The 1,049,589-nt window shown below is 39.9% G+C and overlaps 5 protein-coding genes and 1 long non-coding RNA gene across 10 annotated transcripts; 3 read left to right on the top strand and 3 right to left on the bottom strand.

Annotated features, from left to right (window-relative positions):
* Positions 1-410,137: 410,137 nt before the first annotated feature.
* On the bottom strand, positions 410,138-440,188 carry ACTR3 (actin related protein 3). The gene is made up of 12 exons (XM_086751004.1): positions 440,000-440,188; positions 425,293-425,348; positions 421,054-421,178; positions 420,382-420,492; positions 418,665-418,760; positions 418,015-418,122; positions 415,782-415,925; positions 414,887-415,060; positions 413,973-414,065; positions 413,375-413,500; positions 411,450-411,533; positions 410,138-411,043 (listed from the first exon to the last, which is right to left on the bottom strand). The coding sequence occupies exons 1-12, from the start codon at positions 440,041-440,043 to the stop codon at positions 410,948-410,950; spliced, it is 1,257 nt and encodes a 418-aa protein (XP_086607130.1). The 5' UTR covers positions 440,044-440,188; the 3' UTR covers positions 410,138-410,947.
* Positions 440,189-452,847: 12,659 nt separating this feature from the next.
* Positions 452,848-481,035, top strand: SLC35F5 (solute carrier family 35 member F5). 3 transcript variants are annotated; one of them, XM_086750638.1, is made up of 17 exons: positions 452,848-452,896; positions 455,690-455,760; positions 456,983-457,063; positions 460,321-460,462; positions 461,663-461,806; positions 463,987-464,049; positions 465,583-465,664; positions 466,987-467,177; positions 468,698-468,779; positions 469,473-469,560; positions 470,171-470,235; positions 470,623-470,706; positions 471,128-471,287; positions 472,698-472,788; positions 475,775-475,929; positions 476,398-476,521; positions 477,433-481,035. In XM_086750638.1, exons 4-16 carry the CDS (start codon positions 460,328-460,330, stop codon positions 476,477-476,479), a joined length of 1,422 nt encoding a protein of 473 aa, XP_086606764.1. In that variant the 5' UTR covers positions 452,848-452,896; positions 455,690-455,760; positions 456,983-457,063; positions 460,321-460,327; the 3' UTR covers positions 476,480-476,521; positions 477,433-481,035. The 3 variants fall into 3 exon arrangements, with proteins under 3 accessions (XP_086606764.1, XP_086606762.1, XP_086606763.1); XM_086750636.1 differs by having other exon boundaries at positions 470,602-470,706; XM_086750637.1 differs by lacking the exon at positions 452,848-452,896 and adding an exon at positions 453,718-453,822 and having other exon boundaries at positions 470,602-470,706.
* Positions 481,036-515,461: 34,426 nt separating this feature from the next.
* Positions 515,462-597,134, top strand: GPR39 (G protein-coupled receptor 39). Its single transcript, XM_086751340.1, has 2 exons — positions 515,462-516,329; positions 596,599-597,134. Exons 1-2 carry the CDS (start codon positions 515,462-515,464, stop codon positions 597,120-597,122), a joined length of 1,392 nt encoding a protein of 463 aa, XP_086607466.1. The 3' UTR covers positions 597,123-597,134.
* Positions 595,646-613,658, bottom strand: LYPD1 (LY6/PLAUR domain containing 1). 2 transcript variants are annotated; one of them, XM_086751343.1, is made up of 4 exons: positions 613,161-613,658; positions 612,098-612,235; positions 597,536-597,717; positions 595,646-595,787 (listed from the first exon to the last, which is right to left on the bottom strand). In XM_086751343.1, the coding sequence occupies exons 1-4, from the start codon at positions 613,210-613,212 to the stop codon at positions 595,758-595,760; spliced, it is 402 nt and encodes a 133-aa protein (XP_086607469.1). In that variant the 5' UTR covers positions 613,213-613,658; the 3' UTR covers positions 595,646-595,757. The 2 variants fall into 2 exon arrangements, with proteins under 2 accessions (XP_086607469.1, XP_086607468.1); XM_086751342.1 differs by lacking the exon at positions 595,646-595,787 and having other exon boundaries at positions 597,156-597,717; positions 613,161-613,644.
* A 762-nt stretch (positions 613,659-614,420) lies between these two features.
* On the top strand, positions 614,421-616,299 carry LOC147600171 (uncharacterized). 2 transcript variants are annotated; one of them, XR_015258953.1, is made up of 3 exons: positions 614,421-614,600; positions 615,210-615,262; positions 616,054-616,299. It is a non-coding gene; the product is annotated as an uncharacterized LOC147600171 (long non-coding RNA). The 2 variants fall into 2 exon arrangements; XR_015258954.1 differs by lacking the exon at positions 616,054-616,299 and adding an exon at positions 615,979-616,041.
* NCKAP5 (NCK associated protein 5) lies at positions 614,820-1,013,292 on the bottom strand. Its single transcript, XM_086751339.1, has 20 exons — positions 1,013,247-1,013,292; positions 977,720-977,848; positions 872,588-872,665; positions 831,569-831,628; positions 805,034-805,167; positions 758,517-758,607; positions 742,448-742,597; positions 716,802-716,870; positions 710,477-710,515; positions 703,641-703,760; positions 682,860-682,964; positions 679,526-679,717; positions 675,166-679,019; positions 674,293-674,470; positions 669,926-670,004; positions 648,217-648,531; positions 645,864-646,000; positions 643,660-643,789; positions 641,059-641,246; positions 614,820-616,373 (listed from the first exon to the last, which is right to left on the bottom strand). The coding sequence occupies exons 2-20, from the start codon at positions 977,786-977,788 to the stop codon at positions 616,095-616,097; spliced, it is 6,267 nt and encodes a 2,088-aa protein (XP_086607465.1). The 5' UTR covers positions 977,789-977,848; positions 1,013,247-1,013,292; the 3' UTR covers positions 614,820-616,094.
* Between the last annotated feature and the right edge of the window lie 36,297 nt (positions 1,013,293-1,049,589).

The raw sequence follows: 1,049,589 nt of genomic DNA, 5'->3' as shown, positions 1-1,049,589 counted from the left end.
TTACTGACTGATGATGAACTGGTTCACTGCAGGCAGAAATATCTGTTAAGTACTAGCAGGACACAGCTTTGAATTTCACAGTCTGTGGCATGTAACCTCATCCAGCTGAGGAGTTCTCTATTTCTGAACCAAATACAGAGTCTGATGTGGATGTTTCATCTTGAAAACAGAAAACTACAAAATTACCTCCATAATGGCTGTGTTACACTCGAATGTAACAAGAAGATATAACCCAAGTTCCCATTACAACAGAAATAACAACATAAAACTAATTTCCATTAAATTTATTTTATATAGAAATATTTTTTTATCCCTTGACATAGAAATGCAAGTGCCTATAATTTAAGAGTTCTCTTTCCTTTTAAGTAGTGTTGGGGTTATTGATTTGGGAAAAAAAAAATCACGTAAAATTAATAGATGTATTACCCTAAAAAAACCCCTCAAATATTTCCATATTTTTACCTGAATAAACTTACAATCTTTCTTGTAAGCAGAAAAAAAAAGCACAGCTTCCTTCCTAAAGCTTATCAAGTTGCACAGTTTTATTGTTAATCAATGAGGATAAAAAGCCTTTAAGACATAATTTTTCTAGCAAGCACGTACAATTAAGGAGGCAGCAAAAGGTCAGAAAACATTGCTGTAACACGCTGCATTAATAAGTCAGGTTTTTTAATCATCTTAATAGCATTTTCCTGATTTCTTGGAAAACTATTTATGTAAACTACAATACAATTTCTACCACGGAAATAACGACAGAAGCAGCAGGAGACTGCCTGGTGCAAGCAGGCACACTGAAAGGCACTGGCTAAAGCCTGGGGACTAAAAAGTGCCTCTGCCAGGATTTTCAGAAGAGGTAAGTTAGTTAAAACGCAGCATCCCCTTTGGGAGAAGAAATGAAAAACAAACTTTCAGAGGCATGCTGACTCTGAGAGCTGGCATTTAACTAAATCTGTTCTTTCTCATAGAAATACCTGCCCATGCTGTGATCAACCTAGCAGATAAGGGGTGTGATGAACAAATACAGAAAATATGCATTTATCTATCAACATTAAGAACTAGAACTCCACCAGTTTTAGCTATTTCTCCTGTGTACAGCTCAAAACGAAAGCGGAGATTCTGCCATTATCTCTGCAGTTCGGAGAACTCCACCAGGTTTATGTGCTCAGTGGTGCAAGCGTGCAGATGCACGTTGGTGTTCACCCCTAGACCGTGGGTATCTGAAACAGAAAACCCATCAGCACGGAGCTGCTACAGCATCTGGTGGTTGCCTGCTTTTGTTCTGGGGCGCTAAGGGCAGACGAAGGATCTTAGTTAGAGGAGTCACAGGATGTAGCAATTTCTGCCAACATAGCATCTTCTGAAGCCTTGAATGAATCATCTTCTTTCTTTTGTCTCCCGTACTGTCACCAGGACAAAGCCTACAGATGGAAAGCTCTGAGAAGAATCACAGCCTTCCCTTATTTTGGCAAGAATTTCAGGGACATTAGAGTAGGAAAAGCAAATATAATTTCCTTTGCAGTAGGAATGAGTCTCACTCTATAGTTTAGATGCAATCATGACTAAGTATCACTTAATGACTCCTCCAGCATCTGCTTCATTAAACGCTACCATTTGCATTCCCCAAACATGAAGAAAAGGTGATAAACATAAGAAGACAAACAGTTTCATGTTGTAGCTCAGGTGTTTTAAAAGACAGACCCAGGATACTTATAATTAAAAGACTGCAGTCTTTCCAGAGTTCTTTCTATACCTGGTCCTGCAATTGATACTAAATACCACCTGCCTTGATTCTGCACTGTATTATTTGCAGGAAAATCACCACAGCAGGCATTTAGAATTTGTGATTAAATGATTGCATCCATTCCTTTCCAGCTGTTTTTGAGTAATCCCATGGCCTAGATAGCAAGAGAGACTAGAAGACAGACCCACAACGTGGCCCAGGATAGTTACAATCCATTTGCATAAGTACCCATCATTTTCACCCCTCTTGCTCCCTTTACAATCCGCCGTGTTATAAGATCCTATTGCTCCAGTTCTTGTCCAAATGATTACGGTCATACAATTACTTTCCCTGGTCAACATCTTTATTCATCAAACATTGGCACTTCTTTTCAGCGTCATTGTAAAACGCCACTTTCACAGGAACGCATGACTCTCTGTCATCTCTGTGGATAACAGGCATTTTAAAAAGAGAGCAGCTTGTTAGCAATTACCCTGCTTAGAACAGGTGCAGGATTTGGACAGGGGAACAACCTGGCTTCATATTTTTATTTATCTGGGCTGTGCTGGTAAGAGAAATCCTCTCCTTTCGCAGAGCCAAACTGAAAAAAACCCAGCCCAATCCAAAACAAATAAAACAACACAAAACCCACCCGCTCTTAATAAAAATAAACTAAAAGAATGAATGTGCAAGTCATTCTGAGAAGTGTTAATCATCCACGCTGCTTACCTATTTTCCTAACTTTGCAAAACATGTTGTGCTTTTTTTCAGCCTTTATAATTTTTGTTCTAAGCAGAGAGATTTATTTTTTTTCTGGGACCCATTAAGAGACCATTCACTAACTGAATTTTGGTAATATTTGGTATTTTGGAACAGCTTTGCAACATCCTTAGTTCCTATTACTCACAAAAAAAAAAGATCAGAAACATTTATGGACACAATTTAATGTATTAAGAATGCATTTCACATCTTCCAACTCATTTTGCAGTGTACCTCATAACATTTACTCAAAGACAATGAGCTAGCTATTACACTAGACAAACAAGTAAAAGCCTAACTTCTAAAGCATTCTACCAAGATCCCTGTTCAAGGTCTAATCACGGTAGCTTAGTTTAAAATTTTGGTCATTACTTATACTTGCAATAAGTACAAAACCAGGGAGAAAATGGGGTCAGCACAACTGATCAAAACAGCATGGCACACACTCAAGTTAAAATTTGTGGCCACTCACTTTTTCTTTTATGAAGACAGTAGTATTGATATATGCAGCACAGAAAAGCAAGGGGGAAAAAAGCAAACTATCATGGTGCACAATATTTAAAAAATATGTAAAATGCAGGTGATGCAAAATACTGCCGTAAGGACTGCTGAGTAGCTGGGGCAGAGGGACATTTGGATAAGGTAATAACGGATGACAAAACTGGTCTATATTTGACATAAAAACCAGTCATGATGTAGGGACAAGCTACAGCAGGCAAGGGAACTCTTCTGGGTTTTGGGAGCTGAGTTGAATGTAACACACTTCTGTGAACAGGTATACACCATGTAGAGTTACTGCAGCATCAGAGGCAACCTCACTGAGACTCAGTATTTCAAAGTTGTTCTTTTTCATCCTGTGTTCATAGTCTTTTAGTTTGTTTCTAACAAGCTTCAGAAGTAAAAATACAGTACTCTTTTTCCAGTCCAGCAGAAATACTTGGAGAATTAAAGAGAATAACAATGTTCTGGCAAAATGTATCTTGAGACTCCAAAGTACTTGCAGAATCATAGCATAGTTGGGTTGGAAGGGACCTTTAAAGGCCATCTAGCTCAACCCCCCTGCAAGGAGCAGGGGCATCTCCAACCACATCAGGTTGCTCAGAGCAAATAGCCACATATAAGGATTTTTGCAAGTTTCTAAGTAGAACAGCTGCTTTATTAAATATATCTATTTGCAACACTCATCCCATCTGCCTTGAAAATCTCACCTCCAGATAGGTAGTTGTCAAGAAAAGTCACAGACCATCTTGAGGGTCTGAAGCTCACTGCTAGCCCTGGTGTGACTCCAGGTTATGTTCCCCATGTCCTCATCGGGTCAAAGCTCCAGTATTCACACTGTGCTACATCTTCACCTCCTTACACAAGTGTCGTCTTGAAGCTATGAGATTTTTATCTGAATATGAAAAGCTCTCTCTATTTTGAAGATTGCCTGCAAGTTTACATGGAAATAAAGCAAGTGGCTCATTTCCAGTGAGCCCACGCATCATTCGTATCTAGAGGAAATCAACAATTCATTTGCCACAATTAAAGACAATTCTTAAGGTATTTTACTAAAGCAAGTAATGACAAGGACAGAAAAAAGATTATAAAGCTGTAGGCACAAACATGATTTTATTGCACGTGACTATGATGCAAAGGAAGAAGTCTATATGAATACTGGCACAGTCACTTACAGCCAAAAAGGTATTTTCGCAAATTCCTATTGATCCAAACTTTAATGAAATGTCACAAGATAGGAACATATTTCTTCCATTTTTCTTATGTTGAAGAAAAATCATCCAATCTAGTAAAATAATGTATCTCAAAGAGAGACATACAAAAATTGATGAACATAGGCTCTACGTGTTGCATACCTATAGATCTTTCTACAGATACAATAAAGTCGCTTCCTAGAATTTGTCCTTACTCAGAAACTAAATAATAATTTGCCTGATTTGCCTTTTTTTTTTTTTTAAAAAAAAAAAGAGGCTTTTAAATGTATTTTTATTTCTCAGTATACTTGCAAGGTCCCATAGCAGATGACATAGCTGATTTTGGTGTTAATGAGCGGATCTGTTTGACAACATAACATTACACTTCATTGAAGGTTAGAAAAACAGGAAAGGTTACTTACTGCAGTAATGTCACATAAGTCAAATTCATGTTTATACCACATAATTGTACAATTCAAATTGAATCTAAGGCCTCTATATTTAGTGGTATAACACCAAGCTACACAGTGGAATATAACTTTAAAGTAAGACCACTGTTAGACCAGAAGAACCAAAATCACCTTTGGAGTTTCTCATTGTTCAGGATATTTGTACACATGCTTAATTTTATGCCATTTAGGAGTCCTGGAGAAAGGATTTGACAGATTTTTTTTTTTTTTTTTAGATCAGTGATATTACATCAGGAGTTGTCAAAATATAGAACAAATTTGTAAAGTTTATTTTGCAAATTTACATCATCATTTTTTAAATTGCTTTCATATTTACACAGAAGTTACTTGCAGAAAAAAAAACAAGTAATTTAAACCTAAATGTGCTTTAATAAGCCTTTGCGTGCACATATATACGTACACATATATATGTATCATTGAGTATATATACAGATAAATATTTTTCAAGGCAACATCCCTATAAATAAATTAAAATGTAAAGAAGCCAAGCAGTGTCAGTACCAGGAAAGCAAACACTGCAATCTGTGTGTTTCAAGGGATTCAAGTTAGTAGAAAGTTAGATGAGTTTCCCAAGGTCATGTTAGAATGGTAAACCAGCATCTCTTTATCTAAATATCTGTGAACAAAACTGTAGAAAACAAAATTATTTGGCCACTGTCACTGGGCTCCAACTAGGAATTTAATTTTTCACAATCCTCTTCATTATTAAGTTACCTGCTTTTCCAAAAAATTGAATTTTATTTAAAGCAGAGGAATACTATTATTCATCAGAAACACAGGTATGGTTTTCTCCTGCATTTTGTTAGGGGAAAAAGACCAGATCAGGAAATATGTAGACTGGATACTATATACTGTGTTATATAGAGATAGTATATACAGTAACCCAGTGGAACCACGATCACAGCCCACTTAAAAACAATGTGAGTCTTTACAGCACTAACATTACATTTTTCACACACACATACAGCTTATAAAAAAGCATCTATAGAAAAACTATGGGTCACCAAATCACCTCTTTACATATACACCACTCAATTAAAAAGCAAAGGCAGTACTAGGAGAAAAACAATTATCAGGAATTTCTCGGCTGTTTTACAGGATTCACTGATTTTTACAGTATACTTCAAAATAATGCAAAAATCCAGCTTTTTTTTTTCCCCTGCAAACTCTTCTTACCTTAGTGGCCAACCTATCTACAAAAAAAACACTTCAAAGGCCTTCCGTTATGTTTCATGGGAAAATGTGAGCCAACAAATAATTTAGTAGCTCTTGACAAATTTAAGGAAAATGGAAACGCCTCTTGGTGGCACAGAGTGCTCTTTCTTTCTCCAGGTGTTAAAGCAGGTCTGCCACACGGGCATGGCCATCAGCACCTAGCCCAGGGCAAACTGCATTAAATGAAGTGCGAAAAAAACATTAAGATTTTTAAAACATTTTTTTTTTTGTCTCAACTAGAGTAAGTTAAAATAGTCCATCACTTAGGGTTTTGAGATTTGTTTCAGCAACATATTTTCCAGCTAACCATGTGACTTCTCTCAGTATCACTTCAGATCCCATTTGCATCAGCTGAATGATTCTGAAGTGCTGAATGGTGATCTTGCTAAGTTCACCTCCGCTGCCAGTTTGTTAACGCACAGAGGGGACTTTCAGACCAGTGTACTGCACTGGGTCTGGCTGCGATGGAGTTAGCTTTCTGGTGCTGGGCTTTGGATTTGTGGCTAAAACTCTGCGATAACAAACCAGCATTTGGGATATTACTAAACAGTGCTTGCACAGCATCAAGGCTCTCTGTTGTTTTGGTTTTTTAAACCTCACAATAGGTAGGCTGGGGGGGTGGGACAGAAGTTGGGAGGTGACACAGTCAGGTCAGCTGAAACACAGTGGCCAGAGATACTCTATACCGTGTAATGCCATGCTCAGCAATCAAACCTGGGGTAGAGGATGAAGGGGACGCTGTCTTCCATCCAGCCACTGCTCAAAGACTGGCTGAGCATGGGTCTGCTTGTAGGAGGTGGTGAGTGATTGCCTTTGCATCACTTGTTTTCTTTTTTCTTTTCTTCATTCCTTAAACTGTCTTTATCTGGACCCATGAGTTTTCTCACTTTTGCTCTTCCTGTTCTCTCCCTGGTTCCACCGGGGTGGGGGAATGAGCAAGCGGCTGTGTGGTGCTCAGCTGCTGGATGGGTCAAGCCACCACAGGCATGCCTGCCCTCTTCTCACAATGTTTAATGCCTGCACCACAGATTATCTTTATTTCCTTTCAACGAGATTACATCGTAGCCACCATCAGTACAGCAGGAAACTGCAGTCTCTCCAAAACAGAGAGGGGATTAAGAGTCAAGATGCTCCTATTGGCAAGCTCTTCCATATGCTGGTTTTAGAATCACAGAATGGTTAGGGTTGGAAGGGACCTTCAAAGGTCATCTAGTCCAGTTTTATTAAATGCCGAAGAAATCGGTAGATACACTAAGGTCTGCTCCAGCAATGCCTGGACACTCTAAGAAACAACTCAAACGAACTTTTGACTGTAGGGATAAATAATCCCTTGTGACCTTCTGACTCTCAGTTAAAGCTTCAATAGCTGGGCAGTTCAAACCCTGTGAGGGACACAGAATTAAGCACAGGCGGTGCCGAGATCTGGTATTTGTGGAGTTAATAGACAGAAAGCAGGATGGAGAGGAAAACCAGAGGGTGACTGAGAAACAGACACTTTGCTACCTACACGGAGCTCCTTCTTTACGTACAGCTCTTTGTTTAGCTTGGCAGCATAAGGAATACAGAAGAACAATAAGCCATATTACCGCAACTTACGGAAGGGTGCCCAAAGCCTTTACTGGATAAGGTAGTATTACTTCAAGTACTACGAAACAGCAATAGTTGAGTTATTTCTTGTGCCTAATTTACACCTTTCGTTAAATGAAGAAGGACATGTCTGCGCTGCACAAAAAGAGAAAGTAATATTCCACTTGTGTTTCACCACATTTTTTGGGGGAAGAAAATGTAGATGATTAGAACAGGTAAAACAAATACAGAATTAGTAATTGCTGTGGCAATCGCAGCTTCCTCTGAAGTGCACACTTATTTTTTAACCAAACTTACATACATTGTGATATGCTAATTTATTACTGACCCATGCAAGCGCTTACTGCCAGAACAAAACCACTTCTGAGACACGTTCCTACGTAGCTGTTACAGTATGGGAATGACAAGAAGAAACAACAGAAATCAGAGACATTAGGTTTAGTGGATTTTTGTAAAATAAACGTACAGAAGAGCACTGCGATTAAACAGAGACTGGGCAGTATGAAACGAAGATTATTTTTAAGGGCTCTGTCATATTCTTAACAAAAGAATAATAGTGCCATGAAAAGCAATGATATTGTCATGCAACCCATGCATACTTTAATATTTGTACTAATAAAAGTGAGAGGATATCACTGAATATCTTAGAAATTTTGGCAGAAATCCATCCAAACTAGGATTTTTGACTTAGAGCAAGAAATTAGTGGCACCTTTCTCTTTCTCCAGAGTAATGTCTTCTTCCTAGCTGATTCTAATTACAAATAAGGCAAGGATAATTTTTTCCAAATAAATACTACATATTTCTTTTTGGTTTCTTGCCATTATGAGAGTTAGAAGAGTTATAATTAGAAGTCAGTTAAAAAGAGCCAGAGAAAGAAGACAAAGATCTTACTGACGTGGAGGTGGGTACCCGGCCGTTGGCAGAGCTGCTATATTAAATTGGACAAAAAATTGAAAATAGCCTTGTCACTGAATTTTCCATTAATGCACTGAAGGTAATTTGCTGTCTACAGATCCAGTACTCACAACAGTTACTCAGTTCAAAATCTCTCCTTGACTCTAAGCTTTAATATATGAGCCAAATAATTCCTTCAGATCCACTTCAACAACTCCTACTGAAATGTCTGGAGGCAGAGGACAATATTTGGTGCAGATGAAAGTGTTGGGCTACAAGAGAGGCTATAATACTGTGGCTTTCTTACATACACTTACAGAGACATCCTGTAGGTTTTAAAGGAAATGGATTCTTGGGATACTCTGTGATTCTCCAGATTAATAATTAAAGAAGTGTCCATCGTTATTTCCTTTTACTAAATATTTGTCAGGAGTTGTTTATTTTTCAAGAGACTTAATGAACATATTCAGTCTGTCCTCAGAAACGAGCTACTACAAGTTAGAGTCCAGACCTATACAGACAACTGACCTGAATAACTTATTAAATAAGCTACAAAAGGAGAGTTTTTCCAGATACATGCCATGCAAAAATGGGTTCACAGGTAATCCTGAATGTTCATAAAACACAAATCACTTTCAAAGCAGAGACAGGAAAAAAACCCAAACTAAACCAAACAAACCATCCACGGAATATAAGTGCAGGTTTCTTCACAGATAAGTGGCAATGATTAACAAATGTCTTTTCAATTTTGTGAACACCTGCCAAGAATTATTTTCTAGCTAATTCACAAAAAGTGAACGGTGTCAAAAGTGCTGGTGTAGTTAATACCTGACTTTTGCAAGAAAATTTCCTTCTTCGCATTTTCTGTTGATTCTACACCTGTGGGGTTTTCTTCCTCTTTCCTACAGCTCAGAGTCCCGTATGCTCCTTATTCCCTCTTGAGTAACTGAATAATCCTTTACAGCCTTGCCTCCTTTGTGGAAACAATTTATTAATTTTTCTGAGAGCAGCTATATTACAACTGATGAGGTTACATATAGCTGTTCTCATGGGATCAAAATTTGGAATAACGTTAAAACCAGCCCAAAAGATCCTTGAAGCTGGCCTGACACACACACCAAGTGATGAAGTGAGCACCCATGATTTCTGGCTACAGTGACCCTTGGAGGAAGCAAGTCTTCAAGTCAAAGATTGTGGAGACATGCAACCAAATTCCCACGCCTCTCTGCTGGATACGTGACACTGAAAACACAAACCAACTACTGAAGTACCTGTTGTGTAGCACATTGAGTGGGAAAACAAAGCCCAGAGACTGAACTCCATCCTTTCAAACTTCCCCCACCAACACAGTCAGAAGATAGGGAAAAAAAAAAAAAAAAACAAACAGGCAAAACAAACCAAAAGTGGCTCAGATAAAACTGACTCCAAAACAAGTTGGTCTGATGGACCAGCTAACTCAAAACTTGACATTTCGTGCCCGCTGCCCCCAGTGCCCCACTGCTCATCACAAGCCTCACAAATAACCCCATCATAACTCTTAGCGAGAGAACACGGCAAAACATTTTTCTGTGCATACTTTTCTCACCTATACTTTCTTGGAGTGAATGGTGACGATACACAAGGAATTTTTTTTTTCATGAAAACCAGTGTCAGCAAAAAAGCTCAGCTTCTAAAATCAAATCAGTCAGTAACGTGGAGTCCTGTTTCCTCTAATGTTTTCTACAGAAGTATTTGAGGGCAAAAAAGCATGGCTTATCTCAGATCTGTAAGTGAACTAGAAGTATTAATCTCATCAGTTCATCAAGACTACCTGTCTACAACAGAATAATTTGCAAAAGAACATGATATGGTATTTTAATTGCATGATGTTTCAACATGATGCAGGAAAAGAAATTGAAACAATACGTCTCATAGGAAAGGTATTGAAGTTTTGAATCCTGTATAATAACAATTGCACGTGCACATTGTCAATGTTATTCTTAATTAAAACATATCAAAACAACTGCTTATATAACATAGCTGGAATGTACTAAGTTGGGGCAATTTTTTAAGAGTCATTTTTTGTGACCTAGCAAAACAGATCCTGGTGGTAATTATTCCATTATTTCCCCTAGCCAAGGAGTATATATACATTATTTTGTTTATACTTCATATGATTATAATACAATCTGAAAGCATACTGCAAACAGGATTTTGCAACAAAATTGAGCTCGGATATTTTGACTTGGTAATTTTATCCTGTGTGGTTATGAGGAGTATTTACATCTTACTACAAGCAAAAAGCTAGATTGTTCTTTAAGAAAGAATGCAAAAACCTAATATAAATACTAGACATCTGAAAATATCCAAGAGAATAACAAAAAGTTTTGCAAAGTACAACTCACTAACAGTAATTGTATTTGTCAGCTTCTGAAACATGAAGCTACTAGAAATATACACATTAATTCTTCTGGGTGCCTTTACCAAAGAGGCCATCGGAAACTGCAGTTTACCCAAAAGCTGCCTATATACTATACATAGTGTCTATATACTCAGCATCTACCAAGAAACATACCTCCCCTCCCTGAGTATATCTGTGTCAGTAATCAACGCACTGCAAGACATCGCAATAAGAATGTTTTATTTTCTGTTTTCTGTGGATTCCCTGAGGCTCTTAGTTGCATATTTAGGTAACTCTGCAAGTAAGCAATGAAAGAAACCCTCGGTGCTTTTGTTAAATAATTTATTTTAAGGCTGCAACTTCAATATTTAAGCGTGCCAAGCAAGAAAAGTGCATAAACTCCTCAAAAAAATGAGACCCATTCTTGGTCGGTAATATGCCAGCTACCCAATAATTACTGTGTTAATGTGAAGGTTACAAAGAAAAGAAAAACACATGATTCAAATTACAAGTCAAGCTATTGTTACAGGACAAAGGAGAAGAATTAAATCAATGCCTTAACTACAGCCGCTTTATCAGAAGTGCCCACAAACAATGCTTGGCTGTTTCCTTCATGACCACACATGAAGGCGACAAATCTTCACTAGTCCTCCACTTCTGCTCCAAATTGAAAGTGCAATTACTTGTGCTCTGACTGCAGCCAAGTTGATCTGCAGGCTCCATCAGGTAATTAGGCACATGAATGGAAGAAATCATCGGTACAACTAACTGCGGCTCAAATGTAGAAGACAGCTTCCGAAAATCCTTGTCAGATAGGAACCGATGGGCATACGGAAAAGCAAGGGGAAAACAGCATAAGCAACCGTGTACGGCTCTACCTCCCCAGCGACTCCTTCCTCTGTGACTGGGTTTCCAAAAGACTCATTCTGATGAGAAAAATAAATTATAATAAGGCCACTCTTATCTCAGGGCAGAGTATCTTCATGACCCACATCTACCCTGATACCCGTACCTCATCAGCCAGTTAATGACAGCTAAATTAAGGGCAGATCTAGAAACTGTCAGATAGCACTAGCACATAGATGCATATTTAAAGAAACAATGACCACATTTTCAATTATATATCTGATTTTCATCTTTTATGGGTCACTATCCTCTGAGACCTACAACCGTAATTTTTATACTTAGTTTAGATTGATAATCACAGGATGGGTAAAACCTCATTAAGTGCGGTAAATGGTGGCACATTCTATGAAACACTAAAAACATTTTGCTATTCCAATAGAATAAAATTCATTAGGCAGTATTTTAAGTCTTTTTTTTTTTTTTGACTCATTTTTTAAGTCGTCAGAAGGTTTTTCATTTTGCCATTGTGCTGCAGAAGAAATCATCCGGCTAAAGGACTGACAAAAATCACAACCCTGGTCTACTCAGTCATTCACAAATGAGATGTTAAAAATGACCACCCAAGGTGCAACTACTTTCAGTAGCGTTTAATAATTCTTGGATCCATACCATCCAGCTTGCTGCTTTACAATACATTAGCCTAATTCAGTCTTCAGGTATATCTACTCAAACCTTCTGAGCTTTGTCACTACTGTTTTAAGACTTCTCTTTAAATTACTAAAATCCTTATTAACATTCAATTCATTCAGAAAATACTTCTTCTTATTCTGCTTGGTAAAACTGGACATACAAGCAGAGAACAGTTGCTGTTGCAGGTGATTGAAATTTCATTCCCCTTCCCATTTAGCCCATTATTCTACACTTACTCTTGCTTTTGTTACCCCTAACACTGATAAAAGGGAGTTTAAATTATCTCCATTTCTTCAGAAGCTCTCCACTCCCTCTCATCGTTACTTTCCCACATTTTACAGACCCCATATAACTCTGTCTTTTCCCTTCCACAAGTCTCATTTTCTCTACATTACAGTTTTACTATCTAAAAGTGTAAGTAGTCCTGTTATCTACAGTGACCATTGAGAACATGAAAGGTAAAGCCAAATCACTCTGCTTTATCAAATGTTCATATTAATAAGAATAAGTTCTTACTTTTTTAATGCACATAAGCACAAAGGACTTTCTTTGACAAGAACAATATTAAATAAGTTAAGTTAAAACTCTATTTATGAGCAATGTTGTGTTGTGAAGCTACTTATGGTCAAGAAACTACATTTTGTTGGAAATCTTTAAAAGTAATATCCAGGCATTGTTTTAATGATCTGCAGAATTATAATGCCTACGTATTGGGCAAGATTGTTTCACCTACTCCAGCGGAGAGACAAGGCTGATTTTACCTCTGCAGACCCTGTGAATGTCAGCACCCATGCAAGGGAACCCCGCCGTCACCTCACTACCGATGCCTCTGCAGCGCTCACTGCATGAATTACTCAGAGTTCTTACACGGCCTTCAGTACTCCTGTACTTCTGCAGTGCTTGGAGCAATGCACAATGCAAAGACAATTTACATTCCTTCCAAGCATCCAGTAATCTCCAGGATTTAATGCTGCAGTATTTATTAGCTCTCATCAAAAAGGATTTGTCAAAAATAAGTAGCGTTGCCAATCAAATAAAATCCACACAATTCTTTGCTGTTGCCAACAAAACCTTTTCTATCGATTCTTTCTTTTGAGCTAACATTGTGTTTTTGAATGAAGGTAGCACATTACGTACCTTTGCAGTATTTACAAAGAAATATTACATTATACTAAAACTTTATGCATACACAATGAACATCTGCATAACCAAAACACAGCACAACAAACCTGGGAGGACAATGATACTCCTAAGCCTTCCCATAGCAACCAGCAAAACTTCAGAATGTTAGAAATGAAAATGAGGAACTTCAAAAAACGTGAATAGAGTGTGGATCAACTTTAAGCAGATGCCATAGGCACAAATCAAAGGTATAAATTACACCTGAATACAAGTCATTAATTTTTGAAACGAAGTGAATTTTGAACATCAGGTTTGGGTGTGGACTCGGCTCTAATCCACTAATGTAACCTAAGACTTTAGACATTTGATTTTTATTTTTGAGAGATAGATGAAAGAAAGAATTATATTATTATGCCAGTTCTGAGTCAGAGTAAGAAAACATATGCTTTTTTCTAAATTAAGATTTAAAATTTGAGGTTTAAGAACTCAAAAAAAATTCTCCCCAAAAAAATGAGAGCTCCACAGAAACTTCAGAGGTGCTTCATTTTATAATCATAAAAGAAGAGGTAAAACAACTCATGTTTATAGACAATCAGCTCTCCTTTTTTTTAATATGAATTACTAATTTTCAGTGTATACTCTGTAATTGTATTTGGATTGTACGTACTTTGTGAGGGTTCATTCATTATGAATGGATGACGCAGAAGCACAGACAGACTTCAGCCCTGATCTAAAGACCTCAGCAGTCTCTCAGGGTCAGACTTTTAATAGCACCTAAATTAAGTCTCCTTATTTCAATGGAAATCATTTACTTTACCTTAGTACAAACAGTTCCACTAAAGCCCTCATCAAGTTAAAGTACTATGAAAAGCACTGCATTAATTTCCCTGTACTTCAGTGTTTACACATAGCAGCATGCAAACCTACCCTACACCACCTGGCCATTCTCCCTTCAAAAGCAACAAGAAATCATAAAAGCAAACACAAGTATCAGCTGAAAATTGTTTTCTGAGCTAACACACTACTTTCTTGTTTTATTATCCCAGTGTACAATCAGAAGAAATCTGCCTACCTGGCTAGAATCACTCCTTATTTACAAGCTGAGCTGAGACATTAAACAGGATCAGCCATTCCGTGTATCTGGGAATTGGTAATTAAATCACAGTGCAGAGAACTTAACTGATACAGGGATGGACGCAGCAATGGGAGACATCTTCTTAGCTGGGAAGCCCACAGGGCCCCAAAGCAGCCAGCAAGAGCTGTGTGCCCAGAAGTGATGAAGAAATGCTTATTTGTCCAGAAGATGGGCTCATATGAAGAACAGCAACCTACCTCAGGGATTAAAAGTGCCTTCCTGCAGTGGAAAGTCATCCAAATATGTAATTTCTTCCACCAGAGGAAATATATTTTATTATGTAGTGAATCTGATTTAATGGACATACAAATACTTTTTGCATATCAAATAGAAATACGTATCTTAAGTTCCCGGGAAAGAAAAACAACTTAAAACTGGGTGTAAAAGCATTGAAATGAAATGAGTTCAGCATGGATCCCATTTTGCCAAGAGGCTTGAGTCTAGAGTTTTAACGTCTACAGCAGTTTTTCTTAGTAAATATTTTTCCAAGGCAAAATCAATTGTAGAATCTATGTGTTCAGAATGATGCTTCTACTTCTCGCACATGAATTCCCAGCTTACAGGCACCCTGGTTTTAGGTATGATAATTTTATTTCAGCAGAGTGGTTGGAAGCACTCTGAGCCTCCTCAGCTGGGAATTCTCTAACTCCAGAAAGGAAGAAGTACCGGAGTTGCTTCCATCATTGCATGTGCTCTAGCAAGGCCATTTTGAGGACAAAACCTAATTATCATTTTGACATAGTTTTTACCTTCACAACCAAACATGAAAGTAATAGTCTAATAGGCCTCCCTTCCCTTGTCTATTTTTCTATTTTAATTTTCTAGTTTTAATGAACAAAGTCACTCCAGAAGCAGATCCATTACACATAAGAACACACTGCAGTCTTCAAATGCGACCTTTTAATTAAAATATAACAGATCACTTAAAAAAGTTATTTCAACAGTTGAGAATACTTAAAATATAATTCCCTTAAAACTCAATAAAATAGAGAAGTAGTGGCCAAAGTCACAGACATTTTCATTCTCAAAAGAAAACTAATACTATTTGCAAATTGAGTGGAGGACACAGTATATCATAATTATACCGATTTATTTTATGCTGAACTTAGGCATGGAGACACAAGTTGAAGTGATAGACAGTAAAACCTTCAGTTCCTATTGGCACAAACCCACAAACATATGCAGGCTGCACTCAAGAAACAGCTTTTAGTGACTTTTGGAAGGAGGACTACAGTCAGAAAACAGAGCAATGCCGCGTTCACCGTTACAGCTAGAGTATCATCCTAACCGTAGGACCATGGAGCATTCTCCACGCCCAGCTCAGAGCAGGGGTATGAAACATTGCTCAGAAAAAGATTGAAGTGAGAAATCAAAGCTGCCTGGAGAGCAAGTTAGATAGAGTTCAGGTAATGCACATCACCAGGACGCAAATCTGCTGAGGCTCTACGTCTCGACTCAAAGTAAAAACTGTCACAGTAACCTTTCTCAAAAGACAGATCAGTTTGAGGTGCTGGGAAGATATGTCAGTTAACTAGGAACAGATGGTGTTATGAATAGAAACAAAGAGTTTTGGAGAATCACTCATAAGACTGACAGAACAAGTGGGAAAAAAGGGAGGATACATAACAAGTCACTGTCTGGCTTGAGAGAAGAGCCAATTAGGTTACTACCAAAATTTGTTCCTGAGGAAAGCCTCTGAACAGAAGCTGCAGCCACACGGAGAAGCTTGAAGGCTCGTCCCTCACCCATGGGGCTGCCCGGCTCCTACACAAACAGAGGCTGTAGGGTCTTGGATGAAGCAAGAGCCCGTGCCTCTTCACCAGTGCTGGACACTTTACAAGTAACAGTTTTCTTCTGGAAATGTCACTATTTCTGCACTCCCCCTGACAGAAAGCACTACGCAGCAGGAACAAACAAAACAGCAGCAACTGCAGAAACGTGAGGTGAGCTCTGCTGCCTTGTAGTCACAGAACTCCCACCATGTCAAGCCAGACGACTGGATGGGAAAGGGGAAAACTGGGCTTTTCTAGCAGAGGGTGAGGCATGCACACACTGTACCTCCTAAGTAGTCTTGCAGAAAACCGGCGTGTCAGCATCTCACTTTCTTTTGATGTTCCCACAGAAACAGGGCAATTTCCATCGTCTCTATGCAGGCAGTGAGGCCGCTTTCAGTTTTAAACCTGTGCATGTACTAAGCAGTCCACCAGGAAGAATGATCCTTCGTCTTCCTCAGAAGTTTCTAATGGAGGAAAGTAACTTATTTTTCTTTTGCTTTTGATGGCAGCAATGGAAGAGATAATTCATAGCTACAAATGCTCTTCTACAGCTAAGCCAGTAAAATTACCTACACCACATCATACCTGTGCGCACATCAGTGAAGACAGTGGAATAGAATTCAGCCCTCTCAAACCCTTCTCTCACTAAGAGAGCTCTTTAATTATTTCTTTAACTTCAGCTTAACAAGAGATGCTATTACTCACTCGCTACACCTCCATCATGACATATCTTTACTGAACTTATATTTTTATTAATGTTTTTCTCCATTAGTTCTTATCTAAAAGACACATTTTTTTCTTGGATTGTTGGTAACAGAGATAAGATAATAGTAGGAGAATGGCCATGTATTGCTTTCCAAACATTTTGAATTGTCGAGTTTCAAGAAAACTTTCTGGATGCTCCCCTTGACCATGGTCTCCAGTGCAAACAGGCACCCAAGAGCACACAGCACATTTCAAAATGAAATATTTTTCAGTGGCTGCCCACTCTGTCTTCAGCCTGCCAAATCCATGGGGTTTATTATTAAGCAGAAGTTAACAATTCATGCAGCATTTCAAGTTTCAGTATTTGTTTGGTGCCTCGCTCTATTACTCAGAAGAGTTCTGATCTCCGTACTTCAGATGCCAACATGGATCAGAGCCAGCCTTAAAAGTATGTAAATTTGAACTGCCAGAGAAGTAATGATTCATTAAAGACACAGGAAGTTGATTCAAAAAATATTTGAGGTAGCATTAATTTAATAACTGTCTCCATTACTATTCTACACACATACCTAAGATTTTATATATTGCCAAACATTAAGAGGACGACGACTTTTGAGAAAGATTATGAACAGTATGAGTTTTCACAAGAGTCTCTTTCATTTTCTGACTGCAGAAAAATGAGATATGCACAGCTTTTTTTTCCCCCCATTTCAGCATCTGCAAATGTTCTTGTAATTTTCTGGAAATAATTCTCTTTTTGCAGGCTACTATAAATCAGTCCCCTATTTCAGGGTTAACAGCCTCTTCTTGACAGAAAATAAAGACAAAAAGACTGAGTTGAAGATTATGCTTCATCCCATCTCAGAAAGCTGTATGTTACAGTGTGCACCTCCACAAGAATATTAACCAGGTCTGGGTTATTTTTTTACAACTTCTTAAACATCACAGTAGGTCAGATCCTGATTCCAACTACAACTCTGGAGCAGCAGTACCAAAATCACAGGAGATGACTCCAGCATAGACGAAACCCAAACTAAGTCCATTGTTTTCTTAAGGGGAGCACAGTGATGCACCATGCTTCTCACCAGGTTAAGGCATAGGAGTCACCCAAATACAAATTTCCAAGACAATGCCAAGCTCCCCTTCAGCAGCACACCTCATAAACCATACCAAGGATTTGCAGACTGAAATCAGCGCATTTTAAAGAAAAGGTAGAATGGGCCCTACTGAAGGGATCGTTACAAAAGGCTCCCCTCCTCGACAAGGGCTTTGCATGCCAGCTACCTCAGGCAGAGAAGATGGGGATTGAATCTGAAGGTAAGGACTCTATATAAATCATTGTTTGAAGCTGTGCCCTTGATGATCCCTCAAAGATGCTATTGCTTTGGTTGAGTAAGCCCTGAAAACTTCAAGGACTGAAGACCTTTACTTCTGTAAGCTCTTTTCGTACAGTACTTGAACAAAGAAAGTTTTTGAAGCAGACAATTCTTTATCGACTTCTCCACACATCCTGAAATGCTCTCTTAAATTTTGTGCCTCTCAAGATAAATGAACCGACCTTCTGGAATATAGACAACAGAAAATGCCTTACAATTTCTTTGATCCTTCTGAGAACTGATGCATCCTTATTTGAATAAACAACTGTTATTGTGTGGTAAACCTGGATCTGGATTACTAGGTGTCAATCACAATAATGAACCAAACATTACTCAATGCCAATAATCTATTTTCAAAATGCAGAGTTTTCTTCTAATAAAGTTTGGTTAAGCTTCAGTGCTTCATCTGAATTCTTCTGCATTCAAACTTTGCTTAGGGCATGAATGCAGCTCCAAAGCCTCTTGTTAAATGTTCACTCAGTGACGCTCCCCGTGCATGTACCACAAAGCTGAACTGTTATTTGCAATGTTTACACTCACTACATTTCAGTAATTTTAAGTGATAATCTAGCTGTTAAACAGCATCCTACAAACCTGCCTTGATAATCACCTCTGTTGGTTTCTGTGGCTATTGTCTGGACCACAAAGAACTCTCCTTTCCAAGAACTGTCTGCAGACATCATGCAGAGAAAGCCCTCCGACAGCAATGTCTGCCTGCACTCCTTTCATGTTTTCTTATTCTAATCTCTCCTTGCTCTTTCCCTATATCCTTTACTTTACTAACTTTCTATTTTTCCCTGTATCTTAATATACTTCTGCAGCAAATTGTTGCTCTTCTTGTCCACCAAATGTCTTGTCTTAAAGAACTGCCTAATCAAGTTACTTTTCCCAAGAGCATATACTCCGGTTTTCTTATTCAAGTTTTATCTTCCCTACCAACTTGCAGGATTTCCTACTGCCCATGCTATAGTGTTTACAAATCATAGCAAACATCTCCAGACCTTCATAAATTGCTGATCATCTGCTAAGGACCTTGCAGGGCAAAACAAGTATCACAGAGGCAAAATACAAATAAATAATGTTCATGTTCTCTGCTTTACAGCCCAAGCAAATGTGCACAACCGATGTGTGCCTCTTCCAGTACAGCCTCCACAGCACACCAAATACAGGAAACCAAAAACTCTGCCTTTCTGCAATGCAAAGCAAAACACCTTACACCACTTTGCAGGCAAGGTAAGTGCCAAGGATGTCTCCTGAACCCTATTCTTCAGCTGTATTATTTGTCCATAATTTCTGTCATGAATGTTTACTCTTTCCCTTCTCTAATGCTTTAGTAATGTATTACTTACTGGAAAATGTGTTTTATATGCCATTCTCAGCCTTCAAACCAACAGAGATACCTATTTTTCTAGCCCTAGATGAAGAGCTTTTGACTCTCCTACCTCCATGCTTCAGTGTCTGTACTGGGCATGCTTGTTACGGAAGGCCCTGTTCAGGTTTGAATACTCAGCCAAAATTGTACCTGCCAATTTTATAAACAATTGTAGCTTCCTAATAAAAAAATGCAAGACCAAAAAGAGGGTTGCAAGAGGGTGACAAGAAAAAAAAATGCAGGCCACAAAAAAACCTCAGTATAATCCTGCTCTTTTAAAACAGACTAAAACAAAGCACAGTAAAAATTAAGAGCATCAACACAGTAGCACCAACGGTGCTGTTAACAAAACTCCTTTTAACACCATGAACAATGAACTGGAAAACACAGATACAGCTTCTTCCCCTCCCACTAATGTAATACATTAAATGATTCTAAGTAAGTGTTTATAATGCATATTAAATTATTGACCATACCAATCTCTCTAGTCCCTAAAAAAAAAAAAAACAATCTTGCAGAGGAAGGCTTTGCCCACGCTGCTCAGAGTTACGCTGGCTGCATCCATGCTGCCCAGCGCTTTATTTAAGTCTCCCTTGGGCCCCATGAGGTGTCTTTGTTGCCGTAAGACATAGTTATTTATTTGTCGGGGGCTTTTCAGGCTCAATATGCCAAAATACAACAAGGTCTGTGTTGCTTTATGAAAGTTCTGTATCAACAGCTCATGACACAGAAGACGTACGCAGCAAGTCCTGAAAGCCTGTCCCCACAGTGTGCTCCAAGCTTTCCTGAGCAGTACTGGAGAAACCCATAGAGGCTGGGGAAGGGACTGGGAGGGAAGGAAACTCGATGCAATCTCAACCATAACACCTACAATGAGCAGCCCCTGAACCAAACTAAATGCAGAAACACACCTGGGTCTTGCCTTCGAAAGAAAGAGTTGGGCTCTCCAAGGAGAAGCCAGGAGTGACCAACCATGAAGGCAGTTTGGGGGACTGGGGACAGGACCTCAGGGTGAAGCAGGGAGACAAGTAGTTTTGCAGCCTACTCCATGTCCAGAGTATTCATAGTGAAATTACATATACTCATCACATACACATTATTGCAAGCCTTATATTTCTTTGTAAAATATCTGTATTTATCCATAAAAAAAAAATCTGCATGCATTTTAAATACCAACATTAGCTATGTTTGCAGTCACATTTAAGTATACTGAAAAAAACATAATATATAACTATGGATATTGAGAAAATTGTTGATATAAATTACATTGTGGTGCCTATAGACAAGCAGCAGCTAAAATTAGAAAATAATTATAGGTTTTTCATAGGAATATAACACTGGATATAATTCATATGTCAGAGATGCAACTATCATTTCCTGAGGCAGATGACAAAAACAAAGGTCCTTAAAATAGCTTCAATTATATGAAAGCACTGTTTTGTTTTTTTTTAAATCCAGGACAGCAAAGCAAATGATTTTGTAAGTCCAGTACAATGAACAGTATGGGAAGTTTATGCTGTTTGCATCTTCATTTAGAATCAGGAAACAGGAACAGTAACAAGCAGCTTCGTTAAGGATTAAACACTGATACAGTGATACGGACAGCAGATGCTGAATGAATAAGTATTCAGCACGAGTTCATTACACTTCCACAGCAAACCAGCTACTCTTGTCTTTGGGATGGATGTTGCATGCTGTAGAGCAAATATCAGAGCTCAACCTATTCCAGAAGAATCTGAAGTCAGGAAAGCTAATCTGAATAGCAGCAGCTTCCAAAAGTACTTACTGTTAATTAATTACATGACTAAGAAAAGTCTTGCCAGTAAACTCAATGAGATTTCAGTTACTCAAAAAAACCCACTAGTAGTCTGCCTTTCTTCAACCTTAAAGGTTGAAAAAATCTATTTGAATTTGCCAAAGATGTGACATGAACCTACTAACTCATCTATCCGACACATTTTAAATTATTTTGTGCTGTGCACCCACCACGTTGTTTCTCAGCTAGAGACGTTCCTGGCAGACACCTAAATAGCTTCCAAAGACAAAACTTGGTAGTAGAAAACAAATTACTTCTGTATGACACAGTAAGATATGTGCTTTATACACCGGCCAAAGGCTGTTACAATTTTGGGCGTTGTCATCCTCCCACATGCTGTTATGGCCCAGGGAAGGTCTCCTCTGGTGCTCTGCCTCCTCTCCACCCAACACAAGGAAGCACAGAGAGCATTCAGCACTTGGGCCAGCACGTTACTGCTTTCACCTCCAGTGCACATCCCAGCAAGGCACCTGAGCAGCGGTTCAGCCCCCCAGCACAGGCCTCAGCAGAAGGCTTCGGCACCTGGTCATCTATCAGTTCTTGGGCCCTGCATTCAGCTTACTATTGCTTTTTTTCTCTTTCACATACAATCCACCAGTGAAGCATCTCCAGAGATGTCTTGCCTATTCATCAAGCAGCTCCGGCATCACACCACTGGAATGTATTGCTTTTCTGTCCTCCACTCTCAAGATCAAAGCTCCCTCTAAGAATCTGAGGACACAGGCAAGCTGCCTGGCTTCTTGTTCTGGAAACACGCTTCCTTCTCCACAATCACAGAAGAAAAGACAAATCAAGCCATTTAATCTTTAAAAAGCCACTAGAAAATAAATATGTTTTTATGAGTGATGTAACCAAAATGTTCAAATATTACTGTATGTATGCTGAATATTACACCCACATCTTTCTACAAAAAAAAGACTGAAAAGTATCTCTTCTTTTGGAGGAGGTGTCTAAGAAGTATCTTTAGTTTGCCAAACCAAACTATTCCAATGACCCCAAACAAGCTGGAGGTACCCCAATCAGCTCTGAATCATCACATCTGCCTACATAGATCCTGCTGGAATATAGTGCAAAATGGGGCAGCAAAGGCACGATGTGTATTAATTAGGGCGTTAGAATGTACGAGGTCTGAAAACTTGTTGAAATCACTTATCGTAACTATTATTATTTATAGGGGTTTTTTTAATTAAAGAGTATTAAGGAAATGTTATTGATAAGAACTCTTACAGCACTAATTAATCCTTCAAGATGTCCCAAGAAGTTAAGTAAGATAGACGTCAAAGTCACTGCCAGGACACGTACAGAAGAAATCTGCCAATCTGCCATCAACAAGCCTGCGTTTGCCAGCTTGCAGCAAGGACGCTTTTGCCCTTCACTGCCACAACAAACACAGCAGAGATTATGCATACACTGCTAAAACCAGGTAACAATGCAAAAAGAAACACTTTCATATCTGCGATCCAGCATCATGTTGAGTTTGGCTGCATTGTACTTTGCACTTTACACAATTTGTGTATTGTACAAGAAGTCTAATGAGCATGATTTTACAAAATGAAAACAATTAATCGGGAGTAGGTGACGCTTCAGAGGACCCACTGTTTCTACAAAAGCAGGAATAATGTTTTTCTTTCATAAATTTCATTTCGCTATTGGTTTATCTACTGACCCTTAATTTTGCAAAACATTGTTGTGAGTTCCATGCTAAAAAAATAGTTATGGAAATGATGAATCTGCAGCAGGTTCAGTTACTTCTTTGCTAAAAATCACGGCAGAAATATGATGTATGTGTAGATTTTCTTCCATCTTTTATGAAAGGGGAAAAGTATCAGTTTCACTAAACCTGTACTCTGCATTTTTGCAAATGGTTCCCAGGTATGAGGTTCAAATTATATACAGCCGTATATACAGCCTTACAGCACGTGCTGCATGATCCTCTAATAAAATACAGCGCTGAACTAACCTGCTTCACTTCACTGCCTGCTTCCGCTACAATCTCTATGACAAAATTTTGTACCCTGTAAGACAACACCACTTAAGCTGACACAATATTCTGCATATTCACCGAGTTTGCTGAGATAAAAACAAGCGCGAGCTTTGCTGGCAGCAGCTGAACAGTAAACGTCTTCCCACTGGCTGATGAAACCGTCAAGAAGAGTGAGCTCTCGCAGGATAAATGAGGTCACTGTCTGCAATTCCCTGCCAGCTTGCTGGTTGAAGAAAACACCGTTCGTCAGTCAACCTAAAGCCAAACACACTATACCATGTTCATAAGTCATCCTCTCTGAAAACAAACAAGAAAAAAAAATTGATTTAATTCTAAAACTCCTTACTGTTATAAACGCAATATTCATTGAACCACTGAATAAAATGTTAAATTGACTAGATCTTCAAGGTAATCAGGATCAATTAAAAAAAAAAAAGCCCTAAAATAAACGCAAAGCAATGGCTGTAGCACTGCTTCCTAACCAGCTTCTCCAGAGATGCTGCAGACTCTTGGAGGTCCAATATTCACAGGGGGCCATTAATTCATATGCAGCACGTTCATCGTGTTAATCAGCCTTAATAAATAGGTCTACTCCAGGGCTGTGGGCAATCCTTTGATGCTCAATCTGGCTGTATCGAGGAACTGCTCCAGGAAATGAATTTAAGACTTTTAAATAGAACACATACAGAGCAGGCAGCTGTGCTGAAGGGTTGAGCGGTGCTGCTCGTGGAAATGGCACGTCCCAGCCCGTGGCTTTTCTGAGTCCCCAGAGACCGCAGATACTGGCATCAAAGCCACCTACCAACTCATGGTATAAGTCCTCTTATACCCTGCAGAATAGCTGCATGAGATAGTTCATGCCAGGACATTCGACTAACAACAACAAAAAATCTTTAACTTTATCCATTTTCAATTAGGCTTTGTCAATAAGGAAGCCCGGCTGAGCTTTACACAGGTCCCCACTATTGCTGTATGTAACACTGGCACTGTTTATCCTCAGCAATTCTCATCCCACTTTGAAAAACAAAGTCTCAGCATCAGGAACTAAATTCATAAAACAATGAACATAGGAATGATCACACAGGCCATTTGTTCCCTTTAAATAGTGCTTATATGTAAATAGATAAAAGAAATATTGCAGAGATAACTGAGGAGGCTTTGATAAGCCTTTGGCAAAAAGAGCCGGCTCCCGCCAACACAGCGCAGAAGCACACCTCTTTTAGAAATGGGAACAAGAGGAGGGCAAAGCACAAGGAAAACATCTCCTCTCCACAGACCAGGAGTCGGGGTCAGAAGGAAGCAGAGGAACAGATCCACCCTACGGCTTTGAAGCAGACACTTCCAAAGCGAGAGGCAGGGTCCTGCTCCCTCCTTCCCACCTTAGATCAGGACACCAGAAGATGTTAAACAGTACTGGTCCCAGTACAGACCCTGGAGGAACACCACCTGTCACCGATCTCCACCTGGACATTGAGCCATTGACCACTACCCTCTGGATGCGACCATCCAACCAATTCCTCATCCACCTAACAGTCCACTCATCAAATCCATATGTCTCCAATCTAGAGATATGCAGTTTACAGGAGCCCTGGGGCTCTCAGTCATGCACAACCACATTCAACGGGCCACAGCTTCCTGTCTGCTTAACAAGACACCCCTCAACTCCCTAAAACGGGAAGAGACAATCACACCAGCACCTGCCCTGAGACAGCTGGGCTGCATGAGCAAAGAGAAACCTGCAAGAACAAGGTAAAGAAGCCAGGGACCCTGCATGCAAACAGTTCTCTTCACTGGTGAGAGCAAGGACTAACCCAGCCACGCGCTGTCAATTATTCCCAAATAATTGTCCAGATTTTCAGTGGTATATCATCTGTGTCTTAGGGCTCTTGCCTTTATGAAGATGGCTACACACAGCCTGAAGGCACACTGGCCAAGGCTGCCCTGTGGTACTAGTAATTCCTGAGAGCTCGTTATGAGTGAAGGAGCTGCTGCTGTCTACTTCCAAGAAGAAGAAAGAAAAAAAAAAAGAAAATATACTGGGGAAACCAAAACCGGTATTTGGACAAGATGGACTTTTTTTTTTTTTTTTTTTGGACAAACCAAAACTAGCTAAAATATAAGATGCTTGAGAACTTTTTATTTCCAAAACATAACATCTGGAGCCTTTCGTCTTCTTAACACACTACTCCAGAAGACAGACAGGGCGGACCTTACAAAGAGTGGCTGGTGAAACAAGATCAACTTGAGCATAACTTCGGTGTGAAGCCTGACAACATCCTGTACCAGCTGAGAGTATCCTGCAGGCTCCACTGTTGAGAAAGGTTTTAAAAACATTATCTTTCACAAATAGCTTCCACCAGAATCTCCTTTATCTCATCTAATGATAAAAGCGCTGTTGTGGTGAAATGACACTTGGTTTGATTAGCTGACATTTACAGCTCTCTGCAAGACATTTTTCAAAAAAAGTCCCAACAAGAGTATTATAAAATAAGACTGTGCTTTATTATTACTGATCTTTATTAGAGAATCTTATACTGTGACAAGGGTGATGAGACTATAAATCTTGAAAAGCAATCAAGCATTTATCTGACATAAATCTTCTCTTTTTTTCTTCTTTTGTGGGAAAAATATAGAGAGCGCATCTCAAAGATGTACTCACACCACAAATGAACAAAGACAAAAATCCACATTGCTGGGAAGAAGAAATCCCTCCATACCTTCTTCCAGCTGTGAACAGTATCTGAGCTACTCTCTCTGCCAGGTTTTATCCCATGATGTCCATGTTCAGTTCACAGACCTTCATGTAGCAGAAAAACCTTTACATTGCCCATGTTTCTCCAAACAAATTTTCATCACGTGCTTGTACATGGATGTGGGGCAGCCCTCCGTGAGGCTGGCAGGCAGGCACGGGCAGCAGCCCGCCTGTGCCAGAGCACTGGGGAAGCAAGGCACAAGCTATTTTCCAGCACAGCAAAACACAGGGAGACACGGTGTGCAAGGAAAGCAGGAATCAGGAGGACTCTGCAATAGAGCCTGTTCCCTTTGCTGTTCTTCTCCATTGAAAATATTGTCTATTTGATCACAGGTCAAAAATAATTCACCTCTGTCACCTCCTTCCTTTAAGGGCTGCAGTGAATTTCCTGTGCTGCAATGCAAAAGCAGAGGCAGCTAAGCCAAACGAAGCCTGCAAAGATCTGAACAGCTTCAGTCAAGCACAGAGCACCCTGATGCCAACAAGTGAAGCCATTCAGACAGCGTAAGAGCTCAGGGCAATGGGGTCAGGTATCTTCCCTGATAAATGGTATTTTAACCCTCTCTCCTTCCTTGCTGGAGCTATGCTTTCCCATGGTCCGTACAGACCGGTTTTCCTTACTTCAGCCACTTGAGGGTGAACCTGGCTTTGAACCCCAATAGAAAGCACACAGATGTAACAGAGAAGAATTTTCTGCTACAAGTTGATGAAAACAGTTGGCGAAAAACACCTGGTCCTGTAGCTGATGTTTCAAGGAGAATGGTAATTCTTTTGTCTTTCCCTTCTAAAGCCAGAGTTGCTACGATGACGATTTCCACTCTCTTCCTGTGACAGCAAAAACAAAACAGAAGACTTAACAGCTCAGGCAATGTTGCATAAGGAACAAATTATCCCTTTAAATTTCAGAGGGAAAAACATCTTAGTAGTGAAAAATTTATTGTTTATACTACAAAATTTAACTGTGGATCTCAAAGCATATTCAGGGACTTGGCATAAGCCTCAGAGACATCAGCGGGCGGCTGTATGTTCCCCACACGCACAACAGCACAAGGCTCTCATGAACAAGATCAGTGAACAACTTGAAGCAAAGCGGCATTTGTACTCAACACTAAGGCTCTCATTACACAGAACGGTGAATTTTTATGCTGATCCACACAAATACTTTTCTGAACAGCTTGCTGGTTTGGTTTTTTTTTTCCTTAAAACACACAGTACCAAGGTCTTTAGCTTCCTCTTCTTGCTCACAATTACAAAACATTAATCTTTGTCAATCACCTTTGTAGAAAGTTTATGTTTTGAGACACCAGAACACACTGACACAATGCCACTTTCTCTCTTGGGAACCAGCAGCTTGAGCTGACTCTGAAATCATGACATAATTCTCATAAATCCCGAGAATTATGCCAGCACTGTTTGGGTATAAATGAGTCCTGTAGTAGATCCTATGATTTCCAGTCAGCAGCCTTACACCGTCACAGCAGTGGTTCAAAGGTACTGCAGACCAAGCCCCCTTTCTTCGCTGGCTGTGACTGTCTTGCCCAGTTCCTCCTTGACCTGAAGTTTCTCCTGCTTGCTCTCCATTTCAAAAGGAAATGCAGAGAAACATCTGAAGAAAATCCAGGTCAGACATTGCTATGCTTCATGCATAGGAAATGTTTATTAAAATTGACTCTAAGAGTCCATATTTAATAGCAATGAAAAAAAAAGTTATTGTATTTTTGTATTTCAGATTTAACCTGCCTATACTGGGATCTGAAGTCATTTCACCATGCTAAGATCCAGACTCATTTCACCATCATTGAAAACATCTAATTTAAGAACAAAGTCATCCAGGCTTCCCTCTATAATTAACAGCAAAACACTGATGACCTGAATCTATTGAAATACCTAAAATTTGTCTCATCCTCCCTGATGATTTAAGAACTTCATCTAAAGGCTTAAAGTCAGGTAAGAAGACTTCCAAATTAAAAAGAAATTAAAATAAACCCCAAAGAACAAAAAGCAACCCAGAAACCTAGAACAGGAGATTAAGTCTGCTTTAAAAACACAAAAGCCAGATGGCTGCTCAAGGTCCACAAAATATTTAATGCCTATGCATTAAAAATATGTTAAAAAATTGAATCGGTTTTACAGTTTAATGAAGCAGATGGGCAGAGTGTGTGCTATTTTCTATGCACAAGAGCCCAATCAAAGTAAAACAGCACCCCTTCTGACGTCCGGATATTGGTAAACTCTAGGGATTAATAACAACGCAGTCAGAGCAGTAGTGTTTTGCTTCAGATAAATTCGTAAATGAAGATTAATTTTAACAACGTCATGCTTATCTGATAAACAGCACTACAAAAAACAGAAAATTGATGTTTCAAAGTTGTATTTTCAAGCAATTATTTGAAAGGCTTTGTCACAGTAGCGTGAAAACTGGTTACTGTCTACTGGTTTATAACCGTTTCTGCCTTAGAGTGGTTTTCAGGAGCCCAAGTGCTCCAGGCTGGATGTTGTAAGTGTTTGGCATTTCTGAATATTGATGAGTCACAGTCCACTCCAGAGAAATGAGTTTGCAAAATCAGTCTGTGACGTTCTTCTCAGGTCTGCCAATGGTCGGGAGAGGTGAAACCACACTTCAGCATCTGCAGCTCCAAACACTGGCAAATCATCCGATTCATACCAAGAAACAGGCAGAGTGAGAAACTGCTGTGCCAGCAATATGCTGGTGACAGGCAACACATTGGCAGCGCTACAGCATCCCAACTGCACACTGTACCAGACGATACCGAAACTACCAGGTGCTGATGCTGCAGCATCTGTGACACGGCGCTTCTGCTGCACAGCCCCGGTTGCACATGCTGCTGCCAGGTGTCCCAGCTCCTTCCCCAGCCTCTTCCATTACAGTGGTTCAAAACACACAGGGTTTGAAGAATAGCAGCACCACTGGGTGCCGGTATGACCCTGATTTTGTGGGACCTGAGACACTTTTCTGTGTGCACTGGTCTGCACTGTGGTGCACAGTGGGCGGCCCACCCACATCACACTCCTCTTCCAGCACTGAAATTATCAACACCTTGTCTGAAATCTGCAGCTATAATAACATTAAAATATCACAAACTGTTACAATATCTTTTTTTTTTTTTTTGGTGTCACAGTTGTATCATGCCCCACTCCTGTATGCTACTGCAGGAGCCCTTCACACCGGTCAGCAGCAGGGGAGCAAGAAGCAGATTGCATCCGGATAACCGATGTTTTTATTATGTAAGATTTCTGAACAGGAAAATGGGATTTGGAGCTTTAGCTTAACGTTCAGGGATTGGATGACTGGATTAAAGCGTCTACTCACTGTTCTGTTACTCCTCTCGAGATCGGTTTAAACTGCGGAGGAGAAGAGGTGTTGCTTAGAGGAAAAGGTTAATTGCGCTAAGCTACATCGCTTAGAGTCAAGAGTTCACATGGATCACATCCAGCTTTACCAGTTCAGTATCTTGTAAAAATGGAGAAACTTCTGCGAGGCTGCTTTCTTCAAAGCTGTAGCACGGTGAATTAGAATACGGCTGCTCTCTGAGCAGCAGGGCTACTTGTAGCTTCATTAATTTCTAAGAAAAATATCAATAAAACCTCCATCTGAATTTACACAGCACGTATCCCAAGATGAAGACTTAAGTAAATCTCAACAGTTAACAGCTACATCTTTATGACCACTTCTAGTGGGAAGCCCTGTATTTTGGGGAATAATACCAACATTTTGCATTTTCAAAGCACCTATGATTGTAGCATTTCAAACTGCTTCACAAATGTTAACTACCCAAAGTGTATACTGTCCTGGGAAGCAGGTATCATTACATCCAATTACAGCTTGGTTTAGCACCACAAATGATTTGTGCCTCTGAACTTCCAACCTCAACTGTAAGCACTAAGACATCTTTCAGGGACGTGAGTGTATTTTGAAAGAAAAAAAAAAAAAGAACTATCAGAAGGGGAAGGGCAGACAACAGCTTTTTGCATGCTGTGTATCATAAATCCAGACACGAAAAGGCTATTCCTGGTCACCAGCAAAACAATAAAACTCAGAATAAGCCATACTGTTTCTTCCAGAAACCCTGTTAGCTCTTTGAAAGGACTGATGAGGGGCACACACCCAAAAAGGAGAAAAAGTCAGTGCTACAGCTGTGCAATGGGACGAATGCACTCACAGCCCTTTTCAGAAGCGATAGCTGGTTTATCTCCCAATGACTGTTTCCAGAGGCTTTCTACAGCCTCCAGCTTCAGTGGCTCATGCTCAGGCAACCGACCCCCAAGGTTCTGGGGCACTACAGGAAAGCAGGACCATAACAGCTCAACACTTGGCATGGCCCAAATGGCAGGAACTTATCCCAGGGTTCAAGATACCATCGGTGGGTAGAGGGTGAACTCTCCAAGCCAGTACATACAAATAATTGTAACACAGATCGCAGTAGCTGTTAAGTAATCACTATATGGTATGCTAAAGATATTAATTTAAATTAATTCCTTACAAGCATAAAATAATTACTATTCACCAAAGTCCTTGAGCATGAAAGGTCACCAAGAAAATGATCCTGACGTTCTAGCTAAAAGTTTCCTACCAAGCCACACTGATACCCTGCAGCTACTTCTCTTCCCAATATGCAAACTTGCTGCCTCTTCTTCCAGTTTCAGGGGATTGTTTGCCAATATTCTGTTTATGTAGCAATTTTTTAAATCAAACCACTTCAGGAGAATGAAATACTCTTCCCTCCATATTCTCCCTCGGTATGGAAAGACACCGTGTCCATTTCAGAGACAGCCAATGCAAGCTACTGGCAGGTTTGTCAGACCACAGCAATTCACTCCCATTTGAGAAAAACTGAAACAGAAAAATGTGAAATGGGGACAACAGTATTATCCTTCATCCACTTGATACTCACTCTGTCTATTTAGATTTCAGAAAAAACACTTTTGTTTCCCTTGATGTTAGAATAGCAATCCAATCTTGGATGAAGATTGAAGCCGTGTCACAATATAAACAAAACTTTCAGAAATACTGATCAACCATCTGCTCTCTCAGAATTAAACTGGAACTGCTGAAGTACAAAAACACAGAAATAAAGTCTTTGGTGCCACGTAGTTGAAGAATGGAGCCCTCAAAAAACCAGCGGCTGCTTTGAAGAGAAATAATGAAAGGTCCTACAACCTTGTACAAAAATCTTTCATTGCTCACTAAAAAAGATGGGATATTTCAGCATCTTTGACAGATTCAGAGCTGTGTGCCTCTGTACCAAAAGCCCTGGTTCAGAGATCCATAAAGGAGCAGGCTCTTCTTGGTGAAAATAACTCACCCTCACCCAGATTAACCTCCCGACAGCCTCCAAATCCTGTTTTTACTTAGAAGTTTTATACACGAGGTGAACTTCTGGAGAGTCTTAAATTTCATGCTTCACCAACATCAGAGAACACTGCATCCTGAATGCAATGCCTTTGGGCAATTATCTTAAAAGCTGACTAACTGCTGATTTTTCCCAAGTGATGCTAAATCTTGGTAACAAGGAGTTGTTTTCAAACACTTCAAGGTGAGGTACGGACACCTCTAAGTCTCAGAAGATGACAGTAACATGACCAGAAAGTAGATGTATTTTCCAGAAGTATTACTTAAAAATTTAATCCACAAATGCATGAAAGGCTCGGATGATAACAGGGAAGGAATTTTTTTGGTAGCAAAAAGAATCACAGGGACAGAGATAGCCATGAAATATAGCACACAACAAAAAGAGGGAAAAATACCAAACAGAAAGCACTTTGCAGTGTCACTGGTTCATCAAGGTGGATTTGCAAGGTACTTAATATGGAAAATACCTTCATAACATGAAAATATTATCTCCTCCCTTTCTCTGATGTAACCTGACCAAAAAAAAAAAAAAAAAAACCTTTCTGCAGGGTAGGGCAAAACCATTCAAAAGGCAGAATCGTTTTCCATGTGGACAAAGCCATTAATATCACCTGGAAGTGTCCATTCCAGTGGGAAAAAAAAAAAAAATCAAACCTCTGCTGGTTAAGAAAACAGCTATTCCTGTGTTTTCTACAGGACTGGTGGAAACTGATGAAGAGTTCCTCAGGGTATTTCACACAAGTTTATTTGACAGGGTTTGTAAATCCCTCAAATGCCCATGAAATTTTAAGGATTTACACTCTCCACATGTCTCTCTCCAACAACTAGGGTTCTTAATTCTAGCTTGAAATGATACATCGCATATTCTCAGCTTTGTACAAGTACTCGTAGGTAACACTCTCTGGTGACTTTGCTTTTTGCAGAAGCGATTAGGAGATGCACAGCACCTCCCTGGATGGTGGGAAAGAGATATGCTGTGGAGTATAATGCATTACATAGGCTGATGAGTACAAAAATGAAAACACAAGACATATTGCAGGAGAACGCATAATGTATGTATTTATATAAAACATACCAAAATTATGGACAAGTATAAATCAGAATTACGAGCTATTAGAGGAACTAAAACAAGTCTGACTACTTGTCTCAGGAGAAAACAGTGTGGTGGGGCTTTACAGAAAACTGAAGGCAACGCATGATCTCTGTTGGTGTACTTCAAAATATATCTCCAGATCTTCACCATGACCAAAGAATACTATCAGAAGAGTTATAAACCCTCGGTTTTACTATGGCAGTACCCCTTACAAAAGCACCCAAGAAAGCAGACTCTGAATAATTAAGAAATATTTGGACAGGTAAGCTCTCACACTCACACAGCGTGTTGTGGATGTTCTAAATTTGCATACCGGGTGTTTCTTTGTTGTTTTTCGCTTTCCTGATAGGGAAGAGGGCAAGGAGAGGAAATTTAAGCTTGAGAAGTTTCTGCAGCAGCACTGATAAATCCCACCATGATCTGCCTGCGTGCAGACAGATACATACAGAACTCTATAGACAACGCAGGCGTTCAGTTAAAATACAGCTATCACAACAGGAGATAGGGAAGGGGGAAAAAAAGTTATTAGTGCTGGAGGAACCCCAAATAAATGGGAGATAAAGCTCAAGCAGGCACTCAAGGCTGCAGAGAGCTCTGCAAAGCCATCTGGCTCCCTCTCCGCACAGGCTTCTCAGTCCAGCACGGTCACTTCATGTGATCTTCCAGCTGGAAAAGCCAAGCCGGTCTTGGCTGGCTGTCCTATTTCAGAAGCTCACAACACAGTCGGTGTGGTGCCTCTCCCAGCCAGACCTCACTTTCTGCCCACTCCTCATCCCAGCCAGTCTTTCCTGTCCTCTCTGATCTGACTTCAGAATAACTATGAAATGCCCAAAAGTGCTGAAGAACATTCCCCCTCTGCATTTGCTCCACCACAAATTGTTTTCAATGTTATCAATTGGAGTTGAGATTGTAGTTCCTAAAATACAAGACCTTGCTTCCCTGCCTCAAAAGAAAAGTTTTATACATCGTACAGCCTGGAGTCCAACCAACCTCTGTGCTAAAACTGAGAATTCAGATTATTTTTAACTGCAGCATACGTGGAACAAGACACACGGAGGCTGTCATTTAAAGGCCAGTCATTTGACTAGATTTAACTGGATTTAACTTGATCAGCCACCTAGAACTAAATTATCTCTTTTGAAAAACAAAAATAACTTTCATTTTTTTTGTTCTGATGAACCGTCGGTGCTGTAAGTAAGTATTATTGGAAAATTTAACTATAATCAATTGAAAGTTCCAGTTACTGAACAGAATTAGGTCCATAATGAGATGGTAGAAAAGAGAAAAATCCCACTAAAGATGTATTAGAAATATTGCACGCTACTCACGCCATAGCCATGGATATATCGGGCATAAGGACTATCTTCTCTAAACAATACCTGCTAAGGACACCAGAAGAGCTGACAGGTAATGCAGTTGGTGGATATTTCTACCATGATGATAGGAACAGACTTGACTGACCCAAGTCAAGGACATATGGTCTCTGTCAGATGAAGGCATTTCTTGTCGCCAGGAAAGAGAGCACCAAGCAGTCCTGGGCAGCCTGCCTAACCCCACAGGAAGGTAGGATCTCTCACTTTTTGGATAAAGGACAAACCCTCGTCTCCTTGTTACATCAGAAGGTGCACTCACTGGATAGCAAAAAGATCCTGGAAAATCCATAGAGTCACACACCCTACTGTATAATAAACATTTACATTTGCTGTGATGGTTTTAATGACTACCTTCATTTTCATGTGACCATACATGCTCTGTTTCCTTAGGATGATGAAAGAAAATGGTTTTTGTGTTTTCATCCAATATGAAAACAGGCCAGGCCTCAGTGAATCAATCTCTCTTTCAGTGTGCACACGAGTGTGCGCATCATTCACAGAGGCACTTGCAACAGTGAAGTCTGAATTGCTGTTAGATTTCAAAGATCACCATTCAATCATTCGGGAACAGCAAGCATATGTATTCAAAGGACAAGGTACTCAATCCAGAGGAGATAGCCACGTAAAATTTTTAAAGGGCTGAAGGAGTTCATGCACTGAAATGCTAAGTGACTGGAGAAAAAGATGGAGAAGAAAGGGAAAAAAAAAAAAAAGTGAGAGCATGAATGAATGACTATAGCCCAGAACTCAGCAGAAACTTACGCACAGATAATTTATGTAACCTATGTGTTTCACATTCCCACTGTTCTGCACCACGCTGTAAAACCTGCTGTTATTACAAGCTATACTGGCACGTCTATTACTTTCCAACAAGAAAATCATTACTTTGGCCTGCCTCTTGATTTTGTTGAGTTTTCTATAGCTCATCTGGCCATTTCAAAAACACAAGCTGAAAAACTGTCTATAAATCAGATACTTGACAGAAAAAGAAGTATTCTGCACTATTTAGCAAAGCCAGAGCTGTACTGCATCAAATTCTACTGCCCACTTTTTAACTATGCCATCACTTAGAAAAAAAAATTGCCCTAATATAGTGGTTCAATATTTGCTGTAATGAAGTAGGCTCAACAGTGCTCCACCAGTCACAAAACAGATATTACCGTCTGCCGTCTGTGAATAAACTTCCCTTTGTCGTGATTTAATCAACCTTCATTTTTAATCTGCATACATAAAACATTAAATGCTAGAAGCTTTAATTACTTTGAAAAACACTTGGTGAATAATTTAATCTCAAAGCACAGTTTTCTCCACACCAAGAACCTCAAGAAAGTCCTTAAGGGCAAAATCCTCCCAGTAATCTCTCAGCTGAATCTGGGAGCCTTCATGGAAACAGTTAACTCATTTTCAATGACTAAACACTACTTCTACAAATGCTTTTAAATACAGGATTTGTCTACATATCACGTGCAATGTCAAGAAAAGAGGCAATATGGCAAAACAACATTTTAGATTTGACCCAGTCTCAAAATCAAGTCCCAATATGCCAGATGTAAAACAAGACTTTTCTTGCCCGGAGGAAAACGCCTCCCTCACATACAAAATAACTGGTACGCCAAACAGGGAGTCACTCCCCTTAAGCTAGGTGGTCATTCCTCATTTGCACAGTCAAGCATGGAGCTCCTAAACCCACAAAACAAGCATTAACGTATTTTGGGGCCTGCTTTGACTGAACCACCACTGTGCGTATTCACCAGGAAGAGTTTCTTTCTGCAACAAAAAGCAGAAAAGAAGTATTTTCTTCAAAATCTATATAGCAAGTGAGATGCACTATAATTACATTTCTTCAGCTGTCAGGGAGAAAAAAAAAAGAAAAAAAAAAAAAAGAAGTAAGAAAGAAGATTGCATGGTACTGACAGCTAGATCAGGGTCCTGGAACCAGAGTTAACAGCAGGCCACGGATGAATACTGACCACATGCAGCAAAAGTGCAGACTTCAAAAACCCTTTTCATAGTCACAGCTGCACCTTTGAGACCCAAAAGTAAATATATATTAAGTTTTCTCAAGAGCTGCATGGAAACTTTCCCAACAGTAGGATTCCATATCTTCAGGAAAAGTTCTCTTCAGCTCATATGTAAGATAACCTTTATTCCTTTGCTACTATGACAAAGATTTACAATAGCATACAAAAAGGGAAGGAGGAACTTTCTATCATTGTCAAGCAGCAGAAGGATTAATAAAAAGAGAGAGAGAGAGATGACTGGTAAAAAATGTGGGTTTTTTTTTTTTTTTTTTTTACTTAGGAGTTTATTATCAACTATCAACAATGGTAAAATTTCTCATAATTCACTGATTCATCAAGGCATTAAAAGGGATCCCCATCATTTCATCTCCTGTAGACTGCAACCCATTACATCTCACTGGGATACTGCCTCTGTCCCAGGGCCAAGAATATTTGCTTAGGCATCTTTCTGGAAACCATTTTTAGCTCAAATACATCAAAAGACACGAAGTTCAACAGTTACCTCAGCATTTCTATTCCAAGGGTTAAACTGCCTCACTTGAAAAATACAATGTACTCCTTATTTCACTTTCCTTTTTTTTTTTGTTTTATTTTATGTATCTATTGGTTCTTGTTTTGATTTGATTTCTGGAAGATGAGCACCTGAATATAAGCCAGAGAGGCACCTGGAAGGCGCTTCTTAACAGGTATCTGCTTCCTCCCGTAACTGGTCAAAGTCAGGGATTTCAGTCTCAGTCATCCCTCCTTTTCATGTACCTTCTTTCTGCCAAGCTCAGCTCAGAGCATATTTCAGATGGTGGATGTGCTGGACTCCCTGCTTTTAGTGGAAATCCACTACAGTAAAACAGACAACACCATTCCCCTCATTAAGGGAATTTCCACGTAAATGTGACTACGGCTCATCTACTGTCTGACTGCTCCTGCGACTCTCTACTGTACTGGAGCCTACTGCCCAAGTGCAACGCAGATAGAGAAAAAAAAAAAAAAAAAGGTGGTTTTCTCAGGTATTTTGCAATTTCCTAACAATTTGGTGTGCTGCTCGTCTTATCCTTATTACCAGTGCCAGTTCAAGTTCCCACAAATGATGGAAGACTCACACTGATATGAAGGCAAGACTTAGTACAGAGCCCTCAGTGGTTGCAGATTCCTGGAAAATAGGTGAGTGGTTAAGGCTCCATCCTGCTCAGCTGAGTCACAGGGGATCATGCTGATAGCCAGAACAGACCAGGAACTTACAGCCCTTATCTGCTGGGGTCAGACAACCAAGGAATACTAATTCTACCCAAAACAGCAGAATTATTCACACAAAATGCTGCCTTAAAGTTAGCTCTATTAACCACTTTATAGCCTATCACTGAAAGAGACACTGGATCATACCCAGCATTCAAAAGTATTCTCATTATTTACAATTTATGAGTATTTTCCTAGAATAATGGATGAAGAATGTATAGTACAAGAAAATCAGATTAAACTAATTTTCCATTCGTGTATTCTTACCATAGCCTTTTTTCAAGGCTTCACAAATTTACCCATGTGAAACTCCATGCACAGAAGCAATCTGTACTGAAATAAATGGAAAATCTTGAGCCTGGCATTTCCAGGATCAGCCTGCAGAGCTGGTTTTGAGGGTGGGTATTAACAAACTCTGCCATAAGCCCTCAGCGGGAGCAGCACACACTTGACTGCAGCACCCATGGAGCTGCTCCACGCAGCAAATGCAGCCTTACGGAAGTGTGACGCTTTGGAAGTACTAACAGTGCCGTAAATGCCAACCACTGTGATTACTACATTAAACATCATCTCAGGTTCCTGTCTTCAGGGCAGAAATCCAGAGCCTCAGCCAACCACCAATAACACTACCTTCCTGCAGCTCGTCCGGATTGCAAGCATACTCCTAAGTCTAGATATTTGTGTTGTTCTCAAGTAAGTACACAAACATCAGCAAGTTTAGATTCACACTAATTACTAACCACTGTCTTACCAACAGACCACATGAGATATATTCTCTATTTTATTGCTTGGTAACACTTTGAAAAGGTAATCAAGTTTTCCCAAAGGTTAGCTGATCTTGAATGCACTGGAAGTCTTTTTGTCCAACACAGGCAACCCTGACATTTCGAATTCCCAGAATAACAGTACACCTCAAACTCTGCAGTGACTTCTGAAATTGCAGCCTTCAAGGACCTACCCAAGTCATACAGAAATTCTGCAGCCAATCAAGAACAGAATAAGGGCTTTTAATCTCCAATTTCCTAATCTCCATCCTCTTCCAAGTTAGTGGCACTCTTTCTGATACAACCACCTACATATCACTATGGAAAAATCTCATTTACAAAAGATTATATGATCTATAAACCTCCAGCAAGACTCACTTTCTTTCCTTGTGTCTACGGTCTCTCCCATACGCAGGTTCTGAGCGGTCCTCATAGGCATCTCTCTAGTGAAACTGAGACCTCTTCACCACCTGCAACCCATTTATTTTTGCCACTGTATTTCCATCTTAACTGAGGAGGCAACAAACATTGGTATGCTTGAAACATGGCAAGCAAGTATCTCCAAAAATGTTAGGGAAAAAATCCAGTGTTCTAAGGGAAAAAAAAAAAAAAAAAAAAAGTCTTACAAGCAGTTGCATCAGGTCTACAAGCAAGTGAAAAACAAAACAAAACCATACAAACTAAGATGGGGTCAAATTTTTTACTAGAGCCTGATAGGATAGGACAAGCAGTAATGGTATCTAAAAGAAGGTAGGTTTAGTTTAGGCATAAAGAAGAAATTTTTTACACTGAGGGTGGTGGAACACCGGCCCAGGTTGCCCACAGAGGTGGTGGACACCCCATCACTGGAAACGTTCAAGGCCAGGTTGGATGAGGCTCTGAGCAACCTGATCTGGTTGGAGATGTCGCTGCTCCTTGCAGGGGGGTTGGACTAGATGGCCTTTGAAGGTCCCTTCCAACCCAAACTATTCCATGATTCTAATTACTTTAAAATATATGCTCTTACATGTCACCTTCTACGTTTGTTAAAGATATGTGTAAAACAGCAAGGAGAGGGGAGCAGAATGGAGAGAGAAACCATTCCCATTAAGGACCTGATCTCCACAACCTGTGTGTTTCTGTGGGCTACATGGACCAGCTCTAGTCTGACCCTGGGGACCAAACACCCATCAACAGCTGGAGCACATCAGCTTGTTTATTTTCATCCTAAAGGAATCCAGTTCACACTCTGAAACTGCTCTGGAGAGCAAGGCAGAAAGCTCAGTAAGTACGATCAGGATTTGTTTAACAAATACATTTTTGATCCAAACTAAAATGCTACCGCCGTGGGCTTACACACTGCAATGCCCAAAGAAATACTGACGGGCAAGCTTGCATGCAAACGCTCGGAGAATATTATTTCAGTACAATTATTTCCTCATCTAGAGGTGAACAATGAGCAAACACATTCACATCTCCCTCACCCCACTGCAGTGGAGATGGAAGGACACCTGACAAAAAGAAACTGAATAGGTAACTACGACTGAAGAGAATTATACTTTTGTAAGTTATGGTAGTTTAAAAGATATTAACGGCAGCAGGTAAGGACATTTATTCACTTTAAACTTTCAATGTGGTACTTTGTTCTTCCTTTTTAGAGGGAAGAGAAAAAGTCCTTTACTGAAGCACCTTTTCATCCCATGTAAGAAGTGCTATTAGGTCCACTTAGGCTGGCAACTGTGAGACGAGCTAAAGCAAAAGCCGGCATTGCACCACACTTGCCTAGATTACATTTCAGAAAGGAATGTTTACCCACTCAAATATCAGGCAAGATTTATGAAGAATACAATTGGCAGTTTCCTAGATACAAATAACACATTTAATAAAAGTATAATCTCAATGAAGCAAAGGAGAAAGGGGAAAATTCTCAAAGCTGGTTTTGAGGGGAAGAGTTGTTCTAGATTTGGGTTTTGTTGTTCTTGTTATTGTCATTATTCTGGTTGGTTGATTGGTTTTTAGAATAAAAAGATCCAGCCCGACTTAGATCCCCAGCTGTGCTGGGTACTGTAGCCCCAAGTGAAAACAATGCAAGGAGGTGGCCAGAATGAGGGAGGTAAACAAATCTTCAGTGAAGAAGCTTACTTTTTCTTTACACACTGAATATATTCCCTTGCTGACATGATGCATGGTCCTTCACATGCTTCTTTCAGAAATTATCTATCATCTCTCCATATGTGTTGTACGGTGTGGGACAGCTATAGCCAATTCTTGGGTTTGGTACACAGGACACAAATAAGAGTAAAAAGATATTCCCTGAGCTGATACGCAGGGCTGTGCTGCTCGCAGAATTAGTACACTAAAGCCTTTTCTCCTCAAGTTTTTCCTCTTCTTGAATAAGCAGGGAGTTTCTGTGCTACAGCTAATTATACAGGGAGGAAAAGAAGGAATCTCCTTTTCCTAAATTCTTGTATGAAGGGGATACCACCGACCATGAAAACCAGAACATTCTGCTCATATCTGTTTATGTTTACAAATATAAATACAACGGAGATCAAAAATAAGAATTCAGACTTTCTCTGATATGTCAATGTATGTTTCATGAGAATTACTTCATATTCATTTCCTGATCAGTGGGTTCTTTAAACTACAAGCTCACTGTATATTAACATCAGCAATGTTATGGGATAGGAAATTAGAGCATAGAGTTATTCTAATAGAATAAAATTCTACAAATATCTGTCTCTCTTCCATTGCTTCCACTAAAGACACCACACAGGCACCTGAGACAAGTTACCACAATGATGCTTTCATTTACCATGACTCTATTCTCTTCCATGCCCTCAAAGCTAACGGTTTTTCAATACATAATGAAACTACTGGATCACAAAGGAAGCATTAAAACACATTAATTCAGTATATACATATTGCTGTCCTCTGTTCTGACACTCCTCTTATGCTGTCAATGAAAGCCAGCGGTACACTTGAGTGAGACAACGTTCTTCAAATTATTAGCAATGGGGAAATAAGAGTAAGGACACAAAGACATTCCTTAGCTTACAAAGAGAAGTATGACATTGGTAAAGAAAGGCAGAAGGGCTGTCAGAAGAAAAGTGTCAAGAAAACTGTGAATAGAAGATTAAAGATGAGAAGCTGAGGGGAAAAGTATGATATAGGAGAGAATCACCTGGAGATGTAACAATACTGAAAGGAGAAAGTAGTGAGCATGTTTTGAGAACTACTCATGCAGAGCACAGCATTTTATGTGTGTATAAAGAGAGTGTAGAGGAACAAAAGGGCTAAGGATGCAATCCAAACAGTTACCACCAAAAAAAAAAAAGACTTCACTGGAGTCTTCATAAACCCATCCAGATGAGCTTCCACCCTCCTTCCTTCAGTTGTCCCCAGTTAAGACATAACAAAATCAGAAATGCAGGGTCTTAACACTGCTACTTAGGGCTCTAACATCAAGCTCGTTTCTACCTACAGTGATAGGACCCAAATGAGGGCAAATACCCTCTTTAGTACAGAACAGCATGTAGAGACTCTGAAAGAAATACAAGAAATTGTAGATACTATAGATAGGTATAGATCCTGTCTTTCTCCTAACAGGTGAGCGAACAACTTGCATAAACTGACAGTCCTGCAGACATTATCCACATAGGTAGTCCAACCGACTTCAGTGGAGAAGTCCATGTAAATGGACCCACTTTAGGAATGGGTGATGATATAGAAATATTTTCAGCCATCTCAGGGACCAAAAGGGAACAACATCTGCAACGCACCCCAGCAGAAGGAACCTTTGAAGTAAAAATAAAAATTAACCTTTTATAACCAATTTCCTTGCATTGCAGCTAACCACTCATTTCAAAGTCTTCGGACTTTGTGGGCTTATTACCTCAAGAAGATTTAAACTTATATTTACGCTTGATGACATCTAATTATGTGATACAATCATCTCACCCTAAAACAAGGCCCTTGACTGAACTTCTCAGTAGGATCTTTGTTGTGTCACTATTTGCACCAAGATATTGCAGAAATCTTCCCAAATAAAGTAGAAATTCCTAAGAGGAGACTTCCAGCAGGGACTACCAAGAAGATCTTCTTGAAGTGCACTTTTTCTGACACAAGCCATGGTCATTTTGTGTTTATTTAGAACTATCACTAGACCATCCAATTTAAACAGTTCCTCCATAAGATTCAAAACTGCAGCACATCATTGCTCCTAATTAAGTTACTTAAGCTCAAATCCTTACTCTGAAAGACTCCCCTAATATATTTTAAATGCTTTGATTTAACCAGCCTCTGAAGCCTTGGGATGGGAAAGGGGGGAGGAAGTCAGCAGCCTCTGCGCCGTCAGGAGCAGAAAGAACAAACACGGAGGATGAATGATCAGTCGCACTGGCAGTGTTTGATTTAGTTTCTTGCTCTCGCCCAGCATTTCAAACAAGTTTAATGGTTTTCCCACTAGCATCTGGAATTCTCACTGTACTTTCAAAAAGAAAACTCCACCATTTGCCCAGTTTGTTTTCTGGAAAGCTACAAAATGCTTTTTTTTCCTTCCCAAAGGAATGTAAATTGCAAATATTGCCCCAGGCAGTCTAAAATAACCCCCAAAAGCATTTAAGGAATCTTTATTTTCCTTAAATTATCACATTGTTTAATGCTTCCTAATTGATTTCCTTAGACAGCATCCTCCAAATGCCAGAGGGCTTTTATCTTGGTTTAGAATCGTTCTAAACTATTTACACATTCTCTACGTAAATAACTCATAATAAGTTATGTTGCCAGAAGTGCTAAGAACGATTAGAAAAGGTCCTTTAGCTTCAGCCTCAGATCTGCAGGTCATCCAATGTCCTTCCTAATGGATAAATACCATAATTTATCATCATCAGTCACCATCAGCATTGTTCTTTCTACCATCATATATTCATGAACATTTTTCGATGCAGCTGAGTGGAGCGTAAAAGAAGTCTATGATCAAAGTGGAAAGGGACAGAGTTTGAGACAGCCGAGATTTTGTGCTAATGCACGGACCCGAAATATGACACGGGTCTTATAAGAGTTACAAAGACAGCGTCAATGAATTTCAGCTACCTGTTGGCAGGACACGGGCATCCGTAGCGGCAGGTGACCGCTTTCAGTTCAATGTTATAACATGTGAAGTATGGTCTTGTATATCTATAAGTTTTTCCATAGTTGGGCACATTTTAAAGCTCTATTATTAAAAAAAAAAAAAACCCAAACAAAAAACAAAAAACAACCAATAACACCCAACAGCAACAACAATAAAAACTAAGATACCTCTCTAGGGATCATATATTACATTCATCCTGATTACCACTATGGGAAGAAAGTCTGTGCTCACATTTGTGAGTCAGTAACAGGCACGTAATCTCTGAATGCCCTGAAGTTCTTAAAAAGTGCTAAAATGACCGCCTTGAAATTCTAGAATAACACCAAACATCTCTGTTTGCTTAAAGAGTTCCTCCCTCTTGTTAATTATCAAAATAGCTTGCCCGGAGCAATACTTTCAGTTGGAAGATACTGGAAAGGAATACTGAACGTACGTTTTAAAATAGCTAACACAATACGTATGTTCAAATATCTGAGGTTACTATGCAACCTACAGCGTGCCCGCAATTCACTTTTAACAGAGATGAGCCAAAAAGATTGCCCTGTGTCACAGTTCTTTATTTATTGCCTTAAGTAATCCCTTTAATCCACCTGCAAAGTGGAGAGCTCTAAACGCTGGAAAATCAGGTGCTGTGTTGTGCTGCACCGACTCCCACGTGCCGCTTTGAAAGGAAGACACTGCAAACCTGCACAAAGGCACGGGAACCACGAGGGGAGGGAACAAGGGGCAAGAGAGCGCAGGCATCACTGCCTTGCCCTGCGTCTGCCAGCAGAGAACCCTTCACAGTTGTGCTCCTGGCAGGTTCCCAGGTGCATCAGGCTCTGGGAAGTTCTTTGTGAAGCGCTCTGTGTCAGGCCAAGCGAGTTCTGAAGAGATGTTCATCAGTTCTGAATTGGAGATGTGCTATACAGCCACTTAAAAAAAAAATCATGACTGCCCCCTCAACTACCCGAGATCCTATACTATTTACAAGACTCTTTACAAGATGTCCTACAAAATGATGCTTCCTAATTAACACGAAAAGAATTTCACCAAAAATGAGATCCCACTCGCCCCTGTTCCACGGAGTTCAGGGCAGAAGACTAGAAATGCAGTGACGACACAAGATGAACCTCAGGCTTTTTGTGCTCATCTCCACAATGAGGGAGATGACTGAACTAGATCGAACCAGCCGCAAAGAGAAAGTGAACCAAGGCCACGCGTAGTATTTGAAAGATGACGTGCCCCGTGCCTTCCCCTAGAACTTGAATCCTAAATGATATTCCAAACCACCACAGTTAATACATGTTCATGTAAGCTTCTTGTGCTGCTGGTCATACACTCAACAGATACTGCAAGCCTGTAATACTTCTTTCTGGATCCAGCACGGATACAGTATGCCATACATATAGTGTATGAAACAGAATTTAAAAGTTAAAGATAAGATTTAGGTGTTAACTCTTTATGAAATATTCTGGGCACAATAATATAACCTTATTTCTCCACTTTTATTGGCTTTTTTTACTTGATATTTCCGGTGTTATGTTGAACCTTGCAAACCACTATGTTTGATATACTGCCGTAATAAAGCGAGTAAAAAGTTCCGCTAGGTTGGCAAGAAGGAAAAATGCAAAGTCACTTTGGATTATATACTAGAACAGAATTTCTCATTTCAGCCTGAAGCCAACTCTGAACACAACCAAGAGCAGGGGACATGGACTTGCCTACCTAACTAAATCTTTCAAGTTACTGGAACTGTGTGGTATGTCTATGATTAAGAGTTCAAGTTCCTGACCCATCAAGCTCAAAATGACCTGAGTAGGGCAGAGAAGAGCCCTTTTACCTTGACAAAACCCCATTAAGATGAATACTGCTCTGGACAGACACAGCTATCCATCAACGTTCTTCCCACTGCAAGATCAGAGTCTAGTTTTGGGAAAAAGAAGTAAGGCAATGAAGGAAGACATAAAAATATAAACTATTTTCCCTTATCCATGGAAACAAAAAAAACCCCACAGATTGCTCTCTTTTGTTCAGAGGTACTTTTAGAATATGCCCCTTTTTGGTGACTGCAGAAACTGGTCCTGAGACAGATAAAATTCAAGTCCTTAAATCAAGGCAGTGAAGCAAACAGCAGTCAGTCATCCTTGTACGTATACTAAACATGTACTTCAAATGCTTACCAAATAATTGCCTGATTTAGTGCAACACAATGCAGTCCAATTTCAGTTTTTCTCAACTGTTTTTAAGCAGAATAATGCAGTACATTCTAAAATGACACAAGAAAAAAAATGGTTTTTTTTCTATTTTAAAATCAATTTCAAAAAGACCTTAAGTTGGCAGAGTAAAAAGAGGCTCAGGAGAGAATGATTATAAATTTCAAAGGTCTGTCTTCTATACATACAAAGAACAGCAAGTAGCACCAGGTGGTGTAGATCATCTGTTCTTTTGTAAACTGACTGTATGAGGTATCACCTCACAAAGGTAATACCTAGAGGAATTATCTTAGTTTTTCATCTGCAAAGACAGCAACATTCATCAACCAGCAAGTCATACAGGTACATTTTATTTTTTCAAACATGTTGTGTCCACTGACTACCAAACGGTTATGCCTTCCAAAAACGATCACTAAACATCATTGTCCAAGACCCCAGGACGGTTCTTAAAAGCTACAAGATGAAAAATGCCTTTTTTTTTTTTTTGTACTCTCTAAGAGGAACTGAGGGAGCCACACTGACTCCCAACACAAGCACTCAAGTGACAGAAGTCTGAGCACTTTGATCAAGCTTTCCAGAAATGAGCAGAAATACAAGTAATTTACAGCTATTTTCCTTTCTACAGATATATCATCTGAACATAAAACTGTAGTTTTGGCAATAAATATGAGTCATCATTCAGCAAAGAGCTGAGAATAAATCTGGCTAATTTATCAAACCGATCGCCGAAACATCAATAGCACTGTTAATGGAAGTTGTTATGAGATGCCTCGGCCCCGGGGAGGCTGGCTTTAAAAACACCATCAGGGGAGCACTGGATATGAAGTTGTATCCCATTTATTTATATGCTGATGGCTATGGATGCTTCAGTCAGTCAGTCCAAGCTTTTATTTAAGTGGAGAGTCCCAGCATTAGCCTGCTGTAATTTGAAACTACAACTCAGGTCACAAGCCTATAAATTTACCACAAACGCATCAACTTCAGTATGACTGTTCTCAGGAGTATCTGTAAAACCGGACTTTGATATCAGAAAAGAGTTTTACACTTTAAAAATAGTGGTGTAATTCCTTGTTCCTTCTTGGACTTCACACAGGTTCAACCACTTCTCTACCAGAAAAGATTTGCTGCTTCTACCATCTCAGGAAAACCTCTCAGTGCATATGTGGCTTCCTGTTAAAAATAAATAAATAAACTCCAGGTGCCACTTGCAGTGACACTACAGGTTTATACAAGCTCACCAAGCAAAATGAAACATTAAACAAGAGAATCCAGACAGATAGATTTATTGAAGGCCCCAGGAGGGTTCACTTTCCACAAGGACCAAGCAGTGACAGTCCTATGGGGTATGGGAAAGTGGGGTGAGCTCCTGTTTATTCTTCTCCCCATGGCCACCACCACACCCCACCATGGCTGCCGTTCTGTAACTGTAGCCACAAAAAGACAAGAAAAAGCTTCTAACTTGCAATACCCCTCTGTTAAGGTCACAGCCACATCACACTGCTGTACTAGGAACGGTTTCCAGCACAAACCTAGCGCCAGAGCCAGCCTGTGCCCAAGCCCTGGCTGGGGCTGAGCTACGATGCTGTGGATCTCAGCTGCCGGGAAGGTGCGCGAGCAGCCCTGGTGTTCAGAGATCCACCAACCACAGCCTCCCTCTGCACCGAGCTCACTGTAGGATTTAGGCCTGTATCCTTATTACCAGCATTTAAAGCCACAGAAAGACTCACTATCCATTAAAAGCAACATTTTCTATGTGATGCTGCTATCCACTGCATGACATCCCCGGCACCTAAGAAAACAGGCAAACAAAATTGATCCAATATCAACTTTTACCAGGAAAACCAAACTTGACCTGGAAAAACCTGATGCAAATATATGGGACTTCAGGTTTACACTTCACGCAGCCAGGCACAGCACACAAACCAGTGGACCCCCCCCATCCACCACTGAGAGAGGCCGAGAACTCCAGAGCACTCCGGTAATAATACTTTTACATTTAGGATAAATTCCTAATATTCATAGGATCATTGAATGGTTAGAGTTGGAAGGGACCTTTAAAGGCCATCTAGTCCAACCCCCCTGCAAGGAGCAGGGACATCTCCAACCAGATCAGGTTGCTCAGAGCCCCGTCCAACCTGGCCTTGAATGTTTCCAGGGATGGAGTGTTTTAAACTGAGAACTTGTTCCTCATTATGACCTAAAAGAGCAGTTAAACCGGTAATTTTTGGCATATAACAGTAAGCCTGCTTTGAAAATATTTCCACCTCCAACAACAAGCAGCCACCCTGGCAATTCAATGTGTCTGAACCGAATATAGAGACTGGTTAAGTTCAGGTACTCTCTACGGCAGCTAAAAGCAGCACCCTCTAAAGCAAAACCACTGAAATAGATGATCTCTGTCAACCTCCGAGACTACTGAAAGTGATCTTGACTTTTCCATAAATCCTACTGTTCGCATTAAATTTAAGCAGCGATGGAAGTTAACTATCTTTTTCAGATAACATAACTTATACAATTAATTTATTCAAGAAGGCTCCTCAACCTCAAATGTATTATTTTATCACTATTACATGAAAATATGCATAACAGATACACTTTTCAGGAAAAAAAAAAAAGCATACATCTTCAATTTTTTTTTTTTTTTAATGAATGGGCTCACTGATACCGATACCCAGAGGCTTAATGTGCAGCCTGGCTGTGCATGCAGGACTGGATGCGGGCTTTCTAAAACAAAACTGCGTGCAGCAGCTCTCGCCGTTGGCGCTTTTCACCCAGCGGTAGCGTACCGGGGGAAAACCGAGCTCTGTAGATCCGCGTAACGGAGAATGAAAACGGGAAACGCGGCTCCCCGCGTCCCGCAAGGCCCGTTCGGCGTGCGGGAGTTCAAACCGCTGAGTGGCGAGTCCCGACAGTATAAAAAAAAAAAAAAAAAAAAAAAAAAATTAAAACCCCTCCATCTCGGACTATGGTTGGAGTGAGGTGTTTTCGGGAGAACCGTGCCCCGAGCAGGTGCGGCGCTGCGGACTGGGCTCCGGTTCGGCCGCACAACCCCGCAGCCGCGAGGGGGTCCCCGCCGGGGGTCTGGGTGGGAACGCGCACGGCCCCATCCCTCCGGGCGCGTTACCGCTACCACCCCGCAGCAACAGCTACGGCGGGGCTAGCAAGGAAAACTTCGATTTTTGTGATGCTGGCGACGGAGTTCGGCTGCTCCCCCGGTACCCGTCCGTCACCGAGACTCGCCCGTTCCGATACCGACAGAGACCGGTACCCCAGCCAGCCTCAGCCCGTCAGCCCACGGTGAGGCACCGGTCGAGCCCATGGACGTGACCGGTGCCGCTCCAGGAAACCTCCCCGGCCCCGCGGGGCCGCTCTTGCCGCGGACCGGGCGGGGCGGCAATGCGATGCGCGGCCCCGCGCCGACCCGGGGCAGCTCCGCCGCGGGCACAGGGCGTCCCCCAAACCGCACGCCCTCGCCCCGCCGCTGCTCCCCGCAACCGGCAGCCCGTCGATCCCCCCTCATCCGCACCATCCCCGGCACAAGCGCCGGGGAAGCGCAGAGCAAACTCCTGCGGGACCCGCCGCCGCCGGGGGCTCGGGCTGACCGGTACCCCAGCCCCGGGGCGGGGCGGGGCCGGACCGGGCTGCATCCCCTCCGCATCCCCTGAGACGGCTCCGCGGGGCTCCTGACTCCCCGGGCCGAACCCTCCGAGGGCGCACGTCCCCCGCAGACTTTTACCCAACTTCTCCGGGACGGCGGCCGCCCCCCACCCATATCCATCCCTCCTGTCACCCCTCCAGCCCCTCGACGCCTCCCGCCGGGGGTCCCACCTGGTCGGGCTGAGGCGGCGGCGGGTTCCCCCTGCCGCCCGGGTGCGCCGGCTGCTCCTTCATGGCTGTCATGGCAGGGGGCTCGGCTGGGCTGGGCTGGTCTGGGCGCCTCTCACCGCCGCTGCGGCCCCGCGCACCCCTCCCTCGGCGCCAACCGCATGACACCAGCCTCCCCTGGAAGTGGCGCGGCGGAGGAGGAGGAGGAGGAGGAGGAGGAGGAGAAAGGGGAGGACGGGCGGGGAGCCGCCGCCGCGGCAGCTCCGCTACCGCAGTGCCCCGGCGAGACGGCGCTCGGGGGCGCCCGGCCCCGCAGCGGGGGGTCGGCCGCGGAGCGCCCCGCGGCGGGCACGCTCTGCCCACCCGGCTCGCCGCCCCCCACCCCCTGCCCCGCCCGCCGTGGGCCGGCCCGCCTGGTGCCGCCGCCGCCAGCAGGTGTCACAGCGCTGCCCGCCGGCCCGGGAGAGACCATCCGCGCCCCCGCCGCGGGGGCGTCGCTACCGGTCGTGGTGGGGGGCTGAGCTGCCCGCCCCCGAGCCGGACCTGGCCCGGCGGGGGCTTCCCCGGAGCCCCACCCCCACCGCCGGCTGCGAGAAACCAGGGAGGGGGGGAGGTAAAGGCAAAAAAAGAAGGGGGAAGGAAGTGCAGCTGTGCTCTTTGCTTTTCTGTGACGTTCCGTGTCCCCGCGGCTCCAGACGCCCCCAGGACAGAGCGCCCTGTCCGGCGTTTCAGCAGCGAGCGGCCAAGGCACCATCTCCCGAGCCGGGCGGGAATGTCCCCTACCCCGGGGCACCTCAGCGTGGGGCATCACAGGCCCTGCCTTCACGAAGGCCCTCCCCTCACGGCTGCACAGAGGGTCTCCAGTACCCGGTTTAGCTGAACCCGGCGTAGGAGGCCCTTACGTGGAGCTAGAAAACAGGAGAACTTCGGAGAAGACCTCAGGGACACACTGTACTATATGTCCTAAAGCGGTATCATGAGTGCTGATGAGGGTTTTTTTAGTAAGGACCGAAAAAGGAGACCATCTGACATTTGTTTCTAACAATAAGGAAACAGTTGAAAATGATAGATGGTAACTCAAGGGACAGTGAACATATGCCTTTGTAAGGAAAAAGAACCTCAAACACAAACAAGTTCAACACTTAGGCTTGGCTTGGGCCGTTTCTTAATTGGGACTGGCTTCACAATCAGGCTTGCAGCAGGATCGCAGAACTGTCGCTGTGGAGGAGACGATGCACTGGCATGGGGCTGCGTGACTGACAGGAGCAGCCCCAGCACTCTCTGAGGCCAGCTGGAGTCTCAAGAGACTGGAAGGTAGAAGGAAAGCTGTCAGCACATGAGAGAAGTGTTTGATCTTTTTAAACATTTTTTTTTTGCATCAAACCTTGCAAGAAAGGTCCGTTCTGACGGCATGGTGAGCATAATTAATAGCAGTGAGAAAGATCTAAGCCTACAGTGGGAACAGGTTAGAAGGGACCAGGGAGGTGACAAGGGGACTGAGGAGTTACATCCCAGTCAGCCACAGAACACAGAGTAGTGCATGTTTCCATCTTCCTGTATCACCCATTGCTGTGTCGACTCCTCCAATAGACAGACACAATTTCCCTTGAAGTCCCAATAAAAGTTCTAGAAAAAAAAAATCAAATGAACTTTGCAATCACCTAAATGAGAACTAGATGACGACTAATAGCTACCATTAATTTGCCAAGAGCAGATCATGTCAAACAAATCTAATTTCTTTCTTTAACAGGCTAACAGGCCTGTGGATAGGAGAGCAGTGAATGTCATCTATCTTGATTCAGAAGGGCTTCCAGCACTGTCTTCCAGGACAGAAGAGAGAAACATAATCAGAATAAAACTGAGTATCAACAAAACTGCCTCCACCACATCATTTCCAGTGCGAGGCTGCAGTATACTGTGGCATTTGCCCACATTTCCATCAGCACCACGGTAGTGGAGCACACTGTATGCTCATCAGATTCACAAACGGTCGGGATGATGCCAAGAAAGCTGGAAGACACCATCAGAGTTAAATGCGGCCTTGGCAGACCTAGAGCTTACAGACGTGTGCGCATTTGGTTCAGTAAGGACACGTGCAAGGGACTGTGCGAGGGATTAAGAACAACAGGTTGGATGGCTGTTTCAAATGGGCGTTGGGACATTACGGAGGATCTCAAGACTGCACCTAAGACAGTGCCCTGCTACGGCAAACCGGACAAATAGCACGCTGTGATGGACAAGCAGGACCAGAGCCACCACGACGCACAGAGCAATCCTGCCCTTGTCAGTACTGGCAGGGCATCCATTGAACACAGGGGCCAAAGTCAGGGAATGCACAGCGACACAGACATGGAACAAGGAGAATCAGAGGTCTGGCAAGCACACACTCTGAAGAGAAACTGAAAATCGTTGAGATCAGCTAGTCTAAAGGAGAGAAAACTGAGGGCAGATACAGAAACAATGTTCAAATGCTTAAAAGGTGTTACAAAAGAATAAAAATAATCTCTCGTGTATGTGGTGAATTGGATAAACAGCAATAGGTTTAAAAAGCAGGAAGAAAGATTCAGGTTAAACATTAGGAAAAAAGCATCTTTCTTTCCAAAGGAGAGGGGAGGGCAAAGCCATGGACTGGGTTGCCTTAGGCGGTTTGGAGGCCTCCAGCTCTGGAAGCCAGATAAATGTCTGTCTGTAGTGATACGAGTATAGCTAGTGCTGCCTAGGCTAGGAGAATTGTCTAAATTAACTGACTCAATCTCTTTTTGTTGCTGCCTTTATGATTCCTTTCCAGCACGACACTGAGGACCACCCGCAGCCCCCTGCGTGAGACCCAGCTGCAAGAGGCTGCAGTGAGGCTTGGGTTGCTCACCCCGCGTGCCACACTGCACAGTTCCTTTCTTTCAGCTCTGGAATCAGCCATTCCTGCGCTTCTCTACACCATCTCTGCCCTCACCTCTCCATTTCATATCCCTATTTTCGCTCTTACAATTCATTATTTCCCTAACTTCTGTTGCCCTCCCTGCTGTCAGCCCTGCCCCTTTACGTTCCTGCCGTCTGCCACTGTTTCTTTTCGTATAATAATTGTGCTGTACAAAGAAAAAGCAAAAAAGAGCACCCAAGATGCCATCTTTTGTACACCAATACCTATTGCTTTGCTTTACCTCTGCAGCACCTGCAGCCTTTACTGCCAGTCCGCCCTTTGTGTTGCCCACGTTCTGTAGGACTCAGGATCTTATTTTTTTCTGAGCCATACATAACATGGGGAGCCTCAGATTTTGCCTGTGGCCTCTAGGTGCTACAGTAATACAAATAATACGTCTTGGAAGCAGACATATTCTGATGCAGGCTGTTTATGGCACAGGTCTATTGCAACTTGACTAATTATTGAGCCCTCATCAGAGCTAAATAATGATTTAGGGATTGAATGGGCATGTTTCAAATAGAGCTTACTTTCAGCTTGTTTTCGGTGATAACCATTGTGATGGACTTCTGCTATTAATCAAGAAGGAAAAAGACATTAGCAGTCAGTTTAGCTGAAGCTTGGTTATTCATTCGCAATATATTCACTGTGAGGTTTTATCACTAGAATGGACTAAGATATGGAGCATAAACTTCATAAAGGTCATTCGTGCTGGTTGTTGGGCATTCATAAATCAATTGGAATTATTGGAAACCTGAGTATTTTGAGGGTAGGAGTTTGGGGATTGGCTCTATACACAGAGTCTTATCTAAAGCTTCTTAAAGTCAATACCTAATCTCTCATTAATAGCACTCAATCATCCTTTTTATGATTATTTTTGAATGCTAGTTTGTTGGTTCATAGTATTGATGCTTTGGGGATATTAAATTAATTCATCAGTTTTCACTGCTGCCCACATCAACTTTTATTTGGGTCTTTTTTAGTAAATTACTGTTGAAATGTCATTTGACTGGGTTGTTTAAAAGAACAGTTGTTTTATAGCCATTAATAGGACACATCTCTAAAACTGGAGCCTGGTACTAAAACTGATGCCATATGGGTAAAAGCAATTAAGATGTACAATATTTCTGGTAGTTTCTTGTACCATTTTCACCAAAACACCTATGAGGTTTCTCAGCATCAGCAGAGAAAGCACTTAAGGCTTGGGTGAAATAACTGCAGAAAGAAATGGAATTATGTCCTTGAACAGTTCTTTACGGAGTCTTTACATTAATTCATTTATCTTTCAGCTGAAATGATATGTTGCAGCCTCCTTGTAATTTCCTCAATCTTCGTCATCACACACAAGATCTGGGTGCATGAGTCAAGACAAAACATGATTGTTTTATCTTCCACATAAACTGAGTATCAACTCCATCACAGTATTATTCGATAGTTACAGCTTTTATCACATGATGACTTAATAACATATATATTGTTTTGGTTGATATAGCAGACTAATAAGGAGTGCCAATTTTGGACAGCCAGCAAGGAAGCCAGGAACCTGTTGGGACATAAAAGGGCCAGACATATATGCAAAAAGAATATAGCGGAGGATGCCACAAGTGAGGGGAATTTTCCCTTTGCTCTTGAAGAAACTGTGGTGGTTTACAACTCCCCTGACCAGCTACCACTTCAGGCTAGAGCAGTTATTGAGAGCACTCCTATGTGCCACGTGTTAATCCCTTCAGTGCCCTTGGGAGGTGGGCTGGGAGGTGCCGTGTCTGAGCTGAAGTAAAGATACAAAAACTCACTTTTAAATAAAGTCCCGGTTATCAAGCGATTTAATTGCCTCATGTCACACAGATGCTGCCGCTGTGCAGATTGCCACAAAGAGGCACAGTCATTATTAGCACAGTGAAGATTTTGTCCCTTCCTCAGGGAGTGAGTCTGTTTGGTAAATCTGCTGCTGCTCTACTGGTGGAGTTTCAAAGGGCGAAATCGGAACAGTTGGAGCAGGTGGTTTTGTTTTCAGCATATTTTATATGGCCTTCATCACTGTGTAATTAATAACTGTCCCGCTTAGTGAAGACAGAAATACTACTTGATCACTAATTACAAGCATTCCCATAAAAATGAGAAGTCCATAAAATCTTTAATGTCCAGTTGACCCATTCCTACAAACAGCGTCTGCTTTTTTGCCATGAAGTCAATTGACCGAGATCCAAAGATTCTCAATCACTTCCAGCCTAGAACTTCAGGTTTGTTTCTCTCTTGCTAGCAACCTTACCACTCAGACTCTTACAACCTGAGGAAAAACACTCTCCTGTCATATTACCCACAGCCTCTATGCAGCCCAATGCTGATGAGTTTATGAAAGCTGTAAGGTCATGGGCTTGAGAGCTTGTCGGTGGCTTTTTAAATTCAGATCTTATGAATATACTCTGATTATGCATTTCTGTTTCCTTTTACAGCTCTAGCAACTGGGCTAAAAAAAAATCCTTGAAATTACAAAGGTGAATTTAGAGATCAAACCAATGTGTCCAAAAACCAAAGTTAAGATGATTGTGTTTTAAGTGGATCTGTGGGCTTGCAAAAAACTAAAAATACTTGTCCAGAGAAGAACCACTCGAGTCACATAAACCTGAAAAACAGAATGTGGTTTTGTACAAGAGTGCTTTTTAAATTATGGTTTTAAATGACAGAATGTTTGATGCTTAAGAAATTCTTTGATAGAGGGAAAATTCCAGTCACCTTGTGCATTCAGAATCACACTGTATTCTAATGTCTGCTGCAGTGAAAGGCTACTTTCTTTGTGAATAAATTGTATTCATTTTTTTCTGTCCTTGTCTTGTTTTAGAAAAACAAGCAATGCAAACACTGAGTTAATACAAATAAATGCAAATATATTCCAGCAGGAAAGTTGCAGGACTTATTAAAATACATGTGCAAATATTTCAGTGAAAATATCCAGAACAGGATTCTCATTACCCAGTAAAATGCATAGCCAGCATGCAAGAGTGTTTGAAGAGTTCATAACAGAAGAACACAGGAGCCCCGATTTCAGATCCATGGCATCCCCTCCTGATTACCTAAGAATGGATGGAGTCATAAATCACAACAGTTTCCAAGAAAAACAAGAGAGACACACAAACATGTGCGCCCGATACCACAGCCTGAAACTGGGACTCAGGTGGCCACTACAGTCGCCAGGTGCCACTGCAGATGTCCTGAGGTATCCAAACCATCTGCCTTGACCTGGCAGAGGGTCCTGCAGGACCTTCATCCCCCAGCTCTTTGTCAGCAGTAGCTAGAAGAAGCCAAGCACGGTTTTACAGGACAATTTATGGCTACGGAGAGGAATTTCACACATTCAGAGGAAAGCTTTTGAGTTGCTGTGATTCAGCTTGATTGTATTTATAAAATATTTCTTCTTACCAAACTTGCAAGGAGCAAATTTACAAAACATAACTATGAAATTGAAAACAAAGTAATAGCTATATTTTGACAAGTCCGAAGTTCAGAGGAAAGGCATGAGCTGCTCAAGAAGTCTATGAAGTAACTCTATACAAATGTATTAGTGGATTTTAAAACCAGAGATGAATCTGTCAGCTTTCAATAGATTAAATCAGGTTAAATTTAGTCAACAGATGACTGGCTTGGGAACTCAAAAGTCTTATATTGACATAGTTATAAATCAGAAGTATGTTTAGAAAAATAAAAAAGATACTAGTGTAACCTCAGGGTTAAAACCACAAGTGGCAAGACTGATTTTTTTTCTCCTTGGTGGCTGCTATACAGCTACTCTTCGAAGAACTTCATATGGCATGCGTGTACAGTAACATTAAGTGGTCCATTGAGGATCTCCTGTCAACGGTAAATAATTGATAAAGAATTCAGACTAATATTCAAACCTATTTTATGACCACAGTTTACAAAAATGAAATTAGAATATTCAGGAATCTGAACATATCTACGTGTTTCTCTTGGAAGACTTGTGGGATTCAGATACTTAACCACAAGAGATGCAACTAGCAAGTCAGTAAGTGGGATATCTAAAACAGCCTCAGTAGATTAGGCACCGATTTATTACTAAAAACTACCAGACTGAATGCTTACCTTAGTTAAGCAATTTTAAAAATGCCTTATACATTACATAGGGATGGATTAGGAAGACCAAATTTCATTCGCTAACGTGGGGGCCAGGGAAGAGGAATAGTAGGAGGAAAATAAAAAATGAGAGAATGAGGGGAGTAAAAAATCAGAATACAATCATAATAAAATGCCATAATCTACAATAAAATAAAATTTGTGGAAAAACACAAGTTAATTGTTTTAATAGCATTTAAATATTTTCTTATTACTGAAGCAAAATGATACATTTTCCCTACTACGTTATTTAATTCTGTTTCATTATTTACATTACATAGAAGTAGTATTACGTTAATTTCACTACATTGCAAAAGTCAAAAATAATTTAATCCAGAAACTTAAAGAAAACACTTCAATACCAATACAAATTATTCTCTTCCCCTTTTTTAAAGCTTGTAAAAATCTGCATAATCCCCCAGACCCTTTTGATTAGACTTCATTCTTGCGGGACGATTGTCCTGTTAAATATTTTCCATCTAGCTCTAATTCACTCTACAACTAAACCAACAAGCCTTATGATTAAAAAATAATTTTCTAGTGAGAACTGTATTTTCCTTTGAAACAGATGCGTGACTATGTGTACGTACTTTATGCTGAAAGTTACATAAGTCATCTAACACTGCACAGTTTGTTTTTAACAACAGTGACTCCATGGGCCACCATAATTCCAAGAGACCTTAAAACATTAGGGGTAAAAAAGTGGAGAACAGCGGGGCCTGTTCTCCATCCAAAACCCTTAATTCTGATTAGCAGTCACTGGAAAGAGTAGGTCTTAGTATCCTGAAAGACTTATTCCTACATCAAAGGGAAGGAGAAAAGACTTTGTATAAAATTATGCCACTGACCTTTTTTCCATGATGCTATTACAATATGAAATAGAGCTGCCACAGAACTATATGATGAAAGCCTGTTCATCCATAGCAGACGTTACATAATGAAAGGTATCCAATATTTGTGTAATAATACACGTATATATTATCCAAGATTTGTACAATACCTTTTCTTTCCCAAAGGATCTGAAAATGTTTTACAAACTGATCTACAAATTATCTATGCAGAAAGCTATTCATCCATCAAGGAAACACAACTACAGCCCAAGGCAAAGCAGAACAACTATATAAATACACACCCTTTAGTAAATGAAGAAAGAATTCCTTTTTAGAATCCTGATTCTTGAACAGAATACAGTAGGATCTCTCCCAAACATTGGAAATTACAACATTAACTGAAATAAGTAAATACTTAAGAATATTACTTATAGTAATAGGAACAATAGGTATAATAATAGGAGTAATATATATTAAATATTAAGAATTAATAAGAATTGTATTAAAACACAGCAATGCAATATATTGAGCCTCATCCTAGAGGACTGGCTTAGAAAGAAGCATGCCAGCGCCTCCTGACAGAATAAGAAACGGACCACATTTTGGGATCAAAAGCAAGAAAGTCAACAGGATGACTGAGGAGTCAAACACTGATTAAGGGCTTGGATAAGCTGCACGTACTAGAGGGCTTATTCAACACTGACATTTGGATTGTATATGGCTGAGCTCTCATTTTGGTCTTAGTTCTGATTATGGTGACTAGACATTTCATTTGGATAACATTCTGTGATTTTTCACAACATTTTCAGCTTGGCAGTCATTTTAGCACTTTTGCTCAATAAAGAAGGTGGCAGAGATACTTAAGGGTACTTACAGAAGTCATAGAGTGTGATTTGAGGCAGAAGAGAGCTCTTTCCCTTTCAATATAATTATCAGGAATCTCTAATTTAGATGCAAACTGTGTTAGAAAAATGCAGACAGTGAGAAAGTTAATACAGTTGGAGATCTGGGAGGAGGCATTAAGAAGAACTATTACAGAAACTTTGGGACTATTATTTACATTAAGAACTGGACACAAACCGCAGACTTCCCAAATGTGTTGCTCGTGTCCTCTCAGGAGACTTACAGAGGACAACATATTGGCACACCGGTACTTGGATTCTAAATAACTATCTAAAACCCAGCCTCAGCATCATTACTCATCTGGGAGCTACACTCAGAAACCCTCTTGAGGATTCAGTCGGCTATCGGGCAGGAGAGGTGGATAAAGAACTGCTGATGCTTCTAACCCTGGAGAATCCAGTAGGTTTGAGAAAAAAAATTATATTAAGGAGAAGAGCTATCCTTCACAGCACTCCCCTAAGCTAGGCTGATACAGTGAAAAAAAAATCACACAGATGAGCAAAAAAAAAGTGGATATTATGAAAGACTGAAACTCTCAGGCCAGCTATTTGGTGGGGAAATTGAAACAGAATTACAGGAAAGAAAATAACGGAGCCCCAATTAAGTATATAAGGTAGGGATATGTAAATGCCATGAAAATGAAAGACAGCTGCAAGAGGCTGAAGTTTTAGTACACAGTTGACAACATAAGCAGCACTATAGCATTAATGGGATGTGTTACAGAATTGCAATTTTGCTGTAAAAGGGTCATAAATTGTTCAAGAAGAGAGAAAAAAAAAGGCAGCCTTTCCTCTGTATCAATAACACGCATCCTGGTTCGGAAGTCTGCAGTTCAACAAGTCAGAAGGAATTACTGTCTTCTTGAACGACTTTTCATGGAGATAAAAGGGACCATGAATAAGGGTGCTAATCTGTAGGGAGTCATTCTTTCCCTATTTAACCTTGAAAATCAAGCACAAGCCTTAGTCTTCACAAATATCCTGAGAGTAATGTCCTTGTATTGAAGGAACTAATATGCAGAAAAGTCCTTAGGAAGGATCAGGCAGAAAGGAGGATTTTTATTATACAAATGTCTGATGGAAAAGCAATACAGACTGTCAGAGATACATCAACTTTTCAAATACACTGGGGATGATATTTTATTTTCCAAAAGAAAGGAGAAACCATCAGGGAAACAGAAGGAACATTAAAAAAATTGTTAAGAATCTAAAGCTGGAAAGTTATTCTGATGAGACGATTAGGAAAAATGAGAAAAAGGTATAAGAAGACAAAAGATTTAGGCAAAGGCAGATTTCAAAAGAGGAAAGAGAAAAGAAATAAGGCTGATATTTCTAATACATTTGTCACACACAAAAAAAAATTGAGACCAGATACTTAACTATGTGCTCACTAATTATGAAGTCCAGAACATGAAAATAAATAAATACATTAGGTGAATAAATAATTAGATAAATCGACATTCAAATCAACAAATCAATCTCACTCAGAAATATTTGAAGCTTCAGCTATCGTTGAGCCATTTAAGAGAAATCTCTCAGAAGTTCAAAGGGACAGGGTAATTCTGCTGCAGTGGAGAATGGCAGAAACTCTGCTTGTCTTTAGCAAGGAAGAAGAGAATAAAGTACGCCCAAGAAGCTTAGTCTTTAGTTCTCAGAAAAAAAAAATATAAATACAGAACTTAAGTTCATAGAAGATAAGGTGATAAAAAGAACAGCCAGCAGTAATTTATCCGGTCCAGGGGATATCCAGCCAAGCTAGTTTCGCTCTTCAAGAGCCAAAGTGGATAATCAGAGGAAAGTGCTGTGAGACTTCAGGAACAATACCACATGATTTTCTCAGAAGAAAATGCAATATAGATTAAATTAATATTGCCCATGTGGTTGACAACTTATGCGAAATGTCAGTTCTTAATATTTATTTGCCAAAAGGGGAAGTATTTTCAATTAGGACCTTTCAGGGACTTTTGTGCAAGTCCATCGTTATTAATCATTATTTCAGTTATTAGAGAGTATTCTTACAGACATTTGTAAGTACAAGCCTCAGATATGGGAATACGTAGATCCAGTGCTGTGGATTACAATGTCAAGAACAAGATCAAACCTGAAAACAGGCTTAATAATCTGGAGAACTGATCCAAAATCAACAATGAGAAATTCAGTCAAAAAGTGCAAAAAGTGCTAACCAGGCAGAGCTGAAATTAGATGCACAAAAGCAACAAAAGGATGAACAGCAGTCCAGAAGTAACAGTCTTCTGCTGTTCTTCAAAAAGCACACCTCAGTCCTAGGAGAGATGAAAGGCGGAGCTTATATATATGTGAGCAAAAAAAATTATTTGATCTTCTTAATATCAGTCTTTTGAATCTGTGGTTAATTTTGGTCACTGGACTGCAAAAAAAAAAAAAAAGGGGGAGCAACAAGACAAGTAATTAAGGAAGTGTGAGATCTGAGGAGCAATTGGATTTGCTTAATCTAGAGAAAACACAATTAGCGTGGATTTGCTTAGATTTGGTAAATCTCCCAGTGCGTGAAAAAGTGTTAAAAGACAGTGGGCACCTGTTTTGTTTTTCTTTTCCCAAAGCCCGTTACAGGAATAGATAAACAGGCCCCACAGGAGTGCTTCAGGAGCGTGTTTCTAAGGTTAAGGAATGTCCCTCACTATTGACCAGGACCTCTGACCAGGTCCTGTCAGAGGTAGTTTACGGGCACTTCAGGGATAGGCAAGAGGAATTTGAGGAGCTCGGTTTTAAACCCTCAGCTACCATGATTCCCAGAATCCCCTTCCTTTCCCTCCCACACTGCGCCCTGCACGGTAGCTGAATATGGTCCCGAGTTAACTTGTCATCCCTCCTTAGATTACTGTATAAATAAATCCGATGACACGTTACCACATAACTGAAATTAAGCACATGCTTAAGTGATTTGCTCAACAGCCATATACTTTAAGCACATACTTTAAAACTGTGCAAACTATGTCTTTATAGCTTTCCAAAGTCATTAAAATGGTGACATGGGTCTAAATTATTGCTACACAGGAATGTAATTGCCTGCGATAAGACAGACACCTAGAAAAGGGAAGAAGAATGCAAAAGACTGCTAATTTCATTTCGTATGTTTACATTTTTTTTCCGAGCAAATCAATTAAAATGATAGTCTTCTGCATAGTCTTGTTCTTACAGAGGTATTTTCTGAAATCAGTTGCCATGCAAATTCTAGGTTCAATAATATTCACCTAGCATAGAGGCCGTAGTGCTCCATCACACAATAGGTGAATTGAAGAATAAGCTGTGTACACCTGATCAAAGCAGCTTTATGCAATAAACTCAAATATAATTTTAAAGCAGAAAGAAAGTTATCTTTATCTAACTATGTGAGGAGTTTCAACCTAAAAAAAAACCAAACCAAACAAACAAAAAACAAACAAACAAACAAAAAATTAGATGGCTGCCTTAGAGCTACCAAAAATGACTGGTCTCATAATGACATTTTGAGGCAGGAGGAAATCTATGACAATCCATATGCTTTTCTTCTCCCCACCCCCCCCCCTCCCCCAGTTCCCTCTTTCATTCCTACTAAACATATACTTATTTTGACCGTTGGGTTCGAACAATGACAGTTACTTCAGTTTAGTCAATATTTAGCTGTCTGATCAAAAGACCTTCAACAAAAGTCAATATCTGTGTTTTCTTATATGCCAGCAGGCAAAAGAAACTGTGGGACTGCAATCTACGGTATTACCTGCCAGGGTGCACAATCTTTTTTTTTTTTTTTTTTTTAAATTGCATATTTTATGGTATGCTTAAATTGTACTTAATTACTTGCTGCAGAATGAAATCTTTACAAGGGTGTTCCATATCGCATCTTTCAACTTGACTTTATTTAAAGAATGAGATGTCTTAGTATCTTCCTAATCTTGAAGCACAGTCTACCATCTAAAGAAAATCATATTTAAACACAAAGATTTAAACGCTATTTCTCAGAAAATCTGTCACACTTGGACTTTTATGGAAAACAGATAGGCAATAGAAAGGAGGACAGGAAACTCTTTATCTAAAAAAGACCGACAGAAAATTATTAATAATTCTTAGTGTCGTACAGTCACTGTTGAAAGTGGCATTATCAGTGATGTGTCATCAAGAAGAAGAATTGCAAAGCCACAAAGACGACAAAGTAATTTGCAAAAGTACAGCGGGCCATCACAGTGATGCCAAGATAGCTTTAAGTGATAGAAATTCTATGTGTGTTCGTGCATTAAACACTCTAAAATGGCACTTAACCGCTGGGGTCAGGTCATAATTTGACATCTTTTTTAATGCATTAATGACATTTAGTGGTCAAAAATAAGTGTTTGCTAGCACATCCAAAATGTTACTTCTTTCCCACTGAGAACTTGTCCTTGTTTGTCATTTCTTGCCCTTTAATTAAAAAAAAAAAAATCACAACTCTAACTGAAGAAAACAAGATGAACTCTCCACTGCTTCATTAAAAAATAACAGCTTGATTGCACGTTTTGGAGATGGTTAACGTAACAGTTTCATTAGGGTTTACACTGTCTTATCCAGTAGCCACAGTCAATGTTCTGTAACATTTACCTCTTCTTCATATGAGAAAGAAAATTGATAATACTTGGACATTCAGGAATTATGTCTGCTCAGGACAATATCCACATCAAAGCTTTTGCCAGACTTCAGAGCAACTCTGGAAGCAACAGGTAAACATTCAGACACTGACACCCGAATTGAGTCTCCAAATCCTGCCAGTAATGGGTATTTGCTCCATCAGTGCTGTTCTTAGCCTCCAGATGTGGAATTGGGTACCTCATTCCAACAGACATTGTAAGGCTATGAATGTTAATTGACTGAAACTCTTCAGATTCATGGGGCCTCCAGCTTTCCGCAGCTTTGGTTAAACAATTCAGTATGTCAATGTACATGGCTGAAGCATTAACTTATAGTGCTTAGTCTGAAACTATCTGACATTAAATACATGGCAAATATGCAGTGTGTGGATTGTTTAATGCAGAAGATAAGACTTGAGGCTCAGCCCTCAAGTGAAACTCAGCAGTCATTAAGTACAGGAGACAGAACTGGCTTCATGCCCTCTTGCAGCATTGGCATCTCTGAGACATGGAGAGCATTTCACAGCCTTAACATACTGTTCGCTTGTAAAACTATTGCATGAGTACCTTTTACCAACCATATCTTTGCATCAAGTCTTTGACTTTTATACTTAGGGACAGAATACATGTGAAGCTGTTTTGTCTTCTAAATCTTAACATAAGATAATCCATCCTGTCATAACAAGAGGGGGATAAAATACTGAGTTTCCATCCTTTCCTCCTGTTAGTGTTCCTGAAAAAGCACTAACATTTCAAACCTTTCTTAAGAGCTTGTCAACTAGAGCAATAATCAAATTAGAAAATGAGGCTGCACATTTCAGGAACAACTGTTTAAGTTTTGTTCTGTTCTGACATGACGAGTTGTCTGCTGGGTTTGCCTCTGTGGCAGCAGAAGGTAGCTCACTTTTGCAAAAACTCAATTATTTCTCATTTTCAGAGAATAAAGAAAACATATTATGTTAACTCTTCAAGCTGTCTTTCTAGTGAATATTCCAGTGAATGAATACTTTTACTCATTCTGTAGTATTACAAATGCCAAATATTGAGCCTACTTTGCTGTTCTTTTGTATTTTTTTGCAATAATTTACATCTCTGTAAACCAAGCAACATATACATTTATGCTAACTCATTTTGCAAATTACAAAAGGTGAAACCCAGTGGATAATCAAGCCCACAATGTATGGTTGTTATTCTTTCCAAATTGCTCTGTCAACTCCTGACGTTTTTCTATCCCTGAAAATTATTGTTTGCTGGTAGAGAATGTAATTTCCAAACTGAAAAAGGAGAACAAAAGAGAAGCAAGGCATTCTTTCAGTAGCATGTCAAAAAAGGTCAATCATTTTATTTTTCCATATAAAGAACTGATTAACATAGCTTTATGAGAGCATGCTTGCCTTTGAGAAACCAGTATCTACCACAAGAACAGCAAATCCTAATATTGAGTGTGGCTAATAACTTCAATACAGGACATATTATAGGCTGTACAAAAAGGAATATTTCTTTTCTAAGCAATAGCCAAGCCAAATGGCAACAAAAAGCAGCAGCTGGAAGATGACGCCCTTCCACATCACTGTAAAAAATATCTTTTATCTGCTGATTGACAGAAGCTCCAGTATGTGGCCATATAGCTGATATGGTCTAGGTAAATTTGGAAGGGTTGCCCAGTGACAGATGCATGCTGTGGGTTTGTATCTAATAGAAAAGCAACGTGCCAAACCTCCTTCAGAGTCATTTGAGTTCCCTGAAAAAAAATCACTGTTCCCCCTCCCAGTTCTCAGGACTGACACTTCAAAATAGACACAGTAAATGAGACGTCCTTTCTGCCCTGAGAGTATTTCTAAGTTAAATTTCCTACCTATCCTCTAATAAGAAAAATCCCTCCCAAACAGCAACTGTAATACTGGAAATAAAGTTCACCCTCTGAAAAGAAAACCTGCTGCGTATTTCAGCGAGTCCTACTAACACCTTCGAACAGCAATGACCATCACCCAGTCACTGATCACTTCAACCAGGTGAAACTAAGCAGATTATGGGATAAAAACTTCAAGTCTTCATGTTCAGAAAAAAAAAAAAACCAAACTAAAATTGTTGTGTCTTAAAAGATCATGAATGTTGTGTTTATACAGTAACCACCATAGTTTTAACTACCCAGTAACTTTGGATGTTCGACACACTGACTTTCAAAAGAGAAATCAGAAAACAGTCACGTGTGCATTTACTCCTGTATAGGAACCGGTGTTCCACAAAATAATAAACAATTCCACTGCATTTTTAGAAAAACTGAAGATATTCTAGAGGCAGCAGCTGGTGCAGAAGCTGTTCTGAAGGACTGGCATAAGAGCAAGTTTTTCCTCTCTCTAACAACTCAATGTTTGCCGTGTTACTAGAGAAACCCCTACTCTGAAGTAAAACATGGTGATTGTTAGTTCCAGTAAACAAGACTTCAAAAATTTTATTACACTGCAATAACTTTCCTATTGTACCATTTTTTAATTAATTCAGTCATCTGCTTCATTTTTATCATCAAAATTAATAAGCTAGTCCACCATATCTTTTACACTTCTTTTATACTTTTTTTTTTCTTGCTAGAAGTTTGTGCACCTCTGACTTCAGCCTGGGGCTCGGCAGCGTGGATGTGTCTGCAGTGAGGAGCAGCACCCACACTGTCGTGCTATCCCAGGAAAAATAGGAGAGCTGGAGTGAGCTGGCATTGCTGCATTTGCCTGCTTAGCTCTATTAATAATGTCAAGTCCCACCTTTAATGGGCGAGTCTCACGCATTTGTTCCCCAGTCACGTCAGCCTACCCCAGCACTCACAGCCAGCACAACTCAACGCTTTTCTCTGTCTCCAGGACAGATGCAGGTGTCTACCACCTGCGGCTGGCACATGGGATGCTGAAGGACAGGAAAAGCTGCTCCAGAGAGCTGCCAAAAAGTGTGTGTGAGCCTCCTCACAGCCTCAAAGCCGGGCTGTGATTGACCTGTGGCGTTGCATTTGGTTCCTCCCTCCTTCCGACGTAGGGTACCCATCACCGAACTGCCGCTGCTCCCTGCTCATGCTTTACCCTGCGTAGCACAGCCTGTGTTTTGTAAAGGTTTCTGCTCCTGGTTCTTGTCTTTACCAGCTGATTTGACCAAAAATTAGTCCCCAAAATCATAGCAGAAGAGGAACTGATCCCTCCAAGGCTGGGTACAACCAAACTGACTGCATAAATCTCTAAAGACTCCGAAAATTCGCAAAGCATCAGCAGAGGTAACGTGCAGAAACAATGAGTCAATATGAGTCACTCATTACAACAGAACATTGCAACACCATTAAATCCTAAAAAAGAGTGACAGCACCAAAATACTTAATTTGAAAGCAATTTTGACTTCCTAGAGAAAATTTAATAAATGAGCATTTGACAATAGGATTAAATGAGTACAATGTACTGCCACCTTTAAATAAACCTGCCAAACAATCACAGGGTTCTGGTATTACTGTATGAAGAAATGCCTTTAGGGATGTATATGGTGAGCAATATTTTTTCCTTGATTTTAACAACAGCACTCTCTGTGAACGTCATTATGGACAAAGACGTGTTACACATCAGACCCTGAAATAGCGTGGGTTTTAACCTTTCAGTTCTCAAGAAAGATTCATATTCTCAACAGACTGGGGTAAAAAAAGAGAAAATAGAAATTGAAAGCTAGAATACTAGATAAAACAATCCATCTGATGAGCCATTATTTTATTTCAAAATACTGACAAGAGTGGACTTCTGGATAAATGAAGCCACTGCAGGAAACCAGTTTATGACTACCACTGTTGGCACAAAAAGCTAACAAAGCTTGTCTACAGCAAAAATAAAGTAATTCTGCACTTATTGATAGGGACTCTTTGATTAGTTACTGAATGCTCACGTCATGGGAAAAGAAATAAAAAGTTGCATTTTGTTTTCTTGCTCTAAGCCCTGAAGAGATGACATATCACGTTGGATATATATGATGTCGATCATGTAGACATACAAGTAGATTTTCCTTTTATGAAAAAAAAATACTCCTATGGCTAAACAAACAGATACATCCCAAAGTTTTATAGCAATGGACAAAAATCACTATTAATAGAACTACTGATAGTAGGAATAATTTCTGAGCATTTTAGACTAAGGGAGAAAAAAAAAAAAACACCTCACAACATATAGCATTTCTTCAGACACGAGCAAAAATATTTGTTGCGTCTGTACCATATCATCTTCTCAGTGAAATGGCATATTCATACATAAGACTGATCACAGATGGCAAACCTCATTCCCCTCAGGAGAAATCCCAGCTAATCATACTAAAATACCAAAATCGAGCAGAAAAAGCCCACGTCTTAAACATTGCAGATCTGTAAACGACGTAAGCAACGGAAGAGCCTGAGCTAAGTACTGTGCACTTTTGTGCATAAACACAAAGGGAGAACACCACAGACCTATGCCTGCTCTTTCATTCCAGATAAACCACTCCAGGACTCTTGGCACTGGCTACTATTACATGTAGGGTCCATTTATTAAAGAGAAAAGGAAAGCAACTATTTTCCCCCAGATCATCTCTGTATAGGTTGGTCATAAACACACTGTAATTCTTCTTCTTCAGTATAATTTAATGTATTTATTAAAGTTACGGGAAATGGCTAATTGTGTGTGTAATGTTTTTAGTTTTGTTTCATTAAATAATGTTCAGTATTTATGTCCACATGGATTAGGTAAGTGTCTAAAAAAACCACAGTAATTTATATCATCCGAATATGAAAAGAAAGAAGACATCAGAGATCATTTAATAAGAGGTTAAACAGAACATCCCCATGAGCCCAGCATCACAAATAAAACTACTTTCACATTATATTTACCTCAGATAGAGTTTTGATTTCACATGATGAAGACAAGGACTCAAAAAGAAGCCTGAAACATTCTATTCACAAACTCATTTTGAAGTAACCATGAATGTTATAAAATATTTATTCCCTCTTTTAGTGTAAAAATCTCAATCAGCTGGTTAAGGTTTCTCAGTTCAGAATAGGATGGTTTAGCCATGGTGACACTATAAAAACGAACAACTATCTCACAAATTTTACTTTCCAAGGAGAACACTTAGAGCAAAGGTGAGCATAACAAATTTAAACTAGCCAAATCCTAGTTTTTCAAAACCAGTTGTGGCATCAAACAGATGTCATGGCCCTGCCACCATGCAGATAGCCTTTAGAAACCAAATCCTGGTTTGCACCCATTTCTTTCCTGTTATCTCCCTTCTTTTTTCTCTCTCATACAATACAGCACAAGCCTTCAATCTAACATACTTTTCTTGGGCGAGAGGGAGGTTCGAAAAACCAAGGGTTTAATACCTATTATAACATTAAAATTCAGATCCAACATTTTAAGAAACAGGATAAGGTGAGGTAACAGAGATGTGCATACAGCTCACCATGCCATCTGCATCTTCCGTGTTGATAGTCTTTCAGTCATATTGGCTGTAATGGGTTTCAAAATTCACCAAAAAATTCACCAAAAGTTCTTTTAGTTTTTGAACTGAATTTTCCACACACATTTCTTCCTAGAAATGTGTTGATCCTCAATAATTTTTGTTAGACAAATGGGAAAAAGTACTCAATTGAGTGTCAGAGCTCTCTCATTAAAAGAAAAAAATAAAAAGAATGACAAAATGCAATGTTATGATGAAGTTTTAAAGTAAGAAATATAACTGTATTCTCTAAAACGAAAAGAGAAGGAGTTAAGAAGTCAAAATAAAAAGCGTTATCTTTAGCAATTTCTTCTACTTAACTGCAATAAGTAATTAAATTTTTTTTAAAAAATTCCTCTATAATTGTTATTGAAATGGACATATTCCTATTGAAATGATGCAGTTCCAAAAAACCTGCATTTTCTGATTAAAAACTGTCATTTGGAAACATCAATCATTCCTAGTTCAAAAAGAGTAGCTTCTACCTCACTATCTTTAAATGTTTCGTCTACTTATTGAATTAAAGTACGATTTTATTGAGCAAAGTTTATCCTGGGAATATTCCAAAGCAACAAAACGGTGAATTAATTTATCATGCCTATTATAATGACAAAGTGTTGGTATTCATGCCAATATCACGTATATATTTTCAATTCTAGCAGCTTAGCAATAGCTAGTAGTTATTGAAAATATGGCATTGATCAATCTTGGACATCTTCCATTAGTATATACTTTTTATTCTCTGATTTAAATTAAAATGTGTTAAAGCATTACATTTGCCAAAAGTAACTGCCTACTCAAACTACTTCTCAAAGTTATTAAATATCTCTTATTATTAGGAACTCATTAAGGAAACTATTCAATGAAGTTTCAAACTCCTTTTAATGTTTAATTGCATCTTTGATCATTAATTACATCTGCAGATAGACATAACTTTTTAAATCTTAATTTTCTCATTTAAGTTTGAAATAGAGTTTGCTGCGCAATAAATTTTATTTTAGTGCAAAGACAGGGCACACGTATTGATGAACCTTTTAAAAGAAACCTACAGCTCGATCAGAATAAAATTCTATTTATCTACTGTGTCATAATACAAGAATGAAAAAGTCAACTTTGCAGCTGAAATTTTCAGTTCCATGGGGACAGTCTTTAAGAGTTATTATTTATATGTTTCATAACATAAGCTAAGACATGAAGACTTTTTATCTATAAATATCTACTACAAAAGTAAAGTCCCTGATCTTGCGAGAAGTTCTTGTTCTCCTTGTCCACTACAGAAAACAAAGAGTAAAAAGTCCAGAGCAAACATCTCGATATCTATGGGATTGTCTGAGTGGGTAGTGCCTGATGCAAAGCCCTTCCCACACCTTGAGTTTGGGGAGACAAGTGCTCCTTTCCAGCTCTGGTGTACATGAAGATTTATATGGCCCATTATCTAATGGTAAAACACTAGCATTCTACATCCCCAACACTTAAATAAACACACTTCTCTTCTGGCTTAAATTATTTCTGCTGTACCTTCACAAACAGATGGCAAGTGAAGAAAAATGACCCTGACGTTATTGGGTCTTGGAAGGGTGAAAAACTGACTGATCTGACTGAGCGGCAGAACAAGCTCATGAACTCTCTGTTTATGAATATATAACTCATCCTGCAATGGATTTTTTAAACCATAATGTGAGAATGTTTCTGCGATAACAAATAGCACTTTTTTCAGTTCAGTAAAACAAGGAACAAACAAAAAGTTCTTTTTTTTTCTTTTGCAAATAACATTTACCATAGACTACTTTTTTTTTTTCACCAGTATCACTTATAAGAAACTTTCCTGCTTTACTTTTTTTCCTTCCTTACTTCCCTTTTTCCAATAGAAGTGATTTTAATTGTCCAAGCTGCTACTTGATTATTTTCTGTTCCTTTACTTCCAGAACTGCATTATTTTGTAGTATGGTTTATTTAGGAAGTTCAGGCTTATAAATAACAGATATAAAAATATTAGAAGTCACATGAGTATACTCATTATCTTTAAAAAATATAATTAGCAAATGCTATTTATGGCTGAGACCCTTCTGTCTAGTAAACTTAGCTGTATGTATGAAAAGTTCAGATGTCAGAAGTTTATCTGGAAGGAGACGGAGAAAAGGGAGACCAAGTTGCCGATTATATTTCTAGAGATGGAGATGAAGAGGCAACCAGTTGTATATATCCCACTGCTGTCTGGACTCTGAAACTTGTGGTTATGACAGAAGGGTTTTGGTTAGACCTAACTATCTGCATTATGCATCCCCAAGGAAGGAAAAAAATACGTCATTTTAATATATCAATATTAAAATAATAAAGCAATAACAAGGGATGCTCAGTATTAGGTAGACCCTGCTGTCTGTGCTTGGTTTTCATGTGCCTATTTAGGTGGCATAAAATGATGTAAGGTTTAAAGATTGACATTTTCTTTACATTTGTACTTTGGATATTTTATAATTATTCTTTATTCTTAAGAAGAACTAGCAATATTTTCAGTATTCCTACTATAGTTAGGCTGAGAAGATAAAAGACTTTGGAATAATCAGAACATCCTTCACTGACTATTCCTCTGGCTGTTGCTTTATTTTTTAAAAATAATGAAGTTGCATAGCCAATTCCAAGGGACTCCAATTCCTTTTCATTTGTAAATACAAAAATCTGTTGCCCATTTTTACCAAAATGCATTTGGGAAAACAGCTTCTTCAAGTCAGGCAATCATAGAGCTAACCCTTCAGTTTCGACATGAATTACTCTGAAGACAGACACTTTTTTTAGAGAACAATTTTAAAAAATTGTTCAGGGTTAGATAAAAATAAGATAAACATAACAGACTCTTTTTGATGTATTCCTTCAAGATTATTTCTGCGACAGATTTATTATTCCTTATTCTGTGTGCAAAAGGCTCCATGGCTGATAAGAAAAATGAAGGAGACAATGGACATCTCAGTCACAAGTTTTTTTCTCCTGCTAGGACTACCTCTAAGAATTTTTCCCATTACTTATCAAAAAGTTTTTAGGCAATTTCACATATTTTGGGAAATCTGCTACTTTCAGATTTTTTTTTTTTGTAACTTCAGAGCTCAGACAGCTCAAGCTTACTGCATTTTAACAGAAACAGTGTATCGTTCACGAAAAACACAAAAGTCTTTGCTGATTTGTTTTTAATTGCTAAATCCCTGCTGCTCTTGAAGATCTTATTGCTCTTGAGCCAAAGCTCATCACTGCCCTTCCCTCATTCTCTTACACCAAACACCTGAGGACTCCTCAGCACAGAGGCTGTGATTTACACACCCCATCCGCCTCCTGTGCTCTTAATGTCATTGCTTTTATGAATCCCATGTGTTGTTTTTTTTGCTTGACCTCACTTCTCAAACAATGAAGACGGCTTATCAACAGCTTCCAAACTGCTGATTTACCTGTCTCTGATAGACAGCCTTATATCACTCGCATCCCTTATCTGCAGGCGTTAAACCAACTCGTTTCCAGCTGGTGCAGCAGTGCTGTGGCCTGGAGAAATAAACACTCTGTTCTCAAACCCAGCAATGACTGGGACCTGCCCTGACTAACAAACAGCATCTCCTTCGAGGGGGCATCTGACAATTAAACAGTGCTAATTTCTGAAGATCTTTCTTGCTTCATTAAGGATTATTAAGAGATTAACATTTAATCCATTCTAGTACATAAATGATGAGGGTGTGGATAAAATATTGAATCTCATTCCTCTGGGTACAATTCTCTTTCAGTACTTGGGGAGAATAAATTGCTGGTAAAAGGGATAGGTTAATGGTGCACCTGTTTGCTTACTTGTTTGTTTTTAAAATTAAAAAAAAAAAAAAGAGACTCATCTGAGTAAGGAGTCTGGAGTCTATAAGCAGATAAAATCTCAAAGTTTCCCAATCTTTCTCACACTGCAACGATTATGGTGATTTCAAACCTTCAGATTATTTTTTTTACTTTACTTGGGAACATATCCTACCCCTAATATAATTAACAATTTGGCTATTTAAAACCATCTTTCTTTGTTTTCGAGATTTAACATGATATGTTAGACACTGGAAAATACTGTATTGAACACATTTTGCTCTTTGCCTTATCAAAGTAAAAAGAAATACTGAAGTAATGCTTATGTCCTTGATTCCTCCTGTTTTCAAAATGAGACTTTAAGGCAAGAATAATGTGAGTTGGATTCTTTCGATCGGTCTTGTTCAGCTTTTTGGCACACAGAGGTAATACTTTAAAGAGAGGAGACAGTGGTAATGATTTAGTTTGCTGTGGAATCTTAATGTTATTTGAAAGCATGACTCCTGTGTTTGTAAATACACTCTGATCATGACTGTGTGCTCACATCCAGCACTTCTGTAGTTACGCTCTGCTTTAATGCTGCTTTCCAGAATCGTTCCACATCCTTTCCTTCCTATCTATCCTCCTTATTTAAATAACCCACAGTACTAGATGAATCTAACCCCAAATGACTACAGTAAAACCCAGGTGGATGCTAAATAAACATTTGCCTTGTATACACAGAAATATAGGTACACTCTTTGCTCCTGTATCAAGACACAGTTTTGATATAGATAGTGCAAGAACCAACGACTGTGAAGACCTTCAGATGTAGACTGGTAGTCCATGCTGAAATCCAAAAGCTCCAGCCACCTGCAGAGACAGAGCTGAAATCTCTACCAGCCTATCTTCGTTACTGATATCCCTCTAAATGGGGTAAAAAAAAACCAGCACTGGCCTGCCTTTCACTGCTACAGCCTTCACTTGCGTGAGTGAGCATACTCCTGGCCTGCTGCTCACAAGAAGGGCTCTCAGGAGTGAAGGAATCCCAACTCAGAATTCTCACTGACAAAAGTAGCATTTGGTCCTCCCCACTGGATAAAAATAATTTACAAAGCTCCTAGGGACCATTCACCATTTTCGTTCTTTTCTCCAGTGTTTTTCATCTTCTGTTCACCTACCTCGAACTTTCTGTCCTTCATTCTCAATTTTTAAAATTGGTTAAAAATATGCATTAGAATTATACCTGTTTCTAGTGAAAACAACTTGAAGTTTCTGTTTGTTATTCTAGCGCTTTGTATTTTTTTTTGTTTCTTCTAGACTAGTTTCTAGTTTATTTGTTTCATCTTACAATTCAATGACTTTCATATAAAATATCATAACTTAATATATTTATACTGTTAAAAACAATCTACAGCTGTAAGAAGTTCAGAATACTTAATTTTCCCTCAGGAAAACAAAAACTAGTGAAATATCATAATCTGCATAAATTAACTCAGAATTTGAATCAGTCTTTTTCAATTCACCCAAAATAGTTCAGCATGAGTCAGTTCAATTAAATATTGAAGAGGTATTTCCATGAAATTATCAGACCATACGAGTTATATTCTTCAGTCAAGAACCTCTTGCTTTGTTGTATTTGCTAATAGGACAGTGTTAACTGAAAATTACAATAAGGCTTGTTATTGGAATTAAAACTCAAAAGAAAAATAAATACTTCATATGTAATTTCATTACTCAAGATCTCCCTTACAATGAATTTCTCTCAGCTCCATTATATTAATAGGATTACATGGTTATAATTTGGACTTGTGTTTTCAGAGGTCCAGTATGTAGGTAACACAATGCAGATCTTTGCAGTAATGGAGTTAAATATATATATATATATATATTTACATACATACATCCTTCATTTGGTGTGATGTTTGCCAGCCCTATTACTTTATACTGACACATACATTTGGAAAAATCTCTTAGGTCTGCCCACGTTTTGTAAAATAGCATTCCTCTGGGCACCCACAGATGTTTCGTAATATACTAGGATGCTACAGAGAGGAGGATTTAAAATATTTTTTTTTAAACAAAGATAAAGATGTATCTCATGGGGACTCTACAGCTTTAGTGTTTGCATAGCTGTGTAGCCCAGATATCTTAGATGTGGAAACACATTCATCCCATCAGGAAGAATCGTTAAGCCCAGAATGAGGCTTCTTGTTCTGTAGAGTTTATTTTGCATTTTTATTATAATAATTCTCTTTTCTTTAGTTCCTGGCCACCACTAAATATTACTGCTCAGTTTCTCACTAGAGATGGGTTTCAACCACAAACTTTCACTGGCTAATGTGCTCAATACCCGAAAACTGGTAACCCATTTAGAACTCAAACGTAGGCATGTAGCAAGTGGGGAACAGCCATCAGCTGATACCAAAATACTTTGGACACGAAACAATTCCATACAATGTTATCTTACATAGTCTATAGCATTCAGATTTGGGAAGATTTTTAGTATTCTTTAATGTTTTCAATACTTTTTTTTTTTTAATCTGCAACAGGAAACTTAGTGGAAAAGGGAGATCAGCAGAAACCTCAGACAGAGGGAGGGAAAGCTTCCCTCTTCAGAATTTAGAAAGCAGAGTAGCTATTCCTGCTTTTGTCCTGTACTGAAATCCCCTAATGCTACTCTCCCTATCTCCTGTTGCCTGCCAGGACATATCTCTCAACTTCACAAGGTCTAAGAGTTGCACACAAATGTACTGAAAAATGACAGAAAAAAAAAAATTATATATCAAACCTAGTGCCAAATTCATTTTTTTAAATATAATTTGAATGTTGAGTAAGTCAGTCAGGTAATTTCCATTATCTGACATAAAGAACATCAAATAATAAAAATGCTCAGTTACTCAATTTTGGCCATAAATACAAAGAGGCATTTGAAATACAAAGAGTCACTTGAAATACAAACAGTCACAAGAATACTGAGCGGAACATCTTCATACAAATATTTCATTTGAGCTGCTGTATTTCAATGGGGAAGGAATATTATCCCTCTTCTGCAAGCAGCCCTGAGGAGAAGGACTTGGGAGTGCTGGTGGACAAGAAGCTCAACATGAGCCAGCAATGTGCGCTTGTGGCCCAGAAGGCCAACCGCATCCTGGGCTGCATCAAAAGGAGCGTGGCCAGCAGGTCGAGGTGATTCTGCCCCTCTGCTCTCGTAAGACCCCACCTGCAGCACTGCATCAGCTCTGGAGCTCTCAGCACAGGAAAGACATAGACTTGTTGGAACAAGTCCACATGAGGGCCACAAAAATGATCAGAGGGCTGAAGCACCTCTCCTATGAGCACAGGCTGAGAGAGTTGGGGCTGTTCAGCCTGGAGAAGAGAAGGCTCTGGGGAGACCTTAGAGCGGCCTTCCACTACCTAAAGTGGGCCCAGAAGAAAACTGGGGAGGGACTTTCAACAAGGGCATGTAGTAATAGGACAAGGGGTAATGGCTTTAAACTGGAAGAGAGTAGGTATAGATTAGATATAAGGATTAAATTCTTCACTACGAGGGTACTGAGGCACAGAAACAGGTTGCCCAGAGAAGCTGTGGATGCCTCATCCCTGGAAACATTCAAGGCCAGGTTGGATGGGGCTTTGATGAACCTGGTCTAGTGGAAGGTGTCCCTGCCCGTGGCAGGGGGATTGGAACTAGATGATCTTTAAGGTCCCTTCCAACCCGAACCATTCTATGATTCTATGATTAGACAAGGTGTAGGAGTAGGAGAAGGAAAGGCACTTTTCAAATGAGAACACTCTTTGTGAGTCACCACTATCATAAGAGGTAGAGTAAATCCTACTCCTTTTCAAAGACTTCAGAAAGGCATTTGGGTGTTCTGGATCTGCTTGTCGGATCCAGAGACAGATGAGACATGGTGGGGAAATAAAAACTGATGGACTTTCAGGGCATCTTCCTACAATCCAGCTTTGTACAGCTCACAGTACTTACAGTATTCTTTACTACATGCTCTTCCTATTTATTTTGCCAGTGCCAGCTAAAAAACTTCAGTCATCATCTTAGCTGACTACCTAGCAAGACAGAGAACAGTGAAAGCCTACACAGGCACTGACAGATTCTGAGTGAATAGGTGGGAAAATGGTAATGTTTTTAACAGTTGAATTTAAGCTTCTAGCAAATGTGAAGCCTCAGGTGAAATGTCGAGATCATTTTCTGAAGTCCCTTTCCTCCTACATCCGCAGCCCAATCAGCTGTGCTGAACAGATAATAAATCCCCCGTCAGTCTGCACCAGTCCCCGTAGCACTGCAGCGGATTTGCATAGCCATGCATAACTCTCTGGTGCAAGACTAGACAGGAAAATAATTCGGTCGTCTCACACTTTCCTAGGCCTGTTAATTGCCTGATTTCTGTCCTGGTTCGCTCTCCCGAGCTGAGAACTGCATCTTCCTCAGAAAACTCATCTAGCATTTTTTTAGACTTTTAAGTGACCAAATCAGGTTCAGAAAATGCAAATCAGGAATCGGAAAATAAACAAAGCAACCCCAAATAATTGAAAAAGATCTTGTCTTGAATTTATCTTCTCAGAGTACTCACACTGTGAGTAAGCCCAAATTCATCCTCTACCTTAGAATTTCTTATGCTTGTTCCTAATATTTATGAACCCCAAACAGGCTGTAACTCAACTTTGGACAGCTGCTGAAGTTTTTGTCTGAGACTTTCTGAAGCTCCTTTTAGCTCAAAGACACCAACATCCTTTATATTTTAGACACAGATATTAGGGATCCTAAATCCTCCCACAGGAAGAGGGAGCTTGCCATAAAAAAAATGTGTTTGGTAAAAAGGTCAAGGCACATGAATCATACAAACTCACGAGCAGGTCATAATAGCAACTTCTACCAACAAAAAAGCAGACAAAGAAATTCTCTCATGCATAAGCAGTGTATAAGAAAAATAATATGTTTCACGAGATGGACTACTTTAAATTACGAAATGCTGAAATTTAAGGTAAACTACCAACAGCTTTGTGCTTTATTAAGACATTCAATTACAGCTCCATTTTAGCTGTGCTTTGTGATCCAGACTACACCAAGGTGTTAGCAAAGGATACACAGCATATTGTGATCGTAGAATGCTTCCTGAACAAAACAGAGTGCTAATTGAATGTTAAATTTCTAGATTTGGCACTTGCAGGCTTTCACAGGATTGAAATGAATGGTAGCCCACTGGGACGCAGGGAAATAATAGCTATGATGATGCTGCTAAGTGCACTGCAGACTGCTGATTCAAGGACATGTGCAGCAGTCAGGTGAATTGAAAGCCACTACATTCACATCTGTACACAGCAGGAATCACGCAAGGCAATGGCATAAGGAATACCAGTATGAATAAAAGATAATACAAGGCTGTTTCTTAAAGAAAGGGAACTCTCTGTGCTACAGTCTGAAATACCCGGCGATCGGGCACAGCCTGTGTTCTCTGCTAGTTAACACATTTGCTTTTCTTTCAGTTACTTGCCTGTTGCTCGGTACAGCTGCCGTGCAGATGAGGGATGTTTAAAGTACACTGCCTGGCTAAAGCGTGGCTAGAACTCCAGGATCATGGGATTTACAAAGCCTTGTCTCGAGCAGCAGCCCCATTCCTGGAAGCAGGCTGGCAAGGTGCGCACAAGGAGGACAAGTCCCAGCCCAAACTCGCACGCAGATTTCCAGTGCTCCATAAATGCACCGAAGCCAGTCACATTGTCCCGTATTACACCATCCCACTAATTTACCCCAAGAGCGTGCGTCACTGTTTGCAGTGTTCTTTTATTTATGGAGAAACAGACTCTGATCTGGAGTTTCTGCATGCTCTGGGACAAACAGAAAGCAATTTTGTTAAAATTGGCTTTCAGTAGCACGGTGGAGTTCCTGAATGGCAGTCGCACATGGCAGAGCCCTGGGGATAGTCGTACAGCAAAGGTGGCAGTAGCGCAGGGAGGCACGCAGTTTGCATAGGTAGAGAAGTCCTCATGGAGTGTGCTGATGACACAAATTTTACAATGCCACTGATATGTAAGTGAATTAGGATATCACACAAGAAAGAATGGTATAACTGAAAACAGGAGCATGGGTCCTCAAAATAATTTGATACTACTGAGTACAAGGCCATGCATTTCATGAGTAGCAAGAATTTCAGTTGAACTGAGCATCCTAAAGATAGAAATTGCATAGGAGGCAACGGATCAAGCACTTGCCAGCTATGATGGAAGTAGGGAAAAGGAAAAAAAAAAAAGTAATTTCTTGCATGGGCAGAGAGAGATTGCCAAGAAGATATGGCCAGCACTAACCAGCATTATACAAGGCACTAGTCCTTGTCTTGAAGGCCCTGAAAAATTCTGTTCACCTGTGTTAAAATATAAAGAAGAATTAAAACCTGAAGAGAGCAGAGAGGCATCATAATCAGGGGAAAGTCTTCAGTCCTAAGAGAAAAGGCTAAAACAGCCTGGCTTGTTTAGCCTAACTAAACAAGGGCTGGGAAGAAGTGTGATCAGTCTTAGAAAACACTTCAGGGACACACCAGGAAGGAAAAAGACATTTTTTAAGCCGAAGGATAATACTGGCACAGGAACAAATGGGTATAAATTGCCTCGAATATATTTAGGAAGGACATTAGAGAATGATTTCTATCAGATGAGAGAGGTAGTAGCCTCCCAGGGGGAGTAGCTGGGGCAAAAAAAAAAAACCAGAACAGTTTGTAGATAGGATTTATTTAGTTTATTAAAAGGATTATATGATAAATTCGCACACCACAGCAGAAGACTGCTTTTGATGACCCAGAAGCTCTGGGAATCCCACCTCTCCTGTACACTGGCAACCGTATTTGAAAACGGGACTTAAATTTCTAGGTCTATTCAGTCTTAAGAAAATTCATGTCTGATTCTCTTCCAGACCACGCTGTCTAGCCATGTCAATTTTCACTTAATAAGAATGGCACATCGTATATTTACTACAGCTGAAAAACCCTACTGAAAGCTACCCCTAAATGCATTGTCTTGTTGAATCTCATTAAATGAAAGATGTCAATGTTAGGTCTTCCTCATGCCAACCAATCTACAGGTACTTTAAGTCTCAGATATATTTGTGCTATTAATATGAAAAATATGAATAGACAACAATTTTAGAAATTATGAACCAACTCTATCATGCATTCTTATTATAATTTTAGGCATTTTATATAGTTTAGTAGGCATTAAACAATCGATTGCCACCTTAAAGTAGTACATTGGAAATAAGGATTAATATCAAAAAAATGCTAAACCATAGCACTGAAGCTCACAATTCTTTATGCAGACATTTACAAAAAGTGAATAATATTTGCATAGCTAATGAACATCTAATAACATGCAGTAAGACATGTATCATCAAATTTGCATGAGATACTATCTTTCATAAACAGCTAATGTCTCTCGCATTATCCCCTTTATAAGTCTATTGTTGAGGGTTTTTTTAAGAGCCTTATAATTTTCATTTGATAGGTTATAAAAATAACAACTTGATTTGGATATTAGCTTAAAATGTTAATCACATTTCAGATTGCACAGGATATAAATCAGTGCTATCAGCATTTATAGACACTGCAATAAGCTGTGTCCCATTGTAAAGCATTCATGATATCAACTTTGTTTAGTATGAAAAAGTTTTGTTGAAATTTGAAATGTTAGGAAGTGTAGATGCTACTAAGTCTATTTGATGCATAAAAATTGCATCTGTGCTGTAGGACAGCTTTTGGACACCTACTCATAGTCAGGAGGACTAGCAGATGTCTAACCCTGCTTTGTCTTTACCTGTATACCGCAAATTATCTTTGAAAACCACTGTCAAAAGATTTAACTTTTAATGAGAGCTTCCGGTATTTGCTATTCGCTATCCATGTTTGTATCAGACAGAATAATTTGTCTATGATTAATGCTAATTAACGTTGTACCCCGGCTTAGTTCTTCCTGTATAGCAATGAGCAGTCGTGTCATTACTTGAATTCTCAGGCTTAACGTTCATTGGAGCTTTAGCTCATTGGTACTGCGAGCAGAAACTGGCAGTTTTCACTTCATACGGTTTTGCAGATTCACAGTGAACAGTGCATTTTTCGTTCTCTGTTTGAAAACAGAGCAAGATACTCGCTCACATTCATGAAGGACGAGTGAACAGAGAGCGCTCTCTTCTACCCACCCTCGCCAGGTTCAGGCTGGTGTAACTTGGCACTAGCACAGTAACTGCTAACTCACCCTTTTGTACGGGAAGCAGGGTACCAAGTTCTGGGGTTTTTTTTCTCAGCTGAAGCTGGATGAAGTATACACAAAACAGTTTGCAATATAATGAATGGTTTCAGCAGTCAGCCTGCATTATTGCCTGGAAGACTAAGTGAGCCCACTACAGTTGTTCACTGTATTTCAGATATTTCCTACAGTAAGTATAGAAGTTCAGATGTTTGTGCTTATTTAACCTTGTTTACTTATACACGGTAATCTAAGCAGCTGCTAAAAGCATGCTTTCAACTCATGCACATTTACAGTAACAAGTTGCAATAAAAAAGAAATTGTGTATTACTGTGTATTACTGTTAATTTTGAATTGATTTAAAGCTAAAACAATGCTTCCTTTGTAAGAATCACACTTCTGTTCTCACGCTAGCTACACATTGATACAATTAAAATTATTTTGGTGCAGTCTTCTGTGGAGTAACTATGAGACAGCAGAATCAATCTGATGCAGAAAAAAGAACATGCAAAATTCAAAAAGGTTTTTGTCAGGCTTTCCAGGAGAATCCCCAACCTCACAGGCTCAACAAGGCAAGTTTGCTATTTTAGCAGCGATCTGTCAGCTTTAAGGTATTTGGAAATGTGACTGCTCATGTGCAAATGGACTCAACACTGAGTTTACCTCAGTCTATCACACCTTGAACACTTCAGATACAGCACTTGCACCGTCCAGCTGCACAGCGCCGGCAGACCAAGCTCTGAATTTCCCAGGCACAGTGGTTACGGCTGATGGAAGTTTGCACGGAGGCACGTGCATCATTTTATGCCTTGGTTTTACCTTTCATAAAACAGATTCTCTTAGTGCAATCTCCTGTTTAGCTTTATCTCTAACCAACTATGAATCTTTCTGATTGAACCATATAAATATACATTCACGCATTACTTCAATAAATGATTATTTCTTGTAACTATTTGAAATTAGGAATTCAGTAAATTAGTTTTATCCCTTCATTTTCAAACTCCAGTCAAACACTTGGAAAGGAGAGACTGGTAGAACTCTGATGAAGGTATTTTGCTCCTGGTTTCTATTTCAGTCATTTTCCCCCACCGTTGCTGCCCAAGGTGCCTGTACCAAATCATCATAACAGTGACCAAAATGCATTTTATGAAATGGAAGCCCTCAAGGATTAAATGACTGCTTTTGTTCAGCTCATTGCTTTGATCTGCTGGGGATCTTCCTGTGAGCTCTGGCAGCAGGTGATGCACGCATCTCGTGAAGTGGCTTACCTACGGACTGGGAGAAAGCACCAACGTTGCACCCTGCCTGGTGAAGTTCAGCTTGGAAGAACAGACAGAAACCAAATACTAATAATGCTAGAAGGGGAGAAGAAATAACTCCACATCCCTGTCAGCTGAGCCCTTCTAGTTGCTGAGCCCAAAATTTAGGAGCTAGAGCAGAGCGAAGTTTTGTGAGCAGCTGTGATTGCGGAGAACGAATCCTTTCTCCGCAGAAGTGCTTGCTTCTCCCCTTCCCAGAGCAAGCTATGGTAGCGCTCACTAGACAAGGAGGATAAAATACAAACACAATCTGTGAGTCAGCACAGGTACTGCTTGTATAAAGAGGCAGCTTAAAGAAAGGCTTCAACTGAAGCTGGAAGTAGAGGACAGAGGAGAAGGGACACCTTTTCACCACCACTCTCCTGTACACATCATCCCCCAGTGACCTCTCCGCTGAGCACTTGCATGTCAGGTGTCATACACATCCTTGCAATGGAAACAGGTTACACCAGAGAAAACAGTGGGTGTACAACAGCAGCAAAAGGCAGAATGATCAGGAAGAGACTGTTGACTCAGGCTGAGCAATTACTGCCAAATAATATTTCTAGGTAAACTGACAAAGCCCCACCACACATTCCTACTTTTTCTGCTCATGTGAGAACTGGCATGAACCACAGTCAGTCTGTGTGAGGCTGAAGGGCGCAGCATCCTTTGTGCTGGTGGCCTTCTTCAGAGGATGGAGAAGTCAAATCTTGCTGCTGGAGGGCACAGGTGTTTTCACACAGGCTAATAAGCACCAGATGTCATGCCGAGAACACTTTTGAGGAATAGCGGTGGAACCTGCCTAGGCACAGCCTACAGAACTGACCCAGAGGGCATTTCATGCCGTTGCTGAGGGGCGAGATGGAGGTAAAACTCCCCAATTTACCTTCTCCCACACTTCTTCTGAGTTTTATGACAAAAGGTGCATGAATAGATCCACACTTGCTAACAACTTAAAAAACTAAATACAATAATCCTTATTCCATACCGTCATAGTGCATTTCACCTTCTGCTGGAACCATCTCATCAAATGCTAATATTGAGAGCTATCTCCCTACAGTGAAAATGGGATAATCAACAAGAAATTATATCAAAACAGACCTGAAGTATGCAAACAGACAGGAAAGGCTTGTGAAGCTTTAGTAGATCTATGTTTACTCTGAGTAAATGATAGACCTGCATACATTTCAGGCAAAATGAGGAAAGGAAGAGAATACCAATATTTATTTTGACTCTCTAAGTATTCCTAGTTATTAAAGTTACTACTGTGGCTGTGAATCACAGCCTTCAAATCTTATTTGTGCAAATTCACATGTATAAATTTGCTTTACCTATGATAAATTAAACCTTGAAGGCACCAGTAAGGTGGAGTGATACAGAAACAAGCCAATGAACCTGCTGCAGTCACTGTGGAAAGCAATCTGTGCAGGGTGAGCACAACTTTAATCATAGGCAGTAAAAGTGAAGGTTAAGAAGAAGTCTACAAAAGCTAATAAGAAATTATCAGCTCAGTGCTTCACAGACATACACACACGTGGTAACTTCAGCTGCATGCAGTTCAGCGTGTCTCCTCACCTTGCAGCATCTCGCACATAGGTCAGATCCAAGATGTAGCACTTGGCATCTTCAGCACTCTAACTGCCTTGAGAATATAAACCTCACTTCAGTAAGTGTGCTCTGATCTATGTTGTAGAGAAGCTCCTACTGAAATTTCCCATTGAACCTGAGGGTCTCCAGACTAAGCTAAATCCTTATTCATGCTTATATCACAGCAGCACGTTTTCAGGGGGGGTTTTTTATGGTTTTGTTTTGGTTTTTTTAACAATTGCTTTTGTAACTGAACACAGAGTCATTCACTTGAGGGGACACATTCCCAAGAAAAGCTAATGGTTTTGGTATTCTGTTTGGAATTTCATACTCTCAAGTTCTACTAAAAAGTTTTAAAAGGTATTTATTAACTACAGGGAGAAGAAAAAAAAAAAACAGATTAGCAAGACAGCGCAATTACATCATTGCTGAGTTGACAATAAGCTGCTGTCAACTCTTCCAGCCCGTACAAAACAGAAGAGGGTTTTACAGCCTGTCACCATCTCCTGACAGGCAGGTAAGTCGCTGCTAATAATCAAAACAAGGCTCCTTTCTGGGGTCTGACTTCCCCCAGGGATCCTCTGCAAGATGACAGTCTTCAGCTAGTTCACAACTGGAACACGTTTTCCCCCCACCGTGTGAAAATTGGGCTCCTTCCCAGAAACTAGAGAGCTGAGCTTTGAACTCCTTTTTCCACACCTGGCAGGTAACGCAGAGGTACCTGAGCGCTCTTTGACGTGACAAAGGTTTGCACGGCTCATTCCTCAGGGATTTTTAGCAGCAGTTGTTACTGGAAGCAGACACTTCACTGCTGTTTGTGTTATGAGAAGCACCCAACTAAATAACCCAGCAGGGTCCTCTTCAGGCTTCATATCTGAAAATTGTTTCTGAAGCACTAAGAGAAATTTTGGAAATACCACCACATTCTTTACCCCTAGATTCTCACTCCAGCAATAGCCAAGCAGTAACGAAAAAGAAAGATGGAGGTGGGTATAGGAGATGTTTGCCTCTAGTTTGGAGCACACATTTAAACTGCTTGTAAACAACAGGTGAAAACAACAGACCACCTAACTACAGTCCTAAGGTAGCTAAATGAGGCAGATTGAAAGTGAGGGCTTCAGACACATTTAATGAGTGAATGTTGATGCTTCCAGACCTACAGGCCAGATGGTCCTATTTCTACAAAGCCCAAGGATGGAAAAAAGTAAAAGCCTCCAGGTGCCTACTGTACATTTCAATCTGTGATAATATTCAAGAAATGACAAGTCTGATAAATTAAAACCCCAGGAGGCAAAGCCAAAAACAAGGAGAATTTATAGAGAATTTATGATTTATGCAGTAACTTATGGAAAGAAAAACAGCAATTAAAGTAGCTTCCTACAAAAGAATTGTAGTCATTTTATTTAATCCAAAGAATGTAATGCTTTTTTTAAATGCTAATCTGGAAGAAACTATTATTTGCTAGCCTTCACCACTACGAAAGTCTTCTTCCTCCTTTCGACTGACACCACCTGGCTTGTCCAGTTCCACTGTTAATGCCTGTTATGCTGCATACTAATGTATTATTTACACTAACATTACGTATGGCCGTGCTGCTACAGTAAGTCTCAAGCAGATGGATCCTGTGCTTCTGCAAAACCCTATCGCAACAGAAAAGGAACATTGCCTGCAATGTTGACTCCAAAAAAAACCTGTTGCAGAATGATGATCTGGGTGAACCGTAATTTGGGCATATAACATTTTAAATGCCACATTGGACAGGTGTGATTTGCTGATTTCAATTTAGTTGAACTAGTTTTCATCAGGAATGCTTTTGCATTAGTAATTTTTTAAAATTTAGAAGAAAAAAAAAAGCTATTGCTTCCTTGATTTAAGATAAAGTTGCTTGAGCTATGACATATCTTATTCCAAGTAATATAAGCAAGATGCTCTGAAAGAAAGATATTTATTTTCTCAAACAGGCAGGGAAACACACTATTGAACTTATTAAAAATACCCATGTGGGTAATCTTATTCAAGCTCCAGTGCTCTCTGGTTTCAGTACAACAAGGTTTTACGGCATATCACTTTTGTACCATACAGCCTTTCATTTAAATTCCAAATTCTCAGAAAACAAGAGGTTCATTATTTTTCAAATTTACCTATATTTCAATATGCTGAGATCATTTATCACCAGGAAACAGAGGAGTTGCCATACATACTAAGTGAGCAAGGCATTACCTCATACAGGTAAGGCCTTTGAAACAGCAACCCGCTGAATTTGGTCAATGCTATTGCAAAATCAAGGTGAAGTACAAAAACTCCTGATGCTCACTCAGCAGATGTGAACTCAGACAACTTGTGATATTCTAGACGTGAATTTGAAATTACTCATCACATGTGCTATCAGGGAGAAAAAAAATGTTTTTAATAAATGGCACAAAGACCCAAAGGCGTAGAAAGAAAAAGTGTTGTTGGTGTGGTCTCACTTTCATATGCTATGATTCTATGAAAAGAGTCAGACTATGATAATAGGATGTTGTTTTGAGGAATAATCTCCAAAGGAAAGGAACTAGATATTTTTTATGCACTCAGTGGTACAGAAGCACAGATTTTATAGGTTCAGGAGGCAACAGCCAAAGGAAACAAATTAGCTTACGATAGACAACATGCTACTTGCTTCCCAAATATCATTTATGATTTGTTTTGGTTTGGTTTTTTTTCCCCCTCCTTTGGATTGCTCCAGATCATGGCCCTAGGAGTGAGAGAACACTCCAACAACTGCAACCGGTTCTGGAGACAGTGCCATGGCTGAGGAGCAGCGTGGGAGATGTGATGCTGCCTCTCAAACCTGGCAGCTCCCTCACTACAGAGTGCAATGAAGAGTCTGTGTCCGGAGTGCAGGTGCTCCATAGGACTGGATGAACTAATAGCTCCTCTAGTGTTTTATTTGACAAGGGCTTCTTCCACCTTTTTTAGTCTCTTCTAAGGCACAGTGGACGGATGGACTCTCAAGTCCCACTGCCACAGAGACACTCCAGAATGAGTTCAAGGAGGAGCATATGACAAAGCACACAACCCATCATGCCAATCAGCTCCCTGAATGTCCACGTCTCCTTCCTTTGCATCAAGCAGAGGAGAATAGAGCCGTTCAGATATTAATGGTGTGTGTGGCTATACCTGGTGTCATCTTCCTTTGACCTCCTCTCTACTGCTTTTCATCTTCATGCTGCAAATAAAGGAAGGCCCTGTGACAACTAACTGGGAGAAAAAAACATGCACAGAAGGAAAGAATCATATTTTTTAAAACTGTTGGTTTTCCTATGTCCTCTATCAGAAAAACCTGATAGATTTTTTCCTCTCTATAAGGTGCTTTGATGTCTGAATCTGCAAGCAGCTGCTTGGGCTGAGAGTGCTAGCTGTGGTGACAGCCCCTTAAAACTCTGCCAGCACCCACCCTGCAATGATTTATTATTTCTGAGCTCCCACAGCTTCAAAATATACACTAAAATCATAATCAAGTTAAATAAATATGAGAAAAGTATGTAGTTGATTAGAGGAAGTTATTAAAGGGTACTAACTTCAGTTATAAACCCATGAAAAAAATTGATGGGGAAAAAAAGAAATCACTGATCTAGGATACACCTCAGACTTGCAGCATGATCAACTACATGCACGTAATTCCTGCCTAATCTGTCTTTAAAGATCTCCAGTGAGGAATACTCCAGAGCCTCTTCAGCTGAAGCTGGTGTTACTTGAGACCTAAGCTGTCTCAAGATTGCGATGTCCCCTGTTTAAAGTCAAACCCAGAACAACAGGAGCTACGTTTGCTGCTACCTCGGCTGCAGCACGGGATCTGGGTCACTGTATTTTTGTAATTCCTCAAGGAGCTGTGGGATGATCCAGAGGATGAGAAAAGGACTACAAAAACATCTCTGAGCTGCAAGAAATCTGACCAAGGTTCTATCTTGGCAAAATGTGTAAAAAACAGAAAGGGGTGGTTTAAAAATAACATACTGCTCCACATCTTAACTCAGATCACAAATGATCTTTAACTTGGATTATCCCAGAATCCACTTGTTCATTTCAGAAATCTGGGCCTCATTTTGTTTGATGTCAAGATAAAAATCATAAAAGCCATTAGTTTTTGAGAACAGTAAGCCTTTTCAAATTAAAAATGTTAACAGTATCTGATATCCATATTCTTGGAACGTAACTTAGCTTGGCCGTATAGAATCAAATTCTTATTCCCTTATCTCTGCTGAAAAACACCTTATATTACAATTTGCTTCACAGTTGCCAGATTAGTTACACTATTCACTAGCTCACTGCCTTCCCGAAACTAAATATAAACAAAATATAAATAAAAACTCTCTCTATAAAAGGGATTTTATCTTTTTTCAGGCCTTTCTTCTTTCAAGGTCCCAAACAGAGTAAGAAGTGGAAGATGGTATGTATATTGAAGAGATTATGCAGACTGCAGATCTTCCACTGCTGTTAATGCTCCAATAATCCATCTCCTCCTCGATGTATCCGCAATCTTTATACAACAATAAGATACAGAACTTCTATATTGGCATTCCCTAATGAGCAGAAGCATCTGTCTAAGAACCTTGTAAACAAGCTTCTCAAATGCTTTCTAAACTCTCAGTTTTCACTAAAGTACTAATATAATTTTTAAAAGCTAGAACATAGCTATGTTTGTCCTGGAAGCTTTCCAATCCCTGCAGATGTATCTACATGCATTTGCTGAAAATCTGAAACAACAGTTGATGTGATCTTTCAGTAGCAGCTATCTCTGGTGATTCCTTAAATGACATCATCCTCAGCTAATTCGTTGCACATCAAAGCATTAAAACATCAGTAAGGTCTTAAGCAATTAATCTAATAGTCTGCTCACAGCCAAATATAATAAATACAATAAAGTCCAAACAACCTACAAACCTTGTCCCAAGTGAGGACCTAGAAAGTGAGGCATATAAAGAGCTTTCATGAGTGCCCCAAAGGATTTTGCAAGCTATCTACTGATTACGCTTCTGTTGACTAGGCAAAACAGATGTTGGTCGCAGCTGCTCAGGTAAGTTTTCACAGATCATGGCATCTACCGAATAGCTGTAATAGATTATTTAGGCCCATCATGCCCAAACGTGAACTAATAAATCACTATGGCTTTTATGCAGTCCCTCTGTTATTCCAAACTTGACCATCTCAGGAGAACAAGTGCAGAGGTCCCTGGCATAGGAGCTCTCTGACAGGACAACCTTGACTTTGCAGACGAGTTGAAGAAATTAAATACTTAGCATACATAAATACATTTTATCAGCAGAACTTCAACATTCTTGATAAAGGTATATAATTAACGTTAGACAGTCAGAACTTAAACTATCTGCTAAAGACAGAGCAAATCAGTGATGTTATAGTGAACTAAATGTGTCTCTATTTGCAATGAAAATAGAGAGAAGGGAAATGGGGCTTGGCATTCCTCAAAAATTAATTATTGGGCTATATGGCAGTAAACTTTACGCTTAGGTTGTAAAAGGAACCGTAAATGGAACCACAAGACCCTGATTTATCTCCTAGATAGAACCTGGTTTGAGATCTAGATTAATTCTTTAATAAAGATGCTATCTATCACTGAAAAAGACCTGCCTTGGTTGTTTATTTGCCTATCATGAACAAAGAGTATTAATTATGTTGTTTCAAATATAGTAGGTCTTCCCAAATACTTACAGTCTGTCACACTGCAATATGTCTTGTGTGGGAATGCATTATATTTTCAATTGAAAACGACTTACCAAATTGAAAACAATTTTTTGTCATTGTGAGCCATATATTGTATTATGGCTTGCACTGCTACAAGATAATAGTAGGGGGAAAAAAATCAAATCTGTATCTATTTTTAGTGTAAAAATTAAAGTTGTATATTATTTCAATTATCAGTACAATGAATGTCACTAGGGATGAAATACAGCTAAGGATTAGTTTCAGGAATGTCAAAATGTCAGCCACTGTCCTGAAAACATTTCTGCATGCAATAGTATAAATATCATAAGTTAAGGCATTCTGGCTAGTTTTCTATCACCCTGAATAGAAATATTGTCAGGACAGCAGTTGTTACACAATCTCACCTCATATTTATATCAGTTATAGGTCCTCTTCTAGGACAAATCCAAACCCCAGCAAAATTAGATTAAGAAAAAAGGATTTATCTGATCACAGCCAAAATGGAAAGTGAATTGATACTTGGTTGGCCCCAGTTGGCAATCTCTGTTGCTACTTTTGACTTTTCCCACATTGCAGCTGAATGCTACAAAATAAGAACTTCCCAAACCCAATGCATGCAGGCCAAACTGAGACAGTCATAATAAAGGGGTTTATCAAGTTGAATCTAGGATGCAACTTTAGAACCAATATAATTTTCTCTGGCACAATTCAGTTAGATCTCTTACTGTTATGAAATTGAAATGCATTTAAATGTGGGTTGAAAATAAATGACAATTAATTTTATATGAAGTTTAAATATTAAACTTGTATATGCATTTGATTTTTGATTTTTTTTTTAAAAAAAAAAGCCAAATGCTAGATGCTAGTGTCATTTAAAAGTGGAAGAAGACATTTTGATCCTAAAAATAGGTACTTCTGATTTGAAATGTAGATTAAGTCTATTCCAAAGGCATAACCTATTTTTTCACTTTGTTTTAAATCTCTGTTTTGTTCCAACAATTAAGTAAAGTACCATTTGCTCGGCTAAAGAGTAGTCAGGAGCCTAACTATGTAACACTACCTTAAGCTCACACTGAGCCTTACCCAAATATCACTGAAACCAATGAGTATCTTCCATTGATTTCAGTAAGTTTCACATTAGATTCATACTCATTTCCTTCCAACCAATAAAGTGTTGGCATTTTCTCAATATCCTTTTGCAGGCTTCCTTGTTTGCTTTCCTTGTGATTGCTACCATGTATAAAAAAAAAAGATAATGGATTTCACTTTATTTTTTAATTCAAAACAAAGGAAGGCAGACAATACTTTTGCAAAACTTCTGTATCTTTTAATCCAACTTCTGACAATTATCTACATGGCCACTTTATTCTTAGGTTGCAGTTAAAGTGTCCAGTCATTAGGATTTATTTATCTGAAATCTCTGGATTAAAAATCCAGTGATGACAAAAATGATAATTCTAGCAGTTCTCGAGTTTAGAGAGTTGAAAAAAAAAAAAAAAAAAAAGTAATGTTTGGAATCTATTCTTCCATTCCATCTGGAATCACAAAGTGCAAGCACTCAGTCTTCTTGAAAAATCACATATCAGAACCTGAAGTTTCTTGAGTCTCAGCAGCTCAGCTTTGGGTTAAAACCTGTTTTGGACAAATGTTCAGATAAGGTAGGGTTTTCGCTAATTCTGTCTGGTAATCCTGAGAGTTGCATTTCCTTATCATTGCACTGCTAGTTTAATCTACTAAGTTTTATTTCTGTTCCTTCTCAGATTGTCAAGATTATGTCCTAATTTATATTTTCATTCTTTTGGCTTCAAACCTATAATATATATTGGTGCATGTTTTTCAGTAAACCAAAAAAGCAATACCTAGAAGTTTTAGTAAATGCTACTTTATAGAAAATGAACTATACTTTTGATTTACAGTTTAAAAGCTACAAAATCCTTTTATTTTCTGAATATATTGGAATGTCCATTCTAATTTGCCTTCTTCAAGAACTTCCATTCACTTTACAGTTCCCTTCTTTCTCTGAAAGACATTCCAGTCAGTGGCCATGTTGTCCCGATTGAAACATGCACCAGTTTGACCTTTTAATTTTGTTTTCATTTACTTTAGAGATAACAGAAGACTAATGTTAATGTTTTGTAGTTGGGACACCTGTATGTTGTCAAATCTCCTTTAATACATGGTGGTAAAAAGTGCTTATGTGATGCTCAACATGTACTCACACTATCCAAAATGTTTCTTCTCCTGATTTACATGATTAACTTATTTAATGAGGCAGAAAGAAGGTCTCATCCATTGTAGTTAGTCACAAGCAATGCAGTACTGAATAAATAGTAACAGCACATTAATCTCTCTGACTTTTCATTACTACCCACTAACAGGAATATATTTGTACCTGCTTTCATGGTTAAATGCACTTGTTTTCTGGTTTTAAGAAGGAAAGAAAAAAAAGCAACCCCTAAATTATGACACAGCATATTAAAAAATGAATTTCAGATATTGAAGAAAGTGCATCAGAGCCCAAGAGGAGCAGTTTGTGCACAGCCATCTGTTAGAGGTCATGCAGACATCTGACACCATTAGAGAAGTTTAGGAAAGGAGAGTGTATGAAATAACTCACCCACAGGGAGGGAGCAAGTGCATCAGGGCTCGCTCTCTTCTCCTGTGAAGATAACCCACTACAACCAGATGGGTTATGACGTAATGCACATCCACATGAGTAGGTTAGACATTTTCCCTGCTAAAATAATTTATTTCTTAGGAAATAGCAGAAATAATTTAAGGACTGAAATGCAATACTAGAAAGGCTCTTCAAAAGCTGATGTATAGCTACACTATACATCAGCTTTTTCAGTATAGCGAGCAGATTTTCAGTATAGCGATGCTGATCTCAGCCTTTGCTACATTTATAAAAAGATAATAACTAATGATGGGATGATTAGTTCAACAAATAATGTAAAACATACGAGGTTTCACAGTTAGTCCCTGGGACACAATTTCACAGGGACATTTTGGTAGTTGTGTGCCATCACTTTACCCTGAGAGCTACAGAGGCAAGTCAGCCTATAGGAACTACTGAAATCCAACAAGTGCATACCAACTGTTTAGTGCTATAGCACACCAACTCAGTGAAAATAAAGCCCTGCACGTGTTCTCTGCTGTGCGCCAATACAGAAGGAAGAGTTTGTTTCAAAATCACTGATGTCAATTGAAAAAAAAAGTAGACATGGGAAAGAAACAAAAAGCAGGTAAAGTTTAACGCAGCAAAGTACAATCAATAGAAATAAGAATAAAGAGAGAATATTATTTTTTAAAAGGATCAAAGCTGAGAATAAAACAATCCACAGGTCCCTTTTCTTTAGACTGCAGCATCCATGGAGCAGGCTGACTCTTTTGATAACACAAGCTGTGTGTATGGCAACCTGAGCACTGTGCAGCCTGATAAACCGCTGCATCAGCCTGGAGCTCTGCCAAGCTGGGAAAGATTTTACCTCATTGCTCAGGCTTCTGATTAACATCTTACTTGCTCCTTATATGTTGTACGAAACAGAGATATCAGGATAGAATCAGAGATCTGGATAAACAGGTTAAAACGGACACAAAATCTGCAAGGTCGCAGAGATGAACAAAGCCCATCTCCACCTCTGCTTGTTCTGTCTCACACCCATTTCCATGTGGCAGAGGCCAGAGAGTTTCCTCTGTCCACAAAATCTGAAACACCTTGGCACTGGACTTCTCACCAAAATTATAGGGACTGCATAAGTATTTTTAAATTTTATATTTAATTACAATGTTCCATTTCCCAGTACAGATCAAGGACCACCCAGTAAAAACTATTTCTTTTAGCTATTCATCATCACAGCTGCCCCAGATCACAGATCCACCTCAATAGTCTTTCATCTGCTATTTTGGAATAAATTTCTCAAGACCTGAAACAAAAATAAATTCCTTAAAAAACCCCAAAGCCAACCAAGTAACAGTAACAACAACAAAACTTTCTGACACTTATTGGAGGTGTAATATTTCACTTCACAATTACTCTAGCATTCAAGAAAAGAACAAGAAATGTAGAGGAAAAAAATCAAAATTAATTCCAACGCTGCATTAGATACAGAGCACCCAGACATGATACAGTTATTATGTGCAGCCATTTCAATTACAAAGACTGCTAAAGCATGTAATTTGACAGCCACTTCATACGGCATCTCTTCAGCTGATCTGGCAATAAGGATCAGGGCTTGCAGATTAAGTGTCAGCTTCCCAATCACCTGCAAATGCTAGCATTTACTCAAAAAACTATTTTCTCATTTTAATTGCATTGTGTCCACATGCTAAACCCGAGTTTCTTTCGATGACAAGCATCATAACCCAAACGTGACATGTGATAAAAGAGTCGAGTTACTTAAAATATACACTATCTGCAACGTGTTTCAGGCCTCTATTTATGTTCTTTACAACACTAGGTCATCTTTTTATCTTGTAACATGTTGTATGTTGCTTAGAAATTAATGACTATTATGACAACAGAAGTGTTAGCATAAGAATTGTTTACTCTCTGGAATTTTAAGGGTATTCAACAGGCTGGTTAGCAACAGTTTCTGTAAATTAATTTTGAAATCTGGTAATAACAATCAAGGTCTCTGTCAGAAGAGCTTTCATGATATGACACCTAATTATAACACAATCTTAAGTATCAAGCATATAAAAATTGTCAGAGATCCCAACAAATGTTCCTAACTAAACGCCTCCAAAGGGGAAAATGGAATAACTTCGTAAGTTTAATTTTATATTACTCAAAAAATAAAATTTCCTTCTTTTTTTGCTCCTAGTTTCAGATATATTTGTTGATTTGAGATATATGGAGTATCTTAGTGGAATAGTGGTAGTAGCAGCCTAAAATACCAATATACAGAATCATAGAATCTTTAAGGTTGGAAGAGACCTCCAAGAACATCAAATACAACCATCAACCCAACACCACCATGCCTACTAAAGCGTGTCCCAAAGTGCCGCATCTACACGTTCTTTTAACATCTCCAGGGATGGTGACTCCACCACATCCTTGGGCAGCCTCTTCCAGTGCCTGACCACTCTTTCAGTAAAGAAGTGTTTCTTAATATCCAACCTAAACCTCCTCTGCCACAACTTGAGGCCATTTCCTCTTGTCCTGTCACAAGTTATTTGGGAGAAGAGACCAAACACACCTGCCTCCCTACAACCTCCTTTCAGGTAGCTGTAGAGAGCAATGAGGTCTCCTCTCAGCCTCCTCCTAACATGGTCCATAGAATTCACATTCCCACTAAGAAATAACACAATGAAACATTTTATTTTCCAAAATACTATCTTTTCAAAAGAATTCACAGGATTTTCAGCTGTTCACAAAATACAGCTGTTTATAGTTGTTGTAACTAAGGTAACATTTAGCAAGCAATACGGTATTTCTCAGCATAAGCAAGTGAAATTATTCTAGCTATAAAATACCTGTTCACCTCTCAGCCACTGGGATACAGTATTAGTCTTCATCTATTGACTTTTGATTATGCTGCTGAAAGTAAAGGGAGGACCAGTGTATTTTTATTTCATTTTATTTTGCTGATTTTACAAAATTGTAAGAAAGCATTTACCAGATGAATATTATGTGGACAAAATATCAAGATGCAAATTAAATAAGCTCCTGTCGTGTTTGTATAATTATGACTATGAAATTATTTCTGCATTAGTAACTGATGAGAATTTAAACATTAATTTGGTGAAATAAATAGTTGGATCCTAGAACAAACAACAAAGATAATGCTGCAAATTCATCCAAGTTTTGAGTGAAGAAAGCATGGGGCAGGGATAGGAGTAGACAAGGTCTGCTCCTTTTCTATGATTTCTTGAAAGCTGTGTTAGGTGCTTCAGAGACAATCAAATAATTGAGAAACTTTGTATTTGTATTACGCAAGTACTGATAATTTACTGTAAGCTGCGCAACCATACTTCATTCACTAGAAATAGAGCATGCAGCATCATGTGAGTCCAATCTACCAGCCATAACTAGAGCTTGGTGCAACAAAGCATTTTTCTGGGCTCCTTCTTCTGCATGTCTCTAAAACTGACCTTTTCCTGGAGAGTCCTCACTATTCAAACTTCCCTTGGTCTGGCTTTCACCTCATTGTCTATTCCTCCTCTCTGTAATCTCAAGTCTTTTAATGTTTACTGGCATCTCCTGCCTTATCTAGACTGTTCCAATATTCCTCAGTGCTCCGTTTCTGCTACTTCACCCCTCCTCATTCACTTGGTAACTTTAGTCACATTCAGGGTTTTATTTACAGTACTAGCTTAACGTAGCACACTCCCAAGTCCAACTCTCTCCTCTCCTTTCTGCCTGATCCCAGATAGCCACCAGTTTTAGCCATTTCCAGCATGTCATCAGCATGTCAAAACCTCAACACTTTCCAATCTCTTCTTTTAAAAGCTTCCTTTCTCCCTCTCTCCTTCATCATTGCTAGAAATTATGTTATTTTCTGTGCTGTTCAAATTAGTAACCTCAGGTTTCTTTTTGATGTCCTGCTCTCTGTCCTTCTTCCCCAGGTGCTTTCTCTCCTTAGCTCTGGTTGCTGCTGAGCACACACAGCTGCATACCTTCATGCTGCTGGGTAATGGTGTCCATTTTACCCAAATGAACAATGATGAGAAGGCTTCAGCTCTTTTCACCTGATCCTCAGCCACACAGAAGCTAGAGAAGATGGGGGCCCTAGCAGGCTTCTCCATCTGTTCTCTGTCTTCACCAGCTGAAAGCACTCTGGTCCTATTTCTGGCCATTTACATCTTAGGGAACTAGAAAATTATTTCATTGCTCCTAGCAGAAAGAACTCAGTTTAGGACTATATACACTCCCTCAACCCTGTACCCAAGATAATGTCCAGCTAAAAAGTACTGAGGTGCTGGTGGATACCATTTAACAATCAGGTTTTGGCTGCATTGGCATTTGTCAAGGGACAGCCAGCACCATTTCCTGCCCTGTCCTGGAGAAGGCACCAGTTATTTCTATCACTGGGAAAACAGAGGACTAGTAATAACTGTTTCGTTCTCAGCTTTCGCTAGTTATAAATACTGTCCCATTGCATCTGATTTTTGGGGATCAGAGAGTATGGAAGTCCACATTTTTTGGCAGGTTGGTTAATAGCTTTCAAGTCAAGTAAAGTCTCCCCAGTTCAGTGATTTTTCACTCATACTCAGTTATGTTTCCAGCAAAAGACAACAAGATCTCCTTTTAGTTCCAGCCTACTGCATGGCTAAAGACACTAGATTTACAAGATCAATGCTGTGTGGAATAACGACGCCAGTAAAGACGTTGCAATGGTTGCAGGTTTGGGTTGGGTTTTTTTTCCCCTTTTTTGAACTGACATTCACATTTTACACTTTCAAGCTGCAGATTTCTCATTTGGTCGATTATTTATCCAAGGTGACACCTTTTCAAAAAAGCTCCTTAAAACAATCCCCATACTCAATAAAATTTTATTTGCAATTATTATTGTATTTTTTAATTACCTTTAAAGTCAGTATATTGTCCATGGTGCTGCACTGTTTCAAAGCTGGCACGCTTTCCTAAATTATCTTCTCTCCCAGCTTGCTCTTGGAAGATAAGAAGCAATATAGTTTGGCTATTATATCACTACTAAACCCAGCCTTTTCATTTTAGCAAAGTAATTTGAAACTTATTGTTTCAGTCTTTGACCACTTATAAATCCCTTTAAAAAGCAGTTGGAAGAATATGAGCTAACATTATGTGGTACCTTCTCTCCTTTCCTTAACATCTCAACCAATATTGTACCTGACTACTCACTTGCAACCGTTTTATTTTCTTAAAAAAAGGACAGCTGTAAATATTGCTTCTCCCTCATTGCACGTAAAACTAGAAAATGTTGTTATAGATAGGTGATCCAGCTTCTCTAGTAATTACACCCCTTATCTTACAGCTACATGCAGACCACTAATTGATGTGTTATGGATATTCATTTCTTACTGAATAGCACCATAAAGTCATAGCTTAAAACACAGATAGAGTAAATAGATGATACAATACCCTAGCCAACTTTATTATATGCACCGAAGCTAATATGGTTTGTGCAGTCACGAAGAGAACACCTCCTATCAGCCTGGTTTTACCTCTGCTTTCCATGACACCATTAGGTGTTTAATGGAGCTCGCTTTCCATGGAAGCAAAGCAGGGAGTCAGTAGTCAATGAGACTGAGCACTGCATCATTTACTTGGAAATAGTCAATTCTGTAGGTTTGGAAGTAAGTGCGTAAAAAGCCTTAATACGCAAAGGTTATTATGCCAAATGCATAAATGGCTATTCATGTATAAAACCCATTCTTCTATACTATTTGTTGATCCCACTTGTTGCAGGCTGATGGTACAAATGAGCACACTAATCCTGTGGTCTAAATTATAACAGAAGTTAATTGAAATGCATATAAAAATCAATATTTTGCCAGCACTGGGAAGTCCTAGCTATATACATATATACATATTACTGCTCTGAAAGGATGCTTTCATGATGCCCATTTAAACAGACGTTGCTTCACTTCCACATAGCATTAGCCCTATGAAGCAGCCGCTAGCTATACAGTAACTAGAGATAAGCACCACCTTGCTGGTCTTTGTGCATTCCTCCGTACAAAATGCCTCCCTGGTTAGCAGGTCCCCAGAAAGACCAAGGATGCAGTAAGAAAAGTGTACGTTTCCTTATCAACAAAAATAGGTGGCCCATACTAGTGAGGGATGGGGTTTTCTACTAACAGAGCTTATGGAAACTCACCTCACACCACCTGTGTGAGCAAATCCAGTGTAGAGAAGTTTGCATTCTACAAGGCCAGAATGATTACTGAATTTCCATGAAAATATTTAAAAACAAAATGCCAGTTTTAACATTTGCATTCCTCCTAAAGAATCATCTCTTTTTTAATATATAATTTAAATAGCAGTAATTTGTTAGTCATATCACCTTCTGAAAAGAAGAAGTTCCTAGAGACAACTGCTGCCAAAATGCCTACTAAGGTGGGACGTTCACATAAATGAATTTTTGGTCTAGGGGTACTTACCATCAGAAAGCCAAGAATGCACTATCTTACACTGGTCCCAGGCACTCTCGTGCTCTTTCAAAAATGTTTATAAACCTTTACTATTGCTACTGATTTAAAATAATTGACCATGATGGATTTATTTCTTAAGTATTTCTAAGTAGTATGTATATTTTCTAGAAAGCTCAGATTAGTCCTTATATGCAGCAATGATACATGGAATCATTGAGGTTGGAAAAGACCCTTAAGATCATCAACTGTGTATCATATGTTTCAAGTTTTTTTTAAAATGTAGTCCAGCAAAATGTTTTCAACACAAAGATGAAAATATTTCTACTGAACTATTTTCACTAGACAAAAACCCCACAAGCAGTACAGATACTAAACATTATTTTTGCAGCCTCTCCTGTCTTTCTACGATTTCTTGGGATGGAGCAGAGACAGAAAGGAAAGGTAGAACAAGTTTAAAAGTACTCCTTGGAAACAGTGCATAAACCATATATTCAAGTAAAACCAAAAATCTAATTTAATAAAAATTTTGAAAATACTAGGAAAGAAAATAATTTTTATAGAGCATGAAAAGGTGAGACTCTAGGTCTGAGCAATTAATGGAAATATCATCACAATTTTTTTTTAAAAAAAACATATAATATATATTTTTGCTAATTAAAATATTTAAATTTTCAGATAACCTGACCTGGCCTAGTCTAGTAAAGGTCTTCAGGTTGGCTTGCTATTCAGTTCAAAAGGTAATGATCAGTAATCTAATAAAAAAATATTGTATTTACATGTCTCTTGACATTCTTCCAGTAATTACTGCCTAACTAAAGTCTAATACCATCTGAATATTTTGAATAAATCAAGACTTAGATGAAGTGTGGTTATCAGCACTATTGTTGAGGAAAAGACAAGATGCAATCTTAGAAGTTAGTTGCATCACTCAGGTAGCAGTTACAACAAATTACACTCATTTCCTCTGTTCTCAGCACCCCTTTTGTCCAGCAGCATGCAATCCCACAGCAGAGAGATCCTGTGTATTCTGCCTGCTCTCCATGGGCTGCATTGCTGAAGTACACAGTGACTGTCAGTTACGTTAGAATAAAATCAAGACATTTCACTTTCCTAAAAGTAAAACACATTTCCCAATTCCTCCAGTAGGTTACTCTGTGAGGCAATGCAGCAGCACCAGTCTACAGATGACTCCTCCATGTGAGGATACACATTCTCAATAGATTTGAAGAACAAGAATTGAAGAAACAAAAACATAAATAATAAATGTCAGTACAGTCAATCTTTATTGTTATTTTCTAAATATTCTTTATACTTCTGGATTTTATAGTCTCTTTCAAATACCAACCAAATTATTAATCTACTCACAAACTAGCTGATATTGTAAAATGAATATTAACTGCATAGCTGCATCTTTTACCTTCTTGCTTGCATTTTAGATGAATAACTAATTCAGCTCTCTTGAAAAACACTGAAAAAAACCAAAACAAATAAAAACCTCAAGTGGTTGCCAAACTTAGCAGGTACCGCAAGGTACAAGACGTTCACATTTATATTCATCTGTGCAAATGGAAGGTATAACACTGGGACACAGTGGCTGTTCTTTCCAGATAATTATATTTTGGAATTGCAATGAAGCAGACAGAATTTCTTCTACGCGGTGCAGAATTTCTTACAGCTAAAGATACTACATCTTACTGGTGCGAGCAGATAACATAGTCTAGGGGTTAGAAAAGCTGCCTCCACTACGAAATACAGCCTTTGAGCATTCCTCAGCGCTGCTTCCTATGCATGAAAGCATCATCTTGAAGTGATCCATAACACTGACCTTGAGACTATCTGCAAAGAACTAGTTTTCTTTCAAGACTCACTATCCTGGTTCCCACCAAAAAAAAACAGCCAGGAGGGTGTACATATTGAAGATGGGGGGTTGGGTTTCCAAAGGACAGTCTCTGGCTGTTGTAAGACTCCTGACCAGATTCTCATGAGTGGGCAGTGCTCATCAGAGCCCATCCTGCAGATCTTGCCTTGTCACGTATTTGTCTACCAGACATGAGTGTCTCCTAAGTGTGTGTATCTCAGCTATAGATACAGCCTGGTAATATTGCAGGGAGCCCTTCATGAGCAGGTGATGGAGGTCAAAATGACCCCTGTTCACTGCCTCTTCCAACACACAGGCAAGGGGAAGGCTATAAACAAATAAAAGGAAGTTTTGTCCTTCAAACAGATGTAGTTAGGCTGTGGAAGTCCTTGCCACAGGATACTGTGGATGCTGATGCTTTGTAGTGGTTCACAGAGAAGGTGGTCAGGTCAGGGAAGAGAAATCATCTGAGGTTTCTGAAGACATAAAAGCAACGCTTGCCTCAGGAATCCACCAACGGTAGAGGCTGGGAGATCTGGGAAAGAGTCGTCAGTACTGTATGTTTGATCATTGGTAACATATTTGCTCTGGGCTACTTGGAAAAATACAAATGATAAAAAAAAGCACAGGAGTAAAAAAAAAATATTTTGTCTTTCCAGCAATGACTGTCCTAGTTCTTGACCCTGTACATATGCTGCTTTTTAGTTGCTATGTATCAAAAATAGTATTTAACATCTCTGCATCCAAAATAGCGTTGTCTTAATTCAAAAGCAATCACACAGAAACCTGTTCCTCCAATTTAAATTAAAGATGTGTTAGCTTTATACAAACCCAGAAAGCAGTATATACGTGGATTAAAACAACTTATAGAGGCAACGGTTTTTAATTTCTAAGATAATGTTATCTGTTGCATATTCAAGGAAGAGCAGGAGAAAGTGAAACACAATTAGAGTGGACATTCAGCTACCAGACCCCCTTCTACCTCGACTTCACAGATTAAACACTTTGTCATGGTCTTGAAGTTCAAAAGAAAGTGTCGTTTCTCCATTCTGTATGAGTTTGGGCACAAAACATTGGTGCAGGAGAGCAGGAGGGTAGAAAGTATCAGCCTATCTATTGTTAAGAAGAGAGTTGCAAAAAAAAAATATCGAGCATGTACTTATTGCAAAGTACAAAGAGCAAAATAAATCCTGCTGAAAAGTAGATAAAGTAAGGAAAACAATACTAAGATTAAATAAAAATGAGAAATCTATGCATGGGAGATAAAAGTACATAGGCTTACCTAGGCTGACAGGGCACTGCCATATGCCTGCATCCATCACTGCAATATGAGAAAAAGCTGGAAGTATGACAGAAAGCATAGGGCATAGATGGTAATTTGTACTAAGAATTATTCCACAAGAAAACACAAAGCTGGGGATTTATTTTTTTCAATAAATACTTCCCTTCCCTGCCCAAAAAATGCAGGCTTTCAATGGATGCATCTGCTTCCCAAATTCAGAAAATAGCATAATCAGGAGAAGATTTTACTCAGAAAAGAAAATCTGTTCAGTATTTTAAATTTTCATGTTTTACTTCAAAATGTCCTTTTGGCCCAAAAAGTTGAGGTTTAAAAAAAAAAAAAAAAAAAAAAGTTGGGCAGGTGGAGACACATAAGATTATGGAGATTATATTAAATTACCTGAAAACTAGTTTTAAAGATTTTGGGTAAAACTAAATGTTCAGGGTTTTTTTGTTCTTCATCTTTGTGGTCTTTCACTCTTGTGAGATCCTTGTAACCAAGGTTCTGTTTATTTTCTATACTTTTTCAATGTTTTGTGCCAAGGCTCTTGGACTAATTTTAATGTTGAAGAAAAGAGTTAAGTATATCAAATGTAAAGACTCGAAGAACACTACAGTCCCTACATTTGCTGCAGTGATTAGAAAGTAATCATGGAAAAAAAGAAAATTAGATTTACATAACCTTCTCCAAGCCTGAAAATGCAGGCTCTTGGGAAATTTTATTTAAAAATAGAACAGAAATAAAGTCATTCCCAAATGTGCTTTGAAGAATATACTAACTTTTGGTTCATTTCTTTACTGAAAAACATTACTGACTTTGTTCATTACCAGAAGTCTTAATTTTGAGTTGCATCTTCAGGGCATTTTACAAGATTTGCCTGTATGTGCAGTACAGTAATTACTTTTCTGAAGTGCATTGAAAAAAAGGAAATGAAGTCAGCAGGTTTATGATCTCAAAGCTTTTTGATTTAATTAAAAGTCATTAACAGCAACCCCCACTACTCAGTTACTGAACATGCCCAAATAGAGATCTTAAACCAGAAGCCATAAGCTGCAGGTTTTACAGCTTGCTTGGGTTGAATATATGGCAAAATTCAAGGTTTTACCTGTGCTGTAGAGGGGACAGCAAACACAACAATAAAACGTATTATAAAAAATTAAATGTTGAGCCTAATGTGATTAAAGGTTAAACTTAGTAGAAGTAAAGCACACTAATTTATATTATATTCCCTCCATGAATGTGTTGTGTATTAAGTCGTTCCTTGATTTATAGCATGAGAAACTTTCTAAGTCACACACTTTAATGCACACACTCAGTCACAGCTGAATCACTCACTAATGTGCTATATTCCCTGATGAGCTGGCCAATTTAATATCCAGGCTGATGCCAGAATCTCAACACAATGAAAGCCCCTTCATTGACATTCTGGTGTAATATCTAATAACAATTAGATTCCTTTTCCTTGGTATTGTATCTTGCTATTGTCATTCCAACAACAGATGCTTTTCTTATAAACCACTGAATTTACTCAAATTTAAATGTCAGGCAGACCAAGTGAATGCAGAGTCCATGAACCTGCACCAGGGAAAATGAGCTCACATCTGTCTCATTATAATATATTGTATTTCCATTTCATTTACTTTCAATTCTTACCATAGTTTCAAGCAGTTTTTCAATTTCCAAACCAAGCAGCATGTTAGAAAAAGTTAGGTGATTTTTTTCCTTGCTATGTCAGAAAATATATTGTTTGTTGGTATAGTTTTATGGTGTCACACAAGACCCCAGCATAATGCTGCTCTCACAAATACATTGTTTAACCAGACAGCAAAACAACACGAGAAACCACTATACAAGATTTACCAATGCAGAAGTTCTACAGACAGATTTCTTGATGAACACCAGTGCATAATTCCAGGTATCATGTACAAAAAATAGTATAAATTTTGTACATTGCATAATTAAATGAATGGGATTTCACAGGGGAAAGCAAGAACACAGCTATGCTCTGGCCATCTACAATTATATGGGTTGCAGTGCTGGAGTTTTACCGGTATTTAATCATGCAGGTAATGTCTCAAGGAGTTTCTGAAGTACTTCAGTATTTAGGGAATTTGGTCCTTAGATGTTTTCTGATACATTTCATTAGTTGCACTTTTAGGTACATCAGTACATTAAAAAAAAATCTTGCTAATGAATTCAGTATCTGCAGATTAAAATAATGACTCGTAGGTGCATACCAAGTTTCTAGATTAGTCTCCATATAAATCATTTAATGTAAAAAATATAAAATTTTAAGAGCATGATGAATGACTGGTTTGTCTGATATTCTTAAAGATATGAGGAAAAAACTCAGTAAATTCTTAAATTATGTTAATGTGATACAAAGAGCAACTCCATTTGTCCTAAAATATAAAGCAATCTCAGTTGCTACAGTTTTGCAATTTTTTCAAAGTGATGTCCAGTCTCTTGTATACTTGCAAAAACAGAATTTTCAGACTAAATACACCTGTTTCATCCAAGGTTAGTCTGTTTATCCCCAGTTTTTCATTCAATATTTTCTTATTGTTAGGAATTTTAAATTAACTTTTTATTGTCGAGTTTCCTGGCAGCAGTCCATGTGAGTTGGGAGTGTAGTTGGAATACGAACGAGAAAATTAATTAGTTGGTGACAGTTTGGAATATTAGTTTTCAGCTGCCACTTTTTATTAGGTCTCTCTTTTTCCATATGTGTGTGAACTGATTGACAGCGTATTTCAGAAACACATAGGATGTTTTAAAAAAATTCATACTGATGAACAAGGTATTTTAACTTTCTCTTTTGGGGAAAAAAAAAAAAAAAAACCAACAAAATCTGATATTGTACTTAAGTTAAATGAGCATGCCACACAGATATGCAGGAATTTATCCTCCGTTCTGCCAGATTCCATCAGAAATCTTAAGTCTCACACACTATAAAGAGTTTTTGAGACTACAAAAGAACAAATTCTTGTTCTTTTTCTCAAAACGTCAGTTGCTATATAGCATTACTGACCAGATGCTGGCCTACAGATGTATGTTGTACATACAGTGGCACTGCTAAAACTCAGTGGCTCTGTGAACCACTGTAAAGTTTGCATTAAAAGTGGAGTTTACCTCAGGAATAAGACTTTTACAAAAAAAAAAAAGAAAATGTTAGTTACTTTGAAGAACATATTTAGAGTAAAAATCATGTTTCTTGAAAAATAGACTTAAATTTACTAGAACATCTGGAGAAGACTAACATTTTAACCTTGTGGAGCTTCACCCAAGACAATGTAAGGTACATGTGATACAGTGGTGGCTTTCTCACCACTGTGCTTCCACTTATTATTTTTATTCTTTAACTTTGGCATATTAATTGATTTTTTTCTCATTTATATCCTTCTGACATATGACAAAATCAATTTTTAGATCTCGGTAGAGCATTTATAGCTCTACTATATTACTGCACAAACACAAACATACAAATACCTTATTAAAATGTCACTGTTTCAGAAGTCTTTGGTGCAAATGTTATTTAGATGAAAACTGATTATCACAAGAGTAACGGCTCTCGTTCTGTAAAATTTCATTTTAGTCCAGCCTGTTTTAGAAGTCTACAGCTGTCAAACCTTGTATCTCTCTCTCTGATCCCTCAAGCAGATGCACTTTGTTTGTTCTTATAATAAAATGTGTCTGTCCTTTAGCTGATTAGTGCATCAATGCGAACATAACAAGATATTAACTGTTTCCAAAGGTTTGCACATCAAAAAGAACTTTAAGCAGCTTTGTGAAATGAGTTTGACTTGTTAAAACCTCAAAACTGCAGAAAAATGGAGCTTGAGGAGGCTGTCAATGCCTTCCATCTTGCACAATTAGTGTATATAAGTGGTCCAGATATCCATCTTTGCCTACAAACTTCTTGTGGTTTAGGTGTGTCAAAACTTTACCATCCTAGCTTTTCTAAATAATTTTGTCACCTTAACTAAGAATCAATTCTGAAATATACATAGAAATTTAAAAACATTATAGTTACAAATTAAAAAAAAAATAACCCACAAATCTGCAATAACTCTCCATATCTCTATAAAGATAAAGGATGTAACGTCAATCGGCACAGCAGTAGCTCTTCACCACACAGATCTCATCTTAGATCACGGTTGTGCAGCACAGCTCCCCGATGGGCTCGTGCCAGGGATTCCTCTCTGAAAGTTATTGCTCAGAATAGTCACACACTGCACTGGGTTGTGCATTCCTGGTGAAGACCAAAAAGTCCCACGCATTTTCAAAAGTACTTAAAATAGCACTCCTATTCCGCTTAGATCATCTGGACAGCCAGGTTTACCTATACTGGAAGAGAAGTATTGCTGCTTGATCCTCAGAAAAGGAGCTAGACTTCAGACTGGCACTTTTTTTTTAATCTTATAGAACTCAGACCTGGATGCTGAGCATTTATGTACTGTGTAGAGTCGAGAATAACTATTTCTGAAATGAGAGTGCAGCTATGATAAAATCTGAGATCAGAATCAGCGTGAAAGATAGAGCAAAAGATTATTTTTTTTAAATGAGTTCCAAATGTAATTTCTGTTTATTAAATTGATTTCTATAAATTTCTATCGATTCCTTGACACAAAGGCTAAGTTTAGTGATCACTCTTGAAAATATTATCAATTCCTCTGCAGTATTATAAAAAAAAAATCTTTCATAAAATACATACAGCAGATATTCTAAATATTCATTATAATAAAATGTTTAATTTTATCTGCTAGGTATAAACAATAATGAGTTAAAATAATGCATATAACAGCTACAATAGCTCGTCAGCTGCTTGTGAAAAGCTTTCATGCCATCTTTGCAGCTTTCAGAAGCTTCAAAGGAATTTTTTTCCCCCCTTTTAAACAAATCTTACAAAACGCATACAATACTGCCTGCTGCAAGAGGGGACCTGTTAGCAGACTGTACTCCATGCACTCAGTAGGGGAAATATAGACGCCAGGCTCTGGGCTTCAAGGTGGCCTGCAACTGGGAGCTCTGTCTCCAGGAAAGACTGGAAGAAACTCTTCAGTATGGCCTGTTGCAATAGGACAAGGGGTAATGGTTTTAAAATAGAGGGAGGTAGATTCAGATTAGATATTAGGAAATTTTTTTTTTTTTTTTTTACACTGAGGTTGCCCAGGGAGGTGGTGGATGCCCCATACCTGGAAACATTCAAGGCCAGGTTGGATGGGGCTCTAGGCAACCTGATCTGGATGGAGATGTCCCTGCTTCTTGCAGGGGGGTGGGACTGGATGGCCTTTAAAGGTCCCTTCCAACCCTAACCATTCTATGATTCTACGCCCAGACCTGACATCTGCAAACTTCCCACTCACTCAAGTTTCTTCAGAAAAATTACCCTTATTGAATCCAGTGTCAGAAAGGGAGGAAGATAGCAGCTGCACACATGCACACATTATCTGCAGTTCCAAAAGCAGCAGGGAAGGGGACAGGTGGAGAGCTCTGTAGGCACAGCTCCCCAGTGAATTAGCAGCCTCCCCTCCTTTTCCTAAAATTCTTGTCCCACTTTTAAGATGAAATAAAAACATTGTCACTGAATCATAGAGTAATTTATTTGGCATAAATCTCAGAAGGTTGCTCAGGGGCTTGTTAGGTTGAGAAGCCAATACAGTCAACACAGCCACAGCAGAAATAAAAAATACAAACCAAACCCTAATTTAAACTTAGGTTTACGTATGTAGTCTCTGCATGTCCAAAAGCACACCATAGCCAGATACTTCTCCATGTCAAAGGATCTAGCAAAGTATCATCTAAGCAACATCCAAAGCCTCAGTTAGCAAAATAAGTCTTTAACTAAAAAATTGTCATCTGTATGGGATTTACCTTCTTTTGCAGAAAGGATAATTTGAAATTTTAAAAGAATACCCACATTCCTTTAAGTTTTTCCTATCTTCCTTATCTATATTCTGCTGCATCACAGCTCTGACCTCAAAGGTCAAGGGACTAACGGTTTTCGCTAAAGCAGTAATTCAACTTAAAAATCAACTGCTAGGGAGTGTGTGGGAGTACTGCCTCTCTAGCCTGCTGGAGGAAAGCATGACCTCCACAAATCTCTGTTTTATACCAAATCAACATGTGTTTAACCATTTTAGTATTAAATCTGTTATATACTCTAATGGTTCCTGCTCCTTCAAGACTTCACTGTCTGATTAGAGAAATTATAAATGCAAAGTCTGCATTCTGACTAATGAGTCATGAACATCACAAGGCAGCAAAAGTGACCTTTTTTGTTCATTTTTTGCAAGCCTTCCTGTAATCAGCATCACAAATATTTTGGCAAAGTTTGTTTATTGAATCTGTGCTGGAGCAAAATCTATTTTAGAATGCTGTTTTCTTCCTGTTTTGGCTCTTCTGCAGGAAATGCAATGGTATTATAGGTGTCTAGACCCCAATAGCTGTGTGCTCTGATTTAAACCGTATACAGCCATCTAACCCAAGTTAGCTCATCTAATCAGATTGGGGCAAGAATTGCAGAAAAAATAAACAAAACAGGATTTAAGGAATAAAGTGTAAAAATATTGGGTGAAAAAAAAAACAGTAAAACTCAGAAACCAAAACCCATAAGAGAAAATTAAAGTACTTTTCTAAAAGAGTAATTTACATAGTATTTTTGCTGATAGTGGTGTTAAAAAAAAAAAAAGCTAGAATAGAAATTAAAATGATAATGCCGAATATTTGAAAAGCTTATCCTGCTTTCCAGATTGTACTGTGGCTAACAGAGAAAAAAAGACCTCAAAGGAGGATCCATCCTCTTCAGGGTGTTAAACACATATTGCTAAAGGATAATGCTTAAGGTTTCCTATCTAGCTTTGGAATAGCACCAAAGCACATAACAGCTCAAGGTCTCTACAACTGAGGTTGAGCTGGTGATTTTGTTACGGGGGAGTTTGAGCAGCTGGACACAACCCCTAGTGAGTACCTAAGGCATGGTGGGCACCCTAGGAGAGGCTGGAGAAGAGAGAATACAGCACATGGCAGCAGGCAACTTAAGGAGAAAACTGCGTGGAAATCATCACTACAATTGGTTTTGGGAATGGAGGAAAAAGTGCTGAACTTAAAACCTAACAGAGTCCTCAGGGATGACATATGGAAACAAGTATTCCAACTGACCTTCCTAGAAACTAGAGGAAAGGCTGCCATGGAGAAGTATAATAGGTTTTTATCTCAAGGAGGTCAAGATAAATCTGAAACCGTTAAGAATATGGTGGATATATACTTCTATAAACAAAAAAATGTGATCAGTCAAGCAGAACTGAGTGGAAACCTCATGAAGTTTCATTTTAGCTAGTCTCCTAAGAGATTTTACAGGTTCTTTCTGGTGATTATGGGATTTTGCAGTATTTACAATAGCCATGTAGCTACATATCCAAATAATGGTCATGCAAATCAGTTGTGCAGACAGAAGTATGCTAATTTAAATATTTAAGAGGCAGAAGTCAGCCATGTAGCAGACTTTTTCATGGTACATTAGAAGATTTAGAAACAAAATCTATTAGCATTCTTCTGCACACAAAAGGTTGATTTAGGAGAGACTAGATGAATTAATAATCAAGTATGGTAATGCATATTAACTACAGAAAAATCTGCTATAGAAGGTACAAAGTTGAGAAAGTTTGGTTACAATAAAAAGAGTCAAGTACTAGGTGTTTTTCAAAGTAAAGGGATCATCCTTGAAAAATGATATTTTTCTGTCGATCCAGAGCATGTAATCTTTATTCATTTACTTTGTATTAAGACAAGATACTATCTGGGAGTCTGTTTCCATCACTGGGCAAATACATGAATGAACTGGCTTTTTGCCTCTACTGCTATTTTCTGAATGAATAAGAACATCAGTGCTAAGCAAGACACATTGCAGCAGCGTGCTGCATAAAGCTCTTCTGTGCCAGCAGAGAAAATCAGTTTCCTGATTTTGCCACCCCATTTCTTTTCTTAAGGACCTGTTGTGCCTGCAAAATCTTGGCAATGGTAAAGACAATTGTGTGCTGGATAGGAACATTGTAACAATCATCATAGTTTGTGTTAGGACAATATTATGGGAAGAGGAAGCACTATACAGCTCCCTCTCCTTCTTTGCTTGCTGTCACAGGGACCCTTCTCAGCCTTCCTCTCCCCTACCCAGTCTCTCCTGTGGTGGAACAGGTCATCCAGTCACTGCCAAGCGGGAAATCTCTTAACAGCAGGGGCAGCTCCCAGAAGAGCAGGGTCATTGTCAAATGCATCAGCAGGGCTGGCACCTTTCACCAGACCTGTGGAGCTAATTGCTCTCTCTAGTTCAGTATTTTATGTCAACTCTCTAGGGCTTAATGAAGCTTGTTGGTACTGAATGAGGAGGCTGCACTCGTGCAATTATTACCGCCCAGACTGCACAGATTCTTTGAGTAAAACATGACTTCAATCCTCAGTGATCTTAAGATGGCTTCTCTCTCAAATGCGCCTGTAATGGTTATCTTCCACAAAGAGGATGCCACCTATGCTTCCAGCAGCAGTTCTAAGTAGATGTGCTGTGTCTCCCAACTTGAATTCATGACCAGCTCAGCATCACATTTATTAATAGCATTTCAGAAAAACAGTACAACCCTATATCATCTTGAGATTCATATACACAGATATAATTTTCCTTTTATGCATGCTTCTATATCTTTCAGAGCTGGGGGGGGCAGTGTATTTGCACAGAAAGGCTCTGTCCATTTCATAGGGCTTACCTTCACTCCTTCACGTGGGCACTTGGAAACCAGAAAGTCCTCAGACTCAACAGATATAACAAGATATCAATGAATAATAAGAATATTTCTCTTTAAGAAGACTTTATTATTATCTGAGACAGCAAATAACGCTTCAAAGTTTTGCTCCATGCAGCTGGAGAGGCAGTAGGCTGGCACTCTCATCCATCCTACATCCAGGAATGGAACAGCCCCCTCTGCCCAGGGTCCTTGCCTTGTTAGGTGCAGACGTGGTGCAGAGAAGGACAAGTGGTTCCCAGAGAAATGCAGGCAGCACAGTCACTAATAAACAAAGCCACAACCCTCTGACCAGACTGGTGGGAGAAAGAAGGAAGGAGGTAAAAAAAGAAAAGGTATACTAAAGAGTCATAATTACTGAATCCCCCAAGGAGAAAATTGAGAAATTACATCAGTTTTCAGAAACATAGATTAAAACACTATTAAAAAAAAAGGAAATGCTGAAAAGCAAGGAAGCTGGTTGTAAGTCAGCTTCACAAGTATCAAATGGGAGAGATTTTCAGTTACTTTGTGTACTGAATACAAACCAAAGCCTAGAGATTAAATGTCAACAAATGAAGGCAAAGCATTAATCTATTGTGCCATATCACCTCACTCCCAAATCACTAACAAGCCACTATCTATCTTATCTCTGCTTCACTTATTGACAATCTCCATTTGTTTCATCAGGAAAAGGGACAATCCATTCAGTACTCAGCATACATCATCCTAAGCAGAAAGAAATACGTTGCAATAAATAACAGCAAGTGATTGACTTTGTGCACTACAGGCAGACTGTGCCTTCCTTTGGCACAAGAGTATGTAGTAGAAAAGTATAAAAAGCATTATTTTCTGCCCTTTGTATATGCATCTCCCTCAAACATGCACACTCAACTCATTCTCTTTGGAGAACAGTGGGAACTGTTCCTTTTTCTTACCTCTAAAAGAATGAGTCAAGTCTGAAATCACTCTTTCACAGTCCACACCAACACACACGAGCTGTTGAGGGGAGCAAACTTCGCTCTCTGCACCTTTGCATAAAATTACGCAACCTCTAGGACAGCTCTCCTGGCACGCCACAGCTTACAATGACAACTTATTTAATGGGACATGCCTTTTGGGGAGAGCAGCCTTTCAAGGAGACAGCACTGTCATATAGAGCCTAAGAGCTTATCAAGAATCAAATTATCTCAAGGAATCCAGTACCTACATGAGGCTCCTCACAGGGAAACAAGAAACATTGTTCTTTATAATCATTACATTTTCAGGGGTAGACTTAGACAGTTTTGTATTTATTAATTTCATACTCGTAGCTCATGTTTTGGAGAAAGGCCTTGTGGTAACTAAAACATCTGCCCTCAACAGACAGAAGGTCATAAAATGAGAAATCTCAATAAAACTTACAAAATTCTCCAAGTTTAGCTCCCTTTTAATCTGTGAGACACAGCACAATAAGAACATACAATAGGGAAGCAGAAAGGTTTTGTCAGCAAGAGCTTGCAAGATACCTGCACACAAATTATTTGCAGGTGAAACAAAAACATCCAGGGATTGCTGTCTCTTGGCCACTGTCACTACAGTAGGTGTGAGATTCCTGAATAGCAGAAATTAGGTATTAAAAAGCTGGATGCTGTGGTCATGGTGATATTTATAATGTAACCACTACATTTTGAAGTCAAACATCCCTGAAGTGTAAAGACGTTTTTGTTGCTTTACAATACCAGCACTCACGCACACAGAGCTGTTACAACTCGCCTTCAGTTTGCATTCAAAATTATTTCTACGTAATTGAAAGGTCCAAATCCCCCTTTTTATAATTGAAAGCTAAGATTTCTTAATGCATTTGTGTAACAAGACAATTCTCTGGCCAACATCGAGGCCAAAACCAAATCAAAAATATCACAAAGTACACAAGATCCCTGGTACAGGTCACCACCAGAGATGGCTAATAGAGTTGATGGACCATTAGTCCGTTCCAGTGTGCCTGTTCTCAGAGTCACCGGGGAAGAAATAGGCAGTAAAAGAAAGAGACTGCAAATTGGAAAGGAAAGGAGGAAAATCATGTAGGGAAGACAGCTAAAAAGCGAAGTTTCTCAGTGAGCTTCCCACTAACATTTTATCTTCAACATTATGGCCAAAAGAAATACTTAATGCCTTGCCAGGTTAACTACTCTGAAAACAAATACATTGCAAGCTGGGCTGAGGAGATATAAAATCAATGCTATAAACATGTGTCAATGCTAACACTGGGTCATATTTCTACTGTTTACAGCATTTAACTTGCACCTCAGGGAAGGCAATAATTATTACACCAGTAATGAACATTAAGGTCATTGCAGCAACAGCAACTAAGAAAATTTTGTAATTTTGTTATGACAAAGTCTGAAGAAGTATGACACTGAACCAAAACTGGACAGTTTGGCCAAAATTCTGCCCTGCCTACCTGAACACTTACAAGTGCAATTTTTGTGCTGCATTTATTGCTACAACCAGAACCACAGGATTACAGAATTTAAAAAGAAAAGTCAGAGAACAGGATGCCAGAAAGTTGACTAATAGTAAAGTTCTGATAAAAGCATTAGTCAGAATAATCAGATAAAATCAGAAGGGAAATAAGTTCACCAGTAAATCAGAGGAAATGTAACGTTCCCAATGCTGAAGGAACAGCATAAATTATTTGCTAATGCAATACAGTATTCATTCTCTAAAGCACGATTGCACTTCCTAATATAAATGCACTATAATTAGGTAAAATAATAGAGTGAAAAGTCCTGTGTGTTTATCAGAAAATGTATAAAAAGCAAGGAGATAAAAGTGCCTTTTCCTTCTAATATTTCAAGATTGCTCCAGTGTGTGCTAGACATCCGCAACAGTTTACATTCATGGAAAAAGGATGGACTGTGTTGATAAGCACAAAATCGGAATGATATGAGCCTTGGCTTAGTCCTTAATGCTAAACTCTCTGTAAATGTGAAAGCTGGCCTCTGGAGATAGCAGACAAATGTCATGTTTGAACAAATGATATTGGGAAAAACTAACTAGAGGTCCCAGAAATAGAACTATAGTGAGGGAGCAATACCATAAGGGTAGTTACTTCCCAGACAGTATCTATACTTCATTCAGGACAAGATGGAATAACACAGATTAGAGACATCTCTACATTGCTCAATCACAGAGAGAAAAACACTTTTAATGGAATTATAAAAGTTTGAGATACAATAAGCACGTTTAGGTCATGTAAACCATCCTCCATCACTTCTGGGCTGAACTACACCACGTGACAAGTGCCTCAGTGCTTTGTACGGATTAGTTTTAAATTTAGTTGCGTGAATGCAACAAAAGTGTTCATTTCACTGTCTTACACAAAATAATAATGTCAGTATAGTCAGTAATAGCTATACTAGCCAAGATAGTTGTTGAGTATGGCCAGTATTATGCTATGCTTAATGGGACATAGGAGCTCAAATCACTGTGCTCAAACTGTTTCTTCCTCATGGGTATATTTTTCCTACGTTATTCCAGACCTTATTTTCTGACATGCACTTCGCTATTTTATACTTAACATAGGATCTCACTAGGTAACAGTGATTCCGTTCTAGCTAGTTCTATTTTTTTGGTCCATTTAATCAAATGTATAGGCATTTATACACCTACCAATTTTAGAAACGGAATTACCAAAACAAAACAAAAACCAAACAACAAAAAAAAAAACCAAACCAACCCACCAAAACCACCAACTGCAATAGAGCTAGACAATTTCCTACTGAGCCCCTACCAGCAATATGCACTCATCATTGTAGCAGTTGTGTTTTCATGCAAATATATACATTTCTGTTTCTCATTTTTCTCAGCATTATTAAGGATCTCATTACTCCAGAATCAACAACGCCTCTTTTCTGTATTTTGGTGCAATTTATTCATACAGCTATTTGCAAGCCACATATAGTCTCATCTTTCTTCATTTATTAAATGACTCTGCTTCCTTTCGAGAAATGTTTGATTTTTAGTATCAGCAACAAATGTACTAGAAAGTCACGTGTACGTATATACGCGCACACACACGCACCAACCATTCATCTGTCTTCCTGTGCAGTTAAAACTGTCAGTGACATTTGAGTTCACTTGTTTTGATATTTTGCTGTTCTAACCTTTCCTTTTCAAGTCTTAACTAAGGCACTACTTAATTTTGTTTAATCCTTTCTTCTTCTCTTATGACCAGAAAAATTTTAAGGGACCATGATAAAATATTTAGTAGATTAAGTCTTCAAAACCACACAGGTTAAAGAGAAGCAAATCAGGAACCAGCTGGAACAGCCAGAACACCTTGTCTCTACAAATGTTTCCCAGTAAACCCTGGAAGTTCAAATCAGCCCTAGACAGCCATCATATCTTATACGCTTCCTTAAAAAAATAATTCTGGGAAACATCATGAGTCCTGCACTGTTTTGGAGAGCCTGGCTTTAAGGAAAGGAAAGGTATTAAGTGGAAGAAAACTTTGGAGTAGCTGGCAGCAGCAAGACTTGGCAGAAGACTCAGGAGGGAAAGTAACATTCACTCTTCCCTAAAACATTTAAAATACTGTTGAGGAACGAAGTCAGATCTGTTCCTTGCTAGAGGTCAGCTTCAAAACAACAGTAGCTCAGTAACCGGCAGATGTGGAGAAACACTGCTACAGTCAGCGTACGGAAATGGCACAACACAGACTCGCAGAGAACTGAGACAAGGGAACTAAATTTAGAAATATTAAAAAAAAAAAAAATGAAAGGAGTTTTCAAGCTCAATGCTAGCTGTATTTCTAGGTCCAGGGAAGGCAACTCTAACACAATAGGAAAGTAACATTTGAGTTATGGGTTCAGGAAACTATGCATGGTAATGCCCAAAATACGGCATTTATTACAGCAATTCATGCCGTGCCCGCTCCTGGCAGGGCAGAGCACCAAGCCTTTTGCAGCAGCATAGATGAGCCCGTGCAGCTTTGTCCTTCTCACCCACCCGAGCGTGCAAGCGCAGCACGAGCCGTGCAGGAGATCGAAGGAGCACTTCGGAGGTGCTCGGGGGGTCTGGCAACTGTTGAAAAGAGAACTTAAAAAGAAGCAGAAGTATCTGAAGATCCAAAGAAAAACATTCAGGAATACTCAGCACAGCTGCTATAGAATAAATGAAGTCTTAATTATTTTTTTTAGCAGACATCACACAAGGTGCAGTTTCCAAGTCCTGATCCAAAAGAAAGGATTTCTCATTATCTCCTACACCAGTGGAAAGTCTTTTCCTACACAGCATCCTGAGAGCTGCAGTACATCTGCAACTGAATAGAGGCTCTCATTTATTTCATCCTTCCGAGTCACAACCATGCACAGCATTTGAATAACAGAGATACAGCTTTCCTGCAGGAACTTCCACAAAACTTAAATATCGAGAAAGCACCTATTGTATCTCTGAGTAATGAGCTGGAAAGGAATGTAAAGTGTGACAAAGCAGTTTGTGTGGGACCACCAGCACTCTCTGATACATGGAGAATGGTACCGAGTCTGGTGCTTGCTGCAAATTTAGGCAGAAAGGTCAGGAAGATAAGCTGGTGCTAAAATAAAATAATCTAACTAAAAAAAAAAAAAAAAGTAAGCTTTGTGTACAAAAATCATCCTAATTAATTCTGACTCATAATTCTTCCTCCATTTTTTTTCATACATTTCTAAACACAATCCCTGTTCAGGGTCACTATCTGAGAAGACTGCTTATAACATTTTCTTATATTTCATTCCTTTACGGAGTCCTGTACTATCTATTTTAGCCTAGGACACAGGACAATTTTGCTATTGTGAGCAGCTGAGCAGAAAGCATACGATATGATTTATGAAATCTCCAGTATGTCAAGGCTGTGTTTTGTTAACCCCATGTCGCTATGTTTGCTTCCCACTCAACCTGTTTAATTTAACTTCTTTAAATATTTGTAATACAAGTAGAACTGCACTCACCATGAAAAATTGATTTAAAGGACAAAAGCAGATAAATTTTTATTAGCAACTCCAAATATCACCTCACAAGATACCCTTAAATATACACAGTTGTAAACCTGCAACCATTTCTTTAGTAACAAGTATGAATGCCACAAGTTTGTTTTCCTATTTGCTATAACTACCATTAAATATTAAAATGACAAAACCCTTGAAACCACAGCCCACAAGACCACCAAGATCCCAGAGGGAAAACAGCAGAGAAACGGAGTGTCCTAGGAAATTTGTGCACACTCTGTTGGAAGATCCCCCAAGTCTTTAGGCTGCACAGTCACCTGCCAGCAACATAACATCACATCTGACCGTCGTGACAACTGCAGAGCAAAAAGCAAGAATGCATTGTAATTGCTTTTTGCCAGACAAGGTTACTTACAATCAGGACGTAACATCGTGCTGTTTTAAAGGCAAAATTCCTAAAAATGACTGCATTCCAAAGCAAAAATGGTTGATTCCAAAGTTAATAAATCAGAGCTGTAGTTTTAGCTTGCATAGCAAATTTACAGAAATGGGTCTGGCTACACTAATCAAGATTATCTTTGACAGCAATAAATATGATTTCTAAAACATAACTCCTCTCATTCATGTTCCCAGCATCGTAGGTTGGTTTGCATCGCTGCAGATAACTGAAGTGACAGTAAAGTTTTACTTGGAACAATATCACGAACAGGACTTAGTTTAAAAAAAAAATCACTGCAAATTTTCTGAACTACTTTTTATATTTAGTCTCAGGTTTTAAGATACAGTACTACCAACTCCTTTATTTAGTAATTCCAACAGAAAACAAACAGAACAAATTTACTGGTTTTCCCCCTTTCAAGAATTTAGAGAATTCCAACCCTGTAATTTAAAGTTAAATTCCACCTTGAGAAAAAAAATATCCCTGAAAAAACTGAAACAACGCAGAAGTAGCAGCACACTTTAGGATGCATCATGTGCAAATGAGCTCCTGTAGTGGTGCCATTCCCACTTACTTCCCACCTTCTTCATCATAAATTCAGGAAAAGGGAGAATACTAGAGCCACAGACAAAATACTGCTGGTTTTCAGGTACTACTCATTTCTAAAAAAGCCTTTGTAGGTATATGGAGTCAGATGTTGGTTATAGCAGCATTAAAGTTGTTCTAACTTAAGCCAGGTGGTGGGCCCTAAGGCAAATGTGATTTAAATCATAGTTTTACATCACCATCATTTTCAGTATTAGATTTGTCTAACTACAACTACGTAACGCTGAATGGGTAAAGGACTCCATGGTGAGGATTAATTTCACCTTCTTTCTTGTGCATCCCTTGGATCCTCTGGGTATGTAAATTAAAAGAATAGTACTCATCTCCCATTTTCCTTCTTTCTCTTTACAACCCCTCAGCACCTGATAATTTTAAAATTATATTTCTAACTTCAGTAGACTAACTTCTGCTTCTAGGTTAATGAGGGAAATGGAAAATCAGCAAAAAATCCCCAGTGGTACTGTAGAAGGAAAAAAAACCAACAAAAAAACACCTCTCCCTTAACCTTTCTTACTGCCTAAGCCAAATCAAGATGTCATCATCTTCATCACATCTCACAAACTTCTATTAGCATGTCTTCAAGTGCCCGGGTGCTCCCCTCCCAGAGGAGCTGTATTCTTTCCCAGATCCTCACAGGTGACTGTGGTCACCAGTTGTCATGGTTTAGCAGTGGGACAGGGAGGAGAATTGGTAAAGAAAAGAAGGCAAAACTCATGGGTTGGGATAAAAACAGTTTAAGAGAACAACAGAGGAAAAGAAAACAGACATGGAAAACAAACAAACAAAAAAACCCCAATAACAGAAGATATTTAAGCGTATAACTTACAGTACAACAGCTCAGAGTGGATCCTGATGCCCAGCTCCCTCCTGAGTAGCAGGAACCTCTGCTCAACCCCCTCCTCACTCTATACACTGAGCATGCCCTCACAGGGGATGGAACAGCCCTGGGGCTGATTTGGGTAACTGTCCCAGCTGCTGGCTGATCAGTAACCGATCCCAGCTGTGTCCCCAGTCACAGGTGCCACCAGCTCCAGCTCTTCTCCCAGCTCAGGTGAAAATTAACTCTGTCCTGGCCAGAACCAGGACACCCTTGCATTATGCTTCTCAATTTGAAGCGTTGTGTCATTCTGCATCTTTGCCACAGCGTGTACACAGAGGTGTAGGATCCTGGAGCACCATATTTCTTTTCCTGAATTAGCACACCCTCTAACCCCTTTGAAGTCTGACCATCATTAATGGATAAAAATGGATTTTTACAGCTGGGGCTGTAGTTTCTGCCTCATTTTCTCTAATTAACATGAGGGAAAGGTAGACTTTGTCACATGTTTAACCAGCTGCTCATCGCCTAACTGCCAATACTGTTAGACCAACAGGGATGATGAGGCAAAGGTGAACAAGGTCACTGAAATGGATGAAAAGAAGAAAAATTACTTCAAAAGCACATATTGTGTACTTTAAAACAACAAAACTTTGTAAGGATCATGCTCTGTTGCATTCAAGATGAAGCTCATAATAAGAAAACCCAAACAATATATACACATATATATGTCTGCCTCAAAGCTGATACCTTGACTTGGAAGAAACAGAATAGAGCTCTGGGTTTTCAGAGCTCATGTGCAATGGACTTTTCCATTTATAAGTAATCAGGATTACTTTCAAATACAGCCTAGAACCAAGGAGATTATGTTAGTCCTCATAATTATAAAAATATTCTGAGGTTTTTCATAACCACAAAAAATTCACAAATTTATATTTTTAACTGAAGAAAATTATTCTCTAGTCACATTTTTTTAAAGTTATACTTACCACAGTTGTTAGAAATAATACAAAAAGGTGTGAGCAATCAACTATACCTTACAAACAGAGCAACAGTCTATTACACACTCCATTTTCATTTTATTTCAAGGACTTTTGGGGAGGGAACTTTAAAAACATTTTGCAACCAGCTTGTATTTTTAAATGCAATTAATGAATAAGAATTAGAAAGATAAATACATAAGGAATATATGAAGAAAAACTTAAATAAACCTAGACAAGAAACAAAATTAGCATACAGGATTATTGCTTATTGCTGAAGCTGAGAACACAGAACCACAAAACCAAAAATGTTGTGGAGGGTAAAGTTTAGGTATGACACACAAGCAATGCAGAAAGCCTCTGACTGAGACCTTCTACTGTAGGCAAAGGCTTTAAAGGAGTTCAGAGATATCACCTCAAAATGAAAAAAAAATTATAAAGGAACAAAAGAAATAAAGATAGAATCCACATTTGATGTTAAATGTATAAGCTGTAACCAAGTTATAGAATTTTTGTTTTCTTTGCACTGTTTCCAGAGAAACACTTGAGAGCAAAAATATATTTTAAAATCCAGGAGACTACATTCCCTGAGGAAATAATTTATCAATAGCAAACAATAAAACAGCTGCATTTACTACTTTAATAAAAAAAAAATACCATTTCCTTTGTTTTATTGTTTCCAAGATGCTTATTTTCTTCTAAAGGAGCATTTGCATTAATCTTATCCAGCAGTCCATTGTTTTTATCCTGCAGTTAGCTAAACTTCTCTTGTGCTTGATGGTGTTGCTGAAATTATAAATGACAGTGCTGATACAACTATTCACTTGCATGTTCAAGCTTGCATCAGTAATGAATATTTCTCAAGCTGCTTTGAAGCTTCAGTTACGAAAACAGAATGAAAATGCCATTACTGTCAGAGTAATACTGCCAGATTTCTTAATGAGATGATAGTCTTTATTTTGTCTCAGACAAAATTTTACAAATAATACAAAAACATGATTAACACTTAAATTAGGCTTTCAGATATTATCATTTTGTTAATCTAGGTACACATCACAAAGACAAAACAAGTGAAAGATAGACCGATACCAATGATGTCCTGGTTTGACAACATAGATCTTTCCCTCACTCTATCCCTAATCTTTCCTTAAGCATCCCCTCATGCCTTATCCCTCCTCCTCTCTCCAGAATCTTACCCAGATCTTTTTGCAGCATCATAACAAGAAACAAGCCCAAACGGAAACACAGGACCTGAACATCCATGACTGTTTTGGCAAATTCAGAGTAGGATTGAATTAATTAATATTTTTAATCTATTACACCAAATACATTACAAAAAAGGAGACATTTGTCTTGCTCAGAAAGACTCAGATTGCAATAATAAACATGGCACAGGTCAGACCTGTGGGGCACCACCAGAAACCCATGCGTGGAGCTGATTTTGTCTGCCTCCACCACACCAGGTTTAAGTTATAGTCCTACATCTCTCAATATCATGAGAGTTAAATGATCTCCCAGTGTTCTCTCAAATTATACCGTAATATTCCAGAGGTTCAAAGAGCTCTCTAAATCTCCCTTTTTACAAGACAAAGGAAGCAGAACATATCGGCTCCCAAACCTTTATGTTTCAGCTCTTCTAAGTTTCATATATTTGCTAGAAAACCCCTAGAAATACAATATATATTAATATCATAACTGTCATGTATTCTATATCACTTGTACAGAACACTGCTATTTCACAGAAAAATATATAAAACTGAAATATGGGTCCACTTTTTTGTGTGTTTATGCATACACATATAAAGATAAAGCTAATAAATGGAGTATGTTATGGAAAATCCTCTAAAATACAATTTATGTCCAAATATGTGTCATGTTTCTTATGATGTTAACCAGTGTGGGTTTTCCCCTCAATTATTTCAATCGATTCGTTTTAATTATTTTTTTCCAATTTTACTTTTATTTTTTAAAAAGAGACTATGTGTCTTAAAATACTTCATAACTCAATAAATAAAAAATCCCTTAGTAAATATTAAGGAGGTAAAAAATAAAGTTTCAGCCTAGCCAGTCATGTTACCTAAGCTGCTCTGGAAGGGCCAATGCAGCATTAGAAAAACATATGTGGTCTGAAAAAAAAATGCAGATTGTATTTTAGTTATGCAATTAGTATCCACACAATATTTATAAGGAAAATCCATTTACTCAAACCAGTAAGAGTAAAAATATTGTAATATAATGAACCATTGCTTGAGTGTATTTATTTCTTCTTTGTGTATTTGTAACAATAGTTTTAAATGGCTAAACGAAGCTTTTTAACCCTACTGACAAACCAGCTGCCATCTTCTGCAAGCCTACCTTTGCATATTTAGGGGTCTCCAGAAGGCTGGGCTTACGCTTTGCTGAAATAAGTAAAGAGATTACAAAAGACCATCCTTCCCCAGTCTCCCAGTGTTAAGCACAGTTGCTGGTATAGAAACACCAAAGACATGAAGCTCACAGCTCTAACATCTCAGAAGGGTAGCACTGATCGGTAATAAACTGTACTTTCAATTAATAATTATCCAGATGAAGCTGGTGAGTACCACCTTAAGCACTGGAACAGGACCATCTGACTTGCCAGCCACCTTGGATGAGTTTCAAGGAAGAACTGACAGATCCTGTCCATTGCTCAAGGCACAGCGATAAGAGGTCCTTTGAGTTCTGATTAATTTTTGTGGGTAGCCATTTTTCAGGCTGAGACAGTACTTGTCGCTTCACAGTACTTGAAAAATTCTGCTGCATTCCTTTCACTTGTTTGCAATATGCAAGTCAGTGAAGTAATAAATGCTTTGTCATGGTTTTGTGATATTTGCTTGGCAGAGAACGTGGGAAGATGGAAGACAAGGTGAGCAATGACAAGGACATTGGCAGAGCCGCCCAACAATGCAAGCTCAAGTTATAGAGCTTACACAATTCAGCCCAGTCTTGGGACTGATGACAATGTGTTTGAACCTTGTAAGTACATAGATACAAGATTTGGAAACACTGCCTAAAATGTTTCCTTTTGCAAATATGAAGCTGTTGGGTTTTGTTTTCTTCCAGCACTCCCGCTTTCTTTGTTATTCTTTCATCAACTTGCTAAACTTCGGTTCCATTCTCTTCCTTATTTGCCAAGCTGTTACTTATGTGCAGTTTCAGTAACCTGGGGCTTTTCTTCAGTTTCATGAATCACTGTGCCATATTTTAACAAGTACAGAGACAACTCAATTGAGTTATTTGCCTGAGTTTAAATACGTTGATCCTAATGATATGGCTTGAATTGCTGTGCTGTTTACATTCCTCCTTAGATAATTTACAAACAAATTACTTGCAATTAAAATAAAATTATTTGCTAAAGCTATGCCAAATTTCTGATAAGACATGTAAAGGACGGACATTGAAGGCTCCTATATTTTTGAAAAGATATAGAACAAGAAATAAAGAGGGAAAAAAAAAAACCTAGATCTAAAGAACAAGAAATTACCACAATTTTTTCCATTAGCTTCTCAGAAATCAAATCAGAGAGTGTTGGTTCATACAGTTTTCAGATGATAAGGGAACCATGACTACATCATCACTTGCTGGTATTTCTTTTCTCCATAATAACAATGACAACAGGCATTATCTCCCCCTTGCATTCAATCAGACCACTTGAATTACGGCCCCATCACTGAGGTTATATGGATGCTATCAGTACACACAGCAGGATAAATCACTGTGACCTTCACCTCTCTGCCTCCAAATGATACCAGCATACTTTAAGGCAGATGACACTATGGTAGGAAAAGTTCTATTTACTGTGTGGCATCAAAAAACTGACAAAAAGATCAAACCCAAAAATAACAGCAAAGGAGCAGTGAACAAAACCATGGCATCCTATAAACTTCACCTAATATTTATGAAAAATTATCATAATTTTTTTTTCTCAAAACATTTGATAATAAGTCCTTCTTATTAAACTGCTTGATAGTGACTAGAGGCAAAGGGCTTATTATGTTAATTGCTATCACCTCACTGTCACCTTGCGCCCCTTGCATCTGCTGTTCTTATCCACCTATTGTCTCATCTTAAATATAGGCTGTAAGACATTTGAAGAACAACATATGTTTTTGTGATGTGTACAGACTGCGGCCAGAATACCAAGGTCACGTTTTCTAACTGGCCTGCAGGTACCCCTGAATACCAATATTAATAAAATCTAGGAAGGAAAAATACAACCTAACCAATTATAGGAACAAGCTCATCAAAGGAAGAAGGATCTTCCAGGAGAGAAAGGCTGCTGTTACAGCTGGTGTCAGCAATATTAGGAAAGTGAGGGACCAAATGTTAGCTGGGACATTCCAAATGAATCCTGAACTATAAACCAAATGGTAATAAACAAAGGTATTTGTCAGTTGACCCCCCTTGGATGTTGTTAACAGGCAAACAGCATGCCCATAGCCTATGGCAACCCGCAGACTCCCAGTGATAAAATCATGACAGTTAACAGATGAATCCTTTCTGAAATCTATTAAATAAATTAATAATCTTAGCAACATCATTACAGCAAAACATCCATCTTCCGCAACAGCTGTTCCTCCATTGCTTGTTGCATTTATTTTCTGTGCTCTTGCCATGCCTTATGCAGCACTACTTAACTCACAGAGACTGAACTTCAGCATATCAATGGCAGACCTATTAAAATAGATCGTTTGCATTTTTATACAGCTCCATCAGTTTGTGCAAAACACAAGCTTTTACTTGAACAGGAAAATATGTCTAGCTACTCTGTCTCTGAAGTAAGCAACAATAAAATCTGGAACTGTCTGCTGAGAATCAAATGCAAATGCTCAAAAATAGACAACTCTTTCATCTCAAACCTTTTCTGAATCTTTCAATTCAGCAACCAAGATATTAAATTAAATCTAATATGTTCTTGTTCCATCTTTAGCTGACTACCCACTGCTAAACAAAATTTGTTAAAGTATGCTTTAAAATGTACCTACTGCTGTCAAATTGCTTCTGAGTTTGTTCCAGAGTTACAATCTGCACCTCTGTAACCTGAAAAGAAAAATGCTCCTAGCATTCTTAGGAGATCACTTCCAGAAGAAGACAGCCAAGATAAGCAATAAACAGTCAGCTTAGGAAAGAGAAATGACAAAAAGGAAATATTTCACACTTCACGTTGAGACATAAACAAACACGCTTAGCATCAGACACAGCCTCCTCTATTTCACCCCCCATATGTGAAATACTGCTTTTCTCACACGTATTTAATCTTGCAAATCAAAGGAGAGACCTGTGAGTTCATTCACTCTGCTAGTTCTTCTGTGCTGTGATTTACAACTGCTGTACCAACAATTCTTGTAACTTGTACTTTTAAATTCTGGTTTTGTTGAGAAAGTTTCTCCTAATGGCCTAAGTTGTGAGGCCTCTACATGTTTGATTTGTCAAAAATTTTTGTGTAGTTTAGATTTCCATGTACACACTTAGATTACAAACATCCATTAGATATTTCACTCTAATGTAGAGCAGAATTTGCCTTTTTTTTTTGTAATATAGTTTTCATGTTATTCTCCCTTTCCCTGAACTGGCCTTGGAGCATACTTCAAAACCTACTTTTGTCAGACACAAAATAATTTTAAGACTAACTTCCTTCAAGTACTATGTGCCCTGCACATACATGGCAGTATTTCAGCAGAGCTCAAGATTTACAGAAAGTTCCACATTTAGCAAGTTTTTGTCCTATTTTAAATTAATTTATTTACACTTTTCCTTCTCTACTGCAACATTGCTGTTCACTCAGCAGTTAAATTACCTATAAAGTACAATAAATAGTCTGTATTGCAGACATCATCTCAGTGGTATACTTGCAACAGCACTAATGGTAGAAGCACCTCAGAGCTTTGGAAAAGCTTCAGCAGCTGTATCAAAATGAGGAACCTAAATGCACAAAAATTGTGTTCTAGATCTGGTTCTGCTACTGACTCACTGTCTAAGATTAAATTCAGCTCCTCTGTTCAGGGCATAGATATAAACTGAGGATAACAATACTTACCCACCAACCAGGGAACATATTAAAAATTGTGGCTGACAATGTACTTGGCATGGATTTTGCAGTGAGACCAATTTAAATTCAGACGAAAAAAACAACTCCTTACATGTCCCTGAAAAATCCCATGATACAATTGCTGCATCATTATTTTATTTACATTTTCACTGTCTTGTCTGGGTATTTCATAAAGAAGGAATAAATGTAGAAATGATATTTTGTGGAAAATGGAATTTTGTATAGGAAGACACTCTTACAAAGCTTACAATCCCAAAAGTCAAGAAACTGCAGGGTTAGTATGCCGTAAGTTGTCTACGTGTACCTCTTCTCAATGATGGACACTGTTCAGGTTCTACTATAATATTAGCTATGTAACATACGGCAAGTGGCAGACATTTTTCTCTGAGCATCCTGCAAGAACGTTTAATAGACTTCCCACTCATTGTCTAAATAACAGAACTGAAAGAAAAGATAAAATTTACTATGCCTAATCGTTTGAGATACTATGCCTACTTAAGTGCATTGTCATTAAAGAGCTTCGATGATCATACAACAACTAGAACAATAATGTATGTGGTTTATAATGTTAGGAGAAAATAGTTAAGCCTAGTCAGTTCCCATCTGCTCTAATTTATATCAGAGTATCTATTGTCTTTTATTTTTATTGGATAATGTTTGTCTCATGCAAGGAAGCATTCCCAGGGGCTTCTTTTTCCTTTATTCAGGGCTCCAATGTAACATTGGCTGTCAGAAGGACTACTTAACAAAGCATTATTATATTTGGATGCTGAGCCTAAGTCTCCTGCCATTAAGTCTGAAACACCCCTCATCCACCCTTTTGGTTTTCAACCCACACTACTCGCTGTGGCAGGGGAATTCCATTAGAAAAATATATCATTTTTCCTGCTATTCCCCATATCTATGTTACTATGAAACCACTAGAAACAGACAGCATCAGTTAAATGCAAAACATGAAAGGTGTGAGAGGACACACAGTCACAGATGGAGGATTTTAGTAAGCTGCTAATTACCAATAGAGAATTAATATGAAGAGGAAGACGTTTGGGCCCCAAATCATATAAACAGTCCATCATCACACCAATGCTTCACCAAAAGGACACTCAGACCAAAGTTTGAAACACAAACTTTTAAGAAATTCTAAAAAGTCACAATTTCTTCCTGAAGACAACCGTTGACTAGAAAAACACTGCTGACATACCAAGTTTGGAGCTGTATTTCTAAAAAACAAAAAGACACCATTTAACAAAGGAAGTTGCACATCTACAGCATGAGTCAGGTGGAACATGGGGGCCTAACACCAAAATTACACAGCTACAATGTCAGTTTCTACTTCACTCAAATTCCATGGTACTTTATCTTTTCGGCTTCAACACCCTTATGTGTCCCCTCCCTTAAGCTGTTCCACATAGTGGGAAAGATACCATGTGCCACAGTGCCCAAGTAGGAGCACAGCGGGAAGAAGGTCTCCCTGATAGCTGGGCAGGGCAGTCCAGGTTCCGCTTCAGGAACACTTGTGTGTTTTATTTAATGGCAGTTCAAAGTAAATTATGTATTTTATGTAAAATATTTTTTAAATGGCTAGGAGGCCCTTTTCTTGAGGAAGAGCACTTTGTCTTCTTTCTCCATATAGAAGCAAGAAGAAAGCCCTGCTTAGGTTTGCCTTCAAGAGGCAGAGCCAGTTTCAGCGGCCCTTTGCTCTCTGCTCTTCCTCTGTTCATGCCCCGTCACCTAACCAAGATGCAAGTGTACAACGTTGCTTATAGCCACATCATAGACCTTGTCAGAAGCTGAGACGGATTAAATGGTGATAGGAGAGAGGCAGGAGCAAACAGTGTCAACAGGGTGGCTTAAACCAGCGCAACATTTGAAAGCAATGTTGCAATCACAGCCTGATTCTTCCAAGCCTTTCTCATCATGCGCTTAGGGAGCCAAACTGCTTAACACAGGGTCACGCAACCCACTTGAGAAGCCAGGGACTGAGGAAGGAAGCATTCATGCTCAAGTCCTTCTTGGATCGTATCCAGAGTATTTTATAGTGGAAGATAAAACTTAATTAAATTTCATAGGTTAAAAACATTTCCTCACTGTTGTTGTCTGTCATAATGGTTTAGAAATGCATAATCAAGTCTTTTTCCCTTTCATCCACACATTTGTTATTAGATTATTGCCCTTGAGAGCTCAGCTGCAGACACTAATTTTTTGTACTTCTAAGTGACTTGAAACATTTATTCTGAGGAAGAAATAGACATACAGCACAAAACCTGTGGCACAAAAAAATTCACACAAAATACATAAAAAGATCTATGAAAAAGGAAAACACCTTGCATAACTGTGAAGGTAGAAATGTAGACATCTGTTTATTCACTGAGAAGGAACACCATCCCTTAAAATGAATTATCAGCTTTATATGGGCTCAGTCAATTGCAAGATTAACCCTCTGGGCAGGTGAAGAGCATTCAGCCTCTACCCAAGCATAAACTCCTTGGTTGGGAATATGGATGCTGAAAATTGGGTCTGAAAGGGGAAAATTTTGAATGATCTCTCCAACATAGCCTCAGATTATGAAGGGAAATAGGCTGTCCTTGGTCTGACCCATTTTATGAAGATACATGGCTGGACAGGAAACAGAAGCCTCAGCTGCTGCGGAGTCACTGAATCGTCACCTCAAACACAAAGTAGCTCCGTAGAACCTATGGAGACAGTTCTGTGGGTTTGACAAAGATAACACATTATCTCAAGATAACAGCCCAGTCTGAAGAACAAAATGGCTGCATATATCCTACACATGGCCCTCTCTTTTCTTCGCATCTGTGCAGCTCCAATATCTTGCAAGGGCAATCATGGTCACCCTCAAACACAGCTGATAGCATTACAAGTGACAGGTCAATGACAGAGAGAACTGCAGGTATTGTCGTCCAAATACATAAGAATAACTCTTCTAAAGATCCAACACAGCATTTTATTTGGAAGTAGGAGGGCAGCCTTCTACTATTTGAGACTTTAAAAGCACCACTGGTTACACAAGTTTGAGTTGTGACTCTAGTAAGGAACAAAACAAAGATGAATCAAGAGGACCTTAACTAACCTGTGAGCCTGTCATTCATTTCAGTCCATTCCTCTGCTCCCTACTGGAAAGTTTTGGCTGCATGTGGAGCAGAGAGCAGAAGCTGGCCTTATTCATCTTCAGCTCCAGGAACAAAAGTTAAGGAATGGCGCACTCCAGTAGTCTTGCCCTCCGCTTTAGAGAGTTTGCTCTCACCTGGCGTGTAGCTGCTCAAAAGGTAGTTTCTGCCATCCCTCCCCCTATTATTACTGTAACATGCTACAAAGTGTTCTGAAGTCCTTTCAATTCGCCGGTCTTTGGACCCAGCTTCTCATCCTGAAGAGATGAAAGTGGAAGAGTAAACCATTCAGCTCAGAAAGTGAGGTTCTAAGTGGCCTAAACAGCAGGAGTTAATTAAATTCAAGATACATCCAACCCAATTTGAAGTTCTATTCTGGCTGACCTGTCCTGGTGATCAGGTCATGCCGTACACGACTCAGCCGTTCAGGCTGGAATGGGAAGCAGAAAAGAAATCTGACAGCAGTCTAACATGGCATCCAAAGCTCTTACTCAAGAGACACTGTAATTCATACGGTACAGTCTTAAAATGAAAGAGATTCTGGGTGGATCAGTGATTGCTACCTTATTTGTATCAGTGGGGTTCACTTACCAAATGTACATGTCATCATATTTAAGAATGAGATTACTGTTCATTACTGCATGAAGGTAAGGTATTCAACTCAATTTCAGGTATTGGGCAGAATGTGCCCCTAGCCACCCTATTGCACCATGTTCCAGCTAGGGCTGAGGTGTCTGAGTCAGGCACAAGAAAGATATAATCCAAATTGAATTGCCAGTGTGGCCACCAGCCCAGAGCAGTCTTGAAATCTGGTTCCATCTATCCATATTGTCCACCTAGGCAGTCTAAATTCAGAGCATCAGACTGCCCATAAATTTCATTGTTCCTCATGGCTGATGATTTTGGGGCTATTGTGGATCCAAGAAGGGCCTTGTAGTATCTTCTGCCCAGTATCATTCACATGCAGTCACCTAAGGCTGAGATGGTTTGTATGAGAGGTTGCCCACACTGCAGACAAATGTGCTCTGAGGCAAGCTCTGAAGTACTGGCTCATTTGCTCTGGTGCTGTGAGGACACTGTTAGGGACCCAGAGTAGACAATTTGCAAATTTGGCTTCAAAGCCATTCCTGCACCACAGGTTAGATGCAGCCCATGCTCCCACACCTCCACTCCTCCCGCATCAAGATGGAAGTGAAAAAGCCTTATGCAATGTTTCTGATTTTGAAAATTTAAACCTGATTAATTGTATCAGCTGACTGAAAATCCAGAATGGAAAAAAAAAATCTGTTAGACACTTTATCATAATTTTGAAGAAAAAAAAATTAATTGCGGACCTTAAAGTCCCCAAAAAGATGATGACACAATTTTTGTTTTCCTCTTATTCAGAACCCAACTCCAAACATTCATCTATAAATTCTTCAGCAGAACTGCCTGCTGTACAGGGTACAGCAGCAGACATGCTCAGGTGCCCTTCCTAAAAGCCCTTGGCAGACAATTTGCCTCCTGGCTTCACAACTTTTCCAGGTACCTGCCAGTGCTTCCAAGGACATAAAGGAAATAATCTAATTCCTAGAGGGAGCAGCTGTTGCTTAGAAGCAGTATCTCCTGGAGTGTCCAGTTGTGTTACCTCCTACACAAAAATCAAGTTTCTCAAAACTTTAGTATCCATCACTCCAAATTACAGCACACAGATGCACTGAGATTTTCTTTATGGTTGCAATAAAGGAGAAAGACTAAGCCACTGCTTATGCTCATTTGGAAATAAATGATGTTACTTGTTTCTGTTTAAAATGTTGAAGTCTTCTGTTCAGCATAACAGACTCCCTAGAATCAGACCAAAAGGACATTTTTTCCTACAGCTTTAACTACCTGCTTACTAAATTCTAGAGTACCTGCAAGTGGAACTATACTTAAAATTTTTCTGGAGCAAACTCCTTGAAAAATATGAGAATAGCCCAAGCAGCAAATTATCCCTAAACTCTTGCAATTTCCCAGATATACATACGACAGTAGAAGAGTGAAACATCTAATGGCATTTCCAAACCTTTACACAGCACTAATCCACCATAGAAACTATATGACTGCCCGCAAATCTCAATTCCTTTCCTGTGCTGACACCTGTAGCTATTAACACATTTTCCACAGTCTTCAGCTTACTCTTCTCTTAGTACCTGTAATATCACAGAAGCACTCAGGTACAGGTGTTAAGTCCTGTTGCCCTTTATGCCTGCAGATCTGATACCCAGTTTGTGTGCCTGCAATTCACTGCACTCACTAAATTTGGGCCACAATCCTACAAGCCAGGTTGAGGCTCTTGGAACTAAAACTGTAATGGTCTTTTCAGAAAAATTATTAGTTTATGTTTGGTGCAAGAAACTCATGCAATAAACAGCAATTTCTGTCATGCTCTAATTCATAGCAGACGGGTCACACCTATACGTACTGCATGTTCAAACCCCTGGTTTTTTTGCCTCCACTGTTTGTTTACAATTTCGTCCAACCATGACACAAAAGATATTTTGAACTTAGTGACACATGTATTTCCTATAGCTGCAGGGCTCTGTAAGAAGCTACTTGCCTCTCAACCATTGCAAGAACTTCAGTGCCACTAATTCTGGCAGCGTCCAGTCCTGCAACCCCAATTTTTTCCTCACTGTTCTTCAACAAGGAATCAATGTCTTGTACTTTTGGTTAAAATAGTGAGAAAACATACAGCCTTTGACTATGAAAAGCTATTATTACTTTCTTTAAAGTCTTAAACCACTACATTCTCCTGATGAATAAAATTGAGAAGAGTGGTAGAGTAAAAGTATTCAGATAGAATCCCTATATGAGGAGTATGTATACATTTTCAAATCAGAAACAGAAAAAATTATCAGTCCTTACGATCAAAACACACAAAACTACAACTATAAGCCTATATTATTTCCAACTGTTATTTACAAAAAAAAAAATAGGCTCCCTAAATCATCAGAAAATAACATGATAGATTAAGACATCTAAGAGTTTTACAGGAATTAGGAAAAAAAAAAAATCTCTCAGGAGAAGAGTTACTAGCTTCCTTCCAGTTTTGTTGGACAGGTGTTCAACTCATAAAACCTCCCTACAGCCCAAGGACAAAAATAGCTTTCTTTTGGAAAATATTTAAGGGTTACATTTTACTGAATTAACCATATTTTTAAATCAAAGATATGTTTACTTCTTCTTTTATTCTTTGCTCTTATGTTCTTTATCCTGTTACTTTAAGCCACAATTACGAGAGGCACAGTGTTTTTTCATTGATGCACCACAATGCAGTAATCAAACTTTTAAGGTAAAATTGAGACTTTTCAGTGAATCTTGTTTATGTTATGTGTTAACTCATGACTACTAATAAATACAGTTTTGCTCTTACTTTGATCAGACTTACATAGCAATCTACTGCTTTTTCCACTCAGATGAAAAAGTCGTAAGTGCCATGAATGTGATATACAATCTATCCTTCAGGCAATTTCAGTAATTCTATTGGGTAATTATACAAAGCAATTCGCGTCTTTTCAGCTAGAGTCAATAGCGAACGGTGAAGTAAAGTTCTAGAAACACAAAGGCACTAATGTGGTTTGCAGCATCTTTGACCCTCTACACAGAGCAAGAACACATCCATAGAAATGTCTAAACCATTCAAAATGCTTGGAGCTTGAAAAACCAACCTTCAGATGTATGACTGATGCTATGAAGACTCATGTACAGCAGCACCATCCTAGTGCTTTCAGTGTGTCTCACTGCATGGTAACAGCCTTGGGCCAAAAATTTGCCAACACTACAGTAGAAATGTCTGAAGTTAATATGGTGGCACAAATGCTAAACTTCTTGATTTCATGTAAATAGAGGTAGCTAAATGCTCAACATTAAAATAAAATTTGCATATTTTCCAGGTAAATACATGAAATAAATTAGGACACAGAAGGAAAAGCGAGAGAGAGGTCTAAGATGCAATAAATGTTTCCTGAAACTCAAAATGGATTACACTTAACTCTAGAGTAAAGGAATACATAGAAATCAAACTTCCTATGCTTAATCTGCTTCTACAGCATAGGAAAAATGGTACAGTTTCTGCTAAGACTGAGATATAATCAGATTTTTTTTTTTGTTTCATTTGCTTCACAGATCACGTACAAGTTGCCCTATAACATATGGCCTGCAGTGGGTAATCTACTGTTCGTGTCAGAGATAAAAACATCAAGATTGCTATATAAAATAATTGAAAACAAAGCATGACACTGAGTGTACCTTTTAGAACGTCTGCTTTAAAATATTACTTTATAGTAACAGATCCCTTTTCACACCCCATAATTGGTAATGAATTACTTTAATCACAGCAGCGTTAACAACATGCCTGGGGCAGGCAGGTAGATACACATATCTAATAGCCTAATTCACGTGGCAACTGATTGCAGAGAAGAAGGGGAATTTCATCAGCTCAGATTCTAATCAGAGAAAAGGTCAAGTTTCCTGCGCTGTAAGTCAATTTAGGACTGATTAAAAGGTGCATCCACCTGCCTGGTAGGCGCTCCTCACCTCACCCATCACAGCTCTCCCCGCAGCCTGGCTCCTCTCCTTGTCCTCTAAGGGAATCAGGTGTCTGCCAGCAATTAGCCCTAATGAGCCAGTAGTACTTTCCTGAGAGAGATGTTGACAAGCCTAATTGCAGAAAGCAAGTGTAAAGGCTCTGTCTGCCTGAGACAGAGCTGTAACTCCTGATGTGCCAGGTAGCTTGCACAGCTCACGCACTGTGGAAGCAGACCTCCAGCCAGTGAAGTCAGGTGGGAATGTCAATCTCTTGAAGACGTCCTGGAAACTCAAGAGCAGGGGTTTAGTTCAGTGCTTGGAAAATGACACATATCCTCAGCGTAGACAGCTTTGTTCCTACTTTGGGTACCGATGCCTGTTCCAAAGTTTTGACTGACTTGCTCTACCCTTAAAACAGTAATGGTTTCTGTGAAACCAACACCTTGCATTTTACTTTTGTAGATACTTGGTGATGTAGGTACATTAATTACACTGTAGTTACTCTGATTACAATATGGTTCTAATTTTGATGTCTGTAATTACTACCACTTCATATAGCTAGAAGCTTAATTTAATGCCTGAATTACTTTTAATTACCTCTTAAGTTCCTTACTTTCATATTTGATACATGCACTTACTGCAAAATTCCACTATCAGAAGATTAACTTAATTACCTTATTTTCAAGTGAACTTCTATTCTTGGGCAATTCCTAGTGATCTGTGTGCTCACATCTTTAATTAGTCTCTAGCACACTATGCATTTCTGCGTTGAGAATGCACTACTTTAACTGCCTTCTTTTTGTATCTGGTAACTGCATACAGTCTTCAAACTTCCTGGAGTTTTCCTGGAGTTACACACGTGACAGGGATTCAGTTTTATACATAGTTTATCATACCCGACTGAAAACTATCAGTAGTAAACGAGTGCAAAGATTTTACCAAGCTCATATTTCCCGAGTTCTGTAAAGAGTATTGTCAAGAAATAAATCTCATACACACAGTTCCACCAAGCTTTGTGATGCTGTGCAGTTTTCTCATAAATTTATAAACTCCATTCAAGTTTATTGGTTTTCCTTGTACGAGCATATGGCTATTGTGTCACAGAATCTCTAATATGTTAAATGAAAAAAAAAAAAAAATTTAGTCCAACCTCAGGGACCAAATCCATATCTAATACACTTCACTTGAGTGGACCTAGTCACACCCACTCAGAGCTGAATCAGTTTCAAAACCAAGAGGGTCAGCAATAAATACTGGTCCTTGCCATACCTCCAAAATAACAGACAGTTATCTTCCATTGCTACAACGACAACAATAGGTATCCTTGCAAACCTGCATAATAATAATGTCATCCAATCATTAGAAATTTTGAGCAGATAACAAAATAATTAGATTGAAACTCACTCATTGTTACCTTTCTGACTAGGAAAAGGACTCTTATACCATTTTAGACCAGGCACAAAATAAACTGAAAAAATTAATGCACTACAGATTAAAATACTGTAGGCACCTTTGAATAATTAGAAGCAAGAGCTCACCTTCAATGCAGCAAAATACTTTTCATTCATGGGACCTGGTTTTACCTTGTAGTTTCTGAAGGCAGAATTTGACATCAAAAGACTAAACAAGATTGTAAATGATCCAGGTCCTTCATGGCGAGCACTACTAAGTACTACGCTTTTTTTCTGTCTATACTATAGTATGTTCCTGTTTCTTACCAGGTCTTAGAAACAAACAAAAGACACAAATATTTTTCATACAATGACCAAAAATAACTAGGAAAACACAAAAACAGCTCAGTTCTCCTAGTAGATTTTTCTGATACGTATACAGTTTTAAAATAAATGTCTAAATGCTGAATAGCAATCAATGCCTCTAATCTCATCAGTTAACTGTGGGAAAAACTGAGATGAGATGCATTAGCCATTTTATGTGCATGTAACAACTTCTACTCCCAAGAGAACAAGTGACTCAAGGCAGACAGAGGTTTTCTGTATGAGTTGTTCCATTGACTTTGGCAACGCTGTTCAAATGGGTAAAGTTAAGCACTGGTTTAGACCTGAAGTTTCCTGATAACTACTACTAAGAGATATTATAGTGTGCAATATAAAGAGAAAATCAAACATTACAAACCACTACAAAAACAAATGAGGTGGGCTTCTTTATATAGAGAAAACCCTTGATTCTGTATGAGGTCAACATGAAGAGCAAGTATTTCCCTCTTCAGAAAACCTGCTTAAACTTGTGAGAACGTAATGTGCTGATAACATATGTTTAAAGAATAAACAATCTCAGAAAAGCAACATTCTCAGTTCATTTGTTTCCTTCTCTGTTTGGTGACCAGCATCATATGAGCACAGCAATGAAACGTGTCTGATGACAAATTCTGCTCAGCTACTCAAATCTCTTGCATACAGCATCCCTGATAAGTTAAAGATCTAAAATTGTTTTACCAGTGTTAATGTGCAGGCTAATTGAAGGTCTTATATGAATCCATATACACTACTGAAGGCTGATTAAAATAGCCGTATGAAAAGTACTCTAAGCCAATGCACTTTTACTCTGTCAATTAGCTTCTTGATGAGATTCCAGATAAAATAAAGAAATTAAGTAAAGGAGCAAAATAGCATTGAAAAGAAAAAGCCAATTATGCAATTTAAGTACAAATATTCTTCTCCACAGTGCATACAGGCTCGTTCTCTGTGTACATCTGTGTGTATACAGACATACATAAGCACATACCTTGTAGAGAGTCAAAGCCCCTGTGGCTCTTCACTCACCCTCCACACTTCATTCTTCTCACATTTCATTCTTCAAATATTGCCCAAGCAAACAAAAAGGGATGATGCTACAGGGCACCAAGTGCTCTAATTTTCTGCTTTGATGATTTTTTGATATGTAGATTTTTAGACTGTAAGTATTTGGAAAGAGTTATTTAGTGCTACTAATCTATGCACACAAACAATACATTTCTCACATGCTGGATGTGTTCTACAATACCAGAAATGTGGGCTTTCTATAGGATTTACAGGGTTTTTTTAAAACAGTGTTCTGGTTCTGTTTTGGGGGTACCAACTATTTTTATTTTGTGGAAACTTTAAAACAGTATCAATAAGTGATGGGAATAGGGTTAAAATAAAGTGTCAAATCAATCCTCTGGCTGCTTTTTTCAGCTTAGTATTAACGACCTAACCAACAGCCTGCATAGCTCATAATATCACAGAATTTGTCTCATGCTTCTAATGCTTATTCGCTTGGTAGTTCAAATAATAGCTTACATATTTGTAATTAAAGTGTTGCCTAACAACCCTAATTTCATGTGGGACTGCTAAATCATTAGTGGCCTCTGTTTGTACTGGGGTTTTTGCATTTAAGATAGTCTGCTTCCTCATGAGAAAATAAAAGGTGTATTGTGACCGCTCATAGTCATACCCTGGATTCAGCTCTTCAGGTCTGAACCACTTAACTGATTTTTGTTTTCTTTAGAGGACGATGAAGGTGAGAGATGGATGTGGCATCACGCATAGATCTTCTGTACAAGAAGACCTGCCAATGCCAGTCTAAAAGAAATACTGATCTTTGCTTGAAGTTTCTGGGTCCTCTGTAAACAAACTGTAACAGCAGAAATAGAAATGGAAGAGACTTGTAAAGATGCTCAATTGCCCAGGTATCCGTGGAACCAGCGTGATCCTTTCAATCAACTCTACCTTTCTATTCTCATTAACAGTAGCTTGGGAAGTAAGAGAAACATCAGGACACGGCAAGTATGTTTTAATATATTCACATATATGTTTACACACACACACTTTGCTCATCAGTTCTGTATGATAACTTCTTTTGTTTGCTTGTATATGTAGAAATACTGTAGAAGTAAATAAATACCAAGTCATTGTTGAGAGGTATACCATTTTTTTTTTAAACAGAGCTAAATTTCAAATATATTTACATAGATGATTCAGATCATCTTTTGCAGGGCTTTTTACTGGATATAAGCCTCACAGCCTACTGAAAAATATTCAGTGTGGGACCTTAAAACACACATAGGATTAGGCTAAAAAGAAAAATTCACAGAACTACGTATTGCAAATTATCTCTCAGCATTTCATTAGCTTAATTGGGAACATTAAACAAATAGTAATAATGGGAAAGTTAATTTATTTGCAGGACTATAGTTATCAAGAAAACATTTCCCTCATTTTTAATGTAGTATGGCATTTTTAATTAGGTTTGAATCTTTAGCTATATTCCACAAATCCTTTTACTTATGCAGCCCACGAATTTTTAAATTAGATTTGATTTTTTTTTTTAATTAACTACTTTCTGCAAACTCTATTAATATTCAAATTTAAATTCAGGAAATGAATGAAGATTCTGACTCAAAATTATGCATTTTTTTTTGATGCTACCTTGCCATCCAACTTTTTCTGGAGGATACATACCAATTTTTAAATCTCTAAACACCACAAAAGGCTATTTGAGATATTATTACATAAGCAAATGAGAGATGGTTTTCCAATCCACCTAACAAAAATTAATTGAGAAAGGAATCCCTGTATGGTTGCTCCATCCAGCATACCACTGAACGCATTTTTTTTTTTTTGCAAAGTTTGTAACTTAAAATTCAGGAAATGCTACTTGCTAAAAGGCCAATATTTTTCACCTTTTCACAGGGTGAGCAGTACATCTTCCAAATGATTATTCACATGCTTTATCTATGTCAATAAGCATTTTGATGTATCAGACAATGTTTACAAACAAGCATGTGCTTAAACTTCAGAATGAAGTTTTTCCCTTTGCAAATAGATCCATTTTCCTGTAGGTAAGTTCCACTGAAATAAACTGCGTTTACCTCTCCAAGATCACCCTGCCATTCCATATAATCTGACAAATATTTATGTGAAAATGATTAAACAGGAAGAAAGAGGTGATTTCCAGTTTTAAGGGTGGATATATTTCATCAGCAATCTGACCAAATCCAGTCCTGCCCTCATTATACTCCAACAGGTTTATGTAAATAAAATATCATGGTTATTCTTGTTTAGGACCAATTAAGAAATGGTTCCTTACTCTACAAAATAACTAAAAGGGAAATTTTTCTTCTTTTTTTTTTTTTGTTCCATGCAGAATATCAATTCTTCACAACAGATTTTTGAAGTAAAAACCAGTAACCATTTGCATTTTGTTCTGATTGCAATCAACTATCTTGTCTCATCAAAAACTGATCTGAAAAATAAAAATGTCATGATTTCCCAATAAAAGTTAAAAGCACATTTCCTGTGAAAAATTACTTTTTTTTTTTTTACTAAAACATGTTTTTATGGGAAAATTTTACCTTTATATATTTAGATAAGCAATCACTTTTCTTTAAATACATGACTAAGAGTACTTGATTGTCCCTCTCTGAATAGTCTTCTGTCAGCAACTGTTTCAATTTGCTACTTTAAAAAGTAGCAAATGCCCGAGATTTTCTTAACTCAAGTGACAGATGAAGGTATGGTTTTGATGCTAGAAGTGTCAGAACTCATGGTATCATTTTAAATTGTAGAAAAGTTACAGGCTCATGGGCATGGTTTATTTTCCATTTCAATCAGATAATGTTTGAATGTGTATGGAACTTGGCCACTTTCAGCTACTGGAGATTATCTGGGAGGGAAATAAGTATATTATATTCTGGTTTAATGGAAATGACTGAATTTTTCTTTTCTTTGTGACAAAAATGTCACCCGTTTTCTTGCAAATACAGGAGACTGTACCACCCTTAGAGCCTTCACCCTCCTTAATGGTCCTGTCTATAGAGAGAAATACTGGCTTTTTCAGACATGCTTTTTCAGTTATCATTCCACATTTCTTATTTGACAGACGAACATGATAATGCTAAACTCGAGGTAATTACAGAGCGACAAGTTTAATGACTGAAGTAAATGCTAGTTCATCCAATTATTTCCACAGACACGTTAGGCTTATATTTTATTTCCAAAACACATCAAATTGTGCTGTTTGCTCTGCTGTTACACTCAGACATATGCTAATTCACCAGTCTTTACTATCTCTCTTTCTCCCAGCTGATGAGATGGCTTACATGATATATTTATCACACTAAAGAATCTTGGTTTAGATAATTAACATAATGAAGCCTGGTTACATGCTAGTTTATCATTAGGGTTCCACCATACCAATGATCTATGCAAAAACTTCAGATGGGTCAAGGTAATGATGCATTTCGTTGATACATCAAACAATTCAGAGTAATGATTAATTCACTGATATATGATCAGAAGTACATTACATTGGTAATATATTATTGTAACAATATGTGCCTAATGATACTCTGAACATTAACGTCAGTGCACCATCAGTTGAGAGGTTTAGAATGTAAAAAACCGACACTTGAAATGAAGTCGTCATAAAAAACAATTTTAAAGATGCAGCTACCTCCTTAAATATCTTAATATTTGTTCTTCATAGAGAAAACACAGAAGATAAATTCTGCATTTAATTCCTTATAGCTTGCTGTATACAGCAAGGAATGAATAATTCCTTTACGTAGCAATTAGAGACTGTCTGTAGCATCAACATGGATTAGCTAGAAAAAAAAAAAAACATTTTTTTTGATAGATTTGTTTTTTAAAGTGCATGTTTTAAATATCTGATCATACACACCTTACTGTGCTATTCCACCTCTAAATGTCAAAAAGGAGTATAAAGAGATTATTAGACGGTCTTAACCCTAAATTTAATTAATAAGAAAGGTGGAGTATAAGAACAAGTAAGGATGCATAAGAAACAAGGGAAAATCTACTTAGAAAACACAGGAAAGAAAGTGAATAACTGCATGAGTTAAAAATGTTTGTTTTTTGAAAATCTTAGGCAGAAGAGAAGCATTAACAATAGAAATAGAAAATAATAAGAAAAATTATTCTATCAAAATAATATAGTGTTACGAATTATTAATGCAAAATACATTTATTTCATCATTATTTCAATTTTATCTTTGGTAAGAACTAGGGCAGTGCACAAATAATGCAAACATTATACCATATCAAAGAGGGTAAATAATTTAAAACAAGCTGGTCTGGATAACACGAACTCAAGACTCCAAGTCTTTATTACTGATTACTCCTTTTTTGAGGTAAGCTGGACTACAGCGTTAAGAAGATTGCACACCACTAAATTTCAAGTAAATATTCAGAAAGTTGAAAAGAATGGCCTGAAATCTAATGCCAAGTGATTTTTATTACAGTTCCACTCAAAATTATGGAAAGTATGGCATTTGATTGAATCTTATAAAAATTACAAGACGATGAACAAAGGAAAAGCAAACGTGGTTTTACAGAACAAAGCATGTATCTTGACAGATAAGAGTACTATAGGTGAAAAATCTAAACCCATAAGTGTAATCTTATGTTTTTCTAACTCTGCAGTTCGCTCCATACAGTAAAAACATGTATCTGTTAATCTTCTCAAAAAGCTTGAGAGATGATCAGTAAGTGTAAGACTGAACCTATCCCACTCAACATCATCAGTTTTTTCTCTTTGAGAACATGAACGACACAACATCCCGATGTCTGACTTTGACTGGTGGTCGGGAAGTAACAAATTACAGATTTACCACTCTGAGTCTGTAGCAAAAGGCCTCAACTGCTGTGTCAACACACTCCATCAGCTACTAAAGAGGGTCAGGCTGTGTCTTTGCTACCAAAAGGAAAAGCGCACTAGAGAGAAACCATGACAGCAAGATATATTCAGATAAATTCATCCTGGAAAAATGAACACATATTTTTAAAAGCCAAACAGCAAGAGATAAAAAAAAAATGTCCAGGATGTTTGTGAATCTAAACTGAATGTCTTTTGAGAATATATGCCTAGGTGGGTGAGGGGGGAACAGATATTCAGTTACACAAGGTGAAATGTAATAGTTTGTGACATAGTGAAGATCAGGTGAGATGATCGAAGAGGACAGTTTGGACTCCATCACTAGAAATCTGTAAGTGCTCACCTCTAAGTAAGGTCGGGAGGCAGCACTAAGCCAATTTATTCCAGTCTAAAAGCAGTCTTCTAAGAACAGCCATAGACATGGTGCCATGAGCAAAGAAAAGATCCAGAGCAGAACGAGAACAACAAATGGGTTTTGAAGATCTGTTTGGGAAAACAGTGGAAAATTCATAGTGAATTTGTGAGAGGAAATAAGGTGATGAGACATGGAAAAAGTGAAACCTTCAAGATGCATAGAAGAAAAAGCAGGGTTCAAAATAAATAAGCTTCTTTAACTGATGGCAAGTGCATCAATGTGATTGCAGAGCTAAGTAAACAAGTCAGAGGAACAGATGAGTTTGTGTAACAAGGTGGGGCTCTGACACATGAAGGACTCCATGCCAGGTTACACCACTTGAGGTACTAGCTGATGGCAAAAAAAAAAAATCTTACCTGGCAAAGCACCTGCCTCATTGCAGCTAATTGGGCATATCAAATAACCTAATCTTCCAAAAGGACCTACAGGACTGAGAATGATTTGAAAACATGTAAAATTTTGGTCCCTATAACAGAGGAGATGAAGAACATACTTTTAAACTACAGTGTAACTGCATTGTAGAAAGGAAAACTATTTTTAAAAAGGACATAAGCCTTTAGGACATAAGGAAAAGCCATTAACCCAGCAAAGTTCAATTCCTTCTCTTCTACACTATGAACATCTCTATTTCCTGAATGACCCCACTGTTTTTGTGTGCAGTCTTGCTGGCTAGAAAGTAGTACATTTGTAACTTTTAAAATATAATCTCCAGAAATGCCTCGTTATCCTATTTTCTGCGTTGCATTAGGCTGGAAATACTTATTTGAAAAGACATTACCTATAACATTTAAGATGTCATAGAATTTAACTGATATTTCCTAAACTGACTACATTTTGTAGCCTCCCTAACACACACCTCCTTTTTCCTTTTTAAAATCTGAGATCAGTGTAATTACCACTCTTTCAGTTTTTCAAGTACTACAAGATATTTTTGTAATATGCTGATATATTCTAAAGTGAACTACTACCAGAGACAGCTAATCCCATAATTAAAACTATGTTCTTCCCTTTCAATTACATGTTCTAGAATTATACTTGCTTTGTTTAAGTAGATCTCCCTTTCAGAGCTTTTAAAAGAAATTTCCTGTCCTTTGTTTTATGCTGGTTTATTTCATTTTTGTTTATATTACTTTTCCAATTAATCAGCTAAGGTAATAACAAATTACAATGATTTCACATGCTTATTAGAATTCTTACAATATTTATAATAAAAACCCATCCTTTACATCACTTACTGTAGAAACAACTTGTATTTTTAACACTATCTCATATGACACACAATTTCTTTTCCTTGAAAATGTAGAGTCTGGTACTGAAAAAAAATATTTACACACTTCATTTTATACATTATTATTAAAAGTGGCTAGAAAAGTTGCAACTAAACCATGGAAGTTTCTGAAACATTTTGATAAGACAGGTTTTTTTTTTGCTAAAACCACAAGTTCAGTAGTTTTAACAAGATTACAACAGTGATGGGGCTAGGGGGAAAAAAAAAAAAAAACCAACAACAAAAAAAACCCCAGTACCTACATAATACTGTTCTTGACCTACAAAATTGCTTTACTACTTGAATGAATAAAATGTCCTGTTCTATGATTTACCATACAGGTATACATGCTTATGTATAAACTTGTACTGGCAAATCATTTAAAATATATATTAAAAGTATCATTGCAGCATATATGTGTATACGCACACGTTACACATGTGTATATATGCACATACATATCACATATTTTATACGTAAGCACCTGCCATTACTTATTTACTACCAAGGCAGTCATTCCCTTGGCTTCTGGTTCCAGTGCCTGCTGGTGGCTGGACTGCACCAATGGTCGTGTAAAGGAGCACACAGCTGCATTTGTGAGGAAACTCATTAACTTCAATTGCTCTGCAAATTCCACGACACAGCTCTAGACAGCAACTTAATTAATGCAGAGCACCATCCCTTCATAGATTAACTCTAAACCTAGAGAGCCAGAAAAAAAAGGAAAAAGGTATCCACGATAAAGCTCATACTGTCCTGATGTTCTCCAACAGCACTGTGTTTTCTTACACTAGGGTTCTGTCCTCATTTGACTGACCTCTTGGTAGACAAATATTTTTTCTACACTGAACATCAGTTATCATAAATAAAAGTAAAATGACTATTTATTTCTTGCAGGTAAACATAGAATGCTAACTGTGGCTGGCTGGTCTTTTTTCCTGTTATTTAGTTTAACGCATCAACGCAGCCATGTAAAACTTATTTAAAATTAACCACCTTTAATTGACTTAGGTGAAATTGCTCTACTTTTGCAAATCTCTGCATACTCCACAACTCCTCAGTACACTGCAAGCTTTTAGGATATATATCTAGTTTTATACATGGACACCCAAGATTTCACATTTATCACACCATGGAATTTGGAATTTCACCAAGACAAAGATTGAAAGTAAACCCTCTTCTACAATTGCCAGTATCGGCCAATTGAAATAAAGAGAATTTCCCTGAGAAAACCTGGCAAATGTCACCAGATCAAGTAGTTTCAGTTCCACGCAAGAAAAAGAACAAAGTAAAGATTCACGAAGCAGGTGCCTTAAAAAATCCTGACCAGGATTGTCCCATCTTATTAAACACTTTTAATTACCCAGTATAAGTTTATTAGCAGTAACACAACTGTGGAAGAGGCTGTTGGGAGGCATCTGATGGGAGTATGAGGAAGTGCCAGGAAAATTTATTTGGACCAACAAGAGAAAATTAGTTCTTCCCTCTTCGCTACATAGGAAAATGGGCTCCAGTTCCCATAATATCCAAGATCTGGGTTTCCTGATTATATTGTGGATTTTCATGTATCTCAACAACCAAATGAAAGTTTCTGAAACAATAAAAATTATTGTATTACTACAAATATACAAAAATATTTTTAACTACAGCTGTTCAAGGAACAGTATCACTAGGTACTCAAGGGCTGACCTTCAAGCCCCTGTTTATGAACAAGTGAAGGCCAGATTCCCATCAAGTCTGCACATCTCACTATCGCAGTGGAATTTAGCAGAAATGCATAAATTAGTTCTTTGATATTTTTATCAAACACGGTTCCAACCGTTTATCACCAGCAGAGCTATAAACAGCAGCAGTCTGAAAACCTGTTTAATCAAAGCAATCTTCTGTCTTAACATTTACAAGCAATGTATTAAAATGCTTTGAAAACCACATGAACATCTGGTCCCAAGTGAGAAACGGTCTTGTTTGGGATTTTTTTGGGAAGTGGGGTTTTTTGGGGGATGGTTTTGTTTGGCTTTTTTTTTATTGTTGGGGGTTTTTTTGTTTGTTTTTTACTTCCTGTGCTCTGAATTTGTATTACTAAAGAAAAAAAAAAAAGACCAAGGAATAAAAAAAAAAAAAAAAAAGAAAAAAAAAAAGAAAAAAAAAGAAAAAACCAAACCTGCTTATAAAGCAACAGAAAACCATAGGCCACCAACAGATTTCTTCCTGAGCCTCTAATGTTCTCCCAGATTCCCTGTTTTAATTTGAGCCAAGGAACTTCAGGGTGGTATGAGAAGATGATGAGGTTCTGACATACTCCAACATATTCTTCAGGTGTTATCACAGTATCTGGAAGACTAAGATCACAAAGAAAGAAGCTAGTGAAACTCAGGACACTTCACAAAATCATAGGCTGATGCCATTGAGATGTGTCACTGCATACTGCAAAGCTATTCTGCTCCTTTTACAGTTTTGTTCTGTACTGCTTCTCCATATAGCTAACTTTTTTTTTTTCTTTGGAGGGGGAGAACCTATGGTATTTCTCAGTAAGAACTTTTAACCTGTGAATATAATGAGGAAAAAAAATCATTCAATGATTGGGTATTTAAGTAGGCACAAAAATATTCCGTGTGCACTAAAAGCCTATAATGACTGTTGGAAAACCCTCATTAGAGAAGCACAGCTCTTCTACAGAGGTGATTATTGGATCTCTCACTTTAGAATCAGAAAAAAAAAATATATATAAGTGAGATTAAGCAGTTTAGAAGTTCACACAGTAAGATAGTATCCAGACTAGAGAGGATACCCAGGAGGGCTGATTTAATCATCCTCAAACTATTTTTAGACCACTCCTACCAAATGTTGCTAATTTAAGCAGTAGTTTAAAATAGTAAAAATTAAAATACTGCTTAGAGGAACATCAAAAATTCATGCTTAGTTGAGCATCAAATTCACATATACCCCATGTCGTAGTTCAGCCCTGATCAGGACCAGACTACGCAGTCTCTCTCCCGCTCCCCCCACCCTCCAAGAGAACAGGGGGAGATGATATAAGAAAAACGGCTCAAGGTTTGAGATAAGGACGGGGAGAAATCCTTAAAGTTACCGTCACGGGCAAAACAGACTCGACTTGGGGAAAACTATTCATTTATTTTCTAAAATTAGCAGGAGAATGAGACAGGGAACAAGATAACCTCCCCCCACCCCTCCCTCTTCCCGGGCTTAACATTATCTCTACTACCTTCCCCTCCCGAGCAGCACGGGGGGGGAAAAGGGAATGGGGGTCGCGGTCAGTTCATCACGCGTTGTTTTACGCCGCTGTATCATCGTCAGGGGAAGAACTCCTCGCATTCCTCCTCTGCTCCAGCGTGGGGTCCCTCCCACGGGCCACAGTCCTCCGTGAAACTGCTCCGGCGTGGGTCATCTCTTCCACGCGGTGCAGTCCCTCTAGAACAGCTGTCCCAGCGGGCCCTCCACGGGCCACAGCCTCCTTCAGGCCTCCACCTGCTCTGGCGTGGGGTCCTCCACGAGCTGCAGGTGGATCTCTGCCCCTCCGTGGACCTCCATGGGCTGCAGGGGGACAACCCGCTCCACCATGGTCTTCACCACGAGTTGCAGAGGAATCTTGGCCAGGAGCCATATTACTCCTCCCCCTCCTTCTTCACTGACCTTGACGTCTGCAGCTGTTCCTCACAACAGGCTGGCAGACGCCTCTCAGGATCCTTTTTACATCTTATTCACTTCTCATCTCCTCTCCACTTCTTGCAGCCAGGCCGGGCCGAGTTGGGCCCAGTCGGCTGCCCGGCGGGAGGCCAGAGGGTGAGGCCTGCAAGGCCCATGAGGCTCGCGCCTCCCCTTCTCTGCCCCCCGCTCAGCTGCTTCACATCTTCTCCTCTCTTTTTCCTGTTTTCCCCTACTTAAATACGTTATCACAGAGGCGTTATCACGGGACATTCTGCTACCAATTGGCTCGGCCTTGGCCAGCAGCGGGTCCGCCCTAGGCCCGGCCGAGTCCACTGAACAAAGGGGAGCAACTTCTAGCAGTTTCCTACAGAAGCTGCCACCTTAGGCCCCCCCCTCACTAACAAAACCAGAACACCCCATTACTTCAAGAGGGAGGTCCAGCACATCATCACATTCACATTACATGCATGGCATCGCACACCTTTTCCATTACCGATCCCTAACAAACTAAACTAAATTAAAAACAGAAAAGAAAGAACGTGTTTAACTTGAAATGTTCACTACACAAGCACCTCATGGGATTTTAATGCTTAAGAATCAGGATGGAGGCCATTTTCTATTTATCAAATTTTAATTGCCAACTGGAATCAAACTTTCCCAAAAGACGGCTTCAAAACATAACCTCTGACAGAGGCAGCAGATAAGTAGAGATTTCATAGACGTAGGTGTCCATATAAGAATATCACTACTGAGAGGACCAGAGCATGACTTTGGACAAAGGCACCAGCAGAGTGCTGTGAATAAATCTTACTGACGCCCTTCTCGCCTAGTTAAGTCAGCAGGGAACACAGTCCCATGCCTCTACAGAATCACGATATTACCCTGCTCAGCTTGACAGGCTCTGTGAGTGGGGACAGAAATGTAGTTCTCCATATAAAGCACTCTGCATATCAACATTCAAGAAGCTAAGGCATTTCAAGTTACTGATTTCTTTTCACACCGCCAATAGTGAATGTCCCAAGCACAGCCTATAAAGTACATTTCTTCTAAAGGTCAGATGTGAGCTCAGTGCTGTGTCTACTTTACAGAGGGAGGAGTTTGGCATCATTAGAATTTAATTATTTACACTCAGTTCCTCCATCAGACTTCAAATGAAATAAAAGCAACATTAAGAGTAAGCCTCCAAGATCTCTCCTGATAGTTTTTTTTCCAATAAATTGTAACACTTAAAGCTATCTAAATATTCATAAAATCTTTCTGTGGCCACATCAGCACAACATCTGAGCAAATAATGGTCTCCACTCCCTCGTATTACAGCCACTTCCTTTTTAGACATACACCACAGGAGGAAAAGGCAGGATTTTTTTAATGCAACTCCACAAAGTAGTAATTAATTACCCCAGATAGAAAGGATCATTTTTCTTACATCAGACTCAAGGCAGACATGCAACAGCCTTTTATACCTAAAAGGATGGTCAAAAGGAGCTGGAAGCAAACTTACAAGAAACTCAATACCACTCCAATAGAATTTCAGTTTTACTTTCAAAACTGCTTTCAGTTGTCTTTGCTCAGAGACAAAAAAGTCAAGGCCCTTTAACAGACTGAGCTAGAACTCAACTGCAAGTCAGGAAGCATATGATTAATTCAAATCCTAAGTATGGCAATACAGTTAGGTTATATCACAGTTCTGCAAAAAGGGTGCATTGCTGCTGGCTTTATAGAGCCCAAATTCACAGGAGAAAACTTTCATCTATATAGCTCATCTCTTCTTACGGTTTGATATTTGACTTATATTACAACTTTTAAGCGGCACATGTTAATGTAGATATTAGCTCATTGGGTAAGGCACTCTTCAAATATATTAGGCATTCTACAAACAGTGCTATTTGAGAGACCTTTCATTCCTGAAGAAGGTAAAATGCTTGATAGAGGAGGTCAGACTGATCTAAAACATGTTACACCATCCCCAAACCCTTCCAAGGTTCAACACTGCACCCAGATCCCCTAGTGGCAGGACAGTGTCTTACGATGATAAGGATGCTCCCCAACAAGTCATACTTCTTTTTAGAACACCTTTTCTAAAAAGGCTAGAGGCAGCTCAACAACCAAATCTCACTGGAAGCTGGAGTTTCTGCCTTTGCAAATGGTCCTCTTTCTTACCTCAGCAAATGTGTATGATTTGAACTAGAAGCGGATGAATTCTTTTCTTTTTTTAGCTATTTTTACACTTATTTTGATAGAAAATGGGTGTAAGATGAGCAACCAGCATTGCTGCTTGGAATCCCAGAAATGAAAAGTCATCAGGTGCAAAACAAAAGTATTCATTGATTTTTTTTCACAAACATTACTAGATGCAAAATTCATCACAGATCAGGCAGCAATATTAGTCCTATAATTATCTATGCAACCTAACTGACAGATTTACTACAGGTCAGTACCAAGAGCAGGAATGTATTAGATTCACAACATTTTGAAGTCTTTTTTTGCATACTCAGGGTAACTTCCAACATTCTTGCAGAAAAAGGGGCTTCAGTAATTACTGCCTCCTAACTATTGGGGTTTTTTACCTCTCAGCTTCCACTTAAACCAAGTTACTTGCCCTTCAATGGAAACTGCACCAAATGAAACATTAGAAGTTATGTCTCTAGGCTGTCATCAAGTAATTATTTAAAACAGCACAAACTGTATTTTCCAAATCCAAACAGAATGCATCTAATGATGGATGGCTAAGAAATCCAAAAGAAATGAAAGAGGCTTTATTCTCTTCAACATGATCTACCATCTGCTACAGTTCCCCTCCTTCCTTCCAGATTTTAGTGGAGTTACTTTCACAGCAGGAAGAATAAAAAAAACAGATTGAAAAAATACAGTAGACAGGTAGCAATTTACTAGAAAAATATGAGTGCTTCATACCTAACTCCTTGTGGGAGTTTTTAGGGCTTTGGAATAAAATTTTGCACAGAAACCTCCCTCTTACAGGATACCAGGGGGAGAGTCCATCCCCTTTGCAGAGATTTTCAGATTTTGACTGGAAATTTTTGTCCATTGAAAAAAAATCTGGATGTCAAATAAGTAGTTTTCATAAAGGCTGTCACAGAAAAGGATGTTAAAACATCTCAACATTTCCCAACAGTCTTTCTTTAGCTTTACACAACTTTACACACTTTTCATATTTACTTTTTTTTCTTTAAGATTGGAACCTTGTTCCTACCAAAATTTATGGCAAAGATGCTCATACATTCCAGAAGACAGGAAACACTGGAAGGAAATTTCCTGTGACATGTAAAGATCACCTAACAAGATATCAAAGTATCAAGAGTTCCTCCCAAGACTGTTGGTTTGACTATACCTGAATCCAAGGAAACCCCCTTCCCTGAGACAATTTGGGCAAAAGAAAGAAAATATATACTCCTATAAGTTTTGTCCTTACAGTTTTTCAAGGGAAGGTATATTTAGAAAGAACTAAGAATTCAGCTCAGGATAACTATTAGTTCAGGCAGAAACTCTAATAGGAAAAATGTAATCTTCCCGCAACGATCACGCAATCTCTAAAGGGAGATGCTGTTGACTTTCTTACTGCCCCGTAATTGATACTGTGTGAGCATTTCAATGTTCACACAGCTTGAGATACACGTAACTATCCATGCATCTTTGTCTCCAAGTAGCACAGGGGAAGGAAGAGAAAAAAAAAAAAAAAAACACACACACAAAAAAAGCCACCACCAAACAACAGATTGGCTGGTGAATTTGTGAGAAAACTGGTGATGTGGGTAACATTGAAAAAAGTACCATTTCATTACTCACAACAGGTCCAAAATTTGACAGACCTGAACACTCAAAAAGAAACACTCTTCTATAAACTTGAAATTAACACCTGATTTGAGAAGAGTCCCAATTAATTAACATTTCCACTGTTACTACTACAAGTTGAAGACATGGCAGGCAGCAGCCACCCTACAACACACAGGCAGGGCTGTGGACACACTGGCTGCCAGCCCGCCGTTACAGCCCCTGCACAGACTGAGCTCTGCCTGCCTTCCCCACCACTGCACTCGTTGAGCCTCTACCCTCGTGACCAACCACCAATTTTTTCACAGAACATATGTGGACTGAATGTCATCAAAACTTCTGTCAAATTTGGATGGACTTAGCCAACAGGTTTAAAAGCTTTGGGACTAAAGGACACAGAGCGCAACCACATGTGTCTTAGCTCCTTAGAAAACCATGCTAGGGATATCGCAGAAATTGAAGAGTTTGAGAGATAACCGATAAAATCCTCTGCAGGAATACAAAGATGTCCTTCTTCAGAGGTCATAAGAGAGTACGCTAAACATGATATGTTGTACTAGGTCAAACCCATTTAACAACCTAACAATTAACATCATTATTTTTCCATTCAGGAAGCATTCATATATATAGCAAGCATACTAGAGAAGGAAAGAGAGTGGCTGCACAGCTGATACTTTCCAATATGCAAGAAAAGCCTTCCCCCTCCAAAGAAATGGGGTAGTGGGGAAAAGCTGCTTCTCTCTCAAACCTAGTGCTACAGCTCCTTTCACAGTGAGCTCTAACATCTCCTCAGTGTGAGCTTCAGACACAGACAACCGTGCTGCTAGGTGTTAGTGTATACTGTTTAAGAAATTAAACTAAGGATTGTGTATGTTCATGTCTAATCTACACTTGAAAAGGTATTGGGATTCCTGTATCCATCCAGGAGCCTAGCGTGTCCACTGTCTTCCCAAACAAGTAACTAGTTTGGTGCAAGTACAGGTGCACCAAGTCTGGTGCAGCAGTCAGGACAGAGAGCACAACAGGTCTGATTCTTTCCCTGGCACTCGACTGGGATCAGGTACAGTGATGCTGCTGGCAGATAAAACAGGAGAGTTACGATCTCTTTTGGAGAGGTGGTGGCTCTGTTATGCAAACAGAGTGCCACCAGCTGAAGGGTTTGAAGGGGAAGGAAGGGCTTGAAGTAGTAAGATGCTCCATCTTCTCTTAATGTCCTGTCATCTCGGTCTGAAAGGCAATGATCATTAAGTCAGTTTTTAATGATGTGGTGTACGCTAGCATCTGGATTTATACTCCTGAACTGAGAAAACAGTAAAAAAAACCCCAGTGTGTGGGGAGATTATGGTCTGTAAAAGGAAGGGAGTTCATATAATCTAATTAAAATAACGAAAAAAGATAAAACTGATCCATTTAACATTTAAAATATTCATAAGCTATCAAATCTAGAGAGACTATGTGCAAATAGCAAATAAATTACTGCTAACAATTATTAAAGTATAGGACAGCAATGACTTTATACTAGAAAGGCATCTAAAATGAGTTTCTCACACAGCTGCTTTTTCAAAGGTTAAAGAATCCAAAGACAAAATAGACAATGAGAAGTAGAGTAATCAACACAGGAAAGGCATAAAAAACACAGAATCCTTCTTGTTATTGAAGTTTTCCATAAGACATGAATAACATACCATTCTAAAAACCTTATCAAGATATACCATTAGCCCAATTTCAGAGTTTTACCTGATTAATTATTTGAAGTGTTATTTAGTATTTTAGTGACTTTGTACTTCTCGAACTTAATTTCCTCCTTCATTAAGTAGCATTCTGATTTTGTTCTTTGATGAAATGTTTTGCCTTCGCATATGTACAGAATGACTAATGCACTTTGTTTCTTATAATCTTCCAGAGTTTTTTTCCGACTTTCAAAATTACAAACCACACTCAAATAACAGTAGTGCTGTTTCCCTCAGGAACATAGGACCAACAATTAAAACTAAGCATGTAAGAAAAATTCTCTGAAAACGTGAAATTCTCTACAGGATTCAGAGGAACACAGTTTCTTCGCACTAGGTGTCTATTACATAGATCTCAACAGAACTCTAAATAATAGTAATCTAAGTACAAAACCAAAAAAGTCAGTTTAAAATCAGTTTCATAAATTTGAAATACTGGAATACTGTGTATATGACAACAAATGGTATCTGCATTTGAATTTGTTACCTACCATATAGCTAATAAAATGCACTATAAATAGTTCCCTATGGGGAAAGTGAAGAAAGAAAATAATATTGGAAATAAGTCAGTCTTGGAGATTTTGTAATAAATTAGGGTGGTGGTTTTCAACAGCAAATGTCTTGAACCCACTGCAGACTATAAAAAACAAGTAATGATGATTTAATGGAATACAATTTGCTAATTATGTTTGTCTCTCTCTCCAGTATTACACTCTAACTAAAGAACTTAGCATTCCTCTTAAAAAGAGGAGAGAAGAAGAGAGGGGAGAAGAGAGGTCATTTATCACTTGTGAAAGCTGAATAATCTGCAGAGGAACAGGAAGTTCAGAAGAAACAAAAATTACATAACAATTTACCATAATGACAACTCAAAACATCAAGAAACAAGCTTCAAAGGATTATAAGAATTACTTAAAATTCTTCAGATTTAACACTAACTTGTAATTCTTTCCCTTTGGCTTCTAAATTGAATAAACCCAAGATTCACAGTTTGAAGTCTGTGTGTACAATCAAGAAGTACTTCATGAAAAGCACAAAATATCATAAAACTCATGATAATATCCTGAAAACGCTCACTGTGAATGTCACCTGAGAAAACATCCCAATGGCAATGTTTTGCCTCCTGGTGCTATTTTTGTGTCATCACCATTAGGGCATGTGTACAGAATATCTCCACAGTTCTGCTATCGCAGCAGCGCACATCACATGCTTCCCTGTTGGACCCTGTACACCTGACCTGTCAGGCTGAGACAACCCACAGGAAACAGAGTGTGCACAAATAGATGATACTGTGTCAACACACACACCCGATGTAATACACTCTGTGGAGAAACCTAATTCTTCATTACAACTCCCCTTGAAACCATTCTAGATTTCTGTCATCTAAACATTGCCAGATGAATAATTTGCTTCACTCTTCTCACATAAAAAAATGCAACTAATAGAGCTCTACACAGAAACTGCAAAAAAAACTGGAATAAGTCTTCTAAAAATCCTCAAATAGAATTGACTTGCCGTGACTTTTATTTTGGCTTGAAATCACTGGACCTGTCTCACTGGACAGGTGAGTATTGGTTCCTATAAGTTAGACACTCTGACTCTTTTTTGTCCTTTCCCCAGATAGAAAATTACCTGAAGTCTGCTCAAACAATTCAGCATAATTCAGCTGTTTCCTAATTAAAGATGGCCAAAAATCAAGTCAAGTACATTTACCTATGTGCACCGACAAATATATGTCACTGAAAAGCCATAAAGCATGAAATTTTTTAGCACTGTAACAAGCTAAACAGTGGTACCGGCAATGGCAATCACTATAAAAATTTGACTATTCAGATTTTTTTTTTTTATGGGATAGTGGTAAGTCTGCAATTATGGAAAGGTTAAAAGGATCAGAGTAAAGTAACCCAGCTTCTTTATTTCTGTAAAGTCTAAAATAGCAATAGAAGCTTAAACACTCCTTTTTCTAAGGTCTTTGAATGGGAAATAAAAACATTAGGAAGCACAAAGGTATCTAAGAAAATGTTATTTAAATACATCTTGAACTAGGGCAGATTCACTTTCCTCCAAATTTATCTCAAGTTTACTCTGATAAATACTTTTCTTCCTTCTTCTACTATAAGTTGAATGCTATAACACACACAATTAACATCAGCAGTTTTACAGAATCCTCTGTGTGGAATAATGTGTGCTTTCCAATAGGCTCTATCAAGAAAAGAATGATAATTTTTTTTAAAAATATTAACTTTATTTTCTCTTAATCTTAAATCAAGAAAATCTTACATATCTATTTGTCAGAACACTTGATTCTTACCCAAAGGGAAATTTTTGTGCATATTCAGGACTTTAAAATGCTCACTATGAGCTATCTGCACCAAAATTACCTAACTAGTTAATAAAAAAAAAATACAAAAACAAACAAGAAAAAGGATTTGTGTTGCAAATGTTTTGAGTTGGCTCCCAAAAACAAACAGGAAAAGTCCAATACACATGCACACAAAGCAAGATTCTTTAAATGTTCCCTTAGCCTTCATGGTAAATCAGAGAGATTCATCCTGCTATGACTTGTGCAATTTGATGGGCACAATAAAATTATTTTGCAAGTGAAAACAGCTTTCTGTTTTACAAAATGGAAAGTTGCCTCATCAAAATGAGGAGAGAGAACTGAAGGTCAGAACAGTGATTCATCTTGCTAAGGCAGAGTCACATCGAAGAGACCTTGAAAGAGTCAAATAGTTACTTACGGGCATTTGAAAGAAGAAAAATCACATAAATGAAAATTGTCTGAAAATAAGCACCAATTGTCTGTCTGGTTTTGGAGCTATTGTGCCTTCTGCAGTATATCACTAAGATGGGTGATTATAGCAAATTATTGTAAAAGACAATCTTCCAGGGAAGTTTTGAGAGACACATTGATTGGTTAGTAAGTGTACAAAAGATGAGGAAAAGACAGAAAATGAATAGCAATAGAGAAAATGCATTAGAAAAGAATAAACTGAAGTCAGGCAAAGAAGCTCCTGAAGTTTCTTTTGTTTAACATTAATCCTAAGAAGTGAATGAAACCGTAATACATCCTTCTTGGCCCAGGAACACATATTTTTCTTTTCTAGTTACAAGTGAAAACCCAATCTCTCCCTCTCCTCTGATTTGGTCTCTGCAAACAGTAGTGCTGAATAAAACACAGTCAAATCAATGGAAAGAGTCCTGGTGACCGCAGAGAAGTCTTTCTGCATCCATCCAGGAGGTCATCTCTTTTTCAAACTTCCTCTGTCTGTAACTATCAACCCCATGGAAACAAACGTAATGAGAACTATTGTCTGTGTTCAGAGTGCAGAGGCACCAAAGAGTAACCGAAGGATGATCAGTTCTAACAAAGGCAGGTCACAGCATCTATACAGCACAGCACATTTGGACACGACGTGTAGGGAGATCAGCCTTAGGCCTGGTTCCTACGCAGCCTTTCAGCTTCCTTTCAATATTATTACACAGCAAGACAGAACAGGTTTGTAGATGCTCCAGTTTACAGCCATGGCTGCTAGCCTAAGAGACAAAAATAAATTCTTTTATAAGTGCCAACGTATACGGACAATGGCAGCTCTGTAACCCTTGTTACCATTTCTTGTCTGCAAAAGGAGTGCTACTAAAATATTTGTTGAAAAGAAGCTTAAAATCTTTCAGGATGATAAGAAGAGTTAAGATGGATGGTTTCTTAATTGTAAACATTTATATTCCTTTACTGAACTTCCCTTTCATTTTTACTGTCTTCATCTCTTCTCAAATCCCTCTTTGCAGCATCACATATCATATTTTGATTTACTAATGCATAGCTTTGTTATGGTCTTTATATCACACACACCTCATTGAAATTGTACAGATTAACCAACTTAATCTGAATTTAACCGGCTTCTTGGCTCATACACAGGACATGCAAGTTTCATTAGAGTGAGAAGAGTACGGTCAGAAAAGAAGGACATGACCCCTTAAAACAGACTGAATTTGTAAACATAAGCCTTATTTTCCAACCCTCCTTAAAATGAAAAGTATATTTCTTGCAATTTATAATATAGTTTTTAACAATTACATAAAAATTAACCTCAGGAATCCAATCTAATCTATTGTGATATACTAATTCTCAAAAAAAAAAGGCTTCCACATCAAAGCTGTTTTCACTCAGAAGTCTAAGTAAATTTTTACTAGATTAATTGTATATATTATGGTACAGCCTAAGGGCACTCCTAAATGAGGGTCTCTATGCCTTCTCTTTCACACAAGAAAACACTGCGCTTAAGGGCTTTCAAGGTAAGAAAGGAACTGTATGAAGCACAAAGGGAAGAAAAGCCTAGAGGTTGAGACTTTTCTGAAGTCACTCAGCAACAGATGTGAAAGGGAGAAGTTTCTTTACATTATGAATATTTTTGTTGCTGACAATTAAAAATATTTGCTGTTCCAAAATAGGATGAAGAGTCAGAAATACATTCCCAAATTTTGAAATATCTTGCCTTAATTCCAATACTGTCTACATGCTATTTCTTATGACTTAAAAGTTGTTTCAAACTTTAAGTGATGAAAGCACAGTAAGATTTGAGAATTTTGATTGAGTCAACTCCACTGATAAAGTTATGTGTACACTGCAAATAACTTGTGCTCATAACCTATCTCTGCTTCTCAAAACTAGTTGCTCCTTAGCCATAACTGATTCTTCTTTTCAAATCATGTTTCAGTCATCAAATTCTACGATTTTCTTCAGTTTAGAAGTGTAAAGTACAAGAGCTTATACAAGCCTTTTGTACAGTAAACAAGCTAAAGTAAGTTGAACAAAATAGGAGGACAAAATACACCTACAGCACTCTTGACATATGCCAGAGAACAATCATTTACCCAGCATACCAACATCACTCTGTAAAGACAGAGAAAGTGAAATAGTTCACTCATGTTGAACCTTCAAATTAAAACAGTGGGAATTAGAATCATTGTTCTTACAGTTTTAATACTTAGATCCCATTCAGCCACAGATGTGGCACTGATAACACTATAACATTATTTCCGTATCCTTTCAAAATGTAATGTCTGGTGCTATCTCCCATTCATCATACCTTTTGCTATTATTACAGTATTAAGACCACAAGAGTACTATCTCCAGATCATAATGAGAATTGGTGAAAATTATTTCTTTTTCCACTTTGATATCACCTTGTCATAGCATAAATTAATTCTGTGTCATCTGGGAACACACCTCGTTATGCTACTTTAAGAAATACATCACCTATGCAACACTATTTTGACTTTTCAGTATTCTGGTACATGTCATTCTTTCAAGGCTCCTCTCTTTATAACATTCCTTGATAAGGCTACTTCCCTTTTAGATACCAATTAATGAATATGAAGCCTGAGTAACAGCCCCGTAAAGCAATGAAATGGCTGACAGTTGATGTCAAAATGAGTGTGGAGTGTATTCTGAATGTCTGCCCAGTCTACACATTCCCTATGGGATAATAAAGCAGTTAAAGAAAGACAGCAGTGGAATGGCTACTCAATCAAATCGTGGCATGTAGAAAAGGTCAAAGCAGTAGAACACAATGATATAATTCACAGATTACACAAGACATTAAAATTCTGATATGACATTCTTTGGGGAAAAGAGATTATAACAAGGATAGGAAATGGAAGAACATTAATCCATTCCTATCACAACATTTGTACCCAAACTCAAAAACGTACAACTGTAACCTTCGTAAGTCTTTGCTAAAACTGGTTACATAGCTTAATTTTGGACACTACATATTGAATCCCTGTCAACAAGTTCTACTATATTTAATAGCAGTGGGTGAGGGGACGAAGTTGAATGACACAAGTTATATTTCTAAGGATATACACAATTTTACTGTATCAGAGCCTCTTGTTTTGACAAGCAACTGCATGTGCCCTGTACAAGTCTGAACAGATATAAGTTTAAAGTATACATCGTAGACGTGAACACGCACACTTGAATGTATAAAATTATGTTAATTAAGTTATTATTATTTATATCCCTGTAGGACCTAAATTTGTTAGTCAAGATTAAGGAAGCATCATATTTGCTACAGTAGAAGCAAAGGAAGACATGGTCACCTTCACCCTGAGAGCTTATGGATCTGATGTTAAACATGACACGACAAGTGAGTGGAGCAGATGGCAGTTAACAACTGTAAAGACAATATAAATGCAAGGTCCCAACAGCTATTGAGGAGCCTGATCAAAAGTAGACAGAAATCAGCAGGAAGATTCCCACTGCTTGAACAGGCATCACATCAAGCCTTTGATCACTCCAGTTAGTTTTTATTTTTGCAACTCAGTAGATGAATAATATCAACTACACCAAACTGTGGCTCGCCATTGCCATTCAGCACACTTCTGTGTCACAACAGAAAACTGTTTTGCAAAACAATTAGAGAAAATAGAAGTAGTGGCTGCAGTACACTGTGGAAAAGACATTTGCAGGAGCAGCACATACTGCAAGTCCACTGTGACTGAGGCAAACATGGAAATAATTTTACATAAGATCATTTCTTTAAAATTCAGAACTGAAGGAAACAGAAAATCAATAGTAAATTCACCTAAAACTACTTTGATTTTTAATACAGTTAAAATTATCAGAATAGGTATCTGGGGAATACCTGAAGTCCAGCTTTTCATTATCATTAAGCCATGTACCTTCATCTTTGATGCAGCAGTAGCATTAAAGCCGGTTATAAAATTTTAAGTCAGAAAGGACATAAGCTACAAACGGACTCCTCTTCTCTGCTAGTGTGACAATCCTAATACAAATGTAGATTTTATATTCCATTATCTCTGGTGATTAAAGGTCAATTTGTACATACAGAAAGTACACTTTCCAAGTGCTTTGAGTTCTTGTTCTTACATCATGAAAGCTTCCCTATGGGGGAAAAAAGTCATGAATATAACCATAAAGCATATTGTGTTTTATGATGTAACATGCTAGCTTTATTGTTTGCTTCCTGTCTATAGAGCCACAGCACATGAAATAGTTACCTGTCTGTTTTGCAGCCAAATCTCATAAGCAGGATTTCTTGTTCCAGACCTTCTGCTTAGTCCATGACTGAGATTTATTTGCTCTTATTCCTTGCCATTCTCTTTTGTACTTTGGAGCCAAATAAGCCTGCACCGTAGCTCAAATGTTTAGGCTGGCAGCTTCAAAGATACACTCTGCTAAACACTGAACTATGACCTGGCCTTTACAAGGATGTACTACTGCAATATCATATAATTGTATTTTCAGGCTAAATATTTAAACAACTTTTCAGGTTTTTACAGTTTTTAAACATTTAAAACCTTCTTGCTTATGTAGAACATGCATGAGAGACTGGGAATTTTTATTATAAAAACATCAAATCAAAGTAATTTGTTCTATTCTTCCAGCTTGCACCCCTAGTTATTAAAAGTATTAGCTGCATAGCATACTCTAGTAATTTAGGTCAATGCACTAAAGAAATGAATTAGAGAATAATTTAAATTAACAATTGTTTAAATAGAAAAATCACAAAATCACAGGAAAATTTAGATTGGAAGGGACCTCTGGAGGTCATCTAGTCCAACATCCTGCTCAAAGTAGAGTACTTCAAAGGTAGACACAGTTGCTGAGGACCTGAATGAAATATGTCTAGGTAGTACTGAAGTATGTCTAGTAGACTTCACATTTTTATGCAAATGTCAGGCTATGGTCTTAAAATCCCTGTTATGTCCTCTCTGGCTCTACAGATCTTTCATGTTTTCTTCAGATAAGTCAACCTCAAAAGCCACCTTGGCTGGCTAAAAATATCAGTCAGAGTCTGTTTCCTGTTTAGCATAACAGAGCATGGAGCTTGATTAGTATGTCTAGAGCAATTATATTATGCATTATTAAAAATACCAATAAAGCAATGCTGTAACAGCTCTCATCATCAGAAATCCCATTCTAAAAACAGATCAGCCCACCAAATTTATCAAATCATAAATGTACATTCAGGTAAACAGCAGTAAAAACACCGTCTGAAAAAAAGTAAGTCAGTTTTTACTTCAAAGCAGCTATACTTCTCCAGATGATCCCATCAATAAACTTAGAAGCAAGCATAGTTCTCCAATATATTTCCCCACATCCTTCTAAAAGTAATAATGTTAGTTAAAATCTCACAATCACAAAACAATGTCCTGCACAATGTGAATTTTGCAGTATATTAACATGGGAAGAAAAAAAAAATCCTTATTGAGCTAAGATTTAATCCAACACACATTCAAATGAATGAGCAAGTTTGCAACAGGTGTTTAAGTTTTTTATTTCTGCAGCTTCCCAGGGAGTCATGTTCCAGTCCTCAGGAGATTCAAGAATTCTGCTCGCTCAGACCTCTGCTTGTAGACATACAAACTCTCCTCAGTGCTGAAGTATCTCCGAAATGGATATGCAGAGACCACACGCCGTTGTACACTCATTCTTAAAGGTGCCTAGTAAAGTTATAAACGTTCTTACTGGCTAAATCTCATAATAAGAACTACATCGTTCATGCAGTCAACTGTTCTCTCTTCCTGTTATTTGCAACGAACAGCATCAAAGCTTCTTTCTTTCATCCCTGCCATTATTCTTTACATTTTGAAGCCAACACTATACTGGAAAAAAATAACTGGCACCACATGCACTCTGTTCCTTCTGGCAAGTTAGAGCTTTCGTGCAAAATACATAAGGCTACTAAAGTCAAAGGAGTTACGCCATGGATAAACTACCCTGGTGATATTTTGCAATTCGAAGTCGTTACAACAAGCTTTAACTTGTCTCTGCAACACACAGTGCAAGGTTCTTTAGAAAAGTAAACTGTGTTGCAGAATGTTTCAGATGGGACTCTCTTCACTGTCTTTTTCCATTCCATTTTAAATGTTTGATATGTACGTCTTCAGGGAAAGGCCTCTCTATTTGCAGTGTCTTTGCTTCAAAGATACTGCCATCTTCTTCACTTAGGAAGTACTGAAAACATATAGTTTATTACTGGGAAATCCATGAGCTAGGATGTGTCATATTTCCTAGCCAATACGCTAGGCAAAAAGCAGCCTTTGGTGTCTTTTACTGCTAAAAGAAGAGAGAATGACCTTGCACAACAGAAGAGAAATGCTCTTCCAGCATTAACTAAGCCAAAGCTCCTGGGAAGCATGTAGTGGTATCATTTCTTTTCTAACACTAGTATTGATGCGTGCAGTGCTGCAGAGAATGGTAGAAAGAATAGAAAGGCCGGGATTTAAGAGTAAAAATACAAAAAGATAAGGACAAGCAATTGCACATAGACTGTATTATTTAAAATTATATCACGAAATAGCAACAGATAATTGTACACCATTTTGTGCAAATCATTCATTATGATCAATTTAAGTCTTGAGAAGCCATACTACAAGTAAAGATCATAACATGTCTATAAAGAGAATAAATGCTATCAGAAAAGAAGGGATATACTGTGATCTTACTTTCTTTAGGTACTTTGTAAGAGACCACAATAAAAAGCTAGGTCTTAAGTGGCCATATGACAATAAAACTACTCTATAATCTTTCACTCAATTCTACTAATCTTGCCATATACAGAGACAGAGCCTAATTTAAGGTGCTCAATACAAAAAAAACATCCAAGGTACTTCATGTTTTACAAAACCTCCTGAAGGTTCCTATTACCTCCCATCCTAATATGCTTTAAATAGATCAGTTCCTTGGCTCTGAAATTCACCCACTTCTGGGACAAAACACAGCAACTGCATGACATTATATCAATATCATAACACAGGCTTGGACCCACTGTCCCAGTGATGTCGTATCTCAAATAAACTAGATCTTCTAATTAGTAACAAACACATAGCATTGACCAAGCACTAACAGCCACAGCTGGATCTTGGGAACTGGCATGGGGCAGCCTTGAGTCACAAGACCTCTCTTCTGACTCCTCCACTCCTGGCACAGAGGATCCTTGTCGTAGTTCAGTCCTGATCAGGACCAGACAAAACCACAACAATCCTTTATGCTGAGGCCAATCAAGGGTCACAGAGACCACAGATTTCAGACCTCAGACTGCAGGAAATATGGCCTGCATTTGCATTGCATAGGAAGCCAACACATACATACACAAAAGAGAGACAAAGTACACTCAGTACCAGGCCCTAGATTTTAACATAGATGCATCTCATGCTGGATATCAGATTATAAATGGCAGTAAAGGACAGGAGATCAAATCAACACTCATGGAAAGCCATGGGGAGAGCCTCGATGATAACAAACACCAAGAATGAAGCTTTCTGCCTGTCCTGCACGATTGAAACAGTGACTAACACTGTCACAGGAACAAAGGTTCAAGACTGAAGGACAAAGTCATTACCTGAACTACAGTGACTGAGAACACATATGCTACATATTGTTTAGAAACTTCCTCCTCAACATGCCCACTGGGACTATTAGACCATGAACATATTGGAAAAGCAACCAAGATAGCAGCTCCTCGAGATACAAACGTTAAGCTGGAGATCTAGAGATTCAACAATAGTACAGTGCACCCCAAACTAGTACTAGGAACTATCCCCAAAAGGAACAAGTTTGATGACTGAAATTAGATTTTCTTTCACTCTAAGTTAATCAGTGAATTTTTTTTTTTAAAAAAAGATGACCACTTTTGTCAACCAGAAGATTCAGGGTTTAATTTTTTGTTGTTGTTGTTAATTTTAGATTATGACTAATTTCAATAATAAGATCCTACACATTTTCCAGCTCCCTGGTGGGGAACCACTATTCTTGTCATTATTAATACATCTACTGTTAAAGTAGTGCCTAAATTCCAGTCAGGTGACCTCATTCTGCCAAATGATAGTAATAATCATTAACAAAGCCATCTCACTAATGGTCTATAATTATCAGATGAAATAATACTGTATGGCACAGTTTTCCCTTGAAAAATCACGGCTGTCATTCTAGAGAAGAGGAGTATTCACACGATGACAGGTATAGGAGTATGTACTTGTATATTATCCCATGCACACCTAAAAACTCGAGTCTTTTGGACTCTGGCCCACTGAAGTAATGGAAAGACTCAACACTAGATCAGACAGTAAGTCCTAAAAGCAGCTGACAGAATTTTCTCTTTTTCATCATCACCCAGTTTTCTACATTTAATATACCTTGCTATGAAGTTCCTCAGATTCAACACGTGGAGCCAGTCACACTCCACCTGTCCCACAGATCCCTTTCCCATTTGGTCGTGTAAAGACTCTTCTAGCTTACTCTGGGACAAACAAGACCTCTAAAGGAAGATACTTAATTATTACATGCAAAATAATTATTGACCACAGAAGTGAAGGGAAGAAAATAATCCCATTTATAGCTTATTTTGCCTGATGAACACATTAATAAAATGCATTACACTGAATTATTTAATTAAGCAAGCGCAATAGGAAAATTCGGTTGTATGTTCTATATACACTAGAAGTCAGCGTTTTATTTTCTATACAACTTATTGTGCCTTCAATTTGCACAAGCTGAGCAATCAAAAACTCCTTGCATCAGCTTTAATTGCTCCCATATCCATTACTATGTAAGCATGTAAGTGCTTACATAGTAATTCTTCTGATACACATTTTAAGTGGCAGTTTTCTTATTTTTAAAGTAGTTAACATAGACTTCATAATCATCTTAAGCCATTATCAACACTGCATTCTTCTTTTTTAACACTTAAACTTTATTTCATGGCATAATTGCAGAATATATCTGCTTTTAGATCTCTAAATTTTTGTTTCCACTTGTATCATTCAGAGATGTTTGACAGAGGGATAAATTCTGTGAAAACAGCACGTTTAGTCTAAAAGAATTGGACACATTCCTTAATACAGAAAAACAGAAATCTCAGAAAAGTAAACTTGTCAACATTTTCCTAGACTATAATCTTCTGTATAGAACCTTCTGTCTGTTGCAGAAGGTTAAATGGCAACCACACAAATAACTTTTTATGGCAGTATCAGGTATTTTAAACTAATTTGAAGTCACAAAACTCTTTTTGGTGCATCAATGATTTTTACTCTGATGGTGATGATGATATGATAGCATGAGTTATCAGAAAAAGTAATTTCCCAGTTATTGTATCGAAAGGCAGTAATTACTTTTTCAATGAAGAAAGTGAGAACTATTAGGATGGCAAAAGAGAAATAAATTAGGTTTATACCCTACACTCAATTAAACTATCATAGCAAGAAGGCAAAGGTAATTTGAGGGAAGGAAAGACTTTTGAAAATCCACTGAAGTCAAGCAGAAGAGCAGTATAACTATACAAACAGCTCCTAAGATCATATGCAAAAATAGACATAAAATATAAGTATGATTATTTGTATAGTTCAGCATGTGATTCTGACACTAAGAGTACCCAGAGGTGCTCAGCACGGACAGCCTTCTGTGCTAATCTCACCCACTGGAAACTCATGTAAATTGGGGTATCACAAATAAAGACATTTCCATCATCAAAACAATTTCCAAAATCTTTCAGGAACTTACCATAAAGCAGATTATTTTTTTATATTATCAATTTTTAGTCATTGTATATTTTGAACGTACAATAAATACAATTTTCAAGATTTTATTTTTTTAAATAGTAATTCAGAATTAGAAGCCTGTTTATGAAATTCCTTTTTACATACTCTGAAGCAATCCAAATATTTAGTGGTTGTTATTTTTTTAACACTTTTTCTTTCATCTTTAGGCATTAATTATTTTCTAATTAAGCATGTTTCTATTACATTACATATATATTTAAGGTTGTTCACAGAAAATATTTTCCCACCTCTAATTCCACCTCAATAATCTCAAAACCAAAGAAAGAAAAGAATTTTAAACTTCAGGCATAAAATCGTTCTATGAATCACATCACTACAACAGTCAAAAAAAACTTAGGCAATTGTAGGCTCTGGAAATTGGGAGTGCTTCCCAGGTTTGCATCTTGCATGCCAGCTCTGAATCAAGAGATCTTTGTGAGCACCGTTTCCCTTTTACCAACCACATGCCACAACATTTCCACATTTCCAAAGTGGAAAAACAAACAAAAAACCCCAAACAAAAAGTTAAATGCACAGAGCAGAACATAACGACTGCAGGTATACAATGTAATCTGACAGCACAGGAAGTCCTGCGTGATCTAACAGTCCAAACACTGTCCTGGTCACCTTTGGTCCCCCTTCTTTTCTGTGAAGAATGACAGATAAGTAGGGAGATCCTCCTCCTGTCTTTTTTTTATCTAAGCTGAACACGTGCTTACCTCTCTTTGGATTATAGAAGGGCTACTGGGTGTCTAGACTCTTAACTTGGAGATCTCAAGGAAGTGCCTGCAGTAAGGTGAAATGAAAACAAATCTTAAGTGTCTTACAACTGAGAGAAAATTTAATTTTGATTAATTTGGTGTTCCTAATTCATGCAACATTAATTCGCATAAAGCTCCTCTGTATGACTCTAGTAAGTCCTATGCTAGGGAGGTTTATTTGTAACTTTTGTTTTCCACACTTTTATGTTGCTTTATAGATCAAAATACAAACAATAACTAAAGAAAATATAATATTATAAGTGACATTTTTGTAGCAACATGAACTTAGCCAAGAGCTACCAAACACAAGAACACTGAAATAGAACAGATTAGTCAAACAAAGTGACCAAGACTATACTAAGATGACTGTTTGGATATAAGATGTGATGTTCCTAAATCTAAACTGGAGTATTCAGTCCCTTCCGATTCAGAGAACATTGTCTGTTCTTAAAATCAATGCAAAAAGGAAACGAAGTTCTACCTACGATTAGCTATTAATACACAGCACAGCTACAAAAGCTATAGGCAAAGTTTAGTATCTTCAGCCTTTTAGTATCTGAATTTCTGCATGTAGCAACTTTATCTGTTGTACTCCAGCATCTAAGGTTCACAATTTGTGTGCACCTATTTAATTTTATTGTTCAACTCCTTCATCGGGCATAGTGCAGCACTGAAGTGAGTTAATGAGTCTTACTGCGTTATCTCCTCAGGAGCATTATGCAGCAGAATATTTCACATATTAGCGCACCGTGGCTAGAGTGACATTTAATGGTAATCAAATATCATTTCTTTTAGTGAAACTGACCTAAGAATTTTCTCCAGATCTCCAGGGGATATAGGAAAAAATAATTCTAACTTTCAGAATATTTGAGGTTAGTGTAATTCAAGCAATTAAACTAACCCTGAAGATTCTTAGTGGAAGAGCAAGGCAGTAACACTTTTTAGGCTAAAATTTTGTAATTTATCATGTACACTCTGTTTCAGAAGTGAATATGAAGTATTCAAAAGGCAAATTCAAAACTGATCTTTATTTTCACGAGGTGAATGAGAATGAAAAGAAAATATTTCCATTGTAAAAGTTATGTGTTGGGTCTGTGTAGAGAGCAGGGCTACAGGGGCAGCTTCTGTGAAAAGCTCCTAAAAGTAGCTCCCCTTTGTCTGGTGGACTCAGCTGGCTCCAGGGCAGACCCACTGCTGGCCAGGGCCAAGCCAATTGGCCACAGTGATAATGCCTCTGCGATAACAAATTTAAGATCAGGAAATAGAAGCACAGGTAGACAGGGGCTGGTGTGGGCCTTGTTGGCCTCACCCTCTGGCCTCCTGCTGGGCAGCCGTCTGGGCCTGGACAGCTCAGCCTGGCTGAGAGAAGAGAGGATGAGTGAGAGAACCTGAGAGGCATCTGCCAGCCTGTTGTGAAGAATTTTTCTTGTGCGAGGAACGGCTGCAGACGCCAAGGTCAGTGAAGAAGGAGAAGGAGGAGTAATGTGGCTCCTGGCCAAGATTCCCCTGCAGCCTGTGGTGATGACCATGGTGAAAGGCAGGCTGTCCCCCTGCAGCCCATGGAGGTCCATGGAGAAGCAGAGATCCACCTGCAGCCCACGGAGGACCCCACGCTGGGACAAGCAGATGCCTGAAGGAGGCTGTGGCCCATGGAGGGCCCGCGCTGGGGCACCTGCTCTGGAGGGACTGCACCCCATGGAAAAATGACCCACACCAGAGCAGTTCATGAAGGACTGTAGCCCATGGGTGGGACCCCACAAGGGAGTAGGGGAGGAATGTGAGGAGTTCTTCCCCCGAGGAGGAAAGGAAGAAGCAGCAGAAAACAACGTTTTATTGTTAATAAACTGAATTAGTTTTCCCCGAGTCAAGTCTGTTTTGCATGTAACAATAACTTGAATGCTCTCTCCCTGTCCTTATCTCAAACCTCGAGCTTTTTGTTACATTATCTCACAGCATTCCCTCTGGAAATTGTTACTGGACCAATTAGCTGCTAGAATTGTATCCCTACCCATTACCAGCCATGCTTTCTCAGAAAACAAAACCTACCAGGTTTTGATCAGCTGTTTTTATAGATATCAAATGCTGGAGATTTTTCATCCCAGTTTTTAAGAAATAAAACAGAACCCAGGTAGGTTTAATATAGAGATGGGTAACAATGACTTATCTCAGTACCTCATCTCGAGTAATACCTATCATTACCGTATACATAGATGACACATTTCAAGTTGAAGACAAAGTCTCAATGCAAAACAAAGACTTTAAAGTCCAAGGAAAGCATAGGAGTTGCACCTCTTTGATGTTCTGATCAGAATCAAACATTACACAGTACATAGAAAATGCAAGGGAGGGCAGAAGACATTTTGGCCAAGATGACAGTATTCAGAAACAGAAATGACACTGCAAGAGATGCTTTCTTCCCCACAGCATTCTGCAGCTCTGAAAATTCATTCTTGCAAGAAGAAAGCACTAGTGAGGTAGCAGTGTATTTGAAATTCTGAAAAGCAGAAATACCAACCATGTATTCTAGTCCTGTATGTTTCAAAAGAAATATTACTGTTAGTACCAGAAATATTACCTCCTTATTTCTTTGATTACTGTGCTTATAGTACACTCAAGCAGTTGCACCAAGCTTTCTTGATTTACTGTGTATTTCACTGAAGGGAACATTTTACCTACTAAAGTAGATATTAAAAATCCAGTATTGAAACTTCGCAGAAATTCAACATAAACTCTTCTAACTAAAAAGAAAATTTAATAACAGCTCTGAAATATTATACTATAAAGAAAAATTTCCATGTTCATTTGATATAGATAAGCCAATTAAATGTTTACTGTTCTTGGCTTCCTGTTTATTACTAAGGCCTAACACAATGAAACTAGGTCTTAAAATGCTGAATGTTATTCACCACCATAAAATAAGTTTATCCAGAAACATGAAATACATTTTAAGTTGTAAACTAGTCTTATTTCTATTTTTTCCTAACTGTCTTTTGTTTTTAATTATAAACTAGTAATTTAATTGATTGCAGTTATAATTGTGCTGAATTACTCTGGCAGAAAAAGAACATTCAACGATCTCTACTACTGTTTTAAGGGTGAAAAGTTCTCTCATTTCCCACAACAGAACAGACACATTGCTATTATAACTTAAGTACCCTGTAGTACTGAGAACCCTCCATACTGTTTGAGGTGGTGCAGACTGGGCTATTTTATTCAAAATTTGATCATGACTCCAGACATTTCACCCGGCCCTAAGACAATCTTCCTCCAGCTTCCTCTCTTGCACATGCAAAGGAATTGCAAAGTAGACCTGAGCAGAAAGTAATTAAGTATCTCCAGCAAAGATAAATGTCCACATTACAAAAGAGGATGGAATTAGTTGTGCTGATTAGTTAATAGCTAGTTGTTAGCTGGTTCCCTACCAAGCATCCAGACCTTTGCAAGTCTCATTCTTGGGCAAACTCTTCTAAAAATGTAGGCAACTCAGATCAAAGAGACCTGAGAAGTTAGTGCTGCAACTCTGAGCAAGCCTCCTTGGGGATCTAGTCACTTTGATACCCAGCGCCTACTGAAGTAGCAAATAAGTAATCTATATTTGAATCTAAAAATACTTGAATCTGCTGAATAACTTATTTCAGGAGTTTTAAGTATTTCATAAGACCAATGAAAGAGAGAGAGTTAACTCCTTCATGATATTTATCTCCCACATATAATGCTGAAAAGACAACAATCAAAAGAAGACGTTCAAGTATTAGTGCTGCTGTAACATTTTGCCAAAGCAAGTGAGGTTTTGTTACCTTTGTGGGATCCAACTGAAGCAAGTTTAGATTTTTTTTTAATTTATGTCATATGCTCATCTATGCACTGAGGTATAGGTGACATCACAAACAGTGTAATATAATGCTGTTCCACTTACTGAATTCAGGTTTTGAATTTTAAATCTTGTCTTGCGATATAGAACGAAGCTACAAATAGTCATCTTTATCAAGTCAATTGTTATTATGGGGACGGGCCATCCTGAGAGGATTCCTGCAAGTGAACTTGAAAGCAGTGGCAGAGACCTGATCAGCAAAACAATGAACTATACTCAGACATCCTTCTCTGCCACAGAAATGCCCAAAGACAAGCCTCCATCTACATGCCAGAAGTGACTGATGAACAAAACCCGAATATAGCATAAATCAAACAGCCTATCATAAGTGTTAATATTTCCCTCATATGTTATTATCATGTTAAGTGATATAACAAAGGTATTCCAAATTTCCAGTGATCATTGCACATACGGCTGATCTTTTTACAAAGGTTTAATAGTTCAATAATCTTCATTGCTTTTCTAATACTTCTGAATCTTCCTAAGCAAAAGGAACGGTGGAGTGACATTTCCTAACCACAATCATGGTATGTTTAGCAAAGCATTTGAGCAAAAATGCATATTGTGTTTCTCTTACCTGGACAATTTGGTATATCTGAAATACTATAAAAACTTTCCTCTGCAATCATGTATTTTAATTTTATATTGGAACTATGAATTATAGCTGAAAGTAGTCATGATGTGGGGCTCAGAAATCAGAGAAGTTTTGTATTGTTTCATGCAGCAGTGCAGAGCAGTGCAGGGCAATGAAGTGTTGATTGATATTCTGAAGATAATGCCCTTAAGTACAACAAAGAGGCTGAAAAGGAAATTTTACCAGGGGGAATTTGCACAGAGTCTCTATACAATCCTATAGAGAACTACATTTTTGAGGAAATATTCCTGAAAATGCATACTTTATACAGTCTTCTGCAGTAAAAATATGTGAGATCTGAAGACTGTAGAAAACGTGCATTTTTCAACCAGTTCCAACATGAGTTTACATTATGGAAGTGAACGTAGGTACTACTCAAAGCTTTGACTAGACATGTACATTTTGGGCCACCTCTGGCACTACTGAGATGCCTATCTCACTCTCTACACATTTCATACTGAATACAGAAGGACAAAGTCCCATCGCAAAAAGGCACATCTTTAACAAATATTTCCACTACAATAAAGCATTCCAGTAAGGCAGATGTGTCTTCTGTGTCCATCCAAAATCCACATTTTGCTACAAAGCATAGTAATCATTGAAAATTCCTATGCCTTTGTCTTTTTCTGCTCATGGTTTTCATTGAAACATCAGGTTGCCTTACTTCATAAACATTCATGGGAGCCCTTTCTCAAATGCAAGAGGAGACTTGGGCCATAACTGTTTAATCACCAAAGCCAACTTTCATAAATTTTCATTTTGATATGATACTTATTACTTACACATTACTCAGATATATTACTTATCTGTACTTAAAATATAGGCTTACTTGCAAGTTTACTTATATGGACTCAATATAATAGCATGTGCTATTTCACAGATTCTGTCTTGCTTCGTGGGATTCTTCATGTACACTAGGTATACTAGGTATTACATACTACACTGAGCACTGTGGAATACTGTCATTCGCAATAAAGGGCTAGGGGTTTGCAGATACCAAGCTCACTTATAAAACAACTCACAAATTCAAGGACATAGCATCAGTTTTAACTGCCAACAAAGTAAACACGTTTCTTAACGCAGTAGCTCCTTTGGTACTCTCCACTCCCAAATGCACAAATGGATTTTATCCCATTCAACCTAAATTGCCCTGTACATACTGGAATACTAAGTAGTTCACGCTCTTTCTCAGTATGTGTCTTTGGGGAAACATGGTGAATTAGGGATTTATTATCGGATTGCCCGGAATAGCCATCAGGTAGCTGGACCTTGACTCATATAGCAGGAGTGCTGAGAAATCAGAGTTAAAACTTGCATCCATGTTTACTATAATAATGCAACTTTTAAAATTGGAATTTAGTAAAAGAAAAAAAAAGTTTCTTAGTAAGAGATGACTTATATGGTAAGTAAAGGGAGAAGAAAAAAAAACAATTAGTTAGACCTGAATAGCCCAACTAGAGGATTTATTTTTTTTAATTGAACAATTCTATACCATTGCACATTAACACAAAAGATAAACATTTTCCATTATATTCAACAGCACTAATAAAGTCCAATTCATGGTGTTTACTTTTCTAGATGGCATTATGTGAACAGAGTAACTTACAAAAAAATGGTCACTCTCATTTAAGAAGTAGAGGGGAACACCAAAACTGGAATGCAGTTATTGTGGTGCGACTCCACCAAACTTGAGGACACTTATTTTAGATTTATGCCATTCTACTAGAGCAGAATCTAGTTAAACTTATTACAAGTGACACAAAAACTGTTTGGAGGCACTGGGGCTTTGTGCATTACTAAGTTCAAAATCAAAATGTGCATGCACTATCCACAATGTAATTTCAAATTGAATTTACCATACAGTGGCAGGTATCTGTCATTTCAAACAATTTAAATCACACTTACCATTCATTCTGCTTCAAGAACTAGACCGCTAGCTTCCACTGAGTTAGCTTGTCACTGTGAACAAATGCAACTCATCAACGTCAAGACCATATAAGACAAAAATGCAGGAAATTGCTTAAAATTCTCTTTCTTACCTAGGAAATAAACAACTCTAGCACATTTATAAGTTTATTGCTTCTGTTTACCACATGTATTAATTAAAATAGACACATAACGAAACAGAATATGGATAACGACTTAAGCTTAAAACAGATCCCCACTTAACTTCAAGCTTTCGATTAAGGTACTCAAGTTAGGAGCTTCTTTATACATGAGATATAGAACTCAAAGACAGTTCAGAAGTACTGTCTTCTAGTGACATCGGCTACAAGTTGCCCCATGGAGACTAAACTGTCCTAAGAGTTACAAGATTTCTAAATTCGTACTGATGAAAAGTTGGCAGATTTGAGGGCAAAATACCAAAGTTGCTTCTTAGGCTCATATATAGGACAAATTACTTTTTTTTAATTATTTCTAATGTAGAAAATCTGTATTTTTCTACGGAAAGATTCACAGTGACGAGGCTGAAAAAGGCCAGAGCAGCACTCACAATCATCTTAAAATTTGAAAACAGCATGCTTAAGTGACACAAGTATTTAAAGAGCTTGAAAGGAAATGAAATCCAAAACCAAACAGTGAGATATTTCAAGCACTGTAGCGACAATTATATGGAAAAACAAATCTTTAAGTTAAGTGAAGTATCATCATAATTTATGTTTTCTCTCTAAAAAGGCTTAATGAGACAGCTTAACTCAGAAAAAAATAATTTCAAATAGCATTCAAGAAAACAACCTGCATAAACAGCAGACCTCTGCCTCTCACAAAGCTGCAAATCAAGAACAGCCTTAGTAAACAGGAAAAATGTTTCTTTCCTTCAATTATGCAGCAAAGTCTGTTTTGCAGGGTCAATTTTAGAACAAAAATTCAACTATACAGGTGTTAGTGATTATTGTAAACACTACTTTGTTCTCGAAAATACCTGATTTATACGTACGCACCCTCCTCCCACTCAAGTTAGTGTTACAATTAGCGTTACAAAAACTAGAACCTCTGTTATTTCACTAGGGAAAAATCCAAATCCTTGCTTATAAGGAACAGTCAACAGACTTTTAAAATCAATAATTATGATATTTTAGTTAAAAATTACTTGTGATGAGAGAATTTCACTGTTCCTTGCTAATATGTACTGGAAGATTTAATGATATCTGTTACACTCCCCTTTTTATCTTAAAATAATTCCATTTAAAAAACATTCTGTTTGTACCCAATGGTAATGGCCTCTACACACAAAAACTCCAGGATTTACCTTACTTGTCAGGTGGAGCACTAACTCAGTGCTGACTCTTTCAATGCCAGATCTCATATTTCTTTAATACAGTCCTAACTGTATTGAGGTGTTTAGATAGTTACACAGGGAGTCAAACTATTCTTCTGCAAGGCTACTATTTGCTCGAGATACACAATTCTTATTTACTGCAGGATTATCTCTGTTGGTACACGAGTATGTTATTGAGTAGGAGACCAAATGGTAATCTACCATCAGTCCCAAGCACCCCTGGTCAATAATGCCAAGTACAGCAACCGAAGTGGTGATACTTTGTTCTTAGCTCCTGAGAAGACAGTTGTCTCTTCTCCTGAAGTACCATCTCAAATCAATGATCTGCTCTGTGGCAAAAGTTGGGATAATCAGGGCAGTTTTAAACCTGGTCATTCTAGTATTGACCTACACTTCACCTTGAGACAGCTTTTTGAGAAAATAACTGAATTTCATAAGCTCTGTATAGCACATTTTATAGATTTCTGGCAGGTCTCTGATTCAGTGTATTGAACAACCCAAGGCATCTGATCAGGTGTCCTTGAAAGGGTAGTGTTATTAACAGAAGAGCTCTAAAACGGGCTGGAGAGCTGTGTTTGTGTCAGCAGCACAGTGGGCTACTTCTACAGCCCTGCCTCCTGTGTTACATTCATACACACACAAAGAGAAAGGTCCATTATCAGCCACAGTTACTACAAAGTAAGCCTTTGCCATAAATATGATGCAGCCTACAACTCCAGAGCATGACCAGCTCAGTAAGTTATTACTAGTCTCCAAATCACGATTATGGAAACATGACTATGATTACTGGATGTAATATATTTACTATTTACTCAATACTCAAGGGATGCCATAAGCTACATCTACACTGATAAATAAAAAAGGGTTCTGTTAAGAAAATTAAAACACTGGATCTCTGATCAGCCATACTGCTTGATTCTTAGCTTACTCTCTAATTCAGTTTTGCCAGATTCAGCTCTCTCTTTCAATACAAATCTCCTCCAAAGGAGGATAGCCCTAAACAATATGGAAATGACCAGGCCACGCCACTTAGCTTCAGTGATCCGTCCCCAGCGCTCTTCCATTCAGCAATGTAGCAAAAGACAGAAGAAGAGACTCGTTAAAGGGAGTGGACCCTTACACAGAAACTGCCGATACCTATATTTGCGTCCCATCACCGCCCCGTCAACCCCATGCTACAGCTCTTCATACCATTTTATTCCGAATTACTGAAACTGGGCAGTTCAGAAGCGATGAAGAACTGAACTGGTACATTTTTGGTTTGGACAGTCCAGTAAAATCAAGATAAGCAGTGAGGCTATTGATTGGTTTCATGGAGCGATGGCAGCTGATACTGACTCGTGTTCAGTTTTGGTGACTCAGTTTTAGAAATATCCTGCTCAATACATTCTCACTAAGGAATAGCACTTCAGCATACCACTGCATTGTTGGGAGATGCAGGTGAAAAAATACTATTACAGATTATGTGTAACCAAATAATTTTAAAACTCTTACAAAAATGTCAGTTATGTAGTACTCAATTTATAACCATTGGTGTGCCCCATTTACTATCGTCATGACATTGTTATGGTTTGTGTTACATTAGTTTTAGAGCTAAAACTCCAGTCTCTTACTTATGACAAGCAGGATTCAAATACATAAGTACCTAAATATACTGAAAAACTACTTGATGGATTTTATAGATACTAGACAATTCTACTTTATGCAGACTTTGAAGCACTAATTATATAGATACAGGCAACATAATGCTCACCCTGTGACCAAATGTTTGGAGTAATACCAATAACACTCAGAAATTAAGAGTTTGAAAAAAACAACTTCATATCAAATTGGTCTCTGAGCATTAAAAATATTATTTTCCTTCCAGACTAAGTGATATTACTACTCGTAGCTACTACTGTTCTTAGCTATATATTTACCTCAAATCACTTCAGAAGTGAAGTGCTCAGCTGGATGTTTAGCTTTCTGTTTAAGAGTTCCTGTTACTCTCTTCCCTTGTTCACTCTGCTCTTTTAAAAATTAGTTTTCCTACATTTAAGTGTAAATATATGGGATTGTTGAGAAAGTCTTCCCTATACTTCTGGAGAAAGTAAACCAGCTAAACCAGGATAGGAAGAGAGTTCTTCTCTTGGATTAATTGGTTAGAAGTGATATACAAAGTGTTGGAAAAGTGTAAAAGTTATTCTCTATAGTCAAAAATAGAACTAAGTAAAAAAAAAAAATGCAAAGAGCATCATAAGTAACTGAACAATAAAGATATTGTGCACTGTCCTCAAAATTTTAGCTTGATTCTCAGTGGCATCAAGTCCTTTCCAATTATCTTTGTCCATCTAATAAAATTTGTTGTATTACTTCTTACATATATTCTTCCACATAGCTCTACAGCACCTTTCTTTTTGGTCCATTTTACCAAAATATGTACAATCTATTATATTTAATCTCACATAAAACAGATAAACTTTTAATTAGTTTTAAATATATTTTATATTGTCCTTAATATACTGCATATGGTATGTTGTTTTTTTTAAAAATAGCTTATCTATATATATTCCATGAAATATCATTTAACTAGGCATACTTCTCACTGAATGTCCTAAGTTCAAACAAAACTAAGTTAATACGAAATGCTACGCAAAATTAATGCAAAATTAAGATTGTTAATTGAAACAATCATAACTGGAAAGAGCATTTTAAATTACTCAAGATTAAAAACTGGTGTTTATTAATGCAAGCAAAGATGATTGCAATTTAACTCTCTACTTACACTATTTTTCAAATTGTTCCTGTTCTTGGCATTAAATATGCCAATCAGTCCTCCAAATTCTGAGACCATGATTCAAGGAGAAATTAAGACTCTTCAAGCTTTGGTCAAATGATTTAACAACCCAGCAATCCTGTTAGTAAAAATCTGTGTGTGCATTCAGATTTATAAATTACCAATGGAGAGGTGAAGTAATTTTTTTTAGGTACTGCCTTGGCTGACACATCGCAAAGCGAATCAAATAGCAGCAGTGCAAAAGCATGTGCTGGTACAGCCAAAGTTTTCTAATTAGGGAGTGTTTATTTCCATTAAGAGTGAGACATGAAATTCAGTCAGAGTCTGAGTCTCAGCTAATAGGCTACACACTTTCTTTGTTCAAAGTGCACTTGTGCGCAAGCATCACTGGGCCACAGTAATTCAAATTCCAGACTAACTTTACATATGACAGCCATCCTGTTGCCTGCAATAAAGGAAAAAAATCGCACCTTCTCAGTCAGAGATCCTTTGTGTTTTCTATTAATCAGGAACACCTTCAGGGAGGTAGGGGAGGGAGAGGGGGAACCCGAAGCACTATGTTGTGTTCTGCAGTAAGGAGTAGATATTTTTAAGCTTCTCTTAGAAGGATAAAAAAGCATTTCTCTGCAATTGAAATGTTTTGCTTTAACAATTCCAAATTCTATCTCAGAGACTGAATTCTGATGCTTCAGGCATAGCAGAAAAAAAAGCCTAGAAACTGTGATTTATGACCTTGGAGCAGTCTGACCCTAAAGGGACTTGACCAAGCCAGTTGCAGGTAAAGCAAGCAAACGTTGCTCAGGGAATAAGTACCTCAGCATACAAAAGAGGATGGGATGACCATCCAGCTGCACATTCATTAGTCAGACTTCGTTAGCATAGAGTTTAGAAAGCATTTTAAAGGAATGTGCACTGCAGGACAAGAAAGTAAATAGAAAATGAGATAAAAGCTAACGTGGATTTAGCAGATGTAGATTTGCCGGATAAACTTGATATCTTTTGAAATATAATTGACTTGCTTGATAAAAAGCATACAGTAGATATAATCTCCGTGGGTTTTAAGACAGTATTTTATAAGGCATCACCCACCCTGAGTCCTGTAAAGTTAAAATCAAAGTTAAATTTTATTATTCACTCCAGCACTGGTAGCCCTTACTGTTTCTCAAAAGCAAATCTTAAAAACTAGCATTTATTTATAGGACCCAGAAGCAGCAGAGGATATGCATTTGACAGAAAAAGGGCATAGATTACATTTTGAAATATTGAGCAGCCTTGCATACAGGGAGGGGAAAAAAAAAACAAAAACAAAAACCCAAACCTCACTGATCCCTTCCCAACTTTCAAAACTGTATCAGCCTTGAAAGTCAGTATAGTAGATTTCAAAACATTCTATAGAGTAACAGAAAGTAGCTAGCATAACTTTACTGCCTGAAATACTAACATTTAAGAATGCCACACTCCTAAACATGTCTAATTGGTTTCAGCTAGAAGTGTTACTTTTTAATGGATGGGAGCATGCATGAAAGTAAATTTGAAACCTATAAAATTTTACTGGCTTGATTTTTATTTTTATGGAGCTAAAACTCCTTTCAAGGTTTGCATTCTCTGAGTGCAGTAACCATGATTTTTGATACCAAGTGTATTACAACAGGACATAGTCTGGTTCTGCTCGTCATGCACAGGAGCATGCAGAATGCATTAAAAATACAGGTAAAAGACCAAAAAGGGTTAAGAGGTAGCCATGAAACATTAGAAATAGCAGCCATAAGCACAGCCTGTAGCAACACAGTGAAGTGACAACAGGCTTCTATGATAGGAGTAGAAGAAAGCTGATCGGAAGAGGGGAAGAGGAGTACGCAAATTGGGCATCTACAGAAAGGGCTGCGTGAGAAGCATGTAGAAGAGATAGCAACAGAAGAATAGAGAAAAAGTAATGTAATTTATTATTAAAAAAAATAATCTTGTAACCTAGTCAAGGTAAGAAAATGAAAGACCCCCCAAAAATACAAACATGGAGAAATTGTAATTGGGAAAAGCTTACTACAAAGATACTGATTTAAATGCTAGTTTTCACTATATACAACTCTACTAATTTCTGTGAAGATCTTTACCTTATATACAACTGTGAACAGCATTTCAACAGGGACTTTCTAAATACATTTCACCTCAAGAAATGGGTTTGACTCTAGAATTTATATGCAATACTGTATGCACAGCCAAAATTGTTTACTATACATCGTTCTATAAATTTACTCTGACCTACAGCAGCATAAGCTCAACACACTGTCTCTCACAGGACAACGTTAATGTGTTCATACTACCAAGACACAGAGCCACAAAGACTGAGCAGAGAAACAAACTGCCTAAAGTTTCCCAATAACTTCTCCCGAATTGAGCACTCTCATGAATAAAAGCAAAATTTCCTGTTTCAGCTCAGCCAATGTATTTTTTGGAAGAGCAATCCTGACTCTCACCTCAGCAGAGCACTCTTTTCAGTTCTGATTCTAGGGGGCTTCCTGAAGCCTACATTGCAGAAGAAAGTCCTCTTAGTATATATACTAATAGACAATCATGCCATCGACCTAAAAAGTAAGGTGAGGTCGGTACTGTCAACCGCATATCAATTTTAATGAGGCTACTGCTTTAGAATTTTGAGTTGTACCATTGCACTACTGACACACTTCATGTCTCAGCATCCATCAAGCCAACTTTCATTTAAACTGAAAGTATATCACTATTTTATATTTATGCTTGATCCGAAACAAAAACCAAATAAGTTATAACCCAATAAGTTATCGATTTTATTTTGCTTTCCAAGAAATCCTACTTTAAAAGGTAAATATTTCAACGGATTTAGAATAAGGAGTTTAAGAAACTGAAACAAGGTCAGGTAGCAAGTATGAGCTCTGTAAGTAGCAAGAGTGCAAGTACACATTTGGCATTTTACAGAACCTTCAGGCTTAGTTTGATTAGTTATTAAAATTATGGCTAGCCTACAGGGAGAATCACGATAATTGGTATAGGTCAGAGATAATCAGAAGTGTCTCTCCCAGTGGGATGAAACCTACTAAAATCAGATATTTAAATCTCTTTACACTTGCATATTCATCTCACGTGCAAAATTACTTGTCCCAAATCTTAATCTCCAAGGGAGACTGCAGACACTTTTCATTGTTCTTTATTTGGTACTAATTAACATTTTCAAGAGGTTTGAGACAGACAAAGATCAGTATATCCCAAAGAAATTATTCTTTCTAGATGCCAGATAACTTTAAAGCCCTGACTGTTTAGATTACTTCAACTGACATCTCAAAGGCTAATATCTAAAAAAGAATATTAAATACAATCCATTATTTCTATTGTGAAGATCTGAACTTAAAACAAATGTTAATCAGATCAATTTTAATTACTGATTGAAAAGTCTAGCTTTGCTATTGAGACTGCTATTACACTTTTCCTATATTTACTAATTGTGATGACAAAGAAATTGGTTGAAATCAAGAATTATTTTCTCTAGCAAAGTTTAAAAAAAAAAACCAAGAACAACCCAGTAGATAGCATATGAAAACTGGCCAATAGGTATTATGCCATGAAATTTATTAATGCAAAGTTAAGAAGTAACTGTAAGCACCTGATGAAATCCTACCAAAGCCAAATGGATGTTTATCATAAACTTCCAAAGCTGTGGGGTTTAATTCTGATAAATGTGCATATTTCAGAATTTTAGTTAAAGGTAGGATTTTTTTTTCTAGATTTCATTTTTATTCTCATCCAAAATTAAAAGTAATCAGATCTTTAGCAATACTTCATAGACAAAAATGGAAAAACAGTACCTCATAATACAAAGCTTTACAAAATTCTTTGTTATATAACAAAGTAGATTCTTAACATGTGACTTAGAGTAGAAAATTATTGTTCAGATCATTGTATTTTTTTGTGGTCTTATTTAGAAATAAAAAGCGAAACTCCTCTTTTTACTAACCACAATTCAACCAGAGAATAGAAAGGAATATTTGAATAATAGCTGCCTCTGGGGCATACATGTAGCTCTTGATAGTTGGCCTAAAGCTCAAGTTTGAACTTTAAAGCTTTAGCTTTCCGGTGCCCATTTAAATGACAGATGACTATGTGCTTGCCAGTCTTGCCATTGGTAATGTCACTCCAATTGGCTGTGATAAAAACTCCTTAGAATAATTATACACTATTTTTTGCAACTCTTTCATAATTCACATAGCCATTCAGTCTCCAGGAATGCTTTGCTTTGGCTCTCTTTCCTCAAAGTGTAAAACCAACTTCTTTCCGGTAGCCAAGGGTATGTATCCAGTAAACTAAAGTGTGTGACTGGAGAGGAGGAGAAAAGCAGAAACCATGGTTACCTGCCAATCAAGTCAATATACTAAAACAGATTTTACTCACCTTGATAATGTCTCTGCCCATACAATGTAGCCGTGCTATTATTCCTAATAGTTTCACTACTATTCATCATTTGAAATGCACTCTGCTTTTTCATATTCATGAAAATGCTACGAGAAAGGCGTTAGATCTTTAAAGATTTCACTCAAGGCTGAACATGAATTCAGTGCCTGTACAAAAAAAAAACCTGACAAAGCATTCAGAGGTCTTATGGAAAAGATACACATATTAAAAAAAAATATTTCGTATACTTCCTTTTCTTTTTTAAGTCTCATCTTCCTTATTTGATGCTCTCTTTTCCTGTTAGTTCAGAAGGTGGAGGGTTGGTTCTCCATCCATCTTCTATGGCAATTCCCACCTCAGACTTTCGATTTGTCATCTATTGTGCTAATATGGAAGAGAAAGGAAAATTGCAACCAGTCGTCTTCATCTATCGATCTTCTCTGTTGAGAGCTTGCAAGTCCTGACACAAAAGAGAGACCCAAACCAAGTCGCTTAACTTTCTATACCAAAATTCACTTCAGATACACGATGTTGTGGACTGAGAGAAAAAGAAGAACCTTCTAAGTACATTTCAGAGTATAATTCTGACAGGAAATCAGAAAAGAAGAAACAACAGCCTGCTAAAGATGTACTCTCTACTCAGACACACTTTTAATTTTTAATCAGATTTTAAGAGTGTCCCAATATTTTAGTAAACATAGTTTTCCAGTATTTAGTTTACTGGATTGTAACTTAGTTGCAGAACCATTAATGATTGTTGTGTTAGAAGCCCTCCATATTAAGAGAGCATTATAATGAGTTTAGCAGAGCTGTATGTTTGCGGGTAGGAGAACATGTCCAATAATACTACTCAGCAGGAATATCTAACATTAACTGCCATGGCCAATTAGATTGAGATTGCAATACTTAAACAGACCCAAATCTTGTCACAATCAAAAATTAGACTAAAATTGAAAAGATTCCAGGAAACCAGACTTCTGTATAACATTTTGCATGATTTTTTTTCATTACTGTCAGTATCATATAACAATTTTTTTTTTGTTGTTAGGAATTAACAACTGCTCATCCCATGGAATCTAATTCTCAGTTTCTACAAAAAGGCATTAAAAAAAATAATCTTACCTATTGACAAATTAATAGCATTGCCGAGTACTTTACTGATCTACAAGTTGAAAGGTTTGCATTACCAGAGATCCCCTTATAGCATTAAACTCCTCATTAGTGGAACTTGGTAGAAAATATTCCTTGCTGTTGTCAAAGTCTGCTTCTAGTAAGCACCCAAACACTCCCAAACTTGAGCAAGTCATCCCATCAACAAGTAGGTAGGTAGGAAGAAAAAAAAAAAAAAAAGCCACCAAAATCTTTCTTTCCTGAAAGCTCTGATCCTGCTTCCCACAACAAGATATGGTTTTACAGATATGTGGGGCATGAAACAATTTTATTTTACTCCTTAGTGCAGGGGATCCATTTTGTCAGATGGATCCTGTCCATCTTTCTAGCAGCCTTTGATCCTCAGAGTCCCACATTCATAAAGGCCTAATCCCTTTGTTGACATCAGCTGTGCAACCATTTGTTGACCTGCAGAATCCATCCACTTCTCCTCAAACCTTCCCTGTTCATGAGCAGGATTGAGGAGAAAGCCAGGTGTGTGCCTATGCTGTTGACCACCATTCTCTAGAGCCATGCAGTCAGAGTTTATATGCCCTAGATATCATCTAGCACTAATGTTGGTGCCCACATGGAAGAATGGCAGGTGATAATAGTCCAAGGGCCAGAAAAGTCTCCACAATCTTTCCACAACATTCCAGATCCAAGCCCCTGGCAAGCCACAAACCTCCCAAGACATCTGGTCAGGTCAAGAGATAGGGTTTCTCTGTCCCACACTGCAGAAAGTCTCCCAGAATGATAACTCACTTCTTCCTCACAGACCTCCTGCATGGCTTAGGCTAAGCCAGCATAGACACTTTGAGGGACCAACATCCTAGCCTCCCACCTGCTGTTGCGGCACTGAACCTATTCTGTAGTTGCCACTCTGCTGGCAGAGGAGTAGACATCCTTGCTAGCTTCCAGCCTTCACTGTGACAGGACTCTTCCATTTCCCAGTCATGCAAAGCACACGGGAAGATCACCTCCCCCTGCCCCCGGCTCAGGGACAGGCCCCAGGCACTCCCTGCACCCCAGCCTGAAGAGCTTCATGCTGAGCAGGACAGGCCGGAAGCTCACAGAGTCAAGGGCCCTGACATGCCAGGAAGCATATGTGCTCTGTGGCCTGTCACCAATGTTGTTGAAGATGCATACAGTGTCCCTGGCCAAGATTTTGGTCCCCCTCTGTGTGCACAGCAAATTGCCATGACTGTTGGCTGCACTGTCAAACACAGTGCAACACACATCACCTGCCATTCTCCAAACTCTTCCAGCTACACCTACTCTGAAGAGAAGTATTTAAAAAGGAAGAACTAAGCCTAGGGAAAACAAACAAAACTCTTTGGTCTTGTGGTTAATAGTAGGATTAAACATAGTGGTAATATTTTCTCCTAAGTACAAAAAAAAAAAAAAAAAAAGAAAAATTTACTAATGCAATAAAGTTAGATCAAATTTTTTTTCCAGTTCCCCTGATAAGTGAATAAACCCCTGAAAGAGAGAAGCCCAGAACGGGCAGATATAACAGCATTCAGTCACCACATCCATCTCCCCAGATGTTCAGTTAGAGAGAGACATGTTACTGAAATGATGTCAGGTCTTCACAGTACAAAATTACTAACACTTTGAGCAATTATGTTATAATCTAATGACAAAAATACTGCAAAATTGTATTCTCTACAAACAACTGGACCATTAATATTTCAAAACTGAGTTGGTAGGAATAAAGGATTTAGTTGTGACAGAGAAATGCCTTATTGTGAAATAAAGCCTACAGCCAAATAAAATAAATTCAGTGTAATGAGTACTGCAGAACTCTCATGGATTTTTGTTTACCTGCAGAAAGAGAAAAAGGATTGTGTGAGTGAAATACAACCAAATAACGCACTGAGTGTGAAATATTGAGAGATAAAGGCATCTTTAAACACATAAATAATGATTCGTTTGAAGCAACTAGTTAGAAAATCCTGAGTTCTTGATTTAAACAAACATTTGGAAAGACAACTCACAAGGTAACCACTGATACTGTATTCTTCAATAATATTCATAGTCAACATCCTTGAAATGAAAAGAAACACTACTAAAAAAGTTTGATTTCAAGAAGAAGTACATGACAGCATCAAAACTCACAAAAAGAAAACAAGTAGCCAACAGACTAAAATACTGTGAACTGAAACACAACACAGAGTAAAAAACCTACTTTAACTGCTGTGACTTTAAAAGCCTTTTCCCTACTTCATTATCCCCCTAAAAGCTGAAAGGGATAAACAACGGAGCTGCACAGGAACAGCAGGAGTAAAAGATGTTTCAAAACATGAAGGTCACACTTACAGCTTTGTAGAGGAACCCGTGCTATTTCAGACACACATAAGTGCTTTGGAAAGAGGATGAATAGAGGTGATAATACCCAATGATTATACAAAATTATTCAGGGTAGTGAAACCTAAAATAGACTACAAAGTATTGCAAGAGGATTTCAGAATATTGAGAGACTGAATGATAAAATACAAAGTGAAATTTAGCATTGACAAATACAAAACAACGTAAATGAAAAAAAAAAACTAACCATACTATACCCACATAGTATTTGTCTCTTACTGCTCAGGATGGGTATCTCCTGGATAGTTCCTTGAATCATCAGCATCTCATTCAGAAGCCAACAAGATGACAACCAGAATGCTAGGAACTCTTAGCAAAGGAACAGAGAAAAGGACAAAAATAATATAATTATTCCATTACATATATTCATGTTGTTCCAGCATCCTGAACAGCACTTGTAATTCTGACTGCTCCATCTCAGGAAGGACATGACAAAAGGGAAAAACAACAAGGATCATCAGGGATATACAAAGGCTCCAATATGAAAAGAGTTTAAATAAAGTCAGACTCCTCAGCTGAGGAAAAATGGTGAGTGAGAATGGATTAATAGGGAATGATTAGTCACTACTTCTCATAAAAAAAAAACCTAATGGACACCAAATGAATTTTTCAGGCAGCAGGTTTAAAACAAAAGGAAAATCTTTCTCACACACATATAAATAAATTATTGGATTGATTGCTGCAACCAATGATGAAGATGGATTTAAAAACTGATTACACAAATTCAAAGGTGATGAACATAATAGGGTGAAAGCAACTTCCTACAGTTTAGGAAGCCCCTGCACTGCAGTCTGCCAAGAATTTTGTGATATCATGTGTTTTGACTGCTATTTTTCCCAATATTTCTTTTTAACTTTTAGACTTGCCACAACACAGTTTCAAGTATGGTCTCTCAATCTGAGTCAGCACAACCAGAAGAGCAATCAGCTTCAGTCCTGGACAAAACAGAGTGCAAAGGACTCAGCCCACAAGTTTTAACATCTGTCACAGCTGTATGAGCTGCACTGATGGACTTAAATCTAACTAGTGCAGCCTGAGTTGAAAAGAAGGTCCCACCCTCATCTCCACGTCCTATCCTAGTTGGGGGGGGGGGGGGGGGCGGGGGGAGGAAGGTTCCATTTTCAAGGATCCATCACTCTGGTGTGGACTGCTATGCAGCAATCAGGATCAAGCACAGACAGGTTTGACTTGATGGTGTGGCAGCTTGAACACCTACTTCTGCTGGTGGCTCTGCACTGGACTGGTGCACACAGTTTACCAAAAGGCTTCCTCAGTTTCCTATTCTCCTGCTTGGCAATACCAAGGTGTAGTTTGTAGGGACTGTTATTTAATAATGCTAAGCTTTTTAATGTGTAGATATATTTAAAAAAAAAAATCTAAGGTTGTTCACAGTCTTAAGGAAAAATGTAATATTCTTAGAATAATGAGTAATTATGAACATACTTTCTCCACAGAGTGACTATACTTTGAGTTTCTGCATTTCAGTATTTTCTCTTCCACAAATGCAAAAAACCCACATAGCCTCGTTCATCCATTAGCTACACATTATATGCTACTGTTCAATATTTATTGTTGAATTATATTTCACTAATAAAACAAACTCCACTTCCTCTGAAATTTGCTTCCTACAACTTCATAAAAAGATTTTTTTCCCCCCTTTGGGTCATTTCAAAGCATTTAAACTGTGATTAGCCTCCAAAATAAATTTCAAGTATCAGATGCATGCTGAAGGAAGTCAAAGGTACTTGGCAACGCAAAGATCACATGTGGAAACTCTGCACACAAATGAAGGGCTTCCCTTTTCATTGTTTTCTAGAATAAGTTCAAGTACATATTTCCGAGTCACACACATAATCAGTAAAATTAAATGACTGTATATAAAGCACTGCACTACAGTTTTGCCTCTAGGAAGCAGTGATTACTATTTTATGTAGTGCCTGCTAAAAGCTGATATCCTGAATAAGACTGATGTTTTAACCTTTCAAGAGACATAAATGATAAGTTTGGCCAAGGACAAAATCAGATATTTGTTCTAGAAAGTCTTTCAAAATCCTGATATTAGTATGTTATTGATAAGCATACACGACAGCTTTCAATGCTTTAAAGTAAAAAATAAATTCTATACTAAGCATACCAAATAGTCAATAAAACTTGCAATTTAAATAGGATGGTTGTATAGAGCTCTAATAAATTAGAATACTGTTATCTGCTTTGGCAAACTTATAAAATGGCTTATTTTAATTTCTAGGGGTTTCTCTTCTATATTCTTATTTTGCAGTTCAGCAAGCACTACTGCCATCTCCTGATGTTCATCTGTATATACCCAAATACATCTTTACATTTTGTCGAAGTGTTGTTAAAGCTGTCTAGAACTTAGTGTTCAATAACTCAGCCATTTGCTGTTAGATTTTCGGAATCTATTTTTCTAGCACGTTCACTTTATTTCTGTAATTCTAAAAGCTTTTCTTTCTTTATGAAGTAATTTTCTTCCCATCCTGAATTTCTCATATCATTGATATCGATCTCACCCGAATTACGCAATGTGTTTTATCTTCACATGAGGTCATTTTACCACAAAGACCACTCCTTTGGCTGGGGTCAATCTGAAATATAACGCATTTGTTCCTAAAAAACATCACTAACATTTCTCATCTAGACACTAACAGTATTCCTTAGCTTTCAAAGCATTAAAAACATTCCATTTTGCACTGTAACAAGCATAAAACTTCCCAATTTTTCAAAATTAACCCAGAAGCAGCAATATGCTGCTTGGAGATGGGATCTTAAAGGTCACCAAAGCTCCCCAGGTAGCAGTCCCGATCACAGATTTGAAGTCCCAATTCACTGTGCCTGTTTTGCAGTTTCTCCTCCAGCTTGTCAAGTAAATTATATACACATGAAAGCAGAGAGAATGAAGAGAAAGAAAAGACACTCTTCAGTGATTAGGAATGTGGCAAACGTGCATAACCAGGATTCAGGTCATTGCTTTAACAAAAATAGTTTCACTAAGCAGGACAGCTCCTGTAGGAGAGATTTATTGGGCTCTGTATCTCCTACCCACCTCACCTGTCAGCTTGTTGGCTAATACAGGTGAACCTCACATTTTAACTTGTAAGGCCAGCCAAGACCCAAAAAAAAAAAAAAAAAAAAAAAAAAAAAAAAAAATCATTCTTGGTGAAAGTACACTAGGTCCTTCCAATATAACATCTATTTTAACAAACTGATATATATCCCAAGAAGTATCTATCTATAAAATTTCCAACCAGTTCTCATACTAGAGACATAAGTCTGAATAGGGAAAAAGTAAAAATGAATATTGGGCTATGAAAGCATAGCCCAAAGAATGTGTTCTGGACAAAATCACACCACTGCATAACATCTCCCTGTCTGGCAACCAGTACAGTAAAAGACAGACTATCCCAGGACTCAAAGCACTTTGGAAAAGAGGGAAGGAAAGAGAAAAATCTAACAAAGGGAGAAGGTCATCAATAGGAAAAAGCATTGACACTAGTGAAAGGTAACAGCATTTACCTTTCATTCTTGGTCACACAGATCTCATAATCATGTTCCAAAGATTTAACAGCACAGCACAACTCCTTATCTGGTTTAAGACTATAGCTGTTACCAGATCAGAATATATACTAAGTCTTCTTCAAGGTCACACCTCTGTGGAGCTCTATGTACCAGTCAACCACAACCTAGACTTCAGAAACTCCCAAACTAGACATGGTTTTAACAAACAAATCATGTGATCTGGTTTTGCTTATCATAATTTTACCCCAACATAAGTTTGGTGAGGTCTGCAGAGTGACTGCTAATATGCAAACAGGAAATAGACTTAAATCAATACAGCACTTAGCTCATCATATTGCCAGTAGGACACACCTACCATTTACTGGTTGCACCTTTTCAAAGTTTGTTACTTGTATCATTGCTGACTTTTTTACATTTCTTCCCCAAAATTACTGTTATCTTTAGATGAAACAGACACTTCAACATAGCCGTGCAGAAAGCAAACTATGGTTTCAGCTCTCGAACCACTGCTTGACTATTTTATCCTGTTATGGATATCATCTCCCAGAAAACTCTGTTTATCTGTATCAGCTCTGAAATGAGGACTTTGTGGGTTTAACTGAGACACCCACAATATTAACCAAGTAGTGGTTTCATGCAACAAGGCTTTTAAACAGACTCCTACTTTGGAGTAAGATGTCACTCATAATAGAAACACTTCATCTACCCAGACAGACCATATTATACGATCATACTTAGGTACTATATATAGTAATACATGTTTAATAATCTGGAATCAATAAGTTGTGTAATGCCACTTCTCAGTCTAACCAGACTTTTTTTTTTTTACGTTTTCTACCTTCATCATAGCTATTCCTGAAGATATTATGCTTTTAACAAATTAAATAACAAACAACATCAATCACAGCGTATTTGTAAATTAGTGGTAATAAAGCATGTTTAGAAACAAAATGTATCAGGATATACAAGCTGGACAAGTGCAACACTGAATTTGAAATTGTACTCAATATCTCTAGCCTGATTTTTTGGCAAAAAAAAGCCATATTTCTCTACTTTACTGCTGGCTGCTATCCATGCTGAGGTTTTTCTATTAGCACAGCCTATTTCCCCCAGCATTTCAGAGGGCTGCATTCAATTTCCTCTCCAGGAATCTGAGCAGAAAAAGGGATTGGCTTAGCATTCTTTTTAAATTTTGAAGCTAGTTTCAGCTAGCTATTTCACCATTATCTCTTTTCTCCGTCTTCTCTGAATTGCACCACTGCACTTTTCTTATCCTCCTCCATAACTAAATTGTTTCATTTCCTCCCATAATCTTTTAATTGGCAAGCATATTCATCATCTGAAAGGATTCTAATCTAAGGCATGTCACTGATAATAAGAGTCTTCAGTTTGTGAGTTAAAAGCCATCTTGATTTTGTGTGGCAGGAAAACAAAGAAAAAGAAAAAAAAAAGGTAACATATTAGCCAAAGTTCCTATGCAGCACTGAAAGTCCAAGTATATTTTTCTTTTTTTTTTTTTCCTTACAGTTAAGCAAGTAGAAAAACAAACATCAGCATAAGATTTCTTTGGCTGTTGCAATGCTCCCTAGCACCTAATCCTGAATTATATTGATGTAGACAAAGTAGTCTTAGTCTTGTACAAAGACTCAAAAATTCTTAGGCTTATATAAGGAATAAGGATCAATACAAATGATCAGAACTAGGCTGAACTGATTACTTCATAGTCCAAGTTTGCAGAAGCGGCACTGTCCCCTTGGCAGGTGAAGCGCATTATGAACACGCTCCAGAAGCGGCTAGGATGATGTTGTGTGTGATATTTTTGGAGCTGGCACAAATGCTAGAGAGATGTTGTAGGGAATTCAGATACAGAAAATTAACACTGAGAGTGCTGTAATTTCATTATCGCCTCCTAAATGCAATGTATTATTAGACTATGAAACTGATTAGGTAAATAAAAACTGTCATGATGACTACAGGATATAGATTAAATAGCTATGGTATCAATATTTTATACTACTTTGGTGTTAAAAGGTGCTAATTTAGGACAAGTTCCTTCTTAAACCACATGTAATCTTAAAAGAGAACACAAACACAGATGATGGACCAGTACTCTTTGTCTCTATGTACTATCAGTACTAAAGTGGAGCATGACCTGAAGAGCAAACTGCCATTCATACATTTGACTGAAGCGGCTCATTTTGGCAAGAAATAAACCGTTTGCCTCATTAAATCCACTGGGTCTTTTTTCTTTGACAAAATTAGGAAAAGGCTGAATTTCAAATTAATTAATACTGAACCTGATTTGATGTTAATTCTCTTAAAAATACAAATCAAAAAACATTTCTGAATGGTAACTTCATAGTTCATACCCTGTCTTTCATACTCTATAAGAAATGCTGTAGCGTTACTTATACCAGGTTAAATTAAATTATTTGGTATTATTCACAAAGGTGCTGCTTCTCTTTCCAGCCATTAGGTTTATTTTTGTGGTGAATTAATCAATCAGTAGTTCCTCATAATTTTAAATGGGCTCTTACCATCACTGTTACAAACTGCAGCAGGCATCTTTCTAAAGAAGGATAAAAGACTTACAGCACTGCACGTTTCTTAGCTACCAAGCATCTATGTGATTCTCAAGGGCTTAGACATTTGGTGGAATGTAGAAACGTTGTAACGTTACATTCGTAATTTTAAAATTGAGTAGAACTTTTGCAAGTAAATTTTCTCTCTCTTTGGAGATCAGAAATAAAGGATTAGTGATAATGACAGCTGTATTCATCTTTTGGTTATATTTTTCCTTAAGAGATTCACTCTTTCTTTAAATGACATTTACATGATAGGAATTAAATTAACTTTCAGCGTTTGACAAACAAGCATAAAAGGCATTGAGCCCTTTCATAGCAAGGTCTTTGCTCAATATTAGATTTTTTTGTGTCTATGATTTGGACCGACTACTGCACATTCATGAGCAGACTGGCCATGCCCATATCTGACTTCTCCAGGGCACATTGGTCAAATGTGTACTGTGCATTTTAAAATACAATTGGACAAAACAAATGCATTTGATCTTTTCAAAAGCAAAGACCCAAACATTCAAACGCATCTAACTTCTTCATGTGAAGGTAGCTACAATCAATGAGAGGAATCTCATAGGTCTCTCATTATGCTTTTGACTGGGGTCTTAAACTCCAATGCTTATTTCTTCATAAACTCCAAGCACACACCACTCCTTCACCCACACGCCCCTCCTCCCAATAACCAGACTTGATAATTACAGCCTATTTTCCAGACAACATCTGTAAGTAGTTTCCAAATGACCGAGCACATTCCCTCTGCTCCTCTGCATAGGTGTGATCTTGCTACACAGCAAGCCTTGAAACCCGCAAACACTAACAACCCTCCCTTGCGAGAGGGAGGCATTGCTCTTCTAGCACTTTTGCCAAATGAATTTACCACCATTAACTCCCACCTTAGCCAGCTGGGCTTTTTTCCCCCTCCTGTGACAAAACCACAATGTCAAGCTAACAGACTGGGGAATAAGGACCCAATTTACTACTTAATCTTACATGTTATATTCATCAGTTCGAGATTTTTTTTTGAGCACTGACACACAGTCTCAGAATTATTCCATCTGTTTTAAGAAGATACAGCTTTACAGTTTAATTTGTTTGGGGCTTTTTAGAGGGGTGGGATATATTTTTGGGTTTGGAAGGAGGGAGGTTGGTTTGAGGGTTTTTGGTTTGGGGTGTTTTGGTTTGGGTTTTTTTTTTTTTATTGTGTGTGGGGTTTGTTTTTTTTTTTTTTCTTTTTTTTTTTTTAAGGTTGCCTTGTCCTGCTCCATTTTTTTGCAGATTCATAGCTGCAAACCAACAGTGCCATCCACTGTTCCTCAGGACAATCTTACTCAATGGATTTTTCCCACTGGTAAATAAGACAAGACACACTATTTTAGAGTCTCAGTGCTCGCAAACACTGGGTTCCTGATACAGGCAAGAGCTTAATGCTCCTAAGGAAAAAAAAAAAACACTAGACTGTAATTGTAGAGGTTTGTATGGAGAATAATAAAAACATCCTGATTGAGTTCTACAGAAAACATTATTAGCAATTCAGATTTTTTTTTCCTATGACTGTTAGTCTTTTATTTAAATATACTATATATAATTTATTTTTAACAAGACAGAATGTAGGCTAACTTCACATCCAGATCACAAATGGGGCAATTCTGTCAGTGCACCGTCAGCACAAATCGGTTCTGGAGCTGATGTTTCCCCTCAGAGCAGTGGGGAATGCTCAGAAAAGGTGCTACAGCAGTACAAAGCTGTGCTGGCTTTCAGGCACGTCTCCAATAATCTAAATGGAGCTTTATCGATGAACAGGTCTTCTACAAATAATTTTTAATCAAAGAGGGAACAAGCAGTTTAGGAGAGACATCAGAAATTAGCCATTTACAGTGAAATCAGGAAAAGAGGTCAGAATAATGTTCATAATAGAGAAAGAAAGGAACAAGTAAGTTAGTAACAGACAGGATGCAATCAGATGTGGCACTTTTGGTATGAAACCATTGCATTTTCAAATTGTTTGAGGGATTCTTGCAAATACGTCATTCTCGGTGGGTTTAAGGAGGTAAGGATGTGCACAACTGCACATCTAAGTGTTCTTCCCCAAAAGAACGCAATTGTTGTATCAATTGTGATCACATAAAAGCTGTAATTACAGACTAGCAACTAATGCCCTTGGTGTAAACTAAGAAACTACAATTAAATACATACAGATAGAGAATAACCAACATTGTATTATTACTTTTTCTACAAGGAATATATTTAGCGAATGCAGCAACAAGTGTTATACAAAACCAGAAATTATGATCTGTGTAACTCTAATTCATGTAAAAATTTAAGTTCATGCATGCTCTTGGCTGGCAAATAACATCACAGGCTTCAACAGCCCTATTTAAGGACATAAAATGCTTACCTAATTTGCTGTATCACTGTATTAGAACAATAATGCAGGCTCACATGGCGTTCAGCCACACATTTCTATAATTAATTTTGTTAACAATATTGCAACATTTTTACATTTTTTTCAAGCATAATATTTTAGAAGAATTTGATGTTTCAATATAGTTTGCTACTTCTGTATAGTTTGGTGTCCATTTAGCTACCCAAAGGGTAACAGAGCATAGTGTATGTTTATTTGCACTGAAGTATTGTTCCCCGCTCACAGCACATCAAAAGGGAATCATTTTTAAAGCCAAAGATGCTACCTATAAGATTTGGGGGTTTGTGATATTATCCCTAAAACAGAGCATCTATTTATGACAATATGTACTGCTCAGACTATGTCTATGGGAGTTCTCCCCTTGAAGTTGAAGGGGAGGATGCAGGACTTTCTGCTGATGAATGGAAATATTTCTATGGAAGGTACATAGTTTACTTCTTACATACCAAGACATCAAGACGATCTTTCATGCAACTCTTAAGTAATTTTCATTTAAGCAAAATAAAATTTCTTGTACCTCTGTTACAATACTAAGTAACTAGCTTATCTGGGATAGCTTGACCACCTGTAGTTTTCTAATATTTATCCCCTTTTCACTAAAATGTAATTCTAATTAGTAAATTACCACCTGTTTATATTTACCAACTGTTTAAATAAACTTAACTTTCTAGTATAGATGTACGTTTATGTGTTCTCAAAGAATACCAAAGTATCACCTTTAAAAACAAAGACAGACATTATTGTTAAACAGGACAGATAATATGTTGATCTTTTAGATTCATTTTAAAATAGAGTATCAGCCAAATGTCCTAGAGTGTACTTGGATATTCTTTTGTTGAAAACAATGCAGTTGTAAATTGTGGAGAATAATTTGTCCTGGTTTTCTTTGGCCAGAGATCAGCCTGAGTTTTCAAAACTGATACTATAAGTTGTCATATTGTCTCTATTTCACTCCTTAACAAAAATAAGTTTTCTGATGCCATTTCAGGATCCAGGACCATATGTTCATCATTTACATAATAAAATAAGGAAAGAATGAAAACATACTTTTTAGCACCATAAATAAATTTCAGTTCCACAACCACTACTCAGGAGATAGAAAAAGCTCTCCCCTTAAAAAAGGAAAAAGCTTCAAATATAGTTCTCCTATATCAGATGGCTCAGCTGTATGAAAGGTTTTTCATTTTTTTCAGTAATTTATATTTGGATACTCCTACACAAGGGTTTTCCAGTTATGATTAAAAAAACCCATACATTATTTGCATACTTCCAGGAAATATAAAGACGACCTACATCTGTAACGCAGCTACATATGCAAATTGACTGAATACAGCAGATCCTCACCAAGCCTTCTTGTGGGACAACCAAGCAGAGGTTGCACCAGCTAAGGTCCTGAGGAACTGCGTAGCGCATGCTCTCTTCTGGAAATCCAAATAAGACAAAACCATTTCAGTATTTTCTCCCAAACACTCCAAAAACCACACGCAGACACAATCAAGTTTTCATGGTCAACGTGTAAGAAAAAGCAGGGAACATAGTGAAATACCTATTATTGCAAACACACACTCAATTCAGCACAAAGTTTGTAAAAACTACGAATATACCATCCATCTGTAGTTACAAAGCTAATAAATTAATATGTGCATAAATATGATAATAATACATAGACAAAGCAGCATCAGAGGCACCACATTTTAGATAAGCAACAAATGTAATTAATTCAGTTTAAGGAAAAAATTAGGATTATGAAGTTTGTAGTGTTTGCGCTAGCATGTAACTTCTCAAATACATTCCAGGGAGGTCAAAAAGCATGTATCAGAAGTAGCTAAATTAATGCCTGTTGTACATTTTATGCACATTCATAACAAGCAGGACTTTTTTATAATACTCGAAACATTTTCATGTGAAACATCACCATCAACACTAGCTGATAATAAGATCAGTCTTGGACAGAATACTTTAATATATATTTTTTTTAAACAAGGTTTCAATTCCCTGTTGCAATTATGGAACTTGAAATGTAATTCTCTTTAGAATTGCAAAGGAATTAGACCAGAGAAACCCTGTTAAGGGTAAAGCATGATAAAAAGAAACAGCTTCAAAGAATTCTTTTATATTGCTGTTGCCTCATGTCAGATTATATTCTAAGCCTGAGTTGTGTTAATGTCCCTGAAAGGACAATGAGAAAAATCAGAAAGGAAAGAAATCCATGTAGCTTAGCATTTCAAATAGTTACAGAAAAACATTCACTGCTGTCCTACTGCAATTTAACTTTCTACACTGGGATGTGCCTTTGAAACGCAATAGTTACTTGGTAGGATGTTGACAGAATCATCAGTAATTATAATTTAACTGAATACTGTAAGGAAGCATAGAGAAAACCCAGTCTTTAGTCTGATGTCACAAAGCGAGTAATGGAAATTTTTCTTTACATTACTGTTGTGAAAATTATATCTTATTTTGAATGTTTCACATGAACAAAAACACTGAGCCTAGAACAGATACTGAAAAGCCACGGGGGGGGGGGGGGGGGGGGGGGGGGCACACCAAAAAAAAAAAAAACCCACAAAAAAAAAAATCCCACTGCTTCAGCTCTACACATCCATAGACAAATGATATGGAGAGACCTGCTTCTGTAGAAGAGTGGTGTAGAGCACAACCAGAGGCAAGTACAAAGATAGCTTTCTCACATTTGTCCATGCTTTTCCTGGTCAACTCCAAAGCATGTCTCTATAATTTTGAACCATTAAATGAAATATAAAGCAAACACTTGAAGTCTGAGATGAACAAAACTCATGGACATTTATGATTACCTCAAATCAAACACCCAACAAAGCCTTATTGTACAAGGAAAAAGAAATATATTTCCCTTTTGTTCATTATATGTGTACCAGTTATCTACATTATTGATTAGCTCTGTGAAATAAATGTCACTTGGTACGCTTCCCGTGTGGGATTTGGGATCGTAGGTATGGCCCTGGACTTAAAGGGTTGAACCCAGCAAGACTGAATTGCAAAGCAAGACCTCAAATTTGAAACACCTTTTTGGCCAAAATATGAGGAGTATTTATCTGATTGATGACCTTGTGTTTGAGCAGCGCTGCCCTGGTTCTCAGAAGGAAGGTCCTACTGCACCAGCCTCAGCACAGGATCAAAAGGGCAAATGCCCAGGAAAGTCAGAAGAGACACAACAGCGACAGCCTGTGTTTCCCTCTCATTGCAGCCAGCTGCCGGGCACAGAACAAGGATGAAATTCCTACTCCTTGCATTTCAGGATCATAAGGAAGCATCACAGTATCCCAAGGGCCAACGAGTCACAAGTCAAAAACTAACCGCTGATCACTTCCATCGGCAATTCCTATATTGTCTAAACACAGCCTAATGCAGAACAAAGGGAAAAATAAAACATTTTTTTCCCCCCTTTGTTTTTCCTCTCTATTAGCCTCCAGTATTCCACAAGGACGAGGATGACCAATTCACAGAAATCACACAAATGTGGGTTTTGCTACCCTAGAACATGGCTCTTTCATGCAAGGAAGTCCTATTGTCTGTACCATAAGATGAAGCAGCTAAAGATTGGGTTAGTAGATACATCTTTCCTAATTATTTCCAACTTAGGAAATGAAGGATCTCCTTGGATAGCTGCATTTTGTTCTGTTCTTCTGTATCTGGTTTATTACTCTCTGAATCAGCAGAAAGAGAAGGAAAAACATCAAGAACATCCTGATTTCACTTTAGCAGTAAATCTTCAAAAACTAACTTTTACCATATTTAAACAAAAAAGCACAATGCATCTGAAAGCAAGTACCACCTAAAAAACAAAATTTGTCTCAATGACTGTTTTCAGTAAACACTAATGCCTTTCAAACTTACATGAGAAATGTTTTTTGACTTGTCTTGACTGGTTTTTAAAATCTGTTCTGTGAAAGTAATTATAAGTAAATCTTTATGAAATAATTAACCTCAAAATCTCTTACTTTTAAATGTAAAATTAGAAAGTATTCAGTAAAATCCATCTGTGATACTCTCCTATAATATCTGATAGTTTTACATAGGTCATCTCCAATTTTAACAGTTTTTGAAAATGGCTCTTCAAAAGAGAAAGGATGGTATAAACAGACATTCAGATAGTCTTTAAACATAACTGAGTAATTTCAAAAATTCATCTATAAATATATATTCCTCTAAAAATTAATCTACAGACTTCCACTAGTGGTAAAAGAGAGACAGTCCTCAAACATGAGAGAAAGGAACTGGAAATATTAAATTTACAGTGACACAAATGCTGTCCTGATGGATGTGTACAAACCTGGTTTTGTACTATTTCTTCCTTTGTTGAAATTATTTCTAGGCAGATTTTGCTATTGATGTCACTTATAGTGAAAGCTATTCAAAACAAATGGCAGAGTTTGCATGACTGCCTGGTGGAGCAGGTCTCTGGTCACTCGGTCAACTCTAGGTTTTTCACAGTGTGGGAAATAACAGTGGAAAGCATCCTGAGATGCTCACATGAGTAAAAAAGAATGGTGTAGATGAGGTGCCAGTCCCATGTCAATAAGATGAAAAGGAAATGGATTACAATGTTTTACTTTATTAGACAATAACTTCTCAATAATTTTTTTAAAAAAAAAAATCACTATCTGAAAGTACCGTTTAAAAATACATGAAAAAAAGGATACTCCTCAAAAGACTGGGAAGGACAGAAATTAAGCAGTCAGAGTGACACATAGCATCTTACAAGACTCTCTGCTTTCCTATCACCTTGTATACATTTGAGTTTTGAGGGAAAACTGGGAATTGGAAGGTGTAAATTCAGAATTGTCAATCCTTTCTGTGTGGGAGAGAATGCTGGAAGAGACTTGGAGAGTATGATGTTACTCATTACAGCTCACCGTGCAAAGTTGGAAATTCCAAATAACGCAAACATCCAATTTTAGACTTAATAAATACATTCAACGAAGTCAGAAAAAAAAAATAAGTAGTGTGTGAAAAAAGCCTATGTCAACAACTAATAATGGAATTACCATGACGTATCAGTTGCAGAGGAAAAGTCATAGAAAATGTTGGATATAACATACTGAGACTGCAGCACTGGAGTTGATATAGGAGGTGGAATACAAAAAAGCGCAGAACAAGTGCCGAGTTCAGCCTAAAGGAGTTCTGCTGGATGTGGTTCTCCTCAAAGGATATTCCTTCCATAGTCAAATTGCTCAGAGGAATTAAGGTTTTTGGAGAAAGTTTGAAAGTGGACACGTTACAGCCAGCACCTCAACTGCTCCACCTTTCAGACGTGCCCCTTCCCCAGTACTGGAATTACAGACGGCCATAAATCTGGACAAGATGATTTATTTGCGCTATGCTTCAGGTAAATACGTTGCCAACTCTGTTAGGCTTATGCTTCTGCAGGGCTTGCACAGTGTAACTGGAGATGAACTGCTTACATCTCCACAGCTTCTACAGTCTTCTAGTTGTGAATTTTTGTAACCCCTGTAGAGCTATTACAACTGCTCCTTCACAGGCGCACATTTCTTGAAAAGAGCTCCTTGTTAATACTACAACGCGAAGAAAATTGCATATTGCAAAGCTTCATATTTATGTTCAAAATTAAAATGAAAAACAGGAGCAACTATCTCAATGACCACCCCACGATTTCTTTGTCGTCATCAGCTACAGCAAACACAAGATGAAGAAAGTTCTCTTTGCTCTTATTCTCTCCCAGAACTTTTTTATCTCACCTGAAAGAGCCTGTGCCAAGATGAAAGACTGCACTACTCCCGCTATAGACACAGTAAACTGTAATTGAGGTTTCAGGTGAACACTTTTAGTCTGCTTCAGTGCAGAGGCAGCCAGGTCAGAGTCATGAATAATAAGAAAAAAAGGAAAAATATTCTTGTACAAGATTTATAAACTGTCATCTAAACCATGAATAATGCTTGACATGCTAGAAGTTGGAATTTCAGTTACTTTTCTCATATGAAAAAGCGTGACAAAATATCAGCTCACACAATCAACAAAGTCAATATTCACCTATACAGACAGTAACAACATTCCAATCTGTTGATGTAATTCAAAGTTATCTACGCAGCTATTAGCTCATCATATTCCTGTTATTCTTTGGAGTTTTCATCCCTGATTTCAGCCAATCTTTCCTTTTGCATAATAAAATCTACTATTATTAAATCCCTACTCACATAGTAGAAGTGAGAAAACTATGAGAGATTAAACAAATTTTAAAAAAGCAAGTACAAAAAAAAAAAAAAACAAGAGAAATAATCTAAACTTTCTGCATCTCAGTTTTCATGAGAACATTTGAAAGAATGGAGGCTCACAAACCAACAGCTCTAATAACCACCTACCAGTAGCAGACTACGAAGATACTCTGCCTGCAACTCCATGCTATAAATTTGCGGCTGATACAGTTAGAGTAATGTGGGAATACTACTAGGAAATTTTTTTTATACACTCATTTGTGTTCAGCACCCTCTTATTTCACTTTTATACATCAACATATAAGAATGTATAGCTGTCTACCCACTAGACAGGGGAATTCCTTCCCCTGTTGTAGACAGGGGAAATGATGGACTGTCCTGCCTGGCGCCTCTTTGCAGGTATGTTCTATGCAATTAAAAATACATATGCCAAATTTTAAGGAAAATCACACCAACAATAGTATTCTGACATATTTAGGTCACATAAAAATCTCTAAATGATTTTACCATCACAACATTAATAAGCAATAAAAGCTACATGAAGGACATCCTAGTTTGGGATAACTGAATAAGCATTAAGTAACACTGTTATAAATGTTTCTATTTAAGTGCTACAAAAGGCTCATTTAGTTTTCCTCTAGAATATGTTAAAAAATATCACATATCCACAAGCACTCTGACACAAATATTGATTGCTATGCAGACTAGATAACAAGACTAGTGGTAATTTAAGATCAACTCCTCTTTACAATATTCATGATTGAGTCTGATCTGTAATCCTCTACTGCCCTCTAAACACCCTCTGTCTTGCCACACATTTCACAGAATTTTACTTAGCAACCTTTTAAAACCATAGCATCTCAAATGAGTTTTCATCTCAGCAACAGTTCTGTTACCCAGTAATGCCATATTACCAGTTACATCCTCAGCTGGTTTAGGTGCTTCCGATTTAACTGGATTTAACTGCTTTAACTAGAGCAACAATCACTGTTTTTGACTGGAGAATCTTGACTTTGTTGGGAGTCTGAGCTACAATATAGAGCTGGTGTATTCTATATTTTTTATTTGTAGTAAAAAAAGTCTCAGATCTTCAAGAGATTTATATTTATGGAAGGTCAATAAGCGATTGACATCACATGCGTGTTACAGAAATTCACACCACAGAAATGCAGGAACGTACAGCTGGTGATAGACATATCAATCATGGTTCCAAACAACTTAATAAACCCTAAAATAGTTACAGTAGCTTAAATACAAACTACAACATTTCAGGGGTTATTTTATTTCCTAACATTTTAATTGCAGCCTATATAAAATATTACACTGCAAATAGTAGAAACCTTCCCAATCTTTTCTCTGTAGAAATTCAGCTTCTACACTCAGTTTATTGGAGAGGCAGAAAGGATGGGTACCAAAGAGTTAACCACCTTGCTGCAGTTGCTAGGTAACATCCTCTGCCATCCCTGCATCCCGTCCCAGGGTGCTGAAAGTCTACCAAAAATCACTATTGGTTCATTTTAAATTTCATTACTTGAGCCTCTCTTTCTCTTTTCAACCACACCCCCCCCTCCCGGCCCCCCCCACCACCCCCAGCATCCAGAAGCTGCTGAACAAGTACCATTCTGGAGTAAAACAGACCTAATCTTCTTGATTTAATCCTTAAAACCCTGCTGGTTTTCTCCTTTGCTTGCACCCTGAGCCACAGCCCTGCCTGGTTAGCCTTGCTGCAGTGCCAACAGCCCTGAGAGCTCCTGGGAGCAGGGGCTGCAGGAAGTGGCCCCAAAACACACAACAGAAAATAACCCTGGCTGCCACCAGCCAAACCTCAGTTCCCCTTGTGCTCTGCAGCGAGTCTTAATTCCCACCAATTGTCCTGAACTAGCTTATAACCTAGAGAAAACCATATTTCAGTCATACTTCTGAATTATTGGTTTTTGTGAAATCACTTCCAAACCAATTTGAGAGTGAGGTTTTTTTTTGTGGAGGTTTTGTGTTGGGGTTTTTATTTTCTTTTTTAAATAAAAAAAAAAGAAAGAAAAGAAAAATCACCAATGCTATCACAGACCAGAATGAACTCAAAGCACAGAAAGCCGTGTCATTTCAACAAAAGCAAAATGGGGGTATTAAACAGCTATTTCTGAATTCTATTACAGGGAAAAGTAAAAAACCTGCTACACATTTTTGTCACTAGGTGAGTTTTCCACACAAAAAAAATTCAGCTATATATTTCATAGCTCTTCCTCTGTTAGGGTGACTTTCACCTCTAAAAAGAGGTCTTCAAAAGACTCACGATGCTACAAAAGGTGAGGTCTCCCATGGCAGACTAAATTTCACTGCTGATATTTTCATCAGCTCCAAGTTAATGTATTTTAAAATATGCTGATTCAAAAGATAAAAGCTTTGAATCTCTCAAATTTGAACTGCAGGTGCTGCAGAGATAGATGATCGTGCATAGGGCAAATCCAGTGGCTCTTCATGACATTAGCATACACAGTAGAAGACATTTCCTGTTTGGTAGGATACAGAAAATCACCAGACCATGCAAAACAAACCACTAAATCATTTCAGTTCTATAATAAACACTCTCACTTGGATCTAAGTTCAATAGAAACACATTTTTGGGAGTCACCAGTTCTTCAGAAAAGCCAATTTTAAGAAAGAGTACTAGAAAGGACATATCACTATGGACATCCCATTAACTTCTAAAGGATTCAGCTGTGATTTGTAGAGGAAACAAGAACATTACACACATGCTGGTTATAGAAGTTACTGATAAAGATTTTAAGATTTTGAACAGATTTCCTCAATTCTCTATTACTATATGTTCCCAATATTTTTGTTTAACTGAAATACTGACAGTTTAATTACAAGTCTTTAAAAAAAAAAAACTATGGCCAATTACTGAAAAACAGTAGGTTGGTTAAATAGATGATACTATAATTGAATTAGGAAAAACTAAAAAAAAAAACACAACCTAAGTACAACAGATTATTATTTTTTAGACCCTGATTAACAAACACTAGTATCTACTTCCCACTTCCTTTGACAAGTCATTAGGCCTTACTGCTTTAAGCTCTTTATTGTTAGCAGATGCTGACTGAAGGGGATACTTCCCCATGTCCTAATTAAACCATTTTTTAATTCCCACTCTGAGGGCATAAAAGCTTGAGAAGCAAAATGATTACTGACTGGTACAGAAGTTCAATCAATACAGCCCAATTCATTCATCATGTGGCTTCATAATCCAAATGGAACACCCATTACACATTATGGAGCAAATAAAGCAGCCGGTATATTACTGTCAGGCTACAAGCACAATGCTAATTACTGCTACTCGTGTCTCAGAAAGGGTTTGGGGGTTTTTCTGGTGCCCACGTTTGCAAAATATTACACAAAAGTATGAACTAAAGGTTTCTCTACTAAAGAATGTCTTGATAATACCTTTATATTTACTCAGAAATCCCAAATCAAACCCTTAAATTTCAAAATTTAGACTTTATATGATCCATTGGTTTTTTTTTTGTCATTGGGGTTTTTTTTTGTGTCCATTTTTAAACTATGTTGAAAGTCATCTCTTTGCACAAAGTGGGTAGATGCCTGGGACTGCAGATTACGGAGGGCAGCAAAACGAGCACAGCCCAGCTGCCCGCTCCCGCTGTGCCAGGTCGCTGGGCTGAAGGCTGCTCCTCCCTCCCAGGGACATGGGGTGCTACAGAGAAGCTCAGTGCATACCTGAACACGTGTGGTACAAGAGCTATAAGTCTGAATTTCCAGTTCTCTCCATCCATCCCCTCCCCTAATGACAGTTTCTTCCTCTTCCTGAGGCTCTCACCTCTCTGCCCCAGGACAGCAAACTCCCACACCTCCAGCACCGCTGAGCAGCTGAGAGGAGGTCCTAGCTCAGTCTACACCCTAGACTGTTGAAAAGAGAGTATATAAAACTTTAAGTTTCACCTCCTGAAGCCACAACCAGCTCCAACTACCTCGAAGGCAGCTGAGACATACCTAAATTCCATAGCTTAACAGATACAATACATGTTGGGGCACAGATATTACCTCAGGGAATGTCACGCTAAATTTGAGAGGGGTATAGACTGCCATAAGATCCCCAAAGGGAGAGCGAAAAATAAAACATAGCAACTAGAGTGAGCATTCCCTGCTATTGCTCACACATTGATAGCCAGCTCAGCTCCGAGAAAGAAATATCTGTTTCTTCTCTCTCTTCTGAGTGCACTCAGTCAGAAGGACTGTCCACGTATTTGATAAAAATACAGTCTGCTTTGGGAAGCAGAGAAGATGGTGTACTTGCTAGATTGACTCCGTGTTTCAGGGGCAGCAGCAGCACATAACTGCTCACATCTCTTACTGGGAATCAACTGTCTGGATGTCAGTAACTTTGTTCCCCTGCATCTCCTCAGGGATTAAACACAGCCAAAAGTCAGTCCTGGTCACTCCCAAGAGGAAGGAGTCTAATCTCTCTCTCTTTCTTTTTTTTTTTTCCCTCCACGCAGAGTCCTGTTCTCAACCAAGGAGACCTGTTTGCTGCATACAGGGTGGTGCTGGTGGGACAGAGGCAGCAGGCACCTTGCCTGTAACATGTACTGGGAAAGCCTCATTTTTAATTTAATCTGCTGCTTTTCAGCCGTTTCAGGAGAACGGCTCTCATTTTGACCCTCACAGCAGAAATACCGACACTAGTCCTAATGCCAAAACATAAATGCAGATGAAAAACAATTAGATGCAAGTTTGAAATGACAGACCCGCAAAGAGTCATAGTTTTAAGTTACAAAGTTGTTATTATTTCATCTATAATTCTTTTTGAGAACCATGCTGTATTGTTTCAGGCACTGTAAAAGCAGATAACAATCGTCATAGGCCCAAAATGTTTGCAACCCAGGAAACCAAACAGGAAGATGAATAGCAAGACACAACTATCATTAGAGTATAGTTTAGCTATTTTTTTTTCCTCTAAGTATTATAACAGAATGGAACATCATCGTTAGGCTGAAAAAAAAAAAAAAAAACCCCACACCTCATTTTAATGAGTTCTGCAGGAATAAATAAAACTGACGAAGGAAAATATCTGTGAACGCTACAGCTACTATAATTATTTTCCCCAAAGGAAAAGATAAATAAGCATATTCAGTTTAGTATTTAATGATAGTTGCATGCATTGAAATTATGTATATGTGTATACCTATACATGAATTTATATGTACGTAAATATGCATCTCTGTGTGTGTGTATATATATTTTTTTTTTCCAAGTCCCAGTAGCTACCTGCCACCCTTAACATTATCAGTTACTGAATTTCTTACAGATGTCAAATGTAGAAGTCACTTTCTGCTAGGTAAGCTGGACTGAAATCCCAATCTTGAAATGTAGTATTGACTGTAATGTGGAAGAGGGTGATGTTAAGACAAGAGATGTTGCTATAGACACTCAGGAAGTTTCAGAAATACTGAAATCCACACGGGAATAAATTCAGGGGTTAGTTTTTTTCCATAATTTCATGACATATCAGTTGAGAAGGCACTAATTACTGCTCACATAGCAGATTCATGAATACCTGCTGATGTGTTTAGATTCCCTGATCTAGAACACAAAAAACATTGAGCTTTTGACATGTTTTAATTCTGAATTAGGAAAAAAAGATGTAGATAATTTTAGCATAATTCTGTAACAATGAGATTAGAGACTGAGTAGAGAAAATGTACCAACAAGTACTTTCTATACTATCCAGCTTGGATTACGTTTATGCAGAAAGTCTCTCCTCCACTGAGAATGAAGATTTGAACCTTGGTCTCCCTTGTAATATTGATCTCTTAATGAAGTTATCTATTTACCATGGATCTTCTTGAGTTTTAAGTGAACATTTCAGTAACAGGGAAGAAAAAAGAAAAAAAAAAACCAAAAAAAGAGTATAGCAATTGACATTATTTCTGAAATAGTTTAATTTTTTCAAAAATTACTACTTCCTCTTCATTGACCAGCTACAATCAGATGGTACTTTGTTCCTTCACGCAACTGCTTTGTGGGTAGTACATCCTTATGCAGACAGAGGTTTAAGTCGCTGTCAATTTGGTGACAGTAGCATGCAATTCCATCCAGACTGCCAAAATTCCTGATAGCCCACCTCTAAGTCATCCTGTAGTGTATTCCTGCTATGGGAATTACAGTCAGTATGTGGTCCACATTTGCAAAAAAAAAAAATCATACTGCTTTAACTACACTGGCTAGAGGAAACCCATTGCAAACAAAACCACCAAAATTCTCAAAGAATATTAAAAGAGATGAAAATAGAAAACTGCTAGAACTACAGAAAGGCTTTTATCAAAAGCCATGCAGAATAATTTCCTAATCTCTAAATATGAGAAGTTTAGAACAGTTTTAGTGCTTAGTTTTGCTTTTTAAAGCCACCAATAATCCCCAAGAACTTAATTGATATTAATTCCATAAATCACTTGTATCATGTGGTAAGTAAAAAACTATTTCACATGTCCCTTCTTTGCTGGTTATTTTTCCAGTAATGTGTTGATAATAAAATATAAATATGCAGCTGATATAAATACATTATTTTCTTGATCTCCATATGTTATTTAAAACAAATTTTGATTTTTATGTACTGCAGTTTCTGCAGAGAAAGATAAATCTTCAGCCATCTGCTGCCGCTAACTAAAAAGTTATTAACATAGCTGCTTTGAGCAAATGTAAATTACTTAAATGCAACTGAAGTCTACTGCTACCTTCCTGAGATATAGAATTGTAGAATGGTTTGGGTTGGAAGAGACCCTTAAAGGTCATCTAGTCCAACCACCCTGCAGTGAGCAGCGAATATACCTAGAGATTATCCAAGAGTCCACAGGAATCTAGGCAATTCCTAAATGCATGGTATCACCCAATACACTTAATTAAAATAATCTAGAAACATCTCAGCTCTGGCATTTAGTTATTTTTTAATACAAACACTTCTCCCTCTTTTGGGAGAGGAAGTGAAAAATGAAAATGCCAGGTTGTTCTCAGAGTATCTCTGGTGAAGGAGCCACCAAAATTATTATATATTATAATTATATATTATATACATATATATATTATATTGACCCAGTGGCATTCTTCAGACCCTCTGTGAGATTCGAGCCAAAAAAACCTCTGAGTACAGGACACTGCAAAGCTGAAGGTTATTTGGACTCTTCTAGGTTTTCTGTACTCAAAAACCAAAACAATAAAAAACTCAGTATGTGAAGCCAGGATAAGTTATTGAAAAGGGAGCATGCTCTATTTACGCTATTTCTACCTTCACGGTTTCTACATACTCCCTGGAGGAGAGCTCCAAGGGCAGCTATTCATCACTGAGACCCTGGCAGCATGGCTCTTGCACAAAGAATATTTACAGCAGCAGTAATGCATAGACTACATTAAGAAACTCTAATCCGATAATGATAAGCTCCTGTTTTCCTCTGGATCTCCACAGCGAGATGCCACTTGGGCACCTATTTTAATCATTGTTTCTGTCTGCCAAAGCCCCTGCATTGCTTGTGCTTCAGTACGCCATCCTACTTGGCACAGCATAGCACAAGGTCACTACTAACTTAACCACAAATTTTGACTTTTTTTCATTAAGTTTGTCCCACCGCCAGTCATGAGCTAGCTCTTGAATTCAGGCTTTTGCATGACAACCTGCATTGCTGACGTTCAGAACAATGGGTTTGGTACAGTAGCACTTCTTTTCAAAACCTTCTTTAAGAAAAATCTTTGCCTTTAAATTTTTGCTTTAGCTCCTTTTCCTTAGGTTTCTTTATATTACTTACTAGATTGGTTTTTAAAATAAACTACCTGTAAAACCATGTAAATTTAAGCAAAAAAAACCCCTCCCTTCACACTACTCAACTAACAGCTTTTTTTTTTCCTGAGAAACACCAAACAGCACACCTGAAAAACTAGTATGCTGCTTTTTTTTTTCCAATAATCTTGGTTAAAAAGTCTGGTTTCTTCTTAGCAATAAGGCAACTGTCTTCCTCAAAAATGCACACTGTTTGTTTGCACTTATTTTCTTGAGTCTTATCTCATCACCTCAGCCACAGCATTTACTTAACACCCATTGAGTTCTTTTTAGAGAATAAGAGTACACAAACTAGCACTTACTGAGCATGAATATTCTATAAGGTACTTAGGAATTCTCTAGTTCGTTGACTTCACTGTCATTGGAAACAGCACTTAGTTACTAATTTTTTAATATACATATATAGAACTCAGGTCTTCCTGTCAGCAACATATATCAACATTTTATGGCAACATATTATTGCTACAAAAAGAAAGAAAAAACTGAAGGAAACATTTCAAACAAGAGCACAGTAGTATCCTATACTAAAGCATCACCTTAAAATTGTCAACATATGCAAGACAAACCATGTAACTAGGCTAGTACCAAGGACAACCTCTTGTCCTAATAAAGAAACCTGCAGAACTACCAACAAAAATTCTGATGAGCTAGTCTTGCATGTAGTGTAAAAGAAAACTTTGAATATAATTTCTCCAAATAAAAGCTTATGTTTCTGAGGACTTCTAAACATGGGGAGGGCTGGCCCTGCAGTGAGTCAGAGCTATAGTTAAAAAGCCTCTCAGTCCAGACCTGCCTGCTTTTGCATGGATCGTCAGTGTAAGTGATTCTTCAGGGTTCCTAGCCCCCTGAAGAAACTGCAGCCAAGGGGACACGGTGGGAGCAGCACTGAATCAAAGGTCTCTTCTTGCAGCTCACTTATACATAGATTATTGGATTCACTATCATTGAACAATTCTGATCATAGCCACAAGAAGAAAGGGCAAAAATCAGCCGGAAAGGTTGAATGAATCATAATTTTTTCCTCCAGATTTAATCCACTTCTGATCTCTTTAAAGATATCTAAAGGAACTTCTCAAAGAGGAATCTTAGCAGAAAAAAAGAAACGCTGATACGAAAAATATGAGGTATCCAGAAGCGTTGCATACATAAAATCAGAACTTGGCATTTAAAATTGGAATTCATTATCTTTTTTTAATATAATTGTGAAATAAAACTCACTCTAATAAGAATTAATATCATTCATATCACTGACAAATAACAACCATTTTATATATTTCAGAGTATAAATACATTCAAAAGTCACCTTTATGAGCACAGTTAGGAACTTTTTCCCTTTCTCAAACTTAAATTAAATTTTTCAAGTAGATCAGGTGCATTATGTATAACATTGTCACTGAAGTTTGCTAGTGATAGTTAACCACATCTTTTATGTACCTGCATTTAACAGAAATCGTTCACTTCATTTTAAGAGTCATGGCTGTGTAATTCTGATTTTTGCATATAGAAGCATTTTCAAAATAGGAAGCTTAATTTTACGTAATATTAATTTGATAGTTTGATGGACTACACATTTGAAAGTCAAATGCCAATCCATTTCTTTTATAATCAAGTTCATGTTTAAAAAATGCTATAGGTTATTTGCAACAAATTAGAAGAGGAGCCTTCTGCTATCATTCAACAGGAACCAATTTATTTCACTAAACAGAAATCTGCATTTCCACTCCACTTTAACTCTCAAAATTCAACTAAGCATACCAGTCTTCATTTTATTATGATCCTTTGATTTAAGCATAGATATTTGGAACAGGGCCATTCCAAACAAAGCAATAGTATTCACAGACCACATAGATAACAGTCTTTCATACAATTTTGTGCTGAATAAATGCCTTTCCACCACATTTTACAACTAATATCTATTAATACTACAATCATTATGAAGTGTCCACTTATATGTGAAAACAAATGGTAAAAGTTATTTACATATTCATGCATAAAAATGACAGTAAAACACTGCAAGTTAAATATTCCAAGTGCTACACATCTGTTGTGCAATGGTTAGCAACCAGGTTAATGTTCTTGCACAAACACTTATGTATGCCATCTATATTTATAGAGGATATTGAATATGAAGCACCACCTCCCACAGCACCACCTGTGGGCATCCAACAACTTCTCTGGGCAACCTGTGCCAGCATCTCATCACCCTCACAGTAAAGGATTTCTTCCTTATGTCTAATTTGACCCTACCCTCTTCCAGTTTGATGCTATTACCCTTTGTCCTACCCCTACATGCCATTATCAAAAGTCCCTCCTCAGTTTTCTTGTAGGCCCCCTTTAGCCACTGGAAGGCTGCTATAAGGTCTCCGCAGAGTCTTCTCTTTGCCAGGCTGTACAACTCCAACTCCCTCAGCATTAAAAATTAATACTATTTTATTTCTTTTCAACCGGTTTAGAACAGAATTGATAACTAACTATGCTTATTAAGTTAAACTATATACATGGTATCATACCTGATTCTGGATAGTGGGATTGTTTCACTTCAACATTCCAAATACAGAGTTTTGGTGGGTGTGGGTATTTTTGGAGGACTGGAAAGACTGCCACTTGTCAGAATGAGGCTGATTTTTTTTTTTTTTCATTAAATGATTTTGAGTGCAAGTAAACAAAGCCTCAGGTATTTGATTGCCATTCTAATGAAAGCACAGACAGCTTATGAGAATGTTAATTAAAGGCAACCATAGCTCAACTGACCTCCCTTGAAATGAGTTAAAACAATCATTCTTACTCAAATTGTATTTTCCTTCCATGCATGTCTCATCTGAGGCGTTAATTTTCATAGAGATATATATATAGTTATTACTTCTATATTAAGTCAGATAAAGACTAATTCTTTCACTAAATTACTGTACAAACACCGTCTCAAATACTTAACTCCTCTGGTTTCCCACTTGATCATTTATTTCCTATAGCACATCCATGCTGAGACTAAAGGCTAGCGTGGGAATACCAGTAGGAACTAGGCATCATTCACATCACAGTATTACCTCAGAGTACAGACTTATTTATGCTGTTTCTTAAAATCTGAGAGTGAATTCTGAAATGTATTGCTTTCCATGCAAATATCTAACTGTAAATACTTTAAAACAGTGTACCTTAACACAGAAATGTGTATTAAAACAGAAGCTTAATGATCAAACTGATGATTGAGTGTCCATTACTACTAGAGTAACAGAAGTGAATTGAATAAACCAAACATTTCTCCATCTCTTGTTTAGAATTCTTATACAAGCACTACTGAAGTCAGTTTTATAAATATAGGGAGGGGGTTACTGTTTATAAAACATCACAAGTACAGTCTATCCCAAAAGACTATGAGGTTGAGCAAGGTAAAGAAATAAAATCACATATACATAGCAAATGAGGTGCAGTTATCAGTCAACAGCAGTTTTATCTGAGACAAGGAAAAAAAATAATTCCAGTTTCCACAAAAATACATTAAATATTCAGATTTAAGATGGAGCTGTTATTTAATTATGCAACAAATGGTTGTCATTGAATTTGTTCACTGCCATGAATCCTACTTTTGGATGACCAAAGAAAGAGTTAAGATTGAAAACTAAAACTGTGTTGCACAATATTTAGTAGAATTTGCACACAGGCAAAAGAATTCTGGAGCATGAACTTTTCATTGTAAAAATAATCAGAGTATCAACAGCACTCGTCTGTAACTGTCTACTCAGATAAGAGCGGAAGGGTGACAGTCAATGTCTACACTTCTGTAAACATGCTGGGAAGCCAACATCCACAGCACAGGACTTACAGGGACCTATTTTGGGCTAGCGTTGCTGTGAGTGTCATTCAGGAACCGGAACTGTAGCTCCACTCCCTGAGAGCATGTACCGATGCCCTTTTATTAGAAAGGAATCCAGTTTAAGATCTGAGGACACTCCATACTGGTAACTGTGAACAACTGAGTGACAAGCATCAAAACTAAAGACTAAAACACTCCTGTAATAGGCTATGGCTGGATCAAGGAACCAGAAGCTCCAGATTTGGATTCTCCTCCACATTTTTTTTTCCCCAAGTAACTTGCCAATTTTTATTACACAGTTTTATAGCATTCTTCAAGACTCATGAAACTTCTATTTCCATACAGAACTAAAGAGACATAACTAAAAAAAAAGACAGAAAAGACTAGCCTGACTTCTGTTTTATCACATTTATAGGTTTTGAGAAGTATCTGTATTATGCAGATGTCTGTATTGGTCTGTTCATTTCACAAGCCAACTTCTTCAAAGTTGTATGCTAATTTTCAAGGAGTGAAAGCAAAACAGCAAGTATTCTAGAGATCAGAAATTTTACACCATCAGGTGTTGTTACAAAGCTAGTATGCGTATTCATTGCATCTTATAGCATATAAAAACAGTGTATGGAGTAAATGTAATTTCAGGCTCATTATCAGCTGCCTTTGTTCTGCAGATACTGTTGTCTTTTGAGCTGAGTGATAATTGCTTCTGACTTGAATAGACAGGATCACTTCTAATCCATTCTAGTTCTGACACGCTCTGATTTAAAAAAAAAAAAATTTGAAAGAGTCCTTCCAGCAAAATGGAAGTTGTGTTCACTCAGCTTTAGGTTGAGAAGAAATTACTTTTAGAGGTTTATATGTTGTAGAAATGCTCTATCATAAGGAGAGGAATTAATAAATAGAATAGATATACAGGAAGGAAGGTTTTATCATAAGCTTAAAAGACAGTAGAAGAGCACTTGAAGTTCAAAGAAAGTGAAAGTATACTTGTGAGGTAAGAAATAAATCTGATTCCTTTTTATGTAAAAACATACTCCTGTAGTTCTTTACCTGCTCTGAGGGATTTGCATAAAAAATTCATGTGTGCAAAATACAAATACTGGGTTACCAGTGGTCAGTGATATTAATTCCAGTCACAGAAACCAAATCACAAAACTGATTTCAGACAGGCTGTACAGCCAACGTAATTAAAGTTTGAGTCTGTTGTTGTTAAAATCAATGAGATCCCAAAGTACTTTACAGTCTTAACTGATGTCTAAAGTTGCAGATGGGAAGAAATAATAATAATTACAATGATAATTATATCATCTTCAGTGACATCAAAGCAGGATTTTGCTAGATTAGGTGGGACTTAAACTCAACGCCTACAGAGCACTCAAGACCTCAGAAAAATATTACACTGCCCTTCAGACAAGTTTTAACACAGTGGTTTCAGTGTTGTAATTATCTGTGCTGCAAGATGAACTCTGATCTTGGTACGCTCATGCATACTGCATTAACACCTCTGCAACAGAAAACATCCTTAAAACATGAAAAAAAAATACTAAATGCATTGCACATTAAATGCTTTGTATTTTGTTTATCAGCCACATAAGTAGTAGGGAGATGGATCAGACATTTTAGATACAGTCCACTCACAGCAGTAAGGTAAGCTCCCTATTTTCTGGGTTTTTTTCAGTTACTGATTCCAGTAACTCAAAATGACACATAAAAAGGAGGGACCAGAAAGTGGGAGGCACTTGCAGGAGTGTTTCACTGAAAAGCACATAAAACTTCTACCCAAACATGGAGAAGCTTTGTCATTTACTAGTAAGAGCTTGACCAGCATCAGGTCTCATTTTTTGGAATCATCATTAAACTGTTGATGTATATTTAGTTTGTTTTCCACTAACACCCAAATAAATTTCCACTGTATTGCTGCCTAGCAAGTTATCCCCATTTGCGCATTTAACTTCACCTTTCCAGATACAGTATGCAATTGTGTTTACTGGGTTTCTCATCTTGCTGATTTTAGATCATGTCACTATTTTACCAGGGTTATTTTATATTCTCTACTTTTTCAGGATATTCTTCCAACATAAGTGAATTCAGTTCAAATATTACCTACAAATTTACTAAGCATAGTCCCTGTTCCACCAGCCAACTTATGAAAATACTGAATAGGGCTGGATCCAAAAATCCCTGGGGGACTATCAATTGGCAAATGGTATTATAGTGGTTCCTCATACTCTTCTGAGATGTCCTTACAATGATTTCACCTAAATTATATTTGCCAAGTCAACTAAATGGCATTGTCATATAAGAAAGTATTAAAGTCGTGTATCACATACTGCTTCCATCTTAACAACAAATAACAAAGGCAGTTAAGATTCAGGTTTTATGTGCCACCTGCTTGAACCTCTTGAAAAAAGTCACTTTGGTTTTTTTATTACCATCTTGTCATTCCCTGTTTGCTTACATATTGATAATTTTAGAATTACTCCAGAGCCTTCCTAGAAATTGAATATAGGGGCTACTTTGGACACAATTTCCTTAGTCCTTCTGTTCTCCACTTCAGATGAATATTGTTTGCTTTCTTGGATCTTCTGAGACCTCCCTCATCTTCCTTCCTACTCCTCCCCAAGATAATCTGTAGATAAGAAAATTCTGAAGTTTCTTGTATGGAAGTAGAGTTTAACTTCTTTTCCTGTTCACATCTATGTTTTCTTCCTCTTTTTGGAATTAATTTATAAAAGGATCTGATCATATTAATTTTTTTTTCCTGGTACAAAGACAGCTATTTTGGTCCTACCAGGCCATTTCTGCATAAGCCGTTATTGCAACTTTGCCAAAGTCACTACGTTGAGATGTAGGCACTACATCTGCTTCAGAGTGTTTATAGTCTCATACACAAATAATTCAACTGTTTCCTAGAACAAGATGAAGAAATATGAATTGTGTTTTTTGTTTTTCTTTGAAAACCTAATATCCCTGTTCTGGCCCCTCCTGGTGTCCATGCCTGAGCAGGCAGCACACATCTGCAGCCCTAATCCCTGCAGAAATACTTTATGTTACCACCACTGGGCAGGGAAGATGCATATAATAACAGAAAGAGACCGTCTGTCTTAATTTCCTCTGTCAACCAGTACTCAGATTTGCCCAAATTATAAACTTGACAAAAATTAAGTTTGCAGAATTTCAGTTTGCTCTTATCACCCAGGTTTATCAAATATTTCTTGAAGTACAGGTACGAGAGCACAAAGGCAAGCCAAATCACCCAGCATCAGCAGTTTCTGACTCCGTGCTGCCTGGGCAGAAACTGGAGCAAACTGATGCTGAGGTCTCCACACCTTGAACACTTACCCATAGCCACAGGGCTGGAGCAGGAAAGCCAGAGACTGTACAACATCAATTTTACGAGTCCCTAATAAATTTCTTTCAAACTTTGCATTTTTCACCAAACAGCTTGTAGATCCAAGATGACAAAAAGGTTGACCAGACTCATTTTCAGGCTGTATCCTCGTTCCTTTTTAATAATGCATTAATGGAAAACCAGGAGTAGATCTGTAGAGCCATAGACTCTTTCTCTCAGCACAGAGGACAAAGCTCCTGTGCCTTCACAGTGGATCCCTGACAGATTCAGCGCAGCAGCAGAACAGCACGAAGCTGCCTGCCAAGAGGCACACGTATCCACATCGTGCTGTACTAACAGTATGTTTACCTGAGATACCTTCCTAATTCACACCATCCCCAGACAGTTGTCAGGTAACATGGTTTTTACACATTCGTAAGCTAATTCAGAGACCAAACACAAAATGCTGCATTAAGGAACAGTATACATGTTGTGATACTCCCAGCAGGCACTTGGATTGGCAGAAAGATGATGTTGCCATCTTCTCTAGGTTAGAGCTTCCCTAAAAATTATATTTTATTGTGAATTTTCCTTGCAATTCCTTTTGTAAACCAGACTACTTAAAAAGTAATATCCAACTACTCCCGCCTAACAAAGTTCACACCAAGAGAAAAGAAATAAAAAATTATTTTGCAGACTGATTATTGTAATTCACCTGTGGGGACGGGCTACAATCCTATGAGATAGTTTCTTTAACCCTACTAATCTTTGTTGCCCAATTCAGGCGGTTAGTCATATGCTGCTGGCTACCAAAGTTTAACAAGCTTCTCTACATCAACAGAATTATGTCTTGTTCTCTGCAGAATCAGATATAATGAAGTTGCTCATTAAAAATAATGAGCTGCTTTAGTAATGAGCTCTGATCTACAGCTTCAGTCTAGAATATCTTATTTTCAATTGAAACATAATTAGATTCAATTGAGGTCCCCAAGTTGAGATATTAAAGGTAACCACAAAAAAAAAACATACTTAATTATGAAAACTGAATACACAGACTTTCAAAGACTCCCATGTAATATCTATAGTGTGGAAATATTGGCAAATATTAGTTAAAAGAAATTAATAATGACAAAATTATTGAGTAATGATCCATAATTGGTTATAGAACTAGTGTTACAAAACTCAAGCCATTACATTTACATCCAATTGCCTGAGGACAATTGTTTACATATTTAAAGTTAATGGTTCGAAATTCAGCAATGTTAACCTTAAATGATTTCCACTGACATCAGTAGGAATTGAGGAAGTCTGACACTGATAAAATCCAGGCCATTAACTTATGCACAAACTTAAAAAGTACTCTTTACAAAGTTAAAAATATGTTAGGCATAGGATGAAAGCAGAGATCCGGATACTGGTATCAACGCAGAGAGACAATATCCAAAGCTGATGTCAACCAAGCCTGTTCCAGTGTCTTTTTCATGAGGTCAACCATGTAGCACAGTCAACAAATGACAATAACAGACACCTGAGAGTCTCTAAGCTGCTTATCAACATCAGCATTGTGAAGTCAAAAGGAACCTTCCAACTGACAATTAATTATATGCAAGAGCAGCTCACTCTTGAAAGAAATAGCCCAGCCTGTCAAGTTACAGCAGGAGAGATCCAGTATTTCTGACCTTGGATCTCCTCCTCCCTTCAGTAGCTGCTCCGTTCACATAAGCACATCCACCACTGCTTGGTATCAAATCAATGCTGCAAGAGTTTAGGGGTTGCTTGCAGCATTTTTGGAGGCAGGGGTGAAAGGGGTGGATGTCCCCATTGCTTCTTCAAATATCCCGTGTCTGTGCAAAATATCAGGGCTGAACGTGGCCTTAAAATGCCTTAATATGGCCTGTGAAACTAACAGTAAATATTTGTTTAATGCACAATATAATGAATTAGCACTCCCAGAGATAAAAAGTCTATCAAATAAAAATATATCACAGTAGATTGCCTCTAACATCCAGGCACTTCTGCTGGGATAACCAAAGCTACAAATTAGTGCCACACGCATTGGTAGATTTTCTGTGAAGCCATCTATTCACTTCAGAAAAAATACACCAGTGAGATTTTCACACTCAGTGCTCCAGAGGACTGGAATAGATGCAGATGTGATAAGGCCAGGAAAAGGCAGCATCTGTGCTGCATACCGTGCACTCTGCATCACAAGGTGCTATTGCAAAAGGACCTTTTAGTAAGTTTGGAAGAATCCAGACTTAAGATCCCTCTATTGAAATACAGCCTACAATGGCCACCTGAAATGTCGGACCCTTCAGTCTCCAGGTACATGCCCTGAGCACCACCAGACTCCTAGGGTGGGGAAAAAAAGCCACAAGGTAGCCATGACACGTTCCTGAAATAAACCTTGACAGAAGCAATGTAGAAATACCCTCAGTCACTATTCTACAGTCCACATAAGGAGGACAGGAACCTGTTGGAAAGGATCCAGAGGAGGCCATGAAGATGACCAGAAGGCACCTCTCCTATGAGGACAAACAGAGAGCTGGGGCTGTCTCAGAAGAGAAGGCTCCAGGGAGACCTTACAGCAGCCTTCCAGTACGTAAAGGGGGCCCACAAGACAGACAGGGAGAAACTCACTAGTAGGGCCTGTTGTGACAGGACAAGGTATCATGGTTCTAAAATAAAGGGAGGCAGATTCAGACTGGATATAAGGAAAAACTTTTTTTACACTGAGGGTGGTGGAACACTGGCACAGGTTCCACAGAGAGGTGGTGGATGCCCCATCCATGGAAACATTCGAGGCCAGGTTGGACAGGGCTCTGAGCAACCCGATCTGGTTGGAGATGTCTCTGCTTCTTGCAGGAGGTTAGACTGTACGGCCTTTAAAGGTCCCTTCCAACCCAAAAACATTCTGTGATTCTATGAATAACCTATTCACTTTTTTTCCTGATTTGCAGATTCTATGGCAAATGTTTCAAACCTTGTAAGCCTCTTTACATATGAGCAGGTGTTCTAGCTAACGTACTTCCAGTTTTGATAATTTGTATACTTAATTTAAAATAGAAGTGCTTATCAGAAATGTAGAAAACAGAAGTCAATGAACACACTGGAATATCTACTTTGTAGCAATGGAGGCAGAGATGAATGTACAACTGTTAACGCCCATGATATACAGTGCATAAAGTTAGCAACATATACGGTTTGATACCACGAGCAAAAATGTAACCACCCCTACATACTTTTGCACATTTTAAAAGGGTGTTTTTACTTTATGCAGTGGACTTTAATTATGACCTACAAAGTGTACAGTAATGAAAAACACAATTTTATCCCTTCTTAATCTTCATTTTTCAATCCTCTGCTTTTTAATCATTTGCTTCATTGACCACTTACTTGGCTAATTTCACTGAATTATTATACTGAGCCACAGAATGTTATACTTTTATTGGTGAGCTCAGAAAGGTAGCTCATTATAGAACTTCAATAACTTTAAAATAGACTTTTGCTTTAGCCAGAAAACCTTATAGAAGTGTTCTACAACATTTACCATGGATTGCATGGCAGACTTTGGTTTTTTGTAGTAACTGAAATAATTTTTTTTTAATAAAAATCTGTGAATTCTTACCACCATATACCATTCATTACAATACAGAAAAAAGAAGCCTCATATTCTGACCCTTACATATTCAAAATTTTCAAATGTATTAAATGAAAACATTAAAACCTTGGATCTCCTTTACCTTTATGTCAGGCTGTGCCTAGCTTAGCTACAACCCTGAGCAGATCAAATTATATATACACTCACCTCCCAGAAAAAGTGGTTGCAGAGTTTCCAAGCATTTCAAGTTTCAAAAGAAGTGTGGCCAGCAGGTCGAGGGAGGTGATTCTGCTCCTTCATTCTGCTCTCATGAGACCACACCTGCAGTACTGCATCCAGCTCTGAAGCCCCCAACATAAGGACATGGACCTGTTGGAGCAGGTCCAGAGGGGGCCATGAGGATCAGAGGGCTGGAGCACCTCTCCTATGAGAACAGGCTAAGAGAGCTGGGGCTGTTCAGCCTAGAGAAGAGGCAGCTCCGGGGAGATCTTATAGCAGCCTTCCAGTACCTAAAGGGGGCCTACAAGAAAACTAGGGAGGGACTTTTGACAAGGACATGTAGTGACAGGACAAGAGGTAATGGCCTTAAACTGGAAGAGGGTAGGTTTAGGTTAGACATAAGGAGGGTGATGAGGCACTGGCACAGGTTGCCCAGAGAAGTTGTGGATGCTCACAGGTGGTGCTGTGGGAGGTGGTGCTTCATATTAAATATTCTCTATATATATAGCATACGTAAGCGTTCGTGCAAGAACATTAACAACATTTGTGCTTACCTGATTGCTAACCATTGCACAACAGATGTGTAGCACTTGGAACATTTAACCTGAAGTGTTTTACTATCATTTTTATGCATGAATATGTAAATAACTTTTACCATTCGTTTTCACATATAAGGGTAGATTTAGATTAGACAGTAGGAAAAAAATTTTTGCAATGAAGGTGGTGGAACACTGGCACAGGTTGCCCAGAGAGGTGGTGGATGCCCTATCCCTGGAAACATTCAAGGTCAGGTTGGATGGGGCTCTGAGCAACCTGATCTGGTTGGAGATGTCCCTGCTTCTTGCAGGGGGGTTGGACTGGATGGCCTTTAAAGGTCCCTTCCAATCCTAACTATTCTATGATTCTATTCTAAGATGCCCACTGGCACCAGAGGGAGGGATGTGAGCAGACAGCTCAGGGACCCTTGCAGTAGTGCTGCTCAGCAGCAAAGCAGAGAGGTTCCCTGAGGTTTTAGGGCAGAAAGAGAAGAGCAGAGTGTGAAGGAACCTATGAGCACTGCAATAAGGAAAGGAACTTTGGGCAGCTGAAAGAAAAAGAAAAATCTGTGACAAAAAAAAAAAAAAAGAAAAAAAAAGATCAAGTGGAAGAACCTGGAAGAAGATAAAGATTGACAGCGTTTTAGAAAGAGAAAGACAATTCTGTCTTCCCTTGCAAGGAAGTAAACTGAGCTTCAGGCTAGAAAAGCAAACAACTGTTTATGCTACAGGTAGAAGAGAAAAACAGGGATCTGAAGGGAAAAGAAAAGGAAAAAATAACCAGAAGGTAAAATAATCTTAAAGAACAGAGCAGCCTCCATGCGGTTTACAACTGCAGAGCAAGAGAGAAGAGCAAGACTCCAGCGGGGAATGCACATGGGATAAAAGAAAAGATCCAGCAACGCTTGAAGAGACATAAAACATGCAAACTTCTTTCCTCTCTCCCCCCTTAGGAATACAGATATTTAGCAAGAAAACAAAAGTTAGAAAGGATTTCATTCAATACATTCACTTTGGGCAGACAGCTGTGGAAGTGGCAAGCATTGTGGCTACATGATCATAAACTTGAGGGCTCTGTTTTGTAGTTGAGCAAAGATACAAGCTTGGACACCATCCTCTTCACTGCTCTCACAAATCAACTCCAAGGCTCCAATTACTATTTGTTCCTACTGCAAAAACTCTAACCTCCTGTACCACAAGGGAAATGATAGCCTGCCAAGAAATAGAATAAGACAACCTCAATAGCTTAATTCCTCCCTTCCAATAAATTGCTTGCCACCTCTAGATTGTTTGATTCTCACAAGGGTTACATACCCCTCTACAAGTGACCAAGAGAGACTTGCTCATCTCTAAATTATCATAGTTCAGTTTTACTAGTTATCCCCAATTCATAAATCGGAATTCCCGTGTTATTCATTGAGGAGGTCAGTTTTACAAGGTTCAAAAATTTTTTTATGCACCCATAAGGTTTTGCTGTTACAAATATGTGAAACTAACAATAACCAAATACAGAGGCATTAGAATAATTACAACTTGTAACACATGCATGTATTTTTTATTTTAAAGTTTATGTCACTAGCTGACTGTAATGAATAACTAACAAGGAAAAATTTCACCAAATGAGATTACAAATCACAGTTACACTTCATCTTAAAATTAAATATTCCAAACATTATTGTTAATTAGTACAGAATATATTTCTCAAAAAATATACTTTATTGTTGAAGAGGATTATTTGGTTTTTAGTTTCACATTTAGTGTTTCCTAGTCCAGAGAGAAGTGAAGGAGCTATAATTGTGTTTCATTTTAAAGCTGCTTTTCCTTTTGGCAGACAAATGCCCTAAGTATCAGAAAACAGAAAGTACTAAAAGTTTAGGTCATCTTCAAGCAGAAAAGAATAAAAGGGGAATTTACAACATTTAGTCGAGCAAGGTGCAAAGATCCCAACAGAACTTCAAACTTATTACAGTACAACCACGCAGCACTGTAGTGTTATTCATTCAGGACCTGAAGGCTATGTAACTATATTTTCTCAGTATTACGCTTAAGGTCATCAGCCTATCTCCCAGCAGGATTCAGCAGCTCAGTCACAGCTTCACTCGGACCAATTTCGGCTCCAAATCTGGGTTGGTAACTAGCCCAGAAATCTATGCATCGCACTCCAAAGCACAGCATGGACAAATCCAAAGTTTGGCTGATTTTGAAAAGCAGCAGCCTCGGGCTGTGTCTGCTTCCAGTGCCTTGAGTGAGAGCTGACTCAAGCCAACGTAAAACATTCCTGCCACACTCCTGACCCCAAAACTTCAGGCCACAGACCTAAGTTTCAGTTGAGAATCACCCAACGGGAGAATTTCATGGGAACCAGGACTTGTTTCCAGGTGGATTAAAACACAGATTCTGCTTTCATCAGTTATGTATCACAACTACAGATACGAATGCAATTTCTCTTTTAAAAATCTCTAAACAGTCTTTGAAAAACTCATACATTTATATAAATACACAAACCTTATCACAGCTCTGACAAAGTGCCAAACCACCAGCTTTCTGGTGATTAGGAAACAGTGCCAATGCAATTCTACAAACGGTAGTGTTCAGGCAGATGTTGGGTTAAGTCTTGAGGAAATGAAGTGTCTCCTTTCCTGTGAAACCACAGCAAGTCTCTCCATGTGGGACTTTTCTAACGAAATGTTACTAAAGAGCTCTCAGAGGAAGGGTCAAACAAGTTTATCATTGAAGCAAATTTAGATTTGTCTGTGCCTGTTCTATTCAAATTCTTTTATGGCACATGGGTATCTTTATTAAAAGCGCTCACTAGCACTGGGATCCTCTTCTCCATCCAGAGTTAAATCTATTAGTGACAAAGTTAGTTTTTAAAAGGCACCACTAGCACAAAAGCAGAGGAGATAAGAGCACTCAAAAACGTGAAGGTTCAAATACATATCAGGAGTCCTGACATGAGCCACTGCTATCCTCTGAAACACCAGTGCCAATACAACTGTGAGAAGTGATACAGAAGTGAGAGGAAAATAAAAAAAAAATATTTTAATCTTTTGAATGGGTTGGCAATTCACTGACTTTTAAAAGGTCCCCCTCACTTGCGTGCAAGCTTTTTTTTACTAAAGTGTTTAAATCTCTGCAAATCATTAAATAACTTCATGCTGTTCATCAACTGCTTGGCAAATATAAAAGTATTTTCAACAGGATCACATTCTGACAGTGCTATTCTCTATTCTTCCCAGCACTTTCTCACTAAATGCAGCTGGGGTAGGCTTTGCACTGAACAGCAGAGACAGAATTTGGAAACTCAAAGGATACACTAAATGGTAGTAAAATCCAGTGATCCTTAACTCTGGTCTGTATGCTGAGATCCCATTCTAGCTCACAGGCATTCCCACAGCAATATAGCAGTGTTCACAGCTCCCTATCTGCAAATAATTAAAAAAAAAGAAGCCACTCGGTCCAACCTCTGCCATCATACCTGTGCGATTTCTAAGTCCACAGTGGCAAACTTCACAGCCATCCTGTGTAACCTCTTCATGCTTCACTATCCTCACTGTTGATGGAAAGTTTTTCAGAGTATCAAATCTTAGTCTCCCACACTTAAATTTAACCCAATTACCCTCTGTCTCATCCACAGCATATGTAGCTTATTTCTTTCCATGTTTATGTCTTGGGACTGGAGATGTGTCTTGCTTCACTTCCTCCCCCTCATAAACCAGAGTTCTTTCACGGTTTACAAAGCTTCTAGTGTTGGCCTCATCCAGATTCCCCATTTCCCTGTATCTTTCAGGGAATGCAATGCTCAGAACTGAATGCAGCCGCTTAACCACTGCTGAATATAGCAAGAATCCTTCATGCACCTTACCCAGCACATGCCAACTTACGTATTGCATTTTGCAACATCCTCCAACAAATGAGGCACTGAATGAATTAAACGTTGGTCCTCCAAAACAGAAGCTCAAATCTATTTTCAGCCAATAATGACAGCAAAGTGTTATGAACTGCAGATATTACGGCTTGTGCACTGCTTCACACAGGTGCATATTACAAAAGCTTACCCCATACCGCTATCAATTTGCATCTTCTGTTATTTTCAAGATGAGTAATTGTCATTTCACACTAAAAAAAGATTCAGCATTTGAAAAAAAGGCACATTTGAAGCAGCACGTAGATTTGTTAATCTAGCAAAGCATTAAAAAAAAAAAAACTTCAAGGGAACCATTTGTATTCTTCAAGTTAAGCAGATGTATAAAGAGTTCATTGGGATGACAGCAGAAACTTCCAAGAGGCAGAGGTCATTTCTACATTTGTTAATGTCAGTCTGTGCCTCAGTCAAGAGGCTTAGGAACAGCAGTCACAGTTCTCTCAGTGGCAGACTTCACAGACACGGCATGCCCATTTACAAACATTGCTAACTATGCCGTACTAATTTGTCAAGTTACTAGAGCTATTACAGGCAATTCATTTACTGCCTGTCCAATTTTACCCAAACAATGCAATTCTTCATACTTGTACTCAATTATATATTAACATAATTTAAAATTCATATGGAAATACCATGTCTAATGACATATCAAAATCAATAACTCCATTAATAAAATCAGACCAAATTTTCATTCACATAATATTCTTAGCACAACATCTTTTATGTTGACAAGAAATCTGGAAGTACTCTATTAGATTTTTTTTTCCCTCCAATTAAATTAGCATCCCATTAATGTAATTAATATAGGCAGCTAAGCAATGCTACCAAAAGCATTTTAAGCCAATAGAAATCAAACCCTGCATATTCTGACTTTTTGTGCAAACATACTAAGGGAAAACTAACACTCTATCCAGTATAGTATCAATCTGCCACTGTATTCCTACTATTCATGAAAAGATGAGAGCGTAAAAAAAACAAAAAGCACTTTGTGCAAAGGTACAACAATGAAGAGCGACTTTAGCACAACTGCAACCTGCTCCTCCCTTCCTGGAGCCACAGGGCCATAGCACTGGGCTTTTCCCATTCAGATCACTCGCATAACCCATTTAGGTCTGATCCCCTTTTTAAGGTAATAACAGGAAGATGATAAAAATGTTCTTTGGTGTCAAGTTTGACATTTATTTCTGAAAGCTTAATTTTTCAGTATTATAGTTCCAATTTTTTTAAAGCCAATTCAATGCTTTTTTTCTAACCGACCAAATTCAATTAGATTCTGATCACTGGCAGTTTATTAAGCTTTTTCACTGCTGAATTAAAGAACATGTTCCTTTGAGATACAGATACAAAAGTAGACCTATACTTCAACAGCTGCTCTTTCAATCAGAGCATACATTAAATAACACCAGGACAAGATGCTTATGTGTAAATAAATCCACAAGACCATCCAGTTGGCACTGAGAAGGGTAGGTGTTTTTCAATAAATTCTACTACAACTACAGCAAGATACTCTGCGGTCATTCTCGGCACAAAATAATATAACATAGGCACAATTATGTAGTAAATAGTTTGAGAGATTTATTCTGGGAGAAGAAGATTTCCCCATCTATACACTGGAGCTACAGTTGCTCCCAAGACTAACTGGGACAGGCAGCGTGCTGGGGACAGGGACAATAGACATGAGCCATTTCAACCAGCACATGGGAGCAGGAAGGCACCACCCTCATTTGCTCAGGCGCTCGTTTGGGAATCGGACGATGCAGAGCATCAACAAGCTGCAAGTCATCTCCTGACAGCACCATGGGAAAGAGACTAGTGTTGAAGAGCATTTTGCTGACGGCCTTTTACCACCCCGGGATAGCAAGGTCCAGACTTCTGCCTGTCACCAGGCTCAGCTCTAAAGCAACTGAATTATGAAGAAAATTGCTTATGGTTTCTGCACATGGAAAGAGCAACACACTTTTAGAGAATAATTCATCCACGGATCTCTGGATATCAAACTTATAGGAAAGCCGAGCATCCTAACACAGTCACCCCAGACAGCTGCTTGAAATTGGGGGATATTAATCCAGGCTGTGCCCATGGATATGGGTTAGTCAAATGCAGGGGTGGGGGGAGAGGTGGAAGGAGGGGGAGCTATGTGGGGTTTTTTTAAACACTATTTTTCAGGGATTTTAATTTATTCACAGTCTTGCACTGCATTCACAATCTAATTTCCTCTCAGATGCTTTGTAGATCTGTGACAGCTCAGCCAGTTTGTGAAACATGGAAGTATTTTATCTACTATTCTAACTACGAAGGAGTCCCTATCTCTTCCCAAACTTCAATCATTTGATTGAACCCCGTTCTTCAGAGACTAGTGACTGTGTATAGTAAGTGCTGACACTCAGCAATGGCTTCTAGGAAGAAAAAAAAAAAAAAAAAGAAAAAAACAAACAACAACCAAAAAAAACAATGAAAAACAACCACCACAATGAAAAAAAAAACCACATACCAAAGTCCTAACCAGGGAACTTGCAGAGAATCCTGTTTGTGTGACATTCGGCACATGAAAACACTGCCGTTTCACAGAAGTTTATTTTATGTTTTCCACCAACAGTGCAAACTACTTTTCCCTTTCAAGACATTAGTAGAATATACCTTACGTCTTAAATCATATCTGGCTGGAACTGTACTCAGATCTTAGCTGCTACTGCAGAAATTTCTGGATGGGGCTAAGGACTTGAGAGCACGCTGATGCCCCAGGCAGAGCCCTGCCTCACATGGCCACGCTCTACACCACAGCACAAGAAAACCCGTGCACTGCCTCTATACCCACGTTCCCACCTGCTGCTGTCCAAGAAAGGACTTTCCTTGCTGTGATCCTTAGTCTTAAGCATATTTATCAAGGCTATAATGCTTATTAGTGCTTAGCAATGAAATAACTTCTTATCCAAAACTTTAATCTAACAAAAATAAATAAGCAAAAAAAATATTTCTTGCATGACCTGTTGGCAAGAAAAATGAAGCTGAAGTAGTATGTCTTTTTCCCTTGCCACTAGAATAAGTAATAAAGTTATATTCTCCTGATCTTGCCCCTGGGGCTTCAAATTGCATATCTCACCAGGGAAACAGCAGAAGATAATGTATTTTTTTGGAGACATGGGATGAATTATACATTTGCAAAGGATAAATTTTACTAGTCTGACAAAATCAGAAACATCTTCTGAATAATCATTTATTATATTAACTACTTATCTATTAGCTGTTTATATATGGACAGATCTCTCATTCTGAGGGTTCTCATATAAAATTTTCCTCTCATCACTAACACCTGCAACTCTGACCTTTTGACAGAGATAGGAAATAAAGACATTGCTCTGGTAATGAATGTCATGACCTTATTTTGTAGACTCTTAACACCTTCACCGATGTTACAGTAAAAATACAGGTTCATGTATTCTTCTAACTTGAAGAGAACTAATGAACGTAAGTTAAAGAAAATGCTAATATTAGAAACAATGCCATTATTACCTAGATATTAATAAATTAATAACAAATTATTTTTATATATTTGTTATTTTAATGAATCATGGCAGTGTAAAATGAGTTCTGAAGAAATTAAACCAAAAACATATATATGACCTATTCAATCAACCTTACTGTTGCATGCATACAGTGTAATTAGGGAAGAGGAATTAGGAAACCACACCTGAGAAACACGATCAGAAAACTATCTTGAGGGCAATTAAAGAAAAACACTAGGAAGCCACATCTGGAAAGCATTATCAGGAAACTATCTTAATTATGAAAAAAATTGAAGTCTCCTAATAGGAGACCAATCAGCCATTATAAAGGAGTCAAGCAACCTATGTACAGAATAGTAAAAACCTCCTAAAGCTGTCTGTAACAGATTAGGCAGAGAAATCTTTAGGCTGTCAGAAAACAAAACAAAAAAAAACCCAAAACAAAACAAACAAACAAAAACACAAACACACACCCACACACCACCCAAAAAAACCCCAACATGTGGCAGCCAGTGCCCAAGAAACAGAAATGGAGACCTGATCACTCTGGTAACCTGTAAAGCTAAACACTTCAGCATTATCTTATCAACAAAAGGAAACATACTACAAAGCCTGTTCATGGTCCACCACCTCATCCTCATGGCTAGGTGGTAATTTGGATACAAGATGATTTGTGTAAGGGAAAAGAGTGGGCATAAGGGAAAAGTAGGGCAATACATATGGTCTTTGAGACAGTCCATTCCACTAACAGGTAAGATTCCTGCTGAAGAAAAAGGCCGTTTAAACTAAGGTTTACAGGTGATTTGAGAACCTGTGAATATTATGTAGTTAACAGCACTTTCCAAAAGTGGAAGTATAATTCTCATTTACAAGAATTTCTATGCAAACTCCACAAGTGCTGAATTTTCCACATCTTTGAAGTAACTTCAAGAGTACAATGTGTCAAAATTCTCACTTGTTCGTAATATGACTAGGATATATCATCAAGAAATTCCCATGACACTAAAAGTAAAAAGTATAACTGCCTTACAGGTTAGGCACATATTAGTATAATGAACAACGCTTACAGCACTCACTGAAGAGTTTCAAAGAAAGGGTCTTTCAAGATAGCATATTAAACCTAAATCTTTAAGATCCCTTCTTCACACTTTTTGCTTCACTGTTCACATATATTAGTCACAGGTATGGTCTCCTAGAGGGGAAATGGACAAGACAAATTTTGATTTCAGCACCACTCAGGGCAGAGGACTGAATCCAGATCACCAAACAGCATTTTAACCTTCAGACCATACCTAAATTTCCTATTACAGTTATTAAGTGACTGATGAGAAGAGAAAATCCTTCCTCTCTGCTGACTGAATTAATCCTGTGTAGCATCTTTATTGTGCAGCATCCTCGTCGTGCTTGCTGTTATAAAACCTGTGGCCCAAGTGACACATACTTTCAGATCTCAGCAAGTAATAGGACTTCCCTGTTAAACCCATCCTACCACTTCAAAGGCCGTTCTCACAACCCACCCACAAGGGTGACCTGCAATATTGAAGGTGTGGATTCTTAAAATTCTTCAGTATTTCGTTTCCAGTTTAGGTGCTGAATAAGTAGCAGTTAATATTTTAAATAAAGTGCATAAATTTAGCTAGGAAATTCCTATAAATGTCAACAAGCATAAGAGGGGAAAAAAAATAATCACTGCATAAGCACCTAAAATTACTTCCCAGACAGCACAAGATCAGACTTAAATTCTGGTCTTATACTGGTAGCCACAGCTAAACGAGTGCATAAGTAAGTTCAGCCAGCATGTCTGATACGGGATATGCTTTCTTCAAGTCTCAGAGTCAGCTTCCTGCAGTGCTGCAACCTGGAATCTACCTCCAAATGCTAGTGCTTGGTTTCTTCTCATGCATCTGTCTAATGTGCATCTCCCGCACAGCCAGCTGAACCATAGCATGCAAACAAGGATGACAAGAAAGCTTGAGAAGGGAGAAGGTATCCATTATTTACCCAGAGACCCTGTTGTGTTAAGTACTTTCCAAATACAGAACAGGCAGATGGTCTTTTTCCCCAAGAGTTTATAAAGCTCTGTATGAAGCAAAGCATGACTGGACAAGACAGTGGTGTAGAACAAAACGTATCTGCGATCAGTCGGAAACGGTCCTCTCCAGTTCCTACTTCATTTCTAGTGTTAGTACAGAGCCATTTCAACACAAAGCTGTGCACACTCTGCCATAGCATTTGTAAAGCAAGACAACAACTTCCACTGTGCTGTTTTCTAGCCTAAAAATTGCTCAATATATAGAGATGTACATCAGGGGAAATGTGGTTTTGCTTAAAAAGGTATAATTTGGATCATTTTCGCCATTTAGTAGGGCAACAGATTCACACAAATGGGCTTAAAAGCTAAGTGCATCCCATATATGTCTGCAGGTTTATAGCCCAAGTCATAAATAAGACAGAAGTTTTTTGATAGAACAGGTATGAAGTTATTACTTACCAAGATAATAATTTCAGGAAAAAGCAAGTGCTAGGCATTTTAGAAGGACACTATTTCAAAACAATCTTTATGCTGCAAAAGAGTAATACGTCTACTGTTCACTGGATTCATTTACTTTCAGAAGTACTATTTTTTAAAGTATTTTACAAAGACTAAGTATTACTGAAAAAAAATAGAGGCTTTAATCTTACCTCTAATTTAGCCAAGACGGTCTTTCATGTTTCTTTTCTTATGATGCACTGAAAAAGCACAGAACCACCTGAAGTCATAAAGATGGATTAGAAAGGGGCAAGAAAACCATCTTGGTGTCACTGGCCTTTTATTTCCCCTTCCAGCTGCTAACATGGATGCACAGAAAGCAAATTACCTGTTTCTCCAAAACCCACGTATCTTCCAAATATCTATGTAAAACAATTTGCTGTGACCCTGTCCTGGTTTTGGCAGGGATGGAGTTAATTTTTCCTCTCAGTAGCTGGTATGTTTTGGATTTCGTGTGTGAAGAATGTTCATAAACACCCTGATGATACCAGTTGTTGTGAATGAGACCAAGGACACCGTCCTGCTTTCCAAGTCTCGCTAATTTGCAGATGCAGGAAGCTGGGAGAAAGATAGACAGCATAATTGATCCAAACTGGCCAAAGAGAGTATTCCATGCCATAAACGTCATGCTCAGTATCTAAGTGGGGGCAGGCGAGGGTGGGTATCTGCCTTCCTGGCATCCATCCTTCCTGCTTGTTTTTGCTGGCATCATTCCCCCTACCTTGCTGGCTCCCTTTTGCTCCTTTGCTTGCTGCTCGGTTTTGTTTCCGTGATCGCTGCTCGGGACAGGCTGTACCGGTCATTGGGACATCGGGTGGTGAGAAAACACATATTGTTCACTTTGTATATTTTTAATATCCTTATATTCTGTTATTATTGTAGTTTTCCCTTTTATTTTAGTAAATTGTCTTCATCTTAACCCACGAGTTCTCCTTCCTTCCCAATTCTCTCCCCCATCCCCCTGGGGAGGGTGAGCGAGAAACTGTGTGATGATTCGGGCTAAACCATCACAGTCTTTTTGGTGCCCAACGTGGGGCTCGAAGGGTTGAGGTACAGACAGATCTGACTAGAGTGTGTTGAAGTTGTTACAAGCGCTCATTATTTTATTTGAGTCCCTGGTCACAATGTTGTACTACGTGTTCACATGTTTGTGTTATGTCTGTCCTAAGTTGCATCACATATTTCCTGTGGTGCTGTTTATCACTTCTCGGAAATGGATGAGAATTCTCATTTTGATTTACTGGGCACTACTGGCTTATGATATGGTATCATCACTGGTCATGAAATTAATCTGGTCCTTGTTTTCGGCGTTGCTGACAACTCCGTACTTTGGATGCCATTTGGTAAGAAATATTAATAATCACACATTTTTCTTTTTCTCCCCGGAGAACCAATCTATGGGGAAATCAGAGGAGGGTACCTTCCCGTACTCCTTTACCTTCCCTTTTTCTTTTGAGCTAGTCACATCAGCTCTCAAGAATTTTGAGTATCCTTGGGATGTGCAAGCCAGCATACTCCTATTGCTCTGTGTCCTAAATGGGTTTCAGATGTTGTTTAGGATTAAACAACTATTTAAAAAATTCACCCGGAGATCTACCTTGAGGTTGGAGGGGCAGGGGTGGCATGGTATGTGGGAGAAGACAGGCAGGTACCTAGAGAACTTCTCACCTCCAATGGTCTGGAACTTCACTCCCAAACAACTGCAGAATCCAGATGAAGTGATCGAATGTTTGAAAGAAAAATGCCATGGCTATTCTAAAGAGGCAAAGCTTATTGCTTTGTGTTGGGCAATGACTAGTATCTACCAAACACTGCTTAATGTGCAGCACCCTCAGGAAGAAGGGAGAAAAAAAAAAAATCAACCGACCGATACCACGGCTACTCCAGCCCCAGCTACCGGCCCCGCGGCTACTCCAGCCCCGGCTACCGGCCCCGCGGCTACTCCAACTCTAGCTACTGGCACTGCAGCCGAATCAGAGAACCAACCTGTGTCAGTATCAGTCGCCCCTGTACAGAAGAAGAAATCTTGGAAGCGAAAGTCAGCTCGTTTAGTAAGGGATGAGGGAACACCAGGACAGACCCATGTCCGAGATGAGACTAGTTGGCTATATACTTTAGTGTAAAGAATTTAGGAGTCATTTTTTTTATGTGTTTGCTACTTTCATGACATTGTATTTGTGCCTTTAGATGAAAAAGTTAAACTAATAATATTAATGCTCTGAGATCTCTAATTAAATTAACAATTGATTACATCTTTTGTATTCCCTTGGATAAGAGGTAGCATTTAAATCAGCTGAGCAAACCTGTGCTGTGCATCTCTCCCCTTACGAGTCTTATTTCCTCCATTCTCTACAATACACTTAAACGCCTTCCAGTGACATTCCCAAAGCATCTCCCAATATGAGGAAAACTTTAAAGTTTGAGGAGGACTATTTCATTTCTTTCCTGACTTCTCCATCACATAAATTAACTAATTCCTGTTCACCCAAGCTCCTCCAAGTAAGCATACAACGCTGCTCCAAGTGACCACAAGCTGTTCCTTTCAGCTGGGAAAAAAAAACCTTGCAAACTGGCATTTCCCACAATTTTATTTATGCCTTTTGCATCCCCTTATTTTTTTCAGCTGAAATATCCACTATCAGCTTAAAATAATGAGCTGATAATGAATTCCAAAAAAGTGTGAACCAGAACCATGACACTGCACTTCCATTCCTCCTCAAATCCTAAATACTGGCCTTAATTTTCAAGTGTCTCTGTGTGACTAATTACAAATTTTCTGACAGAAAAGCATACGCATTATGTTTTCATATTCTTGCTTCTAAATAGCTTTCAAGTGTTTGGGCCACACACTGGTGCTGCATTTGAATGTGCTAAATTAGACTATGCAACAGAAGCGACAGAGACCCTTAATTCATTACAGTTCTCAGGCTAGATGCATAAAATGCTACATCGGGGGGGCAGGGTGGAACCAAAACAAAACAAACAAACCACACAGTAGGTCTGGGCATGGGACACAGAAAATGCAGATCTTTTGCACAAAAATATCTTCCCAACTCAAGCAGGCGAGCAGCGTGTGAAAAGGCTGAACTGCCCAACACTAAGTTGCACTTGCATTCCCTTTCCTTCCACTCCAGCACACCACTTCCCCATCAGCTCAGGGCCCATAATCCACGCTCCCCTCACCTCCTCATTAATATCTCCTAGCACACATCTCAATTTATCTGGCCAGGGCAGTCACACTTCAGAACAGCACCCAAGTACCAAGATCTGGGCACTAACTGGGAGCAGCAAACCAGTTTTCCCAGCAACAGCAGACTGTCTGCAATCTCCCAGTAAAGCCAGCATGTGCAAGAATACGGGAAAGACAACCAGAAGACACAGCCTCCCTGAACCTAGTCGTAGATTCTAAAGCAGATAGTGGTTCAAATCAAACTGTAAAATAAGGATACTCTGGAAAAATCAGCCTTTAAAGGTAACTTAAGCTGAGGAAATAAAAATTAAAGCCATCAAATCAGTAGTTACTTGTGAGGACTTTGCTTTTACACTCTTCTAGCTATGGTTCTTATCCTATTTATTTTAAAATATTCAAGTTAACTCCAGTAAAGGAATAAAGACTGGTACTCCCTTAAGTACAGATAGATATCTGCCTTTTAAGTATCCTACTCAACGTGTTTGAAGGATCCACTCAAAATAGATTTGTACGAGATTTACTCAAAATATACTCTCGGTCCTTTAATCTCATCATAATAGATAGTCGCTTTCAAGAGATTTTAAATGCATGGTAACATTTACCGGACATCAAGTTTCCAGGAGCTGTAGAGACTGAAATATATGCTTTTAATTTACTCTGAAATGCAATCTTTTCTAGATTTTGTTTGAACAGTTTCTGCGTCAGAAGTCAACATCTTTCCATCTGCTTGCTCATTTTAGAGCATAATGATTAATTTGGGCTGGCTTGTTACTATTGAAATTTATGCAGTATTAAGATCCCGTTTATCTCATCGGCTGGAGTTGCACAGGCTGCTTGTACACCCTGCTGGAAAAAGGTGGCCAATGCACCCTTCCAGAGAAACCCCACAAAATCTATTAATAAACGTAACACTGAGTATGATACATAGCATAAAATGAAGCAAAATAACCAGTGAGGCTGGTGAGACCTGCAACACCAGGCTTTTAATGTCCAAATTGTGGATTTCTGTGAAATGAGGCCCAGAGTCTGTGGAGCTTAAAAAAAAAAAAAAAGAAAAGAAAAAACTGTGCGACTTGAGAAAGCAGCACCCAGGTCTACGAAAACAGTGACATTAATTTACATTTGAAAACATGGATAATTATCAACCTTTAAATCTCTCTTTTCTTACATCTAGAAAGGCTGCAGAAAACGTGCTCCACAGTATGCAGCAAGCATGATATTTCTTGTCATACTGCCAGTATAGCCATTTCACTTTCTCCACTGCAGTTTCTTGCTTCAATTCCTCAAAATACAGAGAACATGAAAATAACATACTTACGTGAGTAAAATAATCTACCATCATGTTCCCTAAAAACAAAAGCCCTGCATAATTGCACTCTTGTAAAAATACAGGTTAATACTAACAGGAACCTCAGATCATTATTCATTCAACATTTTCATTCAAACTGAGTTATAGAATGTTTGTTGTTCACTACAGAAGAAAAATAAAGATAGGTTCAAACTGAAAAAATTCTTTTCTGTACTTCTCCATCAGAAAAACATATTACAATAACAAGTTAAGCAATGCAAATTTTCCTCAGTTCTTGCACCACTCTACAAAGAGGGTAAGAGTAATCATGGTTTTTTGGTTTTTACATCATTATTACAATTTTTTTAAACAAACTCACTTGTCCTAATATGTGATTTTATACTATCATAAGGTTAAAATACAATATGTCTCACTTAGTTTACTCAAGCTGAAGTTTAACCAAATCCTTATATTAACAGATAATTATTGTTTCATTACAACTAATTTTTTTTATAATTCCATGTATATTTACATATACATACACTCCACAGAAGGGTCATCCTTTAAGGAAGTAGAATATTATCAAGGATAGATGATTTTCTAAATTTTTCTATATCCAAGTATTAAAAGAATGAAAAGAAATTGAAAAGAAGACATATTCTCCCCCTCTCCACATAGTTGCTCTTACAAATCTTAAAAAAAAAAAATGGGAGGAAAAAGAAGTTATTTTTATTCTACTGGATGCTTTAAAAGAACAAGGACACAAATTCAAAAGATAAAAACTATTATTTTTAACCATATAATCATTACAGTTGGAAAAGACCTCCAAGAGCATCAAGTCCAACCATCAAGCTGCAATAAACCTGGACATAGTTTAAAATAAAAATCCATGGGGAAATGACTAAATAATGCCAAAGACACTGAGAGCCCATTCCCACTTGCCTAGCTCAATTGGTGGAGCTCAAAGAACTTATCTCAGTCCTCACAGACTGATGAATATATTTTTCAAAAATTATTTTTATAGTACAGAACATTGCCATATCTTAAGTCATAAGACAGCTTCTGAAAAAAAATATTTTCTTACAAATTGAATATTTTATGTATCTTTTGTAATGGTTCTTAATATAGGAAAGGTCAACATCAACTCTTTTAAGTCTCAGCAGAGTTCTGCAGAAAATAACTTTTCCCTAAAACACTGCAAAAGACAAACTGCTTATCATTCTAACAAGATTTGTAACAAGAGATGAAGTAAACACTGGCAAAGCTGTTACCCAGTCTGCTATTTATTTTGCTTTTAATGCAATATAATAACCGAGTGACATTACAACACAAGTCTTTGTAGACACAAATTGAAAACGAGAAACATGAAGTTAAAATACTAAAATCATATATGACTGTTTCTAAACTAATCTAAGACAAAATATTCATTTTATTCTTCCTGAATTAATCCTCATGAGCATTTCCTGACAGATTTAACATGGGAATTTTTCTCATTGAAGATGACAAATTTTGCTTTTTGCCAACAGAGGAAGCCATCCTTATTTCTAATGACTCCAACTCTCAAACATCTTAATGTTATCTCAGGCTTCATCTGAATATAACAATCGCTTATCTTCCTTGCTTAGTAAACTCCGTTCATGTGCTATTAGTTCATCAGATCTGCTAGTTGCATACAACCCGCTACAGTAATAAGATCAAAATGTCTCTAATGTTCTCAAAAATGCTTTTGTTGTTACCCAAGCATTTGCAAATCTGACAAATACAAACACAAATGTAGTGGCTGAGTTCCATTTACAGACACTTAGTATTTCTACTTGCTCCATTTGCACCATGTTTCCCCACAATCATCTGAAAACCTGGAAAAACAACGTATGTGCTCTTATAAACATAACATCTGCATATTCTGGATCAAACAATCCTGAAAGTAGCATCACAGCAAATTCTGTGAGCACTGTGAGACTCAACGGGTGACGCCTTTATCCAGTAGGATGACAGACGGTAAGGGAAAGAGCCCCTCAAAGACACACATAGTCCTTTTGGCATCCCTCTAAGAGCCTACCCACATCTTAATGGATGACATACCTCTTTGCTATATGAGCAAAAGTGTAATGGCTACCAGTACACTTGGGTGCCTTTTATAAATGGTTAATCCTTTCCCTGCCAGTTATGAACTAAAAATCAGCTTTCTCAAATCATCAGGTTTCTCAACATTGCATGTACGTTTGTCATCAGAATTTCCTACACAACTTCATTTAGACAGGCACTTTTTCAAATCTATCCTATTCCTGACAACTTAAAAACAGCTGCCCGCCCTCTCTTGGCCTTGATCCACAGTAATACGTTGAAAATAAAGATTCATTTTTCTTGCCAGACAGGGTGGATGGTTATCTGAAGTGAAAAGTTTCATTTCCTAGCATCTTTCACTGAAACTATCGCCTGATAATTATACGGAACAGGAAGTAACCATTCATCAAATCCTAATATATCAATTTATCATGGTGATTCTCTCCTTCATGTGAAACATAAGAACCAAAATGAATCAGTCAAACCAAACTCCATCACATGGAAGTTTAAAAAAATTAAATGGATAAAACGCATTTTCCTCATATGGCAGAATGATTGAGGCTCTATAAATGTTAAACTACCTTCTGTCATTATAGGAGATTATTTTAATCTCATATCCTTACAATTCAAACCAGTATAAATTTACTGGCATTTTGAAATTATTAAATGTTATCTGACACTTAAGCGTGGGTAACAAATAAGATTTTTTTCATTCCCATGCTACCACAAGCAATTTAGTTAAAGTAACATTTAACAGGTAAAAACTTGCATTGCACAAACAAATCCATCTAAATGGACCCTATTAGCTTAAAATATATATGTATACCTCTGCTTTAGCAATAGCTAACCTTCAGCATCTCCTCAACATAAAATCATCATAAATGCATTACTGGATTTGTCACTTCTGGCTGGCCTAATATTACATGATTCATACAATTACGTCTTAGACTAGGTAAAAAAATTAAAATATATCTCTTACTGTTTTGATTCTCTATCATTGCCTATTGGAATTATGTCCGTAGAGCATTTGTCATCACATACAACGGGTACCAAAGTGTGCATACAGATGTCATTTCTGAACAGGACATATTTTTCTGACCAGTCAAGTCGCTTATAAGGAAAGCGACTTTAATTATCTGGATAAATAAGTACAAGAGTGAGACATCTGGCAGTATCCGAAATAAAGTTTATGTAGCAGTTTGGTCTTCACAAGACTGGATTTCTACTTCGGGAAGTGCAGGAGAAGCAATCGGAGGACAATAGTCATGCCTGCTCTGAATGTTCCTGCTACCTACCAGTAAGAGTTCATACTGGTAAAGTTACTCCTGTTCCTCTCACCATATATACCTGTGAGCATCATCTCCATCCTGTCCTTTTCTATGACTGCAAAGGAACTGGAAGTGTGGTAGAAGTGCACCGAGACACACGTCTGTCCTAAACCCATTCCACTGTTTTTCTGCCACAGGACTGTGCAGAAGTTACTGAAAGCTCACTTTCTCTGGAAAAATGGAGGTGTGAGACAGATTTTTAAATTGTCTGGAATACAGAGGCACACTATCCCAAATCCTGCCCAGATTTACAGTATGCTGAGGAAACAGCAGCAAGTTTTGTATATGTCAGAACTACATCTAACTCATAAGCAGAAGTTTAGTCAAATTAACTTATGAAGTATCATAATTGTTTTCACATTTTTAGATAACCATTTACTTTTGAGGATGTGTGTGAAATATCTAACAGGGAGTCAAGTGGAAGGGTAAACAGAATCTCAATAGCAAAGTAGTGATATTTTATATCTTCGAGAAACAGTAACTTTTTTCCCCTCCTACTGGGTAATAAGCAATTCTTTCTTATGCTCCTCCACAGATTTCTGTGATCGTGCCACCCTCACATGATTTGGTGGCAAGCCTGGCAAAAATATACTTTAAAAAATATAGTAGCGTGCATATACCTTGGCTTATACACTTCTACAAGAAAATTCACTGAGGAAAACCAGATGCACCTGAATAGCAGGGGTACACAACCCTGCCACACAGCAAGGCACACTGGAGGGCTACCACCACTCACAAACATCAGGGCCAAATCTCCCTTGTCCTCTTCACACTGTGGACATGAGGAATCTCTTTTTAAGTCTTTCAGACTTTCACTGAACTTTGCCCATTATCTTAGATTCAGGCCTTATTCATCTGAACTCTTATTTCCCTTTGGGTATATGTTCACTGTTAATGACAGTTCTTTATCTAACATTTTGTTGACTTAATAAGCAAGCTACTAAGTCATAAAAAATAAATAAATAAATAAAAATTAAGGGGAAAAAAAAAAAAAAGGCATGAGAGCAAGCTCCTTTCCCCCATACAGCCCATTAGCGGTTCTACACAAAGAAGCAGGTTTCCTGTAGGGAGGATGTTGACACCTGAACCTACCTGAAAAACATTGGGATAGAGATTCCTGATTTTCTGACATTAATTCTTTCAATTAAAACATGCACCTTCCCATGCCCCCCCTTCAGGGCAAGACATTTCTGGCCTGTTATGACCTGAAATACAGTTTGCCCATGAAGTACAGTACGCAACCTGCTGTAGAATTTCTTCCCAAACTCCTGTTACTGAGGTATAAGAAAGAGTTTAAGAAAGCAGAATTAATCATTAGAACTGCATTAGCAATGCTTATGCAGGACATAATCCAAAGCTGATGTCAAATTCCTTTACTTCCAGGGCTTTGTTTTGCAGCTCTAATCCCTCAGCATAAGGGAAATGCTCAGATACCTTTTTTTTTTTCGACAATTAAAATTTAATGACAAGAATTCAGCAATCCTCTTTATTTTTGCCCAAGGCCTTTTTAGTCAATTTACATTCTAAGTATTCAATAAATTATTAGAATATATATTTTTATAGTGGTTCATCTTGTAAAAGCAATGATTATTCAGATAAATAATATAGTTCATAATATTAATACTTTTTAATAAAAGGCATAATGTGGTACAGTAAATATTTGCTGCAATAAAATTTTAAATTAATTTTCCAAATAGATCTATATTCCATATAGACACACATATACAAATTATGTTTGTATACATTGGCAAGCAATTATTCAATCGAGTAGATCCACTGACTGATTATTTAGAAGTGAAGAGATTCACAAAGTGGTGAAAGAAAAAACGATTTCCTTGCCCTGATAAGGGCAGGAAAGACCCACTGCGAAGGCCAGAGTCCCAGTCTCAACAGGGATGCAAAGTAGGGGAATGGGAACAAGAGGATGTCATAAAGGTAAACTTTTCATGTTACAGCTAATGGATAAATCTACATTAACATTTTAGCTTGGACTGTGAGTGCATTTTTGAGGGAACCCCATTGTCCCCTCACTCCACTCACCAAGCTGGGGTTGACACACCGTGCAGGTAGGCTGGCACACTCCCAGGGCACCCCAAAGGCTGATGAGTGCTCAGTCCCACAACCAGACAATAGCCATGGCCCACAAAAGGTGTCCTATATGGACACCAGTAACAGCCTCTTCCCACTGTAAAGACCCACCCCTACACAGCTGTAACACTCCTTGGGAAGGTGCTGCCAGAGGCTCCAGCATTTGCTACACCAGGAACTGCCCCACTCCTCCTTCACATGCTTTGTACCTGTCCCTCCAGAGAATACATTGGAGATAAGCCCAGTACTGCCAGGAATGCTGCAACTAAATCAAAGTTCAACACGCCATCATCTCTAATTCCCCACAGGCCTCTTCTTTCTAACCTCAGTCCTCCTCTCTACCCTTTCTTTCAGTCTCTGGTTGTCCCTGATATTTGTGATGTGATTTCCACTCCCACTGGCCTCCACCCACAAGTCCCTCAGACACAAGGCAGGGTATTTACTGTCACTTACGTGCACGCTGGAGTCTCAGCAGTGCATCTGTTGTCTTACCATGTGCTAATTCACAGCAGCAGTGATGCCCTTAAAAGCATCAAGATTTACAAAGTTAGAGAAGAGAACACCAATTTCAACTCTCAATTATACCAGCTCTTTCTGTCCTTTTAAAGACAACTCCCACTTCAACATCTTAACTCAGTGTTAAAGTTGCATTTGTACATTCAAGGCTGATGAAAGTAGTGTTCCTGTGAAAAAGGCTGGTTTGCAGTATGTGTGGAGGTGGGACAGGTGATTGATTGCTCTAGCACAACCCTGGCTAGGTACAGCCTAGAGATCAGCTAAACCTCAAGTATCAGGTGGGGTGTCCCCCACTTCTCATCCTGTGACCATGTTTCCCTGACAGTGGATCTCAGCCCCCTGAAATCTAAATGCCATCTTCCTCCTTACCCTCCCTGCTCAGATCCCTGGTGATGCCCAGCTAAGGGGTTTGTTAAGCAACAGAAAAGCTTTTCACTAATGGACATTTTAGGCAACAGCTTCTTATGAAAAACTAAAACACTAGCACACATTTTTGCTTGTCAAGATTGTTTTGAAAAACTGGAATGAGAATTGCCATCAAGGAAGACACAGCTGCAAGATCTGGGCACAGTGACATCTTTGCCAGTTGATAAAATAAAAAAATTAGAACAGCAGCAAAAATAAAAGCAGCTAATAATTCCATGAAGATTTTTCTTAAAGCAAAATAATTCATTACATATTTAAATATATTTGATCATTTATTCAAGACAAATTATGCGTGTATAAGCAAGATAGCAGCAGCGTGAATTTCCCTTTACTTCAGAAGAACTCTGTAACGTCAACAGTTGAAGATGTTCTTTTTTCATACTTAATGAACAACTGTGTACTTACAGTCTAAAGTGGCTTACTTGAGACTAAGTAAGCCTCCTAGAAGGGAAAAAAAAGCAAAGTTTTCAAGAAAGTTCACTATGAATTAACTTTCAGTTCACTGACGACTTGTAGCTACAAGAATAAAAGGTATCTAACTCAACTTTTATAGCACAAAAAGCATCTGAGCTTCCAGGATGCACCGCTTTACGTCACTTCCTGCCAGTCACATGAGAAGGAACACAGGATACATAGCTCCTATTTTCCTCTTACCTGTAGAAATGCAGCACGAAGTACTCTAAAAATGCAAACCTCAACTGCCTCTGGACTGAGGTCATCTTTCCAGGTTTGGATACAGGAAGGAAAACTATTAACCTCTATCTAGAAATGTATTACTCTTCTAGAGAGAAAAATGGTTCTGCGAAAAGAATACCCAAATATATAATATAGATGTACACTATAGTGTACAACACTTGCCATAAAAGCTTAAAAAAAATTTTTTTTTAAATCACTGTTGCTCTGTTACCCAGGTTGTTTTCACAGTTTTGTCTCAAACCATGAAGCAGCATCAGGTACCAGTGCTCGCAGATGCCAGCAGAGCCATAGCCCTCCTGCAGACCCAGCAGGACTGGACCATCCCCAGTCAGCTCTGAAATCCAGCACCAGGACTGCCAAGAAACAGCGTGCAGGACCACAGATTTACACATCAGCTAGCTCTCCAGATTGCAGATTATTGGGTCAATAATCTACCAAGTTAGTTGTTTACATGAAGAAATGTGTCCTTCCTACAGCACTTTTTAATTGGCCATTTAGACTCAATATATTTGTCCACATTATTGGTGCTTTGGCATTCTAAAATAAGAGCAATGGGTCAAAAATACACTTGAGAAAAAAAAAAAAAATACTTTGACAGCTCCTAGAATTTCAAGTCCAAAGGATTCTGCTTTAGGTGCTGTTTTCAATTTCCTACAACAGGGAAGCATTGGACACTAGTACATGAGTCGGATACTTTTGCTTAGAAATTGATGCTCTGAGCACTCAAAGTGCAGAGCTGCACTGCCTTTAAATGAAGATTGTTAAATTATGGCAATTTGAATTCAAGCAAATGACATTGATTTCAAGCAACATTTGAGCACATACTCTGCCTTGAGTCAAAGTGCTCTACTAATATTCAAATAAACTGAATAAAGCAGAAGTTCAAGTGATTTACTGACCTGGAGCTTAAATGGTCACAAAACTCAGAATAACATGCCCTTAGGGATTTATTCATTCAAATCACAGCAAGCTTTACATCTTTATAGGAACTTACTGGCTTCTAAATGCTACTATACTGAAAGCCTATGGCGTCACCTTCTTAGCAGAGCACTGTGCTATTTCAAACTTCCTAAGATACAGAGCACTAGTATAGGAGAATTTCATATTAATTTTGTGCTCTCCAGTATGTTTCATACCAGTCATCTGCAGGTTGTGTTTCATTTTGGTTTATTCCTTATATCCTCCAGTAACCTGATTTACTCATCTTTTTAGCCTTTGGCAATTTCCCCATATTCATATATGTTAGAGTAAAACAAACAACTCGTAAAATACACATCACTGTAGTTGTGTAGGTGCTTAATTTACAAACATTTAAAAGGCAGACTTTAAACATTCTGACAGATTGTCTCAGTAATTTCACCATTAATTTTGCAACTTCATCCAAAATATTACTTCATCAGTCCATATGAGTAATTATTTGTTGATACTGGGTCTTTTCCTCAGCCTCATCCCTCAATGTATAAATGTAATTTTGAGCAGCCTATGTCAGGTTGGTCTTTTTAGAGCAGTACCAAGCTTACAGAAACCTCTAGAACTACAACTAATGATTGAATAAAAATTTCGCAGTTTGCAAACACTAATGACTCGTAGTTTAAGATAACCTCTGGGAGATGGGATCACTTCTCCAGAGGCAAGTTTACAGTTTCTATAACAGGATCATTTGTACCTTTCTGTTGACCAAAGCGTTGCTCACAACAGGTGCCAGCAGAACACCCCATTAGATCTGGTACAGCCCAGGCTGACAGGACAACTCCTAAGCAAAACACTCTTTGAAGAATGTATTTCATTTTCAGATATGTTACATTGCAGAGTCTTGCAAACTGATGTTGTGACCGAACCATACTGGTCTACTGAAATTATGAGAAATCTTTTTTTTCAATATTGTCTATTTTTCTCATCTGTTATGAAGCATTTTGGCATTACATGGACTTGCCATATTCCCCAGAAACAGAGCCCACCTGAAAGACTTCTGTGTCACTAACGCCAACTCAAGTCAATTCAGCCACAGTGGTGAAGTTTTGAATCTGAATGCGATGCATCATTAGAAGTTAATTTTGTTCAAGGCTGAGTGAAAACTGTTCTAGTCTGGTAAACAGTAATATAATTGCAGCCAAAGTTTACTTTTCATTTGGGAAGAACCATGCAGTCATGACAATATTCCATACAAACTATAATTAGGTGACATTGTGTAAGTCAAGCTACTCATGGAATAATTTAGCAAAGCCCACAGATTTTATTTGAGCTTTACAATTACTTATTACATTGCTTAATTAGCCATGAGGTATCAAGTCTCTAATACTGGTTCACAGTTTTCTTCCCCCTAACAATTCTCTGCAGCTAAAAAAAAAAAAATACTTACCAATACATTTTAATTTAATCAAAGAAAAAAATCAACCACAAATACTCTACCTGTAATCCATCTGTTCAATATTAAGATTACCACTGGAACACTTTTTCAGAACATTCATCCTACACTTTTATAACTGTAAGTTTCAAACAACTTTATTCTGGTAAATATTTACATTATGTTAAGTGAAAGGGGAAATACAGGTTTGTTTTTTTTCCACTAAATGGATTTAATTACCATGATAAAGATGCAGCGCATACCTGAATCATTCACTGACAAACTTAGTAAGCGCCAAACATTCTAAACAGACAATGAATCAAAGTCTTATGAATTACGTCAAGACAATTTGTCCTATTGTTGGAGATATACACATGTAAGACACATTTTAATGTATTATGTTCATAGTAACTGATTTCATATACCTTTTAAATATTAATAAGTTTCACTATTTATATCTAATAGAATGTGCATACCATCGTTGATTAGAATAAAGAAAAATATATGGAAATCAAAACAATTTGTGTAGAGAGGTTGTGAGATTCAATTCACATCCAATCTGCTGAAAAAGAATTTCCATTTGAATCTAAACTCTAACTCACAATACATAACTATGGCTATTTATTACAGTGTTGTGTCATTTGTCACTTTTATAGAATTCACCACATTTTCCAGGCTATAAAATGCCTTAAAATTATGCAGCAATGATGTGCGTTATCATTATTTATCTTTGCCAATGTTTGGATTGCATTCAGCAGCACAAAACAGGGCTGATTCATAAACTGAATAAATAATAACATCCTTCAAGAGTGTGTGTCTGTGGAAGCTTCATTTACTTTGTGATTTTAAATGTTATATTCAAAACAAATATCTGATCAAATTAAATGCAGAGCATCTCATTGCAGTGGCCTGGTGCAAGTAACTGCAGAGACTGCTGAAGGAGCCTACCTTTCCAGTACACATTTCAACAGGAGTGCGCTGCTGCCAGCAATGCGCAACCAAATTCCATTTACAAACAGATTCTCATTCAGAAGGTAAAAGCAGTCACCATTAAAAGTCTGTTTAACTGGTTCTGAAACTGAGAATTTCTAAAGAAACGAATTCCTAAAGAAAATCATCCTTTACTAGTAAATTTACAGTCAGTCAGTGAGTGAAGACTGGATATTCTTTCCTTCAAAACTTTGATGGTTCAGTAATCTCAAACTTGTGAGCCCTTTTTCACTTCCTAATTATCCCAGAGGGTCACTTCTGTGGTTAAAAAAAAAACTTTAGATTGTAATAAAGATGAAATCAATGAGGCTCTAGACAGATAATGAAAAGTTTATTAGGAAAAACTATGTCACATAAGCAGTTCAACAGAAATGTGTAGGCCTGCCACATCTCCACAGATGATTACAATCTCACAAAAAAAAGGTATCGTGATCTATTTAATAACACATTTCCTCCCCTGAAAAAGTCGTAACAGAGATATAAATACCAAGCATATATTCACTGGCCTCACTGCAAGCTGGCATTGCTTGATTTGGAGTTATTTATACTTTTTTTTGGTATCAATACAGCAAGTTACTCCTACAAACTCCACATCACACCTCTGTGCCTAGGAAGCACTTTGTGCTGCTCAGGACTGGGACATATCTACTTTCAGGCATCCATAAGGGACAGCACAGACCAGTGCAACCACTAGACTGTTCTCCTTGAAAACAAACTGTTTCTCTTCTTTTTGTTTGAAATAGCACATTTCACACCACGGAAGTAAAGTATCAGAAAAAAAAAAAAAAGTAAAAATACCTAAAGCTCAGAAAGGAACCATTCTGACAGCAAAAGTAATTTGATTGTCTTCACGTGCTAACAAGGATAATTACTAAATCACTTTACTCAATTACCAGACTGAGAAAGGAAGACGATAAAGGCCCCATACAGATGAAGGTATAAACCCTATATGCACACCCAACAGCAGTGGGTACCTTTGGAGCAAGGGAAGATTAGCCCACAAGCCTCTGGGGACATCATGCACTAGACAGACTTTCCAGCATGACTTCCTTAGAATAAAAATGTTTAGGCGAGTTCAGAAAGGCACTCCAGAGGAAACATATGTTGTTGTTGGCTACAATGGTTGCTCTGATAATTAACTTTCACAAGGACTAAATGCGTATCATTAAATATTACATGCATCTTCAAACAGTTGCTTCTAAATACATTTCTGTACATCAAGGTAAAGAGGAATTCAAATTAACTGCAGCACTTTAAAGCTCATTTCTCCAACTTGCTACTTGTTCAGCATTTCCATTTAAATGGCCATGCCCTTGTTTTACCTTCTGCTTTCTTGTTGATGAAAGTTTTTCAGAGATTATTAGAAAGAAATAGGTTTCCAGATAGCCACCTGCATCTTCTGGTAGTGCTATAGGGCAGGTGGGGAAAAAGGCAAGTCTGAGCCACAAAGAGGAGACATACACAAGGACATCACTCCATGGGACAGCACTTGTTAGAAGTGACAGGAGTATTGTGGTTGGCTTTCCAGGCTGCAAGCGCGCATTGCCAGCTAACATGGAGCTTCTCATCCACCAGCACTCCCAAGTCCTCCTCATGGCTGCTCTCAATCCATTCTCCACCCAGCCTGTATTTGGGCCTGCGATTGCCCCAACCCATGTGCAGGACCTTGCACTTGGCCTGCATGAGGGAAGTGAGGGAACATAGACTGATGTGGCAGAAAAGAAGGGGTACAAGTGGAGATCTCTGCGGGACAAAGATTGCCAAAAGAACAAAACACAGCAACAGCACCATCACCTCTCCTGAAAGAATCACACAGAACCATATCAGCATGAAATCGGAAGGACGAAGCCAGGAAACAGCACCTTCAGTTTTGGGATGCTCTGAGTGCTGCTGTGGGACGCTGTTTGCCACGTGATTTTTATTTACTCAGAAATACTGAGACAAACTTGTCTTTGTATTCCCTAAAATTGAGAGGACTCTTCAAAATAGTTACGTAAAATGTTTTTGGGGTGTTTTTTGTTGTTTGTTTTTTTTCCCTTTCCAAATTTTTTTTCTACTACATGACCAGACAGGATCTCCAATAGATCAAGACATTCCAACAGCCTTTCAAGGAAGGTGCATTAGCAATCACCCTGCAATTTTTCCCCCGCTGGGTCGTTTAGTCAGCGTACGACAAGACTGCTGTCACAGAATAAGAAATGTGTATGTATTTTTTTAACTTAAAACAGTAACTTCTGAATGCTTTTTTGCTTCTACTGCCAGTATGTTTAAATAATTTAACTGATATAAATCAAGTAGAGAATTTAAAAAAAAAAAATCCATCTGTAATCTGACAAATAAACAAGACAAACTAAGAGACAGGCAAGGAACACTAACAACAAAGCGGACCTTGGTGCCTCTACCCTTACTGATCCAACAGGAGCCCTAGGCACAAAGCTTCAGAGCTAGGTAAAAATACTCCTTAACAGCAATTACCAAACTTGGTCCAGCACCTCTCACCAGAATGCACTGAACCATTTCTCCACAAGACAGCCATCTCACTGTCTGTATTAGCTGCCACACTGAGAAACTCAGTGATGCACTCCCAAGAGAAAAACAGCTCTTTTCTTTTTTTTCCTTCTCAAAGTGAGTAGATAAGAGACACAGCTGAGCAGCCACAGTAATTCTACACACATACAATATAACAAACTTTGATCAGCTGATTACTTCTCATCCCCAGAGCATAATATACGTTAGATATTGAAGGCTTTAGTTTTTCAAATAGTGACTATTTAAATATAATTGAAAATTAGCTCTGGAAAAAAAAAGTTGTCACAGGTGTGGCAATCACCACCTCCAACAACTGAAATCATGACTAGAGAAGTTAAACTTCTACCACATCAGCTATGCCTCATAAATAATTGCCATTTCACAAAACACACCTTTCAGCTGAAAGCCTCAGTTAATGATGACATCAAAACCACAGTCTCCCCAATATGTATGATCTTCCACAAGAAATGGTCTTATTTCCAAATAGTACTGGACAGTTAGGAAACTCAAATTTTAGTGTTTCTCTGCCATAGCAGCATGGTTACACACCCATGTGTGCAACTTACTTCTGTAGCACAAAGTTTTCCTGTTGCTTTACTTCCAGTATATCTAAACAGCTAGGAACAGACAGTCTGCCACACAACTCAAGGGATAAAGGAAAAAAAAAAATCTTGCCTGTGTTTTCATGTTAAGTTTCCTATGAATAAAATTAAAGACCTACTGAATTAGCTGAAAATTCTTAATATTTAACAGGGTAAGCATATTCTGGTAGTCCTTTGCATTTATGTATACTTTATCCAGTTTGACCTTAGAAACACAGCTGATTTTGGAAAAGGGGAAATAAAAAGTGTAAAACGTTTTAGGTTTGAAAATAACACAACAGTTACTTGAAACAACTTGGAAATTTCCAGAAAAGCAAGTTTTAGCCACTTGAGATGTGTTCCATCATTCAAAGCAAGAAAAACAAATGAAAAAAAATAATTTTTAGCTATTTAACACACCTTTACTACAAAAGTGAAATTCTAAATCTGAATTACTTTGCTAAGCAAGCTCTTGGTGCATACTTGTCCACATTTACTATCAGCCTTCCAGCTGCTGCCCAGCACAAACTTTATATTCTAGAATTAAATATGAACCTCATCCCTTCACAAGCTGTAGACTATTCCACTATAAATGAATTAAAGGGCAGGAAACACTAAAATCGGTACAGCAAAACAGCTCTTTGCACTGAAGGCTTCAGAAGCAGTTAGAGGCCCTGCAGTACACCAAGCTTCATTAGACAGCAAGAAACACTTCCATTACCTTGGATATTACAGTATGGTGGTGTTTATGGTAAACACTAAACAACAGCTGCTATAATCTCTCTACTTGCTTTAAAAATGCTTCAGGCAAATCAAAAGACACTAAAATGTAACTCAAACCAGACTTCATCCTAAGGAGGTAGAAGCAAAGAGGCTGCACGTATCTCCGTGATCTCTCTTGGACTCTATTTTAACCATAGATTCTTTGATGATAGAAGACAACCTACAGGAAGATCTGCTGTCCTTCAATACCTCGGGCAGTATTGTGGGAACACGACACGGGAACAATGCTGTGAAATGTGCTCAGGGAAAAAAGCAGCCACAGTGCATGCTGAAGGCAGGTTCCCTCCTGTAAAATACCATGAAAATTATGTGCACATGAAACCCCCTCTGCTCCAGCCTTTTTGTATCTGCCTCAGTGTCTATAAGTCTCCATGACTTCAAGGAGGATATCTGAAAACCCAGATCGAGTCTGCAAAAGGTCTAATCTACACCCAGTGGGAAAAGATGGGTTCCACCAATACTTCAAAGTAGGAGTCTCATTTCATTGCTGAAAACTGCCTTCAGAGGAGCACTTCTTACCTCCCGACAGCAGCAGCCATGTCCCACACCACGGGGCTCACCAGGTCTGTGGCACAGCCAGTGGCATCGGCCTTTCACCACAGGAAAGAGCTCCACCCTGCTGTCAAGAGACATCTCTCCCTTCTTCTCCCACCCCAGCAGAAATCTGGGCTTTTTTGACAGAGCAGCCTTCTGCCAAACCATGCCCTGGTCTTACTGGATGACCACACAGACACTCCCTCCTCTGGGTTATTCTGGGCTATGTCACATTAAAAAGGCAGTGTAACTGCAGCTAAATATTTGTGATTGTCTCCTTTCAGCATCATAGGCATCGATTTCCAGCAACACACAGAGCCAAGACACATTTAATACATTATATTATGATGTCACATGCATATGTAATTTTCATAATAAAAACAGACTTGAATTTCAAAAGACAACAGAATGTTGTCTTTATACTCATTAAAATATCCTTAAATATCCTTAAATATGAAAGCCACAAGCACAACGGAAAAGATGCCAATTTTCCTTCTCTATTGCAAGTGCTGCTGACTGGTTTCAGAGTTGAGAAAAATATGAGTTTCAGGCAGCAAAATGTTCTCTCCATAATCTGTTACTCACTTGAGTTACACCCTTCCAGTGTATGAGAGCCGAACTGCACCGCACTGCCACCGGCAGGCACAGCCAGTTTTTACAGTTGGGATTTTCATTTATTTCAGAAATAGCCCGTCTTAAGCATTTGACTCAGTTTTGTTCCAACAGCAGAAGACACAAAGAAATTATTCATTCTTAAAAAATTCTGAAATTCTATCAACACAAAGCTATGAAAGCAATCCCCTGCCAGAGCAGATTTTAGCTATTTCAAAGTTGAAGTGCAACTTCAGTTCAATACGAAGAGGCCACTCACAAAACTCTAAGATGGATTTTTTTTTTTTATCATGTCCACCATTTTTATCATGGTGGTTAAAAATCAAATACAGTGTTAACTACTTCCAGCAGTACAGAAATAAATTTTCTTAGTAAAAAATACAATTATATTCTATTAATTGGAGCATGGAAGATGAATAATTATTTCATTATAAGAAAGTGTGTGGGTTTTAATTGCAATTTTAATACTGTAGGCTATATATTAGATTCAATGGCAGACGTGTTGCTGCTATAAATTATTTTGACTTCAATCACGTTTTAGCCACTTGGAAATCAAATTATTGCTTGATATAATTACTTGATGCTTCTTTTAGCAAGTTGTAGTCCCTTTAATATTAATCTTTCAATACAAATCCTTTCCATAGTGCAATACAGAGAAGGAAAATATTTTTTTTAAATGTTTGAATATGGAAGAAAAAAAAAAGCAGAATGCTCAGGAAACTCTCCTTTTGAGAGAACTGGTTTTATTTTTTACAAAAGAGAGCTATGATATTAAACATATGCAGGTAATTTTAAATCGCATTATCTTTGTGGTAATAAGTACCAAAGATCAGAAAGCCAGCACCAAAGGAGCCCCACGGGGTGCACAGAGGCCAGTACCTGCAACAAGCTGTCTGCTTCCAAGCCCCAGATGCTGGAGTTCAGTCTAAAGTAAAATTCCCATTACATGGTACTGATGTAACCCCTGTAACTGCTTTTTAGCCCCTTACCCACCTGAAGGCAAGACCCTTACAGCTGAAGAAGTCTGACACTTGGTAGAATTAATGTTTTATAAACAGTACTGCAAAACCCAATTCTGGAGATGATGGCAGGAGGCCATTGCCAGGCACTGATTTGATGCAGCCATGGGTTTTGGGTGTTGAACACAGGCACTGAGGTGAGCTGGCCCAGTGGGGTCAGACATGAACCTCCAAAATGCAACTACAGACCAGATGTGCCCAGGGTCTGGGTCTGCTTCTCCCTCCGCCTCTGCCTTGAGGCAGGAGGATGGTGGCAAAAGGAAGGAAAGGCCCTTTCGGGAGGATGCCCAAAAGTGCATGTGGAGCAGCTGCTGGAGCACACAAGTGCAGAGGGGACCCTGCAAGGAGCCTCACACAGCCTTTGGGTATGCGTCACACCTGAGGCTCTCCAGAGGCTTCCAGAAACCTTGCAATAAAGATGCAATAATGCAGTGTCCCACACTTAAGTGATTTAATTCAGGAGTGTAAAGTGCAGCTGTTACATTTTACCACTTCATCAAATACCATTAACATTTAAAAAAAAAAAACCAGAAATATGAAACATAGCTTTTATCCAGAAACCTAAGTGTCAGTACACAACCTCCTTCCTACCTACTCAGCTACTAACTGAAAAAGTACACTCGGCATTTAGATAAAACAGCTCCAAAAATGCTTTGATAAATGCCATTAAGAAAATTGCTGGTTTAGGAGCAATATAATCTAAGCATAATTCAAGCTAAGTGTGGTACTGTTGCTGAATTGCTATGAAACTCGATAGCTAAAGTACCATGTTTATAATATTTGAGTATAAAGTATTACAAATTATTTTATAAGTAGAAAAAGCAATCGATATAAAAGAGAAAGGCTGAAGAAAAAATGTTCATGTAATAGGTTATCAGTTGGAGGTCTCTATGTGTAGCATAGAGCAAGTTATCTAGACTTGTATTTTCAAATATTTATCTAACTAAATATGAAGACAGACAGACTGGCAGCCCTACACATTTTTAACAACATCCAAATGAATTACATACTTCGCTTCCATCACAGTCAGCAGGAGTTAGATGCATAATACATTTGAATGCTTTAGAAAATCGTATTAGGCACTTTACATATTTGGGTGCCTAAATTTCTTTTAGTTTATGGCCTTTACTTTTCAAGTGCCTCAGTCCTGTACTTGTCAAATGAGAATAATTGTATTTGCCTAATTCATAGGGGAATTGGAAAGAGCAATAAAGATTGTGAGGCATCTGGATATTGCCGTAATGCATATAAACACCATGGAGAAAGGACAGACTGAGGGTAAAAAAAGTGAGTGGATATTAGGGTCCTATCAATAATACACCACCATGATTACACAAGTACCAGCAAGAGAAAGAGTCCAGGAGGTAAAAGCAGAAGCATTTAACAACTTATTCAGAACAGAGGGCTGTCTACTTATTCATATTAAATCAGCAATAAAAAAATCCACCCTAAAAAGGTAGGGTACTGCACCTAGGAGGTCACCTCCTGTCCCTTTTCCTGAAAACTCAAAGAAAATAGATACTTCAGTACACTTCACACTGTGACAAATTTATTGTGAATCTCATCTTTTCTACAGATTCAAGCTTCTTGTCCTTTGCTTTAGCATCTGTATAATTCTTTTCCAATCTAATAACAAGCCCTCCATCCCACTAATGGTAATAACTGTCAGGGCCACAGCACCCCAATCACCGCCTTCCTCTTGGAGTACATAAAAGGCAAGAAAAAAACTAGAGCACAGACTTGAATTTGAATATCAGGAAAATAATCCTGATTAAAGATGAAGTTTAGCTCCAAGGGAAGAAGATACAACTTCCAAAAAATTTCCACCTAAGTGCTTAATATAGTCCACTTACTGGTATCTTGTGGAGGGGAAAAAAAAAAAAAAAAAAAATCTCCTGAGAGGAAAAGGAAAAAAAAAACCCACCACATCCCTTGACAAGGTAAATCAAGGACTGGGGAGAAAAAGAAAATTAGCAATAAACATAGAAGCAAAATTCCTGTCTAGTCAGGAAAAGGACAAGAGGAGTTGAGGCCTTTTCCATTTCTAGATTCTGTAATTGTCATGATAAATATGACTAAAGCTTTAGCTTGCCACAGTAGATCAAGCAAAGTGTCTGGGAGATCAAAGTAACTTATACACTTCATTGTCCAATACAGTCCTAAGCATAAAATCAATCCAATCAGTAATTCACTAAAAAAAAAAAAAAAATCAATTCTGCATACTCTAAAGAAACCAGATATCCATTATTCAATAATTGTTACACAGCTGCTATAAATGTACAATAAAGAAAAATGACCTTGAAAGCCATCACATACTCTCCCACACTTAGCAAAGCACATCTGTTGCACAGTACTGAAGCCTTCCCTTGGAAAGATTTTTTTTTTTTTTTAAAGTGGAAGTTCCATAAAGGCAATAATACTTTTTTAGGGTGCTCCCTAAGTAGTGCTTATCATGACAGCCAACATGGGTCACCTCTGCAGATCCTAGAGCAGTCCAGCAAAATACATCCTGCTTGCTAGCCCAGGTGACTGCAGAGCCAAAGCCCAAACCCAGAGCCATCAGGTATGCTACAGCCCCAACAAGATCTTCCACACCATGCCGAGGATCATGCTGGTAAGGACACTTCCCAAAAAAAAAAAAAAAAAAAAGGTCAACACCTCAGCACACATATGAGCCTGCTATGGAGGTTACTTCTGAGCCTCCCTGCCCTTCCCCTCATTGTTCACCCATCTCTGTCTCCATCTCATTACGGTTTACATCTTCTCAGTTGGCTCCTCCTACCTGTGACCATGCAAAAAGATAAAAACACCTCACAAGGGTCCAAATAGTTGCCAGAAGGAAACTCTTCCTCTCTCCACTGCCATTCATGCCAAGACTTTCAAGATAAATCAGTGATTTATTGTCTACCATGTCTAACTGGTCATGTGGATCCTGGACTGCTGAAGTAGTCACACTCAAGAATGAACAGGAGCCCCACCCATCATCTAGAGATTATTTATCCCTCTATCTGTTTTGGTATAAAATACTGTATTTATGTGTTCATTGACTTCCTTCAGCAAATAGTGAGGACAGAGCTTTGGCTTTAATGCCCCCTTGCCAGCCAGAACATCTGAGACAAAGCAAGATAGTCACAGATCTGTTGGTGAGGTAGTGCAACCACATCACATGGTTTTACACTTGAATAATTTCAAAATTTCCACTGGATATCTGAAACTATTACAATAACAGTCATATGCTATGTCTACATGTTTTGTCTCTCTTTAAAGACTTTGATAGAAACTTAAGAAGCCTGACTTTTGCTCCTGAAGAAAAGTCTCCATTGTGATAAATCAACATGGAGATGCTTTACCAAAAAACACAGAACGCTGCTTCCCTGTCCCCCTTCCCCCCCCATTGGTGTTTACTCTTTACTAGCTTGAACACACTTTCTCCTCATTTGGTTTCATGCTTTCTTCCAGAAACAGACAAACATTTGTGTTCACCTTTCCTATGCTCCTGCTAGCAGCACTATATCAAAGGCAGGAAAGCACATTGCGAATAAATCCTATTAATACTAGAACAGTGTGAAATACAGAGTTCCAGTTCAATGACCAAAAAAGATGAAAAATTAATTTGAGGTCATCCCAAACTGAACAAGGCCTCTTGGGGCAGCAGTTTTATTCCTCTAAAGCCTCTTGGTTTTTGCATTTTCAGCAAATTTTATAAGTACACTCATAATATTTATGTCAAGGCCATTAATGAATAACTTAAACAAGTCTGAAGCATAACCACTCCAATTATTTTTTTTCTCCCAACATATTTATATCATAGAATGGTTTGGGTTGGAAGGGACCTTTTAAAGATCATCAATCCAACCCCCCTGCCCTAGGCAAGGGCACCTTCCAGCAGACCAGGTTGCTCAAAGCCCCATCCAACCTGGCCTTCAACACTTCCAGGGATGGGACATCCACAACTTCACTAGGCAAACTGGTGTCTCACCAGCCTCATAGTGAAAAATTTCTTCCTTGTACCCAATTTAACTCCATGTTCTTTCAATTTAAAACCATTACCCCTTGTCCTGTCCTGATAAAAAGTCTCTACCTTACCCGCTGGACTGCCCACCAGACCAGCACACCATGCAGCCACAGGAGCATTACCGGTGGTGGAGGAGGGTGGGGGCTTCTGAGTATGCGCCATACCAGTAACACCACATACACTGCTGCAACTTCAGTCACATACCTGTCTGTTAGTGTTTCCATTACTGCAAGCTGGGCTGGCATTTGCCTTTTCCCCTCCACAATGTCAGGACAGGCAGTGGACCCATGCTCTCCTCTCCTGCCATTTTCTGCCTCGAAGCTGAGGGGAGGACAGCGTTGCCTGAGTCACAGGCCACTTTCTGCTTACTCTTGCAGTTCATCAAAAATGGCAAGAGTACCGTTTTTGGTAAACCACACCTCACTACCAAGGATTTCCCGAATTCCTGACGTTTGGTACCACTTTTCCCAGAGTGGCCTGCTGGCAATGAGGCGGGAAGGGGCTGCGGGGCCTCTGTGAGGCGAGGGGCAGGCCTGCCCCATGGCAGACACCAGCGAGCACCCCCCTTCCAGTGGCACCTCAGGGGAAAAAAAAAAAAAAAAAAAAACATCAGAAAGGGCAAAACACTGCTCAGCACTGAGAGGAAAGAAGTGTGAAAAACAGCCTTGCAGCTCTGAGGCCAGATGGAGCAGCAGTCCAGGTGCTGGGTGGGTATTTCCCCAAAGCGGGACTACGGGGAGCTGGTGGACATGTCCCAAAACGCTGCAACCCATGGAGAGACCATGCTGGTGAGTTAAACCATACACCCACGGGCTGCACTGGCTCTTCAGTGCTGCCCCTGTTTTTGTGCACATGGAGTGTTTGGGGATGAGAGCATTAATGCAAAGCTTCAAAGCTTTCCTCGAGGCCTTGCAGGAACCCTCTGATCTTGAGGGGAAAACACACATATTCAGCTAATATGTAAATGGGCTGCTGATCAAGAGGAAATATACAAATGCTGAATTTTCTTTCCTTGCTGCTTCACCCTTTCTTTCCCCTACCCATCTCACAGGTGAGTACAAGTACAAGGTTCTTTGCATCTTTCACTCCATCAGGTTTACCTGCTTACATATGCATAACAGCTCATGAATCAGATAAGCCACACAACTAATAGCTGGCATAAGGAAAACTATTAAAAACACAACATTAACTCTTTCTTAATCACAAAACCTGCTTTATAAGCTTAAAAGATGACAACTGTAACAATAAAAAGGCTTGACTGTACCTACTGTACATTAAAAGCCTATATCCCACAGCAAAATGTGCTGCCAGTCGATACCTAGCAGTCTTACCATTAACCCCCGGGGGAAGGGCCTTTCACTCTGTACTATTGACTTTCATTTCATTTCTATTACTATAATCAAGGTCATACAATTCTTCCTGTAGGGCATTTCAAGCCTTGTTGACAATCCCTCTCAGCTTCGCGTCTTCACCAAATCATAGCAGCACACTCATATCTGTGCCAAGGTCATTAATAAATGCATTAAACCTGATTGATCCCCAAACCAATCTGTGGGAAGCTCCATGAAAAACTGCTGTTGCTAGTTGCTGTGTCCCCATCACCAGCTGCTCCAGCTCCACCATGAGCAAATGGTTCCTGAGGTGTCCTACACTGCACCAACATTTGGGTTTTTCAGCCGCATTAGTTTCCAATGGCTTAGCTCATCCATTTGGGTTTTTCAGCCACATTAGTTTCCAGTGGCTTCTTAGCTCATTGATCTGGTTTACTAGGCTAACAGTGCTGGTTACAATATTATTTACACTGTGTAGGAATTAAACTTATTTTCCATTAACAAACCAAAAAAAAAAAAAATAGTCTTCTCTGAAAATACTGAATTCCATTCTTTAATCTTTCCTACTTTTTATTAAACCTTTTCTCTGGCATTTGTTAGCTTCAACTTAAAATAATGAACACTTACAGAATTAAAAAAAAAAAAAATCTATTCAACCCTTCTTAACATACTTTCACTGAGCTCATTCTTTACAATCAACTCCATTCCAAACAAGATACGCAGGCATATGGTGTATCAGCATAGATCTTCCTACAGAACTGGAAGTATTACTACAGTGCTACAGGGGAGCTTTGTCCTTTCTTGGCTCCTGGCAAGGATCACTCATAAAAAACTTAGGATTTTTAGCTTCAGACAGAAAGAGCAGCAGATAAATTTACTGATATCTGGATTTGCAGAGAGTTGGGTCACAAGCTGTATCAGGAACAAACAGCAAACACCTGTGCCTGCACACAGGAGCATCCTTCCTTGCTTTCCTCAGCAGTGAGCACACTTTTCTGGCCTTTTGGTTACAATCCTGAACGTGGATTGCGTACACGCATTTTAAACTTGTGAAAAGAGCATATTTAACCAAACTATTAAACTAAGTGTCATTTGATAGATAGGCTGTCTTGATTTGCCTTTAGAGCTCTGAAATAAGGAAAAATATTTCATTTTTAGAAGATATTCTAGACCATTAAAAGATTTTTTTAAATCCTAAATCTAAGACCCCTTCTCTTTTCCAAAGTGGACATAAACTCACAGGCAGATACATCACTTAGACACCATAAATATTTAAACAGTATCTTCCTTCTTTAAGGTTTGTTAGGTTTCATTCTGAATTATCCCATAACTTAGAGTAAAATTAACATTATATAATAGGTTAAAGCAAACATTTTATTGAGAAAGAATACTGAAATGGAAGCTTTCACCTTCAAAACTAAAGCAAAAGCTAAGAGTTTCCAGAAGATCTAACGTTCAATGCTCTTACCTATTTATATGACCCACAATCAAAAACCAGGCAACCCTATCTCCCGCAGCTAGATAATATTACCTGGTTTTACAAGCATTTTTTTTCTCCTGAGCTAAAAGCATCAAGTTCATAGCTTCCCTTATTATCTTCCTTATCATAGACTTCTGTAAGATACCATAGATAACTGCATTTTTCCCATTGCATTTTAAATACATCAATATTAGAGAGATAAGTTTGGCTTAGCTACCAGAAACTACATTCCCCTATCACAGCATTTTTAAACAACACTCAGCCTCCCCAAGCTGCATTCACAGAATTCTAACCACATAAGTGCTAAAAATTATTTCCAGAGCTGCATTTATATTGATTACTTTTATCTCTTTTCTAGTACAGGAAGGAACTAAACAAGCCCTGAGTACCATAATTATAATCTCCTTCCTGCCTACTTTGCACTACAGTAGTACCCACCCCAAGTAGGTCCACACTACAAAATTTCACCCAAGCAGCTAGAGAATAAAAACTTACAAGAAAAAGGAGATTGCCTAGGCTGCATTTTGTAGATTATTTTGCTTGAATGCAAATGAAAAATAAACATATAATAACTTTGGGAGAGTGGAGCTGCAACTCAAAAAAACCTGAATCTGGTCCTACATGCAGTGCTATAATCAAGTACATTCACTGGTACCAGCCAAGCTACAGCAGAGAATTATACAATATGAAAACCAAATTGCATCCTATGTCCTTTTGTTCCATACCTTAGAAGACCTTAAACTCATAAGCAGGTCAAGCCCAGGCAGCAGCAGTGTCAGTAGATTTCCAAGAAAGTTTCTGGTTCAGGGACAGCAATGATAGAACCTGAGTTTTCACATCAAATTATCTATTTATTACCAGCCAGCTAGCTGTAAGCAGTAGCGTATTACAACCATATTAGCAAATCTGCCTACCAGGAGAAAGTCTGCCCTCAGCAAACAGGTCTGGAGAGGAATGGCAAAAGGCAGTACACCAGTAAAAGAAGGTTATATTGCCTGGTCTGCAAGGTGTTCCTCATTAGCTAATTAAACTGGTAATGTGAAACAAGGCAGGGAGCAATTTTCTGACCGGCACTCTCTGATGAGGTACAGGAGGAGATACTCACTAGTAAAGCATCTGTAACACCTGAGTACTGCAAATGGAATGTAGTCAGCAGTTAACTATTGTTTTTATTGATATCCAAGCAGGGTGGAAGATAAACTTTTGTTGTGATCAAGGAGGTACCCAGGTATTCTCTGTGGACCAAAAGTACTCTTTCAATCACTCCTTAGCCTGCCATTTCACAAACCAATGTGTTTTTCAAAACATAGTCAAGTCTTCTAAACCTTCAGCCACACAATTTCTGCCAATGATCATGGATAGAAGGTTTAACTAAAAACTTAACAATGAGATAAATCTTACAGCCACACCACTGAATTTTCAGCTGCTGGTATTATTTTTGCCATTTAGCTGTGCATGGATTTGAACTGTAATTTGTGGCCATCAGATTCTTTTTAACTGCTTACATCAAAGCCCCTGCTTTGCACTGAAAATTAACCTGAGTAAAGTGACCAAATTTAGCATGCTTGTTTTGGCAGTCTTAGGCTAATTGTTTTGACCTTAATCTGTCAGATTTATTCACAGTATAGCATAAAAGGGCAATGTTATTTTTTCACCTTTTAGAGCATTCTAGTCCAAATTAATCAGGGCATCCCTCTAAATTTCCAGGTAGATATTACTTAGGAGCTTAAAGAGTAATTAATTGAAAATAAATATTAAATTACACAGTACAAAGAATAAGATTTTAAATTTATATTTACACTAAGTTTTTCAATAGAATTACAGAACTATTATTTCTTCAGAAAACATTGCATGAAGGTACTAGTTACAATGTGGTACAACACATTAAAATATTTTAGCAGCTCTAAATCTGTTTGCACAATTTCCATAATTTTGAGAGCAGAAAAAAATGCAATTTTTCAAGAAGTAATTACTTCCTTGTTTTAAATCTGCATGAAAACAAATAGCAAACATATTCCCCTGTTGCCACAGTTACCAGACTACTAAGTTGCCCTTACAAACTTATTCTACAAAAAAAAAAAAATTGTTATTCTTCCCCCCTAGAACTGTTTCTTTGATGTTCAAAGGTGAGTGAGCAAGTGCTAAGACTATTAAATGGTCTTTCCTGCTCCTTTTTTTTTCCCACAGGATTGAACCAGAGACACATCTATAAAACAGCAAATGCTGTCCTGCATGGGAAGAAATAAATGCTCCAGCTAACAGAGCAAAAGCTTATCTTTCCGAGTGTTTTTTCCTAAACTAACACATGTAAATCATTTCACAGGATCAAGAGGCACACCCAAAAACACGAGAAATAATTGGGCAGCAAAAGCAAAGGAGCACAGCTGCCATTAAAGACTTACATACTTTCATACAAGGGCAAAAATCGCCTGCAGAGAAGCCCATTTAAGCAATCTCTGGCCTGCTGAGACTCAAGTCGAGCCTGTTGCTCTTCTCAAAAGATACTGAGCATATTAATCTCATTGTTGGTGCCTCCTCTGGAGCTGTCAGCCAGAGAGGAGCTGCTGCAGGGCCAGGGAGATGCCATGCGTTCCCTACAGTGCTCCACAACTGCCGAGAAGGAGACCTGACTCAACATGCCTGACGCATGGCAACCAAACTTTCCTTTCATAGAAAATGTTGGAATTTCTAATGAAAACCAAATTCCCATGTGATTTCTGTTAACTTTTTGAAAAAATTAACACAGCGTCCCCACTGTAAGGCAGGGACAACAGGAGCTCGGTAGTCTGAAACATGGAGAAAGTGTGAAGGCATTTCTCCAGGAGACATTTATCTACTCTGATGGGCTGCCCAAGGACCAGGGAGCCTGGCAGGAGACTGGAAAGTCAGAAGTCCTTCCGGCATTTCTCAGGGAGTGAAGTACACTCTCCAGAAAATTCCTGCCTCTCTTTACAACTCACGGGCAGGAAGCCGCAGTTCTCAGCTGGAGACATCCAACGCAGCAGAGGAGTGCAGGTCGGTGGGGGTACTGGTGGAGGAGGATTATCTGCAGCTCCCAGGTAGGCGGCTGACCTGCACGAGCCTTCTCCTCCGCACCCATTCTTCTGCCCTGCAGAGGCTTTGCTCCCATCTGCCAGGCCAATCCAGAAGTTACGCTCTTCTTTGCCCCATTCATATAGAGTGAAGAAACATAATGACTACAGCAAGTTACTATAAACTCTTCTCTTGCGTTTGAAAAGCTTTTCTACCTAATACAGAATAACTATTTATGTTATATAATGGTAAAACAGGTCAAGGAGTTATCATAGGGAAGTATGGAAACTGAATCACACAGTATTTCATTTTTTCAACCACAGTATTTCATTTTTTCAACTCTCTCCTCAATTTAAAGCCCAGCCTTTCATGGTGTCTCCTGACTTCGCTCAAGTCTCTTTCTATCCACTACAAATACCTACTTTACTTTCACCGATACCTCACTAAATCAAAATCTCCACAGGATTTGCAAGCTGGAAATGGTCATTTACCAGCTTAAGCTTAGTGGACGTTCTAAGTATTAATAAAACAGAGCATTTATACTAAAATATCCATGTATCACTTAGAAATTAACCTTAGCCTGATCACAGACTCTGTCTCAACCTGAGAGTGGTGAGCCCATGTGCTAGCATGTCAGACTTTCAGTATGAAACTTCAGCCATGAGCCCCCATGGCTGGAACCAGCTTAAAAGAGCCACCATGAAAAACTGGCGCAAATTAGAATTTGCAATTTCTGCAGCGAGGATGAAATGTTATATACTAGAAGAGGGAGAAAGTGAATCCACAGCTCTGCCTTTTTGCATTATGCTGGCTTTAAATCAAATCAAAACCCAGAAAGGCCTATTCTAAAGTAATTTTGCTAGAACAGGTGAATTCATGAGAATTTTATCTTGGAAACTGGAATCCTTTCAGCCCAGAGATAATTCCCTGATTTTTTACTTGACTCACTAATCCTATTCCTCAAACAAAATTCAGACAGAGATCCTAAGAATACATCTACTCTCATCTCTCCCACTGGATGACTTACCATGTCATTCTGTAGTGATAACTGCACTTTTTAAAGTAAATGCAATTTGCATTTCCTAAACGTGCACTGCAAAACGCAATGGAAGATTTTTGTACTGTAGTATCTAACATCACTAAATGTATTACAAAATATTGGAAAGCAGGACTGGTAGTTCTGTAAATAATGACCGCCACTGTTGTTTTGCTCTTCTTTGCCTTGACAAAATTACCCCAATGGTTTGACGGACTTGGCAGTCTTAGGTTTACGGTTGGACTCAAAGATCTTAAAGGTCTTTTTCAACCCAAATGATTCTATGAGCAGGTACAAACTGGGTTTATGGAGATCTATTTGATGACACTCCATCCTTGTTTTGCCAGCAACTTTTGAGGGCAAGTTGGTGAGTTTTTTTCTGTATAACTTAATTTTAGTTTATTGGGCTTCCAAATATACCACCATAAAGTTGAAGCTAGCCAGATAAAAAAAAAGAGGCATCTACCTGCCCTAACAAGATGCATAGATAAGACAAGACTATCTGTCTTGTCTCTGGTAAGACATATGGTAGTGTCCAGCACTTTTTTGATCAATTGCGTACTGAATCCATGCAAATGACTCAAATGAATTTTAGGTGAACTTTCTAGAGAGAAAAGGACATGTTGTAGTGTAGGCTACAAATGTCCTGAACAGAGTTTAATCCTGTAGCTTCACAGTAACAACACACGATGACGGCAGCAGCCACATAATGGGATATTATGCTGGCATCCCTTGTTCAGAAACATAACAAATTGATTACAGATAAATACACAGGAAGCTGTTAGAGAGTAACTTTGAAGACTATTAGAAGAACTCAAGTCCCTCTTTGGCTCCAAAATGAAGTGATTGCATTTATAGGTATTAATAATATAATCAGACTGTTTTTATAGGGAATTAGGTAGTTTCCTGAGCAGCAAAACTGACGAAATAGGTTTTTAGGGTTTTTTTGAGCATGGTCTTATTGCTGGATCTGAGGGAAGGGAGGCCCAGTCTCATGCTCTCCTCCATGGCATCACAGCCAAAAATTTTCTTCCTTGGGGACTCAGTGTTGTTTAATGAGGACCGAGCTCACTCTGACGCTTTTCTTTCTCTTGGGGGCATTTTCTGTCCCTTGGATTTAAGAACGCTGACAGAATGACCATCTCCCAAGCTATGGGAAATAAAAAGCTTTGCTTCTCAGGAAAATCACAAAAAAAACCCCCAGATTTTCCATGTTTAAATACTGGTGAATGCCACAGGCAGAATTCAAGGCAAAATGTAAAATTCAGTGAGTCTAACTTTCATCTGGTTAAACCAGGGAACTCTTCACTGAGCTCAGTTTACACCGAGAGGAGTAGGTGCAGTACCATTTCTTTAGCTTTTTTCTACTGCTTGCTGAATGCTATTTCTATTTCAGGAGCAGTTAAAATGTAATCAGTTACAAGCAGAGAAGATAATAGTGATACACAAAGACCTTTATGATTTTTGATACCAATCTAGGTATGACTAAATTTTATGTAAAAAAAAAAAAAAAAAAAAGAGGCAGGTAAGGACAACGGTAGTTTATTAACTTGTTAGACAAATGCACAATTGTTGGGTTGCTTACTGTAACTTTTAAATATTAATGCATATTTAATATTTTGGCACCCAGTTTAATGTTACATTTTGTAAACATGATGTGTGGTACATCAGTAAAACCAAGTTCTAACTAGAGAAAACTGCATTTTATTTTAGTTTATTACCTAGTGGTATACCTTTCCTTTCAAATGAAAATTTTTCCACCTAAAAGGGGATAGAGCCTTCTCCACAGTTTATCTTTTGTAGACTATAAACCATCCTGCATGCAATAATTTCAGCTGCTTCTTTTCAGAAAGGAAATACAGATTTTGTTCAGTGAAGTGCAATAAACATCACAGGTTTGTCTTCCGGGTATTTCCATTATAGAAGAAAAAAAGCTCATTTAACCTATGAGTCGAGGTTACTGGAAAACCTCAGAAAATTAAAACCTTGTAAGGTCGTCTCTAAAAATTACAGTGCACTTTTGATTTAGTGATGGGAGACACTTGCATGGGGTTCTTCAGTGGCAGGAGGAGAGTTGCTTTTTTTAGCTCAGCACCATTTCTAGGAAATCCATATTCTGTTCTTGGTTTGTGGTCTTCAAGTTTCTGCATATTGTAAGTTGACAAACTCAAGTGCTTTCAGATATTATCTATGTACTGAACCACTCTAATTTTAAGAGAATTTTCTCATCCTGACCCAAAGTGAAAAGTTTAAAACACCAAAAAAAAGTTGCAAAATAGGCAAGTGTTTTTTTTCAGTATTTTGTAAATGTTTTATTTGACTTCAGTATATTTTTAGAAGTATATTCATAACCAAATTGAATTATGAGAGGATACTACTTGTGATTTTTTTCACCAAATTTTTTAAATAAAATATTCTCACAATTTCAAAGTTTTTTTTCCTCATACTTCATGAGCAAGGCAACAGATTGAAAAGAAACCTTTCCCATATTGACAAATCAGTATTTTCCAATGACAAAGTCTCGTTAAAAATATTTTCTCGAATTTTTCAATAGCACCAAATGCCATAGATTTTAATGAGAAATTCAGACAGTTAAAAGCAGGTCAAATCAGGTTATCAGCTGTTCAATTATATTCCTGGAATGGCTTTGCCACTTAAGAAAAAAGATGGCTTCAGTCGCCATGCAAAACTCTCCATGTTTTACAGTATCCTCTCCTGCAAGAGGAGGTGTCCTCCTTGGCCATATCACCTAACATAAAACGATGCTCTGACAGAAAAGGCGAAACAGCCACAGACTCCATTTGAACACCAGACAGACACAAGCACAACCAGCAGTCTCAGTCGTGCCTCCAGATCTGCAGCAAGGATTGTCAAAAACAGATCAATGTGTTTCCTTTCCCAGAGAGCGAGCAAGATACTCACCTCAAAACGACGTTACAGTTCAAAGTAGCTGAATGAGCACTTTGGCATCCCTGGAAGCCCACTTGGCTTCCTTTAAAATCCTTGGTGAGATTTCAAAAAGCACAACAGTACTTTAAACATATCCCACGGATTTTCAACACAATGTAGATCACATGTACGATTTCTGAAACTCCACGCAAATAATTGTTTTGACAGCAGTCTCTCTGTACTATGAAAAAGCCAATTAAAAAAAAAAACCATAATCTTAAGAGTTAATGCATCATCATAAACAAGAATTGTAGAATTTCACACTTGTTAGCAACAAACATTTACATGCAACTTACTCTCTCAGAATTTAATCCTCTTCATTTCCTTTTTATTTAAAATGACAGACAGAGAAATCTAAAAATATGGTAGGAATAAATTGTCTGATCTACTTCTTTTAACTTTTTAAGGAAGAAAATAAACATTAGTACAAAGCAGATGAAAAGAAATGAAGAAGCCATGAAGACAGCTTGATGGCAGAGACCTGAGCACACCCTCACACACTGGTAGCACCAAAGGAAGGCTAAGGACTCTGTACTAAAGCCAATAAATGCTGCCACAAATGTTGATCACCAACACAACAGACTTCAAGAATGACTCTGCAGGATTGCCTTTGACATTGTGTTTTGTCACCTTTCAAGCCTCACTGCCAGATCCAGATGGAACATTGAGTGGCCTCAGCAGACACCTAGAGGGGAGTAAAACTGCAGGTTTGTTTTCACATTTTTCAGAAAATTGTTTTAAGTCACTCAGTAAGGAGGCCAAACTGAAAATGGCACGAGGGATCGAGGGGCTGCCTGTGGCACAGCTCCATACGAGGCAGTGAAATAACTTCTGTCATTTCAGGGTCTGTGATGTTGCCTGTTCTGTCTTTTTTTGGAAGAAAATGGGGAATGATTCATGCACTTTCACATTCATTTGGGGCACGGACACCCACTCTCCCTTAGCTCATACAACCAGGAAGAGTTCTGAGATGATCAGAGGGCTGGAGCACCTTTCCTATAAGGACAGGCTGAGAGAGTTGGGGCTGTTCAGCCTGGAGAAGAGGAGGCTCTGGGGAGACCTTACAGCGGCCTTCCAGTACCTAGAGGGGCGCTACAGGAAAGACAGGGAGAAACTCTTCAGTAGGGCCTGTTGCAATAGGACAAGGGGTAATGGTTCCAAAATAGAGGAAGATAGATTCAGATTAGACATTAGGGAAAAATTTTTTCACGGTGAGGATGGTGGAACACTGGCACAGGTTGCCCAGAGAGGTGGTGGAAGCCCCATCCATGGAAACATTCAAGGCCAGGTTGGATGAGGCTCTGAGCAACCTGATCTGGTTGGAGATGTCCCTGCTCCTTGCAGGGGGGTTGGACTGGGTGGCCTTGGTCCCTTCCAAACCAAACCATTCTGTGATTCTATTGAGGCTTACTGCACAGCTGAGCCCCATTTGGAGGACAGGCAAGTTCTCTGTGTGGATCAAAGCTGGGCAGTGTCATATGATGATCAGGAAGGCCTGGGGAATTTGAAAAAAAAAAAAAACTGTTCGCAAAATTAAAATAAATATCTCAGTCCTATCACAGTATCTAAAGAACTAAAGAAAGACATTGCTGGTCCATTTAAGCAATAGTTCCATTCTCCAAGGCCTCTCACAAGAGTATGTCTTTCATCTCCTCCTGTTCCTGAGAATACTGTGCGCTGACAGGAGTGTTTCGGAGTGATCTTAAAGTGCTTTTAAAGGATAACATGTGGAAATAAATAATTCAAATTTTTCTTGAGTGCGTCTTTAGTGTCTCAGCTTACACACAGGCAGTGCTTTTATGGAGTGCTCACCTGTATGATGGGTTGTGCTCTCTGCTAAGTGTTTTGCTCGAATGACTTTTCAATGTTCTTCTAGCACAAAGGCAGTAGGCTTTTATATCCCTAGTCTGGTCACATTCCTGCTAGACGAGGGATCTATGTTCAAAGTACTGAACACAATTACTAGCACAATTTTTAGCAAAACCACACAGGCTTTGTGATTTAATATGTAATATTACTTCTAATAAAGTTTTAAATAAACTGTGCAAAACAGCTTTTAACAGTTTAAACAATTTTAAATAAACTATGCCAAAACAGGAATAGTATGAATACGGAAATAAAAATTTTTGAAGAATTTTGAAACAATCAGGCAAGCTTTAATAATACCAAAACAGAGGGTAACAAACATTAAGGATCTGAAATTACAGCTGCAAGCATATCCCACAGCAACAACAGGTAATGCCAACAAAGTGTGTTAAATTATCTAATGAAAATTATTTATAAAAGAATTATATATTATATGATATAGAATGAATACATTTTCTGATTATCCCTCCTTGCTAACACATGATCCACATCAAAAGAAATATACATTTTCTGCTGAAAATGCTAGATGTTCTTCTGCCAATTTTTCTTTTAAAATACTCATTTTTTAACACTTGCACGTATACTCAGGATCATGCAGGAAGAGAAAGCCACAGTTAGCACATTCTGTGATGTTTTTCTGACATTTTCTGTAAAAAAATACTTGTGACTAAAGATTTCAGTAGCTACCGATATGGTTTATAATTCCTTTAAAGTTTCATAGGATGGTAGTCTTTAAAAATATGGTTTAAACCGCTCTTTCTTTCTCCCTTTCTTTTTCTTTATAGCACAGTCTAGGAATCCGGCCCTTAGGAGAGAATTTTGGCTGGTGGCATCAAAATTAAAGCTTTCACGGTGCATTAACGTGTCTTGGAGGGCACAGATTACTGTACAACAGAGATAAAATTAAATATCTTGGTCCAGGGATGTTCAACAGTTTCATTTTAGATGACATAAAGCAGAAACACTATTTTTATCCCTAAGTTAAGAGCCGGGCACAATCCTTTGCCTCTGTTTTTCACCACATATGTCCATTCCTACCCAACACAACAGGAGAGAACAGACGTTGGATGGGTGAAGCATGTGGGCTAAAGCAGACCAAAATGTCAGTTGACTGACGTGAGGTCAGAGAGGCAGGGACATGGGGATCACTCTGCATCACTGCTGGTGCAGACCAAACTGAGCATCTGCACTCCCAAGAACCTCTGTGCTGCAGCCTGACCTAACTCACCTGACGTAACACAAAAGTAAACACATTTCAAAGCCTGCTATCTACAGGAGATGGGACTGGATGAGCCTCCAAGCATAAAATTTATGACACTACATAAGGAAAAATCAGAATAATATAAATATTTCATTTTGAAAAAGGTGAAAAGAGATACAATACTGAAGACTGCAGAAAATTTAAGTTGGGTAGTTTTACTCATCCCTTCTCAGAATATAAAAATAGTTGTCAGAGAGGCAGAAAATCGGCCTCCCAGCACCATTAGTGCCAATGGGTCCCAGCAAGGAACAGAAATGGCTGTCCAGAAAAGGCACTGTGACACAGGGAGACTGGCCACCATGCTGGGCAAACCTGACATCTTTCCTCAAAAGGTTTCAGGTGATTTTAGTTAATCATACTGAGGTTATCATGTCCTCTGCCTTGTCAGCAGCAGTTGTTTATAAACAGCATCCTCTCTCTTTCAGTGGAGCGCTGCTTTTGTCAACCCAAGACATGTCTCCTATTCAGCCTTCCTAAATCTCACTCATGTATGTAGAAAGTGCAACCCAGTGATAAGATTAGTGGTTAGAGTCTATTAAAGTTTCCTCGAAAACAACCTTTAACTGAGCTAATGAACTTCCAGTTCCACCTAGATTTACAATTTACATATTCAAAAATCCTATTTGACTACACTTTAGAGCATAGAAATGTGTATTTCCTTCCCCAGCAAATTCTGGCAGAATATCAGCAAAGTAACAGATTAAAAATAGAAAACTATATCGTACCGTATTGTTCCCCCAGTGCAGGATGAAAGCAATGAAAATGTCAATTTCTTCAGAAAAACTTGTTATGTATTTGCAAACAGTAAGGTAACTTGCATTTTTTGTTTTCACCAGAAGCAGCTGAAAACAGTAGCTAACTTATAGGCAGGAATGATTTATAATATGTTGTAGTGCCAGACTGTCAGCATCCCCATGTAGAAATACCTTATCTACACCTGAGGGTTGGCACCTCTTCTATTACTTCGCTTCTCCTCAAAAGGCTCAGAGACCACATTTTTCATGCTCTCCTGCTTTTTCTGCTGTTGCTGCTGACAGGAACAAAAAGTGCAGCGCCAGCCAGTTTTCTTAGGCTCTAGTTTCAGAAAACGTTGTACTAACTCCTGCATGGTACTGACGTATAAGTGCAGAGAGTAAAAATCTTGGTATATTGGATAATCCTGGTTAGTTATCATAGAACAGTAGTCTCTGGTGAAACACAATAATTAAAGGGCTCTCCGTATGTGCCATGTGTCTTTATTGTCTTTGGGCTTCAACTTTGGCCACTCTGCAAGAATGCAGAAGATAAGAAAATAGCTTAACTGGGACAAACTGAGAGCCCAAAGAGACAGACCAGTTTGAGGAGCAATGTGTGGTTCGGCAGAGACGTAGCCCTGCTGCACAGGGAATGGTCCTCATCATGGAGCACACCCAGCATGGCGCATCATTCACAAAGCAGGGTTTCAGCACCTGCAAAAGGAAGATGTAGGTTTTTCCAGCGCTAGCCTGGCTGGTCCTTAGAAGATTCAAGTGTGGCAACTGAATGCTTCTTCCCACATGCTCTAAAGAGATGGCAAAAGTTCAAGGAAAACCCTGTTTTCCTAATATACTCCATTAGCTAGCTGTAGGTAGTCCCTCCCTCCGTGCATAATTTTGATTTTTCACTCAAGTACTTTAGGAAGCTCAGAATTCCCTCCTGAAGCAAGACCTTCAAAGGAAAGCACTGAGAATACCCTCAGTAATTTATACATCCATTTCTTGACATTTCCCAGCAAGCCCATCCATCACTGTTTCTCCATTTTGCTCGGCAGGTGCAATAGGGGTGCAGAGTACAACATCATTGCTGACCACAACAAAAGAAAGAAAATCTGAGCACCTTTAATTACCTTTATGCTATGATACATTCTTTGCATTTCAAAGCTAACCATCCACATTTTAAGTAAAATTAAGCACATGCTTCTAAGGGTGGCACCAAGGGCATTTCTTTAAGCAATTTACAGACAGTTGCAGCTTTGACTCCAGATAAGCACTTTTTTCTTCCCTGAAATGTTTACCTGAGAGGATGAGTTATACTAGTCACTTAACTCAGTGCTGCTCTTTATCTGGCTCCTACTTTTGTGTTAGATCAATACCAAATGCTGCAAGGCAAAAGGAAGATAATCAGATTGTTATTTTGCATTAGTTGGCCTACATGATAATGCCATTCAACTGCATTTACGAAAATCTTTTCGCTTATATGCTTTATGACTCTGCACATAAATTAGTACCATCTCCCCTGCCAGATAGCTCCCTAAAAACATCTACAAAGCTATGTTTGAAGGACACATTGTTCTTTAAAACTTTACTCTGTAGTAACACCTACTAGAACCTTGACAATAGTTAAGCTACTTCTGTACTTAGATGATGTCTGTTTTCTTGCAAACGCCTCTCCCCAAGTGTATACATCAACATCCCTGGAGTAAACCTGGTGCTTAAACATGTCTGTAGGATCATTTTATACGCTTCAGGGTTTCACAGTTGGCCTCCAGCTGATGCCCCAGGAAAATACAGGTTTCCTGTAGCACCATGTCATACAGGCCAACCAAAGGGATGTTTCAGATACCCGAGGCTATCCTAAATGACAATGACTACCCACATCTGGGCAGAGACCGTCTCTCTTTTCATGCGCAGTGCCTGTTACCATGGAATCCTATAGCTAACTTTAATGGCGTGTACCTATGTTTCTACAATAAGGCTCACTAACCAGTGAGTTCTATTTAAATTAGACAGCTGTCCATATCAAATTATACAGCTGTTACATTACATATGCATTTATATATAATAAACATCAGTACTGCTTGAACCCATCTGAGTCAAAAGACAGCCAGGCTCAGTGAAGGCTTTGGACTGGAGGAGATAGAGGAGGAGAAAAAGTAGTGTATGCAGCTCAGTAGTATTTTTGGCCTCACCATTGATCCACTTATAATCTTCATAAATCACTTCCCTCTCCATAAGGTGGGGGTTTTTCTTCCATTTTTTTCAGTTTAGCATGAAGATGCAGACTGTCTGTTTTGAAGGGCCCTTGTGGACACAAGCAATTATTGACTTGCACTACAAAATAACAGCAACCTGAGAAAAATAATATCCTGGGCTTTCCCTTCTGACATGAAATAATGAGTATAAGGAAACTCCTCCAAACCCTCCAATTTTCATGTGGTTTCCCAGAAAGTCATAAACTGTCTTGGTCAGAACTTGGCCCAAACTTACTAACTTCTAGAAAGTTCACAGTGAACTAAATTTCAGGCTCCATTATGAAACTCCATTTTTAAAAGAGTACAATAGGAATCCACAGAGCCTTAAGTTCATTTATATCATATTGAATTAAAGTATCTCAGTAATTAAAGACATGAAAGTTGTAATCACTAATGACAGCCTTCCACAGAGCAGTGTGGGGGTGGCAACAGTGCAAGCCACCTCTCTTCACAAGCAGATCAGCCTGGGACAAAAAAGTGCAGTTTGGTGACCTGGATGCTAATTCTGCCACAAATTCCTCACGGAACCCTAATGCATTATTTGCATATATTCAAATACTGAGGGGATTTGTGTGCTCAGAGTTCCTGTCTGCCTCCGGCTCAGCCTGTCTATGCTACTACATTACAGCCACGGCTGTATGAGCTGCTTCTACACAAATTCTGCTGCTGTGGGAAATTTTTGCTACTTCTGATGGAATATTTCAAACATCTGCATTTCACTGCATATTCTGATACACTACTTGTCAGCACAGGGAGTTCCTCCTTTCCCAGAACATGGACTTTCTTATCACAGAAGAGCAAACTCCAGATCAATGCACAAGTGCTAATTTTTTCAATTTTTCTCAGACTTTATTTACTTCTTAAATTAACTCATTCATTTACTGTACACCAAGAATTAGACCAAGGCTCTTCAATTGACACCCAACAGACAGAGACAACACATGGCTGCATGGGGTTGCAGTGTGATGTGATGGGTTGGCTGAAGTTGATACAGCTGGAGCTGGAGCACCAGCCATCGCTCTTGTCATAAACCTACTTGGGCCATCTTTAGTAGCCAGTTGAAGGGAAAACATTACTCCAAATTCATCCAATACTGATGTTAATTCCTCATTGGAAGCTGGAAGTTACATCATTTTTAGAAGAGGAATTCTAAGTCTTGTTTCTAGCTTTAAAAGTCTCCAGTTTCTGATGAGAAACCAACCAAAATATCTTCAGGGCTGCCATGGGATTGAATCTAAAGAAAATATCATTTTTATCTCCAAGAAAATTCCTCAGAGAGGCTCCCATGAGATGACTGTATTTGTGAACACTGCTGTAGGGCAGTAACAAGTTTTAGAAGACAGATTCAGAAACTTCTGACAGTCCCAGACAGAGGAAGGAAAATGTCAGTCTTTTAACACTCTGTAAAGCACTACAATTTTATGGCATTTTGAATTTGTTTTGCATCTTTAATGTCAAAACTAGCTGCTTCACACACTCCACATTAGGTATTCTATCACCATTTTCACTAAAATAAACTTTACTAAGATTTTATTTTCTTTAAAAGATACTTGGCATTTTCAAAGCTCCAAAGGGGTTTTTGACTGCAACCCTTCAGCTTCTCTTCTGGAAAGGCCTGTAAAGCTTCTGCTGCTCACCTGCTTAATCCTACAAACTATAACAAATTAGGGGAATGGAAAAAGAATGAATATTTATTTGTTTACTCTTAAAATCTCTCAGCATCCTCCATTGCTTTAAGTTGGTGGACAGGCTGTCAAGTTTGACTTTACAAAGTGAGCTTTGCGATATCTTATTCCTTATAGAGCTAAAAGTTTAATTTTTAAAGCATTTTAATCTCTAATTCTTAAAAAAAAATGTGAAGTTTACAGACCACTCCTACCTTAAGGTCTTATTAGAATAATCCATGCTCAAAACAAATGCTGTTTTTCTACCATGTGATTTTCTCTACATACCTATATTTACACTGTATTTTATCCTTTGTCCAGGTCAACAGATAATTATACATCTCTGGAGTCACGTTGTTCGGAAACTTAGCACTGAGAAGCACATCAGTAATGAAGTAAATGCTCATCAGTCTTCCCCGAGCTTATATCAGCTTGAAGACTAAAAGAGAAGGCAAAATCAAACCTTTCAGCTGAATCATGTAAAGCATTTTAGATTCAAGACAAATTCTGTTCCATTCAATCCCTATGTATAAGACTGTATATCAAAAACAAACTATTTGCCAAATTATTCTTCATTCATTGGGGTTTTTTTCCCAATAATTGGTTAAATTATTCTTCATTGTGAGCTATTTCAGAACTATTCTGAAATACTAACATTTTCTAAAGTCTTCACTTGGTTACCAAAGTCAGCTGTTATGGATCATCAACTTTACTCCACAATCTGAACCTTTATATCATTATTAGCATCTGAAATTTGACCTCAGTTCAACACAGAGTTTGCAAGCTATGGCAGTATATGGTTATGCAAAGCATGAGTACTTCTACTTAAAGTCCCATTTATATTTTACAGAAAAAAAAAAACAAAACAAAAACTTGCAGTTCTAAGGGTAAGATTAAATGCAAAATATGCAAGTGAAATATTTATTTATACCTGAAAATATTTTTCATTATAATGTACCTTAAACTCCCCCCTACCCCTTGAATGTCTTTAAATCTAGACAAGTTGAGAAGTATAGCTTATTCTTTGGACCTTCAAGACCCTCAGATGAGCCAAACCAGCATTTTTTCTTTCAAATTTTGTTCCTTCAAACAACATGCATGGTAGAACCCAGTGGAATAGTACTTGCTCACACACAGTGTAAAAGCTTGCATCATTTTTTAAATTTTTTATATTTTTTTGGCATATGCCCTGTCAGGAAAAGGATGCCATGCCACATGCTGGCTCTCTGACTGCTTCATCGTGTTAGCTATGCTGTTTCATACCACAGCCAAAAACCTTGAATCCGAAAAGCTTTCCATCCACAGAGAAGATAGTCTTGCTATAAAATGCTACAGCTCTTTCCGGAAAATGCAGAGGTGTATCAGTTATGTATATTTTTATATTGTTAGTTTATAGGGAATTTTATATTCTAACATCTGGGTAAAAATGTTAAAAGAAAGGAGAAAGAAAGACAGAAAGACAGAAAGACAGAAAGAATGAAAGTCTATTGACACATAGCAATTTCTACTGTATGAACTCTTGAGCTGTAGGAGGAGTTTTTGTTTCTGAAGATTTTTTATTTAGAAACAACAAAAAGCCAAAACCAGCAAGCCACAGCTCTACATCAGCTTTGATATGACCTCTGGTTTTCAAGCTAGTGTAGCCTTCTGCAAGACTATGCACAGAATTTGCATTGCAGAAAATTTAAATAACCCAAACCATCAAGGAAACATCTTCTGTGTCTCAAAGAAACATCTGATGTAGAAACTTAATTTTTGCTTATGAACTGGCAAACCTAATTAAAGGATTTAGGATGTTATAGTGACAGATTTAGACACTAACACATACCTAGGAAAACAGTCTGGCTTCAAAGTACAACACAGAAGCTTCCATTTATAAATATTTAACTGAAGTATTAATACAAACTTGAGAAAAATCTCCTTCATTTTACTCCCTAAGGAATTTATTTGGAACAAAACTACCCATTGAAACTAGCAACTTCTTAATTCTCACAGATACGGGCAGATGTAATAGAAACAACTATTTTAGAAAGGCTTCTGCAAATTTCCAGTTTAGCAACACGTGACATAACATTTGACTCCAGTGGTTCCTTCCCAGAGTTTGTGGCTACACCTTCAGCTCTGCCCCATCACTATCCCAGACTTCAAGGTGGGCTTTTCCAGCTATGTAGGAAACGTCCTCGGGGGCCAGGACTCCATGGGGAGGGTCCAGCTTTATCACTCCCTGCCCACACAAACACCACTTTTAGCATTACAGTTTTAGCTGCAGGTGTAAATGCCCTTTCCAGCTTTCTCAAAAGACCTATCTTGGGTCCCTTCCAGCCCTAGGAGATCTCCAGAGGAGACCTCAGCCAGAGAACACGTAAATCTCATCAGCTGCTCTTTAAGGGGCTGAAGATCTTGATCACTTTTGGGAATTACCCCTTCTCCTCAGAGACTTCACTAGCTGCCTGTCCCTCTGGCTGACAAGCCTGGTTGCCCCACCAGCACACATCTACAGAAGTAAGATCTTCTCTTTTCCCTTGCCTATGCCAGTCCTCCATTTTCATTGTCACACTTAAGTACAGCAAAAGTGCCTGGTCTTCTTTTAACAAAAAAAAATCTTCATCAAGATGACTGTCACAGTAATTAAATTACATTTAGAAGCTGGCATTAAAATTGACATAATCATTGGCAGGCTACTAGTCTTAACTGTCCAAGAGCCACCTACTCAAATGGGGTTACTGAGAAGGAGATCAGTGGGAGTAGCCTATCATCTCACTAAATCACAAAGTCACTCATTAGTTTGTGCGAATGTAACGTGCTTACACACTCAAGAAGTCTTTCTGCCCATAGTGGAGAGACCATCTAAGCTTGCCCTTGGTACAGTCATTAATCGTGTGATCACATGTTTTCAAAAACAGTTTTGAAACCAAGTAATGAAGGGTATAAACCCACGGTCAGATGTGATCCCGTTCCAGTAGCTGGCAGAGTCACCACACATCAGCTGAGCTGGTGCAACCTCCTGTCTGTTCCTACCCAGCCCTGGTTAACAGAGTTCACCAGAGCACAAAAAAAGTGGCTGTGCAGCACCTTCCCCTTCCCACCACGGCTTCATGAGGCTGCTGTGCAGCTACAGTGCAGCCTTGCTGCTGAAACCTGAGAAAAATCTCGATATACTTGAACTCCCCTTTAAAACACAACTTCTGAGCATATACATAACAAAATTGTTATCACTCTGGTTATTAGTAGTTATTTATCAATTACACTCAACATCTGCAGCAGATTTCAACAGTTACTCCAATTTTACAACTTGATTCCATGCACATTTCATCAGCGTGCTGCTACGGCATGCATTAGACATGCTGGATATTCCTCCCGTGTGTTCGGTATTCTGCAGAGAAATGATGCATCCAATAAGCCGTAGAGTCAGCCTCAAGAAAGTTGTACTATCAGGTTGCCTACTAAGATCATTTGATACATGTTGATTACACTCAACAACACCAGCTTTCATTTGACCAGGCAACTTAGATCGCATCTTGCCTTCAGGGAAAAAAGGGCAAAATCTTTCTAAGTCGCCACTAAATATAAAGCTACATTATTAAGAAACATAACTCAAACTCATTCAGCAGAGACAGAGCCAGACAGATTTTCCAGCTCTGTGGCATTTCTCACCAGAAGACAAGCAAATCAATCAAATGTGCTTGGATAGGGAAGATTTTCATTAGATGTCTTACTTATTTTTTTAATCCCTACTCCGTTCTTCTCACAGTAATGAAGATCGTAACTACATCAGTGCATTACTTTAGCAACACAAAGATAATTAAAAGTCGTTCATACTATTACTCTTTATAAACAAAAATATATTTCCTCCAAATTTTAGATCATTCTTTCTCTTTAGGAAAGCTGAATATAAATAATATAAATCCAGGCTAAAAGGGAAAAAAAACAAAACAAAACAAAACAACAGTACTTCAAACAGAGAACTGCCACAGTAATTTTTGTTGTTCATCTTCAAGAAAACTAGGCATAAACAATAAACATTATTCAATGGAATATTGTTTTTTAAAAATGCAAGCCATAAAGAGTATCTAGGGAAATAAAGGGAAGTAAACCAGATTGCCAAAACCATTATTGATGAAGACTGAAAATAAATTAAAATGGGAAATTAGAAGGAAGTGGTAATTTGCAAGTGGAAGGTTTATAAGCAACTCTCAACACAGTGATAAATGAAAAGTATATGATCCCAAAGGGCTTTTGTTCCAGCTTCTCCCACGCACAAACACTGCATTTCCATCACTGCCCCAGCAGAGCTCTCTGCTCTTGCTACGGAATGCAAACAGGAGGAGACCGGGCCAGGCGCGACTCTTCCCTCCTGGCTGCTGTGCCACTGGCAAAGGGGCATATTGGTGATGCTGTGGGTAACAGCAGCAGGGAGAAACACACAAACAGCATTATTTTACACTTTGAGAGCCTAAGGCTGACCCTATAGCTCACAGGATACCTGAAAATTTGGCAGCAAATACTAAATTCTAGATGAAGCTTTAGAGGCCATTCAAGTTCGGACTTTGGAGTTTTTAAATATATTTTGCCCATCAATGGTCCTTCCATGTTCAAGTCTGATTTCTCTTAGATAACTTACTTAAATAACATAATTCTATTTTAATAGGAGAATTCAGAAGTGACCTATCTAGTGACTCTACCCTCTTAAAAATGAATGGGACTTTCGCCACTTTGACTTCAAAAAAGAACAAGACTGGGGTTCTGGAGACTGATCATAAAAAGATGTGCAACGCTCCTTCCAGGGTCACATTGTTCAGCCAGCTTTTACTGTGAGCAAAGAGACTATAAGTCAGACATACACAGTGTAAGAAGAGAAAGTCACTATTTATTGGCTAATATACACAACAGATAACTAAGATGAATGAGCAATTATGCTAAGGATTAAAATGCTCTCTATCCGGATGAGACACCTGATGAGTCTCTGCTGACTAAGGAGTTGTCATTTGGTGGAAACGATGGGTCAAAATGGGGTAGTTCTTCATTTTGCTGAGTTTCCATCTCCTCATTCTCTTTTTTCTTAGGGTTTTTACAAACTGTTATGTCAGTACTTTTCCTTTTGAATATTGTTCTATTTCAGCTGGGTATTGAAAAGAGATCCTCATGGTCTCATCATCTTTAAGACTAATTCCCCGGTAGCTTTGCGCGAGAAATTTAAGTTTCCTCTGCTTCAATGCTCATCACAGAATGTTAATAGTGCTTAATTTTTCATTGTGTTGGTATGTAGCAAGAATTTGACCATTTCTTAATGTGTTTTTTGAAAAATTGTGACCTACAGAAAATTTTAAATACCACAGACCTGTCTGAGGAAAACACATGCAAGAAAACCTGTGAAAATAAGAAATTTTGTTTAAATAATGATTGTGAGATTAGGTCTGTTATTAAAAAGATAAAAGCAGTCTATTATCTAGCTTCTGTAGCCATTGATGTTCTCTGTATTTCATAATGAATAAATTAGCTACATAAAACAATACTGAATTTAGAAGAGTTATCAGTGTAATTTTAGTATTACTTCTTACTATCTTCATTTTCTTGGAAACTTTTTATCACCATTTTTAAGCATTGTTTTGAGAAAACACTGAGAATTAGAAAATTAATATTTTCAAGCAAGCCTCCTTACTGAAAACAGTAGCAGTATTTTATCTCTTTTCCTTCCCTTTTCTTCTGAAAGCTTCATCAACTCACATCATTACCATTACCTTTTGATCTACATGAGAGCTCTCCACTGGAAGTCGGAGGAAAAAGACAAAAAAAAAGAGAAAAAGTTAGCACAAAGTAAGGTACAATGCCACAAGACACAAATTCTTCCACCTCTTCTAGGCTGCCTCTAGTTAGCTGGGAAGGGATATTATTGACAACTCTGCTGCCATTGCTAGTAAGTAAGACTATTTTACAACACAGCTCTGCCTTAGCTACATCTTGAAAACTCCCAGCTGTCTCTGTTGCTGATGGCATTTAGCCACTGGTTGGCAGACAAGAACTTTGATGCTTCCACAAATACCTTTGGCATAAAACCATATATTTGACATCTTCAGCCTTAGAGGTAGAGGGTGATCAGTCCCAGTCTGGATATTTTGTGCAAAACTAGAACTATTGAAGATAATTATAAAGAAAAAAAAAAAAAAGCCGTTTGCATGGCGTACAGTGAATCGATACTCTGCAGGACTGGGCTTACCAGTAAAATAAATATCTAGGGACTCTGATTTCTCACTCTATTATGTATTAAGATGGCTTATAATTGATTAATGTTCTATACAGTCTCAAATTTTACTTTTACTGAACATTTCCATATACAATGCCCAGAAGTATTTCCATTCTAAGTCTTCAATGGCAGAAATAGGTTGTGTCCATCTTATATTGACTGTCGTCTGCTAAGCATTACTCCATATCAGAGGGAACAGTCATTACCGTTCAAGAACATCAACTTTATTAGACAGATAGCCAAGAGAACCTACACTTTAAATCGAAAAACTGCCATCCACCCCTTTCCCTTTCTATATTTACCATTTGCATTTATATTTTACTCTTCCAATAGCGTGACTTCTCCTAGATATTTCCTCTAAGACATTTTATTGTTTGTTTACAGCAATTCAGCTACTTTATCAACCACTTAGGTGATATATTTACTCCACTACTTCATCTGGAACATGTTTTCCTTTATGTCTATTAATCTACATTGCACTTTCTGCAGGAGAATTGTAGCTATTCAATAATTTAAACTTTGACATTATGCAACTTTGTCAAACATTCATAGTTCTATTCTGGAGAACTCCTGCGTTATCACATACCACTCTAAATATTCGATACCAGTAGAATCCTGGTATAGAATACTACTCATTCGCAACAGTAGGTACTCAACATTTTAATTTTAAAAGTTAAAATATAAATGCTAATTGTGTAAAGGTGCATGATCACACCATCAAGTGTGCACGAGCATATCATCATTAGAAGCAGTTATTAAATAGAAGCCAAAGTTTGTCCTAAATTGTAATGTTAGTCATTTCTTTCCTTTGCTCTAAATCTAGAAATCATTCAAGACTGATCTGCGAGGTTTCACGTACATACGGTCTCCTTTCTCCACAGTAACAACATAGGAAGAACACTGGAAAATCTCATGAGCACATTGCATTGCTCTTCAAAAAAAATAATTGAGCTGAGCAAGAAGGCAGCTTGAGAATTACAGTATTTTTTAAAATACTGTACCAAAACCAATAAAATTCTGTCCAGAAACCACTGTATCAGTTGCAGGCACTTTTCCAAAATCTTGCAATGCATTTTTTCTGCAGCGTGTGCAGCATTCACCAAATGAGAGTATACAGTACTTTTTTAATTACAGTTTAAAAATGAAACATAAAACTCATTCTTTTTTATTTCCATGGCATGTAACCAATGCCAGCTTTATTTTGCATGGCTTTGTCATAGCATACTCAGAGGATGACACATGCAGAAAAAAACATGTTTATAAATCTTTCGCAACTTTAGAAATAAGGTTCTGAAAATCCTACAATGATGACATTTTTCTTTACCAGAATTTGGTGCTAAATTATTTTCAGCTTTAGATCTGGAGCTGCAAAAATATGTGTCAGGAGGGATAGATTGGTTAAAACTTAAAAGCTTTTTCACCTATTCTGTGTAAAAATGCAAATATGTTCTATAAAAGCTGTTTTAATTACAGAAATCTTCTTAGGTATGGTGACCCAAATTCTGTATCGGCCAGCTCTCTTGCGGCATTAGGAAAGTTACTTCAGCAAGTGGTTTTATGCATAACACTCATTCTGAACACCACCTGAGACTACAAATACACTTATTTTGTGCAGCTCCAATCCAGTACAAAAATTACAGAGCCACCCTAGGAACACAAGGCCAGGTTGAGAACATGTCTCTCACTTCCAAAGCTATCACATAAAATAGGGAAGGGCTCCCATGTTATCTCGTACAACCTGACACGGTTCCCCACCACCTGACTTTCGCAAGTTGGGAGGGCTCAGCTGAAACCTTGACCCACACCACCGCAACTACAATCCTACCTAGGGCTTCAGCTGGTGTTTCGGATACGTGAATAGCTGATGTCTCTAAAGCCCAATCTAAATTTAACTCATCTGCCTCAGGATTGCTGCAGTGACCCTAGAGAATTTCAAGCCAACACATATGACAAGAAACTACTGAAAAATCCTAAATTCTTACAGAAAAGAAAAAAAAAAAAAAAGGCAGCTTAGTTATAATTCATGAAAAACATATCTTTCACAGCATAACCATCAAGTCAAGGACTTGGTATTTAAGTACTAGATGTCAAAAACTACAGCTGCCCACCAGTAACCAAGGGGCCTAAATTCAGTGGCCATCTAAAATCATTTTTCTTCATTCCTTAAGAGTCCTGAAATCTGAACAGTGCTTACTGTCATAATTCTGATGATGCTGGTAAGGTTATTTAAAACTATAAAATATTGCCAAAGCTATCTTAAAAATACCTTAAAATGGCATCAGCTGCTTGATGGGCTTCTTCCGTAAATGTGACCTCACTTGGGATGCAACTGGTGTCACCAGAAACTTCTAAATCACTGAGGGGAAAGAAGCATCCAGAGAGTTTGGGAAATGCTTAAAGAGGAGCAAATACTATAAAAATAGAAAAACACCAATATTTTCTCAATTATTTTATGGATTTGTTTTCACTGAGCTTTTGTTTGCCCTCTCCAAATATTTGCATAATCACATTTCAGAGATATTAATGTTCCCAGAAAACACATTACAGCTGTTGAATTATAAAACCAAGATTTTTCGAACTCCAGACTAAATCTATAAAAAAAAAAAAAAATGTATTCATGGATATAAACTGTGATTTTACTGAAGGCAACTGTGGGGAATTCACAGCTCAAAAATTGTCACAGGGAAAGACATGGGTAGCATATGTCTGGTCTTTAAACAGACAAATCCTTGGTTCTGTTGACTACCAGAACTCAGACACTACTCTGTGAAAAATCAGTTCAAAATATTTCTTGTATGAGCAGAGTCCTATCACCTCAGGGTTGAAAGCAAAAACGAAACTGAGTCTAACAGGTGCACAAAATTTTTTTTTCCTCTCTTTCTCCCCCCCAACAGAGTGACACAGAGACTAATCCAGAGTCGATTCCCTCCGGTCTGTCCAGTCACTGGACATAATCTCATTTTCGCCATCGTCGTTCACTTGCTCACGACTCTCCCATGCAAACAACCCCCACCCAGAAGGAAATGCAAAGCACAAACCCCTTGCACTGCAGCACAAACGGAAAGACAGCAAGAAGCCTCAGCTCCCTGGCTGCTATGCTAAGGTTACTCTGCCCTTCACAAAGGTGAGCTGGGTCAGCAATGCAAGTCAGTGGAAAGTTTCCTCCCACCTCCAAAAGAGAAAGAGTTAACCGAAAGAGTTTGCCTTAATTCCACAGAAAAGCTCAACATAAATAACCAGGAGCAGAATCTCTCCCTGGATGAACACTGTTACAGCCAGGCACCAGAGCTTGTAAGCCTACCCCAAACTCCCATTTTCCACTTTTTAGCTCCCGCCATTAGACATTGTGTCCTGTACAAAAAAAAAAAAAAAAAAAAGAGGTCAACTACGTAATTATTGATGTGTGTATAAATTACAGCAAGAAAACCTTTAGTCAATCATTCCAGCACTGCTAAGATGCTTTTATGGGTTTGGATTAGCAGGAGAGGAGGGGAAAGGATCCATATAAGCAGCAGAAACGAATACCTCCCACAAGGGGCCAACGCAGAAGCACAGCAATTTCCTCCCAAGCTCACGGAGAAGCAAGGTTAGGACAGAGACTGAATAAACAGACTGTTGTGCTGCTCAGCGCCACGTGCACTGGATTTGCTTGTATGGGTAAAATGTGAATTACGGGAAGGCTCAAAAGCTCTGGGGCTTTGATTCCTTTCAGCACTCAGGAGCTGTGATCGTAATTTCAGAACATGTCCAAACTTATTTACACTGACAATGAGCAAACAGGTTAAAGAAAAAAATTAAAAATTTCCTTCCCTCCCTAGATTTATCCAAAAAGTTAAAGGAAGCCCAGAGTCTTCCCTGCTGTTCAATGGGATCAGCCGTGCTTCGGGTTTGAGGAGGCCAGGTCGTCTGTGCTCATGAACAGGCCGTAGGCTTGAGTGCGGAGGGAACCGCGTGCGCCAATGAGATGGGGATGCGGCAGAGCCAGACCCATCACAGCCAGAAAGGGAAGCCAGCAACCGCCCAAGCAGGCAGCGGGGCTGGGCGAGGGGCTGGACAGCCATCGGGGAGGGGGCGCTGGCTCTCGCGCCCACTCCCCTCCTCTAGCCAGTACGAAGAAATAAAGGAAAACAGAGGAAGGTTTTGGCTCTCAGTTATCACGCACAAGGGATTATAAAAGCTATTTTTTAACATGATGCTCATGTCTGCAGGCCATCTCTGCAGCAAATTCGAAGAGAAATGTTGGTGGCATTAATCCTGTGCTGGCAGACTGATGCGGCTTTCAAGCTGAGTTAGTGTTTAATGCTCTAAAGGGAAGGGAAAAAAGATTTCTTTTAGATAAATTGCTTAATTGGGAAGTCAGGAGTTCTCCTGCCTAAGCAATTGATTTTACACAAGAAAAAAGTCTATTTCAAAATGTAAACCTGCTATTCATCTGTAACATCCAGCAAAAAGTAAACCAAGGGACAGACACTCGCCTTTGCATTGCTGAAACAACTTTAAAAATGTAAATAAGTCTAATAAACCAATATTATTTAAATAAAGTTTCTTCATGCCTTCACTGTTGTACTGGAGAGTAAATCCAGCACTGCACACACTAAGTCACCAGATCACTATCCCCAACAGCAAGGGACAAGGAGATGGGGTTCCCAGAGGGGCTCTTGGCCCTCACCGCTGACATCTAACAGTTTTGGAGACCAGCTTCCCTGAAGCTGAATGGACTCTGGTGTATTGAATCACGTGGCGTTGGGGATCTTGGAGCAAAGCTTCGGTACCTTACCCTGCCCAGGAAATTCCAGGGACTTCTCCTTGGGCAGAGCACAATCAGTGCAAAGGAGAGTGAGGACCACTGAAGGGATCAGACACGGGGCTCACCCAGGAGTCAGCAGCCGGAGGAGGGAGAGGATTGCCATCTCAAAGAGCAGGCTCACCTTTGAAGACAAAGTTCATCCTTTCAACGACACAAACTTTAAAGCAAATTTGATATTAACTGCTAGAATGTCATAACTTTCTCAAGCTGTAGGGAAATAAAACAACCTAAGTGTCATCCTGTAATAGAACAGCATCAATTTTTCCATGCTTAGCAACCCGCTAAGCACCTCTGATGTTTGCTCCTGTAAATCACAGGAGTTTGCACACTTTTGTTACACAAATAGTTTTAATTTTTATTTCTCCACAATTGTATTAACATAAAAATTCTCACAAATTTGTTAGCAGAAATGTCACTGGATTACTACATCTGACATCTCTTACAAATGTAGCTCAGGTTTTACAAGAAATAATAGGCTTAGTATTCTTATTATTAGAATATTCATTTTTATAAGATACAGCAACTAAAACATTACTAAGTAAGTTTAAAACAACTTATAATTTTGAAGAGACTAAGAACTTAACACCTACATACTGTCGTTGCCTCTCACAGTGCTAAAACATTATTGCACAGACAGATAAATTTGGGCAAAATCACCCAAAAATTATGTTTGTATACTTCCAAAACATTTTTTTTGGGGGGAATGTATAATTATTGCCATAACTTTTCCAATAAACTAATATTTTTGACTATTTTGTTACTGTTTCTATGTTAGTACCCAAATCAAGAGACCTAGTTGTAACTAACCTTGTGTTTGTTATTTTTCTAGGTTTCTTCCCTCTATTACCTAACTCTAATAAACCAAATAAAACCAAGTGTAGAAAGCCTATGCAATGTGAGCAAAGCATTGGTTTTTTCCCCCAGCATGAAGTTTGTGAACACTGTGCTGCCTTGCTTTGAGAGGGCCGTACTGAGATAACATTGCAAAGCTCCCCTCTGACACTTCGCAACAGAAGTATGGTACCTCTGTCTTCTGGCTTCTCTTTAAGGCAGTGACTTTCTATAGCAATTTTAGTGTGACTGGCCCGATCTAGCAACGTAATCTAATCTAACAGCCAATATCTCCAGTAACGTCTTTTTAGCTGAAGCCAAAACACAATACTCCTTCCTAATCTTTCTTGACTTGCCACCTGCCTTTTAGCAGTCAGTCGTACTCTGAAATCCCATCTTCCTGTGACTCCTCTGTCTCTGCCTTCTCCTGCCAAGCCGCCGTCACAGCCCCAAGGCGTCCTTCAGATATCATCTCTGTTTCCTTCTCAACTTTCTGTAAAACTTCCACAGGGCTCACCCTCCACATCCTTTTCCTTGGCAAGGTCACGCACAAGCTCAAACTGAACAGCCGTCTCTGCGTTGTGGAGTCACAAACCAGTTCGGTTCCAGTCTCCCTCTCTCCAAACTAAAATTTCAGATTATTTTTCTGATACATCCTCAGGGAAGAGGTCAGCAGCTCAAGACCAGCATCATTAACATCAAGCTTTAAACATCCTTTGACTCTCTCCCACTTCCCTTGAAGCCCCTGGATGGCACCAGCACCCTCCCTCTTTCTGGCACTGTGGAGAAAGTCTTTAATTAAGCTGATGACTCTGATTCTAGGTGTTGCCCTCCCTCAGGTGCCTGGGGTTGGCGTATATTGCTGTGAATCACTCTTAACTCCACTCACAGTGTAACGAACCTGCGTGCCTCATTCTGTTTCTTTGAAACAAAAAGCCCCTGAGGCATTCTGCCACTATCAGGTGCCTCATTTTTAGGATTGGTAGATACATAAGATAATTCTTTGCTTCTGGCACATCCCGCCAGTAACACTGGGTGTTATCAACACATGAGAAGTCAAAGTCAGTGATCCAAAAAAAAACTGTCAAATGATTCATGAAAGGTCCTAAATAAATTCTAAAACAACGTTCGCTAGGTGGACAGCATGTAAGTATTACCACGCTAAGTTTAAGAATGAAATACTGAATACTGAACAAAATGAGCATAAAATTATCTTTACATGTGTTTAGTAAAACAATTTTGGGTTAAAAAATGAGAAATATTAAAATCCTCATGATGTGGTATCCTTTCAGGAAAGTGTTCTCTAACACTCACAGACCTGTACCTTAAGTGGCTTCAAAAAGAATCAAACTTAATGTCATATTCTTAAAGTAATGATTTGCAATTGGAAATTTTTTATATTACTACAATCCAGGAAAGTACTAACCTATTATTAAATATAATTTATCATAACATTCATTTATATTTGTGTGTATTAGTTTTAAATTACTGCCTTCTAAATTCCTAGCATTATTGTTAAATTGAAAGCTAGAGATAGCGTGTGTATTAGAATAGACTGGGACGTGTGTGTGGCTATGTGTGTTATGTATATAAAATCTATACCACAGAATCAGAATATATACTTAAACATACAGAAGTATCCAACATTTACGCTTTTTGATAATTGCTTTTAAGTTTTTATGAATCGTAGAATCACAGAATGGTTCGGGTTGGAAGGGACCTTTAAAGGCCATCCAGTCCCACCCCCCTGCAAGGAGCAGGGACATCTCCAACCACATCAGGTTGCTCAGAGCCCTGTCCAACCTGGCCTTGAATGCTTCCAGGGATGCATCATCCACCATTGCTCTGTGCAACAAGGAATTAAGAATGGAAAGTTCTGAAAGCATATTAACCATTTGTAAGTGAAAGGAAGAGCCAACAAACATAACCCAACAGCAAGCTCAGAGCAAACAATGGAACCGCGTTCCCCTCCAAGGAGCGACCCCGATCGCTTCCATCTCTGCTGAGGAGTGCTGGGCAATTGCTGCTGGGATACGCTGTGTCCGAGCATCAGACTTGTGCTGATGCTGCGCTGCTCTTCAGAGCATGAACTTGGGATTTGATAGCATCTCTTCCCTTTTCTCTTTTTTTTTTTCTTTAATAATACTGTGGGGGTTTTTTACTAGTACTGCATTTGTTTCATCTATTGAAAGTCACCTAAATAAAACTAATCTTGATGTTACCTTTGACATAGAGGAATTGTTTCTTTATAGACTGGAATGGGAAAATGTAAGTATTACAAATTTTTTTTCTTCATTTGTGCAGCTTTTTATTTGTAACCATGCATATTCTTACAATGAAGGAAGGGTTGTTCTTAAAAGGAAAAGGCACTGGTTATTCCCTGGTAGTACAGATGTTGGCAAGGAGGTGGAAATGATACAGAAAGGTAGTATATGGAAATAAGAAGATTCACAAGTTGTGATTAGTTCTTCAAATTTCCATCTAGAGACCTCCAGCTTGTTCTCCCCATACATACATATGTGTCACTATGGCTGTATTTTTGGTCTGCAAAATGCTAACAAATCACACTAGCAACTCCACTCAACCCAAAACTGATCAAAACTAGTTTGCCAGAATGGAAGAAAAGCAACTGCAGGCGATGAGGATGCAAAAGAGCCCAAAATGCTTTCAGGGAACAAGACTCAAGGCATTTGTATCAGCTCCAAGCCAGTCTCTGTGATCAGTGCAATAATCACTTTTGGATAATAATCACTCAGAGTCTCAAGAACAGGATAAACACAAGATAGATCTGTCAGCATCTATGAAAATAAAAATATTTACATTGTTCTAAACTTGCATTTTGAGATGGCCACGTCCAGCGGCGTGACAGCGACCTGCTCTCCCCATTGCCAGCCTCCCTCCAGCCTCCGCTGCCACCTCCACACTCTGCATCCCCAGAGCTGTGGTTCCTCACATGACAGCACAAACATGTTTCCACATGGCACAGCAGTGTTCTCATCACCTAATCCCTTAAACAAGATACCATGCAAACTTATTTGTTTTTAATGTATCACTTTTCACTTTTTCTTGGGTTTTTTGCATTACTATGCTGCCATAGACTACCTTCCTCACAGTGAGACAGCCTTGTTTGACTTGTGTCCTTTGTCATGTATTATCCTGGATAATTCATAATTGAACACTCACTCAGATTATCTGTTAGTGACTTGTTTTTGATGTAATGGATTTCAGAAACACTGTTCTCATTTTAAGGGATTTATTTCCTAAACAGCTGGTAGATCTGAATGATTCCCATACGTGCACAAAGCCTGTTGTTTTGTGCACATCGTGTGGCCATTTGAAGATCTGACTACCTGAAGTTTCAACCTGAGAAGTATTACTGAGCAGCTACATGTCAGGAGAAGGTACGCGTATAGCAGTTTGCAGGAGCAGACAGATGTTTCCTGCTATGCTGCAGGTTTGATGTAAAAATCTTAGTTGCTGTAAACACACACATAAGTCCACAGAGAACAGGGCAAATCCCCTTTAAATATGTGCTCCTCAACCTAATTGTAAATAAGAAAACTATTAGTAAACCACTACTCATCAATTAGTGAGTGTTAAAATGCTACTACAAGAAACCTGAAATGTAGAAATTCCTGATACTGTCCCTGGATACTGATGCAGAATTTTTGTGAAGGACATATCTGCACTTGCCTTTCATAGTTTACAATCTAAAAGCTAATGAATAAATAAAAGTGAAAGGAAGGCAGGGAAGAAGGAAGAGTAGAGTAAAAGGGTATAACATACATATTATATTACACAGTAATTATGTGCTTCTGAAATGCCAATTAGTAACTGCTTCCATGATCCAGCTCACAGTCAGATCAATATTAGGTTGGTAACAGCAGAGAGTCATGATCTGGTAGAGAATGTTTTATTATCAAAGAATGTAGAAAGCTACAGAAATAGTAGCTTAACTCCTGGCTGTATTTTTTTTTAAGTGCAAATTGTAGTCCCAACTGTGTTAAGAGCAAGACATAACTATTTCTGTTCCGCGGTCCCCGTAATTTCAGTACAAATGTTTGGTTTGAAAGCATTTATAATGGCAGACCCTGCCAGCCAAGATAATAACTCTTCTCTATTTCTGGGTTGTGGTTTTTTTTCTTTTTTTTTTTCCTCCAAACAAGGCAAACAATGTTTTAACAGACTTTTTCTCTGTCAGGGGAAACAAAAAACTTAAAAAAATCATTTGGCCATCAGCGTAACTCAGAAGTGCACAACGACAGAGTGGTTCCCCTGGAAGAGCTCGCTCAGGGGCAGTGTTGACAAGAGTGGGACAAATACAACCAGGTTCGTTGCCCTGGGCGGGCTCCTGAAGCAGAGGCTGCAATGATACAGAAATAAGGCAGGTATTTAGCATTCCCAGCTAGACCATAAAAGTTTTTGTTACAGATCTGAGAGTGAAAGATCATTATTCATAGCAGTGTCAGCAAAGTGGTTAGATTTGCAATCATTTTGGAAGAGCTATAAAAAGGCGTAGAGGTAAAAGAAGGCCTTATTCGGAGATTTTTGCATTTTATCCAAGGGGGTTGGTATCTTTGGGCTTTTTTTCTTGCTTCCTATTAGATTTCCTCTGTCAACTTGTTTCTCCATCACCAAAATGACTTTGGATGCAGTACAGTCAGTTCTCAGTGCTCACGGATGCAAAAAGTTGCACCCTTCCCTCAGCGGCGAAGGATGTGAGAAAGGGACGGGATGTCCCTACATCCGGGCAGCAGCCCTCCTGCAGTCCCAGGATGGAGTTTGCACGATTCAGTTGACTGGACAAGTGGATCATTCTACTTTTTGCTACGTGGATTCAAAAGTTTATGCTACATTACAGAGCAGTGAGTAGCTGATCCAAAAAACATTGATCGTAACACTACATTGATCGTAACACATAGAAGCTGAGATGTCATGGGTTCGTGTATTGGAAAGAAACATAAAGTAAAACAAAAAGGAAAGAAAAGAAGAGGTTTTGTAGATCTCATTCCAGTAGGTATTATGCTTTCCTGTAACCTTTTTTCTTGAATCTTCATAATTGCTGGAACTAACACTGTTTCTTGGCAAGTTATGATTAATATGCAATTTATATTTGTCTGGTCACTAACGACATATTTTCAACGTAATTTCCAATACAAGGTCCTCATTACCACAGGGCAGTCACTGCTCGTCTATGGTCATAAATACTTTCTCATGGAGTATCCATTTGCCTAGCATGGAAGCACTTGAAACTATTTATAAAGCACATTTTACACCTGACACATTGAATTAAGAGCAGAAAAATGAGACAGTTTTCTAATGGCATCAGTATTGCTGTGTTGGTTGTAAAATGGACTCATGTCTAGAAGGCTCTGATTCATGTCCTCTCTTTTTGAAGACTATTGACTCGTCTGGGTCTTTTTTTTTTTTAATGGCATATTGATATTGGTTGTTGCTGTTGTTGTTTTGGTTTAGAATTCCAGTCAAATGAATTTAATAAATGTTGCTGTCAGTGAAAAATTAGCATTGGCTGTCCCAAATGTAAGAGGGGAATACTTCCCAGAGCACGTATCGCACTGCCTCTGTTCTCGGGTACTTTCAGAGATAAACCTAAGGAGGATGAAACGGTTTTAAGCAATTTAGTATTATATATGCTGGCTCTTTGAAGTGGGCCAGGGCAATTGTCATTCATCACTTCCTGTGACCTTGCCCATTTGAGCATGAACTCACGGGCAGTTTATGGTCTGATGGATAGAGTTACGCGTTACACAACTGGTCATTAGAGCCACAGGTCAATCCCCATCTCGTCCCGGAGCCTACAGACATTCTGCATTACTTATTATACACTGCAAAGTGTAACGCAGCTTGTACAAAAACGACAGTGCTAATAGAAGATTTATACCTTTAATCCCCTCCTGCCTCAGCTCTAAGTCACGATTTTCATTCCCAGCATTAACTGGATAAAGCCCAACTGACAGTTCGCTAACATGATGTGCAGTTCGGCTGCTCCTTCCCAGAGGACAAACCAACCCCAAACTTCCAACTTTGCCCGCGAACAGAGCGAAGCCCCCGCAGTTTTCCTCACCCTACACGAACCTGCGCGCAGCCTCGCACTGGGCGATCCCGAGCGACCAACAGCAAAGCACCAAAGTTAACTTTTCCGGCTTTCACATCATTTTATGGAACAAAATAGCTGGTGTAAAATGTCTTGATGTTGTTTCTCCAGAACTAAGAATCAATAATCAAATACTGCCACTGATTGCATTGTTATTTTATTTCAGGAGAAAATCCACTTATTTCTGCAGAGATACTTCCTAGTGAATACAAATCTGTTTAGGGATTTCATTTTATCAGCACAGAGAGTGGTAACTCGGCTAGAAAGTCGTTTTCGATGAGTGCAAAGGCAGGAGCGTGTCAGGGGCGGGGGAAGAAGGCACTGAGGGAGAACGCCGGCTGCTCCCCTGGAATCTTCCCCCTCCGCCATCCTCACTGCCCAGCCACAGCACCCACACGCGTCTCTCACACGCGAGGAAAACAAAACCAGCAAACCTCGCATCTCCCTGGGCCATTCCGACCGGGCAACGGCAAAACCACGACTAACAAGTCAATTCTTCAACCACAGCCTTTAACCGCGCGGCTACTGCAGAGTAAGGACGAGGGAGGCCAGAACAGCTCGGTGCCCAGTAGCCACCTCCCCTGGGGACAAACTTTCGGGAAGGGACCCGCGGCGGGTGCGGCGGCGGCGCAGCCGGTACCAGCACATCGCGGCTCCCGCACCGGCGCAGCCCCAGGGACGCGCAGCGCAGGGGGAAACCGGCGGGCAAAGTTCTCAGCGCCGCGCACCCTCCGCCCCCGACCTCCGGCAAACTTTCCCCGCGCCCGGTGCGGTTCCTCCCCGCTGCCCTGACCGGTAAGAGCGGGCAGAGGCGGCAGCTGCGGGCGAACCCCCGCAGCCGCCCCGCCCGAGCCCGGCGGTGCCCGGGGGCCGGCCCTACCTTGACGGCGCGGGCGGACTGGCACTGCACCTGGTGGGACACCGTCGCCGTCTGGTTCATGTTGCCGGCTCCGGCAAGCGGCTGTGCCGAGCGGGCCCGGTGCGCCCGCGGGGCTGCTCCACCTCCGGCTGCGGCTGCGGCTCCGGCTGCGGCGGCTCCGAACCCCGGGGCGTCGCCACGGCTCCGCCCCGCCCCGCCCCGCCCGGCACCGCCCCGCCGGGACCGGGAGCGGGGCTGGGGAGCAGCGTGTGCCCCCCTCTCCCCGGGGCTGGGCAGCAGAGGAGCCCCGCTCCGTGACAGCCGAAGCCCGCAGCGCTCCCAGCTGAAATTACTGAGATCGCAGCAGAAAGTTTACGCTGGCTGCTTTTTCCTTCTTGGTCCCCGGCTGTTGGGTTTTGTTTTTTCCTTTCTCCTTCCCCCGTTCCCCTCTGCCGCCTCCTTCCTCGGCTCGGAGAGGACTCCAGCCCACTGCGGCACCGGGACACGGGCGGGTTTATGTAACACAGGTACCAGACACGAGCATCAGCCTCGCGTCCCCTACCAGCACACACGGGATTTCCAAAATCTCCGAGCTTTAAGTGCTGCAACAGCTTCACGCTTCCCCATAGAGCAGGAGAAATGCAGCTCTAATTAAACTTCTACCCAAATAACTTTTTTTTTTTTTTTGTGGATTTGTTTGTGGCGCAGTCTAAAAAACTGCCCCCTCCAGGCTCGTGAACAGGACTTGCCAGAAACACAAGAAATGCTCTTTCCATGGGCCCAGCCCAGAGCCGGTATCAAAGCCAGAGGATTTGGGGGTGGAAGCTGGTAAGCTCTGTGAGCAGATTGTGACACCTCAGGCTGATAATGAGCAAGCAATATTTTATATATACATATTAATTCTTAAATGAGCTCTTACTTTAGAGAAACCTCCCAGTAAAACAAGATGTAGTGTGCCACACGCCAAGGAGTTCCTGGAGCACCTTTGAGGGGTGTGTGAAACTGCAGCCGGGACAGGAAAAGTTGGTTCAGGAGGAAGCAAAGGAGAAAAAGGACAAACTACAGCCAGAAGCCATGGCACAAATCTCCCAAAGAAACTGCTGGAGTCTCTCACTGCATGAGACTCCAGCTTCAGGCATCTCTGAAGCATCTGTTCTTTCAAGAGGGAGGCTGTTGAGCACTATTTGATACCAGAAGCCACACTCCCAGTGCAGGAAGCTATTGCTCAAAAATAAAATGGCTTTTAAAAATTCAGGCACCAGGATGAGTTCGTTCTCTGGTTCTGTGTCTTGGTTTTCCTCCCTATCCCCCTTTTCTTTTTTAATTAGTTTGAAGAAACTGTCCAAAGTATGTGTCCAAAAACAAGGGATGCAAGAAAACAACAAAAAAGTTTTGTTAAAGACTTCGAGCTGTGCTTATAGCGGCATGAAGAAATACTGGGCAGGTGCTCATCTCCTTCAAGCACCTGCCCAGAGGTGCCTGCGTTTGGGCCTGGAGGTGCGAGTCAGAGATCCACCTCACCCTGCAAGGGATGAACAAAGGGGGAAGGCTGAGAGCTCAACACGTACTCCGGAAGAACTATGGGGAACCTGTAAATCTCATCATGACTTCAGATGTCTGCCTGAGCTCTTTAAAGTGGGGTTCATTTTCAGAAGATTTGAATTTCCTGGAAGGAAATCTGCTTTCAATCATCTTGAATTCAGTATCTCCAAAGTCAAAATTAATTTTGCACATCTTAACTCAGACACAAAGGCAGGTACTGCTGCAAAGGGATGGCAAAAGAGATTGAGCTGCTGAGGAAAAGTCTGGCCCTCTGCTCAGTTTGCAGAAAGGTGCTGAGGAAGCCCTGCACGGGAACCAGCCTTGGGTACAAACGTACCCCCAGAGAGGGGAGAGCAGTCAGATGGTGTTTACTCCAGTGATACCCTGAAAAATGTCATTTCTGATGGAAGCCAAATGCAGAGTAAAGGCCCAGGAAGAAGGTCCCTCCCAGCCCAAACACGGTCACCTCTGGGCACCACAAGTGCGGCATCCGGGCTGGCCTCTAGCCTGCAGGACTTTCTTGCATTAGCCTCCTTCACCTTATTGGATTTATTGGATTTTGAGCAATAAAAAACACATTTAGCAAGCATATCGGGGTCTCAGCAGTGCTCTTTCACCTCCTTCCTTCTTATGCAGGCAGGAGTGAAACTTAATGGATACAGATGGGAAAAAAACTCACAGAAAAATGAGACTTATGATTCAACTTGAAGGTTCTTTGGTTGCTATTGAGGAGGAGGGAATGAGTAAACAGCTGTTTGGGAAAAGGGCTAACAGTCTTACACCATACTCTGCCTTGTGCCAAAATGTTTGTTCTGAAAAGAAAATGCTGGCTTCGAGTTATTTGCACCAGGAGCTCAAGCAAGCAGAGGATTCAAAGACATTCTTCTTCTTCATCTTGAAATATATTTGTGTTTAACAATCTCAGATGGGAACTACTTTCAGCCAAAAAAAAAAATGAATTCACAATATTTTTAGCTGGACTAAGTATCTGTGGATTTTTATAAGCTCCTATGAGAACTTTGTGTAAAGTTTTTGTGCTTGATTTTATGCTTTACAGTGCCTTCCACGCAAGCCCCAAAATCAGCTTTAAGCTAAAATAAAAATCTCTTCCTTATAATAACAAAGAAAAAGCAGCTTGGGTAAAAAAGCTGCCAAAGACAGAGATAAGATCAATAATTTGCTGGCATAGTTTTTAAATCAACTTCTACAAACTTTAATGTATTTATTCCTAGAAAGCATAAATTTTGCTGATTAACCTCCTGCTCTCGCAAGGTGGAACCTAATTAGAGTATGAACCTAACAAGGGTGATCAGGAGTTGTAACGACTCTATAAGCGCATCATTTGTCATTATAAAATATCTGAGACAAGTTAGATCAATAGAGTGGGATTCCACAACACGCTGACTGAAATCCTCCAGAGCACCAACTCCTTTGCTTGCTTTTCCAGTGCTGTCATTCCCTGCTATCCCCCTGGTTCCTGGATGCAGCCGTTAATCCTTCATGGTGTGTCATCTTCTTTGGGAATCGGCTGCTTAGCAAAATGCAGTTTGCCCTGGATGCTGACTGCTAATGTGAATATCCACGTTAGCTCTGCGAGGAGGTTCTCAAAAATTTCAATGCCTTTAGGGTGCAATTAAATAACTGAGTGATTACCCGAATATGCTGGAGAATATTCAAGCTGTGAGCAGATGCCTCTGTTACATATTGCAATAGAGCAGGTGGTACCTGCTGGTGTCGGAGCAGCCTCTCAGCTCTCTGAACGAACCTCCTTCCTGAAATATTTAAAATTAGTAAGAAGTCAACAAGATCAGCCAGGAAAACTGATTAAACTATCCAGAAAGTTTGAGTAAAAAGAAAATCCCTGTTTCTGATAGAAAACTCTGCCTACCTCACTGCCCAAATGTGAGTGGCTGTGGGCAGCCAGATCTCCTGCTGGAGGCAACAATTCCCAAAGGTTCCTGATCACTATTCAAGTCCTGCAGTAACCTGCTGTTACTTAACTCCCGATATAGTTCCCTGGCCACACATTTTCCTGCCTCTTGCTTGCTCACTTGCTTTCCAAGCCTTATGTTCTTTAAAAAAAAAAAAAAAAAAGAAAAAAAACCAACCACAATCCTTTCTTCATTTTTTAGGTCATGTTTCATGAAATAAGTTGTATAATCACTGTTCTGAGAAATAAAAAAAATTGAAGTGTATATTGGTAATTATATATATACTTCATGACATGTTTTCCTGTAGCTATTTGCTTTCTTTTCTGTTTTGTGCAAGTACATAAAATTTACTCTTACTGCTGTTCCACATACCCAGGGCCTAATTCTGTGCTTGCATTCATTGGCAGCTATTGACATGAGTGAACTCAATTTCTAATTCCCACTGGTTCATAATCAGATTACAGATTTCTCTGTTTATGGACAAAGAAGTTTTAATACCGCAAGGGAGGCTGACTCAGGATCGCTGCCAGCTTCCTCAGAATTATTAACCACAAGATGCCATGCTGTGCATCGACGCTGGGCTTGCGTGAAACAAAGACAAGGCATAGCCTCCCACCAGTCAACTGTGCAAAAAATCTTAATTTCTTTCCCCTTACTCCAAACAGCTGTCAATGGGAAGGCCAGCAGCTATCGTATGCTGCTGGTCATGGCCAGCAAGTTCACACACAGCTTAAGGTGCCCCAGGAAAAGCTGTTCCTGGAGGATGGCAATCCAGCTGTATGCCCACACGCGTGTGTACATGCATGCACAACCCGCCTCCCCTGAAGCAGTCGATCTGGCTGCAGCTGATGAAAGGAATGTGAAGGAGAATTCCCTCAAGTAAAGAGTAACTTCAGACAGACTCAATAAATCAGCGAGACGCCAGGCTTCAGTATGGCTGGAGTGCCAGGAACTGCTGCTGCTCTGTTAACCCCCAGCATCAGTGTTGGTTACTGGAATGAGGGGTTCCTCAGGGTGGACAGTTCTCCAGTTGGGAAAGCACTGTGTTATCCCTGCAAGGTGTTCTCTTACTCACTGTACGTATTTCCACTGCTTTCACCACCCCAGAATTCCCTCACATCTTACCATCTTTAGGTTTTGAAAGGTTTTTTCTAAACAGCCCAGTGTGGTTCAGTAATTGATGTTTTGAACAAAACCAAGGAGAATTCACACCATTGCTGAAAGTCATGCTTAAAATTTATAATTTCCAGCCCGGTATATGAAACTGATGATTCCTTCAATTAATTTCCTGTAAAAGCTAAGGTAAATAACATTAAATTGCAGCCAGAAGATGAAAAAAAATCCTCCCTGTTACAATAAAAATGAAATATTCTGACTAGATTTTGCCTGCAAACATGGGATGTCATGAAAGTAGGATAAGTAATATCTACATATCCCTAACTCAGTACAGAGAGTATGTGTGAGAAGTGATGGAAGTGAAAAAAAAAAGGCTGCATACAACTGCCTTGTTACCAGGGAAGAGAAGCAAGCGGTTTTTGAAATAGAAAACTGGAAGCAAAGGCAGGAGAAAACTGTCTGTGCGCGAATGAACTGAACGTGTCACCTGCAAAAACCTGCACAGACAGCACGTGACTTTATGAGCAGCACTTTGCAGTGCACCTTTTAGCAGGTCTCTCTGGACTGCTGAATAAATTCTGAGGAATCACAAGCAGTGGCAGAAGCAAAGAGTATCTTTAGGATCCCTCCAGTCTGTTTTGTGTATGCCAATTACTAGACTCAAGCAGGGAATGAGAAAAGAGCAAACTTTGGTCCTTGTCATTTTCAAATGAGGCTTCAGAGTAATAACCAATACTATTTAAGAAAAAAAAAAGTTAAGAAAAAAAAAACATTTATGGCCACCAAACTATATTAATCTGCTTTAGCACAGTAGTGCCCGAAACCCACAAGTGTTTCATTTTGGTTCCTTATTTACATTGTGGTCATTCCTTAAACACCAGAGACCAAAGTTATACTCTGCTCAGTGTGAATGTACCAGTCACACAGCATTTACAAACTGTCCAGAAAATGCACAAAAGTGTAGGAAATTAAAAAAAAATATTGACAGATAGACATATTTTACACATGAGGAACTTCAGGAAAGAAGAACAAATCCTTTTTCTTCAATCTCAGACGAAGTCCATAGCAGGCCCCAGGAGCACTGTGCTCCATCTTACTGCATCCATTCAGCCTTCTATCTGCAGGAGCTATTGCATTGTAAAACAAAAAAGGGAAACCTGATTGATTTGAGAAGCAGATTTAATGTGATGCATAACTATTACTCACATTACTAACAGGATTCAATATTTCTACCATGCAAGAGCTACAGGATGAGTGATGTTTTTGCACATGTGAAGACTTACAGGAACACAGCTAACCATCTCCCTACCTATGAGCATAGCCATGTTCCCAGTCTCATTGCACAGCGCTCAGGAAGTGCCACACAATAATGTAGACATGCCAAAAGCAGTGTGAAGTGTCTTTCTGTACAAGTTTATACTTCTTTAAGCCTTAAAATCTTGCTTGCCATGGAAAATACTGAACCCCATGCAGAACATTTAGTCTGCAAGAACATCACAGCCCTGTCCAGTGCTGGTCCTCCAGGCACCTTCCTGCTCACTCAAGATAGGCCTGAGCATTGTATTTCTGGGTCGAAACCATAGCCAAAATCCACAGTCCAGAGGGGCTTTATTGAAGGTTCAAGATTAGGACACAAGCTTGAGTGAAATGACAAGCAAGACTGAGGGTATTTTGTCTAACCAGGATCCTCTCCCTTATTTTCAGCATATATAAGAAGCCACTCAGAAGCAACTCCCTTTTTTAAACATTAGACCCTCGCCATCAGCTGAACTTCTGAAACATTGTAAGAATTCCCACACTGAGAGTCAGCCCAGCTTTCCAAGTATTTATGTACCTAATAGGCAGCCCTGCAAACTTGCCCAGGCTTTGCCAAGCTTACCATGAGAGAACTTGATCTGATCAAGTTCCTTGTCCCCTCGACATGAAGAAGTTACCCCGCGATTCCTCCTGCATCTGGGATATCTGCACCAGATATCGCATGCAAGCAAAATTCATTCTGAGCCTTTGTGTCAGGCTGAGAAATCTTACCCCAAGTTGTTTGTATGTAGAGGTAGCATCCTGAAGTCAGCTGTCAGTAAAGCTGGAATGGGAAAAAAAAAAAAAGGTAAGTTCAGCTATTTATAAGGGTTTGAAGTTTTAATTATTAGTTTGTAGCTATGGAGACTGAAGTGGGGGTGTAGGGTTTTTTATGTTAGATGTCAGCGGCTGCAGGAAAGAAAGACGCTTTCCAGATTAAACAAAACAGAAAAGTTCAGTGACAACAGGAAAAAAAAAGAGAAAGCAAATTGGCTACTGCAGACCCTTTTCCTTCATGTATCTGGGTTAATACAAACGTAAGCAAAATTTTAGAGGCATGCTATCACCCTGTGGGCATAAGGAAAAAAAAAAATCAAACCTTTAGAAGGATAATACTGAAACTATATTTATTCCCAACATTATGGTTCAATGTTATTGAATAACAGACCAAAACTCCCCCTTCCTTCACTCAATGTAAATCAAATAGCACATAACATTATGGAATTTAACAGATGAAAGATATTCTACAATCAAATGAGTACTTTTCCTAAAATGTTGCAGAGCAGCTTGGCCAAGGAGCAGCAAGGGGCAATTGCCATCAGAAATGAAAAAAAAATGCTTCTTATGCCCCTCAAGCCAGCCCAAAGTCTCTTTTCGCTACGAGACATGCATTCCTGTCTCCTCACTTTAAAGATGTTTTTACAAGACTTCCAGGATGCTGAAGAAGGCTCTAACTCATTGCCACATATATAAAATAGCAGATGAGTGATTAATCTTCTGGGTTGTTTTTTTTTTCCTCACAGTATTCATTTATTGGTTGGGCATAGTTTATATACATTTTTTTTTATCATGGCAAAAGCCATCATTTTAATTAAACAGGTTGAAAGATGAGATAGCAAACAACCCTGTTAGAAGGACTGCAGCTCAGATTTCCAAGTTGGCTGTAACAAGGACGTTGCTTTGTTTCCTCACCTCTGGGGCAAGAGAGAGCAAAATAGCAGCAGCCTCATGCAAGCTGCTAGCAGTCATTTTGGCAGTGTTGGTACCTGAGAGTGAACCTGCCTGGTCAACTCAGTATCTGCACAATCTCTAGTCGTTGCTTCAGTGAAGGAAAATGCAAGATGGGACAAACAAAGCACTGGTGGGGAAAAAGCTTAAATGACTACTTTAATGAAGCTGGGAGAAGACAGACCACAGGAATTTGAAGGAAGAACTTGACCAAAGCACCGGTCATGAAAGAGGCAATAAACCTCACATTTCAGATATAATCCCTGCCATTGGGCTATGAAGATGATGGTGGGGTTGCAGTCCAGGACCAGCCTTGGCCATGCTATGCCTTGATTGCTGTTGCTTGCAGCCATAAATGCTGCTGTTTAACGTGTTCCTGGAAGACAGTCCTCTTCTTCCATGTGTTAACATTTCTCAGTTTCTTCAGCTTTGTAATGCCTTTTCAATAAGAAAACATCTTAAATCTCCCTTATCTCTCTTTTTCTTTTCAATCACAAGTGTGTCAGTCACAAGCCTACGCTACTCAGCCACCATGATTGCTGCCATGCTTCAGCTGACAAGTTGTGAAAGTTTTGGCTGCCTAAAGTCATTGTGAACATTTTTACTTCCTTTTGTTAGAATTACATGACGTTCGCATCTCATTGCCATGTACCAATGTACCTTCACACATATACCTCAGCAAGTTTTAGTGACATCAAGTATCGCATCCAACTAGTTAGGAAATACTACCTTGTTAATGAGATGCAACGTTACTGCCAGCTGCTCATTCCAATACCATTTAAACATGCATAGAAATAATTTCCTTATACTTTAGCATCTTTTTTATATTCCAGTTATAAAAAAGTAGAACACTGTGGGGAAAAACAGTGCAGATCATCCACTCCTGTACTTTGCAGTGAACCAAGGACTGTTTCAATAGAAATTACATTCAATGTCACAGTGCTTAAACTAACCAAGGAAGAAAATATGATATTGGAACCTTTTCTTCTTTCTGTTGGGCTATGAGGCTTTTAGTAAATCCCAGAGATGTGTTGAAGACCTGTGGGACTCAAAGTGTTGGGAGGAATTTGTCAAGGAGAAAAACAGTCTCATGCAGTTACATATTCTCCAGCAATTGTGCAATCTTCTAATAAATCCAGAAATTACATCATACTGCTCTCACTTTAAGTATAATACTACAATTTATGCTTATTATGATGCTGAAAGCCTCAAACACAGGCTTCACTGACAGCTACAGTACCTGTACGCAAGCACCATTCCCTGCATTCACTTATAACTCCTGAGACAAACGTAGCATAGCCATCCTGCACACACAATAAAAGGACACTAGCTCCGAACACATAATCCAGCCACTATTTTGATTGCAGTATATTTTCCAGATCACTCTGAAAATATGTTTTTATTAAAGTGCGTGATTTGTCAAAAGCGCTTCCAGCAGGTGTAAAAAAAAAGAGCAGACAAATTGGAGCTCACTTAACTAGGTTTATAAACCTGCTGTTTCAGTCTCAGAGATGAATTACACTGCAGGAGCACGTTCACTAAACGTTCATGCTCTCCTTCTTGCCCTCCTACTTATGTTCAAAGAGTAGAATAGAAAAACATAAATCAAAGTCTCAGAACATATTTCTTCTCCAATTCCAAAGCTGCCATATCTCTGTACTAGAATCATAACCCCCCGCAATACAAATAAAAAGCACGGCCCAGCAATCACCACTTCAAAATAATTACAGGCAACACAGTAATTTACACTTATCTAAAGCCTTTCACCCCAAGGATCCCAAAGCAATTTATACACAATATAAATGTGGCTGATATGAAAACAATAATGCCAAGGAGCTGCTTGGCAATTGAAAGGTTCTCTAAACTGTGCAGATCTTTGTAGTCCAAAACTTTACATAAGCCTGTTACCCTGCTCACAGTTTGAACCAGATCCATTACACCTTCTGTCCCAAATTTAGGAATAACCTAGGTATTGACAGGCATGTTCTGAACCTTTCTTTAATTTCAGTTGATGATTTTGAGAAATTACGAAAGGAAAGGACTTGATATAACAGTGCCCATCAGATGTCATACCCAGCTTCAGGAAGTACTCATCTGAAGCATTACCAGGATTAACACATCCTTCTGGAGAGAAAAAAAGGTCTCAATTTCTATGCTTACTTCCTTTTTTCTTTGTCAAATTTATTCCTGATCCGTCCAAATACTGGGTAAATACTGGCCTACCGGCAAAGCCTTGCTTCTTCTGTGATAGCTCTGAAATATCGTCTTTTACCTACCAGCTGCTCAGGAAATTAAAGCAGAGAGTCTACGGGTGCTTGCTGGAGTCACAACAGTGTCAATAGCACCAGGCCATGGAGGTATAAATTGGTCTTTAAACACAGCCATGAAATAGCTGCTGGTTCCCTAATCCTCAAACTGCATGCCTGGGGCACTGGGTGAAAGGAAGCTTGGGGAACTGAATAGATACGTATTTCTAAAAATTAACTGGTAATCCATTTACATTTTCAAGGCAATTTTCACATGAAAAGGGCTACTGGCTCTTTTTATATTATAAAGTATGAATTTTGTATTGACTTTACCCAGTCGACAAAGTGTGGGCACACAAACTTCGAAAGCCTAAGCTGTTCACTTTGTAGGATCCCCAAAAGGCAAATCTGGGGAAAACAAAATCTGTCTTGCGATGTAAGTTATAGATGCCAGCAGTAGGAAAGCTCCCTGGCAGCCTTCAGATGCAAAGAGACCGCTGCCAGCCCCACCATTTTAAGGGACAGCTATATATTATTACCACATTTCAAAACTGGGAAATTCAATCAAGACACCTTAATCCCATAGGACACTTCAGTCTCAAGGGCAGGAAACTTACTTTTTTCCCTTGCTCAGATCTCTGTAACATGTTTATCTACCAGAATATGTACATAGGCCTGTCAGGGAAAGACAGGATTTTTGATAGATTAAATGAGAACAGCACATATAACAGGACTGCACATCTGATGTGCATGGCTAATGTGTCTGCAGTCAATCTGATCAGTAAAAAGGATTGGCCTCACTGCTGGTCATCAGGAGTGTTACTAGCTTAGGAAGAAGGAAAAGCTGTGGGTTTCTTGGAGGATGTTTGTTTTGTTTTGCTTTGCTTTAATAAAATAACACTGGGGGAAATCTTACCATTTTTGCTGCCTGCATGGCACCACATTTCTGTTTCATTCCTAGGTGGCAGCTGCAGCATCTCTCAGCAAGAAGATGGGAGTTTGCTAAGAAAGTGCAGAGAGAGAAGTGATTGGGTTGGAATTTTTTTGCCCTTCCTCACGATCCCTGGGCTGACAGTTGATCCACTAACGACACTCAAGACAAGTGAATTATTCAGGCAGTTTTCATAATGGGATGCTGGAGATGGTTGATTGCATTGCCTCACACTGCATTTCTTTTCCTTATTACTTTTTTAGGGGGCAAAGAGGTAACAAAATGAACATCTTCCTTTAATTAGAGAGTCCTTAGAAACTGCAAGTATTCAGTGTTGTCTGTTAAGAGACAGATGTCGAAGAAAAAAGGGAAAATAAATAACAGACCTCATAATGAGACTGGCTTGGGCTAAATTCTGAAACTAAACCAGCAAATATATGGGGCTTATTTATATTTCAATCTTCATACTGCTTCAATCTGTGGTTCACATCTTCAAGAGGTGAAAAACAATTTCATTTAGTAGAAAAGCTGCCTAAAGAAGCTATGCCAATTTATACCACCTGGGAATCTGACCCTGTGCTAATCTGTTTCATTCATCCCCATTTCTTGACATATAACTGCCAAGGGACTAGTCTGGATCTGGAAATGTATTACCCAAGTGTCACCACTAACGCTGTCTCTTTCTCTCCCATTCTCTCCAGAGCATCTAAGCCAGAACAGCCTTCAAAACTGGATTTGGGAAGGTGAGTGGAAGCAAGGGCAAAAAAAAAATTGGACTGAAGGAGTAAGATTCTGTAGTAAATTCTGGATAAAACAGGCTATGTCATTGCCTTTACTGCAGATAGGAGTTCATTTCATAGTTCTGTTTTATCTTCCGTGTTCATATATATATGAAAATGATTTATAAGATGGAGCTTATAACTGTGAGGGACTGTGTTAGATGACTCTAGTGGTCCCACGAATCTTCATCTGCAGTTTTATTGCTCTTGTGGAGTGCAGCCGTTGTGAGAAGCTGGTCTGGAAATAGGACGGATTTTGATTATCAGCACAATAGGTCTTGCACTGACTTTGGAGTTCAATAAAGAATTGTTGCAGAGACCTGATAACAGGGAGTACATATTTGCTGCTCCCTATGTTTCTAATCATAGTACACTGGACTGGAAAGGCATTCTAGGGTATTCAGTCCAGTCCCTTGTTATTGCAGGTGACCACATAATAAAATCCATTTCATAAACTGATGGATTGCTTTGTTCTGTCATAAGACATTTCATGTTCTGTAGTTTCATTTCTAGTTACAGAAACTTTCAGTCAGTGCCAGGCATACTCTTGATGGAAATATCTTTTCCAGTCTCAGGATATTAGAGCATTAGGAAGGAAGGAGAAAAGAGAGGGGCCCGAAGAGGATCCTTAAGCTCAGACACAACTTTACTGTATTAGGATTTGTTTAAGAGAAAAGGTCGTTTAAAAGGAGCTGTATTCTTCAAAATACAGCATCATTTTCTCCTTGCCCCACTTCAGAACAGCAAATCTATGCAAATTCTCACCTCAGCTAAACAGGGGAAAAATTAATCCTTCCTATATATCTAACACAAATCTGTGCCTTTCACATACTGATATAACTGCAGTCTGCTTTGCCTGTGTGCATTTACTGCCCAACACTGGGTGATGCCTAGCGAGTGGCGTGGTGCAAACTCACCTGGCAAAACACATCCGTGCACCACAGCATGCTGTACTCAGGCCGGGAGGTTATGCGTGTTCTCCTGCGCACTGGGATCTTCAAGAGACAGAGTTTGTGTGCTTCCCACGCTGAATCATAGCAGACCGTGAAACACATGGAGCTTCACGACTCTGGGAAAGAGCAAACATCTCAGTATCAAAAAATATCCAATGACCTGCAATCAATAAAGAATTAAAATTTAGGAATATACTTATTTACAGTGTACATGGCTGTATGGAAAACAGGCCTTCTCAAACAAAATTCAAGTTGTCTTACCATTAAAGTACAAACTTGGCTGTAAAAGTAGCTATGCTGATGAAATAAAATTCTGTATCTCATTTGGTTTGCTTCCAGAAGATGCTCTAACTGAAAAGAGCACTATGACACTGCACAACAAAGTTCATGCTAAATGGATTAAAATTATAGAACTGATAGATCTCAAAGCATAAATTTAACTGTAAGTATCTGCCTTAGTTCAGTGCTGCTGTACATTGCATTTAGAAACAGATATAAGCGATCGTTAATAAAATTCATAGTAACATTAAAAACTAGTGAGGTAGTCAATAATACTGGGAACTGTCGGATTATGTAAATCAATTGGCAGAGTAACATAGCTTTTAAAACTGCAAAATGTCAAGTATTAAAGTTTCTTAAAAGGTAGGAAATAGAATAGCTGGACATGCTGTCAATGAAAGGGACTCATCATAGAAAATTCCCAGTGAAATGCAACATCCACAACTGAGAAGGTGCAAGAGAGAGAGCAGACCAAATATTTGACTGCATAAGAAGCAGAACCCAAAATGCCCAGGAGCGATTTTTTTTTTCTTTTTTTTTTTTTTTAAAAAAAGAGCTGTTGAATATGCTGGAGAAGGGGAAGGGAAGAAAAGCAGACTGGAGGCAGAAAAGGGCAGGGCAGGACACGAGTTGTGTGATGGACGTGGAGATATTATCAGCATTGAGTAATTTGGACTTCACCTGGTATCACATAGGTTTATAATCAAGATGTAACTGTCAGAGGTTTCACTCCTGTCATGGCTACTGCTGGAAAGAGACTTCACGTCTAGCCTGTGAGAACAATGATGTCTTACAGCTTCTGCACTACTTGGTAGATAGCTTGCTAGTTCACTGTAAAGCACTTCCCTAAAGGAATACTCTTTCATTCCTTGTTAACTTTGTTTCCAGCTTTACACAATTAATTAGGGAAGTGTTCAAAGACCTAGATTTTAAACCACTTAATTAATAAGGAATGAACATCTAATGGCTATTCCTCTCAGACTGTTTAATTTAATGAGAGAATTTGCAAGAAAAAGGAGCAAGAAAAATTGATTTACTGTGTAACAAATTGCAACAGAAAACAAAAATGTCTGAGGTGAACATATGTATCTATTTACTATTTGACTGAATAAAAGCATCCCTATCAGAGCTCAGGGTGTTGCACATTTTTGGTAATGGTGACACAACTCATTAGTTCTTCCTCACCCAGCCAAACAAACTGGTATTTCCATCACACTCCAGGATTTCACTGTTTCCATCCCACCTCCTAAAAACAAAATCCAGAAACACAGGAATAGAGGAGCCTCATCACTTGCCCCAGATCCAAGAAAAGGCTGAAAAAGAGAGCCATGACCTCCCATGGTCCCAGACATCCTCCCAAGCGCAGGTGCCAGGACTGGCATTCAGCTCAGCATCGCGCTAGGCCAGGAGGCTGAGGGCGCCTGTCATGGTATCACAGAAGGAAGGAAACCTTATTCAGAAGGAGACAGAACACACACCGTACTGTCCCTGCGCAGAAAAAACTAGCGAGTCCTGCTCCTAACACCCAGCTGAGCAGTGTGATTTCATGCAGGACACGCTGACTTGAACTAAATCTTTCTATTACAGAAAAAAAGTCATGCAGCAGCAGCAGCCTATCAGTTTTATTTTGTGAAAGCTGTCACGCTGACATCTCTCTAAAAGCAAAATTTCTTTTTATGTCAGTGGAAGGTCTGAATGCCAAATGATGGGAACATGCCCTTCTAAGTTACTGAAACATTTTTAGTTGCTTCATTCCCTGAGGTATCTGCCACAGACAAAAGAGCCAAGACTGAAGACAGGATAACTTAGTAAAGAGCACTGAAATACTTCTAATAATGTGAGTAACTCCAAAGGAAATATCAGAGCTGCTGTTACACTAAGCTTTGTAAAGACCATAAAAGAAATCACCCTTCTACTGAGACATTTCAAATCTGAGCTCTACTCTTAAAACAAAATTACTCTGGTACATACAAAACATCGGGCTTTGGGTTGGGGAGAGATGTTGCTTTCTTGTTTTGTTTTAAGAACTTGGAATTTGGTAAGATGCAAGTATAAGCATTTAAAAAAAAAACATTAAATTTGAGAAAAAGGCTTTGTTCATCAGTACTGGCAAGACTGGTTTGTGTTAAGATGAAATGAGACTCCAATGTAAATAACATTTCAAAATAAATACTAGCATGTAGCATCACTCTGATTTTGCCAGCCATCTGCATGATTCATCCCCATATGACGGTTTAGCCTCCTATCTGTTTTTGCCAAGGCATTTGGAGTATAGGCTTGCTGACACAGAGCGTAACATTTTTTTTCCTCAGCTATTGCTAATTAAGCCTTCCACTGCAATTCAAATCAATCCAGTAAATCTAATTGAATAAGGAACTGGATGTCCGCAGAACTGGGCCTCTCTTCTGCTGTTCATATAGAAAAGGTATTTAGAGTGAATATTGCTAGTCTGCATTAGGAACTGCTTTTTTAAAAAAAAAAAACTAAAAGATAAACTTCGGTAAAAAGAAGAAGAGAGGATGAAATAATGGGGAAAGTTTTTTGGCTTTCAAAGGGCAAATCTGAACCCAAAGCCCATGAAACTGTAAGGAGTAAGCAATAATTATCGTGTTAGCCAAAAATCAGCGATACTGGCTGGCTAAGTGAGCACACTGGGGTAAACAACAAAATGTTTCCTCAGCAAATCCCTGAGCCCGCCCCAATAAATTTTAGTCTGGCCAGCAGCAGCCTAAAGAAACAGGATGTCTCTGCATTTTCTGTTCCACCCAGGACAGGATTTAACCCTAAATACGTTTTTAAAAAAATCATTTGAACTCTACAATTTATGTAATCACTCATGACTAACTCCTCATTATAACAGAAGTTATAGTATATGCAATTATGTCTTTAGTTTGGGATTTAAATTAATATGAGTCATTTGCCTTCCATTTAAAATCTCATTTTCCACATGTACAACACTTCCAACGAGCTTTGGAATAGAAATATCAAAGGGGCTAATTCCCCCCTGTTTTAATTTAACTGAAGAAAACAGAGTTACATAAAGGACAGATTTGAATCATTACAGTGTGTCGGAGCTCTCACAAGGAAGACAGAAAGCAATGGCAAATCTATGGGCGCATGAAAAATTCAGTGTCTTTTACTGGGTTTTAATGAGGCGTTTTTGTTTTAACTGAGGGGAGGGCAGGGAAAAAGGAAAGTATTTCTGCAGCACCGTACTAAACATACCATGGAACACGGCTTGGCCTCTTCTCTGACCCCTATTATGCTCCTGAAATTGCTCACAAAACAAAGCATAATTGATGCAACTGTCAAATCCCCTTTCTCCAAGCACCATAATAACTTCCTGCACCTGAATACTGTGGGACTTTTGTCGGAAGAGAAGAAAGCTCTCAGCTCTCTCCAAGAAGCGGCAGCTATCTTGGCACTGCCATTCGGTTTCCATAAAATTATCTAATCTATATGCTAAATTATTCCCTCATTGAGAGCTGCACCACTGCTGTGCCATCACTCTGGCACTGCCCCAGCATGGCTGGGTTTTTGCTTTGGGACGTCTGCAAGGCACCGCACAGGGATGCCAGGGCGAGCAGCGTGTTTGGGTCTTTGTCATGCCTCCCGGGCACAACCCAACGGGTGCGTTTTGTACCATCCCTTACCATGGGGTCGATAGCCTCAGGCGGCTGAGTCCCATCAGTGCCTCTGATGCTCTCCTAACCTGCACCACAAATACACATCTTGGAACATGGATCAATTACTTTTCCAAATATTTCAATTGATCTTTACGTATAGACATCTTGCGAGTTTCCTATGATTGCAAGACTGATTTCTCTGTTCCCTGAAGTCCAGGCCATATCTGACCATACAGAAGATGCCAATACTTAGGAAGTGGTTGCCTTAAAGATTAGCCCTAATTTTGAATGGCAAATTATATAGGCTGGTAAATAAGTTTGCTATAATGAACCTGAGAAAAACAACTCGCTCTCCTATTTATGTTCACTTTGCTTATGTATTTTACCAAATTCACTTCATGTTCTAGACCAGCTTCTGTAGTGTGAATTCTCCTGAATATTAAGAAATTTATGATTGGGTGTATTTTGTGTTTCTGTTCCCATATTAGACAAGCATAAGGATTTGTAGTAAGAATATGTGCATGAACAAATATAAAATCTTGTTTCTTAGCTTTAACTTTAAACTTCACTTCCCAGACAAAATTTTAATGCTCTTAAATGAGCCAGGAAAATGATCAAAGTGAACTGTGAACAAATATTTGAGAAATCTGAAAGCAGGGAGGTTGCTGTATTGGTTTGGCTCCATCTTTCCATGGAAATTATCTGAATGCATTAAGACTATTAAAATGCATCCCTCCTTTGCATGCAAAAATAGGAATTCTGTGACAAATTACTTGAAGTGGAATGTATTAGATTCCATCCCAAGAGATAATATTTTGTTTTGAGAAAAGCCAAATGTATAAATGCTTGTGAGCTCTATGCACACATGTACTTAGAACTGTGTATAGTGTATAATTTAGAAGGCACCTCCCTAAAAAGGGCATTGCTGGAAGATTTTAATTGAGCAGAGAGCCCAGTACACACCTGGCCCCTTTCTGGTCTGAAAAGGAGAGGAACTTGTAGCAAACCCTTGTTGCAGGAAAGCAGTTGGTTTTGGGGGAATCCAGAAAGCAGCCTGACAGCCAGCCAGAGGCCAGCATGGAGGCAGGCGGTTGCTGACAAAAGCAGCAGCAGCCACTGAACACAAATCTGTGCTAAAATAACAGGAGGTAGTAACAGTCAGTCCTAAACTGGTGGTGCTGCTGTTCCAGAAGAAGGCATTTCTAAATAAAAATATGCCAGGTTTTGGATTAAAAGTGTTCATTTTCAATGTTTTATATTTCAATTCTGGATTAGAAAAAAAAATGCCAAAAATACCAAACTAGACAAAACACCTTGGTTTTGGTAGAAAGCAGACACTTCTCACCAAAAAAAGTTTCATTTAATTAGCAAACAAATTTCCCAGTAAAAGACAATTCTGACAGAAAAAGTTGACCCACCCCATTCTGCTTCATGCATAATGAAAACAGATTTTTAAAATCCTACAACATCTCCAGGGTGAAGCAGATTTCCCTTTGCTCCATGCACAGGGCATTCAGTTTGGTATTTGGCATGCGAACACCAGCTTTCTAGAAACTCCACTGGGTTTGGGCAGTGCGGTGTACAACACTGCTGTCATGCCTGAAAATACAATGATCAGACGAGCACGCTGAATGAATGACAGTAACACATTACAAAGATGACAAAAGTAAAAACTGCAGGAGAAGCAAACATCTACAAATGCTATATTTAGATCTGGCCATGATTTGGAGTAGCTCAGCACACTTTTTCTGTGAAATAGTTTCTCTCAGCATTCTTAAAATATTACTGCTAACCCATAAGAACTATTCCTCATTAATTTTGACAGGTATACATATCAGAATCTTACCTGGAGATGAGCTATCATTGAGTGATGTGTTAAGGTTTCCCATGCCAGTGTTAATTTGTTTGCAGTGGGGGAAGTAAGCTCTCCGCATGGCTTAAATCTTGCTGTAGCTCAAAAGGCTTCATATTGTCAAAGGTTTCTTTCCTAAGAAACATTGAAAAATTTAAGCTAAAAAGGTAGCTAAGTAATTGGTGATTGACATTTACACACACACAATCATATCCAATGTATTAACTCAGTGTTTATGGCTCTGCATGCAATTAACAGCACTGCAATTAAGTTCAGGTATAATACTACATTTCAAAAGGCCAACAAAAGGATGGAAATAAAACGCGCCAGCAGAAACCAGTCCTTTATCATTGTGTTTTCCCTTAGGTGGCTGCATCCTTAAAGAAGGGCTCACTGAAATTGGGCTGAGCCTGTGAAATATTCCAGAAATTAGGTACTTTCTCTCAGTCTCATCGGGGACATTCTGACTCAAACTTCAGTACCTGTTCTGAGAGTAAAAAGTAAGGCATGAGTCACTTACCCCGTTGTCAAATAGCATACCCAAACTAGATGACAATAAGATGCTGATTTGCAAAGTGATCAGCTGCTTACTGCTGCAGCTTTATTTCTGCTGAAGAGTCCAGCTACAAGCACTTTTGTTGTCAGGAATATCTGTAATTAGAAGGATTTCCAACATCTCAGCAGCCTGGATTACCGCCTCTTAGAAAGATGCTGTCAGATCCATCTCTACAGTACTGAGACACCAGTTACAGGGTGACATGTGCTTTTGATGATGTATTTCCCCCTTGAGCTCCCATGTGGGGTTAGTGCCCTTGCACCTCATCCGAACAGGCTAAAGGATTGCTGTTGCTGCTGGTCATGAAGTTTCAACAAAACAGCTATCCATAAAAAAAAATGCCAGTCTGTAGAAATTAATTCCTGCCTTGCAACATGTCAGTTTTGATTTACCAGAGGCAATTTTTTGCTTTCCAGTGGGACTTCTGGTGGAAAACACACAGCATGCAGTTTAGATGTCACCACTGCAAGGCAATAGTTGAACAAGGGTTTTCCTGAACATGGTTCTGGACTCAGGACCATGCACAGCACTCTTTGATAGATTTGTTATTACTTTGGAGCTGATCCTAGAATACTCTTGATCCCTTATTCACTCACTTAATGTAAACTGCAAAGGGCATGAACCACATATCAGGCTAGATAATGGTAGCTGGGTTTTTTTAATCTTAATTGTGTGATGTCCTTTCTCAAAATTACTTAATAAATGTAACACACGTAACAAATAAATCTAGAAAAGGCCCCATATCGTTAGCAATCACACTAATTTGCTGCATAGAACTATTAGGAAAAAAAAGTAAATATGACTGTACAAAATGCTCTTCACTTTCAAGACACAAAACACATGGAAGCTAATTTGTTTCTCTACTATCACTGCTTCTCAAGTTGGCAATAGCCTCTTAAATTGCATCCTATTTTATTCATAAGCATTGTATGGCACTTTCAGTAAAGCAGTTCGTAACTACCAGTCACTCTGATTTTTAAAGCTGAGTAAGCAAACCATTCTGTTTTAGTAACTAGTATAAGTTTTGTTAGTATCATCTGTAACACAAGTGACTTGATTCATTGCTCACCAGGATGGCACGTGCTGATTAGCTAAATTATACTTCACAAAAAGATCACTCTGAATTCTTTTTTTTTAATGAGAGCTAAATTATCTGGCTTATCAAATAAAAATTTCAGAATAGTGCCTATCTGTTGTATTTTATCCTTGCATAATAATCAGAAACCTATTTCTGAAGAATTCTAAGGAGTTAGGCGCGATGCAGAGTTAAAAGGCTGGGGTGTGAAGCAGGAACATTTACAAATGTTTTTGTTTTCTGCTTGTGGCAATTTAGCATAGATACTTGAAATGTGCTTGCTATCCAATTAGTGCTTGTTTCTGTCCTTTGGTAATGCATTAAATCAGGTTAATGAATGAAAATTGCTGATGGTTTAATATCAGTTTGGCTATTTTGACACTAAGTAGATTCAGCATTGATTTCTAGCATGAGTTAGTTTATATAAACACAGTTTGTTTATACACACTTATATATGCACATGTATACACAGATAAGGTATAATGATCTATGAAGTGAGGGTGGAATAAGGCTAGGTTCTGTATAGTAATTGTACGGTCTCAAAAAAAACTTTAAATTGCACGCCTGCATCTATGCAGCACGCCCTTCACAAAATCTCATCCAAACGTTGCATCTTACCACATGGTAAGCCTGTGCAATGGTAGGTGACAGTCCAGTGGTTCAAAAGCCAGTTCCCTTCTCCTTTTCTGTCTCCACGGTAAAATGGTGACAAGTCTCCCTGTTGATCTTTTAAAAACAGAAAATAGGCATATATTAAAAAAATTAAAATTCACAAAAAGTTAATAACCATGTCCTGCTAAACAAAATACAGCTCACAGCATTGTTACAGCACACGAATTGTGTGCCACGTGCAAGAGCCTGGACCCTTGGCTGTGACTCTGACTTGGTGCCTCTGCAGAGCAGGAGCTCACGTAGCACGACGACATCCCGGTTTCTTTTCACGTACTTAGAGAAGGCAACCAAAGGCACTTTTTTTGAGTTCAAGAGCACACTCAAGCTGCCCAGGGGCTTCACCGGTGTTGTGCAATGCTTCTGCTCCCCTAATACAGTAATCCTGCTCTTCCAGCTACATTCATAAACTCTCTCAGGATATGGAGGTAATTTATATTATCTCCTGTTGCGCTTGAGACTATTTCCAAACTGTATTTGTGGCTGTAGCATTATTGCCCTGATCTGCACTGTATTCTAAGGCTTCTTTAATAGTATTCTAAGTATCCTTGAAATAAATATTAGAGTGTCAGGCAGGAAGGCAAATCAGAGGTTCTAGGCAGACCCTTCCTCATTTTACCCATTATCAGACAATGAACCCAGCCTTGCTGGCCACAAATTTGGCCAAAAAGAAAAAGGTCTTCTAAATATTTTTACAGTATTTGTTAAAAATACCACATATAACTGCTCCAATCAGGTCTCAGTCACTCAGAGAGTATAAACACTCTAAAAGAGATATAAAATAAGCTACCTCATAGCCAACGCAAAACCAAAATCTATTTTGAAGGCAATAGCTCTAAATCTAAGAAAAATGTTCTTTCTTTTGCAATTTCAGTATTTTAAAAACCAAGACTGAGTGAATGCAACTTAGAAAGTCCTTTTGGAGATCAGCGTTTGAGAAAGTTTTGTGAGCTGTAGGGATTTTTTTAAAAATTACTAATTTCCATACTGCACTTCTACATGCTTTTGAGCTTGAAGTTCCAGCAGTGGTGAACTTATTGTGCAGATTATGATCAGAAAAGATTGGTTTGCATGGGCTAAAAATAGAAACTCAGAAGCGAAATACCATTTTGTTTGATCCAATCAATATGTATATGGTTTAAATTCTTCCACAAAGCCTAAGTGAGCTTAACTTGAACAGAACTTTTATTGTTGAAAAGTTGACATTGACTGTCATTACTGTTCCTACTGATTTAGATAGTTTCTGATCATTTTCCTGCAATATCTTTGTAGTGTCTCAGGATTTAGTTCAGTTAGACACAATGCATAACTTATCGTTCTGATAGTTATCTGAATTCTTCCTATGTCCATTAAACTCCTAAAACCAAACCAAACTGTGTTACTTTCTGTGGGTTATGATGATGAAAAAATATGTTTAGAACAGCAACTATCAACATATCATAAACTTCAAAGAAATATAGAGTTTAAAAAGTCTTTCACTATCTCAAGTTTCTGCAATATCTGACTAGGAATAAAATATTAAAGTGTGAGATCAATTATTGAACCACATTCTTTATTCACTGACACTTTTTGTCAACTAAGCCAAGCTTCAGTTTCTCAGGCTTCCTACAGTATATTTTATTATGGTAATTCTTTTTGCATTTTCCTTCAAGTTTATCTAGTTTTTTAAGACTCCTAGATCATAGACACATATGGCTTCATAAGGCTTTGTAGTGCAATAACAGCATTTTGTAAAAACTCTGCAAAAAGGGATTTTCCTCACAGAGAACTTTTTCCCTTTCCCTTCCCAAAACAAGCCCATTCATGCTTTTTCTCACAGTTAACCAAGAAAACAGCATTAACTCTCTGTTCTTGGTGCAGGAGTTCCTTCCTGCTGGTCAGTGCCACCTCCCTCCACGCCAGCAACACCAGCTCAGCAGTTTCCAAGTCACTCCTCAGCATCTTCTGGAAGTGTATTATAGCTGCATTATTAATTGTAAATTATTATACGAGGCGTATGGCAGAACTGGAGTTGCTCCAGCTCCTCTGTGGTGGGTAGCAGTGGTGGGGCAGCCTGAGTGTCTGTAAGGACAAGGACAGATGATTTTCCCAAATTAGGACCAAGGTGGAGCAATTTCCCCTTGCAACCACATGTAACAGATCTGGGGCTGATGGGTGATGAGGGGGCTTCTTTTGCTAATTTCTCCATGCCACCTCTTGACTCAGATACTAGCTAGTGCCTGGGAGCAGTACCAATGACAAAGGAATTACCTCCTGCAAAATGCCACGGACTCAGCACCATGTTGGTGCTAGGTAAACTCTAGTAGGTACTAGGTCCCAGCTCACTATTTTGGAGGGAAAAAAGAGAGCAACAAAAGAAAAATATTAACTTCAAGCTGCTAGGCAAGACATTTTTTTTGTGGGCATGTTTGAGAATGCCCACTCGATGCTGTTCAAGGGAAGGATAACTTTCCCCATCACATGCAAAATATAAGGAAAAAAAGAGATACTTTTATATATATCTATTATTCCAGAGCACCTTTTGATTTCCCTGGTGACTCCCTGGTACATTCCTTCCTTACAGACATTTGTTGGGGCTGCTGAGATTTTCAGTTGAAGAAGTTGCTACCAAAGCACCTACAATTGTAGGTAATGAGGAAGCCACACAGGGAGCACAGCACAGCAGCCCTCTCCAAAAGCAAGTCCCCAAAGGGATGTTGCAGGTCTGCTTGGGCAAGCTGCCACATCTCATTTCTCACTTGTAATAGGGCAAAGATCTTTCCAGGATAGTGCGGCTGTCTCCTTCCAAGGCTGTTTGTACCTTAGCCTCCCAAAGTGCTCTACTAGGAAGGACAGATTGAAGGCATGGGCAGGCACAAAGCTCTGGGGAATGGGACTCCCCACTCCCTTTGGGCTGTATGTCAGAAATTACTCCCCTATGATAACATAAGATTTTGAGCACACTCAAAAATAAGTTGACTATTAACTCAGAGAATTATTAGAATCTTCTTACTATTGCCTATAATTCATTTATAGCACTTGAAATGCTGAAGAGAGGCACTTCAGCGTAGGATGAAACTGAAGCAGATGCAGCTCTTGATTGTACAACTGCTTACCCAGCAAATGCAAAGCAGAAAGTTCAGCAGCCAAATGCTGGCAGCTTGGCTTGTCTATCGGAATAGCTACTGGTAGCTTCTCAGCTCTGGCTGTCCTTCACTTCTAGGAAAATGAAACAGAAAATACATTACATGATTTACCCGGAGGTCAGGGTCATACCCCTGCTACTGGCCCATGCACCTGCAATCCCCATGAACAGAAACTTCTAGAACTTCAAGATGTTTTTTGTTTCCTAAACCCCTAAACCCAGAAGAGTTTTAAATTCAAATTTGCCAGAGTTCATTGGTACACAAGGCATTTGGAATAATTCAAGACATATGAATCTACTGATGAAAAATTAATAATGAGTTAACAATAATGAAGATGAAGTACTGCACTGTTGTAGAATTACTCCCTTTATACACATAGAGCATTTCCATGAAAAACCAAAGGACGTAAGGGCACATCCATTTTTAAGTTCCTCAGAGGAGTCAGGAAGCTCACTCTGTCTATACCAGCAGTGATCCTTGCAACATTTACCATTTGCATACTTCAGCCTTCCAACTTGTCCCTGATCCTATCTAAATCCAAGCAGTAATCAAAAAAAACCTACTTGACTTATATCCTTGATATGTTCTACCAACGGCCTTTAAAGCCTGCGAAACTCTCCTACATGTGTTGCAATGTGAGTCTGAGGCGCCACAAAACGTTATGGGGAAGGCAGGTAGGTAACGATGGTATGGACAGAGGTAGAGGAGCCAGGGTGAGAGAAGCAGAGCCCGTGGATGGATGTGTACACACATGTACGTACATGTACATACCCTGAACCATTGCTGAACACTGCTTTCCTAAGATGTGAGTGAGACCAGTGACCACCAGTGACCAGTGATGAAAGCTGGCAGCGAGTGATCAGGACATACATAGACTATTTCTCCGTTTTACAGCCTCAGGAGAAAACCTTCCTGAATCTGTGTTTGCACAGACTACTGTGCTTAATAGCCACAGTGGACCGATACTCCTTAAATATATGTAATAAAATGTTGGCATCCCACACCATCCTGAGGCAGTAAGTTTCACAAAGTGACTATGTGCTATCTGAAAAGCAACATTTTCCTCTTGATTTAAATAAGGTATTTGTCAGCACTGCGTAGAGGGGAGGTTGATCCTTGCCTTGACAAGAAGCTGTGGTCACCAGTTCTGCTGAGCAGTCACCGGTGGAAATCGGGAGAGCAGACACTGCTGAAAGGAGATAATAAAAAGGATCAGCATCTTCCTCTCTACATGAGGGCAAAGGGGCAGCCAGTACAGGGAAACACCAAGAAAAATAATTAACAAATGGAAACTTTCTCACAAGAATTGGCACAGACAGTTTCTGTCACTTCTTCAGCAACATCCACATAATGAAAACAGCATTTGCCTTTCCGCATAGGGAACTGACAGCAGAAATGTGTATTTTGGTAAGTATAAACCCAGATCACCAAGCTGGAAAACACATAAACAAAACCCACAAAGGCTCATATCATCTAGATTAGCTGAATGCCTGGGCTTGGCTGGAAGGCTGAAGTGCCAGGCCTCAAAGCTATTTAAGCATCAAACTCCCACCCTCATCATAATTTCTTGCCTGGGCTTAAATCATTGTTAAACCCTTGATAGACCATACGAACAGGTAATCTGTTTGCAAAAACTGTTGTGACAATTTCACCTGTTAGAAGCTATGGTCTATGGGCTATCCATAATTCCCTAAATACGTTGTTTGTAAGCTGTTCACTGTGATCTTAGAGAGAAACTACCTTAGGAAATTATTTTTCTTCCCTTTTTTTTTTTTTTTTTAAGTTGCTTACTAACATATCATTCAACAAGGTATTGCAAGCTACCAGCCAGGTAATTCAATAAATAAGAGGCAGGTAGCTGCCACGCAGTCTCTGTCTTCCCGACTGAGTGATCACCCAATACTGCAACACATTTCAGGGGCATATTCCTTCACTCTCTGTGCAGGGCCTTTTATCTGTCTTTTCACTGCAGTGTCTGAACACTTTCCTGTAATGCATTAAGCAATATGAATATTATACATCACCTCTATGATTCTCTTTCTCATGTTCATGTAGGTGATGAGAGAAATATATTAATGTTAACGATTACTTTATACTTCCTTAATACTTACTCTGCTTCCAGCTTTTCAGAGCAGGAACTTTTTCTTACTGGTTAGACCATCTGGGCTTAAAGCTTATTCTGGTTTTAAAGTTTATTACCATGACAGCCCTTGTATTTTAAGGGAGCAGCAGTAATGGATTAGTAACTTCTCTAAAGCAGCATAAATTTGGAGTGCCCAGGGTCTGTGAGGCACTCAGACTTTTGAAGCCAGTGGGCACCCAAAGGACCCTGCAGGTCTGGGTGGCACAGCACGACTGCCTCTGCCCCCAGCACCGCACCAGGGATGCTCTCCAGAGCCCAGTTGCCCGTCCCTGGTGCAGGGACCAGGGCTTGCCCCACCACCCAGGTGGGGGTCAGGACCACACAATGCATGCCGAAATGCTCCTGCCCTGCAATCCCAGTGTGTGGGAGCACGGGCAGCCCACGGGCACTCCTTTGACAGACATCAGTGGAGCACTTGCTGAGGCTCACCAGCCCAGTCTCTGTCCCCATTTTCTCAGTCTCATTTCTCTTCCAGCTGTCCCAGAACCTACAGACAGCCACTCCTTTAAACTGCTGTTCCCTCTTCAGAATTTTTTAAAAGCCATATCATGATGTAAAAAAAAAAAAATCCCCTATTAGTACTTATCTTTCCGCTAACATGATTTCCAGTTGTTTGTAGGCTGTGTTTAATATCATCCTTTCAATTTAAATGTTCTTATTGCAAGATAAGAAAAACAATTCACCAACTTGCATTTCTGTTATCTGTCCTAATTAGTTTTCTAATTAATTCATAATTCCAAAAGCCTTCACTTATTTCATGTTTCAATTTAACTTCTGAGCTGCCATAATCAGATTAGCAATCAAACCCATTTTGAAAATATTTCTTCTCACAGGAAGCTGGAAAAACTCATACAAAACTGACTCTGCGAATCTAATAAGCTTATGGTTTCTCCTTTGTTCTCCCCAGTCTAATTTTCAAGTTTGCAGGCATCCCACTCAATCTGATGTGAACTTACCCATACAGGGATGATTCTTTCCACCAATAACAGCTCTGTTATCATTAGTTATTTGCATTACAGTGATGGGAAAGGAATCAGAGGTGTAGGGAACTGGGTTACACTCAGCCGCACGACGCCTCCCGGGCACAGCTAAGCAAGGTCACCCAGATCTCCTGTTTCCCGAACTATTGCTCTCCCCACAATGCCAAACCGTACCACTCCTCAGCAGTGACAAGTGACATTTCGCTGGCATATTTGGAAAGCAGTCCATTAAAAAGTGCAGGCAGCTGCAGATCAAAAAGGATGTGATCAAGCAGATAGCAGGGAGTTGCATCCTTCTCCAAAACAGTTTCACTGCCTTGCTCTGATTCAGGAAAGCATCACCCTTTAGAAAAGGAATTAAATGGGTTACTGTCTTTGAATATATGCTCAGTCCACTGAAGTCTCTGAAAGATAAGCATCCTCACATCTTGAATAAAGACAGACTTAGCATGTGATTACACTCCTTAGCTGATTTGAGATCTGGAAAATGTAACCCAAAAAGTAGAAAGTCATTGTCACAGCAGATTTACAGAGCATCACGACACTGTGTGTGCCTATCACACAGCAACACTAAGATTTCTTCTTCAACTAATACTCTCATTCTTGCCAGTTCTGCCTTGGAAATTGAGAAATTATACAACTTTGCCTACAGTATCCCTTGTAATCTTTCTTTTGTCAAACTTTGGAGAAATTCAGAATCTTCTTGTCCATGCTAATATTTCTAACAGTTTTCTAAAAATCCTAATAACCACTGTCTCATTCTCATGCTCTCCTTCAAGTATTACCTGACACCACAAAGGACTAATTCAAAACAACTTGAACAAATCAATGGTTCCCACACATTCACACTTTGTATACCTTAGAAGACTTTTTTTTTTTAAATGACATACCATGCTATTTTCTTTCATATGGGGTGAAGAGGCAGGAAAACGTTAAGAAATGACATATATAAAGAACTTTTTCATTTACATAAACACACAAGATGAAGCAATTGAGAGAATCATATTATAATAACTTCAGCTCAGGCATTGCAAATGCAAATTTTGGAATTCTTTGGGCACATCAAAACCATAAAGGTTTTAAAATTTAACTAAACATTTACCAACCTACCCCCAGAAATCCCTGTAGCATCTGGCCAAGGTTAATGCAATGATTAAAATATGGACACATATAGAAAGAAAGGAATAATACTTATAATGACATGTTCCACTGTGTTACACTAAGGACAAGTTTGGTTGGCTAAAAGCTACTACGTGAGAGTTTTACCAAGGCTCAAAGTTTCATGCATATAGATGAAGAAAATCTTAAAGAAGACAGCTACAAAAAAAAGAATTTAAAATAAATATAAATAGCCATCTATTTCTGTAACACTGATATTTCCTTTGCTTTTAAAGTCACTCAGAAGAAATCTAAATGGCATGACATGACAATTCAGCTTAAATTAAGTCACCCACATTAATCAATATTCATTTATTCTTCTAGCAGGTAATATAAGTATTGTCAACATTTCATCTTTAAAAAAGGATTAATGACCTTAAAAACAACTCTCGTGATGAGAGAAAATTAAATGTGTGTTCATTCTTGCTAAAGAATACGTGTTGCTCCTATCATATTACATGAGCTTTCCGTGTATTTGCACATTAAACATTTGTACTCATGCACTGCAGATTCAGGGCTGAAACTGCTCATTGTGCAACTGCACAAAGATAAAAAAAAAAAAGAAAGGCCAGAAAGATTTTTCTTGTTTCAAAAACATTTTGCACATGCTCTCATGTAAAACATTGCAGCAGCTGACAGTACCCAGATTGGGATGTCTGTGTGGGCTGGGTGGGAAATAACCTTCCATTAATTTTCAGATAACTTCTGGATGCCATGAGTGGCATGATGTTCATTGTCATGTTTTTCTTGGGTTTTTTTGACAACTGAAACCCATTCAGAATTTATCTGCTTATAAAAGCAACCTGAAGAACACGTCAGAGGAGGGGATACAGCTGTACCTGCCACGCTGCAGCGCACAGGCATGCTCCGAGTCTGTCTTCTCCAAAAATCACAGCTCAAGACAGCAACAAAGCAATTTTTTAAAATGGTTATAGCAAAGGAGCGAGTATGTGCCAGCACCTCAGTTCCTCCCCAGCACACAGTAACACCAGGCATGGGTACAAAAGTGAGGTCGTCTGGGTTTGGGCTCCACAACTACTCTCACGCTGCAACCTATAGTCCAGCCAGAGGGGCTGTTCAGAAGACCCCAGATGTACCTACGTGCTGCACATGCAAAGCGTGGGGACTGTACACCATCGTCTACCCATCCATCCACACAACACATTTCTGTCAGTCAGGAGAATAAAAGTTTACCGAGACAGAAATTGAATCTGCAAGCAGAGCAGTTTGAGGGCTTTAACCTATTTGCAGTTGTCTCCTGCTGCACACTTTGCGTGTCACTTGGGTTTGTCACCTCTGAGGGGACATTGCAATGCAAGGCAGAGGTGCAGCAGCTACAGACGTACCGTTGCATAAGGCAGCTTTGGTCAATTTTTTTTCTCCGTAAGGGCTATTACACAGCTCTTAAACCATTACTTCGCTTGAATTTCACTTTACGCTAACACACGTAAAGGGAAAATTATGCAGCGTTAAAGGATCATTATCTGTAAAAGCTGCAAATTCTACCTTTCCTCCTCCCTTGCTCGTGTCTCCCTCAGTACCACCAGCCCAACAGCAAGAGTCACCTTGGGCAGGGGCACTGCTGGGCAGGAGCCGATGCAGCAGAAGCAGAGGAGCAGCAGAGCATTACGGGCCCAGACTGGGCACCCCAGTAAAGCAGCGCGATGCTACGCTTTGCAAAGCGATGTTTCATACAGAATCCATTATGGGATGAAGGACGAGACATTTTAGGGGACAAGTCCCTTTTTAACACCGTGCCCACGTATGCGTTTCTCTCTTACAAAAACACCTTCTGCCTGCGGTGTGGGTGCAGGGGTGTTAGCAGAGCTGGTGCTCTGAGGCTAGCACTCAGCTGCTTTTAGCAGTGCCTTAATGCTTTCCTAAGCATCTTGCTGGAAGGATTTAATACTTACCATCATCTCCTTTTGCTATGTGTCCCTCTGTCTGACACTTAAATAATGAAAGTGTACTCTTCCTATTTTGGTATCTCGTCCTGACAATCTGCTGCAGGGAAAACGTACTCAGTCAGTGTTTGACAGGAATGAAAGAGAAAGCAGGCTGAATTTGACCCGTGCAGTAAGTTTCAAAGACAATCCCATAAACTCTCCTCAGCAAGGCTGGAGTCTAACAATACCAGCTGTTGGACGTGCTCACCCCTTTTCAAAAATCCCTAGCTCCAGCAGCAATTCCCGTGGCCCACGAGATCACTTTTTTATCAGGAGAACACAGGAGCATATAACAGCTCTGACAAACACATGACTGGCCATACATCCCTGTGTTTTAGAATTATGTGTGAGCTTGAAGAGAAAACCAGAAACGTTCCGGCAGAAATAAAAAGCGCCATGTAACTGGGTCCCCCTGCTGTTCTGACCACAACAGTTCCATGCGTGGCCACCGCACAGCCTGCAGCCACAGGTGCTGAAATACCTGGGTGCCTGGGACCAGAGTGACCTGGGATGGTTGCCCAGGGGCTGGCAAACTCAGATTCATGGGGGAAAAGCTTCAAGGGTTTGGCAGCCTGGTCGACATAGAGTGGGAACATCCATTTGCCAAATCCACTGAGAGGTAACAGGCATTTCACTGCTTCGATGTTTCTGAAGCTCAGATTAATCTGACTCCAAGACTAGATTTTCTGAGCCATGAAGACGGTTTTAATATTGATCCTTTCTGTATTCTCTTACATCAACTACTACTTGCAACTGGATGGAAATCTTCCAGGAATGTTGCAAACAATAAATGGTTTGACAAAACCTGACATATTTCATCCACAGAGATGCTCCTTATACTGGAGGAAATAAGAAGCCTTCACTAAGCACTTGGGAAATATTCATTATTTATACAATCAAAACCCACTCTTGGGTCTCTGTTTACGTACTTCTCCATCAAAAGCTTTTACATTACTCTTATAAGTGCCAGAAGCTGGGTTTTTTTGATGCTGAAATTTCACATCCTTACTGCACATGTCGGCTTCCAATAGCTTGTAGCCCCCTTCTACTGGAGTTGATTCACCACTGCTGCATCTCTTACCAGGTATTCAACCTACGCTGAGGTCAAAAAGCAGTTGGTCTCACTCTGAAGTATTTAATCCCTTTCCCTGAGTCCCTTCCGTAGTCAATCACATAACACTAAAAAGGCAAGCCTGGTACTTTATTTTCACACCATGTATTTCTCACAGAATGGTTTCTTACCGTGCAGGAAAGTTTTTACCCCAGTGAAAATTTATATTGTGGAGTCCCTGGAAGTGGGTGCTCGGGCACAGGCACCTAAGCCCTCAGCTGCTTCAGTTAAGCAGAGCATGTATCACTCATAGTTACACTACCCAGCACCAATAATTTACCTTGCTTTGGGCACTTAGAGTACTGAGGTAGAAATGTATTTGCTGGTGACCCCATGTAATCCACAGAAAACAATCGTCCTCCCTGGAAGCACCTCTGTCTCTCCACTGGCTATGCAGAGATCCCAGTGCAATTACTTTCCTAACCTCAGTGCTTCAGGTGAGGTAAATCTGTACCCGTTTCATTTTTGCTCTAAAATGCCCTGAATTACTACTGCCTTGCCTTCATGTTCATCTTCTTCCTTTGTATTGCCACAGATGTGCGGAAGGCATCTGGGCCTTCCCATTTAGTCCGCTAAAAGCTAAACCCTTTATTGATTTCTCTCATCTCTGACCTTCCAGGAACAGAAAGGAGATCAGAGTGACACAAGTTTCAAAAGCACAACGGATGGAACAAGTAGCTACAAATATTTTTCTTTATGTATGAGAAATAATGACAGTAGAGAACACCAAAATAAGTCTTTAAGACATTTCCTAACTGGAGGGAGAAATAAATTAAAACATGCAATAAAAGTTTTATAGCAGTTAGTGATTTCACTTTGGAAAACCTGCTAGGAACAAAGTTAATGGCATAATAAATTCCTTTTTTTTTGTGATAAATGATTATTTGGGGTTTTAAGGTTTGGCAACTTCTTGTAAATCTAATCAGCCAGCGAGCAATTAATAACATTAAATTGCTTCATGTCTTTCTGCAGAAGCACCATCAGGCTGTGTCACGGCATACACCTTCAAATGCTCAGATTTCTCAGACAGGCGAGTTCACATCAGCTGCGTGCACGCAAGAGGAACCATTTCTAAAAGTGTTAAATAACTATCAGCACAAGCTCACGGGAGGGGATCAGAGGACACAAGATTTCTACCATGGCTGGAAGACCCTTTATTTTACTTCAGATTCTGCCTGGCCTATCTTTTGTGCTTCATTTTAACTCTAAGAAAGAAGCAGGTGATTTCAGTTTGACATGTGTCAAATCACCACTCAAACCTCTACCTTACTGTGTTTTCATCTATTATGCTTTTGATCCTTGAAGAGACCAAAATCTGTTTGAACCAAATTATTTTTCACCGTTGTGGATGACACTACAATTTTTAGCCATAGACCAAGTTCAGATGAGGAAAGAGGCAGTGCCAAAACATCAAAGCCAGGGAGCTAGAGATGACTTGGGTGCTTTTGTTAATTTGGATCCAAAATGATATACTGGACCACAGGGCACAAAAATGAGTTTGCAGTTGAAATAAACATTAAAAAGATATGTGGGACAACTGGAGTTCAAAGACAAAATTCAAGAGGTCCATCTCCTTTATAACACCAGCTTCAGAATTTTGCTTTAAAACTGAACTCATCCAGAATTCAATGGTGAGAGATGATGTGCAGATGAGTCAGTGGCTGGCAGCCTGAAGTGAAAATTCAGAGCATCATTGCACAGGAAAGGAGGCAGTGCAGCACTGAGTGAGACTTAAAATCTGTATTTGTCCATTATAATACTTTTTCCAAGTTATTACATATCCCCAAGAAAAATGAATGTTCTACAGTGGCTTTATTTAAACCTCAGTAGAGTTCAAAGTTATTTGGATTTTGTCTTTGAGCAATTTCATCCATTGCTCTTCTTGTCTCCCATCAGCAGACAAGTAAGCCAAAATCCTGTTACAAAATCAAGTAGCTTTTCATCTTCAAACATTAATTACCACTCTATGTGGAGCTGGCAAACATCACTGCTCTCCATTCCTAAAATAAGGAGACAGACAGCAGCAAAGCAGCTTTTCTGAAACTGCAGAGAAACCATCCCAGAGCCCGAAATGTGATTTAACTTCTGCGCTTTTATAAACTGAGCAGTGGCAGTGACAGTGCACCCATGATGAGTGTCACTGGCCCCTAAGTCAGCAAACAGTTTGAATCACTCTTTTGAAAGTCTGTAGAAGTGAACAAACATCCTCATGGCAGAGCCACCCACGGAAACGTCTCTGGTGCAATTTTGTAGACACTTAGCTCAGGCAAAACATTCTCTAGGCTAGCATCCCTCCAGGCATACGCAGAGCCAACGGATCGATCCAAGGCAGAAACTGTAGGCAAATGTTAGTAGTAATATAGTGCCAAGAAAAGCAGTTCTGCACATGATTTTAACATCACACACACGAGGGGGCATGAATCCCTTGCTCCCCAAACTGATCTGGTTTCAGTCTGTCTCTCCCAGAGGGAGCAAACCTTGCTTTCGCCACAGCAGTTCCCTTTACCCCGTTTGATATATTCGCTGGGATTCTTATTAGGCCATGTTGAAAAAGCATCGGAATAGATAAACTCCACTTTTCAAGAGCTCTTTGGAAGTGTAATAGCCCTTAACTGCAGTTTAGGTTTTTTTCAGTTGAGAAGGTTTATACCAACTGGCACAGCCTGGATGTTCCTCAGGACAGAGCGCGTATCTGTCTGTCCACAGGAACTTGTGCAACGAGCTCCATATCCTTGGCCAAGGCATTTCACATCTTCCCACAGTATAAATCTTGCTCCAAGCATACAGTACATCACTTTTATCGAAAGTCTCTCACTTCAAAGGGAAACCACAGTGGAACAGAGCATCAAACAGATCCATGGGGCTCATAAGCATTTATAAGCCTCCTAAAGCAAAATTCGTATGGTTCATCTTCTCAGCTAAAAAAAAAAAAAAGACTTGGTTTTAACTTTTTTTTTTTTTTTTTAACATGGAAATGCTGTAATATCTGTAAGCTATTCAGAGTCCACAGTGAAGATCATTCGGGTATCTTGGTCACTCCCATGCACAGAGTTCAGTGCAGGGGACAAACTGAATCAGCTCACACACCACACCACCTTATTTCTCTTACACCGCTTTTCGGGGGTGCGTGGAAAACATTTGCTCACCTGGGAGCAGGCAGATGGATTACGCCCACACAGTTGCACTGCTGGTGGAAGCAGCCTGCCCTGCGGCAAGGAAGCCTGCAGCAGCCTCCAAAGGAATAGCAGCCCCCACAGGTGGTGGGTCTCCCTAGACCCTTGCCCAGCTCAGTGCCCTCCATGACTGCCCTCCTGCAACCCAGATCTCCCCACTGCTCAACAAGGAGGGCAGCAGGTTACTCAGCCCTAGCCTTAAGTTAGCCACATCATGTTCTGCCACCGCTGTGGAGGCATCACAAGGCAGCTCCCCGGGCAGATAGATGACAGGGAGATGGGAAATGTGACTATGGGTTCACCACAAATGCTTATTATTGTATAATTAATCACGAGGGGTAATTCTCACTTTGCCTTCGCTGCAAAACGCAGCGTGACAGTTCCTGTACAACAGCGTCACACACACACTGCGAAAGGTCAGCTCCTCTGAGCACAGCCGGGCCACCACAGCAGCAGTGTGTCGGGGCCAAACACAAGCAAAACACACAGCCTGGCACAACGGGTCCATGGTGTGGCATCGCATGCTCCCTTATCATCTACTCCCTCCTTTTTGGTCTTTTAAAAAATTAGTAAAATCAGACTTAAAAAAAAAAAAAAAAAATCCTATTACAAATGAGGAACCTGATAGCAAAGAATGTGGTTGCATGCAAAAACTCAGGGCACCTATTCTCATAAAAATAACGTTTGGAAGCTTCAACTCAATTAGTGCTGCCAGTGCAAATTGTTTTCACTGGTAATGACATGACAAAATGTTAAATGGCAGTTGGGAGCTCCATTACTAAACGCCCAGGAGGAAGGATTTTTTTTCTGTCTGCTGAGAATTGACCATTTACAATTGCATAATCTTTTTAAAAAGAGGTACAAAGCTACATTTTCATGGCCTTAATTGCTACACATAACTTCACACGTCACGTGCTATTGTTGTTTGTATTCTAAGTGTCACTTCATATTCATGGCAATCCATAAAGTCTATCATTTGTGATAGCTGATGTTGTTAGCATACATTCTTTGAAGGCCTTTCTGTAATCATTAGTTAACCATATGGTATGGAAAATCAATGATCTAAACGATGTCATTAATAATAAGTCAGGTGTGAGTGAGTTTTTTCCCAAAGTATGAATTCTGCAGGTTATTGAATTTCTATTATCACTGTAGAGAAACAATAACTTTGACAAAAAAACAAATTTTAGTATGACCCAACACAGTTATTTAATGCTAGCCCCTTTTTTTTTTTAGCTAGAAAAAGTCAACATTATTTTTTACACACCTTGCAAAACATTAGTCCCAGATAAATTAAAATTTTCCAGTGGAAACACTGAGAACCAAATCTTCTCTAGTGTAATTACTTAAATAAAGTGTCTTAGCACTGAAAAAAAAATTCCTATGGTCTGGGAGAGGAGAACGGTAAAATTTTGCCACTGTTCTCTGCAGAAGACACAAGCATCAAGTCACAGGGAAAACAATATACACAGGACAACACACTCTCCTCTTTTCTATACTTTTGTAATAACTTTTTTTCTCATAAAACAACTCATGCATAAGCATGGCCTACTGTCTGTACACTTACTTGGCAGGGAGGGAAGAGATCACTGCAGTCACCAGGTTTAACTCCAGCTACTGAGGGTGGGAGGAGGACTCCTCCTTCCCAGGGCCGTACCTGGGTCTTGCAGTGGTGGAGGTGCCACAGATGCTGCCCAAAACAGTACCAAAGGGCTGCCCGGGACATCATGCCGCTAAATCCCCCTCCATGAACCCTCTGACCTCAATTCTGAAGCTTGTTCAGAGCTTGTTGCCTAAACGCTGGGTGGCTTTTACAGCACTTGAGACATGAATATCAGCAATTTTTTTCCAGCTGAGAGAATAAATGGACCCAGAAGACAGAGATTTCCTGGCTAAATACTGCCCCGAGGCATATAAAGCACTGTAAGACCTATTTTCTCCTGTGAACTTTGAGCCAAAGTCTATCAAGTCTTCCTGACCTCTGTCACACTGGTATTTTAGATTCCAGCTGACGAGGGCAGTGTATCATCAGTGCACCCAGAGCAAGCGGCGCGTGGAGGGCACTCAAAGGCCAGCACAGTTCCTGCCTCTTTGGGAAACACTGCAGCAGAGATACTTGAAGCTTGGCTCTGAGGAGCAGCGAGCAGCAGCTACAGCGCATAAGACTGTGAGAGACGTTCTCCTGGAGACACATTGGGAGGAGGTGTCCTGTCCAGAAATGAGACCCTCACCCCATGCGCTCTCCTCCCCCCGGCCACGCAGCACCAGCACTCTGAGAAAAGCATCTCTAAGAAAGCAAAGGGAAATCTGTGACTGTGCCTTATCTTAACAGGAGGTGCTAACATGCCCCAGTCGTGGCTGCTAAGCTCTCCTGGCTTTTGTTATATCCCCATCCATATACTACATGCAGATCCCAGACTCCAATTTCTAGTGTCTCTTCTCCTCTTGACTGAAGAGAAATGACAGGTTTATAAGAGAGATGTTGCTGAAGACAAGATCTGACTGACAATATCTTTACAAACGATGTGCTGTCAGGCAGAATGCATCTTGATTTGTGGATTTGCAAAGGACACAGTTTAAAATGCTTACTCATAAACTCAGCAGATTTGTTACAAAGAAATTAAAAGATACTAAAGCCTAGAAAAGTTTAATGCCATTTTATGAGAACTACTTTAAAGAATATTACCTCACTACGTAAATAATACTTTGCTGTATAAAACTGAATAATTACCAGTGGAAAAAGCAGCAATGTGGATGCGAATGCCTGAAAAATCACCAATATTGACACCACAGATAAAGAGTGCATCTGCTTTTGCCTTAGAAGAATATGCTAGCAAGGCTTTTTTTTTTTTTTTTTTTTGTTTACTTGTCTCAGAATACTGAAATTTGTCCAGGGAAACAACTTCTGTAGTTTCTCAACAGAAAGTTTCCTTTTCAAAACAGTTTCAAATGAAAGAAATGGTCTCTCACAGAAGTCCTGTCTGTCTCTAGCCTCTGCCATGTTTATTAAATCATCAGGGACACAAATCTCTCTTTGCAGTTTACTGTCCATTAGCAGTATTACTTCTAAGCTGTTTGCTGCAGAATGAAACAGTTTACCATGGTAAGTGCCCCTCATAGGAAGGCACCGCTCTGCAGCTTCTTGTTTTTTTATGTGCATCCCATTTTTATGTGCATCCCCAGAGCTGGTCGCTCAGCAGCGTAGGGTAAGAGAAGGAGGCTGTGGTTGCAATTGAGGTGTTTGAATTTCCATACTTCATTTCCTTCAGCATGGTGCAAAGTTTCTGTTTCTATCAGAGATCAAGATAGCTTTGATCAGGCTATTTTTATTTTGTATTACATTTTTTCATTGCTGCATGATCTACTCTTCTTGCCTTGAACTGGACCATGACAAGTTGTTCTCCTTGTTTTCAATCATCCGTTCTTTGGGGAAAAAGAAAACAAGGCAATCACATTGCAGGGACAGCAGCATCTTTTTTTTATAAAGATCATCTGGGTGGTTGTCAGCGAGGCTGGGTTTTATTCCCATCCCTTAGTTAGAACCAGAGGAGCATCCTCAAGAGTCTGAACTGGCATTTGAACACCTGTCGAATTTGGCTTTCACTAAAACTCATTTCCTTGCAGTCTGAAGAATTAATTCTACTGGCTGACACTTGACTGTCCTGGCTGACTATGAGTTCATTTCGGACCTCGTAGAAACTATATTATTGGATCATTCTTGAAAAGATATTTGTTTTCATTCTAAATTTAATTCTTTTAATTGCCAGCCATAAGAATTTACTTTCATCACACTCACATAGAGCATTGCATTTTTTTCCCTCCTACAATCACTAACGAACTCACATAAAAGAAAATACACTAAATTGATTTTCTTCCATAGGTAATACATCAAGGAAAGGAAAGGATTTATTTCCCTCCATAGGAAACAAGACATAAATGTTTTTAATCCAGCTGCTGCATTCCATTATCATGTACAGTATGAAAAACTGTGCCATGAAAATGAAATTAAATGCATAATAGCACAGAGTACTATTCTGTCATGTTATCTTAAAGTATCCAGTGTTTTGGCAGGACACAACATAAACGTTTGAGCATTACCTACACCCATCTATTTTCCAAAGGGTTCCAGTACTTATTTATGCACCTTTCTAGGGTGTTTTCTAGAAAGGACCATGTTTCATCATCTATCTCTGATTTCAGTAAGCAGAATGAATGCAATCATACTTACTAAATTTGAGTAAGAGCAGCAAATCTCACACTGTGCTACAGCAGACTACACTATTCTATCATATATCAATCCCATAAAGATTTATAACTGAGGCTATAACTCATGGCCAGCTTTAAAGATTTTATCTCAAGCTACACCATCTTTCAGAACCATCCATGCAGATTTCCAGGGGTCAAAGATGTAATTACAACAAATTTTAATAAATTTTGTGGCCTGTACAAGGCAGAAAAAAGGCAAAGCTAGAAATACCAGATCCAAGCGCTGCAAAGTTTGCAGCTCAACTGCTACTTTAAAGCTTGGGCTAATCCTTAGTGAAAATACATTTGTTACTGTACCCTTCTGAGATCATTATCATGCACAAGCTGCTGCTGAACAAGATTCCCCCATATTTTACATTTGCAAAAATAATTTGCAGCACCTCTTCTTTTCTGTACTGCATGCACAAGGGGAGAACACATTTTCCTGTGATCTCAGTGCCCATAGGAGATGCTGAGTGCTATACAGGGGATGTTGTCTGCTGTTCATGCAAAAGGAATCCATGTCCCATCCCACTCAGCACTCCGGGCAGGCAGCAGGACCCAGGGAAATGCAGCAGGGCTGAGCTGTGCCACCAGTGCCCCCAGCAAAGGAGGAATATTCACTTGCTCCTAACTGATTTGCTTCTGAGCCTTCTGCTGCCCTGAACACAACATTTAGATTTCTCTTTCTTTTCAAGCCCATTTCCCTGGTCAACAAATATGAGATCTTCTTTGATCAGTATTCAGCAAAAGTCGGGCAGAGGCAATCCTTTTGGATGGCATTTTCTATATCTGTAAACAAAATATCAGCAAAAGGTTGAATCTGTTCTGTCTTCCAAACAGAGAGGGACAAGTTATTGATCTGGATGCTAGACTGCCATTTTATTGAAAGAAAGAGTGATTATCTTTATATCTAAACTGGCAGAAGGTATCAATGAGAAACTTCCTATACTTGGCACAAATGCAAGCAGCTCCTGTTTTAGATGCAGTATGTTGGCCATTAGCAAGGACAACGTTTTCCTCATTATTCTTTAACAGTCATTATCTGCCATTAAAAAAAAAATTATCAGTTTTAGATCAATACATCTGAAATAAAATACATGGAGTGTCATAATGGAAACCAGAGATGAAATGCAGCTTCTAGGGTCTTCTTTTTAATTGTTCAACAAAATAAACAACCACAGTTCTTCTAATTGCCCTCTGCCATCAGCGTACTAGAAGTGTCCATGTCTAACCTGTGTCTTTGGTTTTGATTTATCTATGAAGCTCCTTTCAATGTAATGAGAGTTGTATAGGTTAAGGTTAAAATGAATCAGAAAAATAAATACCAGTATACTTGCTTTAGCTGTGCATTTGTCTTATCTAAGTTGTGCACATGACATGAAGAAAAGGCCCCAAAAAGGGCAGAAGTAGTCTTCTACCCACACTGCAAAAGCAACCCAAAATGCTGGTGGCCATTTGCTGTATGCAGGAAACAATTTGTGTGTAGCTGGTTTGTGCTCACCATGTGAACGTGCTTCTTCCAAAGACACAGGTACCAATGTAAGCTCTGCAAGGTTTTTCCTCACTCTTGTAGCCCCTACACTAGATTTTCTACCTTGCTCAGACAGAATTTTATTCATTTGCCTTTCTAATATTTTTCTCAAAGGATTTAACCGCTTTTATATTTTTTACCAAAGTTCAAATAGGTTCCTTGACAGCCTTTAATAATAGCTACTCAAGGGATGTGAAGCAGAGAGTCTCCTACAAGAGTACCATGCTGATTTGATGTTCTTTTATAGACCAAAGAGTAAACAAATCCACAAAAGGCATTCAGGGATGCACTGTCAGCTGTGCTAGTGAAATAGCCCAGACTCATCCTGGGAGATTTCTGCACTTACACTGGCATGATCTCACATGAAAGGAAAGAACTACTTTGAAAATAAAATGCCTTTTGCCTAAGAGTTTTTAAGTCCCTAAGTCTACGGACACACACAAGATATAAAGCTATGTCCATGTTAAGTGTCACAACCAGTCACAATCCCAAACACTTCACCCTCGTACTAGTTAACAGTTTACATTTCTGCAGCCAGTAAGCCAGACCCACAGAGTTTGTCAGACCACAGTACGTCAAGGCTTATTCTTTACCTGTCTGTGCTGCTGGACAGGAGATGCTGCAGGTCTCCCTCAGCTGAATTTCAAGGGAATAGGCTAATTTCTTTAACTGATTCCTAACATTAAAGATGCCTTCTCAGGAGAAGTGAAGGGAAACCGTGCTTATGCCACACTTGCTTGGTTTATGGAGTCCTATTCAATATCTCCACAGCAAATTCAACAATACTTGAATTCCCCTGCCAATGAGATGTGGATGATACACCCTCTGGTTCCGCAAGGAGCCACAGAAGATCAATCCACCAGTAAGGACCAAACAGTTAAAGCTCAATCCACACCAGGAGGGAGTTACGCCACTGGGCAGGAAAAAGAACTGCAAAATGTTTGCAGACATATCTTGGTTCCTCCTGTGGCTGATGCCCATCTTGGTCACCCAGACCAGTACAGACAACAAATGGTCCCTCGTTCCTGTCAGACAGCAGCAACAGTGACTAATAGTTTCTATAAATCCCTGTAGACCAGAAGATGTTGGTTTATCAGACACTGTCTTAGCACCAATCTGCATCCTTTTGTTAAATGTGTTCCTGTCTGTACGACAGCGTGGCAATTTATCTGGCCACAGAGCCATCGATATCCAGGATGGGAGCACAGGACACAACCGCATAGGCTGTTATGAGCCATTGTGGATGTCCTCCATTCTCCCGTGGCTTCCCAGAAAGTGTCCCTGCCCTAACCCTCAAGTTATCAATGGCTTCACATATCTCAGAAATTTCAGAAATTTGCCATAGCTTCAGGATTAAGGCCACAGTCAAAATCTATTTTGCAGATGAGAAGACGCCTCTTGTCACAAGGTCTGCCCAGGCGAGGGGCAGCAATTCCTAACTGACTCGAGCAAGACATTTTGCTGTGTAAAACCCTCTGTGCCAAATAGAGGCCAAGAATAAGATTTTGGCCATCCTTTTAGTGCATGTAATTCTAAACCAAACTGGGAGATTGGGACTTAGGGATTATAGCACAAAACCACATGCAAAACCTAAGAAAACAATGAGCTGTTTAATAGTGAAATGTCACTGCACATTTGAGAGCAATTCGTAGTAAAGCCGTCATGAGCTGCTGACGGCTTATTTGTTTGATTCTTTTAAGCTGTTACTGTGGCAAATGTCACCCTTATTTGCTTGTTTCTCACATGTGGCATCTTGTTATAAACTTTGACTGAACTTCCAGCAAAAAAAAAAAAAACAGTGACTATCTTCAGTTATTCATAGTGGCACAGAGAGCCTTGACCCCCAGATGAAGATCTCCAGCCGCTGCTCACATAAATAAATACAAACTCAAACGACTTAAAGCTATTAAGGAGAAAGACAAAGTTTGCTTATTCTGCCCTAGGTACTTATACTGCCCCAGTTTATTTCAAGAAATAACATTGCTACTCTGTAGTTCAGAAGAGGCTGTAAATTAACCAGCACTGAACTGGATATATTCACAGTTACCATTTGCCATTGCCAACCACCTATAGATTTCCAATAAACAGGTCACATTCGTTGTGAAAATTAGATAATTGAAACTATCTATTTCCTTCAAGGCTGTGGTCTCAGAGGTGACACTTGCATGCTGCCATGACAAGTAGGTGACAGCAGCCGTAACTCACTTCCACGATACTCTTTGCCCATTTCGTTTGTCAGTAACGAGAGCATTTTATGAGATACTGGAGATTATCGGTCGGCTTCTGCCCACAGCTATTCTGCCTGAGGAACACTCCTTTTTCCCTATTACGATCCTTATCTCAGTAGAAATATTTTAAAATCTTAAAAGAATGGAATCCTGTCAAAAACAGCAATTCCAAATCACCCCATTATCTTTTCCACACTGCAGATTGCTAACTATTGATTATTACGCAGGCTCTGAAGTAAATACATTGGAGAAAGTGGGAAATGTACAGCAAACACTGCCTAACAAATTTGCATGCAGCCCTTTCCATTGAAGAGTAACACATCTACGGAAGTAGTAATTAAATGTTCTTGCCTTTCTGATTAAAATCTTAGGGTTGAAAATGAATATTTTGTATTAGACTGTGCAGTGAGGTAGAAAAGGTAGAGAAGGGCTCAACTGGTATAAAATGTTTGCATGAAGTACAAGCCACTGAGTTGTAAGTACATCTCCAGTTTAAACAGGAAAAAAAAAAAAAAAACCTCATGAAAGCTTCCACACACAATATCCCCCTTTAAAATTTTCTCACAATGCTCTTCAACAAGTACTACAACATGTTAACTGACTCCTTCCTACAGTGGGAAGTCCCCTTAGTCATTAATTGTTCAAAACCTGTATTCAAGAGCACAAGGTAATGCGTCTCTCTGGGATGGATCTCTCACTTGGTGCCATACTGGGTTTTTTTTCAGAACAATCATGATCATCAGATTACATGTTCCCTAACTGAAAATTACTCAAATATATATAGTAACAGATAACCCAATACTTCAGGGAATCGTTGACTGGATGATCCATCACCCATTTCCCAGACACAGAGCCACTGGGTCTTGTCATCTGACAGATGGCTGCTTGGATCCGTGTGAAGCAATTTATAAACTCTTCATTTGTTACTTTTTATGTATGAAGCCACTTTTCAATTTCATGAAATAATGTGGATATATCAGACATTACTTAAAATGCATATCATTAACTTGAAAACTTTGATTCAACAAGGTTTAATGAAAAGCTGGCTCCATGCAGGGGAGGTCTTGATTCTCATTTGTACAGACCCAGAACATACCAAAACTGTCTTATTTTAACATCTGTCATCATTTTATTCTTAGCTACAAAAATACATCTGCAATTTTTTCTAAAAAAAAAAAATTAAACAAAGGTAGCCAGGAATTTTTAAAGGAAACCTCTTCTTTTGTTTTAATGCATGAATTGCTGGCAGCTGGACATACCTTGCACTTGGAAACTTGGAGGCAAAAGAAACTGGTTTGTGTTCCTGCACTGCCTGAGTTAGGGCAGTTGCTCCCAGGTCTCCCCTATCAGCGAGGTCTTCACTGTTGGACCAGAGCTGGCCTCTCCTCTTCGAGAGGAGGACTCTGCCTACAACCATTCATTTGGACACAGGGAGACCAACTCATCTTCGAAAGAGAAAGCTTGCCTCAAGTCCTTCCTTGGTGAACAACACACCTACACAAAGTGGAACAGCCATGAGCAAAGACTTGGGGAGATCCTCAAGACGTCCCCAGGGTCACCGACACACAAGAGCTGAACGAGGGCAAGTTGAAGGAGGTGCCCTCACCAGGGAACTGAGGGAATTTGGAGCCTTGTCTCACATCCTCAGCAAGCTCCATGACAACAAAGATACAGATACATTGGACTGCATGTTTGTCTCTATCATTTTTCTTGGAAAGAAGAGTTTTATCTCCCTGTAGAAGTGTTTCCAAAATAATCATTTTCTATCAAATTTATATTTCTTAAACAATTTTCTATTGTAAGAACATCAGTTTAAACCCCAACATCTCTGTCTGGTTTAGGTAATTTTCTGGTGTGTTCCCAAAATTAGCCTTAGCTCAGCTCTTGTGAGATAACCCAGCTTCTGCCGGAGATGTATGCCAAAAGCAAAGTAAGACAGAGGCAGCAGCAAGCGCAGAGCAGAGTGAATTTTGTCCCTTCTCATGTAGGACTTGCTGCAGCGGCAGCCATAAACAGCCCATTTCCGCTGCAGAGACACAGAATTTTATGTAATCTGTGTCAATAAACACAGCTGCTCCAAAGGAACACTTGACCCCTATGATCAATTCTTCTCCCAAAGGCTGAGAATAAATGACAGTAACACAGACAACTGCCCAGGCCAAAAGGGCAATATCACTCAAGAGATACCATTGTCAGCTGCAGTGGGAACATTTGACTGACTAAGTAACGCAGAAACATCAAGACCTCTGCCTTTAAAATTACACTGTACTTCAGACATAATTTCAAGCCACATTCTGCATCATTAATTTTGTGATCAAAAATGATACTTTTACTCTTACTAACAATATTTAAACTATGATGTACCTGCAGGGAAATAACATGATTGCTCTGCAAGAGAACACTTCAAATATTGAAACTGGCAAGTCCTTTATCCATAAGCCAAGAGATTTGTTGCACTTGTTAAAACTGAAATATGCAATACTGAAAAAGAAGGATATAATTATAATTTATGGAGAGAGTATTCGGTAAACAGTTTGATTCAAGTCATTTGTATGTGCTGCTTTAAATAACCATCCTTCTGCATGAAAAACTCTGAGTTCAAACAGAACAAATGAAGCACTGAAATCCAAGTTGGTGTTTTATTCCATACAATGACGATTCAAATATAAAAATCTCTACTGATTACATTCATTTATGGGCCTTGGTAAGGATAAGAAACTGTTTTAGCTAATTTATGAAGATTAGAATAGTCATGACTTATAGGAAACAATTTATATAAGCAGTTCTAAAATATACTTTTAGATCAGGAAAGAGCTAAAATTCTGGCAGTGGCCGCATTAGCAGAGAGAAGACACACAATAGTATTGATTAAAATTTGCATAATATCTGCTTAATTAAAAAAGCAGTGTTATATATTGCAGACAATAGATTAATCCACTTTTCAACCACTTTTAAAAGTATAGTGTAATTCTAAATCAGAAATATTTTTTTTCCTCCAAGCAATTTGCCAAATAAGGGGCTAAAATGTAAAATATTTTTTCCATTAGTTTTAGGTAATTGAAATGCAAAGTGCTAAGCACTTAATCTTTCCAGGCAGGAAAAGCTGCCTGCTGTCAGATTTTATTAAGTCTTTTTGCTGCTCTTTGTGTAGTCAATAACAAGTGTCTAAACCCAGGAAATGATGTAGAGGTAGCGTTCAAAAGTAAGGATATGATAAGGTGGTATTTGCATTCATGACAATATGAAAAAGTCCAACATGTACGCAGGAAGATTTTTCTCCATGTCAACTAATTAACATGTTTATTGGAAGCATTAATTATTCTGACAGCCACAGAGATTGTTAAGTGTGTTAACTCCTCACATGCTCCTTTCCTACATGCCTTTCCAGGCAGACTGTTTACATACCAACCATCATAGGTAGATTTCCATATGTTAATAAAACTAAAAGAAACAGGTTTTTTTTCCAATTCTAGGCCATGTTAGGAAGTAAAAAATAAATTTAATCACTAATAAGTGAGTTTCAAAACAAATCCAAGACAAATAGTTTTGATAAAAATTAGAAAATTCTTGACACCGTCATAGAAGTGGCTTTCCATCTGAGCATATGGTGCTATCCAAACCTCAGTGAGATGGAAAACTGAGTAATAGTTTACAAGATCCCAATATCAAAGCAGCCACCAAAGACAGGCACACATCCATGCCCTAATTGCTCTTGATGAACAATTGCCATATAAATAACACAGTTTTCTGATGTGTCCCAAATGCAGTTCCTGGAAGCCCAAAAGAGGAAATCTCACTTGCAGTCTAACGCATCTGGTTCCTGTTACTCTCCCACAGAGATAGGTTCCAGCAGCATCTTCTGTACTTCTGCTCTGAAGCTGGAAGCTGCTTTACACACAAGCCTCCTGCCAAAAGCCCCTGCTGCCACACAGTGCAGCTGTGACTGCCAAAAGCGCTGGAGAGGGTTTGGGAGCTAATGTCTCACCAAAAAAAAAAAAAAAAAAAATCCAGAATAGATAAACATAGCCATTGGCACGCTTGATCATTCAGTCCTATGTGCAATGCTAAATAAGGGTTTGGTGGTTTATCTGTTCATAAATGAAACTAATTTACAGGCAACAAGGCTGCCTAGAGCAACCACTGCTGTACTAGGACCATGCTTTCCCACCAGCTTCTTCCACAGTGTCACTCCGACTCACATCTAAAGTTTTAGGGCCAGATAATCATTTTCACTGTGCCCAAAATCATGGCTTGGAACAGCATTTTCCAGCCTCAGCCTCACAAAGCTGTTCCCTGCAGAAGAAAATAAGGTTGTTGTTGGTGGTTTTTGTTTTTTTTGTTTTTTTTTTTTTTTTTTTTTTTTAATCTTTGTAGTATGCCAGTGCACAGCTTTTTGGCAGCAACACAAATATGCTCTATTTTCTCCTATCTTTCTTCTTTGCCATTATTTTCTTTCCACTTACTTTGCAATTTTTCTTTTATTTCCTCTACTGTTATTTTCTTTGTCTACCTTTCTTGTACTTTAAGCTTCCTATCCCCAGTTCTGTCTCTTTACACTCATATCTGAGGCAGTCTCTTTCCTGACTTCTCCTCACTTTCCCTTGCTTCTCTCTCATCTCCAACTTTTCATTTCACCATCATGTCTGAACTGAGGCCTTTCAGCATCCCTTTCACACATTCTCCTTCTGCTCCATATATGCACAGAAGTATCTATTATTGACATGGACACATATGCAATGAAAATTGGGTGTTTATTAGCACCTGCAGTTGCTGAGCTCTGACTGAGGCTTTTTTACACCTCATTAAATGTTTTTCTAAAGATTTCCTGTTACTCCTGTGTCTGCATTACAGATCAGCAAGACGGGGACCTTTGTCTACACACACTTTGAAAAACCTCAAATCTAGGGCCATCACGTAGCCTTTTCTTTTTCTCAGGTTAGCTTCTCCCGGTTTCCTCTTCCTCTCAAAAACTAAACAGACACAGATCTAATTACCAGTATCTCAGGCCATCATTAGTGAAGTAGACACAGAGCGAATTGAATATCACTTCAGGGATATCATTACTTGAACAATCCCACAAAGCTTTTTAATATACCTCTCATTAAAACCGCACCCCTAAGCATTTTGCAAAAACTCAGTAATACATTTGTGAGGCTGAATAATGTGAAGTAAGACAAAAGAATTTAAGAATCTGCATGAAAAGTAAAAAACCTAAGTCAAGATAAAATTCAAAGAACAGCAAAGAGACTGTGAGTGAGTTGGTAACGGTGGTTGTGTGCAAATCTAAGCTCATCCTGCTGATATTGGCCTGATATAAGAAACATGTCTGTCATGACATGGAAACAAGCCTGTCATGGACACACTGTTCTGTAGAGACCAAGTCTTGAAAACCCAGAGCTTCCTTTACAACTCGGGTATTTCAAGAAGCAAATAAAAAGCAATGCTGCTTTTAGTCCTCCAGTGAGGAGCACATTGTCACCACTCATGGGAAAGGACAAAACATGACATTAAATATGACATTGTATTGTTTCCAAACATCTTCCAGTCACACTTTTGTGTAGTAACAAAAATAGTCAAAAAGGAAAAAATAACTAAAAGAACTGAGATTAAAAAAAAAAAAAAAAAAAAGAATAAAGATAAAGAAGAAAAGAATGACAGTCATGGAATAACGAACTGAGCACCACAGATAGATTTCTTACTTATTTTGATGATTAAGTTAATTTATTCTTAGCACTAAAATACACCTTTTGGATGAGATAACTGAAGTTGGCTACAAAGCCAGTCCTTTCCCATGGGAAGGAAAAGGGACCCAAGCCAACAGTGAAGATCTTCAGCCAAAATACTATTTCACGAAAGAATAGGGTAAGGGTAAAATAAATTGCTGAAAAAAGTTATTGGCTTGATATTTAAAACTGCTGAGCATCTGCAAGTCCCATTTAAGTCACAAGGAGCTGAAAGCATTGACAGCCTTTGTAAATCTGACTGGATAAGTGGCAGGGCCAATAACTAGCCAGGCTTACAAAAGAGATTTCAGAAGCTAACGATGTGAAATTAAGAGTTCTCACTTGAGTTTAGTGGTAAAAAAAATTAAAAAGTAGAAAGCTCTCAGAATTCATGATGCATTTACCAATTCATTTTTTGTGTTTTCTTTTAAAGAAGAATAATTTTCTCTGTCGTGTTTCTGATAAGCAAAACATTTCAGTGAAAAGTACAGGATTATAAGCAAACCTGTACTAACAAATCAGTATTCAAGGCACAGAAATTTCAGTAAGAATATAGATACGTCAAAGCTTGCCTCAGTGATCTTTTACTTTTAGCTTTGTTTTTTTTCAAGAATATACTGAAAATCAAGAGGAAAAAAAATCTTCAAAATCCTTTGACACTGACACGCTTAGGCTTACAAACAGTATAGAGGGAGCAGAACATGTTGATCCCTTATTCTCATCTTTCCCAAACCAGAAAACAATATCAAAGTATTTCAGTTTTCTCAAGAATAAAGGACTGGAGGGTACCATCTCATATCTCTTTGTTTAAGTTTAGGATATTTTAGTTGCAGCCTTCATAAAGTTCTTAAAACTGGAGTAAGAGTGGCCATATTGACTTTTTAACAAATATGTACAAATCTTTTAGGGGGGTAAGAAGGAAAATTTTATCATTATGTGAGCAATTCTTTCCTTTGTCAGGTAGGAGGGAGGCATTTCTAAGATGAGGTCTTCAGCTGGCAAGAACGACCTTAGCCTGAGAACATGTGTATTCCCCAAACTAGTATGGTTTTACCCTCAGGATTTTCCATAAGCTGCTCTTCTGAGACCACCAATTTCCTTTCCAGCAAGTCTGTTCATTTTTCAATTAACTTAATTGAATTGTGGTCTCTCCATTTCCTTCAAAAGAACCACAAAGCTTTGTCACACGCTTTCTTCTCCTCAGAAAAAAAAAAAAAAAAAAAAGCAAATGGACTCACTGTAGTCAGGTCAAAGTCTCTGTTCGATCAGACCTTGGACCAGAGGCAGGTCCCGTAACCTGACATGCTCACGCTTGCACTGGAGGAGGTTAATCAGCCCACCTGAGTATCAGTATTTCCACCACAAATACTTTGCTCTTGGTCAATACTCTCCTACAAGTACCAGCAGTAGCAGGAAAAGACCAGAAGAAATGTGTTCATCCTCAGGAAAAATTGTGTCTTCTCACCCAATTAATATTCCCTGCAGCACATCAGTGATGTGCTGGCCAGGAGCTGAGTAACAGTTCCCTCCATTTGCAGGAACTGAGGTCAACAGCATAGCAAGAAGGGGAAAGTCAATTTCGGAAAGTCTTTTTAAATATAATTATCTGTTTGTGCACATGTCGGAGGAGGGAGTTGCCCCACACAGCCCAGGGGCAGGGACTGACCCACAGGGACCTGTCAGTTTCCCAGAACCTGCTTCTCCTCAAGGCTGCAGGCAAAGAGGAGGGTGAAGGTAGTTTTAGCCTTGCTCCTTGCTGTCCTCTTTCACGGGAGATGCCACAGAGGTGGCATCCTTGTCATAGCCTGCGAGTGACCCTGAAGGCACCCACTACATGTTTCAGTCCTCCTACCTCCTGGTTATCTCCTCTTTACTAACCCAGCACAACCACACAGGCTCTTCTTACACCATCTGGGTCCTCTGCTCCTGTGATGCCCCTGAAGAAATGTCAGTGTCTCCATGTCCCCTGCCCAACACTCAGCCACACAGAGGACAGATGTAAATATGCAGACATTAGCAGCTCCTCGTCCATCCTAATCAAAAGACGGGTCACACGGGGATAGAAGCAATCCTAGGTGTTGGTTCATGTAACAGATGAAAACAGTACTGCTGACACCAGCTACAAAATCACATTTCCTCAGGTGCATAAGCAGATCACCCCAGAAGCAGCTGGAACACGGCATCTCTCACCATCAGAGGTACCTCCCATCCAAAAATGTTCAGCCGTCTGAAGAAGTCATGGATGCTCCCCTGACACCACTTGCAAAAAGCAACACAAAACTTGGTATGATTGCTCCAGAGCAGCAGCCAAACCGGCTGCTCCCCCCATGCCCTCTGGGATATCAGTCCATTGGGTGTAGGGTAATTTTCTACTGGATGGTACCATCCAAAGTGTTTGAACAGACCATAAAATGTTTTCACTTCTATGGACATGTCTCAGTGAGCACAGATTTGTGAAGAATGCCGTAAACTGCTGAAATCTTTGGGTGCATTGAAGTAGCAGTGAAGAATTTCAGTGTTCTCTGAAATGAAATTCTAGGTAACTGCTTTGAAAATTGTTGCAGTCTTAGGAACAGTGAAAAATTATTATACGAGCATTCATCAGGAAGATTAAATATGTTCAATTTCTTTAATGACACAAAGGCCAGTGCAGATCGTTGTGTGTTTTGCCATGGAATACACTTTGAAAAGATCTGACTACTGAGATGCCATTAACTTAGAACTACTCCTGTTGAAAAGTGCCTCAAATTGCCCTATTTTTTAGTAAGAAGAAAAAAAATTGGTTTTGTTCCTTCCTGTAATTTGTCATAGCCACACAAATCTGTTACATGGCTTGACACTTTTTTGAAGAGTAATTTTTTGAGAGGATTCTTAAGAGAAAGATGAATCCACATTTTAAGATACAAAGGAAATAATGTGCATATCATCAGCAGCACTCACACAACAAAGTGGATGTTTTCCCTCCTTCTATACAAAGGATTTGTATCACTTTTGCACTGTTCTCTATTTTGGAGCCCTTGGAAGAACCCACCAGAGGACAGGAGGATTTCCTTCTACCAGCCACAGATTTTCCAGAAAGCCTGTCCTCCCCTGTATGAGTCAACCTACTCCCCGAAACTATGGGAGCCAACCCAGGCAGGAAGAGATGAGGTAGCCTCTGATACAAGATACCACCATTTTTTCAGAAATTACTCTCTGGCTGCAGAAAATCCTGGAAAAATGGAGACTTACTTACTGACCAAGAGAGTAGAAATCTTCACCTTCAGTGAAGCTGAGTGGGACATCCAAGCTGCTGATTTCACCCATTTCAGAGGGGAGCGAACCATCTAAGCACTCCATGTGCTCCTGCTCAGTATATTTCAAGTGATCAATTAAAAGACAGACAAATACAATCCAGTAAATAATCACCCTGAGTAACCTGGCATCAGTAGTGATCACTCAGACAGAGCACAACATCGGGAACCATGTCCATAAGACTGCTTGAAAGTGTTGCATCTCCAGTACACATCAAAACCTGCAGGGAATAACCTATAAACTGGAAAAATATAAATTCATCTGGAAATTGATGACTTTTTGACCACTATTTGTACAGATTCACTATCTGAAAAATATGGGGTAGGAGGAGTAGCGCAGAAAATTCTTCATGCACCACAGTCGCTCTGTGCTGTTACATTTTCAAAGTATAAAGTTGGGTTTATAAAGCAGGTGTGATCTAGGCCTCACCCATTGTTTTCTCATCACCATCTATATCTTCAAGTTTTCAAGTATTCAAGAGAAACTCACCTTGTATAGGAGGTTTTTCAAGTCTAGAATGCATTAAGAGATTTACTTGCTTTCAAGTACAGGCTGATTTTGTTGTACCAAATTTAATATGTTGAGCCAGGTCACGATACTTGGTATTACAGTATCACTCACTTCATCCATCAGTGGTGACACTGTGCAGTTATACCAGGGTAAGAGAGATCATTCTGACCGCTTTGTGTTAAAGAGAGGTTTACCTTCCCTTCTACCTTTCAGGTTAGCTAAATACTTGTTTCCAGTCTTCTTTGGAACAGTCCAACAAAGGTTAGCAGTCTGAAATTCAGTAGAAAGAATGATTCATGGCATAATATAGATATACAAATATTCTCTTTTTTTTTTTCTATGCAGTTCCTGAAGCCCCCCTCAACTGATCCATTGAAAAATGTTCTGGTTTCCTAAACACAGCTAAAATACAGGAAGGTCTTCCACAGACTAATACATATTTTATGGTGCCATTTTCTTTTATGTTAGGATGGCTTCATCTTAGAAAAATGTAAGAGGTAAGATAACAATGATAAATTAATTTTTTTTTTTTCCCTTATCCAGGTCATCTTCACCTGGCTCAAGCAGAACTTCACCAAATGGCTCTTGCATCTTCTCTAGAAATTCTGGCTGAGGTAGGAAACATCTTTTAGAGGAAATCAGATACCCATGGGAGAAGGAAATGTTTACAATTTTTCTTATAAACAGCTTAGCACAATGGGGTCTCTGATCTCAGGTGAGGCCTTGAGTGCTCTACCATGCAAATAAGAAATTCATTTTCCTCATGAAGATGCATCATTTTTTAGGACACTGGGCCTTTCTCCAATTGTGTAACAATTTCTCATTTGAGATCAAGATACAAGCACTTTCATGGATCTATATGCTTGTACAAAAGAATTGCTTTAGTTTAAACACTTCACTGGTGAAAGGCACAGAAACCTACTGATGCGGGAAATTTTGCATGGATTTCCAGTACTAGTCAGGTATTTGTTACATCTCTGAGAAAACATACCAGTGGTAATGAGGAGCATTCCCTTTTTGATCCTTTTATATTCTGTAGTGTGTCTTGTCTGATTTATTCATGTATCAAACACCAGACACTGTCCTACAGAGAAGCTGCTAAGCCCCAGAAACAGGCTTCACAAACACCTGATGTGGAAAAATAGAATTGTTGTTTACATATTCTGGGAAGTTTTGCAAATGTGGGTTAAACATGCAGTATCCATAAGATGCAGAGCATTTTATTTCATAACACCAGCGGTAATAACAGTGTGAGTATTTTTGTATCATAGCAACTAATGAAGTCATTACTCCTTTCTGAATTCAGCTTACTAATAATTTCAGTGGAAAGCTTATTCAGAACATTTACCAGAGGCATCCCTCATGTTCCACCAGTAAATAACATATTTCATTTACAAACCTGCTTTCCATCCCAGTTGGCCGGTCCTTTAGAAGCCTATCTGTAGACTAGGGAATCCAATTTTCGAAGTCAGCCAAATCTCATTTTCAAAAGTGACTTCACTGCTCAGAACTTGTTTTCAGTCGAGTCAAAGATATGATTGTAATTCAGATAGGCATCTCTGCACTAGATAACGGTGCAAGGTACTGTTACTCCTGCCACAGCACAGGTGACAGCTGAGAAAACTTGCACTAAGTCCTGAGTGGGTTTCTGACCCCTGCCTGGGCTGCCATGGTTCTATTACTGCTGGATGCTTAACATTGTCTTTGCTCTCCCTATGCAGGCTGCAGTTTTGCCATTCACAGACGGGGTTGTCCTCAGGCGTGATTTTACATTGCTATGTTTTACTTTATGCTTGCAATGGGCTAAAAATGATTACCTAGCTAGGATTCCATGGAAAGTCAACACAACCTGACTTACAGGCCAGGCTTGCTTTAAAAACATTAAATGAAGATCCTTCTCACAATCATAATTTCTAACACATTTTTTAAGCATACAACATAAAACTTGAGGAGCTAATAAGAGTACCATTGTATAAAAGGCAGGAAGAATCCAACTAATCAGCCAAAAATGGTTAAATCAAACACACTTCTAGCACACATGGAGAAATTCTGTCTTTCAGAAGGGGTGTTAAGCTGAATTTGCCACTGACTCTGCATTGCTGCACTGCAAGAGCCACCGCAACAAAACGTAATCCCTTCATAGCTAGTGGGTTCAGTGCTTCTGGGTAAAGCTTACTCTAGTTCAGTAAGTCCTGAATGTGAGTAGATGTTAATACTTACAATAATTTTTAGAATGGAAAAGCACATATTAAATACAAATCCACTCCTCAGTGTGCTCAACAAAACATTTCAGCATGTGTATGGGCCCCTTGAGGCTCCCGCAGGAGTGTGCCTGCACTGAGAAGTACATTACTGAATTACAACATCACAAAGGTGTACAGAGATTAAAAAAAAAAAAAAAAAAAAGCAGATCTTTTGCAGGCAATATTTTGGCTCACAGTGAAATCTTAGTAGGGAAAACCAAGCTAGCAAAGTCCAGAGGGCTGATAAACCTTCACTCATTATGCAGGTAAAAGACGTTACAAATTCCTTGGAAGGAATTTTCTCATTTAGCAGCTGCAAAATGTTAAGAAAATATAAAATATTACATGAGCAGAAATAATAAATCATAAGAAAACAAAATCTGTCACCAATTGCATAATTTTATCTGGAGACTCGTGCAGTATGTTAGCAGTTCAGAAAGAGCTCATTGCAGATACAAGACCACAAGAATGGGTAAATGCAATTTTATAGAGCTGTGTAAATAAATAGATCTCACAAAAAGCTACCACATGCCATTTTCTCTACTTGGCAAAGAATGTTTGCTGATTAAGCAGTTGAAATTGATTTCTGATTTAATTACTTGAACTTCTGATCCTCAGAACATTCATTCTTACATACAGTAAAATGACCTCATGACTGAGCATTAAGACCAAATGATATCACATCTGAAAAAAAGCTGTAGCACTTTACCTTGCTAGAGACTGCCTACTGAAATGAGAAACCAGTAAATTAACTAAGCTGTTTGGGGAGTAGTCACAGATAACACATAGTCATCTTCTTTTCTTCTGCTGCGTTTTATATGACACTGTCAAGGTGCTATGTATTTCTTAATTTTTGAAAACATTTTCTTTTCCTCCCAGTCTTATATCTAAAACCCTCTGGAAGTTAGTTGTTTTAGTGTTTTATTAAGTGCATGTGAATGATTTATTACCGTAGGATTGCTCTTAAGTACAGGTTGACACTCAGGATTCTCCCCAAGTTTATGAAACCACTTGATTGCAATTACAGAATTTTCAACATACTACCAGTTTAAAAACTTGTACTTGCACTTATGTAAGTGGTATTTTAAACATGCAATCATTTCTAGCACGTTCTTCTATAAATATATCATGTAAAGTAATAAGGAAAGGTCAGATTGGTGAATAGTAAAGCTGCTATTATTCTTTTAAGAAATGTCATGCTAAGAACAAGTGAGGTTATTACATGTTAATCATTGTACAAAACAGGCACCTTTCAGAAAATCTCTTTCCCTCTGATCAAAGAAAATTTGCAATTCCAAAACAAGGGAAGAGAAACCTCCTCATGAATTTAGTGATTAAAAAACTCATCTGCTTTGATCTTCTCAGGGGGAAGGTACTGCTAGAAAGTACATTCCCTCTATTCTGTTTGACAGCCTGAGCCTTCCAGAAGCTGGTTTATTTTCTTTGGAACCATCTCAAGATGCTGAAAAATCTATCTCTGTGGAAGAAACTTCATCGCAGTCTCAAGAATAAATAGGTCAACATGCAGTACCATAAAGAGCTAAAAGGAAATAAGAGAAGGTCTTACACAAAAGCAGGTGAAGGTTTGACAAGTATTTTTTGATGTTGCTCATTGTGCTATTGAACCAGAAAAAGTTGGACTTTTCTAATTCTCAGTGTCCTGCTCTGTCAAATCTACATATCAGCTCTTCAAAAAGAACATAAGACCTTACTTCAGCTGGGCTGAAGACTTTGAACATGAAAAATCTGGCTGATGCATGTTGTTGTTAGATTACTGAAACTTTGGGGTCACAGTCTGCTGTTAATGACTGGTGCTTGCTTTGATTTTTATGATCAGAGGGGAGATATTAATTCATACTCTTTCGACTGCCTTAGAAATACCATCAAAAATCCCAATAGAGTTAGGTTAGGCTTCTTTTAGAAAACTCAGCGTCCATTATAAGAATGATAAGAGACAGAATACTCTCCAGTGAATCCTATTTAATGCAAATTGAGAGGAGTTGCCTGTTGAAGTGATATACAGCCTTGTGTCTAAACTTTACAGCATCAAATGTATAAAACAAACTTAGCTTCTCTTTCTGCTTACCTTTGATGTGCCTCCATTGATGGTGATGGGATTTCAACACAAGGACAAGTTAGATGCCATCTAGAAGACAAGGATGTAAACTAACAGCTTTTTCAACTGGTAGTTTTCTACAAAGCCTTGTGAGATTGTCAATGCTACCTTCAATAAACACATTTTAGTGTCAAAAAGGATTAAAGCTTGCCTAGGTTTCAGTTGTGAACACATGGTGTTCTCAAGTTCTACCAAACTGACCCATGGTGGCTCTCTATCAATCCGTACAAGCCCTGACACGCTATAGTAGTCTTCATACAGCAAAGTCTTGTGAACAGAGAACTGCTTTGCATATACAGAGTTACCTCTGTAGTCGCACTGGGTAAAGGTAGCAAGGTTTTGGCAGCAGGAAGGCTGCACGGGTAGGCTCTTCTCACAGAGAGGCTCCCTGTGCTGGACATTCTGCATAGCAGTGAGGAGCAGTTCTTTGAACACCAGAGTTAGAGAATAAGGAAAGGGAAGAGGAGCTCCAGGCACTGGAGCTGGTACTTCCCTGCAGCATGTGGAGAGGACCACACTGGAGCAGATATCCACACTGCAGCCCATGGAGGAGCCCAGGCCAGAGCAGGTGGATATTCCCTGAAGCAACTGCAGCTGTGGAGAGCCTATGCTGGAGCAGCTGCTCCTGACAGGAACTGCAGCCCAGATCCAAATTAAATCCATTTTCTACAATTTCAGTCTGTTTGCCCATGTCAGTAATTGGTGAGTGAACTCCCCATCTTTATTTATCTGAGCCCACGAGCTTTTTCATCCTATTTTGTCCCCCAAGCCAGCTGAGGAGGGGAAGTGCAAGAGAAGTTGTGTGGGTGTCTAGCAGCCAGCCAAAGTCAACCCACCACAACATAAATTCAGGTAATTCAGACTTTTGATTTGTGAGGGCACTATGCTCCCCAAATATACTAAGACTGTACACATTACTATTTGCCTTTCTTGGATGTTTTCTTCATTGAATGGGAGTGAAAAACCAGCCAGAATGTGTCAGGTAGAGTAACAGGACTGGCTCTTGGAAAGAAATGATCAAAAGATTTGTAATTTTCATGCTCTTGCCCTCTCAGGAGGGTAATTCTTCTTCTGTTCCATTGAAGAGTCAATCTGGTTGTTTTCCACAATTATTTATGTGTTAACATTTCAGAATGATGTAAAGAAAATGGGAGTTGAGACCTAGTTTACTTTTTCTGATAACCAGAAATTTGGTTTAGCTTCTGGGAAGGCTGCATACATACCATATGGAGCCAAATACCTTGGAATCTGACAGCTACTTCCCAAGAATTTCTTTAGTTTGCTTTTAAAAAGGTTCAGAAGTCACCTAGCAGTTCTTTCACTGAGCTGACTTGCTCTGACCTTAAAGACCTGAATTACATTAAACTGAGAAAAGCATCTATTTACAAAGTAAATGTGTTTTCATCCATTCAAAGGGGACAGGAATCAGAATGTAGTGTCCAGCGGAAACCATGAAAACTTAGCATAAAATCTAATGAAACAAGATGGAGGTAAAGAAGGAATAGTTAATTTATACTTTTAAGGTTTTCTGTATTCTGAAGGATACAAGAATAACTGGCATGGAAAACCCAAAATATTACTCAAAATCTGTTTGGAAGGTGCATGGATCTGAGGCAAAAAAGTAAGAGACACTTTTATTGAACTTGTAAGCTGCCAAGTCCACCTATCCTTTGCAATATCATCCAAGAAATCTTGACCTAGGCACACAAGGACAAAAAACTTCTATAAATTTCTCCTACCTAAAAATTGTAATGTCAGGCTCTCCCTCAAATTTAATTAGAAAAATTACAGAAACCATGAGCTAAGATTTGGCATTTCTGAAATACATGTAGACTAGCGTAACATGCTTTGTCTTCCCTCAAAAATTTAAACGAGACCAGACACTTGGATCACTTCAAAACACATCTCATGAGCCCAAACCTATCTTCAGTTACCAAAGAGCAAGGCAAAGAACTCAGCAAGGAGGAAGACAAGGAGGGCGTGCAAAGCTTGTCCTGGACCTCTGACAAGCTGCGAAACTCAGGTTCTGGCCAAGACAAAGATGTCGCCAAAAGGTCAGTGAAGTCAACTGGTATCACCAGGAGTCACAGAATCATAGAATCATTCTGTCTTGAAGGAGGGTTGGAGTTTGGCGGAGGGGGAGGCAGTTGGTTTGGGTTGTTTTCTTGTTTAGGAACTCTCTTTATTCTGCTTCCTTCTTCTCATCTGTGGAATTTGTGGAGCCTGATTCACAGTGCTGCTGCTGTGGGCAAAAGTGAAGGCCTGGAAGGGGAGTGGTTCAATTTGCTTCTGCTAGGATATTTTTTTCCATGAGATAGTAGTCTAATGGTGGACTGTAAATACTGCTGAGCAAAATTTTGTAACTGTCAATTAGCTATTGTTAGGATGACTGAGTCTGTTATCCAGAATATTTTTTTTTTTTTTTTAAGAAAAAGCTGAATGAAGATTCACAGGATTTCATATATTTGCAATACTTACATTAGTATGAAGTCATTTGCAGCTTCAAATTGAACACATTTTAAAGATAAAGTAGCCATTTTGACATTTGGAAAACAATACAAAAAGATTCATCTGAAAACCAGAAGCCTAGACTTAGAGCAGAACACTGATTTCCTTCAACTCACAGCTAAGACCTCTGATTCTCTTATGATGGTGAAATTGTCATGAACAATATTTGCGTTGTTTTATTCTACTATATTTCAACCTGAAATAACTCCAGCTTTTTATTAACTGCAAGACTGAGTCCTATTCATCAGTTAGGCAGGTGTATTGCCTGATAATGCAATAAGCTTTCCTGGATATACGAGTTGTTTTATTTCTTTTATACCAGTAATCAGTTCCAAGAGCGTAATAAAAACAAAAGGTTTATTTCTTTCTTACTGGTAGTGGAGTTGTAAATTATCATCCATCAGCAGTAACTGTTGCCATTTAATAAAAAAAAAAATAAACCTTTTCTTAATCTTACATGGAACACAATAGATAAGAATAAACAATGATATTAAAGTTGATGCCAAAATGAAGGATTGCTGCAACTGAGGATGAGCAGTGAAGTTATTTATGTAGATAACACAGTCTGGCAACAAAAATGAACTAGTTCAGTTGTAATAAAATAGATAATCCAAACTTTTCTGAAATATAAATAGTTATAAATAGTAATAATCCTAACTCATTCTCTAAGTATTTGAAAGACAAAAAAAAAAAAAAAAAAAAAAAATCGGTCAGAAACACAAACTAAATTAAAAAAAAAAAAAATCAGAATTGAGGCTGAATGTTCTTAATACTTCACCTGCAAAGTAGCTATATAAGCTCTTCACCCGGAAAATCCCAAGGTTCTCCAAAGAAGTGTTCCTCTTTCAGTCCTGTCCTGCTTAGCTCAGACCATCAGATCATCGCTAGAGTTCTCTTTTTGCTAATTTTTTTTTTTCCAATCTACTGCTGAGCTAAACGTCAACTTTAAACAATCAACATGAAGATAGCTACTTCACAAAGTCTGCAGATCTTGTGACCACAGCCAGATACACACCACATTTTTTAAATCACATACCAGATGAAAACTAGCTGAAAAAAAATTCAACAAGAAAATCTGAAAAGCCAGGCTTTCAAACACAGGCAGCAAGAACTTTTAGATATCAACCTCTCTGCAGACATAGTTTGTATTTAGATGGAGTGATCAAATGCTTACTCAGAAAAACATGCACACAATCTCTAGGAATAGCCAGGAGAACCAAAATGAAATGTCTTAACTGAAATCACTGTTTTGCCTCTCATTCTGGTCACGTTACCCTTTTCAGTACTCTACCCTGGCATAAACCACCCCAAGTTTCTCCACAGCTAAAGGACCATTGTGCATTATTTAACCACTTTCAAACTTTAACATCTCGAAGTGGTAAGTACCATATTTGTTTGTAATATATCAGGATTCTAGAAATATTTCACACTTTCTCATCATATTTTTTTTTTGTGAAACAAGAGAGAGTGCACAGTGTGTACAACTGCCCCAAAGCATTTCTTACACCAGCAGCAGCAAAGCCCTCTCCCAGCTACTGACCCCATGCCTCGCACTCAGAGCTGCTACAGTCCCTGCAGCAGGAAAGGGTGATCAGCAGCTCAATAAACCAACAGTGCCAACACATATGAGCAGAATATCATGTTGCCAGGTAAACTGATCTGTGGATGGACTGATTGTCTTCTCAACTGTTATCCTGGGAAGGTGATAATTCCTCCTCTCTCTCTCAGCTAGGTTAAAATACTCTTTTCCACTTGCACAATCGCCAGCTGGCAACAGTATCATCACTTCTGTCCTTCAGGAGAGAAGCCACCACATCTCCTCTTGCAGAAGGATGGAGAGGGGAGCACAAACTCACAAGAAGCTCCTTCACCTTAGGTTGGTAAGGGTATGGAGGAAGCAGAGTCAGAACCAGATAATGCTGAGGAGCAGTTGCTGGATGAATGCTGCCTGCCCTAGAAACCTCATCCAGGCATGCAGCTGCAACCTAAAACTGGAAGGACAGTGCCCACACCTTGCTATAAATCCTGAAATTCAATACTGGCTTCTCTAAATACAGAAATATGTTAACTACAGGGAAGATGCCTTATGACTCAGCAATAAAATTAATTGGGATGCCTTTTTTTTTTGCTTAAGGTTTAAAAATGGAAAATATCTTTCCATTATCTCTTTTCTTGATATACAAGCTTTAAAAATCACTGGCACTCCATTAGTCTACAGTGGGAAATTAATTTCTATGAGCAAATAATAATGCAATTTCATTATTTTTTATTTCCTCACAGAAACTCGAGGTCAAGGAAGGTGCAGAGGAGAGACTGCATAGAATAGATGATAAAGACACGTGGGCCAGAGAGGATGCCAGTGAGGATACATGGGACAGTCGGCTGCAGTGTAGCATGCTCACAGGCAGCAGATTGATATCCACTCCTTCTTGGTCACCAACCAGAATGGATCATTAGAGCAAGACATCTGTGAGAAAGGGTTGCACGAAAAAATGTTCATGGAAGAGATGCATCTTTATTTCCTATCCCTAGTCACTTGATACGGAATAGGGTTAAATTTTGGGAAGTTACGTCTCACTTCTCCAGCAAAGTTCTCTTACACTGGCAAAAGTACTCTAACATAGTTGTTTCTTCCAGCCCTTTCCCCCTTCTCATTCCTCCCCTCTTTCACATTCTCCTTCCCTACTCCCAGCCTCTGGCAGTCCAGGTAAGCAGCCACTCTGTCCCAGTGGCCTTTAGGGCTCATCCTAAACCTGCTGGAGGCTGGTTCCTGAGAATGCGTCAGAGCCTGGGGAAAGCCTAGGGTCCCATATAAGCACCTCCAAATTCTTTGACGTGGATGTTCAAAGAAAAATTTGTTGGAGGAGAAAAAAATCCTTGCTGCAAACTTGTTTTAAGGCCCAAGTGTATCATTTGGCCTCTGCAAAGAGAAAAAGACTCCCAGCTTCTTTCCTAATAGGACTTTATACAAACAGTATAATGTACAAAGGCATCAACTGGTACTAAGGGGGGAAATTAATGGCAAACATCTTCTGGAACAATAAGTTCAGCAAGACACCCAGTGTAGCATTATAGGCTTTAGTATTTGGGCATGAAAAGTCATACGTCATGAACTCACTCCTCACATATCCTAAGAAAATAGTGACTTTCTTACCGAAGGTGGAGAAGGCAGAGAATTTGCTAAATAGTCTCTGAAAATGACGCTATATGCTTCAAAGATTAGCAACATAAAACTTCTTCTATATTAACTGTAGCAATTCTTCTGTGCTATAATAGCTTAACAAATATACTCAGGATTTTTACAATAAAGAGAAAGTGACAAAGCAATTAGTTACCACACACAAAAAGCTTTGAAACCATTTATTCGACATACCATCAAAATTACACATTACATTACCAGGTTGTAAATTATAATCTAGCGCACATCTCAAATGATAGCTTTTGCATCCCAGAGTGATAACATTATTCCCAGCTAGAAGGGAATAAAGATACAAATTATTTTTTCATTGTGACCATGAAAACTTTCCAGTTACCTTTCACATGCAGTTCAGTATTTTATACGCAAGTGAAGAAAGCATGCAACATTTAAATGGCAGAGTTATCAGTCTTTTTTGTATATTGCAGCTGTTTGGAAAGCCACAGGGCAAAGGCATTTATATATGAGATAAGCTCAGTCTGTAGAACAAATTAATGCTGGATTGTGAATTAAATGGCGTGTCTTCGGACAGCTAATTAGCTTTGTGCTGCTCAATTAAGCTTTGAAAGGACATGTTATGTTTCTTGATGGAAGAGAAAACATTTCCAGGCTGTTTCACATTCTCAGTGCTTTCCATTTCTTTGACAGAGAAGTCCAAGAAGAAAAATCCAGCAGCCTTACCAAAAGGTATCAAAGTTTAAACTACAAAGTATACAACAAAGTTATTTTCAATAGTCCCAAAAATCTTTGATTTTATGTCAAAGGGCTTAAAAATATAAGCTAGTTTGGGATAGAAAGGAACTATAAATCCATGTCTTCAATGCTTTTCAAAGTAGAAAAGTAGCAGGATCTCTCCAAGAAGAGGACAGAGAAGCTGTATAATAGTTTTCATGATTGGTTAATATTGCATCTTTCTTCATTTAATTGAAAACCTTTCACTTCTTTTCTTCCTAGTTAGTATCCTAAGCATCTGTATCAAGCAATAGATACTCAGCTGTCATTTGTGTTCCTCACTCAACTGTATGAAACAGAGATTAAAGTTTCAAGTCTTAATTCACGAAGAATGATATTTCTCTTGTTATCCAAATCCTTTGAGACTTAAACAGTAAGTGAAAACCTTCCAAGACCAAGTTTCTCACAAGAACGTCAGTACTTCCATCTTTTTTCTATGCTGGTACTAACTAGACAGCTGACTTCTAACTTTTATTTTTCTGCTTATCAACCTTAGAGTAGAAAAAACCTGGTTAAATTGGCATGGAGAAAGGCTAAATCTAAATGAGATTCTTTGGAAGGAGTAATGGTTTTCAAATCTAAAACCATAGTGATTCTGGCTGCATTTAGCAGTGGGATCTCTCTTGTAGGACGAGAGATCAAATTATCTTTCCTAGTTAAATTTTCACTGCTTTGCACATTAATCTCCCGTTGAGCTGCAAACTGCACACGCAGAGTATTTATTCAATATAGCCAATAAAAAGGAGAAACCTGTGATCAAATGCTGCCCTTTGGCATCGTGGACTTCAGGGATGAGCAGTCTGTTATCAGATTTCTGTACTGGGGTATTTTCTTCAGACTGAATCTTAAAGTTAAGAGCATTTAATAAGTATTGTGAATTGTGAAATAAATAGCGATAAGATCACATGCACAAGTAGGGTAAAAAATCTGAGAAAGTTCTGAAGCAATGAAATGGTTTTCCATCTTCAGTTGCCAGTTTTACTTATTGCACTTTTCCAAGCAAATTCTGACTTTGAGCAACTGCAACCCGGAGGCAGATGTGGAAGTTCAGCCCAAGGAAGGACTGTCATCTACTAACCTGCAGGTTTGAGTACACACTGCATGTATAGTGACAAGACTATATACGTATGTATACATGCATATGTGTTACAGCTAGGACTAAAATGGCCAGTATAAACCTGCATGCTATTCTAGCACTTCAGAGAGATTCCCTTCTCAGAAACAGATGGAATATCTGCACATCAATACTATCCTTCTGTAACTATACTTTTAAAGATTTGTACTTTCAATGCCTCAATTTGGTGTTTATACACTTACAGTGGTATGCAATTATATAAATATGTGTATTCTAGATATAAAAATATGGCACATACACTCATCTGCAAGACCACGACAGAGTACTCCTTTTAAATATGTGCAGTTTTTGTACTTTATTTTCTTCCTTGAGTCGGTTTTGTCTGAAGAAAACACCTAGTGCTCCTGCTCTTGCAAGTCCCTTTCAGGAAGGAAAGAAAAATTTAGGTTAAGTAGGAAAGTCTTTGAAATCAGAGGTTAAATCCATAGGTAGCAATACTGAGAAAGCAGTAGTTTTTATGAGCTTAAATAAAAACTCATCCAGAAGCCATCAGGAAACATTAACAGTACCTTAACAACCATTTTCAAAGCCATGTTTGGAATTTGTTAGCTGGTTGTTCAATCTCTAACAGATATTCCAGTACAGTCGACCTTTAAAAATTACGCTATACATGCCATCAAGGGCTTCATTGTGGCACTCCTCAAATGTTAACATGTTAGGTTTTGATGCTTCCCTACTAGCCTTAGAAGAGGAAAACAAAATGGCAGCAGGTGCAGCTGGCAGGCCCAAGTTCCCATGCTGATGGACAACCGCGGTGCCACAAACAGAGCAAAGCAGCCTGTTCTTCACATAAGGAAATGAGTCCGAGTACTTTATCGCCTGGTGCTGAGAGCAGTTCTCCCATAAGTATATGAAGATTTCCCCCAATCCATATTTTCCTCAAGAAACTTAATAGGAAATGCTTATCAGATGTCAGCAGCAAAATCAACCATTTCATTATTTAAATATCAGAAATAGGGGAAAAAAAAAAACAAACCCTTTTTCAGTCACCTCTCTTCTGTGAGCCACACCTCTGTGAGAACCAAAGGGCTGAGATTCTCAAAGCCAGACAGAAGATTTATATTTGCAGTTGCATCTACTTGCACAATGGTTAAAATGTCCAAATTGCACAGACAGCCATGAAAATTTTAACAGTTATAGCTATTAAGCAAAGGATTTCAAGTCTTCAGTTACTGTGATATTATCTCTCTTTTTTTTTTTCCTTCTTTTTTAAAGTCACCTTTAGTTTTATTTCTGCCTGGATTCTCTCTCAACATTCATACCACCACATTTAACTAAGCAAACTCTGGAAACTCTGAACACACTTCAGATACGCCAGGCATCATAAGCCTGTATATAACACAGAAGTGCTTCAAATATAAAGCTGTCAGAATTGAGAAACAGCGTTTGTCTGAGCTGTATTTAGTATTCTGAGAGTGAATCTGACATTGTGGCAAGAGTGGAGAATCAGTGAGAGCCAACCATGAAAGGAAGAGAGCTTGCTTTGTTCCGAGTCCAAGAAAACATTCAGCATCGCTGCTTCCCAAATTGTATATGAATCCTGCCCCACTTTGTTATTCAAAGCCCTTAATATGAGAGGTTTAAAGCAGGAATAATTCTAAATGCACCAGCAACCAATCTGCAACCATTAAATATTGTGCTATACTACCCCTGCAAATTCTGCAGTGCCAGTTCTCAAGCTAAGGTTGCGAAGCCAGCGTAGAGGGGAACAGTAGCTCCTTGAGCGCTGATTTCTAAGACTTTGCATAAGCTAAGGTCACATGGAAGGAAACCAACATGCACAAAAAGGAAAAGCAGGGGACGAATTAAGCAGAAAACTCACAACAACTGAAATTCAATAGTGTATTTTGGAAGAAATAAACTTTTTCAGTAATGTAAGAAATAATACTGTGTGAAATGCGTATTTCACAGGTATTTGTCATCCTCCAAGCACATGGCCCATATGTTTCAGCGCTGGCTACAGGGCACCTCTGGGGCAGCAGACACTTTCCTGTGCCCAGCTCCGATTCCTGCGATTGCGCCTGCACCAGCCCAGGCTGATGGGCAGAACTGCTGCTTTCCTCAGCTGCCTCCCCCATACCCCTTCCCAGCAAAGCCCCTTTCGAGCTGGGAAACCTCCCTCTGTGGGAAATGCAGGGCTGCGGGCAAGCTGCGATAGACATTTCAACCTTAGTAGCCTGTGCACAAAGATTAATGTCAGCAGAAACCTAGATAAAAGCTTGACTGTGCTGAATGCCAGAAGTGTTCCTTATTTCCTCTTTCATTATGAAAAATTATTTTATCTTCACTTTTCAGAAATACGGTGTGATTGCTCTTTCAATTAACTTAGTGTTCTGTTTTCCATTAGTACAGCACAGAATAACTGTAACCCATTGTACTGTCCCAGGGCTTTTTTCAAAGAAGCTGATTTACAGCAGAAAAGGGATTTTGTGTTTCTTGCCAGTTATAAAATTGCTAAGGTAAAGCTGGGAAGCAGACACGTTAGCATTCATTTCATCTTCAGCTCCTTCTATTTCCCCACGAAGGCTGCAGCAGGCAGTTCAACATAAAAGAAAGTTATTAAAAATTCCACACCCTTGAAGCAATCTTCATAAAACTGATAATAAATTCAATTTTCAAGTTGCTTAATACAGCCTTCTCTTGACTAACACAGTTATCCTAACTTAAGGACCTTTTAAACTAATGACCTGGAAGGAAGAGGGAATATTTCATTTGAATCTCTGCAAAATTTGAAGAACTGCTCTGTACTCTGATTTTCTGCATCTCTTCCTACCATTAGTAGTCCCTGAGCATCCCTCTCTGCCATGGAAACTTACAGGAAAGAGCAGAGTGATTCATAATGCAACACAAGTGATTAAGTAGGTTTGAACTCAGAAATATTAATAAGTTGCCGGTCATATATTTAAAACAAAGCCACGCACAAGTAATGCCTTACAACTCCTATTCAAATATTACAATAGGTAAAATAATGAAAGTTTACTTAACTAAACCACCTAGGACTAGAACATATAATAAATGAACTTCAGACTTTGTTTTTGAATTGGAGTTATGATCACTTACATCCTACAGCTCTTTTTCAACTGCAACACTTGATTTAAAAAAAAAAGATTTTACAGAAAATAGTGGCATGAACTTACATTAAAAACTAGATTTCCAGATTTGTCCAGTTTAGTGAATATCAACTATGCTGCTGAGAAGATAGTTTCTAAAAAGCTTGCTTCCCTACATAAAGAAAACACACTTTAAATCAATCTGCAGCAAGTCTAAAATTCAAACAGATGGTCAACATTTGTCTTTGTCAGCCCCATTTGAAGATAGTGGCCTAGATTTGTAAAAAACTGTGTGAAGAACAGTCACACAGAGGTACAGAGAGGTCGATCATGCGTGGTCCCAGGTGATGACACCAGCCTCACTGTCACCTGCAGCCCCCTCCCGCGCCAGGCTCACTCTCATCCAGCACAGCCCCGCAGCAATACAGGGGTTCAGCCTCTGAGCTAAACCAGCATCTCGATCCGCTGCTGGCATATTTACACAGTCTTTACTGGCCCACACAGTCCATAACAATAATTCACTCAGACAAGACTTTCCTGTAGCAGAAAGCCATGAGCACTGGAGATGGCGTTCAGGCACGCGTAAGTGACAGCCAAAGCTCCCAAACTGCATCTTAACACAAAGGCTTCAAATCACCCAGTTTTGCCTAATATTCAGATTCCGGTGTACTACTTGCTGACAGAGTTAAAATGCCTTCATCCTGACAGGGGGATGGCCTGCTTTGTGAAGAATCATGAGCAACCTAAAACAAACCTGAAAAAAGGGAATATTTTGCAACAGTGTTCCCACAGTCCCCATCAAAGCCTCTCACAGGGATGAACCCTTCTTCCACGTACCACAGCTATTCCTTTTGAACTTCTGCTGGGGTTTTAGCTCTGATTTCAGAGCAAGCTTGTGTATTGATTAGGGAGAGAAAGGGGAAAAATCCAGCTTTGAAACTGTTCTTTTGAAGATATTCTCTTCCAACTTCATGTAAATATCCAATGAATTTGGGAAATATTCACAATGTCATTCAAGTAGCTGGGTATAATCTTAACACATATAGAAGTTTCTGATCTGATTCTACTGAGCATTGCAGAGATTTAGATGAGCAAGTATGCACTGGGACTCACATGCTATCTCCAAGAGCTACTTTTTAAACCAAATTAGCAGATCAAAATTAATTTGTATTTAAACAACTGCAGAAATTAGTTTATTTCAAGTACTCACTTCTATAAATCGCAGTTGGAACTTCATTATCTAATTAAGTACAGTGCATGTTGTCAAATTCAGGAAGTTACACATTCATACATTAACTGAGCATATATTTACAAATAGCTTTTGTGACTCTTCAAATTTTAACATATGCCATAGGGACACAGGCTAATATCTGGATAACTTTAGCTCTAGAAATTTCTGAAGATGCTTTGACTAGTTGGGCTTAAGAGCAATGTGTGTTACAACCAAGCCTCCATCACACCTGGGAAAAAAAGATCAAGCAGCTCACATAGACACAATAAGACCGCTTCAGAGCATGGACAGAATAGAGATTTAAAAAAGGAGAGGAAAAAGCCTTAACCCCACTTGACAGAGAATTTAATCTCTGAGCAAGGTCTACAAGGGAAGTTTCCCCCTGAGCCAAGCCTCCTTCTCAAGCCCCATCCAAGACCTTGGTAGTAAAACTGTCCTTACTCAAAGTGCCCCTTGGTGTCACACAGAGTGCCGCTTTTCAGATGTGCTTACTGTTGACCTCTGCCTGCTCCCTCTAAAGTCAATGGCAAAGCTCCTACTGATGGCAGTACGGGCACAGGCAAGCCAAAGGGAAGAGGCTTTTAAGATCTTCCCCATAATATGCACAGCGAGAACACAATTTTACTTGCGCCGTTGGTTTGAACAAAGCATTATCATGCTTTGAGCACACCTATTTTCTAGTGAGCTACAGTGGTTGTTAGACCATAAGCACAATCTGCCGTCACATAATAAAGTCAACACATTACAGTTTAATTGGATGGAGTCATTTACACAGTAATAACAAGGATTAAGACACTGAACACAACAACTCATTTTCTTAAATCTATAACCAGCTGGTTTCACTGCAGGAGTAAAGAGTACGTGCCTCACTCACCTCTTCTTAGTCTATGTGTTTTGCTAGGTAATTTAAGAAGTGTTTACCAAAAATCCACCATTTTCAGAGACTGAGACATTCAGCAACGCAGCTGCTTACAGGGGAGTGCAGGAGGGGCTCCTCCAAGTTACACAAAGCTGTAGTATTCCTGGATACAGATGACAACAACCCCAAAGGCAGATGAGCTCCTTTGCCAGAAGAAAAGTCCCAGTGATACCACTGCTCCCTGAAAGCCTTTGATCTCATGTACAACCCTCATCTGAATGCTCCTAGAAAACTTTTGGACAATTACCTTGAGGTGTAGGACCAGGACCCAATGTTTTTTGCAGAAAATGACTGTCAACCACAGACAAAGATAAATCTATTCCTGCTTCCTCCACCCTGTTTCACTCACCAAGCAATGCCACGGCAGCTGCGCACGCACAGATCGCACATCACATTGACACATCCCAGGTGCACACAGGGTTGGCACCATTTTATAGTTCATACACTGCACCCAGGCAGTTGAGAAGCATAACTCAAAACACAGAGACAAGGGGTTGCTAAGGCTCCTGAAGGCAAAGCTCTGCTCACTGAGAGTTTCTGAAAGTTTCACATGGCCTCATTCCTAAAAGCATCTAATCAAACTTTTGTGAGGTAGTGAGCAGTTTCAGAATGTCTCCATGCACTTAAAAAGCCTAGATTGAATCCCTCATTTTCTCTCTAATTTTTGCTAACCTTCCAGTTTCAGCAGTTTCACAGGGAAAAGGAGGCAAGACTGAATTTTGCTGTTTCACAGCACGTCTGAGGCTGAGGTGTGCTGAGGGACTGGGCAGGCGACAGCCCATAGAGAGATGCCTCCCCATTGCTCTCTGCAACACGGAAAAGTGGGAAAACATGACTAAATGGATAAGCCAAGCTAACAACTTGTTGTTGGGCCAAACTGTCAATCTCTGAGTGGCTTTTTGTATTGTTTGATATTCTTGCGTTACTGAGCTGACTGGTGTGAGGTGGCATCAGATACGCAGCATCACCAGCGCATACAGTGAGTAGCGGATGACAGCCACTGGCTGGTGAGAGCCAGGCCTCCCCCCAGTCTGTCTGCGAGCAGCTACCAAGAAGAAAACAGTAATAACATGGTGCTTATCTGCCAAAATACAGCTTAATTCAGTAAGCTGACAGAAGCAAGGATTGGACAATGACATTTTGAGAGATGCTATTGTAGAAAGAGAAAAATAAATGTAACCATAAGAGACTAATTATTTGCTGAAAGCTATTTGCCAAATTAAATCTCAGTATTTCTTTTAATGTATTTGCTAGTTACATTTTATTCTAAATGAAACTTTATAATCTTTCAACCACATCTTACTAATTCATCCTTGCTGGCTTGGTTAGCACTAATCAGATTAAACATTTGACTGAATAAATATACCGATGTTTTTTCTTCAATTGCAAACAGGCACCGTTGGTGCCACTTTGCCAGAGTCAAACACGCAACTTTGAAACCTGGATCTGCTCTCCAAGACCATCTTGCCAATAAACTAAATGTTATGGATGATTTTAGAAAATAAATTCAAAAAAGTTATGCTACCATTGACAAACCTGATTCATTGCCAGATCTAATTAGTATATCCATAAGTTCTTTGGCAAAATTCATCTGAATCTCATAACTACGTTTCGTCCTGTCCCAATGTTTGTGGAAGGGCTGGTTTTCCAGCAATAGTAAATACTGCCTGCACAGCGCAGGCAGTGCAAAACAGGTAATCCAGTGTGAGAATATCTACATCCAGAGATTGCCTCTCTGGTCATCTGCTGGGCGGGTCAGGACAAACAAGTTTGACTAATCCCCAAGTCTTTTCTCTGAGGAGTTCTATATTAGAACTGTCTAGAAAATTAAATTGAGATTAAAACAAACAAAAAAACCAACACCCTAATTTCTGTGGTATTTTAGCATTTCCAGAAAGAAAATTACATTTCTCTAAGAAAGAAAATATCTTCCCAAGCAAGTGTATTTCCAACTATAATACATTCCTAAGAGCTCCTTGTGCAGCCTGGGCCAGCTCCGGGCACTTGCCAGGTCCTGGCTTAGAGCAGCAGCCTGGTGCATCTGCTGGTGGGACACTGGGTGGGTTTCCAACAAATCCCACACGGCATTGAAAGATGAATCCAGTTCAATGTGTTTCCATTAAACCTTTTACTTCTGACAAATTGACATATTCTGACAAAGAAACGTACCATCAAAAAAATTTCTGAATAGCTTCACTTGGTGTGATTTTGCTATACAAATAGATCTTGACAGTATGTATTGCCATCCACCACGACTCCATTAGAAGAATGGAAATTCAGCATAAGCTCCTTCTTGTAAAAGGTTGCCGTCATTTAAAGTTTCATCTTCACACATTATTTTATTTCTTTGCTCCTGTTTCTCTTCAAGATGCATTTTACACATTATTCTATCGTATTATATGTCCCTGAGTAGTTTGTTCAGTCAATTTTCTGGAGTAGCAACTCATTGTATAGACTGAGCTAAATATAGGGTTTTAGTCTGTTTAATGCTATCTACTTAGAAACAAATATATTTAAAAGCATTTTTGAGTAAATGTAGTTATAAACAGTGCTCAAGGTACTTTTATCTATATGGTTTATTTCCATAAATAGATTTGAACAATATTCTCCTACTTTCACCAAAACAATTGTTTTTAAATACGTATTACTATGTAAAAGAAAGAAAATTGTACAAACAGACAGCTCACATTGTATTGTTTGGATAAGATTGTCCCTGCAAATATTGTTTTTAAAAGCCCTGTCAGATCCCACGAAGCCAAGGTGCTCCTCTCTGTTGCACTAGGGCTCCTCAGCATCACTACCAACCCGCAGCCCCCCCTTCCCCAGAGCACTCACAGACCACCATGAGGCTGGGTGCACACCTGGCACCCACGCCTATGGCATCAGGGCAGGGTCTCAGCACGGGCAGGGTGTGTGAGCACTGAAAGAGGTGGGTGCACGCAGCTCCGCATCTCCCATTAGTGTCTGTTCCTCCTCCGACTGTTCTTCCTCTGGCACTCTCACCTCATCCAGATTTTAGCCTTCATTGGAGGTGATTTTCACATTCAGGGAAAGAATAGTACAGAGACACTGTGCAGAGCTTTTTGTTTTATTTGGGATTTGGAAACAGTTGTTGCATACACAGCAGGACAGTATATTAAAATATGACTGAGATGTGATATTGGGTATGCAAACTAGGGGAAATTAAGGCCTAATTTTAAAGTAAAGAACAGCTTTCTAAGATATCTAGCACTGACTGCTCCAACAGCAAATTAAGACACTAACTTTTTTCCCCTGCTTTAACATGTAACACAAGAACAGAAATATGCTTAGTATTTTATGAAGCATGTGCTTCTCTTCACTTGTTGCATATGGAAATCCATGAAATAATGCCGTTACCGAGACAGCAAATATTGCAGTCTGGTTTTAAGCTAAAATGCCTCCAGCTAACTTTAAAGATCCCTTAGAACAAAAATGAGAATGACCAAGTCATACGTCATTCATTGTCTTAATTTAAATCCACATGTAGAAATTAATCTTTAGTTCAAAGAAAGAGTCTGGAAGTTTGTGAAACATTTTTCTCTCTAAATTGTTGAAAAATATCCATCGGTGTTCAGAATTAGCAATTACAATAAACTCATCTAGGCTTCTCAGAGGTAGTGGCAAAGCAGTATTATCTTCCAAACTAACAAAAATAATGCAGATGGCTTTGATATCAATTACTGTCTTTACAACTCTGCCCCTGAGAAGATTGCTTGTCATTGTGGAAGAGGCTCCTGTAGTGTTAGAGAGCCAATTAAGACCTCAACTATGCCAGCATACTCACCCCAACCTCTCCTCCCCTCTGGTCTGCAATGGGAGAGGCATTGCCTGTAGACATTTCAGATATTCCACATTTGCATGCAATGCCTGTAGTCATGTGGGAAGTATCCAGACCAAAGCATTGCAGCAGCTTTTATCGAGTTACAAGGATCTTCTGTAAAACTCCTCTTAGTCTGTGACAGAGTTTCAGGTATTTAGGTGAAGGTATAGCAAGAAATAGGGGAACCTATTCCTGCAGTTTCTCACTCTGAAGAACCTCTTCCATCACCAGACCACAATGAAATTACAGAAAAAATTTGAAAAAAAAAGTTTATTTTAAAAGAAAGCCCATGTCTCAAGGACATGAGTAAGCCCCGAGTCCAATTTGTGTCTTTAAACACAAATGGGAGTAATGAGGTAGATGTTAGTTTGTACTTATGTACAAAATACCTTGTTGAAAAACAGTGAGAGAGTATAACCCTGTGCAATCTGACAGAAACTTGTTCTTCAACATTAACTTTATGATTTACTAGAGGTAAATCATCTCCGGAGAGAATTATTTAGTACCATTCATTTTGTACTGAATTTTCCCCAGAGGAAGGGGATTCTGCTTTAACTTCCCATATGTTTGCTGATAGAGCCTTCACAGGGACTGACCTGCAATAACTTCACTTACTTTAAGAGGCAGGCTAAGAGAGAAAACGTGATTTTACATCTCTGCTGTTGGGAGAGTAGAGACCAGGGAGCAGGGACACCAAAGCTTGCTCTGTACCCCTCCCCATTGCCTTAGACATGAGTGACAGGAATTTGTACACCCCACGGTGTTTTCCTGCTTGTTGTGCACATTGATAGAGGAGGAACAGCCCAGGCCAACTTGTCTGTCCAGTGTTAACCACACATTACACCCACCAAGAGGCTGGCAGCACACAGCAGCCATCTCAGGCTGAACAGGTGCAACCTCAAGTTTTCTTCCAGCAGTTGCTGAAAATATTTTGGATGCTCAGCAAATCTAGACTCAAGCATTCACCTCTAGTCAGAGATCAAAAAACCTTGTTCCTCTAGAGCATCCTCTGCCACTGAGACAGTATGATGTTTTTATTCCCTTGCTATTCTCCAGTGCTGTCATTGCCGTCACAAACCCAATCATCCCTCTTTGCAAACTAAATGTTCCTGCACATCTCTTTCATTATCCCTCTAAATGAAAGCACCAAAGTAAATATGAGTTAAGATTAGGCTGAGTATATTCTGGTTTTGATTAAGAGTATTGTAAAGGTTGTAGTGAGATCCAGTGCTTCCCTCACCCTTGCTTATCCAGTTAAAAGTTTTTCTATGGCACAGACAGGCTGCCAGATGAACTTATCCTGGTAGTAAGGGAAAATCAGGTACTGCCTATTTCTAAAGCGTCTAATTAGAAGATATGCCTCATGGACTTCTGATACGCTCTCAGCCGCTGCTGCAAGACCAAGAAACCACTTCAGCCAAGGCAACATATTCCCAGCTGAGGTCACCTGAACGGTTGACACTTCTTCTCACAAAGGAAGACCACGTAATAAACACCTAGACCTTTAGCATGTGAAAAAGAGCTTATATTAAATGCTTTAGGAGAACCGAAGAACTTGGTAGTCCACGCAGTAAGCAGTGTAAGCCTGCTTCCTGCCGGTTCCCAAATGACTCAAAGATGTTGGGTTTATCAAAGTTCTAAATTATCCTCGCACCTCTATTTCCACACACAACTGCTGGGACTGTAGTTGAACTGATGAGCTGAGCATTGCCAGTATGAAAAAAAGCCAAACATTTTCATTTAGAGTCCTTAGCCTTTGAACTGTTTATCTACCCAGTCCCCCTACAAACCAGAGACCAATAAACCCTCAAGATGCTCTTGACAAATGTAGCTTTATACCACTGCCCTGAAAAAGAATAGAGCGGTGGGAAACTGAACAGCAACTCTGGGAATTATTTTGGTGTGTACATTTGTAGTAGATTATTTGATTTGGGGTAGGGATGGGGAAGAATTTATAAAGATCTGCTATATATTGGATTTCAGATATTTTCTAAGACATGCATGGTGTTGGATCTTTAAGAAAATAATCCAAATAAATGTATAAAATGTTGATGTTGTCTGACAAGGCCAAAATAAAGCAGAAGTTAAGGTTCTGTACCCTCAGTGCACATCAAAATAAGCAAAAACTAAAGCAAAACACTACAAATAAATGTTTGTTTCTGTGTCTTTCACATCAACATCCTTTAGCTTCTAATGTCGTGCAAACATTTTTGCCAGCGGCTGTTGCACAGGGACGTGCATTGTTTATGCACAGTGCATATTTACAAAAGGCAAGGTCTTTGCCATGCTCAGGTCTCTGAACAACACATGAGAGTGCTGGGTTGCACAGAGGAGCCCTAACACAAGCCCTGCAGAGGCTCTTCACAGGCCGCTCTCTTGCAAACCGTAACCCCTGCATGTGCCAGGAATGCAACTGCTGGAAAGGTCATGTCAGGAGCGAGCTGCTTCACACAGCTCTGCTGTCAGAGGGCAGCGGTGGCCCAACACGGGCAGCGAATAACCAGAGGGCAGCTGAGCGAAGCCATTTAAATCCCTCTCCCTGGACTGCACCTTCCGTACCTTGCCTACTACACACCACAAAATCCTACCCACGTTTTGCTAAATACCTGGAAGTAATTCAAGCTAAGGAGTGCTGCAGCATGTGGAGTGTTGTCATTCCATGCATATCTCAGAAGAGATATGATCCCTGTTAGGGATCTAACGTAGCTGAGGCTGACATGAAAACTGGTTATCTTCACTCACCCTCACGAGAGTGCTGCTCACGCTAACACTGTACAGAGGACCTGTGAACTTTTGAGCAGTGGCTGACTCTGAGTCTGGGGCCCTTGTGCTGGATGCTGTGCAAATAGAGAGCCAAACCATCCCAAGCAAACAGAAAGCGTATAGGAAGACCAGTGAGGATGCAATAATGCAAAGGGACTTCTGTACACCATTCAGAAGGCCTTACTGTGGTTTATAAAAACAAAAGTCAATATAGATTAAAACCTTTAGCAGAAGAAGAGGAAGGTGCTGGGAAAAAGCCTTTGAGGGGTAGCAAGGGCAGTCTGAAACAAGACCTAGCACATCTGGAAACAGATAGGGCTAGGTGGATCCACCTTATGCATAACTGGTTGTATAACCACAGTGCTACTTCAGCAGTTAGATAAAGAAGGAAGGGTTCAGCATTGCAACCTCTTTTCCTGACACCAAACTCCTGTTCACCTGGACTGCAATGAATAAATCATAGAATCATAGAATGGTTAGAGTTGGAAGGGACCTTCAAAGGTCATCTAGTCCAACCCCCCTGCAAGGAGCAGGGACATCCCTGACTGAGCAACTGATCAGGTTGCTCAGAGCCTCACCCAGCCTGGCCTTGAACGTTTCCAGGGATGGGGCATCCACCACCTCTCTGGGCAACCTGTTCCAGTGTTCTACAACCCTCATTGTAAAAAATTTTTTCCTAATATCCAATCTAAATCTACCTCCCTCTATTTTACAACCATTACCCGTCATCCTATCACAACAGGCCCTACTGAACACCCTCTTCCCATCTTTCTTGTAGGCCCCCTTGAGGTACTGGAAGACCGCTATCAGGTCTCCCCGGAGCCTCCTCTTCTCCAGGCTGAACAGCCCCAACTCTCTCAGCCTGTCCTCATAAGAGAGGTGCTCCAGCCCTCTGATCATCTTCATGGCCCTCCTCTGGACCTTCTCCAACTGGTCCATGTCCTTCTTGTGTTGGGGGCTCCAGAACTGGACACAGTACTCCAGGTGGGGTCTCACCAGGGCAGAGTAGAGGGGGAGAATCACCTCCCTCAACCTGCTGGCCACACTTCTCTTGATGCAGCCCAGGATGCGATTGGCCTTCTGGGCCGCAAGGGCACATTGCCTGCTCATGTTGAGTTTCTCGTCCACCAGCACTCCCAAGTCCTTCTCCTCAGGGCTGCTCTCAATCCATTCCCCGCCCAGCCTGTATTTGTGCCTAGGATTGCTGCGACCCAGGTGCAGGACCTTGCACTTGGCCTGGTTGAACTTCATGAGGTTGGCACGGGCCCATCTCTCCAGCCTGTCAAGGTCCCTCTGGATGGCATCCTTCCCTTCCAGAGTGTCGACGGCACCACACAGCTTGGTGTCATTGGTGAACTTGCTGAGGGTGCACTCTATCCCACTGTCCATGTTGCTGAGAAAGATGTTGAACAGGGCCAGGCCCAGCACAGACCCCTGAGGGACGCCACTCGTGACCGGTCTCCACATGGACATTGAGCCGTTGACCACCACTCTCTGAATCCAGCCATCCAGCCAACTCCTTATCCACCGAGTGGTCCGTCCATTAAACCCATGCCTCTCTAGTTTAGAGAGAAGGATCTTGTGCGGGACAGTGTCAAAAGCTTTGCACAAGTCCAGGTAGATGATCTGTTGCTCATCCCTTGTCTACCGATGCTGTCACCCCGTCATAGAAGGCCACCAAATTGGTCAGGCACAATCTGCCCTTGGTGAAGCAATGACACTGGCAAGATTTACATCTATCAGGCTGGCCAACCATTAGTGTTTGACATTTTTGGATTCCCAGGATGGATACTGCTTGTGATCTTGTTTGTCAGTGTGCTATGACACATTTTTACTACAGTAGTTTTATTCATTGTATTCTTTAATTAGGATTCTCAAGCTTTTTGTGAAATCACTCCTTTTAAATGCTTGTTTTTCTGAGTTGCTTTTGGCCTCCAGTTATTGCTGGAAGACAGAGGGTTACTAACTATCTGATTTTAAGTAAAATTAAATGCAATACAAGTTTGAAAAAAATAGAAAGGCCAGTTATGCAGCCATAGCTTGTTTCTCATTTGCTGCAGCAATTTCACTTAAAACTTCTGCCAACTTGTCTACTACTTGCCTTTTTAAAAATAAAATACTAACTATCTTTCCAGAGAGGTGATTGGAACACTATATTACAGATGCAAGTCATAGTGCCTTCAGGATACACTGTTTCTCAAAAGGCCTTTGCTCAATTAATCAGACATAAAGAGTCTGGCAGTATCACCATCTGTATGTTGGTGTCAAGGACATCACCCATGCGTCATCCTGTAATCGACCCAATTTGCTAAGCTCCCAAGTTCCGTGCCACAGCCTTTAGTCTTTCTGAGATGGAAATAAAGCCTACTTGTTAATCATGAGGATAATGGATTTTGCTCTAATTGACAGTGACAGAAGTAAAAACAAATTGCCTTGGGTAAACAATGAACTAGTGAAAGCCTCAGCAGCAGCCAGCTATGATCTGCATTTCTGAAATAACAAAAGCTGCACAAACAATGCTGAAAGTAAGTAGCAGTGAGAGGTCTGCGTACTTCCCAGTATTTCTTAAGCCATCTAGTTCTGTTGGTAATTTTATCCACAGCATCAGGGGACTGAGATATCCCAAGACATGGAAAGCTTCAGAATACAGGTAGAGCGAAAAAACAGCAAATCAGCTCAGAGTTGTCCCAAACTCTGCATTCAGTCCCCCATACCGAAGAATTCACCAGCTTCAGTACAGAGCTGGACACAGGGTGACCACAGCAAACACCCTTCCTGCAGCCATGACCCTGCCGACTTGTGGCTGCAAGGACCCAGTTACTTAAGTCTACTTACAACATGAGCAGTGAAGAATATTATCTGGAATCCTGTGCACCTGCTTTAAACAAAGTAAGATGTTTTATTCTTTATTTATATCACAGTGTAACTATTGTGCTTCAGTGTCACAAGATGCATTGTGCCAGATGCAATACATAGCAGGAGACCACTCCTGTTCTACAAGTGAAGACCAGGTAAGATCAGGCAGGACCAGGGTGAAAAGCAAGTTATGCAGAACACCACTGCCAGGCTATCCTCTCCTCAAAAGTCTGTATTTGGAATATTCAGCTATACAATGCACTACCCTTTTATCACAACTTAAGGTATTAAAACATCTACCTAAATGTAAAGAAGTAAAAGCTTTCTCTATTAAAGTTGTATTACTCAAAGCTGTAACAATAATTGAAGTCAGTGTTATTTAAGTCGTAAATGCTGAGAAGTACGAAACATCCAGTCCTTACCATGTCATGCAGAAATAAACAAACAATTTAAAACCAGAGAACGCCAGGATTTACAAACAAAACTTATATAGAAAAAAAAAGCTTAATAATGGTAGTTTTTATTTGCACCCTGCTGTCACTCCAGTGGGTGCAGTCCAACAACACATGTCCATTTTGACATCAATCCGTACTTTAGGACTATTAGAAAAATACCCAATTCATCACAGTATTTCAGAAAAACATCGATTTCAGAGCTACCAGCTCCCAGATCATGAATCACAGATTTAAAGGGCTGCTAGGAGAATATGACAGGGAAACTGTTACTTTGGAAAAATCGTGCGTTCAGACTTAGCAATGTAATACAATAATCAGAAAGCAGGATGCGCTCGGTAACGAGTGTGGATATCCAGCCTTATTGTTGGCCTGGGAGGTGGGGAAAGTGCTTACTGTTTCCAGATGTAACTTTTCCCTTTGTCAACTTGCCATATAGCTTTGTTGCATTGTGAGAACAAGACTGCAGTTACACTGTAGTTATCTGAAGTCTTCGTTTAGTTTACCTTCTGCGGGCACATGCAGGAGGCAAAACATTTTACATTTGTTTTACAGAAGAACAAACTGAGTAATCATAGAATCATTAAGGTTGGAAAAGACCTCCAAGATCATCAAGTCCAACCATTATCAAATCATTAATTCAAGAAACTTGCTAAAGGATACTTCGTGACACTTCAGCAAATAAGTGACATTATGGGACCCCATATGCTGTATTAGAGCTCCTGAAGCTACTAAGCATACAGTAAATGAAAAACCCGAGTACTCACATGGGAAAAGTATTCCGAACACTGTTTAGTTTCAGCAGCATGTGACAGAGCTAGACATGACAAATCACTGGTTCTTTTGCTATATCAGTCTATGTATTTCTGCAAAAGACTGCATAAACAGGTGTAACATACAAAGTAATATTAACACGTTGACAGACATCATTAACATGTAAGCACCCCTGGTTCATTACCTCCCATATTTCTGAATATTCCACATTTAAGAGATTCTCTGTAACAAGAGTAGGAAGTTTTAGAGTTCTAACCTTCCCTAGGTTTCTTTTATTTCCTCTACCTTTTTATACCAGAAGCACTGCGGACACCACGTTGGCAGCTCTGATACACTGTAAAGCACTCGCGCTCACCTTACAACACTCGGCACATATCATTGCCAATCCAATGACTCACAAGCTGCTTTTATATATGTGTTATGTGTACAATATGAATTCTGAGAACCTGCTGTCAAACAGTCTTATAAAAACCCTTTAGAGCCAAGTTCTTTAAACATTTATGGCTAACTGCTATGTGAATCAAGTGCACTGTTTATATTACCAAATGTCATATCTAACTCCCTGTTATGAACCCTTGAAATAAAATTATGTGATAATTACACAATCTGTTTGAAACCTGACAAATATATTCCCAGTACAAATGATTTATGAAGATAATGCGTTGCTGTAGCATAATGGCACTTCTTAATAGAAGCAGTAAAGCTGTTTCCTCTGCTCCGATAGCCACAGTGATTTCTTACACAACTACTGATTAAGCAATAGATAATGTAGGCATTTTGGAAACTATATACACTACGGATTTGTTCCAGGCTGTTCAAAAGTTATGGCCTGTCTATGTAACTGGCCTGTTAGCAAGGTATGAGCTTCATGTGGGCCGTTTCACTTGCTCCTACTCAATTTAGTGCCACTGCAAGAGATTTATGTCTAGAGTAATGCACAGTTTAGTCTCTTTTTGTAAGAACTGCTGTTAATCAGAAAATTAATGACTTGGCTGGCATGGTGTAAGACGTTAGTAATGCCTACTCTGGTCTCCTGCAAGGGACTTTGGATTAGCAACTGGTAAGCATGCAACTCCCACACCTGAGAAAGGAAGGCTCTTTGCTGGTGATTAGCTAGCTCTGAAGAGCAAGCCTTGCTGCTCAGAGATCACCGCTGGTGACAGTAGTTGAGGCAAAGGCAGCAAAGTGCAGCACAGTGGCATCTTTTGTGTTTCCTTCCTTTGCTCCTTCACCATCTGCTGTCCTTCCCACCGAGAGAGGAAAGTGATTCTCAAGAGAGAAAGTGATCACTTTCCCACTTTAAGAGCGGCCCTACCAACTACATATTACATTATTTTTCTACCTCCTTTTCCCACCAAATGAGAAAATAAGTCTCTTTTCAATTGTTTCAGCATAATTATAATTAATATGTATGGCAGGTGATCAAATTAATTGTTTCTGAGTTCAAGTGTAATACTGGTAAGATGTTAACAATTTAAATGAGACCCTCAGTTTTCTACACATTTCTGCAGAGAGTTTAGTAATTGCTTTAGCTTTGTTCATTCTGCCAATTCATGCTTCATAACACTGATTCAATTAATGAGCAGCTAAACATGACTGCCCTGCTGATGATTTGTCCCCATGCTACCTGTGAAATGTCATTTGAAATGGCCTAAGCTCAGTAAAAGGGCACTGAAAAATTTTAAGTGGCAGCAATTTATTTTACTCCAAATTGCTACATGTAGAAGAAAAATTGTATCTTATACAGCCAAATCCAAAAACACATTACTGATGCACGTTGCAAAATCCTACTGGGTGTGAAGAAAGATGAAAACTCTCACTATGACAATTTTCCTGAGGTTTAATTAACATAAATGTATATTCTCCAAGTGCACTAGTGCTAGAATCATAGTCTACTTAAGGAGCGGCTCTAATCTGATTTGCTCTTGCCTTCACCTCCTTTTTTCAGTAATGCTAGATCTGTAAGGCATGAACATTTAATATTTCAGAACTAATGTCAAGTGGAGGAAAAGGCAGCGGTTAAAGGTGTTGCCTTCAGCAGCACAGAGGCCATGTTCGCTTAGAAGGGCAGGACAAAGAACATCTGACATATTCACCTCTATGGCTGGAACATTTGCTTACAATAGAAATGAGGAGATTGGCAAGGGGAAAAAAATGTACTGTGCTATTCTTAAAAGGCATCCTTTCAAATAGGCTAAGTTGCATCATTTTTTTCCTGTTAGCAATACAACTGTTACAGGGATAGGAAGATTTTCAAGAAACAGCTTTGTCTCCCCCAAGAAATCACCTTTCCTATAGATGTTATTGTGTTCACTAGGGTTATCCAGTTATTTTAATCTCCATATTCACTTACTGTACAAAATTCACTGAATTAACACTTTTTTTTTTTAGAGGATATTAGTGCATTGGCACCTTGTGAAATACATTAATAAAAATTTGATATTTGCAAAGCATATGTCATTTGTTGCAGAATTTAGATATTTTAACGCATCAAATATTTAATATTTGTAAGAAAGATTGTTGGGAATATATAGAAAAAAAACCAAAGCCTTACACATTATGGATATATTTGAGCTGACCTATTGAGAAACAATCATACAGATTTCAGCACCTAGGGATTCCCCACTAAAATAAGAAGCAAATTTGTAGAAGATTTTGATACTTGCAAAAGATTTATAGAAGCTCTCTGGGAGGTCTCCCTGATATCATCACCCATGTTCTGTTTTCCTCTAGAAAACCTTTTTACATATTGAAGTGTTTAAAGGGTGTAAAATTCACCTGGTTTTACTGACATCTTTACTGTAATACTTCCCCACGCTGGTACTTCGCAGAGCTCCTACCCTTCTTCCTCAACTGAGCGTTCACCCTCGTTGTGTGTGTGTACTTTTAGCAAGAGGTAATAGCACCACCCTGTTCATTTAATTTTTTTGCCAGATTAGACACTCCAATTGATTTTTTTTTTTTTTGTCAAGCATTTATTTTGAGCCAGATTTAAGTCTCTGCTAAGATTGGCTCATCTGAAAGCAAGACTGGAAAAAACACATTATTTCTTCCTTGATGGTATTCAATGTTTTTCTGTGCTTAGCTGAGAACTTCTATCTCCCTGCTTTCAGGTGGGCAGAGGAACAGAATAGTACTACAGACATGTTTCTTGCTATGTAGTGAAAATTTATCCCTGTTCATTAAAATATTTGGGATATTTTCTTATGTGAGTTTATACATGCTCAGAACTTGACAGATAAATCCTCCAGCTGGGACAGCAGGAGGGGAGCCAGGCATCCCCCAGTCGTCCTTCCTGACAGTTAGGGAGGAGCAATGGCAGGAGCAGAATCAGGAGATCAGTACTGTGGACTGGGACCCTGTCAGCTAGAAACACTTACTTAGACAAGGGAACACTTACTTAGCTACACCGTACAAATCAATTCACTGAAATTCTGGGAAGGTTTACGATTGCACTGGGGTTTGCTTCAACATCTCCCCTGCTACTGACTGAGGTTAGATCTCTTCATATATAAGGCTGACGCTTTCAGTGCTCTCTTGGCTGCAGATGACCAGGGAATCTACTAAGACTGCTGAAAATTGTTTTAAGAACATTTTTAGCATAAACAAATTAAGATTTTTTTTCCTTTAACTTTGTTTTAATACATTTTTCTTAGGACTACTTCAACTGAAATTGTTGTATCTGTGACACACAATAAAGGACAGGGAGTTGGACAAAGTTATAAGCAACTAAAAATCATAGTCTTAAGGAAAGAAACAAACATACAAGGCACTGTTACCTGTACTGCCAAAGGAAGGATTAGCCCTAAGAGCATAGCAAAGTACTGTCCTCATGAATAATTTTAAGGTGGTTATTTAAATTGGTTTTTCAGCAAGTGTTAGATACTAATCAATTGTGCAAAGTAATTAATCCTATGCAATGTAGTTGCAAACGAGTGTAACAGGCATTGAAGTAGGGGTGGGAGATAAGAGTAACAAGGGTAAAAGTTGGCAACTACACAGATGAACTTCATGCATTTATTTCTGAGGTGGAAATGTGAACTTTTATTGGTTCTTACTGGATGTGTAACCATGCCATGGCTAAGCAGTTACCAGAGCGCAATAGAATGGATGATGCCAACCATACAGCAGTTGCCTGTTCTCCACAACATTTAAAAGAGCAGCTTGAAAAATGCAAACAGATTTTAACTGCTGTCTTAATCCCATAAGGGAATAAAGTTTGCTGATATTTTGAGACATTCTCAGATGTGCGAAGGGAACTGCAAGGAGCCTCAGACAAATTTTATTCAACTGCTGACTGCCCATTTTCCTTTCCACTGCCTTTCATGCGGAGATCTCCCCCTTCACCCCAGCTTGGCTTGTTGATGGCAAGCCTGGATATCTCCCAAGAGAGGAGCTGGCTCACCAGAAGACACTCTAAAACCTATCGATTAGGAGCACTTTGCCAGCAGTGGGAAGGACCTACTGGTACCTGAGCTTGTGGGGTCCCTCCCTAGAGTGGGTTGTAGGCAACAAGGAAGGATTTGAAAAGGTGCAAGAATTTCCCTGGGAGAAACTGTTTAGCAGGAGGAAGGATTTTGAGGGAGCCAAGACTAACTTCACAGGAATGCAAAATATTTTTGAGTTGGAGAAACAGGATGAGGTGGCTTGAGGGTGAGACAGGCCAGAGAGCAGGAAAGGAAGGAGAGGAAGTTTCAAAAATCCCATCTACTGTGTATATAGCATCAGGCCATCCTGTTGAAAGTGGGGTGAAGACCATTAAAATTTAGCAATATGAATTAAGATCACACTATCAAAGCCAAAACTACTGGAGAGGAATTCCCAGGTGTACCACACAGAAGAAACCCAAGAGATACATTGCCTTTCCAGCTTGCCACCAGCAAAGGAGCTGCGCCCACAATCCCCGTCCTTCACAAGGTTCACTGCACATTTTGAGGTGCTTCTCCACAGCCAGACACTTCTCTCACCTTCACAGACATCTCCCAGGCACTTCCCACCACAGAGTACTTCAGCAACTGTCACAGGTCCAGGGACTGAAAGCCAGGGCCTAGGGTTCCCCAGTGAACGCCTGGTTCAGAGCAGAAACCAGCCTTCATGCTCTGAAATTCTGCATTAATCGAAGACAAGCCACAGTCTCACATTTGATCTAGCTTCAGCTGGAATTACATCGTTTCTATGATGCTAGTTTTCTCTATCTAACTAGAAAAAAAAATATTCTAAAGGTTGGAATAGGGAGAGCATAGCTTAATTACAAGGAAGAAATTGTTTTTGGTTTTTTTTTTTCATGTAGACAACTCACATGTAGACAAATATCTTAAAATCAGAGCAAGGGAAAATATTTTTCTCCATATTTTCTAGCTATTGACCTCTATCAGTGTCCAGAAAGTAAGACATTTTACTTGAGAGCATTTTGGCTGCTTTTTTAATTCTCCAAGAATCCTGGAGTGATGATTAGATCAATTCCTGTCCATTAGAATTTGTAATTAATCTATTTTGCAACTAGTGAGTGCCCTTCTAGTATTTCAGTGAGCATTTCTGATAGATGGATGAATTTAAATAGAACAAAAATGTATCTGATAATGAAGTCATTATGCTTGTTCTGATTTAATCAGAATATTTGTATCATGTAAATCCATTAGAATATCAATTAGAAGACTATTCATACCAGGTTTCTTCACAGAAATAACAAGCATTTTTTTAAATATTATACTTCCAACAGCATGTCTTGTCTCTTGCAAGCATCCACTTCACACCATGCTTTGGTATATTCATTGTGCATCTCTGCAGCCCTAGGATCCTATTTCAGTGCTTTCTTAACAAAGGTGCCATCATTTAAAAGGCATCATTTGAAGACCTACATTTTAACTAAAAGGTATTTGTAATTCAGATCAAAACTTAGAGACAAGGGAGCGTGTAAATGCATGTGTAACAAAGCTTCTGGAGAAAATCTGATATGTATTTCTCAGTCACAGGAGGAGAGCCAAGAGTAGGCAAGGACCAAGAAGATGGCATCATCAGTGCTGGAGGACAACAAAGCCGTCCTGCCCAGCCAACCTGGGAGTCCCCTGGTGACCATCATCAGGCTTTGGGGACAGGCTGTTTATGCCCATTTGCCAAACACATGCTGCTCCTACTTCTGGGGCTGTTTCCCAACCCCAACAACTGTGGGACTACCCCTCCCTGCAACTTCAACAGGTTGGATTGCACTCCACTGAGCCAAATATAATCTCATTACACAACCCTGCCCTCAAAGTTTGTGGGGCTGCTCCCTCTGGCCCCAGATAATTGAGAAGCCATTCCCCTCCATCCCTAAATGTCTGTGGAGCCATCCCCCTGACTCCCAATACCTTCAGAGCCATCCCCAACCCCAAGAACTCTGGGGCCAGGTCCTGACCCAAACAAATTGCATTCCACCCCCCTGGCCCCAACAAAATCTCCTAATGCAACCTCAACCCCAATATAATCTTGTGACACAATCCCAACCCAAACAATTGTGTGGCTGCCCTCACCAGCACCATATGACTAGGGGACCAGTCCCTGAACCCAAATACTTTTGGTGCCAGTCCTGGACCCCAACAACCGTACTCACACCTCACAGTGTGAGCTGTACTTACACCTCATGGCCTCAGCTGACCCTGTGGCCTCACTTAAATCACAGGTTCTTTTTCCCCTGAGATTACATCCCCCTGAGGTTTACATTGGATTTCTCCACCATTCTGCCCACCAAGTTTACATTGGCCCTTGAGTAAAAGCAATCTGAGGAATGGGTTTGCCTTTTCCCAAGGAAGAAGGAACCCATACTGCTTCAATTCTGGCACCCTGGTTTACCTGCTTGTTGTTTGTGTTCATCGGTGACATAGTTCTTGAGTGTGCAAGCATCTACATGACTTTAGTTAAACTGTTTCTGCTCTACATGTCAATATAAATGATAGTTTAAAGGTACATCTCACTAGGTAAGACACTTTAGGAAGAAGAACTTAGAAATTCCAGCTCCAGCATGTCACAAATTCCAAATCAATCCAGGGTGTAAACCATGACAAACCTGAGGATAACAGTGCAATGAAACTTGCAAATGGTCCTTAACAAAAAAAAAAAAAAAAAAAAAAGGGGGGGGGGGAGTTCCAGTAGTTTTAAGCTTCACAGACACTTATTTTTAAATTAGAATTGCTTTTTAGTTCTTTGTTAAGTATGGGTGGCTGAGAAGAACATCAACACAGTCATAAAAAGAAGTAATGCGTACAACTCCAAAAGTTGCTTTTCACAGAGAGCTCATGTCTAATGGGACGAATGTCTCTTATCTCCTATAAATGAAAAAATCCACATACAAGCTTAGCAGAAAACTTCCTCTCTGTTACAACAGCATTGTTAAGTAAATACTGAAAGTGATCACGAGGGAAAGAGTCCCCCTTCACTGTCCCCCTGAGACTGTCAGGAATCATCTCGGAAGCAAGAAGCCCACTGCCTCGTTCTAAACTGCTGCTGCTAGGTACCACCTCCAGAAAAGGTAGAAACTGACTCCTTGGTATTCAGTGATAGCTTTCTGGCTAAATTCAGCATTTTTAATTTCCACATGTTTGACTGGACTGAATAAGAAAATAAGAACATTTTCCTTGCTCCTCCATGTTGCTCAGACCTGTTGATTCTCATATACTAGGTGTTTAGCAAAAGTTTCACAGGCAGTAGAGCTCATTTAGCAGTTTATGACTCCGACATGGCAGGGCAGCATTGCTCTCCACCCTTTCTAACCTTCCTCTGCTTCATGACAGTTCTCGTCCCTTAGCCAACTCCAGAGCTTCACCCTTCACCAAACTGTTTAATTTAGAGACCACTACCCACTTCCTTGTGCTGGTTTTGCCTTTCTACAGAAAACAACACAGCGAGGACCAGAGCAGGTCCAAGGAAGGTAGGAAGAGCACACAACCAGAAGCCAAACTCCCCCTTCTTGGTGGTGTGGAGTGACTGCATCTCCTCATTTCTCAAGTCTGTATTCTCAGACTCAGGCAGCTGGCCCTCATCTACCCAAGGCACAGTGTATTTCAAGTCAGCACTGAGATAACCCGAGATCCATTTTGCACCTATGAAACTTAAAGCAGCAAAAGACAAGTTTTTCATCCTTCTCCATGATCCAGAATATAAACCACTTCTCTGCATTCCACATCTTTCCCTTCACATCTGAAGCAGCATCAGCCCACCTAGAGGTTCCAAGTGCATTCAAAAAATAAATGTTTTGATGAAAGGCCTGTTTGACCTCTGATGGATACTTCCTTTCCAATCATTCACTTTTTCCAATTGCAATTCAGCTCAGGCAGCATTTAGTCCAAGTTGTTATTTATTGCTCAACAACAACTCACTTAACACAGGTGAGTTATTGACTATTGACTGACACCAAATGCAGTCTCATCGCCTTCCGTTAGTCATGCGGCTTGCATAAAACATTTCAAGAGTAACATAGAACAGCGTGCAGAAAGGGTGCTATTGCATGGCAGAGCATCTTGACTCTCACTTACTTCATGTTCAGAAATGAAACAACAATCAAACCAACTCTGAATGCACAGCTCCTCATAAGAAATCTGTTCATAGCTAGGAGAATTCATCTTAGATGACTGTTTTCTGGAGGCCTGAAAAGCCCACTCAGTGTTGAGGGATCTTCTCTAAAAAAAAAAAAAAAAAAGATATCCCACTCCAAGCATATTGACATTTAAAAACTGACATTCAGGGGGAAAAAGAAAAAAAAAAAAAAAAAACCACATAAAAAAAAATCATAAGCAAAGTTTCATGAAGCCAGCCTTTTTTTTTTTCTGCCATGGATGGATCAACTGTAATTACAAGACAATGTTATCATAAAGCAATAAGCAGTGGAGACATAAAAAAAAAAAAGTTATATCTGCAGGGTTAAGATTAGTTAAAATTCTCTAAATGGTTTTTATAAAGCATCAGCTTACACTATCTCTAACAAACAAGAACATCATACACTTAGAAGCATTCACTGTTAGGAAGCCAGGTTTCAAGTTTTTAGCTACTCTCTTTATTCACATAGAGCAGGTAAGTATTGGTGTTGGCTATTGCAAGTGATACATTCTGCAAGAGCTACCTGTACATGTTGCACAACTTTACATTCATGAAGCATCTTCCTGAGTAGCTCAATAAGAGTCTCTGCTCCAGGCTACAGCAATGGTCAAAAAAAAAAAAAAATCTAATCAAACAATTGAATGCCTAGAAAATGTAATAGAAAATACTGAAATTAGAATAACATCCTCAGATCAGTATTACTCTTTCAGAATATAAAGAAAGACCAAACAGCCTAGCTGCAAAGAAAGGTGAAGTTTTAAGCTTCAATTTTTACTCTGTCTAGAGAAAGGCATAAAGCTTGCAGAAAAAAAAAAGTGCAAATTGATGATGCCCTGATTTTAAAATTGTTTGGTCCCCTCATTACAGCAATCAGCATGAATGTATGTGAAGAACACAAACCCGAGGCTCTGTCAGCATCTGCAAGCTCTACTCACACTCTCAGTCTTATAGGCAGAGCACTTTATGGCTCAAGCTGTCTGAAATAGATACTGTGGACAGCAGCACAAATACTGAATTTGTCAAGAGAGCTGACACTGCGTTCAGCACATCTGTAATTGCAATCTGGCCCCTACCAGAAGTAATTCCAAGCAACCACTTAGGAACAATGTTTCTCGCCCTCCCTTTCTATTTTTAAAGAAACTCAGAGAAAGTCTCTTCAGATGACTCGGCACTCCTCGCTGCTGCATCCAACCAGACTGAGAAGCTGACCCATATGTGTATGCACACCCACACACAACTGGAAAATACAGCAGCTGCTGCCCATGTACCCGTTGGTTAAGTAGGGTCCCCTCAATCTCTGCTGGGCTACTTGGGGAATAATTTCAAAAGGAAAAGTGTTTTGCTGCAGCAGCCTGGTAAACCCCTTTTCCTATTGCAATCCAGTTAGCATCCTGCCTTCCCAGGACTGCTGCACCATCAGGGAAACACTGCTTCACCAGCCAGGAGAGGCCACAGAGCTCAGAGGGTACAGAGACCTAGGCCATCACTTCCACTAAAATCAGAAAATAAAAGCATTAACAGCTACATTTATCAGCAGTCTCTTAAAGCACAAAGAGGAAACATCAGAAGCTTTTCTCTCCAGAACTGCTTTTGAATGCATACACCATTTTCATTGAAGGAAGAAGAGCTATCGCACCTGGGTAGCACACAATACACAGCTATCTGTTAAGATACAGTCAAGAGGGAATTTTGGTATGCATAACTTAGTTGCTATATCACTGATAGAAAGGCAATCTCAGGCTTTTAAGCAGTGAAAAGCAGGTGCCAGAGACCTGCTATCAGTACGTGCTTAAATCCTGCAGTACTCGGTAGCAGGTAGAGGTGTTTGCTGAATTCCAACCCTAACCATTCTATGATTCTATGATTCTATGAATTGAGGTCCTCAGTATAAAAGCATTTGAGTGGTAGCAGACCTTAAACTTATCAATTCATTTTAGGGTAACATAAAAAAAAAAAATTCTGATAACTTAAACACAAAATGTCTGCTTCCCTTCAACCAGTGAAATTGTAATTCATAGCTTGCATATTTAGATTCATGCATTCTGAAACTTGTTTTTATTATGGTACATCTTCACACTGGCTTTTACACGTGATCAAAGCTAAGTAGTTTTGTAGACAATGACAATAACACTTCGAGAATTAAAGCATTTAAGAAAGAATAAAGTTTCCCTACTAAAGAAAGCAAAGAACTATAAGCTAGGAAGTTGTTAGTGGTTATAGCATTTTCTATTTGAATAGCATCCTGTTTTTTTAAGCTTTACAAAATTTATTGCTGCCTGGCCTATCCAGAACTGGGGCCACACTGCAGACACTCAGACTCACAGCTTCGTGTATCACAATTGCCACACTATTATAGATTTTTAAAATCTTACATTTTTTTAGATAGATTGTTTTGCCAATGTTTTCATTTTTAAAACAAATACTACAAGTTTTTTAAAAGACAGAAATCAATGACTACTATAATGAGTTTCAGTACAGCAGTTCCAATGCCAAGAAGTAATTATGGTTTATTAGATTTGCTGTTTTACTGGAAATGTCCACACTGATGATAAATTCTTACACTACTCTGTCTGGATGCTAGACCACATCCAACATTAGAAGAAATGATGAGTTTAATTGGACTAGCTGTGACATCATGCCAGCTTCTTGCACTCAGTGGTACCCTCTTCCCCACAATAAAATAGGAAATATCTGAAAGTTTTGATTCCATACAACTAAAGAAATAAATTAAGGAGCTGGAATTTGGTTGCCCACCACACAGGCAGCTGCAAATATATCCCTTTCTCCCAGAGCCTTATTGACACCAGAAGGCCACTGATGACTGCCAGCAGAAATCTCAGGAGTGGTGGGGTTCAACATTTGCTCAGAGACTTTGAGGAGGGTTAGAAGCACCCAAAGCACACACACGTACCTTCATCTCTCCATTTTGGGACAGCATTGCCATTGCAGGGTTGTCTCAGCCCCTGCTGCTGACCTCCAAAGGCCTGACTGCACAAAGCTGCCTGAGAGGGGCTTATAAACCCCCATGCTCCTCTCACCTGTGCTGCCCTGGCAAGCCCTGGTGCTCCTGGAGATGGGTAATGGCCCAGCTGGGGCCAGGCCCGAGGGGGCAGCCATAACCCTGTCAGGGAAGAGGAGCCCCAAGCTAGTCACAGCCGCAGGCATGGCTGCAAAAGAAGGGTTGTTTTCCTAAACTTAGTTCCCAAAGGAAAGGGGTGTCTAAGAATCATCAAAGAACTGAAAAAAAAAAGGAAGAAAAAGTTAAAAAAAAAAAATCTACTTACACCAGAGGCTGGGGAGGAGGTGACCTGCTGGGGGACTGCTCCTGGTGACGCCTGGGCTGCCAGGTCTCACATGCTCGCATATCTCCCTTTCTTTTTACACTTGTGACTGAAGGTTTGAGTGTTTTTAGCCAAGCCTTGTATTGGGTGTGCCTGTCCAGGTGCTGGCTGCGAGGCCTCCTCCGTCAGGAGAGGACAGGGCTGCCCCATGCTGGACACAGCCGGTTCCAGCCGCCCGTGCTATGGCCCCGCCACAGGGCACAGCTGAGTCCATCAGCAGCGCAGGTGGCCCTTGAGAAAGGGCAAAACACCACAGAGGCAGTGGGGATGAGGAAAAAAGTGTGAGATGTGAGAAACAGCCCAGCTAGTGCCTGTGTCTGAGGAGGAGGAGGGGAGAGGTATTTCTGTGCAGCCCATGAAGGGCCCACGGGGCAGCAGAGAGGAGGACCCCACGCCAGAGCAAGAGAACATTCCCCAAAATAGCTGTGGCTGTGGAGAGCCCACGCTGGAGCAGGGGCAACGTGTCAGGAGCAGCAGACAGGAGCTGTCAGGGACAGACTGCAGTTCCCTATGTGTGCAAATTACACCCTCAACGTGACAAAATGGTGGATATCTTACTTCAGTTCATTGACTGAATTATTTACAGCGTGATTTGTGTCTTACCCACCTCTCCTCGCTGTTAGAGACACACCATTTATGTTTATTGGCCCTTCAGTCTTTACAGCGAGCCTTTGTTCACTGCGGTTCTGGCACAATTCGAAATGGGCAGGAGCCAGCTCAGAGCGTGCTTGCGTGGCAAGCCTCCTAGAAAGACATGTGTTGTAGCACTTCGGAGGGCAGGAGTCTTTCCTCGTATCAAAAAACCCGGTAGATTTCTAGGGAATTCAATGCTGTTTAATAATGCATTTCTGAGATCAGAGGCGAGAAACAGCTTATGCCATAAATTGGTCAAATTTAGTCAGAAGCATTAATCAGATAGCTATGGTCACAGAAGCTGAAATATTTGTCTCTAAAAATCTTTAGCTCAGCGGACTTTTGCCGAATCTTCAGCCTGGCTCCCAGAGCAGGGCTGATTTCCAAGCACACCTTGCCAGGATCCTTAGATCTAAGGCAGATCTGCCACAAGGCAGATTTCTTCTGAAAAGGGATGTTATCTCCAAGTCCTGTCAGCCTTTCCAAGACCTTTTTCATTTCTGCCATACACTCAGGAAAATGGCCTTCCATCTCTGCAAGTTAGAAAGCCCCACAAGTGCTGCATGTAGTTGGGCTCTGACAGCTTCCAAATTCTTGCTGCGGCGTAGGACTGAGGCTGGAAAGGAGCCTCCTTTATTTGGGTGTTTGGGTTTTTTCCTAGAATTTATGGTGGGTAGGAAATTTTGAAAGTTTGCAGCTTTTCTTCACTTGGCATTGAAACTGCATATCAAACCCACACAGGCAGAAAAAATCCTGGCAAATCTCTGCCTAATCTGTCCTTTAAACCTCAGCAGTGGAAATCCTATAGCCTTTTTCACTGCGGTTCAAATGAAAATGGGACATGGAAAAAGAGAGAAATCCTTGCCCATGACTCCTTCACCAAGGGAGAGTGACAGGCTAGCCAGTTGCCAGTCTGAAAAGTGTTGATTTGGGCTGCATTTTAGCACACAGTGATGTATTTTGAGCATCCTCATAGGATCAGAGTGTCCTCGTGCTTAGCTAGCCCAGAAGTACAAACATCTTCCTAATGCCTAGGTCCCCTTTGCTGCAATTTAAGTCTAGAACGTCTTCCTTTACCTGTCATATCTCTGGAAACAGTTTCTTTCTCTTTACAACATTTTTCTCAGCTATATTTCAGGGCTGAGATCTTCCATCGATCCTCTCTCCTCTACAGGATGCAGATACAGCACCTCAGCCCATACATCTCCCTTTTGGTAGCTCTGAACTCCCTTGGACAGGTCCACTTCATATTCCTAAGGACGGCACTAAGTACACCAGTGAGACATTCCCAGAGCAGTGTGTACACACTACTTCAAACATCTTAAATGCCGCGGTCCTTAAGCATTGCAGTAGTGGCTATTTTTTGGGAGGAGGAAAGAGAGGTGCAAGAGTATGATGTTTGTGATTTCCTTGACATAGCAGAACAGCTGAAGGATAACTCAGTGTGGCTCAAAGGTCATTTTAATATGAATTATTTGTCACCTGCTTTCTACTTCCTATAACAATTCTTTTTAAAATTTCAGGTCGCTAAAAAGCTCACAGTTTAACATCCTACTCCCTCTCCACAGCAGGATTATTTGCTTTTAAATTCCTTAAGGAACAGCCAAGCCTCCTGAGTACCTTTCTCTGGAGATTTGTTTCCCATGCAGAAATCTTAACCAATCATTGGAAGGAACCAAAGTGTGCTGTCTTGAATTCATCCTTGTTACTATTTTCTCCCTCTTTGCCTTCCTGAGAACACTATCGCTGATATTTCACGATCGCAAAAGTGCTTTTCACCATCCTATTCTTAATAAGTCCCATGCTGATCGGTTCAAAGCTAGACGAGTCCTCCTCCTCGCTTTCTCTGCTTCTCTGTCCAAAGTTATCTCCAGCTTACTTCTGGAACCTCAGCCTGTGTCCCTGAGCAGTCTGTTCCCTCCCATAAAGTGCCTCATCAATCCCAGTCCTCCCTTCAGATGGTGTATTTGTTGTTGTTGAGGTCCCGCTCACTTGATGTGCTTACCTTGCTCACTACTACTGACTCCCTTACCCTTCATTCCTTTCACATTTAACCAGGGACTTTAAATAGCTTTATTGCCTACTACTTTCTGGACCTCAAAGTAGTTATACAGCTCCTTTCTTCATTCTTCCTCGTTCCTCATCCCCCAGGGTAGTATGCACATACCTAAGATGCTTGTAAAAATGAACCTATTTTCCTTCTTGTCCTTCCCAATGTTGTGCCTTGACTATGCAAATTCACATCACCACCCCTCTGCCTCCCATGTCTTTGTCCAAGGATCAGCTTGTCAGTCACAAATCTCATTTACTAGTTAGCAACTTTACAACCAAAGATACTCTTTCCAACATTTAGATTTTAGACCATCTTTTGATTTTCACATCACGTTTTTTCCATAGGCTGAATCATTCCACTCTAGATAATTGATGTAAGAGAGCTGGTTCTCACAAAAGCGTTGTTTAGCAAGAAGCAAATAATCACAGTGGTTTGGAACCAGAAGAACATACTTTAATAATTCCTCTTTTTTTTTAACATTGATGAAACAAGAACAGAAAACATCTATCTATATGTATATAGAGAGATTTGTATGTATGTATGTATAGACAGAGATAAACAGAGATTTAAAAATTTATAAATAAAAAAAAACCTTGTTCATCATCAGAATGTATTCCCTTTAGTGCATTTTCCTTTGGCTTTATTATAGATGGCCTTTCTTTAGATCAAAGTCTAGCTTCCTGGAAGCACATTTTCATAATTTATTAGTTTTAGAAAACAAAATCCAAAAATACTGCAAAACTTCACATACATGCCCTATGACACTTACTTTGCTGCTGATCTTGCAGCAGTAGAACACCCACTCAATGAAGTTACATTTTTTATTAAGGAAGAATAGCAGGTTTCTGTCCAGAATTGTATTTGGTTTGATTTTTAGATATTTTTTTACTGTAGAATTTTACAGTGAAAATTATTTCCACAATGCAAAGCTATGCAAGCATGTGAGTCAACTTACTGTTGGACTAATCTCTGTCACAGAAAATCTGTTATCCTTGAAGACAAATTAAAAAAAAAAAATTAACTAATGCTAAGAAAGGACCATGCATCCCCAAGAATGCTAAGTGTTTTAAAAAAAAAAAAATGGGACAGAAAAAAGGAAGATGATGATCAGTTCACTTTTAAGGCTCTATAACACCTGCTTCTTCACCACTTTTTTTATTCATCATTTCAACTACATAGGAAACAGTTTCACAAATAATTTGCTTGTGATTAAAGTACTTATTCTCATCCTATGGCCCACTCCTGCTGCTGTAGATAGAAAAACTCTCCAAATCTCATGCTGCTTCTGAGGCTTTATACATGCTGAAGGCTACTTACATCAAATAACGCAAAAGCCAATGCTCGGTGATGCTAATGGGGCTCTGCATGACTGAGAGTCGCCAGGAGCCCCACGGAGCTGCTCCTAGACTTCCCTGGCTGCTCAGCTGAGACTGCTGCCACATCTTGCATGGTTCAGGGCAAAAGAGCTCACAAAACTTGCCTTGAAAGTTTCACGAATTACCACGCTCTGGACAGTTTGCAGGACCAGAATGAGCTCTGTAATTGCTGAGGAAGTCAGCCAGAATGAACTGGTGAGATTGACAGCAGCTGAGAATATCAGAGGATTTTTCTCTCATCGTTCAATAGTAAGTATCTCTGTGTATCTGCTCGGTAACCGCCAGCATTACGTTGGGGCTTGGAAAACTGTCTAGGTCTTGACCCAGAGCAGAGAACAGAAAGCAAATCCTGGGAAGGGCTGCAAGGCAGCATCAGCGCAAGCCACATCCGTGGAGTTAATGAACTCAAGGAGTGAAGCTCTTAAAAGAATGAATATCCCAAAATTAATGAAATTTTTCATTTCATTAGGAAGTGAATACTCTTTCTTCTATATCATTGGAACCATAAAGACATCCCCTATGGAAAGGAAAGACTCATCTGAAAAAATGATTTCATCTTTATCCATTATCTTTCTAAAAGCAGCATCTTAGTGCCTGTGCTTTGAGTGTTCTCTAGAGAACCAACGGGATTTCTTAATGGACTCTGTGCTGGGCTGTGGGAGGATGGCTCTGGCATTTATTTCCTCACATAGCTTCGCCTAATGTTATAAATGTAGCACTGCAGCTGAGAAAAGATGAAAGTTGTCAGTTGTTGTCAGTTATTGCCTTGCATGTGGGAATCTTTCTTTTTCAGTGCATTTGGGTGAGTTTCCTGCCAGAGAGAGCTCCAGTCCAAATTTCTGTGCAATATTTAAAACATAATTGTGTTTAACAGAACCAGCAAAAAGTGGCAAGCAATGCAACAGTGAAGTAAAGCCCAGACTTGTTTCCAAACAAGCCCTGGGCTAGTTGAGCCAGGCAGCTCTCAAGAGCTGTGCCCAAGGATGTGTCTGGCGGGATGGGGTGTCACAGGGAGCCACAGGGCAGCCATGGGAGGTGTGGGGGACATGGCAGGGCTGGGGACTGCTAGAGGTAAAGTTTAAGGGGAGTTTCCGCAGCCCCTGCGCCTGCTTCCAGCACTGTTGGTGTCAGTGCCAGCCCCCATCCCTGGAGCCCTCGCAGGAACGGGGAGGGCAGCCTTGTCCCATTGCCCCCAGTCAGTGGTGTGGTTAGGGAACATGGAGATTTTGGTGCTGGGAGGTAGGAGGGAGGCAAGAGTGGCTTCACTGGTTGCAAAAGACTGCAGGTGCCGCTTGGCCACTCATGCTGTGAGTAATTAAATACCACTCTGTTACCTCTCTATTAAGCCCAATAGTTTTTGTTTAACCAAGGATATCCACTCCAGGCTTAGAACAACTGGTTGTGATTTGAAAGCACTGAGAGATTGTGAATCAGCTGCTTCACTTGGTAATTTGTTCCAGTGATTAATCATCCGCACTGCTAAAAACTCTGCTGGTTTTCTCGTCTGAATTTATTTGGCTTCAGCTTTCAGCTATTCATTCTTTTTATACATCTTTTTTTCCCTGAACCACTTAACTCTCTAGTAACCATTATTTATTCTCTGTGGAATTCCATGGTGATCAAGTTACTTCTCCATCTCCTTTTTGATAATTAAACAATTTAAACTCTTCAGGGCTGCCTCTTTCAGATGGAGCCTAAACAATTCCGCAGCCTGAAATTCTGAGTATGGCTTTTTTTCTGTATCCCCAACAGTGTTCTTCAACATACTTTTTAAAATATCAGTCTCATTAAAATCAGATTAAAATACATTTTGCCCAAATAAGCCCTGCCTCCCAAGTGATCTGCATGACTTTAATAGATTTCCCCTTCCTCGTGTTAGTTCTCGCTCTGCGCCAGGTTTTATATTTACTTTGATGAAGTGCGGCGGTGCTGGGGCGTGCTCCTCTCCACTGACCCCAGAGCCACCTGGGGCAGGTGGCAGCTCTGCATGCAGCACTGTAGCATTGCATGCTTAATAAGATCCCACATGACATCTGCCTTTTTCCCAGCCTGATTCTGCAAAGCTGTGACCTGTCCCTCCCGCAACAGCAACCTGAGGAGGTGCCTGGGGGTACCTGACCCTGCAGAGTGCAGCCGGCTGGGCCAGGCAAGCTGTGGCCCCTGCACCTCTCTGGATCAGCTCCAGCCATCCCTCCTGTCTCACAAGAGCCATTAGATATGTGTAGTACAATGGTATTTACACTCCTCTATCTTTGTCAAGGCATTTCCTGTGCAGGCAGCATGATGAATAAAACAAGCAAGGCATGCAACACAGGGTTTTTGCTGACGTGTCTCTGGTGCAGTCGGAGCTCCCATTGTTGTACACCAGTACCACTTCGTCCATGAGGAGATGTGAAATGAGCAAGCATAAAGCTGAGACCAACTTCAGCTGTTCAACATTTTAGAGATCTCCTTTTTCAAACAACTGTAGATACCATATTTTTTCATTACAGTATTTCTACAGGTGCCTTATCTTTTCTGTTCTCCAGCAGTGTTGGTGTGTCCAGCTCATTCCAGATAAAAAGCTCAGAAATATCTCCTTCATTAATTTTAATAGCTTAGCTAAAATTGCTATTTACAACACAAGAGTGACACCAAGAAAAAAAAAGCTGGGGGACGGCAGAAAGCAACGCTTTCTCTTTCTCTGCCATCTCTTCTTCATCCCCAGCTCCTCGTGCAATCCCACCCGCTGCACCTGGAGCCATGGTTTTGGCAGACTCAGTGATGGCCATGGCTACAAGCCTGACCTTCTGGACTTCAACTACATAAAAGATGAAATGTGGATTCCATGCCCTGGTGTCACCGCAGCTGCACAATCCCGCTGTAGTTTGTATATATAATTCAATGGAGTTTTGGTTGTCTCTGAGGGGATTAAGGAAAATGGGGTTACAATGGAAGATCTGTTTGTATTTCCAGAATATGCCTTGTGAAATCCCTTCCAGGATTCACCTTTATGCATTCCTAGAGTCAGGAATGAGCAACGTGATTTAGTTTCTAGGTTTTATGGGATCTGCAGCTGCAGAATTAGAAACCAGAGCCAAAATAAATGATAAAAATAAAACAAGTGCCAGAAAGACACTGTTGCCATTCTGAGCTGAAGGCAACTCCTGTAAATGGGAGTGCCAGGCAGAGCCTGCTGGTCTTCCTTGGGGAAATAACAGGACAGCATCTTTCCATCACAAAAACCATCTGGGAAACAGTCTCTGTAGGAAGCTCTCTACAGCTCCTTGTTTCTCGTGTTGTCTTAAGTTAGGTCAGCCATCACTCAGGGACCTGCCATAGCTTATAATTTGGCAAATAAAGGATCATGTGTGCGCAGAGCTGAGTGGCTGGCAGAGAAGCAGATATCGGCAAGTGCGAAACTGGGCAGCAGTGGCGGGTTTCTGGCCTTGCACACCCTCCTTTGTGGTGCACAGAGGTCAATGCTAAGCAAAGTCTGAGTTAATGTTTAGGTTTTTATAAGTAAAGGTAATAGAAAAGCCTCACCTGACCTTTTGGGAGGGAGAAAGTTAATATTTTTGGGAGGTTTTTTTTTTTGGAGACTAATTTAGTATCAGATAAACTCTCACCAAATGCAAAGTCTTCTTCCTAGCCTCTTTGCAAGCCAGTGTGATTGCTATGCAGCGCAGCGGGCGCGGGGTCCATCGCTCCTGCCGTGCAGGGAGAGCACTGGTACAGCGCCAGAGGATACACGATACAGCCAACCCAGCCCTCAGTGCACCAAGCAATTTTAAAGCAGATGGTCTGAAGTACTGTACAGTATTAAAGCAAATTAACTGTCTTTCTTTCCTTTTCTCCTCCTCCAGCCGCACATCTGTAATAATTTTACTGTTTTATTTGCTAATGGAGTCAAAGCAACCAAAAGCAGCAGCTGTAATGCTCAATGAAATGCTCCTCCCCTGGAGTGCTGAGTGTGCGAAACGACACGGGGGAGCGCTGAAAATCAGGTCAACCTTTCTGTAACGTACCTGTGCAGTGAACTTGGCATCCATGGCTAGAAACACGTGAGCTGACAGATAATGTATTTTCCTTTTCCCTATCACTTTGCAATAGAAGTCTGAACAGTTTTAGTCTTTCAAACACCAATAAAATATATTTTCTCAACCGCTTGGAAACTTCTTTCTGGTTTTATTCTTTTTCCCGGAGAAGGACTCTTCTTCCATCTGGTACTTACTGGAATTTATTTTTAATTCAAATTACTCCACCTCTAGGTCATCCTGTCAGCTTGAGAGGTGCAGCCATTACATTTCTGCCTTCTCAAGTTTGGAACATATTCTTCATTTTGCAGCTATAGAAATTAGCTCTTTTTGCTCCCAGAAGAGCAGCAGTTACAAGAAATGCACATTTTGAGCAGCAGAAAAGCAAAAAGTGGCATTAAGCGAAGCCCTGGCAGAAAGCCAGCACACTGACACCCCACTGCTGTGTTTTGGGGCAGCTCCTTTGTTTGTAGCCAATGGGCCCAAAACTCAGGGAGCTCCCCAGGATGGGGGAAGGTGGCTGTAGTGAGGGGAAACAGGTCTGTAAAGGTGCAGCCACACTGCAGAGACACCAGTTTGCTGGGATTTCCCTTTGGATGCAATGATCAGATCAATACTTCGATGTGTTCAGGAAGGTAGTTCCACTTCGCTTTTATATTTGTTGGGTTTTTTTTAATCCAGTCCAGTCCAGTATGTTCATGAAAATCTGATTTCCATTTGGGATGGAAATCTCCATTTTCCATCAGTTCTGCCGAACTGATGAACTTGGAGTTTCTCCCTTTTTTGTTTTTGACTGTGGCCAGAATGCTGCCTCTCCAAACACTGCATGCTTTTTCCTGTCTAGCCCTCTTTATTCTTCTGCCTCTATGCATGCTGGTCACCTTTCACATTTTGGAAACTGCTTTAGCTGCAAATAAATCCATTTATGGCTCCACACTCAGGTTTTTAAAAGTTACTAGAAAATTCAAAGTAACATATGACAGATCTGAGCCTTAGCTGCTGATTCATATAATTGTTTTTAGAGGGGTTGGTTTTCTCATTTTCTTCTTTTATTAACAGATGTTCTCTTCCATTTTAAAGGGCCTCAAAATGTTAATTGCTTAAAATACCAAGCCTGATCATTCTTTATCCTCTCTATGTTTTTCTGCTTTTTCTTTCAGCAAGATCACCAGCCAGTACACAGCACATTTAATTCGCTCTGTAGATCTCAGTTATAGATTAGCAGACTGATTCCTGTCACACAGCATGCTGAGGTTTAGAGAAATAGAAGTAAGCAGAAAACATTGGTCTTTAAATAGGGGTTCAGACAGAAAAACAAGTTACCCTGGCTTGGAAAGTTTACAAGGAGCAGCTAGACTGCAGGAGCTGTCTACGTCCATGCTTTTAGCATGAATCAAACAGGAGGATATTGATTTAGTTTTATCTGCAGGAGCGAAGGATAAGCAAAGTCCAGCTATCTGGTATTTCCAGTGGGCTCAGACCATGTGCACAAACCATAGGCACAGCCCAGCTTGGGTCTGGCAACTTCTTCATTTATGGTCCTATTTTGCTACCCTTGAGCCCCACATTGTCATTGACTCAGATGGAACATTTTGGATGGGCTGTAGGGCATTTTGTATTAATTGTGTTTTATCATTAAATGCATGTTTGTGCTTGAGCTTCCTGTAGGTTTCCAGGCAGGTGAGGACTTCCAAGCCAAAACCAAATGAGGGGCTCTGAATCATTACTTGGAGGATCCTGGCTCCAAAATGGGCCTCCAGCCACAAGTCCCAGAGCCCCAGGACACTCTGCCTAATTTAGAGCCCTGGGCAGGTATCTGCACTTGAAAAGGGTAAATATCTTCCCCTTCCCTCCTCAGTTACACTTCCCAGACCCATTCACAAGGGCCAGAGCACAGTGAAGAAGAGGTCCTAGAGTAGCAGTTACACAGACATCAGCTTCTTCCTACTTAAGGGTTTTTCTCTAAGTATGCAGAAATTGCATGAAGATATGGTTTTGGCTCTTGAAAACTGCTGAAGGTGGGCCAGTCAGCAGGCAGCAGCAATGATGCTTTGCCCCTGTATTTCCACCCTGCTGCTTCCCTGCTCCTCGGACACGTCTGTCAGACAGCGTTGGAAAATGAAGGGGGTGTCCTCACCCCTGCGGGTGTGTTTGTGAGTCTCAACTAAAGGTTTTGCAAGACTTGCATGGAAATCACTAGAGAAACTCAACATCCTGTCAGTGCTGGGGCACAGGCTGACTGAGGAGATGACGCACAGCCCCAGGGCTGCCTCAGGGAAGGGTTTCTTGTGCCCCCACTCTATCTGTGTTGCAGCTCCAGGAAAGAGCCCTGGGATAAACACAACTTGGTCCTTTAATAATGCACAGCTTACAGCAAGCAGACAGCAACCTTGTGTGCCGATTCGACTTCAAACAGTGCTGCTTCTCTGTTTTCTCTCTCAAGGTGAGGGGCAGAGGCAGGTTTAAGGCCTTCCTTTGGGAATGGAAAAGAGCTGAGCACGAAGGCTCAACACCCTGTGCTGGGGACAGCCAAAGCAGTGTCAAACAGGGAGCTTCCTGAGAAGGTGGTGCAGAGAGGCTCCTTTCAGCTGCCTGAAGGGCTGGTGCCATCTGAGGGGTGATCTGAGGGCATCCAAGACATCAAGGCTGGTGTGGCACAGGACCCAGGGATACCCACCCAGCTGAAGGTGTAGCAGGGTGTCCCATGAGACATCTCACATGGCACCAGATACCCGTGTTTGTACCTTAACATCATTCAACAGTCATGTTGGGATACAAATTACAGATCCAAGTGATGACTCTGCCTGTCACTATTCCCAGGCAAGACCTTTCAGCTGGGCCAATTAAGGCCCAGTATCATTACCGCCTGCAAGTAATTTCTTTTAGGATTTCAGCAATGGGCCTGGCTGCCAAGTGACATTTCTGAGCCCTTTTTTCTACACTGAGGCATTCTCTGATGATCCAAGCCACCCTGTGAAGGCATGAGCAGCAATCCATTCAAAGACACAACCCTCTTTGTCTCTGAAATGTTGTTGGCAGTTTGTTAGTTTCTGAAGGAAAACAGCAAGAACTACAGTATGTTATATAGTTTATTACCGTTATTTTTTTTGACATATTATTTAAATAGATTCCTGAATATATTCTATCTCTTGAAGGTTTTTATTAGCTGGAATAATTTATGCTGTTCAAGAAAATCTGCAAGTGAAATTGTGGGGGTCTTCCCAAGTTATTTAAACTCCAAATGAATTTCACTGTTATCTTTCCCAATATCCATTTGCTTAGTACAAATAAATGGCACGGATGTCCTGTCAGCTGTTCCCAGCTGCTATAAAAAACATGCAGCTTCTTTGTAACATGGACCAACTCACTTCTTCCATAAGGATGAGGAGATATCTGTGAGTGAGTGAAAGCCAAAAGCTTTCCCTAGCTGTCTCTAATAACCAGCACTGCTCTTGGTCAGTGTAGAGCTGGGATAATAAAGAAAAGGGGACTTAACAAAGACACGTGGTCCCAGTTGAGGTCTTCCTTGAGCAAAGATTTATCCTCATGCATTGCTTTCCAGATCACCTTTTCAAATAAGTGGGAAAGACCAATGAAACCGCTTAGAGAAAAACCTGGAGGCAGAACAGGAATTACTGAAAATGCCACCCTTTGTTCATTGCTTGTACCTGCACCTACCACAGGCAGTGGTATCAAAGGCTGCAGTCACTTCTTGGGATTTTCTGGATGTTATTTCAGCTGGCTATAGAGTGAGGAGTTCAGAGACAACTTTTCCAAACTCTGGAGGTGATGAGGTATGAAGTTTGAGTCTGTTTCATAGTTTGAAGAGGGCAGAATAATGTATTGCTTTCCATATAATTCTGCATAATATAATTTTTCTATCTCATTCTGTCAACTACAGTATCTCTCTTCATTATCACTGCAGCCAAAGAAATCCTCACTTTAAATCTTCCCTCTTCACTTTTCTCCATCATGTTACTGTCTCTTTAAGTTTGCTAGAAAGGACTTAATTGTGCCACACATGGTCCTACACGTCTCCTCTCATACTATCCCCTGATTTAATTCCACATAATTTATTTAATATTTCCAGTCAGATGCCATTTCTGTTGGTCCCATTGTTTTACATTCTCCTCCTGACTCGACTGTCTGCTGATTACATTTCACCTTCTGCTTTCCCCAGAAATGGTTTTTAACATTTTAATTTATTTTGCTGGCAAGGTTTTGGTGTCAATTCACAAAATAGTTTTTTGCTACCACCACCTGCTATTAACAGGTGACTACATACCTTTGAGAACTTGAGCCCTGATTTCCACCAGTTTTTAGGGGAACAAGCAGCTGAGGGATGACCTGCCAGTTTGGAAGCCCTGATGTCTTCAAAGGGTGCCTGTACTGGACTGGGCAGTAGAAATCTGCAGTATCTTGAATGAGGAAAAGAATTAAAAGAGCAAACATATCATGTTTATTACAACAGCAATGATATCACAGTCGGTATGTGTTGCCTCATTCCAGATTTATAGCTGGGATCTGTGAGTGCCCCAGGGCTCAGCGTGTAATTCCAAAGACACTTTATTTGCATGGACTCCACATTCTATAAATAAAAAATGGAAGTGTCAGAGAAGCATTTTAAAACACTCTGTTATTAAGCAGTTACCAGCAGATCTTGTGCTTTTCGGTCATTAGTCTTCTACAAGCTCTCCCTGTATGTTGTGACAAGCTGTAGATGTTCTAGCTTTGGTGCCAGACTGAAAACCAAAGCAAAAGGGGAAAAAAAAAATTTAAAAAAGGAGAGGGGAAAAGTTATCTTTAAATCTGTGTGTCTTGAGATAAAATCCTGCCTGCAGACAGCCCCAGCCTGGCAGAAGGAGTGACGGCTAAGCCCCATTTCCTTCTGTGAACAGCCACTTCACTGACAACCTTAGACATGCAGCCCTACGCACCAAGGGACACTGATGGCCCATGAAATTTGAGCCTGTATCAATGATACATTTAATTTCCCACCCTTCACTCTGGTTCCAGACAGACATAATTCATAAAGGACAGATTTTGCAGTTAGCAAACAGAAACAAAGCCAGTGTTAACACAGAAAGGCTAATTTTTTACCCATCTGCACTATTCCTAAGGAGATTCAGGACCTCAGAGATGATTAAAGCAACAGAAGATTATTACTCGGGTGGAAAACATGAGGATATTCAATCTCTCTGAGATGTAAAGCATGCAGAGGAAAGAGTGAGACTTCCAAGGTCTCTGAGCAAGGCCTTGTCTCACGTGTCCATCTCCTTTTTGAGCTGTTTGTGCCCTCCTCAGTCCGGCCAGCTCTTACCTCTGGCTGGGAGACACAGAACCATCATCTCTGCATCATGTTTGCTTCCTCAAAAGCCTGCATGGGTGGGCTGACAACCAGCTCTTCCTCCCTCTTCCCTGACCACCAGCAAGGTTGAAGTTCAAAATCCCCTTTCCTCGGGCTGCCAGCCTGGAGGAGAAAACCGTGCGGCCCAGAGGGAGGTCCCTGCACCCTCGCTGAGGTTCTCCTCGTGATTCAGCCCCCTGAAGCTGTCCACCCCCAGGACCTGTCCTTCTCTTTGCAAGTCCCTTTTTGTGCTGATTTCTCCCTTACCAAGATCTGATTTCACTTGTGGGCATCACACAGGTTCATGTCAACCTGATAACCCTGGGATATGTGATGTATTTAACCACTGCAGTCACAGTCAGCTCCCTGAAACATAACTTTTATTTTATTTTTTCTCTTTTCAGCAGAAGGCAGAGCATTGCCATGTGATGCCCTCTTAGAGATGAGTAAATTTATAGCTCTCCCACCTCTGCAAAGGCAAAAGCAAAAATTTAATTTGCTCTCCTAAAGCAGCATTCTTCCCACTCCATTATGTCAGCACTTACCCACTGTCAGGGCCAGACTGCGCGGTGGGAAAGAAAAAGTAATTCCGCAGTCACAGGAAATAAAATAATTTGTGGTGTGAGGTACCTCAGCTATTAGGTAACTAATCCGAGCTATTTTTGTGTTTAGGCTGGAACAGAAGGATGAGTCTTACCTCGGTAAGAGCTGGATGTTTGTATACCCCAGATTTGTTGCCTGTGCCTGCAGAGATTTCACCATGAAGGGTCACACCTAGCACCTACACGGGTAACAACACAGGCTTGTGTCTCTCACCTCCCCACCCTCTCTGCAGGGGGGAGTCTGCAAACTGCCTGTGTGTTTCATACACGTCTTCACACCCGCTATTTTCACGTGTCAGCAGAGGGTCCTACCACATGTGAAATTACCTTCACCACCACAATCATTTTCCTGATTTACTGTTGGGTCATCCTGGAAAAAGCACTATCACAGGTGAAGCTGTGAGTTTGAAAATCGCTGGCTTGAGCTTTTGGATTATTCTTCTGTTTCCTCTGTGAGAGATGAGCTGCACTCCCAGCTCTGTGTTCTTTATTTGCAGGTGATTTTTACTTAACTGCGCTATTGATCCCAAGATGGATAGGAAGCCCAGCAGCCTAAGCCCTGTCCCTGAAGGTGTGAAAGCTTCATTAAATTTATGAAATTCTCCAGGATACACTGAGGCTCTGCAGTCCATCTAGCAAAAAGGCTTTACATTTAACTCATGCTCCTATGATTTGTATTCCTTGTTGAGCTGTTATTTTTTTATTATTATTATCATTTAGATTCAAGGTTTCTCCTCTAGCTCAACTGCGTGTGAAATGCAGTCAATTAATAGATGCAGAGAAGAGCAGTCCACCTCCTGTGAGTTTCAGATATCCCATCTCTTAACCTCATCCTAACTCTATAATCTCCCCTTCACGTACTTTCTCTCTAGCAGGACAGATTTGGCATTTTCCTCCAAGGGAATTAATGAGGCTTAGAGAGCTCCCATTGTTTTCACCTAGGATAAACGAAAGCATCTTTAGAAAGGGTCAGAGAAAAGCAAGAAACAATCACCTAGAGGTTAAATTCAAATAAAAATCGGTGTTCCCTTCTGGTGGTGATGGTCAGAGGGAGCATCACCCGGCAATGGCGTCAGAGCTGCGAGGCGGCAGCAGCTCTCGTGAAGCAATGCTGTACACATAGTCCAGGGCAGCGGCTCCCTGGGGCCCTGCTCCAGGTCTCAGCAGCATGTGGGTTTTAGATCCCAGTTACCTATTTAAGAAAAGGAAAAGGACCATCAGGATGAGCTGCATTAATACGCTACCTCCTCTCCTCAGTCCCAAAAATAAAGAGTTGCTGTTCTCATCACATCTCCAGCACCTGCTGAGTTGCCATGGAAGATAAGACATCCCTGGGTTGTTTCATTGCCTCTTATTTAAGGCAATAACACTGGCTAAAGCATTAGCTGGGCACCAAAGGGACTGCTTAGGACCAGAATGATTTAATACGTTCCCTCACCACATGGCAGATTCATGACATTTGTAGAAGAGACTAATTCGGAGGCTGAGAAGTCCAGAGAGGATAATGAAGTAGACAGATATCAGCTAAATGAGAGTGGAAAAAGGCCATCTTTTATAGATGGGAAATATAATCCTAAATATGGGATTTTTATTCAGTAAGAAAGTGAAGTTTAGAAGGCAGTAACACAGAAGTAGCTCAGGAACAAGAATGGACAATAAATAAAGTGTAAGCAGGAACTGGTGGATATCACCAAAACATGACTCTACCATGACGCAGGAGACACAACAGCTACATGCTTGAAGATTCGGCAAAATGGGATTATCCAAAGAAATGCAAGCAGGTTTCAATATAGCTGTGTGTGGAGGGAATGTAAAATAGCCAACTGAAAGAGCAGGAAAACCTCCCTGACAGCCAGATTTGTCTGTGAAGACCTACGGCTTCCAAGAGGCGAGATGGGAGCATCGCGCACCCATTTTGGACCAGTGCAAGCCATCTCCCCCGGCCCAGTCGCCTCCTCCACGCTGCCGCAGAGATAATCTCCCGCCGCCCCGAAGGCAGTGCTGCTCCAGCAGTTTCCCACTTATCTCATGATAAAATGAAAACGTTCCTATTTGTCCTTTTCTGCAGTTTTGGTGAAGCTTCAGCATGAAAAAACCTTACAGAAATTATATATTTTAGGCATTTCTAGTTTCTGTCCATAGCAAGAAAATAAGCTTTTCTTCACAGGAAATAGTGATTGTCCTCACTGTTAAATGGCTGTTTGGATTGTCATTCCATTTCCTACTTGCAAAAACCATTGGGCATGGGCATTTTTTTTTTTTTTGCTAGATCTAGCAATGATAGTAGCAGTAGTTATGAAAATTGAGCTCTAAAAGACCTATATAGGTCTTTGATTTTCCTCATTTCTGCCCTCAGAGCATCAAAGTTTTTGCTTGTTTGTTTTTCCAAGGTAGTATTTATCAGGACTGCTTCTGGTATATTTTTGAGGAGACATTTCACAAGCAACATCCCCAGGTCACTGCCATATCCATGTTGTACAAGCATCGTTTTGGCTGTACTTGGTGATACCCTGGAGCAGCCTGTGGTCCCAAGGATCACAGCCTGGCCAGAGCAGTCAGATATGAGATGTAGGATTCATGTTTGCCATCATCATCCCTCAGCGGGCTGCAGCCAGCGTACCCTTACAAACCAAGCCCCTCATCCTCCCTTACAGTTGCTTTACAGGTGCGGTGTAAGATGGCTCCTTTAGCATCAGAAAAGTTACGCCCCGTTTCTCTCCCTTGGCTGCAAGGGGAGCTGGCATGGGGCACCCCAATGTCCCAGGCCTGGTGCAGATGGTGACACTGGAGCAGACAAATCCCCATTGCATCCCCTTTGATGCAACCGTACCCTCCTTCACAGTGCAGGAGGCTACACAGGTCAGTCGGTCCCAGCGTCACTTCATTAAACCACTGGTAATTAGCAGCAACACACCGACCTCGAGCGGGTGGTGAGAGAGGATGATTCCTTAAGTGGAGCGTTCCTCAAGCTTCTCCGACAAAGAGCACTATCAGATGCGCAAAGTGTTACTGTAATTAAAACCCCTTTGCCGAAAGACAATTCCAATCAGCAGTCCTGTGCTAAACCACTGCTTCCAAATGCAAGCCTCTCTGCGTAATTCTGGCTGACCTTTGAAGAGCTTTTCTGCTCTGCCGTTAATTTTCACTAGTCCCTTAGGTGGGCACTTAAAAGAGTCTTCACTGGCTTTGCACCCTGCGGTTCCAGGGTTATGCCATTCCCAGAGACAACAGCCAAAGACCCATGGGCTTATTTACTTCAATGGCTATTTTTATACATGGTTTTAATCAAATATTTGGCTGCTGCAATCATCTTGATTAATGGATGTGAGCGGGACCCCTCCTTGTCCAATGACTGGAGCCTTCTTTTCATTTCACACCCACATCACACCGTTCCTCCTTTAAAATAGGGACAGGTGTACATGGCATCTTGTCAAAATCTAATTTATTATTCCTAAGAACAACTATAATTTATGTCTTCGTCTTGAACCAGAATCTGAAATAGTGAATTATTTTCCTATAAGGTAGGCTACCTAAATGATTAAACCAGTGACTATGTTGTTTATTTAAATACATTATTTTTAAAAGCTATTGAAAAAGGTCCACATCTCTTCAAGACCATTTTTCAAGATCCTGCCTTATTTAAAAGCATGAGCCCTCATAAAAACCTCTGAATGAAAACACTAAACATATTTCAAAGCTGTCCAGGAGTTATTTGGGCTGATTCAACAACGCCCATGCATTACAGCTAATCAACGCGAATACCACAGTGACAAAGAGAGACTGGCCAGGTTAAGACGCGGCTTTGGAAAACCACATCGCCAGCAGCAGCTGCTGCCCCAGAAGAGCTCACAGTGATTCCAGCCCCACAAGAGGTGTAATGGGAGGCAATCTAGGGCAGTTTGCAAAGGTCAAAGTACCCCTGTGGTGCGTCACAATTCCACAAACAACTATAGCAAACACTATACAGCTTTCCTTTGGGGACTGGTGAAAATTACACATGTAGGCGCGAGAAATCTGTTAAGTTATTCAGCAGGTAATAATTCTTGCCAGATCAGGGAGTTATCTTAGCTGCTTATTAGCTGCCTTAGATACCCGCAGACAGAAGACATCCAACATTGTTCACAGCGTTACCCTTCGATTTGTGTCAGGCCACTTGGATTTCTCACTCGCTCCTCCCCAGGAAGCCACCACCTGAAATAAGTCAGCTGTTGGCTTTGGCTCTGCATATTGATCTTTGTGAATTACAGCAGTACAAGCAGCTGGCTGAATTACACCCAGCTGTCTCCAGGGTTGTTTTAAGAGAAGATTGTACTTTAAACTCAGGTGAGCCAAGGAAGGGATGAGGAAGTTTTGCTGCTGTAGTTCTTCGTATCCCAAAGGCTTTGTGGTCTTCTCCAAAACAGTGTTGCACAATGAACGCCTACAGATGAACGACCCAAGAGGTATTAGCATTTGTATCTGACATAAGACTTCACAGATAAAACAGTCTGTGCTCCTGCAAGACAGAGTAGAGAGAAGATGCATCAATAGACATTTTGTAGACATGAAAGTTAAAAATAAGATTTCTGTAAGTTATGCGGCTCCTTGACCAGTTATTGTTTAGTAACCTTGGGGAGCAATCTAATTTCTATTTACTTTTACTGTTTTATAGCCACTAAGAACAACAACAGCCAATTTCCTCCTCTCCTTCGCTCCTGATTGCCCTTGTGATTTTACTGTGGAGCTGCTTACCTGACCCTCCATCCCAAATTCAGCTGACCCGGGAGCCCTTGGGCTGCTTTGGTACCTGGGGTGAGTTACTCGGCTGCTTCATGCCTTACCCACTGGTGGGAAAGTGGGGCACCAAGCATGGGGGACCCACGGGAGCTCTCCTTATCGCTAGCGCATGCCACTGGCTATGTTCTCTAGTTTTTTAGTTAAAAATTTCATCAAAAGCAATATTAAGAAAACAGATGAAGTGCTGGTGCCAGCAATGCATTCTCCTTGGACAGATCTGCTTTGTAAAAATCTAAAACCCGGTTGTGACGCAGCATAAGAGAGATTACAGAGATTTCCACCAGTGCTGCTGGGACACAGGAAAACATGCCACTATTATTGGAGAAGTATGAATTTCTTGGGACCTCTGAAGATGTGCAGCACCACTATACAACCTCTACACTGAACAAGCAAAAAGTAAAACAAAATTTAAAAGTCAACCAAAAGTCCTACTGAAAGACCTCAGGAAGAACTGATAACCTGGTTTGGGCTTTTTCCAAAATGCTGGCTTTTCTCAGCATTTCCTCCCAAAAGACCTCACGGTGCTGGTGGATATACTCTCATGTAAAAGTGCTCAGCCATAGTAGTGCCATAAGTGACTCAGTCCTCTATCGTGTGACTTACTCAAAAACTATACTGGATTTTAATCATCACCTTATTTCTCTGTAATACCCAAAAAATCATGGTAGAGAGGCACCACGTAAATTAACATGATGCACCAAGCCACAGAAGACTCACGCTCGTCACAGAAACACCCGGCTGTTCAGCGGTCTTTTCCACCACAGCTTAATTTTTTCATTGCAAAGGGCAGACACTGAGTTATTAGAGTCACTGCTATCTAAAATCCAATATACATGATGAGCCTCATGGTGTGTGATCCAGCCACAAATGAGCAAAATGTCCTTTCACTGCAATACTGCCTGTATCCAGCTTTGTTTTCATCTCAATATGAAGACAATATTGAAAAGTCAGGTTTGTTTGCCTAGTTACTGTGCGCATTTTATGTGCTCACTTAAGCCAGCACGCTATTCCAGAGGCAAGCCAAAGCTGTTATTAAGATGAATACAAGTAGTATAGAAAAACTTATTTTGTTTTTTATACCTTTGCTGTTGCCTCTTTTTTATTCACGTTTGGAGCGAGGAGTCTCCCCGCTGCAGAGGCCCTGCCTTCTTCTTCCTCAGCAGGTATTGATTGTTCCTTGGGTGATGGAGAAGTGTCTCTCTTGATCCACCATCGCCGTCGGGGTGAGCAGGAGCCACTGCGCCGTGGCTGCCTTCCTCTTTACATCCAGGCGTTTGTTTTCCCTCTCAGGACGGTCTCTGGGAATTCTCCCCTCTTCTCCCCTCCGCTGCTCAAACACACCCAGAATGAAATATATGAAGTTATCCCTGAGCTGAGCAAGGGAAAAAAACAAACCAAAACAAATGAACCAGTACTCCACGTAAGCCAGGGCTTGAAGGTGAAGAGAGAAGATCCTGGAGGTTCCCATCAACTCTGCCAAAAGAGAGGGGGTGTCTCTGCCCTGGACACAGAGGGTAAGTGTCACCTACATAGAGTCTTCAGCTCCTGGAGTCTGCTCCTGTCCCTCCAACCAAACCCAAACTGATTGCTCAGCTGGCATCTTAAAAATCCTTTGAAGTGCCCCTTCTTCAGCGCACAGTTTGCATAGACACCACCTTTTGAAAGCTGTTCGGCAGATAGATTTGCATATACAAGCCTTGCTCCCAGAGAAGGAAATTCTCTGATTTCAAACATTATCCATTCCTAAAAAAAAAAAAAAAAAAAAAATCACAATGGAGGAAAAAAAATCCTGCATTTTCATTAATTCCTCCAATTTCAAAACTTCCACTGAAGCTTTCCAACTACAGAAACAATAAAAGAATTTTCCCTTGAGGAAAAAGGAGTAAACAAAGAAGCAAAGTGGCTTTCACAGCTTTTTCACTGTAGCTGCACGAGTAGGTAGGCAGTAGGTAGACGAGAAGGCTCAGGGGACTTGTGGCAGCCGTGTGGCCCAGTCCTGCTGCATCATCAATGCCACCTCCGCCTAGAGCAGGGCTGAGTCTGCCGGGAGCAGCCAGCGCTGCCACCAGAGAGAGAAAAACTCTGCACGTATAATATACTCTGCTCTCTTGAGACCCCACCTGCAGTACTGCGTGCAGCTCTGGAGCCCCCAGCATAAGAAGGACATGGACCAGTTGGAGCAAGTCCAGAGGAGGCCACTAAGATGATCAGAGGGCTGGAGCACCTCTCCTGTGAGGACAGGCTAAGAGAGAAGGAGAAGGAGAAGGAGAAGGAGAAGGAGAAGGAGAAGGAGAAGGAGAAGGAGAAGGAGAAGGAGAAGGAGCTCCGAGGAGACCTTATAGCAGCCTTCCAGTCAATATTCCTCAGTTTTTATTTAAGCTTAAGTGAGTTCCTAAGACCAACCTCTCCTAAAGAACAAGAATTTCATGAAACTTAATAAATCCTTACTCAGCTATTTATTTACCAAAATTCATGGCACTCCTAAGGCCCAACAGCCTGCACAGACAGCAGAAAGCGTGTATTTGGTCACAGAAGCTGGCAGGCGAGGTGCTGGGATGGCCTGAGGAGCAAGTGAATAAAGCTGCCCCTTCTTCCCAGCGGCAATCATTCCTTGCAACTTCTTAACCTTGCTTGAACTGCGGGGCAAACGCTGCAGGGGCCGAGTAGATTTCTCATTTAAAGGACAATTAACCTTTCCGGCAAAAACCAGGGGGCCAGGCTGCTCACAGGGGCTGCGGCCAGGAAACCTGGCTGCCATGCCGGAACAGGGAACGCTGGAGGTGTGCAGCTGTCCATTTAAATCCCAGTTTACTGCTTACCAACCTCTCTGCTGGCACAAGCTCTAATGTATTTTATCTGTCCTTCTCATGCAACTATTTACAACATGCTTCAACTTTCAGAGCATTGGAAAATAGCACATCACTCAGTTTCTCTCTCTTTTTTTCTCATGAGGGTCAGATTAGATCACAGCAGGTGATCTGAGACCCATTACCTGGAGAAGGTATTTAAACAGCCCTGCTATCTGGCAGGTTTTTCAGGCAGGATAGGAGATGAGGAGCCAGCGTGAAGGGCAACGCTGCACACAGCCACCGTGCCTGGGCGGTGGCCATGGCCTGGACCTCACCACAACTGGCACAGAGCCCCCGTGGTCCTCAGCACCATCCCCAGTTTCTCAGCCTGGTGCTTCAGCTCTGGTGCCATCGCCACAGCAAACCCACCCCACTCGTAAGGGACTGGTGGACACACAGGAAAAAATTTAAAAATTAAGAAAAACACAGAGGAAGGCATTTGCAGAGTGCTACAAAATGAGACATCGACCCCACAGGTTGTGGATCATCGTCTGCTGTTGTCCCTTCCGTCATTAATTTTGACCTATTTAGCTCTGCAGGGCAAAGGCAAGAAATGAGAAGGCCTTTCCCCAGGTACAGCAGGAGCAGGAGGGGGAGCGAAGGCCCATAGTGATTTAACTGGCAGTGTCTGTGCCAGCAGAGCACTGCTGTTACCTCAGTTCCCCAATGCACAAGCTCGGTTGCTTTTGGAAGTGCAGCACATCCGCGCAGCGAGGAGCTGAATTACCAAGCAATCGAGCTCACAGGAGAAACCCCTGTGGGCACCCAGAACCACTGGCATCACCTGGGGAGATGTACGGGCTGCGCTATGGGGTGCAGCTTTGTCGGCACCATGTCCCTGCGGCTCCCATTCGCCCACTCCGTAACCCGCATTCAGCCCCTTTAGCTCAGCTCCTGAGGCATCAGGCACTCTCTCACCCTAACCTTAGGGACAAGTCCCCATTTGTCTCACTTTGACAGATTTCATAGAATCGTAGAATCTTTAAGGTTGGAAAAGACCTCCAAGATCATCAAGTCCAACCATCAACCTAACTCCACCATGTTCACTAAACCATGTCCTGAAGTGCCACATCTACATGTTCCTTGAGCACCTCCAAGGATGGTGACTCCACCACTTCCTTGGGCAGCCTGTTGCAGTGCCTGATCACTCTTTCAGTAAAGTGTTTCTAATACACAACCTAAACCTCCCTTGCCACAACCGGAGGCCATTTCCTCTTGTCCTATCACAAGTTATTTCAGAGAAGTGCTGCAGCGAGCTGTGTCCTGCAGGAGAATTTGCAGGGTGAGCAGGGGGAAGGGGAACAGAAGGACAATGAGCTGGATGTGGTGGCACAGACACAGTAAAATCATACCCCACCTCAAGGTGCTTCAGAGCTGAGGGAAAGCGCATCTTCCAGTCTGAACCTTGCTGCCAGCTTGCACAGTTTGGCGAATAAACCGCGTTGGACATTTTGTAAGCCAAATGAATTAATGGAGGTGGAGAGGAGCATAAGGTGGTCAGGTCATGATTTTGATGAAATCAAAGTGCATTAGGCAATAATTAGAGGAGTTTTAAAAATACTCAGAGGTCCATTAGAGGCGAGAGGCGCATGCAGCTACTGCCCAGCCCCAGCCTAGGACCAATTCCAGGGCATCTAGTCAGGCTGAGCACCCTGACTATGCCAAAACAGCCTAGTTGTGGTTCAGCTCCCCAAGAGAGGGCTGCAGGGTGAGGAAAGTCTTGCCATGTGGCTCCTTGATGCCACATTTCTTGTTGAGCAAGCCCTATCATATTTTTGTAGACCTTTGACCCTCCTGCCCTCGCCTTTGCTCTGGGTTGGTTCCCAGACTCATGTGACCACAGCCAGGCAAGCTCAGCAGCATGGGGGCCAGCAACGCTGGCTCCCCCTTGCCATGTCTCCTCCCTGCACACATCGGACACATGAGGTTTCGCTGTGGCTTTGCAACGGCCACAGCAGCGGGAGAACAGGTTTAGAAAGCGATGGGTGGGGAGATACCTACTCCCCTACCACGCTCACGATGTCCTTTCCAGCCAAAATAACTGAGCTGGCTTAGCCAGGCACCATTTGGATGCATTTACGTCACACCGCACCGCTTGCATTTGGGGAAGGCTCAGCCCCATCCCCGCTGCACACCCATCTCAGGGATAAGGGAGGCCTCACAGCTGCCCCACAAAACTTCTCAGGCATTCAGAGAAGATACTTAGTCAGAAACAGAACAAAAATAGGAATGACAGGTTCCCCACCGTTGCTTGTCAGCCTGAATTGGGGAGCGTGAGCTCAGGATCTGGGCCCGGGAGTGCCCTAAGCCCAGGCCGGGGGCTGAGCTGGGGGATGGACCCTGGTAGGAAATTTGATCAAGCACCAGAGAAAGCTTCCTAATGAAAATATCATCCTGATGGTAAACTTTTGCAAAAACATTCCTCTTTTACAAACCAGCTCTCAGGTGAAAGCACATTTTGCTCAGAAAGTCCTGATGAGCTATACTGACAATGCTGCGACGTCGTGCGGCAAGTATCATCACGTTAGGGTCATATTGTAATTGTCTACACTTTGTGGGTGACAAGTACAACACACTAATGGCACCTAGTTACAGTAAAACTCTCTGAAGACACTGATAGAGCAGAGCTTGCCTGGCTTTATCTCTGCTCGTGGGTGCACCAGGTCTTACAAGACATCAGCATTGCCCAGAGCATCCCCTGGTTGTCTCCTGTGCACTCCTATAACCAGGTGCAAGGAAAGGTTGAATTAATGTGGAAGTGAATTGCAATGAGAATACTAAAACCTCTTCATAGTTATCTCCTGAAGTGTGTGACATCTCCCCATATGGTGATTCCCCTCCAACGCATCTCTGACACCCCCTGCGTGCTGAGGGACTCGGTCCGGCTCAGCATCCATACGCCGTCTGACACCACTTCCATTGGCTGGAGCATTTTGCAGGCGCTTGAGCACCCACAGCTGCAGGGAGACATTGATTTATTTGCTCCAAATAGGAAGACAATGCTCAAATCCTCCTCACCTCGGTGTGACTAGTGAAATGACTAGCCTTTCTGTGAAGGTTTGCCATCAGGACTGCTCAGATGCTTTTTTTCTGAGTGAGTTGTGCCAGAAAGGATTTTTCAGGCTGCGGTGAAGCCAGATTTCTTGTGGGAAAGTGCCATCCTGTGGCTGACTGTGAAATCCTGACTGCATCGCACCTGTAAAAGCAAAAGCCACCTCAGACAACTGTAATAAGATTAGTAAATACATATATAAGAGCAGTCTTGCTGCAGTAAGGCCAACTGCCCACCTCCCATCCCTGCGATGTTTCAGCAGCAAATCTGTGTTATGACAGTCTCTGGCACCTTCCTTATTTTCTGGCTTCATTATATTTACACAGGCACTTGGTATTTGCTATCTGGTAGTTGCTATTCTTTTGGGGCACAACTTTTGTTATTTTCCACTGTTAACAAGGTCTGACTAAATCCTGGGGTTTGGAAGTTGGAGAAAACAAGAGAAGCAAACCCGAACTAATTACCACCCTGTTGGAGGGAGGGTTTCGGGGGTCTCCATCTCAGACCAGAGCCGCTGCTGATAGACCCCTTGCTGGTAGCACCCGACCTTGGGACTCTGCCACAAGAGAGGAGTGGGTAGACTTCAGGAACGCCTGCCCAGATACACAAAGCTGGATGCCTGGACACATTTTTGCCTTCCCAACTCAAATCAATTTAGAAACTCCTCCTCCTCTGGGCACCAAGCACAGGTCAGGAAATACTTTGCCTTGAAGCACTGAATTTTAGACATCAGTACACCAAAAATACCTCTTATAAGACACAATACCTCTACGCTGCTGCAGAGTGTTGAGCCCACATCTACAGGATTTCCATCTGAAAGATCAGGAGGCCATCTTGTTTTAATCTGAGCTCTGTCTTTATTTAAGTCTTGAACCTACCTATACTTAGAACATTTCAATGTGTAAAATGCACCAAACTGTCTCAAACAGCACAGACATGAATGGAGCAGCTGTGGGTTGTTACTGCTCTTGCACTCCCAAGTTTTTTTATGCTGCCCTACGTGGTAATCTAGGTCCCTGAGGCCCTGCCCAGGTTCATCCCTCCCCAGGGACAGTGCCAGGCTGAGGCCCCGAAGGCAGCAGGGGGGTACCTGCCCCACCCAGCTGGAGAAGGGCAGAAGGAGCAGCCAGATCCCCCCGTTCAGCAGTGAAAAGGAATTAATGGCCCAGTTCAAAACCAAGGGAGATGCAAGCCTGTGCTCCGAATCATGAGGTGTAAGCTTTTCCCCAAGATTTGTCACCCAAACAACAGGACCAGGGAGAAAACTTACCGTATAGCTTAGTAGCCAGGGCATTTGGCTGGAAAGGAGAGCTGCATTTAAGCTCCTGCTCCAGTTCATGTTCATTTCTAAAAATTGGAACAACTTCACTAAGATGTTAAAAAAATATTTGCCCTGGATGTTCATGAAGCAGGGTGTCTTCTGGGATCTGGGGAAGTGAAAACAGCTTCTGTGCTGCTCTTGCTTTCAAATGCCACACTTTGCCTAATCTTTCTTTTAATCCATTAAGAGAGGCGGCAAAAAATAAAACCCACACCCTTGATTTTTTTTTCTTTTCCTAACCATATCAGTGTTACATGTTCTTTATCAGGCACTACATCTTCAGTTCTTATAAACCCACTGCTGTTGTATTCTCTGGCTATCTCTCCAGCATTAAATGCATTTACACTAAAACCCTGCAAGTTTGGGAAAAAACTGCAGCCACTCTGGATGTTACTGTGAATCAGAGCAGACGAGGTGGCTTGCCAAACCACTGTGGCAAAACAGAAAACCCAGGAAGCATCTTGAACCTTCACCCAAAACATTATTCACAGGTCTCCCTCTTGTCCGGCTTCAGGAAAGATGCAGAAAGGCGTTTGCTAATTGGAGTAACACCACTTACAAAAGACATCTATGAGTAAGGCATGCTACAATTACCAGAAAATTTATACAATCTATTTAATATGGGAAAAAGCAACTGCGGTAGTGAGAAATTGCCATCTATCTGCTGGTACGGGGATTCACAAAGGAGCAGTACAAACAAACACCCAGGGCATCGCTTCTTGTGCGGGTGAGGCACACCTACAACTAGCACAAGTCAGGCTGTGCCTTCCCTTTGGTAATCAAAATTTCAAGAAAAATTTCAAAGATATGAGAGAGACGTGCAGTATGCAGAGAGGAGCTGGGCAGCTCTGTGCTGCTTAAAACAGGAAACCCAAAGGCTTATACTAGAAGAGAGAGGGTGACTGGCATTTGGAGCCCATTATTCCAGTGCTTGCTTCTGCAGGGAAAAATAAAAAAATAAACTAAGTGATGATAACAACTAATATGTTATTAATTTTACTACTGCAAAATTTTAGCAAAAACACCCTCCTGTCCGACACAGAAAATGACACTGTGACCAGGCAGTAAGCTTACACGGTACCACCGCGCCAGCTGGCAGCTGGAGCACAGGGCTCAGCATGCCCAGCAGTTGCCTGCAGTCAGCTTTGCAAGCAGTAACTCATTCATCCCAACAATGCCCGAATGCTTGGCCACAAGTGTTTTCACAAAATGAAGAGATGAGCCTAAACGGACTTGGCAGTGACCTTTGATTTATTCTAAGCTGCGTGAAAATACAAGTTTCTAACCGCACAAAGCCAATTAAACCTGGAGTCTCGCTTTGTCTAGTGGAATAAATCAAACTCTTGGAGACCAGTCTGCAAGTTTTCAGTGCTCCTTGCAATTTTCTGTGCAGAAACTGCTGCCCTGTGCTCCAGGGCACCCAGCAGTCATTGGGAAAATAAAAGTGCAAGCCTCCTGCATGCTGCTTCGTAACATCAGTGCCATTAAATCCTCCATTACACAATAACCATAGTGACTTTGTGGTACATTTGATGATTAAGAAGAAACGCCAGCATAGGGATTTTTTGCCACCTCACGTTTCTACACCTGCGTTTTGGATGCCTCCAGCTCAGTCACCCACAATGTCCCACAGCCACAGCTCTGTCCCGGCTGCACCCAGCTGAGCGCTGGAGGGAAAGGGAGTTACAGTTGCGTGCTGGATCCAGCCCTGGCCAGGCTACCTGTGTGCAACTTATCAAAGAAACATGGAGAGATTAGGGAAAGGATTTTGTTCTGTTGGTAATTAAGATCCCAAGAACACAGAGGATTTTTTAAATGAGGAAAAAAAAAAAAAAACAACAAAAAAAAGGCAGCTAAATTTGTATATGGGTGCATATTGTAATTGCCTTCTTTAAGTAATCTCCCTGATAATAAGCCACAGGAGGAAAAAAAAAAAAAAAAGTATCATTTAATTCTAACCTTTTTTCCTTTTCCTTTTCTTTTTTTTTAAACACTTGCCTTTGCAATTAACATTTTGGATGCTTTAAATTCAACGCAGCACAGAACAACAACAGGAGGTACAAGCTTTCAGAGAGTAGAGAGTTTTTCTGAAATTGCCTTTTATTCACGTTGCATGGTGTCTGCTTTACGTGATCCCTGGGATGACTCGCCCACAGGCTGCTCAGCCCCTCCAGCACCTCACCACCTCCTGCAGCCCGTATTTGGATCTGTGTTACACGTGCAGAGCACCGACGTGAACCATTCCCAGCGTTATTCCCAGTGTACAAGACTGTAATTGAGTATTACATCTTATGTGTTCAAGTATTGATGACTCTGTTCAGTCCAAGTCATTAATGGGAGCTGCTCATAGATTTTCAGTTCCCTAATGCACCAGGAGTCAGCCACAGCTGTACATCTTTCCTGAAATGATCTCTACAGTTTAAAAAAAAAAAAAAAAATAGAAAATACATTGCAAAAAAACTCCCACTTACTTCCTTCTATGAGAAGCTTAACATAATTTTGAATTACAGCTACAAGAAAACTACCCTTCTGTAAGGGTACAGGTACTTTCCCCTCCTTTCTTCTACACAAATGGCTAATAGAAGTTTAAAGCAATTTCCTTGGAGCCACAGGAAGATGAACACATATTGGAACAAACAAGTGCAACAAAAGACTAAGCTCCTACATCCCCGATTTTGTAATCAGTGAGCAAGTAACCTAGATAAAATTGTACACATCTCACCTAAGCAAGTCAGACAACACACGGACTGCTCAGCAGCACTTCGGGGACACATGCCACACCCTCTTCTGAGAGCTGAGGCCCACCAGTGACAGTGAGATGTTGAGACAACAGAGCTTGTCTTTGGAGCACAAGATTTCTAGTTCTGTACACATGGATGAAGAGTTTGGTGCAGAAGGTGCCCAAAACCACACCATCCTGGGCTGTTTCCGCTATTTTTATTCAGTTTTGACAGCAGGGATCCTTCAACCTAGGAAAACTCCTGGCCTCACTCCTGAACATATCGAATTCACAATGAAAACCCTGTGCCTCCCCCACTGAATACAGCTGGAATGCAAAACTCATCTTACTTTACACTTGGCAGCAACTCCTGCTCTCAGCCTGACAGCTTTCACGCTCAAATGTCAACCTTCCTCCCATAAAAGAGCTCATTTAGGAGCGGGCTTGTCTCCTCGACATACAAGCCATTTGCTAATCCAGTTACGACTGAGCCAGGTGCACAGCCCAGCTCTAGAGGGCTCCCACCACCAGGCAGCACATATTTCTGTGAAGTACAAACCCAACAGACCTGCCTGCAGCCGCGATTCCATCCGACACTGTCCCATCCCGGTGCAGCCTGTTTTTTCCCGTTCCCGCCTCCCTTCTCCTGCAAGAGCCCGGCTGCTGAAACACAACACATGAGAACCTACATATCACAAATTTTTAGAGCTTTTCAAGTGAATTTTTAAGACTCTACTTTCTAGAGTGGAAAAACACAATCTTGCCTTATTTTCAAGGCCATTGCAGCATGTCAGGAAATCTGGTCACCAGAGCATGATAAAGAACCAGTTGCAGAACCAGAGGACTGTTGGAAAAGCACAACTTAAATTAACTTCTTTATTTTACACATATTTGCCTATTGGTCTTTCTTACCACATGAATCAATCAGCAGTTATGACTTGAAAAGTCATTATTTTAAAAACTCTCAAAAATTGTATCATTGACAGGGAGATGTTAATAATATAGTTTTGTAACACAATTATTTAACACTTTCTTGTTTGCACCAAGGTTCTATTCAATTCCAGCATGTGAAGTTTTATAATGCTTGCTGTAAAAATACATTCCCATATGTATCCTTGTTTTGGAGTCTCATTTATCATGTTCTGAAGCAACTAGAAGCTCTGGCAATTGGTAAGCTTTTCTGAAAAAAAAATTCGAGGAATCTTTACAACTCAGAAGAAACAAAGAGATCCCCCTCTTGTGGTCTTCTACGTAAACAACCTTAACTACATGTGTGAGTTCAGAATTGTCTAAAGAGTTTTCTTTCAAACTTTCATCAAATATTAACAGAAATTGTAAGTAATTCCATTCAATATATGAAGTGTTCTTCCTAGAAAGAATGAGAAAGAGATTGTTTTCACTTTATTTTTATCTACATGGTATTTTCTTGCAGAAAAACCACAGAGATTTAAAATGCAGTGCTGTCTCCTGTATACCACCACTTGAAAGAAAGTGGGGGGAAAAAAAGTTACAGAACAAAGTAGATGAACAAACCTAACAACAGAGGAGATGTTAGGTTCATATAGATAAGTGCTATCTAGATGAACATATTAACTGCAGTTCTAAAATGCTCACACTTCAGTTTACACAATGCACATAATGATCTCTACCTTACAGACCAATCTTACTCTTCAAAAACCACAGCGGATATGTAGGAACCCATGCTCACAACTTCCCATGTAATGAGATTAACAAGTCTGACACAAACATAAAAAGAAATTTTGTGCCTTTATTGGAATGGTGTTAGGCTTTAAATACACCAATTTTGATAACCTGATTATTTGGTTTTAATTAGAAATGACACTACAGAACTGCAATACTGGTCCAACAGTCTTGTCTTTACTTTTTTTTTTTTTTTTTTAAAGCAAGAGATAGTATGAAAATGCACCAGGTAATCAGAAAGCACTAGCAGGCATCGGTTAATCCAAGATACTAGCTTCTTAGTTCCAAAAGCACTCGCATTGTATGGAACCCAGGATTTAGACTGGTCATGATTTGCAAGAACTAGTTGCATGATTCATGACTTTTTCTTTTTTTTTTTTAATTTACTTTCAAGTTGGTCACTGGTATTTTTTTTCCTCAAATATTACAGTTTAATTCATATTTTTCCTCAAAGTATAAAAAAGTATGAAATATAAACACGCTCCTGCATCGCACCCATGAAAGGGCACAATGGAAGCATTAGAGAGCTGACTATCTACACACCGTCAAATCCCATCAAATCTTGGATAATTCATTAATATACAAAATATCAGGGCACAGAAAGAAATAAAATCCACTTTTTTGTTTTGTTACGCACAGGTTCAAATAATCAATCTAAAGAAAAAACGTGATCATTTTGGCTTTCCACTACATCCGCATGTTGAGACACTTATTAAAATAATCCTGCTTAATCGTGTTTGGTCTTTTTCTTATTGTCAAGTCGTGTTTGTTATCTTAATACCAGCCATCAGACAAACAAGTAATCAGAAAGACTCCTCCTCCCCACCTCCCTGTCCCTGACCCCTCCGAGGTCAGCTTTAAGACATGACTCCAAACACAGGGTTGTGACGACAGATGCTAGGACCAATCTCTTCATAATCTTTTTTGGTATGGCATACTTGGTAGAATTCAGGCTGTAAAGGGGAGGAAAAAAAAAAAAAAAGTCAGTGGTACATACACCTTATTTTAACAATATTAACATTTACGTAACAAATGAGATCAAACAAATACAGGTAACTTTGCAGTCCTGAAATTAATATTACATCATGTACAGCTAAACACCAATGCAAACAATGTATTCTTCCTCAAAACTAAAACGAACTATTTAACAACTCACACAAAGCTGAAATTGAGCTTTCATTTGCTCTTTCAAACCTTTAAAGTCTAACATAATTTCAAAGGGCACAGAGAGGGTATATTTGCCACCCGAGGCCTATCTGAAATCCCCCAACTGCATTTAATATAAAGGGCAGGAGAGATGAGAACTCTGAAAGTGTAGCCAGAACGACTAAAGCATGCTCAGCTTTATCGTTAACTTACTGTGGAAGCCAGCATTGATCCTCCAAACCAAACAGCGTATCTTTGCATATGGTGTGTAATGACTTGTACATCAATGGGCTTAGGCTATAAAAGGGAAGGAAGAAGAAAATTAATACATTAAAAGACACTTTTGCTGGTAAAAATTAGGTATTTTTAAAAAAGGATTGCATAGTCCAAGTTTACTTTTCACAAATTAGTATTTTCTTAAATGCTGGGTATGTAATTTTACAATTATACCACCAGATTTTTCTCTTGAACAACCCAGACTAAAAAATAGCTCTTGATTGTAAGTCGCCAGCTACCTACTTCACCAGACATTAAGAGATACTTGCATTCACACCAATTTTCTCCCAAGAGGTCCACTACGGTGTTCCTCTACCATGTTCTATTTTATGTTTAATATCTTGAGGGACTGTTGATTTATGCAGTTGTAAGAACAGATCCATACTATTTACCTCTTTCGAAAAAACTCTTTAGAAAGTTAATTTTTAAGTTTCACATTATTTAACAAAGCATCAGTTGCAGATTGATTGAAAGCTTGTCTAGGACCAATACAGTCACAACCGCGCTTCTCAAAGCGACACTACTCATTTCAGCTAGCCCCTTTCACTCCACATCCACAAACCTTCATTCTTTATTTGTGCTTATCAAAAACACCAGTGTACATAACAGTTTCAGAATTTTTTTTAATTCCAGCATAATCTGCTAAAATCTCAACAATTTAAAATAGTATCTAAAAATTATTTCTAATACATTTCCAAATTTAAGACAGTGATTACTTGCAATGCCTAGGACTCTACAGAAGGAAGAATCGCATCAGATTTCCTTATTCGTATCCTGCTTCCTTACTCAGTGGTGAGTTTAGCAAGGAGAATGAAGAATAAGCCAGGTTACCTGAACCGGAGAACGGTATAAAACTGAAATTTCAGAGTTGTCTACATGGCATATTATGAAGCTATACTTGGGGTTTTAAGGATTGTTTGAGCTCATCTAGCTAGCGTACTACTAAAAAATAAATGAGGAAAATCACTTCAATCTTGCCTTAAAAAGGAAAAAGAAATAATTTTTATCTCTGCTGATATCTTTTATGCATGCAGAGCCAACAGAAAAAATGCAAAATCCAGATCAGAGGTCAAAACTGGAAAGGACTTTAAGGATCATGCAGTTTAGTGAAAACATGAAGTTATTTCATAGGACTATAGGATAATTTAAGTGGGAAGGGACTTCAGAATATCTCTAGTTCAGCCTCCTGCCGAAAGTAGAGTCAACTACGAGGTCAGAGGAAGTTATTCAGAGTTTTATCCAGCTGAATCTCAAAAATCTGCAAGGATGGAGACTGCACAACCTCTCTGGACAGCCTTTTACAATGCCTGATTATCCCCACAATGAAAAAGTTTTTTCCTTTTATCCAAGCTGACCCACTTTCATTTCAATTTACATCTGTTGTTGCTCATGCCCACCACTCAGCACTGTCAAGGGCCTGGTTCCACTTTCTTGATCACCATCCCACACATACACAAGGGGCTGCTACTAGGACTCCTAAAGCCTTCTCTAGAGAAGGTCAGTTCTCTCAGCCTTTCTTCACAGGACAAGTGCTCCACAGTCCTCCGATTACCCTGGTGGCCTGACAATGAGCTCTCTCATTATCTTGAAGTTCAAAAGACTGAAGACAATGATTTGCAACTAATCACTAACTGCTTTTACAGATCAGGCATAAGTCCCATCCTTCCTTATGTAAAAGTTTCCCAGTATCAGTCTACATTTCTCTACAATACACGAATCTCTGAAAAGCTTCTAGAAGAACTTTAAATGAAAACTAAGACATTTCAACAAGAACAATATCATTGCAATACATTATTTTCACATTTTCCAAGTAACAAGGGATAGAAAGATGCTTGTTAAATGCATTAGCTGCAAAAACTAACCTTCAGTCTGCCACCACTAAGTTCTTCACTAAGTTTCAGTCTGGCATCAACAGTCCTTTTCAAGTCTCGCTGTAAACGGCGACCAAAGTCCCTGAACATGGTTGAACCTCCAGAGAGGACAATATTCTGTTTGGAGTAACAAAAATTATTAACTGCTTCTGGAAATTTAAGTCTCCAACTTTAAGTATCTACATACAGTTTTTAAAATTACAGTTAAGAGGTATGCTTTTACTTTAAGTTTTAAATTATCTAACACTTAAGCATGACAGAATATGAACCCACAAGGAGGTTGTCACATTAAAATTAGTTGTGCTTTAAAATCCATTTATATCTCAGTACATCTCACTTCTTTCACTCAGATTTCCCTTACTTCTTTAAAAAAAAAAAAAAAGTTTGAGTAATGAAACCACATTCTGAAAAGGTGTAAGTGAACAACATAAAGCCTTCTGCATGTTAGACTTGTTTATAGAAAAACTGTTCATTTTGTTGGGATTTTTAGGGTTTTTGCCTTTTTAAAATAGAGTTTCAAATATGTATTTCAATATAAAACACAACCCTTCTAAAACAAATACTAAAAAAACTCATTATAGCTACTGACCTTATACAGAGGACGTCTAACATCAATGGGACAATTCTGAATAACTTCATCTACTACTTCTGAGATTGGTTGTGTGAAGTCAGGATTAGCAAACTATAATAAAGAATAAAAACAGATGAGTCAACATGTAGGACCACATACTGCAAAGGAAAGGGAGTAAAAAAAAAAAAAAAAGGGAAGACAAAAATCCATCCTATTATACTAAAGATGTCATGAAAACTACCAATTGAAATAACATTACCTATTTTTGCTGCCATTTATAAAGGTTCTGAAAAAATAATAAATCTCAAGTACCTATTTTGCCAGCTACTCTCTTAGATAGTTTTTGTTAACCGTAACAGGTCAAAGAATACATGCCCTTCTCAGATGCTGAGCTCTAGAGTAAAACAGCATAACATGAAAAAAGTTGCAACAGAAGAATGAAAAGGGGGAGAGAGATTCATGCAGAAAAAGAAAAGAAAAAAAAAAGAAAGAAAGAAAGAAAGAAAGAAAGGTTTTATTCACATTTCATTTTTCCCAACACTGGCAGAGAGACTGAGGGTATAAAGGCAAGATGACATAGTATTTAGAAACTTGACTTTTCAACAGAGAGATAAGAAAACAGAGTAAAATCCATCAAGACCTGAAAACTCTGTTTAAAATTCCAAGAAGAAAATACAGGTTTAGTAATGCATTTACTTTAAAAGTTTCAAATATAGTGCTTTGTTTAGGTATTGACCTGAATTTGGATAAAGTTTACTCTCAATCAAGAATCAAAATCACATTGAGCTACAATAATAGCTGGTATCTATTTACAAATAAGGAGAAACAGAAGTCAAGATAACCCCTTCTTTAAAAGTTTGTGAATACTATTTATATGCTATCATCTAAAATGCACCTAAAAGAAAAAGTGCGGACAATTCAAATCAACTTACCTCAGGATGGAAGAAAATCTCTGGCCCCAGGAATCTCTCATACCCAACATCAATGGTAAATTCTTTCTTTGAGATAGCATTAATTCCAGTATACTGTTTAATCCACTTTGTACCATCTGTGTCATACTTGTTAAATTCTTTTACTAAGTCAGGGCAAACATAACTAAAGCGTTCCTGAAAATTGAAAACAAACAGAAGTATCTTAAGTATAGCAGAGACGATGGTATGAAATTTTAAAAAATGTGGTAATTTAAAGCTTTAAGAATAAAAGTTTTAAACTGGCAGATACAGAACAGGCTTCAAAAATGGCTGAACTGACATTTACTGTATGTAGTTAGATAATGGCTCTGCTACTACACATCATTTCTGTGTGGCACAAAGCAGCACATCTTGCTGAGCTAAATTACTTTTTCATCTATTCTTCCTCTAAACTTCTATGACGGTGAAAAATGAGTTCTAAAGTATATTGAAGGATTGCCATAGAAACAGGTTTAAACAGGTGTACTTTAAGCTGAAAGTCTTTCAGAATAGCTTTGTACTACAAAAAAAAAGAACATATCAACATTCAGAAAGAATAAAAGAGTAATTAGAGCTCTTTACATTACACATCCTACTGAGAGTATTTCCTACTGAATATTACAATAATATTACTAAGGGAGGGGAGGAGAAAGGGGAGATTACAAGTGAAGAGTGAAATTCTAGGCCAAATTGAGCATAACACAACAGTGTGCCTTAGATTTAAGGTATTCATATTATTATTTAGAGATATTTATATTATTTAGAAACAGAGCACCATTACTTGGTAAGACAATTATTTTAAGAGATTCTTTTATTTTAAAAACAGATATCAAGCTCTGATCTAAAATCACCTTAATGTCTGTAACGTTCACATTACCTTCACTGCTTTAGCTGTTTCCAAGGATTGCTCAGGAGGAATTCCTACTTCTCGCTCCCTCAGCAGCTGCTGAATGAAGTATGTTATATCTCGCCCCGCAATTGGAATGTGTTTGATACAGCTGCCAATCACATATCCTTCAGCCTGTAATTAATTGGGAGAAAGATATTGACAAGAACTCCTTTCCAGAAAGCCTAGAAGGAAGAGATGGAGTCTAAACTCCTGTGCACTACCTGCAACTGTGAGATTGAAGCTCTTTAAGAGGGGTTCATTTAATTACCAGAAATCCAATTCTTCAGTAGCCTTATTTCACTTGTTAAAGAGTTGTGCTTTGCCTTGGTTCATAATTCTTACAAGGTTAGGAGGAACAGAAAGGTCACTAGTACATAAGGCAGATAAATAGCTATACTCACTATTCCTTGGCCTTTATTTTCTCTTCAAAATGAGGTTACTCTTACCAAAAAGGTCAAGGAACCTTGTATCATGAAATATTATTTTAGAATAAATGGTGTGGCTCTGCAGTCACAGCCACTGATGTAAGACGTTACAATCCACATGAACCAAAATTAGTTTTCTGAAAGCAGGGAGAAAATGCATCATTTCAGCACATTAACTGAGACTGCTTAGAACATCAGACTGGCCCATACTCATCTATCAGTCTACCCTTGTAAGTCACACTCATCCTGGGGGCCAGTATCAGGGCATTAAAAATATCTGGTTTAAAGACAGAACTCTGAAGTGTTTGAGACTGGCTGTCAACCTCCCCAGATATGCTACATCCAAACAGATGAATCCAGGTATCACACTAACAAATGCTTAAAATTCCCTACATACACCTTAAATTTATATAAAATGCTCCAAGACAAAAAAAAATTATAAAGTCATTAAAAAAATGTACCACCACAGAGAAGCATTTGTTAATTCCTCTATTTTATTAAAAAAAGTGGTATATTATCGATGTCCATTTGTTCAACATGTCTAAAAATTCCAGAAATCACGCAAATGTCACTCTACAAAGGAGTTTAATGCTTCAAGTGATATAGAATACCTACTCTTATTTCAATTAAAAAAAAAAAACAAAACCACGAATCAGGAGAAGTTTAACTGTTTTAAAGAGCAATAACTACTAAGTACAATTTCTAAAAAGTTTACCTAAAAAAGGTTGGAAATTTCAATTCTTTCCTCCATCTAATAAGATAGGCCATCTTGGATGAATAATATGAACAAAGATTTAGCCACTATGTTCCACCAAGATGAATAACAAATTGCTACATCAGATCTTCAATCACCACCAATGCTACTATTCAGTGTAACAAATAACTTTTAAAAATTGAGGTTACTGTGGCATGATAAAGCTTTGTACAGATTTTAGTCTTAAAAATTGCAATCTAACTTAATTTGGAAAATAAAAATGTGTCTGGTGCCTTAGACACCCATTTAACTTTCCAAGGAAAGATGGGCAGAGAGACATATTACCAGCCACTTGAAATAAAGAACACTATTAAATATTCCAATTCTAAAATTTCAACTACATAGCTTTGTAAAACGAAATGCATACCTACAGCAAAATCAGTAATTTGGCGATTAAGAAACTGCAGTTGTAAATCTTAATTATTTAATAAAACATCATATGATCATACTATTTTTTGCTTTTAGCAATTCAATATATTGGAACAGATATTCAACATTAATTAACCTTGTGGAGGGGCTCAGTCAGGTAGGAACTTTTTTTCTTTTTGCTTGTATTGTTGATGCATGATAGCATACTACTAAACACTGGTCAACAGACAGAAAAATTGTAAACAATATTACATTTGCCCTCAAATATTTTGTATTATTTCTATTTATACATTAATTGACTGAATTACACAAAAAGTTTCCAAACTTTTTGGACTGACTATTGTAAAGAGCATATTCACTCTTATCAGCAAAAGAAACTGGAAATATGATAAAGCACTGCAATTTCATTGATCACTAAGAAAATCACCTGTTAAGATAAGTCACTGAAAGACAATATGCCCTAACAAACTCAGGGTGCAGAGAAATTCTTCAAGAGTTTCTGCACTATAAAATAAACAAAATAACTCACACTCACAACCCTGGAAATTATCTGACATTTTGGAGGATTCTTATCTAGAATTCAGTCTGTGTAAGTGGAAACTTGGTTTTTGAGAAGATACAAGACAAACTGTTCTCTGGTTATACTGTTTCTATAGTTTTGATGTATACTTACAACAGGAATAACATGAGTGACACCATCACCACTGTCTATAACTGTGCCAGTCAGTGTTCGTTCGCCTACTTGTCTTGACGTCCAAGATGCGGCTAAGGCAAGGACAGCCTTGTAAAAGAACACAGAGGAAAAACAAATCTTCATAGAAGCACCGCATGGCAGATTCCACCTTCCACTACCCCTCCCACCAATACTCAGACTGACGCTCTCATGGTAATTTACAGCATGGAAACTGATTTAGTAATATCACATATATATGTATGCCACAGCTTACAAAAGCGACTGCATAAATGTAGTTTTTGACTCCTAATGCTTTTTAGCCATGTTCAAACACCTTTTTAGCTACTTCCTATTGAGGGGGGATTCAATTTTTGGCCTAATATTATTATGATGTGATGTGTTGGGTTATTTATGATGCAACAGATATTAGACTTTACTGCTTAGAGGTCGCCTTCTAAACAGGGAACAGAGCAACACTAGCTAGCGAACAAACTACAGAACGCGTATCAAACTACAATGCATATCAAACATCTGCTAACCAAAAGTATATAAAAGTATCCCAAACACCACTCCTACAGTTTTCATAGTGAAATTAGTTTTAGCTTAAGGAGAAATACCGTAGCTCTAACTTTCAACAGCCCTGCCCTTACCTGAACAGCAATATATAGCCCTGGAACATTGAAAGACTCGAACATGATTTCAGCAGTATATTCTCTATTTTCTGGAGTATTTAATGGAGGCTCAGTCTGCAAGACACAAAAAAGAACCCCAAGTTTAACTTACATTCAAGTGAAACACTTGACTTAAAAAAAAAAAAAAAATTAACCAAATCCAAAACTTTGAAAGATAAATCATTCAACAATAGCACATAAAAATAGTAATCTGCAAAGCGTGCTTTTAAAGGCAAACAGTGCCATTAAGAAAATCTAAAAAATCCTCTAACAACAACAGAATTTATGCAAACTGCCCTGCAAAAACATGATGATCAGAGTGAAAACCAAAAAACAGAAGTATAATAAAAATGTTATACTAATTAATGCTTAAGAATTTACATTGGTGGTCCCCTTCGTGAGTCGGTTAGCTCATTACAACTTTTGATTTCACTGAAAGAATCAAGGACTGCTCCTTGCAGGAGGGTTGGACTAAATGACCTTTAAAAGGTCCCTTTCAACCCAAACCATTCGATGATTCTATGGCTATCAATCTAAAAATGCCAAAGGATGCAGTTTAGCACATTTAAAGAATGACAATTATTAAAAAAATTTCTTAGTGACTTCTTAAAAAAAGCTGGTTTTCTTCAGAAGGTAATTGCTATAAAACAAGTTGATATGATCAGTTTTAAAAATGTATCAAGCAAGAAAAGCAACAACATAAAAGCACTGTAATAGTATGCTATAATTTTCATGAAAATAGCCAAACATACTTAATATTAAGTCTCTCCTCTGGAAGAGCATTTTGGATAGTGCTACAGTATATTTGAGAAAAAAAAAGTATCACTCTTCCGTTACATAAACTATGTAACAAGTGGGTAAAGACAGGAGGGAGTCAGGCTCTTCAAAGGTGATAAGGACAAGAGGCCATGGAGACCAGTTGCAACACGGGAAACCCTAGTAGGTACTAGAAGGAAAATTAGGTAACATGAGGGTGGTCAAACACAGGGATAGGTGCCCAGAGTTCTTATGGCACCTTGATCACTGGAGATATTCAAAGCTTGGCTGAACATAGCCTTGAGTAGCTGGACCTAATTAGACCTGCTTCAAAGAGGTGGTTGCATTAGATGTTCTTTAACAAGTATGGTCAACACCTCTAATTCCAAACTTGCTCTATAAACAGACTATTTCAATGGCCTTAAATAAAATACTAAGGAACAGCAGATGCTTCAGAGTAATAGCAACCTTAACTCAGATCTATTTTGCCCAATATGGCAATCAATCCTTCTAATTTCACAAAAAAAAAAAAAAAAAAAAAAACCTCCCTGTCTGGACACACCACCCAGGTGGCAGCATTGCAGAGACAGAATTGCAATTATTTAGTTAAGTCAAAACACACAGGTACTTTTTGCCTCAAAAACCATAAACATGGTTCTTGAATTCAGTAGGTAAGTAACAGAAAAAAAAAAAGTAGACGCAATTTGGAGGGAAATGAGAAGAAAATAGAAAAAAAAAGTTTACAGTTCAGACATTCTGACATCTTTAGAAAATTAAACAACCTGGATGGGATAAGCCAGGTCATGGAAGTTTCAGGAAAATTAAAGTAAATATAAATTACAATATAAGTATATTCGTATTTTAGAATTATTACATAAGTCAGCACAAACATTCTTACTAGTGATACGCAATTTCATAAGTGGAACATAATTTTACCTACCAAAAGAAAATAATGATCCTCGGGTTCTGCCCTTAGATATTTAAAGATTACTTGCTCCATAAACCTCTCCATCAAGTCCCAGTCTTCAACTATACCATGGCGGATGGGCCACTGTTGCACAAGAATATAAAGATATAATTGGAAACAAAAGACAGGGGGAGGGGAGGTGGAAGTCAGTGTTTTCAGCTGCAGTAAAAGCATATGATCTACACATTCAAGAAACTCTGCATTAGGTTTTTCCTATTGCGATCTGACATCTACTTGAAATTCAGATTCCAGCCTTGAACAGCAGAGGCAACTCATTGTGCTTTTGTCAGTACAACAGAATGGTGGCACGAGGACAAACCAAAGGTCCTCCCTGGCCCAGCATTCCGAGTCTGACGTTGCTGATAGAAAATGCCAAAGAACATGAAAGAATGTGATATTTCCGCTTAACACTCTCCCAGCCTCCCTTCACTTCAAAGGAAATATTTATTTATTCACATACTTTTTTGCAAATTCCCACAAGCTCCTGAAGGTCAACAAAACTAATATCAAACCTTATTTTCCATTAACAGAGTTAATATGAAAATAAGATTAAAATTAACCAAAAAGCATTCATAAGCTGTTTACTCTATAGCTGATGTTTTCTAAAGAATATTGGAAAACTATTTTAAACATTTCTCTTAATACCTTGGTTGCGTATGTTGGTTTTTCTATTGCTTCATCCCCGATAAAGAAGTCTAAATCATCAACACCTTTCAAAACCCTCCTTTGTGCTTGATCGACCACTTTTGCGGATTCTTTGATAGCAATACCTTTAACAGAGAACACAAATAACATTATGGATCACATATCCTGCACACACACACACACACAAATGAAAACCCCAATATCTAAATACAGATTTAATTGTTAGACGCTCAACATGCAATCAGAGAGGAAATATAAAAAGAATCATTAAGGATAGCTCTACATATCTCATTTTATTCAACAAGTGGGCCAGTTTTCTGCACACTCCCCTAATAATAATTTAAAAAAGGAATGCAGTTATAGAAGTCATATAAAGAAAGAAAACATGTTGTCGTTATGGATGTTTTATCTCACTTGCATCAATTTGATTTCTGGACATACTATGAAAATGAGATAAGGCACACAGAAGAGACTAAATAGCAAGTAAATAAGCAAAAAAGCATATACAAAAAGAAGTCAGGAAGGAAGAAGTAGGAGAAAACGTAAAAGCATACAGAAAAATAAAATTGGACAGAAATAAAAAGAGTATTTTTAAAAGGAAAGGAAAGCGTCTAAAGGAAAGCACCTTTAGATGCTTTAAAACAGATTTTCACAAAGTCTATGCTTAATTTCTTCCTTTAAACCCTACTCCTCTCTTACCGTCAATAATAGGATAGAGAATTTCATTTAAGAAATACTATAAATCTCTTCCTTCACTTCAAGGAATAACTGGCAAAAGTTAAGAGTTTGTATCTAGGCAATTTACTCGTTCCAGGATAATTACTCATCATAAATAAAGAAAAAAGTTTTTATCAGAAAAATACTGGCTAAGGCTAAACACGGAATCCTGGAAAGATGGATGAGCGATTAGATATCACAGGAACACAGGTGTTCCCTTCCCTCATCTTCTGCATCAGCCCCCTGGCTAACAGGGCTGCAGTGCCAGCAATACCTGCTGTATCTTTTCAAGTCTTACTAATTGCCTTTAAACACAATCCTTCACACAAATGAGGAAATTCATGTATGTGAGAAGCATTAACATCAGCCTCAAATATTAAGAGGTCATGATCCAACAGCTTTTTCGAAAGTAGAATTATTTTGCTAATTCTCACCTTCAGTTTGCTCACAACTAAGATCAAAAATGTTTTGAAAATAGCTACTGCATGCTCAAGCCCACACAACAGGGCAGCACAGCTACAGGATTTGGAAGCCAACAGCACGCTAGGGTAAAGAGCCGTTAGTTCACTGACGCTCCCCATCCTTCTCTTCTCTTGCCATAAAGAGCAACAAAAGCAGAGCTCTACAGCCAAAGTTAAATGTTGTGAAAGACTGAACAGGATAAAACAGAAGACATTATTTTGAACTCTTCAGGAAGAAAACTGAATCATACTGTAACTTCTGCAGCAGCTTACAGGAGAGCAGAGAGGAAGCAAAAGGCTGGAGGAAGCTGAAAGCATGGGGAGGAGGTAGGAAGTAGAAGCTAAAATCATGGGGAAGGAGATGTCGCAAGGCCAGCGTTTGCTGCAAGTTAAAAGCAGCATGTTGCCAAATATTTTTCAGGTCATCAATATAGAGCTCACACATTTTGGGATATCTTCCTGTTCAGATGTGTGTTATCTTCAAGAATTTTGAAGTAAAATACCATCGCTTGCACAGGATTACAGAAACTTTCAAGTCAAAGTGGGGTTTCATCCTGTTACAAGCCTAAAAAAAGATTGGAGCTCTCAGTATTTTGCTCATCTTGAGGCTAGCCTGTTCAGTCCTGGTTTTTAAAGTCAGAAATGAGAAGGAAACAACCTGAATCAAGAATCATACCCTGAAAATACAAGCAGGAAAATAAATCTTGCTGAAACTAGAGCAAGACTACCGCGGTGTCTGAAGACGGGCAGCACTCCAGCAGCATCTCAGCGCATTTGCCTTTGGTTTGCTTGGCACAAGAATTAAGAGCTTTTAGAAAAAAAGAGGACGTACTTGCATCAAATCCATTTTTGCGCTTAACCACTACTCATGTTTTTCTTTTAAAGATAAAGAAAGGACTATCTAACACGTAAACTATCATGGGTAAACTGAAATAGATGACAAAGCAAAAGAACTACTGGGTAATGGAAAGAAGTTGACTGCTAGTTTAACATACAGCAGGAAAAAAGGACTAAGTGAATAAAAGTCAAGCCAAATTAATGACCTGTAAGATCTAAAAAGCAGCCAGGGAAGAAAACAGTGAACCCAAGTCTCTTCAAAAAAATTGGCCCAATAAATTCTCATTTACTTCATTTTTCAAGCAAGCATTTGTCATCACTACAGAAGCACATTCAGAATTAAATCAGGAACACAACTGTAAGAGAGTAGTGGGAGATAAAAGTTTGTTAAGAGCAGGAGTGAATAAGATAAGCAACAAGTGAATAAGGCAGAAGGAATGCTGCTTGAACCTGTTTAACAGCAAACATTTTTTTAGAGAACCAAATCGATAACATACAACCACCACTGCTGGAAGTCAAAGGGGAAACCAAACCATTTTTCCACTGGAGATAATATTAAGGAATTGAAAGACACTAAAGTGCTTTAAAGATATTCACAGCTTTTTGTAATGTTTTACTTTGAAACTAGGTACTGCTATACTCTATTTTCATGTCTCTAACGTGGATTACACCAGTGCTATTTCATTTTATTTGAGGCAGAGGACTAATGCAAACTCGTGCAGTTAGCGTAATTATCTAATTTGGATGACAGTACAAATGAGGAAAACACCTTTTTCATTAAGAGAATTGCAGTCAATGACCTTTTCCGCTGCAGGATCATCTAGACTAGAGCGTCTTTTTTTTTTTTTCTTCTTTAAATATACCACACTATATCAAAAAGCTGTCAAAAAAAAAAAAAATCTCATTTCCTCTTTTTCTGTTCTACTTTAATAGCATCCCTCGTGTATAAATTTCTCTGTTTAATGATCTGACAGTTCATTTCATTCACAGAATTTGTTTAAAAGTGTCAGGATCTCTCTTACACTTTTTTTGAAAATAAAGTGATTTTAAAATCAAATAAACCAAATCTGAAGATGCAGGAAAAGTATTTAAACTGCGTTTTTCTGAAATTAAATAACCATTTGCCCATTTTTAATTTAGAAACTACTATGAAGTTTAAAGAGCAACGCAAGTTTTCTCCCAATGGTTCAGTAACTTTTTAAATCTAATGTTAAGATTGGTTTTTGTATGAAAAACAAAACTGTATAGTACATTTTATATGCCACTGAGATACACCACTTGAAATTCATTTGGAAAAATCAACAAATCAAGAACTACGTATCAGAGGCCAATACAGAAGAGATGGAAAGGATTCTCTCACTCGTATGAAAACAGGAGAATGCATTAAGTGAATTAACCTTAGCTTCCCATGGAAATTGCATTTTGAAGCATGTTTTCCAGAAAAATTAAACACAGAGCCTGAACTACCAAGTTCTATTTTACAGTGACTATGCCTAAGTATTATTAGTTCTAGCTCTTTTCCTGTTGCATTTACAGGGAAAACTGGGTGTACTAATTATTTCTTTCTACCAGGATGTAATACATAATTACTTTGGCACAGATGAACAATGACAAAATTCAAAGTGGCGTAGAAGGTCAAGACATGAAGCATTTCGAAAGGAAGCTGATTGAGTTCCACGCTCTAATGTGGAGTTGTATCACTTCAAGTGGGAGAAAGTTTAGAAGACAGGGAACAAATAAATAAGAAATTTTACATAGGGGAAAAAAAAGCAAAATGTTTTCTTGTTTTATTTGCAAAACACAGTAAATTAAGTAATACAGCTGTAATACTGACAAATATCTGGAAAGTGTAACATTTTAAACCCTAAAGATATCAAAACATCTGATTTTTTTTTTCCTAGTTACAATCAACTAAAGTTTTACCTGATAAGTCACTAATGGAGGAAGAACCTTCTAAAAAGTAAATATAGTCATGTTACTGTATTTTAATATGATCTCAATTTCCAACAAATTAACTTCACTTCAAATAGGAGTATACTATTTTAATGAATGTATCTTTCTAAACTGAGCATCCATAGCAAAACAGAACAGAGCCATGCTATCACTCTGTCATTACTCAGAGGTCTTTTCAAGTTGCTAATTTTTAACTGCTTTTTTTTACATAGCACATTATAGAAACTCTAAGTGTAACTTCAGCATTCATACGCAAGTAACAAATACTTACATGAAGGAATAATGAACTGGGGTTCAGTATTACCAGCATATCCCAGCTTTGTATACCTATCAAGGCAAAAAAAGGTTAGGTTATAATATTTAATATCAGAAATACCGAAGATATTTCCCTTTTTTAAAGAACATCTCTCTTCCAACATCAGAAAGACCCACTAAATTTCCTTTTTAAAAAACAACAACAAAAAAAAAAAATGAAAAACCAAAAACCAGAGAACTTCTCTTTTTAAAAGAAAAAAAATGCTCTCTATCACAAATCAAACATCACTGCTAACTTCTACTCTAGTAAAAATTTTACTACCCAAAGTATGTAATTCAATTTACCGATGCTTAGGAGTATAATTTAGAGTCAGAGTAGTTCTTCCCTGCTCACCAGTTCACATTTCTATGGAAATATTTTCATCCAAACATTAGTAGTAGTAGAAGTGGTTTTGTAAATGCTAACTACAGGGGAAAAAATTCCCTTGCCCATGGACTCCCAACTGGGTGTTTCCCAGGATGTACTCTCATAGGTGGCAAGTACTGACAGCTGATAATGACAGCGCTAGCAAAAGAAATTTCATTTAAGAAATGGAAAATAGCCTTTAAAATATGTTTAATATGACTAAGGAAAGCAAGAGGAAAAAACTCCACACCTTCACACACCCAATTTCCAGAATGTGCTATGGATATATACATAATTTTCATTGTCTTGAGGTAAGAAAATTGAAGAAATTACCAATGTATTCACAAAAAATACCTACACAGCTCACAGTACCAAAACTATCCAGCTGCTAGGAATGTTGTTACAAAAGAGTTAACAACAGCATAGGCAAATTCTAAAACATGAATGCAGTGTGCATTTTCGTCTACAACAGTTACAGCCTACGCAGAAGTTTTTAACAAACACAGACATGACAAAGTTCTCATTTTCTTTACACAGCCAGACAGCTGTATGAGCTAAATTAGCACCATCAGCAAAAGCTTGAAACACTGTCGTAGCACCTCTACAATTTTCAGCACTTGGATACAAACCTGGAATATCTTAGGCAGTATAAAGCCATACTAACTTTAACAATCCATAAATTTATGTCAGTAACAGAGCAGAATGTCTGACAACAAATACAGTAAGAGGGTGGTTTTTACAGGGTAGAAGAGGAGTGCTGCTGCAGTAGGTTTTTGCTATGATGTTACTGATGCAGCGGTTCGTAACTTGCTCACGTGTCTGCTAACACCTACACAATTTCTATCACTGACATTACTTGCCCACATTAATGCTGGGCCAAGAGAAATGTACCCTCAAAAGGAAGGTATATTTCTCTCTAAATAACAGAGTGGTTAGCACAGGACATCACCCAACACCAAAAATGCTTTGCAAGAGAAGTACTTTTAAAGCTGTAAACTCGTCTGTTACACATTGCAACAGTTGGGAGTAACCACGCAAAAAAAAAAAAGTTGACTTCATATTGATCGACAGGAAATGTTTACTGAAAAAAAAAAAACTTCACAGGCAAAATAAGATAAATAATGGAAAAAAAAATAAATACCAGACAGAAATTCACACCTCATGAAGAGACCAGCATTATGCACTGTATGTGCTTGAAATCAGGACATGCAACTCAGATTTTGCAGATTCAAGTTAAAAATTTTTTTAATTTTACGAATTTTCTAGTTCCTAAAAGAAATACCATGACTTCCACAATCTGATGCTTCTATAATCTGTCTTGCAGAATAAAACTGTTCACTGTATCTATATTTTTAAGAGGTTTTTAGTTCTGCCAGAAAATTAATAAGAAAACCAGATTTTAAAGCTAAATCTACAGAGGAACTTTCAAGTCTGAAGGCTACATAAACCTACAGTTAGATCAGAAGTGTCTTAACAAGTAAGAAAACCCAAACTCTTTGATTATTAAACTCAGTATTTCAAAGAAAACAAAAGCTAAACTGTTGCAGGTAACAGGCTGTTTAGCTGCTTGTGGTGTGGGAGACTGCCCAGCACACGCGCACAGCCAACAGACTGAAAGAAAAAGTCAAATGAAAGATGCATTTTACATAAAAAAGATTGTATTCAGACATAAAATCAGCATATCTAAAAATACTAGGGTCTACTCAGCAAGAAGTCTTCTGACTCATGAAAAAAAAAAAAAAGTCCCTATTTAGGCTTCCAAGAAAAGGTAAAAAAGCCAAAACAAAAAAAAAAAAAAAAAAAAAAACAAACCACCCACCAAAAAACCCACATGGCTTCTGGTCTTTGAATATTAAAGCATTACAGTCATAAGTCTTCAATGTATTCTCCAACACATAACTTTACATCTCTAGTGTACCCAAGACTTCTTGCCACATCAAGAATGCCATCACCGCTTGCCCATCAGTCAGGGAAGGGACCCACTGCTACCTCCTGCACCTCAGACCTGCTCCTCCAGTGCATGCGAGCATGGAGCTGATGGCCTTTGGCAGTTCAGAGTTTTAAAATGTGGTACATGAGACAAAAAAGGTAAGTTAAAAAAAAATTAATAAAAGTTGATAAAAATCTTCAGTTCTCCAAATGCACAATCTAATACCAGTGAGGGTTTTTAGAAATTAACTTTTACAAAGTCGAGGCTTTATGCAGACTGATCAGATCACTATCATCCAAAGTAAATATTTAAATTGCATGGAAAAAAGGATACCATGGGCAAACTAGATTTCAAAAGTATACAGTTTCCACAAGCAGTTCATACAGAGTAAAGTGTGTCTGACTAATACTATGATTCACAGGGGAACAAGGCACACCCTGTCTTCTTCACAGCAGCAATCACTGCCACTACTGAAGAAAATCCTGATATTAAAGATATCATAAGGCAGCACCAACATTGGATCACAGTCTCGCAGTAAATCACAGCTCCTCTTGCTTGCTACATAGCACTGAAGAGCGGCAGGAGGGACCTCCATGGATGCAGGCAGGCATATGTCATTTAATGAGACATTAACTCAGCTTCCTCACACTGAATCTGGGGCACTCAGCAGTAAGAGAGCAAGGCACTATACAGATGAGTACAAAAGTATAAGCAGATTGCTATTAATATCCATAACACAGAACTGATTTACAAAATCCCATAGGTGAAAACCTGAATTCAACCTTCATCACTCAGATGTTTTATTTTATTTCTCCACATTCAGCTATCTGAAGTGTTTCTGTAGGCCTATTAGCTCATTTAATTAGAAAAGCAGAGGAAGAAAGAAAAGAAACAAAAAAACCAAACATGGCAAAAAATTGTTGGATAATCATGACCTTCAGATTTACTTTAGAAAATAATCTACAAAGTATCCAAACACAGCCCACAACGTCTTGATACATATGTGTGTGCAGATACGTAGAGAACCACATACATACACTTCCCCCCACACTATCTATCAATATACACATATATGGTGTTGATATTCCGAGTGACTTCTCTGCATCATCTTCTCCAAAAGGTAGTGGGGTCTTACGCACCATCCTCTGACCTACGGAGACGTAACGCTGTGATAAACAAAATTTTTTGTAGGGGACATTCGTACCACAAAAGGGGTGAGGGTAGCAACTACTGAAGGTTCCTTCTAAGCTAACTACTAATTCCCATCTTGACTATCAATGGAGAAATATCTTGAGTCACATCCACCTTAAACTGCAAAGCACCTCTGTACTGATCTGCCCGAGAGATCTCTGGAAGGATGGCCAGAAGGCTCTCCACAGTGTTCCGAACTGCACTACTGGGATTTCTTGTATGTGCTCTCTCACCTACAACAGACATTTCTGAGGCTAAGACGTGAAAGCAATGCCACTTGAAGGTTACTTACGTATTAGTCATGCAGACAGTTTTAAAGCCAAAAGGAAACAGCACTTAGGGTAAGAACTTCTAACAAGAATGTCATTAACAGAACCTCTGTCTGCAAACCACAAACCATGACCGTGTGCCTTTGCTCCACTTCTTTCCTGTCCACAGCAAATGTCATTCTGTATATATTCTGCCAAGTTATACACCCTAGTTCTAGCATAACTGAAATTTCAACAAAAGGGTGAGGAACAGGACAGACAACTCCTTTGCGGGCAATGCCATTTGTTTACCTGCTCTGAGAAGTACAACAGAAATGGGGTGGCCCAACACGAGTTGTATCCTTGACATTTTTCTGACAGCTCCATGCAAAGAACAAGTTAACCAAGTACAAGCAGAGTAGAGCACTAGAAGACAAATGTTACTTAATCTTCAACTTCTGTACAGCAAATCCTGGTTACAGCCTACCCCTCAGCTACTCCTAGTGACCTGGACTAAAAGCAATTTCATGCATAGAACACTTGTTTTTTTAAATGCACACAGAAACAGGAATAAGATGTATCTCCAATGCTAGTCCCACTGAAAAGACACAACGCAACTTTAAAAACAAACAAACAAAGAAGAACCACTTTCTGTGAAGAAGGAAGGGTAATGGGCATAGGAGTAACAAACCTGAAACTCTGGAAGGAAAGTCAGGACTAGGCTGAAATCAAAATGGTCTCTTTCTGATTTACCTTCAAAGGTGCATAAAGTTCAAAATACAAATATATATATATAATTTTTGAAGAGGGCTTTTTTTGTTGTTTTTGTTCATCAAATTGATGTCTCTTCATGACAGTTCTGAATTACTGTCCACCATGTGAGCCACAGCAATCCTTCTGTGCAAGCTCTCACTCAAAATCAAATCTCCATAAAGAGAAATAAGAAAAAAATTACAGTGAAAGTCATCCTGCCTCTTCTAAAAAAGACCCCAGCTCTAGCATCAGGTGCAAATTGGTTAAGCAGCAGCACCAGCAGTCCCTGAAGGAACTGATTAAATTAGGAAAATGGGACTTGTATTAATAAATTAGTTTACTCTCTCTTTTCAAACGTCCTTGATAAAACACAAGACAGCAAAAGACTTTTAAATGAGTCATGCCTTTCATATTTTTATATCTTTAGCTAAAACATATATACTGCCTTTTACACACCACTAGTTTGCATTTGTAATTAGCAACTGCTTCTGTCAAATCTTAAAACACTTGTTGATCAAAAGTGTTTTAAGTAATCAATAGTGAAAGCCAAAGAATTAGCTCTATAAGTGGAAAAAGCAGCCAAGATTAGAAGTGCTCTCAGACAAAGAATCTTTTTAAGCTGTAGATGAGATACATCAAGGGATGGTAAAAGGAGATATTTCAAAGACATATGGGACCCCTAGACACCAGATATGTTACAAAGCTGGCAGTCTGCAACCTTGGCCTTGGAATTAACTGCATTGTTGTGTATCTGAAACTATTTTCTTACAATATTTCCTCCGAAAAATATCAGTCCACTTGAACAAGAAATTTCACCTTGACAACAAATACTTCTTTGCCACGTACTATAACTGTCACAGTAAAACAAACCACAAGCAGATTGAAGTGGTATGCAATTTAAAAAGTGAGCTCAAAAGCAGCTTGAAAGAGAAATGCTTCTAACAAACATTTGTTTACTAAATAGGAAAAAAAAATCCACTCAAAAGTGTCTATATTTGTTTAGAATATTTATCCAGCACTGCTTTTTATCAGCAGCTACATCTACAACTCAAAGCACAGACAAGGCTTGCTAGTAAAACCTAGCTAAAACGGGTAGTGAAAATCCACAAAGTCATGGCCACAAATAGACAGACCAGAACCCTCCAGGTGTGTGACTAAGAGGAACATGGAGACAAGACCAGCTTGTGCTACACAGCATTCAGAATAAATTCACACATGGCGTAGTAAAAGTCTCCAGGTGACAGATTTTACATCAGCCAGAATCTACTTTCAGATTTGCTCTACAGTTACTTTCATCAAAATGTAAAAAAAAAAAAAAGAAAAAAAAAAGGTTATTTTCTCTTAAAAGTAACCAAGATAAGATGCATTTATTACCAAAAGACACCAGCTTATGACTGACTCATGAAAAATGTGTTTGAAAAATCAGCCTATATTTAAGTGTTTAAGACTAACAAAATCCAATTCAGGCATTCTAATGAGATTACCAAATTTTATTTATATTTGTAAAATCCTTTCCAAATATTTAATGCTGACGTGTACCTTAACACAGAAAATAAAGTTAGCTTTCCTTTGACTACATTTTCCTCAAAGCAAGAAGAGCAAACGGCTTTGGATATTATCTTTGCATAACGAAAGTAGTTTGTGTTGGCAAAAGCAGAATGCTCTCTTTTTACTTACTGCTTCCTTTGAGACTTCTAAACTAATTCATTTTAACAAGTGTCTTAACAGTGCCTCTGTGTTACACCACACCCACACAATACTAACCTATACTGCTAGGTTTTTTATAAATTTGTACTTAATTTTTATGCAAGTTTTCTGAGCATTTTCCACAGCCTGACTACTCCACATGGTATTTGCAAGTAACAAGGAAAGAATGCCTCAAAAGTCTGGAAGCTCGCATGACTAATTACTTAATAATATAATTTACTTACTATGAGGGGGAGATTAATTTGGCAACTTTCTAAATCATTTGCCCAAAATAAGCTGAACTTTGCATATACATTTATACGGAAGAAAAAACCCAAGAGAATATATTAACTGTACATAATTTTCAACAGATAAAACAAGGAGAGATCAATTGAATCAACAAATACATAATTTCCAAGAAAAAAAATCTTGCACTTGAGGAAATGAAATAGGCAAAATCCGAGTCATATGATGCAAAAAGAGCCATAGCTGATATAAACCTGACTTGGAAGTTTTTCCAAACAAATGCAATACAGTAGCTAAAACTGTAAAGTTATGCTACATTTTTTAAAAAGTTGAGCATTTGTGCCTACTATTCGCACAATTTCAGCACTTGAGAGCTCCAGCTTTGAAGCAAGAGCTGCTACACTGTCTCCCTCGTCACACCAGTCTGAGCAGGGGGAAAGATTAAACCAAAACAGACAGAGAGAGCACGGACAGGACAGAAGGAGCATACAGCAAGCACAGCAGGAGACTGTCTCAGCACACTTCCAGTCTGCCCAGTACAGTGCTTGCCACTTCAGCATTTCAGCAGGTAACCAAATGCTTTCCACGAAGAATAGGCTTGCATTAAAACACCAGGTTACATATTTATCACATTACACCATGCTTCTAACATATGATGGCTTCCAATTAGAAACAGTTGTCTTGTAGAAAAAAAATGCCTCACTAAGCTGTGGACAAAAACATACCACCGGATTTTGTTTAATATAAAAAGCAGGTCTCATTTAATAAGATCACAGAGATTCTGAAGTCTGACTGCAAATATGCAAGCAGGCATATTGTGAAACCTCTTGCAGATGATAAACAGCACGATAAATTTAAGGCAAGTCATGACAAATAAAATGCTAATACTCAAAAAAATAGATAAGTAAGAGATAATTCTTTAGTTGACGCAGTAACATTTGGATTCAATCATTGATAGCAGGGTACAATCAAGACAAAGTATCAAAAGACAACCTCCTGTCTGCATCTTGCTCTCTACAGACTGCATATGCCAAAACACATCCTGTGCACAGCTGCAAACGCTTGCAATGACCACAAGAGAATAATAAAGAGAGAAAAGGAAATCCCAGGGAAAAAAAAAAAAACCAAACAAAAAAAACCTAAATTAATCTAGAGTTTTTCCATGTCTAGTCTTAAAAATGCAAACTCATGATCAGAACAAAAATAACTGAATTATGTTATACCCTACATTAAGTCAGTGGATTAAATCATGACTTTTCCGATTTTGGATATGGTCTCTCCTGACCATAAATCAGTTGTCTCTCCTGACAACTGTTAAAAAAAAAAAAAAAAAAAAAAGAAAAAAGAAAAAAAAACTTTTTTCCATATTCCATTAAGGAATTATTTTGTTCACGCTTTCCATACTGAAAAACTACTTTGGGGATGACACAACATAGACAAAATTCATCCCAAAAGAGAATGTTTTCCTGAAGACTGGAACCCATGAAAGGCCAAGACAAGACATCCAAAAAAAAAAAAAAAAAAAAAGCAAGCAAGCAATACATCAGCACTAGCACTTGGAAAGGACAGATGATGGGATGATGGTTAAAAGAATCCTGCTATGGACTCTAACAAGTTTGCAATCAAATTGGTATTTTTAAGCATCTACCCAAGGATTATTTTTGTTAGATTACTACACCTAAGTATATTTATTTCAGTGACTAAAACAAACAAAAAATTATGAATTAAAGCAATAATGATTCCTTCTTCTATGCAGAGCAGAAAAGAACTTATTAATTTCATTGGGGGCAAACTGAAATATGTTTTTAGTTATTTTTGCCTTTGAATTTAATGTTTTCTCTTTAAAGTCTTTAAATTAATGTTTGTCCAAAATTAAAGTAAAATTTAAAAGTTTCTTTGAAATCGTCAAAGGCTTTTTGCATTTCCCAAAGAAAGTCTGCAATGATGAAACTAAATGTTGAAATATCATGTTGAAACTTTTAAATTGCACGAACTAAAAGACCAACTGCAAAGTTTCTTATATCTGCCAATAAAATTATACAGAGGCTGGATTACCACTAAGGAACTAGCACAGTACCTCTGAATGCACAGAAACTATTTTCATCTAATTTAAATGAGCAAATGTGCACCACACATGCAATCAACATACTTTCCGGGCAGAACCTTCAAGTGAGGTACCAAACAACAATCAAGAAACAAGAAGGAAACCTGCTCTGTCCCACCCAAGCACACCCACAATCCTACCTCACTACCAGGGACTACACTGGTTTCCACAGCTGCACAAGCTTCCCACGCACACACAAGTAGGAGCTCTGCTGTACAGAGAAGGTGGTTCATATATCATCAACTTTACAGATTCAGCCCATGGATGCCCTATACTCAGAAATTTTTTTATATGTATTTATATATAAACCATAAGTGAGGTGCAGGAGAAAAGAAAAGCAGAAACAGAAGGACTGGAAGGTGCCATGCATCTTGCATGGCTTCTGACACATATTCAAATAAAACATAACCTGATTCTTTTATATATAAACACACATATATATAAATTCCATTATGTATGTGTATAGGAAGAGATATATTCCTAACTGAATTCCTATTAATCCTAACTATGTGGTGCACCCTGTACATTTAGTGCTACAACACAGACTGTGATGTATTAAAATCATTTAAGAGACGCCACAAGTCGTCATGGGTCTTCAGAATTTATTTGCAATTATAAAAAAAATATATATATATACTTAAAAGCATTAAACCACAATTCTCAATCTTGCACAACTCCTTTTTCCATGTTAGGAATTAAGCATTTCACCCTCCCTCTCCAACCACTTCAGCTACTGGCAAGCAAAAGACACTCTTAAAATCCTGTAAGAGTATTTTTTCCATATTCCATTAAGGAATTATTTTGTTCACACTTTCCATACTGAAAAACTACTTTGGGGATGACACAACATAGACAAAATTCATCCCAAAAGAGAATGTTTTCCTGAAGACTGGAACCCATGAAAGGCCAAGACAAGACATCCAATCGAAATATTAACTGCAAGAACACAACAGTGCTGGAATACTTACACTAAATAGAAGTTATGATTTGAAAATCTGTGAAAGTAACCCATGTCTGGAATGTTAGGAAAGAAAAATTATTTCAAGTTCCAGTACGAGATACTAAAAAAGTTGCAGGGCAAACAAAATACAAGCTTTTACTTCCTCTTACCTTGTTTTTATAGCACTGGATTTCTCATCTCACATATCCTTGCTGCCTACTGAAGATTATTAGCTTTTCACGGATCTTTTACTTATTTCCACCACCAGGTCAAAACCCAGAACAGAAACAGAACAACACCATCCTGTCATAGCTTCTCACATCAGAGGACATTCAACTCAAATACTTCACTCTACTTAAGATCATTAAGCTATACAGGTGTCCCATGAAGATTAACTACAGAAGTAGGATTTGTAGAGAAGTCCCCCAATGCAAACCTTGCTCTACCGTGTACACCCCCCAGGCACTGTCCAGGATTTCGGCTTCTCTGCGATTTCATGTGCCCAAGTTTATCCTTCCTTCGTTTACAGCAAAACTGGTTATAGAAACTGAACAGCCAAGAAACTCTCAGAGACATGACCCATTCCAAAGAACAGTTTGTAACTCCATATCAAGAAAGTCTGGAAATCCTGAACAGCCTCAACTTTCCAGGTTCTCACCTCAGAGGGAACCCAGACTGCCGTGAGGTGTTCAAGGGACTCTCATGCTTCCACCACAAACAGCCAGTCTTTCTCCATTCAACCTTGAAACCTTTAATTTTCCTCTAGTATTCAGGAAAGAAGGAAAAAAAAAAAAAACCAAACACACCCATTTTTGTAATCTGTGTAAGGGAAGTGAAAAAGGGGCCTAGCTTAGCATATGACAGCAGACACAAGAAAGCAAGATGTGAGACAACACTTTTTTTTTTCCCATACAATCAAGTAAGCAATTTACTCAAGAGAAGGCTAACCAAAACACACGACCTTACTGACAAGACTCTGCAGCACATTGGAGAAGTTGGTCACCAACAACACTCAGGTATTGATTGGTAATGGATCCACCCAAGAGCCACGGGAAAACTGCACACAAGCCTACAGAAAAGGGAAAGTTCAGGTATAGAAAATACAAATACTCTTCTTCAAATCACTTTCACTGTTCTTATTTTGGAACCACAGCAGGCTGGTTTTTCCAAGCAACTCACGTACCCATGCCTCTAGGGCAGAGGCAGGCTTCCCATCCCACTCCCTCATGTCCTCTCCTTGCTCACGCAAGGTAAACCACAGGGTACCCCGCCGCGTATACCGTCTCTCTTGAGCAGGGAAACGTTTACTCCTAATAGCTGAAATATTGGCTAAAGAGCCATTAATTTGAACACTTGCAATTATCTGCCATCTCAAATGAGCTATTTCAGTGCTACAAAAGTTTATACTAAGGAAAAAAAAAAAAAAGCACTCACGTATTCACATAGAAAGACGTATCTAAAATCTCCTTGTCAACCTAATAAAGCTAAATTTTGACATGCGTAGGAAGAGCTTTTAATCATTACTTGCAGGCTGTGCTGTGCTCGCCTGTAGAACAGGCAGCAAGAACTACTCAAATATCCAAAAAGGCACAGAGCAAAAGACTGCAGCCTACTGAGAATAAAAAATGAGTATGAGTCTTTTTCTTTCTTCAGTGTGTTGTTCATATACTTTACGGAAATAATTCCATGTTAATTTTCTTCTTTTTGTATTTTTATTTTAAAATGCATGTAATCCTCAGATACGCCACAGTCTGAAGCATGTATCGTTCTCAGCATATATATACACTAAGGCAGTGAACATCATAAAAATCTACCAGTGTTTGAAGGATATGAAGAGAACAGCATGGGTGCTAATTCATAGCTCATTGTTGAGGGACACTGTGTCCATGTTTTGTGGAGAGAAGGGAAAAAAAGCAGCTCACAAGAGCCAAGTGTAATCTAATTCTGTATTAATATGGATGAAGACTTCCTGACAATAAGGTCTACAATATTGTTTTACAGATTTCCCAACAAAATAACAATACACTTGAAACTAAACCAGACAATGCTATCAATTACGGAAAGAAATAAACCTGGTTTTAACAACTGTATTAAACTGAGCTTTTCAGATTTTTTATTTCGATGCCTTTAACTTTATTATGTAATTAAGAGGACACTGCTTCAGACAAGTAGCTTTTTAAAACCACAATTAAGTATTTACTTGCTCTTATTAGGTATCCATTTTCTAGACATCAAGTCTGCTTAAGCAAAGAATGCAAATTTCAAGAGAATAAATCTAATACTGGAAGAATTTTTGCTGCACCCATAATGACTGCCATGTACTAACTTCACTCATTTGCCAGCTCCAGCTGTATGACATGTACTTGGATGATCCCTAAAAAGTTTGACTAACCTGTCAAAACCTCAAATGACAGGGATCACATGATCTCTCCAACCTCTTCTGTGCTTTTATCTCTTTATGCTTTCAAAGAAGTTCTTTAAATCTGTCTAATTTGTGCAGACTGATGCTGAAAAGCACAACTCTGCCACCTTTCTCGTCCATCTCTTTCCCCTCGATATTAGCTGGCAAAAATGAACACATTAAAAAAAAAAAAAAAAAACACTTGGATCAACAAACTGAACCTGTGGCTATACACACAAGACATGCAGGAAGACACCCTTAAGACCACTCCTACATCTGTCCTTTTGCTGATTAAGGTGAATTTTTCTTGGACTGTAAGTTAAACATCATCCTCTCCTTCTAAAAAAAGCCCTACTTATTGGAAAATCTGTGCACTTTTAAAGCCTTGCCTGTTCTAAACAGGGTAGTTCCTTTCAATTTCTCTGCATTGGTTTCATTTTCAAAACCTCTTTCTTTTCCTGTTTTCAGGGGCAATCTTTAATTTATCTGCTTTCTTTCCCTTTAGTAGTCAAGGCAGAACCCTAGGTGAGACCTCAGCCGATCCACACAGACCCCAAGGCTGACATAACTTATGTTTCAGTTGGGAGGGCTACACAATTTAAAAAAAAAAAGTTATGAGCATGATTATGCTATCACATCCCACTGCACTACTACCCGCTTGTTCCTTATTTATCTCAAGTATTAGATTTTTCCTTTGTAAATTCACCACTTTATACCTTTGTCTACTGAAATCAATGAATTCCAGCAACCCCAAAGCTCTATCATGTTCCAGTGCTAAAAATCTTTGCCCACAGTTTCCTGAAGAACTTCAGGGAAGAACAGTCTCAGACTATGAAGTGCATCAGAAAGGAAGAGCGTGAAGAACAGAACAGGCAGGGCTGTGTTAAAAAAAAAAAAAAAAAAAAATTACAGATGTACAATAAAACTATCTTAGAGAGATCTTTGAAGACTGGGGGGAAATAACTAAATAAAACAGAAGTGAGACTCGGCGAACATCATATACAAGAACATTACAGAGTATGCCCTGTGCACTGAAGTTGATTAATGGAGTACCCACACACAGATCTTCCCCAGGAAGATCTCTTTTAACACTCAGATCCCTTGGTGTACTTCTCACATTGAAAAAAACAAAGGTGTTTCTTACACAGCTATATGCAAGCATGTCATTCCTGCTTGGCATTGCTGAAAGCTCTAAGTGAATCTCTCCACTCCAGTGGTTACAACCTATATTTTGCAAACCTATAAAAGACATAATTACTGATTTTAATGGGACTACCTTCAATGCACAAACATGTGGGATGGGAAAAAACCTCCAGTAGCATGCGGCAGAGCATGTCACAGATCTTTTGTTTTGAAAGATAAACAGGGCATATGCACATCATGTTAAACTCACCTATATTTCCATTACACTCAGCTACACACTCTCATTCCCGCTGTGCTAACCTTCCTTCATTCCACAAAATTCAAGGTTTCAGTTCTTGTTCTAACTACAGGTATGACTCCTTTATACAACTGTTAAACATACAGACATTACAGACAGAATTTATTAATGTCCTGCACCAAATAGACTCCAGTAGAATATGAGCATGTGCTTTCAAATAACAAGTGCCTGGATTTCAAAAGTACACGCCCTTTCAGAGTATTGCAAATATCTGTACCTATACTGCAGTCACTGAGAAATTTCTTTGCTTATTTTTATCAAGACGGATGACAAGTGAAATAAAAACACGAGTTAAAGAATCAGCATGACATCAGCACTAGCCAAAGAGAAAGAGCATTGAAGAATATACCAATACTCTTCTTTCCAGTAAAAGCCTGATGCATAATGTCTAAAATGAAATATGTCATGCTTAAAATCACACCGCAGACAGCGGGTCACTGGGCGGTTTTCACTTCCTGAGCGTGTTCCTGCAAGCGGTACCATGCAACCCTTCCAGGTCGGCTTCCTGCAGACACCTCTACAGGCTTGCTCCCCAACCAAAGCCTCCAGGAGCCATGCCACAGCGGAAAAGGGAGTCTGAATCCCGAGGGCCTTCTCCCGAATCACTTTTTATGCCACATACCACTGGCACCGCATTCTCTTCATCACCTGATAGCTGCTACATAAAAAGAAGAGTTTCTGAAACGGATTTGGTTCAGGTTTGACACTGAAAACTGCCTTATAAGGTATAAAAGGCCGAAAGCAGGAAGAGGCTTTGACAAAACTAAGGAAGTTCCTCTGCGCTTGCTCGCTGGAGGGGGAGGGGTTTTTTTTTCTTCCACAGAGAGAAGTAACACAGAATAAATGACATTATCCACATATTAAAAAAAAAAAAAAAAATCAATAAATACACGAGAGTACACCCCCCCGCCGACGGCACCCGGTAGCGCGGTGACCCCTCTAAGCGAGGGCATTTCGGCAGCCGCAGGGTCCTTTTCCCCGCTCGGCACCGCCGGCTCCGGCAGCCGCACAGGGTTCCCCGCACCCCGGCAGGCACCGGCCGCAGAGCCAGAGGCGGCTGCTCCGAGCGGCCTCAGCCGGTGGGGAGAGCGACCGGCTACCGGAGGGGCGGCGGGGAAGCGGGGCCCCGCCGGGACACCCAGCCAAGGGCCCGACGGAGCGGACGAGGGGAGGGGAAAAGAAAGCAGCCGGCTGCTCCCCCCTCAACCCAGCCCGGCCCGGCCCTCCCGCTACCGGCACGGCAGCAGCTCGGGCGCGGCCGCCCAGCTCCGGCTTCGGCCCCGCCGCGAGCAGCGCGACCCCCGCCGCCATCTGCGGCAGCGGAACCCACCCAGCCCCGCCCCGGGCGGCACCGAGCTGTCAGCGGCCGCCGCTCACCCCGTGCCGCAGTCCACCACACAGGCCGGAAGCCGCCCTGCCATGCTCCTCGGTAGCGGCGGTGCTGGGGACGGCGGGCAGCCCTGGGCGCGCTCCGGCGGGGCTCGACGGCGGGGAGTGAGGGCACTTCCGCACGGCGGGCGCTCCCTCCCCCGCCCGCTCACTCGCAGGCGCGGCCCGGCGAGCCCAAGATGGCTGACCCGCCCCTCCCTGCGCGTAGCGGCGAGGGCGGGCGCGGCAACCCCAGCCCTTGCTGACGTCCGATCTCGCGGCCTCGCCTCTGCCAGGCGGCGCAAAGTGGAGCGGGCGGGAGGCTTCTAAGCCACCAGCTTCCCCGGCAGCCGCCGGTCTTCTCAGCAGCAGAATCTTAATGTGAAAATCTGAGAAAAGACGGCGCGAGGGGTTGCGTGGTGTGAGGAGGGTGCTGAAAATTACTTCCTGCAGGCCCTGCTGCTGAGGGGCTGAAAGCTCTCCCCAGAAACAGTGTCACGGACAGGTAGGAGGCCGCAACTCCTCATGGTGCTTGTTGGCGTTGCCAGACGCTACCTGGGCTGGTGAATGAAATGCCTGCTGGGGAAGGTACCAAATACTCCGCAGCACCAGCACCAGGCAGCCCAGCCTCCCTGAAAACCCAATTCCCCTCAGCCATCTTCCAAGGAAAGCCCCAAGCCCCTCTCACCCATAGACCTCCACAGGAGCACTGAACCTCGTCTGGCTGCAACCCCAGCCTGCCCTGGCGTTGCCATCTCCGTGCCATGCTCCCACGTAACTGGAGCAAACAAGCATGGCCCTGCCCCAATCGGCCATCTCAGCACACCTGCCAACAGGATCGGTGGCGTCCATCGCTTTTCAGGCTTAGCCATAGGCCTCCAACCTCTTTTTGAAATATTTTTGGTCCCAAACAGGGCAAGGGCACACACTGCTGGGCCTTTGGTGTTCAGGTGGACAAAGTAAAAAAAAATTGTTCAAGGGTTTGTTCTTTTCTTTCTCTCTCTTTCCACCTTTCACAGCCCTTCAGGGTTTGAAGGTCAGACTGTTGTGTCCATCAGGTCTAACCCAGGACTGCAGCCACACACTTAAAGTATTTTAATGTTTTAGCCGTTCTGGTATTGGAGCTTTCAGTCCTTTGCTTGCTGCTACCGCCTTGGCAATGTAAGGATGTGAGCATGGTGTAATCCCCTGTTATGCTGAAGACAAATTTGGCAGTCCATCAAAAGGAGTAATTGTCAGGGCTAGCCTGCACTAATGGGCCTTAATGGCCCTAATCAGCCTCACCCCTAGGGCCTCCACCCCACGCTCCGTGCCCGAGGGCACAGGAGACCCATTCAAGCGCAGCCCTGGGCCCCCAATTCTGGTCTGAGCTGTACTGTAGCTGTGTCTTGTCCTTGCCTTGCTTTATGGCTTGATATTAAGCTTGCCTTATGCCTATGGGCCTCCCTGGTTGCTATCACCACCCCTAGGTCTGATTTGCAGACTGACATCCTGGCTTGGCCTTGGCCCTGTTTCACCACCATGAACTTGTCTGATGATCTGGACTCTTGGTTGAGCCTGGCCACTATTTTGGGGACTGCCCACCTCACAGCAGCCATGTACTGTGGGACAGGCCCAGGCTGCTGAGGCCCCAGCCCTGCTGGCTGTGTTACCACAGGTGGCCCCATGCCCCTTAGGGAGCCACCAGCCCTCCAGGTATCCTCACAGTGATCTTGCTTTCTTATTCAAACATTGGTCCTCCTCACTTAGTTTAAGCTACCTCTAATTAATAGGCTCATTCCCTGAGTTTTCTGTAGGGTTAAACAAGAGTCAGTGCCAGTGCAAAGGAAGGGCTTGGTACATGCCCTTCAGGATGAGATAGGAGAGAGCAAAACCATCCCTTTTTGTAGCAGCAGCTAGACAGTTCAGTTGTGAAGTTCAAGCCACCATCTGGCTTCTGTGGGCTGCCAGATCTTCCTGAGGAACATAACCAAGGAAAGGAGATATTGAGAATGTTAACATTTGTGTTTTAATGTCAAAGCAAATTATGAATAGAACATTATGAGGCACTTTACAGATAATGAAAGGGATTTCTGCAAGATACTGTGTAGCCTGTGAGCTATGCTGTGCTAGAATATGAAAGATGAATATCTCTGAAAGCTTTTCAGAGAAAGTGCAAATAGCCCTTTTTAAAATGCACATTCCTGTGTGCATGCATAGGTACGTATTTATCTAAAATAAATACAGTTAGCATATAAAGCACCGTTTGGACTTTTCACTTTCCTCTTGGTTTTATTACCCGGTATTCAGGGTTATACATGCAGCAGGTTCAACGTTGCGTCTGGCAGATGGAGTCCTGGCTTAGTGCTCCCGTCGCGGGAGTTCATGTAACAACCCCAGAGGAGCGTGAGACAAGGGCCAAAAAAAACTGTGGCATGCAGAAAGCGTGGAGCTGGCAGGTCTTGTCCTGGCTGTACAGCTAATAGAGCCGGCACAGAGGGGATCAGCACCACCAAGTTCACATGCCCAGCTGTAGTGAGTTTTATACAGTGCAATCATTAGTGTACCATGGCTGACTGTTCTTTATTACCTAATATTTCCAAACAATGCTCCTGATTAGTCTAGCTAAGCTTTAATAGCAAAGTCAAAAGATGGATAGTAGAACTGCTCTAAAAGTATGCTGATGACTTTTTGCCAACAGAAGCATCACTTCACTATAAAATATTAAATCACACACACAAGCACTTACGGTAAAGCACGCTACAGAAAATATCCCATAGCTTCCTCCTTGTGACTACAAGTGTTCTCTGCAAAATGGTGGGACACTGAGCAGGGGAAAAAAATACTGCAGTTTATATGGAAAGTGAAACAAATCTTTTAAGTAACTCCATTGTGATCTCTTGCTATCAGTTTGTGTTCTTCCCGAGTCTGCATTAAGAATGACATTGAAAAACAGCAGTGCTGGTGCATTTTTCTTTACTGAATTACAGCAGAATTTACATGTGAGAAACAAAAAGCATAGGATTTCTCCCAATATCAAGGTGCCAAGTCAATCACAGTTTTGCAAGGGAAGGAGTTGAAAGGTTAAACAGCCCCACCATGAGATCTGATGTTTCCTTTTATTAGTCTTGCTGGGTGCAGTTCTTCAGGTGGCCGTGGACCCAGGCCCCAATCCAATAAAACAAAGGTGCAAGATTTCTCTTTAAGCAATATTATCTCACTTTGTTGTACCATAAACACAAGTTTGGAGTATTACTCACCAAAATTCAAATAGATCAATCTAAATTTCAATACTGCTTCCTCTATAGACCCTTTGTAGTTTCATGCATTGGCATCTAGATTATCTTGGTATTTTTAGTGTAGAAGTCTTGTGCTCAAATTACAAAATTGAGCTTATAAAGCTAAAATTCAGCTAGATCCAGCAGGATTGCAGTGCTGACTGATATCTTTCAAAACATTCTTGCATTGAAATGTTTTCCAACTCTTACTTATTTCTTCAGTACAAGCCTACTATGTGTTTTCGTGGTATAATTTTCTGAACATTTCATCCTCCTTTGGCCAGAAGTCAGTTCCAAACTTATGCAAAGCTTTTTACTGTTTCAAGGTGTACCAGAAATCAAATTTTTAATGTGTAGAGGCAATGTCTTAGTATGTTTTCAATCTTACCAATGGAATGGGAGTGAATAAACCCTAAATTGCCTTTATCTGGTGCCATCCTATGCAGCAGACATAATCCAGCAATATCATCATTCTGTGATGCATCACAGTCCAGCTTTTATAAGCATAGTAGGGTTTCAGGTGTTCTTTTCCTTAATATCCATGATAACAGAAGTAATTACCATTGCAGAGCATCCTCCTTCTGTTGCTGCCTGCCTCCAGGCAATTTACAATGTAAATATAAAACAGGAGAACGCAGATGAATACAAATGCATAAGGAGTGAGATCAAAGTTCAGAAGGAAAGTGTTTCTATTAGCCAACAAGTAAACACAGGAGCAGCCTACCAGCTTGATTCAGATGGAGGGAATTTTCAGACAACTTTCTGCAATTTTTGTATGTGTCAGTCTTGGGACACCAAACTTTTCCATGAAGCATGCATGATTTCTAGCTCCAGCAATACTACGTATTAAAATTTCACAAGTCCTTCAGCCTGAACAAGTACATACCTAGACAAAAGCATTACAAATCACTTGCTAAGCTACCTTTTCAGCATCCTGCTCATTCTGGATCGTTTTCATGCAGTTAATGGCCTGCCCTTGAGCATGCAGAAAGAGCAACTCTCTGAATCCATATATAGATCGAGGCCTGGGAAGCACAGTTAAAGTGCAAGGAACAAGAAAAAAACAAAAGGGAGTAGAAGTTGCAGGGGTGAAGGCATTTTGACAATGCCGAGGAAGATTAAGAATCTGATCTTGCCTGAGTCAGCATGTTGCCATTTAGATTGGCATAAACTGAATTTAAAAGGCAGGTTAATATCCAGTACATCACACTGAACATGCCTTCAGCCCAGGTAAAGCTGATAATAAAAGCTGGAGAAACAGCTGAGGACAATCGTGTCTAGATTATCCATTAGACAGTATTCACTTTATTGTAAATATTATAATAATTTATCCATCATGTTCTAGGTATTTTAATAGAAGAAAGTTTTACCAATAATTGGTGGAATACTACAGAGAGCTAAACAAGAAAACATTTTATCTCCCCTGATAGAAGACATTTTAAAATTTCTTCCAGGAAGGGCCACAAGCAAAATGATAGTGTTATTGGTTGATTTTGGCATGGCTATAGCAACAGCCATATGGGAGGCATGTAATTTCATGGAACTGCACATGGTGAAGTCATGGCAAATTACCAAGATCTCATTTGATGTGGCTACTCTCCAAGAGTTCTGACTTAGATCAACTAAAACCATTAACTCTCAAAATATAATTGGTTCAACCATATTTTTTTTTCAAATGGGAAAAACCCAACTATAATTCTTTGTATAAAAACAAGATATGTAAGGAGAGAGAGAAACTTATCAACTGGGGCTTGTTTATATCCTTGGACTATTACGATGATAACTCCACTATTGCCCATTATATTTGCTAGGAAAAAAACCAAAATGTGTCAAAAGATAAACCTGGAAAATATAAAGGAAGAATTTGACTGAAAACGTGATGACTTAAATAGGAATTTGATGTTCTGGACAGAAGCAAAATCTGCAAATGTCATGCTGTGCAGAGAGACACAGCATCCCTATTTACAGCTTGCTTTTCCATTCAAAATTGTTTATGCTGCTATTCTGTCCTTTCTCATAAGTTTTGTTCCTTTATAAAGCTTCTGTAAGTGAATTAGCAGAATGGTGGCAGCAGGGTTCCTAAAACAGCAAAACAGGATACGATTCTCTGCCTTTGTGTTGCATCCGTACTGCACAGGCTCCATACAGTCACACCTGGGAGCCAAGTAATAGTAATACATAGCTTGGCCACGATCAGAAAATCTGTGCTGTCTCGTGTAATAGAAACATTATTATGTGTTCTCAATTGTACCTATTTACTTTCCTTGCTGGAACAAATGTGTATTGCTACCTTTTTCATATGACTTATTATACACTTAACGGAACTGAGAACCTAAATCAATCACAGCTGTAAGGATCTGACTTGCCTTAGTGGTTGTACTTTAGGCATCAGCTTTCACCTTCACCATGTCATGAACCATTAATTTGAGTAAAGCCCATTATAACTTGCAGACATATGTAAAACCACCCTTTTTTTTTAATTTAGTGATCTTTTAATTTTTCTTCAAAGATGTCATCCATGTGCTAATTAAGTCAGTATGTCACTACCTGGTAAGTTTGCAGTTTAGCAATCATTGCAGGTATCCATAACCGACGAGGCTTCCAGCAGAGCACAGAAGCTCACCGGAGTAAAACCAAGCCTGAAAAAAGTGGCAAGTATAAGAGCAAGAAAAGCGCCAGATCATTGATGCTTGGAACAGAAGATCAAGACGATCCAAGATTTCACAAAAGTAATAGCCTGAAGAGTCATAGAGCATGCAATGGCACTGTGGATTCTTGAGCTATTCAAACATTTGAAACTGCAAGCAATTGAATGTATAACAGGTAAACAAATTCATTTCTGTTCTGAGACACTTGTTCAGACTTTAACAGATGTTTACCAACTTTTGAGAGAGCTTTGCTGCTAATATTTGACCTCCTATTCTAAATGGCTTTTCATTAAAGGATTGTTTAGAAACACTTGTATTATAACTTTTTGCATTTATTAATTGTTTTGTGACTTTTGAAAAAAAATATATTCTCCTCAGTTGATCCAAACTGTTGACTCCACAGATGAGCTGTCAGAAGATAACAGATGTTACAAGCTACTGTATCACAACTATGGTCATTGTGGCATGTTACTCTTATTGTACTTATTTCAAGATAACACAGGGAGAAGAGGAGAACTAGGAGGAGAATTTGGAACTTGCATAGACAGCTGTCCTTCTCTGGATGCAGCAGTGCTCCTTGAAAACGGTAGCGGCCTTTCCAGTCAGCTGGATATTACAGCATCCACAGTTCTATTGGCAGAAGCATGAATAAGCACTCCCTAATTGTCTCCAGACAAAATGAGACATAACTAAAAATATCCTCTCTGATGGATTAAATAATTTGTCTGCTTTCTCTCTAGCAGAATAAGGAATGTTCTCTCTAGCAGAATAAGGAACACTCTCCAGCAGTGCTGGGGGATAGCGATGAAGAGCTCGTGCAGTATAATTTTCAATTATCACAGCTGTCTGGAGCCCAAGTTTCTTGTTAAGATGCATGATTTATTTAGAAACAATGAACAATAGTAGTCAAATTAGTCAACAGTGGGAACACTTTAAAAATACTGTATTCCTTAATAAAGAAATAAATCTATTCTAGTGACAATGCTGCATGCATAAAAAATGGAAACAATTTCAAAGCGCTATTTCTGAACGCTGGGTACCTCCACACTAGGTTTATTCAGTCTGGTAATCTATAAATAAACTGTTAACTCATTTTTGTAAAGTTGGGGTTTCTTGCTTGTCCTACTGAAAGACAGTAGGCAATTCTCCTGAAATAATACCTTAATGGATCATCAAAATGTATAAAAGCTGATTGCAACTCTACAGTGCTGTTTCAGCCACTGTAAGGATTGTACGGATGTCTTTGAGCAAGACCACAGTAATTTGTAAGAATATGCTCTTCACATGTCTAGGATCAGAAATATATCAAAGCTAACAGAAATGCTGTATCCAGGTGTTGCACTCTACTGCTTTTAAAAACAGTAGTAAAAGCAAACACTGTGGCTAATTATGCTAATGAATATGTAAGTTGGACAAATTCTTACAGACAAACGGATGACATGAATTATGTTAGCCCTTTTTGCATGAATAGGGGCATTAAAATACTATTTGGAGCACTACATGCTTTTTGAAGTTGGTGTGGCCTCCTGAGAAGCCAACCAACTTGACCTTTAAGGACAACATATTTTGAAACCCTACCATCTGAAAACAATGCACTGGCAAAGCCCAAAATCAGTAGCTCTGACTGTGCAATTTTTAATCTGATGAACTTTCATTCTTGGTGCAGTTTAAGAGAATCTGCATTGAAAAGACCACAGGTACCTGCTAACGTCACAAAATGTGAAAGATAGAAACTTTCCCTCCTGTATTTCCCTGCAGAGTAACTTAAAGTTTAATCCATTTGTGTGCTCTATAATTAGAACCTATATATACAGAGTACGTCTCCCATGCTAATACTGTAAGAATCAATATGTGACATTCGTTCCTTTTGCTTTAGGCCCTTCTTAGGAGATTATCTGACTTACCTTGAATATTATGCATGCCCAACAAGAGATCAGTGAACTGTTACCATATTGGGCAATACTGCAAGTCGCTTTGAATAGCACCTCATGTTGCAATGAGCCTCGGTGAATCATTGTGATTATTCATACAGGAATGTGCAAAAGCACAAATATCAAAATCTGTTGTGTGTTCTCCTGATTACATGCAATTCCAACTGTCTAGCCCTGTGCTGGAAAAATGGCCTGACTTGACCTTTAGAAAGTTGCTTTTATGGGAATATTCAGTGTAAGTAAAAACTCTTATGTTAAAGCCTGTTTGGTTTTTTGGATTGCATCTCCAGACAGAGCAGGTACTCATGCTCACACATGCATTTCTGCTAGCTATGGTATTCAAATGACTCTCTACTTGTCAACATGCATGGAAGCATGCAGTCCCCTCTTGCATATTATTTTTCTCAACGGCATGGTAATTCTGTAATTCAGAACACTTCTGAGGGTTTACTTTCCATTACGTCTTGTTTTGCTTGGATAGGCTTCCAAATGTTTTTTTAAATTGTCCTTTTTTTACCAAATTATGATCACAGTTCATCTACTGAAAATAATTGAGTGACAGCAATTTAGTAATTTTCAGTCCTGGAAATCCCATTGCCAATTAAGATTCCTGTTTTCTTTATTATTATAAATCAGCAAAGTAAAGAGACTGAAATAAGTGATGACAAGTTCCCCAAATGAGTTGTTTTACTAGTCTGTAGTCTTATTACTAGCTAATATTTGCAAGTAATATTCAGTAGGAAGCAGAAAAAGCTCTCAATTCTAGTTCGTTTTCTACAGCTATTAAATGTAATGGTGGAAAAAAAGCTACATTGCAAAAATATTTGTGGTTTTTGCTTCTAATACATCTGCAGTGTAACATTTTTCTTCTAAGTACTGGGAGTGTTCATACTAATCAGCACAAATTTTATTCAAAATAGTACAGTTTTAAGCACTGAAGTTTTTTAGAGCTTTGTCATAAGGTATAACAGTTAAGGAAACAGCTGTGTAACAGCTTAGCAAGGGTCAAAAATACAAAATGTTCGTAAATACACAAAAGAGGATTGAGAACAAATTGGAAATTGTATCTATCATAGCCTAACTCATAATATACCCAAATTTTGATGTTTTCATTTCAGCATCTCAAGAATGGGATCGGGAGCAGGGGAAGGCAGTGAAGATAGTCGAGCAATGGAACCATCTTCTCAATCATAAGTGGCTTCATGCAAAGTGGGACTTGGGATGTGAAGACATTTCAAGGGCAGTTGAGGACAACTATAAGACACATTAAAACTCAAATAGTGCAAAGATGGTGAACTGGAAGGACTGTTACAAGGTATGTGATAAGATTATTAACCAGTGGGCTAAACCCAAGCAGTACAAAGCATTTTCTTTTATGCCACAAGACTCTACCTAAATAAATCCTTAAAAGCTAATGCTTTACAGTACAACTGGGTTCATAGGAGGGATTAGCCAAGTTCATAGGTTCATTAAGAGCTATTAAATATATTAGCTGAATTATAGACTTCCAGACAAGGATGCTGTAAACCTTTTATTTGTAAAAAATACAAGGATGTGCCATGGAAAAAACTACTCTGTAAGTGCCTTGTTTCCAATACCCTTTTCCCAGGCATCCGTCACTAGTCATCGTGGAGCCACGACTCTGAGCTTGATGGACTTCTGGTCTAACCCGAGAGAACAGGGGAAGACTCTGCTGCCATGCATCCGACGCCAAGTCTAGTCCTGAACATTTAGATTACATCCTTCCCCTAAGGAGGATAGAAGTTGATCAAACCTGACTTTGTCACTTTAAATTTTAATACAGTTTCCTCTGCTGCTTTGTCTTGTTCATCAGCATGAACATCTTGTTCATCAAAGGTCTGATCCAAATCCTTCTGAAGGAAGCATCTCTCTTTGTAGAGATCTATTTTGAGACCTAAAGAGTATTAAATTTCCTTCTTGGGATCTGATCTATTTCATCCAAATCAACTATTATGTTCTCATAAGTAGAACATACATGAACAGAAATTAAATTCTAATTTTCTTTATAAATGCAATTTAGCAGGTCTGTGAAATAAAATTGAGGAGGTTTTCTCTTATGAAAATATTCCAGTGCTACTGGGAAGTAGATATAATTTTGCTTTGCCCACAAAACTGCTATTTACGTAACTAAAACACTCACATCAAGAAAAATAAATACGCAATGTGTGTATTTTTGCAATATACATTAGTTTTATTACATGTGATTACTCACACCCAAATTCCTAAAAAAGGAAAAGTAAAAAAAAAAAAAAAAAAAAGAGGAAAAGAAGTCATTCTTATAATAGTTTATTTCAGAGAAAACGAAAGATCATCATGTGAACTTTCACAATAAGAAACAAATTACTTAGTCAAGCGCTAAAAATACAGAAATCTGTGATATTTCTAAATGTAAAAAGTACAAACTTCTGGGCTTCTGACAATGTTGACCCATTTTTCTTCAAATGCTTCAGGAACCACAGCACAAGTGCCTGTGATGAAGAGAAGCTTGGCACGCCACCTTAAGAACAGCAGTTTTCTTCTGTTTGCCTGCCTCAGTCAAAATGTTTAAAATAAAAACATTAACAAGTTGGATTTAGCTGTGACCACACTGAGATGCAAACAGCATAGCCTCATAAAAAATAAAGAAGAAAACTCACATACAAGAGAGGACATGTGGAGCTACAGTCAGAAAGATGGTTTTAATTCACAGTTGGGATTTCATATGCTTTCCACTGTCAAAGGAGACTGAAGGAAAAAAGATATAAAATCTCTGCATCTCCAGATATTTTGCCATCCCTAGCACCAGCTACTGCCACTCACTGTGGGACAGCACTTGCTAGGCGCAGCAAACCAAGCTGAGCTTTATTATGCCAGCTCTCAAAGGTGAATTCCCGTTTTCCAGAGCTTTTCCATCACTGCATCATGAAGTAAGACAGAAGAGGCTGAGAATCTGCACCTTCCCTGTTGCCTTATTTATTCTCCCTGTTCACAAGAACACATGTAGCTTTTTAAAAAATGTAAAACATTCACCTCATTTTAATATAAATTATGCATAAGACTTCTCAAGATATTATTTAGTAAAAGCACTATTAGCTATAAAAACGTATTATGTGCAGTTTCTCTGTCACATACTGTAGTCATAACTTTGGTTGTCTTCTCAGGTTTCACCGCTTATTAACTAACTGACCTTGGATAAGCCATGTAAGTTTACTCAGTCTTAGTATAAATATTTGGAGCAACAATGTGCAAGACTTAAGAAAATTAGATGTTGTGAGAGGCATACACATTTTTGTAGCTACATTTTATGTAATTTTCAGCTCTTTCAAATTCCACAGAAAGTGCCATTTCAAGAGGACTGCTATTTTCCTGCAGTTTTGTCTAAGAAATTAATTTTATCTAAAAACTCTTTCCAAACTTGTAAAGTCAAAATTTCATATAAAAGCACCATATTGCATATTTTGGCAATTTTGACTTCAAGGCAGAAGCCAGTGAGGACAGAAGCACAACAAATCAATACAGTATCATTTATAACAGAGACTCAGAATACCTCCAGAAAATACAGTTTGAACCAAGACCATAATTCCCTGCATTTCCTTGTGCTGTTTAGACTATAAATGCTTGAGGGCAAGGACTGTGTCTTAATACTTTAACAACCAGTTTTGCAAAGCATCAAGCTTGTTAGATGTCTCTTACTGCTACTATATGTAAATAAAAATACAGCTATATTAATGAATGAAGGCTCACAAAAAAAACCAAACCAGTTTCAGACTAAAAGTTCTTAAAAGGTTTTTCTTTTCTTCTTAAGAAGTAACTTTTATTTATATACAGGAAATAATTCAAATCCAACAGTAACACTCACCCAGACATATGATGATAAGACATATTTCCGTGTGAGAGATAATGGATCTCTTCAATCACTAACTTGTAAGAAGGGTGAAATATTGTTTTATTTCAGCAGTTTGTCCGTGTGCACTTAAATTAATTTCACAGCTGTATCATATGTATCACCTAATTACAATTAAATATAATTTACCTTTCCACTCATCTGTGTAAATTGCTTACCATTATTTCCTAGCAGTTTTTACTCTAAAATTCCCAAAATATGTAAGTTGAATTTTGCAAAAAGATACATTTACATTAGTGGGTGAATACTGAATAATCTGCAACACATTCCATACACCATTGGTTATCTTTAGATTGGTAATATGAGCACAGTTCTTAAATTCTAATGAACACCGATTACAGGGAAGCAATGTGGGCTACAAAACCAACACAAACAAGACCAGAACCTGATTTTGCAATTTTATCTAAACCTATGCTAGTTTAATAACTTTTTTTTTATGTGTTGTTTGCCTAATATTTCCTTTTACATCTTGGTTAGTCAACAATTTATGCATCTCAAAAATAAATTTAAGGTAACTGTTCTTTAGTGTATCCTACGCGTCTACACAATTTAACTTTTTTAAGCTATTAAAAGTTTGCGGATAGTGAAGCAGACATCCATTTTCACAATTTAGTTAGCTGCCACGACTTCCCGGTGCTGTCAGATTTTGTATGTCAGGGTGCGAGGATTACGGTAACCGCGAAACAAAGCTTCCTCCACCGCGCCGCATTCAGGCCGTTTCTCGGGGCTCTCGCTCACTCCGGTTTTTCTTTCTTCCCTCTTTTTGACAGACCAGTTTCAAGCTCCATCCCACTTCTCCATCTCTAGTTCTTCAGTCTGTGCTCTCTTCCTCTGCCTCCGTCTTTCGGTTTCTTTCTGAACGGACGGAGGGGCCGGGGACCGGGGCGAAGGGCAGGCCCCGGGCGCTCTCCGGTGCCAGGCCGCCGAGCGGGAACACCGGCCGGGGGACGGGGGGCGGCCGGCAGGGGTGGCGAGCGGCTGGCCGAGCGGCTCGATGCGGCCGGCCTGCGGGTGGGGCGGGGCCGGCGCTCGCTCGCAGCCTCGGGGATGGATTCTCTGCCGCCGCTCGCGCACGCCACCATCTTAGAGGGCGGGCGGGAGGGGAGGGGAGGGAAGCGGGAGGTGCCGCCGACCGGACGGAGCTCCGGGCCCCTCCGCGGCCTCAGGTACCGCCGCCGTCGCGGGGACGGGGCTCCGGTGAGCCGCCAGCGGCCGTCCGCGGCGGGAGGCGGGCAGGCCGCGGGTTCCGCGGCTGCTGCTGCTGCCAGCCCCCCAGCCCCGCCTGTCAGCCGTCACCAGGGGTGTCGCGGACAAGAGGCCTCGCCCGCCCCGTCGGCGGCCCGCAGGGCTGAGGTGGGGGACAATACCGGGCCCCGCCTCGCTTCGAGAGGGGAACTTGGCTCCCTCACGTCGCGCGTGGGCGGGTGGGCCGGGCCGCGGAGTGCCGGGGCGGTGCGCCCCGCGGTGTGTTCCCCCCCTGCCCTCCCCTCTCCTGCGTCTGCGGGACCCCGGCCCCATCCCACGCACGTCGGTGTCAGCAGTGCTGGAGAAGGCGCTTTCCTCTCCGCGCGTCAGTCAGCCGAGGGTGCCCGCCCTGCCCGGGAAGGAGGGGATGTGTGCGGAGGGATTCCGCGTTCCCGGGAGCCAGCTGGCAGGTGACGAGCTCTCGGCCCTGCCTCGCCCGAGGTGCGAGGAGGTCCTGCTTCCCCCTGCTTGGGCTGCCTCTCTCCTTCCCCCCGCGGTCTGCAGTGTTTGTTTTACGTGCGAGCGCAGGACTTGTTCTTCCTCCTCTGTGTTCCCCAGGGCTTGGGCCATATTTCCTTCTTCTCAGGCATCCACTTTTTCTGAGTGTGTTAAGGAGACTTACTCATGTCTTTTTCTTCTTTGTTCGTGCTGCTGTTCCCCAAAGATACCTGTTGGAAGGAAAGGGAAGACCCCACTCACTCTGAAAGCACATTTGTGAATGCAGTGATTTTGTCTATTTCTGGCATGCCTGGAAGGCTCAGCTTTCAGATGGAAGAGTGAGCTGCAGTTTGGAAGGCTGCTGTGCTTGTTCTTATCAGAGATCCATGGCTGTTTATCCTGTGACAAGGTGTCATATGTTTAGATCTTGCACCAGACAAGATTAGATGGGTAGCATGTGAATGGATGTCACTTGTAATTCTTAGCTAACATTAAATATATAGCTACTGGTGGCTAAGAGATTGCTCTGTATGTGGTAACACTTAAAAGGCCTTGGCAGCTTGACATAAAGTTTTTTTTCTTCTGTTATTGTTAGAAGAGCATAAGGAGGAGGGCTATGTCCGTTCTACTGGTCAACTTTCACTCTGCTAACCTGAAACAAGTCTGTTTCTAACTTATGCGGTCATAGATGTTCGTGTCCAACAGGATTGTAGTCACGCTGGGATGCTGTATGAATGAACTGGAGAAGTGGTTAGATAATCTGGTAGCTGGTAAAGGCTCCAAAGAATGCTTGTGATTAACACTCTGCATTACTATTTCTGTATAAGAAAATTTGTTTGAAACTTTGTTTCATGAATTTTGAATAAGTGCTGAATAGGAAACTCTTTCAAGTGTTCCTTTTATTCCTTAGACACCGAGACCCAGCTGTGCCATAATAGGTTGATAGTATGACTGTTATATTGTGTGCTGCCAGATTCCTGAAATGTCTCTTTGTGAAGCTAAATTATCTTATTTTGGTACTAAAATTAGTGTGTTTTCTTTGCAAATTTTGGTGTTTAACTTTTTTATTTAGCTAGGAACGGTGATCTCTACTTGGAGTACTCAATAGTGGCATGGAAAACTCAGCTTCAGTTTCTTTTTTAGGTCATGTACTTCACTGTATTCCACAAATTCTACAGGAAACTTTACTTGAGTAGAGATTACAGGATTGTAGTGAATATAATTGTCATGTTGCATAAGGCTCACCTTTTCACATCTTCTGAAGATTCTTGCTTTTGCTGTCATCCTGTGATACCCGTTGAAAGTTGAGAGGAGGTCAGAGTTGTGTTAAAATCAATGTTAATGTACGCTTCCAGATTTAGAAGAATGGGTGTAAAACATCTGCCAGTTTACTGTCAGCATTTTTCTCATTAGAATCAAAGCAGTGTCTCTGTTTATCTTATCTTGAAAGTAATCAAATATGAAATGAGAACCACCTGATGACAGGACATGTTAAGAGGGCGAAGGGGTGTTGTATCCCAGAACTTATGTTATTGGAGCAGCCAGTATAACTGGAAATACTGAAACTTTTTGTGTGTGCAAACCTTATCTTGGTATGTTGTCTTTCTAATTGTATATGAAATAATCTTGAGTAAATACAAGGAAGAATTTCAAGTTGACTTGCACCATAGTTTGTGACTGAGCTGCTGTTCTAGGTCTCTTGTTATTCCTGTTATGAGTATTTTGGGGGAGGGGAGGCATTCCTTGTAGAACAGCTAGAGGCAGTACTCCAGTTTTGCAATGATTTTGCAGTTCCAAAGAACTGCAAAACAATTAGGGAAGAGAATATTACCAGTAAATGTACTTCATACAATTACTTCATATTTTGTGGACTTCATATGATTTTCTCTTTTAGTGTTGAACTTTTAATATGAAAAAAAAGTGATAAACTGCACAAAGAAACATTTAGTGCTCTAGAAATAAAGATTGCATGTGAAATATCAATGGTGGAGTTATACATTGTGTCCTCAAGTCATTTGCTGTATGTTCAGAGCTGTGGAACTGGACAGGCAGTTGAACCTGTTGGCTTTAGTGTAATCAGCCAGGGGGGAAAGCACGTTGTGGACTACGTAGTGAAACTGTTTTTATTTATTTATTTATTTATTTTTAAATGTGTTGTACATTAAAGCGATGACTCAGCTTAAGTGATCTAGGGTACTATAACATTTTAAAAACAAAATACAGTGTCATGACAAGGAAAGTAGTTTATCTTGTTTATCTTTTTCTTTTTTTTTCAGGACATCTTCATGTAACTGGCTGAAAAATGGTTCTGCAAGATGACAGCCCCAACTCTAACACTTTTAAAGTGGTAAATAAAATTTAAAAGTACTTTAAAAGATTTCTATGCTATTTTCTGAAAACAATAATGATATTAAGAAGTGGCTTTTAAATAAATATTTCTTCAAATGTCAAATTTCAACTGGTATATTAAAAGTGATACCATGAGTAAAGTAGATTTGTTTCCTAATAATAGGAACAAAAGGTAAATGTACGCTGAAGTTTCCTTTATATTTAATAGGGTAGAATACTGTATTTACTTTAAACTGTGATTTCTATTTCAGCCTACGTGTCTTCTGGTGGCTTAAATTTATCACAACTGTGCACTTGATGAATTAAATGTTTTGCAAGGGTGAAGCTATGTTCTTCCAGAGTAGTGTCTTGTACAGTGCTCATTTTGGGTCTCAGATGTTGTATTAATGTACTAACCTTTTATCTGTATCCTGAAAAGAGTTAATTATTGGTAGTAAGCGTTGAAGAGGGTTCTATGTAATCAGCTTCAGTCGGGACTGGAGCCCACAGCAGATCTTGCATGCTGATAGAGGGCAAGATATATGTCTTGCATAAAAACCGAATTTAGGTGCAAGTTCTGCACCTGGTTACTTGAGTATAGCTAATATGGATTGAGTAGGGACTGAAAGTTAGCAACTGAATGGTGTCGTTCTCTTAGTGATATTTGGTTTAGTGTGCATAAGGAGTACAATTTTTGAGCATCTTTTTTTTCTTTCTATTTTTTTCTTTATACAATAATAATACTGTATCTGTTTAAGGAGAGATCCAGGGCTTCCATGATAAATAATATGGAAGTGTCTTATCTTTCTAGACTATTTTAAGGCCCAAGAGCCTATGTGCTCTTCCACTACCTTCCTATTTCTAACGTTTGATTTCTTTGCTTAGGATTGTAGGCTTAAGAAATAGGGCCTTTCTCTGCATAGCTTTAAAAATGGGAACTGAACATCATCAGCTGCTTCTTTCTCATGTGAGCCTCTTATGATCGCTTCCTTATTAACTGAATATGTTGTTTGAAATATCAAAAATAGTAAATCTCCCTGTTTTCTTGCAGTTCAGTGCTGTCCTGCTAGCATTTTTCTATATCCGTATATTCTATATCCATATATCCCTAACATTTAGGACTTGAGCTGCAGCAGACACTTGTTGAACTTGAAATTTTAGAAAATGTTTTGCAAAGATGAAAGGTAAGTGCATAATATGCACATGCACGCAATTTTTTTTTTTTTTTTTTTTCTTTTTAGGAGACTATCTTCACTTCAACATGATGTGTGAAGCTTGTTAGCCAGCATTTTTTGTCCGTTTTTTTACAGTACTTGTAGAAGGTATGTATGAGAAAAGTCAATCTTATTTTTTCAATATTTATTTTTATCAGAGCATAATGCTGTCAACGTAGAGAAGCCAAATATAAAGGAATGTGTGGAGTTGTATTTCATTACAAGTTTGTGAATACTGGTGCTTTGTCAGTAAGCGGGATAGTCTGTCTAAAACTTCTCAAAGTAGTAATTTCTTTCTGTCTTTGCATTCTGTGTGAAGTTTTACAGGTTTTAATTCTATCCTAAAACTTTTATATTAAGTTTTGATAGGATTCTGATTTTCTGCTGGATGTTACAGGCATTTTAATATTGCCACTTCATAATTTTTTTAGTCAACTACTGGTTGAAGGTGCACCTTGCTGCATGATGAAGACTTTGTAGTCACCCTTTCTTGTTAAGCTTGTTTCCCTGTTATGGAAGAACCAAACAGAGGGCTATATTAGGCACACAGAAGTGTTAAACAGACACTTTGCAGTCAGATGAGAAAGTAATAGCTGCTATTACTGTAAGATATAAAAAACATGAAGACATAAGTATGGGCTCTTTAGTTACAATTTTAAAATCTTCTTATCGTAGACAGAAAAGAAATGGTGTGACATGTACTTACACTCTGAAGAACTTAATGTGTAATCTCTTATCTAGGAAGTGCTAGGTATTTTGTCGTTCTTTACTTTTCTGATGAGAGATATTAAAGCAAGGGATTTGTACGAGGCTAATATGGACAGGTTGGGTACAATATGAAGCAACTGCAGAATTTACATCATCTCTATGCACCATGTATACATGCTATATGCTTTGGAGAAGTTTGTGGTGAGAACAGAAGAGCTAGGAATGCAAGCATGTGATGTAGAGATGTCAAATTGATAGGCTACTGTGATTCCTTCTTGTCTCCAGCTACCTCTCCGCCTCCTACCTGCAGCACATAACTGGTGGAAGCTGGAGCGGTTTCTGTTTTGTGTATAGCTTACCACTTCATGTGTTGTGCTGTAGCCTAACAAGGAATGAGATTTCTTTCTTCTAGGTCCTTTGGAACTCTTTTATGCCCAGCTAGAATTTTTGCCTTATATTGCACAAACATGCAATCTGTAGGCTATACATAGTATAACTTAATATCATGGCTTGTCTTGTAGGCTATTAGTCATAACAAAATGGAGGTGAAGCTTGTAGAATATAGTATGTAGTATTTATTAGACCAGTTCATAAAAACTGAAAAAATTCTTATAAGCTTTCAAGCACAAAAACCTTTCTGTTAGCTACTCAGTTTAAGATAATATCCGTATTTATTCTCTCTTTGAGAACAAATGTTTCCTCCTTTATTCTGTATCAAATAAAAGCTCTGATTCCTTGCTGAGTCTTTCATGTCTGTGCCCCTCCCTACTTACAGACTTCTACTTGCTTTTGTCAGTCCCACCATTTTATCAGAAAAGCAGAGTAATTATACAGAGCTGATGCCCACACAGAGTATATCAGCATAGACCTAGTGGTATAATTATACTTCAGAAACTCTGCCTGTTGATTTTTCTTTGGGAAGAAGCCCTTTGCGAAATGGAGGAAAAAGCGGCAAGATTTGAACATGGCAGAGACTGTATTGCAGAGGAGAAGCATGAGTCAAAGGTGGGAAACAATTCAGTGATCCCAAATGCACTCAGGCGTATCTAAGCATTTAAATCATTAATCTGAGGAACAGGCTAGTCTGGAAAAAAGAATAAATCATGTAGCTTTCATTTTAAAAACATAAGCTTGTTTGCCTTGCCTTTCTTATTTTTTGGAAGGTACTTCAGTGATCTCTTAGCGTAATATTGGTATTTTCAGTAAATGTTAATACTTATTTTTAGAGCAAGTTATGCAAAGTCAGAAGTCATGATCTACCACTTTTTTGGCCAACTCAAACAGTATCAGTTCTGTTCTTTTGTGTTTACTCTGTGCATTGAATAAAGCAGAAGTACTCTGCCTACTGAAGAAAAAGGAGAGCAGGTTGGTCATGATCTATTTACACACTTTTGTAGTACACATCTGCATACATTTTAATGTTTTAACTGCAGATAGCTGTCTTCCTAATAGGCATTTTTCCAGCCCAAGCTGTATCTCCAGAATTTTCTGTTGCGCTGTGTACTCTTACTCTTCCAGTGTGTAAAAGCAGTTGGCTGTGAGCATTTAAACTCAGCTGTGCTTTTCTGATAATTCCCTCAAATTGCTTAAATTGAGACCTTTCTATTACTACGTTGAACAAAGACTTCTAGGAACTGTGAGGTGTGTATATGAAAAGGATAATAGATTCATGTGTGTCAAAATCCAAACTTGTTTATGCTGTAATTTCTGGCAAGTCTACATGACTTTTCAAGGCACTTTTGTACTAGATGACAAGCTTAAACCTAGTTTACTGCTGTAGGTTTGATTTCTCAGAATATGAAGTGTTTTTAGTTGGTTATTCCTATGTGTAACAAACTGGGGCACAATCAAAGTAATTATCAGTGTTTGGAGTATATTTTTTTTAATAGGCAAAGCTTTCTGTTGCATGTATTGTGTGCTTACTCTTAGCTTGATAGGCTTTCACTAGAATTGGTGCATACCTGTATTTAATAAATTACCAAATATATACATAAATCTTTCAAGTGTATGTGTAATTGAATTTTGTAAACTTACAATTAAATATTCTTTGGGTTTTGGGTGTGGGGTTTTTTTTGTTGTTTTTTTTTTTTTTTTGTTTGTTGTTTTTTTTTTTTACTTCTTCTTGAATCACTTTACAGTTTGGGGGATCATAGTTTACCCAAATGTGTTGCTCTGTTTTCAGAAATGTTTGTTGAATGCTCAAGTTTAAACATGTTTCTGACTACTTTTAGTAGAATTATATTTGATACAGCACATCAAAATAATTTCTACTGTCAGCTTAAAGTGTCTGAATTTAGCAAAATATAGTGGTTTCAAATTTTGCAGAACTCGCAAAATAAGTGCAAAAAGGCATTGCATGTTTTACCTACTTTTGCTTACTTTGGTGGTAGAACAGTTGATTAAATTCTTGAAGTCTATATTTACTTTCTAGTTGCCATTAACGTCTCTGAAAATCTCATGACGGATCTGTGAAAGATCTGCTTTGTAGCAAACATAAGTGTATGCTTCCTGGCATATTAGCTCCATTTCATGTGTATGAAACACTTGCCCCTACTGTTTTTCTGCTTTTTCTCTCTCTCTCTCCCTTTTTTTTGTTTGTTTGTTTATGTCACCATTTGTAATCTCTTGGGTTTTATTCGTTTATCAATCTTGAATAGGTTACAAATGGTGTGGGTTTTTATCATGAATCGAATGAGCTCCCAGAGCAGTTCATCCACTCAGCGTAGGCGAATGGCTCTAGGAATTGTCATTCTTCTCCTTGTTGACGTGATATGGGTTGCCTCTTCAGAACTCACTTCTGTAAGTATTGTTCCATGCATCTTAAAAAGGAAAATAAAAGTCTATTTAAGAGAAAGACGTGGCAGAAACATGGTCACTCAAACAGTCAATGAGTATTCTAGTGTAATGTTTAATCACCTTTTCAGTATAGCAAAGACAATATCCTTTGGGTTAGTGAACTAACCTGTATCTACTAGAAGTTACGAACAGGTTCAACTCAGTGACTTGCTTTCAAGACAGAAGGTGTTATTGATGACTTTAAAAGTAAACAACATAAGCTGATAACTGTGTACTGTAATCAGGGAGTTATTTTTTTTTATTGCCATATTGATTAAAATAATGCCCATATGTTTCCTCAAGAAGTAGTAAATGAGCTGTAACTTTGCAGGCTAGGTGGTATGTTAAGTTATAGTTCAGAACATCTAGAAGTCCCGGACCAAAGGACTCACGTCATGGAGTTTAAGCCCAATAATTGCAGATGAGTTTTTCGTAATCTAATTCATTTATTCACTATCTTGAAACTGATCTGGTATTTACTTCATGTTAAGTTTAGGACTTAAAGCAGAGCTTTAGCAATGGAAATTGAGGTTTTTAATAAATTCTTGTCAAATTCAGGTTTCTGAACTGTCATTAAGTTGTTACATTCTATATTGGTTTTGAAACTAAGCATATAAAAATGTGCTTGACATGCTCTTATGTTAATAAAACTTTTTTCTAATGAGGTGGTGGAATAACGTTGATACTGAACTGTTACTTAAAGTAATCTCTGATTTGTGATTACTATGCTATTGCTTATAACAGTCGTCTTTCATTTAGAAAATATTTGTATGTAAATGTATTTTCAGTCCTATCTGAGCTCAGTAGCATATAGAATCATAGAATGGTTGGGGTTGGAAGGGACCTTCAAAGGTCATCTACTCCAACCCCCCTGCAAGGAGCAGGGACAAGGTGTTACTTGGTTAGATACAACTAGTAAGTAGCTTTTCTCTGCTGGCCTCGTATCCTACAAAATGGCTCAATGCTGCCTTGCTGGCATTTAAGATGTCTTGGGCGGGGGTAGCACCAGAATAGGTAGGACCACTTGTGTCTTATGGTCATACAAACCTGTACTCGCAGGACTGTCATTTTGGGAACTGACTATATACTTAAACCTGTTCATTCATTTTGTGAGTTCTCACCTAACTGGTAATTTTGGATACTGCAATTATTTTCTTTCCGCAGTATGTTTTTACAAAGTACAACAAACCATTTTTCAGTACATTTGCAAAAACATCCATGTTTGTTCTATACCTCTTGGGATTTATTGTTTGGAAACCATGGAGACAACAGTGTACTCGGGGGTTTCGTGGAAGGCATGCAGCTTTTGTAAGTATTTTAACTCAATAAATGTTTTGATATTTGAAGCTGTACAGAAAAAAACCTTAAAAATAGAACCTAGAGAAAAGGTGAAGTTTACATATTTTGAAATAGTGCTTTCAGAAAAGCAATTATAAACCGAATCACAGCACAGGAGGACATGGCAGTCATAATAGTAGTCTTCTGAGAGGAAGAAAAGAAAGGAAAAAGCAATATGAGATGTGTTAGGAATAATAAGAAATACTCTATTGGGCTGAACCATTGACCCATCTAGCTTAGTATTTTATCATGAACAGTTGCAGAGGATAATTCTTTTGGAGAAGAGTGTATGAGCCACCCCTGTTGGCTATTGGTTCTCTTACTTCTCCAACATCTATAACCAATGGAATTAATATTTGAACTTTCTAGTTGTTTTTTTTATTACTGACTCTTTGTCTCTGGTAGAACTATGAACTGCTTGCTAAGAGGTTTTGAAATTTTTAAAGTTGTATTCAGGAAAGGTGGTAGAATTACTTTTTTGTAGTTGTTAATATTGTATTTTTATAACCTTCATGTTCTGTTGCCTCTTCTAGAAGTAGGCATAGTTTGTGCTAGAGTCCAAAATCACTGTCGTGTTACAGAAATATGTAATTTTTTTCCAAGGAGATTAGAGATGCTGGGAAGAGCACTTGTTCTGTGCCAGTGTTTCAGAATGCTGAACAGCAGGACTCAGGAAGCAGTAAAGCATTTGACCTCATATTAATCTTACATTAAAATAACAGAAAAGGTGATCCAAGAACATCCTGTTAACCAACATGTCCTTATAGAAAATAATTTGTATAAAAGGAACTGATTTCAGTTCTTTTGGATATATTAGACTTTACTGATAGTGACAGTTGTAGGCATAGCATACTTTAAGTGAAGTGTTACATGGCATTAATCCAAATGATTTAAAAAAAAAAAACACCACCATGAAACAAAACAAAAAACCCTAAACCTTTCTTTTTATAAGAAATAGTGTTACATACATAGAACGCTTCAAATGGGCTGGTATCTTGAAATAATTTTCGGTAGGTCAGTCTTCAGTACCAAATGTCTGTGCATTGTATGGCATGTGTTAGACTTGATGCTGTTAGGATCTTAATAAGATAATGAGGAAGTAAACAGACTTGCAGGTTCTTTCATGGCAGTAATGACAAATAAGGATGATGATGGCACTGAAGAATGATTAGTTGTAGAGAGGAATTATGCTGATGAGATGTATTAATCAGAGCAGATGGGTAGAATAAAGGACTAGTGTGAGTAGCGTAGTGTGAGTTGTAGTGGTTGTATTGACCAACTGAATCTTGTGCAGTGCTGTGTCAAAGAAAGAGGTAATATGAACTTGTGAACTGGACAGCGATGAGTAAGCGTGATGGATCTGTCACATTTGTGTGTGACTTTTGGTATTAGTATATTTCAGAAGACCAGTGCAGAGACAGGACTGTAGTGTGCAGTTAGAAAATTCACCCCCCTCTCCCCTGGGGTTTAGTTAAATATTCAACTGTGTAATTATTACAAGTCCCTTTAAAATATCTTGAGTTTATTAATCTGGAACAAAAATTATACATTTATAGATTTGTATTTCAATAATGATTACTTAAGTAAACACTCATAACTTTTTTAAGCTCTCTTCCACATTAGAGGCTTTGTTTAATAATTTTCTTAGCACCGTGGTAGAACAGCAAGCTGCTGGTCAGGGAACAGGGCTAGCAGTGCTTGTTAAGATGCAGAAGGGAAGAGGAAAAATGATACTTAACCTCATCCTAATTTAAGTCGTGTTGAAACTAAGGCAAAGTTCCAGGTTTTTATGCAAAGGAACTTTGCCTCAATAAAATGAAGAAACGAGGCTTGTTATTAATACATGCACAATAATTGAGTGAAGCATGTCTTGCTAAGACTGAACTTTACAGGTTTTGGCATTCTAATAGCCTGACTCTGCATTGATATTTGGGTAGTTGAACTCAGTGGAGTTCTCCAAGAGGCACAGAGAATTACTGAAATTATTTGCTGAACTTGTAAGCCCTCTTGTTTATTCAGGAGGAGGTCTGGAGGGGGAGAGGGAGTTGACAGAACTATGGAAAAAGGCATTCAAAAAACTTGTTATCAAAAAAATAAGTTACTAATAACGCTGCCTTGATAGATTATTACATTTAATGTTCTGTAATTAGTTTGCAGATGCTGAAGGTTATTTTGCTGCTTGTACAACAGATAACGCTGTAAACAGCTCTCTGGTAAGTGCATTAAGTTGTGAACGTCAATGCTTTGCAGTAACATGACACCATTATCCTAACTTCTTGTCTTTAAAATATGGTAGTCTTAAATGTAACAGTTTTTTGCAAAGAGAATTGATAACTTAGAAGTGCTGTAAATAATGGCATTGCTTCTTATGAGGAAAAAGAGGTTCTCAACTCAATGAAACACTTACTTGAATGTTTCTGTGGTAGGTTGTGAAATAAATATTTATGTCATACAAAGGAAACCTTTACATATTCCACGCAATAGCTGCCAAAGCAAAATGTGGATAGCTAGTGGTAAAGCCAAACAGTTTTCCAGACTTAAAATCCACAATGAAATCATTCAGTTAGTTGAGTATTGTGGTCCTGCATTGCATTTTGAAAGAGAAAGGGACTGCCTTCTTCGTTCCAGTGAACAGAGTGACTGCTCTTCACTGAATCAAATGTCAGTACTGGTATTTTGCTGATAAGCTGCATTGCCAGATAGTTGTTTTTGTGGTGGTTTCCGTAATCCATAAATGATGGTTTGTTATGCCCTTGTTGCTCACAGAGGGCTGTTTTATCTACATACCTAAATCAGAGGCCACATGCAGAAATGTATCCAAAACACAGAACTTTAAAAGTTTGCATTGTATCTGTAACAGAGTAGGGCGAAGCAATTGAGTGTTGACAAACTTCCATATGGGTATTTTATACTGAATAGGGAGTTGAAGAGAGATTTTTTTTTTCAGTAGTCTTCATTTCATTCTTTGTTTCTTTCCAACTTTATTTACCTACATTTAAGAATAAAATCTTCTTAGTCTGCTCAGTTCATTAAGATTATGTGACTTTTGAAGCAGAATTCATTGTTAACCTTGGACAACTTTGCATTCAATTAAACATCCACAAAAATTCTCGTCCTAAACAAAGAGCCTAATGAAAATGCAGCTTCAGATCTTTTTTATTTTTTCACTCTTACAGTTTATTAATTTAATTTAAACAAGCAGATTGAAGCTTATTGCTTTAGAAGTATTCTAAGCAATTCAAACTTCTACTAAGTGCCTTTATATATGGGAGTTCCTTTCCCAATTTTTTTTTTATTTTTAGTTCTAGTTCATGAGCTTTTTAGGGTCATGGGAGGAAAATTGAGTATGTATTAATCTTTGTATATGTATTTTATGTTTCTAATTTATCATTTGGACAGAAGCTGTAGACCTAATGAAATGACTTGTGATTTCTAATGAGTTATTTTTAATTTGAAATCAGTAGGTTTGAATTTTCTGGGGATTAATTTTGTGAGAGTGTACACAAAAGGGCACAGTTATTTTTGAGTACTGCATTTTACCAGCATGTTTAATATAAAATATAGATTACGTGTGAACGTTTTTGACAAGCCTATCCAGTGTGTACAAAATCGCTTTGTTAAATTTGATTCTTTTAATATTCACCAAGCTTTCTTATTTAGTTTTCTAATACACTACATTAATTCTACTGCTTGTAATTTAAATACCCTGCTTAACTGTATTTTTACTCTGTACTGATTCATTTCAGAGTGAACCTTTATATGTTCCTGTAAAGTTTCATGATTTGCCAACTGAAAAAAGTGGCAGTAATAATAATGATGCAGAGAAAAGTGAGTAAAGATTTTCGGAATGCTGAAATGTTAGTTCTTTAGTGAATGAATTACTTTTAATGAATGAATTACTGCTGTCATGTTGCAGGACTTGCCTCTTTTTTTTTTTTTTTTTTTTTTTTTTCCCCCTCAAATTTCTTATTGCATGAATTGCAGTCTCATATATTTACTTTCAGGTAGAGAAAACATAGGCCTATCGTTCAGTTTACCTTTCTTGGTTACTACAGATCCAGCCTATGTTTATCTCAAGGGAACAACTGGGTTCAGTACTTGTGATTCTTTCCTTCTGGGCTTGTATGACCAGCAGCAGTGAGTCAGCCTGTGGAAAAACAAGCTATTGTCCTTTTTAGAGCAGGAGCAAAGCAGTCAAAGTAAGAATTTTAACAGTCTATGTGCATTCTGATTTTTATTTAAGCCTAACTATCTTGTGATAGTAGCTGAAATGGGCCTAACTGTCCCAGACGATTATAGAAAAGTTGACTGTCAAAGAATCCATTTATCTGATCCTCAGCAAAAGAGTCTCTGGTTAAGACAGGGAAAGTCTCCTTGTTAATTTCTAGATGACACATATTCAGAATTGCTTTAGTAGGCTCTTCTGTCCTGTGATAACATGCAGCAACCACTTCAGGGTTGAGCTGTAGCTTTTGCCTTTACTTTTTTTAAGAATTAAGATATTGTTTCATATTGAATTAGGCTAATATTTGTATGTAGCATGTGATGTTTAGGCAACGAATCGTATTTAAGATACCCTTATAAATAAAATCTCATTGTGGTTTGCAAGATTAGAGGGTGGATTTCAAATGAGCAAGTGACCTTATGATCTCTACTAAGCTTTGAGGTCTGTTGGGCACTCTCATCCTGTGAATGAAACACTATCTTTGCAGCTCGGTGTAGTTGTGTGCAGTTTTTGGCTGTTTTGACTATTAAACAATTAAAGAAAATTTTATATTGTATGTAATATTTATCAATACTGAATAATTCCTACTTAAAAATTTGTTGTTACCTTGTGGGGAATTTTTTGACAGGGAGGGATGGTGCTTTTCAGTGAAGTTTTTGTGGATGGACAGCTGTACTGATTGAAAACCGTAATTGTACTTTGTTTTATGAGTGGCCTATCAAATAGCAAAATACTAGTTTAATAAATAAAAAGAATGGCATGTCTTCTGTTTGGATAAAAACTTGTTATTATTTGTGAAGTATTGTAATCACTGCTGTATTAGAACACCATAGTTTTATCTGCATATTGTGTTGGCTTGAAAAGTTTAATGATAATATGCAACTTTTTTTTTTTCTTTTTTTTTTTTTTTTTTTTTCTCCTTAAGCTCCCAAAAAGCCTCGTGTAAGGTTCAGTAATATTATGGAGATTCGACAACTCCCATCCAGCCATGCATTGGAAGCAAAGTTGTCTCGCATGTCATATCCGACAGTTAAGGAGCAGGAATCCATATTAAAAACTGTAGGAAAACTCACTGCAACTCAAGTAGCAAAAATCAGCTTTTTCTTTTGCTTTGTGGTATGTGCTTCATTCTTTCTTAAAACTTAAGTTTAGATGCAATTAAAACTTGGATAATAATATTGAAAAAATACTGAGATTACTTGTATTCTTTATGCCTCGTTTTATAAATATACTGTAAGAAGTAAAACTTTCCTTGTGTGCTGGACGTGAAGGCACAACTTCTTAAAGGAAGCGTAATAAAAAGAGATCCTGGGTGTGGTTAACTGTAGGGTCAGTTGTAAGATAAGAAGTCATAAAGAGTACCATCTCTTTTGCCCTCCAGTAGTATGAAGAGAGGATAGTTAATTGTCTTTCAGCTTCATTGAGGTCTGCAAGATTTACTTGTTAATCTGTTGGTTGCTGATGTTTCTGCATCGTACCTCAGTTCTAGGAGGAGAGAGAGGTAATGGTGGCAGGATTTTTGAGAGACAGTAAAAATGTAGAGAGCATATCAGTGATGGCTTTTCTAGAAGTAGCTTCACTGATACTACCAGATAGGTTATTTGAAGTGTGGATCCACCACAGCTTTTCCTCAGCAAGCTACGCTCTTTAAACTTCTAAAAGCAAAATAATAATAATAAAAAAAAATTAGTACTGTTGATGCATGAACCAGAAAATGGTGATGTAATTTTCTGGGTGTATACATAAAGAACATGTACACAGCAGCAAGAGAGTAATAAGTCACTCATTAATGGTTTTGGATGGATGAAATAGCTTTTTAAAAAAACAATTTTCTGTGTGTCAGTATAATTTCATATATATATATATATATATAATATATATACACACACACATACAGATTTTCTAGGGTACAGTCCTCATGTGCAAAACAAATCCCGCTTATGCTGTTCATGGATGCTACTACTGGCATGTATGTGTATTTCTTCTTGAACATTATAAATATTTCCACCTAAGTCTTAGAGAATGGTAACTTTTGTGAGGATATATGTGAGATCTTATTAATGAGTTCTCAATCAAGAAATGATAAAAGACTTGCCATTTTTTATATTTATGAAGGAATTCAGACATGCATTCTTCCAAAATATTTTTGAGGTATTGAATGTAAATTATGCTTGGTTTTTAGGGTGGAAATGTATGTCCGTTTTAAGTACTCTAAAAAAAATTATTAGCCTGACTAATGTCCCGTGTACCTCTGAAATGTCTTTGGAGCCCATGTGCAGTTATCATGTTGAAGCACTTGCAAAACAAGTGAAAAGTGCCTTTAGTTATTATAGAATAGCTCTTATAATTTCATTTTAATTATTTAATTATATTTAAGTTCTGAAGTATGTTATTCCATTATTAAACACGTAGTTGAATGTGGTTGGTTTGGGCCAGTTTTAATTTCACCTCTATCTTTTAATGTACCTGCCACTTTAATAAAAGTTAGAAATCTATGAGGTAAAAGTCTTATTTTGATTTTATTTTTGGACAAGTAGTTGGGTTTTTTCTTTTAAGTATGATTTTATTGCACTGATAAATTTAAACTCTGCTGTTGCTATCCGTATATTCACAAAATTATTTTTCTTTTCCCCCAGTGGTTCTTGGCAAACTTCTCTTACCAAGAAGCTCTGTCAGATACCCAGGTTGCCATAGTTAATATCTTGTCTTCAACCTCTGGTAAGTTCTGTTTACACCACTAGATGTTTTCTGGTAATCGTAAGGCTTAAAATCATTGTATATGTTCATTTAAAAAATTCTTTCTCTAATTTCAGGGGCTTAGGCGTTCTTCACGATTCCCCTGCTTCTTGGTTTTCAAGTTTGTGTGTTTGTGTAGTTCTACACTTATGTCTGTGTATTAATGAGATGTATTGGGAGCGTAAGAGGTTTGATGGAAAGGTGGTATAACTTGTTATCAAAATAGATACAATGCAGAGTAAAGTTGTCTTGCTAATTATTTGTTTTTTACAAAAATTATTTTGGAGGTAAAAAACTTGAACCACCTAAATATTATGCATATTGCTTGCTTTACAGGTTTTATGAAAGGCTCTATTATGAGCTTTAAAGTATTTAAATTACATGACAGTCCATGTTTTGAGGAGTAACTTTTGTTGTTTTATGAAGTCAGTTTGAAAAGCACAATTTTATGATTTCCTTCCCCCCCAGATTTCCAGACTTATTGCAGCTTATTTTGTTAGTATGGCTAACCTTTCTCGAAGTTCAGCATATATTTGCTCATCTGGGGATTCACATCAGAAGGTGATAGTTTCATAATAGTTCCAATTAGAATTGTGGATGCTGAGATCAAGTACAGATCTGAACAAACTAGCAGCAAAACTTGATTGTATAACCTCTTCTTACTTTCTCTTGCAGGACTGTTTACTTTAATCTTAGCTGCAGTCTTTCCCAGTAACAGTGGAGATAGGTTTACCCTGTCCAAATTACTAGCTGTCATTTTAAGGTAAGATAATGGGGTGCAACATTTGGTCAAAAATTCCCTGATACAGTGAAAGGACAACTATACCTATGGTACCTGTGACAATATGTGATATGCTTTGTTGTTTTTAAAATCCTCATTTCGCAAATAAATTGAGCAAGTGAATGAAGTCTCTTGAAATACTTCATATAATGAACAATTATCAAATCTCATGGTGCTATAGGAAATAAGATTAATCAGGTTTCTGTTGGAAATACGTGAACTTATTTTCTTGTTGTTTGATTATGATTTCTCTGGTTTTGTGTAGATGGAAAAAAGGAAGAGGCTTGACATTCATTAAGCCTGTTTCACTAAATGCCTGGTGCATTGTTTAGTGAAGTTAAAAATGGGTATTGTTTTTTTTTGTTTGTTTGTTTGGTTGGTTTTTTTTGTTTTTAGCTTAGGATCAGGTCTTAGCAATAGAGAACTCTTTTTGGCTTTGTCAAAAGTGGGGTTTGGTTACCTAAAAACACCTAAACACAGAACTCTATTTTGATATCTTTCTCCCCCTTTTTTCTGTCTCTGTAAAAAAAAATTCTTGTGTTTAAGTAATGTTTTGCATTTCTTCTTTTTTTTTTTTTTTTTTTTTTGATAGTATTGGTGGTGTGGTACTTGTTAACCTTTCTGGATCTGAGAAGTCTACTGGAAAAGATACAATAGGTATTTACTTTTTTTTTTTTTTTTCTTCCCTGAATCCTAGAAAAGGCAGTGGTGAGTACCATCTTTCCATCTTTTGACAATACTTAGTAGGCTCTATAGCAAGCTGTATTTTTCTTACTCATATAACATTTCACAATTGAGCTTTTTAGTTGCAGCCTATGAAACTGGACATTTATGATTATTTTTCCCCCTCTATGTGTATAGTTTAATTGGGAAAGTACTTACATTTTCAAGCTGCTGCATTTTTTGATGCTTTTCATACAGTAATGAATTCTGTAATAAAAAATTTATCCCTAACAGTTTTATAATAGCTGTATGTATAACATGTTTGGCACATCTTAAGTGAGTTTTTTTTTATCTTTACAGGTTCCCTTTGGTCTCTTGTAGGAGCAATGCTGTATGCTGTGTACATAGTAATGATAAAAAGGAAAGTAGATAGAGAAGATAAACTTGACATACCGATGTTCTTTGGTAAGACTGAAAATAACTCTATGGAAAGTTTTAATTCAGTGTGTGATTAAATTGTTTGCTTTCAGGCACTGAACTGTGGTAAATGGTAAAGCCACTCAGAAAAGCCAAGGAAGTAGAGAAGGCCTGTTGTTCCCATGGTTATGAGTACTTCAGAGACTGGTTGTGTGAATTTTCTGGTTTACAGTCTTAACAATGACACTACCTGTAGGAATGCAGACAGCCCCCCTGACTCAATGGAAATTTTTTTTTTTTTTTTTTTTTCTTCAATTTCAAACCTGTAAATAGCTGATGTAACTGCTGTTTGTGAATTTCAGGTAGAGTTTCTTACCATACTTTCCTCTGAAAATTTAAAATACTGCTTGTTGCTGCTTTTATGTATGCATGTGTTTATTGTGATTTACAATACTGTTTTTATACTCAGGTTTTGTAGGGCTGTTTAATCTGTTGCTGCTGTGGCCAGGGTTTTTCCTGCTTCACTATACTGGATTTGAAGCATTTGAGTTTCCCAGTAAACTGATATGGATGTGCATTGTCATTAATGGCCTTATTGGAACAGTTCTGTCAGAGTTCCTCTGGTTGTGGTACGTACTACGTGCTTTGTATATATTTCACAGAAATTGTCTTACCTGTGTTCATGCTGACATGTCAATTGTCTAGGTGGGTTTTTCCTTTTTCTTTTTTTCTTATTTTCTGTCCATATATGCAGTTTGAGTTAGAGGATGTCATCCATCATGTCACAGTGTCCTGTTTAAGAGCAATAGCTAACTTTAAAAAGTAGGTGATGTGGTCTTGTAGTATTTAATTAAGATACTTTGTGCTTAGCTCAGTCTAGAATTAACATTTTGAGATGAAAAGACCTTTGTGGTACAGAGTTGCAGTAGTAATAGGGAAGTAACAGTTCTTCAGTTTCCAAGGCCTTGTGCATCTTTAATATATGTATGAGCCAGAATCTGTATTCTATAGTTGATGTATTTGTTTAAATCTTCAAAGACTTCCTGAGCTAAATCTCATCAGAATGTATTAATCATGACGATACGGCAATTAGCTTAGCTTTTGTTTAGTGATTTAATTATATGATAGTCTGGATAGGTCGGCAACAGAGATTGGACATGAGACTTCTAGATTAATGGCTCAAAAGCTGTAGCAGACTTAAGCCTTTGTGTAGCTGTTAGGCCAAGGTTATTAGATAAATGTTTGGTAAGTCAGGGTTCCCAGCTTGAGAGAATTCAGGGATTCTGAGTTTCTTCTGGGCCAGCGTTAGGTTAAAATAGGGGTATAACAGAAAAATTTAGATGTTGAAAAGTCCTGTTTTATTCTGGAAACTCTGAGGAAGTGTTTGCAAACAGAGACATGCTTCCAGTGCCCTACAGTGGCTCCGTGAAGAGTGTCTGTTTTCAGTGCTATGTTTTGAATAAGTGTGGCAGTTTGAGCTTTTGCTTGAGAAGCCTTTGCATTCAGTCTCTCTGGGCCAGAGAGACTGGAAAGCCTCACAGGATAGCTCCTGTGAAACAGAGACTTCTGTAATCATAGGATCCTAAGTTCTATGACACTAGTATGACAAAAGATCTAGGTGGAGTTCCATGAAAACTTTTTTCGTGTATGTGTGGTTTTTGTTGTTTTTTTTTATTTGTTTTGTTTTCAGATGAAGTTTGAAGTTACTTAGGAAATTTAATTATGACATTGTTTATTGACAAACTTACATCAGTCCTAGTTACAAATGCTTTGCAGCCTATGTTCCTTTGGAATTCAATTTGTTTATTGATGGAGTATTTTTATGATGTTAATGCTATCCTGTAAGATCAGACTACAGTTCAGTATTCAAATCTTTGTGTTTAAAAGGTGTTAACAAACTTCTGTTAGGTGAATTAAAATAGCATTTTCTTCAGTGAATCACATTTCATTAATACAGTTTCAGTGATGCTGCATCTGTTTAATTTGTACAGTAACCAGAATAACGATTTTTTTTTAAAAGGCTTTTTATTACCTTTTAGGGGCTGCTTTCTTACCTCATCACTGATAGGCACACTTGCGCTAAGCCTTACAATACCTCTGTCCATAATAGCTGACATGTGCATGCAAAAGGTAATGTATTACTAAGTTTTTTGAATATTATTAACAGAAATTATTTGAATTGAGTGGCAATGTTATTTTGCACGATGTATACAGTGAACAGTATTTTACTTCTGTCGCTTGTTAATAATTTTGAACTACATAGTAATTAATACTTTCTTGATATTGGCCGAGTAATTTTGCACTTGCAAGCATGCACTTGCACACTTAAGTATACTTTAATAAGATGCAGCTTTTATGAAAAGTGCCCAAAGTCGTCAGCAGTGCCTGGCCAAATGCTTTACTTTAAACAGGCAATTTTCAGAATTAAAGAACAACAGCACACCTTAAATTTATGTCTTTACAATTATAGAATTGTTATAGACTGCTTGTCTTAAAAATATTAAATTAGTGGCAAAACCAAAAACCTGCAGGTCTACCACAAAGGAATGTAGCAGCTACAAGACATAATTGCATACTGTTAGATTCATGTGGACATTAGGCTTCCATTTAACTGTCCTCTTTTACGTTAGTCTAATCTCACTGTATTGAGCTGTGGAAAAACCTTGCATGTAAAGAAGGAAAAGAATCTGATAATGTGAGTTTAGAATAGATATGAAGTTAGTTTATATTACTCTTCAAGCTGTATAGATATGTTTCTTTTTATGCTGGTGAGGTAGAATTCTCAGTTTTAGACATGTAATTGTGTATGAACTTCAACTTTAACTTTGAATATTTGAATTTGATATTTAATCAATGGCAAGGAACATGAAATACTTAATTTCATGTGAATACCGATTATTTAACATACACTGAAAGCATACAATCATTGGTTTGGTTGGTTTGTGGTTTTTTTTTTTTTTTTTTTTTTTCTTTAAGTCAAGGTCACATAACTCCTTCTTACTCCTGCAGGATCACTTGTTTCTGCTCTTTATTTTGGATTTAAATAATCCCTACTGCTAAAATTTTAATTTGAAAGTTAAACCACCTGTTTAACTCTTTGAAATAGTTTTCTACCTGATTTTATAATGCATCTGTTGTTAAAGCAAGCTTAATTTTTCTTACAGTGATAATGCCCTTCTTTTTTGGCAGGGCACCCCCACATAGTCCATTATGGCTATGCCTTTTCACACTTCTCTGTGTAGACACAGGTGTATTTGTCACTTGGCTAAATTGTGAGCATTTCCCATCACATGCTTGTGTGTATTTTGACCATTGGTTACACCTGTATCTCATTGATGTGAAATGTGCCGGTAGTCACGTGGTATGGAGAGGCTGCAGGAGCTTTTCAGAAAGCAGAGAGTAGGATTATATGCCAGGTAATGTGTTTTCTGGCCTGAGAGGAATGAATTAGTCAGTATTTGAGCACCTTGGCCTCCATACAGTTTGTTACTGAAATATAAGAAGTTCTTTACAGAGATGATAAGTCTTTGTGATTTAGGAAGCAATTTAGTCATGCAATGGTTTAGCTGAAAATGATGCCAGTAAAAATGGGCGAAACTGAACAAACTTAGAACTAACTGTACTACTGAAATTTTGAATAGGCTGGTGGTCTTGCTGTGCCAGCTGCTGCTTGCTTACACTGCTTTGATATTCTTTTGAGTGTTGTAGCAAATGCAGATATGCATAGTTTGTAAGATAAAGAAGATTTTGTTTCTTGCAATGTCTTTGTGGGGAAAAAAAAGTTGGTATTAGAAGCACAAATGAGTGACCCTAATTAGAGGCAAAGTCCTGTAGACTTTGAAGTTGGTTGTACAAATGTATTTGTGCGAGTATGTCTCTGTCATACAAACATCAAAATATCCTAAGCCAAGCCCTATACTCACTGAGATCTCATGGGCTAATAGAAATTTAAGCTTCCAACTTCAAGCTTTCCAGCTAGTGCTTCTGACCAGCCTTGTCTTTACACTAGTTTCAGTTTCCTTAAAATGAACCTACGTAAGAATGTCACTGGCATGGCTAGAATCACAGAATGGTTAGTGGCTAGGAAAGTAAAGATTAAACTGTGAATATATGCAGTCTTCATATGACTGTCAAATGGTATGGTAATCATGCAGTATGCATAATTATTAACTTTCTGGGTCTTTATTATTCTCTAGTAGTCTGACATAAATCTGAATCTTAAGAAATTATAACCAATTTTTTAACAGCTATTTAAATATTCCTTTTGGTAACTACTGTGTTTATGAATTTCCATTAGAAATCAGTAAAGATAACATAAGGCTCTAACAAGTGCAGTTTATTAGATTTTTGAGAGTGAACATCAGTGGTAGGTATCTAAATGGAACCTTTTTTCTCCAAAGTCTTCAACTTCGGCAGTCTCCTCCACCAGGGGAGCGTGGCTTACGGCTCTCTCAGCCTTAGAGGTGGTGCAGAGACGAGTTCATCTTGCACCCTCGGTTTCTCCAACCTTTTAACGTTTTAAATTTTAAACAGTCTCAGATGATCGCTTCCGAGTGTAGTGGTAGATAGATACAAATAGTATAGATATAAGTAGAATTCAGTTTAAATTGGGCAAATAATATGCCCTGCCTTTTTTTAAATGAAAATAGGATTATTGCAAATTTCCAGTAGCATAGTCTTTGTATGTGCATTGGTTTCGGCGATTACCATGCAGTGACCATATAGTCGTAGTGAATAAAGAGGTGCACAACTATTTCAAGTGAGATCTATTGTACAGAATTTTTGAAGTATCTAGGGGACTGTCTCACTGGTACCAGTCAGACAGCTAAAACCTAAAAATGAAACTATTTGGAAATAGCAATCCTCATCCACGCCAGAGCACGAACAGTATGTTCCATTGTAAAGAACTGATCAGTCAAGAAAGGTTATTTGTTTACTTGAAGTAGCAGTGGATATAGAAATTGTATCAAATAACTTAGAAAAATATGTGTAATATTTCACCCAATTTAAAAGAACTAAAGTGCATCTCAATCTTATAATAATAATTATTCCAAATATACAGTATGCCAATTTGCTTTTTACTATTGAGTGAATGATGTTTGTATTTTAATTCCAGGTGCAGTTTTCCTGGTTATTTTTTGCAGGGGCAGTACCTGTGTTTTTTTCTTTTTTCATTGCAACTCTCTTATGTCACTATAACAACTGGGATCCAGTGATGGTGGGGATCAGAAGAATTTTTGCCTTTATTTGTAGAAAACATCGAATTCAGAGGTAGGGCAGTTACAAAGTTATAATCCTATCTCTTCTTTAGCTTTTCCAATATCCTGTGGTTTTTTTATAAGCCACAGTACTCATACTGTATTTATTTTCATGTAGTTTTATAGTTAGGTGTATTCAGGTGTACTAATTTTTTGATAGTAATAGTTGTCAATACATTTATTAACCTATATAATGCTCAGAAAATGGAAAGATGTGAAGTCTGTTTACCTTTTAAAAGAAGTTTCCTAGTGGCTGTCACAGTTTTCTTTTTTTTCCCCTTAATGCCTCTATGATAGTTTGCTGTACACAGAACATGCAGTGAAAACTGTGAAAACATGAGTATCCTTTATGAAGTTGAGGGGTCTTTGTATGTTTTTAATGGCTGCAGTTCACACCACTAGCGTACTTAGTACTTGGCTTCATAACTACCAATTTAATATTACCGTATAACTTTAAATGAATAAATTTGTTTCTTTTAAGAATGCCAGAAGAAAGTGAGCAGTGTGAAAGTCTCATTCCTATGCATAGTGTTTCACAAGATGGAGACAGTTGCTGTTCATAGACAAAAGATATGCTTAATAAACTTCAAACAATACAGAGAAAGGTGAGGATTGGTTTTCATTATGTCATTTATGTTATATAAGCACACATTTTTACAGAGCGTACAGTTAATCTCATTCTGCATTGATGGATGGGGTTTTGAAGGGTATCTTCAAAATTATTATTACTCGTTACTAAGCAGTGTTCTCACCTTGATACAGTTCTTGGTCAATGGTTTTGAAATATAAAGTAGTTTTTTTTTATTTAAGAGTATTACAGTGTTCATAAAGATTGGACATGAGTCAGTGAACCAAAGAGGCATACAACTTCTTGGTATGGATGACGTGTGTGGAAGCGATCTGAAGTAATTATTTCACTGTTTTTAATTCTGTTGAGGTCTCAGTTTGGGCTACTACAGTTCATGAAAACCATCGACTGTTTAAGGAAGTCTAGAGGACATGACCAGACTTTATATTTATGGGTCTAGAAAATGAGAAGGAGTCCTTGTGTGGTTGTCAAGAATTAAGTTGTTAATTGGCATGAAGTATTAGAGAAAATATTTCTTATTATAAGGATAGGGAAACTGGAGTAGAATAGCAAGGGAGTTTGCAAAATACCCCTCTCTAAGAGGAGGTTACACAAACCTCTAACAGGTTTTGTTGATACTGTCTTGGAGCATAAAGATAGATGTAGTTTAGGACCCTCTTAGCCCTAAGCTTCAGGGCTTTGGTTTTCAAATAACACATGCAGAATTACATGATGAGAAGTATATTGTTATTTTCCAGTGTTGCTTAAATCTAGTAATGAAATTAAAAATACTCTAACCAAAACAGTAATTGTGATGTCTTAAGCTTAAAACACATAAGTTATTTCTTTTATTAATAAGATAGAAACAAATATATATGGTGATTCCTTGTTTGTAATCTTCAATTATGCAGCCTGATAATTTTTTTTTTTTTTTTTTTTCCTTCTTAGTTTAAAAACGGAATGATGCCCAGCGAAGAGACAATCTTCTGGAAAAGTCCCTAAGGAATCATATTTCAGTGCCTATTCTGAATTTGTAGTAAAAATAAGAAGTTTCAGTTCTTTTGAAACTCTAAACTTTTTCTTTCTTGCTTTCATCTGGTTTTATAAATGAAGAAATTTACTACATGCCTGTCATCATAGGGAATCTTAGTCCATCTGAGCAACCAACCTGCCTTATAACACTGAGCTGGTGAAGTTACTTGACAAAATCAAGAAAACAAATGCTGTTAAGTGATTTCTTTCTTTTTTTAACTCACAATTTTGTTAAATGCTGGACAATATTATTTTTAAAAACTACTTTCAAATGAGTTATGTAAATAAGTTTGCAGGTCATCAAGTCTTACAGGCTTTCAGATGAAAAGCTAAATATGTATGTTACCTGTAGTAGGTACAAATTAACTTTTTTATGTTGTATAAACTATTTGCATATTAATAGAAGAAAATAGAAAAATAATTTATTAAGTGCATTCTTGTAATTATTGAGGCAGGATCTTTGTATGGTCCTAGAACACTACACATATATTGTCTTATGCCATTTTGAGAAGCCTTGTAATAGCAAAGGGTGCCGATGTTTAAAAATCTTTTGTTACCCAGCTATCTGGAATGTTTAAAATTTTAGTGAATGCTAAAACATTTCTAATTACAGTACATCAGGGTGTACATTCTCAAAATCAATGTTTGTTTTAAACAGACTGATTGTATAACCCATTCTTATTCAGAATTATCTCACATGGAAAACGAAATTTGAAAATTTTCACATATATAGCTGCCGACTTAGGAAAGAGATCAAATTAATTGAGAAAGTTTTCAGTCAGTGGGTTGTGTTTGCATTGATTTTTTTTTTCCTTTCTTTTTTCCCTCAGTTGCATTAATAAATTTATTCTAAAATTGATCATTTGGCTTATAACATGTATCTTCCTTCCACTGCAGCTTGATTCTGAAAAGTTACGAATAATTATCTTCAGGAATATTTGAAATTAGTCAGTGCCATTTTCCAACTGCAGGACTATAAGACACTTACATTAAAGTTAATTCTGGATTTGATAGATTATTTTTTTTTTAATAATGAATGTAACATAGATTTTCAGCCACCACTATTCTTTTCCACCTAACAAGATTGTTAATAACATAGGGTACTTCTGCTCTCCTTCCACACAAATGTGGAGGGATGACATAACACAAATGCCTTGACTTGTTTTGACGCTAAGTAATGATCCTTCCAAAAGAAATTTTGGTAGTTTGGGATACAGCAGCTATACAAGAGGGAATGTAGGAAAGCAACATGCTTAGCTATACATTTAGAAGGATTGATTAGCCAGCAGCTAGAATTTAATGTAAAAATCTAAGTAGAGAAGGAAAAAAAAAACAAACAACAAACCTGAGGCCTATTCCAGTCAAATATTGCACCTTATCAAATGTTTCCTTCTAATTTTTAATTGCAGAATCATAGAATTGTTTAGGTTGGAGAAGACCTTTAAGATCATAAATTCGAACTGTTAACCTAGCATTGCCATGTCTACCAAAAAACCATGTCCCTAAGCATGACATCTGTACCTCTTTCTGAACACCTCTAGGGTTGGTGACTCTATCACCACCCAAGGCAGCCTGTTCCAGTGCTTGATAACCCTTTTAGGGTATATCCAGTCTCAGCCTCCCCTAGAGCAACTTGAGGCCATTTCCTCTAGTCCTATCACTTCTTACTTGGGAGAAGAGACCAACGCCCACATTGTGGCAACCTCCTTTCAGGCAGTTGTAGAGAGCGATAAGGTCTCCCCTCAGCCTCCTCTTCTCCAGGCTAAACAATCCCAGTTCCTTCACCCACTCCCCATAAGACTTGTGCTCCAGGCCCTTCACCAGCTTCATTGCCCTTCTCTGGATGCGCTTCAGCACCTCAATGTCCTTCTTGTACTGAGGGGCCCAAAACTGCACACAGTATTTGAGGTGCGGCCTCATCAGTGCAAGTACAGGGGCACGATCGCTTCCCTACTCCTGCTGGCCACGCCATTTCTCATACAAGCCAGGATGCTGCTGGCCCTCTTGACCACCTGGGCACACTGCTGGCTCACGTTCAGCCGGCTGTTGACCAACACTCTCAGGTTCTTTTCTGCCGGCCAGCTTTCCAGCCACTCTTCCTTACGGCTGTAGTGTTGCATGGGGTTGCTGTGACTGAAGTGCAGGGCCCAGCACTCATGGGATCAACCTCATCCTCAGTGTTGGATTACACTGCAAGTTTCAGTGATCTAAGGCATTTCTTTAAGATGAGGTATTAAGTCCTTCTTCGAGCACCTGAAATTTTAAAAACTCAACCCACAAACCCAAAACAAATGAAAAGTTTATTGAATTTATGTAGACATTTTGAGAAACTTCACATTTCAATTGCCAAATCCCACAAGTAGAGGGGTTGAAAGTGAAGTATGTAGAACTAATTTTACATTTGACTGGTAGGATTTTCAGGTGTTTTTTGATAAGTGAAGTTTCCTTAGTTGTTGTGGTTTTTTGTGTTTTTTTTTTTTTTTTAAGGATTTCTTTTTCCTTCTGAATTACGACAAATTAGAGGATGTTAGCTTCAACTTTTTTCCAAGAATTAATGTTAAGTTCTACTGACAATAAAAAGATAATGTATGTTTTCAATTAGTGATATGTTTCAGTGAGATAATACTGAATATATAATACCAAGCATTAACTACAAATTTGAATCAGTTGGGACTTGTGGCGTTAGCAAACTAAGCCCAGGAAAACTGAGTTTGCTTTCATATGGGCAATTACAGTATTTTTAGCAAAATATTCTGATGCTGTCTTTTGAAATTGGTCATACTGATAGAATTGGAGCTGTACTGTGTAATAGGCAATATTCATATTTGACCTTATGTTCATGGCTTAAAGTAAAAGATCATCATAGTCTCCCATGTACCTGACTTTTTAAGTTGCATTATTCATTAGTTTGAGAGGTTAAGAAAATAAGTACTAGGAGAATATTCTTCTGCCTGACTCCAGCAATGTTGAAGAGTGTTTTTATTCAGTAAACTCAAAGTTAAGGCCTTCCCACTCTTTTTGTTTTTAACAAAAATAAGCTCTTTTTTAAAATATTAAATGTTTTCATCTCATGGCACTATGTAGCTTGAGCAATCTTTTTGCATTAAATTACAGTTCTTTAAAGAATAAGAAACAAAGCAAACTGTCCTTCCCGAAAGGATTTTTAAACAGTGGTGCCCCTGCAGTTACAAGAAATGTGTTACCGTTTTAATTACAGAAGCTATGACATGTAACATTGTTCCTGCATTTAATAGAATGTGCTGAGGTTTTTTCTATAAAATCTTGTGATTTTTAGTACAATAATATTTTATAAATACAGTGTCTAATTTGAAATGTAAATTGCATAGCTCTCTAATGGGTGCTTGGTAAATGCACAAGAGATTTAGCTTTGATTCTCAGGTACCTCTGACATAATGGAGACATACTGGGTTTTTCTTCCTCATGACACAACTGGAATGTGAAGGAGCTCTCGTAAATGCTTTACCCCCTGTGTGCTAGCATAAATTGTCATTGCTCTTACTGTTTCAATTTGGGGATGTCTTTATTCTGACTTATTTCTTATAGGAAGCACATACGCTGTGAAAAGATAATGAACTTTTATCTCAAGCATTTCTTTGAATGTCAGTAGATGCTTAAGGAACAGCGATTTCCCACGTCTACAAAATGGGAAATGAATACTACATGTGTTGCTCTGTCAAACGGTTGAACTAATTCCTGTAATCCTATGAGACAACCAACAATTTCTTCTGTGTGTGATTGAGGTTTTGGAGTGTTTGGTTTTTATATATGGAGGAATTGGTGATAATTTGCCAAATGCCATGTAGCATGCCTTCACTTCTAGGGTTTTGGCGAGTCTTGCGTAGTTTGATGTACTGTGTACTACACTCCATAACAAAGGGAAAAAAGGATTTAAGTTTTTCTGGATACTTTCTGTGAGGTGTTCACTACGAGGGGCTGCTGTAGATGTAACACTAATTCAGCAAAGGACTGAAATACACGCAGCATCAGTACTCAACAGTTACTTGGAAAGTATGGGGCACGTGAATGCCACTGGAGGCACTGAGGGCCCGGCGTTTCTCTTGCTCTGTGTGCATTGCCTCTTGGTGGGCGCTGTAGCATGCGACTGATATGGCTTGTCATGGAGTTGGGCTAGAGTGGACTGCATGCTGAAACTCAAGCAGGGAGGCTAAGGCACTGCCTGGTTATCTCACTGTGCTGTTGCAAATGCTGAAGTATTTTGCAGAAATACGGTGTTAAGCAGTGGTATTCTTCAAATGGCAAACCATGGTGCTGCATGCAACACTTGACCTGGTATGCTGGTACATGCATTGCATACCTTTTCTAATGTACTAGGGAAAATAGGAGAGCCTGCAAATTACTCCTCTTGCTGTGTGCTGTTCTAATTGTCATTCTCTTGCACGATCCCCATTGTGCGTAGGTACTGCTATTCACAACGATGATTGCTTTAAATAAGGTGTTAAAATTATTTCTTTGTAATTCTTGGTTCCATCTCTTTTTGTGTTTGAATGTTATCATTCCTATTCCCTACTAAAAGATCCTCCTATCTTAGGGAAATTAAGTTCCTGAGCTAAACTAAGCTATCAGAGGAGCGAGAAAACCAGTTAAATTTTAGACATAGGATGAGTTTACGGACACACTTTCAAATTTCCCGTGAAAATAGGCCTCGGTAAGGCAGAGCCTTTGTATGTTTGTAAATGATGTTAAGAAATGGCACGCTCAAAAATCAAGAAACAGAAACTGATGCTAATATCACAATGTTGAGTTATATGGCTAACTATAGGATGGTACTTTTAATGTTTTCTTTATTTGATACAAGTTTTCAATTAGTTACCATTTCTGTTATGACTGTCTTACATAGTGTCTACAATTTAATACTTACAACTGCAGTAGCATTTAACTGTTGGTTCATAAGCACTTGTTACACATGATTTTTTTTCCTATCTAATCCAGAATTGCATTAATGCCGTATTTTGTTTTACAAGGTTGTTGCAGGGCATGATTTCTCAGGGAGATACGGATGATACCATGCGTTATGCGAGCGGATAACTAATTCCTGCTTTTAAAATTGTTACAAACATTTTCAGGTTTCACTCAAACATTTCACATCACTTAACTTTTGTGTTGAACTTAGGCTTATAAGGTAGATCATGATGAGAACATTAAGAGCATTTAAAGGTGTCAATAAAATACACTCTGCCCAACACTTTGTTACTTTTTGGACAAACATCCATTCTAAACTGATGCTGCAATTTGTGTGTGATTTTCTGCTTTATTGTACTGTGTGCCATAGAAGTTCGTAGTCGCACTGCTGATTTTGAAGCTGCACTTATGGCATGGCAGCGACATTAATTTTCAGGGTTAGGCAATGCTATAGTAATACATAATCTGATTCTGGGGTAGAATTCCAGTACAAATCTTCTAAAGTAAATAAGTTCATTTACATAATTAAATTTTTATCAAGTCTGTTCACTTGGGGATTTTTGTTTTTCCAGTAAACTTACTTTGGGTAGACTGGGATTTGATCCAAAACCCAGTCGAGTCATAGACAGCACTGATAAAATAAAACTTTATAGAAAAGGATTGACCTTTATATCTTTGCAGTATTTGTCTGCAGCATACATTTGGAGTGGTTTGCTTTAAGACTTCAGTAATAGAAATTTGCAGGATTTTAGTTCTGGTAAAAATGGTAAACCTGCTGTTGTAACTGGTCGCAAAAAATATTTCCTTATAGCCAGCATGCAGCTTAATTGTGTGAAAGGCAAATTTGTCTTGCTACATTTCTTTTCTTTAAAGTCAGCAGTATAAGAAATGTTAACAACTTCACTTAGTTGTATACTTCTAGGATAATTTTTTTTGTGCATAGTAAGAATGTGATTGTAGTCATCATAACCTTGAGGATCAACTTCCTCTTGATGACTTCTGCTTTGACATTTCCATTTACATTCACTTTGCAAAGAATGCAACAGGGCATTTCCTCTTTGGGGAAAGCTACTGTAAATGTATTTTGACTACCCTAGTTCTCTGTATTGTTAGAAATCTAGCATAAAACGTAAATCTAATGTATAAATGTGACTCTCCTCAGTTATCTGTGTTCTTACTCTCTTCTGAGTTGAAGTATTGCATCATTACGTCTGGTATTAGCAGGTAACCAGGCTTTTTCAGGAATGCCTGTTGTGATGTGGAACACATCCGGAATTTCAGCTGGTTTTCACTTCTTAATTTTAAAAAGCATGAAAGGCTTTTTCTCTGGGGATTTTTGTAGAAATCATCTGTTTGGTTCTACAAGTGCTGAGTTCTTTAACTGCACCTTAGTTCATAAAGTTGCATCCAATGTTTTTTATTTTTTAATGAACTTTTGACTGTTTTGTCAGGAAAGGTGGATAAATTTTGTGTATGTTCCACAGAAGAAATATGACTGGATATTGGAGTGGCCTCAGAAATAATAATTTGGGGATGTTTCTATAGTTCTTCACATATGTTCCTGAATTTTTTCCACATTTTTTAAAAAATGAACAAATGAAAAAAAAACTCCCACACTTCCCAAGCTGAGGGGCAGTAGCCATTTAGCATAGAGCTAACTTTATAATATGCAAATTAGTGTCTTTTCATTAGAGATAGCCTTCAATGTATTACTGATGTTGCCAGCTTGCAAGTCTTTTCTTCCTTGTCTGTGTTACAGGTGATGCTTTTCTTCTACCTAATCTGACCTTTTGCATGTCAGTTAAACTAGTTCCTCTACCACAATGAGTAATTTCTAAAATATTTTTAGAATCTCCTTTTTCTTCTTTCCCCTTTCTGCTGTTCCCCTAGCTAGGGCTAGCCAAACGGTATCATTTTCCTAATGGGGAAGAAAAAAAAACCTTCTTAAAACTAAAATAGAAACAAAATCCTCTATTGAAAATAGAGAATCTTACTGGGAAGCATATGGGATCAGCTGTAAAGTCATCAGGGTAATTTCTTACACAGCACAATTACATATAGGAAATGCCCAGACAATAGTGTGCTGGATTGATCTTTCTGGTTGATCTTGATTTAATGTAGAATATAGGTATTAAAATATTCTTTTCATATTGAAGCTGAATGCTTACATTAGGCCCTGTGATGGTGGGAAATAAAAAAAAAAAAAAGGAAAAAGTTCTATTTGGAGAGTGAATGTTTGGAGTTTCTTCTCTGTATTTTGGGACTTTTAGGAGGTTTTTAAATGAAGTGTTACAAAGTCCCGCATACAATCCAGTTACAAATGAATGCTCTATCAAGTGAACATCATGAGAGGCAATTTCCGTTAGAGAAGTGTAATGAGTGTGCGATACAACTTCAGCGTTGTACAGCTGAAGGGGTCCTTGTGATTATTTTAGTGTAAGTTCTCTTTGGAATGAGTATTAGTAAAACTAAATTGTTCACGAAACTTTTTCTTATTTGTGTATAAATACTGATTTGGGAAACTTCTGAAATTTTTGTGCATTAAAAGATGCACAAAATCAATAGTTAGTTTTGATGGACTTTTTGGCATTACATTTTGTACTAAGTTTCAGTGAATTCTGAATAACACTTTTAAAGTAGAAGCTGCTTTAACTGAAGAAAACTTGTTTGCGTCCCTATGGTTTGCTGATAATTCAGATGTTCTGAGAGCACAGCTAGTTCCAGTATATACCCTCTGTGAAACATCTTTATGCATAATCTTTCAACCATTTTCCTTAGTGAGACCAGAACGTGAATTGCTGATATGTATTGCATTTGCACTTAAATACCTGATTTCAGAGTGTGTTAAACCTTGATCTATTTTTGATAAAAAAGAAATGTAGCATTTTTATCTAATTTCCATTTAATGATAAGTATATTCATGCAGAGAAAAACATATAATTATGGCTTGATGCAGTGATTTTAAGCTAAGAAAACAGCAGGATGGCAGTAGTAAATCTGAAATGAAGATGCGTGTCTCTTCAGAAGCTCCGGCTTCTACTTTCTTCTTTCCCTCTTTATACCAAATTGGTGTCTCCATTATTCCAGAATTATACAGGTGAAGCAAGGACCAGAACTTTTACCCTTTGTTTTTTAAAAGTTAACATTGGCTTTTGCCTGGGGTGTCTCTGTCTTATCACTTCATTTTCGGGGGGGGGGGGGGGGGGGGTGTGTCAGTTAAATGAGAAATATAAAATAAGTATTTTTAATTGAAATCAGATTTAAGCTATTAATTATTTTGAAATTCTCTCTATTAATAGAGATCTAATGAATGGAAATTAAAGACCTATATTGCAAATATTGAACAGTGCTTATATATTTTTAACAAAATCATATATATATGAATATTTGAAACATGTAAAGGTGAAAATCGGAAGACTGTTCTTGTATTGATGGGTTTATAAATTGAAATTCTTAAGATTCAATACCAAAACCCTACAAAAGGGCTAATGAAAAGAAAATGTAATGTATTCTGATGAACAGCCTGTGTAATACAATCAATGAGTGTGATATTTTTGTTCTGTATTATATTTATTATATGTAAGTAAACAATAAAGATTATAAATCTTATTTTCTTAACAGGAATTAGTATTTGGTTGGGGTTAATGCTTAATGTGTTTTATACCATCAGTTAAGAAAAAATGGTCGCTAGCAGTGGACTACCTCAGGAGAATAGCGTAGTGGTAAAAAAGGTCTTGAATTGACCCACTTATTCCCCTCTTCCACCCTTTAAAGTGAGTCTCGGGATCTCTCATTTTACCCGAAGTCAAGTAGGGTGCCAAAAGCTTATAATTTGATCTCAGACTGGTCTGGTCTGGTAATTTAAGTAGTAAAATAGAAATTTTAAATCCATTTTCATGGCTGCAGGTGATTTTTTACTTGCTAGTGCACGAATTATAAAAGATATAAGACGACTGTTTCATCAGCAGGGGGAGCTACTGTAGTGTCCATCGATCTATGGCGTTCCTGGACTCTGTATAAGAAATTATGTACGTGGTAAAAAGACAATTAACTTACCTGTTTATCATCTTTGATTCTTGGAGCTAACCAGGACTAAATACTGACCTTCCTTCATGCAGCCGAACTTTCAGTGTCTTTAATAAGTAAAAGTCTCTTGGGGATGATAGGCATTTACCTTAATAGAAAAATGAGAAAAAGTATTTTCCTAACATAGGTTTTTCTGAGTTTTCTGGATTGCCTACAGATGAATTCAGTTTGTTGATATAATCAATGTTGCTGCACAACTGTAGGAAGAAGCAGATTTTTACACTAAAACAAGGAGATACTTGCTGTGCCCTAAAATATGCAAAAATGGATTATGATCTTACTGACAGTGCAGGTACCAAATAGATGAATCTTAAGTTTTAGACCAGAGTTTCTTAGAAACATTATAAGCATGGGCATAAAGACATCATGCCAAATGTAAATCACAATGTGGAGAAGCAAGAGTGTGCATGAAACAAATGGCAATTTAGGTAAAGACTTTAGTGTGATGGTGTAATGCAGGGGACTGTTGTCTGAGCCATCTTCGCTTTCACAGATCCACTGGGAAGAGCCATGGATTTACCTGCCTCTGCTGTGTCCTAATGTCTGAAAGGAAAGCTTGTAATGAGCAAGGACGAGGTAATCAAAACAGTTATTTCATGGAAGCGGCTCTTACAGCGACTGCACCGTCCTGTGAATGTTGTACTCGTGTACTTCATGAGTTGTGCTGAGTGGACAACTGGCTGCATAAATGGCCGGGGCAAGTGGTCACAAAACCATATGAAGTAGGCTTTTCAGGGGAGGTTTTGATAAAGATGTGTGGAGGCCCATAAGGAAGTACGGGAGTTGACAATGGTTTCTCATCGTTCACTAGCCCTGAGAACGGGGGAGCTACTGGGTAAACGACTGAGATGAAAAGTTGTGTTGTGGTTTGGTGGTTTTTGTGGATTTTTTTATGGTTTTTGGGAGGTTTTTTTTTTTGTTTTTTTTTTTTGGGGGGTTGTGTTTCATTTTTTTTTTCCCCTTATCCAAAATGTGAATCAATATATCTTTATTCTGTTAGGCTAGTAAGATCTACAGTATTTTCTGTGATCTTTTGACACCTAGTTCTTTTCTGTATACAGTGGGATAAGCTAGTGCAGGCTAGCTAGATTGCTTTCAATCTCTAGGATGTAATTTGTTGACACCTTATTCTATCCTGTATACTCCTCAGTTTTAGGAGACACATTTTGTACATGAGGCTGCCTCCTGCCAGAAGCTCAGTGTCACTTGCTATAAGGTGAGGTTTAAAGCTTCTGAGAAAGATGATTTAAACTCTATTTTAAAACTTCTTTTATCAATAGTATGTATGTGGGAGACATTCTTGGGTTTTATTTATATCTGCAACCCAAGTATATCCCATTTAGAGTGATTTCAAAAAACTTGACAAAGCTTCAGGTTTCCCAAGAAACGATGGTTTATTACCTCCATGTGAACTCTTCTTCCTTTCTTCCCCTCATTTCCCCGCCCTCTGCTCCCAACCCCTACTGCAAGCTTATGTGAAAGAAAAGCCAGTTCTAGTTTGTGGGTTTGCAAGCTTTCAGGACTGTTTTTTGGTAGTGTTACCTACTGTGTTACAATTTGCTGAAGATGTTCATACCATAAACATTCCTTAATTATCTAAATAGGCTCTACTTTGTGGGAACCTTCCAGTGTTGTGTCATTTACTTGGCGGCTTTGATTTAACTACTAGGATCATGCTGCTAATGATGATGAAAAACTCATGATTACACTGCAAGTGTGCATTTACACAATGCAAAAGAAGCTTCATAAACATAAAGGAGCATTCTGTCTATCTGTAACAGTGTTCCTATTTAGAAAGAAGTTCATCTGTCAGTAGATCTATTTTTTTAATTTTTTTTTTTTTTAATCCTTTTGAAAGGAGAAAAAAAAAATCCCAAAAATTCAAGTTATAAGCAGATGGCTTCCGTGGCTGTGGTGTTGCAGGCAAACAGGTAAGCAATGCCCCAAGACAGGTTTCTGACCGTGGGACACGTGGTGAACTGAGATGAATGGGAGAAGGGGAGGAAGTTTGATGAGAGGACCACTGATGAATGGAGTTTGGTCTTATGTATTCCTTTCCCCAATTCCTCCTTGCCTTTTTATGTGTTTCCTTACTCACAAAGGAATGTAGAGAAAACTCTTTGCACTAATTGAGAAGGCATCATTAGTTCATAGTATAAATATTTTAAAATAACGTGGAAATGTATTAGTAATTTAACAAATGTCTTTTGTTAAAAACACATTTTGACAGAAGTGCTGACACTGACTTCTACCTCCACTCCTCACTGTTAGGTAAAAGCTGTTATACTTCCATCTGTCACTCTTTTACGTGTGACTTTCCCCCCGTAATTTGCGTATGATCAGCCACCAGTGAATGGAAATATATCTTGACTTCAGTAGCTGGTGCCGTTTAATTAAGTGGCTCATTCTTATAAGCAAGAAGCGCTCAAAAATGGAGTTGGAGACTTTAGTCTTTTTACAGGAGTGTGTTTGCCATAGTGAATTTCAAGTGTAGGAAGAGAAGCTCCTACACTTGTGTTCCTAGAATCGGGTAAAAGAGAGTCTTACCAAATTATTTTCTCAATAAAATGGTTATGGATTAAGCCAGTGTCCTTTCTGAGATGCAAAGGGGCAATCAAGGCAACCGCTCTTCCGTGAATAGTGGATAAACAAGTTTCAAATTCTCATGGATTAAAACTTTCAAAACACCTAAAAACTTAAATGGTAGAAGTGTTTCATTATTTTGGAAAAAATACTGATTTGCTTTGTTTGGCGATACATAGTCTGTCATGAAATAATACTAATGTCGTCTTGGCTCTCTGCCAAAGTAATTCCTCAAAACACCTAATTAATGCTTTTAATGATGTGTCTCTGCTTTCTGGCTCTGATCTGCCATTATACCTGCCAATCTACCTCCTCCCGTTGCTGATGATTTCTAAAACTTACACATTTATATCTCCCTTGAAAAGTTCTTCATTTTCCCCTTTTTTTTTTTCCCTCTCACAGGTTTAAAAAAAGACTGTTCAATCCTAAATTGTTTGCAAAATTGGCAATAGAGACATCCTAGGAATATAATGAAGAGACACAAGTACAGAGGAATTGAGAATTCTGGCTCTGCATATTTCTCCTCACATACCAGACTGTTTAAATCGGAAAGTGTACATTGGCCTTGAAGTGTATCTTCAAGAAAGCTCTTAACAAAGCTGCTTGTTTCACATAACAGCTTGCTATTCTAAATTTAGAGAGCATTGTACTTTTTCCTTAGTTTTGTTTTCAGTAGAGGATAATAGTTTGGAGGTAAAGGTTGATGTGTGTAAACCCAACACAAAAGGAACTCTAAAGAAACTCTACATTCTTACAGTCAACTCCATAGAGTTCCTTCTGAATTTGACCTGTATGAAGGACAAGACCTTTTATGTGATGCTTTGAATGTTGAGAGCGGACACAATACTACCTCTTCCCTTTCCTTATCATTACTGATTATACTGGCGAAATTCCCTTCACCCTTCAGTAGTTTGGGTTTTCCCCTTCCTAAAATTATGGTAGTGGTTATAATATGGGTTTGTTTGGGGTTTTTTTTATGAGGAAAAAAAACATGATAAATTGTTGGCAATGTTGCTGTGGGGCTTCAGCAGAAAGCTGTAGTTCATACTTCCTTAAGAATGCCACAGTTCTTACGGAAGTAATAACTACAGCTTTCAGCCGAAGCCCCACAGCAACATTGCCATCTTTTCTCTCATATTCCCTTAAATCCTCCCTAATTCCTCCTGCCCTGCCTGACCTGTGCTACTTGGGCAGTCAGTCCACTTCTCAAAGCCCTTAATCAGTCCTCACTTGAGATGCCAGCAGCAATAGATCAGTGCTATTGCCAGTGCTGGGCCAGGACCTTTAATACAGATGCCGCTGGAGAGACACCAATGAAGATTAACTACTATTTGTTAGATTTTTAAAGGAAGTCTTTTAGCTGTTTAAAAAGAGAGTAAGGATTGCTCCGAACAGCTAAAAGACTTATTTCTTCAATGTAACAAATGCCAGTTTATCTCGATTGCTGCTACTACAGAAGCTGTGCCTGTGTCAAAGGGACGAGTGTAGCAGAGCCACCGAAATGGAGATGTAGAAAAGTTAGAAACTACAGCTGAGATTCACAGTGCTTGAGGAACTGACCTAGGCTCTCATCTGTAGGACACTAGGAAAAGAAATAGGCCAAGGAGAAGAGAGAGGTAAATAGGGTGGCACAAATGAAAGTGAAGGCTGTGCAAGTCCTTTCCATCTGCCCATCTCTAATTCTGCCTCTTAAAGTAACTCCCAAAGCTGATGGATCAGATTGAGCCCAAGTCTGAAAGCTCCTTCACACAGGACTTCTCTGTAGATTAACTTGACTTTGACGAGGTGATCCCTGAAGATACCAATATATAGAGAGGACATAACAAAATTCACAGGAACCTATCAGGTTATGTTGCAGTGTTTAGATGAAGTCAAGGCACTCAATGGTAGGCTGAGCAGCAGTCCCCAACAAAGTGCAGGAAAGGAGAGCCTGATCAAGTTCTGACGTTAGCCAAACACTGTAATACCAGTTGGGCCATGTTGAACACTGCGCTCTTGATTTTACGTTTATCTACATGCAGGGATATGTCTCATTCTGGAGAGTCACCTCAGCATCCCCTTTAATGCTGCAATGTAGGACCTGTCACAACAGATTTATCCCAGTATGAGTCCACTGACTTAGTTTCTCTTATAGCCAGGAGATAATTCTCAGAGAGCATGACAAAACCAGGCCCAGTCTAGATGCATCATTTTCCATGTTTAATTATTCTACAAGCTATTTTTTTTTTTAAAGCAGTGAAATAATTTTTATGTTCAGTGTCCCCTTAGCCCAGACACACCTTGCAGCATCAAAAAACCTAAGAGATGTCTGCATATTTATTTTTCTGTCTTAGAAAAATGTGCATATAGTAAAAAACATTTTGAAAACATTCTGGTAACAGTAGTATTTCATCACTTTCTACCCACAACCTATTGAGACTGAATGTTTGCTTCCTCTGAGCCACCTTGTTGCCTCTAAACCTATTCACGTGCTTCTAAAAATGGTTGATGGTTAGACTTGATGATCTTGGAGGTCTTTCCCAATCTTAAAGATGCTGTGAAAAGTGCTTTGGCTGCACTCTGCAAATCACCAAGCTCAGGCTAGGTAAGAGAAATTCCTCCACTGGTAACCACCTCCAGTGATACTCTGGTGCTTTTAATTATCTGGTAGTCCTACAAACCTACTGCATTTTTCTTCTCCCCATTTTTGTATGCACAAACTAACTCCTTGGAGATAGTCTAGCTGCCAAAAGTTGGGAGTCTGAAACGTCTGTCTTTCACTGAAAGGATAATTACTTACATGTAAATAGTAGTTCTCTGAAGATGTATCTCAAAAATTACCCCTCGCCCACATACTCACCCTCCCACTGAACTGAGATTTCTCTGCATTTTATAGGCTTTAAAAATCAGGTGTCCTGCAATCCCCCTTCTTAATTTGTTGCTGTATTGGGAGGTTTTTTACTTTCTTTTGCAGACAAAGCGGACTTTTGGAGAATTCAGGATAGCTGAAACATCTCAGCAGGTGTGGTGTGAAACTCTGCTTGCTGTGAACACTGACTTACAACTTTGAGCTCAGAGGCACCCCACTGAGTCTCTGTTCAGGTGAACAAAATCCCGTTTCTTCCAATAATGTTACGGGCTGGATCATCAGCTGGGACTAAAAGACATGGCCCCATTTATTTGAAGGGAGCTGTGCTAATTTACGTCAATTAAAAAAAGCCGATTTAAAATGATAAATCTGTAGTTAAGCCCTACAGTGGGTAAGTAACTCTCTCCAAATGTGGCCCTTATGGTAGTTGTTTTCTGGTAACTTGATTTTTTAACTTTTCTGGAGATTTTTTTTTTTTGGTAGCAAATTAAAATTTGTGTGACTCTAAGGGTGAGATATACCTGGGGCTCATTGTTACAGTGAAAGTGAGAGAGTAGGAGGAACAGAGACTTGTCTTTCTCTTTGCTGATTGTGTGAGGCAATGTGGGTCATGTGAATGAATTCTTTAATTTAGTGTGTTTTCTTTGTTCCTCACTCCCCCAAAAGGAATACAGAGTTTTAAATTTTATCTTTCCATTTTTGTCTTAATTACTGCCTCAGTTCTTCTCTGTGCTGTACTTGGAGTGGTGTCTCTTAATATTATTTCTAAAAATAGTTTGGTTTATGACTTATATTTGTTACAATAATTATATTATTGCTAATCATTTAGTAGCTGAAGTGCATAGCTTCTTGGTTTGAGTGGTTTCATGGCTACAGGCTTGTTATAAATTTTTGGATGTAGCTTAACAAAACACGCCAGGAGAGCAGAAGGGCAGACTGGCCTTTACCCTTATTAATATTGTTGTTTTTCCTGTAGGGACTGGTCTGTATGTCACCAGTCTTGATCCTTTTGTAAAGTAGGTAGGTACTTGCTACTATTTTAACTTCTCTATCTGCAGAGCATCCTTTTAAGAATCAGTTGTGGACACCGGAATAATTATTTACTCTTAATTAACACGGTAGTTTTATTTATGGCTACTGATGATCCCTTACTGGTAGTCTGTTCTGTTATTTTTAAATCCAGGGCTGCTAAAATTTCTTTGCCTGTAGTTGCTCGAGAGAAAGGTATACAACTAATTGAACCCCTTGGCTCTGGTCGATGGCGTGTAAATGTCCGTCTTGCTCAAACAGCAGTGTGGGATTTTCCAGGCTAGCAGGCTGCTCTGGTATTCAGAGTCTAGCTTTATTCACTCAGTTCAATTCTCATTTGTCCCAAGTGAAAGAAAAGTGAAGACAGCTTGTAGTGAAGTATGCTGCAAGAATTAGGAAGCTGATTCACTCTTCAGGTGTTTAGTTATCAACCAGATAACATGTTATCAAATATACGCTGTAGGAGTTGATTCATCTAAATAGTAATATCGCATTATGCACAACTATTAAAATATTCAGACAATGACAAGACAAATGCAGGAAGCCTGACCTGGCAGCTGCCACAATGTCTGGCGTTCAGCTCACTATTCCTCCTTGGCCTTACAGGTAGCCAGACATGGCCGGTCAGAAAGGGAGAGGATGCACATGTTGCATTAATGGATCATCATACTGAGGTGTCATTCAAATCCACCTTAGCAAACATGTTCAGGTATGTGAAGTGCAATAACGAAGTAATCACATGTAACACAAAAAGCCTTCGCTGTTAGGCCCTGTCATGCTCTCTAGTCACTCCAAGCACTGAGATCAGAGGCCTGTTTTGCTAAATTTACATAAATGCATCCTTGTATCTCAGTACCATTTTCATACCCTGGCTGATTTTTTTTTTTTTTTTTTTTTTTTTTTTTGTGGTGTCCTTGGAGATGGCAGGCAGCATGCATACACCAGCAAGCCAGCTGTGCCGCACGCAGAATGTTGAGGAGGGCGCGGGACCCAAACAGCTGCGCTGGGCCTCCCAGATTTAAACCTCCGAGGGAGACAGACGAGCGCGAAGCTGCAGTTCATCGCCAGCGACCTGTCTGGATGGCAGAGGCTCCTGGGAGTTCTTACCCACTGTGTGAAGTTCTGCTTAATGGAGGGAAAATTAGCTGTCCATGTGTGAAGCCAGAGCTGCCTCCGTGCAGCACAAGGTGGGTGTGGGGTGGGCTGAGGGGGCTGAGGGCCAGGCACTTGCCCAGCCGCTCTCTCACTCCCTCTCCTCAACAGGACCAGGGTACAAAATGAGAGGAAAAAGCTCTGAATCAAGATAAAGACAGGGAGATCACTTTCTTAAATACATTTTTCCAGAGGTGCCACTGTGCCCTGCGGTGGGGCAGTGGTGGAGCCGGCTGGGACCGGTTGGACCCGGCTGTGTCCGGCACGGGGCAGCCCCGCGCTCTCCTCACGGCAGAGCCCCCGCAGCCAGCGCCTGGTCACAGACACACACTGCAGCAAGGTTTCTGGACTGTGGTCTTGAGTCTGGTGCCTTTCTGGAGGATTTTGATGTCGGTGGCTGTGTAGAGGGAGGCCCAGCTGCTGCACCATGGCTTCCTAATGCCAGGAGGGCCAAGTAAGCTCCAGAGGCACTGTCACAGACCCACGGTGGTGGGTACGGGGGTTTGTAGTGCAGTTTGGAGTTAGAAAACTGGCTAAGCCATCAACTCAGTATCTGGCTTTGTTAGTTTATTCTTTCCCCATGAAGAGACATCTTTCCCTGTGTCTTTCCATAACCTTCTCCTTGTCCTTTGTGTAGTCACGACTGCACACCCACGGGTTCTCATGGACAAAGTGTTTTTGCCTGTTGCCTAAATGACATGAAACTGTTCTCAACGACCTGCCAAAATATGGCCTTGAAATCATAATCTTATTAACATAAGCTCATATTGGTGCTGTTTCATTTTGATCTACTTATGCAGTCTCTACAGACTTGTTTTAACATCTTCTTTGTTTCATCTGGACGTTACAGCGCGGCCTACATAAATGCCTACTAAATTTGTTTTACCACTGGCTTTAGCAGGATACTATCCCACATAATTGACATGCTGTTCTCATTGAGGCGATCATGTAAATAACCTTGGAAAAACATTACAGAAATTACTAGTTTGCTTATGTAGTGTGTGTGTGCTTTCATAGACCGGGAGCTATGTTCCTCCCATACGCCCTGTGGTGCCCTTGGCTTGGCGTGGTTCGTGGCACAGGGAAGTTGGCATGGATGTGCTTCCTTTGCGAAGTCTGAGAATTCACCCCCAGCACCTACCATTGTGGTGATGGCAGCACGTCTTTGCTTGGCTTGGTCAGATGTTTGGTGGGCAGCAGGTTGCTGCCAGAGTTGGCCCTGTGCTCGAAAGGTTTTAGGGCTCTGGCTGAAAGTTGCAGGTAGAAAGATTGCTTCTGTCCCTAAATACGTAGGTCTCAATCTGGGTTCAGTCAAAAGCACCTCACTGGGTTAAGCTCCTGCTTAAGGAGTTCCCTGGGCAAGGTACACCCTGTCCACTCCCTCACTAGCAATCCAGCCTGAGGCTCAAAGAGCAGAGACAAACAGATGACAATCCTTTCTCCGTCCTGCACAGTTGTTCCTACTTATGTTCTCTTGCCTGGGTAGAGCACAGTGTCCCAAAGCGTGCCCTTCTATAACAGCAAACAACATATTTTTGTCTTCTGTGTTCTCGGCTTTGAAATGTAATTTACAAATGTGTATTTAAAATTCAAAACCTCTTTCCTGTCCTTTCTTGCAGGACACAGTGTTGTCTTGCAAGCTAGGCCTGAGGTGATTGAATGTGATAGCATTTTGTAATTTTGATTTAATAAATAGACTCTGAAAGTGAAACAAACCTAATAGCTCTACTGGACAGAATAAATCATCCATGGATCATGATTTTCTGAGGAAGAGGCCTTGGCTTTTTAGGAAAAAGTTTTGAAGATTTAAAAGGGGGAGCTAAAGGACCTGAAATATAAAGTATTAAATACAAAATAATTTAGCAATAACATACATCTTTGTGTAGTCTTTTTTTTTACCAGAAAATAGCATGTCTATCATGTATGCTAGATAGTATTAGCAGTAGTATAAGCAGTATAAACTGCTCTTCTGCATAAAAAAACAGGAAGTGAATTCAAATGGCCAGAGCTGCTGTGGCTCCAAAAATTACCTTTCTTGAAAACTAGATACAGAACAGAAATATGCATAATACAGAACAGAAATATGCATAATACAGAACAAACCAGCAAAATTAAAATTTATTGTCTAAAGGTAATGTTTGCTTGCAGCCTCACAGCTGAAGAATTACAAGGACCACAGACAGTCGTAGCCACTCAGAGACTGGCTGCTTTAAATTGTTGCTTTTTAAAGCTTCTCTCCTGGCCCAGAGCTGCCAAAGACACGGGCTTAGCAGCCTAAGCCAGATTCTCATTAGAGAAAAGGGATAACAGTAAGAAGAGTAGTTTACAGAAGAGAAAGGATGCACATTAGGGAGAAGACAGTATCAGGAATTAAAAGTCCATTTACCTGATGGTATGTTGGTTGCTCAAGCTGATGAAGATAATATTTCGGATTATTTCTTCTTTGCTTCCATGTCTGGTCAGGACTTCTTCAATTATCAGGTCGATGAGATCTGGATAGTGTCCTACTATCTCAGGAGCTCTTGAGGATGACAAATCAGGAGAAGCAGCAGATTGTTTTTAAGTTCATCTTTGTATGAGTAGCCTTTAAAGCTACCCTGAAGGGACTGGCAAATAACTAACTACCACTACTATATTTTTTCAATAATCTATTTTTAATCTTGGTATGTAATCTTTTTCCCACTGATTTTCTAGTTCATTCTCCTTTTGATTTCTACTTGTAATCAGAACACAGTTCTTAGTAATACTAGCAAGATTTACTTGGATAAATTTAGACCTAATAATCTTTTTGTACTAAAAATCTGGCAACATTCATCATCACTGGTAACTGACTCTTTATGAGTTTCTATCCCTGCAAGAGCAGTGATGCTCAGGATCTCTTGAGCCCCAGTTGTGAAAACGTTCAAAGAATGAAATTATAACCTTACTGAAGCCAGCAGGGAAACACCTTCTTCAAAGGCAGGGATAAAAGATCACTATTTTGGGAAATGCTGGACGTCCATAAATATAAATGCGTATATTATGTCTCCTTTTATACATCACCTTGAGAACCACGATGCTATCTATTAAAAGAGGCTACAGTACCTATTAGATCTTCATGGGATTTCTCCCTTTCCAGCTCCCATTACAGCGCCTTTTAGTAAGTTTTAGAATCTGGGTAAATTTCCTACTCTTAGAAGTACTTTATATTTAAGATGTAGAAGTCTTAAATTTCTCACTCTTTGCAATGTATTCTGCAAAGAAACCATATTCAGCTGGCCTCCGTGGTATCGTTACTCCGAGTAAATGTGTGGGCTAAATGAATTGTCGGGCATCACATCACAAACATCAGCATGCACTTAAACACTGTGGGTATCATACAAATAAATGAATATGCACTATTCCTTCTCATACAGTGTGAACACAGCTTTTCTATATTTCTAAGATTTTTTTTTTTTTTTTTTTGAAAGTGTCATGATGGTCTTAATTATTCAGTGCCTATTATGAGCTTCCAAGAGTGGAACAAGAAGCGTATTTCCTAGAAATGAAACATGGAAATGTTCTCCAAGCTATTTTAATGCTAATTCTTGTTCACTTTTCCAGTGCTTGAGCTTTAAACACCACGACTGTGAAAAGATCAGACCAAATTGAGAAATGTATTTTGGCTATAGAGATGAAATTGTGAATTGGCATTTAATAGTGGAAAGTGATTCTGTAGCAGGTCGCTTTAGATTTTTCAATTGGTGTGAGTCAGTGAGCTTTTATGGTAACAAAATTGCACAGTAGGCTTTAATTGTGCATAATTATTGCACTGCATGGTGCAGAGTACTATACTGAAGGCACTCAACTGCATTCTGTTAAATTTTTGTATTGAATTCTGTGAAGAAGTGTACCTGATGGTATTTGATATTTGCTTGTTTAATCTGCTTGTGATTTTTTGTCTTAGGAAAATTAACATAACAATATTCCCCCTCCCCCCCCCCAGTTTCCAGATGACTTCTTGTACTCTATGGGCTACCTATGGGCATCTGCTAAAATTAACTGGAGTCTTATTTCTGATTTCAGCTGCAAGAATCTTATTAAAGGTCTGGCGTTTAGAAATGTAACTTTAAATAATACAAGGTTCAGGGTTATTTTTTTTCACATTAATCTGTGCATTCTTAAGGCAGAATGATACTTGGTGGACGTTGATCTTGTTACTTCAGTAATCTGTAACTGTTTCCAATTTGATTTTTTTTTTTTTTTTTTCTCCCTGAGTATTTTATGTATGCTGGATCTGACCAGTGCATCCAGCTAGAACATAGCCTCTGATTCAGGATTAGGAAAATTTTATTTCCTCCTCTATAAATAAGTAAAATGTTTTTATCACTGTGGACCTACTGATTTGTGAAATTCTGTTGTACTTTGTTTTTTCTCCTGCTAAGCTTTCAAGTTGTCAGGAGTGTTTACCATCTTTTCACCAATAATGGAGCCCAGGCCAGCACTGTGTTGCTCTCATGACTTCAGTATTACAGCTCTCTGTCATTACAAAGCCTTTATGATGTTTCTGGGATGTGACATTTCTGTGGAAAAACAGCTTTGGGTTTGGGGTTTGGGTTTTATGGGGAGAAGAAAAAATAGCGTCTGATATTATTGCAATTACTCTACCACAAGATTCTATAGTTCTCTTTCCCTGCCAGAGATGAAAGTACTGTATGGCGAACAGTAGCTCCAGCAGATCTTTTTCCTATCTGTATTGATGAACTTGCTGTTGTTATAATGTAGATAACAAACCTTACAATAGTCCTCTTTCTTGTTAGCATCTTCCAGCATAGCAACTTCTGTAGCTGACTTCAAAAAACAAACCCCAGGAAAAACAAATTTTGATTGCGTCCCTGCAAAGCCTTTTTGTTCTTCTTGTTTGTATAGTAAAAATGAAGTAGCAGGAAGAAGCTTTATTTTTTAAAATCGTCAGTTCTGTATTATTCCAAGACATTCTGAAGAATGTTGTTACAGGTGGGGTTAAGCCAGGCAGGGATATTTTTCCCCTCCCAGACTATTTACCTACACATATACCTAGTGATCTATATAATTCAAAAGGAACACATTAAAGTTTCTCTAATGGCTTTACAGTTCTTTCTGTAAGAATGTGTGCATTCAGGAACAATGCAGGATTGTTGGCATCCCACCCTACTCTGAATTGTTGAATTTTACCAGGCAGGTGAGCAATGTCTCTACTTTTTATAATTTCTGCTTCAGTACTTATATCAATGGGGAGGAACTGTACAAACACAAGGTCCTGTCTGATGCTTGCCTTCCTACGGTGCTCTCAGCCAAGAGTGCAGAGAGAACAGACACCTCTGTGGGAGGGTGAGGGGTAACTGTTGATAGGAACTGTGAAATGAAACATTTAAACATTTTAAGGCCCTTCTCTTCTTTATAGGCACTAGCTGTTCAGTGGGGTCTGATCCTCAGTTAAATAAGGTCATTTTACAATAAGGCAGATCTAAATGCTTATTTACTTCAAAAGCCATTGCACTTGCAGAGATAATCAAGTCTTTGATGATATGCCATAGAACTGCATCAACTGTGATGCTTCAGTCTGTGGTTTCTTTTTTTGTTTGTTTGTTTTCTGTTTTAAAAAAGGTTGGGGTGTGTGTGATTTTTTTTTTTCCTTACTTTTTCATTGCTTTAGTTCTTAAGGGACAGGAGGAGGAATGAGCAACAATAAAAAAAAAGAAATCCTTACTGATTGTGTTATTGCCTCTAGAAAACAATTTGGAAGTAGTCGCAGATTATACATCTGCCCCTCTAATGTACATCTGAAATAATATTAATACCAAATCAGACATCTGTGTGCTAGATGCTGCTGCTGCATCTGCAGAGAACAGCCTGAGCTCCCTCCTGTGCTTAGCAAGGAACAGCAAGAGGAAACAGCAGCCCGTATGAACCCAGGCTTACCACCCAATCCAGAAAGGTCTGTTTGGCATTGCACTCTTCAGTTTTCATCCTGCTTGCACTAACACCCATAACGTTCTTCGGCTCACATCCAGAGTCAGGTTATGCTTCAGAATTACAAAAGCAATTAAAATAAAAATGTTTTCTCAACGTATTGTTAACTGGACAGATGCCAGCATGGAGGTCCTGATGGATCTCTGATGGGAGGTCAGGGCAGTTTTTCCATGCAGGGTTGAAGACTGAAATGGAGAAAATTGCGATGGCCTGGCTGCACCAGTTACCCAGGCATACTTCTCTAACTGTTTTAAGCCAGGATGGTTACATTAATTACATTTACTTGAACACTTGCAGCTTTTTGAAGAGAGATGAAGCTTTTTTTTTTTGCAGCTCAGGTGAAGTTACAGGCTGGGGCAGGACAGTGAAAAGGTTTACCTCTTTATTTATTCATATAAATGTATTTATATTTTTGTATTTCACTAATACTTCTAACTATAAACTAGTCCCAGAGTGGAAAGACCCATTTATATTTGACATCTTTTGTGAGATAGTTTCATTTACAATGTAGAAAGAAGACTGATATTCAATAGGTTCCTCCTTCCAGGTTCCTTTTCCAAAGACTTCATTTATAGGTTGCCAGGTAACCAGAAGTCTTTGACTTTTAAATAATACTTCATACAGGTATAAAGGTGAGATTTTTTCCAGAGCTGAAATGGCAAAAACTGTCAGAAATGAACAGTAGTCTTAGTAAATGCCTACAGAGCTGACCACTGATATGCACCCACAAAAACGTGAAAGAAGCAATTTGCTAAACTTTTCAGTGGCTGTATGGATCAAATTTCAAGTACAGACAGTGTGTATTTTCCTAGCTGATTATTAAATTGAATCTGCATATTCTTACTTAAGGTTGTATTGCTGTTCAATGGGTAAATCATATTCTTCATCTCCTCCATGAAAACCAGGTGTGTGCTGCTCCCAGACTGCTTTTGCTTCTCCACTGAGTTGGCTAGGGTTTCTGCAGTATGGAAGAGAGGGACAAAGACATAAGGGTAATTAAAATTGTCAGCATTAACATGACCAGCCCAATGTCCCTAGAGGACAGCAGCAGCTCTTCCTTCTTCCTTCTTCTACCTTCATCTTAGAAGAAGGAGCCCAGTGCTGTGGATTACCCAGATTCACTCATGGAGCTGGAAGAAATGCAGAGTGCCCCAGAACAAGCTTAGTCATGGATCTGCCAGTTTTTCAGCCATCTGCAAGGCTATGGCTCAGTTACCATTTAGGTAGCTACCTTAGTCCAAGGATTTAATCCAATATAAGTTAAACGTGCTTATTACTGCGCTATGCTAACTGGCATCAGTGAGAAGATGCAGATGATTTTAGTTGTAATCCTGTGTAACTCAAGCACCCCACTGCTGACTGTGAGAAGGGACAGGAGGGGCCAAGCTGGGTCTGGAGCCTGGGGAATAGAATCTTTACGGATCTCAAAAGTTATTGGTGTGGCCAAAGACAGGATCAACTTTCACAGCAGTTAAAGTTGTGACAGCGTGTTAAAGCAAGAACCTTGTGCAATAGGACTGCCTGAAGACTCCTCCTGCCCTAGCTGGCTTTCCAGCGAATCGTGCAGAAGAGCAGCTTTTGGTCTGCATCTTGCCACGGTGAGTCCGAGGGGCAGGTCACCCGCCTTGGACTGTGACTGCCTCTAATTCTTCCTCTCCCTGATGGTTAGCAGGAGGGCAGGAGTTGCGGTGCAGCCCTGCCGGCAGGGAGCTGCTCTGAGACCAGAATCTGGTTTCATACAGTTCCCCGAGATTCCCAGTATCACAATGAATTTCAGTTCTTATTTGACCAGCTTTGAATTTAAGCTCTCCACACAACAACATAGTTCCTTTTCCTTTAAAGCCTAGGTTTTGAAAGTTTTCTTTTTCACAGTATTTTTACTGTGGAGATATTTCTGAGGTCATTGTGAAATATCTTACTCAAACATTCCTTTCAAATAAATTCTACTTCCAGAGCTTTGTCATGGCAGCAATGTATTAGAACAATTTAATAAAATGTTTATATCAATGTCTGAAGTTCACAGTAATCTGCGAGTGTGCCATGACATCTGTAGGATAAGTTATACAGCTCAGCACTGAAACATGACCATGGTACAAAGTATATTGTTTAGAAATCTACTGTTGGGCATGCAATCCAGCTTTGCAATTTTTCTTTCAGAATTTACACTAACAACTTCTTTGTTATAAATGAGAGACACTTAAATGCCATCCTTTGGGCATTGCAGTCCAATCTGAGTACTTCAGGATCAAAACTGGTGCGGAAAACACAGCCTGTGTACCATTAAAAACAGCCAGATTTCTCCTAGCAGCGTGCTTACATTAGCTGTTCAGATAAGGTAATGCTGCTAACACATTTATAAGGTGTTTTGCTACTTCTGTCCTTCTGATGAAGTGCTGTGAAATTATAGCATAAAGACTGCAGGTTTATTTCAGCAGACCCCAAAAGTCTTAATTGTTTATTGCTGCAAAAGGAAACAACTGTCTCTGTCATCAGCCTAAAACAAGACAATGGGACACAGAGAAGATTCCTTCCACACAGAGTCACTGCTGTTCTTGGGTAACAGGTTACTCATTTGTACCTCAGTATATGTTTCTTTATATGTCAAACTAGGAGTAGTTTAGTAACATAAAGTAGAAATTTGGTATCCATTGCCTGCATTTCTCTGTTTACATTCCTATCAAAACCCAGTAAAAACCAGAGATATGCACCTCCCAGAAGTACCAAAAAGCCTGCATCAAAGCTAATACATCAATTTGCTAAAATTGCAAATAGAAGTGATTAATCTCTTCCAGATACTGGCTTCCTACTCTTAGTTGAGGAATAGTAAGGAGATGTAGGGGAGCTGGAAAAGCCCATTTCAGCACCTTTTTCCTTCCGTAATTCAGTTGAGATTTGACCCAAACCAATCGAAGAATTATTGCAGTTGATTGTGGCAAGACTGTAGTATCCAGCCCTTTACTATGCAATCAGAGAAAAGAAGAGCTTAGAAATGAAATAAGGCCATGTAATGCAATGGACTCTTCCAGTCAAATCACAGCCCAATCCTTCATACTCTACTCAACTGTTGGGCTGTTTCCAGGTGAAGACAGCAAAATTGTTTGTAATGGCTCAGAAATGTTCAATGAAGTTTCTTGGTCAGTATCACAGAAGAATGACAAAAACAAGTTTAAATCAGCAGACTTGGGTGTCTTACACTCCACAAAACTGAAAAGAGGATTTTTAAAAGGGCATCTCTGGCCTTGTGATGCTTTTTTTAAAAATCGTGAAACATGGAGTAAAATAGCTAATGTAATAACATGTTCCAAAGACTTCAAAAACTTGACATGGGTAAGAAACTGTACTCTTAGCTTTATGTCAGTCCCGGGCATAATAATGGAAAAGTTAATAAGGGATTTAAATGACAGAGATTCAAGGGACAGAAATATAATAAATGCTAATCAGCACAGTTTTTCTGAAAAATGTAGCTTATGCAGCAGACCTGATTTTTAATGAGATTATAAAAGTGTTGATAATGGTGGATTTTGATAATATTTTCCTTCTATTCTGATAAAAAATTTTGCATTCTACAGCTTCAGTGCAACATGCATTAAAAATGAGCTAATGGAGAGATCTCAGAAATGAGATATCATTGGCAATTATTACAGAACTCTTACAGTGCTCTAGGGAGGTTGGTTCGGGGAACCTGAAACAAAATGTGGCAGATAGATTGAGCAGCTTGGGCTGATCAGGGCTGGAGCCAGGCATCCCCTCTGGGAATCAGAAAAAACTTGGATGTATTTCAAACCACATCTGAAACTACTGGACAATTTCATCCACGATCCTGCTGCAAATACATGAATTAAAGCCTGGGGCAGTGTTGTGGGATGAGGGTAGGGTATCCCAGTTTGCTGTATGGGATATTTGGTAATCTGAGCCCACGCACAAAATGCAACCAATACAAAAAGACAAGCTATAAAGGACACGTCTACAGAAGAGAGAATTTTGTGGAAAACAGCAACTTTAAAGATGTTTTCTGGGATCAAGTGGAATTCAATGCAACTTATCAATGTGATACTGTAGCAGAAAAGAGGAAGAGGAAGAAAGAAGCACAAGCTGAGGAAAAGCTGATAGGACTATGAAGGTATCTCCCAGATGTACCATCCTGGTGAGACTAAATGAAATAATGCTTTTGGATGTGAAACCCTGACTTAAAAGATGCAAGAAGCTGGATACAATGTAGAAAACAAATATGACTAGAGGGCCAGAAGTAGCACCTTGATATAAATGGAAGAAATAATCAGAAAGACCATACATAGGTGACTGGAGTGGACTATAAGTACTTTTTCAAGGGCTGTTTAACTTAAATTAGAGTCCCAACAAGAACTAGTGTCTGGAGGCAAAAATCAAACAAGTACAAATGAGAGACTGTATTCACATTTTTAAGGAACTACATAAAGAAATGTTGGTGTCTTCATCTCTTGAGGTCTCCAGGCTAAGAAGGATATAGATATTTTAGCCAAACAGAAGCTAATGTACTCACTGCAGGGGGACTGGGTGATTGTCATGGGATCCAGCTAGCCTGTTCACTTCTGATCTTAAATGTAATGAAGCTATGAATGAAAAAGCAGAGCCTTCATTGAAGACAGTTAAATTTTGCCTGGAGAAGTACTGCAGCATAATTCCAGGTTTTTGAAAATTGAACAAAGTTGTTGGTTCTGAATACAAATCCTGCCTTACAGTCTTGCTGTTTGCACACATCACAGAATTCTTGAGCTATTTAATCCTCATTAGTGAAGCATTATTAATCCACAACTCTGAAGGACAGGAGTTATAATTTAGAGAAATCCTTATGGGAAGGATCTCGTAGGAGATAAAAAGGAATTACAGTGTTTCCATAGACTTGTGACACAAATCATGGCATTCTAAGGCAGTTATTTTTTAACGTTGCAAATTTAAAATTCTGTGAAGAACTTTGGTTTCCTGTGGGTGCTATAGGGTTAGGGAGTAATTTTAATTTGTAACCTGTGTTATATGTAACCTTGGTCTATGGGATTCCCTTTTTTTTTGTTTTCCATAAGACCTTCCGGTACTGTAATGTGTTACAGAATCACTGAACTGTTCAGCTCACTATCTTGGGATTATTTTCTTTTATACTCACTAGCAGTTTAACCTGTCAAAAACAATTATTAAACAATTTGTAACATAGTAGACACATAAATGGTCTCAAAAAGCTTATGACTGAAAAAAGAGCAATGACTTACTAGAGCTCCCATATTTGTAAGAAATCTATAATAACTTATTTCCCAAAGGTTAGAATGCTTGCAAGTCATTTGGAAGATTAGAATATTTTGAAATTATCATCTGGATTTTTTATAACCTCTCTACTGAGATAAACATTGCCATCTTGTGCAATGGCCACCTCTTTGCTATGGAGCTGGTACAGCCTTCCTCAGACAGAAGGCCTTGCACAGCCTTCAGCTGTGCAAACTGGTGTCAAGTGGAGTTGTCACTCTGGTCAGCTCACGGCCGTATTAGACAGTAGTGCTCTTAACAGAAACATGCAAGTTTGCACTAAGTGAGCCAGATCCACCATGAAAAATAATACAGCCATGTCCGTATGGCACTGCACAGGCAGCGCTTTTTTCCCCCACTTCCTCTCAGCATTTGAAAACACAGCTGACCCCTCCACCCACCCCATAACACATCTCAGGAGAAAGGGGGAAGACCTTTATGGCCACCTGCTCAAGGAGAGAGAGAAATCCTTCTGCACATGGGAGTTGCTTCTTACATTTATGGCAGGCGTTGTGCAGAGGAGCATTTCTCAGGGACACATTCCAAGTCCCCTCTGTTTGAGAAGCTGGATCTGTCATTTCTCACAGCTTAAAAGTAAGAGATGCAATGCCTTGGAAACAGCCGTCTCCATGAGCGATGCTGCAATCAAAGTGGAAATGAAACAATGGTGCTTTACACAGCACAGTCACAGAAAGGGTACAGGCGTGATACTATATTCCAAAATGTTTCAGTGTGGGAGGCAAATTATCTCAGTCAATAACAGCAAAGTGAGCAAATAAAAGAGCTTGTATTTTCACGTAACAAAAGGAAATGGCTGTTTTGACCACTTTTAGTGCTTCCTCAGCTCCTTCTCACTGGATTCATCCCATAGTGGTGTTAAAGACATAAAGTACTCACATTTAATACTGACATTTAAAGATCTTTTCCAACCTAAATGATTCTGTGATTTACTTTTACTGCAGCACTAGATAACTTCCAGAGCAACAGCCTGCAGTCTGGGGCTTCCTACAGCCCCTGCAGTCAGGCTTGACCTCAGTGTTGGTACTGAGACTTCGCCATTTCAGGACACAAATATCAGAAAGAGCCCAAAACAGGAGAGAAAACTCAGCTTGTAGGAGTCTCTTACTGCAAGTCTGTTGAGCATTGTCTAAAATGGAAGATAACATTTATTCTCTGACACCCACTGAGCCTCAACCCTGTCTCCTGATTTGCTCACTTCTTATTTCCTTTCCTTTACCAAACTGTGTGTACATACACCTCACCTAGGAGAGGAGGATGTTCATGAAACTGCACTATCCTAGCCAGTTCAGGGTTTCTGTGTAAAAAAGTGTCTTTGGCTCTGTCTCTCTAAGCTAGTCTTCGGTACAGAAGCTCTACCAAGGATTGATTTTGGAGACGGGTGCTGAAAATCAGAGTGTGGTTTAAGTCCTGCACAGCCTCCAGAGCTTCACTGTAGCTGTAAAGTCCCCGAGTCAATAATTCATTTGGAGACCTCTGTGCAAGTCTCACACAGATTTTGCAAATGTGTTTTTAAACTTAACTTACATGTAGAAAAAACCCAAGACCAACTCTAAAACTTGCAACCACCTACACAAAAAATGCTTCCTAGGAGACCTTCCTGCCTTAGTACCCTTCTAGGATTCTGATTGACGTTTCACACTTGCAGGTTTCTTTCTTCCTAGATATTCTTTTTTTTCCCCTCTGGATATACACAAATCTGAGTTAAAACTTTGTATTTTTACAAATTCCAGTTCCTTCTTTCCAAGTAGTATCATAGAATCATTGAACGGTTTGGCTTGGAGGGACCTTAAAGATCATCTAGTTCCAACCCCCCTGCCCTGGGCAGGGACACTTTCCACTAGACCAGGTTGATCAAAGCCCCATCCAACCTGGCCTTCAACACTTCCAGGGATGGGGCATCTGCAACTTCTCTGGGCAACCTGTCCCAGTGCCTCACCACCCTCACAGTGGAGAATTTCTTCCTTACATCTAATTTAAACCTACCCTCAGTACATGCCCTTGTCAAAAGTTCCCCTCCAGCTTTCTTGTAGGCCCCCTTTAGGTACTGGAAAGCCTCTATCAGGTGTCCCCAGAGCCATCTCTTCTCCAGGCTGAACAACTCCAACCCTCTCAGCCTGTCCTCATAGGGGAGGTGCTCCAGCCCTTTGGACTCATTCCAACAGGTCCATGTATCTGGAGATAATACCTGGAGAGGCTATCTATCTTTCTAGGATAGTGTCTTCAGATGACTTCTACTCCTTATCAAATGTTTATTTAGAAGCAAACCAGACAAAGTCCATCCTGGAAGAATTATTTCCTTTGGCCTAGAGCCAAATCTTTTATCTATTTGAATGGATGTCCTGTAAAACTAACGACTCTTGAGCAATCTGTATTGCTAGCTCTTTTCTGCGTGCAATGATTCTTCCTGTTAGCTCTTGAGTCAAAAAGAAGTTAAGACTGGAAGATACAATAACAAAGAAAAGTCACCCAACAGTTGGGCAATCAAAGTAACATTCACAAAACATGTGGGATCTATCAGCTGATATATACACAAAGATTGGATTTGTCTCACTTCCCTTTACATGCTGTCTCTACAGTGCAGATATTACAGCTGTTATTTGTGCTAGGAGCCCTTTTTGTCAACAAAGAGGAATAGGTACTCCTGGGGCTGCAGGCATATTTTGTACTTCTTTAGGACAGCATCAATCAGGTCTTGGTTCCACTGAGGAAGATCAGGCAATCCTGGGGTGACAGTGGCAGATGTCAGAGTGGGCCTTGTGGCAGCAGGTTGGCATTTACAGCTGTTAAAAGCACGTGTTTTCTTAGTAGGAATGGTGTGCCAAGGAACAAAGATAGAAACTATTGTCAAGAAGGGAGGGAATGAGGGGGAGAGAATTAGAGACTCAGAAAGCAAAGAGAAAAAAGTGATAACTGAAATATTTTTGTAGGAACTTTATATAATTCATGCTTCAAAAATTATATAATAGCAGTTGGTTTGCTCCAGACAAAGGAGTTTCTGTATTTTTCCAAAACAGAAGAGCTCTACTTAGCTGGTACGGGAAGTCACAACAATTTATTGATCATATATGTATGTACTGATAGGTAGTCCTGTTTGTACTTTAACAACCACCTGGACAGAATATGGTACCACATAAACACAGGTGAAAACACTGTTGAAAAAACAGTCTGAGATCCCATTTCCTATTTATTTCCATGTTCAGTTTCAGGATTTGGATCTGTAGGACGGTGACCAGCCACTTTTAATGTCGATATTTAGTAGAAGAATTTCAGAAGGAAAGGAAGTTACACAGATAAAGTAAGCCTAACTGCACACTCAAAGCGATTGAGGAACTCCCCCCGCCCAAACTGTCCAGGGACATCAGAAATAGACATTGCAAGCAACACAAACGTTAACTCCTAGGTAAAGTGTGTGCTTTAAATTTAGAAGAGCTAACTTTCACATTTGTTTGTTTTATATTTTCTTTGCTCGACTTACGTTTACCAATATAATACTAAATTGCCAAATAGTCTCATTACACTGTTAATATTTGCCTCTGCATTTCAGTGACAGCTAAAATGCAGTGAAGAAAAGATGCAATCCTCCCATGAGTCAGTACTGAGCTGGTGGGGAAGCATGCCACTGCCACAGAGTTAATTCATTGCCCAGTGTAAGTGCAGGGCAGAAGACATACAGAGCTGCTGGGGGCCAGCGGGGAGCAGTTTTGCTGTGCCCACGGGGCCCTGACACGAGGCAGTGACCCTTGCTGAGCCCTTACTGCTTGTCACTCCCCAGCCAGGGTCTCCTTCCAGGGCTTCTCTGGATCTCTACGCCATCTCCCCTGTCCTCAGGCTGTGACTCAAGGCTCTCTGGGTTGGCTTCCCCCATCGCCTGAGTGGCGATGCTTTTCCTGTGACTGGTGTGCATGGGACTTTGCATCAAACCAACTGTGCCGCTGCTAGCTCAAGATGGCAGGCTGCTGACCTGGAGCAAGGCTGCAGCCTAAATCATTCAACCACAGATTGTCTTTCAAAGCTTTCTCAGATTTCCCTGGCTACTGTGTGCCAGGGTGGAGGGGCAGCCCAGCATGCAGCACCACTGAACAGCTGCCCCAAGAAGCCCTGGTGATACACACCAGCATGAGGACAGCAGGAATGAGAACAAGTCAGGTCAGTAATTGGAGTCTGGTGGCTCAGCTGGACAGTGACTGAAGGTTCAGTGTTCCACAGAGCCTGTGGTGATGCCATATCCTGCAGCCAAAACTTGTTAAATTCACCTAGTGTTTTCCCTGTCAACAGCCCTGCATTCTGACCAAATTTAAGCTCTGACAGATTTTACATTATTTACCTACAAACCCAGATGCAGCATCCCCTGTACTCACAAATGACTATATAATGTTAATTATCCTGCTCTACCCAGAGGTAGCTGCACCATTGCAGCAACAGGTGAAGCACTCCGCCTTTTTTAGAAGCAATTTAAAATTGAATTTGTTGAAGATCCTGCAAGGGGAGGAGAAGTACACTGCATGTAAGAGTTTTAATGGACAGCTTAAAAATACAGCGTAAAGAACTAGGAATGCTCTTAAACAGGAACTTGGAATTGTGTTTTGAAGCCGTTAACATCTACTTGGACAAGGCAGTTTGGAAGTTAAACGGACAAAAATGAGATTTGATTCAGTGTGCTGGAGATTGTGCCCCAAGGCTCACAGTGGTGATGTCTTGAACCAGATGTTGTGCTTTGGTGCCACTGTGCTTCAGACAAAGGGGAGTCTGAACGGATTATTTCAGGAAATGCGTTCAATACAGTCAATTCATGATTATTGAGACCTGGGCTTAGCATATGTCTTCATTTTGTTTTTAAGTTACAGCTCCTTTTCAAGCCTGGGATATAAACAAACTAATTTCCTTTGGTGCCTCATTCCCAAAGGATGCAAAAAGGACCATTTTGTTTCAGCAGGAAACTTGCTTTACTTGCTTTTCCCAGCCTGTTTCATCGGCTTCTCTCCATTTGGGGCCACAGCTGACGGCCTTTTTTTTGGCCTCCTAACAGCTACTGCAGTGTCAAGGGACAGAGAGAAGTTCCCCTCTTTCCTTACTCCAAGAGTGGAGGATTAACCCTTTCACTTCCTCACCAGGCAGAGCGCACTCCCACCCAGTCACAGCAATCCACACACTCCTCGTGCATTTGATTTACTTCAGACAGCGCTGGAACTGAGTGAAGGCTTTGAACAGCTTTAATGTCTTTAATTTACCAAGGTGATCAGAAAGCAGGTGGTGTATTGTTCAACAATTCCAGATATGTCTAAGTACAATAATTATGTGTTTTGGCGCTGTAAATGTGTTTTAATTACTATGAATTAACATCAGTTAAAACCACCAAAGCAACTAGAGAAGAGCTGTGTACATCCATTTCTTTCTCTGTAGTCTGTATGCTGCAGGTCATGTGAGGAAGTTAGCTGAAACCCAGCGTATTGGTGAGAAGGCTCAGGTGTTGCACAGATTTTCTGTATCTTGGATAAACCATTTAGTCTCACTGTCCCCAGTTTATTTTCATATTGCTTGCCAATTTGTCAAATATACTGGAAGCAGTGAAGAGCTTTGATCAATTTATTTAGATGGAATTATTTGGAGCAGAGATTGCTTTTTACGAAGCACATTTGAAACCCCCTTCTCTATCCTCCAGATAAGCAAACACTCACAATATGATATTCCAAGAGGATGGCATTACAGCAGATAATACTGCACATCGTTAAATAAAAGATGGCAGCTTTCCATATGTCGCCTTTCTAGAGGTAATCTAATTAGATTAGAATTCATTATGGGGATGCAGGTTATACAGCACATCCACTGCCGAGATTGCATAACCCAGTCTCTCATGTTGCCAGAAGAAAAGAAGCCAAGCAGTTAAAAGGATGGTGGTTGTTAGACTGCATTGCTGAAAGCCAAACTCTTAGGGAAATGAAGAAGAAATAAATTTCACAAATTACTTGTACTTATTTTGTTATTAACTATCATCAAAATCTTCCAAAGAACAAAAATATAATTCAAGAATAACTCAACAGAATACAGAGGAATCTTAACAGTAAAGATGAGGCTTGTTAGATTTCAGAAAAAAAAAAAATAAACCTTAAGTTATCTGAATGCAGTCTTTAATTATTTAAAGTTTTAATGAAAAATAATTTTAAAAGCCAACATGAGCTGTCTCACGCAAATTGATTTCTTAAAGCATTTAAAATCATTTGGATGCTTCACTTTTGTCTGTGTTGTTTCTCCCTTTTATTCCCACAGCACTTTCCCCTCTGCCTGTGCAGATCAGAGTAGCTGCCTTCTGCAGAACAGCAATCTCATTTTGTTTACCTTGTGTTTCAAAGAGAATTGAACAAGCCCAGGATTCTCTTTCTCTAAACAAATACTGGCAAGACAAAGGTATCACAGCTATCCTAGGGACAAGAGGTTTGTTGAGATGGAGAACGGTAAAGACTGGCAAGAAAAAAAAAGTCAATCTGTTTTTATCTGAAAAAAAAAGTTAATCCCTTCCACAGCCTCATTTTCTTTGCTTTTGAGATAGCTCTCTTTTTTTCATTTAAGTTTTAGAGTTTTTCAGCTACAGGAAGCAAGAAACCGAGGTATTTTCTTTCTTCCTGTCAAGTAGCTTGAGCAGTTTGAGAACAGAAACCAGTCAGAGCAGTGTGATTAGCGTAGCCAATTAGGGTGGATTTGCATATTCACAACACAGCTATCGAGAAATAATTCTGCAGAGATAATGCAAGTGTGGCAATGCCTGTCTGCCAATCAGAGCACCCTGGCTCCCATGCTATATGGTAATTGAGAAATAACCATAAAGTGATTCTGCAGATTTGGCACCCGGAGCCAATCCACGTCCTGGCGCTACGCAGCTGGGGAAGAAAGCACGTTTGTAAGGTGGTAGCAATATGACACCCCTGCACATTGGAAAAGGTTAATCTACAGTCCATTTACCTAAAATGCAACAGCATCTGTCAAATGAGTTTGTTCTTCCAAGATCCATTCCAGCTACAGCTTGTGCTAACTGCCACTTTCTGGGGCCGAATCTCATCAGGAATTTGGGGGACTTGGCTTTTAATGGATGCCAGTTGGCCAAGGACTGAGTGCCCTTCAGCCCCTTCTGCCCTTCAGCTCAGCCAGCGGTCCAGGGGCACGGCGAGGTGCTAGGTGTTGCACTACACAGGGTGCAGAAGGTGAGCTTTGCACAGTGGCCTAAAGGATGGGCGATAAAGCTCTGCTTTCTTCTGCCCCAAAAGCCTTTCATCAGGGTGTTATCCAAGGACAAGGCAAGAAAGCAAACAGCCCTTCAGAAAACCTTGTAGACTGTGTTTGATAACAAACTGAGGCGGATGATCACAGCAGCTTTATTATCTCTGAAAGTGAAAAATCGCCTTATATACTACAGCGACAACAATCAGTGCTCCATCTCAACGTTTCTCTGGCTCCTGCCACTTGTCATCTCTTACCGACAACTGCATCGCCACAAGCGTTCAGGTGAGCGTGACTGTGGACGAGCGAGTGGCCTGCAGAGCCAGCTGCCACCCTGTGCCCATGTAATCTGCATCTTCAGGATGCTCTGTTTCCTTACCAAGGAGCTGGCAAGTGATTGGCTGCAGTGTGCAGTATCTCTGTGTGTGCTGGTTTTAGAAAGAAACATGGAGATCTCTATCCGTAATGCTCTTGACTGCTCTTCGGTGCTGGCGGCTGAAGTCGTGGTGTGCAATTGCAACAAATTGGGTCAGGAGAGACTCCCTGGAGCGTTTCCCAGGTACAACTACACAGCCACGTTCACTTTTGGAACTGCTAAGGGAAAGGCAACAACACAAAAATTAACTTGTGGTACTCACTGCTGCAAGAAATCATGGAAAACTTAACAAAATGTCTAAAATGAGAGCATTACACAAATCGTAAGTTTATAAACTGGTATCATATCCACCACAGTAAAGACTATGAGCTGTCAGCCTCCATGCCACAGAGGCATTAAGCACATTTAGTTGGGGAGAAGCATCTCCCTCCAGGAAGACGTATTTTTTTATAATAATCCATGATCGGGATTTTAAACCAATCTCTGGAATACTCACTGCTGATTTATCTAGTCCGGTAACCTATGTAAGATTTTTTTAAAACGGTCTCAGTCTATGAGTATCCACAATTGTCTCTTTCCTTCCTATCCCCTTTGTGGCACCAGCTCTTTATTAGAAAGTTAATAAACTTTCTGTATGTTCTAAAGATAATATTGAAAACTGCAAAATTGTCTTCTGCATTTTATAATTGGTGTAGAAAAAAGGGGGAGATCTAATCCTATTGGGCCTTCTCTCTCTTTTGCTCACTCTCTCCCTTTTTCCCTTTTGATGGTAAGCAGCACATTTTAATTAGCTTCATTTCCACAATTCAGTCATGCATATGTAATCTTTGTTCACACTTTTATAAAGTAAAATTAAGTGAAAGAAATTGGGTAATAATAGAAAGCTTGTCTGAGCAGAACAAATGTGAATTATCAAACATAAGGAAAGATGTCTGGGACTACAGGGCTTGAAGTTGTGCAAGGTTTGAGGTGGTTTTTCTGAAACAGGAATGCATAAATAATGCATAGAAACAGGTGCTGATTATCCTGTTTTGGGCATCTTTTGTTCATTATATACTTGGGCTGCTGAGGTACAGTGATAACCACTGAATGTGAGGAGACTGCGTAATAACAGCTTTCTAATGTTTCTCTTTTATCATGAGCTGAAAGTGTCACATGAGCTTGTCTAGTTAATAAAAATCACTTTGTGAACCCACTGTTCTTAGATTTGGTATTGGAGGAGATGACTGCACTGGGCCTCTCTCTTGATTATAGCTGCAAAAGCTGTTCTGCTGTTTTGCATTGTAATTTAAAGGTTTCCTAATCCATATACACACCCTCTAATTAAATGTTTCCAGGGGTTACCTTGGGAGCCTTCAGTGCTATCGTTTGAAACTAAAACTAAAGAGTGCATTAAATTCATTCCCCCTGGGGTGGGACACAGGAGGAGGGAAGTACATTTTCATCCCCTGCTACTCTAGATTATTTAAAAGCATGAGCATCATCAGGATTACTAACTTCATTATTTTTGTTATCTAATGTAAGAAGATGGAAAGGGAGACAATCAATGTCTCTAAATCTAGAGTTCAGCATATATTACAGCTTCTGAGGAGACTCTTTAGAGTCTAACCAGTCATTTCAAGAAGCTACCAGTTCATCAGCAGCAACTAAAAACCAGAACCTCCTGTTGATGTAAATCAGTCCGTGGCTGCATTAGCTGCGTAACAAACACTGCTGTGGCAGATGCCGAGGTCGTCATTAAAGGAAATGTAAAGTAGTGAAGCATGTTGGCATTAGCACATACCGAAGTAAAGTCTGAAGCCCAGTTAATGTTAAACTCATGAGCAGACACTTTCTCTTTAGCGCCTGTTTACACATTCAGCCTGACCCCACCAACCTAACAGCTTTAGGAGAAACACCTCTTTTTGTCCCTGAGAAGGAGCTCCTATTACAGGAAGTGAATTTCAGACTTGGGTGGTTTTCTTTTTTTTTTTTTTTCTAAACCTGCTTTGCTACCAGTCACTAGGGATAGCCAAGATTTAGGTTAATGGTTAACAAAGCAGCTATAACCACACAGAAACTCTGACTTCCTCCTGCTGGGGCTGGGACCAAAAGCTGCCTTTGCTTGCAGAGCAAGAGACAAGCGTTGAAAGGAGAGCAGTTCAGACCAGAAAGGGCTGGAGAGCAGCAGCTTCACTCAGTAGAGAAAAGAGGAGGAAAATCCAAAGAGAGCAAGAGGTGTTTACCATAAAGACAGGTAAGAGCTGAAACACTTTCTTGCTCGTCTTATTGACTCAGTGGCTGTTGCTAACAAAGCCCACAGGTGTGGCTAGTTGAGACGTGTTCGTTGTACCTGACTGCTCTGACCTGTGTGTCTCAGCCACAGGGGCAAAGTGGGAAAGGATCTATTTGCTGTGAATTTGAACATCAGAGAGGGCAAGAAGGCTATTCCTCCCTCTCTTTCCCGGCAAGGGCTGCTCATGGCAGGACAAACATCCCCTACAGACTGTTCTCATCTCATCGACCACAGCCACATCCCTGAGTTTGAGGTGTCTCCTTGGATCAAGATCACTCTGGCCTCAGTGTATGTCTGCATCTTTGCTGCGGGCATCTTGGGCAATAGCATCACCATCAAGGCCACCAGGATCCTGCAGAAGAAAGGCTACCTGCAGAAGGAGGTTACAGACCACATGGTCAGCCTGGCCTGCTCTGACCTGCTGGTCATCCTGCTGGGCATGCCCATGGAGTTCTTCAGTGCCATCTGGAGCCCCTTTTCCACCCCCAATGGCAACATGGCTTGCAAGCTCTACTACTTCCTCTTTGAAGCCTGCAGTTATGCAACTGTGCTGCATGTGGCCACCCTCAGCTTTGAGAGGTACGTGGCTATCTGCCATCCCTTCAAGTTCAAGTCCTTCTCTGGACCCCGCACAGTGAAGCTGCTCATCGCCTTTGTCTGGGGGACATCTGTCATAGTGGCTCTGCCCCTGCTCTTTGCCATGGGCACAGAATATCCCCTGGAATCCATCGAGGGCTACCAAGGTACAACTGCCTGCATCAAGCCTACACCCAGGCACCACCTCCCTGAGCTGAAGCACAATATGACCATCTGTACCAGCCTCTCCTCCAAGTGGTCTGTCTTTCAGGCCAGCATCTTCAGTGCCTTTGCTGTGTACATCATAGTGCTGGGATCTGTCACCTTCATGTGCCGCAGCATGATGAAAACCCTGATGATCCACAAGGAAGGAACTGTGACAGTGAAGGGTGGACTAAGACACCACGAGCAGTATCTGAGAAAAAGTGAGAGTTCAGAGGGCAAGAGCTCCAGGAGACAGATCATTTTATTTCTGGGTAAGAGCCTTATCCTACTCTGCCTCCCCTGCCCCCTTTCCACATGGGCAGGAAAGCCAGAAGCCTTCATTTTGTCTCACCAAGTTCCCCCAAACGGAGGATGTATGGTTTGAATCTGATGCAAGATGAGGGAGAGAGATACTTTTGGCTGTGATGATCTATTTTAAGAAACTTTCTTTCCCTGCATGTTTTTGACTCACTCATTTTGTCATTAGAACAGGTGGGAGGGAAGAAGAAGGAAAAATCCATTTACTGTCTGCTATTTACATTGTTTGATTATACTACATGCCTACATGCAGCAATATGGGTAAAAGGGTGTTGCTGCTTGACCTTTGGGGTAGCAATAGGCAACGGTTGCCTGGATATAAAGTAGCTCTACTTGCATGCTTTCCCATTAAATTACAAATATGTGCGTGTTTAGTAAGGCCCTCGATGGGAGGGAAGACTATCGTGCAAGATCTGAAGCTTGTCCCACTCTGAAGGCATGTCCCTGTTAATTCAGGATGCTCCCTGGAGGGTGCTTATTTAGCCTCAGCAATTGTGGCTGTGTTGCGTCCAAGCGTTAAGAAAGCTGGGCTGGAGCATTGATTGGTCTTGCAAATTGCTGTTGCCCACTTTGAATTTTTTTTCCCTGGTTTTATTTGATGGCCTGTAACCTTGGAATTATGTTTGATTCTGATCTCTCTCGCCACATTTGTCAGACAAAAACTAATCAAGCTGTCATTTCACCAACTTGGAATCTTTCCGGGCTGTGATCCATGTCGTCTCCACGTTTGTTGATGTTCTTAGAGGCACCCTTAATCATGCCCTGGCTGAATTACTGCTTGTTCTTGTTTTGTTGGGTGGCTTAATGTGATATTGGTTATAATAAATGAACCATCTAGAGCATGAATGCACAGTAGACCTAGCATTCTGTGTTGCTTCTCGGTGCTCTGCTTGATATTGCAGAGGGGGAATTGAAACTCATGGGTCTGTCTACTTCTACAGCTTTAAGTACTTTTTCTTTCTTTTTCCTTTTCCTTTTTTTTTTTTTTTCTTTTTCTGTTGAGCATTCTCTGCATCCTCATCTAGTCCTGCTTTTGCCATGGTCTGTGGTTGGGATGTGAAGATGCAGAGTAAGGAGCCCAGGGTGCACCCAGCTCCTTTTCTGCTACACCTGTATTAGAGTTTGGAGCATGGTGAAAACCCATCGTACAGACAAGGCTTATGACTCAAAGACCAGCAGAGAGGGTAATAAGGCTTCAAACGGGAGATGTGACGCTCCAGGCTCTACAGAGCTCTTCCTCACGCTCAGGGTGTACGTCTAATGAAGAGATCATCTCCATGTGCCAGGCATCTGTTAGTCAGGGATGAGAGGCACCGTAGCTGGGTGATTAAAAGGGCTCTCAGTATCCTTACTCCACTGAAAGTACGGATTTCTGGGACAGAAGCTTAGCAGCTAATGCTAAATACAGCATGTTGCACAAAGCAGGAAAAGAGATAAGGCTCTGCTCTTTAAGTGCTACTGTGGGATCCTTAAATGTCTGTGGATCTCTCTCCCCTTTTAAATTATCATCCACAGCTACATTAAAGCCCAGTCTAAGATCCAAAGCCTGTAGCAAGTTCTAGCTAGGCTGAGAGATGAAGGTAAATTGCTGTGGCCTTTCTTTCCCTCCTTGATTATTGTTCTTGCTTGGTGATGGTCCAGCGTGGAATAATACAGACCTAGTGCTGCTTGCAGAAGTCTTAAAAAGCTAAATTAAAGTGATTGGCTTGTCCTTTATCTTAAGAAAAATTGCCACCAATATCTGATGCCTTCTGTGTGCTCTCAGCTTTCTGGAGCCAGTAGATACTTCTGTGAATTCCCCAAAATTATTTCAGTGGCAAGACTCTTAATACAAGTCTTGCTAATTTACTTGGGCTGGGAAATAATTAATAAACTGAGGAGGAAGAAACTGTGGCCTGCCTCCCTGAGAACAATGCAAAACAGTTTAATTCAGAGATTTCATAAGAGTGATGCTTTAGGGCAGTTTTAACCCAGAAGAAACGAACATACAAATTGTTTACAAATCGCTGAATTTAAATATAGTGATTTAAAAGTCCTCTTTGTTCTTCGTTTAACAGATGGGTCAAATTAAAACAAATACTTGTGCATTCCCAACATATTTCACTTTTAATGTGAAATGTAAATGACAGTATATAGCATGATGTCTTTGAATATCTAACAGCAATAAAAACAATTTAGCATTTTCTTCTTCTAGTTGTTAAAAGTGATAAGTTCTATAAAACAGAGATTAAATTCATAAATCTCTTGACGATGAGAAAAAGCTAAGTAGAAGGAGACACAAGAAGGAACTAATGCTTTTTTAGTGTCACATTAATGTGTGCCACTTGAGAAAATTCCTGAAAATTATTGTAAATGTTGAAAGTGAAAGACTACTTGCTGTAGGTAGTACTAATGCTTGCAGGATGGGCTCCAGATGAGGTGACACTACTGCTGTGGTGGAGAAGGAAGGTGACAAGGGGCCGAGCGAGGAGAGCACCACGATGCTGGGCAGGCTGAGCTCATGTGGGGAAGAGCTTTTGTCCAAGGAAGGCAGCTGCAAGGTTCAAATCTTTCGTCTCAAAGCCCAGATTGTCTGGTTGGGGATTTGAAGTCCTTAATGTAAAGATGTCAGTTCCTTCTGTTTCTGGCTGCCTTGCTACGCTGACGGTAGAGAGGAGGCACTGGCACAACGGCTGCAATAACAACTCTATGCCTCGTGTTGGGGAGGGGGTACTTCCAGGGGCTGTTCAGCTCAAATTTTGGTACATTTTCCCCAGTGGAGGAATGCAAATTTGTCCCAGTATTTTAGTGAAAATAAATTCTGTTTTTATGAAGTTGGCTGTGCAGTGCTATTCCTTCCGACTTCCTTCCCGCTGTTGCTGTTGGCTTCAAGAAAAGCATGATAGCACGTCAGTCTCTGCTCAATGCTCCTGCTCCTGAAATTAGGCATATTGTGCTTCTGGATAGAGTAGGGCATACTTCCTGCAGTCTCGGTGTGTGTGGTTTATGTAATCATCTTCTGAGTCATGTGGTAAAACTCCACTGCCTCCAGTGAGTCAGCACATCCATATGAGCAGCATAGATCAGGGGGGTTGACACTGTGTGGGTTACCTGTGTTTGTTTTTATTAAAGCAGGTTTGTTCATGTCGGGACAGCAGATCTTTCTTCTAGTGAAAGGCTGCATGGGTCTGGATGAGTGCGGCCTGTCATGAATAGCAGGGAAAATATAGCTGGACTTAATTTTTTGAGTGGTTCATGGCAGCATTTGTTAATAAAATTTTCTCCATTCCCAGCAGCAGAAACTAAGATAGCTATAGTGCTTATGAAAATACTTGGCTGATGGCAATTTGATGAAACACAAGCTTTTAACAGTATTTAAAACCTCCTACAGCTTGGCCCACCCCGACAGGGATTAATGCAGTCTTTGTGGTTACTCGATTTCATCTTTCTCCTGTGGCTGTAAAGGGCAGGGCAGTGATCAGAGGGCTACCTAAACGGCCATGAGGTGCCGCTGAGGACCTCTTGCTGCTCCAGCACCTGAGCTCAAGCCCCTGCCACCATAGCAGTGAACTCCTAAGAAAGAGTGAGCTCGTGCAGTAATTATAAATGTTAAAAAAATAAGGCATATTCATAGCAGAAAATATGTAAGTTAAAGATTTTTAGGAAATGTTCACAGGTGGCCTGATCACTGGGAAAGGGGAGTGGTATGACAAGCCTGCACACAAGCTGCTGGTGGGGTGGGCTTTGGCACCAGCAGCTCCATGCCAGCAGTGCCCGCTTGCTGGCCGTGGCTACATCCTTCTCAATCTGGTCAATAATATAAAGCCACATTGACACAAAAGCAGCTGTATGGTTTGTCATCAGACTAGATCTGACTGACCCAAACTTGTACTGTACAATGAAGTGAGTTTTGACTACCACAGATGAAAAATTGATTGCTTTTGAAGCTTCTGTGACATTTCCCTTGGCAACTTCAGTTTTCTGCTTCTGCTAAAAGCCTAAATTATTTTGTATAAAGCAGCCTCAAGCCTACCACAGTAAATATGCTGAAATAAAAAAGTTGTTTAGTGTTGCTACGTCCTCTGCTTTTTTTTTTTTTTTGTATACACTTCCACTTTGCCCTTTGGAGCAATACTCTTCTGTTTGCACAGCAGAGGATTCCCCCTGCAAGGGCTACGAGGCACTCTGAGCGCTTTGCCTTTTGCCAGCCAGCATCTGCACAGCACTTTTCTGTCTCCTGACTGAGGTGAAATGTCCATCCATCCTGAACTCTTCCAGAAAAGAGAAATATCAAAGCAATCTGGCTGCCATGAAAGTGTTGAGGTAGATGCATTAAAGCACTGCTGTAGCTGCAGGAGTTTACAAAAGCCAGTGCTGCAGCTGGACCTACCTAACTGGAGACCCTGCTGCTACCAGCTTGGCTCCAGCAGCTCCTCCATGCCAAGCAGGGCAGATAGTTCTCTCTGCTCTCTCTCTCCCATCAATACAGAAATGCAGCTTTTCTGCTTTGGGACCTTCTGACATAAGACAAATTTTACCTACGTGCCTGGACAGCAAGCATCCTACAGCTTCTTTAGTGAGCAGGGAAGGGAATTGGTTCTCATAATCTATGGCAGTTCCTCCATCTGAGAAAGGCAGTGTGGTATTGGGTTTTTTTTTAATTTATTTTTCTTTGGTTAATGCTTAAGTATGTCAAATACACTGAGTGTCAATGTGAAGACAGTAGCAGTGGTGGTTTTGTGTGATGTGGTATGGTGCAGGTAGCCTATTTATAGAGCAATAGGAGGTAGAGGCTTTACTGAGACTCTGGTAAGTGCTGTAGAAGGAAAGAGAGTCCCTGTCTTTAAATCCAAACTAAACGGGCAAAAGGGAAGGGCTGGAAAATCTAGGCAGAAAGATGTCAGTGACCTGACCAAGGCAACAACGGTATGGAGAGTCATAAATGCATGTGCTGGGTCTTGTGCTAGTGGTCTATCTGCTGGGCTGTCTGGCCCCTCTCCTGCCACTTTTTTGGTGGTGATTGTTAAAACAATGCTAGGCTATTCTATAACAATACCAAATGCCACGGTAAACACCATGGACACAGCTGTACCTGACCATAAGCTAAATCTAGATAAAACTTTAAGTCAGAAATTAAAAAGTCCTCTTAGAACTTAAGCTGAAGCACCATTTTCCCCCATACATTAGTGCTGGCAGATTAATGTTTTGCTCAGAATAAAGGTATTGTGTGTAGAATATCCTTTCCAAAGATCACTAAGGAAATGTGTTTCGTAAGGCACTTGGCAAATGGGTTTTCAGGAGGCAGATTACATCAAGTAGTTGTGAAAAATACCTGGTTGTCATCTAGAGATGACTCAGGCATAGCATAACTTGACAATGGTAGGACTTCTGTTACAGGAAAATTAGATACTTCTTCGCAGGCTGGAATTTGGCTGGGTTTTTTCCTTACTGAAAAAGGTAAAGCTTGGGGATAGAACAAAAATGGAAAGAATAACCTAACTGATTAGATTCCAGAACACAGCTCTAGCCCGTGTTCTTTAAACTTGGCTTTGTTGACTCCTCTTGGTTAATTTCTTTTATCATTCCACTCTGCTCCCTTTCTTCAGAGACTTTGTTGGAGAGATGCTTAAAGATAAATAGGTTGTAGGCTGGGTATGATTTTCGTATCTGTTTTATATGGTGTCTCCATCCATACATTTCCCTGAGCAGGGCTTCAGATTACACAAGAGAAGTAGGAGACTGAATGCACTGAAATGGATAGCAGGGGCTGAGCAGGGAACGTGAAACATTTAGACCAACTGCCTGGGGTCTGGCCATTCAACTGACTGGGACACCCACCCTCTGTCACTAGTAAGATTTTTCTTTTAGGTGCTGCTTTCCAGAAAAGTAATAAAAGCCAAAGATTTACCTACTGGTGTTCAGTAAAATTTGCTTTCCTCTTCTCTGCAGAAGTATTAACCTGGTGTCAACGACAAAACTGATCAATGCTACTGAATGCTGGTAGCACAAAACCGAAGCTCAGCTATTCAACAGATGACAATGGAACGACTGCATTCAGGGATTATGGCTTCTTGGGGCAATCACGTAGAACAAACCTCCTCTGAAGAGCTGTGGGACTTCTGTTGGTTTTTAAAAAAATACATAGCCACAGTAAAATAGACTCAAGGCAAACTTCAAAAATGTAGGTATCTGTACGTTTGGTTTTCTCACACTGTAATTTAAAAATGAACATAAGCAGAAGCCAGCATAATTTTCCTCCCTATTGTACAGAAAGCAATTTATCTACTGCTGCTTTTAACTGGACTCACGTAATAGAAGATTGTGCTTTTGGCTTAAGTAGGCAGTCTTCTTTTCCTCCTACGCTGAGGGATGGCAAAATGGTACAGAGAGAAAAAGAATGGAAGAATAGGGACTAATTGAGGCCAGCACCCCCCGGGTATTTAAGACTTTTGTAGTTTTAATGAAAAAATCAATGAGTGATTACACTTGGCATTAGTGTACGTAAAATTGCTTCAACATGAGAAGTCTGCAGCTTAAAAACAACCTAACCCTGTAAATACTGTAGTCAGAGAACCAAATTCACCATTAGTGTAACCTACATAATTCTCCATATGTGATATCCTGGCAGCTATGGTCTCTGCGGACATATGACTACTGTTTCTGCTTCTGTGTATGGGAAGCCCATGAGGATGAGTGCTTTACTGGTGCTTCCGTCTTTCAGTGGATGCCTACAAAGAAACTGGTATTTCATCTGCTCTGATAGTGAGCGATAGGTGTTGGCGCGGCTTCAGCCTAGCTCGTCCTGTGGCACACGCAGCACAAGTACCTTTCCACTTTTTTATGCTCTACTGTCTGTGTTGTCCTAAGTGGTCAGCTGAGATTTCTTAAGTACTTCTGCCCTATACTTGCCTCTGCCCAAAGTCTTTAAGCTTCATTAAACAACACTGTTGTCAGTGTTGGCCTTAAACTTAGTATTATTAATCTCTCTCTTACAACCTGTAGATATTAAACCTATCTGCCCTTGATTCTTCTGGCACCCCTAGGTATATGCTAAGAAAAGGGAGGACTGAAGTGCAGGCAACATCCCTTTCTGTGGCAGCACGAGCCAAGAAACAGGCAAGGGGCTGCTGCCTTTGGGGAGCTGAGATCTGGCGATGTCATCTCAGCTTCTGAAAAACACATTCTGTATCATGGCAAATCCTCTCTAGGACATGTTTTCTTAAAAGTAGAAGCATTGGAAAGCATTTCTTCAAAGAGTGGATAAGAAAGCAGGAGGATTTATTTCCATCAAAATGGAGAAATACAGATGTTGCTCCAGGCATGAAATGAGTTGAGGAAGATCTGAAGCCCTCAGATAGGATACAGCAGTCCTGCATTAAGTAACCCTGTCCCATCAATTTTGGTCTACCGCACTATTCTTTGGTCAAGAGACTATTGTCTTAAGCATTAATTTTCCAGTTTCTCTCTGTATTCTTGCTATCTCTTCTGAGCTAGACACCATCTCAAATGCAGATTGCTCTTGCAACTCCTCGTTTTCAGCAGATAGGACTCATTTGTGGCAAGTTCACAGATAATTTATTGAAGTCTTCACCTGTGAAAACTAAATGCATTATCTGCTCCTTTATTGTCTCATATTCCAATTACACTGCATTTCACAAAATTAAATCTTTTGTTTTCATAGCTGATGTTAAGACCATTATCTTTAAACAATGATTGCTAGTCTGTGAATTTTAATGGAAGAGAACTTTAATATCTGAGCATTTATTAGTAATGTGAAGCTTTCCATTTTATGCTACATAACTTCTTGGTTTCCTAAAGGCAGCATTTGTCTTAGAAACTGAGAGCCAACCAACTGCCAACCATTAGGTTAAAGATTATTTTTTCTCCTTTAATTGTTGTGAGTTCCTAAACCTGTATTTTTACTGGATAGGTAGTACATTTGAAAAACTAGTAAGAAGGAATTTTAAAATTATATTTTCCACTGAAGACAAACAGTTGAGATCTCAACTTACATTTGGCACAATGTGCTGTAGCGCTTTTTTCAACTTTTTTGAGGGCATCGCAAACGTGTTTATGCTGCTAGATGCCAGCCCTATACTTAAGGGAGAAAGCAGTTATCTTGATCTCTGTTGTGGATCTAAAATCAAGGTAATATCAAGTAATGTCAAGGTCAAAGTTTTATGGATTAAATGAGTCTGCCAAGAACCCCTTAATTGTATAAATAGTGACTTATAACGAAAGGTGAAACTGAGAAAAAGGTCTGGTATGATTATGAGCTAACTTTTACCTTGTTTCCCCTTAAGCTGTTTTTAGGCCTGTGGTTGTTGCCTTTAATTCTGTCTTAAAAGCACTTACTATCTTTGTTTTTATGAATTTTTAAAATAAAATTTTTAAGTTGAAAGTGCAGCTTATGGGGTTAGAGTTGGGGATCTCTCTGACAGCAAGTGTATGCTTGTTATCAAAACATGTAGAGGGAGTTCTGTGAGCACTGAAAAAACACTTGACATGCACCTCCAACAGATGCATATATGCAGTAATTACCAGGAAACGAAACTTTGCTCATTAGTATAAAGAAACCCAGACATAGAGGTGTATTAGAGAAGATAACATTGCTTAGCTATTCATTCTTGTCCTTATCTAGCATAAATTGCTTTTTTTTTTTCCTCATGTTTTATTAGGTAGCATCTACACAGATACTCAACTCTACTTCATTCTACTCCAATCTCTAGCTGAACCCTGCAAAAGCGTTCAGATGCAGCCCCTTTCAGAGGGTAGTATAAATGTTTTGTCCTGTTCATATAGCATTTCTGCAAATCCACCTTGCTTTGCTCCTCCATCTAATATTGCCAGCTTGCTTTTTGTTGAATATAATGTTTATCTTACATAGCTAAAAAGGGGCTGACCCAAACTCAGACTTTTGTTTTAGTGGTATATCTAGCACGGTGCTGCTGAAGGTGATTTAGATTTGAAGAAATATTAGAAGACTGTCCTAATTGCTCCTTCCTAGAAAAATCCCTGGAGTTCAGTAAATTTTTAGCCCTTCTGTTAAATTGCAATAACTACAATTATTCTAGCACTTTTTCCATAAAGCATAAAATTTAAATTGTGGAACGTATTGTTGTGGAGGCCAAATGTAAGGGTGAGCTCCAAAAGAGATTAAATGTAACCTTGAAGGACAGTGCTGTCAAGAAAAAGATATAATCTCAACTTTAGAAAGTCCTGATATTGCTGAGTGCCAAAAACTTGGTGTGAATAGTACAGGAAAATCCCTCTATTCTTATCCCTTCTCCAGCAGATGTCTATGTGCGATCATCACAGAGAGAAATGAATGGGCAGATGAGTCCTAGGTCTGTCCCAGTACGTCTGCTCTTAATCTGAAACTTTCTTTATATGCCAAAATAGGCAAGTAATCAGAGTCTGCCTTCAGCCAGGTACAGGAACTTGAGCTTTTTAAGACAGTAGAACAAAAATGTTGATTGGACAAGAAAATAATTTGTTAAAATGCTCTCCCTCAAATTTTGGTTATTTTTTTTTTCCTACAGCTCCTTGGCCCCCAAACACAAACATTTAAAGAAAAAAAAAACATATTCATTAATGGGTGTGGTTTTAGTCTCTGTGTGAGTGTGTGTCAAAATGTGTCTTGTTTGATGAGCTCCACTATTTGTTGTTTTTTTTCTTCCTATGCCTCATATTCTATCTTTCCAACAAAGACAACTTTTGAGCTCTCTGATTTTGAAAAATAAAACTGAACTCAAATTTTTCCCTTAAAGACATTAAGAATGAAGGTCCTCACTAACTGAGTCTCTTAGTAATGCTTAAATATATCTATAGAAGAGAAGTTCTTGAAACTGCTATGACTGAGCCAACAATCAGAATTAAACTTTATAGTAAGTAAAGATAGCAGTACTTCAGCAATAAGGTGTACAGAGATTCAAACAGTCTTTATTGCGGACATGACTTCAACATGTCAGGTTTTTAACCATTAAATAAGAGCTAACATGGTATGGTGAAGGACAAACAGAAGTCAAAAGCAAGCATGCGGGTTGAGTTTGCCCTTGCCCTTCAGTGAAATTGCTAAAAGCCTTCTGACTGTCTGTCACAAGTTTGTTCAACAGATCTTTCTGATCAGTTGAACGAAATGCAGGCCTTAAATGGATGGAATGGGTTGTGTCACAGGTGTTCAAAAGCTGGTATTTGTCTTGAGAGCTGAAATGCCTAAATTCTAGTGGTAGTAATGATGATGTCATCTCCTGACAAAATGTATAAAAGCATCTATTGGTATTTTCAGATGTACAAATACCTTTGAAAATCTTGGACAATGATTCTAGGGGAGTAACTTAGCTACTGAAGTATAATGGATTAAAATATATATTTTTTTTAAACTTGAACTTTAAAAAAAACTAACTACCTATGTTGAAGTTGTAGAAAAGGGCTACTAAGATGGCTGCAGAATGGGGAGACAAGCCTTTAACAGAAGCTAAACCAAGATTGTATTGTTTAATGTAGCAAAATGAAGAATATGGCTGGCTTTGAGTTGTCTTTACGTACACTGGGGCAGTGAGTGCCAAGGAAAGAGGAAGATCTGGTTTGTACCCTGGTTTGAAAATCATGCAAAACTGATTCAGTACCAGCCATGTCCAGAGTGACTCCGGGCACAATCAGATCTCATTGTGCAATGAGTTAAGCGTAGCAGTCTTGCTGTGCATCTTTAGAACCTTCTTAGGGAGCCCAGCCTGTTTAAGTTAGGCCTTATGTCAAGAAGTTTGCAATTGCCTTTGTTTCAGTTGTAGGACCAAGGACTTTCCCTCCAGCATGCACAAATCTTCCTCTTCAGCATAGAGACTTGAGTCTAAAAGTTGTAGTACCCTTGAATAACTCTGAATTTGCAGCGCTTTAAATCCATGCTGAGTATGAATTCGCTAATTTGGTCTATTAAAAAAAAACCCTAGCAATAGGGTCTGATGGTCTGATGGTGTATGAAGGGCCATCACCCTTTGGGTGGAGCAGTCTCTGAGCAAAGCCAGAGCAGATCTGATCTTTGTGCCTGTGGAGTTTTGTGATTGTATACCTCCTCTCTCTTTCACTGCTTCTCTTGTGCCCTTTCTTAAAAGATTTTCCCCACCTAGTGTACTTGGAGGCAGCCTTGGGAGTTCATTGTTAGAAGTTAATGTCTGGAGATTGAAACTTTCCATTATCTTGATTCCCTTCCCTTTTCCTATTCCTGCTCAGATACACGTCTACTGAATTCTAAAAAGCTTTTTTATAGCAACTTGAAATTCAAATGTCCCCTTTCTATTTGTCTTCTGGTCCAAGCTAACATTTAAATGCATTATTTTCTATTATAAAGAGCATATTGACAATTTAGGAAACATTGTCCTCCAGTGCAAACACTGATATTACAAAATATTGCCATGTTCTCTGCATTGATCTAAATGATGGCGTTGGCACAAGAACTAATAGGTCTACAGGGGCCATGAATGAGTACAGACAGAAATGAGAAAATTTCTAATAATGAGAAGGACGTTCAGGGACAGCCTTCCAAATGGAGAGCAGGACCAAACTAGTTCAGTTTCTAGACTAGAGAACATGATAATTTCTGCAGGTCCGTGATACGGTTGCCTGTGCCAGGAGTGGAGGCGTATCTCTGGTCATAAAGCCTAGATCTCCACTGGGTTGGAGGGAAGGGGTTATGTTTGTTTATTGCTCCTTGGTGTGGCACCATGTGACTCTGTATCCTCCTTTGGGAGGGTGCTAACCTTGCAAAGAAGATCCAGCAAGCTTACCCAAGCTGAACATTTTCTTGGCAAATACCTGTTGCCAAAAGAAGACTTTCAGAAAGCTGGCCTAGGACCACACAGCTTGGTGCACACATGGGTCTCTGCCTGTAAACAAAGAATCCATTTCTTGCATGTTTTGGTCGCTGAATCAAGGGCAAGATATCATCTGTGCTGCCCCTCCTCTTGCTGATGGAGATCCACTCTTGCTCGCCTGCCTTGATACCCTCCTTCACAGCCTACGTGGCTGTCAGTCTCCCTGTGCCTGATGGCTAGTGTTCAAAAGCCTGCCCCTGAGTCCCTATCTCCAAGAGAAAATTGCTTTAAACTTATCAAATGGAAGTGAAATTTAAAATGACTTCATGTTTATATTTGCTGACAGGCAGGAATGTTGTCTAAATTGACTGTCAGAGCTCAAACATAGTGCCGTTGGACCAAATCATAACCTCTTGTTGGCCTTCAGTGAAACAATGTTAAGTTTGGGGAGTGGAGATATTATTTTGGCCTCCCTGGGTGTATGGAAAGCATTTTCAAAGTTTTATACAATGAAGTTATATTTGATATTTGCATAATTCAAATAGATGAAATCCTCAAACAGGCACAGAAGACCTGGTTTCATTAACTTGGGATGCAGCCATTCCCATCTCTCATGCAAATGGCAAATACCTTTCCTGTAAGTATACTTTAAAGATTCATTTCTTTCTCTAATCAAGTGGTGAAATCCTACCCGCGGGAACCAGAATTGATTTCTTTTCCCTTCAGACTGAACAGCATAGACTTTATTTGGGTTAGCTTCTGTCGTGAAATGTAAGGTTAACCCTTCTGTGTGCTGCGAATCAGCTAAATGTGTTCCTGTTTGCTGCTCCAACTCACTGAAAACGTACACGGTGCAGCCGTCCTGCAAATGTAGCTGTCAGCTCTGTGAAGCTCAGGGAAGCTTTGCTGATTGTCAACAAGGATCTATTTCCACTGAAACCCTGACCTTGAAAGCTGATTTTTAAATTTCCTTCTGGGCCTTGAATGCTGTAATTGATTATGGTTGGTTTGGGTTTAGTCTTTAACAATCAAGGTGAAGAATTGCTCCCAAATTTGTTAAGATGTCAGGAGGAAGGCAGCTTCCCCACACTGTATGGATGGTGTCAAGGAGCCACAATGGACTCTTGCAAGCCTTCCACGAAGCACTGAGTTTTCTGGTTGGAAATGGAAATTGGACAGAACTGCTCCTCTCTTGGAGCTGGCACCTGTGCCTTGCTCTCTAGGGGCCTGAGAGAGCTCCACTGCATTAATGCAATTTAATAGGCATCAGTGGAGAATTAAAGGTATCTGATGTTGGTCCAAGTAGTCTTAGGGAATAGTCCCTTACACTAAGTAGCCTGAGCCCATGGCTGGGACTTCTGTCCATAGCAGTGCTTAGATGAATTTCCTCCCCTCCTTACTACGGAATTGTCCATGTATCTTTGTATGCTATTTTCTGGTTCACCTTCTTGGTAATAGAGCTCTGCGTTTATTTTCTGTCTTTCAGATGCCTCACTTTTCACTTTAATTGTATTATAATAGTTGAAACTGATGGCCTGACCCCTTGGCCACCATGCTTCTCTGAAACATTTCCTAGTGCTTTCATCAAAAGCAGAATGCTCAGCTACATTCTAATGAAGAGCTGCTTAAAAAAAAAAAAAAAAAAAAAAGGAAAAAACAGTATTTTTCTTGGTAATTTGAGATGCTTAGTTTTCTATTCTTTTTGTCTTAGAACACCAAGTAGTCATTGGAGAGGGTTTTTTTCTCTGCATTGAAAGTGAGTGTCTGGTGTGCTCTGCCTCTCCTGCCCACTAGCAGTAGGAGGTCAGCTGCACTGAATGGCTCAAGAAAAGCCAAGATGTCCTGACTTTTCCTCTTGTATTAAAGGAAGATTTAACTCTGTAATTGACACTATTTAGTAAACTCTCCCTTAAGTGTATACACATTGTAGTATTTGACCTCTAAAATTCCTAGTGTGGGGATGCACACTGGGTAGCAAGCACCAAGCTTGCTCTGGTGTTTTGGTTCCTACATCATGTCAGCTGCCCTTCATGAATGAGTTTAAAAGTTCAGCACTGTGGTTTCCGAGAGCTTTAGATCAGCCTGACTTTACTGCTTCATTTAGTTAAACCTTGCACTGCCCCTGCAAGCCTCTGAGTTGCCTGCGCCTCTGAGGCATGCAAGGCCCGATACTTGGTATCAGTGCAAACAAAGACTGAGATATACTTCATCTCTGTTTTTCTGCAGGTTCATGTGACATGAAAAAAATGTCGCTTTTTGACACCAGGCAATGTTGAAACAGTCTGTATCTATATGCACTCACAGTCATGTGTGTATGTGTAGATACACCTACAGATATAGAAGTATTGATTCAGTAGGAGTAGGCATTCTCACCAAACCATTCATGGTACCTCAAGGCACATTCCTCATGCTGAGCAGCTTCCTCCCTCTTTGGAGTCACAGCAGCCCGGAGCTGTCTTGGTTGGCAACACGTTGCATTTTACAAGAAAAGGCAGCCCAAAATAATAGGGCCTGAAACAACTGCTTCATCTTTCTGTATCTGAAAATTTTGGAGGTTTCCTCCCTGTTTTGGGGTGGGTTTTTGGTTTGTTGGTTTGTTTGTTTTAGTCTTTAAGCAGACTCAGCTCAGGGGGTTGTCGTAGTTCAGCCCCGATCGGACCAGACTACGCAGTCTCTCTCTCACTCCCCCGACACTCCGAGAGAATAGGGAGAGAAAATATAAGGAAAAACGGCTCAAGGTTTGAGATAAGGACAGGGAGAAATCCTTAAAGTTACCGTCACGGGCAAAACAGAGTCAACTTGGGGAAAACTATTCATTTATTACTACAAACAGCAGGATAATGAGACAGAGAACAAGATAACCTCCCCCCACCCCTCCCTCTTCCCGAGCTTAACATTATCTCTACTACCTTCCCCTCCCGAGCGGCATAGGGGGGAAGAGGGAATGGGGGTTGCAGTCAGTTCATCACACGTTGTTTTACGCTGCTGCTTCATGGTTGGGGGAAGAACTCCTCGCATTCCTCCCCTGCTCCGTTGTGGAGTCCCACCCCTACGCCACAGTCCTTCGTGGAACTGCTCTGGCGTGGGTCATCTCTTCCACGGGTGCAGTCCTTCCAGAACAGCTGTCCCAGCGGGACCTCCACGGGCCACAGCTGCCTTCAGGCATCCACCTCCCCCGGTACGGGGTCCTTCACGGGCTCCAAGTGGATCTCTGCTCCTCCGTGGACCTCCATGGGCTGCAGGGGGACAACCTGCTCCTCCATGGTTGTCACCACAGGCTGCAGGGGAATCTTGGCCAGGAGCCGCATTACTCCTCCCCCTCCTTCTGAACTGACCTTGGCGTCTGCAGCCGTTCCTCACAACAGGCTGGTAGATGTCTCTCAGGATCTTTTTTTTACATCTTATTCACTTCTCATCTCCTTTCCACTTCTTGCAGCTGGGCTGGACCGAGTCGGGCCCAGTCGGCTGCCTGGCGAGAGGCCAGAGGGTGAGGCCTGCAAGGCCCATAGGCCTGCGCCTCCCTCTCTGCGCCTCTGCCCCCCGCTCAGCTTCTTCACATCTTCTCTCCTCTCTTTTTTTTTTTCTGTTTTCCCATTCTTAAATACGTTATCGCAGAGGCGTTATCACGGGACATTCTGCTACCAATCGGCTCGGCCTTGGCCAGCAGCAGGTCCGCCCTAGGCCCGGCCGAGTCCACTGAAGAAAGGGGAGCGACTTCTAGCAGTTTCCTACAGAAGCTGCCACCTTAGACCCCCCTCACTAACAAAACCACGGTCCAGCTCCCATCCTGTGCAGCCACATTTTGAAAAAAGCCTCATTCAGCGAAAGTCCCAAGAGCCCAGAGAGCGAGGCAGACACCACGCTTGTTGGGGTGCACTGGAGATCAGTGCACTGAATAGAGTCAGAGCTAGCAGCATTTCAGAGATTTGGTGACAAAAATCTTGTTGACTGAACTTTACTTTCAAGTCATTTCAGGTCAGGAATAACTGCCATTTTACATCGCCATTTTAAAATCCTTTCTCTCTTGAAGCAACACTGAGAAAGTCAGTGTCCCTAAGGGTCAAATTTTCTTTATTTAATTTTCCTATTATTTTAATATATCAATTGATCTGATCATTTTTGCTCAATATGGTTTCGAGGAGAAAATTCTGAGGCGTGAAAAAAAAACTGTTTAAAGTGAAACATCATGCTTTTGATCCAAGGACTGATGTTCTATGGGAGGACTAGAAATAAAAATCTCATTATAACCCCTCTGATTTCCTAAAATAGAAAACCTGCCTAGTTAATGAATATAAATGAATGTACATTCACTTCCTTTTTTTTGAGGTTACTAAAGCTGATTAACATTAGGTACCACAATTTATTTAAAGCAGTTGAGTAATTATTATGCTTCCTATCCCATGAACATGCAACTTATTTATTACTGAGGGTTTGGGTTTTTTTAAAGTGTATCCTTGAAATCACATTGGGGACATATCCTTGTCATCATGAGAGTTTTAAAATAAATATTTTAAAAGAAGTAATTCTGATATACAAGCAAAGAAGAAAAATTGGGCAATGCTATGGAAATTCAATAAACTGTGATGCATCATTTTACAGGAAAGGACCTGAAATCCTTAGGAGTGAAATAATGTATTGACAATTTGAGATTGCACAAGTAGAATTCAATATTCAACATAATTAAATTAGAAATTTATAGCTTCAGGAAAACAAAACAGTTTTTCATGTAAAATTTAAAACGGGTGAAGCTACTTTGCTCTGTTGTGACACTGGGTGGATCAAGCTGCTTTGACTGAGAGCTATGTTCCAGCAGATCATCATAAAGTGACTTGTATGTGTTGGCCTTTCCTGTTGCGTTAGTCTGATGAGAATTTATTCTCTGCTCGCCAGTAACTTCTGCTGAGTTGTTAGTTATGCCAAGCAGGTTAAGTTGCTCTGTCTAGGTCTGTCTGTGCTAAACTTGCATCATACCTTCTCTCCAGCCATCTGTTCTCAGGACTGAGAAAGACAGACAGAGAAATGAGCAGATACTGACTGTAGTCTGAGGTGGCCAGGAGCTGTGCAGTTGTGGAGACTTTGCAGGCTTGTTCCTCGTTGTCCCTTTTGTTAACTTTAATAAGCAGACTGTTGAACAGAAATCTCTTTAACCTGGTTAAAAGTTGTTCTCTAAGTTTGCCTAGTCTGAGATATTACCGGAGTCTTCTTTGGGCTGGGAACACTTTAATTCCTCATCCTTGGTAATTGTCTGTAGGGGCGTGTAAAATTATGTGTGAAGGAAAAGAAACACTGAGATTCTTAAACACAATATTATTTTAAATGTAGTAACATCATTTTATATTAACTATCACTTCAGTATGAAGATTCTATTTCAGGATTAATGACTAAATCATAGGCACCTCTAGCCAAAATAAATGAAACTGTTGACGTGAGCACCGTTAATAAAGCAGAGAGTTTCAGTATTAGGGCTGCCTTCCCACAGGAACACATGCATAGCTCTCATTAACATTTGCCAGTTCTGTGTATGTGCCCATAGAGGAACATACACCACTTAAAAGCTGGGGGAAAATCAAAAAGAATCTGCTCTTAAAGTTTCCCCACTTCAACCTCATCTAAGGAGTATTATGGGACAGAAAAAAGTTCTGCAGCAGGTGAACTTTATGGCAGAGTTGCATTTCATCCTCAGACCTGTTGTGAAAAGACAAGTTAAAATAAATCTCCTACATTCTGCAGATGTGCAGACAATTAATGAATAAAATGTAATTCTGCAGGCAACCTATTATGGCTATAATACCGAGTTAAAAAAATTCAAAGCAGCTGGATGCTACTAATTTAGAATTACCAACTTCTGGAAACTATATCTGGTAGCCTATCCGGACTTAACAGAAACAGTACCAATTTATACAAATATAGGTACTTCAGTGATGTATCTTGTAATTTAACTATTACACGGTAGTATTTTGGAGCCCAATATGAGACCAGGGGCCCATTGTATTATGCACTGAACAGATAAGAAGAAAGAATCTCTGTGTCAAAACATATGCAATCTACGTAGTTAGAACCAGAAAGAATGGTAAAAAAGGAAAATCGACATCTACGGTTTATCTTCTCTAGCTTTTATTACCACAGCTACTGTATATTAAGTGCATGTATTAAATATTTTGAAACTAGGTAAGAAATTGTTATTTACTGAAGAAAATAGCCCACCTACTTCTGAGAACTACAGGCTACATGACAACTGTGTAGCATTTTTTAGGTAACTCAGTTTTACATTTCCTGAAAATGCACATGCAAGAATATTCATTGTAAAAACGATTCTTTTTCTTTGAAGAGTTCACCATTACCAGGAGCTCCAACATGTGTTGCATTTTTATAAGATATTCATCACAGGTTAGTAGATGAAAATGAACTGCAGTCAGCTGTCAAGGAGAGATGGATTTGAGTAGCAAGAAATGCTGCTAGTAGACTTTCATTGTCAGCCACCTCTGATGCTGGTGTTGGAAGATGAAGATTATTTGCACCAGCTTGTAGCTGCTCAGAGGAAAAATAACTTCTGTGTATTTTCAGATTAGGCTAGATGTACGCTTTGCTTCTCTGAAGAAAAATCCTTAATATAATTGCATTGAGGCTCTGAAATGCAGCCTGTTTGTATTTCTCCCTTGGCAGTGTTAGAAAACCTCATCTCTCCCTGATCTGCATTTGAACAATCTTCATTTTTATCTCTGTTAGAGAAGGGACTTCTTTGCTTTAAATACTTCCTCTCTTTCTCTCTCATTTGAGCATGGAGATGCTGTGAGGTTGTTTTTTTTTTTTTTTTCATCTTCAGCCTGTGCAATAGTCCAACTACTTGCTTTACAATGTCTCTGGTTTGTCATTGATGTGCAATAGTATTTCCAAAAGGACTGACTACAGCTCTCCTGTTTTGTCTGATTGTCTCTTGGAGTGATGCAGGGACAGACTGCAGGCTTGTTTGTTCATGGTCCTGCCCATTCAGACACGTTGGTGCATTAAATGTCTGTGCTTTATGCATTTAGGATGGCAGGCTTCCCATGACACATAGGGTGTAGGCTTATAATTTCTAATAAATCTGCAGTTTCCTGTGCAAAAGAATTCTATGGAGTGTAGAAGAATTAAGGGAGCAGTGAAACTATACAGTTTCATTCAGGCACACATCACTCCACAGGAATTTGTGTGAATCATGTGGGTGTCACTTTAATGCTTGCTACAAAACCAAATATTTTGGACTTCTGAAAAGACCAGCATCTGATGCCAATAGTGCACGTTTTCTGAGCCCGTGATATCAAAATGTGAAAAAATGAAGCTGAAAACCTTTCTTCCATTCCCCTTCTTCCTCTACATCTTCCAATATGCCAGTTTGAGGTCAATTAGCAATGAATGAACATGCAGGATCTCTAAATGGGATAAATGTGTACAGTTTACTACTGGCACTTGATCTGAGACCAAACAAGAGTAATTAACCAATTTTTGGGGACTGATCTTCCTTTTTGCCCTACCTGCAATCCCTTTCTCCTCAGCTGGCTGAACAGCAGTCTGTGAGCAGTCTGCAGATAATGCAAGAAATGGCTTTGAAGCCTTCTCTCGCTGAGTATCTTCCCTGCCTTTAACTTGGTAGTTTATATGTGGAAAATATGATTATACAGGCTGTGATTTGGCAGAGGGTGTTTTCCCCTTGAATACCTGTAAGACCAAAAGTGATTGCAAAGTGTCCACCAATTTATGCTTCAAAGACAACTTCCTCTTTGTAGCTCATAAAATCCTATAAGCCAGGAATGTCTCATGTTCATAAAATCTATGGCTTTCTCTCACATCCTAGCCATAGTGGGTTTTTTTATGGCTCTTGTGCTGTTCCTCAGGCAGGCAGGACAATCGCCTGAAAACAAGCATCAAAGCCCTTGACCAGAGATATATGCATAGTCTGACTGAAGAAGAGGTAATATTGTCTGCTCTGTTGTTTTGGAGCCTAGCCTAAGAGAAATTTTTAATTCTCTGGCTGGAGAAAAAGGTGGCAGCTTCATAAAGCCATATTACTTGTTAACTGTTACAGATGAAGATAATCTGAAACACAGGAACGATTAATAACAGGAAGCACTGGACAGAAGATTTTCTATCTGGGAAATCGCCCATCCACAGCATACTAAAGGTTTTATTCCTTTCATAAGTCAGGATTCTGACTTCAGCTAAAACCTTTACAACTTGAAATTTTTATCCTACTGTCCAGCTGCCTCTTTGTTTCTTTTGGAGAACCAGTTAAGACTTTTCCTTTTAAAACACCTTTTCCATGCTCCAGCACCATACACCAGTCTATGCACATACTTCGCTTACTGTCTGGCCAGGACTTTTGATTATTTAACCTACTTGCAATTATGGTTCTAAAACAGACACTAGTTTTGCCCCTTCACAGTTATGGGGCAAACAGAAATTTTCTCAGTGCTCAGTAGTAACAAACTCTCCCTCATTCTCCTCTTCTCTCCCCAAATCAAAAGTAAATAGGATTGAATTTTATTGCCCCAGCCCCTATCTTAAGTTGTTCTGCCTCAATGGTACCATCACTGTGATTTTATTTAACAAATTTCATTCTTTACACCTTTTGAAATAAACATGTTTAGTAGCAATAACTTTGTTAAATTTGTAACCTTTACTCTCAGGGACTATGCCCTCAGGTCCTCTGTGTTTTTGCTATAGAAAGATTCGAGAAGAACTTCAAATGGTGTAGCTGAAACAAAAAGAACCTTCCCAGTATCTTTTTCTTTTATTTTAAAATCAACAGAAATTATTGCAATGACACACAAAAAGATTTGTGTTGCAGAATAGCTGGAAAGAGAGTTTTCCTCCATTTGTATTCATGACAGCTTCTACATATCCAACTATCAAAACCTATTATGAAGAGCTGTATTGTACTGTAGATAGGTTTTTATGCTTGTCATAATACAGATCTATAGGTAAATTTGTCAATGATACATTCACTGTGACATTGCCACATTTCTTATACAAAATATTCTTAATGATAACTACCAAGTTAAATATCCTTGCTGTGTAAGTCTGAGTTTATTTTGTTGCTTGGTTTTAAGAATGTTTTAAATTATCAGGGTTTTTTTTTCAGTTTAGAGCAAAGTTAGAAACACATTTAAACCAAAAGTGATTTCCTGAGCTAGTTACTTTCTACATTTTGCTTTTTAATAAGCTATGCATGGTCCAACAAGCTTCTTTCTATGACTTCCAGTGGTAGGTTTTTCCTTCTTCCCATTTATACTTGACTTGTCCAGCAGCTTATTCTGGAATGAATTTTGACAGGTTAATGAAAACTCAGCCCTCCCATTTTGAGCTCTAGGGCTGTCTTTAAAACCTAAAAAAGACAAATCTTCTGTGTGCTTCTGTTAGAAAATCTCCCAGTGAAAGGAAGAACATCCTCCATTTCTTCAGTGTTTTAGTTCTCATCCTGTCCTCCCTCCTGTGTTTCTCCATTTCCCTGTTTTTAGCTGAAATGGGGCTGAGGTGGAGTCACTGTGCAGCTATAGGGAGGGAGTGTAAAGGGGGGGAATGGAGGGGCATAAAAGGTCACCCACTTGTTTCAGAGCTGAAGCTCAGAGTTTTTTTCTTATCAAACTGGAGATATTTAGAACAACTTTGTTCTTTAAAAATCTTTTTTTTTTTTTCCTCACAAATGTTACAATAAAAGTTCTTGGTCTCTTTAGCTCAGCACTTTGGAATACGAAGCCCCTGATGTGTCAAGAAGATAAAGCCAAAAGGCATTGCCGTGATGGTTTGGTCTGATCTGCAAAATCAACAGTTGAGGTGTCCCGTTTCTTCCACTCCATAAACAGTAAACTCATCTGGGGCAGAGGAGAAGGAAGTACTGAGGGTACAGCCTGGTTTTGGGGCTCTCCAGGTTGTATCACATCCATGGTGATGTCTTCTAATGCCCACTAATGCACACTAATGTCACCTCTCACATGCATAAGCCCAGAGACGCACGCCTGCTGTGATACCATAAATAACTGCTCTTACCCTTGAGCTCTGACTAATTTCCTTTCCAAACATAAAAATAACATCAACCATTGACTGAAAGACAAACTAGGTGATGTCAAGAGGAAAAAGAAATCTGAGTTAGAAGATGCCCGCCTCTGGGGAGAAGTCCAGGAGAAGGCTGGGAGCGCTGGGACTGCCCCGTTACAGGTGCCCTAGGGAGGTGACAGGCAGTCCTCTGGGGAGGTTTGGCAGTGTTGAGCTGGATCTGCCCGCAACTATAAGACTGCTTCATGTGAGACTTCTGTTGGGTTTCTGCATCTGTTTCTGGGTTCATTCTCCTCTCCCAATCACTCCTGTCTTTGCAGGCTCCATCATAGTTTCTGGTTTGGGTTGTGAGCGCAGGCAAAAATCTGCAAATGAGCTAATTTCTGAGACATAAGGCATAGTTTCCTTGCTGAAGGACTTGCGCTCCAAAGAAAAAGGTATAAATCTGGTCAGAGGAGCCGTTCTGACTCCATTTTACCAAGATCCTTACGTGTTTCTTTTCCCAAATTGCCCTGCAGGTTAAACCCCACGTTCACTGTCATTCAGCCCCAAGTATAGTACACACTATGGCAACAGTGTTCAGGATGAACCCAAATTAAGTCTGTGTCTGCAAGGGAGACAAAATAAAAAGAGCAAACTAGTTTAATTACTCCCCATTCAGATGTAATTCAGTTGCATTGCACTAAGAAAAATAAAGGCTGCTGGGATGTTATGAGACAATTAGCAAGATAATGGAAAATAGTTAATACCTCCCTGTCTGTGAAAGAATGCTCTCCTCTCTGCTTCAGAGTAGTCTTGAAAGGAGTTTCTGAATTCTATTTCCAAGCAAGAATATATTTTCCCTTTGGAAATATAACAAAATCCTGTCACAGTCCAAAATGGTTATTTACAATTTGGAAATCATACAGTTCAAAGATATCACCTTGGTCCAGAGCCAGCCACAGGGCACAGGTCCTGGCGCTGGGAGAATACTCCTCCTTTGGGAACCAGGACTGATAGGTACATTTTCTCACCCGGCAGTTTTGATTACGCCCTGTGTTTCCTAGTAGGCACATCTAAATGCATCTTTGGCCTTTCACTGTAGCCATTTGAAACCTTTCGCAAATGTCTCAGGCATGCAGAACATGTCACAAGTATTTTTCTTTATTATATTCGAGGTGGAGGACTTTTTCCTCTTCCACTGTGACAGCAAAGTCAGGACAGCAAATCTGCCAGTAACTTGTCCGCTTATCTTCCCAGCACCTGTCAGCCGTAAACGCACTTGCCCCTTGGCTGCGGGTCTGAGACTTGGGCTCTGATCCCAGCCCCTCTGAGTGACCTACTGAGTGACCTTGTTCAAGCTGTATGGCCTCCCTGTGCCTCGGACACTCTGCACTGTAGGGATAATAATTTCTGACTCCTTTGTAAGTGTGTTTTATTTGCTACAGTAGAGACCAATTATCCTGGCTTTTGCCACTGCGTGAATTCCCAGCTACCGGTACCCGTGGGCATAGCAGGGTGAACTTGAGCACATGTGTGGGCATTAATGCAGGTTACCTCACTTCTCTTGTTTTGAAGTTCTCCACTTGGGGTAAGGAGTCTGGGGATTTTTTTTTTTTTTTTTCGGTGTGTTAGTCTCTCCGCTGTGCAACTCCCATTAAAAGTCAACCTCCCCGTGCAACTTGATAAAAAAAAAAATCCTGTTTAATGTGAGATTAGTTTAGGTTTTTGTACTTGGTTTCTCTGGGACTCTAATGGCAGTCTGAAAAAGAAAATCACCCTTGAGAACATCTAGCACTTTGGGTTTCACATAAATGTAATCCAATTACCCCAGTCTAGGCCATGCAGAACTATTTGGTCGGAGGTACACATCAATCTAGGAGAAGTACAATATACTGAACTGAAAAGAAGGCAGATTGAGCATATTTCTTAATAGCATAACACAATGCAATTGCCAAAGGAAAGGCATATGCTTCTGTCCTGCATTACTCAGTGCCTGAACTGAGTAATTTGGTGGGGGGAGAGTGAGTGAAGTCCTTGCAGGGAGGGATTTCAGAGGTATCTTCCCTGGAGGCCAGTTTTGTAAAGGCATACCATCTGGTGCATTCAAAATGCAAAAAGATTTGTTCTTCAGAAGTCTGAGCCAGGGATAAAAGTCCATCCCTGCCAGGGATGGCTTAGCAGTATCCAGAGAGAGGGATGAGTTTTATCACAAACAGCAAAATTCTCCTTTTCCTCCGCCCTTAACCTCTAATTCAAACATCAAATAGACTGATCTTATTGTGGCTGCTGCTTTCTGTAATGAAAGTTTCTGATGTCCTTGCTTACTGTGAACTGAGCAATGAACTGTTTCATTACTATTTCTGCTTTGCTTCCAGGCACCTTCATTTTACACAGGGGTCAGAAAGGGGTTAAACACAAACTCTGACTTTATCCCAAGCAAAGCCTGTACTGGGACTCAAACCACCTGCTCCTCTCTCACATGCCTTTGAGCAGCAGTCAGACGACTACTGTGGCGCAGAAGCTTACGGCTGCTCTCAGTATCAGCCTCAATATTGGCATCTCTCAGGTCTGAGCTGTAATGATTGACTCTTTTTGCAGAATTAAGCATTTTTTTTTTGCCCCATGCCTTACAGAGTAGATTTCAAATTGCCTTTTAGAGGAACGGTTGGACATTTAGCTTGCCTTGGAGACACTGCTGGCTCTGGTGATGGAAGCCCTTGGTGCATCACTGTCAAAACTGAAGCTCTTTGCAAGAGGCAGCCACTGGCTCAGGCTTTCTCCAAGCACAAGCTCTTTGGGGCTTACAGTGTGCTTAACGCTCCTACGGGATGGGCTCCGGCTGTTTGCAAACTGACCAACAGAATATGCTAACTAAAATTTAAGAGTTTACAACAAAAGATGGTGTAACCACTGGATAAGAAGACATTATTGCATCGTGCCTGAATACTGAGGAATGTGATCACAGCCCTGCGGGTCCTGGCATAGCTCATGGCTGTGGGGTGATTTTCCCTCTGGAATCTGGATCTGGGACCCATCAGGCAGGAATCTTGAAATACTGAGAAATTGTGCTACTCTCTAGCTATTGGTGCGGTGTATATCTGCACCTGCACAAAAGCAGTGAGACAAGTGCTGTGGGCTGTGCCTGCTTTAGCTCAGGGGAGTATAATGCTCCCATGGGTCCCCTGGTCTCAGGTACGCTGTGCGCACAGTGACAGTCCCCATGGACTACTTTTCCATAATTGGTGTCCTGGCAGCCCTGCTCCTTGCTGTTCATGTCCGCAGAGCTTCAAACTTGTCTCTATTTTGTTAACTTGAACTTCTCTTTAACATGCAGCAAATCAATGTGCCAGTGGGATCTGAGTGCTGTTGAACATCTTTCAGATGTGGCTTTTTCATCTAAGCAGATATAAAAGAAAAGCTAACCTTAATCAATTACTTTATTTAAAAATACGTCTTACACTGGCTTTTCTCATGCTAGGAAAAAAAATCCTGTCTGTCAAGTAGAAGAAGTCTCTACTGGGCAGTGCAACCTCGTCTTCCACAGGTAATTCTGCAAGTGAGAAATTTGTAAAAAATAACTTCTAGTCTGTTCCTTTTAATTTCTTCTGCTCTTCCTCCAGATTTGTGGATAGATTTTCCTATGTCTTTGAGGCTTGATAGCTTTAATCTCATTCCAGACTTCCTTCGGTTTGGGCACTTAATGTGTAATATCATGGACCTCAGAAGGCAGTTACTCACTGAAAAGTTATTGGGCATCTTCCTGACGCCCTGTAACTAACTTCAGCCTTGAGGGAGTGAGCTGGGTCCCAGTGATGATGTTTTGCTTTGTGTTCCCTTTATTTGTTCGTTATCGATCTCAGAAATCCATTTGATGGAATATTATTGAGTTCTAACAACTCCCATATAAAATCTGGGGTTTTTTTCCACTAATTTTGTGATGTTTGCTTGGTTAAACGCTTACCTGGGGATAACGACGCCTTTTAACATTGGCCACAGCTTCTGCCCTGCCCATCTTATTCCTGTCAATTGAAGGAGAAGAGACAGCACAAGAGGAAAATCTGTTTTCTTATCATGATAACTTAAGTGATCAGGCAAATTAATGCAAAATAAATGTGCTATGGCGGAGCAGTGATAACAGAGCCCTTGCATTGTCCTTTGTGTGGCCCTGGCAGGGCTGGCTATTATGAATAAATCAAATTATTGAAACTGAGGCTTTTTCCTGGTAAGCTTGCCTTGCCTACCTTCTCTTTTTGTCCTTTCTCTTGCTTGGAGGATCTTTGTGGACTTGACAGAGCTCGAAAGCTGAGGAAAGCATATTCAAATATAACTTGCACGGTAGGGTTAAACACTGCTCTTTGTTTCCCCATGTATACGTTCCCCTTCCACCCACCTCAACCGATAGAGCACTGTGTCAGCCATGCCAAAGGAGCGTAGTCACTATCGAACCTGGGAGAATCTGTTAAAGTCTTCTGAAAACCTATTAAAGGTCAAGTTAGAAGCAGTGTTATTCTTCACCTGCCTATTCCTTTTAAGCTCTTTTCTAACCATCCGTGTTGTAAATATCTCTGACCCAGAAGAGTGTTTCAGGTGGAAGCCAGAGTAAAACAAAAAATGTGGCTTAATTTAAAAGTGTTCCTGGGAAAAAATGTGTTGACCATTACAACAAAATGCCAAAGCATCATTAAGTGCTGTAAATACCCTATTAATAAAACACAGTTATTTAGAGTAGTTAGCCCTAATTTGCTATGCTGTGCAAAGGACATGTGATTTAAAACTTTTCTTTCCTGCCCTGCCATCTTGAGTAAGGAGGACCTTGTGAATTAATGGTGAGACGGTGAAGAGGAGAACTGGCGAGAGAGGCTGTTGCTAGAATAAATTACCCTGAACTTCCCACTTTAAAAGTCAGTACTGCTGCTCTTCACCTTCCTTTTGTGGCACCCTTTCCTCCTTAGCACTAAGAAACCCTCCAGAGGCTCGTTGAGGGCTCAGCCAGAAAGGGTAAGCTGCTTTTTGCTCTTTATGTGCCCAGGCTCCTTTTATGCGACATGGGGCCTTGAGTCATTTCAGCTGTGAGGGTCAAATTTCCTTTCTGTCTCCAGGGGTATAACACTTCTGGAAGTCACTGAACTGTTGTTGGCAATGAGCAGGAAAGGCGTATGATGTTGACGTGAGTAAATGCCAAGGCTGTAATGATACAGCTTTCCTTCTGTCTTGTTCCGCCCTGGAAATGCTGGAGACAGGCAGGACATTTCAAGTGTCTGTAATTGAAGGCATTAAGGTTTTACTCAGCTCTGCTTAAATCAGTGGTCTCAAGCATATAGCCCACTGCAATTATATATTGCTCCATGCTTGATTTTATGGTTCTGCTCACATAAACTTCTCCTGGAGCTTTTTCAGGCTTAAGTAAATCTGAAATGCACAGATCATTAGAGGAAGTATTGAACCATTTACTTGTAGAATAGATATAGATTAACTGGGAATGGATCAGTGCGCTTTTATCACATAGCATCAATAGTAAGACTGAAAATTTCTTTGGGACAAAAAAAATTTTGCAGTTACAAGGAGATGAGGGACAGCTTGAGAGAGCATAATGTGAGATGCACAGCAGCCTGCATCCTCCAAATGGAAGTAAACATTTGTAAGCAGACTTCAGTCCTAATTTAAGTGAAATTTCAGAGGTAAAAACAACCACGAAGTGGGTATATAGGGAAAAGGGACTGGCACTGAGCCACGCTTTCTCCCCTCACCTGCCCAGGTGCTGGTAACTTCTTCTCTGACACTGAGTCTCTACTCGTCAGCGTGGTGCGGGGGAGAATTGCTCTCCCCTCCTTCCTCCACGCTGCATGGCAGCAGGGATTGATTCAGAGGGAGAGTCCTACAGACCATGTTTATTGAGCGGGTCAGACTAGGAGATTATAGTGGTTCATTCTGCCTTTCTAATCTAATAACCTGCTTTTATCCAGTTACCCTCTGGACTTAAATTTGAGCTACTATTCAGTCAGAGCACAAACAAATGATAGAAACCCTCAATGACAGCATGCCAGAGGAAATGCTACAAAACCAGAATTAACTGAAAATATATATTCCAAGAGTGAGATATAGGCCCTTTTTCTAATGGACTTAGACTTGGATATTATTACTGAAATAGTGGCAAATTCACACATCAATGTAAATTGTCTTGCCGCATCTGTCAACAGGCACCTAAAGCAGTAATAAAGGCAGAATAGCTACTCATAAATATCCAGTGTCCTAATTATCAGAGCTTGACTTAACCAATGGCAGGGTAATAAAAAATGAGATTTTTTTTTGATCTTTTGCCATGAAAAATGCATACTTTATTCTTTGAAGACTGACTGCAGTGTCACAACTTTTGTGGCAAATAGAGCATGAAGCATATTGTCAAAAATATGGTTAGGGAATATGAAGCCACTAAATATTTTATCTTCCTGGCAATGTACTAGGAGAAAAGTATAAACCTTAAATCTATCAGGTTCCTCCTCCCACCTCCCAAACTGTTTTAATAATATAGAAATTCAGGTTCCTGAGAGAAAAGCAACACATCCATTTTCCAGTGTGCTTTGATATAGTGAGTATCATGAATTATGTAGTGTTTGTGTTGGGGTTTAAAATGTCATCAGTGTGTATCTCTAAGAATTGTTTAGCAGTTGCACGTTATGAACATCATTTTTTTCCTTCTTACTGATCAATCAAGATGTGCTGGTTGGATGCAAACCTCTTCTGACTTGGTGTCCCAGGGGCAGTGGGAGATGGGGGGACAGGAGGGACCCCAGGGAAGGACAGGCAGTTACATCTGCTGTCAGAAAGCGTTGTCCCTCCTGGCAGGGTGAGGCTTCTGCACGCCGTCCTTCTCACACAGCCGCTGCCAGCTGTTTTGTCACTGAATTTCCTTTCTGAAAGCCTGGCAGGACGTCCTGGCTGCAGCCCAGTGGGACGGATGCCCCAGCACCACAGCACGCTGGCATGTGGGTCAGGCAACCTTACGGCATAACACTGGCTTGCAATGCTCCTCCTGGGTTCTTCGCGTGGTGCTTGCCTGTGTCCCAAGTTGAATTTCAGCCGTGAAATTAACTCTGTGGCAGGGAGCAAGCCACGTTCTTCTCTGTAACTTGCATCTCTCAAAGAGTAAGTGTGGCTAAATTAGCCTTCCCCCTTCCTCATCACTCTGTTATGAAAATCAAAGCTCTATGATGCATTACTCCCGTTGGCTTTGTGGCACAGTGCGAGACTTTACTGTTAAGAGCCCCTGTCTTTGATTGCCAGCATGGCCTTTGACTTTGCATGAGCGAGGAGATGATCTGTTCTGCCTCATTAGTAACCCTGTCTCACCTCGCACTGACACCTGATTTTGTCATTAATGAGTATTTGTCTCCCCATGCTGTTAGGGAGAGGGTAGGAACCATGACACTGGCGGAAGTGGGAGTCCCCTGGATGTCTGCTCAAAGATCCCTCCAGCGAAACAGCAGGATAAATAGAGTTACACTTGAAGGGAGATGGATGGAGAGGCTCCAGGAGTAACAGGATCCATCCCATTTTTTTCCATTGCTGTGGTTGGGAATACATGACTTGCTCTGTGAATTGGTGAAAATGAGTACTAAAACCATTAATCCAAACTGAGCACCTGGATATATGCTGTAGTTCATATTTTAATTTATTTTAAAAAAGCACCTTTTTACATGTAATCAGGATATTACCTATGTGGCAAGGATACATAGGGCCCTTGTGAAAAAGATGCGCTGATGGGAAAGCGTCTGGGTGATAAAATAGTTTTCTGTTCTTTGTCAGTATGTAAAGGGAAAAGGACACGTGTGCAGAGTCGGATGATATGAGGGCTCCAGTTACACAGCAAAATAACCCAACTTTCTGCTCTCCAAGAGACTGGGTTCTCTGGTATACCAGTGATGTGGGGACAGATGCTTTTAGAGTGAGAAGTCAAATCCTGCTTTAAAAGTACAGATCTCTAGACTTAAATGCTGCATTTTCTTTCCCTGGTTTCCTTGAAAGAGCCAAATGGAGGTTTCCCAGACTTTCCTACATGTGGCTGTGGTCACAGCCTGTATCAGCGTGATGGGGAGGAGAGCTGGCCTTCCTCCTGGGGAGGATGTGTGGGGCTCACATCTCCCTCGCAGCCTCAGTGAAAACTCTGGTGTTCACTTGAAGTATCAAAATCCTGTGCATCAAGTTATTTCTTGAGGAGACTTGGAAACAGGAAGACGTTATATAAAGATCTTATTGGTGAACTCTGCTCTTTTGGTGTAGGAATTTAAGTGCTATGTATGATGGTGCTCGCATAAAAATATTGCATTTTCTATAGTCCACACGGTTTGAAATAAAAAGGACTTCGAGCATATAGTAATGTTTTGACAACAGTGCTTTTTGGGAAGCTTTATAACAGGGACTGTTGCTTTTTTGATGACAGAAGCTTACAGATGAATGTGTGTAAAGCAGAGGAGTCCAATTTTTCATAGCACGAGAAAAAAAGCGCTCCTTTTCGTAACACATCGCTCATGCTCCAAGTGTGTTCACCTCTCCATTTTAAAGCATGAGAATGCATAACAGCCGGGATAGCACTGAGTATATCCTTTCGAAAGGATACTCTGTCATCTTGTCTCTGGCTTTATACTCCCTGTTGAACAAATCTGCCAACATGACACTGGATCCTGATGAGCAATTTGTATGGTTATAAAAATATTGGCAGAACTCCATTGTTTTGCTATTTAATTCTTAATTTACATTTTTAATGTGCTGTGTCCTCATTCATATTACAGGTTTTACTCTTCTGTGTACATCTATAATAGAACAATTTTTTTTTCTAAAAAATAATTATGAATACTAAAAAGCTGTTACAATTGCACTGTGTTTGAATTAAAGACTGTGCCTGTCTTTTAAGATATGCATCCTTAGGAAGGGAGTATATTTGCAAGGGACAGGGGAAAACAGAGTCGGTATATGGTACAGAATGGGTATAATTTTAAGCATTCTGCCTGATCTACAGATTGCCTTTCAGTAATCAGATTGGCAAAAAAAAAGTAATAAATGATGGGGACTGGAGACCCAACCTCTGAATGGCCTATCTCAGTGTATTTATTAGTCTTCCCTCCCTCCCTCCTCCTCACTCCCCAGTTTTTGATGAGAAGGATGAGATGGTTTTTGCCAACTCAAGGAAATAAGGGCTTAGCAACAGTACCTTCACTCTCTGTATCCAAGCTGTGTTTTTAAATTGCTGTGTTCAGTAAAACTTTTTTACTGGACTATGATTGGCGCTAGAACTAAACTGCCGGTAATTGGTTTGGTTTTCACCTCTGGAACAACTCACCCACAGAAAACATCCTAATATTAGTGTATTTTTGTGCTGTATTCACACAACACTTAAGCTCTTTGGGGAGGCAGAGAAATACCATGTCCACTGCCTGAAACAAGCTGAGCAGTAGGAGCAAGCTTCAGCCACTCAGGTCCTGCTCTGTCCTGCCCGCGCTGCGTAGGGAGCTGGGGGTGAGCAGCCCTGCCGCGTGCTCGCTGCAGTTGTGAGCTGCAACAGGTACCATCTCCTGCGTGGAGAAACCAGAGGTGTAAGCTGCCAGAAAACTGTCTGTGAGCATTTTATTCCGTTAAACAGACCACCATTCCTAGTGGTTAAGTGGACTTATGGAATGGCAATACAGTGAAAACATTGATGTTATGTTTAAAGTATAGAATCATAGAATCATAGAATGCTTTGGGTTGGAAGGGACCTTTAAAGCCCACCCAGTCCAACCCCCCTGCAAGGAGCAGGGACATCCCCGACTAGATCAGGTTGCACAGAGCCCAGTCCAACCTGGCCTTGAATGTTTCCAGGGATGGGGCATCCACCACCTCTCTGGGCAACCTGTGCCAGTTGTTGTGAGAAACAAGTGCGAAACACGGGAAGAAAAAATGGATGTGTTACTGAGAGCAGTGTACGCGCAGGACCCCTCAGTGCTCCTGTACCAGTGCTGCAGTTCCTGTTCCTGCACATGCACTCAGGAAGGCTTCTTATTTACAATGCTTTGCTCCGGCAGAGAGCCTTAGAGTTGCCATGAAACCTGGTGACTTTAGGGCCCTTTTCATTCGTGCATGCTTTTCCCCAGCGGGGACCGTGTGTGTGCCCGTGCCGGGAGCGGGTGACAGCCTGTAAGGCTGCAGCAGAAGCAGTTTTTACTGTGTAGTCACAGAGGGATGTGGAACAAATCACTGAGAGTAGGAATTAGACTGCAAACAAGTTTTTTACATGGGCGTGCAGAGCCATACATTTTTATGAGGACTCATTAAGTCATGGTTGAGATAAAAGGGCTATGGGGAATGGGAGCCAAGTTGTTCAATGGAAGAAATAGGATATTGATTTGATTTGGGGCATATAATGAACAGTGTTGAACCAACCAGCTCCTCTTTGGGAGCTGCTCCTGGGAGAGCTTTCTTGAAGCTTAAAGCATGGATTTTGTTCAGGGCACTTGGAAAACACAGAAATACTTTTAGTGAGGCTCTTCACTATGCTGCTGAGAAACTGGAGACCACGGGGCACAAAAAGGGGAAGGGGAGAGGGTGAGCAGAGGGGGATCACTAGGGGAGAGACCCAGAGCCCTGCAGTCTGGCTCAGCTCTCACTGAATCCTAGGGTTACCTGTTCATCCGTATCCCTCTCCTCCCTTTAAAATCTCTTGAAATATCCGTGTGCAGATTCCAGGGTCTGTGGGCCTGTGGGAAGGGTGGGAGCTGGGAGCAGAAGCCCCTCAAGGTGTGGGGGGAGAGAGGTGAACCAGCCCTGGGTGGGTGTCACTCCCCCATGCCCCAGTAGGAGAAGGATGACATGAAGTGGTGTTTTGGATCAGGATCGAAAGGGAACACAGGTGCCCCAGGGTTTTTGTTCTTGTTGCTGTCAAAGTGCAACTCGCAGGGCACATTGAGCACTTTCAAGTACTGGAGACAGAAATGCTCGTTGAAGCTTGGGCATCTTGGGAAATAAGACAAATCTGATCAGTCCAGTCCCCTCGTTTGGCACTTATGTTCCAAGCTTAGTTAGATCAAGCCTTGCAGTGTAGGGGAGATGCACAGACGCGTGTTTTAAATGAAGGAAAGGCATTTAGAAGAGCTCTGTTGTGAACATTGTGACTAATTTGTGCAGTCAACAAAGCACACCTGCACCCTATACATTAACGTATCTCTCACTGAGCTCTCAGGATAGAAGAAAGTCTGCAGAAAATTTGTTTGACCCCTGGCTTATTCTGTATTTGAATGTAGTATTTTATCATCACAAAAATCTGTGATGAGCCAGTGTACCCCGTGGGCCTGTTTCCTGAGCCTTTTTTCTCAAACATGCTAAAGATTGGAAGAAAGTGTGTTTAGGGACATTTTGCTGCTAATTATTGTGTATGTCAGAATTGTAAAGTACAGCTCTCGGTAAGTCTCTTGTTCTGAACAAGTATGAAAAGCTGAAATATGATTTAGGAGCCCAGGCAACAGGTTTCTTTCACTGAAAGATACTGATGCTTGGTGTTTGCAAACTGGAATAATGCTTGCTCTGGCATGTAGTGCCTCTGACTGCTTACTAGGGAGCTCTTTGTGGGGCACTAAATGTTTTCTAGGATGAAGAGCTTACCAAGCAGCACTTTGAAATGAGACTGCTGTCTTTAGACCTATCTCTAAGATACCCGCAGAGTTTTTAAGCTGATGTTTCTACCTAAGAGACACGTAAAAAAATTATTTTATCTATTCCATTTTGAGTTAGTAAAACTCTGTGCATTCTGAAGAACTTTGCTTGGACCACTGGAGATCCATGATGTTTATCTTGGACCCTAAATGCTCATTGTATGGATTTATATTCTTAACTAATGGTTTAATGTTTTATTTTCTTTTACAATGAGCTGCTAAAAATAAATGGGAGGGGTGTTTATGTCTGGATTTGGGCTTCTCTTGAATCTCCCAGCCTTTCAAAGGCATTGATGGGGAAAGGATTGGGACATCTTCTAACTTGCAAATAAGAGAAGTTTGCCATCTTAGAGACACTTTTGTTGTTGTTGTTGTTGTTCTACACATATGTTTACGAAAAGCCATTATCCAAAGAAATTATACAAGCCCCAATGAGTGTTTGTTCTCTCCTAAGTGACTTCATAGTCATACTTTCTCCAGAAACACTAATAGGCTGCAGCCTGCCATGTCTTGCCCCTCTCCCGCCGTGAGAGCTTCTGAAACGCGGGGTAGGTGAGAAAGCACAGAAAACACAAAAAGCACAGCCCCTGCTCCGCTCGGCTCCTCTTGGCACCGCTTGGAGGGACTCTGTGCTCGCCTGGCAGCCGCCTGGAAGGTGTCCATGGCGGGAAGGAAGTGCACAGAGAAGGGTTTTACCCGCTGCTTGTGCCCTCTCTGATGAAGTGTTTTGGAAATGCCACCCTCGGCTCCCTGGGCAAACGCTCTTCTGCTTCCTTGGGGGTGGATAGGGTGTAATAAACTGTTACTGCGGGGAGTCTACCGAGCGCTTTAGTTTTAATTCAAAAGATGTCTTTAATCTTCCTGTTGCTTTGTATAAGTTGTAAATTGGACAACCTTGCAGAAAATTGTATGTAAAGTAGGATTATGATCCTCATTTTTATTATGAAACAGGCTCAGCATGGTAAAAAACGATTCTCCCCATCACTCAATTTTTCATTCACTCTCCAATTTACATTTCACATATTAAATTCCTTAAAATCTGGGTGGATTATTGTAATTTGGATATTCCAATTTTTTTTTTTAAATAAACAAACTAGCTAGACAGGTGCTGTAGACATCAACTATAAATGAATGTAATAGGTGGGGCTGATGTGTACCTGCAGCAGCCTCAGCGTGCCAGAGGCCATTCTCGTGTGTGCCGCTGTGCAGAGCAAGAGCTGCTGGGGCAGAGGCCACCTTGGAGATGGCCATAGAGGTGTGGAGCAGCAGGATGCTTGGTGCTACAGCTGGACCACAGCAAGTGGCATCCCCACAGCATCCGCTGCCCAGCCCTCGAGGATCTGGGACAGAGTTCAGGGAAGGTCAGAAGTCAGATTTTGAAGGGGTGCTGCGGACTTTTATGGGAAGGCTGTACTGGGAGTGAAGAGGGCACAGCAACAGAGGGAGCATCTCAGAAACTTGAAATTGGCTGTGACGCGTGCTGTTGGTGGTGGTGGTGCTGGGGCAGGGCAGTGGCTTGATAATGTTGAGACTTCTACTGCATTCTTACCAAGTTCTGCATTTCTCCGTATCCACAGTGTTTGCTGCTTTGGGGTTTGCAGTGGCTCTGACAGGGGAAGGAGGGTGCGATGGGTGAGCTGTGGGGCAGAGAGCTTTCCTGAGGAATAACTTGAGGAAGGAGTGGGAACAGAGCATCAAAGGGAGGGGAAGGAAAATTAAAAATTCTGACAGGACTTTCTCTCTGTCCTTGATGCTCCAGATCCCTGCAGGCAGTGGCAGGCGGTTTGGGTGGCCGAGATGCTGCACCGGCCAGTAGACACTTCCCTCTGGGAAGTTCAGCCTCTCCCTGCAGCTACTTTCCAGCTAGCATTGGAGTTATGGCACTAATTGGATCTTTCATTTAAAATGAGAGTAAAAAAAACCCACCTCCATGTATTATACAATGCCAGTCGCTTGCCAGCTTTGTGGGACTGCAAACTGGGTGCTGTCGTGCCTCAAGGGAAGTGGAAGAGGCTGAGTGAGGACATAGATAAATCCTGGCAGCACAGTGAAGGGTGAGGGATGCCCTTTGCTGTGGGATGTCCTGGGTGAGACTCTGAGTACCCACACACTGCGTCCACAGCTGCCCACAGCACTGCCCTGCACCCAGCCCGTGACAAGGCTGGGCTGCACAGGATCCCCGTCATTTCTCCCTTGTACAGCATGCTTTCCCCCTGCTCCTTTCTATTCCCTGTCCTATATTGTGACACCCTCTCCTCTGCCCTGAGTCTTACAGGTGATGGAAGAAGTGTAGCTGCAAATCATTAGCAATGGTGAAGTCTTTGATGTTGTCTCTGAGTCAGAGTGTCCCAAATGGCACCTGCAAAATCTGCTGGAGACTGTTCCAGTAGTGGGGACAGATGAGGTGGGATCTGCCTCAGGTGGCAGGGGGAGAGCCAGCTTTTATATCTGTGTCCCGGGAATATGTAGTCGTCTGGATGGCAAGGAGGAGCCGAGGACCTAGAGGGAGATGAGGAGGCTCAGCAGGACAGGAGAGGAACTGGGGGAAATGAAGAGGAAATAACTAAATGCAAGAATAGGAAAAGATTCAGTATAGCGCATTAGGCACTAGCTCAAATAATGCGAAGATCCTCAATGACTTCCGAGATTTTAATCCTAAAATAAAATAATATAAAGTAGTGCATTATTTCACTGCTAATGTTGAGTGCAGCTTGAATATTTCCTGACTGTTAGGGATTTCTTTTTTTCTCCCCCTGTAAGTTGAAGTTTTTGTATTTAGCCTTTCCCTTCTTTCTGCTCCCTTGCTTCTTTCCTTCCTCACCCCTCCTTCCTTCTCCTCTCTCCCTCTTTCTAATTTAAGCAAAATTGGTTCAGCTGTTTTTGATTTATGCAAGCATGGGGAAAATATGTTTTTCCCATATCTTCAGAATAAAATATGTGCACACTCATAAGTCTAAGCTGGCTGGAACTAGCAATGTCAAATTAGCTTGTTTATAGCCCTCACTGGGGAGTTCCAAGTTTTGGAGAAAATTGGTTCCATGTTTTTAAGTTGTGAACGTGCTGGAAGTCAGCGTTTTCATGTACACACATTAGGTGGGGTTGGTTTGTTTTTTTTTTCTCCTTCCCCTAATGCTTTTAACCTGAAACAGCTTTGAGCATTTAAGGATGCATTGCTAGGAGGCTCTTACATTCAGTTGAAGTTGTCTTCCTAAAGCACTTTGGTCACACATGGATGCAGAAAGTACCATACTTTCCTTCCTTCTAAATAAATGTATACGACAACCAAAATGCAGTGGGGAATCTTGAATAATGCAAGCCTAGTGTTTCTAATGCAATGTTAATCATGGGAAATACTTGGTTTTCAGAATGATTGGATTTGTTTCAAAGACCTCTACCACAACGTTTACAGCAGCTGCTGAACGATGCGCTCTATAGCACACGGTATCAAACAGGTGTACAGTAATCTATAAATGCATTAAATGCGCCGATGCATAGCACCCGGTTGTGCCTGCGTGCTCCTGGGGAAGCCCCGTGGGTACCAGCCTTGTAACTCTCTAGAGGGTTGAATTTGTCCCTGTGGTCCCAGCTGTGGCCTCAGCAGCCTGGCCAGACTTCAGGCCCTGCTCCTTACTCTGCTTCAAGACTTGGACTCACTGTTCATACCCATCCTGCTTTAGACAAGTATTGGCTGATGTTAAAAATCTGGGAACAGAGTGCTAAGAGCTGAGGGCTAAAAATAACAAGTGAATTAACCTGACCAGAAAGCCCTTACCCAGCCTTTTAGCAGTTCCTGGCCTACTTGCTTAGAAAGAACTTTGCTGGGTGAAGACCCAGCTTCCTTCTGTGGCTGTGCTGCCAGCGTGCAAATGCTGCTGCCTCTCTCCAGTCAGGGCACGTGGGCTTCAGGACCACAACCTTCTGAATATTAGCATTTCCATATTGTTTTCTGTACACGTTATTGTTTTGCTCTTCTGTTTAAGCTGATCCCTGTCTACCTTCAAGTGCAAGCAGTTGGTAGTACAAGATTTAACAGGGACCCCTGTTTGCACAGAACAGTTCCCACCTCAGAGCTGTTTTCGCTGGAGAGGAGGAAAGAAAAGGAGTTGGAGGATGTTTCTCTTTCTCACCTCACTACTCTTCTCTAGCCATTGAGCGGAGCTCCTGATGCCTGTCCCTGCCCCTTCTTTCCCTGCAGTCACCCAGGAGAGATGAGGAAAGTGGAGAGGATCAGTGCTGGCTCAGGAAATGAAATGTCAGGCTTGAGGCACGCTGTAAAAGCAAAGACAAGTCCCGGGGAGGATGGGGTTCCGGATTTGAGGGGCACCGAGGGCATGCAGTGGATGCTGGGCAGCACAGCATGTCCCCGTCCATATGCACTGGGGCACCTGCTCCCAAGCCCTGGGGAAACACCTTTGTGCTGCAGCGTTTAACCCAGGTGTCTGCATTGGCATGTCTGGGAAAATGATCCAATTTTGTGCTGTATTAACGTGCCACATCTCTACTGCAAAATCTGAGAATTAAACTGTGGCTTGGAAAGTTCTTTAAGTCCTGATGGATATATTTGACTTTTACACGTAACAGCGGTTATTGGTGGCCCTTCAGCATAACCCGTTTCTGTGCAAATGTACCCAGAATCCCTCTCTATCATTGTTAACATTTATCATTGTTAATGAAATTACTTCATCATCTTAACCTTGATGCTACCCTGGATAAAAGACCTATGATATATCTGTAAAAGAATAACTAAACGTTTGATACCATTGAAAAGATCGCACTAATTTATTTTAGTCTCATTTACGATTAGTACTGCACAGCGTGAAGCACTCTCTGCTGCTCTGTACATCACTTAGGGTCCACAGGGTAAATAATTGCTGTGTTCACCATCCCAGGAGCTGCATCTGTGGCACTGTGTGTGGCGGCGTGCTTTTAGTTTCCAAAAAAGACGGGTGTGTTGGAGAGATAAAAAGGTTGCCCCTGCGGTACGTGTGTGCGTCATACCTGCCCTGGGTATCGGCGTGCTCCCACCGTGGGGAGATGCTGAGCCGAGAACGGGCTGAGAGGGTGTGCAGACGGGTGGGAGAAGAGACCAAGGGGCTTCTGGAGTGCCAGGTGTTGACTCCATCAGAACAACAGAAAAAGGCTTAATGAGGATTTTACGCACTTCTTCTATGAGAAGTCACCTCCCAAATCTTTCCTCTTTGGCCAACAGAATGACTGTTCAGGGCCCAGATTTCCCCAGTAAAGATGCCCCGATTTAAAAGCTGCCTTTGCAATTGTGCCGGGCAGTCTGACAGTGAAGCAAGATACACTGTATTATTTTTGGTTCTTAGTTTTAATTTAAGATGACTTTTTCAGCCATACCTTAATCACGTAGTGTGTCTCCAATTTACAGAGAGGACTGGATCATTAGGATAATTAGAAGCCATTAAGAGTATAGGATAATATCACTATAAAGCTGTACAGATGTTCTGCATTCTTCAGGTCTCTGTCGAAGGAGGAAATTTAACATATGTTGAGTCCTGTTGGTGATGTCTACTTTATTTCTGTAGCGTACAGGAAGCTTGAAGGGATTCGTCGTGCTAGACTCAGAATATTTTTTCCTTCCTTCTTTTCCAGTAAAAAAAAGTCTTTTATTCTTAAAATCAGTAAAGATACATTTCTCTCACTCCATTACCCCCTCCCAGTATTTGGACTCAGAGGTATAAAACCAGGAGCTCTTACCAGTTGTTATTTTCCTCTGAATTCCAACTTGCCTTTTTGTCTCTTGCATTTATGCAGCTGTGATCATCAATTCTGCATTACATGAACCTGTCTGACCTGTCATATTTTACTCCAGTAAATGGAAGGGATGGCTCTGTGCAACCGTTCCCATCTGTGAGAGCTGTGGCACTGGGACTGGACCTTGTACGCCCACATGTCCGGGCTGGGACAGCTGTCCCCACAATATGGTCACACTTTGCATGAGAGTTATACCTGAGTGACCTCTGATACTTCTGTGAATAAATCGAAGCCTTGGTGATGTTATACACCATTTTCAATTAAATGTTTATTATTTTTGTAGAGAAACTTTGTTGCTTTGTCATGTTGCAATACATAATTTCAGACTGCACTGTTTAGATTTTGCCTCCTTCTCTCAAACGTATATTTTAAGATTGTTGTCATTTTAGATAGCATCTCTGAAATAGATTTCCAGATTATTTGAATGGATACCAAAAGGTATTCTAAGTCTTAATGTTAGATTTGGTTCATATCTTTCACTCACTTTCGCTTGAAAGATGCTTTCAAAATGCAGAGCTTCGGTCCTGTATCTGAATGATTGGCACAGAGATTTAATAATCTCTTTTGTCTTTACGGCAGTTCCATTTGTAGCAATTTAAGCATCAGTCTCCAGTGAGCCTGAGTCAAAAACTTTATTTAATATCAGCCAGCTAAATATAATTTCCCATTTCTTTGATCTCTGCTATTTTAATTTGCTTCTTATCAAGTACCTGTAGGGATAATAGATACAGTTGATGGTTTGCTGCTTACGGAAGGATCTCATTTAAGCTGCATGGATTATTGTTGGAGAGATATTGCGGTATTCTTCTCATTATGGATGTGGTGGTATAGGTTAGAGATGTTGCTAACAAACACCCTGCAGCTGTTGTGGGTAAGGGTTCTGAGTCAGAATATTCTTCCAGAAACCTCTGTAAATATAGGGAAGGAATCTGATGAACAACATCTGAAGTAAGTGCCTGTGGGTTAACACTGGGGTTCCTACCTCCGTCACCTTAATGTGGCCATGGACGGGTGCTAAGTAACCAGAGGCATGCCAAGCTGTCTCGATGACTAGGAAGATGCAAACACAAGCACAATATTTGCCTTTTGCCTCGTAGCAGCAGTTGGGATCACTGGGTCTGGATCAGGCCTCTCAGGCTCCCATGCCCTCTGCCCAGCCCAAGGTGTGGTGTGTCTCTCTGTGGGGCAGACTGATGCCTCCCGATGTTATGCTCTAGGGACATGTGTGGTCCCTAGTCTTAGCTGTGAAGTTGCAGAGGGAGCACCCCTTCTTGAATAGTGTCAAATTCGGGTGCTAGCAAGGCAAGAATGAAAGAAATGCACAGAAGAACTGCATGAGGCCATCAAGTGTCCCAGCTGCCTGATCTCACCTGCGTGCCTCCTCAGCCAGGGCCACCTTTTGCAAGCAAATTGCATCCTGAAATGCCTTTTGTGGAGGCAGCTGGAGAAAAGAGGAACATCTAAGCCCTCGATTTTTCTTTTGCTGCATCACTTGTTACTTGGAGAAACAAGAGCCAAAAAGTGCTTCAGAATCCCTGGAGGAAAGCATTTTGGGAACAAGTGTCAAATGGAGGAAGGACAAGCCAGGCTCAACTGATGTTTTGTGCTATTGCCTGCACCCACTGGAGATTTAACCTGCTGTTTGCATTTCCCTTTGCCTGAGGATGAGTGTTGAGAATCGGTGAGGGTAGCTCAGTCTCTGTGTCCTCCTCACCTGTGGAGACCACCTGAGCCTGTATTTGTAGAAGAAAAAAGCAGCCAGTCTTTCATGTTGTGGAATCAGACTGCTTCTGTTCAGCAGTCTGATGAAGACCCTGGTGCTTGTGAAGTAGAGATCAGGTGTGTGCATGCATGCAGAAGTACATTATACTAATTAGAGGCAATTTAAAAACCAAACTCTTCTGCACTATTTAAAACACAATAAACAGCTTTGCTCCCTAAGTGTTAATCATCTCCTGCTGTTCAGTCTCTGAAGCTAAAACCCTGTACTCACTTCAAAACACTCTCTCAGTAACCAAGTGTGACATCGCAAAAAGGATTCTGAGGACTTCAGTCTGGGAAAAAGCAGATGCGTTTTGGAGAATAAAATTACCAAGGTCTTTGGATCTACAAAGAAACTCCAGGCAAGAGAAGGAGAAGAAATGAAGAAAAAACCTAGTCAGCATAAGTGGAAGTGCTCTAAAATTAGGTTTCTCAAGTCTCTCTGGAAGGTGATGCAGGCATCGTGTGGGTGCTCGCACGCCTGGGAGGAGTGCAGCAGAGGAGGGAGAGGAGGTGTTGGTCTGTGTGTGCTTCCAGGGGCCCCAGCCGTGTTGGGAAGGACTCTGGGAGGGGACGGCTGTCACTTTTCCTCAAAGTCCCAATGTGAGAGCAGGCACATCATGTTCTGGGTTAATTATGTGAAAGCTGTACACTCCCAACACGTTTCATCATTGGGAGGCAATGAATGATCTGCTGTACCGATGCACGCACCCATCTCCCTGCAGAGAGGAGGCATGCGGCTGGGGCTGTGGGGTACTGCTGGGGCCTTGAACCCACTGTGGGGTGAGGCTTGCAGGTGGGGTCCTGCCAGGCAGACAGAGCTGGTCCCTCCAAGCCTGGCTCCGTCGTCTCCCGCTTTCTAAACCACTCTGAAGATCAGATCCTGCCACACCATCACCACTGTGAGATGGAGTGTGTTATTAAGCTGAACCTAGAAATAAAGGAAGGGTTGAGAAATTGCTACAATCACTGACCCACACATTTATTATAATTGAGTCCATTAGCCTTAATTTTATAATTTCTAAATTAACTTTGCACATTTACAAATGGCCTTAATTGCTTGATGGAAGGAGTTAGGCTTTTCAAAGCTAAATGCATAAAAACTGTGTCAGTTACATCAGTATCAGTGGGTTCGTTTGTAATATAATACTGCCAATTTAGATCAAGCAAATTGTTTAGAAAACGCATTGTTGAAGCATCAAAGTTACTTTAAGTCATTCTAGCTAGTAAGAAAAAAACCCAGACCTCAGCTGGATGTTTCCACATGCAGGTTCCTCCCTATGCTGAAGCCTTTGTGCATGTTAAGCACTTACCTTAAGCACTGTTTTAGTGCTTACAAAAGGTGTTAGCATGCACATCAGACTTGAAATTACCTCTCTTGACTAAAAATAGCCTCTCGATATCAAAATCCTCATTCAGAATTTGGGATCATTATCTGGAATTTTGGTGCCAGTCTGTGAAGAAAGTTCAATTTTTATACTATAATCTTCAATGTGGCTTTCTTTTGGGCCTGCTAGAAGGATGCTCCAGTTTCTAGTCCCATGGCCTGGTGAGAGAAGGACATCTAGACAGGAGCTGTTTAATCTACAGATGCGTATTAGAGGGTTTGTAGCAAATCTAGTGAATAAAAGAAGGTTCCTCCAGTCCATTAAGAGATCTGAAGTGACAAGTGATTTCAGAAGGCTTACAGGCTCTGCCTACTGCAGACAGCTGTAAGGAAGTAGATGATAAAAAATCCATTGCCTTTCAATTTCTTGTGGTGGTTTGTTTGTTTGTTTGTTTGTTTTAAATTCATCAATTTTGAAAAAAAATTCACCTACCCTCCTCAACATCTTTGTCGGCGACATGGACAGTGGGATAGAGTGCACCCTCACCAAGTTCACCAACACCACCAAGCTGCGTAGTGCGGTCGACACGCTGGAAGGGAGGGATGCCATCCAGAGGGACCTTGACAGGCTGGAGAGGTGGGCCCGTGCCAACCTCATGAAGTTCAACCAGGCCAAGTGCAAGGTCTTGCGCATGAGTCAGGGCAATCCCAGGCTCAAATACAGGCTGGACAGAGAATGGATCGAGAGCAGCCCTGAGGAGGACTTGGGAGTGCTGGTGGACGAGAAGCTCAACATGAGCTGGCAATGTGCGCTTGCAGCCCAGAAAGCCAACCGCATCCTGGGCTGCATCAAAAGAAGCGTGACCAGCAGGTTGAGGGAGGGGATTCTGCCCCTCTGCTCTGGTGAGACCCCACCTGGAGTACTGCATCCAGCCCTGGAGCCCCCAACATCAGAAGGATGTGGACCTGTTGGAGCAAGTCCAGAGGAGGCCACGAAGATGATCAGAGTGCTGGAGCACCTCTCCTATGAGGACAGGCTGAGAGAGTTGGAGCTGTTCAGCCTGGAGAAGAGGGCATTGTGGAGCGTAACCAGCTGTATGAAGGATCAGGTTCTATGGCTACTTTCTACTGTGGCCACAAAATGGCTGCTGTACTAAACTTCTTGGAGCTGAAATGTTACTTTAGAATACTTTTATTCAAAGTAAGGAGGGATATGAATTAGAAGTTGTAGTTCTCATCTTTAGCTAGAGGAAGTAAATCGGAGGGAGTAGAAAAACAACGGTTGGAAAGTAATTTATTCAAAAGAAAAAAGAATTTTATATATTGGAAGTTATTAATATGCAGCGATGGCATCTGTGCTTGAGAAGAAAGTGAACATAGAGGCTTCAGCAGACAGCTCTGATACCACGTGTGACGTTACGGTAGGTTTGATTGTCAGTAGTACACCGCGACTGACATCGAATTGGGACAGGAAAGACCAATTTACACGTGGTTTTATTTGAAGATGGCAAATGTTTCTTTGCAGATGTGGATGCTTTGATTGAAGCTTAGAAACTGAAGGCTCTTAATAAAGTCGGCAGCAACGAGAGGCAGAGCTAGTTTAAATACTTTTTTCCCTTCCATCTTCCATTTCAAAATATCAGTGCTTTTCTCTTCCGTGCTAGGATGAGCTCGCTCCACTTTTCATCCCCTTACTCCTTCAAAAGAAAACCTTCTCTATAAGTAATTTGGTGGTAGGGGTATTGTTGAAGGTAAACGCAGAGCCAGGGCGATGACCTGGTCTGCACTTCCAGATTATTGGCTGGTTTGAGGTTGGGTCTCTGTGACTACATCAGAATTTTCCCCTGTGACTGGATGATCCTTTCCTGGGGAAAATTTTCTTTAAAATATACATATATTTCTGTAAAAACTTAGGCTTAATATATATTTTTTCCAATGTTGGGAGTGGAGAAAACAAAGCCCAGATAGAGAATCCTCTGGAGTCCTGTCTCAGTGTGACCTATGTTATTTTCAGAAAATATGTACCTCTTTAATGTGATTTTTATTATTAAACTTTAAAAATCTTATTTTGTTGCTTACTCAATTGATTATGAATCTGAAATACCTCTGAGAAAAGGGGGAAAATAAAAGAATACCCAACCTCAAAGAACCAGTGGATGGGGAGGAGATAATTTTTCAGATGGTGGTGATTTTAAAGATGTCAACCATAAATTGTAGCATTCAGGTGCAGGTAAGCTCTGGTGCCCTTCACATTCATGGTGCTACATTGGTAGTAACAGGAGTCAGAGCGGGAGATGAAATCTCTACAGAAGTAGCTGGCTTTGCTGTCACCATACCAATTTCCACTGTCTAATCTTTCACCTCCACAGCCTCCACTAGATGCTGTGGTCCTCTTAAGTGCAGAATAGCAAATATTTCCCAGCATGTGAAGATACATCCCAAACCCATTAAATGTGTCTGCTCAATTCTTTTGTTGGAATATCTTGCCTGGAGATTATAGCATTAATTTTTTTCTAAGGCCACTGAAGGCCTCTTTGGTTACAAGTACTGGAAGGAGTCTTAAGAGTCCATTTAAACTGCGCGTGACCCTTTTGTCTTGATCACTGTCTGACTTCATTTGACTTAGATTTACATTTATTAATTTTGTTAAAGGCTACAAATATTAAAAGTTTAGAGAAAAGGGAAAGTAACAGGATACAAAGGGTCTTGCTGAGGATCTGTAAAATCCAGAAAGGCAGTTTCTTCTTTTTTTTTTTTTTTTTTTTTTCTCAGAGGTAAATGAGCAATAAGAGGTAAATTAGATGGACTTATTGAAGTCTTATCATACTCCTCCATTGAATAAAAAGCATGTGCAGAGTTACAGGAATCTAGACTCTCTGAACAAGACCTGTGGAGAGCTGTCATGTGAAGATGGTGTAGAAATGAATAAATACAGCTGCAGTTATGACCTAACTGCAGACTACCTTTTTGATTTGCAAGAGGTTGCAGTACAGATGATAATGTTCAGATTGGAGGCTTTAATGGGATTATTTGTACTGCATCCTTTGATGTTTGATAACAATCAACATCCTTTTATGTTTAATAATATAGAAACAGCAGCCACAAGCTGTGATTGAATCCTGGTGAGGCTTGAGCCATAGGGCTCAGCCCATCCTCCTTCTCCTCCTTGCAGCTGCCCTGCCTTACTGAATCTCAACTGCCTGTTTGTGCAGAGGCTTATTAGTCAGAAGAGCCCACGGGTGTATAAGTTTGGTCTCCTCATGGCAGTGCTGTGAGCTGGAAACTCCACAATTAAATGAGGAGATTTAGTACCCCAACCAGCCCTAGAAGCACTGCACTACCATGCAGAGAAGAAATGCCTTCAGTGAGACTTGGAAAAAGCTGGCACTATGTTTTGTGAGGCACCGGAGGTGAGGTGCTCTCTAGAATTCATCTCCCTAGGAGATTTCTGGGGAAAGGAAAAGCCCCTTCCTGGATTCCCAAGGGACTGAGTCCATGGATATGACCCTTGTTCATTTCAAATTGGGGAGTCAACCCATTGTGCCCCATGTGCTCCCATGCCTCTGACAGCCCATAGCAACCCACCATGCTAGGGCTGGGCACCTGACTTGGAGGGGCTTTGCAGCTCCTGTGTGACACCGGCATTGAGTGTTCCAGGCTTCAGGAGCCTTCATAACTTTCACCTATCCCAGGTCTTTTTGGATAAGAATCTGCAAACCATAATCTTTGAGATTTAAAATTTTGGATTTAAATAGAGCACCTGGTTCTCGTACTGAGAAAGCAGAGGAGTCCATGACAAGTATGTGCACTGTGAGCTCATTACTTGAGGAGGGCAGAACTGCAGGTGAGCTACCTACAGCTACAGGGGTTTCCTTCAGGCTTTTTAGCAATAAGGCAACTGTGATCCAAGATGAGCATTCCTGAGAAGTTGGGGAGATGGACACTTTTTATGGCATTGGGGTTTCCTCTGGAATATGGTGGGTACTTTGGGGGCATTCAAGAAAGGGACTCCAATGACAGTGATGTCCAGATGAACACAAGGATGGTGCTGTTTGGTTGCACAAGGATATCAGAGTAGCCTCCTTATTTATCTCAGCATAATGAAAGTGGAGAGGGGATGTGAATTGCTGTCTATAAATACATTGGAGAAGTAATCACCAGGGAGAGAAGGAGCTAGTTCAGCTAGAGGACAGTGCTGGCACATGAACAAATTGGTAATAAACTGGCCGTGAATAAATTTCAGATGGAAATTAGAAGCAGCTTTTTAATCAGTAAAAAGGTGAGGTTTTGGAAAAGCCTTTCACTGGGATTTTGGGGGCAAAAACCTAACTAGTTTACAGATGGATCTTAATCAGTTTATTAAAGCGATTGTGTGATGTGGTTGTCTCCAGTACCAAGGGACTGGGCTCCTTGACCCATACATCCCTTTAGTGCCATGTTCCTACATATTATATTTAGTAATTCTCTCTGAATTGCTGAAGTGCATTGAGGACAGAGAAATGCTATGTTCTTCCGATGCAATGTTATTTTTCAAAAAGCATTTCACACTGTAAATGCGCAGGGGTAAGGATAGTGCTGAGCACCTTTTTATTTAACCTACTTTGAAATGAAACCTGGGGACTAAATGGCTGTAGTCACTCAGAGGACATTGGCCATCTCTCTCCCCACTCCATAACTAATTTCATTTCTGAAACTTGCACTTTCAAAAAATATTGTCTCCTTAGAACTGGAGGTGTTAGAGGATATATAATATTCAAGGTTACTGTATGATTAAGGACAGCAAGCTGCCATCACATACACCAGGTGTTAGTACAGCCTTGTCCACAAAAAGATCAGAAACTAATCATTACTGCTTGCTACTTCCCATAGTGTAGACACTTCAAGCAATAGAGAAAGCAATTTCTGACTTAGAAATTGTTTTACCCTTTTTCCTTTGAACATCTAGAACCATCACTCTCAGGTCCCTCCCTTCTGATCGATGGATTGACAGTTCCAATGGAAAAAGCAGTTGGCTGCAAAAAAAAGACTGAACTCCTCTCTCTAGTTTTGTATTTGGGAATGTGAGTTTTTAAATGAATCCTCTGAGACTAATTGAATGTGATTGGCATCTGCCACTGGTATAGGGAGGAGAGGAAAGACCTCCATTCCTGACTGGGAGAAAAGCGACACCTTGCAAAAAGCTATTCTTCTTCCTCCATTCATCATCTCGCAGAGTTGACAACAATACCTAAATAACAGAAAACAAATTCTAGATTCTGAGTCTGCTTTTTGAAATGCTAAAAAGCAGATCAACAGCCTGATTCTTCCTAGGCTAAGAGGTCTCAGAAATTAAGTCAAACTATGATGAATGTACCATAATGCTGATATTCCAGCAATGACTACAGTATAAACATTGTAAACAACTACTCTGAAGGAATAATTTGACTGTCAGCAGAATCTAATACTGGTCCCAAAATTCATTTTTTATTTTAAAAAAAAAGTGTAATAAGCAGATCAAAGAATGTGAGAAGAAAGAAATCTAAATACTACCTCATATAAGCTCAGAAAATATCCTCTGCACAAAGGATGTGCAATCTTAAAATGCAATTTGTTTCTGTAGGTTTTAAAAGATCTTGTGCATCTTATTGGCTATTGTGTGTACCAAAGCTTTTTGTGTTGGAGCACTGAATTCTGCTCTGCACCTCAGTGTTGGGGGAGCACGGTGTGGTGCAGAGCTGCCGGTGTTGGCAGGTGTAAAAGTGGAGGGTCTCGTTCATGCAAGTTAGATCTACTTTTTGTCCCCAGTCCATAACTGCCTCATGTTTTGACAGAGCTCTGATATATCAGATTTGTGACATGTGTGCCAGTTGCCGTTGCAACTCATCCAGTGCAACCGCTCTGCACGTGCGGAAAAGCTGGTGGTTTGGGGCTGTGTCTGCAACAGGGCCTTGCTCAGAGCACTGTGAATTAGCCATTCAATTACTGGGAAGAAAAAGGTAATCTACTGTCAAAGTACACTGAATCAGTAGGTCTCCTGCTGACTGGAGATTAGCCCCAGGTTTCCCAAATGTTCTAGTCCCTTTAAACAAGTTACCATTTATTGATGTTGGATTCTGTTTTCCTTCTAGCCAAGGGGGAAGTGTTACGAAGAGAAACCCCAATTAAATGGTCTTTTGCAGGACTTGACATTCTGAGTGCTCTTCCATATGATGCTCTTATTCTGTGAACTGGAAGGCCAACTTCTCCTTCAAATTTAGTTTGTTGAGATGATATGCAAATAAGGAATAAAATACGTATTTTTAATCTGCATTTTTCCAGGGGAAGAGAGGGAATATGATCCAATGCATGCTTAATCTCAAACTGGAAAGTAATCTCTAAAACCTTAAACTTTTTTTTTTTTTAAATGTAGGTAAAAACTCATTTCATTACCTACTAGACCACATTGATGTATCTTGAGCATTTCTGTTTGGTGATGCTGGTAACGCTCTCGAGTCCTTTAATATCTGCTCTGTGCACTTTGCAGCCTGACCATGCGGCAACAGTAAACTGAGCTTGTATAAGAGCCCAGCTGAGGGACTTTGACACAAGGAGTTATTTCTGAAAAACATGTTGGACTAATCTGCCATGGACAAATCTCCTGCTGCAATGGATTTTCCCTGTCTCCTGGCAGAGGCTTGTTAGGAAAAGGGAGAGAGTGGATTTCAAAGCATTGCTTTGAGGGTGCTATGGGAAAGGCGCTGCTGCAGGAGGGGATGGAGAAAGGGTAATGCAGGAACCACACCTCCCACCACGTGAGCTGCTCTCCCCTGCGTGCGGAAATTCCCAAGTCAGGAGTTCATCCTGTAAAACTGTGAATAATGGTTGAGGCTTTATTGGCCTTTTGATTTTCAGAGTGAGAAGGGGCAGAGAGGAGCTGAGATTTCACCTGGGCCCAGGCCCCTGGAAATGAACGCTCGAGCGTGGCCAGCAAATGCTGTGAAGCTCGCTGCCCTTGGAGTCACTGTCCTCTGCATTGCTGTTGCTCTAGTTAAACCCCACTTCCTTGAAGTATATTTATTCTGTTTTCATTTCAATGGTAAAGAGTGGCAATATTATAAACATGCAGCACTGGAGCTCATAGCAGCCCTGGTCATGTAACCAGGTGCCATGTTATAGGTACAAGGATGAATTTTAAAAAGGCATGTAAACAACTGAATACTGCAAAAATTTCTACAGGGATTTGAAAGGTTTCTGGAGTAAGTTGAGTTCAGTTTTGCAGATGTGCACAGCGTGAGGAGATGCCTGGGACAGAGCACGAATTGCTAATTAAAACCAAGAAGAGTATAAGAAAACCTGATGCTATGGGCAGAGGAGATGTGGACACCAATGTCTCATCTGCTAGTGAGGAGTCAATGTTGAGTAGGAACAGGTTGCAAATGATGTCCCAACTTGGCATCTCTTATTTTATTTGGTGTAGGGTAGGAGAGAAGTGGGAGGGAGGGGGTGAGGCGTTCATCTCAGCAGCCTGGGAAAAAGCTCTGTTGAGCACTTTGAATGGATGCAAGCGAAGCACAGCAACGTTTGCTAAGGCTGAAGAAGAAACGAGCAGAGCGCGTGCTGTGTACTGAGAGCTCAGGATAGTCCCAGGCATTCAGTAAGGGTGAAGCCCGGGTTGGCCAGCCCCGCTGGAGGCAGGACAGGAGGCTGAGCTGTGGGCTAGGGAGTTGGGCAGTGAGGCGGCAGGATCTGGAAAAGATCAGGAGAAGAGGGGGTGCTGAGGAGGGGACTTCCAATTTTTGTTCTAGCCAAACTGCTTGCAAGCTGACAGCTGGAAATCCAGGGGTGCGCCAGGGAGACAGACTGAGCCTCTCGCTGGGACACATGGAGACAGGTCTGAAAGGGAGAGGCAGATCTGAGTTGTCCGCAGGGAAATGGCAGCTGAATTCATGCTAGCAGCAGGCAGAGGCCCAGCAGTGATTTGTGTGATCCTACAGGAAGGAGGGTGAGGAAATAATTGTTCTGGTGATTAAATGAAGCAGGAAAAAAAATCCAAAAGGCTGAGCTACTTGGGCTTGCGGACTGTTTTCTATTTAGCAAAACTCTGTAAGCTTGAAAATACCAATTTTGCCTTTTAAATTTTTTTTTGTGGAAATGCATGCTCCAGATAACCAACAGCCTCCCACTTGCTAGAAGGACACAGCAGCCTGAAAGGAGCACCTAACCTGAAAATCCACCCTGCAACCAAAGAGCTCTTTCCCATCATCAGCAAAACCACCATGGCACAGCTAGAAGTGCTGCGGACAATGCTTCAAAACAGAGCTGCAGAACGAATGTTTTCAACACGCTGATTTGTTGGGACCGACTCTGATGATCGTTTTTCTTCAGCTCACTTGTGCGAGGGTGCCTACAGCAAGCTTGGTGGGCTGTTTATGCCCTTGCAATAATGGAGATTTTCTTTTCATATAGCAGGAGCTAGAAAAGTGGACAAGAGAAAAATAGTGTGGCTGGTAAAACACTCAGCCATCGCTCTACTATGAGTACTGTAGTCAAACATCAAAGCCTACGGGTGTATTAATGGGGAGGCAAAGATCAAGGAGCATTGGCAGAGCAAATAGTGTGGTGGCAGCTGTACACAAGCAGGCAGGCAGCTCCTCTCGAAACTGTAATCTAAAAACAAGAGAAATGCCCCTGCATTGACAGGAGGTGTATTTGTCACCATTCAGTAGCGTGATGTGGCTTTCAGCAGTGGCATGTTGTGCTTGCAGCTCTTCAAAACCCCATGCCTTGTCTTGCCTTAGGTTCTCTCTCCCCGTGCCTGTACCCGCACATCCCTGTTATGTTTGGCAAGTGGAACGACGGCCAAACGCGTGCTGGGCTTCTGTGTGCACCGGCTGGGCCCTAAACCCCACGTTTGACTTCCACGGCGGCTGTCAGACTCGTACGCTGTAGGGATCCACAGTGAACCAGCACAGGCAATAAGAAGAGAGAGCACTCTGGTGTCTGTGCAAGGTCCTGCCACTGCACCAAAATTCCCAGAAAAACAGGGCAAATGGGTGCACAGACACCCTGGGCTGAGCAGGACTGTGGGCAGGATTCCCTGCTGAGCTGTAGCGTTCCAGTGCTGGGAGGAAATCTGCCCCATATGTATTTGCTTGTGCCACTTTGTGTTGGATTTTTTAACTGTTTGAGTAACCTACAATAGCTGTGTAAATTATTAAAGCCAATTAATGCAGAGGGCTTGCTTGCAAGAAGGCAGTAGGGTGCTTTGCTTTGGAAGAGGCGTGAGTCTGGCAGTAGCCTTGGCGAGTTCGCTGGCCGTGGCCAGTGCGGGGGAGCTGTGTGGCCACCGTGGCGTAGTAAGGGATTAGATGGGTGCTGCTGCCACCCGCTTTTCAGCCCTGAGAGCTGCCTTTGGCTTCAATATCTCAGTGTGAAACAAACCACAGAGGAAAGGACACTGAGCTGAGTGCAATCTCTCCCCCAAACTTGCTGGGTGGGAAACACCATCAAAGGAGGAGCAACAGAGACCAAGCAGCCAGAGACTGCAAGTAAGTTTTAAGGCCAAATCCTATGACTTTGGGAGCATCATTATCCTTTCAAAGCTATTTCTTAGAAGAAGGAATTCACAGAAACCCAGATGTTTGCATGCAAATCAGTCTGTCAGAGGAAATCAACAGGAAATAAAAGACTTGTTTAGCGTTTTCCCCTCTGACCCTGTTCTTCTGTCCCAGCATGATCACTTGGAAAGGTGGCAGACCGCTTACGTCTCCTTTGCCGCAAACCCCAACACGGTTGCCATATAATCAAACAGAAGTGCAGCAGAAATGTTGCCAAACTACCTTGCAATCATTTGGTTTACTAGGGAGGGGGGAGAGAAAAACCTGTGAAAAACAGCCACCCCAGCAGCGACAAGAGCTGTGCATACAGAAACTGTCATTATTAACCTAATGCTTGCATTGCTGGAAGATTGCAGGCTTTTTTTTTCTATAGCAATGCCAACTGCTGGTTTTATTTACACTATCTTAATTTTTTTATACCTCTTGTTGTGTTCTCTTTTATAAAGACACACATGAGGCTCCCAGCAGCATTAACTCAGGGACTGTTTTTTTTATATTTCCCATGTGCAGTTGCAGACTCCATGGAAACAATTCTTGGTCCAATTGGAAGATTTTTTTTTTTTTTTAGAAAAAACCAACTTTCTCCTGGGTCCTCAGTTATTTTTATTTTTAAATATTTTTATGTGTGGGAGAAATTTTTATAAAAAGTATCAGCGATTGACTTATGGAATGCAGTTTTAATTAAATTGCAGAAACAATATCTGCTACAGTACTAACAAACTGTGTTATTAAAGTAATAAAAGTGAAGGAAACAATTTATTGAGGACAAAATAGAGGGAAGCAGGAGCAGAAAGATAGCTAATGAAAGGCAAGTGAGGGTTTGGCAGCCCTCTACAGGGCAGAGTGGAGCTGGCAAAAGTCCAGCTGGAGTATGTTTCCTAATTAACTTTAATTCTCCGCTTTTAAATTCCGGCTGGATTGCAATATTGTCATTGCTCTTTCATGTGCATTTCTCTTGCTGAATTCTTCTCCTGAGCAGGAATGGCAAGCGAGTAAATAAATAAATAAAATCAATTGCCAGGGACCATTTCTATTTTCAAGACTACAGGATATGCTTTTAATGCCCCTCTCGGAGCTCTGCGCTCAACTGTGGGAACTTCATTAACACGCTCATTAGCGCTATCTGATTCACGGCCGCAGTCTCTCACTGGGAGCTGCGAGCAGCAGCTGGGAGCGCGGATCCGCTCGAGCTAATGCATATGTTAATAACACTAATGTTGTAGCATTTGGTGTTGCTGAAAGAGAGAGACAGTAAAATATCTGTGCTGTCTCCTGCAACACTTAAAAAGAAAAAAAAAAGACCAATGCAACATAAAATAAAGCTATCTGCTAGGAATGTTTATAGTCGGTATTTATGGATTAGCGCAGTATGTTGGAAAATCAAACACTACAATGCACACATGAAGACCCATTCAATGAATTATTCAGGAAGGTCTATTGTAAAGCGCTCCACTGACAAAGGAAAGCAAACTAATGTTTCAGTGAGTTGGACTGAACCTACCACCTCTGACCCGCCAGCTTTGCGCCGTCAGTAGACCTCCACTAGCGTAAATTCCATTTTCCACGTGCTGATGGTGGTGCGAAGGAGGTGCCCCTGCCACAGCTGCGCCTTGAGGTTCTGCTGGAGCTCCTGCGAGGAGCCGGACAAATTACCGACTTCTCTGCGGCTCATGGGGAAATGAGCCAGGTTGCTCTGCTCCAAAACACACCCACGTGGCTCCGCATTGGCAGATTTGAAAAGTACATGGTCTAGCCCTGTGCGTTTGCTGTGCTGAGTGAAATGACCAAAGTAGGCAGAAAAAGCAACCAGTTCATATCTCAGCAGCATTGTGGGCTTTCCAGATCTGTGGGGGTGTGTTGGTCTGTTTGAGTCCAGTTTGCTGTGAATTTCAGTGTCTCCACCATGAAAGGTGAAATTGGGATCCAAGGTTAAGGGTTCTTTTGATTTACACCTGCTAGGCTGCTTGGCTTGTGTCTGTTTCCTGTGGCCTTAGAAGGTGGACACAGGGGTCAGTGACTCCTGTCTGGTGTCAGGGGAGCTTCTCCGCTCCCGTTTCCCTCTCACTAAAATCCTGTTAATGTCACGTTAGCAAATTGTGCCCTTGGGCAATGTGGGAGAGCTCTATTGACAGTAAATGCTGATGAAGGGGACAGGATTAATCTTGATGAATAGTTTAAAAAGGTGGGTTGACTTTTTAATAAAAAGATCTTGTACATACTGCCTTATAAATGTAACTTAATTTTGGTATGAAAGGAGGTCTCAGTGCCACTGGACACTCACCAGGGCTAAGATACTGTGTAATGTGCACCTCGACTCATAAATAAGTGAAGCATTAATTTTGCACTAACTGCTTTAAAGCTAAAACAGGTTTTCATCGCTCTTCATCGGATTGCAGTATTGCCACCTTGTTCCTCTTACTCACGTGTGATAAATCTTCACTTCTGGCCTTCAGTGTATGCTTGAACCTGTGGATTTGTCATGCTATTTATTGTGGTTTTGTTTTCCTGCCCATAGTCTCTGTTAAATACTGATACATTTTCAATTATTTTTTAAATCTGATAAGCTTTCAGCTAATTTTATTTGAGCTAATAAGCAATTCACCCTTCGAAACTGTGTTTTCAGATCTTTTATCTGGAATCCTGATCTCCATGGCAAAGGCTGCTTTCTGCTCACCCTCTGAGGCTTTGCACGCCGAGGTGATGTACAGCACGCTTGAGTGACTCCGTGATTGTAGACTTGAAAAGTATTTGGTCCAGGACTGGGTGGGTGTTTTCCGCTCCATATCTTTATGTTCCCCATTTGAATGTATCGTAGTGCTGTACTGATATGACAGTGATACTGCCTGTGTACCCACAAAGTCTTTTATTGCTGTAAACGAAAGATGCCTTGGTGTGGTGACAAAATCTGAGATACTCTGTAGAGCTGCAGTATTTGAGGAAGACTGGAGTGAGAGGGATGTGGAAAGCATCAGCTCCTTCTTTCTAATAAATTCATAGCCAGTCTGAGCATCATTTTGGTTGTAATCTGTCAGGAGAAGGCTTAGCCAGCGGCAACTCTGACTGAGTCAACAGCAGATTCCCCAGTGACCTGGATATGCTTTTATTGGTACGGGGTGAATGAGCTGTGTTTAAGGAAAATTATGGGGGCTTTCCTATTTACTTTACAAAGTAATGTGCTCTCATCTTCCTCATCAGTCTTCTGCAGACTGGTGCCATAACTGCAAGCCTGGTTTGTGTGCTGCATGGGTGGGTTCTCTCTCTTACAAACTGTTGATATTTCCAATTTTCTTTTCTGTGCTCTGTAATCCCCATGTTAAAATAAGGGCCAGGACCCCGCCTCTTCCCCTGGAGCCATGAGAATATTTATGGCACAAGGGTATCTATTGTGTGCACTGACCTTTGCTATGGAGAGGACGTGTACAGGAGGTCAGAGTTGCCAAGCTAAGCGCAGCCGCTCCCGTCCATCAGGAGGTCGCTGCAGGGCCCGCTGCGAGCTGTGCGCCCGGCCGGCCAAGCTGGGGTTGGTCCTTGGTTTGTTATTATGCTCCATCCTGTACATACAGCACTTATTTTAAAGCCAGCATGATTGTAGCATGTTATGAATTACCTACCATTTCTGACACATATGAGGACCTTGCATACAAAATACCATCACGGAGCCAATTTATAAGGTTGAATCAAATCCCTTAGAAACTACTTTCTAATGGAAATGATAATGAAACTTTAATTATAACTGTGCTACTTGGTTCCCCGAGCATACACATCCCATTAGATGGTTTCTACTAAGATAGTGACATATTTCAAGCTCATTTCCAAGCATATTAAAAAAAAAGGATGCCATTTTACCTGTGATATGTTACAAGTGTTGGTAACTGTTTTTCTGGGTTCATCAAAATCTCATTAGCATTAATCAGAGATGTGACCAGAGAATAATATAGTTCCTTGGTTTATAGACTGAACAGAAATATTTGCATGAGCCAGAAATGTATTTTTTTTATGAAATTTTAGATTTTTAAATTTTAAATAAATTTTCAGTGCCGCAGAAGGGCTTGTACAGGTAGTTGTTTGAGCAGTGTGCAGTACAGGTTTTATTGAGGTGATTAAGCATATTGGTCCCATATGACTAGTAAAGGAAAAATACGGTGTCTTTCCTTTCCTCAGTTATATCTGTACCATCATCCTAGCCAATAATTTTGCAAAAAGGGGTATTTAACTTATTTTTTAACAAATGAGCCATTCCATTAGCTTCAGTTGCAGGATTCATGGGTAGGAATAGCCATTATTGCAATTCAGAAACGTGCAACTGGAACTGGACTACGTTAACCTGTTTATTAATGAGATTATTTGTAGAGACGCTACAAAACTCCAGATCTTTTCTGCATGAGAAACACCAAACAGTGTAAAGGTTTGTGGTTTAAATGCAGATTGCTGTGTGTCTCTGGTAAAAAATAATCCAGGGTTATTCCAGATGCTGGAGTGCATTGGAATCTGATCCCTTCTGGCACGAAGATGCAGGAGCCTTTCCTGTGCTCGGCTGGGGTGTCCTTTCCTGCCACTCTTGGTGGCTTGGCATATTGAAGGGCTGTGTGCATGAAGGCAAGAGCTGGCAGAGGCATTAACAAGTCTTGAAAGGGATTAGTCTTTTCAGCCTCAGCACTTTGAGGTGTAACCACTCACGTAACATCGCCAGCAGTGACAAACAGCTTCAAGACCAGCGCCTGTGTGTGCTGGTGCTGGGATGGAACAGGCAGATTGGCCTAAGGCACTCTCTGCTTGCGGGTGCTATGGTCTCAGCTTGTCCACCCAGGGTGGCAGATGGTGGAGTCCAGGTTTTAGAAGCCAAGTCTTTGTCCTTTTCTATATGGACTTGAAAAAGAAGAAGAAGGAGGGAAAAAAAAAAAAAAAGAGTGGTGCAATCTTTCTGATACCACTGGCTAACAGGGACGGGAAAGGCCTTTGCAGCATTACAACACTGGAAAGTTAGGAGACATTTTTCACTGTTGATTTTTGAAAAGAGGAGGAAAAAAGGCAGCTGCTCCAGTCCAGGGAAGTGTAAGAAAAGGCAATGTTCATAGTTTAAAATAGCCCCAGAAAGCAATTACTCTTCTTGTGGGAAGTGCAGGATTCCTGGGTACTTCTTAAGCCTGTCCTGCAGGTACAAATGTGCCTTTTAAAGTTTAACTGCTCTGTGAGTCCTGCTGGGAACTCTGTTTTCTCTCCTTGGCTTTGTTGCTCTATCTCCAGCTTGTCCATGTGAGCAATGCCAGATTGCGGTAAAGAAAAGTTGACATTACAACTTGGAATAAAGCCTTTTTCCCTTTGCGATGCAAGAGGCTTGTGTTTTAGAGATAAGGTTAGCACCTTCGGCTCCAGCAGTGCCCTCGAGTTAATGATTATCATATCCCAAGCGCAGAACTAGGGGAAAGAGGATGGTGCCAGTAAAGTGAAAGATACTGGAGGGATGCTCTGCCTTTGACGTGACAGCACATGTCAGCTGTGAGCCGAGGGCCTGATCTGTTATTTAGTGCCTCGATGTTACTCTGAGTGCTTTCCCTCTCCTTTCATTTCAGTTTTGTATTGAACCTATTAATTTATATAAGATACTGGGATCAGGAGAAGCAAGGGGAGACAACTCAGCCCAAATACCTCGCTGTGGGGTCAGGCCTTTGCTCCTTGCTGCTAAGCAAAGTGACCGAGGAGTGAACACATGGGCTGCAGGACAAGGTCGATGCAGTGTTTCCAGGTGTGAATGTACCAAACCCAGCCAGTGAACAGCCCAATCTTTCTGTATTTAGAAAAAATAAAAGGAGAAAAAAGAGAAATTAAAAACCTGTGTATGCTGCTCAGGGGAATATTTTAACATATGGCATAGCTAACCTGTGTAGATCTGGTTCATCATCTTCTTAATAGGTACTTTCCTTAATGAGTTAATTGGTTGCAGCACAAAGTGGCTACATGGAATCGGTATAGCAGGTTGCTGCACAGTGGCTGCGTGAACGTCATGGCTGTACCTGCTTAAATCATCCCTCTTCACAGTGGTTCATCTTCCTGGGGTCTCAGAGCCCCTAGTCCACTCTCTGTCTGTTGTCTTGTGTCCCCTCGTCAGCTCTGGGAGGGCTTCTTTCCCCCGAGAGCAGGCAGGGCAGTAGCGTGGCCTCGCTCCTCCCTGCCCCAGCCTGGAAACAGGCAGCTGTCTCCCCTCCATGCCTCAAATTTGCACAGGCAAGACATGAGTCTATGTACTGTCCTTTTAGACAGAAAAAAAATATCTCTGTGCTTGAGCAGTCTATGCACAATGGATTTTATGTCTGCACTGTCTCAGGAGAATGGGGTTTTGTTGTCTCTGTTGTTCCTCTGTGCAAAGACCAGGAGTTCAGGGAGAAGGGGCAGCTATGGGCTCACACTGGGGTGCAGGAAAAGTTGGGGAGGTGCAAATCAGGTTTGCACACACCAGGTTCCTTCTTGCATTGCTTTTGCAGAGCCAAACCAGGAGAGGAGTGATGTCTAAATGATACCAGGTGGGTCCAGAAGGGAGAAACATGAAGTCAGAGGTGGGGATCAGAAAGGAAGGGGTGCAAATTCCCCCTGTCTACATGCTGGCAGTCGGGTGCAGCACAGCATGAGTCCAGCGTGGTGTGCACCCCAGATGTGCGCCCGCTGGGCCAGATGGGGAGGGTGGAGAGCACTCCCAGGAGAATCAGTGACCAACTCTGTGAACTTTAGGCCCCTTGATCCTCCCCTGCCAGATGTCCCTGGGCTGGCCTATCACCCATGGAGTTGTGGCGCGTGTTAGCGGGGATGTCCCTGTGCAGTGCAGTCCCTGGTACAGAGCCTGTCCTGTGCTCTGCCACCCCAGCGACTTTCCTCTGGGAACAGAGACTGATCCTGAATGGAACTGCTTTGTTATTTTATATATATTGGAGGATTTATGGTTTAATAATTTTGTCGTTAACATGGTACTATTCATCTCTACTTCATGATCTCCTGATTGCAAAGGAACAAACCCTACGGACCACCAATTTGCATGGAAATCCTTACAAATCTGGGGGGAAGTGCTCCTTGTGCCTGCAGTCTGACTTTCTGCTCCAGAAACTTCCTTCAAACCTAGATCTATACAAATCCACTTAAAAAGAAAATACTATGACACATGAATTTTGTTTTAAATTATACTCTAAGGCTCAAGCTCTAGAATTGAGTCAGGCCAAGATATTTAAGGTCTCATTACCTGATGTTATGAGTCTAAATCCACATTTACAAATTTACCCCTCCAAATGTCCCCCCTGTGCCCCTTCCTGCCCCACACACTGGCACCAGCAGCTGAAAAGCCCTGGCACCAGCAGCCTCCCTCCTTTCCAGGGAACAGCCTGGAATATAGAAAATCTCCACAAAACAAATTGCACATTTTATTATACAAGCTCTAAATTGCAATTTAGAAAACAAAGTGAAGGCCAGCTTCTTTTCTGGCTCCCTAAAGTAACTGTGAAGAGAGATAGACTTTGTCTTACCAACATATCTAATCTTATCAGTGTCCTTGTTTTTAATTGCTATGATAGTATGGGAATAACGGAGGAGAATACCGAGCTGCAGGTTAGAGAAGAATCAGGGCAAACCCAGCCAGCTTTCCAGGCAGGCTCTACAGAGGTCTCTGTAGATCTGATTTCAGAAGGACTGTGAAAGTGAAACCTGATGAACTGGGAGGACAACCAGATTGCAGTGCAGCCAAGATGAAGATTTTGAATTAAAAGAAAAGTGTGTATTGGTGCACAAGCAGATACAAATAATCAAACCTCTCCATTTGAGGGCTTGCAGAGGAATATCTTTCTGAGGTACACTTTTATAAGCATTAAACAGTTTTTGGCACTTGTGACAATCACAAGGTCCAGAAAACCGAAGGTAGAAAATTGCCTTTTTCTGGAAAAGAGCACTGTTAATATTGAAATCATTAAAGCGGCCAAACTGCGTGAAGGGCATCTTTATTCCCCTTTGGCACATCATGACTACACTTCGATCAATGCAAGCTACATCTCCACGGTTTTCTTTGTCTAAACTGGCTTTGATCAACTCAATCGCACAAATTTCTTCAGGCTGCCTCTGTAGTAAGGATGTGTGCACTAAGCTGGTTGCTAGTGACCTGTCCTTATCCAGATGACCCTTATGATGAAGAAATAAGATTTAGAAATGAGATTTTTAGATGAAGAAATAACATTTAGATCTCGATGGATTCAGCAAAAGGACACAATAGTGAATTGCTGCCTGTCACTGGAGCTGCTGGGATTTACTCCAGCCAGCGGCACGGGGTACCTGCTCCTTCACCTGGCCACTGGAAAAATGTGGAAACTTCATCCCTTTTCAAGAGAGGAGCCAAAAAGAAGAGACTGATGGTTAAATGCGATCATGGGTTGAGCAGGCTGGGTCCAGCCAGATTTGGCAGCCCTGGGCGGGAGGGGAGGCTTGAGGGGTTGCCAGTTTGGCTGGAGCAGCGGGTCCCTGTGGCACCAGGAATGGGAGAGGGGTCTGTGACGGCAGGGAGGAGGATTCAACAGGCAGGAAAAAAACACCTGCTTCTAAGGCGTGGGTAGAGAGGAGGTTCAGCTGATAAAATGCTTCTGTTTTTAATCTCCTGCTTGAACGGGTGACTTTTCTTTCCCTCGTTGGTCTCCCCTGCCGGAGCAGGGTGCCTCGTATCTGAGCGGCCGGGCCTTTCCCTCTCACCTGCCCAGGAAAAGCAGCGAAGCAGTGGGGAAGGACACAGGAGATGTGCAAAACTCTGGCATGCACGGAGAGTAAATCAGGGTGTTAAACAAAACCTCTACTCTCAGCTGGCTAATGTTTCAAAGGAAAACATTTCAAACACTGAGAGAGATTGTGCAGTTAGCCGGTGATGCAATTACATGGCTGTAAGCTGTAGAAACTCTTTCAACGTGGCACATATTAAACCTTTCAGAGGTAGTGCTTTGATTTTTAATTTTACGCTGTTGGCAGGCAATCAGGGTCTTTAATAGTATAGAGGCCAGAGGGAAAATGTTTCAAAACAGCGAGGATCTTATCATAGTGTGCAATTAATGAATAATTATTAAAAACCAGAAATAGCTGGAAGAGCAGGCAAGAGCTGGCAATGCAATTCTCTGGTTTCAGGCCTATAATGAAATCTCAAGAGAGGGAAGTATGATATGCAGCTTTGTGCAATTAAAGCTGGGATTTTTTTCCTCCTAGCTAAAAGATCAGTGATACTGAAAAAAAATATACCTGTCACTTGGTCTTATTCTTAAGTCATTTAATTGCCATGGTAAAGCATTTAACATCTAACAAGCATGGAGACATTCTTCTGTAAATTTTGGAATTTTGAGGTTCTTTTTTTAAGCAGTAAGATTTTTATTTTGTTTTTGTTGTTTGGGTTTTTTTAACATGGTTGTAAAGAAGTCTGCCAACATAGGTGGAATGTCTTAACCATCACAAAAGGCTGCAGTGATGCTTTCTGATGGCTCTGGCTGGTAAGTTTGCCCAGGAAGACGTCAGAGCTGAGAAGGAAAGGCTTGATGTGGACGTCCAGGTCTGTTTGCTCTGCCACAGGGTAGTGTTTTCTCTGTGATGTCAGGGAAATTTAACACCTGTGGTGTCTTCTCATTTCCAGTCTATTTAAAAAAAACCCACCCTTTTGAATTCTCTAGTGAAGACCTATACAGTTTACTTGTGTGTTTACGTATTTCACATGTTTTTCTGTGTTCAGGCAGGAGTTACCTTCCTGCTAGGGCTGTATCGTACCCAGCACAGTGCAGCTGTGATCTCAGTGAAATAAAGCAGCTCGATGTCCTTGCTGCTGCTGCCATGGAGTCCTAATTGTATGTGTTTGGATGTGAGACACTTGTTCACCTGGGGACAGGTGCATTCCCCAGCCTGGTGCAATGTCCTGGTCCTGACAACTCAAACTGTGTGTGAATTAGGAGCTGAGAACTGGTGTCGAAAGGGCCTCGGTGCTCTACCAAGCCAGGGAGAGCCGACACACATTGTGCTTAGCTTCGGAATGGTGTAAGAGCCCTTTAAACCAAAAACTGACTGTGGCCTAACCAAAATAACAAGAAATGTTACAGGAGGCCATTGAAAGGAGCCTTCAGATTCAAGGCTTTATGTTTTCTTTTTTTTCTAAAGTGCAGCTATGCTGTGTGTTATCACTGGTCTTGTTTTCCTAATCGAAAGTGAACTTACGGTTTGCATTTTCACTTGGAGAGAATAGGACCTTCCTGCCTGGAAGAGGAAACAACTGTTTTGCTTTTAGAGCTGCATAACAAATCTCGTAGTTCAAGTTATAACACTTGTGTTTTGTCACTGAGATCCATTAGTCTGTGGCACGGGCAGAGTGGCTCTGGCATGCAGGCTTGAAGACGCATTTGCTTGAGCAGCCACTTCTGAGTACGGAACTGCATTTGCTTACTGCCGTTTCATTATGTAGGAGCTAAACACAGGAAAAGTTATTTACAACTATCAGGCATTTCTACATGCAATATTAAGAGAGGTTTTCCATTAGCTTTGAGATAGAACAGTTTAAATTGTGTGTGTGTATGTGAGAGTGTGTGTTTTTTGGCTGCTGGTATCTTGCGTTCGTGTCCCTGGTGATAATCCTGTTGTGTTGGCACACTGCAAGAGTGTAAGATGTTGCACCTTTCTGTACTGGTACGTGTGTGCATGACCAGTCTTGACAAAAGCAAAGTGTGATCCACACTGAATGGGGAAAAAACTCCCTTGGTTCCTTGGAAGGCTTTATGGCTTGAGCACACTTTTGCATATTTATTTAGACACTTTGATTGCCACGGAGCATGGCAGCTCTAAAGAACTTCACCAGCTAGCAAGTGGTTCGAGAAACAATTAGATTTCCCAGACACATTTCACCAGTGGCACACTGTTAGGGAGGATGCCAGATTGGCTGATGGGGGCAAGCAGAACCCAGGGTGGATTGGCATAAATGAGCTGTGGCGTTTTCTTCAAACTGTTTCTAGGAGACAGACATCAATCTTCACCACTTCACCGGGTTTCTCTGCTGATGTTTTGTTTTCTGACTTTGGGTTTCTTTCTGGTTTTCTCTTCTCCCAACTCTGATGCCCCCTCTTTGCTCCAGGGCTTTGGTAATACAGCGTAAGGGTTTGCTGGCTAGCGAGCGAGGTTCCCCAGATCCCTGTCCTGGCTGGGGGACAGGGACTTCCCAAGGAGATGCAGGAAGGGGGAGCCTTGCTGAGCTTTGCCAGCCAGAGGTGCGGGGAAGCAGCTCCTCTGAATGGACAACTGCAGGCATTAGAAAATGGGCCTTTTTTTGGCAGAGACTTTGCTGTCCTTGACCCTGTTCTCAGGCCGAGCAGGTGGATGCAGCAGTGTTCCAGCCAGTGTTGTGTGTCCCTGAGTGCTGTGGTACCAAACGGGAGCTGTCCTCCATCGCACTGGTTTTGGGGACAGTCCCCACAGTGAGTAGCTGCATCTTTGGCCCAGCAGCCCGTCATCCGGGGAAGTGCTTTGAGCCTTGCCTCCAGTTCTCACCAGGCCGTGAGGGCAGAGACCATCGCCCTTCTCCAGGGATTTGCCTCGGATCTGAGAGGTACCTGTGGCTCTTCAGCTCATGCTTAGTGCTCATGAAAAGCAGGTTGTTAATTTGTTCCTGAAAGACCTTCTGAAAGCAGAAGGTCTTGTTCTTTCTTCTCCCTTAAAAACATCGAGGCGGACTGTGCACCGGTGGAGTTTGTTTCAGTGTCGTAACTGGCTTCAGCTCCTGTCATTAACTGATAATCTTGCCGGATCGGCTATAATGCAGTGCCAGCTCAGCAAGCTCCACGGAACTCTTGGGTAAAGTGCTCTCCATTTTGAGACCATCGTCGTCAGCTTATCACTTGATTTATCACCTATTTCCAGGTGCAGAACTAAAAGTAAACTGTCACTGTAAATCACTAGTTCAAGCAGAGTGAGGGAACAGCACACAGTTTGCATATTTCAGTACCACTTAATTAGAAAAAAAAAAATCCCTTGTTCCATACAAATGTACAATGCAAATCCTTTCTCTTAATGCTTCAGACGGGTAAAACGTCCTTTTGAGTCCCACATGTCTAATGCTGCTGCTCATCTTGTTACAACAGACTTTTAATTTTGCCCCTGGGACCAGATAGGGAAGTAGCTTTCTTTAAAGCCCAACCCAGTATGTGTCTTGGTCTGGGAAGCAGTCCCTACCTGCTGCTGGCACATACACTCACACCTCTTAAGCCAGCCTCCAGCCTGCTGACCTTACTTATTTACTACATTTTTAATTTAAAAAGCGTTTTGTTTGCTAATTGTGTAACTGCCATTTTACATCCCAGTAGTCCTGGATGAGGTTGAGCTATGTGTCTTCCCTAAAGGTGTTCTCATCTGACTCTTGTTCAAAATCAGCTTCCAAGTGCAAATTGTGCTTTTGCATGACTAGACCTTCGTCTCTACCAGCCCCTTATTTCCTTGAAGCCAACCCTTGGAAAACAGAATCGTTTACTGGATCAGTGGGAATAACATTTTCTTGTGGCATGCTGCTTTGGAAAAATAAGTGATTCTTGATATGATCACTGCCTTCAGCCGTCCTTTCTCACCGTCCCCCTCTCTCCTTCTTCCATTACCCTTTATGCTTCTGCTGTGCTGCTGGATGGCTGCACCTCCCGCATTTGCATCTTGTCTCTCCCTCTACTCTTCGTCTTGGCGGTGTAAATTGCTCCAGTAACCTTATAATTTTGTTCTGTGCTCATTTTGCTCCACTGGCTGATGGCAGTGCACAAACCAAACGCTCGCTTTCTTTTTAGACGGAGCTGACTACTGGTGTGCTGATCTCCGAGTAACTTTGGAGCCGAGAGGTTTGTGAGGTGCCAGGGGCACCCAAATGTGGATTAAAATTTAAAGCCAGAAGAGCTTTTAAGAAAACATCCAACATTTCCATTCCTGTTTTTGTCCTTTCAGCACTTGGCAGTTGCTATTTAAACACACACTTATAAACCTACTATCCCGTTATAAAATGAAATATCCTGCTTTAGAAAAATGAGCAAACCAACAATGACACCATCTTTTGATTCATTGGTGTGATTTTTTTTTCCAAGGGTGATCTCTCACAGGCTTTTTGATTGTGGCTAAAAACATTGCAGTCTATGTACGATTTTCTTGTTCAGATCAATTTGCTAAATTTTCATTTACTTTCGAAGTGGTTCATTTTGTCGAGGCTTCATTTTGTTCAAACTAGCAACTCGAGAGGTTTCCTGTAGCTTAGAGAGATTGCTTTTGAATTGGTACATTATTCAGTCATGAATTGTGTCTTTAGTATATGAGCAGCTGAGTGGGGTTTTTGTTAGGAATATGAGTTTGAGTGCAGCACAGCTACTATTTTGGCCAAATAATGTAAAATTGAGCGCGAGTCTTCATAGTTCACTGTGATGCTTTTCCACACTGTGTGCATTGAGATTTTTCGTAAGTACTTAGCAAAAACCTCCTGTAGGGCACGGTAATATGATTGACTGAGCACAGAATTCAAAAAATAATACAATGTATTGTAGAAATATGGCTACACTAGTAAGAACTGAAACCATTTTCCTGTTATCAGAAGATACAAGTGAGTAGATGTTGGTCTTTGTGATCAGCTACTAATGAAATAGGTCTTCAGCTGCATTCAGCATCTGATCCTATTGCGGTGTTCCGAGTGTAACAGGATTTCTGCAATCACTGAGGTAATGAGGTGGCATCGGATAGCAGAGTAAGTGCAATCCCATGTTATGCACCAGCCTTTTAAAATATGGTTTTCCTCCATGTTGTTTACCAGCGTACGTTATTGCTTTTGCCTATCTTGAATTAGTTTCCACCTCCGCAGGATTTTTTTTTTTGTCCAGTAAAGGTAACTTGGGTAAACGGAAAGCAGTAAGAAGGAAATGTCTGTTTTTTTGAAGATGCTGTCTCTGGATTTAGGGAGATTCTGTAGATGGAAGATTCTTGTAGGAAATCAGGTAATGTTATTTGCTTAGTGTGTGGCAGCGAATTAGAGGACCATGCGTGTTCCTGCTGCCTTAGGAAAGAGATCGAGGATCCCATCAGTGCCCCAAAGCAGATCTCCTGCCATGTTTTGCTGTAATGGGCTTTACCTGTGCAGTCACCAAAAATCATTTTCCCTGGTTTTAGAGGTTTGTAAGGGCAGCCTCCTGCCCCGCAGCACAGCTTCCCTGGGTTCACTGTAGCACCAAGTCTAGGCCCTTGGCTCTCTGACTTCAAGGAGATAAGAGTCTATTATTGCTCTGATACCGTAGGAGAGAGTTGCTTATATTTTGCTACATGACTTACTGGTTAAAGAAGTTTATTGCCTGTCCTGGTTCTGGCTAGGACAGAGTTAATTTCACCTGAGCTGGGAGAGGAGCTGGAGCTGGTGGCACCTGTGGCTGGAGACACAGCTGGGATCGGTTACTGATCAGCCAGCAGCTGGGACAGGTTACCCAAATCAGCCCCAGGGCTGTTCCATCCCCTGGGATGTCAGGCCCAGGGCATAAAGTGAGGACGGTGCTGAGGGGCAGGTTTTGCTGCTTGGGAGGGAGCTGGGCATTAGGATCCACCCTGAGCTGTTGTACTGTAAGGTATGTGCTTAAGTATTTTCTGTTGCTGATTTTGTTATTCCTTTCTGTATTCTCATCATATGCAAAAATGATTTCGACTTTGTTTTAATCTCTTAATCTTGAATATTTTAAGAAAAACTAATTCTATTAACTCTTGGGAGTTAGAGTTTCACTCATTAGTGGGTGAAAACCTTACAAAGCTCAAGAAGAAGGTGTCTAAAATTCTCCCTTCCCAGGATGTTTTAGTTGATATGTCTGAGTAGAAAAACTTACTTCAAAGTAAGGGGCCATTCTGAAAAGAGGATGAGAAATTAAAGTCTAATGGATATAACTGTGGTAATGGGGGCAGAACAGCTACTTAATTACACAGCAATGTCAGAAGCAATAGGATTATCTATTTCTGTCATGGTGCGGGTCATGCTGAAGACCAGCAGTTGAACTTAAGGTGCTATATAAAAGCACAGGAAAGCTCCCAAGTGCTTATAATTGCATTCTCAGTTGCTGTGAATTCTGATATTTAGTGATCTTCTTTTCTCTTTTTTGTAGTCATATATTTATTATACGTGAAAGGGTTATTGTAGAAGTCTTTTCTCCATCAGTGTGGTTCTGTGTGCCCAAAGCTGGAGCCAGCTGCATGAGGCTAGAAGAATAAATGTGTTTTGTAGTTTACAGTAGGGTAGATTTAGTCCTTGCTAAAATCCTGTACATCTTCACTGTGCTCCAGAAAACATCATATTTATCACCAGATTCCAGAATTTACATTAAAAATGGCGTAATTGAATCAAATGTATTGCCACACCTGGATTTCTCTTCTTTGTTTATAGGGTTTTCTCTAAAAATCACTGTCTTGCTCCTGTATTTTCTAGGAGAGAGGGAGAGAGCAAGCTGTTGGGTAGTTGGAGCTCTGCCGTAATTAGTTTTCTCAGGTCTGTGGTAATATCTTATATAGTTCTTAGTGTTTCTTGGAAAGGTGCTACAAAGGATAGAGAGAGCTGCATGCTCCAATTCCACCTGGAATACTCTAGTGAGCCGTGGATTCACCTCAAGGAAATAAAAGGGACTTAAAAGGCCAGCAAAAATGTACCCTGTACAGCTAGGATAAAGAAAGGAATATGTAGTGTTTTTTTTTTCCTGAAGTTAAAAATCATTATAAAGGGAGTTTACTTCAAGTAAACTATATATAACAAAATGAGCTGACATCTCTTACTAATCCTGAGATTGCACTTGTGGAGGAGAGGAAGCAATGCTATCTGATGTTTGCTGTGAGCTATTGCTGCGTGCTGGCTAGCTGAGACATTTTAGAGTCCCCAGGAGCCATCTGAAAGCAAACTGCAAATATCACAGCAGAGACACAAGGCTCCCAAACCAAACGGTGCCTGTGTGTTCGGTGAATCCACGTTCAGGTGTTTGTTTGAATGCCATTTCGCAGAGCACATTTGCCTTCTTACCTCATGGGGGGAGACTGAGTCTCCCAGACTTTGAAGGAGGCTGCTGCCAAGGTTGTGGTGAGGTGGAGGAATACTCTATCTTGTATAGATATTCCTTGAAAAGGTTTGAGAAAGGAGGCTTTGACATGTTTGCAATCATTACGATTCTCCGGACAGCTCTAAAATGTAAATAAAAGGAGATCCAGGTGTCAGTGGAGAAGAGGCTTTGCTGCGATGGAAAGACTCTGGCTTCCCAAACAGCCTGCTCAGAGGGAACCTGCAAACAAGCAGGGTTTGGCCAGGACTTTTTTCTCCATGCAATTTTGAGTAGCTTCACCACTACTCAAGGCTTTGATCCAAATTATCAAAGGTTAGGCCTAGTTTAACTACTACACAACAAAGCAGTTTTAGTCTTTACTTTGTTTCCCCCGTTAACACAATAGCCAGGGCGTGCTTCAAGGAATCAGACTGGGATTTGATCTTCATTCACCTGTGGCATTGGACTTGCTGCTGTGGCTGCATTGGAGATGGTGGAATCAGAGATTCCCTCTCTCCCCACCCTTTCCCAAAGATAGCCATCTGCCGCCCGAAATACCTCATTTCATTTCTCGTGACACTGTTTCCAGACAAGACAGTCTTCCTCACTCTCCTGCAGATTATGATCTTCCTTAAACCTTAAAACAAATTGGTTCTGAAGATACGTGAAACGTCAGCTTTCATTTTGATTGCATTTGTTTATTGTTTTCCCTCCGAGAAGAGGAGCAGTCTGTTCAGAGCAGAAGAGACTCACTGCTGTAGGAAAGAGCAGGCTGTCAATGTGTTTAGAAGAACATGGGAGTCCTTCAGGCAGCCTTTCACCTGCCCACGCCCCATTTGCAGTGAGTAAAAAAAAAAAAAAAAAAAAATTTTGGCTGTGTATCTGCTTTCCTAGATGATTTTAGAATCACAGAATGGTTTGGGTTGGAAGGGAAGGTCCCTTCCACAAAGGCCATCCAGTCCCAACCCCCCTGCAAGGAGCAGGGACATCTCCAGCCACGTCAGGTTGCTCGGAGCCTCATCCAACCTGGCCTTGAATGTTTCCTGGGATGGGGCATCCATCACCTCTCTAGGCAACCTGTGCCAGTTTTCCACCACCCTCAGCGTAAATTTTTTTTCCTTATATCCAGTCTGAATCTGCTTTCCTCTATTTTAAAACCTGCCCCTTGTCCTGTCACAACAGGCCCTGCTAAAGAGTTTGTCCCCATCTTTCCTGTAGGCCCCCATTAGGTACTGGAAGGCCACTGTCTCCCCAGAGCCTTCTCTTCAGCCCCAATTTTCTCAGCCTGTCCACATAGGAGAGCTGTTCCTTCCCATTTTTACCTGAGGATTCGCTCCTGGGGACTGGCAGCTCCTGTGTCCTGATCTGGGGTGAGACCTGGCCTCCTGCTGCCCTCTTACACCGCACTGTGGCCCTGCTCTGCAGCATCCACCCACCTTTCCTTTGACAGAAATGTGCCTTCTGATCTAGACAGCCTCCCTCGCCTGTACCAGTAAATATATGAGGTGTATGTATATATCTTGTGATAGAAGAGTCACAAAGGCAAGCCGTACACAGCGGGGGTGAGCTCCAGAAGCAACATAGCTGTTGTGGCCAGATTGTAAATCAGGGTGGGGCAAGAAATGGAGTGTGTGGTCTGATGCAGTGCTCTTAACTCTTTCTCCTCCCATCAAGAGAAACTGAGGTAGCAGTGTCTTAATGGACTGACACAGTCAACAGGAGAACAATAAATTGGCCTTCAGTCCCAAAACTCAGATGCTGAGCTGTCAGCCTTCATCACATTTACCTTGGTGCGTTTCTGCTCTTCCACTCCCTGGATCCTGCTTCCTTTTGTGGGTTTTGGTGTAGGATTTGGATAACTGCAGGTAATTTTTATGGCAAATGGCTGCTTTGATTTGTCTTCTCACTTAGGCTATTGAACATAAAAAAACATATGTAATTGGTGCTTAAAGCAGCTGGCAAGCATGATCTTGCTACCATTTGTACATCAATAATTCCATTTTCATTTTACTTGCTGCAAAACAGCAAGTTTTCTTCATTTGAGGGTTTTTGATACAAAGATCTGACTTGGAGATTGATAATCTCTCTCTCACTTAGGAAGAGCTTTGCTGATTCCCCTACGATGATTGGTTCTATATAACATACAGCTCAAGCTTTTTGTTCTGGTGAAGCCCACGAGTATCTCACGTGTCTGCTGAGCTAATATATTGTCTTTCTGTATTTGTATTTTGCAGCTGATTGTTCGATGATTTCTCCTGCTGAATTGCAATAGCTGAGCTGTTTAATGTTGCAACGGCTGATTTTGTAATGTAAAAACAAAAAAACCCTCTCAATTCCAAATAGTGTTTGCTAGTTAGAACGCAGAATTTAAATTAGATTTATATGGAAGATATATTTTTTCCATTGTTTTGCCAATGTGGAAAGAAAAAAAGTCTTCACTCTTTCTAAAAGAAAATCAAAGCAACCATGGCATGAGCTTGTTTTGCAAGGAAGAGGCGTCAATAAAAGCTAAACTTGTTCTCTTCTACCCATTTGTGTCCATATTAGTGTTTTTTTAAAAATACTCAATGCAGAAATAACCATTTCCAAGAAGCATATATTTTCTGATAGCTGGAGTGTTAAAATTTCTAAAAAGGAATGGCTTAAAATATATTTATTTTACCATGGTATGTCTTCTGATGCTGAGTCTACGTATTTTTCCACAATATTCTTGATCTTCTTTTTGCTAAAGGAGCTCTGATCTAAAGTTTCTTTTGTGTTTTTACTGGACAGTTGTTGCAGTGAGTGGAAATGAATGACTAAAGTAGATGCTGGATTTTATAGCTTTTACTGACAAACCTCATGAGACGGGCACCTGAATGAAACAGTCGACTGTTGCTTCAAATGCTGTGTTGGTATTTGTGTAAGGCGTCACGATTTCAGGCCTGTTTACTCACCTATGTGCAGGAAAGCACCAAAGAGGACAAGGGAGTATATGAAATCCTCCTGTTAGTTTTTATGTCGTGCAGCAGCCTGGGCTGTGCAGTGACCAGCTTGCTTCACCCGCAGAGCTCAGGTCCCCAGAAAAGCACTGTAGCGCATCGGCATAGTGACCTGAAAGCCCCCCACACAGAGGCAGGGTGCTCCCCACGCTGCAGGGATGCTGCTTTGGCACTCCACTTCGAAAGCGAATTATCCAGTTACAGTACCACAGACTAAACCATCATTTATTTCTGCATAAGGCTGTACACATCTAAGGCTGAATTATAGCTTACAGGGAGTGCTAAGATGAAGTTTGCGATCAGATTAAAGCCGAGGAACAAGATAAACTCATGTTTGAAGTACAAACTATAACGTAACGAACAGGAGAAATAAATGACCATTAAAGATAGGAACTTGTGCAGGGAAGATTTTTCAGAGGTGCTGTTGTTGCTGCGTAACAGTGGCTATGAATGTGTTACTGTCTCCACAATAATTTCTAAGTGTTAAAACTAACATTATTTCCTCTAATATATGAGCATGGATGGCTTTTAAAAGCGTATCATGACTTTCATCACTGTTTTGCAAAAAGGCTGCTCATGTTCAGTAACAATACTTCTGTCATGAAACTTCCTTGAGTATTTTTAGCTTTTTACTAGTGTTGGCACTGTGAAATGACAGTATTTAAAAATATTTGAGAAGCAAAACTTGACCCTGCTAAGAACTGAAGATAATTGTCAGATATTTTCAATTGCTAAGAAGTAAAACTGTTAACACTTATGTCCTGCCTAATTACACTCTGCGTATCTATGTTCCCCTGACAACTTCTGATGCAGCCAGTATCACTCTACCTGACGGCTGAGGGCTGTTAAGTGACAGTGCAAAGCAAAAATAGCTTGTTCTCCTGAAGAGCTCTGCTTGCCACTGCTTGTGGAGCAGCCTGTGATGGGATCCTCAGCTCTTTGTTGCCAGCTAAGGAGCAGGAATGTGTGCAGCCGAGCAGGGAGGATCTGAACTGAGCAAACTGTTGGGAGACGCAGGGATTTCAACTGGAGAGAGGAGCTGGGGGCATGCTGTTGTTTTGTTGTCTTTGATTTGAGCCAATGACACAACACTGGTCCAAAACCTCTGACAAGCCAGTCTGGTCTCAATGAACTCATAGCACCCTTAAAGATATTTGAGGGGGGAGAGGAAGGAGTGTATTCCAATCCAAGTGCAAAAACGTAGACTTCAGATGCCGCTAACATCTCCTGGGTCTTAGTGATGATTTACATTGGCTTGTAGTCGCCTGTGAAATGAAGCATCAAAAGCAGCTGCAGGTGGTTTTCTGATGCCAAGGGGTGGCAAATGCTTGTGTGAAATTCTTAATACACCTGACAACTTCAGTTATCTATGGAAGCTTTTAATAAGGAAAAAAATAAATTCCCCATGTCTTCACTGCCCCACACTTGCACACATGGCTGTTTTGAGGAAAGAATGGCTATTTACGGGAAAAATGCATGCATCGCTTTAGCATTTGTCATTTAGTGAGACCATTGATGGTGTCTTCAGATGGAAAATGACTTTATGTGCAAAGAATAGCAACATATTTATTAAAACCTTGCAGATTTGGTTCATTTATTGCACTAAGAGGCAGCTTGGTTCTTCTCAGTGTCTTTCATTTATTGCACCACTTTGTGGGACAGCACTGTCCTGTCACCCAACTGTGCTCGCTAATGAGACGCAACCGCATTGTACGGCATCCTTGAGGCCGGGAGGAGCATAATGAGCACTAGATGGGCCCGAATCCCTCTGGAGGCACTGGGAATTGCTGGTCCATTGGTTTTTTGCTGGAAGCTGTTGACAGGATCAGATGTACACAGAGCTGGTTCTCAACAGTTTGTCCCAGGCCATATGCTTCATCCTTCCAGCGGTATTTATAAGGATAACTGGTTCTTTACTGGCTTCTGTTCAGTTCAAACCCGTTCTGAGAAGGGCTGTGGGGAGTTTGCCAGAGCCTCTCTGTCAGCGCTTGGAGATTTGCCTGCTTGTGCTGATGACAAAAATGTTGTCTTGCTACTGTCCTTGTCCCTGTCACCCCTACAGTACCAGCACAGGTAGGAGCAGGGGCTGGATTTTAGAATCATAGAATCACAGAATGGTTTGGGTGGGAAGGGACCTTTAAAGCCCATCCAGTCCAACCCCCCTGCAAGGAGCAGGGACATCTCCAGCCAGATCAGGTTGCTCAGAGCCCAGTCCAACCTGGCCTTGAATGTTTCCAGGGCTCAGTTTTGCTTTGCCAGCGGAACCCCTGTGTATGTGGTCTACACGTGAGGTGGCTCCACAGCAAAGGCAGCAAGTCGCTGATGGGCAGTGATGAGGAAACTCCTGTTCCCTGTGGAGGCTGCACACTTAGCCACCAGCCCAGCCCCAGTGTCAGATCCCTGACACTGCAGGGGCTCCCAAAGTGAGCCTGCAGATCTTGCTGGTGGTTAGAAGAACTCCAATGGGGAAATCACTGGGAGACACACGCTGGCTGCATCTTCTCCTCTCCCCTCCCTGTAGTTACTGCCTGGGTAGGGATAGCATACTTATTGCCTCCTTCCCTTCCAGAGAAGAATTTTTGGAAGGCAAATCTGTGATTCTGAAAGTTGAGAGTAAAAGGAACACAGTTGCTGCATAATTTGAGCTTATTCAAAATGTATGTAGCAATGCAGGTATTGACTTGTTTCAGTGAATATCAACATTTATTGTCCCTGAAACTAAATATTGACACAGACGAAGCAGTATCACTATTTATCTCTCAGGTTAATACATTTTTATATTCACCTCAACATACATCAATATGTGCTGATTATTATTATGTTTGTCCTTCAGCAGAAGAAACTGACATTTGGGTGAGAGGTACAAGGGAGGTTTATATCAGTATTCTTTTCCCGTTTTAAATGTCATCAGATGCTTTATCCTGCACATGGAGCACGCTGCAGCCCTCATCTGAGCAAACCCATTGTTGATTGTTGTGATGCTCTATGCACTGAACACAGGATCGAGCGATTGATTTTTGGGAAATATGAAGTTAACTGCCACTAGTGGAAGGGGCAGCAAAACCACCACTTCTGTTTTATAGCGCGAGGTTTGGTGGCGGTTCCTGTAGTACTGCTGTAACTAAGAGCGCACTGCTGACCAGCGCACAGAAATGGAGGCGTAGGGCAGTGCGCAGGGCACAGATTGAGGAGACTTTGATCAGAGCTCCAGCTGTGAATTGCTGCCTACAAACTGATGCTGTTAACGTTGAACAGAGGGGCACCTGCAGATCTGTTAGGAACCTTGTAAGCTTATCTCACCTGTGTTACCTGTGGCACCCTGCATACCAGCTGGAGCTTTATTTATGGGCAGTCTTTAATACTGTAGAGAATGCAGTGACTTATTTGGGCTTCTTGCATTTGCTCCAGGAAGCAAGTGTGTGTGGGCAAGAAGAGTGCAGCCACTTCACTGACTCTGAAGGATTATCCTTCTGATCTGTCCCATTGCCTTTTTATCCTAATTCTGGATCTCTGAGAACAAGACGACAGAGGTTTCGTAGCTAGTCAGTGAAGGCAGGCTGCACAGAAAGGATGCAGGCATGATGGCACTGAATGTAACAAGACTTGTCTGGGATCTACCAAGGGCTTTTAGCACATGATTTATGCTATAGGGACCCATTCATGCAGAGACACCAGCTCTGGCAGTTAGGCAGAAACATTGGAAGCTCCACAGAAGCACGGAAGAAATGCTGCTGTTCTTCTCTGCATCATGCTTTTAAGCCTGCTGACCTGAAACACAGTTTAAAAAAAGTGTGTTTCTCTCTCCCAGCCCCTGTGCACCCTTCCATTCATCAACAGCTAGTTGCTCTTGGTCAGAGATAGAGGTTTGTGTCACATGTTGATCTGGATGGTGGCTGAACACACAGGTATTCACCAGAAATTCTACCCAGCTGCTGGTAAACCAGAGAAACTTCTCAGATTCTTACCTGCCAGAAGCGGCAGTAGTAGGAAAACCTTGAGGCTGGAGAGCATTGAGGACAATCCTCTTCTTGAGGCGCTGCAGTCGTCCTCAGTTTAACACTGCTGAGGAAGCGCAGTCTGCATTGCTCCTGCTGCCAAGCAGTGCCAACAGCCATGCGTACCATTCCGGTTGGTTTCTTTGCTGCCCTCACCAGTGAGACTCACAGCAATGAAAGCAGCAGCTGTTTGTAAGCTGACATTTAAATGACAATTGTCAGTAGACAAGAAGCATATGGTAGCTGACTCCTCACATGCAGGCAACCGCAGCAGCGGAGGTGCGGGAGCATTGCTCTGCAGTTGGGAAGGTCGACTCAGTGACTGAAAACTGCATTTTGTGGCTTGACTTCTTGCTTAAAAGCTAGAAAGACAATAAACTAATGACTTATGTCCCTATTTCCAATGAAAAGCAAGATATTTAAGTCCTGGTTACAATAATAAACATAAAAATACATGCCAAAACCCTGCCTCCTGAAGGTCGCATTCTTAATCAGGACTGGAGTCTGCTTTTTCCTTCTCTTGAATTGATAGCGACTGGTGTTATGACCAGCAAGAGCCTGATCAGAGAGAAGGTGTACTTGCTTGTGTGTTTAAAGCTGTTTGTAGCAGAATCGAATAGGGACCAAGTGCTTTCCTCATGGTTAGTATTGCTTTATGACGGTAAACTTAATCCTGAGGGCTGGTCTCTGTAGTTTCCTCTTTTGGGAGCCAGTACCTCTATGTATGGTAGGAAGACTCTGTGAGTAAGGCACAGGGCATAATGCCACGTTATACCTTTGAGTGTAGCTGGGCCAAGTATGCAAATCTGAAATGAGTGCTTAAAAAAAAAAAAAATATATATATATATCTCCCTCTGAACCAATTGCATTGCTGCCTCACTCGACTCAGACCTCAGGAACCATATGTTCATACTCCACTGACAATTGCCATTTAAATGTCAGTTTACAAGCAGCTGTTGAGGACCTGCCTTTGTGCTATTAATTAAATCACAGCAAAGCAAAGTTTGTGGTTTAAGGCTGCCTAGGCTAAGGGTGGGGGAGCCACAGCAGAGCCTGGCAGACCTTGATGCAGCAGGGCGGTCAGGGTTAAGTGGCACGGGCAAACGTGAGGTCACAACAGCCTCGGTTAATGGGGCTATGGAGGCCAAATATAGCCTGGTGTTGGCCTTTCCCAGTGACAACTGTAGTTTTGTAGATAATTCCAAGTTTTGTGGGACAGCTGGCAATGAGCAGGATAGTGGGTACATGCTGGACTATAAAAGGAGACAGATGTAAGTGCTCAGGTGCAGAAAAAAAAGACAACCATCTATTCAATAGAAGAATAAGTAAACTGTGGAAGGGTGAAGGAAGCCCTCTCTCTCTACTCTACCAGACATTTGCATGTATTTAAAATCCCTCCCAATAAAGTTCATAATGAATTTAATTCAGTCCCCTATGGCCCAGAGGAATGTGCTGTGTAATAAAAAAGTATTGCTAGGGGACAGATGACTGCCAAGCTCCTATTCTGTGCTGGCAGTGCACGTTGATATTATTGGCACTTAAACACTAGGCTTATTTTACCACATAAATGATCCTTTGTCACATATTAAGAGTTAATACTGTAAGATCCACTTTTGGGAAGTTACAATAACAATTCCCAAATTTAAATAGTTGTTAAATTTGTATGCTTTGTTTTTAAAGAGTTTTGGGGTGGGGTGTTTTTTTTTTTGTTTGGGGTTTTTTCTCTTCCCCCCCCCCCCCAATTAAAATAGTAGTTGAATGTGGCAATTCCTACTTTGGGTAAACTATTTTGTGGCTGGTTTATGGCTTAGCTTTATATATATATATATATATATATATATATATATTTTTTAGGCAAGAAACTTTTCATGTCCTATTTTTTTTTTCTGTTACCTTGAAATACCTGCATCAATGTTAAATGAATTGTAATCTCAAACACTTACTTGAAGGTTGAGATGTATTCACTTACACATTGTCAACCAGATAACACAAGATCTTCTGCCTTCTGTTGGCATGGGCTAATGCACTTTTGATGATTACACCGAATGAGTCAGACGTGTGTGTGGGAAATTTCAAGCACCAGTGATGGAGGACACTGGACACAGCATTACTTTGTTTATAAACATCATTATTCCATGGAAGATAAATCTCTGCTCTCATCTAGTGTGGCACTTCAGCACAATAGTTAGGAAAAATGGAAAAAATGATGGTGCTACTGATATTCCCCCCCGCCTCCACTTTAATAAGAAAGAGTGGAAGGTAAAGTTGGATCTGAGGCAAAATGCGAAGGTGTTTAATTCCTAGTGGGCCACAAGCTCTAGGGGGGGGAAAAAAAAGCATCAGTACTGGTTTACACTCAAACTAATACAAGCTAAGGTTGTTTAAGCACCTTCTGCATGTGACAGTACAGCATGAACTCCTACAGCCTGTGTGCAAGTTCAAACTGATGGCAGCAGTGATTCAGCCAAAATAGTTAATATGCCAAGGTCTGAACATAAAGCTTTTCTTTTGTGAAAATTCTGGGAGCCAGTACTTCTGCACTTCACTTTACTTCATACCTCCATGTCACATGTGAACAGCTCGAAAAAAACCTGTGAATTTATCAGCATGTTCGTTTATATGGTGCATCTCCTTTGAACCAATAAGCATTTTTAATTTTTTTTTATTTTTTTTTTTTCTCCCAAGTGTGAAAATGACCAATTACTCATCCCTGGAAAACAACGAAGTTTTATAGACATCTCCTCCTGCCCCAAAAGACTAACTTTCACTGCACTGTGCAAGGGCACAAGCAGCTCATTTTTCACTCGCTGTACACACGACAAAATCTTCGGTTCCCCAGAACACAAGTGCCTGAAGAATATAAGGGGGGGAACCATAAGCATTTGGCAGTTTGAACTAAAAAGAAAGGACAATGGCAATAATTCAAGCACAAGGAAAAAAAAAATATCCCTGAGCACTGCATTTGAGCGTTAAAATTTGAATGCACGCATTGTTTGCTCACAGTTTTTCACGCAGCATTCATAATTTAGGAAACCATTAATCAGCATGATGAAGTATCCTGTTTCTAACTAGGAACAAAAAAATTACACTATAGAGGTTTATTTTCTTTTCCCTTTGGAAAAGCTCATCTGGTAAACTTTGATGAGAATTCTGCAGACCTGGGTTTGTGGGCTTTGTGTTTAAGTTGCAGAGGAGAAAAAGCCGCAGCAGAGCAGCACCATCCTGTGCTGCCTTTTTACAAGGCCTGTCACAAGCTGCTGCTCCTTATTTTCTGTTGGTACATAGCAGGACCTGTAGTTGCAAGCTCACAGCAGAGACAAAAAGCACTGAAGGCTAGAAAGTTTGTAGGACTAACACAAAAATTCAGCTCAGCTTATGGCAGAGCCAGAACAGGTACGGAAAGATGAGGCGAGGCGGGAGGGGAGGAGTAGGGCAGGCAAGCAAAGGGGCGTGGGATTGTGTAGGAACGGGAATGAGCACAAAGAGACTGCGGCTGAGGGGAGCGGTGGTGGTTAAAGAACAGCAAATGGCAAAGGCAACTGCGTTTATCGCCTGCCTACTAAGATCCGCCTGCCAGGGCTCTTAATCTGTGCTGTCAGTTTCAGATACGCTGCTTCCCCAGCCCACCAAAGTTATTTTGACATTCAGTGATTACAGAAGTAAATGATCAAAACCAACTTTTATTTGGTATGTCAGTGAGATCATAAATTTGTTAAAGTAATTATAGCTTTCATTAAGAAAATTAATTTCTTCTTTTTTTTTTTTTTTTAAAAAAAGACATTTTATACCTTTCTTTGCTTGGAGGTGGTGGTGGCGAGCACGTGGACATACCCTCTTTAAGACCTGGCAATTTCAAAGTTATGAAGAAAATCTTTCTTCTCTGCCCCCTTCCCCGTTACATGAATGTAATGGGGGAAGCCACCAGTGAAGTATCATTTTTTACTGGCTGGAAAAATCAGTGTGCACTATTTTGAAACCTTGTTCCTACAGTGATCTGTTCAATGGGGCAATCTGACTTAGCGTAGACAGGTAAGAACTAAACCACTTCTGTGCTTCTGTTGAGAGCGGAGGCTCGGTGTTGGAAGAACTCAGCAACCTAACAAAAGTCTACTGGCAGTGGAAACGTGGCACCACCAGGATACTGTCCTATTTTATTACTCCGCAGTAGGGATGCCAACCTGCAACTTCTGCTCCCTGTCAGTGTTCACGTAAGGCACATTTTTCTGCAAAGAGAAAAACAAAGTGCAAACAGTAAACTGGTGGTTGTACTGTGCTTCAGTAATGCTTGGTGGGGGCAGCACCAAGAGGAATTATTTTGTGTACCTGGTATTTGATGCGGGATGTCAGGACTTGTTGTGCGCACCAGAAGCAGTGGATGCCAGCGAGGATTTGAGGGCCTTTCCCCTGCTCCGTCTGCTGCCCGGAAACAGCCTGCTCAAGCTCACCCATACGTTTCTTCACCGCTGCAACCCTAGCGAACGCGGGTGCACAGAGGCAAAATTTTCAGACATCCAACACTTAAGTCACCCCATTTTTAATGCCATTAGTGATGCAGCAACATGTATTTATATTTACATATAAATACAAAATGGTCAGATACCACATTTTAAAGTATAATTTATAATCTGAAACTGCTTACACTTTCATGACTAGGCTTGGGTTTTTCTCATTTACATTCATAATTTAATTCCACTGGAATCTGATTTTTAAGAAAGCCCAACGTATCTTAATTTACCATAAAAAGATCCATACATATTTTTACTTAAAAATATCTTCTGTAAGAGGAAAGTTACCAAAAATAACACGAAATATATTATTATGCATACATTTTTTTTTTGGTAAAGTACAAACAAGAATCTGATCTCTTCTGGGTATTGCCTGATCTAATATGGCTATAGGTTCTATTCATTTTGTTTGTTTTTCAAAGTAAAGGGAAAGACATAAAAAAATGGAAGAACACAAACCAAAATAAAATTGCATTCTTTCCAAAGATACAGATATCAGTGAAAGAACACACTGCAAACGAATAAATTACAATAGGTACAAAGAAACACTCTCCAAGCACTCTGCAGTCTTTTGACGGAGCATGTGCTGCAATGACCTTGCAACAGTTATTAAAAACAACAACCAAAAAAATGCTACTGGCAGAAAAAGCTGTCAAGCAAAATGTTGAAAAATTGATACTATTTCCTAACAAGTAAGTGCAGAACTGATACTAAGTATTTTACGTTTTTTTTTTCCCCCATGTATGCACACTTCTTTCTTCCTCTTTCTGTTCGCAGGACTGATCGTTGCAACGCTGGCAATATGCTGGATGCCAAACCAGGTCAGAAGGATCATGGCTGCTGCTAAACCAAAGCAGGACTGGACTGTCCCCTACTTCAGAGCGTACATCACTCTCCTTCCCATCGCCGACATCTTTTTCTACCTCAGCTCGGTGGTGAACCCCCTCCTGTACAACATCTCCTCTCAGCAGTTCCGCAGCGTGTTTCTGCAGGTCCTCCGCTGCCGCCTGACCATACAGCATGCCAACAAGGAGAAGTTTCTCAGAGCCAACCTGAGCTCCAGAGCAAGGAGCAGCCGGTCTCTACGCCCACTGCTCTTCATGTCCTCCAGGCGCAATTCTTCCGCAAAGGGCGGTAACAAAGTGTTCTTAAGTACTTTTCAGAATGAGAGCAAGCCCGACTGCAGTTCACAGAAACCAGGTCTTGAACCACCGGAGCCCAGCTTGGAAGTAGTGCCACTAGAGACTCGCTCAGAGCCCAGTGCAGACGCACAAAATGGCCTTTGTGAACATCGAGTGTGATTCATAAGGCAAAGTTAATGATTAGCAATGAACTTAAAAACATGAAAATTAAAATGACTGAGGCACGGACTACATCTTAAAAGGAATAACACAGATGGATTTGTTTCCAATTATGCCAAAAGAGCAGGAGTTTGGTATCCTGCTGCTGGGATTTTTAAGTGCACACTGGAAATTCAATCTGCTAACTGAATTCAATAGCTGCCAAAAATATCAGCCCCTCTCTTCCCACAACCACTGAACTTCCCTCGCTGTTGACAGGGATTTGGAAACAAACAGAAAATAATTGCAGTGTCTTTGAAGAAAGGAGGAGACAGAACAAACTGTGTCAGGGCAAAAAAAAAAAAAAACTTGCTTCAAGTTTAGCAATACAAAACCAAAAGAGCCAATTTAAGGAGCAGAACGGTGGTTATCACCTGTGCCCTCGGCACCACGCCAGAATTCCCTCTCTTCTTCGGCCGGGGTCCGTTGCAGAGTGGGGTGTTGCAGCAGCTGATACAAACAGAGTTCACCTTCCCTGGGGAACAGAAGGACTGGTACCCAGCAGAGGCTATCAGACACGCTGCCGAAGATGCGCAGGATTTGCGATACATGATTCCTGTGACACAAAGCAAAGGTTACTTAGTCTGAGAGGGACGTGGTTTTGCTTTATAACACGATTCACGCTTGAAAACTGTTGCAAAACCAGTTTACATCTCCAAAGCAATGCTGGTGATTAAGCCAGACACCTCAGCTGTGACAGGGCTACCAGCTCTGCGCAGCAGAGCAGCAGTCACTCTGGCTTGGATTTATTTTTTATTTGATTCTGGTTGGAACAAAAAACACTGCAAACTTGGTTTACGTAATGTATATCAAACAATGCATTTTATAATGACAATTATTCATCTTTTGGAATAAGCTTTGAATAGGTGTAACTGAAATGCAGTTAGTTGGAAACTGACTTTTGTTTCTTTTGCTGAACATGTCCGAGTTGTTCAAGGTGCCTAAGTAATTATGGTTTCATATGCTGTTAATTTGCCTTTTGAGCATTTTTTTTTCCTTTTCTGGTTCATTTACCACACAGAGACAAGTAACCAAGAGCAGAAGGAGAATGACTATCAGCAAAACTTTCATCTCCCCTGCCCTCTATTTTTTTAAAAGAAAAACTAGAAGTACTTTTCCAGGTAATCTCAGTTCTTGCTGTCTTTGAAGCTTAATACCCTCCACAAAAAAAAATTTCAATTTGTACAGAAACTTCTCTGAGTTGGAAGTCTTCCCTTTTTTTTTTTTTTTGGGGATTTAAATTAATCTAATTAATAATCTAATTTAAAATCATAATTTCTCAAACTATTTTTACCTGAAAAAGTACATTTTGATGCACATAGCTATTATTTTGAAATGTTTTATAAAGGCTTTAAAATACATAGTTGCATTTTTCCCTGTCACAGTGGAAAATGGCTGTGGCAGCTCCACCTCTCATTATTCTAAAATTTCCCTGCAAGTGATGCAGTAGAAATTGCGTGTTGGAAAAACATAGACATAACACATACATAAATAATTGGGGGTTTGCTTGTATTGCCTTGCGGTAACAAAAAGAGGTAACTATTTCTAAGGATAATAAAATCATTACTCCTTTTGAATGGGGGATTCTCAAAAGTCTTTTTTCTTCTGAAGGGCATGGGAGCAGGATTCCCTTGGAGAATGGTGGCTCTGTTTTTAAATACACACCAATTTAGATGATTTTTTTTTTTTGGAGGCAGTGAAGCAGGAATGTGACCTGTAGGTACTGAACTTACAGTAGCTGGAAACCACTTCAGTCCCCAGGGACTTTGGCAATCAGCACTACAGCACCTGCACAGCCCAGTAGATGCCTCTGCAGCAGTCACTGCTGCTGCGCTACCAAGCGCTCTGTATAGTGGCAAAACACCGTTTGTTTGGGTTATGCTTAGAAAGAAGGATTTCCTGTCCTCAGAAAAGTTTAATTAAAGCAATTCTTTTACACTGTCACAACACTGCGGCCATCCCAGCAATGCAGGGGTTTCCCTGCTCTGTGCTCTCCCTCTGCAAATCTAAACTCTGAGACGTGTTTTAAGGCTATCTGTCTAGTTAAACTTATGAACAGAAGCCCTCGAGTCAGTGTTAAATCTTCCTCTGTCTCCAGGGAGCTTCAATCAATCAACACAGCAGGCAGAGCCTTTTCTCACGAAGGAAGAGGAGCTACAGGCTGTTGTAGCTGTAATGGCAAAGGCACACAGATCAAGAGGCACAATCTTTATTACTTTAGTTTGCAAAAAGAAGAGAGCTTTGTCTCTGTTGACAAACTACTGCTGTCAAGGAGCCTCAACTGTGCTGCTGCTGATCGGCTTACAATACCGAAACCTCAGCTGATGTTTCCCACAAAGACCTGCTGTTTTGTCCATGTTCCTCCTGCAGTCTTCCAAGAGCTGAGGCAGACGTGACCCTTCCCATGGCTACAATTAACTTTTTTTCCATCTCCTTCCCTCTTGAGAAAGGAATCCTGCACTCAATGGCACGAGGCACAGCTATTGTTCTCCCATCTCTAATCCTCCATCTCTTCATCACAGATGCCTTCCCTGCAGCTACAGCCACCACCAAACTCAGCTGTTCCTCAGGCTTGCCTATGAACTGCGGGGAATCTTGACTTTCCCCTCAAAGACCAAGCTTCTAAAAAGCTTTTGACATTGGCAGATTTCCTATTCCTGTTGTTTTACACATCACGCTCTTCCTGCCATTTCCTTTTCAAAGGATTCCTGCCAAGCCCTGTTCACAATTTGAACTGGTGATTTATTAGTTTAGGACCCTGAAATATTATATACTTCATACTTTTCCCACAGACTAGGAGACTAGAATTGATCAGTGCTGTTAACAATTAAAAAAATGCCCTCTGAGGCACAGTTTTCACCAGGAGACCAAACTTTTCTGGGTTTTAACCTAGAGACCTCTCCTGCAAAAAAAAATCAAGAAGTCCTGCAGCTTAACTCTATGTGTTTTTACAATAGCTCCGTTCTCCAGGATGAATTCCACAGAATAATCCTGAGCTCCTTTTGAAGTCAAAACATAGTATTCCTGCACAAACCAGAATTTTACAACTCCAGGTTTCACGTTCAGATGCATCATGTTCATGCTTGGAGAGAATAATCCTAACTAGTAGTAAAATACTATTGTAATGCTTGTCCTGTGGCTCTTCCGTAACTATGTCTTACAATAGGAAATCCCACTCCCAAATGATTGTTCATTCCCAGTCCCAGCTCTAGTAATCTGAATTGTAATGAGAGTCTTTACATAATTAAAAAAAAGTCAGCTCTTCTATCAGGTTTTCAATAACTACTTGGCTGAAGACATGCCCCTCACACCCATGTATTTTTCTTTACGTGTCAATAGATTCTTCCGAGTGCTTAGATCAGCTATCATACACTAATTGTGCTTTTTATGAAGCAGCAGGTTTGAACTAAACAAGATCAGCAGAGAAAGGCTGTGCTTTTTCTCTAATCCTGCGGTATCCTTATAGCAAGATACAATGAAAACAGGCACAGAAGATTGATGAAAAAAAAAACAAATCCCAGAATGTTAGCACTACTGGAGTGACATTTTTAAACCATTTTAGCTGCGCCTTCTCTCTTTTTTTTTTTTTTTTTTTTCTTCCCTGACTGTGAAAAAGCAATTACACTTAAAATGAATTAAGAAAGTCAGGAAAAATACTCTTAAACCTTCTTCCTATCATACTGTGATTCCAGTTTAGGTGTGGTAGGAAATAAATCAGTACAGCTGACTTCCATGGTTTGATGCAGGGACACTGCCCTCCTTGCTCCAGCAAACCAGCTGATGTACATCAGTGCTTCCAGGTCACTCATGTGCTGGCTCGACCCTGGCTGGATGACAGGTGCTCACCAAGCTGCTCTATCACACCCCTCCTCAGTGGGGAGGGGGAGAAAATAAGATGGGAAAAAACCCTCACGGGTCAAGATAAAGGCAGATAAATAAAGCAAAAGCAAAGGCCATGGTGTGGAAGCAAAGGAAAACAAAAGGTTTATTCTCTACTTCACATCAGCAGGTGATGTCCAGCCACTTTCATGGAAATAAGCCTTCAGCAGCACAGCGGTTGCTCCAGAAGACAAATGTCATAACAAATGCCATGCCACCCTGGCACTTTCTCTGAGCTTTTATTGCTGAGCAGACATCATGTGGTGTGGAGATCCCTTTGGTCAGCTGGGGCTGTGTCCTGGCTGTGTCCCCTCCCAAGACCTTGCCCACCCCAGCCTACCGGGTGAGGGGGGAATGCTGCCTTGATGCACTGCTCAGCAGCAGCCACCACACCAGTGTGTTCCCAGCACCCTTCTAGCTGCCAATACACAGCACAGCGCCACGAGAGCTGCTACGGGGAAAATTAACTCCATCTCAGCCAGACCCAACACAACCCACTGAGTTCCAACGGGCCAGCAGCATCCTTTCTGGATTATCTCTAGAGATTAATCACTTTTATATCTCAAGATGCCTTTCCTCAGACTCCTCTCTTGCAGTGGTTTATTGTACTGTTGAGCCAGTTCAGAAACTTATTTCTGAGATCTTCCTGAATCATTTGCCCCCAGCAGGCTGAACTGCAGACAGTTTTCAAAATGGTTATCTGCCTCGTAAGACTCATACCACAGACGTAACTGCTAATTACTGGATATTCTTGCTTGAGCAATCAGCTTGATACATTCATTAATACATCAACTAGAAATACAATTAAAAACTTTTCTGGGAGCTTTTCTTCTACCTCAGATTGTTCTGAGTTGCTGGCTAAGCAAGGAAACCAGTTTAACATTCTGCTTTTACTGAGATGGGCTCATTCCCAGCTGCCTACCCTCAACAGACTACAGTAGTGCTCAACTAGTGTACTTACTAATACACAATTACTGTATGTACTGCCCAGTCTCTTGGGGGATGAGTACTGAACGATTCATCCTTTTTCACGGATTTGGCAGCCCCCCGAAAGCAGTGTGGGTTATGCACAGGTGTAGGTGCTATAATGACATTGTACATGAAGTACCTACTACTGATAAATTGGTTTTCCTTCATTTTGGCTTCAAGGTTTGCGGGTTGGCTGAGGATGTAGTTCAAGTACAAGTTCTTTTCAGAAGAGAGGGGAGTATGCAAGGCTGGGGTATCTGTGTGATAATACAGTAATATTCCACATCCTCTCCTTCCCCATACACCTAATATAACTATCTTTTTTTTTAAAAAAAAAAAAAGTAAAAAAAAAGTAAGGTTTGGGCTTAAATTTGGCATTGAAAATTTGCTCCTAGACTGAGCAACTTGCCCATCGTTACACCTCTCTCTCTGCCCCACATGTGATCGTACATTTAGATAGTGTTAAGGTCCAAACTGCTACTTCTAGAGGATTTCTGCCTTATTCCATGCAATGAAGTGACGGTGTAAATCTCGAGGCTTTTCTACAGTTCCTGCTTGCAATATTGATTTTCTCACCTAGGTTTATTCTATCCACACTCCCCTCACAACTGAGCCAAGCTTAGCTGCAGTCTAATCCTGTGCATCTGCACTCTGGCACTCCGTTTTGGCCACATGCAGAAGCATTCAGTCTTGACAGCAACAAACAATTCATGCTACAAGTTATTCAAATCCAAAAGTGAGAGTTCTTCCACCTACCCTGTCTGCAAAGTCCAATACATGTTCTCTAGAATAACAGCTTAACTTGTTACTAGGACAACCAAAAAAGGTGACATAACACCTACTTCTTACACCACATGTATGTAGAAGGCACCAGAAGATCCAAGCTTTTTCTCTTACTGCTTGAAAAGGATCTTATTAGGCACTTCTGACTCTTCTCTTACAGCAGGCTCAAACAAAAAAGAGCAAGTGCAAGCATGACTCTGCAACTTAAGAGCCAACCGTAATCCTAGAAGCGTGTAACTTCAGTTTGCACCTGTACTCTCAAGACTGTCCATCAGCAAAATACACAGAGAGACTCTGAAGCCAAAACAGGCAACTAGGATACCACCTCTGAGATCAGTTACCTAATTTCTAAAAAAACCAGTCACCTTACCCTCTCTGACCCAACTACTCTGAAACTGCTTTCTGCAATGGCACACCTCAGCAGGAAATCACAGCCCTCTGCTTCACCCCTGAACAGTCCACGGCCACAAACTCTCAGCTGAAAGTTTGACTCCCATCAAGTAGATGAAAGCACTTTGCCCAACCCGAACTTCTCCAAGCCAAACACTCTGTCTCATGGCTGTGATTGACGCTCCTCATTTTTAAAGAAAGCTTTGCTACAGGGTTTTGTACATATCCAATTTCATAGGCATGCATAAAGTCAGATTTGTCTTCTGAACTGATGAACTGATACTCCTGTTTTGTTTTAATATCCTGAATAGTTCCAATTATCTTATTTCACCAAAACTTTCAATTTTCTGGTCTTGGTGTATCTGCAGGTTTTCCTTCTTGTTGTGCTCAGACTCGGTGTCTTGCCTGCCTATCCATGCTTGCTTTGTGATTTCCATTATCTATTTCATCCTTTATTTCTTGCCCTAAACTGTCACTTGCTTAGCTTCCACTTGAGTGAAATTCAGTACCCAGAAGGATTTACAAAAGCTCTTTTTGGGATGTCTGCTGAAATCTAAAATGAAAACTTACACTGGTGCAAGAATAACACACAAACATTTAATATCCCTTTCTGAGGAGCATAAAATACATACATGACTATTTCTGGATTTTACTGTCTCAGTAATGTTCAAAATTGGGTTCAGACTACACACAAATAGGTTTCTAAATTATGTTTTTTAGTTTCCATATTAGGTTTTATGCCCATCTTTTTATGCCTTCAGTGGTTTTGCTATGATAATAGTCTATTCCTTAGCTAGTACCCGTTTACACACATCATACAGTGACAGACTGCGGAAGGTCCTACTGTGATTTGCTCTCCGTTTTCTAGAGAAAGTGATCATAAATACTTCATCTAATTAGATCCGAAATATCTTAGAAAGTGACTAAATATTGAAAAACAATCATTCTGACACCATGCTTCCCCAAACAGTGGTTTTAGTCAGATCATGCTTGTATTGGTTTAAATATGAATTAAGCTTCCCCATCACAAATCCTTTCATCTATAATTAACAAATGGACTGTTAAAAACCAGTGTAAACCAGTGCAAAGTATAACCATATCCAACCATGTCCTCTGTGTTTCATTTTATGCTAACTCTTCCTGTCCTTGTCTTCTCAGCTTTCTCTCTGGGGCTCACGAGTGGTTTAAGTAATTTGCACCTTGCCAGAAATTTGATCATGAAATGTACTAATTGCCTTATAAACAACTAATTAAATACTGTACGCAACTATGATCAGTGTTTTCCAGATGAAAAAACCAGGGCACTGAAGTTAAGCGACTTGAAATCTATTGCCAAGCTACATCACATACTTCCTGGTTTTTAATCCCGTACTTTAAGACTGCAGCTATTTCATCCCAGCCCCTCCCTTTGATGCACGCAGTACACAAGATAAAAGCATATTCATGCCATTAGGCTCTTATAAAGTCTACAATTCTGTAAAAAAAAAAAAAAATCCAAAACCACCCCCCCCCCCCCCAAAAAAAAAACCCACCCCAAAAACACGCCCCCCCCCCCCCCCCCAACAAAACCAAAAAGTCTCCAAACCAAAAAGCCAAATAAAATACTCCCGCCACCAAACCCTACCTGGTTGAATTAGTATATTTCCATCATAATTTTCTACGGAAACTTACTCAATATCATCAAACTCCCCCATACATTTTGCACTTTTAAAAAGTTGCAGTTTTTTGCAGAAAGTAATAGGAGGCTTTTGACAATGAAAGACTGGCCTCCTCATTCTCCTTCTGACCCTAACTGACATGACATTGTACAGAAATTAAATTATCTCAGAAGAAAATTGGAAAACTGATGACCAACAGAAGACAAGGTTTGGATTACCACGATATCTCTTTGTAAGTCATGCCTTCTAATTCTGGTCCTGGAAACATGACTCGAAACTGCATTGTTAATAACACAAATAACACCACAAAGTAGTCTCTCTCACTGCTCGCAGCATCACAAAGCAGAAGCAAGGCATTAAACTGCTTAAAAATGCATAGGCTGAGAAAGTTAAGTACAGCTCATGGTGGTATTATTAAATATTTTTTAAAGCCACAGGAGGCTACAAACCAGAAGTCAAAGCTCTACTTTCACCGGCATATCTGATTATTTTCTTTCCCCCCAAAGGTTTTTTGTTTTGGTTTGGTTTTTTTAAGGTTTTCTACTGTCCTTATTTCTCTGTTCACTAATGCAGCTTACAGTCAAGGATTAAAACATATAAGCTTTTAAACAAAGCTTCCATCACCTGTGCTTTCCTGATACAAAACTATCAGGATCTAAATGGTCTTGGATATCAAGATCTAAATACACCTGATCTTCTAGCCAGAGAGGTGAACTTAGATTTCACTTTCAGAATCCTGTATGAGCATTTTTCTTGACAATCTGTATCTGCTGAAGTGAACTGGGAAGACATAGTCTTCTGCCTTTACAAACTTTAAAATGCTATATACCCTTGTAGAAAACTCCATAAATAATTTTACACGTGAATAGTCTTGTTGCATCCTACTAATTAATGTCCTTACCAGCTTCAATGGAATGGCTTACGTGTTTACACAAACACATCAGTACCTTTCAAACCCATTCAGCTTTTATATCTTTAGCTGTTTTCATGCTTACATTTTCACAGCCTGTTCCACTTCAGAGTGGGATTTGCCTGGTTTTTATATTACTTTTTCCACAAAGACTCATTGGTAATTTTGCAAAATAGGTTATATCAAGTTTTAAGAAAAAATATCCAGACTACAAAGGAAAAATGGAAATGAAACCAGTTTGGATTCATTAAAACACGCTTGCCAAGGTTTCGATAAGGTCACTGGGAGCTAAGACAAGTGATAGGTCAGGACATAGGAAGTTTTTGGAAACACAGACTCATTTGTGTGCGCAACAAGAAACTCTTAAAAGAGGTTTGATAGACACCAAGCTTTGGGCACTGCATCCTCAACAAAATTCATTTGTATACCTTTCATACAATCCAGAAATAAAATAACATAAAAAGCTATTGTCCATGTCCTGTGAAAAATTAAGTTCACTGGACCAGGTACCACAACTTCCTTAAAATAATACAGCCCATCATCACTTCTGCACTTGGATCTTTGGCATGACTTTCAAATCATAAACTGCTTGAACTGTTAACTCCACTGTTGCTTTTATAGGTTTAAAGGCAGTCAGAACTGCAACCTACTACCTACTGTCTGTAATTCCTCCTTTGCCGGCGCATTTAGTCCAGCTCATCCCGTATGTGGCTGGAAGATTTCTGAGCGACCCAAAGATGGGAAGGCATTGACTAATAAGGAAACAATATATCCACAGCTCCAAGGTTTCAGGTTACAGTACAAATTAACAACACATATTGTAAAACTTTTATTCAACATTAAAAATGAACTGCATGTTTCCAATATTGTTTACTACGCCTTCATTTCATTGGGCACCTGATAGCACAAGGTACAATGTTACAGGAAACAACTGTCACATTTTTTTAAAAATTGTTAGTAAAATTTATTGTATTATGCTTTACTTTGATTAAAAAAAAATCAGCAAAAGTTCTTTTGAGTTATGTTGATATGCTTTGACCTAAAGAGACAGTGTAGAAGAAAATAAAAATAAATAAAAAAAAAACCACAGGGCAAGCTCAGTGTATGTTTCTTACAGTTTCTAAATGGATACTGGGGATGCAGCTATTACCTATAAAACTTTAATGCCTACAGTGATTCTGAAGACATTAAACTTTGTTTGCTGTTTTAATCATTTGGTCAATAAATGTACACCGGAGTATAATTTCCCCTTGATACAAGTCTGCAATTAGTATTGGTACTAATGGATTTTTCATGAAAACAGAAAAAAGTATGTGCTTCTGTAATCCTCCTTTACTGTAGACCAACTCATCACACAGCTTGGACACTGTTTTCCTCTGCCTGATAAAACAAATGACTGGGAGAACAATACTGAGAAGAGTTAAATAAATAAATTATAATTCAATGGTGAGATGATGATCTTGTTCATGATGTTCCCACGCACTACTTTTAAGCACACAAAGCACACAATTACAACAATTGCTTTAATTACACTGCAGGATTATATACTATGAAAATACATTAAAAGGACCCTTGCAAACCAAACAAATAAGAGAAATTTCTTATTGCAGATAAATAGAAATAACGAGGTTGTTTTCCAATTCATTTGCAAAGGAAAACTCTCAAACAATCTTAGTTTTATATAGACAGACATTTTATGTGGATCTTTTCCCTTGCAAAAGTAAAAGTTTGTAAAAGTACGTTCTCAACTACATTAGAGTACAAGGTACATCGTTCAAAACACACAGATGGGCAGGTGTACTCACAGAGAGTTCTGAGAAGTTTAGATTGGCTGTCTTTCTGGGCTGACTGTCTCATCCTTCACGCTTTACTCTTCTGATCTATTCACACTGCAAATTTCATTTTGACTTAAGTAGGTTTTAATCAGCCTTTACACTCAGGTAGCTCTTGCCTTCAGTAGAAGGTGAACTTCATTATCAGTATGTTTTCTGTGATGTATTCATAAAAGCATTTATACATTATATACTCATCTACATATCATCGAGACGTTTCATCTGATCCCAAATATACTGTGGGATTTCTTTGTTCCTACATATATTCTAAAAACAAAGGAGAATTGACATTTCTAAGCTAAAAGTTCACAAATGGGAAGGACAGAGGCACGTGGGAGAGAGGAATCTGCCATGGGTATTTCCACAAAGTATCTGCAAGTGGAATTATTATAAACAAGAACTTTGATCCTTTGTCAAACATTTCATTTACAGAGTTTTCAAACACCTGCTTATCTAGCTGAAGAATGCACTAGAAACTTATCCTTTATGTTAATTTCTGTGGGACAAAGATTAATTGGTATAGTCCTCTGTGCCACTTCCCACGCTCACCATTCTTCCCTCTAAAGGAAGAAAGCATTGTTTGGAGTTATTTTTTATTTTTTTAAAGATTAAATTAACAAAATACTTTGTAAGATCTTGCATTGCAGGCAAAATACTGTCTTGTCCTTATATATCTCCCACTGGAAAAGAATGTTAATATAACTGCATAAAACTTGTTCTAGCAAAATTTTTAAATACAACTGTGCTTAAAACGAGAAAAAAAATATTTTGTCATTTACTTGACAGAGTCTTCAGTTCTGTGTACTGACAGATCCCCAAAGTGCAACTGCAATACAAACTGCCATAGCAAAGTGCATGTTTGCAGGGGAGGCAGAATTGCACTAGTTCCACACAATCCCTCAATCAGATACATGCTTACGTACTGCTCAGTTCTCAATTCGTTGTAAGTTGTGCAAGGGAGCAAATTTCTACCTGATAGTACAAACTGCTGGGGTAACACGCCTGCCGACCCAATTCAAAGCACTGGTGACTAACACCTGCGTGCTAAGCCACTCACATCAGAGGCCGTCACAGTAAGAGCCACTTTTTAAACTCTGGGTTAGGAACATGCCTATGCTGCTGTTATTTCTCACCTAAGCTGAAAGATTAGTTCTCCAGAAATTGAGATAATGTTCTGAGAGAACACAGTGACATTTAAAGCATTAACCCTAATTTTATAGCAACTGGAGCGGTTTGTTTAACTGTGATCAGGCATAAGGAACTATTGACAACATAAATGAAAAAAAACTGCACAGAGCTGTAATTCTCCATGGTGTTGTTTATACAAAGTTTAATACAGAAATGGAGCTGAACCATAGATCTGTCATCACACAACTTGGTGAACACTAACATATATATATATATAAGAAAAAAAGTCACTGGGTACAAGCTGGGCACTATATTGTAGGCACACCACAGAATGTAAGTCAGCGACCCCCTTGATAGCAAAACAAACACACAGATTAATGCATACTGCAAAGGAAGGATGGCTACATCAATAGGTTGCTGATTCAGACCATGAACTTTATCTCAAAATATTGCATTTAACTTTTAAATAAGGTTTAGGAGAACTTGTAACATTTTGCTCACTGACACAGCTATATTTCATTAAGGACAAAAATGGGTTAGTCTGTAAAAATTAAATTATACTCCTTTCACTGTATCTAGTCAAGAGGAAAAACTCTAATTATGAGATTGTGTTGTCAAATAAATGTAAATTCACATCTTTCATATTCTGGGTTAAAAATTCAAACTCGAGTCTATTATAAATTAAAATCAATATTTGAAACATTTCAGCTTTCAGTGATAAGCAACACCCAAAAGAATCAAGTTATATACTGGTAGAAGTAGAATGAATTATTAAATAAAACTTGGCAGAATAAGGCATTTATATTACACACATTTAAATACCAATTAGGAAAAAAAAAACAATAAAGGATGATGAACTGAATCATCACTGTTTTACAATGAATCCTCTCTAGAATTGACTGAGGATTACAGAGAAACTAAGCTTGCAATGTAAATTTCACTCAATTTGAAACAGTTAGGTTAAAAATTTAAATTTATTCACTAGCTGAAATTTACAATCTCTAAGCTTAAAATGAATAAGAACTGCATTTATAGAAATAAATTAAGTAAAATAGAACAGTGGTACCTGCTATGCACAGCATGCTAGTTACCTCCAAAGGGGAAAATCCAAGGATCTGCTCAGAGACAACATAAAATTACACAGAAAAAAAAACCAACCCAAAATAAAAACAAAAATCCCACCACCTAGAAGTTTCTTTTAAACTTCTTCTTCTCCTTATTTACTATATTTGAAATCAATTTCTTCATAGGAGTAAGGACAAGTTATGCATCAATGCATGTCCAAAAACAGTTCCAGTTTGCATTTTCAGTGTGCCACAGCCACACTGGCCAGCTTGCAGTCTTGCCTGCTAGTCTGAGAAGGGGTGCAGGACTGACTGTCCCGTCCTACACACACAGCATGCAAATGGCTGTCCCTTAACATATCCGCGGGCGTGGGTATGCACACGTGCGAGCCACTTATGCAGAAGACTTGCACTTTAACCTGTGAGGGGTTTACTTGACTGAAAACACTTTTCCACCTGAAGGGAAGATAACATATGTTTCTGGCAGGCTGCACAGTCTGAGGATGTACTGAAATGAAAACATGAAAGAACCAGGGGAGATATTTTAAAAAAACCAACCAACCAAACAAGCAACATCAAACTGTTAAGAATTAAATGAGAACTGACTCTTTTGTCTAGGACTACATACCGTGTTGATAGCCCTTCAAATCACCACAGCACCCATGCAAACCTATTAAAAGTACCACAGGAGCTGTGGCGTGCAGGCAGCAAAGCCTTCAAACATTCATTTAGCAGTACTTGGATATTAAAAGTACCTTGCAAGCCATGACCATCTCCCATTCCCACCACCCCTTCCAAGTAAGCTTGAAATAAAATGCTCCCAATAACATATAGCTTGAAAGGGACTAATCTTCCTTTAAATATACAGCTTTTTTCTCTCTGCACTGGAAAACTCCTAAATATTTTACAGAAATACAGTCACTGTGGATGGTGTTACCCAGGATGAAACAAAGTACCAGCAGTTCAGCTACTGTTGATAAGTAACAACAATTCTGACTATTTTTCTGTGATTCCTAATGTAGTGATCTGGAACTGCCAGCACAAACAGAACGAGCTGATTGATAAGCACTTTGAAAATACTAGTGAAGTTTCTTAATGCAACAACCCAATGTTACTGTTCAAGACAGAGACTACACACATTTGTCAGGTAGAGAGGGATCCTGCTGTTACTGAAGGACTCGCTGAGAAAGGACAGACTACAGCTTGATCCATATTAACAGCACAACAACAGTCCTGTACATCAGTAAACGCCACGCTGTAAAGCACTGCCCTCAGCTGCAACACGCGCAGTGCGGGAGAGCAGCCTCCCCTTAAATCAGGGCTCTGAAGTCCCAACCTGCCCCCTGCTCCTGAAGCCTACTGCTTGGTACAGAGGTGACATCTACGCTGAGGCACTCCAGTGAGTTACTGCTCACCTGCTCTTTTTGATGCCTGCAGACAGAGCAAGATGCTCTATGAACTCCACCTCCCACAAACACATTGCCTTGCCACCCCGCCCAGCCAGCGAGTCCCTAATAAAGCTGTAGTCTTCTACTCACGTAGATAGCTACAGAGTAACGTGGTGGTCTAAAAACCCACACAGCTCTCTATAAATCTCAAATGCCTTCCATGATGCTAAATAAAAAAGCAATTTGTAGCACAGCTCAGAAGACAATAGAGGCCAGATGCAGAATCACAGCTAGTTTCCTCTTGAACACGTTTATCTCCAAATGTGCTAACTTAGTATGAATTACAGTAAGGGAAAAGCCCCCTTAGAAAAAGAAAACGAGTACGGCAAATACATCCAGTTGGGCCCTCCCCTATCCTTGAAATTCTCCCAGATGTTCTTTTTATCCCTCTCTCCCTTTTGCTTTATGTTTTCTTTTATGGATGAAAGCAAAGATGCTTACACTTTCCTTCCTTTAAGCTGAACCTTTAGAGTATATGAATTGCTAGAGTAAATAAAAGAAAGGAGGGAATCACTAATTTAATGCTCTTCCATCTCTTGGGGGAAAAGCCCATGTAATTAACCGTAATGAGATTAAACTAACTTGTTGTTATTAATTTCCCAGTGCTGGGAAACTAAATCTGAGACCCAGAAGACTGCGTATTAACAGCTTTATCAACATTTGGTTTGCATCCTTCAGTTTTTACACCAGTTTAAAAGGAAAATTAGTAACTTTATTGAGTTGCAAAGTCACTCAGAAGTATAAGAAATCGAATCTGGTCCCTTTAGGTAGGGATGCCAGATTCATCTGTAGTTGAAGCCTCTGGGTGGGTGGAGCCAAAAGCAACAAATGCCAGCCAACACAAATAAACAGAAATATCATTATTAAATTCTTACCAAAACTTTTTTCCATTACTTCTTTCTGACACATATCTTGAACGTTCACTGTACAATTCACGATGAACTCTGGACCAGAGCAGTCATTATTCAGCTGGAACTCCTCACACTGGTAGCACTGTATTTGCAAACCCAAACCTGGAACAGATAGAATTTTGCTCAGAATAATAATAGCAATAGTATTTTAAAAAAAAAATAAAAACGAACACGTGCCAGAACTCTTCCTCGTCTTTCCCTCATCGCATTGTGCTGTTCCCTGCTGCTCAACAGCTCAGCGAAAGCCGGACTTTGACAAGAGTAAAGGGACACAAACGGGTCCCCCTCGCAGCGGGGCCGAGGCGCGGCATCCTTCCCGCGGGGTCTCCGGGCGCGCAGGTGGCCCCGCCGCCGCTCCAGCCCTGCCCTCGGCGCGGCGCTGGGGACGCTGCCGCCAGCAGGCGGCTCCGCACCGCACCCGCACCGCACCGCACCGCTGCCCCCCGCCCGCCCTCAGCGCGGCGAGCTACAAACTGCCCGCGCTCCGGGGAGAGGAGCAACCCGGCTAACAGATACGCCTCGGCTCTTATCTGTGCCGACGGGTTTACTTACCTACTAATTAATTACAAATGATTTAATTACTATTTTGCCATGCAGTTACAGCTGCGGAGCATCCTTCACCTCCCTCCTTTATCATGCAAACGAGACGCTGCGCAGCGCGGCGGCTCCCGCACTCCCGTCGGGGAGAAGCCTGCGCTCCGTCCCGCAGCGGGGCCTCCCGGCCGGTGTCTCCTCTCCGCGGCTGTCCGGCAGCCCTCCGCCCGCGGGGGTGTGCGCGCCGCCGGCGCTCACCAGGCGGCATCCCCGATACCGGGTGCGGAACGATCCTCGTCCTGCGGGCTGCCAGCACCGGGGACACCGGACCGGGCTGCGCCCTCGCCGGCGGCGGGGAGCTCTCCGGACCGCGGGGTCCCAGCCGAGCGCCCAGCGCCGGCTCCGTCGAGGGGACGACGCCTCCCCGCAGCCGCTGCGGGTAGCGCCGGGCTGGCCGGAGGCGCGTCCGTGGAGAGACGCGCAGCGCCCTTACCTGGCGCCAGGCACAATCCCCAGAAAGTTGCAGCGAGGAGGAAGAGCCGCATCCTCCCGGAGCCGCGGCCGCCAGGCTGGCGTGCAGTCGCGAAGGGGCATCAGAAGGAGGGAGGCAGCGGAGGCGCCGCGCACTTTGTGCCGCTTCCCCGCCGCCCCCGCTGCGGAGCGGCGCCCCGGGAGCAGGCGGCGGAGCCCGCCCGGCTCCCGCCCTGCCCAGCCCCGCGCCGTGCTCCAGCCTCGCCGGAGTTGAGCGCTGAGACTGGCAGAAACTGTACGACAAGCGAGAGCTGTGGGGCGGGGGGCGGCTCCCCCCTCCCTCCCCTAGAACCATGTGATACCGGCGGAGCGGGGCGGGGATCCCCGGCAGCCGCCCCGCACCTCGCCTCGGAGACAGGAAAAGTTCAGGGAGGTAGAGGCTAGCCCTCCGCTCCTGCCTCCGCACGCCGCCCGGAGCCCCGCACCGCCAACTCGGCGGCCAACGCAACCCACAGGGCGCTGCGGCGGGATCCCGCCACCCTCTGCCCACCGGGGCGGCTGCGGGGCGCGGGCACCCGGCACCTGGCCCTCGGCGGCGGCGGCAGCTCGCCCCAGCCCCCCCTCCGCTTCCCCGCCCGCCTGAAGCCCACAGGTGGCAGCCGGCGCGCAGCTGCGGGGGAGGATCGGCGGAACGGCCCCGCTTCGAGGCGCCGCCCGTCTCCCACCGACGCCCCGCAACCCCCCCCGCCCCGTTCCCCGGGGGAGACTGAGGGAGGGCGCGGTCCCTCACTCTGACAGGCGCTGTCCTCTCCCCCCGAGAGGGAATTAAAGCGTAAAAAACCGGAGGCGGCGGGGGGGGGGTAACAGGCGCGGGTGGTCACGTACGTGCCGGTGCGGCGATCCCCGGCCTCTTCCGCGGACACTCGCCCGGGCTGGGGGACCGGCAACCGGCGGCTCGGGAGCCGGCGGGCGGTCGGTCAACCTCCGCCCGGGGCGCGTTGCAGGCTGAGCCGCGGGGCGGGCTGAGGCGGCGGCAGCCGGTAGCGGGGCTGAGGGCTGAGCGGGCTGCCGGGGCGCGAGGCCGGTGGCGGGCTGGGCTGGGCCGGGCCGAGGCTGAGGCTGAGGCGGAGGCGGCGCGAGCCGTCTGCCGGGGGAGGCGGAGGCGGCGCGAGCCGTTGGCGGGCCGGGCTGGGGCGGGGGAGCGGCGCGAGCCCTCGCAGGGCCGGGGAAGCGGGCAGCGCCCGCCCGGGGCGGGGGGGAGGGGCAGGCCGGGCCGCGGTGCCGCCGTCGGTGCCGGCCGTTCTTTCCCGCCCAGTTCCACCCCGGGCCGAGGGGGTGACTGGCCTCTCCCCCAGCCATTCCGGTAACCGCGTGTTTCTCTTTGCTCGCTCCGCAGCCTCACCTTGCGAGGGAAGAGTCTGAATTACGCGAATTCTCCCGAATGACCGGATCCCATCCGCAGGTGCGCAGCCTCCGCAGCGCGGGGGGTGGGGGGTCAGCGTTGGCTGGTGGCCCGTAACGCACTCGCTGTCCGGTGCCCATCCCCTGCCCGCGCAGCCGGTCCGGCTGCAGGGACCCGCACGCTGAGGGTGTCACACCAGCCCCCCCCCCAAAACCCCGTCTCCAGGCACGCGTAGGCAAGAGAAGTTTTATTTACGAAAGATGCTTCAGTGAAAATTGCTTAAAAGTCAAAAAAGACAATGCAAGTTTACGCCGGAAATGACTTAAAATATAACAAATTGCACAAAATATTAACACTGATCATACAATATCTCAAAGATTAACAGGCATGTGCTAAAGAAACTGTAGAGTCTAGAAATATCCCAAATATATCTAGTTTACAGGTTGCTGTACAAAAAGCAGTTATAAATACTTCACATCTAGAAAAAATACACAGAACCTTTGAAATAGACTTTCCCTTACATATAAACAACCTCTGTAGAAAAAAAAACCAAAACCACTCCGCACAGGCCAATCCCCCTGCTCCTAGGTTCGTCTGGTTAGCACCCACGGCTTCTTTAAGCGTGTCACAAACAGGCGCTGAGTATCCGATCTTTAAAAATTATTTTAGCATTTGCAATGAAACGAAGACCAAACGGGGACGACAGAAGACACCACAGTATGGTACGTTCAGAAACCGGTAGGGAACGAGTACAGAGGAGGTGGGAGTAGAGAAGGTGTTGCAGGCAGAGGTGAAGGGCGGTTTGTGTAGTTCCTGCTCATACCCGTTTCTGTCAGCGGCGAATTACTTTGATCTTTCAAACAGTTCCACGCGTGATTGATGAAGTCAATACCAGAGTATCAGGCCTTTAGATCTGTTCATTTTCTCGCCGTGTCAAAAGTCAAAAACCTTTCGAAATAAGACACCTATTGTGAAGTTGCAGTGACCAAAATGCACATTTCCCTAGAACGCCTGTATGGAATTGCACTAAGAATAAAAAATAAAATATGTTTTGTAAAAGGGAGTCCGAGAAGGTTTATTACAGACAATTTGGCAGGCTCAGGTTTATGGTAACGCAGTGTTTCTACACACAGTTTTAAGACTAGAACAATTATAAATCTTTTTAAAAAATCTACTAACTTTTCTTGTTAATATCAACATCAATTTCTTTAAGTTAGTAATCTGCCATTACAGGAGCATAGCACCAATTTAATATTTATTGCTGTCATTTTTCCCTACAAATATATTTTCCCAAGATATTTACATCTGTACAAGTATTCACAAAAGTGCAAAATTAAGACTTTACTCTGCGTAACCATCCGTTGCGTTCAGTGTTGAGTCTCGCGCATCGCGGCGACGGCCGCCTTGCCTTTCTTATTGCTGTGTGGTGAAAAGTCAGGGACGCCCTGCCATCAGTACAGCGACTGGGACTGAGAATTTTCAACAACCATCTCTTCTCCCCGCTCGCCTTCAGCTCCGTTGCGCGCCGCACTCACAGCCCACAGGGAAGTGTCTCTATACATCGTTTGAGCCTTGGCTGGCGCAAGAGGAGAAGCTATCGTAGAGAGAATCGCTCAGGGATTCTAAATTGTCCACGTCGTGCCTACCCGAGCTACTAAACGAAGCTTCTTTCTTTTCATTTTCTTCCTTTTGTCCTTCAACCTTGTTCAGACAGTTCTTCTCTTTTTCTAATAAAAGTACGTTATTGCTGTTAAATTTATTGAGAGACTCCAGGGAAATTTTAGATAATCTATTCTGGGAATCTTCTTTTGTTTCTTCAGTTTGCTTCAATTTCTGTAATAAGTGAGGGAAATATTAGAAACGTATTTCTTACAAAAATCGAGTTATCCTACTGTGCACCATTAATTGCTGTCTTTCAAAAGTTCACAGGGTTAAAGGAAATAGATTGTTAGATGCTTAAATATCTGTTATAATTAAATAGAACATTAATGTCCATTTTAGGATAAATCATAACTTTAATGATTCTGCTGAGACGCATAGGACTCCATTTACAAAACATCTGAGTGCTATTAACGTCTCAAGTAGCAGATCTTGGCTACGCATGTGTTAAGCATCTCCAGCATCTTCACGGCGATTTACACCTTCTCCTTTACGAATGCTTGGGGGGGGAGTATGTTTAAATGGGTATTTGTTCAGGTACAGTTTGGAGTCTGCTAACAAAAGGGCGCATATTCAGGGGAGAAAGCAGCATTTTCCATAAATTACAGACGCAAATTAAACTTGCTAGAGAATAACCTCACATTTTGCATGTGTAAGCCTATTGATTTCCACGGACCCAAACCCTCTCTAATAGACAAGACAGGAAATTATACTGAACCAGGCCAATCCCCACAGACCAGAATCAATCAGATATTGGCCAGACCTGCTTGGAGAAGTGTTGCAGTTCTGCTGGAGCACCGGACAACGTATTAGCACATTATATTAAAAACACACAGTAAGATTATACAAGAGTAATTTTATCCCTTTGTTAGCTACTGGTATTTTCAGAGATCTGACCAAGGATTAGTTGGGGAACTGCGTAGGGAGCAGTTCAATAAAAATGACGTGCCGTTCATACACAGGGTGTTTCAAACTCTGTAACTAACTCCTCTTACAGATAATATTGTTACAGAAACAGGAGATAACATTCAACATCTCACATTCAACAGTTAACAGCCTCTCGGAGAGGTGAGATTTAAGAATTCTGAGATATGATGTCCGAGTGCCAGCCATTCCTCATTTCTGGTATTCCCACCAGGCAGCAAAGACCGAATCAGTAAATTACCATCAACTCAAGACATTAATATTTTCCTTTAGATAGAAAATGAAATGATATTTCAAGCACACTGAAAATACAGCATGGCCAGATATATGGATGATGTGGGTCATTACATACACAGTTGTAAAGGGTCATTAGAATTTTTTGAAAAATTCAAGTTTCAAGTAAGTCAAATGTGCATGCTGTGCTGCTTGTCCTTGGCAATCTTAGCAAGACAAATTGTTACATAGTTTGGTCGCTTGTTTTTATAGTGAGTTAGATAAAAATCAAAATGCCAGTCCAATGCCTGTTTATGTTGTGATCTTGGAGTATTTCATAAGCTAGCAAAGCCTGGATTAGGTTGGTATTTTTATCAAATGTTTCAAACAAACTGAAGCAAAGCAACAGGGGATGCTAAAGTCCTAATAAATGAAAATTTTGTTTGGTTCATTAATTAATCTTCAGTCTAAAATGTTTTAGGGGATGTTATGTTAGATTCTGATTTTAGATGACAGTTAAAACTAAGGTCTTCAATTACATTGTTTTCTAAAATAGAGGAATGCAAACAAACACAAATTTAGGGCCCTTCAATAGAAACCCTCCACAATTTCAGCTTAAGATGTTCTTCCCTTTGCCCTCATTTAAAATATTATACAATATTACTGAGGCAGTTGTTTCATTTCTCTATAGGCCAGATGAGAAAATTCTCAGACATGGCATCAATAACACACATATTAGCACTTTTTGCTCTTCAGAGCACTAAACCTGAAATATTTTATTGTATGTCAGACTAAATGATTTTTCTTTGTGTACATTTTTCCCAGTCCACAACTTTTCTTTAGATAAATTGCATGTGGCTGCTTAGCACAGACTTGGGGCTGCAGGACGTCAATACTGGTCTTAGTAAGGTCTGCAATGAAACTTCTATTGATTCAAATGGATCAAATTTCCACTCCTGGGCAGGAGGAACAGAGACACCTAGGATATTTGCTGCACAGAGCGGTCCAGGTGAAGCATCAGACTAAGAGACGGATCTTCGGCTGGCTGACGAACAGATTTAAACCACAGGGCAGACTGAAGTGAATCCAGTGGTATATTCTGCATATATGTAATGTCAACAATTTGTTACACCCTACAAGCACCACCCAGACAACAATCCTACTTTAACCACACCTTAGTCTGGCATTTAATACAAGGCTAACAGTTTATAAAATATACTTGAGAACTTGCAAAGAACAGAAGTATTCTCTACAAATTTTAAGTAAAATCATTGAATCAAATGAAATTTAAGTGAAGGCCATCAGTGCAACCCACTGGCAAAAGATACACAGAATACTGAACAGTACATCTACATCAAGAATTAAAGGATAAACTAGTTCTAGAAGTTCTTGTAGCAAAACTTATTACTAAAATAGAGACAGAATTCAGAAAAAAAAGTTATGGATATTTTTTTGGACATACAGTTGTCCTTTTAAGATGTCTTAATGCCTAGTTATATCCTTTTGTAAAAAAAAAAAAATTCCTTTCTTTAACACATTACCGCAATATATGCAAATATGCAAAAGTAACGCTCATGTGATGTGGAAAGTAATACTCCGTGTTTTTTTTTCATTTGATGTAGGTGTAATCTGTTTGTCTACAATAACACTGTTCCAGGCATAGTATTATTTTAGGAGCTAGGGCCACCTATTGCTCATTTCATAATCAGGTAAGAATGCGGGGTCATCTGGATGGGACTTTTGGTAGGGAATATTAATATGCTGGAACGGTACTCAGATATCAGATGTACAGTATGTACAATATGATCTTATCTCACAATTTCATTAGTACAGCTGCACTTAAATCTGTTACATATTCTGTTAAATCGTAGATGGGATAAAAATATATTCGTAGTTAGAAAGTTAAAATATGATATTCTAGTCCTTGACATATGGCAGAAAACTCATTCATATCCTGAGCTCCATGAGCAAAAATAAAGCAAACTTTAAGCAGAGGTATTAATGTAATAACCTGCATAATCAACAAACCATTTTCTCACACAGTAACAAAATTATGTACATTCCTAGAGTTGAAAAGTCACTGATAATTTCTTTAAACTTGGTGTGTCAGAACGAATGTTACCCCAAGTTCTTTAAGAATTTTTTCTGTAGTTACTAAAGATAAAATTTGGAAAAAATTACCAAAGAATATTTATTTAGATTCATCCTTAATTAAGTTTCTTATTTTTCATGGCTGTCACAACAGCTACTAGATGAATCAAAAGGCAAAAAACCAAAGCAACTATTATTAGAATTTGTTTGATAAATTGCGTGTGTGGTTAAGTAGCATCTTTAGCTTTGTTCATGTAGATTTGTTACTGGCTTCAGCAGAGTCACAGATATAACAAAGAACAAGGGTTAGCCCAAAGATATTACTATTGTGCATTTTAAAGTAATTAGTTCATTAATGCATTTGAAAGTCACACTAATGTGAATCAGCAGCTTTTCCTGCAGATAGGAAAATTTGGCAGCAGATCAGGTGTGTTTTCTATCCACGAGAACCAGGTGAGAGTTGGTAACAGTACAGAGAGAACCCAACCTCTAAGTCATGGGTTCTGGTCAAATCTTTCCTGTATTAGTAGTGACTTTCTCCGTAATGAACAGGTGGTTTTATCACCACAGGAAAAAAAAAAAAGGGTATGGGGAGCATTTGTTGTTCTACTCTGTGTAAGCAGAGAGCTTCCCACCACTGGAGTTCCTTAGCTAGTCAGTATGGAGTGCTTACACCACCTGAGAGCAGGGACCAGTTGTCAGAAGAGGAGAAACATTCATCACGAGCCACATCACTTTGAAATAAACTCATGAGTCATGAATCAGAATAATGTTTCCGTGTTGGCAACATCCTAAAGGGAATAACTATAACCCATTAGTGATATAATAAAATCTGGCATGTCGCTTCAAGCACAGCAAATTAGGAAAACAAAACTAGCCTGCAGTTACACTGATACATTATAAATAGGTGTTATTTCTAGAGTAATACATCAAATTAGATTTTTTTTTAACTTTAAAAATGAGAGGTTAGATGTGGCTGGAATGCATTTTCAGTGCTGTGTGATCAACGACAAATCACAACCGTAGCCGTTCTGAATGGCACGGAGACTTTGCAGGTCTAACAGGATGGAGCAGGGAAGGTTAGGCTGTTTCCTAGGCTCAAAGGTCCCCACGGCTGGCACCCAGAAAGGAAAGCAACACCAACTCCATTTCTCCTGTACGGTAACATGCAGAAGCTCTGACTGCCTGGAGGCCAGGCGATGCTTACAAGGCATGCCAGAGCCCAGAATTAGCAATGAACCATTCTGCAGTATAAATGTATTTTCCAGCTGTCTTAAGTTTAGTTAACCAGCAATGTAAAGGGCTCAGAATCAGTTACACACAAGAATAAAATGAACTTTATTAATGTCTCTCATGCACTGGGCAATTTAGGTTTTAGATTAACGCAAAAGCAAGAAGGGCATTGCTTCAAGTGAAGTATAACTGCAAAACACTATTGGGTAGAAACAACTAAATTGCTATGAGAATTAAATATAGATCAACAAAATCAATACTTAATTGTATAACTCAAGGTCTTTCATTTCAGATCTGATCTCTAACAGGAGATACAAAGTATGTTAACTTTCAATTTTTTAGTTATTATTTAAAACTTCATTGTGAAGGAAAACAATTTTCTAGATTTTTACCTTTTAAAAAATTTTTAGTTACTTTGTCTGCATATGTTCAAGGTAAACTTAATCACACAATGCCACTGTTTCTTATTTTAAATTCAGAGTTTTACCAATTTAGGTATCTTATAGCCCTGTAATTGCTTTGTGTTTATGACACAATGGGTCTAAGTGGGATACGCAGCTCCAGCATTACGTAGGTTGCTCATAACCTGTTGAGCAGGACATTTTTCATGTTTGTAGCTTATGGTAAAAGAGATGTATTGAGATCAGAGCAGTACTCCGATCAGAGACACTGGTGTAATCAGAAGTAACCTCCCACTGAATTCAGTGGGGTTACACGAGCAGTTTGCAGCAGACAGGTGTAAGGTAGAAAGGGCTGGTTCTGAGCCACCAGGAGGTAGCTGTCTATCAGCTGGCCCGAACAGAATGCAATGGTAGACTCTCTGTGGATACTGAACGATCTCCAGATCTCATTTAACATCAGGTGGACAGGTAACACTGCAGTGAAAATAGTTGTACAGTCACATCCAGGGAACCTCAAAGGTGAACACGGTAACTGCATGACCTCTGCTGCATTACAGCTGAGCTAAAAATGTGATGTTTGAACTTTTTTCTCTTTAAAGCATAACCTTAAATAATAAGTTAAGCCTTGCTCTTCCTTCTGTATTGTCAGAAGCTTTCATCTATTTTCTGGACTGACAGTAAAATAATTTTTGAAATAATGAATCACTTTTCTTTTTTTTTTCTACTTGAGCAGAAATCCCATGATTATTTTGCTGCAGCAGACAATGACATTCTCAAAGACACACCATCAGATTTTCAAGATAAAGAGTAAGTGCCAGTTTCTTTTCTTGGAAAAAAAATGCATTGATATGAATTATTTTTTAAGTTCATTAGTATGTTCAGCAGTTTATAGGAAAGCCATATATACACTTATGGCACTATGGGTAACGTAACAATGACAACAGAACCAAAGCTTGCCTACTGTATTTAGCAGTATAACAATCCAGAAATATATTTAAGTGTTAGTATCACAAGGACAGCATTTCTGCTGATCCTGTATGGTAAGTAAATTACTTTAGAGGAAATAAAGCTGATTAACACGAAGTGTGCATGATTCACAACTGCAGATCTGGAGAAAACAGCTATCACTTAATGAATAGGTGACTGAGGAGTTGAGACTTACATTGTCTATAGCTTGAATCCTTGCGTGATTTAGGAGATAAAAGATAGTTTAGTGAATTGAGCTTTATGCTTTCAAAAGCATAATTTTCATTAAATGATGAGATGACTAGGAACATTCAGCATTCTAATGCCAAGAATATAATCCTCTGAATTTACAAAGTATGTGATTATTTTGTTGATATGACAAGATGTTTGACCTGATTAGGTATATAGCAACCCTCTTTGAACCTTTGCAGGATTTAATAAACCAGGATTTTCAGGTTGCAGTTTCCAGGTCAGGTAAATCTAGCTTTTTACCTTCTGCTTGGTTATGAACTGCATGCCACAAACATGGTTGTTTTCTTGTAGTGCCTCAGAATGGCCACTGGATGCATCAACTATGCGTGGACAAAGTTTATTTAAAATGGAACAAGAAACTATAATTCTAAGTGGCAATATCCTGGAAAATGGTCACAATGCAGGCACTCAGTCAAGTGTGTTGAGGGGCAAAGGAAAAAAAAAGGAAAGCAATTAAACGTCGGTACTTTCTCCAGAAGGTAAAGCAGGGCCTCACTCTGTTCACAGTGGCAGAATCACCAATTTTGTTTCCCACAGAGGGAATCTAAGTACTAAAAGCAATGCTTACTGCAATCAGAGGCTCATCACAAGGCACTAAGGAAGAAATATCCATGGTGAGAAGTTGATACTCAGTTTTTAGAACCTGATAGACTGAAAATGAAAAGACATGCATAGGATACACTTTACTATTCAGAGATGCTTTTAGCTTTACTTGTAGAGGGAGTTAAGTAACAAAATTGCTCTGATTTTCTAGTGATGGGGAAAAAATCACAATGAAAAAAAATTCACACTGAAGGATAAGATTGCTGACAAAGTTATTGAACTCAATGTAACCATTTGAAGTTCAATACTATTCCATGACAGAATTATGTTGAGGGTTACGTTGCCAGTTGACAGCCTGAATGGTACTGGATGGTACTGGAACTACTCACCGTTTCAGTCTTCATCAGACTGTATTTCACCACACAGCACTTAAGTATACAGACGTTTGTCCTACTGAATGAAAGTAGTTGTCTTTACCTTGATGCAAGTATGCCTGATTGTTTCAATAAAGATGGGGCTTTATAAAAAAAGGGCTACAATTTTATCCTAGATTAGAAGTTTGGAGAATTTTTTTTTTTTAATTGGGATACTTACTCAGACATGAATCAAGAAGGGGAAAAAAGTATAGTTCAAGAAAGATTTAAAAAATCTAATACAAAATGCAATTCTTAAAGAACCACATTCTATCCCACATTAGACTGTAGAAAAAAATTCCTTTCAAACTCAGTAAATGCAGGATCATGCTCATACAACGTATAATCTGACATTTTCAGTAATCGGGGTCATTTTTCTGTATGGCTGAACTATTCACAGACTACTGCTCCTAAGTATTAGCTGTGTTCTTACCTGTCTTCATCTTCCACCTCTGGCTTTTTTGAACAAGACTATTTATTTTGGTAATTACAAAGACACTTATCCTCTTACTCTCTAGTGACGTCTGAGCTCCTGGCCTGGAATGTCTGTATGTCAGTCACCCAGCATACTGATGGAAACAGAATTGCACTTCAAGACAGTACTAGTAATGGTAATTGGTAGTGGGAAATGATTTTCCGCACTAGTAATCCTCTCTTTTCAGTACTGGACTAGATTCACTTCAGGTTAGCCTGCGACTACCCAAGGTACATCAGCTGACCTAAGGGCGAAAAGACAGAAGCAGCAGATAGAGAAGGAGCAACGTTATCTGGTAGCATCAAGAGCACATCAACTGTACCAAGAAACCACGTAGAAATAATTCTCCCAGCTATGAAAATTGGCTTGTCGTATGCACTAAGAGGGCTGTGCTGTCTGCAGGGGAATTCAAAGAATATGAATCTCTGCTGGGAGACCTGCAGAGGAAAGAAAGGGAATGTCCCTTCTTACAAGTTTTAAAGATGATTGATAGAGGTCATTTAAACAAAGGAGTGAGCTCCACAGCAAATAGTTTTCTCATTTTTAGCCTCTGAGGAGGACAGCTGGGAAAAGGCAAACAATCCTTCCAGAGCCATCAGCCCACCTCTGCATGACTGCACGTTTAGCCACTATGGAGGGAGAGGACACATCTTCCAAGCTCTCATCAAGCAGAAATACAGAGGTAAGAATTTTCACATGTGGAAGCAGAATTTTCTTTATTCTTAAAAAAAATTATGAATTAGCATGCTTAAACCCCACCCCAACAAAACAGTTCATTTTAGGAGCCTAAAGTTGTCATTCTCCTTTCCACTCGAGATTTTAATCAACTCTTTACGTATCAGACTTTTTGTACCTCTAATGAATCTAACCAAAAAATTCTGCCCTTTCTTTCCCCTTCTGTGACACCTGGCCTCTGAAAGGCACTAATGAAACCCACCAGGTGTGCCCGCCTCTGTAGGGACGTGGAGACCACCTTCCCTAAGTGAGGGTTATGGGGTGCAGCTGGGGGAGTCATTCCACGTGTTGCACTGGTAAGTGCTCTGGGAGGAAGCAGAAGAAGAGGCTGCTGCCCAGGTTGCCTTCCTAGTAAACCTGCTGCAGTCTGAACTAGGTGCATAATGTTTTCTGACCCTGTGCAATGAGGCTACAAAAGTTCCTTTGTCATCAGAAGAAACTGTGACAGGACAGAGGCAAATAATGATGCTGTTACATGACTGCACTTGCCACTTCTTCAGCTGATGTGATGACCTGTGCTATTTTCAGTACTGATTCAAGCAAAGCATGAATTGCAGAATGGAAACCTTTAAGCTCATCTGCCATCAAATCCTACAAAACAGTGCGGTTATTTACATGTACTTTGTAAATGCATGCAAACAATTTATCTTTGCTGTAGGGCAGAATATTTTGAGGGACAGAGGCAGAACATGCACAAAAAAAAAAACGAGCAGGAGTTTCAGATACAGGCTGCAGAACCAAATTACAGTAGAAGGATAAATCCTCTCTTGCAATTTTTCGTTCATTTCAGTAGACCAAGCTGTATCATTAAAGAGCCCATAGTATAAGTCAGCTAGAAAATAAATGCTATGAAGGATGTTCCATTTTATGTCGTTTGAATTTGATTAGTGATTAGTCTTGGCGGTTAAACCACACGGGAACAGTAATCAAGGCTTCTCTACTGCGGTTCTGTAACAACTGGAAAACACTGTTGGCTCATGTCTTATACCATGATGGGATATTAACCTAAAATCTAATTAATCTATGAATGAATTACGGTTCTAGAAACATACTATATTATAATCAATTTTAAGTGAGTTCCTAACAGAAGATAAGATGAAAAAAAAGCTGCAAAATTACCAGAGGCTGATAAATTCTGTTTACTATGACTGATGATTTTTATGGAGGATAATTTTACAATCCATCAAACTTTTGTCAGTTCAAGAATCATGCTGCCAAACTTATGCAGTAAATTAATTTTTAAATTTACATATTTATTAAAAATCTTATTGAAAACAGCAGGAAGTAAGCCTTGTTTGAATAATAAAGTAACATGTTATTCTACTGGAAAGAAAACAAAAAAAACCCCAACCAACCAACCAACCTTCTATTACGATGATTTTATAGTAAGGCAATAATTATAAACAGCTACATGAATTAGTTAACCAAACAATATTAAATAGGCAACCCAAAATTAATCAAGAATTAAAAAAACTGTTGGAATATAATCAAGTAAAATATGTGATTTAAAAGCTGAGAAGTTCCTGTGCTTGAGGACATGTTTGTTACCTCAGGCCCACTGGCGGGAGCTCCTGGATTCCCTGCGAAAGCACGGGGAGCTGCAGGTGTCTGCCTGCGTGGCCTCCCCACTCAAGGTGCTGAGGAGGAAAGGAGCATTAGCAGCCTTCTCGTGCACGTGGCCACCGTAATGTGCCTGCTGTGATGTGCTGCTGGCTCAGGAAACCCTTCTGTGAGCCAAGCCTATGTCTGTTCTCACAGAAGTCCACTGTAAGAAGGCGTTACAGCTGCACCCTGGGCATCTCCCGCTAAACGCTGAACTAGAATCACAGAAACATCTAGAACAAGGAAATAAACAGAGACAACAAAGGAGCAAAGACCACGGCACGTGGTAGGATACGGCATAACCAATGAGGAGAGTAAGAACTACTTCCTCACCATTTATACAAGGAAGGGTGAAGAAGTGTGCCAAAAAGGTGGGATTGGGAAGCATGGTGATACGATCTGAGGCAAATAAGGCACCTCAGAGACCAGCTGAGCAGAGCTCTTTACTGTGTCTGCAAGGTCTCATTTCAATGTTACCCATCAGCTATGTTACAAAGATTTTCTGCTTCATCTTTGACATATTACTCCACTGCCATGATTCCTGTGCTGTCCATATCCCATAGACATGCTCCTGGTATCAAAAATGCACTGGAGCCAGGTCTCATGTCCTCTTTGTTTCCTTCCCTGGTCTCACTTCCACAATTGCTGCAGTTTTCTTTGACACCTACCACCACTGGGGCCAGCCATTCACACTCTTTAAATGCCTACCTTGCCTGTACCAAACGCATGAGCCATCCTGCCTGCATCCATGAGAAACAAGACTTGCATTAGCTGTAACAGTCGTGCTTTCTCACTTAGCCCTCTCACTTGTCTCATAAGAGACCGGGGTCAAGGCTAGGCCTTCTCATTTGATTTATGGAATATGGAGTACCATATGGTGTACGTTCAAATACTGCACTATGCCTGGCACCTGAGAGAATCCATGTTGTTTGGTGCGTCTGCCATGGTTACCAGGAGAAAGCACGATGCCTGTGCTCACGGTGACAACATCGAGAACAGAAATAGGGTAAGATTAGATTTAATAATTTAGCCAGTGGAATAAAATATATCTTGATGGAAAAAATATAAATTGTAACTAATCTCATGTTTGCCAGACAACTCTAGGATACGGTCCTGGGCTGTGACTCAGTAACTGTGTGGATTAATCCAAAAGGAAATGAGAGAGACAGGGCTAGATGCAGGGAGTAGGCAATTCATGTCATAAATGCAGATTGTAGATGATACTCCTTTGCCTAGCTCTAAAGGATGATCAAAAAGAAACATTGTGAATTAAGCAGAGTAATGCTGGGCACCAAGATGACCACTGCTGGAGATGCAGATGGAAGTTCCTACAGCCAGGAGATTTATGAAGTGTTCAACTTGTCTCCTCACAAAACTAAAGCAGTGATATACATTCTGATTAATACACATGCCATTTGGCTGTGATCTGAGGGGAATTTTAGTTAATTTATGGGTTTAGATTTGTTTCCTTCATCGTTTAGATACAAGCACATCTGTTTCTGGTCATGAGAACCTCTATCCTATTCTGTGGTTCAGCCCGGCATACAAAATGTCTCTCACTTGGATCTGGTAGGAGACATTAGCGGTTGCAAACTGCCTGTGAGGGGCACAGCCCTGAAATAGAATGGAGTCAAGGACAAGTGTGCTGGGCAGACCTTTGCCTTCCCTGGACACCTGCACGGTTCAGGTTAAGCAGCTAACAGCATCTAAAAGGCTGGGAAACATTTGTGCTGAGTCCACCTGGGCTATAAAAGACTCCTCTCAGAATGTGAGGTGTTATTTTGACGAGGCTTTAGAGGGTTTTTCAGAGAAAGGAAGCACAGTGAGAATCCGTACTGGGAACCCCAGTTCTGTGGGGTCTGATTCCCCTATTTGGCTGTGAGAAAACCTTTGTTGGGCATGATCAAAGAAGGAATTTGGCACCAGAAACCAGGACAGGCTTCTCTTCCCGCAGTGGGCTTCCTGCAGTGACAGAAAAATGTAGTAATTTTTATATTGATCTTGCTACAGTTTGGGTATAAATAAAGAAACATATATGTGAAGTGATAGCCCGCCACGTGAATGGATTTATTGGACAAATGCTCTAGCAGGTTTATTGACCTTAGCAGTACAGAAGTGTTACTGCAGTATTGACACTGCAAACTGTTGTGAGATACCGGTAATACAGAACATGTTCCCAAAATACAGCTTATAATATTGTTAATGTAAGAGGCCACTAGGAGGACTAAAATACAACTGGAATTCGTGCAGACATGCTGCAGAGCTAACGTGCACTCATTTTTTTGAATGACCAAAGATGATAAAAACAGGAAACTTGGATGAAAATACAGAATAAAGCTGTTCCCAGGGGCTATTAGCAAATGAATAATTTGAAAGGTGTTGCTGAAAATGAACAGGTATTTGATATTTAATGGAATAAAAAAATATATTTAAAGTGTTGATTTCTTTGATATTTTAGATTATTCAGAATTCAAATACTTGTAAGAATGGAATAAAAATTCCCTCCATGCACAGATGTTGTTAGGAACCCTGTACGGACAGCAGGACTGCTGAAGGCAATCAAAACTCTTTGCAGGATCAGGGTGTGAATTTGCTTCTGACATCCTGAAAATTCATCAGCAGAGGGGCGGTGTGTTTGTGGTTAGCCCTCGTAATGCAAGAGCCCATCTTGAGTAAGAATGCTTGATAAGAATACTAAGTTGTAATGATTATTTGCTTAGCATTGCTATGAGGCCTTCAAAGCCCTCCAAGCAGCCTGCTACCAGTACGGGATTAAATTCCAAATGCAGCTGGAAGGTATTCTTTATATTCTTTATTTTAAAATGGGGAATTTGATAGCAAGAGAGGTTTAGCAATTTGGACAGTCAGCCAGAACATCACCCTGATCTCCACAGTCCTGCACTCTTAACTGCTAAGCCTTTTGTCACTATTTGAATATTTATTTTTTTCTTTGCCAGCAAAAAATTCTCCATGGAGAGACAGAGGCCTGTATCGTTCCCACTAGAGAGCTTCTGAAATGCTCTTCAACATACAGGACCTGGCACTTTATCCAGTGTATGTGGTAGCTAATCAAATGTTTTGCACTGACTTGAGTAGACTTTGGATCAGACTCTTGATGCATTAGAGAGATAAATTATTTAACTTACTGAGTTCCCCTAGAAACAAAATATTGAGCTGCAAACAAAGCTAACAAACACCAAATGGGATACCATCTGCTGCAATGAGCAGAACATGACCAGTTTCCCCCATGCTTGAGGTTCTTCCAAAATACAATCTGAAATAGGTTTGTTAAACTCCCAGCTGTCTCACAAAATTGGCTTAGCACAGGTTAGCAAATGCTAATGCTACCAGCAACAAGCCAGACTCTGATGTATCAGTTGGAGTTGTCTATGATTTATTTCTATTGGACTGCCCTGCGTAAAAGCTGAGAGGTTTCCTGCGATCCAGAGACTATGGAGAGGTTTCTGTTGGTGCCCTGTGTCCTAGGACCTATGGACACTGAGGAGTTACAAGGATGCATTCACAAATCTGGATTCTTCTGTCCTTTGGCATCCAGACTTACAGCCTTACAGCCTTCTGGAGGAACAGGACATGGAGGCAAAAGAAGCTCTGTCTCCCACAGGAATGGCAGGAGATACCCAAAATCCCAAGCCCTGTGCATTCCCTACTTGGTGTCAAATTTTTTGGCTGAGGTGGAGAACATGTGGGTTCCCAAACACTTTCACGGGGACAGAAGGACACTTCTGAGCTACATGCAGTGCATGTGACACCAGTGGGTGCCATCAACATTAGCCTCCTTTACAGTTAGAAAACATACTGATTGAGCAACCAAGTAGTTTTTATGTAACGTGAGGAAAAAACTCAACAGTATTTGCCTTGTAGAACAAGACAAGAAGATAAATGTCTTCATACCTACATTTCCTACGTAGCCAGACACTTCATCTTCTGGTATCACCACTACAAGAGATGAAACTACCATGAGCAAACAGGACCTCCAGACTATTCAGACTTTAGCAGTTAACCAGAAAGGCCACAGCTCTCCACATCATGCAGCTCTTTCAGATGGTGACTGCTGTTCTTTCGTTTGCTCTGCTGCCTCTATTTTCATCACTGTGCTACTGATGATGTCATAATACGGATTTCATGTTTTTACAATGGATTTTACATATAGAAATGCTGTATTATAAATGTACTAGCCTGACTTGTTATAGTTGTTCTCAGAAACAAAAGAAAGAATGATGTTCCAATAATAGTAATAATAAAAATATTCTGTAAAATGATACAGATGAAAGTTTTAGCACTTTCCAGTTGCTCTTATTCTAATGTTATGAAAAATGCAATAAATAAATGGGTTTAAAATACGAAGAGTTTCATTATAATATGATCTTAACTGTAACATTGTAGGACCAGATTAAAAAGTACACAGTATTTGGCCCTCCTTTTAACTCGGGGAAAAATGTCTACTGATGCTCCATGACACTGCCCACAGAGCCCATGTACAGAAGTAGGATGCTACAGATCAAAATTCTGCCAGAGAGAGGGAGAATATCTAAATCCATTTTCGAGCACCTATATGAACACCATGATGTTCACAGGATCCAATGTGAATCTGTCAGAGACATCAGCACAAGCTGCAGATTTCTAGCACCTTTGAAAACTGGGCTGCTAAACTGTCTAAATATGAATTTAGGCACAGCCATTAGGAAACGAAGCTTGAAAAAACTGGCCTGTATTTTTACTGATTAGGGGCCACAATCTCCAGTTAGGCTATGCAGAGCAAAATAATTCTTGCAACAGTGATCAGGCAGAGTGTGCTGGCTGCCTGGCTACCTCTGTTTCTCAGTTTCCAGCATTGTCTGAAAAGCTCTTAGATTTCAAATCTGCTTTGCATCCTAGTATATGTGTTACCAACAAGTTTTCCTATCTGGTAACTTTTCTGAGGATATAGTGTCTTGGTGAAGTCTAGACACTGCTGTTATAAGAAATGTCGCAGACTATTACTGCATTATTAACATTCTAATTTTATAATGCTATATAATATATTCATGTTTAATTTCTTCATTCCCACTCACTTCTGCTTTACTCTTCATCCACCCAGTCCAGCTGAGGTTTCTGTTTACCGTATGTTTTACAGAGCATTCAATAACCCACAGTGTATATGCCTATGTAATGCAATGTCAGAAAAATAACTTTTAAATGTTTGACTGGCAGTTATTAATATAATTCTTCAAATTATTACTCGAGGTTTTATTTGCTGAGAATAACACTAGAGTAATTAAGGGAAGTTCTTAAGGCTACAGCTTTTTATAGTATGTGAAAGTTTTAGTGACCTCTACTAATGATGAGGCAAAGAATGGAGTAATCCAGAGAAGGTGGCACGAATGGGAGCGGAACTATCAGGAGGTGTCTCAGCCATTGACGGGTTGATGGGCAGTTCAGGCTGGGAGGACTCTGACCTGTGCTACGAAAACTTGTATCGCTCTTTTTAGCCTTTGTGAAAGACAATTAGACATTTAAATTACGCAGCTGTATCTTACAAACTTCCTAACTTCCCTGTGTCACTTACTGCTAATAAGTCTGCTAAATCCCATGTTTGTTTCTCCTACCAAAGACAAATATTACTTTCCATTAAAATAATATGGATGCTGCATAAGGCCCAAAATTCATGTGCTGGGGCCTAAAAATACAGTAATAAATAAAATATTTCACTTTGGGACTTCTTATAGAGTGTTTGAGCTTGCAAAAACTATTTAACCATATTTTTCTTAAGGATTTAGACAATCTGTGTGTCATATTGCACAAAGTCCAGTATAACCTCTCATTTAAATAAAAGGTGAATCACTTTTGGTAGATGAAAGCAGCCTGTGGAACAAACTATAAACACCTGCAAATTATTTCTATATGATTTTTGCCAATATCTGACATAAAATTTGCCTTCTTTTCAAAGACTATGTTGATTACGATATTATTGTCTGTCCACATACGAAAAGAAAAAGCATCCTCTTAAAAAAAGAAATTGTTTGCTAACGTGTTTTCAGTATACTGCCACATTTCCTGCTACCATTAGCTGTGTAACTTGCTCATGTATTCTGCTGAGAACAGAACTCTTATACTGAAAGATCAATCATTTCCTACCCTTCTTTGCACGATGTTTGAGTGCTTTATGTTAAACATATCGCTGTTACAGAAAGGGAAGGCAAGTTTCAGCTTGAAAAACAATTCACAAAAATATTACAGTATTATTCATCTCATTTAACTCTGATAATCACATGCTCCTCTTGGAGTCAAAATATTTTCCAGCTTCAGAAAACAAAAAGCTTACTGACTATCTCTCTGCCCTACTGCTCTTATCTTGATTGAGTCAATCCAATGTTTATTGCACCCAATTTATGTTTTAGCTTTTTCTTTTATTACTAATATAATTTCTACCATTACAACAATTACCCTATCTCACAAGCTTACTAATATTTATCATTTGTTGCTGTTAATGTGCCCCAAATTCCATTTTGGCCTAGAGTATTATTATAATATTCCAATTCAACACAGAGAGAAATGAAACCTAAAGCTTTATTTCCAAAGATGGAGGACTGAAGAGCGTCTGGCTACAAATGGCAGAAACATTAGTGCACTTTGGGCCAGGCTGCAAATCACAGCAGCTCCATCTGTCAAACCTTTGAAAAACAGCTCAGAACATTTCCCACTCAGGGACATCACAAGGAAATGATACTTTTATTCAGTATGTGCTTTTGGTTCTTATTAGACCAAAGGTTCTACCTACTTACACCTAAGGGCCACAGTGTCTATTAAATCCTTACGTAATCTTCAGTCACACAGGCAAACAGACATTGTGGTGCTCAGGCTGTATCTGCAAGGCACGGTGCAGCGCGATGTGAAGATACCGGTGAGCAAGCCCAGTGGGCTGGGACCAAATGCGATGGGGTCTTACCAACACCCGGCTTGTTCCAGCTACTCAGCCCCACTGAGAAATGGCCTGGAGTAACCAGCCCATAAGGAGCTGAGCTAACACTCTGCCCAAGCAGGCTCACTCTTAATTAGCTCTGTACAGCTCTGCGTTGCTCTGGGCATTTGTATATGAGCAGTTTTGGACCACTCCTCTGGGGACTCCAGCAAATGAGCTACAGGACTTTTTGCAACATCAGGGCCAGTGTGTAATGTGGTTATGTAGCTCCTACATGCTGAAAAGACAAACTTCTCTCTATAATTTGAAATTTACTTGCTGAGATGGTGGGATATGGAGTTTCTGCTCCAGTGATCAAGTTTTTCCACTCAAAAAGGGCAAAGTTCTTCACTCCTTACAGTGCTAAAGGGGTTACCTCCAGTGAGCACAACACTCCAGCTGTGGCTACAGGACCGCTCAGTGTGTTGCCTTAAATCAGACAAGCCCACACATCTGCATCTGGCACCTGACAAGCCACACAGGCACACCTCACTCAGTGCTGTGAGCTATTTGGGGATTTCGCGTTACACGACACTGTGCCACAGGCACTGGAATTGCACCTACGCACCAGCGATGCTTCAAGTCCTTAACTTTCCTCCTGTAGCTACAGCTTTTCACTTCCTCCGCATCTTCTCTCAGACTCACATCCAAACTATTCTCCTCTAGCCTTGCACACCATGTGTTTTAAATGCCACTCTGCCTGCTGCAGTAAGCCAAAGACTTTCTGTCCCTCATCAATATCCAAATACTCTTTTAAAACTCCGTGCTAAAAGATAGTTGAGTTAAAATGTTGCCACCTACCCGTCCCCATAAATACACTAACCGAACATAAAATAGAGAGAACTTTTACACCAGCTGGAGGGCTAGTCAGAATGGGATTTGGTGGCACAGTACGAAAACTACTGAGTCCATTAGTGTTAGAAGCAGAACTGTATCAGCAGATAACAGCTTCCAGTTTTTTTAGGGTATGTTTTTCCTAAAATATCCCTTGCATATCATTAAAAACCTTATTTTCTCTGGCGGACTCTGCCTTCCAAATGTCGTTTTCCCTTGCCAGAGCCTTTTAAAAACTTAAAACAGTTATGCAGAATGCTGTTATCCTCCTTGCTGAGACACTCTCCATTGCATGATTTTTTACTAAAACTCTCAGCAGTGTAAGAAGCCTCAGTTGTTTCACCTAGAAGGCAGAGGGAGAGAAATGAGTCTCTGTATAACTGCAGCTTTTTATTGTTGCCAAGCTACTTCCTCAGGCTAACTATAAGAATGTTCTTCCACACTACACAACATTTCTTTTAAGTGATACACGTCAAGTGAGACTCTGGTCCCAGGAGACTGCCTAGCAGTCTGCAAATTGCTTGTTTTGCTGTCTCTTCACTTCACTTTTTGGAGGCAACTTTGATGGCAAGGTACTAGAGACAATAAGACCTGATTAGGAATATAAGGCTCGGTAGCAGATCTCAGACTGTGAACTTGCCCTGTGGAGAGGAAAAAAACCATGCAGAGACGTAGGATTTGTTGATGTCTGGAGACATCCTAGCCTATTTCTAATTTCACATTTCCCCACTTGAGTTGAATCAGACTTGAGGCTAGAAAAAATATTTTTAATTCTGTACAACTCCCATGGGTGGTATGGTAAAATCTGTTTTCTTATCAGATCATGCTCCTGTGGTTTTTGTCACTTACATTGTCAAATACTCCTGTAAAATTCCCCTGACAATAGATCTTACATCAACTCGGGTAATTACTCAAGACAGTCTTTACTTTGACGGAACAAGTATTGCATCATTCATCTGAGAATCAAACCCCTTTGATTAAACAGAAAGGAAGTCTCGCAGCCCCAAGCATGTCAGTGGGTAAATTCTATGGAGACAATTTTGACAAATAGAAACGTGCAGCTTAAAGACCCCATACATGCCACGCTTAGGGAACGGGGGGGCTGTGGTGCAGGGAGTGGCTATTTCAGTAGTGCAGTCCATGGCCAGCAAGGCCTTCTGCGAGCGCCTTGGTGACCTCCCGGCGGTGGCGGCAGACAGACGGGACCTTGCCCGGCAGCACCACATCTAGAGGCAGAGGTCCAGGGCAGCTCCGAGCAAGCACGCATGAGGCAAGCGAGCTCGGGGCAGCCCAGCTCCCGCTGGGCCACCTCAGGGCTGCCACGTGCTCCGACCTGAGCGGGTACTCCTGCATGGCTTTACACCACCGTGAGACTTCTGGCTTGGGTCCTAGCCAATTTGAGCACGGTGCTCAGAACATGCTCCGGTTCTTTGGGTGAGGTATTTTGTTGTGCTTTCAAAATAGGTGCTGAGCTCTAAATGGACAGAGGAGTCTGCTGGGTAGTTTACTTTCCCTTTGTAATGCTGCCCTTTATAAAACTGTTGTTGGATCTTCTATATACACCCTGTGCTAACATGATGTGAGTTTTGAAGATCAAATACAAAAGCATAAATACTGTAAATGTTATTTTCAGCTTTTGTGACAGGGAGGATGAAAGGATATCTGATCCTGACTGAATTATAATGTCTGGTTCTAGGCTGGTGTCACCTAATGTTTACATTTATAGGCCGCCTTCCTAAATATATGCAAGGATTTGATATACTAATTCCTTACACAAATAAAAACCATTGATCTTAAAACACAAAAGATGGGTGAATGAGTCTGCAGACTTATTCACCATCTACAAATTGTACAAAGGCAGTATCTTCCCTAACATCTTATGTTCATCAGGGCTAGGAAAGGAAATATAACTGATTCTGTCCTCACCTCATCATCTTCCTCTCTCTTAAGTCTGGCAAGGAAAATAGCAAAGAGGAGGTGAGGTTTCTGTGCTTGATACACAGTAAACTGAATTATACAATCAGTACACATAAATCCGTAATCAACCAATTCCTGTATTTGATTCAGCCCATCTAGATACCTTCTCTTATTGACAAGGGACCCTTTCTATCTTCTATCACTTTCTAGTATAATAATTTGTAAGAGTTGCTTCAAATTCTATATTTGCAGTAACATACACATTATACAAAACAAGCTAAGACCTAGGTCATCTAGAGCATTTGCTGTTTTCTTTCTGGTTGTAACATGAGATAGGTATTGCTGTTCTCAATTTACAGACAGTAAAACTGAGATCCTGAGACCAAGCAACTAGCCAAACATCACCCAGTGCTGCCCCAGCTGCAGGAGCTCTTGTTATTATGAAACTATAAGCAAGGAAATTACTTCGTGCTTACCTGAGGGTGCACTGAGATGCAGTTTCACTCTCTAAAATACAAATGGTAGCTGTAAGAACTGCTTTTTACTAGTTCCTCAGAGAGGAAAGCTTGGGGCAATGTTCATCTTGCTGACTTTGGGTTGAAAGTTTGGTATAGTACAGTATAAGCCAGTATAAGCTAGCTGCGTAGGCTCCCCTTCTCTGGTCATGGCAAGGAAGCAAGTAGTTCCTTCCCACTTTAAACTCTTAGGATGCAGCTCTTCCCAGCTGCTAACTGGACCCAAATCATTATCTTAGGCTTTTTCACATGTGATAAGCAGAATCCCTCCCTAAGCATATCTGATAATGTGAAAAAAATCAGTTCTCTGTGAAAGCAGAGTGCACACAGTCTCCCTGGAACTACTTCAGACTTTTAAACACAGAGTCTCTTTTAAGAGAAGCTCCATTTAAGAGTGCAAGACCTTCTTTCTATCAGAGAGAATAAGGCACCTTCAGAAAGTGACTCAGAGAACCCAAATCAGGCAGATAAACTTTGCCGGCACATTCTCCAAGAGCTGCCTAAATGGGTGAACAGTGCAAAGTGCCCAGTGTGCTGCCAATGCGTACCCTGGCTCAAGACTTACTGATCTCTGTAGGAGACGAGACGCAGGCAGAAGCAGCTCATGCCTTTCTTTGTTTGCCCTTACTCTTGTTTAGTGCAGCCTGCAGAAGTGTCTAGGCTGCTTTAACTATTGCTGCAATTCCGGAATGCTGGAACATCCTCTACAGTATCAGCTTAATGCTCTGGGATTCTTGAAGGCAGCAAGTGTTGTGCAATTACCAAACTTTCTTATTCTTGTTTCTAGCCTCTTTGTGGATATTCCCCTCTGTTATTACGATGCATTAGAAGGCTTTTGAGCACAATGAGTCAACCGTATAGCATTAACTTCCAATCAGCTTACTCAGCTGTAAAAAACCTTGAGTTTATCTGGGAATGCCGCCACATCAGCTCCATTTGTAAGTGCAGTCAAAACAGCAGCAAATTCTCTAATTTTTCCTTTTTCTGTATTTGCCAGCAAGCTCTCATATCTTCTTGAATTGCAAGACACGGTGATTTGAGCGTTTGATCTCCTTCATGAATCATCTGTACAACACATACAAACTCTGCCGTGTTGAATAAGACCACAACTCCACATGATGAGCCTCCTAGTTAAATTGCTGATGTAGTTAACTGTGCCAGAAATGTCAGATTTCTTATGTATGTCATCACAACTGAGGGAAAACTAGAGGATTTACAAACCTGTGATGGGTACCAACTTCTTTCATAAAGGATCTTTTCTTTTAAGTGCTGAAGTCATGCCTTGAAATACAAGCAAGCCTTGATGGTGACTCAAACCAAGTAATACACAGGGACAAAAGAAAGCAAGAAGGGCTGTATTACAGAGAAAAAGTATGTGATGATTGGTAAAGGACAGAGAAGAAAATGTATTTTTCATGATGCTTTGGAATCCTAACGATGATTAAGTAAAAAAAATCTTTGACCAACTCAGTTACTTCTCCAAGGGAACAAAGATGACAATAAAAAGTCTTGTGTCGGTTCTTGTTTGGTCATAAAATAAGTTAATAAACAACGGGCCTGGGTGAGGGAAATTTGTCTTGTTTTCCAAATTTTTATAAGAAAAAATAAATCTCCGAACTTTTAAAGTCTAAACAGTAAATTAATTGAAATGTGAAATAATTTTTTTCATTGCAAAATGACATCAGCAAACTGCTCAAGGCACGACCAGCTACTGCCACAAGGAAGAGGAGCAGCTGTTTCAGGCAGGCCTCACTGAAGTGTCACTGAATAGGTGTCTCCCACGGGCTGACCGCAGTGGCCTTTGGATCAGGTGCTGCACGTGTTTTATTAGATCAGAAAAGTTACTGTTCAATTTAAATTACTTCATTTGATACATATAAAAATTATTGTTTCTTCTTTTACAAATCCTACATAAGGAAAATACACCATGGCTGTTAATTTAAGTTAAAATTTTATGTTCATGATTCAATGCATCTTATTCTGTTCTTTGAAATTACTATTTTCTTGTCCAAAATTCTGCAGTGTAGAAAAGGATGACATTATTTCAGAATATGTTTTCCAGGTCAAAATAAATGTAACATAAAATTGGCCTTAGTGCCAAGAGATGCTTGGCATCTCTTGGATGCTGTTTAAGACTTGGCAAATAAGAAACTAGGACAATAAATACGTGTAAAAGCCTTTTTTTTTTTTCCATTCCTGAAACTGTTCATTCAGTGTCCCGTCAGCTTAGTACTTCCCTTTGGTTGTTTCCCTTCTGGAACTCCTTCTGTGCAATACTTTTTTGCTGATAAAACTTGTTGTGTCTATACTTTGGGGGAAATGCTGGTGAATATGTTTGGTGAGAAGGAGACAATTCAAACGATAGTAAGTCTGGGTTAACAGAGCTTCCTGCCAGAACGTCTCATTAGAGCACCCAGTCTGAAGCCACTACCGTACTGGTGCTCTACAGTCCAATTTAATTGGGCTGAGGGACTGATGCAGCACACTGCTCTTTTGACAAGCAGTATAAACTCATTCTGTCCATCACGACACTTGGTTGATTTTTTTTTTCTTTTTTTAAGGCTTCACAGACACCATTTGGGAATGAAATTCAAAGCATGTACCATTTCCTTTTTCAAAATGCCAAATATTCTGCATGAAAGCTGCATTTCCCCTCACCTCAAAATTTATCTGTTTTTTTTCAGAGCTGTTGGCCCTAAGTGCCTCAGTTTCTGGTGTCCTCCTTTTTTTTTTTGTGGGTAGTGTTCCAGATCACACAGTTCTGATTTAGATTGTGCATCTTCTTGGGTTGGACAAATGACAGCTCAGAAAAATTTGCCACGGTGGTTCAAACGAGGAGTACAGGACAACCTGCTTTGCATGGTTACTGCCTCTCATTTGTCATTCTGAAAAGTTTAATGCTAACAGGCAAATCTTGAGTGCATTATTGAGCTCTCACTGTTCACCAAAAGGCAATGCTGTTTTGAGAGCTATTGCAGATCCTCAAAAAGTAATCTCAAAAGCTCCCAACATAATGCATGAAAAATGCTAGTGCTGAGTTATACCTGTTGCCTTCTAGTTTAATGATGGTTTTTTACAAGGATCCTAAGGCTATTTGAATGAGTTTTGTTCAAGTTTTGATGCTGATGTGGCACATTGCAGAGATGTCATATACAAGAAATGCATGAGAAGAAAGTAGATGCAACTCTGAGCCACTTTTCTATAGTGGAATGAAATCTAACTGCTCTGTTAATAGCAAAAGAGCTTGGCCTTCAGAAGGAAGAACTGATTTTACATATTTTATATATACACACACATACATATGTAATTCTTCTCATCTGCATAATTAAGCTATGAATTTCTAGACATTCAAGATGAGGAATTAAGTGGATGCTCAAATTATTTTCCTTCATCTATCCTTTTTAATACTCTTCTGCTACCTTTTTTTTCCCCCTTTTCTTCTTCCCAACTATAAAACCAGATTCTTTAAAATTGTTCTTTCTAATACAACCCAAATATATTCAAATATTGAATCATATTCTGGGTACTAGTGAAATTTGGTCGATTGGGAAATGAGGCAGATATATTTAAGATTTTTCTTTTGAAGTTTGTGAGTCAATTTAATATTCAGTTAAGCGTGGCTTTCATGCCAACAGAGTTGGAATAAACAGGGGCCCTGCCAGGTTGTTCTACACATTCCTTCTGCACATTTGGCCCAGATTGCTGAAAGCTGTAAGACTCTAACTTTGGTGAGAGTTAATCACCTCTGAAGTTACAATGCACAGTGATTTTCTGAAGCTGAAAACTGGGGTTTGGGAAGAGAGGAAAATTATTTTTCACTTATGAAATATACCAGTATGCTACAAAACAGCAGCTCATTCACTATTTTCTTCTACCACCTTTGTTTATACTGTAACATAACCAAAATGTGCTGAGTGCTACACACAGAAACAAAAGAGCTTGTATTTAAAAAGAAGAAGAGCTGGAAAGGGACTGTACATGGACGCAGAGTGATTACAGTGGATCATGGCTGGGCAGCTCTATTTTCAAACAAATAGGCCTGTTAGAGCAAAGGAGAGAAAAAGTGAGAAAGAAGTGTGAGGATGAGAGGAGAAGGCATGAGAAAAGAGGAGGAAAAGAGCTGGTTGAGAAGTTGCTTTTCAGCGTTGTTGAGACTGCATGATGTCAGGTTTAACAATTTTAGAGACAGAAATAGCAAGTGGATTCGCATGAAGTAAGTGGAGAAAACTAATTTGTTTCAGTTTAGCATCAAGATCCACCAATCAGATCAGGACTCATCTTCATCACAATCATGTTTAAAACTCTCAAATCAGGAGTTCCAGTGCTAACACCAAGAGTTATTTCAAAAGAGACCAGAAGATAGCTGACTTTCATAGCATAGGTTCATTTAAATTTTCAGGAATACTACTTCAGATGTTTCAGTTGTTTACTACATGTTGTGCTATACATATTCTCTAACTATACGTGAAGGAGCAACCTTAAAAGATAAATTCTGTGTTTTCTTGCTTCCCTTAAATTTCAGCTCCTCTCTAATGGTAAAGTGCTAGCGCTAGTCTGTCTCTACTTGTCAATTTTGAAAGTCTAATTTTATGACAGGTGAGCATCAGAATGTAACATTCTGTCCTAAAAATATTTAGATCTTTACTCTTCTGCAGGTCATGCTGTTTTTTTCAAGTCTGCCTGGTTTTTGTAATCAGTCAACACAACCAGACTGAGGAAAAAACAAGAAGCAAATAAAAATAATGATGAAGAAAATTATAAAGAAAACAAAAATCACAGTAACTCACACTTGGGCTGTCCTTGCCCTTGCTGTCTTTACTGGAGGCTCCACTCAGCTGCTCAATTAAACTGTAATGTGTTAATTGTTCAGGTCCATCCTCTCCAAAATGGCCATAGAGACTGTGCTGGTATAAATCCAAGATTGAGATTGGGTTCCCCAGAAATGACTTTCTCTGATTTTGTTTTTCCTCCTCAACTGTAAGAGATGTTAAATACAATATCATTACGGCATATTTAATTGATTAAATTACATTGTAATGCAATTTTACAATTTTAAAATGTATTTCAAATGTTTTACGGTATCTGGCATTAAATGCAATAAAAGCATTAAAATACTAGCTCCTAACTCTTCAATCAATGCAGATACGGGGGACTACTCATACTTAATATGCAACGTGAAGGAGATGCTATGAGACAACCAGAATTAACTTCTTTTCCTTTTTGATTGTAGACAACATGGTTAACTTGGGGGGGATCTTATTTATTATTTGCTCTAAGTTTTCATTCTTCTTTCTTAACAGCCTTACATGGCAGATGTGCTAAGTTCCTTTAGCATGTCTTTCAGTTTGACTATATTTGATAATTTCTTCCTTTTCTCTACATTTTTAGCTGTGAATACAACAGTATAAAAAATACCCTATTAAGGTAAGAAACAGGTCCTACCTGTTTGTTACAGATCCTATTGTAATACAAGAACATTAGGAATAAAACCTCAGTTTCCAAAGTCCAAGGCTGAAAACTCATTCAGAAGATCAAAACAAAACAAAAAAAACCCCTCCAAAACATTAGGCAATGTACTGGGAGCCTCATCCAAAGCTCACTAAATCAATGAAGGTCTTATTGACTTTTAACAGCCTTTGCGTTGGGCATTCAGCCTCTCAGTCTTTCTGTTCCCTGCTCAAATGGAAAATGGAAGTCACTCCAACATTATAGTTGTGCAACTAGTGAAAGTTCCTTAATGTTTTGAGGACTCATCTAAGAAATATAACTATCTATACATATAAAAATGCTCTCTATGAATTAGTTTGCTGCAGCCCCTGCCTCAGCCTCACGTGGTTGTTCTGAAATTGTATCACTTGTGTGCATAAAGAAGCTAAGATCTTTGAACACAGAGTGGAATAAAGTATTGTTATTAATACGATGCGAGAACTGCATTTATAGAGCACAGAACAGAAATCCTGACCATAAGGAATGACCACAGCAGAAATACTTCCGCAATAATGCTTTATAATGTTATTTTCTATTTGTCTCAATCACAGTTATGATTTTTAATTCTGTTACTAGCCCCAAAGTTAGGCATATACACAAAATTAATTACTTGACATGTAAAATTGTGACTTCAAGTCATCTTATCGTTAAACTTGCAATCTGCTGCCATTTAATGCAACTGCTTACATACAACAAAACCCTTTATTTGCAAATTGTGATTAATGGAGAAAAAAATGTTTATCTACCTCTTTAACAAAACATATCTTTCATTGGAACATGATTTGTAAAAAGCAAAATCTGTAAAAAAAAAGTGTTTATGGGCTGAGTTAAATGACTTGCAACATTTCATATAGATTAAAAATATAGTTACAGGAGTAATGTAAATAAAAGGTCCTAGCTTCCTCCTCTGCTCTCTCTCTGACGAAATCAGAAAAAATGGATTAGCTCTGAAAATGTCAAATATTTAAGTCCAACTCCCAGCAGACACTAAAGAGCACAGTATGTCTGTTGACAGTATCTAGCTGTCCACGACATTTTTAATGCATTCATCACTACGGTATCTACTGTAGGTGCTAATCTCTGCTAGGTCAAGCTCGCTGCTGTGCGGAGGGTCAGCACAAATCCTACGAGTCACTGAGGTACTGCTTAAGCTCTCAGGGCTCCGGTGGTGCTGAGACCTCGCACTGGCCAGAATTTATCTCCTGCAGGGAAGCCACTGGCTGCGTAGGCAAGATATGAGCCACGCTCTTCTCCCTCTTCCAGAGGGCACACATCTGAACTGAAAGGGAGCTTCCAGCACGGGCAAGCCAGTGGTGAAGAAAAGGCAGCAATTTCTTGGATTATTAAACACAAAGAAAACCATTATCTCAAGAACTTCACTTAATGTGTTTTTATCTACTGGAATTCAGTAAATGCCAAATTGCCATCAATTCTTGCAAAAAGGTTTGATACTTGAAAATGGCAATATATACATGGAGGACAATGAGAGGGATGTCACTATGGCACCATAACCAGCATCACTTTGATACAGAGGCTGGAAAACTACAGCCTTGATCACTGGGTTATTTCAACTGGCCAATACAATTAAAAAGATAAAAAGGGAAACTATTTTTATAGTCACCTTTCAAATGTTGTAATAATGTAACAGAAAACTTCTTCTTACTTACACTGCAGGGATTTATGCACAAAAATCTACAAGTTAAGCCCCTGCTAGCAAAAACTGTGGAAGAGAGGGAAAAAAAATACACATATAGAAAAAAAAGCAAGAAGTAATAAAAAGCTAATAGAAAATTAAACTGAAGTAAGATCTGGGGTTAGAAAGTTCAATGAAGGACACTATCTGCTGCTGAGTCAGAGTGGAGATGAGGGATATACATTTTTATGTAGAAATTTTCAATTACCTTGTTTGTTGTTCTTTGTTAACTCTACTAAAGTCTCCTCTGCAGTTCTAAAATAATTTGTTTCATACTCTGGCTCCAGCTCAGTGTCACTGCTGCTTGCAGAATAAGTACATACTCTCAGAGCTCTGTCCTGTACAAATAAGGGAATTGCAATCATTCAGATGATGCATATATATCAAGATAATTACAAAGATGGTATTAGGAGTGGAACATTTTATATTGATCATGCAGCAAAAATGGATAGTTCAACTGGAAAAAACCTCTGCATTACCAGTTTAGCTAACCACTTCTCTTTCAAGTAAGTAATCATCAGTCTGACGTGGGGAAATAACACATTCTTCTGGTAAGTCTCCTGAGTTAGTATGGCAGACACAGTCAGATTTTACCATTTTTTTCACTGCAATTTCATTTTCAAATTTATCAACATTTTCAGATAATATCATCCACCAAGTTCAATTTTAAAACTTCTCAAGTATGTTTAATTCAGTGTATTCATACCATGTAAAATTATCACACAACCAACGGTTTGCTGCAAGCAATTCTAAAGGCAATTAGGATGGCCACTAGACAATACTCATGCTTTCTATACCAGTAAATCCTAAGTTCTCCCTAAGTTCATATTCCTTATCCCAGCATTTACATAACAGTACTGGAAAGCCCTTAGTTCCCAGCTGATTCCTATCCCTTTTCTCTTCAGGACCAACATCAAGGGTCTTCTTCAGAGAGTAAAAAGGAATGCTGATGGCTCGGGACAGTTTCTAATCATGGAAAGCCTGAAGGCTTTAACCTTTCAGGAGCAGCAGCTGAGTACAATAAAACCCACAAAATGGGTATGAGGAAGATAAGCCTGAGACATCTACAGGTACAAATACTACCTACTAACCTAACCCAATTGCCTGTCAGTGGCTCAAAAGAGTTTGTAATTCCATTTTTCAAAGAGTGGTATTAATTTCCCCATCTTCCCATCCATGTTGCAGTTTTTAACTGATGCAGAAGGACATCCATTTGATAGGAAGCACATACTTATGGAGAGGGGACCAGACCTGAGGATACCTGCATGTAGCCAGGTATGCTCAACATTACCTGTAAAATTGGAAGAGTGCAAGTCAGCTGTAGTCCCAAAGCCATTTAGACACATGCACATGCCAGCTACACCCACACTGACCCTGAGGCAGATTAATTAGCAGTAAGACATGTATCATGTGTTAAGAAGGTTTTGGGACTGGAGGTGGTCAGTTACGACATTCTCAAGGTGAAGACCATGCTGACATGGTTGTTACTTGGAAGCCAAGACTATTGCACTGCAAAGGATTCACAACCAGTTTGTCAATGATGTACGAGACTAATAATTTTATCTGTTTCTATTCTAAATACCCAGAGCAGGGTCATTAAAAATGTGAGATAATGCAGTTAGTGAATACATGGATAAAGCAGACATGCAAAGAAATTGTGCAACAAAATGTTTTTAGCTTCTTGTAACGTAAGGCTTATTAGCCAGCAGTCTGACAAGTGCCTTGCTTAACGCCCACTTTCTTGATAAAGTTTTGTCTGTCTTTGCTAACCTGCTGACCCTGTACTTCTTGTGAGGCTTGACAGCCCGGCATTCCCGAATATGAGTAACTTGACAACCATCAGCAGTAGCTTTTACATAGCTGTATGTATTTGCATATATGCTATATGCATTTGCTGTTCTTTCTGCAGTTTTCATGAAAACATTGAAGGACAGACAGATCATTGCAGGGATTAATCAAAACCACACAGAAACATGTAAGAAGATTATTTTCCCTTTCACAATAGTTTCACAGCACATCTGCTCAAATGCTCGTACTACTTAGCCATACAGACAAAGAAACTTAGACCTGGGGAAAAAAATGTCTGAATTGCATGGAAAGCAAACAAACAAGATCAAGTTTCTTGAAGAGAAAAACACAGGGTAAAAGGTCTCAATTTCCTTGCCTATAAAATGCCTGTGAGGATTTTTAATTAAAACACGTTTGTAAACCATGAAGACAAAGTACCTTTGGGTGCTGAATTGTTGTTATTATTATTATTAAATAATGAGATTGCAAATGAAGTGCAAGAAAGTAAACGTAGCTGTTAGATTGCTAGTTACTCCTCCCACGATATTACAAACATTCACCATTTCTGATTCTTTACACCACAATACATATCTCATTTAATAGATGACACTGCTTAACTTCTACCTTTGTTTTAGTAGTTTTTTTAGTGGTCCACTCTGGAAGAACTTTTCTGTTTTCCACAGTTTCTTCGGTATGCTCTAATGAGGCAGAGGTCACAGAACTTGGTACTTGCTCACTTTGCTTTGCAAGGTTAACTATTCCTGAATTAAGAGAGACATTATGTAAATTGTAGGTCTCATCAGCATCCTCATGCCAGTGTTTCAATTATAATTCAGTAAAAACTGGGGGCAAGTCATGATACTTTCATTATGTCCAATAATATCTTCCTACTCAAAAGAAAAACTTACTAACTTACTGGAATAATTCTAACAACTACAGTGGCAGAATTTGATCCAAAGCCTTTTCCAGTTAAGAAGAGAAGAGGAAGGCATGGATTTAAATACCTCTAATAGTTTTAAAATATATACTTTTTCAAATAAGCATTCAATATGTACTTCTTGAATATAACATTCAATAACTACTACTAGACATTGTAGGCTCTGCTTTTGTTATTCTATGTTCTCAGAGAGAGAAAGTCTGTTAACATAATTAGAAGTACCTTTCTAGCAGAAATTCTCAATCAGCTAGACTTTATATTTGCTATATTTGCACTAAGCAAAATCAGAACATCAAAGAAGACATACAGTGCATAAGAAATAAAGTGATGATTGTAATTTGGATGAAAAAGCGAAGGGGAGAAGAATTGAATTAAAATATTCTAGTAAAGACTGAGCTGACCCCACCATCTGATGTATACTACTTTTTTTAAACATCTCTTCATGACAATTTAATTAAGATACAAACCTTACAAGGTTGGTGCAGTGAATATTAGCATTAAGATCAGAACAATCTTACTGCTACTGACTTCTTATGAAGCAATTCAATGCTTGCAGTTTCTGTTCAATTTGTTATAATGACAGTGTTTAATCATGGACTCTACTCTGTAGCACACTGCTGAATTGAGGTCACACATGTGGCTATTCAAGCATGTAGCACATAATCTATAACTAAGATTTCTCTTCTGAATCCTTCTTAGCTGTACCATTAATTAACAGTACATTTATTTAAAAAATAATAAGTATTAAAATATATTTTATTTACCATTGATTGAAACCAGCAGAGTCTGCAACGCAGCATACAATGTGTGTTTGCAGTCTGCTATACCATTACAATACTGCACTGGGAATATTGCTAAATCAACTAAGTTCTAAGATGTTTAATTAGAATTCTTCTGCTATGCATCTTATGAACATATAAAAGAGGCTTCTTTCCTCCTAGGCTCAATATACATCAGCTCATTAGCAGAACATATATTTGATGGCCTTAAACTAAGCTTAAACTTGGTATTTAACCTCCCATGCTAATTACGTGGATTCTCTCTTATAGAGTAATACAGATTTATGCAAGTTAAACACTCACAGCTTTTAGAGGAACAATAAATACTTACACTGACAAAGTGCTAACAATCATAACCCCAATAAATACATGACATTGCATTTGGTCACAACAAACAACTCTTCTCCATTAAACCAATTACTTCTACTGTGTTTTGTACCATATCTATCATGATGACGATGAAAAATTCCCTGATATAAACACTGTATGTATGATTTCTAATGTTATTCACATATATATTGATAAAAATATTCACATATATCTTGATTAAAAATGTATATAAATGGTCAGTGTGCATTTATAAAAAAGCTGCACAGTGTTCAATGGAACTATTTACTAACACAAAGTTATTTGTTGGTGCTTTGCTGGATTGCTAGTCCTTTCATTCCTTTGTCAGCTTTTGTTTTACAGTTTAAACACACACATAGCTGATAAGTGAAAGTAAGGTATTTTATGTTCATATATAGAAAAGTATTTATATAATGTAGTAAAGTAATGAGAGTCTTGTTTGAGGTCAAGGCCATATATTCATTGGGAGAGAATTTATGCACTGAGGCCAAAGGAGTCTTTAGCCCAAATCTAGTTTCAAAAGCAAGACTTTATGAATACATCTTTTCTATGTCACAACATGGCTATGCTTTGTACTTTGCCGCAGTCTTATCCTGAATATTGCTGAACATCTGCATTCTTATTTAAGTCAAATTCCAAGGCTGGTATATGTATTTTTTCTTCAAGTACTGTTTCTTGAGAAAAGGATTTAAGCACTTAACACATTTTTCTTCCTCAGATAAGCACTATGTGCAACAAAATTTCCATATGGCTCAGGTCGCCAACTTGTTAACCTTATGCATTCATAAAAAGAATATCTTCTGCTCCGCATTTAACATTCATGTTATCAATTGTCATTATTATAGGACTTTTGCTAATCAGAACAGACGTCAGAGCAGAAATAATGTGATTTTCAGTGTAATTGACATTTTACCTGAGGAAGCTGGCTTTGGAAGGCGACTTTGAAAAGGTCGTATACCTTTGGCAGTCATGGCCGGATCAGACGTTGAGTGACTAATTATGCTTTCCACAGACTCCTGGCTCTTAGCTGTTGAAGGCACTTCTCGCTCAAGAGTTTTGGCTTTTACTGAAGGAGCTGAAAGAAGAACTTGCTCAGACGGCGCAAGGACTTCTGTTTCCAAGGTTGATTCTTGCTTAGAAACATGTCGCCCTGTAGATCGGTTCCCTGAGTCTGGGAGAGGGAAGGTTCCAATCCCGCTGTCCAGCGTCCTCATCTGGCAGCAAGACTCTAAGATACAGGAAAATTGCGTGATGGGGTGGAGCTAAAGGTGTTGCTGGTATTTAAAGACAGCGAAAGGGTCTATGGGAAAAACGGGCATCTTCAAGGGAAGGTTTCAAGGAAAGAAAAACATTTTGCATTTTGTGAGTATGCTGTCACCCGTCATTTGTATGCTTTTGACACAACACATCTATCTAACTGAATACAATGAAATACCATTTTGAGGTGCTATTAAACTAACAGATGCCCAAACATTGAAATTGGTCTGCTTCAGAGTTATGATGTGATAACGCATAAGAAGGGCATGTCCTAGAAAGTGATTACAGCTGGAATCTTTAAGTGATTTAGTCTGAAGGCACACAGAAAATCTGGAGAGTACCAGTGTGAGGGATTGAGTAGTATAACGAATTTCTTCCTACATAAACCCTCACTCCACAAAAGCCTGGCCTCTCTATACCTCTGCTTTCTTCATTGTTTGCCTTACATAAAGGTGTTAATAAAAATGTATCACTTATTCTCATATGAAATTAAGATCTACAGAATTTCCTAGAGATAGATGTCTCAGATGGCCTCGAAAAACTTGGATAGCAACAGTCATGCCATTGTTAACCTTGTTACACCCTGGTTCTGCACATTTGGGTAAGTGTATGCTTCCCAACACAATGCCAGACTGGGATAGCCTAAGTACTTGGTTTGGAAGCAGTATGGTCACACACAGCCTCCAGGTAATTCATCCTACTGGAAAGCTGCTCTGCTAGCCATGGAACAGAGAAAGGTGCAAGTGCAGATACACGCATGTTGCTGTTCTAGCAACTGGGATGTAACAGCACCATCTTGCCTTGTCCTTTTCTATTGAATCCCAGAGACTTGCCTTTTGTTTGTATAATGAGCAAACATTATTGAAGGCACTATGATGGCAAGGTCCTTCTGAGAGGTACAAACACCAAGGAGGGAACTGCAGCACTAATGGTTGGAAAATGAGCACAATTTAGGTTAAACGACTGGAAACATCCCTTGACAGCAAGATCTTCAGTCTATGGCAGACACTCCCAAAGGAACTAGAGGAATTTCCTTTGCTTTGAACAATTTAAGGCTACACTGGATAAAAGATATACTGCAGTGAACAACTGTACTCTAGCAGAAGATGCAGAATATGACCCAGTATATCTTTTCCATCTCCATTTTCTGTATTTCTCAGTATTGATTTTTTAAATTATATGCCCATTTGTTATTTAAATCTGTTGTAGTTACCAATCCTCTGTCAAGTCATTTTCATAATTTTTTTTTCCTCTGCAGTGTTTCTAATACTCTCAGAAATTCAGAAATATTTCTCCTCTATGGGCTTTGCCTGTTTGTTTTGGAAATAAGAACATTAACATGGTCATTTTCTGTTAATATCTTAATCCCAATGTGCCTTATTTGATAACAAGTGAGAAATTACTTACAGATAAATTAAATGCCTATTTATGTTTCCTGGTTCTTGTCAAAAGTGGAGCAGTCTATATTTACATGGTCCTCATAACTCTGGATCAAAGAAAAACTGAAAGTCATACTGAGCACATTAACCCCACAGGGCCTAGCTGAGCTGCAACAGCAAAATGAACTCCACATCATCTTTTAAAAGGGCAGCAAGTGACTGATTTCTCTCACAGAACTGCTGTATCCCAATTAATTCTTTCCATAGGTAAAAGAAGATAAGGTGTGGAAGCCATGGCTAACTGGCAACCATGTTTTCCATCACATTTTTGGCCTAGTGTGCCATAATGATTTTAGAAGTTGCTGAAGGTTACCCAGGAAAGATATTTTTGGTTTTTTTTTTTGAACAGTAAAATTAAGTGGGTGAACTTAATTTAATCAGAAGTGAGTAAACTGTTCCTCTCAGCATGTAACAGAGTGCAGAAAAGTGAGTTAAAATGCTAGGTGTCTGTCCTGGCCATTCACTTTGTAGATAATCAAGCTTAAACAGTGTGTTAGCTCATGGACAGGCAATGCTTCAACTAATGACTATCAGTGACAGAGTTAGTAAACTTTGAATGATTTTGTAGCATTGTTTCCTTTTCAAGCATTCTCTAAGAAACTAAAAAGTCAATCCCTCCTAATTATTACAGGAGAATTGAGTAGACTCAAAATGCATACCAAACAGCAAAGCCTTTCGCTCAGGGTGAACTGCAAGATGAACACTATTTTATCTTCTAAGGTCATATTTCTTAAAATGACATAAGGATTTTTCTTATCCACCGTTACCTTGTCTATGTCTAGGAATGGACCATGAAAGCAATAGCATAAAATCAAGAGAAATTAATACTGAGACCCATATTTCCAAAAAAATACAGTCTCCTGCTGTTCCCAAAATAATTGGAAGAGTGATGGAGGAGCACACCAGCAGTGTCACATTTAATTAACAGGAAAAACAGTTTTAATCAATTATAGTCTTCCTTCATGAAAACTTTCTCCATGATAAAGGAAATACACCATGTGGAAAACAGATTTTTAAAACAGCTCACTAATTTTTAATTCTAAACAACTACAAAAGGGCCTGGCTTTCAAAGTGCTTAAAGCTCAGCAGCTCCCATTGTGACACTTAAAAGACAGATTTTTGAAAAATCCTGTGACTCAACCATGTTGAGAAATTCTCAAAAATCAGGTCCTAAATCCACAGAGTAAACCACAAAGTTCTTTATGGATGTTAATTTTTCACTAATAAAAGTAACTAATTCACCCCCAAAGCTATATTATACAAATGAAAAAGTACCTCTCAGAACAATTTGTATTACAGAATGAATGAATATACATTATCTTGCATTGTTTTTAAACTTTTATGAAGGAACTGCAAAATCAAAAAACAGATTATACATCTCAGTGACAGCTTTCAAACCAAACCATTCATGGCCCATCTGATTCCATCAGTTGCACTGACACTTCCAATAACTGTTATGAGCAAGAGCTGAGCAAGACTACATAATGAAAATATGTAAAAGTTAGATCTCTGATGCTGCAACAGTACTACTCAGTAATGAAAAATTATTCTGCAAAACATTAAAGTCTGAAAAGAGCTATATATAAGCTTAATTGTTTTTGCTTGCAAATTTTTGCTGGCATACAACCCAAATTCCTTGCCTGACTCTGGGGTTTTTTGCCTCTTTCCCCAGAAAGAAGCTCACATAATGGTATTTATTTTTATAGTGGACAGAGATAGACTCACCATCTGCCATTTCACTGAATAATCAGACTAGAATCAAAAGTCTGAAATATTGAAATAGCTCCTTCCCTCCTTCCCATCATGTGGACTTGAGTCTGGGCAGAAAATAAAGTCAATGGAAGTCCTACTGTAAAGAAACATTTCTCAAAATTGAAAACAGAAATAATGAAGTATTTAGAGAAATTGAGATAAAAAAACTCTCTTTGAAGGGAATCTTTTGATGACAGGGTGTTGTTAGAGCTTTGTGGCCAATCTGAGGAAGACCTTTAATGTCGAGAAGCTTCTCAGCCACTAAACAAAAGGAGTTAACACTGCACAGAAATTTTTCTGAAAGTCTGTTGAACTCTCTACTCCTCAATAATTTTCAGATTTAACGTTTTCACAGGTTAGATGATCATGCAGTTCATGTCCTACATCAGCTGGACACCATGGTAATTTGTACAGCTGGACAAGCTTTGGCATATTGCAACATCACTGGGTTTTACCAGAGTTTTCTGCTATCAGTAGACCACCAAGACGTCTTCAACATGGAATCAGCACCCAAACTAGATGGAATAAAAAGGATCTTTGGAAATTGTGCACTATTCTGAGGGTATGGACAAGTGGAGAATAGAAAAGGGACATTCAGGCTGGTAGGTATCAGGAATTGTAAAAATGATATTATTACTGGAGAAAATTGCAATAGCAGCTGCTTCTGTGGTTTTTTTCACATCTTCCTCTGACATGCAAAAATTAAAAGAGTTTGAAGTAAACATAGCCCACTGACAAGAACTGACAACTTGGAATTCATTACAATCTTTTAGGGCATTCTCCTGAGCCCATTTAAAAATACAACTTAAATACCAGCAACAGATCATTAAACCTAATTATTTTTCAACTTTTTTTTTTTTAATTTCTTGTGAAACATTTGCCACAAAGAGACCACTTCTAGCTCAGAAACTATCCTTGGTACAAAACATTGGAGACTGGGAGAGAATATGCAGGGAAGCTGACTGCTGACTTTGCTTTTGTGTTCCTTCAGTGGCACTGGTATCGGTCACTCTGTGAGTGAGAAGAGGTCTCAGTCTGACCTGGTACCACATTGTTTTATGTTGTTATACAGCATCCTTCTCTGTTACTCTTTATATACAATGCATGTGAAAGGAAAATCAAATTGAGGGAAAAAATCAAAGAAAACATAGAACAGTTACTATGAAGGGAATTGCTTCCAGCACAACACAAGGAAAGCGGGTCCAGCCTCCCCCTGGCTAAGTTCTATGCTGAGAGTTGCAAAATAGGGTATTACTCAAAATAAGCAATAGGGCTTGAGAGATTTCAATCCAAGAGATTTCACGAATTTCACACAACAGAAGACATAAGGTGATGACACAGCTTTTAAACACAGCTTCTGATACACATTTCTTCAATAACGTGAAAAGATACTTTTACTAAGGGGGATATAATGCCACATGTTATTGTAAACAAACCTTTAATTGAATAATGGGAGAGTGTTTCAAAATGTTTCCTCAGGTGAAGTAAAGATTCACATTCTAATAAAGTCTTTTTATGTTGTATCTTAAAGAGATAAGAGATGCTTAGTCTATTCACAAATCACATACCAGTCTTTCCTTACATAGGGACTGTTACACTTTTAAGAAGTCTATATATTCACTCACAGTTATTTTGACCATCTAGTTAAAACAATATGTGAGTTTTACTGTGATGCTTAAGTAATCCATAAAAATCTTTACGAAACCACAAGATCCAAAGCTTTACTCACAGAGCTAAAATAAGGTGTCAATCAGAAATCCTATTAAGCAGGTATATTGTCTTCTGTGCATACATAATGTCATTCAAAATGGTCAGGCAGTTCACCCACTTTGAATTAAGCATAATAAGAGGAGACATTTCTGGATGTGGGCATACAGGGAAGGACTTACAGGTCCTGAGAGGAAATAATTACAGGTCTTACTGTATTGTAAGCACAGTTTTGCCTCTCTACCAACTTGTGCCATGACCGACAGAAGGCAGCCGCCTCTCAGCGCTGCTTGGGTGGGTCAGGATTTCCAGAAGGAGCTCAATAACCTCAGCCATTCCCCATCAGGTAGAACCACGATGTTACTAACGAAACGCACTGACGGATACCGGATGCAATTACTGCAGACAGACATTATCTCTACTTTAAATGACTGACACAAACTAACAGCTTCTGTTTGGAGGTGGCAAAGTTACAGAAGTGTGTATGTTACCTAACTTTGATGGGCAATCTATCTTAACATTAAAAATAAACAGCAACAAAGAAGACAACTGTATCTTAGGTCAAAAAGACCACAGGTAGTTCTGCTTACATCGTCTTTCTATGTATAATACTAGTAGCACAGGGACTTATTTTCTTTCAAAGAAGCATCGACCTCACGAAAAATGTGGAATTCTCCCCTGTGCTCACCACTACAGCTGGTTTGAGATTTTCCTCGCATAAATTTTCAAGTTTTTGCCTGCAAAAACGCACATGATTGACAGAAATTTCAGTTGAAACCTTTGAGTAACCACCAGAATTTTCCACAGAAATTTCAGGAAAAAAATATCAGTCAAAAATAGCTCCGTATCAAGAACAGTTTCACTGGGAAATTTCCAGCAAGCTGTTTCCAAAAGTACAGACTCACTTAAGCCCTGAAAGAAGGTTTTGAGAGACATGTAACACCGAACGGGCTTTCTTCAAGGGGTATCTAGGACACTAAAACTGGAAGGGCATAATTCCCATCAGTAACAGAATGTACAAATCTAACAAATTACCTTTCTTTGTAGTATGAAGTTCAGGACTTTCTACTAAGCTGACACAGGGAACAAGAGAACATGCAATTGTTTTTTTTTTTCTGACACACAAAGGGAGTGTAATTTTTCCAGTATTTTGAAATATGCCAAATTATTAATTAATACTTTTTCTTTTTTTTTTTCAGAATAATCTTTCAAATGTAAATAGGTCTCTGCAATTTTGCCTTATCAGTTAATAAACATCTTTAAGCTACATGTGGCATTGGCAGGAAGAACTTAAACTACAGATGGCAAAACAGATCTCTTTATTTGCACATCCTTCTCTTCATCTGCAATGCTAAAGCAACCACAAAAAAAAAAAAGTATTTCTGCCAAATCAATGTCAGTTTTAAGTAAATTATTCCTTCTGAGTTTATACCATAATTTGATCCAATTAGTCAAAGATGAATGCATTACTGTTTTCCATCTAGATCAGAAATATAACCAGTATGCAGAACTAAAAAACCCCAAAGCCTATTGTAGGTGAAACTAGAAAAGACACAAGTTTTCACGGCCCTGGTACTCCCTAGGTACTGCATTGGTGAAATGGATTATTTCTAACGCATACCGAGGAAGGGTAAATGGAAGGACCGTGTAGTGTCTTTTCAAATGATGGATCTAGAAGTGAACTTCATTCATGGCTGCTGGAATTGACATTACAATTTATGCTTATTTATAAGAACAATAATAATAAACACAATAAATACAGACTTTCCCAACTTATTCAGTGCTTTCTATTCCTTCTTCCTACTCAAGCCTTTATTTTGTAAAACCCACCAACTTCAATATGTCATTTGTCCGACAGTTTGACAGTTGTCTTCACAGTTTTCCATGACCACAATCCCATCTTTGCAATGTATTTCCTGAGTTAAAACAGATAATAGCTGCCTCATTTTAATTCCAGTCCCACTTCAAAATACAATTTTACTAGTAAGTCAAAATACTAGTTTTAATTATTAGTGAGTACTAATAACCTTTTACTCCAATGTGGCAGTTAACTCCCCCCCGCCTCCCCCAGTTAAGTGCTTCCCATCCTCCTGCAGGCATTTAGATCCCTTCCTTGCATGCTTGGAAAGAATGGTGGCAAGCTACTTGTAACAGGGTTGTTACAGAGAACAAAACTTTAAATGAGCTGGAAAAAGGACATGGGTAATTCTCGGAATTTTCTACTCCACATCTCTCAGTGTCTATTAAATACAAAGGTGTTTAATGCAGCTTCCAGCGGGGGAAGTCCCCCAACCGATGATGTCTGAAATGATCTCTCTGTATTACGCCGATATGCTTGCTTTCTAAAATTCTGCTCACTGTTCTCGGGGGACAGGATATTAGAAATAGATACAATTTTAGTCCTACTAGAGAAGACCTGTTGACACTTATAATTGATGTGAAGAACCCCTCTAAACTCTGTGTAAAAGGTAATTAAACGCAGCCCAGCTGCAGCCTGGCTGTCAATGAGGCCACCCTAGAAATACTTTGGGGAGCTCTCCCTCTGATTTGTTTTGGCTGTATATCCCCCTCTGGTTTTACCTCCGCACTTGCCAATCAGCCTTACAGATTTGCAACTATCTTTAAGAAATCCTTATAGGTGAGTAATAGCTGAGAAGAAAGAGAAGTCCTCACATCTGATGCAAGATGTGAATCCAAGGTAAAGCAACAGGCCTGCTGCAATGCAGAAATGTGGCTTTTCCAGGCTTTTAAACTGAGAACAACCTTCCATTTCCCTTAGTACCCTGAAATGTAAAGGCTGGGAGCCAAGAATTACACGCTGTCTAAGGAATATCTTACTGGGGCTTGCTCATTTAAGGCATGGATGAATGCTTCCCTTCATTTGCCATTCTCTAACAAAAAAAATACATATTTCAACTTGCAGAAATTGCATCTATAAGCAGCAAAGCCCAAGAAAGGAGGGTTTATTATTTACCCAGGCGCTAGCTAAGGGCTGCCTCAGCCATGCCTTTTCTATGTAACCACAGGTCTGTCTCTTTCTCTCTTTATGCCTCAGTTCTTCACATTAAAACACAGAGCTAATCACACCTCCCCGTTACACAGTGATAGCCTTCAGCTATAATAAACATAGGAGTTTGGCAACCAGTATATAACCAACCTGTCTGCAATGCACATCATCACACTTGTGTAGAAATACCTTTACTCTAGCTTTTCTGGAGGCTGTTCAGGAATTAATAAGGAGCAAAATACTCGCAAGAAGCATCAGGTTTGTTATTTTTGTGAATATCATTAGAGGTAGCTGGTTTAACTCTAGTATGGCAATAAATGCATTAGACCACAGTTACAAAAAAGAAGAGGTCACACTGAGCACCCCAGATACACGGGCTGCACACAATGCCAAGGGAGCATTTGCTGCTGGTACTTGGCTGTTCCATGGAGGGTTTCTGTTCACCAACCAGTGCATCTAGAAGCACAGAATGGTTCGGGTTGGAAGGGACCTTTAAAGGCCATCCAGTCCAACCCCCCTGCAAGGAGCAGGGACATCTCCAACCAGATCAGGTTGCTCAGAGCCCCGTCCAACCTGGCCTTGAATGTTTCCAGGGATGGGGCATCCACCACCTTTCTGGGCAACCTGTTCCATCTGAAGCATTTAAGGATAAGAGGATGGAACCACTGATTTACCTGCTCTTAAGCAAGTCTCTTACAAATTGGAGTCTGGTTTCACTCACATTAAGACACTTTCTTGATTTTCTATTCCCAACAGATGGGACTAGTGATAGTGCTTTAAGCATAAATCTTGTCTCTAGTAAACACAGAGCAATTTATAAGTGGATGGGAAGCTCTGGGTTTTGCAAATGCACAGGAGAACAAACTATATTTATTTTAGTAACATCACTGCTTTTTGTTTATTAGTATAAAAAAGACTGAAATTATAGCCACATGAATATTAAATGAAGCTTTAAATAATTTATTTTTAGTTCTGCCCTGCAGATGGCTTTACTTAAGGGTACTACTAACAAACAGTGACAAATTTACATGCACACCTGAAACAGACTGATTTTTTTTTCTTAATTAATGAAGTGAAAACTCATTAACAGAGGGAGCACAGAGAGCTTTGAGTAACTTTCAGGTGAACTATAGTCCCTCCATTTCAGTACTCAAGTTCAGCTCCTCTAAACCAGCTGAATCACTGTGAAACCAACTGCATTGAAGCAGGAGCTGCTAAGAAACCATCATGATTTAAAGTCAGAAGAATGAACAGAGATTTTTTTTCAGGAAATCTATTTTTTGCAATTAAAAATGCATGCAATGTTACATGGTGTTTCAAAACTGCCATTAGAATGACCATTTTGAAACAACATACTGGACCTCTTTGCATGTTAAAGATAGAAAGGAGGGGAATTATTCACTATAAATGCATTTGTTGATTTCTTTTTCTTTTCCTCACAGAGGAACTGGTGGATGAAGTTGCCAAGCTGCTGTCCATCATATTTGAGAAATTGTGACAATCTGGTGAGATACCCACAGACTGGAAAAGGGGTAACACAACCCCCATTTTTAAAAAAGGAAATGAGGAAGACCCAGGGAACTACAGGCCGGTCAGTGTCACCTCTGTGCCTGGCAAGGTCATGGAGCAGACTCTCCTGGAAACCACACTAAGGCACATGGAATATAAGGAGGTGGCTGGGGACAGCCAGCATGGCTTCACTAAGGGCAAATCGTGCCTGACCAATTTGGTGGCCTTCTATGACGGGGTGACAGCATTGGTGGACAAGGGACGAGCAATGGACATCATCTACCTGGACTTGTGCAAAGCTTTTGACACTGTCCCGCACGACATCCTTCTCTCTAAACTGGAGAGACGTGGATTTGACAGACGGACCACTCGGTGGATAAGCAATTGGCTGGATGGCCACACTTAAAGAGTTGTGATCAATAGCTCGATGTCCAGGTGGAGACTGGTGATGAGTGGTACTCCTCAGGGGTCCGTTTAACATCTTTGCCAGTGACATGGACAGCGGGGTAGACTGCACCCTCAGCAAGTCTGCCAAAGACACCAAGTTGCGTGGTGCTGTCGACATGCTGGAGGGGAGGGATGCCATCCAGAGGGACCTTGACAGGCTGGAGAAGTGGGCCCATGCCAACCTCATGAAGTTCAACCAGGCCAAGTGCAAGGTCCTGCATGTGCATCAGGGCAATCCCAAGCACAAATACAGGCTGGGCAGAGAATGGATCGAGAGCAGCCCTGAGGAGAAGGACTTGGGAGTGCTGGTGGACAAGAAGTTCAACATGAGCTGGCAATGTGCGCTTGCAGCCCAGAAAGCCAACCACATCCTGGGCTGCATCAAAAGAACCGTGACTAGCAGGTTGAGGGAGGGGATTCTGCCCCTCTACTCTGCTCCCATGAGACCTCACCTGCAGTACTGTGTCCAGTTCTGGAGCCCCCAACATAAGAAGGATGTGGACCAGTTGGAGCAAGTCCAGAGGAGGCCACGAAGATTATCAGAGGGCTGGAGCACCTCTCCTGTGAGGACAGGCTGAGAGAGCTGGGGCTGTTCAGCCTGGAGAAGAGAAGGCTCCAGGGAGACCTTACAGCAGCCTTCCAGTACCTAAAGGGGGCCTACAGGGAAGATGGGGAGAAACACTTGAGCATGGCCTGTTGTGATAGGACGAGAGTAAGAGTTTTAAAATAGAAGGAAAAACAGGTCTAGACTTGATATAAGAAAAATATTTTTTACAATGAAGGTGTGGAACAGGTTGCCCAGAGAGGGGTGGATGCCCCATCCCTGGAAGCATTCAAGGCCAGGTTGGATGGGGCTCTGAGCAACCTGATCTGGTTGGAGATGTCCCTGCTCCTTGCAGGGGGGTTGGACTGGATGGCCTTTAAAGGTCCCTTCCAACCCAAACCCTTCTATGATTCTATGATTGTCCAAACTCTGAGAAATTCTCAAGTTCACCTAGTATTAAAAACAATGCACTAATTGTAAAAGCATTATTTCTCTATTATAGAGATATTTTTTTAAGAGCCTATTTTTCTATGCTATGCTATGATGCCTAATTGCATCATCAAATTTCAACAATTCAGGTCTCTGAAAATACGAATCAAAGCTCCTCAAACTCAATTTAAAATGGCAATAACAAAACTAGGAATAGGCACCCTGTCCTCAAAGTGAGAATTTGGTAAGGCATATGCCGATACAGGTTAAATATAATTGATAACTCAAGTGAAAATGTATTTTTTTTATATAAGAATTCTGCTAGACGTCATTGTAGAAAAGGAGCAAAAAGTCCATGCGAGTATAGCCGAAATAAACGTTTCCACACATATTCATTCAAAATGCTTTTCAGTTTGCTCAGTTGTACTTCAGGTATATGAATCAGAGTTAACAGGAAATGCATGACTGAAACTCCATACACACATCTACAGATGGTCCTAGCCAGAAGCAGAAAACATGTAAAGCAGAAAAGTTTCAAATAAAAGGACTTATATTGTTATAGAGAATACTGGCATGTACTATCCTGTAGGAAGTATGATAATCAGGCACAGTCCTGATTTGAGTGATAAAAATTAATATAGATTGGGCCAGACTGTAAAGTAGTGCAAATCAATACAGCAGCATTAACTTCAGAGTTGAAGAACCTGGCCATCCTGTTTAATTGACATTTTAAGCCTGAATGAGACAGCAGATTCTCAGTATCTTGAATAATAATTAGACTGTATCCTATCTATAAGGTATAAAAAGCCATGCTTCTTCTCATTCTAGTGATAAAATTGGTATTTCTGGGTGAATAAATATAACAACAAAGAAGGAAATTAACAGCAAATCATTGTGGCTAATATGAAAGTGCGGATCCAAAATATTAATTCTCTCCACTGAAGGAAAACAAGCTAGACAGCAGGCTGCAGCAGTGCTGCAGAATTGGCAATTAGACAAGTGCTATGGGTACTATCTTTAAAGTACGAATAAATTATTTGTCTTTGCCAGACTGTGAAGAAGGTAAGTTGACATAAATTAGACGACACTAACGGATGTTAGTTTCTTATTATTCACATTGGCAAGGTCCTCCATCATCTTCAAGGAATGTAAGTAACAACTAGAAAAACACAAAGAAAGTTTCACTCTATTATCACAGGCTCCTTCAGACCATCGTTTCAAAATTAATCCCTGCAGAAATACCCAAATGCTTAACAAGAATCAAGAACATAGTACAGCAGACACTATTCATCCCACTTCTCATGGCCCAAACCCACATAGTGTTGCTCCTCTCATAGCTTTCTCCATTCTGCAAAGTAGCTTGTTCACCTTGTCACCTGTATGAAAAACACATGCGGCAATAAAATTCCATTGAAAAGACGCAGAGCAACTCAGTGGAAGGAGAGGATATTTAATCAGCTTTACGTGCCAGTGTGAGTTGTTCCTGATGTGCAAGTCCTGGGATGGTAAATACAGAATGCTGCTCCACATCGCCCTGGAAGGCCACTCCACAGCATGACCACATCAAATCTTCAGTAACACAAATATTGCAGCATAAGAACACAGGATTGCTAAATGTTGTGTAAAGCCTTGCAAAGAAATGGCACATCGGTCACAGACAGATGTAGAACATGGTCCTTGAAGATATTCAAAATTCAACTGACAAAGTCCCTGAGCAGGAGGACTTCCATCCTATGTCCTTCTAGGGGTATGTCTCTACAAACAAACTGTCAGTTGTTCTTGCAAGGCCTACTTGCAAGGCCTTGTTATTAAACAAGATCTCCCATCAGTGATGCCTCATTTTAGCTACCCTTGTTCAGAAAAGTAAGTAAACCACAGACACAGGTTATTTCAATGGTGTTGAAGGATCAGAAAATGAAGATTTTGAAGTACAAAAGGGGAAGAAGGGTGCTTGATAATTGCATTAAAATGTAAATGCTTGGGGTTATCAGATGGAGGCATGAAATGGCATAAGCCTTGAGGAACTGCCAGAGATATTAAGGTGAGTGAAAGTAAAAATGTTGCTTTTTACCCAGCCGAGCTCAGTTCTGTTTGTGCACTTTCACATGTCTCCTGTCTGAAGTATTCTGAGGTCAGTGAGATCATGATAGATGAGGAGGTTGTGAGGGTCTCTCCTATACCTTCCAGGCCCCTTACGGCACTAGCTTCTCAGGCTTTTTTGTTTTGTTTGGGGTTTTTTAGGAACGAGTTTGGACCCTGATGTTGCTAGAGGCAAGCAGCTTATTTTAGTATTTATTAATTCATCATTGTTTTAGCAATTGGGAACCTAGTCCTTTGGATTAACACCCAGGCTGGTTAGCATGTTGTTAAGTTGCCTGCTACACTGAAGTCCCGTTTCAAAGCTCCAGCCCAGGAAGCACGCTTACTAATGCAATACAGTCAGCACCCGCAGATTTAACACCTACCTCTCAGCTTCCATATGCACACCGGGCTTTGGAAAACGGCTTTGTTACCAACGTACAAATCAATGCATGTATACCCATACCACCGCTCATCTACAGTGTATTCATGAAAAGTCTAATACCATACCACAACTTGTATCAAAACATAACATTTTTGAGCACACAGATTCAAAATAGGAACAGACCCAGACTGGAAACTGTTTTGGTGCTAACTGGTTTTGTTTGATGGCTTTTACAAACAGCAACCTCACATGTAGAGACTTCTAGGTATTCCACAGCTTTGGTGGGTGGTGATGGGGAAGATAAAACAAACATTTTTCCTTTATCTGATCATGTGTAAAGGAATGATTCAACTGCTCTATCAGTGATAAGATGATTGCTAAATGGTTCTTCTCAACTTCTATCAATAGCCTGATGAAAGGAATTAACACTGACAGTGATAAGTTGTTTTCTCAGGCATTGAGACTTCATGACAAGAGAGGATTTCTTTTGTGGTCAAAAGACATTTTATCAGTTGAATGTTGTTCTTCATTAAATGCATTAGAGGCATCCAAGGATTTGCCTGACATTTAAGCAACTTCTGGATTGTCCTTTTGTCTCTCCACAGTGATGTGGATCACCTCTCTTTACTGAATGCATAGGCTGTAATGCAGATCAATTTGTTCACCATCTTTCCTCTGTCACTTATTCTGTTACATTTATCTCAGTAATTCATTACAGACCTCACCTAATCTGTCTCCAGGTTTTGAGGGTTCTTTAATGTAAATGTGTTTGCTCAAATATGTCAGGCTTAATGGACATGTTTTAGGATGATGCATGTCAGACTTAATGCATTTACCACATTAATCAGGCTTGTTTCCTTCACATCTATTTCCATTCCCTGAGAATGAGAAAACATGAATTCAAGAGTTGTTTACTTAGCACTCCAGTAAAAACAACCAACATTTTAGTAGTTTACATAATGGTGGATGAAACAAAGTCTTTTGTTTGGCTGACGTGGTTGTCCAGTATTTTTTTCTTCTCCTACTGGAAGCTTATTAAACAAGCAGATGAACTGCTATTGTTTTAATCAAGCTTTGGAATAGGCAATTGGATAACTTATAATTAAGCACTGTGAGTATGCATATTAAATAGCACATTCAGAAATAAAATTTGAAACATACTTTTTCAGTTCCAGTATTCATCAGATCTAGATTTCAGAAAGAAACTAAGAGAAAAAAGGCAGATGACAAGTGGAGCAAGGATCTGTCACTTAGAAAGGGTATTGATACGGAACCAAAAAGGCAGGCTCTGTATCGTGGTCTAGATCTGTGAGTAGTCAGATAATGAGCAATACTGGGGCATCACACAAGCAGCAGAGTGACCACCAGTTTTAAATGATGCAGGTGAACAAACATGAGGGGAAAGGTGAGAAAATAATACCTTGTCAGCAAACAGGTCTATCTGTGGGAAAACCATATGGAAGAAGCAGAAAGAAAAGAGGAGTCAGAGACAAACAAATTTACCTCGAGTACTAGAAAGAATGCAGGTCCTTCTCCTCATATAAAAGTCTGTTCATAAAGTGTGGTTTTTTTATTATCATATATATAGTTTCATCGTATGGCTACTGGGTGGTGAATAAAACAATATCAGAATACACAGATAAGGCTATAATCTTTAGTATTTTGACACCTCAGTATTAATAATTATAATGCTGATGGTTCATTTTAAGTCAAACACACTTACATCTACAACATGTATGCCCTCCATTTGGCATCAGTATATCTGTAAAATTGCTACCAAGCTGCTTGCAACTTATCTATAGAACTTGCTGTGAAGGACATTCCTGGTTTCTACCGAAAATGTAATTTGATCACTTTTCTTTGCTGCATATAAAGCTTTCAGGGATGGACTTTAAAATACAACGCAACATACAAAATACCAACACTTCCTTTCTGGAACATCAGGCATCTAAGGATTTAAACCAAATGTTCTCTAAAGAAGACAAATCTCCAAAAAATTGCTTAAAAGACAGACCTTCCTTTTTCTGACCAGATTGCCTTCAAATTAAACTGCAAAACCCTTCTGCAAGGTTGTTTGTGGAAAGCAGAAAAAATGATGATAAAGCCTCTATAAGACAGACAATTATCAAGAACTTTAATGGAACTACAGCAGAGCTACAGAAGAATCCCCTGACCTCAGTGTGTGTTTTCGTTCCAGCACAAAGCAGCAAAGTCTACAATGCACTTTTAATGTTGCTTTGACAGTGGGGAAGCCCAACCCTCTATCTAGCTAGACCCTTTTAAGGATACGCAGGCATTTTCTCTGCATTATAGAAATGCCAATATCTACAACGTTCCCATTTAATGATGGTTGAATCAATTTTGAGCAACTGACCTGGACCTCTAACGAAAATTTGACAAAAATTAGACCCAAGTCTTTCTTCAAAGCTTCAAAAATTCTGACTACATTTATCTTCATAATCTTCACCTAGCTCTGAATTTCACCTGAAATACTCTAAACAAACAATAGGGGTCAATGCCACAGTTAGATAATTTCTTTCCAAGAACTCTGAATTTTTCTACTCTGGATTCTAACCCCAGTCTGCCTCAGGGAATACACCCCCCCCTACAACTTCAATATGTACTATCTTGTGCTTCCAGTGGAGCAGATAGTACCAACAACACCCAGATGTATTTTGGATTGCTACTACCAACTCTTGCATTATCGAGTATTTGCTCTCTAGAGTACCCACAATGCTGAAGCGAACTGCAGGTCTATTCAGTTTTTTGTGGCGTTTTTTTTTTTTTTTTTTTTTCCTAATTTTTACCAATGACGTCATTCTGAGGACAAAACTCACCTGCAGTAATGTCCCTGATGTCAAAGCTCAACAGGCTTTTATTAAAGAACAAATCTGGCCTTTTAGTTCAATCAGTGACATATTAAAGATAATATTTGAAAGCAAAAACTTTCCAGTTCAATAAAATAATTCCTTTAGATGAACTGTCCATGCTTTCATGTACTCCCTGAACTTCAGTGCTTTAGACCAGAAGTCCTTGTTTGATTCATTTAGAAATTGCTAAGGATATAATGACCACTGGAAATCCACTATGGTGAATAAACAGAAACTTAAACACATAGAAATATCTGTGATGAAATCTCCTCTTTCTTTGTATTGAAACTTCAGTATAAATTTAAGAATAGACTTGATACCTTCTCAGAAACCTCTCATCAGCCTATTCAGCCTAGTGAGTATATAGAGAGATTGTGTTTTCTGCGAAGCTTGAGTATATCATTACCAAAAAGCATATTCAAGGTTGACTCGTTTCTCTAGTGAATTTGTCATCCTTTTGGGGTGACAAAGACAAAAGGAAATTGGACCTATCGAAATTATTATCATGCAGCTTTCAAACACCAGGTTTGGAAAATCACCAAGATTTTGATGTCTGAAAAAATGGCACACTCAGTATTTCCACCTTCAGCTTCAGCGTAGGCTGGTATCAACACTGAAGAATGACAGGATTAATTTTGAATTTTCTCTTCATTACAGATATATATATTCCTAAAAAGAAAACAAGGTCAGGAACCTTTTAGTTTGTGCAGGGACCTGTATAGCCCAAACTGCTTTTGCTCCTTCAAGGTGCCTGTATTTTAGCTATAAGGGATCAATATTGCAATCAAGGAAACTGCCTTTGGTATGACTGCTACTTTATACCACAGTATTCTCATATGAAGTTGTTTGCAAGAATGAATTCTTCAGTAATTAGCATTTATTTACTTGTGCCATGGATTTTTGGCTTTTCCCTTGAAGCTCTTTATCAGTGAAAACTCTTAATACATTCTAATTAATACAATCACATTTTTCCAGGAGCGGTTGCTAATTTGAAAGAGTACTTCAAATACGAAACATTAAACTTTCTCACAAATGTTTTCTTCTTCTCAAGATGTCCAATTATTAACTTCTCTACATAAAGGTGTCATTTGTAAGCGTCTTATATTTTTTTGGCCATTGTGACAACGGGGAAATTCAAGACAAACACTGAAACTTCTCCCTTGGGGGAAATAGAATTCTTTCTCCTTGTAAAATGAAGGCTTTTTTTTTTTTATGTTTACATGGGAGCAATACTGACAGGAGCTTGAAACATTGTCTTTGCATTTAATAAAATAATTTTATTTATAGGAATATTTGGAGACTCTGCTGACTCTGCTGGGGACTCTCTCGTGTGACACAAAGGGAAAGTCAACCTTCTTATCACGTCCTTCCTCTTATTAGGTACTTCAGCACTTCCCACTTCATCACTCTCTCAAAATCCAACTACTTTATTGCAATGGGCTTGAGGAAGGAGCTCTGAAGATGACTGGACCTGACAGTGATACTCATGGATTCTTAGGTCTCCTCTCTGTGGGAAGTGGGAGCAAAGGTAGCATCTGTGCTGCCAGGGCCACTTTTGGCATCCTCACAACACTGCAGCAAAAGCATCCAGGGTATAATATATTTCAGTTTTAAGAATTTTTGAAATGTTTTAAATATATGTTTAAGTGCAATATAGCACAATATAAACAACTGCTTCATATGGAAATTATAATGTGTTCCTAAGAGGTATACTAGAAAACAAATAAATTTTATATTAGAGTGCATTCTTGTACTCTTTCAACTTAGCAAATCCAAAGAGTCAGCAAAATACTTAAATTTGTTTAGATCAACAACCGACAATAAATTAAAAACCTAGGAAATGCCATTTTACACTTTTTTTTTTGTTTAAAACACCCAGAAGTACCTCATTATTAGAAAGTGATGAACCAGCATTGTTTTACATGATACCAGCCTTGAAGACTGTTCAGTTATATGTATCTTGTTTATCAGCTAACTGGGCAGAACTGATGTCAATTTAGGTATTTTAGCGACAACTACAGCAACGCTATTATGTAAAGAAAATCCTCCCTGCTTAATTATAGCCTTTCTACATCTTCTATACATTCAGCTCTATTTTGTTAACAGTTTAGCTCAAAAGCAGTAGAATAAAGTCATTAAAGTACACCTACAAAACCACAGTGAACTTTTGTTTTCTTAAAACAACTGTTTATGATGGTGAAGAAAGCAGTAAGAAATGAATTTACAGCCCATTGAAATTTTCAAGATTTCAAAGATGTTCTTGTTCTGGAAGAACCCCCAACACTGTGAAACTGTTCCATGACAACAACAGACCAAAAGCCTCCACCAGCAGATGAACGACCCTCTTTGATCAGACTAAGGACCTAGCTCACATCAAGTGCTTGATGGCAGCAAGGCACAGCATTCACAGAGCCATCCTTCCTGCATTATTCCCTTCTCCTTCTGACAACCAGAAGCTTAGGAGTTCATAACAAAGAAAGCTGAATTTGGCGCACTCACATCTCAGGTAATTTTCCATACCAGCAAGGTCTTTGTAGTCTTCACAAGGTCTTCATTGTGTATGGCTTTGTCCTTTGCGATAGGACAAGGAGTAATGGTTTTAAAATAGAGGGGGGTAGATTTAGATTGGATATTAGGAAAACATTTTTTATGATGCGAGTTATAGAACACTGGAACAGGTTGCCCAGAGAGGTGGTGGAAGCCCCATCCCTGGAAACATTCAAGGCCAGGCTGGATGAGGCTCTGAGCAACCTGATCTGGTTGGGGATGTCCCTGCTCCTTGCAGGGGGGTTGGACTGGATGGCCTTTAAAGGTCCCTTCCAACCCGAACCATTCTATGATTCTATGATTCTATGAAAAATTGCAAGCTGATGTGGGAAATGTCCCAAATGAATGTTTCCTAAACTTGCACAGAGTCTTGAGAAAAAAACAGTATCTTTCTATGAAAGATAGGAAAAATGCAAGAATCCCTATAAAGGAATTTCATAAAAGAATCTGAATGAGACCCAGGAAAGCTTGATATCCACAAAGAGCAACGCGGACATACAGCAGCAACAATACCAATGGAAGATAAAACACAGCCTGATGAGAGTGGAATAAAACAGAGCATGATACTGATTTAGGAGTATTCAGGAAGTGCACTTAGATCCATGCTTGTCATTTCCCAGGCTAGGGCTTGTCCTGCTGAATTAAGTAATGGCTGGCACATTCTGCATTAGGACTCACTGTGCTAACGTTAACAAATTTGCTTCGACTATCTACTGCACATAATGTCTCCCATCATCAAAGAGTTTCCTGACATTAACTAGATCCTCAGAGCAAACTCCTTGAGTTATTCTAAGCTATTTGACAAGGCAGAACAGGGATAGCTGGCATCCTGTGTTGAGCATTTAAGAGATGGCATTGTCTAGGGAAAAGAAGATGCTTTTATAATTGGTATAATTCAGATGATGGAAAGGTCTTTGTACGAGCTATAGGCATTTCCCAAGGGCAGTGCTGCCTGGCATCTCTGCAGCACTACATGCTCTGAAAAAGGTGAAGAAAAAGGACTTTGGTGCATAAGAGGGCTGGACCCAGTGAGGAACTCTCCCAGATAACTGAGGGCCTCACGAACCCAAGACACAACCGAAGTCTGACTTTGGGGAATGCCAACCAACCTGCTCCATAAGAACTATGTCCTACCAGAGACTCAGGTTTGGTACCTGTGGGAGAAGTAAAATATTAATGTCCTCAAAACCCACCTGCATGACATATTACAGGACCCAATAACAAAGTAACGTAACTCAATAACAAAGTAATGTATCAAAATATACAGCAATTAGCTCTCAGCCACAACCGCCAATTACACTGATGAACACCAAGGAAGCACTGGAGTTTTTCAGAAAAGGCTCGGCAAATAGCTGTTTTTTCTTGTTCAGTATCTGGATTAAAAAATTAAACCAAAACATTTCACATCAATTCAAAGTAAAAGTTTTCTGAGTTTAGGGCGGAGGCAGAATAATTATTTCAGTCTGAGGAAAAATAATTCTGAACAATCTTGAGTGAGTTATTCTCTTCTGGGCAATTTCTAGTAACAGAAGGCAAGTCCTTCATTCACAGAGTGAGGAGCATGAATTTCACTTTTCAGGGTGAGTGCCTACCCAGTCGCAGGATCCCCTCAGAGACTTACACTGCTTTGTTCAAAGTTCTGGTCATTTAGCTGCTGTAATGGAGCCAAGTTATGGCTGGGTTCTTAGAGAAGGATGAGTTTAGGGATCTTTTCTGCAAGTAAGACAGCCAACAGCCAGAGTTTATTTGGCTGAATTTGGGACTGAAAAGGATGTACAAGTCAATAAAGCGCGCAAATATTTTCCTACTACCCCAAAGAGAAATGTGCTTCGACATGATACCTCCGTTCAGCATTACTTGCTAGGTTGATGGTATTAGAGAAATGAAAGAGCTTCTGGCTGGCAAAATCACTTACAGTGTCCTGAAAACATTGAATCAGATTTTAACTATTGCTGCAGTCTCTGCCTGCAAAGGGAACTTGCTAAAGGAGAATCTTCTTCATTCAGAGTCAGTTCCTTATATTGGTGACATACTGCTCTAATACAGATCCCAAACAGGCTTATCTTTTGTCTTCCATTGCCTACTAGATAATTTAACATGTACTGATGTTAAAAACTAGTATGTGCCAACCAATAAGCAGAGTGGATTGTGCTACCATCCTGAAATACATAGAGCAAAGGCAACTTTATATTCAATAACAGCTTTAATTTTTTTCTGAACAGACAGCTGTTTGCTACTCCTTCTGATTTAGCTTATCACAGTAACTATTCTGCTATTCAGAATTTTATTCTGAATTTTACTAGTTCAAGGCCAGATAACAAAATAACAGGATATCAGTATTTTTCCCATTGAAAACATCATGCACAACAACCCTCAAGTTAAGCCACTACATGTGATCCACTAGATTTGGATGCTGAAATGATCTTTGGCAGACAGATTCCGAAGCCCTTCTGTCAAGCATTGCATTGACCCACAATTGGGAATAGTATGTACTTATCTTTTACACAACTGGTGAAATCTGGCTGTCCAGGAACAGAGCTAAATGCATGCTAAACCTGACATTAGGTGGGCAGACAAATAAAGTAATGAGAATTATACATTTTTTTAAAGAACTCAGCAATAAAATCCAGTGTAAAATATAATTTTGTACCTATCACATGACTCTGACATGTAGTCCTTGTCATGGTGTCCTCCTCTTCTTCTTGCAGGTTTTCTGTGACTACGTTAGCCTGTACATGGTACAACAACAAAAGTGAAGAACATCTGTGACTCTGTTTATGTTGCTTCAGGATTAACTACAGAATATCTTTTCAGAACTAAACCAGAGCAAAGGTACAGCTAAGAGCAGAGGTATATAGCCTGTCTCATTCTATGAACAGCATCTGAGGATTACAACTTTAACTTCACTTAAAATCACAGCAGCAGTCAAAAAACACCCTTGGAAGATGCAATTCCTCAAAATGAAATGTCTTTTTTTTTTGGTATTAAAAGAAAAGAGAACTATTCTCAGATCTCTTGACCTCTTACTTGTTTCTCTCTAGAGATACTGTGTTTCAGACTCTATGCTAAAAAAAAATGTGAACTTAATATGTGACATGGTAGCTCTCTAGTTCAGTTTGCAAACACCGAACTTCAGTGTTTTTTGTTTCTACCTCTGTTTAAAAGCATTTATTAGCTAAACAGACAGAAAAACTTTGTTTAAGAATGCGGTGCACATTAAGAGCCTGTATGTGTTATTCAAGCCCACGTTATTCAGATCCCCTAGACAGTCCGTTTTTCAGATGAAGGCATATTTTTGCTCTGTTCTTCTGCACTCCTATTTCCAAAGTGTACATATAATCTGAGCATCTTCCTAGCATAAAGTGAAAACCCGCTCCATTACATGCCATCAGAGGCCGTAATTCAGATCTAGGGACATATTTTTCTGCCATGCTACATAAATCAAACAGGAATGAAGATATTTTCAGGGTGATGAGAGGAGGAAAGCCAGCACTGCAGAAAAAAATCACTTCCAATATCACAGAGATCTTAAATTATTTGTTAATCACTCTCTGCTGTTTTAAAGCACTTACAGCGCACTCACAAGAACATCAAATACGTTCTGTAATCTAAACCGGTAGAATTTATCATCATTTGCATGACATATCTTTGATCATGGTATATATTCTGCTTGTCTGGCTTACACAAGAAGCCCTATTGACCTCTTGTGACTATCTTCAGTACGACATGAAAGACTTGCTCTCTATATTTATAAAAGTGCATTTACAATCTCTTAATCCCAGAGATCTGATTAAATCTTTTTTCTTCTGAAATGACGTTCACTGGGCTATGGAAAATGAAAAGGAGAGTATGTGAACATTTGGCATCGAATTACGGGTAGAACAATTTCTCACATTTGCAGACCGCACGGCGGTCTGTGGCTTGCTGCTGATGTGACATTTCACAATATTAGGATAGATCTCTGGGTATTCCCCAACCACACAGACTGCACACAGACAGTGCTATACAGAACTCCTGGTGTCTTGATTTTGGTGCCACACTTCCACCTCACAGTGTAAAGCCCATGGCTTTTCTAAATTACACTGGGCTGTAATAAAATCACAAAGATGAAAGGAAGCAGTGCAGCACAAAAATGATTGTATCTCACCTTAAGCTCCAGCCAAGGACATGAAAAAGTACTGGAGAATGTGGAATATCCTTGGTGTGGTCTAAAGGATTATATATTTCTGTTGGCTGGCCTTTAGAGCAAAGTGCTTTTTTGATGAACGCTAACGGGAAGCGTATCCCTCTGAAGGTGAACGCACAAGGCCACCGTTGGTGGAACATTGCTTTTTCCATAAATTCAGTGGCAGTCAAGCAATAACGTTCCTTGCACGAACAGAAATCAGAGGTAATTGGTGCATATGTTATGGTGTAATAATGCCCCAAGTCTTTACCTGGCACATCATAAGAGAAGATATTTAATCATCAAAAATTAAATAGGCTTTAAAGGAAAAAACTTTCTAGAAAATTAATGTTAAAAAATGTTATGGCCAGGATTTAAAGAAGCAGTATATACATGATATGCAGTTTTGAAATACAGCAGCTTCTGCACTGAACCTGTATGACCGAATGCATTTTGCATTGTTCAAAAAAGAAAAGAAATCTTCTTAGTATAGGGCTGTTCAATAGATTTATGCTGTTTTCTCCAAAAACACTCATTTTGTCTTTTTACAAGCAAAAAAGTGCACAACAGGCCATTCTAACGCATGTGACTGTTTTCTGTCAGAGCTATCTCCCAGTCCTTTGGAGTTTGCTTCAAAGTAAGCAGGCACCAAAGAATAACAGGAAATTATAGTGATAGATGCATGAACTTCGAATTTAAAGACTTTCTGTTGTTTTTCTTGTAGAAGTTTGGAGGACAAGATGAAATATCACATAGTGTAGAATCTTAAGGTATATTTCTCTCATAAATTAGCATTAAGAACTGTAAACTCTTTTTTACTCTCATTACTCTAGATGTCCTCAGTCTTTCGGCACTAGGTATTTCTTTCAGGAATTAAAGTGCCACAAAAACCACAATGTGAAACGCACAAAGATGAAGCATTTACTGTAACTTAATCTTCAAAGCAATACAAAAAGTACTCTGATTCCCAGCAAACAAAAGTGTATGGTATAGGACAGGTAATGCCTTTTCCCCACGACTAATGTCCTTAAAAACTAAATAGTATAATTAGCATTTCTGCATTATTTATGTATATTAAGGACAATCTCTGTAGTTCCCTGATAAAACAAAGTGTGCTTCTTGAAGATACACTTAAAGTTCTAAGGGATTATCATTGCTGCATTTAGAAAGACTTCACAAAGTGACAGACAAAACGCACAGCAAATTATTGCAGCATTAGAAAATAATAAGTTAGAAATTGTCGAAGCAATGTGTAGAGTTTTTTTTGTACTTCTGTACAGTGAAGATATACCCTAAGCTGTCAGGACCATATTAAATGGGGCACAGTTAAACTGAGTGGCTCTGATAAGGGGCTCTGCTCTGCTATCAAAGTTCTAGATCAGTTGGATTGAATTTCCTGCATATTGCACATTTCCAGACTTTCATTCTCTCTCTTTCCTTTCAGTGACACTACAAGGACAGCCTTAGATATGCTTATAATTTGTGGTTTTGTAATGCAGAAGACATCTACATTTTCAAAGAAAAGATGATACCACAGGAGTCAGGAGGAAAAAGTTTTCCAACACATTCATTCTGCATATGTTCCCCGTAAGTTTTAAAAAATGACCTTGCAGATGTTCTTAAGAAAGAAATCTGCATTAAAGTTAAAAAACATTTGCCTGAAGTCGAAACCATGTGTGAGATACTTTAACATTAAGCATCCTAAGTGTCAGTACTAAGCTAAGTGGTTTTCCAGTTCCCATTGTGAAGCTTTTTGAAATTTGTTTTACCCTTGAAACACATCCCAGAGAATTTGTATTTCAAATTCTCTCAGATGAAATAGTTGGATATGCTGTACTTCAATAACTCAGTTTTATCAGAATAACAAAAGTAATAGCCTCAACTTCAGTATTATATTTGGCACAAGTTTTCAGACCATTTTGTGAAAATTGTGACTATTGTTAATAACCATAATAATAATATGATCAAGACAGTTATCAGGAATTAGAAAAGAATGCTCATCAAGTTAAAGCATCTCTGTTCTCCTGACTTTAAAACATCATGGGAAAGCCCCTTGCTGGGCAAGAAATTGCTCACTAAATGCTAAGGTTAATTATTAGAAAAGGAAGGGCACACATTCAGTCTGCCTTTAGGCTACAATGCTAGACTCCGTGTGCACGCTTCTCAATGCAGAAAAATTAGCCACTCACAAAACCTTTCAAGAAGCAGAATCTAGCAACTAACAGAAAAGAAAAGGATTTTTCTTCTAAATTGCAACATTCCTACTCCTTGGGTAAATTAAAGTATCAAGTATAGTTAGTACATTATTGAAGCATAGAGCTAACTACAGGGCATTAACAGGGAGATTTTCCATGGTACAAAGAGAGACATGAGTCAAATGTACGTTTCAGCTGTTGAAAGACTCCCTCGTAAGTGACAAATATTCCCAAACCTGGTCAAATACTTTGCTTTTTCCCCACCAGCAGTACACTTTGTCAGTTTAACGATTTCTATAATGTTCAGAGGAATCTTCAACACCGGCATGCAATTTTCAGGGAAAGGAGAAAAAATGGAAAAAAAAAGAAACCTGTCCTATTATTTCACTCTACTCCAGTATGATTACAGCATTGTTGTGCATGTATCTCCACTGGAACCGAATTGCCATCAGAAGCAGTAGGGTCTTTGTGACTAGTTGTATAATCTGGCCTACAGTCAAGCTGCCAGCTTGTGTATTAATTCACAATTCTCTAGCTACACAAAATCATTCTATCATATATAAACAGTTATTATCCTGTTTGTCTGTACTGGCAATAAGGAACATATCCATAAGTTAAAAAGAAGGTAATAATGTTTTCATGTACTAAAGCACTTACCAGGGTGTGATTCTGCATTTCCATATCAGCTTTTGTGTTGCTGTTTTTCTTGTGGTTTCCTTGAGAGCTGATAGAGTTGCCGTGAAGAGAGGAGCCCTGGGAGCTGCCCTTCGACACACTCCTGTAGGAAACATTATTTGATCCACTTTCTGTCTGCTGAGCTGCTTTCTTATCAACTCTGCAGGTAGAGAGTGATTCCTCTGATAAATTACATTGCCCTTCTTCAATCACTCTACTTTCCCATTCCTTTAATGTTTAAAGTAACCTCTCTGTATCTTTCTGTCTCTAGACCTTTGAGTGATAAATGTTTCTAACTAGCCTTGATCAAATCTGTCACTTGCAATTTCAGGTAATACATCAATTTAGTCTTTTACATATAATGATTTATTTTATATTTGGGACTGCTGTGGGGCAAACGTGAAAACACAGCGTAGCAATTGCTAAGTTCTTCTGTGACTGAAGGTAGTTAGAAATTATATTAATTCTGACTAGTTACCAAAGGTATGTTTGCTGGTTACAACACATGAAGATGGAACACATTAAAACATGTACCTAATTGTCCTCTGTCTTTACGTACCATCCGCCTCCATTCTTCATTTCTGGAGTATTTTGAATTTCTATCAACTTGGATTTAACTTGCCATTCTTTAATTTCAAAGATTATTGGTTTGGTTAACAGAGGGACATGAACAAAATTATCATCTCATTATTAATGCTTTTTTTTTCCTGTGGAGATTAAAGTCCTGATGGCACACCTACTGATTCCTACTATGCATGCTTACTCTAAAAGGAACATACCTCAAACTTAGCATCTGAGCACCTGTAAAGCTACAGTGTACAACACCACATCCCAAATTGTGTTCCAGAGCTTTACCTGTTTAAAAGCTCTTTCATAAAACTGTCTTTTGGGGAGTACGTAGCTGCAGTGAAACCTTTGACTTGTTCACGCTCAATCTCACCAGGTGTGTCTCGTGAAGGTTTCATAATTTTGCTCTCCATGATGTCAGCTAAAATGTCACCGTTGTCCGTTTTTCTGTTAATTTCATTTTCTACTTCACAGTGTTGCTCAGTTTTCTTTTTTTCTTTTCTTCTCTCTAATTTTGCCTGCTTAATCCCAAATCCTGAAACTTTTGCATCTTTTTTTTCTACCTTTGTTTTAGGAACATCAGTTTTCCTGCTACTCAGTGCTGGGAGCTTACTCTTTCGAAAGCCAAACCAGCTAGCTATCGAGGGCCCAGTCTTTTGTTTAGTCTCCGCACTGGGAGATTTGGTTTGCCCCTGACCCTTTTGCACATTTTCTTGGATGCATAACATGACTTTCTCTTCTATTGTAGGTTGTAGAGCCGGTGAACTCAAAACATTGGTAAACTTCTCAGAGGCTTCTGCTAACTGTAAAGACATTTGCTCTCTTCGTGACTTTGTTGCTTCCAGTTTATGAGGACACTTCATTCCATTTGAGCTTTGAAATGATGAAATTTGTTTGGAAGACACAGTAGCTGACGCTTCTAACTCCAGTTCTGTTGGCAGAACACTTTTTTTACTTAGAGCTTCGTGTTTAAAACCTTCAGCGCTTTTCTCACTCTGGACAGATAGACTGCGTGCATCTTTCTGAGAAAATGGTTTGTTTCCATCACATTTTGAAGCGCTGTGAAATAAGTCTAGTTTTGGAGATGACCTGAAGGGCAGTTTGCTTGGGCTGCCATGCTGGCTATTGCTACTACTCATATTTCCAAGAGAACCTTGTCTGGAATAAGAATTTTCCGTGGTTTTAGGAGTACATGAAGGAGCCTCTGGTGTCACTGCCGACCCAGGAAAGGCCTTGATTTGAAGTCCTTCCATGGCTGAGTTCTGCCTTGTCAGAGAATTTCCTCTATCAGAAGTGTTTGTAATAATCTGAGTCCGTACTTTTCCAAGACTTTCTGTCAGAGGAGCAGATGGCTTTTCGCCTGTATGAATGCTAAAACTCTGACTACGAGCTTTTGCTCCATTCATGCCCAGGGCTGGCTTCAAGTGCGACTTGTTGCTAGAAGAAACAGATCTCTTAACTAATTTATTTTCTAATCTATCTACCCTGTCTTCCACCAAGTTACAGCTTTCATGCGAATGAGGTGATGCTGTATCCATACTAAGTCCCACACTAAAATGATTTTTCACTTTGGTATCAGACGTAGAGTCTTTTAATTCAGCATCCCTTGCACCTCTGGGGGTTACGTTTATAGATTCATTTTGCTTGTACTTACTTGAACCCACATTACTTTTGGAAGCTGCATTTATACTGTCTTTTTCCTGCTTCCCTGGTACGGTAGAGCTCTTTCGGAGAAGCTGGGGAGATTTGACAAATAATTTCAGTCCTACAGGGAGACGGGTTTTCGTTCCTTTCTCATTAGAGTTTTGGGTAGCATGTGCAGTGTCAGTACCACGAAACAGTGTTGACAACGGGGAATTGTTTACCTGAGATAGTAAAGGCTCACTTGTGCTTGTTGTATGACATTGAGGAGTTGCAGGGAGAATGTCTGGCATCTTTTGTGGCTGATCCACCCCACTGTCACTGGAAATATCTTTTTTGCTGGAATACACGTCTTGTGAAGGAGTTGTTTCCAATGATGGACAACCTAGGGAAAAGGACCTGGCTGTTTGAAAATCTGTGTTGGAAAATTCACGATTCCTGTGGAGACCCAGCTGATTAGGGTTTTTTGGACAGACTTGCTTTGTAGAAACTTTGGAAAGTCCTTGCCGTGCACTATGGGGTTGCTGAGATATGCATTTATTTTGCATAATTGCTTCTGCATTTTCTTGAAGGTAAGATAATTCAATTTTGGCCCCAGAAGATACCTTTTTTGCTTGCATTTCATGACTAGATTGATTATGAAAGCCAGAGTTCAGAGTTCCTTTTAATGGTGATGATTTCAGTATATTTTTTGCTGTTTCACTGGGACCGGCTCCTCCTAACTTTACCGTTACAGGTGGTGAACGTGCATAATTAGGCCGAATCAACAGGGATGTTGATCTGTCTGGAGGAAGGGGTGGGGACGGTGATCGGGCTTCTACAGTTGCAAAATCACAATGAAAGTCTCTGGTTGGAGGTTCTCCATAGTCACTGGGCTCTATAAGGTGCTGAGGCAACAGTGGTGATGCTGGACTCTGACTCTTTGGATACTTTGACCCGTCGCCTCTGCCTGGACGTTTCAAGCCGGGCAGGGGGTGGGCAGGGGGCTTTGGAACCTGGAAGTCGACTTTTGGGTCAAAACTACAAGGTGGACTTTGTGCCTTTTTGAACCTTGAAAGCTTTACAGTTGGCAGAGCAGGTGATTTTTCAAGGGTTACAGGGCCCATTGATTGAGCTACAGGTGTCTCCTCACTCTCTGTCATTGCAGCTTTTTGTGGAGAAAATTTACCTCTGCTGGGTATTTTAGTCAAGTTTGGCTTTTGATTGATTCCTGCGTGCACAGCGGAGCTTGAATTGGCCTTGTATGATACATCATACACTGGCTTCACTAGTTTTTGTCGTGGAGTATTTTGCAGCATCACTCTTCCACAGCGTGAAGATTCACTGCAGGTCATGGGGACAACTGTATTTTTATTCCCTGTATTATCTTCAAGAGTCTTTTTCTCAGTTTCATCTTCAGGTGTTTCTAAAGCAGTGTAGTTTCTAGTGTTGGTTGCTGTCTGCAAATCAGTTACTCCCTGAGGTATAAGTTCAGTATATTCTGCACTGGACCTAGTTTGTGGCTGGTTGATTGAAATTTCATTTCTCGTTACAGTGACAACTCCAGTTTGATGTGAGCTGAATTCAATAGGCTCACCATCCTCAGCATCAAATATTACAGTAATGCACTCTTCAGAAGAGGTCTTTTTAATAACCTTTTGTTGTTTAATGAAATTACATCTCTTTGGCCTAATGTCTGAGTGAGCAGATATCTGTTTTTCCTCTTTGTCAGTAGATACAAACCGAGAATCCTCCGTAACCTTGAGCATGTCAGAGGTCTTTGCATACTTCCCAGTAAAAGGAGTTGCTAATAAATCTGATGGACTTTTCTCATCACTGCTTTCTATATGCAATTCATCCAGCACTTCATTGTCATCAGTATCTGAAAGCTGAAAATGAAGATCCTTCCAGCCTATATTAGCAGGGCTTTGATTTAACTGTATCTCAGGCAGCTCTGCTCTGGTGCACGATTTTCCTTCTGCCTGGAATCCACTGACAAAACTAGTCAATTTTTCAGGTCTTTCCTTTGAATTAAAATATGAACCTCTTTCTGGCAAATGTTTTCTACTAGGATCCCAGTCAAAGAGACTGTCAGAAATGCTGTGAGTCAATTTGTTACAATAGGTCCTGCAGTCTTTGCTTGGTACTTCCTGCAGCAACAGCAAGGATGAAGAGTCATCATCTGCATCATCATGAGAGTCTGAATCATAAGAGAAAGTTTTGCTATGTTCAATGCACATACTTCCCATTTCCATTGGCTTACAGTCAGTCTGTTCATTATGGCTGCCACATTTAACTCCAGGGGAATATATTCCTTCATTAGAGTTCATGCAATCTTTGTAACCCCATTTTGATATTACTGAAGGTGATTCAAGTAATATTTTTTGCTTCTGTAATTTCTTCAGCCCTTCTAAGATATGGTTTTCCTTTATACGAGTCGGAGGTAGATCATCTGCAGGACTTGAGAGGTTGCTTGGGAGCGAAGAACCAATGCTTATTCTTTTATCCCAGCTCACAGATGACTGCTAAAACAAAACAAAACTCACTTATTACTCATAAGTGCTTTTAATAAAAAGTGTTATCATTTTAGTAAAGACATTCAGGAGTTGCATAGGGCATTACATTTCATCCATTGCTATTAATAGCAATGTTCTTTTTTAATAAAGGATTTCATAGTGGTGTGAAAGCTACAGTGCATTTAAAACCTGTAGGAAGAACAATATGAATGGAAGGATTAAGATAAAGAAAAAGAACAATTTGGATTGTGAGAGACAGAATAAATGTCAGAAAAAATGAGGAAACTGTGAGCAAATTGCACTGATAAAGGAATTGTTAAAAAAAAATTAAAAGGGGGAAAGTGAGAGGGAGGGAGTCATTGGAGAGAGAACCCTTACTGAGTTTAGTGACAACTGTTGTAAATATAAAAGAGAGAAGAAAGTGAAAAAAATTTCTGAAATAGGCAGCTTTTAAATTAATCTTGTTTCAGATGAATTTAGGCTAATAAATGTCAAAAATTAATTTGATTTACCCTTTTGCTGCATGTCTTTCCATCATTCCAAGTGTAGGAGGAACCACTGGAATATTCACTGCAAGCACTTGAGAGGGAGAGTTCACTGCTACTGCAGCTGCTCCGGGGATACAGGCGGCTAGGACCTGTCATATTTAATTGACTCTGGCATTTCAAGACAGGTATACTGGATTTCACATTCTGCTGGCATTCCTAAAATATGAGAAGAAATAGAAAAATCTTATGGGTGGAAAAAGATCATTTAAATTCTGCTTCATTAAGAAGGACAAAGAAAAAGCAAGTAAGCTACTTGCACCTTCCTGTTACGCCATTAGCATCTGGTGAATTTAATACAGAGAATGAAATTAAAAATCTCTAACATTTGCATTTGTCGGCAGAAAAATCCACAATCCTACATGTTTTCTTCTTTATTCTCGAACCAGTATTCTGCTCTTCTTTCACTAAAGATCATTCTGAGTCTATTTGAACTATGCTTTGTACATAAGCAGCGTGCTCCAGTAAGATACAGAAAACAAAGTTATAAGAATACAAGTACATCTTGACAACTGCATTATAGCCCTACAACGTAACAGATGAGGCTGTACAGCCTGGACAAGGTAAATTAATTTAGTATCCCAACCAGAATGTCCACTGAGAATGAATCTCTCCATTACAGTCTAATTTCGGTTTCCTATCTAGTTCAAAGCTTTGTCTAAGAAACTCTCTGACGTAGGACAATCCATCTTAGTGTCGCTCGCAGACAGCTGAAGCCTCTTGCTTATGCAATTTATTGACACTTTATGGCTGCCTTTAGTACTCGTGTAGTTATCGCCCCTCTCCAAATGCAATTTCAGCTGACTGTGACTAAGTGCCAGCTTTGAGGAAGAGAGTAATGAAGAGCAGATAGCACTTCAGGTAAAATATTAAACCTCTGTAGGAGTATCTAGGATGCCTTTAATTTCTTTTCAAACTAATACTCTTGTGCCTAACAGTGTTAGAGCTTCTTTAACATTAAGTGCCTGCACCATTCTGTTATGCTATTCTCCAGTTTCCCTACAGAATCAGACATCTCTTTAATTACCAGGAACACCAGACAGAGTGACATGACTCTGCTTCACAAAACTTTGCTTTGGATTTCATTAAGGCAGAATATAATTGTGCAAGCTCAAGCAATATTTCTTGATTTTTTGCATGTAGATATAGCCCAAATTAATTTTGCTTAAAAGTAAATTTTACCTTTATGTACAGGAAGACACAAGACATCTGAAGTTACAGAATACACAAAACAATTATCAAAACTGCATATGCAATAGACACAGCTTCTTCATTAAAATCTCTGGATAAAATGCTCAGTTTGTAGGCACTTCTCACGCACTAACATGTTTTTTCAACTTCTGCTAATTTCTTCCATTTATTCCTGCATGTCCTCCCATTTACTACTAGGGTTGAACCTTTTTTTCACTTAAATGGGAGACAGTAGAATTTTTCCTGCTGAGGAGTTCATCAATACAGCCGTTCATTTCTCAGCTGACATAATAATGTTCTGTTTTTGACAAACGTAACTACAGGGCAAATTATTATTCTCTGTCGCAGGCAAAACCTATGAATGGGAAAATAATTTAGAGGTAGCAAGAGCACGTTTCACCTCTGGGAGTTATTGGTAGATGTTCTCCTAGGAAGTCCAATGGAGGCAGGAGGAATAGCCTTTAAATCCACTGGCTCTGGGAAGAATACATCTTTCAGCATCACAGGCGGGCTGACGCCTGTGTTTTTGGCTCTGAAACAGACTTTCCTGCTTTGTTGAGACAAATTACTCTTTATTTCTGACATCGTGGTTCCCATGGGAGACCCTCTCTCATCAGCGTCCTCAGCTATGACGGTGTCACTCCCTGTAAGATTGACTGTATAGAGGCCAACGGCAGCATCTGCCTGCTCTGGCTATTTTCTTCCCTTTCAGCCGTGGCGTTGGGAAAACATGTCATGTCGAATTTCTGCCCTTTATACTAGGCTATCTCCCACTCATCATCGTGTTTAAGGGAAGGATGACTGTGAAATCCTTTCCTATAAGAATCTCCTGTAGGAGAAAAGAGGAGATCACAGCATTCTGACAAGTAATGCCTTCCCTCGCTGTCATCTTCAGCTAGCCTGAGAGCTTTTCCATCCCCTCACTTAGTTTCCTTGGCACCTAAAGAGAGGAGAAAGGCATTGGGTCCTCCAGTTTTAGTAATGGGAAAAAACTGAGATATCCAAGCAAAGCAAAAGAATAGTATATTACTGTAATCATATTTATTGTTTAAGAGATGAGAAAAAATGCAAAAAATACCATGCTATTACAGATTCTGAAGTAGGATATCTACCCAGTTTCTAGATTGCATTCAGATCACTAAAGAGAGCATGGAATTTTTGCCTGCAATTTGCCTCTATTCTCTAAATTATCTGAGAAAGTACTTTGAATAGTATGTTTACAATGCATTAATTATATTTAACTTGCATATGGGTCCATTAACTAACATGGTGACATTTTAATTTTTTGTAATCATGACTCTTAAGTCATTACCTTTAATGAAATTAGAGTAAGAAGTCTTGAATCTAGTATTACAATTTAAATACATAATTTTTGCTAGAAGTCACTGAACACTGAAAGAATCAGACTATTAAAGACACAAAGTCCATATTAGGAAAACCTAACCCGAAGGCTTAATTACGTATAATGCAAAGGGTCGTTAGCATTTTTGTGAACCTTTGAAACAATGCCTTTTCATTACAAAGGAGATTACATTTTTGTTGACACTACCATACTTCAAGATCAAAGGCACACACAGGTTCAATGTTTTGTTCTTGTCCTCCTTGTTTCCCTCTATCTTTATGTGACTTTTGTTTTTTAAGCTACTTTTCTCTTTGACAATGAAACATGAAAGCCACACTGGCTAACGTTTTGCCAAATAAGCACAAAGCTAACCCCATCTGAAAAAAAAAAATGCCGAGCCCATGAATTTTTAAAAGTTCATACATAATATATCATAAAAGTAGGATGAATAATACGGTGTATGGGCTTTAATAAAAAGCTCCTTGACCATTTCTCAGAGATTCTGAGATGTAATCAATACTCAAAAAGGTATACTGGGGACAATGCTAAGATTTATGCTTTTTTGCCCAGAGTGACACTATCTGCTTACTATATCAACTGCGGACACAATATTGAATTTTGGAGAACAGAAGGAAGAAGAAGTATTATTATCTGCCTCAACAATGTTTTAATTCAGAGATCAGCTTTATGGCTTATCCCTGACATCAGACTTCAGAGGCGAAAAGGAAGGCTCCAAATGAGGGGTACAAGGACAGCGCAAAAACTCACGTGAATTTGAGCATCTGCAGTTTGAGATTGCATCAGGCTTCTGTTTCGTTCTACTTCTGAAAGCAAATCCCCAGAGGAGAGGTCTAAGATGCGTGAATGGAGTTTCTGGGGGGGCAGAAGGGAATGAGCAAAGCATAAGCATATGTCAAATACGCAGCAGACCAGCATTTCTGAAATTCCAAATGCTACTGTTAAATTTCAACATGAAATGAAGGTAAAGGAGGATTTCTTCCCATATTAAGTGTTGCTCTTTCTGCTTACTTTGTCCAAGACTTCGTGTCTGCAGAACAGATCATTCTTCATCCAAAACAAACTCTACTTTTTCTTCTAGTCACCGTTTTGCAACTTATCATTACTTCGCATGCAACAATGACAAATGAACACGAGTCCCACCATCATCCATAGAGTTTGACAGGTTTCAGGAAAAAAAGTATAAAAATGAACTACAAAATTAACATTTATAAATCAATCAACATGTTAATGTTGCTTTATTTACGAGTTGTTGCACCTTGAGTGAATGATTGCAGAAGTGACACTATTTTTAAACAGCATTGATCTGCTGAAGGCCTCCTTTGCACACATTTTAACTCAAAGTCATTAATGTCATCTGTTAGGAACAATTAATGTGAATAGAAAATAATTGCATCAGGGAACTAGGGACTCAGAGGATTTTGTGCATTAATATTCACATGCTGTTCGATTATATACACAGTTCTTTTTTCAGCTTTGCTGGGAAGGATGGCTAAGCTTGTGCCTTTTCCTCTGTGTTCACCTGTATACTAATTACTAAGGCTTTCAGTGTGCATTAAGCCTGATTTGTTTTAATTGCAGTTTCAATAAAATCCATGATTTATGTGAATGCCCTGGCTGATGACTTCAAAAGAAGAAATATCTGCAGTCTTGTCAGTCATTGGACCAACATATCCTGTAACAGGCAGTATGGATCTGACTCACAGTCCAGGGAAATCAATGAAAAAGGACTTAAAAAACCCCTCCAAACAAAAGGATTTTGGATTAGTCTTTCTTTCATTTTCCAATTAATTCTTCAGGCTTGCAACCTGAGAGACCACATCTACCCTCTCCTCAGCACCGGGGTGCTCAGCTTGGAGGAGCACACGGGGCAGACCCTGCCAGGGGACTCTGCCAGGGGGATCCTGTGAAGGATGCAAACCAGGGAAACTTGTCGAGGCTGCACGAGCGGCCCATCACCCTCTCCATCCAAAAAGCCTGGTCAAAGAGGGAAAAAGAATCTGTAGTCACAAAAGCCCTTCCACACTGTGCAGTAGTAGTAATGGCAAGACAGTTCTTTGCATGGCTCTGAAATATCACTCATGCTAGTATCTTATGCCCAGTTACTCCCCAGCCCGCTCTCCTGGTACCCACTGCAGAAATTCATCTGCTACAGAACAAAGCAGGCGGCCGTTCCTACAGCCTCTGTTATCTGCATGCTGTGCCTCAGGTATCTATTCCAGACAATCTAGCAATTTCTTAAAAAACTCTACTAATTATAAATTTCTGAGTAATTTCTCAAGGGTTACATATTCATCCAGGTTTCCTCAGGAGGTACTATCTGTTGCAGACAGATTACGGAAAATATATTCAATAATCAATATTCTATACAAACATATTTTGTCCAATATATTGTTGAATAGATTAAAATGCTACAAGCACTCAGTATCCAATATACTTTTCATTATAAATATTACCTACATCCTCGCTATGTGCTTTTTAACTTTAGTGATGCCTACCACCTAGTTATTCAGCGTGCACTATTTAAAGTGTTATTACTGGAGTTACTGTCAGGTGTTTCTTCAAGATATAAGCTCTAGGTAAAATGCCTTCCCAAACTCACAGATTTACTGACTTAGCACACATGTTATTCTTGACAATAATTCCAACTGCATTGTTGAACCACCAGAGAATTTCACTGTTTTCAGAACCAAGAGTCACCGATGTTATGAATAAGTGGTGCACTTGCTCTTTGCAGAGGAATTACTTCCTTCAGTGAAACCAGGCACCTGAGTTTTACTTCCAGAGATATTTTAGCAGAAGTTACTATAGCCAGACCTAACATTAGAGATGATGTCTGGGGACATCTGAGATGGATGAACACTTATACCTGAACATTTATTTTCCCAGAAAAAAAGTATCCTAGAAATAGTGCTATAGAATTTTTATAGTTGTAAAAATGTCTTCCTGTTTTTCCAGCAAGTCATTTAAAATATTTTATTACTTAAATAGGAAAACATATGCATCTCATTAAGGGAAACTAAATATACCCCTATAATGTCATTCAATGGAATGTAGTGTGCTGCTGTAATTGCCCATATCAAATGTAAAAGCAGAGATCAGCCCAACTGGAACAGGCAGAAAACAGAAATAATTTTTGGCCAGTGGCAAGACGTAGCCCAGCAGAGCATGCTGCAAACGTCTCGGAGTTACGAAGGTCTCTCCACACTGGCTCAGTGACCAGAAGGGCTGTGCTGCACATGGGTGTCTGAATCATCTTTGCCACCATTAAACCCTATGACTCTATAAAACTGTAATAACAAAGGTGAATCAGCAGACTAAAGTGATTAACAAGGAAGGAAAGTGTGTTCTCAAGATGTATAACGTGATTATATTTCTGTATCAAACAAAAGATCACCACATTGGGAATATTCCCCCCACACATATGCAAATAAGCTAACAGACACACAACCAGCATAATGACTAGCATTAACAAACAGCATAACAAAGTTTGAGATCATTAATTAAATATAGTCACACAGCACTGAAGCATGTCATCCAATTACAAAAGAAAAATGATAAGAAAATTGTTTCTCTTTCATTAATTTTTTCTTTTCCCTTCTCCATTTTCTAATCCAAAATGAGAAAAACTCTACTATTTTTTAAAAAAACTAATTAAAGATCCGTTTAAAATCAAGCAACAGATTGTGCTAACTATGTATCTTGATTCTGATTTCTCCTCAGATACGCAAAATGTACTGTGTCCTTTATGGTTGTTTTCAGATGACAATCACATAACCAGATCAAGGAGTTACTGCTGCCTTGAAAATTGTACAATATTAAAATCACTGTTGATGCTATCATGATGCAATGCAACAAAAGGCAGACCCAGAAAAGATCACGTCAGTTTAAGTGAATACTTAAATATGAAACTGGAGTTACAACTATAAATCCTAAAGTCACCTGTCCCATTTGTTTATGGCCTATATAATGATATGGGGAAACTGGGCAATATTTGTACACGGTGGGGAATGTCTGGGCCCCTCTGAACACAGGAAACCATCCAAAACACTGGACTGCAGAACAGAAATCCCTTATGGAGTTACATACAGTGTGGGCTGCGCCAACTTGCTTGGAAATTACCGTGTACTGAGTACTGGCAGGGCAGCTATGGACTACAAAGCCCATGGCACCTTAGCGAGACTGGACCCACGTCTCTAGAGAAAGTGGTTGCTGAGAGGTGCAGGGCCAGGGCAGAGCAGAAAGGGCCTCTCTGTGGTTGTCTGTGACCACCAGCAGCAAAGCTTCTCCTTCACATGTGAGATCGATGCAGAAAAGGCCGTGCCCTTTGTGGCTCAGTGTCAAGATTAACTCCCATAACCCACATAAAAAACAAAGTAATTGATAATTTAGGTGGAAACCTATTATATCAAGTGCAATAGGAAATACAATTATCTGGCAGGCAGATAACCAATCCATCAAGGAGGAGGCCAGTTCCCCCTTCCCCCAGCAAAACCCTTACTGAGGCTTTCTAGGAAGATAAAGGCAGCTACTACCCGCTGGCGTGAGGCGATATTACAGAGAGACTGCCCCAACTGCTGTGCCTCTCGCCTGTATCTGTGCAGAATATCTATCAGTTCCCATCTCCTTCTGAAACGTCTAACAGCCTGCAGCACTGCCAGAACAATTTTCAATGAACTACGCCAAACTGTACACAGCTCTCCAATATTGGATGAGTTAATTGCTATTAAATCAATTGGCTTTGCTTTTCGCACATGAGCCAAAGTCCATCATTCACGAGAAAGAAATTCTCTCTCTAGGTTCTCAGGAGACATTTCCACCCTGGTGCTCCGTGCCAGAGCTGTAAATGTTGGTGCGTGTGGCCTCCTCCTGTCTCTGCTGTTATCTGGGGCATCACAAACCTGCACAGGCATACTCTGGACTGCTCTCCTGTATAACCTCACCACTGTAATTGGACTGGCAGGGAATACCTTTTCTGCAGCCTTAACACCACTCATTTTTAATAATTCTCTGCATAAAGAAGATTCCCCTCAAGTCCACGGGTAGCAACAGCACTGCTTAGATTCTAACCCTGCTGTACTAAAGGAGTTAAGTCGTAGTAACTCCATCAAAAATGTGCAAAAAAATGTGCAACACAAGAAGAGTGCTGATATGGTGATCTCTTTATAAGTCTGACAATGGCTCGCAAAAGGCAAGAGCTCTTTCTAGCTGACTTTTTTTCACAATCATCTGACTTGTCTCACTTTCCTGTTCCCTTGTTCATCTTTCATTGCCACGTCCATCAGAAGCAGAGTGCAGCTATGAACTAATCACATCGAGGATGAGCTTTATTTTCAAAGGCTTTACAGAAATAATACTCTCTACTACGTTTCCATTACAACACAGAAGATAGCAGACCAAAGAACAAAAAAAACATTATTAGGTATGCAATTGACACAGTATTAGTTCATGCAGAAATATAATCTGTCATTAAACTAAATCTTGATTTGTTTAGTCCTTAGATAGATTGCAGAGGGGATGTTCAGCTGGAGATGAGAGAAAGTCCTTCACCTATTCCACCAGAAGTTACCTAGATTAAGAACAGGTACTATTCCAAGTGTGAAGTGTGAACTCATACACTACATACTCTGGAATAAAGGGGAAAGTTAAGTATAAGGAAAAAGTAATAAACGCTCTGACAGCAGAAATAGATTTCCTTTTAGACAAACCAGAGTTTGTAATATATATGCTTTTGATATATGGTAATTCTGCTTTCTAAAGAGAGCAGAACAAGTATTTGTCAACATTAACCAGCCAAACACGAAGCAAAAGTGAAAGCTGCAAAAGGATGTTTCCATTTTATTTAATTTTAATAATCACTAATATAGCAAATGCACTTGCAACTGTCTACTGTGCACATACAGCAACACCTGATGGTTTTTGTATATAATTGATGTCATGAAAATAAAATTATAATTTTTTTTTTCAGCTGTTGGAAGTTATATATTTAATAGAAAATTCAGAATTATGTCCTACTTTCCCACTATTCACTTCACACAAACAGAACTCCATGGCCATCACTGTTTAACTTTGTCATAAAAGAAAATTATTCTTTCCATTTTCACAGTTTATAATGGCAATAGCAATTGTCATACTGAGCACTTTCCACGAGCTAACCAGCTTGGTTAGGAATTTGCCTTCATCTTTCCAGCTGCTTATTGTACGTGAAGAAAGGCTGCTTCCCAGTAGAGTTCTTGTGCATGGTATATGTCATCTCAAATTCCCTTTTATACCTATATCCTTTAGGGTAATTTCACAGACATTTCACTGTGGAAATAGCTGTGCTTTTTTTTCCTTCTAATTCTCTAATAATTTGCTTTGCAATCATCATTTATCATAACTGTGTGTTACTTCTGGCTGTGGCTATTTCTTACAAACGTTTTAGACTAACGTGAAGTCCAGCGTTACGGTGGTTCAGCTGCAGAATACAGTGTGCCTTTAAGAAGCATTCCTGTCCTTACCACTTTTCAGCACTGCCTTTACATGAAATAAGGTCCCCTATGAACAATCATATTTTTGTATTTCTGCCCAGAAACAAACAGTTAATAATGTGATTTTTTTTTGTGCCAGTTCTGGGAACAAAACACGGCCGTATCTTATAAGCCACAAAGGAACATCCAACAGATCAATCTGTTAATGAAGATATTTGATATTTGGCCAAAGTGTGTAACATGAAGCATTATACAGCTCAGTCTGGAACAGGCAAAGCAACTCAGAAGTTTTATACCCTACTGTATTTAGTACGAACATGTATGTTGTCTTCCATATTTAATATTCTGTTCCTTCTTAATGTCTGTTCAACAGGTTAACTAAAATTAATTTTCCCTATATGTCGCTGCTAGGATTCTCAACAGCTGTATCGCAGGAGACTCACCGCTACAGCTCCTTGGATTTATTTTTGGTGTGAGGAGGGTGTTAATACACAGTAAGTGAACCCCAGGATAACTCTTACAGTGGTATGAGCAAGCAGCTGGAGGCTGTTATGTAGTGGTCTTACCTACAGCTGTGTACAATACAGGAAATAACCACAAATGTGCAGTATTGCTCATCGGTATCAGGAGGAAGAGTTATACATAAAATTAATATTAAAAGATTAACTGTAAAATACATTTCAGTAAGCTAAATCAGTTCTTAGTACAAAAAAAAAAAAAGAAGTTTCCAGCTATTTCAGAAATTTCAAGTGAAGTGGATTTGAATTTTCTGTTAATCTACTTCACGGAACTTCTAATTCGATATTCTCCATTTGTTTTTGTTATTTTTCCCTCCTACTAGGCTGGCTTTGCTAAAAACCCTCAAAGTCTGGTGATACAGAAGATGCTAGACTTTAAACTCAAACCCAGTATTAACAATGGTTTGTCAGTTTTGCTGGCAAATCCTCCAGGCCAGTTTACTGAGACTTAACTGACAACATCCAAGCCAAAGTACAAGGGTATGATATTACAAACATTTGTATGGAAGATTAGGGTGCTAAAACTACATCAGAAAATCCTGTTAACAAGGCAAATCCAGCACAAAAAATATAACAAAGGTTCCACTTGCATCTGCTCCAGATTTTCCAGGCTTGCTGCTCTCCTTTATTATTGAGCCATCCAGAGACGGCAAACACCAGTGAATTAGACTCCAAAGTAACTCAGAAGGTTGGTAACTTATATCCTAGCATATAAATTGGGAGGTATTAAGCAGATGTTTGATGCATAAACATAAATAACATAATCTCTCTGCATTCTTCAGAGAGTTGACAATATTAATGTAAGCCTAAAATTACTCCTGTTCCAAATCCCTTACTTTTATTAATGTTTATAAACTGCTTTAATTAAAAGTTACATTGAAAGACACAAAGCAATCCTCTCTGATCCTAGTTTTAATTTTATAACTCTATCAATGTTTTCAAGCTCTGAGACTCCAAAGTGTTAATTCTCATTTTAATAACACTATGGTAGGAGTCTGTAAATATTGCAGTAATAATAAAATGAGCTAATTTAATTTCTTAGGAAAATGTATGTATAAAGTTCCCTGTGGTTTGTAATTACCGTAAAGTCAACAGTTTACATCAATGACCTGGTAATCAGCTTGTCAGAATGTAAATAATTAATGAAATAAATGCTTACAACGAGCTTGCTCATGGAAGACTCCTTGGAGTACAGTAAAACAGCAGTTTTGTGAGAGCAGTGTTGTAGAAGAGTCAAGCCTCTTATTAGTACATATCTTTACTTTTTTCTTATTAATTTGGCACAAAACAGTAAATGCTTTTTGTAAATACCTTTCTATTGATCTAATACTAATTAATATGTTAATTCCACTTCACTAAACGAGTGCCAACATCACATATGAGAACATCAAAGAGTGAAAGGCAGAATCCTCCACATCCTGACACCGTCTCTTGTTACATTGCTCACAAACAAAACCATTTTTTCTTAACATTTCAGCATGGTCAGAATCAGTTTAGGAAACAACTTTATACTGAACTCCTGTGACAAGGAAGAACCATACCATTAATCTTTTATGGCATGCCCTCCACGTGCTATCTAGGCTTTAGCAGTAAAAAGGTGGGCTGTTTTTTATTATTTCACTGTATTTAAGAAATGCTTTAACATGAGAACACAGAGGAAAAGTTCTGATGTTTCAGGCTCACTTATACAACAGGCATTGCATTATTAATCATTATCTGGTGAAGTGCTACTCACTAATTTCAACACGCTGCTAAATTGCCGATGCTATAACGCACAGTGATAATCCTGGTAGCCCAACATAATTTTGGTCTTTGTCTTTGTGATGCCTACAGTTTGAAATGCATTTTCACATTCACTTTCCGACTATGCCCCAAAATAATCTAAAGGAATTAGGCAGACCTCAGTACGATCTTGTTATTGACATTTATGTTGATCGATGTTGGCTCTTACAGAATTGGAATCTACAGATCAATTCTCTTATTAGATTCATTCTCAGTGCTGCCATGATCATTTTATCACAGAAGCTGCTGCCATCAAATGCTGCTTTATCACTTTATAATGGGATAAGCTGAAGCTTTCCCCTAACATATAGCTGGAAATGAAAACTGTCTGAGCTCTAAATATTTCTTTCACAGATTTTCTAAAATATCCTTATTAACTGCATATGTCTATTTTAAAAGCTATTTTAAACTCAATTTACCTAACCAGTAATGATTTTTGCCCAGTTCTCAGGGTGGTGAAAAAAAAAAAAAAAGGCTAACACTGGAGACTGCTGTGGATCTATTAATCACTTTCTTCCTCCTGAGTCTACAAGTCAGATGATAGAAAAAATATGAGGCTAAGAATGAAGATATGACTGAAAAAAACAAAATGGTCTCAGGACTGCTAAGTAGTATTATGTGAACACACAAACACACACGCAAACACTCAAAACGCACACAGAACAAATACATGCAGGAGGCTTGTCACAAGTGTTTTATCTGGTTTTGAAAACACACAGGGCCATGGTATTTTTGTAAGAGTGTTGTTACAGCTCCTGTTGAGAGAGGAGTTCATCACATTAATTTAAATCTCCGATAAAATAAATTAGTTTTTTTTTTATTGCCAGGTTGAACTACGGGGCTATGATTGTTATGTATTGTTACAATCTAAGTCTTAATGGCATTTTAGCCCCGTGGTGGTCAAATAGAAACCATTTCAAACCTTCTAAAGGCTATTAAAACATGTGCAGATGTCTGGAAAATTAATACTATTATCTAACTCTAACCTTTTGCCTGCAGGAGGAAAAAGAGAAAGACGGCTCAGGGAAGATGTTTTAGATCAATACACGGCAGCAGAGGAGGGTAAGCACTGTTTCACGTGAAAGTTCATTGGCTGTGAACAGGTGATTCAAGTGAGAAGATTCATCCTGATTTGGATTTCACTGAAATTTCTTATTTATTCAGAAAAATAATTTAAGAGAGATGACCATAATTTTTATAGACCTTCCTCACTGCTGTTTCCAAGGTCCAGCCAGCTAGACACTGGAAACGTTCATTCATTTAAATGACAAACGCATGCATTTGTTAAGGTTAATGTTGAACAATCCATATCTTCCTTGCCTCAGTATTATGCATTTAAAATATTTCTCCACTCCTCCACCCTTCTTTTTTTTTGGTGTAATATTGTTGAAATGTCAGATGGACTGAAAGCATTTTAAAAGCAGTAGTAGGATTGATTTCAATAAATACTTTTAGGTTTTTACATACCTATTTTCTCTCTAACTCTAATGCATTGGTTTTGGCTCTGATAGAAGAATTTAAAATAAGGACAGACTTTTTAAGAAGGCTTTCTTGACTACCTGGATGTAAGGTACTTTATTCTATCTCTTTACTTCAAAGTACGTACTTGAGGTATGGTTTAGAAAGAACAAGTGGGCACACATTCCCAGCTGGTAAGAATTACTGGCTTCACTTCTTGTACTAAAATTAAAATAATTTCTGCCAGGTCTGGAATTGTCCCACTAACTTCTCAAACTTTTGCTGGTTTTCAGAAATAAAGTTTCTAGTGGGTCGCAGTATGCATATGTGTAGTATTTCATTCCTGAAAGTCTCAAATCTGACCACAAGATCTCCAAATGGCAGTTCAAGTTCTGCAACATTTATTCTGATATACAAAAATCATAGGGCATGTGTGCAGGACAAAGTACAACTCTGTAGACCTGGTGATCTGAATAAGTATCTCCAATCCCAGCTTCACACCTCTGCAATCCCACTGACCTACTCTGGCATCGTGAGAAACCACAAAAGGATCTCGCAATCAGCCTGGCCATGCGAGCCGAGAGATCTTAGTAAGGCTGAAACACGGGTGAGGTGGGAGAGCCAGTGGTGGTACCCACAAGGAGGGTGCACCATACTGGACAATATGAGGATACAGACCTGCACTGCCCATGTTCATCTGCACCTCGCTCCTACTGCTGTAGTCAGGAGGAATACCAGGAAACCGAAAACAAGAAACTGTCAGTCACTGCTCCTGGGCCAAACTGCGCTCTTGCAAGGGAAGGCACAGTGCCCTCTAGGCACTACTTAGGACCTGGACCAGCCTTGGGAGTGCCAGGCCCTGGCATACAATGACTGCGGCTGTGGCCTGTGGAGGGCCTGCACTGGGGCAGCCGTTCCGGAGGGACTGCACCCCGTGGAAAAACGACCCACACCCAAACAGTTCATGAAGGACTGTAGCCCGTGGGAGGGACCCCACGATGGAGCAGGGGAGGAATGTGAGGAGTTCCTCCCCTGACGAGGAAGGAGCGGCATAACGCAAGGTGTGATGAACTCACTGCAACCCCCATTCCCTCTTCCCCCCTGTGCTGCTCGGGGTGGGGCGGGGGGAGGTAGAGGTAATTGATGTTAAGCTAAGCCTGGTGAGAGGAAGTTGGTTTTGTTCTCTTTCTCATTATTCTGCTTTGGTTTTATTAATAAATAAATAGCTTTCCCCGAGTTGAGTCTGTTTTGCCCGTAATGGTAATTCAATGCTCTCTCCCTGTCCTTATCTCAGACCTCGAGCCTTTTTGTTTTATTATCTCTCCCTGTTCCCTCAGAGGGTGGGGAGAGTGAGTGAGACTGTGTAGCTTGGTCTCAAGCGGGGCTAAACTACAACTGGTAACAGAGCTGAGAGTACCCATATTTCTAATTATTGTCAAGATCTCCTAAGGACCATTTAGTGTAATAAATTTAAGGGAGCCTCTAAAATGCAGTGCTAATCTCCGATTCGTGTTCACACTTGCAGTATCTATAATCCATAACAACTATGCCTACATCTGTGCCCGTGCCTGCATCTACTGTATAGGGACTACACAGGGCTTGTTTAGAGAAAAAAAAATTGAGTTAAGAGTAAGCAATAGGAAACTTAAAAAAAAATAGATGGAGCGTTTCTGCTTTTAAAATATGACTGAATGTAAAAATTTAGGATCAAAACACCACAAAATTAAGTAGTTCATCTCTGAAACTGTATGCCAAAAAGATAAACTGAAGAGTGGGCGTATATTTGAGATTTTGAAAGCACTGACATTAATTCAAGATGCCATTACTTTAGCAGTCTGGTTTCTACGCTTTTAATGCAGTAAGATGGAGTTTAATTCATAATGTTGAAGATGCCCTTGTAATGTACACAGGACATAGGCAAATCACTGCTCCTCCCTGCACCCAGACATTGGTTACTGACTAACGAAACACAGCGTGCTCACATCCAGGGGAAGAAAGGAGCATGAATGCAATCTAAAAATGCTAAAAATACAGAAGGACTCAAGTCTGTCAATACCGCATTGTTAAAGATTTAATGACAAAGGCAACTTTTCCTTTTAGCTTGTCCTTATCAAGAGAGATACTCCGATCATAATTTAAGAGTTAAGGCACTAATGGACTCTTCAGTTTCACTGAGCATCCACGTGCTGATTTTATCTTGCAATACAGTATTTCACATTCTCAGCGAAGTCAACAGAGATTTAGTCAATAGTGTCACGGCCTTTGGATGAGGATTTGAATCTCACCAGTATCCAAATCCTCATCAAAGATAGGTCATTTGGGTAACAAAGGAGAGCATTAGTAAAATTCAATACTAAAATATGGGGTTGGTTCAGTAGGTGTTTTATGATTCATTATGAATAGTATTTTATTCGAATTACCACCCGTTTCTTCTATGCACAGTATCCATAAGAGTACATAAAACATACAAAGGATATCACAGGAAAATTAATTTTTTTATAGCAGATGGCAACAGAAAATACCTATTGAGTAATCTTACGTGCTAAAAACCACTTAGCATGTTAGTTTGATTCATTTGATGGAACATATAATTTAAAATTACAGGCAAATTACAGTGACCTGATATAATCTGAACAGTTTAAATGTTACCAAGTAGAGTACTTATTTTACTATTTTTAAGTAAAAGAGCCATAATTCTATATTGTTTCATGTCTGCAAAGCGCCACTACACTTAAATAATAGTAACAAAATCACAGTTGTAAAGTAAACCATCAATGAAATTTTATATCCATTGAGTATAACAACAGATGAAATTAATCCTTTATGTATTGTTATGTCATATACACACACTTCTGCAGCTATCCTTCATTTAAATTTCAAAGTCTTAAGAAAACAAAAACGAACTACATACTTAGCTCCGTCAGTGCAATAAGAAGAAAATCGCACATCTGTAATAAAAATGGTTATATTTCTACATTGCTGTAGAATTTCAAGAGATTCCCACTTTACCACAGTACCAAGCAGCCCTCTAAATCCTGGAATCATTTGATTTTATGCACTCTTTTGGTATTTCATTTGGGAGTTATGGAGTGTGAAATATGCACCATGATGAGAAAACAATTATCTAGCACACCTGTTGTTTGCGCATATTGTATTTAAGCAGGGCCTGCAGTGGCTACTATTTTATTCCACTGCAAAATCCAAAATGGGGAGGCTTTAAAAGTTGACCTGATGAGATGAACTTACACTTTTATACGTAACACGTGGCTTATACTTACCACATCACACAGTGTTACAACGTTAGAACAAATCCATGCTAATTCTTGCTATCAGAATGTCAGCAAGAAATATTTTTCCATTTAGAAAGGAAACCTGAACAAATGACTCTACTTAACTACACCAAATATATATATAAAAAAAATTTGTAAACTTCAAAACTAGAGACATATCAGACCAAAAAATGGATCTGTTGGTCACATAAAGCATAAACACGAGTAACTTACAGAGTTTTCACAAAGTCCACATTCTAGAATAAAGGCTGCCTCTACCCATCCTCTACACTGCCACTTGACCATTTGTGCAGGGATTTGTATGATAAGTTGCTAACACATCTTGCTGATACATTCAGCAAACAGAGCAGGCTGAAACAGCACCCAATAGGTTAAGCATTGTTACAGGCTAAATATAACTGTATGGAATAAAAAAACCTATCCTTTAAATGCTTATTAGAAGTTTGAGGCACAGGACAAAGTTGGAAAGGAATACAGCAATACTATTTTGTATTGTGGAACTTCTTCCTTTTCTCTTAGATTTATTCCCATCCTGAATGTACACACTAACAGCAAAAACCATGAAAAACATCCTCGTACTTAATGAGTCTGCCCACATACTTGCTTAGGGTTTCAAACGCATATTGGATTCCTGCCATCACATGTATCATCACTGATAATAAAGATCTGTGCATAAAATAAAGAGAAATCTACGGTTCACCCAGTGTCAGTTGCATATTTTTCTTCGTCTAAAAAACAGGCAGTAAAACCTTATTTTTGTGGTTAAGGCTTGTCACATCAGTACAGCTCCACGGTTTTCTTGACACGTGCTTACTCTGAAAAACTGTCCTTGCTCTTCAGAACAATACCTATTTACTTCTTCAGAACTTAAAAAAATATTGCTGTTCTCAGTCAAAATAATTCATAACTACTTCACCAAAGATCACTTGTGGCTTTCCTAAAGATCATTTCCCCATTCGATTTACTGGTTTTGGTATTTCTGTAGCAATTTATTATCATTAGGATAACAGAAAACCCTCATTTTTAGACCGGCATCTGAAAATTATATATTTAAAATTGTATCACAAAATGTCATGTTTGTGTAGATATGGAAAGCCTTTCAGTGCTTTTCTTTGGAACCTCTCAAGGCTAGTTAAAGTACCTGGATGGAAGAAAGTGCAGCAGCTGGAGGTAACTTTCTCTTGAAAGCATTATAAATCTCATCAGAACTACATGCCTGGTGAGCTTTAGTTAACATTTTCTTTATGTTTGAGAGCAAACTGGTAAGAATTTAGGTGCTGAAATACAGGACAACAGTCTGACAAGAAGGGAGATCACCAAAACACAAATTACAGATGGAGCAGACATACTAGGTCAGTTGATCTAACTCCCTCATAATAAAACACTGTTTTTCACTGAAACTCTAGCTGTGCTTTGTTTGCTTTAGTTTCAAATGCTGTGGGGGATAATGCCCTACCTCTCCTCTCAAACATCATGCCATGGTCTATAACAAAAATTTTTGTGATGTTCCTTTATCAGCCTGAATTAGGTTTAGATCCAGTAAATAATTTTGGCTTTTTTTTTTTTTTTTTTCCACAATGAAAGTTTTTTGGTTTCCTTAGTCAGAAAAGAGCACATTAGGATTTCCTCATGTTATAAATGGGTGTTCTTGAGGGACAAGAACCGCCACCTCAGCAATTTCGCTCGAGGGATCTCACAAAACTTCTTGGAGGTCTACACACCAGAGCCGTGATTTAGACAGTTACAAGCATAAGTCCCTGTAACCAGCGATGGCCTGTAGAGAGCCACCGCTGCGGATGACATCCAGTGATTCTCAGTGCGCTCCCAAAAATCTGCTTATCTCACAGCCTCCTTCCAGAGCTGGCTGGATATCAGATATCAGCCTAATTCTGTCAGGTATTATGCTGCTGCTGTTCATCCAAAACTAGAAGTCATATGGCTTAACGTAAGAAGGTTAGACCAAGTTTCTTTGGAGAGGGCTATTTCCTTTCCTTCTCTCATCACTGACTTTGGTCACCTGTTCATCTAACTAGCAGCCTCTCATGAACACTTTATTTCTGTAACGTTCCTTCAGCATGTATTTGGAGCTGCAAACAGGGCAAGTGAGAAATATGGTTTATAATATATTATGGGATGTTCATGTTTTAAGTTGAGATGAAATACAGAGGTTCAAAGCTGTGTAATTCTGTCTTCTCAGATGTCCTTGGCGAGTGAGGACATTGCAGAAATAGAAAGCAGGTACCAGTTTACTGAGATGATGCAAGACTGGAAATAATGACATCAGCATTTGCACATGAAGAAATGTTCCTTTAATTTGTTCCTGAAAGTCTCAAAAATCCTTGAGTGCTCCTTACTAGATTACCATCTTGATTCCCAATACAAAGAAGTATTCTTATAATTTCTGACTGCTACAAGACTGGATGCTCTTTCTTGGGACAGGATCTTCATGACAGTCATTGTGCAGCTTTGGTAGACTTGGTCTGGAGAAAGTGCTCCAGCAGGGCTATGGCCTGAAATCTTTTGAGAAGTGTAAATGGTGAAAAAACCATCATCTCACTTCTTAGTAGCTTCTCTACTGGCAATGTAATTGTTTGCTAAAATTTAATGTACCAGCTTAAACTTAATATATCTCAAACATGCTTTAATTTATGATATTACCTTTTTTTTTTTTCTGTTGATACAGCCCTTGAGACTGTCATAACTTTACAGCAGTTTTCCACTGCTGCTGAAACAATTAGCAGATTTGAAATTAATTTTTCCTTCCAGCCATCAGTCCTGATTCATGAGTAAGTAAATATCACTACAGATACTGCGACACTTGATTTATGGTTACATGTTTACTGCGAAGAAAAGGACAGAGTTTGTTCTGGAGCTGGAACTTTCCAGAAGATCTGCAGAGTACCCTGACAATCTGACGGATACAAAGGAACAAATGTGAAGTAAGAAAATAAGCAGGTCAACTGCAGGAGTTTCAGAAACTTCAAATGCAATTTGCTGATCTTGTTCTCAAGCCTGCCTGCTCTCTGAAGAGCCCAGAGGCGCAAGGCAGGACTAGTAGCTGGCTTCTGTCAGATGGGAATTATGATGCTGCTGCTCAGCATATAACGATTCCATTATTTAAATATACTTCGGGCTGCTGACAAACTGTTTTCTAACAGTGCGTGATGATCTTTAGTTTTAATTTCAAACTCTCAGATACATACCTTCTGAAATACTTAAATTTTGCACACTTGACTGCTGTAAAGCAATGGAACTTCACTTTTAACCTTCTGCATTCAGACATCATCACGTCTAACGATGTCTGAACTAGAGGTCAGACTCTGAGGCCAGATATTCCATCTCCCTTTGTCAGGTGTTAGGGCAATTAATTGCCCTCTTTTTCTTCCCATATATAATAATGTCACCAGTGCAATTTACCCCTTCCTGCTAAGTTGTGCAACTGTTTCCATCTGAGTATGTACAGCTACGCTCTGTATCATATGTCAGAGTATAGCTGTCAGGTTACTAAAGGGCTAATATCAATGCAGTTACAACAAAATTATTTAAATTGACCTTCTGAGAATTCAGCAGACTGTGCTGTAGCATTCTAGGTAAAATTTTAGACATAAAATTAAACAACGTGGATGGTCCATGAGTAACAAATGAAACTAATCTAGCCAGAGAAATACAAGGAGAAAATAGATGCTTCAAGAGTCCTCCCTGCTTTGCTCTGGAGTTGATAAAGTAGAATTTTTATGATGGAAATAAAATGGCAATGAAAATATACTGTGGGATCAGAGATACTGTAAATCTTATGATTAGAAATATTATTTTATACTTTTCTAACTATGAAAATTTTATTACTTATTTAATCAAATAAATCAACTCAATAAATGTTGCTACTTGCCACTTTTTAACACATTTCACTGAGGGTTCCCTGCACACTTCATAAAAAAAAAAAGTGACAGTGAAAACTTTCTGTGAAAAGTGAAAGCAAGTCTTCATCCATGGGAAGAACTCAGCTAACAAACATGTTGAATTATTGTAAACAGATACACAATATAAACAAATTACTGCTGTATCTATCAGAAGGCAAACTCTGACCCCTGTGATCCTCAGCAACTTTATGCACGTCATCATTGTTGTAAATGGAGGATACGCAATATCAGAACCAGGTTCAATGTCATTAGCTACATCTTCAGGTAGGAGTGGAAAAAGAGGGTTAACTAGAAGGAAAAGATCTGTGTCTCAAGACTGAGCGGCTTATACCCGATAAAGTCAAAACAAGTCTATGAGATAACATAGCTAAGAACTGGAAAAAACTCTGTAATTTGGTGATCTGAGTAGTTTAAAATTTCTTTGAAGAAAACATGGCATCATTTAGAAAAAAATAATGACAAGACAGAAATATAGTGATATCAACATTTACATTTAAGAATATTTCATAAATGCTCTGCATGGCCATGGGCAAAGCAGAAGTGTTAAGCTTCATCTCAGGCTTCTTATTCCTACTCTTGTATCCTCTCTTTGGATTTACCTTATCCCTTCACCAACCTTCTGTCTATCACCTCCAAAAACTTCACTATTCACTTCCAATCAGTTTCTCTCTACCTGATTTTAAATCTTAAGTCTATTATTCCCAGCTATTTCTCCCACTGTCAGATGAAATAAAAGGTGACCCACTAGAATGGAGCTTCTGGTTTTCTTTTCCCAAACCTCTCTATAACAGTCATAATTTCATCTCTTTTTAGCAACCACATGAATTGAGGAAAATGAAAGCTGCTTGCGCAGAAGCTAATCCTCTGTGCTAGTTTTTAACTAAAACTATTGCTCTTTTTCAGATGGTGAAATAGAAACACTTTTCCAAGGCTTCTTCAATTTAAGAAGAGTGATTGGCTGAATAACATAAAATTTTAAAAATAGCTGATCAGGCTCCTCTTATTTATCTACCATAATACTGGCTCTGTAAATCACACCCTTCAGCTACAAAGAATATCCCCAGAAAGACAGAGTAGCTCTTAAAATCATCTACAATATGAAAGAGGTGACAGAAAAAAAAAAGCTTCAGTTATCTCTTTTTCCTCCTTACATTTAAAATCAGCATTACTTCATCTTTTCATGTCAGGAGTGACATATCCTCTGTGCCACTCTCCCTACAAGCAGTAAGCACACCAAAATTTCCAGTAGCAAAGTACTTATATGATAATATACATAATGATATGCCTCAAGAAAACATGTATACTTCTTTTAAAATACTATTAGGTCCTTCGATTTCATGAGTACTTACACTTCTTGTAAATGCATGAAAGTGTAATACTTTTAATAACAGTTTTACAGTGAAGGATTCCTGAAGTAGCCATTGAAACCTTACTATATGATATTTTTTTTTTAAATTGGTAGCAACCAGTTTTTCTTTTGATCTGCGTGAGAAGTATGAGGAAAAATACAGTTGAATCAGTATGGCATACAGGCCATTATTCTGCAGTTACATCCAGAACACTGGATACTCCCAGGATGAGATCAGCATGTAAATACAATTGAACTGTATTTTATCAGACAGTACAGGAAAGGTGAAACGAATACCATGTGTGTGTCCCTTGTCCCTGTTAACAGTATTTGCTCATTCACTTTGATTAGGGTCATAAGTTAATAGGAATGTCCTTAGCCACATATTTAGTACTCTTCTCTAGAGTGACAGATTTAAACAAATACTTAGCTACTGCTCTGAATGTGGGATGTATGCATTTCCAAGAAGACATAATCCAAACTGTGCTTCAATTCTATGCAGGCACACAACAATATTTGCTTAATTTCAGTTCTAAGGAAACACTCTTCTTCAGATTTTACATGTCAGACTGCAAGATCGCAGACTGCATGCCATTTATTTGTTTGGAGTACAGTAAGAGAATAAATAAATTTCGGGAAACTCACAAATTTATTGTTTTGGGTTTTTTTTTTTTTGTAAAAATGACATATGAAGGTTTTAACAGAAGTTCTTAATTTTCTGATGTACACTTCAAATTGTTCTCTGTTTTTTTCCCCAGCGAGGTTAAAATCTGTTGATAGCAAGAGTAGGGACATAACAGCAAATTTTGCTGCTGTCTCGGAGACCTGGACTTTGCCAACGATCTTAATTTTCTTTCTTCCTCTGTCAACAAAGACAAAGCAAGTGAAAAGAGGGGGAAAAAATCTATACACCTTAGTTCCTGCTGAACTGTGTAGGAATAATGATGTAAAATAGTTTGAATCCCGCAAGAAAACCTGCCAGATAATTTGGTTCTTTCTTCCACTTGATGCAGGTTCATCTCTTTCAACTTCTTTCACAGCAGTGACACAATCTAGTTTCAAGGAACTCAAGTCAAAGCATTGATCGCACTTTTCAAATGCTATCTAACACTTCAGAATGATCTGACTTTACTGTTGGCACACAAGGAATTGGGAAGAAGAATCATATCTGTAACAAAGAATGTGCAATGTATGACTTCTGTGCTATCTAACCCAATACTAACATAGACTAGAGTCGGGCACTTTGGAAACAGAAAAAAGAAACAAACCAGGAAGAAAACCTTGGAAACATTCAAAGCCAGGTTGGATGAGGCTCTGAGAAACCTGATCTGCTTGGAGATGTCCCTGCTGCTTGCAGGGGGGTTGGACTGGATGGCCTTTAAAGGTCCCTTCCAACCCAAACTATTCTATGATTCTATGATTCTAAGAAGGAGCGGATGATGTGACTGTCAAAAGTAGAAGACTTGAGCAATAAAGGTCCATGCTGTGGTGGGTGTGTCAGAAACTCTGAATGGATAAAGAGAAATCAGTCCTACACAGGAATTATGAAGCACGAACAAACAGGAAAGAATGAAGGGGGCAAGGGAGAAGAACTCAGAAGACAGAAGGTCCTGACCTAGAATCACCTAGAATCACACCTAAATCAACACAAAATCAAGAGTCAGAATAGGAACCTGAGGATAACACAAGAACCCAGACCCCTGTGATGGTGACCTGGCACGACTATGCCTGCGCTTTAGAGTTTCACAGCATGTACAGCTATTTGCCCTCACCATGGAGACTCCCTTGCCTTTAAGTACCAGCTGGTGAGCAGACCATGCTTCCTCAATAAACAGCCCAAGCTGACAAGAGTTAGCAGCCCTCAGCTGCCAAGCAAGAGTGCAAGGGCCAAATTTTACTTTAAGATACAGATGCACAGCATCAAAGGATTTAAATAAGATACACATTTAATATCACTTACCTAGCTGACATGACTCAAATTTCTCCTCCAAAATGAATGAATTTTTCTCTAACAAGAAAGAACATGTATTGCTAAAACCAGAATTTTCCCTTTTGTTAGAAACCTGCAAAGTTTTAATTAGTCCTCATTTACTGTTCTCCTAGCTTGTGGTCAGATTTGTTGGAACTTCCGCAAAGCAATTCTACTGCTACAAAAGGATGACAAAGTGATAGATTCATTCACAACAATGGACCTTGCCAAATTAAAAGAGATACTGAAACATCTCTTATTATTCCAGAATAGCAAAGAAGTGAGAGATGGGTCAACTGGTTTCTCAACTACATCCTCCCACAAAACACTGGAAAAAAAAAACAATACTCCAAGCCTGTGAAGATGTACTTAAGTCTTTGTAACACATGTGGCAAAAGTTAAATAAATGGGCTGTCTTCTTGCAGGAAATTACACTGTTCACCATCACGCAGAATGTTAACGAATCCAAGCTTCTCCCCTGCAGAGGGATAATGAACCCCTATCATTCCATTTATCATAGTGAAGAAGCACCTAAAAAAATAAGTTGCTCTGCAGGTGTGCTCCTGTCTCCACATTTGCACATAATATGTAGTTGTAGCTCTCTGGCGTCCACTTTCAGTTTCAACAGTACCAGATTATACAGAACGCATATTCTTCTACTATATTAAGTCTATCAACTGTCATTACCCGCTTATTGACACAATCTTAAAAAGAAGAAAAATATTTTATAATTGTGAGAAATACAAAGCTCATAGCTTTCTGCAAAGGCCATTTCCTACCTGAAGAAGGAGGTCAGAAGCTGGTTTGACTCGCTGCTGGAAAAGCACGCTTAATGTTCGATTCTGTTGTTCCAAATCAAAAACTCTTGTTTTCAGCTTTATACATTCCTCCCTCAGACCCTGCAACACAAGGGAAAATAAGATTAGAAAGCAGGTAAAAGAACTACTTAAAAAGCTCTAAGTAATGTCAGATACTAAGAAGAAATATATATACATCTTTTAAAATAGTACAAATCAGAAAAATGTACTTCATTTTCTCCAGTTGTTTGATCATTGCAGGATAACATCAACAAAGTCTTGTAATGAGAACCAGCAGTTACCTGACACATCCTTTCGGAGTTTTCTGTTAATATAAAAAGTGACTTTGCTAGCAATGAGTTTCATTCTGCAGCCCACACAAAGCAGAAAACGGCAACCGAGATATGAATATTGTAATAAGCATAAGCTAAGGAAAAAGCATAAGCTGTACCAAACCAGGAAGGAGTTCAAAGTGGTACTGTGCCTTCAAGGTACTCTTCTGAAGTCTGATCCCCTCCTTGCTTTTTCTGGAATAACCAAGTCAGCACTGCTGGCTGGCATATTGTGGATGGCCTGTATCTTCCCCACTGTAACTTGTCACTGTAGAGCTGGCTCAGCCATAGCAAGATGTTGGTGCACCAGACACATGTGGTAATATAACCCTGTCTGACATTTCCAACATGAGGTTGTTGGTTGACAAGAAGCTCAACATGAGCCAACGATGCATGCTTGCAGCTCAGAAAGCCAACAGGATCCTGGGCCACATCAAAAGAAGCGTGGCCAGCAGGTCGAGGGAGGTGATTGTGCCCCTCTGTGCTGCTCTCATGAGACCCCACCTGCAGTACTGCATCCAGCTCTGGAGCCCCCAACATAAGAAGGATGTGGACCAGTTGGAGAGGGTCCAGAGGAGGCCACGAAGATTATCAGAGGGCTGGAGCACCTCTCCTATGAGGACAGGCTGAGAGAGCTGGGGCTGTTCAGCCTGGAGAAGAGAAGGCTCCAGAGAGAGCTGATAGTGGCCTTCCAGTACCTGAAGTGGGCTTATAAGAAAGATAGGGAGAAACTCTTCAGCAGGGCCTGTTGTGATAGGACAAGGGGTAATGGTTTTAAACTGAATGAGAGTAAATTCAGATTAGACGTAAGGAAGAAATTCTTCACTGTGAGGGTGGTGAGGCACTGGCACAGGTTGCCCAGAGAAGCTGTTGAAGGCCAGGTTGGATAGGGCTTTGAGTGATCTGGTCTAGTGGAAGGTGTCCCTGCCCATGGCAGGGGGGTTAGAACTAGGTGATCTTTAAAGTCCCTTCCAACTCAAACCATTCTATGATTCTATCAGGTACCAAAAAGCCTTAAAACAGGCCATTAGAAGCAGACCTGGAGTGTAAAACCTCTGCATCTTAGGGCACAGGACATTACTGTAGGAACTGAAAGATGCAGATCTTTTAGCCAAGGCTGAGTCAGGGTCATCATGAACAAGCCATTAATGGCTTTTAGATACAGCAAATATCTATCTATCTATCTATCTTCAATGTAAGACCTGCTTTTCCCAGCCACTTGAAGGAATATAAGATTCTATCACAAAGAGGATTTTGGAGAGAGAGCAGAATCTGACTCAGCCTTTCAGCATGATTTTTGCACTTGTCCATTTTGAGACATGAGAGCTCCATAAATCAGGAAAAGCAGTCTCCTAATAAAGCTTATATATAAAAATAATAAGCTACAGCCATATCTAGTTTGATTAAAAAACAAAATCTCCCAAAAACTTTCCCACATTCCTTTAAATTTAGGACAGTTGTTGCCCTGTGGAATTGCCTAGCTGATTTTACTTCCCACCATATGAAGGTGGAGAAGCAGGCCTCTGGATCCCCATATGCTGTCCTGTCAATACCATTATCAACATGATGACCTAGCCTTACGAGAAAACAAATCAGAGGAGGAAATTGTAGTCAGATGTAGCTTAAATTCTTGCCTACAGTTGCTCTAGTCTCCACTGTAACAAGCACTGAGGTTATAGGAGGTGAACACATAATAAAACAAGCTCATCTTGAGACTTTCAGAAAATTGTGAACATCTTTTTATGCATATAGTACATATCAGACTTTATTATACTACTGGATGAATGCAGTTACCTTCTCTTGATAGTTTCTTAATATTTGTTTTAGGTGGCTGTCAAGTGGCCGTTCAAGTAAAATTACTAGAGCCTTCCAACACGATCCCTCAAAAATCTTGAGTGTGACGTTTTGTAAAGCCCTAAGGCTTTGATTGCTGTGAGCGAGACCTCTTCCCTCTGGTCTCACACAAGGCAATCTCTATTAGGAAACTGCAAGCATCAAGACCCATCATTATCTGCCTTTCACAAATAATCAGAGAATTTAAAACAGAGCCCTAGCTGTTACAACAGTGTTTAACATTTCAACACTACTAAGTGCACTGAAAAGGAAAAATGATTCACAGAAACTGACAACGCAGAAAAAATTTAAATCTTAGCAATGCCTCTGCTCAAAACCTTCCTATCTCACACTTTTAAAACCAGAAGATTTATGTTTCAAACTTTAGACTTTCCATAAAAAGTGAAATATAAGATAGCAGACTACCCACCCAGATGCTATGAACTGTGACAATGGTCATGCCACACATAGTCTGGAGCAGAAATGAGGCACATTAAGGTAGCAATATTCTGGTAAAATAAAGTCTGAGTTTAGAAAGTTGAAGTCCTAAAATTACCAATTAATACAACTACCAAATGCCTGAAGCATATAATTCCTCTCCTGCGGGCAAAATGGTCAGCTATTAAGATAGTAATCTCCCAAATATCAAAGGTATTCCTTTGGGCTCACTGTAGTAATATCCAAGCATCTCTCTATTCTTCCTTTTCTCTTCTGTACGGGACTCACTCCTCCAAAGTGGGATTCAATGTCCTCACTAGATGTTCCAAAAATATGCTGCCCTTCCTCTAAAGATGCTTCTTCTGTTTTAACACTTAACTCACTTCTTTTTCATTTCTCTGATGAAGATGAAGAAGAAATAACTTTCATACAAAATCTAGAGTAAAAAAGTATTCTCCTGAATACACTCCTGTGGAAGAGGGTAATACGCAAAGAGCAGATACACACACCACAAAACAATTTCACAAAACTGCTGATCCAGGTCTTACATGGAAAAAGGAAAAAAGAAAAAAAAATCCAGTTCCCAGCATTCCTATCATCTCATGTGATATGAGAAGTCTTTGGGTTGAAAGAGAAAGAATGGATGCTTCCAGTAAGTATCAGAGCACACAGGTTTGCCTCAAGTTAGTTTGTCGTTTTTCTGACTTCTTAAATTTCCCAGAGGAAAAATTTTCTATTAGTAAGTGGTAGAAAATCCATATAATTTTGCTACATAGAATTTTGAAATTTTGCTGTGCAGCTAATTCAGCACAAATCTCAACTTAATACAGTTTCTCCATAGTCACAGGAAAAAAAAAAAGCCTCTCATATTAGAGAAATTCTGTATGTATTGTAACAAATTATATACTTGAAAAGTGCACATTTAAGACTGTAATTCCATTTCAAGGTTTCAGTGACATTGATAAATCACTCAAGCTTTGCTCACTCAATTTGTGTCACCAGGATCTCTCGGTGGAATCACAGGCTTTTCACATACTGGCGAGTACACAGTGCTTTATTCGTTACATTACGGCATGTACTTGATTTAAACAAAAATTAGTCCTTGAGGTACAATTTCAGATTCACAGCAAAGCCTACGCAGTGTGCGTTACTGTATAAAATCACTCTTCTCCATTTTCTGAAAGCTTTCAGCTTTTCCTCACACCCCGCTATGCCCCCAAGGCGCATTATCTCACTGTGGCACGACTGGCTCTGTCTTACAGCTCAGCTGCACGATGGCAGATTTATCTGTTTACCAGTTACTATTTGGATTCCGATATCTACCTATTTGGGCTGGTTTGAGGAGTCCAATTTCCTCTTTATTGTATGCCATTGTGTTCCTGTCTTTTCCTGTAAAAGGACTTGTATGAATGGTGTCAGGAGCACTGTAACAGTTAATATTCATTAGCATTTAGAAGAGTACCCTCTTTCCTCTTTCCATGTATATTAAATTAGCTGTTATTACTCGGTAATAGGTAAGCAGCTGTTAAATCCCATCAATACTAAGTGAATCACTTTATTAAATGTATTCAAATCTGTTTTAATTGTATCCATATGAACTCCTTGGTTCCTATGGGTTAGGGAGAATTCATTACTGAGAAAGTATGTAGTCATCAAAATGTCTGATGCCTTTGCAAAGGGACTCAAGAAGCTCCTCTCTTCATTTGGGAAACAACCACAATATTCCCAAACTAGAGATTAATATATACTGGTAAATATTTAATCACATATGGTTTTATATTACAAAATGTGGATGAGGTTTTTGTGTGCATTAATATGACAAAATGCCTCAATTTCTACTTAAGCTGTATTGAAACAAAGATTTGGGCTTTTTTTTTTTTTTAAATAGCTGAACTTATGTTTCTAAAAGGTGTTACAGCAATAGCTCTGCAGGCCGTAGTTCTCTGATGATACACAGACCATATAGCATATGTGTATAGAGAGTACAGAAAGAGTAATACAGCACAGATAGCAACAGTGCGAGCTTCCCCATATGTTGTGATTTGCACAAATCACCTCCGAGCTACGATAGCTCCAATGGCTGTAAGGCAATATCCCTCTTCTAGAGTAAAAGGCTTTGTTGTGCATCAAAAACCCGTGGGATTGAACAATGACATGTTCAACCCTAACCTGCGGTAACAGCTGTGTGGCCGTTTTGTGGCCACAACCGTCGGGTGAAGAGATTTAGGGAACATTATTGCTTCTGGATTCCTGCTCCCAGCTTGGGCCACAGGAACGTGTTACACATATAACAGGCAACTGCACCCTGCAGTCTTGCACCACGAACCTACAGGTCACCTGGGCATCTCTGTCTGCAGGGCAGGATACCCAAGAGCAGACTTAATGGGGCTGGAACATCTCCCTGTGCATCTTTTAATCTATCCAGAATGCCATAAAATTGATTCACAAAAAATCAAGGGTATCCAGCCTTGTCCATGATGTGCAGATGGCCAAATGCAACCTTCTGCACCTATTTACCATTCACTTAGGTGCAGATGGTTACGGGTGCGTATGTTTGTCTATCGTGCTGTCAGGGCGCTCTCTCCACTTTTAGGAGTTTAGTTGGCAGACCTCAAGGTCATCTTCTTCATGTCTGAGCCATGCAGCAGCCCCCTTGCAGCTACACCTGCTCCCAGCCTCCTGCCTCCTGGATCCTGAGCTGCGTCCCAACCCCTTGGCTTGGCTTTGCTCCCATCTGCCTTCTCCTCACGGACTTGTCCAGCGAACACAGGAGTGAGCCTGACCCTGACACTTGGTGCTCAGTATCCTGCCTGCCCTGCTGTCACCATCGGTCCCTGCTCCCCCGCTTTGCAGTGGGCATTCTGAGTGATGTTCTGCTGTTCTGAATGATGTCCATAATTGGCTTTGGAGTCAGTCCTCAAAATCTATTCCAGTACTTTGCTATATTTGCATCTAGAAAGCTTTTGGGCGTGTGGCAGAGGTTTTTGATTATCTTAACTTGGTGTTTCTTGCTGCATTTTAAGAACATTATCTCTTGTCCTGTCATTCAGCGTAGACAGAACAGTTTATATTCTTCTTTGCACTATCTGCACTAGAAGACAGTATTTATGTGTCTTTCAGACTCATCTTTTTAAAGCTAAATGATCCAAAGCATTTTAATAACATCACATTCATCAAGTGTTCTAGATCTCACAAAGGATCATTTCATGAATATTGAAGGGTTCATAGCTTATTATTGCAGATCTTTCTATTTTGTCTGCCTCCCCGCCCGCAACTACAAAATGACATCACAGCTCAAAGACCACTTTTTTGTAGAATTGTCCTACCAGTTATTCTCTGCCCTCTCTGGGCAGCTGATTTTTTCTGTTTATATGTATCACCTTGCCTTTCTCTCTGTTTAATTTAATCTTACGTTTTTTTTTCCAGATCACTTCTTCATTTTAGCAAGCTAATTTTTAATTTTACTTCTCCCACTAGGTTCTATTTGAAACAACCATACTTCATATCTAACCATCTGGAGTGCGAACGGAAACTTGAGACATGACTTGATCCAGAGCAGACCCTTATAGAAGCCACAGTGAATCTTTTCGTTCTGCCAGGTTTGCCACCACCCTACAAGAATTTCGCCTGCGCAATACTTCCCTTGCTCACCCAGGAGAATGGAGCAGGACATTGAAAGGTTTTTCAAGACAAAATACATGATCACTATTGCTGGTCCCCAGCCCACAAGGAGAGTAGTCGAATTCCCATTTTATATGCAGAGCTTTCTCTTTTATTCAGGGAAGCACAGGCCCACACCAGGGAGTCTTTCCTTCCACTGAACGTGAAGGAGCATGTCAGCTATTCACACGCACTGTAATTTGTCTGTTTTACATTCCACAGAAACAGACTGTGGGAGCAACATAACTCATTATGGATACTGAATGGAAAAATCACCATCTGGAGAAAGGCTTTTCAGTTGCTATTGTCTCAACATAGGTAAACAATAAAAAATGGATATGGGTCCTATATGATCAAGTCTTAAAGATATACAGATTTTTATTCACTTTGATTACAAAAAACTTGACTTTGGGCCTGACATGTAACAGTCTTGCTAATTAAATGTGTGAACATTGTTCAAAAAAAGTACGCTATATAAGAACATATATCCCTCAAATGAACGAAGAACATCTGCAAGCTTCTAAGTTATACCACAATACTTAAACCACAACTTACCTTTTGAGTAAGTAGAGCCTGAACAACCTGATTAGCTACCTGAAATAAATAAATAAAATAGTTTAAGCATGTTATCATATGTGATTATGCATAACAATATCTTCTTTTGTGGCTTTACACTCCACTTTCCATCTACAACCACCATTAATGCTAGTATATTCATTATTTACTAGTATTTTCATCAGATAGCACTAGTAAGAACACATGAAAGATACATCAATTACTTCTGTCCTACTCCTCATTATAAACAAACATGCATTGTATCAACTGCAGTGTGATATGATGGACATTTGGTTAACTTCTGTCATCTCTCCTCTGGATTAGATTAAAATTTCACAGTCCTATATGCAGCTGGTGTGCATCAGCATGGATTGACTGCATTCACTAGAGCTGATTTTGACCAGCCAAGGATGGAGTCCTGAATGTTTTCATGAAGTTTAATGGTTTTCTTGATTCAATATTGACAAAATGGTTCATCTGTCATGACAAGCACAAACCATAAAGTGCCACAGAAAATTAAAGTACCTACTGTCATCAGAATGTGGTTGGGAAGCATTCACACCACATAGCATAATTGACTTGAATGAGATTACACACCATCGATTAGTAGAACTATATATCCAACAGGGAATTTCTGAAGTTATTTCTTCTATACATCCTTTCTAATTTACATTTACCAGCAGGCATAGGGGGAGGGAATGGGAAGAACAAGGGACAGAAAGACGGACTGAGATATGATTTTCGGTTGATATCTAACTTGCATGTTACATTTCTAAAGTAATTTAAAACTACATGTGCATATATTATCACACAATGTGTTTTTGCTCTTGCATTTAGGCAGAGCAACTAGAGATCTCACATTGTGCAAAAAGTGACAGCAGTTATGATTTCTGGATTGGTTTTGGCTTTCAGAAATTACAGTAAAGCATATGCAGATACCACCAAATAGGCGTTGATTCTTCTTACCCTTGGCAAGTTAAATTAAAAACCCCACACCATTGATGTGAACTGAGCTGTGAAGAAAGAGCTGAAGCTTACTCATTTCTGTAAATAGTTCAATTCTGTGGATCCAAAAGTTACATTTGACTCATACTCTCATAAAATTGCCTACTATCAACTTTTTTTTCCAAACTGTTCTCTAACTTAAGGCAGTCCATGGAACAATGGTCCCATAAAATAGCTCTACACATTATTTAACAAGAGACACAGACTAATATTAGAACAGTAATAACCAGCAAGTAAATATGTTACAGCTTTGAAAAACCATGTGCCTTTCTCTATAGGCTTTCAAGATCTACATCCGACAGTGCTCCTTCTGGCTTGCACTTTTAATGTCTGTTTGCTCTACCTGAAAATTGAACAAACCATATTGAATAGATTATTTCTTTACGTTTTGACATGGAGTTACTTTACCAAGAAAGAACTAAAAGGTCCTTTGAAGTGTGTACTAGTCACTCACAACAGAATAGCCTACAAAACTACTCCTACAGCTTTATATATTGCACAGAGGAGTATAAATGGCATAATCTTCCAAATGGGAAAAAACTGAACTTGCTGATGCATATGTGACAAATTTTCCAGCATTGAGTGTATGAAGTTAGGTGTAAAATGAAAGTACCTGCCAGTGATCCATAGCTCCCATAGATCTCAATAAGAGAGAAATGTAACCAGTTTCTTTACAAAATGAGGTTATTTTATTCTAGGATCTAGCAACTTGGCAAACTGTGTTGCTATTACCATTCAAAGATTTTCAGGTCTGTATTCTTGGTTTTCAGCAGGAACAGAGGTGGGAAGCCTCCAGTGCAACGTTCTGCAGTTACTAAAATTAATTTAGCAGTCAATAAGTGGAATCATATCCAAACTTTTGCATTTCAAATGAGGCTGCCATTCCACTCCTACAGCAGTGCTAGTGTTATAGGATCACAGTATGGGTGGGAAAGGGACCTTTAAAGGCCATCCAGTCCAACCCCTCTGCAAGGAGCAGGGACATCTCCAACCAGATCAGGTTGCTCAGAGCCCTGTCCAACCTGGCCTTGAAATGTGCAGATGGAAATAAACTGCTAAGCTCGTACACCTACTTCATTTTTACTTACAGAAACACCACAGATACAGATGAACAACATAAGCCAGCACTACAGGAGTCATAGTCGCAACTACCAAAAACTGAGGAAACTGAGACCACTGAAGGTAGAATGACTGACTTCTGAGATGCACAATATGTGAAATTCCCACAGGTACAAGGCAGAACTGTGGCTAAATCTCAGTAAAAAGCAGACGGTAAAATGACTTGACCTGTGATTCATGCAATTAATCAAGGTGAAACAAGCAATAGAATAGAGATGGTGGGTTCCTTCGTCTGCTATTATGTAGGAGATGACACTGCTTGCCTCCACACTGCCTGCCTTTCCTTTCAACTTAATAGTCAAGATCTTTAGGTGAGGTTTTCTTGTGCTGATTGTAATAAAAGAGAGAAAAAATTCAGCTTCACTTTTTCCTTAGATAATTATGTTTACATGTACATGTTATAGAGTGGTCCTAATAGAAGAGGTATGAAAGAATGAATCAAAGAAACGAGACCCTAGTGTAACATCTATTACACCTTTTACAACTACTGAGATTTTAAACAGCTGCCTTTAATGTATGGTTTCATAAGCACAATGACATTTCAAGTGTACTAAAATGAAAGGTCTTATATTTCATTCAAATCTTAAAAATAGAATGCCTTTTTAAGATCACTTTGTATTTTTGATCAGCTAATTCTTAAAACATCAGCAAAAATATCATCTACCCTAAGCTCCACAATTTTCTGTGTGTAAGTATGGTGAAGCTTGACAGAAATCACAGCTGGCAGAGTGATGTGAATAAACATGACATTACCACTTACCAACAAACTGACAGCTGATTTCCAAGATAGGAAACTAGGATTAAGCATGTTAACCTCAAACCCCAGAGGTACAAGAAGACAATTCTGGTTTTTACATTAAACTTTTCATAGACAGAAAGATATGTTCATGGAGTGTTTCTGAAACAAAATGAGTTCTTTTCTTACTTATGAAGTACTGGAACATTTCAACAACACCTTCTTCCAAATACTGTTCTAAAGTTGTTTGTATGTACACTTCAGAGATGAACAATTATTTTAAAAATCAGCAAATATTTATTAAAATTCATAAAGGACTCACTTCAGATTGATCCGCGTTCTTTTCAGATTTCATCTCTATGAACATTGGAGTTTCACTGAATTTTACCATGAAAATGATAACAGGGCATGCATTTTTAAGTCACAAGTCCAAACATTCATACAATATTGAATGAAAGACATCATATGAATGAGAAAAACTATGTAAAATAATTGATTAAAAAAAGAAAAATGAGATAAAATAATGGCAGGCATAGCTTTAAAAATGCAGCTCTGATATCTTTTTGTCATACATAGACAGAAAAATCACAGTGGTTATTTTTACTTCCTTCATAGGCAGCTTAATGGCCACCAACACCTCAGCAGAAAGCACGCTGTGCATAGCAAATGTCCTTATCACTCTGCTGTAGAGGCCCGAGGGACCACGCAGCGACGCTATTGTCAGGGTGGCCAGATTAAAAGATGCTTCAGTGCCCTGAGCTGAGTTTGCCTGTGCCCAGGGAAGAGAAGCCACAATCTGAGGATGCTCAATGATGAGAGAAAGATGGCAGCATTACCCCAATAGTGACCAAAAGATGCTCCCAACCTTCATTACCTCAAGGGCCTGTCAAGCATCCCAAACATGTAACTAATCAGAATAGCTAGGTGTTAGCTTTGGAGGTAAGCGCTCCTTGTGTATCAGCCCAGGAGAAGTTCAATACACTCACAGGTAATTGGACTGCAGAGGCAAAATTAAAATAATGGGTGTAGTAGGCACTCAAATTTTTTTGGTGGCAAGCTCTTTCAGGTTTGGGTGTGATCACAGCCTTGTATTCCCAGGAACATCTGTGTTCCTCCCTTTAAACTCATCAGATGTCCCTGATGCAAAACGGAGCTGCAGCACAGATGGATACATAGCTGTAGAGGATACATCTGCTCCTAAAAACTGCTGAAGAAGTCCTGAAGCCCAAACTAGGGAAGGTCTGAAGAGATTTTCACCTTCAAGAAGTGGCAGTCGTGTAAGGTGAGTTATGAACAGAAGCAGCACCAGACTTAGTCTTAAAAGGAAGAAATTTTCAAGTGGAAGACTTTATTTTTCCATTAAAATATTTACAGAAATTTTATTTTTTTAATAACATCTCCATTAAGAATCCCTGTTTGGAAAGGACTTTGTGACATACAACACATTCTCAGAAGACTCTGATTCTCACAACCACTGAATGGGTTATTCCCTAACTACACTTACGTCTCATCTCCTATTCGCTTTATTGTTACTAAAACGAAGTAGGCTGAGAACATGTGATTTCTTGTGAGGCTCCACCAAGGGCAAGTGCTCAGGTAGATGTTAAGCCTGGACTCCTGCAGAACTTGCAATTATTTAACATGGTTTTGTTGCCTGAATCATTGGTAACAACTTCTTCACCTCAGCGATCAGAAAGAATTAGGTCCAAGTTTGTGTCAGCTAAAACAATGCTGATTACAACGCCACTGCCAAAGCGTTGTGGGGGGCTAAAGGGGAAGGAGAAGAAAAAAATGATACCAAGCCACGGGGAAGGACAAGAGAGGTCACTGCACACAAAACAGAAGACAAAAAGGGAAGAAAATAAGCAAACAAAAGATAAAGCAGGGAAGCACAAAACCACAGGTGATGAGAAACACTTTCTCCTGAAAAAGTTGACACAGTGGGAGAAGCTGGATACAGCTGTGATAATACGGAAGAACTGAAAATAGCCAATGTAACGTTGAAGATAAAGTTCAGAACATAGTTTGATATAATTACTCCCTCTTTAAACTGCAACAGTGTGTAAAAAACACAACCCTGGATCAGAAATCCATCATGTTAACTGCAAATACAACAGAAACATATCTTCTGTCCTTATAATCTGTAAGGAGTGTTTGGCTGGAATGGGCAGTTATGGTGCTTTACTCATTTCTAAAATTAATTACACAGATTTTGTCCTAGACAAGCAGAAAATAATTTTAAGTTAAGCTCTGCAGTTTAAACTACAGTTAGTAATTATATGGTAATTTCATCCTTATCACAAAGATACACAAATATCCTTCAAGTGTGCGCTGAATGCAGTGACTCAGGCCAACGCAGACCAGTGCCACAGAACAGACAGAGCATAACTTAGTGGGAAAGTGCATCTGCAAGTCTTTTACTCCAGCTCCCTAATAAAATATGCTACAGCAGCAGAAGTGCAGATTTGCTGATGGAAATTTGCACTGAACTGGAGGTTTCTTGTACCAGAGCTATATTGCTCATGCCAGTAACACTTCAGCAAATGCTGATTAAAAATTTTAAAAGCCGGTATGAAAACATGAATTGTCATCTGCTATGTGTAGTTTGCACACTCATGCACTCTTTTCTCAAAGGTACAGCTGAGAAGTCAGTGTAGCAGTGTAGTTTTTGTTTTGTTTTGTTTGATGTTAGCTAACTACTTATGCTACCACACATTCTTATTATGGAATGGGTGAACGATTTCTACTAAGCAACTCTTTGAGCTACTAAATCTTAAAACTATTTTAAGCTCTTGCGTATGCTAAAGAGCCTTACTTCAGGATAAATTGAAGGAAAAAGTAAGTAGCAGCACATATACGGAGAAAGGTGCATGCAATAGGAGATACTAGACATTTCTGGAACGGTAAGAATTGCTGGAGTGCTCAGACAGTTACTGATGGATGAATTATCTTGTAGCTGTAACTAGAAGGTCTGATCAGCAGCTGAGCCATGTAGTAGCAGAAGTGAGCCAACAGCTAGAAAACATGCAGCATAAAAAGCTGTGTATGTAACCCTAAGGGGGAGCCGAGAGATCAAATTCCCTGGTTACAGAACGTATTACCTAGGAAAGGTGGGGGATTTTTGACAGAAGAAGTCACTGCCACCTGTGTTTCACTCTACAGAAAAGCAGTACACAAAAAAATAGGAAAACTATCGTTTTCTCCTCCTAATGAAACACAACCAATTCCAAATATTGGCCACACGGATATGAATTTTTCAGTGAAGAGATGTGGTCAAAACCAGATTTACAGCAGAGGTCATGGAGAACAATAGCTATGACTGCCAGACATGTGTTCTTGGAATTAATTAGAATGAGGTAATAGTAGAAAATTGCAGAACAATGTCAACCTTGGAAGAGAGGGAGAGATTCATGCCTATTCATTTAATTATAGTACCAGGTAAGAACAACCTTTTATCTACCTTACCTCATCAAGACATCTTTCATACTGTTCTCTCTGGTTTTCATTTTCCAGAGCCAGCGCTGAATTCTCTGCCTACAGTAAAAAAAAAAAAAAAAAAAAAAGATGTCAATTAATCAAAGGGTGACTTGTACTAATAACTCATAAAAATTCCCAGGGTGCTTACTTTGTGTACTTCTTCAAGATCTAGAATAAAAAGCACCCTGCAATTCATTTTGCTACAAGTTGTTATTTTGGGTAAAAACAGACGCGGCATTTGTTTATGAGATTATTCACACCATGAGTTACAATTTAGAACGATACCAGAGCAGATATTCTAAGTACGTCCATGATCTCATATTGCCAGGTGCAATAGAGCTGGCAATTAAACATTACAGAAGATATTGCTACATCTTTTCTTCCCCTCCTTTTATGTTTAGAGTGAGCTTGCTATCTGAGAAAGTCACTTAGAAGTAAACAGAAGCAGCTACTCTTGGAAGGAAACAAAATGCAATTTTACAGAAACTTCTAACTGTGGCAGCTCTTCACAAGCCTGGTTTCTGCAGTGGGTAACTCCAGATGCACTGGCCTTACTCTAGCTAATTTTTAAATGACAGATAAATTAATTAGTCTTTACTTAAAAAACAATTCCTATAATTTCAAAGTGAGAGAGGTATTTTACCACATCTAAACGCAATCTTAAAGTCAGAAAGTTTTTCTCTTATATATGTCTGTTTAAATACGATAAAGTTTCCTGTACAGTAGTGCCTTTCATCTACCTTTAATTGCCATTATATGGATATTTTTGCATAGTGCAAATTTCAAAATGGTCCAATCTGGTATCTAAATTACAGTAAACCAATGGATTTTTGCATATATTATGACTTGATTTCAGGAATTCTTTCAGGATTGGAAAAGGAAAATCTCTAAAGTGTGCAGTATACAGTTGCATCAGAGCAAGTTTCAAAGTTTCAATTACTTTTTCCTTAAAGAAATCTATTAGTTGAAACTGGCCCTAGAAACCTCTCTGCCTCCCATGTGTAACTTCACATCACATAACTGTAACTCCAAAATCAATGCATTCACATAATTACAACTATTACACAATTTACATTACTTGCTTCACTTTAACCTTCTGTCAACCTATAAAAGTTAAACAAACGCTTCTTCAAAAGAATCATGGTTACACAAAATAGCAGTCATAAATAGTTAACACTTGTAATGACAGAGAAAAAATTAATGTAACGCACTGTATGAAAAGATTCTGTGGAATGATACACAGTTCTCTCTCCCTTGTCAAGAAAAGTCAATGATTCAACAAAATGAAAATCTCAAATTCCAATAAATCGATTCATTAACAACAATTTCAAATTCAGCCAAATCTTAAAAATAAGATTAGGAAGAAAAAGTAAACGTACATAATTACCCAACATTTTGAAAGGGAGTAAAGAATACAAGTGAGGTAAGAAACAAGGGCATATAGAGTTTACTTACTTACAAGTCTAAATAAACAACTTTATGGAACCAGGGCTTTATCTTGAGGGTACAATCAAAGCCAGCAAAGGTGGTAAAATGTTCTGCATCATATTTTCACAATGTCACCTACCAATGGATTCAACATATGGCTATAAAAAGTTGATGGGTGATCCTGCAGAGAGCACTGTGAGATGAGGCAGCTGAAAGTACAGCTGCAGAAGTAACAAAACAGAAGCCAAAGCCGCAAAAGCAAAAGCCGCAGCAAGAAATGAGAAGCTGGAGGGCTAACAGTCCTCCGTACCGAAGAGGCTATCATATACAGTTATCAGTTTGTCTTCACAGACACATTCTTGCAGATTGATTGATAAAAATAAAGAGATGATTGCTACATAAAAAGGTATTTCTATGAGTTAAAAGATTTTCAGACGTTTTCTCTACGAATACCACCCCAAAATACCATCCAAAATAAGTTCTTACTGTTCTGAAGCAATCATTAAAGGATTAGTCTGCACAGCCTTTAACTCATGCATGTTGGCATACCTACGGGTTTTATTTTTTAAATTTTCATTTTCACTAACATAAAAATATATTGTATGATTTTATCCTAAAATAGTTAGGGCAGACTGCTCCCATATAGAGATGTCTAAAAGAACTACAACACACAGTTGTACTACTCAAAATACCCAGAGAGCTCCCCGTATTTCTCTTACTCCATTTTTTTAAAAGCTGTGAGGCTGTCAAACGGAAGCTTGGATCTGTTAGCCGAATCTGATTTCAGTGAGCCGTTCCTTTACAAATAGGCTACCAAAATTAGGAAATCGGAACTTGACAGCATGTCCTGGTTTTGCTGGGATGGAGTTAATTTTCCTCGCAATAGCCGGAGTGTTTTGGATTTCATATGTGAAGAATGCTGATAAACACACCGGTGATATCAGTTGTGGCTAATGAGACCAAGGGCACTGTCCGGCTTTCCAGATCTTGCCTATTGTGCAGGTGCAGGAAGCTGGGAGGGTGTAGCCAGAATAATTGACCCAAACTGGACAGAGAGAGTATTCCATGCCATGAACGTCATGCTCAGTATGTAAGTGGGGGTTGGCTGGGGAGGGGGCATTGCTGGATCGATCTCTCCCTTGATCTCTCTCCCTCTCCTTTGCTTGCTTGCTTCCCGTGATCGCTGCTCGGGACGGGCTGTATCGGTCATTGGGACTTCGGGCGGTGAGAAATCGTGCATTGCTCATTTTGTATATTTTAGTATTCTTATATTCTGTTATTATTGTAATTTTCCTTTGCTATTCTAGTAAACTGTCTTCATTTCAACCCATGAGTTTCCTTTCTTCCCAGTTCTCTCCCCTGTACCACTGGGACGGAGAGTGAGAAACTGTGTGGTGACTCCGGCTAAGCCACAGCACAGCATTATAAATAAATGCTATGTTTTCCCTCTTATCAAGTCACAGTGGAAACATCTGTATAATAAACTCCTTTTTCACACCACTGGCTTCCAAGTGTAGTGAAAGGATGAAATGCAGTCAACGTTAGCTTGATTTTTGTGCTTCTTGATTGCCCAGCAAATCATGCCTATTTATTTGTTATTTTTGTAATGAAGACTGGACTAGAAGGGAACACCTGACTGACTTTGCTTACAATCCTGTGCCAGTTCCCACAACATGGGAAAACCGGTACTTGATACGGTAAATCACCGTATACTGCAGCTGAATACTCGATAATAATCCTCATTCTCCCAGAAGTATTCATTTGGAAAATTTGTAATAGCACTTGTGGTCTCAAACCCCTGCCTCCTAATCCAAACCTTCATTTATTTAACAGAGACCACTGGGTTTGACATTATTGTAAATCTTCTTAATTTTTGCTCAGAGAGATCTGTCTACTTCCAGTACTGCATATTCTAGGCATCTTTTGCCAGTTGAGTAAAGTAAGTCTCCTTGGAGGAAACCGCTATTATTTTTTTTTTTTTCTTCCAGGCCATACTTCCACTAGGCTAAGTCACAATAAGAAGCCCATGCTCATCACAGCATGAAAGCTTCTGCACACTTGCAGGCACCCAGCGGCAGCGGAGAGGATGCTGACCCCCAAGGCAGTCACTTCTCCCCTACATAACCTAGAAACTAGATTATTGAGAACAGTAATCTATTAGATATCCATGGATCCCTATAGTGACTTCTAGTTTCAGGTATCTCCGTGCTCTAGGAATTTATGTATATTTTATATAACACATAGAAATAAACCTCCCCTGTCCCTCAGCCTCACCAATGCTAGAAGTGAAGCAGCCCAGCAAGCCGCTGCAGACAAGCGACATTCAACACCTGCCACCAGCGCCTACAGGCAGGCATGTCTCCTCTTGGTGGGTCAGCTCTCAAAGCACGCTATCATTCAGTCAGCCAAAAGTAACTGTGGCATAACTTACCATTCAATGAAACATTACATGCTGCTTTTGGATCATTACAGATTAGAGAATTCTACAAAAGTCAAAACAGAGGTTCTCCCTAGTTCCCATTCGGAAGGAAGGATTTTGCACAAGAGTCTCCCCAAACACCGGAAAATGTAAAGATTTCAATCATGACTTGCATAAATCTAAACAGCCTTCAACTGTCTTAATTATAGATAACTTTAATCTGAATTGTAAGATTTAGCTTATGGAAAATCACTTTAAAAGTGAAAACTTCAGACTACTTTGTATAAAACAAAGGTTAGCTTGTATTGATAGCACTGCTAAGACACAGCCATTGCAAGAGACTTCGTCAACTCTGAATTTAAGCCCTTTCTCAGGAAGGAAAACTTAGCCCTAAAAATTATGATTATCATCTTTAGGTCAATTAAGAGCTTTTCTCTCTCCTCACAGATGTTGAAGAACACTCTGTATTTTCTCCTGTGGGGCACCTGTTTGCATTGTTTCATCCAAGGCCAGTAGCAGACACGCTACACACCTGACACACTGAGGTCTACTCCTGTTCCCGCTGAAGTCAGTAAGAATCACCCATCCCACAAATGTCGATGCAAGTCAGGTGCAATGAAATAAAAGTGTATTTGTTTTACAATACACAATGTTTCCTCAAAATTTCTTTGGGCTAAGAGGAAGTTCCTTGGTTCACAAAGATTTGTTATTCATTAAGCTATAGAAGAAACAAGGAGACAGACTGCAGCCTTAGCCTTTTTCATGTTTCTAAAAATGTGTTATATACTGGATCAGTAAAGGCAGGCCAATTAATTTCAGTTCTTAAAAAGATTCTAAAATGGTCACAATAATTAACTTCAGGATACCCTTAACACCGAAACACAGGAAGCACTCATTTGGGCAGTACAACCACCTAAACTTTAAATTCTTGTGAAAATGCATCTTCACCTGAAGTCTAAAATGCATCTCAAATATATCCTTAATGTGGTCATATTTACTTTTCTGTTAATGAACAACGAAAGACTCTACATCTTTTTGCATCATAGGAAAAAAACAAATACAAACCCCCCACTCTCTGCCTCAAAACAGACGGAAATGTTGTCTCTCGAAAAGTATTCATTATCAGCAGGCTGAGCCAAAAAGTGCTCTGCTCCTTTCCAGCTCACAGTCTTTTTTTTTTTTGGGTTTACATGGTCAAAGCAGAAGAGTTTCCACCAGTCTCCTTGTGCCAAATCTGAGACTTCTTTGGGGGTTCAGTCCTCACCTACACTCATAGATCATGGCATCTTTCAGCTGAATAACAGCAACAGACTACTGATAGCTGAAATAAACACAGACTTATATTCTTACATTGATATAGACATTTAAGATCATTTCTTCACTCTATCCTCTCCCTTTTTAACAATTTTAGAGAGGATTATTACAACAGGTTAAGGATTGTCTACTAACTATACTTTGTTCAACATTTACCTTTGTTTGGTAGAAGTGGCAGACATGAGACATCCATGTCTCCTCCAGATTCGTCTCTCTAAGTGGCACTTGAGAGCACAACTTTCACTCAACATCCTGAAAAAGCCATTTCCATGTGCTTCTTGAAAGAGTAAACTAAAGTGCTTAAATCATGTTTGAAAATAAGATTTGTATTTAAGTCCCTAAAGTGTTTTTCTAAAAGTTTAAATTTTATCGTTCTGTGCTTTTGATTTATTAAGTCAAGAAAACAGGAACAACGGCATTTTGCTACCTACCTAGCCTGCTCCAATGATATATGAATTGGGAGATATTTGGTGCACTGGGGTCTTTAAGTGAAGAATTATTTCATGTACCTATTAAGAAGTCTTCAACAGACAATCCTCTACACTTTTATAACCACAATGAAATTAATTAAAACACAGAATTTTCTACTAGGAGGCATGAATAAAAGAGAAGCACATACAAGACTCGACTATTGTAGAATCAAGACAAAACAAAAGGATGGGGGGAGGAAGAGAGAAGAAAGGAGAGGGTAGTATGTATTTTGCTCTAAGAGAACAGGAGATCACAGAAGTCTAGAATGGTTTGGATGGGAAGGGACCTTTAAAGATCACCTAGTCCACCCCTCCTGCCATGCGCAGGAAATGAAGGTCTAAAGGTTGTACGTCAAGTTAGCAGCTCAACACGCTCTGAAAGTATCATCAATAAAGGTCAAGGGGAACTAAGTTATGACAGTGAACTTTAAAATCCCTGACAGAACGCTACAACAGCGGTTACCATGTGTGCTTCTTTGTTATTCATGCTAAACCATTTGTCCATTTATAGAAAGTTTTATTGATTTACACAGACACTCATTTGTCATGCCCTGTGCAGTGTATTAATAGCTGTCCAAGCACTTCAAACCTGCTCAGCAATTTTTTCCTGCTTTCAGCCTCTGATTTTGTATATTTTTGTGGTCATAGCTTCACACAGTGCACATGAGGGGTCAAAGCCTAGTCCAAAGCCTGTTGTTGGTAAAGTAAGAAGTAATGTTGTTGCAATCTTTCCTTAGGTCCTTATGGCATTTTTTGGTAAGCTGCTGTTCTAGGAAGAGTTTACCACTTGAATCATCTCCGTATCCCTGGGCAAAAGGAACTCTTTGTATTATTCTGTCCACTTTACACAGAAAATTTACCATTTGAAAGCCTAACCCAACAAATTGTCAGAGAAAAATTTAACAGCCTAATTGTGCTGGTTAGAAGTACTGAAGATTACATTTATGTTTTTAAATCAACATAATTATAGCAAAAAAAAAAAAAAAAGGCCTTAATCTAATTCTAGCACTACAAAAGAATTTCCACTGGCCACTGTCCAGTACCTTTTACATTGCTATAGACACCCCTTTGCTAGGAATAAAAGGGGAACTGCACCTCACAACCTGCCTGTCAACATCTGGACGTTCCCACCTCCTGCTTTACGGTTTCCTCAACAGAGCAACACCGGAACCACCGCGGAGCATGTCCCGGCTGAACCACAGCCCATGCTCTGCTTCCTGGGCCCCCACCCTCAGGAGAGCAACTGGGACTGACCAATGCTAGGTACTGATGAAGGACGCAGGAAATTTAGCAGAGTAATACTTAACAAAATATTACTGTGTGCTTTTTCAAATGTCCTAGTCTTAACTGTTTCTTCTGTCTCATGGACATGGGGGGAAAAAAAAACAAAAAGGACAGATGAATGATACGATGACTGCCCAGCTTCTCACCCTTGCTTCGAAACACAAGAGCCCTTAGCCTTCTCAGTTGCACCATTTCCACATTTTTTTTTTAGCATGATAAAATAAGCCTATTCTCTTTAATCATACTTAAAACATTTGACACATTTCATCTGAAATACTCAGTCAATGTTCAGTTCACACTCAGGTAAAACAAGGCATAACATGCTATACCTGTGCTACCAATAAAATGGGTTTGTAGCCTCACAGACAGCAGTATAACCTTCTCCGTCTAATGTATGCTGGAAATCAGAAGATATTTACTCAGCAGCAGAAAGCTAACCACGTAGGATTACGGAAAAACTTGGGCTTAAATGTTCCTCACAAAAGGCAGCCCAAGGTCTGTGCAGCTGCATATGATGTTTTACAAATTATTGATGAGCTGCTTCATGTATTTAAAGATGAATTTACACTGGAAATTATGTAGCAGCTTTAAAAATTTTATTGATTTCACGCTGCCAGAGATCAGAAAGCAGAACTCGCTCGTTTATCTGCAGCAGATCGCAGGGAAAGACTCCCACCCAGGGTCCCGCACAGGGCTCATAACCACAGAGCTCTTCTCCTGCCTGTCGAGCGTTTCCCAGCTCCCACACGTGAGACGGAACAACGGGCATTCAACTTAAATGATGAAGCCTCCTTTTTGAAAGAAGCGCATAACTAGAACTCAATCCTGCCGATCTACTTATACTGGATAAACATATGAACTTCAAGAGTTGAATCAAACAAACCAAAAGCAAATGAGATTCCTGCATTCTCATCAGTGCTGATGAGCCTGCCTCTTCAAAATGACTAAAAGTAAACCCCATATTCCTGGAAATTAATCTGTGAAATATTGTTACTTTTTTTTTTTTAATTTTTCAGAAGTTGAGGCCAGAAATTTCTAACTGTTCAAGATCAGTAACATTTGTCTTTTTTTTTTTTTATTTCAGTTGACACTAAAATAGTTAAGAATGAGGAGCCTTTAAAATCGTCAACATCTTCCTTTCTGACAACACAGAAATGTCTGGAGTTGACATTTTAAAGAGAAGGTTAGGAACAGATCTGGCAAAACAGACTGCATTATAAGCCCAGGCTTATCTTCCAGCAAATAAATACCTAGGCTACTAACAGATATATCAGTAATAGCTTTGTATGTTTACCCGCATGTAAATTGTAGAAAATAGCAAATTCCACCATTATTTACAGAGAACGTAATAGACTTCCAATAAATCTACAGGTAAAGCACTGCCAATACAGGCCTTTGAACAAGTAGGTGAAAATTATGAAGGATGCCTTTTTTTCCCTAGAATTCTTCCAAATGGTCACATATAAAACATTTTTTGAGGACAAGGATTAAAAGAGATCTAAATAAGCAGAGACAGGCAGCATAAAACTGTGGATATTTCCTGACATTAAAGACATCCATAAAACATGTGATGGTCTATATAATGCATATACACCTGATAAAGCATAGAAGTACAAGTATGGAAAACCAGAATTCCCACTAGGACTCCTATTTTTTACCACTTTTCCTCCGAGTAAAGTGCTGAGCTGTATGCCTCAGTGCGGTGCACTGCTCTGCGCGGAGACCAGGGCACCCACCTTCCAGAAACAACATTCCCAGGCTGCCTAACCAGAACCAGCTGCTATTGAGGAGGGGTAAAATAACACAAGAGAAAGCCCTCTCACTCCCAGGCAGGCAGACCCACGACACCGTGCGATGCCAATCCTGTCACACAGCAGCGCTGACGCGGGCAGTCAGGAAGGAGGAACGCCAAAACGCATTCACTTTTCCCAAAAGTGCCACCATTCTAACAGCGCGGGGCGTCTCCCTAGCAGCGCGCATCCAGGCACAACGCTACAGGCCACGATGCCACACACAAATGTAAGACATAAGACTGAATTTTTATGCAAGGAACAGTGTGTGCATGTTGTGAAGTTTGTTTATTTTCTGGTTTTCCAATATTTACACTCCGTGATCCTTCCTCTTGCAAACTGTGAACCAGAGGCAGCTGTTCCATCTTATTCTTTTTTTCTCTTGTTTTAAGTGATTTCTTCCCTTACAGAACCGTTCTCCCTTAAGAATGGAGAGCATTTCCCTCTGACAGAGTTACCGTGCTTCCCCATGCAATATTAACAGGCGTTTATTTCCTCTATCAAAGAACTAAAAATAAAATCCCTGGCCCATGAAAGAAGTATGAGACACTGAAATTGTAAGTGAAACTAAGATTCTCACAATCAGCGCAGGCAGATAAAGGTAAGCAGTGCGGACCTGATTAATCTTAAAGGGCATTTTGTGTTTAATATCAACTCGTATTTAACACATGCATAAATATATTTGCGTTAAAAACTCTTACATGAATTAATCATATCATAGTTGGTCAGTTGCACTTTTAAAATTTTTTCTTGCAAAAAGACCAAACTCTTCAGGGAAAATTCTTATTCCTTGAAATAGTAATTCTTTGAAATTAGTAAAGACTAGTTGAAAACCATTGGCTATCTACATATCCAACGCTGAAGCTTGAGAAAAAACTTCCAGTGTAGCCATTTTCTAAGAAAACATTTGTCTTGATCTGAAAGGAAACATTTTGCAGAAGATTTTGATCAAATTTAAAAGTGACACTTGCCTAATCACAAAACAGAAGGCTTTTTCTTGTGTTTTTTTTGGGTTTTTTTAATTCAGATACTGAGGAGAACTCATATACTTTCAGGACAGTTTTTCAAGCAGTAAGAAAGGCAACTTTAGAATTTAGTATAAATTTAGTTATCCTTCAAACCTTTACAGGTTTGACCATGAGGTTACTGACACAGTGACAGTTTTCTACTTTCTGTGATTCCATTATCCACACAGTCCTGCGTAGCACACTGAACTCCAAGGTTAATCAAATGTAGAGTTTGAAGAGAATAGGGAATTTCACATCTAGGTATGAAAATTAATCTTTGGGTAACTTTATTCCAAGAGAACCCATTTCTTATTTTGCTCCACTTGCCTAGCTGAGATGTTCATAGGAAATACAGGCAATACCACTACTGATCCATGGTGCTGGGAAGTGGGTATGGAAAAAGAATCAAAGAATCATAGAATCATAGAATGGTTAGGGTTGGAAGGGACCTTCAAAGGTCATCTAGTCCAACCCCCCTGCAAGGAGCAGGGACATCCCCGACTGGATCAGGTTGCTCAGAGCCTCATCCAACCTGGCCTTGAATGTTTCCAGGGATGGGGCATCCACCACCTCTCTGGGCAACCTGTTCCAGTGTTCTACAACTCGCATTGTAAAAAATTTTTTCCTAATATCCAATCTAAATGTACCCCCCTCTATTTTAAAAGAAGCCCTAGAGACAAACAGTTTGTCATTACAGGGCACACCTCAATACCTAAGTATAGAAATAAACCACAAAGGCCTTTAGCTCATTTTCTTCAAAAGCTGAAATTCAGTAATTTAATCTATCTTCTCAAATTTTGCAGGTCACACTAAAATATTCAATTCAGGAATATAACGTAATTTTATAATCTAATTAATTTTTAAAATTGGGATTTTTTTTCTCTTAAAAAGTAAGATAAATTGAAAATTATAGTTGATGGGATAAAGTAGAAAATCTTGAAATTAAATACAAGGAAGCCAATGATTACACACATGTATATAAAGGATTTAAAAAAAAAAATCTATACAACCTATAAAGAGCAACTTTTCCCCTTTAAAGTGGATTTTATGTATTTTTTTTTCTAATATAATTTCATAGGTCAATGCAAAAAAATGGCCCCAATGCCATAACTCGTAATTCTAGGCTGCTCCATGCACCTGACCTGAAGGGCTGTTATTAAATGATAGTAAACAGTCCAAATTTGGAGCAAAATTTGGCCCTGTCTTCAAGGAACAGCAACACCAACCTCCTCCCCACCCACCCACTCCCCTGCCCTGGGAAACTAAGCAATTGAGTGTGCTTGGGGTTGAGGATAGAAAGAAAAGATCCAAAACTTGAATGCATTCTTGCTTTTGTCCCCTTGTGTCTTTTAACGTATCATCAGTAACGCTATTAATTGTCTCCCAGAACCAGTTATCTTGGCTCTCACTGGAAGGTGAAACAACAGATACTTTGCTGCAGAAGTGGATGCTGAATTTTTAATCAAGAAATATTTTTTCCTGATTATTTAAACTAAGTTTCTTCATTTAGTTGAAACCAAAATAATGATGAAACACAGTGATTTAAACTGACAGCCTGGAAAACACTGATCCCATATGCTTAAATGTCACATTCAACGGCTGTGTGATGGGAAACTCATCATTTTCCTGTTATGCAATGATTCTTTAAGTGGGAAAAATCTCTTTTTATCTTCTCCAGAGAAACACGTGTGACTTTTTATGAAATGGAAAATTTATTTTTGAAAAATATCCCTTGAGCTTATTTTTACTTGAATTCTGAAAGAATTACTTTTCTTTGCTATGCTATGCAACAGATTTAAAGTATTACATGATGTTTTAATTGATATTGTCACACAATATTTTTAAACATAATAAAATATAAAATACATTCCTCTCCATCTCCTATGATGAATCAGTTTCCTCTATTCCTTTAAAGACTTGGAGTTAAAAGGTTTCCACCACAATAAGCTATTAATGTCAACTCTTTTACAATTCATAACATAAATTTATAACAAGTTTCTCTGTTTTTAACTACATGGGAGCATTGAGTTATTTCTGAAGGCAATGTTTCCTGCGATTTCACTTTCTTCATCAGAAGTCACCCATAAGTCAACGGCCCCAGGTATTTCAAAATGAACTGCTTCTGATGGCTGCAGTTCCTTCTCTCCCTTCCAGCTAAGGGCTTGCGAAGCAGAACAGGTACTGGTGCACCGTATTACGAACGGGATCAAATGCCACATAACGTGTAGCAATTGTTTTGTAGCCAATAGCTAACTTCTAATAACTGAATCACAAAATTACTGTTCATTTCTGGCTAACTGAAATAAAACTCTATTTGCAAACACCATCTTGCTGCTCCTGAAAGCTTTGAATATTTTTCTCTTTTGTTTTTACAGGCACAGTAAGTAGCAAACAACGCCCCTCACTCCACACAGCAATATGCAGTAGGCTGATTTCTGCACTGACATTTCTTAAATGAAAAGTTCTGATTCATTTCATTTTTAATCTTTTAGAGTGGAATAGTGAATTTGCAGAATAATTGTATTCTGCCCAAAAGAACAACAACCCAGACCCCAAATCCTTTCTCTTACAAACTTCCACAGTTTGAAGTTGTGTCTCTTTTTTCCACCCTGCAGACCGTGCTCCCTTCAGAGAAGATGGATGTAGAGGGATGAGGACCCCTTAGAAACTGCCTGATGTGGCAGCACCCAAATGTTATCCTAACTAGTCACACAAAATTTTTCCCATTGTGCTGGCTGACACCAGGTGGATCTACATTGCCTTTTTGGCTTGGATGAGCAGTTGAGTGTCCTTCTCAAGTGATTTTTCTCATCATCACACTGACCAGGCAACAATTCACACTGTAGCATGGCCTCGGAGCCAACGGACTGTGTTTCTTCTACATGACATTGGAAGAGGAACTTCAGCCACTGCTGGGCTTAACTAGAGCTCAGCCAAAGTGAACTCTCCAAACGCAGACAGCGTGGATGGCAGGTCCTTAGCACAAACAGCTTGGCTCTGAGGATCTGCTCCTGTTACGCTGCACTGCTTGCTCAGGTAGACATGTAACAGGCAATCTTCAGATCCTGAATTAGTAGTGACAGACCTACGGAAGTCAACTGCCAGGACAAGAACGTATCCCATAACATCAAAGTTAATGACAGGCCTGTTGGGAAGCCTTTTCCCTATATACAATGGAGATGTACCAGAGGCCTTTTTTAACCTGGGTAATTTTCCAGCTTCGTACTTTATGAAAACATGAAATATGAAACTGTACCAAAACATACACATTAAAGCCAACTACATGGAAAGTAAGTTCTGTTTCAGTAATATATTACTAAGCGTTACTGTGCAATACTAAGTATTTTCCAATTATTTACTTAACCTTGCTCTTCACCATATAAAATTTATCTCAGATTTTGTTCTTTGTACTTACATCTTTTGGTAAACCACATCCCTAGGAGGCCCAAGAAAAGCCTTACACTACACACTTTGGAAGAATGTAGCAAACTGTAGAAGTTCTTAAAAAACAAGCTTTGGATGCCAATAATGGTCTCATATGGAAAATACATCTAGTCAAACTTGGTGAGATTCATTTGTGCTCCAGTAAGAAGTTCAGGCATGAAAAGTACAGCCACGGCAGCCCAAAAGCCCAGCTTTGATCTACATAAGGAGCCAAATTTACATCACATGCAACTAAGCACAGCTCAGGTGCAGCCACCAGAACTCCACCCACCTTCCCATGTCCCAATTTGATAGCCAAATACACTAACTCTGGTCTCAAAATGAGGAAATATTGCTGTTATCTTATTGCAAGCTGGTGTTCAAGAGCAGTGTCTGTGAGTAATCGATTGGTCTAAAGGGAAAATGCAGAGAAAAAAAAATAAATCAATGTATGAAATACTATGAAATGTAATACATACCTAGGATCGATCACATTACTGCTCTGTCAGAATGGCCTGCAATCGGGAAATATTCCTGCCTGGCAGAGGTCACCAGCAGGGCAAAGCAGTTGCTTAAAAATGTGAGAAGTTCTCATCTCTTATTTCTATTCAATTTTTCTGTGAAAAATACTGGTTTTGTGCAATACTAGCAAGTTATTTTTTCACAATGAACTAAGAATATCTGGTTTTACCCATCTAGTTGGGTAAAATTTTGAACAGTTACCCTGGGATCACTGTGAAAGACAAAATATTTGATAAAAAAGTACAAAGACCACCGCCACCGGAATGGAAAAAAAAGATATATTCTGCCACACCAAGAGAAGCCAAAAGGAAGACACAAGTGTTGCCTCAGCAGTGAAGGTAAGTCAACACTACACCAAGTGGCTCTGCACAGATCTGCTAAAGCTGGCTCAGGTTGCTAACACATTGTCTTACTGGGGCTAATACCTTCATTTTCCAGAAGAATTAATTAGTTCAAATGGAAACTATGCCGTGCAGCTTCATTGCTTCTGCTACCTGTACTATCTTGCATGGCAGGGCACTATATAAAAAGACTACATGGTTTATAAAGCTCGTAACATGGCCTCTTTCTGTGTTTCCCTCACCTTACCTTAATTTAATCAAATTAATGTATGTATGTACGGAACAGTTATCTCCGCACAGCACTGGGGAGACACTACAATGTCTAACAAAACTGTTTTTGTGATGATACAGATCAGATCTAAGGTTACAGAAAGAACATTCATTGCTTAATTAAGAAAAAGAATATTACTCTGTCATTATTAATAGCAATTAAAGTATAATGATATCAAATGCAATACAGGACTGAAGGAAATTATCAAGGAGAAGGAAGGAAACAGACTTTCCTCTGGCACATGCCTAAGTTCTAAAGAAGTAAACTCCATAAGGTTTAAAAGAAGAAAAAGAAGGAGCTATTAGGAGGCAAGCAAGGACAAACTTTAGCTGTTTCAGCCATATGACCTCTTCACTGAAAAGCTCATCTCTGCTCATTTCCAGCTTACCATAAACTGTTATGAGAAATACTAACCAAGTATTTCAGCAGAAGAGATGCAATAAAAGAAAGGAAGATTTTAGCTTCTTCCGTCTAAACACACAGTAGTCTCACACAATGTGCAACCCTCAGACCCATTTCTTCAGCTGACCTGAAACTCTTGCTGCAATAACTTTACAAGGACTTTGTCTAGCAAAGTAACCAATTTTTAAGTAGTCTTTTTCTTACCGTTTCCCAAAAAGCTGAAAGACATACCTAGGTCTTACTTGCTTCCTCTTTTTGAAAGAACTTTTCCTAAAGAACTGAAAGACTAAGACCCAGAGCATTTAAATCAGAAGGATTATTCTGGAGGAACAGACCATTTGACTGATCGAAGACAACAGGGAAACCTGCAGGTGTAGTAAAGGGAAACAGTTGTAGTTACTAATTGAGCATTTCTCTTCTCCTAAATAATTTCCAAGTCTTGGACTTGTATGGGTACATACTAACCAGAAGAGGAACAGGAAAATGTATGAATCGCAAAGATGAGTGAGCACTGTCACCACACGGGATGGAAGGCGAGCAGAGACCACAGGTATTCCTGCGGGCAGGGGAGAACCTCTCCCCTCTAGGTGGCATTGCATGCCCGTCTATCCCAGATGCAACTGGAGAGCCTGCCAGGCAACCTCATCTTTTCTCCACCTGCACAGGGAACATGGGCACACACGTGAAAAAGATGAGATGGCAGCTCTTGGTCGCAGTGGGCAGGTGACAGCTGCACACTGCTAACCAGCAGAACAGAGTCCACCCTGGGGCAGAGTCCTCGTTTTAGCTACTTGATGTGGGAACAAGAGGAAAGGCACTCAACCTGAGAAGAAAAAGAATGGAGGATCTCCTTGAGCCGTTTATGGGGAAAGGCAACCTACAACTGGCAGAGATGGGCAATATGTGACAACATGTAATTCAAAATCTCTGGGAGTAATGCAGATCTTAACCAGACGAATGTAAACCATGTATGTATGCATCTAGGTATACATGTCAACATATGTAAGGTTATACTGGACCCATGTATAGCTGTTTTGATGATACATTGAAATTAAATAATTACCTAATGAGTAATCACATATGGAACCATAAGCAAAAATCAGAGTCCCGCGTAATGAAGTCAGAGTATTCCACATTTGATTTATCTATTCTCTTTATATATTCATGACTGATCTTACAATCTGTGCTTGTCACCATGACAGAGTAAGCAGACTTAAAAATAATAATTTGAGTATTTTCTGCCATGGAGTATTAAAGTGACTGCATAATAAAGCCAGTGAATATTTAATTTCATGAGTATGTTAATCATATAGATTTCACATGGGTAGTTAAACATATGGCCAACACAAGAACCAAGACCCTTACATGCTATGAGTCAGCACAGCTCCAGTAATTCTAGTAATTTGTGTAACTATACCAGAATCCCAGCTACAATCTCACATTCTGCATTTCTGCAAGATGAACAAAAAGGAAATCACTATCAAATGAAGAAAAAGTGGATCACCATGCAGACCTCATTACTGTTTCATCATTTTCCAAGGCCAGTAAAGAGAAACGAAAACAGAGAAATTATTTTGCTATGTAAGAGTTGTAAGGTATTCAGCTCTAACAGCAGAGGTAAATTAACTGGGATTTCCTACACAGCCAGTGGAGAATGTCCACAGACTGCCCGGATTTTCTTCATAATGTTAGTTTGACATGAACTGCAGCTATTTGTTTAGTTTATGAACTATACAACTGTCATCACTGCCAGCCAAATTGCACGCATTAGCATGTAAATTAAAACATGAGATATGATTTTGAAATCTCTGTCATGCAGAAAGTTTCCTCTGTAAGAAATGGCACTGTGAGCAATGAGAGGGCTCCCAAAAAGTGCCTGTGTAGAACCGGGCCGGAGTGCATACCCGAGAGAAACTACTTAAAAAAACCACTGAGTCTCACTCTGAAATGATAGATGTGTTGGGATAAACACAGTCACCTAGATCTATAACACAGTGTTGGAAAATCTCATTTCATTCAGCAGGGAGAGCGAATTTTCAATTGTACCACATGCCTGATTGCTAAAAAAGGTAAGTTACATTATCTGCTGATTACGTGCAAGAAGGCACTATACATGGAGAGAAAGGCACTGAAAAACCATCATTATTTAAATTATAAAAGTCAGACTGAAATATCACATTCCTTCACTGCAACCTAGCAAGGACTCTTTGCAGAACACAGTTAACATTTATTTCAATAGAGAAAATCTGACAGGTTTAATAAAACCGAGAAGGTTTTCCTTGACTTCCGTGACTTACCTTTTCTTCACTGACTACACCTATTTCTCAGACCTCCTGGCACCAAATCATTATTCTTGTAGCCATATTCAATACTTTGAACTATTTAAAGAGCATTTGTTATTTCAGCCAAGCAAGTACCACACAGCTTTTCTCTGTGGCACATAACCATAAGAAAAACGCTATTTTACTGGAATTTGGAATATCATAGGAAAAACTGAATTTACAATCTGCTTTTACAATAAATACATACAATTACATTTAGTTGTGCTAAAATGCTTATCTAAGTTCTCCTCATGTTTTTTTTTTTTTTGTAAAAATTACAGAGCTCAATATACTACCTTGAGGATCCTACAGTTTACCTATAATTTTCACAACTGCATGCACCATTATTTAGGCAAAAAATCGACACAATAGGTAACTTAAAGGATCTTTTAAACAGTATCCTGACTAAGATATTAATGTGAACTAGAAATTGCATGTAAGAAATATTTCTTCCATCTGGAAGATGTTGGATTCACTGCCCTGGAAACAGGCATTTTGTGTCATTCTACCTCGAGAAGGTACAAATCAGGAACAGTGTAAGTTACCCACTCTGCCTTTACAATGTGCCTTGTATCTCACTTGGATGGTCTGATGTGTGTGACAAGAGCACTGAAATATCTAATCCTAGAAAACTAGTAGCTTTTAGTAAAACTTAAATGGACTGCATAAGCAAGCTAAAGGAGAAAAATTCTGATACGCAGCAAAATTCTCTTTATGTAAGTAGTTGACAGGGTATGACACGATGTCACGCTTGAAACAATTAAACACAGTTTTAAAATTTAACAGAACAGGAACAGTAGTCAGAGCATATTCTGTTGAGCACTTCATTGAATTAGCAGATTTTGACAGATTACCGCTTCGTGGGTATCTCAGAGTAGAAAGCAGAGAGTCAGTCTGAAAGTTTTTACCTTTTCAACATGTGCCAAAAGCTCAGAAGCTCTGCATGTTGTGACCCAAAACATTTTACTTATGAACCACTGCTCTGGTGCTTCCCAGGAGATAGAATTCAATGTTCTTTTTTTTTCACTAGACTTAGTTAGAAAAGAAAACAATATCATCTGTTACTCAGACTAAAAATTCCAGGAGGCACCACAGTTGATTTTAGAAACTAAGTATTTTAACATTTCAGTGAACTGAATAGTCAGAAAAATGCAGATATGCATGGCCTCCTCCATGCCTCTTCCATGAGTCACGGAGGCAATGACTTAATGTACAGACTTATTTCTATTAAGGCACTCTCCATTTCAGGAGATGGAACTGTTTGGTGGAACAGTGGATCGGCAGTCTCTCCCTAATGACAGCAGGAAATGGTTAGAGCAATGAAAAACAGAGCAAATCTGCACAGCTCTTCCTACATCCAGTGTGCAGAGCTATTTTCAACATTCCTGTGTAAATTCATATCCCTACTAGATCATCTTGATTTTTGCATGCCAAAAAAAGAAATTGCCATGAATTCTGACTGGCTTAGGGAAAAAAAAAACAAGAAAGAAAAAAATAAAGTCCTTTTAGATGCTCCGTATTTTACATGCCTGTAAGAAGTACATTCTCTTCTCTTACATACTCATCACATACTAACTGAATGCAGCTCTCTGCCCAGAAGAGGTTTCTATTAGTCTCTATCTTCTGTTTCTATTAACATCCCAACTGATAAGGTGCATCGACCACAGCCTCTGTGCCAACTATGAAGAACGCAGGTTCACGTGCTTGTGGGCAGCACGTAGGATGGACAGAAAGCCACAGAGGAAGATCTGAGCAGCAGGAGGGCATGAGCTGGCAGGAGGGAGGGTACAAGCATCTGAGAAGGAGGGGCACTTAAAGACTGCAGCGTAAGTGAGTGAGGACAGATGGCAAAGAGGGAAGTACCCCAGAGCACAAAGGCAAGGAGAAATAGGTAGCAGCCATGAGATTCGCTTCTCAAAGACTAGGGGCAACTGAGCTGCTGAGGACCTACAATAAAATAGTTCAAGCATCAACAGATTATAGAATGCATTCAGCTAGATAGTGCTTGTTTCACTTTAATTTAAAATTTGCTCAGTTATTGGGAAGACAAAACAATTTGCAAGTACCAGCAAAGAGCGGGAATAAACTGGGTTGGTTCTGAAACCAGTGATGCAAGTCAATGCTGATTCATTATCAGCCACTGGATAAGTATGGAAATAAGACTTTCCCTGCCTCATCATCTGATCCCTGACTATAAAAAAAAAAAAAGTTCTTAGGCATAGTTCAGAAAACTAATTATAAAAGTCTCCTACTGAAAAGATTTAAAAGTAAAATAATCCAATAATTAGGATTAAGTAGGTTGGCCTTTGGTGACTGATCAGCATAATAAATCTAGTTATGCGGATGGCCAGGGCACTGGGCTAAGAAGAGGCTTCTGGCTGAATCAGATTAAATGCATTGGCTGGAATATGACTAGTTGCTACAAAATATTTAGAACATTGCTATAAAATATTTTAAAGTTTCATGATTTTTCTGTGCACCTAAGTAAAGTGATACGAATTTCCTACAAACCAAGGTGAAGCAGCTGACTTAAAATAAATAAAAAGTTTTTCTTCACAGTTATTTTCAAAAACTCAGGCTCTTTGCCCCTGCATCCTGTATATTTCTTTCCATGGAAAATACCATAATTATTAATTTTCTTAGCATTTTACATTGTAGTACATGGAAAATGAGGGAAAAAAAAGGGAAAATAATGTAAGAGCAAAACAAAAACCATCAGCACCCTACTCAAAGTTATCTTCTGAATCCACTCAAAGGAAATCTGTACCCTTCTCATATTTCTTTTTAATCTTTTTTATAGTTCATTGATATCACATCTTTCTTCCTCTGCAGGGTAGTAAAAACATAATATGGGAAATACTTGACATACTTCCTCATTTGTTTAATGGTGATGATACAAGGGAAATTACCACTCTAACATATCTGAACATTTAGCTTATTATCCTGAACGAGTTTTCTCCCAAAGCTCAATTTATTAAAACAAAACACATCTTTCTGTGATGAACTGCAAAGGGCAAGAGGGTAAAACTCTATAATTAAAATTAGAGTGGCTTCCTGACTCTTCCCTAGCAGCTACTGCTTCTACTGTAGATTCGTTTACTGAAACTTTCATTGAGTCTCACTCACCCACAGGCAATGAGACTTTCACACAAGAGTTGGGCTTTTCATTTGATAACTTCAAGGTTACAGTTTAACGCTACCCCAGTGGCTTGCTATTTGGTGAAAATGCAAGGTTGTGAGCAGCCTTCAATCATTATTTTTTGAGGCCAATGGAACTCGTGCCCATTGCAGAACTTCTAGGATGGAAGTGGGACACCCAGCAAACCAGGGGAACCACTTCCTTGATGATAATATTTTAATTTGACTTTTTAGCAAGGTGTTAACAGTGTGCCATCATAGGCTAAGGTGGGTAAATCACCTGTTCTGAAGAGTGGACACTGCTCCCACACAACCAGAACTCCTGAATTCCCCATAACAAGATGATGGTGCCCTGCTCATCTAACAGACGGGAGCAGAATGGGACCATGCGGAGTCAAATGAGGCGTGCACATACAGCCAGGAAACAGAACAGCTGCTAGCAAAAATACGATGTCCTATCCTAAACGCAAGCATTACTCGCCCCATTACAGGTTGGCATCTTGTCGTAAGACAAGCATGGTGCACCACATGATGCAATGCACGTGCTTACTCCTGCCATACAGAGCAACTTCGAAGCCTCACAGGAGGGAGTGCACCTGCACTCTGCTTATCTGAAAGACTTCTAGCGATTTCTGGGAGGAAGGCCTGTGGGCTTTTCAGAAATGCAGATAAGAAGTCAATCCTATGCCTACCTTCATAGAGGAACCAGCACAGACAGAAGGTTGGAGTGGGTAGGGGCAATTATTCTCTTTTCCTGCAGAGTGGATCTAGGATCTACAGTTTAGATGTTCCTTATATGTGCTAACTCAGCATCTAAGAGCTCAACAGACACATCTAGACTCGAAATCTTAATTCCGCCTCTTCTGTAATCTGTTTTCTTCTTTATCTCCTGTGTAAAATGTGGCACCCTACTAGACTAAACCAGGGCATTACGTCCCTCTCCTCTGAGTTGTTTCCAGTTCCATGTCTTTGAGTCAAAGTATAAAAACACATTCAGATGGAAGAAGTAAGAGGAAACCAGACAGCTTCCCAAGGTATTTGACTGCATGCTACTTTCTAGCTCTCTACCTGTCTACAGATGTGGTACCAAGGCACAAACAGCTGAAAAGGACTGTACAGGATGCAGGAAATCTGCTGCTGAGATGGGAACTGAATCCGATCTTCTTGAGTCTTCATCAACGTCCACTCACACTGTCCTTTCTTTTTGAGGAACTGAGAGGACAAGCAGCATGTGAAAGGTCATAACCCGACAAGCAAAATTTGTGTATCTTACAGAATCCCTTTTTTACCAGCAAAGCACAGCATCATCCAAAACAATTTCCATTAAGTATTCTTTGGTCACTTAGTTCGGAGCAATCCCAGTCAGCTTACTTTCTTCATAATCAACCAAAAGCAAATACTTTATAAGAAAGCTGCACTCCTGTAGTTGCAAAGAAGGAAGTTCAGAACAGCTGGAATATTTCACATCGTTAATTCATACTGAATTATGCTCACTGCATAGATGTCTGTGCAAATGACAGACTTTAATAAGCCTTCACAGCTGACACAGTATTTATCACTGATTAAATTTTTAAAATCAAAGTAACTATGTCTTTTGCAGACATTTTTAGATTAAGACTGACACTAACTCAGTATATCAGTTTAATTCACTTGCAATTACGCAGGTGGTCGGGCAGCCTGTATTTCCATAATCTGAGGCTAAATTGGGGCAGAGAGCCCATAGCTCCATATTGGATAACAAAGCTCTGGGATAGCTTTAAGGCCTTTACACATCCTGTTTTTCAAATATGGAATACTCTTAAAGCTTTCCTGTGTGCACTGTGACTGTGTGAAATGTTCTTGCTGGAAACAAGAAATAGCATACTATCTTGCAATGAGAGTCCGTACAATGCTAACATACCCAGGAGGCCAAATTAAGGTTTTGTGAAAAATTTCCAACTTATATGCATGTGACTTTGGAAATATAATAATATTGTTTTACTCTAATTGTGTATATACCTACATGCACCTGAAATTGCTGTATGGGGGTTGATGCATGTCCAGAATAAATTCTGGGTTTTGTGCATTTCTGGCCACCATTTAAAAAAAAAAAAATTGCAATTCTTCTGGTGATGAAAGGAGATTAAAAAAAACCAAAATTCCACTAAGGCAGCTGATACGCTATTCACCGTACTTCATTAATATTTCATTCTTTGCAGCACTCCAAACACACTGAGAAGTTATCAGAGATTTTTTTTTTTTTGCTTTGTAAGAGTTAGAAGGCATTTGATCATAACTGCTGAAGTAAATTAAGTGGCATTTCAAGAGCAGCCAACTAAAAATGCTGAAGGCACAAAGGAGTTTTGATATCCAGGAAATCACAATTAATTTCAACTACATAAAACGGGATACAAGATGATATGAACTGTTTGTTATTTGTCATCTGTTTCATTTGATTAGAAATGTATGGTATTTATCAGTCAGTAGAGTGGAAATAGAGTTTGCTGTAAATTATAAAGGATGTAAAAAGATTATAGGTAGAAGGAGCAATGGGAGAATATGTATACATATTTCTTATCAAAGTTAATCATAGCTTTCACTTGGACTGAATACAAAGACACTTTATTACATTGATTTGTACCCTTCAGTGAGAAAATGTCTAGATTAAACAGAAGTTAATAAAACATAAAAGGTAATACATAATTTTTTTTCGCAATACATTTGTCAGCACTCAAGTATGAGGAAAAAAAAAAAAAGAAATGTTAAATACAACTCCACTGCTATGTAAGCGATCTAAAGAAAGTTTTCTGTGAAAATGAAGCCTCACCTCTTTTTTCACACTTAGATGTGGTAATTCCCTGGTCCATATTGAACAGTCCAAGATGACTACAGTTTTCCTCACATTGCCAGAAATTCCTGAAGAAAATCATCAGGTACCTCATATCTACCAGGCCAGTACTCCAGGAGGTGCAGAAACAATTTAGTCCATATATTGAACAGGAACTCTTTTCTCATACAGAAATTCAAAATACAAGAAACTAAATCATCTATTATATTGTGTATGTACCGGCTAAACTACCCATTTATCCCTGTGCTGGTGGACAGCTTTTCTCTTTCGGTACTTCATTCACTTGCAACTCAGCTCAGACTCACCCAGCTTTTTTTTGTTTTCATGTGATCAGCCAAGAGAAGATATTAACCAGAAAAATAACTACCTGCTAAATCTAAACTTTTATATAATAAAAACATTACTGCACTTCCTCAAACTTCTCCCTACAGGTAAACCCTCATATACATTTACGCACAGGTAAATGCATACATACAGTCCCTCATTTCAAGAGAAGCTCACTCTAGGAGTAGGACGATGAACACAGGTGGGGAGGAGGACGGAACCATTTTACAATGCCCTAACAGACTAGGCTACATCTGAGCAACAAAAAAGCTAACACCAAGAGATATAAACAGATGTCTTAAAAGTGCTGGTATTAATAAAATTATATTAATAGGCATTAATGGATTATGTCCACATTTTGACTATTACTTTTACCAGGTTCTGTTTATAGGCAGTCTTCAGATTCTGCAGTGCACAGATGGAGGCCTAACTTTAGTAAGTACTTTATTAGCCTCGCCGATTTTATTAATTGTGTATGATACAGTAAAAACTAAACATGTAAAGTAAGATTAAAGATTCTGACACCCACAGCAGATGAACTAACAAACAATAATTTTTCATTCCTTTCTGTATAGACTATTAAAATATTCAGAACAATTACTCTGCAAATAGTAAAGGATTAGAACCGCTAACTGCATATAACTTTTAAAAAGTATGTCTCTTAATTAATAAACCATAGAGCCTTTGACATTACAATTTATTTTCTTCAAGACAAAATCAAGTGGAAGAATATGTAACATTAAACAACACACAGTTAACAACACTTTGTTTTAATTATCTTGGGTCACAATTAACGTTGGCCCTGCAGTTCACCTTTCTACTTTCACATCTCCTTAGAATATTTAGGTACATTAATTGCTGAAGTATTGACATTCACTAATATGTGGTTTTGAACAAGCCACTGCACAACACTGACATCAGTGAGGAGACCTATTCACTGCCCTTCCAGAACTGGATTCTGTCTGTCCGTAACAATACGTTATGTATCTGGGCAATTCGCCATAACCGATAAAGGCTGTGACATTATTGAACAACTTCCTATCAACTGAGGACATAAAGAACTGCAACTGTCGTGCAGAATGATAAAGAGGAAGGTGAAGCAAACACAAATCATGCATATTTGGAAATCAAAGACCACAAGGAACCTACCTCCATTGACACAAAAAGCAAGACCATCGTAAACTGTAAATGTATCAGAGTTTAATGGGTCTTAAAAATTTAGTATCATTGTGGTTTTTTTCCCAGGGCAAAATTACTTAATATTAAATGTGTTCATTTGACAAATAGCCTAACATCTTAAAGGAAACAAAAATTGCAGAGACTGTCTATACCTTTCAGATTTTGTATTTAGATCCAAATATGATTATAACTGTTCATGTTTTACTTTTAACAAAGTCCTCAAGAACAAAAATCTAGAGTTTTCATTTGATCAGAGTACAACTGAAAATAAAAATTAAGATGCAAAAGAGCCTTCACACTTAACCAAAAATGTATAGGCCTAGCGATGTTTACCAAGATTCTACAGAGGCAAAATGCCACTAAATCATCCTAAGGCATTAATTTAGCCATACATATAACAATACATAGATACTTGAACAGAAGAGAATAGAAGAAAGACATGACAAGATAAAAATATGCCTTTTTACTAATTCAAAGTTATACTAAAATATGTATAGTCTTTTTTATACACATTGAAATCTGTGCTTCTATCAAGAAGCACAAAATAACACAAAATATAGCGGTTACAGTCTTACCTGCACCTTGTCCACAGCTGCCTAACAAAACTTTAAAAATTTCCTCTAGTTAGGAACTACCATCTGGTGCACTATTTTGCACATCCTAATTTCCCAGAAATGCACTCAAAATGTAGAGTGTGAGTTCTCCTTGTGGTCTACAAGGAAACAGATTTTCCACAATCTAGCTGTAAAAAGACCTGAGCTCTCTGAAGGAAGCAGTCCAGCAATTAAAAGTTGAGCAATCAATATAGAATGAAGCAATGTGGGGTTTACGACAGTCATTAAACCACCTATATTGGTCTTACAATATCAATAATTGAAATAAAACCAGTAAAAACAATTTTTAAAATTAAATTATCTCAACTGAATTAAAATAATGTATGAAGTTCTTTTTAAAGATACCTGACCCTCAACATTAGAAAGGGATCCTTCCAGTGGTTTTAAGACTAAGCTTCTTATTTATCCTTGATACATGAATTGTAAAAAAATACCCCATAACATGAGTACAGGTGAACTGTGAAAGGTTAGATCCATACTACAGGGTGATTCAAAGCCAATAAATGAATGAGGCAGAGGGCAGGGTGGTCTTTTATGTATGAGACTGTTGCAGTTCTTACCTCCAGAGCTTTCAAACGCTCCAACAGCAATTTTGTCTTTTCTTTTTCTTCTTCAGTGCTGCTGCTTTCACTTCTTGAATCTTCGTCTGCTGATGTGTGAATTTTTTCCATGACTTCTTTACATTTCCTGCTGTCTTCTGACAGCTTTTCCTGAAATGATTTTTTAAAATGTCATTACTCACAGGTGGAAATGAAGTTAACTATGCAAGTATCTTCAAATCTCCCTTGTATATGAATGAAAAAAAGACAGAGTAAGTTGATAGTTACATTACAGTACTAAATAACTGGAGTTATGAAGTGTCTACGAAACATGCTGGTATGTCAATTCTGCAAAAGTGTATGCACAACTACTACATTTACTTAAGATTTCTAAAAAGTGGAACTCATTATCTGTTTAATAAAATAACTTACATTTTCTTCTTTAAAAGTTGCAATTAACATTGAGCATACCAGCTTTCAATGGAAACATTTTGCCATTGAGATATAAAGCAGTTTAATGAAGAAAAGCCAACATATGTTCACGTCTAATGTATTTCACCTTTCCTCATCCAGTGCTAACATTTGAATTTACTAAATAATGGACTGAGCACCAAGCTACCACCTGAATACTGATTTAAGACCTACACTAATACAAATTTAAATTCTATTCTAATATATAACTGGAGAGAATCAAACTGACAGCAAAATTTTCAGAAGAGCCCCAGTCTATTACAAGTCTGTCAAATTGGGTTATTATGAGCTGCTGCTGCTGAGTGGACCACGGCTGCTGAGTTTTACAAGAGGTCTATAAAAATCATAGGATTGAACAGCGACTCCTACTAACTCCATTCATCATGTGTCCAAGTTCTGTGCTGAGACAGAGAATGAGATAGAGCAAGCAAAACACTGAGGCTGCAAGCAGGCAATGTAAAATATTGCCCAAACCGGCACGGCGAGCACAAGGGGAAAAAGGAGAACTAGACAGATGTACAGAGTGAATTATCATCTGAGCGCAGCACAAAGTGGCCAGTCTCTACCTGTAAACAACATTCTCTGACTATATAAGCAGATGCAGCGTGACAACTAATGAGAAGATTATGAATGGAAAATGTGAGGTAAATCAACACTAAATAACTTGTGTCAACACAAACCTAGAGAAGTCCTTTAATGAGCATTTAGTTTTCTTTCTGTGCCTTTTTTGATAGTTCTTACATACAAAGACACATCCTTTCATCCTCTTCGGATTAGTCTGTAAGTGAGATGTATTTTCCGTAACTACTACAGAACACAAACTCTATCTAAGCATAAAAACATGTATTTTCATGAGTAACTGATCCAGCTTGAATAACCGTGCAAATATAACTCTTTGAGAGTTAACTGCATGACATTATCCTAATTAAAAGCCATAAACACAACTGAATTAAAAATCAGCACCATGAATCACATTTCTAACAACATCTTTTTAAAATATTAACTAGCTTAGAAATTGACTACTACTATGTTAAAATTTTAATCAAGAATCAATTTTATAAGCTATGGGCTTAATCACTAAATACTCTTACATGAACCATGGGGCACAGATCTCATTTTGAGCCTCAAAACATAGACATCAAGAGCCATTCCATCAGGTTTCCAGCATTAGTGCTATCCTGATCACAAAGGACCCAAAAATACAGTAGTTAGAGGTTTTTTTCTTGTTTGCTACTCACTGGTGCAAAGATCAAGTATCTGTAAAAGAGCCATTAATCCATTTTTCCTTCAAGTTGCCCTGATGAGTGTGTTGATCTAAAACACTTTGATGAACTCAGAGGGGAAAAAAAAAGACAAAGGTATCTCTTTGATGTAATTCAAACACAAAGAATCATTTTTAGGAGAGAATGTGACATGAATTAGATGTGGCTAACAATGGAAGAAAACAAGAACATCTGCACAGGGACACCTTCCCTGCTCAAACTCGAGGGCAGCAATTTCAAAGGACAGGTAGAAGAAAGCAGAGGTTATGACATTTCATCACAGAAAGGGGAGCAATGCAACTTCTCACAGAGTAAATCCCAGTCACCTCAAGAAGTAACCCATTCATCTTCCAGTTACAAAATTTGATGAACTTTGCACGCTAGTGGCATAATCAAGAATACACATCCTCTTTTACTACGATGTGCACTAGGACACCTCAGGATACTTACTGCTGTTACCCTGCCTGAGTGTTTAAGTACACCTCACATATTTTCAAAGCTAATTTATTACTGAGTAACAATAAATGAATTTCAGTGTTTCAGGCATGGGCTAAAAAGGTCCCTGATATGTCACTTACCCTATCAGGAAAAGCTGAAGAACAGAGGAAAACTTTGCTAACCTTAGAAATCGTGCTTAGGAACGCAGTTTGCTGAGGGCACTTCAACCAGTTCTACCTGGGTGATGCACAGCAGGGGCAGAGTGGAAAATCCACACACAAGAAAGCAAAAAAAAACCAGGCACCTCTTAAACATCCTTTGCACTTAAAAGTCAAGTCAAGTAAGAGGGAGGATGACAAAGGCTTTTGGAACAACAGAATCCTCTTAAGAGTGAAAAATGTGCTAATATCAGCGGCAGCTGCCCGCTGGAGGGAGGCAGGAAGGGGCAGAGACAGATTTCCAAGAGGAAATGCGTATCTCCTGCAGGATGTTGATCAAATCCTACAGAAAGCTCTGGAGTGAGCATGCTGAAGGCAGCAAATAATGGCGTAGAACAGCTTATTCCTTTTTTTTTTTTAAGCTTAGATTCCTACACTTCTTGCCTTACCTCAGATAAAGACTATCTTTTGAATCTTCTAAACAATTTCTGCTGTATGCCTCACATATTGCACAATTAAAGGCAGGCTGGATTTTCAAGCTGAATAGCAAAATACTCTCCAGGTCAGAAGGCCAACAAAGGCAGAGTAAGTGCTATCCCACTGATCAATGCAGTTTCATTTCTGTGAAAAGGGAACAGATGGAAATGTGCTCTGGAAGTAAGGTGGACAGGTAAAAAAAAAAACAAAAACAAAAACAAAAAAAAAACCAAAAGCAGAGAAAGGCAAAAAAAGCAACAACCCAGCTCTTGGTCTCCCCAAAGCAATAAGAGTTTAAGATACAAGCCTGTACCATGAGATGATGCAAGCAGCCTGATGAGAATTCTTCAGTAAAGACTCATCTACATCTCTAATGCTCTGTGTCAACAAAGAGACAATAAAAACATTAAATATTCAAGTTTTACGAAAAGGAAACTAGGATTATGCTGCTCACTGCAGACCTGTTCCCACGGAAATTAATGAGAAACTTATGATCAAATCCCACATTGTGTAAGCTTCTCAAGCTGGTTTAAACTGTCATTGCTTTTCTGAAAGCAACAATATTTTGCAAATCTAAAATGACGTCCTGCCCTGACCATTACTTCTAAGTATTCAGTTTATTCTACAAATCAAGCAAATAGTATACCGAAGATGAACCCTTTGATCAAACACTACAGGCCCTACAGCCAACAGGAAACAACAGATGAAAACAGACCCTGCGGTCTGAAAATGGCAAGCTTTCTAGAATCAATGAGAAGATATAAATCACTGAAGACATTGATCTATGAAGCTGCACAATGCAGTGACCTGACCGAGACTTATCAGAAAGTTGGTTTTCAGTTAGATGAAGTAGGAAGGAGCAGCATAATACTCCCTCTTTCCACTAATAAATACAAGGAAGAACAATAAAATAAATCAAGAGAGCAGGAAATCCACCTGACATTCCAAGTGATAGTTTACTGGACTTTGTAGAATATAAAGAAATATGTAGAATATAAGGCCAATCTTCTCCCTTCCACCTTTCAGAATACGGAACAACAAAGGGTCTTCAGTGTTTATCAACAAAAGGAGCAACTACAGTGATAGAGAAGATCATATGGAAGCTTTCAAAAAGCTGCCTTTCTGCCTTTTTCAGAAATTACCTCCTCCTTCATCCCAAGAAAAGCAAAAGGCTGCTGACCCTCTGGACACAGTGTTAGTCAGTGGGAAGCCTTTCCTCTAAGACTCGTCACCTTTACAAGGAACAGACAAGGGTCAAAGGGACACTTAGCTAGCTATTTCTCAACCATTATTAATTCAGAAATTATTGTACTTTTAAAGTTTTATTGGCAGTACCATCCGTGGTCTGTTCTTTGATCCTTCTTCTTTCTTAAGATGCTTTGTAGGAATTACATTACACGCACACAGAAAAAAAAAATTGGAAAAGAATGATCTCACTTTAAAATATTTCAATTTGTAACTGAAATTTCGAACCAGGAAGAGTAAATGTCAAATGAAACAAGGAAAAAAGAAGGTAGCTAGCAAAAATCTAATCTAGATTTTCTTTTTTACAGTGAAAACCATGATTAGACACTAATTGGAATAAGGGCTCTTCTCTGGTGGTAACGACAAATACACGATATGAAATGATCACACTGTTCCCGAGGTAACTATGTTCCAATTTTTCCTAATTTGAGTTTTTACAATGCAGGAACTACCTACCCAAGGAAGAAGCCTTCAAGAAAACAGAAATCACTAACACTGTTAACCAGCAGACGGACCTCCACGGGAGGAGGCCAAACAGAACCAGCAGCGGCACAGCACCTGCCGCAGCTCTGGGCAACGGGAAACACAGAGTCCTGCACCGGGGGAGGAACAACCCCGTGCACCAGGAGAGGCTGGGAGCCAACTGGATGGGAAGGTATCCGGTGCAGGGAAGAGAGAAGATGAAACCAGAATCTTCTTGGAAACAGCATGATGAAACGACCAGATACAACGGACACAGCTTGGAACAAGAGAGATGGCAAACTAGATATTAGGAAAACCTTTTTTTTCCCCTTCTCCCATGAGGGTGGCCATATAGGCACTGGAACCATTTAGCCAGGGAGGTTCCTGAATCACAGAGATATTGCAAACTTCACTGGACAAGTGGATATAATAATACAACATAGCATCATCTAATCCTAGTATAACCGGATCTAAGCTCTACTGATTACAAACAGCAATCTTTCACAAGGACATGTGACAAAATTGTGCTTGAACCAAATAAGAATTTAAAAAAATCAGGATCTTTGAAATGCTGATTTTCCCAATGAGCATTGGATGACATTAATTGCTTGCCTGGAAACTGATAAGTAATGATTAGAGATGACATCTTTGCTTATAGAAGCTAAAGATCATTTTCATGTGACAAACACAAGTTCTCCAGAGAAGCGAAGTGTTTCAGATGCAATGCAGTAAAGATCCCCCAGATACAAATTACCTCTGTTTCAACTTTGGGTGTCAGATTGTGATGCCTGAGTGGGTTTTTTTTTTTTTTTTTCTCAATTCCTTTTAATTCTTCAGCTTCTGAAACTTATTAGAGACAATGGTTTTATAATGGTTACAAATTCAAATTCTTCTGAGAGTCACGCCTGCAATTTTCCAAAAACACACTTTAATCACACAGATAGCATACAGAGGCAATGGTAGCAGGCATCCAAGAACCCAATCAATATTGAACCCAAGCTAAGTGGCTAACTCAGCATCTCAAAACATTTACCACTTTCCATGGTGTCTCTGGAGCTTCCACAGGACTTCCTAAGTAAGATACTTCCTAAACAGTTATCATAGACTTCAGTGACTGGATCTGGTGTTCCAGGTACACTACACAGCACTTCTAACACTCTTTCCTGCTATGATAAAGGCAGACGCTTAACCTCCCAACCCAGACTGCAATTTACAAATCCATATACAGAATTGTTTGTGTAATAAAAAATTGTGAACGTTTTTTTTTTTCTTGCAAGATCATTCTATAATCTTGATGTATTCTTAGATGATGCACTTTCAGTGTTATTTCCACTGCAGACCTCCGAGTGTTCTGCACTATTCTTCACTGCGAGTGAGCGATATGAAACGAGAACTTTCAGACTGTTGATGGAGACAAAAACTGTAGATGAGGGGTTTTTTGTACTTTCATGAAAAAACAGCCCCAAGCTATGCACAAGTAGCTCAGTCTGACTGCACAAGCTGCAAAAAGGCAGCAATCGCTCCAAGCACTACTGACTTAAAATTCCAAGAAAGTTAAAATTGTTTTTCAGTGGCACCTTGCTCCCTCCTTTCTCCCCTCACTGTGACCTTTTTTTCTTTAATCATAACTAACAGTTGTTTACTGTGGCTCAATCCCTTTTACATATGCCCTTTGAAATTTTGCAGTATCTTCTGATAACGCTTTATAAGCTATTTCATTCAGCAAAATCCAAGATGTATAAAACACTTTTGCATGTGAAGTCAGAGCAATGGGAAGTAAGACTGATGAATTCACGTGTTTCCTGCAAGATGCTTGGTACAGGAGTAATTACTGATGTCACTGTGACCTGAATATGCCTGTTCCATCTGCAACTTTAAAAAAAAATTTCTTTATTTGCTAACAGGAATCCCATTAAGCACCATGACCCAGTCTGAAAAAAACCTTGCAACTGAACAAACAAGTTAGAATGCAAAAAAAAATTACATGCAACTAGACAGTGCAATCTAAATGATCTCTGAGTACAAGGCTACAAATATGACTTCTGATTTTACCTTGCTTACTTCTATCCATGTATTCAGCTGTTTTTTCTTGCTTTATTTTCTCCCAGCAGAAGGACAAACTAAAATATATCTTTGCTTTAGATAGCACATCAGCAAGCGTAATAATAATATATTTTTGTTTAGCTAATAGCTTTTGTTCAGAACAAGCTGACCAAAACTGAAGGAAAAGAAAGGAACATACATATATCACAAAATTTTACAGGAACAATCAAAATTGTTCACAGTTTAACATTACCGTTGTCAGGAATATCATATAAAAGTCTTATTTTTCATCTTTGGATTTCACTTACAAAGTGATCAGAGTGAGCAGTAACATTCCCTAGATTAAATACGTGTGATGGATAAGAGAACAAAGTACTTTCTTTACGTTTCTCATATGAGCCTCCTACCACTCGCATATCAATCTAAATGTACTACGCATTATTCTTCACTCAAAACACTCCTCATCAGCACAAGCTATCACCTCTATTGGACAGTTCTGCAGTAACATTAATAAATTTCTTGATGATGCTTTTATTGTTCGTTCCATGCATCAGAAACATCTATTTCTTTTGAAAAAGTTCAGATCAAAAAGGACTGCAAAAGAAGAAAACCTGCACAGTGAAACTCACTGTGAATTGTACTTATCAGATTAGTAAGAGTAGGCGGAGTTTCTTGATCTTCAAGTCCCCATGTGAACGTCAGTCCGGGGTGTCAAAGTGAACTATGTTAACCTAGTGACCAAATATTGCTCTTGACACCATCCTGTGTTTAGTGAATCGATATTCACATTATCAACAGCACCCTCGCCCCTGGCACTTTGTCTGTCAGAAGCAAAATCAAAGACTGACCGTTCTGGAGGTGGCTCTGCCAAGCCAGATTTCAGGCATGGTGGTGGCAGGGCTGTGTGGGAGCAGCTCATCATGTTTATTGTCCTATTGCCTTTCCAAAATGGAAGACTTCAGCTACACTGAATAGCAGTGATCAGCAGGAAAAAAAAAATCCTGTAGAAGCTAAGCTGTTCCTTCTTCATCTGTGTATATGAAGAATACGCAGTGTGATTTTTCACGTAAGTATTCTCTTATAAATTGGTTCATTACCGTACCATACTTAAAGTAATCATCTTTCCTTCCAGGAAACCTATATGCAGCATTAAACTTTCCTGAAGGATTTTTTAAGTATTAAAGTAACTACACTTGACTAAAGTGACGGTATTAAAATACCTACCTTTGACTGAAGTACAAACAAGCAAAACTATTCTGAAAACTAAATCCAGTAAATTTTATGTAACAGCAATTAAGGCACTAGAATTACTCTGGATTTAAATTGCTAGAAATAAGGCAGTTTTTCTTCCCTTTGCAGCCCTTCACTTTCATTTTTTTTTAATAATGTCTTTTCACTACTTGGATGAAGGCCAAATTTCTCTTTTTAATGAAATGAAAAACTTTGAATTTTTTTTTTTCCCAGCAGTAAGTCTTCTAACTACTTATACTTGTTGATCCAGTTTTCCATAGATGGCCTCTTTAGGGCCACACAAAGAGGCTCTAAAGGACATACCTGAAGATGAGTATTAACTACTGCTTTGGTATGACAGCGATATATTAACTGACTAGTTCTCATCATAAGCACAGTTGGATTAGGACAAAAAAATTGGCATACTATTACATGACCCAGTAATTTTCTGCAAACGCCAGAGAATAGTTGGTTTGTGTCAAGATCTTGTCAGGAAAACTTCTGAAAGAAGCTCAGAATGCATCTTTAGACAAAAATAAAATGTAGGAACAATCATTCTGGATCAGATCAAAACTTAAACTTTAAAAATAGGTTATTATAGTTTATATTAAATGTATTTAACTGAAATTAAAATACTTTTCTTCATCAGCAGTGCCCATTCTTTCCAAAACAAATACTGGTATGCTGGTAAGTGCGTTCTCCTGTTAAAATAATTTTCAAAGACAGAATGTTTGTGAATGCAGCATAATCTTCTTTTTTTCTTCCTCAGAAAATAAGCCAAATTTTAGATTTTTTTTCAACTTTTTAGAGTTTAAAAAATAGCATTGCTTTCTGCTGATTTGAAAACAAATTAATCAGTTCAAAATGCAGAGTGAACAATGTCTTTTATGGAGATGTGGAAATAGGAAAGAGCAAGTGACTTGGTGATATATAAGACCCAATCTTGGAATATCAAGGAATACAAACTGGTTTTTCAACTTTTCTGTTGAAAAACTTCAGCCATTAGACAGCTGATTGCAGTAAATGGTCTCTATTTTATTTCTTATTCATTACTCTTACTCAGAAAATGCAAAGGATTCGATACATGAAAATGCTTCTTATTTCCTTGCCAGACCCTCTTGCCCAACCAGAACCTCTTCAACATCAGCCCAGGATGGGCAATGCTGTGTCAGGTCAACAGGGCACGTCTGAATCCTGATGGGGATCTCAACAGGCTGCAGATAGGTAAGACTCCCTCATCAGAATCACCTTTTGGTCAAGATCCAGGAGACACTCTACAGACCCGGAGCTCTAAAAGCTGTTGCCAGATGGGTGATGACAACAACTCCTTGGGGATCTCATTGCTCTGCTGACAAACAGAGCGGGGCTGGAAGTGCCGCTAGGTCCCAAGGCACGAGTGTCGCAGCAGCCGTGTAGGCTTCCTTTCGCACACAGCCAAAGCGTGGGCTGCCCTCCGCCTGCGTGCCAGCACAGCCCTGCGGCTGGTAGCCCTGATTTGACCTGCGTGAGGAACACATGTCGATAAAGAGCAACAAGTTGGCCTTCACATACAAAGACACCAGCATCTCTCTGAGCAGCAGACAGATTATCTTAGAACTGGTATTTGCTACAAAGTGCAGGAGACCAAGCAGAGGTGTGTTAGAGCCATCCTCTTTTCTCTCAAATACATCTCTGAATTAGAAAAAAGGCAGCCAGAAGAACACCATTACAGGCAAGATGAAGGCTGCAGACAACGTGCTGTGGATAAAGGTGAAGGCCCTCCATGCATTAGGATGCCCTGTGTCAGTCAGGCTGTGAACTGTGTCGTCATCTTGCTTTCCAAAGACCGTCTCTGCATTTCCATTGCACCTGTTTCATATGTACAGGGTTCAGGCCATGTATATGAACTGATTTTTGTGGATTCATTCCAAAAGTAGGAATTAGAAGAAAAACGTAGCAGAAGACAGAAACATTACATTGTAGAGGAAAATCCCAACGTAGAATTACAATCAGTATAATAGATAACAGTATCATCAAATCAGTCAATCTTCAGCTCTCATTACTGTAGATATATAGAGGGTTCTGGGAAGGAAAGAACATCTTGTTTTCTGAGCAACAGGCACGCAAATGGCACATTTTAGTTATGAGATTTCATTGTGTTAAACATAACTCCATTGATTTGTTACTGCATAACAAACAATCAACAAGGGAAAGCTATTTGCATGTATGTTCCTTGCAACACAACTGTAATTTCTGAACAGTGTCTGAAGAGCGCCACCACTCTCCTTTGGGGGCAAGAATCCAACTTCAATTTAGTTAAATAAGGGAACAAATATTTATCAGAATCTTTGCACAGTGGTGGAAATCTACCAGAAGAAAAGCTGGAGTTAGCTGTTACCAAGCTAGCCCTGGATGTCTCTGTATGAAGTAGTCCCACAGCAAATGCCCGTGTCCTTGACAGTTTGGGCTTTCCGGTGGAGCTCCCAGGAGTGTGGATGGCTCCTCTCCTCTCCTTCTCTGGGAGACAGAAAACTGCTAAACTTTGCCTAGTAATATTCTCCTTAGTAGCTTAGGAGGCCTGGTTAATGCAGCCTCCTGTGTGCAATTCCAATCCAGAGATGTAAGTTTAATTTTAAGGATATATTTCCTTTTTCTGCAATAAAAGTTAGCATTAGAAATCCTATGTGGATTTCAGCTAGGGAATTCAGCCAGTGCCTTTTTTTCAATTCATGTCCATGCCTCACCTATAAAATGCTACATATCAATGGCCTAAACACTAAGCTTGTATAATTTTGTGTTAAGATAAAACTGTATTGCCAATAGATACAGTTTTTCTTCTCATGAAAGAGCTGTTGACACCAACGGCTGTGCAAATTAGAAGTGACAGTCACAACAACTGTTCTACATTTCAGTCTCAGAAAGCACGCAGACAAAAAATCGGGTTGATCAGGCCATCAATGTCACCTGAAATGTGCCTGCATCACTTACGCAGTCACACCTCTCCGACATCTGCTTCGGAAAGCAGTTGGCAAAACTTTCAGACTTCACTACTGAGAGCTAGAAGTCTTGAAGGACTGACATTATTTCATCTTTGTATTGAAGTTACCAGTATTGAGTCTTTATAATAAATTTTCTATCTTAGCTTTGGATAAGACAAGCACATGTACACACATTTATATTCAGTAAGAGGGCAGGAAATGGAACTGAACTTTCTTATGTTCAAAGTCACTTCTCCCCTGAAGCTGCACTATGAGTTAATGATTGTACCGGTCGTGATGCCCTGCACCTGGGACAGATGATCTCCATGGACCTGTGTGCCATTCTTCTCATGGTGCCCACTAAAGTGTCTCTTCTGAAGCCATTACTTCTCAAAACCCTGTCATCCCTCCAGAGTGAGGAAAAAACAGAGCTGAACCATAGTCATGGCCCTTACTCAGCAAGAAGAGCCCATCCAAATCCTTAGGCTGCAAATGCTCAAACTGCCTGCCACCTTTTTTGATGTCAGTGTAGCCAGATGGGTGCAGTGGAGCAAAATGAGAGAGGATACATATCACTTATAGAAAGAAATGGAAGGAATCAAGTTGCTCTTCTCCATTGCACCCAGGGCCAAAGGCTGCCTGTAATCTCCAGCAAGTCTTTCAGCTAGACCTGCCTTGGTGCAGACTCAACAGCACTTGCCTCAGCACAGGGATCGTTCTCCTTGACAAAACCTCTACCTCGTTACTCATCTTTCCGCTCTTGGACTTGTGCAGTTAATTTCTAAAGGCCTGCACTGTCCACCATTATGAAAATAAAGGGCACTCTTAGACCATGCCAGCTGGTGAACCAGTGCAGTCAGAGACACCCTGCACTGGCACAGAAGTTGAGGGATGATCTGGCCTGTAGCATTAGATAGGGTGGGTTCCAGGCTGTCTAAAACCCAGGATTTCAGTTCCTGCTGATCAACACGCCTGGTCCTCACAGCAGTATTTGTTTGGAGTGTAAATCTCAAAGAAGCACAGTAGGGTTCTGAAAAGGTTACAAAGCCTGCACTCATGAGGTTTTCATACAAGTTCATGTATCAAAATCCTCAGATTTCCAAAATCAAAAACTCATTTCCAAATTTTTAAATACAAGACAGGATAGCCCTGCTTGAAGACCATCCATGCTCCACTTTGAAATTGATTCCTTTTCTATTAAAAGTATTTAACATATATATGTTAACCAAACTCCTAAGGGGAAGTAAGCCTTTTTCCAAGTTTACAAGGAAATATGAAAAGCCTTTTTTTTTAATCTCTTCATTATCTGGCTCAGTACTTAGAACAGTTCCTGTTACCACAGAAGCAGAAGCTCATATATATTGATGACATCTTAAATATACCTGAGATTAAATTGTATGCTGTTATCCTCTTTTTAGAGACAAAGGTTGAAGATGGACGGATAAAGTGAATTTGTACAAGGAAATGGAGAAATTTGTGGTAAACGCAAGGTTCAAAATCTAGTCTCTCAAACATGGTACTTTAAGGAGCAGATCATCCTTCCTCTCCGATGCGACAGCACCATGTCTGTCCTGAGCTTTAGTGCACATATACTGACAGTTCCAGAATTATAACAAATTGTGAACTTAAACAAACTCTATTTCTCATCCATTGTGATCACTGTACACTGACATAAAGACAAAGGAGCTAAAAAAAAACCTTGAAAGACTTCCAGTGATCTGTAATCATGTAAGACTCTACCCAGATATCCAGAATTGTGATCCAACAGGAAAGAGACTCTAGGTTCTGACATCCAAATCACAAGGACAAACTCAGAAGCACAGAATCATTTAGGCTGGAAAAGACTTTTAATGTCTTCGAGTCCAAGCGTAAATTTAGAAATTAAAGTCCACAGGGTGCTTGTTTTAATGTCTTGGGTTCAAGTACAGCACACAACTATTTCTGAGGATCACTCTCCTTAGATAAACTATTTGTGTCTTGAATGAGAAAAAGATTAATATATGAGGTATTGTTTTGGCCTTTCATGGTCTTACTTTCAGGTGGGCAATGCTTCTCAGAAACACCACAAAAGGTCTTACACACTAGAGCCTTTCAGTCAAGCAAACTTTTAAGCAAGAAATACAATGGTTCATGGCAATTCAAATCACACATACTCTTGTCTACATTTACATGAGTATTCATTATAAATCTTCCCTCAGTTATTATTATGTAAAATGATAACAGAGGAGAATTTTATTTACAATCCTGCTTCTAAATTCATTTACCCTAAAGAAATCACATCATCCATCTGTAAGGCCAGCAAACTAAATTCCCATAGGGCAGTTAGCTCTATGGAAAGGGTTAGAATATTTTGCTTCAAGTAAGAATCCTGGCAAGACCTAACACAATATTGCAACAGCAGTGCACGCTCTGGGCTCCATCTTATTATTATTATTCTAAGATGATCACTATGCAACATTTAATGTTCATTAGCACGAATATTCATTCTAGAGTCAGGCATATTGATACTATAATAAGAACTCCATTTCATATATCCCACAGCAATAATTAGATTTGTAAAAACTGAACATGTAGCCAACAGCCAATAGATCAAAAGTGTTTATTGCACAGAGGTATCTTCTATGACTATTCAGATGCTAATTTGAATAGGCTTCATATACTAAAACTAACTTAGCATGGTGTCAGAATTTGTCACACTGGAGGTCACTCAGGTCATGTCCTCATTTGTTATGAAACACATGAGTGTGAAACCGCAGTAAAATCCGACACCTATTGCACTGAGTACTGATCACATTGTTCTGATCATATCATAGTAATCACAGAGAACAGGCATGATTCAGAATATGTTCTGTAAGGTAATGGATTGTAGAGAATGACTTTCAAAACAATGTTAGCATTTATACATTCATTAAGTTTTGTGTATTTATATGAAGATAGATATATATATCACTTGGAATTCAGATCAAATAATTTTTTTTCACGTGTTAGCTCAGATCTACAGTTCATTTACAAATACAACATGATAATATGGCTATCATTTCCCCAAAAACCTGAATACATGAGTGTTTTTAAGAAACATTACCTAGGTTGCACACTCAAGTTTTATTCCCATTTGTGAATTACCCTTATAAATACATCAAAAAACTGTCCGAATGCATTTGGAGAGATACAAATAAAATGCTTCTATTGCAATATTGATGTCCCTTGTCAAACCTGGGCACAGGATTTGCAACAAAATTCATCATATATTTAGATGATATGTTTGTCCATGTTTTCCACACAGTTGGTTCCAATACGATATCAATTATTTATATAATGTTTTTAAAATATGTTTTTCAATGTTAAAATACTTTGTGAACATTTAAGATCACAGATTTTTTGCCAACTATTTGTTTTGAGGAGCCTTTCAGGTAGTAGCTTTCATGATTACATATGGTTGTTGCCTAAATTCCACTGCATAGTTCTTACTGTGTGACTGAATAACAAACATACATCGAGTGAAACCAGTTCTGATCTACGTGGCACGTAACCATATGAGGGCAGGAATGGGCTGCATGTGAATGTGCCATTCCTTGAAATTCCCAGAAAATAAACTATTTGTTCAGAAGTTTGTCATAAAAGTGAACACAAGGGATGTGAGGATGAATAAGTCAAAGAGACACTCAGAAAAAAAACCCACAATGTTCATGGAAATGTGCCGTATTTTTGAACTGTTTCACCAGTCACAGACTGGTATATGATGCAGTAGCCTAGCTATTCCTCGAGGAAAGGAAAAACCATTGCTTCTGAGTCATGAACAGAAGACTCATGAACAGAACACAAAATTTCAAATTTCAAAAGACCACATAGCTAATTTTTTTTCCACTTTAGTGCCCAAAAGAAAAATAAAGAATACTCAAACCCTCAGTTTGATGGAAAGAAACTGAAGTCCTTTTTTGCTTTTCTTGTTGAGAGTACAAAAACAAAACTCAAAGAAACTAAAGTCTAATTGTGGTACCACCTTACTGTGGTTTCCATGGCAAGACAGCATACAGAAAAGCAGATACTAAAATCATTCCAGCTGTCCATTATACACAGACAGAGAAGTAATCCACCCAAAGGACAGACTGACATCAAGCCCACTTCAGAACACCCACTGTATGGCCGCAGGAGTGAGTAGAAACTACGGATTTAAACTCTGAACCAAGAGGAGGGAACTGAGTTTTGTATCTGCATTCCAAAGGAGTAGCGAGTAAAATATCGATGCTTTTATGACCAGTTTCTAAAAGCACAATGTCCTATTATAACTTCAACAAAAAGTTTAATTTGTCCGGAAATTAAATTTTACAGGCTATCATTTTAACAAGAAAAATTGATTATTTTGGAAGGTTAATCTCAAAGATTCTTTTAACTTCAATCCAAGTTTAAAATGAAAATTTAATTACAGTTATAAATACTCTTTAATTTTTGTTTAGCTATATTGCTGTATTTTTGATCCATCAGCTTTAAGAATGGACTAATATAACTACAATTTTTAAAAAGTGTTTTATCTGAAGGATCACTACCTAGTATAGACTTTAATATATTATTTCAGCATTTTATATCTTTATAAGGGATGCATATTCTGCTTAAAAAGATACAGGATAGGACTGACTTCATTATGCTTTTTTTTTTTAAGAATTCTTGTGCAGAATATCTGATTAACTGGGATGTATCTCATTCCTGTTTCCAGACTTAAAAAGGCTTTCCACTACCTCAGGTTCAAGGCTTCCAGAATACAGCAGTACATTAGGAAAAAGTAAAACTGCCGTTACTTATAAAGAGCATAAACAGACCTGGTTCCCTTTGAAAAACCTCCGAATTCTTTACTCTCCTAAATTCTGTCCTGAGACACTCCCTCTCTACCCGAAGTGAGGCTGATAAAAGGCACCTGCCACAAGCAGGGATAAGAAACTATGGAGCTTGATATGGAAACCTCATACCCACTAAGAATATGACTGGATAAAATTATCCATCACAGTCCGAAGATCAAGTTTTTTAAAAGCATCTATGCTTTCTACAGATGCTGAAATATATTAATTAAACTATTAGGTGCTTTAATAAGGTCTTCAAAACTAGTTTCTCTGTCCCCTGCTAAATGTGAGGAGCAACAACTGCAGAAAACACAATGACAACAAAAATGAAAAACCTTGAACTGTGTTGAGAGAACATCTGCAAAAATGTAGATGGTACCAATCACCACTCACAACTACTCATAACTAATAAACAAATAGAGGAAACAATGCCAGACATGTTTACAACAGCAGTGCAATTTTTGTTTTGAAAAACTTTTCTATCACAAGAAAACAGGTTAATAAGTCACTGATACCTGATATACCTTCATGATATTGACAGTTCCTTCTCCATTCTGGCCTGGGGATCCTTGGCTCTGCAGCAGATTTCTCACTGTCTCCTCCATTCTAGAAAATGAAAATATTTATAGAAGTCAACTTTATGGAAAAAAATTAAGAGTTGCATTCAGTGGTTTTGTTCTTTACAAGGGTCTAATGCACCCATTGCTACCATGAAATTAATATTTAAAGACAAGCCTGGCCTTACAATATTCTCATACTCCATGTTATGAATAACACATTAAGGGCACTCTTTTATCTTTTGAATACGCACAGTAGTTAGTTGCATTGTTAAAATCCTATCGGAGCTCAGTTACAAAAATTAAAAACAAATGTGTGCAAAAGCCATCACCTTGCCAACAGTGTAACCAAATACTGCTGTATTACACATAGTGGAACCAATACTCTGTAATGATAAAATTACTGTCATTTAGGAACAAAATCAGTTAAATTAGAAAAAAAAAAACAACAAACTGCTATATTTCTGGCCAATTGTCGGGTCTGTGCAATTTAGACAGACTGTCAAACACATTACTAGTATTTACTCCCCATGTTATAGGTGCAGCAGTGTGTGCCAGTACATTTGTTTATACAGGCACAGCTGCTGAACACATTCACCCTTCTCTGCCCTTTCAGAGATATAAAAAGCAAGTGTATGCCACAATGTGAAGGCACTACCATCTCACAAAACCGTAATCAACTTCAGTTCCACCAGTGAGAGAAGGAAGGTTCGCACTTTCATTTTAGGAGGTGTTAACAGACACCAGCAAAAGTTGTCTTTGATCTACACACATCGATCAACCACGTTAAAACGGGTAATAACGCTAACCCTCCTGAATGGAGGCTGAACAGAAGAGAGAGTTCTGCTCCTCTGCACATTAGGACCCCTAGGAGTGATGGAAGCCACCTATGAAACACTGGTCCCATTCAAGGTGGATCAGAAATTAAATCCCAGTGGCTTAGGAGATGTCTCCAAGGCTGACCACAAATAAAGGGTCTGGGTTCTACAGCTCGTTTAAGTTGTGTGAGTATGGGTAAGAGGAGATCAAAAGCCAGAGAGGTAGTGATGGACACAACCACAAAGACGCTGAGTTTCACAACAAAATATCCCGAGTGCCAATTCCAGCTGAAGGTCCTCATGCTCCTCCCCATTCTCCCTGTCCTCATCCAAATTGTCACCTCTGTACAGCTGCTTCTTCAGCTGTGTGGATGCAACAGTTCTTCTCACCTTTCCTTTCATGTTTTCTGTTCTTTTCCTTTCAAGTTGTCTCAACCCCTTGACAGAGCTGGAAAAGCAGCCCAGCTGGACAGGGACTGGAGAAGGGGAAACTGCTGTGGCACAGGTGTGTGGTGATGCGAAGGCAGGAGAGAGCGAGCAATACGTTAAGGCCTATTGCCAGTTACGCTGTGTATTAAAACTGTGACCTTGAAAAAAGAGCCAGTATTCCCAGGCATACCAGACCAGAAACTGCCTGCTGTTGTTTATTCCTACTGCGTTTAGGGAAACATTACTTTTGTGTACCGTTATTGGCAAATGCAACTGAGCAGAAGAATTATTCACAGCGTATCTTTTTTTTTTTTTTTTTTATTTCTAAGGTAACAATCCAGTGAGATAGCAAATATTAGCTAGCTGCTCTGGCCAAAGGCCAATAACATTATCTTTTTTATAAGCCTCACAGTCCTTCTGTTCTTTCAGTCTTATCAGAATGAATGATATCGGCTAATTTAGCAATAATATCATGTTTTGCAAGGTTTCCTCCTTTCAAGTACACCAGCTACGCTACTTTTTGAGAAGCTGACACTGGGTATTCATTCTACTCAGATGAACGCTGACATTTTACTTATTCATATGATGGTTTTTTGTCATTGATGTGCAGACTTCTACATTGCCAGAATGCCCTCAGAGTAGTTGAACCATCTGTTGACCAAATGTGAATAAAAACAAGCCAGCTCTAATCTCTAGTGCAGACAGTGGTGCAGTTTTTCAGTTGCAGATTGGAACCATTTCTGCTCACAGGCTGACCTTAATCAGACGTCTTTTACACAAAAGAACAAATCATTTTGGTTCATAATATAAATTCCTGTGCAGTTCTCACCAAAAGGTTTCATTTCTTAACATGCTCATCATTTCACTTTTAAATTAATGATGTAAAAGTTCTAAATGATTGTTTATATTTGCATACAGATTTCCAACTCCAGTCCTCCATAAAGTTCTTACAAATTAATAAACAAGCAAAAATAAGAGAAAGAATAGTTTCAATCATCACTAAAATCAGAGTTTTTCAATTTAGGTCTAACAGTGTTAATGAAAATACGGTCTAGTAGCTTATTAGTATCATCAGTTATAACATTATGAAGAATTCTTAAATTCAATAGGTCAGTTCACCTTCAGTCAGATTCAGATGGTTTATTTTGGACAACAGGCCCATCTTGCCAAATAGCCTTATAGGGACTGGTGGGTGCACAGCTTCATGCGGCAATTAGAAACATCGCCCATCAGCACCCCGGTTTCTATGCAACAGAATAATCTTTGCAAGACACAGTTGAGACTGTTGTTGTTTTGTTGTTTGCAGCTATTATAAAGGTTTGTAAGAGCTGACAGCCATAAAGCTGAACCGCAGGCAGAACAGAGACACTGTCTGTGTGGTCGTGTCGCTATAAAACCAGCACTGAGAGGATCTTACAAGCTTGAGGTACCCATAGAGTATCTGAAAAAGGAAAGAGAAAACTATTTCCTGTCAAACAAGGAGGTGACGTATGCTTACAGTCAAACTTACTGCAAAGCTCTGACGGCCAGTACTCTCGTGGTTTATAATCTGCTGCTTCTTCACTAGGATCCCAGCTGTCCATTTTTAGGAAGGACTCTCTAACCAAACATGGCACAGAATAATGACAGAGATTTGTTTCTTATAAATTAGAATCTTTGAAGTATGAATTAATGGCACCTTAATTTAAAAGTGACTGTTATATTACGATCTATAATGATCTCCATAATGACCGCACATGCCAGGAAGATTTAGTATAAATTCTTTTCAAGAATGCAAGAATGATCGAGTCTCTATAAATTTAAACTTGAAATTCCATGTTTTGCTCGCTGAACAAGGCTTTCAAAGGACATGCAAAGTTTGGAAGTGAAGGAGAAAAATTAGGAGCTTTATGAAAGGCTATTTCTACACATCAACATATATTTTTCCCCCTCCTGATAACCCCTAAAGGTTATCTTCTCTTGATCACGATTCTAAGATCCTAGATGGACCCACTCCAACATCACGCACTTGCCGATTACAACCAGAATAGCTATCCCCTACGCACGTATTCTGCCTGCTTGCTGGCCTATGCGAAAAACCCTGTTTTGCCAAGGATTCTGTGCATCTTACGTAACTATCAAGCTGTTACAATCTGCAAAAACAGTATCTAAAGCTCACCATTCCCTAGCCTACACTCTCCAATCACTATTTAAGAACATTTATTTTCCCCTTCCTTTAGTGTTCTATTTGCTGTCTATTCATCTGAAGCACCTCAGTATCATTAATTTCTTGTTACATCTATTACTTGAATAGAAAATAGAAGTTTTCTTAAAACTGAAGTGTTCCTTTCAATTTTTCTTTTTCAAAAAGAGCTGTTTTCTTTAGGGAAAATATAAAATAAATCCATGTTTGACAGAAGCTTCTTGACAAAATGTCAGTTTAGAGTACGGAAACAGCCCTCCACCAGTCCTAACCTAAGGACCAATTTCTCAAAGCATTAAACAGAAGAAAAAATGAGGCACTCTGAGACCAGAATCTGTTCATGGAATATAAGAGTTTAAGGAACATAAAATATTAATGCTACTGTGGAAAGCACTGTCAAGATTTCGTCTGGAATATTATCTGCAATTATGATCACCAGTGTTCAGGAATGGCTCATTCAGAGAGGATTTAACGAAGAGACAGCTCTGAGGTTATTTATAGGAATCGAGAGTCTGTGTCATGAGCAGAGACTAAACAAGTTACCTTGCTAAACTTAAGAGACCAAGGGCTTACACAGGTATTGCTTCCTCAGAAGAATAAGTGAGAAAAACTAAAATGAGAAAGAAAACTATATCAACCCAAGGCCAATGATTGACAAAACAAGATGGGAATAGAGTGATTACAAATATATTTAGACTCCGAACCAGTCTGCCACGTAGAGTAACAGGATGAGAAACCTAAACAGCTTAAAGCCAGAGTTGAGCAGTTTATGAAATTAATTACACAGCAGGGTCAAGAATCGAGGACTTCAATTTATGAGCCACATGTCCTTGCTGCTATTCCTCCTGAAACAAAATCAGTCATTCCTACATTTAAAAAATGTAATGTGTCCTGTGCTGTTGAGAGAATACCAGGAAATCAATCCAACTGCAATGTACAGTTATTTATTTTGGCTTGGTTTGTGTGTGTGTTTCTGGACAAGGGGGCCAGGGGAATCTCTGGAAAGGAGAAGACATTGATCTCTGCCCAGGGAGCGGAAAGCAGGGCACAGATGCTCAGGCGTCCAAGATGGCAGAAGGAAGCTTTCTCTGTATTTTTGCTGCAACTCAGACCTTGTTTGGAAGCCAGGACCTGGCTGCAAGGACCCATTGAGCTGTAGGAGACTTGTTTTTAAAGCTTCTTGCTGTTGTGTTTCTGACAGCTCTGCTGCCTCCATCTCCTGCCTGGCCCCACTGCTGCAACTCACGGCATGTTCCAGAGCAGAGTTCATCCGGGCCAGGAGAGACAGCCCCTGCTGGGGCTGATGCATCACTGGCAGGCAGTCAGGTTCCTGACTTTCCTCTCAATTTTCTCAGGACCATCACCTTCATAAATGGGCGCCTCCCTTGTGCCGTCCCCCCAGCAATGCGGGGACATGGTCAGAAAATGGGCCCGCTTTGTGCCTCTCCCAGTTTTGTCATTTCAAGTGTCACAAAGCCATAAGCTATTTTGTTGAGGTCTTCCCCAAAAATAGATTTTAAGACCATACAGGAATTAATCTTTCCTGAAATGCACAAGAGTTCTCTCAGCCCTCCTTCTTTGTACAGCCATTCCCATGTATTTCCCACTTCCCCAAAAGGTATTTCAGACTCCTTTCAGTCAGGTTTTTTTATTTCCTTCCTTGAGAGAGGTGTCTCTCACAGCCTGCCACAGTAATTTCACACATGAAGAGGATTTTCCCTGACCAACCTCTCAAATGTGTAGGACATGCCTTTATTTCCTATCTCACTGCAGAGGAAAACCGTTCTCTACTCAGCTCCTCTGTAGCATATCCCTAGAGGGGGCCTCTCCAAACCTAAAACCTTTCCTTGACAGAGCAACTTTCCTTGAAAAAAATCCTTCCCATGTATCTCAGTCTTCGATTCCCTTTCTAGCACAGGGAGTAAATACTCTCTGTAGTCCATGCTCTGTTCAGCGGCATCCCACACAGCCCTTTTTACAATTCTCCCTCTAAGGGACAGGTAGCACGTAGTTGTTCCAGCTCTAGAAGGTGCATGACAGTTTCAGCCCCTTCTCCACTGACCTAATTCCTTCAAGACTTCCATGTGCTGGGTGCTATCACCTTCTCTTTTCATCAGCCTCAAGCTGAGGTGACAGTACTCGGTGGTTATTGTAAATGCATGTCACAAGAATTCCTTCCACTTGATACTGACTTAGAGTCTTACAAAGTCGTGTCCAAAGGTTTCTATAGAATCTTACTGCAGCAGTTGAGGTTGGTATTTCAGCTTTTTTCATCTCCTCATGCCATGCAGCAGGTGCAGGACTCCTTCTAAAGTCTTAGAGAAACATACCAATAACATATCTTTCTCCATCTTTAACTTAACTTACTTCTGTTTAATCAAAATTCTCAGGTGGGTATTTTCCTCCAGCTCCTATCTGTGAGACAGTAAAGCTTCCTGTTCCTCTTCTAGACAGTCTCTGGCTTAAGTCTCTTCACTTCTATTTTCAGTTATAGCCTCCCTGGAGATGTGGCCTGGGCTTCAGCTCCTTGAGCTGCCTGACCCCTCCCTACTGTCTGATCATGGACCAAGGAACAGGTTCCCGTGCAGCTTCTCAGCTCTTTCAGCTCTTGGTTCATCTGTGAACCCATCAGCATTTTTGGCAGCTGGACTTTGGTTGTCTCTTTGGAGACTGCAATCTGTCTGGCTTTGGTGGCAGACTTCTGTGCTTCTGTCTAAACCTTGCAGCTCTCTCTCCAAACGCACAATCCAACCAAACAAAAAGCTTCTGACTCAGCTCCCACATGAATTACATATATTTGTTCACTTATGCATACGTAGTTTTGAACTTCAGGTTTGTGATTACCTGCATCTCACTTCCCTCACCACTCTGTTGAAAGTTCTCCAATGGATCAGGTTAGGCTTTTTCCTTACGGCGAGTTCCTCAAACTACCAAAAGTCTTCAAAGCAAACAAACACACACAACACTCCTTCCTGAACAAGGAAAAATCCAGATTTTAGATGAGGCATTAGGGTTTTTTAAGGAAGAAAAATATCAAAGTGGCGTTACAAGACGTAACACAAAGAGAGCCCATCAAACAACATTTCCTGTCCACTGCATCGTTGCAGGAGTGTCTTCTACCTGGTTTCAATTAAATCAGTAGCTTTCTGAGCTGCAGACTCTGCCTACTCTTCTCTGGCCCTGAGGGTTTCCATTACCTCTACATATGGCTGCCTGCTCTCCTCAGCTCTCCCCCTGATCGTAGGCTCCCTGCCAGCCACACCAACAGCCCCAAGGCCCATTACTCTCCTCCAGGAGCCGTGGTGATCCTCAGCCAGGAGCCATGGTGATCCCCAGGATGAAGTGGCCCCTCTTTCCCGGGGCTGTGCCCAAGGCCGCTGTTCTCAGTGCCCTTACTGCAGAAAGCCTGCATCGTGCTTAGACCACTGCTGTATCGCAGGTAGCCAGGAGACAGAGACAAGCTTCTCCAAAGAATTTACATAGTGAAAATGGATTAAAAAAAGCAAAGAGAGAAGAGAAAACGGGTAAGTGATAAACTTAAAAGGGCACTGACAGATGGGAAATGCTGAGGCTTTAAACCCCAAGGGGGTTTCTCCGCATTTTCAGTTCTGCTTAGATGATGACACTGGTACGTGCCTTTTAGCCGTGTGCTGGGCAAAGCCTACAGAACGCACAATACCCATCCTTAATATTTCAGTTGGAAAATAAAGTAGTAGTATCCTCCATAATAGCAACAGAAAGATACACATATAATATATAATTTATGTTCATTCTTTGTGTTCATCAGTACAGGTGCCTACAAATCCAGAAATACCAAGGTCAATTCTCCTCCTGCAGCACCCTCAGGGCCCTTTCTCGCCCAGGGGCTCTGAGGAGACGCCTCAACCCTGTGGCATTTGCCACTGGCAAATTCAAACTGCCCCAGGCATGCTCTTTTCACATACCCATGCTAAACCCTCCTTCCAAAAACATAGCCAAAGTATACTCAAACTGTTGCCTGAAGGCCAAGCTATCTAAAGAAGAGTAGCACATAAAATAAAGATCTTGTGCACGATGAGGGCAACTGTCACAAGGCCATGCTGGAACGAAACAGGTCTCAAGCTCTATTCACACGAGTGGAGAAGGATCCTTCTTTTGAGTGCACAATCTAATCAAGTGCTCTGTCTGCTAGACCATACCACCACTTGGAAATCACACATACTGAGAGACTGAGCACAGCATTTCCTTCGCTGAAGCACTGAACATTGAACTCACTGGAAAATTTCAAGGTATCCTTAAAATAATATGAATATGTACCCTGAGCCTCAGATTAGCAGGGTAGGATTTTGAAAGGCCTTGGCATTGGCCTATCACTGCTCCCACACAAGTCTGAATTCTGTTACCACACAATGGCAGATTTGAAACTGCTCTAACTACCATCTGAGCCAGGAAATGTTGGAAATATTTCCATTATCTCTTTCAGCCACAGAGATTTCAATCATCAAACTTATACCTACAGCAAAACGTTTCTGAACTGCAATAGAAACCAGTGCTAATGTTTCTTTCTCTGTTGACAGATAGACAATTTATTCTGCAGAAATTATCATTATTTGTTTTCAGTCCCTCTGACTCCCTAGTGAAGGTTTTCTTAGGCCACCGGATTCTGGACTCCAATCCTAAGCTCTACATAACACAAAGTTACTTCATTGTCCTCATAGCTCCACTGCTTTGCAAATCTTATAGGAGTTTTGAGATGGTTCCACTGTTGTGAGCAATACCCTGTCAAGACAGGTGGATATGCTTTTCTATAAGTAAAGCCTCAGCTCCATGGAATCAATAAATAATAGTATTTTCTTTCCTATAACACGTTCTGCTTTTTTAATTTACACAAGGACTCAGAAATCCATCGCAAAGTATTGACATTTTCCAATTAGTGAACAACTGCAGTAAAAATCCAAGGATGATCTAACATAAAGTTGAGTTTCTTCTTCTAACTGCAAAACCCACGAGCTTTAATTACCATAACTCACCGTGTGCTAGCAAAACATGGTCATTCAATTAGAAAAATCACTTCTGTGAGGCCTCATCCCAGGATAAACAAAGTCCCTGCTCACAAGAGGTCTGAGGTCCACAGCTTTCGTGCTGTGAATATGCAGGTTAACATAATATACCGTGTTTTCATCTTACAGGTGAACAACCTGAGGCACAGCAAGGCTAACCAACACAGCCAGTATCAGCGATCGTTAGAACCCAGGATGCCAACTGTTCCTTTTGTTGGTATGACTGTACAAATATTCAGCTCTTTCCATCAGTGATCTGAGCTCTGTATCTTAAAAAAGATGTCAGTAACTTCAAATAAATCAGCAGTTTTGCTATCCCTTTGCTGAGATGTTAATGTTTCACACATCTCATACAAATAGCTTATGCTAGTGCTTGCATAACCTTAAACAAGTCGTGCGATCCGGAATGAAGTATGGTATCGAAAGCTTTGTTCTGTCTTTTTATCATTCCAACACTTCTGCTCTTCTGCACTAAAATGAAACCTGGAGGATTTGTGGGAGGATATAGAGAGATATTTATACCTCACCATTTTGCATTTGTTTAGCATTAAAAAGTTGCTAAACATTTTAAATATACAATTCTTCTGATTAAGTGGCTAATGAGCATGCATATTGTCGCTGCACAGAAAGATACATAATTCTTTTGATTAACTGACCACTAAGTATGCATACTGTTGAAGTTGTTCAGAAAGTTTCATTATATTGAATACCATACAACATTCCCTGATGCCTTCAGAGGCAAAAACTGTAAAGATTATTACATTATTGCATTCTTTTTCCCTTAAAATGCTATTTGTGAATTTAATGCCTTTAAAACACTAACTACTAATGGAGCTAATGGGACTTTAAATAAATAAACATTCAAGAAACCACTCCTGGTTTGGTTCAACAACCTAAATCTTACATCAAAAATCAAACTCACAAGACAGCACCACCAGTTTCCTGACACTGTACAGCCAACTGCAAAGGCCCAAAGGCCAAACTCCTGCAAAAGTAACTACACAGGACTCAAGTATAACAGGAAAGTTTCCCACTTTGAACTTGGATCCCCCCAAAATGAATCACCTCAGATATTCAGAAATACAAAGAACAGCGAGAAACAATGACTCTGGTTCCCAACTGTAAGATTCGCTTAAAAGTACTTTTAAAGACAACACGGAGTCTTAATGAATATAATTTCTTTTGACTTTCTGGACTTCAGTCTTTCCAAATTTTAGCTCAGAAAGACTACAATAAGAAAAGAAAAAAAATTGAGATTTTCAGTTCAGCTGTGACTTCCTGAAAGCCTCTATACGTAAGATCACCAAAGACAGATGAAATGTGTAGGAATATTCCAAGTGAATAAATCAGCATCTGTGCTACAAATAAAGATACAATAATATTTTAATTCCTAAGTGGGATAATGTGCTGCTGTAGGTGTATCTAGAATTTATCCTTCCTTTTTTTCTCCTCAGCAGAAAGCTTGCTTTGGACGTTCAGACAGACTTCCGCAAACAGAGGGCATGAGACAGGTCTCGGCCGATCAGCTACGACCAAGTGTTTCCTCTGTTCCCTTCATGAACAGGTGATGCCCTGATGCCCTCTCTGTGTGACAACGACCTTCTCACATGACAAACCTTCCACATCAGCCTCCAAGTTACCAACTTATGGAATGAAAAATACATAAATAAAATGCCTCCATGTGTTTTTCTCTGATGTAAATCAGGAATGACTGTCAGGATAGTGAATGCCAAGTGCCTTCTCTGGACTCTGAAGAATGCCTCCTTCCATGCCGGTTTCCTGCAGTGCTGTCCTGGAATAACACAGTTTCCTATTCTAATGGTGCCCAGCTAAAATGGAGTTCACCCTTGGAGGACGGATTCACTAACCAGCAATACATATAGACTACCAAAGAAACCTCAGATGCAGAAGTAATTACTCTTCCAGTCTTAAATTTCAAGTGGTTAGAAAACAACCACAAAAACAGTCATGTCAGAGACGTAAGAATGAAAGCCTGCTGGTTGTAGATTTCCAAACCCTAGCAGTACAGCAAAATGACCTAAACAAGTAATATACGGCTAGAATAATGGTCTCCAAGGGCTTAATTATCTGTATCATTAGGTAGTGGTAGTCTCTCTAAAATTATATTGACAGCTCTTCTACAACCAAGCAGTTGATAATGAGGCAATAAAATACATGACAATGCACACAGAAGAGGGCTGGAACAGTGTCATATATAGCATCATCAGCTTGATGCCAACAAACAAGAAGGGCTGAATTAAACTATTTGTGAACTGGTCATAAAAAAAATGAAGAAGGACCTAGATACATTTTGTCATTAATAACTTTTAATGTTCTCCCTTTCTGGATGTGTGCAAGCCCATCAAAAGCAAAAGAAGAAAAGAAAAAGGGAAGAAGAATATCAAGGTATAAATGAGATACAAGAAGGAAGAAATAACAGCTGCATTTTAAAAAAGAAAAGAAAAAGGCAGGGGCACTTCCATGCCTCTACATCAATCATAAAGCACTCCCCATATCTTTCCAAACATATTACTCTGTCACAGCCATTACAGAATCATGGAATGGTTTGGGTTGGAAGGGACAATTAAAGGCCATCCCAGTCCAACCCCCTGCAAGGAGCAGGGACATCTCCAACCAGATCAGGTTGCTCAGGGCCCCGTCCAACCTGGCCTGGAATGTTTGCAGGGATGGGGCACCCACCACCTCTGAGGCAACCTGTGCCAGTGTTCTATCACCTTCAGTGTAAAAATTTTTTCCTTACATCAAGTCTGAATCTACCTCCCTCTATTTTAAAAGCATTATCCCTCATCCTATCACAACAGGCCCTGCGAAAGAGTTTGTTCCCATCTTTCCTGTAGGCCCCCTTTAGGTACTGGAAGGCCACTATAAGATCTCCCAGAGCCTTCTCTTCTCCAGGCTGAACAGCCCCAACTCTCTCAGCCTGTGCTCATAGGAGAGGTGCTCCAGCCCTCTGATCATTTTTGTGGTCCTTGCCTGGACTTATTCCAACTGGTCTTTCCTGTACTGGGGGCTCCAGAACTGGACACAGTACTGCAGGTGGGATCAACTCCCTCAACCTGCTGGCCACACTTCTTTTGATGCAGAAAAAGAACCACATCAGAATACACAGGCTCAAAATGCCAAGTTCATCACTACTGAAGCTCACCTCTTTTATCCCCAAGATGAACTGAATAAAAGCAGGGAAAGTTTCTGTATGTAGGATTTGCACTGAAATACACAGAAAAAGCACTGGCTCTTTGCTGTATGTATGTGTTTTTACTACTGCCTGCTGCCATTTTCCCCTTGCTGAAGTCGTGCAGAATGTTGCCCCTGCATCAGACACAGTGTCTGAAATATCTCTCACCTCGTACGTTCAGGAGGTAAATTGTATGATGCCAGAAATGAGACAAGAAGAGCAAAGGACACTTTGGAGGGATGGCCATCTGTCAACATGGAAACCAAAAGGAACAGAGGAGAGAGTAAAGGGGTACAGAAAGGCATATCTCATTACCTGGGCCCACAAAGCAGAGCAACTGGACAAACCAAGAGTTGGATTAGGAGATAAGAGAAGAAGGAAATACTTAGAGAAGGAAAGTAGAGGGAAAAAAATTTTGAGAAAGTACTTTAAGAAGAGAATGGAGAGAAAGAGAACAGTGCAAGATGTGAGGACCAGAAATAAATGCAACAGTAGCGTAAAAGATGTAAGAGAACTTTGAGGAGAAGGAGGAAAAAAGACATGAAGATGTAAGCAAGATGTAAGAAAATAGAAAAAGAATGAAGTGGAACAGCAATAAAAAGGTAAACATAAAGAGAAGAGAAGTGAAAGGACATCTAGACATCTTTAAGGTGCAAATGTTTATTTTAATTATTTGTAACGTCTTGGCATTTCTTTGGCAGAAACAGGAGAGTTATTAGCTGTGACTTCCAGCAGAAGATCATTTAAGAAGAGTTTAGAGAAGGATTTTCAGTCTAACTACAGTCCTAAACGGAGAATCACAACATCACTCCCTCCTCCCTGTTCAAGCACTCATTCTTTAATCACCTATCTTCAGCACAGCACGGGATACGTTTTCAAATGGCTCTGCAGGATTTTAGCCACGCGGCTCCCATTGTGTTTAATGGGAATCCTGCAGACAGAGCTCTGTATGAGGCTCTCAAAATGTACTCCAAAAATCTCTAAATAATGCACTAGTTGAACATTACCCTGTTTACTTCTCATATGATCTGACTAAAATGAAATAAAGGCTAGGTCATTTATAAAAGTAGCGTTTACTGGGAAGCTTATCATTGTTTCCTATAGGGATATTTTTCCTCTGTAAAAATATTTAACATGACTATTTAGGACTTACTTCTTCCATAATATATAAAATAGAGAAAAAAAAAATCAAACTGCTAGTACATTCACTAGGTGAAAGTTGAGCCCAGGAACTGCAAACATAACATGCAAAGCCTATATTTCTAACTTCAGAAATGAACTTTAGACGTAATATCAATCTCAACAGTTTACTATAAACTGTTACCTTGTCCATGCAATTTGTGCTCCCGTGAAAGATGACCTTAGGAATGCATACATTAAGGTTAAGAGATCTGAGAATTGGGCTTGGCAAATAAAAATACACAGTCATGAACCAGCGGAGCACTTTTTTCCTGGACTTACAGAACAGATACTGGACATAAAGCTCTACTATGAAAACCTCAGGAAATACTGGTAACACAAGAATTTCAGAATTTTGCAAGATTCTGAGTTTATGTCAGTGTAATGCAGAAAGATTAGATGACTCTAGAAAGTACTATGTCTCTCAGCTTCAAACTGTACTGGCACGAATTATTGCAAAATTGGATAACTTTGGGCAGAAGTCATTCCACTGAACTTAACAGTTCATTTCATAGAATCAGGGCCTTTGTGACTCAAGCAAACAGCTAGCATGTATTTTAGCTAATCTGGTGGAAACAAAGCCTCACAAGCCTGCCTTACTGAGAAATAATTTAGTAGTTCTCCCGAGGGACTTTTTTTCCCTTCTAAGCAAGAATCAACACAAAGAAAAAGATCCTTTTGAATCGTTAATTAAATATTATAAAAAGTTGAAAGAAAACAATCATTATCTTATAACACACCATTACAATGCAGGAGACCTAGTTCTGAAAAACCAATTTAGATATCCATGTCCAGGAGGGGAAAAGAGCAATAACAACAAAAAAAAAAAGCTGGAATGATACATGAAAGAGAGGCAGGGTTGGACACGCAGGGAATGCAGGGTAAGTGCTGAGCAGCAGCATCTCACAGCACCAAAGCTTTAAAAATTCCATTTGTTCTTCAGAAAGTAAGGACAGTTTACCTTCATCATGAGCAAAACCACCACAAAGGGCAGGAAATCTCGTGCATGATAGGGGATTCTATTAATGTGAGAAGAAGCTACATCAGGTCCTTTCATATCCAAAGCTGGGCAGGGGGAAAGGCAGGACTCTCTGCCGGTTATACAAAGGCGATGTAACCTGGGGGTACAGGAGGCATCTCACTGCTCGCTCAGTTACAAAGTTAAGCTGTGTTTTATGACACAATTACAATAATTTAATCAGGTTTTATTGTTGTGTATATAAGGAAAAAAGATAATGTTTATTACAGAGGTGACGCAGAGAGGCCAAGCCAGCACTGTGCCTTCTTGCTGCACAGACATGCTGGGCAGGGGCGCTCCGGCTCACAGAAACCAGCCCTGACTGACCTCCCGCTACAGGGGCTGCAGGCACCTTGTGAAACACAGTTCTTCCCAGCCTAGTTAGCTTTAGGCAGACTTTAGGCAATAAGAGGCAGAAGGAAGAATAAAGCTAGAGGGCAAGAGGCATACCCCTGCTAAAAAAATCGCATCTGGACCAGATGCTGTTTTTGCACACCAGTGCAGGGCGTATGGGGCCGATCTACCGCGGGTTATCTTCACAGCAAAGACAATTCTACCTGACACAAATGCAAGTAATGCTGTCCTCCAGAAAATCTAATACTGGATTGACTCTAAAAGCAAACTGAATTATTTCAGATCATTCATATTCATTTATTTTTAAAATAACTGCTATAATACTAATTTGTAAATTATCCATACTTGCCTTTTTTATTAGCATCTTCCAAACAGCATTTTTATTTCAAGATTATTATAAAATAAAGATGCTGACAGTCTTTTTATTAGCACAGTGCTAGCACAGTCTTTTTATACCTTTTTTAAGCTCATTGCTAATGATTCATTTCAAAGTAATTTCAGATTACTAAAAGGAAATGTAATAGATTTCCTTAATCTTCATCATCTTAAACCCTCAATCGCTGTTCATGCCACTAAGCGCATGGCATGTTCTGAGAAATCGCTTAGCCTGCAAATGGCATAAACTAAACCTGCTAAAAAAAATAAACTTTTTGTTTGGAAATGTAAAAATTACAAATCCAACACTATTTGGAATTGCTGAAGGAATATGGTAACTCATTTTGCAATAAAGGCCACGTTCTTCTGTAAAACCCAGGCTTTTTTGTTTTGGTATTTACACTGATGCACCTCAAAATGGAAAACAGTCTAGTGGGAGGAAGAGAGAGAAATCTGTATCTGTGGGTGATCACTTCCAGTGTCTGACTCCTAACACTGCTTGCTAAAGACAAATCTTTTAAAATTTGAGCAAACACATCTTGATTTTATAGATTATATCTACACCTCTTTGAGCAAGTAGAAAGCTTCTGGATTTTGAACTCATTTGGGAGTAAATCTTTAAATCTACCACTGATGCAAAATTACAAAGAGAAAAAAAGATATTGGTAACTCAAAATGTAAAGAACCATCTACCCATTTTATTATTGAGTATTATTTATTATTTACCAGAGCTTGCTGTTAAGAGAGCTGTTTTAAGGACCTGCTTACAAGCAATATAAAGACAAACACAAAATACATACTTTGAGTTGTTCTAGGCGCCAAAACCTAATGAGGGGAACCTGCTCTTGAACAGTTATCTTACACTTACACAAACATCTGCCCATCACAAAAGTTTTTCAAAACCAGCAAGTGGACTGTATACACTGCCTTTTCTGAGTCTACTTTAAACAGGCATGGATGGGTTTCATAGCAATACATTTCCACCTTGGGAAACCAAGGAGATGTCTTAGCAAGCCTTAAGTTGGGCAACCAAGAAACAAGACATCCAAAATCATTCAGCACTTCCCACACCCTGTCTTTTGTCCTAAAAGCTTTCATGTTTTTAGTAAAAATAACAGGCATAGGAAACATTAGGTAACTTGTCTAGAATCAGTCAGTCAGAAGGGTTCAAACTTCCTTCCAGATTTCAGTGACAGTTGGGTTAATAATTTAGTCGAGAACAAAACCTAGCAGCCCAGCTCAGTCCTTTATTAGTAAACCACACCAACTATACTTTGCCTCCTATTTTCTCCAATAATGTAAAGGAATTATTTTACATCTTAGTCCTTTATGTAGACACAAGCTCTATGGTTTAGTTTAATCTTTGCTCTGTAATCTGATTATTTAAAGAGCAACACAAAGGTGAATTATAAGGTATTTTTGTATAAGCATTAATTTTTTCCTCTGACTTTCCCTAGCATATGAACAGCACATGCAGAACAGAAAGAGAAATAATAAACAAATAACAGTTAATTTCTTAGTCTTAGTACAGCTACAGATACAAGCATAGTATGAGAGAAATGTATCTTAAGGATTACAGGGAAGTCTACTAACAAAAAAGCAGCTTTTTTATAAAGTTTGGAGGATTTTTTTTTTAACAATTAAATTTGCAAGTAAGTGTGACATCATATTAAAGTTGGATGCATGCATGACTGGCTACTTACCAAGCTGAGTAAGATTTACCTCAGTCAGAGCAACCAGCCAGTCATGCATTACATAGAGGGAGGAAAAGCTATGGATGGATATGAGCTGCACCACCAGATTTAACTGCTAGAATATTCACAGACCTACTGTATTTGTCATACTGAGAATTTAATATGTATGCCTAAATATTACTCCTGAGTTTGTTTTCAGTTGAGAAACCACCCAGATTGTATGAAGCGCTGCAGTATAAATTCAGCACACGCCAGTAACGTCAACCAAAACATCCTGTAAGGGTGCCTGCTCTTTAACACTCAGTCAGACAGACAGCGTCATTCCTTGCATTGAGCTACTTGTGGTGCCTAACTTAGATTAAGAGCACTTAAAACTTGGGCATGTCCCTACATTGCTGCTAGATTACTGCAAACCACAGCCCAGCATCACACCAGATGTGTAATGTCAGTGGTGTAACCAACATCCCTTTCCAGTCCCCAGCGACGCCAGACACAGTCATCACCAGTGGGACTGGGTTTTTGCATGCTTTAGATAAACCCGGTGTGCTGCAACACACAACTGGATTAAGACAGCAGTTGGCACCATGAGTCCAGGCTCCTCAGCAAACAGAGATTTTTCAAAGGCAGGTCAAAACCGTAAGGCAGACATGGACGATGTCCCACTCTACCCAGTGAGGTATGAAACAGTCTGTTTCAGAGCTTAAAAAAAAAAATAAAATAAAAAACTCAAGCTCGTGAGGATGTAAGGTGACAAATGGTGGAGATGGCACCTGGTAAGAAAAAAAGTTTGAATTCAGTTAAAATTTTACAGGATTACCACATCCAAATAGGCAATCTGAAAGGGTCTTCTGTTCAAAGAGTCAGTACCAGAGTTTATACATCCCTCTCCAACAGATACTTAAGGCAGACCAAGGAGAAATCCTGACTTGAAATGTGCTTTAACACTAGCAGCCTGCTCGGATCGGATTTTCACAGAAATCCCAGCAGAATGCCAAGCACATAGTTATTTAACAGAAACGGACAGTTTAGAGAAGCGATGCAAACTTACTCAGATTAATCACACTTAAACAGGATTTTGTGGAAACTTCAGAAGTGGAACGAAAACTGAAACAGCTCTCCTACACATATCGGTGTGTGCAAGTTCCTTTTCTAGTCATGCTTGAGGAAAGTATAATCTACTGTAACCATGTAAGTTAAGGTAGAATCATCAACTATAACAGTTTTGGGAAAAAAAATAAGTATCATCTCCCTTGAACTGGGCTTTGAAAACTTATATTCAGTATAGATCTATGATAATAAATATTTTATGACATAATATTGTGCTGGATTAAAAATACCTTATTTTTAAATGTACAGAAAATGTTTCATTTTTTAACGATTAAACAGATATTTCCTTTGCCAGCAGAAATGAACAAGTTACCCTCAGAGTCAAAACATACATAAACACTGGGAATCTATATATAAAAGCTGTTTTTTAAAAAAATATTATTATCCATGCTATACAAACGTGCAGTAATATATAAACGTAAGAGTACTGTAAATGTGAAAGGCTGATTTTGAAAAAAAAAAAACCAAAAATTTAAAATTGCAATCTATTCAAGTTATGGAAGTTGATGTTAAACCTTGCTAAATAAAAGTCAGTTCCAACCATTAAGTATTTTTAAAATAGTACGGGAAACGTTTTATTGATATCTATTTTTTCACTCATGTTTACTTTGGGATGCAAAATTTTGCTAGAGGTTTTCAAGCCATGTAGACCACACAGATCATACTGAATTACAACACTCATCCTTCAGTAAAACTTACAAGCATATTTACTTGTGAATGGTCATCTCATATAAAATTTACATATTTCTGCCCACAAGTTGCATAAAATTAAGATAAAATGCCACATATATAAATGAATTATAGCTGAAGTTTTATGAACTATAAACACAAGGTCAGTAGTGCTTCAGTTCTGCAAGATAAAGTTGACATTTGGACAGTGTTGTGAATCACAACCAAAAATGCAACAACCAGGGAATATAAGCTGCCTATTAAAAAAATAAACAAAAAATACTGCAAATCACTCTCCCATGGACTTCTCAAAACACTCTACCACCAAAAGTTGATACTTCTTTCACTTACTGCTGAAACTGTACCATTCTCCAAAGCATGATGAAATAGGAAATGCTGGCGCTCTCTTTTTTTTTTTTTTTTTAAAGAAGGATCTTTTAACTCTACCTTTGCTACTTTAGAGTTTCATCATAATTTTGATTGAATGTTATTTACAAAATTACACGTGCACATTATCAATCTGGCTCCAGGGCTCTCCTCTTGGTGCCCTATTTTTAAACCTCTGTAGAAGCTCAGTCCCCATGCTAGAATACTACATCTAGCACTCTACTGCTACAGACACGATAGGTAGATTTAATTTACTCAAATCCTGAGCTACCCCAAATTTTCAGATGAATGTAATGTTTAATTAAAGGAAAAATTGGCAAAGAAGAAAGAATTCCCATGAATACAACTTTAAAAATTCCACTGGACAGTTTTCCTCAAATATTTTGACTGCTTTTACTTCCACTGTTAAGAAAAAGGTATCTCAGAGAATTAGTGTTACTTTTACAAGAACTTATAATTGTACTTTCTTTTTATCTAAGAGCTAATGACTGAATATATCCACTGCTATAAAAAGCAAGCTTGGGGATCCTAATGCAATATTTTTCTAACTTCTGAACTAGATAATACATGCACACTTTACTTAGGAACACTTAATAAAAATCTGTTCATAAACTTCAATAACACATTCTCCAGGCGATGCTCTGACAGCTTACTCTGCATTATCCCAAAGATTTCCTTTGATTATCACTTTGCTGAGCAATGTATTATCATGGGTCCAGTCCAACAAACAGTGGAGTACAAATTTTCAAAGTTTACACATTCGCACCAATTTAACCAACAATTCACACCAGTTTAACAGCAATTTACAACTTTTTCTTTTTAAACAGAGAACCTTCTTTTATTGCTGATCCGTTTGGTTCTATACATTCCATTCTGAACAGAAACACTCAGATATTACTCATAAGGAGCACTGCAGAAGTGATCATCAATAAATAAACACTTTAGGAGGTTGCTACCTTTTCTTCTATGTTCTGCTTTCACTTTTATAAGGAAATATTGATTTATTGAATGTTAAGAAAAAGATTTACCAGAAATGTTTTAAGAGCTTGAACGCAAGAGGAAAAAAACACCCCATTTTTGGTCCATCCCCAGTCTGTGGTCACAGGGTGTTATCCAACTTGCCCCAAAGCCACTGCACACAATCACCCTTAGAAAAAGATAAACGGGATCTGGAATTCAGTGGATATTGCTGAAAACTACGATAAAAGATGGCATATGCACTCCAGAAATACTTCCAATGTTATTAGCTCTTCAAAACTGACAACTAACAGAGACATAACATCTACAAACTGCAAGAAGCTTTAAAATTACTGAAACCTTTTCTATCTACCCTCCTTGTGGGGAATATAATCACACAAAATCAGTTGTAATTATATGGGACTCAGATTCAATTTAATTTTAATTGTTTGAAATGTGTACACACTCCAGGAAAACCTCATTAAGATGGCTCAGCCAGTTTGTTTTCAAATGGGACCGGTAAGTCAACATTTACGATCATCCATACTCAGCCATCCATTAATTCCAGTGGTTTGGATTAATCAGTTATTACAGTCAATTCAAATCAGTAAGTAGTAACAAATAAAATTGTTCTCCAGTTATGTAAGAAAGTTCTGATCTTCCAAACAAGACAAAGACACTGCTGGAAATTTTTGTTTCCCTTGCTGTCTCCTACTTTTCATTTAGGATAGCGCATTATTTTGTGGGGATGCTATCACCACTGTTTTCCTCAAATAAAATGGACTTAAGTTCCTGGGATTCCTATTAGAAGCAGAGTATTGCAACAAAGAAGAAAAAGACATTTTGACCTCAACCTCAATGGCAGTAGGTTGATTTTAGCGTACTGCCTATCTGCAGCACATTAAACAGCAATGTCTTTCTATTTCGCCCTAAGCAAGAGTACAATCAAATGTTCAGAAAAAAATCCTTCATGCGTGGCTGTTATATTTTTCCTTTTCTCCCCTTCCATGTGTCCCTCTCCCCATCTTAAATACCGTTTCTCTCTTTCTCTGAGTAATTCTTGTCACACAAGACTAAACTGCTGCAGAATAAACAGCAAGTGTTTGTGGCATATTACTGTGATTAAGGGAAATTTTTGAGCAATGAAATAGATTTTTCTCTTAATCTTGGCATCTGAAGAGGCAAAATACGCTTCTTTTCCCACTACCTGGGATATTTTTGTAACATCAAAATCATTAACATGTTAAATCTGCTGGTTTGATGACAACAAATGTAACAAGACCTCAGGCTGAACAGGAGCCCATTGTGCAAAAGCACTTCTGTGAAGTCAGCCAAAGCTAAATCCTGGGGTTCAGCAGTAGGTCAGTACACAGCTCGCTCCAGTCCAAGTAAACAACTGAAAAAGAAATCAGCAGTATCTGAAAACCTTGTCTGAAATCCTTATTTAAAACATACTTTTAATAAACCCGATCCTTTTTTTCATGGGATCCCTCTCTCAGAAGCATCACCAACCACACTGTCCGTGTATTGTGCTTTCCTGTATTAGTCGCAACAGACACTTCCCAAAAATTTTTCATGTATTCATTTCCCCAATTATAATGAAATTTCATTCTAAAGAAAAAAAAAAAGGAGTTATTTTATTCTCAGGCTAAAATTCACATAGTACTAAGATGAAACAATCATAGAAGACTCCACTCTTACTAGTTGGTCATTAGCTTCTCCAAATCACCAACATCCAAATGCCGTGTAACACAGCTCCTAGATCTTACTTTGGTCAGTTCTTGTCTGGAAGCTCTCAGCTCATTTTTCTATCCACAATTTTTGCTTTTTTTTAATAGAGTCATGTGCTGGAAGTCATTACAAAAGTTCTTTTTTTGCCATTCCCTGCAAAGTGTCAGGGAGGTCATTCAGTTAGTGCAAGAGATGCTGCCCTGAACGGAAATGATGCTGATAACAGGTGAAGAAACTGTGGAGGGTCTGACTGAGCTCAGTGGAATGCAACCAGATTTAGGTTGATGTCCTGGGTGATGTATCTTTACTACCACGGCAAGTATCTTGCAATAGCAGTAACTTCTATTTAAATGAAAAAAAAAAACAATATGAGTTTATGTCTTGCAACTTAGAAGAATCAAAAAAAGTTATTTCAGAAAGGCAAAATAGTTACAGCAATTTTCCCATGGCTTATATGTATAAATTCAAACACTGCATCTTCCCTAATGACATGGGGAGTTCTGATAAACAATAACAGACCATAAGTTCAATAAATGTTTGCACATCTGCATTGGTGCTACACACGAAAATTTTGTAGCACTTCTAGAAAGCAACAAACTGTAAAGTAGGAACAAAATAGATTTAATTTTGTTCCATGACTGTGTCCAATTAATGTTTTTGTGAGGCACTAACATTACCCAACAGTAAGGAATTGTTAGAAAATAAATAACGTTAACTGAATACTTGAACTAAATATACTGTAACGTACACAGTTAATAAGGTTCAGTGGTTAAGCAGGAATACTTATCTCTTCACTGCACCTATCATCTCTTGTTACTATTCATGTCGTTACTTAGCCGTAGGTCACTCAAATTCATTTTCCTAGGGTAATTTTATAACCTTGTAGGCATTTGAAGCAAGCTTAATAAAACAAAAAGGTTAATTGTGCATTCTGTCAGGACCATGTGGCACGAGGCCATGACCATCATTTGCCTGGTAAATCTTATCTCAGTTTTCTTTGCTATTTAAACTCTCCCTGGCTGAACGATAATTTCTCATTGTCTAAGCTGCCTAAAGCATCGGTTTCAGAATAAAGTTTCAAGTTCTTTTGCTTATACCTTGGTTTAATTTTCTAAAATCCCTAATTTTGGCAATGCTTAGTATATTCTTACAGCTCTCTCACCTCCTAATTATTTAATACTATTTGCTTTTGAAGTTCAAATGTATTATGAGAGCAGTGCCCTTAGCACATGGCTACAAGTGAACGCATAAACCAACTCGCTGATACATACTTAACAAATGGTATCCCTTGCTATCAGAAATCAAGACACAATAAGGTTTATGCACAAGATAAAGAAGTTCGAAATATTAAGCACTGTAGCAAATGTTGATTCTTTTGGCCAAATTCAACTAATACAGGAGAAAGCCCAGCCACGCAAGGACAATTTAGGACTCCATAATTAAGATCACTGTGAGCTGGATCCATAAGTGAGCTTGCGCTTCTGAGACAGAGAGTTGAGTTGTGAGGAATTGGAACTAGAGTCACCGAAGAGCACCAGTTGTGGTGCGTGCCCCTGGAGTACTGCTATCACTTACGCTAAGGACTGAAACTGTCTTAAAACATAATCACAAGAACAAAACCCCCACATTAGTGGGGAGAGAAAGGTGATGTTAACCTTTTATGTTACAGCTCTGGAGTTAGACACACATTCAACAACAGGCCACAGCCAGCGTGAAGAAAGGCACACAGGGTTCCTAAATTAATGGCTGGGACAACTTACCTAGGTGACCTGTGCGCAATTTTTATCCAGTGACTGTACAGTTATCCATGTAAAATGAACTAATTCCATAAGGAGCCCAGTTTTAGGGGAAAAGAGGAGAACACCTCCATGAGGAGGCCATCTTTGCGCCAGTTAGGGAACACGCTCCTGAAAGACACAATAAAGCAGCTAGAGTCCCTTAGTCTAAGCCGTGCCCAGACACTATGTCTTCCAGTTCTGGCTCAAGAGCTGCCTTCATAAGCAGTCAGAAAAGAGGACCCCCTCCACCATCATTTTCACTTCTCACCAGTTTAAAGACAAATTCTGAGCAGTTCACCGGTAGCACTGGTTTACGTCCATGAGCTCTATGAAGGGACACAGTCTTTCCCTCAGCTCTAGCTGGTTTCTCACTCAGCAGGAAGGCTTTATGAATCACCCTTCAGAAACACCCTTCTCTGTGCTTTATAAAGGGAACCTGAGCCCCTAATTTTGGCTTTTTTATTCTCTCTGCAGGTATGTTTTTATTTCACTTGAAAGTCTTTTACTTTTTAATATTATATTGTAACTGTACAAACAGGCAGGCAAAGCCCAGAGAAAGTGGAAATAATTCCTGTCTGTGCTCCTTAAAGACTGCAAACACTTTTTTTTTCCATTTAACACAGTACTGTGCGTACAGGAGCAGCCGGACAAGGATATTAATATTATCACTCTGTTCCAGTAATTAATAGTAATTCCCCTCATAGCTCTGATAAGCTAGGAAACACATTTCATTTCTTGTCCTTTCCTGCTTGTGAAATACTAACAGAAAAGAAATATGTACAAGACTCTTGCAGTGACCTTGTATAAGGACTGCAACTCCTTTAAACTAACCCAGAATCAGTACGGAGCCGTTCCGAGTCTCCAGCAGTAAACGGTACAGGACACCCACTAAAAATTTAGAGAGCATGCAGCTCAATGAGGCATTGCAATTCTATCACAACACATTATTAATGCCAATTATAGCATGAAAGATGCTAATGCCAGGAACTTCAGAGACTAAGCGAAACACTGATCAGTTTTGAAGATAAGGTTTGTCTTAGTTACCAGTTTCCCCTTCCAAGCACAGATTTATTTGTTGATATTTTGCAGCCTGCTTCTTTCCCTGTCACTTTCTGAGGTACCTAGAGCTGTAGAAATGGAAAGCTAGGTATAGACTTCCCTTTCTAGAAGAAGAAATAACTAATAAATAAGATAAAGACTTAACATTACTATTGTAGCCATATTTTCTGAGGCAATTCCCATAAAATTTCCTCTTCTCCTCTTACTCTCTACGGAAGAGCAACACACCCTGCCGTGCATAGCTTGGGGAAGGCTGTGGAACAGACAAGCCAGACATTGCCTCAGTGACATCTCTTCAGTGAGTCACGCGTAGCATTGCTGGCTGCAGAGATCCCACCGCGCTTTCATAAACCACACACCACCAACATACACAAAGTGTATGCTGAGAGCAAGGTATATGTACGAGAGCAAAAGGTATAAAACTCTCTTTAGACCCTGACAAAGCTTATAGAAAGAAATATACTTGTCAAATGCTAGACCTTAAGTTCCTCAGAAGATAGTACATGAAATTTTTGGGTATTTTCAGAAAACTGTCATTGGCCCAATACACATGAAAATAATACAATAAAGTAACAAGCATGTTCAGCAGTAAAAACAAGTTAATAAAGAAGCAGAATTTTGTTTTATGCTTCCAGTGGGCTATTACTAAACAACATCATACAAAATCATGATTTTAAAATTAAAGTTCTCCTAGGAGCGTATTTTTAAGCTTTTTTTTTTTTTCCTTAAATTAGAAATAAAGGCATATAGATGTTGATCACCAGCATGCAACTTAAAGGAGATGAATTACAAGGCCTTAAAAAAAAAGCCTGAGGATTTTAAAAGAAAAAGCTAAATAAACCTTTTAAGAAACAAATCAAGATATTACCAAAAAACATGCTGAGTGAAAACACATTTGGCTGCTACATGTTCTCTTCTGATTTATTTTGCTTGTGATTTCTGCTGTATGAGAGCCATCACTAGTAAATCAATCAGATTTCTAAAGGAAATAAAGTGGCCTCTTCCAACAAAAGCAAGCAGAAGTTCTCATTAAAAAGCAAAATGAGACAATAGGGTTTGACTTTCTCACTCTATACAACTTGCCTACCCAGTGGCAGCCATCCCATGAAATAAGTTTAACGGCACAGGCACAGGGCTGGGGCTACACTGAGCAAACCCAGGTAACTGGAAGAGATCTGGCTTGTCATCAATATCTTCGCCAGCATAAGGAACATGAGATCAAGAAGCTGCTGAAAACCATTTTAATGGTAAATAAGGTTTGAGTAAAATAATTTTAAGTAATTTTAATTCTAACAGCATCTATGTTACAAGTGTAACTAGCCATGGGGAAAGACTTGCATCACAGAAGTACGAAGCTCTGCTGAAATCAGTGGGAGGTTTTTCTCAATAGAATAAAAACATAGTAAGAATATCAGATATTTTGTAAGGATATCAGGCTTATATGCAAAATCACAAGAAGCACTCGAGATACGATTTTCTTGTATATGGCAAAGCTTTTGCTTAAGGACTTCTAACAAAGATGACAGTGGGCAGTAAATTAAATGCTAACCATGTATTAAGGTAACTTACTCCAACATCTGTCGCCACGTTCATCCTCAGCTGGAAGACTTTTACTTTCCTCTCTTACAACTTCCTCTCTTTAGCAATAGCCACAGAGATTGTTATAATCTATATTCACACACATATTTCAGTACAAAGACAGGATTCTGAAGTATTATGAAAGGCTGACTTATGTGCCTGTTAATCTATGCCTATGCATTATGTAAGTGCAAGGAGAGACAAAAAATATATCATAGAATATCTCCTTACCGCTGTTCATATAATGTCTAACATTACGGCTTCACAATAGAAAGGCAACAACCACAATTCACATGTTCTACGTTTTGACTGCTGTTAAGTAGCTCCATGTCTTTTGCTTATCGTAGAATCATAGAATGGTTCGGGTTGGAAGGGACCTTTAAAGGCCATCCAGTCCAACCCCCCTGCAAGAAGCAGGGACACCTTCAACCAGATCAGGTTGCTCAGAGCCTCATGCAACCTGGCCTTGAACGTTTCCAGGGATGGAGCATCCACCACCTCTGAGGCAACCTGTTCCAGCATTCTACCACCCTCAGTGTAAATTTTTTTTTCCTTATATCAAGTCTAGATCTGCTTTTCCTTTTATTTTAAAACCGTTACTCTCGTCCTATCACAACAGGCCATGCTCAAGAGTTTCTCCTCATCTTTCTTTTAAGCTCCCTTGAGGTACTGGAAGGCTGCTATAAGATCTCCCCAGAGCCTCCTCTTTTCCAGGCTGAACAGCCCCAACTCTCTCAGCCTGTCCTCATAGGAGAGGTGCTCCAGCCCTCTTATCATCTTCATGGTCTCCTCTGCACTCGCTCCAACAGGTGCATATTTTTCCTGTACTGGGGTCTCCAGAGCTGGACGCAGTACTGCAAGTGGGGTCTCATGGGAGCAGAGTAGAGGGGCAGGATCTTGCACCTGGCCTTGTTGAACCTCATGAGGTTCACACAGGCCCACTTCTCAAGTTTGTCCAGGTCCCTCCGGATGGCATCCCTTCCCTCAGGTGAGTAAACCACACGACTCAACTTGGTGTTGTTTGCAAACTTGCTGAGGGTGCACATGCTTCTACATGCCTGTTGGCAGAAGAGGTCTGTACTCCACTATATGGGAATTTTCAATCTAAATTAGTTACATATCAGATCCATAAGAGTAAACTACCAAAAAGAAAGTTCCTATGTAAAATGTGAGGCAGTACTGTTTCTTTCTGGTTAAGTATCTTGATTTATTGTTCTTCAGATGGCCACAGTGGTGCTCAACTTCTTTATCAACAAGTACCTTCCCTATGTGCTTCTTCTGCATCCACTGAGATAACTTCTTGAAGCAATAAATTAAACAAATTCCTTTTTTACTCTCATGTAGTTTTAGTAACAGATGTAGGCATGTGTCTGTCTTGGACAAGTTGATAATCCTCCATAAAATTGGAATATGGTAGGACTTTGCTCATCTACACTGCACTAAGCTTTAACTTCACAGTTTAGAATCACCGCTAGAATATTTAACTGCAGAACGCTACAACGAAGACTTTTTCTTGCCTTTTACTATATTTGTTAGACATTTGATACAAATAAACTTTATAGCAGTTACATAAAATATTTTTACTTTTTTCACTTGCAAGTGGGTGTTGGGAATTATAGGAACAAAAGATATCATCATGCTTTTTCCTTTTTTCTCATGTGTGTATTTCGGCAATTACAAGTTACAGGTGTCATATACCCAGCTGTGGACAAAATATGTGACATTTTCTTTTGGTTTGTGGGTTTTACCCTTTCAATTAAATTAGATCTCTAAAAACGCCTCAACTTGCTATGCCCTTTACAGAAAAAGAAGCAGATTTCTTGATTAACTGGAAAAGATTTTGTATGACTAATTGGATAAATTTGGATTTCCCCTTTATAGTAACTTCATTTGTGGAGCTGAACACCATCAATTATGTTTTGACAGAGGCTTATGGTCAACAAAGTGTCTCCTGAGCACAGCACTGCAGTATGGAATGCTTAAACACCAGATTTTGTATTGGGTAACTTCCCTGCAAGAACAAAAGATATTCATGACACTTTAAGCACATGAGAATTCATCATTGATAGAATTTGGTTTAACAAATGAGTACCTTTATCTCAGGCTTACATTAGGATTCAGAAGACAGACAAAAGCTGAAATGCAAACTTGAACCACTGAAGAACAGAAAACTTATAAAATAATCTTAGAATGGTGATATCAAAAACTGTCCTATTTATAATTCTTTGAGTTGTAAAAGCAGGTAAGTTCTTGGAAATTCAACACGTGAAAGCTTAACACATGAGAGCTCAAACTGAGGGAAACAAGCCTACACAGTGATTCCTGTCAGAAACCATTAACTTCACCTGCCAAAAAAGCCACTGTTGTGGCTGAAACAATCCCAGAATACAGTTCACCAGTTAGAAAGAAAGGCTGCACACTTATCACAGAATTCCTCTGCTAGGATTTTATGCAGTGCTGAGACACACAGAGATGCCTATAGATAATTTTTCCCATTTTACTGCAGCTTTACACTGAGTGGGTGGAACAGACTCATGGAAGCAGCACTGTCTGAGCTGCTGTATGGCCAAAATTGCCTTTTGTATTAATGCAACTGTGGAAGTTGAACTTGAAGGGACTGATGGGGAAGAATATAACTCCTGAAATTAGAACATCTTATTATAGATTTGTACAACAAAAACTGCCTAGCAAAAGGAAAGAAAATCCCAGCTGTAAAGAGCTTGTAGCCGAAACAAACCTCTCACCACCTCACCTCAACTATCTCTATATAGAATAACACTGTAGACAAAAGACCTAGACTACTTTTGATATCTCTAGATATTACATATGGCCAAAGTTGTTTTTTTTTTTAAATGTATTAATAGAATCTTCATACAAAAGCATCTATCGTAACTATTCAAAGAAAGGAAATACCCTAAACCTCTACATCAGTCTTGTCCTCCCAGAGTACTGGCAGTAGACTGAAAGGAGGATAAAGACACGGTATTTTCCCACAGATGTGTGGAAAACAGACTCCTGATGCCATCATCAGAAATGCATACCTCTACTGAAAGACAGACAGGTGTCTTCAGCTGGCTGACCTAACCAGAAAGAAATGTCATAGTTCAAGGGTCATTGCAATCAAGCTGATCTATAGCACACAAGCAGTCTACAAAATATTAATTGGCCTAAAACTAATTACACTTAGGGGAAGAATTGGATTCATCCAGATTAGTCACTAAAACGCCTGCAGGGAGTAGATATAATCTTTCCTTAGAAATGAAATAAAGATGTAATTCCAAGTGTATCTGAAAGAATAGTTGACAAGAGGAAAACCTACTTTTCTGTGTGACATTGGTATTCAGTTAACCTGGACGGGCATGACTGATTTCATTACAGTATGCACATATTAACCAGTGACTTATTAAGATATATGCTGTGAAAATACATTAAAATGCCAACAGACTTAGCAAGGTTTATCACCTGCAAATGAGAATATTTATACTTGATGGACACAATGTTCTGCAATTAAAAATGTCCACAAGGAGTCTTCAAAGATGTTTAATCTACTGCTTTTACAACAATATCAATGCACAACTAATTTGATTAGCAAGCTGACAAAACAAAATCCTCTACTTCTGATTCTTACATTTTTTTTAAATTGAGCCGCTCTCATCTTTTTCATGAGGCATCCATCCAAAAGACACTAGAGAAGCTAACTAAGGAAAACAATAACGATGATTTCATTATCTGATCCTGACTATGGTTTCAACTCGTCTTGAAATTTAAGATTTCCAGTATGTTAGGGCTGGAAAATTAAGTTGCTGACACTTGAAAAATAAAAAAGTTACAAACTGATAGATTTTCTGCTTCTTACAAAGACTGCACAGTACTGTATCAAGAACTTTTCATTTTCTAGCAATCCTTCCACACAATTTACAAACCTCTGCGCTGTCTGTTCCTAGACACCAAGGGTCTTTCTTGATATCAAAGCTTAAAATCTCAGGGACTTAACAGCATAGAAACAATCCCCTATTTTTATTCTACATCTTTGATGACTAAACTGAGCAACTTCAGTCAGTAGAAGTAAGAAATTAAAAAAAAAAAAGGATGCCTATTATTGGGTTTATTAGTGTGGGTTTTTAAAAACTGTTTACAACTACATTCTGTCTTTCATCATGTTTCTAACTACTAGCCCTTAAAAGAGCAACATGTAATTGAGGAGGAAAAATCTAAACAATGTAAGTGTTAACTGTAAGAGTGAAAATATCTAAAAAAATATATATGGGATGGATGCTTAATGACAACTGTAAATTTGTCTATAAAGAAAGCAACACTTCAAAAGATCCACAGAGATGCAAATGAGACTGAGCTGGTCTATGTGCAAGGCAGTTCTCAGAAATCATTGTCATGACGGGTTTTAAACAACAGGAATTTCAAAATTCAAACTAAAAATGGAGAGGAGAAAGAAGAAAGAAGATGACTAAGATTTGCAAATTCATTTCCAAGTCGACTATATCATTCTCACAACTTGCAAATGGGAAAAGAAAGCCTTCTGAAATTTTTTTGCTGCAAGGAGACTAGTCCACAATAAATCTATCTAAAACTATTATAAATATAACAAAAGTATTTAAACCATGGGTAAACAACACTGAAATTTGTGGCTTGGATAAAGCACACATTGTGACACATCAGAGTTATATGCTTTCCACGGCATGAAAAATGATGAGATTTCACATAAGACACTGAAAGAAGAAGCAGTTCTTCAGACTCACATTTAAAGTGCTGTAAAAGAGGTCCTGGGACCTCTTCAAATTGATTGCATACAACTGTGAACTCTATTAGTATATTAACAGCTTTATGAACTTCACCGTATCACTCATCTTAAATTCTCTCAGACTTAACACAATCAACAAGAAAAGTTTCTCCAGAAAGACGCAGTACCTGCAAACAGCCTCTCTTAGCATGATATTAAAGTCAGGCTCCTGTGAACAGGCTCTCGCAGGGACACTCCTCTCGTGCATGTTCCGGGACATTGCCAGTTCCTTTTTCTGACTTGGACAAATGACTTCTCACAAAAGGCTACTCAGGAACTGAGCAGCTTTTTAAAAAACCATTAACGCGGCCCCACACTGTGCAGTCAGACTCTTCTGCATGAAGCTTTCATTACTCATACGTTTCAGATCTCTTGCATAGCACACAGGACATCAAAACTAACCATTTTGTCTGCTCCTCTGTTTCAAAGTCCACTGAGCTACTGTTTCCACTTGCTACCGGGGAAAACAGGCTTTTTCTTCACCACATGTTTGCTAGTCTGACCTACATCATGAAGAAGAATGAATCTTCCACTAATCCACATCCTAATAGCCAGACTTTCTTAAAGCCCAAACAGGAAAGCCAGGCATGTGGTAAGAAGCACTACTCCTGCCCCCACCTTTTATTTAATATTCCTGCTCCCAACTTCGTGTTCACATCCTTTTGTTCTCTTCGCAAAAATATATCACAGTGAATTAATGACATTTATAATAATCTACTATGTTCATAAACACAAAGATATGATCTGCCAGTACTCCGTTTATCAGAAAGCTAGGTATCTCTGTTGTAGCTTTTAATACAATAAACCTTTTAAATCAGCTTTAACAGAACCCAATCAGAATGTGCTTACACTAAGTAATATTCTGTGCTGGACCTGCAACTTGCTTATTGAAATACCATCATCTATGCTACATCAAATTGTGACACTTAGAATTACACAACGGATTTTTTTTCTTTCCAAAGATTTTCTTATAAAGCTGATCCAGCAGCCTACAGACGTAGAGCACCAGGAAACTGCAGCTTTCATCTTCTCAGTTAGCGAGAAGACTGATACTGACTGAAAACTTCATTACACCGGACAGGCATCTTTGGAAATGTCTATCAGTTATTTTTCAATTCATAGTTTTCCACCACTCCCTTTAGAAAAAAAAAAAAAAAAGAAGTTTGTAAAAGGTCTTGCATTATCAGTAGCATACTGGTGGTTAGACCGTGCAGCTTGGAAATTCAGATAGGAAAACAGTCTCCTGACATCCAACAACATTGTTCTCTCCCACCTACCCCATTTTTCATGGCAATTTAAATCTTTTTAGTATTTTTTAATTAATTCAATGCTGCTTAATAGGCTTGATCAAGCACTACACTACAATGCTTTTCAGGTCAGCATTCAATGCCTGATGAAGAACTCAGTTCTACTACATACCTATGAAGTTCATGACAGAGTCAATATCGGGATAAACTTTTTACTGAATAAACATAAATTTACTTTCCAAAACACTATGAATTCTACAGATGAGAAGTCTCATATAAAAATTTACACATATGTATGACAAAACAAATTTGCTTTTTTTTCCATAGTATTTTCTTCTGCTATCTCCACAGGATACATGAAGATGGGGGCTGAAATCCCCATCTTGGATCTACTGGGTTACTCGGCTCTCAACTGCCACAGCTGCACTACCCAGAACAGCTCCTGATGGTTCCCCACGGTACCCCTGCTGCATCAGAAACACATGCAAGCGAGGCCCATGGTGAACACTGTAATGCAATCAAGACTTTTCCTTTCCCTGTTCTGAACACCATGAGTCTTGAAGAACCATCATCAAACCTAAAATTTTGTGAGAAATGTTTGGCCTTGCTTTCTTTTTGAATATGCTTTTTTCCAAATTTTATTTAAAATTTTTCACAAGAAGCATTTCAGTATTTGCTTCCTCATTAAGCACAAGTTACCTGAATTCACCATTCTTGGTTGTGGAAAGGGAGACAAGACATAGAAAGCATCTTCCCCTTTTCCTGCTCGGTTCCCTTGGCATTGGCTGCTCTGGACCCTTTTAAAAGGGAGTTGGCTGGGTCAGAGCAAAAGCACCCATTTTCCATGGTATAATCGCTGTCTCTGCCCACAGATCCCATTTTATAACATAACTGCAATTTTGATTAATTGCAACCTGAAATATTTATATGGCTTCCACTAAATAAAATCTGCCCGTGAAAGACCTGACATTGGGTTAGAGTTCATCTGTGTCTTTTCATTTGCACTCATACCTTTTTTCACCAGGTAGATGGATCAGATTTGCAGTAACCGAGGCTTTCTTTCAGTGTTTAAATATTTCCCGTTCTACTTCTTAATGCCATGTATAATTGCAATATTAGTTAGTAAATTGTTCAGAATTTCTCTGCATGCTTAGATGTAAAACATCATTATTTTCATTTAACGGCCAATAAAGAAAAAAAATCCTAAGAGATTTTGAATTATTTTCATAATCGTTTTTTAAGGCCAACTGATTTAGATACAGGAAAACAAAGAGTGAAACATGTCTACACAAGTGTGTCTTCAGGTTAGAAACAGAAAATTTCAAGCTAACAGACTGAATTATTAGGAAGAGATAATATTATTAGACTTGCATCAGCTTCTGTAAGAAAAGACAACAGCAATCTTTAGAATTCTTCTCTATTTCCACGAACAAGGAAGGCAATGACACTATTACTACCATGAGACAATCCTTCCATTTTTTAAATTAATGGATTTTTCAAATGTAGATTTTAAATTTCTGAAAGTGTGTTTATTTCTCCTCTAAAGCACTGCTTGTCTTCCTAAGCATACATAATTTGATCAGTGTTATTTCTGCAAGAGATGCATGCTCTTCATCGAAACCATTGCTGCAGCTCAAATAACCAGGCTAACTTTAATTGAGCTGGCTTAGCTCCTGACCAGTAACACTGCATCAAGGAGGTTGGTGTAGGACAGTCAACAGAATATTCATCCGGGCAACAGGCAGGCTGTGATAAACACACTGTCTCTGGTGCTGTGTTACTCACTGGATGCTAGCTCAGACACTTGCATGGTAGCTACCACCACAATTTGGACTTATCTCTAAGTATTCTCTGTAGCTTTACTTTATTAGTAAACTGTAAAATCAACACTTGTCTTGGAAAATCATAAAAGAGCAGGTAAATCAAGTATACTTTCAGAACACCTAGAAGTGCTCTGGTTCACTCTTACTAGCTTGAGCAATAGCCTGTACACACAACACATGCGGCAGATGCATATAGAGGTTTTACTGCAAAGTGTTAATACAAAACAGTAAGAAATAGAAGACAGAGAATATTATATTCATCTTCTTTGTTTAATCCCAGTGCATTTACGAAATCGACAGTGAAATCACCTACAGAAAAATCAGCAATGTTTTGGTTTTCTCTATATAGCAGAAATAAACACAGTTAGCACTTTTAAAACATCAAATTAATCTCAATACTACAGACATAAATCTCTGTTAGAATTACGTAAGAATATACGGAGACTAAGCAAGATGCTTAAAATAAAATATTTTCTCATCTACTATATTTATGGGATAACAAAATCACTGGCCCATTTCAATTTAAGCATGATAGAATGAAATCACATCCTCAAAAGAATTAATTAACTAGTCCTAATCCTTCATCTTCTAAATCCAGCCCTACCTCACAGCCTTCATATTGTTTAATCTGAAGAGTAAAGAGTACTGTCATCCAGTTCTCCGAATTCCGTGATGATTAACCCTTCAAAATGAGAATGGAAAGCACAGACTGAAGATTCAAAGTGATTAAGATCCCACATCCGACTCAGACTCATTTTTAACTAGAAATGTGCCTGACCATATAAGCTTAGCTAAACAACAGCAAATACACAGAAAACATCAGTCTCTCCTGGATGCAAGAATTATAATAGCAGCCATTCAGAAACTCAGCTGGGTGTTTTAAGTGAAAGAGAATCCAGATAAACAGAGACTAAAGGAAGAACAGGTAAGACAGACAGGAAAGAGTTCAGGACAGCAGCAAGCGAAGATGCAGAACAGACGAGGAAGGAAGACATGTGGGGGCAGTGTGAACACTAAGGGTGTTGGGAACTCAGCCTGTGCTTCCACTCCCTGTGAGGGTACTGCTAAAGGAAGTCCAGGCACTTACTCTCAAACAAGGCACCTATGGATACCTACAGGCATCTTACTGGGTGCCAGCTGTTTTTGCTGGCAATATTCTCCTCCCATCAACAGTGAGCAACTAAGTTCAGTGTGAGCAAAAGCATCCGCTCTAGGAAAATGGCTGTAACAGACATACAATACCTGTGAAATTGCTAAAACCCATCTAAAATACATGTTCAGACTACCTATCTTCTAGAAACATTAACTTATATTGCAACAGGCACAGGAAAGAGTCAGGCTAAAATGCTAGACAAGCATAGTCTGGTAAAGCAAAAGGCCAATGAGGACAGGATTAGTCAATATGTATTCACAAAATAAACCAGATATAAGAAAAATACGCACAGACTGAGCAGCACAGTATGCCCTACAAATAAGAGCAGTTCAGTACAGAACAGGCGTGCAATAGCAACAGTTGGACAGAACAACTCTGCTACAGCGGGCGTGATCAGGGTGTGGAAGGATTATGTGCCATGATTGCTTCTGACAAGGTGGGGGGTGAAGCTTCTTGGCCTAATTTTAGACCCTAAAATTTATGGGCAATAAATACCTGTCTAATAAGCAGAGCAAGTCAAGAAAACAGAAAGAGTGAGCTAAACTACCTGACTAGAGTATGAACTACAAATTATTCCCCACCACATGCATGCTGTTTTGTATTTATAGCCAGATTACTATCCATACTAAAATGCCATATTATTGTAAATAAAGACTCTATGTCTTTTAGATTTAAAACATTATTAACTACTCAATAACCTTTATAAATTGGAGGGGAGGGTTCTGAAGAGCCTAGACAAAATAATGAAGCAGTGAGTTTTTCTCAGCACATAGTATTTCATTTCATCAGAACTTCATCAATGCCAATACTACTCCAATAGCATATGCCAACCTAATGATAAAAGGTTATTTCACATTTTTATATACTGCAGATGGCAATGATTCAGAAAGAATCTCACTCCTTAGTTCAGCAGGATGAGGAAACCTCTTACAACAACCTCAATCGACATTTCTCATCCTGCCAGCACTACAATGGATCATGATGCATGTGTTTCACATTGCAGCTGCCAGTATAATTGTCCTATTATGAACACACTGATTGAGAAAATACATATAGCACTGCAATAAACACTAAATAGGTCACAAAATATGCAACCAAGGGCTCACAAGGAAATGCAGGCAAGTCTGGAATGAGAAAATATTGCTTGTTATTTTGCAATGCTATGAATTTCTGCAATTCACTACATGACTACAAGAACTGAATGAAACCCAGAATATTTAAAGTATTTTTACAACATGAATACTCACTGAAGTATGAAACTAGTGAAACCAGGGACTCATTACTCTACCTGGTATACATTAAAATTGTCTTCAACAAATATTTCAGAAATGGATCCAAATGGCCTCTATGAAACTGAAATATTTTTTTTAAATATAAGTTTCCCTCATTCTTTCTTTAACAGGTTCTGCAGTAAATTCACACCACTATAACATACTCTCCCACTATTCACTACTGCATAGTCTTAGACAAAACGACCTCTTTTCTCTGTGAAGGGTTGAGACTAAGATATATGAGTTGAATCTTATAGACAATTGCCTTTTAAGGAAGACATTGACAGTTGGATTTATTTTTTTTTTCTCTTCAGTTTGAGAATACAAGCGCAGTAGCAGCAGACATTTACAGTACTTGAGAAGATTAAGAAATACTTTGTGTTGAGCAGAATTCACATTCTCTGATACACTTGCATTCAACCAGCCAAGGGGAGGGATCTCCACTGTAGACCGCTTTTAACACAGACCCACTTTGATATACCAGAATTGTAACTGTCATTTTTAAGCCAGTCAACTCTCTGGCTTTTTAATCTACTGATTACCTCGCTCTGCCTTACCTGCCCCTCAGGAAGTAGTACAGGTGGTCAGAATTTTCCGGTTTCCTACTAATTTTCCCACCAAAAAGGAATACACACAAAGGCTTACTGTTATTTGCTTATCATCGAGACATGATCTATAGAAGATCAGCTTTCTTATGGTTAGCAGATACAAGCTGGAAGGAATCTGTCAACTGAAGACAAATGGAACAGCAACAAAACCACAATCAACTCAGTGCCTCTAAAAAGACTTTAGGATGAAGGATGAAACCTATAGCTAAAGACAGGAAAAGGTTACCTTCTGATCAGGTGAGACAGTATATTAACCCATGCCACATTCATTCAATTAATAGACTCTGCAGCGTGCAAACACCGATAAGGGCACTACAACTTAATGATCTAATCTGTATTCCCAGGGAATGAAAACTTAGTTCAAAACACACAGTTTGCTTGGATTTCCAATGTAGGCACAACGTACGGCAAGATGTGCTTTCTTTGCTATGTACTGGCGTGAAAAACTGGACAATTAAATCGCACTAATACAGAAGAACAAAAAGGAGGATTAAAAACACTTGCAGAAAAACGTATGTCAAGTTCTAAAATGCAGCACAACCTCCTGTGCCAAAACAAGAGACTTACAGAAATCTCTGCTCCCTCACAGCGTTAAGCCTCATAATCTCACACCTCCTACTAAGCGCTTTTCTTATGACAAATGCAACTCTTCCTCAGCATGCCACTTCTTTCCTACCTGGAATGGCGGTGAAAACCAGGAAGAGTAAAATCCCTTATCTTGAAGAAAGCAATTGAACTGCGATTCAGTTATCATGAAACAGAATGATGCAAAAGAAAAATCTTTTCCAAGGTATACGTAAACTAAGTGTGCATTAACGACCTAAAATACTCAGTGTTCTCTAGGATGCGAGTTGTTCACTTGTGTAGAAAGGCCTCGCAGCTGTCCTTACTGATACTGATGGACTAAAACAAAGCATCTTTTCAATTTTTAAATCACATTTTCCCTCTAAGCAAGTTCATTACATCTATCAAGAAAACACACAAGCAATATCCATGCAGCTGAAACAAACTTCTTATGCCTTCAGGGCATAAGTCCCTGATGATGCACCTGTACAGTGTCTAGAAAAATGTAGTATCAGAGCAAGGGATGAATAATTAGAAGAATTAGATCTATAAGCCTATACAAGAAAAACAAACCCCATTCTGTTCTCTTAATGTTTATCATATACTCTGAGAAGGAAAACTCAAAAACAGTTTGCACTTAATATAAAAGCTTTTCAGTTTTAAATGTATCCACTGCGACTTTTAATAATCATATTTGAAATGTGCTCATAGAGGAATGCACACACTCAAAACATTTTGATAAAAGAAAAAGATTAAAACTAGATTTTTAAGTTGCCCTGTCCAATTTTGAGCAGTGACAAACAAATGAACTGCTGCATGGCCTGTTACATTAGAATAATACTGCGGAATAATTACAAGTTCTAAGATAAAATTAAAATTACCATAATAATTCTCCTGTGAAACAATCCAATCTATGCAGACTACAAATTGCTACTAGGTTGAAAAAATATATTACCACCTCAAGTCAGGCAGATAAATTATTCTATTTCCATTAGTTAGTGTAGGTACTTAAGAGGTTATGCAGACCAGGATGACAAACATTATATTTACAAATTATGCACTGGTCACATTTAAAGACCAGCTCTTTACTTGCACACCAGTATTAGAAAGCCAGCTAAGCAAACTGTGAGTAAAGATGCGATTCTACAACAGTTTATCACCGACAAGCATAAAAGTCCCAATCCATGGGACCCATCTTTGGATACAACAGGTGATATCAAATCAGGGACATCTTCATGGCTGTTTTCCTGTATTGTTGCCTGTACCATCTCCTTTAGGGTACTCTAGAGAAAGCCCTTTTTTCCTCCCTGCCTCATACACACATGGAAAACAGAAAACCTCACTTTGAAATCCAGACAAGACAAAGGATTCCTCTATTATTCTACTCAGATAACATCCAGGATTTCATGTTCTTATCCCCTGTACCACAAATCTGTACATCTGTACTATTTAAGGCACCAAACTCCTCAAAGGTACCTGAAGAACTCCTTTCCTTCTGCTGTTAACGAGAGCAGAAGGCACACCAGTATCTTAAAAAGGCTGAGCACTTTTCTGGATCAGATTTTATCTGCTTGCAATTAGAACGGGAGTGTAGGCTCCCTGTTTTAGCTCTACTAAGGATACAGCATCTGATTCTAGCCATGTTGAAACTTCAAAAGCAATATTATACAGCTATGAAGAAAAAGTGATAATGTTACAGTGTAATCAATCAGAGCAGATTCTTTCCTGAAAAACAACTCAGAATTAAGAATCTAACGTTAAAAGAAAACATTTTAAAAGATATTCTTTTAGACTACAGCTAATTAATATCAAATGGCTTGACTCAAGGGAAGAAAATAAACTAAAGGAAAATAAATGCTATCTTTGCAGATCTTTTTCTGGTAGGTCTGCTGATTCTTCTGCTGGTCTGTGGAATTAAGGTATCTATCCTGTCTAGCAAAGGAATCTTTTTATTAAATATGTGAAGGGATGTCTTGGTTTTGAATAGCCTCTTTACCTTATACAGCATCAAGGAATTGTAGAATAGCACCTGACACATCTGTGACTTTCCTGATTTCCCAAGTTCAAAAGAAAACAAGCTATGGCAAGTCCCACAGGAAAGAAACAGTCAGTACTTTAACTTTGCATATTCCAATGCAATTTTAAAAATACATCTGTAAGAAAAGCAAACCAGCAATAAGTAACAGAAGTTCTCCTGACAACCACAGGTCCTACCTACCTTGGAAAGATCTTACCGCGCATGACCACACAGCTCTCAGGCAGCAACATTACTCAGTAATAGAACTTAGCTCCTGTACCAGCACTGTCCTTTCATAAATCTAAACACATTTTACAATGGAGAACTACCGTAGCTAGAAACACCTGCAAAAATCTACCTATTATTGTGCAAAATAAAATGCACAGAGCTGTGAACTTCAACAGGTACAGGATTTCACACTACATAAACACCAAACATGAACCTCAATCTCTTTAAACAGCAGTAGCAAGGAAGTCTGCAATCTCACCAAAATGAGGTTTTCACTGTCCTCGACATAAAAGGGTCTATAAACCCAACCACTACATCAGCATAGGAATCCCTGCTCTTCTCTCAAGCAAAATATTACTTGGTACATGCTTCCAGAAGCTTCTTTCAACATCAGTGGAGATGTCTCACTTTGGGAATGACACAGCCGTATAACAAGAGAGATGATGGACACATACTAGCTAATATACACACACTAGCTAATATAGACAGGTTCTGCTAAGTCAGGACCAAGGTGCAGAGAATATCCAAACCATCTTTCTATTACAAAAATTAAAGCACGGTGGGGATTATACTCTGTGTGTGGACCTGTACGTGGGCATTGGTGGCCTACTGTTAAATAGTGGTGAAAATGTCGATATATTGTTTTCATGTTAGGCTCTGTACATTTTAAAAGATAGCGTAAACCAAAGGATTACACTGTAACCTAGTACTACTTTGGTGCTAATCTATTACATCATGCAAAGGAAAAAAAAAAGCCACTGTATCCTATTAAACTGTAGTGCTAGCTAGAACAGAGGAAGCAGAGCATCATTTCATGCTCTGATAAATCAGTAAAAGGCAATAGATGCAGCCTTCCAGAAATGCAACTATGATGCACACTGTCAGCATATAAATAAATACAAACCAAACCTAGGATTTTCTGAGCACATAGATAGTCATGGTTTTGTCTGTGGAAGATAAAAATTAGCTATTTCCCTGGACGCCTTGAAAGAAGCTTTCAGCATCTAAGAGCTGCCATGAAGCACCATGACATGATTTACTAGTGCATCAGGGTATGGAAACAGGGCTGGCTCTTAATACAGCTTCAGCGCCTGAAGAGTCCGCAGAAGATTGGGAACTGCATGTACCTCTATGTGCATCGTTAATAATGCCTGAAGCAAAGCAATCCATTGCTCTCTGAAAGTGTTACGTAAGTCAATACACACCACGCAATACAGCCTGCCGTAACTTCTGGTCCTTGCACGGAGTTTACACTGGTTCATCAGTTCTCTGCACTCTCACCTCACTGCTTTTGTTCTTTCTCAGCTTCTGTATGAAGATATGTATTTCAACCTGATGGTTTCTAACGTGAGAATGAGAATTGCAGTTTTTGAAGAAAACTGAGATAGCACATTCTTTGAAGGTATTTCTCATGTGTGTGTACTTCCAAAACCACCGTATTCATACACAGAATAGGAGGGTGGAAAAAATGAAGCCTGGTATGAAAAATCACAAAATTTCTTTTTTTTCCTTCTTGTTGGTTAAACAGGAAACCAGCACATTTAGTTCATAGTAGCCCATGAACTGAGTGAGGTCAAACTCCATACAGAACGTGGGGCAACCTCCTCTTTGGGCTTAATTTCATAGGTTTAATAAAACCATTCCTTTATTTTCTGCCAGATGAAAAAAGCTCCTTGGTCTTACTTAAAATAATGCTTGACACTTCTGAGCAATGATTAGAGATGAAATATATACCTAAGTCTTGTACACGCATGTAAATAAAAATACTAATATATTCACCCCATCAGTGTTAATCTAAAAGAAACTTCATCCTTTTACTCTGTCAATTCCAATCAAAAGACAAGATCGATACCCTAAGCATTAGGTCAAAGCCCTAGGAAAACAGCATTCACACCATGTCCTGAGGCCAAGAGCTAATCAGCCCTCCAGTGAAAGCACTCTGCCCAGCGCAGCGAGAGCAGCAGCTCCAAAAGCCGTGCTTGTGAAGCAGGCATCAGCTCCATCTCACTTACACAGCACACGGGAGAGGCCCCCCAGAACCCTAAGACCCTGGTGGGAGGGACCCCACAGTGCAGCAGAGGAAAAGCGTGAGAAGGAAGGCGCAGCAGAGACAGTGTTTTGGACTGATCACAGCAGCTCCTCCACCACGCTGCTGCCCATCATGCTGCTCAAGGGAGGAGGGATTGAAGGAATGAAGTTCAATCTGGGAAGAAGGGAGGGGTGGAAGAAGTTTTGTCTTTGTTTCTCACTGTCCTACACTATTTTTAACTGGCAATAACATCAATTAATCTTCCCCAACTCGAGCCTGCTTTCCCCTTGACGGTAACTGGTGAGTGATCTCCCTGTCCTCATCTCAACCCACAAGGTTTCTTTTCTTCTTATTTTCTCCCCCAGTCCTGTTGAGGAGGTGGAGTGAGAGAGCGGCTGGGTGGGCACCCGGCAGCCACCCAAGATCAACCCACTGGAAGATGGACATCTTCTAGTCAGTACCAAAGGAGACAGCAAGCGCACAAGTGGTGAGGCACACACCAGAGATGGAGCACTTTCAAGTCAGCAAGTTGTGTTTTACCCTTATTCACTACTTTTCTTTGTAACATTTCACACAGCCACACCTAATAAAATCTGGTGGTATCTAAAAACATAGGGCAGGATGACAAGGTCAGCCTTTGATATAAACTCTATCTTTGTGACAATCTGTCTCCCCCAGTAACCCTGCACACAGCCCACTCAGGGAGGATGATAAGACATAACTGCAGAACTACACAAAAGAGAAGAGGAAAACTCCAGACAGCTCCTTCTGTAATCTTCCGAGACATGGAGTGAATTCCCACATAGTATTTTACTCATCCCTGCTCTGACATAATCAAAGGAATACTATCAGTGGCATCCAGGAGAGCATTTTCATCTCCCGAGAAACTAGATTAAAATGTTATTAATGGTTTGAATTGGCATTCAGTGGGCATTAGACAAACCGACTGACCCCAGGGGCGACCAAAGCATTGTAGTGTTTTATACTTTTCAGACACGGTCTCTGTTGTATATGGATTACTAGTCATGGCAGCAAGGCCACTGAAGTGCCAGCAGGTGGTGACCTCTAGATCAAGCAGATGTGATAGCATTATAATTATGATGTGATGATGCAACATCAACATGCTGATGCAGTGCAAAAAACCTCTATCACAGCTGCTAGGAAAACAGTTATCATTTCCACTCACCTGCTGACAAGCCAGAATGGAGCAAGAGGAATTAACAATAACTGGAGAAAGCCAAGTAGGATGTGCTTAAACCAATGGCCACACAGTCCTTTTATGCAGAGTGTTATCAGAGTTGTGGTAGTCATTCTTCTCCATGTCAGAAGTGACAGGCTTAACCCTACGGTCAATATTAATGTGAGGGGAACGCTGAAATACAATCTAATGAGAATTCCACTCATCCCATTCACAGGACCCGGGCAGATGAAACAAGGACCATTTCCTACTTTTCCAATAACATCCATTCTTAAAAGCCTCAGGCAGTTTTCCAGTCACTGACATTGATACCTATAAACAACATCATCTTAACTGAAAAAATTTTGAAATTTACCCAAAGGGGATTTCAAGATTTGATACTAGCCTCTTCAATTACTGCTTACAGATATACTTTACAATAGTGTGTTTTGTTAAACTTGTTTCATTTAGACCAAAACAGTAATCAAAATAACTTAAATAAAGCTACCTCTTTTACTGCTTTAACATTTAATCCCAGTTTGGAGCCACATGTACTGATGCACTCAACAGACAACAATTTCTATTGCTTACTGATGTACAGCAGAGAAATGTAATCAATTTATATTGTATTACTGTGCTTTTTAGAGTGATACTATAAATCACACCTACTGCCTCAGGCAGGGTTGTTGCATTTCTGTTCCTACCGTTGTAGGAAGATGCTGAAAGTAAGAAAAGCACAGCTGAAACCAAGAACAAGGAGGTACATGAGACAATGTATTTTCTTCTCTAATGTCCAAGATATAAGTTCAAGGAGGAAGTAATGTTAAACTATGAGCAATCAAAGAAAACTCAAAAAACCAACCAAACAAAAAATAATTAACATAATTTCTTCTAGAGCTAAATAAAGAGGCAGCAGGCATAACAGTAGCCGAAATGGTGACACACCAGTACATGCATGAGAGTAACCAACAATCAAAATGGGAACGTCAGACTGCATGACACTGTCTCGGAAGAAACTGGGCTGACAGGTATTTATAGGGTTAGTCTTTGTGCATTTCAGCAACATTCATCTACACTTGTCATGCCAAAAAGAGCCTTAGAGAATTTAACAGAACAGCTGCAGCAAAGCAACAGATTTCAGTGGTTCTGAGAAAGAACACATCAGGGATTTCACCTTAAGGTGAGATTATACTAAGGCAATGCAAAAGTAACTGCATCCAACTACACTGTAACATTCTAGCTTTAGCATTAAACGGTTCTCCCACAGGAAAGACCTTAAATATATTAACACCTTAAATACATCCACACCTTATTTCTCCTTCTACAGCAACTGTCATTTATTTATCAAACTAACCACTGTGCCACTTTAAGGCTCTGGCAGATTTATACAGATGTTAAGAAAGAGAACTTTGATTCATTTCAGACTCCCAGGCTGGAATACTGCTTACTTGGTAAGAACAGAAATGTCAATCAATAAAAAAAAAAAAAAAAAACAAACCTCGCTTTTGGAACTCCTCAATCTCAAACTATATGCTTATATGATGGATTAAAGTTTTCACACAATTTCAGACAGGAATAGGCAGCTTTCCTCCCCTGATCACAAAGGTCAACTTTCAGCTTTCCACAAACTATCAGGTTTCATTCTTTCAAAGATGCAGATAACCATTGTCCAAATCGCAGGTTGACCTACTGCACCGCACGTGGTAGGAAAGTCTACGCAAATCCTCTCAGTTCAGGAATTAGAGAGATGTAAACAATTTATGCTATAATAGATGTTCTTACTTCAGTCTATCTGCATCTGAAAGCCAGCATGTTTGGGCCCAAAGTATTAACTCTCTAGCCATCTTCTTCCAAAGTACTTCCAATTTGCTTGATTTTAACATCTCCTCCCAGCACCAGGTGTCTTGTCCCACTTACTTGTTCTCAAATTGAGAATAAAATCTCAAATCCTTCAAACTATACAGAATCTCTAAGCAGCCCCAAATTATCCAGTTGCCAGTTTCACTATTTGCTCAAGCAGGGTAAGAAAAAATACACCCATTTAGGGACAAAGTCTGTTTGTGTAAGCAAATATCTTAATATTCTCCTAAACAGAAGAAAAAAATAGACTCTACTATTCATCATAACAAACAATGTTTTAAAAGCAAATGAAGTATTTAAGTGATGCATTCTCTTCCTAGCATCTGGTCTACACTAAAATAAAATTATAGCCCCATGAAGCCAATGGTAGTTTTCATCACCGGTAATTAATGGGGGCAGCCTCAGGTGACATTAATGAAAGCGATGCTAAGTTTGCCGTCAAACAGTATAGCTAGCGTGCAGACAGCCAGCCTCATAAAGAGCACAATACTGATTTAGATGGCATTCACCCTTATCTAAATCAGAGGTGCAAAAATAGACAATTTCAGTTCAAAGAACTTCAATCCCTCTGCTTCTTGATAGATCAGAGCAAGCTAGACTGCAAATAGTCTAGCTTGGAAGAAAAGAATGGAAGAAAAAGAATGGATTAATTTGAACACGGGCTTCAGAGACTCTAACTAATAACAGTTATTCTTTTCAGAAACACTGTAAAGCTAAATCAGATTACTGCATTTTCACAGGAATAAGGAAGGGTTATCCTGAAAAGATCTGAATATGCAACAGCTAAAATTTTACCAAGTTACTGGGCATACTTCTCCGGACACTTGCTTCTCCTCACCCCTTCTTTTCTTAATCATGGTTGCACCATCTTCAAGGGTTATTTCAAAGGCTTCTAGTTATTGTAACAATAATATTGTTCTAAAACCAGGACCTCAGGAAATTCTTTCATAAACAGACATAATATATAATAAAGTAAAATACTCTTACCAAGAATACTCACAGGGTGGATTTATTTTGTATATATTACTCAGGGAGTCTCATCAGAATACGTAAAAATGGAAACCAAGGATCATACAACAAGAACAACAACAAACTAAAGAAATTAGTATCTGTAGCATTTTTAGCAAAAGAATTTCAGACTTATCTGAACACTTTGATAGTTTTTTTAAAATCTGAAGAGTATTAATGGAAATTTTCCAGAAACAAAATAACCGATCAGAACAAATTTTATTACTGCTATTAAATGCTTTCGCAGTGTTGCCTGGAAACCCAGTCTCTAATCAAAGAAGCAGCATGGCAGACACTGAGGAAAAAAAACCCACAAAAAATGCTCAATATAGAAAATCCTAAAAACTCCAACAAAAACAACCAAAGAAAAAAGCCACCCCACAGCTTGTTTTTACCATATTAAACTCAACTTGAACTTTTCAACAACTCAGGGGCCTGAGTTAATATTTAGTCTTGATGGAAAATATACAACATAAAATTCCATTGTCTCTTTTGATTTTGTTTTGATTATTTTGTTTCTGTTCACATGACAAAAACAATAAAAAAATCGTATTTGATGTACAGGATCTCATCATGCATCGTGAAAACATCAAATAACACAAATTCTTACTGTGGTCATATGAATGAATAGTTTGTCTTAAATCCTAGTTCTAAGATGGTTCCCCTGTTAGTGGAGCTCCGTTCTAGCAAAAAGGTCTCGTGCAGTCAAAGCAGGAAGAGACTCGAAGCATGTCCAAGCAGTATGATTACTCAGCTACTAAAAGGCATCACTTTTTTTTCCTTTATTCAGATTGATCAAACCCATTCTTCTTGGTTAACAGAAACAAGCAACCAAATATTGATTTATCAAGGACATCCACTTTTTGAGAAGTGAAAACCCATACTTTGAAAATTATTGGGAATTCTAACAAATGCAAAATCTCTAGAAATGAAAATGTTCACCATTACATAGAATGAGGATATAAGTAATTTTAAGTTGCTAATAATCATTTAGCCAGAAGCCCATTATGTTTACTGAATTTCAGAGACAGAGTAGTTTTCGCCTTAGACTCCATCCATTCAAGCTATCAACAGGTTTGGTCAATCTTTTTGCACCACAGTATGTTCTTCCTATATTTTGAACATAGTTTACTTATGCAACATACCTGGAAAACTGTTCTTGCAGTCCACGCATCTGAGCTCTGCTACGCTCCGACTCCAGTGTCACCTCTCGTAATCTTTTTTCACTCTCAAGCCTTAAATGTCTTTCTTCCTCCAACTCATGTATCAGCTTCTCACGCTGAAAGACCATAAAAAGTTATTTATTAATAGTTCACATAAAACATACTTTTAGCAAAAATTTAATTTGTGAAAAATCATCAAACAATCAAAATAATTGCCTTAAGTATCCAGCCCCAGCACATAGCAATGTTACACAGAACAACAAAGTAGAGATGGAAAGCCCTTTAGAATATTCCCATCATGCAGAGCTACTCTGACTCGGCTCAGACTCACTGAAGTCAGCACATCTGAAAACAAACACCCAACCTTGCTTTCAAAGCTCTTTTTCTTCACCTCTACTCAAAATAAATGTAAAAAATTATATCTGAGGTCTGTGATCTATCTTGCTTAAATGAAGACATGGGAAGCATGAAACAAGACAAAAGAACAACTTGTCACCTGTTCCTTGATGTTTCAATCTCAGGAGCAGAGAAGAACCTGATTCTGCAGCCACTGGTTTTCTCATTTTGGCTGAGAGGAGGATCCCTACCAGTAGGACAGTGACCATTTGAACCTATTTACTGAAATACTATCCCAAAGAATATGTAGTTAAAAACTGAGTACCAATCAAACAAACATGAGATAAAAAAAAACTTAATTAAATTTACTAATAATTCTCAAAGGCGAATAGCATATGGTTGCTGTTAATTCCTAAAACACAGGAGCAAAAAACCCAACTCACAACAGACTGCACTACCTGGATAAATCTATGTAATGTGATGGCCTAATCTTTTTTTTTTTCCCTTTTTTTTTTTTGTAAACTTCAGATCCAGATATAAGAACTTCATATAAAAGAGTACAAAATTATTTCAAAATTCTATTTTAAAAGCAGCTAAATGTGATTTAGGCAGAGTAGGGGAATGAACTGAAAAGTTATAAAAACTGCTACTGGAATTTAAAAAATGTGTATATAGCCCTTTCCATGTGACTCTGTAACAAAGAAATTAAATTACATTATATTTTTGCTTCCGTATTTAAATGAGGTAATAAATCAATAAAAAAACCCCAGCAATTTATCTGGTACTGCATTATACTCTACCAGCAAAGGAGTTCCAATGTCAGTTGTCTAAGAAAAGGTTAAGTCATTGTAAAGATGCCATGGGTTCACCACCTCTATGCTTTGAGAAATCCCTGTGCCCACGGTGTAGTGCGGTTTGTAGCCTGTCAGACAGTCTGACGCAGTTGCATTGCCAGCCTAAATTTTCATTATATATTTGCAAAAATTTATCCAGAAAATATACAGTTTCATTAGAAAATAACAAAGGTATCTTAGTGTTAAGCCATTAAAAGGGGGAGACAGATTATTTGTACAAGTCTCACAGCTATAAATCTTACTGGATAATAATTTACAATAACAGTAACCAAGGGACCAAAAATATGAACATTACCAAGTGGAAAAGAGATCTTAAAGACAGTGATAAATAAGCAGATGCCACAAAGGGAGGTTGCAAAGGATTAAATGAAATATCTACATGCTTGTGAAAAAATATGGGGAATTACTCAGAGAACAAAGGGCTTCTGTCTAGCTGGTCATATCTAACACCTCGAAAACAGAGAACTGCAAAACAAGAAACAAATTGCTGGAAAATAAATACATTGTTCTAATTAAATTATACAAGTACTGTCCTTACTGTTACGTAACCACGTTCTGCTGGGTGCCAAGTAATCCCTGGTTTCTGTCAAACAAAGGAGAGCAAAGAGTGCTCAGCACCAGGCACCGGGGAGCAGAATGAAGCCCCCATAACCCGAAGGGAAATGGTTAGCAACCTGCTACACCACTTAGACACACACAAGTCTATGGGGCCGGACGAGATCCACCCAAGGGTACTGAGGGAGCTGACGGAAGCGCTCACCAAGCCACTTTCAATCGTTTATCAGCAGTCCTGGCTAACCGGGGATGTCTCAGTTGACAGGAGGTTAGCAAATGTGAAGCCCATCTACAAGAAGGTCTGGAAGGAGGATCTGGGGAACTATAGGTCTGTCAGTCTGAACTTGGTGCTGGGGAAGGTTATGGAGCAGATCATCTCGAGTGTCATCACATGGCACATATGGGACAAGCAGCATGGGTTTATGAAAGGCAGGTCCTGCTTGATTAACCTTATCTCCTTCTACGACAAGGTGACCTGCTCAGTGGATGAGGGAAAGGCTGTGGATGTTGTGTACTCAGGCTTCAGTACTTCAGGCCTTTGACACCATTTCCCACAGCATTCTCCTGGAGAAAGCAACTGCTCATAGCTTGGATGGGCATACTCGTCGCTGGGCAAAAAACTGGCTGGATGGACAGGCCCAGAGAGTTGTGAACAGAGTTAAATCCAGTCGGTGGCCGGTCACAAGCGGTGTTCCCCAGGACTCAATACTGGGGCCAGTTCTGTTTAATATCTTTATCCGTGATCTGGATGAGGGGATTGAGCGCACCCTCACTAAGTCTGCAAACAACACCAAGTTGGGTGGGCATGTTGATCTGCTTGAGAGAAGGAAGGCTCTACAGAGGGATCTGGACAGGCTGGACCTATGGGCCAGGTCCTGCACTTGGGTCACAACAATGCCATGCAATGCTACAGGCTTGGGGAAGCTGCCCAGTGGAAAAGGACCTGAGGGTGCTGTTCAACAGCTGGCCAAAGTGGACAAGAAGACCAACAGCATCCTGGCTTGTATCAGGAACAGTGTGGCCAGTAGGAGTAGGGAAGTGATTGTCACCCTGTACTTGGCACTGGTGAGGCTGCACCTCGAATATGATGTTCAGTTTTGCGCCCCTCAGTACAAGAAGGACATTGAGCTGCTGGAGTGTGTCCAGAGAAGGGCAATGAAGCTGGTGAAGGGTCTGGAGAATAAGTCTTATGGGGAGCTCTGGTCCTTAAATAAACCTTCTTTATACATTAAGTACAAAGCCAGATCTCCACAAGGAAAGAAACAAAATGTGATACTTGAGAAAGCAAATGAGCATCTTGTCCTCTACCTCACCTCCAGGATGTTTTGCAGGTTGCACACAGCTCCGCTGTCCTGCAGAATGAGTGTGCCTTATCTGCATGCATGGCCGTGCTGCTGCTAATCACAAACCTCACATTTCCTGGTACAGCATTAAATATACAGCAGGGATTCACAAATCCAAACTTTCCCCTACAGGTCAAAGAGTTGTATAAGCTATTTCCAGGTTTCATTTACCCCTTGCTGACAGGTCAGAGAATACTGTTCCTACCATTTACTCCTTCTACTCATGTGGGGACGTCTGTATTATCGTCCTACACAAAGGGGTCAGCACATCCACGATTTTTTTTTTTTTTTTAAGAAGAAAGACCTAGGAATTACCTTAAGAGAAGCATCCATAAACTAACAACAAATTCACATCACAAGAACAATGAAGTTACCAGAATGAAATGCTTAAACATTAAGAACTTCTGGAATGAGTTAAATGTCCAGCTCAATTCAATCCCCTCATTGACAAGCATAACGACACAGCATATATTATATTATATTATATTAGCACATACTATGGCTGTACAAAACTTGCGCTTCTTTCAGGGTATGAGATGAACAACAAACAAGTCACAAGGCTACAAGACCAGAAACAAAAGGAATAACCTATGGCCCTGAAATTCAGGGTTTTCTTCCCAGCTACCAAAAATTTCCTGTACAAATGAGAAGACTGCCCACAGGATGGCTGCACACCAGTAACACCATCAGCCTTCATTCCTGTGCTTCTTCACAAGAATTTGCTGACAACCTTGAGGCACTTCTCCCATTTCTTGCAGGAAGATCTGCTTTCAGCCAGATCACAGACATTAATAGTGCAGAGGGTTAAAAAAGGAGTAAGAGACCATCCACTCTTGGAAAGTTTTCAGTCTCTGGGACACAAAACACTCATGTACACTACACATAGAAAGTAGCTCACAGCAGTAGTGATCTTATCTACAAGAAGAGAGAACTACATTTTCCTTCAAACTCAGAAACACCATAATGAAATGTCGTAAGAGAGAAGGGAGCCTAACACACAGAAGTGACAGGATTAAAAAGAATTTTTTTTTTTTTGTCTCCTGGAAGCAGGTAATACACCCCTGAATTCCCCAGAAATTTTGCGTTGTCAAAACCCTCGTTATCCACTTCTCTGTGCTAAACCCACTTTATTCCTGTGCAAAATAAAGCTGTGGGAAAGGAAATGGACTCGCTAGAAACAGTTCAAAGTTTTATAGCGAATATAAGCTTACTGGAAAGTGATACAATTAGAATGCCATGTGCAGAAAAGGTTAGATAAAAAAAAAAAAAGTATTACGTGAAATAAATCATCATGTTTTAACACCAGAAAAATCACTGCCATCTTCCAATGAAGTTATATGTATTCTCATTTGTCGATTCTTCTTCAACTGCAGCTTCTTTTCTCCATGAGTTCTGCTCAAACTATTTTCCCTGCTTCCTCTCCTCACCTTCTGCAGCACAGCTATAACCTTCTCATCTTAGAAGTATAACCCTCACTTCACTCTTGCTTCCCTTTTTCAGCCTCTCCAGATAGCCTGACTTTCATCACATCACCCTGTTGAATCTCTGGTAACTTTCCAAATATGCAAAAATTTTATGTGAACAAACTAGAGCGAAAGACAGGGTTAGCAAACTCCACCAACACTTTTGTGCAAGAACTGGAATATTTTAACACTTGAACAAATACTGTTTGCAATTACTTTTTCATGAACATTTCAGCAATCAAGTTTCACCAGCTGCTCATTACACTCGTGAGCCAGTGTCTGCACTTCATCGAGTTCCTTTTTGTGTAGCTGTAGAAACATTCATGTCAAAATGTTTCATTTCTAATCCAGGCAGGTACATGTACCACACATTAACTCACCTTCTCAAAGTCAAGGAAGGAATCCAATTTGAGATACTCATGATCAAAAGAAAACGCATGAAAACTATTTATGGCTAGGCTGAAAGTAGTGCATGTATTTGACAGAAAAATACGAATCGTTCCTCAGCTCTCCATGAAGAGACCAAGAGGCAATGCTTATTTTCAGAGTTACTGGTTATTAGCCATGCTCTCAGTCTAAGGACTGACCCATGCAGCCATGCGACGAGTGTCTCCTAAGAGGTGCTCACCCATTTATGTCTCCTTTAATTCACTTGGGATGTGCCACCTGGTTCTTTGACATTCTACCAAACTGCAAATGTCTCCTCTCTTGAATGACCCCTGATGCTGTGCAGAAAACGCAGAAGTGGCAGCACGCGAAGTAGATGCAGCAGGCGGCAGCCATGGGAGGAGGATGGCAGCGCCCGGTGCTGCGCGGACAGGAGCTACGCAACAAGCCCCTCATTTCTGGCCAGAGCTTTTGACACCTAGCATGCAGAGTGAACACATCGCGCCTGAAGATTTTGTATGGAAAGATTGCCTTCTTACTTCTTTTTCCTTTGTGGGCTATTTCACTGTCAACCTTAAATTCAGATATGGAGGACACTCAAGCCTTCCAAGGCAGGGCCTTGCAGTTTAACTCCTTTACCTGTCGTTGCACACAAAATCAGCAGATGTCTTGTCTGATTGACAGGACTGACTCCATGACAATACCTTCTTAGAGAAGTACTCGTGGTCAAGCACTTGACCAACTCAAGCAGATTTATTCCAAAACCCTCCAGTCTCATCCCACCCTTTCTGCTGACCTCCTTGGCTCCCCTCCTCAGTGCTGACAATCTTGCACCCTCCATGTTAAAACTGCTTAGGTGGCAGGTCATTCCTTTGCCTCTCCACCTAAAAACATTTCCCTCTGTCCCTCCGTAACGTCCCACCCTAATAACCTTACTTTTTCTTAACGTCAGTGACTCAGCAGCACTGTGTGCCTGCGTCCGGGCGCTGGCTGCGGGGGCTCTGCTGTGAGGAGTGGGCCTGACACAGCCGGTTCCAGCCGCCTGCGCCATGGCCCCACCACAGCTGAGCCCATCAGCGACACCACCGGCACTTCTGTGAAAATGTATTTTAAAAAAAGGGCAAAACGCCACAATTACAGGGAGGAGCAAGGAAAAAAATTGTGAGAAACAGCCCAGCGAGTGCCTGGGTTTCTGAGGAGGAGGAGTGGGAGGAGGCACATCCCGTCCTGGGGCAGGTGTTTCCCTGCGGCCCGTGGCGGGACCATGGGGGCCATTTCCCGAAGGACTGCAGCCTGCGCAGAGCCCACCCTGGGGCTGGGGAAGCTGGTGAGGAGGACTGACCTCAAACCCCATCCCCGTCCCCCTGCGCCACGCAGTGGGGGAAGCTGGGGAATCAAACTCCCCAAACCACACTTTGGAAAGCATTGTTTAAAATTTGCCTTTGTTTTGGATTAACCAAATCTATTTTAACTGGCAAGAAATTAAATTAATCTTCCCCAAGCCAAGTTTGTTTTTCCTGTGAGAGTAAATGGCAAGCGATCTCCCCATCTTTATCTCCACCCATGAGCTTTTTAACCTTATTTTCTCCCCCAGTCCTGTTGCGATGGTGGGCGAGAGCGGCTGGGTGGGTGCACGGCAGCCAGCCAAGGTCAACCCACCACCCCAGAGCATCGGGGTTTTAACTTTTTAATTTGTCTTTCACATAAAAATCATACTACTCCTTTGATCAATAACGTTATCTATATGTTAAAGAAAAAATGTGGCCGTGCATCAATATTGAAAACTATATAACTGCAAGTGAAAAATTAAAGGGATTCGGTAAACACACGCCATGCATACTACACAGGGCGGTGGTGTTCCTAAGGGAGCCAGCCCAACATCTGCACAGGAACTGGTCCCTCCTTTTTCTGTTTAGCTTATGGTTGAGTCTTACAAACAGCAATTCTTAAGAACAGCTAGGTGTAACCAGATTGATTAGTTCAAATATCAAAAATGTCTTAAAAGGGGCACATGTAATCTTATCTTTACGGGTACCTTACAAGTAGTGGAAAGGACTACTGTTTAAATAGAAATAAGATTCTTCTGTATTCTTGAATTTGTTCTTTGCTTCCCTACTGCATGGTAAGAAGGGTTTCACTATGGTATTACTAATTATGCTAACATGGGAGCACGATTTTGTCAAAAAACTCTACACTGGAATATTTAACACAGGCTTAATGTTGCTCAAAATCAGGCTAATAACCTTCACATTAATTTTTTAAGATCTACTTTAAAGCATTTGCTAAAGAGGGTCACAATTTCTATGTAATTAATATTGATTTCAAACAGATATTTTGCAATGAATTTAAATGAGGGCAAGAAAAGAATACAGGGTTTTTTTTGTTTACAATTTGAAGTACCGTTAAGTCACTGCTAACCTAAACTGAGTATTTATGTATTTATTTTTAATGCATCTCCTGATGCTATGCATCTGATATCTTGCCATAAAAGTCAATTTAACATAATCATAGCTTGGTCTGTAACACAACATCCTCTGAGCCAGAGAGAATCAACTTGCCACAAAAGTAGACACCACCACTACCACCACAAAAGTCGACAACGACGACAATAGAATTAAGCAAACAAATAGCAACTACTAGAAGCACATTAAAATCAGTTTTCCTAGCAAGTCCATGCTCAATACTGTTATTAATAAATATGCATATTAAAAGTACTCAAAACCACTATTTTTTTCTCCTTTGTATGCCACTTTTGAAAGACTGGTGCAGGCAAGAGCCACAAAACATCCTGGGATAAGCGATGAGAGAGGGATGGTGAAACAGTTTCATTTTTCAAGAATTAATTATGAAATATTAATTGACATAGAAACTGGGATTTGCAACTTGGTCTCTCAGTTGATTACTTTGACAAAGTAACTCTTTTTTTCCAATGCAATGAAAATTTCATTCCCCCACCATAATGCACGGGGATCAAACAGTATTTGTTGAAGTGCCGTGGAGCACACAGAGCCCCAGGTCCCCACAGCCCAAGCTGTTGGTTAAAGGGAAGACGATGTCACAGATACTGCATGAGAGCTTGTGTCTGGGTCCTGCAAAACCAAAACCAAACAGGTCAAGGAGTCCGAGGTGGTTCAGCCTCGTCTGTCTCACACGGAAGGTGGGTCTGTCTCTCTGCTGTGGTCACCTCCAGAGGCAGCTGGACCTGCTTGCCACCCTCCTGCAAAGCCCAAGGCTCCCACGCAAGGCCAGAGCTCTCCATCCAAAATCCCCTTGTGCGACCTGGTCCCAAACCCAGCACACAGGAGACCACAGTCCTCTGCCTGTCTAAACTTATTTCAGTCACAGATGACAGGAAAGAAATGTGAACAGAGAGCAGATTTTTTTTATTTCATCATAAACTGCACCAAGTACTGTATTTTCATTCAAATTAAAATGAGCCAAACTTCAGAGCATCCTTTGTTTGCTCCTCATCGACCGCTGTTAAACCAAATGTTTCTCATTCTGTAATCAATACTTCTCTGCAAAAATAAACCCAGGCACTGACAAACAACTTTGCAGAACATTGCACCGTTCCTTGTGGTGGACTTTGACAGCATGAAAAAAACGCTACCCCAAAGAGTGGGGAAAAAAGCAGTGCACTGCTTATTGTGCTTATTACAATTTTTACAGGCTGCTTACAGCTGAATCATTCTACTGTAACAAGACTTTATTAAATTAGCCAGCTATTGAAACCCGAGCTTTCCGACAGTGGCAGTTAATATGCCTTTGTCCCTCATTACTGTTTCCAGCTATACTGGGAATTCTGACAAACACCCTGAGACACTCAAAGCTTCCCCAGGGATGAAGTTTATAGGTGTTTTTAAAGCACACTGAAGCATTAAGGTACAAACAGTAATAACAGAAGCACTTGGAGGGTTCATGGAGGGAGAGGTAGCTTTATTTCCACTTCTCTTCAAAATAAGAAAGGTAAGGGTGAAGTTGTGTGGCTGCTTCGTAATTAAAATTAATTACCCTTTCACCTGATACAGAATTGTAATACAGAGACTAAAGAAGACATTTCCTTGATTTATATTAGGCCTCTGCTTTTTTCCCCCATTATTTTATGATGTAATCATTTTTCCTAAACTTATTCCTGCTAAAGCTCTGCAACAGCAAGATATAAATAGTATAAAAAGCAGTAGCCTAATTTTAGACTGATATCTTCTAGCTTTTTCATTCCAGTAAGAAAAAATGATGGTTCCTTAGAACAGGATTCTGCTCCCAAAATGACAGGCTGCCCAAATAAACCAGGAAAATCTAATTAACACTAAATAATTTGTATTAGCATTTTCTAAAACTGCCTTGAAAACAGCTAAAGTATATAATTTGAAGCAAATAACTTATTTTCCACTATGAAATTTTAATTTGCTAATACATCTCTCTCTTTGGCCTCATATCAGACTAGCACAAGTATCCCGTGACTACCAGATGTAAACTTCAAGCTTTGCTTGGCTCTAAGACGAATAGCAAGACAGGAAAGTTTTATTATTATTAGTGACATTTTAGTGACAGTAGTTTACACACTTCATATTCCTGGGTGATAATCCTGCTCCAGAGCAGTTCAAGTAAATTAGAAGCTCTTTCTTGGTGTAGTTACTCCTTCTGAATAAAATAAGATGCCAGGTTTCATTGTGCACTAGCTCAAAATTGCCACCATGTGGCAGGACAGCAACTTAATTTAGCATTATTTATACTGCACTGATATGGTTTTAATTGCATCTGTACGACAGAATAACTGCTGTGCTGAAGCTCCTTTATCATCGCAAGCCTACAATTAATCTGAATTAGGCAGGCTATTACACGAGCAGTACTGTATATATAGCTGGAGTTGTGACAACATTTATTTTACAGAAAAAAAAAAAAACCTAAATATTTCATCAAACCTTTCAGCACAGAGCTAGATGGCTAGCAGCGCTGTCTGCCCATCGCTTCCAACAGCCGTGGTGTACGGCCAGCCCTCTGAAAGGGAGCTCTTACTGCCCAACAGCTCCGTGCTTCTGCGAAAACCCAACGACAGGCCACACAACACTGGAGTCACCGTTAAAAAAAATGAAATACCAAAAAATCCCACTCAGTCTTCCAGATACTAATAAATTTGAGACACCTACACGGACCTCCTGTAGCACCTTTCCTGGAGACGCACCTGTAGATGCGGTGGTTACACGAGCACCGCGTGCGCAGGCGTGCCTTCTGCAGGGAAGGCTCTGCATCCCCAGGAGCTGTCACCCCCTCAACTTCTTAAAGGTCGTCCCTGTATCAAATTTTCAATGCGGAATGAAAGCAAGCAATACATATTTTGAGAATCCTGTCTCCCTAATAAAACAATTGCTGTTCATTCAAATTCACAGTTGATAGCTCAATTTCATAGGCTTGTATTGATCTTCAGTTCTTAGCATAATTCATTTTTCCATCTTAGACATTATTTTCTTACAGGAGAAGGGGTGTAGCTAGAATACTTTTAGTGAACTTAAAAGTCTCACATAGTCAGATCATGGATTTTTTTTAAAAATTATTAATCTTACACTGATAATGCTTTTAAAAAATGAATTTGAAAATGTAATTGAGCTTCTAACAGCTTCTGCAGACAATAATTAAAGAAATCTTTTTTCTCTAAACATAATGAAATGTTTTTCAAGATCAAATGAAAGCTTGGAAACAATATTAAGACAGACATAATTCACATGAATACCTAATATTCAGAAGTGTGAAGAAAAACCCTCTGTCGATACCAAAATGAGAAACAGTGGAATTAATTAGTAATATAATGTAATTTTTTTTTCCCCCTGAAACAACTTAGATTATAAAGGCTAATTATAATTCCAAGCCGTTTGCTACACATTTTTTTTTGTAAGGTGACTTGCACTATATTAAGATGTCCAGCCACGCATAAAGGTGTTTTTTTTTTATACCAGCTATATACAATCTTTTCTTATTAGAAACAAAGTTTTAGAACCAATGGAACTTGTTTACAATCAGTCTTTATTAATTCAGCTGCAAACAAGCAAAAATCCCCAGTCTGTGCCAGTTTATGTTTCCCACTTGTTTGATTCAATAAAATTTCTAATAATGGTGTTTGAAGCATAAACCAGCACAAAACAGTGCGTGCAGACAACACCTTGCAAGGGAATACAGCCAACCCACCTGGGCCAGCAAGGCGTCAATTATTGATCCACCTACACTTTTCCATCAGATCTGCAACTCCCAAACACTTCCTAAAGGGACATCGATGCAGCAGCATATGAAACGCAGAAGGTAAGGCTGTCTGGCGAAACAAGAGCTCCCCGTCACAGAAACACAACTGAGGATTTGCCATTTGTTTTTTTTTTTTTTTTCCATCGGAACAGAACTAAATCTTTGAAGAAATAAAAATGACACCAAAACATTAAATAGCAACGCAGTGATAGCCTGTATTTAAACATCTCAAGCCTTCACAGGCTTGAAGAGATTTGAATGCTTTACTGATAAGGGAGTACAAGCGTCTCAGCCACTCTTTAGTAGATTTATTTAAGTAAACAGGCCATGGGACCAACCTCCCCACTCACAACACAAAGATCAGGAATAAATGAATCCAGATGATTTAGAAAAGGATCCACGTCCAAGTGCCTTAGCTCATGGGATATTGCCTATATTTAGTAATCAGAAACTCCATCTTGGATGAGAAAAGAAGTCTCCAGAATTTTTCTTGAATAAAGGGGACTGATCTTCAGTAAATCAACCATTCCAAACAAACAAAAATAACATTTAAAAAAATCCTAACTCAAACCCACAAACCACCCAATACTATGTGCACAGGAGAAGGGCACATTAACGCATGGCATTCCACAGGAGAAACCTGCTCTAGATACACTTTCACCCTTGTTGGTGGTAACACAGGTAATTATTAGGACACGTTTCATGACCTTGCCTGCCCAAACATCCCTCTGCTGTTCAACAGCATTTCATTTTCTTTAGAGCTTACTCTGACTAGCAGAGAGGGCCAGAAGATTAGACCAAAGCTCTCTTAAGGGCATTACATGTTCTTCAGACTTTTTGTGACCTACAGCAATGCTTTCACCAACTGTATACTCCACAGGTGCATGAGATGAGCTTTAGGCCATATGATTTAGGGCAGTTTCCACATTTGCACTTGCTCAGATTACATTTATTTTTTGATATGGCATGTTTTGGGTTTTTCTTACACTTAAGTAATAAATATTTGCTGTCCATTTGAATGAAATCCCACCATAGTCATAGGCTTGAAGAAGGAGGGAAGAGGTTCCTTGAGCTCTGTAAGCCAGTGCAGTCCCACAGCTGATACTCTTTCAAAATTTAAGAAAGATTTTCAAAGAGGGTTTTAAAAGGCAGACAGTTTCCAGATCTTGTTTGCATTGTTTGGAGTGTCTATAAAAGAAAATCCTATGAATTATGGCAGCCAGTGGTCAGCTCAGATTCAGAATATTTATTCAATTTCCTTTTAAACAGGTAACAATATTTTGATAAGCCACTACGTAAACATTACCGCAAACCAGTATTGGTGGCATACTTGCAAATGCCTATAGTCTAGATAGAGTGGGGAGAAAGAAGCCATGAATTTGCCATCATGCTGGATTTTGATTCTGAAACATTGATGCCCATCCATTTAAGGGATCTGCTACAACGGAACAGTGCCCCACCAGAAATAAAGCATGGTCTGTGGAAAAGGAGATGAGGAAGACAAAGCACAGAGAAAAAGAAAATGAAAGGTGACATGTCACTCAAGCTCCACTGTTTACACCTGGTATTGATTTTGATTTTAACCTACGGAATTCACATGAAGCAATACGGTGGGAGCAGCATTTACTCCTACGCTTTCCAAAGCATGCAATGAAAGGACACAGTCCCAGAGCACCAGTGACAAGGAGGGCGCTGCACAAGGCTTCTTCGACATCCAGCAGTAATGGTCAAAGAGGGCACTGCCCCCAGTCTGATCACCCCTGATCACTACCTGGAGGTCACCAGCCTTTCAAGTCAGCAAAGAGTTGCTTTAGGCTCAGGATGGGGTACGGGGCAGCTGGTTTAACTGAACCCACCACCAGACGTGCTTTGAAGCAGGCTGGCAGGCTGCACAGTGGAGTAGAAAATGGAGCACTAGCGCAATCCCCACCCGCTCCGCTGTGGTGACAGCAACCCCTGGCAGGGAGACAGCGGCGTCCTAAATGACTCTTCCTTACCTGCAATGCCTGTGTGCCCGTGCCCAAAGCAAATGGGGTTTCTCCTCTGTAACTGACCAAGATGTTCTTTAGATGATGTAAATGGCTTCTTTTCTAAAGGACTGGATGCTCACAGAACAAACAGGCATGTGACTGAATCAAGCGTTTCCCACTTGGATCTGTGTTAGTGAGATAGGAGTTAGGCAGCAGGACACACACAGGATAAGCATTAGGAAAAAACACACTTCTAAGAGTTTTATTAGGCTTTTAAGGATCAGCTAGTGAAATCTGCTTTGTTGCTGCAGGGAGCTCTGGGATTTACTGACAAGCTAGCAATAGCACGTTTCTTGCCCTGACCCTGTGGGGAGTTAGGGCTTCTTCACTTTCTGCACTTCTCTTGAATGTATTTCTATTTCCTGCTAATAAATAGAATATCAAGACGTTAACTGAAATAGATGTAAGGCTAAACAAAAACTGGGAGGATGGGAGAAGCAGAACTTCACCATGCCAGCTGTCAGAAGTGGCTCAGAAGGGTTTGTAGTGCCACCAGACCCCCACATATCTGAGATACACTGATATTTTAAATTTTCACACACACACACTTCTATTTGCCTTTCCCAGTTGACACACTCAACACCTCCGGCATCACAACTGTGCTGCTAGCAACCTTTCCATACAGCATTTCTTTTTCCCAGGCTCTTCACAGCATTGCTCATGAACATGTCAGATCTTATTACATTTTTTTTTTTCTGAGTTCACTTGTAGAGTCCGTTTATGGTTGGTAAGTAACTGCAAAAAAAAAAAAAAAAAAAAAAAACAACCAACCTTATTTACTCAGCTGTTCCTTCCATGTATTCCAGAGTCCCATCACTTTAGTTTTCTGACACATTCATATTCTCTTTATCATATTCACTTCTTTAGCACTGCAGGCACTGCTACAGGCAATAGGAAAATGAAGTGTGTTTTCTGTTGCCTGGTGCATCTTCAACAGTATTTTTAACAGAGCTGTCACTGCAAAATCTTTATTAGTGCTGACAGTGAACACATGCAGAAGAACTGAGTCAACTTGCATGGGCTAGACTGAGTTTGCAAGTCTGGTACCCAGGAGAACTTGAAAAGATAGAAGAACAAGTCTGCATGTTGTGTTTAATCCATTCACTGGTCCAACTGGAGTAATTGGAAGACTGTGTCTCCACTTGATACCATTTTGCAGTACCACTTTTCAGTAACAGGTTCACTTGAATGTCTGTTCAGGTTTCCAGAGACCAAATTCAGTTCCATTCTAAGCGCCAGCCCCTTTCCTAGTGGGTAGGCTAGCTACGCTTCGACAGCAGAAGATCAAAACCCGATATAAAAACTCTGACACTTAGTTCTCTAGTCTTCATTTCCATGTTTCTCTTTTTACATAGGATGTAACTTTTATTGTCTCAAACAATAGTTTATTCTAATCTATTAATTGCACATAGTCATATATGCATCTCTCGTTTAAGATATGACTGAAAAAATCTGCTGGTTTTTTTTCTGTTTCAACTTAACAACAGATGTTGACAATTACAAGTGTTAGTTTGATTTTCTTGAAGAGAAAAAAGAAAAGATGTTTCTTTCTCTACAAAAAATGCCAACTACTAAAATCAAAGCGTGCAGCTCTCCTCTCTTCTGCCTTTTCCACCTTCAGCACCGGTGGAAAAAAATCCACCAGAAGTAGCTGCAGTTATTAGGCTGAGCAGAAATTCTGTTCCAGGATAATAAAACACATAATCACCTAATTAACACACAGGACTTTCCATGTGCATTCTCTACCACATAGAGTACTAAAATAGCAGTCAGGGGAACTGTTCTAAATTTTTGGCACATTTTGGACAGCACACCAATGTTTCACATCATTTCCACACACGTTTCCCTCATCTTTCACAGCGGCAGATGCTCTGTAAAATCAAGAGAGCGACCCCCTGGACCAGGACGGCTTGGCAATGCTTTAGAGACTTCTTGAATCACAGCCATATCCGTTTGTCTGTCCACCGGGTACCAGGAGTATGAAGAGCAGGTTAGCAAACTCTTTGTAATTTTGTAGTTTCTAAGCTTTGGCAAGAAATAAATTTTGCTGTGCAGCTGCAGAACAGGAAATTTGTTCTTCACCAGTGCTTCTGTGTACTACTGCAATATATTACTACAACAAACAACTTCCTATCACTCGCTCAGGACATCAGGTTTGATATCAAATTCAGTACAGTGAAATACGAACAACCTTTGCCTAAATGGGGCTGAAAAGAAACACCCTACGTGCACTGACCATGCCAGCAAAGTCAAGCAGAGCTAGGTTCGTGGGAATCAGGGTGCTCAAGCATTTACTTCAGCTGTCAGGGGGCAGGGGATGAACCCATCAAGTATCGTCAGTCCTGCTCCTGCCCAGGCATCTAGATGTAAGGCTGTAACTACATGAAAAGAGCAAAGCCGAGACAAGTTTCTCCTTCCCATCTACCTTAGATTAAATACATTTCCAGAAGCTGATATTCTTGTTTTCTAGGAGTTCACAAGAATGTTTCTGCTAACCTGCTTATGTTCCTTCTAAAGCTCTTCCTTTTGAAATGCATTAGATTGCGTGCATTCTTCACATCCCAACTTCCACTCACTGCCTCCTCCTACATATTTCAGTTTGTGAACAGGTTGCCCCTGTCAACTGATGGAAGATACAACGGCTGCAACTAGACTATCACAGCCAACAACTCGCAAAGTCTAGTTTTAGTATGAAATTATTTTTCAGCTTCTCATTTAAGGCATGTATTTTCCTGTGGTACCTCCTACACCACAAGTTTTCCCTTCTGAGATGCTTTTTTATCAATGACCTAGGGAAATCATACGCAACACGAGATTTCCAACAACCACTTGGGAGTCCTGATCCGCTCCTCTAGAGATGGCAATGGAAGAAGTTTCTTAAATGGAAAACTCTGCCAGTCACTGCCGCAGGGCACTTGTTCACACATACTACCAGGAACAGGATGTTCCCAAGAGATAATAATTTTTCTCCAGCACTCAGAAATCATTTTTAAATAAGCAGTGTCACCATGGATGCCAATCACAAATGTGCAGCGTAAAGATGTAATTACAAAATGACAGTCGTATGGACTGCACCTACTAAGCCAAATCCCCTCTCGGCATTCATCCAAAGTCGCTGGGCCGTGATTATTCATGGCACATCAGCACCCCAGGCTCCGAATGGCTCTCGGCACCCAGTAAGACCCCGCCGCTTCCCCAGAGAGTTCACTACCTACACAGGCAATCACACGAACAGCAGCAGCATCAGAATAAAGCCTGTTTTACTAATGAGCCATTCGGATAAGAAATTAAAGTATCTTTCCAAGATTATAAAGGACTTAGATGGCAGAGGTAGTAACAGGCCTTGCAGAACAAAGTTGAAGACTACGACCTTTAACGAATATCGCAAAGATGGGTTTTAAGGACTTGGTTATTTAAAGTCATGCAACAGGGCACTGTACAGAAAGCACGACTTATCAGTACAGTTTGGAGAATGAAGGACAGCCACTTCACAGCCAAGTAAGGTCCTGTATCAAAGCCTGGTACTTTAATTAGTTTCCAGAATAACTACAGAGTGCATCATGCCAAGCGGTACAGAAATAACGCAATCCAAACACCACAGTCATCCCCTCAGTCTAGACAGTCTCCTCTCGCAGGACATGCAGGCAAGTCTGATCACCAGTTCCGGACTTGGAAAACTATGTCATGAGATCTTCATTATGAAAGATCCCGTCGAATATCAAAAGAAGCCTTATCACAATGCAACGGACACAGAGCCAAAACAAACAGAAAGTATGTAAAGCAAATTCCTGACAAAGCAAAAACTGAATTAAAGTTTATGAGACTGGAGTAGGGAGGGGAAAAAAAAGGAAGAATCACAGTTGCTAGCTCAAACCATACGAATCTATACGAAGCTACGTAAGTTTAGTACAGGGTGACATTACTTCCCCAGTATGTTTTAATATTTTTTTTTTAGAAGTTGCAATAGAAGTTGCAAAGAGGGGGGTGATTATGCTCTCCCAAGGAAAAAAACAACAAAGCTAATGCGGCTCAGTGGCACAAAGAATATTGACAAGTTCAGATCTTACTCAGAGAAGCTGTAACTAGATTTCATGTCTACCTGTAAAGTGTTCAGTGGTCAGAAACAGTCCAACAGTTTTTCCCAGTTTTTGCTCTCTTTTATTCACATCCAACAAACTACTTTCTGTATGTGTGTGTGCATATATATATATATACACATATTTTTTTTTATCTCTGCCCAGCCAGAGGGGACAAGACAACAGTACCTTACCATGCTAGCTTGGTGCTGTGGAGCAATAATGAATCAGGACCCCACTGCATCAGATGCTGGACAAAGACTTGTTCCACTAAAGAGTCTTTACTCTAACACGAGGCAATCTAAAGCACTGCCTGAGCTGACTCTTTCCAAGAGTTGGCACTGACTTCATGGTACAAGCTCCAAGAGCACTGCATTCATTTCAATACATGGGCATTTAATGGAAGCAGCACACCTGAGCAGTATACTCTTGGTAGATAAACTTTGTCCTTCCTTTTACAGAAACTTTCTCTTCCTCCCACTAGCCTTTTCTGTCCCATTTGGGGAAAAAAAAAAAAAAAAAAAGGTCATTCTTCTGGACCCAGAAAAGACACCCTTGGTTTGTGCAGGAACTAGTGCCACATATCACAAGAAATAAAAATGACTAGAGCGATATTTCAGTTCACCTTTAGATGACAACAATGGGAAATTAAATTGTACTCCCTGTCCAGCAGTGAAAATGCTCACCTACCCTGACTGGCTCGATTAGACTGCGGCGAATTTGGGGAGTGCGTATTTCTGCGCCATCTCATCCCCTCTGCCTTGCTTTAGCTACACTTCACAAGAGAAATCAGTAACGAGCCAAAATCACCCTGAGAGAGAGTTTAATGCATCCCACAGAAGAGTGGATACAAATATGGGAAGGACAGAAAAAGGCTGTAATTGTTGCCATGGATATTGTGACTGGATTCGAATTAACTGACTCCAACCAGAAGACAAAGAGTTTTTCTTGAGTTTTACAAGTGGGCCTACAAGATTTAAGAACAAACTCTGAAAATTCTAGAAAAGAGGTTTATTTTTAAAAAAGCAAAGTCTTAAGATAAATTAATTGAATTGTCTGTTTCCCAGACTAAGACTGCCAATAGACCTTTTAGATGGAAGTTACAGTTGCTGGTAAGTACGATCAATTCTGCGACTGGCCAGACCCCAGCCCCCCCAAAAAAAAACCCTAGTGATTTCTTCTACTTGTAACATGCTAATTGTCCCAGCTACTTCAACAAAAAAGTTGCAATGTCAAGTATATCACAGCAGTTTCACTACTACTAATCCGTACAAATTCACCTTCCTAGTTTGCATGAAATTCAAATTGCTGGCCCAGTGCCCCCCTTCACCTTTCAGAGCCCCAGACGTTGCGACTAACGCTGTCCTAGCCGAGATCCCTTTCTTGCCTGAGATAAAACCTGACCGAAAATGTTCTATCTCTTCAGCCACCGTGATTGGTGGCTCTATTCAGGTCACCCTTGCAAAAATATTAATCCAGCCAGCGTGTGGCTTCCGCGAGTCAACTCCTGCCGTCGCCTGGAGGAGCTCAGGATTGCAGAGCTTAACCTTTGATATGAAAATGGCTGCGATTCACTGTTATGAGTGCACGGGCGCATCACTCCTATTAGGCGGTGAGGAATCGCCTAGAGCGGGATACATCTGTTTCCAGCCATAAAGCGGGATTTGCTTCGCGCTGAAGCCAACTGCCACTCCGATATTCCATACGCCCGTCGATGCGATGAGACTCGTGCCCTTTCTGCACTTCACCATCCCCTGCCTTTGTTATCTAATGTATAAATGGCAACTTCTACTCAGGGGCAATTTAGTTGATATGACATACTTTGTACAGATTGCCTCTGTTTTACTTTCAGACTTTATATAAATGCATTTTTATGCATTATTTTCTCTGCTCGGTGATTCTTACATAATTCTATTTGACTCTTTTTTTTTTTTTACTTGCAGAAACTTATTGAAGAGACAAACCACTTCCGTGAGTTCCAGCTGAAGGGCAAAACTTATTTCCACTCCTTTGGATATAGTAGTAACAGTCTTCACAGCGCCGGTGCCTACGACAAGGAGAGCAAGAAAACCCCAAAACCGAGGATGGTGCATCGCTGCCTTGGCAATGGCAAGGACCAAGAGCCCCTTCAAAGCCCTGTGTATTTTCAAATACTGTGGCTAAGACCTTCCAGCTCCACAAAGCCTAAATCCCAGGGAAGGAAGGCAGGACCGCACTTCCAGCATCCCACAGCGCCAGCCCTTCCCCAGGGCTGGGAGGCGGGGTGTTTCCCATGGCTGCAGCTCCCTCTCCTGGTGGAAAGCCAGAGCCGGGGAGCCTCCAGCATCTTCCCAGCTTCTGTTAACACCCTAAACAACAATGGAGTGAAAGTCAATTGATTTTTAACGATTTCTTGTGGAATTTGTGAACAAACCGGGCTCTGAAATTAATTAAGCAGGAAAGATTAACGTGGGTTTTGAAAAGCAGATGGCTCTGAGCGGAGGCCGTCGGGCTCTCCGTACTTCACTTCAGGAAGAGGGGACAACCAGCTTGATTTTTTTCATTGGAAAATGACTGTCGAACGGTCTCAGCAATTTTACATCATAAAGAATCCTTAGATTCATAAAAGCTTTAAAAAACAAAACCTGAAAATACTTGCAGATTTCAAGCAAACAACAAAAAATACTCGGGACACGAAGAACAAAACAATCTTTTCTTTCAAAACCACTGAAGATAAAATCGCCAAGCTGTGAACGAGGACATTTGGCCTAATGAAGTATGGACAATTAATGAGGCCCAAGAGCACTAAACTAAGCTTGCAAAGAATTTCAGTAATCATTATTGATGCTAACGACGACTAATGTCACTGATTTCTGTATGACAAAGTTTCCAAGAAAAAGGAGCCAGACAGCACAGCCGGCTGTGTATAAAGACACAGCTTCACAGAGCGGACGGCACAGGGGTCAGGCTGCTGCTCGCCAGTTTAGGATGTTTACTATTCAAAGAGACATTTTAGAACGGCAACTTTGCCTCTGTCTTTCTCTCCGCTACTTTCTAATTAAAGCACAGAGATGTTTTCATAGACGTAAGGACCCAGAAGTTGGGAAAGACAATTTAGCCTTTTGTATCTCATCTTTAACACTTCATTTATCACTAAATATCATCTATTTTTGAATGACCCGGGTGCTTCTGCAACACCAGCCTTCCCAGCTGCTGGAGGCGATCGGAGAGATTCATCACGCCGGTGACACCAAGTGCCTCCGCGGCACCGCATTGTGCTGCCATCTGTAAGACCCCAGCTCAAGAGCAACCTCGGGATTCCCCCTCTTCCGTAACAACAAGGTGCATAGTGCAGATGTTAGGAGCCGGGCCCTCTGAACGTGCTGACCGTGCTCCTTTCCAGAGGGCTCCCTGCCAGCTGATTAATGGGGCAGCATTAACATTAGCTGCGGCGCTGACCGCAGAGCCGGGATGGTGGCCCGAGACTGAGTGCCCTGGCAGTGCCAAGAGCTGGGAGAGGTAAATGCAGCTCCCGGGAGACGTGCGGGAAAAGCACAATTTCCTACAATCATGGGCTGCCACTATAACTGTGCATTTTCAGCTTCCTACAAGAAAAGACGGAGATTTGGCTTTCATTTCACTCAGCTCAACAAAGCATCGTCAAGCTGGAGTGTGATCTCCTCTTTCTTCTCACCAAAACTAGCACCTATATTAAAAGTCTAAATTTGAGTGAAAGAGCAAACAACTAAAATGACATATAAAACCCCCTGGAGTTTGGAAAAGCAAAGAATACGGTCGGACTTTCTACTGATTTTAATACCATTTCAATCAAGACCTTTCCTGCACTTCAACACATCCATCTCCATACGAACGCTACAGCTCGGCAGCACATGATGAGGAGAAGAGGCAGAGATCTTTTCAAAGCTGATTACATGACATTACAACTTCGGTTTCCATCTGGAAAAAAGACCAGTTTGCGCTTCCCATGGTTTTGTAAGAGGCTGTTACATATATCTAAACACATTGCACTCAAGAAAGTTGTAACAAGCAGAAGTGTCTCTGTTCCCAGTAAGAGTGGGATATCTTACTGACGGTGTGATTTTTTTCTGCCTTTCATTTTCACTTCCTCCACTCTTTATTTAAAAACTTGCAGTCTCTACTGTTTTACAGCAAAAACTGTTTGTAAAGCAAGAATTGTGCTGATCACATCAAAACTCATTAATGTAACTTGTTTTTCCATTATTAGCACCATCTGAGCCTGTTGAAAGCCTTAACCAGGGCTTTAATTTCTCCACAGAGAGCTTTAAATTAATTAGTGGTTTACATGCTAACAAAGAATCTGATACATTCATAAATCAATCCCATGCAGAAGGATTACCAGAGGGTGGAAACCTATTCAGTGGGGACCTCACATTCACTTAACACGGTGGGGTTTTAACAAAAGGGTGCAGGTGTGGGATAGACTGGTACCGGGAAGAGCCCGTGATAATCACTTTGCATCACTTACAGACGCAGCAGGACACACAGTAAATCACAGCCTAGGGCCCACCCTAAGCAAAACCCGTGTAGATATAAAAGGCAATATCGTCCCACTTTAACCTTCACAGCTAAATTGCCAGAGTGGTACAATTTCTTTTGTGCAGGTTACAGGCCACTGAACTAATGGAAAACAGAGTAGAATTAAAGGACTTGGACGCAAAAGTACAAAATAATGCAACCATGTAACATTTATGTAAATAAAGGTATCAAATAAAAAAAACCCAACATTTTTCTGGGTAAATATTAAATGAATCCAAGTCACTAAAACATGACATAACTATTTATATTTTTGGTTCATTTTAGGTTTTTAATATAGTTTCTGCTAGCACAGCACTTAGGCTGCCACAAGAACTCTGCCGTGTAACTGTGGCAGCACTTTTCTCCTGTTTTTCCTAACCTGGCACTATATTTACCGTTAAGTAAATGTCACAAAACTGAACACTTTACCTAGCGTTCTGTATCCTAAAGTCCAAATTCACAGACTTAAAGCTAAAAGGAAGAAAAAGGAGAAGAAAGAAAAAAAAAAAAAAGATGACTTTGGTGACTAAAGCCGTTTTCAGTCTTTACTATACTTTGAAATAAAGCTGTGATCTATTTTGAAAGCTGTTCGTTTTAATAATGGAATCTCCGTCACCACAGACACCTGCACAGCCTCCACCAAATGCAGTAAGAACTGCACACATATGAAGTGATCATCTTTTCCTTTACAAGAAGGCAAAATATCCTTGATGAGTCAGAAGAAACATGACTAAGAAAATTGCGAATATGCACATTAAGAAATTAAGAGGCCTAAGCGACTGGAAGAACCAGCAATCTAGGTTCTCTGCTGCTGAAACTTTCAGGAGATGGATTGGCAGTAGTGTAATAGTGCATTTTGATAATGAATAATCAATATTTACTGATAGCGGTTTGTAAAATAAAGAAACCTGAGCAATCGTCAGGTACTCACAGTCTGAATCTATTCAGTTCTCCTAATTCAAGTAATTTATAAATACATACTCACGCAATCCTATATATGAGGTATTGGATTTTCCAAACAACCATATGGAAAAAAGATATTACAGGTTATTCATATATTTTTGATGATAAACATTTATCCTTAAATGAAATAATTTAACCTTTTTTAGTACCTTACAGTACTTACCTGTTTCCAATAATAAAGAAGTCATGAAAAATTTAAGTCTGGGACCGGGACATTATGGCTAAACCACCACAGACATACAAACACCACTTTTCTTATGGGGAGCTCTGTGGGGCAGACACCCTGGTATGGCACACAGTACGCACTGCCTGATCTTCAGTCTCAGCTTAAGCCTCCTCAGAAATATATCTCCTCATAAAAATGCATTTCACCATCACTCACCATATGTTACTTATACAGATGTGCAAACCCATTTTTGAGCAAAGACATCACAGCGTAAGCAGTTTCTACAGCACATGCTTCGTTTTCGTTTGTCATGACTGATTTTATGTACGTGTCTGCCTCACTGCGGCAGTTCCTGTGACGCTGAGTGAACTCGAGCACCAGGCGCCTTTTCCACCCATCGCTTCCAGGGACCACATGCAAAAGGCAACAGCTGGTTGCAGGTTACGGCCAATGCTAACTGACAGCCCCCCACGCAGGGAAGCAAATCCTAAGTAGAATATTCTCCCCTTGATTTGTGCTGGGAAGGCAAGAGGAAAGAGTACCCGCAGCTTCCTCACACTGTGATCAAAAAGGTGCCAAACGGGAAGCAGGAAGGACAGCGCAAACCCACCACACCGTGTCCCCCAGCACGCCGGTGGCAGGGCAGCATGCACGGGCGCACGCTCCCTGCTCGCTGCCTCTGCTCCAGTCTGGGTTGGCTTAACACAGCCACTTCTTCCCCTCACGATCTATCTTTGACTGCAAAATCCCAATAAAACGTATTTTTTGAAAAGAAGCAAGAAACACTAGCGTAGTATTACATGAAGTGCCGTCGTGCAAAAGACTCGTGTGGCGTTTTGCACGGCTCCTCGTGCTCTCTGCCTCGCTTCACGCCTGGTAGAAAAATGCTCTCCACAAGACTGAACAAGGCATCAAAGGTGGCATAAAGGTGGCACGTGCTGTACCTGTGCTCTTCCCAAATGAAGGAGTTCACTGAAAACCTCCATGCCAATTTAAGTAGCACAACAAACAACAAAAAAAATAATGTGAATAAGCAAAGGCAATTAGCTAATTAGTGATTAAACAAAGCCATGGCCTGTCACTGACTGTGTTGGCGGGGGGGGGTGTAGGGGGTGCCATCCCTTTTATCCAGAGTCGCAGCCGGTGACAGCACAGCAAAACCCCCCAGGCGCCCTGTGGCTGGCTGGTCCCAGTGCCTGCCAGCCTGGCCACCAGCCCCAGAGGGCTCCGTGCTGTCTCTGGAGGGACGTCCATCACGCCAAAGAGAGCAGCACATGCGATTCGGTACCCTGTGGGCACGCTGCTGGCTGCCAGCACTTCTCCAGAGGAAACCTTGCTGTTTGCCAAAGGCTTGCTGGCTCAGAATCCCTCGCTGAAATTTTGCTGTGAATCTTTCTAAAGCATTTGCCCCGAAACCACTATGTGCTGCAGGCTCCGTGCCGCACGCCCCGCGAATGCATCCTACACAAGTTACTTCATCCCTGGCCTCCCCTGAGTTCAAACACTCCATCGCCTGGACCCTTACTGCTCTCCTACCGCTCACAGCCAAGCAGGTTCATTAATGTTAATTAATGACTGCTGTGTTTCGTATTAAAATCACCGGTTCTGAGCACTGAGACACAAAGAAGTTTCCATACATCACCAGCTTCAAAGCAATTGTCTCTATGGGTGCTCTCCTCCTCGGCCATAGCGGGATAATTGTGGAAATCACCCCTCAGGGAAGAGGGGAAAAACTACCTCGTATTTACCTTGGGGGAAGATTGCACCCCCGGAGAGCTACCTACCAGCTCCTCATGGGTTACGCTTGGCCTCTCAACAAATTATACAAAATGTCCCTTTGGTTAGCAGGGCTATGTGATTAAGCCCACAAGCCCATACTAAAAGGTACAAGAAATGTCTGATTTTCATGAGATGAAGCTACAAGGTGGGTGCATATACCAACAGCCCTACCAGGTCTAGAAGGTTAATCAATATTGCTCACTTCATAAAGTCTGGAATTATTCCACTAAGTGTATTTCACACTCAATATATTATATTATTTCTGTGCCTCCAAGGAAAAGCTATTTTTGAAAAAAAAAATAAAGGAAACATTTTGAATAGGGTAAATAGCTCTTCCCAGATTTTGAAAATTGTTTACATTGAAAACTAAAATGCAATTGCAAAACCAATCCTGATCTTGGACGTCCTTCCTCAGGCAAAACTCCTCCTGGAGGCACCAGGAGTTTCATCTCGGTCACTGACTTTTAGATTACGGCTTAACTTGGTAAAGTTTGTTTCTCGTTTCCTCCAGGAAGTCTGCCCCAGTACAGACAGACGGCCCAGTAGCCAGTCTTCTCGACTGCTTAAACCCCATCTCAAAGTCTTGTGGCGGCCAACCCAGCCACGCTGCAGACCAAGGGGAGATGCACCTGGGGCGGCGCTGGGATGGGAGAGGGCAGCTGCTCCCACAGCCGAGCCGGGCACACAGCGGGTGCTCAGGGCAAACCAGCACTATCCCCCTGAGCAATCCCCGCTCGCCTCCTTCCCTTTCCTAAGGAGCATCCAGAGCCCAGAAGCCGCTGTCCCAGCACAGCCCCCCACAAGGCACCCCCAGCTCTGCTGCAGCCGCATGGGGCCGCAGCGAGAGGTATAGATTCACGGCAGGTTTCTCCTACCTGCCACTTAGGTCCCTCCAAACCTCATTTCATTCTATTAATCACTAGCAATGATTTATAAAATGCACTCACTGGAGGCAGACGGGATTTTAAGGATCCTGCATCCCACAGCTAATGGATCATCCACTCCCCAGAGACCCTCTACAGCTTCTCTCCACAAAGTTAAACAAACTTTGGAGCAAGTTTTCTCACAGCCAGCTATGTGACTCACTCAAATCAGCAGCAGCTTCACGAGTATGTGCAAGGGGACTGGTTTGGGTTTTAAGGTTTTTGAATGGGTCTGCTTTATCCCATGGAAGCCTAAAACATTTTCTCTGAATAAAGGGACAAACCGTCCTTAACAGATGGAAAGAGTTCCTTAAATATTAAGTAATTAAGCACACTCAGCACATGTTGGCTCCTAAAGAAAATTGTTTTGAAGAGATAAGGCACTCTATAAATTGAGATTTGCGGTTAACCAAAAATCTGCCATTTCAACTTTTGCTCACAAGCCTAATCTCATAAATTGCTACATGAAAAACAGACATGAGGAGCATTGCATGAATTACTAAATTATCAGATTGAGGTTTTTCTTAAGCTTCTATGCCTGTATTCTTCCATTTTTCTGCAGCTGGCTAAGGTTTAACAGGCAAGTAAATCAAGGCATTTTGATGTGAAATTGCCTTCCCGTGCTTGCCTTCCTTCCAATTCCAGTAAGCACCATCAGCAGGGAAAAGGAAACAGCTTTTCTCGGCCATAGCTCTTCCAAGGAAGCCAAGATAGAGCCTTGAGTTTCCTCAGATTTATGAATACATCATTGGCCACCCATCATGATGTCCAAGACAGCCTTAACGCTCGGGCAACCATCTTCAGCAAGACAAAACGCAGCTGAGGCCTGAAGCAGTAAGACAAGAATCGCAAAGCGGCGAGCTGCCGCAGCTTACCATTGCTCCTTCACTCTTACTTCGTGCAACTTCTCGCTGCAGCCGAGCCACAGACAGCTTCTCCCTATGGAAAGAAAAGCGTGTGAATAGCATTTCATTTTTCACTGGTGGAGAGAACGCATCGCTTCCCCGCCGGGGCGGCATTCCTGCACATCGCTGGAGCAACCCTCTTGGCAGGTCCTGCTCTCCTCGCCACGCTTCTCCGCGATATTTAGCAGCGGCATTATTGTTTCATTTTGCGGCCATCTGACAGAGCTGTCAATAAATCAACTGAATCTAAACATCGTTTGCTCCATTCAAACAACACAGTAGCTCATCATGCCGGCAATATGGAAACAGACCAGGCAAACCAGACTGCGTCACTTATTTTCCTATGGCCTTGTGCATCAGCTTTATTCTGCACTACATTAACCCAAGTTGGAAGGTTGTTAGATCATCAGTAAATGTATGCATAAAAATGAATTTTTTTTAAAAAAAATCTATTTTATTTCTAAACACACTGTGCTGCATTTCACAACTACTGAATTATTATTATTTTTTAATTAGCCTGTTTTCATCCTTAGCCAAATGTTTGGCTTGACTCAAGCAGCAATTAATTTGCTTAATTAAGGATTTGGCGATCACAACACACTTTCACCTGAAAAGTTGTAAGAAAGGAATGAAAGTAGGGTTTTAGTGTAAGTAGAAAGGAAACAGATTTTCACAGTGTAGGGACTGGGAAAATGTAGCACGTACCAAGCATGTGAACCGCAAAACCGAGCCAGTGGAAGGTGATGCAGGAACCGACCAGTGCTGGAGGGGTATGGGAAGAGAGGAATTTGCTCGGGAAGCTCAGCAAAGCAGAAAATACTTTGCAGAACAAGTGGAACTTAAGGAACCTACCATAATTTTTAAAGGATTTAAGAAAAAGAAGGACCTTTTTTCAAGAAGGCTATTTTTAAAGAATATCTATTTTTGAAAGCACCCTGCAGAAAGGTCAGAGGAATTTATCAGCACATGAAGAATTTATCAGTACACAGCGAAACATAACATTTGCAGATGAATAAATTATTTACAAAAGATGATTGGCTTTGAAAACTTCCAGCAAAAGGATTTTTAAATCACAATATATCCATTATAAAGTTCAAAATTTTCCATTTACTCATGCTTTGCCCAGAAATCTTGCAAGGAAAGACCTGAACCATCCCAGTGCAACATCCTGGCCATTACCTGGGACATTTAAAATCTCTGCCCCAGTGACTACTTAGCTTAATGTAAATGTAAGAGTGCCAGCGGCTCAGGGCTGCGGAGAGAGGGCAGCGGGCAGGCAGCGCACGGTGACGCCATTTGAAAGCCGTGAAAACCGGCCTCGCATCACCTACAAAGGGCTCCAGCCACGTGCCAGCAATACTGCTCGGCCTTCCTGAGACATTCCGAGTTCAGGAAAGTTCCTGCTACACACTGCAGTGACGTATGGAGTCTTGAAAGCAGAGAGTGACATCTCCCAGCTCTCTCGCCACAGAAAAGAGCAGGGCCTGGAAACTACTGTCCCCCAAACACTGTCAAAGGTGCACAGACGGGGGTGAGGGAGGACTCGGCAGCCAATGACCTCCCTGGGCTCTGTAGCCACTCTTGTCATTGACTGGGTTGCTCTCAACCAGCACAAAAAGCTAAACGCTCTATGGTATTTTATTCCTGATCTTGCAATAAAAGTAGCCTGTCAGCCATTTCTCAGGAACCACTTCTGCTGAGGAAGGATGAGCCGTCAGCTCTCACATCACTCAGCCATAGCTCAACATAGGCCTGGGTCACCAAACCAGCCCCCCTCTCCATTGCAGTAGAAGATGTGGTATTTAAGCCAAGTCTCCTCAACAGTCACCTGCCCCCACGTGCTCGCTGAACCTCCACAACACTCCCCGCGCAGCTGGCTGGTGGTACCCGGCAAGCACGGCTACCAGATGAATCCCAGGCACTGCTAATATCGTGATTCGTTAACATATACGGTGCTGAAATCACTGAACATTGGCACAACCTAAAGACGATACAGCCACAGCCCTGTGGAAGTCGCATTTGTCTTACTCCAGCATGGTATCCAGATCCTCTTTTGCTCATCTGAAAAATTACTGAAAATGGAGAAGTGGCATCAGTACAGCATTGAAAGTCTTAACACAAGTAACCCAAAAACAGCCTCTAAAAGACGCGTACTGCCCTCCCTCTTCCTTGCCTGGACACTATCACGGGCGAATTACAAAACTGGTCAATCCTATTTTAAGAACTTTGTTCATCTGCTGGAAATAGCCCGCTGCACTTTTGCACCGCTTCAGTGCCCTAATACATTTTAGTGGAAAAAGTGAGTATATCCTTTGAGGGGGTTTTGACTTTTTAATCACAAAACAAATGCCTAATGATATTTCACGAGAAAAGATCGGGGGTGGGGGAGAATATAAACAAACAAACTACCCCACAAACCGCTCCTCCATGCGCTTCCTGCCAGTCGTCTGCAGACATTTGTTTAGTTATTCCTCCTACATGAGGAATACTCCTACTGTCCTCCCTCCGCGTTACCTCAAACACGGAATCACTTCCACATTTCTGGAATCTGGGAATTTTATCAGAGTAAATTCCATTAGACCTCCATCCACAAAGAGGGCTCCTCCTAACTCTTCCCCTTCTGGGTGAGGATCCTGGCTGAGGTTCAGAAAGGGCTTCCTTAATTTTCCCAGCGATGGAGAGCAAAGACTGGCATTCTCATACTGTGTTCATAATGTTGCCGCTATGAGAAACAAAACCACTTTTCAACACAAGAAGATAAAAAAGCAACCTGACTGTCATGTGTGAGAAAAAAACAACAACGAGGGACACAGAAGAGCCAGCTGTTCCAATGGTGTCTAAAAATAAGTCAGCTCTGAGGCAAGCAAACTCTGTGCTCCCATTTCAAATAGGGCCCAGCGGGTCTTCTCCCTCCCTTTTCAGATAAGATACGCAACGAGAGAGAACAAGGACCTTCATGTCTAAGAACAACCAAACAGACCCGCTGGTTACTACCCACCATCTCTAGCAGTTTTGATTAAGACGGCACCTTCAGCGACTATTCTCAGCCCTCATTTTTTAGCACGGTGTTACAATTGGATAAGCATTTTACTATGACTGAGCTGCAAAAATAATAAGCTTTTAGCTGCTTTAGCCTTTCAGATGTTTCAAATGCAAAGAACATTTGACATGCAGCTTCAAAGTTAATCTTGTTTTTTTAATCTTTGCTTTTAAATAGGAAAAATCTGTAGCATTACTTTGTTGCTATATGGCTTTATTTATTTTTAATCAAGCATGTTTCATCCCCATAGCATGATTAATTAACAAAGTTAATTAGCAGCTACAGCCAACCTGCAAGAAAACAAAATCTTCTCTGAGGATTTGAAAAATTAAAACATGTTCATTGAGAAGTTCTCATGTTCGCTTTTGGAAAAACACCAAATGATAAAAGGTTTACAAAAACGCTCTTTGAAAGCACAGTTTATGCTCTTAAGTTTGAATATTTGCATTGTAAGTGGCAAAATTCCCAGCCAAGGACTTTGCAAAGAGATAATTAAAGGAGCCAAACAAGGATTCAATTATATCCATTCCAGATGGAACCAAGCACACAAACATTCACTGTGTGGATGGAAGAAAGATACATTTCAACTCTCAATATTGCCAGTAGATTTTGCAGTAGCTTGTTGTAAAAAACAACAGTTTGAGGAAAGCCCATTTAGTCCAAGAAAAATATAAATGTGATAAATAATCCTGCAAATTCTGAACTCCCCTTAAACTAAAATTTCTCCTTAAATTAAATTTTTTCCTTCGATCTCCCTTCCCATCAGTTCGACTCATTCAACTACCAGGCAAAAAAAATCTGTATCATATGACAGCGACAGCTAACAGGCACAGCTCAGTGCTTCACCACAAAACCGTGCTACCTGAACTTCTCCCAGTCCGCGAGGATAAAGGAAGGAAAGTCGATGCAATCACAAGCCCCCACCTATCGCACAGTTTTGAACAAATGCTGATACTGTTCCTGATCCGGTAACAGACACCCTCAGATCAAACAACGCAATAAAAGCTACACTGGATATGTGAAAGACTCTTTTTCTTAGTTCTCCTTCTTTAGATTGCTAGCTTACATTGACACAACAAAACAAAAAAAAACCTCTAGCAGCGAACTTCAGCTACCCAAATTTTGAAGTACATTTTCATTTTATTTTGAAACCTTAGACTCAGCAGCTCTTAGATACAGGGCTGTGCTTCTCCATCTAACACAGAAAGGTACTACTTAAAACAGCTTCTGGATAAAATCATGAAATAAAGATTCCCTTAAAATGTGCTGAATTATACCCATTTGCCAAGATCTCAGCCATACAGAATCAACATATACTTTCAGTGGTAAATAATAATTTTAAAGTTTTAATTAAGAAAAATATCTTATAGCTTTAACGAAGGAAAAGAACATGACCCAAAGTCAGAAAGAACCGAAAAAGTCTTAACATTATCCGAAGCATAAATTAATGCTTCGGTGAACCTTAATCCCCACGACCTACTGGGAAGACAGGGGCTCTATCAAACCCTGACGCTGTCTTTTCCTGTCCTGATCACACACAGCAGCCCCGTGACCTGCCAGCGCGTATTGACAGGCCTTGCATTTTCAGTATTGACTCAAAGATTTTAAACTTTTCCTATCTCCCTTTTCCTAAGTAAATTATTGCTTTCCTACAAAAGGAATTAACAAGGACAAAATTGAATACGTATGACAGCTCCCAGGGTACTCATTTAATTGCTTCTCTAATTGCCTTTTTTTCCCCATGAACAGGAAAGTGTTTTTTCTGTGTTTCATCCTTCCTTGGAAACTTTCACTTCAAAGTGATTTCATTTAGAAGTGGTCAGTTCTGCACCATAAAACGAAGCCCACCTTTTCCTTTCATTTTCTAATAATCACTATTTGTAAAGCCAGAAAGCAACCACTTGACCCATTGAAAAAGTCAAGCTTTAAAAATACACCTTTAACATTTGTTTTATTTTTGGTGGCTGTGTCCAATCGGAGTGGCCAAGCTACACACTCCTTCTGCAGGCGGCTTTGGAGCACAGAATTTCCAAGTTTCCTGCTCCACACTGTTGCTGTGACATTCAGAAGGGGAATGAATACTTTGTTCGTGCTGGGAAAGAGAAACAGAAAAATGACACAGACTCAGGAACTGAATTTGCAAGGCATCCCTAACCACTGTGCCTTGGAATCACCACTTATTTATCACGTACTAAAATTATTTCTCTGTAACTCTCCCCCTCTTCATATCATCACTTGTAGCCATGGCATTGTTTTTCAAATGAACCAGAAAAATCACCAGTAAAATCCATTAAACTCATTTTCCAGCACGGTGCAAACACCCCGGGGCAGGGCACTAGGCCGTGTAGAGAGCCACAAACCCAGCTTCCTCCAGCTCCTGGTTTTCCAGGGAGGTTTCCCATCCGAACGCTGACCAGGCTTGACCCCGTCGAGCCTACGAGATCTGACAGGGGAACAGCCGAGGGTGGAACGGCTGCGGTGAACTAACGCGCCTCTTTCAGCTCCTATTGCGATCACAGTGGTTGGGGACGCTGCAGCCGTCCCTCCCGCTGAAGATCACGTACAACGAGGGCGCTTGGTGCTTTATAAACGTCAGCATCACGCACATTTTGAAACCGGTCTTTCGGAGTTGCAACAGTTTAACTAGATCTGGCAATAAAAGAGTCATCTCGCAAAGATATTCATTGCAAATTTAAAGCTGAGCAAAGTGCAAGTTTTATTTAATTATTTTTACAGTAATTGCAAAGGCTGGAGTTACAATATTGGAAGTACTAATGCTGTCAAGCAGAAGCAGAATAGATAGGATGAGCCACCAGCACAGCACAGGCTCCTATTTATTGCTAATTTATTTGTAATAAAAGATAAGCATACAGAAGACAAAATGTACATTAAACTTCTTTTCTACAAGACATGATACTGCCAAACCCAGACAAGCAAAACAGGTAGTAACTTACTTAAACTCTATTTTCTTCGGGTGACGCTAACAGTAAGGAAAAAAAACCCAACAAACCAGAATTACAATAATGATCTAAAATAGGTATCAACAATCCCCAGGGGCTCTCACCAATTTCCAGAGGATTTTAATGTGTATGAAATATGAAGTAGAAGTTAAAGACGACCATCTAGTTACTTTCCAGAAGCATCCAAACAAGACACCAAACACATAGGACAAACCACGGGAGAAGATCGCAGGGTAGCGCAGTGCTGGGTCGCGCACTCTGGTCAGGGAGGAGAAGGTAAAGAGAGGAACGCAGTGGAGGCCTTTGGCTAGGTTGCCTTTGGCTAGGAAAGGGGGGCAGAGCCACGGCAGAGAAATGAGAAAAGGCAAGGTTATCGGGAGCCCACGGCAGATAATCACGGGATGTGTTCATGACAAACGGCTCACTCAGCACTGGCACGGCAGCCAAGGTCAGCTGGGCGCTTGACCACGGTAATTGTCCTGCCCTAAGCACGTGCAAGGGGACGGACAGCGATGCATTTTCAACAAAAGCATCACCTCTCACATACGCCATCTTTATTATTTAATTGACATTTATTGCTTTCAACACCAAAATTATGGGTGCAAGACTGCATACTGTAACGATTCACTGATACTTCAGACACTTCAAATATACCTATTTTTTTAATGTTGGGTTTTCTCCTTCCAATATTAGTGCTGACTCCACAACACAGCCCACCTCTCAAATTCTGTGTATATTTGGGCCAACAGTATCAGACATAGTTAGGAAGGTCAAGATTCTCTTTAAAGAGTTTTTAACTTTAAAATGTTGGGTTTTTTTTATTCTTGAGCTTTGAGAACGTTTTTAACTATTACAATGTAGAAAAAACAGCAAGTGAAGAGAAAAATATTTTTAAATAGACACCTTGAAATAATGTTCATTGGTAACCACTAAACAATTGGAATGACAATAAATAGAGCCACCAACCCCTCTTTCAGTTCCTTAACAAGACATGGAGACGGTACCAACCGTCATAATGAATGCAGTTTCCTGATTAAGAAAAAAAACAGGCAAAAGTGATTCTTTCCCCATGATGCACGCATTCAGTTGTAGTATAAAAGATTAATATCTGTATGACACAACGCCAAATCATCAGGATAATTATGAATTATACCAAGCAATCATTTTACAAGTCTCCTGGAACACCTCACTTATGACCATTATTCACGAGAATGCATTCAGTTGCAGTTTTTTTTCAGATAGATTACACTGAAGCCTTTCTTTTGGGTGAGATTCCAGGTGGAAGAACATCATGAGTAGGGAAAAAAAAAGCTGATCTTTTATGAAACACAAAAATGTAGGAAAAAAAATTCTTATTAATTTCTAAAGTCTGTGGACAGTAGTGAGAAATACTTACAGATTTATTTTAAAAATCAGCCCAAGGACAAAATAGTGAACTGCAGCAGGCAAGAGTTACACTTGGCTATCAACTTTAATGCAACACCAACTATGAAACTTCAAACACCCAAGTGTCAAGAAACACCAAGTAAACAGCACTACATTAGTGAACTCTGATATCTAAAGCGTAGTTTTTCACACTAAAAAGGTAATACTCCCAGCATTATGTAAACCTTGCATTTATTAAAAAGCACAGTTTGGGTTTTAGAAGGATCAAACTCTGCGCAGATTTTCTCCTTGTTTAAACCTATTGACTTCACACATCCTATAAACTACAGAAATACACTACTACAAACAAACGAGCACAGGATCTGACTCACAAAATATTTTACTACTAAAAGTGGTACATCAGTCATAAACCTCATTGCCTCTGCTCTGCAATCCACACCATAATATACCCAGCAAAAGCAATTTGACAAATTCAGCACTGTTGTAGTTTGGAATTTCTTGACATAAATGATTGATCTATCAATTGTAATGCTACATTAACAGTAATATTTGTATTTAATGCTGTATTATTCTGCCGATGAGCTGCAATCCAAGAAGCATACGGTGAGAATTTGTATGATTAGGCAAGCTGCCAAGTTCTCAAAGACTTATCATGGAAAACCTCAGTGTTCAAAAAAGGAAAAAAAAACCAAACAAACAACAACAAAAAAAACCCCTATCTAAAGCACTAATGGAATCAGTTCAGAATATTAATTCGGCAAAAGAAATTTTTAATTATACTACAGGCAGCTGTTGCACACAGATCCCCATCACTGCCACATGACAGTTAGGCCCAGCGAAGACAGACACCAGTTTAAGCCACCACACTTTACCCCCTCTTTTTTCCAACACACACAACTGCCACTCCTCATTTCACATGCCTACAAGATGCTTTATTGGTCCGGATCCCCAAATACACCTGCTGTTACTGCTGGAAACACCGCAGCCAGTGCTGTTTGGCTGTTCAGCACAGCTGACGTGGGCCTGGCAACGCAGCAGTCACCACCCCAAGGAAGATGCTACTACAGCAGATGCTGCTTTCAAGAGAGTCAGATTTTGACTTCTGTAACTCGGTGAAATTGGAAGTAACAGCACTGATGTAAATAGAGCCATACTCTCTACAAAGTCAACAACAGTTGTTGTTGTTGTTGTTTTTTTTCTTTTTAATGGACATTCAAGAAAGAGATACAGCATGGACTAGTAAGAAACCACTATGTCTAATGGTACTTTTCACATCTTGCCTTTCTTCAGCGCGTCATCCAGCACTTCTACTCTACTCTAGATTTCAAACCCGCCTACTGCTGCAGGTTGTGCACTGCATTCCCATCAGGGAAACTGTAGCTGTTTCTCCTCTGTTTAATTGCTCCTAGAAGTGCTTTTCAGGTTGTGAGTATATAACTTCTTCCTTCCTGTTTTGCCGTTCATTTTTAAGCTGAGTCAAGCCATTCTCTAGACTAGATGGAGTCTCAGTTCTTGTATTTCTGGTTGGGGAGATCCTTACAGCATACGGATTTATACTAATGTTATTGCATTAGAAATATCTGGAATCCAGAAGATGTCTTCTGATACATTAAGAATTCTCTGGATTGTGGATCCTGAACCACCTCAGCCATTTCTAGCAGAAGAGAAGTCCTTTTTTTCCCACTAAGCCTAGTCTCAAGACAACCTTGAAAAAAGAAAAACAAAGGAAGAAACAAGCAAACAAGGTTTTCTTTCTGCAAAGGACTTGGAAGTAGAGCTAACAAATCCCCCAGTCACTAGTTGCTCATATATCTCTTTTCTCTGGAGATTTGTCACATGGAGATGATGTGCTGTGGAAATTCTTTTGAAAGGGTATGCATTTCCCTAAAGGATTTTTAATGAGAATTTATTGCTCATGAAAGATTCAGGATTGGCAGCACTTCAGTCTTCAGTTAATGATCTTTGTTTATTAACATAAAATGCATCACGCTTAACAGGAGTGTAACTTTCCCAACTGATGCATCAAAGCACAAAAAGAATTCTCCCTCCTTCAGTCTCATCCCCTGAGGCTGACTGAGAGGGTGCTAGCTGAAATGGATATGGTTGTCCTCTCGGCAAATGCAGTCAGAACCCTTGTTTCACATAAGGTTGGAAATTGTGGAAACATTTATTCATAACCAAAATTACTCAGACATAAATTAACAGTGAGAAATGGCAGCAGACTGACATCACTTCTTACATTCCATTCATGCAAACCTTTTATCAGTATCAGAAGACCTTTGCTTAGTCCTAACCTTCATCGCTCTTAAATTCCGTGGGTAACATTAATACAAAGTGCTAATTCCACATGCTGTTAGTAAATCACCACTTTTTGAGACTCATTAAATTTGCAAGAGAGTGATGAGGGCTATGGACAACTGGGTCTGCAAACCAGAGATCCCAGAAACACACCGCTGCGACATCTCCTGTATTTCTATGGAAATAAAATGGCAGAAGTGCATTTCTTCAAGGAAAGAAAGAAAAAGAAAAGAAAAGGAAAAAAAAGGAACCAAATGCAAAACTGAAGAAAAATGGGGTGTAAGGCACAAAACCCAAATACGTTGTTTAAGGCACTAAGCCCAACACTGCTTTAAACACTAAGCTCAACCAAAACCTTAGATCCCACTGTTTTCTTCATAACCAGCTTTCCTTCTTCTCTGCCCCAGTGATTCATCCAGCTCTGGTTTGTTTCCAAGATCATTTAGAAAGATTTTCTCCCTGTTCCTTACAAAGCTTTTCAGTTTTGTCCTTACAATTCAAAGACGATAACTGACTTTGCTTCATTACTGGTTGACCTCTTACCTCTGTTTTCCACTCCTTTGTTCCCAGATCATAACACATTCCTGGTATTCTTTGTAACCTCTGTTTTTTGGGGGGTGTTACACAGTGTGACGTATTTTTTAATCCATCCAGAAAGGCCACAGGATCAAGACTTCTGTTTTTCTTAACAGGCTGCACTTACAAACACCATGTCTTTTCTCTCTCCCAGTCACATTTATTTTATGCTCTGTAACTTTACAGTCATCACTCATGTCCCGTTCTAATTGAACATCAAAACACCTTGGGGAAAAAATTTTTTTTTTTTTTTTTAACAAAGAAGAAAATCAAGGTGATTGTATCCTGCTTCACTCACTGGACTTCTTTCTTTCTTGACTTTTTTTCTCTATGTAATTGTTCAATACTTTTAAGTATTCTGCCACAAATCGCTAGGAACTCTGCAATGACCTTCCACTCAAAGAGAAAACACAAAAGAGAATAAAAGTTGTTCAGAAAGATTTATTTTCTTTACTGCTTAAATTGCAAGTTTTTGTTGTTTTTTGTAATTTCATTTTGCACCCTCAATAATAATAGTATTCTTCTATTAAGACCTAGAAATAATGTTCAGCCGTGGGGACACATTTCTGCTGGGGACTGCCTCCAGTATAAGGCCAGAGGCACAGGGAACTCAGAGTAGCATTTTGTGTTGCAACCCATCTTTCCCTTCCTCTACCAACTCACCCAAGAGATGAGAGAATTTCTTCTCACATCATTTTACAGGAAAGCAAAAAAAAAAAAACTGAACAGTGAGATGTCATAAAGACCTTTGGATACAGAAGAACAGCAGCACCAGTTTCCATGAGTATCCACCTGTGTGCCACGAGCCTGAGCATTAGGATTGCCCAGCAGTAACACAGAGTACTTTGTGATCAGGAAACCATCAGAATGCGTCAAAACATATGCCAAACTAGTCTATCAGATATATATATAGAGAGAGAGAAAGAGAGATGCTTTCTATATAAGGGAAAATAATACGCATAGAATGGTTAGGGTTGAAAGGGACCTTCAAAGGTCTTCTAGTCCAACCCCCCTGTAAGGAGCATGGACATCTCCAACCAGATCAGGTTGCTCAGAGCCCCGTCCAACCTGGCCTTGAACGTTTCCAGGGATGGGGCATCCACCACCTCTCTGGGCAACCTGGGCCAGTGTTCTACAATCCTCATTGTAAAAAAATTTTTCCTAATATCCAATCTAAATCTACCTCCCTCAATTTAAAAACCATTACCTCCCATCATGATACAGTGTACAGAAACCCCACACAGGAAGCTGCTGGTGCCAACAAGAAGTAACAAAGGGAGTGGAGTCAAAACTACATGAATACACACAAGACAAGGAACAATTTTTTTAAAGATATACTTTGAAGCAACAACCAACAAGATGGAAAAAAGGCTACTGAAACAACAGAAGTGTGGTTTGCAGCAGGCAATTTAATAATTGGTCAATACCAACCATATATGCTTGAAAGACACACAATATTTGCAATATTTCCAACGCTGTGAAACCAGCTATTCAGTTTCACATGTGCGTATCCGTGAGCTCCACTATCAAAAGCATTAGCGCATCAATTCAATCATTTTAACTTCTATTGCAGTTCTGGGAAAACAGTTTAGCCAATTATGAAAATAATTTCAGATCTCCATCCATTTTTCACAATTCTGAAAGTCAAAAGCATGTTTCACAGTTAAAGGACATTTCAGGTAAACTCTGCCAAAATAATCTTTTGTAAAATTATTCACTTTTACTAAAAATGAAAAACAGATGATCTCTACTTTAAGAGCAACAGGTCATTTAATAACGTGCGACAGGTGGTTCTTGGGCCACCAAACTGGCACCAGCACCAACAGTTGGCTCACGGCACACGTTTAGCATCACTGCAAACCCTGGAGAAGCCTTTTGACAGGACTCCCAGGAACTGACAGATAAAATAAAAGAAATTATTCTTTTCTGAGAGCATTTCTCAAATGTCTACATGAACTATGTTTTGGATGTACCGACAGACAACAATCGCCACCTAGATTATAGACTCAGGAACGTGATCCTGTTTATTGACTCCACAGATTTGAAGAGAGATGATAATACAGACTTTTCTATAAATCTCTGTGAAATTCAGTAACCTACCGGTTTTGTGAGGAGAAAATAAAGTAGGGAAGTGAATAATAGGGATTTTCTTTTTTAAGTGATGCCATAACAAATTTCCTTGGAAAAGTTATAAACTACTGGGCTTCCCCCAGTCCTCCCCTAGGCTAAGGAACATGCTTCAGTATGCCTTAAATAAAATACTGTTCTCTAAACCACGTCTCACTATACTAGAAAGAAAAAAAAAAAAAAGCAAAACACAACAGTACGGTGAAAATCACTTTGAAGTATCCTTCAGTAATCTGACACACAAATTCATATTCATGCAGCCTTGGAGCGATAAAATCAGTTCCATGCTAATGATATAATTGTTTCTTCTATCACTCTGTCTACAAAAGAGGACTAAAGTCAAAGGCAGTGGCCTCTGGCTGATTATGTGTTTTGACAAATTAGATGATTAACTGGAACCTCAAACTCGAGCTTCGTTGTCTCAGTAGACCTAAAAGAAGAGGAGACTTGTTCTCCATAGGACAGGGATCTGCAGGGACCCCAGCCCAGACTGAGAGAGGCACTCAGAGCATTATTTGTACTGAGCCAAACAGCGGCTGGCACGCACACAGGCTGATTTTAATACAGAAATTATAGTTGTCACTTTAAATAATGGACGCAGTATATGGTAATGTATGCACAATGCTTTCCAACATGTTCAAGTCGAGATGGAGAAACTAACTTATCAATGACAGTTTTACCACATTATATACCAGTCTAATACTTAATATCCCTGAAAATGAAATCCAGAGCACATCAGACATAGTAGTGGAGCAACGCCAGTATTTGTGTGTGTATTTATGAAGCCATTTAAATTCACATATAGTCCAATCACAACCTCAGGGGTTGCCTAGGAATGGAACAGAGAAGACAGAATAGCAATGGGCACAAGATCCACCTGTGTCACTCAAGTTGTTTTATGGAGCTTGGTAAAAAAAAACTTCACATGTCGTGACCCGAACTTGCTTCAGTACATCTTTAAAACTTGCTCTCTAAATGTTAAATGAAAAAACAATATCAGATGAAACTTGGGTATTCTCTATCCTTTTCTGCTTGAACAGCTCAACAAAGTTGGGCCAGAACTGTCACTCAGAACTTTTCCAATTATTCATGATGTGATGGAAGTCACATTTCACTATTATGAAAAAGTGTACTGCCATCACTGTACAAGTAAACACAATCTAAAAAAAAAAAAAAAGCTTTTCCTGCTTAAAATCTGAATCAGGGAAGCAAGCATCTTCAAGAAACCTCAGACAAATGGGGCATTTTATATTATTTTCCCCAAAGACACCAGCCAGATCTGCTCTGTGAACGAGGCGAGCTTCTCAAAGCTCAAACAGCATCAACTTCCATGGAAGTTCAACTTTAGCAAACAAAAGTAGTATTCAAAAGATACAGGTGAATAAGGATTAAGGTGTGTTAGTGTTCAGGCATTTCCAAACATCTAAGCGTATATCAAGAAATACTTAAAATATTAATTGTCTAAAGTATTAAAATGGAAAGATTTTCAGCAGCTCAAGTGTCAATCAGACACTTAGGCAAATATACATTCCTCCAGTTTCCACAACAGCTAGTATGTTTTGAAAACAATTTAATGTTTCAATAAAGCTCCTTGCCATTTTTCACAGCAGAAGGATTCCAGTATTATATCTAGGTAATGACCTGAGCTCTGAAATGACTTATTACAGCCATCACCACAGCCAGCTACATCACCTTCAGCAGGAAGCAAAATAAAAATCACACGCAATGCTCACGTAGCACCTCCACAAGTATCACCTCATTTACAGAGTCGGGAAAAAGCCTATTTCAAACCAAGGTATTGATTATTTTAAAATTTAATTCCCCAGTCAAAAGCTATAACCAGAAAATAAATCCAGCAGAGGGCATTTGCCAATTAAGTAAGTGAGCGTAATCTTCATTTTAAGTTACTTTGATATTCGATGTCATAAAACTAGAACCACACTTTAAGTACCCGTGTTAACAGAGAAGGAAGAAAGCCATATATAAAACTGGTGATAACCTTAGTAGATAAAGCTCCCGCGTCATTACGTGGCCATGCCTTTAGCTTATATGAGATCAAAGCAGCTGACAGAAAATACATACATAGGCATTTTGAACCTTTGTTCCTTGAGCCTAAGGTACACATTTACCTTGGATTCAAAGCATCACAATGAGGCTGCAATAAGCACCTACATTAATATCCACCACCAATAATTAGCATTTTCTTGGAGAAAGCCAACAGAAGCTATCTCCTCGATACCCAGGGTTCATTAGCAGAATTGTAACAGTGGGTCTTCTTAACAGCGTTTTACAAAAGGGCAAAAAGAACTGAAATCACTTTTATATACAGAATGTTTGCTATTAATGGTCTAAGCCACTATACAGGTGTTCAGAGCTTTTTAGAACTCGGGGGATCAATATCTAAGAGACATTTGCGTTCACTTTCCTTTCTGAAAGTCCCCGAAGTGGAACCGAATAGCTTCTCCTTTTTCATCACACTGCACAAACAAGCATATTCTGATATGTTAAGATATTTCCATGTTGACATATTTTTCTTAACCTCCAAATGACAGACAAAACTAATTAAGACAATATCTTGTTATCTAGAGGACATGTTAAGGATTTTTTTAGTGAAGCAGAAAAAAACCATATGTTTTTAGATTGCATATTATTTTTTACTATAAACCCAGTACCTGCTCATTACCGCACGTCCCATAAAAACAGTTTTCGTAGGCGGCGCTGAACGCTGTTATCATCTAATTTCACATGGAAATGAAATGCTAGGATGTCATTCTGCACAAAATACCCACATATTCACCCCTTTGTTAAACATGGTGGTGGGAACGCATGACCAAGACACAAAAGGTCCTGCTTTGCCCTGCTGCTGGCTCGGGCAGTCAGGTAAGGCTTTGCATCAGCAGCTCTTCGCTGGCCTCTGGCTACAAAGCTCTCCCACAGCATCAATACAACATCCCAGTGTGTTAGATGATTACACAGCTACCTGCTAAATTCAAAATCATTTCAGTCAGCATACTCCTGCTTCTTTTGCAATCTCAGATGCAGGAAAAGATAAACTCTCAAGGTACATGACTTCTATCAACGGGTACCTTCCCTCAGTGCTGTTGTGCAAAAACATTACGAAAAACTTCACCTATTTATAGACAGTACTTCTGTATGCACCTATAAAAATTACAGCTTTACCTAAAAATACAAAGCTTTGAATCTCTCCGAATTTCAAGCGACAGATAGAGAAAACTACTTATTTTCCAGACAAGCACTGAATAATTTCTATTTTCCCCTACATACAGGTCACATTTAGAAGGCTTCCCACAGGTGTATTTTCTTTAAAAACAGTGACACCTTTTAGAACTGCAAAACTTAAAATAAAGCAACAACAATCAACTTTCATTTTATGAGGAAAATGTTTCCAAGTAAAGGCACCCAAGTACCTCATAGTGTCAAAGGTATTAATGAAGAAAAGTATTTAAAACCCTCGAAGACTATGCCCATCATGCCAAGCAGCAATTAAATACTTTGCACAGGCAGCCAAATGGCTGGCTCCGGCCAGCCCATTGCCACTGACATGTATTTAATCAGTGGAGTTACCCTAGACAAATCACTAGTCGGGATTTTTAAGAGACAGACAAGACGGAGCAGGACAGCTAGAGCTGGAGATCAGCAGGGTTTAGAAATTACTTCAGGCTGGGGTTCACCAGCCCTGGGCAGGCCGCTGGCGGTGGGATTGGCCACGTTCCCCGGATGGCAGCCGCAGCGGCTCAGCAGGACCCGCGGGACATTCCTGCGGCCTCAGCCGTGATCCTCCAGCTGGGCTCTTAATTACCGCCCCGCAACCCAGCCGCTGGCCAAAAGCCTGCCATCCTTGAGGCTACAGCTCCAGTAGCCTCGGGCATATAAAATCTCTTTGGCTAGTGCCTAGCTGGCCAGCCAAAAACCAGACAGGTAGAGCTTTACTAGACAGAAGGGGAAGAAAGTGCTCTCACTGCCACGAAGCGAAATGCCCCCCTGACCCTTCAGAGTTTTAGTTCATTTATCGCCTCTTTGGTAGAGGCCTTGAGCCACCATTGCACTCTGGATGGAGTTTTTCATTTTTAGGTTGTAAATCTGCTCCCTCCTCCGCAGTCAGAGGATTTTCCCCGGAGTTCACTGGCCAGCCATCAAACGGCCACACTGAAGGGCAGGGCCTTGCTTCCGCCTGCTTCACTGTGCTAACGCCCATGCTCTCTACACCTGCATTTTATCTCCTCCACACCCTCTGTTTTTCTAGTTCTCTGCTTTTTTACTAGTATTTTCACACTGCTGAAGCCAACAAGTTCTCACCAATTCTAATGTAGATGTTTCAGTGACGGTTCCTCTATGCAAACTCCGTTTGGCCCCGAAGTCCGTGATTACGGTCAGAGCCGTTCAGTGACGTCTGCGTACTGTCCCGAGACAGCACAGGAGAGGACAAACCTGGGGAGCGAGAGCTGACATTAAGACCTCCGGAGAGGTGAGAGCGTGGCGCCTGTTTGAGAGCGCGGTTACAGCAGCTGGATCCATAACCACAGAGAGCAGACAGCGCTCCTTCCATTACTTTACACAGAGAGAATGAGAAAAGGTGTCATAAATTTACACAGATTGCTCAAATATTACGATCTGAGTACTTAAATACTTATTTCTGCCTCAGCGATCTACGGGAAACGTGCAGTTTGAGCTGGTAATACAACCACATGTTAATGACTCCCAGAACCAGCCCCAGCTTCGGAACGGCGTGCCCTGAAGTCTCACTGCAGAGCAAAATGAAGACGCTACTCACGCCAGCCTCAAGAAATTCTCTCATACTCGAAGCTTGTTTTTACACAACACACTGCCATAGTATTTACTGCCCTTTTTATGCTCTTCTGTACATAACAGGCACCAAAAAACGGTTTTTATTTTAAACCAGTGAAAGTTCAAGAGCTTTTCTGACAGGTAGGAGGTTTTTTTCTAATTTCAATTTTAAAAGGAATTAAAAGTCTACATCACAACATCCACATGAAGCAATGGTGAAAGTCAGTGCCAGGCTTGCTTATTCCCAGAAATAAAGTTGAGCGGTTCCAGGACCTCGTCTTTTCAGCATAGATTGCATTCTAGCATATCAGATGCTGCAGTAATGGGATTTTGTAAATCTGAAACGCACTCGTATCGTGTACATAAAGAAATCTCTTGATGTTTTACCTAGTTTAATGCATTTTTTCATCATGTGTACCCACCCATGCCCCCCTGCTTTCAACATCTAATAACCGATACATCTGACAAAAATTAATTGTCTTGACAGCTTGCATAAAAACTATAAAGGTCCAAAGGAAAAATGCTGTGGCAGCATTTTCTTTCTCTGTAGGACAGTAGCTATGGAAACTATCTTTAGAGGCCAACTGGCCTTCATCCCAGTGCAACACACACACAAAAAAAAAATGATACTTTCAGTGGGTTAGCCAGTGGCACCAGTCTTAATTGTCAACCTCTACAATGTTGCCGCATGTTAGCTAGGGCAAAATATTATTTGATTTTCTTGGGAGCAAAGCCAATAGGATATTACAGTACTGGGACAGACGTAGATAATACAGAGCCTTATGAACTGTGCTCATTCTGATAATTACTGTGATAACATGTTACAAAGAACCTATAAAACATGTAAAACTAGACAGATACGTAAAACACCAATGTGCAAATTATCCGTTTTCTTAATAGAAAGTATTTTTTAATTATTATGTTAGAAATAATTTAGTCCTATCCGCAGGTAAATACTTGCAGCCAAAGAGGAAATCTCTAATTTAACTGTCACATTTCACAAACTGAAACTCCTATCCTTCTGAAAGGGTTTTATCCCATATAGCCAGCCTGAACAAAAGCTGTGATTTCTAATACAGTTTGACAAAATCCTTGTTTTTGTGAGTGCTGAGAGATTATGAAGGGTTTTTCCTTCAAAAGGTAAGACACAAATGAGCCAGAGGCTGCAAACACATGTGGCAACTTCCATCGCCAGCTACAGACAAGTTCCTACAGAACAGCAATCACAGGTCATTAACGAGGCTCTCAAACCTTTGAAGAAACAAGTTTTTCATCCAGAACGGTATTCAAAAAGTAGTGAAAAATTTCAATCATTAAGAAGCCTACCTATAAGGATGGAAGCCAGAGTATACATACACCTCAAGTATACATACATTTCCATCTTTGCAGAGGTTGGTATTTCACTCAACTGTACCATTTCGTGACACCATGGTATTCCCATACCTTTCTCCACTTTTTTTGGAAAACTTCTGCCCACACCAGCAATTTTTATTTAAATGGCTTACGGGGACTACCCGGGCAGGACAGAATTACACGTATCAGGTTTATGTTTAATCAAGACCCAAATTCCCTCCAGTGCCACATGACACTAGCTGAGTGTGGGTCTATCAGGGGCTATGGAAATGCAACATTCTTGAAGGATCTGGCTTGAAACACTGGCACTCTGAAGTACACGAGTTCAAAAAACAAACATGAGTGCATTCACAGGCTAACGTACCAAAAGAGGCACCGGGCTGGCTGTTAGCTGATTATCCAGGTAACCACTGAGCATCCACAAATCCATTATGATTGCACCCAGAAAAGTCTATCCCTGTTGGCAGGAGATAACTAAAAAGCAAGGCATGTGTCTAAAATACAGGGTACCTACAAAACTTTAAAATTTAATTTAGCTCACAGATTACAATCACCATTATTCATGGATGTCTAGGTCTCCATCCCACGGCTCCCATGAAGAAGTTAGGTTTCATCTCCTCCTTACCTCAGGAGGATCTGCTTCTAAGAGCTTGGACATGAGCAGGCAGGCTGGATTCACAGCAGGCCTATGTTGGTGTAGCTCCATTTTGCCCACTGGAGACACACTTCTCTAAACCAATGGCTCTGCTGGCCAACTCATTTTAAATTGAAGCCAAGCGTGCTATTTCCAGGCCATTAAACCAATGGGGATTATTATAAATATCAAGCAAGTCAAGACCACATTCTTTGCTGCATTTTCTCTCGCTCACAACTAACGATCACATTATGACTCCCGCAGGTCCCTCATCAGGGTGGTGCAGCCATCCCTTTGGGGTGGGCAAGGAAAGGTGCCACAGCATCCCAGGGGCAGCCCCGGGGAAAGCCCACACAGCAGTCCTCGGCCAGCCTGGTCTGTCTTCTCGCCACCTTCGCCACAACCTTCACTGATCTTTTGGGTGCTACATCATTTTCCATAGAGGAAATCTTCTTTCTCTTGCTAGACTCAAAGAAGATCTTTGAGCTGTACTTATTAGAGATCTAGCAATGCATGTCCATTCCTAGTTTTCAATAAATTAGCACTGTGTCAGGCAGCTTTCTGTATAAAGCAGCAGATGCAGTCTCTCAGAAATACATATTTAGTTGCACCACATATTAGACAGCCAAAGAAATAAATGAAGACCTTCAATGCAGTCTTAATCCAAATTGTTCCACTGGTTGACCAGTTGTCTCATTATATGGGAAAGGAGCTTTCACATCTCCTACCCAGACCTCACTGATGGGCTGTTTTGTAATATCACTATAAAAAAAAAAACAACAAAACCAACCAAAACAAAAGACAAAAATAGGCAAGTTTTCTAAGGGCAGAGAGAAATTTACTACTGATTTGAATGGGAAGAGGGCACAGTAACATAGGAGCTCTGCATCCGAAATATGGATTGGGGGAACTGGAAGGAAGACGGCCACACCATGCTTAGATCCCCTCAGTGCCCTTGGTAAATCCACACCTGACTAGAACTACGGGTTATATATTTCAGATCTAACAACAGTCCTCGTTAATTTACCGGTTACCTTTACGTAGATTTCTCAGTGTAAGACCGCAGCAAAACACACCAGATGTATTTATTACATGCCTCACGCTGAGGTTTGATCCAGCTGCTACTAAACAAACCAGGTTATGTTTCAACTAACTTGGATCTGACTCAAAAAATATGTGGTCCATGCTGCCATCATTAAAAAAAAAAAAAAAAAAGAGGAGATTAACAGAACTGAAAGGACAGACAATAGTGCTTATGTGCCAAAAGCCTGGCTTCTTTTCCCGTGTTAATCTCATAAGAGACACCCATGACTGAAAACCTTGTCTTGCTTACCGCCCTTAAGCCTATCACAGCTACACCACTGCCGAGTGAAGATGTTAAGGAGATTAATCCAGACTCTAATAATATTTATCTAAGTATTGCTATAAATATCTTTCTTAGAAAAGCCTTTACATGACAAGGGAGAGATAAACTCACATACTGATACATCCCAACCTATCCAACCTTCACCCTACCACAAAACCCAAAATCAGCCAACAAAGTGCAAAATAAACACCCCAAGAGTGTTTTCACTACTCGATAAAGTAAATCCACCAGTGACCAGTGCCGTAATTTCCTTTATGTATAGTGCATCCTGCGCCAATGAGTTACAGCATGAGCTTTTATCAAAATTATTTTTAACTAGCTATGAAAAATTTGACCACCTCTTTGACGCAAGAAGTTCCAGTAAAATAAAAGGTTTCTATTATCTGTTAATACCACACTTGCTCTCCTCCACTTTTACAACTTGGTTTCCTCCCTCAGTGAAAAACATGCTGTTGCAGACCCCAGCATCCACTCCTGCTTTCACACTTCATAACATCTGTATCACGAATCTCAAGACCTGACAGACTATTCCACAGCAATTTTTTTTTTATTCCTTTACTTCTGACACTTTCCTAGCACAGCTTTTCAAACTTAATAGAATATCCTTTTGCAGTTAAGTATTTTCTACCTTTGATTAACTCCTGCAAAGCAGCAGTTCTCTTCCTGAATGCAACTTCACCATTTTCTTTCAAGAGGAAGTCAAACAAAATCCAACAAGGCCATTTTCTTTCCTCTCACCTGCCAAGATAGTGCTGATCTCCCTGTCCCTCCTCTCACCCGTTCACGCCATCTGCCCACAGTAAAACACCAGAACCAGTGTTCAACCCTCTGTGAGACTGGACTCCTCAGGAACCAACTCCTAGCTGCTCATCAGGGAACCATGAAGCTCCATAAATCCTAGCTCAAACCAGGAGCTCAAACATGGAGTTCGGAGCTGGAAACCCTGGGATGTTTTGGGACTTTCTGGTTTTCAGACATGGAGTCTGGACAGATGCAGTCCACGCTTACAAGTTAGGAGAGATCAACGCTCGTAGGTTCCTGTTACCCAGTAGTCAGATATGGACCTGTAAGACACAATCCCAGCCATGCATAGTCTTCGCAGTTTTGAAGTAACTGTTCAGACATCTGTGAGAATCTTTTGAGAATGCCAGAATTTGAGAACAAACAGAAGTCTCGATTTCAAAAGAATCCTGCTCTCTGACCATTATTTTGTCATTTCCCCTTGTACTCTGCAGTCTACTGCTCCGATCATTTGCTGACCTTTGTTTCACACATACATTGTGAGGTTTTTGGGGCCAGACATTCTTTCTGATCATATTTTAATTTACTAGGTGTGCTTGCACAAGTAATTTAATGTGCTGAGGGGCACTTTTTAGGTGAAAACTTGTCTTGTGTCAACATTTAAGGTCTTTAGCACACCATTCCTGATCTTGTCGATTCCCTTCTGCAGTTGTGCACCAGGTTGACAACCAGAGCACCCCAGATACAATGTAGATGTAAGGTCACCAGCAGTTGACTCCTTGGTGCATGCCCAGGACCAGCCGCTGGTGCCACCTCTTGGGCCAACTGGGAGACAAAGCAGAGGTGTGGTCCTGCACCCACGAAGGATCATAGCAAATAAACAAGTTATTTTATTATTTGTGCAAATCAAACCACAGCAGCATACTACAATACTGTAATCATTCATCTACATTATATAACTCTGAAAATGATGACTGGATACTGACACCAACTTATTCATCTCAAGATACAAGCTCTAGCAGTAGTAGTAAAGGCAACGTTACATGGGAGAGAACCCTGCAGTAAAACATTCAGCAAATTGTTCCTGCTTCATGAACTACAAATACCCATCTAGAGCTTAGACACCAGAGGCATTCCCAGCAGTCCCCTGTATTACCACGCGCTGTTTACATAAAAAAAAATATTTTTATATGCATGGAAGTTGGTATGTCAGATTGCCATTAACACCAACAGGAATGATTATAACCCAACCTCATTTTCGGTAGCCACCAGGAATCACTTTACTGCAGATGTCAAGAAGGCCAAGATGTACCACATATTGAGTATGGCTCCATTGGTAGCTTTGAGCTTTTCCCAGACTCAACAGAAAGATGTGTTTATAGCATAGGTTTGGCCTACATTCTCCTCTTACCGCATTTTGCAAAGCTACGTTCTTATTCAGGACACAGCTGCACTTCAAGGTTGCTGTAAGTCATCGAGGTCATCGTTTTACAAACTGCAAGTTGGCATTTATACCTGAGACTAGGAACGCAGGCTGGAACGCTGAGATCCACAATGGGCATGGAGAAGAGGTACACAGGCAATTAACTCAAAGAAAGAGAAAGGGAAAGAAAGAACAGGAGTTCTGTAAAGGCCAACATCTATTGCCACAGAAATGACTGCACTTGGGGCAATGAAACCTGAAATTACGATTCTAAAGGCACGTAGATCATCTTCAGAAAAAAAGAACCACTCAGAATAAGGAAGCAGTATACTCAGCCACAAGTAACTTTATTATCATCAAATAGACAATAGGATAAGGATTTTAGCTTCCTATAGCGGCTTAGAACAACAACATGGGCAAAATCTTGGCACAGAGAAGAACTGAAGAGTCCAGAGGATTCAAGCAAACACACTGAGAGAGCAGCTGCATTGTCTATTTAGAACAACATGGGCCACCAGGAGCCAAGAGTCTATTTAAAGAGGTTTATACACAATGCAAGGAAAGCTATTAGAAGATGGAACAAAGATGTACACGGAAAGCAACGGGTAAACGTTTGGCTCAGATACTCAGAACCAGATGGATTTAAGAGAAATCCTAAGAGGAGAGACGTGGAAAAGAAGAATGTTTCTTTTTTTTCTTTCACAGCATGCAGCAGTGTTTAAAACTTTGTTTCTGCGATGTATCAAACTCTTTTTCCACGTCTTGGTTTTTCCTTCCTGATCTTATTTGCATTCTGATTATTTCGAAGAATAACTTATGTTTCAGATGTGAACTGCCAGTGCACACACCACAGCAAAAGAGGTAGAATTACTTGACTCTCCTTTATGAGCCATTAATTTCTGTATTTTAAAGATTCTCTCTGAAAAAAAAAAACCTTCCCATTTTCATTTCAAGGGATAAGCACAGAAGAAAAATAAGTTCTCAAAGAACTAGAGAACTCCAAGGTCTCTGACTTCTAGAATACTTTTGCATGTAGGAGTCTTGCTGGCAGAACGCTCAGTCTTTCTCTTAATGCTTCAATCATTTGAATATATTTTAAACAATTTTCTTTTTAATTCCATCCACATCAGCTTGGGACTGTATCTATCATTTAATATGCTAATACTATCAATTTTTTTGGTCATTCCTAGGAGTTTCCATTACACAATGCAAATGAGATCTAAATGTCAGAAAGTTAGAAACAATAAACAGAATTTTGCTGTAGTAATCCCTCCGGACCTTCTTCAGAACGGAAGCATGAATGCAAAACCCACCAGGCTTCTGGTTGATGTTTTTTTGCCCAAATGTTATTAAAATTGCCTTTTCATCATCTGATTTCTGGGCAGTGGCAATTCTGCGTTAGCACTCTGACAATTTCAACTTCACCACAGCTTCAGGTTGAAAAAGTGGCCTCAAACCTCCATGGAAACATAAGACAAAAGCTGACAAACAATTCCCACTGCTTAATACCAGTCCCAAGCCAGCACCATTCCACTATGCAATTACATTTTAACTACATAACCAAACTAAGAGCAGCTACCTACCATAATTCTTGAGAAGAGGAGCAAAGCAAAAGGAGTTTGGCTTGTTTTGGGGTTTTTTTTTGTACAGCACCTCTCTGCAGGCTTTAATCCTCTGAACAACTACACACGCTTAACCTCACACACAGAGCAGCCTATCTATTTCAATGCTCTAACTCTAAGGTTAAGCAGGTGTCTAACTGGTTGCAAAATCAGGGTCTTAACTGGAAAATTAATCAGCGTAAGAAGTGGATTTATGCACAACACCTGGCTGCTGCTGCTGAGCTTATCTGTGCAGGGATTTATCTGGCAGAGTCAAGCTGTGGTGTAGCAGTAATACTCTACAACAGTTGGAACCAACACTACATAGCATGGAAGTGGAGAAGTTAATCATTAATAATTATTACAGAAAATGAGGTTCTTCGCTTAGGAAGGAAGGCGACACCAAGTACTTACAAAGCATACACACATTTGTACCTCACTCTAGCAATAAAAGCTTGTCAATAAGTAAGTGCTACATGCAATTAACAGCAAGAATGCAGACGAGAAAAAGCTGAAGCAACAACAACTTTCCTAGGAAACTCTCTAAAAACACCAAGGTACAAAGAGACCAGACTGAAAAAGCCAAGGAGTACAACATATAATATTTCTGAGCTAAAGGATATAATGTTCCTGTCCGCAACGTTCAGTGAAAGAGGAAACTACACAAGAGATGTCGAAACCACCCTGAAGTTTTAATCTTTTTCATTTTTTCCATCAGAGCTCTACGCTGAACTTGCAATCCATCCGTAACAATCAGCACCACACCACGCTGACAGGAGACACACCATACGGCCGACTTTAACCACGGAAATTGTACCCTGTGACGTGAACAGAACTGCTCCACATACGCAGTCAATCATCAGTTTCAAGGATTTGGCGGAATGGGGATTACACCGCCCGGTGCAGCAGAGCTTCAGAGAGGGGCAGCACAAACTCAGGCTCAGGCTTCTGTTGTACACCTCCAAAATCTGCTGGGTCTCAAGTTCTGGGAGTGCTTTAACCTGGATGACTCAAAATTTTGTTAGAGCAATTTTAACGCAACAGCAATCTAATAATGTACTTTTTCATATTGTTTTCCTTCACAGCACAGTAGTTTTCAAGTTTGAAAAGGAACATGTAAATCTACAGCAGCAGAGACCTGATGACTTTCTCATTCTTGCCACTGGCAAGCCTCATCTAATACCAGCGCCACTAATCCCAGTGTTCACTGGCAAAGGGAACCAAGTCTTGGTAAATTCAACTAAGGGTACTGGTGGCTTTATCCTGAAAGGGAATACTGTATTCAGCTTTGTGGTGGCCAAAACCAGGACAAGCTTATACAATTTGTTTCCTCTTTTAACAAGAAATGGAAAAACATTTGTGGTATTCAAGGCCAAAAAAAAAAAAAAAAGGAAAGAAAAAAAAAAGAAAAAGAAGTATTTTGGGTTCCTCATCAATGACCAGCATCAAAATTCACTGAAAAAAATAAATCCCTCAGCATTCTGATTACTGCCTAGTTATTCCCTAATCACATTTAAAAATCTAGCCTGCCCATTCCAGCATTTCAGTGCAATTTTTATTGACCTACTAACCTGTAACTCTGGGAAGCCTGAAGCTAAGAATGCAATAATGGCTAGCAAATACAAGTCTCCAAACAGAGTGTAATAACCTTAAGTAAACTACTGCCAAGCAAAAAGTCCTGCAGATCAAACAGTTCCCACGAAGCCTTATGCTATTAACCAGCAAAAAAGTCCCATGATATCTCCATAGCCATGCACAAGAACAGAGCACTGCGCTTCTGTTTACTTACATAGCTTATCTGCAATCCCGTAACGTATACAGTCGATCCCTCAGATGTAAATCACTTGTCTACTTAATGTTACTTCACTTGTTAAAAACTTTGCTAGGCTTCTAATGATAAACAAGGGGTTTATCCGGAATATCGATTTTTAAGGGATGTAAAAATTTACAGTGGATGTTTATAAGCCATTTCAACTCGGGAGTCAATTTTGTATCACTACGTGCAGAAAAAAGAACTGCAAATACATAAAGTTAGCAACAACGCGATATTTACGCAGCTCTGCCTTTTTCCTACAGGGAAAGGCAAGGCCCAGTCACACTCATTCTACCTGATTTCAGTTATTTTCTGGGCAAACCCACCTCAGAAGATGGACAGTGGATCCAGCACCCTACTAAAGCCACCAGAACGAAGAACTGGAAGGCCGCTCGGACAGCGGTGGGTCCCTCAGCACCCCACACTTTACACCCTATTGCTTCGTGTACCTGAACCCCAACTCATTTCGAAAAGATCTCTTTTCTGCCTTTTTTAAAGTACTTCTCCCATCAATACTATCGCCTCCTGGGGACTCGTGCAATGTGGAGGAGTCGATCTTTAAATCACCAGGAATAATAATAATAATAAAAAAGGAAATAAAGCCGGTTAGGATGCTCCAGGCCAGAGTCGCAGCACAAGAAGAGAATCTGCTGCCTCTGAAGCAACAGGGCTCAAAGGCACACACCGCCGGTTGCCCTCCCTGCGGCCCAAGGCGGAAAAAAAGAGGGATAAAAACGCGTACTGCGCTCTTCCCCGCGGCTGAGGAGGGTCAGGGCCCGGCCGGTGCGGGGCCGCGGCGGAGGGCGCATCGCTCGGGGAATCCCGCTCTCCGCGGCCGCGGGGTTCCGGGGCTGTTTCGAGCCGCGGCCGGCGGGAGCCCAGCCTTCCGCAGGGAGCCGCGGCGGGCGGGGCGCGGAGGAGGCCGGGCCGGCGGCGGGGAGCGGCGGCAGGTGCCTCCCCCCACTCTCCCCGCGCAGCCCCGAGCTCCCAGCTCCCCCCCACCTCCACCCCCGGGCGGCGGCGGGGCCGGCGAGGGGGAGCCGGGGAAGGGGAGGAGACGGCGGCGGCGGGGCGGGCAGAGGCGGCGGAGGCGCGGCGGGCAGGTGAAGGAGGAGAGGGGAGGCGCGGGCGGCTCCTTACCTGCTCGGCGGTGGGGCATGCTGCGGCGGGCGGGGGCAGCGCGTCCCGGCGGCCCGGGGACCCCCACCCCGCCGCCGCTGCCGCCCCCCGGGCCGGCCGCCCTCGCCTCTTCCGCTTTGTTCCGCCGCGGCGGCTTCTCCTCCTCCCGCCGCCGTCGCCGCCGCGGGACGCGTAACATGTGCCTGGGGAGGGAGCGAGGGCGGGCGGGGGCCCGGGCTGGCACTTTCGGCGGGGCGGGGAGCGCGGCGGCCGGGCCCCTCCGCCCCCGGCCCCGCGGAGGAGCGGGGCTGTCAGATCCAGCCCATCTGCCGCGATCGCAATCGGTCGCAACTGAATGGCTCCGGCAAATCTGCGCCGGCAGCAGGGGCTCGCCGCGGCGGGGGGCGGGAGGGGGGGATGTGGGGGGCGGCCATTGTCTGCGGCGGGGCCGGGGCCGCCGGGCTCCCCCGGGCTGGGGGCGGCGGGAGCCGCCCGGGGCCGGGGTGTCCGGACGCGGCGCTGCGTCGTCGCTGTGGCCCCGGGGAGGGGGGGGGGAAGGACACCGGTTGTGCGACGCGAAGGTGGAAGGGTTCAGGTGGTCGGGGGTTTGCAGGCGTGCACCGCCCGCTTTTAACACCTCGTGTTTTACGGAAAAACGGTGCCGGAAGAATCACTGAAAGCATTGTCACCTGGTAGTCAAAAAATTGCAAGTAAAAAAATGTTCCCAGTTACAACAGATGACATCGGTGTTAGCTTTGGATGCGATCACATCATTTCTAGACACCGTACATTTAAGAGAAGCTAAGTGTAGAGCGAGCAAGAGCTCAGGCAGGGTTTTTCAGGTTTAATTAGAGAAAGTGGGAGAGAGAGGTCTTGGACACAAAGTGGGAAAACCTGAGATGATGCAAACAAGAGGCAGCTGGGTACGCGGGAGCAAAGGGACTGGAGGAAAGATGGGGTGCAAAGTAAATCCGCATTGTGCTGAGAGCAGAGCTAAAGAGTAGAGCTGTATCTGAGACCAGAGACAAGAAGAGGTACTGGAGAAATAAAGCTTCAAAAGTGAAAATGGCAGGAGTTTTCCTGGATTTTTAATTTGGAGGTTTCTGAGCAGAGGAGCAATACTCTCTCAAGAATGAATAAGTTATTGAAATTAATTATAGCACTGGGAATAATGCTCAGATTCCACTTAACAGATTAGCTGTGGTTGAAGACATCCTGGAGAAGGAACCTCTTCCTGTGGCGGTACAGAGAACAATCTTTGCAGCCAAATATATGACTGTGGTGTGTTAGATAAACCAGTAGCCAGGTCAGTTAATGCAGATTTCCTTCCAGGCTGGGAATTCCTTTTTTCCAGTGTAGAATGGGAACCTCCAAGTTTTCTCGAATCTGTCAAACTTAAAATGTCCATTTCTAGGACAGCAGCTTACACAAGCACCTTGGTCTTTCCTGGTGAGACACCATGGTTCAGTTTTCTGAGGGCTGATCTAGAGTCCTGAGGTAGCCAATGTCCTTGGGTTTAATCTGGGTAAAATATAAATCCCGGGTAACTGGGTGAAATATAAAGCTTATACTATGCTGCAAATCAGAGTAGATGATACAGTGATCTTCTTAAATTCTACAAAACTCTTTGAAAGAAAGATACAAAGAAGCATGAAAAGGGAGCTAGGCAGAATGGCAGCTAAACGGTCAGGGTCTCGAAATCCAGCAGAATTTGGGGTCTCCAGACGGATTCTAATTCTCTGTTAGAACGAGGCTGTCATGGTTTAAACCATGATCCTGTAGCCGCCACATAGTACTGAAGTAATGTCTACTGAAGTGTTTAATTGCTTTGTTGTGCAGGGAAACACCTTGAGCAACTCTCCTCAGAGCTAATTTTAATTACCGAGTTTAAAATATGTTCATTTTCTGTTTAAATAGAATTAATAACATCCCAATAAAATCTAATTACATTATAATGCCTGTTGCTTGCACAGTCAAGGTAAATCACCTATTCCTTTGTAAGTATTGATTGAAACCCCAAAGGCTAAATGGTTTTTGAGACCTGGGTAGCATACGAGTGGCTGCACTGGGTCTGCCCCAAAGGTCTGTGTGGCTCAGTGTCATTTCTCTAACAAGGGCAAAACTCGAATGTCCAGGGCAAGGTACACCATTTTTCCACTCCAGCTGCCTGGGAGCTCAGAAATGTCCTGAGCCAAACCTGCCCTCTCTGTGTACAGTACATCTTGCGAGATCTCTTCCATGACTTTCTCCAGTCTCCAACTGAACCCGTGTACACTTTTAAGATCTACGATACCCTGTTGGAGATGCTCTGAACCTTACTTACATGAAAATTTCTTCCTTTCATTTCTTTTTCCAAGTGCCACCTGTTAGCTTCATCCAATACTCTGTATTTCTTGCACTGAAAGAAGCAGCAGACAGTCTGCTCCTCTCCACGCTACTACGTTTTTAGCTGTCATTCCCCTGCCTCAGTTACTGCTTTTTCAGACTCACGAGTTCTGGTTATTCCATAAATGAAAGCCATCTCATGCTTCTGACTTTTCTGCCCTTTTCTGAACTTTTCCCATTCCGGTGCACCTTTTCTGAAGTGGGGGACCAGAACTGCAACTGGCATTCGAGATGCAGTGAAATCACCAGCATTATTACGATCCCTTCCTAAGTGTGATACTGCAGATCTTAAAATGCTGTGCTAGTCTAGTCAACAAATCTTTCTACCAGTCCATGAATTATTGCATAGAAAGCTTTTATTTAAAGACTACATCTAGCCAAATTCTCCTTTCCCAAATTCCTAGTGAAATAATTGAATTATTTCACCAGATATGCTAGATTAAACAGGACTACAGGACGGAAAAAATGTATTGCCAGTTCTTTAATTATTTTCAGGCCCAAGCTTACATCCCCTAAAATCAGGAGCAATGGAACTGGTCTCCTCCTCTGTAACTAGAAGTGATTTAGAATTGAAAAGAAAGAGCATTTATCTACAATTAAAAGCTACGATTACAACTTTAAAGTATTTTAATGCATATCGAGCTGTACTGTTCCTGAGAGCTGTACTGTTCTTCTGTGTCTCTTTAAGATTAATAGTATCTCAGTTTCATACACAGGAACAAGTACATGTTCCAAATCATTAATTATTTCTTGTCCCTAGGCTTGCTCAATTTGATCTAGCATAGACATTTATAAGACAATACACTAGTTCTTCAAACAAAATTCCCGACTTTGCTTCCTGTTGCTTTGGAGTGATACTGAAAACGTAATGCTTGTACTTCAAAACACTAAGACGCAGGAAATGATAGCGTTGGCTCGGTACATTAATGGCAGCCATAGTTTTAAATATAGAAACCTAACAGCTGGCACTGACAAATGCAGTAATTGCTCCGTATAAGAGTTTTGTCATTTTCTCAGAGCCATCATGCTACTGTTGAAGGGACAGATGCTTCTTAAACTGACTTCTGATTGCTGACGGGAATAATAGACATGTGGAGGTGATTCACCTCTGCCCACCGATGCATTCTGCAGCTCTTTCAAATGGGAGATACCTGGGAAAGGAGAGGGACGTTGACAAGTTGGAGGTGACTGATTTGCACAGTGGTCAATGACCGTGTGATCTTCGAGAGCTTCAGGGAGAAACTTCATACTTCAGGGGGAGAGAGGGGAGCGACACGACGGGACAGACACAGAATTCTCCAGAAATGTACAGCTGCTTTAACTCACTTCTTGTCCTTTTTTAATAGGGATTTATTTACTTTAGACTGAAGCTATGATGTAACACTGGATTTTCAGATACTCCACGTAAAGGTTACTAGCACTGAATGCTAGCGGTGTTCCAAAACCCTGTTAAACATGAGTATGGTAAAAATCGCATCTACTGACGTCATTTATAGAAACAGTTGCTCTTTCAGCCTGACACCGGACACTGTTCAGTGAGACCTGGGGCAGCGCTGCCCTTTTGGGGACTTCGATTCAAATATCGGGACAATCGCCCGTGCATCTGGGCAGAGTGCCAGGCAGGCTCTTACACAAAAAGCCGTGCAATAGGAGCTGACGGGGACACCGCTGAGCGCCCTGCGCTGGCAGAATAAATCACTTCATGGATCAGCTGCTGGAGGAGAGGTTCCAGAATTAACTGGTCGCCGGTAACCATGCTGGTATTTCCCAGTACAGACTGGCAAGCAGGACTACAGGAAGATGAGCAGTCTGGCTGCTGCCTTGTGCTGATGTCTGTTATCGTCAGCTCCTGCCGCTGATGATTACGTTCAGCCTAAATAGGATTCCTTACAAGTTTTCTCTTGATTTCAATGGAAATTTATAATTTAGATCCTGCATGGGAATTCTGAGTATCTTCAGAATTAGCTGAAGACAGGGTCAAGTGCTGCCAGTTGCACATTTCCACATTGCAGAAGAGAACTGAAAGGAAATCCTGGCATTCCTGTCACTGGGAGAAGGACAGCACTTGGCCGTTTTTTTCAAGCATTTGTAACAGTGTTGTTAGAGAAAAGGAGTAGAGGGATTGCGAGTGCTTACAACTTTTGATCTGTGTTTCTGGACCAGTCTCTCCCAGGGCTCTGCAGGAAGATAGGTTCTTCCTTTGCGTTTGATCTCTCTTCCCCAGCCGGGAAGAGTGGAAGATCGTAAAAATACAGGAAGCCTTACAGGAACCGCGCCGTACCGTACGGACTTGTTTCTCTCAAAAGGGCTTAAGAGGCTCTCAACTTGCCTGGCAGAGGACTAAGAATCTGCTGAATGAAAAACAATATTGGTTTTATTATGGCATTATCAGGAACTGAACTGGGAAGAATTTGAGAGGTAGCATCAAACCTCCTCCAGTATCGGGCAGTACAAGGGCGTGCCTGTTCTGGCACCACGCTGAAGCAGACAGGCTTATTCCTCTGCCGTCTTTAAAGGCGCTACATAAATTACAGCAAACTAAATATCCTGCAAAAGCTGGTATCTCCTTACTGCTAAGCATTTGCTGGAGATTAATCTATTTTTCTACTTTTTGCTTATTTAAGCTACACTTTCTAGACTCTGCTTAGCTAATCAAGTGGTAATAAAACTAAGAGGTCTGTATTTTGCAAGCTTTTATTCATTTTTGAAAATCGCAGGGGAATATCTACATAAGCAAGAGTTTGCAAATTCTGAGCTATGCTGATTTAAGTAGGAAAAAATATGCTCAGGTCTTTAATATCTGATGAATGCTGCCTTATATTTGAATCCTTATCCCCAGTGGAACCTGTTACAATAATGTTTATACAGCTTTATGCTATAAATGCCTGATGTTTTTCCTACAGCAGAATATGTTGGAATTTACTCCTGATTACAAAAAAGTAACATGCAAATGGGCCATATCTCAGAATATGGGTTGCTATAGACATAACTACGCCCTTTTATTAACAAATAAAGCAATGGAAAATATAATCTGTCAACATAAAAAGAGCTTTGTACAGCAGGCAGAATTGATAGGAAGCACACCCTGGATCTCCTGCAACGCGTGTGAACGGCAAGCCAGCCAAATCCTACAGAATTAAAGGAAACTTTCAGACAGCCGTGAAGTACCTCCCCAGGCTCTTGAGTACAGTCTCTCCTGAGTACAGGCAGTGTTAGAGCTAAGCAGGAGATCAGGTGAGCCTCCTGGATAAGGGCAGCTACAGATCTACGCTCCGCTTCTGCAGAACGACACTCCCGTGCGTATGGATCTGCAGCGGCCAAGCGCACACAAAGCCCGACACAGATGACAGTGATGGATCAGCACACGGTTAACATCGAGTAGCAGGAAGAGGTGATGTCACAGCAATATTTTGGTTGCACAGGTGTCCTGCTTTCAACTCGAGCAGTGTTTGTCCTGTAACAGGCCCAGCCAGATGACACAGGTATCTACGTCCATGGTTTTCTCTATATTAAAAAACTTGGTGCCAGCACAGCAACACCGATATACTTTAAAATAAACTGCCTCAAGAGAACAGGCTAGGGCCCTTCTCCCCATCTCCCCTTGCCAATACCCATCCCCTGACAGAGGAGATCGTTTACACGGACTTTTATTCTGTGGAGTGACAAGGGCCAAGGATGGGAGTTGGAGAGGACACTTCCAAAGACAGGTCTCCTCTTCCACGCCTCATCGTGCTATGAACCGCAGTCACAAGAAAACACTCTTCCGTCACACAGCATAGGATAAGATTGTCACCAAGCTTGCGTTAGGCCATAAAACCTTTGAAAGATTCAAGCAGTGATGTGGGAACTTCATTCCCCAGACAGGAGTGAACAGGCTGACAACACACAGTGCTGTGAGGTGAGAAATACAACCTTATTATTGACACACTGAACTGGAACACAGCAAAACTCCGGCTCAGACACAGATCTCTTGTATAAGCTCCATTACTTAGTATATTCACAAATTTATTTTCCTCTGTAAAAAGGGAATTATGTTATTTCTTGTTTCATCCTTGGGGCTGAGGAGATGAAAACCATTTCTCACTTCGTGTGGAACAATGAGGCCTTGTTCTCACTTGGGGGTCTTAAAGTCTCGCTTTAATGTAATTTAGAAAAAATAAAAATGGTTGAGCATTACAGAATGAAATAGAAATGCTAAGCTTGATTATTTAACTTCTCTTTCATGAGTGAAACTGATTTACAGGGAAAGGTGCTAACCTGACTTTATATACATTTTCTCACTGGCCTCTTCTACATCTGCCATCAGCACTGCCCTGTTTGTAGACTTTATTAGCGAAACAGTGACGTACCATTCCTCTAAAAAGAATGAATTCATAAATTCTCCATTTCTCCTTCCTTAAACCCACCACCCCCTCTAAAACGCTGTCTCACAGCCTGTGTCTGTGCACCACTCATTTCTATAATACATTTTGACATCCTGTTTTTATAACAGCCCAAATTCTCATTTGTTGCCTTGATGTAAATCCATGGGTTTTCCTCTGCCAAATAGAAAACAGAGGCTCCGTGTAAAGATATGGTTGTTCAGTCTTAGAGAAGACTTCAGGGCAATGTCACTGTTACTCATAGGAATTATTCTTTGCTCTGTGGATAATTCCAATAAAATCACTGGGATTATCTGAGGAGTGAAATATGATTCAAAATGAATAAGCATGGCTGTGCCTAGACGTTAGTGGAAGACTAAATTCAGCACCAACTAATCAAAAGAGAATACAGAGAAGCTGCCGTTTGGCAGCCTAAAAAGGACTAGATAATCTCTGAGCAATAACATATAATTGTGTATTCATTTCTTGTGGATTGTTACGTTGATGTGTTATTTGGATTCGTATCTGAAAACCGGGGTACCGTTTCGGATGAGTAGGTGGGCTGACGTTTACCCACACGGCCGATCCTTTTGGGTCGGCCCGTGTTTCCCCCGCACGGCGATGCAGCGGCCGTGCCGCGCGTGAGCGGCGTGCCCGCTACCCGAACCACGGCGTACCCGTCGGGAGACACAGCCAACAGACCCGCCACGCGCACTTCGCTTCAGAAAAAAATAGCTGAAAGCGTTTTTTTTCCCCTAGCCTTAAATAGCCACCAAATAATATGTGTATCTGCATGCACAAAAGATTTTGTTCATATTAAAAAACCTAAAACAAACAGAGAACTGTGCCAAGATTATACATTTCATTTCCCAGCATACAAATGAGGATCTAATTTACTCTGGCTGTTCATGCATTTTGCTTTTAACAAACATCCATATGTCAAATAGACCTTCCACGTACTTCCCTGCTGGAGTTTTTTTCCTTTCAACTTGGTGGGGAACATTTGTGATCCTTCTTCTACTAAATATATCTAAAGAATATATTTTTGCTCAAGGCCTTCTATTTTTTAATTTGAGAGAAACAAATCAATTCACGGCTCTGGCAGTCTCGCTATTAAGACAAGCGTACATCTGTGCAAAAATACCCCAATCCCTTAATTAATTACAGAGTGTTATTAACATTTTCAGATTTAACATTGCTTCATTTATTTAATGTTATAAACACGACCATATGAAGTTACTTTTTAAAGCCCACTTTTCCATCTTTTGTGCGCGGCTTTAAAATCTGGGTAGTGTAGCATAGATATGGAGATATTTGCTTGTATCAAAATTATTTTATATTCAGATGGTTCCAAATCCTTTATGTAATTACTTCGATAACTTAGGCTTGACACTTCACTCCTGACCCACACAGCACTGATGGCCAGTGTTAATGGGAGTTTTCCTCGAGTAACGGAAAAAGGCTGAGAGTCATATTCTTGAAAATGAACACTTGTTATGAATGTATAATGCCAAAATCGTCACAGGTCATATTTCTCATATACCACAGCACATAAAATTGAGCTTAATTTTAAGTCATCTTAGGAAATACTTCACAAAAATCTGCCCAATGGGAGTTACAATGACTCACTGTTGAAGGATATTTACTTACTGATCAGGTAAAGAGTTGCACATAAAATGACTATCAACTTTCATCAGTTGAGGTCAGTTATTTTATATTGCTAATTAGTGGAACTGGTAAATTCTGAGCAGCTGTAAACTTTTTAAAGATGTTTATTTTACTTTGTTTAAAAGACAGTGATTGTCTTGAACATTGAAAAAATTATACTCAAATATGCAATTCTTCACTGCAACTTGCAACAAGTGTTCTAGAGGCTGCCCAGTCTTGGTTACAATTCAGTATTTACAGTGGACTTACAGAATCCATAAGGTTCATTTGTAATATTTAACCTGTTCTCTCTTACTTTTCTGTGATCCCATTAAAAATATGATTTATAAGGCAAACAGTAAAACACTTGCTTTTCTGTATACTCATTATTCACACTACTCTCATCCAGTTCAGTCATGAAAAAGTATCGTTAACAAGCGTGGTGTGAGATGGGCATTGTACCGGGGCGTCAAAGGAAGCGAGCGGGTTTCATTCACAGATAATACAATGGGACTGCTTTTTGTGGCCTCTGACTACATCTGCACTGCTCACTGAACCATCCAAATTTACACTCAGCTAAAGAAAAGCACATTTGGCCAAAAATAAGATACATTTTTAATTGGTATCCTAATGCGCATATTGAAATACTAATCCTTGGTAGAAATGTGTATCTGAAGCAGTATTGTCAACTCTGTTAAGGGAACTTGGTAGCCTTCTATGATTTTAGCTACATCTTTGTGTGATTTTTTTTTTCACACGTAAAGTCACAAATCAGAAGGCCCAGCTTTAGAGAGACATATATACTGTTACAATGTTCGCTGGAAACATCTGAGTACCTGTGGTGACTGAATGACTCCAAACTGCCAAACCCCGTTCTGCTCCGCCTCGGCCAGTCTCATCTACAAACACTGGAAACTGAAAGGAATCCATCAGTGTTTTCATGGATTTCGCAATTTTATCATCTATATTCACTCCTATATCCAGCAGTGTTGTAAAGATGTAGCAAAAAAACCCACTATCACTCCCCCCTAAAAACCCAGCAAAACAAAACACTGAGAAAGAGATGCGAGGCAGGTGTTTGTGGCTAACAGCACAAAACACCTTTTTCCTGGCCTTATCCACTGGTGACAAGATGAGTGGACTGAATATCAAGAAGCAAAGAAGAAGGAAGCCTTATGCTTTTAAAAACCGCACCACACCAAACCAAACGAAACCAAACCACACCAAACCTATCCAATCTCTGCCTGCTGATCATGGGCTACAACAACAATTTCCAAACACAGTCTATAACTCACATTAGCATTGTAGACCAGAGGCAACTTCTGTTAACACAAACTTCTAAAAAGGGTCAAAATGGGGTTTCAGCCCCAAGACCTGGCTGCTTTGACCTTAATTCCACCCAGGCCAAGTTGCTGAGCCCTGACAAGAACAAGACAGTTGTGCAGAGCATGACCTTATTTAGCTGGGGCAGCATTTGTGGGTTTTTCACAGCCTTCATTACTGTAATATCATACACCGGGTTTTTCATTTGTTTGCCATGCAACTTATTCCCCTAAGATTAGTCCTTTTCTAGTCAAGCAGTTTAAAGCTAATCACAGTTGTTATTTTAATCTGTGCTCACCATTAAGAATTTTTGCAGAGCTATTTTGCTTCTTAGCAATTACGGTCTCCCAATGGAAGTTTATGATTACAGCAAAAGCAACCTGTTTAATGCTTGGCACCTCTTTCGTGTACAAGCCTTAAACCCAGGAGCGTAGAAGCATGCTAATGCTGGTGATGAAAGTATAGCAAATATATTTAACAAACTCTGTTTTTAAAATACAGCGTTGGGAGAAATGCCATGTGGTCCTCATGTACATTTGTGGTGTTCCCCCCCCACCCCGCCCCGTGTTTATCGTTAATGTAATAAGGTGCTGCCAATCCTTCATTCATTTTATGATTGTCATGTCTGAAATGCAGGATATCCTCATGCTTTCACCAAGACAGATGAAAGGTTTGGTCCCGGTTCCAGTAGCACTAATACTAAAATTCCCTTGAAAGGTCTTAATAACAGGGTCTGCCCCTTGCATACTTAGAGAAGCATCCTATGCTGAAATAGGAATTCTTTCTTCTGTTAAGAGAACTGCTAATTGTTGCCACTGATCTATGTGTCAAGGCGTAAAAACTACAATCTGCTGACAGGGTCAATTAGCAAAGTCCAGGAGAAAATTTCTGCTCCTCATGTTGATTGTCCACGTGATTCTGCCATAAAAATTATACATACAATACACATTAGCTGAATTAGAGCATTAAATGACCATGTGAGAAACAACACTGCAGGGAGATCTCCCTCCCCTGACCCAGTTCTGCCCTATTTAAAGTTATTTCCAGACAGGGTAGGGCAGAGAAGTCAAAAATAAACCCGTGTTCCGGTTCAAGCTGATACAGTGAGACACACAATCATCCCCAGTGATAAATGGCGGTGATTTATATCGACAGGGGTCAAATCTGTCTCACATTGGATAAATTTATTTTGTTCAAACTTCAGAAATGGGAGAACCACTGACAATTCAAATATGCTATCATTTTCATTATTCTTCATGTGTAAAATATTGTAAAATCTTCAGTATAAGAAAAACCATGTTTAAAAAGTCTGCGTCTTCACATACTAGTGAGCTACCTTCAGTCATTGTTGTAAAAGTTTTCAAGAACAGAACATCTGAAGCTGGGCTAGAGGTCTATTTTAGTAGAAAGCCATAAAACGTGACCTAACCATAGTCAGTTCTCCTGGGACGGCAATTACAGCAATAAATGTTCCACAGCAGATGCTAATGCCATGTATAAACAGTCATCCTCTAAAATGAAAAGGAATTTTTGCCCCCACATGTCTTTGAGGGGCTCATTGTACGTGTGGAAATGTAAAGGAAATGTAAAATTGATATGCGCACCATGACATCAGCTTTAGTCTCCTCTGTCTAAGCCTGGCCGCTATAAATCTGTCCCGCCTGTGAGTAACGCTGAAGGAGCTAAACGGTCAGAATTTGTGTCTGTCCTTTTTATTAGCTCGCCTAGAGTAAAGTCGGGGTTATTGGTCAATGTCAGGTTCAGCGCCCAGTGACCCACTGGGTTAAAATCGTGGTCGTCACAAATCAAGAGCATAATGAAGTCTGAGAAGAGGGCTCCGCTGATTTATTAGGACATCTGTCTGGCATAGACAGCCTTGTACTGCTCCTGCGTAGTGCCAGCTATTAGCATAATCCTCACCATGAAACATCTTAGAGACTTAAAAGAGAGAAATAAAGTGTTCAAAGAAGACCGGCAAAACTAGAAGGCTTTATCTTGTAGTGCTCATTGTAAGTCTTAACTTTTTGTGCCAATCCCCCATAAAAATAATATTAAAAATAAATTAATATAAAAAATAAATTAGTCTTCCATTTTCCAAAACCACCAAATTTTCAGAATGCACCTGAATATCTATTCATAGTAAAATAAAGTCACTACCCCTGCTACTTTTCAAAGACTTTTTCATCATTTAATTTTTTATTATTCATTTATATTTAACCACTGTAGTGCCATCCACACATAATATTACCACCTTCGTTCTCACAGAAGTAATCTCCCAAATTCTGTAATCTTAAATTTTAACTTCATTTTTTTTGTGTGACAAATATTTTGTCTACTTTTAAAAGAAAGCAGGAGTTCTACACAAACTTTCTGAGTTTTGCCTATAAATAAGAGTAAGTTCATATAACAAATGCCGTGTGCTGTAAATGCTGTAATATCTACTTCATATCCTTTAGGCCAAGAAGTTTGTGAGATGCATACCAACTAGTACAGTCATGTACAAAGCTACTTTTTTTTGTACATGAGAGGCATTCAACTGAAAAATCAGACAGATCGTTATTTCTTCCTTGATCAGAACTAAGGTGAAATAGGTTTCAATCTGTGAAGCTTAAATTATTCCCTGAAGATTACTTTATATTTGACTATGTATTAATAAAGATTTTCACCGCTCATATGCCTTCAGAAAAAAAAAAGTTAAATATTGCATTTAAGAAAAACCTATGGCTATGAATGTTGAATGACTTTCATCGCTGGTATTATGCCATTTCCTCCATATTAAATGTTATCCCAGATAGGAATTTATCTAGTAACTATAAAAATATGAGATAGTGAGTAGTTAATAAATAGATACTGAATATTTTGAAAATACAAAGTACAAGAAAATACTGCAAAGTGCTGTCATGCAGATCTTTTTAGACCAGCTGTGATAATAACAATTTTATGCAGTGAAAAGTCTGGAAGAATTAATTTTTAAATGATCAAGAGATAATTAACTCATTAAGAGTATAAGACTTCTGAGGCTTCTGGAGATTAGGTAATTTCTTGGCTAGCTTTACCATTTCGTATCAGAACAGCCCTGAAACAACAGCTAGAGAACAGTACTGCTGAAATACAATGAAGATCTATGGCATTTTTGCCGTCATGTCACGGTGATGAATGACGCTTGATAAATTTTGGAAAGATGCAAAGAATGCGCAACCTCTTGTCCTACCTAATGAAGGCATCAACAGTAACATAGCAGCAAAACCAGTGCAGTACAACTGTAATAAAATTGCTGTTGTAAACTGGGTCTGGAGTGAGGTGAGCACCTTTTTTTGAGAGCTGACACCTCCTCCGGTGAGCAGATGACATTTACTAGACCAGACGAATGCAAGGAGGTTTGCAAGGTCCTCTGGCCATCTTAGCAGAGGCACATGGAGTCTGAGGAGATCTTCAGAAGTGCTCATGCAGGTATCACATTTGCTGTACAGCGGAGTAGAAACGCCCATCAGCTGCACGCTGGCATGTGGAAATCACTGCTTTGTTAAACCACAGTTAACTCTGGGCAGCCTGCGCAGGGCAATATGAGCAGAGAGGAAATGGAAATTCTGCACTACCACGAGTACTGCAAAATTTTAAAACTGAGTTTATTTTCATTTTGAAACTCTTAATTTCTCTTAGTGCTCTGCTGATCTTTTGGCTACAGTTTCTGTGCCATTCAATGAAAGCACTTATAGTCAAGAATATAAGACCATTTCACAAATTCAGTCCAATTAAGAGAATCTGAAGTAGAGTTAGCACCCACTGCTTAGAAAACTTAATGTGAGGAAACCCGTGCGTGTGCATAACTGCCCTGATTAGCAAAGGCGAGACTCAGCTCGTGTGCGATGCCCTACTTGCTCCCTTAGGTATGATTTGCTAGTCTGCAAAGAATTAAAAAGTGTAGAAACAGAATACCCAACCATTTATTTGAACTCAGTAATGAAAACTATGAAATGCAGTCTTTTTTTTCCAAAATAGCAACATAAATAAATTTGTATGCGCATAGTACTTGCCTCCATAAATTCCAGCGTTGTTCTTCCAGCTGAGTCACTAAATGTTCTATGTATTTGTTTGAATCCATATATTCCTAAATTAAAAAAAAATATTAAAAGGTTAGTTTTACAATTTGTAGAATTTTGAGTAAAGGACAGTCAGGGTCAGTTGTGGAGTCCACTTTCATTTTGCATCCAAGGTTATCCCATGTACACAGAAATCACAATGATGTAAAAATCTAGATTAAAGCCAAATTTGGATTCATACCAAGTGAACAGGGCAGTAGCCCAATATGCTTTTCAGATATTATTTGAAGGGAAGACAAAAGGTGGTGAGGATATGCAAGCAGCACAAATAAATTAGAGCACATGTAAATACATATCCATATTGTAAATCCAGAATTATCTTCCCTGGATCCAGATTGAAAAATAACTTCTCAACAGTGCAATGACTGTTTTGGTGCATATTTTGTTTACTTTAGGTATAAATCAAAGCAAACTGAATATTTGACTCAAATATTTATTTCATGGATGGTATGAAAAATGTTACAGCACGTACCCCATTTGTAAACGAAACCGTAACTCAGCTCCTATGGCATTTTCCAGTTCAACTTTTGCAGATGCTATAACTGCCAACATCAGCTATATGAAAGCTACTGTATTTGTGTCTAGGCAGAATTTCTGATAAATAATCATGATCAGATGAACAATTCGGATTTTTTTTTCTTATTGAACCCTATTCTTTAAACTCAATGCAAAGAGATGATGTTTATTCTCAGTAGAGGAATACATCAGTAATGGAAATATACCACTTCATTTCCAGGAGGGAGGCAACTTCAGTGTTACTTACATAAAATATTTCAGAATGAACCCACAGAATAACATGTGATAGAAGCTGATATATTCGTATGACAGCGGTACCAACACAGCCACATTACTATTATTCTGAAAGCCTATCAGTAATAATATAACTCTCTTGAAATATCTCGCCAAAGCAAAAATATCTTTCAAACCTCATCCTTCAGGAAATAAAAAGTATTGGAATACTATACAAAAAGAATCCATCTTCACTTTCTGGAGACAAAAGCTCTGCTTTTATAGCTCCACTGGTTTAGCTTTGGGCTCATCACAAAACCACTTTGTGGGAGTCTTTTTTTGTATTAGCAGTTGTTTCTTTAGTATTATTATTTATTTTGTGTACAAATATGGATTTTTGTTGCAAAGTAGTTGGTTCTTCTGAGCCATTTATCTTCAGGACCAGGAATATGAGACAGCTACCACAGGGATGTACATCATCATGTCTTCTCAAGGTGAAGATAAATGTTGGCTGATTTTAATGATCATAATTTATCTATAAATGTACATTTTTATTTTTCAGGACTGGAGTTGTTCTAAGTGATTCTATGTTTCTGTCCACAGAATTATTTTCTTTTTCTGACTGAGGGAGAGAGAGAGACTTGTTCCTCAAAGGCTGTTGTGGCACAAAGAAATGGTCCCTGGCACGGACGGGAAGGAAGAGTAAGACGCTGCTCCGGAGGAGCCTCTGCAAATGCATCTCAGCTGTGTCCTGTCCGAACTGCCTTGCTTGAAAACCTATGGTTATTGTGAAACTTTCCATTAAACTCTGTGGTTGCCCCAAGCTGAATTTTTTAATCTAACTGCTGTAGATAGATGTATCTTGTAGATGTAACTTTCAGAAAACATTAAATAATGTAAATCCTGAGGAATGCAATGAACTTCAGTGGCATGAATATAGCTGTTACACCAGAGCTGTTTGGATGAGATGCTGGCTTCAGCATCAGCTGTTCCTCTCCCTGTTACTCGACTGAGTTCAATTTTACTTGGAGTACACCATGTCAGTTAAGCAGCAAGCGGCTTCTAAGCCAATACAAATTGTCCCATAATGCACATACATTACAATTTAGAAAAATTATACTGTATAATGATGATTAGTTGCAGCACCAAGTTCTTTACAACAAGCTGCCTTTTCTTTTTACTTAATATTTTTTACTACATTGAACCTGGTATAAATTAGTATTAATACCTTTATATCTTTTTAATGTAATATTAAACAATATTCCTGATTTATTCATCAGTGCACTTTGCCCTACAGGCAAGGATAGGATCAGCAGATTTATTCAGCATAATTCCACCATGATAATATAAAAAAACTCATTCTGAAGCAATTTTCTCAAAAATATTGCCTAGAAATAAAGACAATGGGGAAAAGGAAAGCAATGTGTTTATCCTGCATGCCTGCTGCCTTAATGTTAAGTCTTTCCTGTGGCAAATCAGAAATATTATTCTATTTCTCTTTGAAGACCCGCAACTCCGGAGTATGTAATCAGTCAGTGTGCAAAAGTGGGGTAGAAAAACCAACCATGATTTGATAGAAACATTGTGATTAGCAGTACCTCCTTTCTTCTATGCTGCTATGGTACAGTCATGTGCCAGCCCAGTCCAAAGCAAGCCATCTGCCTCAGACAAGGTCTCTATTCCGAAGCCCAGGTTTGTGCTCTTTTCCATTATCTGCTATCCCAGTAAGCCAAATTCTGCACACCCTGGGTCAAAACTCAGTGTTATCATTTTGTGAACATGAAGCAAATAGCAAACAGTCATTTGAGATTTAGAGCAACTCTGTGATTTAGAATAACTTGGCACATTCAGTGAAAGCATAAAATCTGAGAAAAACCCCATAGTAATCACACTTGTTTACAAGGACTGTATATACAACTCAGTAAAGTACCATAATTTTTCAGTACCCAATAGATCACACTGAGAGGAGTAATACAAATATTCTGTAGCTTCCTTGGAGCTCTGTCATATGAATGCTTGCACCCGGTAGGCTTTGAGTAGCATGGCCAACTGTCGAGTCTGAAAAATTACACAGAGCATCATTTTCTGATGTAAGTGTATGACTTCAGGAGTTTGCATTATTGGAAGGAGGATCCAAGTGACCCACACACAGGTATGAAAAATACCTTTTCCTTGTGGAAACAGAGACAAGATCCAATAACTGAGTAAGGATAAGAATCATTTATGTAGACACGACTGGCGCTTATACTAGATACTAATAAGACAGATCAATCAAATAGGAGAGAAAGTCTGTGAAAGAACAGCGGCCCCAGGGTTTCAAAAGTGGCTTACAATTCTGCCTGCTCCCTCTCCAAGGCTGAACACTGAGCACCTGCAAAGCAGAAGGGGGTAAGGCTGTGTAAGGCCAAGGCCACGTTTCCGAAATTAGGCAGCGTTTTTAATGTGAAGTTGGAGGCTCCAAATTAGTGTACTTTAATAAATCTGTTGATGCTATATAGCAACTGTGCTGGTCCTGGAATTGCCATCCGTACTGTTATTCACAATTGGACTACACCTTGGCAGCCTGAGCCATCCTGGCTCTGCTTCGAGTCCCACCCCAACCTCCAGTGCTTCCTCCCAACCTGCAAGATTACTGAGGAGTCCATAATTTAAAAAACAAAATAAATAATCCTTTTCAGAATAATGGGTGAAACTTGTCCCATTTCTTCTCAATTAGCCAGCTTCCAGCCAGGAGAATGTCACTCCTCCATCTTGCCTCCTGTGATGGCATAATTACACTGTTTTAAGGAAAAAAAAATGTCTATAATATGTTTAAACGCAGTAGAAAATCTTTCTAACAGCTGTGTAGATTCTGGCATCCAGGAGGAGTGGTATGCAAATGTCACATACCAGCTCATCCAATTTAGAGAGCACTAGAGAATTGCTTTACCAAAATTGTCAGTGTTTTGAGAAGAAGCACAAGCCTACAAATATACAAAAATATGCTTTTTGACAGAACTAAATATCTAGCTTTGCAATGCTTAATTGTTTTGCTATTTCTTTCTCTTTTCCTTGTTAGCCACATGGCTGTCAGGAAAAAAAAGGGAAGAGAAAGGAAATTAAGCGCCTCCACTGAGGCCCGGGATCCACTGCTCGGTATTTTGGTTGGTTACGTGGGTATTTGTTCTGGCATATCCATGTTGTTGTGCTGGGCAGGGTATCAAAAATCATACAGCACAGAGAACATTTTCCCATCCATTGTTACAGAGCAAACCCTTAGGGCAACCTCGGGCTTATAGCACAGGAGTCCCTCGCTGGCAGCCGGAGGTGATAAATTTAAGCTAAAGGAATAGCACGTAGTCTCTCCCTCTCTTAAGGAACTTGCACAGCTTGGTATCAAAGAGAGTTTAATGAGCTTAGCAATATGTGAAAAGGATTAAGGATGCAGTCGTTGATCCAGCAAATCACTTGATTACGTACTTAATTCAATAGGGCTACTCATGTGCTCCAAGTTCAGCACGTGCTTCGGGGCCTGTACTGGGCAGCGGTCGCTGGGAGGTGGGTGGCGTTGCGGTGGGATGGGCCTGTCCCACGGCGATGACACCCCGGTTCCCGCACCTCTGCCTCCCAAACCCACAGACTCCAACCGGGAGCGTGGGGACACGGCGGCTGCTTCCCCGGCGCTGAACAAGCTCCCAGCTCAGGAGCTGGGCTCGCAGCTGAGATGCCGGAGTTGTGCAAAGAACAGGGAAATGTGGATAAAGCCTAGGCCAGCTCTCATCTTCCTGCAGACCAGCTTTGAAACAAGGCTGGGAGGTCAAAGTCATGGACGTCGGCACGGCTTTGAGCTCTTGTGCTTCACAGAGGAGGATGTTTGTTGTCGAGGAGTAGAGAAAAACGGGAATGAGCAACCTGATAAACGCACAGACGAGTTCCAGCAAGTATCTGCAGCCATCCAGCCCTGGAGACGGGGAACCACAGGGAGAGCCCGCAGTCATCTCTTACAATGCAGAAAGTCGTACTTTCGCGAGGAAAGGTTATTAGAAATCAAACAACAACAAAGCTGTCTGTGGCCAAACAGCAGACTGTTGCAATTAGGAAATGATGTTAGCAAAGCAAAGAGTGGATGGGACTGACCTGTGAGGGGAGATCTGAGCTGTTACACGAAGCGCAGAGACACCAGTTGTCTTTGAAGGATCTTGGAAGAGTGCCCTGGGGTAAAGCTTTAGATCTAGGCAGAGCGCCTCCAGAGAATATTATAACTTTTGTAAAATATTTATTTTTGTTATCATCCTGCCGCATAAACCTTTGATAGAAAATGGGCTTTTTTCCCACAGCCCAAGAGGATATATATACATGTATTCTTGTCTGGACTATGGTTTTTGCATGTCTGAAAGCGTTGTAATTGAGGATTTGAGTGAGCTGTCTGTTATACAACGTTAGTCAGCTGCACACTAAAAATAAATCAGGTATAAAAAAAAAGATAAAACCTCTTTGCATTAGGTATTTTTGTCACTCCCTTTAATACTACACCTGGCTAGACTGCTCACCTTTGGTGCTAAATGGCAATAAAGGCTAAACTGTGCAGCTTAAGAAAAGCAGATCTTTTAAAACTGCCACTATTGCTGATTTATTATTTTCCCACCTGATTTCAACATGTTATTTTAATTGCCAGTTTTATTAACAACTGGCATGAAAGTGTACATTTGGAGCCACTGCAATGGAGCAGCAGGCTGGCAAGAGCCCTCATGCACACACTGTGGAATTACACCATTATGGTAAACCCAGTAATGATTATTTTAATAAATATGTTGAGCAAATTTCTTAATTGTTCAAAATCACTTAAGCCTCAGTGAACAGTTCATATTACATCTCAGCTGCAGTGATTAAAACTGATTTAGCGACTCATCTGAAGCCAGTTGTTTTCATGAAAAAGCAGCTGGTTTTTCCTCCTGCTGCTGCTTGGCTGCCGCTTTGCACCCTATTCAATGGCACTATCCACAGAGGACAGCAGAGTTTAATAAAGCCTGAAACAGCACGGGCTCATTAGCTAATGGACAGATTCTGCACCCTGTGCACTCTGAATACTGGGATGCAGAGGCAGCTTGCAGAGGAACGCTATCCAGATTCGCAGCTGGCATCCGGAGCTTCGCTGCATTTGAATTTTTGCCAGTTTGTCCCCCAAGAAGTACAAGCTCTGGGATAACAACGTGGGTCCTCTGCTACTCAGTGACACCTAATGTTCCTGTTCTTCCCACACAGGAGAATGCTGCAGTTTTATGTTCTCTTCCACCAGTTTATAAAACCTTCTTTTTTCCAGTGAGACATTTTCTACAAGGAAATCTCACGGCTCAGACAGGCATGTGCTGGAGGGATGCACGATGGACTAATATCCTGCAAGGGCTCTTCCCTGACTTAGCAAACCGTAGTTGGAAAGTGAAGAACAGATTTGGTGAAAACCACTGCCACCATTCAGATTTCCAGGTGCTTGACTGGTGTGGGTTGCTCACCCTTTAAGGACTATAGTGATTTTACGTGTCAGTTAACAACCTGACATGAAGGATAAATCATAGCAGGTAGCAATAGCAATGATGCTGGACTTAAATTCTAGAAAAGAAAAAGCTAAAAAGTTGACCTAATTGAGGTTAATTACATTAAAGTAGATTTGCAGTAAATCAGGGAAGTGTCTTGGTACTGAGGATTAAGGAAAGAATCCCAGAGCTTCCCAGCTGCTATCCCGTGATGCTAAGGAGTGAAACTAAAAAGACAAAAATACATGTTTCAGCTTTCCAAAGGGAAGACTGATGACAGATGCAGGCAGAAAAAATAGCAGAGCATTTTTCAGCTGGACTAAATCAGTCTGGCTTTGCTGAATTCAACCTTTTTTTTTTCTTATATGAGTGCTATAATCTCATAGGATGCCGCAAAATTCATAGTAATACAATATTGTATCTCCCTTGTAAGACCTGCCTGCTGTCTTCTAGCGAGAACATGCAGCTTCAGTTCAAAGGTACAGGATTTCTCAGTGTCCCAGTTCCTCACCAAACCCAGATGACTCAGCAGAGGCCACAGCAACCCGTGCAACGTCACCTGGAGGCTGCACGTCTGTAACCCACACCATTAGGATCGAGGTTAAAATGGTGAAGAAGCTCCAGCAGCAGCCCGCCTTTTCCCACCACCTAGAAAATCTCTGGCAGTGGTAAAACCAACATACTGCATCTCACATCAGTTTAGTACTCTGCCCCTTATTTTCAAAGCAGTTCATGGTTTAAGCACCAGCTAGGTTAAAAGACAAATGTCAATTTATAAAACAGTGTGACAGCCGTCCTCTTCCAGGGCAGTGAAACAGAGCCCAAGATAAAGTAGGTGAGTGCTAGGATAAATTCCAAAGATCAAACAGGTAGATGAAAATAATATTTTACAGAAAACGGGCTGATTTCAAACTGGGATTCATTAAAAAAATCTGCTTATTTGACAGACTGGATTTTTTTTTCGAAATATGATAGGCTATAAAATAAGATTGTGGGGAGTAAAGTCAGAAACCAAGAAGATGGATGAAATACAAGAGGAAGGGATAACTAGAACCAGAAAGGACACCAGGAGTGAGTAAATACAGTGAACACAGCTAGAACCCAACATTGTTTTTGTACAAATACCTTTTACTCCAAAATTTTAGATTCTTTGGGCCTAAAAGTCTCTATGCAAATAACAGGCTATGGAAATTTTGTCATTCTGCTAAATACTGAGCAAATTATTCTGTATAAGTGAAGGAAATTGGACATTCTGTTCAGCAGGCAAATCCATGCTATTTTTAGCTGATTTTCTTTTCCTGAAAGAAGTATAAATCAGTAAAAGCAAATACAAAGCATTAACTGGAATTTACTAGAATTATCTTGAAATAGAAAAGTGTGAATTTATTAGGCATCCTCTAAGTCACGGAGCTTTTAACACTGCTTCACAGCTTCACTGAACAGCATGTCAGGGGTACACACTGTTACTGCAGGAAAAAACCCAAGATCTTATAGAAGTGTGTCCTACAGCATCAACAGGTAGATGCCCTTGGTTTGTATTTGGGGACAAATCAGGAGATCCTTTTAGGAATCAGCCTGCCTAAAGGCCGAGTGACCTTGGATACCCATCTATGCTGAGCGTAGCTCACGGTGAGAGAAGTTCAAGCAGACTGGTCAGGGTCCGATCCTGAGCAGCAGGAACTGCAGCAGATGCAGATGATGGTGCAAATTATGGGCTGCCCTCACCTGCACTAGTCCCAGAGGACGGAAAAGCACCGAGAACTCTTCGAGCTTCTAAACTTCCAAAAAAAATCAACTATTTTTACCTCAGCACATGGAAAGCTCTTGTCCTCGGTCAGTATAAAACCCCTCTATATAGTGAAATACAAAATGAACATACAAAGTGGAGCTTAGCACAGTGGTACACATGACAGTTCCCGGTTGTACAAAGTTACTGGTGACCATGTGTAAGTTAAGGAGGTGTCAGAGCGACAGAAATGTTTGTATCTCGTAATTTCCACAAGCGAAAAGGCATTGGTGTTATTTAGGGCAATAGGAATTTGCTATATAGCTAAACCACACATTCAGAGTCAAGAAAAATGAGTGCAAGAAATGTGCAGATTTTATGAGTTTGCTGCTACACAATGTGCATATTTACAGGAAGTAATTAGCTGTAGTCTTGTTTATGTCAAATCCAATTTACATTAATAAACTTCACCCAGCAAAGACACTGATGCTGTAAGAAAATGCCCAGAAATGTTAGCAGCCATAAAGATGCAGAGTAAACACTGCAGCATTTAATTAATCAATTTCTGACATTAGCAGGTAATTACAATTTGGATCATTTCTTAGATGTTTTTTATGAATATAAATCAACCACAACACACAGAAGAACTGCTGGCTGGAGGCATTTGACTTGCATAGACATATGGCACTTGCATGTGACTCACAGTGACTAAAGAAGACAAGGACTTACAACAAGGACAGAAAAACATTCACAGGATCTACTGCAGAGTTGGGGACACCTAACTCTAAGCCTAGTTATTGCAGATATTTGGGATTCACAGATAAAGACTTGCTTCATTCTCTGTATGCGTGAGACTTGGAATAACCGCTATCATCCGTCCTAACAACAAATACCTGCTTTGTTATCACTTGTCCTCACATATATTTGGGCAACTTCTGACAAGGAACAAGGTACAGACACACAAATCAAGCATATCTTTGTGTGTTTTAATTTCTACTTAAAACCAAACTAAATACAAAACCCAACAGATGCTCATCAGTTCAGTTGTTCTCTTATTAAAAGTCAAAGAAAAAATATTAAAATATAGAACTATAATTAAAAAATACAAGACAATGTTGTAGGGATATCAAGCTGATGATCCCAAAATGCTTCCAAGCATCAGTGGGCGAAACAAGGTGAGAAAAAGTTCTGAGGATTTCCAGCTTCCATCCCCGGCTCTAAGCACCAGGGTAACCCAGGGTTTAGCAAAACCCAGATTTTTGACCATTTAGGGTTTGTATAGATGGAAAACGGAGACTGGTGGTAAGCAGAGAGAAGGCAACGTGTAGCTCCAGAGGCTGAGCGCTCCTTTCCAGACAAGTCTCGCTTGCTTTCTCCTGCCAGCCCTTTTTTGCCCACCTGCCAGTACGCTCTATTCTAGCTACAACTTTATTCAAACAGAGGAGGAAACTTGTAATAGCACATTTTGAAAATTAATCTCTGTGTCAATGGCTCTGCTTGCAATGTATATCTATAGTCAAGAAAAATTCATGACAGCATTAAACTTGTAGCAATGCTCAGGAAATCTCAGAAGCTGCTTCTAGCACTCTGCCTCATCCTGGTGCCCCGAATTCATGGAACTGCTCTGGCTTACATCCATCCACTGCATCAATACGATTCGGAAACATATATACACAGGAAAATGACAGAACATGCAAATAAATATGCTCTTAAACATCCTCCGTTTGCTGGTTTGCTTTCTCACTCTGTGTTTGTATAGAGAAAAAAGAAACAAATCAGAAGCTAACACACAAATATACCTATGCATTTTAATGATTTTATTATAAATGAAGCAGCAGCCGTGCTCACGGGGAGCGCTGTCAGCTCCTGCTCTGCCTGAAGCACATTTATTGTCAGCTGTCATTACCAGGGCTCGCAGCTGGTTCAGCTTAGGGTATTGACTGATTATAGGACACAACGGAGCCTAAGGCATGAATCAGTTGCAAACTGTTGCGCAAATCACACTCTTTCTTCAACCAAAATTCCCACCGATTTCCATGAGATAGTCAAGAAAATAAAAACACTCTCAAATGCAACAAGATTGGCCCTGCTGGTGTTTATTTGTGCAAATAAAAAAAAAAATATCTCTAACACTTTCAATCTATTTTCTCATGGGTAACAATTCAATTCAATGCGTCGGGAAGCAAACCTTCCCTGACAGTTTTGCAAATCGGTTTTCCCATAAGGAGCTCTGATCCTGACTGCTGCAGCTCTCCGACAGCCACCAACTGTCGCCGCTCCTTCCAAGAGGAGCTCGCAGTCCCGGGGCAGGACAGGCAAGCGCGCTGTGTAACCTGACGTTCTGGGACAGAGGGATTAATCGTAAGAAGCCTGGCATTTCCTAAGTGGTGTATAGGCTAGGCAGCATCATGTGATACTGGTCAGAGATAAACTTTAAGTATATCAGGGACTTAGTGAAAGTGGATTTAGTGGAAGGAAAATGTTTCAATTTAATGGTAAGCACTAAGCAGAAAGTTCAGTAAAGTCCCAGAAAGGGAATAAGAGCTGGAACATTTGTGTCAGCAAACAGCATACAAGCATCCATTTATGTTGTGTAGGCCTGTTAAATACTTAAGCCAAAGCAGCGCCTTCAGTTATATCCCCTAATTCTCAGTAAATTCTGAGTGGAACAGAAAGCACAAAAGCACCGAAAGCACAATTTCTTGCAGGGCTGCAACTCCAACCCTCCTGTCATCCCTACCGGTGCTGTAAACACTTCCAGCTGTACGTGTCAGCCTGGGACAGCAGTGGCAGTTAGATGCATTGCAAGATCAGAGTGTATATGGACTAAACGGGATGCAAAACGACGCAGTGGAGTGCTGCTGGGGCGCAGCTCCCTGCAGGCATGGGTTTTTATCCAAGCGCAATGCTCCAGCTCATCGTTTGGCCTCAGTGACAGGCGTGTTGCATGTGGCCATGCAGCAGTCTCTGTGTCCTCCTGAAAGCCAGAGAGCTGTGCTCCAGCCGAGGAAGGCCGGTGTAAAAGGCTGCTTTGATGGCAAGTTGAGAGCTAGAGCCACGCTCCCAGAGGGGCTGCAACGGGTGGAGAGGGGATCCTGGGGAACGGCCTTTATGGACCAGTAGTCAGAGCAGGGAGATGCTGCACTTGGGTGAATAAGGAAGCAAATTGTTGAGTTTAATGTGTAGGAGGAACTGAGCATGATGTAAAGGTTTTCGTAAAGTAGAAATTGGTAGGTTTTCCTCCCTGCTTATGTTGCAAACAAAGCAAAGAACTCCCCCTTCAATTCTAGCATATAACAATTGTATTAATTATCATTATTATCTTGTGCTTTTAAAAGAGGTCTAACACATTATTAATGTTCTGTCTTCTGAACGCTTGTAACATCAGTATGCCATGTACAGTAGATGCCAAACAAATATAATGACACTACTCAATTTGAAGATAATCTATTTCATTTTCATAAAAATTAAAGTGAACCTTTAATTTCATTCAGCATTTTAGAATTCACGCGTACAACGCAGTACCAGTGAAATCAAAGCTGTAATTTACCTCCTGGTTAATGCTAATAAATTTTCTGCAGTTCAGTATTGCTGCACTGAATTGCAGATCAATCTCAAATGTTACGTGCCTAGAGATATTAGCTACAGTTACTGCAAAACATTCTGCTTATTCAAATAAGACTGAAACAAACACCAACTGTAGCATGAAAGGCTTAAAAATACTTATTTAGATAAATATTCATCATCGGCTGCTACGCAGGATATATAGTGATAATTCAGATTACATGATAGCTTTTTGCTTTATACACTGTCTTGCCAGTCAGCATTCAAAATGTAACTTTAAAAATGCCCTTAATTTGATGTGTGAAATAGCAAGTGAAATATTTGGCTGTCTATGTTTGTTAAACACGAATCTTTCAATCCACAGGGAACTTAATGTGAATTAACAGTGAGAACAGAAGCATAAACCTTTCTATTTCTGCTAATCTAAATCTTGTCATTACTGCAGCTTATTTGAAAAGTTATTTACAATATTTAACAGAATTACATTCTAAAGATCTTTATCATCAGCAGCTGGAAAAACCTATGGCAACAAGTGATGAGTCATGTTAGTGTACCTTCTGCTCTGCTGCTGACTTGGTGATGTTTAGATGCTGCACCTCTCTCTTGAGAAACAGAGACGTATACACAATTTCCTGCAGAAGCCTTGGTTCTCATTGGTCTGAGACACAGAGGACAAATTAAAACAAATTACATACCAATTCGGTACCTACAAGCATTCTTTTTTCACACGATGGTGACATCCCATTTCCTGTGTGTAAGGGTGTTACAGGTCAGCTCCAACTGGAATCGTGCCAACCTCGATAGAATTAACTGAGGGCATGTCAGTCCAAAATGAAGACAGACAAGAGATATGCAAAGTAATCAGTTTTTCCTCTCTACTGTTAATGGGTGATTTTTAGAGTAATTGGACAAAAAGATTTTTAAACATTGGTTCTAACAAGAAGTGTCATTTGGGGATACTAATTATTTTACATAAACACTCTGATACATACTGACCTCTTGCTGTCATCTAGCATTTGTTAAGCATCTCGTGTTTCCGAGTATTCAAAACTAGTGGCAATAATTTATATACAACAGAAGGGTTGAAATGCTGCATCTGAACTGTGTAGGTGCTCCATGCATGAATCACAGACAATTTATTGTATGATCCTCACAAGGGCTGATGATTTAAATTTATGTCTGTAAGCCTTAAGATGTTTGCATCCATACCCTAGATTGGAAATATTAAGCTTATATTAAATCACAGGAGAAAAAAAAACAAACAAACAACACAACTTTAAGAAACTTTAAAAGTTAATAAAGATTCCAGCCCAGAAAGTGCTAAAGAGTAAGGCAGGCATTCCCTTTCAAATCAGGCGGTGCCCTGTCTCAGTGGCAGAGCCCCGGGCAGGCAGTTCGTCCAGCCGCGGTGGGGCAGGTCTCACAAGTGTCCAGCTCCCACGGGGAAGCCCTCAGAAATGGTAGGAACTTCTCAGGTCTCACATAAACAGAAACCTACCACCTAAGTATGGGTTTAAGGTGTTACAGAATCGAGGCAGTCATAAAACCGAACCATTGTACCCGCTCAGCCATGCTCATGTAATCTTACATGGCGTCCCCACGAAAAGCGCTGAGCATCTGCAAGTCTCACTGATATTGCAGAATTAAACTTATTCAGGGGAGGAAAAGCAATTTTCAAACTTTAGATACAGTCCTTAATCATTCATTTAAAAAGCATTTCCATAGCCATCAACTTGACAGTATTTAAATGAAAATACTCTGAAAACCTCGTTTTCCAATAGAAAATGTTTTCAGGGGTTGGCATTTCAAATGTATAGAGAAATTTACAGTAATCATATCCTGATGACAAGTCTAGGAGAGGATTTACATCTAACGGGAACGATCTAATTTATCTTTCTTACCGTAATACCCAGTGGCTATTGTGAACATTTCATTATCAAGGAAATTAAAGACAACACAAGAAAATTAATTTTTTAAGAGAAAGTCGTATGGTCCATTTAACTTTTCTTTTGACCATCCACATAATGTAGTAAGAGAATTTGCTTCTTTTCATATGCCCGAGTAATAGAAATAACACTTTCCATAAATCATCTCCAAAAGCTTTAAGAACAAAAGCAAGCTAGTCAGTATAAAGCTCACAAATTACTTCTATATAAATATATAAATGCATATCGTGTACTTCAGCAATCCCCCTCTCAAAGCAAAAGCCCTTACGCTGGATTATAACCTTCCTCCTCTTCTCCTTCCCAACTGTTTCTGTTTGGACATCAAACCTCCTCGCTGCACAACAGCACTGTCCTCTGGTTGTACGGGACTCGAAGGAAATTTAGTCACAAACTCAGGTGTCACAAACTCACTATTTGGATGTGGAGAGGTGTTATCAGGGAACATTCTGCTACCAATTGGCTCGGCCCTGGCCAGCAGCGGGTCCCCCCAGGGCCCGGCCGAGGCCACTGGACACAGGGGAAACAACTTCTAGAAGCTGCTTACAGAAGCTGTCACCGTAGCCCCCCCTCACTAAACAAAACCAGAATATTGGCACACTGTGAGAGCATGGCGTGCTCTGCCAGCAAGAAGATGCCTCAATGCTTTCTGTTCAGAGACTTGTAGGGAAGCTCTCAAAAGTGTTGCCGGTGAACAGAGCTATTTATCTTGCCTCACCTCTCTTTCTTCCAAGCACCCTTTATAATTCTGAGTCTTGTAAAACAAAATTGTTTGACCAAAGGGTTTTTTGTGGTAGTGAGGGAACAGGGCCTTAAGGAGAATGCCTCCTTCACGCAACCGGGATGTGGCTAAAACAGCCTCCCTGCAGAAAAGGCCCTGGACCTGGCATCCCAACGAGTTTTAGGCTCTCCAGATGAGGATGCTCAGGGTAGGATTTCAGATTACACCCAACCCTGTGATGCCCACTTAAGCAAGTGTATCTCACAGCTTGGTGCGGCCTGGGTCTACCGGTCCAGCCACTCTTGCCTGTGTCACTCCAGTTGTTGAAGGGAGAAGCACAAATCACAAAGGAAACAAAACAGCATGGGGTTACATGGGGCATTTAAACATCTAAAGATGCAGACAGGCACCTAATGAGATTTTCATGAGAATGTGCTCATTCTGCTCCCTTGGAGATTTCTGAAACCCCTCTAGACTTTTGGTAAATGTTCAAATTTGTCTCCCCGTTCTTCCTGTGTATCCAACTTTGATACACAGAGCTGCTTTGCTCTTTCTCAGAGGGGGAGGGCGAGGAAGCCCAGCATATAAATTCCTTTCCTTTGATACTTGCATTCATACCGCATAAGGTAAAAAAAACCCTCCTCTGTACATATTTGAAAGACACAATCACTTATGTGGATAGCTGAATTCCCCCTTATATTACTTTACATTCATGCATCAGATGCCTGGGGCCGGAAGAACATGGTGAATACGAGAGTATCTGTCTAGCCACAAAGTGAATATGGGGCAAGGGGGGGATTAAGACAAGGCAAATGAGTCTGCTATTTCAGACTGCAAACCTCTGCGGGCTCTCCTGCGATGCCAAAAGAGTGAAGACTTTCACAGAGATGACTGGACCGATCACCATGCTGGGGGAAACTGAGTCAATGAACAAGTCCAGTCCTCCGAGTCATTCTGGCAAGACCGTGGCTGAAAGCAAGATGTCCTCAGTCCTTCCAGTCCTTTCATCTGACTACATCCACCTCCCTAAGCTGGCATCAGAAACGTGCCAAGGATGTATGTGCATCACACATACTCACAGGCGGCCTGGTGTAAAAATAAGCTAATTCAAACAGTGTGTATCTAGTCAGGATCCAGTGACTTCATCTTACGATCTTGAAAACTGGAGAGGCCCTTTCCAAAAGAGATATGTGGTCAGCTGTAGAGATGTCTCAGGAACAAGTGATTTTCTGCTGCTTTGACAGATTGTACTCCCTATCCTAAGATGCATCAGCTGATAGATCTCAAGCCATATTGAACTGTTTCATCTTTTAAATTTTGATGAAAAAGAACCCTTAGATTATTTGTCTCCTAAAATGCTCCTGATTAGAACTGCTTCATTCAATCTCAATCTAATACTAAGTTATTAATCAAGGCAGAGTTTTCTGCTTTCTACAAATCAGTAATTATTAGTGTAGCTATGATTAGTGTCACATGGGGAAAACCTTTGTTTTGAAAAAGGCAGCATTTAACTCCTAACAGATATAGGATATCATACATGCAGCTTGGAGCTGGGATAATGCAGAGGTGTACTATTCTCCTGGGAGATCTGAAGATTTCCTTCTCATCTAATTTTAATTTATAGCATTGATGTGCTGTAACTGCTTTATCTGAAAATGGTTATGCACACCAAAGATATGAGACACATACCGATATTCACAAAGAGGAAATTCTTTAACATGATTGCAAACTCCAGAAGTATTTACTATATGGGAACACTAATTTGTCCCACAAAGACATCTGATTATTTGCATCCCCTCAAAGCTTTGGGAAAGTTTGTAAAGCAGGCTGCTTTCCAGTGAACAGCACTGCAATTCCAGTGACACAGGAGCATGGTATTAGGCTAGATTTCACCATTTCTACCACCAATTTACATTTTATTTTCATCATTCATAAGCTCCCGGAGAGGCAATCAGTTGTGGAGTCTGAGTTTGCAGACAAGACTGAGTTTTGAAATGAATTCCAGGTTCAGGGTCTACGGATGCAGTCCAATAACGACACCAGAGATTCAGTAATGGAGGTTAAAAATTACTGCTATCAATTAAAATGATAGAACAGCCTGTGTTTGCATTGCTAATGTGAAGAGAAGCCTCAAAGCCCTTTCCATGCTCATGCTCGCCCCGGAGCAGCCTGCGGAGCTGCTATCCCTACTCCCGCTGCCCGGGGCACACACGTTCTCCCCACTGGGTCAAGGTGTGCTGCGCAGGGCAAAACCCACGAGGAAAAGGAGCAGTACAGAGTTCACACTGCTCTCTGAACTTGGAAATTTTCAATTATTTATTAAATAATATCATTTGGGGTCTTGCAGTTCATGGACAATAAGCTATAACTTAGACCTGTCAATTAATGTCCTAATTTCGTGAACTTAGAGGCTCACTTATGCCTGCAAATGGCTTTTCCAAGACACGGCTAGTGACATTTTCCACTTCCCTGTCTGTTTTTCTCCTGTTGCTCCTGTTATGACTAAAAGCAGCAGGATTATATTTTTCTCAGTGGGAAACATATCACCTGCTGTTGAAAGGAAAGCAATTATTGCGTCCTCGCTAAATCTTGGGCCCCTTTTTGTAGAGCTTTAGAGCTTAAAAACACAAACATCCCAGTCCGTGCCAGTGTAGGTGGTTAGGCACTTCGGAATCCCAGCTGGAATCCTCCTGGATGTCACCTTCAGTGCCTGTTAAGCACAGGGAAAGATGCCAAACCCAAGTGCCTTTCCCGTAACGGTGTCTAATCAATGGCAAGTAAAAGTGAATGATGGGTGCTTAGTTCCTGCACAGGACACCTCAAAACATTACGTTCTCCCTCTCCCCCCTTATTCCAGGAGTCAGATTATACTTTTCCGCTTTACTCAAACAAGATTTATGCCTGCCCTGAATTTGTGCGGTTGTTTTCACTCCTTTTGTGTGTTTTTATGTGACTGTAAACCTGTCTGACAAAGAGACAGGTATTTTATTTGCACACTGTCAGATGCTATTTCTCTGTGCAATCTCCTGTTATCAAACAGGAAAAGTCAAAATGGGAAATAAAGCAACTGGACATGTACATTTGCAGTTGGCCAAAAGCAATAAAAGAACCAAACTCACAAAATGTGTGTATTTTTATATATCTGTATACACACCCACATGAGAGGATGTATAGGTGCACGCTAAGAGATGGTAGCTTTTAATACACTGTTTGTTTCTCATGAGTCTATTGCTATTTGGATTTTTTTTTCCATTAAAGTGCAGAAAATGCATGTAAATACTTGAAAGGGAAGGAGCACAAGTATGACAAAATGCAAGAAAAAAAAATCTTACACTAATTATGAAAGGAAGTTTCTAACACTGCTGATCACTGCCCTAGGACCTAAGGAAGTGGATCTAGAATCAATTCTATGGAAAGGACCAACAGCCTCAGTATCAGGTGTCATTTCAGGTAATAAAAGAAGTGTTCTCAATTTTCACCACTGTAGGATCCCAACCAATAATAAGATTGGTCACGAAGATTCATTTTCCCTAACATAAATTAAACAGTTACTTAATATTTAAAATAGGGATTTTCTACAAACACATTTAGGAGGTACTGTCTATGTAACTGTGGTATTTTGGAAAATACACTTTTATACATATTCTCATTTCTAACAAAGCAAGCTGGAAAGCTATTTTTTCATATAAAGCACTGCACGTGGTGACCATATTTATAGAGAACTGTTTATTTATAGGCATTTTTAAAGTATCTCTCTTACGTTAACCATGTTGAGTGGACCACAGAAGTCTAGTATCTGTATACTCACAATAACTATACTGATACTTTTGCCATCTTCTATATCTTAATAAAAATGGATATCTGAGATTTACTGAACCCAACTTATCTACTCCATTAGTCCTGTCTCTGACAACGGCTACACCCAGCTATTTCAGATGAAGGTGTACGAGCCCCAGGAACAGAACAGAATAATTTAGGTTGAAAGGGACCTCTGAGTTATCTGGTGGAACCCTCCCCCCTCCATGCAAAACAGGGTTAACTTCCAAGTCAGATCATGTTAAAGAAGGTCATGTCCAACTATGTTTTGAATGTCTCCAAGAGTCCATGAATAACCTGTTACAGTGTTTGACCACCCTGAAGGCAAAAATTTTCTCCTAATATCAAAGTTGCCTTCAAGCAACTGTTGTCCATGGCTCTTTCTTTCACTGTGCACCTCCAAGGAGAGACTAGCTGCATCTTTCCCATTGCCCTTCCCTGAGGTAGATGTGGACAGCAACAAAATCTCCCCTCAGCCTTCTCTTCGTACCCCTGAACAAACCAGCGCTCTCACACTCTCTGGCTGCTGTCCCAGGCCCATCCTGGTGGGCAGCTCTGAACCAGCTCCAGGGTGTCCAGTATCGACCAGTAAGGAACCACTGTGCAAGACAGACTCCACTGGTTTCGCATTAGCTAGGGAGCTCCTGCTCTGAATCACACAGTTTTATATTTATTCTTCAGAACGCATATTTTATGTTAAGTAGCTGTGGATATACTTGGAGACATATGAATGTCTAAATCCTAAATCTACATAGCTGCTGAAATCTGTGGTAATGTCATGGATGAATTATGTATTAAAATATATACTGTTTACAATATATTTTCTATCACATTTCTGAAAATCTTGGATAGAGCCTGTTGACATCAAAACACACACACACAAATTTTCAATGAATACACATTAGGGAAATTTTACCCCCATGCAAGCTAGTGATGAATAGAGAGTCAGAGAACAACGTTCACGTAATAGATTAAACATCTTCCCCAGCTCAGATACAGTATGCAGGCTGCTCCTTAACAGCAACTGAGAAGTAGCCACCTATTGCCTTTGCTGTTGAAATGCTGTCAGCCGTGGAGACACAAACACTGCTTGCTTGCTGACAGCGTCCGGCAGGATTCAGAAAGGAGATGAAGAGCTACAAGCTCTCTCCAATTCTGAAGGCTGCAGGTAACACGTATTATCCACTCCATACTATATGAAGAACACTACATTTGTGTTTCTTGTTTTAAAAAATATCCCAAATTCTATTTGCAGTGTTTTGTATTGCTGACAGCCTTTCTCTGGTTTGTTTTACCACGAATGTACGTGGTGCTCCATGTACATTCAATGTATACATTCCCAAAGACACCAGTTCTTGCTGGCCAAGATTTAAGTTTGGGTGAAGAAGGAGCATTGCATTATAGAGTATATACAATATTGCCCCAGCTTCTCCCTTTCTGTATCACAAAACACTTTTTAAAGAGAATTATTTTATCACAAAATTAAATATTGTGCTTTAATATAGTTTATTACTAGGAAAGCCAGAGGAAAATTGCCATGCTGAAGAGCAACTTCCCCTCCACCTAACTTCAAAGATCCCTACCTGTTTTACTGTAGAATTTCCAGTCAGAAGCCCAGAAACAGATCACTAAAAACTAGAGGGTACACATCACAGATCATGTTTTCCTTCATGTGATCTGCTAGAAAGAAGGGCTCTCAGCATTTGGCCAAATTCAAACACTCTGGCATAAGCACAGGTAACTGTTCAAAATTGCAGTCCATGAAATAAAATGGTATTTAAGAGTTTGACCTGTAAAATCTTTCCTAAACTTTGACTTTGAAAATAAATACACCATATGGTCTTTGCTGAGACATACTAAAAGATTCAGTGATAATATAAACAAAACAAGGCTGGGTGCTTCCTTTCCAAATAATTTTGTACATGAGCTGCCAAAATCTATAGCATATGGATGTATTTTATTTTATTTTATTAATTTAATTTAATTTCAGTTAATTTCATTTAATTTCAATTAATTTCTCTTCTGTTTCTCTTTTCTTAAAACACTCTGGAAAAACTGACTTTTAATTCCAGATTCATTATTATACCCGCTTTGATCAGGGAATCACAGCCATCTCAGTAGGCCTTGTGATAGTTCATGAGGTTCACTATGGCTCTTGAAACAGCACTTTGTATCTTCTGCTGTCTAACTTCGTATGGTTTTCTAATGTTGAGTCATAGCTACTACACAGTCATATCTACAACAGATTTGTACTGGAGACCACAAAAGAGAAATACTGTATTTCTCTTCTTTTCTCAGCTGTTGATAAAAATGGAACCAGGCCACTAATCCTTTCTATATGGGCAGATGGCCGTTTGATGTACGTACATATCTACAAACAAAATTGAGAAATTCATTCGGCTTTATCTCCATTCATTATGCATTATTGGTCTCTCTTAATTTAACATCAAAAGTCCAAGTAAGAGGACTGCCATTCTTTATGCTAATTGTTCCATTGATTACTCATGAATAATAACAATTAGTATTTATATAGTTCTTTACATCTCTCAATTACTTTATAAATCTTGGTTCATCAAAAAGTCTTAGACTTCTTACCAGAACTTACCATCTAGGAATAAACTCTAACTGAAAGGAAAAAAACCCAGTGTCACAGTGTTATTTGTTAAATATTTAGAGGTTTGAGGTACCAAAGCAACCGAGTGCATGAGCTTTGACAAGGTTTTGCATTTCAGTCTCATGTCATAAATTGTTCTCTTCTGCATGCATGGAAACAAGCAGGCTACAAAGGGGATGAGAAATGAGAGATAGGGTAGGGAAGCATTGTATCCCTGAAGATTAATTTATTGAAGGGTTTTATATCACACCTACTGTTACTTGACTGCCCAGTACAGGTCAAGTATCGGAACAAACTTTGCCTGCATGGTGATCCTATTGAAGGCTAACTTCACCCACTTTGGAGGGTGAAGACTAGTCATGGATAAACTGCACCTCTGTGGTTCTCCATACTCCATACTACTTGCTAAGAGTGTACTGAAAATAAAAAGAGAAGATGTGAAGAAGCTGAACGGGGGCACAGGCGCAGGCCTCATGGGCCTTGCAGGCCTCACCCTCTGGCCTCTCGCCAGGCGGCCGACTGAGCCCGACTCGGCCTGGCCCGGCTGCAAGAAGTGGAGAGGAGATGAGATGGATGATGTGAAGAGATTCTGAGAGGCGTCTGCCAGCCTGTTGTGAAGAACTTCTCTTGTGAGAGGAACAGCTGCAGACGCCCAGGTCAGTTCAGAAGGAGGGGGAGCAGTAATGCAGCTCCTGGCCAAGACTCCCTTGCAGCCTGTGGTGATGACCATGGTGGAGCAGGTTGTCCCCCTGCAGCCCATGGAGGCCCACGGAGGGGCAGAGATCCACCTGCAGCCCATGAAGGACCCTACGCCAGAGCAGGTGGAGGCCTGAAGGTGGCTGTGGCCCATGGAGGGCCCGCTGGGACAGCTGTTCTGGAGGGACTGCACTCCGTGGAAGAGATGACCCACGCCGGAGCAGTTTCAGGAAGGACTGTGGCCCGTGGGAGGGACCCCACGCTGGAGCAGGGGAGGAATGTGAGAAGTTCTTTCCCCGACTATGAAGCAGCGCTGTAAAACAACGCGTGATGAACTGACCGCAACCCCCATTCCCTCTCCCCTACTCCCGTGCCGCTCGGGCGGGGAAGGTAGTAGAGATAATGTTAAGCCTGGGAAGAGGGAGGGGTAGAGGGAGGTTATCTTGTTCCCTGTCTCATTATCCTGCTGTTTGTAGTAATAAATGAATAGTTTTCCCCAAGTCGAGTCTGTTTTGCCTGTAACGGTAACTTTAAGGATTTTCTCCCTGTCCTTATCTCAAACCTCGAGCCATTTTTCTTACATTATTCGTTCGGAGGGTTGGCGGAGTGAGAGACAAACTGCGTAGTCTGGTCCCGATCGGGCCTGAACTACGACACCTGCCAAGAGCAGATGCACAAATAGACACATAAAGGGGCCAAAGCCTTTGTTTTGTTGCTGGCCCACCAAAAATTGCCAGGGTTGCCTTAGGTGGACGTTGCCAGGTCTATGTGATGGGACACGTCAGGACCAGCTCTGCTCCTGCCAGCTCACCCGGTTAAATACCAGGTGACTCTACAGCTGTTCCCTACCCCTGCGCTCCCTAAGAAAACTGACTACTAAAATTTGTCTTCCATGGTACACCTCACTCCAATGTTACTTAGTGTTCAGGCATTTCCCAGGCTGAAAATTCAAGAAGTGTAAAGAAGAAATCATTCCTTGCTATTAGTTGTACAACCAATGCTTTAACAATCGTAAAAACAACTGCAGGCTTCAAAATGTGCCATTTAAGTGAGGCAATTAAAAGCAATGATCCAGTGTCAATGATATCTTCTAGGGGTTGAACGAAATAAATACACCTATTAAAATAAGTGGATGCTTAACCTCAGATCATCACATGATGCTGGGTATTATTTAGAACGCTTCTGCTAGTTTGTAAATGACTATGTCATTGCAGTATAATTTTTGTTATTAACTGTCCAGAAGTCAGGAAGTCTCCAACCACTGAGGCAAAACGCAGCCTCACACCTGTAAGAGCAGTCAGCCCAGGCTGCAGCTACACTATTTTACACAACCTTTCAACTCAGTGAATCTACTTAGAATTTGAATTCAGTGCAGATGCCACCATGTCACCGTACCACAGTTTTCACATGGTGACAAGCACAGGTATAGCATGTCATTAATAACAGTTAAAAGCAAGCTGGAGGAGCAAATAGAAAGACACTTCCTTACCTAACATTCTTTCATATTCTTTTTTTGCTTGCTCAGAACCAATTTGATAGGAAACCTGTTGGAAACTGCTACAGCAAACAATCAGCCCCCCAACAAACAGCAATATGTCTTGGGGAACAGCTGTGAGATCATTTGTAATACAAACCAATGGCTAGTTGTTTTTTTTTTTCACTTGAGCAACAAACGTGCCAGTGTATCCAACTGCTTTCAGAAATCCTTACATTACAGTAAGTAATTTGTTATTTTATGAGCAGTTGAGTATGTGCAAATTGTACATCAGTAGAATAATTTGTTCATACAAACATCATTTTACAGCATCGCCCAAAATCGGGCAGGAACAAAGGCACCGACTGAATTTTGCCTAAGCAGAGAGTGATACTGAAGTTTTCAGCCCGGGAATGGCAACTTGGAGTATTTTAAATGAATCTGATTTTCTGTTTCCTCTATATGTTATGAAACTCAGGACTCATCAAGGCATCTCCAGTCAGATCCTTAAACTTTGGAATTATGGAATCATCGCTTCCTTGAGATTAAAATCTCGTATCTTTCATGGCAATCATTATATGAGGAAGAAGGAGTTAGGGGACCACAGCAATTGGAGGTGCTTGCAATTTTAGGGCCATTTTTAGTCCATGCAGGCAGATTCTTGTCCCATGTTGGCAGAAAACTGCAGAAACAGAAACACAAGTATATGCAAGCATTTATAAGATCAAGACAGTTTTCTAAAGGAATACTTGATTTCCTAAAACTTTTAAGTTTTTCAGTTTTGGATGTATTTCTGATCTTCTCTGTTTTAAGCTGGTTTTATTGCCGCCGTGGTTAGAGATTTAAGTCGTCTTGTGAGGTTCTGAAGCACATTAGCCAAAACCTGAGTACTGTGAATGTTTCATTTCATCCTGATGGCTGTTAGTGTTAGGTTAAATATTAACATGCAATAAACCTCTATGCTTAAAACAAATAATAACGATTTCATTGACAAGAAATAATTCAAGTGTCTAATTTATCTTTTGCTTGGTGGGAAATTTGGTCATTGACTCGACTAACAGTAAAACGGTTGAAACAGCAAGAACAGTGGGAGTAGTCATGCAATCTATCCAGATCATAAACACTTCAAAAAAATCTACTTTACCAAAAATGGTTTGATTAAATAAAAGTGGTTTCCTTTTTTAAATAACTATGCAATTCATCCTTATTATAGTTAAAGTGAATGTATTAGATCCTTGACAACAGAAGAAAGGATATAAATGAATTAACAGCTCGTTTTAGCCATCTTGACATGATTAGCTTGTAACATCAGTTGTGCAACATGTCAATTGCTTTATGACTTGCTGGAGAGCATTACAAAAATGACAGGTATTGAGGCTCCTGTGCATTTTTCAGTTTCATTTTAAAACCAGTCTCATTGGCTTTTACTTAATAAAAAACAAATACATCACTCTAGGTGGAAGTCATAAATAAGCCTGGGCTTGGGTCATGGCTAGCAGGGGGATCTCGGACTCCAGAGGCAATGAAGAAATGCCAACAACAGTTGACATCCTGCGATTTTTGTGCATGACTTCATGCACATGGATGGCCAGGTGCGTCGGGGTGATGGGAAACAGTTGAACAAATTTCCCTGGGAGCTTCATAGGAGGTAATAAAGTGCAGGCATTCAGAGAGAAACACTGACGGCAGATTATTAAGATCTCAGGAAAAACTTTAATCTACCCAAGAGAACCCCATTACAAGTAAGCAGCTCCTTCCAAACTGACCACTTCTGAAAGGCTTTCACCTCCGGCTGTCCCCAGACTTCCAAGCGGAATAACCTGACAGCTTTCCACCTTCCTGTATTCCCTAAATATTATGTGCCAGATGATGGCTTCCCATTTCTTTGAACTAAAATACATGCAAGATCATGATGAAGAGAGGACAGAGCTGGAGAAACCTGGGTCCTCTGTTTTCAGTAGGACTGACTACAAGTCTTTCAGAAGAACAAGTAAATTTTAGGAAATCCCCGAGTCCCTTAAACAGCCATTCAGTTCCTTGCAGGGCTTGGGGTAATTGAATGGTCGCACTGAACCCAGCTGAATTGTACCTTTTATCCAAGCATGTCAGGAATTTCTGTTCATTATAAGTCACCAATATAAGATGTGCTGCTCTCTCCTTCCACCAGAACAAGATCAGAGTGAACAGTAACACACGTACAAGGGCTACAGCAACCAGATCGCCTGTGCTGTGGCCACCAAGGGAGGGGAACGGGGCTGGCAAAGAGCAGATGGCTCATTCCTGTAGCTCCCATTTCTGTCAGCTCTGTTGCTGGCAATGGTGTGGGGTAGGTTTAGACTTTAGGCGGGAGGTGTCAGCAATCCTGGGCACTGGTTCGTGCAGCCCTTTCACTGAAGGCTCAAGATTTCAAGAAGCTCAAAAAGGCCTCAGGTTTCAGGTAAGAAATAAGACCTTTCATAAAATAGGGGAGAAAAAAGCAGGGACCAGTGTTTGCGTGAGGATTACCTCAATCCCCTGCTGTCAGTTCCAGAAGCAAAGTCCATTATTACACCTCTGCTGCTGCTTCGAACAAGTTTCTACAGTGTAAAAGAAACGATTCTTATTATCTGCCCACGACGGTCATAAGTTTGCACTTTACAGGAACAGCTCACTGCTCTCAATTGCCTCATCATTGATTTTCTCTAAGCCATGCCTCTCCTGTCATACCGCAGACAGAAAGCCTCCTTCCGCGAGGTTTGTCCAGATGCAATGAATTTTATGTCTGCTGAAACTCACTTTATCCCAGTGGAAATTTGCAGAGATGGTGCTAACGGAAAATCCTGTTACCTTCTCCTTGCCGGCTCTGCCATTTGCCTCCTGCAATCCACCCCACTGTGTTCCCACACAGGGCTTGATTTTTCATCTGGAAGGTAAAAACCCATCACAGAGGACAGAGAAGAGAGGGGATGAGACCACGTGCGTACCTCCACGGATGGGAGATCAGCCGTAGGTTAACCACACGCTTGCTCAGTGAAAGGCGCTGAGCATGCATCGTCCTGCATCTGACAAGGTAGGTGTGGGGGTGTCAGCAGGAAATTAAGAGTGAGAGAACCTGAAAAGCTCACAGGATAAATGTGGTAACATTTTTAAAAGCTGCTAAAACTCAAAAGCCTGAACCCAGATATATGTATCTAAAAAGTAAAACACTTCACTCCATGCCACTTAGGCTCAGAATTTCTTTCACACTGATATGTCAAAATTAGAAACACATTTTCAGAGAAGGCCTAAGTCCCAAACAGATCTGCGGCCTTCAGAAAGGCAGCTCTGTCCCTACAGCCTCCTCATTTTCCTCTGAGCAGCCATCTGTTTGGCCAATTAGATTCTATTAAAAATCCAATCACACGGAAAATGGTAGGATTCCTATACAGTGGCTATACACTTTTTCTCCCTTGCACAGAGCAAAACGCACACACTAACACGAATCCATCTGCCTCACGACACAGATACAGGGCCAACAGTTCCTCTGTCTATCAAGCTCCAACCGAACTCTGCTTCCCCCTGAGTTGGAGCGCGGTGATAATGAGAGCATGACAAATTGATCTTCTGCTGCGGCGAGTCCTTTGACGCTGCTCTCAGAGCAGTCTGAATTTGTTGGGAACATGAGATTAAAGCCAATCTGAAGTTTAAAGATCAGATTGAATCGCTTGCTGCATCTGCAATAAGTGAGTGGATCCTGACTTGCAAATGTGGGCCATTGTTTTGTTCAGCTACTTCCACAAAATATCTAAAATAGATTGCAAAGGTGATGCACTCACATGATTAGTTATGCTTAATCAACCTATGAAAGGTTTGCATTGTACTGTGATCGGTAATTACCAGTTATTTCAGATTCACTCTTGTGACTGCTACTTGTCTGTGACTTATCTACATGTGGTAAATCAATTAATCATAGGGTAATAACCATGGCTCAGAAGTGGCTCAGAGACTACCCACTTTCTGGGCTTAAACATCATCTGTTGGCCCTTTTGTGCCTAAGAAAATAAAATGAATATTTACAAATTTTTTTTAAGCAAAACTTTTTTTTTTCCCACAAGACTCCATGCACAACTCACATTGGCATTAGAGGGAACTGAGTGCACAGACTTGAGGTGGTTCCACAGCATGCAGTGGCATAAGCAAATGCTTTGTTGACTATGGACTTCTGTGACTGCTTAGCACTATTTTCCTTTTTTTCCCCATTTATCTTATTTTTAATATTATGTCCAACATGTAAACTCAGGTAGCTTTGACTGTCTCCCCCATGTTTTCCCTCACCCGCTCTGCCTGTTCACCTATTTACCACCCCTGTTACCAAGCTGGGTACTTCTTGGCACGGCGGCATTGCCTCTTGGGGAGTGAACAGCCCACATTTTGGAAGCTCCAGCAACAGCAGAACTGAACTGCAGGGTTTTTCTGTGAAAGTCTCAAAGATCATGCATAGTGAGTGGCAGCAGACTGTACTGAACTTTGGAATATCTCCTTGCAAAAGCACGTGGTTTGAGCCTGTGTTCTCATGTCTGGTAGAAAATAAAAGCAGAAGAGAAAGGATGTGCTCAGCCTGCAAAGGGAGGGATCACTGTCTTCCAGTTCAGAGTGCAAGTGCACGAAGTGAACTACAGATACTCTGATCCATCCTCCTGGAATATAAATTACTTTATGACTATAAACTGTGGGGCTGGTGTTACGGAAATGGGCCACCAGGTTTAAAGCAGAGCCCAGTGCAAAACACTGTTCTCCAGAGCAAATGTGGTAACTGGAGTACGGGAAGAATTAAACAGTTTTGGATCTCATTTGTGCCCACACATATTTGGCTCTATGGACTGATTCAATCTGCAATCAATATAAACCCTCCCTGCACCTTACGTTAATACACTTGGTGAAGAGGACAGGATCCTGCACGGTGGTACAAGGGGTGGAATACGGCAGCAGACCAGGGTGTTCCCTCACACGCTGTCCAATTCCCTCCTCCCTTCCTCCTCTTCAATCTACATAACTTTTGAAAAATTCTGAAATAGTTAAAGTTTATAAAGCAAAGTGGCAAGACCTCCAAGCCAAAGTAGCATGAAAATGTATTTGGAAAATGCCTTCTCTTTTGGCGGATCTGCTGAAAACCTTTTATCATAATTAGAACTGCCGCGTAGCTTTGTAATTAGTTTCCATATAAGGCAGTCATAATATTTGAAAAATAGCAAAATTCCTGTATGCTTTCAGAGCTCTGACATAAAATGATAGGAAGCCCAATACATGTATCATTTAAACACACTGTGCAACAGAATGCAGCATCAACACAAAGCCAAACATAAAAACACAGGAATTTTTTCTTACGATAATTCTCAAAATGCTGCATAAGACAAACATTAATGTTTCCTTGGAATAAAATGACAACATTCTGTCTATCTTCAGCTTTGCCAGCTCATTCTAAAGTATTTTAGTAATGTACATGAATGATTGTGAAGGTTGTCTTAGATGGTTGCCCACTGCCCTGAAGAAAATGTTTATTACCTGAATAGATTAATTATATTCTCCTCTTAAATATCATTCCTTCAGGACTAGTTATTGTTGAGTGTAAATGTGCCACTTTATATGCAAATAAGATGGACTGAGAGTGGAATAAAAAGTTTGGCATATATCTACTGACAAATCATCTTATTATGTTTTATATTAGGAGAAAGAACATCTTGTGGTATGAAATGTTAATAGAGTTCAACAGGATGTGGTACTTGTGTCCTTATTTCTAGAAAATCTTAGTCAAACTCTCAATTATTTTCTATTAGTCACCTTTGCTTCACTGGGAAAGGATTTTAACTGAATGGTAAGAAAAAGTGATACCTCAAAAGCAAGAAAAAATTCTAAAACTCATTAATACTTAATATTACTAAATGTATTTAATAGAATTGACATAAATTAAGAATAGAAGCTAATACAGTCTTGAACGCTCTACGAAAGAGGATTCAAAACAACTAATTCATATTAGTGCAAGTCAATAGAACCAAAAACCAGAGAATCCTGAATAAACCTTGCTTATAGTTAGCACAGCTCATCATTAGACAAGCCACTTCAGCACTACACACTTCACCCATGCAAATGTTTAGATATTCATAAGAAGAAGGAATCGCAAGACATAAACTTTACATTTTGTCCCAGTCTTAGTTGTATTGAGTATTGACCACCATCTGGCTACATGGCTACAGACAATTTACCCAAAATTGTAATTAAAGTGATTATACCATTTTTTATATGGCATTAGTCAAAATGAGCTGAAGTCAATGTCAAAGTACCTGACTGAGTTCAGAAGAGCTACGTTAGATGTGGAGCTCTGGATCAGGCCACGATAATTAAAAGAAAATCACCATCAGAATGATTTAATCATAGATATGTTTGGACACAGGAGTATTGGCCTTGAAGCGTGAACTTAATGATTGAATCTGCTGCCGGGAATCCTCAAATACTACTGAAGCTGAGAGTACTTGGGGCGTCTGAGATGCCCCGACTTCTGAGATGGGCCCGCTCCAACAATGGGATCATTGGGTTCCTCAGCACAGGAATAGATAAGCAGAATACATATACTATGTGTTGTATTTGCATTGCTAATGTGTTTGCTAACGATACAGAATGATTACATTCACAGGTGGGCTGGCTGTTAATCTAGGATGCTGTGCAAAGTACTACGAGCATAGTAAGAGAGAAAAAAAACACTGCAGTATGACTAAAAAAAATAATTTCCTTGTTCTCCCATCCTCTCCCTAAATCCATGTGCAGTTTTGAAAACAAAAACTATGAAAAAGCCCTTCTTTCGCTAGCAACCTGCTCATGGGGAAGGTATCAGAAATCTTTGAGTTCCAAAGAACAGACAGATAAATAAATAGACAGACAGATAGATAGATATAAATAAATAAGGATGATGACAAAACTCCAGATAATATTTTTAAGCTTCTGTTAATCAATCTGTCCAAATAGACTGAAAAAATTTTGAAAAAAAAAAACCAAACTCAAACCATCCTGCATGTAGATCTTGCATGCCACGTCAGAACTCAGAGATCGTGTTTATAGCTGTAATAATCCTATGAAAGTGGGGTAAAACTGCTACTGGCATTCCTCACGCTGTTGTGGCACTATCAGGAACCTCTGCATTATGAGGAGGTGTTTGAGCCCATCATCTCCAGTTTCCAGGTAATGTACAGACTTAACCACCACTCTCCACAATACAAAGCGGGCAATCCTTCTGTCTTTTGTTCATTTTTTACATCTTAGAACAGTTGTGTTTCAGTCTTCTATACACCATCGACTCCCACATCCGTCTCACACTATATAACTATTATTTACAATTCCTGCCATGCTTATTTTTGCTGCTACATTGAAATCTTCTGCATAATTATGTGAGGTTGCTATGGAGCTCATGTGTGATTTGTCATGAGGAAAATCTATTGTGTTTGAGATAATTCTGCCCGCTAATGACTACCGAATCTTTCTTCTTCCCCACCCCAGGGATTAGGAGAAACTACCTGCCTCGATGTTCACAGCAAACCAAACAGATTTTATAAACAGAAAAGTTTGTGCTCTGTAAAAAGGACAAGAACTTTCCCTGTTTTAGGCAGATGGATATGACTTGGTACAACATGATGGTTTCACAACATGATGATGTCCCTGTGTCTGAAGAATGCTTCCGGGGTAGTTTTAAAGTGTCCATAAAGTTTATTTTCTCCTTTGATGAAGAAGACTTTGGTCAATACTTACGATTTCCCATGAAGAAGGTATTGAAGTATAAATTCAAACTAGCTACAATTTAGTGGACTGAACTTTGACAATTATGTAGACAACAGTACTTTGACACGTTAACTTCTCTGTCCCTGGCTCTGTGTCCTTTTCAGAACTGGGAGAGCTTACAGTGTGATTGATGACCGTGCATCAGTCACAAGCAATTCAGACCGTCCAGCTTGGGCTGAACAATAGCTAGAGGCTTACACAAAGCTTTCAGCCAAGGTCATGGGTTAGCCCTTCCTCACCCCACCTAGCAACTTGCCTCCTTCCGCAGGCTGGGACTATCTCAGAACACATATGTATTTGCATAACAAGTGGATAGGAAAAGAGAAACATGCCAAACGTTTCCACCATGGAAGATCCAACTAAAGAAATCACAGGGATTTGGTAGGAAAATCCCTCCCATTTCAGGCAGAGGAGATAGCACACGAAGACAGAAGTTTCTGGAAGTGAAGAAATGCACTCATAGAAACAGGGTTTCTTAAGAAAAGTGCAATTCAAGGAGCTATTTAAAAAAAAAAAAATTAAAATACCTGTTCATGTGACAACTCCAAAGTAAAATCTAAAGCCTTGGACAGTCACAGACTCTGCAGTTCAGGTCATCATGTGGTGGCCATTAAGTTTGCAGGTGTGATGTGTTTATAACGCTGGATGGAAGGGAAGGGGCAAAAAGCATAGATGCAGAAAAATAATGAGATCTTTAAAAACTTCAAAACATTCATCATTTTCTGCCATCCTTTCATTCCTCATAAGTGACTCTCATCATTTTTACTGCCCTCCTACAAATCACCTTGTAATTTTTACTTTTATGCAATTAGTGATGAATGTTGCTGGCCTAAGCATCTCTCAAATCACCAGTAACAGAAAACATGAAGATGCAGCTTGTAACAGAAGGACAAACACACCCTGAGGTGTATGCATCTTTATGCAGAGCAACTGCTGCCTTCCCCACATCATCTTACATTAACCTACTGCTCAGGACTGCTGATCGCAGGGGATACATCTGAAATGGAGAGACTCAATTAAAACCTGACTTTCTCATAAAAAAATATAACTAATACAGACAAGTCTTTGGAAAAAAAAAAGTCCCTGTGACACCCTTTCACTCAGGGAAGAAGCAACAGGACTTGGAATGATTCTTTTGCATCTTCCATCCTCTACGTTGCACGCTTACCATACCGCTGGGCTGATGTTTGCGGTACTTGATTGCTGCCCTACCATGCTCTGAAGGGCTAATCTGCTTCAAAAGCTGCATAAATTGATTGGCCTGACTTTGGTGACATTAAAAAAAAAAAGGAGGGAGTTTGCTCTGGTGGTTCATAACGTTGCCAGAGCCCTCAAAGGAATTTACAAACTCCTTATGCACAAGTAGTAATACATTATTCTCTATATTGCTAATGTTACAATAGCATTGAATAGAGGAGCTTTTTAGTATTTGAAAAGCTCTTCTACAGCACCTTTTGAAGGAATTTGATAAAATACAGTCAGGTAAAGCCAATTATTGACTTTAACAAAACTGTTACACTACTTGATGCATTTTAAAGCGCATTTTTTTGTGGTTAGAATTAACACAGAATTCTGAAAGAGTTCTTTTAAAATAAGAATAAATGAGAGAAAAGGGAGGAATGGTGGTTAAACACTCAGCTGCATGCCTTGCTTATACAGCTCAGGCATACAGGTTTTGAAATGCTGTGTACGAGAAAATCGTGCAATTCACTGCATCCCGGGCATACGCCAAAGACGTTCTCCAAAAGAAAGGGTGAGTGGAGGTGATCTGGAAAGGGCTTTTAATCTCTGTGATAAATTGCCAAATGCCATTACATTTAATGAGCCCCATCAATGCAGTGCTGGAATAGCACAAATAAATAAATAAACAAATAAACATATAAAGCCCTATAAAAAAACTAGTATGAACAATGACATGAATTCATAATAAGAATCCTATTAATGCCTGCATAATCTAGAGAAGTTAATGAAGCCAATTTTTAGTAATGTATATTTGGTGCTTTAAAGTCCATTTTTCTAAAGAGCTCTTACTGCTCCTTTTCCCTATTATTACCCCTGCTTGCCCCCCATTTATGGAATGAGCTCTTCTGGAAAAAAGCATGAAATTTAATGGAAAATTGCATTTTCTGTAGGATTTTAGAACTGTATTGTGAATCTCTCTCTACTGTAGAATATCCAGTGGCTTAAATAAACAAACCTATGAGAAGCACAGAGCCATCATTTACATCTGTAACAATTGAGAAAAACGTCCATATGACCCTTGGAAGCCGGTAGAAGAGTCTATTGTTTCCAGTTTTCAGATCCTATTACTGTCATTTTATTGAAATAAAAAACCCTTGAGGAAAAGCTTCATATCTAGCCAAATGTTAAGGAAATGTTCAAAAGGGAACAGTCATGTATATACATATTTTCAGGAGAATACTTTTACACCTTAGCACTTTCATACAGGAAAACAGACCCATCTGGACATGCAGGGAAGAAATAAGGTTACGAGTTAAAATTCTTCCACACTTCTTTCTAAGCAGCAGATATTATTTGTGTGTTTCCAAGAAATAATTCTTGGTCACTTGATGGTTTAAAAATTAAGAGAGTAAGCTCTGACCAGAAAATCAAAGTCATGAACAAGAGGCATCTACACCTCTTTAGAAGTAATGAAACCCAAGTCGTGGGTAGCTCTACAGTACAGAAATGAGAAAACATATGTTGTTTGGCATCACTGTCTGTTTGCAGAACATTTTTTTTGTGATTTACAGGAAATGACTGTGGCAAATCCACTTTTGCCCCAGCTCTGGGATGAAATCTTGATCCCCACACAGATCAATGTCCAAAGCTCACACTGGCCTCAGGAACATCACGATGTTGTACCCTATCTTTGCCTCCCCCAGATAGGGTTTATTTGGCTGATCAGAAGTCTCCCTATAAAATTAATTTAGTGAAGTAGTTTCCAGATTACAGTGACAGGGACAGTCTCACCCTCTGCCTTACCCAGCTAAGCTGAGATCCAGGCTCCCAAGTTTGTTCCCTGTCTAGTGAGGACGGAAAGGCAGACACCTCCAGGCTAAACCAGAAGCCCGCAGGTAGCTGGTGTGCAGTTAGGTAATGTGAGGACCTTGCAGGATACCATTTGCTCTGTGAAATAATTCTGTCTGGAAATAATTCTTTAAAACTGGTTGTTTACAGCTGACACCCAGGCTGTCAGAAACCAGAGGTTTGACTTCAGCTCCAGTAGCAAGTGGGCTTTTTATTAAGGCTCTTCACTGAGACAGTGTTGAGTCAGTTTGGGAAATGTTCCTGCACATCACCTTTAATCATCCTGGTATTTATGGTATATTTATAGCATCAGTTTTTCACCTCATCTCTGAAAAGGAGAATTCAAGCTTTTTGAGCCATTCTCTTGGCACTTCTCACCAGGCAGCACATTTGCAGGAGGTGAGTTTTGTTTTGCCCAATTAATTTTGGGCACTTTTACCTGAGTAAATTCTTGCATATGGCACGAGCTTCTTTTATTTGCCTTTTCTTAAGTAAACTATGGTCTGAAGAAAAAAGAAGACTTAATTTGAACTGCCAAAGTTTTACGATAGCTGCACCAGAAGAGTGGCAGAGATTAATGAAGAGGGCAACATGTCATCCTGTAAGGCACTGGGCTTTGTGATGTGACTCTGCAGAAATAAAATGACATCTAAAAGCTCTTGGTGATACATGTTTTAAGTTGCAGTGCAACTGACAGTGAAGTTGCCGGCTGACATCAGTCACAGATCTACACTTTAACAAGGAAAGAATTCACAGATATGTATTCTCTTAAAAGCATAGAGCAGCGACATGGTTTGCTGCTCTTTTCTCCTCCTCAAGTGCTATACTCAGTTCAGCTTTGAAATTCTTATCTTCCATTTGGTAAGCATATCAGATCCTTTCTGTTTGGCTGTGCAGCAAATGGTAATTATTTTTCTCTCATCAGGATGTATTTAAGAAAACATAAGATATGAGAAAATGCTGATGAGAAACCCAACTATGGCAAGGGCTGTACACTTACATCCACATTTACACTTCAAGCTAAGCTAATAAAAACAAGTAAATAAAAGTAAGGTAGAAGGTGTTTTATGTGCTCAATATATTGAACGCAACAATGCTCAAACTCACCTAAAAAACTGCATCGTGTTCAGTCCAATCATACATGACAGAGTAAATATTTCAGGTTTAAGTTATTTTCATCGAAGATAGGAAATACTATCTAATACTATCTAATACTATCTAATACTAAATATTTCAATGAAACTTGTTTTTAAATGAAATACTTCAATTTTCTCCCCTGCGAGGCCAATGGAGAGGAAGCCCGACCATGACAGCTTGTGTAAGAGACCAGTGAGCAGCAAGGGCCTTCAGAAGTTGACTCTGTAGCTGGATACTGGTCAACCCTTTGTATTTCTGGTTGAAGTTGGAAAATTAAAGTCTATCTATCTTCCAGTGTCCAGCATTTCCAGTTTGCTACATTTGCAGAGGTGTTCAGCCAGAAGAGAAGAGTTTACGTTGTACTTACAGCTCTACGCTTACGTCGGTCTGAGCCAGGGTACAGCACTCAAGTACTGGTTCAAGGCTCTAAAAAAACTACTCCTGGTCCCGTCTATTCAACCTAAAAACCGAATATACCTTTCCAACTGAATATACCTTTCCAAAGCATCACAACACCATTTACTTTGTCTAACTGCAAACCAGACACTAGAGCTCTGCATATACTCTAAGGTATGAAATTTAATTCAAAAGGATTCAGACTCATCCCAGCCCTCCTCCTCCGTTTCAGCAGTATTTTTCTCACTCAGTTGCTTGCGAAAGCATAAGCTCATTACGCACTGTCCAGCACTCATCAGAAGATTATAATGTATTAATTTTCAAACCTAATATGGCATTTCTTCCTTGTGATAAAGTTTCTCAGAATAGAGAGCCAGAAATTACTTTAGAGTGGCAATTTGTAAAGAAGATTAGTCTGGCAAAGTGGATCTAAAGAGTTTGTTTCTAATTATTTCCATAAATGAGCTTTCCAGGAAATTCTAATAGGAATAATCAAGCAATTTATGCTAACATAAGCTCTAGTATTCTCCACCTTCAGATACGGCATTTATTCCATTAAGATCTGTAGACATTTGTGAATAACACTAGACTCCTACAGTAACAACGAACATTTATTTTATTATCCAATCCATAAAGTACACACATCGTGTGCTTGTGTTTGGATTCTATGTAATTGTGCCTTACACCAAAGGAGTTTTATCACATGAGGTGGACTGTGTTATGCATCTGTGATCAATTTGAAGCATTATTTCACAGCTCAGTGCTTTGACCGTGGTAAGGAGAAGCTAAAGGCTTTGGCTATCATTTTGCATATGCATTAAAGTTGACCTGGAAAAGAGCGCAGCCTTTAATAATGTCTTGTAACTTTTAGGTTGCTCATGACAGAACAAACAATCATTCTGGGATCATCTTCCCTCAGTATCAGCTCTCCAAACCCCAGAATTACAAGATCAAAGTGACAGCAGAGAAACCGTGGCACATGTCGCACAGGCTGAGCCAGCACCCTGAACCACGCACACACCGTACTTTCCAAAGGTACAGGCATTCACTGCCCCCGTTTGGATCTGCATTATGCAAAGCTCTAATACAGCAAACCAGAAATGAACATTTGATCACCCCTGAACCCATCACACGCTTCATATATGAGCTCTAACACTGCTTTTTGAGAACATCCATTTGTGTTTCTCTCTTACATAGCTATACACGTACACAAAATAGAAAGACCTCTGTGAAGAGCCAGCCTGCCGGTCTCTGACTAGCCCTCATCCCACAGCAAAAGAGCTGGAAAACAGACATTTCTGAAGCAAGGTTCATGTTGAAATGCCAGCTGCAATGCTGCACCAAGCACCTGGTGACAGGCAGCACTGTTATCCTGGAGGTGACAGTCCTGCTGACTCCTGCCTGGCACGTCCCACACCTGTGGATCTGAGGGGACTGATCTCCTTGAGGATAGCACTTCAAATATTTTCTAAGTAAACAGGAGATCCTTTCCCAGTCAGGACTGTAGTCATTTTCTTAGTTCAACGTCACTAGGAGAGAAAGTATCTCCACATTTCAGTCTTTGGAGTTAATTAATAAAAATTGATTATTACATCTACTATTCTTTTGCAAGGCTTAATAATTTTGTCTTCAGTGATGCAGGCTGGACAGCTTCAAACAAAGCAACAATGAAAGAACAACAAAAAAAGAAAGAACTGCTGGGACTCGTTGGTGAAGTGTCCCCTATTCACACTCCATCCACGCACATACGCTCACTGACAGGCAGGAATTGGATATCACAGAAAAAATACCCAGTTGCAGCTCTTTCTGCAGCTATTTCATACATCTTCCCTAAGCTGCAGTCTACTTGGTCCTCACCACCAGCTTATTCAAGGAACTCAGGACATCTAAAAGAAGAAATCATGAACAATCCACTTACCTTTCCCTTCTCAAATAGCCTAATTTATGGTGTGTTCACTTGTGTACTCAGCTGAGCCAGCTGAGTAGGCTGTATGTGAGATGAAATTACTGATGTGAATCTAAAACCGAGGAAACAAATTTGATCTTTAATTCCAAGAAGAGTTTATACTCTCTTTATTTGACATGGCTTCTAGAAAAAAAAAATAGTATTTCCTACAGTCTTGAACTTCCCACAGTAAAATGTAAGTTCTCTGGTTGTTGGGATGCAGCTGTTTGGAAGATGTTAGTCATGACAGGAGAAGGAATCTCAAAGGTAGCAGGGCAAGTCAATAAATGGCTTTTAAAGATGAGAGGTTGAGAGCGTGGACTGCTCTGCCTACTCAAAGAGAGTCAGCACAGGGAATGCAGAACCAGGGTGATGTCCATCGTGACATACATTGCTATGCAGACTGGCACTCGGAGATTTTTCAGACTATTTGGCTTCGTTCCTATATATAATGCTCTGGAATAATATTACGAATCATGAATGTGTTCATCGGGTTGGCCAGGTGTATGGCAACCCAGTAGCTTGGGGTGCAACCTATCGATGGCTTGTGGGTGAAGCTTAAAAATTAGCTGCCAGCGAGCAATTCCCACAAAGCAGCTCCGCTCAGTGGAGTGCAATTAAAAGAAGAGGCCATCACGCTGGTGCAGAAAGCGTCAATTGTGCATTCATCAGTCCTCCAGCAAAGTCCCTTCACTCCTGCCAAGGCTCCCTCTGCGTTTCTCTGTCTGCTGGGATTGCTGTGTGGGAATGTCAGTCAGCTAACAAATAACGAATTTAAGGGCTAACGAGTAGTGCTTTGTCGCATGCTCCTTTTGATATAGGTTCAACCATGGTCAAATTTTCTCGCAGACAAAGCTGAAAGGCTAGTAAACACACAGGAGGGAAGAAGAAAATTGTAGTGACCTATAATATCGGGACACATGGAAACTTGCAATTATTTCATGTTTGGAGTGAAATAGCAGAGCGAAAATTAGTGTAAAAGGGTACCTAGGAAATTTTGACAGATTACACAGAAGTCTGGCGATACTGCTCTGATATTCCACACAAGTGTGACATAACTGTGTTGTCATTGCTGGAAGTGCTTTGTGGGATTTTAGCGGGGGGGAGGGGAATGGAACTTACGGAAAAAGTTCAACTTCTGCTGTTTGTAGATTGACACTTGATCTGTGAAGGGGAAATAGTCTGAATTGGAGATGTTACTTTATTTTAATGCCATATGGCAACCATCACCGCAACTGGTAGCTGCAATACGTAATCCAAGCATCTTTTAAAAACCTGAAAGGAGCTGACATAGAGAACCTCACCAAGTGCTTCCTGAAGGTAGGCAAGAACTTTGTAAGAAGCTGAGGAACTGAAAATCTTCATTCTCTGGAGTTCAGAGAAAAGTTTTGGGTTTTTCTATCATGGAGTTCTCCTGTAATAAATTCAACCTTACACTGCTGAAAGGGTGTTAAATCTTGGTTTTCAGCAGGAATTGAAGAACTGGCTACTGACCGCTTGTTTTATTTATTTAACCTTCATAGTAAGACATGTACGGTTGAAGCCATCGCAGCTGTGCCTACAAAGGCACATCATTCATGAGTTTTCTGTATCTGACACTTGTACCAAGTGCACGGAGTACCATCGATGTTAGAGATAGACTGAGCTGATTTTAAAATTATTTCTCTCCATTTCATCATGGAGACAGAGTAATAATTTTCTTTCTCTTTTGCATACTGAAAATAAGTTTTCATATGAGCATACGAGTTTTTAGCAGCTAATCCACATTTTATTATTCTCTTCACTAACTCTGAGGAAATACGTAGCTTATTTTAGTGAAAATTCACTGTAGATTACGGTAGCTTTAAAGTTCTGTGATGAAACCAAAACCAGACTCGGTGCTGGAGATTTTCCACTTCATTTCAAATGAAAGGTGTGCCAAGCTTACAAATATTCCTACGACGGCAGCCAAACAACTGCAGGATAATACAGCATCTGAGTTTTGGTTGTAACAAATAACTAAAACCCCAAGTCAAGGAAACTTTTGTTCACCTAAAAATCCAAACAGCAGTTGGAAAAAAGCTCATAAAACCTCTGTTGCACTTCTGATTTGACTACTTGCTTTCCCAGAGCACTTTTTGGGTTACAAAGAACAGCCAAAATAATGTACCTCCTCCATCCTACACCAAAATGAGTGGGACAAAACCCGTACACAGCATTTGAAAAAGCATTAAATGGATATTCCGTGTAACTGCATACATGGTCACATTCATTCAGATTAAATAAGAAATATGTAAAGTAAAGCTAACGTGCTCCTCTGGAGATCACATCTTTTGTGCAGACTGCAACATGCTTTGGGAGAAATTCGTCATAGCATTTGCTTAAGACTAGCCCCACTATGACAACTCATCTGCAGAGCTGTGTAGTCCGATTTATTTACTCTAGAAAATAATCTACCGAGTCTGACCCAGTAATACCGATTAGATCCATTTACATATGTTTGAAATACTGCTTAAAAGTTAAAGGGATAACTCAGTGAGTCTCTCCAGAGTATGTAATCAGCAGCGTATGTACTAACACTGATACTCTGCAGATACTCTGCTGATACTCATCATCTACAGTACGAAGAGAGAGAACCCATTCATCAGGGAGCAGATTATTATTTGTAAAAACCAGCCTAATTCTGTAACCTTTCATTATCTAGGTTAGAACAGAACACTGAACGATGAACATGGCTGGGGAACCCAGATGTGCCCTTCTCTCCCAGAGCAAAGCCTGCCTGCTCTGCCCCCGCAGATACACAGTTAAGCCCCTTCTTGAACAAAGACAAGGTCAGTAGGTGTAGGGAAGCTCCTGTCCATGCATTAGGGCCTTTGGTAGTATTGAAAGGTGCAGACTTTTAAAGCTGGATTGATACATCCCTAGCTATAATAAAAAAGATGTTATAACAAATTAATATAGTTATCATGTGAATGCACATTCCAAACCAGTCTGTGGTACAAACGAGTTCCTTCATCATTACCTAACTATTCTATCAAAGGAAGATTTTTATATTTAATCTGAATCCCATGGTGTGTATTATTCATTATTACGGTCACATACTACTTGGTAGTTAATTTGTTCACTGTGTGACTGAAGCACTGCCAGTGTCAGCGATGTACTGAGGATCTATGGCCATTCAACCAAAGCAAGACATTGTACTGGCGAGACGATTTAAATACATGACAGCAGGTACCGGCTATCCGAACCCTGCAGTTTAACCAGCGTGAAGCACAAGCTGTGCTGCAGTACAGGACAGAATCCCAGGCGGGAGACCCAGTCTGCAGGAGGCAGATGGGCGCTTCCTCATTCAGCAATTTCTAAGATATTACTTCTCTTACTTTTGTTCTTCATACAGAAAACCTGCAACTTATTTCAGGCTGAAAAAATATTCAAGCACTGCAAAGTACTTGAGAAGTGTAACACAAGCTGTGAAGATAAGTACGACAAGCACTAACTGTTTTTCTGTGTGTCATTTCTTTATTTCTGAGGACAAGCTCATGTCGCAGCACACTATCCCAATTTTGTTAGCTAAGACTTAGGAGATGGCCATACTGCATCTTATGTTGTATTTGCAAAGAAAGCACACACTGGTCCCTACAGTGAGGTCCTTGACCTCAGCTAAGATAAAACCGCGCTCAAACCTGCAAGAAGTTGATGACTTCCACACCGAGGAATGGCACAGCAGAAGTTTTTAAGCTGTCATTTTAGTCTGGTGTCTTTTGTGAGCTTGATACCAGTTAAGAGTTTAATTTCACATGCTTTTCAAATGTAAGGATTTTCTTGGTAAGAAACCCACCAAGTTTTCCTAAAGCCTGCAGCGATGCAGACTTGCAGGACTGGTCTGCATGCAGAGCTCCTCACTGGGACGAGCAGGGAAGAAGGATCGGGCTCAGGGCTCCCATTCCACCCTCACCCTTCTCCCCATGGGAACTGGTGTCCGCTGACACATTGCGCTCATCTGCGCCTTCTCCATCTCTTCCCTTTTTCCATGCTCTTTATAAATAGTCATTTCCTGGTAGCTCGCCATGCTATGTGTGCTGTTTTTACTATTTTGTTTACATTTAAACTTCCTCTTCTTTATAATTCCCTGGCCATATTTACATTCACATCGAAGCGTAACCCCCCTGGGTGCAGAGCAGCACACTGGGAAGCGCTGGGGGCCTTCCTGACCGGGGAGAGCAGCTCATTGCCATTCTATTTTAAACTCTATGTTTGTTAGTTATCTCTAAGATAACATCAGACGCAGACTTATATGGATCAAGGAGAAAAATCCAGTTCTCCTTCATTAAAAGTGTTTGCCCTATTCTGCCTGAAGCCAATATACAGTAGACATAAATTTCAGAGCTAATGAATGGTATCTCGAGGAGCTGAGCTTTAGCAGGGAGCATTGCTAGGGTTCTGTCATGAAAGTAATTTCTGTCCTTGCTGGATCCAGGATAAACAGAGGTTGTAAATGCTGGAACAGTGTCAAGGGTTTTATAAAGCTGCCACCATTTATTTACTTGTGCAGCAGAGTTTGAAAGAGTCTAAAAGAGCGTATGCTTGTAACTCTGCGGAGTGGGGGACCAGAAGATGTGCGACTGTTTTGTGTAATTAAGAGGGAACCAAAGAAACTATTAATAACAGATGAGACCTGTCTTATTAATACCTCATGCTACTTCTGGCATTAAACAGGCCGTATCTTCAACTTCACATCTTCCACTCCACAGATCCATTGGTGGCCTTAGCTCTGCTCATCGAGATACCTCTGCGCAGATCACACAGCTCCACGCTCAGCACAGAAAGAGTAACCAGCACATCTGTCTGCCAGAATGAATTCTGATTTTTAAATATGGTTTGTCTCATTTAATTCCAAGTTGGGAGCACAAAAAGGAACTGAAAACTGATAATCGGAGTGTAAAGAAAGCACAGATTAATGTCAGGCGAGAACAGAAAGACCCGAGTGATGCTCGCCAGATTTTCTATTCCAGGTCTGTCCTCGTACAGTATATAATTGACTATGGAAGATGTCTAAAAACCAGAGCTTTGGCAAATAAAAGACTTTCCACTTATCATTTTCCCACTCTCCCTTCTCCTTGTAGTTATATATCCTATAAAAGAAAGATTTACTGAGGCACGTTCCAATAAATGCTGTGCATTAGATCTATATATATCCTTAACGTGTCAATCTTGGACGTTCTGTACTTCACACAGATTTTTATTACAAAAGCCCAGCTCCACAGCTCTTACACGAATTGTTCCCTGACTACAATCCATGAAGCATTTGCCAGGGTTAAAACCTACAGGTAAAATCACAAACTATCGATCTCTGTGGGAGCTTCAGTCAGACAAGAGACAGAAAGTTCACTATGCGACATGGTCCTCTTGGCTCAGGTAGCAACAGGAGCTGAACAAGGTATTTCCCCACCTGAGATGTCAGCCTTTATGGAACCTTTCTTCAGGGTTATGTTTTGAGCCCAGCTGCTCACACTTAGGAATGACAGAGGATCCGTACATCATCCCTGGGCTGCTGACAGACAGGTGACACACAGAGCTGAGAGCCAGCTGCAAGGTACGGCTCCAACTCGGCCTTTGATTTCTCCTGGCCCCGCAGAAGCATTGGGGTGCACCGCACAGCATTGCAACATACTTCTTGTCTTAACTTCTGTCACAAGCTGGTGAGTACAGAGAACTTAGGGGAAACTCAGGGAGCTACCTGATAGATTTTCCTCGGGATTATAAAATTCTAATTAAGATTTTCAATGAAGTTATTAAAAGTATGGGTTAAGCTGAAGTCCTTGTCACCAGACATGACAGAGTATTAAAACATTACACAATGAAGCATAAACAACAATGTGCTTCATTTGTCCATTTACTTTACAGTCAGCTGAAAGAGTATTTAGGTCATTACATTTAAAATGCCATTGCATTAACTCATTTCTCAAACAACACAATATCCAGACCTTAGCAGATCTGCTAGGTTTCCTAATGCCTCCTTGGAAACATAAAGAAGTTCTGATCACTACGACAAAATATTACATAGAAAAGTTGGTCACAGATATTTTGGTGGCTTCTAAATAAATGTCTTATGTCGAGCCACAGTTGAACTCCGTGCGATGTAGAGAACGGATGTAAATGGATAGGAGGTAAGGGAGTGCAGCTGTCTGTGTTGGTGACTGATAGTGAGGACAGTGATGAGGGGCAAAGAGGTTTGGCTGATGGCAGAAATGTGATTTCAGGGTGTCAAATTTGAAAAATGGTCCCACAGCCAAGACCTGGAATAAGAGAGGAAAGATTACAGAAGAGCACGAGAGATAAAAGATAGCAAAAGCCAAGCACGAAAGACAGAGAGGTGCCTGCATGGAGCCTCCCCAGCGCAGGCTGGAAGTGCGGTGTCTTTTCTGACCTGTTTTTCCCTTAATTCCTTCAATCAGTGTTTTCTGCATGTGCCTTATTAGGTACTGGCATTGACTAGTAAATATTTTGCCAAACAGATGTTAGTTTGATTAAAATTACAGGGGAACTAGACTGATTTCTGTGCCTGTGACTGTATACCGTAAATAACCTCTCTGCTTTTGAATACCTACAAATTAAAAATAGAAGTCCAGTAAAAAGTTGATAAGGCTGGAAATGTCTGCAGTGACTCACCTGACAATCAGCACATTCAAATGTGATACAGAGAAAAACAAACCCTTTGAGCCAACTGGACCTTACTGAGGAATATCCGAAGGCTTTAGCTGGCCTGTCATCCTATGTGCAGTCCAAGCTTTTCTTTTCCCATATGTTTGGCAGTCTGCAGATAGACCAGATGGAACCACAGCAAACTGCAGCAGCGGAAGGACCATCGCTATCCGGGACGATAGCAGAAGGGTCAGACAGGCTTTGCCCACTCTTTGTGACAACAGTTTTACCTTTAAGATGCCACTTGATTGTTTTCCATAAAACAGACTATAATTCACAGAGCCGTTCTTTACTCTCATATAGAACATGAAGAGTCCTTAGTACAAGTTAAGATTTATTTGCAAATAAATAAATAAAACCTTCCATCCTTTTTATTTTTAGAAGAAAATTTCTTTTACTATACACTGCTGACACACTGCATTTCTGTTCTTGCTTCTAAAAACACATAGCTATTTCCAGACTTTATCTTCCTATTAAGCTTTAAAGATATTCAACATATTCCATATAATACATCTTTTAAAATATCATTTTATGTCATATTTTGGAGCCTGAAGAGTGGATTACATAGGAGAAATGAACACAGTAGATGGAGAAGTTTGAGACGGATTCAAGGCACATTTCCAAACTAAAATCCCCAAATTGGATTTTAAAGCCCTAATCTCAGGGAGGAGCTGCCATGCGATTTTATTTCTGTCCTAGGCAGGGCCAAGGATCAGAACACAATCCAAAGAAAATACAAGTTGCAAAGATTCTTTCCTCAAAACTCAGCCTGAGTTGAAAGGATATCCTACGCAGAGATACTGCGATTAGGGAGAACTCTCCAGCACCGGAATATCAAGAAAGTGTAGCAATTGGATTAGTGGTGTGTTACCGCCACGGAACCGGAGACGGCCCTGATGATTTAGGGGAAGGTGGCTGGTTCTGCATGAGAAGAACGTTCTGCATTAATGGACCAACCTGCATCTCTTTCCAGGGCAAAATTCCTTTCAATGCTAAAGGGAACTTTATCAGAAACATAAAATGCAACTAAAGAAAACTATCTTCTGTAGCATTTGCAGGGAGAGCCGGACGAACCCCCTTGTGCCTTACCAAATGTGCTTACGTTATATTGCCTGCTTATGTTGAGTGGTTATTAATCACTTTTAAAGCCAATTTGTGAACTTGGATTAGAAATCTGTACTTACGACATTTTTGCTGTTCTGCTTGGCTTTATTCAAATTGATAAAAAATACAATGAAAAACATTATCAAAACAGATGCTGTATTCTTTTTCAAACTAGCATTAAAACTCAAACTACCTTGCTTCCTATACGAAAATTTACATGCAATTTTATTTTCAACCATTTAATCACAAAGTAAAATTTTATTCCTTTCAAGCTTCTGTTTCCATAGTTAAATGAAACCAAAAAGAGCATCTTCTATTTTTCAGAATCCCCATTCTCCTGCCAAACATTTGGTTTAGCTAAATCACACAGAACAGCTCCAGGGTTTTCACTGCACAAACAGGAGTATGATATTAAGTGAAGTATGATATTAGGTGACAACTGACTAAAAATTAATATGTTACGTCTGATCATTCATAGTTACGTTTCCTCGCAACTAAAATACTTTCTTACAAGTTTCTGAGATGCAGATTGAAAGTATTTCTGGATTTGTTTAAAATGTTTCATATGCCTCCATATGCAAATATTTTCTCTGAATACAGTGAAACAAACAGGAGAATCAAATCAACTTCATTATTTTATTTCCTAACCTCTGGGCCAGATTCAATAAAAGCTCTGCCTGATTTTAGCCTGTGTGACAGAACATTAAAAAGACATAGTATTTATTTAATTTAGCACTCACTACTTTTTGAGTAACAAATGATAACTTCCTGCTGACTCTTGTTTACTATGACTTATTCATGGGAATTGTGCTTTAAATAGCTGAAGTCCATAGGATGTCAAAATCTGGAGCTTGGACTGGAATGCACACAGATCTTATTAATTAACGAGGCCTGGGAAAATAAATGGGATAGCAAAAATACATGTGGGCTCTGGATTCAGCATGAGAACAGACTCGGCACTGAGACGCAAAGCCAAATCAGAGCTAACGTTCAAGTATGCATGGAATGAGGTCCTAGCAGCGCTTATTGGAAGACCCCTACTCCAACTGACAGAAATCTCCCGATATTTCCTTCATTTCTAGCCAACTCAGAGCAACTTTCTTGATTTCTTTGTCTCTTTATTCATCTGGTTTTAGACCCAGGGATTGATATCCCAAGTCCTGCAAGCTTCTCGGGCTCTCTTTTGGAAGAATGTTAGTGAGGAGAAGAGATGCTCTTGTGAGCTGACTGCACATCACTAAGTGCTGTGCTTTTTTGGAGCTAGGCACAAAGCAAAGAGCTTGGCTCATGATAAATAGCTCGCTGCTACTTGAGCCCTTTCTTCCACACAAGAGGTAAAACTGAGCACACTCTGTCCATTTGCAGCCAGGAAAACTGAGAAAGCCTGGAAACTTGCCTCAACTTCATCTTAAATTGCATTTTGTCCACCTGCGAATGTACTTCCTCCTGGCTAATGCTTATTGCAACGTTTTGCAAGAACTGCCAAACAAATGGACAGAGGATGTGTTACACTCACAATACGGCTGGGCTTTGTTTGCAAAAGAAATGATTCTTCCTTCAATAAAAGCCAAAGGATAATGTAACTGCTCATTGTACTCACTGTCGTGCTTGGCCTTCATGACTCTTCCCTGGGGAACGGGCTGATAATCTCCGGGTTTTTTAATCAGATTTCCACAGTATTTGCACAGCTTTGATGCATGGGAACATATGTGGGAGCTCTGTGCATCGCTCCCAGCAGACAGTCTGTTATGTCCACACTTCTTCCAGTAATTTACCTTTCTGTGTTTTACCTTGTGCTGTGGTGAAGAACATGCCTGAGAACATGCATTTCTACTTCAACCTCCACCTACGGATTTTCTTTCTTAGTTTCAGCCATACCCAAAATTTGACAGATATTTCTTCTCTTTGCTCTTCTACATGAGGTTTTTGTTTAAAGGAAGTCTCTGTCCTTTTGAAAGCTTGAGGGCACATGAAAGCAGTCTCTTTATATTAAGAATCCCCAGTGGGAAATCCATAGCTGCATTTCCTTCTGCATCAGCACCAGAAAGCAGGAACATGAGGTCACCAACAGCGGCACAGAGCAGGTATTACCCATGTCAGACGCTTGCCCCACGTCAAATTCAACCCAGGCAATTGCAACAAACACTTCGAATGCAAAAGTTATATGAAGAATTTGTAACGTATCTCAGAATACTTTCTTGAAATCACATGAGAAATTAAAGATCTCAAGAAAAAGTCTTAAAAGATCTCTTTCAAATTCTCAAAAATATTGTGACTTGAATTAATCGGTGTTTGCCCTTCCCACACCCATATGTATTATTACATCTTTCTGTTTTTGTATTCTCCTATATTCTTAATTATTCTTTGAAGTAGGTTGGTTGAATTGTATCACAAAATTGTTTGTAGAAAAGATGCCTTTCCATTATTTGCTAGATATAATAATATCAGTTCCTTATATTGGATTGGATTCCTAGCCCCGTTTTTCCTTTCTGAAAAACTATCTTCAGTTTGGAAGCTGTTCCATGTGCAGAATTCCCTCCCGGATTAATAAGGCTGATGTCACCACTGTGCAATTCTGGGTTAAGCCGCAGTAACTCCCCTGATCTCAATAAAGCTGTAACAGCAAAAAACTCCAGTAACGCAACAGTGAGTCACACCCAGGCAGCTCTACATGTGGAAGGGTTCTGGATGTGTCCAAAGAGTAATCAACGAATGCTTTTCATTTTTTTTACCAAATGCTGACTGCATTACACTGCGAAACATGGATTCAATATACCAATGTGCACTTAGAAAACTTACACAAAACAAAACAAAAAAAAACCCCAAGAGCTGATTTTGATGTTAGTGATGTATACACAAGTTATTTGAGACACCAAAAGTTGTCCTGGTATAAGGCAGCAAAAGTGATTAAATGTTCCCGATTAGATGAAGTCACGGCATATTAGTCCCTAATCAAACAGTGTCACGTATGGCTTTCTTCGCAGTTCGGTACCTTGGCTATAGCACCACGTGACAGGCTCCAGGTTTTTTATCAAGAACGTGCTTGTGATTTCAGCCTGAGAACAAAACAGGCATTCAGTGTTGCGCCCAGTGTTTGCAGACCCAGGTGACGCTGACTGTACATTAGTTTGCATATATATCCTAGATTTCCCTCCTTCCACAACCCTCTTCTTTTCCTGTACCAAGTCACACTGAGGGACTGCTAACAAAAAAGAGTGCAGGGAATTTTCCCAGCTTATAGAAGCAACAAACATCAAATTTAATGTGCCCAGCATCATTCTATTTAAAGCACTGGTAAATGAGCCAACAAATGACTGTCCACGAGCATTATATCACGTGCTGCCACGTTTCTCTGAGGCTATATAAAGCTGTAATATGTTCTCTAATGAATTGCATGGCATGGTCAGGCCATATGGCACACTAGAACTGTACAGTACGGTGCTCTCGTTATGGGGTACGTAACAATCACTATCTGACATCTATATCATCGCGGGTTTATGAAACGTCTCCCAGGGAGACTACATGTTAAAATAAACTGTGAATATTGTATCGCTCCCTCTCTTGTGTGCTTGTTACAATTTGGTTTATGTAGTATTTGTTTATAAAATCATTTGTGCTAATAACCCAAAATGCCAACATATTTTTTATTTTGCTCTATGTCCTACTTTCACTGCTGCTGTGGGAATAGCGAGAAGGTGATTGGCTCCTGTTATTTTGTTTCAGAAGTTCCAGCTGCTGACTAATTACCCTGTCGGAAAAGCAAACATGGCTGTTTCCCGTATCTACACGACATTTTCTTATTTCCAAATAGGAAACTACAGGAATGCAAGGCAGTTAACATGTTGGGTTTTATTTACATAGCTCTTCAGTTATCATGTGGAGCAGCATCTCTGCCCAACCGCTTGGATTATAAAAGGATTTTGTTGAAAGATAAAATGCTAGGGAATGGGTTAAAGTATGTAAATAAATTTAAACAAACACATAAACAAAAAGCAGAACCCTTGGACTATCTCTGTGCATGATGGTAAATGAAGCTGTAATCTCCTAATACCCCTGACGAGGTCTCTCCATTAGCTAATAGCTGGTTTTAAACACAGTCTTATAATAATTCTACCAACTAAACAAACATTTTAAAATGAACACACACATGTGGATAATCATTCCGATTTACAAGGCAGAAAATGTACAACATTATGTTTCACTGCCTATTTTTCATTCATTAAATTGTAAACAGTGCAAGCTTGCATGTGGCTGTGCGACCCGTGATAAAAATGCCCCCTTGAAGTGAAACCAGCTTTGGGTTCCCCACCCTGCCTCCTCGCAAGGTGCCGTACCTCCAGCAGCCGCTTTGCTGGGAGGGCAGACCTACCTTGAACAGCTGGAGAAACGATAAGCCACGCGGGTCGTTACGGCGGGCTGGATCATTCGGGTTCCTGCAGCCATTCATTCTGGGTCCAAAAATCCTGGACGTGCTCAATCAGAAAAGCAAGAGCACGCTTTTCTCTTCAGCTTGAGCACTGCTGCTCTTCCGCTTCTTGTCAATATTTAACTAGTTTGTCAGTTGGATTATATCGCCTGTCCTAAATCCTACTCCTTTAATTCCAACTAAGTGGGTGTGCTTCCAACGCAGCCTCTTAGTCAAATATTGATAGCGTATCAAAGTCGTCTGTCCGACCTGAAAGGTTTCCTCCTGAATGCATGATCATATATAGGTGACACGGTTGCCAAACCACTGCACCAGAGAAACCAACACAGTAAACAAACAGCCATGATTTCTCTGTTCCATAGCAACACGCGGAGAAAAGCAGGACCTTGGTGGATTTTCGGCAATTCTTGGTGACTATTTGCCACTGAATGCAGACTACATAAAAACATCATTCACAGCAATAGGAGGAATTCCAGTATATACATACTTCTCAACAGACTAGTATCAAATAACATGTTTTTTCAGACTCTTTTTTTCAAGGAGGCCAAAGAAAGTGTTTCGGCAGGGCTGATGCCACCCTCAGACACGGCCTGCGGCCGCCCTTGCCCTGTCACCACCCCAGCACAAGCAGAGCTATCGCTGCTGACTGCCCACAAGCCATTTCTGTTTGAAGCCCTGAAGATGCAACTACACACTACTATGAATTGGCTCGTATGAGTTCATTTTTTCTTCCCGTTATGTACATTTGTTTGCAAGCTCAGTGTTTCTCTTAGGAACAGGCAATTTACCAACACCATCCTCAATGGAAAAAAAAAAATTTGCTCTCCAAATTTAAAGGCACTAATAATACCAAGCAGCAAAAACAATGATGCAAAGCCCATATGGTGCTTCAAGCTACAGAAGTTAATATTAAAAAGTCAATTATTACCAGCCCACTGCAATATTTTGTCTCAGGAGGCAGAATTTTTAAAGAAATGTTACAGTGTCTTAGTTATTTGTTGGGGGGAAAAGGCTGACTTTTAACAATAAACTCTGATTATTCCAGAAAGGGATAGGATACAGAAAAGGCTGAGATTCAGAATAATATATACAAATATTCCTCACAGATTTCTTCTTCTCTGTCCTCCCTCTAAGCTTTTTCACCAAAAAAAAAAGGGATATTTGGAGCCAAAGAGCTGAGTCCAACCAAATGATGGGAGAAATGAGATTCACACGGCTTGCAAGGAGCAGTGAAGGTACAGAAAGGTGCGGTCTACTTCATCGTGTTCCCCAACTAAACTCCTGGAACTTTGTGGCTGCTGGGCATTTTCCCATGTCTTGGATAACAGAGAACATTTACATCCCTGTAGAGTTATCTAAAGATATCTAGCCATTATGAATTACTAAGGCCTGAAAACGTCTGTCTACACATGGATGTACACATTAAGCTCTCCTAAGAAGTTGGCAGGTCAAGACCATTTCAACTGTGCCTGACCCAAAGGCTGCTGAAGCAACTGGAAGTTTTGCTGCTTATTCCCTGGGCTTTCGGCTGGGCCAGGCTTCACCCGCACATCTACACCGGAGGCACTCGGGGTTCCTTACTCCCATTCCCATGCTTCTGGCTCTGAGAGAACAAGCTCTCTGTGTCCAAAACCATCACAAGATGATTCAGGGTTGATGTATAGGGTCTTGTCCAGTATTACATGACTTCTGATCACCAAAAACTGGTAGAAGCTCACATCTGCCATTCAGACAGATGGCCACTATCCTTCAGGTTACAGTTAGGAGCCAGTGAAATTGTCTATGCAATACAAATGGCTATTTTAAATATAAAGAGACTCTTAACCTATACACAATCTCTCGAGCAACTCACTTCCCCACCCCCTTCCCCGGTGCTCCTCTGAAACCCACAGCCTGCACTGGAATAGATGCCGAGCCCCAAACAGTCAAAAGCGATTCTGTCGTTCTAAACCCAAACCACGCACAATTGGTCTCTGAAACCAGTGGAACAAATGCTGCTCTCTTGCAGCAAGATATTTTTGGCTTTGATAAATATTAACTGACGTGCAGCAGTCCTAGCAAAAGCAGCTGACCCATATTTCATAACTAGCAGAGCTGTGCAGTGGGGAAGTTCTCTCTGACACTACCATGAGAGGCACTCAGCCGCTGGAGGCTGTGAGCCGGATCCCAGTGCCAAACTCCTTCGCAGATCACTGAGTGCGAGATCACCGCACCTGGCCTCGACAGGAGGAAACGCACTGGAGCTCACTCAACAGAAGATTTTAACACGGTTCTTTACACCTTTTTAATTGGCTGAAAAAGGGAAAAGTGCGGACATTCCAATTATTTCTTACTAAATGTTATTTTTCACAAGGTAAACTCTGCGGACTCATCACTGTCAGCACAATCACGAGGAGGAAGCAGACACCGGGGTGGCAGGGGGGAGTTTTGTCAGGATATTCTGTGATACAGCTCACCTAGCTGCTGGGATTACAAGATAACATACATCAGCTTGTCATGAGGTCATCTTCCATGTAATCAAATTGCTATTTTCAAGAAACTATCATTGAATGTAACTTTGGTGAAAAGTATCTAATACTTGAGATCTGCAGATCTGAACAAGAACCCTAGACATCAAAAATTCCTTAGAAAATACGCACTCCTGAGCCTAGAATGTTTTTTATTATGAAGCTGAAACACTGCTAATGTTTTCAGGGTTGCGCTGAAGTTTGGGTATTTTCTGCTTTTTTTTTTTGCAAATAAATAATTAGATTCAAAGTTTGTAAACAAGAAGAGGAGTGCAGAAAACCTGAAAATGGTAAAATCCTGCCTAATATTTTAAATCATATAAAATACCATGAACCTCAGAAGAAAATACTACAAATCTGGTACAGGAAAATCCTTGTTTACTTAATGCAATTCTGACTCCTTATTTATTATTTATTTATTTAAGCGTTGCGTGAGCTTCCCCAGCCAAGCTGTTTGGGTTGCCAACATGAATAGCTTTCCACATCTGCTGCCAACTGATGTCTCCCCTGACGGTATTCAGAGCTGAAGACCAAAAATTCACATAGAGCAGAATTAGCTCTTCAATAAATGGGTCTGTGGAGCGGTTCAGCCCAGTATAAAGCAGCTGTTTCAGCGGTCATATGGCTTCTGGCAAGTGTCTCCAAAACTTGCCTTTGCCACAGCATCCACGTCAAGGAGTTACCCAGTGCTTCCATCGCAAGTGTCCATTTTTGTATTCTTATAAATCTTTTAAGGGAAACAGAAACCTTGAAGGCTATATTTATGTTGCTCGACATTCTGTGTTGTTTGAGAAATGAGAGTAAATTCTGACCTTTAGATCTCACTGAAGATTTTTCATCCTTTTCTTGAAGCCTATTTATGCATGTTAATAGTTTTGCACATGCACAGAGGCAACTTTTTCCTGGTACACATTGCAACAAGAGTAGCTCACAGATTCACTTACACATCTTAGACATATCAGTTGAGGTCTTACCGTCTTACAACGACTGCTGAGCTAATTCTGTCAAACTCCCATTGCCCCCAGTGGAAATTCGTCCAAAATTAAATGAAAAAAAAACCTGGACCATGCTCCCTGTTCGAGAGAAAAATGAACTGTCTTGGTAGCTGCCACATTTGTGTGCCAGAAATTGTTGTGTGGGATTTTAAAAGGTGCTTACTTTTGGCCTCTGTTCCCAGTGAAATCAGTCAGTGATTAAACTTCCATTGACCTCAGTGGGAACAGATTTAAACTCACATCAAGCATTTTAAAATCCAAGTGTGCAGGTTTTACATATTGGACAACATACCTTTCCGAGCACTATTATTATAAACCTTTTTCTCTCATCAAATCTACTGGCAATGCATCCTTTGCAGTAGACGTTGGAAGAGACTGAGTAAGTGCAATTGTTTCTCAATGTCACTTAAATAAATGGCGTATAGTGCCACAGGCTAAATAAGAAGAGACTTTTTTATAACCTCATAATGTTTTCCTTTGCCTTAGAATGTGCTCATTAAACTTTGAACAGCGTACACCACGCGGCACCCGACATAACTGCCGTTCTAGCACCGCCATGTCCGCCCCATCACGCAACAAACCCAACATGACTTTTTCATGAGAAACAATAAAAAATGTTCATCAATTATTAAAGGTTTCTTTTCAGTATGTATGGTTGAAAAAACACAAAGTGTAAATAAAATATCTCTTCCTACATGTCACACACTAAATACTTTGGTTTTCATAGAGCAGGCCCAGCCACCCCAATGCTTTGTTAGAGCGCTGCCTGACAGCTATAGTTCACTTTTTTAGGCATGAAGGAATTCAAGACCCTCACTGCTGTCCTACACACAGCTATGGCCTTGGGCTAAAAAATAAATACCTGCCTTTCACAGAATACAGCAGGCAGTTTAGAATCTCCAGAAAGAAAATAATGCTTTCTCCATATCCTCTATTTTGATCTTTTCAGAAAGAATCAATTAAGCAAAAAATCTCGGAAACATTCAATATTTTTTAATGTGACAATGTGGATAAAACTGCTGGCACACACGGTGTGGAGAAGGTAATTAGTCCTGCAGTCCCGCGTTCCCTCTGCCTGTGCAGCTTTCAGTGACCTGGAGGTCATTATTCTGTATAAGAACACTTGCTACAAGGAGGTCACTAAGCTTTTTTTTTAAACCAACAGAGAAAACAAGGAAACTTCTTTCCTCCTCTGCCAACTTCTCTGCAGAGGATCACCACATCCCTTCCAAACTTCTGCTGCCTTCTGCCCCACACCGTAACCTGAGCAGCGGAGACTTCTTTTATTCTTTGCCTTCATTGCCTGTCATTGAAAAAGCATTCTAACATTCCCAAGGTGGAAAAGACCTTCTTTTGACCTCACAGTTCTCAGTTTTTCTGTATTCATGGATGCCAAGGGAGAATGATGAGGAAATTGGTTGTTTCCTTCCCCCCACTTATTCCTACTCACGTCTCCCATGTTTCCCAAGAGCAGTCACAGCAGTGCTTCTAAAAGCTTATCTCCTCAGTGCCTCACCTTATACATCCTATACTTCCCTTACCTCATCCAAGAGAGAGCACCTCAGCTAGTACAGCGAGTAGCAGCTTGTTCTGGGGTTCTGTAGCGGAGCTGAGGTGAATGTGTCACCCAAGAGCTACAAACACTGCTTCCCATGGCATTCATAGATTGAAAAGCTGGAAGATCTAACTTCCAACTACTGGCCAGCCAAATTTGGCCTAATGCGAGACTGAAAGAGCTCACAGCCCGGGGAAGGATGGCTGCAGGCCATAAATGCAAATAGCTGTGCGATTAACAACATGTTATACCCATAAAATGTAAATCAAACGTTGGTCAGCTGAAGGTCATTAAAGGAAGAAAGTCCCTTAGTTCTCCTTCACTCTGCTCTGAAAGGCTGGGAGGTACAGTGGACAGAGAGAAAAACCACACAGATTTAACAAGATTTTGTTTCAAAAAAAGAAAATGGATTTGCTGAACACTATGGTGAATCTAATCTGTGCAAGGAAAGGAGTAATAAACTATAAATTACCAGGAACAACAAAAAAAATTCCTTGTTCATTTGAGTGACTATTGTCAATACATATCCCTTACCTAGCACCCGGAGAGAGCGCTCACAGCACAAACATTATAAAAAGGCCAAACTTTCCGGAGCACTCTGGACACTTTGCCAGCTGTTGTAAGCAGAGAAATGTGAAACCACTTACTGTCAAATGGCTGCCTGCTGCCTGCGAATAGTCACCTTTTACAAGTGCCAGAGGGGATTTGGGTGTTGTTTCTACAACACTTTAACTCAAAGCTCCCCAATGCAGCAGAGGAGGCTTCGCATACCTAAGTGCAGGTATCACCAGCTGTGCAACACACCGGGTCACTGTAGTACGAAATCACTTCTGAATAAGCAGAATCTGCTTAATTGGACCACCGTCTCCTGTATGAACCAAATCATGCTTGCTGGCAGCGCAGACGCCAGCCATTTCATCTCCACTGCTGGACCAGGTAGAAATTTGCTGGATTTAAACCAAACGGAGAAAAATACTTCTAATCCTTGATGAAAATGCCTATGACCAAGATATGTCTTCTGTATCTATAGTTAGACAGAATATTATAAACATTTAACTTGTAAGTTAATTTAAGAATTACAGGCTAGTATACAAACTCAGGAAAACTGAACCTTTTGGTCAGAGTTGCACATCACCAAGGTAGCCACAGAAAATGAAATGCCGCTGTGCACTTGAACAGCTGGAGCACAAATTAGCTTATTTGGAAGGTGTTTCAGCTTTATCAAGGGATTAATTTTCCTTAGCAGCTACCAAACAATAGGAACGATCATTAAAAGTCCTAAACTGGCCAGCTGAGAAGCATCTATTACACCTGGCCCAGGATATGATGGAAGACTGTATGAGACTGTCCAAAGAGCAATGAGCCTCTACACTGAAATTACCAAATTCAGTACATTCACATAAACACTGATTTAAGTATGTTTACAGGGGTTAATATTTATGAACGTACTACTATTGCATTATCTTCCTTGGCTTCTTTGTAAAGTCAAAAGGAAAACAAAAGTATTCTGATCTTCGTCTGGGAAGTTTTTCTGATGCTGACTTTATTTATTTGTTTATTGCCAAGTAGAAGCCTTAAGGATGTGTAAAGGATCTGTTGTGATACACAGCGCTTTCTTACTAGATCAAACCTAGGTCTCCACAGACAGCAGATAATGGCACGAAAGGGGAAGTGTGAGATGAACTCACAGCAGAATTAGAGAAAGAAAGGATTTAAAGCTGAAGGATTTGAGGGGAAACATCCACAATGATAGACTTCACATTCACTATTAGGCTGCTCCTGGGAGGGAGAGAATCAAGAAGCTGCAAAACAGGGTTTACAATGGGCTTTCCAGGACTTGAGGAGCCAGCAGACCTCCATTAGACAGACTTTTGACAAGTCTCTAAGTTAGAATATCCTATATATAAACATAAATACCGCTCTAGCTAACAAACCATTGTTTCTACAGCAGCATAGATCAAGAACAGTCAGAACTCTTAAAAGACTTTGAAACCAAACTGTTTTCTAAAACCACAGTGAGCACACGGTACAGGTGGGGCATATTCGGAGCTTGGAGTTGGGCAGGGACAGCTGCCTTCATTCCCAAAGCCCGCGCTCCCAGGGCTGGGCAGGACACAGGCGGCTCTCTGTTTGCTTTCCTAGGAAGGCGTATGAGTATCTGGGACTCCTAGTACTCAGCAAGCGTGAAACTACCCATGCACAAACCAAAAGGTCTGAGCCAACAAGGCAAACACAACAAATCTCAAATACAATGTTTTCATTCTCCTGTTTTGTAAAAATGTATTATCATTTTTGGCATGGTTAATTATTGTTTTTTCCTCATTCCGACCATGCAGATATAGAGCAGAAAACTGATTAATCCATTCAATTCTGCTAAATTTGAACCCAGTTTTCTCAGTTACTTCAGCTTCTATCTTTCTGTTCCCTTTGGGGATGACTTTACTCTGTTTTTTTTTTTGCAAATCTCTGGAGAACTTTCGCAGCAGAACAGCTTCCACCATGTGAAGAAATGAGTGTTGGGATATTGCTCTGTAAAGGCAAAGAAAAGGGCTGATTTGAAAGTGATTAAAGACTGCAAGCTAGAGAAGCTTTGAGGATGGAATATATTGGTTTACACAAAACAGTTCCTTGTTCAGGCTCTCTTGTTGCTTTACCAGATTACAGAGGGTTTTACCAACGGGAAACAAAAGCAGAAGGGGCGGGTTGAGCTCAGGGCAGTGGTTTTAAATGAGGCTGTATTCTCTTAATCTCTTGTTTCTAGAAGAAAATCCAGCAGAAGAGAGATAAATCCACGGCAATGAAAATATATGCATAGTAACAGTAAAGTATATATTTATTTTGGAATGCCCTTAGCAAGCTTAATACAAACTGACTGAATTTAATAAAGGAAATACTTGCTTTCTTGATGATCATTCATGTATGGATCTGCATCCTTTGCTTTCCACGTTCCAGCCTCAGAAACTACGCAGAAACACTACTTCTCCTCTGCCTGTTTTGTAAACAGGAGGGTATTTGCAACGCCCAAGTCAAACAGCAGAACGCAAAAACATAAGGCAAAGCTGGATAATGCATCATCTTCCCCAGTGGGTCCTACCAGGAACTAATAAATATGTGAGAGCAGACATAGCACCTTAGGTCAGAAGCAAACCGTTGTTTCTTGCAGAATTCACAGAACTGCATGGAGGAAATACCTGCTTTTACTACAGGTTGCTGAACACCTACAAGGTGGAAGGGGGATTGTGTGAGGGAATGGGAATTGAGCAGAGCATTGCAAGTGCAGTGAGAAGCAGGGATTCAGTTACCTGCCTGCCTCCTGGACTCTGAGTCATACAAATCTTAGCTTCAGGAGCATCCTCTGAGTTCAGCAAAAATATTTCAGTACGTTCACAAGTTGTCAGGATGGTAACGCAGGGTTCGAACAGGGAGATTTGTTTGTAAGTAAATTCTTCTCCCACTACTACAGCTGTGTCAAGGCTTATGCCAACTGGCACTTGAAGTTGTTCTGCTGCCAAAATTTGCTGTCTCCAAAGCAAATGGGAATGAGTCAATGTCCTGTGGATCTCAACTGTAAGCAGCCATCTAAGAATATAAGATGAGCTTGCAGAAGAGCCTGGCGATTTCCATAGGAACAGGCAATACAGAGACACAGAAAGGGTGAGAAAGAGAGAGGTAGGTTATGTATCAGTTAAATAGAGTTCATTTTTGTCTCCTGACTAATATTTAGGATCAAATTCTCCACTGGGATAAATTAGAGCATTTTTAGCCCTATGTTTGCAAAAATCTTGACATCACTGTATAAACCATATTATTTGAGATGATAAATCTGGGATCTGTTTTCTTTGCCTTGTAGTTTAAGGGCCTCCAGGCTATTGTTTTCAAGACTCTTTCGAACATCAGACAGGCAAGACACTTAGTCACACTTCATCATGCAAATGGAGACTGCATGCAGTTCACTGAGTCTGAGTTTCAGGGAATGGAAGAAAAACCTGGAACCAAACACCACAAGACAAGTAACAAATCCATGAGAGCTAGTGGCTGCAAAATCTGTCCAGCTCCAGCTCACATCAGTGGAAGCATGTGATTTTCTGCCAGCTGAGGACCCAGCCCTCTGTCTAAATATTAACTCAGTATTTGGTCTCGTGGACTAAACAAGATGTTTCATGAGGCATTTCCCAACCCAGTTGAGTCTGGAAAGCCTGAAAGCCTCCGCTTCAGCCTTTATGTGATCAAAGTTGAGAGCCCTATTTCAGTTTGCTCCCGAATACAGTCAAAAGATTTTTCAGTCGCTTTAAGATTTGGTTTTTAGATATGCTTGCTGTAGCACCTGCAATCTAACAAGTATTCTCCACAAATACAAGAAAAAAGAATTTCCACCCCTGTAGTCATACTTAAAGCTGGACAAAATATTTAAGAATTATTTTTCCCCTCAAAAAACAAGTGATTTATCTGATTCAGGAAAATGAAATCAATCTTTACTGCTATGCCTGAAGTGAAAATTATCTTCCACCCTACTGAGAGCTTTGTGTTTTGTTTGGCCAACTAAGTATGTTCCATAGGAACTTAAGAAAAAAAAAGGTAAATTACAAGTATTTGAACATTTATCAAATTATTTCAAAAATATGGCAGTATTTGCAAGATTTATATTTTTTAAATATTAAAATGGTAAAAGGATTTTTCTGTAACCAAGGAGAAGGCATCAAATATCATCTTCTGCATTAGATGTGTAAGATCAATCATACCCAAGGACTACGAGCAAAGTAGAGTACATATCTTTGCTTAAGAATTTCATTTCTTCAATCCATTTTAATCTCTACAGCCACTAGAAATCTGAATTTTCTTTGACACTTGTTCTCGCTTGAGCCTGATCCTCCATTCTCAGCATACTGACTGTACTGCAAATTCTGGAAAAAGAATAAATCCTTTCCTGAGCAATCACCAGTTTTTCTCTGATACTGAGCTGTTGGCTCTGAATTTCTATAAACATTTCTAGATTGAACTCTGCTCTTTTCCATGCTCTGTCACTGACATGCTGCCACATACACTGAAGCAGATCTCATCAATGCACCATCCTCTGTTCTCATCACCTTTTGGTAACTGCCGTAATCAAGGCAAAAGGTCTTAGTTAATTATCTTCTTCCTTAAAGGGTTATTGGAAGATTATAGAAAGAAGACAGGTATGTTATTGTCAGATATAATACCACTGCCACCACCAAAAGCCACCAAGACCTTTCTCAGATCAAAGTTCCTTACTGAAAATTTACACTGTGCCATCTCCTAATGAGTAGGAACTGGGATCACAAGTCCTCAGGGCTCAGAAAAGAAAATGACCTCTTTTTATCTGTAATCTTTTATTGTTGCTGTTTTCCTTGACTGCTTAACTCCGGCCTTAAGTGCTCCTGTGCATCAGATTCCAGCCTCCATTTACACAGGGGTTACCCCACCAAAGGGACAAAAGCCACATTACCCCCAGCTTTGAGAGCAGCCACATACGCTGGGAATGCCTTCCAATAGAAAATATAAATGTTTTTTGCTACTCACATTTTCAATTTGCCACATCTGTTACTAAGATGGGATCCTTTCTGTTCACCTAGCAATGACAACAGCAAAAGCAAGCGCACGTCCGTCCCCCATTCACCGCCCAGCTTCCTGACACAGCGTAATGAACATCGCTGGTGGGGATGCTCAGGGGTAAATGCCATCTGCGCTGAGGGACACCGCCTCAATACAAATGGATGGGGCAAAGTGCGTGTCGTGAAGAAAAGAAGAAAATTTTATCTGTTTTGAAAGGCTACCAAAGATTTCAATAACGGGCAATAGATGCATTGCCTTTGATTAGCTCATAAACCCCCATATTACTGTTCTGGGGAAATAAAGCTCTACCTAACAGTCTCTGCTCTTTCTCATAGAGATGAGTGGAATTTATCTCTGATGGCTCTTCACTGAAAACAAGCCATCATTTCGATCCCAAGCGATAGTAGGATAATGAAAATTGCCATACACTGTGCAGATACTTCCCCCAATTTCTTTTTGGAAGCTTACTAATTATCTGGACTTTCTGAGAGGTTTGTAAATCAGGAACAGAATCTGCTAAAATAATCTATGAATGTGTGGTAATGCTCATTATTTTCAGAGTTTGGAAAAAGAAGTCCATTCCTACCCAAAAGCCCTGTAAACCAGGCAACCCTATCACCGCAGCAGGGCACTTGTTTGGCCTCACGAGTGTGTGAGGATCCCCAGTCAGTAAATACAAGACACTCTTTCTGCACTTCCTATTAAATTATACAGTGCAGCAGTAATTATATACCATGGATTCAGCTAAAGGTCTTTATTTTTATAATATCTGTGTCCTATTAAGCTACTTGCTTGCGTTTGTCTTAAGAGATGTGCTACCTTCTAAGAGAAACACAGAATGGCAACAGACCCCCTGGAGAAGACCCACATCACAAGACAAGTCTGAAGTCTGACTCACGAACCAGTTTGAAAAAATACAGTCCAATAATTTCACAGGGAGTTTGGTTGGAAGAGGCGCATAGGGCTCATTCACTTAGGAAAAAAAAAAAAGAGCAGGACTGACTTCTGCAGTGCAAGTATTTACACAGGCAGATCATAAATCCAGTGGTTTTAGCCGATCAGTGAAGGGGAATGACTTGGTAAGACCAGAACAAAAAAAAACAACACTTGGGAAGAGCTTAATTTCGTTGTCTGAAGGTTTCTCTGCTGAGTTTAACCAGCCCTGCCCTCCGCTTGTGTAGGCAGCTTTTCTTACTAACAAAAGGCTTTCACACTCCAGCGTACAGCGGAGATACAATTTTCAGAGGCACTGACTTGACGCAGGGTTGGCGCTGGCCTCACTCCCACAGAGTGAATGGAATCAGGTTCTGGTCACTGGTCTGGGGGCAAACACCAGCTTCCAGTCCAGTGATTAACTCATCTTTAGCCAGCACAGTGACATGCAGAATGGACTCACTTCGCACTGGGGAAGAGGGATATCTGGAGGTTAGAAAATTATATTTTACAATTTTTAGAAGACCTTGCAGTACAATATTGGATGCCACAAATACCCAGAATGTGCATCTCAAACTGAGGTGCTGCAGAAAAGTACAATTCTCCTTTCTGCATGGTACCAACAAGTGTACAGAGAGTAACCCACCCTATTTTTAGGTTTTTGTCAGACATTCATCTCTCACTTCCCTGTATCCCTGTCTCTTCTGGCACCACTTCCTAAGCTTTGCTAATTAGTGCACTGAGCTATACACATGGATATATAAATATAGATTAGATATAAAGACTTTGTGTTTCTGAGTTTTAAGAATATCCCTAAAAGTAAATGGTAATTGTGTCCAGTACAGAGCACTGTTCTCCGTATTTCTTTCCTTGCCTCCATTTTGTGGCTACAGTATAAACAATGAATTTACCATCATAAATAATTCAAGTCATTCCAGAAGATATCTGTAACACCAATTAGACATAGTTCTTCCCATCAATGAGAATTTCCTGTTTTCTACTATGCTTTGGGAAAAATGCTCTTAGCCTTGATGCATCAGGAATTTTAAAAATGTCTTTTGTTTCTCACTCACAGCATCCAGAGTTCACCTTGTACACCGTGAGCCCAGATTCACAGATTTGTGCTTCCTGAAGTTTGTATCCTCACTTCAAAGTGCCATCCTGCAATTCATGCAGGGCTGGACAACTTACAGTGCTTGTTACGAAAGGCCCATCATGCAAGTTTATTGGGCCTATAAGTGACATACGTCCTCACATCACCAGCCCTGAAAAATATGTAATCCATACTAACAAAAACCCTGAGCCATTTTCAATAATATTTGCTCAGTTTTAAAAGGTCATTAGAAGGTGAGCAAAGGTTGAGGGAGAACTTTACGCAATGGAGAAGGAGAACAGAGCACAGATGTAATGTTTCTGGTGGATGAACCACCAGGTTTTACAAACATTAATTAAGCCTCACATTTTCCATATGAGGTAGGTAAACACTGTCAACTCCCTTGCTCTCAGATCTGTAAAACAAGGCCAGTGAAAGACTTGTGACTCATAGACATAGAAGAGCCAAGAGCAAAATTAAAAAACACTTAGCAGCCAGTCCACATTCTAACAACTTGAATTAATTCAGTCAGTGATGGGACCCTGCGCTCTACTCACACAGGGTCAGGTCCCGTTTCCCTTGCCAATGACAGCAGATTCCTGGCCGTATTCAACTTCCAGTTTTGCATAACTATAAATAATCTGCTGCATCTCATTCTTCCAGAGTCCAGTCATCTACAATTCCCAACATGACTTCTTTCCTCCTCCTCCTCTACTCCACCGCTTTGATGCTTAACCCCTCAGTTCTTTTCTTTGCAGCATGGTATTATGAGAAACCTCTGTAGAAAGGGAAGCTGTGAACCAAATGATGAACATGTTCAGCATAGAGTCCACAGCTGCGAGAAATTCAATGGTAACAAAAGCCAGCAGGAAAGTGTTTAAATTCTCCCTTCTGTCGTCAGACCTGAATATCAGCAGGGTGTAAGTGGTTCACGGACATTGTACCTCTCATCTTCGCCGTGGGATGAATTTCACTTAAACACCACAGTCATATCTCACAGCGTTGGTCTCCATGCCTACCTATTTTCAGTTCTGAGATATATCTGACAGAAACTCTATATCTAATAATAAATAACAAAGCACACTTGCGCTAACTTTCCAACGCAGCTATGTACCTGTAAATCCTAAGTGCTGCACCAGACCCATGGAGTCAGAGATGCCACAAGACTAGAGAAGCAAAAGAAGAAGCAAGTTCATATACCGCCGTTCTGGTTTTGTTAGTGAGGGGGGGGCCTAAGGTGGTAGCTTCTGTAGGAAACTGCTAGAAGTCGCTCCCCTTTGTTCAGTGGACTCGGCCGGGCCTAGGGCGGACCCGCTGCTGGCCAAGGCCGAGCCAATTGGTAGCAGAATGTCCCGTGATAACGCCTCTGCGATAACGTATTTAAGTAGGGGAAAACAGGAAAAAGAGGAGGAGAAGATGTGAAGCAGCTGAGCGGGGGACAGAGAGGGGGAGGCGCGAGCCTCATGGGCCTTGCAGGCCTCACCCTCTGGCCTCCCGCCGGGCAGCTGACTGGGCCCAACTCAGCCCGGCCTGGCTGCAAGAAGTGGAGAGGAGATGAGAAGTGAATAAGATGTAAAAAGGATCCTGAGAGGCGTCTGCCAGCCTGTTGTGAGGAACGGCTGCAGACGCCAAGGTCAGTTCAGGAGGAGGGGGGGGAGTAATACGGCTTCTGGCCAAGATTCCTCTGCAACTCGTGGTGAAGACCATGGTGGAGCGGGTTGTCCCCCTGCAGCCCATGGAGGTCCATGGAGAAGCAGAGATCCACCTGCAGCCCGTGGAGGACCCCACGCCGGAGCAGGTGGAGGCCTGAAGGAGGCTGTGGCCCGTGGAGGGCCCGCTGGGACAGCTGTTCTAGAGGGACTGCACCCGTGGAAGAGATGACCCACGCCGGAGCAGTTTCAGGAAGGACTGTGGCCCGTGGGAGGGACCCCACGCTGGAGCAGAGGAGGAATGCGAGGAGTTCTTCCCCCGACGATGATACAGCGGCGTAAAAACAACGCGTGATGAACTGACCGCGACCCCCATTCCCTTTCCCCCCCCCGTGCCGCTCGGGAGGGGAAGGTAGTAGAGATAATGTTAAGCCCAGGAAGAGGGAGGGGTGGGGGGGAGGTTATCTTGTTCCCTGTCTCATTCTCCTGCTAATTTTAGAAATAAATTAATAGTTTTCCCCAAGTCGAGTCTGTTTTGCCCGTGACGGTAACTTTAAGGATTTCTCCCCGTCCTTATCTCAAACCTTGAGCCGTTTTTCTTATATCATCTCCCCCTATTCTCTCGGAGGGTGGGGGGAGCGAGAGAGAGACTGCGTAGTCTGGTCCCGATCGGGGCTGAACTACGACAACCGCTACTCCAATTTTCTACACTGCTGGGCTTTCTATATTATATGAAACGGATATCTAAATTTTCTCTTTCTGTAGTTGGTCAGAGATGTTCAAAACTGTGTCCTCAAGGGGACTTTTGAAATGAATGCACTAGCAAGTTGCTTAGGACAGAAGTTTCGACTAAGAAGTGCAGATCTGTAATGAGAATTACTCTAAAGGTAATTTTATGTCCAGTTATTTAATCCGAGGTTACATTTGCCTAGGTTAGTGAGAAAAACATATTCTACTATTTTTAACTCTTTGAGCCAATAATCCTGCAGGACAGAACTCCACTATAGTATTTTCCAAACATTAACAAAACAATTGCCAGAAAATTTTTAACTGTAGCATTTGTCCCTGATGCAAACATACAAATATCTGCCAGCCCTGAAATGAGATTCATTGTGTTGGCAGTTGAAAGACTCAAAATGAGGGGGGAGGATGGTGATGAAATAGATATGAACATTTCCCGCAGTGTCAGGGCACAATGAGCTGCAGCACCACTGCCTTATTTTCAAAACAAGATGCATTAACATTAGCAGTATTTGTGTCATTTTTTGAAATATTGTATTAATATCTACATTCCAGCATGGAGCTCCCATTTGTTTCCACACGAATTCAATGTGCACAGCTGAGGGCAAAAGAGGGTCAAGTCACCTCCTGACCTGCGCATGGAACTCCTGCACCATTAGTGAGATGAAAAAGGCAGGACCACACTTAGGCAGGTGATCCAGCAGAATAAATCTCCTGAGCTGGAACCACGTAGTTAGTTCCACTGCATCAATATTTCAAATGGATCTGGTTCAGAGAAAAATACACCTGCCAAAAACAACAACAGTTTGGCTTCAAATCAAAACCTGTAACCTGCAATGTGTTAAGTGCCAATGTTCTTGAAATGCTTCCAGCTTTTACGAATACAACCTGCAATTCAAGTGCTATCATGTAACCAGGGTAAGAAGACATTTAAAAATCAAAGGTATGAAACGCAGCATACCAGACAGGTTGTGGCTAAAAACACAGATAAACACCAAGTCAAGCCATTGCTCGTGAAGCACCATTTCAATAATCTGAGTGAATGACCTAGACAAAGAGATGGCTTGTATGCAGTGGTCAATATGCTGCTATTTTGGAAGCTCGCAGGCTCCTTTAAGACTGACAGCGTTGGAAAGCCAGAGCTATATCGTGCCACACAGGGTTCAGCTTATTCAGCTATAACATGTTCTGGGATTTGCAGAGGTGTGTGCAGCCTTTTAGTACAGCACTGCCCAAGCCCAACTTGCTTTCTCAGTTGAATATTCTCTGAATATTACATTTCACTCAGGCTCTTCTTGTACTGGTGTGACAGTGCACTGCCAGCTTCTCATCTGCCAGCTTCTCATCTCTCCAGACAGAGAGGCCAGAAATTCATTTCAACACCCTGAGAAAAAAAAAAGTCATAAAAAGCACAAGACCCAGAATGCTGGAGACATCCCATGCTTGGGATCAAAGTGTGGTTTGCACAAAAATGATGAACTGGGGAGATGCCACCAGAACTGACCATTTGAGAAAGCCCGAGATAAGTGACTCTTGAACGGATCTCTCCCTCCCTTTGTGTTCAAGCTTCCCTACTTTGCACAGAATACTTAATTAGCCAGAAAGATTTTCTTGTTCTGTGGTGGGAGATTTAGATTCCTGTTCTTTTACTAGCGGACAGTCAATTATTTATATGAAGTAGATGCGAGTCAACAGAAGGGACTGTGAGTGCCCCGTGCAACATAATGACCTAGCGCTCGGAGGCCTCCGTGCTCTCGAGGCAGAGAACTGAACCTTATAAAAGCAGGACAAAATCATCTCCTTCTCCCTGGATAATATAGCTCTTTTGCTTTTTTGTCTTTTTTTTTTTTTTTCCCCTGAAATGAGAAGGAAAATTTGACCCAAATTCACAAGCAGTTTCCAGGCAACTGAACTTTGCCAGAACATGTAACGAAGCTCTGAAATGCTATTTGCCATCCTGCTGTAAAAACTTAATGGACTGCAGCCTTACCACGAGGTAAACTAAGGACAGGCAGCTACTTCCGAAAGGCAGGGAGGCGAATTTTCTGTCACTGAGGAAACACTAAATACGTTATCACCAGGATGTATTTTCCTCTCCAAAGGACAATGATACAGATCTTGAAAGTGAAGGGAATGCTTCCCTCCCAATTAAGAATCGTGTTTCCATTTCTGCTCTGTGAAATTACTGTTAAGTCCTTATGCCATCTTAGGATCTAGAAGACCCACTTATTATCCAGAACCCTCACTGTTTTGATGTTGTGTAAACTTGGATTTAAGGCAACAGGATAAGCAAGCATTTCAGAATAGGTGCCACCATAACCATTTCTTTCAATACCTGGAACAATAAGGAAGTCTTTAAAGGCTTTTGAAGGAGAATAGTGAAGTATCTTTTGGCTCTTGATGGACTGTTTTTCTGAAGTGTGAGGAAGACCTGGGAAGTAGTCAAAATGCCTTTCAATATCTCTCCAAATGGAGTGGGGAGCTGAGCTTTATACTAACGGTGGGTCAGAGAGCCAAGTCAGCTCTTCACAAGAGGCTTCAAGAGGTAAATTTCCTTAAAACACATTTAAGGAAATGCAGGGTAATGAAGAACCACAAAGAGAGAGAAGATCCATCTGACTGAGCAGACAGGAAAATGAGTTGCTCCCTTTGACAGACTTAAAATACTGGATTTTGCCTCTAACCTGGCTAACAGATTACTGAAGAAAACCCAAACTGCCTTCTACTGCACTCTCTGACCAGCTTAGAGAAAACTGTGCTCCAGTCAAGTTCACACATTTCAGTCTCTCATATTGGGTGACCATAATCACATATGGCACTGGTCTGCTACGACAGCTCAGCCTTGCGTACCGACGAAGATCCTCAGTGAGATTGCTCCTGTTGGAAGGGACACTCTCAGATTGCTCGGGAGTTAATGCTGAGATTGTCTTCTGGAGGCAAGCTGTGTAGTTTTAGCACAACTTGGAATATCACAGCAGAAAGTAGAAGCCTGAAACCTTTTAATATCTTAACATTTCACTATTTTATTTAGTAACAGACTTCTATCCATTTCTAACTCGCGAGAAAGCCACGTTAATTAGCCCTGGAGTTAAATTATATGCCAAGTACTACCAGCTGTCTTTTCCCTACTCTTCCTAGATATATGTGTATGAAGACAGAGATGCTTAAGAGGATAATTGCACCCCAGATCCTTGAATGTTCACTGAAGAAATCCCCAGTTTGAGCTTGTGCTTCCTTCTTGCATTGAGAAACCCAACAGGGCAGCTCATTGCAGAACTGGGTAGGAGCATAAATAATCTGTACAATTTATTTTGTTTGCCTCATTGTGTTTTTAATTATTGCTAGTAGTCCAATCCCTAAACTATATTCTTTGTCTTGGAAAACCGTACATTTAGAGAGATGCACTAATCAGTACTTATCTAGTATGTAACTGTGCACACTGGCAAGATACTTCAATCGCTCGGGAAACCTATCACACTATTCCAATCATAAATCACCTCAAGGGGGAAAAACCTAAAGAAATGTATATGCTGATCAAAGTCAGGCAACAGAATGATACTTTCTCTCTCAACTTCACCAATAAATACAGATTATATTGTTCAATAAAATATATTTTTAAAAATAATTATATGCTCGTTTGAATAAAAACATTTCCTCCACTTGTTTTTGGTTTTGTTTTTTTTTCTTTGTGGTTTGAATGACCACATTCCACATTAATTTAATTTTACACTCATTTTAATTTTAGTGATTCTACTGACACTGGTAAAGTGCACATGGTTAAGATGAATATCATCTAACACTGTGTCAGCTTTGTACTTTTATTGCCCTCTGCCATTCAGTATGGAGGGCACAGGAGAGGTGAAGATCTTTTTTTCTTCAATTAAATCTATGGCTATTTCTTCTTTATGGTCTCTCCGACAGAGATGTGGGAAACAGTTTGTGTCCAGATTTGCAAGGCAAAACACAACACAATATGACTGCTGCCGAGTATTACATTCTTCTGTATGTCACAGTGAGGGAACTTAATTATGGTTCATTAACTCCAAATCCAGTTTCTCATTCATGTACCCAACAGTGTGGCATCAAGTCATCTCTCATAGCTTCAGCATGATGTTCTTAAATCAATGTGGACTTTTTAAATATCAACATACCCTGTAGTTCTTGCATTTCTCACGATATCTATGGATGGAAACATGACGCATTATAATTAATGATTTCAGAAGCTAGTTTTGAAGAGAAATAAACTGGGATTATCAAATCTCTTCCCTGGGGACAGAGACAGGCTGATTAAGTGCTTTGAGAAGGTCCTTTTAGATATCTTTGGGAGAAAATGCCCCTGCTGTGCCTGCCCCCGGTTATTGGTTTCACCTGTAAACAGTTCACTGCCACTGCTGACTCCGCTGAACATCTCCTTTGTACTTCAATCTGCATTTTATGTGAACTCCCGAGCTATTAGCCACTAATATCAACAGCATTGCACAGTCTAGGAACATTTATTGCTCCCCTCCTTAGTTTAATGTTTCTGCCTTAGTGCCGTAATATTATTAATAGTCACAATGTACAATAAAAGAAAATTAAGTGTTTATTTTGTTTAGGCTTTCACCACTTTACTTGCAGCCTTTTTCCATTACATTTGCACATAAATGAGCATACACTACATTTTTTAGATGCAAATCGGGGTTTAACTCCTCTAATCATATTGTTCTATTTTCAGTCATCTTCCAGGCCACTTTATTTGTTATTGCAAATGCAAGTATATTATGGCAAATTTATACATATATATACTTTATATAAATGCATATCATGCATTTGCCTTGCTCATAGACTTCATTTGTATATTTTTACCTCTTTTAAATACAAATATTTTGTAAAAAGATGGTCTTCAGTAGAGGCATGACATAGTTTGCAGAACATGCTCACATCACATGCATGCCAAAATAGCCTATTTGCTGCTTATGCTGCTGCTTTGTTTTTCCCCTCAGTTTCACAGATATAAAGCCAAAATTAAGGTTTTAATGCCTATGAAGATAGGCATTGCTACAGACCTATTTCAAACTGATGTGAATGAGATCTGGAGACAGTTGCCTTCCAATAGACAATGAAATTCTGAAGTGTCCACTTTCTCAAGAAACACTGTCCTCCGCAGACAACATGCCGATAAAAAGCGAGCCAAGTTGTATTTGGCCACAAGAATATAAACTGAAGCGCTTCCCATGGATATACACAATTATGCGTAAGAATAGCATTAACCGCATTCTTTCCAAAGACCAGCACAACTACATATTCCCAATAAAGAAACTAGATGGTGGATAAAATTAAAGATTACATGGTTAATGCAAAAAGCCTCTTTCCGTACGGCGCAGGCTTTGTGCGGCACCGCGATGGGCACAGCGCAAGCGGCTCCTCTTCCACTGCTTGGCAGAGGCAGCCAGCTCTGGACAGCCAGTTCGAGAGGTTCCTGTAGGGAAATGGGATAGAAAAGAACACTTTCTGGGGCCACATACTAACAGAATTAAAATTTAACCAGGCCCATAATCTCTTTAAGTAGAGAAGTTAGTCATTTGCCCCATCCAGGTAACTCAGCTAGGTGCAAGTCTTGGCCAGCTCTGCAGAACTTGCGCAGCCTTGTACAATGGCAGCATGAATTACCTAAACTACATGCAAGTTTGACTGTGAAAATGCAGGTCCAGGGAAGCCTGATGGGCTCTGAGTTCTCAAATGGTCCTCGGAGTGGCCTCCTGCCAGTCTGGCATGAGTACCCAGTATTACTGGACTCCGCAGCTCAGATTCAGCTCTCAGCGGTTAAAGCTTCACACTTCTAAGCGGCTTAATGAAAGACAGTAGATGACTTACATATTTTCTGAACTGTCTCTAATTTGACGGTATTTTTCCTGTATTCAGGGGCTTAGATTGTATGCCAGGAGTCATGGCTCCATAGGAAAAGCATTAAGTTCTCTGTTCTTTCACTATGGATCCAGATTAATAGTCCCAAATTCCCATTCCCAGTGGACTGAAGAGATGCCTTGAAATCTATGCATTTGTTGGGCCACATTCGTTTGTACACATACCTAATTACAAAGTAATTAGTATTATCTCCATACATCTAAACAGGCAAGCAAGGGAAGGCAGAACCATTTATTACAGTGACAAAGGCAATCAGCATTTTCTTATCATAAAAATCCAAGTTATCTTGTTTTCTTGTACGTCAGTGTAATTAATCACCGTATTTAGCATTCATAGATAATAACACCCAGTATCTGCTTTGATGAGATACAAACAAGCATATTATGAATCACTTCACATCCAGGCCATCTTAATTGCTGAAATTACTGTCTTCACGTCTGCTGCTTCTGTAACAGCACTTAACTCAATGAAACGCCTGCAACACCCGCACGCTTTGGCAACCAGTTTAGCCACCGAACTAATATGGCACTTGTCATTCTTATTATGAAGCCAGATTCTTCCTTCTTTTACAACTGCATCAAGGCAGAGAAGTCCATGGGGCAATGCAGGGCATAAACAAGCACATAATCAACTTCCTAGAATGGATGAGTGAGGAGTGAAAAACATTGTCAAATTCACTAATTCACTAATCCCACCTAAATAAGCCTCTTAACTGGATAGAACACAAAGTGAGATCTTATTTTTATCTTTAACTGAGTAATAAAATAAAATTAAAAAAAAAACCAACCTTAACAGTTAATTGAGATTATCTTCAATTATATAAATACGACTGACTAACCTTTAGGGCTTTTCATTAACCAAGGTTCATCAATTCTAATCATCTGACACTCAAATACTCTAATGGCCATGACAATGTAATTAAAGTTGCCAATTCTGCTGACAAAGTTCTTAGGTTACAAGCACAGATATCAATGTAGGATAAGGAATCTCGTACCACGCTTATTTCACAGATACTGTCCTATCCCATTAATGTCTTAACTGGTGACAGATTTTATTAATGACATTAATCTTCAAATGTGTGCTCAGCCGTTACGTTCTGTTCAGAACTGGAAGCAGGCACCGGTTCACAATCCTGTGTGATATTTTATCACAGTTAATAAACACAATAAGGGTCCTGGTAAAATTGGTCATCATCTTTAATCAAAATAATTAAGATTTTAATCTTCTAAGGGTAATTTGTTTGACCCCATCCTACCAAATACAATATCAAATATTCTGCTGTATGGATTGTGACTGCGGGCAGGAGGAGTCAGGGTGCAAGAGACAAATCCAACAGCTGCTGTGGCTGTCTTTCCTATTGCACTAATATCCACACGCAAGGCATAAAGATTTCTCATTGCTACAAGATTGTAAATCATACATTTACTGCCTACAAAATGTGCATAAATTAATATAAACAGCATATAATACTATCTATTAGAATAACTGAAAAGCATTCTACAAGCTGCTACACAGCTGCAGACACCCAAGTAACTGCCAGACGTTACACACTGGAAAAGTTTCATTGACTTCAATCGGGCTGATCACAAGAGTAAAATGACCCTCTAGTTCAGATTTGTTTCTTCTCTTCCAGAATCGCTACAGGATATTTAGGAATAAGTTTTCAACAGGAGATATCCCCTTTCTTCCTTACGTTCAGCATCATTTGATTTATGGTTTTTAAAAACAGATTGAGAAGAAAAGAATCAGAGGAAATCTTACACCATATGATAAAAACACCTTACAGCAATGTGAGTTGTGACAAAACAGTCTGAGTTTCAAGTATCAGAAAAAGGAAAGGACAGTCAAACTGGGTCAGATCAAGGGTTCTGAAAGGGGCTAGCGAAGATGGAGAAGGAAGAACGTAAGAGGATGGCAAGCATGTTGTCGTACATTCATGGGACACTTTCAGACAGTTCTGGTCTCAATTTCTTCTCTAATAATTACTAAATTCAATTTTCCTTCTTGACTGCTACTGAATATTGAGCTGACATTTTCATTAAACTGTCTATAGTAACTATAATGGCTCATCCGTGAACAGCAGTACTTAGCTCACATCTGAATATATTGAATATATTGAATACTTTCATCTAATCACCAATCCCTACAGCAATCATAATTTTTTAAAATGAAAATACAGTTGTGGAATATACCTGAGCGATAAATACATCCAGCGATCTCTTAGTTGCTTTCAGACATTCAAAAGCAGAATGAAAGAGATGTTCCAAGAATTTTGAGGGTTTGGTTTTTGTTTCTTGGTTTGTTCTTTCTTCCACTGAAAGCAGAGCGAGTATTAAAATTTTTGACTCACAGGTATGTTCTGATATTCTTACTCAAGCAGTCCCTGGCTTTTGGACTGCATACCATAAATAATTACGAGGTAATCAAAAGAAAAGTAAAAAAAAAAATAATTTAGACATGACTTGCTAAATATTACTGCTCATGAGACATTGAGGGTTACAAGTCATTGTTTCCCTGCTTTGCTTGCAGAACTTCTTCTAACAGAATTGCAAGATTTTTCCTGTATTAAAAGGAAGAAAAATAATACTAATTTACTTATATCTTGTAAGAGTTGCTAAGCAAACTCATCCTGAAAACTTGCATCAGTACTTGAGCTAGCCAACAGTACACATAAAGCTGAAAGTAGGCAAGGGTTTGGGTTTGCGTTTGGTTTTTCTTATTTTCACAAATAAATTACTTCAGTAGCTACATAGGCGTCTACCTACACTAGCTTGGGACTGCATCAGCTTAGATCTTAGCTTACAATGAATTACTTTGTGTACTCTTTGACCTAGAGCCAATCCTGTTCGGAATATTACCTGTACAACTGTGCTGGAGTCAGTCAAGCCTTGAACGTGCTGACTGGAGCACGTGCTTTTTTATGTACTGCAAATAGGCTGGCTGAGGTCAATGAGAAAAGGCACAAGGAATAAGAAGTGAAACACAAATAAGGGTTTGTAGGAGGAGAGCCTACAGAAACACCATTCAACTCATGGATTTTTCTTATTTGCTATAAATAGAATCATAGAATCATGGAACGGTTTGGGTTTGAAGGGACCTTTAAAGCCCACCCAGTCCAACCCCCCTGCAAGGAGCAGGGACATCCCCAGCCAGATCAGGTTGCTCAGAGCCCCGTCCAACCTGGCCTTGAACATTTCCAGGGATGGGGCATCCACCACCTCTCTGGGCAACCCGTTCCAGTGCTTCACCATCCTCATCATAAAACTTTTTTTCCTAATGTCTAATCTGAATCTACCGTCCTCTATTTTAAAACCATCACCCCTCATCCTATCACAACAGGCCCTGCTGAAGAGTTTTTCCTCATCTTTCCTGTAGGCCCCCTTGAGGTACTGGAAGGCTGCTGTAAGGTCTCCCCCAAGCCTTCTCTTCTCCAGGCTGAACAGCCCCATCTCTCTCAGCCTGTCCTCATAGGAGTGGTGCTCCAGCCCTTTTATCATCTTTGTGGCCTCCTCTGGACCTGCTCGAACAGGTCCATGTCCTTCTTATGTTGGGGGCTCCAAAGTTGGACACAGTATTGAAGGTGGGGTTCCCACATGCATTTCAAGAACATTTGATACCTTCTAAACCACAAAGCTCAGAAAGCGTAAAAGCAACACTGACAGCTTAGCACAAGCTCATGGTACAACTGCATCACTTCATTAGTTATATGCAACTGTCCTCATACACCATACATGATTTTGAGCCATATGTTGACACCAGGATATATGAAAGAGCTGTCTTCAGTCTGAACAGTGGGAAAAGAAGTGGCAGTGGAGCACAGTTGTCTCAGAGGAATGACTCAGAGGTTCAGTGAGCTACCTGAAGAAGTACATGGCAAATTCAAGAATGCAAGCCTGCTCTCAAAATACAGCCTCACTTTTTTTCACATGACCACCAAGTTGATGCATGTGTCAAACACAGTGAAAGAAACCTTGAGAGTCATATTATTTCCTCGATGTTCCACTGTTGTCAGTTGGGCTGTCAGAAAATGCACAGTAGCAATGCTAGGCATGGAATTTGTCAGCAGTGGAAAGAAAATCAGAAGCAATTAGAGAACAATATTGGTTAAAATTATCTCAATTCTTAGAACCATTTCTTCCCACAACCCGTATTTAAGGACAAATTCTGGAAACTCCAGTTTTCATTCAGATTAACAGGCACTCGCCCTCTGAAGTGCCTGGGAGTTGTTTTCAAAAGGGGGCTGAACAACGTCAACTTTTGGCCCAAAGTCAGCTGGAAACAAGCTACAACCCAGACACTGCTGGCCCTCAGGATATGCTTCCAAAGACCCTGACAAACTTAAAATTAAATTTTAATTATCCCTGTTCAGCTTGATTTATAATAATTGTCAATATCTGTGGTTTGAAATAACACATTTTACAACATGATCAGTCAGAGAAAATATTTTCCTAATGACTAAAGGGAGGAAGAGTCTGCAGCAAGTCCAAAAATTATATTATCAATCTTATTTATTATTTTTTTAAACTATAACACACAAACATTTAGGAGACATTGATCTGAAATGGGGGTGAAAGGCTGTTTTCCTGGGTTTGTAGCAGTCAGATTTAGGAGTCTAATCCTGCAGACAGGAGACCGGTTGAGGTCCCAATGGTTCACAGAGATAATTGATGGAGTTCGAAATGCTCAGAAATTTTGAAGAGTCCACAAAACCATAAAAATGTTACTTGCCAATTATTTTTTTTTAAGAATTACAATGTGCCAAGAGGAGATAATTTATTAATTTGGGCAAAGACTCTTGTGATGTTCTTCATAGCAAGCAAACCCACAACCATCTTGTACCCATGACAAGTCCCATTCAAATATTCGGCTCTTTTCATTCCTATAGAGTTGCACAGGAAAGGTCACTTTTAATACTGCGCTCTCAAGCTTATCGGCTTCTGGGCAATATTTCTGAAATAAACTGTCATGACTTAAAGGATACCAAGCAGAACAACAAACAAACTCTCTTTCTCAGCTGGTGTTTCTTGCCTCTGAGCAACGGCCGCTCACAGAACCACAGGCTCAAGCTGTGGTTGTGCCAGGAATTTTCTAAATCAATACTTTGAGTTGCTCAGAAATAATCTGCTTTCCTGCTTTGAATCTATTTAAAAAGAAACTACTGCACATGGTTTTAAACAAGAGGAGTAAAAGCTTAGATTAAAAATATAAGAGCAACTCAATGAATGTGGAATGATAACTGCTAAGCTACAGTGACAACCAGATCCCAATGATGTCAGCAGAGCAGTTCGGAGGCCATAAACCACAGAATATTGCAGTTACTGTCCCTCGCTGAGTAAAGGGCTAACCAGAAACAAATCCCATCATTTGCAACGATGGTATTGGCAGCTCAGTATAACAGATGATGTACATATCCTCAGTAATTTTTTTTTCCTGGATAAAATGGATAAAACTAATATACATTTCCATTTTTATTTTTTTGCACCTTGACTCTGAAATTGCTTCTGCCATGGGTCTGTGAATTCCCAGTCATTGCTTGATTCATTCTTACCAGCAGTCACTTCAGCCAAAAAGATATTAAAAGCTTTTGCAATTTCATTTTGTTTTTAAAGGTAGCCTCCTGTAACAATTTCTTCTTAATAAGCTATTTGTTTTTCATAACACCAACTGAATGAAACATTTTGCTTCATGCCTCAAATCTTGCCTCATTTACAACATTCGTCCATTTGGGCTATAAATAAAATTATCATCGCCTTTCTTTTAAATAACTCATGTGGGTAAAACTTGCCAATCCTGAACCCCATACACAAAGGAAAAGAGAGGATTTTATAGTTTTTATGCATTTTACCCCTCAAACATACAATTTCTAAATCAACAGGCTTCCTCACACAATTTCTTTGCTTATTCACAAACACAAGCCCAAAACCTCCTCATATCATCTGGAAGACTGCAATATTAAACCTATTGATTATCTCGTACCCTGCCCTGAAGCAAAATTTCTCCTTTAAGAATTACAGCACATTATTCTACAACAATATTTTTCCTCTCCTCTCACCCAGGCAGCAGAAACATGAGAAGGTGAAGAAAACCTCGGTGGGAGTTCACTGAAAGCCGCAGGAGGGTGAAGTCTATGGCTCAGCTCAGCTCCAGACTTCTAGCTGAAGCCTGATTCTCTGCCTCCAAGAGTAATACAGCTTTAAAACGTTTTTTGATAGCCTCTTCTAATGTTAGGACATCAGTTACTGTCCATGTCCATGTCTAAGCAACACTGGCAGCTGTGATGGGCTGCACAGAGGCCTCAAGTAATGCTGCACAGAACCTGTGCTCCCAGATAGCCAGAAAAAATTATGCCCAAGATCACTAATTTTGAGCACAGTCTTCTACAGCCTCAAAAACTGTGAAAATCCTCCTGGTTTCTAGGCTGCTGGCCAAATCAATGTTGAGGAGGATGAGCAGGCAAGACTTAAAATAGCAATTCAAGGTAACAGAAACAACGTTGCTCCAGAGGAAGAAGTCTTTAATAGCAAAAGCATAAAAATATTATTGACATTTCATTAGACTTTTTGGGGGAAGGGATCAGTGGGGATTTAGAGGACGTGGGCAGGGGAAGACACACTGAGTTTGTGTGTGATCTTAGGATAGGAAAACAGGGTCCTACCCCTGAATAAATTTTCCCTGTGCTAGAGGTCACAGTATTTGCCTCTTCTTTGGTCACCTGGAGGATAAGTGTCTCAGTTGCCTCTTCCAGAACTGACAGATCTCAATCCTGCCAGAGCTCTGCCCTGTGCAGCGCTGGGCTGTAGGAGGAAAAGGAAAAGCCCAGTCTTTCCATGGTGGAGCAGGCACTGAGCATCCCTCAGTTTTGGGGACAAGGTTATCCACGCAGGTCTGGATTACCAGGTCTGCAAACCTGGCCATGCAGACAACATGACACCATGAACATCTAACAGTTTTTCTATCATTTGATATTGCGTATTTCTAGAACTATGATAATACCAGGAAACTTGCATATCACCCGTTATTCCAGGGAAGCTTTGTGACAATTATCTTTTGAAGTAGGAGTTTTGTATAGAATTGTATCTTTAACTGCATGTTCTCACAGGCCAAGGTTCATTAACTGAACAGTCAATTTATTCTTTTGTAAAAATTATACTCCAGAAACTATTTGAATAGAAATAACATTTTATAAGAAGCAAACTCCACAGGAAAGAGAATAACTAGCAGATAGTTTTTGTTCATTTGATAAGTTTATGAAATTGTAGGCTTGACTGAAAAGAAATCTAAGAGATAAAAATCTGTTTGGAAAACAAATTTTGCCTTCTTGTGGCTGTTTATCAACACCAACAAGACAGCTATACAATATAGTTTAAATCTTCAACTGCTTAACATCTTCCAAGTAAAGATGGTGTTGTACTAGAGCAATGATCTCAGGATCTGTTTGCAGAGCTGAGAACAAATCAGAAAAAAAGAAACGAAGGCCTTTTCAACTACAAGTTAAGTTGAAAGTTTTTTAACTACAAGTTAAAAGCATCCTTCCAACCAAATCATTACTCCTCTTCCATAGGCAATAATGAGATCTTTCCAAAACAATTTCCTAGTGAAACAGTAAGAAGCAGATTTACTGGATTTATCTTCCAATTCTGTACAAAAAAAAATTATAAAACTTTTATGTGCTGGTTTCAGCTGGGATAGCGTTAATTTTTCTTCCTAGTAGCTGGTGTAGTGCTGTGATTTGGATATAGTACGAGAATAATGTTGATAACACGCTGATGCTTTAGTTGTTGCTAAGCAGTGCTTGCACTAAGTCAGGACCTTCCAGCTTCTCATGCCCTGCCAGCCAGAAAGCTGGAGGAGCAGAAGAAGCTGGGACACGGCACAGCCAGTACATCTGAACAAAACTGCCCAACGGGATATTCCATACCATACGATGTCATGCTCAGCAATATAAAGCTAGGAGAAGAAAGGGGAGGATGATGTTCAGAGTTACAGCATTTCTCTTCCCAAGTAACCGTTACGCATGATGGAGCCCTGTTTTTCTGGAGATGGCTCAACACCTGCCTGCCAATGGGAAGTAGTGAACGAATTCCTCATTTTGCTTTGCACGCATACGCGGCTTTTGCTTTACCTATTAAACTGTCTTTCTCTCAACCCACTGATTTCCTCACTTTCACTCTTCCAATTCTCTCCCACATCCCACTGTGGGGGGGACGACAACACAGAGAGTGAGCAAGCGGCTGTGTGGTGCTTAGTTGCTGGCTGGGGTTAAATCATGACAGAAGAGTCCATAGTGCTGTGAGCTGCCTTCTTCAGGGACATGGGAAGGATGTTCAGTGAAAAACCTGGACCAATATTTCAACAGAATGGGATGAAAAACCTTCAGACTGCTCTATTTCCTTAAGAAAGAAGATCTAAAAACAATTGAGTCAAAAAGAGAGGAACAACTTTTCACCATTTCAATGGTGGAGGTGAGCTCTGTCTTGTGGAAGTTAATGTGATGTGTGCTGTGCTGACACCATATTTTTTATACAGAGCATAAATGCCACAGCAGCTGGGGTTCCAGGGGACAGCTTCACTCTAACATACAGCATCCTTGCTCCATTCATTTCCTGTTAATCGAGGGAGTACCCCACTATGGGATACCTAACTACAGAGAAGAAACTGAACAGTTATGATTGCAAAGTGATGAGTCCATTGCAAAGCCTTGAACCCCATGTAAGGGCTTCTGTTGGGTTTTGGGGGGACTGAATTTATCAGTCAAAGAACAAGTCAACATTAGGACTCCTGGCCTGAGCCTGTGAATCACTCGGACAACTTCTTAACACAGAGAAAGGCAGCATGCCATTGCAAGAGCACGTCCACACACATGCGTCAACAAGGGTTCTTCTGGCCTTGGAGTAGCCAGTCCAGATTTAAACTCCCAGGCTATTGGCTTGCCATCAGGCTGTCAGTTGTACAGCCTCAGATGGCAGCCTACATTTTTCTGCTAATTCAGTGCCTTCTGTTTCCAAGCAATGGATGCTGGACCTTTATGGGAGTTAGGAATTATTGGATGCACATCAGGAAGGTTTTTAAAGGACCTTCAGGAGATGGGAGGGAAGTAATCATAAAGAAAGAAAGAAAAAACTGACTGATTTCAGTTTGATTCAAAACCCATGTCACTCAATTAGACTCTGCTGTTGCCAATGGATTTATATCGTGTAAATACTTCAAATGCAGTTGCAGAGGTTTTCAGCACAAATACGAGCCAATCCAAGTAATGTTCAATTAATTTTAAAAGTTCTGTTAAATAAATTCAATGGGTCAAGTAAACACATAAGATTCCACACTCCCTTCAAGGGCCACAGTAAGAAGAATTTTTCATTACTGTTTTATGTGCTTTGCTCCTCTCTTTCAAAGCTACACTGATAAATTCTACAGGTTTGGAACAAACAGTATAATCGGGAGAGAAAAGCAGGCAGGCAACAGCACCTCTGAGTCCTTGCATCCCCTCCATCTGTGAGCTGAATCCCACCTGAGAAAACAGGATCAGTTAATGCCAAAATGGCTTTTCTGAGTCCCAGCAGCTCTCTGCTGGGTCTCACTGCTCCAGCCCACACGAATGTAAGCGGTAGCATGCGCAAAGGCAGATGGGGTGCTGTACATTACATAGGGACCGTAACTAGCACAGGGTGATGACAGCTGAAGCTATTCAGTCCCACAGAGACCAAGATTTCCCTCAGTTTCCTTCCCTTTCCCCCATCCAGTACCTCTTCCATCCTTGCAGCTGAAAGTGGGAAACCCACACAGATGTGAGGAACCCAGCATCCACACGGATACATCCCCACGGTCTGGGGATGCCAACCCTACGAGAGCAAAGAGATTGTAGAATGCAAGAAGATTTTTAAGTCTGTCGTTTCTAAGACCTTTTACTGTGCACTGTAACACATGGTGCATGAAGGACACCAGAAATGACACTGCTGTGTATTTTCCTCAGTACGTGGAGAATCACATTTGTAACACACACAGGAACAGATCCATAGAGTGGGTCAAAGTACCACCATTTGATTTTCATGTCACCCTTAGATATTCAATATTTAAGCATTACCAGCCTAATGCATAAGCTTTTTGAGCGATGGTATTTTTTTCAAATGAGACAATGTCAAGGATTTGGTGCCAAAACTATGATCTTTGACAATAAAGTTCTTTGCTACTTTCATGCATACCTTGTACGTATACAAGACCTTTAACCAAAATACATGCCTCTTCTTTTGCGGAGTGATTTCTTCTTTTGTCAATAGTACGTGCACTGACTGCTGAGCGGAGGGTAATCTAAACATTTTAACTTCGGCTTTCAGTTTTCCTAACCTTATACAATCACTACAGTCATGTCTCACCTGATATCAGTTGACTATAAATGTTTTTGCTTACCTAGAGGGCAAAAAAAAATAGAAACAGAAGATAGAATATAGCATTTCAAAAGAGATATTATAGCCATTAGTTCCACAAACACACTGTACCTAACTCAGAACCAAATTCTGCCCTCAAAAAATGATGTGTCATTTATAATTACGTGTATATGTGTACGTACAGAAAGTGAGGGGGACAGACACAATATGAGAAGACAGTCTAGCCTCTGAATTTTATAAAGAAATGTCTGCCTCAGGTGTCTGAATTACATTGTTATCTTTGTTTAACGAGACTTAGAGTGCACTGCAAATGGAGTTCATCAACAGAATGAATTAATTATTTTACAGGAAAAGTTAGGGTTTATTTTTGCACTGACTTTTAATTTCAATTCAGAATGCTTCTACCAGCTCTAGCTGTCAACATTGTTTAAAATAAAACAGGCAAGCAGGAGATCTGGACCAATTTCAGCATACTTTATATGATAAAAATTGTGTAACTTCAAAATAGGTAATAGAAATCTGGCACAATATTCATACATTGGACTTTAATTCAAATATGATTCACAGATCCTTGTGGCTTAAGTATTACTATTTCTGTGATACGGAAAGACTAGCTAGAAAGTCAGTCTCAGCGTAAGTTCCTAGCCTGTGTTTCTGTGCTCACCCCACACATGGTCTACAGCTCCTCTCTGAAGAAATCTCCCATTTCAGCTTATGTTCACACCGTTTATGCCAGTTCTCCTAGGAAAAGGTAGTTTTTATGTGATGTGTCAATGGCACAACCCAAGATATCCCACAGTGGATGCAAATACTGCACATAGATCTTTATAAATAAAAACTTGATACATTTCAGCAAGAAATTTCTTAATTTTTAAACTGATATTTTACAACAGAAAGGAAAAAAAAAAGGAATTATATTCCTTTTATTCTACTGGATGTGAAACAGTGAGAAAGGCATCCTTCTTAGACTCATCACATGGTCTGCACTGGTTGGGATAGTTCTTGAAAACAGTTCCCCAGGTCTTTTTTGGAATGCTCCTCTGTCTTGGAAAACCCATAGTTAAAAATAAAACTGTGGATTTTCCCCATCTTCCGCTCTTGAGTTTTGGCCCTAATGTGAAGAGCATGATGCAACAAGCTGGCATGTTTCAAACATCCCACTTTCCTTCTTCCTTTTTCCCTTTTTCTTTTATTTGTACCAGATCACCTTGGTCTCTGATAGATCAGTTTGAAAATTCCATTGGGATTCTAAAAGCAACTGCAAAAGCGAAGCACATGCAATACATGGCAAAGATAAAACAAATAGCTCTAAAAATTGCTGGAGGATCAGCACGGTGCTGATAGAGTAGTGAATCAAAAGACACATTCTTCAGGGTTTCATCGTGACAGTCCTGCACTGAAGGCATGAGAAAACTCAGATGAGTCACACTGTATTATAACATTTATCATAAATCAATGCTATTAATGCAAGCAGACAGGGCAAGTCACAATCTGATACATTTGTCCAGAGAAAACAGGAACAGACAGATTTTCTACAAACCAGCTTAACACAAAATAAATATTAAAGTATCCTTGTTCTTTGAAACGGCCCTCTCATTGGTGAAAAAAATTCACTTACTATTCATATTTTTTTTTAGAAATTCTTGGTTTTAAATTAATGTTTTGAGTACAACATTTTCCTCTGGCTAAAAGGTCAAAGGAATTTTAAAGCTGGTACGTTTCTATTAAAAGTGCAGCAGCTCTTCCCCAAAGTCAGGGAAGGGAGAGGAGCTCAAGGCAATCAGCTGCTGCATCAGATGGTGAAACAACTCTGCCTTGGTTCTTGCCTTAACTACCCCTGCTTGCCCTCATGCAACTTCCCTCGCTACTTCTCATACATCGCTTCCAGCTACTCTTCACGCGCTGCTTCCACTGGGGATGACGAAAGTTTGTCCATGTGTCAAATTATGGGTAGCCACTTCTACCCATAAAATAGAAGTGAGATATCATAATGATACCCTGTCCTCCAGAGCTCTCTCACAAGATTGCAAAGCACTTCAGAAAAAGTATAAACTATCAGCCTCAAGTTACTGGCGATGAAACCGAGACACATTAGCCACAGCAAAAGGACAGCCATTAGTGGAAGCAGCTGCTAATTACTAGTTTCGCTTTTTCACCTCCGTTTTTTCCATCACCTTTGAAAAGTTATTTCCCTGCTTGTTTGTTTACAAAGAAGAATCAGCTGCTGCAAATCTCTTTTTCCTCTGAGAGTCACAGTAGTGATACTGCAGCTTCACAGCATGGCAGAGCTGAATAACAAGGAGAAGTAATACCAGGGCATGACACCGAAATCCTGATCCCTAAGCCTCTAGAACCACAGAAGTACTAGATTTCACAGGCAGCAGGACCATCATTATCTTCAAGTCTGACCTGTTGCATAATGAAGGCCACAGTAATTCAGTCAGTGGAGGGAATTAATAAGAGATGCTTGGTTCTGCCTGCTAAAACAGCTCTTGAGAATACTGAGGTAGTCATAAGGTTAAAAGGCGGGTGAGGTTATCTGTTGGGTGCTCCATTCCAGACAGCAAAAGCTAGGTTAACTTTGTACTGTCCAACTATAAAAACTGACAGACTTTATTTATAAGCCTTTCTCCTCATTTATCTGCTTATTTATCAGGCCTTCCAGTATCTACAAGGATAGAGCCATCACCCTGATGCCCTGAGCTACCAGCCAGCTATACAGCAGATTTGTTTAAACCTAAGCACAGCCCAGCCCAACCCTGGAGCCTTCACCAAGCAGATGAGCCAATCCCTTTCACCATCTCCCTTCTAACATACACTTTTCCATGGTCTATTTTATATTTGTTTGGACAAACATGTGCCATGAGCTCAGAAAGCCTGTCAGCAATTCACAGATGGCCACCAGAGAAGCAGCTTTGGTAGGGCAACAAGGTCTGCCTAGAGATGTTGGACATCTCTAGCATCACTTGGAGCATCGCAGTTCAGCAGTGGTGAACCAGTGTTAGCCTTGTGCAGAGACAAAGGCCAGCTGCCCTACGAATTCAGCCTTATTTTCTGTATTACTTTACCTCCTGACGTTGTTTGGGAATTTGGGACTGATAGATTATGCAAGAGTGGTGCCTGAAAGTTGCATTTGAATTTAATGTTGTTGCCATGTCTAATAGAAAATGCAACTTAAAAGGGAGCATTTATCAAAGGCAGAGTTCTGAGAATAGACCCAGGTCCGTCTGTTTTCCAGGGTAGAACACGTTCCCTGTTTGTCATGACCAAAAAATAAACTGTCTGTTATTCAAAGTAACAGAAAGAGCAAAAGATCAAAACATTGCTGGGGATGCACACTGCCTTTCCTTACCACTGTTTTCCCATTCTCTACTGCCTAGAAACCTCAGTAGGGGAGGGAAAGAAAAGGGAGGAAAACAATCTTTGAAAAGAAGTTTGGCAAGGCTTTTGTATCTCAAATGCTAGAAAAACATCGTACTAGAAAAACATTGTATAAACCTTGCTTCGAGGATTACTTTTATCCTTATTTTATAGGGATAAAACGATGGGGAATGAGCAGAAAGAAAAACAAGAAAAGACTAATAGCATCAAATTTACAGGAGAGAAATCACAGTAAAAAACCTAGTAGTACCTCCTTCTTTCGAGCAAGAACAGAGACAGAAGTGTCCATGCTAAACAGACCAGAACGTGGGCCAGTTTCTTAAATGAGAAGATTCACAGTCAGCGCTAAGTTGTCTGCACTTGAAGCCGATGAACAGTAGCCCATTGCAAGAGACACTCCCCCCAGTCTGAGACCCCTCCTGCAGAGCTCTCCTAATTCCCGCTTGGAGAATTAATCACCTCACTGTTGCCAGGCTGGGGACATTGGCTGGCTACGGGAACAGCAGGAGAGTCCATTCCTCAAACACCCTGTGTGTCCCAAAGCTGTAGTGGGGACATCGACAAGAAGACACATCTGTACCTGCACCAAGGCGTTCTGCAACCACCATCTCCCTGTAGTCGCCTGTGATGATAGCAGGGGTTCCTTTCACATCCCTACTTTTTCAGAGGGTTCCTGTGAAAATCTAATTTCGCTTCTTTTCAGAGAGGCCTTGATGATAACTGGTCATGCCCCAGGCCTCCTAATTGGACCAGATGTTACATTTTACCACATCAAATGTGCCTCTCTGTAACCCACAGGCTTGTACTCATCCAGAAAATTGTAACTTAATGACGTTTAAAATACTGCAGTTACTCCTTTCTTTATCTGTATGGAAACGCTGCAGCTTTACAAAGGTGGCTTTCCTCTGTCCATACTGGGATGTGTTGGATGCACTCTGTGCATGCCCATTTGGCAGAAACTGGCTTGGGTCAATGGTTTATTAGCCATTTGTTTGCTGTTTGAAAGCCCCCCCACCCCCCCGCAGATGCTGGATTTTTTTTTGTCTCTTCCTGATTGCTTTCACACATGAAGCGGTAACGATATGTCAATTGATGAGATGAAAGTATTGCACCACCCCTTAATTTATATTTTGTAAACTTTTAAGAGGATAGGCAAAATCTGCAGTACAGTAGGTCTTCTTTCATGAAACTGTAGTGGAATTACTGGCAAATAAGCATCATTGTCTCTACTGGATGGATCTAGACCCAATTTTAACAATTTTGCCTTCCATGGCTCTCATTGACAACATGGCAAAAGGCTCCCTTAGCCTCATCAGTTCACGTTTATTTATAGGCACTTTGAATGCAAAGACTAATTTCCATCAATTATTCCATTGCTTCAGCTATTACACATTAATATCTTAAATGAATACATTAAATAAATTAAACGGAAAAAAAAAAGTTTCCCATTTTTAAACTACACTAATTTACTTATTTATTTTATCACTAGAGAAAAATTATTCTAAAGTATTGTACTTGTTACATACACTTTGTCAAAACATTGGGTTTAAAATACAAGTGCTTATAGAATCCTACTATGAGTGCAGTTTCTCTTTCTGCAGTTTCATCTTTTGTGAAGCTGAAGATACAGCTTTTCTAGCAAGGACAGTCATTATATTTTTGAAGAAACAGAATTCATTCAGTGACAGGTTTATTGCTTGTTTCCCTCGGAAATATTTGCTACAATGGACATCATAGAAAATTGCTAGAAACTGAAATATTGAATGTGTTCTGAATTGCATTACATGGAATTCTACAGCTGGAGTGCTATTTGATAACACAATGTTTTCGACTCACATTGTCACATCCAAGAAGGCTGGGTTCACAAGAAAAAGATGCTTGGGTTCACTAGAAAATGTTGTGTTTTATTTGTTTTCCGGCAGTATTTTTGGTTGACTAAAGCAAGGCTTGAATCTTCTTGACATCATAAATTCATTGTATCTCAGGATCTGCCCAGAACTGAATAACTCTACTTGCTTGAACTGCCAATGTTATTGCTTTAAAAGTTTACAGAAGCAAGGAGTGAACTGTAAATTTGACAATGCTGCAGGATACAGAAATGTTGCATTTAAAAATGTCCCTCCAAATGCTTTTTCAAAATGGCAGGATTAGGGATAAAGGTCACTTTTTTTGACATTATTTACAGTCAAGTTGCTAAGATTACTTATGGAAAAAGCAACCATGAGACTTATTATACCCACAGTCACCCGTCATTGTGATATACGTTATGGTGAAAAGATAAGACCAGCTCCAGCGGGGGGAATGGCTGAGATGAGAAATGCTGGGTACTACACGTGGCAGCATTTCAACCTGCAACTCCCCAAACATGAAGAGTTAAGAGTCAACCTAAGGTCTCTCCCTAAATACTGTATTCTCCTCCCCGCAGCAGGAGAAGAACTGCAGCTTGTGGGAGCACTACATCAGGGAAGAGACAATACAGACTTTAAATGAACAAGAGATTTCAAGAGGCCTTAGAGAAGTTAATTCTATTTCCCACTAGAAAACGCAATTTCATACCTGACTGGAATAGAAAAAAGCAAACTCTGAGTGGTCTGTCCTTCTACTTTAACTGAGAATAATTCACCTTGTAATTTCTCTGGCATTCCTTAAAACTGATTTCAATGGGTGATGAAACAGCACTGCTACACAAGCTCTTGAGAATTATCCACAAAGCATGCTAGTGCGATGCTACGCTAACCACTGTCACGTCAAAGCTTTCGGCTGAAATTTAAATATACTCGCCCTGCCCTGGATCCTTCATTACCTCTCCCCACGGCAACAAAGACGAGCATCAGTAAATGAACATGGTATATGAATTCCTTAGACAATCACCTGCGTTTGAAAGTTACAGGTGAGCAAACCCTCTTCCCCATCCACTCTGCAGTGTTGTGAAAAGCTGAACTTCTGTGGTAGCAAGTCACCCCCAGGAAATGGCCGCACGCTCAAAGGCAGCACAGGGTACCTATCAGCAGCAACACGTTTGAAGGAAGAGCTGAAGGCAACACTTAGACAGAAAAAAAGCTGAGGCTGAGCTGGGGATGTTTGGGCGGGGTGAGTCAAACCCCATTCAAAGTCACAGAATAACCAATTCTAGCAGTATCTGACTTGAAAGGAATTTTTTTTTCCATTATTTTCCTGACATTTCTTAAAATATAAAAATTGAAGTACAAAGATTCCAATTAAGTAATCTTGAGACTACGAAACAAGTCAGGTGTGGCAAGACAATTCAAATTAACACTCATCTTAAGCTTCAAATCAAGTGTCAGTTTGTTCCTTTTTATTTTAATTTACTGTAGTCAACATTAGTTAAAGCTGGAGACATTTGTTCTCTTGCTAATGATATACACATAACTCCCACTTACATCCCCTTGCGCCTTCCAATTAAGAACTTCTTCTGAACATTTCAGCTAGAAGGCTTATCTGGCACAGATTATTCACTGCATCATATGGATCCAGGTTCTTATGTCTGCAAGCTCTGTAGAGCAGCAATTTGTTCTTTGTTTAGCATATTTTGCAGTGTACAGTGCTAAATAAGCTTAGGGAGTGCTATTCACTGAGGCGTGCTTGTGCTCAGCGCATTCGGTGTTGCATTGCGCTTTGTTGTTTCTATCTGTGCAAAACCCCTCTCCAATGCAACGTACAAAATCCAGGCCACCTGTAAGTCAATCGGTTTCTCATGGAAATCTTCAGACTAAACATACAAAAAATTAGTGGGTCTGAGAAGCGCTGTAGATGGAAATGTAGCAGGCATTCTATTACCTTGCTATTCCCTATGTGTACAAAATGAGCTCCAGCTCGCTGCTTACCTTCCCTGCACAACTAATTGCCTTCCTTACCGCGTGGTTTTGACACATCTTGTGTGCTCACTGGGAATATTTAACACCAACTGAGCAACAAAACAACACCAGTTTCTTGACTTGTTAAATTCAACACAGCTTGTCTAAGTTAACCATGTCATTGTTAAATTATTTCTTTACTTTTCGGTCTTATTGAAATAAACTTTGGAAAGTACAATAATCGAGTATTATTCCTCCGAGAACAATGGAACAGGCTCCCCCCGTCGATGCAGAACACATCTTATTTTATGAAAGCATCACATCTGTTTAGCTCCCAGCTCCGTCCTGTGAACTCTGGACAAGCGCAATAGATATGGGGTAGATGCTCCCTGCCGCTCTGGAGTTTGTGGGATGGGAGAGGAGTCTGAGGAGGCCTTACTGCTGAACAGGGCTTTGTCAGGTCAAGCTTATGGTCAAATAAAATAGCACTGTCTGACATAGTATGTGTCCTACCAACACAGACAAATATCAGGTAACACCTGAGCAAATGCCATTTCAATTAGCACCATTAATCTTGACATCTTTTACTTTCTCCTGTGTCAAGCTGGCAAGTAGCACCACGGCTCCGGACTGGAATGGGCATGGACAGTGACGGATAGCCAAGCCCAGTGGCTGTAACACACGGTCTGGGAATTCATGTCCTATAAAGAGTGGCAAAAATTTTGGTCTCTGAAAATGATATGCCCTTCATGAGAAAGAAACGCTTTCCTCTAAGAAAATATAGGGAATCTCTTCAGTTTTATTTCAATAAAGCTTTCTAATCATTACCATTGTTAAGGGAATTGGAAGCCATTAATTAGTAATTTTCACTTGTTATCCATTTTCCCTGAAGGAAAGGGAAATTTAACATAACACATATCTTGTGTGACACTCATCCTCCTGACTCATACATCAGCCTGAGAAAGGGATGTTTAGATAAGACACCATAAGTTGTTACAAGGACTGTGTAGCCAAGGGGTGAAAATATTCATGCTCCCAGTTGACTGATACAGGAGAGGACTTGTAATACCTGCAGGTTATAAGACATTTGAACCCAGACTGAATCCCTAGGATGACTGGAAGGATACTTACACTGAACATTTGATTTCTGAAGTTGCTATACAAGCCAAGCAATCTGATCAAAACAGCAAGAAAGGCTTAAGCGCTTAAGGTATCAACACTTCTTTCACTGCTAGAGATCCTTGAAAACCAGAGACAAGAGTATGCTGATGAGATTTACGCTGAGGGAACAAAGCCGCTTCACAGAGCTACAGGGCCAGCCCCTGCCTGCACTCAGACCAGCATCAATCTGTAGAAACCTCACCAGCCTGTCATTCATGGAATAGCATCAAACCTTAAACAGCTTTAGCCAAAGGAAATATTTCAGGTTTCTAGTCTGTTGACCTGATTTTAGTCACACTTACATGACTGTTAAGCTCTTAATTGCAGCTGATTCTAACTTAGTATAAACTGAAATAGCTTGATTATCATCAGTGCTGACTTATATCGCATAAGAGCTTGGTCCACTGACTTTCTTAAAATGATTCTTGATTTATTCTGAAGCTTACAGGGGTGAAATCAGGCCTCGCCTCTTCTTTATGCTGAAGCTTCAAGCTGCAAGCCTAATTTGGAAAGGGAAGTTGACAGAAAAGTTCTTCTGTAATATGTAGATTAGCAAGGCAGAAAGTGTGCCAGTTAGCATTAAACTTCCTGCCCTCCCCTGCTTCTGCCTGTCTTAACCTACCATATCATTTAACCTGCTCCTCAAATAAACAAGAATGGGTTCAGGTTGCATATTTTATCTTACAATTGCTTCTGGTGCTCCAAGATCACATTAAAAGTGATTTTCAACATATACGTTGTATACATGTTTATATGTTCCCTAACTTGCCTGTAGGGACTCATAGTTTCCTAAAATTTTACATATCATTTTATATGAAGGAAAATAAGAGCGAGTTCAAAGCCCAAGTAGTGTGCTTAGGACTTTGTGTTATAATAAGCATAACAGGCAAGGATAAAAAAACCTACCAGTCTGCAGTCCTAAAGGAAGAAAAGGACTGAAATTACAAACTCAAATAGTCAAAATATGATAAACAAAAGTTAGAAGGTTTCTCCTTATTTATTTGCAAAAAAAAAAATTGAATTTTTTTTTCCTGCTGCTTTCAAATATGGTGCATCTCTGTTTTGAAACTGGAAACCTCTATCTCCAAACTTCTACGTATTAAGACATGTCCCAAAATATGTCCTAAGTTTTACCCTTAATGTGAGAAAAAGGAACTTAATCTTGGTTGCAGTATTAAACTTGGTTCTATTTCATACATATCAAAACATTGAACTCTATCTCTTGAACGTTGTTTTTCTTTTAATCCCACAGGAACACACATGACAAAACACAGACCAAATCAGCCGCCTGTTGAGTCAGCTACCTGCAGTACCTCAGCAGGTACTCAACAGTACCTCAAATATCTCAGCAAAAGCAGAATACCAGGAAAAGACAAACTCTCTCCTGACTTTACAGAAGACCAGGTTATATCCTGCAGCAAGAGGTCCAGTTATTGTTATCACCATTAGGTAAGGTCAAAAAACTACTGAATACTATTAAAAGTTCATCCACAGTATTTACCTCAGCAATCTCCAGCATCTTGAATTCCACTGGGGTACAAGATATTGGCTTAGTTATTGCCTCTTATTTGAGATGGGCCCTAAACTAAACATATTTAGAAATGGTGGGATCCAAGGATTTGGGTCAACACAGTTTTAATTCTTGGTAGTTCTTTCATTTCAGAAAGTGTCTTATTTCTTTCTCTTGGTTATCTGTCTGAGAACACACAAAGCACCATGAGCACACGACTAAAAGCCCACCAAACAGTATAATTAACCTCAGCTGACTACACCCACCGCCTCGGGACTGCAGACCATCGCAGAAATAAATACAGGAGGCTAGTTTTACAAAAGAACTGGACATCCATCCCTCCTGTAGAGCCTCCATCAATCGAGCTTTCCATGTGAGGGCAGACCTGACAGCATGTCTGCTCAGAGCCACAGAACTACACTAACTAAATTGCCAGTGCAAAAGGACTAAGACTAGAGTTGACACTATCATCAGCAGAAAGCTACAGGCAAAAAGAGTTGCAAAGATGTTTTAATTATTTTGAAAAGCAAGCATTACAAACTTAGAGTCAAAGATTTAAGGAGATATATGCACGTCTGGGTATAGAACTCAGAGGCACAGGGGTTAGCTCTGGTAATGAAAAGCATTTGGCATATAATTGTGATCAGCAATAGTGCATTTTCCAAGAAAGCGCCTATGGCCTCTGCTTTATGCAAATGGAAGAATATGGAGTATGCATCAACCATTTGGAAGGAAGAAGAATACTGCCCATGAGTCTCTGCTGAAGAAGACAGTTTTAGCTGTGAAGAACAATGTGAAAAAAAATTAAACGTACTTACTGTAAGCCTCACTTTTTCTGAAGGTTTAAAGAGCTGGTACGATTCCTCTATTAATATAATTTTTTAAATTATCTCACAGTCCTGAAATACTTAAAGGATTTATTTTTTTAATTAATCTTAATGTATAAATGAATTAACTAATATAATTGCTCATTTCAGAAAGTTAATTCTGCACTCAAAAGAGCAGGTGCTGTAATTTTGATGCCACATAAACGATTCTTTACAGATAATAATGTAGTTTTAATTGTCAAATCCGCATTAGTAAAGTTTTAGCAGATGAAGAATACTTTGAGCTGTGCATAATTACAAATCTGAACCTTGGCATGGTAGATAAGGCTTGCATTTCTGCAGCTAGCACCTCCCTGTCAAACATATCTTTGTAAATGTAGTTTCTGGAGAGGTGGAGGCTTATGGGTTAAGACTTTCAAAGGAACTGGTGACTTAAGGTGTCTGAAAGTTCCCAGTGTCCCACTTAATGGGGCCTGTGTTTCAAGATTTCCAACATTTCTGTAAATAAAGTTGAATGCCCAAAGCAATACACCTGCAGCCACTAGTCAAGTGAAAATCAGAAGAATGAAGCAATTATGAATCAAAAAGCTTAATTTAGTTGCTAAGCAGTAGTCATAAAACTGGTGAATGCAAAAAAAAACTTAATTACTTTGACTCGCAGAGCCTCCACTGAAGGAGATTCACAGGTCACTTAGGACTGACTTTGAAAGGAAATGGAGTTTCGGCACCAGAGGGAAACGGCAACAGGACAACACCAGCGGTGTCTGGCTCCCTCAAGGACAGTAAGTGAGCAGAGGCTGCGAGACAGCCATCTCCAATGATGTATGTTATGCTCATAAAATTCATTCATACGGCCTACAAACACTGGGATAGTCCAAGACACAGGCACACGGGGAGGGTAGCATATTTAAAACTTTCTAGGTTTAAACAATGCCATATTCAAAAATAATTCACTGCCTTGTAGAGGAGTGGCATGCTGATTTCTGGGCATGTTTAACTGCATATCTTTTAGCACATACAGCAAATTTTGCACAAAGTTCAGAATACCATGTAGCAGCCGATCTGGGAGGCTGTGAGCCTGCTACTGCAGTAATTCAACTTGTGCTGTTATCCAGACATAAATCAAACCCTCTGCGTCCTGCTGAGACAGCAAGGGCTCAGCTTTTGCTGAATTCCTGCATGGATTTAAAAAAAAAAAAAAAAAGCCTTGACAATGTAGTTGATGTGGTACTCAAAGGAAAGCTTGAAGTTGCAGATGAAACCAAGATTACAAGGTGGTTGGAAAGTAAGTAACAATCTCGTCAGAAAGAACCGCTCATGGAAGAGGGTCAGGAGGAATCTGCTGCTTAGCCAGTGACAACCAGCGTGATTCAGTATCACAAGAAGATCCAATTTACAAAGACAAAACATGAAAGGAAAGTCCTATCCAAGCCCCAGTAAAAGCAGGAGAAGGTATCAGACACAAGTTGATAACTAAAAATATTTGAATCAAAATAGGAATAGAATAGGTAGAGGATGTTAACTTGATTCTTGTCTAATTTAGACAAATGCACATCAGGAAGAAGTCCACTGAGGTTTCTAGAGTTAAAGGGATGTAAAAGACACTAATAAAATACGATGCAAACACATGCAATGCCAGATTCTGTCACCTTAACCTGTACGGAGTATGTATTTTTCGGTCTGAGGTATTGATCTAATCAGTGCCACTGAAGTTTCTAACTCAATGGAATAAGGCAATAGATGGATTGTCCAAAGGCAAAAGCATCATCTTGTATTTCTATTGACTACTCTAGAGGAGACTGCAGTTTTCACAAGAAAAAAAAAAAGGAATTTTTGAAGGAAAATGCCAATACCATTCTTAAAAAAAACCAATTTCCTTTAGGATAACAGAAAATGTTTAATTGCTGGGGAGAATTTCCATGAATTTAATGTACACACATGTGGAAGAAAGTAAATTCAGCCTAAGAGGAGATCTTTTCAACATTTCTAAGTAAAAAAAGAGTTTTAGTTGAAAACAAAATGTCAAAATAATGAATCTAATTTCCCAGGATGGAAATATCCCTTCTCTCCTAGTCTAATGCTTAAATCTGAGAGGAATTCTGTATTACACCTCATGGAGTCACTTGATTCAAGCACTTGTCTTTCAGAAAAGCTCTTTGAAAAAAAGGTATATTTGAACCTCCTTACAAAGCAATACAAACAAAAGAATTTTCATTAAGAGTCAAATCTTGCTCTTTTTGACTGGGACTGCGATTTCTGCTTTAAAAACTTTGGAAGAAGTGAGGAAGTATATGGTACTTCAAAAAACTGTTTCAATACACTACGCAGTGAATAATACACCGGAGGCAAAAACAGATTGGTAGGCTTTTGGAGAGCCATGTCCCGTATGTGTACATCACCAAAGACACATAGAAGCCTTCAGAACAATTACACATTGGTTTGGGATTCAGTGCGAGAAACCACTGCCCTGAAACACGATCATATTGTGAGTTATCTGTGCCAAAACTCATAAATTCAAGCAAAGAGAAAGCATATTGGGTGTCTGGAAACAGTGGAGGTAATTTTTCCCTTCAGACCTGCTAGAGATTTTCACTATAATGAAAAACTCTAAGGTATTATTACAGAAATAAGTTGGGAAACTGTTTCCCAGCCAAAATTACTTGGAACCGCTTTGTACACTAGAAAAAATACCCACTGAAATCATAAAAACTCTCTGGATTTGCACTGTTAGCTTCCTATAAAGCCAGCTGTTGATACCCAATTATTTTAAATGCTTCGCCATGATCCCAGCTCACTTCCTATCTGGGTCAAACGAGGCCCTAAAAGCAAAAGCAGACAGGCAAGCTCAGAGGCGCAAGAATAGAAGCAGGGAGAAATTAACTGTGAGCAGAGCCATTCACAGCAATTAGAGCTCGACACGCACTTACAGCCTCCCTAGAAAAGAAAAACGTCTGGTATCGGAGCACCTACCCTTGAACATCCCCGTCTCCAGGGGCGCTGAGCAAAAGACACATTTACATGGCAGAGTCTTGCGTAGCTCTGGTGACAGAATGAAGCAGAATATTTTCCATATGAAAGATTTAGTCAGTTCTTTGAGAGTTTGGTTTTTAACCAGAAAACACTTATTCCATAAAGGCAGTGATTTAATTGAAATTTTCAGTAAGACACACTTTATTTAAAGACCAAAATTGTAAACTTGGGGAGCACAAGAGTGTGCATCTTCTCTTTTGGTGTACATCACCTATTATAGCTATAGAATTAAATGAGCAAGAGGGTCAAAAGTATATACAGTATATATTTAGAACAAAACTACGATTTTCCAGCTGGAACTAAACCAAATATCAATATCTCAGAATTTATAACACAGGCTGGAAATTCTGGTTTGCAGACAGTTCAAAACTATAGCTTTGATTTGAGGCTATCCCATATTGACTGTGAGTAAGTGGAAAAAATAAGCAAAACTCAAGAACACCAGGGAAATTTGATAATAGCTATTTGTAAAATAAATCTATCTGGATACACCTGCATAACTTTTTGCAAAGATATTTATTCCCTTTGCACATTTATGTGCACGCAAGTATGTGAGAGAAGTGTAGATTCTTCTAGGGATGCAACAATATTCAAAATAGGACATCTGAGAGGATGCCACGACTGTACTAGCAGGAGGTAGATTCACTATTTGTTCTTGGTCTTGCAGGGCAGGGAATTATATCAACACTATCATTTCTCTCTCTCTTCTCCCCAGGATCGTATTCAAGCAGAATCAGGCAACTGTGAGAGACGGAGAAGACCTGTTCTTCTTAGGGCCTGTGTTATGTTTAATTGCTGAAGGCATGAAGCATTTTAAAAGGTTTGTCAATAAAATCCCTATTTAGTTAACCCCAATCTCCTCAGATCTCTTGTTACAGGCAGCCTTCTGCTCTTAACATCTGGGCAGGCAAAGCCTCCAATTAAATCGCTGCATTTGGTAGCTTAACAGACCCAGATAAGGGTTCCGGTATATCCATTTCCCTCGGTAGCTGCTTATCTCCGGCTAGTCCGATGATACGCAGCCTTTATGTCACAGGGAGGCACACAATCATGTGGCAGCATGTGTGCACATCCACATTAAATCCAAAGCTTTCCATGACCTTTCCTCTTCTGAGGCTGGACTTACATCTGTCACAGCTACGCTTTGTAATTGATGGGGAAGGGGCAGAGGAAAAAGGGAGAGAGCAGCCCAAGATGGCGACCAGGAGCAGGCTTGCACCCCTCAAGCTCTTCTCCTCTGCGTGCAGCCTGCTCCTCATTGGCATCTCCAGGGAAGAGGGTAGGAGCGGGCAGGGGGCTGTGGACCGATGGCAGGCACCCACCAGCTTCTCCTGAAGGGCCTGGGAACAGACCCTGGCGTGCACATTGCAAATCAGCAAAACTCCTCCAAATCACGACATGAGGCTCAATCCAAAATGAAGATCTACTAGCAGCCAAATAGCTCCATGGCAAGATTTCTCCTTCATACGTCCCTAACTGGATGATATTGAAGAAAATCAGCTCTCCACACGTAGTTGTCTCCTCTGCACTGAGACAAATCTAGGACTGTTCTCTTCTAAGCCTTGCTATCTGCAACTGTGAAGTACCACAAACTTCTCATAGTTTGTTGACTTGAACATTTGACAACCAATTCTTTTTGTTGCACCCAAATTTTGCACTGTACCATGCTGAGGTTTCCTTCCTGAATAACTCTCAAAATACCTGCAGGCATTTGTCTTGCTTTTTCCTTCATGTTCATTTTTAATTTCCCATCTGCAGTCAAATCAGTGTCTAAAAGCTGTTTTAGAAATTGTTTAGGATTTAATACTTTCATGTTGAAAGTCTGACAGGGAATTTGCTGAGATTCTGTAGCAACATGGGCTGATTTTCCTGCTTTTTTTTAAGGCCACAGAATGTTATTGCCCGCTGTTTTTCTCAGTCCATCTGCCAGCTAATTCGCAGGCATGAGTAAAATCATCTTTTCTGTTCTCTTTACTTCTTAGTTTTCCTTCGCTTCTGCACCAAGTTCTGTGACAATGAACAAGGGCAGATCAGCCACAGAAATTTCTCTTAAAGCTTTTATTTTAACCTTCAAAGTCTCACGTTTGTCGCTTTAGGTTATACACCAGAGACATGAGAAAGCAAGAGCCAGCAGTTTGTCAAAGCGTGCTCTCTAGGGATGTGGGTTCTGTTCCAGCTGTCACCCTGTCGCCATACATCCCCATTGATGTAACTTCTGATGTGCAGCAACAAATGGTAAATAATTCCTCTCTGGGAGCGCACTTCTGCCTGCGATGGTGTCAGTGCTTTTGATCAATAAACCATTGAGGTGTCTTCCAGCAGGAATATTGTCCAACTGTTGCTCAGGAACAACACACTCCGTGTACTATTTCCTTTTTTTTGTCAATGCAATACATGAGCTTTTTACTTTTATTCTCTCTTCAAGCAGTATCTTCTCTAGCTTGCCATGCAGCTACTGCTCACTGTTTATCCACTTCTCCAGTTCTTGAAAAGGCTCGCTGGTTTCTATTGGTATAAACTAGCATTAAAGTAACAGGTTACTACCTGTATTACTCCAAGCACAGATTTCGGTTCTTTCTGTGCCACTGCTACATAATAGAGCCATTTCTTCACATTAGGCCCGACACTTAGTTCTTCTAACATAATTCTCTGGGTTCACTGAGTGCTTTTGAACTTGCAGCCCCTGTAATTTTTAGTTAAGATGTTGGGTTTTGCCAGGCTGCTCCGGAGTCCAAGAATGGCACTTAGAGTAACTGACTGCCACCAGGACGTCCAGTGCTTTACAAACTTCTTTATTTTTGAATCTCTCTTCTGCAAATGAAATCCAAACCAGATGTCTCCACCACTGCTGCATGGAAGTGCTATCATCCATCTTACTTGGTGAAACTGGTTTCTTTACACTGTTTTTATCCAAGCTGATGTAGATTGTACTTCTAGTACCCTAGGTGTACTGCTGTGCTTGTAAACAATATCCTTGAACCCTTGAGCAGTGTTTCCCACATTATTAGCATAGTGATATGCTAATATCAGCAAAGCCTAAGCACTGCTGTCCCACCAGTGGTTTCTCCTTACCTCTCCCTGGCTTCTGCTCTGAACCGACCCGTTCAGATAGTTCTTTTCCTGTGTGTTTTCTCGTGCCTGACATACCAGAGCTCTTGTTCGGATTTACACTTTACCAAAAATGCAAATGCAGACAAGTAAGTGCTATTGGCAATATCTTTCTAGATAGCTCAATTTTTGCCAAGTTCTAGTGTTTAAAGGCACTGAGTGTGCACAACAGACTATCTGTTCTTCTGTTTAGAAAGTTTGTACACACTCTACCCACACTGGGATTTTCTCTTTCCCCAAAGTTTCAAGCAGATTTCAGGGCTGTCTGTTATAGAGACAGCTGACAGCACTTTGTTTGCCCAGCCTGTGGAGTGGATGTCCTTACTGACAGATCTGCAGAACACTGCAGGCAATACTAATGTTGCCATAAGGAATAGACTTTTCTGACATTCCCTTAGTAATTCAGTCTACTGAGTCCTTATGGGAATTCTGTATTTTAGGGTTTTCCCTGTGAATGTGCAAACATTAATCTATTAAGTTAGTAACAGTACATATTTCATTGCTGTTCTTTCCTGTATTCTGTCTTCTACACCAGAGCAACACACTTGTCACCTCTCTTAAACCGTTCTCCTTGGCGTATGCTCCTGCTGTATGCACTTCACGTTACAGATGTTTTCGCCTGCTTCTGCAGCACACTGTGGAAACTGTTTGCTTGAGGCTCGCACTCTGCATGTCTTCTCCAGTGCTGCACTGTGCTTCTGCAGTGCCTGATTACGCTCTTAGTGTGCGCTTTTCTTCTGATGCTGTATCCAAGCAGGACTGAATAAAATTTGAAATTGAATAAATTCACACACAAATAAGAATCCAAGTTTTGAGAGGACTGAAAATATTTGCAGATTCATAAGGAATGTGGCAGCAGTTTTAAGTGGAAAAAAAAAATCAGGCTACAAATTTTAGAACATTAGCCAGTATCTGACTAGGCAATATTTTTAATGCCACCTTTCATTTCAAAATGCTGGATTATGTTATGCTACATAGTGATGTCAGACACATTGTGAATGTCACAGTCAAGTAGCAAAAAGTCAGGGCTCCTCCGTTGACTGAATTTAATTCCCACATCGGAAGAGCTCCCTTCCCGCCTTGCTGGCGCAGCACTCTTCACAGCTTTGCTGTAATGTCACTTTCTTGTGGCACCTTTCATCTGAAGATATCAAAGCAAGCTACAGACACATGCTAATGACAGACTGTTCTCAGAATACTTACGAGGTCAGAAATTATTACAATCTCAGATTTATTGATGAGAAAACTGAATTAGAAATTTATTAAACTGAGTTAGGAATTGATTAGAGATTACAGATATTGGACTTAACCCTCAAATGCCTGGCTCCCAGCCCCATGTGTTCCTCATGGATAAGGCATGCACACTTCTCCACAAAGGCCTCCAATTCAACTTAAGTGTTCTCACACATTGCATGTAGTCTCGATGAAGGTATTACTCCCATGCCCCAGCACAATTCATTATGTTACACCGCTACCCTTATTACAACAAAGTGGTGTCATCAAAGCAAATCCTACACGGCCCCACAGGAGCGTGTGACCAGAATGAAAGCAGCAGGGCACAGTTCATGAGCCACCAGAGAAGCACTTTATTGCAGCTTGCTTTCAGAAGTAAAAGCCTCATTTTAAATAAAACAAAAACTTTTACTTTGATAAATGCTGGCTGCTTCAAACAGACGTTCTGTTCTCAAGTCTCCCCAGCTAAATGCCACCACAGCTGTAAGGGCCAGCCACGTGTGTAGTCAGGCTGGGAATTATCCACACAAATAAAGAGCACAGCTTGAAACACTGACTTTTTCCTGATCAAAAGGGTCTGGGAGACAACTGGGCAGTTTGGATCAGGCAAAGGATAGGGCTTGTTATTATGTTCAAAGAGCACCCCAGTGAATAGAGCAGCCACCGCGGCCCTGGTGGCAGGGATACGCTCTAACATTCTCCTCATCCCACACAAGTTACTTAAAAGCTTTGCTTTGGGTCTGTTTAGGGTTTGGTCTTTTTTCCATTTTTCTTTTTGTTGAAGAACTTCTGGAGGGAAAACCTGAAGTACAATCAATCCTTTCATTAGCTTTTTAATAGCATTCCCTGACTAAGATGCTTCCCCCAAGTACCAAATGATAAAATGCAAATATTATCAAGGAAACCTTGTCACATCAAAAATGTCTTCATTATATCGGTACCAAGGAAATATGTACTTTACTTTTATTAAAGTACAATTTTTATTTTTCTCTATGTTTTCATATTAATTTTCTTTATATAATTCAGTCTGAAGTGAAAAAAGAATACAGAAAAAATCCCTTCCTATCCAGCTTTTATCTAGTTTCATTCACTAGTTATTTTCAGATACATAGCTGAAAGATTTAACATGAAGAAATTATTCATTTAAAATTTTTAAATTATTAAATATTCACAATATTTCACTTTGTAAAGCTGTTCTTTTTAACAAAACCTAAAGGATTTAAGAATTTAAGCCACACGATAAGGCAGAATGTTCTTCAGAAAGCTATGATTCTCTTTTAATAGTCATATATCCCAGTGTAAACTGAAATAAATCTGACATGGAGGTATGTGACAGCTAGGCAATGTATCCCAAATAAATATATTCCATCAACATTATGAATTTTGCAGTTTATTTTAATTCTAAACGGAAGTACTGCGGCAATAACAGCAATGACTTTGGTCTCAATTTCTTCACAGAGAAATCCAGAAGGACATAGAGTTCTGCCTTGTTCTCCAGTTGTCGTCTCTTATCATCTTATAAACACACATATGATAAAATATCTTTACTAATGTCATAATAACATGATGGGATGGAGATCTGTTATTTAGACCCAAAAAAGAATCAGAGATCTTCTTTAGTCCTCCTACCTCAAATCAGTTTGATTTGCAGAGTTGTGATGTTTTGATTGTAATCAATTTGCAGAAGAAAATTTTGTAAAACCAAAATACAGAAGCATCATTTATACAACAAATAAAACGACAAGGTAGTATAGAATTATATTGAAACTGTAAAAAGTATATCCTTCTTGTGTGGTATGTTTTGGTTTTTAAATATCAGGCAGAAATCACAAAGATATTTTCTTGAACTGATCTCATAGCATTACCATTAAGAATTGCTATGAAGTTAATATTTTGTAATTGTTTCACCTGAATACAACGCTATTAAACCTCATTGTCACTGCATGCTTACCTGCTTTGTCTGCAATTATAAATGAGCATCTGGGTGTGTAAAAAATCTCCAACCTGTTGCCAATATTGGAAACATATAGAGCAACAACAGCCATTGGCTATAGTAGAGGGTTTTTTGAATAATACCTGTGATATCATGACTAAAAGCTGCTAGGCATCTAATCTCATTGAAGTGAACGGCAAGACTCCCCTTTGACCTGGGCAGTAGTTACATTGATTCCTCTGTTGCATCACCCAGCACTTCTTCACAGCCGTAGGATTTTGAATCTTGTTAAAATACGTGGCTTCAAACTACTAACAGCCAGTAAAGCATTACTTCAAATATTCTTGAGGCCCATAATCACTCACTAAAAAAATATGTCCTGTGAAGCACATTCTATGAACATATTTGTGCATTTATATTTTTTAATTTTAAAAACTTTTATTTGCCCTCATTGTAAAGTTTATTCCCCCAAGACACCATCTGGAAAGGGATAGAGTAGTACATGAAACAACACTGAACTCTTCTCCTCTATCTGAGGTGATCAAAAAGAAGAGTGTTTTAATGTCTATGAGATTTCTCACTGGCCTGCTGTTCAAAGGATGTTTCTGAAATGAATCCTCCTCACCTGAAGCCTGAAACTCATTGTTTGATGGGATAGGTCTGAATATAAAACACTCTGATGAAATTAATGTTCATATTTTGAAGGCCCAGATCCATATTCTAATGAGCTTGAAACCATGCCTTTTTTTTCCAGAAACAATTCTTTCCTTTTCTCGCTCTTCCATCAAATGCCACCATAGCCTATATATTCAGAGTCTAAGAGATGAGGAAGGAAGAGGGATTTTTTTGTTTGTTTTAAACATCACTATGCAATACTTGTAGATTAAAGCATGGAAAAAACATTCCAGAAGAAGATTACAATCTGATGCAGATGGGAAAAGCAGCACGGCCAGGCAGGGTAAGGAATGTTATCAGAAACGCCTATTTGTATCTCATGGTCCAGAGTACAAAAGTAGAAACATATTTCCTTCAAACACACAGACATCAGAATTCTTTCTGAGATACGATAATGCTGGAAGACTCCACCAAACAAGGAGAGGCTGGTTTTGAGCAAATCAAGGCCAGATTTTCCAAGTAGAGTGTCCAGCTCTGAATGTCTGAAAGGTTAAATACAAAACCTTTGGGAAGAGATATGAGCCGAGAGACATAAGGACTTGTACAGGCAAGGGACAGGACTAAAACAGTGCTCAGATAGAATTTGGTAACGGAGCGGATCCAAGGGTAATGAAGACAGACAGACAATACGAAGGCAACAATTAAAAGGAAGAATGATAGAACAGGAATTTGGGGTAAATGAGAGGAACTCAAAGTGCTTTGTTTTGCCCAGTTGAATTTCATGGAGTCATGAGGCACCCGGTGTGATTTACTGACAGGCTGCTGAAGGCACTTAAATCTCAAAACGTCTCTCCCAATTTGTTATCAAATAACAGCTGATGGTAAACAATGAACAGTCCTCACATATTTCTAATTAAATGTATGGATGACACTCTCTAAGCTAGTTATACATATTCTACTCAATACAACGCTTGGATAGACGCTGATCTGTAGCAGACAAGCGCTGCAAACGGATGTATGCACTGAGAAACTCTACTGGCCAGCATAAACTGTAAATACCACGCGTAGCAGAAGACATTGCTATAAAACTGGGTGTGTCAGCCTGATGGTATGATGGGTTTATATGTCCACAATATTGAAATATTGCAATATTTCATCTTTCCCTCACGTGTTTCTTTCAACACCTTCACAGCAACATGGGCTGATCAGATACAGACCTTCAGCTGGCATAAATTCATCAACCTCAAGCAGTGCCTGAAGACTGGTTTTCATCTGTGTACAGTCTCCCACCCTACTTACCACTTGCTGAAGAGCAGGGAGAAAGCATCACCTTCTCATACAGCCACAGTTTCTGTTTCTTCTTTAGGTCCTTATGGGCATTTTAAAATGTAGGTAGCACTGACTGTTACACAAAGCACTTTTGATGCTGTTACACACACAGTATTCCCTACAACAGTGGCAAATGATTCTCTCTGCTCCACCCTTACTGATAGGAAAGGGTAAGAATTAAGTATAGTGCACTATCTTGCATATAAATTAAGTCCAAATTAGCAGGAGGTGGGACTGGAAGCCAGAAATACGTAGTTCCGCGTTCCCAGCCACATAGCAGACCATGCTGTCACTTCAGGGAAAAGAAAATTTCTGTCTTAAAGCATTAAGTAAAGGCTGAATCTAATCCATTACATCAGTGAAAACAGTACTGATTTGCCATACTAAGCAATCTTTGTGCAAAATTCACAATTGCTAGCATTTCCCTTAGCTTTTGGTACCCAGCTTCTATGAGTGTTCTTTTCTCCAGATAAATATCGATAGTTCATGGCCAATTGTTTGGATTGCAGCAGTACATTTTAGCTGCAGGATTTAGGCTGGAGTCTGTTTTGGGAGTGTGCATGCCTAGAACTAATAACAGAGTTTGGCCCTGGGAATAAACACTTTTAAGCATACAAAATCTGCCAGATTTTCTTTGACTCTGAGTGTATTAGATAAAATTGTGAGTTCATACTAAGCCTACCTTCTCTGCCCACAAGCTAGAAGACAATTGAAATAGTTTTAAGAGAGCTGGGAGCATGATGTGGCCTGCTGAGTGCGTGCAAGCTGAGAAGGCAGGTTTTGTTGCAGGCTGAACAACCTGAAAACAGGTACCTCTCGCCATCAGAGCATGGAGTTGCAAGGCCTGAACAGAAGGGAGCTTCTCATTAGGGTCCTGAGACCAGCTCAGAGTCTGGAGGAGGACTCTACTCTTCACTACTTTTATTTCTCACTATTTTTTTTGCAAAATAAAGGGATGTAATTCATCACCATAAGAAACAGTGCCATTTCAAAGACAAGGGAAAGGACAGATACCTTTTGGAAAGAGCTCTGCACATTTCTTCACAGGCCAGCTGGCACTACCTGAGAAGAGCAGATCTTCTAGCTAAGGCCTAAGAGAGAAGCGCAGAGTCTGGAAGGCCTGCAGAACAGCAGAAACCTGTGAAGGAGGGAGGCACTGCTCCGCTGACTCCTGCTAAAGAGCACAGCACATGAAGGAAAGGCTACTCTGCTCTGGTGAGACCCCACCTGCAGTACCGCATCCAGTTCTGAGCCCCCAATATAAGAAGGACATGGACTAGTTGGAGAGGCCTTGCTACCCAGTGTGGCGGGCAACAGAGCTCTGGGCTCCCACAGTCACTACCCATGCGTAAGGAGATGTAACATGAGATGAGAAAGAGCTGCTCAAGAAGTCATCAGAGATGAGGACTTCACATGACTATTGGTACATTCGGGGAAGGGAGTGCTTGCTTATTGTCTAGTGTCCTGTTACCTTCCTGCTGTCATTTCTCCCTCTAATCAAGTACTGCTTTGTGAATCATTTGACTTGTTATTTATGAGTGGCATTGGGCAAAGTTTAGTATTTTGCAGCTTTTGTATGAGGAGCCAAACCAGTGCTCATTAGTGACCCCTGAAACCTGAACCCAGCCCTTGCAGCCACCAGTGCCAGATCCACTGGCTTCCAGCTCTTCCCAGCATCAGTCCCAGCCACAGGCAGCTCTACTATCAACACCCAGGAACAAACTTCTTCCTCAGAAGACAACCTCTATGAATGTCAAAGAGATGGCACAGGTTTCCCTGGCTCTCCCATCTTTGCTGGTTTCTGTATTTGTTCGACTAGCATGCTGAGTTGTTGACATTGGCGCGTTTATCCTCTTACATAACTGTTCAACATCTACGAGCATTTTCCCATCATGTATCCACAGTACAGCTATAAAAACTCCTTGTTAATCTCAGTCATCATTTGAAAACATTGACTAAAAATAAATCTAGAATACAACCTCAATGAATTCAGGTCCTATGTATAGCAAAACCAATTATTTTAGAGCATATGGCATTTACATGTCTCTTTCAGGTGATATTACAGTAGTTTATACATTCACTATGGTGAAAAAATCTTTACCAGTATCCTCAATAGTAAAACAAGCACTTCTGATTAGATGACCTCAGCTACCTACAGCTCTCATACACAAAGTATAAAGTGATACAGAGTGATCCCACAGAGGCTGAGTAGGATTTTAATTACAAGTTTGCTATATCTGTCTGGATTCCTTTCTTCTGTAAATCCAGTGAATTCAGGGACATGCTTCTACCTGATGACAAGTTTCTATTTAGGAAGCTGTAAAATTCCTGCAGCACTTTTGCTCTAGAGAATTTTAGAAATCATGAAAGGCTGTGATATTGTGATGAATAGATAAACACCTTTAAAATGTACATCATTATGAGTATTGTCTCCCAATAACGATATTTTTATGACAGAAAATATATTCAGTAAATTCAGTAAATATTCATTCTTACCACAAGACTGCTGTCCAGAGAAAGTCTTTTCCCAAATTCCCTTTTCTGTAGCTGTCTCTTTCTCTCCATAGCTGAGGTTATTTGTTTTCCTTTTGATCAACTAGAAATGTCAGACTGTTTCCAGAATCACTGCAAAAAAAAATTAAATGCACATTTCAATATCCTACTTAACAGTTTCCGTCTTTCATCATTAACTTTGCAATAACCCAGCGGCTAATGACTTTGTGTCTATAGTAGGCTGTGTTCCAGGAACAAATTTTCTGTGCCAAAAAAGCTAAACCCTCCAGACAGAAATATTACCAATATGTTTGGGTCACTCCTTGGAGAAAAAAAAAAAAAAAAAAAAAGAAAAGAAATCTGCTACTACTGTCTTTTATCAGTGCATCCCATGTTTTCATAGTCTCTTTTGAGCTGGGCTGGGAGCTGGATTTGCAGAGCCAGTAAACTACCTGGGGCCGGGGAGGGGGATGCAGGGAGGGAAACCGTTCCTTTCCCATTAATTGCACTCCTCAGTAAGCCCTGCTGCTGGCACATCTGTGCTGCTACTATGATGCACAAATTTTGGACCTAATCCTGAAGAGTTCTAAAAGCTTTCAACTCCCATTATCCTTAATGAGAGACGAATGCCCTCAGCACTTTCCTTACGTTTTTAAGGTCAAAGATTCTGCTGTGATAATCAGACAGTCCCACTGCCTGCACAGAATGGCTGGGGAACTTCACCCAGTAAAGCTATCACAGAGGGAATTGGTCTTCCCAGTTTTGTAGGGTTTGGTTATTCCTGGCTGCTGGTTTCTACTAAAACCAAGCCACAGCTTACAAGTAACAACTACCAGCTCGCTCTTCTCCTAAATGTACCAGGTGAAATACATGTTTGAAAGTTTCAGCTTGTATTTTAACGTAATATTTGTGTGTGATTCAGAAACATGAGCAAAGCTAACACATTTATTCAGGATTTACAGAAGGTAGTAGAATAGTAACAGAAGTTAGAATCTAGCCTAAATTAAGGCAGGCAGATATGTTCATAAATACAGAACCAAATGCAGGAATTTTCTCCTGCATCTCACAGTGGCTGCTTTTACCATATCAGAGGGCAACATCCTACATCTCTTAATCCGGGCTAACTCCCATTAAGGACAAAGAGCTTTCACTACAAGCATTTGTCCACATTTTTTCATCAAGATTTGATGTGGAAACCTATTTAAAAACATAATTCCAGTCAGGTTGAGATATTCGTACAGCACTACGTAACGCTAAACCTAGAGAAACTCATTGCATTTGACTGAAAACCAAGACCAAGCAAAAGACAAATCTGTCTGTTCCTGATCCTTTTTATTCATTGCAAACAGCACCTTCAGTCACACACAGCCAGGTGATGCACAAATACCACTGGGCTTGGCTGTGGGGCAACACAGTTGGCATTCCCAGAAGAAGCCTTGCACGTGCCCTCCAGATGTACTCGTGTGCCGACGGATCGGCTTGACTTCTCGTGCACCTGTGAACAATCCCATCTGTCGCTGTGGCAATTTCCAGCAGATAAAACCACCACAACTCTTTCCCCAACATGTCCCCAGACGCTCTGCCGTGACGGCACATAGGAGCCTGAACCGAGGCCGAGCACAGGCCGCCCGCAAGGAGAGCAGGATGCCCCAGGTGAAGCCTCTGAAGCCAGCTGGTATTCAGAGGGCTCCCAGAGGCACACAAGCTGGGATCATCAGGTACAATGTGGACATCACAACTGGGACTGCTCTTGTAAAACACTTCCCATGGGGAAACCAGAATTGATCCAGCTACCAAGCCATCCAGTGGTAAATTCAGCCTTCTGTTAAACAGCACCTGGTGTCTCCTACACTGGCTTTGTACTTCTGGTTTGTACTTAAGCAAGACCAGAATTCAGGCCATTTTCCCCAAAATGAATAAAAATTAGAGTTTATACATATTCATCTAAAGAACACAAGCAATGAGAACACGTACACACAACGGTAGGAAAATCTCAGTTATTGCTTTGTGATGATTCCTTGCTTGTGTTTTTTTTTTTTTTCTGGGTTTACCTGCAAGCAGGACCAATCCTAAAGCTACACACACTATTTAATTCAGCTAATAAGGAATCTCAATGGTGTGCTATCACATAATTACCATTGTTTCCTAATTAGCAATCACGTCTCAAAAGAAATACCACAATAGATTTGAACAAACACAGAGGCAATGTATTACACTGTTCTTGTGATTATGCCAGAAATTAGCAAAAGAAAGACCTTATGTAACCTTTATATCATTCTTCTGCAGTTTCATCATGCCTGGAGAGCATGACTTCCACTGAGGGAGTCTCTGTTGATCAGTGAGCACAGAATCACTTAGGAGTGAGCTAGTGATGGCTACAGTCAGAGCAAATTATGCCAGTAGAAGGTCAAGTATGTAATATGAATAAGTGCCTGAAGTCTCTGTCTGCAGGTATTTGGCAGAACCACCCCAAATCCTAGTTTAAAAGTAAAAGCAGAGGAATTATTATTTATTATTCCTATAGCTTATATGCTATCCTGCATTGGGCACTGCAAGGACTGTATTTACTGTAGCCACACCTAGCAAAGCACATGGACCTACTCCTGTAGAGGTGAAGCAGCCTCAAACCTGCAGACTCTACTTCTTCCCCTACATGCACCATGGAAGCTCAAATTTCTTGCATGTTATGATTAGCAGGCTGTCATGGATCCCTTCTGAACAGTCAACAACCTAAGGCTGGATCCACTTAAAGTTTTGAATCAAAGGTATTTATCAGACAAGATAATACATCATCTGTACCAACATGTGCTGGTGCCTCAAAGTACCCAACTCAGGTGGCCTTTAAAGAAAACTGATCACCATCACTTAACAAAAACAGAGCAAGTTTCCATCTTGGAATGGTGATTGTTGTGCATCACACTGCTTGCCACAGAGAAAAAATGACCCTGCCAGGTGAATCTCCCTTCCTCTGAGACCGAACAAAAAGGCTAACAATAATTCAAAATGGAGGTAACGCATCCCCTGGGAAGCTCAGCAGAGGAGAATGGCCATCCAGATGGAACAGTCTTGAAATGTAAAAGCACTGAGAATCAGTTTATCCAATCATCAGAAATATTATTTTTGTGTTACCAAGATAGCAGACTGGAAATCTATCTGCCTTCCCTGGCCAATTTGCTTGGTGATATCTTTAGAGCAGAGACCCCAGTGATCAGCATTCAGACCCTAACTGTCCCATTTAGCTCAGCTGAACCGTGAACTACTGCAAAGTCACTTCAGATTTACGGTGTCTTCACTGATACTGCACTCACATACGTAAGTGGCCAAATCTTTGGGGGCACATCTTACAGTTCTTTGTGCTGCAGGAAATTTTTCCACTGTAGGACTCTTCTCTAAGGGACTCTAGGCTTCATCTGCGCTGAGCATACTGGGGAAGGCACTGGAGTTAGAGGCACTTGGCGATTAAGCCTGCATCCTCAAGAAGTGTATGGGGATCAGTCGAAGAGAATGCAGGTCTCAGATGTTCGCTTACTGTCTTCTCAGTTTTGCACTGAGCTCAGGGAAGAAGGATTTTTATGGACACAGAAAAAGCTCTCGGGGGAAGACCTAAGTGGGATCTTGCTTCAGTACAGTATACCCTCACTGTTCATAAAGCCAGCCAGCCAGAGGCATCCGCTTGGTTATATCCTAAAGTGCAGTATTTTTAGTACTCAATACAAGAATGTTCATTACTTCAGAGGATGGCTCTAAAGCTATACCCCGGAGAAACGGTGTGATTAACGTAGAAAAGAACTCTCTGAAATCTATGCAAGAAATTTCTTGGATTATACTACCTTCTTCATTTCTAGTAGTAACAAAGGATGATTGATGTATATTGCTTCAGCTGATGAAAACGTGTAACATTATATTCCTTAGATAAGTATCCAAGATATTTTCAGATAGTTTGAAACTGCAGTTACATTTCCACAGAACTATGCCAACATACACCAGCTGGGAACTAGCAGTAGTATATCTCTTTGGTAACTGGAAATGGACTGTATTTATTTTTTTGTCTCTTATAAACTAGTATACATTTAGCAGCTATGACACATGACAAAAACGACAGCTCTGCAGACTAGCTTTCCTTTCATTTAAACTCAGCGTAGATACCGTGCAGCCTCCCTACCCTCTGCTTTGCACACCTTAACACTACCGGAAGACAAAACACCCGTAAGGCAGCAAGGTATTCCCTCTCAGCAGCCTGCTTGTCTTCCTGAGGACAGGTTTTGCAATGTGGAAATCAGACTGTTTGGTAATGGAATGAGGCCAAAGTTATATGCTGATCAGCTTTAAGCACTTTTTTCTTCTCTGGTAGTCCTGCCTGTTTGATAGCTGTACTTTAAGACCGAGAGGGAATAACCAGAACTGGTATTATCGCTCAGCAGTGAACAGAGGAGGAGGCTAATATCACTAACAAAGGTCAGGAAGTAGGTATGGGAAAGTAAAAATTGTCATCAATGCAAATGTGAGGTAGAATGAACAGGTGACCCAAAGGTGAAAAATTTTATATCTCATTACCAATCTCTGGAGTGATTCAGTTCCCTGAGAACCTAATTGAAGTGAATTGAATGTGATCATCCGGCTGTGTTTCTTTTGCTGACTCTGCTGCTAACACCAATGTGTGTGTGCTTGCTTTTGTTGTGGTCTTTGTAGGAAAAGGAGTAGAAATAAGTAGGGTACACTTTGTCTGGGCCTTCTCACAACTGAAAGAAAAAAAGATTCCAGAATTATGGACTTGATGTGCATTCAACAGATTGTTCAGTTCTATAAAATCACTACATTTACCTTCCTAAGCCTCAGGCAGTCAAAAATTCTAGGTTTGTACCAAGCTTTTTGAGAATTTCCCTTGTTTTTTGAAGTGGTAGAGTGTTCAAACCATCAGAGGAGTAACAGCAGAAAACCTCACCTTCACAAAAGTCGAGAAAATTCTGCCTAGTGATTAAAAGTGAGCCATGAAAATGGTTTCATTACCACACCCCTATCTATCCCCGTCATGGTATTTAGCCTGGTAGTGACTTTAAGTGATGAAGTGGAAACCTAATTCCAATATTCTCTTTTGAGCTGATGCTTCAAACTTCAACACTTGGGAAATGGAAAACTACAGCAACATCTGCAATTATGCAACCTGAAACTTAGCTAAATGGTTTTTATTTTAGCCTACAGTGTATTTCATAGCAATGCTGTAAGCAGGGCCTGCCTGCCTAAGGCCCAGTCCTCCCAGGTATTTGCTCAGACTGGTCAGCAGTTTGTTAGCGCTAATGTATGCGTTGTACGTTCACACCCACTGGATTAGGTTGCTATTTAGATAAGCAAGGCACATTTTTGCAGAGAGGGAAGGAGAATGTGCCATGTGCCAGCATTAATGAGTTAATTAAATTAGAAAAATTCCAATGCAGGAACCTAAAATGCTTAGATAAGTAGAATACTACGGGAATTATAGGGCAGCAAACACAGCACTGCTGTACTATTCTGCCTACATAACTAGATATTCTGACTGGCTTTGGAAAATTGTATTAAAACAAAATATATCAAGTCAGTCAGAAAACACCTACATAGAAAAAGACTCTTTCCTAGTCCTCCTTATTTTTTTTTTTTTGTTTTCCTGTGGGATAATTCATTTTCATATACCCTGAATTTCTTAGAATCTCTGAAACTGTTCCAAAGGATATTGGAAACATACAGGCAGTGCACAGAGCCAACTGTGCCCTGAAAGTTATTTTTTTAATCCAAACCACTCCCTAATCCAGGAGTCCTCTAGTTCTGCAAACTGTCCAGTGGCCATCCACCAGGCCATGGTAAAGCAGCCCCAAGGAAGAGTGGGAAGGGCCACAGCAAGACAAGGGACTGTCTCATCTTTATTGTGATTTTAATTAAGTAGGATGACACTGACACATGGCAGTCTGCAAAGAAACTGGAGGCTGACTAATCTGAGAGCCAAATGCTGTGGCTCTCTCCTGCCCTTACGCCATCCATTCTACGGGAATCATTAGAGCACACAGGATGGTCTCACACCATTTCTGACTGATGATCACTTGCCAGCAAAGAATAGACTCTTAGTAAAATGTTCTAGAAATACATCATTTAAAATAAAGTGTCTCAGCTACTAAATTTCACCTTATTTCAACCACAGTTTTCGATATACATTTATGCTTTCTTCATGCAAGGTAATTTTCCATTTATTCAGCAAACTAAACAACCAGTAAAGCTTTCTATAGCATTGCTTCTAGGATTTAAACAAGTTAAGATTAAGGGCTTAAATCTAGCAAACCTATCAGCGTGCTCAAAATAATACCAGGAATTTCAATAAATCAGAAAATAAAGAATATGGCATTAAAGATGCTATTACTACGACAGCTGTCAAGATGAATTGCATGAGAAGCATTTAAAAGATTTATATCTCAGTATCTCACCAGGTTAATTAAGCGGATGCATGCATTCATTTAAGAGGATAAGGTGGGTTGCATAAAATGACATAAAATGAGAGGGCACAAGATTATGTTCTTTCAGCATTAACAAGAACTGGTTGAATCGATATAATTTCCGTATTCTGTAATAAGCATGATTCATCCATTGCTGTTTTCAGCTCTCATTTTCTTTCTGGCAAGAAAAAAAAAAAAACAAAAAGACTATGAACATTTATAGACTAACATAATCAAAGCTTTAACCTTTTCAGCTTTTTCTATTTGGATTGGCTGTCCATTTTTATCATGGGGTTCCAGGGCCATGCTGCAGGGAGGAGAAGGATCACCAGTAAATTACACTAGAGAATGCTGTAAAGGTCAAAGGATTACCCTCCCCTGTTTGCTTTTATGGGACATATGAAGCATTCATAACATGTAATAAAATTATTGAGACAAAAATGATGAAAGATAAGCAGACAGAAAGCATGATTCTATTGTCAGGATAGCAACTGATCAACATGGAAAAAAGGATATATTACAGTGTTATCATCAATAAAAAATAGATTATGACAATGGTGTTTGTGTGTCCTTAGTTTCTGCGCTGAAATTAAATCCTTCTGAACGTTCTAAGGCCTGCAGCCAAGAAAAGGATATCCAAGCAAAACTGAGGTTATTTAGGCTCAAGAAAACATTAGATCCAGAGCTCCCTTTTCTTGGGTGAGTTTCTAACCACTCATTATTATATATTATTTATTATTATATACGATAATAAATTGTATAGGTTATTATATGGTAAAGATGGATTCCCTTAACCATCGAACCTTCTCCAGCAAAGTTTTGCAATCTAGGCTGTTAACCTGCAAAAGGCAGGTCTGAACACAGCTACAGCATCAGCTGCCTCTGGGGGCTTCAGCGCACACTTGGCTCCCTTGAGAGCTACAGCTGGGCTTAGGTCAGTAATGGACACTTCCAGGCACCAGGAAAACTGAACTCCAGGACCTGTGGAAATTTTACTTGGGGGATCACTACTACTCACACACCTAAAGGGTTATGTGAAGATTTTGAGGTTCAAAAATAAATATCCCATTTATATCCCAACAAAGATGCCTCCGGCATTTTCTGGCTTAAGGATGCTAAATACGAAAGGCTAGATGCAACGTCTGTGATCTAGTGCAGCACCATCAGAGATAGCTGTTTCTCACGGTAACATGGCTGGCTGGCAGCAGAGAGCCAAATGGGAATCTCATTAGGTTTCAAACACTGAATTACAGATCTTCATCAGAGGAAGTGGCATCCGGTTTAGGAAGCTAATAAAGATAATGTACCAAATTAATACATATTCATCTAATAAGTTACAATGTTCAGAGGAATGTATGCAATTAAATCTGGTCTGACAGAGAACTAAGTGGAGAGAAGAATTTAAAACATACAGTCAAGTTTCCTACATTTTGTTCAGTTTGATTTTTGTTTTCTTCTCATTTTTCTTTCATTAGTGTAAATCAAGGCACTACTCAAGAAAGCCCAAGAATTTCAAACCTATACGTAAGGTCTGTATCGGGGTCTCTGCTGTAACCAACAGTGGATTGCCAACTCAATTTTTGAAACTAGAACGAGGAGCTTGGGAAATGTGCCTAAAGATCCCTTCCTCTTGGAAACAGATGCCTTTCAGTCAGCATCTCCTCTGCCTGCCCATCTGTCCTAATCATAGTCCAGAGGGACCACTAAAAATCATCAGCTCTTTGTGGCCGCTCCACCCCTTCCACCTGTGCTGCTAAAAGGGATGACGGCTGCGACGGTCACAGAGCGTCCCCGTGATCCAAACACAAGCCCATCAGACACCAGAGACTGAAAATACTTAGGAACTTTTTGTCACTATTGCCTGTTGTGTTTATCAGTCACTCATTTTACAGTCTGTGCACAATAAAGTATTTTGCTATAAACATTTTCTAACAGTACATTTTGGTGAATGAAAGCAGTTTTGTGAGATGAAATGTCCCAAATGAATGCTACTTGGTTTGGTCCTCCCCCGCAGCCGAATTAAAAGGAATGAAGGATCATTTATTTACTGATGTTCATGGATATCAGGAATTAAGATCATCTTAACTTAGTGATAGTGTTCAGATATCTGGTTTTACTCCACAGAGCAGTAAGTAACACTTCAAAATATTCACATGGCTCAAAGAAAAATTCTCAATATAATTATTGTAAAAATATTTTGTCAGTTACTATTAACATCATCAGCACTCACCTCTGCACATCCTCTTTAGATAACCAAAATCACTTCCATCAGAGGGAACATTTCAATGCCTGGGCTGCAGAATTTGTTTCTCATGAATCTGGGGCTTTGTGGGTTGTAACATGGTGTCTCACATTTCACCTCGCTGTACAGACACTCCCAGCGGGCCAGGGCCTAACCTCACATTACAGGCAATAACTTTATAATGAAGGTATTAGTTCAGTAACAGCCCAGAAAAGAAGCAGAGTCAAGCTCATAATCCCTTTCTGTCATGTAAAAAATAAGGGAGGAGAAGGTACAGTGAAATAGATGTCAGTCCTCCGTGATCCGGGAAGAGGGTAACTGAGAAAAGGCTCAACTCATCTATCTGCATAATCTGAAAATGGCTCCTCCACCCCACCACGACTGAAGTCCACCCTGGGGAAGAATAAGAGGGGAAAGACAGTGCCAACCTCTTCCAGTGCCAGCCAAACCAGAACTGTGCCCCTGGTTCGAAAGCACGGCCTGTAGCAGGGGAAGGAAGCAAGAATGTGCAGCCTCACCAGGCCGAGCAGCTCCAGGGGCTCCCCGCACAGGACACTGCATATTTTTATCAGAAAAATTCTTCATATATTACTCATTTTGCTGTGCAAATACCTTCACCGAGTTCTGTAAATCTGTATGGTCAGGCCAGCTATAACTACAGCTGCAGCGCCTTGGGCCCTGCGGTCACCTCTGTTCTCTGCTGCAGACAAAGACACATTAAAGAGATGTGGTCCTGGAGCTGAATCTGGAGGTGCCAGAACACAAACCAACTTAGCTCCTGTAAGGGTGGGCACTAAAATGCTTCAGCTGGCTCCCCAGCTGTTCAGCTTTTGCAGAAGTTAGAAGTCTACTCTAATTTCAGCTGACCTAACATCATCCAAGGATCAGACCCGAAGGAATTCAGCTGCAGCGTTCCCAAACACACTTCTGTGACATCTCTCCTTCATGCTCATGCCCACAGCAGAAAGGCGACAGGGTACGACTCAGCTCTACCCCCTCGTTGTGTTATACATCAATGAGCATTCATAAAGAAAAACTCCAGAGAGATTTCCCCAGCCAATTCAAATTCACTTTATTTTTACACAACAGAGCACAAAGGACCATGGAATATAAAGACTGCAGAACTAAAAGGAACAGATACACATTGATTACACTCCATCTTCAGTTGATGGCCAAGAAAACTATTATGAAAATGCTAAAAATGAAAAAAGTTCTGTCCTCATCCATTTTTCCTGAGATGGTGAACAGTGACAGCATACCAAACAGCACTTCACCTCTTTTTTCTCTGCAATTGTGGAGCAATCTCATCTCAAACGCTGCATTGAGTGCTGGGCCAAAAGCATATAGACAAACATGATGGAATTCAGACAATAGCAGCAAAGACAATGAAAGTATTGACTTGGTGGGAAACAATTAACAAGTCCCTTCATGGTAGTTTCAAGCAATGACAAAGATGAGGCTAAAATGGGAAGGAATGACCACCTACGCAAGTTTGAGGAACGTATACTAACAGTAGAGACAGCAAGGAATTGATTAGGTTATTGACAATAGGCTGAAAAGAAATAAAGAGGGGGAAATGCTGCCGAGTATCTGAAGAAATTACCTAAAGTGAAATCCAATATAGATTGATTCCCAGGGAATCAAAGGAACACTTGTCATATAAAAAAAAATAAGGTAGGATGAAGTACAATAAAAGCCATAGAGAGCGAGGATGCTGCCAGGAGTGGGTTGTCTGAAGACCCTGTTGGGGAAGAAAAGAGCTGTCTCTCCCCTTCTTCTCAGAGTCTGTCTTTACATATTTTGTAGTGGTTGATCCACATTAGACACAATTTGAGTCAAAGGCTTTTGCTTTGGTGGGGAGCAGGAGGGGAATGAGCCACTCCATCCTTCCCCCTGTGCAGTCAGCTTCCAGCAGTGCTTACTCCAGTTCGTAACGGGAAGACTGGCTGTCACACACTCATTTCTAATTTTTCCATCTGGCAGAAACTTCATAAAGATGTAAATTTAAAAAAACATTCATGAATTTCCTACTTAAAAGGTTCATAACTCTCCTATGTTTTATGTCATTCTACCAGTGTTTAACTCATCTGCACACAGTTCTACCGAGTGTAATGGGAGAGAACGTATAGTCTGCCATCGTAGATAATAATCCAACACATGTGAGTTATGGAGACAGTAATATCCAGAAAATATTGGAAAGAGAGGAGGCATGCTATTAAAATTCTCTAGTCTCTCTCTCAAGCATCTGTCCATTTAGATTACAAAGTAAAAATCATTAACCTATCAAAAGTGGCACAAAACAAAAAAAAAAAAAAGAAAATGCTACCGACCTTTCAGAAGTTTGTCATTCACTAAAATCTGTAAGGTATTTTTACTTGCAGTAGCAACAGTTGGGGTGGCACAGGATTATTCTTCCACTTTTTCTTATAGAATTCACATTAATGTCTCAAATGGTATTTTTTCCCCTAGATTATTTCTTGGAAGTAATGCTGTGCAGGTTTAGATAAAGCTTTTAAATTATAGCTTATGCATCTCCAGTCTTGGAATAACTGAAGTGATTCAATATTAGTGTTTAGCTTGAATTTCGGCTACAAAAAAAAAAAGTATTTTTAGTGGGGAAAGGGAAAGTGTTAATATACTTGCACATTCTAAATGAGTCACTTTGAATTTTAAAGTGCATTTTGAGACTAAATATAAGATTTTAAAGCATTTTGTTCTGCATAAGGCTTATTAATTTGGGGGAAGGGGGCAGGGAAGAAGCAGTTTCTGACATAAGCATGGAAGAAAGAAAGTGTACTTGGTTCATCTCAGCTGAGCCCGAAGTGGTTGCCTATATTTTGAGTCGGATCTCTGTTCTTGAGTGGGTGGTTTAGGTTGATTCACTAACTTCTGCTGTCTCAGTTTCTCTGCTATACTGTGAAGGTAACAATATATAGTATATATAAGTGCCATTTACAGAATAATTCCTCTTTGTCAAAGACTTTAATAGTGAAACTTTCTATTAATGCTGCTGCTCTGTGTCATTACTTTTCTCGATCTACCAGATGTGTACATCACCATGCACCCAAACAGGGGAATGATTCTTTCTCCAAATTCTGTGTGATGCAGCAGAAGCCACTCAGTTCTCATTCACCTCTTGGCTATTCTGTCACAATGAATCTGACTGTAGAATTACAGCTAGGACAGAATTAAACCCAACAAAAAGGCAGAGAAGAGTTTGAACAACTGAAAGCAGCTATTTAGGCAACGAGCCAGGCATCCTTGACTCCCTCCACAGATTTAAACCGAGCAAACCAGGAAACACTAAAGCAGTATCTTAAAAAAAAAAAAAAAAATTAGAACAAGCCCCTTTTTTTTTTTCCTGTAATAGCTGGAGGTCTTAAGCAGGATGCTGCAGCCTTTAGTGCTGCTCACCTTTGTTGGCTCACAGTGATGTTACCTGGAGCTATGGGAGAGAAGAAAACTTCTGAATGGGGCTCCAGGAAGGGGAAGAGGAAAGAAAGGAGAAAGCCAGGAGGGGTCTTCATGGGACTTCTTGCCCAAGGCTGTATCCTAAACCCACAAGAAGGTGTCATATCCTTCCTGTTTTATTGGGTGAGGATTCTTTGAGTTAGATCTTAACTTTGCTTTGCCTCACTTCATCTCAGCTGAGTGTGATAGGAGCCAAGGCGATGCTGCTGATTAAGTTTGATACCTCAGGAGGAGTCTCACAAACACTCCTCAGAGCTATAAGCTCTTCAACTACGCACTCAAGCTCAGAATCCCCCTGTAATGCACAGGATCCAAATCTGGAGTTCAGGTAGTGAGGAATAAGTTAAACAAGTAAAGAATAACTTGCTTCCACAACAGACAATAGCCGGTGGGTGAAAGCGAGACTTCAGTGCTTTACTAGGGAATGAAAATGTCACCCAGGGTTTGTGGTATGCGCCTGCCTCTGCGCTGTCGTGCTGCCTGTGGCTGTGTGCCTTATGAACCGTTCTTTCTCAGGTCTGTGCTGGAAACAATCAACTGGTCGATAAATTCGTATCAATGTCTGTGTAAAGGTTTTTCTTGTGACAGGAGATTTTTGTGGTAATCAAAACAAAAGCAATTCACTTGATTAAAGACTGGTAAATATAAATGACAGAAATGGTTTCCTATGGACATCGTGATGTATTCCCAATCAATAACACTATGACAGAATTGCAGCTTAAGGGAAGGAAGTTATTAGTTTTAGGAAAGGCACATAATTAAATACAAGTCTACAGATTCTCAAGAAGAGAGACAAGGAGAACAGCCAATGTGAGACTTTGTAGATTGTGCTACTGTTCTTTCTTACTTTCAGTTCATTTGGTCCTGTCTTTCATTTACTTTTGCAACCTTAAAATAAAGATGAATATCTCGGTCTAAAATGTTAGGGCTAACAAGCAGTGACATAAACAGAGAGGTGTTTCTTAAAATGTTCAACCAGGTTTCACTTTAATACTTTCCTTCAGTAGCAGTGAATGTTAAAAATCCGTAATGATTTAGCTGAACTTTCTGTAATTTCTAAATGTTTCTCATGTAACTGCAAAGAGCACCTAGGCCTTTTGCCACCAGCATAATACAGGGATTGGACAGATTTGACTATTGGTAATTGGGATTTTAGCCTTTCACCTCTGGATCAGTGTTCCAAACTCAGGTTGGTATTGAATACAAGTCATTTCCACCAGTTGGCTGTTCAGTGACCTCTACGAAATATTACAAGTCAGTAGTGGACAGGTGTCTATAATTAAAATACACTTCGCAACCACAGTTGGCACCCTGGAATGTTCTTATTACGAATCTATAATCTGCTCCCCCCAGCTCATAAATGGAAAGTATTCAGGAGCACTGAGATGTCATTTAACAACAAGGAGGATACAGTGTTCTTTGTTAATCCCACAAACAAAGTACCTCTGTTTGTAGAGCAGTTTTGAATCCCCCAGCAAATGCTTTTGTGCACGGCAAAGATTATTATTCAGGCTAATAAAACTCATGAATTATAAGTAAAAGATCAACTTTACAAACTGATAAAAACCTAGAGCACTATAGGTTGTATTGCAAAATCTCTCAGCCAGCACTATGTATGGTGTTCACTGTAAAGAGAACATATTTCCACACAGTATCAACAAAGCAGAATCACACAAGATATCCCACATATCCATGAATCTGCATTAACTGAGTCAATATTCCCAGACATCCACACAGAACTCAAGTGTTTATAATAGCCAAAAACACAAAAAGGGTTTTGATAGAAGAAGGTATGCCCAATCTTAACATGAGGTGGTTTCTCTGACTAGGAATCAAGGCAACAGTTTTATGTTTCAGTAGAATTTGGGGGACGGGAAGGCAGAACAGCACAATATTTTATGGTTTTTGAATAACCAAGCCCATAATTCAAACCTCAAGCTTTTAATCTGTTTCTCTTCTTTAACTCACTCAGAGGTTTTGTCAGAGAACATGTGAGAAAATCCTCTCCATTGACTTTGCCTTCTTCTTACAGTAATTCTGAACTAAGCAAGGCAGAGCACTTCAGGCTGAGGCCCTATGACAGATACAGCTTCGTAAAACTGTGGGATGTTCAGAGACTATCATGGAAATCTTTGTGGACTTGCCAATGACTCCCATCTGTGTCAATGAAAGAAGTAAGGAAAACGTTACACGGAGTCCAAACAACAGGGAAGGACGTTTAACTACATGTAAATCCCCAGTAGTGAGAATACATGTGCAAGATGTTTCACCTCTCTGAAAAGATATATTGTTTGGTCTGACCTAGTTCAAGATGCTAAAAGATTTATAAGAACATAAAACAACAGTTGCTATGCTTGGCGCTGTTGTGCTGTAGAAGAAGGACTGTGGATCCGCCCGGGAAAAGAGCCCTCATCTCAATGTGGGAACACAACAGAGAGGAGATTAGTTAGCTCAAGAACTAAGTAATCTTAATTTTGTGAGAAGGTGAAAAAAAGAAAAGAACCACACAAAAAAAAAAACAAAAGCAAACCCAACATTTTCTAATGGTCCTACAAGGGATCTACTAGGTCCTACTCAGAAAGTCCTACTATAAATTTTCTCCTACTAGGAACTTTCTTCTTAAACTGTTTTTCTCAGCCACTAATTTCCTCTGTAAGTGGCAAGTGGAATGTAGGGATAATACTACTGCTAAGCAAATCTCAGCCTTTCCCCCTCCAGTCTCTAATAAAATTAGTCTGCTTTTTACATACATTTCAGACAGAATGGTTAAAAGGAAGAGGAAAACCAGCAATGTGTGGAATCAAAGCAAGTATTCACACACCCATTTTTAACAGGTTTCTGTCACATTGTCCAGAAGAACATCTATAACCTGCTCACACTGAACCACAAACCCAAAAGTTAAAAAGTTAAGACAGCCAATGTTAACAAATTGCAGATGCATGAGACTCATGCAGAAAGACCTCACAAATCAGCAATGAGGGGAAAGGAGAGCAAATCATGCAGAAACTATTTAATCAATGAGTAAAGACAATTATAACATCTGTTAATCTTTTGTGTAGGTTATAATTAGATGCTGCGGAGGAGTAGCCTTTAAGGGGGAGGCAGGGAATCCTTTAACATCTGCTAGAAGGGCAAACACTGTGCAATAAATGACTTTAAATGCAATCAGCAAAATGAGAGCTGTGCAGAGTTCACAAAAGGCCTGTATAAAAGATTGAGGATAACAAAATATTTCGCCAAAGGTCAACTCCTGCGGCACTAGAGCCTGAATAATGACTGCTGGTTTAGAGGCCACATCAAAACCAAACGTGATTGTACCTCTCAAAAACAATTCTTTTCTCATTTGTGTCATTATAGCAAAAGCACGTGCTGCTGCTTTATATCATGTTAGCTTAATGACTTATTAGGCTGTATCTATCAACCTTGAACAGTTTAGAATACACAGGTAGGTATGATGTATTTTAAAGACCAGAATTCAGTCTAATTAGACTGACACAGAACTGTGTTGTACTGTAAAAGTGATTGTGATTCTGATTTTAAGTAATTAATCACTCAGTAGCTTCTAAAAAATTCAATTATTTACTCATTTTGCCCTTGAAAACAACCATATGCTTTAAGCTGTTACTCACTGAAAATGTGAGACCAAGAGGGAGTCATTTTATCCAGTTTAACACGGCCCTCTACTGGCAAAATAACCCCCCAAATCTTATCACTATGAACCATTTTGTCAGACCATTTCAGAGCAGCTGAAAAGACCCTACATTTTACAGCAAAGTTACACCACATCTGAGAAGATAGCGGTGTAGATCGGAGCTTTAGGAATTTGTACAAAATAAACCATCTCTTAATCTCTTTAGAGCTCCCTTGCTGAGAGCACTGCTTCCTCTCACCCAGCAGACGCAGCTCTGGCCATCACCAGAGCACTGAAGGAAAAAGCCAAGTGTTCATGTCTGGTGGAGGAAGTCATTTCAGAAGCACATGCAATCCTTTTCCTCACATCATGTTGTGCCGTATTCCTTGAGGAGTGCCACTGATTCCCAACAGGATCAAGGCACACATGTGATGTCAGTTTGCACAGTTAGGTAATACTTACTATCAGCAAAGCAAGCACGATAGTCCAGCTGCAAAATGAATACTATTCGAAATACAAATGCTAACTACCACCAGAAAACAACTTCACCACAAAAGAATTCCTGCTTCCTTCTTTTCTCCACCATAACTGACAATCCACAGTGGTGATTCAACACAGCTTCAATCAAAGGGAAGCAGACAATGAAATTTGCCTCTGTTGTTGCATGCAGTAATTAACTCTTCCTATTTGTATTATGTCTGAGCAACAAAGAAACAAAAGGATACGGTAAACTGTTGAATTTAACAATTTAGATAATGATGAATTATAATAATCAATTAGCGCTGTCAAAGGAAATAATGTGTGACATGCATTTGATTCTGCACAGACCTATTTTGCACACACATTATCCAAGGCTACTTTGGCTCTGGAAAACAAATAGTGTTTTCCTGTGGAAAGCTTATCAAACACGCAGTTTAACAGTAGCATTTGTTCTTGCTGTGTGTCAATACTAATAGACCTTTTTTTCAGCAACATAATTTTTATCCACTGCTTTATCATCCAACCTGCTTTTCAGGGTCTGCACCATTCATAGCCCATGGACCATGTTACTGCCGGCTTCCAGAAGCCGCTGCTTCTGTACAAACCACGTTTATGTGATTCACCTGAACGCCAGTCAATGGAATTGTAAAAGATTTCCAAGTATTTTTCACATAATAGCTATCTAACTTTTCATCCCCAAAACATCATGACTAATTTACGTAACCATCAGGGAATACCTAATGTGATTCAGGTTTCTGCATGCTACATGAGCAGTGTCATTAGACAGCACAGAACAGGTTTACAAGTGTTAATGGTTCATGTTCTATTTACATTGTGGATTTATCCTGTTTTAGCAATAAAACTGCATATTAGATGCTGTATCTTCCAAAGGCGTTCTGGCAGCTTTGGCAGGGGTTTTTCTGAAGCAGAAGTTGGATCCTGCCGGGAGCTGAGCACGGGCAGAAGCACACAGGAGCTGCAGAGCATCACGCCACATTTGGCCCTGGCTGCGCTGCGCTAAGCTCCTCAGCCAACTGTGCTTCCCTTCGGCACCTTTGTTCCGTGGCTTTTATCCCAACCTCAGTCCCACTTGTCAGATGATGACAGGCTGGAGTCTGCACTTATTCCATTTCTTTTCAGATAGGGAGAAAGCCCAAAGAATTGACATTCTGCTGGCTATTGTCCCCTTTAATGCCATCCCAGAACATTATCAGATTATAAGCGGTATCCTTGGGCAGATTTCTCAGACCCAGGGAAAACTCAAGCAGTGTCCCCCTCTGCTGAAAAGTGAGTTTGCTCTGTATCCTAATTTGCTACACTGGAATACAAGAAATAAAATGCAAACATGAGAAGGGAAATGTAAGAGGGGAAAATGAAAATGAAATGCCCCTGGGCTCATCAGGTTTTGAGAGTCTGCTTCTGTTTTTAAGGTAATTAGCTGAAGATGTGCTCTTGTCTGAAGTGGAAGTGGAATTGTACCCCAGCACTCTACATTTACTAGGGCAGGACTCCTACTTGTTTCAGCCTAAGCCTCTAAACACTTACACACAACCCATGCACAAGAACAATAGCAGAGAAGTCCATGAAGTTTTCTTAAAAAGCAGTAAAATTAACATTTGTAAGATTATGACTTGCACTTAAAACTCATTTAAGTGAGAAAGATAAGTGGGACCTGACCATTTTTTTAATCTTGCTTTGTTCTAATTATTCTGAAGAAGCCTTTGCCAACATGTTACCCGAATACTCTGCAAGTGTAAATATCCTTATCAGTTCCCAGCAGGACTCATCATTATTGGGCACAAGGTGACAGAGGAAAGGGAAGACTAGCCCACATGAGGCAGTGTGCTAGGGACCAAACCACCCAACCTTAAACCCATTCCTTCTCCCCAGGGAAAGGCTCTATCATAATTCTCTGTTCTTCACACTTGCATTCAGTGGAAACTTCTGAGCTACAAAAAGGTTTTTTTTAAGAACATATAAACATTTTGTTTATGCTATTTCTGAAGAAGGATGAACACCTAAACAATAAAACCCTACACTCTTATTTAAGCGCCTATTTAAAACCCCAAAAGCCTTTGCCATTCACATGGCATCAATGTAGAGCTAAATTTAGGGCTTTTTTTTTTTTTTCCCCAGGAGAATATGCTTCAATTCCAAAGACAGAACAACGGCGCCTAAGCTGCACAATATCTTGACATGCCAAGCCACATTATAACATCAAAAGAAGAGACAGACAGGTTTTGATCTGCTGTAGAAACAGGGTCACTCGAGAGGGGCATCTGCAGTTGTAGCCACCCAAACCTTACTAGCAAGCCCCAAAAATCTGTTGCTGTGTAGGACTGAGAGGCCTTGTAAACAAAGTCAGTAGCAAGAAAAGCAAAACAAAATCAATAGTGCTAATAACTCAGGAGGAATCCTCCAGTTCCTGTTTGATTGAATGGTACTGACTTACCCTCATATAATTGCCAATCAGTTTTCTGATTTCATTCTTCAGAAATGTGCTTTGTCTCCACAAAGACAGATCATTAAATAGAGGTAAACAGTAATAAAAGAGTTCCTCATACACACTACGGTGATCAGGTTACTCCCTGGAAAAGCCACTGCAACTGAAATTGCAGTAATTTAGAACAGGCTCCTGGTGAAGGATTGAAATGAGAAGCAGGAGACTCGGAGTTTGTTACCAGCTTTTGAAGCAGGCAAACTAAGTTTTAATAAATCACATCTATAGCCCAGTTTCCTCCTCTGTAAAATGGGAGTAATTCCATGGCAATCACAGCTAGTTGTCCTGAAAATGAGTTAACATAGTTCTGTCCCACGAACAGCAGGCAGTACAGAAACAGTTTTTCACAGCAGTTACCAGTGTGCTGTGTTTCTGCTCTGATGTTTCTGGATTTACTGGATTTCTAATATAAACACTAAAACAATAATTACTGTTTCTCACATAACTGGCAACGCATTTTATCCAAAAGATGTCAGATTTCAAAGCTGTATATGATTCTCTCTTTCTTTTAAACTTATATATCTCTAGAACTTCAACAAGGACTAAAAGTAAAAACAGACAAGTTTTGCTTTAAATCAGTGCCTGCATAAGGAGCAAAACAATTTGTAAAGAAAATTGTACTAAAAACTCTGACAAAATTACATTAAAAATTCAAATTAATTTTGAGCATTCAAATAAATACTATGAAATGATAAAAGAACACTCTTAAGACAGACTAGGTTTTGTTCAGTTAATGACAGTACTCATGAGATTTTAAGAATCTCAGAGTTTCATCACTTAAATTAAGAAAGAGCCACTTCAGTGTAATCTCAGCAAACAAAAGCCAGAATCAAGTTTTCATTTGTCCTTTAATCTATTGCTGAACCACACTCAGATGCATGGCTGTAATTACTCCTAACAACTACATACTTGCAGCGCTTTTAATTAAAGCAAAACTACAAACAGCAATGCTGACACACTCCTAGAGAAAATAAGCTTCACAAAGATGATAAAAACACCAAAACAGCAAAAGTCTTACTTGCAGCAGTTCAGTCAAAACATGCCAGCCCTGGAGAACTCAGAACCGTAAGAAGTCTTTGCAGTCCAGAAATTCTCTTGAGTTTATCCAGTGTTTATTTACCAAGCTTTAAAAGTCTGTGGTCAGAAGAACAGAGTTTGCTTTCTACACCATCCACAGCACTACTGAAGTCCTCCAGTAACAGCAGACATGAAGTTTGCTGATAGTTGGCTTTGCTACTGCTATGTAGTTGCTCAGTACTTGTAAATACAAGCTCTGTGGACAAAGTCCCAAATGACATCACAGGCAGCTGCTTATTGTTGAGTCTTTATTAACCGACTGTCAAAAAAGAAAAGCGAAGAGGAAAGAAAAGCACAAACTATCTTCCCTGCAGCATAATTTGCATCTTAGTAGGAGTTGCGGTGCTACACACATAAATACTTCTGTTTACCCAACTGTTTTCTTAGAATGAATAAACAGTGTTTGCAGGGAAAGCAGAAAAGTAAGAATAACTTAAACAGCTTCAACAGGGAAAGAGTGCAGGGAGAAAGAGAAAAATTTAAAATGCCAGCAGAGCCTTTTTCAGAATTTACCCCTGCATTCTCATAATTCTTTTGTTTATTTGAAAGTATTTAACTAGGGGTGCAAATCTGCATGCATTTTAAAGCACAAAGCAGAGGACCTTAGTAAATTGAAATGAAAGTTTCAACTCATTCCTAATTTTGAAAGTTACAGAATTGCAAACTATGACCTTCGCAAGATTTAAGACAGCCCAACTTCAGTTACAATGTGTTTTGAAGCAAACTCTCTCACTTTCCAAAGATGAAAATATAAGAAAGCAAGAAACAGCATCAAATGTAGTTATTCACTAGGTATTGAGGGCATAAATACTGACCTTTCCTTCTCAGAGGTGGAGGTCCAAGACTAAGGAGCGCTTTGGAGCTGAAACACACTCAGTTCCCAGCCAGGCACGAGGTACTCACTGGAGAATTAGCTCAGCTACCGATCTGAATCTATTCTCTGTCATTGAGAGATCCTGCTGAAAGAGAGGGGCTGGGACTCTTGCCTTGATTTCTCAGAAGTCAGTCCTTTCAAGTCAGAACTTCAAACGCTGGATGGGCACCATCAAGGGTTGTGACAGATTGAGCTCTGTTATCTGCACACGCTTCTACACAAAGAGCTTCAATATTGGGAAACACCTGGCCACTTGCATCCAAACACCCTAGACTGCGTGTTCCACAAACAACCAAACAACCGAAACTTGAGCTCAGTGATGAGCTGAAGCCAAGTTTTTACTACGCTTTTAATTGCTACATGTAAGAGCATCAACCCAAATTCTGCCTGTATTTACAGAGAGCGACTCAATCTTGGGTCAGATCCTGCGCTGATGTAAATCAAGCCAGATGCAATGACACAATTGAACAACAGCAGTCAGCACCAGCTGAAGATCTTCCTTTGCCTGCAAGAGTGTCATTAAAAAAATTGGTGTGACCTTAATGACAGAGTGCCTGAAATTTCTTAGTGCTTGTTCTGAGTGGCAGCAATGCCCCACTGACACCGTGCCGCGGAGCTCACTGGAACTGCTCGTGTAGGAAATCGCTACCTCTGCCGCTTGCTTTGGAAGGAGATCTGTTATAAATTTCCCTGCATTTATTCAAGTGGCTAATTAGCCTGTAGCACACAAGAAACACCACACTAACTGTGAGTTATATTTACCGCCCTGACTCAAACATACGGGGTTGCACTCCATCACAGCCAGCAAGGTTTTATAACTTGGTAGTTTGATCCAGAAAGTCTTCAAAACTACTTTGAAGATGAAGTGGGCTACGTGAGTAAAAAGTACTAACATATAATATTCAATAACACAAATTTCAAAACATACAGCTTTAGTCCCAACTTTGCAAGTGCCATAGTGCAGCGACTCTAAGCAAAAACGAAGGAAGCCATGTGCTGGCATATACAGCTCCATACGGCTTCAGCTCATTCCAGCAGGAACAAGCCCATCCATAAGATCAGCAGAATAGTCAGACTTTGTTTAAACCTGATGCTGATTTACAGAGTACTTTCTCGGACCAAGGACAAGATCCATTTTTTCACTGGCCATTAGAAGTATTTATAAAATTGCAAACCACAGGTTACACTCCAGTTCTCTTCATAACAAAACCGGCTTGTCCCGTGACACTACTGCAGACACACGTGTAGAGAAAGGAAGAGTGTATAGATTCATACAATAAGGAAACCACTGATTTTATAGAAAAAGACAAATGAAATTAAAAAAAAAAAAGACAAGCCTTAAGGAAAACTTCAGCTTTCTTTCACAAAGAATTTCTATTATTTAGCAAAATTTAGCACTTACTAAGCTTTCTGGAGAGTGTGAATGCATTTCCAGGCTAAGCACACCTAGGTGAGCAGGATCAGGACAGCAGACACACTGCTCCCATCTCTCTCATCTGGCAGCATGGCAGAGGCAGTGACTTCAATTGCTTGAAAGCAATTTTTCAGAGACTTCCAACTAAGTAAGTTCTATCTCAATCCTTTTCATGACTGGTGGACCTTGCAAAAATACATGTGCAAAGAAACAAGTACTGAGATTTGTGCGTTTAACCAGTGAGTTATTCTTCCTAAGAGGAGAATTCCCATGTGGGTGGACAAGCAGATTTTGCATTCTTCAAATTACAGCGCTTATTAAAGGAGTGGCCATTAGCTCACCCTGTCAGTGCATTTATCCATCTAATTTCTATTCTAAGTCATCATAAGATATAGCTACTGGCTGTGCAGATACTGCTTATTTTTGGCAGGAATGCTGTGGCTTTTGTTAGAACAAAATTCACAACAAAATTCTGTCCTTGAGTAGCTACAGGTTGAGAGAAAAGATAAAGAAGTGGAAGCCATGAGCTGCAGCAGTTGCTCCTGGACTGATGCACAGTAGGCTGAACTGCGTCAGGCACCTGAAGGAATAATTCAGCTTCATACTGCCTCATTTTTGATGGGCAAACAGGTAAGGTGAGATATATCGAACTGATCTAAGTACACACAGATATTAGTGAAGCTTGGCGATTAACCTATCACAGTGTAGCCAGGATCTGTTAAGACCCCATGTCTCACACTAACACAAAATCCATACTATCTTCAGGTTCCCTGTCCACATTTGATTTTTCTTTATTATTAACTCAGAACATTCCTCCTCATGGAAGAAGCCAAAACAAAGGTATGATTGTCTCAGAAAATGTGATAAGTGGATGGGATCGAGCCACCTAAACTGCCCAACATTTTTCCTGAAGTCTCTGCGGTTGCACAAGCCCGACGCGCATGTTCGCTTCTTACCAGCACAAGAGCAGAAAATGGCTGCCACTCAGGTGCCTCCGGGTCCGCTCATTACAGAGCCATAAAGCTGCCGTACGAGGTGATGAGCCTCACAGCTCAGCAAGTTCAAGGGAGGAGGTACAAGCTGAGAGAGTTTCTCCCGAGGGACATGTAACCGTGCCGCCAGTCCTGCACGGATCAGTGCGGCTTCGGATGGCGGGCCTGCGGGCCGCCTGAAGGCCTCGTGTTGCCCTCTGACACTACTCCTGGGGCAAGGCCAGAAAGAATAGCAGTTTAGCCTAGAAGGACTAAACTGCAGGACATTAAAATCCCAACAGATTGTAATATCACATCATCCCAACCTGTTATATTTTTAACCCACAATAAATACTCAGATCACCAGAGGGCAAATTTAAAAAAATAGTAAAATAAATCACAGGCTGCAGAATTCACCCTCCTTGGAGTTGCACATGGTTGGAAGTCTTGAGCTGGTTCCTAAAATATCACGGAAATCTCTCCCGAATGACACCAGGGTACTGAAGAGCAAAATGCTCTTTGAAAATCACTATGATTCTCACTTTTACCAACACAGCTAAGTATGTCTCGCAAAACAAATACCTGCAAGCATGTGGGATCATCACAAGTTAGCATAGTAAACACTTTTCTAAGCCTACGGTAGCTGGCAGAGAGGATAAACAACTGAACCAAGTAAAACTATGTGGAGAGAATAAAAGGAAGCATGAGGGGGTGGTGTCTGAATCTCCTCAGATACTCACTGTCAAAAACGGGCCTTCAGTTGAAGCGGTTTGATCAGGCTGGTAAGCTTTTGATCATGAAGATAGCTTGGTTTTTAACCTTACTAGGTGATTTTTCAAAGCTTTTTACCTCCCCTGTACATCAGGGATAGGAGAAAGGTCTTTAGCAAAGGCAGATTTTACCACTGGAACAAACAACAGCTCTCTCCTCTGTCCCATTTAGGAATTCAAGCTTCAGAGAAAACAGCAAATAACACATAACAATAACTCAATCGTCCATCCTGCTACACACAGGGTCACGGGATGTTATCAGTCTGGTTTGCCCTTCTCAGTTGTGCTCGATGCCTGGCACGGCCATGCTCCCCACTCCCAGACACCCTTCTGTACCGACCTGCGTGCTCCCCAGTAGCTGCCACTCCAGCAGCTACAAAGATGATATTGTACCTCCTGGAAGAAGACATTGATAAAGAGTGGGAAATCTTGTCCTTACGTGTCAAGATGAAGCCTTGACACTCTATTCTGACACATACAGAAAAAAAAATTGCTAAAATGAAATGTTTTATCTAACTTTTTCAGGTGAGCTGAGAACTAAAATGAACATATACAATTTTTCCAGCCACAGCAGTGATTTGCAATCAATTTCTAAATCTTTTTCAGTTCCATAATTTTTGTTTCAGTAGAATTCTATGAAAAGCATTCATCAGAGAAAATTGATGGGAGTCTTTAAAGGACATTGGCTTTCACTATAAATTGCCTCATTGTAAAATATGATGTTAAGCAAATCATACAAAGTCTGTTTTGAGTGTTGCCACTTGAAACTGGAAGAGGTAGGCAGAAGCCGGATTTTTGACTTACAAGAGAACTCAGAAACATTTTAAATGTGATTACTAAATGCAAGTACATAGCACCGGCTCTCATTAATTCCATGGGCTAAGCCATTATTCCTTCTTTGCCTTTCCTGTTTTTTCTGGAATCAAGCAACCGATTCAGCCAACAGTGACCTTATCCAGAGTTAACTGAAATCAATGGCATTAGTAGGCTCTGGAGCAGGCCCAAAACCAATGTGCGTCCAAGGGCTTTTGTATATCTTTAATCACGTGGGTAAGCCTCCGCACATTTAGATTCCAATGGATCCAATCATTAAATCAGTTATGCAGTGTTTAACTTCACATATGGAGAGTGGTCCCCTGTTGGTTATTGAAAACGGTCTCTATTAAGAGGAGAAGGTTATTTCTACAATCTATTTCTGATGAAAATGTGTATTTCTACAGGTGTCAGTGTTCCAGCAGGGTTGGCACCTACTGGGAAGGCTGACTAATTTTCGCTCTACTTCTGCCTTTTCGGACATGTCGCTGTGTGTCAGGAAGCAGAGGTATCGGCTTGTGAAACACACATTCCTCTGATGCAAGCATCTGGCTTCTTGGCAGCCAAGTCGTGACAGGTTCTGCAGCAGCTGTGATGGCTCCATGCTCTTTCAGATGGTTAAATAGTCTTGGTTTTTAGCCTAGCTGTTTGTTTTCTGCTGCACTCCTGGATGAAAGCCCATTTGCCCTTTTAATCAATGAACTGGCCACTGGATTAGAGTAATCAGTTACATTTTTGTACATGTCAGAGCAGAGATTCTTGCCTGGAAACTGCCAGCTATACAGCCCTGCGCTCTTGACGCGATGCTTAACCTTGTCCTGCTCCGTCCTGACGCCTTTACACACCAAAGGAAAGGTCATCTTCCCAAAGTGAGAGTAAGTGCTAGAACAGCTTTCTTCATCCCTCAGTCATAGAATTTCATAGCTCCTGCTTTGTTACAGGAGATGGTAATCAGATAAAACAGAGCAAATAAGGAATACAATTTATTTATTTCAGATGGCTTTATAAATGGTCTTCCCATGTGCACGCACCAGATGGAGATAAGAATCTGGCTGGAGGCTTCAGCCTTACGCCTTGCGGCACAGAGGTAACAGCACATCAACTTATTAAGAGAAAAAAAATCTTCAGAGAAGATTACATAAATCAGAACTAAATTTTATTTAAATTGCCTTTAAACATGTTATGCAAATCCACAATATAACAAACTGTTCCAAGTAGTTCCCTTGAACAAGCGAGCATGTGGCACTCCTAACATCAAATGTGATAACACAACATCAGAATGGAGTTCTCACAGGGATATCGCGATGATCGAAAGCTGCCATCTACCTGTCAGCCATTTGTAAACCCAGCTCCACCTTTTCACCCCACATGATAATGTGTCTCTCTGTGACGGATATCCTTTCGCCTCTCCCTGCTGCTTGTGGATGAAAAATAAGCAATAAACTGACTTGGGCAGGCTACGTTCTTCCTTGCCAGGCTTTTAGTCTGTGTCCTCCTTGTGCTTGCCACATGAAGGTTTTTTTTGTGGGGTTAAAGTATGGTTACTTCTATCTTCACTGGAATAGGGAAACTGCACAAACAGGCCAAGTCCTGCTCCTGCTGCAGAGAGATCTTGAGGAGGGAACAAATCTTCCCTGCTATCTACCTTCACGTGTTTTATCGATCCCTTGATGATGAGCTAGTAACAATCTGATCAGTCCTACCATCCGCTCTGTTTGCCAAAGCACTCACACATGCAGTTAATCAATACCCACAAGTAGCTCCGGTCACGCCAAAACGATGCCTGTGGAAACGATACATCAGTGTCACCATGGGTCCCAACCACATCAGGTCACGTGTAGCCTAACAGAGTGACCAAAGCTGGCACTCAGCACCCTCCTTTCACAAAGGCTGTAAGAAAACATCAATCCTGAAACTGTTTGATATATATCAGTTTCATTTAAAGTTCTCCATGTGCCTCTAAGTCCATCTTCAAAGCGCTACCAGCACAGGACTTACTAAAGAAGAGCTGCAACATGCCTCACTGTAATACCATACAATTCCATACTGTGACATACAATGTAAGCTGATAAAAGCATCCTATTTTACTGACTGACTATTATCACCAACAGTCTGTCTGAAATGCCTTGCCAGTATTCTGGTCTCATAGCACCCTAAGATCCACAGAAAGTTGATCCATGTCACAGGTAAAATGCTCATGGAGTAAACTGCTTGCTTAAAGCTCAAGTGGAGCCACCAACAAATTAAAGTCTAGGAATTACTGCTCCCAGTAGTGACAACAGAGCCCTGGACAATACCATGAAGTCTTACGCAACAGTACCTCGATACAAGTCCTCAAGCCTCTCTCTGCTGTCCTCTTGAAATATCCTGGGTTGTTGTAGAAAGCAGTAATAAACTGTACACACACTAGGATTTCAACAATATGCTATGATTACTTTAAATCTGTGAAATATAACAACTCCTAACAGCTAGCTACACACTTTCCAGGGAAGGAGACCAAAGTGTGTCTTTACAAAAAGGATGATGAAACAGCTTGAAATTATTTTGGTGAGGAGAAAGGTTTCCTCGTTCTCCTGAAAGAAAAAAAGCCCTCCATTCTGTTTGTCTGGGTAGAAAAGGGCAGGTATATCAAAGGAAGGTTGTTCTGGTTTATCACACTGCCTTCTCCGCTACAGTACTGAAGATTTTATTGCATGCTATAAAGAGAGGAAAAACTCATCTTGTAATCATATAAACACAGTGAACAACACAGAAGAAGTATCAATTACTTTTGCAAGTTTCAGTGATAGCCTCAACCCCTGCGGATAATTTCAAATGGTATGATAAAGACTTCAGTTAGATTAAAAGCATCAAAAGCAAACCAGCATTCAAAAACAAACGATTCCATCTCTGCTATGTGAGTTACCATAAATTTTCTGAACTGGCAGATTTCCCTCCTAGCTGTTCAGCTGTTCCTTCCCCACAGGTAAAACAAGTCAATCTGTTTGAGAAGACAATTTGCCACCCAGCTTACTTAATGCCACACATTAAAATAAAATGACTGAATAATTTTGATGTCAAAGAGCTGTTTGAATAGGAAACCATGGTTAAAAGAAACAACCGCAATAGAGAAACGCAATCAGATGCTGCTGACTTCCATGTGAATTAGATCTAAATAAAATAACTGTCCAAGTTCGGGTCTCATATTTTACATGGAACTTTTCTCAAATCTTTCCACAGATCCCTGCATATTTGTTATTCACTGTTTACTTTAATTCCACAATCCAAATTTTGCACAGTGATTTTAGTATAAACACAAACGTGACTAACAGACAACAGTAGATCTGTGATAAATTTTTATCCATCTGGAATTAAACATGACAAAGTCCTGTAGCATGCTAGCAAGTCAATGTAGCTGCATTTTCCATTCCCTTTGTGCCAACACATGTGACTACGGAAAGTGCACGGAAGTGCAGAAGAGCGGTGCTAGGTGGTATTCACACAGTGCAGGGCAACGGCTTGCAGAGATGTTTGAGCAGCTTTGAGTAAGTTCCTGCGGTTCTGGGAGGCAACTTGGCCACGTTAGCTCGCCGTCATGGAGCAGAATGCAGGAAATACCCTCAGCAGAACCCCACACGAGCGCGGTTTCAGTCCTGCCCCAGCCCAGCAAGCAGGTTCCAAACCAGCTCAGTTATCGCCGCATGACGCTGCTGCATGACCACCAGAAGTATCAAAAGTGTCCATTATACTTTCAGAAAGAGAAAGCAGGAAAATGCTTTATCTTCACAGTGTAAGTCACAAACTGAAAAGGCTTTCGTAGTCGTGGTGCGAGCTCATTTGATTCATCCTAAAACACCGTTCTTAGCTGAAAGCATAAAAGCAGCTCTGAGGTTGAGCACCAACTTTGAAATGGGCTGTGACAACGTGAAGCAAGACTCACCCTTGCTTTTTGATCAAATGAAGGGCCAGGGCTCGGGCCAGTTAACTGTCTTCTTATCCCTGCTAAAGAAACTTAAGTGCATACTGACGAGCACTGCTAGGGCCTGCTCCGCGTTCCCTTTACCTCAAATACAATCTTAGCAATTCAGATGAGCAACTCCAACCTGCTTTCAAAGGCTGAGTGCCATACGCTTAGCTTTCATACGCTCATGAATATACACCTTGATGAAAGGGATTAGCTGTCACTGGCCAGAGGCACTTGCTTTGTATATTGGGTACATTCTGAAAGGATGAACCCTTTACAGTTTTAACCCAGATATTCTTGCTGTACTTTATGTTCTAGGTTGCTCTGCTGAACTACTTCAATAGAGTCTTGTGTGTTGGCCAAGAGGTCAGCCATCACAGACACCTGGAGCAGCTTCTCTGAGGTCTCCCTTGCCCCATCGCTGCTTTCTTACCCCTCCAACATCACAGACACAGCAGTTCTCAGCATGCAGAAGAGAATCTTACTCTGTATGAGTTGTCATTATTGGTTAGTATTCTTTCTATGATGCCCCAGGTAAATGGACAATGTTTAAGAATTTTAAATAAGGTCCGTTCTGCTTATTGTCTACAATATCGACAACTTCCCTTCAGAGCTCTTCCAAACATCCCAGAAGCTTGGACATGAATAATTTCTGCAGTGCTCCATCTTTGGCACATGTCTTTAAACAGATGGAAATTACTGTTATGCAGCCTTAGGACATATCAAGATCTCTTTTTGTTTCTGTAATGAGGCCCAATTAATACCTAGGACTTTCTGCCACTCAAAGGATTTCAAAATGTCAGGATTTCAGCCAGAACTGTAATGCTGATGTGTGCTTTCATGATATAATCTAATTATCTAAACCAATATCAACATAAGTGATGATAGTCATTCTTATTCTACAGGAAACTTAGGTATTCTGCTATATTAAAAAAAATATGTGCTATAAAAGACTTTTCTCTTTCCCATTGCAAGGTCAGCATTACACCTGAGTATACTTTCAAATTAGAGTAATTCTACTGAGCTAGACAGTCTTTGGGCCCATCTCCGTGAAGGTTTTGCTATAAAATAAGACAGGACAGTACAGTCGTCACTCTGTGCCACCTTACCATGTAGAGGCCATTAGAAATATCTGCACAGAGAATCCCTGTGGAATAGCTGTATCGTATTAATTTACTGCTAATTTTGCAGTAACTTCTCCATGTAGTCAAGGCCATAAAACTACATTTCTATTTTTAAGGCTTACACATTTCAGAAGCTTTTCCATAAAATGAAACCGATGAAAAACAGTATTTATAAAATGTCCCAGATTAATAACTTAATTATAGCTTATTCACCTGGCAGGACCTCCAGGGTTACCACTCCCCCTTGAAAAAGTCAATTTATGAATGCTTGAAAAGCCTATGGTAATTTTTGAATTTCGCCTTGTTCATAAGAAGTTTGCTCTGATTATTTACTATTTTAAGACCCAGCAATTCTGGGCGAATGATAAGATGACACTTCCTCCTAATTAACTTTACAGTTCACCTTTTTTTTTTTCCCTCCACCTGCAGCACCACGAACCCCCAAAATAAATCTCAGCATCTCTGCCTGATCCAATACGAATGCTCACTGTGTTTTCCAGCTGCTACCTAACAAACCTGAAAATTTCCACCAAACTCCGAATCCTGACCGCCAGAACAGATTGAAAAATACTGGATTAGTGTACATAGATGCATTACAAACCAGAAATTTACAACCAGGACTAAGCTGAACGTTATTAAAATACAGCATAACTGAGCACAAGTAAGCCTGGTGTCTTCTTTCCTCTCCTCCCCTCTTCTCAGAAGGATTCAGTGACCAGATAGTTGGGCCAGATAAACAGTAAATGCCACTGTAACTTAATGGGGACTATGTACACGCAAAACAGAAATGGTAAATATAATGACAGGAGTTGGTTTAACACTACATGTTATGATTTTTAAAAATATATTTAATTATTACTGTCAGAAACTGTGCTAAAAATAGGTTATTGAGTCACATTTTTTCTAAATGACAGATTAATGTAGGAATGCAGCATTCACAAGGAACTGTTTGTACTAGGCGCTGTATTTCCTCTCCACCCAGCAGAACTTCCAGAAGAACATCATATGAATTTTGCAAATATATCAAGGAGAGAACAGACACCAAACGCTGTAAAATCTAGAAGATCACAGACATGCAAGTATACGCAGGTGCTATAAGCAACCTGTATTTTCTGCCTGCCAAAAAGGCCTCTCTAATCACCAGCTTAGTGAGAATGTCCTCATTGCTCTGATATTTTCCCTGCAGCCACAAGAATTTTTAAATACATATGCAGCCATTTGATAGTATCACCTAGAATAACAAACTTAGCAAGTGACAGTGTGCGTCAAGGCCCTTGAAGGTTACATACATTTATATACATCTTGCAAATTAGTCTACATGTGCAGGCTCTCTGTACAGTTATTAACATACTATCATCAGTTTTCAAGAAAGAGAAGGAAGAATTTGGATTTTAGCTATTCCTGTAGCCCTGACTCAGGCATAATTCTCCCTAAATTGAGTGGAGAATCAAACCTTATGGGGAGATTAAATGACTTTAGCTCACTGTTCCAGCACATCACACTTGCAGAGCCGGTTTTGTTCGGAAAAGTTTGGTGTCAGGAGCTGAAACCACAATTGCTGGCTATCCAAGCAGCTGCTTGGGATGAGCCGCCCCACACCGCACGGGGCTGTGGGTAAGGCGGGCAGTGTGCTGGAGCAGGGCTGTCTGACACCAGGCACTTCAGACCCCCTCACAAGGGAGATCTGTCTCTCAAGCCACTCAAGCCAGCATAACTTTAATTTACTCAAAATAAGGGTAGGGTCATGCCTTATATACTTACATGTTCCCCTGCTTCCATGGGGAACAGCAGTGTCGCCTGGTGCTATGAACTAGAAAACTGGTTGCCCAAAACAATGCCAAAGCAGAGGACAAACAACAGTGTAGCTCCCACACCAGCACTCCTGTGGCTGCCTCTACTACTCCACAGCTCCTGGGCCTGGTTTCTCCAGAAAATGCCAAGGAGTCACCCCAAAACTATCAATTCTACTTTTTCCAACTATGAAGTATTCATTTTCTATGGATATCTTACGGAAAATAGTTGCCATCAAGATGGCATATTCTGGAAGTATTTTTGAGGAAAATAGCGCAGGTGTTGGGAGGAAGGCAGCATCAGAGATCTATCTCAGAGATAGATCTTCACCTGGAATGTCTTCTACCCGACCAAGTACACGTGAGCGCTCCAGCAGCCTAACCAGCCACCTCAGCTGTGTACCGACTTCACAGCTATCTTTTCTTTCTGTCTAGGAACTACACAATGACGTCTGCACCTTACCACAACACTTACCCCTTGCTCTAGAATTTCAGCTTTAATTAAAAGTTTCTACACCTTATGCCTGGAAGGAAGATTTATCAAAACACAAGCAGAACATAAACGTTCAACCTCAGGGACAAGGGAGCAGAACAGAGCTGGCAGATCTTTAAGGATGCTCTCCATAAAGCGCAAGAGCTCTCAATCCCCAGCTGTAAGAAATCAGGAAAGGAAGGCCAGAGACTGGCATGGCTGAGTTGAGAACTGCTGGGCAACTAAAGGGCAAGAAGGAAATGCACAGGCAGTGGAAGCAGAGACAAGTGTCCTGGGAAAAGTATAACCCAGTTGTGTAGGGATGGGGTCAGCAAGGCCAAGGCATGGCTGGAGCTGAACTTGGCAAGAGATGCCAAGAATAACAAGAAGTGCTTCCACTGGTATGTCAGCCGGAAAAGGAAGGTCACAGAAAGTGTACCCCCTTTGATGACCAAGACTGGCAAACTGGTTACAACAGATGAGGAGAAGGCTGAGGTACTCAACAACATTTTTGCCTCAGTCTTCACTGGCAAACTCTCTTCCCACACCTCTCGAGTGGACGGACCGCAAGATGGGGACTGGAGGGGCAAAGTCCCTCCCACTGGAAGAGAAAATCAGGTTCACGACCGCCTGAGGAAACTGAACATACGTAAGTTTAAGGTGCATCCCAGAGTCCTGAGGGAACTGGCTGATGTAGTTGCCAAGCCACTCTCCATGAACTTTGAAAAGTCATGGCAGTCAGATGAAGTCCCTGCCAACTGGAAAAAGGGAAACACTGCACTCATTTTTAAAAAGGGTAGAAGGAGGATCCTGGGAAGTATTGACCTGTCAGCCTCACTTCTGTGCCTGAAAAAATCACAGAACAGATCATTCTAGAAGCTAAGCTAAGGCACGTGGAGGGCAGGGAGGTGATTCCAGACAGCCAGCATGGCTTCACCAAGGGCAAAGCCTGACCAACCTGGTGGTCTTCTACAATGGAGTGACTACATCAGCGGACAAGGGAAGACCTAAGGATGTCGTCTACCTGGACTTCAGTAAGGCCTTTGACACAGTCCCCCACAACATCCTTCTCTCTAAATTGAGGAGATACAGATTCAATGGGTGGGCTGTTTAGTGGATGAGGAATTAGTTGGATGGTTGCATTCAGAGGGTAGTGGTCAACAGTTCAATGTCCAGATTGGAGACTGGTGACAAGTGGTGTCCCTCAGAGGTCCGTATTGATACCAGCACTGTTTAATATCTTCATCAACGATGTAGACAGAGGAACTGAGTGCATCCTAAGCAAGTCTGCAGATGACACCAAACTGAGTGGTGCAGTTGACAACTGAGGGACAGGATGCCATCCAGAGGGACCTGGACAAGCTTGAGAAGTGGGCCCATGAGGTTCAACAAGGCCATGTGCAAGGGCTTGTACATGGGTGGGGCAATCCCTAGAATCTCAGCTTCATTGAGAACATCAGCTATTTAATAAATATTAAAGTGCATTGGGGTTTTTTTGCCACCATTCTCAAAGTGGCCTAACATTCTGCCTTCAGCCCTACTGCTTCCCCTCAACAGTGCCAAATGGAAACGTGTACTTTTTTTCTATCCAAAACATATTTAAAAACAAGATATTAACAGATTACAATACATTGAATTGAACAACAGCATAATGGATTTATTTAGTAGAGCTTTCCTAAAGGCACATATTTACACATTTGCTTAGGTAAAATCTCCCTCCTTTCAAAAAAACTTGAGTTGCAACCGAGAATTTCAGAAAACGTCGCAAGATGTACCCTGCATGGGGTACAGAGCTTGCTTCATTAGTGTCTGTGTCACAGCTGCTCAGAAACTGCCTCTTGTCCACATATTTAATACCACGGTTAAAAGCCTGACCCAAAGCCCATTGATGTCAACGGGAATCTCTTACCTTCCGCGGGATTCGGGTAAGCGTACTGCGAGCTGCACTGCGCCAAGCGCCGCCAAAGGAGGGACACTCCACAAAGAGCATTCCCAAACAAGACCCAAAACCGCAGGGGCAAGTCACACCCTGCTTGTGGCTGATCCCTATCGTGCAGTCCTGTCTCAGACGGCAAATCTCCCAGCCTCCAGGGAACGGCAGACAAACACTTTAGTCATGGCATGCTGCGGAGGGCATACAAAACCAGTTTTGTTTCAGGACAAAACCACAGAAACAATGAGGCACGGCGGCGGTTTCACAAATCCGCAGTCACTCATGTCGCAGTTTCGCATTACACCGGGCCCGGTGCTGCATGAGATGCTGCCAGAAGGCATGGACCAGTCCCTCTCCCCATGCCAGGACTGCCGTCCCGTCTCCTCTCATGTGCCCCATCACACAGCTGAAGGGTGACTCAGCTCAGCTCCCAGATGGAAATCATCCCTGCTGCTCACGCACACAGAATCTGTCTGTCCATATAGATGGACACACTAACGCTGAGCAGAATCACCCTGTGGCCACACAATCATGGGACACTGTGAAAAGAAGGGGAGGAAGAGAAACCTGTGGGTAATGGTGAGGCAGAGCTGGGCTAGCACGCACAGCCACAGCTATCCTAGGTTAAAATGAAGTCACATTCAGGTGAGTTACCAGGAAAAAGGCTGTTATGTGATCTTCTATTGCACATCATTCAGCACAGTGATGTGTGCTGTGCTTGCACAAAATACCCTTAAATTCTTGAATATTGCTTTTATTTCCTACTGTAATGAAAGATATAAAGCTATTAAACTTACCCCATACAAAAATCAAATCTATTGTCTATACTGAGCCAAGTGTATGGATGTTCCAACCCCATCAACATTCACTGAAGAGGGTTATAGTAGGCAATTCTTTTGCTCAGATTGGCTTTAAAGCCTCAGGCACTTGTGCGCCGTCAGAAATCTACCCAGTAGCTACAGCTTTCAGTCATGTACCTAGTTACTGTACAAGTGCCTTCATGGGATTACATGGGGGAAGAAAGGAAAACAAGGTGGAACCCAACGTATCATCCCCTCTCCTATCTTAAGGGAAAACCAGAGATTGTCCCCTATTCCCATTACTCTTTCTTCATTCCTGCTCAAGGGTGAACAATAGCACCCAGCGGCCACACTCACGGGAAGAATGGAACTTCCTTCACCACAAAAATGCTGCTCTTCTCAAATGCTTCAAGCTGCTAAGTATCCTTGAAACATACAGCTTCAAGGGAGAGGTCCTCTGCCTCCACAGCACTCAGCAACCATGCTGGTGCTAGAAAGCTGAATTGAGCTTTACCTACACATTACGCCAGAGGAAAAAAGACCAAAAAAAAGCCAGCGGTCCTCACTCCTTTTAGTGTAAATACATTTTCTTATCTCACATTCCAAATCACACATTCATAAGCTGGTTGTGTGCAGGGTCTGATAAGTACTGAGCCAGTTCAGGATTAAAATACACTGCTAAAAGATCAGTCTTCAGAAATGAAAGGTTTGGACAAGTGGGAACAACTTCAGTTTGTTGTTAGGGCAGTGCTTTGTTGCACCATACAGACCTGAACAGCTCCAGGACCAAGGCTGGTACGAAGATGGGAATTCAGCTGCAACACAAGGAAGCTCTTCCCCTTGCTACTGGCACTTATTCACATAGCTGCAATCAAAGAGTGCCTCGCACCTGAATTTCGTCAAGACAGAAAAATAAATTACCATATGAGTCACCATTTCTAAGTTTCTTACTGAACAAGAGCACATGCAAAAATCTAACAAATCACTTTGCGTAACACAATTTCCAATACATTGCCGAAGACCCAAATGACTAAAGAACTCGCAGGCCCAGGCGACGCCGCATGGCTGGGAAACAGTCATGTTTTGAGCTCTGCCAACTCTGTTCACCAAGATATACCACTATAACCACCAAACACCTCGGGGGGCTGAAGAGTTAATAAAAACACAAGAAAAAGCACAATTACATAAAATACAATCTGTCAATCAGACATTGGAAATGGACTATGAAGATGCCAGTGTAAGTGCATGTACTTACACCCAGAGAACACTTCAAACAGCCGACCATGATTTATACACGCCGCAGCTGTCACACACGCTATTTCTGATGTTCAAGAGCCTATGCATACTGTCAGTTGAAGAAATTTCTGGTTATTTGCTATTTTGTAGATCTGTAAATCACATAAATGCTCATATTATTACCATGTGCTCTGACAGTCTGCATCAACAGACCATCTCAGAAGAACTATGCTGATGAATTATTGATAGTATCTCACATAGCTGGCAAACGTTTATTTGAAATGCTGTGATACAGAACCTGCCTCTTCCCAGCCTTGAGATAGACCCTAATGTAAACTATAGCATACAACAGATCAAAAAATACATAGCCAAGATCTCAATTCATGATCTAATTTTTATCATTCGATGGTTCCCATAAAGATTGTTTATTATTGATGTGAAATGCTGGAACCAAAATATCCTGTAGCTGGAAGCTGGAAGTCTCAGTAACTGAGTCAGTGTGACTCTTTTGGCCTCCTCTCAATATGCTTTATTTCTTCTATTGAATAAACAAACAGTCCCATTCTGTAATGACAAAGCAAGCCAGGATTTTCCCACATTGTTTTGACAGATGTTGTCAGGGAGTGATTACAAAAACCTGTATACCTAGTAGATATTTACCGCTGCGATTTTCTGTATAACTGATCTACCTGCAGAATAAACTAATGTCATAAGAAGCTGTGCTAAGGAAAAGTCTCTGACTATGGAAATTAAACTGCAAAATAACTTTCCCAACTGCAGCAAAACCTATTTTTAAAGGTACTGGAGGAAAAAATATGTTATTTGTCACACTGTACTAACAGGGCACAGACGACGATGATGGAGATGAAAGGATCAGTTATCAAAACACCTCAATGTCTGGTTCACGCACCTTGCAGGAAAAGATCAGGACTTTTTCCGAAGGTCTCATTACTCAGCCAGAACAGGCAGCCCAGCCTTCAGCTGGCTGCTACTTAGCTCAGTACGTTCAGTCAGCATTTAGTCTACTAATAATGACTGCGTGCTCTGTTTTTGCAGGTAGTTGGAAAATGCATCAAAGCTGCTGGGGTTCAATTATAACGAATTATTTTAAAAGATTTTCTGGGTTTTGAGTTACAGGAAGGTTGGGGGAGGATTCTGTTTAACTGACCATACCCGTGCATTATTTTAAAACACAATAAATAAACGCAGACCGATGCCCCATCGCAATTATACACAGAATTGTGAAACAGAATTATTTTCTATTATCAGGTGTTAATGTGCCCTTTGTAACTGCTAAAAGGAAGACCTTAGACACAGCAACATCACGGGGCTTCCTTTTGGACATTATTTTTCAGGTCTGTAGCCCCCACTGGCTCTGACATTTACTGGTGAGACAGGAAATTACAGGTGAGTGGCAAGAGGACAATATTCGTTTGAAGCTAAGGGGAAATGAGACCTCTGGGATAAGGGGCATCACAGCAAGGGTGTTGGCATCACAGCGAGGATATTTGGACCAGCAGGTTTGCCCAGCCAACAAGTGTTTTTGCAAGCCTAGGTGACTAATAATTCCAGAAATTAAAACCCTGTATTCTCTGTATGACTGACAAACGGGATATTTCATTATATCATTTCATCTGTGCAGGATGAAGCAATACACAGATCATAGGTAAAAGTGTATTTCCCCAATATTTCTCCACATTCTACACAGCCACAGAAATAGCTGTGCATGTATGTACACACCCACACTACACCTAGGACTGAAAGAATAAATATAAATAAAAAGACATCAACAAGACAGTGCACATTTACAACAACTGAATCCTTGTGTTGTTGGTTGGAGTAAGATCCTAACACGGAATGACTCAAAAGGTCTAAAAAGTTTCAGTGATCAAAAGTTTTCACTACTTTGTCTAATAAAATACTTCCTTCAGTGAAAAAAAAAAAAGACAAGGTTTTTAATTATCTGTGGAAATGTATCATTTGATGGCTTTTCTAATGTCATTTGCCTTCAGGTGTGTTAAACAAGCCGAAACCTGAGAATTTTACAATTTTTTAATTTAGAAGTAACTTTAAATGAAAACTACAACTGAAAAAAAAAGGCTTAATTCTTCACCAGTGTGAAGGAAAGCGGAAAAATATTCATGAAATTCAGCACAACTAACATCCAAGAGGTAAAGTACTTAGGTGGGAATTAGGATATCTTAGTCTCTCCAAGGATATGAGCCTAAGTGAGTTCGGCTTTCCTGGATATCAAGGATAAGATCCAAAGCCCATTCCAAAATCCATAAAGTTCTCCAATGATTTACATTACCATTAGCCTACAGACCTGATTTGATAGAAATCTCACAAAAGTGGAAACAACCTTCTTGGTTATCATGTCTCTTTTCTTAAAACCTTAACTTTCTTCATACTAAAAATATATAAAAAGCATTTGTTCAATAAACACAACACCATTGAGCTGAAAGCAACACCATCGAGCTGGTTAGGCATGACTGGTGGCTGTTGCCGTACTCTTGGAAGGTTTATAAGCTGCCTATCATCCCTCTGTGCCATAAGGAGGGTCACTCTGTCGTTCTTTCCATGCAGAATATTATACAATAAATTACAAAGGGGCCTTATTTAGATGGCATTCCTTTTTATTTCATATTCTAATGGCCCAGGAACGGCAAGGTAAAAAGAACATGTTGTCCCAGAGGAAATTTTAGGAATAGCACTGAGCAAGATGCGCATACAGTAATGCTTTACACACGCACTCTGACCTCTCTTGGCACTACAGATCCTTTTCCAATTTCCAAAAGTTTCCAAGAGGAAGCAAAGGGAGTCATCTCTGTCTATCTGATGTCTCGGTGACATTTCACTGAGATGATAGTTCACTGGGATTTGCATATCTAAAACTCTGTCCAGGGAAGCCTGTGAAAAATATCAGTCTAACCTACTTTCGAGACTCAGTGGAGTAATTCTGTTTCAAGCACCAACGGCCACTGATGTCGATGGGGAGATGCAAGGGAGTGCAAAAGGACTTGGTTCAACTCAGCCCCACAGCGCCTGATAAGGCCTAAAAGCCATTCACAGAAATTAAACGCCCCCGTGAAGTTATTTAAAATCCAGATCTGATTTAAGGAAAAAGGCAAATTCTTTGGGGGATGATATTATCGAACTAACACAAAAACAAAAACTATGACAAATATGCCTACAGATGAGAATCAAGCAAAACCTTTATTCAAAACAAACTCCCTTGAAATAACACATTCATCCTGCAATAACTTTGAAATCAGTTATGCTCCCAGCTAAAAAAAAATGTCATTGTGAGAGATACGTGATGATACTTATAATATCTCTAGCTATAGGTTGCATTAGATATTTGGAAAAACAGAGTCAGGCTCAATCTTGCTTGCTCTTCATTACCCGAATTCCAGATATGAAGCAGCTGTGGCAGAGCAGAGGGCTCTCTGGACACACTTGCACTCAACTCTTTAATGATGCCCCCAACAGACAGCAGAAGTCCGTGGGTGTTTTCTCCTCCTCCTTATTTTTTTTCCTTCTCTCATACCAAAGAATCCCCAAGACTATATAATATGCTACATTTAAAACCCTTACTTCGTGCCTCCTGAACCCAATTTAAACCTCAGACTTCATTTGATTGAAAGAGGATGATGCTTCGTACCTCTGTGGACAAAAGCAACTGTTAAATCCAGCAGCAAGTGATCTTTTCATCTTTCAGATGAAATGGGCACTACCAGAAAATAGTGGAATCCAGCAGAATGGACAGGCATCATCTTTAATTCAAACACCATCATCTACACTGTTCTGGTCACATTCAGCAATTATTGCTTACTGCATGCAACAAGAGCAATGTAAACCACAACCAGTATGTGAAGGCAAGACGCCAAGGAAACCAAGTAAATCAAAAAAAGAAGGAGAATTTCAGCTAGACCGATAAGCAGAAGAAATTTCTCGACAGATACATGACAGAGTGAGAGGTAGGATGAGCTCTGATTGATATCCTTGCAATTATATGAGTTAAGACAAGAGGGCACAGCATTACTCATTACACCACCATCTTCCCGGTGGGTTCCAAACAAGGACTAGCAAAGCAAAGCTGAAGTATCCCTGCAAAGAGTAATTACAGCAGATACACAAACTGGGTCACATGTGCTTCACCCAAACATTGGCCGGGTAAGCACTGATCCCAACTCCAGAGCCTTGTTCCTATCAGACCCCTCAGCTTTGTTACCCAGACCAAGATATTTTACGCAGTAAAAAGTTGCACCTCTCCCTCTCCTTCCCACACTTCCCAAACCATGTAAGAGGACTAGTCCTCCATGGACTATGCCCGGTGCGCAGCTGAGGCATGGCGCAGAAGCCACGCTCACGGAAAACCACAAGTTACAACACCAAAAAGCTGTGCAAGTCCATGCATAAAGAGGGAGACTTCACACAGCTGCTCTCTTTATGATCTCTCTAGATAAGTGTAAGGCAGTGTGCCCTGCTGCTGCTTCTTGGCCAGTAAATTAAGGTGTGGGCTTTGCCTCACAGTAGTCTCAGAAGGCTTTTCAGAAACTTGAATCCTCATTCTGCGGGAAGAGAAACTCTGGAGGCACTACAAATACAAAGAAAAAAGTGCTGTTGGCCACAACTACTGCAATCTAATGAATCCAAATCAGAAATACTTCAACTATCCAAGACTGTCAAAAATTCTAGAAAAAGTTTTGCTTAGTTGAATCCACACAGCTGATGCCTCATCCATTAAAATTTCCTGTGCTCTGTGGATGTATTTCATATCCATGTTATGTCACTCATACAAAGCTGTCATTTAAAATTACTTTAGGCATAATATTGACAAAATTAATTCAGTAAGAAAGCTTACTGCAGAGGGATTCCAGTTTTGACTCCTGAAATCACTTGGTCCAATCATTTATGGTAGTAAATAAATGTTATGAAACTTCATGGAGAAACTATTATCCAAATTACTGAACAACAACAGAAAAGCCTTTATTATGTTCCAGGAATGCATTTCTGGCAGAGAAAACAGCATTCGTATACAATGTCTTTTTATAGATTAGTCAGGGGAAAAAATGACTGCATTGATGTACTGCGAACTGTAAGGATTTTTTCTTTCCTGAGGAATTACAAGTGACATCAGTTTTCATAATATCTGAGAAGAAGAGAATATACTTTTTTGAAAGAATTCCAGCTTTTTTATTCTGCTAAGTTGTGTTACTGAGACAAACTTTCCCATTGTGTATTGTTTGCCAAGTTGTGGCTCTGGTATACATACTGCAAAAGTGTTTCAAGCTCTCAAATATTTTTCCTGAATAATTATTTTATTGTTTGCTCTCAAGAAAAGCAGCAAAATGACCCTACTGAGATTTGTAACTGTATTTGCCAGGGGCTTGAAGCCTCCACCTCCAGTGTATAAAATAAAATTGTCCGCGAGGTCTCAGTAGACTGTTCTCAGGATAGTTATTCCTGGATCATGTTGGCTCAAGCAATCCTCTTCAATGGCCAAAAATGTTGTTCAAAAAACTAAGCAGTAAGTTCTGGAGTTCTGCAGCAGAAAACAGTTTAGAGATTTTCCCCAAGGTGGTAAGTAAAATACAAAGTGTAGAGGTAAAAAAAAAAGAGCGAAGATGGTGAGATTTTATGGTAAATCTCTAGGGAAGTCCACTTGTTGTCCCCTTCATCACCATATAACAAGCAGAGCTTTAGGTCGCACTAGTGAAGCTCTCTGATCCATCAAACAAATCTTTCCTCCGAAATAAACCTGAAGATCTATCAGACACACGGGATGTGTTGTCTGTCCCAGAACAAGACTCTCTATGTAACTTTTATTGCTGTGTAGAAATAGGAGGTATGAACTTCCACTCCGCAAGTTAAACTTGTCAGATAAATAATTCATTATGCCATGTGTTTATTAGCAAGTGAATCAACAGCTTGACCATGCTCAAACTTCACAGAATCACAGAATCACAGAATGGTTAGGCTTGGAAGGGACCTTTAAAGCCCATCCAGTCCAACCCCCTGGAAGGAGCAGGGACATCTCCAACCAGATCAGGTTGCTCAGAGCCCCGTCCAACCTGGCCTTGAATGTTTCCAGGGATGGGGCCTCCACCACCTCTCTGGGCAACCTGGTCCAGTGTTTCACCACTTTCATTGATAAAAATTTCTTCCTTATATCCAGTTTTAATCTACTCTCTTCTAGTTTAAAACCATTACCCCTTGTCCTATCACAACAGTCCCTGCTAAAAAGTCTGTCCCCAATACTGAAAAGTCTACCACCTAACTTCAACAGTTCAACAATTCTTTTGGCTATTTCAGTGGAAAAAAGAATAAAAATGATATGTGTGACATTGGTGAGCTACTGCAAATTGTCACATCGCCATCAGTTACTACAGAATCACCTACATCTGCATCACAAAAACCCTTCCCAAAGTTGACTCGTATGAAGAATGGACAGTTTTTTTCCAGTCCCGTACGCCTACACTCACTTTGCATTAAGGAAGTTACATTTTGCAGATAAGGAAATTCTGATTTTCTTTATATGTAATATATGACAGGTCAAGAAAAATCACATTTGATAACTGCAGTCACAAAGTCAGATTTTCTTAGCATACATACTTCATTGCAAACAAACAGCTTTATTTTAAACCACATCTACTAAATATATTTATTTTGCTTCAGTATGTGCTCTTTTAAACAAAAAATCCCAAACCTAGATATACAAGTGCTGGCTTCTTTCTGGTCTAAATTGGTTCCCCTGACAGAAGTGGACTGCGAAAGTTTGTGTCAGTATAATTTGTCCTCTCTTTCTTAACTGCATACAGATATTTCACTCGAGTATTTCTGCTTTATTTTTTTCCACTGATAGTACCTTGCATTTTGTGTTAGCAAAATTAATTTTGGCATGGCGTACTCTCCCTCATAATGAGCGACCCCAGAAGATTTGTTGTGTCGATTATTTGTAGCCCCAGCATGCCTCAGCAGCTCTGTTTTGCAGAAGACGTACACCGTGTAGTACGATGACTGTTCCATATGGTGAGAGCAGGAGTTCTCACACTGGTCTTGGTTCAGGGCTGGGGGGAGAAATGGAGCCAATGGAGCCAATGGAGCCAAGCATCTGGACTCACCTGGTTTTGTGCAGCCAAAATCTGCATTTCAGATTGCTGTTGGCCTTTCGCTAGCAGTGGAATTCCGATCTCACAAAAGTCAGCAGAAATATTTCTCCCCCCGTCCTGAACATCCTTACTGCCACCGTCTAAATTCAAAACCGCTGAAGTCTACTACAAACGTAGTCCCACTGCAGAGGGTCATTTTTAGGCCCTGAAGACCACACATAACCTATGTACTCGCTGCGGAGTATCAGCAGGATTTCACCACAGAACGTGTTACGCAGCTGTCTGCCTAGAGCGTGATGTCACACAAAATGACTTTTTATTCCCTTTTCTTTATTAAGAGGAACACTTGACAAAAGACAAACTCTGCTGTTGACTCAAACTTCAGCAGGTGTTCCACAAGCCGCTGCTCCACGGGAGGCACGGAGCAGCAGCTCCATACAATCAGCATTCGTTTCTGGAAGTTCTCCTTTGGCAAAGCAAAGATAATAACAGTCCAAAGAAAATAATCTGTGCAACTGTCAAAAGGCAAGACCATGCTCATCTTGTAGGACATTGTGATGAACAAAATTAGTTAAGAGCTTCACACTCAGAGGCACAGCGATGATGTGGCTGTTAAAGCACAAACACTTAATGAAGATGATTTGGGTCTGTTTTTTTTTTTAAAATAACTGCCACCGTCATCTGCGTGACTTTTGGCCAAGTGCTTACTTGTCTGCATTTCTGCCCCACTCTGCACCTCCCTCACTCTGAACAGCCTTTTTTCCAACTCTGTTCGTTCTGGCTGTCGAAATCTTGGTGCAGGCAGCAGCAGAAGCAGCAGAGAGGCTGGGGTGAATGAAACACCCTGTGCAATAACACATTAACCAAGCACCTGGGGTGTCACCACAGGAGTTCTTGTGCCGTCCAGCACCTGCTGCGTCAAGCTGGATCCCCTCAGTATTAACAAAGTCCAAATGAAGCTGCAGCTAGATTCTGATGTCTTAAATCATGCTGAAGAGTAAGTTACTCTCTAAAGCCACCTCAATCTGTCAATAAAGCATGTTCTTGGATGACGCCAATTGTCACAGCTGCTCAGCAAGCAAGTTCAATATAGCAATGACAATAAATCCCATCTTATCTTAGGATCCATTCCAATGATAAAAAATTAAAGTATTTCCTCATGTTTGCTCTGCTCTTCCCTTCCCTTCCCTCCTCCCTCTCCTTACTTTTTTTTTCTTGTGCATGAAGGAAATAGCTTTGTAGGGGGAAAAAAATCCCTCCAATTAAATGTCCTGGCACATAGATCAGCCTGCTGCCTTGCAGAAAGATCAACAGTTTTACCATTAAAGAAGATGTGTCTTTGCTCACAGTACAACCTGTGTGAACCTCTTAGTAATCAATGAAAGAAACACCTCATTAACAGGTCCTTCATGATGGAGGAGAGGTTAGCTCAGAAGAAGAGACGGCAATCTCAGAGAGCTAATACAAACTTCAGGGTTATAAATTGGGTTCTGGAGAAATTGCAGTGCTTGCCTCCTGTTGCTAGAAAAGATCTTGTTAGAAGTACCCACACCTTGATGCAAACACAGTCTTTGTGTTGCACAACAAAGCCATGACATTCCCCAGAGAAGCCTCCATACTCTTCCCTCTATCTCTTTTAAATGGAGAAATAATCCATTTACAGATATTTACTTTCAAAATTAGTCTCCTGAGGGAACCAACAGCTGTGCAGGGGACTTGCATTCTGTTCTCATAAAGCTCTGTTGTTGAGAGTTAGTCAATAAAATCCTCTTTCAGTTTTTACTGCCAATAGAGATACCTCATGTTTGCATCACACACGTCAAGCCAGGCAATCACAAAGCACTTCACAACACCTTATTTCACAGAACAGCTGTAAACGCACATCCCACCTGCACAAAGACAACCCTGCAGCGCTGAGCTAGAGTGGGACGTGCGCTGCCTGATCACCACGTCCTTTACCTGTGCAGCCCAGGTAATCCTTCAAACCTCCAGCTGAGTGCTGACCCAGCCCCACTGGATTCAGATTGCAAAAGAAAGCAGGATTACATTGTTCTCCACAGGATTTTGTAACTAATGAAATTTTACACTTAAATATTCCTCATCACATGTATTCTTATGTTACAAGAATGCATAACAATACATGCATTTCTGAAAAGCTAAACACACATCACAATATTGAAAGTTAAGGTGTTAGCAACAAAAACAGTAAAAGAAAAAAAAAATGAGCTCTGTGTTTCTCCACAGGAGAATCAAGGAGGTATAAAATAATTTTTAAAAACCAACCTGTGCTAACAAGCATAGCAACAGCTGTCCCTTGCATCGGCAATGTCGGAGAGCGCTGCCGAAGCTAAAAGTTTGCTTTGAATGTGAACACGGGTCCAGGAATATATTTGTCCCTCATATAACACTTTGCAGTGGGTCAGTTTCTTTTTCAGCTGTACACAGCCTTTCTAGACTGAAAAATAGAGTAAGACTATAAATACAGGTATTATTTTGATAGTGTCTCTGCATATATTCCCTACGGGCATAGAGGGGATGGAGCAGAAAAAGCAGGAACTACACAGCTACTGTTATTTTCTCTGGAAGGGTGATTTGGAAAGAATAAAGAATCGGCTTTTCCTTTAGGACTAGCCACAAAACTAAGCCAGTGTGGGTGAAAGGCTGGAAAATAGAAGCAAATTACTTTTCTTCCAACAAATGAAGGAAATAAAGGCAGTTCCTTCCTTGGAGCAATCACGTTTATACAAATCAGTGTCTGGAGACACAGCCTAACCCTACAGAAACCAAGTTCACAGTAATGAATTGGGCTGCCTATCCAGGCCGAGTCCGCTGGGGGTGAAGTGACAAAAACATCAATGTGGGTTACCACTGAAGAAGTCATACAAAAATTACCCCGAATTCCTGCTTAGTGGTTCCTACCACAGAAGACAGAAAGGGGACAAGTCCTTGACTTCGGACAGGAAAATGACTTTGGTCCTGCGGGCAGGGTGCATGCCTGAAACAATAATTTCATTAAGGCCCAGGATCCATTTTGTGAACCACAGCTATCCGCACTGATCACCAAGGCCTTAAAATCTCATTTAAGTGCGATGTCCTCATTTATCAAGTCTAGTTACAAGATTAAAGTTCCAGACTACTGCCCTGAACTGCCCAACTCCGGGAAACTAAAATACTGTTTTCATTAGAATTGCTTTCTCTAGAGGAAAAGATCGTCAGCAACTTCACTGAATGCACGATGATTTTACAGCCTGGGTGAAGGGCTGGGGAGTTGCCTGCTGTGCCACCAACACATTGTGTAAGCAACTTTGAGAAGGTTAATCTTCTCAGTTTCTCCATAGGCTCTCAAATAGATAGTGTGAGATTTGAAATGATCGCTTTATAGGCTAAGAGATAGATTCACTATTGTGGTGAAGTTCTGCAGAGAGGGCTGCCAAAGCTCTTAGAGCTTCCAGATTTTGAAGGACAACTTGAACCAGTATTGCCAGTCTCATAATTTGGGGCATTAAAGGATAGCCCTAAGTTTATGCTTTGTCATTGACTATTGATCATTTGTCATTGACTAATCAATGACTGTTGATCACCCATGTTACTCTTATGACATAAAACTGTAACACGAAGAATAAGGAAATTTACCAAAGACCTAGCTCTACAAATATGAGATGGAGGAGAGGCTATGAGCCAGTATGAGATCTCCTGCAATACATTCTGATTTGTCCTACTTCCTTTCTACTATTTCCTACTGGAAATCATTCCTACCAAAATTATACTCCTTGTGATATACATATCTGGTATAGATTACTCTTCCGTTTAGGTTTTCCACTAACCATGTTAGAGAGTGTAACCATTTATATTACTTCAGTATTTCTTCTCTTCCTGTACATACTACACAACTTCTATTCTTGGTAATAATTATCTGCCCTCCCAACAACTTCTCCCTCAACTTTCCTACATGTGATCCATAGAAAATACTAACCAAGTCAATGACTGACCAAACAAAAGGAAAAAATTGTTTTAAAAAAATCTGACAACCCAAAAATCCCAGAACTGAAGCCCCAATAGGCTTTATTTTGTAATAGCAAACACGCCCAAAGTGCAACAGCAATCCATGGTGTGGCTTTATGATACCACCAGCAAGGGCACAGAATGTTCCTTTGTTGTCCTTTTCAAGCAAATTACTAATAAAAGAAGAAGGAGCAAAGAATTGGCCACCTTGCTGAGGACCAAAACTTACTGTTTGATGAAGCTGAAGAAGCATGAGTACTATTCTAGTTTCTTCCAGGAATCTCTCCATAAATACACAGTACAAGTTGCACTTGCTTTCCGTTCACAGGTCACAATATTAAGAGCAAACTATCAGATAAAACTTTGGTGTAAATGACAAATTCTATCTTGTAATCATCCTTTTGGCTTTTTAAAATATATTTTGTTCCAAGTTGCTCATACCCTGATCACTCTCAACTCCCCCGTAACTCTCATGTCTCCACCACCATGCTGCACATTGCTGCAGTGACATTTATCTGGCTAGCACTGATCAACAGAAGACTCGTAACGCTACAGGGTTTTGCATGGAATATCACCCAAACCAGCCTATGCAGAACCATGCAAAATTCAAAATACAGGCAACATATTTCCAGTTAACAGAAATGAACACAAAAATCAAGCATACAGCTGCTTATTTCTTTCATTTTTCTGGCCCTGCATAATCCACCTAATGGCCTGCTAGATATTCACAGCTGAAGATCCATTTTGTACAGAGACATTTGTGCTCTTACACTACACTAGTGGAAAAGGAGCTAGACTTGAGACTCTCACTTCCCTTTACTCTCTGCCACTCTTTGAAAGAGCCACAATCACATTTTCTTCTCTCCTGCTTCCCCCAAGATTCCCTCACACTTACCTGACTTGGGAATAGGGTTTGATCCTTCCCAGGCACCAGTTCCGTCATCAGCATGGCCAGATGTGATTATCCCTTGCTCAGAGAGCAGCGTCAACTCAACAGAGTTCCAGTGTTTGGCAAATCCCTACCAGGACCACTAGACCATTGCCCACTGAGAAGCAAAATGCTAACATTCAAACCCAGGTCACTGTGAGCAGCACTCTGCTGCCTCACATTTGAGGACAGACCAAGTGTGCTGGAGTGATAATCAGTTTAGGAAGGAACTGTGAAAGATGCACCAGATGTACTCCGAGCTAACACACTCCTCCCACAGTTTCCCACTGCACACAGCCTCTTTCTGTCCCTGTGTGCCTGTGCCAGGAGGACTGTGGACCTCAGGACCAGCTCTGATGACCATGGTGGAAGACAGAGCAGCGGTAAGGAGGCACGGGTCATGCAGGTCCTGTCACAGAAAGCAATGCCAAACATGAACGTTATCAGGGCTGACACAGGCCAACAGCTCCCTTAGGCCAATACCTTCTCTGGTACCTGAACTTCATACATGAGTCATTATCAAGGATTTGAATGCAGCACAACATAAAAAGCAGAGGCCTCTATCCTCACAGCTACCAGAGAACGCCACACACTTACGAAAAATCCCCTTCTGCCCAGATAGAAGGGGTTTGCTACTAGCTGGGCTTCAGGTTAGGCGAGACTTTCATCTTTATCCACTAATTAGCTGACATCCCTCTGCTGCTGTACCACTTCCCACAAGTACGGGGCCAGGTTCTGTCCTCCAGAGTCCTCTAGAGTATCAACAAAATTATAAGAGAGGAATAGTAAATCCTACCTAAAATTAATAGATGCTTTAATGTAGAAACCAAAGAGCACTCTGCTTTTCAGGAAACCAGCAGAATAGCCATTCTCTGGTCCTATGGGCAATATAACTGTTGCAGAGTCCATGTGAGTCCTTTAATAAAGAAGGGTGTATGTTCAGTTACCCAAAGATTTCAGAGTTTGACCTGCCAAAGACATGAAGTAGTAGTGGCTTTTGCTGTAGCAGAATCACCAAGTAATACCACCCACGGGAAAACTCCAGGAAAGTTCTCATCTGTTTGCCATTATAAATTACACCAACCCTTCAGCTGGACTTAGGCAATTTTCCCTGTGGAGACACACCGAAGTTGTACAACTTTTCAGCAAGTCATTCTGGGGAAAAGCCCAATAGAAACCTGCTCGTGTTCTGGCAGAATTTAAGGGCAAGTATCCAAGGAAACAATCCAGAAAGCCAGGTTTCCAAAGGATATTTAACCTCGGGGACACCTAAAAAATGTTTAAGTGTTCCCAAACTATTTCCTCAACACCTGTGCAGAAGTGCACTGCAGTTTGGAAAGTTTCACGCGTAGCTCTGCTTCAGCTCCATCCCGCTCCAGAGAGCAGGCAGCAGGGTGCCCACAGGTCAGGGAGCTCCCTGAAGAGATGCTTGCTCACTGATTGATCGTGCAGCAAAGGAGGCTCTGATTTGCAAACAGCTAAACCTCAGCCAAGGAGGTACAAGGAGATCAAGATGGAAATACAGAAGTGCTAATACATCCTCTTCACCTGTTTGTTTGTATACTTTCTAAGCACCTTTCCTGCTTTCCTTAAGGTAACTGGTGTATCAGATGAATCACTGGACCTAGGAGACACATCCATCACTGCACATATGCATAAAGGAAAAGCAAGTGACATGAAAAATGTTATTACGCAAGGGGACCTAGATTCATCTTTTGATTTACAGTGAGTGAGTCAAGCCTGTTTAGGACAGAGGCTTAGTTTGAAATAAGTTTTGTCATTGTTAGCCCTGAGGTTCCATCCAAAAAATACAAATAAGCCTGCTTTTTGGTGGGTCTACACTCAGTTATCAGCTTCCTCATTTACCAACTTTCGAAAGGGGTTATTTGGTGTTTTGTAATAAAAAATTACTTGCACTTTTGTTCTGCAGATCTCAAAAATACCCTAAACTGGCAGTTTACTACAAGTCAGAAAACAACAAAAGAAATTTCTACTAGTATTAGCAAACTAACCAGTCTTAGCCGTTTGGGTCTATCCCACGTCTTCAGGATCAGCTTTTGCATTCTGCTGTACTCTACTGCCTTTGGACTTGTGTCAGATCTTTAAGGCTGTTATAGACCAGATGCTGCTAAAACTTATGCACATTATTTCTTATTATTTTACGCATACTAAGTATTTCATAAACATACAGACATTTCTATTTCCATAATACTTATTGCAATTAAATAGACATTGGCCCTAATTTTGTAACAATGGCTGGTGAAGCGTAGGACATAGCCAAAGTAGTTTCAATCTATTCAATAGATTTCCTTCCGTGAATAACTGCCAATCAATAAGTGCATTTGAAAAAGAAAACCAACCCTTCACTGTAGAGATATTTAGTGTTGATTATCTTGAATCTTCTTGTGTTTAACTGCATTATAGTTATTTTCATAGTATGTGTGTACTCACGTTTATGTTTCTTGACAAATGCCTTTAAAACTTGATTTTATAATTTAATTAACATTTATTTTGGCAATAAGCTTATTTCTTATGAGTCTCCCTTTGGCACATGCTCTGTGCTACTCCCACATTAACAACTAACAAGGTGCATTTAACTGAACCCCTCCTGCTGCAACGTCATCTGTTGCTATGAAATTTGCAGCAGTCTTTACTCTCAGTTAACAAAGGTGAAGCCAAAACAGACTGACTGACCATGATATGGAAGCAATCAGGAGTTTCACATTATTTCACAGGAATTTCATATGATAAGATATAACAACAGGTCAAAACCCATACCTGCTAGTTCTGGAAGACATTTTCTCATTTCATTTATTACTTCCTGATACAATTACAAAAAACTTGAGATAACATAGGAAACACTTTTCATTCACCTAATTCCTGCTGTTTGTTTAATACCAAATGGGTAAAGATAGTATTCTCAGATAAAATATTACATAGAAAAAAACCACGCTGAACCGTCTATAAAAACTTTTCTTGCCATTTCTAAAATCAGCCCAATGATCTACTTAACAGATGAAGATTAAGATAAATTTTTACAAGGGCGTATTAAAAGCAGAACAATTTGAAATCTCACTTTTAGGCAGACGCAGGCATGATCGTAACATGTCTGGAAAGTACCAACATTCAAACATAGCTGTGTATTACAGAGTCTGGAAAGGTTTGTGTATCTGTCGGACACAGCGTGAGCAGTGACTGCACCCAGCTTCTGCCTGGGTAATGTCTTTCACCTATTCACACTGAGCTGAGCTTTCTACCAAAACATGAAGTTAAATCAAAAGTGTTAATGGCATCTTTCAGTGCTACTAACTGCAAACTTCTTTTATAATAACATTCATAGCATCGAGCAAAAACTCTGTCCTTACTTACAAGGCAAAGAAGAAAAGGAAGGTCATTCATGACACCCCAGTCACTATTTTCTGTTTCATCCTGTCAATACTACAGTGCTACTGAGAAAAAAAAAAAATATCGTGTCTGAAGTTCTCAGATCTTCCTTCACAGTTTTCATCATCTGCTTCCCAAGCAGGGGTTTAACAAATACCACCCTGTTCTGTCAATATTTGTATGCAGCACCACACAGGGCGGGCTGCCAAACCCGCGTGGTCTAAAGAGCCGGGGTGGAAAACTGACCCCCTAACAAACACACTCCCCCTTTGTCTCTTTTTGGGTGGTGGTAAAAGTGTCATCTCTGCTCCTGACTGCTGTTTCGGAAAGCTCTTTGTTTGATTGCTTTACTTCCACAGAAATGCGTTACTTAATAATCTTTGCTCCCCAAACTTCAGGGATTCGTTTCATGCCCAAACGTTTCTTACGCAATTATCAGCCTTTTGCTCTCCACCAGCTGCACTTTAAATGTATTTTAATTGGCTGGAATTTAGAAGGAATCCATTTGGCAGTCATTTACATGAGAAGCACGCCCCTAGCAGCTGAAACAGGCCCCAGAAGCAGCCCGATTACTTCATCAAAAGAAACGGCTTGAATGCCGTCGACTCCTACATAACTGCAGTGAACTCCATTATATAGGTGTGGGGATGTAATTAATAATTCCCTGCTGCATTTTTCCTCGTGCTAGGAGCAGGATGCATTACCCACTGATACATTTGCAGGGCAGTCTGCAGATTTACAGCACTCAGCATTCGTTGTCAAACATCACCGCATTTCGAGAGAGGCCTTTCTGCTGCTTTCTTCTCCTTTTTCTCTATCTGATCCAGACAGCGATGCGGCCCTAACACTGCTATTATTGTTTCTTTACTTGCAGCGCGTCAAGAACGTTACCAGCTGGATTTTTGTATATAATATTACATTAAAAACTTCTAACGTGCCAGTTATTAAAGAATCAAAGTATAAGCTAAGTTTAGTACATTACATTAGGAATGGCTCATTTTTCCATTTCTCTTTATTTTTGGGTTCCTAATGTGTGCTGTAAGCCAACTTTGCAGAGCCTTAAATTAACGGAGTAAGTTCATCCTACTCTGCAGTTTGTAATGCAGAGGTTTAAGAGCTGACAGCAGCAGGGAGAGCTACCAACAGCTGCTCAGAAAAAAAAAGAATGAGAAGACATTAAGGAGAGAACCACAAGAATTCACACTGTAAAATGCAGTATTTAGGATGAATGTGGCGACATTAACAAGTCAGATTTAAAAACAGAGAGACATTCCAAGTGATGCTGATTGAACGCATGGTATCTGAAAAACCCAGAGCGCCGCAGCCCATGAAAGCTCCTGTGAAATTGTAACTGCTTGAGAGTTCACTTATCATCAGTGTACCACGGAGGATGAAGGAGCAAAAGAAAAGGGATTATTCTCTAGCTGAAGTACAATGAGAACTGTTTTCTACATTTAAAAGGTGAATAGTTCTTGAAGTGAAGTTATGACAATACTTGCCGCCTACAGAGAAAAGCAGCGTTTCAAGTGCATTGTATGAAAAGGAGAAGGATTAATGCCACAGAGAGACTATTATACTATAGAAGAGCTGCATATTTTAATAATTTGACTCCATCCAACTCTGGAAATTTCTGTAGTTAACTGGCTTATACTCCCAAGAACTAGAAACCCTCAGTGTACTGAGGTCTTAAGGGAACTTACTGGACATACCACTTAAAAAAACCCGAACAAAACCACGCAGAAATGGCCAAAGCAGATGATAAATTATGAGAAGCCCAATCATTTGTCACCTTTTAACTACCTTATGATACTTCACTGAGAGAGCCAAGCAGCTGTCCAGACTCTGTCTGCATTGTTATGGTAACCCCGTGTATCACACTCACTTAATGTATTTCATCCTCAAATATATTCATGACAGGAATATTCTTGCCTTCCTCCTTTTGAGGGCACAATGCCTTTGGCCATAGCTGAGACATGAACCCAGCCCCTCAATGCCTTCATTCTCCTTTAGGTTATGCATTCAGAATTGTCCCACATAGAGAGCCTGGCTTCAGCCCAGATCTGAGCTGACTCAGGTTCAAAAGGCGATATGGATGGGAGAAGAAGAGAAGAAGAATTGCAGAACTATTTGTGACCTCCGCCATAAATGAAAAGAAAATCCTAGATCATTACAAGCAACTGAAATACCTCGTGTCTGAGTCCTTACTCATGCATCACTGAAAATTTTACACTTTTGCCTGTATGATTTATGTGTTTGTTTAAAAAAAATTAAAATCTTCCTGATAGAGGTGACACAGTGTAAATATCTAGGGAAGTCTCAACATGAACTGTGTGGTGGATGAAGAGGAGCTCTAGGCAGGAGGGCAAATGGCAGTATGCGTGAACAGCCTGCTTCTCTCCTCCTGCCGCTGCCAAGTGGCAAGCAGCAAACTTGGGAAAGAGAAAGGTCAGCGCTCCATTCATGCTGTCACTCTGGGAATCCCCCGCGTTGTCATGGGCTGCGTGATGACAGCCATGAAGCCTTGACGTGCCATTGATTGTTATAGGACATTGAAGACAATTGGCCATTATTTAGCTTCAATATCTATCTTCACAATTATTTAAATGTGAGACACTGGCAAATGTTTCCAAAGAAACGGTATCGGTGTGATTTTGAAAAGAGGAGGCCTGATTTATTCTCAAGCCTCATGTGAGATTCGAGTCACAGCCACAATAAGCCTCAGAAAAGCTGTACACTAAACTGATTTTCTGGTAGCAGTTCCACAAGAAAACCTTTGCATTGACAAAACTTAAGCATATGAAACATTTACTATTAAGACAGTTAATAGCCCTAAGCACAGTGAAAAGGAAAAGCAGTACTTTGAAATTTCAGAAACTATTAAAAAAAGAAGGCAGAGAGAGAAATATGGGTGCTATCAAAGGAAAGATAATCAATCCTTCAAAAGCAGAGACATCAAGCAGTGAAGAATACTTCCACCATGCCTAATGGCAATTCTTTGCTGTCTTCCTTCCCTAACTGCTGTTGGCATTCAGCTGGACGAGAGGAAAAAAAATCCCCAAAACCACAATACACTAGTACACACAAGCAAAAATGAACTATGGCAAAGGAGAAACCCCACAGTGCAGGAAAAGCTGGTTTTCTCTTATGCAAATGCTACGCAGCAATGATCCAGTTTCCAGTCTACCAGAACCATCTTCAGGAGATACACAAGGCTATTCGTGTACTGATACCTGGATAAAAATGAAGGAGGTGAGGGGGGTGAGAACGCAAGCGTGTAGGATTTACTAAAAGGGCAGCCCAGCAGAGTCCTCTTGAAACATACGACAAAAGACAAGAAGAACGATGTCTCTGAAGAGGAGAGTATAAAGAATGTCATCTAGCCAGTAGTATGCCAGAAACCAGGAGGTGAAAGAATTAAAATAAGGCTTATTGCAGGCTTTTAAAAGCTGGGTGAGAACACTGACCACTCAATTATTTTTCTTTAATCCAGAGATTACCCACGCGACACGCAGTGAAGGTAAGCAACTGGATGATCAGACTCTCCCTGGTCCTAACTGAGCTGGGCAGGCAGAAGGAAAGCAGGGGACAAACTGCAGCCTTTCTGCTCACAAAGTGGGATTATCGCTGCACATTTTATATCACTTTCTGCCTCCCCATCTTCCTTCCGTACATTTTAAGACTTCCAGATCTGGGCAGGCAAGTGTAGGATAGCAGCAGACTTAAGCTCCGCTGGCCTCCACTAGTTTCCTAAGCATCACCCAAGAGGTGTCACAACACACCCACAGCTCCACCATGCTATGGTGTACGCGAAAGGATGTAAACTTACGAAAATACATTTCCTTCTCTGACTTTCTTTTGAAATCTGTTTTTGCATCCTTTGCTCTCTTCCTTGAAGGAACTACATCCAGTTTAGCCCTACATACATATAGGGCATATCTTCATGAAGACCATATAAAGAACCCCTGAAACTCACCGCCAGGTCCTTGGTACAATTTTACTCCACTACACCACTCCAGCTGCATTGCCCTGCTTACTCATATTGACATATTGCCAGTGGAAACAGGGCTCAACAAAAACAAGACGCCCAGTTATTAATATGTCTTTTGCTTCTGAATAGCAAAGTCGAGGCCTTCTAAACAAAAGAACGTATACAAAAGATATCTGACTTTTTGGATGGCGGTGGCTTGATTACAAGACCTTGCTACTGTGCAGCAGTGGAATGGGTGAGGAAGACAATCATCCTCCTTGTGCACCAACACCTCACTTTCTTGAGAGCAACAGCAAGGGATTTGGGGATGTTAGAAATCCATCCTGTCCTTCACAGTAGGCAGCCCTTTGAGAAATGCTTCCACGTCATCAGTCTACAGGGAGTTCAAATGCCATCTGTCTGTACCTCCTTTGAAGGACAAAATCTCTGATACTGGAGCTGGAACACAGGTCATGTTACGGAAATACCGAGAGCTGAGATGAGAGACAGCCTTTGACAGATCAGTTCCCTAGAGCTAAGATCCCTAGAGCCACGTTGGTCTATTATCTGCTACACACACTCCTGTGACAAGGTATGTGCAGCACTATTACATTCCTCTAAGTAGGCTCCAAGCAGTGCTCAATATGGAAAAAATAACAATTAGTTTGTATCCAAGGTCAAACTCATAGCCTCAGCAAATCTGGCTAGGCACAAAGTCATGTTACTCAGCATTAACATCAGTTTGGAAGCTTACTGTAATATCAGTGTCCTTCTTACCACCACTGTAATATCAGTGTCCATGGACTTCTTACCACCACTTCTCAGCTTTTCCCTGTAAAACTTTATCACTTTCTTGTTGCCTCATATCACTTGAAAAGGGAAAAATTTTTATACTTTAAATATATATTAAATATGAGTTTGTATTCAGAATTGCTGGAATCATATGCCTTTGCAAATCGCTGCTGTCAGAGAAGGCAGTAATTTGCTCATGAAGAGGAGAATAAGACCAAACATAGTACATATGAAAAACTTCAGAGCATTCCTTTGCAAGGGCATGGTTTGAGAGTTCCAGTTTTCAAGGCAGAAGACGGGCGTGTGCAGAAGACACCAAAGGCTGTGGGATAATGCAGCTGACTACAAACAGGTCTGGACAACAGAACTGACTGGAGGGCAAAAGTAAACAGGGGTGGAGCAAAACCAAATTATGCATCCTGCGTGGATGCGCATTCACCTTCAGGGGAGCCAGTCTGCTGCCCTGGAGAGATGCATCATCTTCAAATGAACATTATTTATTTTGATGCATTAAGACAAATTAATTTTCAGTTGCTGCATGCTGGTTTACCTTATACTCAAGCAGCTTCACGTGTCAAGTTGTGACAACTTGAAAAGAAATATAAAAGAATATAGAAAAACTATACCAAGAGAAAAAGAATCAATGTGTCACTCTTCCCTCATACATAACATATAACAACCCATTGTAGATATTTAAAAATATTTATAACATCTACTGCTATTCTAGGACTTCTCACCGAGGATTAAGATGCAGAAGTTGAGTGAGACACAGAGAAGTCCATGGCTGCTCATTCTTATTACCTTTATCAGCTCAAATTTCGATTAAGCAAACAGTTAGGCTGAGGAAGACTAATGGATACTCAGCCCAAGAGATTGAGGACCTCTGGAAAAGCCAAACGCTTTGTTTATGCACATTCTTACCAATCTCTTGGTCATAAGCACTCACAGCTTCTAATAAAATAACGCCTGAAAGTTCATTTCAAGGATATTATTTTTAATAAATATTAGAAACTATGACATTCTCATTAGCTTAATTAAGACAACCTGTAAAGCTTAATTAAACTATATATTGGAACAGCACAGGATAGTAATGCATAGTGTCACCAATGAGACTGGTAAAATACTGATTTTTGTGAAATAAGGCTCTAATCCAGGACACCAGCCATACCAGCAGATCATCAAGACCACCAGTGTTGGGGAATTTCTATAAGAACCCAGAATTCCATTATTTCAGAAGAAAGTTCCAGATCACACTTGAATCACTCAAGTTTTCATGACTATTTAGCAATTATTATAACAATGCATATATTAAGACTCTTGTTTCACACATTCTTTTAATAGTAGCACTTGGAACTTTACACGGTATTAGAGGATTCAGCATGTAAACCTTCCGAGAAGGCAGGCAAATAGCAAATGTCATACTCTCATAATGCATTTAGGTACTGTATAGATGGGACATAATTAAAGTAAGACTTAATTAAAGCTTTTCTTCTCCAGAGATGGACAAGTAAAACATAACTTATTGTATTTTCAAGGACAAAAGAATCTAAAATTGTCTTCAGGATTACACAACTGTAGACTCAGCATAGCAAAGGAGAAATACAGGAACAGTTGGGAGTAAGTTTTGCTTCCATCCGTTCCCATTTCAGTCTGAACTAATTTCTATTCCCCTGAAACAAAGCAGTCAGGATCTACTCTACTCAGTATAGAAAACTTGACTGTTGTAGCACACTGCTAGAAGATTGTCCAGGTGATCCCTTCTGCTTGCGCTGAGCTTTACTGCTTTCAGCGGTGCACCGCAAAAATCCACCCGGGCGGAACCAGACACTTCAAAGTGTGGCCTTGGGCAAGTTACTTAACTTTCCTCGTTAACAGCTGGGTTCCTTCGTGGCAGTACTCACCGTGTACTATCTGTAGGTATAGAAAGTACATCCAAAAAGGGAGCGTCAGCCACCACATTACTGAACAGTATATACACTTAGCGTGCGTCGCTTCACATTTGGAGTGAGACCTCCAAGACAACAGCTGGCCTCAGTGCCCAGGGTGATGCACGGAGAGCGACTGAAAAGAAAAAAAAACCAAACCAGCAGCATGTGCTGAAGTCAGGACTTTAATACGAAGTCACACATTAAACCTCAGTCCCTCTTGTACCTGGAGCACTGATTCAGGGTTGTACAGAAATCTTTCTGCCTACTTGTTTTCTAAGTTGTGGCTCCAGCCCTTAAAAGTATTTGGCAATAACAGTTCTCTGAAAAGCCGTACACAAAAAGATACTGGAGTAAGTAACCTACTACTCCGTGTTGTCCAAAGAGCAGCTAAGGGTAAAGCGTGTTGAGGAAAGGTACCACCAGTCAGTATTTTACGTACGAGCAGCAAGCCAGCAACAGAGATGTACCCAACAGCGTGGTTCCTACCGGAGAGACCCTCACGGTCAGCTGTGAGGAACAGCGTGTCTGTGCTGCAGGCACTGGTCCCTCTCAAAGGCTCAATTTCCAGCTGGGTGCTGTGACAGAGCCCTGCAAGGGCTGAGCAGCGACCCTCCTTCCACAGACCACCCCCCACACCACAGGCGGGCGAGGGAAGGGCAGTTTGCCTGCCCAGTGCCCTGGCCCAACCTGGCCAGGTAAAACCGTCACCTCATCAGGAGACCAGCCACGGGTTTTGCCAGGGAAATGCAACCTGGAAGGCTGGGCTGCAGTAAGACAGAGAGCTGGTTATTTCACAGCCAGTCTAGAGCTGCTGAAGGGCTTAAAACAAGGGGGAAAACTCCTTTTGAATGCTAGTCTGTGTTTAAATATAAACCTTAAGTTACAGGTGGCCTTAAGCTTGGCTGCAAAGGTCTGAATAGCTGTAACAGGCATTGCATGGACATGAGGGACTGGAACTCTGTGCAGGGGACTTGTGCTTTCAGCAGATGCTGGCAAGGTTGTTGGTTTGAGTTTCAGGGTGATGCAGAGGCAAAACGCAGCTTGGAAAAGCAGAGCTGGCAGGAATCACAGTCATGAGGCAGAAAGGAGAGAATTGACATCTGTCAGTCAGCCACAAATCTACCATCATTGTCTATTCTTTCAGTTCCTCGCTCAGCAGAATGGGGATAATCTTTTCCTAAAATGACTTTGGTGGCAAGAGGCAAGGAATTTATCGATGAAATCCTCTGCTGGAAGCAGTTACAGGAGCTGAACATTGTATTATTACATGAGAAATATCATTATTTAAATAAGCTGTTCTAGTCACAATGCTGTACTAAATTTTCCTGAGCATAGGTGATATTTTAGCAGAATTTTATTTGTTTACAGAGGCATGGGAAAGAGAGTGGGACAAAGAGTTACAGCATGACTAGTAAACAAGTCCAAACTTTCTAAGGTCATAAAAAGAGAGGAGGACACAGAGCTCTGTATATTAGCTGTAAGATCTTCCAACTGCTTCACTCTTCCTCCAAAAGCCAATGAAGCTTTCTGAACCCAGCAGAGAATGATATGGTCAGTCCTCCTGCACCAAGTAATCATGCGGTTGAATTCTGAACAAACTGTAGCATAATGGTAGCCACTATTACTCAAATTGGTGGACTGGAGCATATATAAACACTCTGACCAGAACAAGAGCATTTTGGTCAATGAACCAGCAAATGGCAGAAAGAAAAAGGCAAAAGAGTTGACAAAAAAGGATCAGAATAAAACAGCTACAGTCTGGGAAGAAGCAGCAAGTTTGGCATTTCAATTTGCCAGACCTGAAATTCAGGTTTAAGGAATGTTTTTCCTTACTTACATCACTCCTGCATTTCCTGAGGCCCTTAGGTGCTATAGTACGGACAGCTGATTTTCTGTTCTGGCTGTTTCCAGGAGGACAATAAGCATTCACCAGATCAAATGAGGTTTGTGCCAGCAAAGTTTTTGTCCCATGTCTTCTTGACCACACAGCCCACGTACAACTTTTCACAGATGGGTTTTCTCTAAGTTCAAAATAATACAACGGATTACTTAAAGCATCTCCTGATGACAAAGCACTTTGAAGCGTATCCATAGTGCAGGACTGAGAAAGGACAGCTGGATGTCTGCAGGAGCAAATGTGGGGTTTGTTTATAGCTGGGGTTTCCACAGCCTCAGCAGTGATGCTGAGTCAAGCATCCCCTAGCTACCCAGGTCAGGTCCATGTGTGCTGAGGTCACATTAACCCTTCTCCACTTGCAACAGAGATTCAAACACACTATGTTCCTGCGAATGACTGCTTACACCGGCTTTCCACTCCAGAAATCTCATTGAGGGGTCTTGTGTTGGCACACACTGACAGTGAATCAGGTCCTGAGTATTCTGACAGCACAACAGCACTTAACTTTTAAATGTACTGCCCAGCTGTGGACTTATTAAATCTAAATAAACTGCATGTCTAAGGCAATTTTCTTCCTTGCATGACAAACCTAAGTTGCTTTTATTCTGATCCCTAAATAGACCTCTCCCATTTGTATTTAGCCAAATATTTTGCAGTAAAACGTTAACAAGGGGAATGATGATTCACCAGAATTATAGCCGTACATCTGCAGTAATTGTTTGCAAGGATGCTTGGATGCTCAACACACCCATGGGATGGCTTGCAAAATAATCCACAGGAATGTACATTAGAAAAAAAAACAGCCGTAAACATACCAAGGTGAAGGTTTGACTGGGATTTAGTCAGTTAAAACAACTATTTTTGCTTTGAGCAATTAGAATCACAATTAGAAGGTGTTCTCTTCACTGTCTGGAACATGCATATGGTTCACAGAAATTGTTAGCTCTTAGGTCAGTAAGCGCATTCTTACCAATCGCAAGCAGAAGGGGCAGATAAAGAGCCCGAGACCGGGTTGGCCTTGTATCACGCAGGAAGATTGATTGAGCCAGAGCAATCGCAGTAACAAGCATTTCAATCATGCCCTAGGCCTCGCCAGAAAAGAGCTTTTAAAAGGCAACAATAGAGACACTACTGCTGATACAGGAGAACTACAGTGTGTATCATCTGGATCTCCCAGATGCTGGGCTGCGTGCTCATGATGGATTGACTTGTCTATGCCACGGGCGCACGCGGGGAGCATTTCATTGTTCTGCTCTTCTGCCACTGCTCCTTGGACTTACTCCCCACAGTGACTGGGCACTGGGCTGCATGGGGCCTCAACAGCATCACATTACTTCTTTCCTGAAATATTATCGCTATGTTCTGGTTATTACTTTTCATCAAAAAAAAAAAAAAACAAAACTGTACAAGTTCTGCTTTTCATTGCACAGAAAGCAGTTGAAAATGAAGACCCAGACTACAAGCCATAGCAACCCTAGCAGATACAACATATTTAATATCCTATTTTTAGTCTACTGTCATCTTGCAATTAAAATGAAAGATTTGCCACTGCTTTCTTCCCAATTAAAAATTTCCAGATGGAAGTTGACTGGGTATGCCAGATAAAAAAAAAAAAAATGTAAAAAAAATTTAAAAAAAAGGGAAGCTATAATGAAATGTAGAGGGAATTTATCTTGATGTTGTCAACAAGTCAAGTTGTGGGGGAATAAGGAGTTGCATTCATCCAGGAAAACAGCAATACTGTTTGTCCACAGCACCAATGCAGTAGCCTGCAGCTGCACAGTGGGAATTTACAGGGATTCAGCAACCTTTTCATACAGAAAAGGTACACATTGGATGGAAAACATAACAGAAAGAGGATACATCCATTTGGTCAATGATCAGAGAAATCCCAGGACTACAAATCACTGTACAAGTGATGCCACAGCTCTGCAGCACAGGAGCTATATTGGTCTTTTAGGATCTTCAGGTTGTCTAAGTTGTTTCCATTCTGTGTTGTGGGACAGATTCTGTCTGCCATGGAGTTGCAGCCATAATTCCTATTTATTCCAACTGCATAAGAAGAAAACACTGGACATTTGTGGGACTCTGTGTCATTTCGTAGAAGAAAAAGATGCAGAAAAGCTGACCAAGCCTAGAATAGTACATTTGATTTGGGAGGGGAGAGAGGAGAAAAAGCAGTGTTTTACAGAAAAAGATCTTGGAGCATTGGAAGACTGCTGTAGTAAAAAAAAAACAAAACAATGACTTGAGTGGAAACTAGACCTCTTATAGATGAAGAAGAGGGAGGATGGGCTCCTCAGAGCTGCACGATGGAGAGTTCTGCTCCTTCTGCTCCATCACCTACTCATGTCATCTCCTAGTGAAGAAAACAGAGTTTCAGGGTTGCTGCTGATTTCAAGACAGATCTGCTAATCTATGATTTAATAATTATAAGCAAAGAGTGTACAATTTGTTAAGTTTCAGGCCACGTTTAGTCATATTTCCCCAGCACAGCAAATCCACCTACCCCTTCGGCAAGAAAATGAAAGATGTAAGAATCAAGAACAAACATGCACTACCAGAGGACACACATTGCATTTTTCAGCTCAGACGGTTAGAAGCTTTCGCTATAAAGCAGTTAATGATGGGCCAAACCCCAAAGGTTTTTTATTCTCCTTCATCAGCTGTCAGCTTCAGCTACAGATAAAACAGGATCCTGATTTAAGCGTTGTAGATAAATCCAGCAAAGCATGCAAGGTTTAGATCATCCCCACAAACACTGGTAAATACCTTAACATGCATGACCATGGCACTTCTCAGTGTTCCTTTTCCTTTTTTTCTGTTTTCCAAATACCAAAAACATCAACTTTATACTTTTGTGTCTGGGAAATTCAGTTGTCTCCATAAACCTCTGAACGTAGAGTCCAAGACTTTAAAGCAGTTGTGGCAAACTGAGACGAGCGTAAGCGTTGCGTTGCAGTGCATGTCTGATGGACGTAAAGCAGCCCCAAGCACACAGCGAGGTGCCAGTAGGAATCTTCCCAGTAAGTGGACTGGTATAGTTCCCTTCTACTACTTCATTACCTGCTTGATTTCAAACAACATGTTGTAATTCAGCTCTGTAAGCAAAATGCTTGAATTGAGATTGACAGAGCCTGCGAAACCTGTGGAAAGAATGATTTTTACTAAAAAGCAGAAGTAAGAAAATAAAATTCCTGACCTCCTCAAATCATGAAGTTTGCACGAAAAACAAGATGAGAAAATTAATCTGCAGTTATTTCATGGGTCTCTACAAAAGGTCTGATAGCTGAATTACCGATCAGCGCCGAGGGAGCACACCTCGAGAGGAAAATCATTTCACAGAAATAAGAATATGAAGAGTTTGAGACAACAAAAAGTGTATCAGTCATACATTTCTCTGCAACAAGAGTCATTCATCTTAATATACCTTCCCGTCGTTCTGCTTAATTTGAATTGGAAAAGGATCTGATAAAACTTGGTATATTTTTGATATAAACTAACCAGAGAAAAAAGTATTTGATGTGAGTATTACTTAAGCCTGAATATGTAGGATTTTTTTTTAAATATGGATTAGGATGAAGACTTCTTTTTTTTTTTTTTGCACATACCAGATCTATAAAGGAAATAAAACATAGTTTCACATGTCCAGTGAAACCACTGAGCACTTTTTAAAATCTACATCTATATGAACGCTAGTGTTCTTCATATTTGAAAAAGAAACGTTACAAAAAAAAAAAAAGACAGAATATTAAGTGATTTAAATCACAGTAGAGACTACAGAACTAACTCAACAACCAGCTGTGAAAAGAGCCAGAATCTAGATGAAATGGACTGTAACATATTTACAAAAGAAAGCAAGCAACATAACCTTCAGCTTTCCCTTAGGCCTCATAAAAGGAGATTGAGCTGTGATTTAAGCGATCTGAGGCAGGAAGGTATCACAGACCATAGCAGACTCATTGCGGGGGGGACGGGACACCCAACAAAGTTACTTAAAACATTATAGACAAGATTATTTTCAATATATTACATGTCTTTCATCCTCTCTTCTCCTCCCGTCCCAAAGAGGGTAAAAATCTATTGCCATATGGATGTGATTCCATGCAAAGTATTCTTAAGGAAGAAAAAAATTTAAGAATTTGGAAGTACTGTTTGCAGCACAGTGAGACTAAAGCAACAGCAGCTAAACAGGAGAAGTCCCGCTCTGTCCCTCTGCCAGCGAAACGAGGTTCAGGCCTGCACCAAAACCCTACCCTTCCTCACAAGGGAGTTTCTCAGTACAGGCTGAGGGTAGAGGGGAATTCAGGATTTATGCAATGATTATTTAACCCCCTCAATTTACCACAGTATTCACCTCCTTCCCAGTGCCTTGCACATATGCAGAAAGCCACTGACCCAAGGCACCAGCAGCCACGGGCCAGACTCCAGAAAGCACTAAAATGTCCAGTTTCTACTAGCTTTCACCGAAGACAAGCTTCACAGCCTCTCCTTTAGAGTAAAAAAGGTGCTTCTCACCTTCCCATCTCACCACACAGTTTAATTTGAGGTGGACCTTGTGTAGCTCTGTTTCAATTTACATTACTCTAATGCCACCTGCTCCATCTCTCCTCCACTTACATAACATTTGAGCAGACACGCTACCCAAGGCATCCTCCCCCGTGCTTTTAGTTTATCAGGCACCAACACAAGCCTTCTGGTAAACCTGTGGTATAGTATCAGTCCGATCCATAATTAGAGGAAATATGCCCCATAAGACATTTTCATATTTAGTGAAGAGGAAAAAAGAATTTGAGAAGCTAAAAAAAAAACCAGTCAAGTGCTCTATGAATCATGATGTGGTTTGAAGTCTGAATTCCTTAATAATAATGTTTTTGCTGACACATGTTGTTTGTATTTGCCTTCAAAACTGTCTGTGTTAATAATGAGTAATTCCACTTGGAAAATATTTACATAAAAGTATTTATTCTTATGTCACAGGCATGTCTTCTTTAAAGGGAAAGAGCAGCCAGGAAACACCTAACACTGCAGCCAATTTTAATGTGCTGCCCTGGGATACCCCACCAGAAATCCATACACACACGAGGGCTACGGCTCCAACCTCAGTCACCACCATGTGGAAGAAGCAAGGCTGCCCTGACCCTCAGGTTTTGGCTGCTACGCTGCATCCTGCCAGGCAGACACAAACTTCCGAAGTTCCCACCACGGTGATGGTTTTCAAAGCCACTCCAGTGTGGCCTGCAACCACAATTTAGATACATGCGTATCACATTTACAGGATGAATTCATATGTCAAGTAGAGAATATGTCATATTTCACTAAAACCACACCATTTTCCTGTATTAATCCTAAATTCAGTCTACACAGACATTGTCATTTGAGACAGAGCGAATGCAATGCACTGTAAAGTGGGTAGAAGGGATTAATACTCTTTTCTGGAAAGACTGTCTGTGGAGAACAAAAAGAATAATTCAGGGCTGTGCTGACAGATTTTAGATGTGAGGCAAGAAGGACCACGGTGACACTGAACTCAGAACTATGAAGACGGCAAAGCTCAAGAAAAAAAGCTGAACTGGGCATCAGCCATCAATAATTTAACCACTGTCCTCCTCCAGGAGCAGTTAAGTTTGGAATCCAAAATCAAGTTTTCAGACTAACTTTTACACCCAGTAGGAAAACCATCTGAGAGAGCAGGACAATGACTAGAACAGAAGGATCCTTACAGAATGCTATTCCTACTAACTATTGTCTGTAATTACCACTAAACAATTAATACCTAATCACATTTTTCAAACAACACTTTGCATTTGCACTAAAGAGTTTGTAAATCATGTAGTAAGGATGAGATTAGAAAGATGTTTACTGATGCTTTTGTTTTTCAAAGCATCAAAGATGCTTTTACTTTTACTTTGCATCATTTTTACAGATACTCAGTTGTAGGTAAGACATGCAACAGCTTGTGTTTGTGTTAGGTTTAAGAATTAAAATTTAAATGGTCTACTGTGGTTTCAAAGCTGCCAATTGCAATTGGATATATCCTTCTGAAAACAAAGATGTTGCCTCTGTAAAAAATCTTGCCCAGGAAAATTTCTCCACTTGATGTTTGCTGTAAAAGGGCTGCCCAGTTCAGGCAGAAACAAGCTCTTCTGAGAAGCTGGGTAATTATGTTAAAGTAACATTAAAAGTGGACCGTAAGGGAACTTTTTCCTTCCAGTACCTAAAGGAGGTTACAAGAAAGATGGGGAGAAACTCTTTAGCAGGGCCTGTTGTGATAGGATGAGGGGTCATGGTTTAAAATAGAGGGAAGCAGAGTCAGACTTGATAGAAGGAAAAAAAATTTTGCACTGAGGGTGGTGGAACACTGGCCCAGGTTGCCCAGAGAGACGGTGGATGCCCCATCCCTGGAAACACTCCAGGCCAGGTTGGACAGGGCTCTGAGCAACATGGTCTGGTTGGAGATGTCCCTGCTCCTTGCAGGGGGGTTGGACTGGATGGCCTTTACAGGTCCCTTCCAACCCCAACCATTCTAGGATTCTATAATACTAATTTTTAACTGAAAATGGAGAAATACAACTAAAAGGAAAACAATAAGACATTACCCACATCATGTGTTTTTCTTCACAGTTGTATCCAAAGCTGAACATCCCAGGAATTCTGCAGATGTCTCCCTTAAATTTCTAGCACAAGATAAACATCTGCCAGGGCTGAAACAGAACCAAGTGGATAAATATCTCAGGTTGAGAATACCGAATACCCAAAGGACTTTGCGTGTCTTCAGTATCTTTTTGGACTCTCACCATGGGAAATGGTGGGGAAATACAGTGTGAAGCAAAGCCATTTAACAGACCCACAATTAAGATATTCCCTCATCTCTAAAAATTCTAGCTTCCAAACTCAGCAGGTTCTCTGTTTGATTTGCATGACTGAAGGAGAAAATCCAAACATGATACATTACTTTCCCTTTTGAACTTGCACTTTTAAACATTTCCAACAGCCTGTGCAGGAGGCCATCAAGAAACTAATGAGATCACTACATATGGCCTTTGGATGCTGCAGCCATTGTAAGCTCCACAAGCCACACGGCCTGCCGTAGATCACTCGTTAATGACATCTGTCTCTGCGGAGGACAATCCACCCCAGCAGCACCTACACGTGGGAGAGCCAGTTGTCTCTGTTGTGGTCGGGGACAAAAGGCTGACGCGGGCACTATTCAGGCCGTTCAGCGACAGATTGCGTGACACAGCATGGCTCCTTGCGCTGTCTTCTGCTCAAAGTATCGTACTGAATGGAGTGGGTCATAAGCAAAGCATTTTCCAAAAAGCCATTATCATTTCTAAATTATGAATGGATAAACGGTGCAAAAGGCTTGCAAACATTTTGTCGGGTTCCTACCCACAAGCCGTCCTAAGTTTTCCAGATTGCTTTGTCGATACGGAGCCAGCTGGCGGTTGCGTCTAACCTGTACAACGGCCGGTAATACCTTGGTTGTCTGGCAGGTTTTGTATTTGTTGACTTATCCATGGTTACAAATCACACCATTACATTGTGCTACCTTTATAAATCTTTCTAGGTCTGCTTTCAAAAAATGGCCATGATTTCCAAAAATGAGCAGTCCACAGTCCTCTTAGGTGAACCAGAGCTAACAAAAGTCCAGCTCCAGTTCTCTGAATCTCTGACAGTTTGCTCAAGAGGAGCAAGAGGGATGAATTTAGCAAAGCTGGAAAGCATTGTTTCCAAGAAAGGTGACACGAGGCAGATGCTAGTCATATTCCCTTATTTTTTTCCCTGAGACACACAAATATGAGATGAAATTTACCTCTGCCATGAAATAATACATGAACTCATTTCTCTGCCTTGAAAAAAAAAAAGCTATTTATTTTTTCCAGGGCAAAATATACAAAGACATGCCTGAATATTGCCACAGGCATCTTTAATGAAGATTTAAAAGACATTTCAAATGAAAACCTTGGCAAACCTCTCCTCCTCCCCTCAAAAAATCAACTGCCAACAGCAAATATTTCTGCTGGCAAACACTCTTCTGCTCTATAAAATTCTTCCCCATTAGGAACCTCCTTCCCCAAAGGCCTGGTAAAAGGGTTTGAGAGAGCTCCATGAATATTGTCAAGTGGAGCTTGCACTTTGCCCTAGGGCCAGAAGGGACCATTAGATCATCTCATCTAACACCTGCATGTTAAAAAACACAAACAGCAAAACAACAAAAAACCCCCAGAATTTCACCCACTCACTTCTATATTTAGTCAGCAAAATGTGTTTAGTTAGCAAATTTCTTCCAGAAAGTCATTCCTCCATCCTTGATCATCAAGAAACGGAGAGTCCATTCAGCAGCTCCCGTATTTTTATCTCTATGGAAAAAAACCCCATTATACATCTCAAGAAATACCTCCTTGTACAGGCACTGGTACCTGAGGTTGTATTTCTCAAATGCCTCTCTCTGAGCACAGACTCTACATCTAACTTGTTGGTACGTTAGGTGAATCTTCTTGTGCAATACTGAATACATCAGTTAGTTAGGTGCCAAGTTGTTAGGAAGTTTACAGGATGCCCATCAGTAACTGTACCGTGCTGAATGTATAAGACGGACAAACGTTCTAGTGGTATTGAGCCTAAGAGTGAATTTGGAGACAGATCTTGACTGGCGCTGAGCCACATCGATTCACCCTTATCTGTAAAGTCAAAGGAGTCCAGCTGTTAGAGCTGCTGGGCATGGTTTCTATGCTAGCCAGTTAGTTTACCTGCTTATGCAGAAGTCTTGCATTTTTAATTACACAAAAAAAAAGATCTTAAACACAAAACCAGAGAGAAAACATGTTAGACTACATTTTTTGTTTTAAAGTTCTAAAACATTTTAAATTTCTAATCAATTTGTATCTTACTGTATCCATATTAAAAATCATGGCACTAGCCTATAACTTACAAAGAAAATTTACGTTAGTATCTTATGTGTTTAACATCGTAGAACATTACTGAAGAGTTTGCTAGCACTTCACATTTATAATTCATTACACGACTTTTGCCTACCCTCACTTGCTGGAACATTTCCCATTTGGGGGAAAAAATCTAGATTGGAGCTATTTGTCCACGAGGTAGTTTAGGTCTCTATTTATCAGCAGATGATTATTTTGGCTCTGGGTGTGTACAGCTATGTTGGTTTCCCAGAGTATAAAGAAGAGAAGATATTTCTGCCTTTTTGAGAGAAAGTATAATGATGACACAAAATTACATCCATTGTTCTCACAAAAAGATAAAAGATAATGAGGTAGAGAATAAAAGGAGAAGCAGAAGTTGAACCAGGAAGAAATCCAACAGAAATGGAGGAATGTGAGCTTTTGAAATGGTAGGTATTGGGCCACAGATGTCAAAGTCAGCCCAATTACAGCTTGTGTTTGCGTACACACATGACATGGCACTGCGTCGCTGACCAGCCAGGGTTACTGGGAACTATCGTGCTCGGCAGTAACCACTTGTGGGACTGGCCTTCACATGGTCAGACCTGACACCTTGCAAACGGCTTTAATATGCAAAACCTGTTTTCATCCTCTGTGAGTGGTTTTGCCAAGAAAATAACTAAATGATGACATAATCTGAAAAAAATCTTCCCAAATTACATGCTCACCTGAAGGATAGACCCACTCGCTGTTTTGTGCTGTGAATAAGTATTTCAAAGCAATCACTGCCAGCACTCTTAAATTTGCACCCTTGCCCATCCAAAGGTAACGAAGTGCTTTGCAAACACTGGCTTTTAATCATTTGGGGAAATACAATCATCCTCAAACATCACCCTTCCAAGGAACGTATGGGAAATTGCTTTCTTCCACACTGATGCACGTAGGCTTTCTTAAGGAGAAATACAGAAGTGGTTTTATACCACACAGCCTTCTTATCTCTGCGTAGCATCATTATAAGCTTTCTCCTGTGTCAAAAGCTATGCTAACTATCTGCAATAGGCAGATGTTTTTTCTCTGGGAGAAAAAAACAAAGGGGAAAAAAAAAGAAGATTTACTGTTTTACTATAATTTATGGAAGAAACTTCATCATTATAGAAGAGACTTCGTATTTCACAGCTAGAAAAAAAAGCACCATGCTCTGTTTTCAGATGCCTCCACTGGGAGGCATCCCTCAAACGCTAGATAACGCTGGCAGATTGAAGATTGGTCTGCTGCAGGAGTGGAAGTGGAATTGAAGCTCAGACATTAGGATTCATAAAGTGGCTTGAGGAAAGCAACTGCAATTAGAAGGCATATGTTTAAAACAAACGTTAGAATTTGTGAAAATGCAGGACTGAGGCACCTACCTAAGGCTAAATGTATGCTTGAGTAGTTTCTTGATTTAGGACCACAGCTGGGAGGGGGAGTTTCTCAGGGGAGTCAGCTCAGGCTCCCAAATGTCTGTTGGTGGGGAAATCAGGAAGCAGATCCCCATTTGACCCCATTCAGTTTCTATGCTAAATAACCTGCACTGACTTGAGGTTTACACCAAATCTTGCTCAAAACCATGTGCTAGGTGGGGAAAGAAAGAAGTCACTAGTATAAAATCAGGGAATCAATGTTATGAACACAACTGCAAAAACCTACAGGAAGACACTGGTTTCTTATAGAACTCAAAGGGATCGTTTCTGTAGCTCCTACACAAGAACTGTATAGACAGTTTGGTGCTTTACACACAGCATAATAATTCCCCACAAACAGGTACAAGATGAGATGGATCACACTAACTCATTTATGTGCACAGCAGTTTACATCTCAATGGATATCAAAGCATTTAATAAATTACAGCCTGTGATAAGCAGACAGAATAGATGGTGAACTCTGTTGTAGGTTCCTGAACACTGCAGAAAATCTCCCATAATCTCTTCCAGGAAGATAAAACAGCAGGCAGGTGGTTAATTCCCTGTAGTACAGTATCAGCTACCTATCCAAATTAATGAATAACTTAAAGTTAATTTCAGTTGCAAACATACACATGTGATCATCAATATGAAACTGTTTCCAGCTTGCAGAGTAGTAACTGATTATCTGATATTGTATAAAAGCAGAATAATCTCCTCTCCTTAGCTACGTAACTTTTTCCCCTCTGGCTGGAAGTCTGTGGGTTAAGGAGGTTACCTCTCCTCTGAGATACAGCCACAGAGAAGGATTTTGTTATTGTTGGGGACACAAAGAATGAGCACGTTTTACGATCCTGACATAGGTGGAAAGTGGTCTGTTCTGAAGTTCAAGTAATTACAAGAAGCCCCTCTCCACGACGGGCTGTACTCAGCTAAAGAATTAAGATCGTATTGTCTTCATTCTGTCTAAACTTGTTACATTTGCTTATACTGTTCTTTTAGAAATACGACAGTTCAAGTGAAGTGATCAGAGCCCACTGAGCACAGACCGGCTGTGGATTAAAGATGAATTAAAGTCTTAATTTAATTAAAGGCTAATTAAAGACTTTGCAAAAAGAAGCCTCCACATCAAGTGTCTGCCGTCTCACCTGAGCAAGGCTATTAAAGTCATTTCTACGGCTGCACTTGCAAATCCTTACACGTGACACCCATGTTGCAATTCCTCTTCAAGTCTTTTCAAAGTGCCAATCCACTGTCTCATTTTTACTGCTTTTCTCCATTTCCAGGTTTGTCAGACACAATTTATTCCTTATGAATCAGACATAGCTAGCTTTTGTCAGCTGGTATTTCTCCAGATATTTTGTGATCTCACGTCTTATTAACGTCTCCAGGATATTGCCTGCCAGTAAGGTTAGGCACATAAACCTGTAATTGTTTGTCTCTTGCCCTTCCAAATGGCTCCCATGCGGACTAACAGGTCTCATCAGCAAGGTCAGCCAGAGAAAGCATGCATACAGCC

The sequence above is a fragment of the Chlamydotis macqueenii genome, chromosome 6 (assembly GCF_036417535.1).
Source record: "Chlamydotis macqueenii isolate bChlMac1 chromosome 6, bChlMac1.mat, whole genome shotgun sequence".
In the NCBI taxonomy this organism is placed as follows: domain Eukaryota; kingdom Metazoa; phylum Chordata; class Aves; order Otidiformes; family Otididae; genus Chlamydotis; species Chlamydotis macqueenii.
Note: the sequence above shows the minus strand (reverse complement) of the source record. Positions and strands in the feature narration are given on the sequence as shown.

Excerpts from the sequence above, each read along its gene's own strand:
- GPR39 (XM_086751340.1), top strand. The coding sequence starts at position 515,462 with ATGGCAGGACAAACATCCCCTACAGACTGTTCTCATCTCATCGACCAC. Across the intron at positions 516,330-596,598 it reads ACAGATCATTTTATTTCTGG|GACTGATCGTTGCAACGCTG; the intron begins GTAAGAGCCTTA and ends TTCTGTTCGCAG.
- ACTR3 (XM_086751004.1), bottom strand. The coding sequence starts at position 440,043 with ATGGCAGGGCGGCTTCCGGCCTGTGTGGTGGACTGCGGCACGGG. Across the intron at positions 421,179-425,292 it reads CCAGTTCATTATTCCTTCAT|GTATTGCTATCAAAGAATCC; the intron begins GTAAGTATTTGT and ends TCTCTGTTAAAG. Across the intron at positions 413,501-413,972 it reads TTAGACGTCCTCTGTATAAG|AATATTGTCCTCTCTGGAGG; the intron begins GTCAGTAGCTAT and ends TACTCCAAACAG.
- SLC35F5 (XM_086750636.1), top strand. The coding sequence starts at position 460,328 with ATGGTGTGGGTTTTTATCATGAATCGAATGAGCTCCCAGAGCAGTTCA. Across the intron at positions 470,236-470,601 it reads TACTGGAAAAGATACAATAG|GTTCCCTTTGGTCTCTTGTA; the intron begins GTATTTACTTTT and ends TTATCTTTACAG. Across the intron at positions 475,930-476,397 it reads AGAAAACATCGAATTCAGAG|AATGCCAGAAGAAAGTGAGC; the intron begins GTAGGGCAGTTA and ends GTTTCTTTTAAG.
- NCKAP5 (XM_086751339.1), bottom strand. The coding sequence starts at position 977,788 with ATGGAGAGAAAGAGACAGCTACAGAAAAGGGAATTTGGGAAAAGACTT. Across the intron at positions 648,532-669,925 it reads ATGTCAGAGTCATGTGATAG|AGTCTTGCTGCCAGATGAGG; the intron begins GTACAAAATTAT and ends CCTGTATCTTAG. Across the intron at positions 616,374-641,058 it reads AGGGCAAGGACAGCCCAAGT|AAATTGAAGCAAACTGAAGA; the intron begins GTGAGTTACTGT and ends CACTTATTACAG.
- LYPD1 (XM_086751342.1), bottom strand. The coding sequence starts at position 613,212 with ATGCGGCTCTTCCTCCTCGCTGCAACTTTCTGGGGATTGTGCCTGGCG. Across the intron at positions 612,236-613,160 it reads GGGATTGTGCCTGGCGCCAG|GTTTGGGTTTGCAAATACAG; the intron begins GTAAGGGCGCTG and ends TATCTGTTCCAG. Across the intron at positions 597,718-612,097 it reads AGTAATGGAAAAAAGTTTTG|GAATCATGTATCGCAAATCC; the intron begins GTAAGAATTTAA and ends TTTGTGTCACAG.